This window comes from Desmodus rotundus, chromosome 5, assembly GCF_022682495.2.
Source record: "Desmodus rotundus isolate HL8 chromosome 5, HLdesRot8A.1, whole genome shotgun sequence".
NCBI classification, from domain to species: domain Eukaryota; kingdom Metazoa; phylum Chordata; class Mammalia; order Chiroptera; family Phyllostomidae; genus Desmodus; species Desmodus rotundus.
The window spans coordinates 142502200-143655632 of NC_071391.1; the positions used below are offsets into that span (position 1 = coordinate 142502200).

The 1153433-nt window shown below is 43.6% G+C and overlaps 12 protein-coding genes, 1 long non-coding RNA gene and 4 pseudogenes across 33 annotated transcripts; 8 read left to right on the forward strand and 9 right to left on the reverse strand.

Moving 5' to 3' along the window:
• The first annotated feature begins 12107 nt into the window (after positions 1-12107).
• EGR4 (early growth response 4) lies at positions 12108-14383 on the forward strand. Of its 2 annotated transcripts, none has more exons than XM_024552420.3 (2): positions 12108-12630; positions 13022-14334. In XM_024552420.3, exons 1-2 carry the CDS (start codon positions 12501-12503, stop codon positions 14332-14334), a joined length of 1443 nt encoding a protein of 480 aa, XP_024408188.3. In that variant the 5' UTR covers positions 12108-12500. The 2 variants fall into 2 exon arrangements, with proteins under 2 accessions (XP_024408188.3, XP_045045471.2); XM_045189536.2 differs by having other exon boundaries at positions 12187-12630; positions 13025-14383.
• Positions 14384-21690: 7307 nt separating this feature from the next.
• Positions 21691-48025, forward strand: FBXO41 (F-box protein 41). Of its 2 annotated transcripts, XM_053925604.2 has the most exons (15): positions 21691-21928; positions 24547-24717; positions 25704-25889; positions 34681-35719; positions 37233-37458; positions 37914-37987; positions 38259-38617; positions 39409-39650; positions 39891-40006; positions 40123-40275; positions 40452-40547; positions 41996-42114; positions 42307-42465; positions 43749-43864; positions 44004-48025. In XM_053925604.2, the coding sequence occupies exons 4-15, from the start codon at positions 34818-34820 to the stop codon at positions 44064-44066; spliced, it is 2625 nt and encodes an 874-aa protein (XP_053781579.1). In that variant the 5' UTR covers positions 21691-21928; positions 24547-24717; positions 25704-25889; positions 34681-34817; the 3' UTR covers positions 44067-48025. The 2 variants fall into 2 exon arrangements, with proteins under 2 accessions (XP_053781579.1, XP_024408732.3); XM_024552964.4 differs by lacking the exons at positions 24547-24717; positions 25704-25889.
• Positions 48026-49438: 1413 nt separating this feature from the next.
• On the reverse strand, positions 49439-68847 carry CCT7 (chaperonin containing TCP1 subunit 7). The gene is made up of 12 exons (XM_024552699.3): positions 68692-68847; positions 62968-63121; positions 62220-62326; positions 58062-58187; positions 57247-57299; positions 56740-56911; positions 53607-53771; positions 52630-52818; positions 51853-51950; positions 51342-51474; positions 50673-50879; positions 49439-49817 (listed from the first exon to the last, which is right to left on the reverse strand). Exons 1-12 carry the CDS (start codon positions 68695-68697, stop codon positions 49596-49598), a joined length of 1632 nt encoding a protein of 543 aa, XP_024408467.2. The 5' UTR covers positions 68698-68847; the 3' UTR covers positions 49439-49595.
• Positions 61543-61967, reverse strand: LOC112297992 (protein dpy-30 homolog pseudogene; annotated as a pseudogene).
• Positions 65785-66378, reverse strand: LOC139440895 (large ribosomal subunit protein uL13m pseudogene; annotated as a pseudogene).
• Positions 68848-69832: 985 nt separating the features above from the next.
• PRADC1 (protease associated domain containing 1) lies at positions 69833-74353 on the forward strand. Its single transcript, XM_024552697.4, has 5 exons — positions 69833-70015; positions 72424-72524; positions 73031-73140; positions 73410-73577; positions 73795-74353. The coding sequence occupies exons 1-5, from the start codon at positions 69949-69951 to the stop codon at positions 73913-73915; spliced, it is 567 nt and encodes a 188-aa protein (XP_024408465.1). The 5' UTR covers positions 69833-69948; the 3' UTR covers positions 73916-74353.
• A 353-nt stretch (positions 74354-74706) lies between these two features.
• On the reverse strand, positions 74707-87444 carry SMYD5 (SMYD family member 5). Of its 3 annotated transcripts, XM_024552696.2 has the most exons (13): positions 87336-87444; positions 83607-83715; positions 82140-82279; positions 81560-81681; positions 81100-81169; positions 80378-80482; positions 79523-79585; positions 79233-79303; positions 78841-78947; positions 78400-78456; positions 77218-77312; positions 76247-76317; positions 74707-76151 (listed from the first exon to the last, which is right to left on the reverse strand). In XM_024552696.2, the coding sequence occupies exons 1-13, from the start codon at positions 87429-87431 to the stop codon at positions 76010-76012; spliced, it is 1248 nt and encodes a 415-aa protein (XP_024408464.1). In that variant the 5' UTR covers positions 87432-87444; the 3' UTR covers positions 74707-76009. The 3 variants fall into 3 exon arrangements, with proteins under 3 accessions (XP_024408464.1, XP_045045300.1, XP_045045301.1); XM_045189365.2 differs by lacking the exon at positions 80378-80482 and having other exon boundaries at positions 87336-87440; XM_045189366.2 differs by lacking the exon at positions 76247-76317 and having other exon boundaries at positions 87336-87440.
• A 2652-nt stretch (positions 87445-90096) lies between these two features.
• NOTO (notochord homeobox) lies at positions 90097-95298 on the reverse strand. The gene is made up of 3 exons (XM_024552963.2): positions 94911-95298; positions 92303-92517; positions 90097-90255 (listed from the first exon to the last, which is right to left on the reverse strand). Exons 1-3 carry the CDS (start codon positions 95296-95298, stop codon positions 90097-90099), a joined length of 762 nt encoding a protein of 253 aa, XP_024408731.2.
• Positions 95299-141192: 45894 nt separating this feature from the next.
• Positions 141193-176498, forward strand: RAB11FIP5 (RAB11 family interacting protein 5). Of its 3 annotated transcripts, none has more exons than XM_045189364.2 (6): positions 141193-142028; positions 160322-160758; positions 160895-161576; positions 168601-170622; positions 173890-174079; positions 174325-176498. In XM_045189364.2, the coding sequence occupies exons 1-6, from the start codon at positions 141598-141600 to the stop codon at positions 174526-174528; spliced, it is 3966 nt and encodes a 1321-aa protein (XP_045045299.2). In that variant the 5' UTR covers positions 141193-141597; the 3' UTR covers positions 174529-176498. The 3 variants fall into 3 exon arrangements, with proteins under 3 accessions (XP_045045299.2, XP_053780619.1, XP_053780620.1); XM_053924644.2 differs by having other exon boundaries at positions 141197-142028; positions 168946-170622; XM_053924645.2 differs by lacking the exon at positions 168601-170622 and having other exon boundaries at positions 141213-142028.
• A 1341-nt stretch (positions 176499-177839) lies between these two features.
• Positions 177840-278310, forward strand: SFXN5 (sideroflexin 5). Of its 7 annotated transcripts, none has more exons than XM_053924760.2 (14): positions 177852-178162; positions 183885-183953; positions 195446-195523; positions 209276-209302; positions 209846-209900; positions 211811-211836; positions 225184-225237; positions 226268-226324; positions 227661-227726; positions 238004-238094; positions 253568-253687; positions 255857-255942; positions 261871-261988; positions 275846-278310. In XM_053924760.2, the coding sequence occupies exons 1-14, from the start codon at positions 178061-178063 to the stop codon at positions 275869-275871; spliced, it is 975 nt and encodes a 324-aa protein (XP_053780735.1). In that variant the 5' UTR covers positions 177852-178060; the 3' UTR covers positions 275872-278310. The 7 variants fall into 7 exon arrangements, with proteins under 7 accessions (XP_053780736.1, XP_045045297.2, XP_053780735.1 ...); XM_024552694.4 differs by lacking the exon at positions 253568-253687 and adding an exon at positions 253746-253861 and having other exon boundaries at positions 177868-178162; XM_053924761.2 differs by lacking the exon at positions 261871-261988 and having other exon boundaries at positions 177840-178162.
• A 7955-nt stretch (positions 278311-286265) lies between these two features.
• EMX1 (empty spiracles homeobox 1) lies at positions 286266-301754 on the reverse strand. 2 transcript variants are annotated; one of them, XM_024553083.3, is made up of 3 exons: positions 300862-301754; positions 294962-295146; positions 286266-286824 (listed from the first exon to the last, which is right to left on the reverse strand). In XM_024553083.3, the coding sequence occupies exons 1-3, from the start codon at positions 301376-301378 to the stop codon at positions 286657-286659; spliced, it is 870 nt and encodes a 289-aa protein (XP_024408851.2). In that variant the 5' UTR covers positions 301379-301754; the 3' UTR covers positions 286266-286656. The 2 variants fall into 2 exon arrangements, with proteins under 2 accessions (XP_024408851.2, XP_045045294.2); XM_045189359.2 differs by having other exon boundaries at positions 294962-295149; positions 300862-301709.
• Positions 301755-328581: 26827 nt separating this feature from the next.
• SPR (sepiapterin reductase) lies at positions 328582-332373 on the reverse strand. Its single transcript, XM_024552693.4, has 3 exons — positions 331983-332373; positions 331111-331401; positions 328582-329362 (listed from the first exon to the last, which is right to left on the reverse strand). Exons 1-3 carry the CDS (start codon positions 332284-332286, stop codon positions 329172-329174), a joined length of 786 nt encoding a protein of 261 aa, XP_024408461.2. The 5' UTR covers positions 332287-332373; the 3' UTR covers positions 328582-329171.
• Positions 332374-345028: 12655 nt separating this feature from the next.
• Positions 345029-356397, reverse strand: LOC112297684 (FUN14 domain-containing protein 2 pseudogene; annotated as a pseudogene).
• A 15138-nt stretch (positions 356398-371535) lies between these two features.
• On the forward strand, positions 371536-914248 carry EXOC6B (exocyst complex component 6B). Of its 7 annotated transcripts, XM_024552690.4 has the most exons (22): positions 371536-371767; positions 441704-441869; positions 448491-448538; positions 450195-450285; positions 450395-450440; positions 464193-464397; positions 573082-573258; positions 590437-590505; positions 633534-633617; positions 634867-634913; positions 636236-636356; positions 641658-641729; positions 642435-642532; positions 644694-644799; positions 645660-645769; positions 656209-656320; positions 667894-668028; positions 679643-679822; positions 733141-733282; positions 769097-769170; positions 908107-908219; positions 912133-914248. In XM_024552690.4, the coding sequence occupies exons 1-22, from the start codon at positions 371655-371657 to the stop codon at positions 912257-912259; spliced, it is 2436 nt and encodes an 811-aa protein (XP_024408458.3). In that variant the 5' UTR covers positions 371536-371654; the 3' UTR covers positions 912260-914248. The 7 variants fall into 7 exon arrangements, with proteins under 7 accessions (XP_024408458.3, XP_045045291.2, XP_053779744.1 ...); XM_045189356.3 differs by lacking the exons at positions 908107-908219; positions 912133-914248 and adding an exon at positions 813015-814236; XM_053923769.2 differs by lacking the exons at positions 908107-908219; positions 912133-914248 and adding an exon at positions 801592-804347.
• A 27770-nt stretch (positions 914249-942018) lies between these two features.
• LOC139440932 (uncharacterized) lies at positions 942019-942623 on the reverse strand. Its single transcript, XR_011651262.1, has 2 exons — positions 942490-942623; positions 942019-942154 (listed from the first exon to the last, which is right to left on the reverse strand). It is a non-coding gene; the product is annotated as an uncharacterized lncRNA (long non-coding RNA).
• On the forward strand, positions 942150-960551 carry CYP26B1 (cytochrome P450 family 26 subfamily B member 1). 2 transcript variants are annotated; one of them, XM_024553035.4, is made up of 6 exons: positions 942150-942639; positions 946113-946337; positions 954884-955159; positions 955396-955551; positions 956511-956795; positions 957199-960551. In XM_024553035.4, the coding sequence occupies exons 1-6, from the start codon at positions 942436-942438 to the stop codon at positions 957589-957591; spliced, it is 1539 nt and encodes a 512-aa protein (XP_024408803.2). In that variant the 5' UTR covers positions 942150-942435; the 3' UTR covers positions 957592-960551. The 2 variants fall into 2 exon arrangements, with proteins under 2 accessions (XP_024408803.2, XP_045045290.2); XM_045189355.3 differs by lacking the exon at positions 942150-942639 and adding an exon at positions 942837-943101.
• Positions 960552-1056643: 96092 nt separating this feature from the next.
• On the forward strand, positions 1056644-1057406 carry LOC112298051 (ubiquitin carboxyl-terminal hydrolase isozyme L1 pseudogene; annotated as a pseudogene).
• The last annotated feature ends 96027 nt before the right edge of the window (positions 1057407-1153433 follow it).

The following is a 1153433-nucleotide window of genomic DNA, read 5'->3' on the forward strand; positions in this document are numbered from 1 at the left end:
CCACAAAGCTAATACTCCAAAGAAGGAAATGTGGGCGCCCCTGCTGCTCTGGAGAAACACTCAGCCTGTGATAATACAAGAGATGTGAGGCTCTTGAAGGCAGCAGAACCACAGGCAGCAGGGAGCTCGGAGGCATAGGTACTGGCAGCCCGCAGCCTGTATGAGCAGCTGCCAGGAAAGTGATTGTTTCCAGGGTGAGCCAACACAGCCATCCAGGAAAGGAGCAAATCAGAACTTAGCAACAACATGACTGAAGACTGCCAGGCTCACCTTTCGCACCTCCACCCCCAGCCCTGCTCCTGCTCAATTGGAATGCTGCTTGGGGGGATTCACTGCTGGTGCCTAGCAGCTGATGAATTCTGCTTACGTGTGTTTCCCAAACAGTCCTGGGAGACTGGGTCTTCCACAGTGGTGGGGGTGTGGAGTTCAACAACAGGGCTCCAGTAGTGGATATAATAACAACCCAGTGAAGAGAGAGGCCGCCCAAAAGCGCCGTCCGGGGAAGTGAATCAGCCGACTCTTTCATTTGGAAATAGACAGTTTGTGCTTGGGATGATGACTAATTCTTCTCTTAATCACTGTCATAGAAACAAAACAACCGTAAGGGCAATGGCAGATTAGACAAGAGAAATTAAGGAACCCTTGTACTGATAGGATGCATTTATGAAAATAGAGTGGGTTGTGGGGTCCTCACAACTTGCCCGCCACGTTTGCAGACCCCTTCCTACCTTAGCCTGCATAGTGACAAAGTGGCCTCCACGAGAAGTGGCTCAGTGGGCTCTGTTGTCTCCTCACCAGGTGACGCCCCAGCTGTGATGGCCAAAGGACCAGGAAAGACATGGATAATGGCAGGCAGAGTCCAAGGAGATTTGCTTTGGCAGAAGGCTGAACTTAGCATGAAGAAGAAAACGAGAGAGAGCGAGAGAGCGAGAGAGCGAGAGAGCGAGAGAGAGAGAGAGAGAGAGAGAGAGAGAGAGAGAGAGAATAACCAAAGAGATAGGCCCTCCCGTGGCAGGATGTGCAGGGACCTGCAGCCCCAGAAGGCCTGAGGGCTCATCCTGGCCACACCGGGCCTTGGAAGAGGGATCCCTTCTCCCTAGGACCAGAGCCCACCTCGAACTGACCTCCAGTCTCTGTTCCCCGTATTTTGACAAAGACATATTTGAGTCGGTAGACATCTGTCTCAGCGCTACTTGAACATGTTTTATGGTCTTTTGTTGGTGGTGTCTCGATGTGGACTATTTTCATTGTTCTTCTATCCTCATCTTTATATTTTATTGCTTTTCTTTCTAATTTTCAGCCTTCTAGTTCTATCCTCTCACTATTTTTGTCTTTTAACCTTCACATCTTATGTATTAAGCTTTATTCTTAAATGCATTCTTGTTGTTTAAAAATTTGAAACACAGAGTTACCTAAAATAAAATGCAAAATCCCCCCACACACATTTCCCCAGAGTTAAGCACCCTTAAGGGTTTAATACAAAGGCCTTCAAGGCCTTTTTCTCTATGTACAAACACAGACACACCATAAACACACACATGTAAATTTAATTGTTTGTTTTTCAAAAATAGGATCATTCTATGTCTCTTGTTCCACGTTGCTTTTAAACTTAAAAAATATAATGAAATGAAATAGTAAACATCATCATAAATAATTATATTGAGGTAAACTTCATTCTTTTATAACGCCAATGTGGAATGTTATAAACCCTTTAAACGTTTGCCTGTCTGAAGGGTAAAAATCTTTGTCTCTTACATCTCGTTGCTTGATTTGCATTTATTGTTTTAGCAATGAGGTTGAACTTTTTTTTGTCATTTAATATTTGTATTATTCCTTTTTTAAGCTGCCTGTCATATCCTCTGGTTATTTTTCTATTGGGTTGTCCCTTTAAATTTATTTGTAATCACTTTTTCAATATTAAACCATGTTTATTACATAAATAGAGACTTTTTTTTCTCCAGGACTGTCCTTTGTTTGAAATTTTGTATATGATGCCTTTTGTCAAACAACATTTACATTTTTCACATCAAAAAACTTGCCAGTCTTTTCTAATGTGGCCCCTGAGTTTTATTTCATGCTAATACCAAGATTATAAAAATACTCTTCTATAATTTTTTGCTGTTTTACAGTTTTAGGTTTGTTATTCCTTTTTTGCTACAACTGGAATTTACTTTTGAATATCTTATAAAATATGTGTTCTACTTTTTCCCCCCGACAGGTCTGCCCAGTTCTCTCAATGCCATTTATTCAATGATCAAATTTTTGCCATTACTATGAAATTCTACTTTTACCATAGTCGAAATTCCTTGTATGTTTAGGTTGTTTTTTTTCTTTTTTACTATCCCACTGATCCATGTGGGAATCCTTGCTCTAGCATTATGTTATTATAATAGGTTTTGATATCTCTATGATAGAGCATGACTCATAATTTTAAAAATTCTCTTGATTATTTCATACTATTCCAAACATATTTTAGAATTTGTCAAATTGCACCCTGATCCCTAAAAGAAACCCACATTTACTGGCGTTTTTTAAATTCCTGGGTACATTTCTAGGCTCTCTAGTCTGTCGCATTTCTCTGCCCCTCATGATAAACCTCACTATCTGCTCGGACCCACAGCTGGTCCTGATGTTGAGCAGCATGAGTCCCCCGCCCGTCCTTGTTCCTTTCAAAAAGCATCTTAACTGCTCTTGGTCCTTTGCATTTTCATAAATATTTTATAATCAACTTGTCAAGAACCATCACAAAAATATTATGTTGTGTTTGTTTACATTATCAATGAATTTGGGGAGGTCTGCTATATTAAAATTTCTTAATTTTCAATATGTGAAAAAGATGCGTCTCTCCATTTAATTAAATCTTTGTGTAATATCTTTCAATAAAATATCAATTTATAAAGATTTTACTCTTTGTTATATTTATACTTCAGTACTTCATATTTTTGTTGTTTTGGGGAAATGATAGCATTTTTTAAATTCTGTTTTGTTTTCTTTTCCTTTTACATTCCATTTTAAGGCCATGCCTTTTCCAGGAAGGCCCCCACCAAGAACTGAGTACAGAGAGGGTACTGGCCCTTTCTTCCCAGTGCAGGAGTCTTCTCAGGGGCCATATTTGCCTAGAACTCGTCCCCAGGTTTACTGAAACTGTCAGGTGTGCCTTGAGGGTTGGGGCTCTCCTGCCCAGTCTTGCTTTTATACCCCATAAGTGTTCCTCCCAAATAGACCCCTGGCACCCCTAACTCCATCTTAATGTCTGCTTCACAGAGGGCCCACTGACACTGACACAGCGACATATTTATAATACAGTTGAGTCTTTTCATCCCCAAAACAATTTCCCCCACTTATTCTATTTTCAATGCTCTTCAGGAAAATTTTATAGTTTTCTTCATATTCATCTGGCACCTTCTTGAGTTTATTACTAGATTTTTTAAAGGGTTTTTTTGGTGTAAGTAAATTTGATCTTTTGTTCATACTTATAAAAATATTTTTTAAAGCGTAGGCCACAAGAATTTATAACTGTTGTATCTTTTCATTATCATGTATTTCTAAATTGTTTTCCTTTCAACAGCTCAAAACAAACAAACATAAAAGCAAACAACAGTAACAAAAACCTACTTCCCTCAGTAAGAGAGCAGATACACAAACTGCGGTATATTCAGACAATGGAACGTTAGTCCTCGATTTAAAAAAAGAACAATACATGCAAAGCATGAGGGGATAAATCTACTGACACTGTGCTGAGCAAAAGAAACCAGACACAAAACAGCACACACTGAATTACTCCACGTCTGCTACGTCCACGACCAGGCAAAACTAATTCAAAGGGGTAGAACTGAGAAAGGTGGTTGTCTCAGAAGAGACCGTGTCAAACCACCCTGTCCTTCCCCCACTGCCACATGCGTCACACCTTTCTGTGATAATTTGTTGAAGTGGCTGATATGCTAAGTCCTCAATAAATATTTACATGAATGAATCAATGAATCTATGAGATCAAGGATTGGAAGAAAAAACCCATTCATAACATTCAGGTCATGGTGACCAATCCCACTCCTATGTGAGGAGGTGGCCAGAAAACACAGGGAGCCTCTATGGGGGTGGCCAGTGTGATCCACTATCTCTTAACTGGGTAGATTGCTTCTCACATCCTCTCATTGCTGCAGTAAGTGCTTGTGCTTCAACTGCCTACTGTGTTCATTGGAGCTCTTAATCCTCAGACTGTGAGTAGAGCAAATAACATGCCCTCACTTTCCAGGTGAGAAAATGCAAGCACAGAAGGGATTGGTAATTTGTTCAAGGTCACAAAACAAGCTAATTACAGAGGTCAGAGGTCCCTGACTCCTGGGCTGGAGATCAGTACTCCACAATGGATTCTCTAGGAGCCTGACGGCCACATGTCCCTGGTTTGGCCTCTGTGGGAGCTGGTGTTTAAAAGTCCCACTGAAGTTCCTTTCATTCCCTATCTACCCTGTAACAGACACCCGCTGTACAGCATTGATAAAGCCAGCTCTGTTCCGGGCCCCTGCTTGCTGCTGCCCGGGCAGGGGACCCCCGAGCCCTCCCCCTCATACCCTGACTTAGTAAAGATCCCCGCTGGAGTCTTCACACGGCACACTGCATGAACGTGTGGGACACACTGGTTGCCAAGCTGAATATGGCTCCAGATTATTCTAGGAAACAAATACATTGTTTTGCTCTGGATTGCAGGAATTGCTAATTAGGGATTTTTATTTTGGGCTGTGTTCCTGGGAGCTAGCAGACAGATGGAGTAGGCGACTTGCTCCAGGGGCATTGTTTAGCAGAGGGAACTATCCCTTTCTTGCCCCCGTTATGCGAACCTGCCAGAGCCCATTGCTACCTGACTCCTGCCCTCAGGGCCCCAGGTTGAGGCCTCTTAGAAGGCTTCCTGGCTCCCAGTGGTTCCTCTTCTCTGGCAGTGGCCCTCAAAACACAACCAAAAGCCCCTAGCAGCCCTGGCCAGTGTGACTCAATTGGTTTAAGTGTCCTCCATACCCCGAAAGCCCCTAGTAGTTTTATCAGCTATATATTACCTTGCCCCCTAGCCAGATAATTGTCCTAGAAAGGAGAGCAGAGGTCTTTCATACCTGGAATTTGAGAACAATGATCTATTTTTCACAGCAGGTTGACATAAAGTACACAGAATCCGCTAGTGGCCAGGTTTTCAGGCATCAGTGAGAGAAAAGACGAAGAGCTGAGAGCATTTGGAAAACTCTTAGCCCCTGGTCCCACTAGCTCTTGAGAGGGTCCCAAAGCCCTTGCAGGCTGATTGTTTGATGCTCCTTTGGATTCTGGGAGCTGATAAATTTCACTTCTTTTCTTCTTCTTCTTCTTCTTTTTTTTTTTTTTGATCTAAACTAATTCAGGTTGCATTTCTGTCACTTGCAACCATAAGTCTAGCCCAATGGTTCAGGGGCATGCGGGCTACAGCTCAATGGCCCCACTGCGGATAAACTGCCAGGGTATTGTGGAGTTACGTTGTCAGGTCCCAGTACGCCAACCAATACACTTCAAAGGTCTTTAGGGAAAACTATTGCAAGATGGGGAAGGGAAAAGATAGAAGACAGGGAAATGAGCCCTGACTGGTGTGGCTCAGTGGATTGAGCACCAGTCTACAAACTGAAAGGTCACTAGTTCAAGTCCTGGCCAGGGCACATGCCTAGATCCTGGGTCAGGTCCCCAGTTGGGGGTATGCAAGAAGCAACGAATAGGTGTTTTTCTTACACATAGATGTTTCTCTCAATCTCCTTCTCCTTCTCTTCCCCTCTCTCTAAAAAAATAAATAATTTTTTTAAAAGACAGTAAGATAAGCTCAGGTGAGAGAAAGCAGGAATAAGCTGGGGAGAAGGGAAACATGCCAGATAGGTTTAGCAGGCTTTTTTCCCAGTTCTGTTCTACAGCTGTAGGCTTCTCAGTCTACTCTCTCAGCCCCTTTTTCACCTTTTCAACTCATGAACTGAAAATCAACACTCTGAACACTATGACCTAAACAAATAGAATTATCAAGATTCAAGTCCATTATTGCTCAAAAAGGGAAAACCAGGCTTAGATAACAAAGGGGTGATGGGAGGCTCCTGCCAAATGCCAGGGTGGGTAGTGCTGTGGAGAAGTCACATGTCCATGACCCTGCCTCTCACCCTCCTAAAATCCATCCTAGTCACACCTCTTCTGTGATCATCTACCTCTCAGCTTGGTCCAATGTGCACTTTGTCCAAGGTGGGACGTAGACCAGAAGACAAAAGAAAGAATGACCTCCCTCTCTCCTGGGAAAAGAGCTCAGAAGTTATCTTCGAAGAATCTAAGAAGCTTTTCCTAGTTTGCAGTCATCTTGTTCTCCTTTCCACCTCCCCAATGACTCAGACTAGAAGGAACCAAAGTAATGAGGGTACAGAAGCTTTCACCTCCACATCCCCACCCCAGTCCATGCCAGAACAGCCTCATCTCCAGTGCCCGCTGCGGGGATGAGGAGCATGAGGAAGCCTCTCACTCAGGTGTCTTGGGTGAAGCACTAGGCCCCTATATCACAGAAAAGGGGAAATCAAGGCCCCTTGAAATGATTCTTGTCCTTACTGAGAATTTGTACAATGTAAATTAAAATACCACTGGAATACCTCTTTCAGTTGGCTCTCATATGCATTCTCTGGCCCCAAAATTGGAACGACCTTATTAGAAGAAGTTTTGACAATATAGATTATAATTTTAAGTGTTTTACCTTTGACTAGAAATTTCACTTTTTGGAATCTATCCTACGGTTATACCACAAGTTCAAATCCTGGCACCATCATTTACTAACCTTGTAAGGTTGGGCAAGTTTCTTAACTTCCCATCTATGGAAAAGAGATAATAATAGTACTCATCAAGTTGTTATGAGGAATAAATGGTAAGTGTATGTAAAGCTCTCAAGCCCAGAACAGAGTCTGGCAGACTCAAAAATAAATGGAAACATGGGTCCTTGGGATATCTTGTGTCTTAATCATCTAAGTACTGAGCCATTAAAATTGTACAATCTCAGAAGAAGATTCTACTTACTTTCTTAAGGAGATTTTTATTAAGCATCATTGGAAAAATGGTGTGTGCCAGACCAAGTTATAAGCACTGAGGTTGTGAAAGTGGCCTGCCCTCAAAGGGTTCATGGACAAATACTGGAGAAACGCATCCAGGCACATGCCAAACAGACTTCATTCCAACACCATGACAAGAGTCGTCAGCAAGAAACGGAGCCACAGCTGCAGGACTACCCCAGGCCTCTGCGCCAGCCAGAACACGCACTCCAGCACACATGCGCATTTTACCCCAAAGGGAGCAAACTCTTCACAGCTCTGTCTTCCAACCTACCAGTGTAAAAGTGTACTAGAGAAACTTGCTCCTCTTGTTTGAAGAATTCAAACAGCGTATATAGTCAAAATAAAACAGAGAATTTAAAATCTCTTGTATTGGGGGGAAAAAGCTCTCGATACCTGAAAAACAGTGCTCACAGTAAGTGGTATATAAATGCTAGCATACTGTACTATTATTACTCCCATCAGTGCACCAAGTATGCATAAAAAGCTATGCGCAACCATATTCTTTTTAACAGTGAAAAACAAGACACTATCAAGTTAAAACAATGTGTAAGTCTACATAATGAAATACTCTGGGGCAGTGTTAACCGTACTATAGACTAGTCCGTACCGTGACTAGGGGAAAAGAAAAAGCATTCAAGGTATAACGTGAACTACAAGAGTACGTATAGTACGCTGCCGTTGGTATCAGTAGTGATGATGACAATGGTGCTGCAATTGAATAGATGAATGTTGAATGAATGTGCAGGAACTAAAAGAATCAACCTGAAAGTATTTAAATGTATATATTTGGGTACAGGATTGGGAAAGATATTTTCTTTTTTTTTTTGCATTAAAAATTTTAACATGTTTGCCTTTTCCCAATGAGCCTATATTATTTTTGTAGGCATTGAAAAATAACAACCATAAGGACTCAAACCATAAACCAATGTCTGACCATGGGCAGAGAAGAGGGAGGGGACAGGGAAGGACCCTGATATGGGTCCCCTCCCTTAGGGACAAATGATCAGGCTCCTTCTGCCCTCGTGGTCAGTGAAGCCTAGGGGTACTGCAGGGGCCTTGAATTGGGCAGAAGTGTACCGCAGAGGTTGCAGTTGGAGGCAAATTTCATCTCTGCTGCAACCTCGTCCTTGGTCCTTGTTCCTTGTTCCTTTGACGGCTGGATCCTGCCTCTGTCCCTGCTCTTAAATAAATCCTTTAGGAAGAGAAAAAAAGAGGAGGAGGGTGGGAGAGAAGAATTGACAGGAAAGGGGGGAGAGGAGAGTCAGAGAGGCGAGAGAAGACTGAGAGGTGCTGTTCCTGCATCTCCATGGCCCCAGGAAGAGGGATGTGGAACTGCTCCCTTGCTCTGTAAGGAGTCGCCATGGAGACTGAGTGCTGGCCTCTTCATGATTAATACGCCGAGGCAGCTGTCTTCTTGGAGTCTTTTAAAATACATACACTATTATTTGAACACAATGATATTTAGAGCAGAAAGATCAAGGTGGGTGGGGGAAGGGCAATAGCCTTACCAAAATGTTGACGAGGGCTGGGCTTACTCCCCCTGATCTCCCTCTTCTCCCTCCCTGGATCCAGACCACCCAGTGCAGCATCAGCATCTGAAGGGCCCTCTGAGTGCCTGGCACAGGGCTGTGTGCTTAGTGAACATTTGATGAATGAATTTGTTCATTCATTAATTCATTCACTAATTGTCTGTTCAATGTTTGTCTGGAAAGTAAATTCTCCTCCCCCCACCTTTTGCTGTGGAAATTGGAACTTTCCTCTCACTCCCCCCAAAGGCCGGCCACACACACACACACCACCAACAACAACAACAACAACAACAACTTCCACGCGGGCTTCCAAGGACCTGGTAGGCACTCCTCCTCAGTACATGTCTGATATGACCCATGGTGGTGTTATCCATGGCAGTCATTCCAGGGAATTCTTGCAGAGATGGACACCAGCCAGATGTGGAGTTTACACATTACACCCTACCTGAAAATCTAGCCGGAGATCCTGCATGTAAAGTCATCCTAGAGTGAATCCTTTTGTACAGTGAATGGCCTTTTCCCAAATTATCTTGTGGAGTAGGCTAGCCTGGGCTTGATTCTCACTCCCACCAATGAATAGAAGTGTGGCCATGAGCAAGTTATTTAACCTTTTCGAGTCTGTTCCCTTATCTGTGAAATGGGTCTACAATTCCTTTCTCCATAGAGCTTGTGTGATGATTAAATGATATGTTCGTAAAATGCTCAATGTATGTGATTTCCCTTTTTACCATTGTGGAAAGTTATGTCTTTAATTCCGAAGTGTGAATTAAAGTGGGGCTCATAGGTCTAAGCTCCTCTCTCATCCATCCTCTCCCAATGAACTTTATTCTACCTGGGTCTAGAACCTCTTTGTAAGCTATTAAAATTGGGGAGGGTATGATAAGAGGAGCTGTTTTGTGAAGGACCACACAATGTCCATTCCCCCTTTATATTTCCTCTTCCTCCTCAGGAAACCAAATGCAGATGCAACTGCCCTCTACAGGTAACCATCTGTGTGTGAGAATGTGTGTGTTTGTGTGTCCACTGAAAGTGAGTGGTGCCCATATGGGGGTGTGTGCCAGCCCACACCTAGAGCACAAGCTGTGTTCCGCATCTCCTCTCCTACTCACTCCTCCCTCCCCAGCTCTGCCCCCAGGCCTGGCCTCTAACAAGAGAAAGTTGGGGAGGAGTTGGACCCTTGTCTTGATGCAGACCTAACCCAAGGGCCCTTGGCAGAGTCGCAATGGCCTGAGAATTTGCCAAAGGAATAGGGGAATTAACCATGACTAAGATGGAAGAGGAATGCTGTGGCAGAGGGCAGAACGACAGAAGGGACAGGGAACCTGGGGATGGCCAATCTGGCCCGACGGGGAAACCTGGGGAGCCTTGGACACCTGCCTAGCCAAACCCCTCTGCTCCCCCTCCCTCCCAGGCAGCAAAATGCCAGAATGGATTTGAGACATGTGTGCCCTGCATGTCTCGTGTGGGCTCACCTGGTCTTGGCAATGCATTTGGACTAGAATCACACTCAGGTCTGAAATAGAGTTTAAAGTAAATAGTGTTCTGTGTGTCTAATCCTTACAGACATGTGCTGAGTTTCTGTGTTCCCTACACACACACAAACATATGTGCTGCCAACATAAAACTGTATCTGTGGCATTTGTTAGGACACGCTGTGTGTGCATGACTCTGCGAAAACCTTTGTATGATTTCCAGACACCAGGAGGTGAACGTGTGTCTGCATGTGTTTTGCAAGTGATCATGTGATGACATATTCCAAGAACACACGTGGAGGGTCCTTGTGGGTTAGCGAGGAATGGCGTTGGGTCTCAGGGTCTTGATAGAATAAAAAACAAAATCTACTTTGTAGTCCACAGTAGCCACTTAAGGAGTGAAAATTGAGAAGCTGAATAAATGAATGTTTGGATAATGGACTTTGGGTGAAAGGCGTGAGAATTTGGTGGGGTTTGAGCATTCTTGGCACTCTTTTGAAAAGGAGAATACCGGCCAGCAAGGGAGGCTGGGAGATACACCGCCAGTCATGCTGTAGCCCATCACCATGAATGGCTTTGTTCTCATTCTCAGGAAAGAGGAAGCCCAGGCCTGCCCTCCCCACCGTCCAGCACCCAGAATCCAAAGAATTGATGCTGTTTGTAAAGAAAAATATGCTACCCCGTGTGTTTATTTAATCCCCTAAATTGGTTCCTGAAAGAAGTTAAGTGAGCTATAACACAAAACAAACTTTAATTTTTTTTAAAAGATGAGGAAATAAGAGGGAAAAGCACAGCAGGACAGGCTCAGGAGGGTAGGCACACTTCTTTGTGGAAGTTGACTGACACATGGCCAAGATTCACAGCCCCCTTAAGGTTTGTTTTTTAAAGTTTTTCAGAAGAAGCCCAGTGATTCCCTGATTCCAGGGGAACTTATCCTGTGTGTTGCTGGAGGTGACATCCCTTCATTTATATGAAGGCGGGAAAAAGTTCTAAAGAATTCTCCATACCTTGTAGGTGAATGGAGAGAGAGTAGGAATTGGCCTCACTTCTATGGTGGAAAATTTGCCAGTGGTCCTTCAAATTTTACATAGCATTTGACCCCAATTTACACTTACTGCGATTTATCCCACAGATATTATCAGATATGTTCAGATATAGTCGAGAACGTTAAGTACAACAATGTGAGTAAAAGCAAAAGGTTGGGGACTTCCTATATGATCTTGGATAGTGGATACATTGCCCTCCGTTACAAAGGAGTATTATACAGCCTTAGAAAAGAATGACTGAGCTCTGTATGTTTGGACATGGAACAATCTCTCAGCTATTATAAATGGGGAAATTATATTGTAAGGCAGCATGTATTCTTATAGAGCATAATTTTTTCTGAAAGAATAAACGAGAAGCTTAGATGTGGCTACCTCAGGAGGTAGGTGGGTAGAACGAAGAGAAACTTTCACTTCTCAGTTGAGAATATACCCTTCGGTACTCAATGACTTTTTCTCTCACCATTAGCAAGTAGTATAACCCTTTATAATTTAATTGTTATTTTTCTTAGAATGAACTTTAAAAAAACTATTTAGAAAATTAAAAACACACGTGTAAGCAAATGACGAATAATGGCAATACTCGCTCTGATTTACTGAGTGCCCCAGCGCCTAGAACTTAACATGCTCTACCGCAGTTGCTCTTTATAACAAATTTATGTACACACACGCTCATACCTCCATTTAACAGGTGAGAAAACTGACGTTTAGGGAGATTAAATGACACAACTAGTAAGTGGCAGAGAGTGGATTCGATCCCCCACCGTGAAACCCCCAAACCCACGCGGTCTTTCCTCGCTGTCCTTCGTCCCCGCCTCCAGGCGAAAAGTACATTTACTGGACGGCCGTCCGCTCGCGGCGCAGCGACCCAGCCGGGGGCACCCGCGGCCCCTGCGCGCACGGGGCTCCAGGCTCGGGGAGCGCGCGCGCACGCTGCGGCGCGGGCCCGGCGGCGGCGGCGACGACGTCACGGCGGAGCTTTCCTTTTCGGGAGTCCCCGGCACACATCCTGTGTCCATGTTTGGGCATTTACGTCACGGCGGCAGGGCCGGGGCCTCCCGAAATGGCAGTGGCCCCGGGAGTCGGAAGCCCTGAGCCAGCGCTGCCGCTGCTATATAAGTGGGGGGGCCGAGGTTTGGGGGGAGCCCGGCTGCGCTTTGGAGAAGCGACGAGCAGCCGCTCGAGACCGGTCCCAACGAGTAAGAGCACCACTGCCCCCTGACCCCTTTTCAGGAGGTGAGCGCCGGGAGCCAGGAGCCCGGGCGCCTGGGTCTGCGAGGCGCGGGGCGCCCCGACAGCCGGCCTTCCCCGCCGTCCGCGCGCGCCCAAGCCCAGCGGGCGAGGCCCCCGGCCCCCCGCGGCCGCCGCCGCCGCGCCATGCTCCACCTTAACGAGTTTTCCGGCCCCGACGCGCTTCTGGTCAAGTCCTCCGAGGGCTGTTGCTCGGAACCCAGCACGGAACTGCCCCAGCTGCCCCCCAGGGACGCGGCCACTGGCTACACCGGAGGTAAGGAGCGCGGCCGGGGTTGCTCAGACGGCGGCGCAATGCGGGGGCACACGGTGCCTGAGAACAGACAGGGTCTGGGACGCAGGAGGTGTGGGGGTAGGGATCGTAGGAGTCTTGGGGTGCGCACCGCCATTGTCACCCCCACCGTGCCGCCAGCGCCTCCACAGGAAATTGTGCGTGTATCAAGGTGTCCTTTTGCCTCTGCACGTGTGTTTTGCGTATGCATGTTTTTGTGTGCGTCCTGGGGTGTATGCCGGCTCCAACTGGATTAGAATGTGCAAAAAGGCATTTTATATGTGTCAGTGCGCACCAAGGGATCCTTGTGTAAGGGCTGCAGACTCTGAGGCGCGTCCTTTTATGTGCCTGGAGTTGATTCCTGCTCCTTCCTCAGCAGGCGACTTCTTGAGCTGGGCTTTGAGCAGCTGTGGCACCGGGGGAGACTTAGCCGACTCCTGCTTCCTGGAGGGGCCTGCGCCCACACCCCCTCCCAGCCTCAGCTACAGCGGTAGCTTCTTTATCCAGGCAGTGCCCGAACATCCGCACGACCCGGAGTCACTCTTCAACCTCATGTCGGGCATCCTGGGCCTGGCACCTTATCCCGGCTCTGATGTGCCAGCGTCCCGGTCTCCACTGGACGCCTCTTTTCCCTCGGGCCCCGACGCCTTGCTGCCGGGTCCCCCGGACCTTTACTCCCCAGATCTGGGAGCTGCCGCCTTCCCAGAGGCGTTCTGGGAGGCCTCGCCCTCGGCTGGCGCCCCGTCGCAGTGCCTGTATGAACCTCAGCTCTCCCCACCCGACGTCAAGCCAGGCCGCCGGGCTCCTCCGGCCTCCCCAGCGCTGGACACTGCCTCGGCCTTCAAAGGTCTCTACGCTCCCTGGGAGCTGCTCTCAGCCGGGGGCCCAGGGAACTGTAGCTCACAGGGAGGCTACCAGGCCGCCTCCGAGGCCCGTTTCCCCCCGATGGGAGCCAAGATCGAAGATCTGCTGTCTATCAGCTGCCCCGCGGAGCTGCCGGCTGACTCGGCCAACAGATCCTTCCCTACGGGGGCTTACGACGCTTTCCCGCTGGCCTCGGGTAACTTAGGGGAGGGGGCCGACGGCCTCTCGGGGCTCTTGACCCCTCCTAGTGGGGAAGGAGGGAGTAGCGGCGACGGCGAAGAGTTTCTGGCCGGTACGCAGCCTCAGCTCTCCCCACTGGGCCTCTGCAGCGCCGCGGCGGACTTCCCGAAACCTATGGTGGCGGACATCCCTGGGACCAGTGGCGTGCCTGAGCCTCCGGGGCCGGCAGCCCCATTCTCCCCAGTAAAGGCGCGGCGCAAGGGGCGCCGGGGCGGCAAGTGCAGCGCCCGCTGCTTCTGTCCGCGGCCGCACGCCAAGGCTTTCGCTTGCCCGGTCGAGAGCTGTGTGCGCAGCTTTGCGCGTTCCGACGAGCTCAACCGCCACCTGCGCATCCACACGGGCCACAAGCCCTTCCAGTGCCGCATCTGCCTCCGCAACTTCAGCCGCAGCGACCACCTTACCACACACGTGCGCACCCACACGGGCGAGAAACCCTTTGCCTGCGACGTGTGCGGCCGCCGCTTTGCGCGCAGCGATGAGAAGAAGAGGCACAGCAAGGTGCACCTCAAGCAGAAGGCGCGCGCAGAGGAGCGGCTCAAGGGCCTTGGCTTTTACTCATTGGGCTTCTCCTTCGCCGCCCTGTGAGGAAGAAATAGGTTTGTAGATTGGGGCGCCGCTGCCCGGCGCGCGGGAGAAGACAAGACCCTGCCCCTTTCTTCGCTCCTCTTCCCGGCCCGCCCCGCGGCCAGCCTCTGGTCCGGCTTCAAAGTTCCCTTGAAGCTCCTGCCGCACACTTTCTGTTCAGCACCAGCTCCGTGGACAGCTCCCGCCGTCCGGGCTCCGCTTCCGCGTGAGCCGCGCTTGGGGAAAGTCCTGTCGGGCCACCCACTGAGCAGGCGTTTCTTCGGGATTCAAGGCCACGTTTTGTACCTGGCGCACCCCCTACGCCGTCCGCTAGTTCCCCGCCCCGCCCCCAGACAGGCTGGGGCAGCGCCGAGCCGGTCTCGAGCGGTATTTTGTACAGCAGTGTCGTTTCCAGCAGCCATTGGATGTAACGTTTTGCTTTGGGGTTATTTCCTTTTGTTGTTAATTTTTGTAAAGCAGACGCTACTCTCAAGCAGTTGGCAAAACTGTTTATTTTTGCAATTAAAATTATTGTGCTAAAAGCTTACTGAATCTACCATCCAAGCCCTTGACCCTTACCTCCAAACTCCTCTCCCCTCTCAGAAAATGTGCCAGGAAAGCAAGGAGTTCGTCACGCTCATGGAGTCATTACCCACCTCCTGTCAGGCACTGTGGCACACAGTAGGAATTCAATAAATATGTACTGAATTAACAAGTGAATTTAATCACAGCTAGCCTAAGGGCTCCAGGTGTTTCTGGAAGTTTTGCATTTATTATCCTCCTTAATCCGCACAGTCCTGAGTGCAGCGTTCATATACTCCATTTCAGAGATCCAGGAAACAAAGTAGTTAACTTCCTGGGTAACCCAGCTAGGGACAGGCCCAGGCACACTCACATCTGTCTGGCTTCAAAGCCAGTGCTTTTCTTTCCAACCCCAGAATGGCAGAACCTCTGCTCAGTAGCACTGTTTGGAAAGGCTTCCTCTCAAGAGGGGAAACAGGCTCCACAACTGGAGGGAGCCCCAGGCAGTGCAGACAGCAGCAGACTGCAGCGCTTCAGTGCTGTTTGTGACAGCCGGTGTGTTGGGTGTCACAGAGGCTCCAGCAAGTGCCTGTGCATCTGTGTGAGACTCACACACTGTCAGTGCCAAAAGGGGTTTGGCATTCATCTACCAGGGGTGTCCAACCTTTGGGCTTCTCTGGGCCCCACTGGAAGGAGAAGAGCTGCTTTGGGCCACACATTAAATATACTGCGACACATAATCACAAACACACACAAAAAATCTCATGATACCTTAATTAGATTTATGGTTTTGTGTTGGGCCACATTCATAGCCATCTTGGGACATGTGCAGCCCACGGGCCTCAGGTTGGACACCCCTGATTCTAGACTATTGATGGCAGAGCCAAGCGAAGAGAAAAGAAGAGAAGGTGCTTGCCAGAGGCTCACAGCCACCTTAGTTGCTCTTTCCACAAAGGATCTTCCCCAGGAGGCAGCAGCCCCCTTACTGTCCAGTTCTGCACCTGGCATAGCCCTTTTTCTCTAACTCTTCTCCAGGTAAATTCCATCTTGGCTTTTAGGAGGATGGTGCAGCTAAGAGGGTGGTGAGGAAAGCGTGACCTTATAATGGGGGAGGTGGGGTTTCACTTCACCCTTCACTCCATGAACTAACCAAAAAGCTTTTACACTCTTCCTGGCCACCTTGGGCAGACCTTGGGACATTAAATGTCTGTCATGCATCCCATCTCTCTTCCCCAACAACTCCTGTCTGCTAAGGAAAGAATAGGTTCTACCTGGAAGGCTTCATTCTTTTCTCTTCTGAGGTGTGTGCTATTCTTGAATTAAGAGAGACTTACAGCCCTGGTCAAGGTGGCTCAGTTGGTGGGCATCGTCCCGCAAGGCAAAAGGTCACCGGTTTGATTCCCAGTCAGGGCACATGCTCGGGTTGTGGGTTCGTCCCCAGATGGGGTGCATACAAGAGGGAACCAAATGTTTCTCTTTCACATTGATGTTTGTCTGCTTCTCTTCCTTTCTCCCTCCCCTCTTTCTAAAAAATAAATAAAATCTTTTTTAAAAATAACAGTGAAAAGAGGGAGCCTTACAATCCTGTGGTGCCAGATCAACTTAGCTTCTGATCTTTTTGCTTCTTTGTCCCTTCACCCTCGGATGTGCTCACCCTCCACCCACCCAGTCCAGTGGGCCAGAGACAAGATTATTAAGTCAAAAAATCCTGCCCATTTCTCTCCCCAGGTGTTAAGTGCTTTCACGTGGTTGAGTATTTTGTATCTAATAAACAAATTTGTGATAAAGGATTCAGTATTACCTCTTCTAGGAGAGTTAACATTTTTTTTAAAGTAGCCTGCAGAGGGCAATGTTTAACCCTGGAGAGAAGCTCAAATGATGTAAGGTGTTGTGATGGGTAACTGCAGTAGATGCGTGGAAACAAGCTGATGACTCTCATTATCTTACTGTTTCAGTGACCACACCTTTCATTTATAAGCACAGACCACCTGACTTCACCTTCCATGCTAAGGAAGAGCACAAAGATTCAGATTTCAAGCGACTGATCCCAAAACACACAACCTGAACAAAGGAAGAAGGGCGTACAGGCTGCGGGCGGGTGGTATCTACCCACCCCGCGCTCGCCTACTGTAGCAGCATGCCATCAAGTACCGTCCGCTCTATCATGCCCCATCTTGTCCTCACACCCATCTAGGCCTAATATCACAGATGAGGAAACTGACTTAGTAGTAGTGCTAGTACCACAGCCCAGCCTAGTTCTAGAACCCCCAGCTGAGAAGTCCCTCCTGCTACTTCCCAGAGAAACTGCTGCATTTTCTGGAGTGTCCCCTAGGGATTCTGAGAGAAAAGAATGTTAAGCAGGAGATGGAAAGGATGAAAATCAATCAGAATATCAACCCAAACCCAGGACCCAAGCAGAATTAGGGACTAACAGAGAGCTCATTTCTTCACTTGGTTCTCTTTTTTATTTGGTCATCACAGTGCAGGTGTTTCCCAGATTTGGTTCTGAGCTCGCACCTTCCCTATGTCAACACTCTCCTTGGAGAGCACGTTCACTCCCAGGCCACACTGATGACTTCAAAGTCAGCCAGCCCTGGTCCCTATCCCTGCTGCAGCCCCTTGGTTCTAATGAACATCTCCATATGGGTGTCCCACCACCATTTCAAATACAATCTGTCTAAAATCAAACCATCCTTCCATATACCCAATTTTTGCTAATGGTAACCATTGTTTGTTTGATTCCCTGGACTCCCTTAAATAACTACAGTTCTCTGGGACTCACCTTTGGCCCCCTTCCCCCACATCCAGGCTCCAGCTTAGACCTGTTGGATCTCATTGAAGTTCTTCAGGGTCTTATCTACTTTCATTCACAGCACATTGTTTCCTTTTGTGTATTGTAAGTTTTGTCTTGTAAACTAATCTTCAGTGAGAATTTACCTGGGCAGTAATACTCCGTGGCCTGGGTTGAGGGTATGTTTCTCCTGAGCAATTTTGTATTTGTTTGTGCCAGGCACTCCAGGAATATCAACCAAAGATTGATAGAGACCAATCTTTATGTTAACTTCTTGGTTGGAGGTTCCTGTTCCATGCAGGTGTGGAGTTCAAACTCTAACTCACGCAGTTAGGAATTCTCAGAGGCAGCTCCTCCTACTCCAAGCAGAGCCCAGGTCAGGACAGCTGAGCACTACGTGTATTCCTCCCTCCCCCTACTTCCTGAGGCCGATCACAGCACACCTCATGTCCTCATGTTTACATTTCCTGATCTCAGTTCCTTTGTTTCGGGCCAAGTAGGTTTTCTCTCCTATCTTGCAAGTTCAACTAAGCATTTCAGGTGTCTGTTATATTTTGTGAATCAGTCTGCATGTTGTGTAGCACGAGGGTTTTGAGGTTATCTGTTCAACAATATTGCTGAAAACTGAAGCCAGAAAATGTTGATTTATTAAAATATTTCCTACATTTATCCTCTCTGTGACAATGGCCAGCCCCTCAGTCCGTGCCACCCTCCACATTCACAAACACGTTGGTTATGCCAATCACATCGAATCTCATAATCACTTGTAGTTCGAAGGAGCATATAAGAACATCCTATCTGACCCCTCATTGTATAGAGGAGGAAACTGAGGCCCAATGAGTTTGGGGACTTTCCTAAGGGCGGCACACAGATGATAGGAGATTGCAGTGGGCCTTGAATCTGGGCCTTCCAGTTCCAAGACCAGCGCATATCCACATGTCCGCTTTTCCACAAGTATTCCTGAGTGCTTGCCCTATGCTGGGCCAGTTGTTCCCAACTTTTTCTCCTTTCCAGGGCATCTGAAGAATTTGACACACGCACACCAGTAACAAAGGCTCAATTCAAAGTCCTGATCCTCACCCTAGACTCTTCCTAGGGACGAGCAATAAGAATCTTGATGAAGAGGGATATGGGAAAAGTTTGAAAAGGAACCCAGAATGTCTTCTATTTACTCCCCCTTCACCCCGCCCCCTGTGCCCTGTTTGAAACAGGTCCACACTGTATCACTTCTTCCTGTGCTCCCACTGCCTCCGTTCTGCCCCCTCCATTCCACGTTGCACATCACTACTGTTGTAATTTCCTGAAAACTTTATTCATGGGGTTTTATCCCAAACTGACCACAGCTTCCATCTTCCTATAAAAAAAAAAATACACTGCATTTAAAGCCTTCCATATCTGACCCAAATTCATCTTCCATCCTCCTTTGTCATCTCTCCCTTTGCTCGGTCCTCTCCCCTCATGTATTATTCAAATCTTCCCACCCTTAAGCTCCTTGAAGGGCAGAGACCTTGCTTATTTACATTGTGGCTGCCATACCACCAAGCCTACTGCTCAGCACACTTAAATTGTTAATTATTGTGTGGACTCATTGGCAAAAAAAAAAAAAAGGTGGGAGCTAAACACCTAAAAGGTGGAGGGGAGAGACGAAGGAAGAAAGGTGGTTAGACAGCATGAAGCAGGGAAAGAATCAGGAGGGAGCTATGGGAAGAAGCAGGACTGAGGCCCTGAACCAAGCCACCGGGCCGCATGAGTGGGACCTCACTTCTGACTAGTCTGTGCTTGTTCAGTTCTTGCTGAGCCCATGATTCTCTGCCTTAGCTTTGGGCCCCCAGATGCGTTTGTCATTCAGTTCTCTCTCTCTCTTTTGGTTTCTCTGGCCCACATGGAGTGGGATTCAGTTTAACATTTTTAGAGCTGTGGTTCCCATAACAACCAAGCACGAACTGTTGTCTGAAATGTAGCATGGTTACACATGCACACATGTGCACACACACCCACACACACATACACACACAATATACATCCACATGTACCCACATGTATGCATTCAGATACGCACATACTCGCAAAGGTACACCCCTGCATGCACATGCATGTATACACCCATACACAGAAGCATGTATATACATACACAAGCATGCCCCAAATGCTTTCTGCATGTGGGAAGCAGAGTGAGGACAGACAGACATCACTAGGATGAAAGGTATTTTGTCCAAGACAATATATGGATATTTTTGGCTTTCTGCAAAAGCAGGTGGATTTAGGGAATCTGCGTTTTGGCAGGGGAAAGCTCAGTGGGCTTAATACAGCAAAGGGGTGGTAGGAAGCCACTGTATTTAGGCATAGATTTTGGAATTCAATAATTTGAGTTCAAGTCCTGACTGTGCCATTTTTTGAGCTCCAAACTTTAACTTCCCCATCTGTAAAGTGGGGATGATAATAATACCTACTTGGGCTGCTGTGGCTCAGTGGATTGTGTGTCCACCTGTGAACCCAAGGGTTGCCAGTTCGATTCCCAGTCCGGGCACATGCCTGGGTTGCGGGCCAGGTGCCCATTTGGGGGTGTGCAAGAGGTAACCGATCAATGTATCTCTTACATATTGATGTTTCTCTCCCTCTCTTTTTCCCTCCCCCTCTTTCTAAAAATAAATAAAATATTTTAAAAGACAACACCTACTTGATAGGTCTACTAGGAAAATTGAATATTATGCATAAAAATGATTAATATGATACTTAACACTTGGTTAATAGGAGCTGTAATCATTTAGGTCTTAGGAGAAGTGATTTCTCATTTGTTCAATCTAAGACGACTTTCTGGAGGAGAAAAGAAATTCAGGAGCTAGGGGAGGGAAGAGATGTGGGGCAGGGGGGAGTTTGACCTATCTGGCCATTATTTAACCTCAGTCCTTATTAAATTTGCCTCTTCCCAAGAGCCACCTGGCAAGTCTAAAAATTATCCTTTCTGATAGTAAATGCCCAATGCCTCTGCCTTAGTGGAGTAAGATGGGGTCAAGGACAGTCCCAATCAGCCTTATCTACTAGAAAATCCTGGGGCTATGCTGGATTTCTGCTCTTCCGCAGCTGGACTGCCCATGGCCTCAGTGCTCAACCCTGCTCAAGCCGGTCTCTGTGCCTTTGCCCATTCAGCCTAAAATGCCATCTCTCCTTTTCTTCATCCAAAGCTCAGCGCATCCCTGGGTTCGGTAGCCTCAACACCCTGTCTGATTTCCAGGCCCCACCCAGCCCTGTGGACTTCTTCCAAACCTAGGACCGCCAGGTGGTTCATGCTTCAACAGCTATGTAGGTAAGCCAAGGGCCAGGACTTCTCTGCTAAGTTCCAGGTGGGGTTGGTGGGAAGGAACCTGGACTGGAGGCCTCTGCCCCTTTCCTCCTCCTCTAAGTGGGGGATAGAATTTGTGATGGGGGCTTGTACTCCTAGATGGCACCCTCAAGGATGAGATTCCAAGCCACTCCCAGCCCCCCTTAGAGGTTGTCCAGAGAGAACTGACCCAAACAGCTTCTGCAAAGACCACGACCGCTCATTTGACTCGAAGTCACCCAGTGCATAACCCAGGTGTGCAGCTCGGGAGGTCGCTTAGGGACCGTGGCGCATACCCCAGTAGTAGTGCAGCGCGCCTTTCCTCTTCCGATCCTACAGAACCACCGACCAAAGGATTTGTCCCGAGTGGGGAGGCCCAAGCCAGAGTGGTAGGGTTAGGGTGGAGCTTCGGATCAAAGGTGGGAAGCAGGGGCTACAACCCGAGGTGCCCAGGGCAGGGAGAGTGCACCGGGCGGTTTTGGGAGCAGGGAAGGCAGGGACTCAGGACTAGCGCCACCCGAGCGATCCTCGAACCCCCAGGGCGGGGCCGCGGACTCCTCCCGCATCTAAGCCACCTTCAGAGGAAAACGTGGGGTCCCGACGCAGCCGCTTCTGGCTGCATCTGCCGCTCCCCAGCTCGCAGGAGAGCCCGCCCCGGAGGAGGGGCCGGCTCCGCCCCACCTCCTTGCTGCCTCCCTCCCCCTTCCCATCTTTTCCTCCGGCCGCGCGCCCCCTCCTTCTTCCTCCTCCATCCTTCCCCCACCCGGTTTGTGGGCCCCGCCTGCTGCGACTGGCTGGGAGGCTCGGCCGCCCCCGCCCCGAGAGGGAGGCGGGGGCGCAAACCGCGGCTGCCACCCAAGGCTGCGGAGGGGACCGAGATTGGAGGCCCCGAGGCGGCCCTGCATCTGGACCAGGCACGCGGGGCTGCCTGTGCACCCCCATCCGAGGGCCGCGGGGCCTGGCCTCACGGCAGGGTGGAGGAGGTAAGGGCGAGTCGCGGGCACGCTGCGGGACCACTCCTGGAGAGAAGGAGACAGGGAGGACCCCAGCCGTTGCCTCCTCCTCCTCTTCCTTCTCCCCTACAGCCCTCTGGAGGCCCGGAGACAGCCAGACCTTACCGGGAGGGATTCTGGGCAGGCCTAGCCAGAGCTAAAGAAGGGGTTAATTTAAGGAATTAAAATCAGAACAATTTGAGACCAGGCTTCCCATCCCCCCCCCCCTTCTCGCCAGTCCCTCTCTGAGCCAGGTTGGGGAGCGGGGCGGGCTCCAGACCCCACTGGGACTCTAGACCTTGGAGACTGGGGGGCCAGAGGGAAGGAGGAGGGGTAGCGCCCTCAAACCTCAGCCCTCCCCACCTGCTTCTGAAAGGGGGGTGGGGGAGGGGCTTGGTGTTAAGGCCTGGCTGGGCACCTGTGCGGGTGTTTGAGGGTGGGAGGGTTTAGGTGTCTGTGTGCGTGCTGGTGTGCACGTGTGATGGTCTGGAGCTGTGCATGTGTGTGTCTCCGTGTTTCTGTGCCCTCATAGCCCAATGCCTTCTCTGGCGACTATGCCCACAGTGATCTGGATGCCTGTGCCCCACTGCATTGCTTTGCATGCGTGTGTGACACAGACCTGCATGCACTCCCCACTTTCTGCCTGATAGGAGTGGGGCCTGCCCTCTCTTTAGGCTGGGTGTGCAGCAAGGGGCCCACACGGTTTTCTGGGTGTGGGATCCAGGTGCTGGAGCCATGTGTGTGTGACCTTGGGAGGTGTGTACATGTTTGCAGGCACTGGAGAGTGAGGGGTAGCTTAGCAGAGAAAAGGCAGTGTAAGGACTGCCGGGAAGCAGAGGCTGGATGCACTGACCTGTGGGGCCTCGCCAGGCTGCAGTGACTTCCCTGGGAGGTACACAGGGTGGGGCCACATCCTCAGGTGAGGAAAGCCAAAGCCCTGCCTTCTTGGGGGATTCCGAGGGATTTAGAGAGTCACGGGGGCTTCCTTTAGTCCCCATCCACAGGGACACCTCCAGCTGCCTCCCCCTCCTTAGAATACCTCTTTCATTTGCTAGCAGATAAAAAAACTGAGCTTAAGGGCTTCATTTCTTTGGCCTATGAAGCCATGTATTAACATCCAAATCTTCCTCCCTCATTTCTGTAATTTCCACCTTCTCTGCTCCTTTCCTGCATGTGGGTTTTATATGAAAAAGAAGGAGGAAGAGCTGTTGGGCCCAGAAGGCCAAACTGGAAGGAGAGGAGGTGCCAGCATCATGGTGGGGAGTTGGGGGCAGGAGGAGTGACCATCCAACACCAAGCTCTACCAACTTCCCAATTTTGCCTGATCTTCATTTAACAGAGAAAGGGACAGAGAGAGGGAGTTTGGTGATACCCACATACTTGTTTCTAGATTTAGGGATGCCTAGCTTGTGTTTGGTTTTGGAGTGTTTGTAGCAGAAAGGGGGGTCATGGTCGTTGAAAGGTTATTGCCATTCTGCCTTTGAACTCCCTGGACTTTCGTACCTCTCTGGCAGCATGCCACACCCTTTACTTACTCATGCAACAAATATTTATCTAGTGCTACTATGGGCCAGCCTGTGACTATAGTTAGTGTTGGAGTGACATTCCACTCCCAACCAGAAGGAACGTAGTACTGGGGCACTAAGAGCATGGGTTTCAAAGTCAGTCAGATTGTACTGGGTTCAAATATTGGCTTGTCACTGTTTCAGTTTTTCCCTGGTATGTAACAAACCTTCCCAGAATATAAGGCTTAAAACAACAGAATTTTATTATTTCTCGTGGTCTGTGGGTTCGCTGTGATTGTGGGCTTACATGGTACCCCTCGGCTACAATCAGTTAAGAGACTGGCCGCAAAAGAATATCAAGATGGCCTTTCACCCGTTGGGGTCTCTCTATACATGGCATTTAATCACTCAGTAATCTGGCCCAAGTTCTTTACATGGCAGCTGTGTCCCAAGAGAAAATATTCTAAGAGGATAAGCCCTAAGGTACAACTACTTATCAAATCTCTGCCTGCTTCAGTCTTCTTAATGTACTGGCCAGAGTAGGTCATGTGGCCAAGCTCTGAGTCAGTGTGGGAGGGGATCACGTCAGGGCAAGAGTACTAGGAGGCAGGACTCACTGGGGGCCACCAAAGCAACAGTGTGTTGCAGTCACTTATTGGCCTTGGGCAAGTGACTTGGCCGCTCTGAGCCTGGATATCCTCAACCTAAAGTGGAGATGTTACCACCTCTTTGGCAGCCCTGTCTTGAAGACTAAATGAGAAGTCTGGTGTCTGACCAGAATAATTAGCAAGTAAATGTTCACTGTTTGTTGTTTTTAAACCCTTACCTGAGGATATGTTGATTGACTTTAAAGAGAAAGAAAGGCGTGATAAAAGAGAGACAGAGAGGAGAGAAAGAGAGAAAGAAACATTGATGTGAGAGAGAAACATCGATCAGTTGCCTCCGGTACCTGCCCTGACCAGGGATCAAACCCACAACCTTTTGGTGCATGGGATGATGCTGCAACCCACTGAGACACCCGGCCAGGGCAGTGTTCACTGTTTTGATGGTTAGACTGCAAGCAGTGTGAAGGCATGACTGACTTATTCATCTTTGTGTCCCCAGTGCCTGGTACAGGCCTTGTGTTTGACATCTTTTTGCTGGGTGGATAAAATAGAATGAAGCAGACAAGTCCTAAGCCTTGGAGCTCTGCTAGAGCAACAATGTCGTGAAGACAGCAAGTCCTTGCCTCCCAGTGGGCGAGGAGCAGAGCCAGAGAAGCACTTGTTACTTAAGGTAATTCTTGGATTGATTTAATCGTACCCAAATTTATCCAGTTCCATGAGAATAAAGAGTAGAAGTCACTTTGGTTACATAAATCAATCAATTCATCCATTACTTAGTGCGATTCCTCTGAGAATATACTAATTTCTACTGTGTGTGAGGCAGGTGTGAGGCAGAAGCATTGGCCCTGCCCTCCAATGTATGTGTAGGGCCGGATCCGATGTGCAGACAGGTTCATGACCACCCAGCATGTGACACCTGCTACAGTGTGTGAAGAGCTGTGGGAAGGAGTGATTCGTGCTGTGTGGTGGTTTGAGCTGGAGGAGGTGGTCAAGGAAGGACTCATGAAGAGAGTGGCGTTGGAGTTGGGCCTGCAGAATTCATCCATTGAAAAAGGGAGTCCTAGGGAGAGGAACCAGTGTGAGCCAGGACTTGAGGATGTGACAGCACGTGGCACTTCTCGGTGAAGCTAAGCCACATAAGACTCTCTAAGGATGCACGTGGGAAGCAGAGGCAAAGGCTAGGGCTGGCAAGACTGAGTGGTGGTCAGATTCCAGCCCGCCTTGAGGGCAGAAAAAGCAGGCTGGGCTTTACCTTTCAGAAGATGGCCTGCCTTCAGAGATTTTCTTTTTCCTTAAGAAAAGTGACATGACTGGATCTCTATTTGCAGAAACCATGAGACTTCAAAGCTGAAGGACTTAGGGACTTCAGTTAGAAATAGTATCAGTGGTCCAGATAGAAGGATAGTAGGTCTGGAGCAGTGGCCGTACAAAAAGCAAGACATAGAGTCAAATGTTTATAAGATAGTATTTATTTATTTTTATTTTTTAAAAGATTTTATTTATTTATTTTTAGAGAAAGGGGAAGGGAGGGAGAAAGAGTGGGAGAGAAACATCAATCCGTTGCCTTTTGTAGGCACCCCCGTTGGGGGGGCCCTAACCCGCAACCCAGGCATGTGCCCTGACCTGGAGTCCAATCAGCGACTTTTCGCTTTGCAGGACCACGCCCAACCAACTAAACCACACCAGTCAGGGCTTTATAAGATAGTATTGACAAAAATCAGCAATTGATGAGATCTGAGGGGACTTTAAGAATTCAGAGATGCCTTGGGAGTTGCCTCCAGAGTGCTGAGTAGATAATGAAGATGTTGGTCAAGATGGGAAACATGAGAAGTAGGTCTGATGGTGAGTATCGCGGCATTGTGAATTCCCTACTAGCATGCTACTCTGACCCACCGAACACTGAAACAGCCTTTCCATCCTCTCCCTGTCTGCTTGCTGTTTTTGAGAAACACTTAAAAAAAAAAAAGAATTGCTATAAATTTCAGGTCTAAGGCATTGAATTATTGGTGCCTCAGGCTAGTAGAAGTGATGATATAGGTAGAATTAGGTTATCTCTAAGAAGCCTTTAAATATGTTCAGGTGTCTCTCATCTTAACTACTGCTTCTGGGTTCTCCCATGCTGCCCCCTCCCCTTCACAGCTGAGCTTCTCATGTCCAGTCACTGTCTCTGCTCACTTCTTTACCTCACTGTCTCTTCAGCCCCCGTCAGCCAGGCTCATCGAAGCGGCCCTCTGTAAGGTCACCAGCGAACCTTTCCCACCTCCACTCTGACTTGAATTGTCAACCCCTGTTGTTTACACTGTTTTCACAGGATTGCCTGCTCCTTCCTTCCTTGACATCCTCTCCTCCCTGAGATTTCCTGCCACAATTCCCATTTCTGCTGCAGCTTCTTAGGAACTTCTGGCTTCTTCTCCCTTCTCTGCCTCTCTTAGGGTCTGTCTTTACCCGCTTGTTCTCTGCTCTATGCACCTTCTCCGTGGTCCTGCTCATCCACCTGTGTTTTTATGCTCGAGTTGCCAAAACTATATTTTTGGCTCCATATTGCAGACTACTGAATATCACTATTTCTAAGACCCACTGGAACCCCAAATTCATGGGCTGTACAATCAAACTCATTGTGACTCCCCAAAATCCTCAGAGCCACAGCCCCATCTATCTAGATGCTCAAAACCCAAGCCTGAGCCTGATCCTTTGACTCTTCCCTGTCGGCCCAGCCACAGTCATTCTGTCACTAAGCCTTCCTTAATTGCCTCTATACCCGTTCTCCCCACTCACACTCCTGCAACACTGGCTAACAACGTCCACCTCCCTGAGTTCCAACAGCCTGCTTCCTGACCTTGGCCCTCTGTAGTCCGTTCTCTGAACTGTACGTCTGATTCAGAGCTTGTTATCCCATCATTCCACACACACACTTACCACGCGCCTCCCCCATGCCAGGCACTGTGGTAAGACCTGGGGAAGTAGCAGTGATTGAGACAATGGTTCTACCCTCTGGAGCTTATACTTTCCTTCCCTGAAGGAGGGAGACATACTCTTTCCCACTTCCTTGCCTTTGTAGATGCTGTTTCTGCTGCTCAGGAATGCCTTTCTCCCCCTCCCCAAACTCATCACTGCCATTCTTCACCCAGCTACCTTCCTCTGCAAGAGTCAGTCTAGTTCCCCAAGCTAAGTTAAGTGTAGATTCCTGTGCCAGCCACTTATCTCACGGCTGTGTCATCCAATACCTCAGTCTGTCCCAGGAGATCACAAGCTGTATGAAGGCAAGGATCAGATCTTGTCAGTCTGTGTCTTAGACATACCTGGCACAGCACCAGGCACAGTTCCTGGCACAGACACAGAGCAGGTACTCAGTAAGTGTATGTTGAATGAGTCCATGTTTGAATAGAGTTTAAAAGAGCATTCTAAGTTAGATATACAGATTTGTGGGAGTTATCAGTTAGGACTTTTAATAGCAAGTGACAGAAATTCAACTCAGACTCTTTTAAACAAACAAAAAAAAAGGTAGGTGCCAATTCATAGAACTGGAAAGAAGAGGGATGAGTGGGTCTTGGGCATAACCGTACCCAGGTTCTCAAAAATGAAGTGAGGACTCTCTCTCCAGCTCTTGGCTCACCTTCACTCTGTTGCCACATTTCTCCCCACCATGCGTGAGTTTTCTCCCTGTGGTGGGTGGAGGTTTCACAGGCCATAGAAAGCTTTCTCATCCTAGCATGTGATCCTGAGGGACAAGGGGACTCTTTAATCTTTCATGTACATTCCCAGTGAAGGACTCTGTTGGCTCAGCCCAAGGAATGTCAGTCATCATGGCCAAAAGGATGGGAGTACTGTGACTGGCCAGGCCTGGGTCATGTGTCCCACTATGAGGACTGCCAGCCCTGTCAGAACCACATGGCGTGCGGAGCTGGAGCTCGCCAAAGAAAGGACAAGATGTTGCCGAGCAGATAAAAAAAAATAACAATCCCTGCAGGAATTCTCAGTGACCATGTGGTGGTGGAAGCCATGAAAATGCAAGATTATCTGTGTTTCCGGCAGAGTTAACACATGAGAACATGACAGTAGACAGGAGCCGGAGAAAACACACTCCGTGAGATGGTTGGTCTTATTTGAGGAGATGAGGCTCCCATACCTGAAAGCTTTAAAAAAGAGAGAGTCCACGGCCATACCACCATACGTGTGCCTGTTCTGGTCTGTTCTCCAGAATAAAAAAGATGAGGACTCAGATGGGTTCTTCTGCACAAAGAAAACCTTGAACTGGAGTTAAAGGAAAGTAGACTTGAGATAGGCTTCTCAGATGGGGAAGGAGCGTAACAGGTCCTGGGATGCTGAGGGGGCAGAGCTTGGCTGAAAAGGGAGGCAGGCTCTTAGGGCTGCAGGGGTTGCTGATTTGGGGAGACTAGAAGACAAAGGAAAATCTGTCTCCCGCTGTTCTGTCATGGTGCTCGTAGTACAGGATTGTGATGGAGTTGGAATAAACAACACTTCTATTCTTTTACTTCTTCTCCCTCCTCCCCCTGCCTCCATCACCTTCTTGCCTGAATTCAGGCAAAGCTTCACACTCATGCGAGGAGGTAGTTCATCTAGGCAGAAATAGTCCTAGGAATCTTCATAGTCATTCCTCTGCTCCAGCGGATGGAGGGAAACTCTGGGGCAAGGTCAGCCTCAGGTGAAGAGCCACGTGGGCCCCAGAAGCCCCTTGCTTCCCCTACGTTGCACATCCACACACAGGCCTGCACCCCTAGTCTTTCCCTTCCCCTACTCTAGCAGGGCACTGTGCAGGCAGCACATGGGGCAGGGAGGAAGGCTGGCTTCTTCAGAGGCCTTGAAAGATGCTTCCACTGGAGGGCCCAGCACTTAGCTGGGATGGGCAGGCACACGCAGGTGTCCCGACACCTGCTGACCATACATTACAGAATAACGCTGTTCCTGAACACTTAGTTATGTGTGTGTGAGCTGAATTCTATTGATAATATCCCTGGTCACTTTGTCAACTTCTTCTGTTTTATCTGCAGCTATTCAGGTTTTCTATTTCTTCTTGAGTCAATTTTGATCATTTGTATTTTCCTAGAAAAGCTTTCGGTGCATCAGATTTTCAAAACTCTCGGCCAAGAATTGTACTCGGTAGCAGCTCAATAATTTGAACAAACCTTCTCTGTCAGCTCTATCCCTTTTCTCATCATAGTGTTACATATTTTCTTTCTTTCTCTTTTCTCTTTGAATAAATTTACCAGAGGGCTATTTTTTTGTTGGTCTTTTCAGAGAAACAGCTTTTATATTTACCTCTCAAGGCTACTTTTGGGGCTTTAATATAGCTAAAGGAAGGTGATGTTAGAACAATTGCTAAATAGTAGTTATTTTTTTAAAAGTTAAGTTATGGGTTATACAGGGTGAGGTATTTGGGTGTGAAGTAATGTGATATCTAGGATTCTCTTAAAATTATCCAGTGATGGGTGGGGCAAGTGTCACGCCGGGAAGCACTTACACAGGAAACAAACTTGGCCATGAGTTGATAATAGTTGAAGCTGGAAGACAGGTCCATAGGAATTCATCATATCTGCTTTATTTTTGAATACGTGTGAAAATGTCTATAACAAAAAGTTGGGTATCTTAGATCCTTGTCTCACTACATATACCACAGAATTTTAGATGGATTCACACTCCGGTGTCTAAAAGGAGACCCCACAGCCTGAAGTATTTGCATGCTAGCAAGTCATTGCAAGTTGATTGTTTGCAGATTATTTGCTTAAAGCCCTTAATTAATAATTTTTCTATACTTTTACAAAAAGGAATCACAAATACTTTTTAGAGAGAGGGGAAGGGAGGGAGAGAGAGAGGGAGAGAGAGAGAGAGAGAAACATCGATGTTTGAGAGATACATTGATCGGTTACCTCTCACACACATCTAACCAGGCACCTGCCTGCAACCCAGGCATGTGCCCTGGCCGGGAATTGAACCAGCAACCTTTCAATTTGCAGGCCAGCACTCAATCCTCTGAGCCACACCAGCCAGGGCCATAAGTCACTTCATATATAAACTTTGGGTAGGGACAGACCTTCTAAACATGATAACAAAATCAGAAATCATAAAGATTTATTTTACTGAAGCGAACTTGAAATGTTAGTATATCCATAAAGACCATAAATAAAAGTAAAAGCCAATCAACACACTTGAGAAAAATGTTGGTAGTATATAAATGACAAAGGATCAATATTATAAAAAGCCTTGGCAAATCAATAAGAAAATATGAATGTTCGGTATAAAAATGAGCAAAGTAATGCATAGGCCAGTCACCAAGTGATGCAGATGACTAATAAATGTGGGAAAAAAATGTCCAGCCAAAGGAATCAAAGAAATGCAAGTGAAGCAACCAGGCCATTTTTCATGTTCAAATTGGCAGGAGCACAGTGAGGCATTTGGCTGCGGTTAATAGATGATGGGCAGCCATTGAAAGAGCATGAGCAGGAGTCATTTGTAGACAGAGGGATCTGCTGCCTAGTACAGGATGGAACAGGGCTGTGAGACCGCAGGCTGGGCCAGCAGTCCAGGTGTGAGGAGGCAGTGGCCCAGAGACGCACAAAGCATGAAAACAATTGGATTGAAAAATCAGCAGGTCTCGATGGTTAGCAGAGAGAGCAAAATCACGACGGCCAATGGATATGGTGTGACTGGGAGGACAGTGACACCGTTGGAGGAAGTAGGGATGCTGGGGAGTGGGTGAGAGGTGGTCCAAGGTTTTGTGGGGTTTCGGGTGGGTTTTTTTTTTTTTGACATTGTGAGTCTTTGTGTTAGTCTAGAGTCTCTATACTAGTGACTGGCAACCAATTCAAATGCTTTAAGCTGAAAAAGAATTCTCTGTCTCTCACACTTGACAAGTTTTGGGTTAAAGTTTCAGGCACATCTGGATCTGGATGCTCAAGGGATGTCATCAGAAGTCTTTTTTGTTCTTCTCCAAAGAGAGGACAGAAATGGCCACAAGCAGATCCAGGCTTATGTTCTACCGCTGAGCACAGGTCCTTGACGTGGCTGAATTGGCCCATTACCGAATGATCACTGTGCCTGATGAACGGGCTGAGGTCACATGTGCTCCCCTGGAACTAGAAGGTGGGATCAGTCGTATCTAAACAGCCATTCGAAGTTGGGGGAATGGTTCTCGAAGGGAAAGCTGGGGGTCTGTGCACAGAGAGAAACTGGAGCTGAGCAGCACAAACAGTACACATCCCCTACGTTCCACCTTTTGGCTGTCCAAGATCCACACAGACCCTGCCCCCATAGAATCTTTAAAAAATTGTTTATCATAATGCAACTGTCCCTCACAAAACTTAAAACACACTGTCCTATCTCTGGAAGGAGACGTTCCAAGTTCTCACCCAGTTACCACATCCAGCCCCACTTCAAGATCTTGGAGGGCTGTCTGGCAAGGTACTGAGCTGGCTCCTCATGGTCTTTCAATGTGCAACCAGGCTATAGTGATGGAGGAAAACTGGGAGAGCTGAAAGAACAAACACCCTCGCAGGTGAAGAGGGAAAATGAGGAAAAACACTCAGTGGTCACAAGTCTGCAGCGTGCTGCACAAGCTCTGCCAGTTGGCAAGGACAGGGTTCCCTGGCCCTCCGGTGGTGGTTCTGGTTCTGTTGTTTCAGAGAGCCACCCCTGTCCTTTGTGCTCTGTGGCCACTGAGGCACCCTGAGGAGTCCCCTCCCATTGGTGCGGGTTTGGTGGCTGGGCAACTATAGGAGCTAATATTCCCTGGCCTTTGTTTTTCAAGTTTGTGGGTTTGTTTGTTTTTTCCTGGCAATACAATTCCCTTAATCATTAGGAAGCTTTCAGTCAATTTGCATTCAGTCATCCCCAGAGCTATTAACCAAACTAGAGACCTCACTGGAAGTTATAATTCTTGAATTGAGTCCCTGGTGATGGTGTTGGGGAAGGAGGAGGGGTTGTCTCTTAGCAACAGGCCTTGGTGCTCTGCACATCCCAGGAGCCCATGGTTATGTGGCCTATAGTTAGGCCTCTGCCACAGGGCAATTCAAATCCCTACTCCAGGGTGGGAGGCCCAGTTCATTGGCCCCTTCCCACTCAAGCTGCATCCCAGTGGGAGGTTGCTTATAATGAAAGCAATGGTTTCCTCTGTTAAGCTGGGAGGGCCCAGCAGGAGGGGTTCAGGAGGGTCTGGGGAGTTAAGAGCTCGTCAGGCCCCAGGTTTGTCTCCCTCTGTGTTCCCAGCCTCCCCGTCTTTGCTTGAGCTGACTTTAGCTAGAAGCAGAGAACTGGCTCTTAATTATCTGACTCTCAGCCATATTGGATTACCGGCCTCAGGCAAAAAGAGCCTCTCTGGGCACAGCAGCATTTTCTCCCTGTCTGCTTTCAGATGGACCCCTTGCAGCCAGAGTGTGTCTCTTTCTTATTAGACCTTACTGAGGTCACACCCCAACACTGTGATATTTTGTACAAGTCTCCTCAAGTTCCAGCCTTGGTGGGAAGATCGTCTGAGCTCCAGAGGCAGTGGGAGAGCTTGGTCAGAGGCTTTGCTGCTGTGCAGCAGAGTTCGCCGACTTCTGAGTAGGTGGAGTGGTGCTATCTTACTCCTCTCCTTAGTTCAGCTAATTCCTTCACAGGGTCTGTTACTTTTAAAAATGCCATTCCTGATTCTAATTTCTGGGTTAGGACTTTTTCCTGGTGCAAGTAACACAGACCCACATCCAACTGGCTTAAGCAAAAGGGAATTGATTAGCTCACAGAATCGCACAGACCAGGATCTCCAACAGTGTCTGTGAGGAATCCCTCTTTCTCCACCTCAGTTCTGCCTCTTCGTGTTGGCTTCGTTCTCAGGTGATTCCTCCCAAAGATGGCCCTCAAAGCTCTGGCCCTTTCCATCAGCTTAGAAACCTGAGCCCAAAGAGGATGCTTCCCCCAAGGAGTTCCAGAGATGTCCTGGAGAAATAACTCAGTAACTCAATGAGAAAAGATTCATTGATTCGACTTGAGCGATATGTGCCCCTCCCAAGCCTCTGATCGACCAGGCCTATATCACATTCTTACCCCTGAAGTCAGGGATGGACCGTCAACCCCCACCCAGACCACCATGGACTGAGAAAATGGGAAAGGAAGAATGATTTCCCAGGGTCAAAGCAGGGTGCTGTTCTCAGGAGGAGGACTGGGTGCTGGGCTGCAAGGGGAACAAACATCACACACCCATACTTCCTTGTGGAATTGCCAAAGCAAATGGAACTCAAGAGCAGGTCAGGATGGAGAGCTGAGCCTTAATAGATTTAAGGTGTGAGTTAGCCCATGGGGGTGAATCAGAATGCCTGGGGAGAAGATAGAAGCAAAGGGCATGTGAAGGCCTCCCACCAGGGGACAGGACAATTTGGAAGGCAGCAAGAAGAGGAGGTCAGAGAACTCAAACTGGGCACCTTAATGACAGCCTATGAAGACAGAGGGGTCAGGAGTATCAGCCAAGGGACCAAGTGGGTGAGACTCCTAATGACAACTGAATTCCCTGACTGGTGGCCTGTGATCTGGTGGAGCACATTCACAGCAGAGGGTGGCTGAAACCCGATGGCAGGCAGTGAGGAATGGGGTAGAGACCCCACAGGCAGGAGAGGGGTGGCCAGAAGCCAGAGATGATGGAGGATGGACAGTAGGAGTTGAGGGTGACCAGGGGTGGGATTCGAGGAAGAGCAGTGGCTTGTGCCAGAAGGGACCTGGGGAGGACAAATATTGCTGCCCTTGGAGTAAAGGGCAGGGCAGGGCCACGTATTGGAGACCAACCTAGCAAAGAAATCTGAGGAAAGCACCTGGGTGCTCGGAGTGGCAGGGACGGGAGGGAGTGTGGCACAGAAGCAGGGGCAGGAACAAACAGTGACACACGCAGAGCTATTAGCAGGTGAGGCGGACATCTTGGTCACTGCAACATGGTACCGATAGTCCAGCCTGTTTTATGGGTGTGGTTTGCATGGCGTGGAAATAAGCATCTTCTTTTAAAGATTTTTTTTCAGATGCAACTTGTACAGTCAAGTACATATAGTGCACTGATCTTAAGTGTACAGCTTGACTCTTCATATACGTATATACCTGTGTCACATGAGTTTCCCTCCCACCCCTTCCAGTCCATAGAGCCAACCAGGGGTAACCGCTATTCTGACTTTGTATCTTCAACTCAGTCTGCTCTGAAACTCCACATATATAGAGTCCTACAGTTTGCACTCTGGTCGGGCTTCTTTCCTGTAACAGCATCGAATGGATTCATCCATGTTGTCATGTGTACCGATGGTTCCTTTTTTTATTGCTGGGTAACATTCCATTATGAATATACCACAGTTTATTCATTCTGCTGGTGGTGGGCACTTGGGTTATGTCCAGGTTGGAACTATTATAAATAAGCAGATGCCTTTTTTTTCCTTAAAGAATTCTCACTTTTTCACCCTCATACATGTACAGGCCTTTGCATAGGTTCCAGAGCAGGCAGGCCAGTGCCCTCTGGGAGGTTAGGCCCTGCGTCTCCCACCTCGGCCCTCTCTTCTGGGCACCTGTTCTCCAGGGAAGTCAATTTCCTCAGGGGTGGGGTGGGGAGGGTAGGGGGTGTGAAGAGGGGAACAAGGACACCCAGTCCTAAGATTTGCTCCCTTTCTTCTAGTCTCCTCGCCCCTGGCTGCGGGTCCCTGAGCCTTCCTGATCCCACAGGGGGGCTCTTCCGCGGCCCCCCATGAGTGCGCCCGGTTGATCGGCGGGGCGGCCGCGGTGGAGCCCGGACGCCGCGGGGGCGGCGGGGCCATGGCCTCGCTGGACCTGCCATACCGCTGCCCCCGCTGCGGGGAGCACAAGCGCTTCCGGAGCCTGTCGTCGCTACGCGCGCACCTGGAGTACAGCCACACCTACGAGACACTCTACATCCTCTCCAAGACCAACAGCATCTGCGACGGGGCGGCCGCTGCGGCCGCCGCAGCCGCAGCTTCTGGCTTCCCGCTGGCGCCCGAGCCTGCCGCCCTGCTGGCGGTGCCTGGCGCCCGGCGCGAGGTCTTCGAGAGCACCTCCTTCCAGGGCAAGGAGCAGGCGGCCGGGCCGTCGCCCGCCACGCCCCACCTGCTGCACCACCACCACCACCACGCACCCCTCGCCCACTTCCCCGGGGACCTCGTGCCCGCCAGCCTGCCCTGCGAGGAGCTGGCGGAGCCTGGCCTCGTGCCCGCCGCCGCCGCGCGCTATGCCCTGCGCGAGATTGAGATCCCCCTGGGGGAGCTGTTCGCCCGCAAGTCGGTGGCCTCCTCGGCGTGCTCGACGCCGCCGCCCGGCCCGGGCCCCAGCCCTTGCACCGGGCCCACCTCTGCCTCACCCGCTTCTCCCTCGCCTGCCGACGTGGCTTATGAGGAAGGCCTGGCTCGCCTCAAGATCCGTGCGCTAGAGAAGCTGGAGGTGGACCGGCGACTGGAGAGGCTGAGCGAGGAGGTGGAGCAGAAGATCGCAGGCCAAGTGGGCAGGCTGCAAGCCGAGCTGGAGCGCAAGGCTGCGGAGCTGGAGACTGCGAGGCAGGAGAGCGCCCGGCTGGGGCGAGAGAAGGAGGAGCTGGAGGAGCGTGCCTCTGAGCTCTCACGCCAGGTGGACGTGAGTGTGGAACTTCTGGCCTCTCTCAAGCAGGACCTCGTGCACAAGGAACAGGAGCTGAGCCGCAAGCAGCAGTGAGTGGTCCGCAGGTTCATGGGCCCGCGAATGTTCCTGAGTGGATGACCCTGTGTGTCACTGTGCCATTGCCACCATCTTGAGTGTGGCTATGAGTGTGTCTGTGTATGTGGTCGTGGCTTATGGGATGTGTGGCCATGAGCACGTTATGGTGGCGTGGATGGGGCCGAGAGTGTATGACAATGTGTGCTTAGGATTGTGAGTCCATGGCAGTGTGGCCCAATGCCTGTCTGTGAAACTGTTTCACCTCCTCTGTTATAGCCAAGCCTAGCTCCTACATCATGGCACCAGGTCCTCTCTCCTTCTGCCCACTCAATTCTCCCCTTTCTCTCTGCCCTCATCAGATTTTCCCTATCTACTCTCTCATTCCTAAAAGCACACAAACACAATCTCCCATCTGCCACAGCCCTACCTCCCCCTTGAGTTGCCCCTTTTCTCTCCTTGCAGAACAACTCTAAAATGTTGTTTATCCTCTTCTCCAATTTCTTTTCCAATGTTCTCTCTTGAACCCACTCTGATCAGATGCCCACTTCCACCACCATCCTCCACGTCACCAGTGACCTTCACGTTGCCAAGGCCAAGCCATCATCTTACATGGCCTAGCAGCAGCATTTGGCACAGCTGATCTGGAAACACTTTCTTCCCTTGGCTTCCAGGACACTCGACTGGGATCTCCTTGTGTCTCTGTCTGCTCCTTCTCCACCTTCGGGGCTCCTCCTTATTTCTCCGGCCTTTACATGTAGAATTAGGAAATATGTAGGTGTTATTTATCTGCCCCCATAGTGAGATAAGCTCCATGGGGGCAGGGATTTTTCTCTGCTTTGTGCACTGCTGCGCCCCCAACCCCTAGAACAGTGCCTGGCACCGAGAAGGTGCTCCGTCAGTTCTAGGTGGACGCACGAACAACTCCGATTGCATTTGCCAGTAAATACTCTTACGATCCTTAAGAGTGCTGTGGGTACATGCAGCTTCTAGAGGGCGGCAGTGCAGCTGGAAGTGTGCTTCTGCATCTGAGACTGTTTCTGAAAATGTGTGTGGTGTGCGTGGGGGGCAGTGTTTGAAGGTGTTGGTGGGGCTGCCTGTCTCAGATGGTGTGTGCCCGTGAGTGAACATGCTGTGAGTTCACATGCTTCAGTGTGGGGCTATGTATTGGACTTGGCGTACTTCTCTGTGTGCTTGTGCGTGCCTGTAAGAGTGTCTGGAGGCAGGAGGTGGCTGTGTGTGACTGAGTATGCCTGTGAGTATGTCCACAGGGAGCAGGTGTGTCCAGTAGTGTGTGTGCGGCTGGATAGGTGGGGTGTGAGTCTGTGACTCGGAGTATATGCTGGCATTTCTGTGTGTGCCTTTGTGCAGGATGGTGTGCCTGGTCCTGTTCTGTGTGTACCCATGTGACCGTGAGCAGACACTGTGGGCAGCTGTGCCCATGTCACTTCCCACTGGCCAGGGTGTCCTCCAGAGGGTGGGTGAGCAGCCAGGCCGAGGCCCTGGGGTAAGAGACTGCTCCGGGCCCAGGGAGGTGGTGCAGATCGACCAGTTCCTGAAGGAGACGGCGGCACGGGAGGCCAGCGCCAAGCTGCGGCTGCAGCAGTTCATTGAGGAGCTCCTGGAGCGGGCGGACCGCGCCGAACGGCAGCTGCAGGTCATCAGCAGCAGCTGCGGCAGCACACCAAGTGCCAGCCTGGGCCGTGGAGCTGGGGGAAGCAGCGCTGGGCCAGCGCCCCGGGGCCCAGGCCGAATGGTGAGTGCCAACCTGCCTTCCTTCCTCCACCCACACCCCTGGCTTCCACAAACTCCCCTTACATGTGGCCTGACATCCCCTGCAATGCTCCCTTCTTTGGCTCTTCCCCATGCGCATACTCTAGGCTTGAAGTAGGGGGTCCAGGAACAGGGGAGCCTCTCTGAAATGGCAGAAGGGCAGGCCCCTGAGGCTGCAGTAAGGTGTGATTCAGAGGCCCATCCCTGCAAATGAGAGCCCAGGAGCCACAGGCCAGGGCCGGGATGCTGGGTGGGTATGTGCAGAGGGCTGGTGAGCCCGCATCTCTGGGCTGTCTGTCTATTTGTCCATCTTTCCCAACTTTTTTTCCTTCTTCTCTCTCCTCTTCTGTCAATCTTGCACCCTGTTTCACCTGCTCCTTCTCATTCTCTTGCTTCCTCTGCCCCCTTTGCCTTCCCTCCTGCTCTGGGGGCCCACAGCGAGAGCACCACGTGGGCCTGGCCATGCCTAGCACATATGCAGTGTCCCGGCATGGCTCTTCTCCCAGCACAGGGTAAGCCTTGGGCCCAGTCCGCCCCACGCAGCCCACCCTCACCCGGGAAAGATCCATTGGCCCACTGGATGGCTGACCTGTCTGGAGGCTTGGCTCCTCCTCTCCCCATCCTCCTTGGGTCACCTCTGTCTGTCTGCCTTTCCACATTCAGAGCGGGCTCTTGGAAAGTAGGGTGGGTGGGTTGCCCTTGTTGGTGGTAGGGGTGGAATGGGGAGTTCGGGCAGGGTTGATGCCCCTTTCTTCTCACTCCTTACCATCTGGTACACTCCAGGGCCTCCAGCCGTGTCCCTGCTGCGTCCCAGAGCTCAGGCTGCTATGACAGTGACAGTCTCGAGTTGCCCCGACCAGAAGAGGGGGCGCCTGAAGACAGTGGGCCTGGGGGCTTGGGCACAAGGACCCAGAATGCTAACGGTGGCTCAGAGCGGGCTCAGGCCCCTCGAAGCTCAGGCCTGCGGCGCCAGGCCATTCAAAACTGGCAACGCAGACCCCGCCGACACAGCACGGAGGGGGAGGAGGGTGACGTTTCGGATGTGGGCTCCCGAACCACCGAGTCAGAGGCTGAGGGCCCCTCAGACGTCCCTCACCCTGGGCCTGCTATGGCTGGGCCATTGAGCAGCTGCCGGCTCTCAGGTGAGTCCTGGGAGGGTGGGCAGAGAGGCCAGGCTTTCCCAGGAGCAGGCCCTCCCAGAGGACAGAGGGCTGAGGCAGTACCTCTCGGGCTCCTGCACCGCCTTCCCCTTGCCCCAGACTTCCCACAATGAGAAGGACAAGTTCCCACACAGTTCCCTGCACACCCGGGGCAGGAAGTTGCGTGGCAGGGCAGTGCTGGTTCTGCACAAGGGTGCCACATCCAAGGGGGTCCGTTTATGTGGTAGGCTTGCTGACATTTACAGGAGAGCAGCTGAGTGCTGGCTCCAGACTCTGAAGTCCCGGAGCAGATGGGGAGGGCGCCTTCCCAAACAGACAAGGCCGTGCATGTATGTGGAGGTGAGAGGGTTCCTGTCAGGGCATGTGGCTGCACCCCGTGACCGCTTTGGGCAGCCTCTGACCTGCCTTCTGTTCAGAGGCTTCGTTTCTATCCATCTGTGCTGTGGCCCTCCAAACCCTTTCCTTCTCTAAACTTGACTCAGTTGCCTCATCTAGGGGGTGAGTTTAGACTATGTGATGATATATTATCTTAGAAAGGATTTACTTGAGAAAAGACTACCCTTTTCTTTTAATTTGCAAAATTAGGGTTGGGGATGATGCAGAGGAGGGGCAGCAGAGGCCTCTTGTCCTCCCTCCCAAGGTGCTGGTTTCCCAGCATGGGTCCCCCATGCCCATTCCTCCTATAGCTCCTAATCTTCCCTAGCTCCCCACCCACATCCCTATGCTGGCCTTTGACCCTCCGCACTCACCTTTGACCCTTTGGTATTGTGCAGCCCGCTCTGAGGGAGGCAGTGGGCGGGGTCGGCGAGCAGAGAGGGGCAGCCCCTCACGCTCCAACGAGGTCATCAGCCCGGAGATCCTCAAGATGCGAGCTGCTCTGTTCTGCATCTTCACCTACCTGGACACACGCACGCTCCTGCATGCCGCCGAGGTCTGCCGGGACTGGCGCTTTGTGGCCCGCCACCCCGCCGTCTGGACACGGGTGCTGCTCGAGAATGCCCGAGTCTGTTCCAAGGTGCCTGTCTCTGCCCTCTGCCCCCGCCCACCCACTCATCCCTGCTGTGAACTCACCTCTACCCCCCACCTTCTCCAGCATATGGCCCCTCCAGGTCTGGTCTTCGCAACCCTTACAACACCCCAGCTCTTGCCTGGCTTTCCAAAATGTTCTCATGGGGCCGCCTACCCTGGAGGTGGTCCACCTCCAGCCAGCCAGGCTCAGACCCCTCATCCCCAGGTGACCCCTCTCTCTTTGCAGTTCCTGGCAATGCTGGCTCAGTGGTGCACGCAGGCCCATTCGCTGACGCTGCAGAACCTGAAGCCTCGGCAGCGCAACAAGAAGGAGAGCAAGGAGGAGTATGCCCGGAACACCCGGTGAGGCCGCCGTGGTGGGTGGGTGGGTGTTCCTGGGCTGCAGACCCAGAAGTATGTGGGGATCCTTTCCAGAGCAGGATGTGGGTACGAGCCACCCCCTGACCTCTTATCCCCAGTGGCTGTCTGGAAGCAGGGCTGGAGTCCCTGCTGAAGGCTGCAGGGGGCAACCTGCTGATCCTGCGCATCTCCCACTGTCCCAACATCCTCACTGACCGTTCGCTCTGGCTGGCCAGCTGCTACTGCCGTGCCCTACAGGCCGTTACCTACAGGTAGGTCTACCACACCAGATGCAACCCCAGAGGGTTGGCTTTGGGCCCAAGGAATCCTGGGGCTCTGCATACCCTTCCCTTGGGCTCTCAGGCAGAGGATCCCAAGAGCTCTGTGGCCCCAGAGAAGGGAGCAGAGGCCACCAGGGTGGGTGGCCCCAGCTTTGTCTTTTCAACAGGAGCGCCACAGATCCCGTTGGCCATGAGGTCATTTGGGCCCTGGGCGCGGGCTGCAGAGAGATTGTCTCCCTCCAGGTGGCGCCACTTCACCCCTGGTGAGCCCTGGTAGGGGTGAGGAGGGGACCTAGTTGGGTGGGGCTTGGGGCTGAGGACTGAGCAGATCTGGGCCCACTCCATCAGCTGGTTTGGGAGACAGATTCACATTCATTAACCTGTGCATTTAAGCATTAGGTACAAGGGTTAAAATCGGACCCAGGGGCGTGTCCTGTCCTGGCTTACCAGCAGTGGGACTCTGGGCAACTCAATAGTGCTCCAGTTTCTCAGCCTGCAACGGTGAAGGTGATATTAGGGATCTGTTGACCTTGTTAGGACTGTTGGCTCAAAGGAGGCGTGTCCCCAAAGCCTGCAGGGCCCCTAGTGAGTGGTGAGTAAACACAAGCTAGAAAAGCAGAGAGTTCGATTTGGCATATGAAAGGCAGTTCAGGGCCTTGGGTGTGTAGTGTACAAAAAAGCTGGCCGGTGGAGAGTCCAGGGTGTGAGGTCACTCATGGCTGTCCCTGGAACTTCTCAAAAGTGTCAGGCTTGTCTGCTCCCTGTGCCTGGCCCTGCAAGCCCTGTCTTCACGTGGCATCTCCTCCCAGGTCCTCCAGCATTTCTTCAGTAACACCAACACCTTGGTGGAGTTTGTCACCGCTCTCCCGCCTCCATTCCTACTGCACCTTGTCCCAACCCCTGCAGTAGTCTGTTTTGCAACAGTTTCTCAATATTTCGGTCTCCACAAGACTCACAGTTCTCAGGGCAGAGGCTGTAAATGTCCCTTTCCACGTCCCGGGTGCCAAGCGTGCCACAGACGCCAGGGCGATACCTGTGGCCCGGGCAAGTGCGGAGGGAGTTAGTGTGCAGGAAACAGCAAGTTTGGTGTGAGTGGTGAGCAGTGGCGGGCAGAGCTGAGCAGTGCCTGGGCAAAGGCAGGTTGGGGCGAGGTCAGGAAGGCCTCGCCTACTGCGTTTAGATTTTGTATTTTATCTAGAAAGCGCTGGGAAGCAGTTGGGGGATTTTAGACCTTAATTACATCAGTCAGGTAACATTCTTTGTCCCCCTTCCCCCTTCACTCACTGTCCACTCCCTCAGGGCAGGGACCATATCTGTGTTGTCACCACCATGTCCCCAGGGCCTAGCTTAGTTGCTCTTAGCTGTAGTAGACACTTAGAACCAGTTGTTGAATGACTGAGTGAGAGAAAGTAGGAATGACTGGCTCGCTGTCAGCAGCGTGGAGGATGAATTGGCAGGGAGTCTAGTTATAATCCAGATGACTATTGACGGTGGTCCGAGCTGTAGGTTGAGGACTTATTTAGGAATCAGAATCCATGGGTTGGCAGGAGGTAAGGGAAGAGGAGTCAGGGATGACCCCAGGTTTCTGACTTAAGCAGCTGGGGTGGTTGGTGGGGCCTTTGCCCAAGGGGGAGCCTGAAGGAGGAGCAGGCTTGGGGTGTTATGCAGCCAGATGCTTTCCTGATGACCTTTCCTGCCCCCTATTGTCCAGCCAGCAGCCCACGCGCTTCAGTAACCGCTGCCTGCAGATGATCGGTCGCTGTTGGCCCCACCTCAGGGCCCTGGGGGTTGGGGGCGCTGGCTGTGGGGTGCAGGGCCTGGCATCACTCGGTGAGTCTTCCCTTGGGACCGCGGTGGGGGTTAGTGGGAAGAGGCATGGGAAGAAGGCATGGGTGCGACACGGAAATCTCAGAGGAGCTGTGGGCTGCAGCCTGGTGGTGGCAGAAGCATTATTAGGGCGCTGGGCAGGAGGTGACCTGGGGAGTTCATCAGCAGGACCTCCCCCTTCCTCCCTCTTCCTAGCAAGAAACTGCATGCGGCTGCAGGTCCTGGAGCTGGACCACGTGTCAGAGATCACCCAGGAGGTGGCGGCTGAGGTCTGTCGGGAAGGCCTGAAAGGACTGGAGATGCTGGTGCTCACGGCCACCCCCGTCACCCCCAAGGCCCTGCTGCATTTCAACAGTGAGCGGAGGGGTTGGGACATGGGGTGGGGTATGAGGGTCACCTCCTACCATGCCTGGTCAGCAAGAAGCATAACCAGCTGCTTGTCACTCCTAGTCAGCAAGCACCAGTGCTGGAGTTAGACTGACCAGGGTTCTAATCCTGGCTTTGCTACCAGTGCCCTCTGAGGCCAGCGTGGCATTCAAGGCCTTCCAGCATCTGGTCCAAATAGTTCAGTTCAACAGACATCTGTTGCCTTGTGCCCTACTCATGTTGGAGACAGGAGCGAGGCAGCACCAGCTTCCCCTATGTGAGCCAAGGGCAGAGGCAAGAGAACAGACAGGTTAAGAGCACAGGTTTTTGGAGCTTTACTGACCTGGGTCTCAATTCTGACTCTAATAAGCATATTAGCTGTGTGACTTTGGGCAAGTTACTATACTTCTCTGAGTTTTGTACCCCATCTTCTAAGCTGATTTTCTAGGATGAATGGGAGGGTTGAAGGAGATGGTGTGTGAGCCCCCAAGAACAATTCTCAGAGGGAAGACTCCTGTCCCTGGTATAGACTCCAAGCTAGGCCTCCCATGGCCCCGCCTCCCTCCGGCACGCACTCCATCTTCAGTCATGCCTCTACCTTCGGGGAGGACACAAGTGCCCAGCTGGGGCTTCTCACACCCGTAAAGTGAGACCATCATCCAAGACTGTTGGACCCTAGGCTGGACCCCATTATTGACCTTATTATTTCCAGGATCCTCTTCTTCCCTCCCCTTCAGCCTCATGGCCTTGCCTTGGACTGGCCACCAGAATTAACTGCTCAGCTTTCAAAATCATGACCCTCAGGGCCCTCTCCGCCTCCTGACCTTCTCTCTCCTCCTCTCCCAACTTCCTGGCAACATCCACTCCCTTAAGCCCTCTGCTCCCACTCGTTCGCTCCCTGTCTCCCTTCTTCCGTGCTCCGAGACCCACCAGCCTCACCTCAGCTGCTCGGCATTTGTTACTCACTTCCAAATGCCAGGCCATGGTGCAACTGTCACCTCTGCTGGGCGAGTCCTCGGGGCCCCTGCACAGCTGCTGCCCGCTCATCCTCTCAGAGCTCACCATGGCCTCTGCTCTTTGACATCACCTTCTACCACCTTCTCTCGTTGTCCCGTTTAGCTCCTGAGCAGCCTGGGTCTGCCCTCCTCTCTGTGTTCCTAGGGCCTGGCGTTTGTCCCTCAGTAGGGTTCTGATTTCATTAGTGAGAGGAAAGGCAGCAGCCCCACTGCCCAGGCCAAACACAGGCACACACCTTACCCGCCTTTTCCCAGGCATTTGCCGGAACCTCAAATCCATTGTGGTCCAGATTGGGATTGCCGATTATTTCAAAGAGCCCAGCAGTCCTGAGGCCCAGAAGCTGTTTGAAGACATGGTGACCAAACTTCAGGTGAGTAATTGGCTTCGAGGCCACCCAAGACCCCGTGACCCTAGGCTGGGGCTGGTGATGGGTGTGTGATGGGAAGGCCGCCCCTGTGTGACCTTGACGATGCCGCCCTGAGGGAAACTAACCCAGGTCTGGTCTGCAGGCCCTGCGACGGAGGCCCGGCTTCTCTAAGATCCTGCACATCAAGGTGGAAGGCAGCTGCTAACCCGGGTGAGGGGCGGCAGGGCCCCTGCCAGCCCCACACCAGGGCACTCTCTTTGGACCTCCAGAGGGACCCTGATTTGGACTAGACCTTGGGAGGCCTGGTGTTATCTCTGGCTTCCAGGGAAGGGTTGACAGTTTCCCGTCCTCTTCCTGGGACAATGGAGCGACAGGCGTGATCCTCGGTACTGCCTCTCCAGGGCAGGACTTGGACAGAAGCTGCCCCAGGCCCTCACCCAGTCCCCAGCTGGAGCAGCCTTTGGGGCACAGCCAGCAAGGAGCTGAGTTGCCACCAGCACCTGGTGTCTTCGCCCCGAGGATCTGCAATAACCACACAGTGGCTCCTTGGCTGCTCAGGCTGCTCCAGCAGGCCTCCTGTTGTTGAGGCCCGGCCTCCAGTCCAGATCCTCTGATGGGCCCCAGGCCAGAGGGGGCTCCCCCAGGCAGCTCAGACTTGGTAAGGAGGGCTCTTCTCCTGGCCCTGCTCCATCTCAGCTCTCTGTGGGACACCCCCTCAGACAGCCCACCTGGGCTTTGAGTCCACATTCTGTAGGGACAACACACAGGCCTAGGGGTCTGCGCAAGTGGTCAGCCAAAGGTGGGGGTGGGAGTGGGCTTGGAAAGGCAAAACATTCACCCAGACCTTCTCCCCCAGACTTGAGACCATCCCTTCCAAAGGGGGAAATTGCTGGGAAGAAAAAATAACATTTTTACTGATACAGACAAGACCCCTCCTCCCAACAACCACATACCCCACGACACACCCGAGCTGAAGTCTGAGCTACATGGTGCATGTTTCCATACCTGTCAGCAATCCCAAGCCTCTGGAGGGGCCCTGGGAAAACCCTGTCACCCTTGAGAAGCAGTTCCTGTCCTCAAGGAATGTCCTTCTAATCCAGGTGCTTGGACAGGACTCTGATGGCCTTTGGGTCCCCAAGGCTGTGGGAGAGGGAGTCACTTGGCTGACCTCTGTGCTGGGGCCTGGGGGAGGCCGGGGGGTGGTCTGGTTCGCTTCCCTGTCTGGCTAGCATGCTGAAAGGTGTGGCCCTGGAAGGCAGCTAGGCCTGTGGGGCCAGGGATGAGGCTGTTGGACTTGCCCCCCACCTCGTGTCAGCTGGTCCCAGGGGTTGAGGGCTCTGTTGGGAGTTGCCTGCCTGGGGGCAGTCCTGCGGCCTGACCCAGAGCCACTTCGCTTAGAAGCGACAGAATGCATTGGGGGTTTCCAGTGACCCGACACTGTCCCTACAGGACCAGGTCCCAACACTAAGGCTCTAGACTCAGGTCTCCCAGTTCCTCCTCAGAACTCCCACAGTGGCTCCGAGGTCGTGAGTCTTTGGAAAGTTCTTTCATTCACCTAAATTGATCCAAGGGTTTCCCTCTCTCCTGCACAGGACCGGCTCTCAGCCCTAACCATTAGGCAGCTGGTCCTGGCTGGGGCTTGGTTCTCACAGTTTCTCAGCTTCCCAGGGCCCCAACTTCCTGCCACAACCTGGCTTGGACATAGAGACCCAGCCCTGGGTCACCCTACAGTGAGGCCTCCAGAGAGGGCCCCAGACTCAGCCATGCACCCAGCTTCCGGGGCTCCCCACCTAGCTCTCCCGCTCTTCTCACTGTTGACGACTTCCTCCCATGGGTTGTTCTGGCCGTGCCCATTGAAGACCCCAAACATGTTGGCAACTCCTCGTCCTGTCCTGCACGAAGCCTTGGCCTTGCAGCGTCCCCACCCAGGAGTGCTGGCTCTACTGACCCCCACCTCCCCAGCCCTGTCCCTAGGGATCATGGGAAGAAGCACAACTTCGCTGGCCTACAAGGGAGGTGGAGGTCCACTTAGGGCCTGGCTGCCCTGGGTGCATCAGCCCTGCCTTCCACCTGCACCCTCTTCCCATAACCCCAGGACCAGAGGTGCTGCCCTCCTTTCCTCCTGGACAAAGCACAAAGGGATGCCCTGCTTGGCCAGAGTCTGCCCTAGGAAGCCTCCACCCTGGAATACAGACTCTTGGCAATTTCTCCATGGGTGGCTGCCCACCTGGAGGGCCAGCATCAGCCCTGGGAAAGGAAGTCAGGGTGCACGGGCAGTGAGATGAAGTGGGAGAAAGGGGTGCCGAAAGGGCTGGTGCCAGCAGTAGCCTCGTTCCTGGTTCATTCGTGTGACAGCGCTGTGTGCCGCCACTGCGGGCAGCACAGGGAACAAGGCCCCCTCTCTCCTGCTGGGGGAAGCTTGCTTCTCATGGGTTTGGCTGTTTCCAGAAAACCCACCGAGTCCCCTGCCCTGTGCCCTATATTTTCTAGCCAAGTGGAGGATGTGTGGGAGTCTACATTGCACATGCCTGGGCCCCTGCCAACAGGAACGTGGGGTGCAGTGTGTCCCACCGCACACCTGCCCCTGGGGCTGGCAGACGCGTGCGACCCAGACTTCATGCCTGCCTGAGACCTGGCAGGTTTGCAGACCACGCCTCCCCCGCCCTCCCCCCCAAGTCCGTTTGTCCACTTGGGCAACCATACAAATAGGGCTGATGATGGGGAACAGGGATGGAGGGTGCAGCCCTCCTTCACTCACCCATATCTCACACCTAACAAAGATGCGAAGAACAGGTTTAGAGACCAAACCAGGGCAGGCCCTGCTCCAGGGGGCCCAGGCATGTACAGAAGGCGAATGGGTGGTGGCCACTTGGTGTCCCTACCACTTCCCTGCCACACAGCTTGAGCCCAGCCCCTGGGGGGATCGGCATACTTGGCTTCAGCGTTTCATCAAGCTTTGTTCGGCTGCCTCGGCACTGGCAGAGAACAAAGGAGATGCTGTCGATGTCTGAATGCAGAGGGAGAGGGAGCGGGCCGCCCAGGACCAGGGCTTTCCTTTGGTCAGAAGAGACCACCAAAGGACCAAGGCAGCTCTTGTTTTCCTAGTTCACAAGTGGAGTTTGAGCCAGCCCCTCAGGAACTGCTTCAGGAAAAAAAAAAAAAAAAAAAAAAATCCACCTCCTTGCTAAGGCTTGCTGCTCCGAGGTTTGGCTGCCCTTTGCTTTTGGGTCCTGCCTGCCCACCTGGTCCCGTCTCTAGTCCTTTGGGCCACAAGAAGGGAGCTGCCCAGGTCCCAGTCCTTCTAAGGCGCTAAATTGAAGACCTTAACAGAGTGACTATTGGTGCCAAAGACCCAGTTCCTGCTGGACTTGGTGTGATAACAGGAGAGATGGTGGGTGGGTACAGGGCCCAAGTGCCCAGAGTTGACTCAAACTGATAGGATGTGCCCCAGCCTGTCAGGTCCTGTTGGGTGGAACGTCCCCCTCCTAGGGGCCTGGCACATCTCTTTAACCCTGGTGGCCATGCTTTCTCACTCAGCCTTGTCCCAGGCCTGCATTTCTGTATATATTGCTGTGTATCGTGTGTATGTATTTATTCCTGGACAAGTGTGTTCTGCAGCTCTTGCCTGAGAATAAGGTATAGAATTGGGTGAAGATCAGAATACCAGGGCCAACTAAGGCAGCCAGCTCCTATTCCCTCCCCAAAACCTTGGGAACCTGGCCAGTCCCAAGACTGCCCCGACAATCAGGCAGGCTTCCCCACCATGAGTCCTAGGCTCGCCTCGTGGCTGGCACGAGGAGGCTTGGCTCTAGTGGGCACTGCTGGTGGAATCTCCACAACTGACCCCCAGGCCCTGCCTTCCCTGCACAGCCAGGCTGTAAGGGGCCTGAGCCGTGAGAGGGTAGCTTCCCCCACCCCAAGCACATCCGGCAGAGGGGTGGAGAGAATGTTTTGATTTTGTTTCTGAAGTGGTGCCTGTACCTCCAGCCTCCAGGGGGCCTCCACTGGCCCCACTTCTCTACCCCCCCAGGCATCACCATCCCAGCACTTTGCTCCACGTCACCCATAGATGCCCTTTGCTGAATGTACCTGAGTGTATGTATTTAAACGGATCACACAGGCATCGGAGAACGTATGGCTTTGTATCCAATAAAAGATGGTGAAATGGGATTACCTGCCTCAGGGAACTGAATGGTAGGCGGCCCTATTTGTTGGTCTGTGTCAAGCCTTTCTGCCGCTGCAGTGCGTTGAAGCGGGAAGCAGGTGGATGACGTGTCCGGAATCCCGTCTCCTGACCACAGACACAGCTGGAGGAAGGCCCTGCAGGTCACCACCCCAGCTGGTCCACTGCCTTTCCATGTCTGCGTGTGGACAGAAAGCCCCGGGGGCCATTCCCGAAGCTTGACCATTTGGCGGGGGGCGGAGGGGGGGGGGCAACCCTAGTGCAGGCACAGCGCACATAGCAAGCACTGCCCAGTCCCTCACGGCCCCAACCAGCTCCTCAGGAGGCTCAGGCCTGTCGACCAGGCCTTGGCCTGGGAGACCAAGTTGCCCAGCATGGTATGGCTTCAATGTCCCTATTTTACCAAATGGGGTTGTCCCACCTATTTGATTATTCAGGTCTTGAAATATTAAAAATCAGAAAAACAAACAGGTGTTTAGGCTTAAACTGCATGTGGCTCCAGCATCAGACAAGCAGATGAGCATGTATCCCCACAGCTCTGAACTACCTGTTCTTATACTCATTACATATTTAGGACAACTGAGACTCAGGAAAAATTAGTTTACCCGAGGACCGTCGAGTGAGGAGGGATTCCAAAGTCGACCTGTCTGCTACCCCATTCCACTTGAGTCCATCTAACCAGGAACGGTTGGACTCAGAAATTTAATAAATAATCATTTCCCAATATCAAGCAGCACAAGCTCCAGTGGCTCAGTACGACTCGAGTGCTTTCCTCTAGCTCTCAGTTACCCATGACAACTAGACCCTGACTCCCAGCTGGTCTGTGCTGGCCCATCCAAAACCACACTGGTCAGGAGGGAACCAAATGGGACCAGGTGGGCGCTCCTTCAGCCACACCCACAATGGACTTCTGAGTCACTGCCGTTTAAAGAGAATATGGCCTCTAAGACATTCTTCTGAGAGACCTCACACTCAGGATCTCGACAAACAGGGACCAAAAGACTGAACCAAAAGAATACAGAGGTAGAAGGGGCAACCAGGTCACGAAACACATTTACTCAAACCCAGAGAAACCCTGGGAGCAGTGCCTGGCTAGGCTGGGACTAAGTAAGATACATTCACAAGAAAAGGAAGGAACTCCACATCTCCCAGCTGCTTTTGGAACTCAGATATCACAGTGACACTTTGGGACAGGGGCCGCTCAGCTGGAGCTTCCCACAGGCAGAGTGACCCCACTCTGCCGGAAGCACCACCAGAGGCTACTGACGACAGTCCAAAGGACGGGAGGTCATCTTTCCACCTTTTGGGTGAGTACTTTCAAAACTAAAGTCCTGAGCTGTAGTCAAACACATTTCTGAGTAACACTCCTGTCCCCAAGTAATTTGCCAAGGGAATTCAAAGCCTTAAGGTTTATTTAAATAACCCCCAGTTAGAACAGAATGGGCCAACAATCACTACACCTTCTTTGTAATACCAATTAACCAAGACAAGACAGGGAGCATAAGGGCACCCTGCAGCCAGCCCACCAGCCATTTGTGTGAGGGGTGCCTCTCAGTGGAGGCGGCCACGGCCTCGGCCCCGGCCAGCAGCTGGGGGTGCGTCCACTGTCGAGCGAGGGTTCTTGATGGTTTCATCCACGGACACGATGAGGCACGCAGCTTCAGAGGCTGCAGTCAGGGCATTGATCCGAACCATTGCTGGCTCCCACACGAAGGCCTTGAAGTTGTCAGCAATGTCCTCATTGTTGATGTCTACTCCGTACCACATGCCCCCCTGAAAGATCAGAAGGTAGGAGGCATCACGGAACTGCTTTCAAATTTTTCCCTGCACACTCTCCCTCCAAAAGACGGGGAACATTAGGAACCCTGACTCCCTGAACTTGCCAGCACTTCCCTGAAGAAGATGGCATCAGCTTCCGGCATCAAAACAGGAACCGGGAAGTCCACCTCTTCCCACCCCTGCCCCTGCCCACCACTCCCTTCGAACCTCGGATGTGCGGATCATACAGAGTTGTGGCCCTCTCCTAGGCCAGCTGCTGTTTCGGGGAGGCCTCACCTCAGTCCCACCTGAGGACTGCATCTATCAAACCACGCTTCTCAAGAGCAGCAACCCTTATCTTACTGTATCACCTACTGTTTCCATCAGTCCCCATGAGATGAGAACAGAAAGAGGTAAAGTGATTTGCGCACAGTCCCAACACAAGTCAGAAGCACGGCCGCTCCCTGGGCACTGCTGCTGTGAAGAGTGCCCAGCACTTGAACGAGTATTTGCTAAATAACAAATGAGGGAGTGAAGTTCTCAGAGGTGACACTGGAGGTGGTGGAACCACAGCAGCACCAGTGTGAGCAAGACTCCAGAGTGCTTCACCAGTGTGCGCATCCGGGCCGGGCCACGGGGCTGCTCTGCTTCCTCCCACCGCACTGGGCGGAGTGACCACACTCCTGGGAGTGGGGCTGAAGACCAGGGACCTCCAGTCCTGGCACCGTGGCTCTGTTTCCGCCCTCACAGGCAGCAGTTAGTTGGTACTGACTGTCACTTGTTCCAGCACTGTCACCTGGGTTGAGCACACACTCAGAATCTAGCTCCATCCACCCACAACCCTGGATGCCCCAAAAAGCAAGCACCCACCTGGGCATGCCGAGCCCGCAGCTTGTTGAGGATGTTTGTGGCATCAAAGCCCGCATTGTCACACAGCTGGCGTGGGATAATTTCCAAGGCCTTCGCATATGCTCCAATCAACAACTGCTGTTTCCCAGGAATGGTCCTTGAGTAATCCCGCAGGTACTTGGAGAGCTCCATCTCAATGGCCCCACCGCCAGCCACCACGGAATCATTCTGTAGAGACCAGACCTGTCTCTCAACACAAGTGGTCCCCATGGGCCAAGCTCCAGCCACAGGGAAACCAGACCACTCAGCCAACAGGTCCCCCAGCCCAGGGAGTGGTTCCTCGTGATCTCCCCCACCCCAAGCCCCAGGAAGTCTATACACGGCCCTTGTCTAGCACGTCCCAACTTCAGTGAACTTTGTGGTTTCTGACCACCTTCGAGGAGGCCTGCAGCCTACGGACACTGGCACAGTCCCTGGGGTGGCTGGCTACCTCAGCTCCAGTTTGCTCACAAGAACGCGTCTTGGCCTTAAGGGAGCACGACTTATTTTGAGAGACTGAGGCTGTTCCTCTATGACCTGTGAGGCAAATCAGGGTCTGGATGCCACCCAGAGGACTCACCACACTAACCCAGGGTCTCACTAGCTTGGGAGGGAGAAGAGCTGTCAGGTAGGAAGCCACCAGCCCAGTACCTTGATGGCCCTCCTGACAATCATGATGGCATCATGCAGGGACCGCTCTGTCTCCTCCATAAACTGCTCGGCGCCACCGCGGAGGATGATGGTGCAAGTCTTAGCCTTAGGGCAGCCGGTGAAGAAATTGTACCTACGTCCAGGGTCAAATCATACAGTTCAAGTCCTGCCTGCTGCCAACCTGCTGTGCGCTGACCTCACCAAACCTCCCAACACGCAGCAGCTGCTCCTCTCTGTCCCACTAGGGTTCCCCAATCCCACCCTTCGAGACGTCTTCCTGGCAATGTCTGGAGTTGTACCACTAGGACACAGAAGACTGCAGAGTCACACTTTAGACCCAATGTGAGCCTCCCTGCAAAATACACTATGCCTGAGCTCTTTATGCTCCAAGAGGTAAGACCTCAAAAAAAGAATAGCACATGCTGTGTTCCACACCCACAGGATGGCAGGAAGCCACACTCAGGTAAGCCTCGAAAGCTCAGCCAAGACACAGCCCAGGCCTGCAGCTCACCTCTCGCCTCCAATCTGGGCTTCTTCGAAGACCTGGCAGTGGCCCAGCACGTCTGCTGACAGAGCATTCACACTGGTCTGGATGGAGCCTCCGCAGGCCTGCGGAGCACAACAGGGCAAGATCCCCAAAAGTGAAGGCTCACACCAGGCCAGCAAGCTTCCCGCCACCTAGTGTCAGAGCCAACTCCCATGCTGGACTCTGCCACGGTGCCCCAGAGCCCTGTGCATGGGATGGCCCACTCCCACCCCTGACCTCCAGATGACCCTTACCCCTTCTGAAACAAAACAACTAAGGCACGGGAAGGACAAGCAGGACTAGTTAAAAGGAAATGGGGACCCAGAGGTTTACCCAACACCCCTCCCCCAAACGGGGGTGCTTCCGGCCCAAAAAATGAAGTCAGGATCAGTGCTTTAGACTTAGGCATCTTTGGTGACACACTGCAGAAGGAAGGAAACCTGGCTAGAAGCATCAACACGTGAGTGCATTCAGTTGATGACAGCATTACTGCCAGGTTGCCTCGCACGTCAGATTCCCTGACCTGTTCCGGTTAGACTAACTCTTGTGGCCGAGCACGTGCGCAGTAGGACTGCAGTGCTTTAAGGCAACAAGACGACAGGCCTGGACTCACAACCCAACCTGACAGCACCCTCCTGCCCACCAGAGGTAAATAACCACCCCCCCCACCCAGGGCCACAGAGGCGCATCCTGCCCACCAGAGGTAAATAAGCACCCCCAGGGCCACGGAGGCCAAGAAGCAGCCTGTGCAAGTTGGGTTACCATCATAGTCCTCTTCAGATCCTCCTCCGGCACTCGGCCAGCACAGAACATGTCCCTGTCAGCAAAGTACTGGGTGGCCACATCCCCAATGGGGAGCTTGGATAAGACGACTTTGGCTCCAGAATGATGGATCTTCTCTAACTTGTCATACAGAATGTTCCACTCAGCATCAACAATTGCCTGATAATCCTGAAGAGACAAGGATGAGGATGCTCTGGAGTGGAGGTTAGCATATACGGTGGGATACAGTACATCTCCCATGATAGACGTATGCTAATTTACTTGGGAATTAATAGGGATAAAGAGAATAGCCTCTCCTCAGTCCAAATAAAAAAGGACCCTGTCAGATAACTTAGGAACCACCCAAAACTTTCAAACACAAAAGCAGAAAGTAGCCCCAGGACCAGAAGCTACTTCAGGGCTGGCATTGCCAAAATGTAAGAAACAGTTTAGTCTGGACTGTTCCAGCCTCTCTGAGGCACTCACCCATGCAGTTCCAATGAAAAGACCCCTTTCCCCAAAGGTCACTCTGTGCTGGGGACACACTTCCCAGGAGTAGTTGCTTTTAGCTGGGTGAGACTGCTGCCTGCAGAGCGAGCACTGGTTCTATCAATGATGGGCACACTTCTCCCTGCAGCAGGGGACCCAGGCTAAACGGGAAGGAACCCACATCTGCCCAAACCCGAGGAATCAAAACACTGGACTCTCTGTGTAGCTAGAAAGCCCCGTCTCTGCGGTTACAGGATAATATTTCAGCAGGTCTGCCCCCATCCAAATCTCCTCAAGTCCACGTCCCTCAGAAAGAGCACAGAAAAGAAGTGGCCTCAGTATTTAGATATCAGTATTTACAGTGATAGAGGGATAAAGGGACCTACAGAAGCTTGAAAAACAGAGCTGGACCCAAGACAGCCATAAGACCCAGGCCCCAGCCCAGAGAGCTGTCCGTTTCCACGCCACTGCCAACTGGAGGGGCCTACCTCAACTGTGTGGACTCTGATTTCAGCATTATCTTTCTCAGCTTTCAGCTCGAGCTCAACATTTAAAAGGGCGATCTTTGGGTTACGGTACTTTTTGGGTTGCATTTCAAACCCTGCATAAGAGAAAGTCTTCTTGAACGCAACACCAGCTACCAGCTGGGAGTCCTGTTCAAAAAAAAAGAAAACAAGTTCAGTGGTTCAGTACTGGAATGACAGGAAATCAGACCGGTGGTGTGTTGGACTAATGCACATCCATTCCCGTGAACCTGAAAAAGTTAACTATGTCTTTATTTCACTGTTGTAACAAAATCTTTCCATAATTGTAAAAGCTGGGGAAAATGCGAAACATAGCACAGGCTGTCCTGTGCCTTCTCCTTCAATCCCAAACCCCCAGCCTTCTGCTGCTCACACCTACACGTGCCCCTTTCTCCCCGCACTACATATACGCAGGCACACACACGCATGTCTGCTGCAGCCCTGATGCTTCCTCTTCCCAGCAGATGAAGTCGAAAGATCCCAAGTGTCAGAAATCTCCTGCACAGTTCCCAACCCGTCCCTGTGGCTTCCCACATCTCAATCCCTCAGAACATGGATTTCTGCCTCTTGTTCCACAACCGAGCTTCCTGTGGGTTGGATTTAATAGTAGGGCATAACAAAAAGCATGTTGCACCTGGGACTGACTTCAGCGCTATAAGGAAACTTAGGTAAATCTCAGATCTCTTTCTTACTAAATGACCGAGTCACTACTCCTGCATGTCCTCTGCCAGGGCAAATCTACAATCCTGACCTATAAGACTGTAACCTATCAGTGAACAGATTCTTGCATCATTTAAATCCACAGCTTCCTGAAGAGGGTGAGGCCTGAGCTGAATCAAGATGACTGAGCAAAAATTAGACAGAAAAAAGGAAGAAAGACGTGTGGCCAAGGGGTGGAGGCAGTGTGGTGGAATCAGGGAATGAAAAGGCATTTGCAGTTGCTGAAATGTAAAGCAGAAATTAGGGACCCATTTAGGAGAATCTTCAGGCCCCGGTATGTCCTGGCTCTTATCCCGTGGGCAGTGCCGAACCCCAAAAGGCTTTACACGCAGGTAGTGCATTGGGGAACGTCACCCTGCAACAAGACTAGAGGAAGGGGGCCACTGCCAGGATGACAGTGTTGGGAGTGAGGGAGGGAGACAGATTAAAGGAGGAAATAGTAAACTGCTAGCAACATTGAGACGATGCCTGAAAGGCTGTGAGGAGAGGAGGTTTTCAAGGAGGATCCTAGATTTCTGTTCACACGACTGAGTAAATGGGGTGACACCAACCCCATCAAGGAATACAGAGCGCGCGTGGGGTTTGGGGAGGAGCTAACGGGCTCAGCAGCAGTCAGACACAAAAGCATGAGGCCCAGGGGACAGGTGAGAGCTGAGGATACAGATCAGGAAGTTCAGTGAAATCCTGAGAGTAAGGAAATAGTTACTACCATCACTCACTGAATCCTATCTTCTAAAGATTTTGTTTGTTTTTAGAGAGAGGGGAAGCGAGGGAGAGGGAGAGAGGGAGAGAAACATCGATGTGAGAGAGAAAACATTGGTTGCCTCTCACAGGTGCCCTGACCAGAGACCTGCAACCCAGGTGCACACCCTGACTGGGAATCAAACCGGCGACCTTTCGCTATGTGGGATGACACCCAACCGAGCCAACCCGGTCAGGGCTCTCATTCACTGAATTATGTTAGGTTTTGTTAGTGTTTACATGCATTTAAGGAATGTGGGAAAGTCTCAGGAAAACACAAGTGTGGCTTAAAGCTCCTGGCTTTCTCACAAGGTGAGATTATTAGTGCTGACGTCTAGTTTAGTTTAGTGAGTGCCAATCTAATCTCAAGCGTTTATGGAAGCAGGAGGGCCAAGGGGAAGATAAAACATTGCTAGCAAGGCAGTGGGTAAAGAAAAGGTCAGCAAACCACAATGTAGAGAATGGGCTGCAAAATGAGTGCGGTACTGGGAGCCACAGACGGGAATGGCTCAGCTGACTTCTGGACTCCTCAGGGCTTTATTCCGTAGAAAGGCCCTCAGCTCACTGGCATGTGCCATGGCAGTTAGGAGGAAGAGGAGGGGGATGGGCAGAGCGCAAGCATCACCTGCAAGGGTAAATGTCAAAGGACAAAAAGGGAAGGGCTAGGTTTTAACATGTCAAGCAGGTCTTGCCCTGTTCAAATCACTTCAAGCAGGCAGGCCAGAGACTGGAAAGGGTCCAAAGCAGCATGGAGACACCAACATCAAAGAACGTTTCTGGACAGACACTACTGTGTTGAAAAAGCAGGAGCTACAGTTATGCCGTGCGCTACAGCAGACACTGGCCACATGTTGCTCATTTAAATTTAAATAAGTGCAAATTAAATGTAAAATTTCAGTTCCTCAGTTATACTAACTGCATTTCAAGTGTTCAGTAGTCACACCTGGCCAGTGGCTACCTACTGTACTGGACGGTGCAGGTGTTTAACAGCCTCACCATCACAGAAAGCTTTACAGGGCAGCCCTGAGCTAGGAGCTACACGTGCTGATACGGGTCGGATTCTGAAACACGTTAAGTGGACAAGAGCGAGTTAACACTAAACTATGTATAAGCAAACACTGTGTTTAAGAAAGCAGTATTTACATGTGTTTATAGAAGCACAGATTATTCTGGAAGGACACATAATAGTGGTCGAATCTGGGGCAGGAGTGGTATAGGGGACTTGGATTTTTTCCTTTAGGTCCTTCGATACAATTTGAACTATGTATCATCTATTCGAACTAATTGAATAAAAGGGAGAGTGTGGCTATCTCTATTGGAGAAGAATGGACTAAAAAGTACTGCTCAGAACCATTCACTGAGAGGGTCGCAGAGAATTTATCACAGCTCCTCCCTCCCACATCAACACTGAGATTCTGAAACTCAGCCACTTCAGTCTTCGTTCTGCTAAGAAGTAAATATAGGTCCACAGAGGTTACATAATGTACCTGCAGTCACAGCCAATCGTGGAACCATGGAGAACACAGCCCCAGCCTGACTTCCAGTCCTACACGTGTTCCTTCACCCCTGCAAAGTTGCCCTCCTGAAGGGTGAAAGTGAAAGCAGGAGCCTCCTAGGGAGGCCGTAGCAGGATTACCTCTAGGGCTCCGCCTTGCACCTTCTTGATACCGATCATTTTAAGCTGCAGCAAATCATCGAGCATCACTACCGCATCCACCACCATCTTAGCGAAGAAGGCTTTCTGCTGGGAGATCAGCTTGGAGCTCAGAGCGGTCATGGCACATTTTTCCAGCAGCTTCCTTTGCTCCCTGGGACACAAGAGTGAGACCTGCATCACGCCATGAAGCCCCTCTTGCCTGACTCTACTGCACTGTGGAGGTAGTTTCCGTTCTAGCCCCTATACTTGGCCCTCACCAACTTCTTCTGCCTCTTCGGGGCACGTTACCAGTGACAGACGGTGAGTGCGGTCAGGACACTTTTAACCTACAGTCCTCCGGCCTCTTCTGTGCAGCGTGGGCTGGGGTACAGCCAAGGGTCTAGCAAGAGCCCAAGAGCCCAGGCCCATATCGAGATTACAACATGCTCCTACATCCAATTTGCCCAAAGAAAGCCCAGCTTCTGACAAAGCCCACCACAGACTTACACTTTATCTTCCCTCTTCACAGTCACAGCGATCTCTTTGATCTTGTTAACTGCCTGCCAAGAACAGAAGTTGAGTGAGTCCGTCACGCCACCAACTGGAGAAGTGGATCCCAACCTCCTGCTAGTCCCTAATGTGTTTACTCCCACATCTTCTATTCCACAGCTGGAACAACATCTCTAAGTCTTGTAGCTGCCCAGAAAAATGGAGATCTCTATGGTTTAGAAACTACCATAGTCTGAAATGTACACTAGGTATACGGTTCTAAAGAACCATAAGCATACTTCCAGGATTTAGCTCTGGATATGCAGGTAACACACTAAAATCAGTGAAAACAAGCTATGGCACTAGACTGAGATAAACCTTCTGGCTTATGAAAAACATATATAATAACTTCTAGCCCTTTACATATTAATTAGATGTTATATAACATGACATGCACATATCTTACTTCTTACACGTCTCACTTGAATGTCCCCACACCGAAACAGACAGTAAAGGAAGAACATAAGGTCTAGAGGGACTGACCTGCCCCAGGTCACAGAATGAAGGTCAAAGGTCAATAAAAGCCATGTCTCAAGATGTACTGTGGAGTACTTGATAAAAACAAAAATAGCTCTCACTTACCGAGAGCCTATGATTTATCTACGTGATAGGCCATCAAATAGCTACTGAATTGTAGAACTGAGGCTCCCAGGGAGCAGAATTCAGGAAATGTCCAAGGAACTCTTCCCAGTCTCTCTACACCCCGAAGTATTACCCTAAGAGAGATATGAAGGTGCCCAGGCACACGGCCAAGTTAGCCAGTCCTCACATACCAACTGGGTGGCAGTGCGGAAAGCTCGGATGATGATTTGTGGGTGCAAACCTTCCTCCACATAGGGTTTCACTTGCTTCAAAAACTCTGCAGCCAGCAGGGTCACTGAGGTGGTGCCATCACCGACCTGGAAGAGGAGGAGAGGACATTCATGTTTTTTCATGTTCAGGGATAAATCCCCAAAACCCCATTTTCAGGCAATCTCCCACTGAAACCGGGCACTGCTGAAATGGGCGTGAAGCTGTCACATGGAAGCACAGGTGCTATAACAAACAGAAGGCAGGCGATGGTAGTTAGGCATCCAGCCCATCAAATGGCCCTGAGCTGCAAAATTAATTCCCCAGCCAGGCCCATTCCCAAATAGCATTGAGTTGGACAGTTAAATTTCTTTGGGATATGAAATCACATGTGCAAATTATCAGAGAACGAACTTAGTACGTACAAGGCACTATAATGAGTAAGACAGTCGCAGTCACACTTATAATACAATACTTACATGTCACAAATAACCATGGTAGCAAGGGGCATAATATATTTTTTCTTTTTTTAAAGAGATTTTATTTATTTTTAGAGAGAAGGGAAGGGAGAAAGTAAGAGAGGGAGAGAAACATTGATGTGCAAGAGATACATCGATTGATTGCCTTTCGCACGCCCCCAGCTGGGTACCTGGCCCGCAGCCCAGGCATGTGCCCTGACTGGGTTGAAATGGCAACTTTTTGGTTCGCAGGCCAGCACTCAAACCACGGAGCCACACCAGCCAGGGCAACATAAATATTCTTTAAGGAGTACAAAGTAGTATAGGAGTTTACAAAAAAAATTTTCTTTTTTTTTAAGACTTTATTTATTTACTTTTAGAGAGAGGAGAAGGGAGGGAGAAAGACAGGGAGAGAAACATCACTGTGATGCCCCCAGCTAGGGACCTGGCCTGCAACCCAGGCATGTGCCCCAACAGGGAAGCAAACCAGCCACCTTTCAGTTCGCAGGCCAGTGCTCAATCCACTGAGCCGTACCAGCCAAGGTCAAAAAAAATATTTTCTAGCCAAATTCCTCTAAAACTAATCTCCTAGGACCAGCCAAAGTTCTTTATATGTTAAACACTATTCAGAATAAGCCGATTACTAGTCTGCTAACTGTACACAGGACAATGACGTCTCAGTCCCCTTCAAAGCAGGCACCTTGGGAACTCAGTTTCCCCAGCATCTCTTCCACTGTTCAAAACAGTGCAAAATTCTTTGTTGGAATCGCCATCAGCTGCCCTGTCATATTTTCCTGAATCTCAATGACAGTCTGAAATCTCTCCCTTTCAAAGGTGATACTCATGGTTTTGGAAAAAGCCAGAAGTCGCAGGATGCTAAATCTGTGCTATAGGGGAGCTGAGTCACCTGGGTGATTTAATGTTTCACCAAAAACTCTGCACAAGACATGATGCATGAGTGGGCACCTTGTCGTGATGAAGCTGCAAATCACAAGCTGCCCATAGCTCCAGACGTTTTCATCGTATCGCATCTCTCGACCCACGAAGAATATTGGGGTAGCACTCTTTATTGTTTGGCCTAGAGGGGTTCACTTGTGATGGACAACTCTTTCCCAATCAAAAACCACAGTTACCATGGTCTTGGGGTTGCTGAGAGTTTGCTGTGCCTCCTTTGGGCGTAGAGCACGAGGCAACTTCCATTGGGACAACTGGGCCTTCATTTCTGGATCACAGTCGTAGACGCACCATTCATCTCCGGTTATGACCTTCCTGAGGAAATCCGGTTCATTGGGAATGGTCTGAATCAAGGCATTAGCAACTGTAGCTCAATGTTCCTTCTGCTCTGGTAGCAGAGCTGTGGTATGAATTTCCATGAAATGTTTCATGCCAAGATCCTGTGTCAGAATCTCAGACACAGTAGTTTTTAGAATCCCCAGGTCAGTTTCTCGTTCTCACACTGTCAGCCACTGATCTTCGTTGACTGCAGCCAGTAAATGTTCAACATTCTCTGGTGTTCTGCTCGTGGCAGGCCTTCCAGAACATGGACCACTTTCAACAGATTCTCAACCATCTTGGAAGCATTTGTGACACACTTTTATTTGTGCTGCACTCATTGCATCGTCTCCGAAAGCCTTCTGAATCATCGGAATAGTTTCCACAGAGGAATTTTCAAGCTTAATGCAAAATTTGATGCAGATTCATTGCTCTACTTGCTCAGTCATTTTGAATGTGACGGCCACACAGTACACGTGCTCACTCAACAGTGTCTACTGTCCCCACTGACTAGTACAGTGAAGATGTCATTGTTCACACATGTGCATTCCAGTCCATTGTCCTTGAGGGTCACTATACCCCTGTCACACAAACCGTTCTTGTTATATTAACAATGACTGGACTTTTTCCGGACAGACCTCATATGTCCATTGTGTAATGTAGAGAATTCTCAATGGAGAAAAGGGTTACTGTGACAAAGGGTTTCAGCTGCCAAAGGCCTGGCCAGAAGCTATTATTCACTTGTTGAAAACATTCACAGGTCAAATCCAGACTCTTCTCACTTTAATTTTAGAAAAGTCACACAGTTTTATAGGCTACTGGGTCGTAACAAGCCTTTTCATATAACTTCAGGACATATCTGCAATACTCTAAAACACAAATGTGTCTCTCTCAACACTTATTACCAAAACTCCAACATTAGAAATGGCTTCTGTTAAAATGGTGAATTTTGCTATGTTTATTTCACTACCATTAAAAAAAGGGAAACCAGATAACTTAGGGTTTCCAGCCATTTTTTTGATATTTAACAGTTTATTTTGAAGGTCATTTTAAAAAGAAAGTTAAAGAAAGCCTTGATTGGTGTGGCTCAGTGGGTTGGCATCATCCTGCAAACCAAAAGGTCATTGGTTCGATTCCAGTCAGGGCGCATGCCTGGGCTGTAGACTAGGTCCCCCACTGGGGGCATGTTTTTCTCGCACATCAATGTTTCTCTCCCTCCCTTTGTCTCTCCCTTCCCCCCTCTCTAGAAGTAAGTAAATACTCTGGCTGGTGTGGCTCAGTGGATTGAGTGCCAGCCTGCAAACCAAAGGGTCGCTGGTTCAATTCCTAGTCAGGGCACATGCCTGGGTTGCAGGCCAGGTCCCCAGTGAGGGGGCGCTTGAGAGGCAACCACACAGTGATGTTTCTCTCCCTCTCTCCCTCCTTTCCCCTCTCTCTAAAAATAAGTAAATAAAATCTTTTAAAAAATAAAAATAAGCAAATAAAATCTTTAAGAAAATTTAAAAACAATGTTAAAGACAACCTGAGGAAAAATACTACATATAATACACTCATTAAATAAGTATGGTGCCTAAACCAAAATAAGGAAAACGTTTTCTTCTGCACCTGCAGGAACAAGCTGCTGTCCTGAAGGCTCTTACACTTGCAAGAGGGGACGGAATCATGGCAACAAAAGCTGCCTCTTAAGCACATAAACCTAGAGTAGAAACCAAAATTTCCCGTTCTTCCCAGTAAGTCAGTTTCGATCTTCAAACAGTGCCTTGTTTTGTAAAAGATATGCTAGAAACTCACTGGGATTTGGTGGTCTTTCCTTTGCAAGCACAGCAAGTCCCTGTAATGAGACAGGCACGATTGTCTTATCCAGGTAGGCACAACGTGGCAAAGACTGGAGACCCACTTTCTGTTTTGATTACTTTTCTGCATTATTCTTCTCACTTTCTACTATACTCTCGACATTATCTGTGAGACCACACTCAGAGTGAGGATTTTCTGCAATGTGCATCCGTCCCTCCAGCATCTGCTCTGGCTGTGTGGTGGACCCCGCAAGTCGCAGTGGCCTGGACACCAGTCCACGCCAGCGCTGTGCGTTCCTCAGAGCCCTGCAGCATGCCACCAACCCCCAGCGCAAACCAGTTCCGCCGTAAGTGATCCCAGCCCCATCGTGTAAGGTTAAATTTATCTCCCTAGCAACTCATACGAATGACAACACACGGTCCAAAGATCTCAGCTACAAGCAGTGGAATGGTACAAATTTTAAAAGATTAATTGCTTCTAAATATTTTTACAAGCATGTGTTACTTGTGAAATTATAATTTTAGACATAAAAATCAACAACTTTTAGAGAGGAGCATGAAGGAGCAAGCAGGCATGTGTTTCAACCTCCATTTAAACATGTCTGCATGATTTCCTCACCTCAGCATCTTGGGACTTGGCAATATCCACTAAGGTCTTTGCTGCAGGATGGACGACATCAAGGAGCTTCAGAATTGTGGCTCCATCATTAGAAATTGTGGCTTTTCCTTAAAAGGAATGAACACAAAGTAAAAATTTAAAGACTCTTTCTTAAATTCTCTCTTCCAGTTGGACTGGGAGTCCAGGCACCCTTTACTGGGATGGGGCAGAGGGGATCATGGCAGGAATAAGCTGATCTGTTTAGAGTTCTGTTTACAAAGGGCCACCTAAAACCACAAGCTTCCAAAGATTATGATCCCCTACTCTTCTCTGAGCAGTATTTAGCACACCTCAGGTGGATGTAGATAATATTTTTAAAATGAGAATGAGTAATCATTTAGATATTAACATAATTAATGCCCTAGTATCTCACCCATCAGTTAATACGCTAAAACATAAACGGGAGCTTATTCTTTGTCTTGACAACATGATACAATGGCAGTGACCACAGGCAACGCCAGATGGTTCTACGTCCTGTTTCTAGGCTCTGTCTCTCCACAAATCAACTGCCTCGTGGGCCCGACTTCTCCTATGTATCCCCACAGGGCTCAGCACTCAACACCAAGCATGCAGTGGAGCCACTTCATTGTGAGAAATCCCTCAAAGCTCTGAAAAGCAGTGAGTTTTCTGACGCGAACTTGTGCTGGCCCAGTATTCCCCAGAAGCCTCTTGTCCTGCAACACTGACCTGAAGAACGCTGCAGACTTACCTCGGCCATCCACTATGAGCTTGTCCATGCCACGGGGGCCCAGGGTGGTTCTCACAGCCTCCGCAATCACCTGGCAGGCACTGATGTTACTTACAAGCTGGGGGATGCCTTGCGAACTATCAGTCCCTTCTTTCAACAGGATAACTGGTGTGGGCTAGAAAAGAAAAACCATCTATTACAATGAGACCCAAGGAGGAAGTGTGAGGAAAAATGCTCCATCTCCCCGCTAACAGGAATATCTGGAGGTCTTTTTAAACCACATTCCCCCTCTGTCCACCGGATCCATTCCTTAAACAATCTCTATCTCCAGAGACATTGCCAAGACAACAGCAAACCTTGTACATGTGCTAGAAAATGGTTTGAGAAACAACGATTTTGTTTATAAGAACAAATCAAATAGTAATGTGTTCTCTAGTGCCCAAGTGAATGAGCATAGCCTTTCAACTTCTGACCCCATTCTGTGCTGAAGAATTAGGTCAAGGCACGAGAGGAAGCAGCAGGCCGTGCTCAGCGTTCACCCTCCAGCAAAACATCCACTTGCCTGCATTACAGCTTAATCCTAGAGAAGTAGATGGGGCACTGATGCCAAACCCAAGGTGACAACAGCTTCAGGGGCTCTCCTGGAGATTCCGAGGCAGACAGCTCTGCCAATGATGTTTAGTTGGAGTGTAGGGAAGCAGTCGGGCATAGAAGCAAACAGCACCTTTGTTCTGCCTCACAAAATGACAAGTCTAATTCACACAGCACATTTCCATTTCTCATGCTGGCTCTGTAAAGATTCCTGTGACTCACCTCCAATCAGATACCACAGAAGTTTTTCTCTTCCTACTTTGCAAAGGCCTCCAAAACAAGTCATTATCCCTACGGAAGTTTAATTTGCAGACTTGCTTTAGAAACTTTGGAAGACAGGGATACTTGCTTGAAGGGCCTGCTTTAACACCTTTGCCCCAGTGACTGTTAGCACAGACGGTAATTCCTCAGCAGAGCAAAGCGGAGTCCTTCATCCCCGCATCGAAGCTTGTGCCTTCAGGGATGAGCTCATGAGCCAGACCCAGTCTTCCCAGCGACTCTGACTAATTGTGTGTTTGCATGAAACAATATATTAAGGGTAAATATTGTTTCAAAACTTTCGTTACATATGCGCTATTAGGCTATGATTTAGAATGTATAGCTACTGCCCATGTCCACCCCTGGGGTACTTCAGGTGTCTGAGCAGGAAGGCACAGGAAAGCACAGGGCTGCCTCACTCTAACAGCAAGGAGTCAAGAATTCACACACCACGAAGTCTAGTGACCCATGAGGATGACACCATCACATTAACTGGACAATTCCTTAAAAAGTTCGATTCCTCTGACCAGTGAAGCTGGAGGACAGTGAATAAGCAGAAGGTTGGAATAAGGCTGAGGCGTGCGGAACACAGACCACATACTCACTTTTGGACTCTGTTAAGGAGTCTGCATTTTACTCCTACAAGGGGAAGCCCTGGAAAGACTTGCAGCAGAGGAATGGCATAGTCTGACTTACATTAAAAAAAAAATCACTAGAGCCCTGGCTGGTGTGGCTTGGTTGGTTGGACCATCGTCCCATAACTGAAAGGCTGAGGGTTTGATTCCTGGGTAGGGCACACACCTAAGTTTCAGGCTCGATCCTGGTCCGGGAACACACAATCCCCTGACCAGGCGCGTAGGGAGACAGCCAATAAACGCTCTCTCTCGCATCAGTGTTTCTCTCTCTCCGTTCTGTAAGGCCTCAAGTGAGGAAAAAACAAATTAAATTAAAATTTTAAAAAATCACTAGAAACCAGTTAAGAGGCAAGATATAATGTGTAAATGCATAAAAAAGAGGCTAAAAAGATGCCCAACAAACTCTAGTGAGCGAGAGTGTAAGGAGGGCCTGACACTTGGGAGTTGTATATTTACTGTTTTGTTTCAACTTTTTCCTAATGAGTGTATCACACCTTACTTTTTTTTTTTTTTTTTTTTTTTTTTAAAGACTGCCTATTAGATAACCCCCTAAGTCTGGTACCAGGCATGTGAGAGGGGGAAATTCCTCTTCCTTCCATGGTAGTGTTCCAAGTCTTCTGGTAAAAAATGGCTTCTCTATAGTCTCAGCACTCTGTTGGGACCCTTGCAACTTCTGTAAGGAGAGACATGTCACCTGAAAGGCCCCACATTCTCCCAGTCCCAGCTAAATCATTCCTCATGGCTGCCTCAAGTCTCCTCTGGTCCACGTCTGCCCCAGGTGAAGACCTGGGCTGCAATCGAAAACCAACTTCAGTCTTGAATCCCTTCCTATTGCCTTGAACAGACTGTCTCCCTCCAACAGGCTGAGCCAACACTTTCGTGGACCTTTCCTCCCCTCCACTTCCAAACTGTGCCCCCATCTACAAGAGCCACCTGCCACTTCTACCAGTACTACTTTCTTACCAGTAGGCTGGCAACTCTTCACAGCCCCAATTCCTCCCGGTTTCCTCGACTGCAGCCACCAGGGGCATCGTGAACAGGGGACCGTGTAACTCTAGCTTCCTCTGGTGCACAGCTTTTATACTGCCATCCGTCCGTCCGTCCGTCCTTCTCTCTCTCCCTCCCTCCCTCCTTCCGAGTTGGTGAAGTAAGCAACTTTATTCTTATCACCTTGGATAACATTCAAATTCAATTACACAATCAAGCAGTTCTATAACATAATGTATATTATTGAAATTTCCTTCTGAGGGAAGATCCCTTCCTGACTTTTCTTCACAAACTTTCAGCGCCCACACACGTTTCTTGTCCAATGCAGTGAGTGGCGTTTCACTTGGCCCTGTACGTTAGGAGAAAGTCATCGGGAAGAAGTTTCAAGCCCCTCATTGTGGTTTTCTGCCGTTTCCATTCTCCTACAGCTGGTGATCTTCAGTGGAGACCACACTCTCAGGAAGGCCTCTGTTGCTTCTTGTGCGTGCTCATCTAGGTGTTCGGGCACTTTCTGTGCTTGTGGAAGCTCTTCCACTAAATTCCTGAGAAAATCTTTCGGTATATCCTTATCTTGGAAAAGATGTATCACAGTTCTTCTGTGAAGGTTTTTGCCAGCATGCTGCAAATAACTAGTTTACAATTCCCGCTGGATCCTGCTGGTGGAGCGAGCAGCCGTTACCTGTTTAAATCCACCTGGGTAACCAGCATGCGACCAGCACACTTTTTGTCCCTGCTTCCAGAAAACGCAGTGCGCCTTCCTTGTGTTCCCATGACATGATCAGTGCAGCCACTCCGTTGATGATACACAGGTTTATGTGACCCTTGAAGTTTAATTAATGCCACTCCGGCAATTTTGCCATGATGCTGTGTTTTCCCATCTGTAAGATACCAAACTCGAGCAAAAGTGGCCCACTGCTGGGACACCCAAGAGAAACTTGACATATTTCCTCACTAGCAGTTCGGTCCTCCTTTCTCCAGTATCCAAGGTCAGGCTGCAGCATCACTGGTCCCCTGCCATCCTTTCTTAAAGTATGAGCTTCCCAAAGGTAAGGAATCTAATCATCTCAATTTGTACAGTGCCTAGATTTGGCCACACACGACGCAACATTCAGCAGCTTTTGGTGCTGAAAATCCAACTGTTAAGTATACGTACTAGAAAGTGCTTGATATTAGCAATGAAGGAAGACAGCACTGACTTCTTGACTTATTGTTGGAAAAGCACTGGCAGTATAATGACACCAGATTCACTGAGACTTCTTAAGGATAAAGCAGGAAGGGATGGGAAGCAGCCGACCATACTGTCCCCCAGTTCCCTACGCTTTGCAGGCTCTAGAGAAATGGCAGGCTGGGTACAGATACTGTGAGGAGGGAAAGGCAGCAGACAGAGCTAGACTGAGCTAAGCCAGGTCAGGCAGGACGGGTCCTCTTCTATCAGTTCCCCAGGGGCAGGCACGGCTTTGAAAAGCCCAGCTTCTGCCCCCGAGTTACTGTTGAACCTCATTCATTTTACTCAAGTAGAGAAACAACTGCAGAATCCAAAGGTATAAGGGAAGGCTTGGGAATTTCAGCTTAATGATCTTCCTGTTCATCCTCCTTAAAAACAAGATGTTTCACAAAACCACAACAGGTAGTTATATGCCAAGGCTGATAGTGCTCAATACCAAAAGCAAGGACACACATTCTGTACAAGCTGCACCAAAGCCACAGGGCTGAGGTTTCAGGGCCCCCTTTTACCTCTCTTCCAATCACAGAAGGCTTCCAGGACTAATTCGATAACAGCAATGAGGATCCTTAGTGATAGAAGCCTCACATTCACATACACAGCCAACACAGCAAGGAAACCAGAGCAGGGGTCAGTTCAGGAAAAAACCAAGTGTGGTGAAGGATTTTATCACCAGACAGAACCTTGGTTTTGATTCCTAGTTCTGTGAATACCAACTAAAAATTTCATGGTTGTCTTGGCAGGATGGATTACAGGGAGAAAAGGAAGCAAGCAACAACCTAGAAGACCAGCTAACGTCTGCTGAGTGCTTACTACATGCTGGACACTTTATATGTTTATCAGCTAATTTAATCCCCTCTAACAGATTGAGGGCCAGAAATTTAGCAACATGCTCAAAGTTGCCCTGGCCAGTGTGGCTCAGTTGGTTGGAGCGCTGTCCCATACACCAAAAGGTTGTGGATTTGATCCCTGGCTGGGGAGCCTACGAGAGGCAAGCAGTTGATGTTTCTCTCTTTTGCTCCCTGTTTCTCTCTCTCTAAAGGCAATGGGAGAAAAAAAAAAGTCCTCGGGTGAGGACTAAAAACAAAATAAATAAATAAAAATAACAACACGCTCAAAGTCACACACCTTGGGAGCAGCAGAGCTGAGTTACAAACCTAGGCAGACTCAGCGTTCTCTCGACTGTCCTACTACGCTGCCTCTGCACTGAAGATAAAGATGACTTCAGAGATGGAGGAAAGAGATGCCTTGTGTGGAAGGGGTAGGGCCACAGGGAACCTCCAGGATTCACCAACACCTCTAAGAAAATGAGACCCAGAGGTAGGTGGCCAACTATAAGTCTTGTCTAACGTCAAATCCAGAGGGGCAGACCGGGCCAGGGTTAGAGCTCGGGTCTTCACACCTCCGATGCATCCGCCCTGCCTATTCTCCTGGCTGAGGAGTGCACCCCACCAACGAGCCGGGCATGGTACATTCAGTAGGCACTAGGCATGTGTTTACTTAATGAACGAACAAGTGAATGAATGAAAGTATGAGCACATAGGTGTTTTCCTTTACGCAGCAACAGGCGAATGAGGTACATCAAGAGACCGTAGGTGAGACCTTGCGCTCTACCCATTCTAGGAAACACACTTCTTTACACACCCGCATCTCCCAGGGCAGCCAGGGTTTCCAAGTCTGGCCACCAATTGCTTACGCATGCTAAATCGGCACTGGTTTTAACACAGGTCACGATAGTGGGGGGCTAAAAAACTGGGTCCCTGACGCGGGCCCCCTGCCAGAAGCACCCTGGGACTTGTAGTCCCCAGCCGGCCTGACCAGAGCCTCCCCAAAAAGTCCAACATAGCCCTCGCCAAGGGCCCCTGCTCCATGCTTGGGCCGAGCGAGGCCATGGCGGGCAGTAGCTACCGATGGATAAGGAATCGGAGCGAGGGCACAATCAGTAAGCAGAGAAGGGCCCTACGAGACGGGTCGCGGTCGGTCGGCGCCAGCCACAAGCCAGACAGCAGCAGATAACAGCGGATGGTGAAGGATGGACGAGACGCCACTCACCATCATCTTGGAAGCTGATTCTGCGGCCCGCCACTCCTCTTCTTAGCTCTGCGTCCGGGCCGCCCAGCAACCCCACAATTCCCCGCGCCAAAGAAGTCCCCAGAAGCTTCGAACAGCGTTGGGCCGGGAGAGGAAGGGGGAGGGCCACTTCCGCCACTCTATGGTTCGCTACCAGAGAGTCGGTGTTGGTAGAAGGGCCAGAGACGGAGCCTCGGAGGGCGCCCTAGCAAGAAGTGTTGGTTTTCGAACGGCAGGCAAGTTTTGGTCGTGCCTTTTTCTCACCGAGTATGAAGGATCCTTGCTCGGCCCGCAACACATCCGCTCCACGCCCCCGGACGCCAGACCAAGGAATGAAATAAATACATTTATTGAACGCTGACTGTGGGGCAAGCTTTTGCTAAGCATGCTCTTAACATGAGTGATTTCACTTAATGCTCACAACCCTATCCCGTTGGTACTATCATGTCCATTTTACAGATGAGAAAACTGAGACTGAGAGCTTAGGAAAGGTGCCCAAAGTCTCAGTTGCGCTGTAAGTGGTAGAGAAGCTGGCGTGGGCACCTGGCCCCAATGCCCGCTTTCTGACCCTGTACTGACCAGAGCTCCTCGTGGGTGGAGTGCATCTGACCGTGTCTCCAGCGCCTACCACTGGGACCGCGAAAGCACTGGTGGGACTGGGCAGAGGAAGAGCAGAGCAGGATCGCCAGAGATCACCTGGGCGCTAGGCAAATGCTTTTCCAAGAAGGGGTTGGGGAGGAGAAAAGCGTAGCTGGGAGAAAGCAAATTCATTGTCTTGCGAGGCAGCCACGTGGAGAATCCCGCTGAGACCTCAAGAGTTGAAGAGTAGGACTTTCGCCGATTGAAGCGAGCGCTTCCAAGAGCCCACCTCCAGTTTTCTGTCATCCCTGCCAGCCCACACATTAGCCGCAAGGTCCTCCGAGTCCAATCCAAACTGAGAAATGCAAGGGCGGGGCTGGAGTGGGGGCCGGCTTTTGCTGTTAAGAGTTTAGACCAATCAGCCCTTGGCCCCACTTCTATTGAGCAATAGGGAGTGGACTAAGGCGCAGAGGCGGAAAGTGTGGCTACAAGAACAGACGTCGTAGCCAATCAGCCGCGGGCCTCGTTCCCATCCACTAACCAGCAGCAGGAGCGGGTCTGGGGGCGGGAGGCAGGAGCAGCTGTCAGGTTGAAGTCCCGCGAGCAACGAGCGGCGGCGGGGAGGCTGTAGGAAGCGCGGCGCCCGGCCGGGCTCCGGAGATGGTCCTCGGCGCTGTGGGCTGGTGTTGTCTCGTGCTCTGGCTCCCCGCGTGCATCGCGGCCCACGGTGAGCGGCAACGGGCGGGGCTGTGCTGCGGAGCGGGCCGTCTAGCTTGTGTGCGGCTTGGGCTGGGGGCCACAGGTCACCTTGGGGACCCAGCGAGTTCGGGCGGTTCGAGTGGGTGGGTGCCGGTCCTCAGGAACTTGAGCTGGGTGCGGCCTGAGGCTGGGCTCTGAGCCTCATCTCTCCACGTCAAAGCAAGACTATCCCTTACCCCGACTAATGCTGACCCCTGTGGCTGAGGGAGCAACCAAGAAGAGGAACAAGGGACAAGTAGAGATCCCACAAGCTGGTTCTCATATATGTTCCTGTGTATGCATGTGTGTTCCTGTAAATGTATGTTAGCGCTCATATACCTGTACAGGAACACACTCCCATATGTGTGCTCAGATGTAGCACACACAAGCACAGATGTAGACAGACAACCTGTTTGCATCTACAAGAGCACAGAAACGTATACAGCCATACACATACGTATGCCACGCTTAATTTACACAGATCAGCAGATGCTGAGGCCGGGCAAAGATGTAAAGGGGTGGGGAAGTGGCGGGTGAGTTTGGTGCTGATCCAGGAAGGCTTCCTGGGAGTGTATCTGTATCTGATGGCAAGTCCTCACTCCCAGAGTAAAAGGATGAATAGCCCAGTGCCAAGGCAGAGGCGCTCTACCTGGTGGTTATGATTTGGGCAGTAGGCAAGGACAACTAAAGCCATAATCAGTCCCAACCCTGGCACACAGTAGTGGCTTAGTGATTTGTTGATTGACTAATGGACCCATGGCAGCTGCTCTCTCCCTTCCACGTTCCACGGTCTCTTTGGGCTAAGGAAACCAGGCACTCAAGTCTAGGTGAAACATTACACTTTGGTGCTGAAGAGAAGTTCCCACACTCCAGAAAGAAATCTGGTTCTGGCAACTCTTTTCCTCTGTGCAGTGGACCTGGAAATATTCATTCATTCAACAACCCTTATTGCACCCACTATATCCTATTCACTGTTAGGTAATGTGGATACAGCATTGGATGAAGCTACAAATTTATGGTCCTTGTCCTAGTGGAGGAGACAGACATTAAACAACAAAAAAACTATGAGTATTCTATAATTACAAGTTATGTTGAAAGTGTCAACGGAGAAAAAGTACATTTGAATGGCATAAAGGGAGGGCAGTCATAAGGCAGGTTTCTCTGAGAAAGTGACATTTAAGCTATGACCTTACAGATGAGTAGGAGTGAGCCAGGTAAATACGTTGAGGTGGGGTGAAGTAAGGGTAGGGAGCCTCCCAGAGAGAGAGAACGGCTTGCAAGAAGACTCAGAGAAGTGAAGAACCTGAAGAGTCCAGTGTAGGTTGAACAGAGTAAGGAAATAAGGTTGGAGTAGCCAAAGGCCAGATGGAGCAGGGCCTCGCAGGCCATAGTTAAGAGTTTAGATTTTAAGTGCAAAGGGAAGCTGTAGATGTCTTTTGAAGCCATGGGTGTGGTAATATGGTCATATTTGCTAAGTTGCTTTCAGAAGGTCGTGGCTCAGTGGATTGAGTGCTGGCCTGCAAACCAAAGGGTCATGGGTTCGATTCCCAGTCAGGGCACATGCCTGGGTTGTGGGCCAGGTTCCCAGTGAGGGGGCGCTTGAGAGGCAACCACACAGTGATGTTTCTCTCCCTCTCTCCCTCCTTTCCCCTCTCTCTAAAAATAAGTATTTTTTTTTTTAAAGAAAGTCCTTGGCCGTTGTTTGGTGAATGGACCTTAGGGAGCAAGAATGGAGGAAGATAGACCAGTCAGGATGAGAAATGGTGGTGGTGGACTAGAAGAATGACAGTGGGACCAGAGAGTCAACTTTTTTTTTATTATTAAAGATTTGTTTTATTCTCATTTGAGAGAGGAAGGGAGAGAAACATGGATATGAGAAACACTGACTGGCTGCCTCCTGCAGGCACCCAACCAGGGATTGAGCCCACAACCTGGGCGTGTGCCCTGACTGGGAATCGAACCAGTGAACTTTCTGTCACAGGACGATGCTTCAACCAACCAAGCCATACCGGCCAGGGCTAGAGTTAACTTTTAAGTTTTAGTGAATTGTTTTGCACCTAGACTACCACATCCTCTCCACCTTGAAACTTTCAGGTGCACTTGAGAGCAAAGACAGATTAATCCTCAGAGAGGTAACACAAGAGCTAAAATGGATTAACACTCAGAGAGATAAAACTAGAGCTCTCAGTCTTCCTGGCTCACCTTTGCAAGCAGCTATAGATCTCAGGGATTACTAATGGTGCATCAACTCTGTCCTCCCCAGGGCAGGGGCCATCAATCCCACCCACCTGGAGGACTCACTTGGCTGAAACTGGGTCCCTGTGCCCAGACTATAGGTGGCTGGCTGAAGACTATAGGGTCCCTGGAGGCTTCTCACCTGTATTCTTAATTTTTCAGGCTTACGCATCCATGATTATTTGTACTTCCAAGTCCTGAGTCCCGGAGACATTCGATACATTTTCACAGCTACACCTGCCAAGGACTTCGGTGGTATCTTTGTAAGTTCAGGGGGGGCCCTCCTCTCCAGTCCCGTCGCCATCTTCTCCCCAGCTGAGACGACCCTTCTCATCCCTTCAACCAATACCTGAGTGCTGGGACAGGGAAGGGAGCAGAATCCAGCTCTGCCCTCCAGGGGCTGCAGTGGAGGAAGGGCAGGCTTCCAGCTACTTCCCTGGGCATAATAGAGACCTGGGCACCATGTTGGGACCAGCTATCTTTGGGAACATGAAGTGGTGAAAAACCAAGGGCCCTGATAGTCCTGGCTCTGAATGAAGGGACTTAAGGCAAGTTACTTCCTCTCTCTGGGTCCCTATCAACTCTCCTGCCTATCTTGTGGGAAAGGGTAGGGCAACTAGATAAGCCTTTGTGAGAATGAAGTGCCCAGAACCCAAACCACTCCATGCCTTCCCTTCACATCTTGTGAGGAGGCGATAGAATGGGACCTCAGCCTGGTCTTAAAGAAGGTTCATCTTGTCACATCCTGACCCGTCTCCATGTCTTCCAGCACACAAGGTATGAGCAGATCCACCTTGTCCCCGCGGAACCTGCAGAGGCCTGTGGAGAACTCAGCAACGGTTTCTTCATCCAGGACCAGATTGCTCTGGTGGAAAGGGGGTGAGAAGCGGACAGGCACCGCCAGGGAGGGCACTGGAAGGAGAGGGCAGGAATATGGTAGATTCTAAGATCGATGGTGCTGGTGGTCCTTTGAAAGAGTGTTTAATTCATCATTTTAAGAGTCTTTATGATTATCCATGCCTTTTGGCCATTTATGAGCCTTTATTAAAAATTACCCATGGTCCTCCTTTCATCCTTCTAGGGCGACAGCTTGGGGGAGGGGTAGCTAAACCCTGCCTTTCCTTTGATCTCATCACCACCTCTTCCAGGGGCTGCTCCTTCCTCTCCAAGACCAGGGTGGTGCAGGAGCACGGCGGGCGGGCGGTGATCATCTCTGACAACGCAGTTGACAATGACAGCTTCTACGTGGAAATGATCCAGGACAGTACCCAGCGCACGGCTGACATACCTGCCCTCTTCCTGCTCGGCCGAGATGGGTGAGGGCTCCTTGTTTCTGGCTGTGTCAGCACTAGGCTGGGTGCCATGACTTGGGGAGGTCAAGGGCAATCACCAGTCCCTTCCCACAAGCCTCATCTTGGGGGACCCCAGTTGGAGGGCCAAAAGTCCTTGGGCTCTGGAACTCCCAGAGTGACAGTGGGGCATGATGTGATGCTGAGAAAGTGACCATTGCCACCTCTCTTCATGCCCTACCAGCTACATGATCCGCCGCTCCCTGGAACAGCATGGGCTGCCATGGGCCATCATTTCCATCCCAGTTAATGTCACCAGCATCCCCACCTTTGAGCTGCTGCAACCGCCCTGGACCTTCTGGTAGAAGAAATGGTTCCACCTTCCACCCATTAAGCAACTCTAGACTGGGAAGGGGAAATCCAGGAATTCTGCTGTGTGGGACTTGGAGACAGCACTTGTGGACAAGTGGAGCCAGGTAGAGGAAGAACGAATGGGCCTTCTCTAGGCTAAGGGAAGCCATGCCACTGTTTCCCTTCCCCAGGGTCCCCAAGGTTGTCTCAAAGTATGGGAAGATGCAAGACCCATGTCCCAGGGCTCCTTGGCTAGAATCTGGAACAGGGGCAAAGGCAGGTGGCCTGAGAGCTCCATGACCTGTCACATTCCGCCTGACTCCAGCCTCCCCACCCAGAATCTCCTCAGTGTCCGTCACAGCAGTTGCTGGAGTGGTTTAAGAGCTGGTGTTTGAGGACTTAATAAACCCTCACTGACTTTTTAGCAATAAAGCCTCTCATCAGGGTCGCAACTGTGTCCTAGAATAAAAGCACACGAGTGGGAGGAGCCTTTGATCTCCACTGGCCCAATGCCCATGCATTGAGGGGAGGAAACTGAGGCCCAGAGAGGATGGATGACTTGTCCAAGGTCCTTCAGACTGCTGTCCTGGGTCCCAACACAGCCTTCTGCTTAAGATCTTAGGAGCCATAGTCCTCTGGGGCTTTAGAACATCAGCACAGCAGAGTGGAGGCAAGACCAGGGATGAGCCCCAACTAGGGAGCCAGAGCTCCCACCTCCTACCATTACTTGGTCTACTCCATGTACCCTTCTGCTGCGTGCTCTGGCATTCTGTCAAGTCCTGCTCCACCAAGCGTTCCTTCAGAGGCCTGTCACCACTCACACTTTATTGAGAACAGTGGGCAGGCAGGGGTGGGAGGGGATGCCAGCTGCTGTGAAGGAGGAAGAACCCAACGAGCCAGACAGGCAGGCTCCACCTGGCCCATAATCCAGGGAAGGGCCTGTGGGCAGCCATCTGCCTTCCTGGGATCCCTTAGCAGGGGTACGTGAAGCCCCTTAGGGAAGGTAGGCAGAAAGGAACTGTGAGTGAAGGGTTGTAATTCCCACAGCATCCAACCTGAGTGACCAGTAGTGCTAATTTGGGGATGAGGGGCACAGTCAGGGCTAATCTCTGAGTATCTAGCCCCGTTCCTCTAGGTTCCTGGAAGACTTCAGTGTTCCTCTGTGGAGACCCTAAAGATGGAGGCCAAGAGAGCCCCTCACTGATCCATGGTCAACGGATCCCAGGGACAACTAGAGCATCATAACTTAAGGAGCACAGGCCTGTCATCCCCAGGTCTTAGCCATGCTGCTGGAGTCCTCAATGGGAAGAGCGTGTGAGGAAGGGCTGATGATCCCCCACACACCCTTCCTGAGGGAGGCAGAGGCCTTTTTTATACCCCATGGGGCCTGCCACTGTGCCAGGGCCTGAGAGGCAAGGCACAAGATACAGAGATTCTGAAGCTTGGGGAAGGGGTTCATCTCCCCGAGATGTCCAAGTGCTGGGGGTGGGGAGGTGGGGAGAAAGAAGGAACTCTCCCTCACCAGCATTCCGCAGAGAGCCTTAGGGAAAGTGCTCTGGAGGCCCTGCCCCTCCTTCCTGCCTCCCGGGCTGCACTAGTAGCAGTCAGGCAGTTGCCTTATCAGCTGCAATGGTGGGAGGTAGGGAAGAAGGTGGGCGCAACTCACCCCCCTCCTTTCTTCTTCAATAAAGGCTGTTCTGACTGCCACTTTGTTACCCCCTCCACAGCAAGTAGAGAAGGGTGAAGCCTCGGAGAGACGGGCAGGCGTAGCCATGGGACCAAGGGGCAAGAAACATTTTTAGGCTCTGGCCTTGGTTCCAGCTGCTCACTGCACACTGTGGAGTGGAGAACTGCAGGGGGAGGACAATTCTGAAAGGCTCAATGACAGTGCAGAATGTGAGCCATTCAGCAGCAGTGTCCAGCACATGAGGTCTGGTGGGAAATGGAGGGCCAAGCCTCCAGCCTCTGTCCTACCCTGTGGCAGAAACAGAGCTGGACTGGGGGAAGCAGGCAACAGGAGTGGGGAGTTTCTTCCAAGCATCATCTCCGGGGGAAGACCCCCTGTTCCGGCAGAGTCTGGGGTAGGGCTCCTTCCAGGCGGGGTGACATCACACATCAGTCATCTCATCCCCCAGCTCTGCATCTTCTGGCTCGCCCTCCTCTTCTTCGTCCTCCTCTTCTGAGGTCACGTTGGGTTCATCAGCTTCTGCCAGGCATTTGGGGCAGGAACAGACAAACAGATAGTTCTCCCTGCAGTGGGGGCGGGGGGGTGGAGGGTGAAAAGTCAGCCAGCCGCTGGGATGGAGGACCCGAGCCCAGCTGCCCACTTCGTCCCCGGCTGGCACCTGAGGATCTTGTGGCGGCTGTGGCGGCTGCGCTCCCGCTGACAGCAGTCTAAGTAGCTGATACAGATTTCCTGGAGGGCAGAGAAGTGGGCTCTCACAGTCTGTGCTCTCTGTTATATGGGAGTAGGGCCTCCCCAACCACTACCCTGTCCCCACTTTCTGCCCTATCCCAAGGGCTCAAGCTGCCCTTCATGAATGGGTGCACTGCCCCAATCCATTCCCCTGTGCCCTCAGCAAACAGATCCCTACAAGGCTCTAACATCTGAGGCAGAGAGAGGACTCCAGTTAGCCTCAGGCCATGGTTAAAGGCATTAGAGGGCAAGGTCAGTGGCTGGATTCAGAAGTTATCTTAGCACGATGCTACCTGCCCTGGTAGATTCAGCCAGGCTATGTACTGCGCTAACAGCAAGGACCCCAGACCCACACTAGCTCCTCATAGCCCAAGCCACAAAGAGCCACCTCCGACTTTCTTAGAAGCTGTAGATCTGTTCATCTAAAGATAGCTGGGGCCCTGGCCAGGTGGCTCAGTTGGTTGGAGCATTGTCCCGTGCACCAAAAGGTTTCAGGTTCAATTACCGGTCAGGGCACATACCTAGGTTGCAGGTTCAATCCCCGGTAAGGGTACATACAAGAGGCAACCAATCAGTGTTTCTCTCTCCCCCTTCCTTTCTCTGTAAAATCAGAAAGAACATATCCTTAGGTGAGGATTTAAAAAGAAAAAAGGAGGCTAGAGACAAGAACCTGGCATACAGCTGTCTCAAATACTGCTCTGAGGTGTTCTGGAGTTATTTTTTCAGGAAGTGGGGTGGGCTCAGAGCATATCCATGGGCAGAAAGTCTCACTCCCTGGGGCATGGAGGGTTCAACTCAACAGCCCGAACTTGGGCCCAAGCCACTGCTGCTCCCAGTCTGTGGAGAGCCTGCAAAGCCCACCGCCACCACCCACACTCCCTGCAGCTCCCGGCCCCTCACCTCTCCTGGTTTAATGTCCTCCAGGGCAGTGACATGCAAGAGGAAGTTGTTTTCTGGGAAGGAGGTCTCTGCATTGGGGACACAGCTGTGGTTGCCTGGGTCATGAGAGGCAGGTCATTAGGACTGCTGACTAATAAAAATACCAGCCTCAACTCTGGAGAGCACTAGGTCCCATTCTCGTTTTCTGATCCCAGCTAGGGCTGCGCAGGTCCTAGAACTCGAGTTTCCTGACTCCCCGTCCAGTGCTCTTTCCTCAAGAGCACAGAGCACAGGCACAAATGCATGCCCACACCACTCCCTCTGCCACCGTCCATGCCTGCCACTGCTTTCCTCCTCACTGGTCACCATGGCTCTCAGTTGTGTCCCCAGTGTCTTGCAAAGGGAGGCACAGGGCTACGAAAGGGCTGCCCATGCCAAACCACTAACTCAGTCCTGTCTGCTGCTGAACATCTGGTAACAGCTGAGCCAGGCCATCTGAGAGCCTAGTTTGGGAGGGTACAGTGGCCCTGCAACATGCGTAGAGGGGTTTGCAGTGAGGAAACCAGAGGGCGGGAGGCTGGATCTAGCAGACAATAGTCTGAGCTGACTCTACCCCTCCTCGGCAGGTGGGGACTGCCTGCTAGCCTGAACACCCTCCTCTTAGGATCCCCAGGGCCTCTCAGGCTCTCGAGACACTCCCTGCACTCCCTGCCAAATTTCACATGGCACTGGTGGTACACAGCCACGGTTCCTCTGAGGGGCGCAGCTCATTGCCCTGCCAGAGCACAGGGTCTGGCCCACCGGAAGGTCTTCTATATAAATGTACAGGGTCCGGCACAAACAATGCCCCTTCTTTATTATAAAGTCTTTTATTACAAAATCATAAGCATGTAATTCTGTAACATAACAATATCACAAGCACACCATATGACATCTTAGGTGAAATGTTCAAATTAAAACTATAAATTATTACCCTACCAACCATACTCAAGCAGCGCTACTTCTGCCGGACTCTGTATATTAAGGCACCAGCAGTCCAATGAATGAATGGATGAACGACTGATGGACTAAAAAGGACCAGAGGACTCTCTGAGAAGCTCAGATCTAACCCCACTCCCAGAATCAACCCATCACCTAGAAGAGGTGAACAGAAAGAGATCAACCATGACTATGAGGCCACCCCCCCTCAATGCCAACACTCACAGCAGCTCTGAAGCACAAAGAGGCCTGATCCTTCACAGTTAAGAAACTCGCCAGTTGCTGTAAGAAGTAATATGCAGATGTTATTCTACCCACTTTATAGGGAAAAGAAAACTAGCTTTTCAAGGAAAGGTACTGCCTCACTGTCTGGCCCCCTACCATACTAATGCGCCTGATCCCTACCATTCCACCTGAACTTACGTCTCTGAGGCCTAAGCCTTGTCTTCCTATAAACGACAGCACTCTTATTTGTCCAGCACTCCCCCACCTGCAGAGACCGAGCCTCTGTGTGGATCTCAGGACCGTTTCTCCTCTGTCCCTTGGACAGATCTGAAGCTTCCACAGGCACTCAGGATCACAACCCCCACCACTAACTCAGATGTCCTTCGGGGAAGACTGTGTCCACCATCTGACTGGGGAGGGGGGTGTCTCCGTCTCACCAACCTGCCTCGATGTCCTTGTACAGCTGGTCAATGAAGGCATCCAGCTGCTCGCGGTCCTGAGACTTCAGCTCCAGAGCATCACAGGCATGGACCCACTGGCTCAGGGAGCTGGGGGTCCCGGGCGACCATGGTTGGAAAGCAGGAGGCCCAGCTCTCCTCCTCCACACAAGTTAAACCCATTTCTTTCTCCAGGGCGGGGCCCCATCTTCCCCAACAGACCAAAGCTCCCAAGAGGCACAGACTCCATCAGCTAAGTGATTGCTACCACCGTGTGTAGTCCAGCACTCTGGCACAAAGCTGCACCCTGCCCCAGCCTAATCTTGAAAGGAGCTGTCAACTTCCCACCAGAGCCCAAGGGACAAGTCCAATATATCCAGAGCACTGTCTCCTGACCTGGTCCCGATTCCTTGACCATTTGTCCCAACAAGAGCAAAGAGAGACCGGAATCCATCCGGGGTGAACCACTGTGGGGGTGAAAGAGAGATGAGCACTCAGGTTACAGCCACTGGCTTTTCTTCATGAAACAACTCTGTTCAGGAATTCTTCGGCGAGTCAGTCCCATCCCTACTCCAGGAGACCAAGTCAGCCCTGGCTTAGCTGTCCCAGTAGACAATGCTGACCAGTCACTCCTAAAGGGCTGGAGTAACTGGGGAGGACACTCGTCCCACCCTCCTCACACTCACCTGGCTGAGTACTTCCTCATAAAGGGCCTCTGCAAAGAGTCTCCGCAGAAGTTCTAGCTGGCCCTGGTTTAGGAAAAATGGGGAGACCTGCATCTCTGAGGATTTCCAATTAGCACCCAGGCAGGGCCCCGAAGACCTTGTGAGGAAAGGAAAAGGGCCATCTCTGTGGACTGAGTTTTCCCTGGGGGCAAAGGAAGGCCAGAGTCCGCATCTCCAAAGAGCCACGGCAGTCCACTGGCCTGCTTCAGCTCGGAGTGGCAAACCCCAAACCCCTATTTCCCAGCACCCATGCCAGCAGGGCTGAGGAAGCCTAGCTTAGAACGCCTGTCCACACCACCAACTTCCAGGCTCCCTAAGCAACCTGCAGACCAGCCTGACTCTGCCCCTCCTTCCCTCAGAATTCCATGTAGGAAGGCCCACCCCAGATGCCCTTTTACAGCTCTGCTTCCACCTTTGGGCAGCACCTGTGTGGAAACCTGCTGTCCTCAATGAGAACCTGTAATTCTTTGATTGCGAGTGGGTACTCAGTACATTGGCAGCTAAAATTCTCCTGTTTCATTCTGCTCCCTGATCCTGCTGACCCCCAGCCTTCCATTTTTCATAGTACCTGGTTTGCCCACTGCTATCCTATCATGAGGTCCTGCTTTTCCATATCAGGGCACCTCTCCTTCCTCTGTCATCACCCCGCTTCTCAGTTTTAGGTCCACATTAGATCACGAAGTTAAACAGCGGCAGGAATGTAAGTCCTTTAAATAGACTTTTGGCTGGGAAGGGACCAAATGTGGAGTCCCCCCCTCAGGAAACCACAGACTGTCCCAGGCTATTGGGGTGGAGGGGTCATGGGAGAAGACCAACCTTGAATTTGTCCCCCAAGAGTTTGTGGACAATCTCCTCCTCCTCATTGGCCGTTTTATTACAGAACTGAGAGAAGAGCCTGACCCAACGATCTTTATCCTTAGCCTGCAGTGAACAAATGTTTCAGAGTCGCATTCCCACATGCGCATGCACACATGGACCCACAGACATCTGCGTCCTTCCTGCCACTGTCGCCCATGTGACAGGGGTAGCCTATGTTCTAAAGCCCCTGCCATCAGAGAAACACCACCACACCTGGGCTTCTAGGTAGAGCCTTCCCCTCACTAGGGACTTCCTGCAGACCCTGCATAGCCCCAACCATCTCCCCAACTGAGGCTCATCTAGCCAATTTAACCACACTTAGAAAAACAGGAGAACTAAGCTGAGGAGCAACAATATTAATAGAAAGGGTTACTATGGCTTCACTTGATTTATTTTAGAGACACAATCGTAAAAAAGTGGTGTTTACAAACAATGCGTGAATTGCTGCTGCACAGGAAGTCCTCTCAGAAGCCAAAGACTACAGGCAAAATGAGCCCCCACGCCCCCTGACTGACTTATATGATGAGCGACTCCTAAGATCTGTGTGGTAAGCGGCTGTTCTTTGGGGAGCCCACATGGAAGTTTGCATCCAAGCCAGGGTCCTGAGGTAAGGGGGAGACTGAGGCCCAGGGCTGAATGAAGCCAGAGTCAGCTTCCCTGCAAGCATCGGGCGGGCTTACCTGCTTCACTGTAGCCACCATCCGGGCCATTAACATGATGCTGGAGGTTTCAGGGGGGTAGTGAACACTCCTGGGGAGAAAGGAAAAGGTTTGGCCTAGAAATTCCCTCCCAGATGGGATTTCAAGGAAATCCCGTCTGTGTGCTACAAAGAATCCTTCCTACCCACCTCATTCATAACCAAAGAGAGAAAGTCATTGGCAAGGACTTGAACAGGACTTCACATTCTTATGGGCTTAATGAGGCTTTTTTGGGGTGTGTAAAATGGCGAGGATGGTGGGACTGGCAGCTTAGACCAAAGGCAGCAGGCTGGGTGATGTGACCTCTGTTTAACCCTAAGAGTGAGGGGTGGGGGAAATCTGGGGGATGGTAACTTTAGAAAAATGGTTTATCTGTTGAGCCCAGGCAGACAGGCAGGTAGTGAGGGAGAGGTAAAGGAAAGAAGAGATGAATGCCACCTACCTCCATGCCTCCTGCAGCTTATTGAGAGGATGCAGGGGGTCATCCTGGGAGGGGCCTGTGCACAGGACCCTATGGTACTGCTCAGCAGCTGCCAGCCGACATTCTGCACTGCAGTACATCACCTGTTGGAGGGGGTGGAGGTCAGCACCCCAGGATCTCGCCATGGGGTGAGGCACAGATGTCCCATGTGGTACTTACCTTCTCTAACTGCATCCCTTCCACAAACAGCCCCTGAGCAGTAGTTCAGCAGTACTGTGACCTGAGAAAGCACACAGTACTCTGGGGACACCTACTAACCCATGCTTGTAAAACCATGGGAAAGAGAGAAGAGCAGGTAGAGGGGAGAACCCCAGCCAGGATCTTGGAAGAGGGCAGGCTCCCACCCAGTCCATCTCGTAGACAATGGGCCTGGAACAGGGAGGGTTAAACTGAACAATAGCCAAGCCTTGCCAATGTCTTATCCTATGTGGCTCTCAAGGGCCATGACCAGGTCCATCCTCACTCCTATCTCCCCGGAGAGGACTTCAGCTAAGGTCTCTTCCATCAGTCCTTTTCAGGTACTCTTCCCCAGGACACTCACCTGGCAGTGGGGACAGTTCTGGTGGAGGTCCTTGCGCACAGTGCACAGCTCGGGGTGTGGCAGCACCTGGCCAGGTTTCCCAGTCAGCCTTTGGGCGTTCTCCTCCGCCTTCTCCAGTGCCCGCAGGCAGTGGTCGCAGGCTGCAGGAGAAAGCCAGACATGACAGTGTGTCTTGAAGAGTAGGGGCCACACTTGTCCTTTTCACAGCAGTATCCCCAGGGCTAGAATAGTGCAGGACACATAGTAGGTGCTCACAATGTTTGGGAAGTGAGCAAATGAACATATTAAAGAATGAAATGAATGAATAAATTTCACATGCATTCAAAGGTAGATGATTCCCTCCTCCTTCACCCTGCTTCTCAATGGAACGTAGTCTGTGGGGCTCCCTCCTTCCCTCAGACTGGCCTTTTCCCACATTCTGGAAAAAAGTGACCCTACTTCCACAGTTTGTCTCTGGCCTAAGAAAAGTGTAGGGGGGAAAAGCATGTGGCCAGCTTCTAACCCTCAATGCAGCCTTTTTTTTTTTATAATTTTAATTTTTTATTGTTATTCAATTACAGTTGTGTGCCTTTTCTCCCCATCCCTCCACCCCACCCCAGCCAAACCCCCCTCCCTCCCCCACCTCCACCCTCCCCCTTGATTTTGTCCATGTGTACTTTATAGTAGTTCCTGTAATCCCCTCTCCTCACTGTCCCCTCCCCACTCCCCTGGCTATTGTTAGATTGTTCTTAACTTCAATGTCTCTGGTTATATTTTGTTTGCTTTTTTCTTCTATTTATTATGTTCCAGTTAAAGGTGAGATCATATGGTATTTGTCCCTCACCGCCTGGCTTATTTCACTTAGCATAATGCTCTTCAGTTCCATCCATGCTGTTGCAAAGGGTATAAGCTCCTTCTTTCTCTCTGCTACATAGAATTCCATTGTGTAAATATACCATAGTTTTTGGATCCACTCATTTGCTGATGGGCACTTCGGTTGCTTCCAGTACTTGGCTATAGTAAATTGTGCTGCTATGAACATTGGGGTGCACAGGTTCTTTTGGATTGGTGTTTCAGGGTTCTTAGGGTATAATCCCAGCAGCAGAATTGCTGGGTCAAAGGGCAGTTCCATTTTTAGTTTTCTCAATGCAGCCTTTTTTAACCGAAAGGAATGTGGCCTCCTCTGGGCACAGGGCTCCGCTCTGGCACAGAGCCCTTCCGCATGATGTCCAGTCCCTTACACGATGGGACTAGACCCTGAGTTGCACCTGAGTGACAGTCCTCCCCAGGGAGCACCTTGGAAGAGCCTCTCTCCCACAGGCTCACAGCCCTGAATGCCGACATCAGACGGGGAGCGGCTCTCCAAGGGAGGATAGTCGTTCCTCCTAACATGCCAGAGACTTCCACCAACAGGGGTGTGCACAGCTCTTTCCCCTGTATGAGGCCGCTGGGCCCAGCAGCCGTGCAGAATGGGAGACACGTGCTCACCTCGGTAGTGATAAAGTGCATTCCAGAGAAACTGTGCGGCCACCAGGGGCCGTTCTACAAAGATGGTCTCCCCCTTCCGGATCAACTGTGTGGCAAATAGCCCCTTTCCCTAAGAGGGCAGAGAAGGAACAGGACGGCATTAGAGGAGACAGCACATGGTCCAAGGCTCCCAGAGGGCCACCCAGCCTCTCCCCCACATGCTACCTCTCAGCAGAGGCCTCTGCCGCTGGCGGGTTCATGAAGCATGGTCAGTGCCCCCATCACTGCCTCCTCTGAAAACTCAGCGCTGACCTACCTCCAGTCACACTTCTTTCAGCCTGTTCAAGGAGAGGGCCTGGGATGCCAGCCATCTCAGACTACCCAGAGGAGAATTTTTAGAATGGCCAGAGCAGGGCCAAGGCTCAGAGCAGGCTGGAGCTTCCTGTACCAGGAGCTGATAACAGCAGGGCAGCCTTCTCTGAGTCACCCACATGCCCCACCAGGATCCTGGCAGTGATGCTGCTGCTAACGGTTGCAAAGAAATCCTACACCATGGGAAAGGGAGGCCTAGTTTGGGGGAGCATGTACCTTATGTTCCTGGTCGGGCAGGTACTCGCAGCACCTAGCATAGTACCTGGCACGCTACCACTCCTCAGGGGTTTCTCTGAAAGGAATGACTATTCCTGGCACCAATCCCAACGCTTACTTGCTGTGAACCGTTGAGCCAACTGCTCTACTTCTTTGCATCCGCTGCCCACATGAAAAGTGAGTAATTTAATAACATCAGCCAGGTAGTTTCCAGGATGCAATGACATACATAGCATAGGGGACTGTGCCTCATGAGCTGCAGCTCCTTAGTGCTCAAAGTGAGGGGATGGACTGGCAGCCTGGGCATCCACTGAGAGACTATTAGAAATGCAGAATCCCAGGCCCCACCCCAGACCTGCTGAATCCGAATCTGCATTTTAACAAGATGCCCAGGTGATTCATATGCATGTTAAAGTTTGAAAAGTACTGGTCTAGAGCACCATACACATCACGGAAGGGATGAAGGATGAGGAAACAATCGCTGAATTGTCACCACTCAGAAGTGCAAAGGGATTCAGGAGACAGCTTTAGAACCCAGGGAAGTTACGGCCCACCAGGCACTAACTCCCACAGCTCACTTAGAGAAGGACGTGGTGCCCCTGCAAACACTAACGGTCACAAAAAGGGAGAGAGCAAAATGATCAGCACAGCAGTGAAATATCCTGTCACATGGCCTCATGAGTAGCTCCCTGTTTTCTTCTAGCACTGGAGCTCTGGCTAGACAGGGGCACCACCCAAAGTCAAAGCGGCAGGGAAGTGCAGACCAGGACAGGCCCTGAGCAACCTTTGAGCCACGGATCTCCACCCTCGAAACAGTTCTGGGAGTGGGGCTGGGGAACCGAACCACTGGGCAAAGCCGTGGACGCGAGCTGGTTGTCTCCCTGCAAGCCCTACCTCCTGCCCTTGTAGCCCCAAAATCCAATCTAGCAAAATGAAAACTTGGCCTTCCACTCTGGGACGAAAAGATATAAGCATTATCTTTGACAATCTTCAATCTCAAATATTAAACAAATATCTATCTCTTTCTTGAGGACCAAATGCAAAAAGTATTTAGTAATCAAAACAAAGTGAAAGAAGCAGAGCTATTCCTCTATAAAACCACTCATTCCTAAAACATATGAAAGTGTTTCAAAAGAAACCCCAGCTCTAATTCATATTTCCAAGAAGCTTAGAGAGAACTCAACCTGAATAGAAAGGACACAAACCATGAAAATATATTTCCAATTTGAAAAATAAGTTTTATAAAAAGATTGTGCAAAACCTTAAGGCTATGTAGTAAATTAAAAAATCTTAAATGGATAATTTCATTAAAAAATATATAAATTACCAAAAATGAATTCAAAAGTAAGAAAGCCTAGATAGACTAGTAACAGTGCTGTTTTCTGGCTGATGCACCGGTACAGCCTTCTGGTTGGCACCCCCGTATTTGGTTAGGTTTCTGTTGTAATAGGTCACGTCCCTGGCATAGCAGTTGGTAAATTTTTAAAAAGCATTCTTGCCAATATCCACAGAAGCAATAAAGTGGTCGAAACTACCCCCCATGAAGCCCCTAGTCAATATGGTTTCATGAGCCAGCTCTGTCAAACCAAAGAATAATTCTCACGCTATTTAAAATATTCAATGACAGAAGAATAAAGCTTCTCCATGTTAGCATAACTAATGAGGTAATCTGGGGAAATTACACAAAATAAAACTCATTTGATGAATACAGATGCAAAGAGCCCGTGGTAATCTATCTTGTCACTAAGTCTAGGTGGGTATGCGGTTTTCTCCAGATCAGTGTAGTCATGCAGAGGGCGGCCAGCTCATTCTTCCAGAGCTGGGGTTTTGATAGAAGGCTGGGACAGGACAATTAGGCCAACAGAGTGGCTGACGTAATGAAGTGAGCAGGAAAAAAGTGAAGAACGAAGTGGGCTGCGAGGCAGGGGATTAGGCAATGGTAAAGGGGAAATTTCAGCATGCCAGGAGTAATGCACCTGAGGCAACATCAAACTGCAAGCCAATCAAGAGTACTAGAGGCCCTGGGGTAGAGATGGGGATGTGGGCAGCTAAGGAAGCCAAGGATACATGGCACTGACTTTCCATGGAAGGAGAGGAATGCTCCAGGTGTCCCTCTTGTGGAAAGAGGGCAATTGAATTTGGGTGGGGCTTCTGGATCAGCACCAACATGCTCACAGCAGAAGACAGATAACTAGAAAGCTGGTTGGTATCTTGGGCAAGGGCTATGGATACACAAAGTCCCTACACAGAATATATCATTCAACCTCCCTAGTAAACAAACAAATGTAAACGAGAACAAAGCAATACCATTTTGCACATATCAGCTGGCAAAGAACTGGGAAAGAAAATACTCAGTGCTGGAGAGAACAAAAGGGTGTGTGCACAGAAAATGAGCTTCCAGACCTCTGACCTCAGGTTTAAAAATAAGATACAACATAATGGCCCATAAATATTTGGTTGAAAGAACTGTGGCCCTCCCATGAAATAAACTAAAACTACTACTTAGCTCTTAAAAATGAATATATAGTACCAGGTTTACCAATATAGAAAGATTTACTACACACATTAGCACAAAAATAGGATTGTGATGTTTACCTTCTTCCTTTACATGCACTTTCCATTTTTTTTCTACAACGAACTTAAAAAAAAAATAAAACGACAAAATAGTCACTCTTCTGCTCAAACCCTTCAAAGGTTCCCACGGGCTTCAGGCTGCGGTCCAAATTCCTTAGCACTCCCAGGCCCTTCCTTACCCCCACCCAGATCTCACTCAGAAAGTTCCCTCAGGATCCACGCTTTTTAGTATCTCAACTCCCTCTGCTCAACACATCCCCGCCGACCGCTCTCGCGACCCAGAGGCAAGACTCCCCCATGCTGGGCGGGGAGGCCCGGGGCCCCCCCGCAGCCCCGCAGCCCCTCCTGACGCAGCCGCATTAGAGCCGCGGGCGGGCCCGGTTCCATGGGAAGGGGGCCCGCACGGAGACTCTGCAGGCTCCGGTACACGGCGTGACCGCCCCGGAAGCCTGTGCGCAGGGAGAGACAGAATCGCTTGGCAGCTAGCAAGGGCCGGGCCTCAGCATCCGAGCCTGTAGGCTCCGGGCATGGGTTCCCATAGGGCTATCTCCAGGGCTGGATGGGGTGGGGGATCTTCCCTAGCCTCACCTTGCAGCTGCTCACGAAGCGGACTTCTACGGGTACCGGAGCCCGGCCTGCCACGCCCACGCAGAAGGAGAACACGTCGCACATGGAGGCCGCCATCTTGGGCACGCCTCGCCTTCTGACCCTTGACCCCGACCCGGAGACCCCGCCCCTCTTGGCCCCGCCCCCTGCGTTGAGTGTCCTGTGAGCTGCTGGAGTTTACACCGTCGCAAATAGGAGTTTGGGTCCCTTTGGTTTGTTTACATTTAGGTATATTGGGCCTACCTTTGTATTTTCACGTCTGTGCAGTTTTGCGTCTGTCTTCATGGCCAGTACGTACCTGTATCGGAGCTGGTGTGCCTGTATAGTTTTGATGTGTGCATTTGTGTCTGAGTTCATGGTTGTGTGTCTGTTGTTTACTCTGTCCATTCACTGGCCTGTCTTGAGTAAGCAGTTTTTGGACCCCGCCAAGGGGTAGGACAGCAGCGGGCAGTTAGCCCTATCTTCTCTGACCCTCAACCTGAAGGGTCGGACTAGTTTATGCCACAAAGTCTGGCACAAGATTTCCCTTCTCCGTGGGCCCTCTGTCAGTGGGGCAGATTGTCCTAGGAATGATCAAGTTGGACTTGTGCCTGTCCCAGACTCTTCAGGAGCTTAGGGACTTTGCAGCCAGAGTGAGGAGCAGGGCTGGAGAGGGATCCATAGTGGACCTCAAGTCTGGGGTTCTCTAAAATTGGAAGCAGAAGTGAGTGTACACATACATGCACACTGACCTGACAACAAAAGAAGGGCCGTTTTCTCATTCAGGACCCCCCAAAGGCTGCAAACCACTGATCTATAGCATGTGTCCCCACAGCCAGGCCTTGTCTCCTTGTCTTCCAATGGATTCTGTGCTCTTGAAAAGGGGACTGTGTCTGCTTCTGCTATGGTCTCATGGTGACATTTGGGGACTGGGTAGAGTATGGTAACTGCTGAATAGGTAAGTGGCTGCTGATTTTTTTAAAAAACGGGACAACTGTAATAGCAAAATCAATAAAATATACTTTTTTTTTTTAAGTGAGGCAATTGTTCCTAGAAGAGTCAGATGAGATTTAGCTGGGTTCTTTGATTAATAGACTTGACCTTGGGTCCAGCATTAGGAAGGATTTCCCTGAAGATAGGTACACAGAAGGATTCTGGCCTCCTTCAGGCCTGCAGTCTGGTGTCCAGGAGAGAATGTCCACTGCCTTGGGAAGCAGGTCGTTCTCCAAGGCTCACTCTACTCCCTACCTTTCTTCTCTCAGAAAACTCTAGCAGGGGTGTCCAACCCGAGGCCCAGGATGGCTATGAATGCGGCCCAACACAAACTCATAAATTTACTTAACACCTTTTTTCTGCTCATTAGTTTTTGTTAGTATTTGTGTATTTAATGTGTGGCCCAAGACAACTTTTCTTTCAGTGCGGATAAACCAAAATGTTGGATAACCCTGCTAGAGAGCAGTGGGGACGGTGTCCTCACCACCACCAGGTGGCGGAGCAGACCTACTTCTACCAGTTCACCTCAGAAGCCCTTCTAGAGTGTGAAGAAGTATCCTCACCGGAGGACCACCCAGGAATGTGGAGCGCTAGAGAAATCAGCTCTGGAAATGCTGGTGGCCATCCTCACTGGAGTAGGCTATCAGTGAGGCTTCTTAGAGATAAACAACGCAGATTCTTGGGGAGGAAATGGAACCATGAGTCCGAGTTGTGAGGAGGGGTAAATAATAACTGTCCCGTGAAAATACACCAGAATTTATAATAAAATGCCATCCTTGGCAAAGGCAGAGTCAAAGCTTCCCTATTCTATATCAGGACAGGGGTGGGGAGTCAAGGGGTAGGTAGAGAGAAGGACGGTGGTCAGAGTAGCATGTCTGCTTTAAGGAGGCAGCTGGGCCTGAGCTCCTTTTGAGAGTGGTAACAGTTCAGACAACTTGGGGGAACCCTGTGAAAAAATATTCTACCTTTCCCTCCTTTTTGCTTTCAACTCTACCCTCTGTTTGGGGAGAGTCTTCTATGTCCAGACATTGACTCAAAGAGGCCCTTCACCCTTGCCCGGGGCTCAGTTAATCAGAGCATCATCCTGTACACCAAAGGATTGCAGGTTTGATCCCGGTCAGGGCACTTACTTAGGTTTTGGGTTTGATCCCCAGTCGGAGTACACGCAGGAGGCAGCTGATTGATGTTTCTCTCTCACATCTATGTTTCTTTCTCTCTCTCTCCCTCCCCCTTTCTCTCTAAAAATCAATAAACATATTCTCAGGTGAGGATTAAAAAAATAAAAATAGAAAAAAATTAAAACGAAACAAAACAAAGAGGCCTTCTCTCCTCCATAGCCAGGTCGGGAAAAGATTCACCCCTGGAGAACTCAGGGCCTGTACAGGCACCACTTCCCCAGGCAAAGGGGCCTGTTAGCCTTAACAGTTGACCCACACTTAGCACTGGGCCTGGCACACTGTAAGTGCTTTACAGACATCTTAATCCTGGGAGATCTAACTTATCAACACACCCATTACACAGGTGAAGAAAAAAGGCTCAGAAGTTCAGTAATGTGGTCGAGGTCATAGCTGAAAGCCAAAGTCTGTGCTCCTGACCGTTAAATTATCGCAGCTGCCAGGAGTCAATATTGAAAAGTTCTCAACAGTTCAGATTCCTCTGATGCCCTTTGACCTTGATGAGGCTCTGTGGTAAGATGTAGGGGAGGGAGGTTCAGTGGGTGTCCCCAGGAAGAGCTAGCCAGACCGCCTAGGCTGAGCCTGCATCCCAGTCCTCAGCTGCCCACTACTGACTTGGCGTCTTCTGTCTGGGTGATGGTGTCAGAGCTGCTGGAGGGCTCATCTGGGGAGGCAGCCATGGCAGATGCGGCCGGTGGTTTTAGCCTTTGCTGCTTCTGATACTTGACCCTGCGGTTTTGGAACCAGACCCTCACCTGTAAGTGGAGGCAGTGGGCAGAGATCAGCATGTGGCCAGAGGTCCCCACTGCTTCTCCCATTCCCTCAGTACCCACTCCACCCTGGCCAATATTTGCTCTTCCTTCTAAAGGAAGCATTGCCTCCAAAACATCCTTCCCTATAATTCCAGTTGCCATCCATTCATCCAGTAAGTATTTATTGAGATCCTCTTACGTGCTAGGCGCTACCCTAGATGATGGTGATACAGTGGTGAGCAACAGAGACGGCCCCTGCCCTCAGGAAGCTCACAGTCTAGTGGAGAGAGACTAATAACAAGCGTGAAAACAAACAAATACATTAACACAAATGGGGGCACAAACAGGGGTTCGAGGAACCAGCCCTTAAGTCAAGGGTCAGAGGACGAGAGGCCAGCCTGGAAGGGACAGAGAAAAGCAGGCCAGGGCAGGGTAGGATCTATAAGAAGACTCTGAGGTAGAACCAAGCTTGGAGTATTTGAGGACCAGAGAGGAGGAGAGCACTGTGCGGCACAGCTGAGAGTGAGAGGGGAAAGTAGAAGAAGAGAGAGTGGAAGAGGTTGGCAGGGGCCAGGTTACCTAGGACCACGAAGGCCTGGGGCAAGGAGTGTCAACCCCAAGGCTTTTAAGTGAGATATGGCACAGTTCTATTCACATGTTAAGTCAGCAGTTTTCGACATTTTTCATCTCATGGCACACATACACTAAATACTAAAGTTCTGGGTCACACCAAAAAAAAATTTTTTTTTTGCCACTCTGACCAAACAATAGGTATAATTTTGATTCATTCACATCAGATGGCTATTGTTGTGTTGGCTGTTGTCAACTTTTAATTTGACAATCTAAGAAAAAAGAGACCGGTGCCCCAATTAAATAGTCAGGTATTGCATGGTATAAAAGTTAGTGTTGCACTCTGGTTGGAATTTGCTGTGTTAAGTGAGTGGCACATCCGGCTGCTATGTGAAGAATGGATGAAGGAGAAGCATGGAGACAGCTGGGAGGTTCTTGCAGTGACCCAGCAAGAGCTGGGGCTGATACGGACTGGGGCAACAGAGAGAAATGAAGCCATTCCAGCTGCATTTTTGAGGTAGAATTGACAGGCTTGCTGATGGGTTGGAAGTGGGGAAAAGGGGGAAATGTAGGATGACTAGGTGCTGTGAGCAGCTGATTGGATGGTGGGGCCATATGTGGGGAAAGGGACAGATTTGGGGAGGAAAATAGTCAAGAATTGAGGTTTAGACTTGTTAAGTTTGAAATGCCTACCCATAAGACATCCAGGTGGAGACCTCAAGAAGGTAGGTAGATGTATGAATCAGGAAGTGGGGTGGCTAAGATAAAAATTTAGGAGTCATTGGCTTATAGATGGTATTTTAAACCATGGGGATAAATGAAGTCAGCTCTGGAGAAAAATTTGAAGTCACAAAGAGAATAATAGCAGACAAAGGCAACAGAGACTAAGTGGGCAGAGAGCTGAGAGGAAAACCAAGAGAGTGTGGTGTCTGGAAACCAGGAGAAGCATGTGTTTCAATAAGAAAAGGAGCGGTCAACTGTACTTAGTGGAGGGGTGAGATCAGAAAGGACAGTGTCTCCTGACTTTGGCAACCCAGAGGTCATGAGAGACCTTGATGAGAAGTTTTGAAGGAATGGTAGGGAAAGAATTCGTATTGGAATGAGTTAAGGAATAGATGGGTAGTGAGGACATGGAGACAATGAACATAGCTAGTTCTTAAGAAGTTTGAATTATTTTAAATATTGAGTTCTTTGAATGCCTACTTACTTTCACTGTCAGCTCCTTACTTAGCATGGAGGTATAAAGTGCTAGATTAATATCTAGATTAATATCATGTGTTGTTCCCATAATGTAATTTCAAATGGGCCTCTTTTTCTCATTCATGCAGGGAGTATGCCAATAATTAGGCCTGTCTCCCCCAGCTTCCTGGCACAGAGGAAGAAAGGCCATGTCTTCCCCCCAACCCCTGCCCAGGGCCTTCTGGAGAGTAGTGTCTGCCCTCAGGTGCAGCCCAGGCCCCACAGCGGTCCCTGTTCCTACCTGGTTCTCTGTAAGTTTGAGCCGGGCTGCCAGCTGGGCCCTGTTCTTCCCTACTAGGTTGTGCTGTTTGGCAAACACTTTCTCCAACTCTTCCAGCTGCTCCAAGTTAAACATAGTTCGAACCCTCTTTTGGGGTCTCTCAGTGTCCTGAAGGTCCTGGGCTGGGGCCCAGGCTAGAGGACTCCAGTGGCCTGGGCAGTGAGCCAGCTCCAAACCTAAAGAGCAACCAGCAGGAGGGGAAGTTAGGCAGCACCCACCTACCTGCCCATCTTGAAGGAGATGGGACAAGCTCACAGCTCCACTGCCCTGCCTTGCCGTTGGCCAGTTAACACAGCAAGAGGCATAGTGGGAAGAGACTGCGCAGAAATGACAGAACAGGTGAGGCAGAAGGGACAATGTGAGATTCCTTCTGCCTCCACTGTTCAGCTCAGTGTCTAAAGCTCTGGCCCTAAGAGGAATTGCCAAACCTCCGTCTCTCCTTGCCTGCCACTCCTTTCCTTGGCTACCTCAGGAAACCCCATGGGATGGGCCGAGAAGGGATCCTCAAGAGTTCCCCCTTTCCATGCATTAAACATATAACTTTTGAATGGCTAATATGTGCCAGGCATGGTCCCAGGACAAAACAGAAAATCCCTGTAGAACAGTAGAAAAGGTAAAGAGAATATTGAGTATGTCAGACCATGATTAGTACTATGAGAAGAATAAATCAGGAAAGGAGAGGGTGAGTGTGTATGTATATTTGTGAGGGAAGGGGGATAGTTTGCATCTTTAGAAAGAGGAGCCACCTCACTGAGCTGGCATTTGAATGGGGCCACTATGTACAGCTTGTGTCCTGCACATGGGTGCCCAGCTGAGAGGGTAAATGGAGTCTGAAATTCTGCCCCCTGACAAGGTTCTGTGTCTGCCTGAAGGAAAGGGTGCCTTTTTCTCCTGTAGACAAAGGTGCTATTCAGCTCATGGAGATGTGGGCCCCTGGAGATGAAGAGTCATCCACCAGGGGGCAGTACGTAGATTATAACTAGAAAGGAATGAGAAAGTGAGCCTTTGGGCTGACAGGTCCGGAAGAGTTCCAGACAAAGGAACTGAAGTGCAGCGCTAAGACCCCCTCAGCTCCCTTTAGCCTTGGGGAGGCTCGGGGGCTGGCAGACAGACTGCTCCAGTGAAGAGAGCGAGGCCAGGGTGGTGGCTGCCCAGGACACCAACCACTGGGCCCACCAGGCTTACCATAAGCATTAGCATAATAGTAAGAGGTGAGAAACAATCAGTGGGGCCTGATTACATAAATTATGGTACGTCCTTGCAACAGAACACTCTGAGATGTAAAGAAGCTCTATATGGTCCGAGCTTCTCTCTCACATCGATTGCATCTCTATCTCTCTCCTTTTCTCTCTTTCTAAAAAAAAAAAAAAAAAAAAAAAAAGGCAATAAAAATATCCTTGGGTGAAGATGAAAGAGAGAAAGAAAGAGGGAGAGAGAAAGGAAGGAGGTAAGGAAGGAAGAAAGGGAGGGAGGAGAAACTGGTCTCATTCATTGCTTGTGGGGTGAGGGGAATTAGGTGACTAGAGTTCAGCCACTCCATCTATCTTAGTAAACATTTTGACATTTGAACTGTGTGAAAGTAATACCTAAACAAAAACTAACTTGAAAAATGAGAAGACTTTAATGTAAAGTAGTTAACTGCAATTCAGACCTCAGGCATGCAGGGAGGTTGGGAAAATGTGGCTTGGGATGATGGCCATGGTTCCCAGCTTCAGTGGCATGGATTTCAACAGGGCTGGGAGGAAGCACAGGGAGCAGAAGTCAGGTAAGACTGTATTAAAGTGACCTTGGTGTGGGTTGATAAGGCTTGCACTAACTTTGCTGGTTTTCCTCAGGGAGACATGGGGAAGCTGGAACCAGAGAACGAAAAATAGCAAAAACTCTTGTAGGTGGATGTTAATGTTAGAGGAGAAATCTACCTCAACAATGAAATTCTCATCGGGATTTAAGAGTCTGAGCTCCAGAACCCTAAGGTACCACTCTAAGAGCACTATAAGCAAGCAGGCTCAGAGCCTTTCAGTGTGGAGATAAGCTCACTCAGACGTGAGCAGTGGAGGTGGCTGCGTGGTCTGGGGATTGGCCAGCCCCCAGCAACTCCCTGCTGAACAGCACCACCTGTGGCATCTGCTTCTCCTGGCTAAGACGTGGCCATGGGGTCACTTTCAGAGCAGCTTTGAGGAATAGTCTGGGCCACAGGGCTTTACATAAAGGGGGGATATGGGAGGGAGCAAAGGACTCTACAGATCCCTCATCAAGGACGCAGAGCCCCAGCCCCAGCGCCCCAACCCTGCTCTGGCCCACTCCCATTTCTCGCTCTGCACCCGCACTCACGCACACCTTCTTATACCTCTGCAGCCTGCAGGGGGGTCTGGCGCCAGAGCTGTTCTCAGCGAGTCCTCCTCTCGGGCCTCAGTTTCAGCTGCAGGGTCAAGGGTCATAGGGCCACTTCCCGCTCCAACCGTGTGTGGTGCTCAAACTCAGGGACTTCACTATCCTGTGCCTACTGTCGTGGTCTCCACTTTTCAGCTACCCTGCCTGCTCTGGACGCTGTGGCCGGGGCACCTCATACCTGTGACGCCGAGGCCCTGGAGGCCGCAGAGGTGAGCCACACGCAACCCCGGCGCAGGAGGCTGGGGGAACGGCTGGTAGAGCCCCACGCTCAGGTAGGTGGGCAGCAATGCTGCGGTGCACGCACAAGGCAGAACCGGGGCCAGCGACCTGGAGGGAGCCGTCCAGGTGCCCGGGGCGGTGCAAGCAGAGACGGACAGCGGGGAAGCAGCAGGTGCGCGGGGCTTGGTCCTCGCCAGGATGGCCTCAACGGAAAAGGAGGACTCAAGGTATTGAGGAGCGTGGGACTTGCCAAGGTCCGCGGAGGGGCCCTGAAGCGCAGGGGACCCCGGGGCGGGAGAGCAGCCTGAGCACGGAGGTTGGATCTGATCTCTCACGGGACTGGGCATGACGCCGCCCTGGCCGGGACCGATGCTAGGAAGGGAGGGCGGGAGGCGAGTGAGAACACCCTGCAAAAGGGGGACAGATTGCTGGCCAGGACCAGCCCAGCCCTCGGCAGGGGCTCTTAAATTTGGCGGGGCGGGACAGGGCGGGGCAGATGGCCTGTTCTATCTTCAGCCAAGGCGGGGCCTCCCGTGAACTGCAGTGACCCCTCTCCAAAGCCTGTCGGGTCAGGACACGGGGCCTGGGAAAGTCAAGGGGAGCACAGCGCCAAGGAGCACACTCCCTCCGTTCTTCCTCATTCGAAAACGCCCACCCTGGTGCCGTGGGAGGGAGGCACGTTGTAGCTCGATGGTGATCTTGGGCGAGTCACCCCGCCACTGGGCACCTTTGAAGCACAAGCCCCAGCCAGATTGACCTGTGACTGCACAGATGTTTAAATTTTTAAATTAAATTTAAATATCTTGTTTGTAAGCACAGTGAAAAGTAAATTTCCCACTGTATCCCCCCAGCCATTTTCCCTGTCTCCCCACACCGTTGTTTACCAACTTCTTTTGGATCTTTCCACGGAGCATGTGTACTCACATTGCCTAGGCCCCACTGGAGAGGGCTTTTCTATATCCTGGAGGTGGAAGGAGAAGAACTGTAACGGCTCCAGACTTTAAGGCTCTTACTGCCCATGCATGGGCGTGGACGGCCTACAAAACTCCTTGCCTTATGCAGGTGATGGGCAGGCATTCTGTCCCTGTTTTACAGATGGATATCACCAGTACTCACTAGCTGTTGTTCTTGGGAAATTAAAAGTTACTGTTTGTACTTCCTCACCTGTAAAATAATGCTAAGAGTAGCTACTTCATGGAGTTGCTGTGCAGATTACGAGTAACACAGGCAAAGCATTCACACTTGGCCTGTGCGTGGAGGGCACTATGCTATGGCTGTGGGGCTCAGAGGGATTTCTGACTGCCAGCTGACCATTGCACTGTCTCCCCAAATCGATTCCTAACATTGAAACTACTCAGTCAGGTGCAGGGCACTTCCTGGTCATTGTTGAGAGGTGTCAACTGGGCACAAACATTCCCCTTCTGCTCTGCCAAGTAGGGGCCAGAGGAACCTTGCTGGGTGGGCAGCTGCCTGCCCCACCCCCCCTCTGACTTCAACAGGTACTGGCTCCGCCTTCTGAGCACCGACCCACACCCCCCCACCCCCCCACCCCCCCCACCCCCCCCCCACCCCCCCACCCCCGCCTTGGGCAGCCTGGACAGTGAGACTGTGGGTGAAATGATGGGCTAGTGGCCCGATGGGTCCTAGGTCTAGCCTTACTGTGGTCCAGCCAGGGGCTGCTAGGTCAGAGATGACTGAAAGTCACAGGAGAGCCTGGGGGAAGCGGCGTGGGTGGGATGCACACTGGAAAGAGGGGCTCTTGCTTACCTAAGATCAGACGCAGTGGGGGCTGGGGGATTGGGTAAAAGTTCTAGAGACCCGCCCCAGCCCCCAGCCCCCAGTCCCCAGCCCCACAACTCCTAAATCCTACACACACCACTCCATTCTTAACTTGTTTCTTTTTGAGGAGCTTTTCCCCACAAGTGGAAGGGGCTGCACAGCCCCCAGGAGCAAACTAGCCAACAGTGTTCCTTGTGAAGAGGGGACGAGGACCCACCTTTTGGGGCCCAAGAGGACAACAGTTCATACTGTTGGTGGACAGTGGGACCCAGTGACAGAATTGTAGATTTGGGAGTTGGGCAAACGTGGCTTCACATCCCAGCTTTGCCCCTGAACATTGCAGTGACTTTGAATGAGTGGCTTATTCACTCTAAGCCTCAATTTCTTGTAAAATGGAAATGACATCTTAGGTGAGAAAATAATACTTAGCTAATGGGATTGTTCCCAGAATTAAATGAGATTGTGTCTTTAGCTAAGTGGTACCTAATATGGGGAGGAGAGTCTACATACAATGGGAGATGTGCTTGACTAAGCTTCTTAATAGGGTGCAGTGAGGAAAGGATGGGCCCAGATTTACAAAGTGTCTGGTCTCTGTCCTTTACACAGTGAGACTCTCAATGGGTTAACCTGGCAGCGGCATGCACCCGGCAATCAGAAGGGGTTGACAAAGAATAAGACAACAAAACTGATACATTGTAAGGCTTGTGAACGTTTCGTTAAGTCTAGTTGTGCTGACTTTTAGGTAAAATATATGGTCAGTGTATATCTGATTTGAATTTTCAGTCCATAATTAACTATGTTTCAGTAGATAGTTACCTATTTTCTGTTATTTCACTTATTCTTCCTTGGACTGTAAGTTCTGAGGATAAACATTAATATTCCCAATTTCTATATGAGTAAATAGAGGGAGAGAAATTAGTAGGCTGCCTAGGTGCAAATCCCTTAGTTACATGAATTTTAGCAAAATGTGGTTTTCGTCTGCATCGTGTCCCTGAGGACTGTTCAGGCTGAGCATCGAGGCTGTCCAGTGAAGTGCCTGTTAAAGTGGCGTGCTCAGATTTCCTGATATCAGACAAAACAGATTTTCGAAGTCCAATGTGCTGTCCATTGTGTCACAGAGATACCTACAAACTAGATTTGGAATTACAAAGGTTACAGGAGACCTAAAGGAGATTATATATTAATAAAAGTTTCAACACAGCAAGAAGTATAATAATTATAAACCTAGTGACAGACCATCAAAACACATGAAGCAAAAACTGACAGAATTGACGGGAGAAATAGATAGTTCACCAATAATAGTTGGAGATTTCAAAACCCCACTCACTATACTGAATAGAACAAGCAGAAAAAAAAATAAGTGAGGAAATAGAGGACCTAAATAACACAATAAACTAACTAGTTCTGACAGACGTATATAGAACACCGTGCCCAAGAACAACAGAATGCATAGTCTTCTGAAGTGCACGTGGGACAATTTCCAGGATAGACTCTAATTAGGCCACAAATTAAGCCTCAGTAGATTTTAAAATATAGATATACAAAGTATGTTCTCTACCCGCAACAGGATGAAATTAGAAATCAATTTTAAAAAGTAAAACTGGGAAATTCACAAAATTGTAGAAATTAAACATCACACTTTTAAACAACAAATAAAGAAGAAATCACAAGGGAAAATAGAAAATACTTAGAGACGAATGAAAATGAAAACACAACTTACCAAAACTTAAGGGATTAGTGAAAGTGGTGGTGAGGAGGAAATTTATAGCTATAAGTGCTTACAATTAAAAAAAAGAAGGATGTCAAATCAACAACCTAACTTTACAACTTAAGGAACTAGAAGAAAAAAGGACAAACTAAACCCAAAGCTAGCAGAAGGAAGGAAAAATAAAGATTAAAGCAGAGATAAATGAAAGACAGGACTGAAAAACAATAGAAAAAAACCAATGAAACCAAAAGTTGGTTCTCTGAAGAGATCAACAAAATCAACAACCCTTTACCTAGATGGGCTAAGAAAAAAGAGAGAAGACAACTTACTAAACTTAGAAATGAAAGTGGGAACATTACTGCCAATTCTACAGAAACAAGAGAGATTATGAGCAAGTACTATGAACAGTTGTACACCAATAAACTAGGTAACATAGGTAAAATAGACAAATTAATAGAGACCACAAAAACTGCCAAGACTAAATCATGAAAAATAGAAAATGTGAGTAGACCTATAACTAGTATGGAGACTGAATCAGTTATTTTTTTTTTTAAAAAAAAGAAATCTCCCAGCAAAGAAAAGCCCTGGAGCTGATGGCCTCACTTGTGAAGTCTACAAAGCGTTTAAAAATTTAAATGTTTACTTATCCTTCTCAAACTCTTTCAAAAAATTGAAGAAGAGGAAATGCTTCCTAACTTGTTTTATGATGCCAACATTACCCTGATACCAAACTTAGGAAAGGACAATGCCAAAAAATAAAATTATAGGCCAATATCTCTAATGAACATAAGATGTAAAATCTTCAACAAAATATTAGCAAATTGAACACAATACATTAGGATCATACATTCCAGTCATTCCAGGGATGCAAGGATGGTTCAATATCCTCAAATAAATCAATGTGTTACTCCAAATTAAGAAAATGAATGATAAAAATAATATGATAATCTCAACAGATACAGAAAAAGCATCTGACAAGATGCAACATACATTTATGATTTTAAAAAACTCTCAATAAAATGGGTATAGAAAGAAAGTACCTCAACATAATAAAGGCCACAAATCACAAACTCACAGCAAACATACCCAATGGTGAAAAAGAATACCCAGTCTCACCCCTGCTATTCAACATAGTACTGGAAGTTGCAGCCAGAGCAACTAGGTAAAAAATAACAGGCAATAATAAGAATGAGCATATTAAATGATGGGCCTGTTAAGGTCATTGTCATGTCAGGAGAATAATTTAAAATATTGACCAATTTCATTTATTAGCAGGCAAAAATAATGGTTAAGCTTAGGTAAACGAAACTGATAGATCAGCCCTGGTCAGTGTGGCTCAGTTGGTTGGGATCATTTTGCAAAGCAAACGATCACCGGTTTGATTCCCAATTGTGGCACATGCCTGGGTGGTGGGTTCGGTCCCCAGTCAGGGTCAGTACAAGAGGCAGCTGATCAATCTATCTCTCTTGCATTAATGTTTCTCTCCTTCTCTTTCTCTCTCTCCTTCCTTCTAAAAATAAATTAATTTGTTTAGCCCTGGCTGGTATAGCTCAGTGGATTGAGTGCCAGCTGTGAACCAAAGGGTCACCGGTTCAATTCCCAATCAGGGCATATGCCTGGGTTTCAGGCCAGGTCCCCAAGAGGAGATGTGCAAGAGGCAACCACACACTGACATTTCTCTCCCTTGCTTTCTCCTTCCTTTTCCTTCTCTCTAAAAATAAATAAATAAAACCTTAAAAACAATAAAGCTGACATCCCATCTTTAAGTAAAAAATTAATTAATTTAATTTAATTTAACTAATAGCCTTAGAAACTTATGCAATTAATGTAAAAATAATTGATGTTTGCAATATGTCTTTCTTTGGTTTATAATCAATTTTCAAGCTACATCTGTATAAAATTTCTGTGTAAAGGTGTATTTCTTTTTTTGAGTAATGGCTATGAAAACATCAGCTATTTTGTTACAGCTGGCTGTTTTTATAAGTGTATCACAATTTTCTTCATGCAGAACTGTCCTGATTAGGACTGGTTATTGACTTTAACTTCACAATTACAATTGTTTTTATGGTGGAAAAAAACCTCACTTAAGGGCAAAGACTAAGAATCAAAATACAATCCTTAGTTTCCAAGCCAGCAAAAGATTTTTAAATGGGAGGCAGGGTGTATGTGGAAAATTTAACAGTTCTCTAGAAGATAGAAAAGGAGACATTAAAAAGGAATGATAAACAGGAAATAATGAAAAAGCAGGGGGAAAGTCCAAATAGGCATTCACACTGTGACATAAAAGACAGAGAACTTTAACTTACATTTAAGTGACGTGAGTGTTTCTATTCCAGAGGAGGGTTGGCCAGGGCAGTTTCCTAATTTCCTGTTCTTCAGTTTGCTTTTCAAATGTTTTTGTGAACAGCTAACGAAAAAATGGGAATATTGTTCCCACAATCTCTGCCTGAAGAATCCAGTAGAGAATTTCAGGCAACCAAATGACAGGAAAGAAAGCAAGAAAATCTATAATGGCAATGATCATCAGTGGCTCCTCACATCACACACAGAAAGAGCCAGAAATTATGTGCCTGCTGATGGAAGTGTACACCTTTACCTATGAAGTTTGTTGTCAAGAAAAAAAATCAAACCCAAATATGATCAAGTCTTCAGATCTAACTGCCAATTCACAGGAATATACTGGCCAGAGCTACATCTTAAACGCCACAGGGAGGCAGTCAGCAAAATCCAGACTACGGGACACTCTATAGCACAGGTGGCAAACACAAGGCCCGGTACATTGTTTCTGCCCAAAGGCAGCATCAAGCTCTTGCTTAACTGTTAAGGAGTAGTTATATTTATACAGTCCTAAAATTACATTCGGCCCTTTGAAGACAACCCTGAGGCTGATGTGGTCCCCGGTGAAAATGAGTTTGACACCCTGCTCTCCAGGACATACTACCCATCTTCATCAAGAAATACATTATAAAGGAAAAAAAGAGGAAGAGAGAACCAATGGCCTAACCGAATCATAAGAGTCATACTCACCAATTTCAATAATTAGACCTTACTAAGAACCAAAGAAATTGCATACGTATTTATGACGTAATTGAGGAAATTTGAGTACTGGATATTGAATGACTTGAAAGATTATTGGTGTTTTTTGTTAGGTATGATAATGATATTTTTAAGGTATGATAATGGTAATTTTAAGTTTTAATGAGTCTTTAAATTTTAGAAAAATCTACTGAATTATTTGTATATGAAAATATATAATGTCAGAATTTGCTTCAAAATAATCTCAGATTGGTGATTGGTCAACATGAAATTGGCCATGAGTTGAAAATTGTTGAAGTTAGCCCTGGCTGGTGTGGCTCAGTGGATTGAGCACCAGCCCGTGAACCAAAGGGTTGCTGGTTCGATTCCCAGTCAGGGTACATGCCTGGGTTGCAGGCCAGGACCCCAGTAGGGGGTGCATGAGAGCCAACCACACATTGATGTTTCTCTTTCTCTCCTTCTCCCTCCCTTCCCCTCTCTAAAAATAAATAAATAAAATCTTTTTTTTTTTAAAGAAAATTGTTGAATTGGCAGCTGAGTGCATGGGGTTTCATTATAGTATCTTTCTGATTTTGTTTATGTTTAAAATTTTCTATAACACAAATAACAATAAAAATAAAGACTGGCAATGAAGGAATTGTGTTCAACTTAAGTAAGAAGGGGAAAAAGCAATAGGGATAAAGAAAATAAGAAAAAAGAAAAAATACAGATGAGAACATAAAGTAGTGAAATAGAAAAACATACAGTCAATAAAAATAGGTGATATGCTTACAAAGATCAATAAAATCCAAAATAGTTCTTTGAAAACAATAATAGGATAAACAAACTACTATCAAGATTTATCAAAAGTAAAAAGAGAAAAGGCATAATAAACATTATTAGGAATGATAGGGCAAAGCTAGAATTACAATAGAGATTATTCTACTGTAAAGAATTGTTATGAATAATATTGTTAATACATTTGAAAACTTAAATGAAATAAATAATGTTTTTAGAAAAATATGAATTGTTAAAATAGACTTTAGAAAAAATAGAAAACAATATATCATTAATTATTCATTGGAAATAAACATTTTATTAACTACTTACCTCTCTCCCAAAAAATGTACCCAGTTCCAATAGATTTATTGAATAAGTAATTCTGAATTTATACTGTTTCAGAGATGAAAAGAGGGAAAGCTACCCTCATCATTTTTGAGGGTAGTGTAACCTCCATCTCTGAACCAGAAAAGGATAGTTTAAGAGAGAATCATAAACGAATTATCCTTATGATGCTAAGGAGTTAAAATGTTAAATAAGATATTAGTAAATCAAATGTGGCAGTTTATATAAAAATAATTAATCATGACTTGGCTGGTGTGGCTCAGTGGATTGAGCACCAACCTGTGAACCAAAAGGTCACTGGTTCGATTCCCAGTCAGGGCACCTGCCTGGGCTGTGGTCCAGGTCCCTGATTGGGGGCTGTGGGAGAAGCAACCACACACTGATGTTTCTCTCCCTCTCCTTCTCCCTCCCTTCCCCTCTCTCTAAAAATAAATACATAAAATATGTTTTTTAAATAAAAATAAATAATCATGATCAAATAGGGTTTATTCTGAGAATGTAAGAAAGTTCAACACAAAATCTATTAAGGATTACAAATCTTAACAGATTAAAGAAAAATATAATATTTTTAATAGATGTAGAAGAAAACATTTGATAATGTCCCACAATCATTTACAAATGAAAACTTTCAGCAAACTTTAGGGTAAAAAGTAGTCATCAAAGTAGTACTCCATATAAATAGATTGAAGAAAATATATAATGATCTTAGTAGATACATAAAAATTATAAAATTTCACACTTGTTTATTTAAAAAGTATACTTTTTACCAAACTGAAGGGTAAAGGGTAGTCATCAAAGACCTACAGCAAGAATTATATTTAAACATGATACTTTTTAAATCAGAAATAAGATATGTATATCCATTATTGTAATGTCCTTCCATTACTGAAAGACATAAAATAAGATCTGCATAAACGAATGGGAAAAATTAAAGTCAAAAGATGACCCCCCAAAATTGAGGTAGACCCAGTGGAACGGAATGCCGACCTCAGAAACGCCCCAGCACCTATGGAAGCCCGGTGTGTGGCTGCGGAGCGGCCGACAGCCGGTGGGGCATTCCGTAACTTCGTGGGTGGCGATTTGGGCAGAAGCATTGCAGGCAGGGAAAGCAAATCCATGTCATAGTAACTGGATATTCCAGTGAGAACAAGCCACTGACCCTTATGTAACCAACTTGCCGCCAGCTGGCTAAGTGATTTCCAAAGTGGGGGCTCAGTGTTGGTTTCTGCTGTTGGCAGGTTGGGTGCTCAGCAATGCCATCATCCCCATTGATTTAGAGAGCCAGGTTCAACGGCATAAATTCCTGCCGTCATTCTGGCCTGTAGAGAAGAGCCACAATAGAGCTCTCCAAGTATATCAGGGCTTTCCTCATGAATGCATTTCTCACAGGCTTGGTGAAAGGAGTGTCCGCTGGACCTTCTTGGGCACATACTTAGGGAACAGGTAAACAGGTTGTATATGTTAAGTCTAGCATTCCAGTCTTCCTTAGCCTTTGGATACTTTCTTCTATAGTATACAAAGAAGTTCAGCCATGTCAGCTTCCACGTTTCAACCAACCAACTGCGCAAACTGTTAGAATCACTCAAGTTAACACACTGAGTCAGGAACCTCTGCTTAATGAACCCTCATAAATAAATTCAGCCTAATCTGACTTTATATTCCTTCCACTCTGGCCCCATTCCTTTAGGATCCATGTCTGCACATTTCACCGGGTCTCTGCTGACATAAACTGGCAAAATTCTGCAATTATCTCGATGAATATCATACACTTTCATGGATCATGCTTCGGACTTGAGTCTTTAAGCAATGAGAGGTGATGCAGGCGGGGCCTGAGAAAAATGAAGACCACCCCCTTCAGGGAAAGCCATCACTGGTCCTTCAGGCAAGGGGAGACCGAAGTCTTCACCTAGGGCTGGAAGGGCTGTTTCTACCTAGAAAGGAGGTTCAGCAGAACTTAGGAACTCAAGGGCCACAGATTCACTGGAATCTGCCCACATATGCCTCTATCCTAACTTTCATGGTCCTTTTCAAAGAATTACCAAATTTTAATGGAAGAGACCTGCAAGGTTGGGACCATAACGTGTCCTGTGAGACAGCCATAAAAATGTGCAGGTCCCTTACATAGACCTTGAGTTGAGAATATAAAGCCCTAACTCATTTCTTTCCCCAAGTTCTCCAGGGCCCTTAAAAACACCCCCCCCCCCAATCTCATTCTATTTGTTATGTTCCAGCCAATGCTTGGCCAGCTAAAGCTTTTACTTCACTGGCACTGCCTGACAACTGAGGGGAGAAGCACGGCTAGAGACATAGACATTTTGAGCCCTATTCAGGATCCCCTAGTAAGGGGACCTAGCAAGTTGGGGAAGGTGTATTGAGGGCCCCTGTGCTGTCCCCTCACCCAACACCTTTGTGAATCTTGCTCCCCTTTTTCCTTTTTCACTCTATTACAGGGTCTCTCTCCATCTCTTTTTCTTTCATCTCTGTGTAGAGAGTGGTTTTTTTTATCCAGAAGAAATATGCTAACTGGGGAAGATGCAGGTCTTTAGAACGGACATGGAGACCCCCACACATGAGGCAAGTTAAGCCCAGCCTGTGGAACGAGAGGGCCTGGGGGCCACCTTGTGGGAAGCCCTACACCTCCTCCCTCTGCCCGGCCATCTCAGCTCCAGCACACACCTGCTCCTCTGCCCCTCTGCCCCTCCCTCGTCCCCTGCACCTGACGGCCAAGAGCAAACAAGGTTGTTTGTTCCTCCCTCCCTGGAATGCACAGCGACACAGAGGCGGCCCTGTATGTGCTAACGAATATCGCACTCTGCAGTTACCTACTGTTTCTGATCTTTTTCTTCTGTGTGCTGCTTTTAAGGCTTTCTCTGAAATTCTATGCTCTTCAATTAGACTGAAGTCAGCAAACATCTATTTGTTTGAGGCTCACTTTATGTGCTGGGTTTACCAGGGGTACAAAGGAATGAAGAATGTTTTCTCCCCCACTGGGAACTCACAGTCTCATGGTGGGGGAGGGAGGGGCAGAGAGACTCGTCCACAGCTAAGTAACACAACCGTCAAACTAAAGGGGCATTTCTATGGGAATATGAGGGACAGAGATTAGTTATAACTTCCAAGTCCAGGAAGGCTCCTTGGAGGAGGCTTTTTCTCTGTAGATAACTCCAAAGAGAAGAAAACCTAGGAAGACAGGGAGTGGGCGAGGTTATGCAGAAAGAAATGCTCCGAGAGAAGAGAGAAGGGCTCTGCTGTGGACCCACCGGGCCTCCCAACATTAAGGGTGTGCAACGGCAGAGGAAGGAATGATCGGAAATGAAGGACGAGGGCCAGGGCAAACAACCCTTGTGCAGTGAGACTAGTCTGTTTTCTCCCCACTCAGAGTACTTTAGAGCTGGCTGGGACCTTAGGAGCAAACAATCAAAGCCCTTTGTGTTCAGGAAAGGAAGGACATTGAGGTCCAGTTAAGTGGGGACTGATTTGCCCAAATTCAGCCAAGGGCCCTGAGTCTCCAGCTCACTCTATACCATGTCCCTGTGATGACCCAAAACTCAGGTCCGCACCTCGTTTGCTGTCTTATTCACCAGCCATGAAGACCACAGGGCCCAGCACATAGTAGGAACATGCATTATTTCCCTAATTAAATTGTGTTTCTCCTTTATTCCTCCAGAGTGAAGAGAGGGACAAGAAAGAGGAATGGTCCTCTACCGAACCCCCATTATACTCCAGGCACTGTGCAGGGTACGTATGTCTGCATCTTGCTGATTCCCACAATCATGCTGTGGGAAACAAAGGCAGACAAGAGGCAAACAAAGGTGTTGGTTCTTTTGAAAAAGTCACTGCCTAAATCGCTTCAGCCCCCATCTGTGTCGTCAACATCTGAACGTGCTCTGAGGATCCGAAACCACAGGGGAGGTGTCGAAATAAAAAGCCACAAAAAGAGTTGCGTTGTGATGTGTGTTATCGTTCCAACAGTCTTGTAAGCAGATGGAGTTGGAGAGGGGAGAACCCTAGAAAGAGGTTTCCGTGCTCCGAAGAGAGAGTAATAGAGATGCTGCTGGTGGTGGTGGTGATGGGGATGGTGGGGTATGGGTGTGTGCCTTGCAGGTAGATGACAGGTAGTGTTGGTCAGGGGAAGAGGACAGACTTGTCACAGGCCCTGCATACCAGGCCAGACCTTCCCTCAGCCTTGTAACCTTTTTAAGGCTCTCCCACAAGCAGGTTTCTGGGGGTATCATCAAGCCTTTGCCACTACCTACTAAGTTTAGGGAGGTTGAGTCCAGGGACTGGGGGCCAGGTTGAGAGAGAACTGGTGTGGGGAGGGGTGCTGGAAGTCATGGGAACCCTCACTATCCAGGCCAGGTGCAGAGGCTGGGCCTTGCTGCCAGCTGGGGGTCTAAGAGTATGGTGGGGGCTCAGGCTGCCTGTTTGTTCAGCACCAAACTGAGGTTCCTGTTAGGAAGTGCCCTTGTTTGTGTCCAGGCTGATTTGTTTGCTGTTCACACTTACATGGAAAGCTGTCCCTGGGAGTCATGGCTTCAAACATAGGGGTGGGCACGGGAAGGGGGATTATGGGCCCAACTCAGGGCTTCCAGGCTCCAGAGAATAACCTGGGAAAGTCAGTGTGTACAAGCTCCTGGAGAGGAGAGGGGAGGGTCGGACCCCACTGGGAGCTGAGCCCTGGCCTCCTGCTTTCCAGAGAAGAGTCTAGTGGGGCTTGTTCAACAAGGACTCGTCACTCACCAGGAGGGGAACTGCCTAGTGAGGGACACAGTATGTAGTGTTGGGGTCCCCCCTCTGAGATGCTAATTTAGCTGGTCTGGGATGTGGCTCTGGGAGTTGTAAAGCCTTCCCAGGTGATTCCACTGTGCGATCAAGGTTAGAACCACTGTTCTGGATCTACCAGCTTCTCAAACCTTAACATGCAGATAATCTCGGGATCAAGTTCAACTGTAGATCCTGACTCAGTAGTTCTGGGTTGGATCCCTAGAGTCTGCATTTCTAGCACACTCCTAGGTAATGCTAGTGCTGGTCTGGGGAAATGTACTTTGAGTAGCCAAACTCTATACCCGCTTGAGAGTCCTCATCCCAATTGTCCTCACTGCTCACTGGGGTGGGGGGTAGAGCCATGTCCCCAAGATTCCTGTGCCCATTCACCTAGCCTACTCTTTTCCCGCCTCCTTCCTTGTTAAAGTGGTCAACAGGCCTCACAGCCTCCCTGGCCAGGGCTGGTCCTCTAGTCATTCTCAGTCTAGTAGGCAAGGCAGATCCCTGCCCCAACCTGCGACAAAGCAATTCAACTAGTTTTAGCTGGGGAGTATGACAGAGGCAGGGAGAGGGCAGGAGCAAAAGTAGCAGGCACATCCTTCTTTAGTCCTCTTGAAAACATGGGCCTGTTGGGCAGATAGGATATAAATACTGTGTGGCAGGGTTATGTTTCCAAGATGGCTGTAATAATACCTTTCTCCCCATATGCTCTGTTGTGAAGAGGCCTTGCCATTTTCCCATCCCCTGTTCTTGGGTCTGGACTAGGCCTGAACAGAATGTGGAGAAAGATTAACCTCTGAGACTGGGTCTTATGATCTGAAGTTTCCCCTTTGCCATATGGGATGTTGACTCTTGTGAAGAAACCCTAGCCATGCAGAGAGGATGAGAGAGATCTCAGCCTCCCAGCCAACCCTGCCAAGACCCTATATTTGTGAATGAAACCATCCTGACTGTTCCAGTCCCAGCCATCATCTGATTGCAACCCAGACTAACTACATAATTTGTGGAGCCCAGTGTAAAATGAAAACATAGGTTCCATTGTTCAAAAATTATCAAGAATTTCAAGACAGGAACAGGAGAGCCTTTAACTAACCGCCAGGTCTCTGTACATGGGGACTGTGCAGCCGCATAGGTCTCGTGCCCGTTAAGCCAGCCCTGCTTGCAACCTCATAGGAGATCCTAGCTGACACGACGTGAAGCAGAGCATCCTAGCTGAGCCCTGCCCAGATTCCTGACCCTCAGAGGTGTGAGCAACTGAAACAGTTGTTTTAAACCACAAAGTTTTAGAGTGGCTTGCTACACGGCAGTAGATAGCCAAAACCCATCACTCCGTCTACGTCTTTCATAGAATGGGGGACCTCTGAGAGGAGGCCCTGCAGGTCAATAATTTGGGGAATCTCACGGGCTAAGACCAATGACAAGTGATAATGCTTGTTTGTTCAACGAACGGATCTTTGAAGATGAAATCAGCTCACAGGACGCAACAGGTAAAAATCTAACAACAATCCAAAGTCTGAAGGTGTAATTTCCCCAGAATATGCTGGCCAGGGTAAAGGCAGAGGAGGGCAGGGATAGGACCCCTGTTGCTTTGCCTTTCTCTGGGGCTGGTAGGAGTGGAAGAGGAATGGGCTTTGGAGTTGTGGACCTGGGTTTGCATCAGACTTGTGCCCATTCACATTGTGAGAGCTGGGGGGGGGGGCCTCACTCCTCCATTGCCCCCATCCTGCTGCCCCTGCAGGACTTCTCATCCCAGAGAATGGCAACTTCATCCTGCCAGCTGCTAAGGCTAATAATTTGGAGTCATCCTTGCATCCGTTATTTCTCCCATCCTCACATCCAGTTCATCAACATAATTCTCAAAAGGCTCTACCCAATCTGACTTCATCCAACCACCTCCACTGATACTACCGTGGGCCACACTTCCTGTCTCTTGCTACAATCACTGCCAAGGGTGCCTATCTGTTCCCTTGCTTCCATCCTTGCCCCTGCTAGTCTTCAACCCAGAAGCCAGAGTGGTTCCAGTAAACAGGATCAGATCAAGTCACTGGAGATCCTTCTGGGATCTATGGGCTTTGGGGACCACTGTTTATGGAGCATCTGCCATGTACAGAACACACAGAATCAAAGCGGTGGATCCTCACCACGCCTGTGAAAAATCATCATTGCTACTTTACAAATAAAGAACACGAGGCTCAGAAAGGAGTCCCTTATGCAGGTGGCACAGCTAGTACACGGCAGAAGGGAGGGGCACCCGCTCCTCCCTCCAGACTCCTTCCCCAGAGAACTCACAGCCTGAGCCCTGGGGGAGGGGGTGCTATTGGGGCTTTCCTGGGCAGCTGCTTCCCTGTGCGCTGGGAGCACACCTGGACTTGGTGCTGAGGAGGGCCCGTCGGTGCTCACTGCCGGGGTAGGCTATGCTCACCGGTAGAAGAGGGACTCACAAAGCTGGCCTGACGGGCAAGTAACCAGGCACAGGATCAGGACCCCGCCTGCTCCGGACCTCTAGGTTCCTGGGAGGCAGGACCCAGTTTTCTCAGTCTCTACAGAGCTCCGCGTACAATGCCCTGGAGAATTTTAGTCTCTCCGTTCCGTCAGTGGTTTGTAGAGGTCTGGACTCCATGTCAGGATACCTAGGCTCTGGTCTGGTTCTACATCGAACTTTCTGCGTGATGTGGTACAGGAAAGTCACTTAGGCCCTCTGTGAAGTGGGATAACAGCCTCAAAGGGTGCTGAGCCCAATTACGAAGGCATCATTATGCTTTTTAAGTGCCTGCCCCGCCGGGGCGCTGTACCAGCAAGTGCACGAGAACGCACCGTCCTGGCAGGAGGAGACGTGGGAGGCGGCAGGTGGGTGGCCTGGAAGCCTGGAAGCGGTTTCCGAAGGCCGGCCGACTGTGTCGTTTCTCACAGCAGACAGCAGGGGGCGCGCGCAGACCGCGCGATGGGGCGCCGGCCTCCCGGGCTGCGGGCAGCAGCTGGACCTCTGGGGTCTCGGCAGCCTCCGCGAGAGCGCAGATGGAGGGAGGGTCGACTGTGAAGGGCGGGAGAGGCCCTTTACACTGGAGCCTAGGAATTAGGATCAGCAAGTTATAGACTACTGTGAAGCTCTGGGAAACGAAGCCCGAGTCGGAGAGGTGTGGCGCGGAGCAGTGACCGGAGGGTGGTAGCTCCCTGGTGGGGAAGAGGAAGGAGGGACGCTGAATCAGGAGCCGACGATCGCTGTTCTGGAGCTGAGCGAATCCTTGCTTCCTAACTGCGCGGGAGAAACAAACATCCCCCTCCTCCCAGGAGAAAAGGGGGGCGGGGAAAGTGACCCTCCTCCTGTGCAGTCACACCTGGGATATGGCTCTGTGCGTGTGCCGGCGCGCGCGTGCGTGTGTGTGTGTGTGTGTGTGTGTGTGTGTTGGGGGGGTGCCTATCTTCCTGCTTCCAGATCACACTCCTTGCTAGCCCCAAATCTGCTAGCAGTCAAGGTCCTTCAGACCTGACATGGGTTCATGGGCTTGTTTTTCTTTTCTGATTCCAGAATTCGTATATACATGTTGCATGAAAATAAAACAATACTGAAATTACTATTAAGAAAATGAATTCCTCTCCACAATTCTCTCACAAAATAACTTCTGTGAACAGTGTTGTTCAGGTTTATTTCTATTCCATATATACAGTAACACTTGTACTTATTGTGACTCTGGCAAAAAAAAATCAATGCATCAAACTATAAAACTGTTCTTTTAACTTGCTTTATTTCTCACCTAATCTACAGGATCCGGCAGGAGTGTAAGGCCTGCTTGAGTGTGATTGGTAGGGTAATAATTTACAGTTTTAATTTGAACACTTCACCTAAAATGTCATATGGTGTGCTTGAGTGTGATATTGCTATGCTACAAAATAACATGCTTATGATTTTGTAACCAAACAGGGGCATTATTTGTGCCAGACCCTGTAAATTTCACACTTCACTGAGTCAGTATATAAAGCTCCGCCTCATTTTGAATAAATGGTTGTACAGCGTGCAGTGGTTGAGCCAGCCCACTACTGATGGGCCTTAAGATATTGTTCCCCTTCTGCCCATGGCAAGCATCCTTAAGGGTGCTGTGTATTCTTTAGGAGAGATTGTTAGATGTGCCGTCCCTGGGAAGACAGAGAAGCGCATTAGAAATGTTAGCTGATGTTGCTGTATTGCCCTTCACAAAAGTTGCCTGGACAGCATGCCCAGCCACAGTAAACTGAAGGTCCTGGTGGGTTTAGCCACAACCTCTCTCAAGGTGAGGGTTGAACCCAGTTAACTCTTGGAACTGGTAGTTGACTGACGTGGTCACTCTGGAGGTCGCAGCAGCTCCCTAAGAAACTTAGGGGACGGTCAAGAGGAAGGGAGGGAGCTTGCTGGTTCAGTTCAGAAGTGTCAGCAGCAAGATAAAGGACTTTATAACTGCTCTCAGAAAGGGGAAATTACAACGCGCCCGTATCTCCCAAAGGACCGTGGCGGGGTGGGGTTGGGGCCAGGGGTGGGGGAAGTACACAATGAGGCACCTGGAGGCGTCCCTGAGAGGCAAACTAGGTCACTCCTGAGGGAGAGGAGCCCCTGTGGGCACGGGTCCCCAGGGACCAGTGCACTGCCCTTTCAAGCACCAGCTTCTGTCTGGAGATGGGGGGAAATCTGACCGCTGGCCAAACCTCCCAGCTGCTACAGAGCATACAGCTCGTCTTTGGAGGAGAAGAGAAAAGGCAAAACCCCTCCCAGGACTCCTGAGACGGAATCAGGTGCTAAATTGCACCCACTAAGAAGCCCAAGCAAAGGCATGTTTGGAGGAATTCCAGTCTGGTTAGAACAGGATGGAACGTGATTGAGGGTCGGGGAGGGGGGTGGCGGGGGAAGGAGCTCTAGCTGGGGAATGTGGCAGAGGTCCGAGTGCTAGAGTCCTACAGCGCCAAGGAGAGGAGTTTGTTCCGGAGTCCTGAACTGTCCTTCCGACCTCCGGACCTCCGGGGCCCTGGAAGATCTGGACTTCCAGACTCTGGACACGTCCCCTGGGGCTGCTGCTGGGTCAGAGGCTCGCTTCCCAGAGCAGCCGAGGACTCAGACCTGGGCAGGCTTTCACTGCGGAGCCGAGAGGTCCATGGACAGCAGGGGCGCCGTCCCCCGCGGCGCTGGCCCGGGGCTGTGGGACACCGGGCCCAGTGGCAAGGCTGCCAGCCCAGATGCGCGCCGGGGCGAAGAGCTGCGGCTCTGGACTTCGCATTTCCACCTTGGGCTCTTTTTCCTTCCCCACCCCCAGCCAGGAGCTCTTTCCTCTCGCCCACCACGCCGGCGGAAGACTAGAGGTGCGCGGAGCCGGCAGGGTTAGAGCCAGGCGGGGTGGGGGTGGGGTGCGAATTTCGGAGAGTGGACTGGGGAGACCGTGCCTGACTTCCGTCCGCTCGTCCTCGCTCTTCCCGTGCCCTTCCTCTTTCCCTCATTTTACAGGAATGGGTGGTCCTCTACGTGTCTGCTCAGTAAGGACAAGGTGCAAATTCAGAACATTGGGAGGAAGGAAAACAATCCTTTTCTCCTTTGCTCCCCCGGCAGGCTGGTGCCTGCCTCCTCCGAGCCGCCCCATCAGGAGCCCAGCGGGGTCCCCGACCCCCGCCTTCCTGCGGGCTCCGGCAGCCGAGCCTCCGCTGGGGCGGGCTCGGAGGACGCCCCGGGCGGGGTCTGAGCCGGACCGCCCCCCCACCCCCCAGCCGTCGCCACACACCGGCACACAGCCGAGCCTTGGCCCGGCCGGCGCCGCCGCGGGCGGAATCCAGGACCGAGGATTGAGGCCCCGGCCGCCTTGTTTGCCCAGCGCCCGCCCTCGCCGCCGCGGCTCCTAATCTCCGATACACTTGCAAGTTGGCTTCCTGCCCTGGGGCCGCCGCTCCACGAGCAAACAGGCTGAGCACAGCGCTGCATCCGAAATGCGGCATTAGAGCCGCGCCGGAGGAAAGCCGCGCGCGCCGGTAGGCTGTAATTGCCCTTCTCCGCCCTAATCCTCCGGCCAGCCCCTCCCGCCGTCTGCGGCCCATTGATTAGGGCGGGAGCCGCGGGCTAAGACAGACTTCGGGAAGGGCGCCCCTACCCACCCGGGGCCTGGGGGGCTGTCAGGACCCTCCCCCCACCCTAGTCTCCTTGGGTCCTGGCCCGTCTCCAGCTAATGTCCTTCCGGACTTGGGGGAGGAGAATGTCCCCGGGAAGGGCTTCAGGTTGCCAGGGGACAGATGAGGGTGGGAAGGAGAAGTGAAACACTCCTCAACCTTTCACAGGCACACCCCGGGCTGAGGGACATGAGCCCCACACCTTGTCCTTTGGGTGATGAGGGAGAGGACGCAGAGCATCTGCAGGGACCTGCCTGGGCTTGACAGCTGGGGGTTGGGAGGTCCCTGTGTGCTCCAAACCGCTGTCGAGGCCCCAGCGCTTTTGCAGTGGCCTTCACCACAAATAGGTAACCAGAGAGGTCAGTGCAGGGGAAGAGAGAAATGGGGTGATACGGAAGCCATTGGGGGCAAATTCACTGAGGCCTGGGTGATGGCTTCAAAGGGACAAGACCTGTTTCCAGCTGGAGTGAGTTTTGTTTCTGCCCTCCCTCTTCCCAGCCTTCCATCCAGGCACCCAGCGTGCACTGGGTCCGCCCAGGACGGCAACCCTATGTCTATGGGTTTAAGCCCACAGTTGAAGGCTTAGCTTCTCTGCACGTGGGCATGGCCCTGGAGGGCCCAGAGGCTAGGCCAGGGTAAGCAAAGGTCTGCAGAAACGGAACACAAAGGCCAACGTAAGAGAAAAAAACAGCCTAAGAGGAGTGGATAGCAAACTAGAACCTCATGTCTCAGTGCCTTCCCTTAACACCCCTGAACACCAATGGGACTAGGGCGAGGCAAGTGAGGAGCCACCAAGGGCATACATTTAGGAAGGCACTCCCTTTCAAGGTCGTACAAGTTCAGGGCCAACGACTGAGAGCAAGTGCCTCCTTGCCTCACCCTAGTCCCAGGCCTGCCCTGGTTGCCCCAAGGGAGCCCTCTGCTGGCCTGAGGTAGCCCCAGGCACTGCCCATTACCTGTGGATTTGCCTCATGGCCTGACATCACCTGGACATCCTCCCCACTCTTCACTTGGTTAGTACTGACTGCTTCCCAGCTGGGACAAAAGCTGCATGAGGCAGGGACCTCATATCTCAAAGTCACTGCCAATAGCAGAACCTAAGTAGGCAGTGAGTACTAAATAAATATATAGCTGATGATGAGTAAATGACCTTGCATCTCCCACCCTCCTCATCCCAAGTCCCCAGGGTTGCTGGCTTTACCTCTAAGCCCATTTAATCCTCAGCCTGAGTGTGAATTTACACTGTTGATGTGTTTTTATTCTCATGTCCTCTGATACCAAGCCCCACTTCTCCCTCCAGCCAGATGCCCAACTCCCCCCTCCAGCCAGATGCCCAACTCCCCCCTCCAGCCAGATGCCCAACTCCCCCCTCCAGCCAGATGCCCAACTCCCCCCTCCAGCCAGATGCCCAACTCCCTGAGGGTAAGGACCAAGCCTGGCCTGGAATTCCCTCTGCCTTACAGCAACACGCCCAAGGTGGCCCTCGGTATATGCTGTATGGTGACTGCGTGGAGCCTCATGCCTATCTGGGGACTTTGGACAAGTACTCCTAATGCTTGATTTCTGCTTAGGGAAAGAGTGATCCAAGTCACATGCCTTTGCAGCGACAGTGTTGGCTGAAGCCAGGGGCTTGTGTCCCGAAAGCTGTAGGATCTCCTCCTGAAGTAACTGCATCATGTATGTAGGGGTGAGCAGGTGGGGGCTTCTCAGCTTTCTCATACCATACCAGGTGCATGGCCACCAGCTTTGGAGGAGAGGGAAGGCCTGGCTGGCTGGGGAGAGGCTGGCTTTGGAGGAGGAGAGCTGGAGGCCTGCTGGCTGGGCATTTTGTCTCCTGTGTCCAGGACTGGCCTCACAGCAAAGGCAGGGTGGAAGGAAGGCATCAGAACCTGCTCACCTCAACAGAGTGCCAGAATGGCCACTTGTCATGGGAGAGCTATGACAGGTAAGATACAACAAAAAAAAAAGAAAGAAAGAAAAAAGAAAAGAAAGGAAAAAAGGGAGGAGACTTGACCAAAAAGGGCGTTCAAAAAGGAGCCTGACAGAGGAGAGGAGAGGAGCCTCCCAAACAGTCACAGGACTCACTGAGATAACCACTGACTAGATTTGTAACCCTCAACAGCTAACTTTTTTGTGGCCTCTGTTTTGCCATCTGATCAAAGGGGTTGGAATAAAACAACTTGAGGGTTCTTTTCCCTGTGACTCTAACCACAGAGGGAGCCAGCCCGGCAGAGGGCTGGCCCATATGATGGTCCTCTTCACAGGGAGACTGGGCAGGGTGCAGAGACAGTGGGCACCTCAGTGCAGACCCTGCCCACTGAAAACCAGCCCAGGGCCCGCATCTTGCCACCTTGAATACCATGCTCCCGTGGGAACAAAGACTGGAAAGGAATGTTAGGGACTTTTAGTTCCAAGGAGGGCAGTATCTTCCTAACTCAATTCTAGAATAGAATTTGGAGCTCACACCTCTAGACTTCCAGGACTGAGATTCTGGGAAGCCCCAGCAACCCCCTGGAGCTGATGGGAGTGGCCTTTGACCATGGTTTTGGTCACTGGGGCCTAGAGGGCAGAGAAGGGCAAGAGGCAGAGAATTCAGGGCCTTTGGAGGTCACACAGAAAGTGCAGGAGGAGGAGGGAGTGGTTGCCTCGGCACCCAGGAGGGAGGGGGAAGTGATGAGCAAGATTTTTGACACCTTCAGTAAAACAGAATAAAAATTATTTCTTCTATTTTCTTCTGTGAGATTAATGATAAACTGTCTATCCCCTAAAAGAAAAAATGATAAAGACTCTAATTTTACTTGGAGGCTTAGAAATGCCATTTCTACGCAAAACAGGGAACCCATAATCAGACTGGAGCGGGGCAGAGCTTTGATAGAAAATGTTTGCCTCTCTCCCTCCATTTCTTCCCCTCCTCCCCCTCCCAAACCAGGATGCCCGACAGCTAAGAACAATGCTCAATAAAGTGAAATAATATTTTAGTCAAAATAGGCCGAGACTGCTCCCAGCCAACTGTAAATTAGCATTTTGAGGGCAAATATGCAGACAATTTGAGATAATGAAGCCTGATTATTCAATCCAATGAATGTTAACTAGGGAGCAGAGGCTCCACTGCCTTATCTCACTGCCTTCGATTTATTTTTTTAATCGTTTCACATTTGAACTCTTTATTTGTTTCTGTTTTATGCACCCCTCCCTCCCTCTGTCTCTCTCTTTCACACACACACACACACACACACACACACACACACACACACACATTCTCTCTCCCTTCACCCCCTCCTCCACTCCTGTCCAGGCTGCAGAAAAGGACCAGCCTGGCCTTTGAGGTGGGTTCAGCAAGCCCCTAGGAGCACCTGCTGTGTGCTTGGCCCTTTGTGGAGTCAGAGGGGCTAGTGGCCAAAGCTCAGTAAACAGACAACACGGGCCCTACCTCTCCATGTTTAGAGCAGGATCTCCGTGTTTAGAGGACATTTTTAAAGGAATATGCCAGGTGCATGTGAGTGCAGGATTGGGGATGCACATGGAATCAAAAACAACGGGAGGAATGCCTTCAAGGCCTTCAAGCCACCCTGCTTGAAAGGTCCATGGAGAGTCCTCCTGCCCCATCCTCAGGAATCACAAAAACCTTTCTTAAGTTATTCTACATCCCAGGCAGGACTAACTTCATAATTTGCAGGGCCCCAGTGCAAAATGAAAATACAGAGCCCTTGTTTTGTTTTTTAAGATTTTATTTATTTACTTTTAGAGAGAGGGGAAGGGAGTGAGAAAGAGAGAGAGAGAGAGAGAAACATGTGAGAGATACATCGATTTGTTACCTCTCACACACCTGCAACTGGGGACCTGGCTCAAGATCCAGGCATGTGCCCTGACTAGGAATTGAACCAGCAACCTTTTGATTTGCAGGTGGGTGCTCAAGCCATTGAGCCACACCAGCCAGTGCCCCTTGTTTAAAAAAAAAAAATGTATTGAGAATTTCAAGATGGTGATGGTAGAGCTTCTGAGCACAGGACCTGGGCAACTGCTCAGACAACACACCATGCAGCTGGCCCTGACTCCAGGAGGGAATCCAAGAAGGCTTTCTGGAGGAGGAATGAGGCAGGAAACCCCCAGCTGCTGAAGAGCTGTCAGCATGGCCTTGATTGCCCTCGGCAGTACCTGCTCTCCAGCCCCAAATGATGCTTACCTGGTGCTGTAGACAGCTCCCACCTGGGACTTCTGATGGATCCCTCATGCTCTGGTGGCCCCCGAGCCTTACTTTCCTCCATTGACACTGGCCCTGCTCTTTCCCTCACCAGTGCCTGCTTCCCAGTCCCTGCCCCTTCCCCCTGGGCTCTTGCCCTGGTGCCAGGCCCTGCTGCCCCCTCCCCTCCATGCTCCTTGAGTGCCCTCATGCTGTCTAGGTGCAGCGGGAAATCTCCTCCTGAGCCCGGCCTTACTCCTTCCCTGCCCTCCCCCTCAGCATGCCCACTCCTCACCAAACCTCCTGCTTCCTGAGGCTCCTGTTCACCATGCCACTCAGACCCCGAGATTCTCCCACTTACACTGGGCTCCTCACCTGGGGGGTCTTCCTTTAGCCTTGTCCCCCTCTTCCCATTTACCCTCATTTTCATCCTTCTCTTTACACCCTGCCAGAGCCCTGGTGTCTTGCAGCCCTGGTTTACCCCCAGCTCTGCCCTGTAGTGGGCTGTGCTATTGGGAAGTATATCTCGCCTCTGTGAGCCTCAGTTTCCCTGTGAGGAAATGGCGATGTACTGTAGGCCTTATCTCATGAGGTAAGCGGGAGGACAGACTGAGCCGGTGCAGGGGCTGGCCCTGGTGAGTGCGCTTACATGTGAGCTCTCCACTCGGGGGCCACAGGGCCAGCTGCCCTCCCAGAACTTCCGTACCGTTTGGAAGCCCCAGTGTGCTCCACGAGGCCGTACTGTTTCCTCCACCTGCCTGGATCTCCCATGGGTGGGGTGGTAGACACTGACGATGGCCTTCCTCAACCTCCCTGCCATGCTCCTTTTGGCTAGAGAGATCGGAAAACTAAAAACTTCATTTCCCAGACTCCCTTGCAGCTGGGGTTCTGGAACTGAATAGGATTGTGCCTATCCATTACACCCATGACATTAGAAGGTGGCCATGAGGCCAAGGCTGTTCTCTGCCTCTGGTTGATTCTAATGACTAGCAAGATTGTAGAAACACGATGTTTCTGTAACAGCTTCCATAGTTCACTCTCTAGCTTCTGGGAATCAAGCGTCAAGGGCAGTGGTGACAATGTCAGTAGTGGCTTGATTCTGGTGTCTTGATCTCTGTGTTGCAGCTACAGTGGTTTCAAACCTATGGTTCAAAGAATGGTTGCAGAGGTCAGAGTGCCACTGGAGTCAGTTTAGAATTCTTCTGGAAACTGTTCCTAGATATTCAGGTCAGAACCCACCACGTTGACCCTTCCAATAATTTTGAAAGCACCTAATTCTCTATATTAAATTTCTCCCCGGTTAAAATGACCAGAGGGCTTTTCTATACAGAGCCCTGACAGGCACAGGTGTAAACCACACCTGCTCTTTCTCCGGTACACCCACCACACAGCACCTCACACAAAGAAAGCCTCGCCCTTCACACCAGCAGACACGGTGCCAGCCTGGCCTCTGAGCCGCTCGGCTCATGTGCTGGTTGTTGCCTGTTTGCACATCCATTGGTTTCCCACCCTTCCCCTGGTCTGTTCTGGATTCAGGGAGCTGACCCCTCCAAATTGTGTTTTCCAGGCTGCTCTGTGCGTGCTGTATTCAACCCATTTAAGGCACTGGCAGGAGGCTGGAGAACAGGAGAAGGGAAAAGGCCAGAGTATTTCTCGTCCTTTCCTTCTCTTTCTCTTGTTCCAATGGTATCTATTCTGTGCAGCTAGTTTCTGCCAGGCACTTCCCCCAGTGACTCTAGCTCCCAGCGGCTGGCCTGTTCAAGTCTCAGCTCTGACCTGGTAGGCCCAGCTCTAGGCTCTGGAAAACACCGTTTCCTCCCTCCGGCTGCTGGGCTGCAGGGGTGGTAGCGACTTGCTGCAATTGTTAATCTTGGAGCTGCCTGGCCACCTTGTTTTCTGCTCTTCCATCACATCAGTACCTGGGTTCTCAAGTTAACCCCACTCTGTTGCCCTGGCTCGGCGGATTGAGTGCCAGCCTTTTAACCAAAGGGTTGGCAGTTCCATTCCCAGTCAGGTCACATGCCTGGGTTTGGGCCAGGTCCCCAAGTAGGGGGCATGCTACAGGCAACCACACATCGATGTCACTCTCCCTCTCTTTCTCCCTCCCTTCACCTCTCTAAAAATATCTTTTAAAAAATACCCCCCAAAACCAAAAAAAACCCCAACAAAAACAAAAAACCCCGCTCTGTAGAGAGCTATCTGGCGTGAGCAGGGCTTGTAGACCATAGCATCATCCCTCATGCACGTGGTACTGGGGTGCCCTCAGCCACATCTTCCCTCTTCATGGGCCCGCCAGCCTCACTGGCCCAGCCTGCAGAAACGTCTGGGCAGAGTCCTCCAGGGTCCCCTTCCCCAGCTGGGGGGTGGGGGTGGGGGAGGAGCCAGGGTGAATGGCAGCTTTCACCAACACCTCACTCTTCTCTTCTTGACATGTTTACTCACAGGCTGTCTGGAAAGTGAGAATCCTCCCTAATGGATGTTTCACCCAATTAAATAATTAAATCAGAGTGTTGCTAAGCATCGCTGGTGAATGCCTTCCAGTCCTGGGGGCTCCCTCATACCAGGCGGTGGTTGCTGCCACCAGGGTCTGGCCAGTGCTGAGAGGACAGAGGCTGGTGGGAGGAGCCAGGAGGCTGGGTGGGGTGGGGGTGCCCCCATATTTCCAGGCCAGGATGAAGGAGATGAGTGTGCTGAGAGAGAAGGGGAGGAGGGGTCTTTAGAAAAGGGAGGCTGCGGCTCATGGACCTGGGGAGGGGCCGAGGGGAGAGGAGACAGTCCAGTAAGGAACCTACAGGGGAGAGGCTAAGGATGTATGGGTCATTCATACCATGGAATATCACTCAGCCCTTAAAAGAAATAAGATAAATTTACATGTACAGACAGAGAAAGATCTCTAAGATACTCTAAGTGAAAACAATGCAGACATAGTATATACAGCTTAATTTGCTGAATAAAAATAACACACACGTACACATATACCTGGCCACCTATGAGAAAGGGGCAGAGGAAGCACCCCAGAGTGTCCCCGGGGCGACCTCTGGGGCTGGGCGTGGAGGGAGGGGGCGGCAAGCACGTTCTCATTTTACTCTCTGCACTCCTGAAACGCTTGACTCTTACAACCAGAATGTGTTCTCATATCACTTCTATAATTAAAACCAAAAAAATGTAGTGAGGAATGCTGTTAGAAAAAAAGAAATAGCTGTGTTTTTAAAAATGGCACAGAGGGGGATGTAGGAGTTATGATAAATTGAAGAAAATAGATTCTTAACTCCAGGGAGTCTAGATTCTTGAATCAGTATTTTTCAATCATTTTGGCCCCGTGTCATAGTGAGAAATAGGTTTTTAGTAGATCCCAGTACACGTACGTGTATATATTTGAAACAGACATTTCATGCAATGACGTTTGCATTTAGTACTTGTCGAGTACTCCAGTATTTTCTATTCTTCTCTAATTTCCCCTTTAAAATTCCTGGTTGTGACCCTCTCAGTGGGCTTCATGAGCAGTAATGGGAAATGCTGCCTGAACTGAAGGGGCTCTGGGACCCTCTAGGGGAGGCTTGCCCATCAAGCCCTCGGAACAACCCCAACCCCAGTCTGGAGAGGAACCCTGGAGTCTTTTCCACCCCAAGCCCCGGGGGGACAGGGAAAGACGTTCTTCACCGGCGTGACCACGGAGTGGCCGAGTTGGCTACGTTTGCCACCAACCCAAGCACCAGACAGAGGCCTGTCTTTAGGTCATTACCAACCAGAATTGAATTATTGGCTGCTGCCCACCCCACCTCCAGGTCCTACATCAAGAAAGTGAGAGAGAGAGAGAGAGAGAACCCAAAACACTTCACAGGAGGGCCCGGACACCTCCTTCCCCACTCGGGTAGCCCAGTCTTAAAGATGGAACGAAATTCCCCAGGTTTACAACCCAAGTTCTCACTATTAGCTGTGTGGCCTTGGGCAAGTTTCTTTGCCTCTCTGTGTCTCAGTTTCTTCTGTAAAATGGGCATAGAAAATAATGCCGTCTTCCCTCAAGGAGCTGTAAAGATAAAATGAGTCAACACATGCAGAGTCCTAAGAACAGCGCAGGAAGTCGGTAAGAGTAAGCTATTGTTATTATACTGCTCTCCCTCCAGATTGCCTCTGCTCGGGAGGTGCTGTTAGCGGTGGGGGTGGGACATGCTTTAGAAGTCAATTAACTGCAGAAATGAGTGAAATCTGGGAGAATCCATTTCCACCCTCTCCCCGGGCTGGGCAGTGGGCTGGAGCAGTGGGGGTGAAGGGAGGTGGAGTGTGGCAGCTCAGATGAGGCTGATAAGCCATGACTCCAGCTCCCTTGTGATTGTGCCCTGGGGCCCAGCCACCCCCGCCTACTGCACCCCCACCCCGTGCCGACTACCTCCCCCCCAACCCCGCTGCCATACCCACCCTCAGAGCAGGCCTATCTTGGCCATCGCTGTCCCTGAGCCAGGCCTGCACTCTCTCTGACCCCTTGGGTCAGGTGGGAGACAGACACACCCTGTAGACTCCGGGAACGCCTCACTCTACCTACTGTGCCAACCTAATCTCCCTCAGGAAGGTGTGGCCCCCCACTTCCCTCTTCTGCACCTGGGCACATTATACTCCTCCCCTCCACCAGGTACCTGGCTCCTGTCCAAGGTCAGCTCCTGCCCAGGGCTCCCATCCTCTGCGCAGCCTCCCTCCTCTCTTCTCCACTCCTGCGGAAAACACCCTGACTGCACCCTGCTCCCATAGCCCTTTCCCTGAGCTGGTCTCCTTCTTCATTCCCAGACCCAGGCCCATCTCAGCCATCACTGGCCCTGAGGCCAGTGCCTTCAATCTCCTCATCTTCTAAAGATCAGGGCATGATGTTGTCTATTTAGAAACCTGAAAACAGCATCCAGAAGTATTAAAAGTAACCCCAAATGGCCACCTTTTTTCTTTCATAACTGTTTCCACTGGGACAAACACACAAGGGTAGAACAAAGAAGCTCCAGAGAAGTAGCCCCAGCTTTAAATTTAAATACAGCAAAATTCATTCTTTTTGGCACATAGTTTTATGAGTTTTAACACATGTAGAGAGGCCTGTAATCACCCAAATCAAGATATAGAACAGTTCTATCACACCCCTGAATATCTTCCTCCTACCTTATTTAACTCGTATTTACTTCTCTCCTCCACTCAATCCCTTGCAACCACACATGTGGTCTCCTTTCCTGTAGTTTTACATTTTCCAGAAATGTCATATAAGTGAAATGCCTGAGTATGTAGCCTTTTAAGACTGACTTCTTTCACTTAGCATAATGCATTTGAGATTCATTTTTGTTGGTGCATGCATTAAGAGTTTGTTCCTTTTTATTGCTGAATAGTATTCCATCATGTGGGTTATTCATTATGGGTTAGCGGACATTTGAGTAGTTTCCAGTTTGGGGCTATAATAAAGAAAGCTGTTACACGTACATTGGTGTACAGGTTTTTGTAAGAACATAAGTGTTCATTTCTCTTGGGTAAATACCTAGGAGTGGAACTGCCAGGCCATGTGCAACTTATTTAAAAATAAAGATTGAGAGCGAATCTTTTTCCCAGACTGCTGGCTCCCCAGGCAACCTCTGTTCCCTTTCCCTTCGTATTTTTCCAAAGATGTATGTGTTTGCGTGTGTGTGAGAGAGACAGGCAGAGAGGGAGCGAGCCTATAATCTCTTTTTTAAAAAATGCAGATGATCAGATAATACATGTTTTGCTTTTGTTGCCTTTTTCACTTAAAGGAAATTGAAGGTCATACCTTCTTAGTTCTCTCTCTTCTTTTCAACGGCTGCCTACTAGTCCATATAGAGAGGTACCACACTTTACCTCCTTATTGAGGATTTTTAAAGTTTTTTTGGAATTGCAGTGTTATAACAAACATCCTTGTACGTGTTCCTCGTGCCCCTGTTTCAGTACAGCTAAGGACAGCTCGTAGGTGAAACTCGGAAAAGAATACTGTGCATCCCAGCCGCCACTGCCTCCCCTCTTCCTTGGCCTGTAGCAATTTGGCCTGGGCCCCTCCCAACCCATGAGACTGCCCTTCATCCCTCACCCTCCTCCATCTCTCTGTGGCAGGCAGTGTTGCCGGCCCTACCCTTTTGTTTGCCACGTTTTCTTTGGGAGATCCTAGTCTCTCCTGGCTCCCCCACCTCTCTGACGGTCTCTTCCCCACTTCTACAACCTTCCACCAACCCTACTGTGAACATTTAGCAAGATCCATTCAGCTCTCTCCTTGCCGCCACAGCTTCAGCCACACTTGTTCAGGCAGCTTCCACTTTATGTCCACAGTTCTGACCTGTGTTCTCAGTTCTTGTCGACTTCCTGCCCATCTTGTGAGCCTAGCATCCCAAACCTGACACGGCATCTTGCTTCCCTTGAAAGCTGCTCCTTATCTGCCTGCCCTGGTTCTATTAACGGAGCTGCTATGCCGCCAGGAATCTGGGAGACTTTGTGTGCCCCTCCCTTACACATACATACACTGCCACCCTCTCACTCTCTCCTCCCATTAATTAGTCACCAAATGTTGCCCTCCCCATGGTTCTTCCCCTCCTAATCCCACACCCAGCCATCTGGGGCTGGGTTTCCCTTAACAATAAGGGCTGGCACTTATTGAGCCTTTTGCTATGTGCCAAGCACTGTGCAAGAATTAGCAATCAAGTGTAACCCTCGCACAGCCTTAAAGAAAGATTCTATTAGCCGTTTAAAGCTCAGATTTAGTAACACATCTAGGAAGTGGTGGACACAGGACTTGGTCCCCAGCAACTCGGAGCCTGCTTGCTGCATGTGAGTGCACCATTGTATCTCATTACTCATTGAGATTGTCTTATAACAGACCATCTGGCCTCCAGACCTTACTAAATCCAACCAACACTCAGCTCACAGATTGATCTTCCTAAAACATTGCTCTAATTACATCACAATTCCGATCCAAAGGCTTCACAGCCTCCAAATAAAGCCCCAGTGCCAGGCTTGCTCTTCAAGACCCTCCATGCCATCCAAAAAGAAATACATATTCCAGAGTCATTTAAAATTCTATTTATTTATTTTTGGATAACGAATAGATTTACATTGTTAAAAATTCTAAATATAAAAAGGATGCAAAGTAAAAGCCTCTCTCCCTCCCATCTCTCAGCTGCCCATTTCTTTTCCTCGCAGGAAACAATGATTAGTATCTCATGTATTTTCTTCTGAGATATTTGGTTGTGGGAGTTGAAAAAGCCCAAAAATTCTTTGGTACTCCCCCCTTGAGTGTGGACTGGACGCATGGACCCCCTTGTGGTGGGGGGTAGACTTCTGAGATGAGGGCATAAGAGGCCTTGCGGCCTCCAGGTCACAAGGAAACCGAAGCAGCCCCCCAGAGAGGCCTGCATGACAAGCCCCTGAGGCCTCCTGCCTATGCCCTGTGAGGTAGCCACCTTGGAAACGGAACCCCAGCCTCAGCCCAGCCTTCAGACAGCTGCAGCCCCAGCCTGCGTCCTTGCCTGCCACCTCACGAGACACCCTGGGCCAACTTACCCAGCTAAGCTGCTCCCAAATGGCCCGCCTACAGAAACTGTGAGATAATACAGCTGATTCTTATTCATCACGGCACTTATGTTCTATAAAGTCACCGAGAACACTGAATTTGCTCCTAGGGGGAATATAGTTAGGTTCCTACAAAAGTCTGGTCACGTTTTCCTCTACTGATCGATACATAACCTTGTGTTCTGTCTGTTTCTGTTTAAGGGCACTTTGTTTCAGGTATACTGTTGATTCATAAACACTGAACTCATGGCCAACAGCATTATTACTCATTATAAACTGAACAAAGTTTGTTTAACACACGTGTTTTCTCCGCAAGCCATGTCCAGCCTTTTTGTGTTTAAGGGGGCCTCCTTAAACAGTGAAATCACCAACAAAAAGCACACAAATGGGGAAAACCATGGCACTACATAGAGAAAAGGATACTTGTTTACAATAGGAGAGCTAAAATAAGAAGGCAGGGGGGCAGGGGGGCGCCTGGTTCAGCCTCAGCTGGGAATGTGCCCACGGGGCACGTCAAATTTGGTGCTGCTCTGCAAGTGCCTGCAAATGACTGTGAAAGCACTTTGAGTACTGATTGGGGGGGTTAAGTTAATTTTCGCAAGTAGGCGAGTTAACAAAAAACAGACTACATGAATAATGAAATTAACTGTAAATATCCGTTGCTTTAGTCCATTAAGAATTGGGGTAACTTGCTCTGCAGCAGACCCGTAACATGCAAACCACGTGACTCCAGCTTTGGCAGAATAATGATATAAGCCTAGAAAAGGGTCTGGGGCCAGAAATACCAGTACAAGTAGCTCTAGGTGAGTGCAATTATGGATGTTTGGTAGTATTTTCTGATTTTTCCTGAAATAAGTATGCATTACTCTGCAGCAAAAACATAACAAAATAAAACATTTGAAACTCTATTGTTAGATGTTGTTTGTTCCAATCAGTTACCTGATGTTAGACAAATATTTTGCAATAACTTCCATGTTGTCAGACATTTATTTGACCTAACCAATCCTTTTTTGGGTATTTAAGTAATGCCATCCCACCAGACTGCCTTTGGCCAAATTGGTGTGAGCCGCATGTCATACTTCCTATTGGATTCCCTCTTTTCCTCTATCTTCAACCTCCCCTCCCTGATTTCTTCCCAGACCCTGCTCAGGTCTCTTCCAGGAAAACAAATGACACATTCCTTTCCTAAGAATGCCTACATTCACTGCTTCCCCTCTCTCACTCCCAAACGCTGTCCACTGTAGTCCACCTCCTGACTCCACCCATTCAGCAGAGCTGGTCCCCAGCCTCCGTGTGGCTAAGTCCAATCGACAGCTCTCAAGTCCTTTACTGCCCTAGGACTTGTCTGGGCTTCCTGGTCCACACACTTCCTCCTCACCTGTCTGCCTGCTCCTCTGTGGCCTCTTTTTGCAGCCTCTTCAGAACAGGCGATCTTGGGGCTCCTCTCTTCTGGGTCCTCTTCTCTCCTTACTCTTCATCCCCTCTATGGGGAGCTCACTCCGTCATGGCTGAAGTTACCTCTGTGTGTTGAGGGCTGTCACCAGGTCCCATCAGCTCCCTGCTGTCAAGCTGGAGCTCCTACCTGTATGCCAAACGTGTGTGTGTGCTGGGCCTCTCACTTGGGTGTCTCCACCACACCACACCCTCAGCACGTCCGCGCAGACACCATCCCCCCCCACCCCCGCCCCTGGCCTCTCCAGCCTGTTCTTCCCTTTTTCCCATTTCAGAGTCTCATGCTAGAAACTTGGGGATTACTCCTTCCTCTTCCTCAGACTCCATACAGTGCTGGGCACTCAGGAGCATTCAATTAATATTAATTTAATGACTTTAATCAACCACCAAGTCCAGTTGGTTCCACCTTGGAATGACCTGTCCCCCTCCCACTGCCTCTTTTAATGTCTATTATCTGTCTGTTTCTCCATTAGATTGTGGAACTGGTCTCAGAGGCTGCAGAGCTGTGAACCCACGGCACCTTAATAAGATGCCGTGCTAATGAAACCCAGCCTGCTCTCAGCATGCCAAGCTGCTGCCGAGGCGCACTGGGCTTCCCCTTATGTGCGTCCCCCACTCCCCATCATCCATCCAGGAGAAGGGGGTGCCTTTGAAGCTGCCACATCCTCAGGGCTGCATCAGAAGGGGCGCATCTTTGTAAGTACTGAAAGGTGAGATGAGATCCATACAGACCCAGTGTCCGGTCCAGCAGGCTGCCTGTCCATCTTAAGGTTGGCTTGGCCTAGAATAGCCAAGGGAAGGGGGGCTTCTGCCTCTGGGAGGTCCCAACCGGGCTGCGAGACAGCAGGGGAGAAAGGAACAGTGAGGGGAAGGCCCTTTGGGGTTGTGTGCCTCCTGGAGCAGTGGGGACAATGAGGATAGCCAAGAGCTGGGAAAGGAGGAGATGATCAGTTTACTCACTGCTCACAGACCAGCCTGGGGCCAGCCCTGCTGTCGTAGGCAAACCAACCTCATTCTGCGGAGAGACTATAATTTCCAGCCAGTCACTCTGATAGCTCAGCCCCTCGAAAGAATTGTAGTTCTGAAAATTACCAGCAGAGGGCGCTCTCAGTTCACATCTGCTGTGGCAGGGAGGACTGTGAGCTCCACTTGGATGAGAAGATTCTGATCCGTGTACTGAGAGTAGCAAGTGTGAAAGGGAGGTGTGAACTGACTTGCACGTTTCAAGCATGTATGTCACCCAAAACTCGGGCATACAGGAGAGGAGCAGTGTGGTGGTAATCAGTGAAAGTGAGTAGGGTTTGAACCTGTAGAATCTGAGGTCCTGAGGGACATCCTGTGGGAGATGTGTGCTGTGAGATTGATACACAGTTCTGGGGCTCTGGGGGCAGATTGGGGTTAGGCATACAGATTTGGGGCTATCATTGTGTGAGCAATGATGCGGGACCTGAAGTGGCTTAGATTGCCCAGGAGGCATGAGAAAGAGGCAGGCTGAAGTCAGAGGCCTGGGAAGCCTAGGTATTTAAGGGGCTGGAAAGAGAGAGTGAGGACTATCAGAGAGGTCGCAGAATAACTAAAAGAGACTGCGGTGGACACAAGGGTTGAGAGAGTGTAAAAGTGGATGAGGGTCCCTATCGACAGCCCTCTAGGGAAGAAACTGCCAGCTGGTCCCAGGGTATTGTATGATGTATGGAACAGAGAATGTGAGAAAGAAGAGACACCACCCAGAGGCTGGAGGGAAGCGGGACCTTGTCTAGACAGCTGAAGAACAAATAAACCCAGGCAGGAGGGGGAGGTCACCACACTGGAGCTTAAAAAAGCTCTGAGGTTCTGGAGTGTGTGAGGGTCTCCAGTGTAGCTCCAGGGCAAAAGGAGATGGGGGGGTATAATAGGGGGCGTTTGGAAAGTGTGTTATAGTAGAGTACAAATAGAAATTTTTTCTTGATTTCTATTTGGAGGCCAGATTTGAATGAGACACATCTTTCAACCACATAGGCCCTCAGAGGACCTCAGTTTTATTAGAATCCATTAAACTTTAGCAAGCTATAAATAGAAAAAACTTCCTTAACACGACAAAGGGAAATGACCAGAAGTTAATAGCATACTTAATAATGGCATGTTGAAAGCATTCCCATAGAATGTAAGACTGAGACAAAAATTTCCATTATCGTTGCTATTATTCGACATTGGACTAAAGGTCCTGCTTTGACCAGAAGACAAAAGGAAAGAATACTTTTTGGAAAAGAAGAAACCAAATTGTCATCGTTGCAGATGTTGTTATTATATACTTAGAAAAGAGAGTTAACTGAAAAACTATTAAAACTAACAAGGTTATTAAATGGCCAACACAAAAGCAACATAGAAAAATCAACAGTTTTCCTACATGCCAGTAATAAGTGATTTAAAAACATGAAGGTTAAAAGACATCAATTCCAATAGCAACCAAAAACTACAAAATACTGTGCATATACATTTACAGTGGTTAAAATGGCAATTTTATGTTATTTATATTTTACATGGTAAAAAGATTAAAAATACTATACCTAGAATATAAATTAATAAAAAGGCAACACCTATATGAAGAAACCTCTAAAGCATTATTTAAGAGAAAAGAAGAAAAGCTAAACAAATGGAAAGATAGTTACTTCTAAGATGCTATTTTTAAAATTTTTTATTTTTAATTTTATTACAGTTGTTCCAATTTCTTTTTTTCCCTTTTTGCCCCCCTCCACCTAGCCCATCCCTCTTGACCACAGTCAATCCCCTCTCCATTGTCCATGTCCATGAGTCATTCATACCTGTTCTTTGACTAATCCCTTCCCCTTCCTTCCACCATTCCCCCTCTCCCTCCTCCCCTCCTACAGCTGTCAGTCTGTTCATGTTTCCATGTCTCTGGTTCTATTTTTCTTGTTAGTTTATTTTGTTCATTAGATTCTAGTTTTAAGTGAGGTCATATGGTATTTGTCTTCTACTGACTGGCTTACTTCACTTAGCATAATATTCTCCAGTTCCATCCATGCTGTTGCAAAGGGTAAGAGTTCCTTCTTTCTTTCTGCTGCATAGTATTCCATTGTGTAAATGTACCACAGTTTTTTGATTCACTCATCTACTGATGGGCATTCAGGCTGTTTCTAGCCCTTGGCTATTATAAGTAGTGCTGCTATGAACATTGGGGTGCATAAGTTCTTCTGAATTGGTGTTTCAGGATTCTTAGGGTATATTCCCAGAAGTGAGATCACTGGATCATAAGGCAGTTCCATTTTTAGTTTTCTGAGGTAATTCCACACTTTCCCACAGTGGCTGCACCAGTCTGCGCTCCCACTAACAGTGCACTAGGGTCCCTTTTCTGCACAGCCTTGCCAGCACTTGTCCTTTGTTTCTAAGATGCTATTGGTGTGCAGTGTTTTAAAACCCCATGAATTAGACATTATTATAATTACTTTATATAGGCGACATTTGTTTGTCTACACATTCACCAATCCCTTTGCTCTTTCTCGAACCTCTGACCTTCATCCAGGATCATTTCCCTTCCTCCTGCGGGAACGTTCTTTAGCTGTTGTTTACTGCGGGTTTGTTGGTGCCGACCCCTGTTTCTCTCTATCCAGCTACGTTGCCAGCTCACCTCGTTCTTCAAAATAGTCTCGCTGACCGACTAATTCCAGCATGGCAGCTATTTCTCTCTTCACTTTCTGAGCACGTTATTCTGCTAGCTTCTGTTTTCCACTGTTGCTGTCAAGAAATCTCTGTCAGTTTAATTTTGTTTCTTTGTACACGACATGATTTTCTTTTTGATTGTCTTTCAGAAAAAACCTTTTTACCATGGAAATTTCAAACGTACCAAAGCAGAGAGAAGAATTGAATGAACTCCCACGTCCGCCCGAGGACATCCGGCTTTAACAGAGAACGTTCCTGCCACCAGTGTTGCCTTTATTCCTACTCTCTTTCCCTGACGCCTTTTTTTTTTTTTGCTATAATATTGAAAGCGAATTCCAGATATATATGTGGATCAGATTGTGTCTTCGATAGGTAGGAACTTTTGCTTCATTGCTATGTTAATCTCTTAATACTATCTCATTGCTCATGCATGTTCGAATTCCGCTGATTGTGCCACAACGGTCTTTTTACAGTTGGCTTGTTTGACTCAGCAACCAGACAGATTCCACACTGGGCACTAGGTGGTGTGGCTTTTACGTCTCCTTTCCTCTATTACAGCCAGCCCCGCTGCACTTCCTTTTTTATGAGATTTATTTGTTGATAAAAACAGGCCATTTGTCCTGTAGAATTTCCCACAATCAGGATGTGGCTGATTACTTCTTCATGGTGTCTACTCACTTGTTCCTCCAGTCCCTGTACTTCCCACAAATCAGCAGTTATAACAGAGTCTTGACTAGATTTAGGTTAAATTATTTGGGCAAACGCCTGTCATAGGTGGCACCGCGTGTCTGTCATTGCACCACGCCGGCGGCACACTGCGCTTCCTTGTTGTTCTTTGGTGCTAAGTTCATCCATAACTAAATCAGGGGGTGCAGAGTGGTAATTTCCTTCTAATTCTGTCATTCATTCTCTACTTATTTGCTGTAATTCATATATTAGAAACCTTTTATAACCAACTACTTGATCGAAATGCAGTTGATGTCCCATGAAGGTAACTGATAAGGGGTGTGTGTGTGAGAGAGAGAGAAAGAGAGGGAGAAATTACGAAATTATGGAAGTTGCTATATTTCACGTGCCTTAGCAAAATGCAGTCATTATTTATTATTATTTTTGATGCTGGAATTATTCATCTTTAGTCAATGTCTCTTCAAGTTGGCCTCTATGACCTTTTAACATTATTCTAGTGCTTGTTGACAATTTCCTGACTTTATGGCTCAGCGAGATTTCTCAGGTTCATCTTGTACCTTTCCTCCCTGGTTCATGTTTGTGAGAGTTGGTACTTAGCAAAATGTGGTCACTAAGGGTTTTCATTACTACTTGGTCTTCATTTCTTCAGATAATAGAACTGAAAACACGTATTCTTTTCAAAGAAAAGTAAGCCATGAGTTCATTTTGATATTTCCAATTCAACATTAAAATAAGGTTTTTTTAAAAATTATTTTATTGTTGTTCAATTACAGTTGTCTGCATTTTCTGTCGCTCCCTGCCATTCAAACCCCCCTCCCTCCCTTGCTTCCACCTCCCCCCTTGGTTTTGTCCATGTGTCCTTTATAGTAGTTCCTGAAAACCCTTCTCCCTACTGTCCCCTCCCTGTTTCCCTCTGGCTATTGTTAGATTGTTCTTAACTTCAATGACTCTGGTTATATTTTGTTTGCTTTTTTCTTTCGTTGATTATGTTCCAGTTAAAGGTGAGATCATATGGTATTTGTCCCTCACCGCCTGGCTTATTTCACTTAGCATAATGCTCTCCAGTTCCACCCATGCTGTAGCAAAGGGTATAAGCTCCTTCTTTCTCTCTGCTGTGTAGTATTCCATTGTGTAAATGTACCACAGTTTTTTGATCTACTCATTTGCTGATGGGCACTTGGGTTGCTTCCAGCACTTGGCTATTGTAAATTGTGCTGCTATGAACATTGGGGTGCATAGGTTCTTTTGAATTGGTGTTTCAGGGTTCTTAGGGTATAATCCCAGCAGCAGAATTGCTGGGTCAAAAGGCAGTTCCATTTTTAGTTTTCTGAGAAAATTCCATACTGTTTTCCACAGTGGCTACATCAGTCTGCCTTCCCACCAACAATGTACTAGGGTTCCCTTTTCTCCACAACCTCTCCAACATTTGTTTGTTGATCTGTTTATGATGGCCATTCTGACTGGTGTGAAGTGGTATCTCACCGTGGTTTTAATTTTCATCTCTCTGATGGCTAGCAATGCTGAGCATCTTTTCATATGTCTCTGGACCCTCTGTATGTCCTCCTTGGAGAAGTGTCTGTTCAAGTCCTTTGCCCATTTTTTAATTGGGCTGTTTGTCTTCCTGGAGTGGAGTCATGTGAGTTCTTTATATATTTTGGAGATCAAACCCTTGTCTGATGTATCATTGGCAAATATGTTTTCCCATACTGTTGGTTCTCTTTTCATTTTAATGCTGTGTTCTTCAGCCATGCAGAAGCTTTTTATCTTGATGAGATGCTGTTTGTTTATTCTTTCCTTTATGTCCCTTGCTTTAGAGGATGTATCAGTGAAGATGTTGCTGTGTGGAATGTCTGAGATTTTCATGCCAATGTTTTCCTTTAGGACTTTTATGGTGTCATGACTTATATTTAAGTCTTTTATCCACCTTGAATTTATTTTTGTGTATGGTGTAAGTTGGTGATCGAGTTTCATTTTTTTGCATGTTGCTGTCCAGTAATATAAGGTTTTTAACTGAACTTAAAAAATGTTAATTTCTGGCTATTTTTACAACTCTCTGTCTCTAGTTTTCTTCAGTTTCCTTAGAAGCATCTAGGGGTGGATTTCTTTTTATCTATCCTGCTTGCTATCACATTGTGCAACCTGTATCTGTGGATTTATATATTTCATGAGTTCTGGAATGCTCCTCCTTTATCTCTGCATATTGCTTTTCCTACATCATTTTCATAATGCCCTGGAAATTCAGTTAGACAAATGACAAGGCTTTTCATTCTATACTCCATGGATCTCAACCTTCTTTCACATTTTTCATTTCCTGTTTCTCTTTGTTGCATTTTAAGTAATTTCTTCAGCTCTTCACTATTTCACTTTTCAGCTGTGTCTAATGCTTTCTTTTCTGGTAATGTTTGTCGATGAAAAACTGGAGGAAGATTAAATTGCATTGTCAGGTAAATGTTTACATAAATTATATGTATATAAAATGAATATTATGAAATTATTTACATGGTATTTATAAAGTGTTAAAAATAACATACAAAGTTATCTTAAATAATTTTAGGTAAAAAATTAAAATATGTACACTTTTATCTCAATTATATATAAATTATGCACAGAAATAAAAGTATGATCCGTTGAAAGTAGAAGAGATAAGAAAAATAGACAAGACTGTGGTCCATGCAACAAGATAGAGCAGTGGCGGATAAATGCAACATAGTGGACAAGTCAGCAAGGACAGGCCGCTAGGCTGTGACAGAGCACACGGTAGGAAGATACATGCAACATAATGCACAGAGAAATCAAAACAAAATGAAATGATGTATCGCTTAAGAATGGGCACCAGTTGGACCGCATGAAACTGCTTAAAACATATGTGGTAAAACAATAAAGAAGTGAAAACACAAAATTCAAAATGCAAGATTACGTCACTGGGGATGCGAGGGGCCAGGAGCTAGGGAGGGCAGCAGGGATTTAAAAAGTTTGGGTTTACGAACTGGGTGGTGAGCCCACTGGTGTTTGCTTTGTGTTTATTCCTTGTATTTTTCACACATGTAACATGTATTCTTTTATTTATTCATAAGATCATATGTTTAAAAGAGCAAAAGAAAGTAAATTCCAATTCAAACACATTGCCACACCTGGGCACTTTGATTGTGATTTTGGCTCTCTCCTATATTTCTCTATGCCATTAAAATTTTGTACAGTGGCGTATACTACATTTATGGTCAGAAAAAAATCTTCTGGCCAACTTGGAAAGTTGGCAGCAAAAAATTCATGTTTTCAGAAATGAGCCTCATATTGTAATTCTGAAAAAAACAAGAAAATTTAGGTGAGCTATTTTGCTAGCCTTCATGTAGAAGAAGGAAACCCTGATGATTAGAGACCACAGTTCCCCGTAGGTGAGACTGAGGTCACAGTGGCCCACAGTCTGTGCAGGAAAGTTTTCCAGGGTGGGGAGGGGGCTCTGAGAGGAGGGAAGCCTGAGCTACAGCGCCTCTTTCTGCAGCGCCCGCCAGCCTGCAGTGCTCCCGGTCTTCCCTGGACAGACAGGCTGGGACTTCTTTGTCTCTGTTCTCAGATAGTTGGGCCCCACCCCAAGTGACTTACTGTTTAAATCAAGCAGACAAAAGCATTCTTATGCAAAGTTCTTTGAACACGTGTATGAGGATTTCCCCAGAGTGAATTCCTAGAAACAGAATTTCCAGATTAAAGGGATGACCCATTTTAAATTGTTGCCCTTTTGGCCCTCATACTGGATATCACTGTTGTACTCATTTGTGATTTTAAACTTGTAATGAGGGGAAGCACTTTTCATATGTTTAATTGCCCTTTGTAATGCCCCATGAACTGTTTATTCAAATCTTTGAGCAGTTGAGGTAGAACCCCAAGTGTAAAAAAAGCCCCAAAACTCCTATATTTTATTGTTACATTAGTAAGGTTCTATGTTTAGATCTTTAATCTATCAGACATTTTTTTTATGAGTTGGGTTGGAACTCTAACTTGTATTTAGTATTTATTAATATTATTTTTTACAAATGAGTAGTAAACTTGTCCTTTTTATTTGAATTCCATCTTTATCATAGGTGAAATACTTAGGCACGTGTAGGACCATTTCCAGACTTGTCATTTTGTTCCTGCTGACCCTTTTTGCCTACTTCTGGCTCTGCCCCGGGTTGTTTCAGTGATGGCAGCTTCACGACAGCTGCCTGGTACCGAGCGGGCGCTGACTGAGTATTCGTCACTCCCTAAAGCTGTCTTTTCGAATATACTTTAGAATCAGTTCACCAAGTTAATTTGAAACCCACTGGGTTTCATTTCTTGTACTTTCAAACTCCTCGAGCAATTTTATCTTAGAAGATATTTTATTGATAGTATATGCTTTTAGTATATAGTATACAGCAAATGCTTTTCGTTTTTTTAACCATATCTAAAAGTCTTTTCTTTTATTGGCATGTGTTGTCATCTCGTATAGTTTTGGATTGTTTTTTAAAAGGTCCTTGTTGTTTCCTATCATTTGCTTTCTGCTCTGTGTTTTCTTTGCTGTTTATTTCCACCCTAACAATTTTTAAAAATGTATAATTTAAAAAAATATCTTTTTACTTTTAAAAACAGTGTTTAAGCCTGTGAAACTCCAAATTCATTCTTTTTAGAAGCCAACAGAGCAAGCAGACAAAAAATAGAGATAGAGAAGATCTGAACAGTACAATTAATACATTTGATCTATGGATTAATACATTTGATCTCTTTGAACACAGGAATAGCATTGAAATTGGCCATGAGAGGAGGAATAATGAATTTCACAGAATCCACGTCGTATAGACCATGTCGTCTGGCCACAAAGCACTACAATTAGGAATTTTAATTAATAACAAAAGTTAGGCAGAAAAGCACATGCCTCTTGCAGTTTTGTGGCTTTGCAGCCCCTCTGATCTCTCCTCCCTGCCCTTCCCTCCTGGGTTGCTAGATGGCTCAGGGGAACTCGAAACTCTCACCCCACACAGCCATTCGGGTGGGTTCTCCAGCTGCTCCTCGCAAACGCAGCCGCAGACCAGCTCTCTCCTTCCAGAGCCCATCCGGGTGCCCAGCGGACACGAAAGTGTCGTCTTCTGGTTTGCCAGGCTGCCCTCCTAAACGTTTTTAATGGCAACTCCATACACAATCAGTACTTACTGGCTTTCTGTCTCCATCTAACATCCTATGTTAAAATAAAAAAGTGTTTACGTTTAGAAGCTCTGAATATTGGAGACGGAACCATCACAAGTGGTTATTATGACCTGCAACAATTTAGAAGGGTCCTGCTCAGGTATTTTGAAGGATGTCCCTCAGAGTAGATTTGTCTGATGTTTCTCTCTTGATTCACAAGTGGTTATGAGTTTGTAGAAAGGCACAGAAGTGAAGTGCCCTTCCTGTTGCTTCACTTGGGGGGTGCGTGCTACTCAGTATGATTCATCACGAGGGATGTTCCTCTAGGTCACTTGATGGAAGTGCTGTCTGCCAGTTTTGTCATTGTAAAGTCACTATTCTTCATACTCTGTTGTTTTGAAGGTGAGTCTCTGAGTCCAGCCACACTCCAAGAGAGCGGAATTAAACTCCACCTCTTGGAGGGGGCAGTAATTACATATATGATTTAGAATATTTCTGTAAGGAAGATTTTTCTTTTCTCCTCATTTACCTCATTCACTCACTCAATCATTTATTGGTATCACTGTAACCTCCTGCATATTTATCTCATTTTATGGGTTATAATCCAATACTACTGTGATTTATTTTGTGGGCTGAAATTGTTCCAGCTCTGGCCATTGGCAGTTCTTTCAGATGGGTACCTGTGTTCTTTGGATACTCCCCCTGCCCCCTTTATCCTCCTGAGGACTTTCCTACTTTCTAGCAGTGCAGCAGGAGCCAGGACCGTCTTCCACCTGCCCTGCTCCAGTCCTAGATTTGGCCATTTCTCCAGGGAGCCTGGTTCCTTCCACTGGAGAATGTACTTAGAAGCCGTGATCTGGGTGGCGGGTGTACGTACTACTCTTGGTATATATACTCGTGTTTTAAATGTGCCTTTCAAGTTTCTAAGTTCCTCTTCTAGTTCTTTTTCCTTGCAACTAATATTTTGAAAAAAAAAATGGATTGTTTGCCCAGTAGTCTGTGTTTTGCTGGTTATATCCCTGAGTTGCTTAACATTTTTCTCTGTCCCACAGAGTTCCTAAAAACTTACCGTTGGATCTAGAGACTTGATCAGATTCTGGTTATATTTTTTCGATGCGGCAAGACCACTTCATAGGTGGTGGTGCGTTCTTCTATTAGGAGGCCCATGATTCCTGGTGATCTCTTTTTTGGTGTGATGTCAGCAGCCAGTAACAATCATTGCCTAGACCCTTCCCTTCATTAGGGGCTGTAGCGATATGCCAATGAAATCATTCCCTTTTCTTTCGGTTGCTGGAACACTTCTATACACACTTCCTCCCATCTACCATTTTGTTACCTAATGTTACAATTCATACAAAAAGGGCAAAATTCCTTCTCTGTATTTAGCTGTTTTCAAAATGAGGTTGGTTCCTTAGCATCTTCTAATGATGACAAATTTAATTTTTAAAAATTGTGAAATTGTGGATTTAAGTATATTTAATGTGTTTCAACTAATTGATTTTTTATCCTTGTTTGTTGCACCTTTGGCCAGTGGCAGCCTCTCAAGCTGGCTCCTGAGTCCTTTCACGCTTCCAATCTGGCATCTGAGAAGCAGGCGAGAAGCAGATGCCCTGTGCAGCCTCTAGGTCTGGTGCGAGCACCTCTGCCTAGTAGGATTCTGGTTAGGGCTTTGACAGGTTTACCGTGAGAGGGAATACAGGAGAGAGAGCCCGTCACGGTGGGGAAGATGATGACTTCAACTTTCAACATTGTTAGAGGCTGAATTGTGTGCCCTATCCCTCAATTTATATGTTCAAGTCCAAACCCCAGTACCTCAGACTGTGACAGTCTTTGGAGACAGGGCCATTAAGGTCATCCAGTGTGACTGGTGTCCTTTATAAGAAGAGAAGGACACAGACAGCACACAGACTGAGGGACACTTGTGTGAAGATGCAGCAAAAAAAAGTTGGCCACTTGCGAACTGAGTCCTCAGAGGAAACCAAATTTGCCAACACCTTGACCTGAAACTTCCAGCCTCAGACCTGTGAGAACACACATTTCTGTTGTTAAGCCAGCCAGTCTGTGGTACTTTGTTATGGTAGCCCCAGCAAACTCATCCAGACTTAGTGAGTTTGGGGGGTCATGGGGGTTCCATGGCATTTGTAAGTAGGGGTCTGAGGTTCAGGAAAGAGGACTGGGCTGGGAGTTGCATGTGGTAGTTGGGGTCCTGTACAGGGTGAATAAAACCATGTGTGTAAAAGTGAATCTCTGGAGAGAGTCTGAGGAATGAAAAGAGGGCTGAGAAAAACCAATGTTAAGAAATAGGGGAAGGAAGGGAAGCCCCTGAAGGAGACCCAGAAGGACTGGGTTGAGGAAAAGGCAGGACCAAAAGCACGGAAGGCTGGAATTCCAGAGGCAGAAAGTCGGTTGAGGTAGTTGGGAGAAAGGAGTGGTTAACTGCTGGATGCCCCAGAGAGGTCGAGTGAGACTGGGACTGAAGAAGGGCCTTAGGACTTGGCAATCATGAGTGGGCGGGAGCATGCAAAGCCAGACTGCAGTGGTTTGGGTGTGAGTGGGGAAGTAAGGGAACGAAGACCAGGAGGGCAGATCACCTTCAGGAAACCCGGTAGAAAGGAGGACATGGGATAGACTGATGATGAGAGGGAGTTTGTAGTTCTCTGTCTCTCTCTCTGTCTCTGTCTCTCTCTCTCTGGGGAGTGACTTGAGCATATTTATGTGGTGGAGTGAGGAGCCGGTGGATGACAACTACGGAACTGAAGGAGAAGATGGACCCCTGGACTGCCCCAAGGCAGAGAGGGAAATGAAGCACACAGAACAGCCGTACCTCTCGAATGGGAAAAGCACAGTGGAGTTAGGTGTATAGGCCTAAGGTAGGAATCTGGGGATGAAGATCCGCGCACAACTTTCTGTGTGGGTACGTATTTTCATTCTCTTGAGTGTATACCTAGGAGTGGAACTGATGGGTCATACGGTAACTCCCAAGTTTAGCAATGTGAGGAACTGCCAAACTGTTTTCCAAAGCGGCTATATGCCACTTTACGTTCCCACCAGCAGTGTGTGAGGATTTTAATGTCTCCGCATCCTGACAACATTATTACCTGTCTTTTAAGAGTCAGAAGCATTCTTTTGGGCATGAAGTGGTGTTTCACTGTGGTTTTGGTTTACAGCTCCCTAACGTGCCCATGTTTTTGGTGTCTTTTCATGTGCATGCCTGCTGCTTGTAAGTCTCCTTTAGGGCAAATAGACATTCACATCATTTGTCCAAATGGGATATTTTTTTCATTGAATTGTAAGAGTTCTTTATATATACTAGATACAAGTCCCTTATAAAATATATGATTTGCAAATATTTTCTCTCATCCTGCAGGTTGTCTTTTCACTTTCCTGGCGGTATTCTTGGAAGCACACAAGTGTTTAATTAAGTTGAGTTTACCTATTTTCTTATTGGCTCGCTTGTGCTTTTGGTGTTGTATTCTAAGAAGGCTTTGCCTAACCTAAAGGTTTTGAAGATTTAGTCCTGTATTTTCTTCTAAGAGTTTTATAGTTTTAGTGCTTACACGTATGTATAAATCTATTTTGAGTTAATTTTTGTTTACTAAGTGTATAATATGTGCAATGGTGTAAAGATTTCCAGTAAAAAGTTATCCAGTAGAGGAACTAAAAATAATAGCTTCACTATACAAGACTGAGGGAGGGAAGTGGGTGTGAGTGAGCTAACTCATTATCTATCACAGCAGGAAGACAATTGATAATGGCCAGTCCTGATAAATCCAAATATAACTCTACAAGTATTTTATACGGAGATATGGAGGTTACCACCAGGCCCTCAAACACAAATAGCTGTAAGTGGTTATCTCTGATTCCAGGGGTGGAGAGGGAATTTTTGTTTTTCTTCATAAGCCCTTCTGTCCTATTTGATTTTTTTTTTTTTTAGGAGAGGGGAAAGGCAGGGAGAAAGAGAGGGGAACATCTCTGTGAGGGAGAAACATGGACGGGTTGCCTCTCTTATCCGCTCCCCACCCCCTGCCACAACCAGCAACTAATGCCTGTGTGGGGACTGGGAATTGAACAGTAATCTTTAGCTTTGCGGGGACTGTGCTCAACCAGCTGAGTCACACTGGTCAAAGCTGTCCTATTTGATCTTTAAAAAGCTGTGTATGTGTATTGCATTACATTTTTTTAAAGTACAGGCTCTGAAAATAAATACAATTAAATTAAAAAACGACAGGCTTTGGGGTCATTTGTGTGCATTCAGATCCTACCTCTGGCAGTTAAGGATCTTGGACAGCATAACGTCTCTAAATGGCAATGTTATCTTCTGGAAAATAAGGAGAAAAGCCATGCTGATCCACAAGCTTATTCCCAGAATAAAATGAGGTAATGCATACAAAGCGCACAAACGAGTCTGGGAGAAATTCAGCATCTATAATTAACCATTGTTATAATTAATAATAAGCCAAGCATGCAAGTAACACCCAGAGCTTTACACATAGTAGGCACTTAACGGGTGGAAGTAATAGTTTAAAACCCCCAACAGAGCCTAGGATTTCTCCCAACTCGTGACGCATGAGCTCCAGCGCACTGAGTGAACACTTAAATATTGATGTGGTTACTCATTTATTCATCACTCTGCCCTCCGCCTCGCAGTCCGCTGAGGGCCAGGCCAGCTCTCTCCGGCCTCCGCTCCGCGGTCTTGCCGCATCGATGGTCCCCTCTCGCGCTGAGGTTGGAGGCAGCGGCAGCTCACCCGCTTCCAGGTCGCTGATGCGGAGCCATCACGTGGCGAAGCGGGGATCGCTTCTGGTTCCACCCGGGCATCTTCCTTGGCAAGGGAGGGCTGTTGGAGAGGGAGCGCATCTCGAGATGAGGAGGGAAGCTGGTTCTTTCATCACCCCCACATACCCCACCAAGGGGATGGCCATCCCCAGAGGGGCGGGCGGGGCCAGTTTTAGGGCGAGAGCAGGCACGTCTGGAAGGAAGGTTTGGGATTGGCCGGGAGACTCGAAGCGGGCATTTAAGAACCCGCCAAGGGTGTCGCGCTGGCCCTTTGGCAGGCGGGGTTTCGCGGGTGCCCCCCAGTCCCGGGCGGGGCCAACGTGGGAGCCCCGCCCACCCCTCTGCAGAGGCCGCGCGCCGGGCAGTTTTCCTCCAGCCTCGGGCGGGTCTGCGGTGGCCTGAGCCAGGGCGCGGGGCCAGAGCCGCCGCGGCACTGCCGCACCGCCGCGCAGAGCTGGCCCGCGGGCCGCGGGGCGGGGCGAGGGGCGGGGCCCTGACGTCGCGGCGCGGCTGGCGGCCGGGAAGGTGGGGCGGCGGGAGGTGGCGGCCGTCTCGGCCCAGCCCAGCCCGCAGCTGCAGCGGCTGCTGTGCAGGCTGTGGCGGCGGCGGCGGTTCTCCTAGCCGGCTCTTGACAGCCCTCCACCGCTGCCCATTTTATCACTTGGTCCCGGTGGCTGCGCCAGGTTGAGCCAACCCTCGCCTGCCGCCGCTTCTCCTGCCATGGCCCTGGTGCGGGGCGCCGAGCCGGCGGCGGGGCCCTCCCGCTGGTTACCCACGCACGTCCAGGTGACCGTACTGCGGGCCCGCGGGCTACGGGGCAAGAGCTCGGGCGCGGGCAGCACCAGCGACGCGTACACGGTGATCCAGGTGGGCCGCGAGAAGTACAGCACGTCGGTGGTGGAGAAGACCCCGGGCTGCCCCGAATGGCGCGAGGAGTGCTCCTTCGAGCTTCCGCCCGGCGCCCTGGACGGCCTGCTGCGGGCGCAGGAGCCCGATGCAGGCCCGTCGCCCTGGGCCGCAGGCTCCGCCGCCGCCTGCGAGCTCGTGCTCACCACCATGCACCGCTCGCTCATCGGCGTCGACAAGTTCCTGGGCCAGGCCACGGTAGCTCTGGACGAGGTCTTCGGCGCAGGCCGCGCCCAACATACACAGTGAGTGAGGGGCGCGGGGTGCACCGCACAAACGGTTGAAGGCCTCTCCGGGAGGGGCGGGTGGGAGAGCAGGACGTCGGCCGGAGCGGTGAGCCCTTTGCCTGGGGGCTCAAGGGCGTACGTAAACCGATCAGTTGGTTCTAAGCTTTTCGGCGTCCCCTTCCCATCCCCAAAAGTGCGCTGTGCTGTGCTTGGCCGCTGGTGGGCCTTAGGAGGCCCAGGGAGGTGCGAATGGTGGACTAGCGTTAGGAGTAAATTGACAAGTAAAGTTAGGAATGGGATCCAGGGGCTCTTGGTCTGTGGGAACCTCCAGAAGAAAAATGTTGAGGCATTCTTAGGCCCTCCAGGCCTCTCCCCCTTTCTTGAAAGGGGAGGGGAACTGCAGGCACCTGACCAGGCCAGGCCCAAAGAGGAGTGGAGAGGCGCCGCCTCACCCTGTGGGGGAAGGAAGGTGCAGTGTTGTCCTCCAGGGCGAGATTGAACCCAGGGCCACGCCAGACCTAGAGAGTGCCAGGGCATCAGCTTTTTGTCTGGAACTGGGATGTCCTCTGCCGCCTAGAGATACCCCCTGTACCCTGTCCCTCTGTGTCCCTGTTCTGAGAATTAAAGTACATCTAAGTAAAAAAAAGAAACATTTTAATCAGTTTTCAAGCTCCTGCCTTTCCTGCCTGAGGTGGAAACAGCAGCAGGGTTAAGGCACAGCAGGAGCTAATCTTCCTGTCACTTCAACCTGGAAGGGCCAGTGGGGTTTTTTGTATTCATTTATTTTGGCAGCGTTTAACCTTCCCTCCTGTGAGAAGATCAAGGCTTCGGACTTGGAGCCTCATATCCTGTTTTGGGCTTGGGCAGGATCTGAAGGCCAGTCCCCAGGGCTGACAGCCTGCTGCGGATCACTCCAGTGATACTCTGGGGTGACACCTCCCCTGGGCTTCATGAGTCCTGGATGGGGAGGATAAGGGGATGAGGGCAGGGGTGTGCCATAGGTAAGGACAGATCTGGAAAGGTTTGCCTGAGTGGAATGGCATCCAACTGAGTAAATACAGCAAGGCTTGCTGAAGGAGAATGATGAGCCTGGTGCAGACCCCAGTGAAAGCAGGAATTGGATAGAAAAAGACATGACCTTGAACATTTTTCAAAAGATGAACAGGGAGGAGCCTTCATAGCTCTTTGTGGCCTGGAGTGGGAAGCAGGGGTCAGGTTCCCTGCAGGGCTGTGACCGGCTGCATGTCCCCTCCCCTAGCCTCCTGTCCTTCTCTCATGACTCTCGCTGTTTGGTTGCTAGGTGTGGGATCATGTGGTATAGCTTGGTCCTTGTTTTGGTTTTTTTTTTCCTCCCCTTTTTTGTCATCTCCCTCCTTCCTGGCTCAGGGAGCCCAGGGAGCTGGGTGGGGGGTGGAAAAGTCTTCCCCTAGATCTCTTAACCCTTTCTTTTTCCAAAGAGGCTCCTGTTCACAAATTCATTGTACCCCTTTCTTGCTTAGTCTTGCAACCTCCACCTCTCAGCCAGCCTGACCAGACTGGTACCTGACACGTCTGGAGGTGCAGAAAAGTCTTGAGGCCTATAGGGAGGGGCTTCTGTGAGGTCAGGGCCTTGGGGAAGGGCCTTTGATTTTTTTTTTTTTTCCTTCAGTTTCTGCCCTGGCTTTCTCCGGCTGTGGCTCTTCCTCAGCTGAGCTGTTTTTGCCTGCAGGCCCAGGTGCGCCTATTTTCAGCCAAGGACAGTTCCCCTTGATCTGAATGGAAGACTTAACTGACTCTATAGAAGTGATATTTCCACTAGGATCTTTCCACATCCAACTCGCTGCCTTTCTTCTGATGCATTGACCTGGATTATTTATAGAACCTTGAGGGGGCAGGGAGGAGAGGGACACTTGTGGTGGACAGAGGAAAAGTCTGTGAAATCGGCCTGCTCTTCTAGTACAGTGGCCCTCACAGCAGGTCCACCACTAGACGGTGAGGGCTGCTGCCCCCACCTCCCACCTTTGGCTCTCATGGCTACTCCTTGTGGCCTTTCCCGGAGCGCGCTGCTGTGAGTCTGCCCATTGCCCAGTGGGGAGAGGGCAAGATGGAGAGGACCAGGGTGAACCCTCCTCAGTTTTGGATAATGGTCGAAAAGAACAGTATCACACTTGAACTCCGGAAACCAGATGTGGTGGTCTCAAGGAGGGCAGATGGTAGTCCTGTGTTGCCAAGACAGAACCTGGCAGGGGAACGGCAGCCTCATGGTTAAGGAGAGGGGCCTGTGGAACGGCACAGCCCAGATTCTAGTCCCAAACCTGCCAACTTCTGGCAAGTCAAGTAAACCCTCGGTGCCTCTGTTTTCTCATCTGTAAAATGAGCCTAACTTACACCTTTACAAGATTGACGTAAGGGATGAAATGAGAATGCAATTAAAGTGTCTGGTGGAGTTCCTGGAGGCGGTTGGTGGCGAGTGGACAGCAGTGATAGGAGAGGGAGTTTTTGGTAATAACGTCAGGTAGCTCTGATCTGGGAGACATCCCCTGCCCTAGAAGAGCCTCTCATGTGATTCGGGACTACAGCCTAGAACTTAGGGCCTGGGAGAGCCCCAGGATTGTGGCTGGCAGGGGCCATGCAGAAATATGAGAGCCCCTGATAAAATGGCTGGCCCTCCACAGCCCTCCACCACGCTCTTTACTGCTAGACGTTCAAGAACTATGGCTGGCTCGGAGGGCCTGCGGTCCTGAAGCCGGGCTTGGGTCAGCCTGCAGCTGCTGGAGGCTGGGCACGCACTCCCAGTTCTGTGACTTACTGGCAGGTGAGTTACCTAACCTGTTTCCTCATTTCTGCAGAGGTCATAATAAAGCAACATCTATAAAAGCCTCAGTGTGGTTCCAGAACCATAGCAAGCCTTTAAAGTGTTAGTGTTGGTGTCACTCTCGGGCCCTGCCTTGTGTGATGACGATGGTGGCGGTGGCTGGGGTGCGAGGCGTCTCCAGAGCCCCCAAGGATCCTCTGTCAGTGGGGTAGTTTTTGAGGTGAGGGATTTCACTGGGGACTTTGCAAATAGTTAAAGAAGAAATTCTCAAAGCGAAATTTAACATAATACACAGGAAGTTGGTTCCAACCCTTTCCCTTCAGTAAAGCCGAACCTGGACCATCATGGGTCTGAAAATCCTGAGAGCTTCTCCACTGTTTACCTTCTGGCTCTTGCCTTCAGCTCCCTTCCTAGGATACCAGTGGGTGCTCTGTGTGGAGTGAAATGGCCCTGCCTTAAAGAACCCATCCAGGGCTGGTTGGATCAGTGGTTAGAGCCTGGCCCCTTGGGAAGGCCAAAGCTGTGGGCTTGGTTTGGGTTAGGACCAGTTTTCCTTTTTTCATCCCAAAGAGCAAACCTGTTGTGACCATGGACAGGCTGCTCACCGTGGCCCCTGAGGCTGTCAGCATTGGTCAGACAGAGCCATGGGTTTATGGGGAGCCTCCGGGAGGCTTGTGGCCGAGGAGGACTTAGGTTTGAGACCAGAGTCTTCTGGCCTGAGAACTCTGGAGGAGGGTGGGTTTGGGGCCATGGGAAAGGCACCTGAAGGAAAGTGCAGCCTGTTGGCCTGAGGGCGGGGTGGTCTTCGAGGGCGCCCACCTCTCCCTCGGCCCCCGGGGCACAGCACTGTTGTGGCCGAAGGCACAGGACTCCACAGCCTTCTCCCAGGTGTGACTGATCCTCAGGAAGCAGCCCAGGCCACAAGGGCCCTTGGCTCCTTCAGCTCCCGTTCCAGCCCCAGACCTGGAGTTGGAGGCCTGTGCGACTGCCTGGGAAGTGTGATCTGGCTGCCGGCAAAGGGTGTGGCTGTGCTTAGAAGCCAGTCATTAGGACAGAGGAGGCTCCAACTCCCTTTGCTGTGGGCAGTTTTTATTTGGGGTGTTTGAGCAGCAGCGTCTGGGGGAGTGGGGAGGGGCAGAAGTGAGTGCCCTGTCAGACTGGACGGCTCCTCCCGGCTGGCACAGCAGCTTCCTCCGCCCTCTGCAGCTGGCACTGGGCGGAACCCCACCTCTGCCCTGTTCCCCCCTCCGTATGGGCAGTCTGGGGCAGACACAACTCAGCAGAGCCTCCCTCTCGGGTGACCTCGAGGGCTGCCCCTTTCCTCTGATGCAGGCTGCCACCTCATTTGTTATTACTGCCACCGGGTGCTGTGACTCTCTGGCCTTGTCCAGATGTTTCCCCTGCTCTCCCCTCCCTGCTCGGGGACAGATAATGAACACAATGACATGAGCTGTGTGTGTTCTCTGGGAAGCAGGACTCCCTTCCTTCCAGTCCTTTGCAACACCATGTGGTCGTGAAGAAGCTTTGCCCTTCCCCACGGCCGAGTAGTAAAAAGGAGTCCTCAGTGTGGACCTGCAGCCTCTTCCGGGACGAGTCTGATCACATTGCTTTTCACTGAGTTGCCCGAGGACCCTTAGGTTCTTTCCTCCCCCAGGGTGTGGGGCTGGCCCAGGCCTCACATCAGTGAGCAGGAAGCAAGCAGGAACCCCAAGTTCAGCTCCCCGGAGGTGGCATTTCAGAGGAGCTGCAGGAGGAGGGGCTTTATCTTGGGCCAATTCTGCCTTCTGCTGACCAGGGTGGGGAGGGGAAGCACAGCCTTTAATCCTGGAACTCTGATGTCGGAGCTAGGAGAGTGTTAGACACATGGAAATTGAGGCTGGCAGGGAGGGACAAGCTGTCAGCTGCTCAGCAGTTAGGGAGGGCTGGGCTCTTTGTGGCCTGTGTTAGGCCCTGGCCCCAGAAGATGTGGCATGGGGCCCCGTGTGCAACCCAAAGCACTTTCTGTGGATGTGCCGTGGGGGTTTACTGAGAGGCTGACATTTCAGCTGGGATGGGAGAGGGGGCCTTGAGACTAATCTACAGAGCCCGTGGGCAGCCTAATCCAAAGGCCTTCCTGGAGTGCCTGGGCAGAGGCTGAGAGGGGCCACAGGGGGATATGGACACCCCAGCCCCCATGCCAGCAGGGCATGGCCTCGTTGGGAGGGTGGACCTGCACATTTGGAGGAAGGGCCACAGCCTGGGGCTGTATTTTGGGGCCTAGCCGGGGAGCACTGGAGCAGACAGAGCCATTAGGGTCAGCTGCGGTCAGGGAAGGCCTCCTTGAGGAGGTGACATGCACCAAAGACCTGTCAGTCCAGCTGTCAGAGAGCCTGTCCGCCACTCCGCCTTCTCCGAGTTCCCACACTGTCAGCAAGTGGCACTCTGTTCTGGAGGATTGTTATTGCCTTGTCAGCCTAGTGTATCATCCATTAAGCCCTTTCTGGGTGCTGCCACTGTTCTGAGGGCTTGGCTTAATTTAGTTCACAGCAGCCTCTAGAGACGTAGGTACTGTTTCTGTGTTTAACAGATGGAGAAACACAGAGGAGCAAAGTGACTTTTCTAAGGCACGCAGTACAGGACAGAGCCGGGAGTGGGACCCCAGTGCCTGGCTGCGTATTCTGTGTCCTTCACCGCTGCGCCCTACCACCCATCTCTGTTCTTCCACAGCTCCCACGGTTCAGCTCAGCAGGGACCAGTGTGCCCAGCTGCTGTCCTCCAAGGGTTCCTTTCTCATCCCTGAAGCAGACCTTGGGGCTAGGCTTGGGGGCTCTGGAAGCATAGCCTGCTTGTCCTATGTGAGGCCTTGGCTGGCTGAGATAAGTGTGGTCTGTGGCCCTGTGTCTGTTGAGTCTGTGTGTCTGTCTTGGGTCGGGGGTGTTGCCTGGCACTTTGGAAAGGAAGGTATCACTGCCCCCAGGGTGTGTCTTGGGAGTCAGGGAGGCCTGGGATGCTGCCTTGGTGCGGGTAGTATCCCCCCAGCCCCCCAAAGGGAGATTTGCCCCCACTGGCTTGCACAGTAGAGCAGGGCCTAGGAGCATCAGCAGATACAAGACTTCTGACCTTTCCCAAGACATCACATTCTTGTTTTGCTGTGACTGAACACTCAGGAGCCACCCAGGTCCTCCCCCTATAGCAATGCAGATGAGTTTGCTTTTTTTTCTTTTGTTCGACTTTTAGGAAGCATTGACTGGGCCACCACTGGGCCACCACTGGGCCTGGGCCAGGGCTTTGGAGAAAACAAAAGAGAGAAAATGTATAGCCCTTTCCCTCAAAGGGTAAAATTATGCTTGAGACAAGACTTATACAGGAAGGATATTTAACCTAGAAAGCAGCATATAAAAAAGCGTGAGAAGGAAATGGTCAGAAAAAGGGCAAACTCACCAGGATTGGAGTGATCAGGATGGGCTTCCTGGGGGTGTAAAGGAGGGCTGGGCAAATTTCTTGGAGGAAGGCTGCCCCTCTGGAAGGGGAGGTGAGTGTGGTAGGGAGTGGAAGGGAGCCAAACTTGGTTTCCTATGTGTTTCTCCCAGCAAAACAGCCTTTACGTCTTACTTATTTTTGAGTAGTCCACCCGGTTCAAATTCCAGAGGGACAGAGGATACACAATGAAAAATCTCCCTTGTCCCGACCTTCAACCAACATTACCAGTTACTGTATAACCTTCCAAAGCTATCCCATGCATTTAAAAGCCAGTACATTATGTATTCTCTCCTGTTCCTCCTTTTTTTTTTTGTTTGTTTGTACAAATGCAACATTCTCAGTATAGATAGGGTCTCTACCTGTGGTCAGCCTGACCTCCCCACAAAGGATGTTTGTTGTTTGTCTCTACCTGTAGTGAATCTGAGCCCAGGCCCACACAGAGGGGAGGCACTACTTAGGTTTGACCTCTATGACCCCAGACTCTTAGATGGGGTGAATGTGGGGTTAGGAGCAAACTGGGGAGGGGACATGGTTAAGTAGAACTCCTTCCTTATTCTCCTGTCTGTCAAAGAGCCCCCGGGAGAGGTCATCTTGCTGGTTCTTTCCTTCCTCCCTGGCAGAGTGGTCTCTGGTTGGTCCTGGGCCACCTCCCACCCATCATTGGGCTGACGACAGCCTATAAAAGGCCTTTGATAGACAATAAATCCAAACCTTTATGTGTGGTTTGCCCTACTTCTCAGAGTGCTTTTCCAGCATCACCTCATTTTGTTCTTCCCTGAAGGCAGGCAGGGTGACCCCCATTTTTATAGCTGTGGAGACTGGGGTCTCAGGGGGTAGAATGACCTGTTCAAGGTCACATGACTCACTTGTGGCAGCCAGATTTCTGACCTGCATGCCCAGGGCTTTTCCCCCACCTCGTGCTTTGGGTCACACATGCCCTCTGGTGCTCTCTGTGGTGGTTAGACTGATCTCCAGGCATTTTTACAGCTCGTTTTCCTGCGAGGTGAGTGAGGTCATGGCCATGTCTGAGGCAGCTGACGGTGACAGACCTTTGGAGCCTCTAGCTGTAGGAGGGATGAGGAGAGGTGTATTAGCCAAGATGCTTGTGCCCAGGAGGGAGGGAGGCGGACGTGGCTGGGTCTGCAGGGAGCTGAGTGAGCCATGCCCAGGGAGACGGGCAACTAATAAAGTGATGGTTCTGGGCTACAGGGACTGTCTCTGGGGACCGTAGGTGCCGGGCAGGATGTCAGAGTAGGCGATAAGAATCATCTCCTGGCCTGATGAGAGGCGATACCCTGTCCCGCGGTGGTGCCAGGCTTGCAGTTCCACTGTAGATACCAAATCAAGGGCTGGCTTAGGCTGCGGGTGCGGGGAGCCAGAGAGGCTGGCCTGCTGCCCGCACATCTCCTGTCTGAAGGTGTATGAGATGGCTGCCCCTGGGGGCATTTGGAGAGCAGGGAAGGTATGTGGGTGGGGAGACTCTGGGGAAAGGTTTTCCAGGGTCTCTCCAAATCCTGTGTAGTAACAGTTTTGGTTGGCACTTCTCCCTGCCTCGAATCGGCTATTTTATCGCCCCCTTGGACAGAGGTGAAATGGCTGGGTTCAAGCCACTTAGTGAGTCAGAGTCAGGGCTAGAACCCCGGTCTCCTGTCTTCCAACCCACTGGGGCATTCCCACTATGCCCTTAAAAAATCTTTTTCTTCAACCTATTTTCGGGACTAGCCGAGCCCTGTGGATTCCACTGCGTTTACCCAGCAGGTGTGAGAAGGTGTTCTGTGGGTCACGCCCTCGGTGGTGGGGGTGAAGGGTGGGTGAGAGCCCCTGCTGTCACTAAGTCCTGAGAGTGTGGGGTGCAGTGACTGCCAGCGTGGCGCTGCAGGGGACTCAACCTTCCCGCCCCACCCACCTTCCCCATTGCTCCTGTCCTAGTTTAGGGTTTTATTTTTTTCTTCCTCTGCTCTGGACTGTTATTACAGCATCTGCTGCCTTCTTATAAGCCAGCATGCCAATTTATTAATTTAAGATGAGGAATAACTGCTAAGGCCTAAGGATAGGCTCAGGTCAGGCCAGCCATGGCACCCGCCCTGGGTTGTGCCGGCTTCCAGCCAGCCTCCCCTGCCTCCGCTCTCCTCTGTCCCTGTCCCTGCTGTCTCTTGCTCTGCCTACAGCACAGCTTCCATGAGGCCCTGTCCTTGTTTCGGACCCTGCAGTGCTCTTCACGGCCAGGATAAAGCTACGGATCTTCAGCATGATGTTAGAGGCATCTCCTGTCTCCCCCAGAGCACCTCCCTGCTCGACTTTGCCTGTCCAGCCCTGGGCGTCTGCATATTCTGTTCTTTCCACCCGGAATGTCTCCCTAGCCCTGTCCTTGCCTCTTTCCTGCCCATCGTTCCAGGCCCAGTATAAATGCCACGTCATTCCCCAGCGCTCCCCAAATCACCTCACTGCTCCCCTTGAACCTTCCTGTGCATCTTGGTTGCACAGTTTTGTGGTGCCGATCACCTTCTTCCTTTATTTCTGTGGTTATCTTGTTTCTCCAACGAGACATGAGCTTCTCTGGAGGATACCCCTTTAGTTGTTCCCGTGTTCCTGGCAAATTCTCGGGAAATGATTTGAGCAGAGGCCTGGCCGAGGCCTCCTCTGGTGCGTTCCCTGTGCCTCTCAGACGTGGTGAGTGCCAGGACAGGGTCAGGATGCCACGCTCCAGGCCCTGGGCTGGGGCTGCGGTGTGAGGAGGTGTTAGCACCAGCACAAGGCTCGGGACAAGACCAGGAGATGGGCTCAGTCACAGCAGAAGGGGAAAAAGCCTGCGTCCCGGCCCCCCTCAGGGGTCTCATGTAAACCCACTGTTAGTCGCAGGTGGAGCAGAAGAGAGTATAAATCAGTGCTCCCTAAATGCTTCAATGTGTTTTCAGCCATCTCCAACAGATTCAAGGGCTTTTTAAAAACAACCACGATGCCATTATCACACACAATCAACAACTCCTTCATAACCATCCAATATCCAGTCCATATTCAAATTTCCCAGATATCAGAAATCTGTCTTCATAGGTGGTTTTTTGAGTCGGGACCCAAACAGAGCTCCCCTACTGTGCCTGGTGTTAGGTCTCCCGGTATAGCAGTCCCCTCTCTCTTTCAGCCCTCCCCTGATGGAGGACCTTGTCCGTGAGAACGTCCCACACCGTGACCCTGGCAGAGGGTTTCCTGATGATGCACTCTGCCCTGGTTCTCCAGCCCCTGGGCACTAGGTCTGGAAGGCCTGCTTCTCCGGTCCCACCTCCCAGCAGGAGTCCCTTCATGTAGGGTGGCCCACTGCTGCGTGGCCTCACCGGCTGCATTCCACCTTCCCTGAGGCCCAGATTAAGCAGTGGGCTGTGGGCTGTTGGCCTGACCCAGCCACGAGGAAGTTCTCTGTCACCCCTTTTCCCCATGGTTTCCGTATCCATTGATGGGGATTGCCCGTAGGTCTCCAGGTCTGCCTTTTCCTCTGCGTCTGTCAGGAATCTGCCCTAAGGAAGAGCTTTCCCTTTCAACTGTTTGGTCACTCTCCACGGAAATGGCAGGCCGGAATAGCAGGAATGACCATTTGTTGCCATTGTTTTTCAGTTAATGATGACTTTGACATTGAAAGCCCTGCTGCAGGGCAGTGTGCAGGTGCTCCTCGTTTACTTGGTAGGAGCTTCCTGCCAGAGGAGAGACCTCGGGGCTCAGGAGGGGGCAGGGCAGGGACGGGGTGGCACATCTCTGAAGGCTGCAGGTCTTTCGAGGGCAAAAGATTTAATCAAAAAACGTCACTTGAATTGGCCGGTGGCTGGTCTGGACCGGAAATCTGAGACAGACAGTGTTGTGGACAGTTAGGTATTTTGGTGTTTCCCCCTATAGTTTTCCCCACCAACCACTTTGGGAGTCCCTGTCTTCCCCCTCTGGAACCCTGAAGCCCCCCATTTGTACTAACTTTCTAGGGAAGCTAGATGTGGAGAGTGAGGCCAGGAAAGGAAAACTGGATTGGGATTTCTTCCTCTCCTTCACCTGGGCTCCTCACTTTCCCTTCCGGAAGGTTCTTCAGACAGTACATCAGGTGGCACAGTTGTCTTTCCTAAGGGCCTGTTGGCTTCATTGGCCTCGGGGGTGGAGTTCGAGTCTCAGTTGTTGGTTTTGCCAGCCCCTCCTCCCAGCATGCCGGTAGCTGTGCACTAGCAAGAGGCCGGGCTGCAGCCACAGCTGTAAAAGAGAAGCTGCACACCTGGTGGGTTGCAGCTGCGGCAGGTGCAGCTCAGGCGGGAGCCAGGTTGGAGGTTGTGGTACTGGGGTCACGATCAACACAAGCTCCGGGAGCAGCCTGCGCCCCACTTAGCAGGTACACTCGGTTGTTTTTGTTTCTTTGGAGTGACCTTCATTGGCATGCAGGGTGTGAGAGGGTCAGGCCGAGCACTGTAGCGTGACGCTGGGGAGTCTCAGAGTCGCTGGCCAGCTTCTCGCCCGTCGTCAGTCCCTCCCAGACCCCTGAGTGGAGCCTGGGGAGCAGTGCCTAACCTCTGCTGTGAGACCTCAGCCTGGGTGCCACCCATGAAGGCTGCGCCTGTGCCCTCCCTACTCTAGAGCAGGTGTTCTTAGCCCTTTCTGTGCCGTGGACCCCTTCCCAGAAGATCTTCCACTGTGTAGGGTTACAAAGTACACCAGTGGTACTGAAGCACACTCATTAACGTATTAAAACATTTATTTCCTGAAGTAACATGCACTTTATTACTGTATTAAATAATGTGATCCAGTGGTGGCCTGATGAGTTTAAAGTTCAAAGTAGTGATGAGTGTAGACTGTTTTGTGACATCTGTAATATCTGTAATGGGATGTTATATACTCGTAGGCGTTGCTGCTCTACTGCTACTGTTGCAAAACTCATAATTGGAGGAAATGCTACATTTCAGTTAGAGATGACAGAAGATAAAGATGGAGTTTTTCTCTCATCTAACACATAACCCTTTGCTCTGAAGAAATAAGGAGTGACTTCAGATTCCTTGGTTGGGCGGGGACACAGGGATTTCTGGGCCTGCTGTGTGTGTGTGTGTGTGTGTGTGTGTGTGTGTGTGTGTGTGTGTGGTACTTGCAGAGGGAGGCAGTCTGGTGCAGTGATCAAGGTGAGGGGCTCTGGAGGCAGGAGCCTGAGTTCATATCCTGGCTGTCCCACTTACTGGAAGTCACCGTGTGACTTAACCCAGCGGACTTCTCTGTGCCCCTGTGCCTGCATCTGCAGAGACATGTGAGCTGACACTGGTACGGTGTGTCCATGTGCCAGGCCCTGCCCTCTGAGTGCTCCACACACAATCCCCTTAATCCTTACAGAGTTGTGTGAGGGGACCAATTTCCATTACCCCCACAGGTGTGGAAACTGAGGCATAGAGAGATGAGGTGACCTACCCAAGGTCACAGAGCCATAAGTGGTGGGGCTGGGGCTTAACCCAGGCAGTCTGGCTCCAAAGCCTGTGCTGATAGTCTCTCTCAGGGGTCAGCCTCCCACACCCACCTCCCAGCGCTGTTAAAATGATTGGTGGGTTATAATTTGGTGTGGTGAGTGCTTAATATAGTGCCCGGCACACAACAGGTGCTCAGGGAGAGGTGAAGTTGTCGGTGGTGATAAGACTAGTGGCCTAGGGATGGGCCGGATGGGATCAACAGCCCCCTTCATTCATGGTCAGGGCGCTTCCCACATCTGGTTGGCACCTTCTCTCTCAGGGAAATTAATGAGATTCTTAGCTCTGAGGTGGGGGGGGAGGGTCTCAGGGTTAAAGAAGGCCCCCTTGGAAAACTGTCCCCTTGAAGCCTGGCTCTTGTGGCCCCTTCCCTCTCGGGGCTCCTGTTGCGGGATAGTGGGCAGGGAGCCCCCTTTGCTCTTTGGGGACTCCTGCTGCCATGGGTAAGACCCTCGGATTTGTGATGACGGAAACGTTACACAGCTGTTCAGTTGTGAACAGGAACAAACAAGTCCCTAAGTCCATTCATGGACTGGTTTGTTAGTTCATCGAACAGGTATTTGCGTGTCCACTACTGTAAGTGCTGGGGGAGCAGAGATGAGCAGAATAAAGTTGCTGCCCGGAGAGCAGGGGAAGGCAGACATTCAGTGGCCGCGCATGCCACATCGTTCTCCCGTGTGGGAGACAGGCGTGCTCACGTGCACACGTGCACGGCACACACAGGCACTGCTCTCCTGCACGCCAGGCAGTGCTAAGTATGCTTAAGAACTGAAATAGGGTAGGGACCGCTGAAGTTGGGGTACTCCGGGAAGACGGAGGAGGTTCAGATGACCTGGCATGAGTGAGTGAGTGAGTGCCCCATAGCCTGAGACCTAGGCCCGTGTCTCAGCAAAGGGTAAAGCTGGCGCACTGGCCCTGAGGAGGGAGCATGCCTGTTGAGTTCAGGGACACCAGGAAGGCCAGTGTGGGATGAGAGACACAGAGAGTCAAGGGAGCCGGGAGCCGAAAGATAGGTTCTTTCCGTCATCCTCAGGAGTGGGAGTGATGTGCTCTGGCCTCGGCTGTTTGCTGCGTGGGCCTGGATGGCAGGGAGCTGTAATGTCCAGCCAGAGATGGTGGTGGGCGGCATGGCAGGGTGGCAGGGTGCAGGGCTTGGGTTCTAGATACAGTTTGCAGGTAGAGCTGAAAGAGTTCCATGTTTCGATGTGTGTGCTGTCAGGGGACAGAGACAAAGATGGTTCTTGGGTTTGGGGTCTGAACTAAACAATGGGTCGGGGCCCAGGAAGGGACACGACCATTTGGGTCATAAGCTGAATTTGGACTCAGAAGAACTGGAAAGGAGTCGGGTGTGCCTGGGCCTGGGGCTGTCACGGCCCCCACCGTCCTGGCACTGGCCTGTGTTGGCATCTGCCCTAGGTTGGCCCCCCCAGAGTGTTGGGCTCTTCAGTTATGCTGTGTGGCAACTGTTAGCCCAGCTGCATGCCCAGAGAGGTGGCTGGAGAGCCGGGTGTGGTGGGCCCAGGAGCCCACTAGCAGGAGTAAGTAGGGCTATGGTCTTGCCAACAGGTGAGGCAGCAGTCCCCCACTCCTTGCATCCCACCTTTGTCCTCTGCCCCTGTGGTATGTGGGCACGGGTCCAGCCAGCGAGGGGACTGAGGGCTGAGTCCTTAGTTTACACGGGGCCTGCTGAACTTTGTCCGGCCATGGGAGTGTGGCAGAGATAATGTGGTGGAGCAGGGGCCTTTTAAGAGCATCTCATGGTCAGTCCTCAGGAATTCTGGACTCTGATGGCCGATGGGGGTGCTACTCTCAGAGTTTTATGGGGACAGGACAAAACCCCGAGATTTCCTGTGACCTCTCAGGGATTGTGCCAACCCTTTGAATGGGTTTCTGGTCTTCATACCCCATCTCTGTGCCTCTTTGGGTGTCTGTGATGTACATCCAGCCCTTTTCCAGCCCAAGTGTTTGCATTCAGCTTGAAGAGAAATGCTTTACTGTACAGGCTAAGGACATGGCCTAGGGTTAGGCGTCTTCACGTTCAAGTTTGGACTCCATCACTTACTAGCAATGTGACCTCGGACATTTTGCAAACCTTCTCTGTAAGTCGGTGTCCTCAGCCACAGAGTCAGCTCCCGTCTCCTGGACTGTGGGTGGTGAAAGAGGCACAGAGCCTGGCACGCTGCGAGCGCACAATGAGGCTAGCTCTGCTGCTTCTCTAGCCACACCGTGTGCCTCCCTCTGGTCGGCAGTGGTCCTCTCAGGCCCATCTGCATGCACAGGGTCAGGGCGGTTTGAGAAGGAGGGGAACTCTGAGACCAGAGGCCAGGGCAGGAGGCCCGGCTGCCTCTCACACGGGGCTGTCTCTTCTGTGGCCAGTCCTGAGGAGCTGAGGGAGGATATTTGTTCCTCCCTCAGCTGGCAGATTCCCTTGAAGGCCAGGCACAGAGCTCAGGGTTAGAGGTTCGAGAACAAAACCAAAGTCCCAGAAGCTCACAGCTGTGGTAGAAAATAGGCAGCATTGGCTGCATGCTGACCAGGCTTTGAGTGTGTCATCCTCTCAGCAGCCGCAGTAGGGTGGTAACCCCACTGGGTGGCCGGGGAAACGGAGGCTTAGGGAAGTGGAGGTCACACACCACTAAGTGGTGGGGCCAGATGTGCACTCGGGGTGCAGAGCTGGCTCTGAGCCCCCATGCTGTGCTGCACATGCATCCAGGTGAGAGCTCCGAGCAACGGGTGGGCAGAGCAAGGGCAAGACAAGAGGGAGGGTGGGCAGGGAATCACTAAGGGCTTATAACATCTCAAGGCTTTACTGCCAGCATTGTTTCTTTACTTGGGAGCCGTGTGCCTGGGGGGATGTTCCTTAAGTATCCACAGGGCACATGCTTGAGCTAGGGAGACCCCAGGCACCTGGGAAAGACAATACCAGGTGGTCAGAGTGAGTGTGGCCAGATCTGGTTGTAGAGTGAGTTTGGTTCAGGGTATGTATGCCTGGTCAGAAGGAGGAGAGTTGGACTAGGCCAGGATGGTGGCTGCTGAGAGAGCTTCCTAGAGGAGGTGGACTTGAACTGGGACACAGGACCTTGTTGTCTCGTTCCCCATGGCAACCTCAGTCTGCAGGGGTAAGATGCTCACAGCCTTTTGTTCTGGGGTCTGCTGTGAGTGGTGCTCTGTAAGGAGAAAGTCCCCATCCTTTCCTTGTGGGATCATCAGCCCACATTGGCAATGTTCAGGGCTTCCTACCCTGGACTGGCCTGTGTGCTGCAGTGCCTGGCAGGCCCGGCATCTGTTGGGAGGACCCTGTGGACAGGCAGACAGAGGCAGGAGGCAGGGGTGGGGGTGAGGGATGCAGTCTTCGTTGGGGAGCTGTTGGCTGTGGTACCCTGCCATCTCAGCCTGTGAGGGTCACACGCCTGGGAGAACGCCTGCTGTGGTCAAGGCCTTGGGGTGCCCGAGATGCCGGCAGGGTCCCGTTCAGGAAGGCCTGGCAAGCAGAGGGAAGTGGGGTAAGTTGGTAGGGAGATAGCTGGGTGTCTAGAGGCAGGTCCTGGCCTTTCTCAACCTCGCTCTGCTCTGGATGGGAGAGTCTCAGAAAATGGTGAGGAAAGTCTTTCCTTTTCCCTCCTGACCTCCCTATGAAGCAAGTCCAGATAGAACCCCAAATTCCCTGGGGAACAGCAGGAGAAGCAAAGGTGACCTGACAGAGGAGAGGGTTGGGAAGGGCAGGGGCAAGGATCCTTGGGCAGAGGGCCTGGGTTTCACCCTGGGTTAGTGAGACACCCTCCTGTTATCGGAGCGGGTAGAGGGACAAGCAAGCAGCCCATTCTGTGGGAACAGGCATTTTCTTGTATCTTTTTCCTATTATGACAGTAAGGTAATATACACTCCTTACAAAAAATTCAAACAGGACACAAATAGACAATGTCAGAAGTGATAGTTCCCTGCAGCCTCGCTCCCCGGAGACAGCTGTGCTGATGCTGCGGTGTGTGGAATGTGACCAGTGGGGCTGAGGGCCCTGACCTTGTGCCCCAGCAGAGGATGTCTGTGCTTGCTGATCCCAGCTCCTTGGGGCTTGGAGGGTTCGGGCTGGAGGCCATACATACCCCGCTCTTTTGCCCCACCTCCCAGGATCTTCCTGCCCTAATTGGGGCCTAGGCCAGGTCTGGGGCCTTTGCCGACTCTATGTGGTGCCCAGTGTTGCTAGTGCGGACCTGATGCTATTCCGTTTCCTGAGTGTATGGACCTGTCTCCCCGCTTTGGAAGCCTTCAAGGTCTGCTTCTATACCTGGTGTTCTGAAACCGCACAGTGATAACCTGTTGGCTGGGTCTTTCTTTGTTCGTTGTGCTGCATACTTGTGGGAGTTTCTGTGCTGGTGTTCCTGGCCTTCAGTTACGGGAAACTTTCTCGTATTTTTTTCCTTCATTTTTTCATCCTGTTTGTGTTCTTTGCACATACTCTTTTTTCTTAGTTAATAACATTTGTTTTAGAGAAGTTATTTTAAAATATTTTATTTACTTTTAGAGAAGAAGGAGGGAGAAAGAGGTAGAGAGACATCAATGTGTGAGAGATACATCAATCAGTTGCCTCTTGTATGCCCCCAACTGGGGACCTGGCCAGCAACCCCGGCATGTGCACTGAATGGGAATTGAACCGTCGACTTTCCAGTTCACAGGCCGGCGCTCAGTCCCCTGAGCCGCACCAGGTGCTCAGTCCACTGAGCTACACCAGCCAGTGCTTTAGAGAATTTTTATGTGTAGAGAAAAATGAGTGGAAAGTACAGAGAGCTTCCCCATATACCCCTTAAATCGTCCCAGTTTCCTCTGTTATTAACCTCCTGTGTTAGTGTGGTACATTGGTTACAACTGATGAGCCGATATTGATACTAACTAGAGCTTATAGTTCACATTAGGGTTCACTCTTTGTGTTTTATTGTCTATGAGTTATGACAAATGTATAGTGACATGTATCTATTGTGATAGTATCATACAGAACAGTTTCATTGCCCTAAAATACCCTATGAATTGTTGATTTTCAGGTTGCTCAGCTTTTGTCTTATTCTGTGGATGGGAGGGGAGACTTCTAAGCCCTGTGCACACGGGGCAGACTCTGCTCTCCTGTTGGACTCTCCAGTTATTTGGTGCTGGACTTCCTTGGGTTGACCTCTGATAATCGCCTCATCTTTGTCCTTCTACTTTCTGGAGATTAAGAGGAGGCCTTTTAACAAGTTCCCCAGTTTATCTTAGAACACATCCTCTGGATTCTTTATTTTAGCCCTCATGTGCCTGGGAGGCTACACGCTGTGCTAGTGTGAGAGCGGGGCCTGGCTTTCACTGGCCCCCGTCTCCTGCTGTCCCTGGCCCCCTCATTTAGGCCTGGCGCCGCTATGTTCAGAACCTTTCTGGTCTAGTCGCTCTGCAGACTCCCTCCACTCACGTCTGTGGAGGTGGGCATCGTGTGACCTGGGTGAGGGGCTGCAAAGGGAAAGGTGGGAGGTATTTAGGTGTCCCACACAGATGCTGAATGGTGCAGCCAGCCCCTCCTTCTTGGGCCTTCCCCTAGGAGTCTGAGCGGTTGGGGAGGAGGATTTGGGAAGCAGAGGAAGGAAGATCCCCTTGCATGCCCCTCCCCAGTAGGGTGGGCTCTACCCACCCTGGCCATGTGTGTTAGGGGTCTTTTGGGAGTGTGTAGTGGGAAGAACAAGGGCTTTGGGGTGATACAGACCTGGCTCTGTGCCTCTCCTCTCCTTGCTGGCAGCTTGTTCTCGGACAAGTGACTGCCTCTGAGCCTTGGCCTCCTGACCTGTGAAATCGGGGTAGGGTCTTGGACCTGGGCCTGATGCGAGCTGTGAGTGAGAGGGAGGTGAGGAGCCCTGCGCTCGATTGTAACACACCGTAGATGCTCGTGAGTTGTGAGAGCGCTTTCCCTTCCCCGGGTCTCCTGCGTAAGGCCCCTTTATGCCTTCTAGTTGGCTCCTCCATCTTGCAGAACCGTTCCTGGTAGGGGCTGGGGCAAGTCAGTGCGTGGGTGAGGTGTGTGTGTACGTGCACTTGTGTTCCTGGCCCAGGGCCTCTGGGTGAGCTATTCTTTCCTGGGCTCACTGGTGGCTCTGCGCAGTGCTTTGGCTGGGACTGGCCAGGGGAGATGACTTAAACAGGGAAAAATGTGGGCAGGTCTGTCTGTGTTAGGGGACTAGAGATGTAAGAATCCTTCCCAGACCCAGCCTCACTCCTCTGAGCCTCAGAGTTTCAGTGTAGGGGGATGAATTGGGCGGAGGGAGATGGCTGAGCTCCAGGGAAGGTGCTGGGGCGGGAGGGGGCTATGGTGTGGTAACCCTTGCCCTGCCTAGTAGCACCAAGGAGCTTCCCCTACTCAGGATGTGGTTTTCTCCATCAGGGAAAACTTGCATAGTTTCTCAGCTATGCCTGTGGCCTGGAAGGCGGGGCCTGTGTGTTGGAGCAGGAGCCTGTGGTGAGAGGCTGTCATGGCCCCCAAAGCAAGGAGGGGCCCTGTGAGGTGCTGGGCACTGGTGGAGGCCCTGTGTCTGTGCCCAGAGCTCCGCCCAATCCCCTCTCCCGCCCTGGTCTCCTCACAGGTGGTACACACTTCACTCCAAGCCAGGCAAGAAGGAGAAGGAACGCGGGGAGATCCAAGTCACCATCCAGTTCACTCGTAACAACTTGAGTGCCAGCATGTTTGACCTGTCCATGAAGGACAAGCCACGGTCCCCCTTTAGCAAGATCAAGGACAAGATGAAGGGCAAGAAGAAGTATGACCTGGAATCCGCTTCTGCCATCCTCCCAAGCAGTGCCCTAGAGGATCCTGAGCTGGGCAGCCTCGGCAAGATGGGCAAAGCCAAAGGCTTCTTCCTCCGCAACAAGCTGCGCAAGTCGTCCCTGACCCAGTCCAACACGTCACTAGGCTCCGACAGCACGCTGTCCTCAGCCAGTGGGAGCCTGGCCTACCAGGGCCCTGGAGCCGAGCTCCTCACCCGTTCCCCGAGCCGCAGCAGCTGGCTGTCCACCGAAGGGGGTGAGTGACAAGGGACTGCACCCGCTGCGGAGGGTAGCAGAAGTTGGGCTCTCCCTTCAAGGGATCAGGGGAGGCCCTGGGCAAGGAAACAGGGCTGGTCTTCCTTGTGCTAACCCTGCATGTGCTTCCTTTGCAGGCAGGGACTCTGCACAATCCCCCAAGTTGTTCACCCACAAAAGGACCTATAGCGACGAGGCTGGCCAGATGCGAGCAGCTCCTCCTCGGGCCCTTCTCGATCTTCAGGGCCACCTCGATGCTTCCACACGCTCCTCTCTCTGTGTCAATGGGAGCCACATTTACAACGAGGAGCCCCAAGGCCCCTTGCGGCACCGCAGCTCCATCTCAGGCCCATTCCTACCCTCTGGCTCCCGGCCCTCTGAGGAGGGACCTCGGCCTGCAGATGACTCGTGGGGCAGAGGCAGCCGCAGCGCCAGTAGCTCCGAGGCAGTGCCTGGACAGGAGGAGCTGAGCACTCAGGCCAAAGGGCTGGTCCCTGGAGCCAGCCACTCCGGAGAGGAGGAGGGGGCCCGGCTCCCAGAGGGGAAGCCAGTGCAGGTGGCCACACCCATGGTGGCCTCCTCTGAGGCTGTGGCGGAGAAGGAGGGAGCCCGGAAGGAGGAGCGGAAGCCCCGGATGGGCCTCTTCCACCATCACCATCAGGGGCTGAGTTGGAGCGAGTTGGGGCGACGTGGTTCTCTGGGAGAAAAGGGAGGTCCCACCCTGGGGGCCTCCCCCCACCATTCATCCAGCGGGGAGGAAAAGGTCAAGAGTAGCTGGTTTGGCTTGAGGGAAGCCAAGGAACCAACTCAGAAACCCAGGTATGTCCTTGGCCAGACAAGCTTTGCCCCTCAGGGAGGATGCTGGGGTGTTTGCAGCCTAGATCCCAGGGCCGGGAAGACAGAGCCCGTGATGTGGCCCACAGGCAGCCTGCTGGGGCTTTGGCTCTGCCCGACTGAGTGGGGCTCTCCCTAAGCCAAGGCTCTTTGTCTGCACTGGGCGGCAGGTGAGTCTCAAGCGCACAATGCCGTGAGGGCCCAGTGGATTGAGGAGTACAACTCTCCGGTGGTGGGCCTTGCTTCTTGAGTTGGCACACTCACACCCTGAGGGAAGGGGAGGAACAGGAGAAAAGCAGGAAGACCATTTGTATGACTTCTTTGTTTCTTACCCTCTGCCTCTTGTCCTGTGGCCTCAAGGTAAGGAAAAGCCCTGGCAAGTAAAGAGGTGGGGACTGGGGACTACACCTCAGACTTCCCCCCAGCTGGCCCAGCTGGTCCTTGATCTCTTCCCTCAGACAGGGGAGTCCAGTAATTGATGACCCCACCTCTTCCCCACACACCCGCCTCCAGTTCCCCTGCTCTGGCAAGAGGCTGGGGCAGCTCCCTTGAAATCTGTAACCTACCCTCTGTCCTGGGAGACCCTTGGCTTCTGGCCCTCTCTGGGTCTCTTGGTCTTGAGGCCTGGCAAGTGCTGATGATTGCGCTCTGTTTTGAATGTGCTTATTCCCACCCAAAAGAGGGGTGCAGGAGCCCTTCAGCTCAGAGCCCTGGACAGAGCTCTGAAGAGGGTTCTGGTACCAATGAGGATTATGCAACCAATTCCAAAATGAGGATGTCCTACAAGGCAACTCAGTTCTGACACTGTTTACTCGGAGGTAGCATCGGATCCCACAGGTAAAGGGCTCAGTCCCACAGGACAGGCCCCCACCCTCCCCACCACTTCAGCTGCCAGTTGGAAGTCAGTGCTTCTGGCTGACCAGCACGTAGGAGTCTCCAACAACTCCCTCCTTAGGTTTGATTAATTTGCCAGAGTGGCTCACAGAAGTCAGAGAAACCTTTTACAACACTTACTGGATCACAGGTTTGTTACAAAAGGCTATAGCTCAGGAAGAGCCAGGCGGAAGAGATGCAGAGGGCATGGGATGGGGAAGCGCACAGAGCTTCCATGCCCTCTCTGAGCGCAGCCACTTTCCCAAATCTCTAAGTGCTCTCCAACCGGAAGCTCTCCCAGTCCTTTCAGGTTTTTTTGGAGGCTTTGTTACTTGGGTGTGAGTGATCACATCGTTGATTCAACCTCCAGCTTCTCCCCAACCAGAAATTTTGGGGTGGGACTGAAAGTTCCAACCCTCTGTTCCCGGTTGGTTCCCTTGGCAACCAACCCCCATCCCATTAGGTGCTTTCCAAAAGTCACCTCATCAACATAAACCCAGCTGTGCTGAAAGGGGTTTATTATGAATAACAAACACCCATCTTACCTTTATGGTTCTAAAGTGTTTTCAGGAACTGAGGGCAGGAGACCAAATATAACAAAAGATGCTCCCTTGCTGTTGTATCTCAGGAGATTTCAAGAGTTGTGGAAACTGTGATCCAGGAACTGTGGGTGAAGACCACATATATGTGAGGAATATGTATTCGGCCATCTGAACGACCAAATATGTATTTCTTTCAAATCACAGTATTGTCGTCCCTCACCACCACTCTGGCCCCTTTGCCTTTTTCTAACTGAGCCTTGGAAGGCTGTTGAACTGTCCAGCAATGCCCAGGGTGGGGCACCGGGCCCAGGCCAGAGATGCATGTGTTCCCCATTCTCAAAGGCGTGAGGCCAGCCCTGGAAGGGAGCATCCGTGGCAACCCTAATCAGTGTGGCCAGGGCAACCAGTCTGTTCTCTCAGCAGGCCTGCCCTCACCCTCCGTGGATATAGGGGCAGGAGGTGGGGTGGGGAGCCTGGGCACAGCAGGGGAAGGGTCAAGTGATAGGGTAGAAGGAAGGTCCCTAAAGCCTCTTCCCAGCAAAGGGGAAGACTCCCGAACTCCTGGTCCTTCCACTTCCCTGTGAAATTCTGAGTCTACTGAGAGGAATGGGGAGAGAGATGCAGGGCCTTTTTCTGTTTGGGCCCTGGCCAGCTAGCTGGTGGCCTTGTAGACAGGTGTGTGGGGTGGATTAGCCTCTGGGCGATGCTACCCTTTGCTTCCCCTTGGTCCCTGCTGCTCAGCCCCTACCCACCAGTGCCCAGGGGAACAGCTGGCGACTGTGGCCTAGAGGAAGATCAGGAAGGAACGGGTGGGCCCAGGCTACTCTCAGGAAGAGAGGGAGGTGGCAGATGGGGCAGTCACTGGGAGCAGCAGGGGGCCTGGGTCAGAAAGGGTGCAGACCATGGGGTTAGTGCTGTCATCTGTGGGGCATCTCGGGACCTTTGCCGGGGCAGTACAGGTGCTGGGGGACAGCTCTCTGTGAGATCGCTTCTAGGCGTTTGCCCAAGCTTTGGGCTTAGAACCCTGCAGGCCATGGCTCTGGGTGATGCTGGGGCTGTGACTGCTCCTGCTCACAGCCTCTGTTTTCCTGCTCCTGCTTCTCCATGTCTCCTAATGGCCTTTGAGAGTCCAGAGAAGTTGGGTCACTGAAGGACATAAGGAAGCTGAGGTAGTTGTTCTTCTCATATTTGAATTCTGAGCGTGCCTTCAGCTGGTTGGAGGGCACCAGCTGAAGGCACGCCCTCCCTGTCCTCCTTAGGGCCCATCTGCGGGGGCAGGCTCTGTGGCCTTGTGTCCAGGCAGGGCAGGAGGGGCTTTTCTTTGGGTTAAGTGGCTTGGCCTGGAGAGGCGTGACACCTGGCCATTGAGCTCCATCAGCATCACCCCGGGCCTGTGTGCCTTGAGGAGATAGGAAGCCCGGCCTGGAAAAAATGACTGTTGGTGCTTACCCAGAAGGCTCGCCTGGGGCATTTGAGGAGAATATGAGAGCTGCGCTGACTCACTGCAGGAAGCTGTAGGTTAGACACCCAGAACTGGACTGACGGCATGTAGTTGCAGGATCCCCAGCTGGGAGCGCTGGGAGCCTGTGCATAGGCCCAGAGGTTTGGGGTGCCTCTGCCCTGGGGCTGCAATTGCAGATTGCTGGGTGTTCCTCACTGGGAAGGGCAGCGGCGCCCTCTAGTGCTCTCAGGTGGCACTGATGCCCCACGGAGAGGCCAGAAGCAGTGCATGCTGGCCCTACAGTACCCAGAAAAAAGCTGCCCCTGCTGCTGTATGAGAAGGCGGTGGGTGGAAGAGAGCACACAAGGGTATGAAGGGCTGAAAAGATTGTCCTCCTGTTCCTCCTGACCTGGCCCTGGTCTGCCGGGTCCCGGGTCCTGTGGCTGCTACACTAGGCCCCTACCAGTGTGTGTGTGTTGTGTGTGTGTGTGGAGGGGCACGTGTGGGTAGTGGACACCAAGCCCCACCTGGGCCAGCGGACACATCCCTACTCACCAGTCCTGTTGTGAGCAGTTCATTTTGAGCAGCAGGGCCGGCTGCTTAGTGGGGGTTGAGGACTGTCAGGACCGTGTGTGTTAGCCCTGCCAGTGCCACAGGGGACGGTTTTGTGTTCGTCCCTCCCTTTCTAATTCTTTTAGAGTATCGGCTCCCCGAGGGCAGGACATTCTGTCCCCTCCCCCTCCCACCATCACACAGGCCATAGGACTTTGTGCACAGCGCGGGGAGTAAGTGGTGAACACAAATGCTATTTTAATTGGGGGGAGTGTGGTGTAACACACAGGCAAGTGTGCTGTGGCCTTTCCCAGTCTCTGCCTCTGCCCCAGCCCCACACTTGGGGTAGTGACAAAGTCCCCACGAGCCCGGCTGTGCAGCGGCCACTGAAAGAGCTTGCATTCTCAGCAGAGTAAACGAGTAAGCGCCGTGTGCCCAGGGACTTAGTGTGTGGCCACACGTCCTGTTTGTGCCTGTTTTTCGGGCATAATTAATAATGTCCCTTTACCATATACAAAATGTTCTGGTATGCAAGGTAAATTATATGGTTTCCCTGTTTAGAGCTCATAAGCCCCCACTGTGTTACCTCATTGTGCCCAGACAATGGGAGAGGAGGTGTCCAGTCTCCTGGACACATTTCCTGGCCATCCGGGCACATCTCAGAGCGATGGCAGCCGATCATGTCTGGGAGAGGTGGTCGAAGGGCATGTTGGCTGACTTTGGCCTTTTGGGTGCTGCCCCGTGGAGAGCCTTTGCAAATCCACATGCCATCTCTGGGATAGGTGTGTGGAAATAGCAAGGACACAGAGCACATCTGAGCCTAAGGAAGGGCTGTCCACTAGTGGGTTGTGGCCTCCAGCTGCTGAGTGGCCCAGTGACAGCAGTGTTCAAGGACACAGGGCAGTTGGAGTGAACAGGTGACTCCCGCATTAAAGGGTGGGCTCAACCAACTGTTCGCAGGTTCCTGCAGGCCCTGAAGTTTTATTTCCATACCTTGAAGGGGGGAGCCATTTGGATTCCTGCTTTCTTTCCCCAGCTTTTGGCCCTAAAAGAGAAGATGAATCAGCCTGTGTTGAAGCCCCCACTGCTTGGGGTGAGGGGTGACAGGATGCTAGGCTGGCGAGGCAGGTTCTGGGACACTGGTGTTTATGTCTGTCTTCAGAGCGTAACCTGCAAAGCTAAGGACACATGGGAGCGTGTCTTTGATCTGTGCCAGGCAGAGTGGTAGGGAGGGGATGTTTTAAAGTGAGAACCTTCAGAATGTGCATCTCATGGAGCAAGGGTGATGGAGGCATGGGGGAGCGGTTTGTTGCTGAGTAGGAGGCTTGGACAGGATGCTCTTAGAGGGACCTCGTCCAGCCTTGGGGAGCCTGCTGGGCCTGGCGCCTGGAGCTCCTTACCCCAGGGAGAGCTGTTTGCTGATTCCATACCAACGGGTTTGTGTGCACCTCTGGGGAGCCAGTGAGGCTGGCCAGCCTAGCCTGGGGCCCCAGCCTACTTCCCTGCCGCTCTGCTGCCTTGTGGTTCTGACTGCCAACCAGGTTGCTGCAAAACTGCAAGGGTGAGTGGGGCCAGGCCAGGGCTGAGCTTGGTGCTAGTTAATGTTGATGGCACTGTCTTCCCCCAGGCCCCTTTGGCCACCTCTTTGGGGAAAGAGGTGGCTCATAGTACCCACCCTTGTGCCTGGGGGCTGAGGCCTGCCGGCAGGGTTGGCTGTATCTGGTGTGGGAGCTGCAGTGGCTGGGGGGGCACCTCCAGGCAGGGTCCTGACCCATGAAGTGGTGGTGGACTGCTCTCCTTGGTCCCCAAGGTAGGCATATGTGCCTCAGCCTGGGGGTCTGCCTGAAATGAAGGGAAGGGATGTTCGAAGGTGTTGGGACATGGGCCCAGGATTCTCCTTTTTTTTGGTGTCATCACCATTGGTGACCGCAGAAGTGGAGTGGTGCTGGAAAGCCCAGGTAGGGTGGGAGTTGGTGGGACTTTTTTTTACCTCCTCCCCCTCCATCTCTAGGTTATTGTAGGGCAAAAATAGGGTCAGAAGAGTCTCTGGAAGCTAGATTCTTAAGAAAAACCCAGGGGATAGTGACCTGGGCATGTCCTGCCTATAAGGCTGGGCTCCCAGACTTGCAGACTCTTGGGAAGCCCACCTTTGCTGCTGGTTGAACCGACTCCTTCCCATCTCTTGCCCCTGGTGTTTGCGGGCATGCTGGCCCTGCCTCGGCCCAGCTCTGTGTGGGGCCCACTCTGTCCGGGGCCCTGGTTCTTGGAAGAATCCCGGTAAGCTCCAGAGGACTTCTTGGCCTCTTTCTCCAAATGCCCCTCTGTCCCAATCTGCGGCCCTTGTGGGCTGAGTGGTGAAGCCTGACTTCTGCCACTTCATGGGCCACCTGCAGGATTTCCCTGTGAGAAGCAGCAGCTCGAGTGGAGAGGATGGATGCCTGGGAGTTCCCCATGGTGTTTCCATGTGGGCAGGGGTCTTAGGGCTTAGAGTGGGGCTGGGGGCCCGGGCTCAGACGATAGGCGAGACCACGGAAATCTGGGTCTGACATGTGGGGTCAGTCACAAGGCAGCCGCAGGCCACAGGCAGGTCGCTGCAGATTGGGGCACTGGGCCCTGCCTGTCCTTCTGGCCTTGTGCCTGTGTGCTGGTGGTATCCTGTGGAAGCTCAGAGCTCTAGTGTCCGAGTCTGCCCCTGCCCACACCCCTAAAGTCAGCTGCATGCTGTATGTAAGGTGCAAGGGCAGGGGATGTGCTCTCCCAGAGGACCCCAAAGGGGACAGCTGCAGACCAGCAGGTGTTCTCCAGTGCTTTGGGAGTGTAGGTTCGCTGCCATGGCATGGATTTCCCAGGGGAGCCAGGGATTTGTTTGGGGGGCCCTGGGGGGCACCTGCTGACTTCCAGTTGCTGCTGCTGCCTCTGATCCATGCCCCAGCCTTTGTCTCCCCAGCAGGGCTGCTTTCAAGACTGGCCTGTGGGTGCCATTGGTGAGGGGCACTGCCTGCCCAGTGCTGGTCCCTGTGGACGCCTGACAGTAGATGTCCTTGGCAGTGTCTTCTGTCCTCCTTGGACAGTTATGTACTGACACCTTGTCATGACTGACGGCATCCCGTCCTCACCTCCTGTGTCGGCGAGGGGTCAGGAGAAGCCAGTCACATCTCTATTGGTGCTGGCTCTGTCCAGCCAGACAGCTAGGCTGGCCTTTCTCTGGTGTCTATCCCCTTCAAGCTAACTGGTATTTTCTTTCCTCTCTCAGTCCTTGAGGGGATGTAAGGCACTTTCTGATTGGTTCATCAGAAAGTTCAGGTGTTGAGTAGTATTTTCAGGTTGGGATCTTACCTATAAAATGGGATTACTGCTTCCCAGGGTTGGTGTGAAGATTGAATGAACTCTATGTAGCAACTTCCTCCTTGGGCGGGGCCTAATATATGCTACATGTTGGGTCTTCCCTCTGTCCCCTGGCCTACACATGTGCCTGAACCCAGCTTTGTGGCACGTGCACCTCCTCCAGAGGCAGGTGGGGGGCAGGGGGCGTGGTGTTCAGCAGGGGCGTTTCCAGTCTTGGCATTAACCAGGAGGCTCACGGTTTTGTCTCCCTCCACAGCCTGGACGTGTCTCCTCAGGTAGAACCTGACCCAGCTGCTCTTCCTCACCACCTCCCCTGCTCCCCCTGTGCTCCGGCCCCCCCCACTCCTGCTCCCACCGCTGCTCCCATGCTAAGCACTAACCTTTTTGCAGCCGCCTCCCCTGCTGCTGCCACTGCTGCCGCCACCGCCACTGCCACCACCACCGCTGCTGCCACCACCACCGCAGCCCCTGAAGCCACCCCGTCTGGATTCGCGGGTCTCACCAACCCGTTCCTCACCTCCTTGCAAAGCAACCCTTTCTTCGAGGAACTCATAGCCGACATAGCACTAAATTCTCCTTCACCTGCTCCCTCTCTCCCCAGTGCCTCGAGGGCCAGCCCCACCCCCCTGGCCTCCCCTGGGAAGGCCCTGCCTGAGTGGGACGACACCTTCAACGTCTTTGCTGCCAGCAGGCTGCGTCCAGAGGCCAGGAGTGAGATCCTGGCCCCTGCAGGAATGGGGCTGGAGGTGACTGGGCTGCAAGACCCAGACCCCGGGGCTGTGACAGTGGAGGCAGCTGAGCCCCAGGAGGACCCTGGGGGAGGAGGAAGAGGTGGGAACAGCATGTGGCTAGAGCCCAGGGTTCCTCTGGACTTGGGACTGGACCACCAGAACTTGAGTGCTGCCGACCCGGGACCTCTTGGCTCTGTAGGGGCTGGCCTGCCCTCCTCCACTTCAGCCTCGCTGCATCCACGAGCCTCAGACTCCGGAGCAGACAGGGAACCAATGGCCCCAGGAGGGGAAGCAGGGCAGAGTCCAGCAGGCAGTGCAACACCTGTGTTTAGCTCTCCAGAAGTGATCAGCGTGTGGGAGAGGCTGCCTGGCCCAGACGATGCCCCCGAGGGCCAGGATGAGGAAGCCTCCAGAGGTGAGAGCCAGCTTTTGCAGGAGCTCAATACGGTTGACAGTTCCTGGCCTTGGGATGTGGTCACCCTTTCTCCTGCAGCTGAGATGTCCTCACCAATCGCCCGGAGAGAATCTGATGAACTGCCTCCTCTTCAGGTGAAGCCAGAGTCACCAGAACCTGTGAGCCCCAACGGGCACCGGGGGCTTCCCCAACTGGAGCTGGAGCCAGAGCCCAGATCTGAGTGGATGTTGGATGAGGCCCAGCGGCCCAGCACGCCGCCTCCCAAGCCACCCCATCTCTTCACACTCTCAGATTACCAAGATGAGGAGGAGAAAGAGGAGGAGGAGGAGGAGGAAAAGGCCACAGTGGGGCTGAGCGGCAGGGAGGCAGAGACAGGAGAAGAAGACGCCTTCCCAAATGCACTGGGCGCTGGTCCCCGGGAGGCCAGTGAGGACGGCAAGAAGCCGGGCTCAGAGTCTGACAGCTGCTCTTCTGGGACCCTGCTGGGTGAGCCCAGCCTGGAAGAGCCAGTGGAGGGTGCCAGCCCTCCTGTGTCTGGGCCCTGCTTACCTCTGCCTACCAGCTGCCCTGAGGGTCCTGCCCCCACACCCTCCTACTCAGAGAGCACGGCTCTTCGGGGCCAGCAGATCTGGGGGACTCTGGAGAGAGGAGAAGGCCCTGAGGCTTCTGAGGCCCAGAGCCAGGAACCAGCAGGAGAGGAGCTTGGGCCCCTGCCGGACATCTCCCAACGGCCTGACCTGTGGGCCTTGGAGGAGGACGCCTTGAACCCCTTTTTGTCTCAGGGGAGCCGAGATCCCCCCAGCCTCCCTTCCACATCCCCTCCAGAGTCCAGGGGATCTTCCATTCACTCTGGACCAGAAGAGCTGCCCACGCCCCCAGAACCTGCCTTCCCACCGCCCCTTCTCCCGCCCCGGGCCGGCCACTGCCACAGGGGGCTCAGTTCTCCATGCTCTCCTTTGCCTGGAGCCTGGCCCCTGACCTCTTCTTCCCCACCCCCTGGGGAGCCAGCCTCCCCCCTTGGGGGCTCCCCTACCCCACTTGGGGAGGACCACGCTGCAGCCACCCCAGCCTCCCCGCTTGTGCTTCTGCCCTTGGAGACACGACCAGCTGAGGAGCCACAGCCCAGTGCCAGGTGAGCGGCCACCCCGAGAGCACTCTCCAGGAGGAGGGGGTTGAAGGGGGCAACACAGCTCCAGGGCTGAGGCGTTCACCTCCAGCCTCAGCCCCACCAGAGGTAGCTGAGGGGCTTGTTCACCCAGGCAGGACGAGGGAAGCTTTGAAGACAGGAGTTTTCTGTGGTACCAGCTCTGAAACCTCCTCCTTTTTGGGACCAGCAAGTGCCCCCACACACCAGGACTTTGGGGTTGACAACACTGATGAAATATGGGGGGATGAGGAATGGGGTGGGGAGAGGTAATGCAGGTCAGTAGGGGAAGGGGGATGAGAGTGAGGCCACTCAGCTGCTAGGGCAGTGAAGCTTGTCAGATGTCCCCCATCCCTCCCATCTTCAGCAGCAGTCCTCTGCCACAGGCCCCAGGGTGAGAGGCTGCATAGGCAGAGAGCCAAAGGACAGGAAGGACTGGTACTGAGGTCATAGAGGAAAGCGGCGGAGACACCACCAAAGGAAGAAAAAGAGTGCTTCCCACATATGTGGTTCTCAGGAGAAAGGGTCTCTAGCCTCGCAGTTGCTTTCCTGGTTTGTGTTTGTGCTTTCGGGGTGGTCCCCATGCACTCAGGATGGTGCTGAGTCAATAGTGGCTGCTTGTGTAGCTGTGGTAACTGCCGCATTAATCTGTTTTGAAAGAATTAGGAGGCTGTGACCTCACTGGGTGGCTGATGAGGGGTGACCAAGTCTTGGGGGAGGGGTGATAGGGTGTGATTTAGCAGGGGCAGCAAAGTCCAGAGGGGTGCGGCCCTCTAAGAGGTGGAGTGAAGAAATGAGGGGAGCAGAGGTGGCTGCTGCCTCTGATGAGCAGAGCAGGCGGGGTGTGGGGGTGGGCAGGAGAGGCTCCAGCCCTGGCCCTGTGAGCCTCAGGCCCTGGCCCCTGCGTCCAGCCCTCCACGTTGCCCGAGCACCCACCGTGTGTCAGACACTTGGCACTAGGCAGGGCGAAAGACACTGCCCCCCTGTGTTCCCAAGGGGTTCCAATCCAGTGGGGAAGACGGCAGTGAACCCTGAAGGGAAGGCCCGGGGCCAGGGCGGGTGGATGAGGAGGGCTGGGAGGCCGTCTGGGCTGCCCGTCTGCTGTGTGGGGGAGAGGAGGCGGTCACAGCTCCCCCGTGTTCTCAGCTGGCCCTGCTGTAGTCCAGCAGCACTTCTAATTACACTCGCCACTGCTAAGAAGTGTTATTCTCTTCAGAGTTGACTTCATGTCTGTACTTGGCATGTTCCTTACATCACGAAGTGGATGGGGCATATGAAGCTGTCCGTATTTCTCAGATGGGGTCATGGAGTCTGAGAGCTCCACAGTCCAGGGTCGCTCAGAAGCAGGGGCTCATCAGACCGGAACCCCAGGACTTCTGACCCTCATTCAGGTGTCTGTGCCTCATTGGTGCTCCCCTCCGTCCTCCCCACCCCCAGCCCAGCACAGCCTGCAGGTAGCAGTAGAGCTGCCCTTACACCCCCTTCCCTCACACAGCCTCCTAGGTGGGAGGGACAGACTGAGATGTGTTCTTTTCTCTACTGCCTGCCCCTGCCTGGGCTCTCCGCCCCTCTTCGCTGCTTGTGAGCCTGAGTCCACGGCCCCCTCCTGAGGGATGGATAGATTTCCCTGGAGGTGGGCGAGCCCTTCTTCAGCGGATTCAGGGCCTTGGCCTAAGCCATTTTGCTTCTCACTTCCTAATGGTCTGAATCCTCTCTGAAGGAATGATTTTTAAGAGGCCCCTAGGGATAGGTTAATTGATTTAGGGGCCTGATGCTTGCAATTCGGGTACCTGCCACAGGTACAGGGTGACAGCGGATCCCAGAGGAGGGTCACCTTAGTCCCCTGGGAGCATCAGGAAGGTTTCCTGGAGGAAATAACCTTGCAGCATAGCTTTGAAACTTGAGTAGGAGTTAGCAGGCCCACAGGCGAAGGGGCAGCATTCCAGACGGAGGAACAGCTTTTGTAAGAGCCCAAGGGTGAGAGAGAGCGAGCCTGTTTCCCTGCTGGAGTGTAGGGGGCGGAGGGCCGGGGGGGAAGGATCAGGGGCCAGCGCAGTCTATGTTAGAGACTGTATTTTCTGGCCCTGAGAGGGAGGCTAAGGTTGTGGTCCCACAGCACAGGGGGTGTGTGGGTGGAGCGCAGGACTCCAAGGAGGAGCTGACTGAGCAGCTGTGGCCATGAGGAAGGTTTAGTGAGCCCTGGCCTGGTGTTTGTTCAGGCTAAAGTCAGAGCGCGGCATTCAGAGGAGTTCCCAGGTGTTTGACTAGAGCCATGGGAGGCTAATGGTGTCACTCACCACTGGGGAGCGCAGGAAACGGTAGGCGTGGAGGGTGACGTGCCTGGGATGGACCCCAAGTGCAGTAGTAAGCCAGCCTGAACTGTCGGTGTGGGTCTGGAGCTCAGGGCGGAGGTCTGGGCTGGAGATTGCTGTGAGGAGGTAGGGGGAGAGAACCCCAGGCTGACTCGCAGTGAAGACTGAGAAGAGGCCATTTGAAGTTGGGAAACCAGAGAAAGGCTTGGGGGGAACCCAAGCGGGGGAGTGGCGCAAGAGTCAGTTCCACAGAGAGGTCGGGAAGGCGAGGAGTGGCTTCAGCAGGAGCACCTGTGATGGGCTGGAGGGGCTGACATCCTGTTCTGTGGGTGGAGGAGTCAGTGAAGGTGAGAACTTACAGAGACAGAACGGAGTCCCTTGCTCTGGAGAGGCTGTGTGGAAGGAGGAAGCCGAGGGGATGACGGAGGGTGGTAGCCAGGCAAACACAAAGTTAAAGGAGTGTATTTTTCAGGTCAGTGTAAATGCTGAGGGGAAGCACCAGTGGAGAGAGGTGGACAACCAAGTGTCCCAATTTGCCCAGCTCTTTCCTGGGTTTAGCACTGAAAGTCCCATGTGCTGGGAATCCCCACAGTTCTGGGGAAATTGGGGAACTGGGAGGTTGGTCACCCACCTCAACCAGAGAAGGTTACAGTACAGAAGGAGAGGGAGGGAAGATGGGCAGAGGGGGCAGCCCTGGCAAAGGTGGGGTATAGGTGCAGAGGAGTCTGTGGGAGGCCTCTGCCATCCCTGTGAGGGGCAAGGTCATCTGAGGGAGTGACATGGGGAGGGGTTGCTGGTGGGGTGCTGAGGAAGGCTGGGCACAGCTGCCCTGAGGCTCGGCTACATAGGGCCAGCCACCTTCTCCGTCCAGCAGACCTGTGGCCCCACCTTTTCCTGTGCTGCCCGCCCCTCCCCATAATGCATCTCCTGTCTGTCTCCGCAGTCCCCACCCTGTGAAGCCCCTCAGTGCCGCTCCTGTGGAAGGCAGCCCCGACAGGAAGCAGCCCCGCTCCAGTCTGAGCACAGCCCTGAGCAGCGGGCTGGAAAAGCTCAAGACAGTGACATCTGGCAGCGTGCAGCCCGTGGCTCTGGCCTCCCAGATTAGCCAGACTGTGGACACCAAGAGGCTGAAGGTGAGGCCTAGCAGGATGCCATGGGGGATCAGACGAGACGTGTGGTGTTGTGGAGAGAGGTCAGAAACAGGGTGCTGGGCAGGGTGGAGCAAGGAGCAGACCTGGTCTCGCACCCAGGGCCCTGAAGCCATTAGGCTGTCTCTGGCATTGGAGACAGAGGCAGCTCCAGGAGACTGGGATGTTGAGGGCAGGTGGGCAGGCAGGCCTGAGGGTGTTCTGCTCACTTTCGTTCCATCTGACCTCAGGATTCTGGTGTGCTGGACCAGTCGGCCAAGTACTACCATCTGACCCACGACGAACTCATCGGCCTGCTCCTGCAGCGGGAGCGGGAGCTGAGCCAGCGGGATGAGCATGTGCAGGAGCTGGAGAGCTACATTGACCGGCTGCTGGTGCGGATCATGGAGACCTCACCCACACTGCTGCAGATCCCCCCTGACCCCCCCAAGTAGCCCTCTTCAGCCCCACCCCCCGGGAGAGTTGGCATGGACCCACCGCTCAAACAGGGCACACACCCTCCCTACTCCTGCTGAACTTGCCCTCACCAGGGGCAGGGTGCCGTCTGTCCTCTGTTGTCGTCCCTTGCTCCCCCTCCCTCCTGCCTCAGCTGGGGCTGCTGGAAGGAGGGCCTTTGGACTCCCGTTGGAGGTGGGTCTTACCCACCTATTTTCATACGCTTTAGCTTTAGGGAGCTCCAGAAACTGGAAAGAATTTAGCTCTCAAGAAAGAGCAGGGGTGAGCTGCAATTTGATGAGGTATCTGGGATGTACTTTATTACCCCACAGGGATGGTCAGCCATTTCTTCCTCAGCTAAACCCTTGTCCTCTAATCTCCCTCCAGCCCCTGGAGGGCTCCTAGTATTATAGGGCTGTGGCAGGGACCAAGCTGCCCATCTGTCTGTGAGTTACGGGCAGCCGGGCACCTACTCTTCAGCCTCACATCCTGGAGAGCAAGGAGCTTTTCTGGTCTCATGTCATGTCTGCAGTGTCCCGAGTCTGTCCAGCTATTTGTGGAGCAAATGCGGTGTGGATGGAGGGAGATGACGTGCGTTCTCTGGGCCACTCCGCGCGCTCCTCTTCTGACCTTTCTGTGGGTGTCACGTGTGAATGTGTGGAGAGCTGGGGCAGGTGTGGGGAGACCACCTCCTCACCCACCTCCAAGGTGTGAGCCCCTCCAGGCCTTGGGGCTTTGGGTTTATGTTTGAGGATCAAACCTCCATCCTGGTTCTTGTTGCCTGTTCAGATGTCAAAACTCTGCTGCTACAGGGTTTGAACTTTGGGAAACTGATTAAAATGTGCCTTTTGTGGGTGGGATCATGAGCCTCGGATTGTAGACCCAGCCCCCCGTTTGGCGCCCCTCTTCTTCCCTGTTGAGCACATAGGGCTCCACCTGGCAGGACCCTAGGAACGGAAATGGAGGATGGGGCAGCCCTGCTGTGTGCTCTGCCCTCCCCTAGAGTAAATTTCAGCTACGGGTCTGGCCACGCGGCCGCTCCCTTAACCTACCTGCTGTCTGCTCTTACTCCCTCAATACCAATTGAGGGGAAGGCTTGAGGGAGAAAAAAAAACTACATTCTGAAGTGGGAGGTCCCACTCTGCCTATACTTAGGAAAAAGCCTTTGTTGTCCCCTCATCCATCCACCACCTGCTGTCCCAGCCTGTCCCTTCTGCCCCATGGCCCTGATCAGCTTGTCTGCAGTGCACTTTGAAACGAGGTATCTGTCCTTTGGCCCAGCCCTGGTTTGCTTGCAGAAAAACAGCAGGTTTCCCCACGGCATCTGCCGGGGACTTTTGGTGGCTTGGGGTACCCTGCCCTAGCAAAGTTGTGGGGTGAGGTGAGACTTCCTTTGGGATCGTCTCTTTTTTATGAGCTTGTGGGGTCACTCTCTGGGACCACTCAGAAAGCCTGGGAAGGAGATCGGCTCTGTGAGGGATGTCTTCTGCCAGGATGAAGCACAGGAGCCCCACATGTGGGGGAAAGCCCCCATAACGTTATCTACCTTAAGGAACACTCATCAAAGCTGAGGAAAGTGTCCATAGGTACCTAGGACTTAGGCCATGTGTTTTGGGCATCACTGGGGGTTGGATGGGTATCTCTTCTAGGGGAATGGAATCACTCCTCTATTAGGTGTCCCTCTGTGCTCTATTCAGTCCCAGCCCTGACACTAATCTTCCACTCATCCTTGATTATGGGTGTCCAGAACATCCAGATCAGGGATGTCTTTGAAGAGTTTGGAGTTGAAGCGCAAGGTTCTTGCAGGGTGTTTCTGCTCCTGGCCACAAGTTGGAAGAGAGCTGCAGGTGGGGTGGGCAGGGAGCGGGCATAGTTCTGCTTTGCCGTTTGTCTTCCTAGTTGTAACTCCTGTTTATAAAGAGCTTGTTCTTCATGTTTTGAGCACTTTACGAAGAATAAAAAGTTCACAGACTGCAGGTGGCTCTGCTGTGTTCCTGGTTTGATGAGCATGTGCAGCAGGCTTCCTGGGGGAGAAGGCAAATGATGGGCTCTTGGATGACACTGTCCCTGTCCTAACATCAGGGCAGCGGCACAGTGCTGCCCAGTGGTGGCTGGGACTCAGTCTTTTCTCACTCCCAGGACACCACATATACTGAGTACTGTGGGGAGTATAGAGGATAGAAGATTTCATTTCTACTCTCAAGCCACTTAGTCTAGTAGGGAAAGGTAGGATACAAACCCAAGATACAAATGGTTCACGGCTAGCTAGAATCTCTCTCCAGCTTTAGAGAAAGTCAGTTTACTTGTGGTTCAGCCTTTGGAGGATGAGGAGGAACTGACAGCTACAGACCATGCATTGCTCAGAAAATGCCTGGAAGGCAGGAGCCAACCGTGCACCTCACCGCGAGACTAAGGAGACCCAGAGTGGCATTCCCTAGGGTCAAAAACAAGTATTTCTACTGTCCTCTTGTATGAAACAGATGGCTTCCCCTCTTCTTCCCCCAGTGTGTTCATTATCCCTGCTGGAGCGTTGCTCTACATTCTGCAGTACTCCCCCTAAAGCCTGTGTAGTGCCTGATAAACACCACTGAGCCCCATTCCCAGTTCTCTTTCTGCCTAGGAATTAGCCCCGGGAGGGATATTCCTTCGCAAAAGAAAGTGGAGGCTGCTAAAGCTCTTAAACAGGCCCCCCACGAAATCCACACCCCCCCACCCCCGCACTGCGGGTTTAGCAGTGAATCAAGAAGTAACAACTCCTGCCTGTGTGGACCTTACAGTAGGAAAGACAGATACTCAAAATCTTAAACTAAATATAAATGCAAGGGCTGCAAAACTGCTGGGTGCTATAGGAGAATGTTGTGGGGTTTTGTGGAAGTAGGGCGATGGATTGGAAACAAAATGTTTAGGCTGAGGCCATAAAGAGAGCCAACGTCGGGCGAAGATAAAAAGTTACAGTTTTCTGGGTATAGAATGTTTGCGGGGCAGGGGCAGGGAGAGCACAGCGTATTTCAGGAACTGTCAGGATGGCTGTAGGAACAAGGAGAGGCAGGGTGGGAAAGAAGAAACTGCATGAATATTCCGCAGTGCAACTTCCTGCAGAAAGCCTTTGGAGATTAACCCTACTCCGCCTGGAGTCTTGCCCATCCCATCCCAGGTTGGACCCGCTTGGGCTCTTCTGGGCTGCAGTTCCGGGAGCGAAGCTCACCACAGCAACTCAAACTTCTAGGGTCCAGCAGCCAGCGAGGGGGGCGCTCTGTGACTGACTCTCTTAGTGCAGATATAAAGAGTCATACCGACACAGTTTTCCCGGACTGCAAAACTGGCAGCCCGGGAACCAAAACCAGGTCTGCGTCGGTGCAACTCCCCGCAGTCCAGGGCTGTGGAGCGTCGTGACCAGGAAAACTACACTCCCCACAAGGCCTTGCGCCTCCGGTTCGCTGCGGTTGCTTATGGCCAATCGGAAGAGGCAGCTGTGGCGGGGGCCGAGGAGGGACATTTTAAAAGGGCCGGAGATTGCGGGCGTCAGTGGCCATGGCGGATACAGCGACTACAGCATCGGCGGCAGCGGCAAGTGCCGCTAGCGCCTCGAGCGATGCACCTCCTTTCCAGTTGGGCAAACCCCGCTTCCAGCAGGTGAGGACCAGGTTGTGGTCTGAGGGTCAGCGGGTGGCACATGGAGGGCGAGCAAACTCCTCTTCAAAAATCCCCTCTAGCCCTAAGGTCTCCGACCCACGGCCACCCAGAAGCCTGCAGCTGCTGGATCAGGGACCTCGGCCACAGCTGCTCCTTCTCCATTGGTTAGCGGGGTGGGCGATGACTCCCACTTTGGCTCCCTATTGGCCGTCGGTGTTGTCGCTCTGCGGCTGCCGGCGCCCTCCAGCCTTTCCCTCCGGAGGTGCTCTGTGATTGGCCGCTGCCGCTGTGGCCCGGGATGCGGCCACTGGTCCCAGCGGCTTCTGCAGGGGCACTTTGGGCTGTGCAGCTGCCCACTCAGGGCGGAAAGTTCGAGTATGGCCTGGATGAGAAGTTGCAGTGGCCGAGATGCCTTCTGACTTTTTCCCCGGCTGGGCACTGACAGTCTTTCCAAATTTCTGGAGGAGCCTACCGGCAGCATCTGTGCCCCAGCCTTCCACCCCAACGGGGTCCGCTGTGCACTAGGGGTCAGGGCCACAAGCCGAGGGGTGCTTGCGGCCTGTTGACTCCGTCAACAGCGGAGTCACCCTGTGGCGAGTGAATCGCTGACGCAGCGAGTCAGCCGGCTGGTTCCCTGCCTGGGATGGAGCGAGGACTTGCGGGGAGAGTCGGGTGGGTGCGGGGGGAAACGCTGTGTCATCTGCTGGGGCAGGCGGCCGCTGGGAGGGTCTACGTCTCTGGGAGCATGCACCAGCCTCCTTCCCTGTGACCTCGGCAGAGTCTCCGCACCCGAGCCCGGGCTCTGCCAAGCGCTTGGCTCTGTCCGACCTGCTCAGGCTCTTTGGGGCACCGTGACGGTGGTCCTTTTCTTCCCGGATCCCCGACAGGGCGTCACAAACTCGTTCTCGGTCACGGAGACGGGGATGGAACCTGCAGCCGGGCTAAAGGTTGGGAGGGGCCGTTCCCACAGCTCGGGCAACCGCATTTGCTCGGCCCCGGTTGCCTCGAACCTCGGTTGCACCGAGGAAATGGATTTTATTAGGAAAAGGGCAGAGAGACTTGGCTGAAGTGAAACTGGGGTGGGGGACTGCGGAGGTGGCCAGAAAAGTTTTCAGGAAGAAAGGAAATGTACAAAGGTCGGTGCGGTGGGGTTTTTGTTGTTGTTTCTGGTGGTGATGGTGCAGAAACTCCTTCCAGCTAGGTGGTGCACCGAGCTTCGCTGATCATTGAGCTGTGTTCCTGAGCCTTCTGAGAAAATGCTCCTACTGTTTTAAAATAGAACTTTAACTCCTTTAAATAATAAACCATCTCAGCATGCAGGTGTCTAAGGTAACACTGGTGTCTTCCTGCCAGGGTAGGGTGCCACCAAGGGCGAGACTCTCAGGAGTGCCACTGCCTGCTCTTTAGTGACCCCTTCTTTGGCTGTCCCCCTTTCCTGGCCCTAGGCAGTGGTCAAGGCTTAGTCAGGCCCACTTCTTCCCTTCTTGCTCTGTGACATTACCCAGTAGTGGGACCAGGGTACTGACTCCTTCCTGCCCACCTCTTTGGCCACTCCCTGTGGGATGATTATAAGTCAGCCTGCCCTATGGTCCTTTGATACGTCTCTGTTTTGTCACTTGGTCTCCTTAACCCATGTGTGTACCTTTTGAGTGAAAGGGCTGATCTTTGCCCTCCCATTGTCCCGGTTCAACCCTGACGTGGGGCTAGACACATAGTAATGTGTTGAATAAAGATCTGTGGGATGTATTTTCTCTGGTTCCTGTCCTGGGACATTCAGTCACACAACAGACATTTATCAGGAACTTCCAAGTAGGCTGAGCCCTTTGCTGTGATCACCGCTAGAGCCATAAATAAACATTGGAGAGTACTCTGTTCGGGCAGCCATTGCTGGTATCTTTTTGGCACCGCTCTGGAAGGCAGTAACAGTGTTTGCTTTTGAAGCGCTCTTCCTCCAGCATAAGTGACCTGCATAAAGCACAGCACATATGACTCATCTTTGTTAAGGAAGTCCTCTTTACCCCCCAAACCTGTTCTGTACCCAGCTGCTCCTAGCTGTGCAAGCAGCTCAACCTGTCACCCAATTGACTCCTAAGAAACGTGGAGTTTCATGTATATTTCCCTTCCTTTCCCTCACTTTCTAAGTACAACCAGAGGTCCAATGTTCTCATCTCTTAAACAGCTATCAAATCCACCCGTCTCCACTGCCTGAATCCTAGACCAGGCCCCCATCGTTTATCTTCTGAACAACCGTGGAAGCCTCCTAACAGGTCTTGCTGTTCCACTTTCAACCCTCCCTCTTCTTCATGGCAGAATCCCAATGCAGGTCTGATCAAGTGACTCCCCCACCTCCCCCAAACTTACCTCCAATGGCTTCCTCTACTTCTACAATAAAGACCTCACTTTTTAAGGAGCCCCCGAAGCCTAGAAGACTCACCACTGCTGAGTTCTTCCTCAAATGGAACCCTCACCCACCCCTCAAACCCTCTTCTCACCACATTGGCTACTTTCAGCCCCTCGAACCCTGAGTAGACAGGAATTCACAGTCCAGGGTCCATTCCCAGAGCCCACATCGGGGACACCCTCTCAGTCCCCAGCCAGTCTCACTGCTTTCTGCAAAAATGGGTGCCCAGGTCTTTCCTTATTCCCTGGAGTTGCCCCAAACCCTTTCTCCTTTCATCCTTCAAGGATCTCCCTGCCCAGGCGGGCAGGGAAGCAGGGCACTGAGCAGCATCCGAGGGTGGAGACAGATAGCTTGCCTCGATGGCTTTTGGTCTGTGATCATCTTTCTCCCCATAAGATGATGATGGTGGTGGTCGCCAAGCATTGTTCCAACGCTTCTGTGTATCGACTTATGTAATTTTCACAACAACCCTTTGAGACAGGTACAGTTATCCCTTATATTATCAGTGAGAAAACTGCAGCACACAAACAGATCAGCTTACTTCCTAGGCATTCTGGCTCTAGAATCAATGTTTGGTTTTTTGTTTGTTTATTGTCAACTTTCCGCCTTTGGGCCACAGGTTCAGTGAGTGTTTTATTCCTAAGCTCAGTGATTTAGAGGTCTGGGTACAGGTGGGCTGTAGGTGCCTTCCCAGACCACTGCCCTCAGCTGCTGCTTCCAAGGCCCATGGGGTGCTGGAGGTGGGAAGGCTGTGTGTCCTGCAGGCCCCAGCCTCTGCTGAGAATTAGCTGACTCACCTTTCTTGTGAAAGGAACTGGAAGGAATCACTTGGCTGACTCATTCTTCAGGTAAAGGAAAAGGAAAGGAAAAACACCCACTGACTGTCTGATTGGGTAAAGCGTGGGGCTGGATTTTGGAGGGGAGAAAAAGGCCACACATTTTAAAGTAGAGACCTTGAGAAAGTAGAAACCTGTCCGGCCATTCATCAGGCTGAGAGGACAGGCATTAAAGCAGCTACAATACACCCCAGGGTTTCTCACAAGGACCTGCTGTGTCTAGAAGGTGTCCCAGCAGCCTTCTTCTTGAGTTACCACTCTGTCATACTCACTGAGAAGTCACATTCTCCAACACCCCTGGGGGCTCTTCTGTAAGGGCACTAACACCACTCGTGAGGGCTGTGCCGTCCGTCTGACCCCCTCCCAATGCCCGCCCCCAGTACCATCGCCTCAGGCATTAGGGTTTAACCTGTGCATGTTGGTGGGGGTGGGGGGGCCACAAAATTTTAGTCTGTAGAAATAGCCACAGTAGAGTTACTAGATTAAGGACATTTAAAGTGGATGCGGTACTTTTATTAATCTGTGACCCACATTTTTGTCAATTGTCTCAGTACTGTCCTTGAGAATATCATTTCCCCCCTTCCCTTCCCATCCAGATTCAATCCAGAGTCCCGCGATGCATTTGGTTGTCTCTTTAGTGCCCTAAACTGTGGGCCAGTTCCTCAGTCTTCCTTTGTTTTTATGACATGGACATATTTGATGAATACGGCCAGTTATTTAATGGGATGTTCCTCGATTGGGGGGTTGTCTGATGTTTCTTCATGATTAAATTCCTTCCAGAATACTGTATAGCAATATTGTGAACTTCTCAAGGTATCACATTCGAAGGCACACAATGTCCATCTGCTCCTCATTGGTCCTTTTAATATATCCTCATGGTTTGTCGGAGGGGGGGGTGGCACTTCATTACTTTCTGGTACAACGAAATGCACCCTGTCTCAGTCTCATCTTACCCCTGCTCTGCCCCAGCCCTGGAATGGGCTATTTTCTAGGGAACCCTGATTTACTTAGTGGGCCAGGATCTGGATGTCATTCTGACGCTGTACTATCCATTTGCTGTCCATCTGGCTCTCCTTATTTCCTTGTCTATTAATTGGAATCATCCTCCTTGTATGCATTTCACACCATCATAACCATTTTTCCATGTCATAAATGTGTGAAAACATGACTTTAAATGGCCTGATAGTGTTCAGTCACCGTCCACCTTTACACGTAATGCAGCAGTGAGCACCCCAGCATACGGTATACCTCTGGCCAAACCTCTGAATGTCTCCGATTGTTTCCTTAGACTAAATTATTAGAGGTGAAATTTTGCCAGGACAACAGTGTGAGCTCCATGGTTTAGGCCATTTGAGTTCTACGAGGTTACTGAAGCAACTTTTTGTTAGGCACGGTGCTGAGGCTTGATCTGTGAAAGGCAGCAGCACCTCAATAGGGCTGGAAGTAGGAGGTGGAGAGGCTACTTCCGGGAGGTGTGCCATGGTGAGCAGAGGTGGAGGCAGCACGGGGCCTGGTGTGTGCAGGAGGCTTTGAGGTGTTGCGAGGCCTCCTACAGGGTCTTTATCTGGAAGGAGAAGGAGCAGAAGTCGGCTGCAGGGTCTGGTTTCCTAGTGAGCAAGGGGGGGAATGTGGAGGCTTCTGTTTCCTCCACTATGCGAAGGCCGTTGCTTGGAGAGCTGTGGGGGTCCAGGGAGGATCTGGGGCAGAGTCCTCCAGGATGAACCCTCAGCATTTGCAGCTTTTCCCTTTGTCCCCTAGCTTGGCACCCTCTCTCCTCCCCTTGAGCTTGGCTTTGCCAAGCTGGCTCTGTCCCTAGGGCAGAGGGCCCAGCAGTAGGGTTGCCCGGTTTCCTTTCATTGTGCTCTAATGCCCGTGGCCTGCTTTGCACAAAGCTCTTCTTTTCCAGCGACCCTTTTCTGGGGAGTTGGCTCCTCATCCCGGGCCTCACAGCAGCTCCAGAGCTATGGGGGAAGGAGGGCCTGTGGGCTGTAAGCAGAGTGCTGTGGTACTTGAGCTCTGCCTTTGGGGAGCTGGACCTTGGAAAGGCACCTGCCTTCACTTGAGAGGCCCTCAGCAAGGCAGGGTGGCTGTGGTGGTGAGGGAAGGCTGGGACAGGGCAGGGGACCAGGCCTTCCTACAGCCTGTGTGCTTAGTGGTGGTGGGCGGGGTAGCTGTGGGAAAGCTTGAAGTGGATCTTGGCACTGAGAGGAAAGGGAGAAAAATGGGAGGCACCTTGAAGAGAAGTTGGGATAGTCGCTGATTGCCTTAATGGTCTTTCTGAATTGATGTTAGAAAGTCCTCAGACTGGGAAAGCTGCCCCTGGGTCACTGAGCAGTGAGATCTCATTGGTACTCACCAGCCATGTGGGTTGTCCTGGGGACTGGGGAACAGGGCCCGACAATTGGGGTGAGGTGTGGGGTGGAGCCCCCCAGTGGTTGGAGGATGGCTGCAGCAGCTGATCTCTTGTCCTCTCCCCCTTCTCCAGACCTCCTTCTATGGCCGCTTCAGGCACTTCTTGGATATTATCGACCCTCGCACCCTCTTTGTCACTGAGGTAAGTCCTGGCTGTCACTGTCGCGGAGGCCCCTTGGCCTTTATACCTTGTCACTTTAGAAGATCTGTGAGTCGTCTGTGTGCATACTTTATATACATTATCCCACTGCATTTGGATGTCACCACGCCCCTTCAAGGTAGATGTATCTCATCACCATCATTTCCGACTTCAATAAAATTATTTCCAACTTCACGAATTACACGTTCCTTACAAAAGTGTGAATAGTGTAGATGTGTTTAAGTAGATCAAAAAAGTATCCTTTATACACTCTTCCTACCCAGTTCCTTTCTCTCATAGATAATTAAGGTATAATTTTCCTGTTATATAAGAACCAGTCTATGAATTTTTGACAAACATTCAGTCATGAAGTCCCCTACACAAAACAGTGTAGAGCAGTTCTATCACCCTAGAATGTTCTCTGATGCCCGTGGGTAGTCAGTCTCCCCTGCCCCGCCCCCGGCAACCACTCACCTGCTCTCTGTCCCTGCTGTCTTGCTGTTTCCAGAATGTCACGTAGATGGAACACAACACGTCCTTCGCGTAATGCTTCTGAGAGTCATCCGTGCTGTCGTGTGTATTAGCGCTGCGGCCCTTCTCGTGGCTGAGCAGTGTTCCTTTGCGAGGGTATTCCAGATCTGTTTGTGCCCCCACTTGCTGATGAGCACCTGGGCTGTTCCCAGTTTCGGGCTATTGTAAATAAAACCGAGGCGAGCAATCTTTGTGCGGGTGTGTGCTTTCATTTCTATGAGCAAACAATTAGGGACGGGGTTGCTGGCTCCTACGGGAAGTGTGGTAAGTGTACGTTGGACTTCATAGGAAACTAGCCGCCTGTTGTTCGGAGTGGCTCACGTTTTACACTCCCATCCGCAATATTCCGGTTGTTCTCCATCCTCACCAACATTTGGTATTGTCAAATCTAAACAGATTAAGTTTACTTCAGCCACCCCAAGAAGTGTGTCTTTGTAGCTTTTGTATATGTATTTACAAATGTGTGTAGGAATGCATTCAAAATAGCTAAGATTCACTAAGCACTTACTGCGGGCAAGGCAGTACGCATTTAAATGCATCAGCTCATCAGATTAACTCAAAGGACCCATGAGGTAGATACTACTACACGTTGCATTTTACAGATGAGGAAACAGACAGACAAGTTGAGTCTCATGCGCATGCTGCTGGCCAGTGCTGGAGTGAGGGTATGAACCCAGATAAGCTTGTCTTCAGAACCCTTATTCTTAGCCGGATTGCATTCCTGCTCAGGTAGCTGAGTTTAGAGAACTCTCTCAAGATTACTCGGTGGGCAGAAGGCCTGAGTTCCTGCCCTGGGCCACAAGCCCCGAGGCAAGTCACTGAGCCTGTTAGTGGGCTCCCGGAGTGGACAGCTCTTCCCTGCACATCTTCCCTGTGCTGAGCACTGCCTTGGCCCAGAGTCGATCGGCTCTGGGAGGGAAAGGCCATGGTGGAAAGAAGCACAAGGCCTGCTGGGCACCTGGGCCTACAACAATCCCCACTGTGCCTGAGGGAGCAGCCCGGTAATGTGAAATGTGGGAATTAATCTGATAAGTGGTTCCCCCCTTACATCCAGCAGGCACTTCACTGGCTGGCCCTGCCTGTGCCTCTGGGCCTGCTGCCTTCTGAGGGCAAGGCTGCTGTGCTTCCCAGTTCTGACTGAGTTCTCCTAAGGAGCTGTCAATGCGATCACAAAAATTTGAAGAGCATTAAACTAGAGAAACTAACTACCTAGCCTAGATTATGTGTCTTTCTAGAAAGTTCCAGAATGCTGCAAAACTAGCTATAGTCGCCACATACATCCCAACATAAATGTTCCCTGCTTGATGGAAGAGTCTGCAGAGGCCAGTGCTTCACTCAGAGGGCGGAGGGGTGGACTTTGAGGTGTTGACAGATGACAGAGGTTGACTAAGAAGGTGGGAGGTATTTCAGTGCGGCCTGGATTACCACCAGGGGGCAGGGGCAAGGGCTCTTGGGGATGGATGGGTGCTACAGGGCACCTGCTACCTGTGCCGGGGCCCCGCCCAGCCCACCCCCACCTCACTCGCAGACCACTTCATTTTGCTGCTCAGCCCTGTACCACATCCTCTTCAAGTCTTGTATTTTGAAAGGCCCCAGCATTCCCATACCTCACTCGGCCATTTGGATCTAAATACCATTTTGAGGTAGAAAAGTCTCATACTTTACTAGTAATTGAAGTGTCAAAGAAACTGAACTATTTACTAACTAGAAAATAAAACCAATGCAACAGTAGTTTTAGAATATTGTTCAGGTTTCTCATGTTCCCTCCCTTCATCTAAGATTATGATAGATTTCCCAGAAAAATCTTCACCCTTCCCCTGGTGCTACCCTCTCTGCCAGCACACACACCCGGTGGGGGCTGTTTCCAGCATTGCCTGCTGGCCTTTTGCAAAGCGTCTGCCCACAGCTCTGCCAGTCCCTAAAAACTCTGGAAGGGCCATGAGTGGGGCCTTCAGGCCCTCACTGGTTCTCGCCCGGGCAGGTGGCTTAGCAAGGCCATCTGCATGAATGGAATGAGAAATCAGAGGCACCGAGAGGAAAAGGCTCTCAGCTGAGTCCCTCCCCATGGACCGAGGCCCTGGCAGGAGGACCAGCCTCCCGCTTCTGCTGGGCTCACAGACCACGGCCCCTGTCCACACAACACAGTTTCTCTCCCAGGGCCCTTGGCTGGTGTCCTGGGAGTGAGTGTGGGACTGGCCTGTTTGCCTGTGAAGGTGGGAGCCTAGTGCAGGGCGTGAGGAGGTGGCTCTGGAAACCAGTTTCCCGAGGTGGACAGATCCTGGGCAGCTTGAGCCATCTGGTGACCTGGTTCTGAGGGGCCAGGAGCTGAATCAATGGAGAGACTCATCTTGAGAGAGTTTTGCAGCTACTTGTTTGCAATTTATAACTGACCAAGATTTAAAAGGATTCCAACTCCTGTATGTGTAATGAGGCGGAGGAAATTCGATTCGCTGTGATTTCTCTCAGGAAGAAGGCTGCCTTTGTTTTGTGAGTGTCTTGAGCAAGGCTTCTGGGAGGAGGCTGGTCCGGCTAACAGAGGGAGGGATTGTGCTTTGACCCTAAGAGAAGGGGAAGGGAGAAGGAAGAAGAGGGGAAAGTAGTGGGAAGAGGGCAAGTATCCTGGTGAGCTGACAGGCCAGGACCTGGGGGCCCTTCTGGGATGGGCATGCCTGCCGTGCTTGTGGTTGTTGTTGGCATGGCATGGTATTGTCCCCACCGCCATCATTCTTGAAAACTTGTCAGGAAAGCCTGCCTGGTCCATGAAGTGCCTGCAAGAGTAGACTATTTGAGGGGATCTTGAGTGGGGGGTCGGTCTCCATGAGGGTGCAGGATGTGTGGGATCAGGCTTGAGGAAGGAAACCACCCGGAGCTGGCAGGAGCCCCAGCTTTGGCCTTCTGCTTAGGTCATGGAATTCCATCTAGATCTCTGAGGCCAGCTGACGTCTCAGCTACTCTTACTTATGGACTGAGGATAAAAGGGATTTGCTCTTCCAAATCCAGTAATTAGGTAAGGGAATGACTGGCTGATAGACTGTCATCCTGAAGGGCACAGGAAACCAACTGAAATAGTGTTAATGACACCGTCTCGATAGTAGTATTGGTGTAGTAATTTGAAGCCATTTGGGGTGCGTTGCAGGGTGGAACAAATAATACCGATGTTGGAAATTGGGGTTCTCACCATGGGAATGGGGAGATAAAAATATGAAGTAGGGAAAAGACAAAGAACTATGCGGTGTTGTATTTGAATTGGAGGTATCCATACGAACTCATGATTTACACACACACACACACATTTCCCAATTTCCTCGCTCTGTTACACTTAGTAATAATGTATCACTATCCACACGTGGGGCAAGGAGAATTGCTATATATAGTAAGAAAGTGCTCAGAGACACAGGAAATGGCTTGAAGGGCAACCCACTGGTCACATTTGGGACAATTTGAACATTAGGAACATTAAGAACAATAAATAATAAGACATTGAGTAATAATGTAACTGAAACACAGGTTCAGCTGCCTGCCACATTGAAAGCCAAAAAGGTGCAGGTGCAAAAGGAAAGGTTTATTTAGGTGCCACAGCTTGGGAAAATGGTGGAGTCCCATCTCAAAGACGCTCCCCACTTCCTGCTCAAGCCTGCAGTTCTTATAAGAATAGGGAGGGGAGGGGAGAACTTTTTTTCCTATTGATCATCTTGCTAGCTTTTGGTGCACTGGGGTCATAGCCAAAAGCTAGAAAGATGGGGCTCCCGTCTTTCTAGCTTTTGGGTCCTAGGGCCCTGTCTGATCTTTCTAGCTTTTGGTGCACTCCTCTTGGCCAATGAGGGAGACTCCCCTGTGCTCTCTGACTGCCTAATAATAATAATAATAATAATAATAATTCCATGAGTCCATAGCAATACTAAAAATGTGAGAGAAGGAAACTCTTCTTCACAGAAGAGTGTCAGCCAATAAATGTAGAGGGAAATAACCACTGTGTAATCCTCGATGAAACAACTGATTCCAACCAGGATCACCGAGGGATGCCATTCCCATAGAGCAAAGACTGTTGGGGAACAGGGTGTTTGTATGTTCTCGCATCAGGTCTCACCCCGAAGATTAGTGATTACAGAGGGGAAAGGTTGCCATTACTATGGGTTGGAGGACACCCCTTTAACCGAGGGCCCAAACTTAGCATCACTAACAATGAAAAAAACTGACATTATGTGCCTCCTGATGTGATGTGGTTCTGGTGCGATCCCTAAATATGGGGAAATATGTGAAAGTCTAAAGAAGACAAGAAAAACTGCTTATTATCCCACTTGCCATTAACATTTTGATATATATTTATGTAGAAAATTAGGATGTTTACATAATATGTATATAGGTAGCTCTACATAGATATATAATCCTGTGATATATTTATATACATAACAAATGTATACATGATACCTAACTTTTTTCCATGTAGCGTATCATGAGCATTAAAAGTTTCAAAGTATGTTTAATAACTGCATAGTAATCTACCATGTGGTTATTCTATAATGTATTTAGTCATTTTCTCTATTTTGACCATTTGGGTGGTTTCAAGTCTTTTGCCATTATAAATAATACTGCAGTGAATATCTTTGTACATAACTCTCCCCCGTCTTCTTTGTTTCCTTTGGATACATTCCTAGAAGTGGGATTTCTTTATGGAAGGCATTTTAAGGCTTTTGAATATATTGCCAAATTACCCCTGCACATTGTAGCGACCTGTACCAAGATACATCAGCATTATACTCGCAGTAGCAGTGAGTGAGGGTGTCCATTTAAACGCATTCTGGGCAAAATTAGACATTCTAATCTTAAAAATATTTAATGGAATTTGTAATAAAAATACTAAATGTCAGTACCTTTACACACTTCAAGTTCTTTCCCATCTGCATACACTTTTGGCATACTTATTACCTTGAACATAGACCTTTTTTTGCTTTTCATTCATTTCCAAGTCTATAATTTTTTAAAGTCAAGTGTTATAAACAACATTACTATTAGACTTTTACGTATAACAGATAGGTCGTTTCCTGTCTCTTGTGATCCTGCAAAACAACAAAACAAAACAGTCTCAGGAGTGTCACTTTTCATCTGTGCTAATTTTTTTTTTTTAATAAATTCCCAAGAGTAGGATATCCTGGCTGGAGGCCATGATTGTTTTTCTAGTTCTTGGGACAGCTGGACAGATTTATTTTCTGAAGGGTTGTACTGCCGGCCACGCTGCCGGAATTACACTGGTTTCCCTCACATAGGCCCCCTGAAGGTGACCAGAGGTCAGACACAAGGAAGGCAGAGCCTCTCCCATGTGGCCCTGCTTTCCTCTTCTGTTGGGCCTCCCAGAGCGAGGCTTGTGGCTGATGGGAGCCGAGCCAGACAGCCCTGCAGGTCCCAGGACTGCTGGGAGGGAAGAAGAGGGGCTTGGGAAGGCCCAAGGAAGAGGAGAACAGGGCTTGGCACTCTGCGTGCACATAGATCGTTAGCTGTGGCCCACAAGTCCTATCGCCTGGGACCTCAGTAGGAATGGTTCGAGCCAGGGTTGCAGACAAGGTGAGGACGCGTGGCCGTGTACGAGGCAGGGGCAAGGCTGGCCCAGGTGAGGACACTCAGATAGTTACTGAGCAGTTAACGTGATGTGACATAACCTGCTGTCCCCCCCGCCAGCCATCCCTGCTCCATTCCCCGTGCACCCCCTGCCCCGCTGTCAGTTCATTCTCCCCGACACTTGACACTGCCCTTTCTTTGCAAGCTTTGGGATTCTCCATGCTTTGCCTTAAATGCTCATGTTTGGATTTAATTGGTTTCAATTGTGCCCTTTCTCTAAACACACTCTCCAGTTTCTCTGTGTGAGGCTCGCCTCAGCTTTGAATGAGGGTGAATCTCGAAGGACCTTCCGTTTCCTAACTGGGGCACCCACCCCAGTAGGCATCAGCTTTGGGCGCAGGCCTTGCTGTGGTTTCTTTGTGAGACTGCCCTCCTCTCCATTACTGTCACGGGGGCACAAGCTTCTTCCATGCTGACGCCTCATGGAAATGGCCCAGGACTGGGATGGAATGGGTTTCCAGGGCCCACCCACCACTCTGTGACCCTGGGCAAAGAAATGCCCTTGTCTCTCTGGCCCCTATTGTCTCAGAGAGGGGAATGGCCTGGATGGTTCTGTGACGTACACACACACAGGGTATATTTATTCATGTCCTATGTATATGAACAAGGCCCAGTCACTTGGAATCCGAGGAGCCTGTAAAACCAGCATCACCATCAACGGACTTTGGAACCTGATCCCTAACCCTGACCCTACCCTTGGCCTCTCTCCCCAGAAGCCTCAGTCATTCATTTTTGTTAAATGCACATTCTGTGTGGCCCTATGTTGGTGATGGCTGCAGTGGGCACGCCCTGTGGTCCTGCAAAGATACCTAAAACCAGCCCCCTGCTCCCTGCACTTTGCAATCTCTGACATAACATAAGCACAAGTCTGTCAGGAGGTGGGAACATGCAGGCACCACCCAGAGAATGGGTGGCTTCCTTTACCAAAAGAGGGGTGAAATGTTTCTGGGTGCTACTCACATCCAGGCCAGTTGCTGTCACTCCCACCTTATATTTACTATATTAAATATTATTATAGTAAGTGAAATGTTTACGAGTGTATCAGTTTGTCATCCTCCCTTAACCAAGCAGGCATTATACTGTCTGCATTTAGTTTGGGGGTGTGTTGTTATGCCTCCTCTTCCCCCGAAAAAAGATTAGTTTTGCTTCTGATGACTCTCCCCAGCTTTCCTTTTCTGTGCCCTTCCCTTCCTGCGTCCCTCTGTCCCTGTTCCTGTCTGGCCTGGTCTCCCGCTCTCTCTGTCCATCCCCCGAACACTCCACACCTGCCCCTTTGCTTCCTTCTCCTTCCCCTCCGGGACTTGGGACCAGGATTCTGCTCTGTTCTAATTCTCTGCCCCTGGAGCAGACCTCCCAGTGTGAGCATTTCCAGAGGGACCTTCTGGAGACCATGCCCCTGTCAAATACAAGGAGACACCTCACAGTGGCACTTTTTGGAAGGTGAGCCAGAGGCAGGCAGGCTAGTGATGGAGTCTGGGAAGCAGCAACCTAGACCATCCATGCCCCAGGCCCCTGGGAGCTCCAGAGAAGAACCCCCACCCAGTCTTGTCTCCAGCCGGCCAGGCCCCTCACTATCTTCGCATTCAGGGCCCAGCTGCCTATTCCTGGTTGAACAGACTTTCTGCAAAGTTCACCCTCCTACCGACTTCCAGTTTTCCCCACCCCTCACATGTCCAGGGCTTTTCTGCCAAGCCTTACAACGCATCAGGGTGAGAGGGGGTTGACCAGCCCCCTTATCCCTTCTCTGTGGGGAGACCAGCCCCCAGAACAACCAGCTCTCAGGGGCCTCTCCAGTGGCCTAGTGGCAAGTGGCCTAGGCACTTGCCCGCCCCAGAGGGTAGCCTGGAGCCCCAGCCCTTCAGCCTCTGACAGAGGTGGGCCAGCTGAGGGTTGGTAAGGCCCAGAGGCAGAAAAACGTGTGCTGGCTTCTTTCAGTCCTGGGTACTCAGCTTTGTCTTCAGGAACTTTGGATTTAATTTTCCCTCAACCCATGCCAAGATCAGGACTCTTGGGAACTCGTTCTGGTGGCAGGAGGCCTCCCTTTGATGACCGAGTCGAATGAGATGGAAACTGGCCAGGTTGTTATAGGAACTCGGACGAATCCCTGGGGTGGGGAAATGGTGAGAACACGGCTGTGCGCCATTCAGCGATGGAAAGTAGAGCACGCATTGTCTGGTGGCAGGCCCTGCCGTTGAGAGAGGAAGCAGGCTTGGGGTGGGGAGCTCGCTGCGTCACTGGGCAGCTTTGGGGGTGTTGGGGTACAGAGAGAGAAAGGGTCTGACTAAATTCTGGTCTCAAATGCCAAACCGATCACTTCCCTTAAAGTGTGACTTTAGGGACATTAAAACAATAATTGACATGAAAAACAAATGTATTAAGTCTAGAAGAAAAATCATCCTCACTTTTGCAGTGGTTATCTCAATGGTATGTTTACAGGTGATTTAAAATTATACTTTGTGCTTTTTTCCCCTGATACTTTCTCTCATCAGCATGGATTTATCGGAGGGGGGACCCTGAAAACACAAAGCTATCTCAGTTTGGAAACCGACTCTGGGAAGGCACTCTGGAATTCTGGAATCGACGTGTGTACATTTGAGGGTAGGACAGTACTGTCCAGCAGTCAGGTTGCTCCCAAGCAAGTTTCCCCGGCCCCCGATGCCCTGGGGTAGACCGCGGCTTTAGCCGCAGGTAGTTCACACACAAGCCCGGTGGGCTGGTGGCGGCCTGGCTGGCTGGCCGGAGCTGGCAGTTATCCCCGTTGTTACAGCACAGGAGATGGCTGTTCCTTTTTCATCCTATGAGACCACCCTGCCAGCTGGCTCAGCGAATGCACTGCCTACCCCACTGGGTGCCCTTCCTGGTGCTGCCCCCTGCCTTTTGACCAAGGCTGTTATGTGGAGGTCTCGGCACTCCCGTTCTCAGCCAGCCGCATCTTTCCTTGTAAAAAGCAGACTGGCAGCTTCACTGGGTGTTTTCACCCATGCTGGGCATCCCTGATGTGTGGGTCCCTCACCTGACCTTGGCATGGGCTGCCTTCTATCACTGTTGTCTGTTTATTGCTAATTTTTTGAAGTACCACAACATACATACAGTAAATTGCACATGTCCTAGTGTGTTGCTTGTGGATGTGGACATAATGTTTATACTCATGGAGCCACCACTCAGATCGGACATTTCCATTTGCATCACTTGGGAGGGTTCCCTCATGCCCTTTTAAGTCAGCACCCATAAGGTGAACACTGTAATGACCTCTGCCACCATAGGTAAGTTTTGAGCTTTTTTAAACTTTATATACTGTACTCTTTTGCATCTGACTTCTTTTGCCTATCATTATGCATATTAGCTGTTTATTGCTATATAAGAGATCAGCCCAAAACATAGTGGCTTAGAACAACAACAGCCGATTCTTTTGCTCACTGATCTTCAGTTTGGGCAGGGTGTAGAGGGTATGGTTCGTCTCTGCTCCATTCGGCATCAGCTAGGGCTGCTTGACTAGGAGCTGGAAGGTCCATTTCAAGATGGCTCACCTGCATGGTGGGCTAGTTGGTGCTGACCGTCAGTTGGTGGCTCAGCTGGGGCTGTGGGCTGGGCCCTTAGTGGCTGTCCATGGGTGTCTACATAGGGCACTTGGGATTCCTTACAATGTGTTGTCTGAATTCCAAGAGAGTGGAATTCTCTTTGTCCTAAGAGAACAAAGTAGAGGAGCAAGGCATTTTTATGACCTAACCTCAGAGGTCACGTATCCTCACCTTGGCCAAACTCTGTTTGTGTAGGCAGTCACTGAAGCCTTCCCTGGATCAAGAGGAAGGGGCATGGACTCTGCCGGGGGATATGGATGGAGAAGGTTCTAGAAGGCCATGGGGGATGGGAGATTCAGGGATCACTATTTTTGGAAAATCCATTCTGCCACATTATGTTTGCAAGTTCATCCACGTTGTAACACGTCTTTGTAATTTGCTTTTTAAAATTGCTGTGTAATATATCGTCGTGACCATAGACTAATTTATTCAGCCTGTTATTGACGTTTGAATTGTTTGTAGTTTTGGGCTATTTGAATAATGCTGCTATGAATAGTATACAGATGTTTCGGTGGACAGAGATGGCATTCTATCACTGCTGCTGTCTCTTCAGCTTCTAAGATTTTAAAAATCATACAGTTCTGTCCCCTTTTATTTTCTCTCTTTCCCCACCAGTTACTGTAGCCATGTGTACTTTAGTATGTAATTCTCTGCTAGTGTTTTAAAAATGTTGCAAAGAAATTACATCAGTGCTACACGAATATGTTCTCTTTATAAAAACTTTCGGTATCACAGTGGAGGTGAACGTTCCCCGTGACACCACCTGCCACACCAAGCCCTTTCCTCCTCCCCCAGGGTAACCCTCACCTGCGAGTTGGGTCTCCTTCTAGAGCTTCTTCTGATGCATTTGCACACACAAATATTCTCATAGGAAGTCCTGTTTTCTCTGTGTGCGGGGGTGTCACAGGGAACAAACACTTTATACTACTCTGACTTGCCATGAATTGGAATTAGAATAAAATGTGCTAACACACCCATAGAAGATTCACATATGGAAAGTTTTCTTATAAGTATTCTGTCGGCAGCAGCAGTTGTGGCTCGTGCTTAACAAAGGAATGACCCCGACCTCAGGAGATTGGGCAGCTGTCGGCAACTCATGTCAGAACCAGCGGAAGCACTGCCTACACGTCCTGTTCCCGATATCAGCAGTGAAACTGCAGATGGAGCACACAAGAGATAAGGCTGAGACCCCCAAGAGCAGAGCGGAGAAAGTACACGTCGCCAGAAATTCCTTCGTTCCCCTCTTCCTCAGGTTCTCCTACATAAACTAGCCAGGACACCTGAGATGCTAAGATGCACTTTGAAAGGAGAGTCCCCCACCTTCCAGGTTGCTGTCACCTAAACAAAACTGCCTTCCTTAACATCAACACCAGCCTCTCAAGTCCTGGCTTTGAAGCGGCGGGGAGCCAGACCTGTGTTCGGTTACACGGGTTTTGGTTGGGCGTGACATCATACAGCTCTGCCATTTGCCTTCTCACTCAAAAAACACGTTGGAGATAACGCGTAGAATTGCGTGCAGACCTATCTCAGTTTTTAAACTGCTGAATAATGTTCGTAGTATTATCATACCCCCGCCATTTAGCTGTTTCCCTATGAAAGGTCTTTTAGGTCGCATCCTTCTTTGCTGTGTGGCATGCATCCCAGGAACTGGAGGGCAGGCCTTGCACACTGATGATGTCAGTACTCGATGAATACAGATGCACTCCCGCAAGGGAAGGAGTTGCTGGAGCCCTGGATTTGTGTCCCTCAACGTCCCTTTTCTCTTCCCTGCAGAGACGTCTCAGAGAGGCTGTGCAGCTGCTGGAGGACTATAAGCATGGGACCCTGCGTCCAGGGGTCACCAATGAACAGGTAACTCGCTGTAGGTGGGGAAGGAAAGTCACGAATTCCCAACACTTCCCCTGCAGCCAAGACCACGTCTTTTTCCTTCATTAACCACTTCTCCTCTGGCTACATACCCCTGTGGACTAATGGCTTTTGGAGGGGATACTCAGGTCTCTCCCGTGCCCTGGGTCTGGTGGGAAGCAAGAGGCTGATGAGGTCGGAGAGGCCCAAAGGCAGTAGTTTGCTGGAGCTGACGTGTATATATCTCTTCCCAATTCCATGTTTAGTGACATCACAGCAATGGCTTGAAATCAGCCGCAGTGGCAGTATTTACACCATGGAAATTGGCAAATGGTACAAATTAGGATTCTTTTCCCCTAAAGAATTTATTATTAATTATTTACCACTATATCACTCCCCAAAAGTTCAAGTTGAGTGTGGGAACCAGGAGTGGGGCGGATGGTGGGGATTAGGCTAGGACACTGTAATTCCATATTTTTAATCCTTTTCCGAGGGTATGTTTATTGACTTTATAGAGAGGGGGGTGGAGAGAGGGAGAGAAACATTGATATGAGAGAGAAACGTCAGTCAGTTGCCTCTTTCCCATGCCCTGACTGGGAATGGAAGCCACAAATCTAGGTGTGTGCCCTGACTGGGAATCAAACCTGCAACCTTTTGGTGTATGAGACAATGCTCCAATCAACGAGCCACCTAGCCAGGGCTATAATTTCATTTTTTAAAGTACTATGTAGAAACTTAAACTAGAGCTCATTGAAACGTTGATGGTTGTGTGTGGCTTTGGGGAGGGGGAGGAGGATGCAGTGTTGGGCAACTTTAATGATTACAGAGACTGATGGTTAACGTGCCGGCATTGTTTCCTTTGTTCATAAACTTCATTTCAAAAACTGAAATTAATTTCACATTTTTTGAAGTAATATATGTGCATATTTCAGAAAGTCAAGCTGTACTAAAACACTTGTAAGGAAAAATAAGATGCTGCCCTTCATCCCCTCTCAATTCCCGCTCCTATTCCCCAGAAGCAAACACTTGCAGCTGTTTCTTCAGATAGAAGTCTATATTTGAAACTAACGTGTTTATCAATACTGCTATTTCTTAACTCATTCTTCTGTGTGGTAGTTGAGAATTCAGGTCTCTTATTATCCATCTCCCAAAACATGCTTCTCTTCCCCACCCTCATCGCCCTTCCAAGACAGTTACAAGGGTTTGGGGTCTATGGTTATTCAATATTCCCCTTAAAATCATATAAGTAACATTTCATGTGGAGTCAACTTGGTTGTTTCATGACTGGGCTTCCTCTGTTTTTAAACTCTATGTTTCATCTACAGTTAATAGTTGCCTCTTTTACCCTCGTTAGCACGGTGTTCTTTGTACCATCTCTGGTTCTTACCACACCCTCCAGGGATATTTTCAGTGCCGCCTCTCAATCCCGAAGACTCCAGTTCTTCAGTTCCACTTTCTTCCCTGAAAATTTCCTTCCTGGGGCCCGCCTGCTCCAGTTCTGGGCCTTCCCCTTGGTGTATGTAGACTTTTATTTTGGTGGAATATCCCTTCTAGTAGCTTCCTGAAAAAAAGAGTAATTGGGAAGAAAATTTTGAGTACTTTTTTGTCTGAAAAGTTTTAAGTCTGCACTAAGCTTTAATTGACAGTTTGGCTGAGGAGAAAATTCTAGTATGACAATCATCATTCTTCAGAATTCTGAAGACATTGCTCTATTGTCTTGTAGCTTCCAGGACAGCAGTTGAAAAATCGAATGCTGTTTTATTCCCAATGCTTTGCGAGTGGCCTGTTTGCATTCTTTGGAATGCTTAGGATCTTCTCTTTACCTATAGAATTTACTTCTGAAATTCCACAATGCTACCTCCTTTAAAATTCATTATTCTGGGCTCCTTGTGATTCCTTTCAATCTGAATGCTCCTGCCTTTCAATTCTGGCAAATTTTCTCAGACGGTTTATTTGATAATTTCTTCTCATTCCGAAGCTCCTCTTAGTCGAATATTTGACATCTTAGATTGACACTCATATTTTCTTCCTTCCTTTTTTTTTTCTCTTCTAATCCTTGACTTTGACCTGCTGTTTGGGTTTGCAGGAACTTTCCTAAAGTTTGTTTTCAACACATCTATTGCATTTTTAACTTCAGGTGGCATAATTTTAATTTCCGTGAGCTCTTTGATTGTTTCTTTTATTTATTTATTTTTTAATAGACTCCTCTGCCTGTTTTGTGAGTACAGTATCATCTCATCCCTCTGCATTCTGGAAGGCAACGAGGTGAAGGAGGCTGGGGTCCCAAAATTCACTGCAGACTTTCACTGAATTCCCTGCTTTTAGCCCCACCTGCTCCCACTTCCCACTGTGCTGGCCTTCCCAGCTTTGGAGTCACTGTAACTCAGTTTCTCCAGAAGGTTGATCAACTTTCCGCATCTGGTGGGGACACAGGTGAGGGCAGCCAGGGTCCCCTCACGGTGCGGGGAAGGCCTGGGGGATCACAGCTTTGAAGACAGAGTGTCCATCAACCCGTGTCTAGCCCTATGATTAGCCCTTTTTTTTTGGTGGTACCTGGTTCCTCCAAGGCCTGAGCTTTGCTGGTGTCCCTGGGGTGGTGGCCTGGCCCCTTAAACACGCCCTCTTCAGGCATCAAAGGGATGGCTTCCTCCTCTCTGCTGGGTCCATCACTAAAACTCTACTTATTTCCCACCTGAAAACATGCTGCTGTCCTTCCTCTGCTGCTGTCTTCTCTTCCGTTCTTTTGGTAACAGGGTGAGGCGCCGCCCCTGCCTTCTTCTGACACCTTTATACACAAAGCCCACACGGAGGCTCTGTGCTGCCGAACTGACACACCTGTGGCTGGCGGGGTGTTCCCGGGGCAAGCAGCTTAGCCATCAGCCCTCCCCAGTCCACCTCATTTCAGTATGTATTAGGGAGCACCTACAGGCCAGGCTTGGTGCCAAGGCCTGGGGCAGAGAGCAGGGAAGAAGCCAGAGGAGGGTCTTGCTTCATGGACACCCCAGAATCTAGGCAACAGCTTTGAAACACATGATACTGTGGGAGAGCGGAGGAGGGAGGAACCCACCCAGACGAGGGGTTTCTGGAAGAGATTTCTCTCCAGAGATTGACAGTTGAGAAGGGGCTGGTGAGGAGGAGGTGCTGATAGGAACAGCCCAGACAAGGAAGCACAGAAGGAGTGAGGCCCCCAGAGGAAGTGACCAGGATGTGCTCCACTGCTGCCCAGCTATGTGAAGGGCAAATGCGTGAGCAGATACAGCATCTTGGCCAGATGTCCTTGTGCAGGGCTCTGGCGAGTGATGTGAGATGGTACAGTTCTTGGCTAGGCAGGGTCCAACCACAGGCATCAGCACTGCGTGCTGAGTTGGGGGCAGCCATGAGCAGGGAAGGTAGACCGTGATCTCCTCATTCCTAGCTCCATACTTCTCTCTGGCCCTGGGTCCCGAGGAGCTTGGGTGGCATGACCTGACAGCCCCTGTTTAGGCCACAGAAGTCCTCAGACCCTTGCAGTTCCTCTCAGACACATCAGGGCTGGTCCAGCCTCCAAGCCCTTCCCAATCCTGTGTCTGCTCCTAGCCAGGCTCCCTTCTGGCCCTTCCTGGCTGAAGATGGCCTCTGGGACTCTTTCCAGCTTCCAGAGTTTGGGGAATGAGGCCATGTTTCACGTCTTTGCTTCTTTCAGTTGCTTAAAGCTGCCCATCCTGTTTCCTGAGCCTCCTCTGCTTTCTGTCCTGAAAGCCCCCGTGTACTTCCAGGGAGCTGGGAGGAGGTGAGGTAGAGGGCCTCTGGCACCAGCTGTGCTTCCCTTTCTGACTTATGTTGGTGAGGCCCGCAGTGTCCATCCGTTGGCTCGGTGGCTCAGGCCTGTAAGTGTGAACCTGCCCTGTAAAAAGCAGACCCTCCATCTCTCTCCCTCCTAATCCTCCTAGCTCCCCCGAGCCTCGGGGATTGGGCTCTGTGGCAGCTCTCACACTGCTTCTTCCCTTCCCGGCCTCAGTGTGCAAAGCCACACCTGCCTCTGGCCTTTATAGACACCAGAGCTGAGGAGACAGGTGATGGCGTTCCAGCTCAGGGTTTGGGGAAACCTAGGTGAGGTAGAATTAAGGACAGTCATGTTCCTGGTCCCGGCTGGCCCTGCTCAAGGGTCATTTCCATGCCTTCAAAGAGCCTCAGGGTGGTTCTTTGTCTCCGCCTGGACGACAGCCCTGTCAGGTCCCGGGCTCTGGGCTTGCCCGGGTGTCTTTTTGCTGGCGTAGGGGTCAGAAGCCTGTGCCTGATGCCTGTGGGCCTGTCCTGATATCACCGATAGACTGGGTCCCTGTGTGCCGGTTTGTCATGTGACCCGCCCTCCCGTCACATCTCACCGGTGGTGGCGCACACAAGCGGGTTGACAGTTTGTTTGCCCCGATGGCCTCGGTTTGGTCATCTACAGGTGGGAGCTGGTATCTCCTCCCAAGACTGCTAATGTGTTAAAGGTTGCTACCCCAATGAATAGTTAGATGTAAGAATAAAATAAAAATAAGTATAATTTACCCTTCAGGCTTAACAGGTAAAGATTTGATGTGCTAGGAACCATGATAAGGACTGAAGCCATCCACTGAACAACAAAGCCATGAATGAGAGCAAAAACCTAAGTACAGGTCGTGAAGTTTCTGGGTGCCGACTCTGCAGTATGTCCTTCACTGTGGGAGTGGTTTGGCATGGGCGGAGAGGGGTGGGGTCAAATACAGAAGCCCCTTCCCCCATGGCAGTTAGCCCCTGCCACTGCGTGCTTACCAAGTGCCCGGCACCATGCTAAGTACTAGCACTTTAGATGCATCGCCTAATTAATCTTCACGGAAACCCTCTTTGGTAGGTACCTGCCTACATTAGTGCAGTTTTACAGGTAAGAAAACTGAGGCTCAGAGAGGTTATGTTACTTACCTATGGTCACACAGCCAGTGTGTGTTGGGACCGGGGTCTGATACTGGGCCTGTAGGATCCAACGCCTGTCTTTCTCCCACTGTCTGAAGGTGGCTTTGGAAGAGAAGGTGACACTCTGGGGAGCAGAATGACGTACACAGGCATGAAGGGAGTTCTGGTCAGAGGATCTTGTGAAGGTCTTGCAACCCCAGTTAAACCTGTGTGGTTAACGCTGTCAGTCCAGGCCAAGGGCACCTGCCAATGGCTCAGGCAGGTGGGCACCAAGGGGGTGATTGACACATGCCACAGTTCCTGTCCTTGAACAGCCTGCTCCCAGCACAGGTGAGGCCACCACGCAAGTGCGTGGCTAGGGGCCAGGCTGGTGGCTGAGCTGCGTGGAGTTAATGTAAGGTAGATAGGAGTTCATCAGTGAGAGAATCCTGAGAATGCAGGCGACGAGGAAAGGCTTCGTGGAGGGGCAGAACAAGTGACCCTGAAGGGTAGATCGAACGGAGAATGGAGAGAGAGACCCAAGGCAGTGGGAGGACATTCCCTGCAAGTCACAGTCAAAATCATAGAAGTAAAGGAGAGACAGAGAGAGAGAGATCAGAGAGGGGGGAATAGGGAGAAAGGATGAGATTCGAGCGAGGTAGTTGGGGAAAGTCGGGAAGTTACAGCACAGATTGTGAAAGTGTGTCGTGTGGGGCAAGAGGAAGCTGCTGGAAGCTCTTGAGCAAGAGAGTGGCGTGAAAGTGTGTTGTGGTAGAATCATTCTGGTGGGGTGCCTGGTGAATGGGGGAGGGGGAGGTGTTGTTAAGGAAACCAGCTTGGAAGCTTCTGGAGTGGTCAGCAGTGAGGTAAGCAGGTCTCTGGGAGCCACTGCAGGCTTCTGCCTGGTGGTTCTTATGCATCATTCCATGTTCCTCAGAGTCTGGGAACCAGCCCCCCTTTATTAAAGTGCTTACTCTGCATCCAGCAAAATATATCAACTGCTCAGAGGCCCCGTGTGGGATGGGCTTCTGCCTACAGCCTACCAAGGAAAAGGACAGCTGGGTGTAAGAGACCCTGCAAGGCTCCTCTGGCAGAGAGGAGATGGGGTCAGCTGTGTTTGGGCTTTGCTGAAAATAGCAGAGAAAATACTGAGTTAAAAATATTGCACCCCAGATTTTCTGTGGTGGTTAGTACGTTTGTCAGAAGCTGGCTATAAGGACGGTTTGGCTGATCCCCCCCCACTTACCCTGACCCCTATCCTCAAGCTTCTGGCATCCCGATCAGCTCTGCCCTTCTGGGCTGGCCCGGGTTGGCCCGTGTAGTTAGCACAGAACAGGTGAGTGATCAGTATTAGCTGAAGCATTTGTGTGATGTGCTAGGTGTTGTACTGCATGCAGTAGCCGCATCTCTGGGCTGGGTCACTTCTGCAGACTCCTAGGTGCTTCCCCATTCTCCCTGGCCCCTCCTGCCATTCCCAGTACAGCAGTCAGAGGGGCCTGTGAACCTCCATTACGTTGTTCGTTCCTCTGCTCCAGGGTTTCTCAGCCTCGGCATGCTTGGCCTTTGAGGCTGGATGACTCTTTGTGGTGGGGCTGTCCAGTGCACTGCAGGATGTTTAGCAGCATCTCTGGTCTCTACCCACTAGATGCCAGTAGCATCCCCTCCCGATTCATGGCAAACAAACATTGCCAGATGTCCCTGGTTGCAAAACCACCCCTTGTTAAGAACCACTGCTCTACCCGAGCCTCTGTAGTGCCCCTCTTTCTACTCCGAGTAAAAGCCATGGTCTTTGACACGGCCTGCAAAGCCCCCATTTCTCTCTTCTCTTCCACCTGCTACTACTCAGTCTACAACAGTCACGCTGGCCTCCTTGCTGTCTCTCACATGTGCCGGGCAGGCTCACTTCTGCCTCAGGGCCTTTGCGCTGGCTGTCCCATCTGCCAAACAATCTCCTACCAGATACCTGCTTGGCTCACTCCCGACTTCAAGTATTTCCTCCAATGTCACCTCACTGAAAACTGCCCTAACCTCCTTGCTTACCGCTGTCAGGCACTAAACATCATTCTGCGTCAGACTCTGTCAGGGCAAAAAGTCATGGGGACCAAAAGGAGTCACCACGAGGGCCAGAAGCAGGACAAGACATGGAATCTGAGGGGCCAGGGTGAGTGGGGGATCCAGGTGCTAGAGGCGCCTCGTGGGGGGCGGCGCAGGGAAGGCAGCCCCAGTGTTTCCCCTGCCCTCCTCCCCCCCGGCGCCAGCCTGGCCTTTCTCTCCATCCCTCCTCCCCGTGTCAGAAGCTGTGGCCCCTTAGTGTCCCTGTCCTTCACGTTCTTCTGCGTGCACTCCCTTATGATACATTTTCAAAAAACCCTTCCTCACCGCCAGCACACACCCTGTCTACTCCCCCCCGCCATGAACACTCGCCCTTCTCACCTACCAGAGAATTCACTTCGCTGGTATTTTTATTGCTACTGTCTGTTCACACTCGCACGTCAGCCCTACGAAAGCAGAGAGTTTTGCTCTTTTTTGTTCCCCGATGTATTCTTCATGCCTAGATCACCGTTGGTCACATAATAGGTGCTCATTAAGTATTTGTTGAACAAATGAGTTTTCTTTAATATTCGCAATAACCTTAAAAATAAGTATTCATATCTCCATATTATAAATGAGGAAGTGGAGGCCCCAAAAGATTAAGTTTCCCCAAACGGCACGGCCAGCAAGTGGGAGAGCTAGAATTCAAGTCCCGGTTCGACTCCAAGGCCCGTCTCTTCATTAGAGAGAAGGTGCCCATATAGAGAAGGCATGACTGCTGTGTGCTCGGCTGCAGAGCCAGGGGAACGTGCCTTCTCCTTCCATGTACCTGTACAATTGGGGGCAACTTCACCCCACATAGACTTGCCTATGTACGTATTACCTGGGAGTAACCATGGCAACAAAATTAATGGTAAGGAATAATGGGATTGGCCCAAATGATAAATTAGGAAGATTTTTAAATTTTTATTTTATGGAAGCATCCTTTGCTTTACAGAAGGATCCCCTTCAGGCTCTGCTTAATTACCTTCTGGAGGCTGTTTTAAATAGGCTCTGTCTTTGCTGCCTTCAGAGGTTTGGAGAAGCAGCTTGGAAGGAGGCAGAGGGGAAGGGGAGCAAGCCAAACTGGGGGTGGAGCCTGGGAAGTTAACTCCTCCGCCTGGGGTCTGGGGCCTGGGTGCTGGGGGTATGCCCTGCTCTGCCCCTAGAAGGCAGAGGGCTTGTTAGGGGCCCATCCTCTGCCCCTCCCTTGGTCTCTACTCTGGGGCTCTTCTAATAGGTTCAGATGGCAGCTCAGCTGAGACTCAGGCTGTTACTGCAATCAGCAAAATCCTGCATTGTTCCAGCAACCTTTCACCAACACTACATCCCACACACCCTGTCTGCCCTCATTCTCCAAGCTAAAAATCAAGCAAGGTCCAAAGTCTCACCCACACTGGATTGTTGCTGCAGTCCTTCAGTTCCAAGGGGTCAGGGCTCCCCATTTTTACGTTCAGCCAGGGACACAGAGGGAAATGGGCCGAGCCCAGAGGAGACTGGTCACGCTGAGGAATTAAAGTGGAGCTGCTTCAGCCAGCTGCCAAGACGATGCCGGGGGCTCACTGTCCTAGATTCTCAGTGTGGATGGACCGTCTACTGCATCTCTTTTGGACTCCCATAGAATGCTTTACATCCCATCTGTAACCTGTTTGCAGGACTGGCTCATGAAACTTTAAAGCAGCAACCAGCCCTTGGCTTGTGGGTAGTATCTGCTGCCATTTCTGCATCCAGCATCTGACTCAAGGGTCCCACAGGTCCCAGGAAAAAGCCCAGGCCTGGGAGTCAGACCCAAGTCCTTGTTGGCCCTCTCTATAAACTGGGCCTGGCGTCATCAGACAGGGAGGGGCCCTGGAGAGACTTGTTTCCACTTCCCTCCCCTTTTCCTGGTCTAAGGTGTGTGGTGACTTGCACAGGAAGACCACATAAGTTAGTGGCTAAACCAGGGCCCAGATTTGTGACCCTGGCTGTTGTTGCTACCGTCTGGAGACGGGGTGAGCCTGCACGAGATCAGGTCACGACAAGGAATTTTAGTTTAAAGTGGAGATGCCCCTTCCACCTCACCGCAAAACCTCCTGAGGCGGGAGCATTGCCAAATGTCATGAGAAGAGCCTCAAACACTATCTTAGCTTTCATTCCTTCTTCCTGCTTCTGGGAAGGCTTCCCTGATACCATGGGAGGCAGTTTCCTGTCTTAGTTGGGGTTATACTGCTGTAACAAAAAGATCCCAGAATGCACCAGCTCAAATAACATAGAACTTTATTTCTTACCCATGTAACAGTTCAAGTTTCAGGTGGGCAGGTGGCTCTGCTCCACAGGACCATTCAGGGGCCCAGGGTCCTTCCATCGTGTTTCTCTGCCATCTCCTTGGGTTGTCCTCTGCAGGGTGAAGGTGGGGCTGCAGCTCCATCCTGGCTCTGGCTCACAGAAAGGGAACAGAAAGCACGGAATGGGAGGCCCTGGCTAGGGAAAGGCACATCTCGTTTTCCATCCCATGCCACTGGGGTCTAGGTCACATGGATAAGCCTAACTGCAAAGGAAGCTGGGAGATGTGGTACAGCAGGTCAGCCACCTGCTCTGCAGAGGAGGCTGGGAAATGTAGTACAGAAGGTCGGCTACCTGCCCACAGCTGTTCTATTACTATGGAAGAAGGGGACATGGGTTTTGTTGGACAGTTGACAGTTTGTGCTATAGAGGTGAATAAAGAATGTATTTTTCTCGTGGTTACTCTTGATTTTTTAAGCAATTCTTTTTGTATAGGTAACATATGAACAATCTACAGAATTCAAAAGATATAAAAAAAGGTAGAGAATAAAAAACAAGTTTCTCTGTCCCTGTTCCCCAATTGCCCACTGCCTCCCTCTGGAGTAAGCATTAATTTTTCCTCTGTCCTGCCAGATTTATCTGAATGCGTTTATCCTTTTCCCTTTAAATACTACCGATAAAATAACGGTAACTCTGTGTTAATGGAATATGGTTGTAACAGGAAAAGATGGGACAGTCACAAAGGACAAATATTGTGTGATTCCACTTACATGAAATATCTTGAGTGGTCAAGTTCACAGAGACAGAAAGAGCGGTGGTGGACAGGAGCCACGGGAGGAGGGAGGGCAGTTCCCACTGAGTGCGGACTTCAGTTGCGCGAGACGGAAAGCTTCTGGGCTGGATGCTGGAGATGGCTGTGCAAGGGTGTGAATGTACTGAATGCCCTAGAACTGCCGCTGAAAAGTGGTTAAAGTGGTACATTTTATGTCATGTGTATCTTACCACGATAAAAGAAGATGGAAATTAACCTAGAAGCCCACTAATAGGGTACAGTTTACGATATACAGTATATTCATTTGAGGTTTCTATTAGGAAGAATAAGGTGCTGTCAGTGCGCTGATGTGAAAAGATCACCCAAATATTTTAGATGCCTGAAGGGACAGAATGGTGTGCTAGCCTTAGAGACAGGGGCATGTGGTGATTAGGAAGTGGGGGTTCTGTACCAGTCTGCTCGAGTTCAAATCCCAGCACTTCTTTGGGAAAGTACTCAGCAAAACAGAAAAGCATGGAATTATGTATCCTGTGAGACTTTACCATTGCTTCTTATCTGTGACACTAGCCTGCTGGGGCCGTTTGTGGAATCGCTGAGGGGTGGGGAACACGTCTGTGAGCTCTGGGTTCCTGGCCTTGCCTGCTAAGAGACCTGTCCAACTCCTGCCTTTGCTGATAAGCCAGCACCTGTCTGACTGTCCGTTGCTGCCCCCTGGGTGGAGGTAGAGGAGGCAGTGCCTGAACCTGAGGGACACAGATACCACCGTGGATCACAAGGGCCACTTGGCCGGACTTCGGCGGGAGGGTAGGAACAGGTGCTGGTGGGGAGCGTCTGCTGCTGGGCTGCAGGAGGCTCTGCGCCCTCAGGGTGCTGCCACCTAGTTCTCTTCCTCCTCTCATGCCCTGGGCCTGGCAGGCACCCAGCCAGAACAGGCATCAGTCTCTTCCTCCTGGGGGCCCTTGGAGAGCAGGGAGGACATGAGCCCAGAGGACAGGAGGCCTGGGTGCCCATGTCCATCCTGCCACCAGGCCAGGCCCCCTGGCACTCTGCCTGAGTCACTTAGTCTCTCTGAGATGAGTTACCTTGTGGGGAAATAATTCTACCCACCTCACAGGCATGTTGTAGGAATAAGACAATGACAGGAAGTTACTTTAAAAAATAATTAAGTCCATTAAAAATATTGCTCATTTGAATGACTGTCCCTCTGTTTTAGGCATTTATGGAGCATGTCCTATGGGCCAAGTAGTTTAGATAGGCGTATCTCATTTAAACCTCTGCACGAGTCGGGGTAGGCCAAGCCCTGTCACAAATAATCCCCAGAGTCCAGGGACTTATGCAGTGAGGTCTGTCTCTCACTTCGGAGGCCACTGCAGCTCCGGGACTTGGCACATGCCATCGTCCAGGGACCCAGCTTCCTTCACTTGGTGGCTTTACCGACGTCTAGGGCCTCCTCCTCCTCCACTGGATTCTCTGTGGGAGGCAAACATCACTGTCTCCCACAGTCCGTTAGCCAGCACCCAGTCACGTGGGTGGCCCACCTGACTGTTGGGGAAGCTGGGAAGTGTAGGCTTGGCCGTGTGCCCAAAGGGAAACACAAACTGCCAGGGGGCACTGAGCGTCTGCCCTACCTTTACACAGCCCACTTCACTGATGGAGAAACCGAGGCACAGTGGCCATGTAATTTGCCCAGGGCCACACCTCCTGTGAGTGATCTGAACACAGGCCTGCCTGGCTCTAACACCCCCTCTTTACACTGCCCTTTGGGGCCTAAGGCCACTGTTTTCCACCCAGGCTGTTCATCAGAATAATGGGGATTTTTTTTTTTTTTGAAGAACTGTATGAAGGAATCCTGAGTGTTTTTTAAATTTTAATTTTAGAATAGCTTTAGATTTTCTGTGTGGCCAGCGCTGTGGGAAATGCTGGAGGACAGTGCTGAGAGGCTCACACCTAACATGGTACTCAGCCAGGGGGCGCACTTCAGGAAGGCACTCTCTCAGCAAAGAAGGGTCAGCCTTTTATCTTTGCTATTTTAATTTAATTTCTTTATTTTTTTATAGGGAGGGGAAGGGAGGGAGGAAGAGAGGAAGAGAAACATCAATATGTGGTTGCCTCTCATGCATCCCCTACTGAGGACCTGGCCACAACCCAGGCATGTGCCCTGACTGGGAATCGAACCGGCGACCCTTTGATTCATAGGCTGGTGCTCAATCCACTGAGCCACGCCAGCCAGGGCTTTTAATCTTTTTTTTTTTTTTTTTTTTTTAAATCTTTGCTGTGTGCTCTCACTTACCTCCTTTGGCTAACAGTGATCCTGCATTTGGTTTTTCTCATTTCAGTCCCTTCTGTTCCCCAATTATTATTTTTTAAAAATCTACTGCTTCCAATCTTCCTGGAATAGCAGACAATCAAATATGTTTGAAATGTATCTAAAATAAGAGTAATTAGGCTGTGAATTAAGGCTTGAGGGACTGTGCTGTGAGTAAAATGCATAAACTTTAATATATCAATTTTATAACTTCTATTTTTGCTACCCTGTAGCCTTCTGTAACTTAATTTATATTCCAGACAACAACAGTACCATATAAATGAAGCATAACTGAACTATTCTGTTATAAAACTAAGCATCACCTGCTGACCACGTCTTCTCTCTTGCCTCGTACCCTTCTCGCAGCGTTCACATGCACTGGCCCTTGCTTTGCCCACAGTGTAATTTTTTTTACTTAGCATATTTTCTCGATTCTAAAAGGTCTATCACATTTTTACCATCTCTTAAACGGGATGAGTCTTTTTATTGATGTTGGTCTTGGCATTATGTCATTGTTTTCTTACTTAGTGGCACATAAGAGTGTCTTAGGATTCATGATGTCTTAAGTTCCATGAAATACAGTATTTATATCATTTGAAGGAACTGACAGATTGTTCTGTCTCTCCAGCCTGTGCCACACACACGCTTGTGCTGACGAGAGACAACTTTACCACTCATTTGAAAGCAAATTTCTTCTCCCTGCAATCTTCTTGTAAGAACAATAGGAATAATAATACTCTCTACAACAGTAGGCAGTTATAAAGCCCCTACTGTGTACCCAGTGCTGCTCCAGGCGCTTTTCGTATATTTTTTTTCCACAATGCGGGCGGCACAGCTATTATCCCCATTTTATAGACGAGGAAATTGGGCCTTAGAGGCAGCAGTGGCGAGCTGGGAATCCAGGCAGTCTGCCTCACTCTGAAGGGACCATGTTACACTGCCTCTAGTGATTCTGGCAGACAGTTGAAGGATCTTCATTTACATCAGGCTTCTTCTGCATAGTGGGGGGCTGGGTGGAAGGGGACAAACGGGGGGAAATTGTGGTAACTGTAACAGCAGAAACAATAAAAAATAATCAGGCTTCCTACCTAATCCTACATTAGATCAGCTAGGAAGCTTTAGGAAAATGCTGGAAGAATTCCTCAAGTAATGTTGCAGCAGCCGGAGTTGAGAACCCTTTGTTTAAACGATCTGCATGCGATTCCCTAGCTGTGCAGTTTGGGGTCCCTGGTGCCACACCCTCGGGGTGGCTGCCAGACCTGGGGTGGCCCAGCCAGCCTGAGGCGCTGACACCCTTGGAGCTAGATCTCTCGGTTGGAAAATGTAGCTTTGAGACCTCGCGTTGCGCTACACTCAATCTTAGCCCAAAGGCCAAGAAGCGATGAGACCTTAAATCGATAGGTGCTTTAATTTATTTCCCTTTTCCTTTTCTTCTTTCTCTCTCCCTTCCCTCCAGCTGTGGAGTGCACAGAAAATCAAGCAGGTAATCCAGCTTCGGCTTATTTTCTTTCCCTTCCGCATGCTCTCCTGGACCCCGCCCCACCGCAGACAGGGGTCCTCAGCTGTTGTGTGTTCAGTCTCCCCCCACCCTGAGGTCCTGGCCGCCCCTCCCCTTCCTCCTCCTGCAGCACCCAGGGCCTGAGTTTCTGAAGACTAGAGCTCAGACCAGCTCACCTTTCCCTGGGCCCCTGAGCTCCCTCCCTGTGGCTCCTTCCACACAACCCTTCTTATGTGCCTATGGTGTGCCAGGCATGGGGGCTCAGAGGGCCTGCGAGGTAGACAGCCCCGTCCTCCCTGCATTCGGCTTTGAGCATTAGTCAGAGGTAAGTGCTGTCGGGGTCCAGGTTTTAGTTTTCTCTCGCCCTGAGTGGTGTGGAAGGACTGACCAGTCAGAAGGCAAGATGCAGCCGCTGGTCATCTCAGTCATCCTGGGGGAGCTCTCCTTTCCCTCCTCCGTCCCTCCCCATCCCCACATCCACATCCCTCTCCCACTGTCACCTTGTGCTCTGTCCATTGCTCTTGCCAGGCTATCCTACACCCGGACACCAATGAGAAGATCTTCATGCCCTTTAGAATGTCAGGTAAGCCGCTGGGACCTTCTGGTTCTGCCCGGCCAAGGCCGCTCACTGGGGTCACAGTTCCAGGAACGTCTGGATGTGCTGGCCTGAGGAGAGGATGGAGCCTGTTACACCCACCACCACACTTGCACCTGCATTTTAGCCTTGGCTCAACTGTGCAACACTGGCCAGGCCTTGGAATCACTTATGGAGCTTTTTTAAAATGTGCCTTTTCTGCCTGAGCAGCTGGGGTGGAGTGTTATACACCACTCACCTCAAGAGTAACACCCGCTACGGGCAAACCCTACCTTCTGTGAGTCACTCTGCCCCTACCCGTGCACGCTGTGCTCTCTCCTTCCAGATCCTGCTCCCTGCTCAGCCCTTTTATGTGGTTAATCCCCAGAGTAACTTGGTGTCTGATCCTGCTGTTAACCGCCCCCTCCTCATTGTCTGCACCCTATTTCCCCTACTGTTTACAGAGGGTTGGCGAATTCCCATTCTTTGGAGACCAGTGGGTGGGAGGGGCGTAGTGGGAGAGTAGGTATAAGATCCCTGTCCCCGGGGAAGTCCCTGCCCTGTGAACGCTAGGACAGTTCTGTGTGTATGAACCCAATAGCCTAGAAAGCACTTCCGCACACACTGGCTGGGGCTGCCCTGGTTATCCTGCCTACAGTTTTGAGGGGCCACATGTCTTGCCGGAGCCAGACTCACACCTGTGCTGATGCCTCCTCCCTAGGGTACCACCCCCGAGTTACAGGGTGGGTGGGATGGCTGCTGGGTGCTGCCTTGGGAAGTCCTCAGGAAGCTGGAGAAAGGGTCTCTACCAGCGGGTGTTCTCAGTCAGGTATGTCAGCCAGCACCCTCACCCCTAGACAGCCCAACCTCATGGAGGCGACAGAATGAGCAACCATGTGACTTCCTTGTGCAAACGGGGGCCATTGGTGCCCAGTGATAACCTCACTTTGCCATAAGGAATTCCAAGGAAGCAAAGGCTACGAGCATCTTATAGCCATGGCTGTGAGTGCTCCCCAGTCCCTGGACACGGCTATAGCAGGCTCTCACCCTGAGCCTGGTTTCTCTTTTGGTTGTCCAGTCAAACTTTGGACCTCTCTCCAGAGGGCTGCGGGTGGGAGAGTGATGGCTCATGTGCACGCACAATTGTGCACCCTCAGGATGCAAGCCTTTGCTTTCCACGTAACTCAGATAGCTAAGTGTGATTTGCTGCTATCCAGCTACCAGCTGCTGTAAGTCAGAGGCTGGGGACAGGAGGCTGCCCATGGACAGCAGTGAGTGTGAAGGAGGGAGGCTTGCCTTGGCCTAGGGGCCATGAGCAGTGACGAAACGGCGTCCAGGGCCAGGCTGTGCTTCTCGCCAGCTCTGTCCTGCTCCGCTGAGGATGTCTAGCTGGGGTACTAGGCATGGAAGGGGCTCTGGCACTTTGCGGTACACATCTCAGCTGGGTAGGGAATTCCCTTTCTAGAAGTGGTCATGATGCCAGGGAAGTAAGGGTGCACACTGAAAAGACAAGCTGAGGGAAGACGGAGGACATTCCGGGGCCCTCAGAGACGTCGCAGCCTGTGCAGTGAGTGTGGGCAGGGGCGTCGTGCCTTGTGAAGGAAATGTGGAGTGGTGGTGCCTGGGCTGCTGGCAGCCCTGCCTTCGGGAATGCACCTTGGGGTTTTGGAGGGGAGTGAAAACTGGCTAAAGGGGAATAGAGAGGGAGGCTGAGGGACACAGGGAAGCCCTCTCTGCTGGGGAGGGCTGGGCTCGGAAAATGTCTGGGGACAGAAGTGCACCTCTCCTCTAACTGACCTGCCCCACTCACTGGGGCCACTGCCAGACCACGCCCAGCAGTCTCCTGTGGGGTCTGGGTTGAGAGACCCATGGGGCAAGTGCGTGGCGTTACAAGGCCTCTTTCCTCTCTCCTCTTGCAGGCTACATTCCTTTTGGGACGCCAATTGTAAGTATTACCTTCAGAGGATTTTTTATCCAAAAAATGTTTTAATGTATAACTTTATATCACTGCTCATAAGTATTTGACTGAGTTGTTGATTTAGGATAAAATCCTGGAAAGGAGTTACTGGATAAAGTAGCATTCATTTCTTTGTAATTTTCTTGGTTTGTCCTGTCCAATTTCTTTCTGTAGGAGGCGTGCCAATGCACACCCAACATGGCCTCGACAAGCCTTCATCCCTGCACATTGTCCTTCCCGAGTATTGTCTCCCAGACGTGTTGGTTTGGTTACGGGGAAGTTTTTGCCCCAATCTGGGGAAGTCGGGAAGTAAGGGTGATTTCTGAAAACTAAGGTTGGAAATTAACTGAAAGGATTCAGTCTTCTTTCTGTTTGGTTTTAAAATCAGGGTTAAGCATGCTCTTGAATTTTTTTATATTGGAGTAAAACAAGTGTACAGACAGATGCATTCATCATAGATGTATATGCAGCTTGTTGGGCTCTCACAACGTGAGCTAGACCGAGCACATTGTCAGCAACAAGCTCTCTGTCACGGCGCCCACACCACAGGAGACCACCTTCCTGACTTGCTTCACCATGTTCTCATTTCACCTTTACATAAATGGAATTGTCAGTATGTGCTTTTTTTGGCCTTCAGCCTCTCCTAATGAAATTGTTTGTGAGAGGCGTCCATGTTGTTACATGTGGTGTTACTTTGTTATTCACTGCTGCACACTACACCATTGTTGTAACAATGTTGACATTTCTTCATCCGCCCTACTCTTGGAGAACATTTGGGTTCTTTACAGCTTGGAGTTCACAACGAACAGTGCTGCTTTGACCTGATTGGAGTTCACAACGAACAGTGCTGCTTTGACCTGATTGTGCAAGTCTTTTAGAGGATGTGTATGCTCTCGGTTCCCTTGAATTATACCTGCAAGGCTGATGAGATCAGAACTAAGTGCAGTGTGTGATGCTGGACTCCGGATCAGGGCGAAGCGTGTGTAGAACGGTATTGCAGTCTCTTATAAAGCTACACATACACTACAGTGTGAGCCAGCACACCTGATTTTAGGTGTGTACTTCAAGAGAAATGAGTACACGTGTTCACATAAAGATCTATATGGGAATGTGTATAGCAGCTCTCTTCATACTAGCTTACAACTTGAAACAGAGAAGAATGACCAACACATGTTAAGACCACTGGGTGAGAAACTGATTGGGAAGAGGATATTTACCTAGTCTTAAAGTTTCCTATATATTTCATATTTATCATTCCATCTCTGTTTAATAGTTGGTGTCCTCCTGTAACTGAGAGATTTCCCTTCTCTTCTGCCTTCTTTAATGTGTTTTAAAACTACCAACATGGTCTTGTATATTGTTTGTATTTAGTGAGTAATAATTTACTTGTCATAATTTGGTTTTATATACAAATTGTGCCAAATTTCACCAATAGGAGCCCTTCAAAGTAGTTTCTGTTTCCATCTCGCATGTCCTTCTTATTCTTGGAGGACTTCAACACTTCCTAACACAAGATATGGCTAATCCAGACTCATCGTGTAGTCTCTCTGCCCTAGTCCTGGAATCGTCCTTTTCTCCAGAGAGCCCTGGTTGCTTTCAGAGGTTAATGGGACTTAGAAACCAAAGTCTGGATTCTGGGTGTGCTCCTTGTTACCAGGGTGTCATTGCTGCGAGTCCATTTTAGCAGACAGAGTAGAAGGTACAGCTTTTTAAAGATCATGAGTTTATACTAATACCTGTAAGTCCAATCCAACATCTCAGAGTTCCTTTCTTCCTTCATTCCATATTTATGCCTCCCTCCTCCCTGATTGAGAATCCAACAACAATATATTTATGCATTCACTAAATCTGATACATATAAAGACTTTCAGAACTGCTGTGTCACTTCCACTCCCTCTAAAATGTATTAAGTAAAGTCCAAAATTTCTTTGAAGTTCTTTTTGCCCATTGAATATATCTAAGAGTATACAGTCAGAGAACCATGTTTAAAAATGGTTTGAATTTTGTCTTCTGTTGTGTTTATATTATTTATTTGACAAACGGTTAAGTTTATTCATTTCTGCTGTCATTCAATTTCAGTTGTTTCCCATTCTTATTGATTTACTTTTGGGAAAATGTAAAATATCAACATAGTTCAAAAGTCAAAGCTATATGAAAACTCATAATAAAAGTTTAATTCCTCTCTCTATCCCTTCTACCTCTTTCCACCCATCTTCTGTAAGTAAATAATTTTATTCTTCCTATTTCTTTTCTAAAAATAAGCAAACTATATAGTTCTTTTGCAGTGTTTGTTTTTTACTTAGGGATATATCCTAGAAATCATGGAATATCAGTTTTTAGAGATCTTTTCCATTCTTTTATTTTTAATAGCTGCATAGCAGTCTACTATGTAGAAGCACCAAAATTTAATCGGCTAATTTTTTAATGTATGGACATTTAGGTTATTTCCAATATTTTGCCAGTATGAATAATACAAGAATGGATAATCTTGTGCATATATATATATATATATATTATATTGACAATAAACTCTTAGTTTCTATGGAAGGCTAATTAAATAGACATTTCTGGCAAGAAAAAAGAGAGAAGGTACAAATAAACAATATTAGGAATAAAAAGTACAGTAACTATAGACCCACTAGAAGTTTAAAAGATCAGAATGCATTGAAAAATCTGGGGCAATAAATTTGAAGACTTAGAAGAAATGGACACATTTCTGGGAAAGTTTAGCTTAGCAAAAACTACCAGCAGATGCAGTAAACGTCACAATTATGTAGGCACTTCGTGTGTGCATGTGTGTGTGTTTTTCCTTTGGCTAGAGTCCCTCTTTGAATAATATTCAGAGTGTGTGGGTAATACACGTGGTGAGTCCTCACATATCTGGAAATGTCTTTTTTCCCCTCTCATACATGAACAGTAGTTGGCCTGATTCCCTTTTCCTTTGTAGGTAAACTACCCCCTTCCCCTTGGGATCCTTTGGTATTTTTCCTCTTTATCATTGAGTTCAAAAATACCCTCAGGATTAAATTTTTTTCTCTGTATATTTTATAAAATTATACAAGTAATACATGAATATGTTCTTGGAACTCAAAATTACCACCAAGAATTTTTTAAAGACTATTTTAAAAGATATGCAAGTAATATATGAATATGTTCTCTCAGCTCAAAATTCAAACAATGCTAAAAAAACCCCCCAAACCAAAAGTTCCTCTGACAACCCTCATCCTCACATCTGCTCCCAGAAGTCACCTGTCTTAGATGTTAGGCTTTTGTCTACATGTTTGCACATGTATGAATCATCATTTCAACTAATCCTTTTGTTTTGTATTTTTCTAATAAAAAATAACAAGATACTTATTTATTTGCAGTTAGCTGATTACACGTAGCAGTTTGCCTACATAAAGATCTTTTTCACTCATTTTCTTTCTTTTATTCAGTCATTTGTTTTTCCAGCTGAGTAGTATTCTCTCCCCTGGTGATGGATTTAAATTGTTTCTGATTCTTTGCTAATTAGAAATAACAGTGCTGTGAAAAATCCTTATAAAGCTCTTTTTGCACAAGTGTGAGGATTTCGTAAGGGCCCATTCTAGAAAGTGAATTTGCTGTGCAAATGGCTACGTGTGCACATTTAAATTTTTGATAGCTATTGCCAAGTGTCCCTTCAGAGAGGTTCGATTTCATCTTTCCTTTGTAACACTGGTATTCTTATTTTTAGTGGGGTTTTCTTTTTGCCAGTCTGATGGGAGAAAGGTAGCATCTCATTATGGTTTTAATTTTTTTCCCCCAAACACCAAAAAGATTATGTTTCTTTTCAAGTGTTTATTGTCCATTTATATTTCATCTTCTGTGAATTTCCTGTTCACATCTTCGGGTCATTCTTCCATGGGCTGTATCTCCCTAATTATTTGAAGGAGTTCTATATATATTTTGGATACTGATCCTTTGAATTATGTGTATTACAGATCTCTTCTCCCAGCTCTTTCCCTTTTCCTCTCTGGTGTCTCTGTTGTATAAAGTTTTGAATATTGATGTTTTTAATGATTTTTTCCTTGGATTGATCTTGAGTCTTCTTCTTACTTCTCACCTCCCTCTTTATTGAAATAACTAGATTTGTGGGACTTGTGTCTAGGAATTAGTTCTTGAATTTTATCAGTTCTTCTGTTTTTGTTTTGTAATTTATTCATTTTTGTTTTTATAATAACCTTTTGCCTCCTTTATTTGTTTGTAGTAGGGTTTTTTTTTTTCATCACCTGCTTAATTTATTTACTGTCATTCTTTCCTTCTAATAAAAAGTGCTTAAGGCTGTGAATTTTCTCCTGGGTATACCGAATGTCTGGCCATATCTAATATGTTTTCACATATAATGACTATGTTTTTTATTTCTAAATACCTTCAAAATTATAGTTTTAAATTCTCTTTAATCAGATGATTCAATCTTCTACTTTAAATAGATAGAACACATTTCAAACCCCAAGGAGATTTTTAAAAATATTCTTTTGTTATTATTGTCTAGTTTACCCTGTTTTCAGAGAGAGTGACCTCTACAATTCTGGCTTTCTTTGATTATATCAGGACCAGGACCATCTGCATATAAAACAGTTCAAAATAACAGTGGCTTAAACAAATTCATGTATTTCTCTCTCTAGCCAAAGAAATTTGGAGATAGGTGGATCCCCACAGTTCTCTCAGGAACCCAGACTTCAGGTTTCTATACCATTCTAGTGCTGTCTTCTATCATCAAAATTACCTTATAGTCCAACATGGCTGTTGGAGTTCCAGACATCACACCCACAGTACAGGGAGGAGAAAGAAGGAATGAAAGGATATACCTCTTGAGGCAGCTCCCTTTAAGGAATCATCTTCAAGGACTCACACCACAGTTCTGTTTATATATCATATAGAATTTGGCTGGATGTATAGTCAATTCCCAATTGTAGGGATTCTATTAGTGAGAAAGAAGGGGAAATGGTTAATAGGTAGACAAATAGTAAACTGCCTTAATAATTTTTATAAGTATTTCGTTAACACTTGAAAAAATACATCATTTAACGATAGCACCTCTTTGCTGAACCAGAGGAGTTGAATTTGAGGTTCATTTCCTCATGAGAGGCCAGCTGGACCCTTACCGAATCAATGGCTGCCACCCGCTGGGGTGAACTAGCGAGCCCGAGGGATGCCAGCACTGTCTCTAGTTCACAAGGTGTTACTGAGGCCACCCCATACTTTTTCACTCTCTCCTCTTTCTACCCAAGGCAAGTCCGTCATTTGGGGGTCTTTACAGCCTTGCAGGCATCCTGAGAACTTGGGTGCTGGTCCACACCCATGCTATCAGGGGTTCACCGCTGAAGCAGATGCTGTGACCGTCCCGTCAGCACCGGTGCCCTCCCAGCCTGGGGCAAATGTCCCTCAGTGAGTTCACGTGCAGGCTCTGATGCCCGGCCTTGAGCATCCTGTGTGAACACTCAGTTGAGGTGAACTGAGGGCATGGTCTGGGATGTCTCCCAGAGGGCCTTGTGACAAGGGCAGCCAGAAACAAAACGACAATGCTCACTTCCTAGCCCTACATATTCACATTCAGGGCTGGAACAGCTGGCCCAGAGGCCAGGTCCTGAGAGGAGCCATTGGACCTGGAGAACCTCTAGGCTTCCATCTTGGTACTGTGACATGGACAGGATGCATGAGGTCTCATTGGTCCCACTCTCTCCCAGGTCACTGCCTTGCCTTGTGTGGAAGGAGCACTGTGGCTGTTGTGTCCCTTCTGTCCAAGGCTTGGCTTGCACCGGCCACGTCAGCTCCTCGGAGGCCTCGCTGTTGCCTGGTAGCACTGAACACTTCAGCAAATGCCTGGTCTGGTCGGGAGTCAAGGTCCCAGTCCCACCCTAGGGAAGCCCGTGGTGAGATGGAGTGGGTAAAAAATATAGACATGCAGAAGCCACTAAATGTTTACCAAGATAGGAATGGGGTGCCAGTGAATATACTAGGGACTGGGTCCCTAAGTGAAGAAGGGAAGGGGTAAATATGGTTGTCAGGTACCTTGACTGAGATGCTTCTGCAAGCAACACCCACGCTGCCTCCTGCCCAGGTGAGCATGCCTGGCTGGACCCTGCACAGTTCCCACCTTGCCTGAGAGGAACCCCGCCCCCACCCTGCTCACTCCCCAGAGCTCAGGAGAAAAGAGCTGGTTTTCTCCCAGAGGCTGGTGCCAGTTTAGTCAGCAGATTTCACAGATCCACTGGCACCCATGTAGTATCTTATTTTAAGCTTAACATTTGAAGATGGAACTCTTCCCCCTTTGGTGTGTGGCAAAGAGATCCCAATTTATACATAAGCACGGCGACTAAGCCAGTGCAGCAAGGCTGGTCCCGAGGTGAGAGCAGTGCATGGCTGCCCTCCTTCAGCTTCTTTGCAGAAGAGCCCCACCAACCATAGCCGCTTCTTACTATTGGCGGCTCTCCTCCCAGGTTTCACTAAGAGGGGTGCAGCACTGTTGTTTCCAGGCACGTGTGGCTGGGGAAAGGCAGGGCCAGTGTTCTGGCCCCTCCTGTCCTCTCTGCATTTCCCCATCTGCCAGACTGTGCCCCAGAGCCTTGGCTACCATAGCGTCTCAGATGCCAGGGGTGGGGTTTCTCCTGGGACCTGAGTGTCTCCCAGGTCTTCTATGTCTCCCTCGTAGCCCTGAGTTCGCCATGACACTGCTGCCCTCCTTTCCCCCCACCCCCCTTATTATGAGACTCTTGAAACTCAAGGTCCCAACCCCCCATATCCAGCTGGGGGACTGAGGAGGACAGACTGTATGCTTCTGGACAGTGAGTCCAGTGGCCTTGGGTTGCGTCCAAACCAGGTTTCTGCCTTGGGACATTTAGCTTGGACGCTGTACTCTGGGCGCTCTCATTTTACACTACAAATGACCAGGTGGACTTGGAAGCCCCGGTTTCTCAGAGGTGCTGGTTCAGGTCACTTCCTCTGTGGGGAGGATGGGCAGGCCCCGAAGGGTTCACTTTACATGAAGATTTGACCACGTCCCAGGGCCTTTCTGACATCCCCCAAACCTTCCTCATTCCAGACCCTGCTTTTTCACACCCTTAAATCCCCGTTCCAATTTTTTTCCATTGTAAATGGCACCAGTCATTTTAGCCTAGTTTATATCATACGAGAAGCGTCTCTCAGTTAAGCTGGGTTTGACCAGTCAGGGACAAACATTCATTTGACAAAAGTTATTTTCTTTAACTAGTCAGGATCCTTTAAATAGCAGCACCCCTAATGCCCTAAAGTGTTACTTTTCAGATCATTAGCCAAAGAAATCAGAAGATGGAGACAAAGTAGAAGGAAAAAGCAGGCAAATTGTTGAGTACCAGGGCTCCTGGCAGGTCTTTGAAAAATGAAAGGAGTGTTTGGAATTGAGTGTGTCCGTGTGGAGGAGAGGGTGGGACGCTGTAGGAAGGGGTGTGTAGCTCTACCAGAGAGGGTCCCAGGTGTGTGGGCCTCACCCCTGCGAAGCTTCTGCAAGCTGCTGAGAGTGACACACTTCAGACTGATACTGCTGAGGTCAGTGCTGCAAAGAAGGCAGGCAGGGGTGCGGGAACACATGACAGGGGGCCTAATCTCATCTTCAGGGTCAGGGAAGACTTCCTGGAGTGAGTGACAGCTAAGCCAAACGCCGGGGGCTGAGGCGTGATTAGCCACCCAGGGGCCGGGTGGAGGGTGTGAAGGACAGTTATTGCTGCTGTTTCTGTGCTTGGCCACATGACTCTGTACTGTGTAGCCTTCCCACGACTTCACTTTTACCACCCGGTTGTTTTGACACACCCCCTGTTTTTTCTCTGGGTTTTCTTCACTTTATTCCTGTTTTTAAAGTCCTCATTTTTCCTGTCATTTGAGTTAGTTTTGTACGGACAGTGGCCAAGGGGGTGGAGGGTCACTCACTTCCCTCTTTCCGAGTCCCAATATCGTAGGACATAGGATTTTGACTGGCAGCCTCGGTCCCCTGTCCCTGTGTTCAGCTGTTCATGTCCCTCCCCCTTGTGGCCGAGCACATTGGGAGATTTGGTGGCGCCTTTCTCCACGTTGAGACCTCATGTCTCTGCAGAGGTTGGAACACTCGGAAGGGCTAGACCTGAAGGGAAGAGGTGATTTTTGTTGTGAGCCATTTCCTATGTGGGTCCCATTGATGGTCCCCATCCAAATTCTGCCCTGAGACAAGGCTCAAGCACAAACTGCCTTCCGTCCCTTCCAGGGTGGCCCCAGGCTCAGGCTAAGGTCACCAGGTGGAGTGAATGGAAAAGCGAGGCTGCTCAGAAACCAACAGGACTAGTGAAGACATCATTCAAAGTGCAATCATGGTATAGGCTATTGAACCCTTCATTCCTCCTATGTGGTAATCGCAGTATTAATGCGATTTTGCTACTATAGTGCCATATAACAAACCTCGACAGAATTTTAGTGGCAGCCATACACATGTATTTTTGGGAGCTGGAGTTTGGCTGGTCTTGATGGAAGCAGCTCTGCTTCTGACCACAGGTCTGGGATCAACTGAGGATCAGCTCCCCCGGGCTGGACGCTTGCCCTCATGCCTCTGATCCTCCTTGGACCGAGCCACCAGTCAGGGCCTGTCCCCTCGCAGCAATGTTAGAAGCACCAGAGGGCGACTGAAGCACATGAGGCTTCTGAGGTCTGGGCTCAGAACTGGCACACTGCCACTTCCTCCCACATGCCATTGGCCAAAGCAAGTCATATGACTAAGCAACACCAAGAGCAGGGAAATACATCCCTCCCCTGGCAAGGGCACCGATGCAGAGAAGAGTGAAGAATCAGGACCAAACTCAATCTGCATCCCCTCTCCACGGCCAACGCCCCTGTGCAATTCAGACTTTAATAAAAGGAGCAAGGAAGAGACGGCTGGTGGTTGTCATCGTCACAATCCATCGTAGAGCTTTTTCTGGCCAATAATTGCTTAATGTTCCTAATGAGTTGGCAACGTTTCCAGTGTGTCATTTGGGCCCATCTTTGTGCTGAGTGCTATTGGGGAACATCAGAGAGAAAAGCCCTTATTCTACCTTCAGGAGCTCACGATCCTTTGAGGGGTAAGGCTTGTGTACAAAGACAAGATGGGGGCAAGATGTGCTCAGTTGCGTCATACAGACTGGAGTGCAGAGAAGGGAGAGCCCAGCAGAGGCTAGAAAAGAACGAGCTGGGAGGAGAGGAGTCGTATTAATAAGTAGTAAGCACTTGCCGAGTGGCAGACACTGTGCTGAATCCTTCCCACGCCTGCTCTCGTGACCGCCCAGAGAGGCACCGTGATCACCACCATTTAACAGATGAAAAAACAGAGGCACGGGGAACTCAAGTCACTGGCACATGGTCACCCCTCTGATAAATCCTGGAACCAGGATTTGAGTCCAGCTCTTCCGGTGGCCAGAGCCTGAGAGTTCATCACCAGGACCCATGGCCAGCCATCCAGGGGGAAGGGGCACGGCAAGAATAGGCAGATGTGCATAGAAGACAGCTTCCAGGGGGTGGGAGCTGTGGAGGGGACCCCAGCCATGTTATGAACTATAAATGGGAGCAAAGATAGGATGTGCGATTTGGCCAAGGTCCTGCAGCAAGACAGGGTGGAGGCTGGGCTGGAAATTCTGACTGTTGGCTCTCCTTCCACTTTCCCTGGTTCCAGCCGCTTTCTGGGCTCTCTCCACCCATCTGCGCGGCCACGCCTGAAGCGTTTCCCTCTTGGAAGAGGTGCAATCCACTGGCATTGGAGCCGGGTGGACTGGCTCCCTCTCTCTATCCATCTCTTTCCTCCTTTCCCCTGCCATGTTCTGGAAAGGGCAGTGTGAGGGAATGTGGGCAGGTTGCACCAGAGATATACATCTGAGAACTGAAGGAACATTTATTTTTAATTTAGACTTAAAAAGAAAAAAGGAAGTTATAAAATATCTGCTCTTGCTCCTGGGATTGTGCAGATGGCGCTGCGTGTTGCCTAATAGGGAATGGGGCTGGCACCGCGTGCTCCTGGCCCCACCAGCCTGATGTAGGACCTGGGGGGTGGGATCCCTGTTCCCTTTGCCTCAGCCCGAGCACTGTGTTCTGCTGCCTTCCAACCTCACCCTTCCTGGACTTCGGTCTGCTGGTTTCCCAACCCTCTCCCTTCAGGAAGGTCCGTCTCTCAGCTGTTCTTGCTCCCGTGAGCTGACGCACGCACTTGCACACCTGCACACCTCAGCACCGTGTTCCCTCCTCCTTCAGCAGACAGCCAGACCATACCTCCCTCTCCCTGCCCGAACTCCTGTTTGGATGTTAGAACTTACCAACCTCACAGACACCCAAGTACCCAATTACACCATCTTGTTGCATTTGTGCCCAGGTGTTAGAAGGGACTTTCTCATACATTTCCTGTTTGCGTGTGTTTGTTGTGATTAGGTACTCTATATTCCTTTCTTCTGGTGTTCCCCACGGGGAGCAGCATGGGACTAGGCGCACAGAAGATGCTCGAGAATGGGCATGGAGTCTGGTTCTTCCTTTGTGCTCACTCTGGAGAAGGAACCCGACAATCAAAGAGACAGGGCTCCCAAGCCAGGAATCAGGAGATGTGCCTCTATTTCTAGCTTGCTATGAGGCCTTGGGCAGACCACCGAATGTCTCTAAACCTCAGTCATGCCATTTGCAAAATATAGAAAGTAATCTCTATTTTGTCTGAGCCCCAGAGTTATAATAAGGATGATGGTAAGCGACATAAGCGGACATGCTAAGCAAAATCAACGAGTCGATCACTCACTCAGTCTCTTTAAGAAAGCACAAGGAGTCATCGCCGAGTGAGCGTGAGGCTGGTGTTAGGGCAGGCGGTCGGGTCAGGAGGCTGCTCAGAGTTGGCCAGCCAGGTGGAAGCCCGCTGGTTCCAAGTCGTGAGTGTGTGTAGTCCATGGCCTGGGTGCCAGTTTCGTTTAGTTTAGAGCTGTGGTTCGTTCTGAAAAGACTTGATATCACATTTTTAAAATGCATGGCACACGATAAACCAATGAAGATGAAAATGAGACAAAAGCCAATGTAGGGGAGGGAAGATAAGATGAAGTCAGGAGGGAAGTTTGGACACGAGTCCGTGCCAGGAGGATGTGCGCGCTGGGCAGACGTGGGCCACGGAGCGCTGGCCTGGCTGCAGCAGTCGTGCAGAGGGGAACGCGGGTGGGTGCCTGCGCCTGCAGGACTGAGGCCGGCTGGACGCTCAGAAGGGGACCTGTGAGGTGGTGAGCGGCCTGGTAAATACAGTGAGTCCCATGGGGCTACATCGCTGCTGGTGGCTCAGACACAGTCCGGGGGGGGCAGTGGGAGTTGTAGGGGAGAAGACAGTGTTGCTCATGACACACCATGTTCTATAGACCAACAGGTTCGGGGGGTGATATGTTCTCAACAGAGAAGAACTACTGTCATTTCCCCAGGCTTTGGGAGGCAGTCAGGCATGGACGTGTGTACGATACATGCACAGGCCCTCTTGCACACATAAACACACACACACACACTTGCTGGTTCACACTGTTCCCAGCTTGGGGCCTCTCTAGGCTCAGCTTCTTCCCTATGGGCTGGGTCCTGACTGGCTGCCAACTGGAAGGAGGGGCCTTGTGTTCCCCACCATACTTCTCAACTGGACTGGGCTGGGAGGATTCCCTTTACAATGGGGCTGTCTCTATTGACTTCACACGTATTACCTGGGACCTGAGAATAGAATAGAATTTAAACCGAGGTAGGACCTCCAAGGTCAACTCCTTCACTCCATAGGTGAGAAAGCTAGAACCCAAAGGGGCTGTCTTCTGCTGGAGATCACACAAGGATGGAGCTGAGGCTAAGAACCAAGGCCTCCCAAGTGCCACTCCAGTACCCTGAGCTGTCATTGCAAGAAAAGAATGGAGCTGGGATCTCATTTTTGGAGAAAAATATCATAATTTCTCACTGGAGCTATAGAATGGCTTTACATGATATAATTTTATTCAAACTGATATGGGCCAATAAATATAAATGTGTGTACATATTCACTGTTTTAGAAACATTTTAATCTTTAAAACATGATTTACTAATATTGCTAAGGATGTCTAGAATTTGATTTACCACATAGAATTGAATGCTTATACTTGTTCCTTACAGAAACTCTTGCCAAAGAGCCATTTTATCTACAGGAATGATAAATAAGTCAATATGTGGATGATTGTGCACATTTCTTTCCATATGCGGCAGTACTTGGTAGATGTTATTTTGCATACAAGCATTCAAAAGGTAAACTTGGGAGACACGTGGATCCCTGAAATCCAAGGCTTGGCCAGTGTTAAAACCAGACGGTTAATCTTGGCTTAAAAAGCAAAGTCGGTGAGCCTAGGTCTTGGGTGGCATTTGGGCTCTGGGAGTAATGGACTCACACACGTAGTCGCACTTCGCTACACGGCGCGGTGGCTCCTGCGTTCATTCACTCTTGCAAGAAATACTTATCAGACATCCGTGTTTCGTTTGATAGCTTCAACGTGGCGCAGGTTTTGCTTCACGAGGGCTCAGTGAGAGCAGATAAATTCCCCCAAACCGTATTTGTAAAGCACTTAAGGCCTCTGAAATGATTTTTATTTACTCCTCACAAAATCCTGTTGGATGGCTGGAGTGTGAAGGAGCCGGGCTAGCTGAGTAGAAGCGGAGGTGTTCCCTTTGCTTGCTAGTTTGTTTCATTGTTCCCCTGCCCACCAGTTATGGAAATAATGCATGTCAGTTGTTATAAAGAGTACAGAAATATCCAAGAGGATGTGAGAAAGGACTGTGTAACCTGTTCTACGTGCTGTGCTCGGGACTTTTTTCATGCTTGGAGATATGTATGTGTACGTGTTTGTATATGGTTTTGTATATAAGATGGTTTTCTTTGAAAAATAAGATGCTGTAATACAATTCTACAACTTGTTTTTTTAAAACCATATACAGTCTTTTTTTTAAAAGATTTTATTTATTTTTACACGGGGGAGGGAGGAAGAAAAAGAGGCGGAAACATCAATGTGTGGTGGCCTCTTGTGCACCCCCTACTGGGGACCTGGCCCACAACCCAGGCATGTGCACTGATCTGGGAATAGAACCTGCTACCCTTTGGTTCTCAGGCTGGCACTCAATCCACTGAGCCTCACCAGCCAGGGCCAGATCACATACAGTCTTACCAGTCTCACTGTGGGCAGCAGTTTGTACGTACACATCATCCATGTCCGTGTGTACAGATTCAGCTTGCTCTTCTTCGTGGCTATTTAATTTTTCTTTGCAGAAGTGTAGTGTGTTACTTTTGCCTTTTTCAGCACTCTCTCTCTCTCTTTCTCCCTCCCTCATTCTCAGGTGGTCGGTCTTCTTTTGCCCAACCAGACGCTGGCATCCACTGTCTTCTGGCAGGTAACAGTCTCCCAGCAAACGGGCTCCTGAGGGAGGGCCCAACAAATACTGGTTAGAACTCCTTGCTTCAGTATCTCCTCCCCCATCCATGCCTCTCAGGGACAATCACACCACTTCTTACCTCTCCCCAACCCAGAAGCTACTGGGAGAAGCCCCAGGCCTTCAGGCCCTGCCAAGCAAGCCCTCAGCAGCCTGCATCTGCGGCCATTCTGTGACACTTTAACCTTTGCATGGGGGTGATGAGGGCCGGCTGGCGCCCTCAGCTGGGTGGCTTATTGGTGGCCACCCAGTGTGTCCCTTGGCTGCTTGTCCCATGGCCAGTGACCTCGAGGCCCACAGCCTCTTTGACATCAGCCTCACCCAAATCTGGGGGGAAGGTAAATCCACCCCAAGGCCAAGGCAGCGAGGTGGGTGACCAAGCTTCATAGGCCCTGGTCTCCGCCCGTGAAGAGGGCCGGGGTTGTGGCTCTCGATGGTAGCTGAAGCTCTGCGTGTGTGTCCCATACACACCCAGAGGGAGGGGAAGGAAGGAGAGCCTGTCTGTCTTCAGGAGAAAGTGTCAGTCTTCCCCGAGCAAACCTCCAGCAGTGCCCGTGTCTGGGTGCTGAAGGTAGTACCGGTCACGGGGCTGGGACATTCCAGGGCCCAACTGTCCACCTCTGTCCAGGAAGTAGTGTAATAAGGATGATGTGGCACAGTCAGGGGGGCCCGTTTGGGGCAGTGAGAGCCATGATTTTGGAGGAGGTACCACCTCTGGATGAGGATGGGCCGCTGGCCTGGGCAGAGCCAGTGCCTGGTCTGCCGGGAGCTGAGAGCTTTCCCAGCACTGAGGACATTCAGTGCTGAAACTGGCCCAGTTCCGGGCAAACTGGGCAGTTAGTTGGTCATGCTAATAGCAGGATGGATACACCCACCATGAGCTAGCGACTCACGTCTGTCTAAAGACGTGTGGCCTCCTGGAGCTCAGGCCTGGCTTCCAGGGAGGGGAGCACGCCTTCCCTGACTTCTCCTCTCCCTGCTTGCCTTTCAGTGGCTGAACCAGAGCCACAACGCTTGTGTCAACTATGCAAACCGCAACGCTACAAAGGTGAGCACCATGGACCACCACCCAGTGGCGGCCTTCAGGCTGGGGTGCCCTTCATCCTCCCTGCAGGGCGTCATGCCACTCACCTGGGTCAAGCATCGCCCTCCTGGAGGCACCTTATTTAAACTGCCAGCCCCTCAGGAGGGGCCTTGTTGGGAGGGGCCTTGTTGGGAGGGGCTGACTGTTCATGTGAGGCAAAGAAGGCCCATGACACGGGAGTGTGGCCGGGCGGGGGAGGGATGAGCTCCCCGGCTTCAGGACTCCCTGCGGGCCTCTCGCATACCGGATGTTGGGTCAGGACAGCAGCAGCCCCCTGGGGCCTGACTTTCCCTAAACCCTTCTCCAAGCTTTCCTGGAAGCGGCCTCAGTGCCACCGGATGGTGGGCTGCGAAGCTGAGAGGCTGCTTTTGAGGGGTGATGGGCCTGAGAGGACAGTACGGACATGTCCCCTCCTGCCCTCCTGGGACGAACTTGCCATGGAGGCCCAGTCACCCTTTGTCGTCCAGGAAGGGCTCCTGCGTCTCTGGCAAGGCTGCCTCGTGCCCTGGTCAGTTTTTGATCTTCGGTCCAAAGGCGGGGAAGGAGTCTAGGTCCCTGTGGGGGGCTGGCTGTCAGTGTGGGCAAGAGAGGGCCTGGGCATTTTCTAACCCTGGAGGGTAATACTTCGGGGCCTCTTGCTCTGAGGACGCCCCCTCTTCATTCTAAACCTTCGTTCCACGTCTCCCCCATGTGCTCACACACGTGCATCTCTGCTTGTTTGGCTCGCATGTACCTTAAGCCGAGCATCTCCAAAATTGCCATTGTGGTATGTCAAGGCAAATTCCGCAGTTCTTGTCTTAATTTTCTACATTGCAACTCGGGATACATTTTTCCCTAGAAATACCAAGCAACTGTCATCTATTGGCATGGAAGCACAGTTGCTACCAGGGTTGACGAGGCCTGTGGGAGCCAGCCAGGCTGGAGCCAGCCTTGACACTGCCGTGTCTAGCAAGGAAGTGCTCCAGGTGCCAGACAGCCTACTCACAACATGTAGCCTTCCTAAACTGGGTCTGCTTGCCCAGCCATGAATGACCCATTCGGCCCTTGCTGTTCTCCACCTGCAGCCAGCAGTGTCTGCCAGTGACCTTTATAGAGCAGGCAGAGTGCAGTGGGCCCTGGACATCGCTGCCTCATATTTCCATATTTAGAACTGTGCTCATGGTGGCCGGGATCCCTTTGGCTTCCAGATGGACCTCTTTCTTCCCACCCGACCCTCCCCTTGCTGGCTGGGGCTGTTGGCAAGGGTGGACTGTGGGAGCTTTAGGCACCCAGTGGGCCTGAAATTCTCTCTGTCTTCCAGCCTTCACCTGTATCCAAGTTCATCCAGGGCTACCTAGGAGCTGTCATCAGTGCCGTCTCCATCGCTGTGAGTAAGCCTCCACCCCCTAAGCCCCCTACCCCAGTCCTGCTGCTCTGTAGCTGCCCTCCCCAGCATCTTGGGCCAGACCTTTTCGGAGGGTCAGGCCCGGGCAAGGAGTGTGGGAGACAGGCTTCTGTGGGTAGGCCGTCAGGGCAGGCCTTCCAGGCAGAGAAGAGAGTTCGTCCTACTGACACTTTGCGAGAGAGCATAAAGTGGTGATTCAGGTTTCCGGGCAGGCGGGGAGGGGAGGTGGTGCCTGTGGGTGGTGTGGAGGGCTGCCCACTCCAGCTGAGGGCAGCGCATCTGTCCCCAGAGGGCCCCGTGCTTGCCTAGCACTCTTCTCAGGAGAGCTAGTCAATACACGCAGTCTCGTGGCCAATGCAGGAGACTAGGGGCTGTGGAATGATTCTCAAGTTCGGCCCCAATGCCAGATCCCCGTTGCTCTTTGCCTGAGCTCCTGGAGCACTCTTGTCCCCTCTCTATAGTCTTGGCCCTGTGGTCACATGCCCAGCCCCTTCTGGGGGCCTCTAAGCTCCTCAAGACAGGGGCAATAGGCTCATTTTGAATCCCACAGGGCTGAGAATACAGCAGCTATTATGTAGGGGAGGTTTGTAGACTGTATTTGCCTCAGGATGGATCCCAGGGGAGGGAAGAGGGCAGGTGACACAGCAGGGGGCCTAGGCCAGAGCCCAAACGGAAGCTCAAGCTCCCAGAACCTTCGTCACATGAGTCCCACCTTTGCGCCCACCCTCGCCCCTCTAGCTGGCACTCTCTCGACCCTGGCTGGGTGGTCTCCTTTAGCTGACTGCAGGGGCAACAGTCACCGCACAGCTTTGTATTTTATTCATCATGCAACAAATACGTGCAATTAGTAAGAAAAAATTAGGAAATTCAAATCAAAAACATTTCCATATAATAATCTTTTTGTGAAACCCACTTTCCTCATTGTTCTCATGTCATTAAGTAAATATAATGATTGTTCGTGAAAAGGCACTAACCCATTGTACCAAACGCCCTCGTTTACTTCTCTGTTCCTCTAAAGTCGGGATTGAGTTGTCCTGAAATGGCCTCATTTACTCCACTGCTATGTAGACCAGATCATCTCCAAATAGCTGGTGGGGGCGGGGGGTGTCCCCATTTCATGACCAAGATTGTTCTCCTTCCCTGAACGCTCATGTCTCACCACAAGCAAGGAGCCAGGCATTGCCAAGTCTGTTTAGGTGGCCGGCCGAGAGACTGCTAACTGCACCCAGGTGGCCCTGCAGCCTAGCACAAGACTTCGCTGGGCTGGGGCCTCCTAACTGAGGATCCTGGTTCTGTGGAAATGGCCAGCCAAGGTCAGGGGCTCTTGTGAGAGACAGGAAAGGGCTCTGTCACCTCTTTCTTGCCAATGTCACCTCCTCTCCCCTTATGACAAGAGGAACGGATGGCTCAGCCTAGTTTAGCAGCTTGAAAGTCCCACTTTCCTTCTTTGGGATTTAAGGGTGAGGTGGGGTGGGGGAGTTGGGAGGGGGAGCCGCGTGGGGAGAATGTTGAGCAGCTCAGACTGGGAAGGCCTTGAGTGAAGGGAGTGACTGTCCTGGCGGGACGTCCTCCTCAGGCCAGGGGCCCCAGACTGCTATCTCACCCGAGGGGTCCTCAGTCATTCCATCCCAACCACTTCCTAGGGCCAAAGCTAGCCCAGACGTGGGGAGGAGATTCTGAGGCACAAAGCCTAGCAGCGTTATAGGAATTTGGGGGCCTTCAGGGCTCTTAGAACCAGGGTCTCACCCCTAGGGACTGGAGACCTCGTGCGGGGCTGTCATGGGCCCCAGGGACTGTGCCGGTGCTGGGGATGCCCTCCTTCTCCCTGCTATCTGCAGAGCCCTTGAAGAGGCTTTCCCTGACCGTGCCAGCCCACACTGTTCTCCCCCGTAACACAAGTTCTAGAAACTTCCATGCTTCACATACACTCAGTTATACCCCGTGGCCCATCCTCTCCTTGTTGCACTGGATTAGGAGTTAACCAGGGATAGGCCCCGTGTCTTCTCCCCCGCCTGGGGGGTGGGCATAGAGCACTGCTCCATAAACACTTGTTAATTAGGCTGCTGAGTGATTGCTGGCCCGGGAGGCCCCGCTCTGCTCTGATCCCCGAGTCTCAGCAGTGGCGGCGTCCCTCTGCCTGCCGTCTTCACACAGTGAGGGTCTAACTCCGGCAGATGGAGTGGAGTTTCTGACTTGGAAAATCTGCAGCTTGCTTGCTTTTCTTTTGTGTGTGTAAATCACAAAACCTCCAAAGAAAGAGGCTTTATTTTATTTTCCTTTCCCTTGTTCTCTGGAACCCCAGGCCCCGAGGCCTCATTAACTGATCTCTGCTTCAATTAGTGACAAACCCACTCCCAGGGCGAACCTGCTAGGAGGAGATGACCTGCAAACAAGTGTCAGGGCCCCAGTGGTTGGCCCAGTGCTGGCATTAATTAAAACGAGTCCCTACAAGCAGGCGCCATGGATGGGGTTGCTGACAGGCTGCGGGCAGATCCCGGGGGCCGAGGATGAGCTGGAGTGGAGGCCAGGCCCTGGGAGGCCAGCCTCCTCTCTGGACAGTGCAGAGCCCTGCTGTCCTCTCACTAGAGCCCTTGACCTTGGCCAGCAGACCCCTGAAGCAGGGATCCCCAGTTTGCATGCCCTGGAAGTGAAGTCTCGTGCTGGTTGCAGTGGGGGTGAGCAGCCTTTTGGTGAACCCTCTAAATAGATTTGGCAGTGTCTGGCTTCTTGCTTGAAAATAAAAAAGAGATTTCATCTTCAGTTATTTTTGAGATCTAACAGTTTGCTGTCTTTTAACAAAGGAAGCCTCCGTCAGCCCTCGCCGTGTGCTCGTTCGGGAGTCGGTGTCGAGCACTCCTGTGGTCAGCCCCCTCGGGGCCCTGGCTGTGCGAGGGTGACCCATTCACTCCCTGAAGGGTGCCTGTGTGCTGAGCAGTTTGCAGTCTGACTGGTGTATGCTTCAAGGTGCTGAGAGGGGAAGCTGGGATACCCTGTGCTATAACCAGAATTATGATAAAGGCGACCCTTGGGTGCGGTAGGACGCAGGGATGGGGCCCCTGATTTACACAGGGATGACTGTTCCAGGACCAGAGAGAGGTGACAGCAGGGCTGTGTCCACATAGAGGGCACAGCACACGCCAGTGCACACGGAAGGAGAGCATAATGGATCCCGGGTGTCAAAAAATGAGTGTGGCTACGACGTGCAGAGTGATGGTGATGAGGGGACGATGGAGTGGGGGAGTAGCAGGGGCCAGCCATGGGGTACTACTGTAGAGCCACGCCAGGAACCCCTGCCTGGACTCAGGGAGCCATGGCGTTGCAGGGGGTGTAGGCAGAAGGGGGCTGGAGAAGTCCTGGGGGGTTGGCGGCCCAGCAGTGGCCCACCTTCATGGACGCAGGGCCTGGGAGGAGTGGACCTGGGGCTGGAGAGGAAGGCTCAGGGCTAAAGTCCAGTCAGAAGCTGGTTGATGGAGCCAGAGTGTGAGAGTCGCTTCATGCCTGATCCTCAAACCCTTCGCCTTCAGCCAGGTCTTAGCTGGCCATGGACTTTCCCTTGGGGGGAAACACTGACCTCCATTCCTAAAGGGTCTGGGACCTGGGGGGTCCTCCCTGTATAGGATGTAGTGATATCTGTTTACCTTTACTACCAGACACTGGAGTATAAGGAAGCATCCTTGGGGATCCCTGGGCTGGACCCCTCCGCCTCCCAGTTCCCACTGCTTACTCCATGTCTGCATCATAGGAATGCCAGGCAAACAATCGTAGGAATGCCAGGTACTATTTAGCTGTTCATCTCCATTTTACAGATGAGGAAACTGAGACACAGAGGTGAAGTCAGTGGCAGAACAGGGATTCAAACCCAGGCTTAATCACACACTATTCTCCTACCACAGGACCCCTTTCTCTTCCTACTCCCCCACCCCATAACGTAAAGGGGCCGGAAAAGTCCAGCAGTATTCTTGGCTTCCAGGTTGAAGGCCTCCAGGTAGACGAGTCCCTCCCCAGGTACCCCAAGAGCAGTGGGGACTGAAAGAAAATGTTTGAGAGGTTTTTTAGCTGTAGTAGGGTTAGACCCTCTGCTCACCCTTGTGGTTGGTTCCTAGTCCTGTCTTTTCTGGCCAGAGTCAGGTCAGCTACACGTATTTGTCCCTGGTTCACAGCATGCTCTGCCCCCTGCAAGATGCACCCAGCTGGCCCTGTGGTTCTGGGTATACCTCAGGGTGTTCTCTGTGGTCAGGAGTATACCTCAGGGTGTTCTCTGTGGTCAGGGATGTACCTTGGGGTGTTTTCTGTGGTTGAGGGGTATGCTGCAAGGTATTCTCTGTGGTCCAGGGTATACCTCAGGCCCTGCTGTTCTTCCCTGGGCCTGATGGAGGAAGTGGGCTGACAGCCTGAGCATCCTGGACCAGGCTATTGTCTTACTGCTGTCACTAGGGTTGGCTTCTGAGTCAGAGGGCCCATCGCATGGACCCGGTAGCATAATCTGAAGTGTTCCAGAAGCTTGCAGATGGTGATGCTGGCAGTGGGGAGGCTGACATGAATGTCAGCTCTGTATACATTCTAGGGAGGACAAGTTGTCCCCTCCGACATGGAAAGGGTCTCATGTAATTGGTATACCAGCAGGTGGCCAGCTGGTCTCTGTGGGTGATGGTTCAGGGGTCAGGTCTGGTCATTGTAGCTGACCTGCAGTCAGCTACAAGCCATGCAGTCACAGCCAGAGCTGACTAGTGTTTTAACCTGTGTATGACTCTCTCCCAGCCACTTTGGCCCTTTGCTCCTGAGCTTGTTGCCGAGCAACAGTCTGGCTGGGGTTACAGGAAAATTAGAGGGTAATGGGCCATTTTGTTACCAAGTTTTTTCTACAAGGAGTGCCCTCTGGTGGGCAGTCTTGGTACCTCAAAGATTCCTTGACCTACCCGGGCCCCTGCCCTCCAGGATCCACACAGACTCCTGACCATTTGGTTACATTATCATCCACCATCCACCACCTGAGAGTGGACCTAGATTCTGCCCTCTTGCCTTCTTGGACCCCCTTAGGCAAGCACCAATGGAGTCCATAGAGCTGGTTCTGAAGCCTGCTGAACCCTTCCTTCTAACCTGGCTGCCTCCTACTCATCCTTCAGTGCTCGGTCAGGCATCTCCTTTCTCAGAAGCCTTCACAGCCCCGGGGCCAGCCCTTCCGGAACCCTCCCCCTGGCACAGTGGATGAGCTGGCCCCTCCGGGGGACGTGGACTACGTGTGCAGCATCTAGCACTGGTAGAGCTCTCGGCCACGGTGGGCCGCAGTGACTGCACAAGGCCAGTCTCCTGGTGGCTCTTTGTTTTCTCCCTCCTGTTTCGGAAATTAGTCACTTGATTTACTCTAGGAACACTTACTCGGCACCTGCTCATTTCACTGGGCCCCAGGAATTCAGTGAGGAATGGGAGGCAGAGCCTCTGAGGCCAGGGCTGGGGCCTGTTGGGAGACATGGACATTTAGGAACGAGTCCACAGTTTTAAATTATGTACATGTATTACTTTGATTTACAATGTTTTAAGAAAGTAAATAAATATATACTTAGAGGCCATGATAGGTACAGAGAAGGAAGAGGTCCACGTTCTGTGAGAGGCTATAAAAGGGGAACCTGAGTGAAGAGGGGCCTCTTGGAGGGCCTAACTTTCGAGCTGAAAAGTGAGAAGGCCAAGAGAGGGGCAGTGCTTGGAAGCCCCAGGGAGAGAGAGATTGGGTGGGGCAGGGAGGGAGGAAGAGAAAGCGAGAGGGCAGGGCGATGGTGAGGTGCCTGGGGACTTGCAAGGAAGGCCAGGTGGTCACACAAGGCCGTGCTGGTCTGTAAGTGCAGTGAGAAGCCACTGAAAGGCTAAAGCAAGTTCACATCCTTTTTAGGAGATCATTCTGGCTGCTGTGTAGAGAGTGGATTGGAGCGGGGAGCAAGGGTGGAAGCAGGGGGCTGAGCTAGAAGGTGGGCAGTCATCCAGGGAGAAGAGACTGGGGCGTAAGCTAAGTGGTGGCGGCCGAGAGAGAAGCCATGTGCAAGGTATTCAGGAAACAGCTCTGGCAGTTCTGCAGGACGGGCTGGGTGTGGGCTGGGAGAGGCCTCCTCGGGGAAGACTCCTGGGTCTGCAGCACGAGGAGTGAGCTGGGAATGGGCCAGGAACCAGGTGTGGGTGAGGAAGAGCAAGATAGCCTTCATTTGGGTTGTAGGAAGGTGGAGTGCCTGAAGCCCCTTGAAACAGAGGCATCTTCAGGGCATTTGATGTATGGGCTGGGGAAAGGATACAGCCCAGGTCAGAGAGGGCTGCCTGCGATGCTCAAGCCCCGCCTGGTGTCTCTTTGCTGGCCTTGCAGAAATTAGGCTGCTGTTGGCCTGGGCAAGACCTTGATACTTAAGGAGACAGCCATCAGCCACATGGCTCATGGACATGAAGATCTTGTGTCATGGATTCCCCACCCCACCCCCACTGGCCCCATTCTTGGTGCTGGTCAACACTTGTCCCCACTGTGGGGGATTGTCAGGAAGCCAGTCGCCCCTCCTCTTCCTCTGCTCCTGTCAGCTGCCTGAGGCAAATTCACCAGCCTGAGACTCAGAGCTGGGAGAGAAGTGGCCAGAGAAGGTCCTCAGGCCTTTGCTGATGTCCTGGGCTCTGGCTTCTCCCAGGACCCCCATCTGCTGACCACATGGGAATTCTTTTGCAAAATCCACACCCTGTTTGTTTTCTCCTCCACCCAAATGGATCCCCTGTTTGGTTAATTTTTATTTTGTGGCTTATTTGGAGGCTGTTAAAACAGACCCTAGGGGACCCTCGGCAGTGATTGTTCCATATCTCATTATCTTTCCCGAACCTGATTATTAGCTCAGATTTTTCTGATCGCTAGCTGCTGTTCGTGATGAGTTGTGTGCCATTAATGCCAGCTGGTTCCCTTAAACAGGACCCACCATGCCAGGGAAAATGAGCTGGCATTCAGAGCCACCAGCCACTTGGCTTTTTAATTTTAATGGGCTCCACCAAATGTTCCAGGCCAAAGGGCCCCCGAGGAACCAGAACAGACGGCTCCCAACCCCTGGTCTGCAGCCCACCTTGGTTCTTCCCAGCGCTGCCACCATCCTAGCTGCTGGACAGCAGGGCCTGGGTTAGGGCCTCTGGGAGGAGAGGGGGTGAGTGGCCACGTGCCTTCCCTGCATTCATGCCTTTCTGCCACCGCCCATTATTGGTGGGCGGGCCACACCGGAGCCCAGGCCTTCTCCCCACTTCACTGGTCCCATCTTGGTCCCCACGCCCTCGGCTTGGGCGTGTTGGCCAGGCACTCAGAAATGGGTGTGCACCTTAGAAATAAATCTCACCCTGGCTGTGTTGGGGAGACTCCTATGGGCTTTGGAGAAGTGGAAGCTGGAAGAGACCTGGGACCAGTACTGTTTTCACTCCTTTCCTCCTCCCTACCCTGGGCTCCCACGTGGGATGTGAGAGGCAGGCTGGGTTAGTCACTCTGTGCCGCACTAGCCAGGGAGGGGAAAGCTTGAGGGTAGGGGCAAGTCTGAGTGTTTACTACAACCCTGTGGCCACACTCCAGCCCTGCCTGCCTTCAAGAGACTGCCAGGGGAAGGGTCTGAGCTCCCTGCTGGCTCCTCGGAGGGCTCCTGCCCTGCACTCCTCCACACTCTCTGCATCTTTCCAAATGAATGTGGGGAGTAGGGTTTGAACCCAGACCTTCTGATTTCTAGGTTCAAGGGCTCTATATTCCCCTACAGGAGCTGCCTTCCTCTTTCCTCTCCCTGGGCCCCAGCCCCAGGCTGGTCTTTTCAAGGAGGCTTTTGCTATGCAAACAGCGAGTTTTAAATGGCGTGTCAGACATTAAAGCACTCCCCTTTGAGATGCAAGACAATTGGAAAGTAAATAGCACAGTGGTTCAGAACAAAGCTTGCAGTGCTTGGGTTCAATCCTAGCTTCACCTGCCGCATAATAGCTGTCTGTACTTGGACAAAGTTACTTAACCTCTCTGAACCTGTCTGAACTTCACTGCATCTGTAGGAGGGGTTACACCCTATCTACTGTAAAAGCCTTGTGTTGAGGGTTTAATTAAGATATTTCATGAGCTGTGCATGGCCTGGCATCTCCCTATGCCCCTCCACACTTTCCTTCTCTGCACTCTTTAAGAACATGCTCACTGGCATTTTGGGGGGAGTTGGGGGAACGCTTCTGAGTCACAAAATAGATAGTCACCACTGCTGAGAGCTGGGAGACTTGCACTAGAGGAGCTCTGTGTGCGTGGCAGGGGCAGCCCTGGAGCAGGGTATCGGGCCCAGTGCAGGCTGCCAGCTCCACAGCCAGCCCTGCGACACCACTGAAATGTGCCCACGCTGCCGTGTATGGCCCTGCCCCCCATAGCTTTCCCTTTAACATGCAGAAAGGACAGGGATTGGACTCTGAGCATTAGCTTGAGGCTCCAAAGGGAGGCCAGGCACCCAAGAGCCCAGGCTGGGTTTTTGCCTGGCAGCTCCATGGCCCTGTGGGGCCCTGGGCTATGCAGGGGCTGGCTGGCTGGCACTTCCTGTCTTCCTGGATCATGGGGCCACTTCTGCTGCTCCCTGCTTGACTGCTGCAGGCACCCAGCAGCCCTGGAGGCCTTCCCAAGGCTCTGCCTCTTCCCCAACAATGCAGAAGGTTGGAGCCAGAACCTGGGCTGTAGGTGCAGATGGCCTGCTGAGCCAACAAGTGTGCCAGACCAGAGCAGGCAGCGCTGGGCCCCCTCTGGCCAGGAATGATCTACAGGGCAGGGGCTGGCTCTGGCCTCACTTGGGGGAGCAGAGGCCTCTGCACACCTGTCTTCTGCACATGCGTCTTGCTTTTCCCTCTCCGTGTCTGCTTATTCCGTGTTCCCCACCCAAAGGTCCTTTTCCTCTGCCTAAACTTCCCCTCCAATGAGTCCCTCCCCCTTCCAGCCTTTGCAGATCTCTCCATTCATTCATCTATTTGTTGGTTCACGTGTTGATTCCTCAGTCACAGTGTATTCAGCCTGTACTATGTCCCATCCACTGCCCTCAGTGCTCGGCATACACGGATGAAGAAGACACAGTCCCTCCCTCCCTCCCAGTCTGGGGCGGGTATCACACACATGAGTGGTATACTGAGTGCAGGGAAGGAGGGACTCGTGATGTGCAGGGAAGGGACTTTCTGCCAGGAACAGGTGACATCATTCTTATATAGCCTAATTTATTGAGGCCTCTTATACGCTAAACGCTTACACACTTTCTTACAGCAGCCCTGGGGTGCTGTAGATGCTATCCGTTTTTACAGACAAGGAAACTGAGGCAAAGGTGAAAGGACTTCATGACTAGAAGGTTAAACCATTGTTAGTGAGTGACACTGGAGGTGGAGCTCCGAGGGCAGCATTACATGGACAGGTGAGGACTGAGTAGAGGAAGGAAGGCCTCCCTGCCTCGGGGACCAGCATGGGCAAAGGCGCCAAGGCCAGAAAGCTAGTGTAGCATCTGACAAGCAGTGAACTGGACTCAGGAGGAGAACGTGGGTTTGGGGAGGTGGGCCCTGAGGTGATACTGGCCCAGACTGCTGCACGCAGCAGATTGCACCCCCTCCCATGGATTAGAGGCAGGAGCTGGTGGTGGCGAATGTGACTGGACCTGTGCTGTAGAGACAGAGGACAGCACAGGGATGAACTGCAGTAGGGAGAGCCCAAGGCAACGGCTGGGGGAGGGGAGCTGAGGTCTGAGTGCCCACGACCACTGGGCGGAGGATGGCCCTGCACCCACCTCCTCGCCCCTGTCCTGCTCTGGGCTGCTCTCCCGAGCTCCGCAGGCACCTGTGGGCAGGTGCGTGGATCTCACTCTCCTGAGCCCTTGAGGTCTGGCCAAGCCCAGGCCTGGGCTCACAGTGGAGCCTCCGAAAGGCAGTGCTTAGAGACTGGGGTGGGAATGAGGGTCCTACACTACGTTTGTTTGCAACAGCAACCACCCCGCCATCGCTTTCCCATCCCAGAGAGGCCGTGTGTTTGCGCACACAAAGCTGACGCCTTGCCTCTCTCCCTCTTGTTGGCTCCTCTTTCGTAGGAGCTGGTTAAACTGGAATGAGTGGGTGGTGGTGTGTCAGATGGCCACTCCGGAGCTCTGCAGGCTAGGGCCTGGGGTGCAACTGCAGGGGAAAGTAGTGCCCCTTCGTCTCTGCTCTCCCTTCCCCCTGCCCCCGTCTGCCCCTTCCTCCCACAGGTGGCTGTAGCACCATGCAGTTTTCTGCTTTCTCTTTCCAAGGTGGGCCTTAATGTCCTGGTTCAGAAAGCCAACAAGTTCACCCCGGCCACCCGCCTTCTCGTCCAGAGATTTGTGCCCTTCCCCGCTGTAGGTAAGAGTGCCAAGCATCTGTGTGTGTGTGCATGGGTGTGTGTGTGCATGGGTGTGTGGACTTTGGGGCTTGGGGAGCTGGAGAGCTCCTCTGCACTCTCCTGACACGGGGGTGGAGGTTGTGTGTTGGCAGGGACAACGGGAACAAAACATGTAGAAAGAAGAAAAGGCAACAGGGGCCCTACTAACTAACTCTGTACCCAAAATTCTACACAGGGATTCTTAACTGAGACCCCGGAGCCCAAAGTATCAGCAGATACAATGCTGGATCCTGTGGATTTGGTTGGGGGAAATGTATGTTGACCTCTAACTTGAACTGTAACATCTCCTTCCATTATGCACGTAGGCAGCAAACCACAGTAACAAGCAGGCCCTGTGACTGCCACCAATGTATGTCACAGACCTTTTTGTGTCCCATTCAGTTGTTACAGAGATCTTAAAATATTATTCAAAGCTCTGTCTGGCGTGGCTCAGTTGGTTGGGCATCATCCTGCAAACTGAAAGGTTGCTGGTTCGATTCTCGGTCAAGGCACATGCCAGAGTTGCAGATTCGGTCCCCAGTGGGAGCACATGAAAGAGGCAACCAGTCAATGTTTCTCTTTCACATTGATGTTTCTCTCCCTTTCTTTCTCCCTCCCTCCCCCTCTTTCTAGAACCAATAAAGGGAAAAATATTTTTAATATTGTTTAAAATGAATACTAAATCAAAATTGTATTTAACAGATCCACTGGTAGAGCTTGTTTTTTAATTCATTAGTTAAAAAGCAAACCTATTACTTTATCACAATTTAAAAATATTTTGATAACTTATTTCAATAAAATTCCTTTGCAGTCCTATGTATTTTGTTTCATGCATTTAGGGACATCGTTTGGAGAGGGGTGCATAGGTCTCACCAGACTGCCCTGGGGTTCCCGACGCAAAAGAATGTCCACAGCTCCCACTAGTCTGGTGTTCTAAGCCCTTCAGTATTGTGGGCCCTTTAGGTAATTGTGGGCGCACGAGTGTGTGTGGAGGGATCTCGCCTGCCTTCAGCCAAGTCATTGCTGGTCCTGGAGTCTCTGAGCTCAAACAGATGCCCCAGCTCTGGACCCAGGGATCCCACAAAACCCAGCCTTGCCTTGGCCGGGCAGCTCAGTTGGTTGGAGTGTTGTCCGGTACACCAAAACTGTGTGGGTTCGATCCCTAATTAGGGCACATACCTAGGTTATGGGTTCGATCCCCGTTTGGGGCATGTACTGTAGGCAACCAATTGATGTTTCTTTCTCATGTCGATGTCTCTCTCGCTCTCTCTTTCTCTCTTTCTAAAATAAACAAACATATCCTCAGGTGAGGATAAACAAACAGAAAGAAGCCTATGCCTTGTTTGGGAAGAGGGCACCAGAGTGGAAAGTTTTTTAAAAATTAAAGAGAAATAAACAACATTGAAAGAAACATGAGGTAGTCCGTGATTAGTAATCAAAAGAGTGTAAGCCAGTGTTTGAACCACACCACTGTGTTCCTCATCTGAGGCCAGAGGGCAAAGACGGTGGCCAGCCCAGGCGAGGCATGGGGTCCCGTGGCCTCCTTGGTGTGAAGGCTCAGTCTGAAGAGCTGGCAGTCAGACCCAAGTTCATGGTTCGGACCCTGTTCTTCCCCTCCAGGGCTCGGCTTTCCCATCTGTAAAATGGAGCACCAGTATCTACCTTCCTACAGCCCAGAGCTGTGGGAGCACCAAATGAGACCACAGACCAGATTTCATTCATAGGAAAGTGCTTTGAAGCACCTGAAAAGCTCCCCAGAGATCATTCCTGGTCAGCCCCGCCCCCTTGATTGTCCAGAGGCTAATGAACTCCCAGGACTAACCTGCTCCTTGAGCCTCAGCCGACCCAGATAATTGCTATAGCAACTCCACACTTTTAATGAACTCTCAGCTATTTCTGCTGTGGGCCATTAATGGAATAACTCTTTAGATCTGACTTTGTTAAGGGGCCTAATTAAGTGAACACGGCTGCCATTCTTGTGGTCCTTGCCATCCTGGGCTGGAGGCTTAGGTGCAGCCTGAGAAGGGGGCAGCTTTCAGCTGCACTGGACTGGATCTGGGCTCAGCTGAGATGTAATCTGTCCTTGAGCTGAGCTTCAGACAAGGACTTTGCCAGGGCCCATGCCAGCCCTGCTCTGCTGGCCATCTTGCTGTGTGACCTTGGGGGTGGTCTTAACCTCTGTGAGCCTCCTTCAGCAGGAGGGGCCCTGCTTTCGGGTTTGACCCTTTCTGTATCGCTCCTGAGACTCTGACCTGTCTGTCTTTGGGCTCCAGCTTGATTCCTCTCCTGCCTTCTTATCAAGGAGGAGCCTGTGGCCCCTCCCACAAGCCCAGCTACCTGCAGGGGCCCTGAGTTCCTGTGTTGCCCTCGCCAGTTGTACAGGTTGCACTCAGTGTGGTTCGCAGCCCTGACAGTCCTGGCTTGCCAGGGTCCTGAGAGAGTCAGGCCCTTTCTGGCTGCTTCCTCAGGCCCGCTGCCCAACCCGCCTTTTGCCCTCTGCCCCAGTCTTTTCTCCCCCACATTCAAGCTTCCATACCTCTGGCCCCCAGTGTTCCTCCCAGGCCCACCTGCAGATGGGCACTTGCTGGCTCTCCTGGTCATTGCTCACACAGTGGTGTACAAGATAAACAGGCATGCCCCTCACTCTCCAGGGGCTCAAAAGTCCCTTGGTCCTCTCAGGCCAACCATCTTGCTTGCACTTGGCCTTTCTCCACCTTATCCCCAGGGGCCTCTGACCAGGACAGAGCGTCTCGAAGCCCTGCTGCATGCTGGTCTCGCCAGGCTTTCCACAGCAGGGTGGGCCAGACTGGGCCAGGCCACTGCTAAGAACACTGAGAAGCTTGCTCAGGAGGTGCTTGACCTTGTGGAGCGTGCTTTGCCCCTCTGGAACCCTGCCCCAACAGGCGGACAGGATGCCCTGAGCTGTGGGTACGCATGGGAAGTGATCACATTAAGCCCTGGTTATTGGGAGGTGCGTGTAGGAGGATGGAGCAAAAGGGGATCTGTGGTGTCAGGGAGGGTCCTGAAAGGCTGTGTGCAGGTGCTCAGAAGCCACACCCCCACTCTGTCCCTCCTGGGCAGGCTGGAAAACTCAGGCTCTGGGAAACCAGGAGGGTCCCTGGAGTCAGTTGCTTCTTCCCACTGCACCACCCAGCTTCTCCCCGGGCTCCTGCTCCAGCCTGAGGTCTGGGAGGCCAGAGGACACCTCCCTGCACTGGGCCCCACATGCAGCCAAAGAGCGAGGCCTGAGACCCCTGGCGCAGCACACCTGGTTCTTGCACCTGATTCTGCCACTGCTACCCTCTCGGGCCTCCGACTGGGCCCTATTTCATCCCTTTTCTGCTGGGACCTCTGGGACAGTCACCACAGCCTCCCCTGGGTTTGCAGAGCCCAGTGTTCTGGGGCTGCGCAGCTTTCCTCATGTCCCCCAGCAGGCCTCTGTCCCCCCAGCTCTCCTCATTGTCTCCCTAGGGGGAACCCTAGGGCAGAGGAAGCCATCCCTTTTTACAGAAGGAGAAACAAATTAAGACTCACTGAAAGCTATCCTGAGCTGGCCAAAGCCTGGGCCTCAAAGGTAGAGCCCAGGGCTACTTCAAGGCCCTTGGAATAACCCTTCACTTCTGGAGCTGGGACCTGAGGGATGTGGTCCAGAGGCAGCCGGGGCTGCCGGGTGCCTGACCAGGAGCACCTCCAGGCTTGCCGCCGGTTTGCCAGCTGCGGTCGTGCGTGGGCAGAGTGTGTGGGGAGCCCCAAGGACACTCACTGCAGCCCCTCTCCCTGCGGCAGTTTCAGAGCCTTGCTGTGCCCTGGTCTAGAACAGCAATCATGTGGGAAATCTCAGTTTCTATTTATACACGGACATGTTGGGAAAGACGGTGTGCGCTGGCATCAGAATCGATTGGGGACTGGTAATTAATTTGTTTAGACCTTAATTAATTCTCCAGTTCTTTCTTATTTGTGGACTGTCACGCTTAATTGCGTTCAGGAGCTTGAGCTTGGAGCAGGCCCTCCATTAATTGACATGCGGTTGCTGTGAGGTAGAAGTTAATGGTTTGGGGAGCTGGGCAAACAGTGTAATTAAAGGTCAATTGAGGAGGCATCGGAAAAATACAAACCTCCTCGTCCGGCCACCAGCCTCCCTGAGCAGAGTCCATTCCAGCGGACGCAGGCCCCACAAACAGCCTTCACGTGAGGCCTTGGCGTGGGGGCTGGAGTGGCCAGCATGAGGGAGTTCCAGGTCCCCGATCTCATGATGGGGTGCGCCCTGGCGAGAGGAGTAGACACACCTTTTCAGGAATGGGTGGGGCCAGGAGCTGAGAGCTGGGGACCCCAGGCGTCACCTGGCAAGCATGGCTGTGTCCCCAGGCTCTGAATGTGTGTGTGGGGGGCAGGGCAGGTGACCTCTGAAGGTCACCCCCATGCTGGTTGAATCTACCCTGAGCAAGGGACAAGCAGTGTCCTGTGCTCATAAACACCCCAGTGTGGGCTCTGAGCTCCTAGATGGGGAGACCTGAGCCTCAGCACCAGCCAGCCGACTCCCAGCGCAGGGAATAACCTTCCTGCGGGGACCGGAAATGCCAGCCTCATCATCCCTTTGCCGGGAAATGACTTTTTCCTGTGCTGTCTACGGCAGTCCCTTATGTTAAATGTCACAGCTTATTTCATCGCCATGAAAAAAAGCTCTGTATTCACCAGTGAGTCTATTCCTCAGGATGTCTGGGCAGCCTTTGGGAGAAGGTCTTCTGTTCGTTCACACCAGTGTGCCACCCATCTGTCCCCATGTCCATGCTGCCCTTGGCCCCCGGGCCACAGAGGTCTTGGTGTCATTGATTCCCCCATCCTCTTCGCTGCTCCTGCCTTGGTGCTCAGTCTACCCTGCTCACCTCACCTGGAAGGTGGCCATGGCAGTGTGCCTGAGCCCCAGGGGTCAGTCCCAGGCCTGCTCCCCTCCAAACCCTCCTCCCCTGTGATTAGAAGACAGCAGGGTGAACCCCTATATCAGCTGTATCCTGGGCCTCATGACTAACACTCCCCCAGCCCACGGCAAGGTTCCTCTGGAGGCCTATGAGTCCTTTCCTTGACCTGACCGCAGGGCTTGCCCCTGCTCATACCCCATCCTAGTCGGCGTGAATCTGGGGACTCCCCTCCTGCCTTTCTCCCTGGGCCCCAGGCCTTTGCACACGGCCTTCCTTCCCTGGAGTCCCCACACTTACCCACTACCTCAGCCCCACCTTCTGTCTGCCTTCCCTTGGCTGCAGGCCTTTGTTTCTTGGATCACTATCTCCTCCAGGAAGCCCCCCCCCCTCCGGTAGCCCCAGTTGAGGTTAGACCAGAACACCCTGTGTGTGCTGGTGTCTATCTTGGAACTGCCTGTCTTGGTTTCCAAGTTTGCCTCATCGGACTGGGAGCTCCCTGATGATCTCATTCATCACCAGCCCCCAGGCCTCCTGAGTGCCTGGCACAAGTCGGTGGTCAGTGTTTGTCCAGCAGTCAAGTGGGTGCTTTGGTAGAAGAGGTTTGAAATTGGACATCCATAATGGAACCCTTCCCTGATGACCATGGTGATGAGATTCCGAAGCTGCTTGGACATTTATTCTGGGCTTTTTGTTATTTTCTTCATTTTTAAAATTGTATTTTGAATGTTCTGTTCTCTCATACAAGTTTTCATTGTCACTGTAACCCATCTTTCTGTAGGCAGGCTAGGGTGGATGCCCCGTGAACTCCCCACTTACCAGGTCCTCCTGGGCGTGTTGGATTTGGAGGAATGGCTGGGCTGGGCTGGGCTGGGTGCCAGGATCGGGGCAGCCCCAGATTGGCACTGACCCTCTGTGTGTGTCAGGCCCCACGAGGACATGGGCAGCAGGGCCAGGTCAGCTAAAGGGAAGTCTCCGGCGGTGTGTCCCAGGGCTCTGTCTTCCGTCGCCCCCTTCAGTGATGTGTACAACTGCCTTGGTCAGAGGGAGCCTGTGGGTCACACACAAGAAACAGGGGCAGCAGCTTGGCAGTGGTTATGAATTCACGGGCGGGAGTACCGGGATCCAAGAAGACCTCACGAGGTTCGATGGAAGACTTGCTGTCGAACAAGCGCAGTTGCTCAAGGGTTGAGTGCCGAGACCTGAGGTGGCCAGAGTACTTAGGATAGAGACCGGGGATTCCACGGGCTGTACGCCCAGAATAGGTCCACCGTGTGGCTGTGGCGAGGCCCACTCAGCTGTATTCCTAGAGATAGAGCGCCCAGAACAAAGGAGTCTGCTTAGTTCTGGACTTCACACATCCAGAGTAGTACCGGTAGGTGGGAGCCCAACAAGAGTAGCAGGATCTTCTGAAAACCTGACAGTCTGTTATTGGAAGGAGCTACCTGACTCCTCCGTCGGGCAAGTGTCTGAGCATCAGCCTGGCCCAAAAAGCTGTGAGGGCCACTCACGTGTGACCAAGTCACCTGTTTCTGGTTGCCCAGGATCTGGCGTACAGTAGGTGCTCAGTGAATGCTTATAGATGGCCTTCCAATTCAGAGATTTCATAATTCCTGAAATCGGAGGGACGGGAAGTCCAGAGACAGAGAAGGTGGGGAGGCACACAGCAGGGGAGGGAGTTGGGAGTTTGGGAGAGAGGAGAGGAGAGGGCACATTGGGGCCTTGGGTATTAGCTTAGAGTTAGAGCTTGATCTTATGGTAAGTGGAGAACCACTGAAGAATCTCAAGCTTGGGAGCGGCTGTGATAAAAAGGGAGCTTTCCAGAAGATGAATGTGTTAGCAGGAAATCTTTTATTAAGACATTGAACTTCACAGTCAGCCTATACCTGGAATTACAGGCTGATTTTTCAATCCAGAAATTCCCCACCCTGAGTGTATGACACTTCAGTATGGGATGTGAAACTCTTCAAATTCTCCAGGTATTTAAAAAACAAAAAAATCTGTGCCGTGTAGCCCTGCCGCTGAGGCAGAATAATGGCGAATACCATGAAATGAAGCAAATATTAGGGTGTGCATCCTCATTGATAATTACCACCTTCTAAAGGCATAGGGCTGCATTCCTGTGTGATTCGAGAAGGTGAGTGCATGTGCGTGTTGAAGGTGGTGATGTACATGTACGTCTCCTTGTAAATCTGTAGACCGTGTCTGGCAGGGCCCTGGGAAGCTGGCGACAGTGATCGCCTGTGGGGAGGGGAACAGCGCTGAGGGGCAGGGGTTGGAAGGAGACTCACTTTGTGTTATTTGCACTTGTCCATGATTGAAATTGTTTACTGTGTTCATGTGTTACCTGGAAAACAGGAGAGCGAATGGGGGAGAGAGAGAGAGAGAGAGAAAGAGAGAGGAGAGAGTGGAATCAGGAGAACTTGGTCCAGTGTCAGTCTGGAGCCAAGAGAGGAGCTCAACTCTCCTGGTTGCCATTGGTGTTTTCTTTTTTTAAATAAAAATGGTTCTACTTTTTTCTGATAATACACTCTTGCTATAAAAAGTTAAATAATCCTATTTCTCTCCCCAGAAGTAAGTTCGTTGTATATCCCTCCAAATTCTAGTAGACATCTAAAAGTGTAGGATCTCTACCTATATTATATCCATATAATATGCATGTGTTTAATACAAACGAGACCCTACTGTGGATAGGATCCTGCAGGCCGCTCTTCAACCTCACAGTAAGTTTGGATGTCTTTCCATGGCAGCCATGAAAATCCATTTTAGCAGCCACAGTAATTTGTTCTGTGGCTTTTTAAAAAGTTATGAAGTATTATTTCAGACACATGGAATATTATAGGAGAGAGAGAGGTAAAATGCTAGATGCACCCAAAGCCTTCTTTGCCCTTCATCTTTTTTATTCTGGTTTCTTCTTTCAGTCCCCGGGGCAGGCTTGCACTCTCCCCATTTTTATATTATATCATATGCGTATTTACGATAAGCCAGAAATAGTATCGTTCATGTGTTTGTAAGTTTACATTAACGGTCGTACTGTACATGTCCTTTTACACCCTGCTTTCCATTGTGGTTTAGAGATTTATCCGTGTTCATACCCATCCATTCATTTCAGCTGCCCTGGGCATTCTACTGTGTGACGATTCCACAGTTGATTAGTTGGGCACGTCTAGGTTGTATCCAGTTTCTCGTTATTACACGTGGTGCCGCACTGAACAACCGTGCGCACGTGCCCGTGGGCACACCTGCAGGAGCTTCTTCTCCGGGGCAGAGGCTTTTGAACGGCCACGCGGGGAGTCTTTTCAAAATGCTGAGATCTGGGTGGTAGATTTGGTTTCAGCTGTTGCAGCCAGAGTTGAGCATTGCCCTTCTAGCGTCTGTACCTAGAAATGGCCTGAGCGCCGCGGGGGCTGCGCGTCTTGAGCTTTGCTAGATATCGCCAAATGAGGGTCCCGGCTTTCACTGTGCCTGCAACGTTCAAATTGTTGCTTCTCTACATTTTCTCTAACATTTGGTAGTATCAATCTTTTAGAAATTTTGTATGTACGAAACGGTTCTTTTCTTATTTTAATGTGCATTTTTCCAATTTTCAGTATGGTTGAGAACCGTAAGTGTTTTGGGCATTTGGGTTTCCAAATAAGAGGGAGGGAGGGAGACAGAGAGAGAAATGAGAGAAAGAAAGAGAAAGAGAGAAAAAGAAAGAGCGATGAGGAGATTCCTGTTTCATTCCACACACAAAAGTAAATTCCAGATAAAGACGCAATGTGAAAAGTAAAGTGTCACAGCTTCTAGGAGAAAATATAGATGAATATTGGAGTAGGGGTAGAGTCTTGAAGACACCTTAAAAAGTATATATATCAGAGAAGAAAGGAGTGCTTGTGTGACTACATTTTAAACTATATGACAGAAGACACCACCACAAAGTGAGAAAACAAGCCACACTATTTATAAACCATTTAACCAATGAGGATTATCTCAAAAACATATAAAGAACTCCTGTAGATCGATTATTTCCTTGAATTGAAAAACCTATTTTGACTATTAGTAAGATTGAATTTATGTTCATTGATTTTTGAAAACATTTTTTATGAATTCCTACTCAAATATTTTTCAGTAATTTTTATCACTATTTCTTCTTAATAATTATTAAAGCTCTTTATACATTTTGATGGACTTTTGGCCGAAAGTAACAGAAACCCTCACTCAAACTGGGTTAACTAGTAAGTAAAGGAATGTATTTATTTATTTATGTACTTTATTTTTGTTTAATTCCCTCACCTGTTTCACCCAGTCCCTAACTCCCTCCCCTCTGACAGCCGTCAGTCTGTCTCTGTATCTATGAGTCTGTTTCTGTTTTGTTTGTTAGTTTACTTGGGTCACATATAAGTAAAATCATATGGTACTTGTCTTTCTCCGACTGGCTTGTTTCACCTAGCAGCATGCTCTCTAAGTCCATCCATGCTGTCACAAAGGGTAAGATTTCCTTCTTTTTTTAGGGCTGAGTAGAATGTCATTGTGTAAATGTACCACAGCTTTTTTTTTATCCACTCATCTACTGATGGACAAGTGGGCTGTAAATCTTGGCTAGTGTAAGTGACACTGCAATGAACACACGGGTGCTTACATTCTTTCAAATTAGGGTTTTGTGTTTCTTTAGATGTAGTCTCAAAAGTGGAATTGCTGGGTCAAAAGGCAGTTCCATTTTTAATTTTTTGAGGAAATTCCATACTGCCTTCCACAGGGATTGCACCAGCCTGCATTCCCACCAACAGTGCACAAAGGTTTCCTTTTCTGCACATCCTCACCAGCACTTGTTGTTTGTTGATTTATTGATGATGGCCATTCTGACTATCTCATTGTGATTTTAATTCGCATTTCTCTGATGATTATGACACTGAGCATCTGTAGAAAGGAAATTATTACTTTACAAAGGGTGAAGCATCCAGAGCCCTTCCTTCCACCTCTCTGTCAGGGGCTTCATTTGCAGGGTCGCTGCTCCCTTCGCAGTCATATGTTGGCATCAGTCATCCAAAGGTCACATCCAGACCCACCACTGCCCAGAAGACAGGAGGCACTATCTGCTACCTCTTCTTAAATAAGAGGAGACCTTTCCCAGAAGTCCCCTGCAGACATCCCTCACTGGCTAAGATCAATCACATGTTCCTTTCTTAACCAATCACTGGAAAGAAAGGGATTATTACAATTAGTTTAGACTAATCTTTTGAGTAGAATACCATATTTTGCCATGTATAACACGCACTTTTTTGCCCAAATTTTTGAGGGGAAAAATAAGGATGCACATTATACATAGGTGGTACTTCTTCCATGTCTATATAAATGTTTGTAATTCTTTAATTTATGCTTATGCACTGAAAGTGTAACTCTAGAAAGCAATAACAATATCCGTATGTTCAAAAATAAATGCTAAAATTCTTTTATAAAACAAGTACCTAATATAAATAAATAAATAATTGAATTAAAAAAATTTAAGCGAAAGGCGGCTTTCCTGAAAGTTGGGGTCAAAAACATGGGTGTGCGTCATACATGGCAGAATGCGGTGGCTGTTGAGTCGGTCACCGCGGCCCTCCATAGGTTAGTCTCAGTAGTTTTTTTGTTACATATAATAAGTATATTTTCCCATTTCTTATAATACAGTTCATGAATAGAGATATCGAGTGACACATTTCTCTATTCTGAGATGTCTCTGCTATAAGAGGCATTAATATAATCACCATTCAGAAGAAGAGAGGACTGTATTTCGTGGTCATATGAAGGAGTAAACGAGCATTCACTACACAATCCAAGTCACTTTCTCCAACACCACAGAGTCTGCGTCTCAGCAGCCTTCTTCATATTTTCCAGTTCTCTCTTGCACGTCTGTTGTGGGACAGCATCCTGACCACCATTGCTTTTTGTAATTCCCACCTCTAATCTTGACCCTTTCGGCCCCTTTAAAATCGACAGTATAATTTCAAAGCATGCAAAAGCATATTGGGAATTTTTTTGTCTGCAGTTCCTGTTTGGTTAAACTGGCGGTTTCATTGTTTTTTCTTTACTTGCAGGAAAAAATACTCCTGAAGTTAATCAGCTGCTTCAGGTAGTTTTTGACACATAGATGCTTAAGTGTAGGACCCACCGGTCCCTGCTGGCTTTCGGTGTTTTATGATCTACCTCAAGAAGTTTGGCTATTTCTTTTCAATTTTTAAACAAGTGAAGCATGATTATATTCTCATTGTGAAAATGCACATAGTCTAGAAAAATTTAGGTTAAAAAGTGGAACTCCTTCAACCCCCACTCCCAATTCACAAACTTCGTTTTCTTCCCCCAGGAGATCACGCTGTGTGGTGGGTAGCTTCCAAAACCTTACTTGTGGATTTATGTGCACACAGATGTGTGTATACCAATTACGAGGTTTTTACATTCAGTAAACCATTCTGTACATGCTCAGTAGCCCTTTTCATGTAAGTTTGTTTTGGAGAGCTTCCCGTGTAAATTCCGTAAATGGTGGACATTTAGGTTGTTTCTAATTATTTGCTCTTACAAACAGCGCTATAATTAACATCCTTGTAAATGTCTCTTTGTACATATGGGCAAGCATTTCTTTAGGGTAGCTATCTATGGTTTGGCAATTTCTGCCGCCTTTAATTGCAGTGCCTGGTATCTGGCAGACGATCTTCCGCATGTACAATAACTTTTCATGCCTGTGCTCCATTATAGTGTAAGTTTTAAAAAGAAGTTCTAGGCGACAATTAGGAATCTAAGTTTAAGTTCAAATTCTGTGTGGATTGCTGTGAGCAACTGAAGTGACACTTGAATAAACATCTATACACATGGCTAAGTTCACGCATGCACAAGCAGCTGTGGGGAGCAGGTGCGGTCCCCCTCCCCCAAACACCCATTGTAAGGCACACCATGATTTTGAAAACATTAAAATATGAGAAAATGCATCTTAGACTAGAGGAGTCATGGTGTTTTGTTTTCCCTAAATGAATAGCCTATTGCTTCACCCCCATATTTGAGGCATCCTTTCCCTGTAAGTTGATACAGTTGCTTTACCACAAACTCAACAACCATAGGCGGTGTATCTCTGGGCTATAAATCTCTGTGTGTTCCTCTGTGTCTGTGCCAGTGCAGGGAGCAAGCTCTCCTGTCGTCTTACTTTTGAGGACTTTCTTGCACAGTCATTTTCTGTCTTCTGCAGAGCACTTTTTTTTTTACGCAGGACACTTCACTAGCTGTTCACAACTGGCATGATTTTGCGTCACGATGGGTCTGATGTGAGAACGTCAGCAGCAGTCAAGACCGTATTTTCCTCGGGACTTGACTGAGCTTGCCATCAGCACGAAGCGATCTCTCTCTCATCCCGTGATATGTCCCAGCGTCACTGCTCCAACATCAGTTACGCCTGAGTCTTGAGTGGTGTCAGTCTGAGTTGAAAATGTGCCAGCTTTCCTAACATTGTCTGTACCAGACTGCTTCATTAACCTGCCGATACTGTCAATGGTAGATCTCGCTGGTGTACTAGAAAGAAGGCTTGTGTGGCCCGTGGTTGGCCTCTCTCTCTCTCTCTCTCATTTGCTTGGCCTCTTAGTGTCCCTGACTCGGGAACTGGACTTGTGAGGAACGGAGTGAGAGGGACCAGGGAGAGCTTGAAAAGGATACGGCAGAAGTGAATGTTCTGGATGAGATCATGGAAAGGAAACGGCTGAAACAGGCCAGCAATCTCACTGCCCAAAGGCAGGGATGGCAAGTAACCTGTGCATACATCAGGTGCCCCATAAATGGGCAACCGGTACACGAAGTCGCCAGAAGAGGTTACAGGGCATGTGCCATTTGAGTAGGCAGTAAGAATGGGGGTGTTCCAAGGGGTGAGCCTGGGGGCTGCCATCATTTTGGGGTGGCTTTTAGGGTTTTCTGTCTTTGTGTTCCACCCAGGCACCTTAGATGAGAGGGCAGCTTGGTCATTCCGGGCGATGTCATTCTTGGAGGGACTGTCTGAAGGGAGGGAGGCTGGGTTTTCACTTCCTTTCACACTTGATCTTTCATGTCAAGTCATTTTGTGTTTGAGCCAAAGTCCTTCTCCGTCCAGGTGTGGCTGCATTGCATATTTGAAAACTGTGGAGAGTAAGCGAGGTGCCACCATGAGCTTAGGGCTGGTCGACCATCACCTCCAAATCCACACGGTCTCTTCTCTGTCTCTTACACAACTCACACGCAACTGGAGCGACAGATGTCTCAGCCCTTCCTGGCCTTGTTCGACCTGGCGTGAGCACAGGTTCAGCGGCTGTGAGCCCAGAGATCCCATGGAGACGCTTCATGCAGCCCCTCCTTTTACACCCAGGGAAGTGGGGAAGGGAGTTGAGTTTGCAGAGTGAGCTGGCAGCTCCTGGCTTGAAGCAGATGCTTGTCCCCTGGCCCACGTTCCTGTAGCCTTTCTTTCCTAGAACAGTGGTGGTGGAAGCTGTTCTCGGAGGGCAGAGACTGATGCCTTTGAGAGCAGAAACCCAGAATGTGCTCTCCAGTGGTTTTGTTGGGTCTCCTGGGAGCTGCTGGCCTGGCAGCCCAGGGGGTAAAGGATGTAGAGCATTCCTGCGGCCACTAAAGGGCAGGTCACTGACAAACAGGCCAGGTGCCTTCCTTCCCAAGGCCACTGTGGGGGCCCTTTCTGGTCCTGAGCCCTGGGTATGGGAGGGGGTGCAGGAGCAGGAGCTCATCTCTGAGGGTGAGGAGCGGGAGATTTGGTGCCAGGATTAGAATGCAAGCCCAGCCAGCCCAAAACTGGGGCTCCCAACCTTTCTTCCTTGACCTCAGATTCACTTTCCTAATTCTGTTGGTCTATAGAGGTGTGTGACACTGTGTTTTTCAACATCAGCACCGCTGACATTTTGAGCTGGACCATTCTTTGTTGTGGGGGCTGTCCTGTGCATTGTAGGGTGTTCAGCAGTCTCTCTGGTCTCCCTGCACTAGATGTCTATAGCAACCCCCCCCACCAGATCACGATAATCAAAGATGTCTCCAAATGTTGCCAGATGTCTCACAAAGTCACCCCTGGTTGAGAGCCCCTGTGTAAGACAGGTGTGCGTGCCTGCTGTGTGGATGAGAGTGGCCTGGTGCAGGGGAGGCCTGCCCATGGTTAGCACCGAGGCTGTGTCTTGTGGAAACACGAGAACTACTCAAAGATGGCATATGTGCCGTAAATACATTTAAAAACTGTCTGTGGTCTCCTGCTTTTTCTCTCCAGAGACTGCAGAGCCTCTCGGTCTTCCCCTCTGTTTATTCCACCGCCCCCCCTTCATTGAAAATGGAGGCTGGGGCTCAGAGACCCCCAGGGGCTCAAGCCACCCCTTACCTGCAGAACCCTGTCCCCCAGCTGTGAGCCCCCCGGACCCCTGAGCTCCCCAGCATTGGCTCAGGCATCAGGAGCATCTGCAGTCCTCCTCCCACTCCACCTGCCCACTAGGCCCTGCCGCCCTCCGGCTCCCCAAACCCTGGTGCCCCCCCCACTGGAGGGAGTGGGGAAGCAGCAGGTGTTGATGCTAATCAGCGTTCACAGCCCAGAACTGCAGTCGCTCCCAGGCTCACACACTCCCCAAAATTAAACACTCATTATACAAAATTAATTGACATTAATTAGCAAAAATTAAAACTTTAAACACAGCAAGGCGCTTGGTGGGGAGGAGTGAAGCAGGCGGGCTCCACATTTGTCACCCCCTACTCCCCACCCACCCACCACCCCCAAGTTCCCCCACCTCCATCCTGGAGCAGGGTTGCAGGAGTTCAGGCGAGGTTAGTGCCCACACCCAGCCTAGGGCCCAGGCCCAGCCAGGTGAGTCCCAGGTGAGAGGAGCTGGAAGAGGCTCCTGTGCTAGTCACCGGCTGATGGGTGGCCCCCAAACTCTGGCATCCAGTGCTTCACTAAGGAGCCAGGAACTGTGGCCCCCTCAGCCCAGATCCCCATGATCTCAGCTCAGATGGGTGGCCATGGCCAAAGGAAGAAACCAACCATGTGAAGCAAGAATGTGGAAGATACTCCTGTGGCTTTGCCTGACCCCCACCCGCTCTTCCCCATCTCCTGGGTATCCAAAGGATCAGGCTCCGTGGCCTTTCAGCTGTGCCCCACTTCGCTTTGTGACCTTGGATGAATGTTCCCCCACACACACACCCTGAGCCTCAATTTTCCATCCATATGATGAGGGGGTGGTGCTGGGTGAGCACTGAGGTTCCTGCTTTGGCTGCTCTGGCACCTGCTGTCAGGCAAGCAGATCTCTGGGAACTTGATTCACTCTGAGGAGCAAGGGGCTGAATGTGGGGGGCTGGCATTTCAAGAGGATGCCCAGAAAGATGGCCCAAGGGACTGAGTTGCTGATGGAGCATCGGGCACCAGTGGGGGCTGTGTCCCCGGGGTACACAGAGAGCTCCCCCAGTTGGGCATCCATTTGGTCTGCCTGCCGGGGCCAGCCTCCTTGATAAGTGATGGCTCTCCAAGCCCTGAACTATTTCCTGTTCCTCCCTAACACTGGTTATTTTCCACCTTTGCTCACCAGGCCGACAGGCAGCACATCCACACTTGCCCACTGCGTTTGAACACGAACTTGGCGTCTATTCAGAATGTTGCTTAGGCTATGGAGGCTCAGATGAGGGCGGAGCCCAGTGGTCTCCACCAGGTAGAATGCCATCCCCACCCCCCTCACTCCTGCTCCCTGCTCCCCTCTCTCTCTCCAGCCAGTGCCAATATCTGTAACGTGGTCCTGATGCGGTACGGGGAGCTGGAAGAAGGGATCGATGTCCTGGATGGTGATGGCAACCTCGTGGGCTCCTCCAAGATCGCAGCCAGACATGTGGGTCCTCTCAGGCTCGGGGGCTGGAGGGGGACAGCAACAGGGAGGCTGGTGGTTTCTCCTAAATGTTTTCACTTCTCAAAGGCTGTTGTCCGCAGTGCCCTTGCTTTGTCCTCGTAAACCCTCCTCCTCACCCTACCCCCACTGCCATCTGTGTGAGCCCCAGCCACGCCTGTCCCCCGAATATCCCTGTTTCTCTCGAAATGCCCTTTCCTCACCTCTGTGAAATGTCCCCATTGCTTGTCCTAGCCCCTCAGGACCCAGCTTCTCTGATCTGTTAATTGGCGAGGGCAGAATAAACCCCCAGAACTTTCTCCTCCCTCGTAGGGTGTAGGGCCTAGGACCCTGCCCCTGGGCCTTCACTTCCTCTTGGGTAAGAAGAGGAAGTATAGGAACAGGTGCCCTGTGGTTCTGTGCTAAGAAGCACTTCTGTAGTTGACACCTGACTAGTGAGTGAGTGTAGCTAAGGTGTAGGGATTTCAGGCCCTGAGAGAGGTTGGGGAAGAATATTCTCTCACAAGAAGGCCCCTTTTTACTTCTGGCTTCAGCTGCTGCACCCACTTCAGCAATTTAATTTTGTTTTTTTTTTTTTTAATTCCAGTGTGTTTGTACATCTCCCTCTGCTTTTCAGCCTTCCTCCTAATGGTGATTAGTGGCTCTTCCTTCTCTGGCTTCCTGGTGCTGGGACAGGGTTCAGCTATGAGGCAGCAGAGCATTTCCCTCTGCTCCAGGCACAGTCCCCCCTCAGCTCCCACTGGGGGCCCGAGCCTGAGCCTCGTCTCTGTCAGTGAGGCCTTCTCCATAAGCCTCTCACGTGGGAAGACCCCTCTCTCACCCCAGCCCTCCCCTCCCCACTGTCTCAGGGAAAGTGAATGCCCAGCCAAGGCTCTCAAGAGACAGGGGCTCAGGTTGACAATGCCGACACCGTGTCCTCTGCTTCCTGCACACTAGCTCGGGGCCCCATCATTCCCACACCTACTGGGGAGACTGAAGGGACCCTCTCCCAGGCTGTCCTGAGGCTGATTATGAAAGACCCAAGTTCCTTGGAGAAATTTTCAGTCCTGAGCTCATCCTCAGAAGGGATTTGGCCTCAGTTTCCTACCTGATACCAACCTCCTATCCAACCCTATGTTCTTTCTTGACTTGCTGTGAGGAAGGCTGATGGTGTCAGCTCCTCCTTCTGGTCCAAATGGCAGGGCAGCCGAATCTCTTCAGCAGCCCCGGGTGTTCTGCAGCCTGGCTCTGGCAGCCCCTGGCTGTCTAAGGGAAGACCCAGGGATCTGGGGCTATGCCGGGAGCCAGTGGGGGTAAAGGAACTCCCCACAACAACCATCAGAGTGCAGACCTGTCACAGGGCTGTGCCCTGACTGTGCTTCCCTGCCCAGAATCCCAAGAGTTCCCGGAGCCAGGCCCCAGGCAGACCCCGTTCGAAGACTGAGCAGACACTCAGCAGAAACATCTCCCCCTTTGAAAGCCAACCTCTGGTCTCTAAGACTCATCCAGAGCCAGGAGATGCAAGGTCTTTAGAATCTTTGTCTTTAAGGGATGTCAAAAAAAAAAAAAAAGTAAACCCCGGAATCTCTGTCCTCCCACTGCACCAGAGGTTCCCTGGGCTCAGCAGGCCCAGCTGTTTGTTCTGGCCCTCCCAGTGCCTGCTTTATTTACAGAAACCCTCCAGGTCTCCACCGGCCACCCAGCCGGGCCACCTCCCTGGGCACAGGCCCCTTCCTGGGGCCGATTCTGTTGCCACCCCTCCTCTACCCGTGGCGGGTGATGGGGCTCTGCTCTTCCAATGTGTGTGGTGAGGAGAAGGGGCTGACTCTTCTCGGTGGTTTGGAATATGGCCCCGTGAGCAGTTCCATGGATTATTCCCCTCAGCCAGATGTGTTCAGCAGTGACAGGCTCACCTAGGGGCTCTGGGGTGGGGCTTGCTGCCAGGCGGCTGTCCCTCAACCTGGGAGCCTCCGCTCACCACAGCCTCTGCTTGCCCCTCAGGCCCTGCTGGAGACGGCGCTGACACGAGTGGTCCTCCCCATGCCCATCCTGGTGCTTCCTCCGATCGTCATGTCCATGCTGGAGAAGTGAGTCGGGGCATGCAGGACAATGGGGCCACCACTGGGGAGGAAGGCTGAGGGAAGGGGACCATCTGGCCCAGGGCAAGGGATGGGGGGCAGCTGGCAGCCTGGCAGGTTTGTTCAGCCTCTCCCATGCAATGCTACTGGAATCTGTGAGAACTTACGACTTTTGCTGGGCAGAACCCTGTGCTGGGTGCTGGGAAGGCTGGGCCTGCTCTGAGGAACTGGAGATTCGGGGGGTGGGGGGCTGTGTGCATGTGTGTGCGTGTGTGTGCGTGTGTGTGTGCGCGCGTACGTGCTCCGTTGGTGCGCAGGGTAGGACCAGTTGTGAAGATAGTCTAGGGCTGTGGTAGGAAGACTGAATTTGCAGCCAGCACCACCCCTTTCAGGCATCTTCCTCACGGAGCCTCAGTTTCTCCATTTGCAAACCACAAAGAGTACCAACCTCCCTACCTCCCTCAGAGGACATTCTGAGAACACATGCTTGTCATGACGGTAAAGAAATAAGGGAACACAATAATAAAAACAAAGAGTGATTCTATTAATTAATGGGTGTGAAGCTGAGTCACGAAGACTGAAGTGCTTCTAGAAGAAGCTGAGCAGGGAGGGAGGGAGGACCAGGTCCCACGTTCACCTAGACGGGGCGGGCCCTGAGGATTAGCAGGATCCTGGAGGGAGGGAGTGGGAAGGGTCTAGAGGAAGAGGAGTCTGCAGGTGCAGGTAAAAACGCAGAGGCGCCTGCTGTCTCCCTCCTGGGGGCCCGGCCTGGGAGGGCGTCCCTCCCGCAAGGCACGTTTGGGCTTGGGGCCATCTAGGATAAGGACAGGGTTGGGGGCACTCCTTCTGGGGTTCTGGAGCAGGGTGTTCTCCTCAGGTTGGAGACCTTATTCCCACAATACAAATTATGATAACAACTAATACTAATTAAGCACTTGACTACACCGCAGTCCTGTCTCAGCCAGGCCTCTGCGCAAATTCCATCTCCAAGAGGCCCTCCCTGACCACCCTGTGGAGATAACAGACACCCCTCTCCCCTCACACTGCCTTAGTTTTATTCACAGTAGTTAGCCATATCTGAAGTTCTTTATCTACTTGTTTACTATCTGTCTGTTCCACAACAATGTAAGTAATCTCCATGGAGGCCGGTAAGTTCCTTTCACTTACTGCCCTGCAAAGCATTTAGCCCAGTTCCTAGCACATAGTAATGCCTAGTAAGTATTTGTTGAATGAATGAATGCAGTGAATCAATTACCCTTCACAACAGAGCAATGAGGTAAATATGCTCTCTGATTTCATGGATGAGGAAAGAAAGGCAAAGGCTTTATCATCTGCTTACAGTCATGTGCTAGGTGAGGGCTGAGCCAGGAGTGGCCCGGGAATATGGCTGCAAAGCTGTGCTCTTCCTCCCACACTGGCTGCCTCTCGGGTCTTCAGATCACATCACCTAATCAGTGTGCCTTTGGGTCCTGCCCTGCAGGTGACTGGGGAAGGGCGGAGCTTGGGGCCTGACCTCAGAAAGCCTGTATTATGATAAGGGAGATGGGTGTGACGTGCACACAGGTCAGCTGTAGGTAGGGTGAGGAGGAGTGTGCTCAGGACCAAGGTGACCTTGAGGGGAGGGAGCATTACAGGCCAGCAGCAAGGAGGGCTGGTCCAAGGGAGAGGGGCTGCCGGTAACCATGAGAGCGAGGTGGGGTTTTGGCAGAAGGGGGGTGTCTGGGCATCATGTGTGCCGTTGTGGAGACATCAAGGGGTCCAATCTGCCAGAAGCCAAGTGCGCTCATTGGGGCCGGCTGAGGAGGGGCCCTCTGTCCAGCAGAGGAGATGATCCCTCCCTCAGCCTAAAAGAGGCGGGGGGGGGGGGGGGGGCACCTGAGCAGGGGCATGGTGTGGTGAACCCTGGGATATAAGAAAGTTAGTCAGTCTCATTTGGACGTTGCAAAACTAAACAGATCCTGGGAAAGCAATTCCTTGTGTGCCCCAGACGCTTGTATGCGTAGCTGCCTTGTGAATTGAGGCTGTCCCCGAATAAAAGCCACTGCAAGTACACACAAAGGACACCATGGGACAGGTGAGGGAGGTAGCTTCTGTCTCCTAGGCTGCTGAATCTGGAGCCTGGAGTTTCCTGGGGGGTATACGTGGTCTGTGATGCCTTCCCGGTTGGCACCTGAGCGGGGTTTGCAGAAAGTGGTGCTCCCATTTTCTACACTTGTCTTTGGGAGACATGGAGGTAGGGTGCAATGGTTCTACTTCTGAACCCCCTGGCCTGGGATCTGCTCAGAGTCTGGCTGCTATGAGTCTGGCTCAGCTCAAGTCCAAAGAAGGCCCTTGAGTATATAGAGACAGGTTGGCTTTGTACTTGCTTGGTCCTTCCCTGCAGCCTCTTGAGGGTCCCTAGGGAGGAGAAAGAGTCCAGCCCGGGACATCAAATGAAAAAGACCCAGTTTGTGCCCTCAAAGACTTACTCATTCACAGATACATGAGGGGGAGCAGCAAGACTGGGTGGTGGGCGGGCCAGTGTAGCAGCACTAGCTGAGACTCCTGGTAGGAAAACGACATCCGGTCTTGCTCCACCACTTTTGGGCCAGGCTGGTCCAGGGGACTCCCTCAGCCTCAGTTTCCCACGTGGAGAGGGATGACTCTGCCCGCTTCTCCACGTTGTTCCCTCCAGCTTTGCATCCAGCAGGCCCTTGGGTCCTTGCAGGGGTCTCACCGAGCACCCCATAGCCTTTCCACACAGAGCTGCCAGTGGCAGGGCCTCTGCCAAGGAGCCTGGTGGGGGAGGCAGCCCCACCTTCGGGAGCCCGGGTTGGGTGAGAGAGTCAGGACAGCCAGGGAAAAGACAAAAGAACGCTTACAAAGCAGCCTACTTGCAAATTAATGGAGCGCAATCTCAGACTGCTCCAAGTGCTGAGGGAATGCACAGCAGTGGAGAGACAAGCTGTTGTGGGTTGGGCTGGGACCAGCTTGCTGCACCCCTGGCCTCAGTTTATCTCTGTGAGGACCCTCAGAGGTGATGACCCTGGGTTTCCTGTGGGATAAGAGCGGTGGCCCCTGGGCATGTTCAGGTATCTCTGAGACTGAAAGGAAAAGTGTGTGAAGTCAGAAGCAGAGAAGCCTGGGCTCCCAGCCCAGAGCATGGGCCTCCCTCTGAGGGGGTGTCCACTCCCCGCAATGCACATCCTCTCACCCTGCATAGCTTCACTGTGCTGAGGAGGAAGCTAGTTGTAGACCCCAAGCTGGGAGATCAGCCCCTTTCCCCATAATCTCTTCAACTCAGAGGCAAATGCAGCAGCTCTCTCCCCTAGGCCCTGGAGCTCACCCTCCCAACCCTTGGCCTGGGTTTCAGCTGGGTCTGCCGTTCAGACCACACTCTCCATGGTGGTTCTGGAGGCCACTCCTGCCTCCCTCATTCCTTGGGATCCGGGTCTTTCCTTTCTCCCAGTCATTTGCACATCTCTCCATCTGCATATTTTAACTCCCCCAGCTGCCTTTCCAATCCTCTCTGCCATCTCCCTCTCCTCCCCTCCCCCTGTCCTGCTGTGTTCCCTCTCCTGCTGCTCTGGGCTGGGACTGGGAAGCCCCTGTTTGCCTGCAGTCTCAGGCCTGCCTCCTCCCTGAGTCGCAAGCCCAGGCCTCGGACTTCCTGGACCCCCTTCCCAGTGGGGACTTCCACCAGCCATCCTGAGAGAGGAGCCAAGGTCACAGCCCCACATGGAAGGGGTCTGTCTGGTGTCAGTGCCAGGAGTTCCCCAAAACTGAGTTCATGGCCTGCCCCTCACCTGCCAGCTGCTTTCTCCCTGTCGCCTGCCTTGCCCTTGGGGCTATGCTTCCAGGGACTTCACCCTCCTGTCTTGCTCCCCCTGCTCTAATCCCCCTCAGGGACCGAGGTCCTGTTCACAGCCACTGGGACCGGAGGGCCACCCGCCTTCCAAAGCCTCTTGAGGGCTGGGGCTCCAGGCCTGTGTGCAAATCTCGAGAGTGAGCCCTGTTTCCCGTCTCTTTGTCCTGCTGGAGAAGTCGATCCTCGTTATAAAGGTCTCAGGGTCCATCTCAGCCTTTTTCCCGGCCCCTCCATGACTCCCATGGAGGCCCAGGAGGCCTTGCACTGAGTCCATGGCTGGCGTGAGGCTTGCCTGGAGGAGAGGGAGCCGATGGGGCCACTGGACCAAGGCCAAGGGGATGTCGGAGGGGCTTGAGCGTGTTAGGCACCCTTGTCTTGCAGCTCTTACTGTGGATACCTCCCTCTCCAACAACTCGGTTCAGCTGGACAGACGTTGGGGTCTGGGCTGGTGGGAAGGGCTGGAGGACAGCCCAGCCACCAGGATCCCCCCTCTTTCTGCACATATTAAGGGCAATAATTGTGCACAATTACTGGGCACTTACTATGTCCAGGCCTTTTACTTGCATAGAATTTACAAGTAATTGGATCATATTGGTGCCTTAGCAGGAACACCTGGGCCAGGGTTTTAGACTCATGAAGGGTTGTTTGAAATGCAGGTTCCCAGGTGCTGTCCCTACCAAATAAGGATCTCTTGAGGAAGGGGCCCTTGGGACTCTGCATTTTTTAACCAGCTGCCTAAACACTGAGTTTGAGAACTGCTGCTCCCTATTGGCCATTTGCTCAAGGCCAGGTGTCCCTGGGACTCTTGTCCCAGGATGTGAAGATAGTGTGGGGTTTCCCTGCCCCACCCCCACAATGAGGCCCTGCCCCTGGAAGGCCTCTCACCTGCCTGTGGCCACAGGCAGCCGGGCTCCTGTGGGGCCTGGGCAAGAGCCCCAGCTCTACCCGCGTCATACCGGAAGCTAGCCACAGTCCCGTGGAAGCTGACACAGTGACGGAGGTCAGATTTAGTGCCACCCAGCATTCCCTGGCAAGTCGTCCAGTCATCCATCTCGCGGGTGCAGCCCACCCTAGACCTCCCCAAGTGCAGTGCTCGGTAGTCTTCACTAAAGGCCCTGCTGGATTATACAAAAGTGTCCAGCTTTGACGGGCACACAGTGAAGGTGTGTGCCAGCCGGCATGGCCCCCACCCTGGCTGGCGAGCCCTCTTTGTCTCGGAGCTGGCGCACCCAGGGCTTGGAGGGAGCTTTTCAGTACCCCTCTGCTGCTCAGGAATCCCGTCTCCTAAGCTTGTCATGGAGAGTGGGTGCCCGTTGTGCAATGCTGGTGATGGAGGTGGCAAAGGGTCCTGAAGGCCGGAGCCAGGAGCAGTACAGGGAGTTGGGAGTCCAGGCAGCAGCCCTGCTGGCCACCCGTGGACTCCGCCTTGGCCTTGGGCAAGTCGCTGCCACTCAGTGTGGCTCTAGGATTGAAGTCGATGAAGTAGTCAGTGGGGATATTCTGTTTCCACACGCAGAAGAGGGTTATCCCCTCTGGGCTGTGTGTATGTTTGTGTGTGTGTGTGCGTATGTTCATATGTTTTGTGCATGTGCATGTGGGTATGCATATATGTACATACAAGTGTGCACATATACACACCCGTGTGTGTGTGTGTGTGTGTGGTTTGTTTCCTCCCTTGGACTTGGCACCTACTGTGGCTTGTTTGTTATTTCATCATGCGCTACCTTCAAAGGTGAACCTACTGTCCTGTGCGTCCCCAGGAGCAGGGGCTGACAGCCTCTCTATTGTCCCCCCAACATGTGGCCTTTTAGGCACAGGGCTGGACACACAGTGGGGTATGGGAGGGGACCCCACAAGTGCTCATTACGATTTATGGCTGAGAGTTCAACCAGCAGTGTCCTTCAGGTCAGGGCCTGGGGGACAGGGTGCCACCTGGAGAAGACCCAAAGACAGGATTCCACCACAACTGTTTAGCTGTGGACTGGCACTGGCCCAGAACCATGCTGTCCTGGGACCCAGTGTGGTGACTAGTGGCCTGCTCACACTGTCTCTGGGGCTCATGGGGCTGCCTCCTTCTCTCTCGCCCACAGGACGGCTCTCCTGCAGGCGCGCCCCCGGCTGCTCCTCCCTGTGCAAAGTCTCGTGTGCCTGGCAGCCTTCGGCCTGGCCCTGCCTCTGGCCATCAGCCTCTTCCCACAGATGTCAGAGGTCAGTGAGGGGAGGGGCTAAAAGGGCAGGATAGGGAGGATGCCAGTTGGGCCATTAATTAGCACATACTTGTTCAGCGCTGACTCCTGAGCACTGGGGTCAGAACCAGGAATGAGACAGACCTCTCAGAGCTGAGGGTGAGGCAGTGAACACAACGATGAAACTGACAATAGAGAACGGAGGATGACGAGTGTGAGGATGGGACCAACTCAGGTGAATGGGAGGTGAGCCTAGAGGGAAGTGGCGTTTCCTGGGGCCTAGAGGACAGGCTAGAGTGGGTCAGGTGCACGGAGGGTGATGGAACACATAGGCTGAGGTCACCTGGAGCAAAGGTACTGAGGTGAGGCAGCACAAAGCATCTCCCAGAGCTGAGGAAAGTCTGCATCTCAGCAGAGAGTGGGGCGAGATGAGGTGGGTCAGGGAAGGGGGCCTGAGCTCAGCTGTCGCTGGGAACTTAGGAGCCAAAGCAGAGAGGTCATCGTCATCAGAAAGGCTGTGCAAAGCAGGACCACAGATTCCTGGTTTTGAACGGTCCCCATGGCTGCATTGTGAGGCTGGGTTGGAGCTCCGGAGGAGAAGCAGCCATCAGGAGGCTGTGGCGGGCATCCAGTGAGAGACGATGGCGGCTTGGACCAGGCTGTTGGCAGTGAGCATCAAGAGAAGTGGGTCCTTTCGGGCAGAGTTAGGAGGAAGCTTCACGAGAATGGATGTACTACACATGGCGGGAGGGAAAGGGGGCTGCAGGATGTGCGCCCGGCTTTCTGGATTTTAACAACGAGGCAGATGTAGGTTCCATGTGACGGGATGGAGGCAGGAGGAGGGAGGGGCCTGTCTGAGGGAGGAGGGCGTGGTGAGTTGGACAGACCTGTGGGGTTTGCAGAGAGTCAGAGAGCCTGATGGGCTGTGCGGGGGTCAGCAGATGGGAAAGCTGAGGAAGGGCACAGGCCTATGGCTATGTGCAGGGCCTGTCCACCCAGAGGTGCTGGGGGCCAGCTCCAGGCAGGGCCACCGGGCTCACTCAGAGGGTTTCATCCCACCAAGTGGGGCTTTTGGGAGGTTGGTAAGAGATCAGGAAAAGCATCAGACCCTGGAATCTCAGCTGGTGGAGGTGAAAATGGGCGAGCAAGCTGATGGGAAAGCAAGTTGTGATGGAGAGGCAGACCCAGGGGTCAGAGTGTGAACTTGGTTAGAGTCACTGACCTCATGGGCAGATGGAGGCTGTGGCTGGAGATGGGCACTTCTGAATTTGCGATTGCAGGCCTGACCCTGCTGTACCCTCAGGAAATGGTGGGAAGGGTACCGGTTCCCAGAGGGAAGTTGAGGAAGGTGAAAATACAGGGTCTGGGGTGTTGGACCTGGACTGGACTGTGAGGGCTGGAGACCCAGGGTCTTACAGTAGGAGCTGGTGACCCAGCCTCTAGGCCCTGCAGTCCTAGGAGGGTGAGGACTAGAGTCGCTTCCCTTCACTGAGCCCCCGAGTTTGAAGAGGGAGCTATGATGGGATGGGGCTCCTGTCTTGGGGGCCAAGCCACGCTGCCGTGGGAAGCCTGGTATGTGGCCTGTGCCAGCAGTATCCTCATGTCCACAGGGCCCAGCCTTGTCATGAAGCCAGGGACACCCCTCCCGCCCTCCTTCCCACACCCCATGAAAGCTACATAGCTATTACCTGACGGTCAGGGCCTCCAAATGGAGCCCGGGGTTCCAGGTTTCCTGGAAGCTCTGAAGATGGGAGGGAGGGCACTTCTCCCTGGTCCTGGCATCTGCTTCCTGAAAGGGCTGGACCTGGCATCCCCCGAAGCCACTGCATCTCTCCGTATAGGCACGCTGAGGCTGCTATTCTAGATGAGGGCCAAGTGCCCTGTGTGCTTGGAGGCACTGCTGTGTTCAGAAGCTTCAAGCAGCTCTCATGGCTCTGCCTGTCCTCATAGGTGAGGGACCCACAGCTGAGAAACCCCAAGTACAGAACCCTAGACCATCCATGTTGAAAGGAAGGCCTTTTAACAGTCATCCAGTTTACCATCCTGCTGGCTCTGCTGGGGAAACGGAGGCCCAGAGCAGCCAAGGGACCGGCTCAAAGTCATAGAAGCCAGGCGCCGATACGGGAGGAAACCCCAGAGGCCACTCCCAGCCCAGAGCGCCCAGGAAATGCCGCACCTGCTTGTTCTGTGGGATTTTCTCTCCTTGCTCAAATACCTGGCGTAGCCAAGGTGGGGAGAATGGAGAGACGTGGAGCTGGGGGTGCCCTGCAGTGGGGAAGTGTCGAAGAGTGCTGTGGGTCTTTGTTGGGTGTTCCTCTGGGTCATGTGATGGAGAGATGGCAGGAAGTGGTCTAAGTGAGCAGCCCTGGCCTCACAGAGGTTCCGTGTCCAAGTGCAGGCTCCTTTCTTCCCCAAGCCTACCTCAGACAGGTATAGTTCTGCTGGGTGTCTAACCAAAGTCCTCATTACAACCCAGGCTTGTTTCTTCAGATTGGGGAGAATATAGTCATTGCATAATAAGGTTGTTCCCTGGGAAAGGCGGGTAGGGAGTGATTTCGGAGCCCCCTCCTCACCTGTATCAACCCCAAGAGGATGCAGGTAGGCCTGGGCATTGTGGGGTGTTTTGATAGCACCAAGGCCATCAGCCATTTGACTGAGAGGACCTCATTTCCCCTCATTCATCCTCCCAATTAATTCTAATGAGATGCTGCTTCTGCTGTATGGGGATCATGTCTCACATCCCAGAAGCAAGTGGGATTTGCCACATAGGTCTGGACTTGCTTGAGTTGACCCAACCTTGCCAAGAGCCACCAAGGTTGTCAACAGGAGTAATCGCTGAAACACTAATTAATTAATTAGAGAACTTGGAAATTGCACTTAGGAATTGGTTCCTAGCCTGGCTGGCCTTGGTGTTTGGCATGATGTTTTCAACCCACTCACCCCAGAGGCTGAGGAAAGAACTTCAATCCCTGGGTGAGAGTTTTGTCTGGTCTTTTCAAATCAGTATTTCTGCCTGTTGAAGTGGTGCTCATTTGAAAGTTAAAATGGCAAATAATAATAATAGCTACCATTTACTAAGCATCTATTCGGCCAGGCAGCATGCTGGAAAACTCTACATGCCTTGTATTAAATCTTCCTGATATCCTGCAAGTCCCAGGTGTTACTGACCACCAGGGGATGTTACCTAGACAGATGTGTGCCTCTCAGGCTTTGGGGAGAGAGTTTGGCTGGAGACAGAGAACCTTAGTTGCCTGGAGGGGACTGAAGTCGAGGAAGGGGTAAGGTCACTGTGGAGGGGGAAAAAAGGTATCAAGAGCAGCCAGGGGCAGAGGGAGAATCCCAGTGGAGTGGCTTCATGGATGCAGAGGACAAGGACACCTCAAGAAAGGGAGGGCTCTCTGCAAGGAGCTGCTGCAGAAGGACCTAGAAGTCGACAAGACTTGGAAGCCGGGTGATGTAGCTAGACGAGGCAGTGTGGGTGGCAAAATGGTAGTCAGGTTTCTCTCTTTGCTTAGAGGAGTTGACTCAGGAATGGGAAACCACTGGAGAATAGGAAAAATAATTTTATTCACTGGGTGTTCTGTGAGTTGGAGGTTGGGAGCCTGGAGAGAGGGCAGTGATGGGGTGCCTGGGTTCAGTAAGTAGAGGGGTCTAGTTGGCTGCGATGGGGAGATAGGGGCCTAGAACGTGATAGTCCTGTGAGACAGGTACCAATATTATACCCTGTTTACAAATGAAGAAACTGAGGCATATCAAGGTTAAGTTCCTTGCTCAAAGTCCAAATTTGGTAATGATGGAGTGGGCTCTGTACCCACAGAAGGATTCCGTAAGCCTCCCTTGTCTACCCCACCCTAACTATGAAATGAGATGCCCAAGTCTGAGCCCCAGATGACTCCCCTCCTACCCTTCACAGGGAATCCATGTCGTGTTCACTGGGGGCTTCCGGAGCAGGTGTTAGTGCCTTTCTTCTCTAACCCAGAGCTGCGGGGCTGTCTGGCCAGCCGGCAGTGGTGCAGAGAACCTCCATAGGAACTAGATTGCAAGGACAGGGCCATAGGGTGCCTTCCGGGCCCCAGTCCCCAGTCGTGTCGCCATGCAGGGAGCATGGAGTCTGCCCTGGTGGGCCCTGTGCCCTGCAGGCTAAGGCCATGGGCGTTGGCCAAGGCCGGCTCGGCCAGGCAGTGCCCAGGCATGGACGGGCCCATCGAACCCAGAGTCTGTTCCCCACGTCACAGACCCTGAGTGCTCTCACCTTCTTCCTGTAGCTGGGAGGGCTGTGCCAGAGCCTCTAGTCCAGGGAGCCTCTGTTCTGGTGGGGTGGACGGCATCCCAATAAAGAAGGAATGTCAGGTCAGGCAGGTTGTGGAGGTCTCCGTGACATGCCAGGCCCTGATTTGTGATGGCCTTTCTGTCTGGCCTTGCCCTCAGTGGGGATTGAGCTTCTGGGTCTAGGCAAATGTGGTCGTTTGATAAAGAGTGACAGTTCTCAGGCCTAGGGTCACCCTTATGTATTCAGGGAGGGAGATGGGACACATGAAGCACACAGCACCAAATCTACATGTGTGAGGTGAAACAGACCCTGGTAGGCTCATCAGGGAGGACTTCCTGGAGGAGGGATCATTTCTAGAATAGCTTGATACAGTGGTGACTTGGGTCCCTCAAGGGACATGTCCAGGGACCAGTCTCTGGGCCCATGGACTTGGCTGCCAGAAAGGCTGGACCAGGGGATGTGAATGTCCCTCCAACTCTGATAGCCAGTGTTCCCCACCTGGGAGCGCATCTAATCCTGGTTAATGAACCTCGTGTCTCTCCAGAGCAAGAAGCAGTACCTTGGCCAAGACCCCCTCCCCATATCCCTGCGTATTTCTGTTTCTGTCTGTCTTTGTGCCTCTTTCTCCCTTCCTCTGTTCCTCTCGGGCTCCTCCCCAACCCCATTACCCTCTCTTTTACCCTGCTCTTCCCCTGGGAGCTCGGGGGCTCGGGAACAGGGCTGCACATACAAGCCGCAGCCATTGTTCTACAATCTGTTTTTGTCTTCATCCTGTTGGCAGGCGGCAGGAGAGGAGCAAAAGGTTAATGAGGCACTGTGCAGCGGGCTTACCGCGTGAACGGCAAGCGGCGGGCGGCCGAGCCAGCCTGGTGACAGGGAACTAATTAGGAGCAGTTTAACAGGAGGAAAAAGTGAAATCTCCTCTTCACCAACTGTCAATAATTAGCTGATTTGGTGAGGTTGAAATGTGTCCACAGGAAAAGGTGGGGCTCTTCTGTGGATGAGTGAGGCTTAGGGGAATGGGAGCCACTGGCGGCACTGCCCCGTCCCTAGGTAAGGTTGGGGTTGCCCCATGTCCTCCAGGCCTGCCCTCCTAAGGCTGGCATCCCTTAGCCTTAACTATCCATATGACTTTGGTCTTGACCTCAAAGACCTCAGTTTCCCCAGCCTAGGTTCCAGATAAGGTGCTGGAACTCAGTTTCTTCCTGGCTCTGCCCGTCAGGATCCTGGAAGTGAAACCAGAAATCCAGGCCCTGGTTCCACAGTCGGGATTCACAGTCGGGATTGCTGACAGCGGTCTGTGTGACCCTAAGTCAGTTGCTGGCCCTCAGGTGTCCTGTCTGCAGCATGAGTGTGCTCTCTGAGGGCCACCTCCTGGGGCCAGGCATGGCTTGAGAGTGGTGCCGGTTTGTGAAGGGTCAGTGCCTAGCCTTCCTCCAAACATCGGACATCCTCACTCGCCTTCTTCAGGCCTCCAAGCAGCAACAGGGACTGGGGTGGGGCACGAGAGGCTGGGATGGTATCCTGTTGGGCCTGTTTGCCCTGTGTTTGTGGGTTTGCTGGCTTTGTTGGCTCCTGCCCTTTGGCCTTCCCTGACATCTCCGCAGAGACCCCTCCCCCCTCTTCCTCTGCCCCTCCAGCTTCTGCCAAACACCTTGACTGGAAGAAAAGACATCATCAGAGCCCCCAGGCTTCCTGCTCTGAGTCACCATGGCAGCCCTGTTAACCCCCATCCCTCCCTCTCAGGTAGCCCCTCCTCACCTCAGCCCTTGAAGGTTCAGGGCACTAGAAACATGTTCTGAGGAGGCTAAGGCCCTCTTCCTGTCCTTCCAACTGTTCACATCCTGCCCTGGCCCCAGAGGGTGGCTTGTAGAGGCCAGGCCCATACTGTACATGAGGTACCCAAGGGTCAGCCTTAGCCACCCCTTTCTGCTCCCTACCCCTACCCTTCCCTTCCCCGCCTCCAGCTTTCAGAGTTATGAAACAAAGAGGCACAGCCTCCCTGTATAGGAAAAGAATATGGGTACCCTCAGTGGCTACCAGAACCTCTACCATCCCTCCACCAGTCCTGAGGAAAATGGTGGTTTTGATGAACCAACTTAGCTGGGAGCTGTGACCCACCAGAAGCAAATGTCTCCCCCTGCCCCCGGCACTTACCTCTCTTTCTCTGGGAAAGCATTTGAAGTCCCAATCAAGAATTGGAAGGGTTGGGAAAGAGCTCAGGTCTTCATTCAAGCCGTTCTAGAAATGACCCCTCCTCTAGGAAGTCCTCCCTGATGAGCTCCACCAGGATGTGTCTCACTTCACATGTGTAGACTCTGGTGCTATTTCCCATGTGCCATCTCCCTCTTCTGGACAACAGTTCCCTTCTCCCTCCCTCAGTACACAGGGTGTTCCTAAGGCTGAGAACTGACACTCTATTTCAACACCTAATATGGAGCGTGGATCAACTGGGCTCACCTTGACTCCACTGGATCCTGCTACTCCTGCTCTTCAGGGCCGATGTGAGGCCAGAGGCAGTGCCTAGGGAACACTGTGTTTTCCCTGAGTTCACAGGTGTTCACCGGCTCCCAGAGCAGGGGCCCCTCCCCTCCAATCTCACATCCATCTCCTACTTTGCTTGGAGATGTTTGTTTGGGGTTTTTCTCATTTACTGGTTTAATCAGTCCCTACTGAACTCCAAAGTGGGCTATTTTTGCCATCAGAAATCTGCTGCCTCCCCGCCCGCTGCTTTCTTGGAGTTTGCCCACAGGACCCCCCAGGGGGATGGATGGGAATGGCAAAGATGCTTGGAGCCCAGGAACGCCAACGCCACCTGTCATGTTGCCTGTTCCCCACACCCCACCCCACACCTGCACATGCATACGGGCCCACACACAAGCACATGCTCGAACATGCACACACATGCCCCAGTGACAGGCGTCAGCAGGGCCACCTCTCAGTCTATCCCTCCCTGGTTCTTTCTAGGACCTTCTAGAACACTTAGACGAATTCAGGATGGGAAAGGAGGAGGCTTAGCTTCTGTTGAGAGGATTAAAAGCATTGCTATGTGTGAAGTATTTAAAACATGCCTGGCCTGCAGCAAGGGCTCACACTTGTGAGCCGTGAGAACATGCCAGTGAGCAAGACTGGGCCTGGGCACAGGGGTAAATAACCACAGGGTCCTGCCTTCCTTACGTAGCATCACATAAGCCTCCAAAGGGCTCTTCCATCCATTTCTTGATTTATCATCATCCCAACCCCAGGAGATAGGAAATCTGCCCACTGAACATATGGGCAAACTGAGGCCCCTGGGTTGAGAAGGTGGAGGACAGAGAATGATTCTGAAATTGGTCCACCAGAGGGCACTCAGAAACAGTGCAAAGCTTCAAAATGGGGAGGGGTCTGAGCTTCCACAGTGGAGGAGGGAAGGTATGAGACAGGATTCCTGCACTTGGGGACCTTGGTTCGATTTAATTCAACTTTTATGGAGGACCTGTAGTGCACCAGGCACATGGATACTGTGCTATCTTGAGTAGTTCATACTGGAGTGAGGTGGCGGACCACTGTATCTCAGATGGTTAGTGAATTGGCCAATGACTGGGGATGTGATGGGGATGGAAATAAGTGCCAGGGACACCAGAGGTGGCATCATGGATTTGGTCTGAGATCAGGGGAGGCTTCCTGGAGGAGGCAGCCTTAGAAGATTGGGATATAGCTGGACTCAGGCTTTAAAGCCTAAACATACAATGTACTGGAAATAGAAAGCAGCCAGTGGGTGAGGAACCCGGAGAAGGTTGCAAAAGGCCTTGAGTGTCCAGCCAAGAAGTCTGTCATTCGTTGAGAAGGCAATGGGAGCCCAGAGCCAGCCCCAGACGCCTGACCTAGGGGTCCAGGCTTAGGCCTCAGCTGCTTCTGAGCCCTAGCCTAACACCCCTGCCCACCATTCAGGATAGCATTCCCAAAGGCCGGGCCTGGATGTGTGTGTCTGAGCAGGACCTGAGGCCTGCCCAGCTCTGGTGAGAAAGGGTGGGATGTGGCTGCTCAGGAAGCAAGCTAGTTCCAGGCCTGGCAGAAGTCTCAGGCACACAGGGTCAGCCAGGTGCCAGCCTGGGCGTTGAACCCCATGTCAATGTCCTTACCACCTGTGGACCCTCAGAGGCCCAAACCCTTGTCCAGGAGCAGGAGGTGGCTTTGAGCAATGTCACAGGGTCACGCTGAACACCCCAGCCCCCAGCCCTGTGCCTTTGAAAAGAAGGCAGAAAAGCCACCAGAAAAAAGGCAAGGAGGAGGAAGTTCTTTGTAGTAGGTAAAAGCCCCTGAGAATGGGGCACAGGCTGGGGATCCAGTTTCCTGTTTATGTCTACGGCACCTTAGCTCCAGGTTCAAATATGTAAACTATCCGCTGGCCGCTGGCTGCAGGTGTGTGTGCTGGGGGCTGCAGAGGCAGAGAGGTGGCCCCAAATGCATTCCTAACTTTGGCCCCCCACCCAAGATGAGCCAGGGGACAGAGGCAAATAGCTCAGAGTTAACCCTTCCCCTGCCACAAAGGAAGGCTGTCAGGCTGCTCTAAGGGATGCTGGGGCCAGCTAGAGCTTGGGGTGCTCAGGGGAGGCGGGGGATCCCGGACATAGGGCTTCATGTTTGCTGCCCTGACCTTAGATGCAACCAGACGTCTGGAAGTAACAGCTGCAAGGAGCAGCAGGGCCTGGCTGGGTCTGGAGGATGGGGTTAGGGCCTGACGTGGGCGGAGGGGCCATCCAGAGCGAGGGTACAGGTTCTGTCTCAGAGCTACGGAACACTAGCAGGGCAACACGGCTCAGGTCGTGGCAGGGGGGCATGTTCCCAGCAGACCCATATCTTCATGGCCCCCCCATTTCTGAGGCTGGGGGTGTACCATCAGCCAGTGCTGCCTGATAATCAGCTTTCTCACTGGTGCCCGTATTCTCCACCTTCCAGGGCTCCAGCTCCCCATCCCAGACAGCCCCTTCCCTCAAGGGGCCCTGCTGACTGGCCATCAGGTGCCTGGGGAAGGGCCCACCAGACGAACAGAGGGGCCCCCAGATTGCTGCCTACCCTCAAGTGGGGCTAGATCAGCCCTTCTCCCTGTGGCCACTTCCTGCCCAGCTCCCTTTCCTCTTGTCCCCTTCTTCCCTGAGGTGATCCTTCCTCCTACCACAGCCTGCCTGCGAGCCACTGTAGCCACCACACCCCTCATTCTGCTTCTGATGCGGCACATGCAGCCAGCTTCTGCTTCTTACCTGGCAGTCCCCAAACAGCAGGAGGACCCTAAGAGAACACCATAACCCTTTGCCCAATCTTGGGGACGTTGGGGTGGGTTAGGGCTGAAGCAGGGCCCTGGATGTGATTTCCATGGAGGACATAGATCCTATACCTTACTCAGGTGACCTTCAAGGTGGGGTGCAGCCCAGGCGTCCCTGCCCCAGCCTCCCTTGCTAGCCCAGTGGTGAGGAACCCTAGGTCCTGACACCCATGAGACCTCAGGATGGTGAGCCATGGATCCAACCTCCAGCCGCAGCCAGAGCGCAAGAAGGGGTCATTGCCAGTGGCTGGTTGAGTTGGCCCAGGACAGAAGTGAGAGGCTGTGACTGGGGTCAGCACTGAGAGAAAGTTAGGAAATCTGGACTCCAGAGGTCACCACATCTCTGTGCCAGGACCAAAGCCTCTCAGCCCTCACTGGGACCACCTAGAAAACTGTTTGCCCAGTGTCCATGCTGCCTGGGGTCTGTGACACCCTCTGCCGTTGCTTCCGCTCCTTGGGCGGTTCCGCCAAGGCCACCATCATGGGCTTGTTCCCTACACCCGCCCCTCAAATGTGCCTGTTCCCCAGGCCTGGCACCCTCCCCTTCCATCTGCTCTCCTGGGCAAGCTCCTGCACTCCAGGGCTCCGGCTGTGCTCGCACACCCTGGGCTCGTTCTCCTGCCCAGACCCCTGCCCAGAGCCCCAGAGCCTGGGACCTGAATGCTTCTCAGTCCTTTCCACCTGGCGGACTCAACATGGCCAAACCCGAGCCTATCACCCCATCCCCCGCCCCGCCGACTCGTCCCCCTCCCATATTCCCTGCCTCTGAGAATGGCGTCATCAGCCACCCCAGCTCCTGAGCTAGAATTAGGAATCATCCAACGCACAGTCATCCTCGACACCTCCTTCTTACCCCACGTGGATTGGTCATCAACTCATAGATTTCATCTTCAGATGGATCCCCAGTGGCAGCACCATAGGGCCGGACCTGGCACCTCTGATTCCCACAGTTGCCCCCCCACCCCCAACTCCTCCAGTCCATCCTCCACACACACCACCAGCAGAGAGACCCTTCTAGAGTGGAGCCCATCCCCTGCTCAGAATTCTCCCATGGTTCTGCCCTGACCCCTCCGCTCGGCCTGCGAGGGCCCGCCTGCACCAGCCCCACCTCCGTTTCTTGTCACACACCCCACGTAGCCAGTGTTGCCCACACCAACAGGCCGTGCGGGCCAGCCAACGGTTTTGCCTTCGCCCAGCAAGCTTTTCTTGCCCTTGCACCAAAATCCTCCCTGTTCTTCCGGGCCCACCTCCTCGGAGAAGCCTTCCTTCCCTGCTCTTTCCTCAGTACACAGCAACTCCACCCCCTCCCCAGTTTCCATGGCACTTCGTCTCCCCGGGGTCCATCTGCTTTCATATCTGACTCCTCCCCTAGACTGGGAGCTTCTCAAGGGCATGAGCTGATTTTCTCCATCACTGTGTGCCCAGCCTTGGTGTATGGAGTTGGCAGCCATAAACATCTGTGGACTTGAAGACTGATTGAATTGAAATGAGAGAAAAAGCCTTCATTGCCAGCTCTTGTCCCCAAGCCCCTGCTCCTGAGTCACCTCCCTCCAGAACCTTCCCACTGCCTCCATCTCCCCCATGCCTCCCTCCTACTTGCTGCCCTCGGCACAGTGCGGAGCCTGGGGAGCCTGGGGGTCCTGGGTCTGTAACAGCCTCCATGGTGGGGGGTGGCAGGGTCACCTGGGCCAGCCCTCGCCAGGGAGTGAGCCAAGTGGGCCGTGGCCCTGGCCCGTGGTCCTCCACTGTGGTGGTGAGCAGCAGCCTCCCCGATTTTCATGCGGGCCTCAGTGCTTCAGTGAAAGCCGGCATGGGAAGTTGCTAATAATGGCACTAAAATAAAATATGCTACATCTGTTATGGGTAGCAGAACAAAATTAGCTGCTCACACCTCTGACATCCAAGATGTCTTAACTTAAAATACTCCTTGGCTTACTTTACATCATTTACTGATTATATTTAAAAGAAATACAATTTTGCAATTACTGTTCTTTCCAGCGTGGTATCTATGCATCATTTTCCTTTTATGTTTATATATTTCTCCTTCATTAGTGCAGTCTGAAGGGTGATTAGGATTCTTCAAACATTTTACAGAGGTTAAACGTTGATTAAGATTTAATTATTACTGTAAATAGCTTGGAATGACATATGGTGCAAAAGCCTGACATATGTGCATTTGAATAAATGAAGTGCTATTTCCCAGGATGCCTCAGTAGCTGTTTAACAGCTTTCCCGAAGGGTTATGTTACACCTCATGGTAAGATTGCTGGGATGTTATATTTTGTTGGTTTTTGCAGCTGAAAGCTAAGAACAGTTTTCCAGTTTTTTAAAAACATTGAATATTTTAAATACCTAAATTGTTTTGCACAAATTTTTGCTAATTTGTCTAACTAGGTTAAACATTTTCAAAAGCATTTAGATTTTTAAGCGTGGGCGCTGTGCATTGTGTCAGTGGCAGCGTGGGGATGAGGGGAGCGGGTGGAGTGCAGGGGACTCAGAGGCCGGCAGGGGTGGGGATGGAGGAGGTGGTTTGAGGAGAGGGGGTGGGGAAGAGGCCCCGGCCTCGAGCCTGGCTCTTGTCTGTTTGGCCCTCTCAAATGGCCAGAGCCTGGGCACTAGCGTCCCAGGGACTACAGGGCAAGGGTCCTTCTTCTTTAGAAGCTCTGCTCTTCCCACCAGCTCTAGTCCACATCGAATTCCCTCTTGTCTGGCCTCTGACATGCCCAACCTGGGTATGGCTGAGTCCTTTGCAGGCAGCACTGGGCTATGGCACCTTTCACTTCGGCCTCCGGGTCTCTGCCAGGGTGGCATTGGGCGGCAGCATGGGCAGTGGGTTGGGGTGACTCCGTTCCATTTTAGATGGGTCGGATTGAGGTGACTAAGAGACAGCCATAGAAAGGGTTAGTCAGCAGTCGGTTGTGTGCTGAGACTCAGGGGGAACCCCTCAAATCTGGGAGTCACCGGGAAGTGCAGGTCACCCAGGGGGTATATACCGGGAAGAGGTCGAACCAGGGACCCCGAGAAGTGTCTAGCGGATGTCACAAAAAGGGGGACTAGCAGTGACTTGGAAAGAAAGGTTTTGTGGAATGTGGGGGGAATAGAAGCCAGATTTCCTGTGGGTTGAAAAGTCAGTGGGAGGTGAGGGGGCTGAGCGGCTGCTACTGGAGACAATGCCTTAAAGAAACTTGGTTGTTGGGGAGGAGAGACACCAGGTGGTCGTTACAGTCTGGCCAGGGGCAAAGGGGAGGTTTTCTTAGAAGGTTCTTATCTGTGTCCAAATGCTGGTGGGCAAGAGTTGCAGACTGAAAAGATGGGAAAGAGGGAGGACGATTCAGGAGTGGACTCTTGGAGTGAAGGGGTGGAGCTCAGGGGGCATCTGCCCTTCTGCCAAGGGGCTCACAGTACTTCTGAGGGGAGGGGTAGTTGCTGTGGGGTAGCAGGAGGGCAGGCGTGGGGTAGAGTATGGACACTAGTGGGTCATGGGTTTGATGGTGGAACACTGACGGGTCCCTTCCGTTGCCTTCTGTTTTTCCCATGAGGTAGTAGGAAGGCTCATCTGCTCAGATGAGTGGGGAGCTGAGGGTAGGTGACCGGCAGTGTGGCCAGGGGTGGGGTGGTTGCTGGCCACTGGGAAGGTCCAGCCAAAGTCACGGACAGTGAATGTTGAATGGTCTCCATTAGGTGGAGGTTCAGGCAGAGACAAGGTGGCTGCATGATTGGTGTCCTCCGAAGCAGGGCTTCTGCCAGTCAGGGCTGGAACGACCTTGGGGCTTGGGAGTGGCTGAAGTGATGGCCCCTCATGGCCAAGTTGGAGGGCAAGACTGTGAAACCGAGCTGCAGGGAGTCAGGGCCTGAGGTCTTGGTGGTCTAAAAACAGGGAGAGTGAGTGGGGTACTGGAATGATAGGGGACTCTGGGGTCTGAGAGAGTGGGGTTTGGATTTAAGGAGTCTGGGTAGAGCCACCTTAGTTGATGACCAGGTTCAGAGCATGGCCCTGGGAGGGGACAGTGCAGCACAGGGGACAAGGTCATTGGAGACAAGAGAAATGCAGAGCTCAGAGGCCAGGGTAAAGGATGTTCACCTGCATGGACACGCTGTCAGAGGCCGGGGTGGAAGGGGCACTATGAGCCCCTTGGCAGAAGGGCAGAAAAAACAATGAGGATATGCTGGGTGGCACACGTGGGCCCTGGCTGGGCTGCCAGGGGCAGCGCGGGAGAACCGTGGGCCCCACAGTAATCCTATCTGCTCCTCCCAGCATCCCTCTCACCCCTTCACCTGTCCTCCCTCTGTTCTCATTCTCTCCTCAGATCGAAACATCCCAGTTAGAGCCTGAGATTGCCCGGGCCACCAGCAGCCGGACAGTGGTGTACAACAAGGGTCTGTGAGTGGTGGCCAGCTGGCCTGGGATGCGGCGCTGTGTGGCCGGGGGAGCTGGGGTGGGGAAGGAGTCTCGTGAGCAGCATCTGCGGGGGTGGGCAACTGACCCTGGCAGTTCCGGGCCACCTGGGAAGGTCTCCATCCACTGTGGTAGGGAGACTAATCTATTCACATGTTAACATAAGGGAGAGGAATTCTGACACATTTCCTAAATCAAGTGCATTTCTGGGCCTTACGTGGGGTTGTCGAAACTCTACTCAGCACAATTATGTGTGAAGCTGAAAAATTGTAGAGTGCCCACAGGGTAGAATTAGGATCCTTTTATACTTTTTTATCAGAATCAAGCCTTGGTCGCAGCTGCCCAGGTGCTGTTAGGGTGTGGTCTGGTGGTGGGAGTGAGAACCCTTCGTGCTGCCTGTTTGGTGGCCTGGCTAGTCGATTTCAGATATTACTGTGGCCAAGACTGATGTCTCCCTGGGCTGGGAAGGGGTGGGGAAAAAAAGGGGAGGCAGTCTACACCTCGAAGGATGAACCAGCCATGGCCAAGGTCCTCAGGAGGTGGCCCAGGAAATGAAGGGGCACTGGAGACCTCTGAAAGATTCCTTGGGCAGCCGGCTCTGCGTGTGGCTGGACTTCAAGCTCCGTGCCACACCTGCAGAGCCAATCCCTCTGCCGAAGCCCAGTGACACACTGGGGCTAGAGTCACTCTTTGTGGAGCCACAATATACTCGAGGCCCCTGAGATGGCCCCAGCTCCAGGCAGGAAGCGCCAAGAAGGAATGATGTTTGGCAGGAACCATGGACATGCAGTCTGGCCTTTTCAGGAAGATCCTCCTTCCCGGCACCAAGCTGGAAGCTGGGCGTTAGGGCCGGAGTGTGGGGCTGGAGACAGGCTGTCTGCCGTCGGGGAAGCCTCTCCAGCCACTGAGGCTGCCTGCCCCATCCTGCTGCTTCCTGAGCTGGAGGGTCTCCTGCCTGAGAGAACAAAGGCCAGATCGCTAAGCACCTATCTGAGAAGCACCAACCCAGGAACTGCAGGCTCTGGCTCTGGCTGGTTGTGTGACCCTGGACAAGCCCACTCCCTTCTCTGAGCCTCCACTCCCAGTTTGGAACCAGAGGACTGGATCGAGGGGTTTCTACCTGCTCTTGCAGCTAGATCTCGTCTTTGCCTGTCCTGCTCAGATGCCCGTCATCCCGGGCACATCCCAACAAGGACACTGGACTGCGAAAGGGACAGGCCCCTTGGGACATGGGCAGAAGTTGGCTTCAGAACCTGGACTTTGCTCTTCTGTATGTGACCCCATATCCTGGGAGCCCTTGACCTTTGCCAAACACATTACAGTTCTGAAGGCAGAGGTAGTGTGGATGCCTGGGCTTGAGTGGGGCGTCTCTCACCCTGCATTGCCTCTGAGGCCCCTTGCCGCTGGCTGCTGGCTCCCTTCCGTTGCAGGCCAGGAAAGAGCACAGCTCTGCAGAGGACCTCAGGGCCTGAGGCGGGGGTGAGCAGGGTAGGAAACAAGGATCTCAACGTACCCCTCACCTGACCCCTACTAGAATGAGCCCTGGATGTGCAGCCACAGGGCCACCCTTCCCCTGGTGACTCCACCTGGGGAGAGACGTGGCTGGAGGGGGACATGTATGTGCAGGAAAAGGCTGGCGCAGGGCAGCAAGGGCGTAGCCTCCGGTAGCTCTGCTGGCCTTAGGGCAGTGGAAGTTGTGGTGAGGTGGTGAGGCATTGGCACCCTACACCCCACCAGAAGCCCCGGCTGCCCTCACTTCCCTGTCAGGCCTTGGTGCCTCCCAGCTAACTCTGCAGGGTGCTGCCCTGAGGGCCCCACTGGCCCAAGGAGCAGCCCACCCAGTGCCCGTCGGGAAGGGGAGAGGGCAGAGACAAGCATGGAAGACAAAACAGCAGAGGGAAGGGTGCCACAGTGCTGGGGAGGCAGGTGTGTTGGAGGTACTCCTGCCATGACGTGAGTGGGATGGGGTCAGGGGTGGGCCTGTGGGCCCTCTTTTGCAAAGCTCGCTTCAGGCTTACCCTGCCCCACCTCTCATCAGGTCTTATTCTCGTGCACTTTACCTTGGGACCAAAACTGCCCACCCCAGCTGCACGCCCACCCCCTCCAGAGGCCTGGCAGAGATGGGGTCTCTCCAACTCCTGCTCTGTGCTGGCTGCCCTGGCGCAGGGCCACGCCAGCCCCAGCCCTGTGGCCTCTGCTTCTCATAACCTACTTACTTTGTTCCCAGATAGTTTCCAGTTGTGCTCCCAAATGCAATTTCAGATTTAGGGGGCTCCTCCTGGCAGGGGTGGCGATGGCAAAGGATGCTTGTAGTTCACGAGTGACAGAGATCCTGATGGTGACAGAGGTCCAGCGAGCCATGCTGCCAGGCCCTGGCCTGGCTGCGGAAAACACTACAAGGAGAAGCTTTCGGCCAGCCTCCACCCCCGGCGCTGCTGAGGCCGGAAGAAAGGGAGTCTTGTGGGAAGACTGTTCCACGACTGGGGAGGAGGCTGAGGCAGGGCAGGGCTGGCCCAGTGGTGCCGGAACTCAGGGCACACCTGCAGCTGTTTCTCCGGCTCTGCTGTGTCTGTCCGGCCTTCCTCTGGTCACGTCAAACGTTCCCGAAGGCTTGGGGCTGTCCCCCTCCCATTTCCAGAGACAGTCTGCAGGTGCAGGGACCAAGAGCCCAAGATGTGAAGATGGCTGCTGAGTGAAAATGGCCAATGGACCCCTTTCCACGTCCTGCTGTGGGGCGTATGGGGGTTATTTCCTGTGCTGAGCCTTGAGCCTGCCGGAAGGGTGGGGTCCTGAGAGGAGAAGGGCCAGAGGACAGAGGCACAGTGGCTTTCCAGTCCTGGGCTGGGCTGAGTGAGGCACCAACGCATATGCCTCGGTCATACCCAGGCTGCTTTGCGGTGTCTTCTTAACCTTCTCAGAAAGTCTCTCCATCTCTGTGATTTATGTAATACTAATGAACTGTGGGCAATAAATGATGGATTTAAAGCATCGGGGCTTGGCTTTGTGAATTATGGGTGGGAGAGGTGGGGGCAGGGCAACAGTGGGGACAAGCCAAGGCCCAGCTGAGGGTTGTATGGGAAGGCCCCTGAGGAAGGTACAGACCCAGGCTGGGGGGTGGAGCGGGGTGGGGGTCAGGCCCCATCTGGGAGGAGGCCCAGAGGGAAGGGGAGAGGAGAGGACTGAGCATGTGAGGGCAGGAGATTGGGAAACAGGGATGAGTTGAAACTGCAGGAGCTTCTTTTACAGAGTGGCTGCTGAGCGCTTACTAAGGGCCCCAGTGCAAGGAGCTGGAGTAGGTAGGGATTTTGGTAGATTCTCACACTGTTTATATATATCAAGGGGACTAGAAGGAAGGTGCTGGGCGATGGTCATTCTGGCCTGCCTGGAGGCCAAGAGAGGCTACATAAGAAGGAAAGGTTTGTGCCCAGTGGAAAGGTACCTGGTGTCCGTGCTGTGCCCAGCACCAGCCCCGGGACTCTGCCCCTTCCTAAAGCCCCCACAGTCCCTCAGGCCAGGCCTTGGCTGCCTTGCGATAGCTCTGGCTCCTCCTTTTAAGGCAGATGCAGAGTTCCTGAAAAAAATGAGGCCTGGCCTCTTTTCTGGGGCATCTAAGCATCTTCTGCGCATTCAGGGAGAAGCTGACGGCCTCCCAGGGCGGGGTGACCATGCATTTGGGGTGGGGTTTGTGGTTGGGGTCAGCCCAGCCCAAGTTCCAGCCCCAGCTTGGCCCCAGGATAATTCTGTGACTTTTAGGCAGTCACTTCCTGTATCTACCCAGTCCCCGGGTCAGATGTTTGTGGAGCGTATTCTCCAGCAGATCCTTAGCTGTAAAATGTCAAGAACAGCTTCACTTGCCGGACTGGTGTAAGGAGAGTGGAGAGACCAGGTGAAGAGCTCACCCAGACTCTTCTCTCACCCTCCCCAATGTCAGAGGTGCTGGGCCTCCCTAGGAGGGTGGAGGAGGGAAAGGAGTGGGGGAGGGGTCTGTTCCCTGAGTGATACTTCTGGGTCAGGGGGCTTCTGGTCTCTGGGGAATTTCTTTGCTAAGAGCCCCACTAGCCACAGCCCCCATCCGGGTGGGCGGAAATCCTTGACTCTCAGGACATACACAAATCCCTCCTGGGAGCTGTTTGTTGTTTTTAGCTGGTCTGGGGTCTCAGCTCCTGCCCAGCCCAGAGATCATTAACACTCCAGGAATGTGGCTTCCACCGCTGGCCCCCAGGGCCTCCCTCCTCCCACTCAAGCCACTGTTAGAAGGAGAGTCAGAGTGCGAGGGGATGAGGGCGGGATGAGCGACCTTCCCAAGGCTCTGGGGAGCCCAGACTCAGTTTCAGAATGCAGCTTCCCTCAGCCTCCCAGAGCTGCTGCTGCTCCTGCCATCTCACCTGTCCCCACTTCACTCATTAGCCCGAGAAACAGGAAACTATCGGCCGCCGCCCCACAGGGCTTAACCCCTGCATGCCCCTGCTTCCCTGCAGTGCCAGGTGTCTCAGGGCAGTGTCCAGGGAGTGTTCCTTCTCCATGCCCCACGCCCAGGTGAGCAGCTGCTGGCAGCCTTGTCTGAGATCAGAGTCTGGCTCTTCCCCCACAAGGACACCCCCACAAGGACACCCCCACAGCCCCAGCAAGAATCTGGGCCACCCCCCGCCCCCGACACAACCCCCGGTTCCCTGGTCCTTGTGGAGGGATGGAGAGAAGGAAGGAGCAAAAACAGAAAAGAGAAGGTGGACAAAAGGGCAAACAGGCCGACAACCCCCTTGAAGACCCCATGCAAATCCAGCGAGGAAGGGGAAGGGGGCTGTCCCCCCCACCCACTTGAGCTGGTTCTCCTCTTCACAGGTAAGCCTGGCAGAGGGAGGGACAGGATGGCAGGGCCCTCACTTCCTCCGGAGTTGAGCTGCCAGAAGCTCAGGTGTTAGAGAACAGGGGGCAAGACACTGGAGGTGAAGGTGGGCCAGCTGCTGTGGGGCCATGGACAGCTGGGAGCCATCAGAGGCTTTCCCTGGGAAGAGGTTCATCTGCTTACAGAGTAGAGTGTAGCGTGGATTCTAGCAAGACTGGGGAGACCAGGGAGGAGGCCACTGTGGCAGTCGAGGCGAGGAACACAGAGCCTGGACCAGGCGGTGGGGTTGGCATGGAGAGGAGTGGAGATATCAGGACTGCTTGGCTCCTGGTGATTGATTGTGGGTAAGGTGACAGAAAGGAGTCAAAGATGGCCCCAAATCCCTGGCTCGGACAGCTGAGGACATAGAGAGCGGTGCCATTTCTTGGTGCTAAAGAACAGAGGAGGAAGAATAAATTTGCAGAGAAGGTGATGCGTTTTGTTTTACAAGCTAATAGAGGTTCCTGTAAGAAAACCAAGTTGAGCCCTGGCGGTGTAGCTCAGTGGATTGAGTGCCAACCTGCAAACTAAAGGGCCACTGGTTCGATTCCCAGTCAGGGCACATGCCTGGGTTGCAGGCCGGGTCCCTGGTTGGGGGTGTGCAAAAGGCAACCAACATCCACGTTTCTCTCCCTCTCTTTCTCCCTCTTCCCCTCTTCCTAAAAATAAATAAATAAAATCTTTTAAAAAGAGAAAGAAAAAAAAAACCAAGTTGAAAGGTCAGGAGACAATGGGTGTGATTGTCTGGAACACAGGAGGCAGGTCGAAGTTGGATATGCAGAGTGGCTTGTTATCCATTTATTGTGAGCACCTGGAGCTAAAGGACCAGTGACAACCACCCAGGGTAGCATGCAGGGTGAGAAGAGGAAGACCTGATGTCATCTCGAGGAGTCCCCATCTCCAGGGCCTGGGCAGAGAGACAAGAAGCTACTAAGAAGTGTTATGGGCTGAACTGTGTCCCCCCAAATTCAGATGTTGAAGTCTCAATTCCCTGTACCTCAGAAGGTGACTGTATTTGGAGGTCAGGTCTTGAAAGAGGTAATTAGGGTAGGATGAAGTCATTAGGGTGGGTCCTGATCCAGTGTGGCTGGTGTCCTCATAAGAAGAAATTTGGACACAGACGTGCATGGAGGAAGAATACCATGTAAACATGAAGACAGACATCTGCAAGCTAAGGAGAGAGGCCTCAGAGAAAACCAGCCATCTGGCACTATGATCTTGGACTTCCAGCCTCCAGAACCATGAGAAAATGTCTATTGTTTAAGCCGCCCAGTCCGCGGTGCTTGTCATGGCAACCCTAGCAAACCAATACGAGAGGTAAGGGGAGGATGAGGAGAGCATGGTATCTCAGAGGATAAGAGGTGAGCATCCTTTAAGTAAGAGAGGTTGTCCACATGCTTGGTAGGTGCTGAGAGTTGAAGGAACATGAAGACAGGGAGTGTCCCTTGGAAGGACCTGCAGAGAATGGTCTCAGTGGAGTGTAGTGAGGGCAAAAGCCAGATCTGCGGGGGTCGAGAAGTTAGCAGGGCTCCCACCAACTGCCAGGGTAGCTAATTCTTTAAGGAAATTTGGTTGTGGGTTGGCAGAAAGATGTGACAATCGCTACAGCGTGACATAGGGCTCAGGGAGGGCTTTAGGCGGGGGATTCTTGGGTTACTAAAAGTCTAATGGGTTAGAATGGAAGAGACTGCAAAGGCAGAAAAGAAAAAGGAAGAACCACCCAAGAGTGAGGTTCCCGGGGGTGCAGGGAGAATCCTCCTTGGGGAGAGAAGAGCCTTGGGGAGTAACAGGGGCAGGTGGACAGGAGGAGTTGCGTGCCGGCAGTGTGGGTTGGAGGGTGGGAGGCTGAGGGGTGAGAGGCTAGCTTCCCTGGGCCCTCCAGATCACTCTGCACCTTTTTCCACCAGCCGTCCATCCCAGGAGGCTGACTCGAATGGACTTGATGTCCATCCCCCACCGTTGGGAGTCACCAGGAGGAAACTGGAGGTTTGGAGGAGAGCGAAATGGGGGCCTTTATTCCCCCTGGTCGCCCCTGTGGTCTGTGGGTCTGCTGCTGCTGAAGGCCATAGGTCTCTCGGGGGCCCTCTTCGTCCAGCTGTCCTCTCAGGTTCTGGTAACCGCTGCTGCCCCTTGCCTCTTTAGTTCTGAGGGCTGTCTGGGCTCCCCATTGTTGCTAGCCTCAGGGTACTGCGACATCTCTTGTTGGCTTTTCGAAATGTGTTCATTGTTCATTCATTCAACTCTCTTCAAAGTACCCCATTCAAAGGGACCATCTCTTCCTGCCAGACCCCTGACTGCTATGAAGTTGTTCTCTTCTAGTGCTCCTATATTCTCTCTGAAGATGGAGTAAAGTCCTCTGCTGAGGGGAAGGGAGAGAAGAGGCATGGGGAGAAGGATGGCCATTTGAGACATCATCTGTGGAGAACGGGAGTGGACTCGTGAACAGTGCTGAGGCCTCCACTGAGGCTACGACCTCGGCCCTCCAGGGCCACCATCCAGCAAGCTCGCCTGATGTCCTCACAGACTCAGCTGCAAGGGCAGGCAGGGAAACAGGTTCAGGCAAGTCCAGGATTTGGCCAGGTTGGTACAACTAAGGAACAGTGGGACAAGAGGATGTTGGCAGGAGAACAGAGGAGCCTGTGGCCAGGAGGAGCCTGGGAGGTCGAAGCACAGATACAGAGTAAAAGTGAGCGACTGAGTGAGAACAGGGGGGCTGGTAGGAAAGGATGTCTGACGTGTGATTTGAGAACAGCTGCCATTCTGGGGTCTAATGAGGCCTGAGAGTGGGGGGTGACGAGGAGAGTAGGGAAAGAGAGGCTGAGGTGCTGAGTGGGTTGTCTGTGGAGACCCCCAGGTCTGGGGGCAGGAAGACCATAAGCAGGTAGCCACAGTCTTTGACAAATGAGGGGGTATGACTGGGACATGCAGCCAGCCGCTGCCCACATGCACAGCCACATGCCCACACATACCCACAGCCATACTCAATGCACACACGCCCACAGCCCTCCCAGACCAGACACTCCCAGACACCCTCACATGCACTCACCCTCACACACACCCCAGACAGCAGATGGGGCGCTCGGATAATTGGTTAAACCTGTTCTGACGTCTGGCTCCGCATTGGCAGCGCCTGTCTGACAGGAAAGCTGGCTGGGCCTGCTCAGCTCAGCCTGCTGGCCTCCCTGCCCCTCCCCCTGCACGGCTGCCCGGGAGCAGGGGCTCTGGGAGAGGCCTGAGGGTCCAGCCTGGCTCCCTTCTGGCCAGAACCCAGTTCACAAGGCCAGGGTTGCACAAAGCCCCCCAGGAAGGAATCATAGCACCCGTGAGGGGCACATGGTGTAAACTGAGTGCAGAGATGCTAAGAGTGTGAGCCCTGCTGCTGTGGAGGCCGGAGGGACTAGTCCCAGAAAGTTCTGAGGACAAGAGGAAGCGTAAAGATCATTCTCTGAACGTGAGACACAGGGCTTAGTCCAGGAGAGTTCAGAACAGCTCCCCGTAGTTCCTCCTCTTTAGCCACATGCAACTTGGGTTCCCACAGGTGCTCCTCACACCACAGTCCATCGGATTCTGCAGGGCCCGGGGGCCAGTGCCAGGGCTATGACCCAGCAGACCGCTTCAGGGAAGGGCTGATCCAGCAGCTCCTGTCCACCCCCCCCCCCTCCCTGGGCTCAGCCCTGCAGGCCCTAGTCTCCTGGGGGAGGAACGGTTGGGGGAGGGAGAGCATCATTCCTAGGCTTCTTCTCCCCTTCCCGGCTGCATCTGTGTCTCTTTTAGAGAGACTTTGGTTTGTTCCCTGGAGAGGGCCCAAAAACTCCCAAATTAGCAAACCTGGCAAGCCCGCAGCTCAGAAAATAGTTCATCCTGATTCCATGTTTTTCAGGCTCACAGAAGCCTTTATTAATGAAGTCACAACACCAATATTTACCGTCTGCGGGGAGAGGCACAACATGGGGGATGGATGGGAGTGCGCGGGGACTCCCGCCCCACCCCCAGCAGGCCTGGCCTAGGAAGATTGGCAGGTTTCCTTGGATCTTTTCCAGCTCTTTATCTGGATGACAGGGGGTGCTCTGCTGTGATCTCCCTGCACCCTTCCCCCACCCGATGAGAGAGAATCTTGAGAGGAATGGCTCACCCATTCCTCTGGCCCTACTCAAGCCAAAAGGCTGCCTCCCCTTCTCAGCCTCTCCAACCTGTGCACATATGCTCCCCGAGGTCACCCCACCTGCCTGACAGTGAAGGAGTCCACCTGAGGTTTAACCTGGACTTAATCAGGATGTGAGGGACGCATTTTCCTGATTGATGGGGAGAGTGGCATTGGGATAGGACAAAGCCCTTTGGTTTCTCGGCCCAAGTGAGGTGCTGATAGTTCCAGCAGGAGGACCTTCTGTGTTCTGGTCCCTAGGTGGCCCGAGGCAACAAGGCTAGGCCTTCAACACTTTCCAAAGACTTCTACATTGATCGAGCCCCCAGGATGTTCAGGCACCAAGAACAGGGTAAGTAAAGGCACAGCTCAGGCAGAACGCATGCCTGGGAAGCACTCAGAGAGGCAAAGGAGTGATGTGTCAGAGGTCCCAGATGAAGACAGAGAGGGCTGGGGGAGTCAGAGGGCAATGACCAGAAGATCGGGGTGCAGGCGAAACCAGATGAAAGGCAGTTGAGTTTGGCCACAAGGGGGTGGCAGTAGCTGACTGTCATCAGCATCAACAGAGAATGGGGGGCCACTTGGGAAGAGACAGGCCTGGATGTCATAAGGGAAAGGTTGTTAGGAATACAGGTTTTACTTTATTAGGATGAAGAAAACCTTGGTGTGTGACAAGCAGGTAAGACATGTGGGCAAAGTGAAGGGCAGGTGAACTAAAGAGCTTGGTGTAGCCTGCTTTGGAGCCCTTTCCCGGCTGGAGGCCCTGAGTCCTCGGGCACTGGTTGCAGGCTCACATTTGCACCCTGTCTCTGAAGCTTTAATTTGCACAGGGGGTTCTCTGGGGACAGGTGAGCATCCTGGCCAGGCCAGGAGCTGGGCCTGGGACTGTCAGCTGCTGTGAAGGGTGTCCCCTCCACCAGCACCTAGTACGCCCCTTTTCCTCTGGCTCCTCCTCATCCGGAGAAGCCACCAGAGTCTCTCAGCATGGGGAAGTACACACACTCTCTCTCCCCGACCCGCCTAGGCCTGATTCTCATGGCTCAACATGTTTGAAAAGACCTGACCATAGCCTTCCTCATATACAGGGTGGCTCTTCCCTGTCTAGCCTCGGTTTCTCTTGTGGAGGTGGAGTTAGAGACCAGGTAGATGAACAACAAAGGAAAGGAGTTAATAAATTGAATCTCCAAGGCCCCACCCCAGGCTCCCAGGTCCTGAGCAAGCTTGCTCTGCCAGTCCCCGCTGGCCCCCAGAACCTGAACCCACCACCCCAGGCTCACGGGCTCTGGGTTGGAGCTGGATGCCCATGTAATTAAGAGACTTTTATTGTTCCCATTGGGAAGGGAAACACAGGGAATCACTAAGAACTACAGTGGGTGCCTGGAAAATAAATTAAAACAGAAATGCATCAAAACAAAAAAAAAAAAGAGAAATGGAGAATGGCTGGGAGGCAGCAATGGCTGTCGGCCTGCCCAGGCAGGCAGGCAGTTCTCCAAGGAGAAGGTCGAGCAGTCCTAGGCCTCAGCCAGCCCATTTCTTGTCCCTCTGTCGGTGGTAGCCCCAGGCTCCAAGCCCTATGGGGCTGTGACTGGAGGCCTCCCCGCAGCCCGGCCGGAGAGTGGCCAGAGTCCAGCTGGGCCCATCCAGGGGCCTCGCCAGCAGTGAGCAGCACTCTGCCCTCATGGGTTCGTGGCTGCCCACCCTAGTCATTGGAGGTGACATCGATGTCCTCCCCATTGGCCTGCTTGGTGGCGATGCGCCACCGGTTGATGTGGTGGGAGCCCTTCTTCTTCTGCTCGGATTCAGGCCCCTCTTCCTCCAGCTTCTGCCGCTTGTACTTTGTCCTCCGGTTCTGGAACCACACCTTCACCTGGGCCAGGGAGGGAGGGGCACAGGTGAGAAACACCCAGAGCAGCCATGGGGGTGGGGGCGGGGCCTCCGCCCTCAGGCTGGGCTGGGAGCCACATGGGGAAACTAAGGCCAGGGTCCTTTCCTCTAGCCAGCTGCCGCTTTGGGTTTGGAGGCCTTTAGGCCTGGAGAGAACACAGTGGGCCAGAAAGGGGCAGTTTTCCTGTCCCTCAACAGAGGGAAGGGAGAGGGCATGGAGCTGCTGAGCATCCTATAGCCACAGCATAGCAGAGGGGCAGACCCAGGCTCTGCAGCCCGGCTGACCTGGGTCTCCACCGGTTTCTAGAGAAAAGATAGTAACCACTCCTCCACAGGGTTGACAGGAACATAAATGAGAGAACATACGAAGCCGTCACATGCTCCATCTGTCGGCTCCTCCTGACCATGCAGTTGTTTACTTGGTCTTGCAGAGCCAGGCCAGACTAGATCACCATGAGTCAGAGCAGGGGCCTGGGTGCTGATCCTCTGCTACGTTCCTTCCACTCTCTGGGCTTAAATCCCTCAGCGATAGGAGAAATGCTTCCTGGGGGCCTGGCGGCTCCAGGGCACCACCTCGGCTTTGGCCCCGGAGGGTCTCTGGGGAAGGTGATGCAGAGTGGACAGGGTAAGAAAGCACGGGCGGTGTCCTGGAAATGACAGCACATTTGAAAGCAAGCAGTGCCAAATGGAGGCAGGGCGGCCCACGGTGCCCGTGCAGATGGCGAATGGTAAGTCGGGTGTGTGGACTGATGGCGAGCACCTTGGTGTTGGCAGCAGCAGTGATGGCTGGAAGGAGATCCTTGGTTCCTGGTCAGGACCGGGGGCTCCTCAGAAAGCCTACCCAGTCCAGCCCCTGCCCCCTGAGAAAGAGAAGCCAAAAGCCTTTGCCATGATGCCAGGCAGTGGCAGCCAAAAGATGGCGTCCAGGCCCAGGGAGCCGTTTTCTGCCCAGGACGCCCCACCTTCACAATTCCCAGACACTCCCCTCTGTCCCTTCCATGGGACCCACCCAACCCAGTGCGCCCCCTAACTGCTGCCCCCCACCAGGGTTTCCACAGCACCCTCTGTCCTGCCCCTTGATTTTAGAGCGCTGGGACCAGGGTGGGGGCAACCGGTGCTCTGCAGAGCCGCCAGCCAGAGATAGGAGGAGATGAGGGGCCTGGCCTCAGGCAAAAAAATGAGGGAAGGGTCTTCTTCTCTCATTTCTAGGTCAGGGTTCAAACCCCTTGACCTGTGTCTCACCTACAGCAGATGAGAAGGATGGCAGAAGCTCTAGGCACAGGGCTTTGGAGTCCATGCCCACCTTTCCTTGGGCACAGGGCTAGTCAGACCCTTGGGTGGTTCTCAGTATAATCACTGGCAGCCAGCCTAGCCCCTGCCCCCCTCCCACCCCCGGAGCCTGCTGTGACTGTGCCATCCAGTAGGTGGGTGAGCTTGCCCTGCCTCTTGTGCAAGGCATATACCTGAGTCACGCCTGCATACTGGCCTAGGGTGGCATTCCTAAGAGCCCCAGGAGCTGGCTGAGGGTTAGGCATGGCCAGCCTGATAATGGGGTGATAAGGGGCAGCCCTAGGCAGTACCAGGGACAGAGGGCCCCTTTCTGCACCTTCTCCCTCCCACATACTCCTATGTCTCTTTCCAGGAAGGAGATGTCTGTAGTGGGATGGACGAAGTCTACTATCCTTGCCTAGAATCACTGACCCAGAGAAGGAAAGTTTCATTGGTGGAACTTCAGGCACAGGGGCAGCTTCCTGGCACGCCCAAATCAAAGGTGATTCTGAATATTTCCTCCATGGAAACACCTTGTGTCAAGGAGGCAGCTGTCTAGAAACAGGGCCACAAGCCCCTTCCCCAGGCAGCCTGGCTGTCTCCTGGTGAGCAGTCTTGGGCTGAGTGTCCAGATGCTGTTTACAAAGACTGTACCAACAGGGAGGTGCTTATGACTTAGTAACAGGAGTGAAAACGGCAGGACACACAGTTTGGGCACTGTGCGATCACAACCAGGGAAAAACAAAAGCTCGGCATGGGAAAAAAGACTAGAAGGAAATGTACCCCAAGCATGGGTGACTTTTCTTTCTTCTTTCCACTTTTCTGAATTTTCTTTAATGCATGAGTGAAAACAATCAACAGTTATTCTGTCCTTGGAAAAGAAAAAGAACTGGGATCTGAGGGTAGCTGGAAATGAGAGTGGCATCCATGACCTCACCAACGCACCTGGGCGACTCTGGGGTGCCCAAAGCCCCTTCCCTAGAGGACAGAGAACCTAGAAAGGAACCAGGCCACAGAGTGTGGCTACCAGCTCTGTGGGAGCCAGCCATTGGAGGCTGTGCTTCCTCCGTACCTTTCCCACCCCAACACCCACACACCTCTCTCTCTCTCTAAGCCCCGAAGGTACAGCTGGGATGTCGGCTGGTCAGCCCTCACCTATCTCTGACCCTTGGGGTTTGGGGTAAGGTTCCTTACAGTCTCCCATATTTATACCTCATTGAACGTCCCTCAGTTTTCTAGATAAGCCAGACCCCTTCCAAGAGTCTCTGCTTTTGCCTGAGTTACCCCACCTAAAATACTCTTACTCAGCCTCAGAACCCTGCTCCCACTGCCCATCTGTACTTCCTTAGTACTTTTCTGTCTCAGTAACAGTGACCCCAGCAGTGCACTCATTTATTTGCTCGAACCTGTCTCCTCACCAGACCGTGGGAACCTGGAGAACCAAAGCAGTGAGTTAGTACGCTTTGGAGTCCTAGTGGACCTGTTCCAGGTCTGTTCAGCCAGCTGGACAGAGAGATGAGGCAACCCAGCCCTACACTCTGGGCCAGACCTGGAAAAAATGAGAAAATCAATGGCAGAGGGATTGAGGTCTAATAAAAAAAAATGGGTCTGGAAAGTGCTAATGGCTGAAGAGAGGGGATCCTCTTCTGGCTTGGTTCAGTGGACACTTCTACAAAACAGTCAATTCTTTAAAAAAAAATTTTTATTGTATTTTTTCCATTACCATTAAACCCCCAAGATGGTCAATTCTTAATTCTCCATGTTGTAGACTATATTAACCACTTGTAGGGGGAACTGGGGGAAGAAGACTCGTTGCTGAGGGGCACAAGGGTCAGTTTAAGTCAGGCAGGATGAAGAAGGTGAAACTGCTGTGGATGAATGAATGAATGAATGAATGGATTGATCAATCAGTGCATTAGTGGATCAGTCAATTTATACATTAATGAATAAAGGCATGCATGTATTAATGCATGAGTGAATGGACAAAGAAACTTACAAACAAGCAAACTACAGCTCCAGCCAATATATCAGACTTAACTTCTCAATAATCTGCTGTTTGAATGAACCAGGTGTGAATCCCTTCTTTTCCACCACTCCCCAACCTTAGCTCATCCCAGATGGAAGGGTCTGTGGCTCCCAGCCCCTGCATGCTTTCAGGTGAATACATGTCCTCTCTTCAAGGAGTTCAAATACCCCTGTTAAAGGGTATTTGAGTTTTATAATTCTGGTACAAAAAGTTCCTTCTATGTCCCATGTCTCTCTTCTATTTTAATTTAACCCTGGGTCCTCCTAGTCTGTCATCGTCAGACACAGAGAAAGTCCTCTGTCTGATAGAGGCTTGGAGACATCAATCAAGTCACCCCCTCAGCCTGCTCTCCTCCCTGCCCTCACCCTGTGTGACATGCACAGCATGAGGGATCCACTTCCTATCATTTGACCCTGTGAACTGCTCCCACTCTCCAGGTCAAGCCCAATGCCATGCTAAGCTCAACAGCTCAACTCTCACCCCACCAAACTGAGGTAACCTCTGACCCCCAATCAACCATGTCCCTATCTCTTCCTAAGCCTTCTCATCTCCTCTCTTAGCCCATCAGGGAGGCTTGCCCTCGCTCTCAGGTGAATCACCCATGCCCGTCTCCGCAACCTCTCTTAACCTACACATTTGACTTCAAAGGGACTCCAGTTGCTCATCCTGGGCATGTCCCACAAGTGTGCACACTTTATTTTTAGGTTCCACCACTAAGTGTGGAATCTCCAAGGGCCAAGACCCCATTTCTGCACCTTTCTCCCTCTCAGCTCAGCACAACTTAAAGCCAGGGGAGGTCAAGAAACACTTGCAGAACTGTTCAGAGCTGGAAGGCAGCTGGAACATGGATCAATCGATCCGCCTGGTGCAACTGAATGCTCTCTCTCACTTCCCCTAAGATGAATGTGCTCCCCTCACACAAGCACAGAAGCACACGGGCTGCACTCCATGCTACACGATGGCTCGCTGGCATCTGATGTGTACGTGTGGGATCACTTGACCTTTGGGCATCAATAACACTAAGCCTATATGTGCCCCCACACTGTGGGCACACATACCCACACGCATACACACTCACTTGCACTCATGGCTCTGATCTGACCTAGCCACCAGGACTAAACTTGGCTGGGCATCGTCCAGGTCAGGCTCCAGGGTGTGCCACAGAAGTCAGGAGCAAGTGATTAGAGCCAGAAGGGAGAAGGGCCTAGGGGCCCCTCCCTGCACCTCCTGGATAAAGCCACTGGCATCCCAGCACAAATACCCTACTCCCAACCACACGTACAGCTCTGCCCCAACTAAGAAGCTCAGGGTGCCCACCTCCCGACACTCCATGCTAAAGCTTCGGCCATATAGAGACCCCTGAGCTCTGGATTAAGATCCACACACTGATCTGCCTAATCTTCCCAGAAGCTTTATCCATGGATAAAACTAGATCATCTAGATCAACAATCTAGAAAACAGAGGGACAGGGAGAAGTGACAGCAGGCTGTAAGGGAAATAACTGATAAAATTAACATACGGGTATGTGCACAATCAAGAGAAGTTTGGCCATTCATTCATTACATGTCTATGGAGCATCGACTCCCTGCTGGTCACTGCACTGTGCCCTGGGTACCACAATAAATAGGAAGTCTTGGCTCCTGCCTCCCACAGCTGAGCTGCTCGGGCCGGCTGTTCATCAGAATCATCCAGAGACTGCTTTTAAAAACTTTTCCTGGATCCCATCCTGAAACCTCTAAGAGAATCTCCTGAGTGAGGCCTAGGAATCTGTATTTTAAGATTTCTTTGTAAGACAGACACAGCCTGTCCACAGACATATGGACATGGCAGTAAAGTCCTGTGCATATTTTGGTATGTGAGCTCTGAGAAGTTAGAGCAGGGATTACACAGAAACACGGAGAAGTAGAATATAGATGAGCCAGAAACTCAAGGCTGGAAAGAACCCTGGAGTTAATTTCATTCTAACTTATAGGTAAAGCAAATGAGGCTCAGAAAGAAGACAAAGCCAGAACTGATGAGATGACAGATAACCACTAGCAGATGCAGAAATATATTGTACTATCTGTCAGTTGCTAAACAGATCTATAGAGATGGAAGTTTAACGTGGATAGTGGAGACACCAGAGATAAAACAAGATAGATGATAAAGAGATAACCAACAGTTAGGTAAATAGGAGTTATGGTTAGGAAGATTATAATTAAGAGGAAGTATAAGTTAACTGGCTTTGGGAGGTAGTTTAATGAGAACAGACGTAAGTACATGGCTAGATATACAACAGCTATCTGTGAGGGACAGATTAGAGAGACAAATATAGATATTGACAGTAGAAATAAATGGCAGGGGGCTGATGGGAATGACTGATGCTTGACAAGTAGCTGATAGCTGGAAATGATAGGTAGGCTCGCCTGGTAAATACTGAAAGATGGATAGGCAGTTAATGATATAACCTAGGTCCAATGATAAGCCAGGAGAGGGACAGAAAGACAGCTCTGGTGATAAAGGAGTGGACATAGCAGAAAGAACACTGGACTAAGTAAGACTCAGGAAGCCCAGATTTGGATTTTATGGTAATACTAAACTGATATATTACTTTAAATAAAGGGAAGAGAAGGGCTGGGGATTAGAATTAATACTACTTGAGTTAATATTAAGTGCCTTTAATCCTTAAACAACTTATTTTCTGCAAGAGGAAACCAGAGCGCAGGGAGGTTGAGTACCCCTCGCCCAAGGATGGTGCAGTCAGCAGGGAGGCAGACAGTGAAATCGCATCTGCCTGCCTGGGGAACTCTGCCCAGTATCTCCAGCTCGGAGTCCTCACCTGCAAAGACAGCCTCTAGGAGGAGGCTTCTCAGGCTCCAACCTCCTGTAGTTCTATTACTATTTTTTTTTTGTTTCATATGCTAAAACCATCTCACCTATATAGATGGAACAAGATGAGACATGAGTTTTGACAGTGAAACTGTTCTAATATGTTTGTTTTAAAACTATAAGCTTGAAACATTTTACAATAAAAATGAAAGAAACAATTATGTTTACTAACTGGTATTGTTAGGAGCAAATATTGACAGGCATCTAGGTTCAATTAAAGAAAGCTAATTAAAAATGCTCTCACTGTGCTAAAAAATGGAAAGTTTAAAACAATGATATTATTTCAACAAGTGTTAATCTGTGGGTGGCGGGATTATAAACCCTTTCGTTTTTTTATACTTATGCAATTAAAATTTAATAACTACCCCTTATAAAATGAAGTTATCTGTAAACACCATTCCTAACTCGACACCTTGTTTTAGACAAGTTTAAAATGCTGCTCATCAGGAGGGAAAGAGGGATATTGTTCTGTTAACATGCTTTTTAAACATATCTTTCTTTAAAATATTTTTATATTTAACTCTGTTGTTTTGTAAGCTTTATTTCTATGGTTAGACGAACCCAGCTAGCAAATCTGCAAAAAACAGAGGTCCTTTAGTGGAGACGGGAGCAACGCATTGATTAAATGGGGCATCAGACAGATAATAGATAATAGATACCAAAGTGCATCGTGAGAACCAGCCCTTGAGGGTCCGCGGGCCCCAGGGAGCTGGGGACGCAGTTAGGGTTTCGACTGCCCCACTAGCCCTCTTTCCTACACTCATTGCTCCCCGGGAGATCCCAGGCTTCCCCGCTACACGTCCCCACCACCACCCGGCCCAGCTCAGCGCCTTCTCTTGGTCCGTGAATAAGGTGGAGGGTGATGGAGGGTAGGAGAGACGAGGAGTACAGGAAAGGGGAGCGCGTAGTGCAGCGCTAGGCCAGCTTGCAGACCTCTCTCATTTGCAAATCCGGGAGCTGACAGGGACCGAAGAGAGCAAGGTGTTCCGAGGCCCATGCAGACGCTGAAATCCACCGCGAGGGCAGCAGCGGGCCCCTCTAGCAAGTCGTTCTTGGGTGGGCCAAAAGCTTAGGCGGTGATTCCAGGCAGCATTTACTTATGGAAAAGTCTTTTCTTACGATATGCCCAAATCTGCTTCCTTATAACGCCCATCTACTTCTTTAATTTTTTAAAAAGTTATCAATTACAACAATACGTAGCAATTTCACCCATTTCAAACCCCTCCATCCCCGGAGTTCATTTTCTCCCAACTCAACAGCCCTTCGGGTGAACGAGACAGTCCTGAATACCCCGAATGTACTTTCCCACCGTTCCTAGGCCCCGTAGCTGCCCTCGCGTTTCCAGAGCTGTCCCTGCCAGCCGGCCTGCGCGGAGATCAGGGCCCTCCTCCATCCTCCGACCCCAAGCAAGGCCGGCCGCTCCTTAGCTTTTCCCCTGTGTTTTCTGATGTTTCTACCGTGAGGACATGTGGGCTTTGTCCCCCTACCGCATCCGTTGGTGGACAGTTGAGGCCTCTGCCAGTTCTGCCCACGAACGGCAGCAAAGCCATGCAGGGAGGCCTGGGCATCCCACGAAACCGTGAGCGCCCCGGGACAGTGGCGGGTGACGGGGGTCAGTAAACAGCGCTGAGATGGCTTCAGTGTCTACTGGTGCGGCCCAGAGTGGCAGAGGTCCCGCCGCCCCCTGATAACCTGGCACCTCCTATGGGCTTCGGGAGCGGACTCGGGATAAGGTTTGATCCCACCTCCCGGTGAGTCCCCAGGGCTTGAGTAAGTCCCGCGGCCTCTGCGAGGCTGACCACCGTTGGAGGCCCCGGGCTCTAAAGACAAGCTGTGCCAGGGCGCCGCCGGGGTGGCTTTCGGAACCGGGCTGGAGAGGGCCCCGGGGAAGGCCGGCGCGGGAGGGCTCGGCCGCTCCTGTCCCTGCCCGCCCCCTCGCTGGCGGGGTGATTCTTACCTGCGTCTCCGAGAGGCTGAGGCTGCCGGCCAGCTGCTTCCGCTCGGCACCCACCACGTAGTGGTTCTTCTCAAAGGCGCGCTCCAGTCTCAGCAGCTGCGAGGGAGAGAAGGCCGTGCGGATCCTCTTGGGCTTGCGCGCGAAGGGGCCGTGCAGAAGCAGCCCATCCTGGGGCACGTCGCTCGCTGCTGCCGCGCCGCCGACGGCAACACCGCAAGTACAGACAGAGAGAAGTGGCGCGGTGAGCCGCTGCCCGGGGCATCTCCCGTCTGCACGCGTACTAACTTGAGAGCTCCGCTCCCCTCTCCAGACCTGGACCCCCCTCTTTCTCCCCTCTCCCTTTTGCCTCCCCTTCCTTAAGTCCGCTCTCCTCCCCAACACCTCCCCACACTCCCACAGCTACCGGGTTGGGAGCCTGGCCGAGCTGCTGTTGGGCCGGGTGGCGGCGGCCCGGAGTCGCCAGTCAGCCCCAATCCACAGTGCTTGGAGCGACCCAAGAGGCCAAGGCGCGAGCAAAGTCCCTTAGCTCTTTTTTTCTGCTTGTCCCATCCTATCTCCCTCCAGGTGGACCAAGAGTAGAGAAATTTGGCTGGGTGTCAGAAAGGCGATACAGGGAACAATAAAGCTGTTAGCCATCCCCAGCCAAACTGATTCAGGAACTAGAGGATACGCAAGGAACTCCGCTCACACCTTCTTAACCCAGCTTTGCCCAGGCTACTAGCCCTTCGAAAATGCCTACCGACAGGCCCAGGCTCTACCTTGCAAGTGGTAAAAATAGGCCAGCGGCTAGTTCAATGGCCAGCCAGCACCTGCAGGTCTAAGGTCAGGTTCTTCTGCCCTTCCCCACCTCCCTCCCCTTTCCCCTCGGGTGAAATCCTCTCCCCACAGGAGACTCTCACTGTTCTCTGGTGGGAAAAGATCTTGCTGCATCCCTGAGTAGTCCCATGCTAAAGAAACATTTTTATAAATATCTTGATAGCTTTCTAATATATTAATATATAAATATAGATATATTGGTTTCTGTATGGGTGTGTATAAATATATGCTTCAGCGTCCCTACTGTCTTTTTCTCCCATCTACCAGATAGGATTTTCAAAGAGTGTGACTGTCCCCTGGCAAACGCTGGCCGTCATGAAGACTCAGCTCCTCATGCAGGAGAAGGGGTTGACATTGGACTGGATGAGGCTGGGGTGGTGGGGTCAGAAACTACAAAAGCCAAACAGCCTTCCACCCACAGCCCCAGTTTCAATGAGCCCCCCCCCCACCCTCTCTGGCTTGACTGCACCCTAGAGGCCCTGAAATCACCCATGGATGCTCATGCGGTGGCACATAACAGTCTCCCAACCAGAAAATAATGCAGAGCTCTAGATGGACTGTTTGACAAAGTTAGAGGCTGTCGAGACTGACTGATCCAATGAATTTCTTCAGAAATGGCCATTAGTTTGACTCGATTTGACCTGTGGTTTTGTTCTTTAAAAAAATTGTTTGGGTCATTCAGTTGAGATCTCCCATCTCTGGAAATATGTCTAAGTGAAGCAGGGCACATTCTTGAGATGCTCTTGCTCAGACTCTCCAGGTTCATGTCCCTCTGCTGGTGGAAACTGCCTGGCAATACTTTCTCCAAGTCCCTGGGCCTCAGACACCAACAGAGGCAAACTTTATTGCTGATATTCTCTGTAGAACAGGGTTGCCTAGGAATGAGGGGCTAGTGCCTGGGGGGAGACAAAGTCCCCGGACTGGGAAATGTCACAGTTTCATTTCAAGTGGCAGAACCTGTGCTGCCACAAAAGGGAGGGGATCACATCACAGGAAGGTGGAAGGGGGACACTCTGCCCATTGGGCCCTTCAAGATGGGGCAGGCCATGAACCCTCAGGATTGACTGAAGAAAGAGAAGTTTAACTTGTGTTACGGAGGGGACAGATAATCAGAGAGGTGGTCTGACAGAAAGGGGTAAGAGGGAGAGAAAGGAGGAGCCTGACCCAGGTAGAAATGAAAAGTATAAAATCTCAAGTGTGGGCAAGAGAAAGGTGGGAGAGGTGAATGGGAAACAGATACTTCTTGTTGATGTTAAAATAAATTGCTTCAAAACCCAACAATGTTCTGAGCCCAGGTGAAGCCCCACAGTGCTTTCTGCTGCAAGAGGGGAAGCCTAGCTCATCCCAGCACTCGGGGTGGTTTGGCTCCAGCAGCTGGCTGCCCGGTCTGGGCAGAAGTGAGGTGGCAGCAGTGAGACCCTACAGGTGTGAGTGAGTGGGTTGCAGAGGTGTGAAGGGCAGTACGGAGCAGAGGAAGCAGGGCTGTAGTCTGCCTCGGTGTGTGTGACTTGCTGGCTGTTTTATAATTTTGTGGTTTGTGTCCATCTCTTGTGTGGTGGAGTTTGCTATGTTTGTCTCTACAAACCCAAAGTGGAGGAGGGAAGCAACAGGCATTTCTGTCATTCTGACATACACATGCCCGTTTGCCTCCAGTCTGGATATTTTAGGGGAAAGCTAGGTTGTCTGGGGGCTGCCTCGCTGACAGAATGGCCTCAGTTCACTGTCATACCCTGTTGGATAGGATAGCAGTCTGTGTTCACATACATACACAGAAACACGGGGGTCCTTCTGATCCAACCACAAAGAAGCAGGGGTCAGAAAAATTATTCAAGATACTGACAAGTGATGACAAAAGAACCAGGTCTTTTCCCTGTCAAAAAGAGGATATTTAGTGCAAAACTAACCATCCTGAGAAGCTGATCAATAGCTACATGTTTCTGTAAGGACGAGGGTGGTTGGTGCCTTAGGTACCTATGTACCCCTCGTCATGCTGACCTGTGGGGTGGGGGCCTCAACCACCCCTACCATGGCTTTAGTTTCTCTTAACTGGAGCACAAGGGTAGACCAAGCTTGGGGCTGGGGTGTGCTGTGGCCTGTTTGGATCCAGTAATTCTGGGCTGTGAGAGTGAGCTGTCAGTTTCAGACAAGCACAGGTGGGAAAGTAAAAAAAGGGGCTGGCTTAGCCTTCCCTGGAGCTAGGAATTGAACCAACCCCACCAAAACCCATTTTTCTCCAGCCTCTGTCTGCGGGCCACTTCAAGGCACTGGCTAGTGACTAGCAATATAGACTCCCAAGAACAAGGCTCCTGGAGGTGGGAACTAGGGACCTGAAGGGCCCAGGGCTAGAGCTGCAGTCCCTTCAGCAGAGGCCACGGCAGGCTAGAGGGGCGGATGGGCCTGGGGCTACCAGAGGGAAAGGCTGGCCAGGCAGCAGAGATAACCTCATTTCCCCCTCCTCCAGCAGGAACAAAGGCGCCCTTTGAAGCACCGGCCCATTACCAACGCCGTCCCAGAGGACTGGGTCTCCCGAGGGCCCTTTCCGAGTGCTCCCTGGCTTGGAAAGTTCCTGATGTCCGGAGAGTGGCACCGAGTCCAGCCAACACCTGGTCTCCACCGACACCTCCCCTTCGGGCCTCAAAAGCCGACCCCTGCTTCAGGATCCCCCCGCCCAGTTCTGACCATCCAGCGCTGGCTTTTCCTCTTCCACCGCCTTGCCCAGCGGAGAATCCTCTCCCCTGTTCACAGGGACTGGGCTGCCAGAGAGCTCAAGGTATGGAGCGTAGACACGTTCCTTTTCGTTCACGTAGGGTTTCATTTCTAGTATTAAAACAGGGCTGAAATGAGCATCGCAAGAGACCCGGTTCTCTAGAAAACGCGGCGCGGGAAGACGTGGGCTGGCTCGGCTAGCAGCCCCGAGCCGCGTCGGGACCGCAGGGCGCACAGCCGCCGGGGCGCGCACGGGTCTGCCACTGCGCTGACCCGCCAGAAACCGAAACGTCTCAGGGTTCTAAAGTCCTTCAGTGACCAACGAATTTCCAAGTTCAAAAATGCGGCCGCACTTGGCTCCATCTCTGCATCCAGACACGGTTCTTGAGAGAGAAATCCAACCGTTTTGCAACTCCACAACGTGCCCGCCGGGACTGAGAGCTCAGGCAGCGGCGGCAATTTCCGAAAGGGTTTTGCGGAGGAGTTATCGGGCCTCGTGTGGCTGGGGATGCTTAGAACCGTAGCTGGATCTCTCAAGCGGCGCCCCGGCCCTCGGAGCCCGAGTCCGGGAGCGCGAGAAGGCCGAAGTCGAGAAAGGCGGCTGGGAGGGAATGGGGCGCGGGTCGGAAGCCGAGGGCTCTGCAGGAGAGGCCTTCTCCGGCTCAGCAGAGACCTCAGGGCTTAGGACTGCCTCTGCCCTCTCGTCCACACCGCTGTCCCTCCACTAGTCCTTCCACCAGCCTGGTGCGAAGGTTCACAAACAGCTGCGACTCCCACATCGGTAGGCGGGCACTGGGTTTCAAGACTCAGGCCGGAAACCGAGCCCATGGAGGACCCAGGTGGTTTGCTCAATTTTGAACAAAATTTAATTTTATCAGTAAACATTGTTTTTAATTTACAGGTTCCTCGCCCAAATCTCCGGGACATCGTGGGCATCCCCCAACCACGGATGATTTGGACAAATCTTTCAAATAAATCCCCAAGGGAGACGAGTGACCACAAAAATTCTTGCTCAAGTAATTACATTCTCTTATTTTGTGGGATCTCTTGGGGCAGTGTCTGCCAGCCAGACGGGAGTGAGAAAACCGTGACAAATCGAGAAACAACCTGGGAAAGCGGCTTCCCCTGAAACAAACAGCTATAGCTAACGCTTCAGGAGATAATTTTCCCCTCCTATTATCTAGATAATTGTAGCAAACATCCAGTTTACCTTGACTGTGTAGATGGGTTTACTGTCAGCTCAGTTCCAGGAGCCGAAACTCAAGCCACGTCCTTTTCATTTGTTCCCCTAAAGGTCGGGCTACTTAGGTCTGAGTCCCGGACGCTCTCAAGGCTGAGGTCCGGTCTACACTAACAAAATAAAGCCGGAAACTAAAAAAGCGATTACTGCACAAATTATGGCTACTTCTTTAAAAGAAAGAAAGAAAAAGAAAAACAAACTCCAACAAATTCAAGGAAGAAAAACGAACTCCAACAAATGTAACTCTCCTTCGGGAAAGTCAGATAATTGAAACCTCTGTGTGTGTGTGTGTGTGCGTGTGTGTGTGTGAGTGAGAGACAGAGAGAGAGAGAGAGAGAGAGAGGCCAGTGGGGGATCTTCGTGAGCAGAACCATTGCCGGTAACGGACAAGGGGGCTCGAATTGCCTACGACCTTAAAAGCTTTTTGCCCCCGCCCCCTGCCTAGGAGGGCTGCGAGGGTCCCGCAGCAGCCGGGGTGGGCTCCCAGAGTGGGCAAACGGCGGAGGAAGCTGGTTTGCTCTTGCAAACCTCCCCACTCTGGGTCCGAGAGGCGCGTGCGACTTGGAGAAGTCGGGCCAACGTTGCTGAGAAACATCTCAAGACAACGCAGAACGCCACACTGAACATTAACTGTCCCGTTTCCCTGCCCTCTGCCTCTTCTTCCCTCAGACTCAGGCACGGGGTGGACTTTGCTCTGCTCGCACGCGCCAGCTAGGGGGGTCCCTGGGAGTCGGTGATGGACGTGAGAGCGAGTGAAGTCTGGCCCCAGGTCCCGCCAGGGAGCAGGGAGGGCGGTGGGCGCTGCGTTCTTTAGGCTGGGACTGGCTCGACCGGGAGAGATTAAGGCAGGCGTCCGGGAAGACCGGGAGAGGCTCCAAGGATGCTCCCGGGTTTGGCGTCCGGGTTGGCATCGTAACTGGGAAAGCCTGGAAGTCTCAACCTGACTCTCTGGGAGGGAGCCCAACGCAGCAGAAGCGCAGTGGATCCGGCGCTGCTCTTCCCGGCTTGGGAATCGGCCTCTGAGGACCCGCAGCCTTCTCGCAACAACTTCCGAACAGCCCCTCGCTCCCCAGAGCCTCCCTCGGGCCACCGCAGCACGGGCGCCGGCCGCCTAGGCAGGCACAGCGTGGACACTCACCCTGGAAGCGGTGGCCGAAGAAGCGGTTCCGCAGGACCCAGGGGTAGAAGTGCAGAGGGTCCCGGTGCTGGGCGCTGAAGAAGGAGTGCGGGGGTTGCAGCGGGGAGGCGCCCAGCTGGTGTGCAGGATGCACGGTCAGCGCGGGATGGTTCATGGCCTCTGGGAACACGAGCTCGGGCCCACCGTAGAGCGTGCGGCCGGCGCCTGCGGCGGCAGCGGGGAAACCGCTCACGAATGCAGCCTCGGCCGCGCCGGGGTGAGGGTAATTGAGTGCCGTGGGCCGGAGCGGCTCCTCGGAGGTGGCCGCAGCCAAAGGATGGGAGCCCGCGCCCCCGCCGCCAGTGCCCCCACTGGTGCCGCCGTCTTTGGCCACCAAGGACTCGATGGTGAAGCCACGCTTGGCTGTAGGCTGGAACATGGTCGCGGGCGCCAGAGCCGAGAGAGGCAGCTGGGCTCTGGGGAGCGCTCCGTGTCCTGGCGCCGCCGCCGTGCGGGGTGTACACCCAGCTAGGCACATGCACGCACACCAGTACCCCTCACCTCCCCCGCCCGCCCGCCCGCGCTCAGCCCCTGCGGGTGAGCCAAGCGCGGAGCTGCGAGGGGCGTGCTAGCCAGCGAACGCGGAGTCCGGCCACAGCGCACAGCTAGGCGCCCGGGCCTCTGTGGCCGAGCGGGCAGCTCCGGGAGCGTGCACTGGAGCGGGCTCGGTGCGCTGCTGCGAGCTGCTTCTACGGCCTGTGGGCTAAGCTCGGCCCCCTCCCTCCCGAGTCCAGCCAGGACGGAACCCCGCCCCGGGTCCTCCAGCAGTGCCCAGCCTGGCCTCGGCAGCAGCGCGGCGAGGCGCGAGTTAGCGGGCACCTGCCCCGAGCTCGCCCATTGGCCGCTGCTCACCTGCTCCAAGGTGGGGGGCGGGGCGGGGCGGGGCGAGGGACCCCAGTTTGGGGGGCGGGTAAAGAAGCCAGCAGTTGGAGGCAAAAACCGGACTGGAGCCCAAGCGGGGCGTAGGCCTCCCCCCCACTCCCCACCCCCTAGCTACTGGCTTCTCACGTCTCCGCCCTATAGCTAAGTCTGGCGGCCGCCTCAACCCTCTTGATCCACACGGGATCCGAAGAAGGTGCTCCAGGGGCCAGGGGCTCGGGAGAAACTCCAACCCCACTCCCCGGTGTGTAACTCCGTGGAGCCATCTCCAATTAGTCCCAGGATATTGTTTCATTCTTAGACAACTTGGAAATGAGAGGAGAGTGGGTGTTCAAGGTCCAACAAATAGGTTCTCCCAAGAACCAGCTCCCCACTCCTCTGGTGTCCGGGACCCTCCTGCTCACCCACTATTCATCTCCTGCGCCGCGGCCTTGTTCGCGAAGTTTAGCGTTTTCTGGGTGTCATGGGGGAACAACTCCAGAGAGAGGGTGCTCAATTCTTTTCACAAGGGGTCAGGCCCGGGACCGCGGGAGAGGAGTCTCCAGAGTGGGCGCCCTGCAGCCCTCAAGCCTCAGTGCGTGGGACTCGGAAGCACCTTTGCCTACTCGCCACAGCCACGGCGGCCGGCCCGCAGAGGGGCTGCCAGCTGCAGAGCAGGGTGATACTCTTTCCTCGCCTCGACTGCTAGGCCTTCTCTGGTCGTGTGGGTCAAGTGCAGGCGGCCTGGGCCAGGCCGGGGCCTGGGGGACACTGTCTTACATTGGAGCTGGCCTAGCAGTGGACTCCGTCCACAGACACATCGGCAGTCCCAGGAACGCAGCGAATGCCTGGCCTCCCCTGACCATCACCTTCCCCCACGACCGCAGAGCAGCCGACGACTCTGCTCTGGTCAGTTCCCATTTTGTGCAATAATTCCCCAGAGGAGAGAGGGCTGTTGGCAGGGAGAACCAGTGCTCCGCAAACTTCTCCACCCGAGCCTTCCGGGCCTCAGGACAGCACTGCGCTGAGGCCTAGGAGGGCGCTAGGCGGTGGTGGGGAAGCTGAGACGGGAACCCTGCCAGCACAGCGAGAGATGGGGGCTGCAGGGCGTTCCACTTCCTCTCCGATGTCGGGGTCACTCGGAGCCGCTCGGCTGCTGCCTGAGTGCGCAGATCCTGGCTGGGCCTCCAGGCGCCCGGAGGCCAGGAGGTCTGCGTGCGTCTGCAGGGACTCCAGGCCGGGTCTTGGGAGTGGCCCACATGAGCGCGGGGAGCCGCAGTCCCGGAGAGCGCTCCGGGCGCCCTGTCGCCACAAAGCGGGTTAAAGTCTATTTTCCACTCCACTGCCCCGAAAAGCCCCCGCGCGCCGACGCCGTCCGGGCCCGGTCCAGCGAGGTGGGGAGGGAGCGGCGTTAGAGGGGGAGGTGAGGCCACCGCACCCTGCAGCCCTTCGCTTCTTGGGAAGACCTGTGCGGTGCACCGCGGAGGTGCCCAGAAACGCCCGCGGAAGGACTCGTTACGGACTCCTCGGCAAGCGCACTTGTGACTCTTTTGCTGGTGTCTCGGGATCGTTCTTGCCCTTTGTGCTGGTCTTTCCCTCCCTCACATTTCTGTCTCTGGCTCTCCTTTTCTCCTCTCTCTCGCCTCCCTGCTGCTCCAGGCCGACTTTTCCTCTATTTCTTCCCCCTTCTCCTTTGCCGCATCCTCAGTCCTGGAAAAGGGGAAGCTCCGCCAAGCGCGGACGAGGACCTAATAAGAAGCAGGGTGCAGAGCCGAGCAGAGGCACAGACGAGGAGAGTTTCATTCTATATGGAAAGAAATAACAGGGGAGCAAGGTCCGCGAAGGGACACGCGTTCAGCTGGATAAGCACTGCCTGGGCCTGTGCTCTGTGTTGACAGACCAAGTGCTGGGGGCCGAGAAGGAGAGGAGGTACACACTGAATCCGACCCCAGGGCCTTGCGCCCCCAGCGGGAGATGAACCCCACGCGTCCAGCCGCAGGCCCCCACCTCTGGGTATTGACCTTGCGCTTGCTAAACCGGTCAGGTACAGGAGCGGGGGACCCACCAGGCCTTGCTTAGGCTCGCGTCTACAGACCGCCACATCTATATTCATTCGAATGCCTCTGGGTAGACATGATTTTCTTTAATCCAATAGACCCTCAAAATAACGCTTTCCCCTGTTGCGGTGCTTTCCAAATACTCTTACACCCAACCACCCGTCGTTATCCCTATTTTACAGGTGAAGAAACAGACTGCACAGGACCGGGGACTGGAGTCTGGTTTCAGCAAGGATGGCTGGCTCAGGTTCTACCCCAATTCCATCCCACCCCTGCTGCTGCAGCCTACTCTCCCAAGATGGGGCCTTCAGAGGGTTAGGGACAGGGGGCTGGGGTGCGCGGGACGTTGGGGATTCTACCTTCATCCTCCCTCTGCTATTCTTCTCCTGACCCCCCTTCTCACGCTTTCCTCTCCTGTAATTCCCTAATTTCCCCCTTTTCCCCGCCCTTTGCAGATATTTATCCCTACCCTGATTTCCTCTATTGCCACTTTTCTTAGGGCCTCTTCATCTGTTGTTACTTCCCTTGAAGTTGGGTTATCACCCTCGCAGGGGGTGGGTGGGTGGTCTCTAAGCCTGCCACTGTGTTCTGCGTCCGGCATCAATGCCCCCACCTGGCCCCAATCTCTTCCTATGCCGTCTCCCCTGCTCCGTTTCTGACAAAATCATACCTCTGCCTCTACGCACCCTCTCCCCACCTCCCCTGCTGATTATGTCCACAAGTGCCTCCTCTCCTCACAAGAGCACAGGTGCCACTTTAACCAAACTCACCTATGTTCCCAACCCTTCCGCTCCACCTTTCCTGTCCTCCCTCCCAGGCTACTGAGTTCTGCCCTGACTAGAAGCTGGTGACGCCTTCCTCCTGGGGGGAGTGCCTCACCCTTCCCACACCTCTAGGGACAGCTCGCCTTTCGCAGCACACCTGCTCACCCCTCTGGACCTCCCGTCCTGGCTCTGGCCCCATCACCTTTTCTCTTTCCTTCCCTTATCTCTGGAACACCCCAGGCTCAAATCCGACTCTTCCATCTACTAATGATGACACATGGGGCCAGTAATCCTGCTTCAATTTACACACCTGGGAAGCGGCAAGCATTGTGGGGGGCTCTGGAAGAACTCAGTGACGGGGTATGTGGTGCGCAGGGCCAACGCCTGACTCCGGAGAGGCCCTTGGTAAATGTTGCTGTCTCTGCCTCTGCCTGTTGCCCATGTGGGAGACTTGGAAGCCATCCTCAAATCCTCACTCTCTCTCATCTCCCATCCACATCCAGTCGGTCACCAGATCTTGTTGTTAAGTACTTCTGAAGTCTAATCCTCTCCCTTTTTGCTTCTTTGGGCTAACTTCATTCTTCGCACTCAACTCCACAGCTCCCCAGGAAGTTCCTCCACTACCATCATGCCACTCTGTTTAGCATTCCCCTGCAGGACGAGCTGTCTGCTTGCAGTGTGTCTCCCTCGCTAGTCTGCATGCCCTCCACCCCCACCCCTGTGGGGAAGCTGTGGTGTACGAGATGACCCCCAGCAGAGCCCTGGCTCTCTAGGAGAGCTTGGTCCGACGACGTCTCCAGCCGTCTCCCTTTTACTTTCTGTCTCCTTCTTCCTCTTCAGCCTACATTCACCTTCATGTCTCCCCTCCCCACAGAAGGGCTTTTGTCCCCATGTTTCCCTCACTCTGTTACCTTCTCTTCTTCACTGTCAAACTTCTTGAATGTTTTAGCCTCTCTTCAACTCCCTCACTTCCCCTGAGTCAATAGGCCATTGCAACCTGGCTTCCACACCATTAGAAAATTGGCTGTAAAAGCTTCAAAAACAGTTAGTATGGTGTTAGTGCAACAGCAGCCTTTGCTTATGGGGACAATAAGCACAACTCTATGGAGCTATTGTGAGACCGAACGAGTCATAATCCCCACTCACTGGGATTAGAACACTGTCTAGCACATAGTAGGCACTTGATAAATGTTAGCTATTATTTTATAGGGTCTTGCTGTCCACTATGGAAGTGGCTATTGTGTGCTTGAAATGTGGATGGCCCAAACTGAGATATTCTGCAAATGTTAAATACACACCAGATGTGGAAGGCGGAGTGTTAAAAACATGGAAAATATCATCAATGTTTTCTCTGTTGATTATGTGTCATAATGATAATACAGGGATGGGCAAAAGTAGGTTAATAAAAAAAATTTAAAATACATACATAAATAAGACAAGAATGAACTCTGTATTTGGCGTACTCATAACTGAAACCTACTTTTGCCAACCCCTGTATTTGGGATATATCGGTGTTATTAAGATTATTTTATCTGCTTCTTTTCCTTTTAAATGTGGTTACTAGAATATTTAAAATTACATATGTGTTGCATATTGTATTTTTACTGGACAGAGTTGTTATAGAAAATACAGGTAATCCAGGAGAGTGAGGGTATGTAAATGAATGTGGAGAAGGGAAAACAGATTTTATAGTTTTCAAATCCTACCACCCTGAAACAACCATCATAAAATTCTTGCAGTATTTCCTTCCATTTTTTCTCTCTCTGTGCTTTCCTTAAAAGGGGGAAGGGGGATCATACTATACATGATTTTATAACCTGTTTCTTTATCTTTATAGCCAATTGCAAGCATCTTTGTATCTCAGTAAATATTCTCTGTCATTTATATTTATTGAATATCTATGCTGTTTACAAATTTTCACTATTTTCAACAAAATTTTGACCAACAGCCTCATAGTCATATTAATTTTCTATATAAATGTGTTGCAGTATAATTTCTAGAACTATAATTTCTGGATTTGCAATATTTTTATTATTTTGATGCATATCAGCAGTTTGACCTCTAGCAATGTTGTACACACTTTTCTCTCCCAGGCAGAGTTTAAGGCTTCTCTTCATCCTCTAAAATGTTTATCAGGACTCCTTATTTCCAAAGTCCAGGGTTTTTTTAAAGTCACAATTGTCTGTGGGCTCTTTAGCATCTGACTACCTTCACCTCCCTTTCCTTATGGAAATTCTCTTCCCTTCACTTTCCTAATGAAGTGCTTGCCTGGATCTGCTGCCTCTGGGAACTTCTTCGTCTTGAGCTTCCCTTTCTTTTAACTGTGTGCTTCCACTAGCTGTCCTTGCCTATTTTATCTATCTAACATTGTTTACTCCCGTGGCTTCAACCAATACCTTGATGCAGACCCATAAGGGTATGAGTTTGTAATGCTAACTGTGTTTTTCCCCAGGTCAAGTCACTAATTTTCAAGTGCTTGTAAGATGCCTCCACGGGTGTCTCACAGGTTCCTTGGACACTCACTATACCCCCAAACTGAGCTCAGCATTTTCCCCACCAATGCCATGCCTCTCCTTGGCTCAGTCCCTTCTGATACGGGGCTCACCTTCTGCTCCCAGACACCCAGTCTCAGCAGCTAAGAGGTGTCTGTGGTATCTCCCTCTCAGTCACTGTCCTGCATATCCAGTCAGTCTTCGCGTCCATTCCTTTCTGTCCCCCTTGCCCTTCGGGCTGTTACCTTTCCCCGGTGATTCTCTTACGATCACCATTTGGGGTTTCTCCTTGTTACAATTCATTTTACACATGGCCGCCAGCTTTCTACGACGCTGCTCTACCCTGCTAAAATATTTTGACACAACTGTGGAACCCGGGAAGTTTCTTGATCTCTCTGTGACTCAGTTTTTCACCTGCCATCTGGAGATAATAATAGTACCAGAGAGTTGTTGAGAGAATTAAAATGAGGTAATTCATGTATAGCTTTTAGCACAGAGTAAGCACTCAATAAGCATTAACTATTAGTGTCACTACTTCAGTTAAAGTTCGAAGACCTTAGCTTGGCATTTGAGACCCTCCACGAGTGAGTCCCTATCTTTCCAGCCTCCTGTCCTCTGCTGACCTATGGGTAGCCTGCACTGCAGCCACCGGCCTTCATCCAGGGACCCCCAGCTCTCTCTGTGTGTGCCCTACACTTCCCACTCCAACCCCCATCCGAAAACATTACTCCAGATCCTGTGTCAGTCCAGCTTCTGACAGGAAGGACATTGTCAAAAGGACATGAAATCAACATGTAGAATGTCAACGTCATGAGAATTTCACTTATTTTGTTCATTGCTGTGTTCCTAATACCCAGCACAATTTTCTGGCATATAATTGAAGCTCATTAAAGATTTGTTGACTGAACATATGAATCTGAGAAACATAGTTTAAGACTGCTTGTTCTGAGGCAGTGTAGGAATGTAAATTTTCCTCACAATAGAATGTAAAGAAGAGACCATCCATCTGTGAGATTTGCCACGAACTGCGAGCTGCATGCAGGCCTCATCTTGGGAGATTTCTCCCGTGGAGCCTCTACTGATGGGAAAAGGAGCCCAGACAGGTTGAACTTGGACCTGACCAGTAATTGGCTAAAATTTGGGCTGGGGAGGACTATAGATTAAAAATGTCCAGTGTGTCTCTCTGTGGTAAGATGTGTGAACTTGGAGCAAATATCTCTTGCTTCTGGGAAGACCACTTCAATGGATGCTTTGTTTTAACAAAGATAAAGCAAAGACTGAATTCTGTTTTTATTCAGTTCTCAATGTTTTATTTGATTTTTTAAAATTTTGTTTTTAAATTACAGTTTATTTTCCATATCAGTTTGGATTAGCTTCAGGCGCACAGCACAGTGGTCAGACAATCCTGTACTTAACAAAGTGACCCCCGCCCCCCGGACTTCCAGCGCCTGTCTGGCACCGTACATAGCTATTGCAACGTCATTGCCTGTGTTCCCGATGCTGTACTTCACACCCCTGTTTTGTAACTACCGACTTGTACTTCTTAATCTCTTCACCTTTTCACCCAGACCCCCCAGCTATCATCTGTTCTCTGTATCTATGAGTCTGTTTCTATTTTGTTTGTTCATTTATTTTGTTCTTTAGATTTTGCATGTAAGTGAAGTCATATGGTATTTGTCTTTCTCTGTCTGACTTATTTCACTCAGCATAATACCCACTAGTTCCATCCATACTGTTGCAAATGATGAGATTTCATTTTTTATGGCCAGGTAATATTCCATTGTGTGTATATATGTTAATCTCATCACTTTTTAAACCACTCATCTATGGGTGAGTATTGGGGTTGCTTCCATATCTTGGGTATTGTAAATAATGCTACAGTGAACATAAGGGTGCATATAGTCTTTCAAATTAATGTTTTGGGTTTCTTTGGCTATGTACCCAGAAGTGGAATTGCTGGGTCATAGGCAGTTCCAGTTTTTAATTTTTGAGGACCCTCCATACTATTTTCCACAGTGGCTGGACCAGTCTGCATCCCACCAACGGTGCACGAAGTTTCCCTTTTCTCCACATCCTCGCAACACTTGTTATTTAATAATGTATTGAAGATAAACATTCTGACAGGTATGAGGTTATACCTTATTGTGGTTTTATTTTGCATTTTTCTGATGATTAGTGATGCTGAGCATCTTTTTGTATGTCTATTGGCCATGTGTATGTCCTCTTTGGCAAAGTGTCTATTCAGGTCCTCTGCCCATTTTTAATTGGAGTATTCATTTTTTTTTGGTTTTTGGGGTTTTCTTTTGTTTTAAGTGGTATGAGTTCTTTATAAGTTTTGGATATTAATCCCTTATTGAATGTGTCCCTGGCAAATATCTTCAACCATTCAGTAGGTTATGTTTTCATTTCGTTGATGGTTTTCTTTGCTGTACAAAATCTTTATAGTTTGATGTAGTCCCATTTGCTTATTTATTTATTTTTTCCTAATATATTTCCTGCCTGAAAAGACATGTCAGAAAAAATATTGCTAAGAGAAATGTCAGAGATTTTACTGCCTATGTTTCTTGTACGAGTTTTATGGTTTTGAGTGTTACATTGAAGTCTTTAATCTATTTTGAGTTTATTTTTATGTATGGTAGAAGAAGGTGGTCTGGTTTCATTTTTTTGCATATATCTGTCCAATTTTCCCAACACCACATACTGAATAGACTGTCTTTACCCCATTTATGTTCTTGCCTTCTTGCCATATGTTAATTGACCATATAGGCCTGGGCTTATTTCTGGGATCGTTATTCTGTCCCATTGATCTGTGTGTCTGTTTTTATGCCAGTTCCATGCTGTTTTGATTACTATAGACTTGCTCTGCAATGGAGCAATTAGCGATCCCATGACTCCCTCTCCTACATAACAACATAAATGCCTTCCTTATAATAGATGTTATCTTTGCTTCAGAGAAAAACACTTCAGAGAAATGTTGGTGTTGAACTTTTGGATCTAAGGTGCTCTGTCCCTGAGAAGTGGGGCTCTTTCTTGGGACATGTGGTGTGTTCTCATTCAAATGGAAAACATAGAACTAGAAATCAAAGAGCAGGGAGACCTCTCTCTTTAGCCCCCACTGGTAGAGGGGTCTTAAACAGAATTGCCAAAGCCCATCTTGAGCTATCGAAACTTAGAGTTTCAATCCAGAAGGAATCCCAGGCTTTGAGAAATGTACTCACGTCAGACGATTATGTAGTAGTGGACTGGCCCAGGGGGACTCTAGGCAGGGCCAGTGCCTGGGAGTTCTGGAGTGGACATGATGACTTGCAGGCATCCTGTGAGGCACCGGAAGGGGCTAGCTAGAAAGGTGTACTTAGAGAACAGGTGAGGTTTGCACTGGAGCCAGGAGATAACCTCTGCTGCCTCAAACCAGATAGGCTGGTCCTATGAAAGGGAGAAGCTAGATCCTGCTACCACGTGGGTCACGGGTCAGGCTGTGAAAAACTAAGCCCTTGGGGGTAGCTCAATGTCAAGACACTTCAGCAGACTCTTCTCTACCTGACTGGGTGTTCTGCCAACCTGCTCACCTGCCCACCTTCCCAACCGCCCACTCGCACACATTTGTTTGTTCACATGTGGATCTGAACAGCTTTGCATCACTGAATACACAAATTTCTACTCTCCTTCAGTTGTCCAAAAATGCGGCTGGGATCATTTGTGGATTCTTTCCTTGTAAGTGCAACAGTCGGACATGATGTCCCATTTGTTTCTAACAATACTGTAGACTAGACGTCCAGAGAGCCTTCCCAGCATAGCACCTAGGAATCCTTTTTATTACATTGTGACTCTGTAATTATAAAAATTTCCAAACATACATAAAAGTAGACAAAGTTGTATAATGGACACCCATATACCCTGTTACCTAGGTTTTACAATGAACATTTAAAAAAATTTTTTGCTTCATTCCTTTTTCTCTGAAGTATTTTAAAGTAAATTATAGTCATCATGGTGTTTCACCCTTAAATTTCACACTAAGAATCTCTGTGGGAAATTACTTTTTAAAAAACTAAGACTTTTTATTATGTGAAGTTTCAAACATACTTTGTAGAAAGAATGGTGTAATTAATCTCCGCATGTTTGTCACTCAACTTCAGTGATCAATCTTTTGCCAGTCCTAAAAACATCTTTGTGAATGATGGCTGAGCTGGCAGAAGAATAAGGAAAAATTCTCAATTGCTCAGAAATAATAGAAAGCTTGAATTGAGATGAGGACGTGGGCTCTGAAGCTAAAGTTTGTGTTGGAACAAATCCTAATTCACTGGTGGCCCAGGGCTTGGATTTTAAAGGGCAGGGAAAAGCTTGGGACAGGAAGTCAGATCAGAGATCCCTGAATGGTGACATCTTTACTGAGTAAATAAGTAAAACATCCACCAGAGCGGGTGGTGGACATATGCGTCTGCCTTAGTTCTGACTCTCTGTGGAAGGAAAAAACCGACAAGTGTTTTCTTGAGCGTTCCTAACTACAGCCCCACTTTACTGGGATTTGGGGCCCGAAATTTTAGGAGGGCCTGAAATATTTCAAGCTGAAAATTTAGTATCCCCTGGCAGAAGCAAACAAGCATGTTTATTCCTCTTCTCTTGGGGAGTATACTGGAAAGCCAAACTTCACATAACCCCCAGACAAAGTTTCAAGAAATATAAACTCACAATCAAAAATCACAAAATACACAGGGAAACAAACAAAAGAATTAGCAGAGACCACTAACTGCAGAATCAGACCTGCAGCGACAGCCACTATTAGGATTATCAGATTTAGAATATGAAATAACTATATTTAATATGTTGTTAGAAAGAAAAGAAAAGATAGCATTAAAAAGAAACTTAAAATACCTAGCATGGGAGTGAAAAATAATACAATTTTGGAAACTTATTTGACAGTTTTAAATAAAATGAATGTATACTACTATTTCTATCCCTGGATATATACCCAAGAGAAATGAGAGCGTATATGCACAAAAAAATTTTATTCACAGTCACCAAAACCTTGAAACAGTTCACATGCCCATCAACAGCAGGATGAATCCGTAAGTTGTTAGAGGCACGCATTGGGATGCACTACAAAATGAACAATGGATGCACGCAACACCATGGGCGGGGCTCAGATAGATTGCCGGTGAGAGCAGGCAGACAAAAGAGTACATGATGCACGGTTCCACTTATGTGGTACGGTAGAAACAGGCAGCATTAACCTATGTTAATAAAAGGCAGAATAATGGTTACTTTTGAGGGGTTATTGACTAAAAAGTGAAACATCTTGAATTCCTATAACTGTTCTATATCTTAATTTGGGTGGTGTTTACATGGAGGTACATGTATGTAAATATTCATCATGATAGACACTTAATATTTGAACCTTTTATAGTTTGTAAATTATACCTCTATATAAACAAAAGGGATTTGCCAAAGTTGGAAAAGTACTGAAGAGAAATGCAAACTATCATTACCGATATTAGAAACTCAATTTTAAAAAAGATTTTACTTATTTATTTTTAGAAAGAAGGGGAGGGAGAGAGAAAGAGAGGGACAGAAACATCAATGTGTGAGAGAAACATCAATCTGTTGCCTCTCGATTGCCCCCAGCGGGGGACCTGACCCGAAACCCAGGCGTGTGCCCTGACCAGAAATCTAACTGGTGACACGTCTGTTTGCGGGATGACACCCGACCCACTGAGTCACAGCTGTCAGGGCTAGAAACTTGATTTATAAGAAATTAGCAGATTAGACATAGAAGAAAAAAGCATTCATGGACTGGAAGATCTGAATAGATGCAGAAATGCCGCAGAGAGAGAGGCAACAATGTAAAAGTTATCGGAAGATTAAGAGATACGGACGTCTGTGTTTGAGGCAGTGTATCTAAGCAGGATTCTGGATGCGGAGAATACAGGCTGTAGGGGAGAGGCTACATCTGGAGAGCTAAGGGCTAAGAATTTTTCAAAATTGATGAATGACACCAATTCTTGGATTAGGAAAGTCCATCAAATTCCAACAAGATAAAAAATAGAAACCCGTATATATACAATATAATTGCAGAATGCCTAAGAAAAAGAGATCTTAAAAGTAGCCAGGGGTGGGGGGGGGAAGATAATAATCTGTAATAACAAACTGATGACAATTAGGCTGACAAGTGACTCAAGAGCAGATGCCAGAAAAAAGTGGGATGTATCTTCAAAGCAATGAGAGAAATTGGCTTATAACCCATAATTATATTTCTAGCAAAAATTATCTTTCAAGAATACGAGTGAAATTAATATATATTCAGAAAAATTTTAAAAAGAACAATTCTACCAACCAACCCTCACTAAAGCAATTGCAGGTAGAGGGGAAATGATTGCAGAAAGACAGCCTGCGATGAAAGGATAAATGGGGAGTAAAGTTAATATAAATAAAAATTGACTGATTCAAAATGGGCAAAGGACTTGAATAGACATTTCCCCAAAGAATATATACAAATGGTCAATGAGCACATGAAAAAATGCTTAACATCACTAATCATTAGGGAAAGGCAAATAGAAAATGCAATTCAAAACTGCAAAGAGATAATTTCTTGCACCCATTGGAATGGCTACTATCAGGAAACAGAAAATAACCAGTGTTGGCAAGGATGTGAAGAAATTGGAGCCCTTGTAGAGTGCTGGAGAGACCACACAATGGGGTAGCCACTGTGGAACACACCATAGCAGTTTCTCAAAATATTAAAAGCAGAAGCACCCTATGATCCAGAAATCCCACTTCTGGGTGTATACCCAAAAGACTTGAAAGCAGAATTTTGAAGAGACATTTCTACATCTACACTCGTTGCAGCATTATTCATAATAGCTACAACATGGAAGCAATCCAGGTATCCATGGATGGATGAATAGATAAACAAAGCGTGGTATATACATCCAATGGAAGATTACTCAGCCTTAAAAAGAAACTCTGACACAGGCTACAACATGGATGAACCTTGAGGACATTATGTGAAATAAAACCAATTACAGAAAGATAAATATTGCTTGATTCCAGTAGTTAGAACAGTCAAAATTACAGAGACAGAGAGTAGAGTTGTGGTTGCCAAGGAGAGGGGGAGTAGTTATTGGAGTGTGGAATACTAATGGGCATGGAGTTCAGTTCTGCAAGATGAAAGGAGTTCAGAAGATGACGGTGACAGCGGCTGCACAAAAATACGAATGTACTTAATGCTGCTGACCTGCACACTTAGAAATGGTTAAGACGGCATCCCGGCTGGTGCGGCCGAGTTGGTCGGAGCGTCATCCCACAATCGAAAGGTTGTAAGTTTGATTCTGGTCAGGGGACATACCCAGGTTGAGAGTTTGGTCCGGGCATGTACAGGAGGCAACCAAATGATGCTTTTCTCTCACGTCAAGGCTTCCCTCTCTCTAAAAGCAATGAAACAAAATGTCCTTGAGTGAAGAATTGATTAAATAAATAAATAAATAAATAAATAAATAAATAAATAAAAATAGTTCAGATGGCAAATTTTATGTTATGTATATTTTATCACAATAAAAATAAGTTAAAAATACATAAATAAAAAAATAAATAAAATGATGACAATAGAAAGTAATGTGTGTGTTTAAAAATATATCTTTTTGGCAAAATTAAAACTTAGAAACTCCCTGCCACTAAAAATATTGATTGTATAAAACCTCAATGTTGTTGTATAAATTGTAGGACTAAAAAAGTAAATATTGAGCAACAATAGTACATAAGTTGGACCATACATTTTTTTGAAGGAAGGTAAAGATAGAGTTTTGATGCGGATCCTGGCCAGCAGGATCCTGTGTTGTGAACAGCAATAGACAAATTCACATGGACTACAGAAATCCTGTGGAGAAAAAGGGACGGCATGGCCACTCCCTACGTGAGAGAGGGTGAGAGGGCCAGAGAGAACCCAAGAGAAAGTCCGACCCCTGCCTGGACAGGCTTTTATTGCTTTTCTGGGCACATTACATGGAGGATGGTCCTCATTTACTATGCACAGGTTCGCTGTAGGTAATTACCTTTTACAGACAACCAAGGACAGAATGCTGCTGATAACTCCATAGAGAAGGATGTTACAGCTCAAGGGGGAGAATGGTTGAACTGGTTACACTCCATACTTCGGAGGTTCAGCACAGACTTTAGGAAGTTAAACATACTCAGTAAACATTTGCTGCCTCAATCCAGGGTGAGGGAGTTTTAGCAAAAGCAAAAGTCTCATAGCAGCTGAGGTATAATGCAGGCCTGATTCCCCAAGGGAGAACCTGTCCGTGGGCGTGGGTCCTGCCTGCCGGACCTCGCTCCCACTGGCTTTTCTGAGTGGGAGCTGGGCTACATTTCCCATGCTTGGAACAGTTCCCTATAGAGTTTAGTTTTTTTAGAAGTTAACTATCTCAATAAGATGTCTGGGGTAACCACCAAAGGAATAGAAACAGGGTATTACTTACAAATTAGTAAAAGAGAAAAAAATCGACTCTTAAAAATCTAGACCGGGCCCTGCGCAGGTAGATCAGGTGGTTAGAGCACAGTCCCTGCACGCCAAGGTTGTGGGTTCCATCCCCCATCCAGGCACACACAAGAATCCAGGCATGTAGAGGAATCTAAATGGGACAACAAGTCAATGTTTCTCTCTCTCTCTCTCTCAAATCAGTAAATACAATTTTAAAGAAATCTAGGCTGAATGATAATTAAATAATAATGAAACATTTTCTTAAAACTATAGTCAGTGGAAAAACCTTACAAGCCACTGTTTCTAGGCTGCAACAGCAGTATGCCATTAGGCTGAAAGAGCCCTGCTTTGGGACATTAATCTGGTTAGAAAATAACTGAGAAAACATGGAAAGTGTCATAACAAGAAGTGTTAGAGAATCTGTCATTGGCATTCTCTTCTTGGAGATGGAACGCAATCACTGAGCAATTCTAAATAAATACTTAAATCACAGGAATTTTAAAAAATGATGTCAAAACAAAAGTTTGAGTTCCTATTTTTCACAAAAATTCCCAAGAGTTTGCCATCAAATTATGATGCCAATAGTATTGTGAGGAGTAACCAAGTATGTCACCATCAAGAGTTAATCAGAATTGACATGACGGTTGGTATAGAGTAACACATTTCAAGCCAAGATTCTGCACATGCTTTGAAATTGATGGAAGAAAGTAATAGGCCTTATCGGTCCAAACCTACTTTCAAAATACAAAAACTTCAAGGTGAATTAAAATATTCCTTTAAAACCTTTGTAACCAGATTGCTGAGGGATGGAAGAGAGCATTGTTAAAGATATGCTATTCTGTTACTCACTCTAGTTGTTTTGTTAACAGAAATGCAGGAAGAAAGAGCAATGAAAACTTGAAAAAAATCCCTGGGAAATTTCAGAAAACCAGAAAAAAATGTGCAATGCATTTTGGAGTCAACAACTACTTTTTGGTGACATGGCTTTTTGTAAACTACACTGACTAATTGAAACCTTGTAAGGAAAGTAGAATGTATCTAAAGTTAAAAATATTTTCTTTCTGAGAAAACTGTGTCTACTAAGGGCATAGGGAATCTAATTTGTGAACAAAGGCAAGTATTTTTTTCTAAATGGTATAACTACTTTTATTAACTAATAAACCAGCTTATCTATTAGCACCACATCTATTAAAAAGTCTCTCTTGCCCTGGCTGGTGTGGCTCAGTGGATTGAGTGCTGCACTGTGAGCCAAAGGGTCACCAGTTTGATTCCCAGTCAGGGCACATGCCTGGGTTGCAAGCCAGGTCCCCAGTAGGGGGCGCACAAAAGGCACTCACACATTGATGTTTCTCTCCCTCTCTTCCTCTCTTGCCCTCTCTAAAAATTAATAAATAAGATCTTTAAAAAAATAAAAATAAAAATAAAAAGTTTCTCTGACCCAACCAGTTTACTTCATACTGTTCATCCTTAAAAAAAAAAAAGTTGAGATGTACAATGTATTCATGATTTTTTTCACTTTGGTAATTAGAAATTAAAGTTTTTCTCACAATTCTTCCCAAACACATTCAGTGACTTTTTGTTGTTGACTTTAAGTGAAAGAGCAAATGCAAAGGCAAGTATTTTGAGGTGGAAATAAAAGAGAAATATAAAGAGAACTTACAACTAATTTCAGTGGGTTTCAACAAACTGTGCAAACTTACTGTGAAACTTGGGCAAATGACTTAAACCTGGAGTGCCAATTTTCTTTTCTGAAAAAAGGAACTAAATCACAGAACCTGCCTTATAGTCAGAGAGAGAGAGAGAGAATATATGTAAAGCAGTTACGCACTTAGAGTAATGTGTGGCACACAGCTAGCATTTAGAATATTAATGGAAAATTAAAATAGACATTGTTTTCATAAATTACTCATGAGATAACAGTAAGACAACTGATAGTGTAATGATGCTGAACCCTCAATGTGTGCAAGGTTCCTGCAGAAAATGCCCAAGACATCTGAACTGAGCAGATGTTCACGGAGGCCACGGGTATGGATACGATCACTGGGAGACTTCTACACCACATTATTGTGGAAGCTGAATTTAATAAAATGCATGGCTATGTCTACATGGGAGCTGCTGACACAAGTGCAAGATTTAATGTTGTTGCTACAACGTTTACGGAGGACGAGCCAAGAGCTTTGTACACACGTTGTCATGCACGTCTTGGAGATTTAATGGTGTTGAGGTTTGTCGGGATATGAAAGAACTCTGCAGTGATTTCAGCACTGTCAATTCATTGTATGATACTATTCATGCATCTCTGAAAAGCTGGCAAATTTTCAAAACGTTTGTAAGCGGAGTAAAGGCACAACATACAGGAAGCTCCGAGGTTGCTGAAAACACGTTGGATTGTTGCTTGTGACTGAGGGACCTCTGCACTGGACTCAAACATGGAAAGTCGTATCAAGCTGTTCTTGAAATGCACAGGTGGCTGGTGCAGTGAGGTCTTGGCCGACTTGGGTTCCCATATTTGAAATTACCTTTTGTTTACAAATTTTAAACAATGGGATAAGCATTGCAGGTAATTTTTTTTTCCTCAAGAACTTCTGATTGCTGCCCTAACTGGTGTGGTTCAGTTGGGCTTTGTCCTGCAAAGCCAAAGGCCACTGGTTTGATTCCCAGTCAGGGCACACGCCTGGGTTGCAGGTTCGGTTCCTATTGGGGCACATGTGAGAGGCAACAACTGATATTTCTCTCCCTCTTCTTCTCCTTCGCTCCCTCCCCCTCTACAAACAAACAGACAAATAAATAAACAACGAGCTTCTCATCGAAACTTAGACATTCTTCTCTTTGCCATCAAAGTTTAAAAGCACAGTTTTATGGTTTATCAGTCAAGAGAAGTGATAAATATTTCAAAATAATTTGTGACAGCATAGAGAAATTATGCCAAAAAGTTATACCTAATAGTTTCAAAGTTGAAAAAAATTATTTTAAGAAAAAAAATCATGGTAATTCAGGTAATGCATTTCCCTAATTACACCAGAAAAACAATTTATAATACATTTTTCCCCAATAAATAGTAGCCATATTACTAAATTTGTCTTTTCAGAAAGCAAGGACAACAAAATGAAAGAAATTTCAGAAACACTGTTTCATGGAACGGTGTATTATATGAAGAAACAGCTAACCACGTGCAAGAATTTTTGGTGCGCCCGCCCACTGCTCCCGCCCACTGCGCCAGTGCCCCCACACACCCCTATGGTCCTGGGTGAGCCATGAGGCCCTCCTACTGGCCGCCGCTGATTGGACTGAGGCGGTCACTGTGAGTTTGCCTTGGTGTGGGGCTGGGCTCAAACAAAGAGAGTCTCGGGCGTTTGAGCTAAGTGACTCAGAGGAAAGTGACACTCAGGAGCCAAGAGGGGAGCAGACAGAGCTGCAAGCCAGGGAGGCAGGGACAGTCCCCGGAGACCCTGATGAGTGAGCTTCCAAGCGAGCCCAGGGCAGCGGCCCCTGCAGAGAGGCCATCCTGGCTTCAATCTGAAGGTCAGGAGCACAACCTTTATCGTGGCACTGCCCTACCTGTGTCTGTCTCCCCTGAGCAGCTTTTGAGTCCTTGAGACTCTTATGATTCTTAGGTGTTGTTATCTCACACTCCCCTGCAGATGCTCACCAGGCTCCTTAGGAAAGGGGTGAATTAGTGTGAGAGGACAGTTAGGAAATCCAGCCAGGTGAAGGTTGTGATGAGTGTGGAAGGGAGTTTAGGAGAGGGTCTTACTGGGACCCCAGAGTATTGTGACATCAGTGTCTGGGAAATCTCAGGAGCCTGGTGTTGAGGATAGGGGCCTGAGCATGTAGACACTCGTCCCCAGGAAACTAGCTCATGAGCCCAGAGCCTCAGTCCTGGTGCCTTGGACATCTGTCTTCTGGCCTCACCCACTCCTCTCTAACAGACTGCGAGCCACCTGGCTACCTGGTGTCCTGTCACCCCACACCCTGCCCATTCTCCCCACTCAGTGCTTTGGCTCACAAGGTTTCTGCCACCTAGCATGATGTCCTCCTCTTCACCAATGCCAACACAACCTTCAAGGCCTGGTCTAGTCTCACTTGTTCTGGGCAGCCCTTGCCACCCTCCCCCCCCCCCCCCCCCCGCCCCTAAAGTTTGTCCTTTGGAGTCTTCAGGCCACTTACATTGTGTAACTCAGGAAAGGGATGTGGCAGGGACCCCAGACTCCCTGAGACCATGACATAAAAGGAACAAGACAGCAGCCACTGTCCTTGGTTCCCACCCCAGAAATTCAGGTTCTCTTCACTCTCTCTTTGCCTCATTCCATGGCCCACTGCTCCGAAGAGAAAGGGTCAGAAGAGGTTTCTTTCTTCCAAATCCATGTCTGGATTTCTAGTACTCCTGATCCCTGTCCAAGGTGCCTCTGATTTCAGCTGTTCTCTCTCCTTCTGCTTCGCCCAGCCTACCACTCACCCCACCCAGCCCTGGGGATTCCCCTGTCTCTGCCCCAGGATGCAGTATCAACCCAGAGCCCCTACCCCTGGCAGCCAGCCATCCTTTAATAAGCACGTTAGTGCTCAGGTGTGACGAGCCCAGGATTCAACATAAGCTGGGGCATGCTTCCTGTTATCCTAATGAGCCGGCTGGCCGCTCTTCTGGAGATCCTCCTTTCTCCAGGAACGACAGACTTCATCCCCTTGGCTGCACCACTGGGTCAGCCCTGCTCTTCCCAATCTTCTGCCAAGCTGCCACGTGCAGCTCAGTCCTCGATCTTCCTGCTCCCATGCACTGTCCTCAGCACTGATGCTGTGGTTGGTGGGCTTTCTGGTTGCTCAGACATGAGCCACAAAAAAGGCCAGGACATGCTAGGCTGAGAAGTGGAAGCTCCATCTTGTATCCTTCAGCTCAGTCTGCCCTTCCTCCAGGAAGCCTGGCCACTCTAACTCACTTGCGTCTTCTAGCTCTCTCCCAAATGATGCTACTGCAGGTAAGAATGCTTGTCATGGTGTGAGTGAGACCTCCAGGGGACACAGGCCATGCAAGAGCGCTAGCCAGAGCATGGGTAAAACAGTAGAGATTTAGTAGAAACTGAAAACAGCAGAACTACATTTCCCTTGAACATCTGCCCGCCTTTCCTCCCTTCCTTCCTTCCTCCCTCCCTTCCTTCCTTCCTTTCTTCTATTATACTTTCTTCTTATTACCAAGGAAATGCACATTTACTATTGAATTTTTTCAAAATACAGGAAAGTGAAAAGAGCAGCATAAAAATTCTTCAAAATCCTGCCACTCGGAAATCATTATTTTAAAGTCTTACTGTTATTTCCAGAGGCCTTTCCCCTTACATCAAGACTGTAATAAAACTTTAATTAATGAAATAGTCCTAACTGAAACAAATCTTACTGTTATTAATATTAATAATAGCTAATGTTTAATGAGCTCTTTCTAGATACAAGGCACTATTCTAAGACTTTCCATGCATTATTTTACTTAATCCTCTCAACGCTAGAGATGGTTGCTCTTTTTAACTCCACGTGACTGATGCGGAAATGGAGACACAGTTTAAGTAGGTGGCTAAACTTCAACTTGAATCCAGGCAGGTGATAACCAACTCAAGAACTCAGTAGTGTTAAATTTTTGATGTACATATGTGTGGTCTTTTAAAGCATGAACTAACATGGACTCTTTTTGTTTCTTTGTACAAATATATATTCTGAACAATTTTAAGTAATATAGTCATAGTTTATATTGTTCAAGTAATATATTTGTGCTAGAGAAAGTTAGAAAAAATACAGATGATTTTAAAGAGGAAAACGAAAATCGTTTGTAATCCTCCCACCCCAAGGACCGCCGGTTCATTTGGGAGCCTGTCCCCCACTCCTGGAATGAATTTAGGACCACAGACAGCTACTGTCCTTAGGGCAACCTCATCCAGAGAGTCTGTTGATGAGCTGGGAAACCCCGTGGACGTTCGGCAGTTGGGTCCACCCTGGAGGGTTTGACTTATGTTTGAAAGCTTGAAGAACGCTGCTGTCTGACGCTGGCGGGGCACGTGGCGGGGTGTAGCGTTAAATGCTGCGCAGACTCTCTGCAGACTCCGCCCGGGTTGCGGTAGGACGGGAACTGGGCCAGGGGTCAACGACGGGGGACTCTCCACCTGAGATGCTTGAGCTGGGGAAGTCATTTTCTGCCTGGACCTCAGTTTCTTCATCTGTACAATGAGCTGCTACATTTCTGTGGAGCTTCATCTCTGGATTATGTGCTGCGTTTTGGACGATTCCTGACAGTCCCCACCCAGCTCTGGCAGGAAACACAGAGGGCTGGCATTGTGAAAGAAGCTGGGGTCAGGGAACACCAAAGGCTGACGGACGCCCTAAAGAGGGTGCGAGCTTTATTTTCCTGAGGGCTGGGCCAGCCGAGCCGATTAGGGGCCCCGAGCAGCTGTGGGCCCCGGGGAGGCCACTGGGAGTGAGGGGATTCAAATAGTTCTTTCCCACCCTCTCCCCCACCAGCCTGCTCTGTGTAAAAATTCCAAACTCCCAATCAAACCCCCTTCTCTTTTCTCCTTTCATTCACCTGCCCATCTTCCTCTCCTCTTCTCTCCTTTTTCTATCCAAACTCATAATTAATCGCTCAAGGCAAAAGTAATGAATGTTAATTGGCCATCTGTAGGAAGACTAATTAAAATCTACCACGCTGGGGTTTCAAACATACCTATAGCAACGGAGTGAATCGGGAATGAGGCGAGGAGGGACTGAGGTAACAGCTGAAAGACTGCAAAACACCATTGGGCTTAGGTGTGAGGGAACAATGCCAGAGAGGGGCCGAGATGCTGGAGAGAGAGAGGGAGGGAGAGCGCGAGAGGCTTCGTCGGTTTACTCTTACCACGGCAGGGCCTGGCGTTTTGTCGCTCTTCTATGTTATGTTTAACAAACACGTTTACACGTTTCCTTTTCACTGGACGTGGCTTAAGGGGTGGCTGGAGTTTGTCAACACACACTTGTTGTCCCACAGCCACACACCCAAACATACCACTTACCCAGGAACACCTGCACGATGTCAAAATCACACCCGGACAGAGAGGCACACACACACACGCTGGTTACATCTCACGCACAGCTTTGTTCAGGTTCACCTTGCAAGGCAATACTGTCGCAGGTGTACATGCACACCCCCAGCTATAAACAGAGCAACCAAGGGACACGGCGTGTGGCTGCACAGCATCACACATGATCACAGGTATGCACACTTGAATGCATTCGTGGTTTAAACACACAAGCCCACTGTGACTCAAATGTTAATGCAGATGTGCACTCGGAGTTGTTTACACCCGCACTCTCACACAATGGTCTCACAGCTATGTGCCTATAATTGCACACCCAAACCCGCATTTGTGTGCACACACTGTTATCAGGCGTCAAAATGCTTATACATAGGTGTGCACACAATTACACAAGCTCCCCCTCTAGGCACAAGCACAGTTAAAGCACCTGTGTGATTAATGTTAATGCTAAGGTGGCAGAGAATCACACACACACACACACACACACACACACGGCTGGGGCCTAGGCCTGGCCCAGGTGAGCTTCATATACACCCATATGTGTGTACACAGAGACCCCAGGCCCCAAAGGGAGCACACCCCAATGACGGCCTCTCACCTTCCTGAAAGGACAGGGATCAAGCCCTAGATCTATGGGCGTAGGCCTCGTCTGCTTTCCTAGAATACCCTGCTTCAAGCAATGTGAGAACCCATAGCCTGCCTAGAATGTCCTGTCCAACCTCTGGGCAGAAACGGTGGTGGGTCTGAGTGGATTGCGAGAGAAGGCCTGGCGGTTGGGATGGGCTTCAGTGAGGCTGGGCTGGGGTGAGGCGGCCAGCCTGTGGGGAGGGTGACAGGGACTCTGTACCCTCTGCCTCTGGAAAGGGCAGGTTCTATGGGTTGGAGGAGGCTCTGCCTAGGTGGGCAGGGCATTGTGGAAAGGGCCCTGGCAGAGGGGTTGGGTCTCTTTGGTCAGGGTCCCTGTTTTCTCTTACTTAGAGTGAAAAGTGAGGGGACTTTCTGGATAGCTCTGGGACCTGTTCCTCATTGCTGTAAACTCTCGTTATGACTAGCTTCGATGAAAGCAGGTGGGAGTGCAAATGCACAAAAAAACTTCCTGAGACATGGGAGATGAAGACCTGGAAAGGGTCACCGGGGAGAAAGAGCTCAGGGTCCTACCCAAGGATCCTTACAGGAAAGGGTTAATTAAACATTCACTGTCCCTGGGCTTTGTGCCAAACTCCTCTGTGCTTGGAGGCTCAGGGTCTGAGGTTGTCAAACCTCTACAACCCAGAGTCGATGCCCAAGGGCCCAAGGCGCATCCTCAGGTTGGGCTGGGAAAACAGCTGGGAGAAGAGCAGGCCAGAGGAAGGCGATGTCCTCAGTGCCATGAGAGGGACCTGTGTGCCAGGTGCCTCACTAGGAGTCAGGAACCAGACAGAAGGAATTCTCAGCTGTAACAGGCAGGATGCTAAGAATCCCTGATGTCCCAGGGGTGACCAATACACATGAGGCCAGGTGCTCCTCCCCTCCCCTCTGGGATCCAGGTGGCCTGGCTACTTTACACCCCCACCTGACCAGTGAGAAGACCCGCTGCTCTGATCGCCCAGGGCCACATGGTTGTAAGTGGCCAGGGCAGGCTGCAGAAGCCAAGTCTAGTGGGCTGGCTCCTAATGCTGGGCAGCCCCTGGGCTTTCCCAGTGCAGGACAGGAAAGAGCAGCACCTGCTTCCTTGGGTGTGGACTTCCTGGAGAGCCTCCAAGCCCTCGGGGATCTCCGTCTGCCCCCGCCAAGGCCTCAGGATTCTCTGGAAGGAACAGACATGCACACACACACGCTCACACTCACATACACACAACCCTATGACAGCTTCTACATTTGGAGCTGACAGATGTGCAAGGTAACAGCTCGGCACTGCCTGTGCAGCTGAGGCCCCGAGTCAAGAACGGGATTATTTCCAGCGAGGCTCAGGAAGGCTGCGTGAGCACGCGCCCGGTTGTGTGTGAGTGTGTGAGTGTGTGTGTGAGGAAAAGAAGCTGTATGAGTGTGTGGCTCCTCCTGCGATCTCTCTCCCTCCATCGAAATCTGTCTTTCTTATTATATTTTCTTTTAAAAAATGTATTTATTGAATGTATTGGGGTGATGTCGGTTAATAAAATTATATAGGTTTCAGGAGTACAGTTCTATAACACATCATCTGTGTATTGTATTGTGTCCACCTCCCCAGACCGTGGCGTTTTGCCCATGTCAGAGGGCTCAGCTGCAGTCCTCTGTCTTACTGCGTTTCCCTACCTTTCTGTTGCTGCCTGTTTTCCTGCCTGTGTTCCGTTTCCGCACCTCCTCTCACTGTCCCACTCCACCTTTGTGAGCCGCACTCTCGTGATAGGCCTGACAGGCGGGGCCCCCAAGGCTCAAAGTAACTTCATCCTCCCTCGCTTCCTGCTTTCCCCCAAGCCCTCCCTGAAAATAGAAGTCCGGGGTTCTCTGTTTTCACACTACGGGCAGATAGGGCTGAGGGGAGTACATGAGAATGGGTGAAATGGGAGACAAAGAGCAAAGTATGGGAGTCTTGCTGGGAAATCACAATAATTCTGGGGTCGGGGGGGGGGGAGGTGGGTTCTACTTCAGAAGTCGGGGACAATATCCAGGCTTGGCCCCACCTCCCAGCACTGTAGGTGGGCAGAGGGACCTCCAGACTGGGATGGGGGAGCAAGGACGGCCACTCCATCCTCTCCTCAGCTTCCCTTTAACCCTTCTCCAGCTGGCCCGAGGCCCAGAGTGATTCCTTAGTGAACTTCCCTGCAAGCTACCCAGTGGCCTGGTCCATTCCCCACCTCCCCTATGCCCCTGATCACTAAGAGATTCCATGGGGACTGGTGAGGTGTGACCCCATGGGGTCCCCACTCTGACAAGCTCCCTGTCACACACAGACCCCACTGGTGAGGGAGCACAGCTGGGCAGTCTTGGGCATGTTACATAGGAACATGCATGTGCTGCATGACTGGGACTTAATTAGACACATGTTAGCACAGGAGGCCACGTCCTGTGGGGAGAGGCAGTGGTTCCTGTGAAGGAGGCCGAGGGCAGTTCCCCAGAGCCCAGCTTCCTGAGGTGAGACATGGGGAGATGCTAAGATGGAGCATGACCTGGAGGTGTGGTTCCAAGTGGGGAGAAAGGAGCAGCTGGGCACCTCCAGGCTTGGCTAACAATGGGCCCAAGCACCAGCCTGCATTGTATTTGAGGGACAAAGGACAGGAATTAGGGGGGCAAGGGCATCTGACCAGCTTAGTCCCAGCTGGTCATGCTCGTGGAGAGGTGCTGGAGGTCCCTGGGGTGGGCCTAGAATATTCTCTGTACTTCCCTGTCCCTCACGGGCCAGCTGCTGGCCCCCAGCTCAGGGGCATTAAACACAAAACCGAAACATCACCCAGCTCGTTAATGCCAAAGACAAAGAAAAACCCTGTTTGTCTTTTGGCTAATCTGAGGCCCTGCTTGACCCGGCAGCTGGGCTCTGAGCATGTGCAGGCATGTATTGCATGTGCTTGCATGTGCCCCTGTGTGTAGTGGCCAAGGCCAGGCCATGCATTATGGGAACATAGATTGTTAACCCTCTGGTGTGTGCCTGCTCGTGGCCCCGAGCCTGACAAGAACGTCTCCCTGCCCCAGTGGTGTAGGACCTGGAGAGGCCAAGGATGGAGGCCTGGGAAATCCCTGTGGCCAGTGCTCCTGGGTCACTAAAGAGGCCTGGGGGCCTGCCAGAGAAAGTGATCCTGGCCCCTTCTGTTTCCCCTGCTCCCTGAGGGCCGCTGAGAACCCAGAACCCAGAAGAGAGACAGGTCTAGGGTCATTTCCAAGGCTCTTAAATCCCTGGGCTCAGAGAGGACTAGTGTCAGGCATGAGAGGTTCTCGCCACCTTGTGGGGACATATGGTGCTGCTCCCTAAGTCCTAGATAACCAGCCTGGTGGGGAGAGAAAACCTTGCTGGAGCATCCACTAAGCTAGGGGTTGGGCTGGTGCTTACTGCCCACACACTTCCATGGGAGCAAGGGGCCAGGTGGAGAAATGCACCCAACACCCACCAGACAGAAGGGGCCACCCAGGCTGGCCCAGCCCCACCTGCAGAGGCAAACCTGATATCCAGACTGACCATGTTTGAAACAACTTGGAGAAAGGTTTGCAGGGAGCAATGTTAGAGCTCATCTGTTCTAAGGAAAGCTCAGGAAGGAAGAAGACCCTTCCTGAGACCCCACAGCATCTCCATCACAGAAAGAAGTTAGACAGGGGGTTGTTGACTCCAAGGTTCATGCACTTTCCCATGGGTCCAGTGAGTCCAGGACAAACTGTCCAGACTGAACCCCTGAACTACCGAGGCCCAGAAAAGGAGCAGCACAGTGAGAGTTCTGGCCTCAGGTTAGCAAGGAGGGCACCTGGGCCATGTGGAAGAGGTGGGGCTGCAAGTGGGGCTCCAGGATGATCTGGATATTGATAGTAAAAGGCAATGACTAATACCAGCATCTATGGGGCAAATACTGTGCTTAACACTACATAGACAGGATTATTTAATACAATGACCCCCTGAGGAAGTCACCCTTATAATTCGCACTTTTATTTTTATTTTAAAAAATGTTATTTACTTTTAGTTTTTAAAGATTTTTATTTATTTATTTTTAGAGAGAGGGGAAGGGAAGGAGAAAGAGAGGGAGAGAAACATCAATATGTGGTTGCCTCTCGTGCATCCCCTACTGGGGACCTGGCCTGCAACCCAGGCATGTGCCCTGAATGGGAATCAAACTGGTGACCCTTTGGTTCACAGGCTGGTGCTCAATCCACTGAGCCACACCAGCCAGGGCTATTTATTTATTTTTAGAGAGGGGGGAGGGAGAAAGAGAGGGAGAGAAACAGATTTGAGAAAGAGAGATGGGTTGCCTCTCGTATGCACCCTAACCTGGGATTCAACCAGAAACCCAGACAACTGTCCTGACCTGGAATTGAACCAGCAACCTTTTGCTTTGTGGGCAATGCCCAACCACCTGAGCCACACCAGGGCTAATCCACATTTTTCAGATGGGAAATTGAGGCATAGAAAGGCCAGTTGCCCCGGTTACAGTTGGTAAATGGCAGAGCAGGGATATATGTATAGTGATTTTCACTCCAGTGAGTAAAATGGCTCTGCTGAGTGGAAAAAGCATGGATTGCTTGCTCCCGTCTAGGAAACCCAGCAGGGCACTGGCAGCTCAGGCCCAGAACTTCCCTCCAGCCAAAGGAGCTGCTTGGATTTCTCCAGGAAGCACAGCCTCAGTGCGCCCTCTGCTGTGCACAAGGAGGAGCAAAGAGAGTTCCCTCCTGCACGATCAGACCCAGGGCTGAGTCCTGGAGCTGGCTGGCAGGGACCATGCTCTCTCCTCCCAAATACCTACCGGCCAGGAAGGGGCTGGTGGGCTGCAGACCACCACTGCAGAGCTCCCAGCTTGCCCACATCTACCTGCCCGAAGAAGGATGGGTTTAGTCCTACACCTGGTTTCTCAGGGTCCACCTTCCCCTATGGCATGGTGGTCCTAGGCCCACCTCACTGAGGACCAGGACCATGGGAAAAAGAGGTATTACCAGTAAGGCTGCTGAGGAGGTAAGATACATTCAGAGCACTGCCATGTGGGCTAGGGGCAGAAATGGGAATCCGAGAGAGCCAGAGGAATGACCCCTCCCTGAAGGCTGGGCACTATTTGAGTAAGTCAAGGGTAGAGAGGCTTAGCGAAGATTGGGAGCACTACAGGCAAAAGCATGAAGGAACAGGTGTCTGGGTATGCCCGTCTTGGCCAACTCTGTTTGAACCTGAGCCACCACTGGGTGGGACTCAGTGAGAAGAGGCACGCAGCCCCCAGACAACTCCCCTGGAAATAAGGGCAGCATCCCGAGTTTGGGTTAATTGCTTCAGGAACAACCCCTGGCCCCAGAAAACCAGGGAGTCAGTCATGGGCCCTGTATCAGAGGCATTACTGTACTCCAGGCACTAGGCACTAATAAAAGACAATTCACATTTTATTGGTATCTCCTTTGACATGTACAAAAACTCTCGGCCTCCACCCCATCTGCAGAACCAAGAGTGGGTTCTGGAGGGAGAAGGCATTGGAATGAGGCCATGAAGTTCAACAGAAGGTCCCGCTACCCTGAGTAAAAGGCATCCCTGTGCTCCGAAACTTGCATTGTTCTCCCTCCCTCCCAGGCGATCGGGGAATCTGCTGGTCCCTCCTATCTGAAATGCCTTACCCAACTTTCCCCATGGATTGGCCACGAAGAGACCCAACCCCCTCTCTTCAGTGTTTCAGCTTCTTGTCCTACTTTCCCATCCTTAAAATTATATTCCTAGAAAACACCAAGACCCTTAAGTTCTCTCTCCCAAACCTCCTCCTAACTCAGAGTGTTCAACACAGACTCCTGAGAACTGGGCGCCCCAGTGACCTCACGGCTGGCTGGGTCTGAGTGTAGGGCAGTTGGCATGGGCACTTACAGCAGGGCGGTGGTGCCACTGTGACAGGATGTGGGGAGGCACAGGGCTTCTGGGTCTGCCTGAAAGGGGGAGAAGAGAGCCCCAGGAAGCCAAGGACCTGGGCTTATTTATCGTAGAAGTCAACATGAGCTCCAGACTTGAACGTATCCTTCTGCAACAAACTTAGCAGTTTATGGGCTGACACCCTACAATCCACCAGCTTCCCCTCTGTCTTCAGCTCCTGCAGCTTTTTCCGCAAGTCTTCGTCTACACTGGTCTCTCGGGCCAGCTGCTGCATGTCTGTGTCCAGAGGCCCTAAGGAATTAAGAGCAGGAGATGAAGGGAATAGCAGAGGCAAGGGCCCTACTGTCTGTGTGAAGTGGGGTGGACTCATGTCTGGCCAGAGGCAACACTTTATTGGCTAACATGTGTGGTCAGAGTCACCAAAGGCTTCACTCTGCCACTACTGAGCTCCAGACTCACTCAAATTCCAATGCCCACTGAACACGGTCCCTCCAGACCACCATGTGTACAACCAAGCTTATCATCTCCAGTCTAACCAGCGCCTCCTCCTGAGGTGATGTCAGTGAACTCCCATAGGTACTGTTTTTCATATAGGAACCACAGCACCCCAGAATTTGGAGTTAATGGGGTTCAAGGGCAGAAAATAAAGGAATCTCAGGGTTGGAAAAATCAGCCTCCTGATCTTCATGTCTTTCAACCACCCGGGCATCCCTGCTAAGTGGGGATTGTCACCTTTCCAAACAGCCTAGTCCCCCTTTGGACACCTGGTAGAACATTCTTTCAGAGACTGATATAAAACTGGGACTGATCTCAGCCTTCATGCAGCTGGTGGCCTTGCACAGAGTTCAAGTTCCTCCTACTTTCCAGGCAGTCCCCTGAGATCTAGAGCAGTCACATGGCATTCTGGAGTCTGCTCCACTCCCGGGTGTGGTTTTCATTTGCTCACTGTCGATGGAACAGATCCTAGGCTGAGCTCAGACTGGGTGCTGAGTTAAATGTCAGCTGGAAGAACAACTGTCTGTGTCTTAGGGAGTATGAACTGGGCACGGGAGAGCATGAGGAAGTAGAAATGGCACTGACTGTGAATTTGGAGACAAGGTTTGATCCTGGCTCTGCCACACCTAGGCTTTGGTCAGGTCCTTCTACCTCTTTGCCCCCAGGGAGCCAAGATGAATAGACTATTGGGTCTCTATCTGAGTGGCTCCGACATTATACAACAGCTGTCCCACCTTGTAATTGCAGCAACCTCAAACCTAGAATAGAAGCCTCACTTTTAAGAAAGAGGCACAGTGGCACTACATTAGGGTGGTGAGAAACCAGACCAAACCTTACAAGGTCCGCTACCCTTTGACTTCTGTGAGGGTTCCGTCTCATTTACCCAGCATCCTCTCTGCACACCTTCCCCTGCACCAGTGTTCCAGCACAGCTGAGCCTGAGTTGAATGTCAGGATTCAAAATGTCTGTGTGCTCTTCATCCAACTAACATTTTCTGCAGACTGCCTCAGTGGGGCGCTTCGCTAGATGCTGGGGACATATAGGCATAGTCCCTGCCTTCAAGGCTTTCCTAGCAAAGGAGACAAGTATACACATGAAGTTAATCCAGCGTGGTGAGTCCCATCTAATAATTAAAAGTGCTAACAATTAGACAGCACTTCACAATTAGGGATTATTTTCACATGTATTACCTCATTCAGTCATCCAAACTACCCTGCGAGACAGGTGGAATCTTGTATTTTACATGAGGAAATGGGGCACAGGCCTGAAATGGAAGCCCCAATTGTCTCTCAAACTCGAATAGCTCAGACTTTCCAGCCCCACCCCCCAGTTCAGGTGGCCCCTCGCTATCTCTGTACCCTCTAACTACGGCTCCCTGCTCCTGACAGCTCTAGCCTCCTTGGATCCTGTATTTCCCTTAAGGAGTGATGGGCCATGATTCAGGGACAATATATTTGGAGGGGAGAGACTAGGTACCTTGTCCAGCCCCCAGAGGGGAACCAGCTGGTTCTGGGGGACTGGGATGGCAGTAATACCCCACTCACCTGGGGCATAGCTCAGCACCCTCACACTAGGCTCCTCTTCCGCCAGGACCTGGAACATCATGTCACGGGCAGCCTTCCCTGCACAGTACAGTGCCCAGCCCTTGAAGGGTTGCAGGGCACAGATGGACGAGATGTTAACCACAGTCCTGCTGAGGCCAGGACTGTCTGGAAAGGCCTTCAGGATGCTGGAAGTCAGGCAGAGCATAGATGTCAAGTTCAGAGCCCAGTAGCTGTTCACTTCAGCTGCGTCAGCTATGTTAACGAAGCCTTTGGACACATCCCCAAGACTGCCTGGAAAACAAGACCTTAAGAATCACCCAGTGCAAGCCGGTCTTTTCTTTTCCCCAGCCCACTCCAGATTCCTCAACACCCCCTTCCCAACCAGACATATAAGAGGAATCTCCCTAGTGCTTCTGAAGGCGCCTCTCTCTTCCCAGCTCTGTAGACACACACACCGGGGTTACCCACGCACCCCAAGTTACAGACTGAGAAGGCCCTGCCCTGGGGCTGGGGGAGAACTCTGGAGCCATTTGCAGGGAGATCTCACGCCCCGACTCAGGCCTCCGCCAGAGGGCGCAGAGCAAGGCGATCGGGAAAGTTCCACAGGCGTTTTACAAAACCTGGCCTTCAAACGGGAAGGGCGAAGGGCGGATGGCTGGTGGAGGGAGGTGGGGGGTGGGGATGACTGAGCACCAGGTCGTCCTCTACACCTCGCTGAAACTAGGGCTTTTCAGGCGTCTTCTCTGACTCCCAGCAGTCACCTTTGAAGTTCCAAGCGGTGGGGGCAGTGAGAGGAAGAACGGAAAGGGACGCTAAGTGAGTATTCCAAGCGCTCACGTGGGGAGTCCGTCTCGCGCCGTCGGGCGCCTTACCTGCGTTGTTGATCAGCAGCACTCGCTGCAGCCCTTCGGGCCTGGGGAGCTGGCGCAGAGCGTCGCGAAGCCGCTGCAAGCCGGCCTCGGCGCCCAGGTCGCCGGGCACTCGCACCACGAGCAGGCCCGCCCGCCCAGCGTCCAGCTCGGCCTCCAGCTGCTGCAGCGCCTCGTCGTTCCGGGCGTTTAGCACCAGCAAGGAGCCGGGAGATAGCCGCGGGGCCAGGAGCAGGGCCAGCGCCCGGCCGAAGCCGCGGGAGGCCCCGGTCAGCACGCACACGGCTCGACCTAGGCAGTCCTCCATGCCGCAGAACTCCCCCTCTTATCCACCGGCACCACAAACCTAGCGACGCCTAGGGCCCCACAGGCGAAGGCCCCGCCCGACGGGGGCGGGAACCTGGGGCTTTGGGCGGTGTCCGAAGGAACACGTGGACACTTGTTTCCTCGGCCGCTGGTGGCAGAAGTGCTGCCACCTGCTCCCTAAGACTCAGCGCGAAAGGACTAAACCAAAAGGGCGGGGACGCGCGCCCTCCACGGGAAATCCTAGAATCACATCCCAGTTGGGAGCTGCGCACTGCTGCACGTTCAGTTCCCCGCTGGGACGCGTTCTCCTACAAGTCCAGACCCAACCTCGCACAAGTGACTTCCTCCTGGGCAGGCCACTTTGCTCTTTTTTTTTTTTTTTAAATCCTCAGCCAGGGATATGTTTACTGATGTTGGAGATAGAGAGGAAGGGAAGGAGACGGAGAGAGAATACTGATGTGAGAAACATCCATTGGTTGCCTCCCACACGCCCCCTACCGGGTTAGAACACGCAACCCAGGTCTGTGTTCTGACTGAGATGAACCAGACACCTTTTCTGAAATACCAGACGTGGCTCCGACCAACTGAGCCACCCTGCCAGGGCTAGCATCCTTTTTTAGCAGAAGCCCCGAACGAAGCACATGCCAGGTTAGGGCTTGGGGTCCCTACTGGCCTTGGGGAATTCACCGCCCTGAGGGTTACAGGAGCTCCTCCGGGAGAACCACAGTGGCTCCACTAAATGATGTAAAAACCTCTTCTTTACGAGGCTCTGAGCAACTTGGTGCTGGCGCCAGATTTCTGACTCCTCCATTCCCTAAGGGTCTGTGTACCCCGGGATTCTGCCCCCTCTCATATACTACACTCTTCCTAGGGGGCAGTTGTGTCTACTCCCAGCTTCACGTTTACAGAGATGATCGCCTGATTCCTGTCCACATCTGTGCTTCAGAAAACGCTCATTCCCGTCTTTGTTTCCAAGGAGAGAGAGAAGTGGGTAAGTTGGCTACAAATCTCCTTCCAGGGAGCCTCTTCAGAGTTTAGAAAAAGTGATAAGTAATCTCATTAAGTCAGCCCAAGTCCCTACAGGCTGTTTCCTCTTCTGGAGATAAGACATCAGAGTTGCCTTTCAGAGCTCCCAGAAAAATACATTTTTGCTTCCTTCTGCTGTGGGCAATCATTACCAAAACCAAAACAATTTTCTTGGTGGGGGGTACTTTTCGATTGTGAATACAGGTGACTTTACCACAAACATTTTGTAAAATGTGCAGTTCAGACAGTACATCTCTGTGGAACATATTCTAAGAACAAATGAGCCCTGGCTGGTGTGACTTAGTTGGTTGGGGCATCATCCAGTAAACTGAAAGGCCATGGGTTCAGTTGTGGCCAGGGCACACACCTAGGTCAAGGGTTCGGTCCTGATGCGGGTGTGTAGGAGAGGCAACCGATGATAGTTGTTCCTCTCTCACATCAATGCTTCTCTCCCTCTCCTCCCCTCTCTCTTAAAAAATAAAAAAAATCAATAAGCATGTCCTCAGGGGAGGATAAAAAAAGAGAACAACTGAAACTGCAAGGAAACCTTAAACTTCTTTGAGTAGGTTAGTTGTTAATATGTACGTACTATTTTGAAATTATGTAAAGTAAAACAAAGAAAACAAGTATTATGCTGATGTTGTTAGAGGAAAAGAGATCAAGTGTGAATTCTAGGAAGTTAAGGGAAAAACCTGTAAAGTTGAATTTGAATTGAAAGCCAGAGCATTGTAGAATGTATTGCAATCAGTTTCACTTTTATATGGTAACACCCGAAACAGATTTGTCTCTTCCTGGCACGCTGGCACTCAGTGTCTCTGCCCACCCACCCTTTGAAGAGTTCTCGTGGCATCAATGGCGGAGGTTAAAGAGGTGCTCAGATAAAGGGTACAGTTGTGTTTGCTTGGCCCAGACAGGGCTTTTTTTTTTTTTTTTTCTTTTCAAATTCAAGGTGACATTTCGAACATGGGAGATTTTATACAGTATCAGAATTTCTAGCTTCTCTTGAGTAATGGGTGGGTCTGGCAAACTGGGTGCTGGTTGAGGTGAGCAGCAGCTAGCTGCTTCTTGGGAAGGAGATAATGTGCTCAGTGTGCCAAGACCCTCATCACAGATGTAGATACTTTCCTGCTCTTGATGCAAAGCTGAATTCTTACACAGTGATGGGAGTGCAGACATGTAACAGGACAGGCATCCTGTTGGGTTGTGGAGAGGTGGGCCTAGGGACAGGTGAGGAGGCCTTTGATATCTGACCAGGACAGACTGTGTGTAAGTGTATACCATTGGAAACTCCTGATTTTCACGGATCTGATAAGGATTGAAGATAAAGATCTTACGGTAAATCTGATTGCTCCAAAGCCAACTTCTGTACTATCCTAACAGCCTACTCTTTAAATAATTTTAGTAGCTTCTCCCTGCTCTCCAGGCCTGAGAAAACAGGTTTGGGAAAGCACAATCCCATTCATTTGTCTTTTGACATTTATCAAACTTCTACCAGGTGCCAGGCATTGAAGAAAGGAGGGAACAATTAAGTGGTGGCTGGAAATCAGACCCAGCCTCTTCTAAACTTAGCTGCTTCTCGGTGGAACTGTCTGGAAGCAGTCCCCAAGGAGAGTGTGGTTTGTCTGCACTGGGAGAGAGCCTGGGAAATCCTTTTCTGAGGATGGTGATGATCTGCCCCTCACCTCTCTGCATGACCAGTCTTTGTTCAAGTAACATTTCAGTAAGTTGTGAGTAATATCTCAGGGGCAACATATTCCATAGAATTCCTTTAACAATAGCACGGTGGTTTGCAAATTTGTCTGCACAGTGGAGTCACTGGAGAACTTTAAAAACAGTGACGCCAGTGTCCCACAGGCCTGGACGTAGGAATATTTTTAATTTACTTAAACAAACAAACAAAAAAAATAGTTCACCCATTTCTCCCAGTCCTCCTCTACTGCCTCTTGCAACCACCGATCTGTTCTCTCTGCCTATGAGCTTGGGATTTTGTCTGTTTATTTGTTTTTCAGATTTCACATATAAGAGAGATGACACAGTATTTGTCTTTCTCTGTCTGACTGACTTCACTCAGCATAATTCCCTCTAAGTCCATCCATGTTGATCCGTGTTGTTGCAAATGGCAAGATTTCATTATTTTTGTAGTTGAATTATCTATTTACACACATATATCTTTCACAATTTCTTTATTCATCCATCCATCAGTGGACACTTAGGCTGTTTTGATATCATGGTATTTTAAATAATGCTGCAATAAGCATGGGGGTGCATATATCTTTTCAAATTAGTGTTTTTGTTTTCCTTGGATAAATACCAAGAGGTGGAATTGCTGGATCATATGGTGGTTCCGAATTTGGGGAGGAACCTCCATATTGTTTTCTATAGTGATTGCACCAATTTACATTCCCACCAACAGTGCGCGAGGGTTCCCCTTTCTGCACATCCTTGCCAGTATTTGTTGTTTTTTGTCTTTTTTATAATAGCCATTCCAACAGATGTGAGGTGATATTGTGGTTTTTGACCTGCATATTCCTTATGATTAGTGATGTTAAGCATCTTTTCATGTACCTGTTGTCTATCTGTATGTCTTCTTTAGAAAAATGTCTATTCATATCTTCTGCCCTTTTTTTTAATCAAAGTGTTCGTTTTCATGCTGTTGAGTTGTATGAGTTCTTTATATATTTTAGATATTAACCCTTTATCAGTTATGTGATTTGCAAATATTTTTCTCCCATTCAATAGGTTGCCTTTTCATTCTGTTGATGGTTTCCTTTACTGTACAGAAAATTTTAGTTTGATATAGTCCATTTGTTTATTTTTGCTTTTGGTGTCAGATTCAAAAAAGGTGTTTTATGGTTTCAGGTCTTGAGTTCAAGTCTTTATCCATTTTAAGTTAATTTTTGTGAATAATGTAACATAAAATCAAGTTTCATTCTTTAGCATGTGGCTGTCAGCACCATTTTCTCAGCACCATTGATTGAAGAGACTCCTCTCTCCATTGTATATTTTTGGTTCCTTTGTCATAAATTAATTGAACATATATGTGGGGGTTTATTTTGGGCTTTCTATTCTGTTCTGTTGATCCATGTGTCTGTTTTTATGCCAGTTCCATACTGTTTTGATTACTACATTACTACAGCTTTGTAATATAGTTTGAATTAAGGACACATGATGCCTTCAAGTTTTGGTTTTTTTTAAAGAATTTTCTCTAGCCCTGACTGGGGGCTCAGTTGGTTGCGCATCGTCCCACAAAGTGATGGGTTGCTGCTTTGATTCCCAGTCACCGCGTCACGGCACGTGCCTGGGTTGCAGGCCCGGTCCCCAGCTGGCCCATGTGGGAGAGGCAGCCGATCAATGTTTCCCTCACACATTGGTGTTTCTCTTCCTCTCTTTTTCCCTCCCTCCCCTTCTCTCTAAAAACAAACAAAATCTTTTTTTTTAAAGAATTTTCTCTAGGAATTGAAAGAAAATTTCCAAGTGATTCTAATGTGTAAACTCGTTTGGGAAATGCTGCCCCAGCAATTGGCAGTAACAGCTTTTTAAAGGTACAAATGCCTGAAAGGTAAGAACTATATTAAAATAAAGTTAAAAGCCTAAATCTGATAAAGGATATTAGAAGAAAAGTTGATGAAATTTGAATAAGATTGTAGATTAGTTACTGAACTTGTGTCTTTTCCAGATTTGGACCATTGAAGTGTTGTTATTAAGAGAATATCCTTTTTTTTTTTTTTAAGTTCGTTGAGGTATTTACAGCCACAGGGCATCATCTTATCTGTAACTTACTGTCAAATGTTTCAGAACAAAAATAGAATGAATAAAACAAGTGAGGTAAAATGTTAACATTGAGGAAATCTAGATTAATGGTGTGTAGGAGTTCTTAATACTATTTTTGCATCTTTTTAAAAGTCTGAAATGATTTCTGAATAGAAAAGAAATTTTTAAATTAACCATACCTTCCTGGCTAGTGTGGCTCAGTTGGTGGGAGTGTTGTTTTCTAGACTGAAAGGTCTTGGGTTTGATTCCTGGTCAGGGCACATGCCCAGGTTGTGGGTTCAATCCCCAGTTGGCACGTAAGAGAAGGCAGCTGATTGATGTTTCTCTCTCTCTCTCTCTCTTTCACTGCCTTTCTCTAAAAACAATGAAAAACTGTCCTTGGGTGAGGATAAAAAAATTTGCCATACTTACAACCCAATAATAAAAAGAGAAATTAAATTGAACAATAAATAAGAGGACGAGACTTCTACAGAACTTCTTGATCCGTTCCTGGAGTCAGTGCATGAAGAAAAGGTGGGCGGAGCCGCTCAGTATGTTTGTGTTCTGACTCAAACACACCAAAGTACAAAACATTTTTTACGCAACTGAGGACATTTCAATAGGGATCGATTATTAGATGATGTTGATGATTTAGTATTAATATTTTACGTGTAACAATGGGATATAGTTATGTAAGAAAATGATTAAAATTTTTAGACAAAGTAAAGTGATGCGAAGTCGGGGATATGCTTTAGAATACGTGAGTAACAAAAAAGAGGAAGGAAAAGAAGAGGAAGGGAGGAGGGGAAGAGCCCAGGGACAGATAAAGCAATGGAGACAGACTCTTGCTAAGTACTGAATTATTGAATCTAGAGCATAGGTACAGCTGTGTAGGAAACCTGACGAGCCCCATGGCCACAGAAGTAACCTCCTAGGATGCTGTGATCATATATTCCTGACTGGGCAGATCACAGTGGCCGTCACACCCTGGCCTGTGGCTTTCTTAGTAAAAGGTTAATCTTTATGTTAAAGGAGCCCTGTTCATTGTTCTTATGAATCTGGGATAACACACCTTTGAACCTCCAGAGCAATCTGTCCCAGACCCCTCGATGCCTAACCACCCTCACAGGAGCCCGTGCGCCAGCACTCTTCACCGTCACCTTGTTGCCCACAGCATCTTTGTACGCTGTACTAGTTGAGTGTCAACTACCCTGCGCCCACCAGTGTAACAGTATGTATCTCTCCATCCTCCTCTTTATTCCGTCCTAGAGATTTGCCCTCTTTGCTTTCTCCCCCCTCCTTAGTCTACCACCAGTGGATTTCATGTACCTTCCTTACACTTTCCTAACATAATCTACAAAATAAACTGCAAAACCTCCATTCTCCAGAGCATCTATTTCAATCTGTTGAGATCTTGCTTCTGGGAATGGACTCAGTTTGTCCCAACTGAGTTTATTAGAGTTAAATTTTCTATAGTTTTGAACTTTCTTTTGTTGATAGGTATACTGTGGTTCATTATATTATTCCCTTTCTTTTGTGTATATGTGAATATTTCTATAATTAAACAACTTTAAGCCCTAGAAACTGGCAAAAGTACTGGAACATTCTACTATTTAATAGATATTGCCCAAAAGACCTCTGAAAAGGTTAGAATGATTCTGTACTCCAACTAATAGTGTATAAGCATGTCTATTTCACTATACAGTGGTACCTTGGTCCTCATCATTAATTCATTCCAGAACTCGTGATGAGTGCCGAAACCAGTGAGTATGGAAAGATGAAGCATGTTCTCTTGCGGGGCGGTGGAGTGACTCGTCAGGTTCTAGCAAGTGTGAAGAGTGCTGAGCAAGCGCTGAGCGCTGAAACATTTTTTTCTCCTCAAAATGCAACGAGTACAGGGTTTGACAAGTTCTGAAGCTGACGAGTACTGAGGTGTGATTTTCTTTCAGTGCTTTAGGTTTTAGTAAGATTATGTATGTTCATTTCTTTTGTGAGTTCTTTGCTCATGTTCTTTGCCCACTTCTTTTAGGCCTCCTATTTCTAGGCTTTTTTTGGTGGTTTGTTTATTTTTCTTTTTTACATTCTTCTCTTTTCTCTTTCTTTTTTTTCAAATCTTTACCCAAGGACTTTTTTTTTTTTTCATTGCTTTTAGAGAGAAAGGAGGGGAGCGAGAGAAACACTGATGTGACAGAGAAGAATCGATGGGTTGCCTCCCATGTGCTCCCGGACCAGGGATCGTGCACTTCTGGACCTGGGGTCACACGTGCTCACACCTGGCCCAGGGATGGAACCTGCAACCTAAGCACGTGCCCTGACCTGGGATGAAACCCGCAACCTTTCGGTTACAGGACGACACTCCAACCAGCTGAGCCACACCAGCCAGGGTGGTTTCTTTCTTTTTTTTTTTAGCCCAAGTTTTTTTTGTTCTACTTACTTCCCCCCCCCCCCCCCATTGATTTGGAAGTTACACATCTTAATTTTAGTCTACTAATAAAATTATAAATATGTGAACTTTTATTTCTCTATTAATATTAAAAATAAAACGTTATATTTGAGGGGAAACAATATGACTCTGGATTTTGGAGGCAAACAGGCCTGGTTGGAATCCTGGCTCTACCTTCTGTTTGTGCAACCTTGGCCACGTCACACCACATGTTTAACCTTGGTTATTTTGTGGGCTTGTTTATTCAGCATTGCACAAATCTTTGTTGAGTGCCTGACAAGAACCAACAAATGGTCTGGGCTTTGGAGAGCAACTCAGATAATCCCTATCTCCATAGAGGGTAGAATAAAGCAGCTAAATAAAAAGTGCAGGCCCTGGCTGGTGTGGCTCAGTGGATTGAGCCCTGGCCTGCAAACTGAAAGGTAACTGGTTCGATTCCCAGTCATGGCACATGCCTTGGTTGCGGGCCAGGTCCCCAGTAGGGGGTGTGCAAGAGGCAACCACACACTGATGTTTCTCTCCCTCTCTTTCTCCCTCCCTTCCCCTGTCTCTAAAAGTAAATAAATAAAATATTTAAAAAATAAATAAAATAAAAAGTAAAGCACTTAGTACATTGCCTTATAATTTAGTAAATGATGATGATGATGATGATGATGTCTCCATATTATGAGAGTATAGCACATTTTAATTCCTTCCTCCCCACTTCCCCAAGCACTGGTTTTAAAAATTTATGTGGCTTCCAGGTTCAACTTATTTACATTTAACTTTATACATTATGTCTTCTGCAGGAATTATTTTGACATCCTACTGTTTCATCAGCATGGAAACATTTTTAAATACTCTTTCAGTCTCTGGTTATCTATATTTTTATCATATCATTCATATACCTCAGTTCTTTATTTTGATTCACTTTTCAATCAACTGGAGTACTTCTCTGAGTTTGTCTCTGTGTTTCAGAGAATTGGTACGAGTTGCTACCTTTTGAGCCCTTGCATGTGTACGAGTGTGTTTCTGTGGCCTCTTTAACGAACGTGACTCCAACAGAGCATAGAATTATTGACTCATGACATGTTAAACTTGATTCCCTGGAATGACACTCCATCACCTTTCTGATATTTAGTGTTATCCCCAAAGCAGTCTGATGTCGCTTTGTTTTTGACTTTGTAGATTGTAACTCATTTTGTTCCTGATTAGTTCTACTTGATAGGTTTAGGGGTAGGTCTGATTTTTTACCATTCATCAATCTGTTACACAAAGATTCACTGAGAATCTACATGTTTTACGGTAACTTAGTGGCCCTTTGGTTGTAGACTCAGACCTGTCTTCAGGTTAGGATATCTTTCTGTCATTTTACTCTTTTTAGTTTCTTCAAGTAGAATTCCCACAATTAGTTCATTTGATCTCCTGAATCTACTTCCAAGTCTTTTCTATTTTCACATACTATCATATTAATCTCTTTATCGTTTCCATGTGAAGTGCGTAAGTATTTCTGAGTAGTCTTCTAAATCACTGGAGCGCGAATCTGTAGTCATTGCCTCCACAGGCCGACTTGTTGCGTAAAGGGCTCCAGGCGGCTGTCAAGTGCAGGGACAGAGCATCATGTTGCAGTCACCTGGTGTGCGAAGAAAAATCTCAACATCATTTCCATGCCGAGATAATTTTGACCCCGATATAACAAAGAATACAGACTGTGCATAAAAGGAGAATGTGTCAGAGAAAAATGAGATATCCCAAATCCATGCTGTTCTTACTAATCAAATTTCAAAACAACAAAGTCTATAAAAAACATTTCAAGAAGATAGCTCTTTTACTTTTGAGTCCATGCAAAAGTTGAAACAGAAAGCTTGACAAAATACTGCTCTAGACTGCCAACTATTTTTAGTGGTAGAAGATGAAGGATTTTTGACATTTGATGAAGAAACAAAATTTCTTCCATAGACTGTTACTAAAAACAGTATTTAGAATTAAGGTCTGCTGTGTGTGAAAAGGTTAATGATATCATTAAATGTGCTACTTCTATATCCTGTATACTTGCATATGCAGAAACAACCAGAGCCTTTTAAAAAAACACGGTGGATCCACAGTCGCTGACAGTAAACAGAGAGTGGACCTTTTCTGTACTGTTCTCCGGCCAAGGTGAGCCACGTAATGTACAAGGTGCTTTGGAACTGCTTTGTTACGTAATCACCCAAAACATTTAAACAAGATAAAATAGCAGTTACTACACATAAAGAAAGCCATGTAACCAGAAAAAGAAAAAGAAAAGCCTCGGCATTTTACTTTTCAACAGCAACAGGGCAGGACTTTCTAACAACTCATGGTAGCTTGAAGATAAATTGTTTTATTTACTGGAAACTTCTGAAGAAGTAATCAGCTCAGTGGTCTTGTGACGGCAATATTTCTTTCACTGTATGAAACCTGCTATTGGAGTGGGAATTTACGAATAAACAAGAGCAGAGGGAAGGCTAGAATGAATCATGTGGTAACCAATTACATTGGAGACATCAGTATAAACTCATATTTAGCTTAAAGTAGATACAGTAGCATAAATAGACAAATACTTATAGCTTTGTCTATGTAGAGACAGCTATGTCTACATAGCTGTAGACATAGACTCAGATATATTTCCAAGCTCTGCCCTGTGAGAGGGTCAGAAAGCACAAACACCTTAGTAGCCACAAGCACACCCAGTGCCCAGATCTTGGTTTCTGCTACCATTCTCCGTTAAAAAGAACCAGGGCTCTGCGGAGAAATGGCTGATTCTAGAACTGGTACAGGAAATAGCCTGAAGCATCTTGTAATGGCAGAAAGTTTAAAATAAAATTCTTAAATTAAAAGCACGCACAATGATGGGGGTATGTCAAAGAGACCCATGGGAGGCAACTGGAAGTGCCCCCAATGGCCAAAGCAGAATAAATTGAGCGACAAAATCAAGTAGTATTGGATTATAACCCAAAGTATAAAATAATTATCCATGAGTACATATGCTATAAGTAAATTATAAGTGAGTACATTACTGGAGGAGAATAGACAAACAGAATAATTCCAAATAACATACGTAGATACCAAGTTCTAAAGAAGGTGCAGCATAGCTTCCCACTTCTTAAGGGTGGGCTGTACATAGTGAATTCCTTCCAAATTGTACAGTATGTAACAAAGGAAAAAAAGGGTAACCTTACAGTGGAGAAACCTAACAAGAGCTACCTCATTCTGGACATCAAGGTCAACATCAATAGCGATGAGTCACGGTGACAGCAGCCGAGCGTAAAGCCTTCCTGTAATATGGTGAGACTACCACTTTATCACTGTGGTCTCCTTCCCCCAAACCTGAAGTCCCAGTGTACAAACTCAGACTGAGGGGCATTTTACGAAATACGTGGCCAGTACTCAACAATGTCAAGATGATCAAAAACAAAGAAAGCCTGAGTGACATTGTCAAAGAACACTAAGGAGACATGGTGACTGAATGTAATATAGCAACCTGGGACCGAAAAAAAATTAAGCGAGTAAAGAAATCTGAATAAAGTGTTGACTTTGCCTAATAATATCAATATTCATTCATCAGTTGTGAACAAATGTACTATAGTGATGTAAAATAATAGTAGGGAAAGACGGATGTGGGTATACCTTCATAACTTTTCTATAAAGTAAACTATTCTAAGAAATAATGATCCACTCATTAATCTTTCTTTTCTTTTTTTCCTTTTTAAAAAATCTTTTCTTTAAAAAAATTTTTGAATTTAGGTAGATATGTTTTTACACATATATCTCTAATTTCCTTTAAAATGCATCCAAAAAATTAAATGGATTAATGGAAGAATAGGAGGATGACTAGGTGGAAAGATACATGGTAAAGCGATGATAGTCAATTGTTAACAGTGAAATTTAGGTGGCTGACTGGCAACTCCACTCCTAGGTATCTACCCAGGAGAAATGAAAACATGACTTGTATGCAGATCTTCACGGTAGCATTATTCACCACAGCCCCAAACTGGAAGCACTTTGAATGTCCGTCAACTGGTGAATGGATAAACAAATTGTGGTATGTCCATTCAATGGAATACTACTAAGCAGTAAAAAGAAACAAAATCCTGATACAAGCTACAAGATAGGTAAACCTCAAGAAAGAAGTCAGACACAAATAACTATATACTCAGTGATTCCACTTTCATAAAATGTCTAGAAAAAACAAAACAATAGAGACAGAAAGCAAATCAATGGTTATCCAAGCTGAGAGTGGGAGCAAGAATTGGCTGCAAGTCAGCATGAGGGAACTTTTGGGCATGATGGAACTGTTCTAAAACTGCATTGTGGTGATATTCGCACAACTGTAGCAATTTACAGTTTTAGCTCTTAAGTGTAAGCTTTTGATCTACTTTGAATTATTTTCTGTGTAGGGTGTGAGGTAAAGGTCCAACTTCATTTTTTTTTTTGACTGTGAGTGTCCTGTTTTCCCAAACTACTTTGTTGAAGAGATTAACTTTTTATCTATTGAAGGTCTTGGCACCCTTGTCAAAAGTCAATTGACCATGGATGTGAGGACTTATTTCTGGGCTCTAAATTTTATTACATTGTATTTGTCTATCCTTATCTCAGTACCACACTGTTTTGTTCGCAGTAGCTTTGTAAAAACCTTTGTGAGTCCTTCATCCTTATTCTATTTTTTTTTTTTTTTTGTCAATTCAGGGTCCTTTGAAAATGTTTTTTAGGATGCACTTTTCCATTTTTGAAAAAAAGACCATAAAATGACATTGAGATTTTAATAGGGATTACGCTGAATCTGTATATCAGTTTTCCAACCCATGAATGTGGGATATTTTTCCATTTATTTACGTCTTTAATTTCTTTTGTCAATGTTTTGTAGTTTTCACTGTGTAAATCTTGTGTCTCCTTAGTTAACTTTATTCCTAAATATTTTATTTTAATTTATTTCTTTTTAAAAATCCTCACCCAAGAATATGTTTTTAAAAATTGATTTTAGAGAGAGAAGAAGGGGGAGAGAGAGAAACACAGATGTGCGATGGAGACATCCATCAGTTGCCTCCTGTGTGCACCAGAGATGGAATTTGCAACATTTTAGTGCACGGGATGACACTCCAACTGAGCCATCCAGCCAGGGCTTAATATTTTCTTTTTGATGCTATTTTATTTTATTTACTTATCTTTTCATGCTTAAGGGTATATGTATTCTGTTGCTTTCCATGCAGCACGTAATAAGGTATCTATGTGCTCGTTATGCCTTTTCCAAATCGTTTGGGACAACCTTCGAGGATCTACGTGTCCTCCACAATGAGCCATCTTCTGGTATGTTCTCGTAAGTGTTGTATGTAGGGCGGAAGGCACAGTCCTGCTGACCTACAGATCAGTCTAATGGGGCGTGTTCTGGGGGAAAGTTAATGTCTCTTCTCTCTTCCATCTCTATCGTCTCTTCCGCTGTTGTCTTGAGGCTCACAGCAGGGCCCAGTCAGTTTGCACCAGCAGATGCCTGTAGAAGCCATTCAGATAGGAGACAGCAGGGAGGAAGGCACAGGAGAAGAGGAGGAGGAAGAGGAGACTCAATGTCCCATGATGGAGCAAAGGGGCTGCTAGTTGGAAAAACCAAGGACAATGAGTCGTCCTCCTTAGGATGCCATGCCAAGCAGAAATCCTCTGAAAAATCCACCAGTCACTAGAATGTTCTTTTTCACAAATAACACCATTTCCTCAGCTTTGTTTTTCACCTCCATAGGTGAGTGGTTGCTCTTACAGATCTTGAGCTGTTCCTTGGCTTTCTTCATGCCCTTCTCTACTGATTGCCGGTCAACTTTGACGTGCCCAGTATGGCTTGCAAGCTGAAGGAGAAAAAATCCTCCTCCCACAGCTTTTGCAGCCAACTTCCCAACCTTCTGGAAGATGAAACCCGTGCACCATCCAGTGACACCTACAATTAAGAGCTGAGTTGCCATGCTATACTTCCAGCTGAGGGCCCAGATTCCCGACCAAACAGCTTGTGCTGCCATGGCTGCTTTTTAGCAAGTCCTGCAAGGTCCAGTGAGCCAAAATTTCCTTGGCTGGACGCTGCCATTTCAGTGATCTTTTGCAATGACACCCGTGGAGGCTTGTAGCCTGCTTAGGACATGGAGTGACATGCCATTTTTGCAGCAACCTTTTGATGCTATTTTTTAAAAAGATTTTATTTATTTGTTTTTAAAGAGGGGAAGGGAGGGAGAAAGAGAGGGAGGGAAATGACGATGAGCGAGACAGACATCGGATCTGTTGCCTCTTGTTCTGCAACCCAGGCGTATGCCCTGACTGGGAATCGAACTGGTGACCTTTCCATTCAAAGACTTGTACTCAGTCCACTGAGCCACACAAGCCATGGCTTTTGATGCTACTTTAAATGAAATTGTTTTCTTAATTTCCTTTCTGGACTATTCATTGCTAGTATATAGATATGTAACTTTTGGTCTTTTACCATTCAGAATGATGTTAGCTGTGGGTGTTTGTATATGTCCTTTATCATGTTGAAGTGTCCTAGTTCTATTTTGTTGCATGTTTTTCTGATGAAAGAATGTTGGAATTTGTCAAATAATTTTTCTGCACTAATTGAAATGATCATGTGGGTTTCCCCCTTCATTCTATCAATATTTTGTATACATTGAATAAGTTTCATATGTTGAACCAACCTTTCATTCCTGGGATAAATCCCGTTTGGTAATGGTTATAGTGCTTTCAATGTGCTGCCGAATTCAGATTGCTCGAACATTGTTGTAGTTGAGGATTTCTGCATCTATATTCATAAGGGGTATGGATCTGTAGTTGTCTTTTCTTGTAATCTCTTTGTCTGGCTATGGAATAAGAGTAATAGTAAAGGAGATTTGAACAACACAGTTACAAGTTTGAAAAAATATATATATACAGAGAAAATTTTCCTATCCACAAATAGAGAATACCTGTTCTTTAATTATTCAAAGAACATTCATAGAAATTCATCATGTACCTAAATATTCTTGATACAATGTAACAAAATGAAAAATAGCAATAGAATTCACTTGACATTCTAAAACCGTTTTCCAAAGAACTTAGTTCAAGAAGAAAAATCTATTCAGAAAACAATAACAGCAAGAGCACTACTTTGTACACCAACAAAATTCTTCTCAAAGGGAGAGATATTAGTAAATATATTTTATTAGAAAGTACAATGTTGGGAACCACCCTGCCTGGTTTTAGAAGCTGTAACCCCCCATGGCTAAGGCTGAGTGAGAGACCTTGGGACCCTAAGCCACTAAGGAGACAAAGTTTATCTTCCTGGCAGGGGTGCTGCCTCTGCCCCCTTTCACCTCACCCTGCTTGGCCCCAGGCAGATGACTGGTTAGGCAATGACAGGTAAGATTCCTCAAAAGAGGGACGACCTAAGAAAGGCGCAGTCTCAAAGGGGCCCTCAGGGAAGGACTTGGGGAGTATAGAAAAAGGGGGTGATGTACCCTCACCCCTAGGCTTTTCATTTTGTCTGCCAGAAGTCTCCTAATCTCTTGGCTGCCTTACTTCCCCCGACCTGAAACAATGCTGGAGGTGGGCCTGTGCTGGAAAGGGCGGGTTCCCCTGGGTGATCAGGCCTAAGAAAGAATGCATAAAATCCTGTGAAACCTGCTTTGCCAATACTCTCAATTTAAATGATAAGGGTCCAAGCATGAAATGAGTTTGTTTCCCCAAAGTTTTATGGCCCTTTAGCTATCTGACCCTGACTCAGAATAAGCCCTCAGAGTTCTTTGAATGTTATCTATTGTTTGATCATTACTGCCTGACAATGATTGATGAGCTTTGCATAATCACCCTGTATTCCTATGCAAATTAAATCCAATAAAAGCCCATTGAGGTAAAGGCTCCTGGCCCTTTTCTTTTGAGAGATCATCTACCTTTCTTCCCCAAGCAGATCATGTCTTGGTAGACTTATTCTCATCCATGGCAGCCGAGGGCTGGGGGGTGGAGTGGGGTGGGGGGAACAAAAGAAATGAATCAAGTATTTGCCTTATGTGAGTCAACTCAGAAAAAACAAAATGACAAAAAAAAATAAATAAAATTTTGGTTCAGTTCACAGCACTGAAAGGGAAAGATGAAAAACCAGGCCCAAAAAGGGCAGGAACCCAGGTGGCTCTGAGGTTGGCTGCTTGCTGAAGCAGGTAACAGAAAGCTGTGAATCAGATACAGGATGAATCAGCTACTAGATGAATCAGCTACAGCTTTTTTCAGTCTTAAAATCTAGTTGCCATGGAGCAAGCATAAAATTAGCCCAGGCCAGGTTTCATGCCTATTTTTTAATCTAGAAAAGTTCAGTGCATCTTTATTGATGGTTTCACCAAGCAGTATCCAACAAGGGAAGGTTAGTTCCCCAAGAATCCTTGGGGTAGTGTTATCAAAAGAAGGGGCAAGGGATGTGGGGCGACCAAACAACAAAATGTCCAGCACACACCTTTAGGAGCTAGATTCCTGCTAGGATGTTAACCATAGCATTTATCACAGCACCAAAAGTTGTGTGTGTGAGTGCTTTCGCCCTCTCCCTCTCTTTCTCTTGTCCCCTCCCTACTTCCCCCCTCTCTCTGTGTGGAGGTGTGTGTGTGTTCACATTCTAACACCTTGTGAATGGGACCTTATTTGGAAAAAGGGGCTTTGTAGATGTAAATATAATTAAGTTAATGACCTTGAGAGGAGATCATCCTGGATTACCCTCATGTGCCCTAAATCCAATAACCTTACAAGAGACAGAAGAGGAGAAGACACAGACAGGAGAAGGCCAAGGCCAGGTGAAGTCAGAGATGAGAGTGATGCAGCCAGAGCTGAGGAAAGCCTGGAGCCACCAGAAGCTGCCAGAGGCAAGGAAGGATTCTCTCCTAGAGCCTGTAGAGGAACTGCAGCCCTGCTGACACCCTGATCTCAGCTTTTTGCCCTCCATTACTGTGAGAGAATAAGTTCCTGTGGTTTTAAGCCACTCAGTTGTGGTAATTTGTTATAGCAGCCCTAGGAAACTAACATATATACACAAGTAACAGTAATCTCTGTACAGGAGATAGATGGATAGGGGAAAATATACAAAACATGTTTCCAAAATTTTCATATTTTCCCACAATATAGTATATTGTAAAATGTGGGTATAAAGAAGGCTAGCAAGTTTAATGCCAGACACAATAAAATTTAAGCAAAAAAAATTAAATGTGCCTATATTTTCTGGGCAATTCCCAAGGAGAATACTAGTGCTTGTGAGGCAGGGAGCGCCTCCAGCCATGTTTCCTCTTCTCTGCTTTGAACCCGGAGCTCCTGCCTGGTCTTCTGACTTCAAGATCTGTTTCCCCCTCCCTCCCACCTCCTCCTTCCATTCACTTCCCTTCCATTCACTTCCCTTCCATGTCCCGGTTGGCTGAGTGGACCGGTTGCGGGGTCGGATCTCGCTCCTGGCAGCACTCTGCACCCTGGATCCCCACTTGCCCCAGGAGAGGGGAGTCAGACATTTACCAAGAGCTGCTATTACCGCCGTAGCACACACGGACAAATAACGAGCAAAAACCAGCAGTAATATGCCCATACCACCTGGTGAATTCCAATGTGGCGATCGTTTCTGTTCTCTAAGGGCTGAGGTGTGGATTAAAGTTATTATCTGTGTTGGTAAGGTAGGGGTGGGGGTGGGGAGGAGGCCCCCGTGATAAAAACGCAGGCCATCTTATTTTTGGAACCGGGAAGTGGGAGGTGGTGTCCTTAGTATTCTTGCCGGCCGGTATCCCCAGGTCACCCAACAAATCGTTGCCATCTAACCTGATGGATCCTAGAAAGAACTGTGGCTCTGTTGGAAGTCCCAGCCAGGTGGCGGAACACCTGCCCAGACAGCACCATCATCCCAAACTGGGTTTACCCTCCAGGCTGTCAAGTCACCACCAGGTGACGCCAAAGAGCAGCCGAGACCCCCGGTGGATTCAAATCCCGCAGCTTCAGCCTAGAGATGTCGGGAAAGCACTGCAATCAGATGCTACGTGGGTCTCTTGAGAAGGAGCCTTGCTCTCTGCCTCCACCCCCGTAATGAAATTCTCACAAAGCGGGCACGGGCTTCCCCACATTCCGACCCCCCAGTCCTCCCGTGAAATCACTAAGTGGAGGCTGTCTGCGAAGAACAGGGAGGTAGCAAGCCTTGCAGAAGTAAGCCTACAGCAGCCTGGCGAGTATCAAGATTGTCAAAGGACTAGAGGACCAAAGTATGCAAAGTTTTCACGAAGGTGGCTGGGAGGGGGCTGGTAGAGTGGAAGTGGCCTTGAGATCTGGGCCAGTCGTGCATCAAAAATGGCAAGTGTGGGGAAAAGACCACTAAGCTAGTCACACAGCATAGTCTGTGGCAGGTGACAGGCCTGGGAGGGGAAGATGATGCACATCTCAAGGGAACCCAAAGGGGCAGATGATGGCCATTTGTATGACCATCCCTTAAGCTACAGAAGTCCCCCCTGACTTAGATGCAACCTCCTGCAAGAAGGTAGGAACCGGAACCATAATTGCCTGGGAAAATCCTGAAAAACCAGAAAGCTGAGTTTACCCAGAAGTGACTAATATTTGTGTGTGGTTGATGGGTTTTATTTTTTAATAGACATTAAGAGTAATAGCTACTTAAAGTAGAGGAAAATACTGCAACAGAAAGTTACATTTTGTTTTTATCAAACATGGATCTGTTTGCCTGTGAAATGCTTCTCAGCTACAAATATTCATAAAAATTGATTGCATACGAGAAACCTTAATAAATTCCAAAAGGCAGAAATTGTATAGGATACATTCTGTAGCCACATTGTAACCAATAAATGTATGAAAACAAACAAGAGTACACAGCTACTTGGATATCATGAAAGGAAGGGAAATGATCCGAAAAAGCACTAGAGTCATAGAGAAATCAAGATCGCAATATCTTGTTTCCCCACCTACATAGCCCAGATGAGACTGGGAATAGTCCTCCTTAGAGATGACAGCAAGATATCAGTTACCATGACCAGCTGGAAAGAGCTTAAACGTTTGCATGCATGAGTGTGGGTGTGTGTTTTCTTTCAATCCTAGAATTATTCTAAACTGTTGAATCCAGATCGTCTCCAAGCATCCACTTCCAACAGACAAGTACATTTTTATGTTACACAATCAGTGATGAGCATGCATTATAAACCAAGGATTTTGATTAACTCAAATTGTACACCCAAACCTTTTTAAAAAGAAAAATTGCCCAGAAAAGAACCACCCTGGTTTCCTTGTCCACCTTCATCAGCATTTGTAATAACCGAGCACCATATACCAGGGACTCAGCACCAAACAATCATGACCTCGGCTAACATCTCATTGTGTGGAGGTATTATCATTATTCCCATCTGAGAGAGAAGGCTTACAGAGGGGTGAAGGACTTGCCCTGCATCACTGGACTAGCCCGATGCTGAGCCAAATGAGGTTTGTATGGCTCCCAAGATACTGATCTTATGCTGTAAAAAATGTTATAACTATTTCATAATACAAGTACTTTTTTCTGGTACTGTATCCATATACAAATTAATATATATGCCTGCCTCATTCCTTTTGGCCCTAGATTTGAGTTGAATCAGGAGCCCCAGCTTAACCAGAGCATGGGACCCTGTGTTGTGGTATGGCCACCAGAAGGTGGCAGCAGAATCTGAAGCTTTTTCCGCTGACCTGTTGTCCAGACCCCTTGCTGCTGCTCCACACCGAGGTGCCCAGGTAGATGAGCCCTCCTTGTTCTCTGGATCCTTCGGTCTCTTGTCTGGCTTCAGTTTGCTTTCCATCATTCCGCCGCGCTGCCTCTCACAGCTGAGCAGCCATGGCGCTGACTTGCACTTAAACACCACTGTTGCTGATACACAGTTACTCCTCTGTTCTTAAGTCCTACGTAGCTTACCTCAAACAACTGCCCTTATACTGAGTGTCGCAGAAGTTTAGTTATTCAGTTTCACAAAGTGTTCATTTTGTTTTGCTAATACAATAATTTTCCTAATTTGACACTTCATCACTTTCCCCCATGTTTTGGCATCCATTCTTAAGGAAAATCCACAGATGCCCTGGAACAGGCTAAGCCTGGGAGTCAGGGGAGCCTCTCAAAGGCAGGCAGACTAAACTTCCTAAGGCTGCCGTGGCATCGCTGTGGTTCGGTAGGTATGGCTCTATGTGCCTGGGACAGTCCCCAGCCCCCCGAGCTGCAGCCTGGGGTGGCAGTTGTTTGTGCCTTTTCTGTTTGTCCTGTGTTTCATGGGGACTTTACGAGGAAGGTAAAAGAAGCTGCATGGTGGGCTGCTGGCGGAACATTCTCCCACGATGTAGTTGGGCTGAAACTTGTATTTTTAAAATATATTATTTATTTATCTATTTTAGAGAGGGAGTGGGGTACGGACGGAGAGAGAGAAACACTGATTTGTTGTTCCACTTATTTGTGCATTCATCGGTTGCTTCTTGTATGTGCCCTCACTGGGGATTGAACCTGTAACCTTGACTTGCTGGGACAATGCTCTAACCAACTGGCCTACCCGACCAGGGCCTGGGCTGAACCTTTGACAGTCCTGTGCAATGGCCAGATACTGTATTTGAAGGTTCCTGGGGTTGGCACCAAGGGCAGCGGGATTCTCCCCAGTCTCCAACCATGCTCGCTTGCCACCATCTTCAGGAAGGCAGGTGAAGTCTGGTTGGAGACAAATGTCTGGGAGTCAGGGAAAGGCTCTTAGATGTGCTGTCCCAGGAGGAAAAGAAGCCAGAAGGGTTAACTAGACTGGCTCAAAAAATGCTGCTGCGTCTGTGTTCAGTCATGGCAGAGGGTGGGTCTCCTTGTGCCCCCTTCTCATCCACGATGCTGTTACTGACCAAGGGCCCTGTGCTCCGGACCACAGTGCTCTTCCACAGCCTGGCGAAGTCTTCATCTCACAAAGGGCCTGTCCATCAACTGCCCACTCAGGCACTCAAGAGGTCTCAGACTGGGGGGCAGGGGTAGTGTATAAAGGGACTAAGTGGTAATGGAAAAACTACAATAAAGAATAAAAAATAAAGAAAAGAAGTCTCAGACAAACATTTGGGAACTTCTGCTCTTGCACTGTAGGCTAGGCAGAGAGGGCATGACCTGCTTCAGCACCTGGAGACCCCACTCTGAAGGTTGGGGGATACCACTGTGGCACCCCATCCTACTACCATCATCGTGAAACCAGAAAAGTTAGCATTCATGCTGCCTGTCACTGCCAGACCTGAATCTGGAAAAGACCAGTGTTCGTGCTGCCTGTCACATACCGAACCCAATAAGCAATGACAGTGGTTGAATCTTTATGGGCGCTTTATTCAGGTGGCTGGAGATCTGAGAAGACAGTGGGTTTGTACCCTAACAGATCATCTTAAATGCCATTTTAAAACGGTCCTTTTTATAAGGAGAACAGTGTGTAGATAAGGGGTTTGGAATTCAGGGAAAAGTTAATTGGATCAAAAACCTGCAGCATTCTCCCCCTGGGTGGTGGTCTTTAGCTGTGTCCTCGGGGGTGGGTGGTTGTCTCACCCTGGAGCACAATGGCTCAGATCCCATCTTCAGTTGCTTGCAGTCCTCCTGAAGCACAAGGGTGGAACTGCTTATGGTCTTCTGGAGTCAGGGTGGGTCTCGCCTTCAGTTCCTGGAACAATAGCTTTTACATGCATTGATTACTAAGTTTATTAGTTATTACTTAAACTAAAATCTTCCAACTTTTGAATCCCCTATCAGAACCAATAAATAGAGACAAGGGTTGAATCTATATGAGCACTTTATTCAGATGTCAGAGATCTGAGAAGACAATGGGTTATGTACCCTCAAAAACCGTCCTATCATCTCATTTTAAGCTGACTTTTTTATGAGAAGAAAGGGTAGTTAAGGGGTTTGGAAAAAAGGTTCATTGGATAGAGAGGGAGGTAAGGGGCTTGGAAAAAAAAGTTAATTGGGTAAGAGTTGTAGTCCAGGCAATTTTTCTAGTACTTCTTTATCTGCTGATCGATAATTCTTTATCTGCATCACAAGTGTTCCCTCCCTGGAACACACTGGCTCAGATACCACCTCCATCACTTACAGACCCCCTGGGGCACAAAGGTTGAATTGAGTCACAGCAACCTTTAGGTTAGGTCATGCATTCCAGTTCCTGGAGTAACAGCTTTCCACAAGCATTAATCACTTAAGCCTATCACCTGAGGCTAAAATCTTCTCTCTGGAGTTCAGTCTCCCCATAGCCAGTCCCTCCCAAGCCTCTGGGGTGTTTTTCCCCTCTGTATTTGGTGGCTGAGGGAACTGACTCCAAAGTCTGACGTTCATCTAACAGACCGCTGAGTGATGAGGGCGAATGGGAGCCAAAAGGTGGGGTTGCAGTGGAGCAATGAGTACCTTAGGGTAAGGGGACAGTGAGGGGGACAGCTGAGGTGGCTGGAACTTGGACAGTGAGGAGGGAGTGGTGCAAGGTAAGGCAAGGGATCTGTAGGGTTAAAATTCTTGGTCTTTATCATAGTAGCAATGGAGAGCAATTCAAGAGTTTAAAATAGATTAGTGATATAAACTGATCTGTGTTTTAAAAGATAATCTGGCCCTGAATGGTGTGGCTAAGTAAGTGGGTTGGGCATTGTCCTGCAAAGTGAAAGGTTGCTGGTTTGATTCCTTGTTAGGGCACATACCTGAGTTATGGGCCGAGTCCTCGGCTGGGGATGTGCAAGAGGCAACCCATCAATGTTTCTCTGACGCATTGAAGTTTCTTTCCCTCTCTTTCTCCCTCCTTTCCCCTCTCTCTAAAATAAATAAATAAATAAATAAATAAATAAATAAATAAATAAATAAGTGGAATCTTAAAAAAATAAAGATAATCTGTTTGTAAAACCATCTGGAGTGGTGTAAGTGTGTTAGGAGGACATAGCTATGGCCTAAGTGAGATGCACCACTTTGGCATGTGAATCAGTTTGAGCTGAATGCTGGTGAGACCCTGCAGGCTCGTGAGAAACTTTTACCTTCCATTAAAGAATTTAAAGTAGGGGCCTTGCCCGTAATAAGAATTATCACCAGTAATAACTTTCTATGACCTATTCATAGGGCAGGGCAAACTTCTAATTACTGAACATCTGCTCTTCTTACCATCCTGTGAATGACCTTCCTCCCCTGTGAAGCCCCAGGTGCCGCACCTGATCCTTGGCTCAGAATGTCATGTATACCCCATTTTACTTCTCTGTCTCTCGTCCCCTCATATATGTGGGATTTCCTTATGTACATATGTAACTGAATGTTATATTCTCTTGTGTCAATCTGTCTCATGTGTATTTGAGCATTAGACCACCCAGAAGGGCAGAGGACAGTTTCTTCCTCCCTCCCTCACAGTACAATATGATATTTTGAGAGAGAGAGAGAGAGAGAGAGAGCGAGAGCGCACGCATTCACATACCTGTTATTACAATATGTTGTTATAATTTTTCAATTTTATTATTAGTTACTATTGTTAATCTCTTAATGTGCCTAATTTATAAATTAAACTTTATCATAGGTATGTATATATAGGAAAAACCATAGTAAGTATAGAGAGTTTGGTACACTCCCAAGTTTTGGGCATCCACTGGGGAGATGGTGAGATCCTCAGGTGTGGGTCTAGCTCAATAATCTATGACTTCATCTAGCCAGGCTTTCTCTGAGAACCCTGGAGTAAAGCTAGCCAGCTGTTCCGCTGTAGCCAGCTCCCTGGGTCCTGGTCCCTGGAGAAGCTGCACCAGCGTGCCATGGCTACGGCAGTCACGTGACAGATGGAGGCCCCCACCTCTGAGTCCCAAGGACCCAGTGTACCACAGGTGGAAGGAGATTTGGGAGCAAGACCCCTGGGCTTTCAGGCAGGGCCTGTTAATTATCTTGGGGACAGACACAGCTGAGGTGCAATGTTTTCTGACTTCAGCCCTCCACAAAGGGCCAGTCTAGCCCAGCCCAAGGGAAGGGGTAGAGGAACCAACAGGTTAAAGGGACAAAAATCCAGAGACAACTGAAAAAGGAGAGGGAGGCTAGTGGCGGCCTTCAGGCAACAGAATTAAAAAAAACAACAGGATGGAAATATATCAGAGGGACACAGGGATGAACCTGAACTCCCAGTGGTCAGAGCTAGGAAAATTTGAGCAATAAAATAAATGATGTAGCATTAAATTATTACCAAAAACATAACATAAATGTACATGTGTCCACAGTGACAATATATGTTTGAAAAAATAAGTAAATGGGGGGGGTGAGTATTCCTTTCCCAAGGATTTCATTGAACACGTGTGAATGTTTCCTCCTTTAGGAGTCAGAGCTGTTCCATTGATCTGTGTGTCTGCTGTGTGCCGGTACCGTGCTGCTGCAATTACTGTGGACTTATGGTGTGGTTTGATATTGGGTCGTGTGATTCCTCCAACTTTGTTCTTCTTTCTCAGGGTTGCTGTTGCTATGGGGGGCTTTTTGTGCTTCCATACAAATGTTTGAAATATTTGCTGTAGTTCTGAGAAATACATCATTGGAATCTTGATGGAAATTGTGTTGAATCTATAGATTGCTCTGAGTAGTATGAACATTTTAATGATGTTAATTCTTCCCATCCATGAACACGGTATGTGCTTCCACTTATTTGTATCTTCTTCAATTTCTTCTTTCAGTGTCTCATAATTTCCCAAGTACAGGTCTTTTACATCCTTGGTTAGGTTCATTCATAGGTATTTTATTCTTTTTTGAGCAATTGTGAATGGGATTGCTTTCTTAATTTCCCTTTCTGTTAGTTCATTATTGGCATATAAAAATGCAACTGATTCCTGGGTATTAATTTTGTAACCTGCTACTTTGCTGAATTCATTTATCAGTTCTAGTCGTTTCTTGGTGGAATCTTTGGGGTCCTCCATGTACAGCGTCATGTCATCTGCAAATGACAGTTTTACTTCTCCCTTTCCAATTTGGATCCTTTTATTTCTTCTTCTTGTCTGATTGCTGTGGCCAGGACTTCCCATACTATTTTGAATAGAAGAGGTGAAAGCAGATATCCCTCTCTAGTTCCCAATCTTAAGAAGAATGCTTGTAGTTTTTGCCCATTGAGTACGATGCTGGCAGTGGGTTTGTCATATATGGCCTTTATTATGTTTAAATACGTTCCTTCTATTCCCTTTTTGTTGAGAGTTTTGATCATGAATAGGTGCTGGATTTTATCAAATGCTTTTTCTGCATCTATTGATATAATTATGTGGTTTTTATCCTTCATTTTGTTTTGTGGTGAATCACATTTATTGATTTGCAAATGTTGTACCAACCTTGCATTCCCAGAATAAAACCCACTGGATCATGGTGTATGACCTTTTTGATGCATTGCTCTATTCAGTTTGATAATATTTTGTTGAGAATTTTAGCATCTATTTTCATCAGGGATATTGACCTATAATTTTCCTTCTTTGTAGTATCTTTATCTGGTTTTGGAATTAGGATAATGATGGCTTGGTAAATGAGTTTGGGAGCTTTCCCTCCTCTTGGATTTTATGAAATAGTTTGAGGAAAGGCATTAATTCTTCTTGGAATGTTTGGTAAAATTCACCTTTGCAACTATCCGGTCCAGGGTTTTTGTTTGTTGGGAGTTTTTTGATTACTGCTTCAATTTCGCTAGGTGTTCCTAGAGAATTTAAATTAAAGGCCTTGACCGTAAGAGGTTATTAGAGATAACTTCTTTTGACCTATCCATAGGGCAGGGCAAACTACTAATTACTGAAGTTTGTTCTTCTTACTATCGGGCAATGAACGTTTGAAGCCCTGGAGGCACTTTACCTCACCCCTAGCTCAGGCTGCGTTACACACCTCAATCCCCCTTTCTGCCTCTGAACATTTTGGTGTGTGGGTTTGCTGACGGTCTCACGTGTGTGGGTTCCTGTCTGCGTGAGATTAAATTTGATTTTCTTTTATCAATCTGCCTCCTACTGATTTGAGGAGAGAAAGGGGAATTTCCCTTTCCCCACAGTTTTGGCACTTTGAGCAGGAGAAACTCACTGGCTGGAACCCTCCCACCGCATCCCCCCGAGGCTGCTATAGATGAGGGGATCCTGGGGTGCCTGACAGGGCAGCAGAAGGTGAGGGTTCTTACCAGATCAGCACACCTCCAGATTTCTGTCCGTGAAAGTGGTGAGAATTGTTTTCTCTCTTCTAAATTTAGATTGTCAAGAGAAAATATTTGTGAAATTTTTTCTTAGGCTATCAAAATTTGATTATTTTCTCTTGCTAATCTGGTGTCTATTTGATTATTAGACCAACCAGAAGGATTTTGAGGGTAGTTTGTTCCTCCCCCTCACTAGCTGAGATTCAAAACACACACACACACACACACATACACACATTCACATTTTTTCGCCCCCAACCACATTGTAAGCTCCATAAGAACAGGGATCTCATCTCTCTCATTTACCACTGTATCTCCAGCACCAAAGAGTGCCTGGCAAGTACAATAATATCAACCAAAAACAATAATGACAAATCCAATAGCCAAAACTGATCCAGCACTTATTATGTGCCAGGTGCTATTTATAACAACAAAAAATTCTATAGGAAATGTGATATCAACATCATCATCATCATCATCACCCCGATTTTACGGATAGCAAAATTGAGGCACAGGGAATTGAGCAACTTGCTCACACAAGTAGTGTCACTACAGTTGCTCAAAATACAGATTTTTTAAAAATAGAAGAGCAAAGGATGAGTGATGGGGAAGAGGGATTTTAGGAAAATGAATTGGGAGACTATTGGAAAAGTCCTGGTTCGGGATGTTAAACCTTGACGTCTGTGGTAGCAGTGGTGCTAGACAAAGGGTGGGGGACCACAGCCACTGCAGAAGTAGAGTCATTGTCAAGATTTCATGCTGTAAATGTGTTTAATTTACAAGACATTAGGTTGCCCAGGATGGGCATACAGGTTGTAGAGAGGGCTCAGAGACAGACTTGAGGAGGTGAAGGAAAACTAACCCAAAACACTCCTGATCATGCCATAGAGTTTGGTACTTGTTATTTTCAACTTAGCACATTATTGTGTTGTCTTTGTGAAGTTTTCTGTTTGGTGTAGAGCGGTATAGTGAACTGAGCTTCCACTTTATCTTTCATTCTTTGATGTCCTTCTGCTATTCCAAGAAGGCAGTCTGGCTTTAGTTACCACTGCCTCAGAGCCATTTGAATGGCAAGACAGAAATGCAAACAGAAGGAAGTCTGAGTTGTGTGATGGGTTGATACTAGGCTGTGAAGAGAGGGAAGGGATGCTAGTGTCGGAAGGGATACAGCTGAAGTGAAGAGGGCAAAATGGAGGGAAGAGTTCTACAAAATTTGGGGGCTAGCTTTGGGGTTCCAGAGCATGTATGAACCCTGGCCTGTCCCTTGGAGGCATCCTGCATTAGTGGTGAAACAGTAGAGAAGAATGGGCCCCCCAGTGCACCCCAGACACCAGGGTTACCAAACCCTCAATAGAAGAGTGGTCTGAGGGCTGCAGAGCTGCTCCACAGGACCCCCAGGGCTGGGACAATGCACATGTCAGAGGAGGGGCCCCCTGAATGTTCTGCTCCAGGATACCCCCTGGGCCTTTGCTGAAGCCTGGATTCTGCTAACCAGAAGGTTGAGGGTTTGGAGGTATATTTAACTTAACTAAAGGAAATTAAAGTAATATACTATTTCTTGCATACCCATTTTGTAAAGAAAAATTTATCCCTGCTTTGTGTGTGCTAGTGTGCTTCCCCAAAGAGATGACACACTCTCTAAATGAGGGGATCCTTTTTAAAAAAGATTTCATGTATTTATTTTTAGACAGAAGGCAAGAAAGGGAGAAAATCATCAGCATGTGGTTGCCTCTCATGTGTCCCCAACTGGGGACCTGGCCCGCAACCCAGGCATTTGTCCTGACTGGGAATCGAACTGGTAACCCTTTGGTTCACAGGCTGGCACTCAGTCCACTGAGCCACACCAGCCAGGGCAGGACCATTTTTTATTATTCATTTGGTCTACAAAGATTTATTATGTGCCAGGCAGTGATCTAGACACTAGGTATACATTAAATAAATTGAACTTGGTCCTGCCCCTTTGGATTTACAGCTTAGTGAAGGAGAAAAAAATAAACAAAAAAATGGACAAACTGGTATATGGTTATAAATTGGGACAAGCACTGTGAAGGAAAAGAACAGGGTCTTCATCTTAGCAGCCAAGTATCGAACTCAGGAGCTGGCCCCCTAACTCTGACTCATCCTGCAGGTCTCAATATAAACATAAATTTGAAGCCAGCAGATTCAGTAACTGAATCTGTGTTTGAGTGACTGAAAGACGGCCCATGCAGCTGGAGGGGGTGAATGTAGGAAGAATCGTGCAGGATGAAGCTGTGGGAGGTCGGGGGAAGGTGCACAGGGCCATGGTTTAAGTTTGGGTTTGGGTTTTGTTCTAAGTGCAATGGGAGCCACGTGACGACTGTAAGCTGAGGAGTATCTGTCTAATTTTTGTTTGAAGCCATATGCCATGGTGCCAGGTAAATGACTGTCTATTCAATTGTTTGATAATTATTTGCCAAATTTTGACAAATGGCATTAAATGAGGGGTTGGTGGATTGAGGGAGAGAATCGCTCTGTGGAGATGGCTTTCTTATGGCTAGCGAAGACTGAAAAGTTTAAAATCCAACACTTCAAGGTTGAAGCCATTTCAGGTTTCCAGCCTTTTTGAAGTAGAACAGCCCTGTGACAGTCAGATCCTGGAAAGGTTGACAGATCACTGGGGGCTTTATTTTTTTAAATTCCCTGTGTTTCCCAATTTACTGGGAGTGTATTTGTGTGTCAAAGATTACAGGCAGTTTATGCATAGAGCAAACTACTGAATATAATTTACAGTCTTGGGGGACACGTAAGTTTTAGGTGAAAGACAAGGAGGAAAAATACCCATACATTGAAAAGAGACTTCTGAGCAAAGGAAAAGATCCCCCAAATCATGATTACAGAATTTGCCCCAGGCAGGGGAATGGGGAGGAGGTCTGAGTTTCTTCCTGAGCCCTATGGAAACATGGGTGATGTCAGTGTGATTGTGGTCTCAGGGGCCTGGCAGAGCCGGAGGCTGACATCACCGCCCAGGGGCCTCTGAGAGCTCAGCCTCTTGGGAGGCCTCCTCCCAGCCCCCAAAGATGCAAGAGCAGCAAACATGACCAAAGGAGTCCTGAGACTCAGCTGCCTTCATCTGCTGATCAATTATTGTTCCTTTCTTTCACCCTTCTGCCTGCACAGAATCCTACCTCAGCACGATGGAGAGAGACAAGAAAGGAGCACGGAGGCTCTGCACTCAGGAAGCGTTAGGCCTTCTGGGTAGACTGTTCTTTCCCAAGAAAGCCACAGGCTCCTGTCTCCAAGGACCTCATGACATAAGTGAAGAGAAAGACTTGCAAACTAATAAAAGCAATAAAAAAAAATGCATGAGCTTTGAGGTTAGGCCTGGCTATGCTGTCACTTAACTATTAGCCATCTGACCTTGGGCAAGTTATTTAACCACACTGGGCCTCAGTTTTCCCGTTAGTGAAATGGAGACAACAATTTTTGTTTCCCAGCAGGATGATCGTGAAGATTAAATGAGAGCAATCATGTTAGGTTCCTGGAACCCAGCAGGTATTTAATAAATTGTGGTTGTTATTACTGCTACTACTCAAGGCCACACAGTGTGATAGGAGCAATACAGAGTCATGGATTAACACAAGAAAGAGATGTTGACCAAAGATCCATTGGTTGACTGCCTGTGTTTTGTTTTCACAAGGGAGGGTCACACCAGCTGGATCTTGGAGAATGATTTCACAGAGTAAGCAAGGAGGAGGAAGGAGGAAGAGTATTTATACAGAAGGAAGAGAATAGCATAAGTAAAGACTAGAAAAAGGGACAAGCAGTTAAGTTCAGTTTATTTCAGCTCAAATTACATGAACTAAAAGCTTTCTATCCTAAGTCCTTTGCTGAACTGCTGAGGACCCAGTATGTTAATATTGACATGTTTTAAATACTTTGTACCCGTCAATTTAACACTATGCTATACTACTATGATTACTTCCATATTATAGATAAAGAAATTGAGGCATACAGAAATAAATAATTTGCCAGTCAGTCAGCTGGAAACTGGTAGAGACAAGATTTTAATCTATATTGTCTGAATCTGGAGTGTCCTAATTACTCTTCTCTAAGAGACAGCTATCCTGAGGGGAAGACAGTGGTAAAATTGTGTGGTAACTCTTGGGACAGACATATACACAGGAGGCCTAGAGCTGAGGTGGAAGAATGAGATAATACAGCGAAGACTCCCCACAGGAGAGGGTGACTCTGGAGTTAAGTCATAAAGGGTGTGTTGTTCTAGGTGGAATGAACATTAGCAACAATGGAAACAAGTAGATTGGTTATAATAGTCCTGGTAGGAGGTACAAGGACTTGAATTAGGTAGGGCAGGGATAGGTGGGATAAAGAGGAATGAATAGATGAGTGAAATTGGAGCTCTGAGATTTATTAGATGTAGGATATGAGGGAAAAGAAGGAATCTAGAATGATTCCTGAGTTTCTGGTGTAAGCACCAAGTGCCATTAATTGAGGTAGATTTGAGAAGGGCGAGAGCATAAAATAAATTTTGACCATAGTGAGTTTAAAGCACCCAGGAGATATTTAAGGGCAGACATCCAATCAAAATAACAGTTGGCGACTTCATTATCTTAGTTTCAATAATGTATAGAACAACTAGGAACAAGGGACTAGAAGACTTGAACAAGAGCAGAATACACATTTTTCTCAAGTATACATGGAACACTTTCTTTGGTAGACCATATCAATAAATGCAAAAGGATTGAAATAAAATAAAGTATGTTTTCTATACCACAATGGAATTCAATTAGAAGTCAATAGGGAAAGAAATTTGGGGATTCACAAATATGTGAAAATTAAACAACATTAATAATCAGTAGCTCAAAAATCATAAGGGAAATGAGAAAATATTCCTAGATGAATAGAAATGAAAACACAACTTGCCAAAACTTATGGTCTGCAGCTAAAATAGCACTAACAGGGAAATTTCTATCTATAAATGCCTCTATTAAAAATAAAGAATGTTCTCAAATCAATAGCCTAAACTTCCATCTTAAGAAACTAGAAAAAGAAGAGCAAATTAAACCTAAAGCAAGCAGGAGGGAAGAAGTAATAAAGATTAGAGGATAAATAAATTAAAAATATATAACAGAAAAACAACTGAGACCACCGACAAGCCAAAGGTGGTTCTTTGAAAAGGTTAACAAAATTGAAAACTTTTAGCTAGACTGACCAAAAAGCAAAGAGAAGACCTAAACAAAAAAGAATAATGTACTTGAGAATAAATTTAATAACAGAAGTGCAAGACTTATCACTGAAAACAACAAAATGTTGTTGAATGAAATTTAGAGAAATCTAAATAAATAAATATCCCATGTTCATGGAAAAAAATTAATATTGTTAAGGGGGCAGTACTCCCCAAATTAAACTATATCCCCATCAAAAGCATAGCTGGCTTCTTTTACTGTAGAAATTGACAAGGTTATCCTAAAATTCAATTGGAAATATATAAACAACCCTGAAAAAAACAAAATTGGAGGACTCAAGCCTCATAATATCAAAACTTACTACAAAGATACAGAAATCAAGATAGTGCTAAAGGGTCATAAGGCTAGATATATGAGTCAATGGAATATACTTGAGTGTCAAAATACATTCTTTCTTTTATGGTCAACTGATTTTTAAGAAGAGTTCTAATACTTCAATAAATGGTGTTGGGAAAATTGGAGAGATATGTGCAGAAAAATGAAACTAGATCATCTTATTAAACCACACACAAGAATAAATTCAAAATGAATCAAAGACTTAAATGTTAGACCCAAAACCATAAAAATGCTAGAAGAAAACATAGGCAACCAAATCTCAGACATTGCTCATAGCAATTTTTTATTCGATATATCTCCCCAGGCAAGGGAAACAAAAGAAAAAATAAACAAATGGAACTACATCAAACTAAACAGGTTTTGCACAGCCTGTATCACAGGAAATCATCGACAAAATAAAAAGACAACCCACAGAATGGAAAGACAGTTTTTTCTACAAATGGTTTAGGATAACTGGACATTCACTGGCAAAAATATGAAGTTGGAGCTCTACTCCACACCATTTATAAAATAAACTCAAAGTGGATCCAGACCTAAATATAAGAGCTAATACTATAAAACTCTTAGATGAAAACATAGGGTAAGTATTCATTACCTTGGGTTAGTAAATGGTTTGCTAGATATGATACAAAAGCATAAACAACAAGGGAAGAAATAGATAAATTGGACCTCATTTAAATGAAAAACTTTTGTCCTTTAAAGAACACTACAATGAAAGTGAAAAGGCAACCCACAACATTAGAAAAAAAATGTTTGCAAACATATATATATCTGGTAAGAAAATTGTATATAGAATGTCTAAAGAACTCTTTGAACTCAATAACCTCAAAGAGGGTATGAATAGGCATTTCTCAAAGAAGATAATGCCCAATAAATAAGCACATGAAAAGATGTTCAATGTCAATTACCGTTAGGGAAATGCTAATCAAATCATAATGAGATTCTACTTCATATCCAGTAGGATAGCTAAAATGAGAAAGACATACAAAAGCAAATGTTGACAAGGATGTGGAAAAGTAGGAACTCATACATTATTGGTACAGACACTTTGGAAAATATGAGTGTGTTCTGGTAGTTACTAAAGTGTTAAACATCAAGTTACCACACGACCCAATAATCCCACTCCTAAGTGTATATTAAAGAGAATTGAAAACATATGTCCACACAAACATTTGTACATGAATGTGCACAGCAGCATTATTCATAATAGTTAAAAAATGGAAAACAACTAAATGCCTATCAATGAATGAATAAACAAAAGTGGTATATCTATACAATGGAATGTTATTTGACCATGAAGAGGAAGGAGTGCTGACCTATGCTATAGTACAGACGAACCTTGAAAACATTATGCTAAGTGAAAAAAGAGCCACACAGAAGACCACATATTGTATGATTCCATTTATATGAAATGTCCCAAATAGACAAATCTGTAGAGACAGAAAGTAGCTTAATGGTTGCCTAGGGCTGGGGATGTTTGGGAGAAGTGGGGTCATTGCTATGAGGTATAAAATTGCTCTTTGAAGTGATAAAAATGTTCTAAACATTAATTGTGGTTATTGTTGCACAATTCTTCGAATATACCAAAAACCAGTAAATCATGGAATCTGTGAGAATAATTAAATGATTTCAGTTTTAAAAGATACTGGTAAGTTTGGGATGATTTGTAACATAGCAGTTGTAACTGGAACGAGGGAGTTCTGATCGAATGATGTCTTTTATTTTTTTTAAAGGAAAGGAAGCAATTTTGGGGAGCGTGTGTGCTGTTCAATGGGTTGAGCAGATTTATTGAGGTGTCAGAGAGCTGCCAAGGAAAATATGAATGAGAATTGACTAAAGAGAGGCACAAGGCAGTTGCAGGGTGGGGGCAGGCGGAACAAAGACCTTTGCAGGCTGATACTGTGGGTTGCAGGCAGTTTGCCTGTTTGTGCTCTTTTTCCCTAGTGGCCCTTGGCACCTTCGGGGTAGAGTGGAGAAGGGTGATGACTCACAGTTGGGGTTTGTGAGACAGTGCAGTGGGAGGACAGGGCCTGGCATTGAAGTGAGTATGGAAGAATAGAACTGTCAGCCTTGCCTCAGGAAGGCTCATTTATGGCAGGAGATGGCAGGAATGTTCTGGGAAAGTGTTAAAGGAGCCTAGCTGAAAGTAGAGGTCAGTGGGGGGAGGAATTATAGAGCAGGAAGGGAGCAGTCCGAGGGGTTTGCAATTTGCATAGTTGTCAGTAGTGATTAAGATTGAAAGCAAAGAAGAAACTTTCCTGCTGTACCTTCTGAACAAAGCTCAGAGGGCAAACGTCCAGAGGCTGACCTCTGCCTCAATCCCATTGGCAGAAGGCAGCCGGTCTGTGGGTCAGCCCAGGTGCAGTCACTCACCCCAGGTGTTCTTGGATTTGTGCGGGACTGGGATGGACCTATACGCATTTATGGCTGTTGAATAAATAATAGGTGGTAGTGAAATCTGTCAGAGGGGGATGTGAAGGAGGGAGGGCTGATTTTGTCCAGAAATTTAGAGATTTGTTTAAAATACTGAGTTTGAAGTGGTAACAGGATATTGAATAGTAATGTCCAGAAGGCAACCAGAGTATCTGAGGTTTAGGGGGGGGCCTTAGGAGTCTTGTAGAGACCACATCTGACCCTCCCGTGTTAATGAGATCGCTCAAGGAGAGATTGCGCAGTGACTAGAAAAGAAGGTTGAGATGTTTTACTCCATCTAACCAACTAGGTAGACAGAGTAAAAAATGGTGAAGAAAGTTAAGAAGATGGAAGCACAGGAGGAGTGAGCCAGGATGGTTACATGCCCCAGAAACTAAGGGAAGAGAAATTTTTATGGAGGAAGGTAGCATGTATTAGATAGTTATTGTTATGATAAAGCCATGTAACCGACTAACCCAAAAGGCAATGGCTTACAACAAAAAATATTCATTTCTCAGTTAGGAGTTTGTGGTCAGCTGGGGCTGTTCTGTTTCAGGCTGCAGCTGGTAGATTGGCTGGGCAGCTCTGCTCCACGTCTTTCCTTTTTACTGGACTAGTAGGCTTTTCTCATGTGACACCAGAAAGGCAAAGGAGAAAGGCCAACCATGTATGTATTTCAGGCCTCTGCTCATCACTTGTCTCTCCCATCAGCTAAATCAAGTCATATGGCTGAGCCCAAAGTCAAGAGTCAGGGAAGTACATTCTACTTGTAGTGGGAGGAACTGCAAAATCACATGGAAGGGCAGAGAGCTGGGGAAAATAATGCGATGAACTACATATAGATAGTCAACTCCCTAATATTTTGTGAAGACTTGGGATAAGGGGATGAAAAGAGGTCCATTCCCTTTCTTTCTCTGTTACCTGGCTGCATTTGGCACCTGGGAGCAAACCAGGGCAAGTCGTGGATAGAGATCAGGTAAATGATGGCTGCAAAGTGCCTCTGGGCTTGGCAATTAGAAAGTTTAAGATGACCTGTGAAAAGCTGTTTCCCAGGAGTCGTCTGCATTAAGACACTAGGAACAGGGGTAGTTAAGAGAAAGAGTGATTATAAAATGCATTTCCAACTAATGAAGGCAATGAAAGGAACTAGAATAATGCAGAGAAGCAAGGTTGCAGGGAGAGATTTAAAAAAAATTTTTAATATTTTTTCCAAGCTTTATTGAGATATAATTGACATATAACATTGTGTAAGTTTTAGGTATACAAACTAAAAAACTGGTTCATTTACATATTACAAAACAATCACGTTACATCACGTATTTACCATTTCTTTGTGGCGAGAACACCTGAGATCTACTCTCTTAGCAACTTCCAAGTATATAGTACAGTATGATTAGTTAAAACCACCATGCTGTACATCCCCAGAACTTACTCATAACTGGGAGTTTGTGCCCTGTGACCCACATCTCCCCATTTCTCCTGTCCCACATTGCCTGGTAACTGTACTTTTTTTGTGAGTTTGGCCTCTTTAGATTCCACTAGAAGTGATATCATATATTATGTCATTCTCTGTCTGACTTACTTCATTTAGCATAGTGCCCTCAAGTTTAATCATGTTGTTGCAAAGGCCAGGATTTCCTTCTTTTTCCTGGCTGAATAGAATCTGTCTATCTATCTATCTATCTATCTATCTATCTATCTATCTATCTATCTATCATCTCTCTGCCTACCTACCTACCAACTTGTCTCATATCTTCTTTATCCATTCATCTGTTGTCGGGCACTTAGGTTGCTTCCACGTCCTGGCTCTCGTGAGTAATGCTGCAGTGAACGTGGGAATGCAGATGATCTCTTTGAGATCCTGTTTTCATTTCCTTTGGATAAACACCCAGAGGTGGGATTGCTAGGTAGTTGTTTATATGGTAGTTGTTTTTAATTTTTTAAGGAATCTCTGCACTATTTTCCATAGTGGCTGCACCAATTTATTACCCCACAAACCATTCACTAGGGTTCCCTTTTCTCCACATCCTTGCCAATTCTTATATCTTTGACAAGACACTTGATTTGTCTTTTTAATGATAGACATTTTCACAGGTGTGAAGTCATATCTCACTGTGGTTTTGATTTGCATTTCCTTGATGATTAGTTATATTTAACATCTTTTTTATGTTCCTGTTGGCCATTTTTACTGGCCAAGATAAAGCAAAGAAGGAAAGACTAGAACTGGAAGAGGGAAGAGAGCTAATTGTGGGAAATTTCCCCAGAGGAGAGGTTGACTTTGGAAAGTGACAGGGATCCCCATCCATCTTACAGAGGAGATGAAGAAGAGTTGGATGAAAAGATGGTGAAGGGGAGGGAAGATAAGGTTTTAACAATAGATGGTGGTCCTTCCAATGCAAAGGTATCTTCTAGGAGTGAGAAGGATGGGAGCAGGTCAAGGATCTTAAGTAGAGAGCAAGGGATTTTAAGTGGGTGCTGTGAGCAGGAACAGCAGTCAGAGAATGGGCCAGCCACCCTCAGGGCCCAAAGGATACTGAGCAACACTAATGTGCCCGGTGCCAGTTGTCATGGTCACGGTGTTCTTTCTCCATTACAGTAGAGGGGGAGAAACTGGCAATGTAGGTGTGGGGGTGATCAAGATGTAAAAGGAAGCTAAAGAGTTAGAGAAAGTTTAGTCAAATTAACGGCTCATGGGAGTGCACGCAGTGCATAGCTGCTGACTTTGTTCTGCCAAGTGCTGTTCTGGGCCCCTTACATCAATCACTTCCAATTCTTACAGCTGCCTAAGGTATATATTATGAACACTATTTTACACATAAGAAAGCTGCAGTGTAAAAAAGCCACGTAACATCCAAATTCATCTGCTGATTTATGGAGAAGCCAGGAATCAAACTCAGATCTCTCTGATTGGAAGCTTGGACATAAAAAAATAATCCAGGATAAAAGGGAAAAGGTGCCAATAGATTATATAGAAATCAGAGGTGAAGATTGGAATTAGAATAGTGTGCGGGATCCAGAGAAGTTAGGCAGAGGAAGAGGTGTATGAAAAAAAAGCAGAGAGAGGAGTTCCAGAGTTTTTAGTCTTGGGGTAAAGCAGGGTTATAGAATGGCAGGGGAGAACTGCGGCCAGGAGTGCACGTGTGGCCTGTGTGGCGTGCGGAACGTGGCTGGAAAGTTGGGATACGTGAGGTCAGGGTGTTGGGTGGGTTCTCCAGGTGGATGTCGTCGAAGCACCTCAGGATGATGGCAGAGAATGAGGCGGAGAGGAAAACTGTGAGCCAAGTGCTGAGATTTCTGAGGAGCATGATGAGCATTAGCAGATGACCATAGAACAACCCGATGCTCTAGATTTCAGAGAGGCCTGAGGAATCAGGGTGCTGGAGTAACTGTTTAGAAGTGGCGATGGGGAGTAGTGAGAACGTTGACACTATAAATCTATGGATGCAGGAGAAGAAAAAAATCAGTTCATTGAGATTAAGTGGAAAGAGATCGTTCTGAGAAGCGGTCTTCAAAGTGATTTAGAAGGGGTCTGAGAAGTGATACAGTAAATCACACTCATGTGGAAGCAGATGCTTAATGGCGGAATGATTAGCTTAACTAACACAATAACTTGGCAATGGAGGGTATGGGTGGGACAGTGTAGCCCAATGAGCAGGAAACAGGCCTCTTGGATCAGATGGACCTAGATTTGAATATCAGCTTCATCATTTACTAGCGGTGAGACTTGAGTTATTACCAGTTCTCTCACTGGTCTCATTTGTAAAGTGAGATACATATTATCTGCTGTGAAGGGTTGTTGGAAGGATTTAACGATGTATGTAAAGTGCTTGCTTTGTGTCTCATGCCTGGCACACAGAAAGTGCTCAGCCTTTCACTACTCATGCTGGAAATGAATTAAAGACCCCCTGACTCTGAGGCTAGTGCTTTTTTTCACCATTCCACACTGACCTTACATTCCCTGTATTTAGAGGGCAGGCCATCTTCCCTGGAACTTCCCTACTGGAGTCATTCCAGACTCACCCGCACTTGGTGGTAAGCTGTGAAATCTCTGGCCTGTGGGGGCTAAACAAAACAAAACAAAACAAAAAAGTGCTGGAAGTAGCAGAAGCTAGTTTAATCACTTCTGTACATGTCTGGTCTCCACACTAGTCTGCTTCCTGAGATGGACAAAAAGCTTTTTGTTGAGTAAGATGCTAAAATGGGTACCTGAAGGGACCCTGCCATGTATTTAAAAAGATCTTCAGAAATAGGAAAGGCTCCGTGCTGTCTGTACCCGGCCTACATCCATGTGGGATTGCTTAAACATGAGTAATGAAATAAAATGAGGACAGCCAGAGGTTGTCTAGACACAGACAGGTTGAGCAACTTGCTTACTTCCTGGCAAACCGGGATTTGTAACCCATTCATTCTCCTCACTATTAGTTTGTTTATTTTTAAAATTAATTTTTATTTAATACTGACTATTTTTATTGAGAAAGTAATACATGCACAAGGGAAAGAATTCCAAAAGTACACACATAATTTAAAATTACCTTCCTGCTACTTCAGGCCCCTTGCTTCCAATCCCTCTCCTGGCTGCCACTACTGTGAACAGTCTCTGGGGGATCCTTTCATAAATATTCTATGTATATAATCCTTTATGTGTATATAAGCATATAAACATTCTTTTAATAAAACAAATGAAAACATACCGTACCTACCATTTTGTGCCTTGCTTTTTCCCATAACGTTACAATTTGAAGATAGTTTCCTATCTGATTGTAGAGACTTTTCTCTTTCTCTTCAATGATTGCATAGTGATCCATGGTATGGCTGTCGTACAAATCATTAGACTCAACTTCTAGTTTAATTCTTACATGACTTTTATTTTTGTTGTTGATGACAACACAATTCTCCTACTTACTCTGCTCCAAACCTTGGAGTAATATCCAAAGTCCTCCTTCCCCATATCTAATAAGTCATGCCAATTCAGCTTTTAAATGTATTTCCTATTTGTCCATTCCTTTCTATTTTTATTGCCACTTCCCTGGTTTAGGCCTTCAATTTTTCTATAGCATTTCTGTCTACAAATTTTCTATTTCTGCCTGCCTTGCACACTTGCTTTTGATCAAATTTCTTAATGCTAAGATTCTGATTGTGTCACTCTTCTTAAAAAACTTCAGTGGATTCCCATTTATTCTGTAAAAATTCAAGCACTGATCAATAAATATGATTTTTAAATTCTAATCTGGGGAATTTATGAAATGCCAATGTGTGGTCCAGAATGTCCAGATGTAGGACCTGTAGTCTGCATTAAAAACAAGTTTCCAGGTGCTTCTGATATAGTTGGTCATCGGTTCACTGGACCCATTAGAATAAAGTACAATTTCTCAGCCCAGCATTTCTTTCCAAGCACCACCTCTTACAGCTACTTGTCCAGCACCACCTCTTACTGCTACTTCTCTACATAGTGCAAATAAATTTCTTGCTGGCTTTCTGAGATCTCCTCATACCTTCCAGGCACACCTTTTAAACCTCGTGACACAGTCTACGAATCCTTTGCACCCACAAGTGATCTCTGGGCTTGATTCTCTGAACTGGCTTACAGCCACATTCTGCCTTATCTCTTAGTTTGGGTTTCTTTAGCTTTCTCTCTCCGCACTCCCAACCACAGAAACCTACTTAGTCCTTCCTTAGTATTCGAACCTGAAAAGCATTTTGAGCTTTGTGGCAAGGGTCTTAAACAAGAATTTGTAGGATTGGGGCCACTGCTTGACTAGATCACTGTTGCATATGCAGTCGTTACTTGTTCCTGGCTTGACGTGTGGCTTCCCACACTTATTTGTGGGTCTCATGAATATAGGAGCGGAATCCTTCCTACCATCTCCCAGAGAACTACGAATCCCAGAGGCTATTGCATGGAATGACGGCGGACGCGGTGACGCAAGGGGGCGTGCCGAGGCTGAGGGAGGGGTCGTCCTGCGGGTGGCTGGAGGCTGGGGAGGCTCTGGAACCTGGGGTGGGAGTGGGAGCATTAGGTGAGCGGAGCCGCCGAGGGAGGGGACGGGCCGCCGGCGCCCAGTCTATGGAGCGGGGTAAGATGGCGGAGGCGGAGAGCCTGGAGACCACGGCGGAGCACGAGCGGATCCTGCGGGAGATCGAGAGCACCGACACGGCCTGCATCGGGCCCACGCTCAGGTATCCCGGGTGCCGGGGCTACCACGGGCGGGCACGAGCGGGACAGGGGGCCAGCTCCCTCGGGGCCGTGCGTCTGGCCGGCCGCCCGCAGGGCCAGCGCGGGCCCCTCCCTTGGAGAGCCGGGCGAGCGACCTCCACCCTGGGCGAGGCGGGTCACCCTCCGCAGCCCCGACGCGGGGTCCATCCCCAATCGCCGTCCTCCACAGCCCAGCCGCCCCGAAGGCAGCTCCTGCCTCCCTCCGGGACGGGCGGCGCTCGTTCTCCCGGCGAGGCTAGCCCTGCGCCGGGCGGCTGGAGCGCGCCGGACACACGGTGGCTTTGCTCAGATCTTCCCCCGAGGACATCGCCCTTCTTCTCTCCCTCCGACTCAAGCCGCGTCCTGCGCTCCACAGAAGCCCTGCTCTTCGGACAACGCAGAGTTTCTCCCCTGTGGGTCTGGTGCTCGGAAATTAAACTCCTGCCTCCTGAAAATCACAACCACTTCTCAGAAATGAGTTCCTGGAAATCCTGGGCCTGGGAGGAAGTTTCCCTCAACCCGTGCCCCTCTCCTGGGAGCGGTGCTGCCGTAACTCTGTCGGTGGGACGACCTCTCCCAGAGCTGCAGCTTCATGGTAGTCTCCCTGCCCAGAGCAGGGTACCCCTCTCAGCCCCGCTACCATTGCTTTGCCCCGGCACCTCTGTGTGTTCGGAGATGTCAAAAGAAACCCCCACCTACTTCATTTACTTAACAAAACTTAGGTATCATTTGCTGTATAGTGAAAGACATTGTATCAAGCAATTTACAAATGTAACTTATTCAAACCGCAGAACAATCCTGTTAGGTACTATTATTACCTTGGTTTTACAGATGAGGCACAAAGAGTTTAAGTGACTTGCCCGAGGTTACTGAGAAAATAAAGTGGGGGAGTGCAGGTTCCTACTCGGCAGTCTGAATCCAGAGTCTATTCTTCGCCACTGCTGTTCTGCCTCGATTGGGATTACCGTCCACCGGTACTGGTTTTGTGAACCACTCACGAAGCCCGATTCCGAGCTACCTTTCCCTTTCCCTTCGGCTTACTGGTGCCCTAGAACTAACTCATCTTCCTCCTTTCTCTGGTACCGTCTGATGTCCACGTAGCCAACAGATAATTAATTGTCTTACCCACCGTACACAGTCTTGGGTTACTGCTTCTCCCTTCAAAGAAGAGTTAGGGTATTAGTCACTGTTTTTTTTTTTTGTTTTTTTTAAATGGGGAGAGCTTCCTTATGAAAGAGTGTTTGAAGGAGGGACAAGCTGGAGACCTTACATCTCCACCTGCACAGCTTCCTTCTCCAGAGCACATTGTTAGCAAAACGTACTATATCCTTGAACATGACAATGCCTAGTAGTTTGCTAGTGAATTACGATTGTGACCATAACGGTCCTCTCTTTATCCCTTGCCTTGGGCTCTTTAGGGTAAATGATCCTCATTCATTATCTTTTAGAAAAACCAGGGACTACTTACTAGTATTATGAGTGCATTGTTAATGGCTATTAATATCTAGTTCTCATGAAACAAGGTGTTGTTAGTTACTGAGCATGCTGTTTCAGTGTTCTACTAAGGAGTGTGGCTGCCGAGCTGCGGTTGGCAGGCAGGCAGAGTCCCCAGCGGAGCAGTTAGCGCTACCAGAGTTTTTAGGAGGGACTCTTTCTCAGACACCATCAGTGTTGACTTGAGCTGGTTGTGGTTTTCCATTGCTGTGGTTCTTGGCTTATATGATAAATGACTTTACTTTGGTGCTGTCAGTTTAGTTTCTTGTGATTTACTATGTTAACCCTCCACCGAATGGTAATGCATATTTTTATCAACTGAATTTTGGCCTATAATTTTTCAAGTATCTTAATATAAGAATATGTGCATTATGGTTCAAATACAAGTTACTCATTCTTCCTGAAATTTGCTTCATTGTTATCACTGAGTTCTACTGAGTTCTTTTCTCATTGGAAAGTGGGGGTCTATGGGGGTAGTTTAATTAAGGGTTCTTTTGCCCTAAATGGACATAGTAAAGAAGCGGGGGTGGGGGGCAGGTTTGAGAACCTCTGCACGTCCTATCAGTTCTAGTTGCTTTTCCCGACTCCCTGCATCTTTGGCAGAGAACCCTAAACCTACTATCAGACCCAGTCACTTGAACATTCTAAAATGCAGGTAGTACCCACTGTCTTTGTCTTTAGTGTAGCGTGTCCCTGCCCATATCCGCTGATGATCTCACCTTTTTTAAAAATCCCGTTCAGACAGCAGCATGCACAGACTTGATGTTTTAGATCCCATGCTTTGCTCTGGATGCACTTCCATCTTCATAATGTCCTGTTTCTCCATCACGTCATTAACCAGGTTTGATTAAAACAGTGGGCTCTCTTCCCTAACTTGACCCTTAACTGTAAATCTCAAACTCCTCTACCCCCCTTCATAGTCTTTCCTCTTCATTGCATCTTTAGAGGTAGCATTTTTTTAAGGCACCCAATTCTTAGCTGTTCCTGTGTTAGGTTTTGTGACTGAAGAGGAATGAAAGAACAGAGAGTAATATTAAATTGATAGCAGATATCAGATTAGTATGTCCATCCCCCAAATTTTTGCTCTTCACAAAAATCCACCTGGCTGCATTTGCCTAACCAGACTCTTCCCTTTGCCAACTGCTACTTGTGAATCAGTACTTACTTTCTTTTCCTGGTGTACCAAATTATTCTTCTAGTCTTATTCTTTTTTTGCTGAGGAGCCACAGTGGCTTGACTTTTTCATTATATAACTGTCCTTATCTTAATCTCGAACAATCATGCAATGTTAGTCAACTCCCCTGTATCGTAAGGGAGTGCCTCTCCTTTCTCATTGTAACTCTGAAAGGCCCAGGCATATCACGCATATAGAAGCTGTTGCCTAGCAAAAGCTTTTGGGAAAGCAGCCATTTCTTTCTTCTCTGTCTTAAAAATTATTTTGTTAGTTGCAAGTCTTGAGTTTTGCAGATAAGAGGCCCATAAGATGTTAGGGGCTGTCTTGTTTTTAAAATATTAATATTGATTCCAATTTGTAGCACTAATGCTACAATATTGATTGCAAATCACTGATGCATAATGGCTCCATATTTTTAGTTTTCAAATTCCATCTCTGTGCTTTTAGTTTTCTCTCATGTCGCTTATTCAGTAGGTCATTTCCTCAATTTCTCTCTAGATAATAGCAGTTAACATTCATTTTTAATTGCTGTTTCAGATTTTCTTTTTAAACTTAAAAAATAAGTTTATTGAAATAACATTGGTTAATAACATTCTATAAATTTCAGATGTACAACATTGTAATTTGCGATCTGTCCTATATTGTGTGTTTATCACCCAAAGTCTAGTTCCCTTTCATTATCATATAAACTCTTTAATTTAACATTGAAATACCAGACCATTTAAAATAGCTTTATTGAGATACAATTCATAGACCATATAGTTCACCCATTTGAAGTGTACAATTCAGTGGTTTTTAGCATACTCACAGTTGTGCAAAAATCATCATGATCTATTCTGGAACAGCTGCATCACTCCAAAAAGAAACTCTCTACCCATTAGCAGTCACTTCTCATTCTGTCTCCCCTTCTTCTCCAGGCAACACTGTACTTTCTGTGTTTATGGGTTTGCACATTCTGGACCTTCATGTACATGGAGTCATACAGTGTGTGCTTCTTTGTGACCAGACAGAATGTTTTCAGGGTTCATCTGTGTGGTAGATTGCATCAATACTTCATTTCTTCTCTTTGCTGAAGAGGTGTTCCATTGTGTGGGTGCCACCCATTTCATGTTTTCTTCAGGCACTAGACGTTTGGGTCGTGTCCGTGTTGGGACTGTTATGAACAATGCTATGAATAATTCGTGTACTAGTTTTTTTGGGGGCATATGTTTAATTTCTCTGGCATGTATACCTAGGAGTGGAGTTTCTAGGGTCATAGGGTAACTCTGTGTTTAACATTTCGGGAAACTGTCAAACTGTTTTTCAAAATGTCTGTACCATTTTCCCTTCCAACCAGCAATCTATAAGGGTTCCAGTTTCTTCATATCCTTGTCAGCAGCTATTATCCTTTCTTGTTTTATCCATGCTAGATGTGATGTTGCGTCTCACTATAGCTTTGATTTGCATTTCCCTAATGGCTAAACTTTTCATGTAATTATTGGTTATTTATCTTTGGAGAAATGTCTATTCAGATCCTTGGCTCAGTTTTTGATTTGATTATTTTTCTTTTTATTGTTGAGTTGTAAGTGTTCTTTATATGGTCAGTCTCTTACCAGATATGTAATTTGCAAATACTTTTTTCTATTGCGTGTGTTGTCTTTTTTCTTTTCTTTTAATTTTTAATAATATTTTATTGATTATGCTATTACAGTTGTCCTACTTTTTCCCCCTTTGCCCCCCCCCCAGCACCCCTCACTTCCTCAGGCAATCCCCACACCTTTGTTCATGTCCATGGGTCATGCATATACATTCTTTGGCTGCTCCATTTCCTATACTGTACTTTACATCACCAGGGTTGTTCCGTAACTACCAATTGGTACTACCTAATCCCCTCACCTCTTCACCCTTTCCCCCAAACCCCCTCCCATCTGGCAACCATCAAAATGCTCTCTGTGTCCATGATTCTCTGTCTCTGTCTTCTTGTTCTTTTAGTTTTTTAAAAAGTATGTTATTTATTTATTTTTAGAGAGAGGGGAAGGGAAGGGAGAAAGAGGGAGAGAAACATGGATGCATGAGAGACACGTCAGTTAGCTGCCTCTGGCATGCCTCCGACATGGGACCTAGGCTGCGACCCAGGCATGAGTCCTGACCGGGAACTCAGCCAGTGATCTTTTGGTTTGCAGGCTGATGCTCAATCCACTGAGTCACACCAGCCAAGGCACTTAGTTTGTTTTTTAGATATAATTGTTGATGGGTATGTATTTATGGCCATTTTATTGTTCATAGTTTTGATCTTCTTTTTCCGAAATAAGTTCCTTTAACATTTCACATAATAATGGTTTGGTGATGATGAGCTCCTTTAGTTTTTTCTTGTCTGGGCAGCTTTTTTCTATTGTGTGTGTTGTCTTTTTCTTCCTTTTTTTTACTTTCCTCTTTTATTTTTTATTTTAATTTTTAATGTCCTTCAGTTCTAAATGATAGCTTCGTTGGGTAGAGCAATCTTATTGGTCCTTGCTTTTCATGATTTTCAACATTTCTTGCCAATCCCTTCTAGCCTGCAAAGTTTCTTTAGAAAAATCACCTGACAGTTTTATGGGCACTCCTTTGTAGGTAACTGACTGCTTTTCTCTTGCTGTTTTTAAGATTCTCTCTTTATCTTTAACCTTTGGCATATTAATTATGATGTGTCTTGGAAAGGGCCTCTTTGCATCCATCTTGTTTGGGGCTCTGTGCTTCCTGGACTTGCATGTCTATTTCCTTCACCAAATTAGGGAACTTTTCTTTCATTCTTTTTTTCAAATAGATTTCCAATTTCTTGCTCTTTGTCTTCTCCTTCTGGCAGGCCTATGATGCAAATGTTGGAACACTTGAAATTGTTGTACAGGCTCATTACACTACCCTCATTTATTTTTTTTAAAGATTCTTTGTTCTTCTCCTTCTCCTTTTTTTCTTCTTCTTTGTTGTGTTTTGCTTCTTTATGTTCCAAATCATTGATTTGATTCTCAGCTTTATTCACTCTACTGTTGTTTCCCCATACATTGTTCTTTATTTCAGTTAGTGTATCCTTCTTCTTTGACTGGATCTTTTTCATGTTGTTGAAATCCTCATTAAGTTCCTTGAGCATCTTTATAACCAGTGTTTTGAACTCTGCATCTGATAGATTGCTTATCTCCATTTCATTTAGCTCTTTTTCTGGAGTTTTGACCTGTTCTTTCATTTGGGCCATGTTTCTTTGTCTCCTCAGTTTGGCAGCCTCCCTGTGTTTGTTTCTATGTATTAGGTAGAGCTGCTTTGACTCTGTGTCTTGATAACATGGCCTAATGTAGCAGGTGTCCTGTAGGGTCCAGTGGCACAGCCTCGTTTATAACCCAAGCTGCGTACTAGAGGTGCATCCTTCATGTGGGCAGAGTTCACCCTCCTCTTGTAGTTGAGCGTTGATTGCTATTGGCAGGTCAATGGGAGGGATTTAGCCAGGCTAGTCAGCTGCAAGGACTGTGTGGCCACTGACCACCAACCTGCGCCCTCCATGGAGGATGAGCTGTGCAGGGGCAGGGTGGTGCTCTGACGTGGTCTGTAGCTACCCACTGGATGCACATGCTCTGGGGCTTCCTGGGTGGTGCAGGCCACACTCAGTCCCTACCTGCGTTTGTCTGGGACCGTTCTACATGAGCTACCAAGCAATCTGCAGATGGCTGCTACTTGTTCTGGGCTTGGAGATTCCCAGGCGAGGCTAAGCTGTGCATCTAGGCTGTTTGCTAGGCTGGGGTCACTGAGAGGCCCCAAGCCCCTTACCAAGAGGTATGGGGGCTGGGGGTTTACTGAGGCCTGCTGTTGCTTGTTTGGGGGAATTGAGGAAGCTGTGAAACATGAGCCAAGACCAACATTTCATATGGAAAAGTCACTGTTAAAAGCTTGTGTGGGCCCATAAATTGGGTGGGGCAGAGCCTCAGGGGATGTCCAGGGTGGGACAGATAGTTTTAACCAGGGTGATGCAGTCTCAGATACAGCACCTGCCTGTTGGCTCTGTGGCTTTGGGGGTGGGGGGTTCAGAAAAGGAAAAATGGCCTCTGCCTGCCTTGCTGCCTGGGAGAAAGCTGTCCCCCAGCTCTTGCCTTGCTGCAAGACACTTCAGTTCCTCCCCATATGCTACTGGTGCCTTTTAAGCTGCTACCGTGGTGCTGGAACTCAGAGGGAGTGAGTCTGAGTAAGTCCGTGTGTGGATTCTTTAAGAGGAACTGCTTGGACTCCAGAAGTTTCTTCCATTGTTTCAATCCCTGCTGGTTTTTGCAGCCAGAAGTTATGGGGACTTATCTTCCTGGCACTGGAACCCTGGGCTGGGAAGCCTGGTGTGGGGCTGGGACTCCTCACTCCCGAGATATCCTTCCCAAAGTTTTATCCACCACACATGGTTGTGGGACCATCCTGTTACTTGTCCGCACCCCTCCAGCACTCTGGATGGATGTGGTTTCTTTAATTCCATAGCTGTTGGATTTCCATTCAACCTGATTTCTGACGGTTCTGAGTGATGGCTCTTCTGTAGACTCGTTGTAACTGTGATGTGGTTGTGTGAGGAGGTGAGCCATGTTTACCTATGCTGCCATCTGACTGGAAGTCCTCTTCTTTTTTCTTTCTCGATGGTATCATTTGTTGCACAAAAATTTTTAATTTTGCTGTAATTCAGTTTATCTATTTTTAATATTTTTGCTTGTGCTTTTGGTTTATCTAGGAAGCCTTCGCTTAACCCAAGACCATGAAAATTTACTTGTTTGTTTTTTCTAAGAGTTTCATAATTTTGTCTCTTACATTAAGGTCTGTGACCCATTTTGAGTTAATTTTTGTATCTAGTAGAAGGGAGTGTCCAGGTTCATTCTTTTACTATCCTGTTGCTATTCTGTTGCTATCCACTTGTTCTAGCACCATTTGCTGAGTGCCCTCTTTTATTTTTTTAGATTTTAGTTAGTTATTTTTCTGAGAGAGGGGAAGGGAAGGAGAAAGAGAGGAAGAGAAACATTGATATGTGAGAGAAACATCATTGGTTGCCTCTCACAACGCCCCCAACTGGGGACCTGGCCTGCAATCTAGGCATAATCTCTGACCCGGGATGGAATCAGGAGAACTTTTGGTTTGCAGGACAGTGCCCATCACAGTGAGCCAACACACCAGTCAGGGCGAGTGACCTCTTTCCTACTCAAGATATATTCCTGATTGATTTATCTTGATCTTTTTACCCTGTAATTTTTATTTCTTATTTGTGGTAGAAATCTAGTAGTCGGGACCCTGTCATTGTGTTTATTTGACTTTGCTATTCAGCCTGACTCTCCTCCTCGAGTGTTCTCATCCAGGAAGAATTTTGCTGTAATGTTTTCAGTTAATGGTTTTCTGTAGCTCAATTTCTACTTTCCATTCTGAGGTCCTGCGTTATGATAAGAATGATGTGATTGCTATCTTAGATCTTAGTGAAGCATTTACTTTAGGGATGTATTGTTTACTTTGGGGACCTTATGGAATTGGATTGTGTCATACTACCGAGTCCTAAGGTTAACATAAAGTATATGAACAATACAGTCTTATCTGTTTAATTATTTGAGCTGTGAAAACATTATGTCAACATTATACAATTTTGGAAACTATTAAAAATTACTTAAAATCTTATAACACAGCTGCTCTTGTTTTGATGCATTTCCTTCTAGACCTTTGCCTTATGAATTTTGTGTTTACAAAGCTGTACTTTCTCACTATTGGTCCATGCTTGGACTTCTTTAATCAATTAATTCTTTTTATAAGCACCTTACCACCTCAGTGGGCATTTTTTCTCATTTATAAAATGGGGATGATGCCATTCACATTGTAGGAACAGTTATTTTAAAAAAGGAGTCTTGCATTCTTCACACTACCTGCTAGGTAGTAGTCACTGGGGTATTATGAGTCCTCTTCTGCCTTTTGTTTGCTGTGTGGCTTTATGTATTTCTGTTTTTGGAGTTATGTTAGTTTAGTGGTTCTTGGCCTTTTTTTTTTTTTTTTTTGCCTGCGCTCACATGTATAAGGGATGTAATAATCATCAGTACTCAGACCCTGGGAGTGCTTATTTTGGGGTAGAGTGGAGAATGGAGGAGGGTGTAAGAAGCAAATTTGTAAAGCCCCTCAGGTGAGTCTGGTATTCTCTGTGGCAATCATTGAGGGGAAAGAAATGATCTCTCATTGCCGATTGCTAGTTTTTTTAGTAGTAGTACCTTTAAAAAATTACAGTTTTACATTCTAATTATAAATGCAAGATAATGACTTTGAAAAAGGTTAAGAGACAGACAATAAATTTAAGCCTACCATCTTTTCACAACTCATAGATTTGTATATTTCTTTTTTACTTTTTTCATGTGCATTTTATTACATTAGGTGTTAATAGAGTATTATCATGTTATGTCTTTTTTAGTTAGCATATTATGTTCAGTTTCATAATTTGTTATATATTTTATAGCTATATCATTAATTTTTTTTTAATTTATTGACTTGAGAGAGAAACAAGCATTTATTTGTTGTTCTACTTATTATTGCATTAATTGGTGGCTTCTTGTATATGCCCTGACCAGGGATCGAACCTGCAACCTTGGCATATCAGGGATGATGCTCTAACCCACTGAATTACCCAGCCAGGGTTGTAGCTGTATCATTTAGTGGCTTCATTCATTTATTCATTTTTTTCATTCATGAATTAATTTGGTCATTCATTCAACAAATACATATTGAGCAACTTCAGTGTATTAGATACTCTTCCAGGCTCTGGGATATAGCAAGAAACAAAGCAGACAAATGTTGCGCTTGTGAACCTTGTGTTCTAGTGGCCACTCACAGAATAAACAAACAGGTGTAGGGTACTGCTGTTGAGTGATTAGTGTTATGTATGATGGGGTATTGTTTTGATTAGGTGGTTAGAAAAAGTTCTGGCAGGGATTTGAAGACAGTAATAGAACAAGCCATGTGGCTCTGGGAGCAGTCTCTTCTTGGTGGAGGGCCTAGTGTCATGGTCCTCAGGAGACACATGAGGGGGGAGGCGAGGGAAGGAGAGTAGCCAGTGCCCAGTCGTGTTGACTAAGAAGATGCTGATTTTCCTCCAGCTGTTATGGGAATGTACAGGAGAGTTTTGAGTGCGAAAGGGCCATGCTCTAAGTTATATTAAACAAGAAACGTTCTGGCTGCTGTGTGGGGACAATGAGGGAAGAAACAGGGAAATTGTCCAAGGGATGTTTGCAAGTAATAAGATGCAAGAGGATGGTTGTGGCAATAAGGTGTGAAGGAGAAGATAATGAAAAATAGTTAGATTTAGAATTTATGTTGAAAGTAGGGACAAAAGATGGGATATTTATGGGGATTAAAGAAGGAAGGAAGTCAAGGATGATTCTAAGGGTCTTAGCCCAAGCAACTGAGTAAATGGTGGTACCATTTATTGGAATAGGAGATAAAGAAGAGCTTTATTTTTCGTCATAGCACTTCCTACTGCCGACAGAAGTGATTTTCGATTGTGTCCTGCACTAGAATGTGTATTCCAGGAGGGGAGGGGTTTCGTTTCTTTTGTTTGCTGCTCTGTTTTGAGAGCCTAAAGAGTGCCTGGCATGCAGTTGGTGCTCAAGAAATATTTGTTGAATGTATTATGAACTGTTAATTATCTGGGTTCATTAACTGACTTGCGAATTAACTGTCTTAAAAATATGACTAGGCTTAAAAAATAAAACTGCTGAAAATCTTGAGAATGTCAACATATCAGAAATGTTTATTTTTTGGAATTACATATAATTTTATAGTTCTTCTTTCTTTTTGTCAAACCAAAGTATAATGTATGACCCCTAAACCCTGTCATTCTTTTGTATATTGTGCAGTGTTGTGAAAGCTTTGCAGATTTAAGTATGATCACTCTAGTGCTTAAAATGTGATAATCTAAGTGTATGTTGTATAAATAAAGCTTAGAATTGACAAAAAGTTAAAATTGTACATTTGGGAAAAGGGGTGGGTAGTGTTAAATGTTTTATTACTATATGGAATAGGAGAGTGAAATGTTTTTGTGGTTTTATAAAGAGAAGTTAGGTTTTATTTTAATAACTCTATTGAGTTGTCAAGCAAATTGAAAAAAAAGAAAAACTGCAAAAAACTCTGTAGCTGATAAGGCAGTGCTGATTAGGTTAAATCAGCAGTGGGGTCTGTGTCTAATTTTATTTGAGCTAAATAAAAACTTTTCTTTGAAGCTCTTCCTTTGGAAGGTTATTCTGATGTGTTATGTGATTAATTAGATTCAAACCACAAAAAAATTAGTAGTTACAGAGAGAAATTAAATGGAAGTGTGACATTTGACAATTATGCTGATGCTAAGTTTCAAGAGTTTGTTATCATCAGATCAAATATATAATGCTTGTGAAACTGATCTGGAAATCTTATATAATACACCTTTGAAAATAAAAAATGAATAGATGGCGGGAGGTTGAGGGTGGAGGGGTTGAGCCAAAAAGAAAAGGAACTCATAGACATGAACAACGGTACGGTGATTGCCAGGAGGAGGGAAGTGGCTGGAGGTAGAAAAGGGTATAAGGGGGATAAATGGTAATGGAAAAAAAATACAATGAAAAACCAAACGAACCCTATTTGCCCTGGCCGGTGTGGCACAGTTGGTTGGAGCATCGTCCCATAACCAAATGTTGTGGATTTGATCCCCAGTCAGGGCACGTACCTAGGCTGCAGGTTCAATCCCCAGTCTGGGCGCACATGAACCCTGGTTCTGGTGCCTACCGGAGGCAACCAGTTGATGTTTTTCTCTTACATCGATGTTTCTTTTCTCTCCCTTCCTCTCTCTCTAAAAGCAAGGGAAAAAAATGTCCCTGGGTGAGGATAAAAAAAAAAACTATTAACAATGAATAGGTAAATTATCTTTATTTGTCTGGGTTTGAAATATTTCATTTAAAAAAATGGAAAGAAAAGGATATGAACCATAGATCTAATAAATACTTTTTTTCCCATTCCCTCTGTTTCCTCATTTTATTAGTTTGTTGTTTATTCTTCTGTTGTGGCTTTTATGCAAATATAAGCATATATAATTTTATTTTCTCCCCCCTTTTACCAAATAAGTACTATACTGTATATATATATAGTTCCGTAGCTTAGTTTTTTACTCAGTATATTTTGGAAATTAGTAGGGAGAGATTTTCCTTATTCTTTTTTACAGCTGCAGAGTATTATGTAAATATACCACGGTTTACTCAGCCAATCCCCTCTTTCTGTGAACTTGGGTTATTTTCAGTCTTTTCCTGTACAAAATAATGCAGCACTTAATAACCTTGACTATTTGTCATTTCTTATTTTATATTTCATACTGTATCTGTAGGATAGATCCCCAGAAGTGGGATTGCCTGTAAATGATGAATGCATCTATAATTTGGTAGGTATTAATCTCTGTAGAGGTTGTGACGTTTTGCTCTCTCTGAACAGTGTGTGAAATTGCTCATTTCTCTATAGCTTTTTTGATAGCATACGTATTAGTCTTTTGAGTTTTTGCCATTGTAGTAAATGATAAATGGGATTTTGATGTAGTTTTCATTTGTACTTTTCATATTATGAGTGCAGCTGAATATATCTTTATGTAGAAAGGCTTTTTGTATATCTTTGGGTGTGTGTGTGTGTGTGTGTGTGTGTGTGTGTGTACTGTTGTTCATGTTCTTTGCTGAGTTTTCTATCAAGTTCTCTTTTTGATTTGGGAGCACCAGGACAGAATCTTTGATAGTTACGCTTTGTTTAAATAAACATGCCAGGAGTGTACAAATTGAAATGAGTTGTTATTACTAAAACAAAGAAACCATTGTTTTTAAGGAACAAAAGCTTCAAACCTGCCTTTCCATTGTTTTAGTCATAAAGGGACATGAATAAACACACATTTTAAAAGAATTTTTAAGAATCTTGTACCAGGAGGCTGTAATAATTTGAAATGAGAAGTTTTTTGGGGGAATGCAGTGATATTATTAGATAATTGTGTTTCACATACAAATAAAAGTCTTAACCAATCAGAGGATTTCAACATTTAAATAATTTTTTACTTTAAAATGTTATGGCATGGCCCTGGCCGGGTATCTCAGTTTAGGTAAGGCATTGTCCCCGTATCCCAGGGTTGCAGGATCCATCCCTTATCAGGGCACATAAAGAATCAACCAATGAATACGTAAAATAAGTGTAACAACAAATTGATGTTTCCTTTTCTCCCTCTCCCTAAAATCAATACATGTAATGTTATGGCATGTATTCTTATATTTACATCATTTCTAGCATCAACACAATTAGCATATGCATTAGTTGCAAAAAGTTAATAGGACATTTCTTTAGTATGGTTTGGGAAATAGTTTAGAATTTAGATGACATTTATGACATAGTTCCAGTTTCTAATATATATATGAATATTAATTAGGTCATTGGGGATAATAAAGATATTTTGGTCCTTTATATCATTGAACTTGTTGATTGTTTGTAGCATTTTCTAATGATGTAATAAATGATTTAATCACCAAAATCAAGCTTTCAACTGAAAGCAACTGAAGAGATAAAATTAGTAAGTGGCTTATCTATGAAATGTGTGAATCTGAGTTGAGAAGTTAAGCAGTGATGACATTTTAAATTTGCTTAGGGGGAAAAAGCGAAAATAATGAGGGGGAAGAGTTAGTAGAAATTGAGTTACACACACACACACACACACCCCTGAGCTTAAACACTTTGAGATGTAAGGTGACTAATAGGTCATTTCTTAGAGATGTCTGCTGTTGCAGTGCTGAAGTAGGGTAAAGCCATTTTTGCCACGTAGTATTATGTGTTGGAGTATTTAGAAAACAAGGAAGACAGTTACTTAAAGATGAATTGATGTTGTATGGATTTGTTACAATATTTTAATTAAGGAGAGTTCAGCTAAAAATAAACAATAATAATAGAATATTTTAATATTTTGGCTATTTTTAAAAAGCAATTTGTGATATTATCTATAAGTTATATGTATATTTAACATTTCTAAATGTCTGCAGAATGGTAAATATTTTCCTTTAAATTGCATGTAACTTAACATTTATATTTTATACCACATTTTGATTATCTTTAAAAAATATTTTATTTATTTATTTTTAGAGAGAGGGGAAGGGAGGGAGAGAGGGAGAGAAACATCAATGTGTGGTTGCCTCTCTAGCACCCCCTACTGGGGACCTGGCCTGCAACCCAGGCATATACCCTGACTGGGAATTGAACTGGTGACCCTTTGGTTCACAGGCCGGCACTCAATCCGTGGAGGCACACCAGCAGGGCATACATATTGACTATTTTTTTTTGAGAGGAGATTAATTTTGTCTTAATTCTGTTTTTGGGTATTCTCAATTTCCTTTCCCTTATTCTGGTTAATTGACAATTGACTATTATTTCTCTCTTTTCTCTAATTTTCCCCTTGCCTTGTTCTAGAAAGGAATTAGATAGTTTCCAAATATATATTTGACTTAAAATATACATATAATAGATGTATCAGAGGTGGTGAGGATATTGGGGCAAAGGGAAAACAAAGGCAGGAAGGAGTATATGAAGTCAAGAGTGCGAGCAGTTAGAAGGTTCATGTTTGTAAACAGATCTTTGAGAACATTTAATATGTCCCAGAAGAATGCCTTTTTGATACACCAGGTGGTATTGAGTCAGAGTGTAACTTCTTAGTGGGCAAGCCATAACTTACTGAACTCCAAAGAGGAAAAGACATGGAGGGAACTTAGATGTGTAAAAATTTGTATTTGAAGATCTGTTCATTTTTTAAAGGTAGGCTATCACTTTGCCTCTAGGCTTTCTAACAAGTAGTACAAAAAATAAAAAAGAGACATGTTCAGTTATTTGAGTTATGGTGTTGTAAAATTAAAAAGCACTTACTTAGGAGAAGCACAGCTGTTCCTGGCTCTAAGTAAGACCAGAGAACTGTTTCTCCCATATGTCCTCACAAAGAAGGCCCTGTATAATGTAACTTTAATATCCACATAGTAAATGCAGCAATATGTGACAGGCTGTTTCCTGTATTGTCCTTCAGTGAAAGCGTATGGCATGACCAAAGCACAGTTTAGTAAAAGCAGTTCTGCAGGGAGCCAAGGGAATGCAGTTCCTTGCTGGTCTTGGCTTCATCAAGGCATAGATTTGATAACATCTATAGTGGTTTGGAAGGTGCATTATTCCTCCCTTCCTTCCTTTTTTTGATCATTGATCATGTTGGGAGTCTTACGAATGCTAGAGACACTTTCCTTAGTAAAATGCATTATGTGTCCAGTCTCTGTGGTTTCTAATCTGGAAGAATATATGTGTTGCATATGCTTTAGTTATTTCTTCATAAGTGCTACTTTTAATAGTCAAGATTTTTAATAAATAATGAGTGCAGGGTCAAAATTATACCCCACACTTTTTTTCTGACTTTTTTTCTGAATGTATTACTTAGTTCTTAGGTAGTATGGGCTATATATGCTTTAAAAAGTATACCTGCTGTGAGTAGACTTAATATATTTTTATGAAAGTCAAAGAACCTGAATAAGCCACCTTATTCCACGAAAAGAAGTGGAGTGAGGGAGAGAACCCAAGGATTGGGCCAAGATTCTTACCTAGCACTTAATAAATGCCTAGCGTCAACACAATTAGCATATGCATTCGTTGCAAAAAGTTGCAAATGCCATTAAAGCCACAATAATTTCATTTGAAACAATCTAAATTTGATGTTAAAACAAAACCCAACCCACATGGGCGATTTAGAAAATTACCGACAAGTAAAATAACAATAGATGATTTATAATTTAGCTGTATAGTTTAGCTATATAGTTTAGCTATATAATTTAGAATGCACTGGCTGGAAAATGTATATGTTATTAAGAAGGTTGTTTATTTGGAATGTCTGGGAACTTCCCTGTTCTAGATTTATAATTAAAAAAACTGAGATGTGTAACTCTCAAGAGCACAATAATTAGTGAAAGAAGTTTAAGCATGTAATGCATGTTTGCATAACTATACTTTAAAACTTACATTACCCAGTGAAAGAAACATCTGTGAGCAAGAACGGTCACAGTGCCACCAACCAGATTACCTTAATGTGATATGTGGTGATGCATAGGGACTGTGACTGTTCAGACACCCACCTACTGCGCAGTCTTTAAGGTGCCACATTGACATGCGTGTTGCGCTGTGGTGGATTTACCTTCACTCAGTACTGTTGTTTGATAATCAGACTGGTCATTCGGTCAGAGCAAAACAATGACATTAACAACAACCTTTTTTAAAAAAGAACAGTTCAATCGTTTTTTGAGTTCAGGTGCTCCAATGTTTTGAATTACCAGATAAATGTTCTATTGTTAGATAAACGATGAATGCCATTTGCCAAAAACTATGATTTGGTTAAAATACAGGCTCTTTCGCTGTATTCATTTTTGATTAAAAAGCTGTGGGTAACATAGGCTTTCAGTTTCGATCCCGTTTTTATACACTTGGGACATGAGAGGCTCCGTGACAAAAGTGTATCTTTGGAGCACTGACATCTTGTTGCAGGTCGAACCAAGCCGAGTGTCTTTGCTCCTTTGTTCTCAGTATCTCTGTTTTCTTTCCTCATCTTTGTTTTCTTTTTGTGTCTCCCTTTTACTTCCTACAGTTTAGAACTTTAAAATATACATTATCTAGTGAAACATCCAAGCAAGGAAGAGTCACACAGTGCAACTACATTTCACTTTCTGGGGAAGCTCTGGTGCCAACAAACAATGAAATTGTAACATGATATTATCAAGCAATATTAATAAATAAGAATAGTAGATATTGAGCTTGACTGACTGTATGTTATGAAGAATTCTTGGTATGGAGTCTTATTTTGGGACATACTTGTTTGTGAAATACATTAAAATAAAAGGAAAGAAGTAAGGGAGCTAGACAAGCAATTTGTTTTTGGTGAGGTAAAAGAATTGTTGACATTTGTAAGGAGAGGATGTGCAAAGAAGATCTTTTAGCATTGGTCTGCAAAGGTAAGAGGAAAGTGAAAGGTGAAGTGAGAAGAGCTCTTGAAATTAAAGAAAAAAGGTTATTAGAAGCACTTTAAATGGTAAATGTGAACCCAACTGTATGCCTTTATTATTTGCTTTTAAAAAATTAAACATTTTATATGAAACAATTGTAGATTCACATGCAGTTTTAAGAAATAACACATACAGAGATTCCCCCGTCCCCTTTACCCAGTTTCCTCCAGTGGTGACATCTTGCAGAACGCAGCGCAGCAGATGAGGATCGAGATACTGTTACTGTCTTGACAGTCAAGCTACAGAACCTTTCCATCACCATGAGGATCGCTCTTCCTGTTGCGCTCTCACAGCAACAGCCACCCCACTTCTGTCCCCACGCCTCTGTAGCCCCGACAGCCCCTGCTCTGTTCTTCATTGCTCTAGTTTTGTCATTTAAAGAATGTTATTTAAGTGAAATTGTACAGCATGTAACATTTTGGAACTGGCTTTTCTCAGCATAATTTCCTGCAGATTCATCCAAGTTGTTGCGATGTATCAGTAGTTTTCTCCTTTTTGTTGCTGAATAATATTCCCTGGTATAGCTGTAGCACAGTTTGTTTAATCATTCACCCGTTGGAGAACATCTGGATTGTTTCGGTTTTGGCTATTGGAGATAAAACTACTATAAACATTTGTGTAAAGGTGTTTGTGTGAACGTATGTTTTAAGTTCTCTCGGATATATACCTAGGGGTGGAATTGCTGGATCATATGGCAACTCTATGTTTAATTTTTTGAGGAATTGCCAAAATTGTTTTCCAGAGTGGCTGCACCATTTTACATTCCCACCAACAATGTATGAGGGTTCCATTTTCTCTAAATGCTTTTCAGTATTCGGTGCTGTCATTTTTATTTTAGCCATTCTGATAACTTGTGTAGTAATAGCTTATTGTGGTTTTAATTAGCATTTCCCTAATTGCTAATCAGGTGGAACATCTTTTCATGTGTTTATTTGCCACTTAGTTGAATTGCCTTCGTGTCTTTTGCCCATTTTCTAATTGAATTATTTTTTTTTGCTGTTGAGTTTTGAGAATCATTTACATATTCTAATACTAGTCCTTTGTTGGATGTGTGGTTTGCAGATCTTTTCTTCCGTTCTGTAGCTTGTCTCTCACCCTCTTCAGAGGGTCTTTTGTAGATCATAAGTTTTTAATTTTGATGAAGTCCAATTTATCCATTTTTCCTTGTATAGAGTGTGCTTTTGGTGTCAATCCTAAGAATTTTTTAGATCTTGAAGATTTTCTCCTGCTTTTTCTTTTTTTTTTTTGGCTCTTTGTGTATTTCTGCATTCTCTTTTCTACTGATCTATACGTCTATTCCTCTGTGAATATCAGTCTTAATTACTGTCTTTTTATAGAATAAATCTTGATATTGGGTGGACTCCTACTTTAATATCAAAATAGTTTTAGCTAGTTTACCTCCTTTGCGTTTTCACATATATGCCCTTTTAGAATATTGTCTATATCTCCACAATTATCCTGGTGAGATTTTGATATAAATTCCACTAAACATGTATATCAATTTGTAGGGAATTGATATTTTTATTTCATGAGTTCTTCCAATTCACAAACATGGTATGTCTTTTTGTTTAACTCTTTTTTTATTTCTTCTCATCAGCATTATGTAGTTTTTAGCATTCACAGTACATGCTTTGCTAGATGTACACTTAAAAGTACTTCTTTTTAACAAATGATATAAATGGTATTTTATTTTTAATTTTGCTGTCAGTGTGCTTATTGCTAGTATATAGAAATGCAATTACTATTCGTGTATTTATCTTGGATCCTTGTGACTGCTGAACTCACTTATTCACATAGGAGTTTGGTTTATAGATTTCCTGGAGTTTCTATGTAGATAATAGTGTCATCTGTAAGTAGGGACAGTTTTCGCTGTCTGCTTTTTCAATCTGTATGCCTTTCCCCTCATGTTCTTTCTCTGGCTAGAATCTCCAGGACTGTGTTGAACTAGACTGGTGAAAGCGGACATCTTTGCCTTGTTCCCTAGGTTCTCTTAGAGAGAGAGCCTAACTAGGCTCTCTCTCTACTAACTAGTTGTGTAGGGTTTTTGCAGATGCTCCTTATGAAGTTGGGAAAGTTCTCTTCTATTCCTACTTTCTGAGAACTTTTTTAATCATGAAAGAGTGTTGAATTTTGTCCAGTGCTTTTACTGCATTGATTGATGTGATCATGGAATGTTTCTTCTTTAGCTTGGTGGATTACATTGATTGATTTTTGAGTGTTGAATGAGCCTGACTCCCTGGAATAACTGTAGCTTAGTCACTGTGTATATTTTTCTTTTTTTTAAAAAGATTTTATTTATTTATTTTTAGAAAGAGGGGAAAGGAGGGAAAAAGAGAGGGAGAGAAACATCAATGTGTGGTTGCCTCTCCAGTGCCCCCAACTGGGACCTGGCCTGCAACCCAGGCATGTACCTTAACCAGGGACTGAACCAGTGACCCTTTTGGTTTGCAGGTTGGCACCTAATCCACTGAGCCACACCAGCCAGGGCTATATTTTTTATTATATACTTCTGAATTCTATTTTTTGCCAATAGTTTCTTAGGGATTTTTTTTTAGTATGTTATTTTTTTATTGTATTTTTTTCCATTACAGGATTTTTGTGTTTACATTTGTCAGGGGTATTGGTCTGTTTTTTTTTTTTTTTTTTTTTTTTTTACTGTGATTGTCTGGTTTTGATAATAGGGTAGTATTGGCTTAATAAAATTACATGGAAAGTGTTCCTTCCCTTCTTTTTTTATTATCTTGGAAAGACTTTAGAATTGATGTTAATTCTGTTTTAAATATTTTGTAGAATTCTCCAATGAAACCATCGAGGCCTCCAGATTTTTATGGGAGATTTTTAATTACAAATTCAATTTCCTTCATATTTCTGGGGCAATTGACTTTTTTGTATTGGGTACGTTGTGGTAGTTTGTTTTTTCTAAGAATTAGTTTATTTCATCCAAGTTGTCAAATTTATGTCAAAAGAGATGATAGTTCTGTTATTATCCTTTTGATGGCTACAGGGTTGCATAGTGATATTCCTGGTTTTATTCTTTATATCGGTAGTTTGTATATATTTTTTTGTTAAATATTTGTGTATTTTATTGATCATTTTAAAGAGCCAGAATTTCTTCATTAATTTTTCTGTATTGTTTTTCTGTTTTGAATTTTGTTGATTTTTGCCCTTATCTTCATCATTTCTTTCCTGCTCCTTGTTTTTATTTTTGTCTTTGCTCTTTGGGTTCTTGAGGTGCAGGAGCTTACATGATTGATTTGAGGATTTTCCTCTTTCCTTTTTTTTTTTTAAAGGATGAAAGTACAGATTACACTTCATTTTCAAAACTGAAATGAACTTTAATCCATAAAATGAAGACAGCATTTTGCAAATTTATCACTCAGAGGGATATCTCTAAGAAAATCAGTGTGTTACACTTTGAGGGATGAAATGTTACTGTTTGCACACCAAAATTAAAAAAAAAAGAAATTAAATTAAAAAATGAAATGGTTACCAAGATCATGCAGGTCTGGGGATCAAAGGTGAAGGGGTCACAGATTACTACAAAGAAATCCGAAAGGACTGCTACATCATGATCTCTCATTAGTGTTCCAATGGTGCCTCTCGGGATAAACTTGAACATTTTTTGGCATACGCTCAGGCAGCTTTTTCTGTGAAAACGTTTTTACATGACTGCTATTGCTGTTCCCACGATTATCTTCTAGAGGCGGCACAGGGTGAGAACACAGTGGGCGCTAATTCTGGAGAATACTCTTTGGGAGATGCTCTTCAGGCTTCTTTTCAACATCCATTTCCGCTCTGTGTGCCACATCCTCTTCCTTGTGACTGGGATCCTCAAGTCCATGCATCATATCACTGCCACTGCCCTCCCCCCATTTTTTAAAAATTGAATTCACTGGTTAATTGGATTATGTAGGTTTCAGGGCTACAATTCTATGATACATCATCTGTATATTATTGTATTGTGTGTTCACCTCCCCAAGTCCATCACCATTTATCCCCCCTTTTTCCTACTGTATGCATTTAGTGCTATAAATTTCTCTTGCAGCACTGCTTTACCTGTGTCCCATAAGCTTCTATATGTTGTGTTTTAATGTTAGTTTAGCGCAGTCTTTTATTTGCCTTTAGACTTCCTGTTTGACCCATCAATTATTTAGAAGTGTATTGTTTAGTTTCCAAGGGTTTGAACATTTCCTATTATCCTGTTACTGATTTCAGTTTAATATCCCTAATATGGTGGTTGGAGAGCATACTGTGTATGATTTCAGTTCTCTTGAGTTTGTTGAAGTTTGTTTTATGGCTCACAGCATGTTCTTTCTTGGTATATATTTTGTGGACACTTGAAAAGAATGTGTATTCTGCTGCCATTGGATAAAGTGTTTTACGAATCTTGACTAGATCCCGTTGGTTGGTGGTGGTGTGTCGTCTGTACGCTTGCTGATTTTCTGTCTATCAGTTTTGTTGGAAGAGGGCTGTCGAAGTCTCTAAGTATAATCATGGAATTGTCTGTTTCTTTTTTGAGATCTGCCCGTTTTTGCTTCAGATATTCAGCAGCTCTGTTGTCAGGTACATACATAGTTAGGGTTGCTCTTATTTTCTTAGTGCGTGAGCATTTCCTTCTCTGTCTCATAATTTTCTTTGCTCTGAGGTCTACTTTATCTGATGATAAAATAGTTACTCCTGCTTTCCTTCAGTTAATGTTTGAATGATTTATCGCTTTCCAGCCTTCTGTTTTTAGCTTGCCTATATCATTATATTTGAAGTGAATTTCTTATTGATAGGATATAGTTACGTTGTGTCTTTTAATGTGCTTTGTCAGTGTCTGGTATATTTATAACACTTGCATTTTAATGCAATTATTCATATGCTCAGGCTCAACTCTGCTATTTATTTGTTATGTTTATTATCTCCTTTTTTGTTTCTCTATTTTCTTTTTTGTGCCTTTTGAGTTAGTTGAACATTAAAAAATTCCATTTTAATTTATCTCCAGTGTTTTTGAGCATACCTTTTGTATATCTTTTTGGTGGTTTTTCTGGTTGTTAACATTATTTAATCCATAACATCATAGTTTGCTGGTGTCATCATTTTACCAGTTTGAGTGAAGTGTAGAAACTTCTCCTTCCTTAATGTTCCTTTATCCTCCCCTGGTTATAACTGTCTTAAGTAGTTTCTGTACAGATACTTAGAGCCATATTAAACTGTTTTAATTTTTGCTTAAGCCGCAAACCTAATTTAGAAAACTCAAGAGAAGTAAAACCTATTGTATTCACCCATATTTTTGCTTACTGTGTTCTTTTTTCCTTTCTTATGTTCCAAATTCCTGTTAAAAAAATCATTTCCTGTCTGTCGAAAGAAGTTCCTGTAGCCATTATTTTTAAAGAGTAGGCAGCGAATTCTCTTTACATGAGACTGGCTTAGTTTTCCTGCGTATGAGAAAGAATGAAGGATTATTCCTGCTGGGTGCCTTCTAGCTTGCAGTTTTCTTCCAGCACTTGGAAAGCGTTGTGCCACGTCTTTCTGGCCTCCATGGTTTCTGATGAGAAGTTTGCTGTCACTCAAGTTATTTTCCCCCCGTCATTTTTCTCTGGCTACTTTCAAGACTTATTTTCTTTGTCTTTAGTTTTCAGGAGTGTAATTACATTGTGTCCTGGCATGGATTACTTTAGGTTTATCCTGTTTGGGGTTAGTGAACTTCTTCAAGAGTCTGTACGTCTATGACCATTGCCAAATTTGGGAAGTTTTAATTCATTATTTCTTCAAGTGCTTTCCCACTGCACCCTCTTTCCATTCCCATTCTGGGACTCTGGCGACATGAAAGACAGATTTTTTTTGTTGTTGTTGTTACTGTTCAACAGCTCCTGAGGTGCGGTGTATTTTCTCATGCTCAGATAATATAATACCTATTGTTATACCTGTCAGCTCACTGATTTTTTTCCTGTTTCTTCCATTATGCTCTTGAGCCCATTACTGAGTTCTTAAAATTTCAGTTATTGTATTTTTCAGTTCTATACTCTCCATTTGGTAATCCTTTGCTGTATTTTTTTTTCTGAGACTCTCAATCCTTTTGTTTCAAGTGTGTTCATAATTGTTCATTGAACCATTTTTGTTATGACCACTTTCAGTTCTTCATCAGCTAGTTCTAACATCTCTGTCACTTCAGTTTTGCCATCTAGTGACTGCCTTTTTTCATTATTTTGACAACTTCCTGGTTCTTGGTATGATGAATGATTTAAAAAATTTTTTCGTTATTGATTTTGAGAGAGAGAGGGGGGGGGGGGAGAGAGAGAGAGAGAGAGAGAGAGAGACTCTGTTGTTCCACCCATTTATGCATTCATTGGTTGCTTTCTGTATGTGCCCTGAGCGGAGATTGAACCAGCAACCTCAACCTTGGTGTATCTGGGTGATACTCTAACCAACTGAGCCACCTGGCCAGGGCAAGAATGATTTTTAATTGAAATTTGTACAGTTTCATATTATGTTATGAGATTCCGGCTCTCATTTAAACCTACACTTTTAGCTAGCTTTCTTTGACACTGGTGTGGCATGAGAAGGTGTGGGTTACTTCTTCATTACTGCTAGGTGGAGGTAGATGTCCGTGTCTCCCACTTGAAATCTGTTGACACCTGAGAGGGGCTCCTCGTTATTGCTACAGATGAGAGTCCTGGCTCCGTATATGGTCTCTACTAATACCATGGTTGGGAGAGTGGGTTGTAACCATCTGGTGGGGGTGGAAGTCCCAGCTCCCTTCTTGGCCTTTTCTGACTCCCTGAGAGGGGTATTGGGCTCTTTGTTATTATCTCGTGAGGGTGGAAATCTTGGCTCCCTCTCTGCCTGTGCTTGTGTGAATATTTTTCTGTAGTGTTTGTCTGGAATACAACACTGATTGTGTAAATGTTTTCTGTCTTGGTAGGCTACGCCTTTTGTCATCTTTGGCTAAAGAGAGCAGGCTTTTGTTGGGGCTTTTTTGTTTGTTTGCACCTGTTGGTGTCTCTTCAGTTCCAAGTTGGGATATGAAGCAAAAAGAAAATCTGGGAAACGCACCCCGGTGTTGTTCCTTTGGTGCTGAGGTCCCAAGCCAGTCCACCTTCTTCTTCCCACCATTCAGATCACTGTGTGCTTGTTTTACATACGGTGTCTAGAGATTTTAGTTGTACTTTGTGGGAAGGATAGGAAAAACTGTGTCTGTCTCATCCTCTCAGAATTCGAGTCCTATTGCATGTCTTGTAATTTTTAAATTTTCTTCTTTTTATAAGTATGATGCATGCTCATTAGTAACAATAAAATCAGGCAGATAGAAAACTATAAAGATGACACAAATACATATCAGGCAAAAGGGTTTTTGAGAAATGACCATTATTTATTTTTTAACTTTTAAAAAGTAATTAATTAATTTATTTTTAGAGAGATGGAAAGGGAAGGAGAAAGATGGGGAGAAAAACAATGATGTGAGTGAGAAACATCGATGTGAGAGAGAAATATCGATCTGTTGCATCTTGTTTGCTCCCCGACTGGGGACCGAACCCACAACCTGGGCATGAGCCCTGACAGGGAATCGAACCAGTGACCTTTCACTTTGCGGGATGATGCCCAAGTAGCTGAGCCGCACCGGTCAGGGTCCACTGTTTACTTTAGGTGATCATCATTCCAGATCAAATCACTTCACACAAATATACAAATAGGAGGGTGAGTAGAAGAAAATAATTTTCATAGAAGTTGGTTATTGGGTATAATATAATGCTGTTTCTATTAAAAAGTATTACATTTAGTTTTACTTAAGGAAAACTGAAATGAAACAGGAATGGAAATGAAATGGAATTACTGAATTTCAGTAAATGTTTTTTCATCACAAATGATTTTTATTTTTAAAAGATCTCTTAAACTTAAGAAGGTAAAAAGTCAGTTTCTATATTTGTAATTAAAAAACTCACATTCAGTTTTAGGCAGTATTAATTGATTTCTTAGTATGGAAGAAGAGAAAAACTGGTGCTTTTTCTTTTTTCAACATAGCTTTACCGAGATATAATTCACATACTATACAATTCATCCATTTAAAGTGTACAATTTAATGGTTTTTAGTATATTCTCAGGCTACATTATTTCTCCAGGGAAAAAGCCCCTGATGTTTTGCTGGAGTCCCCATGTATTGGGAACATAGGTAGGGGTCTGACTGTTCTGTATCCAGTCTTTCAGTTAATCTGTTTGTTTTCAGTGCTCTCCTTGTTCTTGGCCTTCTGAATCCTGACCTCCGTGGCTACGGCTGGTACTCAGACTCCCTTTTGGGTTTCGTTTTCTTGGCACACTCTTTTTTTGTACTACTGTGCTTCGTCCTACTGCTGTTAATCACCTTTTGTGTTCCAGAAATTTGTTGCTATTTCTTGGCTATAGGCTCTTTTCTTCTTTTAATGGGTTTATACCTTTTTCTGTAAGGGGGTTTCAGGAGAAAGGGAGGTAAATGCATGTAGTTGTCTCATCACATTGAAATGGAGGTCTGGAAGCCAGTGTTACTGCTTAAATACTAGATATTCACTAGATTTTTAGAAATGAAGGAAAACTCTAAAAAAGATTTTCCATAGCCACTAACTGCCCTGTCCCTCTCCCCACCCCTGTTTTCATTACTATTTTCATACAATGCGATGACCCTCTCCATTTATGTAACTCTCACTTTTTCTAATTTTCCTCCCACATTATTTTCTCTGTCTCTTCCTCCCCTTCTTCGGTTTTGCACTGCTGGTCATCAGTCCCCCAGTCCGCTCTGTGACTCCCCGGCTCTCTCTCCACCACTGTCCTGTGGAAGGCTTGCAAACTCATTCGTGCGTCCCGGTGTTTTCAGTTCTTCCTTTTTTGTTCATATTTTTAAAAAAGTATATTAGTATTTTCTATTTTGTGTGAAGTATGTCATGTCATGAGTGTGTAACATTTCTAGCTGATTCATTTAAAATTTCCTTTTGTTAATTGAGTAACCTTTATGTACCAGGTACTTTATTTTTAAACAGTAATGGATTTTTAAATATTTTAAAGTTTTATAAGGTTATTGTAAAAAAGGAAACAATTTAGAAGTATATAAGTAACATTTCTCATCTTTCGTACTCTAAACTCACCCCTTCAAAGTATTATTAGTAGTTCGATGTGTAGTTTTCTAGACTTTTTTCTTAGCTTGTATACACAGGTGTATATGTACATTTGTATGTACATACAATCATAATTTTTCTTTTTAAGTGGGTATTACCATATACATTTGATACACATCTGCTTTTTCTACTTAACAATATATATGTCAGATATTTTTCTAAGTTGAAACTTCTAGCTCTTCATCATTCTTTTTAATAACTAAAGAATATTCTGTTGTATGGAATTATATACTCCTCTGTTAATGGAGAAACAATTACTCCTCCATTGATGGACAGTCGTGTAGTGTTATAAATATCTGTTTACATATTAATACTTATATTCAGGTGAGATAGATTCTTAAATGTGGGATTGCTGAGTTTAAGCTTTGTATATTAAAAAACAATTTTTTTCATCCTCACCCAAGGACATTTTTTTTTCATTGCTTTTAGAGAGAGGTGGAGGGAGAGAGAGAAAGAGAGAAACATTGATTGGTTGTCTTTTCGTACGTTCCTGACTGTGGATCAAACCCACAACCTAGGTATGTGCCCTGACTGGGGACTGAACCAGCAACCTTTTGGTTTATGGATGATGCTCCAACCAACTGAGCCACACCGGCCAGGGCAAGCTTTGTAAATTTAAATTTTTGATAGATACAACCTATTCTTTCCTCATTCTTTTTGTTTCCAAATTAAGTTTACTATGGAAAACTTAAAACCTACAAAACTCAAGAAAAGAGTATAGCAAATCTCTGTACCTTTCTTACAGTTTTAACAGTTGAACACACAACAAATCTTGTTGCATCTGATTCTCTTACTACCTACTCCATCCCCCAGTGCCTACCTTGGCTAATTTTGAAGTATATCCTAGATGTCATATCATTTCATCTTTAAACGCTTTAGTATCAGTGTATTACTTTTGGGAATTTTTGCATTGACTTACTAATATTTGCTTTAATATATAGGCTCCCAGGAACTTGTTTATTGAGTAAATCAAGGACTGCCCAAAGTTTGTCTGAAATTATTTTTTTGACAATAGTTAGGCATCAAGGCTAGTTTTCAAAGGTCTTACCTAAAACCATATAATCAGCATATAAGATTTAGCTTTTCTCTTCATTCTCTATGGGGCAGTGGTAGGAAGGGAGAGAGAAGGAGAAGAAAGGCATGCATTCAGCTCAACAGAAAGAGTAATCAAATCCTTAGGGTATAAGACTAAACAAAACAACAAAAATTTTTGTCTCACTGAAAATTATCATCTGATACTTCAGAAGACTTTATCTGCAGTTCCCAACTCCTGTGACACATTTAAAGAACAGGCTCTAAATAACAGAAAAGGATTTTTTTGTTTGTTTGTTTGGGCTCCTAAAAGTTTTACCTGGAGTCTTAAGCTGAGTAAGGGTCAAAAAAAGCCTCATGCAATCAATATTCTTTATTTTCATTTTATGTGATTAGTATTAGAACAGCTGTGCTTCAAGTTTGCCAGCTCCTTGCATCACGTTGACTGGAGAAGTTCAAGATGCCATTCATTGACGATGCTGGCATGTAATTGTAATGGATTAAATACATTTTCTTACTGAGGATGAGCAAAATGTTGTCCTTTAAAATAATGACTCACCTAGGCTCTTCTCCAGTCAGCAAAGACCATTCATGTGGAGTAGGTAAATTGGCAAAGTGTTTCTTGAATAATTCTGAAGGAGGAAAATCTTTCTAAGGGACTTATTTAGCTTGAATTTTTAAATTATTATACAGTATAGGGGCCTGTGGCCAGTACTAAAAAGTGGGCTTTTTTCAATATACAGTGTTCTGGCAGTTTATGAAGCTGGGAAAACATCCTTCTGAAGCTGTACCAGATTTAAGCTCACATTGGTCTCAATGACCAAATTTGGACAGCATGACCCAGAATTTGCCCTTGTTAACCAGACTTATTAAAGAAAAGTCAGAAGATTGTAATAAATTCTAAAAAAAATTCAGGTGTCCTTTTTGCAGTTTTATTTCCCATGTTACTACAGAAACTTGGTCAGGAGTTTTATTTTTTGCCATGGGGCAATCTTTGACAAACTAGGAGGACAAGTCCCATGTCGCTTAGAATCGGTTTTAAATTACAACAGTGTGTTGATAGGAGAAGCAGAGAGAAATTTCTAACATAGTTGAGGCAGAGACGTAAAGGTTTCATTTCATTACAGGAAGTCACTAGAAAGACTTTGAAATTGCCTTGATTCTCCTTGTTTTATTGTTGGCTAGTCCGCTAAGGCCAGTCGTGCATGGCAATGGCCTCTGCAATAGCTCTCTCTCTCTAGAACAAGATTTTATTTATTTATTTTTAGAGAGGGGGAAGGGAGGGAGAAAGAGAGGCAGACAGAAACATTGATGTGCGAGAGAAACATCGATTTGTTGCTTCTCGTATGCTCCTCATCCGGGAACCGACCTGCACCCCAGGCACGTGCCCTGCCTGGGAAATTGAACTTGGCGACCTTTCACTTTGTGAAACGATGCCCATCCAACTGAGCCACGCCAGTCAGGGCCGTAATAGCTCTCTTACTAGTTAAATGAGGGAGAAATGATCATCTGCCTGGTCCACAAGTGAAGAGGGGCTGCAGAATTCAGGTTGCTGTAGATTTAATATTTCTGGCAATGACATTTTGCACTTCTAGGTTCTGTTCATGAAATAAAAAATTTAAATACTATCTCATTCAAGTCAGTATGTTGTCACTAAGTTTGCTGGTAATCAGACCACTCATTTCTCCATGGCTGTAGGATGGGCTGCATCAGACCAGTGTCCATTGAGGTGCTCTTGTTCTCAGAGCTATAACAGACAGAATAGGCAGTGAGACCTATTAAAAACAAGTGAATAAAAGTAAATTGACTTAGAAGTAAATGAGGAGAGTGAGTCTGTAGCAAAATTCTCTAACTAGTTTTGCTTTCCTGTGTAAATCCATAGTTAAACCAGCAGCATCCTGTTTGATGGGAAGCCAGGGGTCAGAGATGACTTGATAAGCTTTATCTGCTTGAAGCTAGGACCCCAGAGCTGTATAGCCTAACCATTAGTGGCTTGGAAAGATGAGGTTATAGGTTATGTACACAGCTGGGAAGCTCCTGCCTGCCTAACGTCTGTGAACTTTATAGTCCGATGTCTTAAAGATTTCTAACTCACTTGGAGGTATAGGTATAGCCTTTACTAGGTTAGTTCTTAAGTGTGGTTGCTTTGGAAAGTTGTGCAGGTTATATAGTGGATCGCTGGGCCGTTTGTAGTGTAGATTAATGTAGATTTATATATTCATTGGGATAGACTTCCAGCAGATGGCAGACTAGTACCCTGAAGATGGGAAAGATACCATATGGGTAAATGTAAGACCCTATTTTTAAGTATTAACAATTTCTTACAAAACTGTAAGTGAGAGCTCTTTTTAAAGTTGTATTTGTAGATGCAATAATTTTAAGTGTGCTGTCCATATATTTACTCTTTCTTTCCTGTATTTATTATTTTTCCCACATTTTTATTTTAATATGGACAGTGTTATTTTTTTCTTTTCCTGAAGAAAAGAGCTCTTAAGTGAATTTGCTATGAGGGTGTTTTGGACTTTTGTGTTTGTGCTTAGTTTGTTCACAATCTAGCAACTCTGGGGCCATAATGTGGATGTTCTTGCCTTGTCGAGATGACTTAATGCTTGGATTCTGTTAATAGAGTCATTGTATGTTGAATAAACCTCACATCTTTGCCAGAGATTTGGGTATTACTCAGTTGTGGTTCTATCAGTACATGGTCAGCTGGGATTCCAAGTTCATTTGTCATTGCTCAGAGTTTCCAGAGGGTTGCCCTGTGGAGCAACAGGCTTTTGATAGTATTCACCATCTGGAGCTGTTCTTTCTAAAGTTGGGTTTGGAAGTTTTGTTATTTGTTCTCTTTGCATCAAGATTATTCTGCCCTGACTGGTGTGGCTCAGTGGATTGGGCGTCCTCCGCAAACCAAAAGGTTGAGGGTTGGAATCCCAGTCAGGGGCACATGCCTGGGTTGCTGGCTGGGTCCCCAGCCAGTAGGGGGCATGAGAGAGGTAACTGATTGATGTCTCTCTCCTCTTTCTGCCTTCCTTCTCCTCTTTAAAAATAAATAAATAAAATCTTAAAGAAAAACATTAGTCACAGTTCTGGTGGGGCAACTGCTTTATTTCTGATACTTTGAATATTTCTGAGGCTTTTCTTCCCAAAGTTTATCAGTAAGCAGGCTCTCCTGGTGGGGACATAATCTACATTTGTTTGAATTTATGTGGCACTAACAATACCAGATCACCAGGTTTTGAGTTCATATGAGACAGTCGTTCTTGGACTTGAGCGTGAATCAGAATTACCTGGGTGGCTTGTAAATACATACTGTGGATTCCACTCCCAGAGTTCCTAGTTCAGTAGGTTTGGAGTGGGACCTGATAATTTGCATTTCTGGGTAGTTTTAGGTGATGCTGATTTGCTGGTTTGGGTCACGCTGAGAATCAAGATAAAAACGATCTTATTCTTCCTTAATTTATACTACTTAAATCTGGCATGAAAGGAAGTAGGTTTAGGTCTCTGAGGAAATTATCTGAATCTTAGAATTATTTTTTTTCCAAGATGAAAAAGGATATTTATTCTTTCTGATTTTGAAAATAATATGTATATATAGTAAAAAAGTCAAACCATACAGTTTAAAGATAAAAATAACTTAAAATGCCATTACCAACACAGTAAACTAATTTTGGTAACTTTATTGAGATGTCTTACTGTGCATTTATATGAATTTATAATCCCATTTAAAATGTTTCCATTTATACCTGATATTTTGTAACCTACTTCTAAAATTCAACAATGTAGAATAGACATAGATGTATATCAAATTAGTCTTTCATTATATAGATTGCATAATTTATTTAACTAATGCCAGCAATAAACATTTAGATTGTTTCCAATTTTATAGCAGTTACAGGTTCTTATATTGTATCTTTGTACATATGTTTAATCATCTTATTATGAATTCCAAGAAATGGTATTGCAGGTCAAAGGAGATGTACATTTAAAATTTTGGTACATATTGCCAAATTGCCCTCCAGCAAGGAAGGTAGCATGAATTCACACTTCCACTAAGTGCCTAGGCTTTGCCTGAAAACTGAAACAGTTTCAAATGGAAAAAATATAAAGATAAAAAATAGTAACTCTCTTTACTCCAGTCTTATGTTAGAAAATGTTTTCTCTAGAAAGGAATAATGACTCTCCTTGGAGCAAATAAAAATTCAATAGTTCTGGGATCGATAGAGAGCCCTTAGCTCTACCCCCTCAGATTTCATCGGAGCTCTAATGAGATTATTTAAACTTGGTGAGCCTCAAAGCGCTGTCCCAGACATAGCTTGTATTCATGAATCAGAAAGGAACTTCTCAGAGGACAAATACAGTATTTATCCTTCATTCATGCTTTGTTAAAAGCCTCTGAAAATGGTCTTGATTGCAGGGCACAGGCAGTCAACAGTGTGCTTTAGGAATCATCTGGTAACCAGCTCAGTAACCCAAGAATCCTGAATCTTCGGGGTGTAAAAGGAAACCTTTAAAGCAAAAGATTGTCTTTTCAGTGATGTTATTTTTTTGTTGTTGTTGTTTTCTATTTTTGACCATGTATTCCTACCAGTAAACAATGAGCACACTCACACTCTTTAGGTGTATTTATTTATATATTATATGCAAGTACTAAAAATACATCTTTATAGTAAAACATATGCAGAAAAATAGAAATTTAAAAGGATGAGATTAAGATATTGATAGTAGAGATGCTCATGTTTTCTTTCTTCATGTGTCTCAGCAGAGACTATATACATTTTTAGAGAGAGGGGAAGGGAGGGAGAGAGGGAGAGAAATATCAATGTGTGGTTGCCTTTCCAGTGCCCCCAACTGGGACCTGGCCCGCAACCCAGGCATGTGCCCTGACTCAGAGTAGAACCAGTGACCTTTCCATTTGCAGGCCGGCACTCAGTCCACTGAGCCACACCAGCCAGGGCTAATTTTTTTTTTCAATTTATTGCTGTTCAGTTACAGTTATCCTGCCATTTCCTCCATTGCTTAAATTTATTTTTAATAGGCGTATTTTTCAGGTCAGAAAATACAGTTGGTATTGCTTTCAATTTAAGCATATAGGTAAAGTTAAGTGATTTTTAAAGTCTGCCCAGAGGGGTTACAGTGATATCAAGACATATCCCAGCTCCAGGTTGCTTGTCAGTGCTAATAGTAATCCTCTGGTCTGATTTCCTAGACACTGAAGTTTGTTTTCCGCTGAGCAGTTTTGGATTAAAATGGGCTACTTTGTCTTGCCTTCTACATTGCTTAAGGAAGGACATATGAGCAGCTTGTTCACTATATTCACACTTAAATTTTAGGAGGCCAGAATAGGCGAATAGCATGGCTTTTCACGGGGCTGCTCTCAGTCCCAGAAAGTACTTGAGAGACCTTTTAATGAGCTAATTCCTGAGCTTTTTAATAAAAGTCCCCATTTTTACATTATTTTAAGTTTGTTCACTATTAAAGAGCTTATTGTGGATTAAGTCATTTCTGCATTTGAAGTATTGATAGGATACTAAATACAGATTTATTTTCTCATTTTTATTTAGATGAAAAACCCTCTTTTGCTACTTAGGTTGTAGAAACTTGCTACTTACTGCTCCTACCTTACTATTTTGTTTTTTCTTAGGAGAGTTCTTTGATTGTACTTAGTATTTTCTTCTTGAATTAAAAAATGTAAAAAATTGTCTCCGTGAAGGTGACTGATGTTCCCTTGAAGTGGAGGTGTTATTTGTGGCCGGTCCTGGGCATATACTTAAAGGACCAATCCATTCCAACCATGTTAGAGAGGAAGTGGATTTATGGCTGCCGGATGGAAACTCCTTTTCCAAATAGGTCCTGTGTCATTCCTCTGAGTGTGGCAGCCTTAAAGGGGGGCGGTCTATGAGTTCCTAGGTAGATTGGTATAAGACTCAATAAAGTTTATGAAGAAAGGACAACTCAGAGAGACCTTGCTGTCTGTTACTTAGGTGGTATAAACAGTAATTTGTTCCCCTTGAACTTTGGGAGTATTAGTGTATGAGTATGTCAAATTCTGCCTTCCTGCTCTTTGCTGCCCCAACTTTTTATTAAGAAAAATTACTAATTTACAAAAACATGGGAAGAACAACCATCTAGATTCAGTAAGTGATGATTAACATTTGCCATATTTACTGGAGCTATACACATCTTCCTCTTTGGGAATTGCACCGGCTTTTTCCCTTCCTTTGTGGTTGTCAAATGAGCTTTACTTGAAATAATTTCCTGCCCTAGCCAGGTGGCTGGTTTGGAACGTTGTCCTCTGCACCAAAAGGTTGTGGGTTCAGTTTCCAGGGAGAACACATACCTTGGTTGTGGGTTCGATCCCTGGTCAGGGTGCTTATGGAAAGAACTGATGGATGTCTCTGTTTCTGTCTCTCTTCCTTCTTTCTCTTAAAATCATTGAACATATTCTTGGGTGAGAATTAAAAAAAATATTTTCCTTTGTAGTTTTTAACTAGCTGAGCATCCCGCCACGCCACTGTTGATGTCATCTGTGATGTCATGAGGGTGGTGGCCATCAGCACTGCAGCCCACAGACTGGGCCATCCCCAGGATCTCTTAAATGGTTCCAGAGTATTCTCCAGCTAAAGATTGGCGCTGCGTCTGTTGGGCACTCATGCATTGTCATCAAAAGTGATTTTTCCACTGTACTTAATGCTTTTTGCTTTTTTCTGTCCCTCGGTGGTTCTGTGAGGGCTTTGATGATCAGGGCAGAAGGTGAAGGCACTGCCTCAGTCAGGGCCTGTCTGTTCTGACTGGGCAGTTTCACTGTGGTCCTCAGACCCTTCCACTCTCAGTTGTTTTGGTGATATCACCACTGACCTTTTTGGAGACAGACCCAGAGGGCTAATCTTGGGGGCCAGGGGAGACTGGATGCCAACTTCCCCACGGATGTACCTCAGATCTATGACTTCGATCTCGCTGGGGTTGAATTTCTGCAGCACGGGTGAGGTGGCTGGTGCCGGATGAACCAGGATTTGGGATGACCCAAGAAAGTTGCACGTAGGCCTCCTCTGAGCCAAAAACTGACAACGGTCACGTTGGCTTTTTCTTACATACTTGGAGAAGATTAAGTGTGGTGTCATCAGTCATTAGTCCTGATCTTTCCATTCTGCCGCAAAGGTAGAACATTTTGACTTCTGAGTCATGAAGCAGTTTTCTTGCCGATACTGTTAGTCATGATACAAACGTTAAACGTGTAATCACACCCACCTTTTAGGAACTTGGGAGGCATCGCTAAGTAAGAAGTAGGAGACTGATATTCACATTCAGCTCAGATGCTGTTGAGGTGTTTTTAAGAACCCTGATGTCTGCAAGCTGTGCCCCAACAAGCTATCCACACCCACCTATCCTAGTCTCTCTCCCAGACTGTTCCACCTGATGTTCCCAAGAAGTGGAGAAAAGGTGGGGAGAAGAAAGGTAGAAAAAGTAGAAATGAAGCAGCATCCACGGACTGGAGCGTGATGTATTTTGCATGTTAGCTCACTTAGTAATGGTGACAGTGCTGTTACGGACATTTAATCCTCATTTCATAGCCAAGGAGACTGTGTAAGGTAAATAACTTGCCCAAATTCGCATACTGGTAGTAAGTAGAGCAGAGGGATACCTTTGAATTACAAAACCTACTTACTTTCAGTTCACTGTGAGGACAGTATGCCCGGCACATTTCAGTTAGGGATCTCAGGTGAAAAATGGTGCTTTTATCATTTTTATAGTTGGATACATTATTCAGGTCTCACATGATTGGCAATCTGGGTGGGACTTGTCAATACTGCTTCTTAGAAGATAGTTGACAAAGGTCTGTTTTAGTTCCTTTGGGATTTGAGGGAGCTTGATAGTGCTAAGTACAGAATTTATAGTCATGTTTTGTGTTCATGTTCATCCTATAGAGGAACAGTGGGAAATCACAAAGTAAACTAGCCTAGACACAGCTGAATTCCACCACATCAGCATTCTCAGAAGAGATGGTGCCAGAGATGGCACTGCACCCAGACTCAGCCAGGCACCACCCATACAAGAGGCTAAGTCAGGAAGTCAGTGCAGAGGTTGTGACTCACTCCAGGATCCTGTGGGAAAGAGCTGAGCTGAGGATCTGAAGTGTGAACTCAGGCGAAGAATGGGATCCTAACTGGCACCAGGAACTTTATGAGCGATTCTCAATGTTGCTGAAGGATATATGCTTTTAAGAATGTCCAGTTCCAGAATGTTGCTAATTGAAAAATTGATACTAGGTAGTTCGCTTGGCTCATGCACAGTATAAATGACTAGCCTTCACATTCAACTTAATAACCTCTATTTGTACTGGATATTTTTAATAATAATAGCAGTTAACATTTATTGAGTATTTACTTTGTGCTAGGCCCCATTCATTACAGTTTTCCACATATTAACTCATTTATTAATGCGGCAATCCTATGAGGTAGATGAGGAAACTGGCGCACAGAGACTGAATAATGCAGAGACCATTGCCAGGCGGAGGAACTGGAATTTGACTCTCAGGGAGTCTGCATTTAGTGTCTTTGCTTTTGACTACTATGCTATATTAGAAATACACTGTAAGGTAGGTATTATCTCATCCTTTCATAAATTATGTTTTAAGGCCATGCTGAATGGGAAAAATATGAATATCAACTATTAAAAACTCTTTCAGTCATGTCTCTCTTATCTGGCTTAGATAGCTTGATGGGTCTTTGAGTCTCTTGAATTTACAGTGCTGCCTCAGAAATCCCTTTCTGACCTTAACTAGAACCTTTTTGAAGTTTGCGTTATAATTAAAACTAAATTATAATCTTAAATTTTCCTTAAAGCCACTTCTTATGGAAAATAAAAACAAAAGAAAGCCCTGGAGATTGAGGCATACACAGTATATAGGCTTTTTGAAGATCTTCTGAGAATTACTTTCTAATAATATGTGACACAGTAAAGGTTGTCAGGTAGTTGTTCTGGTTCAGAGTCTTTGTGAAATTTCTTTGTGATCAGATGGCTTCTCTAGTCTCTATAGTTCATAAGCCATCAAACTGAGCATTTAAATAAAAACCCAACTCAGTCATCCCCACTGATGTCATCCCCACTTCTCCCTGTCGGTGGCTGAATTCAGGCCTTTATGTTTTACTTGGATAACAGTTTCCTTGCTAGTGTTTCTACTTCATTCTTTTCAGTTTTTTGAACAAAGATATACCAATTTAAGGTCTACTATGTCTGAGATGCTGTGCTCAGCACGGAGCATATCAGCAGTAAACAAGACAGGTGTGTGCTTGCCCTAGCTGAGTGTATAGCCCCAGGGCAGTCCCTTTTCCACCCACTGCTGTAAACTTTCTCTAAAATCCAGATCACATCTTTACTGGTTCTTTTTTGCCAACTGCAGTCTCTTCACAGTCAAGTTGTAGTGTACCTTACCTGGTCGACTGACTTCTCCAGTGAAGTCATCATTATTCTCCCCATAGAAGCAGAAGCAACTATTTCCTTATCCTGGGCCCCATTTCTATGGCCTTTTATAAAAATTTTTATCAGTATTCATTTGTAGTACGGCTGTTTGTATCAGTTCCCTCTGATAGTTTGATTTCTTGAAAACAGGATAATATTCATTATTGTTTTATCATCAGAGTCAATATAGTGCCTGGAATGTACGTGCCGCCTGCATGTTTCAAGTACGGCATAATCCGAGTACTTCCTGTCATCGCGCATATTTTTGCCTTATGTTTCTCCAACTACTGGCTTAAAGACTGACTTACGATTTCTTTGTGTTTCTCCTGACATCCAGGCTGGTGCAGAAGACATGATATATCCTCTAATAAATATTGTCTGGTTATTATTCTTTCAGCATCTTCTGCATGCTAATAGAAAACCATTTACTGGCCCCTTGTTTTACAGAGTCTTATTTTATTTTTTAAAAGGTTTTTATTTGTTTACTTATTTTTAGAGAGGGGGGAAGGGAGGGAGAAGGAGAAGGAGAGAAACGTTGATGTGCAAGAGAAATGTCAATTGGTTGCTTCTCACATGCCCCCAACCTCGGACCTGGTCCGCAACCCAGACTTGTGCCCTGATTGGAAACTGAACCAGCAACCTTTTGGTTTGCGGGAGGAAGCCCAACCCACTGAGCCACACCAGTCAGGGCTTGCTTTATTTAAAAAAAATCCAAATGTTTTATTTAAAGGTTCTTATTTAGTTTTATACCTATCTTGAGCAGCTGTTTATCTTTTTGATACTGTGATCGATCGATAAGATGGCTCTCTCTCCTTTTTGGCTACTGTGATACTTACTGCTAATTTGTTCCTCACCTTCAGAAAAGATGTATTGTTTCTTAATATGCACCTTGTATATGTATCCTTTTAATTTCTGGTCTTAGGTTGCTGCCCTTTGTACTAACTGCTCTCCAATTTTTAATTTAATTTAACATTATATTGCTTGTATCTTTACATGCTACTTTATTTTTAAAAATATATATTTTTAAAGATTTTATTTATTTACTTTTAGAGAGAGGGGAAGGGAAGGAGAGATAGGGAGAGAAACATCAATGTGTGGTCGCCTCCTGCGTGCCCCTCACTGGGGACCTGGCCTGCAACCCAGGTCCGTGCCCTGACTGGGAATCGAACCAGCAACCCTTTGGTTCACAGCCCATGGTCAATCCACTGAGCTACACCAGCCAGGGCTTTACATGCTACTTTAAATCTTTAAACAAACAAATAAAAAACCCAGAGAAACCAACAGTACTTTCATTTATCCTACAAGTATTTATTGAACTCCTCTTAAGGCATAGTACAAAGTCCTATTGAATATACAAAGATTAATAAGACATGACATATGTTCTAAGATGATTGACTTTATTGATGCAGAAAACACTTGGTATAAGAAAGGTTAGACAAGAGGGCTTTGCTAGATGATGAGGGCCATAGTCTTTGGAGACTCAGGGAGTTTCTGGAGAAGGTGACATTTGAACTGAATCGTGAGCGATGGCTAGGAGTTGAATTTGTAGAGAAAGGAGAGATGGGCTTCCAGTAAGTGGAAACAACCAGTGACCGAGAAAATATACTTGTGGTATTCATTAGGGTTATCCACCCGATATTTCTCTCTTTTGCTCCCAGGCACGTGTTATGGCCTTGCCCCTTGGAAGTTAGGTGTGGCCATGTGAGTCCTTTGGGCTGAAGTGGCATGAGTCACTTCCAAATGGAAGTTCTGAGTCCTCGTGTTCGCTGTGCTTTCTTTCCCGCCGCCACAAGACCTGCAGTGCTCTGATTGGCACGTGGGCCGAGTAAGTCTGCTGCCTATATTCGTATCGCCAGTAAATAAAGTTTCATTGAAGCATAGCCATAGTCACCTGCTTATTTATTGTCTGCAGCTCCTTTTGCACCACAGCAGCACAGTTGAATAGCTGTGACAGAGACCATATGTTCCATAAAGCCGAAAATACTTACTCTTTGGCCATTTATAGAAAAATCTTGCTGGCAGCTGCTCTATATGTTGGCTGTTTCTTAGAAAGAGGATATTGTAGAGCAGAGTTCTGACCCACAATGGACATACACCATCAGCAAGAAATAAATCTTTGTTGTTTTAAGCCGAAGATGTTTTAGTGTTATTTGTTATAGTAGCATAATCTAGCTCATCCTGATAGGCTGTTTATAGGATAAAAAAAATTCAAGGTGCTTGAAAAGGGGGAAACCTGATGGAGAGCGGTACTGTGAAGGAAAGATGGATGAGAATGTTAGGGTAATACAATTATTTAGGAAGTACTAGGCTCTTAAGCTCAGGCATTTATATTTTATTTAGAATCCTACATGTGGAATCAGGACTTGGGACTTTTTTCAAGGGACAGAAGAATATTATGTTGGTAGCTATAATTATTAACAATAAAAAGATTAATCTGCCAATAGTTATAGAAGGACTAGGAAAAGTAATTGAGTCAGGAATTTGATCTCTGTAAAACAAAGCAAAAAATCCCCCCAAGCCTGACTGACTGTGATTTACATGGAGTATTTTTAAACATTTCCCACAGAGTAATGACTTAGTTCCTTGTCCTGTTTAATGCTTATTAGCAACTTTAGATGTTTTGTAATTGGAGCTGTTACACAGGTGAGGGAACATGGTTGTAAAGGAATGCTGAGGGCTAGGCTTTACTTCCTTCAAATTTGATTTCCTTTTTCTTTTTTTCCCCGTAGATAAAGCAAACATCAAATACTGCCATCAGCTCAATAAAATTTAGTATTTCAAAGTGAAAGCCAGTCACTTTAGACTTAGGTTTTATTCTGTCTCCTGTTGTTTGTCTGCTGAAGGACACTTTTGTTAGCTTGTCAAATTCCGTAAATGCAAATAAGTGTATAGTGGCTCTCCAAGGTTAAGACATTTTTAAAAAAGATTTTATTTATTTATTTTTACAGAGAGGGGAATGGAGGGAGAAAGGGAGAGAAACATCGATGTGAGAGAGAAACATTGATTGGTTGCTTCTCACAGGCCCCCAACTGGGGACCCAGCCAGCAGCCCAGGCACGTGCCCTGACTGGGAATTGATGACCTTTCAGTTTGCAGGCCCCACTCAATCCACTGAGCCACACCAGCCAGGGCTATTTCTCCCTTAGTTTTAAGTAACAGCTTTGCTGGCTAAAGGAGTTTTGGTTGTAGGGCCTTACTTTTCATCACTTTGAATATTTCATGCTGGTCCTTTCTGGCCTGGAATGTTTCTGTTGAGAAATCAGCTGATACTCTTATGGAGCTCAGTTGTAGGTAACTAACTTTCTCCTGCCGCTTTTAAGATTCTCCCTTTGTTTTTAACCTTTGCCATGTAATTATGTGTCTTGGTGTGGATCTGTTTGGGTTCATCTTATCTGGGACTCTCTCAGTTTTCTGGACTTGTGTGTTGTCTTCTTTCACCAGGTTAGGAAGTTTTCAGTCATTATTCCCTCAAATAGGTACTTGATCCCTTGCTCTTTCTGGAACCCCTATAATGCAGATGTTGCTACGTTTCACGTTGTTCCAAATGTCCCTTAAACTATCCTCAGTTTTAAAACTGAACCAGCCACCTTTTGGTCTGAGGGAGGACGACCAATCCACTGAGCCACAGCAGCCAGGGCTATTATATTTTATCTTAGCCATTCTGATGTATAGTGGTATTATAATATTGTGCATTATGATTATGTTTTAAATCCATCTTTATTATTGTATTCTACAGAATGACCAATTTATTGCTAGCACTACTTATGTGGGAGTTACTCTTCCCACCTGATTATATTTTTGTGGGTGTGGCCTGTTGTCCTCCTAAAGATCACCAATACTTATAAGCTTTTCTTATGAGACTGGTTGGTGATATTAATGAATGTAATTTTTTGATATCGTATAAGGTTATATGTCAGCATTTGGAACATCTGCCTAACCCAGTGAATTAGTATTTTTCAAATGACCAATGACTGATGTTACAAAATCATACAGGGGTAAAAAATTCATTTGAAGTGTAAGATAGACCAATAGATCTTTACCAAAAACTTGTGGAGTTTTGAGGTTGTATCAAAAATCTATCTATCTATCAAATGATCTGAAAAGTCTTTAAAAACACTGAACTTTTTTCAACTACATTCGTGTTACATATTAGGCTGGGTTTTCTTCATATACTACAAGCGAAATCACACATTGCAATAGAATGAATGCAGAACAGTTACAGAATCCAGATGTCTCCCGTTAAGCCAGACGTTAAAGAGATTTGCACAAATGTAAAACAAACTCTTCTATTTTTTTTTGGAATATATAATTATTTTTCACAAAATATATTCATTTACTTATAATGGGGTTTATTGTTCATTTAAAATATCAATATCTTCTAATTTTTCAGTTTTAATTTTTAATACAGAAATATTGACATACATAATTCACATAAAAGTTATTCAGGGTTCTCCAATAATTTAAAATAATGTACAGGGGTTCTGTATCTAAAAAATTTGAGAACTGCTAATTTTTTTTTGCTCGTGTAGACTCTTTTTACTTTCTGTCTTTAATGAGAACTGCTAGTGCTGATGAAGGGAACCGGAAGAGACTGACAGCTGAATGTGGTACGTGGTCCTGGACTGGATCCTCTCCAGGAGGTGAAAGTGCCTTAAAGAACATTACTGGGACTGTTGACAAAGTTGGAATAAGGACTGTGTGGATTAGATTATAATTGTATCAATGTAAATTTCTTGATTTTGATAAGTGAACTAAAGTTAGTTAAGAAAGGAAATATACTTCAGTTTTCAGATATAATGTATACAACTTAAATGGTTCAGAAAAGTAAACATACATGTATATATGTAGAATGATAAAACAGATGTGGCAAAAATGTTACAAATCTGTGAATTCTGCATGAAGGCCATACAGGAGGTCTCTGTATTATTTGTGCAATTTGAAATTCAAAATAAAAACTAAAAAATTATGAAGTAATATAATAAATCTCTTAGAAGCTGATTTTACCTATTAATTGGTGTTTAATTGTGCTCTACTCTTTGTGCTCTGCTGCCCCCTAGTGACATTTATGCATATCAGCAATTTATTCTGCAAATAAAATAACCTGGGAATTCAGAGCAGGGTAGTCAACATTTAAAAATAACTTGTATCAAGTAAAATAATTTTTTTTTGAGGGGAAAGGAGGTTGCTATTAGGATGCTGTGCCTCATGGTCTCTTTTATTCTTTGAACTTAAAAAGTTGTATTTTTGTTCTTGTGGTTCCTTTGTATTTTATCTACAGTCCCCTCTCATTCCGCTCCCTTTTTTAAAAGAGAGTATTCATTGGTTCCTCATCTGATGGCAACATAAAACTTATTTATATTTTCCCCTGTCTCTCATTTACCACTAGATATTAGTTAATAATATTATCTAAGTGTTTTTCTTTATAGTCTTAATATGCTTAGAATCCTGCTAACCCATTACCTCTGACTTGCAATTTGAAAATCCCAAACACCCTGAAAAACATTCATTTGGCAACAAAACCTGATGTGAGATGACATGAGATAGTGATATTCTTTATATTTATCATTTGTGTGAATATTCCTACATTTTACTGCAGAAACACTAATGTGATTGATTATGGAATGTTTCTTAAGACCTCACATATAATATATGATATATGCACTACATTTGTTTTTTTCAAATCTGGAAACTTCTGAATTATGAAACATTTCTGTCCCAGGGATTTTTAGATTAGGAATTGTAGACTTGTACTTGATTTGCTTAGCTTTTACTCCCAGTTATGAGGCATTTTACCAGCTTATTCCATTTGCTATCTTTTCTCTCCTATTTTTGTTAGTTGTATAAGTTTTTCAAATCTTCACCTGAAGGTATGTTTATTGATTTGAGAGAGAGAGAGAGACACTGATATGAGAGAAACATTGATGTGAGAGAAACATCTGTTGGCTGCCATATGACGCGACTGGGGATTGAACCTACAACCTAGATGTGTGTGCTCTGAGCAGGGATTGAACCCACAGCTTTTTGGTGTACGGGACAATGCTCCAACCGACTAAGCCACCTGGCCAGGGCTATTAGTCGTATAATTTTACACAGTATTTTTATATTCCATGTTGTATCACTCTTGATCTGATCTTGTTTTTGTGTTAGAATTGCAGTTAAGAATGTTCACATGTTTCTGCCGATCTATATTCTAGAAGTTTCTCCTGTTATTTACATTAGTTGAAGTTCCTTTTCTATCAGTTGCCTTAAGAAGGAATTATATGAGCAGTAATTTTTGAGTTTTACATGTAGAATGGCTGCTCTGTAGACTTTCGACTCGAAGACAGTTTGTTGAACTTCAGATTCTTGGCTTATATTTAATTCCTTGCATATCTTGTCTTCTGGTGTTCATTGATATTGTGGATAAGTAATGCCTGCTGGATTTTCTTTTCTTTTTAAAAATTGGGCTGTAAAAAATTGAGGGATGATTGACTAATAACATGATCCTAGTTGCAGGTGTCCAACACCAAGGTTTGATATTTGCATACATCATGGAACGATCACGGCAGCGAGTCTAGGTACCTTCCGTCACCTCACATGGTCATAGTTTCTTTTTCTATGCCGAGTCCTGTAACATCAACTCTCAACAGCTTTCAAATACACCATGCGGTATGTTAGCTCTAGTTACCGTGCTGTGCACTAGACCCCTTTGACATTTATTTTATGACTGGAACTTGGTACCTTTTGATACCCTTCACCCATTTTGCCGCCCCTGCCACTCCCCACCTTCTGTCTCTGGCAACAGTGCGTTTTTTTGTTGTTATCTAGAAGCTTGTTTTTTATTTTAAAGATATGAGTGCGATCATATGATATTTGTCTTTCTCTGTCACTTAGCATAATGTCCTCCTGCAGGTCAAGCCGTGCTGTTACAAAGGGCAAGGCTGTCTTCTCTGTGACGGCAGCCTGGTGCTTCAGAGAGCGTGTGTGCACAGGCTTGTGTGCGCCGTGTCCTCTGTTTCCATCTTCCGTCAGTGGGCACTTAGGCCGTTGTGCATCTTGGCAGTTGTAAATAATGCTGCAGTGAGCATTGGCACACATGTATCTTTTGGAGTTAGTGTTTCATTTTCTTCAGATAAATACCTAGAAGTGGAATTGCTGGATCTTCTGGTAGCTCTATTTTTCACTTTGGGAGGAAGGTCCATACTGTTTTCCATATTGGCTGCACCAGTGCCCATTTCTGTAAATAGTGTGCAAAGGTTCCCTTTTCTTCACATCCTTGAAAACACTTGTTATTTCTTGTCTTTTGGACAACAGCCCTTCTAACAGGTGTGAGGCGATACTTCCTTGTGGTTGTGATTTATATCTCACTGATGATTAGTGATGTTGGGTACCTTTTCGTGCACCTGTTGGCCATGTGTATATCTTCTTTGCGAAAATGTCTATTCAAGTTACTCTGCCCATTAAAAAAATCAGATGGTTTGATTTTTTGTTATTGAGTTGTATGAGTTCTTTATGTTTTGGATTTTAACTCCTTATCAGAGATATTATTTGCAAATTATTTCTCCCATTTCATAGTTTGCCATTTCATTTTGTTGATGGTTTTCTCTGCTGTACAGAGGTTTTAGTTCCACTTATGTATTTTTGCTTTTGCTGCCTTTATTTTTGCTGTTAAATCCAAAAAAATTATTGCAAAACTGATGTCAAAGAGCTCACCACCTATGTTTTCTTCAAGGACTTTTATGGCTTCAGGTTTTAACGTTCAACCCTTTAATCTATTTTGAGTTTATTTTTGTGCATGGATAAGATAGTAGTTCAGTTTTATTCTTTTATATGTGGTTGTCCAGTTTTCTCAACACCATATATTGAAAAGGCTGTCCTTTCCATTGTATATTCTTGGTTGTTTGGTTGCAGATTAATTAGTCATATATGCATGGGTTTATTTCTGGGCTTTCTATTTTGTTCCATTGATTTTGCATCTGTTTTTATCCCAATACCAGACTGTTTTGGCTACAGTAGCTTTGTAATGTAGTTTGAAATCAAAGAGTATGATTCCTCTAGCTTTGTTTTTTTTTCTCGAGATTGCTTTGGCTATTGTGGTCTTTTGTGGTTCCACACAACTTTTAGGAGTTTGTCCTATTCCTGCTGGATCTTCTTTTCCTGATATATATATTTTTGGATGTCCATTGGTTCTTCGTTTTCTAATCTTTAGGAGTTACCCACAGGATTATAACATGCATCCTTGATGCATTTGTGTGTAATATAAATTAATATTTTTATCACTGACAGGACCATATAATGCCTTATTTTCATTTACCTTCTTCCACCTCTTAAGATATTGCTGTCATGAATTTAATTTCACATGGCATTTAGTGCCCACAATACATTGTCTTTATTATTTTGTAGAGTCAGTATTCACTTATGTTTACTTTTTTTGGTTGGTTTTCATTTCCTCCTGCATTTATGTTCTTCATTCTGAGGTTATTTTCTTTTTGCATGGGGACCTTTCTTTAGCATTACATTCAGTGCAAGTCTACTACCGACATATCTTTCTTCTTTTGTTTGTTTGTTTGTATGGAAATGCCTTATTGTACCTTAATTCTTTTGGAATTGTGGTAAAACAAATTTCACACAACAAAATTTACCATATTAAGCATTTTAAGTGTATATTTCTGTGGTATTAAGGTAAAATTTAGCATTTTTAAGTCTACAGTTCAGTGCCATTAAGTACATTCACAGCGTTGTGCAGCTTCACCAGCATCCATCTCCAGAGTGTTCCTCATGTTCGCAAGCCAAAAACTCTGCGCTCACTAAACAGGGAGTCCTTGTTCCCTTCACCCTGCTTTTGGCAGCTGCCCTTCTACACGATGTCTCCGTGAATCTGGCTACTCTAGTCATTTCACGGAAGTGGAGTCATACAGTATTTGTCCTTTTGCGACTGGCTTACTTCACTTCGCATGATGTTTTCAAGGTTCATCAAGGTTGTAGCATGTGTCAGAATTCATTTCCTTGTAAAGGATGAACAGCCTTCCTTTGTATGTATGTGTACCATGTTTTGTTTATCCTCCTGTTGATGGCCACTTGAATTTCTTCTTTCTTTGGCTCTTATAAATAATGCTACTATTAACACAGGTGTATAAGTACCTCTTTGAGTCCCTGATTTCAATTTTTTCTGGGTACGTACCCAGAAGAAGAATTGCTGGACCATATGGTACTTTTATTTTTAATTTTTGAAGGAACTGGCAAACTGTTTTTCATAGTGATGCACCATTTTACATTGCTTGTCTTAATTTTTAAAGGTCATTTTTTAAAGTAGTTTTAGGATTCTAGGCTAGCAGGTTTTTTTTTTTTTTTCCAGCATTTTAAGGTATCATTCAATTGTTAACATATATTTTCTGTTAAAAAATCAGTTGTTAATCCTAGTGTTGTTCCTTTAATATTTTATCCTTTGATTTTGCTTTCCTGCAGTTTTACTGTGATGTACTTAGGTATAGTTTTCTCTGTATTTATCCCGCGTAGGGTTTGTAGGACCTGGAACTGTAAACCAGTGTCTTCTTTTTGTTAGTTTCCTTCTTTTATTTAAGTAGAGTTGGGATACAATTTTATATTGGTTATATTAGTTTTAGTTGTACAGTATAGCTATTTGATATTTTTATACCTCAAAATGTGATCACCTCCACTAATTCTAGTAATCCTATGTTATCGTATAAACTTATCAAAATACTGTTGACTAAATTCCCCTTCACCTTTTCACCCATTGGACCATTCCCTCCCTTCTGATAACCATCCCTTTGGTCTCTGTTGCTTTGAGCCTGTTTTGTTTTGTTTTTAGATCCTACATATTAGTGAAACTGTGTGGATTTGTCTTTCTCTGCCTGACTTATTTACTTGGTATAATACCTTCTAGATTCATTCATGTTGTCACAAGTGGCGAGATTTCATTCTTCTTTATTGCTGCGTAATACTTCACCATGTATATATACCACATCTTCTTGATCCATTCATTTATCTGTGAACACCCAGGTTGCTTCCATATCTTAGCTCTTGTAAATAGAGGTGTAGTGAACATAGGAGTGTGTATATCTTTTTGAAATAGTGTTCTTGTTTTCTGTGGATAAATACCCAGAAGTGGAATTGCTAGATCATACGGTGTACCCATTTTCAGTTTTTTGAGGCATCTCCCTACTGTTTTCCGTAGGGGCTGCACCAGTTTGCAGTCCCACTAACAGTGCACAGGTGTCCCCTTTTCTTTACATCCTCTCTAACACATGCTATTTGTTGACTTTTTGATAGTAGACATTCTGACTGGTGTGGAGTGGTATCTCATTGCGGGTTTTTTTTTTAATGTGTTCCACATATTTATTTATTTTAAACATTTTCTATATTTTATTATTTTTAAAATATCTTTTATTGATTATGCTATTACAGTTGTCCCATTTTCCTCCCTTTATTCCCCTCTGCCCTGCACTCTCCCTTCCACCCACATTCCCCTTTTAGTTCATGTCCACTGCTTATACATATAAGTTCTTTGGCTTCTACATTTCCTATACTATTCTTAACTTCCCCCTGTCTATTTTCTACCTACCATTTATGCTACTTATTCTCTGTACCTTTTCCCCCTCGCTTCCCCTCCCATTCCCCTCCTGATAACCCTCCATGTGATCTCCATTTCGGTGATTCTGTTCCTGTTCCAGTTGTTTGCTTAGTTTGTTTTTGTTTTTGTTTTAGGTGTGGTTGTTAATAACTGTGAGTTGCTGTCATTTTTACTGTTCATATTTTTTATCTTCTTTTTCTTAGGTAACTCCCTTTAACATTTCATATGATAAGGGCTTGGTGATGATGAACTCCTTTAACTTGACCTTATCTGAGAAGCACTTTATCTGCCCTTCCATTCTAAATGAAAGCTTTGCTGAATACAGTAATCTTGGATGTAGGTCCCTTGCCTTTCATGACTTGGAATATTTCTTTCCAGCCCCTTCTTGCCTGTAAGGTTTCTTTTGAGAAATCAGCTGATAGTCTTATGGGCACTCCTTTGTAGGTAATGGTCTCCTTTTCTCTTGCTGCTTCTAAGATTCTCTCCTTGTGTTTAATCTTGGATAATGTAATTATGATGTGCCTTGTGTGTTCCTCCTTGGATCCAGCTTCTTTGGGACTCTCCGAGCTTCCTGGACTCCTTGAAAGTCAATTTCCTTCACCAGATTGGGGAAGTTCTCCTTCATTATTTGTTCAAATAAGTTTTCAATTTCTTGGTCTTCCTCTTCTCCTTCTGGCACCCCTATGACTTGGATGTTGGAACATTTAAAGATATCCTGGAGATTCCTCAGCCTCTCCTCATTTTTTTTGAATTCTTGTTTCTTCATCTGTTCTGGTTGAATGAGTCTTTCTTCCTTCTTGTCTAAATCTTTGATTTGAGTCCCAGTTTCCTTCGCATCACTATTGGTTCCTTGTACATTTCCCTTTATTTCACTTAGCATAGCCTTCATTTTTTCATCTAATTTGTGACCATATTCAACCATTTCTGTGAGCATCCTGATTACCAGTGTTTTGAACTGTGTATCTGATAGGTTGGCTATCTCTTTGTGGCTTAGTTGTATTTTTTCTGGAGCTTTGATCTGTTCTTTCATTTGGGCCATTTTTTTTTTTTGTCTCGGCTGGCCTGTTACTTAGTAAGGGGCAGAGGGAGCCTTAGGTATTCTCCAGGGTGGGGCACCCACCTCCCTGCATTGTGATGCTGTATATGGGGGAAGGGTCCGAAAGGGAACAATGTCCGTTTGCTCCTCTCTGCTGGTTTTTAGTCACTTCCCCTACTACGGACAAGCAAATTGGGCCCTTCTGGTGCTGATTCCTGGGTGGGTGGGCTTGTGTATGTTCTAGGACCCTGTGGGTCTCTCTAATGGACTCTCCTGTGAGGCTGGGAGTTTCTCCCGCTGCTGCCCCAACCCCCACAGGTTTTCAATCAGAGGTTTTGAGGCTTTATTTCCCCACACTGAAACTCTGGGTTGCATGGTCTATCTTGCTCCCCAGTTGTTCCTCCCAGTTTATCTACACATGAATGTGGGACTGCCCAGTCCGCAATCCGCTGCCTTGTGGAGTCCTCTCTGCCCGGCTGCCCATCTCCGCCCCTCCTACCAGTCTGGATGAATGTTTCTTCTTTAACTCCTTGGTTGTTAGACTTCCATACAGTTTGATTTTCTGTCATTTCTGGTTGTATTTGTTTTTAAATTTGTTGTTGTCCTTCTTTTGGTTGTGTGAGGAAGCACACTATGTCTATGTATTCTTCCATCTTGGCCGGAAGTCCTCATTGTGGTTTTTTAAAAGTATATTTTATTGATTTACAATTGTCCCTTTTCCCCCCTCCCCTTTATACCCCTCAACCCTGCACTGCCTCTCCCTCCAGCATTTCCCACCATCTTAGTTCATGTCCATGGGTCATATGTATAAATTCTTTGGCTTCTCCATTTCACATACTATTCTTAACTGCCCCCATCTATTTAGTGCCTACCAATTATGCTTCTTATTCTTTGTACCTTTCCTGTATTTTCCCCTCTCCCCCTCACCACTTATAACCCTCTATGTGATCTCCATTTCTGTGGTTCTGTTCCTGTTCTAGTTGTTTGCTTAGTTTGTTTTTGTTTTAATTTTGGGTAGTGCCCAACCAACTGAGCCAACAGGTCTGGGTGGCAATGATCTTCTTGATCCAGTCAAGGCTTAGCTGGTTAAATTTGGGTTTGGCTTTGGCAGGTCCCACCACAGTCCTGCCTGTGGTTCAGTACTTAACTGCTTTATGGTTTATCCCCACATATTCCAAAGATCCTGGAGTGATGGTTAGGGTCCCTTCTCTCAGGTGGATACTGAGTTCTAATCTTTATTTCCTTCATACCCCAAGACTACCTGAAAATACACACTAGATATCCAACAAGTTTTAATCATACAGTCATTTCTGAAAGGAAGGCTGTTTACTTTCCTCACAGTTAGCCATGGTAATCCCTTAATCCCATACACTGAAACAGTCATGCAGTTTTTGTAACTTGTCTTTTCAGGAAGATATCTCTTAAGATGTTAAGCTAGTCTTTCCTCAATTTTAATTTTATGGTTTGAGCATTGATGTCACTTATTTTGTTAAATTATATTTTGTTTGTTTTAGGACCATTTTTTCAAAAAAATCCACATAGGTCAAGGTTGTGTCAGATTTTAGTTTTATCTTCCAGACTATTAACAGTGAAATCACTTTAGCATCAGTTACGTAGTTGAGCATATATTTAATTTCTCAGTCTAGGTGTAAAGTAAAATTACTGACTAGAGTGGACACTAAGATGACTTCATGTGGAGTCAAAAACAATAGTGAGGTCTTAATTTAATCAAAGACCATGACCATCACTAAAATATTCCTGTTTTGGAACACAAAGGACTGTGCCCAAGCCTGTTTGTGACATGCCATTGTTTGGGGAGTGTGATCCAGGTCATTGGTTCTGGGTGCTAACATCTGAAGATGATTTCTTGGTGGAGCATGTGTGAGCTTGCAGTTATGAATTTTCTTAGAATTTCTTTTCAAGAGAAGGACCATATGAGAGGGAGGGTACATAAAATTTTGTTTATAATTTTCTGTAAGGATGAGTTATTACAGTTTAATATTAGACAGCTCAGGAGGCCTAAAATTTATCTTACTTGGTACTAACTGGTGTTTCTCTGACACATGGTGTGAATCAACTGTCCTTCCAACTTGAAAGAGTGGAGAGCTTGCTGACATAACTTCTTTGTTCTGGGGAATTGTTTCCACTGGGCCTTCAGAAAGGAGGGACATTAAAAGCTTTGGCTCATGGCAAGTGCTCTCCAAGTTGGACACAGTTGGGGGCAGAATGTTGGCTGGAGGAAGAAGAGTTGGTGACTTCTATATCCTGGACTTTAAAAAAAAAAGACCAAACATTAACTCTTTCAAGCTCTCTACTTGACTTTATGTGATTAACAGTCCCTTATTTTCCCTTTAAATGGAACCAGAAAACCTCACAGTTTTATATGTTGGTGTTTCCAGGATTCTCCTTTCTTAGATCCTACAGAGTTGTTTGGGGTTCTGTCCTACCCTGTAGCGAGTTTTCTTTTGTGAAAATATTCTTTCACCCAAGAAAGGGAAACTTGGAAAGATGGAAGGTTGACTGACAAAGTCATTGTCTCAAAAGATCTCAGAAGCCTGGAAAAATGGAATATACTTGTAATAGGTAGTAAGTTGTAGATTCAGAATATCAACTGAATGCTTATATATAGTGATATATAAAATCAAATTAAAAGATTTTATGTTACTTTAAGCTCAATATACAGCATAATATGACTGCCTAAACTACCAAAGCATTATTGCTAGGCTTTTTTAGTAGGAGGTGAATAACAAAGTTGAAGGAGATGAGTCTTATTTTCCTAGTTTGACCATGCTTGATTTTAAAAGTGCTAATACTTATGGCGTATGTTTTGTGTGCCAAGCACTGTTTTGAATGCTTACTTATATTGTGCCATTTAATCTTCACACAACAATTGTATAAAGTGGTTGCTATTGTCATCTGCGTTTTACAAATATGGAAACTGAAGTATAGAGAAGTTTAATACATTTCCCAAGGTCACACAATTAATTAATAAGTAGTGGAACCAAGACTTGAATCTAGGAAGCCTGGCCTGGGAGGCTGTGCTCTTGACCAGTGTGCCCTGCGGTCTGAATTATCGAGCTTTAAGGAGAATGTTCACTCCTGGAGTGTGTACAGAGGGTAAAAATCTGAGTTGAAAGGCTCTTTATCTATGGAGTAGTTGAATAATTTGAAATTGTTTAGTGTGGAAAAGGGAAGGGAGGGTTTAAGGTCTTGTTCTCAGTGATCCTCTGAGGGCACAAATAAGATAAATGGTGAAAATTGTAGGAAGGCAAATTTCATTTTTGTGTGAGAACTTTGTAACAGGTGTTGAAATGGGATTGGTTGCCTAGTAATGAACTTCCTTTTACTACATCTATTTTAACAGAAGCTGGATAAGAATGTGATGGAGATATCTAGAAAAAAGTGGGACTTGTGTCTGTGAGTTTGGGCTGGATCATCTCTGAAGTGTCTTTTTTTCTATACATTTTTATTTAAAAAAGAGATCTTTAAAATAGTCTATAATTTACAGTTATACTGTCTCTACAACAAGTGTTTCTATGAAAAAAACAATGAGATATTGATTCCTAATGGAAACTTGGAATCATAATGTGAGAGAGGAGGGCTGTGGCCTGATGAGTTTTTGTCTAAAATATACACTCTTGTTTTTGTAAATAGCTTTCTATTATTGGTAGGGAATTCTGTGGATATCATGTTAGTGGACTGGGAAACAACAGAAAATGGGCACCTTTTCTAGTTCACAGATCAAGTTTGGTAATAGATCTGAGGTTTCATTGTAATGACCATTGAGACTCCCGTCTTCCCCTCCTGTTTGAAGGGTGCTGAAAGGACCTTAATTGGGGGGCTTCATAGTTACAATGGAATAGCTGTAGGAAGCTGCTACATCAATTTTCACATGAAAAATTTCAGGGTATCAAATACATGTTTGGTTTAAATTCATTTTGAGATTATGACTAATAACAAGAGAAGGTTAGAATATTAAAAAGATACTGAATTAAAAAAATTTTGACCAGTGGTGATTGCTTCTTGGGTGTGTATGTGATAGATTGTGAGAAGAACTTCTCATCTAATTTTTTACATTTATTGGATTTTTTGATAATTATTAAAAATTATACCTCAAGTCACCCTAAAGTGTTTGTTCTTGTTTGGTTTTTATTTCAGTTGACATTTTATTGCACATCTACTACAAACAGTGTGCTATTGTAGACTCTTTGTAGGCTTTTTTCAGTTATGAAAGCAATCCGTGTTTATTTAAATAAAATACAAAGTTATAGAAAGTAGAAGGAAAAAAGTCACAATTACATTATCTAAACATGGTCATTTATATTATGTTGGTGTTTCTCTCTTCTCACCCCTGTCCTCATCTTCCTTTTTCTCCTCCTCATCCCTGTTCTTTCATCTTCCCTTGATGTGACTGCAGCAGCCTGTGGAAGGTAAATGTGCCTGTGTCCTGGCAATGGCGGAAAAGCTGCTCGTGTGTGAAATGATTATAATGATGTTATTTTAATGGGATTATTTTTGAGACATAAGTGAGTTAGTGTATGTAAGTTGTTCAAAAGAGAGGACTTGGTACGTATTTTAAAAATGTTTATTTTAATATTATTTTATAATGTCGAGCTGAATTTATCTAATTTGATACTGGTACAGTAAGATTTCCTAGATTAAATTGCTGCGTAGCCAATGATTGGCCTCTAGTTTTCTCTGCTTTTCTTACGGGTTGGTTCCGTAAGTACCTTTCCCTCCTCCTGCTCCTGAGCCGCGGTTGCAAATGCGCCCACACGCCCCCAGCGTTTTTCAGAACAACGGTCACTTATACACCTGATCAGTTATACGCCGACTTAGATGTCCCGCATGGTGTGTGGTGGGATTTCTCTGCATACTCCTAAGATAAACATTTAATACAACACTTAATCCAGGTCAAAACGTGAGAAAATTGGTAAATAACAGGACACTTAGCATTGCTCAGCTCTCCGTGACTGTGTACGACAGTGTCTAGTCCTAGTTTGAGATTGGTGTTTATCATTATGGTACAGAGTTCTTGACTACTTGTGTGTTCTACCAAATATGCATTTTTAACAGACCATCCCGCTGTCCTCCTTAAAAAATAAAGGACTTTGACAACACATTTTTTCTCCTTTATGAGTTGGGTTGGTAACTTGGAGCACACAACTGTGATGCTTGGGAGCTGTCTCCATTGTTGCAGCCTGACTGTCCAAGCTCTCATCATCTCATCGGTAGTTAAGAAAGGAAGCAAAAAAACCGGCTCCAGGCTACGCAGTTCCATCAAAAATTTCCACCTGGAAGCTATTTTTTCTAAAAGCCCTCAGGGACTGCTGTCACCCTCCCCCTTCTATTGGCAACGAGGGCCAGAAACACTGTTCCCTTCAGAGCCAGGTGTTGTTGCAGTTTAATTGTCTTCTTCCTTCTAGCTTCCACAGGAGGGTAGAGGAGTGCTGGGGAAGTAAATTATTCCCAGGCACTTCTCCTCTATAATAGATTTCCTTTTATAGTGCTACCTTTTTTTCCTCTGATTCTGTTTGTATTTAGCATTTTAGCTAAAGTACCACTTTTTTGCACTTCTAGAACTTGAATTTACTTTTTAAGTAGAATGTTTATTAACTCTAGTGCTTGTCTTTGGAAAAAATTTCAATGTTGAAACATTGTGGGTTCTGCTTTAGGCTCTCTGTCACTTTATAATGCCTTCTCTTTGGGATTAGGCGTTGTTCCAGGTATAACCCCTGAAGGAACTCATAGTCCTGTAGGGGAGATAGACCTGTAAATAAATTGTTACAGTGTACAGTGCTGTGGCTAGTACCCTTTTCAAAATATGAACAAATACACATTTCAAAACAGAACAGTATCAACTCCACTTTGCATCAGTGAAAGCCATTAGCGGTGGTGCCCATTCATTTCCAGGATAATATTAGGCATTTGTTCATGAACCTTATAGCAAAACAGGACAATAGTATTTCTGGTGAAATTTATTTCTCACCACACATAGTCTCATAGGTTCAAGGACAGTTCAAATTTGTGCGGTGTCAAAGTGAGGGCCAGTGGTAAAGAGAATACCATGGGTGTTACCATGTACCATTTCCTATCAAGAATAGGGCTAGGAGTTTTAACAGATTTTGGTTCTTAATTTTTTAAAACAGATTTAAAAATATACTCCTCAGAAAACCAAACTATTGAATACTGGAAAAGATTTTTTATCTTTTTGTGAAATTGGTGAAATTGGCCTCTTTTGGGAAAAGATGCCTAATATCAGTGTATCAGTAAGAAGGATAAAGGTAATTTTCAATATGAATATTCAAAGAATGGACTCAAGATCCTGTTTGCTGTAAATGCCTCCAGAGAGTGCAAACTTCAACTCTCTCTGGTATTGTCACTGAACAAAAATGTTCAGGTGCCTGTTGCCACAAAAGCCAAACTCATGAGGCAGGTGCTGGTGTAAAAGGAAAGAGGTTTTATTCAGGTGCTGTGTGATCTGGAAGAATGTCGGACTCCCTGTCTCAAAGCTCATTTCCTCAACAAGACCAAGATAAAAGCCAGTATCTAGAGGTCCTGCTCCAGTTTAAAGCACAGTCCTTTGGAACCTGCAGGCAGCTGCTAATCAGTAATCCAGGTAGTTTAGCTTGTTCCCGGGCTGCTGTCTGTTTCAGGCTCTTCTGGAGCCTGAGTGCAGAGCCTGTGTTGCCACAGGCCATGTGGCTGCTAGGGCCACAAGGTCCAGTGGACATACCTGCGAATGCATCACCAGGTGGGTCGAGAGGAGAGAGAGAGAGAGAGACAGACAGACAGACAGACAGACAGACAGACACACTCTCTCTCTCTCTGTGTACATATATATCTCCCTCATGGAGAGAACAGGCAAGTTTACTCTCCAAGTGCAGGTCATGAGCGAGCCAGCTGGAGAGAAAGAGAGAGAGAGAGCCTTCTTTGATCCCCTGGGTTTATATTAGCTTTGGTGTGGGGAGGATCCAGTGCTTTCTCGAAATGATCAGCTCCCAAACTTTTGTGTGCTTTGGGTGGGTTCACTCCCAACCACTGCCTTCTTTCCCCAGGCTAGACTGACAGGTCTCTGTGGTCCATCACCTCCCCCTGTGGCCATTTCGACTTCTGTGGCTTATGTGCTGGTGCTTCCCCTGGTCCCATGCCCCAATCTAATACCAGAAGGGGGAGGAGAGCTTTGTCCTCTGTCCAGTTATCTTGCTGGCTTTGCAGTGCATTCAGTGGAAGAACCTCCCCCTGCCACCCCCTTGGCCAGAGCAGCGGGGAGACTCCCTGGGCTCCAACTGTCTACTGTAACAGTTTTATGAATAGTATTTTAGGTTCTGTCTTGTTGGTAAGGAGAGGGAGCTTCTCTGGCACTTTATAGTAGTTGTACTAAGGAGGGAGCTTTTATAGGAGTGAGTTTTGAGTTGAATGTTGAAGGATGAGTAGGAATTTGCCAGATAAAGTGACAGTAAGGAGATTCTGGGCAGAGGGACTATATAGTACCTTTAAGGAACTTGAAGTAGAGTTGTAGAGTGAACGTGGGGAGTATTCAGAGGTAAATCTGTACATGGAAGTGTCTTCTATACTATGCTAGGGGCTTTGGACTTGATCCTGAGGCAGGACTTAATCCTAAAGTGGTATGTGTATGTGCACGTGTGTGGGTGTTTCATGATCATGTTTTCATTTAAAGAAGATTAAAGAAGGATAGGGAGAAAGAAAACCACAGAAGAGACACGTGGAATTAGAATTGGTGGGTCTTGGGGAGGGTGGAGGGTGGTGTGAGGTGGGGAATGAGGAATCAAGGTTAACTTTCACAGTTGTGGTTCGAATACTTGAGATGGTGAATATAGGAGGGAAGTGTAAGTTTGGGTAGACAGCCAATGATTTTGACTTTTGACCTGCACAGTTTGAGATGTTTTTGAGATGAGCTGTAGTTAGATATTGAGGTTTATAGGATTTGACAGACATTTAGCCCGGTGTTATTGTTTTGAGAACCAAAGATGTCTAATTAATAGAGAAAGCTAAAGTATTGATGCCATCTCTGAGGGACTTCGTGTGAACAGTGAAAGGATATGAAAGCCAAGCATGTATTGAGGGCAAGAAGGAAGAATTACTTGAGACTGAGAAGGCATGTAATAGAAGCTCTAAGAGCAGATTTAAGAAAGAGGGAATGGTTAGCAGTGGCATATACAAAAGAGGAGTCAAGTAAATGATGAACTGAAGAATGAATATTTGATTTGACAATTAGTGAGCTTTTACTGACCTTACAAAAATAAGTGTTGGGGTGGTGTGGGTAAGAAACACATTGAGGTTGAGGAGCAAGCCCAGTTTGAGGAAATGGAGGCAGTGAGTATAGACTGCGCTTTTAAGAGTCTTAACAGTGAAAGGAGAAAAGAGAGAGAGGGAAATGACACCGGAAGGAAAATTATCAGAAGAGAGGTTTTAATTTAATAGTAACTTTTTCACAAAAGGAAATAAGGGCTTTTTTTTTTTAAAGGAAGTTAATAGAGATGAAACTTATGAAAGTGCAGAAGGTAAAGTATTGACGGAGTAACAACAATCCTACACAGAGGGGAAATGAGTTGTTTAGAACACAGCGTTAGTCTTGAGGTGGGATATCTATTTCATTGAAATAGCAAGGCGCCAGTGTCAGGGTAGACAGAATTGTAGATAGACTTGTATGCTGTAATACAGGAAGTTAAGATTCATGCCTAAGAAGCCTATGAAATTTTCTTTTCTCTCTTTTGTAAAATTAAGTATATTTTATTGATTATGCCATTACATTTCTCCCATTTTTCCCCTTTCCTCCCATCCACCTGGTACCCCCATTCCCTCTAGCAATCCCCCCACTTAGTTCGTGTCCACGGGTTGTACATACAAGTTCTTTGGCTTCTCCATTTCCTACACTGTTCTTAACCTCCTCCTGTCTATTTTGTACCTACCAATTATTCTTCTTATTCCGTATACATTTTCCCCATCCTTCCCCTTCACCCTCCCCACTGATAACCCTCCATGTGATTTTTTTTTAGATTCTGTTGTTGATAGTTGTGAGTTTGTTGTCATTTTACTGTTCATAGTTTTTGATCTTTTTTTTTAAATATTTTATTTATTCATTTTTAGAGAGAGGGGAAGAGGGGGAGAAAGAGAGGGAGAGAAACATCAATGTATGGTTATCTTTTGAGTGCCCCATACTGGGGACCTGGCCCGCAACCCAGGCATGAGCCCTGACTGGGAATTGAACTGGCGACCCTTTGGTTTGCAGCCTGTGCTCAGTCCATTGAGCCATACCAGCTGGGGCTGATCTTTTTTTTTTCTAAATAAGTCCCTTTAACATTTCATGTAATAGAGGCTTGGTGATGATGAATTCCTTTAGCTTTACCTTTTCTGGGAAGCACTTTATCTGCTCTTCTATTTTAAACAACAGCTTCATTTGATAGAGCAAACTTGGATGTAGGTCCTTGCTTTTCATCTCTTTGAATACTTCTTGCCAGTCCCTTTTTGCCTCTAAGGTTTCTTTTAAGAAATCAACTGACAGTCCTATGGGAACTCCTTTGTAGGTAACTCTCTTCTTTTCTCTCGCTGCTTTTAAGATTCTCTCTTTATCTTTAACCTTTGGCATTTTAATTATGATGTATCTTGGTGTGGCCCTCTTTGGGTCTGACTTCTTTGGGATTGTTTGAGCTTCCTGAACTTGTATGTCTATTTCCTTCACCAGATTGGGGAAGTTTTCTTTCATTATTTTTTCAAGTAAGTTTTCAGTTTCTTGCTCTTCTTCTTCTTCTCCTGGCACCCCTATGATTCAGCTGTTGGTACGTTTAAAGTTGTTCCGGAGGTTCCTAAGTCTCTCCTTATTTTTTTTTGAATTCTTGTTTCTTCTTTCTGTTCCAGTTGAATGTTTATTTTTTTCCTTCTGTTCCAAATCATTGATTTGAATCCCAGTTTCCTTCCTTTCACTGTTGGTTCACTGTATATTTTTCTTTATTTTACTTTGTATAGACTTCACTTCTTTCTTTATTTTATTGCCATACTCAATCATTTCTCTGGGCATCTTGATCACCAGTGTTTTGAACTTTACACCTGGAAGGTTGGCTATCTCTGTGTTGCTTAGTTCTTTTTCTGGAATTTTAGTCTGTTCTTTCATTTGGGCCATATTTCTTTGTCTCCTCAATTTGGTAGCCTCCCTGTGTTTCTGTGTATTAGGAAGGGCTGCTTTGACTCCCTGTGTTGGCACACCTGTTATGTTGTAAGGAGCAGAGCCTTAGGTATTCACCAGGGTGGTTCAGCTTGCTTTGCCGCTTTGTGGTGCTGTATGCAGGGGAAGGATCAGAGAGGGAACAATGCTGCTTGCTCAGCTCTCTCGCTCTGTTTCTTCTAGTCACTTTCCCCACTTCCTATAAGTGGCGCCCTTCTAGCTGCTGCCCTGGTGCTGATTCCCAGAGTGTGTGGGTTTGTATATGTGCTAGGACCCTGTTGGCCCTTTAGACGGACTCTCCTGAGAGACCAGCAGTTTCTCCTGCTACCTCAACCCCCACTGATTTTTACAGCTGGAAGTTATGAGGCTTTATTTTCCTGGTGCTAGAACCCCAGGCTGCGCTGACTGGCCTGGGGCTGGGATCGCTTGTTCCTTGGTTGTCCTTCCTGGTTTTTATCTGCCACATGTGAATGTGGGACTGCCTCTTCTGCTAGCTGCTGCCACCACCACCCCACTGCCACTGCTGCCTTACTGCCACCACCTGTCCCTCGCTGCACCACACTGTGTCCTCTCTACCTGCCCTACCTGTCTGGATGAATGTTTCTTCTTTGAATCCTTGGTTGTCAGACTTCCATGCAGTTTGATTTTCTGGCAGTTCTGGTTGTTTTTTGTTTTTAGATCAGTGGTTATCCTTTTTATGATTGTGAGAGGAGGTGAGAAATATACCTATGCCTCTATCTTGGCCGGAAGTCTCTGAAATTTTCTTTATGAAATATATGGTCAAATCTTTTGTTGTGAAATAAAGTTGCAGGATTGAGGTTGGACAATGGCAACAGCTTGGAATAGATACCATAGTTAGTGGAAGAATGAGTTGGTACAAGATACACCAAATGTTTTGATGGTGCTGAGCGTCCATGTGTTTATGTAAGTAGCTCCATCAGAGTAAGGGTCTGTATGCCGCTAAAGTTGAGCCATGAAGAGAATGGACAACTAGGCAGCCACTTCTAAGTATTGATAAATATGGGGTGGGGCAAAAGGAGGTTTACAGTTGTGAGTAGGGGAAACATTTTATTCTTGTATTATTGTTTAATATTGTGTTGTTTTCTGTGTGAACACCTGCCAGCCTACCTTGCCCCACCCTGTACAACTGCATAGTGCTCGTCCTGTGTTGGGGGCCTGCTTCTGGTAAGGCTTGTGGGTTTCTTCTTTTGAGAAGAGCAACTTCCTTATATCTTATCAATCCTGGGAAGTTCTTACTATTTCTTTGAATATTACCTGTTTATTATTTCTTATTAGAGCTCCCATTAAACTCATCCTGTTCTTCATGTTCTTAACCTTTCTTTAATGTTTTTTTGCCATAGATAGAATGTTTATGTCCCCTCAGAATTCATATGTTGAAATGCTAACCTGCAAAGTTTTGGGATTAGGAGGTGGGACTTTTCGGATGTGATTAGGTCACAAGGGCAGAGCATTCCCGCGCAGCACTAGTGCCCTTAGGAAGAAGCGCCAGGAGGCTCGCTTGCTGCTCCGTCATTTGCAGGTACAAGTCTGCTACACAGAACAGGGCCTTCACCTGACCGTGCTGGCACCCTGATCTCAGACTCTCAGCTTCCAGGACTGTGCGAAATAAATTTCTTTTGTTTATAAGCCACCCAGATTTTGGTATTTTGTTAACAGCAGCCAGAACAGACTAAGACATTCTCCATTTTTTTTGCCTCTTTGTGCTGCATTTTGTAAAAATTTTATATACAGGTAGAGGCAAAAGTAGGTTTACGGTTGTGAGTACATGAAACAGAGTGAATAAAGCTCTTGTAATAATCATAACCTGCATGCCTTTTAAAAAAATGTGAACAACTGTAAAATTGCTTTTGCCCCACCCTGGGTACCTCCCAATAAATATTGTTTCTTCTGATTTATTAAATTAAAAAATAGAGTATTATGGTTTTATTCTAAAAGTTATATACATCTTTTCTGGTTTGTCTATTTTTTGTATTTCCTTGATATTTCATTAACATACACATTTATTTTTAATTTACATCTATTTCTTTGTAAGCCTTTGCACATCTTGGTTTTATTATTTGTGTTTATGTTGATTCTTGTTTAATATGTTTTGTGTCCTTGTGTGTTTGCGGTTCTTGATCCTTGAGTTGCAGCTCAAAGGAAAGTTATTTGTGAGAATTTTTGGAAGTCTGGGTTAAGATGCATTCCTCTATAAAGATTTGCCTTTGCTTCAGTCAGTTTTCTGGGGGCCCTAAAAACCAGACCGGGGCTACTTGTAAAACAGGTTCTCAATTTGAGATATCTCAGACCGCGCAGATAGTGTTAATGCTGCGAACACGGGCCTCCCTTCTGTGAGGCCAGCTTGTGGTTTCAAATGATCCTGGGAGCCCCTCCCCTCCCCCCATGCCCCAGTACCGTACAGGTAAGTTTTCTTTCAGTCTCTCTTAAGGGGAACAGTTTTTCTACCTCATGTTTTGCTAAGCATGTAGCCCTCGGGGATCTTGGCTTTCTTCATTCGGAGGCCTTTGATTGAACTCCCGACTTCTCGTGGGCCCTACGCTTTGTCTCTCGCTCTCTGTAGGGCTCTAACATCGAAGCCTTAGGTTATAGGGACTGGTAGAGTGTGGACTACCACTGCAGTTTCATGTGAGCCTCTGGAGGTTTTCCGTATTTTCTCTTTTGCTTAGCCATGTACTAACAAAGACTTAGAAGCGTTTCCCAGCAGTTTTAGTTTGGTAGTAGAAAGGTTTTTTATGTTATATCTCATCTTCTGAATTTTTTGTGGAACTTCGTCCTATTTTGCCTACTTTGTTCTTCATCATTCTTTTGGATAAAAACTATTGTGGTACCTTTTATCCATCCTCCTTTCAGGGTCTTCTTTGCTTATGGATTTGAAGACTGTGGTTGCTTTTGGCTATGAAGTGTCAGTAACAATCACTTGTGGATGAAATTGGACCAGGAATTGAATGTGATGTTTGCAAGTCTGGTTCTTCCTCAGAAAATCAGAAATGTGTGTGTGCTTACTTTGTGCGTATGTGTGTGTGTGATACACACATACACATATACGTATACATAGTATATACAAATGTATGCACATGTATGATATACACAACATACACATCTATAAATGACTTCACTTACATTTATTATAGTTTGATTTAGTGATTCTGGGAAACTTAGTTTGTCTAATTTTGTTAAGTACACATTAAATATATATACATAAGGAAAGCAGAATTGTTCAATTTAAGTGTTCCTAATACCACCCCACTGGTTTGTTTTCCTGTATTAATAGCTTTATGATCTCTGTTATTAGAATCATAATAATAATTTTAAGTGTGGGGACTCTGAAGCATTTCTGCAATTAGTATGCAGTCTTTTAAAATATTTACATAGCTCTTCAGAGTATTTATTTATTAAATACTTAATATCTCTTGTTGTAACGGATCTTGAAATTTTACCAACATACCCTAGTTCATACTCATTATGATGGTGGTAGATATTAAGTGAATCAGTAGTTTCATTTCGCCCCAACTTTGCATGTTTCCGTGTTAAACTTGACACTTTGAATTCCATGCCATAAAACTGGAGCTAATCTACTAAGGTTAATTATAACCCTGTGTATTCCAACTGCATTACCATTCTGCTGTCAGCGGTTTCCCACGTTAGAGTCAATGAGAATCATCAGGTTGTGAAATGGATTATTTTTATTTGGCAGCAACATCCATAATCCAGTGTTTAGTTGCCAGATTTAATGACCACCACTGAAAGCTGCAATGGAATAAATCTTATGTCACTTAATACAAATTGATAGAGAGACCAGAAGGAAGCCACTAACATATCCTGTGGAGCCTTTGTGTCTTCAGTTACTGAGGGTGATTACTTGCTCTAACCATGTGACATCATCACGGCGGTAGTTATGGCAGTCTCTATATGCTTCATTTGGAGTTTCCTTGCTTTCATTAGTTTATTTCCTAATAGTTTCTTATTGCTTTGAGTGATCCTTTGTGACAAGTTCCCCTTCTCTACCTTCTTATGCTATTTAACCATTTCCAGGCTTTTAGTAGGCTCTTTGGCTAGGTGCAGATGAAACTTCTCCACTCTACTTCCGTCCCTCTGAAAACAGCCATCACTTTCCCTGTCTGCCTTGAGGGAGATCTCCATCACAGCATTATTTTGGTTGCATGGGCTCTTTTGTGAAGTCGGTTGGATACTTTGGTATCTGCAAAGGCAAAAGAAGGATTTGAATGCATTTGATTGCCTGTAGCAATACAAAAACATTTGGCTACAGTCGATGGCTTAGATTTCATTAACTAGCAAATGCTCCCTTATCACTGAGGATGCTATACATTGATCTACTTTCACTTTTATGCAGTTGGAGCATTCACATTAGCGTAGTAAGGTCTGAATTACGTTGATAGACGAACTGCAGTAAGGAAGGGAAGGGGCTTTAAACTTCTATTGACCTCCTGAAGTTTCTCTTTCAACATCATACTCAAGCCTGTTTTTCTACTTTATTTTTAACTTTTGGAATAAACAAAAATACGGATGTTGCTTTTATGGAGTTTAATGAGAAGAAAATGTTTCAAGATGAAAACCGTGACCGAAGTTAAAAACCTTGTATATGAAAAAGAAAATACCTCAGTAAACTCTGGGATGTTTTTCCTTCAATTAATCAGAAACAAAAAGCAAGTTGCATTCTTGTATCTTGAAGTTCTTGGTTCTGAAAACATCTTTACAGATAAACTTTGATGTGATTCTCTTGCATCATCTTTTAGAATGCAGACAGAAACCCACCGTAGTTAGTCTCCTGCCCTTCCTTCTCTTTCTCCATCTTTACATTCATGGAGGAGCTCCTTCGTGTCAGACTCTGTGCTAGATGCTGGCGATAAAATGAGCAAGGCACAGCGCCTCCCCTTACGGAGATTAAAGTTCTAGTATGGGGAAATAGACAAGTGAACGGACAGTTAGAATATAGTTTAATAAAGCCTGTGATGGTGTTAATAACAAAGGAGGAGGACATCACAGATTAGAGAAGCTTTCTCAGACAAAATGAGGTGGAAGCTGAGAGTTAAGAGTGAAGGGGAGTTAACTAAACTGGAAGAAAAGGATGGAGAGCAGGCCAGGTCTTAGAGATAGTATTCCTTAGCTTGGTGTAGATGTCAACTTACTGTTGGTTGTTTCTTTGATTTGCCTGCTGCTATCTTTGAAGAATGACCAATGTTGTGCATTTAGGATACTTTCCTTTGCAAGTAGCAGACTACTGAGGGAAAGTGGAAATAGGAAATTTTCCTTAAAATGGGAAATTTATTAACTCATAAAGTGTGGAAATAGGACTGAGGCTTCGTCCAGGACACAGGTGTTTTCCACCCTTTCCCTTTGCCTTTAGATGATTGGCATTGGCTCCCCTCATCTTGGTACGGCTGCTGCGTCCCCAAGCATCTTACAGAACGATGTCCGAAGTAGGAAAAGCAGTTTCTTTTCCTGTATCCTTCAGGAAAGAAATCTGTTTCTTGGACCCTCCCTGCCAGACTTTCCTTTACTTCTCATCAGTGAGAGTTGTGTCACCTGTTAACTGGTCACTGTCAAAGGGAATGTAATTACCATGATTGGTTTACAGATTAATTAGTGTTTACCTTTGCGGTAGGATGGGGAGGTGAAATACCGGAGCAAATTGGGACCTTCCAAGGGGAAGAAGAATGGAATAACTGTTGTGTAAACAGATATAACTAATAGCCAGCTGACTCATCTTGAAGTAGAAATCTCTCTCCCAACTACTTAGCTTTGTGTCAAGCTTCATATTGCAGTAGCTTTTCCTAATTGTGTTTTCTTTGGGAGTCAGGTCCAGATGTGTCAGTAACAAGAAATGTAAGTTTGATTAAGGCACTTAACTTTTCTTGGCCTCAGTTTCCTCCATTGTACAATGAGAGTTCTGTGTTCCATCTTCAATTCTTCTTTCAATTCTAACGTGGTAGGGGTTCATCTGACTTGTTTTGCTTTCCTTGTTTTGAAAGGAGACACACCGATGTCCTGCAGAGGACACTTTCTAGCTGTGTAAACTGGGCAGGCTACTTCATCTTCTTGGGTTTCAGGTCCCTTATTTATAATATGGAATAAGATGTTTGATATTTAAATGAGATTCCATATGCCCATAATATAATTTATTTATCTCTTATGACAAATAGATTTGAATTGATGTAGGCTCTAGCAAGTGATATAATCCTGTAATGGTTTAGTATAGGGAAGTGATAAGTATTTGTTGAATAGAATACCTAAAGTGCATTTTTATAAGTTAAAAATCTCTATGTACATGAAATCTAGATGGTATATTCAGAGGCATGTGTCAGATACAGACACAAGGATAAAACATTTTACATTTTGCAAAAACCTGTACTTTATTTGATGGATTTTGGAAATTAGACTTTATAATGCAGCATTTATGTCATTGTATCAAAATGTAGCCTATAAAAAGTTGATTTCCAAGCATGTCTTTTTGTTGACCTTTTACTAGTTACTAGGATATTCTTTGCATTATCACCAATAATTAAACCCAGTGTGCAGTTTATTCCATAGTCTTGTTTACCTCTGGCACACCTGGGCATGTCAAAAGTGCATGCCGGCCCTGTTTTCAAAATTCTGCTTTCTATTAGAAGTGGAAGGGGAAACATTAGAGTACTTTATTAAAATATGATTTAATAACCAGAAGTCTTTAGCCAGCAGGTGGTATAGAATACAGCTTTTCTTGAAAAAAATGTTATTTATTTATTTTTAGAGAGAGGGGAAAGGAGGGAGAAAGAGAGAAACATTGATTAGAGAGAAACATTGACTGGTTACCTCTTGTACCCTGACCTGCAACCCAGGCATGTACCCTGACCAAGAATCGAACTCATGATATTTTGCTTTGTGGGATGATGTCCAGCCAACAACGGAGCCACTCTCGTCAGAGCTAGTTTTTCAGTTTTTGAGCAGTCCCTCTGATTTGGTCGCATCAAGTTTAAATTTCAAGGAATGTTTAGAAACAGGCCATCACTAGATGGCAGTCTTTCTCTAGTTTAAGTCAGTTGTTGTGGGTGGAGTTGGGGAGGGGGAGAAGCTACTCTGTTCGAGTACAATGTTGACTACCAGAATCAGGTTAAACTTTGGTAGGTCTATGACCTTTTCAGAATTTAAGGCTTGTGTACTTATTTATCTATTTATAGCATTTTATATGTGATAGAAGTGTTGGTTTGCACGGAGTAAAGCCGAGTATATACTTGAAATGCTGATTCAAGGTGATCTGTTAGGTAGTGATCAATAGTTACCTTTTCTTACAGTAGGACACTAGAAGCAAAATCCTTACATCAGTGGTTTTTGACATCTTTGATAACCAGATGGAAACTGTGGGTCAGTTTTTTCTTAAAATTACATACATGTGCTTCTGCATATGCACACAAAATTCACATAAAATATGGAAATCTCATTTTCCTGATGCATACCCACAGAATATAAGTTTATTAAACATAGTGCCATACTTCTGTTTTAAATATGTCTATGTTACATTTTATTTTGACTTTTAAAAATTCTAAGATACTCAGAGATTGACTGTAAACTTTTCATGTTATTCAACATCGTTATAATTAAAGAGAATATTAGAATCATGAAGGCCCTAAGCTAGGAGAAACAGGCAGAGGCTAGTGATAAGGGTATAGAGAATTTATTAGCTTGTTTTAAACTACCTGTGTAGTCTATTCTGAAAATGTATGATCTTTACATTGTTATTGACTGAACTTGAAAGTGGAAGTGAATTGTAGAAATTTAGTGCTAGGCTGATACTTCAGAGAATATGTAATTGATTGTTTCCTATTTTCTAAATGAGAAAGCTGAGGGTCAGAGAGATTAACTCAGTTGGCTGAAGACTCAGTTATGTTGCTAAAACCAGGGCACACAGCCAGAGAGCTAAAATCCATGTTTTCTTTCTCTGATATATATATTTATAGGAAGTTCAGGGAAGCTGGGGAGTCATTATTAACATACTATAAATTTCTTTTTTTTAAAGATTTTATTTATTTCTTTTAGACAAAGAGGAAGGAAGGGAGAAAGAGAGGGAGAGAAACATCAATGTGTGGTTGCCTCTCATGTGCCCTCTACTGGAGACCTGGCTCACCACCCAGGCATGTGCCCTGTCTGGGAATCAAATCTGCGACCCTTTGGTTCTCAGGCCAATGCTCGATCCACTGGCCACACCAGCCAGGGACATATTATAAATTTCTTAACTTTAGGATTTTCTTCCTGAAGTTATCTTTTGTGATATTAATATAGACCTTTGGAAGGGAAAAAAATGAAAAGTTTTACATAGTAAAAGGAAGTAGATTTGTTACTTAGAAGTATTACTGGTTTAGGATATAACTGAATTTGAAACCAACAGTTATGTAACATTGAATAATGTCTGCTTATGCCATTTAGATTGACAAGTTTTCAGGTTATTCCTCTTCTTCAAATGGCAAGGAATATTGGTGACTTTTCATGGAAACCGTTCCTTGCCTTTTTTTTTTTTTTGAAAGGGGAAATGTTATGCTTATTTGAGGTTAGCTGAAGTGTCAGTGGTAGTGAGTGTATTGGCTTGTGTATTCCAAATAGTTCCTTCAGGCAAGTGGTTATTCCGTAGTGTGTCTTAATTGTCAAAGCAGGGATTGTTTATGATTTATTTGAAGGTCTCTTCCCTTTATTTCAAAGGAAGGAGAATGAATCTAGATTGCTTTGGCTTTCCTAAAGTGTTCAGAATTTGTACTGGAAACTAAATTAGTATGCAAGGTCTGTGTAGAAGATATCCAACCCTGTAATATGAGAAATAGAGACATTTATTGAAGGAGATACAAAATAGAAAGAACATTGTACACAGGACAATGATACCTCAGTCCCCTTCAGAGTAGTCACCTTGGGACCTCACACAATTCTCCGAATCACCATCAGCTGCCCCATCGTATTTTCTTGAATCTCATGACTGGTCTGAAATCTCTTCCCTTTCAAAGGTGGTTTTAGTTTTGGGAAAAGCCAGAAGTCACAGGGAGCCAAATCTGGGCTATAGGGGGGCTGAGTCACCTGGGTGATTCGATGTTTTGCCAAAAAATTGCATGAGATGTGATGCATGAGTGGACACGTTGTTGTGATGAAGCTGCCAGTCACCAGTTGCCCATAGCTGCAGCCTCCTGAATCATCCAAATAGTTTCCACAGAGGAATGTTTAAGCTTAACGCAACATTTGGTGCAGATTCATTGGTGGACTCAGTTGTTTTGAATGCCATGGCCACACAGTACACATGGTCACACATGGCGTTTACTGCCTCCCCTGACTAGTACAGTGACGTCGTCATCATTCACGCATGCACATTCCGGTCCACTCTCCTTGGCTGCCAGGTTACGTTGATATCGTGCAAACCATTCTTGTTATATTAACAGCGATTGGACTTTTCTGGACAGACCTTGTATGTATTGTTTGTGGTTACTGCTGAGTTTTGGACAGTGGAACTGAGCTGCTAGGAGAGTGTGCTTTCTGGGCCACAGGATCAGGGCAGTGCTTCAGTATTCACAGATGATTATAGCCAGGAAGTATTGGTAATGAGCAAATGCCAGAGATTAAAGAGGTCTTAGTGATAATGTTAGAGCTTCATCTAGTCAACAGGTGTTTACTCACTGCCTGCTACCTGTCTGGCACTTTTCTAGAGGCACAGGGGTGACTATGGCAGACAAAGTTCTTGCCCTGGGGGTTTTAGTCTAACGGGAGTGGGTTGGGGGAAAGACAGACCACAAAGCCTGGGTGATGAGAAGGAGAATGTTGTTTGAAGATATCAGGGACAAGCATTACTAGCATAAAGCAGAAAAAACAAGATGTTTGAGGCAGGAAAAGGCTAAAAAAAAGTCCAGTGTAGCTGGAGCATAGAGGGTGGAGGGAGGCTAGGGTTGGGAACTAAGGAGAAGGGAGAGAGACTGTGTAGATTCTTGTAGGCTGTGGTAAGGATTTAAGACATACACATGTTTCTTTGCTTGTTCATTTGTTTGTTTGTTTATTTAAAGAAGTCACAGGAGAGATTTAAGCAGGGGGAGAACATCTGAATTGTTGCTTTAAAAAGATAATTTTAACTGCTGTGTGTAGAGTGTGTGCACTCGGGTAGGGAATGGGGAAAATGAGGAGTGGGGAATGGAGACTTTTAGGAGGCTGTTGCATTGGTCCAGTGTGGTAATGATGCAGATATGCACAGGGTTTTAGTGGACGTGGTGGGGTGTGGTCAGTTTTAAGATATGTTGTGGATTTTGAGTTGTCAGGACTTTGCTGGATTGGAATGGGCTGTGGCATGCATGATGGAAAGAGGTGGATTAGGTGTGATTCCTAGACTTTTATTTTTGACTTGGGCAACTGGATAGTGCCATTAGCTGTGATGGGTCAGTGCAGGTTTGGGGAGGGAACAGTTTTGGGAGTGGAGATAATTTGGTGATAGATGATTGGCTTTTTTTGTGTTAAATTTGAAGTGGCTTTCAAAAATCCAATTGGAATTGTTAAGTAGACTCAAATAGGCTAAATATTTGAGTCTAATACTCAGGGAGGTGCTCTGAGCTGAAGGTGTAGAGTATGAAGTCATTACTTTATGGTGGGTATTTTAAAGCCATGGGATTAGGTGGCATTGTTTGGTGGTAGAGCACAGATAGAGAAGAGAAGAGGTTTTAGGAATACTTAGAAAAACAATAGAAGATAAGGGGCTTGTAAAGGAGATTGAGAAGGCATGTCAGTGAGAGGATAAAAACTGCGTTAGTGTGCATCATTGAAGTCTAGAGAAAAAAGACAAGAAGGAAAGTGTATTACAAACTAGCAAATGCTGCTATTAGGTGGAGTAAGATGAGTGCTAACTATCTAGAGGGGAGGACGTGGAAAGGAGTTTTGCTGCGAAGTGGCGGCAGAGAAATAAGATGGTACCTGGAGGGAAATGCATATGTAAGGACTGGTTTCCTAAAGTCGTGTTTATATACCCATAAGAATGATGGGAGAAATATATGATGCAGGGGAGGGATGAAAGGGAATAAGTGCAGGAATAAAGTTCTTGAGACAAGGATTGACTGTAGCTAAGAGCTTGAAATATTTTTCCATTAGAGGAGGGTGGACAGAGTAGGAGTTACAGATGCAGGTAGGTTGGTGGATTGTAGTGGGAGAAGAGGCAATGCTTTTTTCTGTGACCAGCAGCTGAGAGTGAGGGGGTGAACATTTGAGGAGGGGAGAAAGTGAGGTTTTTACACATAGTTATTTTGGAGAATACAAAGTAATTTTTTTGGTAGCGGTGGTGGTGGTGGGGAGACAGATTTAGTGGTATTGCCTAGTGGTATTTATTGAGTGCCCAGTGTGGATTTGTAGGTATGTAGCCCACCTGAGTCTAGCTGGCACAGCTGTGTGATTTTTTCCAGCAGTGTCAGCTTCTTGGGTGTGTAGTCATGGAGTATTTCAAGTTGTGTTTATCCAAAATTGAGTTTTTCTAGATTAATTTAGTTAAGAACGAAAAATACAAAAGGCTTATAAATTCAGTTCTTCATTTTATGATGAAATTCTTTATAAATACTGTCAAACACTTCTTGAATATATTTTTGAATGAATAGGAAGCAAAAATTTGGGTTTTCCTTAAACATAACTCGTCAAGCGTTGGGCCAATACGATGCAGTTGGATTACTCTGTGGTTTATGTCCATTAGCATCTAATTTCTAAATACATTTGCTTCCGAGTTTGCAACTTTAAAAAAATTTCTTTGAAGTAATTTTGGTGTAATTTTTATGCCGTTTTTTTAAAGGTCTGTCTATGATGGTGAGGAACACGGACGGTTCATGGAGAAACTTGAAACTCGCATCCGCAATCATGACCGAGAAATTGAGAAAATGTGCAACTTTCACTACCAGGGCTTTGTGGACTCTATAACCGAACTCCTGAAAGTGAGAGGAGAAGCGCAGAAACTCAAAGTAAGGGCGCTCTGAGGAGGGAGACTTGTTCCTCTGTCCTGGGCTGGGGTTTTGACTAGCATTAAAGGGGTAGGGAGTACATTGCAGGTTACATATACACTACAAATAAGATTTTTGTACAGTAAAGAAAGGAATTTGAACAGAAACATATATCATTGGGATTATGGCTTTTAGCAAAAAAGAAAACTCTTTTACATTAAATGTATTTGGGATAACTACATGTGGATGAGAACCAGTAGCAGAATAGGTAATAGTTTCTTTCAAACAGAAACTCATTGACTCTTCATGACATCCATGTACTTCCTTGCTCGATAAAAGTCATCCCTGTAGGGTGGTGGTATTGCAGGGCCTGGCTCTGAGGGCTGCAGCGTGGCAACCAAAGGAGAAAAAATCAGTGACAGTTGTGGCATGTCTTCTACCAAATCACCAAGGTTTTTTCTTGATATGACAGATTCAAGTTCAGGAAGGAGGCTAGCCATATTAGCCTGGTCCCTGGCTTAGCAGATTCACTTATCTTGGATAACTGACTTTGCTATTGATTTTAAATCTAACCACTTCACTAAGCTCTTCTATTATTTCCAAACATTTGTATGTAGTTTTTTTAAAATTTTCTATGTAAACTTACTCATATAATCTGCAAATAATAATAGCTTTAATTCCTTCTTTCCAGTTTGTGTACTTCTAATTTCTTTCGTTCCTCTCTTTGTTTTTTTTATTTGAATTTGAATTAAAGTCCCCAAAGGATATTTCTTGACAGTGAGTGTAAAATTCATATAAAAGAATACGTTGGTAGGAAAAGCAAAGATACATTTTTATCAAAGGGAGAATCAGGCTATTAGATGTTAAATTATATTTTAAAGCTACAATAATTTAAAAGCTAATTTGACTACAAAATCTGACCTGAATGGATATGAAGATATCAAACTTCTTAATATATTTTATTTAATGTAAGTTTTTGTACTTTGCTATAGAAATAGTAATGTGATTATGGGGTGCTATCCTAGTACCCTCTGATTGTATAATGTAAAACATGTACCATATTATCTTTATAAAATCTCTAAAATTCTGAGGTCCAAAGCACAGTGGGTCCCAAGGTTTCAAATAAGAATTTAGGGACCTGTACAACAACCCTCCAACTATCTTAAGAAATGCAATATTACCACATTGCCAATTAAATATACTCATAGCTGTCTTGTGTACCCTTCTCAGTTGCTTCCTCCATCCTCCCCTCCACAAATCAGAACTCTTCTGATTTGTTGTTCATATTCTTTAATGCTTAACTAATTGAAATTAAATTAAATGCCTTTCTTATTCAATGTATTGGAATTAATTTCAGAAGAACTAAGAGTTAAATGTAGAAAATAAAATCATAAAGTAACTAGTAGAAAATGTAGATGGATACTTTGTGATCTTGGGAGTGCAGAAGACTTTTCTAAAACGCAGTTCTTAAGGCAGAAAGAAAAAATGGAGAGGTATGAGAACATTAAAATGAGTGAAACTTCTACATACAACTTAAAAATTAAAAGGTAACAAAAATGCTTACAAATATATATGATGATTGATATTCTTAACATATTAAAGTCTTTACAAATTAATAGAATACTCATAGAAAACTAAGAAATACACATTATATATAGTGTACAAAAGAAATACAAGGGAACTCTACAAGTTAGAAATAATTAAAGGAATGCATATTGGAAATATAAGGTGTCACTTATTAAAATGACAGAGATGAAAAAATAATACTTAAGAGTGGAGATGCTACCAATCAACCAGGGAATGCCTGATTGGAGTGAGTGTACAGTGTTATAGCCTTTGAGAAGAGCGATTTTATTTACCAATACTTAAAACTCCACATAATTTGAAGATTTATTCTAAGGCAATACAGGAGTATGTACAAGGGTGTTCATATGATGTTTTTTAATAGGTAAAACATTAAAATGTCCCTAAAAGTCATTTAGTAGAGGAATAGTAAAATAAGTCATGGTACATTCATTTAAAAGAAAAGCAAACCCCAATATGTTGTAGAACAATGTCTGATAGGGGAAAGTGTTAGAAAAGTTTACTTATGTATAAAGCAGACAAAAAACATGAACAATTTGATACTATTTAAAATAAAAAGTTATCTGAATTTTTGGAGGCTGAGCAGCCTCAGGTGGACAAAAGAATTTCAAATGTTTGAAAACAAAATGTGGATGGAGCTCCTGCCAGAGCTGCGTGTGCTGTTTGTTCTTACTCAGCCATCACGGCTTCCCACCTTCACGTTGGGCTGTTCCTTTCTATGCCCCTCGAACAGCTGTATTTTAACCTTCTCCCTCTGCTCCCTGTGCCCCTCGTCCATGGTGGGCCCTAGGATGTTCTGTGTCCAGTTACTGCAATAGTCCTGCATGGGCAGGTAGCCCTGAGTACTGCCTATAGTGCTCACCAATCACAGATATCACTTGCTGGTTTGTCCTCATCTTGTCTCTTCAAGTTGCAAATTCCTTTAAATTACTCAGGATGCCCCCGAGGGAAAGCAAGAACCTGGGGGCTAGCAGTTCAGGGGTCTCGGCTGCTCAGGCTCTACTCACTCTGAGAATCGAGGGAATTAAAGTCCAGCAGCACACCGTGGAGGCCCTGCTCTAGGGGGATCCATTCAACCAGGGTTAAGAATCTATGAAGTTTAGAGATTCTTGAACTCTGTAGTTTAGAAAATGGAAAAGGTCAACCATTAACTGTTCAGTACTATTTTAACATAACAATGAAAATAAACTATTCTTTCTGGGATGCCCACTCTTCAGATTCACAACATGTGTGTGTTTGTGTGTATGTTACGTGATTCTGAATCAAGAGACGTAGCATCCTAGAGGGCAGTGTAGTTTCTTCTCCTCCTCCTCCTTTTTTGTATTGGCTATTGTCATTTTTTAAAATTTGACAATCTAAAGGAAAATACCTGATTAAGTAGTCAGGTATTGCCTGTTTAAAATCATTTTTTAGATTTTATTTTATTGATTATGCTATTACAGTTGTTCCAATTTTCCCCCCTTTGCTCCCTCCACCCAGAATCCCCCAAGTTTCTTTTAATTGTTATATTAAAATAGTATTGAAATAGTAATTTCTTATCAGCTGCATTATTAGGGTCCTGTGGGTATGTTTGAGAATCTGGTTTGCATGAAATCAATTAGTGGGCACAGTCAATATTCTTAATGAGAACTGAAATAGAATAGACTAGAAAATAATGAAGTGTATTACATGCAGCAATGGTAAACATTGTTTCTTGAAATTTCTTTTTCAGTTTTTAGTGCAGTGTAAAATGTTTCTGACAATGAGTTTGAGATAAAAAAGGGTTTCAGAAATGTTGTCTTTACATGGTAAACAAGGTATTCTGGCAAAGACAATGATGCTAAATCTAGTAATATTTATGGAAGGATGAATTTTAGGAGATCTCCAGTTTAGGATGAAAAATAATCAAATTGTTCTTGAATAACTGCTCTGAAGGGGAAACACTACTACTCAAGGCAACCTACCCCGTATTTATTCTCATTGCTTGGAAGCTTTTTCCTATACTGAATTGTTGTTAATTCTGTTTTCTAGTAACATCCATGTATTAGTTTGAATAGTAACTACTATTTTTAGGGCGCCCCTGTCTTCTGATAGCTCTTCAGATGTTTGCAGGACAGCTGCTGTTCAGGGATGGATGTGCAGTTAAGCTCCAGAACAATTGATTGCTGTGAGACCTTACTCTCATTATAATAGTTAAACAAACAAACAAAAAACCTGGGTGGAGATTTAATGTGTTAATGAGACATGCGATGCATGAAGAAGCGTGTATTCAATAGTTACACTGTGAAAGTGCCGAAGAGTCTCTGGCTCTCCATACTCAGACATCATCTTTCTCACCTACGCTTCTTTAAAACTGTTCTGCTGTTGTCCGAGGAGCAACATTTCTCTTTCTCCCTTTAAATATTGTCTCCCTGGGTGCTCAAGCTATATATAATGAGCCCTCTTTTTGTGGTGAACTCTCTTGATTTCCATCGTAGGCGTTCCCGAGACCCCAGGTTGGTTCAGTGGTAGAATTATTCCCTGCCATGTGGGAGATCTGGGTTCAATTCCAGCCAATCCATTCCAGCCCATGCACCAGGCTCTGTATTGGTCTCTGGTGATCTCTTTTCATGTTTGTCCTGGAGATTGCAAGAACCCTGGGTCCTGGTAACATTCCCACTGAAAATTCATTTCTGTTTTTCATGTGGCTAGATTTGACCCCCTCTTCAAACATATTCACACCTAATCATGCTTTAATTTGTCGGTGGGTTTCCTAATACATGGCATCTGAATGTAATTCTCATAGTGGGATGTTTTCAAAAAAATATTTAATCCTCCCTGGAGGACATGCTTATTAATTAATTAATTAATTTTTATTGTTGTTCAAGTACAGTTGTCTCCACTTGCACTGCCCCCTCATGCTTATTGATTTTAGAGAGGGGGTGGGAGGGAGATAGAGAGGAAGAGGAACAATGATATAAGAAACATTGATTGGTTGCCCCTCCTGCTTGCCCTGACTGGGAACTGAACCTGAATCTAGCATGTGCTTTGACTGGGAATCAAACCCGTGACCTTTTGGTTTATGGGACAAGACTCCAACCAACTGAGCCACACTGGCAAAGGCTCTTAGAGCCTTGCCATCTCTCTTAGTCTAGACCAAAGATCAACTATGTCTTGTAGTCCAAATCTGGCTTGCCTCCTATTTTTGTAATTAAAGTTATTGGAACACAGCAATGTCCACTCATTTATGTTATATTTTTGGCTACATTCTTGCTATAATTGTAGAGTCTAGTAGTTGCAACAGACTATCTACTTGGCCCTTTACAAAAACAATTTGCTGACCTGTTTTAGACAACACCGTTAATGTAGTCTTGGAACATTTGGATGGCTCCATCACACGTTGAGCTCACAGTCCCATAAAACCAGGTGTTTCACATGTGGTGCTATTAAATAAATAATCAAGAGGGAATTTGGGGGTTTCTTGATTCTGTTTTTGATACTTTTAAAGACTTTCTGGAGGAGGTTGGATTTCATTTTGTCTTTGAAAAGGGCTACATGTGGTAATCTGCTCTGAAAATGATAGGCCAGGTATAGTTTAGGGCAAGGCTTTCAAAAGTGTGTTCCTGAAAAACTAGTTTCCTTCTTTCTTTTTTTTAAATCCTCACCTAAGGATATGTTTTTATTGATTTTTAGAGAGGCGAGGAGAGGGAGAATGCCCTGCCCGGGGATCAAACCTGCAGCCTTTTGGTGTATGAGATGATGCTCCTACTCACTGAGCAGTGTGGGCAGGGCAAAACCCCCCTAGTTTCTTGATATGATCCTCAATAAAAGGTTGTTATGTTAAATAACTTTGGAGAAGACTCTTGAGATCCCCTTCTTGGGCATTCACAGTGCATGTGGAATATGAAAGATGTAAAGAAGTCCTCGATAAACTCACCTGTTCAGTGGTGTTTCCCATACCTACTGTGTGTGCTTGTGCCCGTGTGCACCTCTGTGTGCACGTGCAGAGGGCCTGTTAACTGACATTTCCCGGTGTTCTTAGGGACACAGTAGGAGGTTCCAGGTGAAGGGAGTGCCTTAAACGTGTGAGGGGTGGCAGCTACTGGTAGAAGGGTAGAGAAAGTCTTTAGAAGTTAATATCGGTCATCTTTTGATAATGTCTAACTGGTGAGGAAATAACTGTTCTGTATACTTTTTCTTTTATATCACTTGAGTCTTCAAAAGTAAATACCCAAAAAAGTGGTGTCAGTTCCTTTAAATTATGAACTCTAGATAATTTTAAGGCTATTTACATAGTTTTGACTATCTGATGGAGAGATTAACTTAGAAAAACATTTAGCCCTGGCTGGTGTGGCTCAGTGGATTGAGAGCTGATCTGTGAACTGAAGGGTCACTGGTTTGATTCCCAGTCAGGGCACATGCCTGGGTTGTGGGCCAGGTCCCCAGTTGAGGGTGTGTGAGAGGCAACCACACATTGATGTTTTTCTCCCTTTCTTTCTCTCTCCCTTCCTCTCTCTCTAAAGATAAATAAATAAAATCCTTAAGGAAAAAGGAAAAAAAATTAGGAAATTGAGAATATGGAAGCAGTAGGGGCTGTTAAGAATTAATTATCCAAAAAAATTAAGATAAAACATTTTCCAAAATTAGAATAATAAATAGGGTAAATTTGACTTAAGTTAAAAAGTTCAATTTATGCCCAGGTTTTCCAGGAGTACATTAGTGAAGCGAGGAATATCTATGATAAAATTTGTTCTTTCTGAACATAGTAGACATGACAAGATTCTTTGTGGGTTATTTTTTCTTTTTCTTTTTCTTTTTTAAAATAAAGTATGATCTTTAGTTGTTACAGTATCATTTGGAATATTCTAAACAGAACATACCTCTTAGTAAATTTTTCTCTTCATTGTTGAAAAGGCCATGCAACATTTAGTAGAAGAGTTCACATAATTTAAACACAAGGGGATGTGACCAAACCAAAACATGGCAGAATAGTGAAACTATCCGAAAGCATATACTCAGTGTTTTTGTTGTAAATTTTGATCTTATGCAAAGTTGTCTAAATGTTTGTTTTTATGAGTTTAAATTGTCTTCTCTCCACAGAATCAAGTGACGGATACTAATAGAAAACTACAACATGAGGGAAAGGAAGTAAGGCCAGTTTACCTTTTGAAAAAACCTTTTCTGTTTTCTGTCATTCTCTTCTGATGACTGTGTTCTTGACTTAGTGGCTTGTAAGACCATAAACAGTATATTGGAGGAATTTGGATATTATTGTTGCTTCGCCTACTGTGCATCTGAATTAAACGAATATAGCCACTAGAAAGCAGAATGAGAGAGGATGTTGCCTTCCCTACCTGTGTTTTTAAATCACGTGGGTAGTCATCCTAAGGACTTGCTGCTCCCTGTTCCTGGAACGCCCTTTTCCTGGTATTTACCCACGCCAGACCTTTCTATTTGTTTGTTAGCTCCTTACTGAGGCGTTTTCTAACCACCTTAACTGAAGTTGCAGTTTCATTCTTAACCCCCTGTGTTCTTTTTGTGTGTTTGTTTTACCTTTCTTCCTTTACTTTTCTCCATTGCATCTATCACACTCTGATAGTGTATATTTTATATTTGCTTATTGTCTGTCTCCTTGCATTAGAAATTCAGTTCCATGAGGTCAGACATTTTTGTTTGTTATGTTTATTGCTATGTCCCCTCTACCTTTCTAAACAGTGACTGGAACAAAGTGGGTGCTCTGTAAACACTTGTTAAAAAGTGAATCATTGATGCCATTAATTGATATACTCATCATTTAAATTATCAAGTTTACAAGATTATTTTACATCCATTTTCTCACTTGATCCTCATGGCAGACTTAGGACAAAGTCGGGACATGTATTACCACTATGTCATTGATGAGGAAACTAAAACAGAGGGTGTGCTAAAGTTTACACAGTAAATGGGAAGGATGAGGCTAAAACTGAAGTTTCCTCACTTGTACACAGTTCATTTCTCTTCTGTGAGTCGTGTGCCTTTCTTATTGCCTAGTATTTGTTGTTAACTTCAATGTCTTTAAGATTGGCTCCTGGTTGTTTTATCAGTGAATTAATCGGGGTCATTATCTTTTGTTTCCAATGGTATCTAAGCCGATAACATTTTTAGAAATGGGTGTGGGAATGCTACAAGAGGCTATGTAGATAGAGTATTGCTTTTTGAAAGTTTGTCACATATTTTAAATTACACAGAGAGTGCAGGTTCTTCTAGTTTTATTGTGGTATGACTTCAGACCAAAGCCTTTGAAACAGATATGGGAAGAAAAGTGAGTTACTCTTCACCCAAATGGAATTTTTGGAAAAGCACACTTGTAAGTGTGTGGTTTATTTATAGAAATAGAGGTTTAGTTGTAATTACTTTCAAGACTCACTTGAAACTGTATGAGAAGGATTATTTTCCTCCAGTACTCTAGCACTGATAACAGAAAAGCAGGATCTTCTCAGAAGAGTGATGAAGCCACAAATCTTGAAGAATCTGACTAGGGTTTGGAGGAAATCTGAAAATTTTTGTTTTCTTCGGGGGAGCCTCTGAATTTTAGGGATTCATTTTACCTAGCCTTTCCTCATATAGAGCATGTATGTTGAGGAGAAAGTAGGAGACCATGCAGCAGTGTTTTACTGACCGAGAAAGGCAGTTCCTTAGCCACTTGGCAGGTCTTACTATGAAGCTGGGATTTTCTGATGAACTGAACACAGGGTTGAAAAATGTGACTGAAAGCTTTTTATTTACAGCTATTGGCATAATTCAGTTTTTTCCCCTCTTGCCAAGCTGGTAATAGCAATGGAAGAGCTGAAGCAGTGTCGACTACAACAGAGAAATATTTCTGCCACTGTTGATAAATTAATGCTGTGTCTTCCAGGTGAGAAACTGGAAATGGATTAGGATTCTTGATGCAATTCCTTTAGCTTTAATTAGTCTTTCACTTCTCTAAATAATGCTTGTGTGCTTTTCCCTCCTTCTCTTTCAAGTCCTGGAGATGTATAGCAAACTGAGGGACCAGATGAAAACTAAAAGGTAAGTTTTTTTTTTTTAATTGAATAATTTTTTAATCTAAAATTTCTGTTATTTAAAATACCTTTAAGGTATATATTTGGCATAACCTTTTTAAAAATAATTAAGTTCATGTAACATCTTCTCTAGCCTTTTGTATATCTATTGATTTCTCCTGATACTTACTTATATATACTAGTGGTATGCTGATGTAATTTGTCAAGGGAAAAGCATATAACTGTTTTAGTGGTAATTGGTTTGAGAAGCATGCTTTGGCTCAGTACTGTAGCAGAACAAATAGTTACTGGTTCTGGTGCAGGGATTCTCCACTGCAACAGAACCAATAAAGTGTGTGTGTGTGTGTGTCTGTGTGTGTGTGTGGGGGGTGCCACTTTAAGGAGCTGGTTTACATGGTTATGGAGGTTGGGAGGTCTAAGTCTAAAATCTGCGGAGCAGGCTGATGGGCCAGAGTATCAGGGAGGAGTAAGTACGGATTGTAGCCTGAGTCTGAAGGCAGTCTGCTGGCAAGATTCCCTCTTCCTTGGGGAAAGGCAGTCTTCTTTCTATTAGGGCCTTCAAATGAATGAAACCCACCTATGTTATGGAGAGGAGTCTTCTTTACTAACAGTCTGTTGAGTTAAATGTTAGCAATCTCATCTATAAACACCTTCACGGAAGTATGTGGAATAATATTTGACCAAATATCCAGTACTGTGGTCTAGCCAACTTGACACACAAAATTAACCATCACAAGGGGCAAGGTCAAGGGTAAGTTTAGAGGATTTCTCTCTTGTGTGTTGTTGTATTTTCTTATTTATTCCAGATGAAACTCTATAATGACTTTTTGGCTCTTCTTTCCAAACTAGAGCAAGCATCCCTACCCTCTCTGCCTTGGGGTACCAGGTAGTACGATGAGGCAGTATGTGAAGCTTCAGGATAAATGGGACACATCTTCTAGAAATATTAATTTTACCTAGGTTTTGAGGGGAAAACTATGGAATTAAAATGTATTTAATATTGAAATAAGAATAGAAATGTGAATAAAAATTCTACATTCTCAAGAATTTTAAAGCTAAAGCATGAGGCATCAAAATTTTTTGATTTCTTAGGATTGTTTCCCAAGCTTCCTTCTCTCCAGGAGGACATGGCCACATAAAAGAACACAGGTAGAAAAATATGAGATGTGAAAGGAGTATGATTTTCCTGACAATCTTTTTGTAAAGTTCTAAAATTACAGAAAATAAAAGAACACTTGTGTGATTTCTCTGAATTAACTTTTAATTTTTAGTTAACTTTTAATTAAAAGTTAATTAAATATTAACTTTTCCTGTTTTGTTTCACATATATGTCTATGGGCATGTGTGTGTATATATATATATATGTTTGTATACATACATGCATACATGTGTGTGTGTGTGTGTGTGTATGAGGCAGTCCAGAAAAAGTCCAGCTATTGTTAATATAATGAGAATGGTTTGCGTGTCGTTGTGGCCTGGCAGCCAAGGAGAGTGGACTGGAATGCACGAGTGTGAACAATGACGACTTCACTGTACTAGTCAGTGGGGGCAGTAGATGCTGTTGTGTGAGCATGTGTACTGTGTGGCCGTCACATTCAAAATGACCGAACGGATGGAGCCAGAAATCTGTATCAGTTTTTGAGTTAAGCTTGAACATTCTCTGTGGAAACTATTTGGGTGATTCCGAAGGCCGCAGCTATGGGCAACTGGTGACTGGCAGCTTTATCACGACAACACATGTGGTCATGCATCACATCTCGTGCAGTGTTTCAGTGAAACATCAAGTCACCCAGGTCACTCAGCCTCCTGACAGCCCAGGGTTGGCGCCCTGCGACTTCTGCTTTTTCCCAAAGCTACAGTCACCTTTGAAAAGGAAGAGATTTCAGACCATCAATGAGATTCAGGAAAATACTATGAGGCAGCTGATGGCAGGTAGGAGAGGTGTGAGGTCCCAAGGTGCTACTTTGAAGGGGACTGAGGCATCATTGTCCTGTGTACAATGTTTCTTGTATCTTCCTCAGTAAATGTCTCTGTTTTTCATAGTACATGGCTGGATACTTTCTGGATAGACCTTGTGTGTGTATGTGTGTGTGTAAACATATATAAAGATGTGTGTGTGTATAAAGATGCACATACACACATGGACAGAAAGAGGTAAAAATATACATTTAAAAAAATTACAGGTAAAACGTCTGTCCCCTTCCTCCGTCCTGTTCCTTTCCCTACTTCTGTCCCCTTCCTCTGTCCTGTTCTTTTCCCTACTTCTGTCCCCATCCTCCGTCCTGTTCCTTTCCCTGCTTCTGTCCCCTTCCTCCATCCTGTTCCTTTCCCTACTCCCCAGAAGAAACCAGTATCTTAAATCTGATGTGTCCTTTGCTGCCTGTTTTCAGTATCTATAAATGATTGTATTATTTTGTATTTTTAAAAATATTTAGATGAATGGTTCTCATTTCTCATTTTTTTGAGATTCATTTATTCAGCAAAAATGAATTAAGTACCTAACGTATGCTAGGCATTGCTCTTGGTGCTGGGGATACAGCTCTGACCAAAACAAATAGAAAGATCTGCTCTTATGGGGCTTACATATTAGTAGAGGACTGATTTTCTTTATTTATATACGTATAGTTCACTTGTTTTAAATGCTCTGTAGTAGTCCATTATATGAATCATTCACATTTCCTCTCGTAGTTCTAGTGGTTGTCATAAGTGCTATTCACCAATATTTCTAGCTGAAGCATCTTTTGGCACATGGTAGGGTTGTATTTCCTGGGCTCCCTTGGGCTCTCTGACTGTTCTGGCTGATAAGGTGCGAGCAGAAGTGATAAGTGTTTTGGGGTTTAGCAGTTAATATCCAGTGCAAGTCCTTCCAGAGTTCTATTTTCCCTTAGTCATGACAAACGGTGACTTTCAAGACGGCAATTGAATTCCTGAGTGTTTGTAAGGAACAGAGCTTCCCTGCCAACCTGTTTTGGATGTATAATGGAAATAAGTTACAAATCCCTGTTTTAAAGCTACTGAGAGTTTTGGATTGTTGTTATTACAGGATGACTGACCTGACTGACCCTATGAGGGACATTTGGTATGTTTCCAATTGTTTGCTATGCAGAGAATGGTGTAATAAATATCCTTGTTCATGTCTCTTTGGGCATACATCAAGGTTTCTTGAGAACAATGCTCTTCAAATGTTGCTATGTTTACAAATCACATGGAGATTTGTTAAATGTAGATTCTGATTCAGTAAGTCAGGGGTCATTCCTGACAGTCTTCGTTTGAGGTAATGCCAGTTCTGCTGGTCTAGGATTTACCAGTATACCTAGAAGATCAGTTGGGTCAAAGAAAGGATATAAATGTCTTGGATCTTAACTAGACATTGCTCTCCAAAGTGATTTACCAGTTTTAGACTTCCACCAGCATTTGTGGGACATCCTATTACTCAACCTCTTAGCAACATCATCAGTATCTGTTATTCAAAGTTTTTAGTTTTTGCAAATCTGATGATTGTGACATGATGGATAACTGTTCCAGAGTTGCGTTTCTTTGATTACTAGTGAAATTGGTTTCTTTCATATACCAGGTGGAACAAAAGTAAGTTACCAGTGTGAGTAAATGAGACACAGTATTTATTCTTTTATTATTATTTATTAATTATTGTGTTATTTTTCATGTGAACAACTATAAACCTACTTTTACCCCACCCTGTATTTTTCCCTTTTTTCTCTTAGGTCATCTCCGCCCCGCCATTTATAAAAATTCATTATATATTTTAGATGCCTTTTCCTATTATATCCTCCAAATGTTTTCTTCAATATATGGCCTATCCATTAACTTTGTATATTTAATGTTTTTTTGTTGTATAGTAACTGTAAATTTTGTTACATTCAAATTTGGTTTGTGATCTTTAAAATTTTATTTGTAAATATTCTCAAGCTCAATATTAATAACTTTTGTCTTTTACCTGAGCCAGTAGAAAGTAAGTTGCTAACCTGATGCTCCATCATCCCCAAATACTTTAGAGTGATTTTCTACCGATAAAGATACTCTCCTATGCGGCCACATACAACAGAGGGTAGAAATCAACATTGATAGACTAGTAGCATCTAATCCTCATACCCGATTCAAATTTTGCCAGTTGTCTCAATCATGCTCTTTATGGCAAAAGAGCCCAGTTTAAATCGTGAGCTACATTTAGTCCTCTTCAATCTGGAACTAGCCTCGGGCTTCCCTTGCCTTTCCTGGCCCTGTCACTTTTGAGGATTAGAGGCTGTTTACTATGCAGAGCGCCTCATGGTTAGAGTCATGTTGTGTGTTTTTGGCTGGGATCTCACAAACGTGGTACTGTGTTCTCGCTGCATTCTGTCAGGTGGCAGATAAATTTGATTTGTCCTATCAACTGATAATGTCCACTTGGATTACTTTAATTAAGATGGTGTCTGCCAGACTTTTCCGTTGTAAAGTTACTCTTTTTTCCCTTTGTAATGAAAAAAATTTATGGGGAGGTATTATGAAATTCATCATTTTCCATCAAACTTTCTATTTATTTATTTTTATATCAGCATGGACTTATGTTTTTTAACTTTATTTGATGGGTCATAATTTGTTAGTTTTATTTATTTGGTTGCTCAAATTATCCTGAATGACACCAGTGGAGCCCTTTAATCTGGCTTTTGTGTTCTTTTAACATGTCCCCTTAATTCTTTGAGTACTTTCTTACTAGCAAAAGGAGATATTTTTCAGGCTCATTTTATACTTTGTCTGCAGCAGCCCTGGAATCAGCTATTTTTCTAAGAAACCATGCTTTTGGGGGGTAAAGAATATTTAGAAGCCAAGGTCTATGTGCTTGGTGTGCTTATTACTGTTGAGTAAGCTGGTTCTCATTATTTTTAGTATAATTATTTATTTGATCAGTTCCCCTTGTGAAACTAATCAACTTTTTGCTGTCGCTGCAACTCTTTACCCTGCTAGAGTGCCAGCACCACACACCGAGTCCCACCCCAGATGGTATCCTCCATATTCCCCTGGGGCTTCAATGCCCTGTGGCATGGTCCTGTCCTGCCTAAGTGCCCTCCTCATCCCTGTTTGGCTCTGATACTCCATAGCAGGCTGCGTTTATACAGGCATCCTCCTTACCTCACTAGGTCACTTGTTCTAGGTACATCATGCTGGTCCATCTTCCTCCCCACCAACCAATAGGGATGCACTCATTTATTTAAGTCTTTAATTTTTTTCAGCAATGTTTTCAGTTTTCAGTGAACAAGCCGTATGTATCTTTTATTGTTTTATCTCTAAATATTTCATATTTTCTGATGCTTATTTTAAATGGTACTGATTTAAAAATTTCAATTTTCAGTCACTTATTACTAATATACTGTTATTTTGTTATATTTATCTTGTATTCTGAAACCTTACTCAAGTCACTTATTAATTTTAGAAGTTTTAATTTTTTTTTGGTATATTCCATTGGTTTTTCTATGTAAATGATCATCTTGTTTTGTAAATAAAAACAACAGGTTTTTGTTTTTGTTCCTGTTCCTTTTCTTTTCTAACTGAACTGCCTCGCGCCCATAGTACTGTGTTGAATAGAAGCAGTGAGAGGGGCTATCTTTGCCCTGCTCCTGATCTTACAGGGGAAAGCATATCACTATTAAGTAAGATGGTAGGTGTAGTTTTTTTTGTACATGCCATTTATGTCATTGAGGAAGTTCTCTTCTGTTTTTGGTTGTTGAAAGTTTCTATTAGGAATGAAGATTGTTTTTGTCAAATACTTTTTCTATGTCAGTTGAGATCATATATATGTTTTAGTTTGTTTGCACGATGAATTATATTGATTAATTACTGAATGTTAAACCAAACTTGTATTTGTGGAATAAATCTCACCTGCTCATGGTATATGATGTGGTATTTGATTTGCTAAAATTTTATTGAGGATTTTTGCATCTGTGTTCATGAGGAATATTTATCAATTTTTTGGGAATGTCTTTGTCTGATTTTGGTATCAGATTAATGCTGGCCTTGTAGAATGAGTTGGGAAGTACTCCTTTGATTTCCTGGAAGAATTTGCATAGTGTTGGCATTGCCTTCCTTAAATATTTGGTAGAACCCACCAGTGAGGGCACTTGGACAATGAGATTTGTTTGTTTTGAGTGAGAAGGTTTTCAGTTACAAATTTAATTTAGAAATCAGTACCAGGCTTTTTCATTTTTGTTTCTTGAGTAAATTATGTTTATTTGTATATTTCAAGTAGTTTATCCGTGTCATCCAAGCTGTTGACTTTATTAGTAAAAATTGTTCATGATAGTCCCTTATTTTAACATGTATAAGATCTGTGGTGATACTTTCTCTTTCATTTCTTATGTTGATAGTTTATATCTTCTCTGTCTTTGTTTTTTTTTTTTAAAAATTACTTTTTCAGTTACAGTTGACATGCAATATATTAATTTCAGGGGTCTAACAAAGTGGTTAGACGTTTAGATAACATGAAGTGATCACCCCAACGAGTCTAGGACCTATCTGTTTTTAGTCTTTGTTTCTGCCTCTGCTGCTCTCTTTCTGGTCGTTCTAACTAGAGGTTTATCACTTTCATTAATTTTTTTCAAAAAGCATCTTTAGGTTTTATTGAGTTTTTTGCTGTTGTCTATTTTATTGATATCTGCTATTGTCTTTAGTATTTCCTTTCTCCTGTCTACTTGGTGTTTAATTTGCTCTTTTCCTAGCTTTATAAGGTGGAGGCCTAGAGTATTGATTTTGGTTCTTTCTTTTCTATTGTCGCCGTTTAAAACTACATTTCTCTCTAAGTAGTGCTTTAACTGAATATTGCATGATTTATGATTTTTTTCAAATATTTTCTAATTTCTCATGATTTTTAAAGTTCAATTTGCTAATTATTTAGAAATGCAATAGTTAATTTCCAAATATTGGGGTTTTTTCAAATTTATTTGTAACTATAAATAGTTCATTGTGTTCACAGATATAAAATGTAAGATTTCAGTGTCTTGTGTTTGTTGAAACTTACTTGGTTTACGCCCATAATGTGATCTGTTTTGGTGAAAATTCCATGTACACTTCAAAATAATGTATATTCTGTTGTTGAGTAGAGCATTTTTTAACTGTCATGTAGGTACACTTTGTTGATAGGGTTGTTCAGGTTTTCTACATTCTAATAATTATGTATTTGTCAGTTGTTGACAGAGGAGTATTGAAATTTCCCGTTACGATTGTGGATTTGCATGCGTGTGTCTGTTCTTTGAGTTCTTTCTATGTGTGTATTGAAGCTCTCTTATTGGGTGCACACACATTTAACATTGTTATGTCTTCTGATGAAAAAACCCATTTATAATTATGGAAGGTCCCCTTTATCCCTGGCAATATTCCTTTTTCTGGAATAGATGTTGTTTGGTATTAATATAGCCATTGCTGCTTTCTTTTTGTTTAATCTTTACATTGTCTCTTTAAAATTTTTTTTGCCTACAATATTTTTTAACAGCTTTATTGAGATGTAGTTTACATATTATTTAATTCATCTATTTAAAGTGTACAATTCAGTGGCTTTTAGTGTATTCACTGTGTTGTGCAGCTATCACCACTGTCAGTTTTAGAATGTTTTTACTCTTTCCTAAAGAAACTTCGAGCTTCTTAGCTGTCACTACGCAATCCTCTTCTGGTCCCCACCCTCCCTTAGCAGCTACTGGGAACCACTAATTTACTTTCTGTATAGATTTGCCTATCCTGGAATTTCATATACATGGAATAATACAATATGTGGTTCTTTGTGATTGGCTTCTTTCATTTAACATAATGTTTTCAAGGTTCATTCATTTGCACTGTATACCAGTTCATTTCTTTTTATTTCTGAATAATATTCTGCTATAGGGATATATCACTTCTTATTTATCTCCTTATCAGTTGACGAATATTTGGGTTCTTTTCATTTTTTGGCTTTTACGAATAATGCTGCTGTGAATTTTTGCTTACAGTTTTTTTGTGTGGAGATATGTTTTTGTTTCTTTTGGATATATAGCTAGGAATAGAATTGGTAGATCGTGTTTTTTGTTCCTTTTAACTTTTTTTATTGTGTTTTTTCCATTGCCAGTTAGCTCCAGTGTACCCCCTTTCCCCTGGCAACCACCACACTGCCGTGTGCTTGAGTCCTTTTATCTTTTTGCTCGATCCCTCTGCCCTCCAACCCCCCATCCCCTGTAGCTGTCATCCTTCACTCTGTTTATGAGTCTGTCTCTATTTTGCTTGTTAGTTTAGTTTGCTCATTAGATTCCACATATGAATGAAATTATGTGGTATTTGCCTTTCTAGATCATGTTTTAACTCTATGTTTAACCATCTGAGGAAGTGCCAGATTGTTTTCCAAAGCAGCTGTGCTTTTCCTTTCCCACCAGCAGCAATGAAGACTTCAATTTCTGCATATCCTTGTCAATATTCATTATGTCTGTCTTTTGGTTACGGTTATCTTGGTGGTATGAAATAGTATCTCATCGTTCATCTTCAATTTTGAAACTAGGTTTATAGATTAATTAGTTCTTCAAATGTCATTTCTTTGGCTTTTGGCTTATGTAGTTTCTGAGGAGAGGTATGTTAACAGTCTTACCTTTACCCGCCTTTTTTTTTTTTTTTAAATTTAATGTGTCATTTCTCTAGCTCTTTTAAAACTTTTGTCTTTATCATTTGTTCTCAGCAACTTGTTTTTTGATGCACTTTGGTGTAAATACATGTGTGCGCATGTGTGTGTTTATTCTGTTTGTGGTTTCTTTAAATTCTTGGATTTGTGAATGTAATTTTCATAAAACCTGGAAAATGTTCAGATAATACTTTTTCAAACACTTTTTTCTCTCCTTTCGCCATCTTCATGCTGGGACTTAAGTTACATCTATGTTGGAATAGAGGGTCTATCTCCTTTTCTCCCCAGTCTTTTTTTCCTCTGTGCTTCACGTGGTACGGATTTTACTGCTCCGTTCAAGTATTCTGATTGTCTAATCTTCTTTGAATCCCGTCCAGTGAGATTTTCATTTCAGAAAATATATTCTTCACATTTGTTTTTTTATGTTTAATTTCTCTTAGTTTTTGTCTTTAAGTACATGTGTAGAGCTCTGCTATGTGTTCTCATGTTCTTTGCTAGTTTTGTCGCTTTTGGCATTTTCTATCTCTTTGTAGACTGCTTTGTTTTTTCAGTTATCGGTCAGGGTTTTTTTTTTTTGTTCTATGTCTAGTAATTTTTGATTTAATAATGGACATTAATTTATGTTGATGAGTGTCTGGATTTTCGGGGGCTTTTATTTTTCTTAGAGAGTTTTGGTCTTTGTTTTGGCAAATAGTTTAGTTGTCTGCAGGTTTGTGTAAACCGCATTTGAAAGCTCTGTTAGGCCCGCCTTCACTTTGGCTCTTTGAATGTGTCTGTGCCTTTTCTGGGCTTCTGGAAGTGTTTATCTTACACTCCCGGGTGTCTGTGTGTCTTTTCCTCATTTTTCTCCTTCCCTTCCCCACTTTTTCCTCTTTCTTTTTGCCTGTCCATGTGGAATTTCATTTGTCCTTTGCCTGGCCTAGTATTCAGCAAATACTCAAGGAACCCCCTGTGTAGAGTTCTGCAGTTCTTTTTCTGCATTACTCCTTTTTTCTTTCTTTGTATCTTTTTTTAAAATTCTGTCACCTAGCCTCAAGGTGTATCAGCGTTCCTGAACTCCCGTCTCTGACTAATGCTGCTAAGCTGCTGGGTTCTGTTTGGTTTTTCCCTGACTCTGCCCTTGATCTAGAAATCACCTTCAGGTAGATAACTCAGATAATTATTAAACTCACCTGATTTGTTATTCTTTTTTCAGAGATTACAGTTCTATGTTACCTGATATTTACTAGCTGAAAACAATTGTTTTATATATTTTAGCCCATATTCTACTTTTTAAAAGTGGGAGTTCGTGTCTGTTCCTTGTTACTCTTTCATGGCTGGGAGCCTAGTTATTTTTTAATGCTGTAATGGCCGATTATACGACTAGCTTTTATGTTCCTTAAGGAAAGATATCTGACCATCTTTCTATCTTTAGCTCATAGAAGAGGTTAAATATTTGTTAATGATGCTCTTTGATTAGGAAAGGCACTAATATTTTCTGTGGTGAAAGTTTTTATTTCATATTCTTATATTCTGAATTAAAAAAATTTTCTCATGGAGAGTTGTGATCTGCTTTAAAAAAATCACTTATTAGAATTTTAAAAACCATTTTTGTGAAAGAGTTCCATACCATGGGAAGAAAGTACCAACATTTAATTTGCTTAGAATCAACATTTCCTCTTCTCATGATAGCATTCAGCCATGTCTAAATTATTTTGACCTTAGTTATCCAGTTTGTAGGATTTTTCAGACCTTTTCCTGCCACCTTTTCTTTTTAGTTCCTACTTTTCCTTTATTTATTTATTTCTGCCACATCACTGTTAGGGGCCTGCGTGATGGGAGGAGGGGGACAGCTAGCACACATTGAAATAAAACTTATTTTTGGTTTTTGATTCAGTTTTAATAATGTTTAGAGGTTGTCAAAAATAATGTCAAAATCTTGTTTTAGATTTCCATGACTTAGCAATATAATTTTTTTCTTTGGTGTCTGCTGTACAGGTGTTTAATTGCCTCATTCTTTAACCAGTCATGGATATTTGAAATACACCAGAAATTTGAATAATCTTTTTGATCTGATATAGTGGGAACATGAATATGGCAGAGAAAAGACAATAGGGAAATAAGGTGACATTCTTTGTTGCCCAGAATCACTGGGTTTTATACTAATTAGCCTTGAAAAATGTGGAGTTACTTGACAGACCAGATGTTTTCGGCAGGCAGCCATGTGTCTCATCAGTGAATGTGCCTCGTGTCTGCAGGCAGCATTGTTAGATTTTTCTCATTCTATAAACAGTGTTCCAAAATATAACTAAACCCCGGAGTGTGTTTATCTTTTTAGCTTAATTTCTGGCCTTCTATCCATTCTAAAGTTTCTCTTTAGAGGAATTGCTTTTTATTGCACATAACTCTTCATACCTAATTGTACTATAAACACCATTCTGTTTACACTAAACCATGTGAATTGCACTGTTTTTGAGTCTGTAAAATTTTAATAAAAGCAACCATTTCAGATTAAATTATATTTGTAATTTTATTTCTAAATTTAGAAGAAACAGACCTTTCTTCCCTCCGTGTATTTGGACTAACTTTTTGATTTTTGGAACATGTGAGGGAAAACCAACAATAACAAAAAAATGAAGTAAAACCAACCTCAAGTCTTTAGTGTTTGTGGTACTAAGTGCATTTGAGCAAGAAGAGACTAAGTATCTACTGGGTAATTCACTCTCAAAATCTAAAAAAGGGCTACAATCCTTTACTTATAGATTTTAAACTGAGTTTTTCCTATACTAAATATATCATTGGAAATTAGGAAATTAAAAACATGAAGAAAATTATCAATCCTATGTTGCTATCCAAAGGAAAAAAATCATGGTTAACATTTTTGTATATATTTCTGTAGTCATTTCATTTTTTCTATGTACTGATGTGTGGGTATATTTAGTGACATATAGCTCATGAATGCATGTATATTTATAATCTACATATGTATACATATTTTTACTAGAAATCAATTTTTATTATTTACAAATAATTAAAAAAAATTTGTTTTACTTTGTTAACAAAGAAAGCTATCATAATGGCAGATCAACCTGAATTCCTGAATTAGCCACTAGGATTACATGTACTGAATAGTTAACATTCTTAAAGTAGATTTAGTCATTTAAAAAAAAAATTTTTTTTAATTGTATTTTTTCCCATTACTATTTGGTCCACTTATACTCCACTCCCCCCACCCCGCAGTCGTCCATGTTCCATATTTAGAGTTATAAAAAATGTTATGATTATACTTGTAAGTTCTATTTTTGACATAATTTTCATACAATAATATTATAAAGATTTTGCTATTTTATTAGCTGTTTACTACATGGATATATCATATATGATATATGACACATCACATATCATAATTGCTTGTTATTAGACATCTAGATTAGTTTTTTTAATAAACATAACTAATTCAAGAAGCTTATGCATGTTTTTATACATCTAGTTTTTTTTGGAAATGCAACTGTTTAGAATATTTGTTTTGGTAAAATTCTTCACTGAAAACTTGTTATCACTAATACATATTTGTTTACTTTCAGGTTGTGAATTATCATTTATTGAAACTCTTGAAAATAATACCCATAATCTTTTAAGAAATCTCTGGCAGTTGGAGTGACAAAATTATGTTTTTGATTTGGATTTCTTCACATATCAGTTCAACTTCTTTTCTCATATGGTGGCCTTGTTTTTTTTTAATTCCTTTGAGGCTTTTCTTTGTTTATTGTTTTTTTATAAAAACCCTCAAGTGTATATGTTGCAAATAATCTTTACCAGGTTGCTTCCTCTTTATTCTTATTATGTTCTTTTTATGCATAACTCATGTTTTTACCTAGTTACTTTTATCATTCAGTATGCTAAATATTCTCATTAGATAATATTTAGCATACTATTTTCAAATACCACTGTTAAATTTTTTAATGATTATTTTTTGAATTGTTTTCTTGGAGGCTGCTCTGTGGGTTATAATCTCTATCTTAATTTATTACAGTTTACTTTAGGTTATTGTTGATATAATTTAGTAGTACTATAATACTAAATTATAATATATAATAATTGGTATAATATAGTAGTAGATTTTCTTCAGCTTAACTCCATTTCTTCCTTCTTCTTTTGTACTATTTTGTCATATATAATATCTGTGTATGAGGTATATCCAGAAGGTATTCAGCCATGTAACATCAAAAATAGAGACATCTATTGAAGAAGATACAAGATATAAGAAACATTGTACACAGGACAATGATGCCTCAGTCCCCTTCAAAGTAGGCACCTTGGGACCTCACACAGTTCTCCCATTCACTGTCAGCTGCCCCATTGTATTTTTCTGAATCTCATCGATGGTCTGAAATCTATTCCCTTTCAAAGGTGATTTTAGCTTTGGGAAAAGCCACAGGGCACCATATCTGGGCTGTCTGTTGAGAGGCTGAGTCACTTGGGTGATTTGGTGTTTCACCAAAAAACTCTTTATGGGACGTGATGCATGAGCAGGCACATTGTTGTGATTCAGCTGTCAATCACCATTTGTCCACAACTGCAGCCTTCTGAATCATCCAAATAGTTTCCATGGAGGAATGTTCAAACTTAACACAAGATTTGATGCAGATTTGTTGTACTTGCTTAGTCATTTTGAATGTGACACCCATACAGTACACATGCTCACTCAACAGTGTCTACCACTCCCACTGACTAGTACAGTGACATCATCATTGTTCACACATGCACATTCCAGTCCACTCGCCTTGGCTGCCAGGTTACATCAGTGTCACTCAAACCATTCTTGTTATGTTAACTATGGCTGGATTTTTTCCAGACAATGGTTGATTTTGGAGAGAATCAGTGAGTGTTATAATCATTACTTTAAAAAATCTCACCTTTAATGAAATTAAAAGAAGAGAAAAAAATTTTGATTATAATTTACTTGTCTTTTAATGCATACATTAATTGTTAATAATTTGAGGTTTTCCATTGATATGTTCATTAAAACTTAATGCTGGATTTGTCTTTATGTGCAGTGAAAACTAATTCAGGCTCGAAGTTTTTCCCGAGGAATGTGTCTGTGACCCTGAAGCAGGCTGAACTGAGCTAACGGTGATGCAATTCTCTTTACAGGCATTATCCTGCGCTGAAAACTCTGGAACATCTAGAGCACACCTATCTGCCTCAAGTAAGCCACTACCGATTCTGCAAGGTGATGGTGGATAACATCCCCAAGCTTCGAGAAGAAATTAAGGATGTCTCTATGTCTGACCTTAAAGACTTTCTGGAAAGTATCCGCAAACATTCAGACAAAATCGGAGAGACTGCCATGAAGCAAGTAGGTCTTGGATTTGTGATGACCTTGGCCAATGACTATGAAAGTATTTTGTTAAATTCTTCTGCTAAGTGTCTTAATTGTTTCTTGTCATTTTAGGGAAGTCCTTCGTCTTTATGATAACACATGATTTAAAAATATGTTTTATTTTCTTAACAGAGAAATGAATTACTTACTAGTATAAATATTTTTTTGCTGTGTGCATTTTCAGTAAACAATGATCATACCAATCAGTTCAATTGTGGTAGTTCACACTGGGGCTTTGAAGAGAGGTTTTTGTTTTTTTTTTTAAATACTTTCCTTGGCTTCGGATATGATTTGAAACCCCTGATTTTTAAAAGTTCTCATCCTAGTTAATGAGCTAAATTGTGCTCATGGTTGATCACTGACTGTGTAGACAAGTTGTCATGTCGTAGATTTGAATATTTCTGTGATTGTTATTTCTGATATCATGGGGTGTCAGTGAGAAAGGCCTGTTGGGAGATGCTGTGAATTACGATCATAGAGAGGGATTTATTTACAGCCTACAAATTAATCAATGTGTTAGAGATATTTAGATTTTTGTTCTTTAATTTCTTTATCTTTAAGTTACCAAAGCCACAGGGATGTCTGGATTTCTTTTGTCATTATGAATTAAAGAGCAGGGGTGATTTGCAGTGTTAATTTGCACTTTTGAAATTGAGTCACGTTGATTTTATGAAAATTTCTCAGTATACCTCATGATGTAACCTGCAACAATAAGTAGAGGGTTCATTTATTATAGAAAGCGTTTTTTTTTGATTCTGTATACAACCGTGTTCTTGAATAAGTCATTTGTAGTTTTATTCTGTGAGGAAGGAGGGAATAGGTCATATTTGGGTCATAGATTCAGTCTCAGCTGGTCTTGGTAATCCTCTTTAAGGTGTCTGTCTGATTCTGCCAACAAGATTTGCCTCCTGAGAATCCCTTTCCTTAGGGAAGGCAGATATTCTTTTCCTCTTTCTTTGTCATGTTATACTTTACGAAGTGGAAAGTTTAAAACTAGTTGATGATAAACCTGGTAGAAACTATGATACCCTGTCTTTTGTGTGTGTGGCGAAGAAACAAAATTAATCATTGAAAATCAACCTTTGCTCTGATGGGTATTGTTTTGTTTGAGTATGATAATGAAGATATCTTGTAAGATAAATCTTTATTGTGATTGACTAATGTTCCTAAACTTTCAAAATACAGGAGAGTGTAATACAGAGCCTCTGTGGAAGCTTCCTTTTTAAAGGTTCCTTTTCATCTGCTTGAGAAATTAACTTTATTTCCTTTTTCATAAAAGGTAGGATTCAGCAAAGACTATTATTTCATTTAATGTGAGATTATTTGGCACCTTGTTTATTTGCAGAAATTAAGCTCCAGGGCAGAAAAGTGACTTGCTCAAGTTCAGACAACCTATAAAGGTCAGATTCTGTGGTAGAATTCAGGTTAGTTTGAGGTGAATTTGTCTACTGTGGCATTCTATCTGTCTAAACTATTAGCTATTAGGTATATTTTTGTCATATAGAGAAATGATGAAGAGTCCTGGCTGGTGTGGCTCAGTGGATTAAGTGCTGGCCTGCGAACCAAGGGATCACCGGTTCAATTCCCAGTCAGGGCACATGCCTGGGTTGCGGGCCAGATCCCCAGTGGGCGATGTGCCACAGGCAACCATACATTGATGTTTCTCTCCCTCTCTTTGTACCTTCCTCCCCCCCTCTCTAAAGATAAATAAACAAATAAAATCTTTTAAAAATAAATAAATAAAATTAAATTAAATTAAAAAAATGATGAAGAGACCTTTTCTGAATTCAGGACTTTTAATTAACTGATAACCCTTCAAAAATTTCATTTCACTATAGCTTTTTTGCATATATATTATTATCTTATGCTATAGTATAGCTAAGATCCTTGAATAAAGATACTTTACACATTTTTAAATCTTCTGTAGTACCTAGAAGGTAAGGAAGGTAGGTGGGAGAGAAACTACCATGTACTTGTAGGTAGTGTTCAATACATTTTTTTTGTTTTAATTCATGGATGTTGGGAAAGAAGGAGAGGAAATGATTTATTTCTCAACTATGTCTACTTCCAAATGGTGTTTCTGATGGTTTTCTTCACAGTGGTGGTTTAGGGGGGCTCTTTCCATTATGTTTCCTGTGCCATTTTTAATATGTCTTTGAAGATTACTACAGAAGGGGAAAGAGCAAGGAGTGCTGCATTTGAGAGGGATTTTAAGGGCTAGACATAATGCAGCACATTATCACTTCTACTCAAATTTCATTGGCCAGAACTTAATTACACGGCCATGTTGACCTGCAAGGTAGGCTGGGAAACATTATCTTACTGTGACTAAGAGAAGGACACAGGTTTGGTGGATAATAGCTAGTCTCTGGCACAGTCTACCCTTCTGGTTATCAGCTGTCTCTTCCCTCTTCTCATCCATAGAACACACTTGCCCTTTCCCCAAGGGAGGCAACCCAATATCCCCTGCAGTCACTCACATCCACCTCAAAGCCTAGTGTCTTTCAGCGAAGCTCAGCGTTCTCTGTCAGATCCATGTATGTCCCTTCAAGGGCTGGTGACCAGGAACTAGGATGTCAACTTATCTGGACTTGTGTCCCCTCCCACTCCCAAAATACAAGGAAGAAGCAAGAATAGAATACAACAAAAACTCCCACGTGGAAAAGGGAATAATGGGAGGCACTCAGTATTTCCTGCCTCATAGCAAATCATTTAATCTTTTCCAGCCGCACTGGGAAATCCTTCTGCCTTGGTAGTGGGGACTTCTTGTTTAGACAGCGACTCCTTGCCCATTGTTCTCCTGGGCCCCTAATTGCACCTGGGTTTTCTGTATCTTTTTTCTTTTTTTCTACTTGCACTTCTGAAGTTGATGCTGGGGAATATACCTTTCTTAGAAGATTTCTCTCTCTCTCTCTGTACATTTACACTTCTATTCCCTCTCTCCCTTTCTTTTCCCCTCCCTCCCTTCCTTCTTTCTTTCCTGCCTTCCTTCCTTCTTTCCTCTGCCTGCTTTATGCTCCTGCAAGTTTTGGGACCTAAAAGTTGTTTTAAGGCTGTGAACAGTCAAAGATTTATTTAGTCCAAATATATGGGGTTTTGGCATCATAGTTACCTCAAAACTTAGTAGGCCTTTGACCTGTTTCTTTCCATCAGGTTCTATGTGGACATCATACAGCATATCCTTTTCTAAATACAATTTTCTTCTTTTCCCTTGTTTGGGTAGGTAGTGGAGGCAGGGCAGCGTAGCCCTTGCCTTGTGTCGCCTTCTTTAATGGCTCGGTTTTGAGGCTGTATGAAATAATGTGTGGGAAGACCGTACCTGAATCTGATCTTTGCCTCAGGATTGAGTCTCTTGGTTCAATTAGAAGTCTTCTTGGAACTTTCTTCCTCAAACCTTTATCTCTCTTTTCTGTTAATGTTTAGGATCTGTATGTGTTTTGCTTTTTTTATATCCCTCTGGGGCCTGAGTTTCTGGACTTCTATGTCTTATAAGCTCAGTTTGCAAATCACCAAATTCTTCTCTAGGCTTACCCCTTTTATGCAATAGCTTGCTAAAAGTAGAGAGTAAATGCCTACGTACACTGTGCCTGTCCATTCATTTGCGGAGCTATAGTAGGCACGTGGTGTGCCTTTTCATTTACCACAGGTGTCAGTTTTCCCACTTGTTTTGTCACGCTGTCACTGGGCTCTCCAGGTTTTCAGCTTGTGAAGTGCGCGTTCTGGCTGCCAACTGCCTGATCTCTAAACTATGCCGTTTAAGTGTTTTTATTTTTATTTTTGTTATGGCAACACTATTCTTCCAACACCAGTTTCTATTTTCCTTAATAATGCGCCTGCTGTTATAGCTAAGCTCCAAAATCTCAAAAGGTTTTATTTTTAGCTCATGTAAAGTTCAACATGGATGTTGTGGTAAGGGAGGCTCTTCTCCAAGTGATGAACACCAAGCGTCTAGGACTCTCCCAACTTGTGGCTTTACCACGTCCACCTGTGGTTTCCAAGGTTACAGCAGTAGGGAAAAGAGAATAATACATATGCTGGGAGGTTTATTATAGACCAGGTGTGTAAGTGATACACATCACTTCTGCCCACTTCACACTGGCTATAGCTCACACACTGCAAGCGAGGCTTGGAAATAGAGTCTCTCTGTGTGACTAGGAGGAGGAGGAAATGGTTTGGGAACAGCTCGCTAGTCTCTTCTGCAGATGCTATTACATAGCCTAGAAGAAAACAGGTCTTCCCTGTCTCTTGCCTGTTTGCTTCAAAAATTTATCTCTCTGCCATTTCTCCCCAAATGTTTGCCTTCAAGTTCACTAATTCAGTTTTTAGCATTGTCAATGCTGTTCTCCGGGATTTTATTCTTACTATTTTAGTTCAGCAACCAAAGTTTTGGCCTTAAAGCATTTGTTCTTGTCCCTTAAAAAGAGCCTTCTTTAGAATCATATGAGAAAACATATGAAAGTTTTATTTATATTGATAGTTGGTCTGGGCAGTTCTAGAAATTACGTAGGTGAATATGCTTATTTGTTGGTGGACATCTCCCTTTTCCTTCTTCCATTCACTGTATCCTGGGTCGCTATAGTGACCCCTGGGGTAGGCTTTGTCCTTGGTACAGTGAAATGATAGAGGCAGTTAATAAATTGGCTTCTCTTTGTGATATACCAGCCGAAACAAACTGCTAGAACGGCTCCACAATAATTGAGGCTTAGGGAGCAAATTAGGCTTCTAACTTTTATCTGAGGTTATAATTTCAAATTGTCCAATTTTATGAAAACGAACAATGCAGAAAATACTTTTTGGGGAACCATCTGAAGGACATGTAGTTTATTCATTCATCTGTATTTAAAGTGTTACATTGTCTCTGGATAAAGCTTTTTCAGTAGGAAACTCTTTACTGCATGTGGTAGGCAGAATTCTAAGGTGGTGTGTAGGATCCCTGGTGTGTACATCCTATAAAATCCCCTCCCCTTGGGTGTGTGGCCTGATCTAATCATGTGAGCTTCTTTAAAAGAGTGCTTGAGGTCAGATATGGAAGTTAGAGAGATACAAAGTGGATGCTGATGCTCCACTGCTGGTCTTGAAGAAACAGAGTGCCCTGCTTTGGGGAGGGCTGCGTGGCAGGGAAGTGTGGGCAGCGTCTAGTTGCCGGGAGCTGTCCCTGGCCGACAGCCAGCCAGAAAATGGTGACCTGAGTTCTACACCCACAAGGAAATGAATTCTGCCAACGACATGAATTAACTTGGAAGAGGACCCTGAGCTCCAGATGAGACCACAGCCCTGGCTGACACCATGATTTAGCCTTTGGGTCTAGGAAACAATGGTATAGTCTGCTTTGAAATTGTGTCTAGGGAGAAGTCTCTGAGTCTTCCACCTGTCTTTTAGTGTACCTGGAAAGCTGCAAAAAAGTAAGAAAATGTGCAGTTATGATAAGTAGGTTGGAAGTTCAATCATTTAGCAAAATCTGAGGAGAAATTTTAAAACTGTTCTATTCCTTATTACCAATTGAATTTTAAGTTAAGCAGTTATTTTTTTTTTAATTTTTCATGTTCTGATATATAAACAAACATGGTATTGGATTGAAAGCATTTAGTGGACCACCTGTGGGTTCTGCTGTGGAGACAGAGCCATCTTTAAAGCAGGTAGAAAAACCCTTTCTTTTATTCTATCTTGTTTTCTTCTTTTTTTTTTAAATTCTATCTTGTTTTCAATGTTGATCTTCTTCCAGGGTACTTCCAAAATAATGTACATATTCAATTTTGGAATTATGATTTTAGCTTGAAGTGAATTCATAAAAAAATGTCTAAAGAAGTTTTTTGTTAATTGTCTACTGTTTTCCAGTTTCTTTTGAAATTGATTTCTGTAATTCACTTATGGAATTGATTTGTACAGGAGGGAAGTTCTGTATTTCTTATTTGATGAGCTTGCCTTAGGCTCTGTGGGGCTAAATAACATTTATAATGTAAACATTCTTGGCTAGGTTGATTTCTGTGTGAGGCCCTTTAATGAAGGGAAGGATTTATTTACTTTTAAAATTCTGACTTGGGTTTGCCAAATTATATGGGTTATATAACTGATGCTTAGGAAGGGAACTGGTTGCCCATAAAAGAAATTGAGGGCTTCCGGGCATTCTTCCTTTAGTAACCGGTTTTAAAGAAATATACCTTTGGGTGAGATTGGTTGTTAACCACGGTTCTTTCCACCTTACACTTTATTTGGTTGACTGTCGACCACATCAAAATGTGCTCTTTTATTTATTGTGTGAACTATCTTTTCACTTAGATCTGGCACAGCACTACCAGCCGAGTTCACACAGGCCGAGTGGTGACTGCCGAGTAAAAGCAGTATTGTCGTGGAGACCTTTTCTTTGCTGGGTGTTAGGCACAGATACGGCCTTTAGGGCAAAAGGAGGTGGTGGTCAGTTGGTGTGGTGTTCTTGGATTAACTTTATATTCTCTTTTCTTCTTGATTTTGATTTTGATTTCTTGTTTCTTGCTCTTTGCTGATATGGTGGGGGTGAGGTTGGGGGGACTATGAGAGCTGTTTTATAATAGGGATCTTGAAGTAGGCAGCAAGTACAATAGCGTATGGTAGATAGTACAATTTTAGTTTACTGTTAAGTCATATGATAGTTAACAGAATAGACTTTGAAAGTTGGGGTTAGACTCCAAGATTTGCCATTTGCTGGCTGTATGACAATTAGCAAGTTACTAAACATTGCAGGGAGTGTTTTAAAACAATTTTTATTTTAAATTATAGTTGACTCACATTCAGTCTTTACAACAACTCTGTAAAGTTGGAATTTTTAGTTTTTTTTAAAGATGTGGAAACATTTAGGGAAATGAAGTACTTAGCTCAGTCTCAGGCATATTATAAAGGTTAAATTTTTTTAAAAAGGACTATCCTGAGAGTGTGAAGAAGGAGAAAATAATTAAAGAGATTAAAGTTGATGTACTGAACACACACACATATTTTATTCTTAGAATTCAATTTCCTGTGGCATTATCAGCCTTGAGTTAGATCTCATTTTTAAGCATTTTTTTCTCCTTGCCTTAAAAAATGATTTCTTTTATATATACTTCCAAAATATTTAAAATGTGATTTCAGTTAAAAAGCACACACACATGCATATATATGTAATATATATATAAAATTATGTAATATACACACACACACACACACACACATATATATATATATATTACATAAGCAATTAAATTTAAAAGACCAATATCCCTTTACTGGTATTTAGTTGGATAAGAGAAGAAAGATAATTTATTCCCTTTATCTGTTTTGAGGATGGTATTACAGTTTGGTTTTGAGGCTTTCTGTTCTTGGTAAAAAGGAAATTAATTATATGTGTATGTATGTGTATGTAGGAAACAATATTACATCAGCTTAATTTTTCTTTTATCAAACTAGCAGATAAAATTGTCATATGGACTTTCAGTATAGTTTGTGAACCCGGCTTTGTGGTAGGCTCACCCTAAAATAGACCATTTCTTAGAAAATCTAGAGGAAGAGGAGTTATCACGATATTTACACCATCTTTCAAAAATACATATAGGCATATATATGTTTCCTTTATTTTAATATTAAATTCTTTTGAGAATATTCCTTTTACTTGGCCTTGGCTTGTACTAAAGAGTAATAATAATTTAACACCATATAGTATCGTGGGACCAAACTGAGGAGTAGAACAGAAGACAAGTACAAAATTGACATATATATGTATGAATTTAATAAGTGATAAAGGGGGTGTCATGCAAGAGGCATAGACACACACAAATTAGCACCACACCAAATAGGTGTGAAGTAAGCTCTCCCTCAAGTAAACCTCACTGGCAGAAAGGTCAGCACAGCGCTTGGGAACGCCATCTTCCTGTCATTCTGTGCAGGGATGTGATGGTTCAGCTATGCTGTACAACTGGTGGGGCATGCCTCAGAGAGGGACCCTGCCTGCTCTCGTATCTTTTGTAGGGAAATAAGGAGAAGGGGTGAGAACATCTAGTCAATATGCAATAACTGGATCCCCGCTGGTCCTAGAAATGACTTGGCTAGGGGGATTCATATATATATATATATATATATTCCCTGTTACATCAGCCAAAGAGACCTAGAATTCTTCACATGAGCTAACTCAGTTTTACTGAACCAGCTCATCGCTGAGCTATGAGACTGGGGAAGGCAGAGGGCCACTAGGGGACATGTCTAGCAGTGCGCGAACACCATAAACATGATTGTCGCTTTACGTGTCTGTCTTCCCAACCAGTCTGTGGTCTCTGTAAGGAGGTAGGGCCTTATCTTTTTATTCTTAGGACTTTATTTGGTGATTATAGATAGCTAATAAATCAATTACTGTCTATATTCTGTGTGTATTTAATTAAATTTAATGTATCTTTACACCTTAACATTTTTTCAGGAAAAACCATTTTTTTTTTAATGTTCTAAAGTATATGCTCTTAGTTACCAATTACATTCCTTAAAGTATATGACAATATCTAAAATTACTCTTTGAAAGGAGTCTGACCCTGCCTGAGTGTGCTGTGGAGGGGCTAAGAAGTTACCAAATTGACTTCTTGTTGAAGATGGTTGATTGAATGCATACATTTATATCTTCTACCTCTCCACACTTATAGAAACAACATCTTAGGGAATTTTTCAAATAGCACGTGCTCCCAAACATAAAGAATGCAGGAGAGTAGACGACAGCAATATTTTTTAGAAGCTGCAAAGTAGAAAGAAGTGTGGTAGTTGTTCTAGCAGAGCCAACAAAACTCAGTCATAAACCAGTAGAAAAAGTGGATGACAACCCAGTTTTCAGTGTCTGCAGAACCCCTGTCTCTTAGAAACTGGCAGCATCGGATTCCTCTGGGAGAAGAGGGGGCAAGATCAGTGCCCAACAGAAGGTTTAGTTGAATGTCTATTTCAAAAGCAGTTAGACAACTGATGTCTTGTCCAGCTGTTCCCCACCAGTCCACTGCCCCGCCCCAGCTCTAGCCGAAGACTAGAGGAGAATCGATGCAAGCTGAGGGTTGGGTTACCAAAATGAAAACAGTGAAATTTTATATACTAAATATTGAGATTTATTCGGAATCACACAGCTCTCTTTTCTGATTTGGTTCCTTGAACGCTCATAGCCAGGCTTGAATTCTTCAGGTGTGAGATTGGAAGATACTCTGAATAATATGATCAGCCAAAGAGAAAAGTTCTAACCTGTCCACTGGGTTGTCCCCAACAAAATGAACAAGTCAGATATCTTTGAAGTCCACCTTTTTAGTTTCCCAACTTAGAATATGACCAGGTAGCTAAGGGTTGCCAGATATTTAAGAAGAGCCTCTAACATGACAGTTAAAGGTCAAAACAAACACATAGAGACTTTATAAGAAGAGAAAACCCAAAGAGGCAAACCAAAACAAACTGTCACCAATAATAGCATTGGAAAGATAAAATAAATTACATGCAAAAAAGATCAGAATGCTGCAGAAAAGGAGAAAATCAGAGAACAAAAACAATGTTGAGAAACTAAAAATATGATAGCAGAAACCACTTAAAGGAGGGTTTGGAAAATATAATTGAAAAAATCTTCCAGAGAGAAGAGTAAAAAGAAAAAGAGTAAAAAGTAAACAAAAAAAGGAATATAGAAAATAGAAAATCTGTAAGAATATTAAGGAGTCATCTAGGAAATCCAGCATTTGACACTAGGTATTCTAGAAAAAGAAAGCAAAGAAAGTGAACGGAAGGAATTCAATCATAGAAATAATGTGGGAAAATGTCCCCAAATTCTAAGACATGAACTAACAGATTGAAGTGTAAGTCTATTTCCATCCCTTTTCTTGGGCATGGAAATAGACTTACATTAAGGCATGTTCTGAAATCTTAGAAGCCAGAGGGCAAAGAGAAAATTCTGAATGCCTCTAGAGAGAAAAAACAGGTCACATACAAATGATTTGGTGTCAAAATTATTTTAGACAAAACTGGAAGCTACACTGTGAGCTATACTGAAGTGGAGCAGTGCTTTTAAAGTTCTAAGGGAGAATGACTATTGCACATCCATATTTCCATATTAACCACAGTACCAAGCAAGTGTGAGGATAGAATAAATGAAGAGTTTTTCAGTAATGAAAGGTCTGAAAAATGTACTTCCCATGAGTAACAACAAAAAAGGATCTGATATACTTAGGATGTACATAATCTAATAGAGGAAGCTGGCAAATAGAGTTTCTAAGATGATGGTTAAGGGAGGTGGTTGACAGTGGAGTAGCAGGGCAGAAGGTACAAGCAGTGTAGCCTGGAGCAATTTAGAAGTTGTAAAGACATTCCTAAGCAGATGACAGTGATAGAATACTGGATCCATTTATGCATATTGAGAGGAAATTCAGATAGTTGGGGAGAACTTGGGAACAAAATACAATGCATAGAAAACTAAGCAAACATATAAATAAGGAAATCATTAACTCAAAACAAAAGTTACATAAGAAAGGAAAAATGATCGTAGTATCTTACATGGCTTGCTTGACTATGAATTGCACTTATATAATTATAATAATCAAATGCCAAAAGTTAATTATCAAATTAATCCATTGATTTTTCTTTTTCTTTTTTTACATTTGGAGAGTACATTTGTTAAAGCTAGGGATAGTGAAACGAGGAAGGGCTTAGGTTGGAAGAAGCAACAGGAGAGAGCCTAGGTGGGGCTGCTTTGGCTCTCTTGAAACATCATAGCAAAGTGGGACACGCTGGGGGGCTGTGTGGACTCACTAAGAAGAAAAAGTCACAGTGACAAAAGTGAGCCAAGGTGGAGTTGCTTTTAGCTCACTGAAAAGTCAGAGAAAAGGGGACCTTGGAGACAGGTTCAGGGGGTCAGCTCAGGATGAGCTGCCACTGCGCATTGCTCCCCTGGCTGCAAGTCTCATGGGGGTCCTTAGAGTTTAGGAGATGCAGGCCTGAGAGTGAAGAAAGGCATGGGCATGCCTGAGGGGAGTGGGGGTGGGGATGGGGTGGGGGAGCATGGGGGTCGGGCGGGAAGGGTGCCTGTCTTTGTGTTTGAGAGATAAGTTAATGGACACTGGGCAGATGTGTGGTACTGCTGTACTATGTATGTGAAAGAGACCTAAATCCTCGTCTTCCACGCTGTCAGGAGATCAAGCTTAAGACAAAACAAAACAAAAAACAGTTGCCAAAAGGCAGAATAACTCAAGTGTTCATTGACAGATGAATGGATAAACAAAATCTGGTATACAAATGCAACAGAATAATTATTCAGCCTTAAAACAGAAGGGAGTTTCCACACAGGCTACAACATGGATGACCCTTGCGGACATTGTGCTAAGTGAAATAAGCCAGGCACAAAAGGATACATATTGTGCGATTCTGCTTATGTGAGATTCCTGCAATAGTCAGATTCACAAAGACAGGAAGTGGAATCATGCTTTCTAGGGGCTGGGGAGAGACAGGATGATAAGTTAGTGTTTAATGAGTACAGGGTTTCAGTTGGAGAAAATGAAGAGATTTTTTTTTTTTTTTAGTTTTCATTTCTTTTTAAAATTTTTGTACTGTTCAAATACAGTTGTCTATATTTTCCCCCCACCAACCCCCCCCACTTCAGCCATCCCTACCTCCCACCCTCGATCCTACCCCCCTTTGGTTTTGTCCATGTGTCCTTTATGCATGTTCCTTGACAACCCTTCCCCCTTTTCCCCTGTTATCCCTTCCCACCTCCCCTCTGGTTACTGTCAGTTTGTTCTTAATTTCAATGTCTCTGGTTAAGATGGGTGTTGATAACGGTTGTACAACAATGTGAATATGTCTGATACCACAGAACTGTACACTTAAAAATGATTAAAATGGAAAATTTTATGTTATGTATATTTACCACAATCAAAAAACCTACCCCCCCCCAACCAGGCAGTAACATGCATAAATATGCTATATAGAGATAAAGAGGTAAGCATCGATAGGGTGGTTGCCGAGCAGGATTTGGGGGGAAAGAGGAGACGAGGAAACTGTTATTTCCCATAATAAGTTCTGTAGAACTATTTGACTGTTACAGCTTGAATTATGCATAGCTTTGCATGAGTAATTTGGATAAAATCTACTGAACAAAAATAGAAAAGAATATAAGTCATCAGACTTGGGATGTATATATATGTGTATATGGTGGACTGGCTATGAAAGAGTTGGGGAAAATTCTCTCAGGGTACAAAGGAGGAGTTGCCCCTGTTTAAGGGACTACTGATATTTGTCTGTGGCATTATTATTTTCTTTTCTGTTTGATGAAAACCAGAAAAGGGATAGTAATTGAGTTGTCTTCAATCTTCAGATTCATAGATACAACAAGATGGGATTGGGATTACGTGATATAAATTAAATTAAGGCCCACTTGATTCTCTGTTACATTGTGTGCCTTACTAAAGAAGTGAACAGATCAGTTTGGTAGAATGAGCAACAAAACCAATGTTTTATACTGTAAAAATCTTGAAGGTGATGGTGAAAGTTGAAAATTTGTGATAATTAGAATGATCTCTTTCCTTTGCCTTGCATTCTTAAGATAAATATTGACCTGTGTTCAGAAGAGAATATGAGTTCCTTAACAGCCTCTTTTGGTTGCAAAATAAACGTCACACTACTTCACGCCTGCCGCTCCTGCAGGCCCACACCCTGAGTTTGTACTCGGGCATGTGTTCTGATGCCCGAGTGAGTGGTCCTGGCGCTGCTGCCGGGGAGGGTTGAGAAAGAGGGAACTGGAACAGTGAAGAAAAGTAGTGCTGATAGGCCAGCCTTCACAAAATTGGCTTCGTCTCAGAGTCTTGTGAGAGAGAGCCTGTGGCCTCATTATCATTTCATTGGGAAACGACTTTTTGTTAAATTTAAAATAAAGGAACATGACCCACACTGTGAAGTTTTACTTGAGTGGTTTGTACAGTAACTGACCTTCATTCCAATACAGAACTCCTTGAATTTCCTATTGCCCCCACGTGCCATAAATGTACCACACTAATGTGGAAATGGGTTCAGTACACTGAATTCACTTTTGACTTGAATTTGAGACCAGTAGTTTAGATCTAAGTTACGAGGTGGAAATGAATTGATCGTATTAACATGGGTAAGATACTCTCTGGTTATGTTTTCATTATGTAATTTAACCTCTGCAATATGGAAGGATGTGTAAGAGGTTATTTAAAATGATGCCTTAAATATAACTTGTAAATATATAGCTTAAGTGCTCTTTAAAACATTAATACACAGGGGGCCAAGAACAACCACTTTATTATTTTAATTATCAGGTAAACTTTAGATTGGTCAGGTGCAGCCTCTGTCTGCCTTTCTAAAAGACGACGGGAAGCAAGATGTGTTTTCCATTTCATCCCTGGGATGCACTATTAAAGCCTATGTTTAATAGGTAGTGGTCTCTCATTACAGGTCAGAATGAGCCAGTATTCTTGTGTTGTATTTATAAAATTACTATCTTACTTTGCTTGTATATCAAGTCAAGATATAATAACTGCATAATCGAAATGCAGAAAAAATATTTTAAACAAAGACTTGTTTCACTTTTACTTTCCTTCTCTTTACATGCTAGGTTTTCTTTTCCCTTTCTTTTTTTCCTTCTCTTTTTTCCCCCCCTCTTCTCTCTCTATTTCTCTTCCTCTCTTCCCTCTCTCTTAGTTGTAGAAATCTTGCTTTTAGGACCTGAGGATTCAGCTTCTTTCTGAGCAGACTTACATGTTGACCACCCCACCTGGGAGTCTTTAAGAAAAGTCAACCATGCCCTGGCTGGGTGGCGCAGTTGATTGGGGCATCAACCCCTATACCAAAAGGGCTTTGATTCCTGGTCAGGGAACATACTTAGGTTGCAGGTTTAATTCCGAGTCAGGGCACATACCTAGGGTGTGGGTTTGATCCCCAGTATGGGAGGCAGCTGATCAATGTTTCTCTCTCACATCGATGTCTCTGTCCTTCCCTTTCTATCTCTCTAAAATCCATAAAAAACATATCCTTGGTTAAGGATTAAAAAAATCAGCCATGATATAAGATCTAAAACCATAATAAAATTTCAATCAAGTTTTTGATTTAAATCAAAATTTAAAAGAAAGCTGTGGTATTTGCTATTTATTATATGTATGGTTAGCTGTGTGGATAATGATTCTTTGGCTAAAGAACAATTTCAAGTATGATATTTTTAGAGGGTTTAGATTCAAGGATAAAGACTAATCAGTTCTGGTTCTTCCCAGATTTCCTTGATATTCTGATATAACCTCACTATTAATTCTGGTTAGATAAGATAGATTCTAATACCTCATTTAATATCAACACAGTGAAAAATGTACAAAGCAAACAAGGATGCCAAGGACATGTTTTTAAATGGTTGTAAACTTTAGGTCATTTTACATTAAATGTGATTAACCCTTGGATCCTGCCTGCAGATAGTAGTTTGTTCCACTGTTTGAGTTCCATCGTAAATTCTCACATTTAGTTCTTCTTTATCCTAAGTTTAGATCTGTTTAATAGGGTTCTATAAAGTAGATCTTGTAGAGCATGACTCATTTGCTTGGTCATTTCAATTGTCTTAAAAAAATGCTTTTATTGGGCTAATGGGGATCATTAATAACCAAGAAAATAGGTCTCATGTACTTGACTATAGAAGTTACTGTAACATTTTATAAATAGAAGAATTATGAGTTACCAAATATTATAAAGAGGAATTAACACCGACCAAATTTATTGTTTTTTGAAAAAAGATTGAGTTTGATTATTTTGATTATAAGAAGACTTGGAGATAGGGGTCTAAGGTTGTAGACCCTTTAACATACTTAGGACTGGGAGAAAGGAGACTCTTTTCATTGGTGACACTCTCAAGGACCATAGACATTTGTTACTGTGAACTTGCCTTGCACCGCTAACTGCAAAGTGGGAGAGGTAATGCCTTACCGCGTCTTTCCTATGCTGTTATAGTGATACTATGTAGTACCAAGCACCAGTCAGCCCTCTTTCTAATCATTTTTAGGAAGTGTAAACTCATATCCATTCCTAGTCAAGTCTTTTTGTAGAAAAACTTTTGTATTATCTTCAAAATTAAAGAATGTAGGTTTGGAATCAAGAAAGCTAGGTTAAGGCATGGCTGTCTCACTTGTAATGTGACTGGACAAAACATTTAATCTAAGTGTTTCCTCTTTTATTAATAAAAGTCAAATAAGATCATGTGCGTACTTAGCACTGTGTCCAACACACAGCACGCACAATAAATATGGCATTTTTGGATGATTTTTCTTTTGAGATCTATGTGATTTTATCAGGCAATCAAAGTCCTCCCTTGGGGGATAACTTGGGTATTAAAAACCTGATACCAACCATCTCTCCCTCTTGCCATGTTTGCATTAAATGATTGCAACTGTATTTTTTTTATGAGCATTTTAAAACAAACTGGTATGGAAAAGCATGAGCCACATTTTGGAAGGGAAATTTTTTTTAACCTTAAACGGTTTTCCTTATTATTTTCAGGCTTTGGTGTTAGGAAATGCAGAGATTTTTTTTGTTTGTTTATTTTTGTTTTTTACTGTATTTGTAATGATGGCTTTAATGACACCGAGAAACTAAACCCTCCATCTGTTTAAAATATGCGATTGAGAACAGAGAAATTAATGAGACTTCAGTGGATTTCACAGAGTGCAGTGGAGTCAAGTCTGAGGTTTGGATCTGGAGCCTGCCCTGTTCCCATGGTACTCCCTGTGCCCTGGGGGGCAGCGCTTACGGTCTGGAGACACCAGTGGAGAATTCCTGGGATTGTTGTGCCTCAGCGAGTGGTCCATGCTTATCCTCCGTCAGATGTCTTCTTTACTGAGCACAAAACCTCCGTGAAAATAATGCTAAGGGAATTGATATGTGAGCAAATAAAAAGAAAGGGAGAAAAAAATGTTCAAACATGTTCAGGAGAGCCAGAGAAAGAGATTAAGGATGGTCTAGAAGAGAGGACTCTAGCTTAGTTGTATGGTCTCACATCCTCCTAGGTGTTCCTGACAAAGTATTTTAGCAGGTAACCATAAAGTAGTTAAAATGTTAAAAAAAATTTACATAAAATAAAATTCATTATTTTGGGGTATGCATGAATTGTTACAACATGCAGAGATGCGTGGAACCAGCAGCGCAAACAGGATACAGAGCAATTTCATCAGCTCCCAAAGCTCCTTCGTGCTCTCTCTTTGTAGTCAGACCTTCTCTCCACCTACAGCCCTCGGTCACTGACAGTGAAGTGAATCGAAACTGTAGGACCGGAAGCACATCGAGCAAATACTGAGGACTGCCAGAGCTTCAGTTAATTATTGCCACACTCACTACTCACGGTTTGGGAATGTGGCATTTCTCTTATTCTCTGGTTCAGGATCGCAACGGAAATATGAACCCCAAACCCAAATCATGAAGTTAAATGTTTGCGATTGAATAGTGACAGATGAACATCTAAATTGTTTCTTTTTCTGGGTCTGTGGGATTCCAAGGTTAAGAGGCTTTATCACCTTTGATCCTGTCTTGGGATGGCTTCTGTCTGTTTCCGTTAGAAGGTGAATGGCTACATGACTGCTCCGAGGTGGCTAGGGGATTTAACACTTTGGACCAGGAAGTGTGGGAAATGGTCAGGTCACTGGAGTTGAATTGTTCAATCACAGACTTGTGCGTTTGTGGGAGGCTAATGAACAGGGCAGGGGCAAGAGTTTACGCTGTGAGCTGAAAGTTTTCAACCAATTGTTTTGTTATGAAAGCTTGCAAAAAAAGTTGTTTTGTTGACAAGTTCAGGCTACTTTACCTTCCTGACATACTTTTCTAATTGCACATCTATGGCAAATTTAGAACAGCTTTCAGTTATTCCTTGTGGCTGTGCATGTGGAGGAGAAAATTCTCTGCAGATTCAGGCAGTTGTTTGGGCACAGAAAGGCTCTGTCAGGTTGTGGGGTGTGCTTGCGCGTGGTTGTGTTTGCTTAAACTTAGGAGGCAGCCAACTGTGGAGGCCTCTGAGTGTGGGGAGACGTTCAAACAGAGCGCTGATAATAGATCTTTGTATAAATTTTTAAGTACTTGAGAATTTTTAAAAGTTGAGAAAGAATTGTTTTAGAAATGAGAGTGGCCTGTTAGGGGAGAGGATTGTACTCTATACCAGGGAGATGGCATGAGCCTGGGAGGGAAGAGCCCTTATTTTTAAAAACAATCTTACAGTGCCAGTGGCTAAGATGTGTTCTGTCCTGTGACGCACCAGCCACGAAGAGAGTGGACTTGAAACACGGGAGGCCCACTCGCAGAACAGTAGGTAATGAAAGGGTCTGGGGCAGGTGTTGGGAAGAGGGAAACCTGCAGCTACTGTAGTGGCACTAAGGCGATAATCACTCACTGGCATTCTTTTTCGAGGGCACGAGTCTGAATTGGTTTCATCTTTCTGTTTCCCCAGAACCTAGCACACAGCTTTGCATTAACTAGGCATTCACCGAGTTTTTGTTATAGTATATATACGTATACTTTTCTCTTCGGGAGAGCACTTCATGCATTTAAGAACAAGGAATCTCCATGGATATTGTAAAAGTTTTAAGATTTTCCTGTTCTTCCTAGGCTATTAACTTGCTGGTGGAACCCATGACTGGTATATATAACCCTGGTATCTTGAGATGTACTTTTTCTCTGAAAGCCCAGATGAAATTTTTTCACTGAGGCATAACTTTATCTCGACTCTCCTCCAGTGAACCTGTCTCACTTTATATGGCCAGCAAAGTGGTTTCTTATTTTTATTTTTTATTGTGGTAAGATGTATATACCATAAAAGTTACCTTTAAAAAATTACCTCTTTAATCATTTTTAAATGTACAGTTTTGTGGCGGTCAGTATATTCACATTGTTGTGCAGCTCATCACTATCATCTGTCTTGAGAACTTTTTCATCTTCCCAAACTGAAATCTTGATCCAGTGAATTTGAAGCATATAATTTGTGCTCTGGTACTGACTGAACAAATAGTCTTTGTATATGTGTTGAGGAACTCGCGATCTCTTTGCAAGGAAGAAAAAGAGGCAAAGAGTAAAGCTGGAATCCTTTTAATTTAATAAGTAGATTGTAATTATTCAATGTATAGATGGGTTTTTCTGTAATTCGGTTTCCTTAAGAAATTGGGTCAGAAGCAACAACTGGGAGTAGCCCTTACTCTCTCAAAGTCCTGACGGCGGCAGGGGGGGGGGGTGTGTGTGGAGAGAAACAGAGGGAGAAAGAGATTGATTTTGCCATCTTTGTGTATAACAAGATACCTAGTTCCGGTACATGATGGTCTTAATCCACTTCTGAGGGCTGCACCATGGTAACATTGTGTACCTGGCGATTTTACACTGATGTCAGAGAATTTGAGGATAATGAGTATCTCTTTTTTTTTTCAGTACTGTAATCCTATTTTTTGATTTAGGTTGAAGTCTGCTGTTAATTTGTGTCTTTCTCTTACTACTTATAAGTAGACCACATAAGAAAACAAACACATGCCAAATAACAGCACAGACTACTCTCTCCTCAGCATGCTACATGCTATCCATGCTATGGATCCCCCAGCTGTCTGATGAACAGGCTGTGGCCCAGCTGGCCATGTGTTTCATTTGTGGTCTCTTAACATTGGAGACTAGAGATACCTGTAGCAGTAGTTCATAAATGTTTTAGAGCCATAAACCTCTTGACAATCTAATGAAAGCCATGAACCCTCTCTTTAGAAAAATTATCACGTGAATAGAAATCTTTAATAAAATGCCAGGGTATTTAGGCCCTCTGTGAAATATACTGAATTGTATCTCCCTGGTGGGAGCCATCTGGATATGCAGGCCCACAGTGAGTATCAGATTCAGTAGCATAGTCTGGGACTATCTATTCTAATTGTGTCATGATTTGTGAAGAATACATAGGGAAGGTGGAGTAAAGTTCTGACTGTCTCAGTTTCATTTTATACCGTTAGTGAAAAAGGATGCTATCTTCTTTATGAGAAGTAGGTTCACGATATTGGCAAACCTTTCCGAGCAGCTGGGTTTAACGTAGCAGACAGGTGTCAGAGTAAGTTGACCTATATTGCCTTTTGCTGTGAAAGGTGGTTAAGGTTTTATTTCCAAACTTTGGTTTGGCTCTGTCGTCTCATGTGTGATTTTTTAAAAAGATTTTATTTATTATTTTTTAGAGAGAAGGGAAGGAAGGGAGAAAGAGAGGGAGAGAAACATCCCTTGGTCATCTCTTGTGTGCCCTCAACTGGGGACCTGGCCTGCAACCCAGGCATGTACCCCGACTGCAAATCCAACCTGTGACCTTTTGGTTTGTGGGAAAGTGCCCAACCCACTGAGCCACACCAGTCAGGGCTCATGTGTTTTTGTCAGTCATTTTTCTCTCTCCTTATTCTATTCTACAGGTATTACAGAAGAAATGGAGTAGAGAAAAATGATAGCAAAATTCTAATTTTGACTTGAAATAGCTAGAGAAAGCCTAGTATGAGCAAGCTTAAAATTGGTACCCACTTAAACATTAAGAATGGCATAAAAAGACATTTTCCTTTGGGGAAGACTCGACTTCTTTCCGCACAAGAAAAATCTCGGTTTTCTTTATGGGTGACCTTACCTCTTAACCAATGTCATAGAGAGACGGAGCAATATTATGCAGAAACTCTCTTGGCTTTTAGCACCCCTGTTCCTTTGCCGTTTAAGTCTCTACCATTCTGTATTGCCTTAATGCCGCTCTCAGAGGACGAGGCTCTTTCTCTTGTTTGAGCTATTTCTTCTATTTGTGCAGTCTCATTTTTTTTTTTTGTTTGTTTTGTTTTGTCTGTAATTCCCTTACTGTCCTCCCTTTTTCTTCAACCTTTGCTTTTCAGTAACTCTACTTCACAGTTGACATGCTCAGGTCTCCCTTTTGTTGGCCATGTTTCTGTAACCCCTCTTCTTTTCCCCACACCGTCCCATGCCTTTCTTCCATAGTCCCTGTCTCACTGAATGATATCACTGTTTGTCCAGGACAGAAATCCACTAAGATAGTGGACAGTTGTGTAGGGATTTAGGTGTAGTAAGTAGTGTAGTAAGTAGAATATTGTATAATTGGGAGGAGTATACATAATATTATAAAATGAAAATACATTGTATTAGTCAAAGCAGAATATAAGAATTGTGGAGATTCTTACTTCCTGGGATAGTTTGAAACTTAAAATGTTTGGAAATAGAGGCGGACTAAACAGCCTGGTGAGTTTCAACTTTACAACATTTAAAAATTCCTAGTCATTAGGAATTTTTAAAAAAATTGACCCCCTTATAGTCAAAAGAATTTGAACATTTGTGCCTAATATGTGTACACTTGTATTTATAAATTGTATATGTGTGTAATTCTCATTAACTTATTGGCTCTAAACTTTTTTTTGTTTATGGACTTTTTCAGTAAAACATTTTTGTGTGCATGTACCCCGTATATGTATATTTCATTTATTTATAAATTATATACATATGTTACTCTCATTAGCCACTGTCTTAGGGCAGGATATATATTTAGGGGAGGGATCCATTGTTAATAATGCATTTAAATCCCTTTTTCAAGTAGCCCTGATAATTTCAAATTTGGGGGTTATTTTCTATTAGATCTGCTGTGATCATTTTTATGTTTACCACATGATATGTTTGGCAAGGGGTCTTCCCAGGTGTATCAGTTTTCCATTGATGTTTAACAAACCACCCCGTAAGTTAATGGCTTAAAATAATACTGATTTGTTATTTCTTAGGAGTCCGTGGATCAGCACTTCAGGCTGTGCATAGCTGGAGCAGTTGTCTCCTGACCTCACCTGGAGTCACTCAGGTGGCTGGCTGGCAGTTGGTGCCAGCTGTTGTCCTCTACCTGGCCTCTTTCCCCAGGAAGCTAAACTGTGCTTCCTCGGACCATGGTTGTCTGAGGGTTTAGAGAGAAAGAGAGCTGAAGCTCTAGGCCTCTTAGGGTCTAGACTCTAGAATTTGAAAATGCCCATCACATTCTGTTAGCCAAAGCAAGTCACAAGCCAGTGCAGATTCCAGAGAGTGGAGAAATGATCCTCACCCCGTGATGGGAGAAGCAGCAGCGTCACACTGCTGTGGGGAAATGCACAGGGAGGCACGATTCACTGGAGCCCGATATCCTAAACTCTAGGATAGAGACAAGTATCCACCCTGCTATTTTCTTCTCATTCGCATGTGCCAGCATTATTACTATTACTTACAGTTTTTGCTTAGGAATATGTTAAAGCCATTTGTCCACTTTCTACAAGTTTAACTAAAACTAGATACTATAATCTAATTTTTTTATGAGCACATGTAATCTACAACACATCGAGATAAGCTGAAAGAAAATAAACAAATGAGGGTAGTATATCAACCACTTTGCACTCTTTCCACAATATAGTAATCTTGAATTCTGTATGTGGTACTTGACACCCGCAGAGTGAGGATGTCTGTGTCATTTCTTAAATCAAATGTTAGTAAAGCTTAGCTTCTTTCTTTCTTTTTTTTTCAACATGAAAATAAGTGTAAGTACTAATGGATTGTTTTTACTTGACCTTGGGGGTAGACACACCCACTTTGGAAACCATGGGTCAAACCGATATGGGATGGTTTATGTGCCACCAGTCGGTGGCCCTGCTATGCCCATTTGCGTCAGCCTGGCGGAATTCAGGACTCAGCATGGCGCCCTTTCTCTTGCTCTAGCCTAAGCCTTAGAGGCCTCCTCAGTGTCATGATGTGGGCTGACCTTTAACAATAGGTTATAGATGGCACGTGAGGAGAAATGTGTTTGTTATTCTCATTATAAGAAATTAATTTTACTTGTGGAAGAGGTAGAGTGTCATATATTTTATAATTGGCATGTAGGAAAGAGCTTGTGTGTGTGTGTGTTTGGGGGTTTGTATGAGGGATTGGGGGATATGGCCTTCCATTTCTCCTTTATATCTTTTTTTCATCAAAGGTAACTTTCCTTTGGTTTCCATATGCAAAGAAAAACTTTAAGAATGTTTTCATATATTTTAAACTTGTGTTTGGATGGGAGATAAAAACAAATGTTTATTTATCATGCATGAGATTTGTTTTAATCCTCTTCTCTACCAAACTCAGTTCATAGTTGCAGTTTCCTGATGTGATTGAGTTTGCTGATATCAGTTCTTTAGCTTTTGATTTGATACATGGTAGTCCTGTTGTACTGCTGGAACTTCACTAACTGGGGAAGCCTTCATACATTCTAGTGTGGTCATAGCCACTTCTCTTACAGATATGCTTTCTTTGTCCCCGTGACTACAAAGAATGCTTCTTCCATGCAGCCAGCAGGATTAACAAATAGGCAAGCTGAACCCCAAAGTATTCAGCCTCCTTTCTTGCTTTGATCCCATAACCTCTCCTCTGGTCGGCAGTGTGTTGCTGTTGACAGTTCTCCTGGTTCAGCCAAAGGTGAAAGATAATTGCTTATGGAGTAGTGGCTGGGACGGTATGTGTTTTTGCAGCAAGTACCCCCGCCCCTGTCCCCAGGCAAAGCTTTGGATCTGGTGCACATTTCAAAGCATGTGTTAAACTTTATGTGATGCTGATTAAAATGGAGGGCTCCAGGGTGAATTGGCAGCGCCCTGCAAATGCATCTGCCAAATGACATACAGAGAAATGTCTTGATGCAAGTGGAAGGGCCGGATTCTGTCTGTCTGAGCAATGTGAAAGCCTGCAAGAGGAAAGGTGCCTCTGGGAGTGAGTACATACACAGCCTGTGGAGCATCCAGGCTTCTTTAGCAACTCCTTTGCTTCTGTGGTAGAAAATCTCATTTTCCTTCTCCTTTAAACACCAACAATAAAACACGTACGGAAATAATAATTGCATCGCCATGTCCTTCAGTTTGCCATCCCTAGTGAACGCTTATGGAAACCCTGCCACGGAGGTAGAAGGCTTGTCTACCTTCTGAAGCTAGATTTATGGACCACTGGGATGAGATCTATGAAGTTCATTCCTGAAGGAAGTTACATTTCATTCCTGAAACTCATGACAAAGCAGATGAATTTGTGTGCAAGCTTTTTAGGATCGAAGTCTCCTCAGGATTTCTTTTTAAAAAGAAGTATGTATTTATATCATATGTGTAGGTTATCCCTTCCTCAAAGGCAACAAAGGCAACGAAGACAACATTAGTATCTCAGGGCCCATTTCCTTAGGCATCTTGCCCTGCTTTTATGACAGGGTTAGGACAGAGAGAACATCAGTTCTTTAAAGGGATTTAGACAATTTCTTTTAGGGAAAAGGTAAAGAATTTTGAGGAGTAACAAGGGTTAGTGGCACACATGTGGCAAAAAAATGAAGAGAAACAGGTTGAAGACATTGGTGGAAAGAGGAGGGTGAGTAGTCAGCCAGGCTTCTCGTTCATGGCTGAACCAGAGGGAGCAGATACAAGAACAGGGATTACAGAATATGGAGTGGGTATGAAATATCAATAAAAAGCAGCCGCAATTATATTGATTTATGCATTTAAATGGCCCCGCCAAACGCTGATGTATTTCATCCCATTTGTTTCCTGCACCAGAGACTAAAGTATAGTTTGATTTTGTTTTTTGGTTTTTTTTTTCTGCAATATCCTTTTGTTTTTCAAAATGGCCCAGAAGATGGCTTTGGGGACTCACTATGGGATTTTTGCTATCATTTCGGTTATACTTGAGGTGGGGCAGATCCTTGATTACATTTTATTCTTAGGAACTTGCTTTTATAAATTATATGCTAAAAAAGCAAGCCTTATACATATAGATATATTCCAGTTTTCCAGGTGAGACCATCAGATCTGTCTTGCTTTTAAGTGTTTTCTCTGATGTATCTTATTTCTTTGTTAAATTAGATTTCTTCCTTTTCTCCTTCTCCTCCTACTCCTTCATCTTTACCCTTTTGAAACAGGATTGGAAAATGTGCAGGGAATGGAAAGAAAAAAATGCTGGCTGTTTGCCTACCATTTTGGAGCTTTTATTGAATTTCATGCAATTTCTTCATTTTCCTCTGGTATTAAAGCTCAGTTTTCAGTCATGAAGATACTTATTTCTAAAGAGTATTTTTGACTGAACTTTTGTTAAGAGTGTTTTGGGGGGTGGGAGGTTGATAATCTGTTTTCTTCTCTCTCTGAGAGTCTTGGTTAGGTCAAATAGAATTTGCCCTGAGGATATTAGTATTGATTTCATGTAAAAGAAGTTTGAAACCTAAGATTCCACTTAATTTCCTCTTTTGGGTTTTTGTGGACTATTTTGCGCAGATAGAAAAACACAACTGGAATGCAGTGAGCCACTAAATCTTGGTGACTGCCACTTCTTTGTAAGAAGCATCCTATAGTTTTGAATGGGTCAGTTACTAAATGGAAGCTTCACCTTAGGTAAAATAGTTTTATTTGATAAAGAATACTATTCAAAGAAAAGAGGAAGGTTCTACATGCTTTTTTGTGTGTGCAGTGAAAGTTCTAAAACAGAAGGAGGCATGTAGAAAAGGAAATTGGAACTTGTCAGTAATCACGTAGTATTTTCCTTACCATAACCCTTTCATCTCATGAATTTTATGTCTGAAAGACTATCCTTGTTTAGTAATATCTCATAATTTGAATACAGTTTTTAAAAAGTCAAGATTACTGTCTTGATGTTTTACACTGTTTATTATTTCACATCGACAAATACCTGTTGAGTGTGGATTAACAGCAAGTCACTATACAATATGTCAGATGGTCCTGTTTGCTGTGGGGAGAAATTGAGCAGGGAAGGGGAAGAGATTAGCTGTTCATTTGAGGTTGGATAAAGCCTTTAGTCCTTTGGTGTTCTATAGTTAGACATTTGAAAATTAATCTTGGTATTTTCAAGATTTATTGTCTCTTCATGTCAGCTTCAGCTCATCATTTTGTTAGACTTCGGGCTGTCTTTGGGTGGCAGCACTTCTGCTGCTTCTGTAGCCCAGGTTCTGACTATGAACAACTATTTAGTAAGTAAATGGGCATAACAGTTTGTATTTTTCTTTGTTTTTCATAGTATCTTTGGCCTAGTGCAAGGCCAAATACAACATCAGGTCACCAAATAATAGTATTCGACTAAAAGGAAGCACCTGAAACTTCAAGATTAAAGAATTTTTATTCCATTATACATTTATTATATTTATGTTTAAAAGATTTTTAATTTATTTTTAGACCAGAGGGGAAGGGAGGGAGAAGAGACGGGGAGAAACATCAATGTGTGGTTGCTTCTTGCACACACACCATCAGGGACCTGGCCTGCCCCGCCACCCAGGCATGTGCCCTGACTGAGGATTGAACCAGCAACCCTTTGGTTTGCAGGCCGGCACTCAATCCACTGAGCCCCACCAGCCAGGGCTGAATTTATTATATTTAGACAAAAGCGAATTTGGATGCTTTTCCTACTTTTGTTGCAGTTGACATCTTTGATAAGCTAACTCATTGTTAGCCAGATTGGTAGACACATTTGTGTTCTACTATTATTTCAAAGCAGGAAAGTTTCAAACCATTTAGTTTTTTTGTTGACACTTGCAATGTTTACTTATTTTACTCTCTAATAAGGATTTTCAGATGGCTCTATTGACCACTTTGAAATGTTTTCAGATTTTGTCTTTGTATGTGTATGTTCACTGTCTTGGTTCATGACTTTCACGGATCCTCAGAGCAGTCTCTGTACAGCAGTCCAGGTTTAGTCAGAGGAGCAGAACCGCTAGGAGAGTGCGTACCCAGTTTCCACAATTGCACGAGATCAATACCGATCATGGCTGTTACGTTTGTGTCTGACCCTGGAGTCTGAAGTCTGTAGGGAAGGTAGCCAGGAATGAAGGCAGATATAAAATAGGGAGAGTGAGGACAAGCTGGAACCTACAAGCATGAGCAGGAACCCAGGAGAGTGGACTGAAACTCCTATTAGTTCTTGCTGTCTCTGATCTTGATAATGTGGGTATACTGCAGGAGAACCTGGTTTCCTTCATCTTGGAGCTGAACACACACCTGGCCCAGGAGAAGCTGAAGGAGGGAGGATCCAGGGGAAATGGAGTAATTGCTGGTCTGGCTGCTGCCTTGTACCAACGTGCTTAGCCTAGCAGTTAAATGCAATGTGAACTACAAGATAGCTGCTGCTTAATTTCTACTTTCTAAATCTTGCAGTCATATTTCTTGTGCCTCACCTTAACTAGAAACATCTAGGGCTGGGAATTATGGGAACTGTAGTTCAGCTTATCCAAGTCGACACATTACAACTGTATGTTTATGTTCCCAGGACTTAAGAAGCATTATTCTATACCAGGGGTTGTAACTACAACCTGTGTGTGGGCCACCTGATTTCGTAAATAAAGTTTAATCAGAACACAGCCATGATAATTTGTTTACATATTGTCTACTTTTATGCTGCCAAAGAAAGTTGAGTAGTTTGCAATAACCACTGCATCTCCTGCAAGCCTAAAATATTTACTATTTGGCCCTTTAAAGACAAGTTTACTGACCCTTGCTCTGCAGGGACTAAGAGATTCTTTGGATTCCAGAGGACTCACATCTAGGAACACTTCTCAGAAGCTCTAGACCATTATATCTACCCCCAGGAAGCCTTTCTACTTTGTATTTTCTTTTTGCAAGTGTTCCTGTTAAAATTGTTTTTCTTTACCCATATGTTTTGAAGTTTTCTGAAATATTAACTGGTATAAAATTAAATTTATTTATAAAAGATTATTGGTGTTTGCGGAGCTCTATAAATTCAACTGCATATTCATCATGGTTTTTCCTATAAGCTAAACTATTTTGTGTGTTAATTTTTTTCTTTTGAATTTGATGCTTGAGTTTATAGTTACATTTTTTAAGGTAGATTTATTAGATTCGTAGGGCTGCTGTAACAAAGTGCCACAAATTGAGTGGCCCAAAACAAAAACAACAGAAATCATTCTCTTACAGTTTTAGTGGCTAGAAGTCTGAACTCAAGCTGTAGGTAGGGTTGATTCCTTCTTGGGGGTCTCAGAGAGAGAATCTGCGCCATGCCTGTGGTAGTCCTTGGTGTTCTTGCTTTGTGGCAGCATCACTCCAGTCTCTGCCTCCTTTCCCACATGGTGTTTTCCCTGTGGGTCTGCATCCTTTCTCCTTTTCTTATGAGGATGCCAGTCGTATGGGATTAATGGCTCCCCCTGATGATCTCATCTTAACTTGATGACATCTGCAAAGAATTTCCAAATAAGGTCACCTTTTCAGGTTTTGGGGGTTAAAGCTTCAGTGCATCTTTTTCGATTTAACCCACAATGGTAGAATTTAAGTTGTCTGAGTTCCTGACAAGCCCTTGTTATGCAGCAGCTCTCTCTGCATTGTCATGCTAGAAGGAAAATGTTGAAATGAGCTCTAAACATCTCAGAAATCTTTAGCGTGGTAAAGTCTGTGGTTTATGAAAAACGTACTAAAACTCAGTAAGTGTAACAAGCTCTATACATTCAAAGACTAAACTGTGAACACAAAGTCGTTGAATTGATTAGAAATCTGGTTCGTGATTGTTGACTGGCGTTTGTCAACAAGTCGTGCAGCTGAGAAGTCCGCAGTGGTTAGTCAGGACACTGTTCCAAGTGATCGCTAAATACAAGGACTGAGAGACTATCAAGGGGTTCAGAAGAGAGAACCCGTGACAGTCTTTTGGGAAAGGCGAATTGACATATGATAAACTGATACAACTCTTGACGCAGCTTGGGAATTAAAGTAATGATTAGATTAGTTTTATTTAGAAAATAAGATAGTCTGCTTAATTGAGAAAATAAGATATTCCTTTTTCTTTATTTCTTTTCCCATGGAAGTGAAATTATTGGAATATGTATAGGGCCATGAGGATATGAAAAAGGCCATTAGTCATTTGTTAATTGTAATGTTGACATTATGATAATCCTTGGTTATCATGCGCCCAGATGGTACTCAAATACTGAAAAGATTATTGATGAGGTGAAACATCTTTGCAGAGGTTTGTGGTTATTGTTGACATTTTTGTGAAGTAGGTAAGTGCTTTGTCCGCTCAGCCTTTATGCTTTAAGAAAGTAAGTGCTCTGAGAAACAGCAACTTCTTCGGGCAGATGGGCTACAGAAACCTGATGATAAAACTGGTTTGAACTGAAGGTTTAATTCCTGGGCTGTAATGAACTATCTCTGCCCTCCTGTTGTGAAGACTTCAAACTTGTATGACAGGTTGTCTTGGCAGAGTCAGAGCTGGAATGGGAAGTTAATATTCCACTGGGTATCTTGTGTATGTTTGGGGCAGACAGCAGTCTCTTTAAGTGTCTCAGAAATCTCAGGGACACTTAAGAATGTACGTAGCTACATCCTGTTTGTCTGGCACGTTATGCACTACATGGGGAAGAAGGTGAACGGTGGGCACAGTTGTGCATACTTAAGCCCACATAGGTGATTAGATTGCAAGGAGAGGCAGTGGAGCCCCTAGTAGAGAGAAGCGTGTCGGGGAGGATGCTGGCACGGTGAGCCGGACTTCGCCACAGAACTGAGCATTGATCTGACCGTTCTGGCCTAGTCTTCTCCCCTACTTCACTCTCAAGCCCAGCTATTGTCTCCTTAGGATATTAAGCTTTACGATTATATTATTAAAACTCCCAGTTCTTCTACTGTGGGGTACCCATCTTAAAACACACCAGATATTGAAAGGGAAGGCATTTCTATAAAAAAGAGAGAGACTCCAACAAAGTGGGCTGTGAGTGAGAATGAGTGGAAATGAGGTCCAGCCACTTTGATAAATGAGGTCTTTGAGCCAATGGGCTTACAGACATAAAATTGCTGGAGTCGCCTGATAGGATATTCAGGTTGATAGGCCCAGGGGACATTCGGGCTGCATTTAGCTTTCAGAGATTTAGTGTTGTAGGCAGGTAGAATTTTTAGCTCTGGTTACCTAGTTGCGAAGTAGAGCAACACACCTTTCCGGCCAGCTGCTGTGGGGTCAAAATCTTAGGTCTGGGAGTTGGCATGACTAACGTGAATGTGAAAGCTGGCAGGCAGCAGCACATTTCAAAAGTTTTAAATGGGAGCCATGAGCTTATTGATTATTGATGATAGGAAACATCTTTTTAGAGGTTTGTAGTTATTGACTTTTTTTGAAGTAGGTATTTAATTTTACCTCAATTTGATGTATGGACTTAATGCATCACCTGTTGCTTTGGACTCATTGGTAAAATAGGGATGGTTAATGTGTATCTCCAATGTAGAGCACGGGTGGCAAACACACGGCCCGTGGGCCGAACCTGGTTCCCCACCTTGTTTCTACCCAGTGGCAGCACCGAGCTCCTTGCCCCGAGGTAAAGAGTAGTTACATTTATATAGTCCTAAAATTACATTCGGCCCTTTGAAGGGAATCTCGAGGCTGATGTCGCCCTCAGTGAAAGTGAGTTTGATATAGAGTGATTAGGTTAGTACCATTAACTGAAATGATGTACAGCTTTGGCTAGATAATTTTGTAAACGTGCTTGATAATACTGGAACTCCTATCATTTAGTACTATATTATTGGCTTTCTAAAAGACAGGAAAGAAAAGGATTCTTTCCTACAAGAGACTTTTTTTTTTTTTTTTATATTGGATGTAGTAGTGATGCAAATTAGCGCAGTTATCATAACGGACAGAGCAGATGCTGTTGGTGCCCTGTCTATATCCCCTTAGCTCTTACGCTTTCCGTGCGTACTGACTGAATCTCGAATTGCCAGCACCTGCATCTCTTTGTTTAAGGGCTTTCTTTGGATGCCAGAAGTGAGGAATTTATGCCATTCTCCCCTACCCCGTCTAGTAGTCCTCCGTCAATAACTGAGGGAAGCTGGTACGTAAATACTTCACCTCCCTTGTCCATGAGGTGGGAGAGCGATATAGAATACCTTTAAGGCAAGTATTCTATCCATTACTTCGGAGTTCCCATGGAATTAAATTTCAGTCGACTTAACTTGCTTGATAATATATCCTTTACTGACTTCTTTCTTTTCGTTGTCTCACTTCCTACTGGTCCCTAGTGGTCCTTCCTGGGGTCCTGTCCCAAGTAAATTTTTGGACTCAAATTCTTGTCTCAGGTTCTCCTTCTGGAGGAACTTAAGATAGTCAATAGCAATGAAAGGTCTGGACCCTAATTTTATACACACTTAGAATAAATGCAGGTTTCTAGTAGATCTAAGACAAAGCATACTTACATAGCCACTTACCTTTAGCTCTCATCGAAGTTATTCACCCATCCCCTGCCTCCGCTTGTATGGTGGCGATGTAATGGACAGTTTTCAGAAACTTCCTTTGCCAGCAGGTGACTTTCAGTTGGCGGGTGGGGCTGGTCAAATTACCCGAAGTAGGAGATTATAGAGTCCTTCTTCCTTGCCAACACTTTAAGGAGTCTACGTGGGAGAAAGTGATTGGGGATCTCAACATTCAGTAAGTAAACTCTCATGCTTAATCCTCCTGTTTTCAGAGGATAACTCAATGGTGACAGCTGTCCTCTAGGCCAGAAACCTGTTTTTTTCTTCTCTAGAAAATAAATCCCTAGCCATTTGCTGTGGTGAGGGAAGGACAGGATAGGTCTTGGCCAGATGAAGTTAGAAAGGGGAGTCTGAGGGTCTGATCGCTCCTTCCTCAGACTTCCACCTAAGCCCATTCAAGCTTCATTTTCTATTGTACTTTCCCTTCCAGAGGTGCCCAGGGCTACCCATGTGATGCCAGTGATGCTGCCACTTGCTCACTTTGTGTGGTTACCAACTGGGCCCTCAGCTTTCCCGCTTCCAACATTCTGTTGCTGTTGGTTCTTAAGTACTGCTTGAATTTTGTGGGTTTATGCTTTTTTTTTTTAAAGGCTGTTTAGTTTTGTTTCAATGGAATTTTGAGGAAGTAGTTCAACTCAGCACACATACTCATTTTGCCATCGTTGACTTGAGATCATCAAGTTAGTTTTCACCAAAGAAAACAATAAAAGAGACTGTACGGCCAGCAGTATTGAAGAAAGTGGCGGGTTGCCTATAGTGCCCAGTAGTTAACAATTTATATATTTTTGAGCATCTGAGTAAAAACATTTCAAGCAATTATTAATTCCAGAACATTCATAAAATACTATCTAGTAAGAAAAATATAAAAAAGAAAGTTGGGGAAGAAACTAAAGTCTTAGGATTTTAGTGTGCATGGGCTGTGTATGCCCTGTGAAGTATATTTGTTTTGATTGTCATTGTTTGGGGTGCAAGTACTAATGTATTGGGAAGAAAGGAGACTGTAGTAACAATGCTTATTTACTATTGCTTATGTGAGAAGTTCAGAGTCTTTGGATATAAATAATTCAGAAAGGTGGTTAATTTTATTGATGGGGCAAGTAAAGAATTCAGAATCTTGCTGAAGGTTACAGAGAAATCTCAAAACAAAACACTAGTCCTTTATTTCTGAAAGCTGGAGTTTTTCAGATCTATTTGGCAAATTTTTTTTTTTGCCTTACTCATCAATTGTTTTGCTTTGGTAGGATTATCAGATCAAAATTGTGTATTCTCTGATACCTGTTGAAAATAGTATTTTCAGTGGTACTGTCTTTTTTAGTCTAAAAGTTTATTAACTCAGTGAACTTTGTATATGGCATATTTGTTGTATTTGTTAAATTTCAGAATTCTGTGGATGGTTTCTCTATCATGCCTCTTTTGTCTCCTAAACTTAAAAGACGGAGCCTTCCTAAGGAAATCCACTTTTCAAAACTCCAGGCTTCATGTGTGATGGAACTTAAAAGAAAAACTCTTGGCTGAGCTTGAATGCTGAGAACCAGCTAAGTGGTTTTCTCCATCTGGGGGAAATTGGAAAAAGGGAATTATTAAGCCCGGCAAATGTAGCTGTTGATGGAAATGCTGACAGACTGGTCCTGCTTGGTGCCACTGTTGTGAGAAGTCAATCAATATTGGATGTATTGTATGAGCTGCTGCTTATGTACCAGTTGTGTCCTGTAGAGCTTGTCACATATACATAAACCCCTTCAACATGTTAAGTGATTTCCATAAAAAACATTTATTCTGTTCTCCTTCTTAAGCCAAATTCTTGTTGTTTATGGCTTCCTGCACCCAACAGTTCCTGATTGTCTCCAAAAGCAAAACATGTCCTGCGTGGATTAAGCTGCTGAAATGCCTTTCAGGCATTGTTTATGAGTCTGCGCTCTCTATTTTCAGAGAGAAAGTGAATACTTTAATGTCTTCCATATTCCGTAAATCTGTCCCATGCTACAATTCAAAGCTGTGTGTGTTTTTGTTAGAAGGTACTTCTGGTTGTACTTAGGGAAGAAAAGCTGCCTAAGAACGTCCGTGCATATTTGGGTGGTGGTGGCAGACTCCCCTAAAGGGGATTTGTACTGGTTGAAAGTGCTATTGGTTTTTAGCTCAAGAAAGTAGTCACCAAAGGTGCTGTTACAGTTAGTAGCAGCTTAATTGCTCTTTGATTGCTTTGCACCACTTAAGTTTCCTGTTCGGTTCATCCTTTGGGACCAGTCTTCCCTCCAGGCAAGCTTGCTGATTTACTGTGTCCAACTCCACTGCTAAGTAGCATACTGAGTCTGTCTGCCTAGTGGTTTCAGTAGAGGAAAGTTAGGCATCACTTTCCACCAAATAAGGCTGTCTCTGTGGACTGAGCAAAAAGTAATTTGAGTTGCAGATCAAAGTTTACTTTTTCTTCTTAACATTTTATTTTGAAAACTTTTAAACATACCGAAAAGTTGGAAGACTTGTACAGTGAACACTCATATTTACCCACCACCTAGATTTTACAGGTAACATTCTACAATATTTACTTTATGATACATCTCTCTATCTATTATCCATCAATCCATTACATCTTTATTTTGCATTTCAAAGTAAGTTTCTTACATCAGTACATTTCAATTCTAAATACTTCAACAGCATAACATTAGCTAGAGTTCAGTATTTGTTTTATTATTTTATTGTTTCGAGGAAAATTTTAAATTCCATGGTATGGACAAACAAGAAGTGAGTTTTCAACTAATGTGTACCCCTGTTGAATCTCAACCCCTGTCAAGATAATAGACATTACCGTCACCCCAGAAAGTTCTCTTATGCTCCTTTCTACTCAGTGCTCTACTCATACCTCCCAGAAGCCACCATTCCACAGGCTGGTTACAACTTCATAGAAATGGAATCATACATTATGGACTCTTAGATACAGGGTGGGGCAAAAGTAGGTTTACAGTTGTGAGCAGGTACAGAGGAACACGGCTTCTTCCACTTAGCATAATGACTGTGAGAGGCATTGAAATTACATATTTCAGCAGTTCATTCCTTTTCATTGCTGAATTTTGTGTGAATTTAACATGTTTATTCGTTCTTCTATTGGTTGACACTTGAAAAGTTTCAGTTTTTGGCTTTTAAGAATAAAGTTACTATGAACCATTTTGTATAATATATGTGTCATTTCTTTTGGATAAATGTACCTGGAAGTGGAATTCTGTGTCAGAATTTTATGAGATACTTGCAAACCTTTTGGCAAAGTGATTGTATCATTGTATACTCCCTCTGTTAATATATGAAAGTTTCAATTGCTCAGCCTCTTTGCTAACATTTTTAGCAGTCTTTTTAATTTAGTCATTCTTTTGGGTGTGTAGTATTATCTCATATGGTCAACATCGATTTTTGGTTCAGTGTGGGAAATGAGGACCACGCGATGAAAGGGACACAAAAAGAAGTTGTAATAGGCCAGATGGTGAGTTTTCTGTCCCACTGTGGGATGTGGATGAAGCAAAGAGGGAAGCCAACACCAGGAAGTAAGTCAGGTAGAGTGACAAGGCCGGTGACAAAAGGAGTGAGGACCCAAGGGAGTCCAGGACTGGAGTCGCTTTAGGGATTTGGGAAGAAGAAGAGTAGTAGTTGGCTTAGAGAGTTAAATTTAGTTGACCTTTTTTCCATCGTAAAAACTTTTTTATTGTTTTGATAGCTGTAGGAGGGAGAGGTTATTATTCATTATTATAAATTTTGTACACTATACAGGGTGCTATAAAAGTAGGTTTATAGCTGTTCATATGGAAAATAATATAATTAATAAATAATAATACAAGAATAAAGTGTGTTTCTTGTACTTACTACTGTAAACCTGCTTTTGCCTCACCCTGTATAAAGGTGCATTTAAACAGGAAAGTGATAATCATTTCAAAATCCCACTGCCCACAGATCACCTTTTGGTGAAAAGATTTTAGGTTTTTATTTATGGATAAATGTCACTTATGTATAAATGTCATTTATAGTCATTGTGTGTATGTGCATGCCATTGTATACATATTTGCAGACACGGGCTTGAGCTGTACATACAAAAGCATGGCCCTTTTATTCACATCTTAGACCTATTAATGTCCACAAGTATAAATCTACCAAATTATTTTTAATAGTTTATTATATAAATACCATACTTTAACTATTCCTGTATTTCTGGATATTGGATTGGTTCTAATATTTTTAAAGCAGACTTTTATTTTTTTAATGTATAAAGTGCTATGCTGGGTGGGCAAGATTGAGGAAAATAGAGAATCAAAAATGAAAAGGCATAGTTCTGTCTTCTAGGAACTCATAATCCAATGAAACTGAATCAGATGCTAAAAACTTTCAAAGTCAGTATTTTCTTTGCAGAGTGTGCAGAGAGTGTGTGGTGGTTTGTGCAAAAACTCTTCAAGTTAGACTTAATACGACTCTTGCTGGTCAGGTTTTTTTGGTCTACCTGTTTAGTACATTGGCAAATTTTGATAGAATTTGGTATTCTAAGAGGTATAGTAAATTAGTTCTATTTGGGAATGTGGATTTCAAAGGTTGTTTGAGAGAACCCTAGAATTTCATGAGAACTTGATGGGGGTTCATTGAAAGAAAGAGTAATTATGGAGGGTATGTCTGTCTCAGTGTTGACATGTACTCCCACAATAGGATTTGAAGATCCAGGTTATGAATCAGTATCATAGAATAGCTTCCTGATCTTTTATTTTAAAGATTTTATTCATTTATTTTTAGAGAGAGGGGAAGGGAGGGAGAAAGAGGTGAGAAACATCAATGTGTGCTTGCCTCTTGTGCATCCCCTACTCCCCAGTAACCCTGTAACCCAGGCATGTGCCCTGACTGGGAATCGAACTGGCGACTCTTTGGTTCTCAGGCCAGCGCTCAATCCACTGAGCCACACCAGCCAGGGCATGATCTTTTATTTTAACTATATATGGAATCAAGGAATGGTTCTTCCTAGTTATGTTTATAAAGTCAGAACCAAATCAATTCAAATGTTAATACTTGGTAACTTTGTCACCACGAATCTTTCAAATTTATTGAATGAGTGAATAGTTGGTTTTCTTCTGCGCTTTCTCCTTATCTCTTATGGTCACCTGTGGTTTGTATGTGAGCCCACCATCTCTCCTTTTAAAATCACTCTAAAATATGCTTTCTTCCAGGAAGCTTCTTACTTATTTTTCTTATAGAAAGGATAGCAATTAAAAAGGCAGAGGAAAAGTGGGTATAGAATATAATATAAAAAAATAAAATATGTCTAGGAGTTTGTGCACTTTTTGTCTTACTACTGTCTGAATGTTATCTGGTTTAAATTGTGATCTTCGACTCTGGAGATCTTATTTCTTGAATGGAATAAATAATAAGTCAGTTTATCCATTTGTGAAAAAGGAGTCTTAGCAGATGGTTGGGGCCTTTATGTTTCTTACCCAGCTGGGAAGGATACTGATTTCAGATGTTATTTCCATTGTGTTTAATACTGCTCAAGGGCCTGTTTCTAGCACCTTTTTTATTTGGCCATGTGTTTTGCCCAGCTCATGGTGCAGAAGGGAACTCTGGTCAAGACTTTGATTATAGGAATTAACCAGGCATTGTGACTAGCAAGATTAAAAGCCTCCTCAGACAGATTTTATTAGTTTTCTTTTTTTTTAAATTCAGATACTCTGGTTAGAAATAACTTTATGAGCTGAAATTAGGCTGTCCTATTTCAAGGCTAGTGGAGAGAAGGGATTTAGAAGAGTTATTATTTTATATGGTGTATGCTCCTGACAGTAGAAGCATTTCAGTTATTAATATTGTTTTTAACAAATGAAGACCACAGTATTGTTGTGATTAGTGTCTTCTAGGAAATCTATCTACTGGTGTTCAGGGGAATCCTCTTTCTCACCAAACCACGTTGTCATCGACTCTTTCTGAGCACTTGAGGCACAGAGCTAGTTTTTAATGATCAAAACTTACGTGGCTAACATGTTATGTACTTGGTTAAAAGTATAGATGTGACTTAAGCACTAGCCCTTTGTGTTTGACAAATACTTTCATTAGCTACTCAATAGATTATCTTATGTGTACACAAATATTAGAATTTCTTGTCAAGAGATTCATTCATTCAACACCAATTGAAAGCCTATCATATCAGGTTTTGTGCTTGCAATCCAAAGACATATAAGATAAGCTCTTGCCTCTAAGAATGGGAGAACCTGGTGAGCCTGACGGACTAATCGGTGATTATGGTATGACACTGTGGTGGAGGTGGGCACGTAGGGCTTTTGTGCTCAAAGAGGCATCTGCGTTGTACTGAGGTGTGTTTTGCGGGTGGGTGTGAGTTGAGTAAATGAGTGAGGGTGAAATCCTATTCTAGGCGGAGGGAATATTGTTTCAGGGACTGAAGATTTGTATTGAAAGAAGTACAAGTAGTTCATTGAAGCCTCGGTGAAGGAAATATGTTGAGATATGAGAACAAAGAGGTATGCTGTGATTAAATCATGATGGACTTTATACAATAAATTAAAAGAATTGGAAGTTTATTCTTAAAGCTAACGTTGAAAGTTTTAAGAAAGTCACCGACTTCCCAGAGTTGGGTGTGCAGAGAGTCACATGTATAACCTCTCTCTGATAGCAGTTGGACAATTGGTTAATCGATGGGCCAGCCTGGGCACAGGGAGCCCACGCTGAGGATCAATAAAGCTTGAAGCTAAAAATGAAAAACTCTGACTTTCTCCGTTGTGGCCCCCACCCCCCTGCCCATAATTGGCAAGGTCTAAGAGAGTGGTGGGCTAAAAGGGGGAGGGAATAAGGATGCTATTTGGAAAGGAATAATAACAGTAATTTGAGTGCTTCTTATTTGTTAGACACTGTTCTAATAAGTGCTTTATGTGAATTATCTCATTATCATTCTGTTCTTCACAATAACATGAGGTAGTGCTGTATCGTCCCTTTTCACAAACGAGGACATGGGGGCAAAGAGAAGTTAAAGTGGCCCAGGCTCACATAGCCAATGAGTTGCAGAGCCAGGATTTGAACCTAGGCAGCCATGCTCCAGAGCACACGATTTTAATTTTTTTTGAAATAATTCTAGACCTAAGGAAAACTTGCAAAAACGGTATGAATAAGTCCATATATACTTTATCCAGATTGCCCAAATATTAACATTTTATTATATTTGCTTTATCTCTCTCTCTGTACATATAATTATGAATATTATTATTTTTTTCCAAATGGTTTTAGAGTTGCAGACACACTGCCCCCTTAAAAATGCACTCCGATATAATCACATGATCAAAAGCAGGTAATTAATATTTAATAATTAATGTATTATCCAACTCATATTATTCAGCTTTTATAAAAGAAAATAATTTGTTTTGCTCCAGGGTCTAATCTTTTTTAGAGTCTGTGGTCTTAATTTCTATACTGCACAGCCTCCCATTGGGCTGGTCACCGTTGCTCATATTACTGGAACCACTGTCTCCAGCTACATTGGTTATATTCCAGTTTTCCTTTGAAATCTACTATTGTCATTTCTATCAGCTTCAAAGATTTAATAATTTCAAGGTCCATCTTTTAAATTTTTTTCATAATTTTTCTCCAATTATAAATGTACCTTTCCTTTTGCTGTCATTTCCTCCCAATTCATTTACAACTTTTATGTCATTAGTGAAGTCCTGTGGAATTACCACTTTTTAATGTTAGAAATATTATTCTTTCTCCCAAACTTTCTTCTGTCATTGAAAATGCATTCCCCAAAATGTAATCTTGACAGATCACAACGAAGAGACCCATATATGCTGTATTTACTTATTTTGTTTTTTAGAACTGGAGTTCTTAATCTGGGGCTCATGAACTATATAGGTTCAGGAGATTCAGTAGCTATATGAAATTATATGCAATATTATATATATTTGCGTGCACTTTTGGATAGAGGGTTAATACCTTTCATGAAGGTTTAAAATATATGAAAGCCTAGAATAAATTTGAGAATTGCCCCGTTACTTTGTTAACTTCTAGAGGAAAGATATGACATCTTGAGGTATTTTGTTGTGTGTCTTAGGAAATCCTGGAGGGCAGTTAACCAAGTATAGTTATTGCGTACTCACACTGCACACCAATTTGATGTGTGCACTTGCACATGTTAGTATATCTCTATGTTCCTAATTTAAGTAAACTGCTATAGTGTATGTTTTAGCTTTTAGTTTGCTCCAGTTTCTTAATAAGCAACACTGCCCCCCCTTCCTGTTGCCACCTCTTCCAGGGAGCCAGTGCCAATCCAGCCACACTGTTTCACTACCGAGCAGTGAAATCGGATTGTTCACTGGTGGCAGCAGCATTTATAGGCATTGAAACAGAAATTGGTAATCATGTTACAAATGTTCAGCAAGCCACATTTCATGACTAGCTTTGCAAAAAAAATGAAAGTGTGAACAGCTGTTGGTGCATTACATTTGCATTTCTGAAATTCCAAGTGAAGATAAAACATTAGCAGCTGTGGTAGATTCCTGCAGTTGACCTAGTGCCCCAGGGTATGCAATACATTGGTATCCTCGGGCTGTCAGATCTGAGAGATAGAAATAGATTTGTTATTCTTTTAAGGGTTTTTTAAATTTTTTTATTATTTTTTTTTACATCTAGATAGTCTTACTGGAATCTAGCAATTCCTAGAGTCACTGAAGGAGTTTTTGATATAGGAATTCTAGTATTTGTCCTTAGACCATATATGCTTTAAAAATATTAAGGTAGTTTTCTCATGGATTGCCCATCTTTTTTATTTTATTTTGTCTGTTCTGAATTGTATGTCTTTATGAGATTTTAATTCTGCCTTTGAATGTTTTTGGGTTTGCTTCTCTGTCTTTACTTAAGGCACTGTTGAGGAACTCTTTTATGAGATCCAAATGTTTGAGGGCAGAATTAAACTTTATTGATGAATTACTTCAAGCCCACTTCTCATTACATGTATTAGTAAATTATATTTTTCCTCTCCTTTAGGAGTTACCAAGTTAAGTGTCAAGGAATATACTACTGTTTGACTCGCTGGCCCACTGGAGCTCAATGTGTACTATTTTGGAGAGGGTCCAACTAACGTATTAAACAGGATTAAAAGTGTGAAGAGTTGACGTGAAGGTGATGAGTGCCTGAAGCTATAGAAGGAAGAGTGAGAGGGAGCTGGATAAGATCAGTCCTTACTGTTTTGAGCAACTATTTTTTATAAGTTTGAAGGCACTTAGTTACCTTTCACTGTCCTGCACTCAGTCCCACAACATGTTGAACTAAAGGAAGGAAGGCCTAGGGCTTATGTTCTGCAGCTAGTTGGGAATCAAGTTAGTGATTAGGGCCAAAACGCAATATTCTAAGAATAAACAGATTTTTGGTCCACTCATCTTAATACAAAAGGTAAATTTTTTATCTGGAATGGCTTTATTTTTTTAAAGATTTTATTTATTTATATTTAGAGAGAGGGGATGGGAGGGAGAAATAGAGGGAGAGAAACATCGATTGGCTGCCTCTTGCAGGCTCCCAACCAGGGACCTGGCCCACACCCCAGGCATGTACCCTGACCTGGAATCAAACTGGTGAGCTTTCAGTTCACAGGCCGCGCTCAGTCCACTGAACCACAGCAGCCAGGGCTGGAATGGGTTTATTCTGGAAGACCTTGAAGACCTTTTAGGTCAAGATTCTATGTATTCAGACACTCTGGTACTAAGACTGAGTGGAATGTATGATAAGATGATGTCATTTGAGGTTTTCTTATCTCTGGCACATTTGGTTTCCAGGGCATCACTCTGATGTGTCATGAGGTGGGTATAATTTCTTTTCCTCTCCTTCACTGCATCAATTCCTCCTTGTTCAGGAACAAACACAGTTATGCAGCCAGTGGCAGAGTGGTAGTATCTTCTTCTTCAGCTGCTGAGGAGTCAGGAAAATCTTATAATCTGAGTCATTTCTCAAGAATACAGTCGACATCTAATTAGATAGGGACGATTTTTCTTGCCTTCGTTTAGTTAGGGCTATTGCCTTTGTTTTGGAAATAGTATTTGGTGACTCCCCCTCCACTTTCAACCACTAGACCTGTTAATCCTATTGAAGACTTCAGATTTTATATGCAGTCTGTGCAGGTAGCCAGATGCCATGTGCTGTTAATTTCTGGTTCCATGAGGGCCAGATCATACAGCTGGAAATGATTGAAAGAAAAAGCATGTTCTTTTGTTTAACAAGACAAAGCCTATTGTGTACTCTGCTTCTGATGCTTAAAAGATGTATTTTTTTTCTTACTGCATAGTATGTAGGGCTAAAAATTTTGAACTCTTCACTTCAGAAATTACTTTCCCAGACAAAAGAGCAAAACAATGTTTGTTTAAATTGTTCTCTGGAACATGACTGATAGTGTTTACAACATTTCTATGACATTTTGATCCAGTGGGGAGTACTTGGTGAGGTATTTAAAGTGCTTTTTACTAAATCAGATGCTTTGTAGTGTTTGAACCTTAAAAAAAAAATCATTTGAGAGACTGAGTTGAGAGAAAGAAAATGGCTAGGGCATTCTCTAAAGACTCAGAATGACTTATGAGCAAAACTGACGTTTTTCCCTTGAAAGTTAAAAAGTTAGGGATTTTTAAACTAGAATGAGTTGCATACATATTGGTTAGAGCTTTGTCTATTCATGCCGGCCTTCTACTAGGCCTCCATGAGTAGATGGACTCTGTTTTCCAGAGTCTACCTTTTATTCAGTGAGAATTTCTTTGGGAAAGGCCCCTGAGGGGAGGTATACGTATGTTGTATGTGTGTGTTTTTGTGTGTATTTAAATTCTGCCACTGAGAGGAAGCAGTAGCTTGATTCAGGTACCAGGGACATTCTAGTAGAACAGAGGAAAGCACCACATAAGTGTTCGTATTGAGCCAAAGATAGAGTGTACGTAGAAAAATCTATGTTTTGTGCATTGTGTTTTCTAGTCCCGATGTTTGACGTTGCATTTCAAGGTATTTAAATGCTTGAAACTACCTTGGGAGATCTGATGAACCGTAAGTAACTGACTCAGCTTACAGTCAGTTACTTAGAGTGAATCCCACTTTTATTTGTAGATTTTTAGAAGGAGCTTCTGTTTAAAATATCAGACTAGTAGATGCTTCAATACTATCTTTAAACAGGGAGAGATCTTGTTTTGTTTTTCTGTGTATTTTTAATCATCTCTGCCTTCCCCATTCAGCTTTCTTAATATTCAACATTAGCTATAGACCTCTCCAGATAGCTTCAGCAAAGCCCAGGAAATGACTCAGCTTGCGTCCTGTGCTCAGTCTTAAACCAGGACCGGAAGAATGGGGCGCTCTGGCTAGCCGGGGTTGTCTGAACAGCCCTGTGATAGGGAGGGCAGAGATGTTACTGGCAATCACATTCATTTATTCAGTAAGTACCAATACCCCGCTCTCCAGATCAGTTGAATCTGAATTGCTGAGGGATGGGCCTGGCCATTGATGTATTTTAAAAGCTTCCTAACTGATTCCAGAATGTATTCAAGCTTGATAAATCCTGGTGCAGGCTTTGAGAGTTAGTGTAAAGACTTTTGAATGAGAAGGAAGCCACTGGAGAGTTTTAGATCCCTTCAGGGATGTAAGAATAGATCACTTTTTAAAAAATAAGTTCTTTGGATACATTGCTCTCAATGCTATGTGGAATATGAAAACAGGGTGAAAGTGGAGTGAGGAGACCAGACAATAGGTGATTTTAACAATACAGGCACAAGAGGACTGTAGCTTAGACCAGGCTATAGTGGTGGAGATGTTGAGAAAGATTATACTCTGGATTTGGTGCACTTTGAGTATCGAACCAATAGGTGGATTAAGTGGGTTGTGAGATAAAGCAAGAGCAAGAATGACTGTAAGGTTTGGTTTGAACGTGAGAAAGAATGGAATTGCTCTTTACGAAGATGAAGAATGTATGTAGAGTAGGTTTTGGTAGGGGAGGAGAGGTTGGGAGAGGGAATCAGGGGTTTGATTTGGGATGTGTTAAGTTTGAGATGCCTATATGACATCCAAGTAGAGATGTTGAGTGGAATGATTGCGTTATGAGGCTGGGGTTCAGGGGAGAGGCCTAAGCTGGTCATCTAATTTTGAGACTCATCATAGAATTGGATGGAATCACCTAGGGAATGAGTACAGATAAAGAAGAGGTCCCAGGACTAAGCACAAGAACGTTCCCAACAATTAGAGGACGGAAAAAGGAGGTGTAGCCAGCAAAACAGATTAAGAATAACATTCAATAAGGAAATAGGAAAGCCAAAAGAGAGAGGTGTTCCAGGTTCTTCCATAAAGAAGAAGGTTTTCAGTATGAGAGGGAGAACAAGTTCCTGAAAAGATTGTTGGGCAGATAGTATCATATCACAAAGGGTCTTAAATGCCATTTTGAGGAATTTGCACCCCCCCCCCTCCGTCAGCCCTATAAGATATTTAGGAACAGAGGAGCGGCATGACAAATTTATGTTTCAGGCAGGCTAAAGGATGAGCAGTGTGATGATGGCCAGGTTGACAAAAAGGGATCTAACTGAGAAACTATTGCGGAGTTTCATGGGAGAGATGATGTAGTTCAATATACTGGCTCCACCCTCTCATACCTAGTGCTGCCTTTTTGTAAGGAGTATTTTGTAATGCTCCCCTTACAATCCTGAAACAAAATTCATAGATAATATAATCTACCTATATACATAATTCAAAAACTAATATTATAATATCCTAACTGGAGTATAAAGGAGAAATGGAAGGTTATTTGTAAGAAAATGTTATTATAACATAACTGTATTATGATACAACTTACTGACTTGGGGAAATATGGTCATTACTACCCATTCTGAAGTGCATGAGTGAATCTGAAGCAGGCTGTAGTTTTTTTTCTTTTTAAAATTTATTTATTGACTTTAGAGAGAGAGAGAGGAAGGGAGGGAGAAACATTGATTTGTTGTTCCACTTATTTGTGCATTCATTGGTTGACTCTTGTACGTGCCCTGACTGAGGGTCAAACCTGCAACACGGCCTATTGGGACACCACTCCAAACAACTGAGCCGCCCGGCCAGGGCTGTAGCTTGTTTTTAAAAATTTTTAATAGTGTGTTTACACAGCAAAAGTTTTTAATAGTGTGAAGTTCAGTTTATCAGATTTAAAAAATGGATTATGATTTTAGTGTCACATCTAAGAACTCTCTGCCCACTCCAAGGCCGTAAAGATTTTCTTCTATAAAACAGTTTATAGATTCAGGTTTTATAATTAGGACTGACCCATTTTCAGTTAATTTTTGTATAAGACATAGGGTTGAGTTTGAAGTCTGTTCTTTGTGGATGTCTAGTTGTTCCAACACTGTTTGATGAAAAGGCTATTTTTTTCTCCTTTGAATTGTTTTTGCACCTTTAATAAAATCAAACAGCCATACTTCCATCATTTCTGTCCCACTGATGTGTGTGTCTGTCCCTTCACCAATAACACACTGTCTTGGTTCCTGTAACTTTAGAGGAAGTCTTAAAATCTGGTGTTATCATTCCTTCCACTTGATTCTTCTTTTTCCAAAATTAAAAAATGATTCTAGTTCTTTTGCCTTTCCATATAAATTTTAGAATCAGCTTGTCTATATGTACAAAAAATCTTGCTGGGATTTTAATGATAATTCATTGACTCTATGGCTCAGTTTGGGGAGAATTGAATCTTTATTTTGTTGGATCTTCTAATCCATGAATATGGTGTGTCTCTCCATTTATTTGATTTCTTTCATTAGCATTTTGTAGTTTTCACTGTGTAGATCCTGTGTATGTTCTGTCAGATTCATAGCAATTATTTCATATTTCTTTTAAGCTATTGTAACAGATGTTAATTTTTGGTTTCCATTGTTTTTTTGATAGTTTATAGAAGTACAGTTGATGTTTATGTGTTGACCTTGTATCCTGCAAGCTTGCCAAACTCACTTACTTGTTGTAGAGGTTTTAAAAAAAAATTCCTGGTATGTTCTAGGTAGATAATCATGTCTTCAATGAATAGTGGCAGTTTTAGTGTTTTATTTCTGATTTGTATGCTTTTAATTTCTCATTCTTGTCTGATTGTATGGACTAGGTACTTTTTAGTTCTCTGGGCCTAAAAAATTAAAAAAAAAATCCCTTGGCTAGAAAGCTGAGGCTCTTGTGACCCTGCTTTGCTGTGGACTTCTCCAGCTGCCCCCTCAACCTGAGCCAAACATGGGAGGACAGGGAGAGACAAAAAGCACTGCGGCTTGGCCCCACTCTCTTAGAACCACAGCTCTGCTGTCTGGAAGGAAAGGTTCCTCTCAGAGTTTTAGCTCTTACAGGCTCCCATCAGTGAACAGTGCCACTGTTGCTTGGAGATTGTTTTATAGGCTGTTGTGGGATGGAGAAGAGAAAGAGCAAAAGGATGGGGGGTATTTCCATACTGTCTGAGCATTAGGTTTTCCCTTTCCTGCTCCTTGAACCCAAACCGGAGAGCTGGTCCTGGAGTTTAGTTGCCCACTTCCGCGTTTCTGGTATATTGAGTTCAGGCTAAGAGATACCAGAAGACCCCCCACACCCCCTCCAAAAATATTACTGTCATTTCGGTGGTACTTGAAATTCTGGTCTTCTTTCCCAGTCAACTTAATACTATTTACTTTTTAAAGTTCTCAGATAAAACACTGTATGCCTTCTGTCCTGGTTTCGTAGCTATGTTCAGTGGGAGAAATAGGTTTGAGTATACTTACTCCCTTTTATCTGGAACTGGACTCCATTAGTGGAATTTTACAGAGATTGAGCTGAACCATCTTTCTGTGTAGACTCATCAAGAAAGAATGAGCTCATGGTGTTGCCGTAGTTGTAATTGAAAATACTCTGTCATGGAGCAGTTAATAGGCCAATGCACCGATGGAGACAAAGTTGTTAGGAGGCACCGAGTAGGATAGCCTTTGTGCCCTGTTGCTGATGGCATTCTAGGGGTGCATGGATAATTGTTTTTATCTGTGACATTAGAAAGAGCTACATTTCTATCATTTTTAAAAAACAGAGACTGGAAAAAATCTAGTTTTCCTAAGGCTGAGAGCGGAAAGTGTTTTCTGAACACCAGTATACACTTGTCACTGGAAATGTGTACAGTAAGTATTTATTGTTACCCATATTCAAGGTAATTAAATAATTACAGGCTTTACTTCTTTCAGCTTTTTTATTAGGTAAATCAGAGTTTTTAAGAATCAGGATAGTAGGTACTGCCTACCTGCAGACTGAATTTTAATATTAAACTTCACTCTTACTCTAAAACCAGTTTATAGAAAGGAGAGAGTGGGGCAGAGCAGCAGAGGAGACTGTTGTACTAGTTTATGCCGTGGGTCCTTATTTTAGATCGTATCCAGACTGATAGATCTTTTGCTGTTTTCAGATTGCCTGACCCCTTTGTAAGCTAAGGCTTTTAAGAATTTAATGTTACAAATACCTTAGATTCATTGGCATATGCAGAACAAATGTGAATCAAACACAAAAATGATTCTTTCAAGAAATTTATTTATTGATGTGGTAGTGATATCCCCACTGTTTACAATAGTGAGCTAAGTGGGATTTTGGGTATGCTGAGAAGCTGACAGCTTGTGGGTACTGAACAAAATAATGTCTTTTGTGGGATACAAGAAGAAAAGATGTGTTCTTGAAATGATTATTTATAAATTATTTGAAATCTTGTTCTGCTTCCAGCTCAGGGGGCGTTTGCCAGCACTGCGGTCACTGCATAGTGAAATTTTGGATGCACAGAAAACCTCACAGAAGTCTGTTTGCATTCGAATAACAAGATAAAGAACCCTACGTAGGCTTGGGAAAAGAAAATATAGTTTTGCACGATTCACGTTCTTATGGTAAAATAATTAGGAATTAAAGTAAAAAAATTGGGGGAATTCAGTAAAGTAGAGAAAGGGTCTTGCTTGTTATGTAGCGGGTAAGAGGTTAGCAGTTCACTTGATTGAAGGGTAGAGATCCCCATGGAGCGATACTTGCTTTTGTGTGATTTTATTTTCTTCAGATGGTAGGATGCAATCCCATTTTTGGTTGTTTTGGAACTTAGGATATAGTCAAAAGACTGCATGATTTTCATATTGTGTGTATTCCAGTTTGTTAATTTATTGAAGGTTTCTGCCTACTTCCAAAAATAATTTGAAATACTTCTGGGAAGAGACATAGAACTACCAATACTGAGGTTAAAAGGACAATAATATAGTAATGAAAATTATGGTGAATAGGAGGCATAACTACATAAAAAGAAGAGTACATTGTACCAGGAAACTGATCTGCAGAAAGTTACTGTATTTCTGTATATCACCTTACTCTGAATTTTCTATCAGCCAAGGTTTAAAAAGACAAACATGGGTTGTATAATTTTAATCATCTGACAAAAAGAAATGTGAGTTTTCCCCCTGGCAATTAAAAAAAAATAAAACCAAGATATGCTTAATTATTGGGGAGGGGACTTATACAATTACTATGGCTAAAAATCATCAGACTCATAGCCAGTGAAGTTTATCAGAGGCACAATTATTGCTAATTGAGAAATAATCAAACTATACTTGTGAAAAGATGAAAATTAATAACTCAATGAAAATAAATACACGTACTGTATTAGAAAGTGTTTTTACATTTCTTGATCTCTCCCTTTCTTGCCAAGTAGCACTGTGGTAGTCATGTGGGAAATGCAGGTAGAAGCTTCTGGTTGGCTTCAGTGCCGCAGCGTCGCAGCTCTGAAGGGAATTAGGTGACGGGGAAGTTGCAGCTGGAGCTGAGTCTTGTTCTTCCCTGCCTTTCATCACAACATTTGAAAAGAAGGCTGCTCAGCCATGAAATTAACAACAACTACAAATTACTTTAATAGAAATGTTTGGGACACTTTGTTATCAAGAAATATTATTTTTGTCCTCCTTAATTATTGAACTTTTATTAGCTTAAAATTTTTAAGTTGATTTTGTACTTTAAAAAAAAACTAGTTTTGCTTTTACTATGATATATAATTATCTTTGATTTCTTCCCTCTCCTGCGCCTTCCCTCCACTTATCTTAGAATATATTGATTCGTTGAAGGTCAAAGACTTATCTCTATTGGTTCCTTGAAGACGTTTTTTGTGTGACCTTCAGTATAGTTTTAAAGAGAAAGTTAGAATCAAGATCTGGAGTGGATAGTTAACCAGTTCTTTGGACTTTATTTTTCACTATCGGTTTCCTTATTTAAATAAGATACAATATTTCAAATTACAAAAGGAATACATGCTTATAAAGGACTGTGGGGAAATAAATGAAATAAGGATTGCATATAATTAATACTTAGAATTGACAACTGATAATATTTTAGTAAGTGTTCTTATGTATTTTTATATGTTTACCTTTTAAAATCTAGTACTATATTGTGAACATTTTTCTATGTAAAAAATATCCTTTAATAATAATTATAGTTAATATTTACTGAGTGTTTTATTTTTCTCTTACGTAAAATTCTTTGGTGGGGTCTCCAGGACTAGTACAACAATGTTATTGCACAAACATATCAGAGACCCGGGTGTTTTCCGACGCCGCTGCGTTATGTTCAGTGCTACCTCAAGGTCCAACATGACAGTACGGGTTACACCCTTTCCGGCCCTGTTCCAGGTGGAGGAGAACAATTCAACAAGAAAAGAAGAGACCTAATGTCGAATAAGCATGGTGATACGGTTAAGTAGTTAATAAAATAGATCATATATTGTTAACTAAAAATAAATAACAGGTTATAAAATAATGTGTATACATATTTGTACATGTATATTTGCGAGTATGCTTGTGCACACATACTAAAAATGTCTGGAAGGACATAATTAAATTATAACAGTAGTCTAGTGATCTCTGGGTGGCAGTTTTATGGATTTTTACATTTTTCAAAAGCAGTTCTATGATGAACATCCTTGAATGAAGATTTTTTTATATTCAGTAATAGTGGATGAGTGTGTCTTTTTTTCCACACTATTGACAGCCTTTTTTAAAAAAATAAACTTTTTCTAGTATAAAAAGGAAAAATTGATAATCTTATTGTTTTGATTTGCAATTTTTTGACTATTTTATTTCTTCTTTTGTGAATTGCTGTTGCATTGATGCATTTAATGGGATCATATCTGTTGAGCCTTCCCTCTGTTTTCTGTTATGAAATCTCCATTCTAAGACTAAATAGTTATTGTCTTACAGTATGGTTCTTTTCGTATGAGATAGGAAACTGATATTGTTTATTTTTACCAAAGTTTATCCATTTATCTCATTTATTAAATAATTGCTTTTTTTCTTACTGATTGAAGTGCTACCTTTTAAGTCTTATCTGTTTTTAGACTTTCTATTCTATTCATTTTTTTTTCTGTCTTTTGCACACTGTTTTAACTACCATTGTTTTATAGTAATTCTAATATCTGATATCTTAGTTTCTCATTACTCTTCAGTTGAAATGTTTTTGGAATTTTCATCTATTTATTACTTTATTTCCAACATTTCCTTAGAAAACATTGTCATATTTCATAAGAACTGTTAAAAATTAGAAAATAATTACATTATATTTTTAACTTAATTTCTGGATGAATTGACATATTTACAATAGAGGCATCACATCCAGGAACATGATAAGTATTTTCTTTTATTCTGGCCTTTTTATGTCCATTAAATTTTACAGACCAAGATATCAGAAAATAGGTAAGTTAAAACTGGGAGCCTTTGCAAAAATATCTCATCTCAGGAATGGTTAATTCGTTCAATATTACTAAATTAGAAAAGCACTTTCTACATAAGAATGAAATATGCAGTTTTGGCCATCATGCTTCCAACAGTTACTTGAATCTGTTATATATTTCAGTGCTTGTTTCCAGGCTTTGGATCCTGGAATTTGTCCATGTTTGGGCTCTTATTTTGATTAGTTTTGTGTTTGAGTGGAATGCATCAAAATCTTTGAATCTTTTTCAGTAAGTTTACATGGGTTGGACTTTACATGGATGAAAATCTTATGGAACTATTGTATATCTGGAGACTTTTTTCCTTCTCTAACAAATAACTGGTGAATAGAGAATTCCTGTGTCACATGTTTTTCCCCCCTCAGAATATATTTATTTTCCTTCATTATCTTCTTGCATTTATGGAGGAAGTCTGATAGATCTGCTTGATTTTTCTTTTTAGCTTGTCTTTTAAAAAATATCTATAAATTAAAAAAAATTAAAAAAAATTTCGTGGTAGTTTTGAATAAATTAGCTTGTAGTCCCTCCCCCCAGCAATCCCCACACTGTTGTCCATGGCCCACAAGTTCTTTTTCCTTTTTGCTCAATCCCTCCACCATTTGTAATTTTTTAAATTGACCTTCGTATTTTCAAGCTAATGAATTAAGTGACCATAGTTACAATTATTTCTGCATAAATGTCACTGATCCTAGCAGTGCTTTGTGTAGGGTGGTCTCTAAAATCTGTTCACTTAAACATTTGAATCATTGATCTAATAATTCCGGACACTGAACATGTGTTGCATGTCACTAGGAAAGCCAGGTTTGTTCTATTAAGTAAAATTATTAGCCGAAGTATGGTTAATTTATGAAACTTGTAGAGGTAGGATTTATATTTAGACTTAGTTCTACATGGCTTACCAATGTTCAAAAGATAAATTGTTAGTAAGCAAGAAGAATGAATGAATTTATTACTCTACTTATAGTGTTTGTTTTTAATCAATATCCCTGCCCTTTTCTTGGAAAGTATTTATGATAGTTCATGTAGAGTGAAACCCAAGAAAACAAGTTCAGCCTGTTTTCTGATTAATTAACCTATAAAATCATATAGGCTGCTAACTTGCTGAGAGAATTTTGTGGCTGGAGCATTTGTGGCAATCTTGATATGTGGGTGGTAACAGCTGTTGGGCATTAGATTCGGGGGCTTTGAATTTAAAATAATCCTGGCATAAAAGTTGTGTGGTTAAGAAAGGGAAAAAAAAGAGAAAGCGAAAAAGAAGTTAGCCGCCCTCTGTGTTCAGCATGTAAACATTTACTGTATTTAGAAAGGATAAAAAGATACTTAGTTGTTTAGCTTGCCTCTCTGGAAGAGCCAAACAACAAGACAAAATCAGAGTTAACTTCCTATGTCAATATTAAAGTCTAGTCTCTCCCTCTTTCCAAGCTGTGTGAATTTCCTTTGGGTTTTTCTAGGTTAACCCAGTGAAATCATAAACATGAGAGAAATTAGGAAACTTACCTCAGGATTTGATACATATACTCCTTTTGTGAATAAAATAGTACTTGCTGGAAGACAGTTGTTAAAGATTTCTATGTGTATGGAAAGCTGGAAGAAAATATGTCTGAAAGTGTGTTTTTAAAAAAATTAAATGCAGGTTGTTGTGCAGCGGTATGTTAGCAAAGAAATAGATATTTAAAAAAAAATTTTAAGCCACTTTCATTTGTCCTGTAGCCCTTTTGATGTTATTAATACTTAAGTTTAATTTAGATACATTTCTAGTAATGCTATAATCATTGCTTATGGAAGCTTGGTATATCCCAGTAAAGCATGTATATGGGAAGGTGTGTATTTGACAAAGTCTGTGTTAAATGTTTGGCTCAAATGTTAGGTATCAAATCAGTAACTTTGCTCAGCCAAATAATAGTATTTCCTTCTTTAAGTGTTCAGGACTAGGGAGTGAAAATAGATGATTTTTAAAGTTTCATTCAACTCAGTGTCCATTGAAAGACATTGTTCTAACATACCGCTTTCTAGCAAAATGCAGAATGATTATAAAAGTAATTTGTTCTTTTCTGCATGGAATTATGTATAAGAAATATTTTATAATTATATATGATATATATATGCACACACAATATAAATATGGGTATACATACATACACATGTATATGCATACATATGACCTAAGCCATATGTATGGATTATGTACACATACACACACACATACATATATACATATATACATACGGCTTATTTTTATGGAATTTTTTCTTAGCTAAGTAATGAGACAGTAATTATGGTTGTTTGGAGCAACAGGAAGAAAACTTCTATCATTAGGTCATTGGTGATACTTGCAAAGTTTTACTTGATTAATCAGGAAAAATGATAAGAATACTTTTTCTTTAGAAACTGTTAGTCTATGTTATTGGCTAGAAAAACAACATCATTTTGGTGAATGAAGCTGCTATTACAGATGTTTGGATGTAGTTTGCACTGTGGTAGTAAAATCTGTTGAAAAGTTAGAATTTGTGAGTCTTCTCAGAACAAAAGTTAATCAGCTTTTGCTGTCCATAAGGTGGTTAACATTTCTCTTAGTTTTCTAACTGTAATATTTTGCAGAATAAAGGTACCAAGGAGGTGGCGATAGTTTTGTAGTTGTTGGGTAGTTTTGTTACTGACCTGAATGAATGTAAATATGATACCACATTTAAGAGGCTGGGGGCTCTACTGCTGGATTGATAGGCTTTGGATTTGATGTAAAGTTGAGCAAACTAGAAAGACACGTAGTTGCAAATGTGGTATTGAGGAGGGAGAGAAGAATTTGTATAGGTTAGGTATAAGCCATAAGGAAGATATAAATTCAGTGGTTTATTAAAAGATGATTTCATTATAACTAAATAGAGTTTATTATGGAATACAAATCCTTAATATGACAACATAACACAATGTAGCCTTCATTATCACCACTGTTCAATATTTAATAGAAATTCAATCAGTGCAATAAAAGAATGAGTTGTGAAAAAAATAAAGAGGAACAGAATTACTTTAACTTGCAGTGTAGTGCTGTTTATTGGGGAAGCCTGAGAAAATCAATTGGAAAATGATTTTAACTAATAAGAGAGATTTAGTGGCTAGCTACAAACATAAAACTTGATTATTTACTATATACAAGAAAGATAAAGTGGTAAAAAAGATCCTACATACAAAAGCACTGACAACAACCTACACTTACTCTAACACACACACACACATATATCTCCTAGGAATAAATAAGATACAACCAAACTGTTAGATTAAATTAACAGACTCACAAAGAAAATGCAGGATCTATGTGGAGAAGAGGACAAAACATTATTAAGGGACACAAAATTAACACTTTAATAAATGAAGGTAACATGTTGATGGGTGGAAAATCATAAATTTAACATAGTTATGATGAATGTCACAATGAAATGAGATTCTTTTGGATAAAATTGGAAAAGCGATTCTAGAATTCACTTGATGGAGTAACTACAACCATATAACCCTGAGTAATGGTGCGTAGCTTTTGTGGTACGCATTTGTGATTTGTGGCAAACATAGGAAAATATATGGAGCCATAACATAACGGTCATGACAGACAGAGCAATGGCCTAGAATAGAAAGTACCTAAAGAAACCATATACGACAAAGGTGGAATTTCAACTCACTCTTTGAAGACGAAAGGGCTTAGTGTGGCATACAAAGCATCCAAACACTACAGGCTGGTTAAAGAGGTAAATGTAAAAAGACCCATCAAAGTACTAGACAGTATGATTAACTCTTTATTAATCTCGGACTTCTGAACACGATACCAGAAGCTTACAAAAGACTGGGAAAAGTTTGGTATGTTTCATTACAAAATTAAAAATTCATCTTATTTATTAAAATCAAAAGTGGAAGGCATATCACAGACTGATATAGGACTTGTATCCAAAATATACAAAGTACTCTTAAAACTCAGCAGTAAAACAGTGAGATTGAAAAGTGGGCAAAAGATCTGAACAAGCACTTAAACCAAGGAAGATATTAACATGGAAATCAGCATATGAAAAGATGTTCCATGTCATAAGTCATTAGGGAATTACAAATTAAGACAAAAATGAGGTACTACTATACACCCATTACAGTGGCTAAAACTCCAAACATTGGTAAACACCAAAACTGGCGAAGTTTGTGAAGCAGCAGGAACTTCCAGATGATCCATCAATCATGCTTTTATGTATTTACCTAAATGAGTCAAAAACTTGTCTTTACACACCAAATTCTGCACACAGATGTTTAGAGTAGCCTCATTCAATGACATTGCCAAAATTTGGAAGCACCCAAAATGTCATTTTGCAGGTGAATGCATAAGTAAAATGTAGCACATCCAAGCAAATGGATACTGTTTATTACTAAAAAGAAATGCAACTGTCAAGCATAAAAAGACATTAAGGAGAAACCTTAAATGCATATTGCTGTGGGAATGAAGCCAATCTGGAAAGGCTACATTATAGTATGATTCCAACTATATAACATTCTGGAAAAGGCAAAATGGGTTAGGAGATGGGGGAGAGAATGAATGGGTGGGGCACAGGAGATTTTTAGGATAATGAAATTATTCTGTACGATACTATAATGGTGGATACAGGACACTATACGTTTGTCAGTATACCCGAATTTTTTTCATCCGAAGAAGCCTGAAACACTAATTTGAAAGAATATAAGCACCTCTATGTTAATTGCAGCGGTATTTACAATCACTAAGCTTTGGAAGCAGCCCAGGTGCCCATCAGTAGATGAGTGGATAAAACCACTATGGACATTTACACAATGAAGTACTACTAGGCCAGAAAAAAAGAGAAAATTTTATCCTTTGCCACAGCATGCATGGACCTGGAGAACACTATGATAAGTATAGTAAGCCAGTTGAAGAAAGACAAATATGACTTTACTCATATGTGGGATCTAATGAACAGACTGAAGTAACAAGCAAAATATAGACAGACTCAGCGAGCAGGCGGACAGCTCTGGGGGTGCGGGCGGAGTTAAGGGGTGGAGGGATTGAGCAAAAAGGCAAAAGGACTCACAGGCATGGAAACAGTGTGGTGACTGCGCAGGTGGGAGGTGGGTATAAGGGGGATAAATGGTAATGGAAAAAATACAATAAAAATAAGTGCCTCCTCCCCCCAGAACTGTACACTACAGAGTGAACCTTAATGTAATCTGGGGACTTTAGTGAATAATAATTTATTGTGGCTCATCAATTGTAACAGAGATGCCCATATCAATGCAAAAATGTTAGTTTAGAAAACTCACTCCATAAAAAAAGGCAGGCAAGTAACAACTGGGGAAGTAAATAGTTAATATCTTCATTTTTAGAGAACTGTTGACAGCCTTATAAAAATGGGCAGACAACATGAATAGAATGTTTACAAAATAAGACACGTTCAGTAGAAATAATAGAAATGTAGTTTAAGCTCTAATATGATACCATTTGCCACCCATGAAATTGGCAGAGATTTTCAAAAATGATAATATACTGTGGCCAAGAATGTAGAGAAACAGCCATTTTTACATACCAGTACTTCTGCTTGGAGGAAGTATTGGTTAATGAAAAGAAAATTTGAGAACACACATCAGAGCTTTTAAAGCCCCGACCTAGAATTTCAAGGTTGAAGGGTTACCCCCGTTGCAGTGATCAAGGATGTGTGCGAAGGTCTAGGTATGAGGACATGCACTGCACGATGTCGGTAACAGCTGGAAATCAACTAAATGTACACCGCTAAGGAGTGGTTAAGTAAGTCACTGTAAGTAAACACAGTGGGAAATGTGCTGAAATGGTGTTCAGGAACAGGGGTTTTCAAACTTGAACGTACTTCCTAATGACGAGGCTCTCATTTTCAGAAACTATGATTTGGCAGGTCTGGGGGCAGGACAGATGAATTTGTACTAGTGATGTGGATGTTGCTGGTTTGGGGACCATGTTTTGAGAATCACTTTTTAACAGAAATGGTTAGGAAAAGAATGCAGATTATAAATCAGTGTTTATAATTTGTATAATAATATGCACTAAAATGTTTACAGTAGTTATTTTGTATAATGGAAATATGGGTGATTTCAATTTTCTCCTTTTTGTTAGTGAAGAAATAGCATTTTTAAATGAAGGAAAAAATTGAAACAACTTAAGAAACGAAAAGATAAGGTAGAAGAAGACTGGTTCTTTTCAGGTTCACCATGAGGAGTAAAAATCTCAGGCTTATACATGATTCCTTTCTCCTCGGTGATCTCCCACACACAAACAGTTATAAAGGTGTATCAATTTGACTTTCTAAATGTTTCTTTAATCTTTCCTTAGTTAGCCATTCCTTCTGCCATTGCTTCAGTTTAGTCTGTTACAATCTCATTATTGAGTACCTGGAATAGGCTCTGAATCTGGTTCCCTTGCCTACAGTTTTATTCTCTTCCAATCCAGTTTTTACACAGTAGCCAGAAGCACCGAGCACTGAATGCAGTCTTCTCTGCCAGGATAAAATCTAGACTCTTACCTCTCTGCTTGTCTTTCGTAATTCTCTTCTTTCCTGACGTTCTGAGCTCCTTTTATTTTAATTTGTATAAGATATATTTTAATTCCCCCATTCACATCTAGACCCCACCCATCCTCACCATTTTCGGGGCTTATCCTCCTACTTCACCCTGACCTGACTAACTTCTGATGACGTCAACATACATGTCATTTCCTTTGGGGAGCTTTTTCCAAGGTACTTCTGCCTTATACTACTTCCTAATTTTTTGTTAAGAACCCGTTCTGTGTACTTCCATGGTATTCTTTTGTTTTCTTATCGTAGGACCTTCCACATTCCATTTTAGTTGCCTCTTACCTGTATTATCCTTTTGACTCTAAAAAACCCTCAGGGGATAGGGGTCAGTGCCTGGTATGGAGTGGGAGCTTCAGACATGATTGATGACTGAGTGACTGAATGAATGAAACAGGAAGATGAGGTATAGTGGTGTACTGATGTAGGGACCCTAAATATAATTCTTGTAGTCTGCTCAAGTTAGACTGGAATGCTCTACATTTCTTTATTCTACCAGAAGCTAAACTTGGAAAGGATTTGGAAGACATTATCCTGATGATGATTAAAGAGCTAGAAGGTAGAACCAAAGAGGCTAACAGCGTACAGGGAATTGAGATTATGAGTGTCCTGAAAGATAATGGGATGAGCTAGTAACTCTCTTTAAATATACGCATGCACAGTTCATTTTCTAAGAATACTGATCAGGTGTTCTCCACCATTTCATGAGGAAAAAGAATTTGGTTGATTCTACAGCAGAATTTAAATTCAGTGCATGGGGAAAAATTTAATGACTGCCAATAAATCCTGGAATTATTTACTCAGGTGACGGAAATTGCCAATTTCTGTTTTGTTTTAATTTGTAAAAAACTTTGTAAGTGGAGAAGTATTGTAAAGAAAATAGGTAAAGGTGATTTCTGATGTTTGTTTTGTCAGTAAAAAACAGATAATTTTAGTGCTTCAGATACTATGGGAATTTAAAAGTAAAATTTCTCACCCAGCACTCCCACTTCTGGATATTTACCTGAAGAAATCTAAAACACTAATTTACGACAGCTAAGATATGGAAGAAACCCAAGTGTCCATGGACAGATGATTGGATAAAGAAGTGGTACATATTTACAATGGAATATTACGTGGCCATAAAAGAACGAAAACTTAATTTGTAACAACAAGGATAGACCTAGAGGGTTTTGTGCTAAGTGAAACAAGTCAGAGAAAGACAAATACCATATGATTTCACTTACATGTGGAATCTAAAAAACAAAATAAACAACCCAAACAGAAGCAAACTCATAGATACAGAGAACAAACTGATGGTTGCCAGATGAGAGGGGCTTGGGGGACTGGGGAAAAAACGAAGGGGTTAAGAAGTACAAATTGGTAGTTACAGAATAGTCATGGGGATGTAAAGTACAGCACAGGGAGGTAGTCAGTAATGATGTAATAACTGTGCATGTTGTCAGATGGGTACTAGACCTAGGGGGGGACACTCCGTAAGCTATATAAATATCTCACCGCTCTGCTGTACACCTGAAAGCAATATAGCATTGGATATCAACTGTAATTGAGAAATAAAAAAATAAAATGCATAAAACTAAAGTTTCTCCTCCAAAAGAGCTGTTGAGATTTGAATATTGTTGATGGTGAATAGTTTTTCGAATTATTAGGTAGCCTTACCAATTTCCTCTCAAGATTTAAGATATTTCAGCTTTCATCAATAGAGAAAATGCTAATGTAAAAATCTGAGATGTTAATAATCAATATACGGAGAGCTATTTTGGGGTGACATGAACTTAGCAAGCAATGTTGACTTAAATGAGTGATGTGTACCCTATATAATGAGTAGAATGTAAGGTTCAGCCTTCTCTGCAGCTGCAGGAGACATTTAATTAATACTAAAGCAATTATCTTGACAAGTAAATCAAACTCAATTAGATCTCAATTAGAACACTAACATTTTCTCAAATTTTGCATGGTGGCCAGATGGTTACACTTCTTTTCACCCGCTCCCTTTTTTCTTTTAAAGATTGCCCTTCCCACTGCTGTTTTCATTAGGTATAATCACTCGGTTTTGTTTTCTTATTTAGGGGAGGGAAAATGAAATTTAACACATACCAAAATTCTCATATGTGGCAATGTATGATTTTGTTTCATAGAAGTTTGGAAAAGTGATAAATGTTCTCGCTTATAAAATTAATAAATGTCAAACTAAAGATTGTGGATCACTTAGGAAGAGACTTTCAGAAGGCATTTAATTCATACCTCTGCTGGAGGCAACTCAAATCACAACTTGATTTATATATCGTTGTCATAATTATATTTTGTCTTCCAGTAGAACGGAAACATAGATCTTTTTAGGATTAGTAAGTCAGGCATTCCAATTAAAAACTGTTCTATAATGCTCATTAAATAAGATTTTACTGCATTTAATCTTCTACTAACCAGTTAGTTATACTTAGAACAAGTGTGTCTTCAGAGGTTTTCCTTTCAAGTACCTATTCAAAGTTCAACTAGATTTATATCAATTCGGGTGCAGATCTTAAATTTAATTTTCTGCAGCTTATTGCGTTGCTCACTCATAGATAAAGGCGGAGGATAATGCAGCGCAGGCGGGATGGAATTGAGCATTAGAACTGCAGGCTTTGTGGTTAAACCACCTGACTCTTAAATCCTGGCTGTATCACTTCCGAACTGTGAGGCTTTGGGCAAGGAATTTAACTTCTGTGATACACAGTTTAAGGTAATACGCCTCACTGGAAATTAGTTGAAGGCTTAAAGCGGATAAAGCATAGATAGTGCTTGGTCAATAGTTCCTGGTACATAGTAACACAGAAAAAGTTGACTGTAGTTTTTGTTGTTGTTATTAATTTACTTTATCATTGGTTTTATTCAATCACTTGTTCAGTGAATACTTGGGTAATACTAGTCTTTAGATAAACTTAATTCTAAAACCTAAGGATTCAGAATTTTACTGCTTAGCATATGCATAAAATTTTCAGGAGAGATTAGATAATTTTCTAAATTATTCTTGTTTGCATTTTTTTTTTTTACTCTTCTAACCATTCCCCAAATATTCTATGTGAGGTGTTGGTGAATATTTTGTGTAAAGGATCAGAGAGTAAATACAGATAATATTTCAGGTTTTGGGGTGACATACAGTATCTGTTACTTTCCCCCCTTTTTACTTTGAAATAATTACAGATTCACAGGAAGTTGCAAAGATAATACAGAGAGGTCTCATATAACCTTCATGAACTTTCCCAAGTGTTTACATCCTAAATAATTGTAGCACAATATTAAAATCAGGAAATTGTCTTTGATAAAATGTATGTGCATAGTTCTGTTACCACACGTGTATATTCCTAGAACTACCACCTCAATCCTCATTCAAGATACAGAACTATTCCACCAACCACCAAGAACCCCCTCATGCTTCCCCTTTATAGTCACACCTGCCTCTCAACTCAGCATCTCTAAGCCCTGGAAACCACTGATCTCTTCCCACTTTTGTCACCTCGAGACTGTTATATGAATAGAATCATGCAGTATGTGACTTTTTGTGATTGGCTTTCTCGCTTGTTCTTGAGATAGATTGTTTCATGTGATGTATGTATGAGTCAAAATAAAACTATTCGCACTACAGTGTGTTATTGTGGTACTTTTTGAGGGATCGGTCTATTTCATCTAAGTTGCCAAATTTATGTGTGTAGAGTTGTTTGTAGTTTTCCCTTATTCTTTTCATGTCTGTAGAGTCCATGGTGCTGTCCTGTGGTTTAGTCCTGATTTATGTCTTTTCTCTTTTTTCATTGCCCATCTTGTGAGAAATTTGGCAATTTTATTGATATTCTCAAAACACCACTTTTTTGTTGTATTGATTTTTCTGTATTATTTTCCTATTTTCAGTTTTAATTGATTTGTGTTTTTATCCTTAGTATTTCCTTCCTTCTGCTTGTTTTGGGTTTATTTTGCCTTTCTTTTTGCAGTTTCTTGAGGTGGGAGCTTGAATATTGACTCGAGATATTTCTTCTTTTCTAATATACACAGTTAGTACTATAAATTTCCACACTGCTTTAGCTGTGTCCTACAAATTTTGATGTGATTTGTTTACATTTTCATTTAGTTCAATCCATTTTAAAATTTCCTTTGAGACTTTCCCTTGACCCATGTATTGTTTAGAAGTGTTCTGCTTAGTTTCCAAGTGTGTGGAAGAGTCATTATTTTCAGAGATCACACCCTCTAATTTCAGTTCTTTTAAGTTTGTGTTTGTGTGTTGTGGCCCAGAAGATAGTCTGTCTCGGTCTGTGTTTGTGGATACTTGAAAAAAATGGGTATTCAGTTGTTATTGTGAGGAGCGTTCCATAAATATCAAGTAGGTCTTGTGGGTTGACGGCATCGTTGAGTTCTTGTAGATCCTTATTGATTTCCTGTCTACTTGTCCTATCAATTGTTGAGTTTGGGGTGTTGAATGTCCAGATATAACTGAATTTGGCTATTCCACCTTTCCATTCTATTACATGGTTCTCCACTGACACCTTTCAGGGGTTCCCTGTTACCCACTGGCCAGCCTTAAAGTTCTGGCTCCCTCTTCTGCCTTTTCTGACAGCGTCTCTAAAAGGAGGGGTGGGGGTTAGGGCACCTCATTACAGTCTGGAGTGAATGGAAGTCTCAGCCTCTCACTGGGCCTTTGATGAGGTGGCCGTGGGTGAGGTGGCAGTTTTTTCTCTGGTGTTTGGCTGGAGTGGAGCAGTTAACTGTGTAAAAGATTTCTGTCTTGATACACAGTCCCTTTCCTGGTCCTTTGGCTGGAGATGGAATTTTGTATATCTTTTTTTTTTTGGTCTTCTTTCATTGGCTTTTCCAGGTTGCTGGCTTCCTTATTAGGCAGTGTGGTATGTCTGAGTCAAAATAAAACCCAGGGAAGTCACTGTGATGTCATTTGCTGGATCCTGAGGTCCCTATCACCTTCTCACCTCCTCTCAGAATATTTGTGTAATATTTAGAGTTTTTACGTACTTAGCAGAAAGTATAGGAAAAAAGTACATCTATTCTATCTTTCTTGAAGTGGAAATTGTTTTGTTTTCCATTATTTTTTTCTAAGACTTTATTATTATTTGTTTAGAGCAATTTTAGATTCTCAGAAAGATCTCTGAGGAAGGTAAAGAAATTTCCCTATATACCCTCCCACCATACATGCATAACTACTTCCATTATCAGCATTCCCCTGCCAAAGCAGTACATTTGTTGCAATTGATGAACATATATTAACACGTCATTATCGCCCGAAGTCCATAGTTTACATTATGGTTCACTCTTGGTATTTCACATTCGTGACTTTGGACAAATGTATAACGACATGTATCCGCCATTCTGGTACCGTACAGAGCATTTTTGCTACCCCGGAACTCCTCCGCGCTTTGCTTGCTTACTACCTGTGCCCAACCCTGGTGGCCACCGATCTTTTCACTCTCTTCAGAATTTTGCTTTCTCCAGAATGCCATATTGGTCATCATAAAGTATGTAGTCTTTTCAGATTGAGTTTTTCCGCTTAGAGTATGGTTCCTCCCTGTTTTTCCATAGCTTGATAGATCTTTTTTCAAATGCTGAATAATATTCCATTGTCCAGCTGTAGCACAGTGTATTTATCCCTTCCCCACTGAAGCACGTCTTAGTTGTCATTAAGTTTCGGGAATGGTGAGTAAGGCTACTATAAACATTTGTGTGCGGAGTGCAGGGTTTTGTGTGGATATAACTTTTCAACTCTGGGGTAGATACCAAGGAGAACAACGGCTGAATTGTTTGGTAAGGGTATGTTTAGTTTTGTAAGAAGCAGCCAAACTGCCACACCATTCTTAGATCCCCACCAGTAGTGAATGGAAACCTCTATTGTTCAAGATTCTCATCACTATTTGATGTCATTAGTGTTCAGGACTTTGGCCATTCTCTTAGGTACGTAGTGATATCTTGTTTAGTAGTGTCTCTTTTGTACAAAATGCAAAAAGTAAAACAGGCTGTGGAGCAGACGCAGCTCATGGCTGTGGTTTGCCAGCATGATAGCTGGGTTTCCGTCACGACTCTCCTCTCCAGTCCTTCTCCTGATTCTGAGTATACTGCGCTTTTTTTTTTTTCTTTTTAACCTGCCAACTCTTTTCTGCCTTTGGACCTTCACACATGTCCTTTCTTCTGGATCATACCTCCATTGCCTCCCTATATATCTCCTATTCATCCTTCAGATTTCAGCTTAAATATCATTTCAAATGGGCCTTTCTTGACCCTTAGCAATTCAAGTTAGATCCCATATACTACTTCGCAACATGCTCAACTTCTCTTTCATAGTACTTGTGCCACTATCTTATTAGAAATTTGTAAGCATGACTATTTGTTTTAACATTTGTTTTTATTCTTACAAAATTGTAAGTTCTTTAATAGAACAGACTCTCTGCTTTCTTAAACAGCTTACACTGTACTAGAATAATATTTCAATATTTAACACAATAGTTGATGCTACACTTTTATTAAGAATTTGAAACTTTTTATGGAGTCAGCCCCAAAATATTGTTCTAAGTGTTTTACCTATGGTTGCTAATTTAATATTCATAGAAATCTGTAAGGAAAAATATTGTTACTCCTTTTTGTAGGTGAGGACGCTGCAGCTGTAAGAGAAATTGGTTTAGGGTTGGAGAGTTAGAAAGGACCAGAGTCAGCAGGTAGCCTGAATCCAAACTCATTCTGTTTTAATTACACTAGCAGTTCTCACTGAAGCTTCAGAATCTTGACGGTTATAGGAGACGGGGGGAGTGATGTTAAAACCACAGCCACCACAAAAACGAGCACTGTCTGATCCTTCTAGTTCCTTTCCCGGTGCAGGGGCAGGAAAACAGGCTCCTGTGTTTGCAATTCCTGTACCTCCACCTGCTGGCAGAAAAGTACATTTTGTTAAGGGACTTATTTGGTCAGAGGGACAAATTTTGTGTTTTGTAATTTGCACTTGAGTGAAAGAAGTGCTATAACATGAAATTAAAAAAGGATGTGTCAGTGGATATACTGAGGAGGGTACAGGTTTTCCAGCTGGTCAGTTTAACGAAGTTTGTTCACCTCTCATTCCCTTCATTGGGACGGCAAGGTAGAAATTCAGAAGCTGGGGTCTAAGACTTCCTTCCTGGGGGGCAGTTAGTATAACCTCTCCCCCAGTGGAACATTAGGTGTAGAAGGTAAAGTAAGTAGAACGTAAGAGAATACCATTGTTAAATTTCTGTGTATTTTTCTCTAGAATTTTTGTCTACATGGTTGTGCTTTTAAAGATGCATTTTAAATTTTACTGTATGTGCAGCTGTGTGTCTTATTTTATGCATTTACTTATAAGTATTTTCATGTTCTATATTCCATGCAAACATTACTTTTAACAAAAATTGTGTAGAGAGTCATTATGCTATATGTTAATCAATTATTCTTCTAATTCATGGATATTTAGAGTATTCCCAGTTTTTAAAAATATTAAAACATATGTTCATAGCCTTTTCCATTAAGATCACTTAAGATTGATTCTGAGAAGTGGAATTGTTGAGTTGAAGAATATAAATATCTTTAAGGCCCTCGTTACACATTAAAAAATTGTTTTCCAAATTGAATTTTTATATTTTACTGATACTTTCAGAGACATTTCATTTCATTGTACTTTTGCCAGTCCATGTATTATTACTTTCTTCAGTCTTTTAAAATTTAATAGGCACTGCTTTACTCTGCCTTTCTCTAATCAGTTGTAAGACTAAACATTCTAACATGTGTTTATCCACTAGATATATTTCTCTTTCGTGAATTGTATGTTCATTTCCCTTGTTCAATTTTCTGTACTATTGGGAAACTAGTTAAAATTTTTTTTTAATTATCAGCTTTTATCTACTTCCATATGTTATCTTTTTTGGTGTGATTTCTTGTTGTTTTTATGTTTGGATATTTATATTTGGTTATATCTTATAATATAGATTGAGTGTTTTACTCCTTAATTTAACTCTTTAGTCCATCTGAAATTTTGGGGGGCAGAGTACTGTGTGCTATAAAATCTAAATTGCTTCTTAAGTTGGCATTGCCATTTATTGGATAATCCTTGATTCTATGACGAATTTGACTCCTGCACATGCCTGTGTGTTTATGCATTATTTTTTACAGGTTTCATGATTAAATGGAATGATAGGGTAGAGCAGTAGGGGTCCTATATAATCATAGTATGGGCTTATGGGTAATTTATCTTTGATTCATTTAAATTGACAGTGTTTTACACATAGATATACAAATGAGTACATCTATGAATATACACACAAGCTTTGGAATTATCAAGGTGTATTAACTATGCCACATTCTCTGTTCATGTGGCGATATGTTGTTCTTTATAAGAAAAGGTTAGTTTCTATGGGATGTTTTCATTAGTGGTGGTAATGCAAAGTCATGATGAATGTGCTGTTATGTAGTGTGCTATGTTAGGACACCACTTTGGGATTATTTAGTTTAGTTTGATGATTTGATACGGTGCCAGTGTTTTTCCTTTAGGGTTGCCTGCTGTAGCATTGTTACTGAGGTTGCTGCTTCCTCCTGAGATTTACATCTGAGCATTAGAAATTTTTTCCAGTGCAAAAAGACAGTTGATATGCTTTAGGATTGCCATTTCTCCTACTGTAATTGTTTAACTGGGTAGCTTGGGAGTGCTTTCCTCTTTTTTAGCTTGAGAAGTAATCCTATATTTCCTAACTTCTGGCAGCTCTACTGCTTTTAAAATGTAAACAGTTTTATTTTAGTTTCTATTAGAAAATATATACACATTTATTGTACAATACAGAAGAATATATAGGACTTTGATAACCTCAGAATGAAATCCAGAGGTCACAGCGGAAGGGCTGGGGCAGAGGTCATGGACATACACAGGCCTAGGTTGGACTGGGACAGCATTTGCATATTCAGTTAACTCCAGAAACTAAGCAGGAGGAAAATGCATGTAGTGAGGACCGTGCAGGTCTAAGGGGGTTAGCTACTAGTCGGCTCTAGCTGGTCATTTCTATGGCGCTCAATGTTACCAGACCTTAATCACCCCCCCCCCCCCCCCAGATATTGGAAACCTGAATTTTTGTGTTAATTCTCCTAATTTCTAAATACTGGCTGGTTCATATTTGTGATTTCTCACTAAGGAGATCTAGAGGGCACATGGGGAGGGTAGTCTGGAAGATGGAGGATGATTAAAGAGAGCTGTACTTCAATCACTAAGGTAAATGAACTTGAGGCAGGATAGAATTAGAACCTATGAAGTGATGGTGGGTAACCAGATCTCTTGCCCTGGTCCCGAATGTTTCCTTCTTCATTTGTTGTCTCTCTGAGGCTTGGCCTGATGTAATACTACCCATAGCTAACGTGGCTTCCAAAGGCTTGCAATCTGGTGAGTATTAAAGACAAGTAAAGAAGAAATTACAATAAAGTGCAGTGAGTGTTGTAATAGAGGAAGTAGAGGGAATTTCTCAATCTCAGAAGAGGGATATCTAACCCAGATTTGGGCGATCAAGAAAGGTTTCCCATAATAAGTGGCCTGTTTGCTGAGACAAAGGAGTTTGATGAAGCTAGGGGGGTGGGTGGGCTTGTTGTGGGTAGAAAACAAAATTTACAAACACCTGAAGGCTAGAGAAGGTGCTCCGTTTAGGAATTGTAGAGTAATTCTCTTCTTGTAACTTTTTGTCGTTTTTAACGTTGTCTTACATATGTTTTTCCAAGGTAAAGAAATAAGAATTGAGTAAAAAGACCAATAAATAGATAGCTGTTGAACATCAAGTACAATGATAAATCAATATTTGAGAACAGAGGATTGTTGCTGTTGCTGCCATTGTAGAGGCTCCTTTGTGTTGCTGTTGGCTCTTTTATCAGAATAAAGATATTAAGAGTATGCTTATTATGTTACTGATTAGTAACTGTTACTGATTAGTAGGATGAATGTTAGAATCAAGATTCCAACATCTGTTTACAAGGTAATGGATCGAGCTTCATCTTGCGTTAAAATTTTATCTTGAATACATGGCATCGCTTGTAAATCTAAAATAACTAATGTAAGTACAGGATAGGAAAAATTTGTTAGCAATATATGTGTGTGTGGAGGCAGTGTAGTACGGTTATTCAAAGAAGCAAAGGCTAGGCCCTGGCCGGGTAGCTCAGCTGGTTAGAGTGTCATCCCCATACGCCAAGGTTACTGGTTCCATCCCCAGTCAGGACACATGCAAGAATCAACCAATGAATGCATAAATTAAGTGGAACAACAAATCAGTGTTTCTCCCATCTCTCTCTCTCTGTGTCTCTCTCTCACCCCTGCCTCCCTCTTCTCCCTTCCTCTCTTTCTCCCTCCCCCCATATAAAATCAATAAATTAAAAAAAAAAAGCAGAGGCTACACGAACAGTTTGATATGGGATGAGGGAGATGGCAGTCCCATCCTGCTGTTTGGAATACACCTGGAATGTTATATATCGCTTTTGGAGACACACTTTAATAGGTTGTAAGTGAAGCAGAACACCTTCAGGGGAAAGGAAGTAGAGTAGCTATCCAGCAGAACACCGTTGCATATGATGAATAGTTGAAGGACTAAAAAATATTTTTAATCTAAAAAACAGAATTTTGGGGGCCTAAGATATAACTTTACATTTTAAAATTGTTAAATATGGAAAACTGATTTGAGCTGTAATTTTTTGGCACCAGTAGATGAGCATTATTACAGTAGGTGGACAGAAGCACTGGGGTTGGGGAAAGACTGGGCGCCAGAAGAAAAGAGCAAAGGGACAGGAAGTACCATTCCATAGTATATACGTAACTTTGTATGCATTACATCATATAATCCTTATTATACCCAATGCCTAAAGTATTAGTTTAAAAATAATTTTCTATGAAAACATTAACTTTTTATAAAATAAATCTTTTTTAAAGTTAGCTAACTCCATGTTTGCCTGAAACCGCTTTTAAAAGCCAACCCTCCCCTTCAGATGGCTTCTCCATCCTACTTGTACACAACTAGCTCAGAAAAATAAATGTGTATGTAGGAGTTTGTGTATAATAAAGATACAGCAAAAATGAGAAACAGAGAAACCTTAACCTACATATTTGTGTTTCTCGTGAGTGGATTTTCCAACCATGGCATTTTCTGAATACAAGAAACTAAAGCACCGGGTACACACTATACCAGGGGTGTCAAACTCATTTTCACCAGAGGCCACGTTAGCTTCGTGGTTGCCTTCAAAGGGCCGCATGTCATTTTAGGACTGTGTAAATGTAACACCTCCTTAACTAGGGGCAAGGAGCTCGCCGGGGAGAGACAAGGTGCCGGGCCTTGCATTTGCCACCGGTGCACTATGTCATCTTTTCTCTTAAAAAAAAAAAAAAAAAAGATTGCAAGGACTTTGCAAGTGCCCATGCTTCCAAGGTGGCCAGATTATGCAAGGAAGTTAACAACCAGCACTTTCCATTAATAATTCATGTAAGAGCTTTTGTTACTAATTTTATTGATTTTTAAAAATAATACAGTATTTTCTACTACATCCAAAAAAGCTTTTCCGTCTCCGGAGTGACTTCCATGCGTGGCACGCTGTTTGCAGAGAGTGCATACCATCGTTTGTGGCACTACGGAGGTTCTGCTCTGTGAGTGGCAAGTTACCACACAGTTGGGCAGGAGTCTCTGATGTGGCGTCAGTAAAGGGGGCACTGCCGACATGGAAAGTGTTTTTCATACGTACATTTGCAGGGTCTTAGGCTCAATTAGAGAAGGAATTTGGTTTGTAGTTTGCCCTGACTTCAGTAACTTGAGAAGCAGAAATGAAGAAAGGAACAATTTTGGACACAGAACAGCATTCCAAACAGCTAAAGAAAAAGAGGAAGACACTGATTTTCCATTTTGCTTATTACTAAAAGCCTGTGCATGAATTTTGCCCCCACGCCCTATCTTCATAACAGCTCAGAGGGCAGCCTCTCCTTACCCACCTGCAGAACATGGTATTGCTGTGAGACTGCTCTCTTCCTTAAGTCTTCAGCCCTCTGCAATAGAACGCTCAACCCATCTCATTAAATACCAATTAAAATTGCTTCTGAGTACTGTCTGTCCAATAAGGCACAGATCAGAATCATCTTAATTGAGATCACTGCCCAGCAGGAATCAAACTTTAGGCACCGCCTAAGATTAGTACATCTTACATGGCTAATAAACATGTTTAAATATGACGTAAAAGCAAAAAGGAGTTTTTCTTCCATTTAAGTAGATTATGGTGTCCTGGGGAGGAAGAAGCGCCTCCTTCTCATATTAGCAATGGTCAATAGTATGTGGAAAGTATTGTGCCAGTTAAATGTCAAAAAATTGTTAAAATGTCACGATACTGTCTTTAATGTTATAACAGTCTACGTGAGCAGACAAAACTACACAACAGGTAAGAAATGAAATGGTAGTATATAAGTGCAGTAAAGGTTATCAGAACAGGAAGCAATCACTGTTGACGTAATGGTCAAGGAAAGCTAAAACATAAAGAGAATCCACAGAGTTTCACAGTTTGAAGGGACCCCCAAATCATCTTTTAAAAATATAACCTATTTAAATATTGACTAGACTACAGATACCTCTAAAAGCTGGAACCTTACGTCTTTGGAAGAGGATAAATCATAAATTACTCCTTATCAGATTTGGGAGTTATTATGTCAGCTGTTTATTATCTGTAGGTGAACTCTAAATATTATTAGGGGTCCTTGGTACTCTCTGCTTGACAACCACTTAGTGTGTGTTGTCTTCTCGATCAGTCCAGTCAGATGAATTCTGAAGGAGCCATTATTGTAGAATGTGAATCCATCCACATTCTAGGAGTGATTTTAGGATAGTTTTATGTTTTATCATTTCTATCTTTTAAGTGAAAAACAAAACCCATGTGTTTTGAAACTCATTTTTTTTTTCTAGAAAATTTGTCGAGGTGTTCTGGGAGATGGGGATAAGTGTAACTTTAAGTTACTTGATTTATACAGTAGTCCTGATGTCGAAAAGGAAGGGCTGCTATTAAATTCTGAATGAGGATGAACTCAGAAGGGAGGGATGGATCAGTAGAAACTTTGAAGGATAGCCAGAACGTGTTAAGTTTCGATTTTTTGAAACCATGAAAAAGTTATAATTTTATAAAAACCACAGTAAATTCAATCGAAAACCATTGTTCAGTGCAAATGATGACGAAATGCGAATTGGAGGTGAGGGTATTCCTGAGGTCAGTTTAGTAATGGATCAGCTGAGGTGATCTTGTAGCAATGGAAGGAGAGTAGGAATATCCTCTGATGTTTATGCAGTTCGGGAAAAGACCAGCAACCACAAAGAGAATGCATGACATTTGGGATCTTGTTGAATGTGTAGGGATTTGGAGATAATTGGTATGACTCGGAGCCGTTCTTGGTATATGCTAGCAAAATTTGGGGGGAAGAAATTCTCTTTCCAGATGTGTCACATGGGAGAATTTCTTAGGAGCTGCTGGAATGAGGACAATAGGGGCAACCTGTGTTTCCTTGCCCTGCTTATGGACAGGAGAGGGGGTCAGTCCCTGGAAGGAGTCTGGCATAAATATCTTGTGTGAGAGATAACTGAAAGCACTGAACCTAGCAGAGCTGTCTTTAGGGTGTTGGGCATGTATTTGACTGTGTAGTCACAGACAAGTATGAAAGGACGGTTTCAGTCTCGTTTGGAATTTTGTAAGTGAACAAATGTTAAACAGTATTGAAAGTCTTGTGTGTCTCTTAATAGAAAAGAAAATACCTCTATGTTCTTGAGCATGGAAAAAGATATGGAAAGGTAGGCCTCCAGGCTGTTATTATTAGTTAGGAGATAGGAGAGTGTACTGGTTAATACTGTGTGAACTCAAAGGCCAGAGAGTCTGTTTCAGATCCCAGCTCTGTCCCTCCTGTATGTGTGACCTTGGGGAAGCCACCTAATGTCTCTGTTTCTTCTTTCATGGAGTTGGTGTGAAAGTTAAATAAGGTAAGATGTGTAAAATATTTAGAATAGTGCCTGGTAGGTACTATATAAATGCTTTTTAAAATAAAATACAGTTAAATAAGATTTTCAGATTTTGATATAAAGGCAAAAAATACAGAGCTACACTTATATCTTCACTTTTCATTTCCACTGAAGACTAAAGAGAGTATATAGCTTAAACTTTCAAATTATGTACTATAGGAGTGTAACTTGAAAGGAATTTCTTATGTATTTGGAAATCTAACATTAAAACATGAGCAACATTTCAATCAAAGACTATAGTCATTCAGTATTTCATTCATTCCTTTGAAATTAATTCATGTTTCACTTCATCCTGGGTTGTCATACCGTGAACTCATTTGTAATCATTGATCCATGCCACTTCCTTCATGTAAGTTTCTTGCTATCTTCAGCTAATTCTTCTTATCCCTGGGTTCCCTACCCTCCTTCTAGTTCCATGAAGAGTCATTGTGGAAGCAGGTATGTGTCCATGCAATATGATTTTGTGGGATAAATACGATGAGGTCTGTCTGGAAGACGTCCAGCCATTGTTAATATAACGAGCGTGGTTTGCCTGACATCAGTGTAACCTGGCAGCCAAGGCGAGTGGACTGGAATGCGCATGCGTCAACAATGACGACTTCACTGTACTAGTCAGTGGGGGCAGTAGATGCCCTTGAGTGAGCATGTGTTCTGTGTGGCCTTTGCATTCAAAATGACTGAGTGAGTAGAGCAACGAATCTGCATCGAATTTTGCATTAAGCTTGAACATTCTTGAGTGGAAGCTGTTTGGATGATTCAGAAGGCTGCAGCTATGGGCAACTGGTGATTGGCAGCTTCATCACGACAATGTGCCCACTCATGCATCATGTCTTGTGCAGAGTTTTTTGGCAAAACATCAAATCACCCAGGTGACTCAGCCCTGCTATAGCCCAGATTTGGAATCCTGTGACTTCTGGCTTTTCCCAAAACTAAAGTCACCTTTGAAAGGGAAGAGATTTCAGATCATTGAAGGGATTAAGGAAAATACAAAGGGGCAGCTGATAACAATTGGGAGAACTGTGTGAGGTCCCAAGGTGCCTACTTTGGAGGGGACTGAGGCATTACTGTCCTATGTACGATGTTCCTTGTGTCTTCTTTTTTAAAATATTAAAAAAAAATTTTTTTATTGTCATTCTATTATAGTTGTCTCAGTTTTTCCTGCTTTTCCATCCTCCGCCCTGCCCTCCCCTCCCAGAGTCAGTCTCCACACTGCTGTCCATGGCCATGGGTCATTCACACATGTTCTTTGTCTAGTCCCTTCTCCACCTTTGCACCATTATCCCCCTCCGCTCCCCCTCTGATCACTTTCAGTCTGTTCCATGTTTCCATGCCTGTGGTTCCTTTTTGCTCACTAGTTTATTTTGTTCATTAGATTCCTCTTATAGGACAGATCATATGGTATTTGTCTTTCACTGACTGGCTTATCTTCTGCAGTAAATGCCTCTATTTTTCATATTCCATGGCCGGTTACATTCTGGACAGACCTCGTATTTCTTTAGTAGTTCACTTGTGATTACGTTTCTAGCCATTTGGTGTTACTGCTGTCTTTTTACCCCATCTCCATTTTGATTCCTTACCCTGTATGAGCCAGAGGCTTTACTTCCTGTCCCCCATGTGTATGTACTAAAAATGAAGCTCTGGGCCAAGGGCTGGCAAACCTTCTCTGTGCAGGGCCAGGTAAAAAACATGTCAGACTTTGCAGATGACGCACTGCTGCAACTCCCCAAGTCTGCCGTTGGGATGTGAAAGCAGCCGTAGACAGTACGTATATGAATGGACATGGCCGTGTTACAAAACACTTGATTTATGGACACTGAAGTTTGAGTTTCATGTAATTTTCACTTGCTTAGATTTTGTCTTTTTTCTTTTTAACCCTTTACAAATTTAAAAGCTATTCTTAGTCTGGGACTACAGGCTGGATTTGGCTTGTGCACTGGTTTTCCAGTCCTTGCTCTAGGCCGTCGAGGTGCCGTTCCTCCCTGCTCTCTCATTCCTGGCCATTTTAGAATTTTTCTCACCGCAGTGCAAGCTTAGGAAGGCTTCATATCATTTAAATATGACATTAAATATATTGTTCTGTTTTATCCAGCATTTTAGGTGTTTTGCAGTGGGAAGATTTCAGGATGTACTTGTATTGCCAGAATTGTATTTATTTCATCATTTCACTGAGTAATACATAGTGAGATATGAAAAAAATGATAAAACATTTTCTATATTTTATGGACCTCTCCGATCCTTATTTTATAATCCTCGTTTTTATATAAACGTAAGAATGTATGCACATTGTTTTTGGTCTGTGTTTTCATTTAACATCTGGGGGGCTTTTCTATACATGTCCACAATCCATATTTATTATTTAATGAACATATAATATTCTTTGTCTTACTGCACTAAAATTTACTCAGTTACCTTCCTTAGTTGGGCTTTGGGTTTTTTCCTGCCAGGTATTTGTTTTGTTTTTGGTTGTAACTGACTAGTAAAGCAATTAAAACAAGTGGTGATCATTTTTGTCTCATTTTGTTAAGGTAGTTTAAAATATTTAAAGGGAAGATATGAGTTTCTTGAAGGCAGGGTCTTACTCCTTTTTCACTTGAAATGACTTCTGCATTGCAAATGCCTGGTTAATAAAATGTTTTGTTATGTGAACACTAATCATGAAGTCAGAAAATAATAAATCAAGAGATTTTACTTGGATTTTATTATGTTGTTTTTGTGACAATAAAACTACTCTTGAGTTGTTTGTCCTAACCTCCCACCCCTAAATGGGGCTGGGGGGGCGGTTCTTTCACCTGTCCCAGGGAATTTAAGCTGGTGTTTGCTGTGGACTGGAAAACACCATTTACAACTACACCGAATGACTTTCTTAAAAATATATTTTGTTCTGTTTTCAAGACATCCAAATAGAAACCTTTTGGGTATAGGCATCAGCTTTTTGATATATGGATTGTATACACATGCCAGAATAAAAACTCAGAACAATGTTGTTTAAACAAATATGAGGTTTAAAATGTTTTTTGTATCACGATGCATAAAGGTACGCAGTCCAGGGCTAATGCAGCAGGAGTATGAAACTAAGGGGCACAGGCTTCTTCTGTCTTTCTGCTCAGAGAACCAGAGCATGTAGCTTTTACCCTCACGCTTTTTCTGCTCGAAATTTCAAGGTGGCTGTTACACCCCCAGCATTATGTCGAGAAGAAAAGGAAGAACAGGAGGCAAAGGGGAATGCAAACTGAGTAGTGTCTTTCCTCTTGTGAAGAATATTCCTAGAAGCCTTACGTAATGACTTTTGTGTACATCTCAAAAAGTAGTTTTTTTCTTTTACCTAAGCATACTGCACTTCTAATAAAATTGGACTTCTGTTAGTATGAAGGAGAGAATTGACAATGGATAGGCAAATGTCAGCATCGGCCTCATTTAGGATTGACTTCTTTGTACAAACCTCAAGGAAAAGGTCATAGAATTGAAACTTTTCCCTCCAAGGCACATTGGTGCTCATCATACTTGGTGAACCAATATGAGAATTAAAAAAATTTTTATATGAAAAAAATGTATAGTTTACTATTTAATTCACTTTATGTTCCTTTTTCTATGTATTATTACCAGTGTAGCCGTATATGCAGTTCACAAGGTCTAAATCACATTTATTTATATAGTTTTTAATCTTGGCTTTCACACTTAAAATGTTATTTAATAAGTTTTTACCATATCATTAAAGTTTCTTTTAAATATTTTTGAAGGCTTTTAAATATTTTTGAAGTACCATAATTTATTTATCACTCTACTACTGGTAAACATTTATTTAGTTAGTTTGGTTATTTATTATATAATTATAATTGTGAGGAAATGGCATCATTTGAGATTTGTAGAAGAGTTGCAAAGACAACATGGAGAGTTCATGTAGGCCCCCACGTACTACCCTGTTAACACCTGACATTTACGTTCGTTAAGACTAAGAAGCCGGCATCGACATCTGCTCCAGACTTCGCTCCTAGGTCACCCGTTTCCCCGCCCACGTTCTCCTCTGTTCCAGGGCCCAGTTCCGGGCAGCACGTTGTTGAGCTACCATGTCTCCCCATTTTCCTCTGATCTTCCCTGCCTTTCATGACCTTGATAGTCTTGAAAGGTACTGACTAGATATCCTTCAGGATGTTGGGAAATTTGGGTTTGTCTGATATTTTCCCATAACTAGATGGGGTTGTGGGTTTGTGGAAAGAAAAGCACAGAGGTAAACTGCCCTTCTGATCTCATCAGGGAGTATGTGATATCCACGTGATGTCACTGAGGATGCGAACCTTCATCACTTGAGTGACATGGTGTTTGCCAGGTTTCTTCACGGAAAATTACTCTTTTTCTCTGGTTTTTGGAAGTGACTCATGAAGTACAGCTCACACTTCAGGTGCTTGTGTGGGTGTGGTGGGGAGGAGTGTGGATTAAGCCTCACCTACTAGAAGGAGTATCTATCTAAGTTGTTTGGAATTCTTCTCTTAGGAAGGTTTTTCTCTTCTTTCCTCAATTAGTTTATTCATTCACTCCTTTATGTCAGTATGGACTCAGGTATATTTTATAGTTAGGGTTCTCATCTAATATTTATTTTGTTGCTCAGATTGTTCCAGTTTAGGCCATTGGGAGTTTTTCAGGCTGCTTTCTATATCCCTTTGATAACCCCCCAAGAAATCTTTTTATTTCTTGAGCAGTTCACTTTCTCTTACTACGAGATGCTCCAATGTCATCTTTTTCATCCATTTCTCCAGGTAGCCCTGGCTCCTTTTCATTGGAGAAGGTATTTAAAAACCAAGTTCTGGTTGCTGGGAGTGTTCATTGCTACTTGGGTATCACTGCTTCTAGTCCCTCAGTAGAAAGAAGTAGGTAATATGTGCATGTATACTAACCCATGAACACACACACATATGTGGAGTTTTATTACATCTTTTTAATGGTTTGCCCATTTTATTATTTATTATGAAATGTGCACTTTATCTCTGATAATGTGGTTTGTTCTGAGATCCATTTGCCTGATACACACAAGTTACTTTTTATGATTACTGTTCATATTGTATAGTTTACCGCTTTTACCGTAGCCATTCTGTGTTTGTTTGTTTATATTTTTAATCTTCATCTAAGGCTATGTTCACTCATTATAGAGAGAGGAGGGAGAGAGACACTTCAATGTGAGAGAAAAATTGGTGGGTTGCCTCCTGTATTCACTCCAACTGACTGGGGATTGAACCCGCAACCTAGGTATGTGCCTTGACTGGGACTTGAACCCATAACCTTCCCGTGTATGGGACAACGCTCCAACCGACTGAGCCTCCTAGCCAGGGCTCTGTGTCCTTTTATATAAAGTGTGTTTCTGGTAAATAGCATAGTTTTAGGGGTTTTTTCTTTTGTAAGTTCATTTTTACAATGTCTGTCTTCTAAATAGTGTTTTTAGTTTATTTGTATTTATCCTTTGAATTTATCATTTGCTTGTGTTTATATCTTTCATTATGTTTCTCATTTTTTTCTTAATTTGGCATACCTGTTCTTCAGTGATTCCCCCCCACCCCCTTCTTTCCTGCTCTCTTTTGGATTCATTGAACATTTTCTAGAAATCCATTTCATCTTCTCAGTGGACTTTTTAATCTGTATCTTAATTTTTGGCTATAAAACAATTTTTGTTGGTAACCCTAGAAGTTTGAATATGTATATTTTACTTATCACAGCTTGTCTGTAATAAATATCAATTAACAAACTGTGTACTTTACAGCAGTGTAATTTTAACTTCATATCCATTCTTTGTGCTATTGTTACTCCTACATATTTTATGTTATACTATATTTTAAACAGTAATCTTTTAAACAAATTTTAAAGAAAATCTGTTATATTTATCTACATATATACACTGTTTAGGACTCTTTACTCTTTCCGTAAATTTGGCTTCCATCTGGGATCACTTCCCTTCAGCCTGAAGAACCTCCTTTAACACGTGCTGTAGTGGGGCCTGCAGGCAGCGGTTCCCCTTGGCTTCCACTCTCTGGGCCCGTGTTTATCCACCTTCGTTTTTAAAGGGTATTAACAGTAGGTATAACATCTAGGTTAATTTATTTTTTCATCACCACTTTAAACTGTCATTTCATCTTCCGCCTCCACTGTTTCTGATGGGAAATACGTTGTACTATAATTGTTCTTTCCTTGACTGTAATACATTTCACTTTTTCTAGCCGTTCTTAATATTTTCCCTTTATTGTTGAGTTTGGACCGTGTGATTAGGTGAGGATTGTGTGTGTGTGTGTGTGTGTGAGAGAGAGAGAGAGTTTTTATCTTTGGGACTTGCTGAGCTTCTTGGATCTCTGGTTTGAAACCTTTTATTAATTTTGGGAAATTTGTTCAGTGTGTCTTTAAGAATATCAAATAAATTCCTCATTTTAGATATTGTATTTTTCAGTACTAGGATTTCTATTTGATGCTTTTTTAGAGTTTTGTTTTTCTCCTGAAACTGTCTACTTTTTCCCCATTATTATTATTTTTTTTACATATTTGTAGTACTTATTTTAAAGATGTCTGCTAATTTGAACCTCTCAATCAGCTGTGGGTCTGTTTTCATGGCTGTTTGTTTTCCTGATTGTGGATCACATTTCCCTTGTCCCATAATTTCTGATTCTTTGTGTTTCTATCGGGACTTGGGGATCCAAGCACTGTGAGGCTCCAGGCCTCTCTCTTGGGCTTTCCAGTACGGTTCCTGTTTCCCCACATGGAGCTTACTCAGTCATGTGTCTGTTAGTGGAGGTGGGTGGTGAGGTAGGTGGCAATTGGAAGGTGGAGATTACTAAGTTTGTTTTGGGACATGTCAAGATTTTATTTCCCCATACTAGCCAAAGTGTCAGCATTAAAAATTTGACGGGCTTCTCCTTGTTCCAACAATGCTCCTCTATCTACGGTAGGCTCACTCCTCTTTTCGCCTGTGACGCAGACTTGACAATTGTCCTTAGTGAGAATAGTGAATGCTGTTCTCCGCTAACCTTGAGAGGGCTTGTCTCTTTCTGGTACTTTGTTTATTTAGATTTTCTTCCATCCATGTCTCTTGTGTGGTTTTAGAGAAAACATAATTAGTTTTTGATATGTATTTCCATTGTTATTGGTGTGGCGAGAACCATGTTCTTTTATGGCCTTTTACAGCATAATTAGAATTGAAACTTCTTTTCTTGTTTGAATTTAGCTTTTAAAAATTTCTTTCACCTTTGATATTTACTTCAGCAACATTTATGTGGAGGGAAGGTAGCCCCAAGTCTCATGGCTGCTGTGTGGGTGCACAATAAAAGAAATCTCTGGTTCAGTAACACTTGTGTGCGTATATGGCCATTTCAGGGAGGAGGGGGGAGGTTGGGCCTAGCAGGAAGAATTGGGCAGTTGATGATGATTAAAACTAAAGAATACAAAGGTCTTTTTGTTTATAAACTACTTAATGATTTCCGACATCAAGTGAGTTTTTACCCCTTACAAGAAAGATTTTCTGGAATTTAATTATCTTCAGTATATGGAAATCTTGCTGAACTTACTGTTTGTCCCCTTTCTCCGCTTTTTACACTGACATCCCTTTGCTTCCTTCTTTGTGATGCACCTTGTTAAATTCTGAGGGCTTTTAAAGTTTATTAAAGCTTTGGGCCTTTATGTAGTAAGTATGGATGCTCCATTTGGAGATTGCTAAAGCTCCAGTTCAGGAAGAGGATTGTTAGAGTCTTATGTATTGTATTCTGTTTTCATTTATTTACCACTGCGTGCTCAGGTCTAAATAAAATTGTTTAATTCATTTAAATTCATTTTTGACGATAGCCTTCTTTTACATTTACTGAACTTATATAAAATTTCCTTCCTTCAAAATAATATCCCATTTGTTTTGGCTCATTTCTGATAATTTCTTAATATCTTTTGTTCACTTTGATTTCGAATCTTTTTTCCAAGTTAGCAACACTTTCATATTTACTCTTTTCATTCCTTCATCCAAGTAGTCATGAAAATTTCAGTGCTAGGCCTCCAACCACCCACTAGAAAGTCTTACTGAAGTTTAATCTGCTGCCTTTGACACTTGGGTGCTGGCTGTGACCTGCTGGCTCCTAGGCCCGCTGTCTAACAAACAGCACGGTGCCCGTGTTTTCTTAGGTTGGCACATTGAGGACAACCAGATATTTGGGTTGTATTGTGGTGACTCCTTTTTTTTTAAAAAAACCCATATATCCCTGTCTTCCTCACATGTGGACTTTTTCCCAGCTATATTGAGGTATAATTGATGGATAATTGTGAGATATTTTATATGTACAACATGGTTTGATATACATATATATTAAAACAGAGTCCCCCAGCAGGTTAATGGACACATCCATCACCACACACGTGTACCTTTTGTTGGGGAGTGGGATGGTTAGAACTTGTAGGTTTTACTCTCTTAGCAAATATCAATTACACAGTGCAGCGTTACCAAATATATCACCATATTATACATTAGAGTCTCAGACCGTATTCATCTTATAACTGAAAGTTTGTATCCTTTTAACAGCCTCTCCATATTTTCCCCATTCCCCACCTTCCAGTGCCTGGCAACCTCTTTTCTACTTCTGTCTCTATGAGTTCAGCTTTTAATTTTAGGTTTCACTTATAAGTGATACCAACACATGGGCATTTAATTGACTCAGTATGTTTCACAGAATCTTAGACAAGTTATTTATATTAAACGCTTCTTAACTTAGAAGGATTCGTCATGTTACTACTCGTCCATTTGCCATGTAAACCTTACTGAGAAGGAGGCCTGCCTTTTCTCGTCCGTGGACCACAGTGAGCCCAGATGTCTGGGCTCTGAGGCATAACACATAGTCCTCACCCGTTCACCTAAGACATGGATTGAGCACTATACAGCACTTGTAAAAATGTCATTTCCTGAAAGTTTCTCAAACTTAGAGGATTTTTAAAAATTGGGAGGATATAGTCATATCTTTAATAAGTTACAAGACACAAGACTATTATAATTATTTGGGGTAATAACTTGAGATTTAGAGTTAGAGGTGGGAGATAGGCTTTTTAATATTGTAATCTGTGTTCAATGTCTTTCCTTAATGTTGTTTTGAGAATGGCAATATTTTTAAAATGCCATGAGAAAATGATTTTACTGAAATAAATTTTTTGTTTTGTTGTGTTATATGCATTAACCATGAAGGTGATATTGTTACGTTTAACACTTGGAATATTTGTTAGATTAAATCTTGATAACATTAGGTTAGGAGAATGTGAGTGTACTATATATTTCTGGGAAGTGATTATCTTCTAAGCTTTATAGAATCATCACTAATATCTGTTGTGTTTTTTAATGGAAAGCGGATGGGTGGAAGGTTTTCTTTTTTACCTAATATGCAATAGATTTTTAAATTGAATATTGGGGTGACATTGGTTAATAAAATCATATAGGTTTCAGGGGTACAGTTCTATTACACATCATCTGTATATTGCATTGTGTGTCCACCCCCCACCCCAAGTCCAGCCTCCCTCCATCAGCATTTATCCCCCCTTATGCTCTTCCACCTCCCCCATCCCTTTTCCTCCTGGGAATCACCATACTGTTGTCTGTGTCTGTGAGTGGTTTATTTGTATTTTTTTCATTAATGGAATAGATTTTTTAATGTTTGCTCTGTAGGCGTTTCTAATATTTTGTGTGTATGTGTTTACTTAGGGAGTGTTAGGGAGTGTGTGTGTGTTGTGTATATGTTTAGTGGTAGTATATATAGATCTTTTCATCATAATAGGTACTTGAATATAAATAAGCTTGATAAATGACCTAGTTGGACCCTTTAAAGATTTCATTTAAAAAGTTGAAAGCATGTAGAATATTTTGTTTGAAATTTAAATAGGTTAAAAATGAGACCAAATTACTATTGGTCCATCTAGAAAATAAAATTGTATTAATGCAAAGTAACTGAATCTGAGTAATCTTTATTTAGCTTTCTCTTTCCTATTTATTCCACTGGTGGCCTGTAGAGGGCATTACCTGCACAGTAACTATAGCTTTGTATTTTCTTTCATCTAAACTATTAGGTGATGTTTTCTAACTTATTTTCACATATTCTATGATATGTCATACATGTCAAGATAATTAATTTAATTACAATTAATTTTTTGTTACTCTAACTTTTTAAACTGTGTTTTTTATCTTTTCTGAGGACAAATGAAGAAAGTAGGCTGACAGGGATTTTGAGAACATGTAAATAAAGCTTCCCAAGGTTAGTTTGCCTGGAATGGATTAGTTAATGAGTCAGGCTTTAGCACATGTGTGCTAATCTAATCTTCCCTGAAGTTCCAAAAGAGTGATCCTTCCCACTGAATAACTAGAAGAAAGGTTTCTTCTTACTGCAGGTGTTTTGTGAACTTAAAACGGAAAGAAACCAGTTTAGTTCTTTTTATCTTTGGGATAATAGTTTAGTTCCTTTTATCTTTGGGAAGTTAATGTGATGGAGTGAACACTAGTAAAAACTTACAAAATGCTTTTCCTCTGGGCTAAGAGGTCAATTATGTAATCAAGGCAAGAATGGGGAGAGACTATTAGATGAAACTAGAAGCTGTGAAGCCCTCGGGTTTCTCTTCCCAGGGTCAGTTGATGGACTGACATGCCTTACCATCCTGGGGTGTTAGTTTTCCTCCCCATAAATCGGAGGTTCTTAATTGTAACCTTCATAGGTAGTACTTTGCTTTCAGATTTTATGAGGTTCTAAGTACATAAGGCATACTGGTATGTTTGTACACATATCATTCAGTAATTCAATACATAGTGCTACCGCTATTTTTTTATGGTGTTTAGTTGTGAGTAATGGGGAAACCGAATAAATGAATGAGTGATTCTGAAGAAATAATTTGTGTAAATATAGGCCAGATTCAGGATTAAGTAATTTTAGTATAGAATCATCTGATGTGATCAGCAAGAGTACAATTATTATGCACATGACAATGTAATTGTAATGACTAAAGCCACTGTTGTTTCACCTTCATACCTTGGTTCTGCCAGTCGCTGGGGTTTGTGATCTGTGGTCACTTAAAGCACCTCTCCAAACTTTAAATTCCTTGTCTCTAAAGGAGTGGAGAAAAATATATACTGTACAGAGTTATTTGTGATATAAATAAAATAATCCTTATAATATTTAGTATAGTACCTGGTGTGGAAAAAGCACTCACAAACCTTTTTAATATTATTATAAGATTTGTTTTGTAATTATTTTTTAAGACTCAAAAGATTATCCTTTTTTAAGGGTAAATTGAAAATTTAAAAAGTATTTTTGAAGGACCTGAAACCAGAGTTTATTCACAGACTTTTTTTTTCTGGTGGGTTTAAGACAATGAATAATAATAACTCTCAGGGGGAAATCCCCAGGCATCTATGAAATTTATTTCAAGGACACTGACTTCAGGGTTTGTATTATACTTCTTCCTGAGGTTGTTAGAGTCACTGAATCATTTGGGGACTCTAGAATATCAGTGTGACAGAAGCTTCCATCAGCATCAAATGACCAGGGACTAATAAATCTAAGATTGTTTTTTCTGGTGCAGTTAATAATTGTTCAGAAACTATCTTGATGGAATATATAAATGAAAAAAAAATCTTTACAGGTCAAGATTCCAGTTTTGATATTAAGAAAAAAAAAGGTCAGGACCATAATGGAAAAATGTGGTGAATGGGGAAAGTCCTTGAAAAGTTGTTAACTTGGGTAAGGAAAATAGCAGTATCTCTGTGGTCCTTCAGGAACAAAAAACATCTTTTGCAGAGGGCCTAGTGTTTGAGCCAAGATCTAAAGTGACCTTCCTGGCTGGCTGGCTCGATGTCAAGTTTTCCTAGGGAGAATCAGCGCTGCTTCAGTGCTTGACAGTGGGCAGCCGATCACTAGCCAGTGGGAAGCAAGGAAATGATGGTTGAAGCAAGGAATGACTGTTATTTCTCACCAGCAGATAGGTACACATCACTTGCCGAAATGATTCAGCAGTTTGAAGTTGAGAGCTCTGAGACTTTGTGAGTTCCACATGGGGAGCACAGAACCCAGGAGGGTCAGCTCTGTTTAGAATACTTCTGGGATTGCTCTGTTCCCTTTTGCTTTGAAACACAGGCTGATGCGTGGTTGTAGTCTCTTTTAAAAATTTTTTTCCTCCTCACTGCTAACACTGCTCCCAAGGTTCCTTGTCTATTTGTAATAGTGTTCTAGAGAGCAGCAGGTAAAAATTTTCAGGTGCCGAGGGGCCAGGGGAGGGGTGGGAGAGGAAGGAAGGTATTTCATCTATCCCATCAGTTTAAGGTACTTCCATCTTCTAAAACTGACATTATTCTGTTCCACCCTATTCCCTGGAAAAAAACAGGCCTGGTGTCTGGATCTTTTCGTTTTAATGATTTCCATGAAAAGGCTTTTACCCAGGCCCTGACATGACTGTCAGAACACACATTTCAATGTGAGACTGCTTAAAAGGCTATTGATATTCCCTGGTGGGAAAGAAAGTGCTTTAAAAAAACCCATCTGTCCATACACAAGTTAACCCTGACTATTTTCTTTCTTTCTCTTCTCTTTCTTCTCCTATTCCTCTTCCTCCTTCTCCTGCTGTCTCACAAAATCTGTGTGCCACCATGTCTTAGAAGCTGTCATTGTTTATACATCGATGACTCGGATTAATTTAATCCAGATCCATAGACACTGAGTGGGGAGGAAGAATGCTTAAATTTGATCTAAGGCTGCATTTTAGCCTTAGCAGACTGCTCCTTTTGAATATGGGGCTCATTTCTGTTTTTATGTCCTGAATGTTAGCAGAAGTCAATAATCTGTATGGTAAAATGATGCTGTATATTTATAATAGGAACTGTGTGCATATTTATAATCCAGAACAAATTTGGCATGAATTTCCTAAGTGTTAGTGGGAATTAAAGTTGATACCAGATTGCTGTGCTACATTAACAGTCTGTTATGGCAAATGGGTACTTAAGTAACAACCAGGTGTTTGATAAGATTTTAATTAATTGATAGGCACGTGAATATGGAGATCAAACAAACACGGTTGGTTGGTTTGTTCTCCTGTTGGTGAGACAATGTTCTCTTACCTGTTTACCACTATGTTCATTGATGCTCTCTCTTCCTCTCATGAAATGAGATGGCTTGATTGAACAAGCAAGACACGTAGGCAGTAAAGTCGTAACAAAAAAATTACCACTACTGACAGTTCATCCACAGAAAAAGTAATATAATTATCCACATTTTATCCTCTATAATCATACAGCCTACACTCACCTAGACCATGGCTACTTACAAAAACTTCAATTATGAGTCCCGATTACTTTCTCTGGGGTGGCTATTCTAACTTTTCTCACGTCACTCAGTCCCACAGCTTTGCCTCTCTCCTACGTTTCAGTAGATAACCTTTTACCTAGAAAAGGGAGATCATTAGGTAGAGGTTTAAAAGACATCTAGGTTTTTAAGAATAACTTTCTCAAATTTCTTTTTTTCTATTTCAGATTCTTCTGGGCCATCACCTTTTTTCCTATTTCAAAGAAAGAAGTGCCTGGCTTCCTTAAGAGGCTAATAGCTACCAGCTTTTTTGAATCTATTTCTTCCTAATTTTTCTAAAATGTTGTTGGAATAGTAATCTCCTTTTTTCCTTACATTTTCAGTCTCTTAGTTGGTGCAAACTTGGCCTTGTACTTTATTATAATAGTTAAAGAATAAAAAAGAAAAAAAATTCTTCCGCCCATACTTCCCTCTTGAATGAACCTTCAACTTCACTGTTCTTTTTAATGTTTTGGCATGATGCTTTTGATGGTTTTCAGATGAGTTCAGTATTTACTGAGGCCCACTATGCACTCAGCTCAAAGATAAACCCGATATGGCCTGTCTTCTAAGAATTTATACATACTTCAGTCTGATAAAGAAAATTAGGTCTAGTTGTAATGTCGAGTGGTAGATGCTTTAATGGAGACACGCATCCGGTGCTGTTGGAGTTTACCCTGGCATTCACGGGGCGCCCCCATCCGGCCTTTTTACTCACTGCTCGTTGTTGAATGTTTGATGACTCTCCCAGAGGAAGGAGAAAGTAATGCACTTATACTTACCTTTGTTCATCTCTTTCATTCTTATCTTTTCTCTTTGAGGGCATGAGTTCTGCTTATCATTATAATGAAATGTCCTTTTTACACAATCTCAAGTTTTTGATATACTATAATTTTTGTGTAGTAAAGCTTCTACTAATTATAGTAGTTTCATATTGTCTTGTCGATGTGTGATGTTATTCAGAGTGAATTCAATTTGAGAATTGGTCTGCACTACTGATTCTTTCACAGCCCCCTTCGCCAGTGCCAAGTACTTTATTTGGATCATGATTAGCTGCATTCTGCCTTCAAGCAGAGTTTAAAGAAGGGTTCATGAAATGTGGTTTTTACCCAGGGTTTTAAATATATATTATATAAAATATATGTAATGTATAATATATAGTATCTGTATTTATTTAGATAATATATTTAATATATGATTTATATATGATATATAAATATATAACTTATACACAGTGTATAAATTATATATTTATATATTCGCACATATATAATATCATATATTATATATTATCACATATCATATATTATATATAAATTATATATATTATAAATACATATCTCTCTCTCCCTGATATGTTATTTTTAAATACGTTCTTGGCTTTTTTTAGAAGACCTTTTTTATAGACTGTGTTTTTAAGGAAAGTCTTGGGTTTACAGAAAAACTGAGCAGATAGAGGGTTCCCATGTACCTCTTCTCTCCCTATCACAGTTTCCCCTATTAATAATATCTTGCATTAGTGGGGTATACTTGTTAAAACTGATGAACCAATATATTTTTTAATGGAGATATAGTTGACATATTGAGTCAGTTTAAGGTGTACAAGGAGTTGACTTGATATATTCATGTATTGTAATATTGATTACCTGTGTAAATTCACATACTTTGTGTGTGTGTGTGTGGGGGGGAGGACGTTTAAGATCTACTCTCCCAGTAACTTTGAAGTTTATAATATGGTGTTGTTTACTATGATCTCTGCTGTGCTACAGGACTTACTTATCTAGTAAGAGACAAGTCTGTTCTCTTAACTAGTATTTCCCTAAATCTCCTACCCCTGCAGGTCCTGGTCACCACCATTGTGTTCCCTATTTTTATGAATTTGGCTTCTATAGATTCCACACTTAAGTGATATACAGTATTTGTTTTTTGCTGCCTTACTTATCTCGCTGAACATAAGCCCTCAAAATCTATTCATGCTTTTGCAAATGTCAGGATGTATAAGAAAATAAAAATGGGATATCAAAAAGATATCTGAATTTCTATGTTTGTTGCAGCGTTATTGACAATAGCCAAGATAGGGGAACAAAATAAGTGTCTGTCAGTGGATGAATGGATAAAGAAGATGTGAGATACACGCATTCACACACACACATACACATACATGTATGTACAATATTATTCAGCCATGAGAAAGGAGGAAATCCCACAATTTTAGACAACAGGATATATATATGATTATTAGCCCAAGTTCATAATTTATGGTAGGGTTTATTATTTGTGTTGTAAAGTTCTTTAAGCTTTGAAAAATGCATAGTGTCATATATCTGTCATTGTAGCATCATACAGAATTGTTTCACCATGTTAAGAATCCCCTATGCTTTACAGCTTTATCCCCCCAACCTTAGGCCACCAATGATCTTTTCTATAGTCTTGCTTTCTTCCAGAGTATCTTATAGTTGGAATGTATAGTACGTAGCCTTTCAGACTGAAATTTTTCACTTAGCCGTCTGCGTTCGAGCTTCCTTTGTGTCTTTTTATGGCAGGATAGGTCATTTCTTTTGATTTTAGAATAACATTCCATTGTATGAATGTATCACAGTTTGTTTTTCCTTTCATCTATTGAGGGATATCTTAGTTGCATCCAAGTTTTGGCCATTATGAATATAACTGCTACAAATACTTGTGTGCACATACATTTTTTATTGAATTCTTTTGTTAACACTGGTTAACAAAGTTACACAGGTTTCTGGTGCTTGATTCTACCACACATCGTCTGTACACTGAATTGTGTGTTCACCATCCCAAGTCAGTCTCCCTCCATCGCCATTATCCCTTCGGCCACCTCCTCCACCCAACTCCCCTCGTGTGTGCACATAAATGTTATACTCACTGGGTAAATACTTAGGGTAAGACTTTATTTAGCTTTGTAAGAAACTACCAAACTATCTTCCAAAGGGGTTGTACCGTTTTGTGTTCCCACCAGTAAAAAATGAGCATTCTCATTGCTCCACATCCTTATCAGCCTTTTGTATTATTCAGGGTTTTTAAAAATTTTTATTTTATTTTTTAGCCATAACAGATCTGTAGTGCTCTCTTGTTGTTTTAATTAGCACTTCTGTAATAACAGATAATGTTGAGCATTTTTTATATGCTTATTTGCCATCTATGTGCTTTCTTTGGTGAGGTGCTTATTCAGAAATATTGCTTAGTTTTTATTTGGGTTGTTTGTTGAGTTTTAAGAGTTCATTATATATTTTGTATAACAGTCCTTTTAACAGATGTGAGCTCAGCAAAGATTTTCTCACACTATAGGTTGTCTTTTTATTGTTTTAACAGCGTCTTTCACTGTGAAAATGTTTTTGATTTCAGTGAGTTCAACCTTCCCAATTTTTCTTTTATGGAGCATATAGTTGGTATTGTTATCACCAAACTGGAGGTCACCTAGATTTTCTCCAATGTTATTTTCTAGTAGTTTTACATTTTTGCATTTTAATTTAGGCCTGTGATACATTTTGAATTACATTTTTTGTATAAATGATATTTAGGTTTGTATTTAGATTTATTTTATTGCATGTGGATGTCTAGTTGTTCTTCATCCATTTGTTGATGTGGCTATCTCTTTTTCATTGAATTGCCTTTGTTTTTACTGTCAAAGATCAATTGATTAAATTTGTGTGCATTTATTTCTGTTCTCTGTGTCCATTGATCTATTTGTCTTTTATTTTTGCCAGTACCACACTGTCTTGATTCCTGTAGCATTATACCAGGTCTTGAAGTTACGCTTTATCCGTCCTCTGATGTTCTTCGTATTCAGTTTTATGTTGATGATTCTATGTCTTTTGCCTTCCCATATAAATTTTAGAATCATTTTGTTGATAACCACAAAATAACTTGCTCAAATTTTTATTGGTACTGCTTTGAATCTGTAGATCAAATTGGGAAGAATCGATACCTTAACAACATTGAGTCTTCCTGTCAATGAACATGGGATATTTATTTAGATCTTCTTTGATTTCTTTCATCAGAATTTTGTAGCTTTCCTCCTATAATTTTTATACATATTTTCTTAAATACCTAAGTATTTCTTTTTTTTTTTTAAGATTTTATTTATTTATTTTTAGAGAGAGAGGAAGGGAGGGAGAAAGAAGAGGAGTGAAACATGAATGTGTGGTTGCCTCTAGCAGCACCCCCTACTGGGGACCTGGCCTGCAACCCAGGCATGTGCCCTGACTGGGAAACAAACTGGTGGCACTTTGGTTCGCAGGCCTTCACTTAATGCACTGAGCTACACCAGCCAGGGCAATACCTAAGTTTTTCTTTTGGGTGCTAATATAAGTAATGTTATACTTTAAATTTCTAATTTAAGAAAGCAATTGACTTTTGTATATTCACCTCTATCCTGCAGTTGTGCTGCGTAATCACTTACTAGTTAGAGGAGTTTCTTGTTCTTTTTGTTGTTGAAACTTTGGAAATTTCTACATAGACAATCATGTCATCTTCAAACAGCTTTATTTCTTCATTGCCAATTTGTATGCATTTTATTTCATTTTATTGACATATTGCATTGGCTAGGATTTCTAATCTGAAATCCTAGCCAATGCAATATGAGTAGGAGTGATGGGAAAGAACATTCTTGCCTTATTCCTGATCTTGGGAGGAAAGCATCTAGTTTCTTACCACTAAGTATGATATACTGTAGATTTTTCTTATACACCTTCTTCATCAAGTTTAGGAAGTATGCAGTTGTGTAATACCCTCCTCATTCCTGATAATTTTCCTTGTTCTGAAGTATGCTTTGTCTGAAAGTAATATAGTTACTCCATCTTTTTTTGAGTTAGTGTTAGCATGGTATGTATATCTTTCTCCAGCTATTTACTATTTTAATCTCTCCATGACTTCATATTTAAAATGTGTCTCTTTTATGCAACATGTAGTGGGGTCTTATTTTTAATTTACTTTATTGGTCTCTTTTAACTGATATATTTAGACCATTTACATTTAAAGTGATTATTGGAATAGTTGAATTAATATCTACCATATTTGTATTTTTTCTGTTTATTGCATTTGTTGTTTTATACCTTCTTTGGTTTTAATTGAGTATTTTATAATTTCTTTTTATCTCCTTTCAGCAAATAATGTACTTTGTTAAAAAAAAATTTTCACTGTTGCTTTAGCAGTTGGTATATATATTTATAATTAATTGACATGTACTTTCAAATAACACTGTAACAGTTTACCGGTAGGGCAGATATCTTATAACAGAGAAACCTAGTTCTTCTGTCTGGTCCCTTATGTCATTGATGCTATACATTTCCCTTTTCCATAAGTTGTAATAACCTAGTATATTAGTTATTATTATAAAATGTCTTCAATCTTATTTTTATTGAGGTAAAGTTCAGGTAACTTAAAATTAACCATTTTAAAGTGAACAGTTTCAGTGGCATTTACTGCATTCACAGTGTTGTGCAACCGTCATGTCTGTCTTTTCCCGAAATACTTCCTTATCCCAAAGGGAAACCTCGTACCTATTTATTCCATCCTTTCTCTAGCAGACGTGCTGTAAGATAGTAGGGGCTTAGCTAAATAGGATTTTAATGTAAGTGTGTGTGTGTGTGTCTGGGTAGGAGTTAGGCTCTATGTAATGTTTGCTGCAACCGCGGTTTGTCAGAGGCTTCAGTTTGCTCAAGTGTCAGTTTTTGTTTAACCTGTTGTCTTTGGGTTGTCCTCCTAGCCTTCCCTAATTACTCCTTTTTATTCATTTATTCATTCATTCATTTTATTTATTTATATATTTTAAGTATATTTTATTAATTATGCTATTACAGTTTTCCCTATTTTTTTCTCCCCTTTATCTCCTCTCTGCCTGCACCCCTGTCCTCCAGCATCCCCCCCTTAGTTCATGTCCATGGGTTGTACATATAAGTTCTTTGAGTTCTGTGTTTCCTATACTGTTTTTAAACTACCCTCGTCTGTTTTATGCCTACCAATTCGGCTTCTTATTCCCTGTACCTTCCCCTCTCCCATTCTTCCCTTCCCCTCCCCACTGAAAACCCTTTGTTTGGTCTCTTTCTCTGGTTCTGTTCTTGTTCTAGTTACTTAGTTTTAGTTTTTGTTTTTTAGGTTCATTTGTTGATAGTTATGAGTTTGTTGTCATTTTACTGTTCATAGTTTTTGATCTTCTTCTATTTCTTAGGTAAGTCCCTTTAACGTTTCATATAGTAAGGGCTTGGTAATGATGAACTCCTTTAACTTGACCTTATCTGAGAAGCGCTTTATCTGCCCTTCTATTCTAAATGATAGCTTTGCTGGATAGAGTAATCTTGGATTTAGGTCCTTGCCTTTCATGACTTTGAATACTTCTTTCCAGCCCCTTCTTGCCTGTAAGATTTCTTTTCAGAAATCAGTGGACAGGCTTATGGGAACTCCTTTGTAGGTAATTCTCTCTTTTCCTCTTGCTGCTTTTAAGATTCTCTTCTTATCTTTAATCTTGGGTAGCCTAATAATGATGTGCCTTGGTGTGTTCCTCCTTGAGTGCAATTTCTTTGGGCCTCTCTGAGCTTCCTGGACTTCCTAGAAATCTATTTCCTTCACCAGATTGAGAAAGTTCTCCTTCATTATTTGTTCAGATAAGTTTTCAATTTCTTCCTCTTCCTCTTCTTCTTCCAGCACCCCCATGATTTGGATGTGGGAGTGCTTAAGGTTGTACCATTGGCTCCTAAGCCTCTCCTCATTTTTTTGAATTCTTGTTTCTTCATTCTGTTGTGGTTGGATATTTATTTCTTCCTTTTGTTCCACATTGTTGATTTGAGTCCTGGTTTTCTTCCCTTCTCTGTTGATTCCCTGTATATTTTCCTTTATTTCACTTTGGGTAGCCTTCATTTCTTCCTTCATTTTGCAACTGAACTCAATCAGTTCTGTGAGCATCCTGATTACTAATGTTTTGAACTCTACATCAGATAGGTTGCCTATCTCCTCGTCACTTAGCTCTTTCTGGATTTTTGATTTGTTCTTTCATTTGGGCCATATTTCTTTGTCTCGGTGCACCTGTTAAATTGTAAGGGGGCGGAGCCTTAGGTATTTGCCAGGGCGGGGCAACTCTCTTTGCCATGGCGCTGTCTGTGGGGGAGGGGGTGGAGAGGGGACAATGCTACTCATTTGCTCCACTCTAGCCATACATTTCAACGAACTCTCCTGTGAGACTGGGAGTTTCTCCTGCCATTGTAACCCCCCAGTATTTACAGTTAGTTTTGAGTCTTTAGTTGCCCTTTCAGCCAGCCCTGCCTCGCCTGCATGGTCCACCACCTCACTGTGCGTCCTTTCTGACCTGCCTGTCTCCTGTCTCTGCCTCTCCTACCCGTCTGGGTGAATGTTTTTTTTAACTCCTTGGTTATCGGAGTTCCATGCAATTTGATTTTCTGGCATTTCTGGTTGTTTATTGTTTTTGAATTGGTTGATATCCTTCTTTTGGTTGTGTGAGGAAGCGAAGCGTTTCTGCCTACGCCTCCATCTTGGTAGGATCTTTAGTTTCTCCTTCTTAAATAGAGCTTTTGTGTTGCACCTCTCTCTGTAATTCACTGTTGTTACGGTGGAACATTGTTCATGTGGGGAGGGGAGGCACTCTGTAGTCTTATGATTAAGTCTCCATTTTGTTTTGTTTTGTTTTAAATTGTACAGAAGTCTCTGAGCTGTGACCTTCAGAGTTTCTTAATTTTTTTTCTCTCCTTACGTGATTAAAGGAAGGCTAGAGGGAGCGTATTTCAAAATGGCTACATTTCCATTTCCCCTGCTGAAAGCACAAGGGGATTTTTCTTGGCTTTTCTCTGTGAGAACCTTGGAAGGCTCCAAGAGGTAAAACTTGTGGAGATGTCGGGGCTCCCTGACGCTGCACAGTCAGGAGTTACAACTCTCAGGCTAGTGCAAACTTAGTGTCCAGCAATTCATTTCTCGTTTAAGTTTTCCTACCAGTACCGGACAGGCTCCCGGGACCTCCGTGTCTGGTAAGTTGGGACTCTTTATGATCACCTGTCTCTTTCATTTTCGGGATGGCAGTTTGCATGATAACCTCAGTTTTCTATGGATCTAAGAAAAGTTAATTTGTTTTCTAGTTTTTTAAGCTTATTTTCTTGTGAGGACAGGAGTGACAACTTCTAAGCCCTTTACACTTCAGAACTGAAACCATTTTGACTTTTTATGTTGTTTTCGTAACAGGTCCTTCCTAAACTTTCTTTCCCACCCTATTGTCTTTTGACATCCATTATTATTGAGAAGCTTGACATCTGCAGGCTTTTAAAAAATGTATTCCTCAAATGTTTCATTGACTTTATAAGCAAACCATCTGTGCCTACAGTTTTATTTGTTTTAAGATTTTTTATCTACAAGTTTCATTTCTTTAGTATATATAGGACTATTCAGGTTATCTATTTCTCCTTGAGTGAGCTTTAGTAGTTTATGTATTTCAAGGAATTTGTCTACTCTATCTAAGTTGTTGAATATATATGCATAAAATTTTTCATAATATACCCTAATTTTTTAAAATGTCTTTTGGGTTTGTAGTGATATTCTGCTTTGAATCTTTTAAGTCTGTATCTAATAATTACAAATTTTGGAACTTGGATGTAATTTTTTCATCTCCCCCCATTGGTTTTTATTTCCATTGTCTTATCTTTTATCGTACTTGATTACTTTTAATTGTGTGGTGGTCATTATACTTCCAAAATTGTTTGTAGAAACAGTTTAAAGTCTAGGATGATAGTATCCTTTCTCAAAAGGAGTTAAGTTTTCTTTTACCAGACACCAGTAAACAGTATTATTGTAGGGTGGTTGGGGGAACAATAGTACTTGGGGATCACTTTAATCCAATTTAATGCTTAGTAGGAGTTTCTGCAAGGGGCCTGTCTAACCCTGGTTTAACCTTTTCATAGGGTACAGCTGTTCAACTCCCACTGAAGGGCATTCCATGGCCATTCCTCCCTGACTGAGCTTAACTTTTGTTTCTCTTTTCTAATCACTTGGCATTGTAAAAAGTGCCATCTAGCCAGCCTGGTGTCCTAAATGCCCTCAAAGGAGGAATGGCTACAAATGTTGGTGTCTCTTCCTCAAGCCACTTCCCTTTCCTGGATCCTGGCCTAACATGTTTTCACCATTTTGTTAGCTCTCCGCATCTTAAAGTTGATGGTTTTTACATTTCGTTCAGCTTTTCTTTTCAAAATTGTCTAGTTCACCATTGCCTGAAGTGGATATTCCTTTATAGTCATTTGTATCCGTATCTATTTTATAAAATTTTGATCATATATAAACATATTTTGATTTTTTACTGGTTTTAATTATTTATTTTGGAGCAAGGGGTAGGGAGGGAAAAAGAGAGGGAGAGAACCATCAATGTACGAGGGAAACATCTATCTGAGTGAGTTGCTTCTGGCAGGCCCCCAACTGGGGGCCTGGCCTGCAATCCAGGCATGTGCCCTGACCAGGAGTTGGACGGGCGACCTTTTGGTTTGCAGGGTGACACTCAGCCCACTGAGCCACACCAGTCAGGGCTGTCTTGATTTTTAAAGCTTGATGTATTGGGTATTTCTCCATGTAATGAAATGTTCCTTAAAGATATGTTTCTTTAAAAAAAATTATTCAGTAATACTTCTTCACATTTATGTTGTATAATTTCTTATTTTTTGATCTCATTAACTGTTAGTATACATTCACATTCCCTCTTATTTGCTATATAATGATATTTCTAGTTTCAAAATTATTTACAGATTGTCTACCTTACACATTTTATAAATTTAAACTTGCTCATCCTTACTGGACTAGATACCTACTGTGATAACAAAATTGAATTTTATTAGCAGGATGCATAGGAACCTTTTCTATCTTGAGAAACACCTGGCTTTTAAGTTAAAACTGGAAACAGAAGCTTGTGCGAGTGTATAGTTTTACACCTAGCAATAAGAGAACACATGTCCATCTGATCTTGGGAAGATTTTATAAGTTTCAAATGGGTCTTTGGCCCTGAGCCATTCTTGCTGTCATTTTTTATTAACTTTGTTCTCTTTTACCTCTTACAAAAAGCCTGCTTTTTGTAATATTCTTTCAAAAAATATGATTCCGTTCAAAAGGATATTGTAAAATGGTGTCTTAAAATTGTGTCTCAGTTCATTAAAAAGACTCATAAAACATCATAACACAAAATATGAGCAACTAGTCAGACCACAGAGTTGACCATAACTCTCTTTTAACTCTGTTTCTTAGGAAATCAGCTTGCAGTGATCATCACACAACAGCGTTAAGAAAGAAAAGCATCACTAGTTTCTTTGTGGATTAGACGGAGGTATTTAAAATCACATTTGTAGATAGACAGTCTAAGTGGAAAATTTAATAACATCATTGAGATTAAATCTTACAGCCTGTGACTCATATTTTATGTAACATTTCTATCAGCCTTTTTGTTTAATTTCATAAACTAGATCGTGTGTATAATGTCTGGTCTTTCATAGTTTAGCTAAATTGTGACTATTGCTATTCCCTTTCTGTGGCACTTTTTTAATAGGAGTAGGTAGTAGAGATAAATTCTCTTTTTTTCATAACACTTTTCCTGTCTACTGTGGTTCATCAACACTTAATTTTGTGGGAAATCGGGTTTAGCCTTTTAATTTATTTTTATGAGCTAGATCATGGTTGTTATGTTTAGTCTTTCATATGCTGCCTAAATTGCTACTGTGCTGTTACTTTTCCTATGGTAGTTCTTTTTCTAAAAATTCGATTATTTTTAAATTATATTTTATTGATTATGCCATTACAGTTGTCCTGATTTGTCCCCCTTATTCCCCCCCCCCCACCCACCCAGCACCCTTTACCCCTCAACCAATCCCCCCACCATTGTTCATGACTATGGGTCATGTGTGTAAGTTCTTTGGCTACTCCATTTCCTGTACTGTACTTCACATCCCCATGGCTATTCTGTAACTACCTATTCGTATCTCTTAGTCCCCTCACCTCTTCACCCATTCCCCCACATCCCACTCCCATCTGGAAACCATCAAAACCATCTCTGTATCCATGATTCTGTCTCTGTTCTTCTTGTTTCCTTAGTTTGTTTTTTAGACTCAATTGTTGATAGTTAATGTATTTACTGTCATTTTAAATTTCATCTTTTTGATCTTATTTTTACTAAATAATTCCCATTAACATTTCATATAATAATGATTTGGTGATGATGAACTCCTGTAGTTTTTTCTTGTCTGGGAAACTCTTTATCTGCCCTTTGATTCTTAATGATGTCTTTGCTGGGTAGAGTAATCTTGGCTGTAGGTCCCTTCTTTTCATGACTTTGAATAATTCTTGCCAATCCCTTCTTGCCTGTAAAGTTACTTTTGAGAAATCAGCTGAGAGTCTTATGGGAACTCCCCTGTAGGTAACTAACTTCTTTTCTCTTGCTGATTTTAAGATTGTCTCTTTATCTTTATCCTTTGGCATTTTAATTATGATGTGTCTTGGTATGGGCCTCTTTGCCTTTATCTTGTTTGGGACTCTCTGTGCTTCCTGGACTTGCATGTGTTTTTCTTTACCAAATTAGAGAATTTTCTTTCATTACTTTTTCAAATAGATTTCCAATTTCTTGCTCTTTCTCTTTTCCTTCTGGCACCCCTCTGGGTGCCAGCCCATGTGGGACCAGCTTGTTTTGCATCTGTACCCCTCCTATCAGTCTGGATGGATACGGTTTCTTTAATTCCGTAGTTGTCAGACTTCTATTCAACTTGATTTGTGACAGTTTTGAGTGATGGTTGTTGTATATTTTAGTTGTAATTTTGATGTGGTTGTGCAAAGAGGTGAGCCATGTCTGCCTACGCTGCCATCTTGACTGGAAGTCTCCTGTGGTACTTCTTAAGAGAGATATATTCTCCTCGTTCTGATATTCTTCTTACCCAACTAGTGTGGTTCATGAAAAACATATCTTCTATGTTGGTAGGAAACTGTTGATAAAACAAAGAAGTATTAGATTATGGAAGGAAGAAACTGTCGTTTTTCAAATGTGTACTCTGTGCTAGTCACAGTGCTTGGTGTGTTCACATAAAATGAAGAGAATTGTTTGTTTAGAACTTTTGACACTTTAATGAAAACTTCTCAAAGTAGCTGAAGCTAAGCTTTGGAACCCTTAATTTTTGCACTTTTTTCTTTGTTATTTTTGTGATTTTCAGAGGGTGTGAATCAAGCACAGTATAATAACTTACATAATTTTCTAATAAATATTCCTGTTCTGTATTGATTGGGTCTTTTGGTAGCTTTTCTTTAGGTACTCTTTGTGTTAGAATGTAGACCTGAGCTTAGTGCTTTTAAACTTTTTAATGTATGTTTATAAACTATAGTGTTATCTCTATTATTTTTCTAGATTTGCTTCATTACTAGTGGTTTATATAATATATGAATTTTAGTAGGACCATAACCAAGTTTGTCCTTGTATAGAGCTTTTCTCTATGAGGTGCTGTTTACATACATTCGGATTCCCCATCCTTGCTTGGTCTCATTAGCATTCTGCATAGCCAGTGACTTATATCCAGTAACTTTAGTGCAGTCCTAAGATCATGCCCTGAAGTCAAGGTAATTTACAGGATCGGAGAAGCATACCCTGGCTTTCCTAGGAAACCACACTAAAGGTATGGGTTTCCTCTGCTAAAAATTGGCTTCCTTCATCATTCTCTTCTCTTTAGAGGGCACTTTGGAGTATTGCCCCTCTTTTGATGTGGTTTTTAAATTTCTTCTATTCATTGGACTTCTTATAGAAGCCTTTATTTGAAACAGAACGTTTAAATCTAATATGGCTTTCTCACACATCATTTTTTTTTCATTCAATACATTTTCAGTCAAGCAAATTATGTTGGATCTGTTATATCATTTTCATGGTGCAAAAACATGAGAACGAGGAAGTAGGTAGACATAGGGAAGTAGTTCTAGTGACTTAGTGCATGTACTCACAGCAACTCGTTTTCAGACTTCTCTTAGTTTTGCTAGGGGGAGACTAACTTCTAGGCAGACAGTGTGTCTCAGTGGATCACTTGGACAGAAAGAAATTACAGGATATACCTTAATATCCTGCTCCCTTCCAAAATTTAAAACTTACTTGTTTAACAAAATAATAGTTCTGTTTTTTTTTCTGGGTCAGTGCCTAAGTGCTGTTGAATATTTTCCATTTTGATAGCATTTAAAACTCTAGGTACCTTAACTTTGTCGAAGTAGATGAAGGGAGAAAAGAAATGTGCTATTTACTTGGAACCATAGTTACTATTTTAATTCCGATGGGGTGGATATTGATTATCACAGTTCCTGGTTTTGTGTCATGTGTCTGGTCAGGAAAAGTTATGGTACTGAAAACAGTGATCAATTTATTTTTTCTTTATTCATAAAGTCTGGTAATGGTTTATTCTCTTTCTGTCTATATTTGCTTTACTGAATTAATGTTGGTTCAGGGGTTGGAATAATAAATCTTTACAATTTTAAAGCTAGAATTTCCCCTAACAAACTAGCACACGCACCTCATTAGTAGCAGTTAGAACTGCAAGTCCCATCTCATGGCTCTTTGTCCAGGACTTTCTCTAGTCGCACTGCTTCGTTGTTTTGTCACAGCAGTTCCTTTAATTTTAGCTTCCTTGTGAGGAAATCCTCGAGAAAAAAAAAACTTTCCTGACAGGCAGATCCAAACTGGGGCCTGATTGGATTCCCTTTCTCACGGTTGGTCTCTGCACAGAGAGAACCTGACGGACGGAAGCGTTATAGACGGGCACCGTCAGCATAACGTCGTTAGAACAGGACGCATTTGCCCTCTGGAGTCCATTTTTAGTGGTATCCGACTTTTATTTACCTACCATTATTTTTCTCCTCCTATTTCCTACCTCTTAACCACTCTCCTGTACTCACCTGTATTCAAACAAATAGAATTGTCAGAGTTTGAAGATACATAGTAACAATACTGTCCTAGGTGAACTGACTTGTACCTGAGACATTTTGGACAGATGGATATCTCCTCTGCTTCTTTTAAAAAATATATATGTATTATTTATTTTTAGAGAGAGGGGAGGAGGGGGAGAAAGAGAGGGAGAGATATGTTGATGTATAAGAGAAATATCAATTGGTTGCTTCCTGCTCACACCCTAACAGGGGACCTGGCCCACAACCCAGGCATGTGCCCTGACCCGGAATCAAACCAGCAACCTTTTCGCTTTGTGGGATGACACCCAACCTCTGCTTCTGAGAGCTCTTGAGACTCTGGTTTATTAGGAATGCATTTTAGAATTTTCTTTTTAGATTTTATTTATTTATTTTTAGAAAGAGGGGAAGAAGGGAGGGAGAGAGGGAGAGAAACATCAATAAGTGGTTGCCTCTTGCATGCCCCCCCTACTGGGGACCTGGCCTGCAACCCAGGCATGTGCCCTGACTGGGAATCAAACTAGTGACCCTTTGATTTGTAGGCCAGCACTCAGTTCACTGAACCACACCAGCCAGGGCTGCATTTTAGAGTTTAAAGTTATGGGTAAAGGCAAGATATCTCTAGTTTCCTAGAAGGAAGACAATGGATATTTATTGATTTATTAAAATTTTAATTTTGCCCAAAGGCAAATCAATATAGTTATTATGGAATAATTCGTGCTGTTAGGAACAGATCTGAAGATGCTATTGATTTTACTGTCTACCACTAGTGTTCTTCATTGTGTTCTTTCTTATGTTTGTTTTTCTCACTGGGGTTTTGATTGTAAGTTTTGTAAATGGAATATCAAAAGAAGACATTTTTCCTTAAGCTTGTTGTATATAGAATAAATGAAAGGAGCATGGAGAATAATAGCTTATATCTAGTTCGGTGATATACTGTGACTATACTATGACTGTGCTGCTTGTACTAGATATACATTTATTAGGTATTTATTTTTTACATCTCATTTAAGCTAAGTTGAATGAGAAGAGTGATTTTAAAGCTACGTGAGTTGTTAAGCCTAACCACAGAATATGTGTAGTAGGTGAATATATGCCTACTCTCCTTTGCCTCATTTTTAGTAGTTTTCTGAAAAAAAGGGGGTTACATAAAAGTCTTGTTTTTTGTATAATATTACCCTTTGTTATAATGAAAGCATTGAAGTAGGATGTTAAATTAGTGTCTTTGTTGATATCATATTTCTAGTTGAAACTGTTGGTTTGGTTGAAATATTGACATGAACCAATAGATAAAATCATAACTTTTACTGTCCCTTTTCAGGTAGGATGGGTGAACCTTGGAGAAAGTTTTGCTTGTATAGGCTTATCTCTTCTGGGAGACTAGGTTAAAATATGAAATATTAAGCACCTAGAGGAGTCCACTCTTAAGTTACTACCTATCCTTGGTTATTTTTCCTCTCATGTCTACCTATATTTTTGGGTCATTTCATTACCACATAGAGATTGCCAATGATAAAGAATATAAAACTCAACATGAAATGTGGTACAAATTTGTGGAGAAGAGTTAAACTATTGTCAGAAGTAGTGTTAAGGATTATCTTGAATTTTAGTTTATTCATGAACCATCCTATCTTGGAATCATACATAAATGATTTTTAGTGACCTGTTAATGTGCTAGTCATTCAGCGAGACCTACCACAATCCTCCTATCTTCAGGTAGCTGGTGTTTTAAAAAAAATGTATTTGAAAATGGCTAAGAAATTCTTGAAATACAGTTAACATGGTGGACATTGTCCTTTCAGGTATTTTAGAGTTTGTAATGATGTTTATAATACTTTAAAATCTGTGTGACAACTCAGGATTAAAAAAGGATAGACCACATGTATTTGTCTCTCTTTTCTTAAGTTTACCTATTAAATAAATAGGCAGTAAGGTCTGAAAAACAAATGCCACTTTAGGAGACTCTCCTTGATCACTCTGTACTAAAAAAACCTCTTTTTCCTTCTTTTATATTTGCTCAACTATTTTTTATTTCTGATGCCATTCATTCATTCATTCATTCATACAGACTAATAAGGAGATTGAAACAGTAATTAAACACCTCCCAACAAAGAGAAGCCCAGGATCAGATGATTTTACTAGTGAATTCTTCCAACATTTCAAGAAGAATTAAATTAATCCATCTCCAACTCTTCTAAAAAATTGAAGAGGAATGAACACTCCTAAACTCTTTTTAAGAGGCCAGCATTACTGTGGAAAATAGTTTGGAATTTCCTCAGGAAACTGAAAATGGAACTGTCTTTTGACCTGGCAATTCCACCACTGGGATTATACCCTAAGAACCCTGAAACACCATTCCAAAGAACCTATGCACCCCAATGTTCATAGCAGCACAATTTACAATAGCCAAGTTCTGGAAGCAACCTAAGTGCCCATCAGTAAATGAGTGGATCCAAAAACTGTGGTACATTTACACAATGGAATACTGTGCAGTAGAAAGAAAGAAGGAGCTCCTGCCCTTTGTGACAGCATGGATGGAACTGGAGAGCATTATGCTAAGTGAAATGAGCCAGGTGGTGAAAGACAAATACTATATGACCTCACCTATGAGTGGAACCTAATCAACAAAACAAACAATCAAGCAGAATATATCCAGAGTTACTGAAATTAAGAACAAACTGACAATAATCAGAGAGGAGGTGGGAGGGGATGATGGGGGGAAAAGGCAGAAGGGTTGTCAGGAACATCTATTAAAGGACACATAGACAAAGCCAAAGGGGGGGGTAGGATTGAGGGTGGGAGGTGGGGATGGCTGGGGTGGGGGAGTGTTGGGGAGAAAATGGAGACAACTGTACTTGAACAACAATAAAAAAAAGTTATTAGAGGAAGCAAAGAGGATTAAATATATTAATAATTGTGAAAGCACATTTTGATACATCGAGAAGATACAGTAAAAAAGAGTACACAATAGTCATCAATTTTTGTAGACTTACTAACTTTGAAATATGTAAATCAAATCTAATAGAAGTAAAAGGAAATTATTAATATGCAATCATAGTAGGAGACTTTCTAAAAATAAACTATCTTGAGAAGATAATTGAAGAAACAGTAGGGTAAGGGGTGTAGATTTTTAAGTGAGCAATGTTTTTACCATAAAGTAAGGGTATTATTTAGAAATGTGGATGTAAAAATAGTAACTCTACAGAGCAGAATTAGGGGTGGGTAAAGGCCTAAGAAGGGGTCTACTGTCTTTCTCATTAAAATAATTTCAGTATTATTAGATTTGTAAAACCATGAGCTTATATTCATTTGGCAGACATTTAAAGGAAAATAATTGGGAAAGATGAATTATTCTAAAACATTGAGTTGGGACAAGTAACTATTTGAGGAAGTGATTTTCAGCCTCGTACCACTCCAGGTAATTTGTAGAAGGGTTAATAAATTTAATGTAAAATAAAGGACACTATAGAAGTACTAGAGAAAAATAAATAATATCAATATAATTGTAGAAGGGAACATTTTTAGTTTTTTACATAGCCAGATCTAATTATATGTTGTATTATTGTTTCTTCCCTTTCTGCCATGTTTAGAAACCTTTACATTCAACGGTAAAGAGAAATAGTGCCTATTGATACTTAGGGGCTGAGAAACAAGCATTCATACACTTTTATGTGCCACTATGAAGTGACACAGCTTTTCTGGAGGGCGGTTTGTCAGTGCTTATTGACTTTGCAACTTTTACCATTTGATCTAGGTTTTCTATTTGTAGGAATTCCTCTAATAAAACAATTAAGGACATGCACAAAATTTTAGCTCTGGAGGTTGTCTTTGCATTATTATTAAGTAGCAAAATATTGGGAGTAATATAAATGTTCCATTTTAGATGGTTTAAATAAACATTTGTTGTTGGAAATGTAATACAATGTTGTAAATGTTTTTATTGTCAAGAAAGATATGTGTGTAATATTTCTGTGCAAAGAGATTACAAAATTTTATTCAGTATAATTCTTTCTGGCATACCTATAATAAATGCCAATTTCAGATAAACAGAAAATACAGAGAAGCTAAAAGAGAAATCTGTATATGCATAGAAAATAGACTGGATTGTCATTCACCAAAATAACTGATTATTACTGAGTGAAGATTTTGATAATTTTTTTCTTTATGTTTATTTTCTAATATATTTTCCAATTAACTACAACTACAATATACTTATGTATTTGAGGTGTGTCTGTATTTTGACAAAGGAATAAGATAGTATTTTTAAAGAGGCTGGAATTATCCTGATTCATGAGAATTTTATAAAATTTTACTCTTCATACAAATTGTAATAACCTACATCTAGTACATCTTACTCTAGTGAATTTTGTTAGTGCAAAGACTTCCCCCCCAATGAAATACAGGTTTAAAATGAACTGAAGACTTTCAGAGGACTCAAGATCTCAGTTATAATTTTAAAGGGTATATAGCACCACCTTCCTGGATTATTAAAAAAAGTTCCAGCAGTATCGTAATCTTAGATTTCTCATCTGACTGATGGAAACTCTTTGGAACCTGATTAAGGTGTATGATAAGCTGTTTGTGTCTGTTTATTCTTCCTTTAAAATATCTTACAAAGTACACCCAGGTACACATCCCTGTGTACACTGGTGTGCAAACATTTTTTTAATACGATATATTGATTTTTTCCTTTGTTTTGAATCACTCTCCTTGTTTTGTTTTCATTTTGTTTGAATCTAATATTGGAGCTAGTTGCCAAGGAATGTTAGCTGCCAGAGATAGTGCTGCTAAGTGTGAAGGACCCTTGTTTTGAAATTGCAGCTCCTTTGCACTTCTTACAATTGGCGAGATTTGGAGAGGCAACTGTGGAATCATCATTTGTTGGTCTTGCCAGTTATTTTCAGTTATCCTTGGGGGATTCAGACGCAAAACAGCGGGCATAGTCCTGCTTCCCTGTTGTGTTGCCCGGGATGTTTTTTTAGCCTTAGTTTCCCTGGGGAAACCTGAGGGGTTGAGATGTGAGTGGTCTGTTCAAGTTTATAATCTATGGAACAGGAGTTTAAGAGTCAGGAGTGAAAAGAGAGGTTTGTAGAGTCAGTGCAATGCTAAGGATAGTTGGTTCCTTAATTCCTGGGACCTCCCGAGAAGCCAGATGGAATTGACTAGGGGAGGGGACACAATGCATTTACCGGTCACTTCTTTGGTCGATGGTTGCCTCACTTCTGGGTTGGCAATCATGAGTGCTAAGTGGTTCTTTGGGATTCTACACTGTGATATTAACAGCAAAGCCCCAGGGAAGGGAGCTGGAGGCTTGGAGCGGTAGAGCTGGTTTCAGATTACATTATGGATACCTCCAAGGCTGCCCAGAGCGGGTTAGGGATGCTATTGCTGAAATAACAGCTGAGGCTGAGAGGATCTGAAGTGGAGCACAAGAGGAGTCTAGTATAGATATCAAATACTTGAAATGTAGTACAAATGCGAAATTGAATGGCAATGTGTAGCGGTATTCGATGCCAGTAATGATTATGTATCTAAGTATTTCCTAGATCTCAGATGCTTCCATTGTAGAAAGTAAAACAGATTTCTATCTCATTTTCAGAGGGAAGACAGGTGGGGCTTAAAATTTTTAGTATTTTTTGGTTTTACTTTTCTTTTAATTCAAGTTGCTTTACTTATATTATCTCGTTTAATCCATGTTGCAGTCCTAAGGTAAGTTTTATTAACTTTTTTTTTAAATAGATGGGAATGTTGGATAGAGAAGTGAAGAAACTGCCCAAGCTTAGACTTAAAGACCTGTCTTACTCCAAGAAGTTTTTTTTTTTTTTTTTTTGCTATAGCACCCTGTTATTAAAGTCTATGTAATTATGTCAGGCCTCCAACCCTTCTCAATTAATTTCGGATTCTAAAGGTCATTTGTATATATTCCTTTTGCCCACTAGAGGTCAGTATTGGGTTGATAAAGACAGAAGCCTTCAGTTTTTGGTTCACATAATTTAAACTCTTGAGTCTTATTGCTAGGCACCCTTGGAAGTTGTATTTCACAATTAAAAAAACATATATATATATTCTGGCACAAATAGTGCACCTTTTTATTACAAAATCATAAACATGTAATTCTGTAACAACAATATCACACTAAGTATCACACCATATGACATTTTGGTGAGTTGTTCAAATTAAAACTATAAATTACTATACCTATATTATTACTTTATCAACCACACTCAGCAGGCGTTACTTCTGCCAGACCCTGTATGTATGTGTACTGTATGTGTGTGTGTATATAGTGCCTCGTAGACACTCTTTACCAGTTGTGAAGTGTTAATAGCAATGTTTTTAGGTTAATAGTCCAGATTAGGTAATTCTTATGGATTTTATGGGTTTTATGCCTCTTCTCATAGGTAGGAGAACATCCAAATCTGTCTGTTGCAGATCCCCTCTCTTTTACTGGGCTAGATCTCATTCTTACATAGATTTATTTTGTTATCTATTGTCTTTATATAGTAACCATTTATCTAAATTTAGTGTATATATGTCACTGTAGCTGGGCTTTGGGGATTCTAAGAATGTAAAGTGTTTTTCTGTTCTCAAAGAGAGAAGAGTTACATACTGAAGTGTGGTACTGTCATTTGTTTCCGTTGGTATGTGACAGGTTTACTGAGCTCTTCTCCATCTCCCCGCTTCTGCTCTCAACTTATTATTTCCATGATTCCCACTGTTTGGAATAATCCCACCATCTAGGCATCAAGGGCAGAATACTTAGAGTTCTTATTGCCTTTCTGTCTTCTATGTACTGTATTCAAATTAGTAAATTCTGGTGTTTCTTCCTCTTATATATCAGCTGTACCTTAATTCAAGTCCTCATCATTGGTATTGCACTGTTACGGTGATCGGTATTGGTTTTTTTGTTTCTGGTCTCTATCTTGTCCCAGTTGACCGGTCCTGTGATCCTAGAAAATTTGCCTGAATGATAAAGCTGATCCTGTTATTCCTTGCTTACATTCCTTCATTGTTTCTCTGCTGCCTACTAGCTAACGTTGAAACTGCCTTGTATGACATCTTTATGTTGTTCATTCTTTAAAAACTATGTTCCTATACAAAATTACCTATTCCTCGGGTGGATAGTGTTATTTCACACATGGTCTTTCTCATGCTGTTTCCTTCTTCCGGAATGGTTAGTTACTCTTTTTATCATTTCCCTTTGGAAAAATTATATTTATCTTTTAAGAGCATGCTACCTGTTCCTCTGTGAAGTCTTTCTTGGTTTAAACACCTCCAAGCAAGTTTGATCACTTTCTCCTTTAATCCACTATTGCCCTCTGTATTATTTCTATTATTATGCTTACGGCATGGCATTTCAGCCACTTATTTTCTGATCTGCTTCCCCCAACAGCTTGACGTCAGGTTCATGACTCAGGGACTCCATGCTTTTCTTCGCATTCCCTGTGTGCTGCACGATGCCTGGTACCAAGGAGACACTCAGTGTATGTTTGACTGAAAACAGGAATACGGAGAGAAGGCATCATGGATTAGCGCAGTGAGAGGAGGCTTTCTAAAGACAGAAGAATTTGGGTTGGCTTTTGAATGAGAGGTTAGATTCAGGCAGGAAGAGGTCACTTAGAAGAGCTGCATAAGTGGAAATATACTTGGTGTACTATGAGGTGGAGTCTGATTCAAGTGGGAGGTTCATGTTGGAGACCACTGGGTAAGTACATTGGAAAACTACGTCTGGCTTCCCTCATGGTGGAGGCTGAGCGACAGATTGTGGAGTTTGGATTTGTACTTGTTCAAAAGTTTTCCCCAGTTTCCTTTATGCCTAACTGGTGAGATGAATGACGTGGTTTAAGAAGAGCCTGGCCGCAGTATGCAGGGGATTTGTGATGAGTAGGTGATGAGTTCCATTTTAGGTACTTGGGAATCGAGGCGGTGGTAGAGCACACAGTAATAACGGGAAGCTGGAGATGTGTTATTTGATCTTGGGAGAGTGGTAAGAGAAGAGGGATTGAGGAATAAAGCTTGCTTAATTTCTATATACTAGGAAACCAGAGAAGAATGTATATGAGGGAACCTTGAGGAAGAAGTGGTTAAATGTGTAAACCTTAGGCACAAAGATACCAGATTTTTCGGACCATAAGATGCACCTAGGTTTTAGAGGAAGAAAATAGGAAAAAAAATTTTGACGCAAAAAATGTGGTAAAATATTTAATAACATAAATAACATAATATTTCACCAATGTAAATGTAAAAGCTACATTCAGACTATAAGATGCATCCCTCTTTCCCCCCAAATTTGCGGGGGAAAGTGCGTCTTATAGTCCAAAAAAATACGGTAATGAACAACTAAGGAAAAGAAAATGCCTAAATGCTTTCTAAGATCTAACTGCTGTGTGTATGCTTCGTACCCTCCTGCCTCCACTTTGACCCAGGTGGCAGAAATCAGGCAGCTGCTGCTTTGGCCCATGATTATAAAGGTTGTCTCTGGAGGGACAGAATAAATGTTTCTGGTGAGATAGCTTAGCCTGTCAGAAGAGAGCTCTGAAGGGTGTTTACTGTTTTTTTTTTCTTTTCTCCTTTGGGCTTTTTATTTTAATATACAAGGTGGGTCCAGAAGGTATCCAGCCATGTAATATGAAAAATAGAGACACTTATTGAAGAAGATACAAGATACAAGAACACTGTACATAGGACAATGATGCCTCAGTCCCCTCAAAGTAGGCACCTCAGGACCTCACACAGTTCTCGCAGCCACCATCAGCTGCCCCATCATATCTTCCTGAATCTCATGGATGATCTGAAATCTCCTCCGTTTCAAAGATGATTGCAGTTTTGGGAAAAGCCAGATGTTGCAGGGTGCCAAATCTGGGCTGTAGTGGGGCTGAGTCACCTGGGTGATTTGATGTTTTGCCAAAGAACTCTGCATGAGATGTGATGCATGAGTGGGTGTGTTGTTGTGATGAAGCTGTCAATCACCAGTTGCCCATAGCTGCAGCCTTTTGAATCATCCAAATAGCTTCAGTGGATGAATGTTCAAGCTCAATGCAAAATTCGATGCTGATTGGTTGCTCTACTCACTCAGTCATTTTGAATGCAATGGCCACACAGTACACATTGCTCACTCATGGTGTCTGCCACCCCCACTGACTAGTACAGTAAAGTCGTCATTGTTCATACATGCATATTCCAGTCCACTCTCCTTGGCTGCCAGGTTACATTGATGTCACGCAAACCATTCTCATATTAACAGTGGCTAGACTTTTTCTGGACAGATCCCATATATTATATATACTTATATGTGTATATCTATATTTACTCTTCTCCACTTCTTGCCAGTCCCATAACATTCTCAATAGGTGGTAATTTTCATTTGCAGCCAAATGGATAACATCTGAGTATTTATTTTATTGTTCTACCTGAGATTCGGTGTTTCTAACTTGGCCAGTTCTTGCTTGGCAGATCTGCCTTGACTGCTTCTGTACGTACTGGAAAAGCCTTGATAACTCTAACAGAGACCCCAGGTTCTGATGGAGCTTTGGAATACTACTGGAAATGCTTTGATTTCTTACATAGGGTTTGCTACCTTAATTCGAACTCCTCCAAATTGATGGGAAAACCAGACAGTATCACTTAAAAAGAGCAACTCATAGGAGAGCTAAAGTTACTTCCATAGGATACTTTTAGATTTGTATGATTTCAAGTTTAAATGGAAGTATTTTAAGTGTGGCTTCTGTTGATTGCTTTTGATACACTGGCACTATTTTATTGACTGTGAGAGAAAACTAATTAACTTGGGATTCAATAGAATAAGACCAACTTATGAAAGCTTTTGGTAATGCTGTACTGAGAGAGAGAATGGAGTTAAGGGGCAGATTTTTTAAATATGGAAGCTTTAGGAAGTTCTCTCTTTGTGCCTCCCCAGAGTTTGATCCCTTTTTATGTTTTGCTTCAGAAGTAATAGGGAAGAACTTGTTACTTGTGAGAGGAAAAGAAAGAACATTGTATCTAATTTGGGGTTTCTAATGCTTGAAGGGTATGTATGTCTAATGTACAAACCTAAATTAAGTGTTTTTGAATTAGTTTGTTCCCAAAGCCACATATTTTATGTAAGTCAAAGCAAAATCTCAATGAGTATTATGTAGAGAAACAAGTTTGTCCATTGATTAAAATCTCTGGAATGTAGATTCTTTTCATTTTCTTGGCAGAAACTAGCTCACATAGTTCAGGTTTTTCTCTGTCTTATTATAATTGTCTCATTTAACCAGTGTCTGGACTAACATCTTATACTTAATATTTGTCTTGAATTCCTTAATCTCATTCAGAATATTTGGAAACTGATTTTCTCCTGTCACTGAGGAGAAGTATCATATACTTATTAAGAAATATATATTCTGAGAAGTCACATTTCTCAAGCTTTGTATTTTAGGATGATACTAAGTATTTTTTTAAGGGAAAGTTCCATTGTGAAATACTTTTGGAACTTGCTGAGTTAAATCAAATTAAAGAATTTTCTTAGAATGGACTTATCCCCATTTTGACTTTGTTAATAAGCTCTATGTATCTACAAGAAGGCTACGGGATATGCAGTATTTCCCATTTATTTGATCACACAAAACCTGTCACCCCTTTTTGGGAAACAGGTTGCCAGGCTTTGAGGGACTGTTGGTATCATGGAGAGATCATGGTTGTGGAATTTGGAAGGTCACAATATAAAGGACATATGGACAAAATCAAGGGGGAGGGTAGACGTGGGGGAGGGAGGTGGGATTGGCTGGGGTGGGGTGGAGGGATGGGGAGAAAATGCAGACAACTATATTGAATAACAATAAAAATTAAAAAAATAAAATCTTTAAACTTCAAAACAAAAAAAAGAGGTCACACTTTGTGATTCTGATTTTCTACTAACTAGGCCCCACCCAAATCCTTCGTCTTCTCGCCTCAGTTTCCTGAGTAGTGACTAATGTCACTTCCAGCTTTAATTCTTTCTGGTTTAGTATTTCTGTTGTTGACCCTGGAAAATGACACTTTGTATCTATTGAAATCACACCATCATTTAAATCTATTTTTTTAAGCTGAGGGGATTACACTCCCTTTTCTCTAAAAAGTTCAGAGGAAGAGAGCCTTTAAAACTTTGTTTCCCACAGATTAAGGTCATGAAATCTTGTTGGATTAATCAGTTCAAACCACTCTCTTAAGATATTTTATTTTCTTGACCGGGACAATTGTGTTGGTCTCGTACTCAGATCCACACAACTGTAAAAGAGTCCTCAAAGCTGAAAGGCTCCCACCTGCCTTCCCCCACCACATGGTTCCAGCCTGGCGTTTATCTTGCGAGATGTAAATAGTTGGTCATTTGCACCAATGTCTTGGCTACTTAGAGGAAAATGGGTAGATTTCATTTTTGTGATGATTTGGGGATTGTATTTGAAAAGTCTTATGATAATATTGACTGATTATCTTTTTTTCTATGGAAAACTGGAAAAATGAATCAAGAGGGGTAACTTCAGGGTTAAAAATGTATATATTAATATGTTTGGGTTTATTTCTGGGAATAAAACTGTGTATTAATTCATTTTATTGTATTTTCTTTAAGATACCAATTTGTTGAAAATCAGAAGTTTTTAAAAAAAATTATTGATGTTAAAGAGGAAGAGAGAGAAAGTGAAAGAGAGACATTGATTTGTTGTTCCACTTATTTATGCATTTATGCATTCATTGGTTGCTTCTTGTATGTGCCCTGACCAGAGACTGAACCCCCAACTTTCATGTACTAGGACCAACTGAGCTACCTGGCCAGGGCTTGAAAAGCAGAAGTGTTTTGAATGCTTAATTATTTTCTCTCCTTTTTCTATTTTTTTAATCTCTGTGTGTATGTCTTTATCCTAGGCCCAACAGCAAAGAAACCTGGATAACATCGTCTTGCAACACCCCAGAATAGGGAGCAAGAGAAAATCTAAGAAAGATGCATATACAATGTTTGATACAGAGCTAGAAAGCACCAGCCCCAAGTCTGAACAGGATTCAGGGATTCTGGATGTCGAAGACGACGATGATGATGAAGAGGTAAGTAAAATGTGAACAGAGGACGTGAGATTTTTGTTAGGTTTAAATACAGCATGCTTGAGATGTGGTGAGGAGTTTATCCATTTAATACAGCTTTTATGATATTCTGGAATTAGGTATCATTTTAAATACAAATAGTCCCCATTTAAGGAATCTGAAGATGCACTAAGATATTTTAGATTCTATTTCTTTTTCTAAAAATAAGTTTCAGGGATTTTTTTTTCTTCTTCTTTTTTTTTTTTTAAAAAAAAGACTGACTGGGTAGGTACTACATTAAGGGAAGAGTGGAGTTTACCTGCCCTGGAGAAAGAGTCTAGGTGACCTCCACTGAGCTAGAAAAAGTTACCTGAGGCAAATAAAAGATGTTACTGTAAACAGTGGGCAACGAACAAAGGAATTTCTTAGCCTTGGTTCAGATTGAAAACATAAAGTGGTTCCAGAACGTTGAGAATACATTTCTGGAGGAAATAAATGTATGAGTGACAGAGAATCTGGGAATTTTGTGACATGTCTGTAACCTCTTAGATTAGATCTGTGTCATATTCATAAAGAAAAAGATTAAGTGGCTTAACTAGTACATATTTTTATATCCCTCTTTGTTGTTGGAAGTATAATGTGGTTTTAAAAATAAAACTACTGTGACATGAGATTTCCTGTTGAAATGTTTCTGTAAATACTTATTTGTGTAACGGGATTAGTTTCTCTGTGAGTGTAGTGATTGCAGAGTGACCAACCATTAGTCAGACAAACCCTGCCTCTACCGTTACTTCTTAAAAATTAGCATAACATTTACTTTAAAAATGTTTAGGGACATGTGTGAGGAACCATTTACTCCTGTACTCAGTCAGCCTCTTTGCCTTTAAGTGCTGTCTCCTTTCTATTGTTTCTCCAGATAAAACTGGGTTCACTGTCTCATCCACTTCCTTGTCCTTTGCCGTTTGCCCTTGCTACCCTCCTTCCGCTCCTCTCCCCCAGAACCTGTCACTGTCTAACTTCATAATCTTAGGTGATTGTTTGATCTGTTGGAATGTTAGTGTCTTCCCCAGTCACGTGAAGACACTGTTCTCTGCCCCCATAGGTTTGCACAGGTGCCTGTACTGTAAAAGGTGGTTTATGCAGGTACAAGTTCTTGCCCTATTTTCATTACCCTTCCTTCCTCACTTCTTAAGTCTCACTACCGTCAGTATCCCTGTCTTTATTATTATTCCTCTTTCATGTCAAAAATCAAATTGCCACTGTTTAAATTGTTTGGGCAGAAAAGCAAATAACCAAGTTAATTATGTGTCTAGAACATTAGCATTTACATTTCATTGAGTGTCTGAGAGACTACTATATGTATAAAGTTCTACATTTTTTATATAGTTATCATTTTTGAGAGGAGACAGTTCTACAAGTGAATAATTGCATTTATTATTTATACCTGTTGTGTAACTGAGGTACCTTAGTAGTTAGCAATGTGAGAAAGTTTTATGTTAATCCCTATTGTACTTGGATAACAAAAACTTTTCTTTTTATCCTCACCTGAGGAGTTTGTTATTGCCTTTTTAGAGAGAGAGGAAGGAAGAGAGAAAGATCGATGTAAGAGAGAAACATCAATTGATTGCCTATTACATGTGCCCTGACCTAGAATTGAACCTGCAACCTTTTGGTTATGGGATGATGCTCCTACCAACTGAGCCACACTGGCCAAGGCACAAGAACTTTTAATAGCCCTTAAGGAACAGAGCTAAGGAAAGAATCAGGTATTTGCCTGATACCCATGACAATAGAAAGGGGCAAAGAAGACTTGACCCCTCTGATATTTTCCAGTGTTCTCTCTTGTTGCCTGGAATGACTGGTATGGCAGGGTGTAGATTCACCCTGGAGAGCAGACCGTCAGGCAGTAGACTCATCACTAATGACACGTTACAGTAGTAACACAATAAAGAATCAGTCTCAAGCCAGACCAATTAATGCCTCTTATTTACATTTTGGGTACCTGTCAAGGGAATGAAATTCTACCAGGCACTGTGGTTTAGGGAAACAGAAGTTAGACATAGTCCATGCTCCTGGGTAACACACAGCCTGAAGAGATGGTTAGATGATAAGATAAAAGAATGAAATATGTACATGGTTCTCACATGTCACTGAGAACCTTCTGCGTAGGAGCCATTCTTTATCATTAACTCACTGACTACCCTGAGCACATCCCTTTTCATTTTTGTGTCATATTTCTTCTTTGCTTTATCTTCTGAGGTCCAGAGAAGATGAAGAAAGTGGGACTAGTAAAGTGTGTTGGGGGCTCCTCATAAAGAAAGTATTAGAGGAATGTCCTTGGAAGTTAACTTTCTAAAATGCTCCCCATCCCAAATCAAACAGAATTCACATTAGAGATTTGCTGATTGAGCTCTCACAACAAGAATTCAGCACTTCACTGTCATCTAATGGCATCCTACCTTAAAAAAATGTCTATTTTATATTTATTTACTTCTCAGTTTGAATCTTCTTCAAGTGCACATTCTTAATCTCAAACCTCATGTAGAGAATTATTTATTTAGATGTCTTCAAACTGGTTTCTTGGCATAGTTCTTGCATGGTGTGAATAAATTCTTCAGATAAGGTCTTTCGTGACCCACTGTGACGTTCTGACCTTCATTCTTGTCATTCTTCAACAGACCTCATTGAGAGCAGCGTAAATAGTCTTTGAAATATTTTGACTTTTAAACTGTGTCATAGAATCCTGTAGGACAATGGTTCTTAATCTATTTGGGGTAAAGCATTACTTTGAGGGTTTGAAAATAAATATGTATGGAATGTTCCTCAGTAAAATATGCATATATTCACTCACAAAGAGTTGCGTGTGAAATTTCAGGGGATTCAGGAAGCTAATGATTCTGATTCTGTAGGTTGGGGGTGAGTCTCAGATTCTGCGTTTTTAACAAGCACCCAGGTAGGAATGGTGCTTCTGGTCTCAGAGTGCACTTTGAATGACAGGGGAAGAGAGAGAGGACCCCAAGGAAGTATTTTCAGTGCATAAAGAAAACAAACCCATGGCTTGGGTCTCCTATTGATTTTTCATTAATATGTCTTAAAATTTCTCCAACAATGAATGTAGCACTTGAAAAGAAAGTTATATTTTGCTTTCTAAGATCTGTTGATGGTAATAGGTTGCCAGCATTATTGTTCATGAAATTTTGATTCTGATTTAACCTACTTAAGGTTAGGGATTTTTATTCTCTGAAGTAAGAGCTTTTTATCATTTTTTTGGTGCTTTTATTGGAAGTACACTTAATATATTGTTTGAGTCATATATTTTTAGACTATTTTCTATATCTTTAGCTTGATGATACTTAATAGGAGACCACAGAATGAGATGGTAGGAAATCCTAAATGCCTAGAACACAACTTTGCACACGGTAAGCATATAGTTCATATGTTGTTAATCTGAAATCCAATTGTGTCAGATGTGGGAGAAACTGAGAACTAAGGATGAAGTTATAGTAGTAAGTTGTCATGTTTGATGAAAAACTATCTCACACGGTGAACCAGTTGAAAGGGACAGTCTCTTGATTGCTGACAAGTGTCGCAGGATAAGTATTCCCCCAGAGAACTCTATCTGTACTTCATTTTTGTCTAAGCTAAGAGGGTCACCTTAATTAAGGTAAAACTTTTTTTTTTACATCGTATACATTAAAGTTGAACTATAAAATGATGATATTTGACAATTTCTCATTCATGACTTAATTCAATTGATCATTAATGGAAATATGTATGATTTCAGGAATTTGGTTTGAATCTCTATATCATCCTGTGCTATAGGCAAATATAATTGCTCTTTGGTAAATGTCTAGATAGGACTTAAATACTTTTAGAAGTAGTGAAAATTTTAGATTGAGAGTGTATTTATGGATCTGGAATCATCAACACTATCATTTTTTAGATATTTGAAGATAAAATACAAAGAACTCTGTAAGGTGATGTGTTACGTGTAGGAAGGAGGATAGTGACACCTCCTGAGGGTAGGGCTGTTGTGAGAATTGGCTGAAATAGTGTCTAAAACACCCTTGTCACGGTGCTTGGGACACACAGTGTTACTATTACGTAATGGTTACCGGTCAGGCATAAAGGTTGTGTGCTTTTTGGGGGCAGTAAAAAGTAAAAAAGTTGATACAGTTTTTGATAATGTATATTTGTATGGACTGATAAACACCATCTAGTGTAAACAAAAAATGTGCTGAAATAGAGCAGTATTGAGTAAGAAATAGTTCCAAAAAGCAGGACCTGCGACGTCTTCTGTGTTTTCAGGTCACTTCAGAACTTCTGCATCCTTGGAACATGTCACGGCAACACACTCACGGCACGTCTCATCCTCTGGTTTGTCTGTCTCGTTGTGTATACACCAGTAGAGAGCGATGGTCTCCATGTTATTCATACAGCTCTTCATAGCTTTGGTTCAGAAAAATGAATGTGATCAAATGATCCACCTCAGGATTAGCTCTCAAGATTTTGGTGGAATTAATAGATGGAACTGCTAATTTAACTACACATGGCTTATATATAAATCCTTTTGGGAAATCTTAATAATTGTTGTATGTACTAGCTTTGAAGTAACAGTATGTATTTGCTAGTGCTGCCATAACAAAATACCACAGACTGTGTGGCTTAAGAAACAGCAATTTGTTTTCTATAAGCCCCAAGATCTGAGTGGCAGCAGGGTTGGCTTCTGCTCGGGCCTCTCTCCTTGCCTTGCAAATGGCTACCTTCTTGCTGTGTCCTCACTTGGCTGGTTCCCTGTGCTTCTCTCTGGTGTGTCTTCTTCTTCTTATAAGGACACTGCAAGGACTTACTTCTTGTAAGTCCTACAGTATTAGAGCCCCAATCTTATGATTTCGTTTAACACTAATTACCTCCTTAAAGGCCCTATCTCCAAATACAGTCACATTGGGTGTTAGGGCTTCAGCGTAAGAATTTTGGCTGGCACAATTCAATCTATAACACAGGGTGATTGGAAAGAACTCAAGGTTTGTATTTAAAAGGTACAAGTTCTCTCAGCTTTGTGATGTTGGAGCAAATTATGTCATTTCTCTAAGCATCTCTTTTCTCACCTATAAAAATGCCAGTTTATGTCAACTTGCTTAGGAAAAATTCTAGTTATCAGTATATTTGACCCAAATTTCAAATTGATTTTTATAAAACTTTCTACTGACAGGAAGGTAACAGAAAATGAGCATCACTTCTCAGGAAGCCAATGAAGTAAAGGATGTCATTAGAACTTGAGAATTTAAACCCGAGGTTGCTGATTGGCATAGCCCATGGACTAGAAACAGCTTGCAAAGTGGTTGTTGGCTTGCATAGTGCTTAACATTTTAAAACTTAATTGCCAACTTTTAAAACTCAATTGAATTCACATAAAAATCTGTATTTCTGACTTGGACGCTTTCTAAGCGTGGTGGGTCATAGACTTGCCCTGATAGCAATGTTGTCACAGGGATCCGGTTTTCCCACCAAGGCACAACTCTTGTTGTGTCTGCACATTGGCAATTGCCATTGTTATCACATTTATGCTGCTGTTGAGGGAAGTATATTATTATTTATACTCAGTCTTGATTACAAGATGAATGAAAGATAGACTGACAGGACCACATGTTTGAAAAAAGCTATGAAACATGAATAATAGTGTGTCTATTGCAGAGAATGCCATTTAAAATGCTGGCCTACCTCACTTATTCCCAGTGCCCACTGGCCCCTTGTAGGCTTTGAATTTTTCAATTCTATTCTTAATGAAAGCCGATGCATTAAAGCTAATATATACAATCAGATGAAAAGTGTTAATAGATACCCACATGTATCAAGTGGCAATAAAGACAATTTAGAAAGTTGAATGAAAACATTATGGCATGCTCGAGACATTCTGTTTTGGGTTTCTTATTCCCATTCTTTGATTTTTAGGCCTAGTCATTGGCAAAAATATATTATGACTCATATTGATTTAAAATCTTATTAATTTTTCATTACAACGATATTAAAAAAGTCTTGTCCCTTTAAAATTACTCGTCTCAGTTACAGACATCTACCTGCCTTTTCAGATCTTACAGAATTTCTCCTTTATACACTCATTGCTTATTCAGCCACCACCTTGACTCTGTGCTAAGTTGCTAATAACACCAAGTAAGGAATGTATTCCTTTCTTCTCCATGTCTAAAATATCTAATTCTACTTTTCACAAGAGTAGTTTATTCTTACCTCTTCTGTGTTACCTTCTTTTTAAAAAATTATTTTTCTTTTGAAGTTTTAGGTCTTCAAAAAACTAGAGTGTTCTGGCGAAGATGGAGGTGTAGGTAGATACACTGTGCCTCCTCACACAACCAAAAGAAGGACAACAACAAATTCAAAACCAAAAAATAAACATAACTGCCCAAAAATCGAACTGTATGGAAGTCTGACAACCACAGGGTTAAAGAAGAAACATTTAGGCTGTGCAACAAGGCAGTGACATAGGTTGCCTTGCCCTACCAAATAACTAAGGCTCTGCCCCTTACTACATAACAGGTGCGTCTAGACAAAGAACGTGGCCCAAATGAAGGAACAGATCAAAGCTCTAAAAATAGAACTATGCAATGAAGAGAGAACCAACCTACCAGATGCAGAGTTCAAAACACTGGTAATCAGGATGCTCACAGAAGTGGTGGAGTATGGTTGAAAAATAGAGGAAAAAGTGAAGGCCACATAAAGTGAAATAAAGCAAAATATACAGGGAACCAACAGTGAAGAAAAGGAAACCAGGACTCAAATCAAAGATTTGGAGCAGAAGGAAGAAATAAACATTCAACCAGAACAGAATGAAGAAACAAGAATTCAAAAAAAAAAAAATGATGAGAGGCTTAGGAACCTCCACCCAACTTCAAATATTCTAACATCTGAATCATAGGGTGCCAGAAAGAGAAGAGGAAGAGCAAGGAATTGGCAACTTATTTGAAAAAATAATGGAGAATTTCCCCAATCTGGCAAAGGAAAAACACTTTCAGGAAGTCCAGGAAGCTCAGAGAGTCCCAAAGAAGTTGGACCCAAGAAGCACACACCAAAGCACTTCATAATAAATTATCCAAGATTAAAGATAAGGAGAGAATCTTAAAAGCAGTAAGAGAAAACCAGAGGATTACTTACGAAGGAGCGCCCGTAACACTATCAGCTGAAAGGAACCCTGAAGACAAGAAGGGCCTGGCAAGAAGTATTCAAAGTCATGAAAGACAAGGACCTACATCCAAGATTATCCAGCAAAGCTTTCATTTAGAATGGAAGGGAAGGTAAAGTGCTCCCCAGATAAAGTCAAGTTAAAGGAGTTCATCATCACCAAGCCCTTATTATATGAAATGTTAAAGGGAGTTATCTAAGAAGAAGAAGATAAAAAATATGAACAGTAAAATGACAAAAAACTCAGAACTATCAACAATGGAATCTAAGAAAACAAAAACAAACTAAGCAAACAACTAGAACAGGAACAGAATCACAGAAATAGGTATCACATGGAGGGTTATCAGCAGGGAGGGGGAGGGGGAGAATGGGGGAAAAGGTACAGGGAATAAGAAGCATAATAGGTAGGCACAAAATAGGGGGAGGTTAAGAATTATATAGGAAATGGAGGTGCCAAAGAACTTATATGTACGACCCATGGATGTGAACTAAGGGTGGGGGGGATGCTGGTGGGAGGAGGGGTGCAGGGCAGAGGGGAATAAAGGGGAGAAAAAATGGGACAACTGTAATATCAGTAAAATATGTATTTTTTAAAAGTAGTAGTAAAATGATCCTCATATACCCTTTACTTAACGGTGCTTCACTTGATAAAATTTAACGTACTGTCTCAAATATATGATATTGAAAGAATCAAAATATACATATATCTACTTACCTCACACAAAGCTAAGCCATTTGAAATTGTCATATTTCATTCATAATATTTGAACTCTCAGTACAGCAATCCACAGTTCCCTAAGAATGACATAGTCTTTTATAACCACAATACAGTTACCACACATGAAATTTACCATTGATACGGTAACTGCCGCTTAATATACAACCCATATACTAATTTCTTCAGTTTTCTCAATAATGTCTCTTATAGCAGACTTTTTTCTTTCATTTTTCCTGAAGCCATATCCAGGCAAATATCACACATTGTGTTTAATTTTTATGTCTGTTTATTCTCCTTTAATGCCTATATAGGTACATTTGATACATCCTCATGATCAGGTTAAGTTTAAGTAGTGTTGGCAGGATATTACGAAAGTAATATTATGTTCTTTTAATTGCATCATATCAAGAGGTACACAATTGGTTGAAGTGGTATCTATGGGAAAGGTACCTTTCCCTTTTTGTAGTTAATAAGGGATCTGTGGAGTGATTCTTTTAGACTAAGTGACTACTGTGTTCCTTACCAGTTCTTTACCCATTGGTTTTAGAATTCACTGAAGATTCTTTGCTGAACCATGTGTCAGTGTGGTGATTATGAAGTAGTGATTTTTTTTATTTCTATCATTTCTTTGAGAATGGTTATTTGCATTCTGCTATAAAAAAGAACTTTTCTCCCTTTCCTTTTTTTAGTATTAGTCTTGGCATGTGGATTCTTATTTTATATACAATGGGTTATATTCCACTCTTGGCTGTCATTTTGATTGTTGGTCTGTCATTTTGATTCTCCGATTGTTCCCAATGTGGCCAGTGTAAATCTCAACCATTATCCATTGACATGTCTCCATCAATTTTTAAAATTACATTTATCGAGGTGACATTAGTTAATAAAATTATACAGGTTTCAAGTGTACAGTTCTAAAATACATCATCTGTATATTGCATTGTGTGTTCACCACCCAAAGTCAAGTCTCCTTTTGCCACCATGTATTTGGTCTCCTTTGCCCTCTTCTACTCCCCCACACCCCTTCCCTCTGGTAACCACTGTACTGTTGTCTGTGTCTGAGTTTTTGTTCATTTGTTGCTTTCATTTTTATGTCCCACGTATGAATGAAATAATTTGATTCTTCACTTTTTTCTGTCTGACTTATTTTGCTCAGCATGATATTCTCAAGATCCATCTGTGTTGTGGTGAATGGCAATATTTCTTCTTTTCTTATGGCTGACTAGTATTCCATTGTGTATATGTACCACAGTTCTTTATCCAGTCATCTGCTGAGGGGCGCATTGATTGTTTTCATGTCTTGGCCACTGTGGATAACGCTGCAGTGAACATAGGGGTGCATATATCTTTGTGAATAAATGTTTTCAAATTTTTCAGACAGATACCTAAGAAAAGGGCTTTCTGGGTCATACAGTAACTCTATTCTTAATTTTTTGAGAAATCTCCATACTGTTTTCCACAGTGTCTGTACCAGTGTACATTCCCATAAGCAGTGAATGAGGGTTCTTTTTCCTCCACAACTTGTCCAATACTTGATATTACCTGTCTTGTTGATAATAGCCATTCTTACAGGTGTGAGGTGGCATCTCATTGTAGTTTTGATTCTATTTTTAGAATCAAATGGTATAAAATAGTTTATACCATTTCCTATATCTTCCCCCTACAGCAATGATGAGACGCCTATTTCCTGACAACTTCTTCAATGTTTTGTTAAGCTTCGAATTTGGGCCAGTTGCATAGGTGAAAAATGGTATCATTGTATAGTTTTAATTTGCATTTCTATTACTATGAGTGAAATGTAGTATCTTAATAAGTTTGAGGGCTATTTGTATTATCTCTTTTCTTCAGTAAATTTTCTGCTCATGTATTTTGGCCCCGTTTTTCTAATGATGTTATTTTTTCCCTTCAACTTTAATGAGTTCTTTATATATAATATTATAACATTATTTTCTATTATTTTGATTAATTTTTCCTCCTCTCAGAACTTCTATACTTAATACCATATTTAGTTCTCATTGCCTTTTTTGCCTAACAGTTTACAATCGCTTAGTATATAGTAGGACCATTGTTAAATACAGAGAAGTCAGACTTTTATTTCCCTAGTGTTTAGCTTTAAGCACAGAATTCTTGAGGGACTCTCTTTTGATTTTGGCCACAAAGGTTTTTGCAGTGTCTCAGTAAAGAGAAATGGTGATTTTTCCTTATTTTCTTCTGCTTAGTGCAAACACTTGGTAATAATCTCTTTGGGGATTTCTCAAGAAGAATCCTAATGATTTGTGAGGCCCTTCACAGCAAAATCTGGAACTTTCAGGCTAGGGCTCTCTCTGGTCAGGGTATTCTTATATGTTCAAAAGCTCAGAAAATTCTTTATAGTTTTGCTAATTCTAGTCACTCAGAACCCTGGGCCTTCTGATTTGCTGATGTGTTGGTGTTCAGTCTAGCTCTATGAAGGGTAATTCCGAATGAATTCTACCCTTCTTTTCTCTGAAGTTTTGGAAGCAAAGTAGGACAGCAAAGTGAAGTGGTGGAAAAGTTTGCCAGGTATTTCCTGGCTTCCATACATAATATGAGCGTCAAAATTGATCCTCTGAATGTAAAGGCAGGGTCTCTTAGCTAATCATTGGTTGTTTTCTCCTTTCAGAAAGCTGCATGGTACATTTTAATGATCTGAGATCCAACTAATGCTCAGAAATGGCACCAAGCCCCTGCATTCATTTACTAATACCTAGAAGCTGTTTTGTGTAGAGTGGTAGTCAAACATATTTTCAAGAAGGAGAATGACTCAAGTAATTAGTGAGAAACATTTAAATTCCTTGCAAACTTCTGCCATACTCTTTCCGGATGATCCACCTACTTTGAAGATTTCATAAGAGAAAAATAAATGGCCTGTGTTTGTGTCTATCTCCTGGGACAGCTGTGCTAACAACAGGGCCAGAGCGCAATAATGTATTTCTGTTTTCGTGCACCATCTTTATCAGCAGTGTAGTTAAATTCCTCAGTACCTTTGCTTCTACTCTCAAGTGGAGGGAGGCAAGCAATCTTCTCTTGTACTCTATTCTTCTTTCCTAATGGTATACTTACCCAGTAATAAAGCAGGTATGTTTATCAGGTTGTTACCTGCAATTACTTTCTTTTTCCTACCTCCATTCATTAGTGAGTATTTGAAGGTAGTAGAGGTAGTTACCAACTCCCATCTTTTTTTAGGGGGCAGGGAATATTACAGAAATATTAAATGAATATATCTGTTAACATCTGAATGCCATTATATATTTTAAAATTAAAATCTTTTTCTTCTTTAATAAATTAAATCATTTTCTTTATTCTAAATGAGAGGAACTTACCCATTAACCTTTGTATTTTCAGAGACTTTGACCTGAACTAAGATATATTAGAGAAGAAGAAAAACATCATAAAAGTCAGATCCTGATGTTTTGCAAGAATTTTTATAATTAAAAATGTTCATGTTCCTTTTCTTTCCGACCATCTAATATTCCCATTTCTACTTGGAATTTTTATATTTTCCTCAAAATATATTGCCTGCAGAGGCTTATAAGACTGTTTTCCCACATGCCTTTCATTAATCCTATTTATAAATTTACTTTCTTACTTTACCTTCAGACTCTTTTCGTCATCTGTATAGTGGCATCATTTGGTAGCTGGTGTATCGATACAGTGTCTTTAGCAACAGGTGTTCTGCAGACAATAATGAAGAAGTATTGCTTTGATGGAAGTTGTTAATATTTGTCATATAAATGTAAAAGTCATGTTGAAACAGACAGATTAGCCGTCTACCCTGATACCTGGTGATACATGATCTCTAATGGTGATGTGATTATGTGATTGTAGAACGTAGTAGTTACCTCCCTTCTATCTACCTCTGAGTGTTATAATCCAGACACTCCTGAATTCTTTTACTAGAATATTATTTTAACATCCTAACTTACATATTAGAAGATGCTTTCAGAGATATATTTCTTAGTTACAGGATCTAAAATCTTACTTACTGTTTGTTTTTCTGAAAATAAAGAGGTTTGAGCTGACAGAAGGGGCTCATGCTCTCCATGCAGAAACTATATAGGGAATTAGGCGGCTGCTGTCCTTGGTGATGAAATTATTTCATGTGAATTCATAAGGAAAAGAGCTAGTTAAAAAATACAGAATAATCTCAAATGTACTATTTGTGGCTACAGTTGGTATCTTCGTAGATCTATTTGAACTAGAAAAATGCAGACTCTAGTATCTTAATGTCTCGAGTTCCTGACTGCCAGGCAGAGGAAATGTTTAACTATTTTAATCATGTTTCTGTATCTCAGAAAGAAAGCCCTTATGAGAGGAAATGACAACGTCCTACCACAAAGTTATCTCTTATCAGTTATAGTCTCAGTCAATAATGATTTGTCAAACTTGGACATGTGTAAAATGCAAGAGCTGTGTTATTTACTTTGGAAAGGAAAAATTAGATGAAGCTGATAAGGACAGAGTCATGGCTTTTGTTAGGAGACAGAAACCATTAGAGACAGTCATTGTTAGCTTAGGAAAGTGTCCTTGGACCCCTCCCTCTGCCCCAGCTGAAACCTAAGCCTGCTCGAATCCTTCTTGCAACTGGAGGGAAGGGAGGGGCAAAGGAGGGGAAGAAGAATGGAGACAGTTTTGACAGAGATTTAGCATTTTAAGTGGAGAGCAAAAGGTGGACTTTCAAACAGACCTCTGTGAGTCAGAAAAACTGCCTTTTGTTCTCTTCCCCACCCCATTTATTTAGAGTTTTGAAAAGTTCATTTCTTATCCTTCCGAATATGTAGCATTCCTTCACGTACAGTGTAGGTTGCTGTCTTGCTTTTGCCTTTCCCTCGATGTGATTCTTTTTCATTAGTGAAAATAGAGAAGACACATCTAGCTCAAAGCACCATGAGTCAGTGCATGCTTTACATGCCTTTCTCCTCACAGCACCCTTCTTGCTTCCTCACAGTTTTCCTGGTGCTCCTCACAGAAGGGAGCACAGAGGAAAGATGAGTTCTAAATAGCAGACTATTTTGAGGAGGGAGGTAAAGTTTGTAAACTGAAGCCCCATTTTGCTCCATCTTTTCTTGTCAAATTTTTGTGTACTGCTTTCAAAGCAGGCAGTTGTGTGCTTAGGTGGACTTCACTGGACTATGATTTCAGAGCTAAGAAACAGCAAAGCTAGTATTTCCAGGTCAGGGCACTTTAAACAGTTTGAAGTTGAGTATGATGACGTCAAGACAGCCTCACAGAGAATAGGTTTGTTTGTAAAAATTTGGTGGAGATGACAGGAAAGACCTTTGTCTCCTGTGTATGTGTGTATTTTAGTTGGCCCAGATAAACCGGTCTCATTAGTCCATTAGTAAGGGGCCCTATTAGCTTATTCAGCGCAGATTTATAGAGAAACTGCCCCCTAATGTGGATGTTTATTCTGTAAGGGTGGGTCCACACTGAAAGGGCCAAGGCTCAGTCTGGAGAATGGCTTGGGGCACTTAGTTTCCTTTTGAATGAAAATGTAACTCTGAGTCAAAGCAAAACAAAATACACTGCATGAAGAACATAAATGCAGAGTTGTGATTAAGTTTTTATTGAAAATTAAGGAAATTTCCTTAACTTTTTGCAGATATACTTATATAATCATTAATTATTATTATTAATCTTTATAATCATTAATTCTAAATAAAAGAAAAAAGTTTCATTTCCTATACAGGTCAGATTTTTTAAATGTTTCTTATCTTTTTTTCATATGCCTGTTTAATTTTTGTGTAGTTTAAATACAAGTATAAATGAAATTTTACTATTTTTCTTCTTTTGAGATTGTGTTTCACTTAGCTGTAGTTTTCACTGGTGGGCTCTGGTTTTCTGGAAAGACAGAACAAATTTCCTTCTTTAAATCTCCACTTTGCAGTCAAAGAGGTGAGACTGTAAAGATGTTTTAATGTTGCTGTTATTTCAAATAAGCGTGCCTAAATGATCATGTTTTGCTTCATTTTGAACCAGTTACACACGTTGCCTTAAAAATGTTATTAAGATAAAAATGAGTGTCCATTTATACTCTTTTTTATTAAAGATTTTAATTATTTATTTTGAGAGGGGGGAAGGGAAGGAGAAAGATAGGGAGAGAAACATCAATTTGTCACTGCCTCTTGCATGCCCCTTACTGGGGACCTGGCCCGCAACCCAGGCATGTGCCCTGACTGGGAATCTAAGCTGTGACCCTTGGGTTTGCAGGCCGGCACTCAGTCCACTGAGCCACACCAGCCAGGGCCATTTGTACTCTTAAAGTAACAATTTTTATGTGCTTTTTAATATTGTTTTTTTTTAACTACATATGCCCATCTGTCTATAAACTGTTGTCTCAGTAATTTTGCTTGGGATATCGTGTAGGATTTGAGCACCTTACTATCAATCTTTGGATTCACATAAAAGTTTGAGTACTTACATAGTATATAGCACTATGAGATTCTTAAATATAGAAATTTAATCTCTGCTTTTATGGATGCAAGCAAATGAACAAAGTTGTCAGTAAATTTGAACCAATAGAGATGCTTATATTCTGATGAATCATACAGTTACCAGTGTTACAGTAAAAACTTCAGCTAGGTCTTTTTTAAAAATTATTTTTAATGTAATTTTGCCTTTTTGCTTTTTGTTTTGTTCAATGTTTACTTTCGGTGCCTTTTTAAATTCTTACTAAATTCCTATAGGTCAACTGATAGTTTCTTTTTTAGCTGAAGAAATTGAGGCCAAAGTAAATTGTGACTTACTGTGAGGTCACATAACAAGTTGGTTTTACCTGATGTTTTTTGTTTTACTTTCTCTTTTGATGTCTAGGTTTAATCTGTAGGCATTGCTCATATAATAATTTGCTGGTATTACTTGTAGGTTTGGCTTTCCTATTCTTTTTTTTAAAGTGTATTTTATTGACCATGCTATTACAGTTGTCCCAATTTTTTTCTCCCCTTTCTCCCCCACCTCCCTGCATCCCCACCTCCAGCATTCCCCTCCTTAGTTCATGTCCATGGATTGTACAGATAAGTTCTTTGGCTTCTCCATTTCCTATACTATTCTTAACTGTCTATTTTGTGCCTACCTATTATGCTTCTTATTCCCTGTACCTTTTCCCCCTATCCTCTCCCTCCCACTCCCCACTGATACCCCTCCATGTGATCTTCTGTGGTTCTGTTCCTGTTCTAGTTGTTTGCTTAGTTTTTTTAGGTTCAGTTGTTCATAGTTGTGAGTTTGTTGTCATTTTACTGTTCATAGTTTTTATCTTCTTCTTCTTCTTAGATAACTCCCTTTAACATTTCATATAATAAGGGCTTGGTGATGATGAACTCCTTTAACTTGACCTCATCTGGGAAGCACTTTATCTTCTCTTCCATTTTAAATGAAAGCTTTGCTGGATAGGGTAATCTTGGGTGTAGGTCCTTGCCTTTCATGATTTTGAATACTTCTTGCCAGCCCCTTCTTGCCTGTAAGATTTCTGTTGAGAAATCAGCTGATAGCCTTACAGCAATGCTTTTGTAACTGTCTCCTTTTCTGTTTCTGCTTTTAAGATTCTCTCCTTATCTTTAATCTTGGGTACTGGAATTCTGGTGTGCCTTGGTGTGTGTTTCCTTGGTTCCAACTTCTTTGGGACTCTGAGCTTCCTGGACTTCCTGGAAGTCTATTTCCTTCGCCAGATTGGGGAAGTTTTCCTTTATTACGTTTTTAAATAAGTTTTCAATTTCTTGCTCTTGTTCTTCTCCTTCTGGCACCCCTAAGATTTGGATGTTGGAACATTTAAAGTTTCCCTGGAGGTTACTAAGCCTCTCCTCATTTTTTTGAATTCTTGTTTCTTCATTCTGTTTCAGTTGAATATTTATTTCTTCCTTCTGTTCCATATCTTTGATTTGAGTCCTGGTTTCCTTCCCTTCACTGTTGGCTCCCTGAATATTTTGTTTTATTTCACTTTGGGTATCCTTCATTTGTTCCTTCATTTTGCAACTGAGTTCAATCAAATCTGTGAGCCTCCTGATTGCCAGTGTTTTGAACTCTGCATCAGATAGGTTGGATATCTCCCCTTCGCTTAAGTCCTATTTTTGAAGTTTTGATCTGTGCTTTCATTTGGACAATAATTCTTTGTCTTTGAGCACCTGTTACATTTTAAGGGGCAGTGTCTTAGGTATTTACCTGGGCTGGGCAACCCTTTGTGTGGGGGAGTGGTCAGAGAGGGAACAGTTCGGCTTGCTGGGCTCTCCTTTCTGTCACTTCCCTCTCTTCCCACAAGAGGATTGTGCCCTTTCTGGTGCTGATTTGCAGGTGGATGGGTTCGTGTACGTTTTAGGACCCTGTGGGCCTCTCCATTGGACTCTCATATGAGACTGGAAGTTTCCCCCACTGCTGCAACCCCGACCCCCACATTTTGACAAGCAGGGGTTTTTAGTCTTTAGTTCCGTGCTGAAACTCTGGGTTTTGCGTTCTGTCTCGCTCCCACTTTGTTTTTCCCAGCTTATGTGTGAATGAACTTGGGATCACCTGTGCAATCCGCTGCCTTGTGTTGCTGTGGTCCTCTCCACCCTACCTGCCCTGCTGCCCCTCTCTGCCCCTCCCACCGGCCTGGATGAATATTTCTGTAACTCCTTGGTTGTCGGACTTCCCATGCAATTTGATTTTCTGGCAGTTCTGGTTGTTCTTTGTTTTGAAATTGGTTGTTATCCTTCTTTTGCTTGTGTGAGGCAGCAACGTGTTTCTGCCTACACCTCCGCCGTGGCCGGAACTCTCTTCCTTTCCCATTCTTTATCTTAGTTTTTACATGATCTCCCGTCTTTTCCTAGCATATTTCTGTATTTTGATTGTATTCTGACTTAAATGGTCATGAATTTTTCTGCCCCTCAGAAGTTGGCTGCAGGTGATTTAATTCATCCTCTGTGGCAAGTTTTGTTTTGACCACTAAAATGTAGTATTTTTAGGCGGACTGTCATGAATCTAAGAATGCAAAGCCAAATTTTCAAAGGTACATCCTCACCTTCTCTTCCCTTTGCGGGACCAGTGACATCTGTTACTCTTCTCTGTTACCTATCCTTCAGTTCTGTGTTCCCAGCCTCGATGATATCTTCACTGTTTATTAACCACGTGGCCAAAATGCTAAAACTAGGCTTCTGGGAGCATGGTTTGTTTGATTTCTGTTTCTCTCTCAGAAGCTAGAGGTGGTCTTTTTTTTTTTTTTTTTAAACATTCGAGTAGTAAAAATGAATGCAGTTGCTGTTGATAGCTTTGAATATTTTGTGACAATCTTGATTGTTTTGCAGGTACCTGGGGCGCAAGATTTGGTGGATTTCTCTCCTGTTTATCGATGTCTACACATATATTCTGTCCTGGTGAGTTTTTTAGATGGCTCTGCCTAGTAGAGATATATATTGAATTCAAACTCTGCCTTCTCATTTTTGATAAATTTTCTGTTTATTATTAAGAGTAAGGAAAGAACAACTTATTTCAGGAGTATTATTAAAACATCTTTTATTCTTGCATCTTTTATGTTTGCTATGTAATATGTTATAACTGGTAACATTAATTTCTATCAGTCAACATATTATTGTATTATACCTAAAAATACTTGTACATTCAGATTTCAGTTCTGAATTTAATAATGCAGTTATTTAAATAACAATAGCCAATCTTTACATATTAAAATGATATTTGTAAAAGCAGTGTTTTATTCCTGATTACAGTTATTCTTTTTGTCATACAAAGCATATGGAAAGAGGAACCGCTTTGGCGGAAATTTTCTGGGTATTAATGGTATTCTAATAAATGAACTCGAACTCATCTCCATCTTGGTAGTACACCTACATGCAGACACACAGATACATACAAAGTCAGTCAAAAAACCCCCTAAACATTGTAGCATCATTAAAGACAAATTGGAGAGAGAAGCCCACTATGATTATTTTTAATAGCAAAGTTCAGTGAAGCCTCTACCAAGTTGTTATTAATATAATGCTAAGCAAAGTAAGTCTGAGTGTATCTTATTATCCAGTCTGTTATCCATTTGCTTCCTTCATATATTTAACATGGTGTCACTTGGTCATGACCCCAGACAGTTGGGACTAGTCTTTGGCGCCATGGCCTGCAGTATGTGTGGTGCTCTCCATTAATTTGAGAAAAGACCTGGCAGTCCTGAGCTCTCTTCTCCTTCCTTTCAATTTCCCTTCATCTCCAGTTCCCTCCTCCGCTCGCCTATTCTCCCTCCCCACTCTTTTTTCGATCTCTCATTCCTTGTTATATATATAAAGATGAAGCAGAATATAATTGAGTTGTATCAAGACATTTAAAGTAAGTAGACAACTTTTTTCAACTTAATGTACAGAGAATTAAAGAAATCATATATATCTTAATTTGTGGCACACTATTATTTCACACAAGGCTGTCATTTATATTTTATTTTATCATTTTTTTCCCATTCATCTCCTACCCACGAGCCCACTTGCCTTCCATCCCCAATTAACTCTAATATGTTTAATGTATGATCATGGTTGTGCTTGTGTCCTTGAAAAATAGTGATTTTTGTATATAAAGGTATTTTCAGTTTACCCAGATGGTGTTTCTTATGGATCTAGTTCTATTTCTTGTATTTATTGAGTTCAGCACTATTTCCAATGTCTATCTTTGTTATCATCTCTATATCTAACTCATTGCCTTGCACTTCTGCATGATAGGTAACTGATGGTTTGTTTTTGCTGTGCTTTAATTATCTGTTACGTTGATGATTAACACTTAAGTTGCCTCTAATATTTCTTCTGTAACAAATATGATACCTTCATGGACTTCCGTGTAAGTTTCTACAGTTTCCATGCCTAGGAGTAGAATTTCTGGGTATAAGGTATATGTATAATATTTAATTTCACTATCTCTTAATTTTTGTTTATCTGATGGATATTGAATGATAGCTTTTTGTTATAACTTACATTTCTCTGATTACTAGTAACATTGTGCTTCTTTTTATAGACTTACTAATCATTTAAGATTTGTCTTCTCTAAACTACCCAATCTTTAATCTTTTTCAATTTTGTATTGGATTTCTTTTTTTTTTCTTCAGTAAAACACCAAGATAATTACAAAATTTCCCTCTGAAATGGCTAGCCTGTTATATGTAGAAAAGGTGAAAAGATTTTTTTTTTGTTTAGCTTGTTTCACAGTTATACTTTTTTAACAATTAAATTAGGGTGACATTGGTTAATAAGATTATCTAGGGTTCAAGTGTACAATTCTATGGTATATCACCTGTATATTGCATTGTATGCCCACTACTCAAAGTCATATCTTCTTCGGTCACCAAATGTTTGACCCCCTTTAACCTTTACTAACTTCGTCCCCCCTTCTCTTTGGTAACTACCATATGGTTATGTGTCTGTGAGGTTTTGTTTTTCTTGTTTGTTCATTTGTTGCTATCAGTTTTATACCCCGTGTATGAGTGAGATCATATGGTTCTTAACTTTTTCTGTTTGACTTATTTTGCTTAGCATGATGTTCTCAAGATTTCTTGTTTTAGTTTTAATTTTTTATTTTTTACTGACAACAGAAATTTCAGAAAGTTCTTGTATATGGTAGATATTGACGGTTTAGGATGTTGTAAATGTTTTTTATTACAGTTTGTCACCATACACTAAACTGTGTCTGTTATTGGAAACAGAAATTATTGATTTTGATATAAACAAGTCCATTAATTTTAACCTTATATGTAGTTTGTATTGTTGTCTTTATTAAAAAAATCCTTCTCTATTCTAATGTCATAGGCATTCCCTTCCATTATCTTTTACATTTTACTATTTACATTTTGATCTATCTTGGGTTCTTTATTGTATATAGTATGCACTATAGTTCCAACTTAATTTTTTTCTATATGATGAATTCAGTTTTACCAACCCCATCTACTATATAATTTGTACATCACCAGTGATTCCTGGTAGTACCTCTGGCATACACTAAATGTCCATATTTACATGAATCTGTTTCTCAGCTCTATATTTGGTTTTGTAATATGTCTACATAAGTGATTAAAGAAGTGCCTTCTCACTTCTCCTCTTTTATTTTTATTTTTTGTTTTTTAAAGATTTTACTTATTTGTAGAGAGAGGGGAAGGGAGGGAGAAAGAGAGGAAGAGAAACATCAGTGTTTGGTTGTGTCTCGTGTGCCCATGCCAGGGACCTGGCTCGCAACCCAGGCATGTGCCCTGACTAGAAATCGAACTGGTGACCCCTTGGTTCCCAGGCCAGTGCTCAATCCACTGAGCCACACCAGCCAGGGCTCACTTCTCCTCTTTTAATTTGTTTTCACTATTGTAGACCTTTATTTTTCAATATATATTTTAGAATCAGTCTGAATTCATAAAAATTTCCTTCTAGAATTTTGATTTGAGTTGATTGAAATTATAGATAAATTTTGGGAAGAATTGATACTTTGATAATGCTGAGTCATCTCATTCACGAAAGAAGATCTACTTTAAATTATTTAATAGATCTTTTTTCTATGTTAATAGTTTTGGGCATTCTTCATTAGGTTAGTAGCAAAAAGACAGTTTTGTTGCTGTTTTGTGCTTTATTTTCTAATTAGTTGTTGCTGATATTGAGGAACACTATTGATTTTTGTGTGTTAACATCACATCTGGCAACTTGGCTCAACTCTTATGACAGTTTGTCTTCTGGTTTATGATAGCCTTCTGTATAGTTGATCATAATGTCTATAGATATCAATTTTGTTTCTTTTTTTCTCTCCATATACCTCATTGTTCTTTTTATTGCCTTATTATGTTGACCAGGATCATCATTACTTGGTTGTTTAGTAAGGCGATAGTAGGCATTCTTGTGTGGTTTCTAATCTCAAAGAGAGTATCTTTAGTTTCTCCTGTAACTGATGTTTACAGTAGGTTTTTGGTAAATATTCATCCAGTTCCTAAAATCCCAAATTTTTAAAAATAAAAACATAAATAAGGTTGAATTTTATGGAATGTTTTCCAAATATATGATATAATTCTGTGTTTTTTATCCCTTAATTTGTGAATATGAATTTCATTAATAGGTGTTTCTGATGTTAAACACCTTGCATTCTTTTGATAAATCTAACTTTATGGGGATGTATTATAACTTTTTTTTTTAACATCCTATAGAATTTAAGTCTTATTTGTTAATTAATTCATATATTTATTTTTACACTTTTTTTGTATTGGTATCTATGGTCATAAGTAACACAGGCCTATAATTTTCTTTTTTCTTTTTATTTTTGATATTGCCCTTATATGGCTTATAAGTTAGTGTATGTCAGCCTCCTTAAAATGGTTGAACATTCTTCCCTTTTCTTTATTTTATGAAATTCTTTGTATAAGATAGGAGTTATTTGTTCCTTGGCAGTTGAGTAGAAATGCCGTGCAGTAATACGCATTTTTTCTTTGCCACAGAGCTTTCTCCTTCCTCCCTGCTTCTGTTGACAGGTGGTTGTTTAGTCTCTTCATTAGTATGTGTGGTCATAGGAGTCCACAGTTGCTGTATTTAAGTCAAGTATCTATGGAAAAAACCATATTTACTCATATCAGATTTCAGGTTCATGTTCAGCCTCCTAATTGCAAAATCAAGTGAATTTTTCCTATCAAATAGTGTAAAGTCTGTGAAAAGGAATAGTTTATTTAGTTTAATGTTATATCCTTGGTACAAATGACAGTCTTTGACATATAGTAGGGACTCAGTAAATATTAATTGAATGAATAAATAAGTGGTAACTAAAGAATGCAGTCCATTTGTTTGAACATATATTAACTCTAACCTTATTATTCATTTACTGATTCAATAAACACTGATTTTTTCTTCTGCATGAAATGGATTTGGAGAAGCAAGGATGTGTAAATAAGTCAAGAACTTAATGCTTTAAAAAAGTTATAATCTACCAGGGCAGAAATAATGTTTGAATGACTATAATATGATAGTGCTATATCTCATCACCGTGTGCATGCTAGTTTTTGTAAGATTTAATGATGTAGAAATTATAACAAATTTTCCTCAAGTGAGAACTCTAGTAATTCATAAGTGTACTGAAGTAATTAATTTGCACACTTACTAGCTGTGTGGCGTTAGGCAAGTCACTTAAAACATAGCCTTTTCATATTTGAAATGTGATAATAATTACCTGCTTAGTGCAGTTATAGATACTGTATGAATGGTGTGTAGCTCAGACTGTGGCACATCATTAGCATTTAATGGATGGCAGTTAATCTAGCAGAAGTTACGTATCTCTGATGCTGACTATTAGACACATTGTTAGTACTTTAAAAATTATTTGACAAAGTGTAGACATGTAGATAGAGGTTCTAGTCTTTGCCATCCACATAAAAAGTTCAATTATTTAAAATTTATACATTCTTGCTCTGGCCAGGTGGCTTAGTTGGTTGAGCATCATCCCACAAACCTAAAGGTCACAGGTTCGATTCCTGGTTGGGGCACATGCCTAGTTTGCAGTTCCATCCTCAGTGGGGGCGGGTATGAAAGGCAACCAATCGATGTTTTCTCTTATGTTGATATTTCTTTCCTCTCTCCCTCCTTCCCCATAGTTCCTAAACTATGAAGACTAAACAGGAGGACTTTAAATTACCCATTTTAAAGAAATTCTGCACAGTGGTGTTTTTTAATGTTGAAATGTTTGGTATCCATACATTTTTTGTAACAATTTGATAAAACATTGTTTATATGGCAGAAGCAGGCCTCCTCCCCCATTCATGTTTTCTAGAGAACTCAGCTCTAATTTTTCTTCTGGAATACATAGTTTTCTTTTAGACATTGCTGTTCCAGACCTACAGGGACTTTAATAACTCAAATGTCTTCTTTAGTAAAGTAAGGGCCAGAGCATGTATAACTTCTAGGGTTGACTCTTTTCAAAGCTTTCTGGGGGCTGTAACTTGTCACTTTCCTGTATTTGTTTCCTCATTCTCAATCACTAATTTATATTATGTATGGTGAAGGATAGGTCTTCATAATATTAGTGACAAAGATATTTAAAATGGATTACTTTAATTTAAAGGTTTGTAACAAATATTTTATTTCCTGATCTAATTAGCGTTAACATTAATATTTGAGAAAAGATTTGGGAGTAGAGAAATGAGAACTGAGAGGTAAATACACTTATTTCTCTCACTCCTTCCGATTCCAGTGCCTGCCTCTACCTCACTCTTCATTCTCTCGTCAACCCAGTGACCTGACACTGACCTCAGTCTGTGTCTTACTGGACCTTTCAGCTGCTTTTCTGTCCCAGTATGTTCCCTTCTCTTCTCCCAGCCTTTCCGACAGTTGTTACCTATTCTGGTCCTTGTGGGTGTTGCTTCTTTGTGTCCCTCAGGGTTTCCACTTTTTTCTCTCCTGTCTTTCTTGGATGATATTAGCTACTTTCATGCTTTAATGTGCTAATGACTTTCACACCTATATCTCTACTTCTCAGATAGTTTTCCTTGAGCCTTACATTTATAAATAGTCTACTGAATCGTACGTATTAGGTATTTCATAGGGAGCAGAAACGCTTTATGTTTCAAAATGAACTCATTATCTCCCCCCACCCCAAATTTACAGTGAGCTCAGATAGTAACAGTGCCATCTACCTAGTTACCATGCAAAACCTAAACTCTTCCTTTTTTCTCAATACCATATTCAGATTTCTGAGCTTACAAATGTTACCTTGACCTCAAAATATTTTACTTCATCTCATCCTCCCTATCTTAAAGTGATTGCTCTAGTTCAGATACTTATCAGGATTATTGAGACAGTCTCCCAACCATTCTTTCTATTTTATATCATAAATTGCTAACTCCACTAACTCCTGCCTGTTGTGATGGTAATCTGTCATACAAATCTGACGTGTGAGATCTGTCCAGAAAATGTCCAGCCATTGCTAATATAATGAGAATGGTTTGTGCAACATCGATGTAACCTGGCAGCCAAGGAGAGTGGACTGGAATACGCATGTGTGAACAATGACAACTTCACTGTACTAGTCAGTGGGAGTGGTAGATGCCCTTGAGTGAGCATGTGAACTGTGTGGGCATTGCATTCAAAATGACTGAGCAAGTAAAGCAATGAATCTGCACAAAATGTTGTATTAAACTTGAACATTCCTCTGTGGAAACTATTCAGATGATTCAGAAAGCCTCAGATTTGGGCAACTGGTGATTGGCCATATCTGGAATTGGTTCATCATATCAGTGCACATGCTCACATATCACGTCTCATGCAGAGATTTTTTGTGAAACATCAAATCACCCAGGTGACTCAGCCCCCCTACAGCCCAGATTTGGCACCTGCAACTTCTGGCTTTTCCCAAAACTAAAACCACCTTTGAAAGAGAAGAGATTTCAGACCATCCATGAGTTTCAGGAAAATATGACAGGACAGCTGATGGTGTTTGGGGAAACTGTGTGACGTCCCAAGGTGCCTACTTTGAAGGGGACTGAGGCATCATTGTCCTAGTACCATGTTTCTTGCATCTTCTTCAATAAATGTCTCTATTTTTCATGTTACATGACTGGATACCTTCTGGACAGACCTTGTATGTTATTCTGTAAGTAGTCATCTGTGGAGTAAAGTATAGAAGTATAGAAGATAATATAGCATTTAGTAGTTTAGAAGGTCTTCCGTGTCCTGTCTGCCATATTTCCTGCTGCTACCACCTTGCTTTAACAGTACTGAAATGCTTCTAGTTTTTTGAATATACTATGTACTATGCTATTTCATGCTTCTCATCCATTCTTCATGTTAGTCCTACTGCCTGAATTACTATTCTCATTTCTTGTTATTTTACTGATTCATGTTTATTTCATACTTGTGTCCTCCAGCAAAATTTCTGATATTTCAGGGTGACCTCAGTGGATCCCCAGCCCCTTTGCATTATTGTAGGACCCAGTACATGTTTTTACTAGTGCTTACTATATCATAGTATCTTAAATAGGTACTCTTTTCCCTCAACGGACTATAAGCTTTTTTAGGGCAGGTAGCATGTTTTATTCCTCTTTTTTAGCCCTTGCACTTAGCACTCAGTACTGGTAGTATATAATACTCAATAAATGTTTGTTTTTGGTTTTAAAAGATGACTACCTTCCTTTGACCTGTAAATGAATCCAGCGTTCTAGTCTCAGGCAGTGTTATACAATATCAGGGCTGGGACTGAGACGAGGGAAAACAGCTCTATTGGTGTCCAGCGGAAGGATCATAACAGAAGTAACAAAAAGTTCTAATATTTTGTCATTTACAATAGTGTTTATCTGAACTTTTGGCCTGGAGGATAACAAGGCACACTTTGAATAAACATGGCAATATTTATTATTTTTAGTGAAACCGACCTTCCATTCACCCCCCTTTTATGGCTGTGCTGCTTATAAATTCCCAAAGGATTATTTGAAAAATCCTACTTATATCTGCCAGCCTTATCAGTAGGGCAGGAGTTCACGTATTGTAACAGGAGGTCAGATTTCGGTCATGGTCTTATAGATGGGGCCAAGCACCTGTAAATTCTTCCTTTGGTGACTAAAGTGAAGTACAATATCAAACAGGCAGGGAGACTTTTCTAGGAAGTGCTGAACTTTGACAGGAAGGGCAAACTCTGTCAGCAGGAGGGGAGGGAAGAAAGTGAACAAGGGTCAGATAGTGGTTAATTGAGACTTGGTCCTTGATGTAGTAATGCAATGGGAGGGTTCAGGGCAAAGGTAGATATATTTCATAGGATTATTTTAAACAACTTACACTGTTTATACTGTTAGAGATGGGCAGGTAAGGGACAGGATATAAACATTTTACAGGCATTAAAGATAGTATTTTTTAAGAAGAGAGAAAATGACAAAGCTAAAATGTTTTCTGGAAGGGCAATGATGAATAATCTGAGATTCTTGTATATAATGTAGTAGTAATTTAAAAGATGGGTGGACTGTCTAATGAGGACCAGAAACTAGTCTGCCTGGCAGATTTTCTGACAATTCTGTAAATTCAGTGATGTCTGCCATGTTTATGGGCGCCAAGCCTTGAACCCAGCTCATTTTGGACAAACATTTGTGTGTACTTTTAAGCTCCTCTGTATACTGAGTCTTCTTCAGATGTGCTGCTCACTCACCCTCCTGTTGCTGAAAGGCTACATATATCCCATAGAAGGAGCCTGGGTTTCCTGAACAGACTGCAGCTGCACCCCTAGCATGTGGGGGTCCTTTACGATCTTATCTTCTCGGGCATCTACATCATCTGTGTATTAACAATCTTGAAAAATTGTGGATTAAAAATGGTGGTAAATGAACGCCTTTGATCTCTATATTTTTCTGCATGTGTGTTATACTATAACAAAAAGTTTAAAGATTTCTGGCATCCTGGGTTTAGGGGTAGAAATTAGAGCAATGTGTGATTTTTTTTTTTTTAGTAAACAGCAATCCCTCAGTATTATATGAATCATAATATAAGAACCTCAGTTGTATCTAATTCTCCTTTGATAACTAAAGAAAGCTGTAAACCAGCCAAAGGCATAAGGGAATGCAGAATGTAATAGTGCAGTGAATTCATTATTACAAAGACTCTAGCAAGTACAGTATTATTTTAAGTTCCTTGGGCAAAGGGCCTCTGAGAATTTGGTGAGAGCTTGAACCATTTCCCTAGATAAAATGCACAGAGATGCATGCATGTATAATTTTGCTTAGAGTTTCAGAGGCTTCCCCAACTTCTGAATCTTATCCATCATAGACCTAGAAAGAATCCTTCATCTAACAGGTACTACAAGGTGAGTTAGGTTTCAGGTATCTACTGACTGGAGACCTGTGCCTCGGAATAGCTTACCCCAGTTCCGTTTGACTGTCCCCTTTCATGTCTCCTAAGGACTGCCTACCGTCTTGTCTTTTTCTTAGGCTTAGAAGCCTTGCCAAAATCTAAATTTAAAGGCATATTTCAGAGTGACCTTATTTCTGTGTCATAAATCCTTATTCCCCGAGCAGCCATTATGCATGGCAAGCTGGTGACATGTTTTTCTGTCTGGAATAAGTTAGCCTCGGCACCTAAACTGATAGTTTTGTCCCCTGAAATATTCTACTTAGAAGGATTAGAGCAGAGAGGTTTAGGAATGATTGTGAGAACTATAGTTAGTAATTTATCCCCCCTAATGTAAGTAATTGTATTGAATTTCAGAATATTTTACCTCTTGCTTTTAATAATGTCTCTTTTTACTGGCTATAATGAGGAGAGGTGAACCAGCAGCCGAACTAGAACTACCCCACAGCCTCCTTACAGTCCTTCGTGACCGTTGCTGGAGCAGGGGTCGGAGCGAGGTGGCATGGGCAGAAAACCTCCCAGAACACACTTCTGCCTTCTAATCTGAGAGTTTCTGCTCACATGGTCTGCACTGACAGTGGGAAAACTACAAAATTCATGGTCATGTAAGTACAGATAATCACAAGGAAAGGGTTTAGAGAGTGGAAAAAGGAACAGATATAAGCAGTTCTAAGTGACCTTTTCTGAGGTGTTCAGGGGATTGTTTAATGAGGTTATTTCTTAAAGGACTTTGGTAGCAATTGGCTATTATAGCAAAGCACTTGGGAAATAAATACTTGAAGAGTCTAAGACACTACTGGAGTTTTCATTTAAAGAAAACTGGACAACATTGACGTTCTTAGGGTCAGGCTTAAAGATCTGACTGTATAGTGGTGGTTGCCGGGTTTGTTGTTTACACATTGATTTTATATAACACATTGTTTAGCAGTCTCATAGTGCTTCACTAATCTGACTACATTAAGTAAGTGACTTAATGTTACATATGAAGAAAACATCTCATTTGGTAGAGTCTGGCCTCACTCTGAATCATGCTATGAAAGTGTAGTTTTGTTGGCACCAGAGGTAAGACCTTTAGGATTCTTATTTCTGAACTTCTATCAGAAGGCACTGCTGCTATTTATTTATTTATTTATATTGTCATGCTATTACAGTTGTTCCCCCTTTGTCTCCCTCCCCACAGCATGCCACCTATTCCCACAGTCAGTCCTCACTCCCTCGTTCATGTCCGTGGTCATGCATATATGTTCTTTTTCTAATCCTTTCACCTTCTCTCAAATAGTCCCCATCTCAGAAGGCACTGTTGCTATTTGATAACCAAGTAAATTTAGCAGCAAGAATTAGAGCGCGGTCTTCAAGGAAATCTGAAGGACTGGGTATAGTTTTGATGGCCACATTTTAAAATTATTTTTAATTTTAAAAAATGAGACCCCTTAAAAAATAGTAAGACATTTCTGCTACATCTTGATTGGCAAATGAAAAATATTCATACGTCAACGTCACATAGTTTTTGCCACTGCTTCTCACCGACCGTTTCTCTGGCAGTGAAAGTTAATGAGCAAATAGAGCTCCGACTGGTCTTTTAGTTTTCATTAAAATTGATTGTAGTTTACCATAGCTAGTTTTTTTTTTTTTTTTTAAAGATTTTATTTATTTACTTTTAGACAGAGGGGAAGGGAGGGAGAAAGAAAGGGAGAGAAACAGCAATGTGTGGTTGCCTTTCATGCGCCCCCTACTGGGGACCTGGCCCACAACCCTGGCACGTACTCTGGGAATAGAACCAGTGACCCTTGGGTTCACAGGCTGGTGCTCAGTCCACTGAGCCACACCAGCCAAGGGTAGTTTTGTTTTGTTTTTTAGCTACTCTGATTCTCTTATAAATGTTGAGCCTGTTGACTTGTACTTATTTTATATAACTATAATAAAAATCTATTATTTAAACTCTTTCAATATTTTACAAATACACTTGAGTGAACACTTAAATATTTGATTTGGGCGTAAATACAAGCAGGGTCATTTGCAACTCCTACGGTAGAAATCAAGACAAGTGAGAGTGAGGCCTATGTGCAAAATTCCAGGTGCCTAGAGTTTGTGAATAACGGTTATTTTTTTCTGCTCCAACATCTTCAAAGATGGTGTTACAGAGAGAGGGGGAAACATCACTTCATTTTGCCTGTCACATGAGATTGCAAACTGTGGATTTAGAACTACAGCGTCACCAGGGAGGGGCACATAGCTTAAAGCTCTAGATTACCTTAAAGCTGATTCTGGGGAACACCAGTCTCACCAGTTGATCTGTTTAAAAAAAGCAGGGGGGGGGGAACTCCTGTTTCAAATGTCATTGACACTCTGTACTCTATTGCTGTCTTGGGATTTTTTACAGTTCACATTGGTGTATTCAAGCATATTCTGAGAAGATCTGCCAAAATAACCATGTTAAATTATAACCACACTCAATTTTATTTAAGCCAGCATCTCCTAATACGTACGTACAATGAAAGATGCAAAGATGATCAGGACAGTTTCTGCTTTCAAATAGTTTATAATTTAATGGATCTAGAGAAAAGCTGCTTTGTAAGGGACTCTGAAGAAGCCTGGCTTTTGAAAAAAAAAATCCATCATGTTCATTTACAGTATGAACATTTTCTTTGGGAAATAAGCCTTTCTGAGAACAGCAATTTGAAATGAGTAGGTGGCATTTTCAAATCCTTTGGAATAGCATGTGAAGGAATTCTTATATTTATATACTTGGAATTTATTTTTCAAGAGCTTTATGTGGCTGATATTTCAGTCACTGATATTTAGACACTATTTCTCTTAATCCTTTTTATAACTGATTTTACAAATCTTCATTTTAAATAGACTTCACTTTCCCTTTCAGACTGGTCCTCTGTTTCCCCCGCTATCTAAGACAAGTGCAAGTTGCACCGTGGAGAACCAGCTCATACTGTAAGGACAGAGCTGGAACCTTTCTGGTTTATTTCCAGTGATCTTGAGTACTCCTGAGCAATAGAATGTATGCTACGTATTTTCTTTAGAGAGAGATGTATTATTAATGTGGAAAGCTTTGCCCTGAGGTATTTGGTGACTCCTAGTCCGTCTCTGACAGTTAACAGATTGTTCCATTGCCCTGCGCCCTGCTGCCCTATCTCACTCCCTCCAGATTCACTCACCCCGCGGTGCCTGGCGAGGGGAGATAGGCATAAACACTGCCTAGATCATAGCAAAAAGCTGAGGGTGAGATACTTTGTGCACTGCGTTGATAAGGACACAGGAAAAGCCATTTGTAGCGATAACTTTCCTGTAGTATGGGCTAATGGGCCCTGGTTTGTAGTAGCTGTAATCTCACTTTTTATGATTGTCGTATTGCTCTTTTAACCCGGTGACCTTATTACCCATGGGCATACATATCAACTGACTTTGAACCAAACAAGAGGCAGAAAAAAAAATGAAGAATTTTTTTCCCTAGAAATGTTTACATTTGTTTTTCAAAATGCTTACTTAGGGAATATTGAACTTGTCAATGTGTTTGCTTTTTCTTTTTTTTAAACAATAATATCTCACTTAAACAGCTTTAGACACCCCAATAATATAACTATTTATTATTAAGCTCTGATAAAATGAACAAGAAATAATTCATTTTCCATATGACACCCAGTAATCCTCCTAAACACAATTTAAATTATATCAAAACTGTGCTTGAAACACTTTAGTTTCTCATGGTTCTCAGAACGAAGTAAACTTCTCATGCGTCTTCCATACTCTCTCCTGGTCCGCTCTCTCACCCCCGCTCCCGTGGCTGTGTCTTCCTGCCCGCTCACAGTCCACACTCCAGACGGGCAGCCCCACGTGCTCTCACAACGATGCCCGGCAGGCAGTTTTCTCTCCTGACACAGACTCCATATTTTGTTTCTCCCTTTTAATCTTTCTCTCTGTTACTTATGCCACGTTTCTGCCATTACTGAGATCTCTGGATTTGGCATTTATAATCTCTTTCTCTCATTTCAAATAGTGAACCATATTGTTTACCTCTTTTTCTTCCTTTTCCTTTCTATTTTGATTATGACTGCCAGGTTTTTGTTTGTTTTCAGTTTTTAAATTTAAAGATTTTAGGGTTTTTTTTTTTTAAATTCCTTAAAATACCTTCTATATTGAGTGCTTAGTTTAATACCTTGTCCCAATAGTTTTGGACATTAGGGCCAGGGGAGTCATAAATAACTGTAACCAAGGCCTCATGGTCTAAACTAGAAGACATGTATGTAGGAAAGGAGTTTCCTTTGTTTTATAGGGGAAATGTGGTCATTCATATGGTTACGTAAGTTGCATCTACCAAAATGATCTTCTAGCCAGAAGCAAATGCCGTAACTGGAGCTCGTGTTTATCTGTGGTTGTAGCAGGTGTAATGAAGAGTTTGTTTTTAAGCCATGGCTAGAACTGATGTATTTTAAATAGTAGGGGATTGGAAAAGCTGAGCTTGGCACTGTAGTGGGTTCCCTCCTTTTCCAGGGTCCTGTAACTGAAACCCCAGTGTAGACGTGAGGCAGTTTAGAACCTTAACACTGGAGTGGAAACTCAGACTTTTTGCCTGTCCACACCCCAGATTCTCTCAAGGAGCACGTGTAGAATCCACCTTATTTTCTTACCTCAACGTTTTTAACTAGAACTTCTGGAAATGTCAGAACACTATGTTATTCCCACCGCAAAGAAGGAGCTCAAAAATAATTGTGGAATGAGTGAATAAATGAATGAATTAATGAAAACTCAAAATACCTTAAGAAAGTACTATAAAAAATTAATGGAGACCTAGAAAAGGGCTATCAAGTATGGCACAGTCTACGAAGATTTAGTTGTTTTGGTTGAGGTTAATATAGTTCACCAATCTATTGTGCGGAGTGCTAATTAATTAAGGTATGGAATTTCTTCTTGCCCAAAATATATGTTAACATTTTTTAGGTATGAAAAATACGGTCATTTATGGTGTTTAATGGTGATACTAGAAGCAGTTCAGACTGTACTTGACTACATGTACTGAAACCCAGCGTAGTGGTTAAGACGAGTAGGGTTTATAACATGACAGGCGGCCCCGCTGTGGCAGTTTGTCGTTGGGGTGGTGCCTCTGCGCTGTCAGCGCCGCTGGGTTCTCTCAGCTGTTCCAGGCCTCCGCGTGCGTCTTGACTCCATTCTTGCAAGACGGGTGCTGTATCTTTAGGCTACATTTCAGAAGGAAAGAGGGTGGGAATCCTAAGTGTAAAAGCTGCCTTCCATGTGAGCCTATTTCTGTCAAAAAACAGTAGCTTCTGTCAACGAAGGAAAGATTTTGAAAAAATTATTTTATAACTTTAGAACAATTAAAATTAGAAGCTAATTGATTTCTACTCAACATGGTGTTTTTTTTAAAAAATTAGGTACAAAGGAGATAAGCTTGAATCTAAATCTTGACCTAAATATGTTACATAACTTCTCAAAGCCTTAATTTTCCCATTTTTAAAAAAGGGGAAAAATAGTGTTTACCTCACAGTGTTTCTGTGAGGATGAAATTAAAGATATATGTAAAGACACCTGGCATATTAAATCTTGAAGGAATATTTCTCCTTTCAGCTTGTATGTATTTTGTTTTCCTGTTCTAGTCGTCAAAGTTTCATATTACAAAAAGGACTTTTTACGAATGCATTAGGGAGGGAATAAGGAACTAAGAACTAGACTAATGCATAATACATAACTGCACAGATATGAGAAGTAGTGCAAGAAAACCTGTGCACGTCCTCCTGCGACCCACCCCCATCCAATGTTGCCTTTACAACAACTCTAACCTGGAGATTAAGAATTAATAGACTGGGGGGAATAGGGCTTTTGCTCTTTCTTTTAGCCACCTCTTTTCACAGAAAACTGTCCTTGGTCTAGGACAGTTAAATTACTCATGTAAAGTCACATAAGTGGCAAGAAGTGGAATTAGAATAAAAACTAGATAAAAGTTTTCTATCTTGTGTTTTTTCCTCCATCACTTGTCATCGTCATTAAAGTGGCTAAATTTATCATGTTATGTAGGGTGTAAGGTCCTATTCTAAGCAATTACCAGTATTGTGACTCAGTGTATTATATTGCGTCCTACAGTGTATATGTAATAGATAACATGAACTTTATAAACGTAATTTATAATTTGTCTTCTTCTGCTACCAGTAAGTGACTAGACCTAAGGGTTTTCTGTCAGTAATGATTTGAACTAGGAATGGAGGTGGGAAGGCCTACACTTTTTTAGTTTACCTTTTCAAAAAGTCTTTGCTCCTTCACAGATGACTTTCCTACATACTTTAATAACCCTTTACTCTGTTTTTATGCAACTCCACTTGTCAAAAGTCTTGCTCTGGCTGTCCAGAACCGTCTTATGGGGCAGTCTGATGCCCGTAGCTGCAGCGGAACAGTACTGTCAGCTGCTTTCATTCTGTGAAGACCGTCTGTCTGCCTACTAGTTATTTTCCTTATAACATAAAAAGATGCCATTGAAACTAGTATGTATAAGAGAGTGAAAAACCCATACCACACCACACTTGACTGCAACTGGTTTTGGGCTAAAGCCGTCAACAGGGGTGACATGTGAGTTTTTTAAAGGTATTATTCAGGCTTTTAGGAGGGACTTGAGGACACTGTCCCTGAGTTATTAGTTATGTCTGCCCTATTGTCTTTCTGGATTTTCCTATGTTATTCAGAAATTCAGAAGTATAATTTCTTCCTCAAATAACACAATAAAAATCTTAATGAAAAATATAAAAGTAGTTTGTGGACATGGGTGTTTTCATTGGGAAAAAAAACTGTGAGTCTATACTAATAATAAATAGGTGTATAAATGAGCGATGAATGCACATATACATAAGTACACGCGCACATGAAGAGAGGAGGAGGCTGTGGTGTTGCTTGTAGTAGTGTGCTGAATGTCGGCTGCTGGGGGACGGTTATGGGTCTCTTGCATCTCTGTACAACGTGTGTGCGAAGGCATGGACTCTGTTCTAGACCCTCTTTTCAAGGTGTTTGTGTAGCCAACAGCTTTGTAAGGTAGGGATGATGTCTCCCACCTGAGAAAAGAGCAGGTGTGCTTTCAGCATTGGAAGATCAGGATAGTGTTTTTCTGGGGAATAAAGGTTTTTGGATTCCCTGTGCTCAGGGTTCCTCTCCGATAAAGGAAACCTCTGCATGTAGGTGTCACCCAGGCTTCTTCACTGCCCTGTGGGAATTGGGACTCTGGGAATCCATGCAAATACACATGCCGGTGCTCTGGCTTCTTCTGTTAATCAGTACTGGTCACGAGTCCTCTGTCTCTGAACCAGGACTTCTGTGTCCCCTGCTAGCATCCGTCAGACTGTGCATGGTAATTTGTTGGCTTGCCAGTGGTTAAAATCTCAGACTCTTCATGGTTCTTCATTTTGGGTTCATTACAACAAAGATTTATTTAGGCAGGAACCATCATTATATACTAAATCTAGGTGTGGAATTTTGGTAAAGAGTCGTATGTTTGTGTGGTATTAAAGTGTCTTCCCAAGATAGCTTATTAATAACGAGGCAAAAATTGTAATTGGATGCCGTCTTTACCAGGTGATCAAAATTAACATCACAGTTGAGGATGTGGTAGACATTGTGTGCCTCGGGATGGGATGCCCAGAGAGAGACAGCATTACTTCTGTAGTATTCTGACCCTGGGTGCATAACCTGAATCTAATTTATGAAGAGCATGCTGTTGGAAGGAAGGAGGAAGGAAGGAAGGAAGGAAAAGGGAAGGAAAGGAAAAAAGGAAGGGAGCAGGAGGGAGGGAGGGAAATATTTTTAAAATGTCAGTCATAAAATATAAACAAAAGCTCCGGAACTATTTCAGATTAAAGGAAGGCGAAGAGTATAACAACTAAATGTAATGCATTGTCCAAGACCAGGATTTGGCAAACATTTCCTCTAAAGGGCCTGATAGTAAATATTTCGGGCTTCGTGGCCATAGGGTTTCTGTCTACCGCTCAAGTTTACTGTTACAGCTTGAAAACAGCCGGGCACAAAATACAAATGAATGAGTATAGTTGTATTACAGTAAAACTTGATTTACATAGCAAGTAATGGGATGGTTTGCTGACCCCTGTCCTAGACTAAATCTTTTAATTGAGGGGGAATATGCCATAAAGGACATTCTTCGTTCTGCTGACACAATTGAAATATGGACAATGGATTAGGAAAATGTTGTATTTTCTAAAATTGATAACTGTTCTACTGTTCTAAGAAATTGATCTTATTCTCAGGAAGTGCACAATGAGTTATTTGGGAGTAAAAGGATCTGATATGTACAATATACTTTCAAATGGCTAAGGAAAAACATATGCAGAAAGAGAGCAATTGATAAAGGATATGGGACAAAATATTAAGGGTACATGAATCTGGGTAAAGAGTACATGGGTGTTTTTTCATACTATTTTTACAGTTTTTCTATAAATTGAAATTATTTCCAAGTGAAAAGTTAAAAGAATATGTGTGTTTATATATGTAAGTTTATATGTATGCACATAGCCCATAGGGAGAGAGAAAAATATTTAAAAATTGGTAGCTCCTTTACACTGTCTTGATAGATACCTGTAAAAAAAGAGAAATTAACCAAAGCATGAATTGAAAATGATTATCTGTGATTGAAGTAACCAGGGAAGCCAGCAGACATCATCCTTGGCCTAATCTGAATGCACTTAGTTACCAAACGGCTGTAGTCTGAGGGGCCAGAGGTTTTATGCGGTCTGCAAGCGATGGTGGGAGCCACATTTTCCAGACTGTGGAACACAGGGTGCCTTGTTTAGTCAGCACAGTTTAGGTCAAATGTGGTTATGAAAAACAGATGAATTCTGGTGATCAAGTTGTACTTTGACAAATATTCCATTGTTTGAACATGCAGTAATTTCTGAAAAATGTGAAACAGCCTGGACTGCAGAGATTGAGTTTTCTCTTCTCAACTCCCTTGCCTGCTCACAAAGGTCTTGTCATCATGGGGAGTAGAAATAACAGGGCAGAAGAAGTATGTTAGGTACTCTCCTCCTCTTTTTTCTTTTTTTCCCCTTGCTTTACTGGCAAATCGAGCAGTTCTGGGCAGGCTGTTTTGTCAGCTGGAGGTCTTGCACTACTCTGGGCTTTGGGGACAGCTTTTGTATTTCAGTTTTGTGAATAGTGGTATGTTGTGAATTGGATACTTTGAGTTTATCCCATTAATAGAAAAATGCTACTTGAGGTTTAGTGAGGCATTGATACACTTCACTGGCTCTTCTTTGTATAATCTGAGAGTTTTTATTTTATCCAGTGTCTGCTCTTAACTCAAGAGGCTCATCCATAGAGCTGTTCCTATAACTTAAGAACCATGAAAAGAGCATAGAGGCCACAGATACTCGATGCAGAGAATACTGCCGGAAGGCAAGTCCTCTTTGATGGCTTATCTTTCCTTGTATAAGGCTGTGCTGTACTTTTTAGGTCGCTTCAGGATTTTGCCTCATTCACTTTGTCCATTCAATAAATATTTATTGTACTTACTGTACACAGGGCACATGGCCCATCCTTTTGTGTTTGGGTAAAGTTTCTGTTCTGGATGATTTAGGCTTGTGTTTTACAGCATGGTAGCCACTAGCCACATGTGGCTGGGCACTCGAAACATGGATGGTTTGAATCAAGATGTACTGTAAGTGTAAAATGCATACCAGGTTTGAAAGGCTTGATCCAAAAAAGGAAAGTAAATATTTCACTAATAATTTTTATATTGATTGGATATTCAAATGATAATACTTTGGATTCATTGAGTTGAATAAAATACTTTATTAAATTTTATATCATCTATATTTTACTTTTTTACTGTGGCTTCTAGAAAAATTAAAAATTGTACATGCAGCCACAATTTGGGGCTTGCATTATATTTCTGTCAAACACTGTTGCTCAACAAATATGAATTCATATATATGAACCTGAGTATTTTCCCCTTCTTATCATGAAGAGATCCCGGTCATTTCTAGTACTAGTACACTTATCATTTTCTATGAAAGAATATTAGTCACAATTATTACACTCTCTTTTTTTCCTTCACTGTTAATAATGGTCAGTAGATCTCAAAAATACCAGTAATTCTTGTCAAGTTGGTATACCATTTCCGAATAAATTTAGAACCATGGTGAACGTCTCTGGGCAATCATTCATTAATAACAAGCCGATACTTAAAAAAATGATGAGTATTACCCAGGAATCTTGATGTGAGTTGTTCTCACGAATTCGCTAAAACTTTTATATAAGCTACTAAAACCTTAAGGAAAGTCGTCATTATTTTTGTGTTTTTTTGGTGTGTGTTTTTAAACCATTTTAGTTATGGAGAAGTGAGGTCATGGTAGTTGCATAATATAGCGGGTTGTAAAACATGAAAGAAAGAACTCATCTATAATCTTGAATATTTAGCCATTTGTAAAATTATAAATAATTACAGAAGGATGCAGTTCAGGTTTAGTGTTTATTTGTAAAGACTGCCTTTTGTTGATGAAATCTACAGCGCACGCTGCTCTGAGGAATGTAGAGCAGAAGAAAAGTTTTGATGGCTGCCTGGTTGTGTCTTTGGGAAATGTTGGTCTTTTGTGCCATGGGAGGGCTGCCAAGATATAAGTATCTCAGTGCCCTACAGATGGTTTATGTTTTAGAAGCTTGAAGCTAAATCTTCATTGTATACATTGTGATGTATATATACTAGTGTTGGACCTCTGCAGTGATTGTTGCAATTTTAACATCTTTTGTTATCATAGTCCCATGATTTATAGTTAGTCTGTCTTTAATTAAGTAAGTCATATTTGGTATTAGTGGCATGTGTGAATTTGGGGATGCTTTTAATCTCACTAAGTCTCAACCATGGTATAGATCATTTTCAGGGTTTTGTGACTTGAGACCCCAGTAGAGAGCTGTTCTGGTGAGGAGTAAGGTTGTGGGCAACTTTAAGGGAGAGGAGAATCAGACCCCTGCTACAGAGTTGATTAAGCAGGAGGTAGAAGCATATTGTGTAGCCGAGAGCAATCATATACATCTGGATAAGTCTGGCTCTGTAATAGGAAGCCAGAACGGGAAATATCATCCTTTCCTCTCCCTCTCTTTCTCTCTCTCTCTCTCTCCCCCCATCCCTAGTATTAACACATTTATTTTTTGCAATGGGCTTGTTGGAAAAAAGACCAGTCAGTCTGAGAATACTGCTTTTACTGTGCCTTATACATTGAGCAAGACAAAGAAGTATGAGACATATTTTTACATTAAAAAATTGATATAGATAAGACATGAGATGACTACCCGCATATATGGAAATTTCCTAATTTGGGAAAGGGCATCTTTGAAATATCCACATCAAAGATCATACTTAATGACTAAACTTCTGAAGGATTTCAAATAAAGTCAGGACAATGACAAATGCTAGGACAGATGCCCACCATCCCCCATCATGTTCATTACTCCCAGGGTTCTTGGCCCAGAAAATAAAATAATAAAAAAAAAGATAGAGTAGAAAACTTGTCCAACATACACATTAGCATTTCTCTAAATCAGTCATTTCCATCAAGAAATTACAATTGAAAATAAATAAACCTTCCAATAGGTTATATAGAAACTAACCTAAAAAATGTACAAGGCCTTTATGGTGAAAATTTCAAAATTCTATTAAAAGACATATAGGAAGTACTGAATAAATGAAGAGAGATACTCTTGTAATAGCTAAGATATCTGGACATTGTAAAACATTCCGTTTTCCTCCAATTAATTTATAAAATCAATGAAATTCAAATTATAATTTCAGTAGGAAGTTGGTGGTCTTGGCAGCTATTTTTATAATTTATTCAAAGTTGCTGTGCTTGTGGGTGAGGGGCTTGCTGTCAAGACCTGAGGCTGCATTGTGATGACCTGTGTGCTGCAGGAAGCTCTCCTTTATTTCCACAGTGCTGCATTTAGGAGGCCCTTTATTTTGCTGCTGTTTCTGGAAGCGAATAGTGGAGGCAATCTAGGAGTTCGTCATGGAGGGCCTGGATGAGTAAAATTGGTGCTTACCTATGATTGAAAGTGCTATGCTACGTGTGCCAAGCAATTGTAGATTATAAATAATATTCTTATATAACAATGTATAAAGATTCCAGAAAGATGGTGCTGGGGGATCAAAGTAAGAAACAATACAATTGATAGCCCAGTATCATTTATATAAATTAAAACAAACCCATCAAAAATACTATACATACTTTTTTCAAGGACACACTATTATATAAATAAATATAAAAGGTTCATTTGAATAATGTTTTATTTGTACTAGCATGAGTGCCTGTGTTGATTACGGGAATGGGGTATAAAAAAAATAAAAGTGTATACTACTATATACTTAACAGTATGTCTTGAACTGGGATAGTGTTATAAAATCAGTTCTTTGCAAGTGATAATAAAATGCTCAAAACTGTTCCTATTTACTTGAATGTCATATTATCAGACAAATGCCATTAGCGTTTGTGAAAGGCTACTGGGAATTTCCTATGTCACTACCTCTTCCCTGAAAATCTTAACAGAATTGCCACAAAGCATAAGTGGGAGATTTTATGTATTTCTTCTTTTCTGTGCAAATTGAAAACCAGTAGTTCTTTTTAAGGTCATTGACGTACACGTCAGGTTACATAAAGTTCTTTTCCTTATCTGGTTTGGAGATCAAGCTCAGGAAGACTTTGATGCTTATCGTCTTGAGTATGTACACATGCAGTATTTCTACAGTAAGTTCTAGTCATCATACATTCTTCAGCGGTCAGTCTTTCAAGGGAAAACAACTACACCATAAAAACAAAGTAACCAATTCTTTAATACAACTTTCAGCTGAGAATGTAATTTTTAAATACACACTCTTGTTGTTATGTAAATAACACGTGACTTCAGAGATTATAGAACTTGTTGTTTTAAAAGATAAAAAAATATACTTTATTCATTCCATATTTATGTGGGTGCACTCCAGACTTTGAAGAGGCGCATCAGAGGTTCCTTGCTTGGAAAAAAAAGTCTTTGCTGTAAGTTTCAGCACCTTTGTAAACACGAATGACATTGAGAAGGTCCTTGTTCTTAAATACGGAAAAAGATGTAAATTATATGATTAGCAATTTTTCCCTTTTCATTTTAATCTTTTCATCTGTAATCAGTGTGAAACACATTCCTTCATTAAAACAGTTTTGTTGGAAATTTCCTGAAACCACACAAGGCCTTTCTACCTCCTCTGAAGTTTAGTGTGATTTAGTCCTAAAAATTTTGATTTGAGGGGTAGAGTTTCAGAAGAAAACTTCATCATTATTGGAGGAAAGAAAAGCTAGTTATGTCAGGTTGTGGAAGTAGAGTCTATGGAACTGGACGGAAAAGCCCGCATAGGAACGGGTGGTGTAGTGGAAAGAAACAAGCTGAGCTGGTATCAGACAGACGTGTCTTGCTATCAGCGAATTTTGTAACTGTGGCTTTCAGTTTTCCTACAGGGATAGGAAAATGTATTTTAAAGAGTTGTGGAGAAGATTAATTGATAAAGATTGTTTTTATAAAACACAAAGTAGGTATAGTAGTTGCTCAATATATATTAATTCTCTGTAATGTTTCTTAAGGCATGTGTAAGCTTACCTCTTCTACTTCCATCAAATCTTAAATCCATCCCCACCTCATCAAGACTCTTAGGTAAAGTTTATTTTTACATCTTACATACAGTGAGCCTTGCTCGGACACCATGGGTTTGAATTGCACAAGTCCACTAATACTGACGTTTTTCAATAAATATGTACGGTATTGTAAATGTATTTTCTCTGCCTTATGATTTACTTAATAACATTTCTATAGCTTACTTTATAAGAATATAACATGTAATACATATAACGTACAAAATATGTGTTAATCAACTGTTTATATTATTGACAATGCTTCTGGTCAGCTGGAGGCTATTAGTAGATTTTGGGGAGTCAAACATTATGTGTGGGTTTTCAACTGCATGGGGGGTTGGTGCCCCTAACCCCATGTTGTTCAAGAGTCCACCGTATCTGAAATGTGTCATCTTTAGGAACAATTTTTACTATATGGTTTTTAAAACGTAAAGCATAGATGTTTTGTTTTCCATTCTCTTTTTCCAATGTAATTAATATTTATTTCCTGTGGCTTCTATGAAATATCCTCTGTGAAAGTGGCAAGCACCTAGGGTCCAGTTCAATTATTAGTGCTATAACTCTTGCCTCCTCAAACAGTTTTTGAACACATGGGAACAGAAAAGTATCGAGCTGATTTTCATTAGAAGGGAGGATAGTTTTTGTCTTTTTGCTCCATTTGACAGCATTAGCTATAGCCCTGAATCACTCTGTAGTCAACATTCCAAACTGCTGAGTGTTTTTAAGTAAGTGTAGGAGCTTCTTGCCTTTTTCCACTGCACGCACACTCTATCTCATTTGAGCCTCGCAATACTAGTCTGACATAAAGCAGGTTTTATCGTGAGCATCTTATATTGACTTGGCGGTTGAGGGAATTGAGGCCTAGTAAGATTAATTGATCTGCCCAACATCTCACAGAACTAGTGACTGGCAAAACTAGGAGCCAAGCCAAGCCGGGTCTTACGAGTTGTGTTTGAAGCCTCTTTTTACTGTTCTGTACCAGTGTTTCTGTTTCAGGGGCAAATGCTGTACAGTAAGTAAAAGGATTTTTAAAAATAATGATAGAATCTGAAGGTATTACTAAAAAATAAATCCATTGGCACTGTTTGCACTAATATCTGGTCTTTTAAGTTTGAGGAGACAGAATTGTTTATAAATTTTTAATTAAGAAAGCAATGCTCTTGGTAGTTTCTGGAAAACTATGTTGAAAATAACAGACATGTCCTACCTTCTAGTATTGGCAAAGACCTGGAAATCAGATATAAGGACCTGGAGAAAATCACATAAACCACATTGGTTTTGGCTTAGAAAAATGACTGGGGTAGTGAGAGAAGACGGACAAAATATGTTTAATAGTTTGCTGCTTAGATTGGGAATGGTGCCTTATGAAGAGCTCTAATAATGTGTTAGTGTCGTCATACAAGGTCTCTTTGGGCCTGTCAGGGTTCTGCAGACCTATGTAAAATGTCAGCCTAGCTGGGATAGTTCTCTACAGTTCATCCTAGGGGTTTATTTTTAATTAGCAATTACCCTGTGCTCTCTCACTGCTCTTCTCTTTAGACCTGGCTTGGGAGAATCAGGAGGGGAGGGGTAGGTGCTAATACTGCTGTTTTAAAAGGATCACTGCCAGCCCCAACTTAGGCAGAGCCAAATTCATTCTGGATTAGTCTTAGAGTAGATCATCCTTCCTTGAGTTGCCAAATAGCCTTTCATAATGCCAGGTTATTGTGCAGTTTGTTCCAGGACCAGCTTCGTTTGGGCCCTCCCATTCAGAAAGGAGCAAAAATTTCCCCTCTTTTCAGGCATAGCTTTATTGCTTTGTTACGGGAGACTTTCAGATATTTGGCTATTTCAGAAAACCTTTTGTTAAAAGTTACTATGGTGCGGGGTTTCTTCTGTTGTCTGAAACCGTCTTATGTAGTTATTTTAGAGTTGCATGCTTGGTGTTTCCACAGAGGAGTCATCAGATAGCCAGCCACCTTGTCTGTGGTCTGAAGCGGTAGATGAGAGGGTCAACAAAGTACTGGCTTGGTGGTCATGTTATTGCTACCAGAACGGGGAGTTCCTTTCCAGGGGCCAGCACTGCTACCTCGCACCCTGTCCAACTCTGGATATACTACAGGAACCACTTTTATTCTCACCTATCGGCGTCACAGAAAGCCCTTATTTTCTTTCCTGTGTTCTTTATCTTGGCATCTGGCATTTTCTGCACTAATCATTCCACCATTGTCTGCTCTAGGCTCTCTGCCCTGACCTCATGAGATCAGTCAGTGGACTGGTGACATCAGTCAGTGATGCCTTTGATAAAAGGGAACTAAGGAAATACCTTTATTTTTTTTGAAATGTCATTGTTCATTGTTTAAAAAACTGAAAAATTTGAAGAAACCAAATTACTCACATTTCCACCACAATTTTGGTCTGCTTCCTTACAGACATTATTCCCTGGACACATTTGATAAAATTTTTTGTAAAAATTTATACTGTGTGCTTGCTCTAGAGTTTGCTTTTCCCCTTTAACATATGTCACAAATATCTGTTCATGTCCATAGATATAGACCAACATTACTCTTTATGTTTTCATGGTATAGGTTTACTTAATCCAGTGTTGTTGGAATTAATGATGGTGATGATGATGATGGCTACCATTTATTGAGTACTTACTATTACATACTAGGCATCATATTATATGATTTGCATGCTAGGCATCATATATGATTTGCATGCCAGGCATTATATTATGACTTGCATACATTTTCTTTGTTAATATTCATAGCAACCCTGACAAGTATACATATTAATACCCTTATTTTGCATGTGGAACAATTGAGACTCAGAGAGATTAAATAAATTACTTAAGATCACAAACTTAGGGGTAAAACAGGGTTCTAACCCCATACTATTAGAATTGAATTCAAGTTCTTTCAACTGTGCACATTTTAAACATTTATTTTCACTGATCTGATTATCACTTTAGGTAAAATTATTAAAGTGAATTAAAGATCATACATTGTATTAAGCTCCCTGATACCTAACCTTTCAGAAAAGTCTTAATAATTTGCATTCTTTAGCAAAAGAATTTACGAGTGCAGTTTTACCATATATTCAGCAATATTGGGTATTGGCTTTTTTCTTTTGCTAATTTGTAGGCAAAAAGAAAAGGTACATTATAAATTTCATTTGCATTTTTAAAGTTGGTATTGATTTTGGCCTTTTAATAATGTTTAGTGGCCACTCATTTCCTTTTTGTGTGTGAATGAAATATTTATATTTTATTTATTCAGATAAATACATTTTTGTCTGATTTGTATAGTAGTTTGTTATTTGCTTTTTAATTTTATTTTTTTTGATTTGTAGAAATTAAAAAATCTTTCTGCACCTATCTGTCACTTTACTGTGTTGTTTTTAAGTGTACTTTGCCACTATTAAAATTTGCAAATTTTAAATGTATGGCTTCCTGGGTTTTAACATATGTGTACACTTGTATAAGTACCACCCAGATCAGGTTATAGAACATTTTCATCTCCCAAGGAAGTTCCCTCTTGCCCCTTTCCAGTCATGATTAGCCTTCTTATTTGCTGACAATATAAACTTTTCTTATTTCTCTCACCATAGATTAGTTTTGTCTGTTTTTGAGCTTTATATGCTTGTAGTCATATAGTACGTACTCTTTTCTGTTTAGCATCTGTCCCTCAACATATTGGTTTTGAGATCCATGTTGTTACATGTGTTGGTAGTTTGATCCTTTTAGTTGTGGGGTAGTTTTTCATTTTATGAACATTGATGGGCATATGGGTTGTTTCCAATTTGGAGCTGACGATGAATCAAGCTTCTGTAACATTCTTATACAAGTGTTTTTAATGGACCTAGATGCTCTTTTCTCTTGAGAAACTATCTGGGGCCAGAATATTCTAGTTATCTTTTTGTTAGTGATTTCTGGATTTCCATTGGGGTCATTTAATATACCCCACAGATTTTTACACTTTGAAATTTTTGCAGATTTTCTTTATGATCCAACATATAGTATAATTTGATAAATGTTCAATGTGCACTTGAAAAGAATGTATATTCCTCAGTTGTTCATTAGAATGTATATATATGACAGTTTGATTTGCCAGTTTTTTTTATTTGGTTTTAACAGTATGTAGTGAAAATATGTAAGATAATTATATTATAAATGGAGAAAGATAAGGATGTAAAGGAAAGTAAGGTTTCTATTCTTCCCTGGAACTAGGAAAAGGATAGCACCAATAGCCAATGGTAAGTTATGTCCTGTATGTGCAGTGTGTGTGCATGCATATATGAAGTCTGTCTAGAAGGTGTCCAGCCATGTAATATGAAAATTAGAGACATTTATTGAAGAAGATACAAGAAACATGGTACATAGGTCAATGATGCCTCAGTCCCCTTCAGAGTAGGCACCTTGGGACATCACACAGTTCTCCCAATTGCCATCAGCTGCCCTGCTGTATTTTCCTTAATCTCATGGATGGTCTGAAATCTCTTCCTTTTCAAAGGTGATTTTAGTTTTGGGAAAGGGCAGAAGTCCAGGGTGCCAAATCTAGGCTGTAGGGGGACTGAGTCACCTAGGTGATTTGATGTTTTGCCAAAAACCTCTGCCCAAGACATAATGCATGAGCAAACACATTGTCATGATGAAGCTGCCAATCACCAATCTCCCATAGCTGTGGCCCTTTGAACCATCTGAATAGTTTCTGTGGAGGAATGTTCAAGCTTAATGCAAAGTTTGATGCAGATTTGTTGCTTTACTTGCTTAGTCGTTTTGAATGCAATGATCACACAGTACGCATGCTCACTCAGCAACGTCTACCACCCCCATCGACTAGTACAGTAAAGTTGTCATTGTTCACACATGTGCATTCTATTCCACTCTTCTTAGCTGCCAGGTTACATCGATGTTGTGTAAACCATTCTTGTTATATTAACAATGGCTGGACTTCTGTGTATGTCATGTAATACCTAGAGTAAACACTAAAAATATTGTACAAAGAGATACACTCCAAAACTCTACAGATAAATTAAAATAGAATTCTAAATAATATTCAAATAACCCACAGAAGTAAAGAAAAAGAAAATAAGAAACTAAAAACAAGGAGAACAAATATAAAACAAAAAAATAAAATGACAGACATAAGCCTAACATATAAAAAATTGTATTCAATGTGAGTTATCTAAATACACCAATAAAAATATTGGTGTATTGGCAGATATTGGCAGCTACTGGCAGAGTGGATTAAGAAACATGACCCAACTCCATGCTGTTTATAAGAAAAATCACTTCAAACGAATGATATAGGCAGGATGAAAGTAAAAAGGATGAGCAAAAAGGGCATTATGCAAACATTGATCAAAGAAAAATAGAATTGACAATATTAACATCAATGAAGTAGACATCAGGGCAGCAAAAATTATTAGAGACATATGTGCATTATATAAGGATCAAAGGATCAATCCATCAAGAGGACATATAACCCTAGATGAGGATACCCCCAAAAATAAAGTTGCTAAACTGAGAAGCAAAAACTGTTAGAACTGAAAGGAGAAATAGACAAATCAACAATTAAAGTTGGAGACTTTGAAACTTCTTTCCTAGCAATTCCTATAACAACTAGACGTCATCTAGGATGTAGAAGAACTCAACAACACAGTCAACCGACAAGATATCAAATAGACAGCCATAGAACATTGTACACAACAATGGCAGTATACACATTCTCTTCAAACAGCCACAAAACTATACTAAGTTACACCATTTTCTGAAACATCAAATAAGCCTCGATAAAATTTGAAATCACACACAAACCTCAATGAAGTCAGACTAGAAATATAACAGGAAAATCTGCAAATACTTTGAAACTAAGTAACACACTTCTATGTATTACCTAAGTCAAAGACAAGTCTCAAAGGAAATAAAGCTATCTATCCAAATGAATGAAAATGAAGATTTATGGGACACAGCTAAAGCAGTGTTGAGAGGGAAAGTTATAACACAAATGTGCATACACTAGAAAAGAGGAAAAGTCTCAAAACAATAATGTAAGCTCTTAGCTTAAAAACCTAGGAAAAGAAAGGAAAATAATCCCAAAGAAAGCAGAATGAAGGAAGTAATAAGAGCAGAAATCAATGAAATTGAAAACAGGAAAACAAAAGAGAAAAAGAAGGAGCCCGTCTTTAAAAAGATCAACAAAATGGACAACCCTTTAGCAAGACTAGTAAAGAAAAAAGAAGAAGAAACAAGCTATCGATATCATAAATACAACAAGAGCTATCTGGGATATCATTACAGACACTACAGATGTCAAAAGGATAAGAAGGGACCTGGCCAGTTTGGCTCAGTTTGTTGGAGCACTGTCCTGAAAACTGAGAGGTCATGGGTTTGATTCCCAGTCAGGGCATATGAGTAGGCTGCAGGTTTGGTCCCTGGTTGTGGCATGTATGGGAGGTAATCAATTGTTTCTCTTTCACATCGATGTTTCTTTTCCTCTCTCTCACTCCCTTCCCCTCTCTCTAAAATCAGTAAGCATGTGCTTGGGTGAGGATTTAAAAAAAAAAAAAAAGGATAGAAGGGAATACTATGAATAGGTCTATACACATAAATTTAACATCAAGTTACTTGAAAAATGCTAACTACCACAGATGACTTAATATGAAATTGATATTTTGAATAGACCTGTGACAATGAAGGTGATTGAATTTGTAATCTAAAAACTTTTCCCTTTAACCTCTATCCAGACCTGGATGGTGTTATTGGAGAATTCTCCGAACATTTATGGAAGAACTAACATAATTCCACACAGTCTCTCCCATAACATTGAAGTAGATGGAGCATTTTCCAATTCATTTTGTGAAACTGTAATAAATACCTTGATACTAAAACCAGACAAATATAGTACAAAACCAGACAAAGATGGTACAAAATGAAAAACACAGACCAATATCTCTCATGAATATAGATGTAAAATTTCTTAACAAAATACTTTGAAGCAGATTTTAATAATATACAAAGTGAATATATGGCCTAGAAAAGTTTATTTCAGGGTTGTAAGGCTGGTTCAATATTTAACAAGTAATCATTGTAATCTACCACATTATCAGGCTACAAAAGAAAAAATCACATGATCGTATCAATTATTGCAGAACAAGCACTTAACAAAATTCAAACCCGTTCTTGGTTAAAATAAGAAACCCAAACCTTCCTCAGATGGATAAGGAGCCATATGCAGAAGCCCACAGCCGACTTTATACTTATGGGTGAAAGACCGAATGTTTCCCCCTAAGATCAGGAGCAATGCACACTATCTGCTCTCACCGCTCTTGTTCAACCGAGTGCTTGGAGTTCCAGCCAGTGCAGTAACGTAAGGGAAGGAGCTAAAAGGCACACAGATTGGGAAGGAAGAAATGTAACTGGCCCTCTTTGCAAATAATATTATTGTGTATGTTGAAAATCCCAAAGAACAAGATAAAACCACCTGGTAAAAGTAAATTGAATATAGGAAGGTGGCAGGATCCAAGAAATACAAAAGTCAGTTGTAGCAATGAAAATATAGATACCAAAGTTAAAAATACAGTACTCTTTATGATCACTTAAAAGAGATATACTTATATAAATCTAAAAATCATGTACAGGATTTGTAACTGAAAAGTACAAAATGCTGATTGATGAAACCAACGAAGATGTAAATACATGGAAAGACATTGTGTTCATGGATTAGAAGACTCACAGTAAAAATACCAATTTTTCCCAAGTTTATATGTAAATTTAATGGAATTCCTATCAAAATCCCAGCAAATTTTTGTAGATATGGACAACATTATTCTAAAATTTGTATGGAAAGATGAAGGAATCAGAATAACTAAAACAATTTTGATAAAAGTGAATAAATTAGAGGTATCCATATACCCAATTTCAAGACTTAGAATATAGTTACAGTAATAAGACTTGTGTCGAGGGGTAGTTGGGACAGAATAAGGAACCCAGGGATAGACTCACAGAAATATTTGAGGAAATGACAAAAGGAATCCAACAACTAGTCCTGTAACAATTGGACATTCATAAACTAAAGATGTATCATGACTGAAGTGTAAGATACAAAAGTATAAAACTTTTCAGAAAAATTAGGCAAAATCCTCAAAATCTAGGGGTAGGCAAAGAGTTCTTAGACTTTTATCCCAAAATCACTCACATAAAAGAAAAAAATCAATAAATTGGAACTTATCAAAATTAAATGCTTTTGCTCAGTAAAAGACCCTGTTAAGAGGACAAAAAGACAAGCGACACAGTGGGAGAAAATATCTGCAAACTGTGTATGTAATGGAGGAGCAGTCTCTAGAACATATAAAGGCTTTTCGAAAGTAAAAAGTCAAACAATCCAGGGAGGACATAGGCAAAAGACGAGAAGAAACAATTCACCAAGGCAGATGTATAGATGGCAAATAAGTCCATGGCAACATCTTTTTTCTGCATCATTAGTCATTAGAGAAATTCAAATGAAAGTCACAATGAGCAACCCCACACTCCTAGCAGAACAGTGACAACACCAAAGGGCAGCGAGGGTGCTGGTGCGAATGGGAAATGCTGAGGTCCCTTTGGACAACAGTTGTGGAGTGTCTTATAAAACTAACCGTGCAACTGCCATATGACCCACCAAAGCCCTCCTGAGCGTTTATCCCAGAGAAATGAAAACTTAGTTCAGGTATTTTCTATATATGAATGTTGAGAGCAGTTTTATTTATAACAGCCCCAAACTTTGATGTTTTTCAGTAGGTGGATGGTTAAACCATGGTAAATTTATACTATACCATGGAGTATTACTCAGAAATATAAAGGGAAGAACTATTGATATATGCAACAACCTGTATGAATCTGCAGGGATTCATGCGGAGTGAAATTAGTCAATCTCAAAAGGTTATATATACTATAAAGTTCCATTTATGTAACATGCTTAAAATGACAAAATGATAGTAATGGAGAACATATTAGTGCTTGCCAAAGATTAAGTGGAAGGTGGAGCTGAGGGAAGTGGGGTATGGCTATGAAAAGGGAGCTCAAGGGACCCTTACATCCTTGGACATGTGCACCGTGACTGTGTCCTTGCTGCCAGCCTGGTTGTGATGCTGTCCTATACTTTTCAAAGATACTCACTGTGGAGAAATTGGGTTAAGGCACATGGCCACTGTCTCTATTATTTCTTACAACTGCATGCGAATCTACAATTCTCTCATAATAAAAAGTGTCATTTTAAAAATAGGTGTTTTATTTAACTTTTAGTTTCCTTTTATTCTCTTAACCTGTATTCTTACACTTTTTTTTTAAACAAGCATTGGTCTAATGTTTGTTGTCCACTTTTTCTATTATTAGATATTCTGCCTATTTTTCTGAATATCTGAAGTTCAGTACGACAGATGTTTTTTTCTTAGATTCTAAATTTGTCTGTTTCTGTAATGCCTCTGCTAACTGAGGGAAGGGGTGGGGGGCAGGGCGAGCATTGATTTATTTATACAAAATTTCCCCAATCCTCACTTAACTGTATACAGGGCTGTTTTTTGGGGGGTGTGTGCGGCAAATTTGATTTTGAAATGCAAGGAGCAGCCATGTGTCTTTAATAAAACATCCATTACATGCATTTATATATCATAAAAATAACATGTATAGCTCTTTCGGTTTATAAAAGTACTTCAACTGAGCCTCAGATTCTGTGCTTTTCCTGGCACTGGCTTCCTTTATGTTACATGGGAAGTCACTTAAAAGCTATATGCGTACTTCTTTTTGTATAAAATCTTACACTGTACCTTCTGTTGAGCCAGTGCTTTTCATTGTGAGGGCTGTTAATAACGTCATTGCCTTCATCTCCATGAAGTGATTGTGGGTAACAACTGTGACCTGATGGTTTTATTTTTATTTACATTTTTAGATGCCACATTTTCCTATTAGCTCTTTTGTAATTGTTCAGAGACCCTATTCATTTTGGCAACATGAAACAAATCAAGAGATTTGTTTGGGAAATTTCAAACTTTGAAATTGTGAAGTGCCGTAGCAGTTTAAAAGATGGACAGGTGTGAGTTAGAAGAGATTTTCCTTAAAAATTGGAAAGTATGAAATTGGGCAGTTGAATAGTAACTTTGGAAAACTGCCAACTTTGGGAGTAGTTCTTTGGAGAAAAATTCAAAAAACCTCGCTATTTCACTCTAATTAAAAGAATGGTTCTCCTTGCTCGCCATGCGTGGACAGTTCCCTAAGAACTTTTGGTGGCCCAATGTTGGGCATTTCGGTGCACTTCTAGCTCACATATTCTTGAGAGTCCCTGGTATCGTCAGGGACCATTCAATAAAATGATGGACTGAGGGGGGGGGGTATTATTTAAATCATAGTGCCTTTTTCCTTAATAGTAAAATAACATGCATTTTCAATTATTTTATATTAAAAGCTAAGTCACATATTAAAATTCTCTTGTGAAGATGGATGTTTGCTGAGCCTATGGTAGTTGTCCTCTCAACATATGTAAATAAAAAACATCATGTTGTACTCTTTAAGTTTATACAGAGATATATGCCAATTAATTTTCAATAAATTTAGAAAAAACATGAAAGAAAAAATTCTCTTGCTATTAACCACAAATTGATTAAATTATATGTTTTATATGTAATATATAATTGGCACATTAATGCACATAGTTATTTGCAGATTATTCAAGTTAGGGTTTCCCTAACAAAAGGGACATTTATCTTAAAAGTGAAATCCAAATTTTTCTCTGATCAATTACCTTAATCACAGAGGAAGTCTGGGTGTTTGTTCTAGCCAGGTATGTAGGTTGTAATTTTAAGCAGTTTGGTTTGCTAAGCATGATTAAGACACTGTTCCCTTTGAGGTTTACCCTTTCGCTTCTAACTGTTTATCATCTTGGGTCAAAGGTTATAAAAAGTAGTCATCAATTAAAGCTTTATTGGTTGTAATTGGTAATGCTATGAAAGGAGCCAGCCAAACTGAATCTGATAATAAAAGAGTCTTTGTTAAAATATTTAATAAATTAACACTCTCTTTTGGAAGGGGGAAGCTAATTACAAAGCCCAAGATTGTTAATCATAATGTTTACTTTCTTCAAAAGCACAGACTCAACTACTCCATAATCATTAGACATCAGATTGCTTTCTTTTTCTTTTTTTAACTCCTGCAGACTCTGTCCTTCCCGGAGGGGGTGTTCTTTTCTATGGCTCAGACTTGGGATATGGCAGGAGGAGGAAATGCCAAGACAAACACAAGTTATAAGGACCATCTTAAAAACAAACAGGACTCTGTTAGAACATCAGATTGCCTTTGCTGTCTTCAGAAAGGGCCAGATATTTATGTAGATTTATTTTGTAGGCTAATTGAATGATATCAAGAATTGGGCACACATAGTTTTTTTAGGTACTTTGACAGTGTTGTAGCTCTTGAATTTTAGATATTTTTCAAAGCCCTAATGTAGGTAAGTGGAACTGTGACACATGCCACCATCACCACTCCTGAATGACCTTGCACGGGAACTCTGTGAATGGGCTTTCACATCTGGGAGTTGAATGTTTCTAGGTTTAAGCCATAGGGGGCATCTTGGGTTTGTTCTAGACACATGTTTCTGTAGTCTGATCTTTAGGGCAGGTCTAATGAAAGAAAATGCTGCTTTGGACCTGCTGTGCAAATTAGCCATATGGTGAAGTGTAATATCCCGCTGAATGTCATTATGGGGCCCTATGAAAAGTGCTCCCCTTTTCACATGGAAGCAAATTAAAATGGCCTTTTCAGGCTCTCCGCCCCGCCCCGCCCCCCCCCCCCCCCCCCCCCCCGAAAAAAACCCCACAACTCCGAATAAACCTGTCTTCACTTGGAAGCCGGGACAGTTAAAAGGGAGTTCTCTAGCTGCAGTCAGGGTGGTGAAATTACAGGCTTTGCTCAAGACCAAATGGAAATACTGCTTCCTGTAGGCAGAGCTGAAAGAACAGTGCGTGTGATTCCCTTCTTCCATTTCCCGCTCTTGTTCTTTGTGTACTTGTCTTTAGCTGCTTCTCAGTCCAAGGGTTAATTTTCTGTTATTGTGGTTGATTAGACAGACCCGGCCCACTCTCCAGTAGATCCTGTATCAATGTCTACCAGAAAAGACTCACTAGATGAAGAGCTGTTTGGCCAAATAATTGCACAGTAAATGTTTAATGAAGAGGATAGAAGGTCTGTCCTTCTTTGCCTATTATGTAGACACATTGCCCATATGAAGTAGCATTGTCCCAGCATAAGTTTTTCTTCTTTCTGCAAAACTAGCACGTAGATACCACTAATGTTCAGTGGTATGTGGGGCTCGGTAATTGTATGTTTAGGGTGGCTGTGTGCACGCTGTACATGATTACCTCTTAGGAAGACAAATCCATGGAAAGGTCTCTCATCTGGCCGCCCCCGCCACCCTCAAGAGCAAGGATCACATGATCCTGACTTACTTGATCACTGGTGCACATTTGTAATTTGTAGTAGCTAAAATGTGACTTTTGAGCTTTGTTAGAAACAAGTTTTACCACTTTTACAGACAAAAACAAAAAGCCTCACTCATTTGCCAACATTGAGTGGCAATACTGTGTGTGTCTCCTATGTTTATATCCAGACAAATGTCTAGACACATGAGGAATTAAAGATGTCACTTGTGTTTTTATTTTTATTTTTAAACATTTATTCAAAACCCATGTTCATTCCAGCATTCGTATGAGGGTTTTATAGCATGTGTTTGAAGAAAGGGATTTGGAACAGTGTGTGTAGTAAAAGTGGATCGTACTAAATTATGTGGCTTGAGGACAGATTCTTGCATACAGAGGTCAGTGAAAAGAGTACTACAGTATGATCCTACTTATATGTGTGCCCAAATACTGTACATACGTGTGTACCTACGTGTGAGATAACTGTTTACTTAGAATAGGAAACTGTCTCTAAGGGAGCATACCAAAAAGTAAACATTAGTTATATCCGGGTGATGGGATTATGAATGACTTCTATTTTCTTTCTTTGCTTTACTGTCTGGTTTTTCTAAGTCACATATTTTAATTTTGTAATTAATAGTAATTTTAAAAAGAGATAGATAATATAGGAAACACAGCTAAACGCAAAAGATTTTTTTTAAACCCCAAACAATTTCTGGTACAGCCTGAGAAGAACTGGGTCATTCCCCGGTAAAATCTAGTGCTAGGATTAATGATTAGATTTAGGGATTTGGAAATGGCTCTTGGAGAATTTGACCATTAGTACCCTTCTCCAAGTTTATCACAAAATATGATACAATATTTACCCTATCTTATTGTGTATAATGCATACTTTTTTTGCCCAAATTTTTGAGGGAAAAATAAGGATGCGTATTATACGTGGGTGGTACTAATTTGTTACTGGTACATAAAATTTCTTGTACCCTGTGTCTGTTCTTGTGTTTTGTAATTATTTGTTACATAAAATTTCTTGTGCCACAATATGTTCAAAAATAAGTGCTAAAATTTATAATTAAAAACAAGTATCTAAATAGAAACAAATAAAAAATTGAATTAAAAAATTAAAAGATTTTTTTTTCCTGAACGATTGGGCCAAGAACGTGGGTGTGCATTATACACAGGAGCACATTATACAAGGCAAAATATGGGTAAATTAAGTATGGATTTAGAAGATAAATTACCCAGTAAATTGAAGGAGAGGTTGACACTGCCTGGAGAATATTTCTTTCTCCTGTTTTAGCATTAAGTAAAAATAGAATATATTTTGTGATCATTTAGCTCTTCTTATAGTTGTTCTGTAAGTGAATGCCAAACTTTTAGTGCAGAGATTTCTTTATAATATAAACTGTAGTATTTAAGTTAAATTTCAGATGGGATGTATACATTTAATACAGAAAATATTAATGTCTTGCTTGATGTCTAAGTTTTTCTTAACTTTTACTAAAATAGTTTAGATGTATAAAAGTCTGAAGACTTACAACAGCATTGATGAATGATGGTGGTAATTAATATTGCATTGTCTGAATTTGAATAAAATTTTCTCTAACTTGAGAGCTGTTTGAATGGATGGAGTTCAGTTGTCGAGTGATGTGTGTTTTGCTGCCCTAAACAAAGCAAACCTTAAAAGTCAGAAGACACTTCATCCGTTTTGCATTGTATGCCTTCTGGCTTGAACTTACAGTCCCAAACTGGTGAGTATGTGGGTTGTCCACTGTTCTCCCACACGGATTCCCCTTCTTAAGTTTTAACGACTGTGGTTTGAGGGGGGAAAGAGGAACTTTGGTGGCAGCTCTCAGTTCATTCTGTGCTGGAGAATACTTAATAGTACAATACAAGAGCACAGGTAGGAATACCCCATATTATTGTGGATTTTATTCACTTAAAGAAGTTCAGAGCGTTAAACATGAGAACTGTGTACCAGAAGAATGCTTAGCCATACGTCATGTGAACCTAGTAGGCCAGTTGCTTGCTAGACATTAGAATCAGTTTGTGGATTGTCTTTGAAGCGGCTTTGGACCTGAGTGCATCAACCTGCTGAAATTTGCCACTTCCGTAAGGATTTGTGATGATAGCCAGAAGAGTGGTGGATGGCCAAAGACAAACAACAAACCAAACCAGGAAGAAAGTATTGGTTCAGAAAAAGCCCCTGTTCAATACAGAGCAATTGGGGAAATGAAATAATACAAAACAAAATGTGAGATACGTAGAATCGTACAGAATAAAGTGGAACAAGGAACATCATCCTAAAAGTTCAGAGGAAACATCATTCTAAAGGTCATTTTCTATAAGAATCAAAAGGAAATTTTAGAAAATTGTTTGGTGTGAAGAAGTAATAATCTCTATGAAACAGAACAAATTTTTTAAAAAGAATAAATGGAGATAGAAAAACAACAGGATAAGTTGAATAATTACCAAGTATTGATCATTGTAATAGCTGATAAAGTATAAGTATGAAAATGAAGTCTTAAAATACTGATTAATATTTTACTCATACATTTAATCATTTATTCAAAGAAATGTGTATTGAATGCCATTTATATGCCAGGCATTGTCCTAGGGGCTGGGAACACAACAATAAATAAGACAAGAAACTTGTTCTCATGGAGCTTGCATCCAAATGAAATGGGAAAGTCGAAAAAAACATATAATGTCAGATGGAGATACGTGCTAAGCAAATAATTAAAAGAGGGTTATGTATTAGGCAAGACTTTCCATTTTAAATTGTGTAGTTGAAAAATCTCTAAGTAGTCAGCATTTACAGTTATATTTTAATTACAAGAAAGGGCTAGACATTTCTTAATTGTTGGTGTCACTTGGGGTTTTTGTGTTCAGTCCTTTTGTACTTTGATTCTACAGATACTCCTTATATTGTCTCATTTTCTCCTAGTCTTCAGTTGCCATCTCTGTGCTAACAATTCTGCAATCTACTATCATTAGCCTTGGTCTTTCCCCTGAGCTGTAGACCCAACTATTCCTGCCCCCAGACACTTAACGTTTGGAACTCACAGACAAAACCTGTCCACTGCAGAGCAGGTCATTATCATCAATATCCCAGATACAGTCAATTCTTACTATTTATGGTAGTTGTGTTCTATAAAGTCACTACAAAAACCAAGTTAATGAATACCGAGTCACTGCTCCTAGGGGAAATACAGAGTGATGTTTCTGTGAGCTTCTGATCATAGCATCTTCATCAGCCAGCCAATTCCTTTCTCTGTAAAGATACATTATTTACTGTATTTTGTCGGTTCATTAATATTGAGTTCATGACCAACAGCATTATAACTCATGCCTGAGTGAAGCTTACCTAAAACACGTGTTTTTTTCCTTGAAGCACACCTTGCCTTATTGGGCTTAGAAACACTACACAGCAATTCGGAAGCACAAAATTTTAAGAAGCACAAAAATGCAAGATGTGCAGATGGCCAGCAGGTACACAAAAAGGTACCCAACATCACTAATCATCAGGGAAATGCAAACCAAAGCCACTATGAGATATCTCCTGACACCTGTTAGACGGCCATCATCCGAAAGACAGGAACTATTGAGTATTGGCAGGGATGTGCAGAAAAGGTGACACCGTGCACTGGCGGTGGGGATGAACATTGGTGCAGCTGCTGTGGAAAGCAGTGTGGTGCTTCCTCAAACAATTAAAAACCATATGATCCAGCAGTTCCACTTTTGGATATTTATCTGAAGGAATTGGAAAGACTTACTTACATCTCTAGTGCACGAACTAGTGACCTTTCACTTTGCTGGATGATGGGATGACACCCCCACCAACTGAGCCACACCGGTCAGGGCCTTGACCGATCTGTTTGTATCTAATTTTCCTTTTCTTCATTCTATTCATTACATTACAATTCCAGGTTTCCAAAACCATAACCGTCTTTAGAGTTGAAGTCTAAGTGTCTTAACATAGTTCACAAAGCCCTCCAGCCTTATCCTTTGTCGTCTTTCTCCCTCGACCCTGAAGCTCCAGCCATGAAGAGCTTCTTTCTGCTCATGGGATGCGTGATGCCTTCTTTCTTTGAACCCCTGTGTGTCTACAAGGAACACTTTTCCCCCCTTTTCTTTACCTGGCTTATTCTTCTGACTTGTTCTTTAATTTTGTGTATGAATGTCATTTTTCTTTTCTGGGAAGCCTTCTCTGACATCCTTCCACTCAGTGTGTGCACACTCGCCACCCTAATCCGTAGGGTTCTGTAGTTTATTTTAATATCGCTGCCTGTTTGTTGGTCTCCCACCGTAAATTCAGTGAGGGCGGGGACCATTCTCCGTGTCTGTCCCATGGCGATAAAGCACCTCCTCTAGTTAAGTGACGTGTTTTTCTGTGACAGTGTGTGCATTAATCGCTACGAAGCCTTTGGAGCACTGTGATACTGAGGACATAATGACATGAAATGAAAAAGTAATGTCAGCACGTCTTTTCACTTCCTTGACTATTATTTTATTTCTACGGGCTTATTCCACAGTAGCTTTTGAGTTTTAAAGTATATGAGCAATTAAAGGAATTTGAAGCTGCCGGGGCACACCTCTGTAGTTCCTCTGTTGACGCGCTAGCCAATGGGCGAGCACTCCATCTGTTATTCAGCTGGGCAGGTCAGACCTCCGCTTCTCAAATCCCACCTGTGAGCACCGAGTTGACAAATTGGCAGAGGATGTAGAATAATCAGAGGTGAATTTATTTAGCAGCCACTAGGGAAAATCTAACTCATTTTTGTAAATTAAGTAAGTTGGTCTTTTCTTCTGTTTTTATTCTATTGAATGATTATTTGAAAGGCAAAACTGTATCTAGTTTAGAATTAAGTAGAGGTTCATGCTTTTGTTTTTGTATAGAATTTCATCTTGTGTATTTGCTATCATTTATAACAAATAATGAAATTTGTATACTGTGGTCTAATTAAAGAGAAGGCTTTCTCTAAATTCTCAGCCAGTATATCTTGGCTCCAAAGCATGTTGAATATGTAACATCACACCAGAATAATAAAGGGCCTTTAGGGCTATTAACCTTCAAATGAAAAGCCCTTCAGTGTGTACGGAGTGTGATTGACTTTAATTATACTACTGTGCTGTGCGATGGTGAGAAGTGGTGAATGACTTTAACAAACCCACAGGCAGTTTCCACTTCTTATTTTTTACACAGAATCATTTGCTACTTCATTAACTTATGGACTAAGGAAGCCTTGAAATAGCTGTCTTCATGTTTTATTTTATTTTATAGGCATACAGACTCAGGTGTGTACAGTTATAATCACTTCAGCATTTTAAAACCTGTGTTTTCAAGTTACACCAGGGGTCAACAAATCACGACCCATGGGCCACATCCTGCCTGCTGCCTGTTTCTGTGTGACCTGTGAACTAAAATTGGTTTATATTTTTAAATGGTCTCTTTTTGATTAAAAAATCAAAAGAAGAATAATATTTCACGACAGGCGAAAATTATATGAAATTCTAATTTCAGTGGCCACAAGTAAGGTCCTCTTGGAACCCAGCCTCACTGACTTCTGCCTTGTCTATGGCTGTGTGTGCCTGCAACAGAGGAGTCACGGAGTTGCGACAAAGGCCGCATAGCTAACGAAGCCTAAGTGTTTGCTGTCCTACCCTTCACAGGAAACATTTGGTAACTGCGAAGCTATGCTTTAAGTTTACATGGTTTAGAAGCTTAAGTCACCTTTCCCTATTCAAAGAAGTCATGCTGAATAAGATTCTTCAGACTTTTGGGAAGGTGAAGGAAACCGAACTGGGTGTTGCAGGAAGTTTATACTTTCTCCCATGGGCAGGGCTTTCACTTTCTTCATTCATTTTTTACTTAATTTTTGAACAAGCAGTGGTTATTATGTATCAGACACTGTTCTAAAAGCTTTGTAACTCTTCTAAATCTTCCTAATAGCCATGTGTGGTTGGCATCTCTACAAATGAGAAAACCACAGCACATCTATTTGTGAAAGTTAAATAGTTAAATAGTGGAAGTTAAATTAGTGAAAGGGAAGTTATATAACTAGCCGTATGAGCCGTAGAGCTAGAAAGGATCGGAGCCACAATTTGAATGAAGTTGCCTGTTCCAAAATCAGTGCTTTTACCCAGTGTGCAATGCTATCTTTTCCTTTCCACTCTTGTATATTTAGAGAAGTCTTAAATTAAAACTAGACTTTAGTAATAGGGGAGCATCATGTTTTAAAAGCATTGAATTTATATTTGTTTTCTTGGGCTGCTATAACAAACTACCACAAACTGGGTGGCTAAAACAACAGAAATCTGTTCTGTCATAGTTTTGGAGGCTAGAAATAAAAAATCCAGGTGCCAGAAGGCCACCTTCCCTCTCAGACTCTGGGTAGAATTCTGCGTTGCATCTTTCTAGCTTCTGGCGGTGGCCGTCACTCCTCAGTGTCCCCAGGTTTGCAGTGGCGCCACTCCAGTCTCTGTGTCGCTGCATGATGTTCTGTTTGGCTTTGTCTCTGTGCCTTTTCTCCTCTCTTTTGAGGACACTAGTTATATTGGATTAAGGGCCACCCTACTTTAGTATGACTGTATATGAATTTAACTAATCACATCTTCAATGACCCTATTTCTAAATAAGATCACATGGAGAGACCCCGGGAAGGACGTGAATTTGGAGAGAACACTATTCAATTCAAACCAGTTACAGAGCTTTTGAGGCAGCTCTTGTTCTCTAGCACCTCACCTCGAAAGCCCAGAAACCCTAAATAAAAGTGGAAACTATGCACTAAGAATTTCCAGGGCCTTCCAACCAACTTCCTTCCCTTCCTTCCTTCCTTCCTTCCTTCCTTCCTCCCCTCCTTCCTTCCTTCCTTCCTTCCTTCCTTCCCCTCCCTCCCTCCCTCCCTCCCTCCCTTCCTTCCTTCCTTCCTTTCTTCCTTCCTTCCTTCCTTCCTTCCTTCCTTCCCCTCCCTCCCTCCCTCCCTCCCTCTCTCTCCCTTCAATTCTGTGATAGAGTATATTGTCTGGGAAGACTGATTTATTGTTCTTAGTTCCTATCTTTCTCCTGCCTGTCTTTGGCTCTTTGCTCATGATTCAGTTTTATTCTGGACATTTTTCTTTTGGAATGTTCTGTAAGTTTTTTTAAGGAGCATTTTCTCAACTGTTGCCTGTGAGAATGTTGGTTTGTCTCTATTCTTGTGAATTTGTGATAGTTGATTCAGAAACCAGCTTTGGTGTTTTGGAGGTTGAGTTCTAGTAGTTTCCTCCTAAGAGTCGTTTGTATCCATCACTATGAGATTTGTAGTAAGCTTCAACAAATGGTAATACTTATTTTTAATTTTTCCTGTGATTATTGTCATTGTTAAAATAGAATATCTTGAGAAATGTGGGGATGCCTCAGTTCCCAACCAGAGAGCTTCTCTTTTCCCATGAAATATTGGAGTAATTGTCCATTGTGTCAACTCATTTCCTTTCATTTGTTTACAGGGTGCCCGGGAAACATTTGAGAACTATTACCGAAAGCAGAGGCGAAAACAGGCCCGCTTGGTGCTCCAGCCTCCATCTAACATGGTAGTATCACCACCTCTTCTTTTCTCACTTTTTCACTTTTCTTTTCCTTGTATCTTTTAATTATTTTGCATGTATGCTTAACATTTTTTTTAACTGTCAGTCTGAGACCACTTTTTTTTTGTTCTTGTTTATTCTATTATAGTTGTCCCAATTTTTCCCCTTTGCCGTCCCCCGGCCTGCCCATCCCCACCCTGCTCCCACAGTCAGTTCCCACACTGTTGTCCATGTCCGGGGATCATCCACACACACTCTTTCATTAACCCCTTCCCCCTCTTTCCACTACTCCCCCTCCCCCCTTTTCTCTGGCAGCTGTCAGTCTGTTCCATGTTTCCATGTCTCTGGTTCTGTTTTGCTCCTCAGTTTATTTTGTTCGTTAGATTCCTCCTATAAGTGAGATCATATGCTATTTGTCTTTCACCGACTGGCTTATTTCACTTAGCATAAGTCTTCAGTTCCATCCATGCTGTCACAAAGAGTATGAATTCCTCCTTTTTTTCTGCTGCGTAGTATCCCATTGTGTAAATGTACCACAATTTTTAAATCCATTCATCTACTGATGGGCACTTAGGCTGTTTCCAACACTTGGCTGTTGCATATAGCCCTGATATGAACATTGGGGTGCATAAGTTCTTTAGAACTGGTGTTTCAGGATGCTTAGGGTATATTCCTGGCAATGGAATCACTGAGTCAAAAGACAATTCCATTTTTAGTTTCCTGAGGAAATTCCATACTGCTTCTCACAGCAGATGCACCAGTCGCATTCCCACCAACAGTGCACTAGGGTTCCTTGTCTCCACATCCTCGCCAGCACTTGTTGTTTGTTGATCTGTTCATGATGCCCACTCTGACCATTGTGAAGTGGTATCTCCTTGTGGTTCTAATTTTCATATCTCTGATGACTAGTGATGCTGAGCATCCTTTCATATGTCTCTGGGCCCTCTGTATGTCCTCCCTGAAGATGTATCTATTCAGGTCCTTTGCCCATTTTTTAATTGGATTGTTTGTCTTCCTGGTGAGACAACTTTGATGAATGTAAAAAAATACCAATACCAACATCTATTGATTTCTATGTGTGAGGCATTGTGCTAAGTCTCATTTTGTCCTCACTGTAACCCTGTAAGGTAGGTACTATTATTATATTTATCTAATAGTCTTGGGAACTGAGTCTTAAGAAATTCTAAAGTAGATATTAAGTTTGTCTTAATGTAGCAAAACAGAAATAACTTTTTTCTTCTTTGCTTCATTGCAGCATGAAACTTTAGATGGCTACAGGAAGTATTTTAATCAAATTGTAGGGTAGGTATATGTGTGTGTGTGTGTAAATTTATACACTTTCAATACATAATTTGTGAGACTTGGAAAAATAAAATTTTCATTGGGAAATTGTTTTGTTTTAATTCTTAAGGCAAGATTTAGTTTTGAATTTCTGATGATTTTCGAAGGAATGGTTTTAATGTTATATTGCTGCAAAGGACTTTTTGTGGATAAAGGGAGAAAAACACTGAATTGTAATCCTATTTTATTTGATGTTTTGTTTCTCCATTCTTGGTAACAGGGAACCCAATAATCAGCAAAAGTTGGCAGAATTTTTCTAAAAAGGCCAAATAGTAAAGTGTTTTAGGCTTACCACGCCGTAAGTTTATTTTTTTTTGGTCCCAGCTATTCAGTTCTGTTACAACGTGAGAGCACCTTTCAACGGTACATGCATGAGTGGGCATGGCTGTGGTCCCATAAAACGATGTTTATAAACACGCACAGTGGGCTAGGTTCATCCCGGGGGTACAGGGTTTGCCACGCTCGTCTACAGTATCTGTGCTAATGTGGGGTTACAGTTCCCAGCTAAACACCCCAAAATAGGCATCTTCTTGTAATTGCAAAATAATGACTTTGCAGCTTATAGAAAGGGAAAGAAATTAGATTGGTCCATGAAATTTATTTTATTTAAGGAAATTTAAGTAAATTTGATTAGATTAAGATTGTTCCAATTTAGTTGATAGTTTTGATTAAAATATATCATGAATATTCCATATTTAAAGAATCGTTTTAATTGGTATGAGCATTTAGGCAAAGTAGCTTAAATATACTTTAAATGCAAAACAATATAAAAGCCCCTGCAGAGTGTTGCTGGCAGCGTCCCCTTTGTGAGGTGCCTTTTCCCTGCTTTGTAAGAAAGTCCATACGAGGACAAGGGTAATTATTTCGATATTTTAGGTGTTGGGTTCTTAAAATATATGTATTTCAGCCTTTATTGTCTCTTTCAGCCTACTGTTTTTTTTTTTTTTTAATGCACTAATGGCCTGATTTTTTTAGTATAATAAAATTAGCTTCCTTTACCTATAAATATTTTCTTCCCTTTTAAATTGCTGGATAACACGGTTAACATTGAACAGAAATGTAACTCCAATTTCTGTAGAAGTGGTTAACAGGGTATCAGCATCAGGGGCATAATTCTAAGTCTAAGAAATCTGATTTTATTTAAGATACCAAACAGCTTTCTTTAGGAAAAAATGACTATTAACTTAGAATATAACAGCGGCTCTTGATGTTTGTCAACCCTTGGAGATAGTAGGTAAACTGCAATTTCTGACAACCGTGCTTTCTGTTTACCTCAATCCTAGCTTTTTTGTGGTTGAAGATCATATTTTACATACAACCCAGGGCTTGGTCAACAGAGCCTACATTGATGAACTATGGGAAATGGCACTTTCCAAAACCATCGCAGCACTCCGTACCCACTCGGTATGTAAGAAGCCCAGAGAAGTTCTTACTTTGAATTTATTGTCTATGGTATTCAGTGTTTTACTGTTTCAAAGAGTCATGTGTGTGTCATCTGAAATCTGAGATCAGGATGCCAGCATGGCGGGTTTCTCGTGAAGACTTTCTTCCTGGTTTGCAAATGGTCGTATCTTTATTAAGTCCTCACGTGGTCTTCGCTCAGGTGCATTCCAGTGTCTCCTCACCCTTCTGTAAGGACACCAATCCCATCAGACTAGGGTCCTACCCTGTTACCTCATGTGATCTTAATTATCTAAGGCCCTGTCTCTAAATACAGCCACACATGGGGTTGGGGCTTCAGCACATGAATTTCGGGGAACACAACCATGCAGCTCATAAAGTCTGCTCTTTCCCAACATGTTTTGAAGGCCACCATTATCATAGAATGACATGAATGCTGAGGTCTGTTTCTAGGCTCTGTGATACTCCCTCTCCCTTTCCTTCTCCTTGCATGTCTTGAATCAGTACCACATTGTTTTGATCATCACACCTGCAATAGTATGGTTGAATTTTCTATAGGACATGTATTCTCCAAAATCCTCTTTTTAAAAGATGCTGACTATTTATCTTACTATTTTTCAAGAATAATTTGAGAATGACTTTGCCACATTTCTTCCACCTCTTCCCTCTCCCCCCATCTGTAAATTTAATTGGAAATAATTGATATATTTCAAAATCTGGTATTTTTCACCAGGAATATGTGTACTTTTCTCTTGCTTGCTTTCATGTGTTTTGGTAGAATATTTTATGCTCTTCATCTAAGTCTTGTTTTTGGTGCTTTATGGTTTTTTCAGGTAATATTTTAAGGAAAGTTTTTTCCAATTATATTTATTAACTAGTATTACTGTTATTCTATGGAAATCTTTGATTTTGTTTATTTTATATTTGTTCATTTCAGTGAGTTTTACCAACATTTTTCCTGGGGAAAGCTGTTTGTTTGTTTGTTTGTTTTTAGAAAGCTTAGATTTCTCCCGAGCTGTTTCTTTTACGTAAAGCAGTGGTCTTAACGTTTTGTGTGTGACGGATGACGTTTGGTGAATCCGTGCGGCGAGTCCGTAGGGCTCTGGGCAGGACCGCACACTCTCTTCCTCGCGCAGTTGCTTTCGATGTCACCAGGAGCAGGACACTCTCCACGTGTGCTAATTAAAGTACATATATATATAGAAAATTAATCTTAATGGAGTTTCTCCTTGTAGATCGACCATATATTCTTTTGAATTGAAGAATAAATAAAATGCCGCCCGCCCCCACTCAGCATCATCTACAGAGTGGGAGGAACTAGATTAGTTAGGGCTGGAAGTGGGTAGCAGGGGTAAGGACATAACAGCTTCAAGGGCACAGGTTTCTTTTTGAAGTGAAGAAAATGTTCTAAAATTCACTGTATTTGTGTTTGCTCATACCTGCAAATATACAAAAAAGCTACAAACCAATGAATTATGTATTTTAAATGGGTGACTTGTGTGGTATGGGAATTGTGTGGTATGGGAACTGTATGAAAACATGAGTTAACATCACCCACATTTACTCATGAACCATTTTATCTGTTATGAGACAAAATAGTTGATGCCGCAGATGTGAATTCTATTTCGTGACACTGTTTATTGCATTACATTACTCACAAGCAAAGCAAAATAAGAATGACCCAACCATCAAAACAGACTCTATATCAGAGTGATACTTGTTTTGAAAAATCTGTATTTAAAACTCTATTTAAAACTAACCTTTTACTTTTTCCATTGAATTATTAGTCATTACTCACATTGGAAACATTTCAGAAGATAGAATATTTCAGGTATTAATGTGTGTAATAGTCTCATGCTGATTTCAAAACAGTAAAGATCTTATACAGTGTCTCACCTAGAATTCAAGTTTAACAGTATATTAAAATGATAATATGCTAATACAAAGGAGAGTTCATATCAGAAATGGTTCAATATTAGATCTGCTGATATAATTGATAATATGATTGTTAATATGATAAATGTGATAAAAGATAATCTGATAATACTGAAAAGGTATTTTTAAGATTAAAAATTATGGAACAGTGTAATCCTGTGTGACTCAAAATACTTACATTTTATAGATATAAAATATTGCACATTTTTTATTAGGTAGTGAAGAGTGTGTACTGTGATAGTGGTTTTGTGTACACCCACACCCACAATCAAACCCATTCCCTGTCACACATATAACTTAGGTTTTTTTGAGTCAAAGAGTATACTAAGCATATGTGTCTTCCAGGTCTCCTAACCAAATTGTCATTGAAATACCATGGGGGGAAACAACTAAAGAGGGAAACTTGTCCAAGTACCATGTATAGGGTAGAAGTTTCAAAAATTTTTCTTGAACTTAGAAAGCAGATGAAATCAGAATAATGATGGAACCTGAGAATAAAAATTACGTTATGTATGGTAGGGGATGGTTACTGTCAAAGTTGGAGACATTCTTCCAGAGGGAATATAGGAACACTCAAAGTTCAAAGTCAACAGATGCAGCGAGCAGGACTGGGCCTAGGATGAATCATAAGGGAAATTATTAGAGGTTTGCTTTCCAAAACCCTTGGTTGGCCAGCTGCTTACCCAATTCATTTGGCCAACCTTACTACATAAATAAGGAGGCAACAGCACAATCAGTGAAGTTCTCTGGTACTGCTTTTTGAATAAAGTGATTCGTTTGCCCCACCCACTTACAAAGAGCCTATACTCAGTTTCTTGGTAAATAGACTTAAAACTGTAGAGGATGAAACCCATACCAGTTATTCATACTAATCAACCTACTCCTTCATTCCATAACATGAACAGCCAAGAGCCATAAATATTCTGGGAAAATCAATGACAGCAAATAGAATACAACAAAAAACAAATAGAATACCTATTCTTTAGCCAACATAAATAATTTATGGGCTTGGGGGAAAATTTACAAAGTAATAATCATTTTCCACTTTAGAAGTATGGAAGGCTAGGTTATTCACACCATCGATTCAGCTGGAAATAGCTAACAGAGCTGCTTTACGTATGTATGTCATGCGAGATGCTTAGACTCGGTAAGGACAGTAAGGACTTAGCAGGTCAGACCCACGGGAAGTGGGCCATCCAAGGAGACAGGCTCGGCACTTCAGTTGCCTTTGCCTTGAGGGCACATGTTAGTCCAGACAATTTGAACTCAGATTTTGACAGCCTTTTGGGCCCACCCAAGATAGAGATGGAAAATACGAAAGTTAAAAAACACAGATAATTGATGTGGAGTTTTGGTTTTATCTAATAGCTAGAGAGAAAGGGTAGTCACAAAGGAGGGGACTTTATTAATTACAGAAGTAAAAGGAAATTTCCCTGCAGCGAAGAAACACTACATAGTTAAAGTTAAAAGGATGCATCTTGGGTCAAGCAGACAGTTTTTTCACATCTGAAAATATATATATTTTAGTTTGAGAGCAAAAGGAAGGCATTTTCAAACATATGAGGATTCAAAGTTTATATTTTACCTATCTTATCTCATTGGTGTTCTACAATGAGGAGTGTAAAATGAAAAAGAAATCCAATATGTAAGATGAGATAGGATTAAATAAATGTGTTAAAAAGAGGTTAAAACTCATGGATAAATCTAAATAACTGATTATTTATAAAGTTTAATGCTGTTAAGAGTACCTACAAAAGGAGAGGCTTAATATTTAAAAAGTTTACATGAAAACTCTAGATTATTTCAAGTAAACTACTGAGCAGAAAGTATATGACTTATTAATAACCAGGGTAACATAATTTAAAAGACTTGACCAAATGGAAAAAAAGAGAGGAAACAAAAAAGGAAATAATCATAAATAGAAAACTTAAAATGGCTGGAATAGGTCCAAATATGTCAGTAATCGTGGGAAATGTCAGAATTAGAAAGGTTTTTAGTTTGGTTACTAAGAGATATTCTTATAAAATTAAGAGTACCTTTAAAGATTGAACATAAAGTGGAGCAAAAATGGCAATGTTCTACAAGGCAATAGAACTGAAGTTGGAGACCATTAAATGGGAGAGGAGAGGTATTTTTTGTATTAATATTAGTTTTAACCCACCAAAATGCTAATAGCTTATTTGCAGGAGACAAGCAAGCATAGATATGTGTGAAAACAGAACTGTTAGTAATAGGAATAGAAATTGATGAACCACAACGTTGTGGGACAGTTTAACAACACACCTCCTTCAGAACTGAGATATCAAGTAGAGAATACGTAACCAGACTATAACTAAGACAGTTTGAATAACAAAATCACTGAACTTTTAAAATAGTGACATACAGATCTTTGTATCCTGCCCACAGAAACTGTCTTCTGTGTCATTTCAGTTTTCAGATTTGTTGCTGAGAGATTATATATGGATCTTATTTGTAATCTTTATTTTCCTCTGTATTTATGTTTATTTTCTCTTCTGTACTCCTTATAGTTTTGCTTTCTCTTTGTTGTTTAATCAGACTTGCCTAAGATTTTTCTATTTTATTGATTATATACTTTTTTTTAGAAAATGAAAAACCATTTCTATTGAATTTATTGGAGTCACATTGGTTAATAAAATTTTATAGTTCACAAGTGTACAATTTTACAATACATCATCTGTGTACTGTGTGTTCACAACTCAAAGTCAAGCCTCCCTCTGTAACTGTCCCCCTTTACCCTCTTCCGTCTGCCCTCGCCCTCCTTGGTGGTCACCATAGTGTTGTCTGTGTCTGAGTTCTTCACTCATTATGTTTTTAAATCGAGCTTTTGGTTTCATCGATCAAATCTTTCATGTGTTCTCTAAGTCATTAATTTCTGCTTTCAATTTTATCAGTCTTTTTCTCTCACTTACGTATGGTTTATTTTGGCCTATTTTGGCCTATCTTCATGACCTGAGAGCTTAGTTTGTTTACTTTTCATCTTTTGTGTTTTTTAATATTTGAATATAAAGAAATATATTTATTTTGAAAATGGCTTTAGCCACATTTCATAGGTTTTTATATGAAGTATGGTTCATTTAAAAATAATCTGCAGTATCAATTTAATTCATTCTATAACTGAAGAATTATTTAAAAGTGTGTTTTTAAATTTCCAAGAGTTAAAAATGTAGGTCATGGCCTACTGGAGTCTCTACGCAGCTCCTCCCTGGCCAGACCTGTTGTTACCATAAATCTGGTGTTGGACTCTTTCTTGAGAGCCTTCACCAGGCGAAGCAGTAAACAATTAAATCAAAATTTTGTTTTATTTTTAATAACTCAGATGTTTTCCTAATTGTCTCTTATTTCCTTTAGTCTTACTGCTCTGATCCAAACCTTGTGCTAGATTTGAAGAACCTCATTGTGCTTTTTGCTGATACACTTCAGGTTTGTGACTTCTGTTTACATGTATTTATTTAGATTAGAATTTCATCAGCTCTAAATCTTTCCACTGTCCACCTAAGCTTGAATAGTACCTTTCAGTTTTCAGTTGTGTTTCTTCTTTTCCTAGAGCTAGACCTTTTTAGCATTTCGGGATCATCACCGTGACCATTTAGGTTCTCATGGATAGTTCCCATCCCCCCTTTTTCCTTAGAACAAATCAATTAATTGAAGCAGCCACTACCTTAGTTTTCCAAATGTTCTTAATTCACATATAATACCTGTGGGACTTCAGAGTTTCTTAACTGCCATCTTAAATAATGATTATTGATTTGAACAACATATTACATTAATAAAATAGCATTAGAACTGTGAGTGGTAGCATGTTCAATTTCTCTGCCTTCTCCTGATGGTTCTATGCATTACAGGCAGAGTTGTAGGGGGAGGTTAGCTGACGTTATACCCTGTATATGTTGATTTTAATTTTCATCTTTTGTTTTTTTCTGACTGGCTTAAATATTTTGGTATGTATTTTTTTTTATTTCTTGAGAGATAAACACCAGATATTAGGTGGTAATGAAGGGCTCTTTATCATGGTTTCATTTAAATTGTTGGCCAAAGAACAAAGATATCTTTCAATGCTTAATCTTTCTCCTGTTATTGAAAAATAATCACCTTATAAAATGAAGCTAATTCCTTATTTTGTTTCAGGTTTATGGTTTTCCTGTAAATCAGCTTTTTGATATGCTATTAGAAATCAGAGATCAATATAGTGAAACTCTGCTAAAGAAGTGGGCAGGTATTTTTAGGTGAGAAATCATTTATGTTATTATGTGTGTGTGAGTGCACGTGTGTGTGAGTGCAAGCGCGTGTGTGTGTGTGTACATTGTGTTTATGCATAAGGTGTTTCAGATGTAATGAGCAGCAAGCAGGCTTATATATTCTAGCTATGACCCAGGTTATGAATGACAATAAAAGTAAATTGCAATGATGTCCCACATAAAGCTCCCAAGATATCCAGTATCAGTGTGTTAGTGTCTGCCTTGTGGGAGTCCCCAGATCCCATTGTAGCTTTTTTTGTTCCCTTGAATAAAGAAGTATCTCCATTCATGCCGTGTATATCATCTCGTGTCTTCTTATTCAATTTTTTGTTTTCTCTTTGGGGACCATCATGTCTAGTCTGCAGCTCATTCATAAGGTGGTGGCTTTTCGGCCCTTTTGAATAGTTTTGCTTCTTTGGAATCTTTTTTTTTTTTTTTTAATCTTTTTTGAAACCTCACTCATGTGATTCCTCATCTTTTTCCTTCTCCACACACAGAAAAGAGGCCTATTACAACCCAATATTTGAAGCATATTATTTAAATAGTTGTCATAACATGCATACACCAGTAAGGAAGTTATTTTGTTACACCTCCCACTTAACAAATGTCTCCTCTGACTGGCATACACCCCGTGTCATTAACTTGAGTCTCTTTTCCTTTTGAATCTTTACTCCTTTAGCCAGCGATCTTCCTGCTTACTGCATGATCCCTTCCCCAGATCAGCTCACCTTGTTTTCAAGTTCCTGCAGCTTTAAGGGCTTACATTGCCCCTTCAATCTTAACTCTGTAGAGTGTATGAACATATCTCTAATAATCACATAGCAAAACTCATTGTATATTAATATAAACATTTGTATTTCTGAAAAACAGGGTTATCTAATGGTGCAATTGTATTTAATGAAAAATATCTCTACAGGAACCTTGAAAAGTCATTACATGATATATTCATGTCTTAAGAGCATCTGATCTGATGTCTTCAGTAAATTTCTATCTTGATTTTGATGGCATGGTTTTGCTTTTATAGAACCCCCAGTCTAGTTAAGGAGTCAGAACCTAAGAGGTTAAAAAACATTGTGCTTACTATAGAGCAGTAAATGAAGTAAATGAACATAATTTGGACTTATTGTGGAAGTTACTTTTTCTCATCTGCCAATTTTGAGAGAAGATCTAATATAGGGTTCAAGAACATAATCAAATTTATATTTAAAATATATTTCATTTATTTATTTTTTAGAAAGAGGAGAAGGGAGGGAGAAAGAGGGAGAGAAACATCAATGTGTGAGAGAATCATCGATTGGTTGCCTCTTGCGCGCCCACAACTGGGGACCTGGCCTGAAACCCAGGCGTGTGCCCTGACCAGGAATCAAACTGGTGGTGACCTTTTGGTTTGAGGAATGACTTTAACCCACTGAACCACACCAGTCAAGGCTCAGATATATCTTATTTAAAAACAAAAAACAAATGAAACCCCTTTGCCTTTTCCAGAGCACTTTTTTTTTTTATTGTTAATTTACTTGCCTTAAGGCTTCGTTATGTTGCCTTAAATATTCTGTCTCATTTGTAAATCTCAAATACTGAGAGATCATATTTATAATTGTGTTCTGTTTGTTTCAGAATGTAGTTTCTTTTTGTTTTCTTTTAAGGATGTCCTTACCCGAAGCCAAATAGCTATGCTGTAGAAGGAATAAACTAGGGACTGGGAAATGTTTGTCTTGGGTTGCGGAATATACATACACTACCATTGGAGTTCATCTAAAAATTACTGTGTTCACTACAGTCATGAACCCACTCTCCCGCTCCCTCCTTTCCCTCCCTCCCTCCTTTCCCTTCTTCATTTTCTTTGCCTTTTTAAAAAATTGTTGTTCAAGTACAGTTGTCTCCATTTTCCCCTCACAACCCCCGCCCCATCCCCACCTCCCACTCTCAATCCTATACCCCTTTGGTTTTGTCCATGTGTCCTTTATATATTTTCCTTGATGACCCTTTCCCTTTTCACCTCCATTATCCCCTCCACACTCCCCTCTTGTTACTGTCAGTTTGTTCTTTATTTCAATGTCTCTGGTTATGTTTTGCTTGCTTGTTTGTTTTGTTGATTAGGTTCTACCTATGGGTGAGATCATATGATATTTGTCTTTTATTTTCTTTATAGAAACATACTTGATTCTGACAACTATAGTCCCATACCAGTAACAAGTGAAGAGATGTATAAAAAGGTGGTAGGACAATTCCCATTCCAAGATATTGAGCTGGAAAGGGTAAGGAATACTTTAAGGTAGACTTCTCTATTTGGTTTGGCATCCTTTACAAGCTTTCATTGTATCAGTCTCATTGAAGGCATTACCTCTAACTCTGTGGGCTAGAACTAGAACACCTTCAAAGGAGGCTTTGGGCTCAGAACAGATTTCTGTTTGGGGAGTCCAGTAGATGGCTTTAGGGTCCTTTCACCTATGAGGTGTTTGTGGTGTTGAAGTATTTGTTTTACAATTCGAAATACTTGCTTTTATTATACCCTGAGGATATTTTCTCCCTACAACACAGTAAAAATTTACCTTTTGTGCTGTATGATTCTGTTGGTTTTGACAGTGCATTGAGTCACGTAAAGTACTACTGCAGTAACCGCAGGGACCAGCTCCATCGGTCCCCCAGACTCCTTCCTGCTGCCCCGTTTCAATCAGTCCCTCCTCCCGCCCCCAGCCCTTGCCAGCCACCAGTCTGGTTGCTGTCCATCTACTTTTGCTTTTTCTGGAATGCCAACATTATTGGAATCATGTAGTATGTAATCTTTGAGACTGTTTTTTTTTTCACTCAGCATAATGCTTTTGTAATTCATCCAAATTGTTGCATGTTATTAATAGTTCATTCTGTTTTACTGCTGAATATATAGGACAGGTTATTTATACCTTCATGTTTTGGAGGACATTTGAATTATTATTTATTTAAATTTATATCTTATTCCTTTTAGTATTAGGAAACTTACAGACATACTTTCTTAAATTGTGGTTGTTAAGCAGACAGCTCACAATATAGAAAGAAATTCCTTTTGCATTGTAATTAATTTGCAGTTAACTTTAATGTATGTTTGTGATTTGTTTTCATTAATTCTTGCATTTTACAGCAACCATTTCCAAAAAAGTTTCCGTTCTCTGAATTTGTGCCCAAAGTTTACAACCAAATTAAAGAATTCATCTACGCCTGTCTGAAATTTTCAGAAGACCTGCATCTAAGGTATAGTACGATACAGTGGAAATGCAAGCAACACTGAGATTGCGACTGTGTGGATAAATAACTCGAAAAAATTTGATATCCTGTCAGTTCTGATTTGGAAAATCTTGAAATAGTAGCCCTTCACAGCATGGCACTGCTATGTTTACGTAGTCACAGTGAAAGGGGAGGTTGGAGACGTTTGGATATCTTGTTTTTGTTTCTATTACTTAGCTTGTTCTCTGCTATTCACAGATTTGCATTTCAGCACTTTCTATTAGTGAGAATTCATTAGAATAGAGTAATGTAACATACTACTCTTGACATTCCATTTAATGAAATTTTAAGGCCAGTAGGAGTGTAGCAGATAAAACCCTTTGGAAATACCCCTCTTTCCAAATGTTCTCTGCATTTGTTAAAGGTCTCCATATCTCCTTTACTTTATATTCGGTTATTTAACTAACATATACCGAGCCTGTTAATATACTGGATACATCCTGCTTTGGGGGAGTGCATAAGTAAAAGGTGCAGTTTTTTGCCCTTAGATATTGTCAGTCTCTACTGAGGATGATGGACATGAGGACAGACATGTGAAATATGCCAGGGCGAGTGTTGTACTCTGGACAGGGTACTGATTTTAAGTACCTAGAAGAGCACTTGGCTCATCTTGAAGAATTTGAGGGAGAATAGTTGTGATGACCAGCTCCGTAAAGGGACCTACTTCTCTCGGGAAATGACACTTCCCTTCACCCGAGTCAGGAACCCCAGAGTCATTTTCAATTCCTAGTCTGTTAACAACTCTTTAAAAAAATAATTTCTTATTTTTCAATTACAGTTGACATATGATATTATACTAGCTTCAGATATACAATCCAGTAATTAGACGTTTATATAGTTTATGAAGTGATCACCCCAATACATCTAGTACCCATCTGACACCATGTGTATTTGTTACAATATTATGGAGTATATTTCCTGTGCTGCACCGTACATCTCCATGGCTATTTTGTAACTCTCAATTAGTACTTCGCAATCCCTTCATTCACCTTTTTCAACCTCCCACCCCCAAACTGGCCACCGTCAGAATTTTCTCTGTATCTATGAGTCTGTTTCTAATAACTCTTATTCTTAAAAACAAAGTTTCAGGCATTGGTCTAAATTCCTGTAAACACTTCACAAATATGTTATTACATCTGTACAGCTCAAAGCAGCACTTGTCTATGGGACACTAGGAAGCACACTGCAGTTTTACAGAAGAGGAAGTGGGGCAGAGAGTGGGTAACTCCATCACGGTGACGCAGGGAGTAAGTGCTGGAGTCCGGTTCAGATCTCATTAGCATCGGCGTAAACAGAGCAATCACTGCCATGTTTAGAATTCTTACTCTTCGGTAGTCATTCTGTTAGTATCTCACACGCTTCATCTCGGGTAGTTGTCGTAGTATTTCTCCGAGTGAAACCCTCATTATTCCTATGTAACAAGTGAGGGCAGTGCTCATTTGTAAATGAGCTTCCTTAAATCTAATTGGTGACCTATGGTATGAATTATTATTTTTTTCCAGCCCTTCTTTTTTAAGCTATCTCTTCACAATGTAGCTGCTTTAATTTACACTGTAGTCATATTTGACCTGGACTATTTGAAAAGTCTCCTAATTGTTTTTCTATCTGTAAGTCTACTTTCCCAACCATCTCTCTTCTCTCTCCTGATTCTATTCTGTATGTCCCCTAGAGTCACTTTTGTCATTTTTCTAAAATCAAAGCTCACTTAACTTTTGTTCTTTTCACCTTCTCAGGGATTCCTTGTGGCCTACAGGATAAAGTGTGCTCTAGCCTGACCCATTTCTCTACGTGACCCCCCCCCCTCCCAGCATACCCCTGACCTAGTCCCCCCATACCCTTTGCAGGCTCATACCCCAGGGTGATTTCCCTGTCACCCCACGCTTCGGTCATACCGGCCTTCCTGCTGTCTTCTCATCAGAGCTATTTCATACCTCTCCGGCCTTGCTCATGACTCTTCCTCTGCTTCAAACTACTTGTCCTTGTTAGTACTCTTGACTGGCTTCTGGCTGTCCTTCAGAGCACAGTTAAACATGTACTGAATGAAGCCTTTTGACCACTTCCATTCCTAGTGGAGGTAATTTAATGACTCCTTGTGCTACTTCTGTACCCTGTGAATACTCATCTTAGGTTCTGTTGCTCTACTTGTGTCTATGTGTTTCTGTATGTGTCCGACTGTAGGTTTCTTCCTTTATCGGTTTATTCACCACACATTATGAGTAATTATTATTTGTTAGATGGTGGTTGGTAGGAAGGTCATTTAAGATGATGGAAATATGGTCCCTGTGGTGAAGGAATAACTATTCTAACTGAGGAACTGAACAATTGGTGCTAAGTGCTATGATGGATACATGGGGCCAACATAGTAACCAACGCTGAGACAAATTGAGAATGTCAGAAAATGCTGCTTGAAGGTAGAAACATTGTATATTTTGTTCAACATGGTATGTCCTGCACCCAGTTCAGTAAATTAAAAGAATGAATGAGTGACTAAAATGTATAGTATGCCAGGCAACTCTGGAAATAAGCCTAATCGAAAAACAGTTTGAGTAACATGTTCGATAGCCATTCTTACTGAGTAAAAAATGAAACATGGGGTTTATACAATTAATTTGGTTTTTTCTTTGAGAATGAGATTAATTTCGTAGACATTTCTCTTGGAATGAGATTGTCTTTGGGACTTTATGTTACAGTATGTAAATTATTACAAGTACATTGCATAGTGACTTTTCTATCCTCTTTTGGAGGAAAGGTAATATGGTAAAGGGATAATGTGAGTAAGTTGTTCAGAAGGCTTCTTCTTAGTTGGAGTGTTTGCCTGAAAATTCCCTTTGATATTCTTAACATTGACAATTGACAATTTAACATATACATTCAATTTGGGAAGATTTTCTGCCTTTTACTCTTTGGCTGCCGTGTACCTTATTTTCTGGACTACATTTACCTGTAACCTGTAGTGACAGAGATCACTTTGACAAGCGTAGCTGTCATGGGGGGAGGTTATAATATGGGAGTCAGCCATAGTATATATGAAAACAATTAGTTCTCTTAAACATAAGGCTTTCAAAACAAAAGAACTGCTGTATTGATATTTTTATGAAGCTTCAAGGATAATTATGTTCAAATCAAGCTTTCATTCTTTTTCTGCAAGCATTTTCACTTTCACATTAGATAAAAATCTGAAAGAATTATAAATATTGAAAAATTTATAATTATGAGTTCTGAAGACACAGAATTGTCTGGGAAAGAAAGTTCTTTTATAAAACAGTAAATAAGTGCCATTTCTGTAGTAAAATAATGCTCTAGCATTTGCACTTAACTTAAAAAGGTAAGATACACACATACATGTATATACATACACATATTTTTAAGTTACTAGAATTCAATCTCTGTAAAGAATTTGGGAGACACAGAATAGTGTGCGCACGCACGCACACACACACAACTTGTAAGACCCCAAACTACCACCTACTGATGACCCCTATGTGTGGGGATTTTTTCTCTTAGTCTTTCTTTCAGCGAATACACACACACATACACAGAGTGCTTTTCTTTTGTTAAAACAAGTTACTGTGAGGTACTTCCACTTCTGTTTGTAATACTGAAGACTAGAAAGGGTATTGCTTTCTCCCTGACAGGGAAAAAAATCAAAAACAAAGCAAACTACAAAATGAAAACATTTCTGGAACCCATCAGGGAGTTGAAGTTACAGGGTGACCAAACACCCTGGAATCCAAAATAAGAATGCCCCCCCCACCCCCCACCCCGCAATCCCAGGAGAGAGTGATAGGATGCACTACAGACTCCTGTGCAGGGCAAGGAGGAAGGGCATAGCGATCATGTGGGTGAGAACGTAGAAATTAATTACATCGTAGTGGATCACTAATGCCTTAGTTGAAGCTAGCATGTTAGTACAGAACCCCTCCTTGTCTGTCCCGGATCCATAAGGAATTTATACTCACTCATATATTCTTTGCAATGGACCTCCGCTGCATGCTCATGGGAAAGATTGGGAGCTGGCTAAGAGATCAGAATCATCCATGCTTTTGCAGGCATAGAGAAGGGGATCAGCTGCTGCTATGAAAGGGCGTGGAGGAACCCTCTGGTTTGGACTCCTCACTCATACTGATCAAAAACTTTATAGCACTGGGGGAAGGGAAGCCAACTCTGTCTCTCTGCAGGGCACAGGAAAAGACCCATTATTACTACAGGGAGGACTGAAGGAAAAAGCAGTCTTTTTACCCCAGGGATAATGGTAGAAAACAGTCCTGGGCCCAGGATCTTATACCAAATACCATTAGTGGTCTTCCAACAATGGGGGAAGGCACAAAACTGCACTAGATTCCCCACAGAGACAAGCAGGGTTGGGCTGTCACTGGAAAGAAGGGAGGGATGTTGAGCAAGCTCCACCCCTTAGCACCAGGCACACGGGACCTACCTAAGACTGGTCCTGGTCAGGACAACAGAGAAAGTCCTTCAGTCTTTACTAATAGTATAACCAGAACTAGATAATCTGCCACCGGACGATGGGCAAGAATGCAGATTTGCGTAGATACGGGTACATCAGTTCTGTGTGGTAGGCTGTAGGTGTAGCCGAAAGCTGTGGATGATGCAGAAACTTTAGGAAGACCCTTCTGGGACCCGAACACCCACACGAGGCACGTGGTAGCATTAGAAAACTTTGAAATCTATGAGGCACTGAAGATAACCATAGCAACAACAAAAGCCAAACCCAGTTCAACCCCTGCATAAACTAATGGCCCAGCAGGAGAAGGGAGATAGTCATTTCCCAGTATAAATGCTTTTACCTCAGTCTCTACTGTTTTATATACGATATCCAACCTTCAATAAAAAAATGTGAGAAATACAAAAATGCAATTAACAACTCATTGTCAAGGTACAGTAAAATCAACAGAACCAGACTCAGAGATGACCCAGATGACAGAAGTATCGGTTAGGCACTTTATAAAATACCACATACATGAACAGATCAATGGAAATTATTAGAAAGAGTTAAATTGAAATGTTTGACATAGGAAACAGTTTTAGAGATGAAGAATTCCTTTGAGGGTCTCATCACCTTTGAATAGAAGTTACCCAAACTGACACACACAGAGAAAAAAAGATGATAGAAATGAGGTGTCCCGGATCTGTGGGGCAACTTCAAACAGTGTAACTGGGGATCTCAGAAGTAGAAGATAAAACTGGGAAGAAGAAATATTTTATAAGATAATGGCTAAGAGTATTCCAAAAATAAAATAAAGTCAAACCAGAGATAGACTCCCATCAATGTAAACAAGAATGCAATAGTAACAACAGCAAGCAAAAAAAAAAAAAAAAAAAAAAATTAAACACCGTATGCAAATTGATAAAACTGAAAGGTAAAGAAAATGTTTAAAAGGCATTCAGGGGGAAAGTTATTACATGCAGATATGATGATAAGAATTATGGCAGACTTCACGTCAGAAGGCATGCAAGCCAAGCCTGCTGGTATGGCTCAACGGATTGAGTGCCAGCCTGCGAACCAAAGAAAATATGCAAGCCAGTGACATTGTAGTGACACCTTTAAAGTACTCAGGAAAAAAAAAAGAATTAAGCCTAAATTCTATCGGGTAGCAAATTAACGTTTTAAAAAAATTAATCTTTATTGTATTTTTTTACATTACCCTTTAAGTCACCTTATACTTTCCTTCCCTCAGCAATCACCACACTGTTGTCCGTGTCCATGAGTCCATTTCCTTTTTACTCAGTCCTTCCACCTCTTAACCTCCCCGGCCCCACTAGCTGTCACCCTGCTCTCCATCTATGAGTCTGTCCCTATTTTCCTTGTAGTTCAGTTTTTTCATTAGACTCCACGTATGAGTGAAATCATATGGTCTTTGTCTTTCTCTGACCGGCTTATTTCACTTAGCATAATGTTCTCCAGGTCCATCCATACTGTCATAAAGGGTACAATTTTCTTCTTTTTTATGGCCAAGCACTATTCCATTGTGTAAATGTTCCATAGTTGTTTTATCCACTCATCTACTGATGGACACTTGGGCTACTTCCATGTCTTGGCGATTGTAAATAACGCTGCAATGAACATAGGGGTGCTTATGGTCTATCGAACTAGTGTTTTCGGTTCCTTTGGATATATTCCCAGAAGTGGGATTGCTGGGTCAAAAGCAGATCCATTTTTAATTTGTTGAGGTATCTTCATACTGCTTTCCACAGTGGCTGCACCAGTCTGCATTCCCACCAGCAGTGCAAAAGAGTTCCCCTTTCTCCACATCCTCGCCAGCATTTCTTGTTTGTTGGTTTATTGATGATAGGCATTCTGACAGGTGTGAGATGTTATCTCATTGTGGTTTAATTTGCATTTTTCTCATGATTAGTGATGTTGAGCATCTTTTTATATGTCTATTTGCCATGTGTACGTCCTCTTTGGAGAGATGTCTATGCAGGTCCTTTGCCCATTTTTTAATTGGGTTGTTTGGTTTTTTTTGGTGTTGATTTTTGTAAGTACTGTATAAATTTTGGATATTAATCCCTTATCAGATGTATTGGCCCCCCATTCTGTGGGTTGTCTTTTTATTTTGTTGGTGATTTGTAGTGATATCTCTAAAGTACTCAGAGAAAAGTGAATCAAGCCTGAATTCTGTCAGCAGCAAATTAACTTTCAAAAATGAAGGCAAAGTAATTTTTTTAGCCAAACAAAAGCTGAGATAATCCATTGCCCTCAGACCTATATATGTAAAATAAAAGGAAACTTTTTCTCCAGAAGGAATATCATATGAGATAGAAACTTACATATATGAAGAAATAAATAGCTTTGGGAACAGAAAAATTAAAATAATTGTAAAACTGCTTTTTCCTCTTTATTTTTAATTGTTAATTTTTTATATTGTAGTTGATTTTTAAAAGGCATACAGTGTGATGATTTAATATATATCTACATATATATATATTCTGAAACTGTCATATCTATCACTTCACATAGTTACCATTGGGTGTGTGTGGGGGGGGTGATAAGAACACTCAGGCTTGCTCTTTCAGAGAATATCAAGTACACAATACAGTATCATTAACTGCAGTCACCATACTGTGTATTAGCTCCCCAGGATGTGTTCATCTTGTAGCTGAAAGTTTGTTCCCGTTGATCAACATGTCCCACTTCCCCTGTGTCCAGCCCCTTGTAGCTGTATTAATGTATTTACTGATGTGCTTTGATTGGAAACTGCTCTCTTGCGAGTATTTTCTACTGGTCTCATTAATTTTTTGCCCCTCTTTTCCTGATTTCCTTCCTTCTTCTTGGTTCTTTCCTTCCTTCTTCTTCCTTCTTCTTCAAGTATTTTTGGTATTATGATTTATTGTCCCTGTTAGCTTACTTGACTATAACATTTTTATTGATTGATTGATTGTGTTATTTCTGGAGTTTACAGTATGCACCCTTAACTTACCACAATTTACCTTGAATAATACGTCATTTTACATGTAATTTAAATATCTTGCGACAGTATAATACAATTTATCTTCTCTCTTTTTTGATATTGTTGGCATATGCTTCACTTAATCACCTGTTTTTAAACCCTAATATATGCTATTGTTTGTGCTTTGAACATTTAATAATATTTTAAAATTCGAGGAAAAACGCAGGTCTTTATACTCACCCACACATTTGCCCCTTTCAGGCCTTCCCGTGCCTTCCTTTGTTACCATTGGTCTCACTTTCCTTCAGTGTGAAGAATTTATTTTAGCATTGCTGCTAGTGTATATCTGCTGGTATCGTATTTTCTTAGCTTTTGTTTGTGTAAATTTTTTGCTGGTATCGTATTTTCTTAGCTTTTGTTTGTGTAAAATTTTTTCACCTTTGTTATCAAAAATATATTTCTCAAGATACAGAATTCTAGGTTGACAGCCCCCCCTCTCCCTGCACTTTAAAGATGTCAGCCCACTGTCTGCTTCCACTGTTTCTGGAGAGAAACAAGTTGTCACTCTCACTGTTTCTCTGAATGCGTTGACTTCTTTCTCTGGTCACCTTTAAGATTTTCTCTTTATCTTTGTAATTTATAGGTTGACTGTGATGGTCCTGTGTGTTGTTTTATTTGCATGAGTTCTGTTCGGGGTGTGCTGAACTTCTTGCATCTGTAGTTTGAATTGTATCAGGTTTGGAGATGATTTTGCTAATATGTCTCCTGTCTCACTTTTTTCTCCTTCTTCTGTGACTCCTCGATGCTTGATAAATCATTCTAATTTCATCATTACTTGAATGAACTGAATGTCTCAGTTTTAATTAGTGTTAAATTACTTGGAATTTCAAATGCCATTGCAGAAGTCTTTTTGTTCTTAAGTCTGACACTGAAATTCCAAAGCTTCCATCCTGGGGCTTATCTGTGATCTTAACAGTATTTGAGTGAGGCTTGGTTTCAGCTTTAGTTTTTGCTCCTTTGGATTGAATTTCAGTATAGCCCTGGAACCTAAATCCCTTGCAAAATGTGCAAGATTTCTGATTTCTAGCACTGCCTCCACTGTTTCTTATGTAACAGAATTTTTTTAGGAAAGAATTGTTGGGTCAGTATGTTTATTTTTGTTTGGGGGCTCTTCCAAGATTCCAGTGTGCAGTATTAGCCCACACTGTTAAAGGCTTAGCTGATTTCTCTTCATCCCACCAAAGCCTCTCAGCCTATGACTCCTTTACTCCCTCACATATACCTACCCAGAGTGGGCATGGGCGGGCCTGAGGTATGAAAGTGGCTGGTACTCTTTGCTCACCTTTGAAGGCCTTGTTCTCATGTGTAGTTTAGTTCATTTACACATTACATTTCATTGACATTTAAGGAAAATACAGCTTTTAGCTTAGACCTAGCTTTTGTTATGAAGGTGGAGATAGACTCTCTTGATCTACATCACAGCTAAAAGTGGAACTTCTGTTAGTTCTTCTTAAAGCATAATAGTGATATGTAATAAGCACAGGGTGCCATGAGGGTGATTAATATCACAGCCACCAGATTTGGGGGGCAACTGTGTTAATCATTATTACAGCAACCTGTGTTTGTTCGTAGCCCATGTAACAACTGATGTGACGTAATTAGGACTTCCCTACATGGAAGCTGAACCACGGCCGTTTTGTGGGCCGTCGTGATCTGAGTATTCTGCTGACTCAGTGCCTAGCGCCTTGTGTGTGCAGAGTGAAGTATTTCAATTCAGTAATGATTTTGGAAAGGGTGGCAGTGGGCTGCAAAGTACTGCTCAATTAAGTATGTCTCTACATGGACCTTGTGAAAATATTTTTGTGTATCTTCCTAACTGATAATGGCCTTGCATTTTGTAGTCTTATTTATTTCTGATATTTTTCTTTTCCACATAGCATGGCAATGCAGCTTGCCTATTATGTATTTAGAAGTTAAGATTTTTAATTCAACTGTACTAATCCTCTGATTTCCTTCTGTAGAAAGAGAAGTGAGATAAAATTTGTGAGCATTGTCCACAAGCAATAAATTATTGACAAAGAACTGTTGACAGTTAGTTCTTGATATGTTTAAACAAGTATCATTATAATAGTAACCTTACTATTGAAGAACTGTTTGTCTTAAAAGGCTGTCTCTTATAGAAAGCCATCCTGGACGATGTTTTTTTCATGGACTCAGGAAGGATATACAGGTCTCGGATTTAGTCTGTTGGTTGCAGGACTGTTTTCTGTTTAAACTGCATCTAAAAATAGCTTTGGCATAATTTTCTTTATGTTTAGGTTTCTCTACTGAATAGAAAACGTCTTTAGGATTACTCTTGGGATAGGATTTTAAAACATGTATGCAGGATTATACTACTGGCTTGAAACACGTATTTTGGAATGAGATTAAAATAGACATTATATGGAAATTGATAATATAGAAACAGAGATACACTTTTTAAGGGACCATTACCAGCTGATTATGTAGGAAGTCTACAGAGAGACACCAGGCTGGAAAATGACCAATATTAGTCTGTGAAGGGACTTAGAAGTATGGAAGAAATGATGGTTTTATGATGAGGGATCACGCCGGGGAACTCTTTAAGGGAGAGTGCACAGTAGTGTGTAAATGCTGTGGGCTTTCGAGCTGGACCGCCTGTGTGAAAGGCCCTTTTTCATTTTGCTCTGTACTCACTGTGCGACCTTGAGCAAGTTACTTAATTTTTCTGTGCCTCCATTTTTCGTCTGTACAGACAACAATAACTATTTCATATATTTATTGTGAAGGTTAAATGAATTTTAAATCATTAAAGTACTTAGAATAATTTTTGGCACACAAATGTTATTTGCTGCTGCCATCATTTATTTATTAGTAATTATTATTTTGTTACTGTTACTATTATTAGAAGCCTCACCTTATTTGTTTACAAAATAATTCTGCTACCTGGTATAAGTAACTCTTGGCCCTTTTTTCCAGCTCAACTGAAATTGATGACATGATCCGAAAATCTACAAACCTGTTGCTAACCAGGACTCTGAGCAACTCTCTGCAGAATGTCATTAAAAGGAAGAATATTGGACTTACTGAGGTAAAGCTGCTTTTCGTGGAGGCAGCCAAGGCAACATGTCAGCAGACGTCCTAGGCTCTATGGTTTATTTGTGAATTTATTATAACTTTCTATGTAGTTCATCACGCTCTTCCAGATGGACCCCTAACGGAGAAAGGGCAAAATAACTGTGTTGTGTTTTTCTTTGGTCACCTTGAGGAAATCCATTATTAGTTTTTGAAAGACAACTTTTTTCTCTCTTTCTCATTGTTTTTATTAGCTTAACTGGTTTTCCTTTCTGAATAAGTTGGATTAAATTTGTTTTATTTGCCATTGATTATACAAACAAAATTGTTGGTTGGAGAATACAGTCAACATCAGGTTCTTATCCAATGAATGCAGTCAGATGCAGCGTACACTATGAGATCATTTTTTGCCTACATGAATCATTGATACCACAGATACTGGTACTCATAGGCCCTGATCGATGTGAGACTTAGCTTTTGTTTTTGAGATGCCTCCTGTGTATGCATGGTAAATTACTCTTTACCAGCTGTAAGTCTGGGGATTTGGGACTGAGGAGACATGAGGGAAAGGCACCCGTCGCCCTTCAGTGAAAGCTTACGCAGTCTCACAAAGAGAGGAGGGATATTGTGCATATGTTGGGAACAGTATCCTGGCAAAAGGAAGATTTGGGGCACTGGCACAAAGTCCTAAAATTAACAAAGATGTGAAGTTTCCTTTCTCTTGGAACCCAGGATTGCATGGGAGCTTCAACCTGCCACTTTGTAGCAATTATAGTGCCAAAAGTGAGTGCTTGGAGGGGTGTTTTTTTCCACAGGGAAAGGGAAAGGCTGTTGGCCATCTGTTTAACCTGTAGCGGTGGTGTAGTTTGAAAGGCACTTGCTCTAGGAAAACCTGACATTTTCAGAAATTTACTGTCAAGGATTACAGTGAAGAGTTAATGACACTGACCCATAGGTAAAGACAGCTGGAAGCCAGGTGAGCATCTACTTCTGTTTTGAAATTTTTCTTTTTTCCTTATGTTAAGATACAAAAATATTATAATGTGGGACATTGGCAGTAATTGAATTCTACTTGCAACAGACTTTTTTCCCCACTGATTGTCACATTTGACATTATTTAGAACAGTTTGTTGATTTTGCAGAACCTCCTTTTTATTGTTGGGTATAGAGATAATTGGTTATTTCTTTTGTGTGTCTGGTAATAGGCTGACCTGGTAATCAGGAAGGCTATAGAAAAGCTAAGTTGGAGCGAACGTGGGAAAGTCCTGCTTTTGTCAGATTGTGCTGTTCTCCTTTTCTGAGTCCCAAGTGGGGCAGGAAGTGTATTATTTATTTTGTGAACTGTCTCTGCATTATAACCCTCGATATAATTCTTCTTATACTATTCAATTTAGCAGTGTCTTAAAACGTCATTTTAAGCAAGTAGCATAAGAGGAACATGGTGTGAAAGACACAGCTTTGGCCTCAGAAGACTCTTAAGTTTAGTTATGGCTGTGCTGTGATTTATTGTGACATCTTAAGAGAAAGACCTGAATTCTCACTTCTTTGGTTCTTCTGATTCCATTGTGATAGGAAGAAGCAGTAGGAGCTTATCAAAGAGGAAGTATATCATAATTCTTGGCACTGTTTAAATGAAAGCTAAATGCTATTCCTAAATTACTGGTTTTCTTTTTATTATCAACATCTTTGCATATGAATGAAGGACTATCCGCAGGCATTTATTTTGGTGGTTATGGTGCTGTGTACATGTGTAGATGCACACCCAGTGATTTTTTTCATCACCAACCAGTAAATCTTTGAATAATTGTACTACTTACCTTTGGAAAGAGATGTTACATCCTCCTTTACAGTTAACTAAAGTGAGTGCACACCTGAATCATCATTACAATAGGCAACGTTTGTAGAACAGTTTGTATTCTGTATTCTTCAAAGTCCAGTCACAAACACCATCTCATTTAGCACAGTAACATCTGAAGCAGTCTGGGCATGTGTTTTTATTCCCATTTTTATAGAAGACACGTGATTAAAGTTCAAGGAGATGGCCCAAGGTCATATAGCTAGCAAAATGATTGAAATGGGACCTAAGTCTAGGTTGTCTTTTCCCCAAACTTACTCACTTTTACTACATGTACTGCCTTTCACATCGACTTATTATTTCATCATAACATGATAGAGATTTTTATAGGAGGTCCACAAAAACATGGAAATTGTTCTTATTAGAGATGGGTTCGTGACAGGGAATGGACTTCCACTAAAACAACAGAAGTATTTATAAGTACATAAAGCTCAGAATTCTGTTGCAGGCTGTGTCAGACAATTCATTTAGGATTTACAAGTTCATATAAGCTGATGTCTGTCTGTTTGGCTTTTTTTGAGGCTACCTGGTGTGGCATCTCTTCTTTTTTTCTGTCCATATGTTCAATCCTTTTATCTCTTTCTGCCTGTACACTGTATTTCTTGCTTTTTTCATGGCTTCTCTGCTTCCCTATGTGGAGCCAACTCAACATTACCTTTCAGTAACTTGAATGTCGTCCTCTCTGAGATCTCAAGTGACTATCCCTAGTTCATTCGCCAGGTACTGCTATTTTCTTAGGGCTGTTTCTTCCAGGGTTTTGGGAAGAAGGGAAGTTGAGCAGTGTTTGAGAGTGTACGTTCTAAAGCAGACTGCCTGGGTTCCAGTTCTAGTTCTAACCTTAACAGATATGTTCTTTGGCATATTACTTGGTTGAATGTAAAAAACGGGGACAGCGATAGCATGTATTTTATAGGATTGTTGTCAGAATTAACATGTAAAGTGCTTAGAGCAGTGCCTGGCACATAGTAAATACTCAGTGCACGTTGCCAGTTACTAGGATGGAGGTCTGCCTCTGGCCAGGTACTCAGTTGATTAGAGTGTTGTTCTGATGTGCCAGGGTTGCAGGTTCAATTCCAGTCAGGGCACATAGAAGAATCGACCATGAATACATAAATAAGTGGAACAACAAATTGATGTTTCTTTCTCTATCTCAAATTAATGAAAAAAAAAAGGAATAGGTCTGGGCAAATAATGATTGTGAGGTCTGGTACAGAGATATAATTTTTCAATTAAGAGGAGTCAGATTAGAACAAGATGCCCTGTTAAGACAAGTAATTTGTTTATTAACTTTACAATATTTATTGAGTTCTTATGGTGTGAAAGGCACTGATCTAAACCATAAGGATAAATAAGTGAACAACAACAAAAGGCATCCTTGGTTATATTCAAATGGCATAAAACATAATAAATAATAAAATAAAAATATCATCTAGTATGGGAAAAGGTGGCGAATGCTATGTAGGAAGAGAAAGACCCTAGGTTAAGGAAATCGGGTGTCTGGTGGAGCTTCAAGGGTGGTTTTACTAAAAAGAGCAACATCTTAATGACGAGTTATAATTGAGGGGAAAGAACATTGTTGGCAGAAGTTAGAACTGGAGGAAAGGTCTGAAGGTAGTTAAGTTATTAGCTAGTTAAGGGAACAATACAGAAGGGTAGCTGGAATTGAGTGAGCAAGGGGAAGAAAAGCAGGAGATTAGATTTGTGAGGTACCACGGGTTCATGGTAGGCCATTGTAAAGTGTTTGGCTTTTATTTTGAGTGAATTGGAACCATGGCAGCATTTTGATTAGTGACATGATCTGACATATTTCCAAAGGATTGCACTGACTCTGGCATTGAGAATTAACTGTAGGGAGACTTCCAGTCAAGATGGCAGCATAGGTAAACATGGCTTGCTTCCTCACAAAACCACATCCAAATTACAACTAAAATATAGAACAACTATTACTTGGAACTGTCAGAAATTGAGTTGAATGGGAGTCTGAAAACTGTGGAACTAAAGAAACCACATCCATCCAGACTGCTAGGAGGGGAGGAGACGTGGAACAGGCTGGTCCCACACCCATGTGTGGTGTATAAAAAATCAGGAGGGATATCTCAGGAGCAAGGAGTCCCAGTCTCATACCAGGCCCCTCAGCCCAGGGTACCAGTACCAGGAAGATAAGTCCCCATAAATTCTGGCTGCAAAACCCACAGTGATTAAGTGGGTGGAAGAAACTTCTAGAGTCCCAAGCACGTCCCCTTAAAGAACCCACATATGGACTTACTCAGACTCACTCCCTCTGAGCTCCAGCATGGGGTAGCAGCTTGAAAGACACCAGTGGCATGCAGGGAGGAACTGAAGTGTCTGGCATTAAGGTGGGACCTAGGGGTAGCTTTCTCCCTGACAGAAAGGTAGGCAGAGGCCTTTTCTGAGCCCTCCCCCTACCGAGCCACAGAGCTGGCAGGTGGGTGCCACATCTGAGACTCCACCAACCTAACACTGTTTGCCCCAACCTGGATATCCCCTGAGACTCAGTCCCACCAAATTTACCAGCCCACTCAAGCTGTTAACAGAGACTTTTCCATATGAATGGCTAGTCTTGGCTCATGCTTCACAACTTCCTAAATCCTATCAAACAAGCAACAGGCAGCTTCAGTAAGCCCCCCCCCCCCCCACCTCTTGTTATGTGGCCCCAGGCCTGACACTAGTAGCAGCTCCCTAGACTCACACCTTGTCTTTGTTCAGGTGATCAAGGTTACTATTACCAGTGTTAACTTGTGTTGCTAGCAAGTACCTTTGATGCCATGTGATGAGAACACACTTCATCTCTGTGGTCTTCCTTCTAAAACCCATGACCTCAGTCTAACCATGAGGAAAATATTAAACAAACCCAAATTTAAGTACATTCTACAAAATACCTGACTAGTATTCATCAAAACTGTCAGCGTCATCAAACACAAAGGAAGTCTGAGAAACTCACAGAGCAGAGGAGGGAAGGAGACATTTCCGCTAAATGTAATGTGAGATCTTAGATGGAATCCTGAAAAAAGGTAAAGAATATTAGGGAAAACCAATTGAAATGGGAATAAAGTGTCTTGTTCAGTTAATAGGAATGTACCAATGTTGGTTCCTAGTTGTGGCAAATGTACTCTAGTAATATGAGGTGTTAACAGTAGGGACAGCTGAGTGTGGAGTATTTGGGAACTATCTGCAACTGTTTTGTAAGTACTAAACTATCCTAAAATGAAGCATTTATTTAAATTAAAAAAAATAAAGAATGAAAGAGAAGAATTGGAGATAGCAAGTATAAGACAACTCGTTGGGGGAATTTTATTACAAATGTAAGGAGGGATATAAGGTGGTAGCCTGTAAGGGAAATGGGTTAAGCAAAGGTTTATTTTTTTAATAGAATAGCATATTATTTTGGATGCGAATGTGCAATGGAAAGCAGAAGTTGATGATGTAGGAGGATGGGGAAGTCTCTGGAGTAATGTAAGTAGGAAAAAGATTTTAATCGGTACACAGTTAAAGGGATCGGCTTCAGGCGGTTTAAAGTTCATGTCTCGTAACAGATGAGACTCAGAGTATGTGGATGCAGAGGTGATGGTTCAGTATGTATTTTGGTGGTAGGCTCCAAATGCTCAGTTTTTCCAGTAAAAGAAAGGTCTTTAGTTGAAAGTAGAGTTTGAGAGCAAATGTTGGAGTTGGAGGAGAGAGAAAGAATCTCTGGATGAATGGAATAGAAAATTGATTTGTTCTTGATTATGTGATTATTTTGTAGCATTCAGTGGTAGGACTAGCTAGCAGGGCTGTGTATTTTCTTAAGCCATATTTAGTTGGAGATATAATGATAATGAGTAAGTCCATATCAATAATTGACTCCAGACATTTGATGTATATTATAGTCAATACTATATTGTTTATATTAGTACTTATATTTAATTATAATGTATTATTTCTTAGGTATCACATTGATGTGATTACCTCAATTTTTAAAAGTTTATCTTTATTGTATTTTTCTTACATTACCTTTTAGTCCACTTATAAGCCCCTTCCCCCAGCAGTCACCACACTGTTGTCCATGTCCGTGAGTTCTTTTTCCTTTCTGTTCAATCCCTCCACCCCAACCCCTCTCCCCCACTAGCAGTCATTCTGCTCTCCATCTACAGGTCTGTCCCCATTTTCCTTGTTAGTTCAGTTTGTTCATTAGATTCCACATATGAGTGAAATCACATTTACCTCAATTTTACGATGAAGAAAGAGAATAACTTTGCTCAAGGCCAGCCAAACACTAATTCTTTTGGAACTAAGATTTGAGATAAGTTTTGAAATACTTTTTCTTTAAAAAATGTCTTTGGAATGAGTTTGAAAATCATATTCTTTCTGAACTTTTATTCTTTCACTACACTAATTTAAAAACATCAATATCATAGGGAGAAAGGAAATAAACCACTAGTTTATTAATTCAGAATATCAAAGAATTAGTGAAGTTTGAAAGAAGTTTTAAGATGAATCCAAGGACACCCTTCTTGTTTGCAAAGAATATATTGATAGAAAGGTTTAAGATGTAAGTTGGACTTAAAATAACTTATTTATTATACATGATAGAGACATATTTTACCTTTAAGTCCCCATTCAAATATCATTCTCCTTAAGGAGGCCTTCCTTGACCACACCACCTCAGAGGAGCTCAGACATACCATTACTGTGTAACTCCTTATTCTCACTTCTATTCCCATAGCTTAGTGCTGCCTGACATTACATGATGTGTTTATATGTGTATATGTTCACTACAGTGCCCTCCAGGTCAGGGACTTCGTCTCTTTTGTGTATAAATTTTTGTACAGCTATATCCCAAATCCTTGGCACATAGTTTGTATTTCATGAAGGAGAGAAGAAAAGAAAAGAAAGTAGGTAGGTAGTTTCTTAGGGTAAAATTAGAGAAATTCATAGTTCCTATCAGTGATGCCATATCGAGTATCTATATTTTTATGATTATAGCAGTGTTCCGGGAAACCTGAATAAATGCCCGGCGCTTTGCATTCACCCTATGTTTTCAGTATACTTTAGGTTCATGACCCCAGGGCTCTCGCCTGCATTATTTGTCGCCCACACACCATGTGTCCCCATCCCCTGTTGTTAAATAGCAATGATATCCAGCCAATATTATGTTAAACCATTTTATACTTACCTTTTGTCAGATATAAGCATTGTAGTAACCTCTGAATTTGGAACCAGTCGTTTCAAGTATTTTAGTATTTTAGATGTTTTCCTTGGAGACGGATGACACGGAGGTAAAAATTTCGTGAAGTCTTAGGGATCTTGTTTTTGTGAGTGAGAGCCGTGGCAGCGATTTAGTTCTTTATCTTCTTGCAAATGTACCACTTGAGAAGCTCTGTGGAGAGGAGTGTGAGTTCTTATTTACTGGCTTTGGGTTAGTCCATTTGGAGGACTAAATTAAATTCTGTGCTTTGGGAAATAACATACTGTCAATTCTGATATAAGTAGATATAAATACCTCAGAAGTAGTTTATAGTTGGGGATGGAAATTTGTTCTTAGAATTTAGGGCTTAGTTTTGAACTGTTGAAGGTGATGGAGACATTTTCTTTCCTGGAGTTTGTCAAGAATCTGAACAGCTATCTGTCGTCATTGCTCCAGCTCCGCTGGGGTGTTTCGTCAGGGTTGGAGAAGTGACTCCCATGGTCGGCTCAGTGTCCTTGCTCATTAGATTCTCTGCGATGCTGGGAGAGGCAGAAAAATGTTCTGCTCCTTGATAATTTTTAACCAAAGTCACTTGGGTTATTTGGTTGTGAGAGGTGATCGTTTGCTCTACAGTGTTTTCTCTTTTTTTTGATAATTCTCATAGACATCGTTAACATCTGATCTGTTGTTAGTTCCGTGTCCTTGAAACAATGTTAAGGACAGTTTAGATTGCTGCAGTGATTTATTTTTGTAACAGAGTGGGAAGTAGGGGTTAAAAATATCAAAGAAGCTCAAACTCTGATGGAAGTTGATATCTGAAATTGCTTTATTTCATCCTTACTTTTAAAATTACCCCCAAAGCAGCTGGCTTCACATTTGTAAATGCCCTTGTAAGGATTTTGGTTAGCTGTCATTCAGGAGAAGAGATCACTTAGACCTCATTACCAGACAATATTCCCTTTGAAAATGACATGGTATCTACTGTAATCCTAGAGTGTTTTAATAGTCTATTCTATGCTCAGCAATGAAACATTTCAGAAGTGACTGACAGCCAACTGATGTAATTCATGGTGATCTTTTGTGTTGACAGATCTTTAAAAAGTCATGGGAAATTACTACTGTACCCAGTGAAGCCGCCTCCTCTTTTTTTTTTTTTAACTGCCAATATCCTGCACAACAGGACAATTTTCTCTTTGACTGCCACTGTTTTTTATTTCGATAACATGACACGATTTCTCCTTATTATTAGGATTTTTATGATAGATAGAATGTGTTCCCAATAAGTAATGCTAATTTTAAAATAGAAATTCTTCAGTTCTCCAAATTAACTCTCTTACTTAGATTCTGACTTCTGCATCAAGACAACCTTGCCAATAGCCCCTTTCCCACTCAGAAAGAAGAGTGGGAATGTTTAATTTAGACAATCAAACATTTTAAAATGATTTTTAGTCTTCCTCTGAGGAGAGACATGTTGAAAAGAAAGGATGACAAATTGCTTATTTTGGTGTCTGTTTTTTTCTAGAGCACTCTAAAGCTAAGAGGCTGATGTTTTATGTAATTTTGTAGGAGATAGTGTCTACGTCTGAAACTCAGTCTCCACATTCAAGCTGTGGAATGAGCGGAAAGGGCCTATGAACTTGTCTGATGAGTTGTAGGGAATAATACGGAGATCTAGTCCCAGTGTTGCCCTAACTTTTCATCTTTGTTGGACCTGCATCTCTGCGTCTTTGCTCCATCATCATGTTGAAAAATAGCTGTTTTTCTCAGATCTTCTGGCTGGTCCTTAGGGGAGTAGAAGGTATCTTTTCCCTTGTCCAGTCTATTACCAAAGCATTGTCATTATGACTTGACATATAATTTTGAGGAAGAACTGTGTGCTAAGTGCTGTTCAGAAAGAATGGACTTTCTGATTATAGTCCCATTAATATTTTTGTTTAATATTCCACAGAAATATCATTTGACTGTAAAAATGTGTTATACCTCCCTTCATCTTTTTAGTTCCAGTTTCCCCTTGCGTCGTCTACCCACTCTCCCCGCGACTCACTCTCTCACTGGACTAAAAGAAGGACCTAAGTTCATCTATTTTCTGGTACACCAATACTCCCCCTACCTTCCAGAACCCTGCCACCAGAAAATAGTCTTATGAAAATGAAACATTAAAGAGGTAGAAGAGAGAGAGAGAGAAACAAAGGTTCCATTCTGTTTTCTCTTTGTGCTTCTTTTGGACTCTGGGGAATGTGAAGAGTTTCCATGGTTGAAATAAGTCGTAGGTACTACTTCGTATTTTATTTTGCACATAGAGTAGAATCAGAGCATGGAGGGTCCAGCTTCCAGGAGCCCCAGAGTCTCCCTCCGCCTACTGTGCTTGCCACGCGGTGCGCCAGGGCTGCCACTTACACTAGGCCAAAAGGCTCTGTCGGAAGTCATTTACATGAGTTCGTAATTGAAGGTAGATACTTGGATTCGCGTCCTAGTTCCATTTAGGTATGTAATCTAAATAAAATCATTTCACTTTTGTTATTGTTATAGAAAAATGGAAGTAATAATTATTCCCACTTAATTTTTTTCTTCAGGTTGTTAGGAAGACAATGTAAGAAAATGAGTTGTGCGGTGCTGTACACACTTTAATTCTATATAGATAATAATAGTTATCTTCCTCATTCACCCCTCAACGCAATTTATAGATGACTTTTATCTTACAAGTACTGCCTTCTTTAAGGATCTTTTCTGTAAGAAAAGAGAAATAGTATTAACTGAAGATATTTAATTTTCATAATAGCTCTGTGAGTTAGAAGTTATTATTAACATTTTACAGATAAAGACACAGACTTAGAGAAGTTAAGAAATGTTCTCAAGAGCAATACTTTGTAAACAGTTAATTCCCTGGTTTCTGTGACTTCAGTGCCCATGTGTTTTCTTCCATAGACTAAAATAGTTTAATTTACTGCAGTCCATTCCAACACCTCTCTGTTCATCAGGGCTAATTTTGAAACTTTTTCGTTCCATTTCAATTATTCTTGTTCTTTTAGTGAGAGTTTATTAAATTTATTTGGCAGTTATTTAAGGCTAGTCATTATGCTAAACACTATTAGTTTTTTCCCCCTCTAGCCTAGTCCTTTTTAAACAGAAGAAAACATGTTTAAAATAGAGTGGCAAGAACTCCTATAAGGTGTGTCTAGAAAGTATCCAGCCATGTACTCTGAAAAATAGAGACATTTATTAAAGGAGATACAGGATACAAGGAACACTGTACATAGGACAATGACACCTCAGTCCCCTTCAAAGTAGGTGCCTTGGGACCTCTCACACTTCTCCCAACATCTCTTCCATTGTTCAAAACATTCTGCAAAATCCTTTCTTGGAATTGCCATCAGCTGCTCTGTTGTATTTTCCTGAATCCCATTGCCAGTCTGAAAACTTTCACTTTCAAAGGTGATTTCAGTTTTGGGAAAAGCCAGAAGTCGCAGCATGCCACATCTGGGCTGTAGGATGGGTTGGGTCACCTTCCTGATTTGATGTTTCGCCAAAAATCTCCACATGAAATGTGATGCATGAGCAGGCACGTTGTTGTGATGAAGCTGCCAGTCACCAGGTGCCCACAGCTGTGTCAGTTTTCATCAGTATTGCCTCTCTCAACTGGCAAAGGACACCGCAGTAGTACTCCTTATTAATTGTTTGGTCTGGAGGGGTGTACTTGTGATGGACAACACCTTCCCAGTCAGAAAACACAGTTAATATGGTCCTGATCTTGCCGTGCCTTCTTCAGGCGTGGAGAACCAGACAATTTGCATTGGGACAGCTGGGCCTTTGTTTCCGGATCACAGCCATAGACCCATGGTTCATCTCCAGTTATGGCCTTTTTGAGGAAATCTGGTTCATTGGTAGGGGTTTGAATCAAGTCATTAACAACTTACAGCCTGGATATGGTCAACATTCTCAGATATTCTGCTTGTTGCAGGCTTTCCAGAATGTAGATCACTTTCAACAGATTCTTGACCATCTTAGAAATGTTTGTGCCACACTTTATTCATGCATCACTCAGTGCATTGTCCCTGAAAGCCTTCTGAATCATCCGAATAGTTTCTGTAGAGGAATGTTCAAGCTTAACACAAAATTTGATGCAGATTCTTTGCTCAACTCACTCAGTCATTTTGAATGCAATGGCCACATAGTACATGTGCTATGGTGTCTACTGTCCCCACTGACTAGTACAGTGAAGTCGTCATTGTTCATGCATGCCCATCCAGTCCACTCTCCTTGGCTGCCAGGTTACATTGATGCCACACAAACTGTTCTTGTCATGTTAACAATGGCTGGACTTTTCCCAGAGAGACCTTCTATATAGTAGGAGAAATACAAGATGCTTTGGGTAGTCAGAGAGGGCTTCAGAGATGAAGTAATAATACCCATGCTTTAAAATACCCTTTGTAGAATACAATGGCTTCTGCCATCATACCTTTTGTTTTTCTCTTGCCAGAAGATTCATATCAAGCCATTTGTCCTGGGGTGAAGAGTCAAATGACTCTTACATGTGCTTGTTATTTTCCAGCTTGTCCAGATTATTATTAATACAACACACTTGGAGAAATCCTGTAAGTACTTGGAAGAATTCATCACCAATATCACTAATGTGCTTCCAGAGACAGTCCATACCACCAAGCTCTATGGCACCACAACTTTTAAGGTAAGAAGGCCCCACAGTACTACAGAGCTGCTTTTGATATGCATAGTCTGGGGTACTCAGCCTAACATGGCTTGTTTCATCCAGGTTGCATAACAGTGTGATTCATAACATACTCTTGTGAATAGGTGCTTAGGAATTCCTTAGAAAAACAAATACTAATTATAATTTTGGAGTGTTTATACTTAAAAAAGTCAATAACTGTGTCTACTAAATCTTCTTTATATTTTCTGCATGAAAATGGCTATTTCCTCAGTTGCCCCCATCACAGTTGAGATGTTCTTAAGTATGATCTAGAGAATAGTTGAAATCAACATTAATTAAAAATTAATGTGTCCTATGTCCATTTTTTTAACTTTTAAGTGAAAAATTTCTGTCCCTTGCTATTGAAGTTAGCAATTTCATAATTATTTCACAAGGCCATAGCATTGGTTTTGACCCAGGGCTAATCAAATGGGAAAAATGACACCCTTGTAGGGTAAAAGAAGAATTGATGGTAGATGTGTTTCTGGAGAATAAATACCTTAATTTCAAAGAGTCTTAAGGAACTCCTTTGTATTGCCGTGTGAGCTTTAAATAAATATTAAGCAGAAAAAATGACCAGGCAACATCTTAAATACTAAAATGGTTGATTGTGACATAAAAGCCAACATGTATGCTTTGGGTTTTTGGTACTGTGTTATTTGGTTATTTTAGTTTTGAAATAAATCGATGTCACTCTTTTGAAATCCAGAAGTTAATGTTTATTAGATATAAAGTTGTTGAGTTGAAATCATGATTTTATGTCCACTGGTGTCTACTTTTTCCTATCCTTTTACCCTTTTTCTTTATTTACTGTTACTTTGCTTTGAGAGTAGATTTAAGAGAAGAAATCAAATTTGATTCATATTACTTACTACATTTTATGAGAGATAAAAATTATTAGAATATTCTATTCTTTTTCTGGTACAAAAGAAAAAATGAGAAAGATCCTGAATAGCCAAAGCAATCTTGAGAAAGAGGAACAAAGCTGGAGGCCTCATGCTTCCAAATTATATTACAAAGCTGTAGTAATCAAAACAGTATGGTTTTGCATACAAATAGACACAAAAATCAGTGGAACAGAATGGGAAGCTGAGAAATAAACCCATGCATATAAGGTCAGTTAATGTACAACAAAGCAGCCAAGACTGTACAGTGGGGAAAGATAGTCCCTTCAATAAATGGTGTTGGCAAATTGGGACAGCCATATACCAAAGAATGAAACTGGACTCCTATCTTATACCACACACAAACATCAACTCAAAATGGATCAGGGACTTGAATATAAGACAGACACTATGAAACTCTGAGAAGAAACCCTAGGTGGTAAGCTCCTTGACATTGGCTTTAGCAGTAAGTTTTGCATTTGACACCTAAAGTAGATGCAAAGCCACAAAAACAAAAATAAAGTAGTGGGACTTCATTAAGCTAAAAAGTTTCTGCACAGTAAAGGAAACCAACAATGTGAAAAAGCAACTTATGGAATGGGAGAGAATATTTACAAATAATATATGTATCTGATAAAGGGTTAATATCCAAAGTATTTAAAGAACTCCTACAACTCAATAGAAAAAATTAAACAACCCAATTAAAAAATAGGCAGAGGTACTAAATAGACATTTTTCTAAAGAAGAAATAAGAAATGAAGTTAGGAAAGTAGCGGGTTACAAAATGAATATCCAGTAATCTGTTGCATTGTTATATGCCAATAACGAATTAACAGAAAGGGAAATTAAGAAAACAATCCCATTCACAACTGCTACAAAAAGAATAAAATACCTAGCAATAAACCTAACCAAGGATGTAAAAGACCTGTATTCAAAAAACTATAAGACACTGAAGAAAGAAATTAAAGAAGATACAAATAAATGGAAGCACATACCATGTTCATGGATAGGAAGAATTAACATCATTAAGATGTCCATACTACCCAAAGCAATCTACAGATTCAAAACAATTCCTATCAAGTTTCCAATGATGTAGTTCACAGAACTAGAACAAATATTTCAAAAATTTGTATGGAACCACAAATGACCCCACATAGCAACATCATTTCTCTTTGTTTCCTGAGAAAAAGAACAAAGTTGGAGGAATCACCCTACCTAACATCAAACTGTACTATAGGGCCATAGCAATCAAAACAGCATGGTACTGGCATAAAAATAGACACATAGATCAATGGAACAGAGCAGAGAGCCCAGAAATAAACCCACACCTTTATAGTTAATTAATATTCTACAGAGGAAGGAAGCACATACAATGGGCTAATGATGGTTTATTCAATAAATGGTGTTGGGAACATTGGACAGATATGTGCAGTAAAATGAAACTAGACCACTTTCTTACACCACACGCAAGAATAAACTCAAAATGGATCAAAGACTTAACTGGTAGACCCAAAACCATACAAAATCCTAGAAGAAAACATAAGGAGCAAAATCTTCGACATTGCTTGTAGCATTTTTTTTTAAATCAGAAATATCTCCCCAGGCAAGGGAAACAAAAGAAAAAAATAGATAAACAAGTGGGACTACATCAAACTAAAAAGTTTTTGCACAGCAAAGGAAATCATCAACAAAGTAAAAAGACAACTCATAGAATGGGAGAACATACTCACTAATATCTGGTAAGTGATTAATATTAAAAATTTATAAAGAACTTACAAAACTCAACACAAAACAAACAAACAACCCAATTAAAAAATGGACAAAGGGCCTGAATAGACACTTCTCCAAAGAGGACATAACAGAGGAGCAGTAGACATATGAAAAGATGTCCAACATCACTAATCATCAGAAAAATGCAAATTAAAACCACAATGAGATATCACCTCATGCCTGTCAGAATGGCTATTGTTAATAAATCAACAAATAACAGTACTGGCGAAGGTATGGAGTAAAAGGAACCCTAGTATACTGTTGGTGGGAATGCAGACTGGTGCAGCCGCTGTGGAAAGCAGTATGGAGATACCTCAACAAATTAAAAATGGTAATGGAAAAAATACAATAAAGATGAAATAAAACAGTAACCATGTTCAACATCACTAATCATCAAGGAAATGAAAATGAGAATCACAACGAGATATTACCTCACATCTGTTAGAATGTCCAGCATCAAAAAGAAAGAGATAACAAATGCTAACAAGCATGTGGAGAAAACTCTTGCACATTGTTCCTGGGAATGTTAACTAGTATAGTTAGTATGGAAATTTCTCATGCAATTAAAAATAGAATTATCATTTGATTCCACAATTTCACTTCTGGCTGTGTATTCAAAGGAATCAAAAGCATTATCTTGGAGAGATAGCTATACTTCCATGTTCATTGCAGTATTATTTACAATAGCCAAGATATGGAAACATCCTAAGTGTCCCTAAAGAGGTGATCACATAAAGAAAATGTGGTGTATGTATACAATGGGATATTATTTAGCCATGGAAAAGAAGGAAATTGTGCCATTGTGACAACATACGTGAGCCTTAAGGGCGCTATGCTAAGTAAAATAAGCCAGACAGAGAATGTCAAATCCTGCATGGTTTCATTTACAGGTGGAATCCTTTTTAAAAAGTCAAACTCATAGAAAAGAGTGGAAAAGTTGTTGCCTGGGCCTGGGAGGTGAGAGGAACACAAGTTGGTATAAGGTACAAACTTTTAGCTAGAAAGAGAGTAAGGTCTGATAATTGATAATACTGTATCGTATAAACTGAAATTTAAGAAAGTAGGAAGTAGATGTTCTCACTAAAAAGAAACTATATGAGGTGATGAATGTATTAAATAACTACATGGGGGAATTCTTTCACAATATATACATATATCAAATCACCACAACATACATTTTAAAGAACTTACAATTTTATTTTCAGTAGTACCTCAAAACAGCTAAAAAAGTTAAACAAAAAAATGAGATGGCGAACCACAAAATATTCTTTAGGTCAGCTGCTAGATGAGTTACACATTTTAGGGTGACCATGAATTGTTTCAAATTACCTATAGAATTACTTAAAACAAAGTTTATTATTCATATTATGTGTGTATCATTACCTTCAAAATTTTCAATAATATTTTATTAATATTGACATCATAAGTAATATTGACTTATTTAATAAAAAGGCTCCAAGAATGAGTATGAAAATATGACAAGAGCTTTACGAACTTTAGGGTGACCTTAGGCATTTTAATCAGAATTATAATTACTCTTAAATATTAACATTATTATGGAGTATGGGTAATAATTGTATCAAAAATATTTCCTCTTGATTTACTATGGAAGCCAAAATTTCTCTAGGAAAGAAAATGTGGGAGGGACTATAGTCAAGTGTTCAGCAGAGAATAAGGAGCTGGAGCATTAGAAGGTGAGGATAATTTATAGTTGTGTATCATATGGGGAATACGTAATATGTTCTGCTAGCCTTTCACTCACCTACCTCAATTTTCTTATTTCAAGGGCTTTTCAAGTTATAGTCAGATATCCTCCCAGAGGATGGCTTGTGTATTTTTGTTGTTGCTTTAGCATTAAAATTGCTAAGGGAAATTAAAGGCAGACGGGAAGCCGTAGGGGTTGAGCAGCCAGTTAAACACTTAGTAAAGGAGAAGTTCTGGAGACCGCTAATGGCCATGTCAACAGTGCTTATTGGAAACACTGGTTGCATAAAACACATTGAAAGTTTATTTTTACCAGGATTGTTTCAGAACAGCTAGCCCGGAACCCAGTGTAAACATGGCAATTATAACAGCTACATGTTGTGTATTTTCCTAAGCTACTGTTTCCAGAAAACTTTCCCTTGCAGATGGAAATCTTTATGCTGAGAAGGGGCAAAAAGAATCAGAAGGTCCCCAAGGTGTTTTCTCGCGGTGTCCCCCTTGTTGCCCTGTGTGTCATAATGAAGCTGGCATTCTTTGCTTTCCTTGTTCATAAGAATTTCTTCACTCCCTTACAAAATAGAACAAAGGTATTTATTAATTTGCTCCATCGCAGATATTGTCTTTGTATTTACTATGCAACAGTCTGGTAGATTCTTAGAGAAAAAAATTAGAGTTTATAATCTACATGAAAGACAGAGAATGTAAGTTCTATAAAGAACTATGTGAAAAGTACTAGAATAATACAATATATAAATATTATATCCCTCACTGATTCTACATATTATAAAGCATCTACTACATACCATGCAATTTATAGGTGTGAACTAAATATATAGGTCTCCTGACCTTACAGAGCAAATATTCTAGGTGATAAATGGGGATGATAGTTGATAAACATACAAACAAAAAGTCTAACTTATAATACCAGGGAGTGGTAAGAACTGGGAAGAAAAATAAATTCCCTGAATGAAATGAGAATGGAATCATTTGGATTTGTGACGGATAAGCATTTTGGTCGGAGAGAACAGTACAATAGTAGGTATTGCTGTGTTCAAGGAATAGCAAGGGGATCAAGTCTGGCAGTGATGTGTCTGTCATTGGTGGTAGGGGTGGTAAGAGATAAGATAGGAGTCAGATAATTTCTGGCCTTGTAGGTCACAGTAAATACTTTGGATTTTATTCTGAAATGAAATTTGAAGTCATTAGAAGATGGGAGTGAAAGTGATAAACTGATTTATATGTTAATGGGTAACACTGGTTACTGTGTGGAAAACAAATGCATTATAGGTCACTAAGCGTGGAGGGAGAGAGTCCAATTTGGAGGTTATTAAAGCAGTCTCAGTACGAGATAATGGTTGCTTGAATTACAGTGGTAAGGGTGGAAGTGCTGAGAAATATTTTTAAAGAAGAGACGGCAAGTTTTATTGCTGGATTGAGCATGAGGTTATAAGACAAAGAGTAGAGCCCAAGATTTTTGAACTAAACAAACTTAGTTCAATGATTCAAAAATCAGTAGCCACAAAAAATTATCTGTACAAGTAAAGGTAAATATTGACATAAAATAATAAATAATAAAATATCAAATAAAAGCCATAGAAGTACATAGAAAGTAGGGATAAAGTAAAGATAAAGAAGCAAGGATGAAAATTGTCTAAAATTATTCACAAATAGATCAAATGAGAAAAATATATGAATATTTAAAAAGATACTAGAAAGGCAGTTAGAAGTCGACATCTCTTCCTGCTGACGTCTCGTAGTAAGCCCCTCTCTCAGTAATTGACAGATCCAGGAGGCAGGAAATCAGGAAAGATGTGGTTGAACTGAAGGGTGCCGTCAATCAACTGGATCAAACTGATATTTATAGAATACTTTATCCAGCAACAGCAAATGCACATTCTTTTCAAGATCACGAGGACATTCACTACTACAGACCATGTTCTGGGTAATAATACACATTTTAACAAATTTTAAAAGAGTAGAAATCATACAAAGCTTGCTGTCAGACCACATAGAATTATACCATAGAAATAATTAACAGAAGATAGCAGGACATTCCCAAAATGTTTGGAGATAACCAACATACTTCAAAATAACACATGGGTAAAAGAAAAAGTCTCAAGAGAAATTTAAAAGTATTTTGAATTAAATAAAAATAAAATGCAACTTTTCAAAATTTGTGGCTTAGTGAAAGCAGTGCTTAGAGGGAAATGTATAGCATTAATTGCATATATTTGAAATAATAAGTTTCTTATAACAGTAATCTAAGCTCCTACCTTAGGAAACCAGAAAATGGGGCAAATTAAATCCACAGTAGTCATTAAAAAGAAGTAAAAATTAGAGCAAGATTAGTGAAAACAGAAAATCAAAAGGAAAAATTGTTGAAATCAAACACTGGTCTTTAGAAGATCAATAAAATTAAACCTTGGACCAATCTAAGAATAAAAGAGACAAGGCACAATTACTAATATTTTAAATGAAAGAGGAGCAATCTCTACTGATTCCATGGATATTAAAAGAGTAATAAAGGAATATTGTGAACAACTCTATACCTGTAGTTTGATAGTGTATATATGTGGGGTGATAGATGTTTCAATTAACTTGATGTGGGAAATCCTGTTACAAAGTACACCTATGTCTAGTCATTCCATTGTACATTTTAAATATTGAACAATTTTGTCAATAATACCTTAATACAGATGAAAAAAATTCTACCAAATATTTAAGGAAGAAATTACACTGCTTCTGTACAATGTTTTCCAGAAAGGAGAAGAGGGAAACTTTCTAATTCTTGTGTGAGGCCAGGATTACCCTGATGCCATCCGAACATTTCAAGAAAGGGTATCTGTAAGCCAATATCTCTTAGGAGCGTAGATGCAAAAATACTCAACAAAATACTAACAAGTCCAAACATGTATCAGAGGAATATACAGTTGACCCTTGAACAATTATAAGGGTTATGGGTGCCAGCCCCCTGGATAGTCAAAACTCTGTGTTACAACTTTTAACTCACCCAAATCTTAACAACTGATAACCTGTTATTGACCAGACACCCTACTGATGAAATATATAGTCAATTAACACATATTTTCTATGTTACATGTATTACATACTGTATTCTTAACAATGAAGTAAGCCAGAGAAAAGAAAATGTTATTACAGTCATAAGAAAAAGAAAATATGTTTCTAATATTTATTGAAAAAATCCACATACAAGCGGACCCGAACAGTTCAAGGACCAGCTGTATACTACAACCAAGTGGGATTTGTTTCAGGTCTTCAGGCCTCATTCAACATTCAGAAATTAATATAATCCATTACATAAACAGGCTAAAGAAAATATCATATGATTATTTCACTAGATGCAGAAAAAGCATTTGACAATATCCAACACTTATTCATGATAAAACCTTTCAGCAAACAAAAATAGAGGGGGAATTTCCTAAATTTGATAAAGAACATCAGAAGTTTTACAGCTAACTTCATACTCAGTGGTGAGAAACTAGCAGCTTTCCTGCTAAAATCAGGAAAAAGGGAAGGAACTCCTCTGCCAGTTTTGTTCAACATCCAATAAGACAGGAAAGAAAAGATTTATAGATTGACAAGGTGGAAATAAAAGTGACTTTGTTTGCAGATGATATGATTGTCTACATTAAAAATATGAAAGAATAGCAAGGTTGAGGATACAAAGTTAAAATACAAAAGCCATTTGCTATCTTATTAAACTAGTAATGAACACCTGGTGTTTGTCATTGAAAACACAGTATCATTTGCATTAGCACAAAAAGAGAGAAATAGGCCTAACTATAACAAAAGAAACAAGGTCTATGTGATAAGACCTACAAGATTCTGATGAAGAGAAAGAAGAATGATCTAAATAAATTATAGATAGGAGCACTCATTATTTTATCAAGCGATCAGTTCCTCCCAACTTGATCTATAGATTTAACACAATCACAGTCTAAATCCCAGCAAGCCCATTTGTGTATATTGAAAAATTGAGTCTGAAGTTTATACGGAGAGGGAAAACATCCAGAAGAGCCGACACAATAACGAAGGGAGAAGAGAACACGGGAGGACTGACACGAGCTGCCTTCAAGGCTTACTATGAAGTTACAGTAATCAGGAGACTGTGGTGTTGGCCAAAGAGTGGATAAATAGATCAAAGGGACATAATTGGGAGCCCAGAAATGGAGCCACACAAATAGAGTAAACCGATTGTTGAGAATGAATAAAGTCAATTTAATGGAGAAAGGATTCTTTTTAATAAGTGATGTTGGAACATCTGTACACATGCAAAAAAGAAAAGTGTAGACACAGATCTTACACTTTTTACAAAAATTAATTAAAAATGGATCACCGACTTGTATATAAACACAAAACTATAAACTGTCTAGAAAATAACCTAAGGGAAAATCTCAGTGACCTATCTGGCTATGACTTTTTTAGCTAAGACTCCAAAAACATGATCCGTCAAAGATAATATTAAGTTGGATTTAATTAAAATGAAAACTTTTGCCCTGGGAAAGGCACTGTTAAGAGAGTGAGAAGACAAGCCACAGACTGGGAGAAAATATTTGTAAAATGCATATCTAATAAAGTACTTACATCCAACATATACAGGGAACTGCTCAAACTCAACAACAAGTAAACAAATAGCCCAGTTTAAAAATGGGCAAAAGATCTAAACACACATTTCACCAAAGAATAGAGAGGGCCCTGGCTGGTGTGGCTCAGCGGATTGAGCGCCAGTCTGTGCAGCAAAGGGTCATCGGTTCGATTCCCAGTCAGGGCACAAGCCTGGCTTGTGGGCCAGGTCCCCAGTATGGGTCATGCGAGAGGCAACCGCACATTGATGTTTCTCTCCCTCTCTTTCTCCTTCCCTTCCCCTCTCTCTAAAAATAAATAAATAAAATCTTAAAAGAAAAAAGAGTGGAGAGGGAATTTCGCATTGAAACAACGATGAGATACCGCTACACGACTGTTACAATGACCGACAGTGTCAAACGTTGGAGCAGCAGCAGTTCTCGCCCAGTGCTGGTGCTAACGCAGAGTGTTCATGCCCTTCTGGAAGACAGCTCATCAGTTTCGTACACGGTCAGACATAGTCTTGCCATGCAGTGCGCCGGTCAGGCTCCCCCGTGTAAACCAAGTGAGATGAGAACTTAAGCCACACAACAACTTACACGTGAATGCTTAGAGAAGTTTTATTCAGAATTGCCCCAAACTTGGGAGCTACCATGATGTGCTTTGATTAGAGGAGTGGATAAACATACTGTGATACATTCAGACCATGGAATATTAGTGTTCTGAAAAGGAGTGAACTAGCAAGCCATGAAAAGACATGGAAGAAGCTTAAATGCACTTTGGTAAATAAAAGAAGCCAAACCGAAAAGCTACTTGTATTCAACGTTCTATTCAGTCATAAAACATACTGTGTGATTCCAAGTTTATGACACTGTGGAAAAGGCAAAGTTACAGAGAGAGTAGAAAGATCAGTGGTTGCCAGGATTCAGAGAATGAGGGAGGGAGGGGTGAACAGATAGAGCTGAGTGTTTTCCTAGGGTAAGGAAACTATGATACTGTATGGTGAATACGTGACACTTTGCATTTTTTAGTATCCATAGAACTGTTCAATACATAATAAATCCTAATTCAAACTATGGACTTTAGTTACTAGTAAATTATCAACATTGGTTCACCAGTTTGTAACAACTAATTGATTAAAACACACTAATGCATGTTTTAATAGGGGAAACAGTGGAAGGAGGGTGGGAGGGCAGTAAATGTGAATGCTCTCTAACTTTCTGCTCAGTATTTCTTTAAGCCCAAGTTTCTAAAATATAATCGTTAGTGAAAAGAAAATACTTAGTAAAATGGAACCTTCAGGACAGTCGATTGTCATACAGGTCGATAATCATGCTTCTAGGTTATCGTATGTGTATGTAAAGGTCTAAGCACAGAAGTGTCCATGGAAGCACTGTTCATATAAATAAACATAGTAAATGCCTGTGTTATCATATGTAAATACACTGCGAAACTTGTAGCCATTGGAAAGGTGAAAATGGAGAGGAGGGTAGGAATTAGAGAGAAATTTAGGACACAGTGACTGACTGAAGGAATGAGTGGAATCCAATATGTTGCTTAGATCTCTGCCTTGGCCGAACTGAACAGGTGAAGAGTGAGAATAGTGATCAGTCTTATCCTGGACTTACTGTGTCCAAAGTTTCTGTGGATCGTAATGCCCAGGAAGCAATCAGATATGTGGGTTTTGAATATCGGTGGGTTTGGACACAGATAGTGAGAGCTATAAGGGTTAATGAAATCACCCAGCAAACACAAGAGGGTTAGAGGCTAGAAAGGTAAAAGTAAAACCAGGAGAAGACCATGTCATGAAAGCCAAAGAAGAACACAGTTCTAGCAGAGAACGTTTAACAGACATCAAGTAAGATCAGACTGAAAAATGAGTACTGGATGTGGCAGTGTGGAGGTCCCGGGTTATCCTGGGCCGCTCCATGGTGATAGCACTGTTATTGCCCTGGTGCAATGTAGACCCTTTTGTCTTGAAAATAGTTTTATTGGGTCATTAGCCCCATAACATTTCTTAGAGTCTTTTATATGCTAGTGTACATCGAGGGTCTCTTCAACAGGTTTTTTCAAACTTATTTGACCTAGGAAGTCTTCTGCTATTGTTTTAGCATTTTTTAGGACTGGTGTTACATAGAACGCAATTTAGGAATCATTGGAGTATACCAACTTTTGAAGAAGCTTGATGACAAAGGAACTAGAGAGGTAGAGTAGTAACCTGTGGGAACAGGCAGCATTCAGTCGGAACTTTAGGATACTTATAACAAACAAAGTGACGAGACTAAGGGATGTATAGAGAGTAGTATTATAGGCAGGAAGTTTCTTGGAGTCCCAGAAGAGATGAAAGGGACTAGAATCTTGAGAGTGGCTGTAATTTTGAGCAGAGAGAAGAAAGTATAAAAGGATGCAGATAGCTGTGGACAGAGCCAGTTTCACTATTTGGTGAAGCAAAATAATAGCTTACCTTGTAGACACAAAATTGAAAATACTCTATTGTGCTTTTGAAAAGAGAAAAATTTATGGAAACTGTGATATTACTTAATAGTCCCAGTTATGTTATTTGGTGGATGTGTGTGAGATGTTTCAAGCAGAAATTTCTGCTATGCTTATACTAGAAGTCTCAATGATTTTTAAAATTTTGTATTTCTCAGGATGCCAGACATGCAGCTGAAGAAGAGATTTATACCAATTTAAATCAGAAGATCGACCAGTTCCTACAGCTGGCCGACTATGACTGGATGACAGGAGACTTGGGCAGCAGAGCTAGTGACTACCTAGTGGACCTCATTGCCTTTCTGCGTAGCACCTTCGCTGTGTTCACACACCTTCCTGTGAGTGGCCGTCTCTTTTACTTTGTCCATCATATGGAAGAAGGTTCTCTTAAAAATTTAGTTTGGTGAAGGATGTTTGTTTGTTTCTATAAGTTCTCCAGTGTATAAAAGCTCACACTATAATAATCATTCCTTAACAAGATTTAGAGACCTCTTGCATTATTTTTTCATTTCCTTTTGCATTTTGTTTATTCTGAAAATGGTTCCTAATATTATATCTACTTGTATTCCTTGTGACTTAAGGGTAATTAGTACAGACACATATGATTGCCTTGGTAGAAATAAAAGAGAAACTCAGGAGTTAGAATTGCAGGAATGTATTTTTTCATTCTAGAATGTCCATTTAATTTTTTTTATATCCTCAAATTTTCTGGTAAAATTCTTCATCTTTTAATTTATCAATCTTTTCTCTGCTTTCTTGAGCATATAGTCATAGTTACCTTAAAGTTACTGTTTACTAAGACTAATGTGTCCTTCATCTACATATTGGTGGATTTGTTTCTGATTCCGTTTTTTCTTGGTTATGAGTAATATGGTCCTGTCTGCGTAGAGGTTCCTGGTGGTATCATCTCCCACCAGCTGTGGTTTACTTTTTCCCTCACTAAGTGGGTAGAACCTGTGGGTGAGTTGTGGTTTGAGCCTCGTCAGCCTCATCCAGTCCCGGACTGATGCGGGTCAGGCTTGGGTTGCAGTTGTGTGTATCTTTGTTTCGGCTCTGTCCTGGGAACATAGAATGTGGTTCTTCCTCGGGGCTTTTCAGTAGAGCCTGGCAGGTCATTCTCTCTTCAGCACTAAGAGGATTATGGAAATTTCCACTTTTCTGAGAAACCTTATCACTTTAGCGGCTTCCTGTCTTTCTCAGATCAACAGTTTCCAGCAGGAAAAGAAGTGATTGGAGACTGTAACGTCAGTTCACCACTCCCTCAGAAGCTTTTGGCGCCCACCTGAGATTCTCATGAATCCTCCCACTCGTCAGTCTTTTTCTCTGAACACTGTGAGGCTGGGAAATCTTTTTTTGCTTTTCAGAGATTTTGTCTTAGACCCTTATTTTTTTTAGTTGTGTTCCTTTAGATTTCAGAAAATGTCTTGAGTAGAAAACTGGCCCTCAAATCTCCAGTTTTGGCATTTCAGCTTCATGACAGAAGCAACAGCAGTTCAGTGATATTTCTTCACCCCAGCAGCTGTCCGCTACCTGGGCCTAAGCAGATCCACAGTCTGTTCCAATACCGAGCTTTGGTGGACGCGGGTCCTCGGCTCACCTTCGGAAGGTTTGCCCCCTTTGCAGTTTTATTCCCTTTAGTCCTTACTGCTTCACAGTCTTCTGGTGTCTTAAAATATATGTTTTTTTAAAGATTTTTTATCTGCCTTTATTAGTACTTAATGGGAGCATTGGCCTGCAGAAAACTAGGTGATTTCATCTAGCTTCATCTTGATACCAAAGCCAGAAAAAAGTAGCACAAAAGAGCAAACTACAAACTAATCTCACAGTTACGGATAAAAAAAGTGAAATGAAGAAAGATTTAGCAAGTGAATTCCAAAGTGTTTTAAGAAAGTAATTTAGTACTACCATGTTGGCGTTATTCTAGAATGCAAGAATGGTTTGCTATGTTAAAATCGATTGATAAAATTTATCCCATTAATAGGTAGAGATAAAGTATATAATCATCTTTATATTTTCTAAAAAGATATTATATTACCACTCAGCTTGCATTCCTGCTTTTTTAAAAAACAACTTACTAAAATGCGAGCAAGGTAATATTTCAGTAACACGATGAGAAACGTCTGTGGGGGCTCAGCGGCCACCATGGGTCATCAGTGTGACACTGCAAACGTGTATCTGCATCAGCGTCAGAAGTATGGTGCGGACGTTTCTAACAACCGCCTTAGAAAGCTTATCAAATAAACAAGGTAAAGAAGAAATAAATTATAAACATTGTAATGAGGCACAATATTCTCATTCTTCATAGATTATTATTGTATAGTTGAAAAACCCAAGAAAATCAAGTTAAAAATAACTAGTATCAATAAGACTTTAGTTGGTTAGATGGTCCACTTATAAAACAAAGAAATTTCTCTTCTATTAGTAATATCCTCGTAGAAAATATACTGCAAAAAATGCCCTATTGGCGTTTGGGGCATAGCTGTAAGATTTCCGTGAGCACACGTGACAGGTGCTATGTGGAATCAATGTGAAGAACAGGCCACAGAGTCATTTAAAGGAGACTTCATTATGGACCAGTACAGAGTTCCAGGATGGGAGTATTTCTCATCTGGTGGTGGACATCTTAACATAATTCTAAAATTCATTTGGATACAAAAATGGACAATATTTGCCAAAGAAATGTGAAAAAATTAATTAATTTGACTAGTTCTTTCTATCAAATATAGAAATATTATTGTAAACCAAAAATAATGAATAAGTATCCTCTCACACTGGAATAGACTGATAGATTAAAGGAATGGAATAGAAAATCTATAAGTAGTTCAAAGTGTATATAAGAATTTCGTATTGATAAAGATGACGTTTAGCACTTACAGTTGGCACTGCTGTCTTTTCATTTGGATAAAAAGAGTGGTAAGTCACTATCATAAAATAAAATGAATTCTAGGTCAAATACATGTTTAAATTATTAGAAAGAAATTACGGGGAAAATAATAAAAATATTAGCAAATGTCTCTATAATTTGCATGTGATTATTATAATTATGACACCAAAAATTGAAATCATTAAGGAAAAGGTTAATTATGTAACTACACAAAATTTTTTTTAAAGTATCTGAAAGAATTAATAAAGAAAATAGAATAAACTTATCCAGAAAAATAATTAAAATAAAATTCCCAAAAGTTAATATCTACAGTACATAACAATATAGCACATTGTTTCAGATTTAATAAGAAGACACAGAACTTGATGGGAAAATGTGGAAGTGTTATATTTAGGCAGTCAGAGAAGAAAAATAAAAGTAATGATAACATGAACAAAATGTATAACTAGTAATAACACACATATTAACATGGGTTATTTTTGTCTTTAAACTTGCCAAAAGTAAATAAGAAAATGGTAACATTAAATGTTTCTGAGAAATATTTCAGGAAATAGCTATTTTGATACATTGCTGATAGGCATGTGAATTGGTGTAGTCTTCTTGGTGGTCAGTTTTTCAAGTATTCCTCAGAAATCTCTTAAAAAATTTATTTACCTTTTACCCTACAATCCCACTTTTAGAAATCTAACTTAATGAAATAATCATGGGTATATCACAAAATTCAGATAGAAGCATGTTCAACACAGCCTGGTCTTATGTGTAGTGAAGAGTTGGGAATAAATTAAAAGTTTTGTAATAAATGTATTAGCTAAACTATTAGATGTTCACATAGTATAATATCAATCATCCATTAAATTAAGGTAGAGGGATATTTATTTTAAAACATTTTGATGATCTCTTAATTAAAAAGCAGATTGCAAAATCATGTATATAATATCTCATTTTTATTAATATAGATATGGACACATTATCATCTATATTATACATAGTAGAAAATCTAGTAGACTTATGTACTCTCTGGTTTAACTGTATTTATTTCTGTGTAGCTCTTAATTTTTCCATTTTGTTTATCTGTGTTTAAATTTTTTTTCCCATCATGAGACATTTGCTGCTTTTATAATCCTACGGGTGGGAGAAGGTGCTACTTAGAATCATTAATTTCTATCTCAAAGATTTACAGGCTTTTTCCACCTGTAAAGTTGTGACCTTCCTTATGGGTCCATAGTTTAAATAATTATTGGAGGATTTTTTTCTACTTCTGTTATTTTGAGCTACCTAAATACTATAACTTCTCTGTGTAGATTGAGTTGATTGCACCATTCAGAATCACCTTACCGCCTACTACTCAAAGTCAGAGGTAATTCACAGCCCTGAATCCTCAATATTGCTTCCACAAGTGCCCCTTTTCTGTCTTGCCTCTTACAGAGATCTCTTTGTGAAGCTACCCTTTCAAAAAGTAGTTGTATTCATCAACTATTATATTTTTTCTCTAGAATAGAATTAGTGTGGCTTCTAAACCCTTGTTCCGGTTTTTCACAGACAGCAAATAGATGCCCAGAATTTGTGCTTATTCTCCCCAGCATGCTGGATAACTTCTTCCTGGAACCTCATGCTAATAAAATATAGTAGAGAAACAGAGCTGTATCTAAGATTTGCTATTATGCATTATTAGTGAAAGGTGATAAAGAAAGGAGCTATTTTGAGAAAGAACCCAAATCATTTGTCTTCTAATTAATGAGACTTTCTTTTCATATTTGAAATTCCTTGGCAGGAGTGGCTCCCTGTCCAAGAGGGATATTGAACAATAGCAAATGTGCGCATGATATGGAAAGAACTGTAAAGAAAAAGGCAAAGTCTTACATTTTGAAATCCCCAGTTTTTTGTAGTTCTTGGGAATGTTTTGTCACCACGATAACAACATAGCCAAAGAGACAGGTCCGTGTCTCGGTGTGTATGTGTCTGGGTGGTAGAAGTGTCCTTGACTGCACTCCATTAGATAGTGAATGATACGGGGGAGATTACTGAAACTTGCAAGTTTTTCCTCTTGAGGTTTGGTGACTGAGGTCACCTACCTATTTTCATGAGACATCCAGATATAATTTTAGTTGCGAGGTTTTCCACAGTTAAGAGTTCTAAAATGTTTCTGTGTACTTTGAGTTAACAGATCAGGTATGTTCACAAACATTTTTTTAGGTTTCTTTGTATAATTTACAATTGCGCGCACAGCTACCCATTTTGCATGCTCAGCATAAGTGCATACTTTTGAGAATTTATCCTGTTATCCTGATAATTATCTTTTGCAGAAATGCTTGAGAGAGAGGAAATACTTTCTCAAGTAACAGACTCCAAGGAGGGAATCCTGAATTTGTTTTCTCTGTCTGCTGCTAATGTTAATTTATTTAACCTGGGGCAAGATCTCTCTTAACCCAGTTGGTTTGCCTTAACTTCCTTTGTCTAAAAATGTAGTGATACCTGTCCTTGGCCTTCCTTCCTGGCCAGTTAGTTGATGGGTCATTTTTAAGGGAAAGTTATTTTCTACATAGAAGTTCCTGAAATTCTTCCTGTCTAAAACCCTTCTAACATGGACATTTCGATTAGCACTCCAGGTAATTGCATGAACTGCTGCCATCTCAGCACAGACCAAATGGTCCTGCTATTGGAAACCCTCAGTGCCTCTCATGAAGGACAAAATCTTCTCTGGAACCATTAAGACTTTCCATAATGTGACTCCCAAACTACCTTTTTGACTTTATTTCTCTATCTCAATTTTCTATTTGCCCAATTCGTTCCTCCCAGAACTGAAGTAATGCGCTTTGTCACGTCCACCCAACTCTCTTGACCCTTGTTCTTTCCACACCTCTTTGAATATTTTAACTGCTTCTGTCCTTTTACTACATATATTGAAATCTTACCAGTATTTCAAGGCTAATTTCAAGTCCTACAGTTTCCATAAGACCTTCTCCAGTTCTTTCAAGCAGGTGTGACTGAACCTGGTTGACAGAACCCGGTAAAGAAGAACCAGCTTTCTCCTTTACTGCACTAGTCTAATTCTGCCTTGGGTCAGATGCGTCATCCGTCTGTGTGCTTACTTCACGGAAGGGGAGGGTGGCGATCAAGAGAACCTCTTGTGTTCCAAATATTTTACATGTGTGTATACATCACCCCGATTAATGAAAATTGAAAATAACTCAGTCAGATGAGTACTGTAATTACATTTTAGTAAAGAGAACATGAACTTGGGAAGTTATGTACTTTGAAAGACATACAGCAGGTAGGTTCAGGGCCAGTATTTAAACAAATTTATTTGACTTTAAAACTTTCCTATTTTACCGTCATGCCCACCAATTTGATTGCCAGCTGTAGGACAGTGAGCTCTGTGGAGAGAGAGCTTGTTTTATTCATCTCTGTATTTGTATGTAGTGCAGCGTCTTGCGTGAAAAGATGAACAAAAATTTTTTGTGAAATTTACTTGTTTTAAGTAATAAAATAAGGGAATTGAAAACCATTGTGGATTATCTTTATTATTAAAAATGACTACTTAATTACTAATAAGAATGAAGCCATAAACTGTTACTCTGAGACAAAGTCCTAAAATTTGTTTGGGTTAAAATTCTATATTTGTCTTTCTCCTTTCATATTCTCCCCAGTTTATGCCCAAATTTAAAAGAACCATTGTTTTCCAAGTGATGGAATTTTAATTTATAAAATTTCTGTGCATATGTGTATCACTTTGTAATATGAAACTTCTGTTGTATACTGTCATTATCTCATTTGGTTTATAAAACAGCCTCTCCGATGTATGGATAGTTAGTATCTTTTTTATTTGGCAGATGTGGACAATGAGGCTTAGAATGGTGTTGCCCAAGGTCAGAAAATGGATCGATAGTGTGGGTAGGTCCTAGGTCCTTTTACTCTGGGTCATGCTTACTCTACTGTATAACATTGTCTTTTGTTATTTAAGAGTAGCTACTATCTTTTGAGTACATAACATGTCTAAGGTACTATGTTTAAATATACACCATAAGGTATATGCTGTATGTTTAGTATATACACACATATATAAATGTGTGTGTGTGTATTTGTTGTATGGAATAAATGAGAATATGTATATATTTACATACATGTATGTACACGTGTATATGTGTTTATACATGCATATATGTGAGAATATATGCAAATACATATGTGTATATGTATAGAATACACATACTCTCATTTATTCCTTGTAACAAATGCATATTATTATCCCACTTGACAGATAAGACAAGTAAAGCATAGAGAGGTTTACTATTGTGTTAAAAATCAATTGTCTACAGCACAGGTGGCAAAAACAAGGCCTGCTGGCTGAATCTGGCCCTCTACCTTGTTTCTGTCCGGTGGCAGTGCCAAGCTCCTTGCCCCTAGTTAAGGAGTAGTTACATTTACACAGTCCTAACACTACATTTGGCCATTTGAAGGCAGCCGGGAGGCTGATGTGGCTCCTGGTGAAAATGAGTTTGACACCCCTGACAGGTAGTGGATCTGGGGTGTGAACTGCCTCCAAAGCCCACGTTCCCTTCCCACTGGGTTATGTTACCTGTAACCTATACATGAAGAGCACTAGGCTATGTTTCATAGAGCCATCATTTAAATGCTATTTTCTCTGTGAGATTTTTTTGTGTGTTAGTATATAAAATTTTTGTCATTATGACTGGTACAGTTCTCGGAGACATTAATTGTGATAATGTGCCAAAAAGTGGAAACTCTATTTGGTAATGGGAAGGGTACCAGTAAGTGAGTTGCCTGTTTCTAACCTAACCTAATTCTCTTAGCTGACACCTGCTGTGGAAATTCTCTGCTCTACCAGTAATAATGATTCTTTAAATCAGCCCGGTCCCTGTGGTTCTCTCTCGAGCAAATTAAGGAAGTTTCAGGTGTCCTCAAGGGAACAGAGACATTGTAGCCTTCAGGATATCAACCAAATTTTTCTTCAAATTAATTATGTAGGTAAAGCTAGTGTCCAAGGAATTTTTTTCTTTTTTCTTCCTCTGAAGGGACAGAAATTACAGATTTGCTAGTGATTTACCTGCCTAGTGAGAAATTGATTGTTTCCTGTTTACCTGCTATTGAGACTTTGGTAATCTGAGCTACAGAGGGGGCTCTGAAACCTTTGCATTAGCGTGGTATGGGGGCTGTGAGTTTAATCAGTCATTTTAGTGACTAAATTCTTTAGTTTTGTATTTCTTCACAGATATGTTGGTCTATTGAGCTGTTACTTAGCACTCCTCCCCCGACACAAAGCTACTACTGATCCCAACAGCAACAGCCATTCTTTCTGGTTATATTCAGCCAGCAGTCTTTTGCCTCTTTAGTGATACTGATCTTTGGATTGTCTCCTGCTCTTGTTGTTATTAAATAAAAGATTAAGAATGTTTGATTCGGAATACTATGAGCCACTTACTTCTAATCTTTTTTTTCCATGATAAGAAATCAGCAGAATTTAGCTTAAAGATCCACAAAATCCTTCAGGTCAATCTCTCCAAATCTGATGGGCTGGTTTTAAGTGAGAGATACCAGTGAGAAGATCTTAGCTGTCTCTGGTTACCCTACTATCTCAGATGCCTGTAAAAATGGACGGGAGACTGTTCTGATTCTTTCTCATTGGTGCTGGGATAGTGGGACGCTGAAGTGTTTCCTGAGGACAAAGTAATTATTTCAACATTGCTCATAAGAGCAAATAACTTAAAATAATTTTAACTGTAATAACAGGTAAATGGTTATATAAACTGTAATACTATTCAGTGAACTATCATGCATTTATTAAAACTAATTTTGTGAATATTAAATAATAGCATTGCAAAGTATTTCTAATATAATGTTAAAGAAGCAGAATGAACATTTTATAAACAAAATGATTATAAGTATGTGAAAACTCTAAAAACACCTTAGTAGTAGGGGAAAAGTTCAGCAGGAACTATGTTAACTAAGTAATTGTTTTGGTGGTGTGACTATTCTTTTTCAAAATTGTCAGTATTTTATAATTTGTTGTTATTGTTTTAAGTATGTTTAAGCACTTGCTTCATTTAAAATGTTTAGATCTTTATAGCTGAAAAGGTATTTATCCAAGTTCCCACAGAAGAAAATACTGCTTCTTCGCAGCATCGCAGTTGGCTCATCCTACACTGCATTTTGCTCCTTTGCCAGGACGGCACCTTTGGGCCTGCTGCGTGGTGTGAGACCCTCCGGCACACCTAGTGCACGTGTTGTGGGGTGAGAGTTCACAGTGAAATTGCAGGAATCCGGTCCATGCCGCTGCTCTGAGATACTCATGGTGGTGCATAGTCACGGTTTACTGCAGTTTAGTAAGTGCTAGCACCTCTCCAAACAAGTGACACACGTGATTGGAACTCAGACACAGAGCACACTTGCCTCTGGGGACTCCTACTTTGAGTTAGCCACCAACTGCAGGCTTTTTGCTTCCTAGCTCCCTGGCTGCGGATGAGGTTCAGGTTCTTCTTAAGGAAAAACTGGCTTCTTAAAAAGTTATTAGAGTCCCTCACCGTCTACCATATGATCTCACCTTTAACTGGAACATAATCAACAGAAGAAAAAAGCAAACAAAATATAACCAGAGACACTGAAGTTAAGAACAATCTAACAATAGCCAGGGGGGAGTGGGGAGGGGACAGTGGGGAAAGGGGATTACAGGAACTACTATAAAGGACACATGGACAAAATCAAGGGGGAGGGGGGAGGTGGGGGAGGGAGGGGGGTTCGGCTGGGGTGGGGTGGAAGGATGGGGAGAAAAGGCATACAACTGTAATTGAACAACAATAAAAATTAAAATAATAATAATAATAATAAATAAATAAAGCTATTAATTCTGAAATTATGACCCTTAAAAGTTAAAAGCAAAAAAAAAGTTATTAGAGTAACACGCATGCTCACAGCCGAAAAACGGATTTTCTACCCTGAAATGCATTATATTTTTGAAAGGGTTTCTGTTAAGAACATCTATTTGTTATTCTTACTCAATGTAGGCTGATCTGATTGTCTTTACGCCATTCCTGCAATGAGTGATCTACTCTAACTGTTCCGTGTGGAGACTTTGGTCAGCACTTGGCAGTGAGTGACTGCCCAGCTGACACGGGGGTTGTGTTGTGTGTCGCATGTGTGTTTTGCTCTGTTTAGGCAGATTGATTTTTTTGTAATAGTTTATTTTTATTGCTTTTCCCCCACATATCATTATCCCTCTGTATGCCCTCTTCCACCTCCACCCACCCCTCTCCCGCAATCATTGCACTGTTGACCGTGTGCGCGAGTCCTTTTACTTGCTCGATGTGTTTTCTGTTTTTATTTTAAATTTCTTTTGATCTTTGTGTATCTTGATAGCTCCTTTGCAAGATAGTCTTAGGAGGAACAGGTGACAGTGACCTGAAAATGGGAATCTCTCTTTCAATAGACAAACAGGTCCCAACTCTAAAGTCTCAAGAAGTCTAACATGAGCCCTGAGTGAAGGTAGTTTTCTTCTGTGTCTGTTTTTCCTACATGTGAACATAGATTCCAACTGGAGCTTTATGAAATCCAAGGGTTATTCTCTGGAATGATGTCTTTGGTACTGTGTTGACCATAACTACACTTGTGTTGTTGTGAAACAGACACAGTGACCCCTGTCGTAGCTCACTGTTTTAGTTAAGGAGACCTTAAAAATATGTGTTTCTGTAAATAGTCCATTTTTTAGAAAACAAAAACTTCATGTGCTGTTTTCTTTTTATTTTTTAAAAAGATTTTCCTTTTAATTTTTTAGAGAGGGGAAGGGAGGAAGAAAGAGAGAGAGGGAAACATCAATGCGTGGTTGCCTCCCATGCATCCCCTATGGGGACCTGGCCCACAATCCAGGCATGTGCCCTAGACTGGGAATTGAATCGGTGACCCTTTGGTTCACAGGCCTGCACTCACACTGAGCCACACCAGTTGGGGCACTGTTTTCTTTTTAAATTAAAGAGTAATAAACAGGTGAACAAATTATAAATACTAAATAGTTTATGAATTTTCACAGAGTAGACATACCCATGAGGTCAGCACCAAGATCAAGAAACAGGACATTACCAGTTTCCCAGAATCGTCAAGTCTGTACCTGTCTCCCTGAGGGTAATCGTCATCTGCATTTCTAATACTGCAGCTTGGCTTTGCCTGTTTGTGGAATGACACAATAGGTACTCTTGCTTGGTGTCATTTCTTAGACTCAACATTATATCTGTGAGATTCACCAGTGCCCGTAGAAGTACTTTTGTTCATTCTTATTTCTATATAATATTCTACCATATGGATATTATCACAATTTGTTATCTATTCTAAAGTTGTTGTGCATTTGAGTTGTTTCTAGCTTTTGGTTATTAGAAATAGTGGGTTTTTTGAAACTTCTGTATGTATTTTAGTGAACGAACATATTTCTTTTAAGTATGTTCTTAGTGGTGGAATTGCTGTGCCTGAAAGTGTTCACACCCTGGCACACAATTTTCCAAAGGATTATACCAATTTATATTTTTTACTAGTAACATATAGGAATTTCAGTTAATTTACATGCTTGCCAAAATTTGAGGTTATCTGTCTTTATTATTTTAATCCCTCTATTAGATGTATCTATATCTACTCTATGTATCTATCTGTAGCTGTATATCTATAAAATATTGGTGTGTTTAATGTCCATTTTTTGAAGACTAATGAAATAGAGTGGCATTTCATACGCTAAAGGGCCATTTGCATATATTCTTGTTGTGAAGTATCTGTTCAAGTCTCTTGCCCATTTTTAAATTTAGGTTATTTGTACTTTAATTAATGATTTTTAAGGCGTTCAGTATATATTTAGTTCAGCATTTGTGACGAACAGAAAAATGGTCTTCAAAAGATGTCCACATCCCCATCCCCAGAACCTGCAAGTATGTTAACAGCAAAAGGAACTCCACATGTGTGACTAAGTGAAAGGGCCTTGAGATGGGGAGGTCATCTTGTATTATCTGGACGTACTCATGGTAAACCCAAGGGTCCTCATAAGAGGGAGGGAAGAGTGTCAGCGTCAGCGAGGGAAATGTAATGACAGAAGCAAAGGTTGGCGTCAGATAGGCAGGAGCCAAGGAATGTGGGCAGTTCTGGAAGCTGGAAGAAAAAACAAGGAACACATTTCCCCCTAGAGCTTCTACAAGAAAAGATGCCTTTAGTTTTAGTTCCAAAGACCTATTGTGTATTTCTGACCCCCCCAAAACTGTAAGACAATAACTTTGTATTATTTTACGCCACTACATTTCTAATTTGCTTCAGGAGCAATAGGAGGCTAATAAAGCTGTCCTCAAACTTTTTTTATCTTCAGATGCCTTTACACTCTTCTCGTTTAAGGATTCCAAAGAGCTTTTGTTTGGGCTGTTTATATCTACCAATATTTATCATATGTGAAGTTAATACTGAGAGGTTTATAGACTATTTGTATATATTTTAAAATAACAATATTCACCTTTGTTTATTAACAAGAATAACATATATTCCAAGAAAAATAACTATCTATGCCAAAAAAATAGTGACACAGATGATGTTGTTTTATATAACTTCACCGCCTGGCTTAATATAAGAAAGTTTGGTATCTCGAGTCTGCCTCTGCATCAGTCTGTTGTAATATGTTTTCCCTTTGAAGTACATGAGAAAATATGGCACAGATACATGTTTCTAAAGGAGGAGTACTTCAGCCTTTTCAGATAATTGTTGACATTCTTTGGGTACTGTAACAAAATTTGACATGATTGGTTTTTTTTTTAAGTTTTAAAAATTGATCTGAGAGAGGGGTGTTGATTTGTTGTTGCGCTCAGTCACGCATCTATCGGTTGACTCTTGTATGTGCCTTGACTGGGGATCCAACCCGTAACCTTGGCATATGGGCACAACGCTCTAACCACCGGAGCTACCTCCCCGGCCAGTGCTGGCACATGATAGTTTCTTAAAGGTTAGTCTCAATGTGGAATCTGAAACCTTATCAATGAATTTTTTGGACTTTGAATAGATCTTTACCCTGGCATGTTTTTGTAGCATTACACATGGATCATTTAGAAAATATTGGTTCACTGAGTCATATCTGCCAAATGTTCATACATTTTATGGTACAATATTTTTAAAAAACACGCTTAGTTGACATTACAAGCAGTCATGTAAAAAAGTTTTTAAGTATTGTGAAGCCATATCATGATGGCAGACACTGCTTTTCTAAATTTAAAAATTTTTCCTATAAGCTTTACTTGTGTCATTGCCAACTCGTACTGTCAGTTGTTTTCTTTGAAGATGCATTCAGCCCCATTTCTATAATTTTCAAGAGCATGCCCATCAAAAACCCAAGTTTAAGTAACATAATTTGTCAACTATTCTTTCAAGTAAAAAGGGTATTCCATGAAAAAAGGCTAGTTCAGTTTGTAACTCAGCCACACAAATGCTTTGCCTGAGACAATTATCACACTTCAGCATGCAACGTAAATGCTTTATTTATACTATCCTGTGTGTCACGCAGAACATAAAAAAGACATACTCAGCGATGTACTGAAGATACATTAGTTATTTGAGGTTATTAACAGAACAGTGTTTATATGCTGCCTTGGTGGTGTAAAGGAAATATGAGATATTAGTTCCTGAGGGGACATTTAATAAAAGGAGTGATTTTTCCCGCTTTATCAAGGACATTCCTACATGAAGCTAGGATTTGTTTTACTGAGAGTGCCAGGCAGTGATGTATGCAAGGGCTGCCGTACAGTTTAGTGCCACAGTCTTAATTCAAGCGATGGCAGTAGTGGTTTTGCCCATCATTGCTTTTGCAAATGCCAGTGCAAGTGAAACCTCATTAGTGCAAATGTCAACACCTTGGAAAAGGCAAATACCATCTAGTGTTGTTATGGAAATTGTTTGTCCTTGTGGACCCCAGGAGGGTCTGAAGGACCCTCAGACATCTGTAGACTGCACTCTTGAGAATTGCTGTTGTAGCAATGAGTTCTTTATAGGATATATGTAGCCGTGGCTTGCCTTTTCACTCTCTTAATGGTGTCTTATTATCCTTTGAGAAGTATAAATTTATTTTCTAATATAATTTTCAAAATTAAACTTGTTTTCTCCCTAAGGAATTGAAATATTTGCTGCTGTAAGTCACATCATTTTCCTATTCTACTTCTCTATGCCACATCTTTGAGTTCCAGTTCCTCAAGTTTCTTCCCTGGTGAATTATGTCCATTCTATAGTGTTAGTGTGTACAATCTCTGCTTCTTACAGGTCTACATTCTTCAGTTATATATATTCAGTATGCTTTGGTTCAAAGATTTCAAGTAACTTGAAGCATTCATGATATTGACTGGTAGTTAGGAGATCAGGGAAAGAGTGTAAAAGTAAATCTGAAATATTTACATGAAATTAGATTCCTCTAGGTCACAGATTTTTTTTATTAACAGTTGTATGCCTAGAATGGTTTTATTTCAGGAAATGAATATTTGAAACCATGAAATGAGTTATCCTAAAACACTGAAAACTTGATATGTAGAAAATAATACTGCCTAATAAGTATAGCAAGCATTTAATAAATATTAGTTATAATATTTGTAATAGATAATATTAAATCTTATATATATTATAGATGTTATTATTAAAACATTATTAAATGATTATTAAAAGCAGCCTTCCATAGTGCATGTGAGAAACATTAGTTATTTTGATATTATTAAAGGAATAGTGTTGATATGCTGCCTTGCAGATGGTGAAGGGAATATGTGACTTCCCAAGGGGACATTTAATTGTGATCTTTCTTTAGGGTTTCCCTTTCCTTTAACAGTGCTCTGTGGGGATCCTTCCAGTGTTTTTTGTTTATCTCTTTACCTTCTTGTTGGAACCTGGCTCCCAAGTGTAGGGAGGGGACTCAGTCTAATGAGCATAAGCTTTATAGCATGTCAAGTTTCAACAGTAATGCTTAGAACTCCAGTCCTGGTTCAGCTCTAATGTTAGTTCATGGCCCTGGTCGACTGCAAACAATATGGCTATGATTAGCCTTAATCGTCCCTATTCTCTGCTATTGAGGAAAGATTGCTAGACCTGGCACAAATGTATTACTGATGCTAACTATAGAAAGTCACGAGGAATGTCTAGTGACCTTCTGTCTGATGCAGTGAATTTGTTTAATTAGGTTATATAGCATTTGATCTGCTTTTGATTAAAACCACCACTACTCCAAACTATTAAACCACAATGTCTTTACGGGATAGCTCACTATATTTACTTGTATTATGATTCACCTGGATTCTGTTTTGCCCCGAGTTGACAAGTAACCTCTCTCACTGTTTAATTCCTTGTTTTTTAATTTGGTGAAAATCATGTGATTAATTTTTAATATGTCTATACCCTCAGTATGTCACCTCTACCTTTCTAGTCGTCTGGTAAACTTGCCAGGCTGTGTCTGATTTCATAGAGGCTGAGCAGGTATTTGGCTCACCTGCTACTAGTCAAAAGCCTAGGAAGCACTCTGAGAAAGTGATCTTGTCTAAATACCAGTGTTTAGTTGCTGTTTTTCTCTTTCCTTTAGATATCTTTGTACTCCATTTTACCCTCTCTACATTCACAGAAGTTGTGAATACTGAGGAGCCTGCCATAATTTTCTGGTGTGCTGATTTTGTCTATTATTTTTTCCAAAGGGTAGACTTTCAAATTCTTATGGAAAGAAAACAATTTGTATTTGGCTGCTATGCATATTGTTCCTAACTCTTACCATTAATTTTCTGCCTTTTATTTAGAGTAAAATTTCAATACCAAATGGCCCTCTGTTTCCTCTCCTAGAAATGAGAAAGCCAAATGCTGGAAAATGTGATTGTATGGAATATGGATTAGATCTATTTTGAATGGACCTAACAAGTAGAAGTCAGAAGTAAATTAAATAGAGCATGAACTGGTTAATTCATGGTCAGCATTAGAACAGAGGATGGATGATTTTTATGGGATGTTATAAAGGCAATTCTTGCGTATGACAGAATGTTTCAGTAGGGCTGTGAGTCTTCCAACCCTAAGATTTGCGTGCTTCTTCCTCTGTGCACTGGAAAGAAAGATGAGGAATAACTTCGTGTGTAATTTGACACCGTGTCTGTATACTGTTTAAAGGTCATCCAACCTAGTAACTGTACAAGCATGTTAGAAATTAAACTAATAGTGAAGATAATTTTAGATCGAGGCTTGAATTTGGAGTAATTTTTACACTATGTTTCTCACATTACTCTTACTCAGTTATTAAATACTTATGTTTGATATACTTATAGAACCTCATTGTGAGGATCTTTCTAAAACTTCATTATAACTCTATCCTCAATAACTGCAATAAAAAATAAAAAGATAATTCTTCGAGACAAATTGGGAAGTGAAATGAGGAACAGAAGTGCCAAAGGTAAGGGATTTAGAACAAAAGTTATGTGATTAATAATAATTATCTTTATTATATAAATAATGTAAAAATCTTTATAGCATAAGCTGAGGTGTATTTTCCTTATGGGCGTAAGTGTAAGTGAAACAATAGACATGCAATTATGTGCTCTTCTTATTTTACTGTCTGGCACTGTAGAATCTCATAGGACTCTTTTTAATTTAGGAATATATAAAAGAATGCTGATCATACTCCATCTCTCCTTAAAGCCCTTAGCCATCTTCCCAGATGCAACTGTGAGATTACTGTTGTGAAGCGAGCTGATCCGTGGTTAGGTTTCTGTCCAGATGTTCTAAGACACCACTGCACTCAGTATTTATAAAGAATTTAGATTTCAGCACTTTAGGTTTGAACATATTACTGATTTAACCAGATCCTCCAAACCAAGGGAATTGTTTTTTACAACATATAGTAATTTTTGCTAAATTTTATATTTGACTTTTATATTAAATATAGCTCATTATTTTTGTTGTGTAGGTGGTGTATTTGGTTTAAGGCTTAGTTCAGTTTTTCCTTGTTCCCACAATAATTTCGTTGTTGTTGTTGATTACATGGCAATGCTGAATGGTATCTAAACTTTTCTCCCTCAGGGTATTGTTTAAATATACCTCAATTGAGAGTGCATGGAATAAACTGTTATTTAAAGCATATTACTCGCCTCATTGTAAGCTGTTGACCTGTATCATCATAAGTTGGTTTTGCAAACAATTGCCTAATCATATAATTTGAAAACCAGTTCCTTAAATTAATAGAAAATGGGGTATATTCTGTTACAGGTAAAAATAGACAAACATAAACTATGTTTTTTCCAAAAAGATGAGGAAGATTCAAGAAGTTATGTAACAATGTCATTTACTTGTAACCTGGTGGAAGAGAAAGGAAAAGGCAACCGTAACTGGGCTGGGCGTTGAGCATACATCAGAACAGGAACAGTCCTGCCAGCGTAGCAGCTTCTGTCTTTTTGTGCTGGTGCAGTATCTAGGCTGATGCGTAACATAGTGCATTCCACACAGGTTAGGAAAATGAATTTCAGAGGCCTTAAGTGACTTATTCATGCTTATTACAATTACTTAATGTCAAAACAAAAAATAAAATAAAACCCAGCTCTCCTGATTCCTAGTCCAGCACTCTTTTTGTATACCACATTGCTTCTAAGGTTCATGTGTGTGTATCACACACATGCATGTGTGTATACATGTGCACACAATGTGCATTTAATATGTGTCTATATGTGTATTGTATGTATATGTATATATGCATATAGACAGGCATATAGATATGTACTAAGTGAAAGGATAACAACTGAAATGCTGATTTCCCTGCCAGTAAAACTCAGTGTGATTCTGCAGGGGTGACATGAAACCTTTTACCTCCACTTCCTGTATAAAAATAGATGTTATGTTCAGCAGTCATTCAGATGAGTTCATTGAACTCCAACTGTGTGGAGGGTAGTAGACTGATATTTGAATAACAATAGGCTGATGTAAGATATGATTGGTGCTGTAGTAATGATATATGTAAATAAAGTAGAGTAGAAGTGCAAGGGGAATGCTGAGAGAGAGGAAGTTTGGAAATGATTTTGTAAAGAAAATACCATCTATATTGTAGTGGGTTTTGAAGAATATATTGGAAAGTTCCTTTAAGACAAAGATAACCCCATAAAGAAAGCAGTAAAGGCTGAAATCTCTGGGTATGTATGAGAAATACTAAGTAGTTTGATATATCCTGAGCTAAGGACATATAAAGAAAAATAGGAGGGAAAAATAAACCAGAAGAGGCAATGTTTAGGGCCAATGGAAGATCCCAACTAGCCAATGAAAGGAAAATGGAGAATCACTGATTGGCTTTGTACAAGTAAGTGTTAAAATCATAACTTTGTTTCTGAAAAATTAATTTGACGGCAGGAAATTGGACTGAAGATGGAACAAATTATGGATGGGAAAACTAACTAGGAGTTAGTTGCAGAAATTCCTACTACTACCTGTAGTTCAGATTCAAGAATGTTTGAATTGATAAGACGAAGAAAGAATTAGTAGGAGGGATCCTGTGGAAGGAGAATCAATATAAGTAGATCGTGAGTGGATGTGTAGAGTAAGGGGGAAGTTCTAAGTGACTTAACGTTTTGAGCCAGGAGCTGGGAGAGTGATGGGATAGTGTCAATAAAGTAAATAACATAAAAAAGAGCACTTTTAGGGAGAGGTGATGAGTTTAGATTTGGACATGACTGTGAGGTCATTTATTATATACTTATTCTTAGGATTGTAGTGTTATGCCTATGACATTATGTAAATTATTTGGAACAGATGGACCTAAATAGTTCCTTTTATTGATATGATTATATATTTTTCAACTTTGGCCTTTTACAGAAAGGGTAATGGAGAGGTTATTGCCCTGTGCTTAATGAAAGTATATTTCTGATTTTGAAGTATCTTAAATTTGTTAACTCTGTTGGATGTGCGGAGCTTCTATATTTTATATGTTGTTTGTGGTAGGTTATAGCAAGAAATTCTACTTCTGTCATTATGACTCTGGGGATTTATTTTTCTTTTCAGTACAAGAGACAGAGCAGGGTGCCAGATCACATTAGCACTCAGGGCTCTCATTTTTACTTTAGAAAAAAGAAATATCTTATATGCAGCCAAATATAGAAAAAAGGGCTAAGTGAAAATGTTTTAAGGTATAGATGTACAATAATCTATTTCTCCATCTGGGAAATAAGCCTTTTCTGGTTGTTTTTCCCAAAGTAGATCTTATTTATTTAACCAAAATATATACACCAACAGCCTACAGCAACTGTTCCAACTTACTTTACAAATATTAATTGTTTAGGAACCCTGTGCAATTGGTAGTATTTTACTCATTTCACAGATGAGGATGCTCAAGCACAGAGAACTTAAGGAAGTTGCCCAATAGCACACAACTAGTAAGTGGCAGAGGTAAGATTTTGCTGCCTCTAGGTCTTGAGTAAAGGCCTCACCACCTTTTACAGAATCAGTCTAGTGTTTTTTTTAATAGCTGACATTTCTCTAGATAGCATGATGGAAGTTACATAAAATTAGGCTTTAGAAACATTTCAAAAGAAAATGCTGACCCATCGCCTCAGTATTTGTAGGTCTTGCTCTAGACTTTCATGATCAGGAATCTAAGCTGGGATCTGAACGAGAAGGCATGAAATGTGACTTGAACGTGATTTCTCCCATCCAAGTACTAACCAGGCCCGACCCTGCTTAGCTTCTGAGATCAGATGAGATCGGGCGCGTTCAGGGTGGTATGGCTGTAGACTTGAATGTGATTTCTAAAAGAACTAGTAAAACCATATGCATCGGTCTGTTAAGAGCGTTTCTTTGAACTGTTGATATCTATAGGCCCAAGTTTCAGAATCATCATAGTTTTCTCTCTGGTGTTTTTCTCATCAAGTTTTTTTTTTAATACTCTCATGCCTTAGATAAACTGGTAATAACACAGCTGCAATTCCGTTACATTTCCTTTGCATTGTTTAGTCTGTTTTATTATTATGCACACAACCTTAGAATAACGGGAGAGTTCCTAGAATTTGAGGTTCAGTGCTTTCAATTTAGTTCAACAAATACTTATTGAGCATCTTATATGAGCTCAGCAATGTGCTGGGCTGTTTGGTAAGGTTATGAAAATGAAATCTCTGCTCTGAGGGAAAATGTAAGTGCAATGATTTGGAGTGTTGCTGGTTTAACTTCATGGGATGCAGCTGTCTTAAAGATGCACTTTGGGAATAATTCATCACTGAAATAAGTTGAAATCAGTGAGTAAAGAGATTTACTCCAGGTTTAATTCTTTGCCCTCACTGAAGATCTAAAGAGCACAACCCCATTCCATTTCTGTTCTTACAGCTGCTGCAGAAAAGAAGAATCCCCTAATTTAGCGCCCGATATTAGTGGAGATAATATGCAGCAACATTTAAATGAATAAGCTAGTCATCAAAATAATTGTTTAAAATTCATTGTGAAGTTGTTGGTGAATCTTTTGAAGCCAAGACATCAATTCTGGAAAAGTATGTGCAAAGTAAGAGTTTATATGCTAGGTAAGAGTATATAATAACTTTAAAATGATGGTGTGGTGTTTTTGGTGCTGTAGGCAATTTCATCAGGCAGGCTGAACTATGTGATCTTGTGGTCTCCATTACAGTTTATGATGTAATAGCACACAGCACATGAGGAGATAGATTTTAGTGTCCCCATTTCACAGGAGGGAGTTCGGCCCTTATAGTTGCATGTCTTGTCTTTGTTCCCATAGCTATGGATTCGTTGGCCCAAAAATCAGTCTCAAATGTCTGGCCGTAAAGTTTGATCAGTTTAACGCACAATGTGTTATATTTTCCACCGGCAGGATTGGCAGTGTAGGCAGCTCAGTTTTGTTGAATAATAGTTAAACCAAAATAAGAAATTCAGGATTTCTTCTGCCTTTTTATTTCCCTTTGATTAAGGTTATTCATTTCTTTCAATGGATCTTGGTTGCTAGTGAAATGATACCTTAGTTATAAAGTTAAATTTCCCCTCTGATATGACTTTCCAGGATGCTAAGGAGTTTTTACAGTTTCTATTTTGTATTTACATTTTTTTTTCTCAGAGAAAAGCATAAATTTCACCCATATAGTTGGAAGCAAAGACCAACTTTATAGATGAGCAGAAGATGTTGGTTATATCAACAGTTTACTTTTGCTTTTTTATAAAACTTTGAGGAAATGAGATGAAGAAATGTAACCTCAGTTATGTTATGTGTCTTTAGTAGTGTGTTTGTGTGTGTGGTTTTCAAAGCAATATCATAATATACTTCCAAATAAATTTTATTCAAAATAATCTTGGAAAGTTATACAGTTTTTCCAAAAAAGTATACTTAGGACCGTTTTGTGGATCATGTTGTTTTGCAGTTATTATTTATTATCCCAAAGAGTGTCACTCAATTTAATTATTTCTTTAAGATATATTTGTTAAATGCCTACAGAATGCAGGAAACCATGATGATGTAATCGCTTCTTATTCCTCGGTCTGGGCTGTGCAGCAAGGACTCTCAGCCATGGCACAATTGATATTTTAGGCTGGATAATTCTTTGTTGTGGGGTCTGTGCCCTGTGGAATGTTTAAAAGCATCCCTAGCCCCTACCCATTGGATGCCAATTCTTCCCTCCCCAGCTCCCTCCCCTGCCAAAATTGTGATAACCAGAAATATTTCTAGACATTGCCAAATGTCCCTTTGGAAAGCAAAATCATTCCTAGTTGAGAATTAATGCTCTACGCAGGGGTGTCTGACCCGTGGCCCAGGATGGCTATGAATGTGGCCCAACACAAAACCGTACATTTACTTAAAACATTATGAGATTTTTTTTTTTGGTTTTCATTAGTGTTTGTGTCTTTAATGTGTAGCCCAAGATAACTCTTCTTCCAGTGTGGCCCAGAGATGCCAAAGGGTCGGACACCCCTGCATAATGTCTGAATTAAAATTAAAAAAAGAGAAACAACAACAAAAAAAACAGTGAATAATTGGTATCACTGAAGATAATAAAAGTGCTGGCCGTGAGAGCTGGCCTTCTAAAAGAGGGGTTTCAAAAATATTCAAAGGATGATTAGCATGATTGTATAACCTTCTGTGGTTATGCAGATTCTGAAATGTTTATTAAAAAATGTTAAACCTCTTTATGCTGATATCGTATGTATTCCTTGTTCTTGATGCTCCTTTTACTTCTCCTAATATGGCCTGTTTGTTTTTAATAGACTTGTTCATCATCTAAAATAATTTTCAAATTAAAAAATGTTTAGTTATCCTCTAATATCTTCATCATTTTATCTGCCTTCTCCATTTTGGGTAAGGGTAGGAATAGTTCATTGAAAACAATTTGGTGCTTATTTGGCACAAAGTATCAGAATATTTCTAGGCATGAAGTGCAAATGTCAGGATCTGTGACTTCGGTGATGACTTTCAGAAAAGTTATTGGAATGTGGACAGTCATTGGAACCAGACAAGAAATAAAGATAATTATTTTTTTTTGTTTGCTTGTTTCTTAAAGGGATAAATTAATGAAATTATCCGTGAACACTCTAAACTCAAAATAAAATACAAATATAATTACTACTAATTACAAAGGCCCGTTATTTGATATCCTTAAATTTGGTTTTATCAACTTTGATGTGAAATCATCAAAAATTTATGTGAAAGTTGAAATTTGAGAGTTCTAAGAAAGATGGCTGAAAGATGAGCTGGTTGCCCCATTTGAAACACTGAATTGGACATTAAAAAAAAAAAGAGAGACGTACGTTTCAGCTGTAAATGAAAATGTGAGAATGACCTCGGTTCCATTCCATTTGTTGCAAAGACTATCTTCTAGATGTTAATAAAATTTGAACCAAATCAAATTTGGATGCCAAAGGCTGCTACATATATCCCGAGTTTCAAGCAAGTTCTAGGTTTTGCAGAGTAAGTGAGAGAGTTCAGAAAGGTCTTCTCAGTAGCTTGGAGATAGGAGCACTAGGGATATGAGTGGCAAATAAAAATTGAGGCTAATTTTCATACCTCAGAATACAGAATGACAGAGGAGTTGGGACTGATAGAGGATCATGTTATGCTATCTTTATTTTTCTCAACCTGACTTTCTATTGTAGAAAAATCCTTCCATTTGTGCTGCTGGTCCTGAAGTGAATAATGGCTAAAACCTAAGAGAACTCCCCTCATGGAACTTGACATTGACTCAGGACAAAATAGTCATCCGAAGTGTTTGATGACAATGTTTTTGAGTTTAGTTCATCTCAGCTAGATTCCCTGTTCTCTAGTCAGTCAATTTCTAGATTGTCAGCTCAGATTCTAAAGCATGTTTTTACAAATAACTGGGAAGGAGAAGAATCCAACCACACTAATCATAGTAAATAGCAGATAGAACCAAATTGCTGCTCTTTGTAGCTAAATGACAAGTACATCTTAGAACCTGTATAATGAGTGCTACCAAAAATAAATAAATGGAAACATAAAAGCCAAATTAAGAATATATATTGAAGGAAAAATTACTCCAGGAAACTGGATATAGCATGTTAAGAAAAAGTAATTCTCAACACTCTCAAGCAGACAAGAGTGACCACGGACTTTATGATAAGAGATCAAAGAAGAGATTCTGGATATGAAGATATTGATAAAAGGACACCAAAGTCAAGTCTGGCAGAGAGGGATGAATAAAACTATCAAAATAATTAAAACCACATTAGATACAGGAAGATAAAGTGAATGATGGACAAAGCAGATGGACTTCATAACTTAGAAAAAATGCTTGAGAAAAATCACTCAAAATGCGGTGAGAAAGAGAGATTAAAAACAATCAGTGAAAATTTGTTACGGGAGCTAAAAATCACCCCTGAAACAAATAAGCTCAGTCTACCTCAGCCTATAGATTGCAAGAGTTTACTAAATACCTGGAAAAAGTAGTTAAGACTTAGAGCACTCCTGGTGACTTTGAGGATTTCAGAAATTCCTTAAGTATTACTGGACTAAGAAAAAAGTCACCTACAAAGATTTAAAAAATTAAGTTGGCCTTATATATTTTTTTCTCAGGCCCCAATGACACTGTAATAATGTCTATAGAATGTTGAAGAAATAAAAAACAGGTGACTTAATTGAAAAGGTAAGAAATTATAGGTTTATGAACTCCTCCTAAAAATTTACATGGATGATGAATCAACAGAAGAAATCCATAAATGGTAAACTTATATAGAAAGATTGGTGATGAGCATGTTAAACATAGAATCAAGCAGACTAAAAAAACAGGGGCATTATGTTTAAATTTTTAAATACAAGATATATGAGGTCTGTCCAGAATGTATCCAGCCATGTAGTATGAAAAATAGAGACATTTATTGAACAAGATACAAGAAATGTTGTACATGGGACAATGATACCTCAGTCCCCTTCAAAGTAAGCACCTCACACAGTTCTCCCAAGAGCCATCTGTTGCTGTGTTGTATATTCCTGAATCTCATCTATCGTCTGAAATCTCTTCCCTTGCAAAGGTGATTTTAGTTTGGGGAAAAGCCAGAAATCACAGGGCACCAAATCTGGGCTTTAAGGGGGGCTGAGTCACCTAGGTGATTTGATGTTTCACCAAAAAACTCCGCATGAGATGTGATGCATGAGCAGGTGTGTTGTTGTGATAAAGCTGTCAGTAACCAGTTGCCTATGGCTGTGTCCTTCTGAATCATCCAAATAGTTTCTGTGGAGGAATGTACAAGCTTAATGCAAAATTTGATGCATATTCATTGCTCTATTTGCTCAGTCATTTTGAATGTGATGGCCACACAGTACACATGCTCACTCAAAGGCATCTGCTGCCCCCACTAACTAGTACAGTGAAGTCGTCATTATTCACACACGTGCATTCCAGTCCACTGTCCTTGGCCGCCAGGTTACATCAATGTTGCACAAACCATTCTCATTATTAACATAAAGTCCAACAATGGTTGGACTTTCTCCAGAAAGATCTCGTATAATTTAGAAATAACAACTTGTGGGTCGGCTTTAGCTCAAGCGGTTACTTCGTCATTGCAGACACTAGAAATAACAAGTTGTTATTAACTAGGATAAAAAGTTCAGAAAATGTCAGCAAAATGGAGCCTTTTTTGGGGGGTGAAGTTAGGATAGAAGGTCATATTAATAAACCAATTGTCTCTTATTTTCTAGGGGAGTTTATTTTTGAAGTATATAAATGGAAAAATGTGGCTTCAGCATACTAGTGTATTTCATTAGTTGTAAAGAACATTTCTTCTCACATTTTAACATCTCCGGAATTGGATATGTTTTCTAATCAACAGTAACCTGTGGTTATAATTGGCACCGTGTTTTCTTTTAGTGTCATTTTAAATAACAGTGCATCTTACAGTGTAAAAGTCATTAGTCTAAAGTACGGGAAATGAAAATAAAAAAATACAAAACTAAGGATAAAAATTGGGAGATGACTTAAGATACAGAGAAAATTCAATGCTGCATCTTTGTACATATATATTCTACATATTTGAGAGTTTGGATGAAATCAATGATTTTCTAGGAAATTTAAAGCATATTGAAAAGGAGATAGAAAATCTGAACAGAAAGAAAAAACACTGGAAGGAATAAAACTGTCAAAGAGTTTATCTATTCCTGCCTCTTAATTAAAACACCTTCCAGGTAGCTTTGTCAGTGAAATCTGCTTAATTGTTACCAAACCCCAATGTTTGAGTCCATCCGCCTGCATGCACTGGCTGAAGGAATGTGCCAGCAGAGGTTTGCTGTATAGAAAGGAAGTCAGTTATACAATAGGCCACTCTGGAGTTTGGGCCAGTTCATGCTCTCAAAGACTAGAGTCCCCAGTGGTGTGTAGGTTGGAGAATATATACGGCAAAATAACAGCTGACTGGTAAGGGTAGTAACTCTGTGCCTCAAGTGTGAGTCTGCGGTGGTGTCCCTCTGTCTGGTTTCCTGGAATGGTAGCCAGGAGCTCAACAGCTGAAACATCACTTAGGTCTAGGTGGTATCTTTAGCCTGCCAGAGGCCTGGACCTTGTGACTGTTAGCTCTAGGCTCTTGTCTTCTGCTGCCTCCAGAGTGAGTAGTCAGGGAAGGGCTACCTGGATATGCAGAAAAGAGAAAGTGGGAGAGAAATTTGATTTCTAGAACTAGGATTCAATGCTAAATTTAATCAAAGTCATAAGAATCCCTGGTTTCACTATTAAGGAACAGATAGTATTAAGGCTATTAAAATTGTCCCTGATCATAGAGATAGAAGGCATAATTAATAATTGCATTCATTAGACAACATAATATTGATACAAAAGCCTGACATCGACAAATAAAAAAGAATCTGCAAGTCAGTCTTACACAATTTAAAGAAAATCATTCTTTAAACTTTTTAGCAGATGCAATACAGCAAAGTATTGAAAGAATATATGCTGTGGCCAAATGACATTCATTCTGGGTATGCAGGGCTAGTTCAATAAAATCCTTAGGTTATATTGTAAAAAGAAGGTTAAATTTTTGGATACCTAAGAAACATTTAATATACCTGAATATTCATTTCTATATAAAATCCTTAGATAGCCATGAGTGGATAAACAATTCTTTAAAATAAGCCTGTGCGTATAAAACAAGACAAAGGTAACTCCCTAGTACTGTTATTTAATGCTTTTTCTCTAGAGGTGCTAGCTAAGGCAATTAAATAAGGGCAACAAATTATGAACATTGGGAAAAAGATAAAATGATTATTACTTTTCAATTTTATGGTCCAATATCTGGCATATCTTGAGACTTAACTAAAGAACAGCTGATTTTTAAAAATTAATAATTTAATAAATACATTAATTTGTAGTTTTCCTATATATAAACCAAAACCCACAAAATTTAATGGATGTGTAAGTCCCATTTATAGTAACAACTAAAAGATTGGGACATTTAGGAATGAACAGGAAATATGTGAATGCCATCTTAGGGAATTTTTAGTACTATTGAGTGTCAAAATAATCTTTTCATATATGATTTAAGAAAACTGTAAAAATGTCAGTTACCCCTTAATCCAGTAAAACTCAATAAAAATTCCAATGGGATTTGCATTGGAACTTATTACGTAAAATTTATCTATAAGAAAAAAGTGTGAGAAAAGAAATGATCAATAAAAGTCTAAGAAAGAAAATTTAAGAGAACACACTTTTCTTACTTAATTTGGAAAGTTAGACTCAAGCAAACATTTAGCACTTCCTAGGATATAAATATATAATTCCACAGAGTAGAGTAGGTAATCCAGAAGATACAGCAAAGTCTGCTTGGGAATTTAATGTATGATAAAGATATTTCTGATCATTGAAAACAAGGACGGATTATGGCATAAGTGCTGTAATAACAGAGTTAAGTTGGTGAAGACTGGATTCCTTTACTGCCATTATAATGATTTAAATATGTTTTTTAAAAGTTTTAATAATACTGGAAGAAAATGGAGTGGAATTTTCTCAGCATGGCACAAAACTCATTGGCTCTGAAGGAAAAGTCTGTTACGTTTGAATATGAAAACTCAATACTTCTCTGTCAAAATCACTACAAACAGAAGTCCAACAGGGACAGACAGGGCTAATTTCTTAATAAACAAAATGCTCTTATATATTAAATTATTACCAATAAAAATGTATAAGATCAAAATAGGCTAGGCACACATCTAAATATTCTTTAACCCTCCAATCCCATAAAATAATAGAGCAGAGCAGATATATTTTTTAAACAAAAATAAATTAGTAGAATGTCATTGGCATACTAGATATTAAGGGATTTTTTGGAATAAAAAAAGAAAATTTATGAGATTATTTGGAGAAAGAACACTGGAGTAAACCACCTTCTAAAGGTCAAGCAGGCAATTGCTGTGGCTTCAGCGCACCAATCACAGTGGGTACCCAGTAAGACCTTTCGTCTGGATGAAATGGCTCCAGAGGAAAAATAAAAAAAGACTTAAGCGTGTGGCTTGCCCAGAAAAACTTACTCACCTCAAGGAACTTGTAATTAAGTCTAGTGTAAGAGGCATATCTCAGAAGTATTTGTGGGTATCATTATTGGCATCAGAAGTGCAGTTAACTAAGAAGTCAGTTGAAGTTTTAGCGCAAATGCGCTAGTAAGTTCAACTGAAAGAGGCTGATTTTCCATGACTTGTGTACCTCCTGCCTTCTATGAATAGGAAGCAGCCTGATAAAGCTGCTCGGCCCCAAGATGGTGGTAGGGGGGCCTTTTCTTCAGTATCTTATGTATCAACCCAAGAAGTATCAAGGAAATTGACTGACCTCTTAGAAGGCAGAGCCAATGGACTCAGAGAACAAAAAGAACAAGAGAGCAAAACCAGGACCCAATTAAAGGAGTGTTCCCCAGTCCCAGGGCAAGCACCCCTCACAGCTTCTGCCCAGCCAAGTCAAAATTTACTTGGGTAAGCAGCTGCTCTTTTTTCCTCATTCTCCCCCTTTTCAAATTGAAGGTTTATTCCTGTTGTATTATTCCCATTCTAAAATATGTTGGATATTTGAGGGGCAGCTCACTTGCCTTTTTAATTTATTGGTCTCCAGAGTAATAGGTGCTACATCTGGATATCATTTTACTTTTTATAATTTTAAAAAATTTTTAAATTATGGTTGACATACATTATTATATTAGTTTCAGGTGTACACCCCAGTGATTAGACATTATATAACTTACTAAGTGATCATCCTGATAGATCTTCCACCCATCTGACACCATACAGAGTTATTAGAATATTATCGACACTATTCTATGCTGTACTTTACATCCCCATGACTATTCTGTAACTGCCAGTTTGTCCTTTGTAATCCCTTCACCCTTTTCACCCAGTCCCCAATCCCCCCACCCCGCACCCCGACAATCTGGCAACTATCAACATGTTCCCTGTATCTACGAGTCTGTTTCTGTTTTGCATGTTCATTTTGTTTTTTTTGATTGAATTGTTGATAGATATGTATTTATTGCCATTTTGTTGTTCATATTTTTTATCTTCTTTTCCTCCTTCTTCTTAAAGAAGACCCTTTAACATTTCATATAATACTGGTTTGGTGGTGGTGAACTTCTTTAGCTTTTTTTTCTGGGAAGCATCTAATAGATTGCTTGTCTCCATCTTGTTTAGTTCTTTTTCTGGAGCTTTGTTCTGTTCTTTCATTTGGGACATGCTTCTTTGTCTCTCATTTTGGCAGCATCTCTGTGTTTGTTTCTGTGTATTAGGTAGAGCTGCTAAATCTCATGGGCTTGGTAGGGTGGCCCTATGTAGTAGGTGTCCTGTAGGGTTTAGTGCATAGACTCTCCCATCATCTAAGCTGGGCACTCAAGGTGTGCCCCCATGTGGGCTGCATACACCCACCTCTTGTAGTTGAGCTCTGATTGCTGTTAGTATGTCAATGGCAGGGATTTGCCCCCAGGCTGATCAGCTGCAGTGACTGGCTGCGACCACTGACCTCCGTGGTCCATGGAGCCCACTAGGGAGCATCAACTATGCAGTGGCCCACACCACAGAGCAGGACTTTATTTGTGCAGGAAAATCTGAAGCATGAACCAAGACAGGCCATTTGTATGGAAAAGCCACTGGAAACAGCTTGGGTGGACCTAAAAGTTGGGTGGAGCGGGGCTTTAGGGAATCCCTAGGGTGAGGCAAACAGTGAGCCAGGTTGATGGGATTCTGAAATATAGCACCCGCCGCAGATTTCCCACTTTTTGTGGGGAGGGCTTATCAAAGGAACAGTAGCCTCTGAGAGCACTTCTGTCTGGGAGAAAGCTGTGCCCCCAGCTCTTACCCTGATACTGGACTCCCTGTTTGTCTCTAGTGCCTTTCTAGCTGCTGCCCCATTGTTGGAACTCAGAGAGAGTGAGTCCAAGTAAGTCTGTGCGTGGGCCCTTTAAGAGGAACTGTCTGGGATTCCAGATGCCACTCTCACTAAGTCTCAACCCCCTCTGGATTTTACAGCCAGAAGTTATGAGGACTTCTCTTCCTGGCACTGGAACTGGGCTGGGGCACCTAGTTTGGGGCTGGGACTCCTTGCTTCTCAGGGGGAACCTCTGCAGCCAAGATAGCTTTCCCAATTTTATCTGCCATATGTGGGTTTAAGACTAGCTGGTTCCACATATCCTCCCCTCCTATCAGTCTCCATATGCCTTCTTTTTTAATTTTCTAGTTGTAGGAAAATTTTCTAATTTTCCATTCAGCCAGATTTCAGGTGGTTCTGAACAATAGTTGTTAGTAGTTTATTTATAATTTTGATGTGGTTGCGGAAGGAGGCGAGTGGCACATTTTCTCATGCCACTGTCTTGACTAGAAGCCCCTGGATTTCAAATAGTGTCCATTAAAGACCCTGAACTTTGTAAGTCTGCTGTCATGGTTGGATAGGAGCAGGGTTGTGGATTTTGGGTACAGAAGGAAAAAGCAACTCACCAGCTGGCAGATTGTGATATAATTATTTACCCCAATTATTTCCTCTCCGTGCGGGAGAATTATCATTTTCTTCCCACTGACATCAAGCTTGTTCATGTGACTTCCTATGTCCAGTAAAATGTGAACAGAAGGGATGGATATCTCCTCCCAGTAGAGTCCTTAAGAAACATTACATTGTTCTGCCATGCCTGTCTTTTCTCTTTCGTGAAAGTAACATGTCCCAGAAAAGAGCTGCTTCTTTAGCATGACCCCCACCTCATGTAACATGAGTAAAAATAAATCCTTGCAGTTGTGAGCCACAAAGATTTTGGAATTAAGTGTTATAGTAGCATAATCTAGTATGGGTTCTTTGAAAAACCAAAGTTGGTCAAAGTTTTTGTGTTCACCTCTAGAATCCTAAAGGTGATAATATGCCTCCAAAGATTTCCTGGAAATCATTGTTTCTCTGAACTTTACTGATGAATGATAGATAGTAAAAGCTATTATTGTTATTTGGCACTATTCCATACCTGCCTATATACGATTGCTATTTCTCACAGTTCTAAGATCTTCATAGCTTTTCCATAAAGTAAGAGCCAGTAGTCACAGTTCTAAGATCTTCATAGCTTTTTCGTAAAGTAAGAGCCAGTAGTCAGAAATTTCACTGTGTGCGCCCTATTCCACATTACTGGAGTGAAACATTCAATTGGCTTTTACATTGGCACAGTAATTCTAGAATCTGTGGCCTAAATTTGTTTGTCACACTTGGACACTTAGAGACAAAAACTGTAGCATCTGTGGGTAATACAGTAAAAAACACACACACATGGAAAGGCTTCCATACATTTCCAACTTCAGCGTTAGTGCATTTGCGAGAGTTTTCAGGACGCTTTTCAAACGTAGGTTTTGGGGTTTTGTTTTAATGTGAGAAGACCTTGCTTCTTTCCCCACTGCTTTTTTTCCACAACTACAATGATCGGTGAATTCTTTGGAGAACCCCAAGTTCAGCAGCTTTTCCTTCGTGTAATTTGTTGTTTGATTTGTAAAGTTCCAGAACTCCATAGCTATATGGTGACTGGGGCAAAACCTTCCGTCAGGAGATTTAGTTTCTTTAATTTAGCTCATTATCTTTCCTGAGTGAAAATTCTAGCGAATACCTGAATCTTAAGGATCTTGCAGGGTTGCCATAGTAATTTGTTATGTTTCTTTTAAAAAAGATATAAAAACTCAGCATGTTCATATCTTTTACAAAAACATTTTCACCAGTTCATGACAACAACTTATTATCAGGTTAATTCAGCCAAGACAGTGGGCATAGAGTCTGAACTAGGCATGGGAAATAAAAATTATTATAAAAGTTATGTTGTAATCTAGTAATTGTCTATTGATCCTTTGCTAACCAAAGTATCTTGAATTGAGGTAAGTATGAGCAGAGCTGGGCAGTTTCACTGAGCTGGTAAATTTTTATAAGACTTCAAGATTGTATTCTTGGGATTTAAGTCTGTCAAACTGACTTGAATTGAACTTTGGTACCCAAGAAGTTGGCACAAAAAATAACTAAGCAAGGCTAGTGAAGGTCATTAATTTCTAAAGTTTAACCAATTGACACTGAACGCATCTGTTCCTTGAAAGGCTGTTCTCCTGGCATATTAATACCCTTGCACAGAGGGCCTCTGTCCATGTTATGTGGAAATGGCAGGGTTCTTTGTCTTCTTGTCACATTAGCTAACTAGAGTCAGGGGCTAAAACTTAAAAGTAACTGTTTTTTTCAGTGTTGGATAAGTACTTATAAAACTTTTTTCTGGACAACTAGTGATTGGACAGTTAGATAAACCATTCATATAGTTGAGAAGGAGCCAAGAGTTTTTTCCAAGGGTTTTTGGAAAGCATTTTGTAGTTTATTCATTGTTTTTTTTGAAATTCTTGGCAATTGTTGTTATGGGATTTTAGAAAAATAATTTGTAGAATACTCAGTGCAGAGCCTTTGAATTAATTCTCTTAATGTCAGGGAAAGGACAGCAAGAGGTCTCTGAACCGGCTCACTTCTGCATTAGAGATGACAGAGGGGCTGCTTTTACCTGATGAACTAAAGCTAAAATATAAGAATAATATACTCTCTTCCATACATGAATATGTCATTAATGATCTACCATCTGTACATGTTTTTTGTTGATTTTCTCAATTGAGATAGAAAACAAGGAATGGGAATGTTATGAGGTTATTCAAATCAGTTATATCTGTAAGACAGATTTGAGAATTCGTTAACTTCAAGTTCTAGTTAAGCACACAAGATGATAGGTCTACTCAAAAGCAGAATCTGAGTTGTGCTGTAGAAGAGTATTACCTCACAGTGTTCAAAGTGGGCTCCTGTGACAGCAGTCATCAGTGTCACAACAGAACTTGTTAAGGATGCAGAGCTCAGGCCCTGTACCAGGTGTGCTGAATCAGAAACTCAGCTTTTGGCTTGGCACATTGGGTTTCAGTAAGTTCTCCAGGGAATTCTGATAAATGCTAAATTTTAAGAACCACTGATCTAGAACAAAGTTCTTTTCTACTTGATGCTCATCAGTGTATGCCTAGATCAATTATTTGCTTGTTTTTTTGGTAATTAAAAATGATGCCGACCAGTTGGAGTGCTTCTAACAGAAAATTCTATGGTATAGAAAGGACTAGAAACTAAAATCTATAGGGATATTTGAAAAAAAATTGGTTTATTCAGCCTGGGGAAAAGATATCTTAGAGACTTGACTTCATCAGCTAGAGGGCTATCTTAGTTTCAGAAATAGGACTAAGCAGACAGAATCTTCTGGAAAAAGTGTTGTATGCTGTGTCTGTGATTTAGCCAGCTTCGCCTCCCTGGAGGCATTTGCATTCCCTCTACACACCTTCACGGCTGTGCCGCAGTGGTCATTCCTGCAGTGAATTGAGTCAGACGCCCACTAACTAAGGTCCGTCCTAGACGCAGAGAGTCCATGCCTGTGACCCGCACTGTCATTACTCTCACAAGCCTTTGTTGTCACCCAGAGCATCTTCTCAGGTGTAAGTGATGTATGAACCCCTCTTACTTGAAAATGCTCTTATTTTACCCCTGTTCAGTCTTCAGCTAGGGTGAGAATTTGAATTAAACCTTATTTTCCTTCTCCCTGTTGAAGATACTATTTTACTCTTCTAACTTCTTGTTGCTGTGACTCTTATTTATTGTTCCTTTATAGGCAATTTGTCTTTTCTTTCTTGTTACTGGTAAGATTTTAAACATTTTACTTCTCTGATTTATATTCTGGGTAATTCTTCAGATCTGTTCTCTAGTCCAGTCTATTGTTTATGTAATCTATTGAATTTTAAATTTCAGTGACAGTATTTTTCTAGAAGTCCTATTTGGTTATTTTCCATATTTGTCTGTTTCATACTATTCTATTATTTTGTAGTGATTTAAATTCAGTTTATCTTGTTTATCATCTTAAACATGTATTTTATTTTAACTTTCAGAAAGTTCTTTTTATCTTAGATCTCTGTCTGTGCTTTTTGTTTTTGTTCATCTTTAGACTCTACCTCATGAAAAATCAGTTTTTATGCAGTTAAAAATTTTTAATTGTGAGTTTACTTTCAATAAGAATTATTTTTTCCATGGAAAATGATATTTCTTAGATTATGAAAGTGATTTTATTGAGCTCTTTGGCATTTGTTTTTCCTGGTTGTCTCCGAGGTTTTGCTGATTCATGACCAGTTTTTTGTTAATGTTTTAGCTTAGGGGTTCCTGTTCTACATGGATATTTTACATTCTGACAGCACACCAGCACTGGGATTTTGATTTCTCATGGGAGACAGTTTTTTTCCCACTACTAAGTGCATAGCTAAAACAAGTCTTCCATGTCACTTTAATCTGATTTCCTTTCACTGGACCTTTTAAAGTCTCAGAAGTATGCAGATGTTATGAATATTTGTGCCCCCCCCTAAAATTCCTCCATTGAAATCTAATCTCCAATGTGATGGTTTTTGGTGGTTGGACCCATGGGAGGTATTTAGGGCATGTGGGTGGAGCTCTCATGAATGAGATTGGTGCCCTTATATGAAAAGGCCAAAGAGCTAGCTTCCTTTCTTCCCACCATGGAAGGCTATAGTGAGAGGTTCAGAGTCTGCAATCTGACAGAGAGCTCTAGCCAGAAGCCAGTCATGCTGGCATAAATATCTGATGTTTATAAGCCACCCATTCTATGGTACTTTGATATAAGAGCCCAATCTGACTAAGACAGCAGGAGTCTAGCTTATAGGCCCATTCCTTTTGCAAAACCTGAGACCTATCTCTCTGTTGATATTAATTCAATATGTAGCTCTTTAGTTATTCTGGCCTCATGTCCTTCTGACATCTGAGCAAAATCAGTTCAGAGCCTACTACTTTGGATTTAAGCTTTCTTTTCATTTCTAGTACCTAGAGATTTCCCTTTCCTTCAAGTTTCAGTTTTGTAAATAAAAAATACTATGATATTTAGTCTATAATTTCTATGACTGTGTCAGCTCAGTCTGCCATATTGCCAGAGCTAAGTAAAATTCCTTGGTCTCTTAAATTTCCCTTATTTTTTTTGGTAGTGTCACCTATAAGTTTGTAAATATAAATTAGATATAAGTACCTTATATGTGTATTTCTTATACCATTAAAATTCTAAAACAAGTTTATAACTTAATATAAAAATATACAATGCAAAAAATTGAAATGAATAACATAATGAGATGAAGGTTATTTTGCTAAATTGCTATACCCAACATGAGTAGTACTAACTACCAATGCGGAATTTTCAGAATTCACATGTAGTATATGATCTTTCAAAGTTTCTATAGTTTTGTCGAGTTAACCTGTTGTGAGACTGTTTTCTTTTTTACTGTGTGGTAAATTATTTTGACTTTCACTTGGTACAGATGCATAAAGGTTTACTTGTAGCCTTTTGCTCATGGCAAATATGTTCTTTTACTTGACACCAACCTAAATGTGAACACAAGTGCAATTTCAAACACTGAAATCACATAGTGTTTTTCAGTTATAAAAAATAAGCATTTGGATAAAACAGACCACACTTAGTTGATATTTTTAAATCAACCTCCAAAATGAGACTCCAATTTCAAAAATTTCCTGTAAAAACTATGGAACCTGTTTCTGAAATGAGTTAGGGAGATCCCGATCTGTGACATATGTTTGTGACATGGGTGCTTGAATTAAGAAGAGTATTTGAGAGTGATGTCAGCAAAATGGGGGAGCAGACAGCTCCAGACTCTCATTCCTCCCTAAAACCCTTGATCAAAGGATCGCTGAATCAAGGGAAAGGAAATCTAAAAATAGTAGGGAATCTGTGGATTGGTGTTTTCATGCGCTGTGCTCTACTGTACCACTGGCTCCGTGGAAGTCCTAAGCCAGCAGTAGCTCATGTTTCCAGCGTGGTATCCTGGTCACTGCCAGAAGGAAAAGAGCGTATTATATATTAAAAAAAAGGATTGTAAATGTCTCTTCTAACTTGTCTAAGTGCTACCTGATGCCAGATATGCATTTCTGTTTTGTCAAACCTAGAACTCAGGCTAGAAAAGTGGTGAACATTTTTCAAAAATTATGTGCAGTGGACTAATAATCACCTGGTGACTGGAGTAAAAAATAACAGTGAAGACATACAATAGACCACCTAAGGTCTGGGAGGAAAAGCTGGGGGAGACTCTTTGGGAAATTAGGACACTTAAAAGCACCTGTTTAAATGTGGGTGACAGGACGAGTTAGAAAGCCACATGTATAGCCAGGGAAAGATACTCATAAAAGACTTAAGAAGACCCTTAGTTTTCACTTTGGGCTGGTATGTGGGCTCACAGCAAGTCTGTGTTAAGTGTTGAAGTGACCCTGTAAGAGACAATGTCCAAAAACTGGGAGAACTGTTATGTTTGTTTTTGTGTTTTTGTTTTTCTTTTTCTTGGTGTAGGGGTGCCTTTTCATTGTTTTGGTTTGATTTGGGTTTTGCCTCAACATTCAAAGAAATCTCTGTCAAAAGTTTAGCTCAATGCAAAGTAAAGAAACAGAGAGTTTATGACACTTGACAAGGAATTCAGTCTTTGCAAAGTAGTTCCAAAAAGTCAGACACACACACACACACACACACACACACACACACAAAACTACTACAATCAAAAATTGCAATCCCTGTGAATGGGGAAGAATCTTATTTCTAGAGTTATGGCTTTATAATATTTAAGTATGTTGTTTTCAATAACAAAAATATTGTAAGGCATACAAAAACACAGGAAAGTATGGCCTATTCAAAGGAACAAAAATACATTTATAGAAACCATCTCTAAGAATGTCCACACACATTTTAACACAACTGTCGTAAATATGTTTACGGATCTAAAGGAAAATATGGTCAAACAACTAAATGAAATCAGGAAAAGGATATATGAGCAAAATGAGAATATCAATAATGATAAAGAAATTACAAAAAAGGACCAAACAAATTCTGAAGGCTGAAAGATACAATATTTGAAATAAAAAATTCACTAAAGGATTCAACTATAGATTTGAGTGGCAGATAAAAGAATTATACACTTGAAATTAAGACAACTGAAATTACTGCCTTTTAAAAGTATTTTATTCTTATGCTATTACAGTTGTCCCCGCTTTTTCCCCATTTTGCCTGCCTCCACTCAGTTCCCTCCTCAGGCAATGCCCATACCATTGTCTGTGTCCATGAAAAATGATTGAGCCTTAAGAGCAGGAAAAAAGTGAATAAAGTACAAAGAGCCTGAAGGACTTGTGAGTCATCATCATCAAGTAAACCAACATATGCATTATGGAGTTTCAGAAGCAGAAGAGGTGCAAAAAGAATATTTGAAGATATTATGGCTGAAATTTTGCCAAATTTAATGAAAGACATGTATCTACAAGTCTGAGAATTTCAATGAACTCCAAATAGGATAAACTCAGTGACCCATGTTGAGCCACATTACAATGTAACTATACAAAAGGAAGAGAGAAACTTGAAGGCCACAAGTGAAAAGCAAATTGCCACGTACAAGGGATCCTCAATAAAATTACCCCAGTTTTCTTACCAGAAACCTTTGAAGTGCTGGAAGAATGAGAAACTGTCAACTAAGAATTCTTGGTTTGACAAAACTGTCTTTCAAAGTGAGGTAGAAATTAAGACATATGTAGATAAAAGCGAAGGAGTTTGTTACTACTAGACCAACTCTACAAGAAATATAAAATGGATTCCTTTCCGTTGAAGTGAACAGACACTAGATAGTAACTTGAAACTGTATGAAAAAATAAGGATTTCTGGTAAAGGTAAATAAATGTGCAAATATGAAAAACCAGAATTACTGTATCTTTAGTTTGTACTCTTACTTGTATTCCTACTTGATTTAAAAGACACATGCCTAAAAAGAATTACAGATTGGTTATTGTGCACACAATGTACAAAAATGTATTTATGACAACAACATAAAGGTTATCTAGATGAACTGGACAAAAGTCTAGAAACACACATTACTTAAGCTTACTCAAGAAAAAATAGAAAATTTTAATAAACTTCTAAGTAAAGAGATTAAATCAGTAATCAAAAGCCTCCCAGTGAAAGTCCAGGACCAGATGGTTTTACTAGTGAATTCTACCTAATACTTAAAAAGAATTAATACCAATTCTTCTTAACCCTTTTAAAAAATAGAAGATCAGGGAATACTTCCTTACTCATTCTATTAGGCCAGCATTTTCCTGATACTAAAGCCAGATAAAGACATTACCCCTCCCTCCAAAAAAAGAAGAAAATTATAGGCCAATATTCCACATATATAAATATAAAAGCATAAGTCTTCAACAATATACTAGCAAAGTGAATAAGACAGGATATCTCTAGTGTTCTGCGCCCTGAACAACTGGGATCTCACCTAGGGATGCAATAGTGCTGCAATATATGGGAATATTTTTTGTCTTTTATGTTTGGTTTATTTTCTGTGCTTCAGTCTGAATATTGTCCTTGGACCTACTTTCCAGTATACTAATTCTCTCTTCTGTTATATCTAATATATCATTAAAAACATCTTTTGGTTCTTAATTTTAGATACTGTGTTTTTCAGTTTTGAAAATTTTATTGATTTTCTATTTATAGATCTCAGGTACTAGTAAAATTCTCTATTTTGTTACCTATTATTTTAAACACCTGAAATTATTTTGTATGATATTGCAGTATCTGTATCTGCCACAGGTTTCTTTAGTTTTGTTTTCTATTTTTTATCTTGTTTTGCCTCACCCCCCATCCCATGATCTATTTCCATCGTTTGTCACTTCAGATAATTTTTCTGTTGAATGCAAACATTATCTGTAAATTTTTAATAACTTCTGGGTCATGAAATTTCCCTGAAAAGTAGGCTATTATTAAGGCTTTGCAAGGATTGATCTACTTCTGGTTTATACTTAATCAAGGGTATATTTCTGCTGGTATCTCAGATTGAACTGTGGACTGTTTACCAGGACCATTCCTCATTGGGGAATTTTTTCTCTAATTTTCTGCCCAGCTCTGTGAGATTGCTTAAATTCTGCTTAGCTTTCTCACCTGTTAGCAGGTGCTTCCTGATTGCTCTCTCTGTTTCATGCCCCCTCTACAGCTAAGGATTCAGTAAAGGCAAACAAAGAATGTCAGTCTAATTTATCTGCGATATACTTTACCCCAGAATCATTTTATGTCCTAATTTGACTGCTTTTTTGGGGGTGGGTGGTATGGGGAAAGGACCTGGGGGTGAGAGTGCTGAACTTCATTGTGCTTTGTCTTTACATTGTTGAGAGGCTGCTATTTTCTTCTCAGCCTCCATGCCCTGTGTTGGGAATAAGCAAATTGTTCAATGGGAAGAAACACTGGAGATATTCCAGGTCACCTCACTGTTTAAATTCTCTCATTTGTTTCTTTAAATCCTTGTGTCCTTGATTGCTCTCTAATGCCTTCAAACAGCTGTTTTTGTTTTGTTTCATTTCTGTTATTTTATCAAGTTTTATAGTGGGTCTTGGTGGGAAGATTTGTTTTATATAAGCTATGTTGCCTTTGGCAGAAGTGGAAGGCTCTTTAAGTCATTTTTTTTTGTAAGTTCTCTACCTTTTTTTTTTTTTAATGCTTTGCCAGCTATTTGTTAAGGAAACTCAGTTGTTTTATAGGATTTCCCATGGTACCTCCTTGTGATGTTACTTAATATGTTCCTCTGTGCTCTGTATTTCCTTTAAACAGGTGGTTTGTTAATAGATGTAATTTTGACAAAAAATACTTTATAGATATTTGAGTGTACTTCTAATTGCAGTGAATTGAGAGCCTCATAATGTCTGGTTTTCCCTATATTTGTGATGTTAAAATTAAATCATGGATTCCATTTTATTTTAATTGTTTTTGTGTCAAATGATAAATGTATATTTTTAACTTTTTAAAGAACTCACAAGGGGTTTTTGAAAATAGCCATAGCATTTTGTATTCCTAAAACCAATGTATTAGAGTTTCAGTTGTCCAAAATTCTTGTCAACAGTTGGTATTGTCTTCTTCTTTGTTAATTTTAGTCACTCTAATGAGTGTGTACTGGCATTGCCTTTTGTTTTTTGTTCATTGTTTCTTCCGTATCTAATGATGCTGAGAACTTTTCATGTGCTTTTTGGCTCTTCAAATATCAGGTAGCTGTCCAAGTCTCTTCCCCATGTTTTCACTTGGGTTATATTTTACTTATTATTAAGTTTTATATTATTTAATATATTCTGGATGCCAGTTTTATTTCATACACACACACACACACACAGTGATTCCTCACCTTTTCACTGCGTCCTATCTAAATAATCACCTACTCCAAGTTCTTGAAATATTTCTCCTATGCTTTTCTAGATTTATAAAACTTATTTCTTTTTTGTTTAGCTGTATGATCCATTAAAAATTATCTTTTGTATAATAGAGTGACAAAACAATTGAGATTTATCGTTAGCTACATGGATATCCACCTGTTCAAGCACTAATGTTGACAAATCTTCTAGGGTTTCACTGGTTATTACTCCATTTATAGACAAGAAGATGTAATTCCTGACCATAATGTACAAAGTTTATTATATATCCTTTAAATTCATATTACCATATTATTATTTAGACCTCACTTATCATAATTTTTGCTACTTGATCTGTCAATGTCTCAGTGTATTCTGTTAAGATCTCTTACTATTATTATGTTGTCTGTGTTTTTTAGGCATTTTCCCTTTTCTGCAATTTTTACTTTTTAGAAAAATATTATCATTTTCTAAAAAAGATTTTACTTACTTATTTTTAGAGAGAGTGGAAGGGGGGAGAAAGAGAGAGAGAGAAACAACAATGTGTGGTTGTCTCTCGTGTGCCCTCTACTGGGGAAACTGGCCCACAACCCAGGCACATGACCTGACTGGGAACCAAACTGGCGACCCTTTGGTTCACAGGCCGGCACCTGATCCACTGAGCCCACACCAGCCAGTGCTCTGCAATTTTTTCTTTATGTATTTTGATACAATATTATATGTTATATTTGGGCTTATAGCAGTCAGATCTTTATTTTAGAATGTTAGTAAGAAATGACACTTGTTCAATAACTTTTTTCTTAAATTTAAACTTATCTGTTAAGTAATATGTTATTATCTCTTTCTTAACATGTGTTTTTCCTTATATGGGTTTACCTATTATTGTAGTTGTCAGTTTCATAAATTTTTCATCTTGCCTTTTGACGGGATAATTTAGACAACATACAATTATTGTGTTGTTGAATTAGCTATGTTATTTTGTTTCATTATATCTCTTTTCAAAGTTTCTTTTGTGTCCTTTGTGTTTTTACAATTTCTTTTTTTAATTTATTGATTTTAGGACAGGAGGGGTGGAGACAGGCAGACAGACAGACATCAACCTGTTATACCACCTGGCCATGCACTCACTGGTTGATTCCTGCACGTACCCCAACCAGGGGTCAAACCTGCTGCACGTGTCACATTGTTAGCTTTGCACATCCTGAGAGCTTCGAACATTAGTCCTTCCATTTTTTTCAAAATGATTTTCAACTTTCAATTTTCTAAGCTTTGGAATTAAACACAAAATATTTATTTGATATATATTTAATATAAATGGTTTATCATACATTTTTATTCTCTCTCTTCCTCTCCTATATTTTAAAAAATTTCCAGTGTTTTAGATCAAGAGTATTACTATTATTATAATATTATTTTCCATGTTATATGCCTTTTTCCAACAGTAAATAGTGATATTTCATTTAGTTTGAGATAATTATTAAGCTTATCTCACTTTTAATTATTTTCTATGCTTTAGATCATGGCATCAAGTAAAGATACTTGTTTCATATTTTATGACGTATTCCTTATGTATCATATGTTTTCTTTTTACCTTTCAGCTTTATTCCTTTTTTAATTTTGTGACATTTTTTTCCCTTCAATACCCTGTGCACGTCGATCCACTGTCATCTACTGTTAAGTGTTGCCATAGAGAAATGTGACTTTGTTCTCTGGTTATTGACCCAATTTTTCTGCCTGAATGCTTACACCATTTTATAAATTTTTCTCTGACATATTGATTATTCTTGGTGTCTGAATTTTTCTTTCCCGCTTTTGTAAATATCAGTTGACCTGATATTACTGTATTTTCTGTATTAAACTGATCATTTTTGTCTGTCACAATTTTCAGCTTCATGCTATTTTTTCCAAGTTCTGGGAGGATGCGTTATGTCTGTTTTCCACACCACTTGGGTAATTTTCCATAGCTTAGGTCCTGCACCTGTTCCCTCTCATATGGATTTTGATTTCATTATTCTGTTTGCTTTTCTTACAAGCCTTTTATCTTGTTCATCTTGCTTTATATTTACTGTTGAGTTTTTGATTTACCATGCTCTCATTTTACCACACACTAATTTCTCCTTACTATGTCTCTCTCTTATTTATTGATAAGCTTATTTTATACTCTAGATGGTGGTACCAAAGAGTTTATTTAGAATTCCTTTTTAATCCATTAATATACACTTTTCTGAGGCTTAAAAATCCTTTAACGCTTTTGGACACTCTATTAGCTAGGATTCTCTAGAGAAACAGAACCAATAAGATACGTATCTTGTGTGTGTGTGTGTGTGTGTGTGTAATTGATTCATGTAATTATGGAGCCTGAGAAGTCCCAAGATTTGTAGTCAGCAAGCTGGCGACCAAGGAAGTTGGTGTAAGTTCCCATCTGAAAACTCAAGATTCGGTCCACAGCCATATTTCAGCTCAAGTCTGAAGGCTGGAAAAGCCTGGTGTCTGACTCAGGGTAGGTGATACAACAGGCAGTTAGGCAATGAAGAATTCCTTCTTCCTTACAGCAGGACCAGCCTTTCTGTTCTAGTCAGGCCTTCAACTGATTGCGGCCCTACATTAGGGAAGGGACTCGGCTTTACTCAGTTTACTGACTTAAGTGTGAATCGTATCTGAAAATACCCCCAGGTACGTCAAATATAATGTTTGAGTAAGTACCTGGGCATCCAATGACTCAGTTGAGTTGACTCATAATCATCACAGATGCTGTATTCTCCTTTGTTTCACAGTGTTTTTATTGTGTCATGTGCTAGCAGTATACTTCCCTCCCTACTTGATCTCAGACATAGAGGATTGATACATGCTGTGTACTTGTCAGAAAACAAGTTGGGTAGACAGGCATTCATCTTTTCTCTGCCTCATTTTACAGTAGTCTTGTTGTTTATCCAGATTATTTATGGATAAACGTAAATAAGGATGTATAAGGATGTACATATCTCTCATCTGATTTTCTGATTCTGCTGGCTTTGATGCATCACCTGTTATCAATAATAATAGCTAATCCACTTCAGTAGCTTGAATACCTAAGAGTACATTTTCTCACATAAAACAACTCCAGAAATGGTATTAGCTCAGACACTCAGGAATGTCAGGGCTGAGGTCTATCATTCTCTTGACCTTTTCTTCAACATTTCACAGTAGCTGCTGGAATTCTAGCCATCACATACTTATTTTGACAGCAGCAAGAAGGAAGGACCAGGCAAAAGTGTCTCTGCAGACTTTTCTACTTTCAAATCATTTGCTTTCTGCATATGACGTAGATGTAACTATTCTAACTTTTTACATGGCCAAGGATAGTTTTGTTAAGGTAGAAAGGATCATGGATAATGAGTAAGCAGCTAACATATTCTGCAAATACACCAATATTTTTCAGTGGAAGTAGCATCTGCTTCCTATCACCAGTGTCTGGTTTTCTGAAAATATTCTGAGCTTGTGTAGTACAATGTAAATGGTCAATTTCTAGCATGTCCAGTTACAGAGGTCCTTCAGTTCTTTTTCTGACTTTGCTCAAGGGACAGTGCCACTGAGGTTTTGTTATATTTCACCAGTTTCCTTTCAACTATAGTTTTATGCCATCTTTCTAAGATTCGCAGGTTCTGCTTAGATAAGAAAGAGGCTAGATAGCAGAAGGCAGGTGAGGGAGTCACTGGGAAAAAGGGAGAATCTGATTCTCACTCAATAGTTAGGAGCAGCAAAGCATAGAGAGGAGCAGCTGTCTTTCTCTCTGTTCCTCATTGTTCAGAGTCTGAGAGGACTTTCTTGTTTGGTGTCCCATATTATAACCGCTGTCTTAATTCAGCTTCTGTCTGCTACAGCTGTCTTTCTCTCTGTTCCTCATTCTTCAGAGTCTGAGAGGACTTTCTTGTTTGGTGTCCCATATTATAACCTCTGTCTTAATTCAGCTTCTGTCTGCTACTTGGGATATTTTCATCTTCAGTTTCGTCAATATTGGTTTTAGCATTAGTGCGGCTTTTCATCTTTTTGGGGGTCTTTACTATTGGGAATGTTTATAAAAAGTTATATTGAGGGGCTGTTAGCCAGGCAACCTTTATTCAGTGGGTATTTATTTTAATAGCCATTTGGTTTCATTACCTTTTAATGAGTTCTTTGATAGCAAGTTCCTTAATTAACAAGGCAGTCTTTCAGGTTTCCTCTTCTCTAATTGTTAACATATTTTGGAGCTTTCACACAAATACACTGTGATGAAAAGTTTCCTCTTTACAGCTCCTCTAGGACATTCAGAAGGGAAAAAGACAGGCTGGGTTTCCTTGAGACCTAAATGGTTTAAGAGCATTTGTCTTTACAAACTGAGACTGACTGAAATACTCCTATTTCGTGCTCAATTGTCTGTAACATAATTAACTCAGAGTAGATTTCCGGGTGCATGAAAGTCGATTCAGTTCAGCTCACGTTAAAATTTGCATGTTGAATTTTCCTATAACTACTTTGTAAGAATGTGGAATATTTAATTCTGCCTGGGATCCAAATACATTTTATTAAAATAATTTTTGAGCTCTAGGCAGTACTCAAAAAGACAGACGCATTTCATAGTAAAGTATCTACCATTCCCTGAGTCCCTAATATGTGCCAGATATGTATGGGGTTCTTTATTATCTCATTACTGTACACAGTTTCTGCCATGTTGCTGATATCTTCATTTTATTGATGGGGAAGGTGACTCTGACCAAGATTCAACAAGTTTCTGAAAAGTCACATAAGTGATCAGGCCAGGATTTGAACCTAAGTTAATCTGAACCAAATCCTTGCTCTTTCTCTGTGTATCACTTCCACTCGAATCATACCGTGTTTTCACTACTACTTCCCATAAAATGGACATTATGGTTTGTGCACTATTCTCCCACCATGAGATTAATTAGAAAGCTGATTGAATGCTTACAGAGAAGATCTTAAATGATTTCTCTCAGAGAAACCTAAGGTTTTGAATATACTGAAATGAACGTTTGTTATTGGCAGAAAATAATGAACCAAAGCACCTACAGGATATGTTTAGCTCAAAAAGCAAAAGAGAAACTCAGGCTAATGAGGTGTTTGGGAGGAGAAATGCTCTTGTTTAGCGTATTGACCAGTTAGGAACTGAGTAATATGTTGTACGTGGAAGTTAAAAGCGACTGGCTGGCAGACAGTCAGGCGTCTGTACCATTGTGTTTTGTAAACTCTCTCCTATGGCTATGGTGTTTTTTCCAAGACCACTTAATTTTTTACGAGGTTTGTAAAGGTCTCAAATAAACAATTGAGATTATAGAGGTTTTCCTGGAAGCTTTGGTTAATATTTTAATATGCTTTGCTTTGTCACATTATTAAATAACTTATTGGAAAGTTTGAGAGAGTAAGAGAGGGTTTCTTTTTCATTTTTCCTATTTTTCCTTTTGTTTTCTTTTGTTGTAGTAGTTAAATATCAGAATTGGATGTAGTTATTAGCTGATTCTGTTTCTTCTTTTATTTTGACTTTATACCTCTACAGATCACCCTTGGATTGGGATCCAGCATCTGGGAGGCCTCCACTTAAAATGTACTTCAACTGGAATTACAGTTTAGAGGGTATATCTGAAACCAAGCCAGTGACTGTAATTTATGTAGTAAGGGAGGACTGGAGAAGGGGAAAGGGAATTGGATAAGGTCAAAAACAGGAACTAATAGTACTTTGGAAATTACCTCATCATGACCTTTTGCTCATTAATATTTGAATCTGATTCTTTGGCATCTCGGTTGTAGTCTGGCGAAATGTTCGGCATGGCAACGACTGAGTATCTTCAAAGACATTTCTGTGTTAATGAGATGACTTGATGAAGTTGACCTTTAACCTGAACAGGAGCTGAGGAAAAAGAAGGGAAAAGTTTTTATTTCTCATTATGAGGACTCTATGGCAGTGTGCGTAGTAGTGATTGTTTACTTTACCTCATGCTTTATATTACCTCATTTCAAATTGTAAGCCACTTGAAAATATTTCCATGATGTTGTTATGTAATGAAGGTCACCCATCAAGTCCTACCATTTTTGTGAAGCCTTCCCTGATAATTTTGGCCTTATAACCTTGTCTTCTAAAATCATATAGTGTTTAGAGTTTATTCTGCTCAGTTTAGTACTTAATTGCACGTTCTCCTTGATTTGCTTTAGAACAGGAGGTACACTTCCTATTTTTTGCATGACAAATTTTTTAGTCTAAAAGAAGAAAATCATATGGCCCTATAAAAGGAATAAATGGTTAGTGAATTATTATGCACTCATAAAATACTTACATTTTAAGCAAATATATGCAATGTTTTTAAAATGGTTTTCCATAGTGTGGATCATAGGAATAAAAATTATACTGATAAGATATTTACAGAGTACTTAATATAAGCCAGGTAGTGTGGAATTATTGGATAGCAAATACTCCATAGGAATTGTTTTTATTTAATTATTATAACAATCTATTTTGTAGATGATGAAACCGAGACTAAAGTTTAAGTCAGTGGTCTAGAGAATTATATTTAATATGTTTGTTGGCTTTCATTAAACCACATACCTGTAATTTCTCTCTTTACCTTTATATATTTTTCTTTTTTTTCTGACACTGTTTTAGTCTATGGAAATAGAATATACAAGTTAAGGTATTTGCTGTGGTGGTGTTGTTTTGTAATGTACTGATTAGTTGGCTGTACTCTCTATCCTTTATTGTTATTTTTTGTTCGAAAGACTCATATAGGTATGCATTTTCTTTATAATGCAAAAATGTTGGCCAAGCTGATAATGGAAATCAAGACCAGGGCATATAAAATTATTGACCAGGGAGAAATTATTAAAGTGGTTATTAGAGTTTTTTTTTTTCTAGTTTGATATAAATTTGTCAATTAAAAAGATTCTTGTAATTGTGATGCCATAAGTATCAGACTTATCCTCTAGTGTAAACAACTAAGAAAACTGGACAAAATATAAAATAAGAGTATTATCAAACAAAGGAAGGGATCAATACTTAGGATGTCAATAAGAATAGGTATTAGAGGAATAGGATATCAAAAATAAAGAAAGACAGAAAGAACCCTCAAAAATATCTTTATAAAATTCCCCTTTAGTCCTTGGCTAATTTCCATGCTGCACATGAACAGGGCACATCCTGGGGCTTTAGACCACAGCAGCTGCTGGAATATGGGCAAGTATTCTATAAGTTGCTCAGCCAGAAACATTGAGAATTGAACCCATAGAGAGACGTTTCCACTCAAATATCAGTAAAGCCCTTTGCAGGGATTATAGGCAAGGTCAGTGTAAGGCACAACTGAAATGAACCAACTTACTTTCTAAACAAGCCTGACAAAATAGAGGTGATCCACTAATAATTTGCCTGCCTGAACAAAACTCCGAACTCTGTTGAGGAAGATAATCGAGAGCCTCTATAACCTCTTATTGGCAATGTATACATGTAAAACAGAGCTTCTTAACGTGCTTATCAGCAGGAAAACTGACACATATAATCAAAAGTTAAGAGAGTCATAGAAGTGGGCCATTAGATAATCTAGATATTTATGCTAGCAAAGATTTCAACATAACTGATTGATATGTTAAAGAACACAGGAAAGAATGGGCAAAATACGAAAAATATGAATTACTTGAATAGGTATTAAGAAGTAAATGTGTATTTCAGAATAGCAAAATGTAGAATCTGTAGTAAAGATCTCATTAGATACAATTTTAAGCAGAGGTCAAGATTAGTGAACTCAAAGAGATGTCTACAGAAAATACCTAAACTTAAACACACATTAAGAAAAAAAAAATAAAATTTTCTTTCAATTTTATAAATGGAATGGAGCATAAAAGAGATGTCACAGAGTTGAAAGGTGTAACATTTATGTACTTGAAGTCCTGGAAGAAGAAGAGAGAATGAGAATGGTACAGAAGTACTATTTAATAAAGTAATGCTTGATAATTTTCCATGTCTGAGGAAATGCATCAGTTTATAGTTCCTGGAAGCTCAGTGCGCCTATTCAGGAAAAGTAGAAAGAAAGCTATACCTAGGCATATGAATATCAAATATAAAGAAAAATCTTAAATACAGCTACAGAACAAAAACACATCCAAGGGAAAAACAACAAGAATGATGGCTGACTTCTCATAGGAACAATGGAGGCCAGAGGACAATAGAATGAAACTTTTAAAATTCCAAAAGTAAAAGAAAACTGTCAACATACAATTTGGTACCCAGCAAAATATATCGTTCAAAAATAAAGGTGAAGTGCTCTCTGTTGCCCATGTTGCTATAGTTGGCACCAGATTTACTCTCAACCATAAACATTTGAAATACCAGACAAATTAAATGAAACAACTGTTTTCAGAAAGTGGACAGCAGGCTGTGCAGAACTGTGACCTCTGAGAGGAGGGAAACAAATGAAACATTGCCCCGGCAATCTGCCTTCAGGTACTTTGTAAACTGTGGTCCAGAGAGGGCACCCAAGGTAACCCAAGCACAACAGGGGAGTATTGTTTAGTTTAGCAATCAGAGATTAGAGTTTGGGGAAGAAGTTGTAAGGAGTATTTGTAAGGAAACAGTTTTGAGGTGAGGAAGGTATTTTGAGGAATTGCACCAGATATCCACATTGGGATCCCTTTGAGGCTTGGGCTAAATACTAAGCCTCATGTGTAGGAAAAATCCGTGAGGTCAGGAGAAAAACAACTGCCAGGGTACAGAAGCTGAGCACAATTGCCAGAACTTACACCAGGAAGGGAGATGATAAAATTTTAACCTGAAAGAAGGGAAAGACCCCACGGAAGTTTGAAGCATGTATAGAGCCAACACAAGAATGGCTAAGTAGCTGGTCTAAGCTACCTTAGGAGCAGGCCTAATATAATCATAGAGGAAAGACAATTCTGATCCCTGCATAAAGGAGTAGACCAATAAACCTCAAAATTTCAAAAGAAACTGAACTGTTTGCCGTAACAAAAATCAACGCTCTTTAAATGAATTCAACAAAATAGAGACACTTGAGAACCTAACATTCACAGTATCTAGTGCTAATAAAACTGTACTGGATATGAGAAGGACAGGACAGTGTGGTATATAACAAAGAAAATAATCAGTCCATAAAATGGTTGAAGTGACACAGGTGACAGAATTAGCAGGTAAATGCTTTTAAAACTGCTCACATACACACATATGTTCAGTAGGTTCAAGATTTAAAGGTAAATATAAATATAAGGGAAGAAATTAAAACCATGAAAAATGAATCAAATGAAACTTCTAAAACCAAAAGTATCAGAAATGAAAAATGTGCTGAATTGGATTAACAGCAAAAGTTAGCAACTTTAGAAGATAAGATCGGGAAATTTAAATGACTGAGCAGTTGGAACTATACAAAGTGCAGCAAGAGAAATAAGAGGGGGAAAATTCTACAGAGCATCAATTACATGCCGGACAATATCATAAGGAGTGTCCTGCCCTTGGTGTTCCTGGTTCTCAGGCTTTCGGACACGGACTGAAATCCACACCACCAGTGCTTTAGCTCTTATGCCTTCAAACGGCACCACTAGAGAAAGGTAAATTTAACACACCAAGATGTGAACAGAGGAGTGTTACTCAGGATGCAAAAGCAGAAGAGAAAGTTGGTGTGGAAGGATAGTTCTCTTTCACAGAATAGTTCCTGGCTCTCTTTCCATGTTTCTTGAGACTTGCTAGATTATTCAGAGAAAGAAAAATTTGGCTTTGGGCATTTGAAGTCATTTAGATAAAATCCTTGATGATCTAAGACTCAGGATCTGATCCCAGTAGGTTGACGGAGAGCTGTGGTGGGAGGGGAGTCCATTTTACATACCTACGGTGAACTCAGCATTCTTTTGATGCTTCTTTAGATGAGGGAAGAAGAAAAAACCTCTCAGGATCCTGGTCTTTCAGATTTGTGTGATTTTTATCTCCTTGTCCTCTCCATTCCCTTACCAGAGTCTCAGGGCAACAGAAAGATGTAGAAACTACCAGGAAACCCTTTACTAGGAGTCAGGATTAAATGATTGTGACGTGTCTTCGGGGAAAGTCTGACAGGGCTGAATTCACATTTTAGCTCCACCACTTACGAGGTGGATTCAAGTAGCTTAACCTTTCTTTCTCTGTCCTCATCTGCAAATCAAGGATTAAATACTTCATGGGATTCTTGTGAGGATTATATGAGAAAATATTTTCAAAACATTCGGCACATACTAAGGTAAAGGGGAGCAGCCTCTCTGATGACGGTGGTAGAGATAGTCACGGTGTTGATGGTGCTGATGCTTTCTCTAAGCCCTTCACGTCTACTCACTAGCACTTAGTATATGCATAGCACTTGGTTTTGTCATTGAAGTACATAGTAATTGAAAGTAAGAAATATTGCACTTTTTTATATCTCTTTGAAGGAGTTTATAAAATTTCTACACATTTGTCTGAATTGTGTTTTTGTCTTTGTATAAGAAGTGATGGATGATACCTCCTTTTTAGTAGGAGAGAATCAGATACTCCCTGACCCACTGAAATATATGGGAAAAAAAACGTATAAAAAGACACTCTAGTGAGAATCTGGAGTTTCCATGAAGTTTTACTAGACCTACATTACACTATGATCTATTGAGTTTATAACAGCAAAAATAAATAAATAAATTAGAAATAGAAATAACCTACTGTGTTTGCTGCATATAATATGCACTTTTTTGCCCAAAGTTTTGAGGGAAAAATAAGGATGCTCATTATGCATGGGTATAATGATTACATGCCATGGGTATAATAATCTGTGTATAATGTGCACGAAAATGTAGGTGCACATTATACACAGCAAAATACGGGGTATATCTCCAACAACAGAAGAGTGGACAAATACATTGTGGTATACTGTGGAATAATTAAGGGAATAAACTTCAGTCACATGCATTACATTGTAAAAGTTTCACATTATGATACTGAACCAAAAAAGCAACTTGCAAAAGGAAATGCCTTTTGAGATTATGGAAATGTCTATGAGATTATGGAAAGTTTCAAAACATAAAATAGGAAGACAAACAACCCAATTAAAAAATGGGCAAAGGACTTGAACACACACTTCTCCAAGGAAGACATACAGATGGCCCAGAGACATATGAAAAGATGCTCAGCATCACTAGCCACCAGAGAGATGCAAATTAAAACCACAATGAGGTACCATCTCACACTGGTCAGAGTGGCCAATATAAACAAATCAACAAACAAATGTTGGAGAGATTGTGGAGAAAAGGGAACCCTAGTGCACTGTTGGTGGGAATGCACACTGGTGCAGCCACTATGGAAAACAGTATGGAATTTTCTCAGAAAACTACAAATGGAACTGCCTTTTGACCCAGCAATTCCACTGCTGGGATTACACCCTAAGACCCCTGAAACACCAATCCAAAAGAACCTATGAACCTCAATGTTCATAGCAGCACAATTGACAATAGCCAAGTACTGGAAGCAACCTAAGTGCCCATGAGCAAATGAGTAAATGGATCAAAAAAACTATAGTACATTTACACAACAGAATTCTATGCAGCAGAGAGAAAGAAGGAGCTTATACGCTTTGCAAGAGCATGGATGGAATTGGAGAGCATTATACTAAGCAAAATAAGCCAGGCAGTAAGGGACAAATACCATATGATCTCACCTTTAACTGGAACATAATCAACAGAAGAAAAAAGCGAACAAAATATAACCAGAAACTTTGAAGTTAAGAACAATCTAACAATAGCCAGAGGAGAGGGGAGAAAGGACAGTGGGGAGAAGGGTTTTCAGGAACTACTATAAAGGACACATGGACAAAACCAAGGCGGGGGTGGAAGTAGGGGAGGGAGGTGGGTTTGGCTGGGGTGAGGTAGAGGGGTGGGGAGAAAATGCAGACAACTGTAATTGAACAACAATAAAATAATTTAAAAAAGACAAAATAATATAGCATGTTGTTTCTTGCTACATGCATGCCTATCATAATAGTATTTTAAAAATACAAATGGTATACCTAACACCAGTAATGATCACCTGTGGAGAGAGGGAGGAAAATGATTAAAGAGGTCACACAAGGGCTACGTTATATTTGCAGTATTTAGTGGATACATGAGTGCTCATCATGTAATTTTTCACATGCTGAAATATTTCATAATTTCAGAAAAGAAGGATCCACTGACTAATTTCAGAACTCAGACTCTTTAAGACACATGTCACCCTGTTTTTCAGAATAGATAGTGATGGTAAATAACAGAAATACACAGGATACACATGTATATCTGAAGAAAGTGGATATACAAAGTCTGTCCTGGAAAGGTCCAACCATTGTTAAAATAATGAGAACAGTTTGTGCAACATCAGTGTAACCTGCCAGCCAAGGAGAGTGGACTGGAATGCACATGTGTGAACAATGACGACTTCACTCTACTAGTCAGTGGGGGTGCTAGACGCCGTCGACTGAGCATGTGCACTGTGTGGCTGTCACATTCAAAATAACTGAGTGGAGCAAAAAATCTGCACCAAACTTTGCATTAAGCTTGAACATTCCTCCATGGAAACTATTCAGATGATTCAGAAGGCTGCAGCTATGGGCAACTGGTGACTGGCAGCTTCATCACAACAATGTGCCCACTCACACATCATGTCTTGTGCAGAGTTTTTTTGATGAAACATCAAATCAGCCAGGGGACTCTGCCCACCTACAGCCCACATTTGGTGCCCTGTGACTTCTGGCTTTTCCGAAAACTAAAATCACCTTTGAAAGGGAAGAGATTTCAGACCATCAATGAGATTCAGGAAAATATCATGGGCCAGTAGATGGCGATTGGGAGAACTGTGTGACATCCCAAGGTGACTACTTTGAAGGGGACTGAGGAGTCCTTGTCCTGTGTGCAATGTTTCCTGTATCTTCTTCAATAAATGTCTCCGTTTCTCATAGTACATGGCTGGATACTTTCTGGACAGTTTGATGTGTGACCTAGACCTGGGGCTAAGATGTAATTCAGGAATTATAAAGTGTTCGAATACTTTAAAGAAGATAGTAAGCTTTCAATATCACATTTTAAAAATTAGTTTAGAATTTATGTTCATAAACCTCAGTGTTTATTTAAAAAAAACAAAATTCATCCTTTTAATAATTTTTTCAGAAAACCTTTTTCATTCTTTTCACTTTATATGTTAAATCATTAAGTAGTAAAGACTTTGGTTTCTTAGGTAAGTTAGGGAATATTGCTTACATTTGTTTTTTTAAGAATTATGTTTGTTTTGAAAGGACTGTTTGAAATTTATTCTCTGTGGGAAAGTTTCTTCTTGGTTTAAGATTTTGGATATTGTTTATCTGTTGACTTAGGGAAAAAAGTGCTCCTGAAGCTGGGCTTTATGGATTTTAACTTGGTGTTCTAGCTGCATAACTGGTGATGATGAAGCTAGTGTTTAAGGTGATTGCCGTCAGGCACTGCGAACTCCCATGTGATTTGAATGTAAGGGTATTATGATGAAAACCTTAAAGACATGCCTAATTAAAAAAATAATTTTGTTGGAATTTCATTTTAATCTACTAACATTGTGGTTTACATTCTTGTGTTTCAGGGAAAGGTGGCTCAGACAGCATGCATGTCAGCTTGCAAGCATTTAGCCACGTCCCTGATGCAACTTCTGCTGGAGGCTGAAGTAAGGCAGCTTACCTTGGGAGCATTACAGCAGTTCAACTTGGATGTCAGAGAATGTGAACGTAAGGCAGGGAGCCATCCCTTTGCTTGTTTGTTTTGCCTGCATGTCCGCTTCTGTGGAAAAAAATGTTCTAAATCTATGAGGTCTTTGTTCCTGATGAAGTCAAAGAATACCTAGATGACGGAAATAACTTAAAGGTTGCCTAGAAATAGTGCATCAGCCAGCTCACTGAAGCACACAAAACTGCTAGGCCCGTATGTAGAACATAGAAGATCCCCGGCCACAAGGCATTTTTCAATCTAGCGGGTGATATAAGGCAGACATGCATTTAATAGACACTGAGGAAAACCTGATTAGTTCAAAGATTTCAAAAGAGTGTAGTTTCCAACCATTTTCTTTTTATGTTTTATTTTAAAGCTATTTTTACATGCTACTTGCAAACCCATCTTAGTCTAAAGGACAAATGTTTTATTTATCAGTCAGACATGCTTTCTAGTACAGATAGAAACAGAAAACCTTCAACAGTGGGGTTTAAACAAATAAGTTTTCTTTTTCTTCTCAGAGGCTGTGAGTTTCTGAATTGATTTAGTTGCTCGTTGATGTCACCAAGGCCCAGGCTCTTTGGTTCCCTCCCCTCTCCCATACCTCTTAGCATGTGGACTTCTCCTCCTCATCTGTGTTAGAGTGAGAAGAGACAGGAAAAAGAGGCCAGTCTCACCTATTCCTTTTACTAAGAAAATACACACCTTTTCAGGAGACTGCCAACAAACTTACCTGTGTGCCTCATTGGTCAGAATACGGGTGTGTGGTTGCCTCCCACCCTTAGGGTGACGGGAGATTGAGTGTTTGTCCACTGGAAAGCGGGGCATCCTTGTTGGCTTAGTTGACTCATTGTGAATCATTCACCTGGTGTTGAACACAAGGCTCGGCAGCGGGGAGGGGGGAGGAGGGAAGGGAGGGTGTGGTGGTGGTCACTGCGCTGTCAGCAAACAGTGAAAATGAACCCACATGATGTGACTCGAAATGACTTTTCTGATTCTAAGAAAATTAAAATAGTAGAAAATTCCATGAATCTGCTAATACTTCTGCCCCGTCTTTTTATTTTTACTGCTTGTTGGTTTTCCTTGGTTGATTTTGATGGCTGGAAATTAAGATTTTATTTATTGGCTATGCTATTTGTAATTAATTAGTTAATTAGCTAATGAAGACTTCCAGTTCCACCCACCACAGAGTAACAGGTATCAAAGGTACCCTCATTCCGTAAACGACTGCAAAACTGAATAAAATATATGAAGCAACTCCTTTCATGCGACGGACAGCAACTGCACAAAGTCACAATCCTCTAGAGAGGAGACATGCACAGGGCAAGCTTGTCATTCACTCCCACTTTCTGTCCGGGGCCACTATCCAAAGAGCCGCACAGGAAAGTAGGTCCCAGATAAAAAGGAGTGTTTTACACAGATAAAATGAGATTGGCAGATAGGGTTGGTGAGGCAGCTGGGATTTGGGCAAAGAACTAGAGAACAGGGAGTTGTTTAGAGAACTAGCTCCAGAAATCTGTGTTAGAGAGCCTGTGAGTCTATGGTCAGAAACTAAGTTGCTGTGTGCGGGATGAAACTTTGTGAGGTTTGGCACAGAACAGCCACTGAGGATCTGTGAGCTGAATAGGAATGCCAGAGGGTACAGAGTGCCTGGAGACATCAGAGTGGAGAGACCAGCTAAAGACCTTGTGCATTCAGTGAGACCTCAGAATGTTAGATTTTAAGAGTGCTGCTTAAGCTGTAGAATAAGAGCTATCCGTGATTCACCCTAACAAAGCCTGATTACATGACTCAACAAGATAGAGGTGATCTGCCAATAAAATACCTGCCTGCCAAAACAAAACTCAATAGTCCTTGAAGATGAGCAAACACACAAAAATTCAGACTCTTAACCACATAGCAGCCACAATTTCACAGTAAAAAGCTACAATTTGTTATGTAAAGAAGCAGGAAAATGTGATCCATAACAGGAGAAAAAACAGGCAATAGAAACAGACCCACTGAGGACACAAATGTTGGAAATAGCTTCCTTTAGGGATAGATTCCTTTAAGAATCTCATTAAAAATATATTTAGTAATTTAAAAGAAAAGATGGGCATAATGCATGGCTGAATTTCTTTAGGTTTGATAAAAAAGGCTAATCTACTGACTCAAAAAGCTCAACAAATCTTTACCAGGAAAAACAAAGTCACACTCAGGTACATTATGGTCATATTTCTAGCAAAAAAGAAAGAAAATCTTAAGAGCAGCCAAAAAAGGAAAGACACATTACATAATGGAGAGCAGTGATAAGAGGCACTGCTCACTGCTTATCAGCAACAGTGCAAACTCCGCGGCACGAGAGCATGCATAAAGTACTGAGAGGAAGAAAAAGCCTAGTGGTCTGAAACTTGTCATTGGAAAAGTAGCCTTCAAAAATGAAGATAAAATAAAGACATTTGCAACTAAACAAAGTTCAGAAAATTTGTCACCAGGAGGTCTGCACCACAGATATACACTGTGATTACTTTGTTCCAAGACGTGAACAACAGCATGTCCATTCCCACGTTTTTCTCCACCCTTGCCATTATCTCATTAAGAAATGATAGCTTAGTGTTGGGGGGAGGTGTGGAGAGACAGAGGTTAGGGGACAGAGGAATTGAGCAAAAAGGAAAAAGGACTCATGGACATGGACAACAGTGTGATGATTGCCGGGGGAGAGGGGTATAACGGGACTAAAAGGTAATGGAAAAAAAATACAATAAAGATTTAATTAAAAAATAAAAAGAAGTGACATCTAATTCCCTGCCGCGGTCCAGTCGCAGCAGGGTCCAGGGGTTCCTGAAAGGTGGGTAAGGCGTTGGCGATGGGAGACAGACGACATCACGCCTCAGAGGACAGTGAAGCTCTGTTCCGTTTATTGCAAGTACAAATGGATTTTTATATTTTCCTTTTTGGCATAGATTAACATTTGCAAGTGTATAACATGATCAGTTAAGCAGAAACATCAATACAAAGGTAACCATGAAAAGTACGAAAGTTTCCATGGATATAATTATATTAAACAAAGATTGTTTTGACCAAAGTTTCCATAGATTCAGTTATAGTGAACAAAGATTATTTTAACTAAGAGAGTTATAAATCAGACGATTAGACATTTTCAGAAATTGTTCATAAGGCAAAAGTATATGGTAGATTGAGCAGAGGCAATAAGTCCTTTGTGATATCTAACTTAGCTATCTATCTTTTTCTGTCTAAAATGTTTCTCTGTGTACTATAAACTTTAACTTCAATGTTTCTCTGTGTACTATAAACTTTAACTTCATAGTAACTGTTTCTATATGCTTAATAGCTAACCAGCTTTTCTTATTTCTATGGCTGTCTAATTGATATATATTCTTATTTAAGGTAAAGGAGGGGCTGTTCTCCACCAACTTTTAGACATTCAGGGGCTATTTCATTAGAGGGGATAATTTCTTACTCAGGTTTATAAACACATTGTTTAAACAATTTTGGGCATGATTCAGTAGTCTGGGGAGAACTAGTTGTCCCTTCAGAAGTTCCCTCAAGGTTCGAGCCTCTTTCTCCTCATGGCGTGTTCTCAAGGGAATCAAGGTTCAAAGTAAGACCATGAATAATATCAACAAGGAAGTTACTAAAAGCAATCCCAGGAACATTACCGCCCCCCTTCGTATGCCACATTCTCCTCCAGAAAGATGGATTCCTTGAGTTCCTTCTTTCCATGTCCGGACCTTGTCAGACAACATGGTTTGGAAGAGGATGTGGCAATTCCCCTTCCTTTGAATCTGGGAAAGCTTGTGACTTGACTGTGTCCAACAGAATGTGGCAGAAGTGGCCTTGTGACTTCTGTCGTTAGGTCATAAAAGGCAGTGCAGCCTGCATGTCTCAGCTAGCTGCTGTGTGACAATCTAACTACCGCGAGGCCTCTCTGCTGGGAGGGACTCAAACCAGCTCATGTGGAGAGGCCACAGGGAGAAGCCCTGATGCCTTTACATTTTAAGTTGTTGTATTAGTATGTATTAGTTTAAATGGTATTACATTTTATTCTGACCTGCATTTACATTACTTCAAATTGGTTGGATCCTTTCAAGACTTGCTTTTAAGTTTATAGTGGATTCAGAGCAGCCTTTTGTCTGGGTCTTATATAAACCCAAATCTAAAGCAGTGCCCTTTGAAGAACTGTACGCCACGCCCAGGTAGCTTGAGATCTTTCAGCTCTGGCTTGGTGGTAACACAAAGTATTCCCAGCTCTATAAGAGCTCCACAAACTGTTGTGCCTGTTCATTTCTGGTGGTTCTTTCCCCAGCCGTGGGTAGTTTCTTCCCGTGCTTGCACATATTAGCACTCTGCCAAATATTCAGCGGTACACTTCCCTAGGTTTCCCGAGTGCTCTAGTCTTCCTGAGTCCTCACTGGTAGTTGGCCCTGACAATCCTAGTTGCCTTGGCATGCTGGACCACAGTCTCTGACTCTTGACTCGGACTACCTATGCTTCGTTTGGGCTCCCTCCCTTTGCCACCTCTGCATCTTAGCCTGGAAACTGCCATGCTCACCTCGTTCGTTTTCCCTCTTTCCAGGATCCCAGTCCTGCATCGACTGTTGTCTAGTATCTAAAGCCATTCTTCCAGATGCATCCTCCAGTTTTCTAGTTGTTTTTACGGTGGGAAAACAAGTCCTATATTACTCTATTATGACCTGTAAGAGAATAAATGAACATCTTTTCAACTTTTTTTTAAATTTTATTTTTTATAGAAATCATACCTGCCCTTTATGGAAAATTTTGGGGGGAAAATCACCATAAGTTCATCATTCAGAAATAAGTACAATTCCAGGCATTACATCCAGACATAATAATATCCAGCAGCCACAGAATTGTTTCAGGAATCCATTTACCAGATTCTATGCATCTAGCTGGCCAAAATTATTTTACATCCCTCTGTCTTAACCAATTATTTACCGGGAGAATAAAAACCTAATGATTAGCTGGACCAATCAAGATTGATTTTTGATGTTGAGTTTGAAATCATTCTTCTGAGTTTGGATGAAAGCATAGAACTTCATTGTGGTGTGATGAAAAGGAAGAAAAGGACTTTGGATTAGGCAACCAACAAATGCTCTTGGTTAAACAACAAAGTCTGACGAATGATTGGGAATGACTGCAGGACTGCATTTTTGATAGAGCAAAAAGAGAGAGACAGAGGGTGATAAAGCTAAATATAGGGGCCTTGAGGAGGGGGAGTGATGGTTTGGGAGAAGCACTGATGAGGAAGGAAAATGCCCATCGTATGGCCTGATTCTGAATTAAATTTTATTTGAATTGGCATCCTTAGCATGAGAGACAGTTTTCAGTTAAGACTAAGAGGTGAGAGATCATTTAATGAAAAGATGGAAACATAAATGAGTTTGTTAACCTTGCAAATGGGGTTGCAGAGAGCCAGTATCTTATCTGAAAAGCTGTTCAATATTTGTAATAGCCTTTCAGGCAGGATTAGCTTGAAGCTAACATGTGTAAGCTATATTAACTATAACTATAACTATATTACCACTGAAATTTTTTTCTAATATATTGTGGAGACACTAAGTTTCATTGATTTAGAATTTAATGTTTCATTTCTAATTGGCAGTAATTTGTCTGTCAAGAAACTTTCCATGGACATTTATTTTACTTTAAAAGAAGAATTCTATTCTGTCTTTTGCTATACCACCCCCCTCATTTTTTTTTCTTTTAGATGCTCAGTGGTCTATAAAAAAATCTTAAAGAAATGATACATAAGATTCAAGTAACTATACAGAGGCGTATAAAAGCAGCCCCAAATGACAAGATAATTAACACTTACATCTTTCTACACAGTGGTGTGTGCGTGAGGTATTTTGCCTATTGTCTGTGAGTCCTTGGAAGAACTACATCGGCCCCAAAAGAAATCAAACTCCGGACAAGATAGAATGTGATGTTCTTGAGGGTTTGACTCTGAAGCCTGGGCTGCCACTGTCTTCAATCCCAAATATATAGAAAAACTATATGCATTCCATGAGCCTGAGATACGCAGCCGGTATAGTGTGTCATCCAGGACATGGGTTTCAGAGGCGGCTAGACAAGACAGATGCAAGTTACCACTTACTTTTAGTGTGACCGTGTGTCACAGCCAGCCCCGCTTGTGAAGTAGGAATGATAATATCACAGAGATGGGGTCAGAATTAAACAAGATAATGCAGTAAAGGGTTTATTTCATGTTCTTGTCGATCCATGAAATAAATGCAGTAAGAATTTGCAGTAAGGAGTAGTTTCTCCTATTATCATCATCAGTAGCAGCAGCAGCAGCAGCAGCAACAGCAGTTAATAAATATTTAGCAGCTCTCAGAAGGTCTTTTACAGACTACTCAAACCTTTGTCTGTAGTTTGTGAATCAGTTAGATTTGGAGATGCCCTTTTATTTGGTATAAGAAATCGGGTTTTTCTTATTGGTTGTCTGTCTGACTTCTGTGGTTATCTTAAAAGGTATGATCCAGAACTGGTGATTGTCTAATTCTCAGCTTTGTGCTTTTGCAAGCAGTCAGTCAGTTAGCTCTGCTGTTTCCCAGAGATGGTAACTACTGCTTAGGGCACCGTCACCTAACAGGAGTGTTGTCAGTAATTCTTCCTGGAGGGCGACTGAACCTTTAAGGTGGATGTTACTAGAAATTTAGATATGACAAAAATATTTCATTCACTTCAGAATTGACAGTGTCCTCTGATAATTTCTGCTTTGCATGAATTTCATCTTACATCTTCATTCGTTTGTGTCTTATATTTGGTTTTGGATATCAGAGCACTGGATCTTGGATTTTAAATACTAGCAAGTCTCAGTAGCTTAATGCTTAGCTCCTTGGTCAGACGTGGACCACTGCATCATTCATGCAGTGGGTTTTTCAGTCTGCGTCTGGAGCTGTCATTTCCTAAGCTTTCTCTTTGTGTAATCTAAATAAGGAGGTCTAGGCTCACACTCCAGCTCAGCTGCTTGTTAATAGCATTAATTCAGTAATCTGTTTGCTTATTCAACAAATATATGTAGAGTCCCTACTCTATACAGAGTACCATGCTGGAGGCTGGGGATAAAATAGGACACTATAGATTTTAAGTAGGAGAATGATTTTATTGCATCTGTGTGTTTAGACGGTACTCTGCAATTTAGCAGGAGCCTCAGAGACCAGTTGTAAGGCCGTTGCAGTAATCATCCATAGAGATGGCTTGGGACTTTTGGCACATTTCTGTGTGATAATTTAAGCCATGGGAGTGAATGACTCAACTCATCTGACCTCCCTGAATCCATCAATAAACTAGAAATACTGCTCACTGCTATGTTTGTCTCATAGCATTGTTACAAATTCAGATAATATACATGAAATCATGTGTGAACAGCCATGGAAATTTTATTTATTACAGTTCTCATTTATTTATCCATATGTTTTTATGTGTTTTCTTATTTTCTTCGTACTCCACTCTTTCATGGTTTCTAATGTTAATATTTTCAGGTTTTAGTTATGTTCTCGGATTTCTAAATTATTTACAAGATTGGTATATTAAAAATATAACATCATTAGGCCAAATCCAGGGCACATTTGGGTACAAGGAAGTGAAGCAGCAATTGCATCTATTTAAATTTAGTGTAATCCATCATTTCCCAGGATTCATTAGTCTTTTGCACAGAATAAACTGAGTCCTTGAACAGAAAAGCAACAGGATACATCTTGCCAAATTCTCTTGGTTCTTTGATGATCTAGTTAATCTGGCCTAAGTTTACTACTTTGGAAAGAAGCAAGGGCTCCAAAGCCTTGTGTTCCACCATTCTTACCATAACAACCTCACTTTACAGGTCAGGAAAGCAGTGTGAGAATCTGCCTAAATTCAGGATGCAGGGAGACAACTCGGGGGCAGATTCATGATCTCACTGAGCCTACTGTGATATAAGATAGAACACCATTATTACTGAACTTACATAAGTTCCTACTCCAACTGAAAGGTCAGAAAGCTTTCTGCAGCCCTAGAGAATTAGTTTGGGTTCACATTCAGGACCCAGGAGTTCCTGGGAAGTCTGAGCATTTCCATCTCTTTGTATACACGAAAATCAATGGCTGCAAGTCCTTTGTGGTATAGCAGGCTTCCCTTGCCTCAGGTGTGAGATGTTTAGCCAGTGCTAATCAGGCAAATCTTAATCAGCTTGCTTACGATTTTGCCGCTGGAACTTATGAACTGATGAGTCTTTATAAAGCAGTCTCTCTGAACTGTAAGTACTAAGGCCCAAACAACTGCCCATTGGGATAACTGTACTCTTATTTTGATTTTGTGCATTACTTGAGCTCAGCGATCCTAGACTCTCCAATTCCATATAGTTAGGAATCCACCTCTGGTCACTCCCCATGAGAGTCTCTCCTAGGGCTTCAGGCATTCCTTTACCAATCTGTTCCTGATGTGAGGGAGAGAAGAGGGTCCTCAGGACCCTGGTGAGCAACATACGGAAAGCACATGTGACAGGTCCTTACTATCATTCTTCTCTCGCAGCCTTTGAAGTTTATATTATGCAAAAGGGGTTCTGGCCTTGAATAACAGCTAAGCCAGTGCTAAACTCAAATCTGCACCAGTCAACCGAGCAAACTATTAAAGTAACTACTAGCTAGTGCATCAAATCAAGCTTCCCTAGTGAAGTGCCCTGTAGTAATTAATTTGTCAGTCAAGATTATGTTTAGTCGTCCCTGAACGAGTGGTGCAATATGCATATCCACATGTCTTCTCTGTTTTTGCTGAGAGTCCCTAAAAAAACTCCTACATTTCCTCCTGGATATAATTCAGTTCTTTTCTTCCCTCTTATTTTGCATGCCACCCTTGAGCCCATGTTGTTTAGGTCCTAGTCACAGGACAGGATTCAATAAAAGACCATAACAGAGCCGAGTGCTCCTCTTATGTCAAGGAGGATGCAGTGGACAGCATTTGGGGGAAGGCTGGGAAATCAGGGTTCCACGCTTTCCCTCGGTACCCTAGCCTTTATCACGGAAACAAGGTGAGATGATGCAGACAGCTGGTGTACTGAGTCATAACCTGAAAAATCTAGTGTCTATGCACTAGATTTTTACTTCACTCAGCTACCCAGCTGTAGACAGAGAGGAATTACATGGAGCCTCATGATGATTCTATGTTTTCTTAGATTCGGGACCTTTATGCACTAGCAAGGACCAGAGAGTTTGCCCATTTTCACTGTAAGTTGCCCAGGGTTGTTAAAAGCTTTCACATGACTTGTATCCTTCATTTTTAAAAAGTGATCAGTGGTAGCACAACATAGTCCTCCAACACTTCACTCTCAGTGGGAACATGTTCTTAGGTGACTTAAGATAACGCCTTAATTATGGGCTTGGCTGCCACAGCCCACAGACTGCCAGCTTCCCATCCTGGGAGGTGCCGGTGCCCTTCTCCCTGCTGTCACCTGCCAACCAACTCCAAGCATTTGACTTTGACCCTAAAGACTTTGGTTTGCCAGCTTGATACCTAACAACCCATCTTAAAGTATATTTACTTGCAAGGAACAAAAATCTATTCAACCTCGTGCAGGAATAAAGGAGGGCTTATTTTAAATATCTGGGTTTCATAGACTCCAAGTGAAAGGTAAGTAATAGATCAGTTAGGTCTGGGATCATGTCTCTCCTGCTCATTCCTGTCTCCTTAGCACCTAGAACAGTGCCTGACATATTAATAAATATTTATTGAATGAGTAAAAATGACTTAATTGGCAACTACCTCAATGTCTCGATCTCTTTGGTCAGCTCTGTGAAAGAGAGGAGACATAAGCAGGAAGTAGCTGGGGATGATGTCATGTGATATGAGTAGCAAGACAACCTGGGATGTAGTCAGAATCCTAAGTATTATCCTCTTAGGAAGATGTACAAATGACCAGTAAATGATTGGTAACTTTAGTACACATATCCTTACCACCAACTTCTGTGGATGATAAAGCCATCTTTGCCACCAACAGTCAATTCTCAATGTATCAGCTGTATAGTACATAATTAATGTCATCGGTGATAGAACCCAACAGACTGGCCTTTGAAACCTGGATCTTCATTTTAGTAATGTGTGCATCCTTAACTGCTCTAAACCCCAGTTTCTTCATTTGTAAAGTGAAGTTGCAGGTGTACCTCTCTGATAAACTTGTGGTAACTGAGTAATTACACAAAGTAAAACACAGTAACTGCTGGCTGCATCCTCATTTTCCCCGTCATTGTCAGCAGCGGCAGCAGCAGGGGTACTGGGCTGGAAATGCATGACAGTTGTCTCTTCTAACTCCCAGACTATTTTAAATGAGGTTACTGTGTATTAATTTTCACTAAGGTCAACAATTTTCTTCTCAAATTAACTCTCTATGTAATCCTTAAGGTAGGATTGTCTCCGAGTCTGCTTTATACCTTTTGCTTCTGTATAGTATTGGTTTAGGAAGAAAGTCAAGCTAACCAAGACCTGAAGCGCTGTAGTGCCCAGTGGAGACGTCAGGGCTGTTGTGGGTTAAGTCAGAGTTGCCACGATGAAACACACGAGGTAAGCAGCCCTGGATTTCAAGAGAGACTACAGAATACGAATACATTTATTTGGAAACTTGGTTATTAGGACATGAGTACTGGTAGAAAGAGGTTTAAAGAGGAGAAGTTGACTCTATAAAATTAATTTTGTAAACCTTAAATCATCGTAGCAAATGGCACCGTTTCCTACTAAGGCAGCAGTCCCCAACCGTTTTGGCACCAGGGACCGGTTTCATGGAAGACAGTTTTTCCATGGACCAGGGGGTGGGGAGATGTGGTTTCGGGTTGATTCAAGTGCGTTACAAATAAGGTCACCTCCTGCTGTGCAGCCCTCTTTCAAACCGCCCCAGACTGGTACCGGTCAGTGGCCCAGAGGCTGGGGATCCCTGTACTGAGGGATTCTTGTGAAAAGTTTGGTAGTTACTTCCTTTCCAATTAAAATGTATGTTTTTTATGCTTTATCCAGAGGTCGCCTTTTACATTGTAGCTTAAGTATTTTCTACCTCTTCAAGTCTTAAAAAGAGAGCCATCTTAAGAATGTAAGATTTGATGAGAGACAAATGGAGGAAATTTAAGCCGAGTAGGATTTTAAGCCTGATCTCCCTAGGTTATGTAAAAATAACAGAGGCCTCTCTTATTAGACTCTGTACGCTGCTTAAAGAGGCAAAGTCCCTGTGGGTAGACTACTGCGGGGCGCTGCGTGTGTCCCAGTATCGTGCATTTCAGATCCCTTAGCATCTATCCTCTGCCTCATCTTTCTGAATTACAGTTTTAAAATAAGCTTTCTCTTTATGCTCCCTTCCATCTAAGAAACATTAAGGTAAGAAGATTGATGATCAACTTCAAGCTTGTCTATGGAGAAAAACAAACTTGCACCCTATAATTTGCAGTGCTCTGTACACGTAAAAATCTACGGATGATTAGTTGTTGCTTTAATATGATGGAGACAACTTCCATGAGATAGGCCCCACGGCTAATGAATTTTGTCTTTTGGTTGATTGACTGGTTAATGGAGTTGGAAAAACTATTTTCTGTCTCTTCTTTACAATAATGTTTTCATTCTCTCCCGGAAATATATAGGGATTTAGCTAGTGGTCTTTATTTTATCATTTGTTTCCCCCTTTCTCTGTCTTTTTCTGTATTCTTGTTTCTAATTCTCATTTTGTTTCAATATTTGCAGTGAAACTTACAGATTTGCAAGGGAGAATCATTAAGTTAGTAATTTGTGGGGACCGCCACAAAAACTGGAATTTATTTATAAAAACTTATGTATTCTTACATATTGAAACTTCAGTCACCTTCAAAGTACTCTCCATTTGATGCAATACACCTATTGAGATGTTTTTCCCACTGCTCAAAAGTTTTTGAACTCATCAGTGCCTTTTGGTGCTTCTGCTGTTTTTTCGTTTCAGCTCTCCCACATTGGCAAAACATTTCCCCTTGAGGAAGTTTTCATCCAGGGAAACAAAAAATGTCACTCAGGGGAAGATCAGGTGAATAGGAGGGTGGGCCATGGGGGTCATGCAGTTTTTGGTCAAAAACTGCTGAGCGCTCAGCGCAGTGTGGGCAGGTGCGCTCGAAAATCACCCATCATGAAATGGGCAAACACATTGAAAAGAGGCTTCAAAAAAATTTGCTGAAGCCAAACACAACCTCTCACAACCATGCCAGGAGATACACTGATACAGATGGGTTTCTAGAACACTCACTGCGCAGGGGAAGCCTGTACTTCTTCTTTTCATCTATTTTACATGTGTGTGAGAGAGAGAGAAACACAAGGGGCCCACCCTCCAGAAGATAATTTCGTCTTCTGGGGGGGTCCCTCCCGATATCTTTCTATCTATATACATGCATACCCCCCCCCCACACACACACAGAGTAATCAACAGGTCATTCTCTGCATTCTTGTTTTCTCTGTAAGACCTGGAACACTGTAGGTGTCCTGTACAAGAAATAAGATTTAAAACTCAAGTGCACTGGAAATTTGTAGGATGCAACTTAGCCTGGTATTATTTGCAGGCACATAGCTCTGAGTCAACTTATGTAAAAGCTTCTTCGGAAATGTATGGATTATATGGCTTCTTTGTCCCTCACTTCCCAGGCCCTTACCACTTCTTTTTAAAAGCACAATTGGGCTTAGATTCTCAGAACTAAAATTATGTGGGAAGAACACAAACTGGAGATATCTTCCATCAAAAATAGGCAGTACAAAAGCCCTGCTTTGCTTGCTCTTGTCTCCCCATGTCTAATAGGTTTCTCATGCTAGGTGCCATGCTATTATGATGTGTCTTTCTTTGTTTGCTATGGAGACCTGAACAGAAGGCTCCCCTGCCATTAAAATGGCCATGTCACTTCTCTTTGACTATGGGTGAAGGACCCTGTACCCTCTGGAAGGGCTTTACTCAGACATGGGTCAGTGAGTGGTGCCCACTCAGCAGTTATTTCGGTTTATGGGCTGGAGTTCCTTGAATTCCAGCAGATAAGGCATCATTGTCTCTTGGAGGCCGTTGTCAGACACCTGGTCATCTGATAGTAGATGCTGCCAACCGGAGCGGCGAGAGCAGGCAACCTGCTCCTCACCGTGGCCGGAGATGCCATCCTTGTCAAGTAAATGGAGATGGATCGTGCTCCTCTAACCTTGTTAGACATCACTGTCTAGACATCACTCTGCTATTGGCTTACAGAGACTGGCCAACGCAAAGTACTTTTTCTGGTAGCAACTGTGACCTTGATTGTTTGTGGCTGTATTGGTAATGGAGGAGTGCGTATGGAGGCCCTGCTACATAAAGGGTCATAATTCCCAATTGAGCTTCTTTTTCTGTGGCATACTCTCTCACTACGCTAAATTCTGTCGGACTATTGGGTGAATGTGGTCCTTCTTCCATCCCTAAATAAAGGCAATGGCTGATTTCTCTCAAATTGTTCAGATTTTTCTTCCTGGTTTTATTTCCGGGGATATTTTGGGGAATGAGGGTGGCAGCAGGAGATTGAACTTAAACAGCTGGTGGCTTCCGAAAGGCCATTCTTCTGCTGCATGGTTTTGAAAAGGAGAGAACCACTTTTTTTTAAGTGATATTCCAAACTAGGTACTCCTTCCCATATTTTATTTTGGGTGTTTCAGGTTTTATTCCTTGTGTTTTTTTTAACTTTAAACACTTTGAAAGTTTCAGGGACCAGAAAGATTAAGAAATGCCATTTCAAAGAAGAAAAAATATGTATACATACACACACTCACGTATTTATATAGCCTGTCCAGAAGGAATCCAGCCATGTGATATGAAATATAGACATTTATTGGGGAAGATACAAGAAACATTGTACACAGGACAATGATGCCTCAGTCCCCTTCTAAGTAGGCACCTTGGGACTTCTCACAATTCTCCCACTCGCCATCAGCTGCCCCGTCATATTTTCCTGAAACTTATTGATGTTCTGAATCTCTTCTCTTTCAAAGGTAATTGTAGTTTTGGGAAAAGCCAGAAGTTACAGGGTGCCAAATCTGGGCTGTAAGGGGGCCAAGTTACCTGGGTGATTTGATGTTTCCCCACAAACCTCTGCATGAGATGTGATGCATGAGTGGGTGCATTGTCGTGATGAAGCTGTCAATCACCAGTTGCCCATAGCTGCAGCCTTTTGAATCATCCAAATAGCTTCAGTGGATGAATGTTCAAGCTCAATGCAAAATTTGATGAGGAGTCATTGCTGTACTTGCTCAGTCATATTGAATGCGATGGCCACACAGTACACATGCTCACTCAACGGTGTCTGCAGCCCCCGCTGACAGTACAGTGAAGTCGTCATTGTTCACACATGTACATTCCAGTCCTCTCTCGGCTGCCAGGTTACACTGATGTTGCACAAACCGTTCTCGTTATATTAGCAATGATGGGGCTTTTTCCAGACAGACCTCGTGTGTGTGTGTGTGTGTGTGTGTACTCGTGCATCTGTCTCAATACCTGTCACTGGACCCTGGTTCCAGACTTGGTAAATCAGATTTATTTGCAGTTAAAGGAGTATATCAGCAATTTCTTAACCTCTAAAGTCTTTTTACTTTTTATTTATATGAAACTTTAAAAAACAATTATTTGAAAGTTTTCTTTAATCCTCATGATTTACTTGAAGACACCCAGAGAAGCATTTTTATGGAGAAATGAGCCAGTGGAAACAGTTCATCTTAATCATTTTAAACCAGAGACCTCACCATTAGCCCCAGAACAATGTATGGCCATCTGTTTCTGCTGTATCAACTAGTTACAAACACCATCTCAGCTGAAAATTATCCTTTATCCTCAGCACTGCTACCTCATCGCATCAGCCGTTTGTACGGTACCTCCCTTCACTCACACAGGCCGGAACCCTTCTGTTTGTCCCGAGCCTGAGCCCCCCAGCGGTGTCTGATGCGTTCACGGCTCTGCGAGTCTCCGTGTGTTTGTTTACACTGGGGCATTGTACACATTCCACATATTCTTTCGTCCTGGTTTCGTGTCTTTGGGGCTGAGGCCAGTAAGCTATCTGTTTTAATTGGGACATTTTATGGAGTGTAAACTAGGAAATCGTATAAATACCATGTCTATTTAAGAATTATTTTAATTGTTGAGAGTTGGCAGGCTTCTACTCAGGTGGAACAGCACTTTATACATCTCAAAAAATTGATCAAAGTCCCCATTTTTATAAAATGTTTTTAAAGTTTTATACCTTTCCATCATTATCTGCTCTAGCATTTTAGCATTTAACAGATTCTGATTTGAATTCTACTGTTTTAATTAAGTCATCTGTCTAGTTTACTTTAATATTTTAAAAATGTATTCTCTTTTCTCTTTATCTGTTTTACCTGTGTGTGTGTATGTGTGCGTGCTGTGTGTGCGTGAGAGAGAGAGAGAGTGGGAGGGAGGGAAAGAGAAACCCCCAAATCATCGTAACATTCACAATTTCATATTTCTAAGATTGGAATTTAAAAATGTAATGAAAATATCATTTCTGACACTTGCATTAAGAAAAGCTGTTTCCAGACACTAGTGAATCAATGTACAAAGTCTTGCCTATGATATTCTCCAATGGCAGGTGATGTCAATTTTAATTCCATTATCCATTCCTTTCCTCAGAGGGGATAGTGTGGTAGGTTTACTGGTGAGATAACCTGGATGGGGGAATCGATGCCTGTGTCTTTGTTTTTGTTTGATCACTAAGTAGCTGTGAATTTAGACAACATATTTAATCTCTTTCAAAATCTTTTTACTCATTTTTAATATGTGAGTGGATCGAACTAGGATATCCAGTTGGACCACATGGCTAGGAGTTAGCCATTCAAGTGGAATAAGGTAGCTTACAAAGGGTGTTCTGACAAAGGCAGGTGTTTGTATGAATTCTCGGTGGAAATGAAGAGCGTGGCATGTTAGGGATCTGAAACTAGTTCACTGTGACTAGAGAGCAGGGTGACATGAAAGAGGGGTAGTGAAAAGGAGATGCTGCCAGACTTATTAAGAAGCATGTACAGTTGACCCTCGAGCAACACAGGTTTGAACTGTGCTGGTTCACTTATATACAGGCTTTTTTCAATTGGTACCTGTTTTCTGTCCATGGCTGGGAGTTCTTGGATGTGGAGGGCTGAATATATGCATTGATTGACATAGAGGACTTGGGCATCCTCAGATTTTGGTATCTGCAGAGGTCCTGAGACCAAACCTCTGGATACTGAGGGACGACTGAGTTTTGGGGAAGTCAAAAGCTTATGTGCAGAGTTTTGACTGTGAGGTCAGCACGCCAACCCCCACATTGTTTAAGGGTCAACTGTACTTTATTCTAAGTACACAGGAAGCTGCCTGTATCTTTTAAGCATGAGAATGACATCATCATTTTTTCACAAGGGTGAAAATTCACTGTGGCAGAAGTGTGAAAAATGTGTAGAAGGGAGAGACTAGATACAGAAACTAGTTAGGAGTAGGGTTGCCAGATAAAAAACAGGACACCCAGTTAAATTTGAATTTCAGGGAAAAAATTGAATTTCAGATAAACCAAAAATTATTTTTAGTACAAACACACCTCATGTACTACACAGTACATGCAAATGTCAGGTAAGATAAGGACTGAAAAAGTGTTGCTTTAGTAAAAAGGAAGCCGAGCAGATTTTGGAGAATACTTTTAGTGGAAATAGAATGGTGGAAACCAAACTGCAGAGAAATGAGCAATGAATGGAGGATAATGAAGTTGAATCAGTGCTTGTAAACAACTCTTTCAGAAATTGACTGTGAAAGAGAGGACAGTGGGCTGTTTATTTCATTGCTACTGAGAATGGCAGTGGTTATTTTTCTTCAAGTTGCCATTGTTAAGCCTCATGATTTGGGACTGTTTATTGCAAATAACACCAAATGCTTTATATAACATAACTAAAAATAAAGAAAAGATATAATTCTTACTTTGTTTTTTGTAGGCATCAGTAAAGTTCACTGAGTCTTCTTTCTCTTTGTGTCTCTGCCTTTTTTTTGGAATGATAAGCCTTTCTGGAGAAATTCAAGGCCCCTGGGTTTTCCACCAAATGCCAGCAGTCAGACTCCTTGAGGCCTGCTTGCCCTTTCTCTCCGACTCACTGGCATCCCTGGCAGCTGCCTGCCTGTCCACGGTGGAAACAAGGTGTAGCTTAAGCCTCTGCCCCAGCAGTTAACCAGGGAAAAGAGTGAGATTCTCTACTCTCCTTTAGAGAATCATTTTTGAGGGTTTTTCAACAAAGACTATTTTTTAGACAGGAGTGCTTTTTATATCTGAGATGCTCATTTAACCTCCTGTACCTCCTAGCACTTAAGATACTCCTTTGAAAGCACCAGTTTATCATGGAAAGGAGTTGCTTACGTACCTTAAGAAGCAAGTCTTCTCATTTCATTTTCTTCCAGCTAACCTAATTTCTCTTTTAAACACTCATCTCCTCCATTGGTAGTGCCGAAGAGTTAAAATGCCTAGTGCTTCCTCTAGAAGCTACTCTAGAGTAGCTTCCTCTAGAGCTACTGCATTTCCGAAGTCAATTCCTTGACCCTCTTCCTTTCTAACTACTACCTTAAGATCTCAGGTTTCGCTGACAGAAGTTCTCTTCTGTTTTGTTTGTTTGTTCTAGGGAGAAAAAAAGGAAAGGGAAAACACACCCTAACCTAAGCTTAGTGGCAAAGTTTGTATTCCCTTTTAAGGTGGACCCTAACGTCTAGATGTGGAGTCTGCAAATAAATTCATTAGCCTGTGTAGCCAGAATGGCAGGCGAGTGTTTATAATGATACTGATCTCATGCAGCAATCTTCAGCCTTTTTCATCTTATGGCCCCATAAACTGATTACCAAAATTCTGCAGCATACCAAAATATGTACTTTTTGTGGATCTGACAAAAAAAAAAAAGCAGGTATAATTTTGATTCATTCACACTGGACAGCTATTGTTGTGTTGGCTGTTGTCATTTTTCTATTTCACAATCCAAGGGAAAAGAAGTCAGTGTCCCTGCGTAAATAGTCAGTTATCGCATGTTTTAAAAATGAATTCCTATTTTATTAGTAGCATGTAAAAAAAATTCTTGCGACACACTGGTCGAAAGTCACTGATGTACTGCAGTCATTTAACATGGATGTTGTGTTACAGAACAGAAAGAGTTCTTCCACCCAGCGCTAGCAGAACCAAACACTGGACAATGAGAATTGCTGGACACTGGAGAAGTATTAGCTATCTTATTATGAATGGCGCCACCCAGAAGAACTGGAAGCTAATACTTAAAAGCCCAAACTCCCCAGTAGTGTGTTGGTTACAGATTGGGAAAAATCAAAAGACACCTTGGGTTAGGAGTTTGGGTGCATGCTGGAAGCTGATTGGTCGAATGGCAGAAAAATTGGTCAGGTAGCTCAGTTGGTTCGAGTGTTGTCTTGATACACCAATGTTGCAGGTTCAATTCCCAGTCAGATACAAGAATCAACCAATGAACTCATAATAAGTGGAACAACAAATCAGTGTTTCTCTGTGTCTCTTCCTGTCCTCCCCTCTCCTCTCCTCTTCTCCCCTCTTCTCTCTCTCCCTCCCTTTCTTTCCCTTTCCATTCCTCTCTCTAAAATCAATAAAAATTTTAAAAAATTCTTTAGTTCCTGGGTACTGTGAGTACTTTATACTACTGTAATGTTTGCTTCTTCCCCTGGGATCCCTGCTTTTAGTTCTAAAGATGAGATACTTAGCAAAAAATAAAAATACAGCCTCTTAACAGTTAGAAACCATAATATGATAAAGTTATCAATATTATGCATCCCTGTAATAACCACGAAGAGGCCTCCCATTCCAGGAGGTAGCCAGGAAAAGAGATGGTCTAGCAGGTCTTTCTCATATCTTGTAGCTAAGTAGCCTTCTGTATAATTCTGTTTTTATGAGTCTCAGCTCCCCCGGAGGTGTTAGGGTAGGTGTAGCATGTCATATTAGCCACTGCAGAGACTCGTCCTTGTATTGCCAGGTAGTAATCTAAAGAAATTTTATTGGCTAAGGATCCACATGCCAAGGACTCTACAGTGGTTTGTTAGAATCTTACAGCTTGCACAGCAGAACAGGCCAAACAGCTGAATGTACAGGTTAAATTCCCTAATATCAGTATTTCATGAAAGCTATGTCTATGAAAACAAAAGAAAGACAAAGATTAATAATCAAAGCAAATTATAAACCAGCTTCTGAGTTTGTAAGGCTGTCAGCTGAGATTTCTAGATGTGAGGCCGAAGCCTTGGTAGTTCGAAATGTCTGATGCGGTCATCGGGTGCTCGGGTAGACTCTGCTGGCTTACAGAGAGCATCAGTCCCTGAGCCGGTTTAAGCATGAGCTGTTGTGGCACTTTCCTGAATTTTATGTCAGGCGGTCCATCTTTGGCTTGCATGGCTTTGGAAAGGAGTTGCATTTTAGTTCTCAATGATTCTGAGTCAAAGGACGGCGGAAAAATTGGAAACACGTTTGGAGTGTCATAAACAGACACTGGAGGCAGCTAGAAGAATCCAGGATGCAGGCCAGCTTACAAGTAGGAGACAAAACTCAAAAGACAACACACTGCACTGGAATCTCAAATGCGCAAAGGTATATTACAATTTCTATGGAAATATTATTTCTCTCTCTAAAATCACCCTATTTTTACCAAAGATATCCAAATTAAGACTTATTTCCAAAATAAGTCTAGTTTTAATAGACTTGGCCTGATTATTTGTATAAGTTCAGCAAGAATATTAATTAACCATATTGGCATTTTAAAACCTGCTTTGCTGGAATCTTTCATAAGGAATCTTCAGACTGAATTTAAAAGGCCTCTTAAGGTCAGAAAAGCCGGGGCAAGGGCTTGCCATCAGATGCTGCCCACAGTACCTGTAAGTTTGGGGGGAGTTCCTCTTGTTCTCTCTCTCTTTTTCTTTTCTTTTCTTTTTTTTTTTTTCTTGAGGGAAAACAACATGGAAAGGACCTGCCGCCCATCTGCAGTGCCCATGTTGTGTGAACAAGTAGATATCTGTCATAAGCCCTTGGGGATGGCTTGTTTCTGCTGCACAAACTAACTGCCCCTGCCTGACCTAATGCATAACAAATCACCCTCTAGAAAGAGAGAACCTACTTATGCACACTAGCAAGACGTTAGAGTGTTTTTCCTGTCTTTTTTGTGATCCCCCAAATATCTCAAGGTTCCTGCATCTGCCAAGAAGTGATATTCTTTACTCACATGGTGAGGCTGCTGGGAACCGTGCAAGCAAGGCACCAGTCTTTCCAAGGGTTTGGCCTTTCCAAGGCCAGTCTTTCCAAGGGTTTTTATTGGCTTCCATAAGTCAATCTTAACTCCTTAAAGCTGTCTGGTCATATCTGAGTCTAAGCATTTCTCTCTCAAACAATCACATTCCAGTCAAACTATGGGTAATAAACACCATTTTCCAATTGTGTTCTGTTATAAAGAGAACGAACAGTTTTTTATTGAACTTACACAAATAATCACATTGCAATGAAAGTAAAAGTGCTGATTAAGAGTTTCTGAATTTGGGAGGGATCAAGCAGAGAGAAGAGAAATAAATGTTTCAGTTCTGTTTATAAAGGTGTAATTTACCAAATTACTAAGTCATAGGTAGTTTTAGAGAAACAAGTTTACTTTTATCTGGAAAACAAAAGATTTTAAAAATCAGCAATATTTTAAACAAATTTCATAGAAGTTATAATCATCCTCAGTTCACTCAGTGCCATATAATCAATTCTTGTTTAACTTGTTCACTAGCCAGCATTTTGTGAATACAGTTATTCCTTAGAGCTCTGTAAATCTTTATCCACTTTAGATGTATGGTCCAAAAGCTTATTCTCAGAGACCTGTGCTGTGGAAAAAGTTGGTGTTCTCTCTATCTTTCTGAAGATGAAACGTGTTTTCAAAAGGATCAGAGTAAAATAATGACTGTCTTGTAAATGACAAAACATTAGAATAATGTGGTTATTTATAGATCTGATTATAATGCAGTTGACAAAGAAATTTGTTTTTCTTTGCAATGTAACATTTTACGAAAACAACTAGAATTATAAATGAAAATATTATATCAGGATACTGCAGATTCTTAGAGATTATAATCTCCTGATAATTTATTCTTAGTAACGAGAATATATTCATACAAATACCACATAATTATTATTTCTTTGCTTGACAAAGCTTTCCGTGTAATTTTAGTATATCAAATAGGCCCAGTTAGTTTAAAAAATAATTTAAATAAGAGAGAAGAAATCGTTGAGGCATTCCAGGGGCCCACTGGAATAAACCAAAGCCATTTCTAGGTTTAAAAATTTTTCTTTTAACATCCTGAACCCTGGGAAGTTTGTCAAACATGCTTGAACAAAAGGGTCATATATCATTATGAGACAGTATTAAAGTATCCATTTACTCAAAGTGAAAGTAACAGATGTCAAACATTAATACAGGTTACCTATTATTATCAAAACCTTAGTTTTAGGATTGAAAAGATTGTTTTCTTGAGTAATCCAGTACCTGATTAAGAAAATAAAAACCAGCCCTGGCTGGTGTGGCTCAGTGGATTGAGCACCGGACTGAGAAGCACAGGGTCGCCAGTTCAATTCCCAGTCAGTGCACATGCCTGGCTTGCCAGCCAGGACCCCAGTAGAGGGCATGCAAGAGGCAACCACATGTTGATGTTTCTCTCCCTGTCCTTCTCCTACCCCTCCCTTCTGTCTAAAAATAAATAAATAAAATTGAAAAAGAAAAAGAAAATAAAAAACAAAACTATTTAAATAAAATATAGAATCTTTGCTTTTGGAGTAAAAGAAGTCATAATATCTTATCTGGATCAGAACAATATAGGAAAATTGTGTCCTTTTGACAGTGTGAAAGGGAACCAGACTCTAATTCTGTATTAGCTTACTTATGTACTTAACTTACTCAATTAAATTTAATTTTATTTAGCTTGATCATACATAAAATTTCCTTTCTCAGGATTTATTTTTCATAAACCTTATACAACTTTTATAGTCTCTCTTAGTTTTTCTCTTCTTACTCATTCAAAAATAACCTTATTTAAGGACAAACTAGTTTATTTTAATTCCTTCAAAATGTATTTTCATACTTTATACCTTCCTTCACTGAAAACACCCTCCACTGTCTCCCATATTAATTAGAATTCATATACCTTAGAACCTTAATTTTTATTGACAAATCAAATGTAAGTAATCGGCATTTCTTAGATTGGCAAATTTATGAATCTATTTTTATAAACTTTAGAAACATGCATTTTTTTACTGGTAAAATACAAAAATTTTTATTAACAGATGTAAATTTATCTTTTAGTTTTTCTGTAATAAGAGGTCAAAAGTAGGTAAATTTAGACTTATCTAGCAATTAATATTTCACTACTTCATGTTGTTTGGGGCTAATCTAGATATTTAATAATTTTTATCCTTTAACCTTACTTTGTATATTCTAAAGTTTCAAGTTACCAAAGAACTTGAGAAAACCTTATAATTATTGCTTAAGAGTTAACCTAAAAGAAACTTTTTTATCCCATTTACATCTATTTAATTGACTTGCTCAAAACAATTAAGTTTAGATTATTTATGAAAATTTTGCCATACCAAGTTATTTTTCTTGCTGACAAATTTTGCAACAGAGATAATATGCACTTATATAAGCCCAGGTAGAATAAAAGTATTACTTAATGCTGATGATTTTAAAGATAGGACCTTTTAACCAAACCAAATGCAGAACCATCTTTAATATCAAGTATTTTCCCAAATCGTGTGATTCTGAAAAGCATTTGCGTTAGTGTGTTATATTTTGAGAATTCTCATATACATGCTTGTTTGTTTAAGCTGATTTAATATTACAAATTAGCAATACCATTCAGTGGTAGAAATGTGCTATATCTAGAACATACATACACCTACTGATAAACATTAACAGATCTCATAACTTTCATTTTAAACTGCTAGCTTTTGTGTCCCAGGCACAAATCAAAATCCAGAGGAAAAACTGGATCCAAATTGTTTCTGACAGATAGACTAATTTAAGATTTTGCTCAGATGACCTAAGGTTTGCATGCTGTAAGAAGGTAAAATCAATAAATAACATTTCTCACTCACTCACACTGTCCCCCTCCAATATGCAGTACTTTCAGATTTAACTTGCCAGCTCTAGACCAATTTCAAAACCGGTTTCAAGTTAAAAACAAAGGTGCGCGACTGGGTCAAACTTCACAGCTCAGTCCTCCAAGGTCTACTGAAATGCAGTCAGAATTACCTCCACTTCCTACAAGATGAGACTCAGATTCAACAAATAACAGGTACAGTTTCAATAATCAATCCTAGTTGCCAGCTGTAACTTCTTAGGATCCCTTCCCTAATACAACCAATAGTGGGGGCCCTAAACCAAGGCAAATGAGTCCCTCGAGGGCCCAGCCAGAAATAATGGAGGGTATCTCTGGGCTCATCACCCATGTCTCCTAAACCACACGCCCAGTTTCCCTCACTGCAAGATGAAAGAACAATAGGTCAGCCATGCCCAGTCAGCAGTGAGCACTGCGGGTTTGTCCCTGGGGCCATCAGTCCAGGGCTGCTGAGTAGAACCTGGCGAGACCGCTGCCAGCCGGGGGTTGCTGAACTGTGGGCAGAAAGCCCACTTAGGGCTGAATTCCATCTGAGTCGCTGTTTGTTACAAAACAACGAATTCATCCACTCGGCACTAGCAGAGACAAACACTAGGCATGGAGAATTGCAGTGGAGAAATATTGGCTATTTCATTGTGAATGGCACCATCCAGGAGAATGGGAAGCTAATGCTCCAAAGCCTGAACTCCCTGATGGCAAGTAGGTTACAGACTATATAGGGCAAAACCACATGACACTGTGGGTTAGGGGGTTGAGGTCATGCTGGGAGCTAAGGTAGGTCGGAGGTCAGGTAATGGTGATGAACTATTTCTTCAGGTCTTGAGGACAGCTCTGAGGTCTTTTCCAGCATCCCTCTGTCCAGTCGCATGGGAAAGTAACCAACAGGGGGTTTCACCTTAGGACTCAGGCACTGAAGCATGAGTAATTCAGGTCAAGATGTTGTTACCTTTAGCTTGACAGAGGTCTGGAAGTCTGACCATTATCAGCTCTGGGCTACTGTCTTCTACTGCCTGGGGGTTTGCTGATTATGAGGGGTATAGACATATTATTTCTAGAGCTGGGATTTAAAACTGAACTTAATCAAAGTCACAAGGACCCCTGGTTTCAGTTGGATCATTGTCTTACTACTTTACATTAAAATTTCATTTTGGGTGGGGAAATTTCCGACTAATACTAAAACAATTCTATGAAGCCAAGAAACAAAGCTAGAAAGTATTAATTTTCTTCAGGCAAGCTATGCAGAACTTTGTACTTTTCCATATGGAACATTATCTCTAATAAATGAAGACTTGTTTTAAGTTAATATTTTTTTCTTTTTTAAATATTTTATTGTATATGCTACTACAGGTTGCCCCACTTGAATATTTTTAAATTTTTGATTCATTGAAGAAGGTGGTCATATAGGGAAAATGCATATTAATGTATCCAGTTCTAGTTTTCACATTAATTATGCTGGGATAAGTGTGACTGTAACCTAAATATTAAGGTGGACGCAATATTAAGTTATATTGCACTTCCATAATTCACTAGAAGAACTCCTAGAACTCAGTAAAAGTGCTGTACTTGTGATGAGTTTTATCTTGAAGGCTGTAACTCCAGAACAGCCAAGTGGAAGAGATGCATAGGGCAGGGTCCCCGGAAGGAGGTAGCAGCGTGGTTTCCACCTCCTCTTCTCATGGAATTCGGACCTGGCACCCACCTGCTGTATCCATGTGTTCACCAACCAGGAAGATCCATTGAGCTTCAGTGTGCAGAGTTTTTCTGTGGGATTTCATTACATAACTATGATGGAATACATAATTGGCTATATGATTAAGATCAATCTTCAACTCCTCTTCCTTCCTGGAGATGGGGAATGGGCTGAAAGTTTCAACATTCTAATGAACGGCTTGGTCTTTCTGGTTTGTCCAGCCCCTCCTTTAAGACTATTTGAGGGCCTTCCTGCAGTCACCTTGTTAGCACAATTTTAGGTGTGTCCAAAGGAGCTCATTATGAATAACAAAGATACTCCTGTTGCTCAGGAACTTCCAAGAGTATTTGAAATGCTATGCCAGGAGCTGAGGACAAAGACTATATCTATATCTATATCTGTATCTGTATCTATATCTGTATCTGTATCTATATACCTTTATATCTATGTCTGTATCTGTATCTATATCTATATATACCTTTATATCTAAATTTGTATCTATATCTGTATCTGTATCTATACATTCTTTATTATATCACAGACTTCAAGAGTATATTTGATTCAGTTACAAGCTTTAAGCAAGTGAAATGCTACCTCAATTTTCCAGCTGAGACATCTGGCACTAATGTGATGGGCCCAAAATCACGTAAGTAAATTCTAGAAAGGACTGCAATCCTAGTTATCTTAGCTAATGATATGTCCACATTTTGTGGACAGCAGTTTAGACTATGAGACTCAGTTTTCCTAGCAAATTGTGAGATCATCCATGAAATGTGTACCAAAGAAGCATTATCTACTCTCAGTTCAGAAAGAGTTGTACTGACTTAACAAAAAAAAAAAATCTAGCTCCTTTAACGTGGGGAACATCTCATGTGGAACCCACCGTACTCATTTCTCTGGCTTTGAGCATTTTTCATAGTGCAGAATGGCACACCGCCACCTTGTTCGAGAGTCCCGACAGTGAGAATTGATACTTCCCTTTTAATGGTTCGGTGCTTATTTTGTATTGCACACTTAGAAAACATTTTGCACTTAGAGACCACGATTGTTGACTGTCATTGGCTGGGGAACTGAGGCAAAGAATTTTGCCCAGAAACTTATATGCTGATCCACTATCATCATTTAAAAAAAATTCCTCTCTACCATGTTCCAAAAGTGATCTATGACCACTTTCAACAGGAGAAGTTGAAAAATAAATAAACTAGTATAAAAAAGAAGAGAAGAAAGGTAAGAATACTAGCATAAGTATTAATACAGACGTGATATAAAAATTTACTGACTGGCATGGTGAAGGATATACAAAGCATACAGCTCTCTCAGAAGGCAACATATTTTTAAATATGAGGTGAATAAATACATTGCATAGAATCATGGACATGTGCTTTAATTTTTATTTCATAGCCAATGTAAAAATAGAATTCAGATTGTCAGGAATTTTGGGAGTGCTCGTTTTTGTCATTTCAAAATCTGAAATCATTTTCTGCACATTTCACTTCGGTTTCCATTCATCACAATCACCATCATCTAAAGCTGTGTTGTCCAATACTGTAGCTACCAGCCACAGGTGGCGAGGAGCATTGAAATGAAGCTAGTCAGAAATGAGACATGTTGTAAATGTAAAATACATACGGGATTTTGAAAAACATCATGAATAATTTGTAAAATATTCATACTGAAATTAAAATATTTTAGATACATTGGGTCAAATAAAGTGTTATTAATTTTTAATTTTTTTTTTTGCTTTTTTAATGTATCCACAAGAAGTTCTAAAAGTACACATGACTCACCTTTCTATCTGGACAGTGCCCTACAGAATTCTTTCTTGGTGTAAAATTTCAGATAGCCATAGCTTTAGCTTTCTGTATTGCATACAAGCATACAGCAGAATAATCACCGCTGAACAAACACATGGATAAAATTAAGTCCTTAAAAGCATAGCAAAAATAGCAAGGATATAAAGTTACTTCTTCAGAACACTGGTCTTTCTCATCTCCGAGAAAGCCCACCCTTTCTACGGCAGATCCTCAACTGTCCTAGAGATTGTGCACAGAAGCACCACCGATTGCTAATTAGGAGCGCCTTCTTCTCACCGTAATTTTAAAGATCTATTATGAAATTGGGCCTTATCTTGCAAAATCTTAAAGCATTTGGAATGTCAGAGGAAAATTATGACTTTACACAAGTCTGTATATTTCTATGATTTGTTGTTCCCTAAGTGGAAGAGAATATGTAATATGTTTATAAAGGATCATGTAAAGTGAATATTTGTTTTGAGACATTCCAGGTGGGGGATGCGTACTGAAATAGACTCGAAGGGATTAGATTCTAGCTGGTTTACTGACTTACCCAGTAAAAAGTCTTAGTAATTACTAATGCTCCTTTCAGTTTTAGAATTCCAGGTTGTAGGCTCAAGTCCTAGGATACCCTTTTTAAGTTTTCTTTTTGGGATATTATATTTCTGTGGAAATTAAGGGAAAGTTCAGTGTATACAGCACGACATTTTTCTACCACTTGTCCTGACTTTCTTTAACCCTTCTTCTGCAAACAATCACACTATGTAAAAGTCACTCTGTTTAATTTAGTGAATTCAGTGAAAGTATTCTTATCTATCATTTAGAATTTTTTTACATTTATTTTTTAATGTATTGGGATGATATTAGTTAACAGAATTATATAGGTTTTAGGTATAGAATTCTACAATAAATCATCTGCATTTTGTGTTGTGTGTTCACCACCCCAAGTCAAGGCTCCCATCACCATTTATCCCCCTTTACCTTCTTCTGCCTGCCCCCACCCTTCTCCTCTGGTAACCACCATACTGTTGTCTGTGCCTTTGAGGTGGTTGTTTTGGGGTTTTTTTTTACTTAATTCTTTCACCTTTTTCACCCATCCCCACAGTCCCCCTCACCTCTGACAGCTGACAATCTGCTCTCTATGAGTCTGTTTCTATTTTGTTAGTTTATTTTGTCCATTAGATTCCACATATGAGTGAAATCATGTGGTATTTGTCTTTCTCTGACTGGTTTATTTCCCTTATCATAATGTTCTCCAGATCCAAAAGGGTGAGATTTCCTTCTTTTTATGGCCGAGTAGTATTCCATTATGTAAATATATCACAGCTTTTTTATCTACTCATCTACTGTTGGACACTTGGGCTGCTTCCAAATCTTGGCTATTGTAAATAATGCTACAGTGAACACAGGGGTACATACGTTCTTTCAATTTAGTACTTCAGATTTCTTTGGTATTTCCAGCAGTGGAGTCACTGGGTCATGAGGCAGTTCCATTTTTAACTTTTTGAGGAAATTCCGTACTGCTTTCCACAGTGACTGCACCAGTCTGCGTTCCCACCAGCAGTGCGTGAGTGGTCCCTTTTCTCTCCATCCTCTCGGGCGCTTGTTGTTTGTTTATTAATTGATGAGAGCCATTCTCACAGGTGTGAGGTGGTATCTCATTGTAGTTTTACCATATTTTGCCATACATAATGCGCACACACATTTTGGTGTGCATTATACATGGTAAAATACGGTAATTTGCATTTCTCTGGTGATTAGTGATATTGAGCATCTTTTCATATGTCTATTGGCCATCTGTATGTCTTCTGTGGAGAAGTGTCTATTCAGGTCCTTTATCCATCTTTTAATTGGGTTGTTTGTTTTTTTGGTGTTGACTTGTTTGAATTCTTTATACATTTTAGATATGAACCCCTTATGAGATGTATGATTGGTGAATATGGAACCCATTCGGTGGGTTGTCCTTTCACTTTCTTTTGGCTTCCTTAGCTGTACAAAAACCTTTTTAGTTTTAACCAAGGATGTAAAAGACCTGTTCTTGTAAAATTATAAGACACTGAAGAAATTGAAGAAGGTACAAATATGTAAAATCATATACCATGTTCATGGATAGAAATTATTAATATAATTAAAATGTCCACACTACCCAAAGCAACCTATAGACTCAATGCAATTCCTATCAAGATACTGACGTATTTCACAGAAGTAGAACAGATACTCTAAAAATTTACATGGAACCACAAAAGACCCTGAATAGCCACAGTAATCTTGAGAAAGAAGAACAAAGTTGGAGGAATTATACTACATGGTATCAAACTATACCACAAGCCCGTAGTAATCAAAACAATCAGATATTGGCATAAAAACGGACATATATCAATGGAACATAATAGAAAGCCCAGAAATAAACCCACACCTCTGTGGTCAATTAATATTTGACAAAGAAGGCAAAAACATACAATGGGTTAAAGATAGTCTATTCAATAAATGGTGTTGGGAATATTGGACAGATATGTGCAAAAAATGAAACTAGACCACCTTCTTACACCACACACAAGAATGAACTCTCGGAATGGATTGAAGACTTAAATGTTACACTCAAAACCATAAAAATCCTAGAAGAAAACAAGGCAGTAAAATCTTGAATATTTCTCGTAGCAATATTTTTTTTCTGATACATCCCCTTGGGCAAGGTAAACAAAAAAATAAAATATTATTTCTTCAAGGTAAACAAAAAAATAAAATAATATTTGTTAAAATATTATTTCTTAAGCAGAACTTTATTTCTACAAGGCCATCCAGTGCCCTCTAGACTTCATGAAACGGTAGGAACTTACATCATCTCTTTCTTTAGATCTTGAACAGAATCGTTTTCTAGGTTTTTTTTTTTACTAGATTAACTAATTTCATTGAACTGTTTTACTGGTTATTCTTACATGTTTAGCAAGGCATAGAAATCGGCTTCTCCCATTTTCTATGTCTGTTCCTCATAAGACGGCTTCCCACTGCAGGTGAAGTGTGCTGTCACTGACACCAGTCCCTGCAAGTGCCTGGACCCTTGTTTCCTCTCAGTGGTGGGAACAAGGTACAGGCAAGTGGGGGCAGATTGGCCTGTTAGCAGCAGCATGAAAGTGCCTTCATGCTTGTGGCCATTTCCTAGTTTATATGGGATTAATTCCTTATTAATGAAAAAGCCATGTCTGTCTGTCCTGGTTTTCAGTTGTCTTCCAGAGCAACAGGAGCTTGGAGAATTGAACTTGGAGAATTAAACTTTAAAAATTATTTATAAATCTGGAGTACTAGTTTGGCATTTGCTATCAGACTTTATTACTATCAGTTTTCATCAGATTTCTTTCACAGAAACTTTGAGAATAAGTTCAAGTTGGCCTGTACTGTCCTCTGCTCTTCTTGACGTGGAAGATCTAGTGAGTTACATGTAAAAGCAAAGAATAATTTACATCACAGGGTCATACCCTAGATAAATAAAGGTAGCTCTTTTTTATGATCACATATCCAAGCAAGCACACTTGCACAAATATAGTCAGTTGAATCTCCGAGGAGTTTTTCCCTCCCACAATCCCTCCCCATCCCACCCCACCTCTTCTCTGTCTCCTTGATTATCTCTCACCTTAATTCCTACTTCCTTATGTTCTGGCTGACCTTTCTCTGACCATCAGGGCCTTGAGCGCATTCCCTGTGGAATCCATCAACTCCTCTCTGTAATTAGCTTAGCGGAGCCACTGTGAAGTGATGCAAGAAAGCTTTAGCCTCCCCAGAGCCACACTTTGTAGTCTAGCACACTCCTTATCTGTTGCTCCAGGGAGCCAGATACCAGGAAACCATTATGTTAATACAGCAACAGCAGCTCTTATTTTTTCAATCCCACAAAAAACCACATGTGACCTGACATGATCTTAAGATATAAACAAGTACCCAACATACTTTGGGCTCCCAGGTACTGAGTTTTCTTTCTCACCTGACTTTTGGCCAAAACCAAATCCCTGATCCATTCAGTGAGGGATGGGCATGCTGTCATGCCCGCTGTCTGGCCTGGAAGTTCACTGGGAGCAGTAGTATATGATGTTATTCGGGGACCTCTGGTTAAAACTTTATCTACAGTCTTTTCAACTTTTATTTGAACAAATTATGTTCTCTTTCAATAGTTTTGTTTTACCTATTTGCTAAGTATTGTACTAGTTTTGTTTTTCTGAAATAAATTTTACTTTGTTGCTCATCTTCCTTTGAAAACTACTCTTGTTCTATGGACAATTTGCAAAGGTTCAGAATTAGTTTTATGTTTTGTTTCTCACAACCTGGTTTTGATAACCACGTGATGCCCTATTTAGCTGTACCGATTGCAGATTACGGCAGTCATTCTGGCTTCTCAAAGCCCCGTGTAACGGACTAGCCATTTTTTCTGATTAGGGTTCTATGCTCTTTATAAAATGTGTATTTTGTTTTCTTCAGCCAAATGTGAATGTGCCTGATAATTTTGAATTGAAAAATTTATTTTCTTCCCTAAGTGACAGAGTTAGTAATTTTAAGATCTGCCTTCAAGACGTCTAGAAAGCATTTGAAATTAGTGGAATCCCTCCTTTTTTTCTCTCTCTCTTTTGCTAATTTCATTTCATTATAATATGAAGATTATTAGAAATGTAAACCTACAGGATATTTTTGAGAAATCAGTATTGTTTTCAGAAATGATTGTCACACCTCATAGGTTTATTGGTAGTGAGGATGTGAGGGAACGTTGGATATGTGGTTAAGTAAAACACTTTTTGGTGTGATTTTCTTTTCCTGCTTAAACCTTCACTTAACAATATGCCTTCTTTCCTGTAACTTTTACACCTCCTTTTTATTTTTTTTAAATGAAAACCTTCATAAACTTCAATGACTTGGCACTTTACCCTTTAAAATATTTTTCACATTTGGAAATTGATCCCCGCTTCAACTCTGGGAGTCCATCTCTTGACTGGACAAGGGCAGGGAAGAGCTGCTGAGGAGAGGTGAGCTCTCCGTAGTATGGTTCAGTGCCGGTCAGTTACCATGCTGGTCGGGGGCTTTGCTAATCTCAACAAGTTTTCAGTGTGAAGCTTTCTTGCTGGCCTCACTGGAACCTTGTCTCAGTGCCCAAGTAACACAAGATGGTCAAAGGTAAGGTTTGCTTCTGTGCTAACAAGCACCCTGATTTCCTTGTGATACTCAGGCCACTCTGCAGAACTCCCGGCCATGGAAGCTTTTGTGTAGGCTTAGGCCATTTAGACACTGAAAACCTACTACAGATCTTGGAATCCAGAGACAAGTCCAGAAAGGGGCTCCTGCAGTGTGCCCTATGCATCCATTGGCCCTGCTTGGCCACACTTGCATACATGTTCCCCATTCTGTGGTGTCGAAAGAAGGAAGGTTTTCATTCATGACTGTAAAGAGAGGCTTGTATGTACATATAATCAGTTTTTAGAAGCATCAGTGTGTTACAGCAGACCGGGAACTTCTTGTCCCCGTCCCGTGTGTAGTTTTCCTCCTTTCTATCAGGCAGCATCTGGGAATCCGGGTGTCTAAGTCAATCCCTGTTGCTTCTAATGATAAATCTTGAACATGTTATATCTAGACACTAGAAAAAGTACTCCTAAATCAGCACCAATAAATAATTTGGGGTATGTGTGTGTGCGTGCCTGTGTTCTTCTGTTTCCTTTTCTCTTATTATAGAACTGGTGTGGGATCATTTAAAAAATTTATGAAATAGAAATAGAATAAAGCCCTCTTTCAATCTTCCTCTCATGACAGCCTCCGCTAATATTATGAAATGAGTGCTTACTGTTCTGTTTTCTATGCATTTTATATTTTATATGATTGAAGTCAGGCTGTATACGAATTTTTGTGTTTTTTAAAAATATTCACACTTTCTTATGCTATTAACAGTTTTGATATATCTAAAAAGTTGACTCTAGGACAATAATATGCTTTTAAAGGTACACTGAGTCACAAATTGCATATCAGTTTCATGCTCCTATTGAATTTTTAAAATAATGACAATGAAAATTACTGTGCTGTGCCAAGTACACTAGTAATTAGTCATATTAACCTCCTTTCAGTGAAGCACTTAAGCATTTGCTGATAATAAGTTTGCAGTGCCAGCTCATCACTGACTGGTAGCTGAACCTCTAATGTTTTGTCTCAGATATACAACTGTTTTTTAACCTTTGGTTACCAACCCTCTGAGAAGTCAGTGAAAGCTATGAATCTTCTTCCCAGAGAAATGCATATCACACTAAAAACTAATCGTGACGATAATGAGTTATGATGTGCCGGGCACACTGCCAGCTGCGTTACATGTGTCATTTCTTACAGCGCTCAGAGCAGCACTGTAAGGGATGCACTGCTGGCCTGATTTTTGAGATGAAGACGTTGAAGCTTTAAGGAAATTAATTTTCCCATGGCCAAGGAGCTAGTAACTGGGGCTCAAACTCTGATTTTTATGACTCCAGAACCCCCTCCCTAAATCATTGTGCACCTAATTGTAGGGAAATTATAAATTCCTAAAGCCTGCTATCAATATTCATGTTAAGGACACCTTCATCTATTCAATCTAACCTATTTCAATCTAAGGATTTTTATGGGCAGTGAGGTGTTTGTGTGATTAATGAATGTTGCTATTTTCCTCACTTATTTAATATGTAAGTATTTGTTGAACATTCACTATTTTGAATACTCGCTAGGTTCCGTGATATGGCCCTTACCGTTAAGGAGTTCACTGTCTCCATGGGATGACAACAGTTACGTATATAAAACAATGCGAAAAATAAAAATATGAAGTTGAATACATTGTAATTAGGTATACATGAAAATCAATCAATGACGTTGTCATGCCTTGATAAATCATGACTCTCTGATTTATAAAAGAAAAGTCAAATCTAAAAGGCCACTGTGTCCTCTGGGAAGCTAGAAGATTCAGTGTGTCATAAAATGAGGTCTATAAAGTGAAACTCTGAGAACTGAGGATGCACCGCATCCAGAATCCTGAGTGCTTTCATCAGCATTATCTGTGAGCCCCAGGGAGCATGCCCAATACAGAGATTCAAGAATGTTTGATCCAGCCGTCAAAGCATGTATCACGGGTAATTCTCTGGAGCTGCACATTGTAGGAAGTAGAACACCTTGCTAGTTGCTGCATTTGACTCAAGTAGGGTTCCTGCTGACAGAGAGGACTGCAATGCTTCAAATCATGCTGCAGAGCCTCAAGTCATGGAGGGGTAGTAGTGGTGATTTCCCGACCGGGGATGAAACCATGTTGTGTGGGAAGCTTATTTAAGCGGACCACCTGACAGTCAAGGCTGTCAGAGTGGCTGTGGCTAGCATTCAAAGAACTGCTTTCTGTAGGAGCATGTAATGGGAAATTTGTGCATGTGACTTGCACAGCTGCTGTATGCAAGGTTATCATAGATAATGACTATTATAAAATATGAAGGGTGGATTATGTCAAGCTTTCTACTAATAGGGTCCTTACCAACTCTTTGTACAGTTTTAGAATTTTACTTCTTTAAAACTTTAATCATTTGGCCTATCTATATGGTAGATGAATTTATAAATAGCATTGGAATTTTCTTTTCAAAGCAAATAGAAACTTAGTTATGCTAATCACAATATATAGTTTGTCTCCATTTATGAGTCATTTTTATTTGAAATGTCTAAAATAAGATTCTTTTATGACATTTGTGCTACATTTTAATCAGTTTAAGAAATTGTTTTAAATGTTATTGTACACACCGTTTTCATAATTCCTGCAACTAAACTTGTTAGCATTACTTTTAAAGTGAGGCAAGGATTTTATGAAAACCTGTTATGTCTGTGAAACCCCCAAATGGAAAATATTTTTAAAGAACGTAAATTCTTATCATTGTTCACAAATCATTTAAATCTATCTAGCTACTAGTTGTTTGAATTAATTTTCCAGACAAATACATATCTTGGTGGATTTTAGTTAATTTCAAAATAAAAATATGAGACCAACTCTACAATTTCTTAAATTCATTCCTGGGAAAAAAATATAATTGAAAGGAAAACATTCCTTTTCATATTTTCTTTGAGCAGATCCTTGAGTTTTTGAGGTAAGTAGTAGAGGGACGTTAAATGTCCATTGCACGTTGGAGTCACAGAGAGAATTCAAGACGTAGTAACTGTCCTCCTTTGAACTGGCTGTGTGAGTGTTTGCACGCGTGTGCCTGTGTATGGGGCTTACACCGGCCCTTTTGATTTCATAATAAGTAGGCTTAGGGACAATAAAACTTGACATTCTTAACTGTTACCAGTATTTGTCCCTATAGCCCCGTGCAGTTATCTTCCTGTAACAATGCGGAAGCCAGAGTCATAAACTGAGCGTGTACCCAAGGCACTACTGTACATGCAAACAGCGTTCATGTGGTCTTGTCTCTTTGACCTGAGACTAAATTGGAGTAGAGGGAAGAGAAAAAAGAAGTTTGAAAGTGGAATAGAAGTCAAGAAGAAAAAATATTCCAGAAAGACAGACATGTGCAAATGTTCCCTACGTTTTTGAAAAAGGATTTATTTAGATGGGCCTTTTCATATGTGCAAATATTCCTTTGCTCAAGAGCCAAGCCCTGTATCGGGAGCCTCTGTTGCTGGTGTGTGCGAGTGTGTGTATGTGTGTGTTGGTAATAATGCACTCATGAGATAATACAAATAATCAGTGAGGGAATAATTAATGGTGTGGCAGGGAATATTTTTTTGATAAATGCTTGGGGAATGAGGTGACAGGCGTGAAATTGGAAAATTCCTTCAGCGATCTAAAATATAAATAGCTTTCGGAACTGAAAAGAGTTTCACAGCTGAAGATTTTATTGTGTTGAGAGGAAAAACTTTTTTCTCTCCCCCACTCCCTCCTCCTTTGCAAGTTGTTTGTCCATTCACAAAACAAATACTCTGAAGCCCAGCGCGGCTCATGGGAATAAATTTCAGGTCGAATTAGTACAGTTTCCTTGCTGTCAGGATGCTGGAATTAATGGTGTTTTGATGACACAAATTTTGAAGGGCAAACAAAGAAGCTGAAGGGAGAGAGACATGACTCCTTAGAAGCTTGGTCCTCCTCTCCCCCAGCCTCTCTTGTCTTCCCTGTCATCCGTCTGCCAATCTCCCTGTCCATGGTTAGTTAAAGGCGCTTTTTATCCTCTTTTCTTTCCCACAGAGTTTGCCAGATCCGGCCCGGTGCCTGGGTTCCAGGAGGACACGCTGCAGTTGGCCTTCATCGACTTGAGACAAGTAAGTCTTTGTGTTTTTGTTTTTTGTTTTTCTTTTAAGATGTGTGACTGAAGACCATCAGGTCTTAAGGAAAAGGGGAGGGAAGGGGGATTGGCGTTGGCGATTCACTGGAGACCTAAGGGGTTTTCTCTGTGTTTGAGGCCACCTCTTTTATTTAGCTATCTGGGATCCTTAGCTATGGTGGAGTTAAAGGTTTTGTGGGTAGAAGGGAAGGCAGGAGGTGGGAGGAGGGACCCAAAGAGTAGAGGGACTCAAGTGACCCTCAAGTGATGTGACCCATTGTGCTATAGTTGGCTTCTGCAGACACAGCAAAAAGATAACTCGGCAAACCAATGCTAAGCAGGTGCACTGATGCAGAGACTGCCCGCCTAGAGAACTTTTGTTTGCAGATAATGAGGGCAGCAGCATTTAAGGAAAATGAAATGTTTTGCATTCTGGATTGTTGGTTTGTCTTGTTGACTTGTTTCTGTTGCCTGAAGTCTTCCCATCTCCTCCTTCGTGGAATGTGGTCAGCCACGAGTGACTAAGTGGCCATTTTAGAAGATGATTAGCAAAGGCCCTGACCACTCACGCTAACCTGACAGGCAACCCTGTTAAAGCAACGCGATGAAAGCCCATCCCCAGGCATACCTGAACTTCGCAGGCCCACCAATAGAACGAGTTGTTCCGTAGGACTGTTGCCTGCGGGTTGGAATGGTGGGTGGGCCTCGGTGGTTTGGGTATAGAAGAGCGGGATGGGCGGGGGCCTAAGGAGGGAGAAAGTTAACTGGGCTCTGTCATCTCTTCACTCTGAAGATGGATGGGGTTGGATAGAAAGTGTGAATGAAGTAAGAATCAATGACTGATGCTTCTCTCCTATTAAAACAATCTTTTTTTTGGTCTGTTTTAAAAAAGGGGGCTGGCTTTGTTTCTCCTGCCATAATGATTCAGTGCCTCTTGTTTTCAGAGCTGACATAGTTTGCATTCTGAAAACTTTTAGATGCCCAGGGTATTTCTTAAAGCTGTATCGGTAGTCTCCTTACCACTGTGACTTGATTCATGCTGGAACAGCTTTTAACCCATAATGGATGGCTTGAGCTAGCCCTGAACCCTTGTGATGGGTGGTGTAATCTGTCATCTGATGACACTTCTGGAAAGCCCTGTTAAGCAGAAAACAGAATATTGTGTCTCTATAGATCCACCAAAGTTTGAGGATTCAGGCCGCGTCCCAGAAACGTGTGTCAACTTAATATTTGGGGGCCGAGGTGGGGGTTCTCTTACACATAAAGGCTCTCTCAGCGTGGTCGTGAATGGAGCTCAGTAGCTCTCTGCACTTAAGGGTTTCCACCTGTGGACTCAGCAGCTCCACTGAGACATTCAGGTTTAACCCCTTGGCTGATGTACGACTGAAGGATTGGGATTTTGCTTTAGGGTTTTGTGGCATGGATCTGTTGGACTTCTCCCCTTTTTCTTCTCAGAAACTTCTGAGCCAATTGGCTTTCTTGGAAAGCAGGACTGAGTTTCATTGGAGAAACACATCTGAGGAAAAAATGTTCCCTTCTCACTATTCATGAGAAGGAAGTGTGGTCATTCTCTCTAGTCTGTGGTCCTGGTCCCTATGGAAAGCAACTAGTGTTCACAGAAAATGTTAACTAAGGGAATAAGTTAGAAAGCATAGCCAAAATAAGGTGCATCTGAGCGGGGAGAATGCTCCAGTGCTTGTGAGCTCTCAGTGAGCCCTATTGTTTATGCTTCAGTTCCTGTTTTCTGTCACATTGCTGTTCTCCAGGTCCTTGTATGATGTTTTAACAGTAGAACCCCAAACTGAAAAATTTTGCTAATAATGAAAGAGTATGTCTCATCCTGTTGCATCTGTCACCTAATTTCTATTAACATCAGTCTCTATTAAAGCAGCTTAAATTTTTTAACAGATCATTTGAAAAACTTTCCTAGCTCTCAAGCTGTCGCTCATTATTAGGAGGTCTCAGGTAGGTTGAATTACTGTGAGAAAAATTACCCTTCCACATCCCGTTCTGAAAATGTTGATCTCCTTGCAGTTATCTTAGTCATTCTCATAATTTATTGTAAGTGAGCATCTTTTTAAAAGGAGACTTCTTTTTTTTTGAACTGTAGAGATGTTCAAACTATAAATAGAAAGCCTGGGAGTATGTTTCCAAAGGAAGTACCTTGACTTCAAATGAGACATGATTAAACATTCTTGAATATGTGTCCTTTGCGTATACTCTTCGGGATCCTAAAATCGAGTTAAGGAATTCGGAGGCTGGAGGCTAGTCTTAAAAATCCCGCAGTATAACCTTTGGCCTGATCCTTGAATCCCTGTACAGCACCCCGGACTGTGCTTCAATTTGTTCCTCGAAGAGAACTCACCGCTTCAAAGCAGCAAGGTCCTCCTGAGGACCATCTGAGTATGAGAAAGATATTTCTTACGTTGGCTAAAACCTGTCTCAGTTAACTTGGACTCTTTATGTTTTTATTAATACACCCCAATTTGGGGGATGGGTTTTTTATCCTGATTTATCAAGCTTCCTATCTTGTAATAATTGAGTCTCTTTCAAATGCAGCATTGTTACCTATTCCTCATCTAGTCCTTATGGGGTTGATTTTATGGACCAAAATTGGACACTTTACTCTCTTTGGTCTATGTTTTTCTTTTAAACATATTAACAACACAGACTTTTATCAATTTTATTTATTTAGACTATCTAAACCTTTTATGTTCTAATTTAGTTACCCACTTTATTAACTAAATTTTATGTCCTTTATAAGTCTAAGATAACAATAAACAGGAGTGGCAGATATCAAAAGGAAGTAGTTGAAGTTAAGATAAGGTACGGGTTACGCACTCATGCGAGAAGGGGATTTGTCCCCAGTTTAGTGAAGCAAGGATGTTCTTTTACTGTCATCAAGTGTATTTACCCCACTGGTTTATGAGTATATTCATCCTGAGCATACTTGCATGTTCTTTTGCTTTAGAGTGTTTCAGATACTATTGATTGGAAGATAATTTTTAAAATATTCAAAACATGGAATGTGTGATGAAGTCATCTCTTTTTAGACTATAATAGCAGGGTGTCATTTAAAAGCTATAGAATTTCACTAGGGAGCAAGTTAGATGTGGATAGCAAAACTACTCATCCTTTCTCTTTTGTCCTGTCTATTCTGATTTTCCTACTTCTCAAGGAAAAAGGTGATGTGACATTTTGAATATATAAGCTTTCATGATATTTTACATGCCTAGCACTTCAAAGTTATAGTAAATTTACATACATATCTCATTTGTCAGACTTCTGGGATTAGAATACCTGCTGTTAATAATAATAATGTGAATTAGATAATAAACATCAAAATCTCCTTTTTTGCCACTTTATACTTTCTGTATTTCCAAATTTATAAAAGTAGGATTGTAGTCAACTTCACATTCATGTACTAAATATATGTGCATATGTCAATGAAAATCCAAATTTGGGTTAATAGTAAACATTGAGAAGGACAACCTAAGGGTTCACTTATGAACGATCTTGGAGTGACATGTCCACTCCAAGCACTAGTGCTTGCTGGTCTAAAATAACGGGGAATGCAATACAAGGCCGATAGTAAATTCTCAGGAGTTATTTGATTTTTTAACAGTGCTTTGGTTTATACTTTTCTTGTTAAACATTCGGTAGATAATGCTGATGAACACCAGGGTTTGAAGTTCAGTTCAGTTCATTTTTATTTCAATTTATCAAATTCTGAACAAAGCATAAGCTAGGTACGTGGAAACACACAAAGAAAGAGGATAGAGCCTCTGCTCTCTGGGAGCAAAGAGGTGGTCAGCAAATACTTGACTCTAACATAAGACACACTGTGAAAGTATGACATTCACAGAATGATAAAAAAAAAAAAAATACATCATTCCAAAATGTATTAGCTTAAAATAAGACCCATTTATTTAGCTCAAGTTTCTACAGATTGGCAGTTTGCAGTAGATTCAGCTGAGCTCACTCAGGTTTTGAGGTCAGTTTGCTAGATGAGCTAGGGGCTGCCTGGTCTGGTATGCCTTGGCTAGGCCCCCTCTTCTCTGCTCCATGTGATCTCTCATCCAGGAGCAGCCTAGACCAGGCTTATTTACCTGGCATCTTGACAGGGTTCCAAGAGAGTAAGAGGACATGTGCCTTGACGCCTCCACCTGGAACTAGCAAACCATCTAGTCAACATGACTAGAGCTAGTTACAAGGCTGGCCCAAATTCAAGGAATGGGGAAATAGATTCCAACTTAACACTCTAATTGGGATATAAGACTTTTATGTAAATGATGCAAAATGAACAGTGGAAGTCAGGAGCAAGATTTTATGCATAGGTACCAAAAAAGGCCATGAAATAGAGAGGTTTTTGTAGAACTGGGCAATTATAAAATGTTTCATGGAAAAGGTGAAGAGTTAAACAGAAAGTTAGATGTTGATGGGCAGAAGTTACTTCAGGTATAGAGGATAGCTAGTGTTAAGTTTTGTCTAAAAGTGTGTGTGTGTTTTCAACTACCAGTTTGAATTGAACATACAGATAAGATATGCATATGTTGTTGAAAATAAGTAACATAGTGCTTATCTGATTGCAAAGGGAAAATATGCTTTCAGTAGAAAGGTTGGAAAATACAGAAAAGTTCAAACAAGAGGAGAAATATTTTCTTCAATTTCTTTACCTGTATGTAAGTTTATAAAAAATTGAGTTCATACTGTATGTATAATGTTTTAAACCTGATTCTTATTTATATAACATTATTAAACTGGGAGAGTTCCAATGATCTTAATTTTAGAAAATATTTATAATATAAATATTTTTTATAATATTAGGCCTGAACATTCACATGTTTCATGATAAAAAAATATAAAAGGGTGAAAGTCTCATTCCTGGCCAACAAGGTTTTCTTCCTAGAGCAGCTGTTCTTGTTAACATTTTGTGTATATTTAGAAATATTTATACATATAAAAGTAATTACAAATATCTGTTCTTTGTTTTTTCCTTTAGCAGTGTGGCTCAGAAAGATTTCAGTGTCAGAAAGCCAGGACTCCATTCTTTTTCAGCACTGTGTAATATTCCACTGCAAAATTTTTGTGATTTTCTTAAGTGATCCCTACTGCCTGCCATGTGGCTATTCCCAGAGCTTTTTTTCTACTCTGCTGTTACAAATGACATTTCAAAGAGACTTGCATACACACACTTATTTTTATCTGTAAGTGCGCCAGTCATAAATTCCTGGAGTAGAACTGTTGGGCCAGAGCATGTTCATTTGTCATTTTTATAACTTTTGTTAAAATTTCCATCCCAAGGCTTTGCTCCAAAAAGTGTACAAAAATGGGTGGCAGACATTTATAATAATTGTTTGTCGTGTCATTGATCCTTTCATATCTAATTCATGACTTGTGTTTTCTATCCTTTTGCGCCTGACCTGCTGGCCTGAGCTGAGCTCAGTGTCACCCACAGCCCCATCCGCCCATACCACCTCCCAACCTCTCCATCTCAGACACAGTTTTCTTAGCCCAGCTGTCTGTTCTGTCTGCTCTGTTTCTCTGGCTTCGTTTGCTCTTGTTTCTCATGCCCTCTTTGAGTCAGGCTGGTATGATAACATCTTCTGATTTTGTATCAGTCACACAGTCTGCCATCATCTTACAGCACACGTCACCACTTCAGGTATAATACCAGCAATATCACCGTTTTCTCTGCCTTCAAATCTCTGACTTCAAACCTGAGCTTACAGAGCCTACCTTACTCTCAGGGAGAAAGACGTGTGGCCATTGGCTCCTCGGTAGTATCTGCCAGAAGGCCCACAGAGGGGCTCGCAGGGCGTCGGGCGCCCAGTAGCCCATCCTCTCTGGCTCTGTGTGCGTGTTCGATTTAACCAGGATCTAGACTATCATTCTTCCTTTAAGAATTAGGCTAATTTCTTTAAACCACCGTTTCTTAATTTCTCTTTTTTATTCTTATTTTTACTGTTCAGCTTCCTCATGGGCCCATTTTTTTAATGTCCTATACTTTTCCTCATCAAATGCTGCTCTTTGCAGGCTGCCCTGAGAAAGTTCATATTTCTGTTATTCACATTCATTGTAAGGGACTCTCAACTTCCCCAGAAAAATAATTTGTGTTATTTGTATATTTATTTAATTTATAGCTGTTCATCTTACATGTTTGACGAACAGGAAAAGGTTTGAGTGCATTCTTTTCTTCAGTAATACAACCTTTTCTGTTCTTGGTCCCAACTGTTAAATTACTTCCGGCGTACGTAAGTTTTATAAAGCTGAATGAACTTGACTGTGGCATTGCCTCAGATCTCCTGAATGGAAATTGTTGGCAACAACTCTTATAGCAAAGCTATCCCAAGATATCTACGGCTTTTTTTAGACTGAGCTGGTTACATTCCCTCTAGGCCAGCTATTCCCCAATTTCTAAAGCTTCAGTCTGAAGTAAACACAGTGCATTTCCATTGCAGGCACTTAACCTCCCTTACAAACAAGCGTAGGACCTCAGAGAAATAATTGTATATTTCTTTGGAGGTGTTGAACAAATTCTGATATAAAATTATTACCTTCAGTTTATGAACATCAGGTAGGAAAACCTGAGAATAACTGAAGAACCCAACTATATAAAACTGTCCCTCCTGTTTCCTATCCTATCTTGATCCTACTCAATAAAATTTTGGTTTTAAATCAAATCGCCTTCCCTTCTCTCTGCCCTCCCCAAGTCTAATGAAGAATATTCCCGCTAAGAGGAATATTCCCTCTTTGCTTGTTGTCTCTGCTCTTGGCTCTTGTGTCAAGATCCTAACTTTGCCTAATAATTGCTTATATTTTAAACTCAGTAGAGCAACTATTTATATCAAAAACTTATTTTGTCTGATATACCACATATCAACCTAATATATAGTCAGTAGAATTTCTTTTTAATGTTCTACTCTGGCCAGTCTGATCAGCCCCCAAGGAGGAGGCCAGTGTCGGGGTAAGACAGCCCCACACCTTGAAAGACCTCAGGTGTCAGTCTTCATCACAACCATTCAGCTGAGTTTAACAGGAAGAGAACTGTCTCCCACTTATACTTCCTAACCCTTGTTTGTAACCTGCCGGTGTAATTTGGAGGGTTTTTTTGGGGTGGGGGTTGCTGGGAGGGCCTATAGTTTTCTCCAGTATTTACTGAGCTGCTATCAACAGAGTCATGGCGGAGAAGACCGGAGGTGCGGGGAAGGGGGTGGTGTGGGCAAGCGTTCGTGGAGGGACCATTGCAGTGAAGGAAAACAGAGGGATGTACAGACCCTCTAGTGGTGAAGTGTATGGATCAGTGAGGCTGTCAGGAGACGTACTCTCCACATGCTCAGCTGAAATATTTTGTTGACCTTCAGATTGTGTATGGTCTTGAGTACCCTGTAATACTCGGAGTCATCTGCACCAGAATCAGAAATCAAACAGTTTGACACTCATGGAGTTGGAAGATGCCATTCCTGTGACTAATGTGGGTGGAGGAGTTAGAAAACACATCATCTTGGAAAAGGTTATGTGTATCACCCATACGGTAGCATATCTGTATGGACAGCATGTGTATGCGGGTAGATGTCATTTTGTCACATCCCAAAGGCTTTGGTGATTAGAAGAGGATGTAGTAAGTAATATACCACACCACCCACACAAATCTTTCTTGCTGTACAGAGCCACTAAAAGTCCCTGCAGACCACAGTCCATGTCTTGACATAGGCACAGCAAGCATTTGGGTAAAACATAGGCCTCCCTGATCGGAAGGCGTTCGTTCATCGTTCCGCACTCTGCCTCGCACTGTTGTGGTGGGTGTAGTGGTGTAGTGGTGGGCTTAGCGCAGTGACGAAAACCTGGCCCCTGCCCAAGGGAAGCTTACAGTCTTGTGTAGTTTGCCCTTGCTTGTAAAACAGGCCTTTTTAACATTCTACTCTTCCTAAAAATCTCTCTTCAGGTGGCCTTGGAGCTTCGAGGGGATGCCACTTTATCTAGATTTTGAGTTTTTGTATTGATGTTGCATTGTTCAGTTTCAGGGACAGCTGCCTAGTTTTCTGGAAAGATCCCCAGGAAGATAAGTCTGCTGCACACTGATACACGAGCTTTAAGAAAGGAGCTTTTAGCTATGGTTTGGCATCCTGACATAAATAACATGGTCAACTTGAAATATTTTAAGAAGTGGTCTTTTGGTTTTTGAAAGCAAGGTTTTCTGGTTATAATGACAAAATTGTTTTGCCCAAGTTGTTTTGACAGAAATCCATAACCTTCAGAGTGATACTTCTAACCCCAAAACAAGCTCTGACATTAAATGATTCCTAATCCCAAGCAGGGGAGAGTTAACACCTTTGGGTCTGATTCAATAAAAAATATATAACATTTTTGAAAATAGACTCCACTGAGCTAGACCTTTGACTTCATATAAGCCAAGGCTGGATCAGCAAACACAAGGATGGGGCACAGGTGCATAGTCCTCAGGTACTGGGATGCTGCTGCAGCCTCTCAGACCAGATGTCCTTACCTTGCTTGGGACATTAATGTCTAGAGCCATCATGGAAAGTTTACAGACAGAATAAGTAATAAGTAACATCCCGGGATGTATGGAATGGAGAAGAGTCTGTTATCGGACCTCTGAGACTCTGTCTCACCTCATAGCAGCCTCTTAACTAGGAAGGAGGTTAAGCTCAAAAGTTCTGCCTCAGAGCTCTTTTTTTTTTTTTTTAATTTAACACAAAAGCTTGTTTTTTTCCAGACCAGCATCTCATGAAATAATATTCAAGCAGAGCACAACTCTTATAGAAAGTCTCTAAGGTGTCATTTAAGTGCTAAGTATTGACCCAGGTATTTAATTGTCCAAATGGCATCATAACGAGTGTGGAAATTTGGTTTCTACTCATTATGCTCTCACTATGGAAATCATTTTGCCAACTCATAGATCTAATTTCTCAAGTTCTTGCAGAATTATTTCAGGAGGTTGGGAATCAGAGGGGAGGGAACAAGTATGGGTAGTGGATACTAACCGCATGAGACCCTGGTAATCTTACAAGAGGTAGACTTCTCATTTATTTTTTTTAAACAGTGAATAGTTGGAGTCCTTGAAGGGAAGGTGGGAGGTCTGATCAGCTCTGCAGTGCATTTTCCAGGGGCTTTGCTCTTCCTCAGAGAGGAAGACACCCACTTAGTAGGAATGTGGGCAACAGACACCCAGTTCTTTGCACAGTTGAGCTTGGTAGAGAGGTAGCTTCTGAGCCACTTTAGGGGTCTCACCCTTTAGACAGTTGGTCTAGAAATGCTGATGCATGATGGCAGGCACTGTGGGCCCCATCAGCCATTAAACCGTATTAATGGCAGATGTGCAGAGACAGACAATGGTGAGGGACCTTCAATTAGGAGCAGTTGTAGACAATTTTTTGGTTAGCAGGAGACAAAACACTGGGCTTTTGACATATTTTACCATGAATAATACATTGGTTTTGGCCTTTGATTCGTGGGCCTCCCAGCCTAACATTATCCATTGTTACTGTCAACCCATATTGGCACAGTGTTGGGTTGATGGGGAGTCTAACCAAGAGGCAGAGCTGTGCTGCTTGGAGGTTCCACCAGAGGATAGAACAGCCTTTTCCAGCAGAGTGAGTCTCCTCCGTTAACAACCCTCCTACCCCTTTGCTCCAGTAGAACAACTGAAACTTTTAATGTGGGCACGGTGCCAGCATCATTTTAGATAGCCTCATAGTGACATCTATCAGTTCAAAAGCTAGAGTTTCATTCAATTTCCGCTCTTATGTGAAGAGCTAATAAGCATAGCATACTAAACCACCTGGCAGTTTCTGTTAGCTCATGAGCATTGGCAATTCTCTCAGCTGCATTCTAGGTAATCTGTGAGGCTAGCTGCTAGGCTTGCCCGAAGCACTGGACCACTCTCTGCTGCTCCCAACAAGCCATGCCTCAGAAACTCTGGAGGTTTGTCCCTTATTTCCCACACACAGCATGAATATGCATACTCACATATCTGGAATCTGACAGGCACACCTTTAGGAGAAAGTCATCACCAGTGAATTTCCCCGGGAGGAGCAGTGCTATTGGAGGTTGTTGTGGTAATGTTGGCTTAATTAAAGCCTACCAGGTTATGAACACAAACCTCATCTCTATTAACTACACTGTCTAGTGTCCTACTAGAGGACACTCATAGGCCAAGGAAAGAGCAGCAGAGCCACCAGGCCTTGGAACTAATTTCTAACTAACTAGTGCATACTACCGAAAGCCGCTGGAGGGCAGCAGAGAGTGACAACAAAGGGCTAGATGTGGGGAATAGGGGCATGTTTCAGTTTGCCAAAAAAGAAGCCCCCTTAGCTGTGAGAGAATTAGCTACCTGGGAGCCACAGTTATAAGCACAGGCCCCGGGGAACAAGAACCAAAAAGAGCATCCTGAACCCTGATCTGAAGGTTAAAACACTCTGTCTAGGCAAACCAGGAACCAGGAATGAGTAAAGAATTGTGGTAAGGCTGGCTGTGAGAAGGGAACCAGACAGCATCGGTAAAGGTAGAGAACCAAAAGGACATTCTGAAGTGTCAAGTCCCAAGGGTAGCAACAAAGATGGAACAGGAACCAAATGAAAGAGAGAACTGCAGTTAGAGGTAAGACAGAATGAGTAAGTTGAGGAGGCAAAGGTACAGTCAGGAAAGATGGATTCTCTGAGGCAGCCATACCTAAGGAGACTTGTCGGCTGCATATCAGCAAATGTAGTTCAAAGGGACCAATTTCAGATACAGCCACACAGCCATATTTATGGGATTCTCGTCTCTTAAAGTAGCTTCTCCTTGGTTAGCTAGGATCATTTCTTTCTTGGTCTTTCTTGATTTCAAGAGCAAATTAACTTGTAGAGAATGTGGGGAGAGAGAAAAGAGAGAGAGAATTGAACTTGGGCCTGAAGCCCTTCTGGACAGTATTGGTGTGAAAGAACAGCTCACTGTCCTCAGAACAGCTTCTGAGGTTCCCTCGTTGTATTTTATACTATGCCATGAGCTAGGACTATCCAGTACAAAAGAAAAAGTGGCTCTGCTGACTCCTTAAATAGTCAAGATCCTCAGTCAATCCAAGGACTTAGGATCTGTTCCTAGTAGGAGAGCAGAGAAGTGTTTGGAGTCTCTTCTAAATGCTGAACACTTAGCAGTTTTCCAAACCCATTATGTATGGAGAAAGGAAACTCTCTTGGCCTATTAAACTTCTAGTGTCTCCTTCGTTTGTCTCAACCCCTTAAACACCAGGAAAATGGGTCTCCTGTACCTGCAGTTTCCAGGAGCCCTATACTGGGTGTCAGGGTAGCATTGTGGTTAAGAAGTTTGAAATTGGGCAGACCTGGGTTACTTACTAGTGGTGACATTTGGCAAATTATTTGATCTCTCTAGGGTTAGTTTCCTACTATCTTTGATTATATGCTTACCAAATATTAAGTAACATAATTACTTTTATTTGATGCTAACTTTATCTTATTTAATGCCTATAAGCCCTATAAATTATTATAAATTCATTTTTATATCCTAAGATCTAAAACCTGTTTTATCTTGTTTTCAGTAGGTTACTTCATAAATATAAATAGATGAATGACTAAATAAATTATGATATACCCATATAAAAATATCAGTCATCAATAAAAAAGAATGAACTATTAAACGCATCCAATTCTAAAATGTATGTAAAATTCTAGAACATCTCTAGGGAGGAGATCAGTGGTGGATTGGGGGTATGGGGACGTGACTAACTGTGAAGAAGCACAAGGAAATTTCTTGGGATGGTAGAAATGTTCTTGGTGGCGGTGGTGGTCACACAGGTGTGTATATTTGTCAAAACTCATGAAATGCTACATGTAAAATAGGTTCATTTTATTGTACATAAAATCATATCTGATAAAAAATGATTTTTAAAATAGCAGTCTAAAAATTATAAAATTTTATATAAAAATTCTATAGAATATTACATGAAATTCTAGAATTTCTGGTTTTTTATACCCTTCATGCCTGACCTCTTTCATTCAGTATAACATTTTGCTATACATCCATGTTATTGGATGTACCAGTAATTTATTTCTTTTTATTAATGAGTGACCCTTCTTTACATGGATATATCATAATTCATTTAGTCACTCACCTAGTACATTTATGAGCATTTTGTTGCTTCCAGCTCTGTGTTGTTATGGAAAAGGCTCTGCTATGCAGGTGCGTGTCCCGGTGCTTGTGTGGATCCTGGCTTCTATTTTTCTTGGGTAATTCTAGGACTGGGAGTATTGGGTCTTTAGTAAGTGTCTACTTAAGTATTTTTTTTAATGTCAAACTGTTTTCCAAAGTGCCTGAACCATTTTTCATACCCACCAATAGTGAATGAGAGTTTCAGTTTGTTTAACATGCTCTTCAGCACTTGATGTGATAGTCTTTCGTTTGTTGGTTTATTAAGGTATAACTTACACAGAGTAAAATTCATCCTTCTTAGATATACAACTCTATAAATTTTTACAGACTTATGTAGTTGTGTAACCACCTGCAAAATCAAGATACAGAATATTTCTTTCACTCAAAACTTTCTTTATTCCTCTTTGCAGTGAGCCTCCTCTTCCCATGCCCAGCCCCTGGCAGTGACTGCTCTGATTTCTGATGCTACAACTTTGTCGTGTACATGGGATTATGTATATAACTGGAATCATACTTTTAATTTGGATCTCTTTTGCTTAGCATGATGCTTTTGAGATTCGTTCATATTGTTGCATATATTAGTAGTCTATTCATTTTTATTGCAGAATAGTATCTTATTATAGGGATTATTTGTTTACTCATTGTAAACAGTTGATTAATAAAACCATGATAAATGTTTGTGTAAAGGCTTTTATATGGGCATATGTTTTCATTTCTCTAGAATACGTACTTAGGAGTGGGATCACTGAGTCACATATTAAGTGCACATAACTTTATAAGAAACTATGAAACTGTTTTTCCAAAGTGGCCTTTCCACTTTTCATGCCCACCACCATATATGAGGGTTGTATCTGCTCTCATATATTTGATGTTGTCGGTTTTGTAAAATTTGCACCATTCTAATAGGTATTTAGTAGTGTCTTGTGGTGGTTTTAATTTGCATTCCTGTCGTGACTCTGGACGCTAAAAGTTATTTTGTGTTCTTATTGGGCATCTGTATGTCTTCTTTTGTGAAGGGTTTATTCAAATCTTTTGTCCAGTTTTCATAGTAATTCTTATTATTGAGTCATAATAGATTTTTATTTATTCTGGTTAACAGTCCATTAAGAGTTATGTGTTTAGTAACTTTTTTCTCTTAAGTCTCTGGCTTTTAATTTTCTTAACAGTATCTTTCAAAAAGCCTGGGGTTTTTATTATAATAACATTTCATAATGACATCACTTTTTATGGATCATGCTCTTTCTGTCCTATCTTAAGAAATTTTTGCCTAACCCTGAGTCACAAAAATTATCTTGTATGTTTTATCCTGGGAGTTTTATAGTGTTAGTTTTACATTTAGGTTTCTACTGATACATTTTGAGTTAGTTTTTCCATATGATATAAGATACGATTAAGGTTTGTACTTGCATATAGAATGTGCGATTGCTCCAGCAACATATGTTAAAAAGACTATGCTTTCTCCATTGACTTGCTTTGACACCTGTATCAAGAATCAGTTGACCTATATGTATGCTTTTGTTTCTTGATTCTCTGTAGTCTGTTCCACTTATTTGTGTATCTATCCTTTTGCTGTGTCTTGATCTTTTATATCAAGAATTGAAATCAGATAGTAGGTATGAATTTTATGTTTTTTCTTTTTCTAAATTGTTTTGTTCATTCTAGGTCCTTTACATATATATTTTAGAGTCCGCTTGTCAATGCGTACAAAGTAGCTTGTTGGAATTTTGACTAGGATTTTGTTAAATTCATAGGTCAATATGGGGCGAATTGACATTTTGACAATATTGAGTCTTCTGATCCATGTCCACTGTCTCTCTCTCTCTCTCTCTCTCTCTCTCTCCATTAATTGTATCTTAGGTTCTCTCACCAGTGCTTTATAGTTTTCAACAAATCTTGCACGTATTTTGTTCAATTTATTCCAAAGTAATTCATGTTTATTGTAAATGGTATTGTTCTTTTAATGTCAATTTTTAATTATTCATTGTCAGTGTGTAGAAACACAGTTGGGTTTTGTATGTTGACCTTGTGTCTCGAACTTTCTGAATTCACTTAGTAGATAGAGTAGTGTTTTATACACTCTTAGGCATTTTGGGAGTACCCAAGTATGGCATCTACGAATAAAGGCAGTTTTACTTCTTCCTTTGCAATCTAGATGCCTTTTGCTTCTTGCCCCAGGATCTCCAGTACAATGCTGAGTGGAAGTGCTAAGAGAGATATCCATGCCTTGCTCCTGATCTTAACGGGAAGTATTCAGTTTTTCATTATTAAATCATGATAGCTATACGTTTTTTATGACTTTCATCAGTTGAGGAATTTTCCATTAATTCTTAATTTTCTTTGAGTTTCTATTGTAAATGGCACAGCAGTTTTATATCCCATCATTTAATTAGCCATTATTATTTTTGAATCTGTAAGTTATTTCTAATGTTTTGGTTTTATATTCAAATGTTAATATATATATTCATATCTAAAGCCATTTTTAAAATCTAAATTGCTTCTTAAGGTAATTTCCTTGTGCAATAATTATAGAAACATTTTATGGCCTTTAAATCTATTGCTGGTTCCCATAACGATACTGAAGGGTTGTGCCAAGTTACAGGGCACGCGGAGCAGGATGTTCCTGCATTAGTCCCACGGCAGCCTCCCAGACAACGAGTCTACAAACTATAAATCTTAAGAGTTTTTGGTTAATTTGATGGGAACGAGGGTACCCTTACTTTTTTATTCCACTTTTTTTGCGCTACACATAAAAAAAAATTTAGTGGCCCATGAACATCAGTAAAGATAGGCATCTCTAATTTAACTTTAGTTTTTAAAAATTTATTAAGAAAGGCAAGACTGATAGTTCAAAAAAGTTAACTACTAGTAAAAAGCAGCATATAATTAAGTGCTAAAGCAAGTAATATGCAAAGCATTGCGTGAGTTTGAAGGAGGGAGATTTGGCTGTGCCATTAGAAGTGATGATTTTTGCCCTTTGGGTTAATAGGTCAGTAGGAGCTAATTTTGTCTCTTAATTTTATTTTAGTTATTTCATTTTATAAAAGCATTTCATGACAAGAACATTTGAGAGTCACTATTCATGATGTCTCCGAAAATCGTGATCAATTGGGGAAATTTACTTCTATGCTAATAATAAAAAACATTCAAACCATTGTTTGGCTCCAGTGTTACTGCAGAAAAGAGCAAATTAGCATGCTGTCGGCTGGCAAAGTTAAGGTATAACTTCTCTATTGTCTAGATTATGCTAAAAAATATGTTCTACAGACTTGTGTGAAGATTGAAATGTTCCTCTCAGCAAAATATCAGTCAGAGGGAGGCCTTCCAATTTCTTCCCAGAGCTCTGATACTTTGGGCCAGATAAAGCAAACAACAGATTCTCTTTAGTGATGGTATGACCTCCTTATAAGCTATGACTGGTGTAGTTTTATAGTATTCAGTGACTTGGGCCCGCAAAAGACTTGGAGAAATAATGGGGAGAAAGTGCTTCTCAGAAGCTACTGGTACACCAAGGCTGTATTAAAAACTACCATAGGCAATGGTAAACTGGCAACATCATTGAAAGTGAATGTATGTTATGAGGTAAGAGGAGATGTAATTATTCTTTTTAGAGTGTATACTGCCTGTCATTTGTGAATACAGTACTGGGGGGTGCACATGTGCAACGCATGTTCGTACGTGCTTCTCTGTTCTAAATCCAAGTGCAGTTAGAGTTCCCTATGATGCTCTTATTTTCTTTCCTTCCTTTATCACCTCTGATAGAAATCATTAAAAGGGAAAAAGTGGTTTTCCATGTGTTTTCTCTGGGATACCAATCATCTATCTTTCTGTGGCATCTTTTCTTTCGCAGCCCACTTGATGAAATGAGGATGAAAGGAGACAGCTAATTTTGTCAGTGGGTGGGAAGCAATGGTAGGTTCGGGGGACAGGGAAGGGGACTGGAAGTGGATATGTTCGTGCTTCCTTCTGTTAAGTATGGAACTCTGTCCTTCTCTTGATCTGCTTTGTGCTTGTTACCATTGAGGATCTTTTTTTCTATTCTGCCACCTACTATTTATTTAAAACACAATTATGATCATGTCATTTGTCTGCTTAAAAAGCCAAAGAGCTCTCCATTGCCCATTGAACAAGGACAAACTCCTAGCCAAGCAAGTCTAGTCCCAACTTATCTTTCTAGTCTCCTTTTCCTGTCACTCTTCCCAACGTTAACTGTACCCAGGCCCACTCTTCACATCCCTAATCACAGAACTGGGTACACTTTAGGCATCCTCTGCCTAGCACAAAGTGCTCTCTCTGGGTAGAGTGACAAACTCCTTTTCTTCCTTCGCAGCTTGGCTCAAATGTCATCTCCTTTATAAATCCTTCCCAACCTCCTCAGGCAGATTTAATTGTTCCCCCTTTGGGTCCCTGACATTTTGTATGTCCCTTCATTACTAATTCTCTTGTAATTACTTGTTTAATCATCTGCATTCTCCATTAGATTCGGAGTTCACCAAGGGCAAGAACCCTGTTTTATTTATCCTCAAATTCCTCCTCCCCCAGCGGGTAACATAGTTCCTATTAGACATTATGCTTTTGTAACTGTTTGCTGAATGCATTGACTTAATATTGTTTTGTGGCCTTTCAGAAGTAAATGGAATTAGATTGCATTTCTGGATAATATTTTTACTCATACTCCTTTAAATAAATATTATCCATCATTTTCCTCCTACTCCAAGCCCTTAATTTTCATTTTGCTTTAATCTCATTAAATGAGGTGCAGAGATCAAAGCCCTGGGGAAGACAGGGCCATATATGGGGAAAGGGAACTTAGCTAGTGGTCCCTAGGACCTAGCACCTGAGACCTTTCCCTTCTTGAGGGATGGCTACCTAGGAGGAGCACCATGAATCTATAGATGGGTCCTGCTGGAGAAGAAAATAGCCCCTCACCTGATGAATTATTCTTACTGCTTCAGCAGGAGATGACTTCTTAGATGAAACACTTGGTTCACAACCTCTGGATTCATGTGTCAGGTATTTCTTTTCTGTTTCTGCTCCCAAACAAGGGTCATTTTTCTCAATGCAAATATACCCTTGGAGTTCGTGCAGAATTCCATCCTTGTCCCATTCCTCTGACATGTATGGAGCCCACTAACTGAGCTCAAAAATTAGGCCAGAATGTCAATCCAAACTCTGGCACCAATTCAAGATGTTAACGTCTTTCTATGATTGACTTCTAAAGTAGTTTACAAATACTTCCTGCTGAGGCAATGAGAATTTTTTATAAAAGTGATTAATGTCTTGAAAATGTAATATGACCTTATTCTCCATGCCAGAAATATACGTCTTCATCACGTATATAATAAAATGTTATGTTATACCTTAAAGTGTTCTAAACTACATTCCTGATTTCTCTGCCTCCCCCACACAAACTTCTGCAGTCCCGTCCCGCTGGTCTGCAGTCAGTGTGGTTCTGGTCTGTCTTCTAGAAATGGGAACCGTGCGGTCAGCCTTGACTCCTTCTTTTCTGTCACATCCCACATCTAGTCTGCCAGTTTAGTGGTTTTTTCTCCCTTCAAAATATATTCAGAAGCTAACCATTTATAACTGTCATTTCTCTTCTCCTGATTCAAGCAATAATTATTTTTGATTGTATTCTTGCACTAGCTTCTTGATTGGTCTCCATGATGGTGACTTTGCCCCTCTACAGACCCTCCTCCACTGTGGCAGCCAATGGGAAGCAGTTCAGACAGAAGTCAGGGCATGTCTCTCTTCTGTCCAAACCTCACAGTGCCTTCCCATTTCACTCTAAGTAAAAGCCAATCTTTTTAATGAGCTACCAGATCCTATAGAATCTTCACAGACACACGTGTTCCTTAACTCTCCTGCTGCTTCCCCCCTCACTCTGCTCTTGCTCGGATAGCCTTATTATTATTTTTCAAACATGTGGCATACTTTTATCTCTTCATTTCATCTTTTATTTCTTCATGGCCTTTGCACTTGATATCGACTCTTCCTACAAGATTCTTTTCCAGATATACTTGTATTGCTTGCTCTTTCATCTTCCTCAGGTTTTTATTCAGGTCATTTAAAGTTCACCTTCTCATTGAGGCCTTTCTTATTTAAGATCAAAATTCCCTCTCTTGCTGCCTCTACCATCCTACCACCAAACCAAAACTAAAGCAAAACTCTCTGTCTTATTCCCTGCTCTTTTTTGTGTGTAGAATTTATCATCTGCTAGTATATTATATATTGTGCATATCTTTTAATTTGTTTTCCCACACTAGAAAATGACTTACAAGAGGGTAGGTGGGGATTATGTTGTGAACAACTTTATTCTTAGGGCTTAGAGTAATTCCTAGCACGTGGTAGGCCTTCAGTACGTATTTGTTGGTGGAAAAAGAATGATCTCTGCACATTTGCCTTAGTTTTAAGACCCAAGAGATTAATAGCCTTTTAGACATTATTTATTCTACAAAACAACCTGATGCACCATTAAAAGTAGGGATTTCAGAATGTTTTTGGTCAATGGCTTAAAAATGTGTTATACATATTGGATATAAACTCTTTACCTTTCAATGAAGTAGAGAAAGGATATTCCCTAAAAAATGTTCTTGTTTGTGCATTTTTTTACTTCACAATACAAATTGATAAGTCCTTGCTGATAAATGTCCTAATAACATATCACCCGGGATGATGATGATGATGATGGTATTAAGTGTGGAGAGGCAATCAGGGCGTCTGTCAAAGTCTCTGATTGTAAGGTGGCAATGAGACTTAAGGCAACCCAGCTTATCAGGAAATGCAGACGTCTCTTGAAAATAGAGCAACTTGAGAGAACATGCTGGGGAACAGTGGTGAGGTAAATGGAAAATTGACCCCTGACTGCAAAAGTGTGTTCTGACTTTTACAGAAGACTTACAATGTTGTTTAGGGACAGAGTAACCTCCTTTGGAGTACAGTGAAGTATGATGAGGTAGACATGGAGAGTTTGGGAAGTCAGCAGGTACCAGGTGAATGTGACGACCTGCGATAATGAGTGTCCATATGCCAGGGAGGGAGAGGCAGGAAAAACTCTCCCTGCAGTTGTGATAGCCCGAGTACAATGTTTTGGCTAATTAAAAAAAATTTTTTTAACTAAGTAAACTAAATTTAGAATCTATAAATTTAGTAGATCATCCTGAAGAGCGACACAGAAATCTGAAATAAGATATCCAGGGCTAATTAGGAACCTTCTGTTGCTTTCTTTATGTCCTTCTCCCTCGTCCCCTTTCTTAACATGGTTGTCAGTGTCCTGGAGACCTTCAGGCCCACAGAAACCAGGGAACGGAGGCTCATCTGTGGAGGCTTTAGCTTGCTGAAATCTCCCACTGCTTTTGCAGAGGGAGACTGGCAACAGCTCACTATCCTTAAGTAGCAAATTGCCTGGACAGGGATCACAGGATTTAATTGTTAGTCTGTGACTGGCGAAGCCTAATTGCATAAATGCTAGGGTTGGGTGGCCTAGATAGGCTAACTGACTCCTTGAAATGTGGATTTTTTTTTTTTTAATTTCCCAGTCTGGAACAGAATAAAATAGCTGTGGTTTCGTGTTAGTTGTATCCTGTAATGTGCTTGGGATCATAGGTTTCAGAGATTTCTTTATTGTGGCTCCTGCTTTTTATGAGGCAATAGAACTAAAAGAAATCTTGGCAAAAAGTCAGATGTGGCAGAGGTAAAACCATTAACCTTTTTTCCTACTTTCTCTTTCCCATTTTCTTTCCCCAGAATCCAATGCTAATTTTATATATATACACACACACTCCTAAAATATCTTATGTAGAGCTATTGAGTCTTGAATTATATACTGGCATATGGTCTTCTAGGCATGCTACCCTCTGGGAGAGGACTATAGCTCATGGCTTTTCATAAGTTATTTCCTGTTACTTTTGAAAAGACGTTCTTTAGGCTCAGAGATCATAGACCTGAGTTTCGAGTAGAGTTGAGGCTACAGTTGCTTACAGTGGAAAAGAGTGGGATTGTTTCACTCACATGTTTGTCCTCCTAATGGAGACACCAGAGTCAACTGGCTGAGAGACTAGAATCCATTTAGCAGCTAAGAGTAGAGCTACCTCCTGGGGACCACCCCAGGACGTAGAGCATTGAAGGGGAGTCAGGATACCTGTGGTGTTGCCAGCAGCTAGGTCACGTTGGGAAAGTCCCATGCATTTTGGTTTCCCCAAACTAAAATAAAAAGATTAGATTAGATCATCTTCAAGTTACCTTTGATGTCTTATGTTCCTGTGTTTTTGGATAATCCTTGGTAGCTTTCGGCTTGTCCTTTTTCTGGATGGCTTCTTCCCTAAATTCTTATATGTCCTTGCTTGGAATTCTTATAGTTCAGTTTTAAATGATAGCAGTTACTTAATAGGACGTTTTTCAGCTTTCCTGTCACTGATGACCCTCAGCTTTTAACATAGGACCCACCCAAATCTTTTATCAATTCATATGTCTATATCTCATAGAATTTACTTGACTCAGTTGGGAAAATAGTACTGACACCAGTACTGAATTCCCTGCTTAGTTTCTGCTTTTGAAAACCTGGGGTAAGGATTATGCTTGCCAGCAGTGGAACCTGCCACTTAGGTATTGTAGCTTTCCAAAGCTACCTTGCTTTAGGGAGTTTTAGCAATGATCTATTGTTTTATTGCCTGGAGCAAAATGTTCCTGGAAAAGAGGTCTCTGAATGTTCAGCCAATTTAGCAGTTCATTGGCTGAGTGTTCTGAGATATTTCAGGATATTATGTGCAAAATTGAAATTTGTGTAATCATTGCCCAAGAATTAGCACCATTAAAGATGACTGGATAGGGAGGTAAAAGACTGGGCAAAAGATCCTTGAGAAAATTATTTCCAGGTTGAAAGAGGAAATCAGTAAGTCATGGACTGGCAAAACCTTACACAAGAATCCTCAAGATCAGTGTCCCTTTGGATCTATCTTTCTGATTGCTCCTTCTCAGGCTCTTTGGGCGCTTCTTTTCCTCTACCCATCTCTTAATGTCATACTTCAAGGGTTCTGTCAGTCCTCTGTTCTATCAGCTCCCTGTTATTCTTACTCTCTGTATTCTACCTAGCTGAGAAAAAAAATTAAATATATACGTGTGTGTGTGTGTGAGAATGTGTGAAAATGCCCCAGTCCCCCAAAGATGTCCTGGGAACTGTGATTATACTACCTTTAGGAAAAAAGAGACTTTAAAAATGTGATGTCAAGGACTTTGAGATAGGGAGATTATCCAGGATTCTTTAGATGGGTCCAATTTAATTCCATGAGTTCTTAAAAACAAAAGAGGAAAGCAGAAGAATGGGCTGGAAGGATGAGATGGAAGGAAAAAGAGAGGTTCAAAATGTGAAAGGGATTTGACCCACCTTGTTGGTTTTAAAGATGGAAAGCGAGGCCATGAGCCAAAGAGAACAGGCTGCCTCTAGAGGCTAGGAGTGGCCCTCAGCAGACAGCCAGCATAGAAATGGGGGTCTTAGTCCTGTGACCACAAGGAACTGAATTCTGTCAACAGCCTGAATGATCAAGGAAACCAGTCCTGTCCTAGAGCCTGCGGAAAGGACTGCACCCTTGCCAACTTTCTAATTTGAGCTAGGGGAGACCCATATTGTACTTCTGACTTACAGAACTGTAAGATAATAGATTTGTGTTGCTTAAGCCACTAAGTTTGTGGTAATCTATTATGGAAGCAATAGAAAACTAATGCAACATCCATTGCCAAAGTCAAAAACTTTACATTATGCCATGCAGTAATGAAGTGCAGTGCTGTAGAGAAGAAAGCACGTGGTCTGCACAATGAGACACAGCTGGATTCAAATCCTGTTTCTATCATTGAAGGACTGAAAAAAATCACCTTTTTTTTCCCTCCAGAAAATGGCTATAATACCAACTGAGAGAGAGAGAAAAAGGAAGGGAGAGATGAAATAACACGTGTAAAATGCCTGACATATGATAGTGTGATTCAATAAATGATAGTGATTAATAAAATAAAAATTAAAGCCAACATTAACATATTTTAGCTATCAAAAGAACAAGCAACAAAAGAAAAAAATAGATAAATTGTACTTCATGAAAATTAAAACTTTTTATTTCAAAAGAAACTATCAAGAAAGTGAAAAACAAGCCATACAATGGGAGATAATATTTGCAAACCATGTATCTGATAAGGGACTAGTATCCAGAGCATATCAAAGAATTTATGGCTCAGCAATAAAAAGACAACTCAGTTTTAAAATGAGCAAAGGATTTAAATAGACATCTTTCCAAAGAAGGTATACAAATGGCGAATAAGCACATTTAAAAAAAAATACTCAACATCATTAGTCATTAGGGAAATGCAAATTAAAACCACAATGAGATACCACTTCATACTCACTAAGATATCTCTAATCAATAAAATGGAAAGTTACAAATGTTGGCGAGGATGTAGAAAAATTAGAACCCCAGTACATTGTCCATAGAATGTAAAATGGTGCTGCCTCTATGGAAAATAGTTTTATGGCTCCTCAGACAGTTAAACAGAATTACCATATGACCCAGCAATTCCATTCCTGGATACATACCCAAAATAATGGAAAACAGGTGTTCAAAAAAAAACTGGTACCTGAATTGTCATAGCAGCAATATTCACCATAGGCAAAAGGGGAAACAACCCAACTGCCCACTGATGAATTGATAAACAAAATGTGGTGTATACATATAATGGAATATTATCCAATCACAAAAAAGAATGAAATACTGATACCCGGTACAACACGGGTGAACTTGGAAAACTGTATGCTAAGTGAAAGAGGTCAGGCACAATAGGCCGCATCACTTATGATTTCATTTATATGAAATATCCAAATCAGGCAAATTCGTAGAGACAGAAAGATTAGTGGTTGTCAGAGACAGGGAGTGAGGAGCGACTGCCTGAGTGAATATGAGCTTTTCTTCAAGGTGATGACAAAGTTCTAGAACTAGATAGTAGTAGTGGCTGTACAACATTATAAATGCACTTTATAGCACTGAATTGTACACTTTAAAATGGTTTAAATGGTAAATTAAGTTTCTCTTTGGATAATCCAGGAATGTTAAGCAGCAGTCAACTCATTTGTGTGTGTGTATGTGTGTGAGATTGTGCACATGTGTGTACACAACTTGGATAATGGAGTGGAAGAATTTTTGAAAATCTTTGAGATTGCAGTAAAGGTGGGTACAGAGTTTATAGCATGCAGGGCAGTACCCTGGGGTGGGGTTTAACTTGGATGCTAGCATAGTATAGTGTCCAGTTGTTTTATTTAGAAGGTCTAAAAGGTCTGATTTAGGGAGTAAACTAGGCAGGAACCAGACATTATTAAAGTTAAAGTAAGGATGTGTGTTCAGACTGATTTTCAATAACATCACCTTTCAGCGAGGGTTATATAGCCAGAGATTCACTCGAAGGCCAAGTTTCAGAAGAATTTAGAAGTATTTACCTTTAACTTGGCACCAAATGGTGGGAGCCAAATGAATCCCCCATAGTAGTCAAATCATTCTCTCCATCTTCCCTGTTGTCTTTCCCACCTACCTGTTATTTCTGTCTCTCCTTCCTCCTATAAAAATCGTTAGGTGGCCATTTAGGGTCAATCACAGACATAGAGAAAATTGAAAGCAGGAAAACCTCAGGACAATCTTATGTTGCTGTAGAGAGCAACACCCCTTGGTCAGAGGGAGTCTTAATCCATTAGGGCTGGATAGCTTGAACAACAAAAATTTATTTCTTACAATTCTGGAGGCTGCAGAGTTCCAGATTAAGACACCAGCAGATTGGGTGTCTGGTGAGGCCCACTTGCTGGTTCATAGATGGTCATTTGTCACAGTGTCCTCACATTGCAGAAGGGGTGAGCGAGCTCTCTGGGGTCTCCCATAGAAGGGCGCTGATCCCAAACATGAGGGCTCCACCCTCATGGCCTGTTAACTCCCCAAAGGCCCCACTTCAAACACAATCACCCTGGGCATTCTGATTTCAATGTTTGAATTTGAGGGAAGAATGATTAGCCACAAACATTTTTGTTCATAATGTAAGGTTATTCTTCGATTTCTCATAAATTATAGAAAACACCTTTCTTTTTCTGCTAATAAAAAATAAAAGGAGTAGATTAAAAAATTTTAGCTAAAATAATTTTAGATATTATGAAGAATTGCTTGCCTTTTATAATGGGAAAAGTAACAATGTTGGCATATCAGAAACTTTCCTAGAAATGTGCACACTGGTATATGGAGACTGTGGTCAGTCGTGAATAAACTAAAAGGTCTCTTCTTGGCCCAGAATTCTGGCCCATTGCTTTTATTTACTGAAAGCCTTAAGTTCCAGCTGCCTGGTGGGAAATAAGAAAAAGAAGATAATAATAGTGCACATTAACTTGTTTAATCGTTACAACATCTATGTGAGTTAGATACTGCTGTTACTCTCGTCTTACAGATGTCCTCTCAGTAACAGAAAGGTTGTTTTGTTTTAGTTTAATGTGTTCCTTTTTACCCATTCTATAGCCATTTCATTACTTATTTATTCCATAGATGTTCCTCTTGCACTTTTCTTAGGGCTCTTGGTTTAGGCTTTAATTTATCTGCATTAAACGAGAGTTGGTTTTGAAAGTTAATGATGCCACAAGATGTGAGGATCTGGATGTTTGAAGAGATGACTCACTGTTGCAGAAAGGAGATAGTGTTTGGGGTTGATGGTTCTGCTTGGGCGTGTACAGTAGACACGAGGCCATTTCCTAGAGCCTTAGGATTATTTTGACTTAAAAAAATAAATGGAAAAAGCAGAAAATATCTAGGTGTGCAGTCTTTGTTGAGTTTTCCTTCTTCGAGGTCTCTGAAGAGATTTTAATACATTACCTATTCAATTACATGTGGCTTTCAGATGAGTCAGCTGTTGTAACTCAGCAATTCTGATGAATTTTCAACAATGGACTCCAGAAATCAGTATGGCTGTCTTTGTGTTGGATGATTGTCTCTTTTAGTTTATATTCTATTCTATAAACATTTACGTACAATGCTGTATGCTAAAACGTTCAGAAGTATTTGCCAGACACAGACTTAAGTTTATTCCTTGTATTGCTTCTCCAGAGTACATGGCGATAGAAATCCATTGACCTTTTAGTTGAGTACAAGGCACTGTGCCTAACATTGGGTGGAATAGAACTGCTCCTTATCCTTGGTTTATACTCTAGTAGGGAGGCAAAACACAGAGTATCAAGTTCCTAAACTCCTGAGTAAAGAGTGCCTACTTACTGCGGCTCCTACAGAGTTTTCTACAGCTTACCAGAGAGATCAGACACTGAATAAGTGATTTTGATTAAGAAGATCTGGATAGGAAGGGAGCTTTAACCTAGCGGTAGATGTTAGTGACATTCAAGAATAGCTCAGTAAAAGTGAGCTGGGAGAGGGACTGGCAGTCCTACGGGGAGTGCATTTGAAGCCGGATGGGGTGAGGCCTGCATGGTCAGGTGTTCCAGCACCACAGCGACCAACCCAGGATTTCGAATTGTATCGTAGAAGTAATGGGAAGCCGTGAGAAATTTTAAGAAAGGAATGTGATAAGACTTGAGTTTTTAAAAGGTTATTCTGATTGTAAGATGAAGGTATTGAAGGAGGGCTACGACAGACTTTGGAAAAGGAACTAGAAGGTTCCTTAGCTCATTATCGGAGATAAATTAGATATGGTCCCAATCCTGAAATACATTGAGCACCTAAAAGAGTGGCAGGACAGTAAGCTCCTTCATAAACACAGGTGCAAATGCCTTAAATAAAATAGAGCTGCGCTGCAGCAGAATTACTTCGAAGTTCACGACGAGTGTTCAGGGCTGCAATCAGGTGTTCCCAGAATCGCAGGGACGGGAGCGCATGGAAACTAACTGCCGAGGACAGGAGACAAGGCAGTTTGGAGATGCAGCCTTAGACGTAATGGAGTAAGTTGCCAGAGTTTTTCTGGAGAAGAGTTTAGCAGTATACAATGAAGCTCATAACACTGATCACTATTTTTGACCTGAAAATACGCTTTCTAAAATTATCCAGAGGAATGAAAGAGAAGCACTACGTACTTATAGCTGCACTGTCACTATTTTTAATAAAGAAAAATAACAGTACAAATATCTAACAGGTGAGAAGAGTTTGAACTGTCGTGTGTTAATCCTAATGAATATTGTGATTTAAATCAAATTAGTGGACCAAGTTAATGCATGTCAGGTGCACAATACATGTAAAATGTACCACGAAGTAGTATTTAAAAAGAAAGATCAGAAAATAGCATCTCCATAATGGTACAATTATTTTCGAATGTGTTTTTGTAATGGTGAATGTAAGAAACACAGAGTTTGGGGAGTTATTTCAGGTGAAGTCACTCATGTCCCTGGGACTCAGTTTCATCAGCTGTGAAATGAGGATATTAGATTATAAAAGTATACCTTTTCTGTTTAATTCTGATCTATGAATTATTCACCCCCTTTTTGTAAATATGTATAAATGGACAATATATGTGAATATATCTTGAGTGATGCCTTGGGCTTCCAGCCTATTCAGGGTGAGAAGCATTCCTTCTCTCCCTCAGCCAGGCCTGCTGTCCCCAAGAGGGACGATGTGTTCAGGACTTTTGGGATGCTGGGACCGTGGTTCTTGCTCCCACTTTGGAATAGGAGAACAAGCCAGGAGGTGCCAGTCATGTGCTATAGAAACAAGAACAGAAGTTCTGAGCCCTATAATTATAATCCTTTTATTTCACTGGCCTTCTTGAGATATCTTTAATCAGCTAGTGTTCAAAATGTTGATGTAATTTAATCTGAAGAACCAGTAGATATTAGGTTTCTAAAATTTTGGAGCATAATAATATATTGAAATTTGCTACTTACTACAGCAGGGAGTTTGGTGAAATACATTAGAGGAAAACTTTGTGGAACTATGTGCTGTGTCTTGTCGATCCTTTATGTTGAACACAGTCTATATTTTATCATTGCAATCTACTTTGTAGTCTGAGATGGATAATTGCACTACAAAATTTTAGTGGGCACATGTACTAATTAACTTTCCATGAAGACAAAACGCCTTACCTTTCTTCACAGGTTCAGAAGGGACAGCTGAATAAGCATTTAATTAATCAAACTTTGGAGAGGAACAAAAAACATCATATACACAACCACACACTCACTCCTATACATTTTTCAACCTAATTGTCTTAGGCATTCTCATGAAATGGTTTCCTTACTAACCTCAGAGTCAAGGCTAACCTGGCATTCGACTACATAAACTTAGCAGTAAAAGCCTGGATAAGTTTACAACCTTTCTGTGCCTCAATTTCTTCACTCGTAAAATACAGATAATTATAGTAGCTACCGAATAGGCTTGTTGTCATGATTAAGCTAATCCATGAAGAGTGATTAGCATGCTACTTGTCATATGATAAATATCCAATAATGTTTATAGCTTGTAGTTGTTCTGATTTACTATAGCTCTCAGAAACTCCTTCATCCTTTAGATACATGCTCATTTCAAATGTATTGAATAGAAATGTATACATCTGTTTCCACTCCCTCTTCCAGCTGCCTCTGGGTCTCATGTTTTCAAGAAACCGTGTTCTGTATCTCTGATATTGACCCAAAGAAGGAGCCCAGTCTCACTGAAGGTGTTCTTTTTTTGTCTAGGCGCCCTGACAACTTCAAGGCTGTCAGGTTTCCACACAGTAGCTTCCCATTTGGGGTAAAGGAGGTTAATAATAGAACTGATATGACAAAAACTGAGAGCTCTACTGAATGCACAGCTGACTAACCTCGTCATCTCCCAAGGAGTGTTAGAGGGTTGACCTTCAAGTTGGCTCTCTGCTACGTAAAGCTCACTCCATCTATGTAATTAGAAAGAGATGGTTAGTAGGGAACAGTAGGGGTGTGTGTGTGTGTGTTTCATTTTACTGCATGAACATGAGATGTTACCTAGTTTGTTGTAGTCTGGTTGATTTAAATCTCTCTCTTCTCCATCTCTTGGAAGCAGCAGTCTTCCAAGGAGTGCAAGGAGTAGAGCTCAAGGAGTGCAGCAGTAGACAGGGAACGAGGTGCACTCCTGGCCCATCGTCAAATGAGGCATCGCTGTTCTAGAAACCATGGCAGACGTTTTGTTTGGGTATTCACTTTAATATGGGTATTTTTAATTTGGAGCTAAAGGGTCAGTTTCTTGATTTCTAAACCTGATGTTTGCACTACACATTTTATCATACGCATTTCCCCAAAATTATTGCCCTGAATTCCTTCCCCACCCCAGAGACACACCCTTGCTCAATACGCACTTATGAACCTGAACCACAAAGAAAACTTCCTGGGGGGAGAGGCAGTGATTATGTCTTGTTGTCTTTTCCCTAGTGTAAGGGAAATACACAAATAACTGACTTTTGACATCTGGTTTTATGTTTTTGTGTTTTCTTGCTATTTTGCTTCTCTGTGCTATTTTGCTTATTGTATTTTCTTTGTTTCTTATTTTCTCTAGTAAACAGAAGGTATGTATTGTATTTTTATTTGTACTAGTATTTAAATTTCCATATTTAAATTTTATTTTCTCTTTCATTATGATACATTATCTATTGATTCTCTTTCCTCTCCCATGTACGTATGAGAAAATAAGCTATATACAAATTCATATATAAATATATAACATATCTACATGTATATCTATACAACATGTATAATACAGCTATACATATATATCATAAATAAATATATATCTATATAACAGAAACAGAAAATTTATACAGGGATGGGCAAAAGTAGGATTACAGTTTTAAGTATGCAAAAGTTTATTCTTGTATTATTTATTTAGTAATTATTGTATTTTCCAAATGAACAGCTGTAAACCTACTTTTTCCCACCCCTGTATATAAAATATATATAGATATATTTTTAAAGAATTTATATGTATAACAGTACACACACACACACACACACACACGTAAGAGAAGCCTGGAGGAGAGGAGGGGAAGTGACGACAGCTTAGTTGGAGAATTAGAAAGTTGAAATAGGCCCTGACAATACAGTTTGATAAATGCTGGGAAAGGGTATCACAGGATACAGAGGACACACCCAACCTGAATTCGGGGTGGGATCCTTCCAGGAAATAGCTTTGGCGTTTGTGTCCTGTTTTGTAATCATATTTATAATGATTTTTAGACTGGGTGTTTGACTGTGTTCATTACCAGTCTTTGACAACATATTTCTACACATGATATCCTGGTAAACTGGTAGACTACCTTGCTGGATAAATATTTGAGTAATATTTTCAGGAGAAGTTTGAAGTAAATTTTGTAAGTCTTTCTGTACCTGAAAATACCTTTCTTTGAGGGTCACATGGAAATGACAACCTGAAGAGTATAAAATTACTAGGTCATATCTGTTTTCCCTCTTACACTTGGCTCTGTGGCTAGCCTACGTATTTGTAAGCCTATTTCTTTATCATTGAAATTCAATAAATTCCTCAGAATATGTTCTCTGATATTGTTCTCCTTTCATTATTTCCTAATTATATGGTGAATCTTTCTATCCTGTATACTTAGTTCTTTCCACCGCTCAAAATTATTTTCTATTTTATTAATTTCTTTTTTGTGCTCTTCTTCACACACTTGAATAATTGATATGTCACAGAAACTATATTCACTGTTACGTTTTTCATCTCTCCGCTGTCAGAGGAAGCATCTCAAACCAAATGGCTAGATCTGTTGGGGTTTTTAATTTATAATATTGATTCTATACTTCACTTTATAAGGCAGATTAAAGTTTTAGTTTTACATTTTTTCTTCTTTTTTACTTTTTTATTTTATAATTTTTTATTGTTCAATCCCAGTTGTCCCCATTTTCCTCTGTGGCTCCCCACCCCCCTCCCCACCCCCCCTCCCCACCCCCCCATTTCCCACATTGAATCCTCCCTGCTGTTGTCCTTGTCCATGGGTCCTTTATACATGTTCCTTGACTTGACCCTTCCCCTTCTTTCCTGTTATATCCTCCCCCCTCGCCTCCGGTCACTGTCAGTTTGTTCTTTATTTCCATGTCCCTGGTTCTGTTTTCCTCGCTTGTTTGTTTTGTTGATTAGGTTCCACTTATAGGTGAGGTCATATGGTATTTGTCTTTCACTGCCTGTCTTATTTCATGTAGCATAATACTCTCCAGTTCCATCCATTCTGTCACGAAGGGTAGGAGTTCCTTCTTTCTGCTGTGTAGTATTCCAAATGTACCAGTTTTTCAATCCACCCATTTATTGATGGACACTTGGGCTGCTTCCAGCACTTGGCTATTGTAAATTGTGTTGCTATGAACATTGGGGTGCATAGGTTCTTTTGAATTGGTGTTTTGGGATTTATAAGGTATAATCCCAGCAATGGAATTGCTAGGTCAAAAGGCAGCTCAGTTTTTAGTTTTCTGAGGAAATTCCATAGTCTTTTCCACAGTGGCTGCACCAGTCTGCATTCCCACCAACAGTGTACTAGGGTTCCCTTTTCTCCACAGCCTTGCCAGCACTTGTTGTTTGTTGATTTGTTTATGTTGTCCATTCTGACCTGTGTGAAGTGGTTTCTCATTGTGGTTTTAATTTGCATGTCTCTGATGGCTAGTGATGCTGAGCCATGTCTCTGGACCCTCTGTATGTCCTCCTTGGAGAAGTGTCTGTTCAGGTCCTTTGCCCATGTATTATTAATTGGATTGTTTGTCCTCCTGGTGTGGAGTCATGTGAGTTCTTTATATATTTTGGAGACCAAACCCTTGTCCAAGGTATCATTTACATTTTCCCATATGATTGTTTCCCTTTTCATTTTGCTGATGTTTCTTTAGCCATGCAGAAGCTTTCTAATTTAATAAACGAAAGTCCCATTTGTTTATTCTTTCCCGTATGTCCCTTGTTCTAGGGGACATGTCGGTGAATATATTGCTGTGTGGGGTATCTGAAATTTCTTGTCTATGTTCTCCTCTCGGACTTCTATGGTGTCATGACTTATACTTAAGTCTTTTATTCATCTTGTGTTTATTTTTGTGCACTTTTTTTATTTACTATCTCAACATACCTCATTTAAAAATTTTATACAACTAACATTCTTTTTTGTTTCTTATTTTTATTTTTAACTTTTTTCTTAGATTATTTATCCTTTTTTTGAAATCCGTTGAAAACAGTAAATTTTTTTCTGAAGTTTTTTTCTATATTTTAATATAAACTGTATGTATATTCTTTTAAATAACAAAATTTTTTCATGCCTTTCCTGTTTCTTTTCTTTTCTTTAAAATTGTATACTTACTCTTGACAATAAAGATCTATTCGGGCCTATTATTTATCAGTGAGTAGGTTGTCATATTATCAATCGAAGCACGGTTTGCATCCAAGTATTCATCTATATATGATTTCTCATCCAAGAACTTGTTAGAAATGCAAAATTCTCATGACCCATTCTGGCCTTAATGAATCAGAATCTTCATTTTAACAAGACACTCAGGCGATTGAAAAACGCATTATAGTTTAAAAAGCACTAATCTACATTAATGCCGTTAGGAAAGTTACTACAGTGTGAAGTTCGAGGGATGATTGATGGACACTGTTATGTGATTTGTAGTATTTAGTCTTAATGTCTAAGGAAGCATCTCCTAGGCCCATGTGATTATCTGTGATTCTCCTTTCGCAATAAAAAATGGGAGGATGGGGGAATTAAATACCCACAGAGTACACAATTCCCGTGGATATTCCAGGCTCATCTTCTTCCTGTTGACACCTTCTTACTCCGAGAGGCCAGTCCTCACTCCTTCACTAATTCAACCTCAAGCCATGTTTTATTCCTCGTGTGAGGATGAAAAAACTTTTGCTGTATCCTCTTAGGTTCTGTTTGTGAAGCCTACAAACTGAACGGACAGAATACAAGAGAAAAGGCATGCACATTTTAATGTTTTTACGTACAAGGGGACTTGACAAAAAAAAGTGAGAATTCAAAGAAGCAGTGAGACTCTGGGGCTTATATACCACCTTAACAAAGGGCGATCAATTGTGGAGAAGTGACTACACAAGAGGACGGGATCGAGGCTCCCAGCGGTGGTAAATTATGAGAAGGTGACTGGGAAATATGTGGTAGATAAGGGTTGTTCAGAACGGTTTGCTTTGTAGACTCATCCGGTGCCATCTCAGGTCTTCCAAGTATGGGAGAGGGCATCTTCTTTACACATGCGTGAAGGCATACCTGATTTTATTGTGCTTTGCTTTACTGTGCTTCACAGATACTGCATTTTTAAAAATAAAGTGAAGACCTTGTATCAAGCAAGTCTATCAGCACCATTTTGCCAGCAGCACCTGCTCAGTTCATGTCTCTGTGGCACATACATTTTGGTAATTCTTGCAGTATTTCAACTTTTTAAATTCTTATTTTGTGTGTTATGGTGACCTATGATCAGTGACTTTGATCTTACTATTGTAATTGTTTTGGCAAGCCATGAACCACACTCATATAAGACGAACTTCTAGAAAGGGGTCACCATCGTAGATGCCATTAATAACATTCGTGATTCATGGGAAGAGGTCAAAATATCAACATTAACAGGATCTTGGAACAAGTTGATTCCAACCCTCATGGATGACTTTGATTTCACTGGAGGAAGTAACTGCAGGTGTGAAATAGCAAGAGGATAGAACTAGAAGTGGACCTGAAGACGTGACTGAACTGCTGCGATCTCCTGATGAAAATTTAACACAGGAGAAATTGCTTCTTAAGGATGAACAAAGAAAGTGATTTCTTGAGATGGAATCTGCTCCTGGTGAAGATGCTGTGAAGCTTGTTGAAATGACCACGGAAGATCTAGAATATTACATAATCATAGTTGATAAAGCCCTCAGGGTTTGAGAAGACTGGCTCCAATTTTGCAAGTCTGCCTGTAGGTGAAATGCTGACAGACAGCATCACATGCTCCGGGGAAGTTGTTCGTGAAAGGAAGAGTCAGTCAACGTGGTGAGCTTTGCTGTTGCCTTATTTTAGGACATTGCCACCGCCACCCCAGCTTTCCGCAGCCACCAACCCCCCGGGCAAGACCCTCCCCAGCAAAAAGATTACGACTCACTAAAAGCTCAGATGGTGGTTAGCATTTTTTAGCATAACATACGTTTTAACTAAGATTGGACATAATGCTATTGCACACTTAATAGACTGCAGCATAGTATAAATCTAACTTTTATATGCACTAGGAAATGAAAAAATTCCTGTGACTCGCTTTATTGCAGCATTTCCTTTACTGTGGTGGTCGGGAATGAACCTGAACATCTCCGAGGTACTCCTGTATTTGTGTCACCTTTCCAAAGGGAAATTTATGCCTTGCTTTCAGGCAGGAAGGAGGAGAGCAGAGAGCTCTTTTACATGTCTGCTTTTTCTCATTTATTTTTAGCTCAAAATAATCTTTATGATAAATAATAATAATCGAAGTGGCATCTTTTGGGATGGCATATTCTGATCTCCTATATTGGGTATCATTGTCCTGAAATAATACTCTTATCATGCTTTGAATACTGTGAATTCTTCCTGAATTCTGACAGATAAGTTTCTTAGTTTCCAATAATGTTGAAACTTGTCATCATTTACTGTATTTTTCGTGAGAATTTTTAATGGAAAGTGAGGAAGGGCAAATTGGGCTTTTGTTCACTTTCCTCACACAACGGAAGGTTGCGTGGGTGACTTGAGGTACCCTCTCACCCAGACACGTTACGATTATTAGTCCTGTTGTTGTGTGTGGTCTAGTTTACATACTTCTCCCTAACATGGGAGCAAGTGAAGACTTGTGAAAGCATACATCTTGCAGAGTGCTTAGCTATAAATACTATTTTATTCTAGGATTGTGACTTTCTTAGAAAGATTGGTCTTAGTGTTTTATAAAATCATTTAAAATGTTCAGTCATTCTTGGTACTTAGTTTATAATTTACACATATCACTTTCATTTATATCCCCATGAGATTAGTCTTTTCATTCACATTTTAGAATTGAACTAAAATGTGACCAAAGAGAGTAAGCAACTTGTTTGACGTAATTTAGCTGATAATTGCAGAACCTCAATTACTTACTGGCTGTGTAGGCTTCTCAAATGACTGATCTCTTTGTGTTTCAGTTTCCTCATTTATAAAAAGGACATTATTATACCTTACTGCAAAAAGTTCATGTGAGGATTGAACATGTCAGTGTATGTCAAAGCATCTAGTGTAGTGTCGGGTAAATAGTAAATGCTCACTAGCTGTTTATTTTCTCCCTTTTTCCCAGTTGTGGTTTCCCAGGCACACTTTGTGCTTTCCTGATTTTGCCCCTAATGCCAATGTACTGAAAGGCACCTGTTTAATTTAGATGAAGGAAATAATCACACAGCTGCATAAATGTGTGTAAACCTAGACATTTGTCACAGTATTGTTTATAATGACAAAATTTGGAGCAATTTGAGTAAAATTTTAATTAATTTAAAATTTGGTTCATTTAATCAAAATTTGGATTAAATTATTTAATCAGAAATTGATTTGCTTAATCTGATTAGGTTAATTATGGTACCTACATGCCATATAGTATGATAAGGTATATACCTCAGATATAATGAGGATTATGTGAGTTGATGTTTATAGAGCACTTAGAACAATGCCTAGTACATAGTAATTATTGTGCTTTTTTTTATGGCATATTCAAACCATAGAATGATGCACTTGATAACACAAATCTATATTTACTTACAAATAGGTCACAATATATTGTTAAGACAAAATAGTTCACAGTACATTATGCTATCACTAAAAAGGGTCTGGAAGGATATGTTAAAAAATCTTTTTTTTTAAAGATTTTATTTATTTATATTTAGAGAGGGGAGCAGAGGGAAAAAGAGGGGGAGAAGAACATCAATGTGTGGTTGCCTGTCGCACACCCCTACTGGGGACCTGGCCTGCAACCCAGGCATGTGCCCTGACTGGGAATTGAACTGGTGACCCTTTGGTTCACAGGCCCCGTACTCAATCCACTGAGGCACACCAGCCAGGGCTAAAAATCTTTTTTAAATTAAAATTTTTTCAAGAGTACAGAGACAGAAATACAAACTGATTTTTTTTAACAGCTGACTTCCCTGGCAATAGGTCAGAATTGGGTTATATGACCTTGAGAGATTTATTTAACAGTGAGGATTTTAAGGATTTGCCCCCACCTCCTCTTGGTCCATGTAGCTGTGGAAGTCAGAGTAGATTCTTATGGGCCTTGTTTTCGTTCTTACTGAGTAACAGTGAGAGTCCAGAGCTCAAACTCATTAGGCCTGCTTACTTGGAAATGAAGACACTTTGGAGTTAAAGGAACAGTGGCAAATTGTTTAATTTACCTTGGGTGGGGGGGCATAGATACAACTAACAAAGTTATAGTACATAAAGGGAAAGCCGTCAGAATCTCTTTTCTATGAAAATGTTATTTGGGGAGGTTAATTCACTTATTTCTCATGGGGATGTTGAGAGAATTAAGTTAATATATTAAAACATTTAGAAGAACATAGAGTATATAGTAAGATTTATATATGTTTCTCATTGTTATTTTTTGGTTTTGTTTGAGCAATGCAGTATTTAAATGGAGCAAAAGTTCTACCGAAGTACTTACCATCCTCTGACTGCTGTCACTCAAACAGAAGATTGAGAGACGATATCGTCTTCTCAGTGTTTTTGACTAAATGTAAGAAACTGTGGGGAAGGAGGGAAAAGCTGCCCTTATTAACAGATCCTATCATTGTCATGTCTAAAAATTTCAAGTGAGTTTACTGAAAAAGAATATACTATTAAAAGATGATCAGCAAAATAGTCAGACAAAAAGTTAATATACTAAACAAATAGCTTCCCCCCCCCCCAAATCTCAATTTTAATCAGAACAGAATTAGTAAAACAGAATCAAAAAGAAACCTAATTTGAAATGTACAGCATCTATAGGGGGAAAACATTATAAAATTTTGCTGAAGGACATAAAAGAAGAATAAATAGAGAGACATACCATGTTCCCAGATTGAAAGACCTCGGAATTTTATCAATAATTTTGTCAATATTTTCTTCTTGAAATGAATTAATGGAGTCAAAGATCCTGTGGAATTGATTTTAATGAAACTTGATAGGCTGATTCTCAACCTGATCTACAAAATCTAATGTGTGAGAAAAACCAGAAGATTTTTGAATAGTTATACTTGAATTCTTACTACATGCTGAGCATGAGTGCTTTACGTGTATTTACTCATTTAACCCTCCTGGTAAAATGTAGGAACTGCATAGTATCACCATTTTTCAGATCATGTCTGATAGGAAAGTACAAATAGGTTAACTTGCCCAAGATCCCCCAGCTAGTGGGTGACGGACCTGAGATTCTAACGTGATCGTGTTCCAGCCCCTGCTCCGAACAACTACACTACTGTTCATATGTTTAGGGAATAGTTTCACTTGATGTTGAAGCATCATATAAAGCTATAAATTTAAAAATTATGATTTTTGCCCTGGCTGGTGTAGCTCAGTGGATTGAGTGTGGGCTGTGAACCAAAGGGTTGCCCAGTCAGGGCACATGCCTGGGTTGCGGGCCAGGTCCCCATGTCCCCTGGTTGCCACATGAGAGGCAACCACACATCGATATTTCTCTCCCTCTCTTTCTCCCTCCCCCCACTAAAAAGAAATAAATAAAAAAATAATAAAATATTTTTAAAATTATGATTTTGGTGTGAGAATGAAGTAACACAATAGAAAAAAATAAACCTTTGGGAATTGAACTTATTCATCAAAAGGGGAAATTCCAGATCAGTCAGAAAAATGTTACTACATGGTGCCGAGACAATTCATTATCTCTTTGAGGAGAAGCTTAAATTATATCCTTGTTTCATACCATGCCTATAAATAAATCTCAAATGTATCAAAGACCTAAACATAAAAAGTATTAACAGAAAAATAGGGAAGTATTTTTATACTCAGAGTAGGAAAAAACTTCCTAGCTAAAATATAAAATCTAAAGTCATAATTAAAAGTTTGACAAGATATTTAAGGTTTTAATATGATAGAAGACAGCATAAACAAAGTTAAATCACTGTGTGGGAGAGTATTGTCAGTCTCCATAATGGAACAATGATTAATACCCAGAATATATAGCAAAAACTATAAGGGCTCAATAAACGAAAGGTTAATAACCCAGTAGAAAAACTCACGAAGGATATCGACAGACACTTAAAGTGTCCCCCACCAAATGAAAAGATACTTGCCCTCATTATTATTGAAATGAAAATAATAATGAGGCATCATTTTTTAACTCTTAGATTAATAAAGAAAGTTTAATTTATGATAACTAGTGTTGGGAAAAGGAGTGAAGAAACTGATACTATTTGAAGCTACTAATTAGGTTTTAAATTGATACGTCATGTTTGAGGACATTTTGGAGTTAACTATCAATATTTTAAGTTACATCTTCCATTTGATCCCTAGTAATGTTAGCTCTCACAGGTGCACAAGGATGTAAGCATAAAATATTCATTATGTGTGACATGTAAGAGTGAGAAGTTAGAACAAGTCTAAATGGCTGTTGAATGGCTATAAGTATGGACCATTCGTATTTGGGATACTGTACACCTCTTAGAAAGGTTGAGGCAGTCGTATATACCGGCGTGGCAAGGTCTCCAAAGCCACACTAAGTTTAGGAAGGTAAATCACCAATCAATGCTTAAAGTAAAATTCCATCCTCACCTAAACATCTTTCTACATTATGCAGATTTATATTCATTAACAGTGAAATTATTCTTTCATCTTGAAGAAGAAGAAGAGGTTAGAATGGCAGAGAAGGCAATCAACTTCTACTTAATTGCCTTTTTAAAAACTTTTGAAAGTTTGAAACACGTTTTCAAAACACAGTTAATCTATAGAGAATGAATTTAGACATAGCAAATCCCTGTAAGAACTTTGTTTCTCTCTTGTCTTCTTTCTGCTGGTTTATTCTCTGTAAAATAATACAAAAAGGACAGTCTTCACAGGGCAGCACAACGGCCTCCTCGGGCAATTTAGTTCACAAGTAGGAACTCAGAGAGAACCAGAGAAACATGATGATTAGCCTGCATTTTCTTTTGCCTAATTTCATCCCATTACACCTATTTATTAAGTCTTTTGAGATGTTTCACCCTTCTCTCCTCCTTCGTATTCATATTCTCTAAATACTTGGAGAATTGCTATGATTGTGTCTTTCCTATTCCCATTTGGAAAACATCATTGTACACATATCTTTCATCATGAGACACCTAGAACACCTTTTGGGAGCAGGCAAAATAGGCAAATAATCACGATAGATCATATCACCTTCATTTACGTGCTCTACTGTCATCTGTCATTTAAATGTGTGCTATACATAGAAGAGGCCACCAATAAATGTTGAATGAATTGTCTTTATCTAAGTATGTAGGGGATTCTTTTGAACTCCCCTTTTTTCCCCTGTCCATGAGGGCTCTGAACAGAACAGTAGCTTTGTCTTCAGAGAGGCCAAGGAAATTTGACCCTCTGGTTTTTGGCAGCCCGGAAAGCTTCACACAAGACCCACATTTCTTCTCCCCCGGCCTGTCAAGGTATTATTTCAGCTAGCTCAAACTATATCACATGAGGAAACGTTTGTTTTATGAAAAAAAACTACCAGGATAAGTGTAGTCTTATATTTAGCACTTCAGGATTACATACTAATTTATTCAGAAGCAAATCTATTGTTTTTAATAGATTATTATTTAATATCATGTAAAATTGACACATGTATGTTTAGGATTCTGTTTTCTTATTCTGTGTACCCTTGGATAAATACATAAGGAACTCTAATTCCTTAGTTCTTCATCTTTCAGAAGATGTCTTCGTACTTATTTTACAGAGAAATTATGAAATATGATTCTTGTTGGAAAGGCTCCTTATAAATATTTAACTACTACTTCTTTTACACAGTCATTTTCATTATATTCTGGAAAAAAGTACATGCTATAAGTCTGCTTTTCTCTTCTGAATTTATTTTATGCACAATTATCTAATCTGTTTAAAATCAATACATTATCAGAGGCTTCAGAACGTCATCTGGTCTAATAATCAGCCTCAGGCAGGCAGATGCATTAGGAGCGCAGGACACAGTTATCTTTCCTCTGCTTGAAAAGCCTGGGGAGATGCAAACTTCCCCTCTTCCTTCTTCAGTCTTTCAGCACAAGACCCTGCTATTCAGGAAGTAGCTTCTTCATCCATGTTCCAATCTTACTGTTCTACTAAATACTAACTGTAGTGCTCCTTGGCCATAGAGGCCAGCTCAGTATATATTCATATGTATAGTCCTTAGACCTAAGGGACAATTTAAATTTATCTATTAATCATTTGTATTAGTTATCTGCTGCTGCATAAGAAATTACTCCAAAACTTGGTGGCATAAAATAACATTTATTGTCTTAACAAGAATGAGTGTGGCTTAGCTGGGTTCTCTGGCACAGGGTGTCTCACAAAACTGCAGTCATTTCAGAGCTCTGTTGTGAAGGATCCATTTTCTTGCTTAGTCATTGGTTGTTGGCAGATTTAGTTCCTTACAGGTCGTTGGACTGAGCCCTCAGTCCTTCCTGATCTGTCAGCCACAGACCTCCTTTAGTTCCACACCACATGTGCTTCTCCACAGGACATGTCACATGATGGCCACTTTCTTCATCAGAGCCAGCGAGTGGGTAAGAGAGTATGAGAGTAAGACAGAAGTCACGGTCTTTTGGAAGTGACATCTCACCACCGATGATCCATCATCTTCACTGCAGATGACACCAATGCATATTGAAAGCTAGGTTTACTTCACTTCTGCACAAGTTACCAGCTGTAATGCTTGACCAGGCAGGACCAGGCATTTATCATTGGACCACCACCACCATTGTAAGATGTCCATACGAAACAAAGCAGGAAGGAAGACAGAAAGATCTCCGGGCTTTGGTAAGGAAAGGGAGTCCTTGAGATAGTAAAGCAAGGGAATTGCTTTCTCTCCAGGTAATTCTAAAGTTTACCCATCTCCCTTGTCAAGTTAAGGTGGCAGTTTGTGAGGGGGAAGTAGTCCTCACTGTCTTTGACAAAAGAGGCTCTGCAGTCTCCTGATGACTTCATTCCAGTGTTTTCAACCTTGAAACCTGTTTGTTATTATTCTGCCCTTGGCTGAGCTCACAAACCATTCAGAACAATTAGTGCCTCCATTTGGGTCATGATCGGAAGTGGACACACATGCTGCCATGTACATAAACAGGTGCATGCAGTCAGGGGAGTTTCTTCTCATTCTTTCTTCTCAAGTTCATCTCCCCATTTCATTAGCCTTTTCCAGAACCTGTGTTCCATCTCTTACATGTTGTGGCTAAAGCCATTCTTTGCCTTTTGGGTGATTTTTTTTCTCTCTCCATGGTTCTGATAGCCTTAATATCATCTGTAGTTATAGATACTTCACATAAAAGTGAGTTTGGATAGTTGTTTGCAAGCCTGGCCATCCAGTCCCTCACTTTAATTTTACTTGTTTTTTATTGGTTTTGCTTTAGTTTCTTTTTGTTTTTCAATTGACAATTGAATCAAGACTGTATATATTCTAAATCATTAGTGAAAATTAAAGCAAAGCAAATTTCTGTGTAACAAAGGAAACAAAGAAGAAGACAAAGCAGAAAGCATAAATGCAAATAACACAAGATCAGCCATACTCGTTATGATAAGTGTAAATAGGTTGAGTCCCTAGTAAAAGGCTCAAATTGTTTTCTTTAAAAATCTAGATAATAAAAAAGTGACTCTTGGATGTTAAAACACAAAAGGCAAAAGATTCAAGCAAACACAATTCATAGGGAAGTAGAGGCTGTAGTATTAAAATTGGTGACCATATTTAGGAGTTTAATGTATTGATTTTTAGTTGGGGAAATTGAAGTGCAATTGCACTTAATTTCATTGAACGTCATGTCATTTATGAAGCAAGATCATTCAGGCCTGTCATTACAGAAAACACATAAATGCTCTGTCGAGGTTGCAGTCTCAACCTTTGAATTGTGCACGAAAGAAGAAAATGTAGCCACGAGCAGCAGAATATATCCAAGCCTTTGAGGAAGGAAAGGAGGTGGATTGTTGCCTATCCTCAACATGTGCCTTCCTGATTCTGAATGCCTTGAAATTAGAGCCAAGTTGGTTAAAATTCTGGAGCTGAGCAATGGTACCAGGTTCTCGCTGGCCTGTCTCTGTTGTGAAGAGTCAAACTGAGGACAGAACAGAAAGACAGACTCGAGTAAATGTTAACTTTGGAGAGCAAACAATAAATAATTGGTGACTGAATTCTTAGGTCTTCTCTCCCCATACAAATCGTCTCTTTTTATTGTATTTATCTCTTTTTTTAAATTGCAGCACTCTTATAAAAGTTATTTAGGCTTGTCCTTTATATCTGTTGTTTAAGTTGCTAAAGTCGTGATCGTTACTACCTTTAATACTATGGTAATCCTGCTATTGCATTGTTTTTGCATCGTTTTACTATCTCCCTTGTCATAACTACTTTTATTTTCTGCCTCCTTGCATCATATTGGTGATGCAAATCAGTTTTTATTTTTAATTTTTTTTCTGGTGTCTGTATTAAATCTTTTCCAGAAATATATTTTTTCTCATGAACTTTAAGGATGGTAGTCCTTTGCAATGACCCTAGAGTACTTTTCCATAGTTTTTTTCCTAATTACTCATCAAAGAAGGAATATTTAGATGCATTGTATATTTCTACAGTTAGGATATGTGTTTCACTGTGGTCCTCATCACTTGGGTTTGCTTGCCATGTAGTGTCCCCAGAAATATCAGAAAAGAAAGTTCATGCTCTTATATCCAAGTTAGGAGGCTGTGCAGTAGCATGTATTAGAAGCCTGGGGTAAAAATATTGGCTCACAAGCCACATCACAGTATGTATTTATTTCTAGGCTAAAAGCTCAAATACCAGATTTTCAGTTCTAAAAACTATATATCCGTTAACTCTATTCTTGAGTGTGGTTAGCCCCATCTCAGATCCTCAGCTGGAGAACACGTTAATTTGCACAGTTTCTATTCCAGTATCCCTCCTCTGTTGCAATTACTCATCTAATGCAACATTTACCATTTATCATAAGCTTACCCCCATTGTCTCCTTCTCTGACATTAACCAGTAGGATGAATGGAAATGCTACTGCCCCAACATGTCTTCTCTCTGGGGTCTGCTAATCTGTTCCCACATCGTGACTCCACGATGCTTTGCATAACCTCAAGTCCTCTTGCCTTTTGCCATATTGTAAAAGCCTAAGTACTAGATAGGAGCTGAAAAAAAAGGATAACCAGTATTGTGCACCTCAGAAAGCAGCAACTGATAAAGCAACTGCTGGTGAGAATTCAGAGCAGTCGGATCTCTCGTGTGTCCATTACAGGTGGGAATAGAAGATGGCATTGTCTCTCTGGAAAATAGCCTCGCAGTCTCTTTTAAACTGAATACAAACTTCCCACATAGACCAGCAATCAAACTTCTGGGCATTTATCCTAGAAAAATGAAAACATGTTTACATAAAACCTGTACACAAATGAATGTTCATAGCAGCTTTATTTGTAATAACCCAAAACTGGACATGTACTTCCAATGTGCAATCCAAATGTACTTCAAAGGCGGAATGGATAAACAATCTGTGATACATCTGTACAATAGAATACTACTTGACAATAAAAAGATTTGAACTATTGATATATACAAAAATTTGGATGACTCTCAAGTGCACTATGAGGAAAGAAAAATAAAAGCCGATCTCAAAAGCTTATATACTTAACTATATAATTCCATTCATATAACATTCTCTAAGTGACCAAATTGTAGGGATGGAGAAGAAATCAGTGGTTACCAAGGGTTAAGGGTTGGCGGGGGAGGGGAAGGTGTGACTAGTAAGAAGTAAGACAAAGGAGTTCCTTTGCAGTGATGGAACAGTTCTGCATTCTGAAGGTAGTGATGGCCACACAGATTTACTTGAGATAAAAATCTATACAGCTATGTAGAACATACACACACACACACACATAAGTGCACATAAAACACACATGCAAATGAATGTGTGTAAAAACTGGTGAATTCCAAATAAGCTGTACACCTGAATGCATAGTATTGTATCAATCATAGTATTGTTTCCTGGTTTTGACAATGTACTCTGGTTGTGTTTAAATAAAAGCATCAGCTATGCAACAGAGAAATGGCTGGCCAATTCTCTCTCTCTCTCTCTCTCCCTACTATAGACAAGTAATTTTCAAACCTGGGAGATCATCAGATTCACTTAAAGAGCTTTATTTAAAAATACTCCCTTCTGGACACCCCTGTCCCCAGCATGCGTACACACACACACACACACACACACACACACACACACACCAGACCTATTGAATCATGATCTCTGGAAATGGAGCCAAGGAATCTGTATTTGCAGAAAATTGCCCAAGTTTGGAAAACGTTGTTATGAAGCTTGGTTTCTGAGCCAGGGCTGGGAGTGCACAAGACTGGTGTGTCTGTTCTCTGTGAGCTGTGGATGGTGATTCTCGTTCCTGCTCCAATCTTGTTACAGTGAGGAGCCTTCTAAATTCTGGCAATAAGTTAACCATTTGTTTTAGATTTTTGCATTATTAAGAGTTTTTGTCTTTTTACTTTTTCAGGTTTTTTATAGCAATTTCAGTGGGAAGTTTCTTGAGGCTGTGTTATTAGCTACTAACCAGTTGCCAGTTTAGTTCAGAAGCGGCGCAGTAGTACTTTTATGGATGGACCTTGTCTTTGCCTTTTCCACATGTGAATAGTGACTTGCTTCCAGCTTTCCCCAGCCAACCTGCAGAGTTCTGCTTTACTTGATCAGATTTTCACATTGATGTGGCGGCAACATAAATCATGCTTCCCCCAAGATTGGCGAGCAAGTGGAAGACAGCCAAGGGACACTACAGTGAAGACATCAGTTAGGAAAATTACATCCAAAACCTGAAAGCTGCTGTCACTGAAGTTTTTGTTTATGAAAATTGGAAAAGCTCTCCCTTCTAAGCCACTGACATCTCTGATTTATTGTTTCTCTGCTGAAAATTATCCAAAGATGTTTTCAGACATTAGCTGGTGAGAGCCAAATTTATTGAAGGTGGAGGGGGAATGTAAAGAGCCATTATATTTGTGAATTTCTCAGTCAGACATGGCAACCTTTTAAAAGCTGGAGTTGACCATATTCTTTTCGTGCACATAAAAAATAAGTTGCAGAGCTAGTATGACCCACAGTGCTAGAAGGGACAGATACGCTGTGGCACAAAGAACTCTGGACTGATGATCCAGTTGCGGGTTGAATGTGTACCCTGACTCTGCCACTAACTAAAAATGTGTCCTTGGTCAAATCACTTCACCGCTCTATGTCTCAGTTTCCTGATCTGAACAAGTTGGGGGTAGACATTAGACTAACATTTTCAAACGTTTACAAGTTGTGGAATTTACAGTAAACATAATTTCATGATTACCTTCTTCAGGATTTAAAAATAATGTTTTTTTTTCCCTCCATGGCATATGCTAAAAAAACAAATTAAAAATTCAGATTTTGTACATTGCTAAAGATTCTAATGTCATTGTAATATTTATAAATATTAAATATATGTCACATTTTCCTGTGTAAAAATTATGCATCTTATGTAATTATTTCAAACTAATTATGTAAGAGAAGCATATTTAATTGAGTAACACAACTGTAACATTTAATGGATTTGGAGATCAAATATAAAGAACCCCAGTTATTAAAAGATGGATCCAGAGAGCCAGGTCTGCTTATATGACCTACTGAAGTTTTAAATTTTAAATATTAAAAAATAATGTTTTTTAATAAATAGAAGAAAAAAGGAAACAAAATATAACCAGAGACATTGAAGTTAAGAACAATCTAACAATGGGCAGGGGGGAGTGGGGAGGGGGCAGTGAGGAGAGGGGATTACAGGAACTACTATAAAGGACACATGGACAAAATCAAGGGGGAGGGTGGAGGTTGGGGAGGGAGGGGGGTTCGGCTGGGGTGGGGTGGAGGGATGGGGAGAAAAGGCACACAACTGTAATTGAATAACAATAAAAAATTTTTAAAAATGTTTTTATAATTTTCAAATTGTGTTTCTAAATAAAATAAGGTATTTCATGCTAGTTAGTTCACATATTTCTTTAAAAATGACTGTCAGTATGACTAATCTTAAATTCTGATGAATACTAAGTCAAATTGAACATAAACATATTTCCTCTTTTTAAATATGTGACTTTAAGAGACTAAGGGTATTTTTGTACATTTTAAGGAGTCTGATCAATGAATTTAATGGCAAATTTGTTTAAGATCATCTTTGAGACTTATTTGCAAAATTATAATTTTTATGATCATTTATTTTATTTTTTCAGTGTCCCTTATATTTTCTGCCTTTAGCAATCTGTAATGGGCAAAAAATTAAGCAATACATGAGTGTATTACTCAGAGCTCTCCAGAGAAGCAGAACTAATAAGGGGTGTGTGAGTGTATACTCACATATATTGATTTTTCCTTTTTAAAAATTTTTTGGGGTGACACTGGTGCACAATTCCACACCACCTCATCTGTACACTGTACTGTGTGCTCACTGTCCCAAGTCAAGTCTCCTTCCACCACCATTTTACACAAACATATATGTTTACTTGTTATAAGAGACTTATTATAAGGAATTGGCTGGTGTGATTGTGCTGGCTGACACCTTTCCCAAGGTCTGCAGTCAGAAAATCAGCGGTGTAGTTTCGTTCTGAACGCGAGCAGGCTTGACATGGGAGAAGAGCTGATGTTTCAGTTCCAGTCCAAAGGCCAGGAAAGACCGACATCAGGGCTCAAGGCACTTAGGAGGACTTCCCTCTCACTGGCAGGAGAGTCAGCCTTTTTGTTTTATTCCAGCCTTCAACGGATTGAATGGAGTCCACTCACAGTAGGAAGAACAACTTGCTTTACTTGGTCTATCAATTCAACTGTTAATATCATCCAGAAACACTCCCAAGTATAGCCAGAATAATGTCTGACCAAATGTCTGGGCACATGGTAGCCCACTCAAGGAGTAAAAATGAAAACATTTTCAAACTTTATAATGGTAAATACACACACACATGCACACCAGCACCTATCTCTGTTCAGCAGAGTGGAAAACAACCAAGTAACAGAATCATAAGCATGTCTTCTGAATTCCTTTGGCTGCTACTCATGAATTACTATACACCCGCTTAGGGGACCCCAAACAGTCCAGATTTAAAAGGAGAAATTACTCCATTTATTGACAGTTTTAACATAGACATGTTATTGTAGGACAGAAAAATCTATACGTCATAATTATACAGCTTGATAAGTTTTCACAAAGAGAATGTACCTATAAAACCAGTTTAAAAAAATAACACATTACCAACACCCTCTGAAGTTCCCTTATACCTGTTCCCAGTCCCTAATGCTTCCTATCTAAGAGTAATTACTACGCTATTTCTATTGACATAGATTATTTTGGCCTATTTTAAAGTTTATATGGATGGGATCATATAGTTTGTACTCTTTTATGTCTAGCTTCTTTCATTAAACTCAGTATTTATGGGATTCATTTAAACTGTTGCATGAAGCAGTTTATTCTTTTTCATTGCTATTGTCAATGTAAGAAATGTCCAAGCCTGTAAGCATTTTTTATGAGTTTATTTGAGCCAAAGTGATGACAATTGCCAAGAAGCAAAATTTCAATGGATTGAGAAAATGCTCTGGAAAATGGCAGTTTTACCCCTTATTTTATACATCTGAATCAAAGAAGACATAAGGAGGGTACGTGAAATCCACTGGTGATCAATCAGGGCAGTGGAGAAATCAGAGTGGGGGAAATCTCTGCAATTGGATAAAAGGTAAAATGCATAGACACATACTTCTTGTACATTGGCGGGTATAGGATAGTTAACAATTAACAGGATAATAATAACAGTGAGGGGCTTTGTGGTCCCCGCTCTCCAGCCTGGTTGTGCTCTGAGGGGTCCAGAAAAAAGGGAATTACTTTGCCATTCAAAGGTATGTTATCAGGTATGTTTACGTAGATGCAAAAAAAAAAAAAAAAAAAAAGACAACAGACAGGCTCAATTAAGGCAACGATTGACCTTTGTTAGGGAAAAAAAATTACTTTGATATTCCAAAGGTATGTTATCAGCTATGTTATCATAGATGCAAAAAAAGACAAGAGACAGGCTCAGTGAAGGCAAAGACTGACCTTTGTTAGGTTAAAAATACCAGCCTAGAACGTGACTACTGTCCTGAACTGCTTTCAGCGAGAAAGTTTTAATTTCAGATCCTCCCATGTGTTACTTTGGGTCTCTGAGTTTGTAAGTCTGTCAGGTAGGACCCCCTGAGCTCGTCAGGTTTAGTGTGTGTCCCCTTTTTTTGTCCACACTGTAAAGTATTCTATTATATGAATACACCACAATTTATTCATTCTGATTGTTGATGGGTATTGGGGATTTTTTGGTTGGGTTTTTACAAATAGTACTCCCTTGAACAGTCTTGTATATGCCTTTTGATGTACCCATTTCTGTTGGACATAAACCTAGAGCTAGAATTGCTGGTCATAGGATAGAATATATGTATGTCAGCTTTAGTGTTAATAGATACTACCAGTTTTTTAAAGTTATCGAAGTCAGTTTACATCAAGTGATGATAATTTAACTTGCTACACATCCTCAACAACACATGGTATATTCTTTTTAATTTTAGCCTTTGTGCTGGGTTTGTACTCGTGTCACTGTGAGTTTATTTTGTATAATTTAGTAATATATTATACAATATAATAATATAATACAGGCATCCCTCAGAGATGTTGTGAGCTGAGTCCCAGACCACCTCAATAGAGCAGGTATCACAGGAAAGCGAGTTGTAGTCTTTGCTGGTGGAGGGTCTTGCCTTCTGTTTGTGAAAAACACAACATCCATGAGGTGCAGTAAAGCCAAGTGCAATAAAATGAGGTGTCTGTAATTAGTGTTATTCCTCTAATACATTATATTAAGCAACCTCTTTATATGTTATTGGTGAAGCTCTGGTTCAAGTATTTTGCCCAGTTTTCTATTGGACTTTGTTTTTTATAATGGCTTTTTTGAGTTTTGGCATCAAGGTTATGCCAGTCTAATAAAAATGCGTTGAGAGGCATTCCCTCATTTTCTTTCTCAGAAAGAATTTGTGCATGGCTCGTGTCATTTCTTCCTCAATGTTAGAAAGGTTTCACCAGGGAAATTATTTCTGGGAACTTACTATAGACTCAGTTTCTTTAATACAAAAGTGACTAGTCAGATCTTCTACACACCTGTGCTGGCTTTGGTAAATTGTGGAGATTTGGGGGGAATTTATTTGTCTCATCTAAATATCCTAATCTGTTGACATAAAGTTGTTCATAATATTCTTTCATTATATTTTTAATTATCTGTAGTTATGTGCTTTTTTTTTGTTCCTAATATTGGTAATATATGCCTTCTTTTTTTCTTGATTATTGATAGAGGTTTATAATTTTTACTAGTCTTTTCAAAGAACCATTTTAACTCTGCTGAAAGCTTCTATTTGTCCCGTACTTCTCTGGTTCTGCTATGAGCCGCGGCAGCAGCAGCAGCAGACTGGCTAGTGAGTGGAAAGCAGCTCTCTGCTGCTTTCAGGCAGCTTTTTTACAGATTTGCTTCTGGCCTTTCTAATTGTTCTTAACAGAAGTGTTGGTCTGCTACAAATTACTCCATCATACCCAAAGACCTGTTTCTTGAGTTAGTATAGAAATTCTTACTGATGCTATTATCACCATTAACACTTTGAAGCCTCAGGGGTTCCCAACCATGATCTCTGAAGCTATGTTAATTTAAACTTTCACTAATTCTTTCCAGTTAGCATTGAAACCGGAAAAGACACTGGAGTTCGGGCTGCCTGTCACTACAAAACCCAGTAAGCAATGACAGTGATTAAATCTTTATGGGCGCTTTATTCAGATGGCAGGTGGTCTGAGAAGATGGTGGGTTCATACCCTAACAGACCATCTTAAATTCCATTTTAAAATGGCCCTTTTTATAAGGAGAACAAAATGTAGGTAAGGGGTTTGGAATCCAGGGCAAATTTAAATGGATTGAAAAAAACCACTTCAGCATTCTCACCCTAGGCGGTGGTCCTCTCACCCTGGAGCACAATGGCTCAGATCCCATCTTCAGTTGCTTGCAGTCCTCCTGAAGCACAAAGGTGGAACTGCTTATGGTCTCCTGGAGTCAGGGTGGGTCATACCTTCAGTTCTTGGAACAATAGCTTTTACATGCATTGATTACTAAGCTTATTAGCTATTACTTAAACTAAAATTTTCCAACTCTTAAGTCCCCTATCAGTATCATGGACTTTTTAAAAAAATATTTTATTGCTGAGACTTCTGGTCAAGATGGAGGCATAGGTAGACTCACTGTGCCTCCCCACACAACCAAAAGAAGGACAACAACAATTTAAAAACAAAAAACAACCAGAACTGACAGAAAATCGAACTATATGGAAGTCTGACAATCAAGGATTTAAAGAAGAAACATTCGTCCAGATCGGTAGGAGGGGCGGAGATGGGCAGTGGCAAGGAGAGGACTCCCGGCAAGGAGATGGCTGGCGGACCCAGCAAGGCAGCAGATTGTGGAGCGGGGCTGGCAATGCAGCAGCTGGTAGAGCGGGTGATTCCACATTCGCATGCGGATAAACTGGGAGGAACAAGTGGGGAGCAAAACATACCCGCAACCCAGGGTTCCAGCACAGGGAAATAAAGCTTCATGTTGGGGTTGAGGCAGCAGCAAGAGAAACTCCCAGTCTCACAGGAGAGTCTGTTGGAGAGACCCACAGGGTCCTAGAGCGTGCACAAGCCCACCCACCCGGGAATCAGCACCAGAAGGGCCCAATTTGCTTGTGGATAGTGGGGGAAGTGACTGAAATCTGGCAGAGAGTGGAGCAAGCACCATTGCTCCCTATTGGACCCCTCCCCCACATATAGCGTAACAGTACAGGGAGGTGAGTGCCCACCCTGGTGAACACCTAAGGCTCTGCTCCTTACTACACAACAGGTGTGCCACCAAGACAAAAAAAAAAAAAGGCGTAAATGAAAGAACAGTTCAAAGCTCCAGAAAAAATACAACTAAGTGACGAAGAGATAGCCAACCTATCAGATGCACAGTTCAAAACACTGGTAATCAGGATGCTCATAGAATTGGTTGAATTTGGTCACAAATTAGATGAAAAAATGAAGGCTATGCTAAGAGAAACAAAGGAAAATGTACAGGGAACCAACATTAATGGGAAGGAAACCAGGACTCAAATCAATGGTGTGGACCAGAAGGGAGAAAGAAACATCCAATCAGAAAAGAATGAAGAAACAAGAATTCAAAAAAATGAGGAGAGGCTCAGGAACCTCCAGGACATCTTTAAACATTCCAACATCCGAATTATAGGGGTACCAGAAGGAGAAGAAGAAGACCAAGAAATTGAAAACTTATTTGAACAAATAATGAAGGAGAAATTCCCCAATATGGCAAAGGAAATAGACTTCCAGGAAGTCCAGGAAGCACAGAGAGTCCCAAAGAAGTTGGATCCAAGGAGGAACACACCAAGGCACATCATCATTACATTACCCAAGATTAAAGATAAGGAGAGAATCTTAGAAGCAGCAAGAGAAAAGGACACAGTTACCTACAAAGGAGTTCCCATAAGACTGTCAGCTGATTTCTCAAAAGAGACCTTATAGGCAAGAAGGGGCTGGAAAGAAGTATTCCAAGTCATGAAAGGCAAGGACCTTCATCCAAGATTACTCTATCCAGCAAAGCTATCATTTAGAATGAAAGGGCAGATAAAGTGCTTCTCAGATAAGGTCAAGTTAAAGGAGTTCATCATCACCAAACCCTTATTATATGAAATGTTAAAGGGACTTATCTAAGAAAAAGAAGATAAAAAATATGAACAGTAAGATGACAGCAAACTCACACTTATTAACAACCGCACCTAAAACAAGAACATAAGCATACAACTAGAACAGGAACAGAATCACAGAAATGGAGATCACATGAAGGGTTATAAATAGGGGATTGGGAGGGGGAGAGAGGGGGGAAAGGTACAGAGAATAAATAACATAAATGATAAGTGGAAAATAGACAGGGGGAGGGTAAGAATAGTGTAGGAAATGTAGAAGCCAAAGAACTTATATGTATCACCCATGGACATGAACTAAAGTTGGGGAATGTGGGTGGAAGAGGGTATGCAAGGAGGAGGGGAATAAAGGGGGGGGGAATGGGACAAATGTAATAGCATAATCAATAGAATATATTAAATATATATATTATTGCTTATGTTATTACAGTTGTCCCAACTTACCCACCTTTGTGCCCCTCCACCCAGCCCACCTCCCACTCCCATAGTCAATTCCTTCACTGTTGTCCATGTCCATGGGTCATTCAGACATGTTCTTTGACCAATCCCTTCACCTTCTTTCAACCAGTCTCCATAATATCATGCACTTTGATACTCATATTGTTGCATGGGAAATGGTCATTCTTGTTGCTTAATTCTAACATTTGTTTTATCTGAGAGTACTTTATTAGCAAAACGTTCTGAGCACAAGAAATGTGAAAAAGAGGAAATACAGTGACTTGCCCTGGTTAAAAAATATGTGAATTAATTTGTGTATCAGTCACAGGCAATATAGGCAATAGAGAGAGTTCTGAAAAAGAACATGGGAATGAAACAGGGAAGTAAAAGACAGAAAGGAATGTTAGGATATGTTATTTGAATGTATCTCAAAAATGAAATGCTTTGTTATAATTGTCACAGCTGGGCATAGGTAACCAGGTTCTTGGTGATCAGGACAAAGAATTGAACCGAACACCCAGAGTTTATAGCAGAGAACATGGGAGCAGGCCAGCTCCAAGCAGAGATTGACAGGGGCTGGAGGGGTTCTATTCTCATAGGGCAGATCCCTCCTGGCTAGTTTTGGCGGGCTTTGACTGCGCATGTGCAAGTAGTTGTATTACTTTAAAGCTACTGCACATGTGGTCTCCCTGATTGGCCACTGGAGAAGGGGTTGCACGTTGTTTCTGAATGGACCCCCCCTTCTCCTGGGGTCCCCCTGTATAGCTCTCCATGTCAGAGATTGTTGAAAAGGATTTATTCAAAAGTTATACAGACTTAAGACTAATGACTTAATACCTTCATTAAAATCCCAAAGTCCCTTAAAACACCCACAAATACACACAGTTCTTCCTTCCCTTCTTTGCTTGGTCCGAGGTACCGTATCTCAGGAAAAGAAATAGAAATCCATGGCTCAGGTAGCCCCCGGCTCTTCCCAGTAATCTGTGCTCAGCTGGCAGGCCTCCCTCGGTTCCCAACACCACCAGCTGTGTCACCGGGATCTCCAGTTCTTAATCCAAAACCACGTGGCACCTTCTCATGGCTCAGTAGCAAGAGTCTTTCACCCCTTTCCTTCCTGCAGCATCTCTCCTGCATTCTTCCGAACTGCTAAGAGAGCTCTGCATCGCTGCCACATCTTCCTTTCCAATTTCCTAAGCTGCGGGGGGAAGGGAGACCCAAAGCTGCATGGTTCTCCCCTGCTAAAGCCACGTGGTTCTTCTCTGCTAAAGCAGAATGATTCTTCTCTGCCAAAGTGGTCTGGTTATTCTTGTCATGGCTGCCATACCTGAGTTTAAAGATCTTCCTCTGCAGCCCCATTTCTGACTCCTCCGGCAATAGGCTACACTTGCCAGCATCCCCATATTTTTCCAGCTTTTCTGGGCCATAGTAAGTCCAGGTAGGCATGGCCCTGTGGCACGGATCCAGTCATCTCCAAGCTTCTATGCAGGCTCTGTAACCAGTGGGAGTTGCCTCCCAGTTACATCCTGGGTGTAAGTCACTTCCATCCCCCTGGCTCAAAGCATGGCCACAGCTATTTAACATATCTATGAAACCAGTTAAAGGTTATAGATATGTTAAATGACCGTTCTAGAGGTTAGCTGCAAAACTGTTATTATGTAAAACAACTCTCAATGGCCCTGTTCCATGTGTCCCATCCCCCAGCTCAGACTTGTGGGGGTGAGGACATCCCATATTTTTAATATTTCCCGGATACCCGGAGTCCTGGACCTCATTACAAATCCCTTTTCTGGGGGCCCCCTGGCTGTACCCTCTTATACCATGACATTTAAAAATTGAAAGGACAGACAGGAGAAAATGGCAAATTAGAACTAGAACAATAGGAAGAGATTCAGGAAGAGCAGAGGTTATAATGACTAAGAAGACCCCACACAGATTAAGCACTTCATACATGCCTGCTGTGAGACAAATAAAAAGTGCATTTTAGGAAGCATTACTTCAGTAAGCTCGTTTTTGGTGGTGTTGTCATCATTGTTGATGGTGATGATGTTGTTCTCAGTCACCTGTTTTTAAATGACTTAGTACCTTTAGAAAAACTTTCTAGACTTCCTGTCAGTTCACTGATGTTGATGCAAAGGGGAAGGGTAAATTGAGCAAAAGTTTCTTTGTCATCATAACTTTGAAAGGAGTAAAAAGTGGCCTCCAGCTCAATTATATTTTATCATATGTAAAAAGCAATTTGTTAGCGTGTGGGCCCTCATACAATTTTTTATGTGGACCGAGGTCCAAATTGTCTAAGCCACCTGGTCCCATAGCCATTTTGAATCTAATTTTCAGGATGGGATCAGATTATCCCTGAGGGGAATCTAAAATGTGACTCCAGAAAGTTTGGCAGAAGAATAGTTACCTAAAGGAATAGATCTTAGCACTGGTAAATAGGCCTAGGCCCACAGGGTTCTTCACTTCTGAGAATATCTAGTCCCTGTTCTAGCCCCAATGTTAGCCCTGATTCTGGTATAGAAAGGAGACAGAGAAAGAGAAACGACAGAAAAGAGATTGTGATGGGAAAGATGTAGTGACTGAAATGAAAGTCATTTTCATATCATGGAGCAGCTCTTTTTTTTTTTTGGTGTTGTGAATTTATTTATTTATTTTTAATTACTTTATTGTTGTTCAATTACAGTTGTCTGTATTTTCTCCCAAGCACTCCCCCGCACCCCAGCCAAACCCACCTCCCTCCCTTGATTCCACCCTCCCCCTTGGTTTTGTCCATGTGTCCTTTATAGTAGTTCCTGAAAACCCTTCTCCCTACTGTCCCCTGTCCCCTCCCCTCTGGCTATTGTTAGATTGTTTTTAACTTCAATGTCTCTGGTTATATTTTGTTTGCTTTTTTCTTCTGTTGATTATGTTCCAGTTAACTCTTATCTTAGCATGATTACCCTACCAACAAACGTGGCTCTGGTTCTGCCTCTGCCTAGCAGTGTTCTCAGTCCAGCTCAATTCGATGTGTTCTGAGGCTTGCTTTGTTACGAACTCTGAGCCCTGGGTTCCTCCCGCTCCCATCCCACAACTTTAGTTCCCTAGAGCCAAGTTTGTACCTCCACTACAAAGTGCTTCTGGCAGTTGACTTACAAAGTCACGATACGTTTCTCTTATATCTCTCCTTTAATCACTTACACACCTGACACCGTACACAGGATCCAGAATCAAACATGCACCAGGAACAGTGCTAGATATTTTCATAAATATTATCCTTTTTATCTTAAAAATAATGGTGTGAGGTAGTGATTATTGTTCCACTTTTAGAGATGAGGAGACAGATAGCCTAGGTGTTCTGGAGCAACACCAGACTGCTCTGAAATAGCAGCACTGATCTGGGCTCCGGTGTTCCGACTGCAGGTTCCGTGCTTTGTTTCAGGACCCCAAAGACGTCCATGAATGCTGGACTGATTGTGGGCCGAGAAGGAACAGCTCCCCTAGAGTGAAAGGCAGACTTCAGATGGCTTTCTGCCTGGCTTAACACTCTCCACTTTCTTGTGGATGAAAAAGGGGCAACATACCAACCCTGACAAGCTCAGGGAAGGCTCGTGTGGTAGGCTGCACAAACCCAGAGACCAAAATAACCACGCAGGGTGGTCTACGTAAAAATTCCTAACTCAGGTCACGTTCTAGGCTTATAGTTTCCTTGACAAATGTCAATCTTGAATTTTGAGGTTGTCTCTCGTCCTTGTGCATCTAACACACCTTTGACATGCAGAGTGATCTTCTCTTCCACACCCCCTTGATGACACAGCCACGAGCACCAGCATGTGACCACACTGTTATCTTGTCCACATACCTTCTCTACTGTAAATGTTAACTACCCTGTATCCGCCCATGTGAAAGCAGTTGCGTCAGTGTTACTTTGCATCCTTCCTCAGAGATCCGCCACCCCCACTGGGCTTTGCTTTCTCCCACCAGTCCACCACCAGTGCCTTTCATGTAACCCTCCTTTGTCTCCTCTGATTTAATGTGTGGGATAAGCTGCAAAACTGCTGTTCTCTGGAGCATTTTCTTAATTCATTGAGAATTTGCTTCCCGGCAATTGTCATCAAATAAACTCTTATAAGACTTTTTCTTAGGCTGGATTTGTGGACATCTTTTGAATACCCAATAAGGGAAATTATCAGGTTGTTTCTATTTATAAGTGGGCAAGTTGAGACCAAATAAGCTTTATTGAAGGCCTCAACTTTCCATTGCCATTCTACATTTCTCATGAAGGAAAGCTGAGATGCATGGAGGTTGTCACCTTATTTAAAGGTCAGATGGAGTGCTTCTGTGATGAATAGAGTCTCATGTGATGACCAGTCTCTTGTCACCCCTGTGATGACTAGGGGTTTTAGGTGAGTGTGGAGTGAGGAAGGAAGGAGATATCATCATTCCTGCCCCTTTAAATAATGACATGTTCTACACAGAACGCAATTTTTTTTCCCAAATGAGACAAGGTGGTATAATGTAACATTTATTGAACATTTAGGATGAGCTAAGTATTGTGGGGAGTATAATATAAATAAACCAAAGCCCTGTTCTTCAAGAGATGATAATTTAATGGGGGAAAAATGTTTTAACATGATTATGCATCTATTCTGAGTTAATTAAGTTTGGGTAAGGATTTGCCACTTACAAATACCTACCTTCTATTACCACCAATGTCCATATTTAGGAGTTTTTAAGTTGTTTCACATGGCAGCTAGTGGTCTCTCCTGCGCTCCCTCAGGTGTGATTCTGCGCAGTGGCAGCAGGAGTAGGGGTGGGGGGGTATAGTGGGCTGAGCTGATAGGTCCCTGAGTGGTTCCTTCTAAATTTGCCTAAGCAGCTTTGACACTATATGTTTTATGTATTGGGCTTTCTCATGAGATTCATGTGGGGGAAGAATACAGGCTCTGCAACTCAACAAGTTAAATCACTGGGCAACACACCGGTGACATCCGGGCTTTGTGGTCGGGGCACTCTAGTCAATGCTGGTGGCCCTGCAGCAACCAGAAGTGTCCTCCCTCATTTGAAAAGCAGTGTTGAGATAATCTGTGGTTAAGTTTTGAGAGTGAAAAAGTGTGTTACGCCACCTGCTTGTTTGCCCAGAAGAGGATCCTCTGGAGAGGAAAGGAGTGAGCACTATAGAAACTGTCTTCTCATGTTGTTGAAGAGGATCGCGAGGCCGGTTGGCTGTCAGAAAGCAGATGCAGCCCAAGCCAGCCCCAGATCTGTGTGCCCGGCAGGACTTCTGTTACGAAACTTGCGGCAAAGTCCCGCTCAACTAATCATTGTTTCGCGGGGAAGAAATGGCCAACAGTGAATATGCTAGTGGGGTCTGAACTGATTTGGGGCCTCTTCAGTTCAGCTCACAACATAAACATACTATGAGTAGCTGAATCATTGAGGTAGTTTGGGGGGAAATAAAAGGATTAAAACATAAAGCACCTAAGCTCTGCGAAGTGGAAAATGTGACTCTGTACCGGAGACTGATGAGTTATGCAGAAAGCATTCCCGAGCAAAAGCTTTGGAGCCACTTGTTTTGGTTTGGTTTTTTAGTAGGAAAATGGGTCGGTTGGTCCTGCAGGACATTCGCACAAAACTGGGCATTCTGACATGTGATACAGTATAGGCAGCAGAGGATGAGAAAAATCACATCCGAAATGACTCTGCTCATTGGTGTTACCTGGGCTCTTTCAGCCTGATTGATAAGAGAAAGGGCCCTTGTCTGCAGAAAACATCGACGCCTCTGAGAACTTCCTTTGCTGTTCCTATTCACTCAGAAAGCAGAAGGAAGTCAGCATTTGTCCCCGATGCCTTCAATGCAGAATCAAGCTTGCACTATTGCGATCACTTCAGAATGTAGCACAAGGCTGCTTTTGAGCCAGTTTTGTTTCTGGCAGTGATGCAGTTGTCAAGTAAGTATCTAGAAACTCCTGTAAGGCTCCACCCCAAAACTGCCAGGCCTTCCCTCCTGAGCCAGAAACAGCTCCCTGAGATGGCCATTGGCGCTGAATCTCTCAGATCTCCAGAAGTCGGGGCCTTAGTTCTCCTTCCTTTTCTCCCTTTCCCATCCCCCGCTCCCTACTTCCTTCATAGCTACTAAGTGCTCTCTCTGGAATGTTTGGAGGTGAGGATTTAGGTCTGGGCAACCTGTTAAAAATATGAATTGTTACCATGAACTCTGAGTGGCCTTTCAGCTTTGCTGACAGAAATTTACTCCATGTAGAACCCCCCCCCCCCAAAAAAAAATTAAGCAGGTAAGGTCATTTGGAGTTGAAACAAGCATGCAGTCGGTGTGTTTGAAAATGAAATTATAATTAACCTGCTGATGGCTGTGAGGTGTTACCTTGAACTCTGTGTGGCCTCTTGGCACAGCGGCTGAACTTGCTTTATTGAATACCCAGAGACCTGAACAGGTGAAATCAGGATATGTCCAGGCCAAATGTACTTTTAGAAAGAAGATTATGTCTCCTTTAGTGCCGATTGTAAGAGAGTCGAGGATTAATTGAGCAGCACTAATCAGAAAATAAAAATGAGTTTTGACCATCCATGTCTATGTGAAGCATAAAATTTGTGAAAACTGCTGAGGAAAATGACTTTATTTGCCCACTTTGTGAATTGATTCCTGAAGTGAGAAGAGGTTGCCAGGCCTGACAGTGGCCTAGGAAGATTATTGCAATTTGGCAATCATATATCATCTACATGTTTAGGAAAACATCGTAATTACACATCTGAGAGCTATGAAGTGTTGCTTGAACTCCAAGTGGTCTGTTGACACATGGGTTGGACAACTTTATTGAACTATTCAAAATGAGGCAGGTAAAATCGTACAGCAATAACTTAGCATTGTTAATGACAAGGAGGGGTGGCGAGGTCATTTATGGTGTGGGATGGATGGGTCTGAGATAAACTTTAACTCTCTCTTGTCCATGAAGTGTTATTTTAAAGTAAGTCTGTGACTCACTTGCTTAAATAATCACAAAACTGAATAATGGTGCTGCACGTATCAAGGGTGTACTAGGTTAAGGGAATACCAGAAATAATTGATTTATTGCCAGAGTCGGTCATGAGCTGCACCTTTGTCACACCTGGTGCTTCAAACTGGCAAGAGATCCATTTCATCCTTGTCACCCTGAATAAAAAGGAACTGCATTATTCTGTTGCCTCCCTCTCCATATCCCTTCCCTCTAATCACATACCATTGCATGGTAAAGTCACATTTTATACAAGCAAAAATTTGGGGATTCTCTTTGTTTTGGCTGAGAGCGTTTATCGTTAGAATAAACAAGCTATTTAGTTCACTTTGTGCTTTTGACAAGCTGTCTAGAATGAGTGCTCTTGTTGGTTTAATAAACAAAGACCAATAATCCCAAATGGGCTCCATTACTGGGTAGAATTACTCCATTCATAGGATTGGAATGGTCTAATTATTCACATCTCTGTCTCATATAAGCATTAAATGTACAAGTAACACTGAGGTTTTCCTGTTTCAAAAGAAGTTTCAGTTAGGACACAGGTACAAATACTCTTGGCCTTCCCAACTGCTCTCTTAGTATCAGCCTGTGCTACATACTGTCACGTAAGATTCTTGTAGAACACTTTAGATGAAGAGGATAACTTTACCAGGTATAGCTTGTAAGCCAGGCTCATCTCATGTCATTTCACTTGGTTGGTGATTAAGGAATGGTTGGTGGTTAAGGAAAGAAAATGCTTTGTACTTGCGCAGCATACTTGAGCACAATCAAACGCACAAACTTAGAAATGACTAAACCCTCTACAACGCTTACAGGCATGAGCGTGTCGGCTCAGGGTCCACGGCGACTAACCTCCTAGTCCCACTTTGGGGTGCCATTTAGATTTTGGTGGACTTCTGTATGACTTGGAATGCCTGCCTAAATGTGTAGAGCCTCAGATAATTTTATTTCTCTTGTTTCCCCACCAGTCTGTTAGGGGTTCTCTAATTCATAAACATATCATATTTCTCTCTATCTCTGCCCTGCAGTTAGAAGCAACACACTTTATTCATACTGTTTCTACAGTCCAGTTGTTTCTCAGTTCCTGCCTGCCTTCCCCAGGAAGCCTTCCCACATCATCCCATTCCAGTGTCCGAACTCAAACGAGGTTGATTGTCTGTAGCCCTCATGATGGTGGCAGATACAGAAGATGACAAAACTGGCACAAGTATCCACATTAATGTTGCCATTTATCATAAACTTGATCATAGTTATTTTGCATACTGTCTCAAAATTTCTCCTCTGCTTTTGTATGGTAGAGTCCTCCTCCCCACTCTAGACACAATCTTCCTAAAATACAGATTTACTTGAGCGTTCTTCTGCTTAAAATTCTTCAGGATCTGCCCATCACCCCCAGGGAAAGAAACAGAAAAAGCCCTGTATATAAGAACCTCCTTGGGCCAGCCCCTCTCTGTCTTCCCAGCTGTATATTCTGCCAGTTCATTGGGATATCCACACCAGATCGGACGCTGTTCACTGAACGTGACACAGCAGTTTCTTCCTTTTAGCTAGGCATTTGTTCCCCTGACAAACGTTTACTTGGCTTCTAAGGCTCAGATCAGATGTTTCCTCCGTTGGGAAACTCTCCCTAACTCTCTCAGGCAGGGACTGGTCCTCCTTCTGGACCTCTTAACACCTCGCACAAAGAAAGCTCTTTTACAGCATATGATACTATACTGTATTTATGTCTCCTCTACTAATAGTGAAATATTTAAGATAAAGACTGTTGTCCTACTCATTTTTTTATTTATTGATATTTTTAGAGGGGCGGAAACATCAATTTTTGTTGTTCTACTTATTTATGCATTCATTGGTTGCTTCTTGTATGTGCCCTGACTGGGGATCGAACCTGGAACCTTGGTGTATTGGGATAATGCTCTAAGTGAGCTAGTGGGACAGGGCCTGTTGTCCTACTCATTTTTATGTCCTTATCTCAGTTCCTGGCACACAGCAGTTATTCAATAAATGTTTGTCAAATGAATGAATAAATGAATGTGTAAACAAATGAAATGAACATATGAACTTCTTTTATTAATGAAATTAAAAGAAAGCCAAATAATTTCCGATGAGAAAGATGCTCAGAAATCAAAGTATTTTATATCTATAAACGTCCTGCTTGCATGTCGATATGTGAGCTGATTGCTGAGGGACCTGGGTGCACACCCTCTGTGTATTTAAGCAGAGAATGCAGTCCCTTGAAATGCGCCTTGACTTTGGATATGTTGATTTGTGAAGCTCTCCGGCTTGAGTGGGAGTGATTATTGCCATTGTTGTTGATCACAGCTAGGTTCCAAAGTAGGTCAGGTAGTTGTAAGGACAGTTTGTAACCAGAAAGGTCAGCTTCATTCTCATCTTGTACTTCTCTTTCATGCCGTGTGTATTTCAGAAAATGAACACTTTTCCTTAGTGTTTTGCAGTATTTTTGACCAAAACTTAATAGGAGGGAATTTGTCAATATTCCCACCTGATTTTTAATTATTGTCTAGTAGGACCTGAGAAATGGCCAGTTCTATCCAAAATTAACATAAAGAACAATGCCACTAACATCCTGTTCAGGGCCAGCTAAAGCTTCCCTGGCAGCCAGCCCTCCGCCACAAATTTCAAAAGCACAGACTCTTGAGATTTGATCTTGTATTTCTTTCTGTGTTATGGAGGTGTAGTCGTTCTGCTCTCCTGAGCTCTCTGAGCAGGTAATAGAAGCAGCTTAGGATTAAATAGTGAGGACTGCCATTTCACAGGACAGGAAACCAAGGCATGCCAGGGTTACGTAGTTTGTGAGCTGATGTTGGGTAGGTTCAGGCACAGGTCAGGGCGATCGATGATGAGGAAAGCACCCAGGTATCCTTGGAAGGTAGTCCCTGGCTAGCCACCCAACTCCTCCATCCCTCCGGCAGTTTAACTTGTGCCAGTGATCCCAAGTATTTTCTGAATGAATTACCATAATTGGATCTAATTCAGGAAAGGGATGTTTCCTGTACACACCAAATATTCTTTTGCCTAGATGACTGGGAGGAAGAAATCCAACAGGAAATACATCTTTGCAAATTAGAAAAGTTGCTAAGCCCTGCAAACATTGGGCACTTATCCAAAGTGAACTCCTAGTAACCCCTGGCACCTTGGCTCACCTCACTGCACTTCACAGCCACAAGTGTACCAGGTGGATTCACTTTCTTACCTCCCTGATAAGGCAACAGGACTTTGCCACACCCAGACTTCTATCCAATCTCCTTTCCTGCTTCCCCTGACCCCAGGTCTGATAAAAAGTCAGGGTGATAATGCTATTGAGGTACAGGCTATAAACCATATCAGTGTGTACGTAAATGGAGGGAGGGGAAAAGGGGGAGGAAAAAGCAAAAAAGGCCAAATGGAGAGTTCAGCTTCACCTCCAGGTGACCTTGGCAACATGTGGACTAGAAGGGAAATTGCCAGGAACTTGCAGCCTTTTTTTTTTTTCTTTTCCAGCATTGTTTTGACTTGGCTTTGCTACAGAGCAACGTTAGGGGACTGGGGCAAAAATAGGTCATTGTGAACTGCAGGTGCAGTTTTGATCTCGAACTATAATCTGCCGTGTGTGTGCAAACCCAGAATCAAGATGAAAACGAAGCTTTTCCTCATAGGTACATAGACCATTTTACATCACATTAGCACCAACATTATAAGCTTCTCCCCGCCAAAAGAAAATGGTAGGGTAGACCAAGTTCTCTCCTCCCTCCCTCTTCCTCCCTCAATCTCTCTCCTTTTCTCGCTCCCTCCTTCCTTCACCCCCTGCTTCCATAGACCATGCTTCTCTGTTGTGAAAAACCTCACTGGACAAACTGCCCCTGACTTTCAAGGTATCCTCCCAAGGAGATGCTGATTAGTGTAGGCAGACTCACTCAAGGACGTGGTGACAGGCAAGATAGCCAGGAGGCCGGGGCTTTAACTGTTAGTCCCACGTAGTCTGAGCGTTCACCATGATCTTTGCCTACTTAATTTAAACTCTTGAGAGAGTGCAGACCAGTACGCAGAAAGAACACATGCCAACAAAATGAGAGTTTTAAAGCCCTCACTCTTGGCCTCAGTCATGTCACTTAATCCCTCCCACCATCTGTTTCCTCATTTTCTAAACGGGATAAGAGAACATGTCAAAGCACCAGGCCGCTGAAATGATAGGCACTGTCTCAGGACTGCGAGGAAAATCTGGAGAGTATTGCTCAAGCAATTTTGTACTTGAGAGCTGCGAAAAAACTTTGCTTGGGTTGCTGAATTTCTTCCTTCCAAAGTATCCTGTACACACGAAAATGAAGAGAGCAGACGTTTAAATTTCATCGAGGAACATTGAGATTAGCATAGAAATGCCCTGCCACCTTTTTGTCGAGGGAAGCAACCATTTAGGTGAGGCTTAATACAAAGGAAGATTAATTTTGTTCATTTTCTAATAATCGTGAGTTTTGAAGATTAATAACCAGAGGGAAAAAATAACTAGAAGAAAATAATTATCTGCTACTGATACTTTTGGGGTAGAATTGGATTAGTTGACAGGAAATGTGGTTGAGAAACATAAACAGCTAAGAAAGCATTTTATTATGGTTTTCAGCAGTGACTTCTGATATGTCCTAGACAGTGTGAGTAGTGAGGTGAGAAAGGGAGAGATGGTGGGCAGACGACCTTACCTTCAGTTTCCTCCAAAGTTTGCAATTTAATATGTCAAACTTTTTAGTCTTTTATTTTGAACCCTTGCTGGTATTTGAAGGAAAGATATAAATGCATAGCTCACTGTCTTTTCAGGAGGGAAGTGAGAATGTGGAGTGGACAGACACCTTAGGACAACCTAGAGGCCTTCATTTGTGATTCCTGCCCTCTGACTCAGCGTGGGGTCCCCTGAGACCACTCATTCTGCTCCCAAGCGGCTTAGAATGAGGACCAGCCACCATCACTTTTGGTGCCTCAGAATTTTGTCCACCCTGGGTGTTTCAGCTGCTGTCAACGGGAAGTCTCACATTTCTGCCATCTCTGGAACCCAGGTTCTCAGAGAAAGCAGTAATGCAAAGTTGCCACCAGCTACGTCTCTGCAGTTTTAGGAGCCTTAAATACTCAAAACTTGGTTCTGCTAGACTAGAACAGTAATTCCCAGTAGTGATGGGAAGGCATGTGGGGTTGAGGCACATCTAGAGGGCTTTCTGGCCTGGTTACCACCTTATATCCTGTATATGTTTGCGCTTCACCTCCCCCACTATTATGATGGGGATGTCCCATAGTCATCATGTATGTGGAATTAATAAAAGAATGGTTAACTGCATAAAGCCCATATGTAACAATAAGTGCTTCCTCATCCCTTACATTTTCCCCAGCCATTCTCTGCATATTGCCTATGTGCTAGGCAAAAACTAAGCAGTGTATTCACACATTATCTGAGGTAAGAATTATTTTTTTCATTTTATAGAAGAGAAAACTGAAGCTCAAAAAGGGTCGGCCGTTTAGCCAAGGTCCCTAAGCAGCTGAACCAGGAACTGAACCCAGGTCCGTCTGATGCTGAGGCTGCCTGATTGCTGTGCCCTGCTGCATCTTGTCTCTGATGCCCTTGCCTAGATCCAGTATCGGTGAACGGCTGGCCCATGTTTGAAGTAGTAGCTGTCTATCCAATCAGCCGTGAACTCTCTGCCTTTAAGTTTAGAGGAAACATTAAACGGTACTAAGTCTTTACTTGTGTTTAGAATTCCTATCATCCAGTAGATGCATTTTTCCATACCTCAGAGTAAATATGGTCAAGTGATGGTCCCTTTAAGGTCTTTTTTTTTTGAGAGGTTTAAATACAACGAATAGTATATTCCCACTAACCAGACTTGAAAATTAACATTTTGTTTTCTTCATCTTTATTTTATTTAAAAATCTATATAATCAATAAGAAGAAACATAAAAAGAAAGGAAAATAGTCAAATGAAAATATTTTTAACGAACTATAGAAATGATCCCTGAAAGTATAGTCTTTAATGAAGTGAAAATATTTTTAAAAAGCAAAACATTGTGGCACAGATAATATTCTGTTTGATCCCCAGGCGTAGAGAGGCCTGTTCCTGCCATAAATTTGGTATTTATCCTTTCAGGGTTTTTTATACTTTTAAGCCATATATAATTATCTATGAACAGTATGTTACTTTGTGTGTTTTCTACATTTATGTACATAGGTCAGACTATGTATCAATCTGCAACATTTTTTCATTCAATAGTATTTTCAAGATTTCTCCACGACAATAATGAGATCTAATTGGTTCCTTTCATCTGCAGTATCATATCATATTATATTAATATGCCACATTTTATTATTCTTTCTCCTCTTGATGAATATTGAAGTTGTTTCCATTTTTGCTGGTGTTGTTCTAAATAGCATTTCATGGAACATTCTTATGCTTGTTTCCTTGTGCATTCATATGTGTGTTTGAGAATTTTTACCTAAAAATATGCCTAGAAGTAGAGTGACTGGCTCATTAGTCATCTTGTCTTGATGCACATGAGATTTTTATTTGAAGGGATGACCCCAGGTGAAACCATAGGTGGGTATTTACAGGAAGAGAAGAAGGGTGGGGGTAGTGCCAATGTAGAATATAGAAATAAGAGGCCCTGGGTCCCGTGAAGGTCCCTAACTTGTTCCCATTTAACAGACAGAATGTCTGTCTTCCACTCTAAAGGCAGGAGAGATCGACTGATTTAGTTGATTAATTATGGCATCTGCTCTTTATTGGTACATTGCTCTTTATTGATACACTGTCCTTTTTTTTTTTAAATACACTCAGGGATAGGCCCATTCCTTAATTCAGAAAAAGGAAATAAAATGTCATGCCCAGGATTCAAACATCAGCCAGTTCTGTGGTGTCCTCAGCGAACTTCTGTAGGGATGGGCACGACATGGGGCCTGTCAGGTGCTTTATTGTAGTGCCTGCAGCAGAACCTGAAAGAGAATTTCCCTTTGCAGGAATGACTGAGAACAGCGAGACTGCATTCTCTGAGCATTCTGTTGTATCTATAAAGCATTTATTCACTTTACTTAGTGGCTGTGACTTTATCTTCTGGTAGCTCATTTTCCAGTGCAGCAGGATGAGACCACTCCCGCTGTTATGACTTACCGTGCAGTAAACAGTGAGGGCTTTGGGGGTTGCATTTTATAGAATTGCTTTATCCAGCCTCTTTCCTTCCAACCCCGTAGGGAAAGAATTGACAATTGATATTTCTCCTTTGGATTTCTCAGTGAATTCAACATTCCTAGATTTGGTTTCTGTTTGTTATTTGGCTTATAAAACCCATTGCCCTGGGGCTAAGAATGGCCTGTGTCCAACATAATAGTTTTTGCTTACCCATCTACCCAGTGGCAAAAGTGGAAAGTCGGCGGGGCTTGCCCCAGCCCTATCTCAGTTGTTCTTCTCACATTCTAACCAAACAAAGTAGTACCCTGCTCCCAGACAAACAAGGATTGAGTTACCGCTTTTGACCGTGGAGTGTAGTCTCTTCCCAGCAGCCCATCTTCAGTTGTGACAAGTTCAGGTATATCAAAGAATTACGCAGCTGGCCGTATCGGGATGTGTAGGCCCGGTCAGGCACTGGCTGCTGTCCTGTTAACCTGCTCTGGCAGCCTGTTCCACATCTGCTCATCCTAGGGGCCAGCTAATTTCATAGGGCAAGTGTATTCCATTGACAGAAGAGGAGGAGTTCCTGGGTCCTTTGTGTTATGAGACTTTTGTGGAATTTTCAATGATGTCAAATGGAAATTAGCCCCAACGCTTAAGTATCCCCCAACTTTGGATCTTGCTTTCAGATGAAAAGCTTCAGTCTTGGTATATTGATATTTTGTGCATCTATTTTTTTCTCATATTAGCATAGCTTCTTTATTGTATGCATGTTTGTCTTTTTAACATTAGTTGCTGAGTTCTTTAAGGCAGGCCTTATTTTTTTCAATCCTCAGTGCCTTTGTCTTGTTGATTTGCAGTAAGTATATAGTGAATTAATTCCATATGTATTTTGAGGGATGGATTCGGAACTTGTGGGAGATAGGAAAGGTCCAAAACACATAAGCCAAGTACCAACCTGTAAGCTGGGATGCTGTGTTGCCTAGTGCCCTCTCACATAATTTTAACTACTGCTCCAGAGGTCACAAGCATCACTTCATTCTGCACCTTTGCAATATATTTTTTGTATTCAAAATTCAGATTAAAAGGTGAATACCGTTTATATGCCAGGGCTTCCCCTACCCTGCTACTGCTACCACCACCCAGGCCAATATTTGTTTTGAACTTCTTTATGATTAGTAAGCTGCTTTTAATGCCAGGGGACACCACTGCCTGACCAAGCAAGTGTTGGGATTTCAGTAGGGAGGTACAGGGAACCTGTCTGGACTGCACTGGACCTCTTAAACGACGACCAGCGGTTACTCATATGTTTTGACCTTCTGCTACTAGATTCCTTAAGACTTTTACCCAAGAAGGCTACCTAAGAGTACACCTTGTTTTCTCTTATGTACAGGAGGGGAGACCCACATAAGGGAATTAAGTTGGCCTAGGAGAAGGAAGTTCTTGGGCCTAAAACTCATTGTTTTTCCCTCTTCCTTTTATCATCACAGAATCTGTTATCCATATTAAAGAAACTTTTTTTTTTCTATTCAACAGGTTATTTTCTGTGTGAGTAGTGAAAGAATACTGATCTGAGAGTCAGGAGCTATAGTTCCCATTTCTATCTCTGCTACTACCTGCCCAAATACATGTGAGCCAGTTACCTGGCCTTTCCTGCTGATTGCTTTAGAGACAGTTAGCTATGATAACAAGCCCCCAGCTACGGCATTGCATTTGATTTGGAGTGTCACATTTTAAGCAGGGCACTACTAGAGCATTTACAAGAAAAAGTTAACCAGGCTATCAAGAAGTTTTGAAAATCTTCATTAGAGAACTATGGATTTTTCAGCCTGGAAAGAGAAAACTCAGGGAGGTTCATGATACTCGGTTTTAAATATTTGAAGACTTAACTTGTAGAGAACAGTGAGTGGACTTACTTCTCTTTTAATTAACTAGGACCAGGGATTGGAAGTTAAAGGGAAGCAGATTGCCTCAATATTAGAGAAAGCCTTGTCAATAGCTAGAGAGCTCAAAAACTGAAGCAGACTACATTTCCTATAATTTGAGGCATGCAAGCAGAAAACAGATTCACATTTTATATGGGATGTTTTATATTGGGTAGTAAATTATACTAAATGATTCTCAAGGTCCCTTCCAAAGCTAAAAGTCTACAGTTTTGTGAGTAGACAGATGCAGACTCCTTCCGGCCTTCCATTCTATGACCCTACGTGGTCTGTAAGTTTTAACAAACTTTTCTTAAAATCTAATTATGAGAAGAATAGATAAAGCGTGTTGTTTTACTACTTTCCAATCTGGCAGAACTTCTCGGTTTCCGATATGATCACAAGTCCCCCTGGAGGGGGTGCTCCAAGCATGTTCTTCCTCTGGTGTTCTCTCTCCCTGTGAGCACATCTGCCACTTTTTTTCTTCCTCTTGTAGTGATTTTTGTATTTCTTTGAATCTTTACAGGTGGTAGCAATTTTGGTTCATCTGACTTGATGGTATGAAATTCTAAATAGTTGGGGGTCATTTGGAGTGATTACTTTTTTCTTTGTATTCTGGGAGCCTGGGGGAGTGTGTTCGGAGCTGCTTAGTTTATAGGCCTTGTCAACAGAAACTCTTTATTCATCTTCCCATCTCTCTGAAGAACAGACAGAGGAGGTTCATGATATCGCAGATGTCATGCATCAGACACATACAGAGTCAAGCAGAACTGTAGCAATCTCTAAACTGGATACATTTAGTGACTTACATTTCTAAGCCAGTGGTGTGGGGCGGGGGCGGGGGGGGGGGGGGATCTGTAGATTATCACCAGATAAAAACTAAGACCGCAGTTTGGGTGGACAAGTCTCCAGTAGGAAATCTGTTGGAATATGCTCTTGCATGTGGGAATATCTTCACCTCACCATCCCCCAAGGATTAAGTTACCGAGAATTGCAGCTATTACAAGGAAATTGCCAAGATCTTCTCTGTTCTCTTATCAAATTATCTGGATGGCTGATTTTTTTTCGACTTTCCCAGCTCCCCTTTCTAAAATCTGCCCAAGCCCACACATTTTTTATGACATTCTTTTCTATTAGACTCTAAGGGTGTTTGAAATTCTGTCTGGATTATTGGCCATGGGATAAGGACAGGAGATCTTTTAACTTGATCTGTGTGACAACATATTTTAAAAACAATCTCTTCCAGCTTTGCAGAGGTTGTTCTAATGGCTCTCAGTTCATATCGTTGTTTCCCATGATCAAAACTGGGTATGGCTTCTCTTATCCTAAGGCTCACTCCACAGCACGAGTTTCCCGAGGCAGACTGCCACTCTTTCCCAATGCCCCAGTCAGTCTCAGCTCACCCAGTGCCACTGGGGAAAGCCCAGCGTTAAGGGGCCACAGCGTTCCCCTTAAATATGAACACGGTTCAACTTTCCTTCATATCTCTCTGTCTCTATAATGTGTAATTAAAGGTACTGCTTTATTATTATATACAAACTTTACTATCTATCAACTTGACGAGGGAGCTCAACCTCTGCTACTCTTCCAAGGCATGCTGAATGGCATCCTGGGGTGACACTGACTGGAACCAAGTTGTTCAACCAAAAGTGGGCTCATTAGAGCAACGTGTCCTCTCCCACACTATTGATGGGGGTGTAAAATGGTTTGGCCAGTTCTTAGGAAGATACATGTGCACCTGCCTTACCACCCAGCAATTCCAATCCTAAGTATTTATCCAAGATTGAAACGTGTCCACAAAATACTTAAAAAAGAATGTTCATAGCAACTGCATTCATAATTGTAAAATACTGAAGTGCTCATCAATAGGAGAATGGATAAGCTGTTGTGTTCATGCTGTGAAGTATTATTCTTCAATAAAAAGGAACGACCGTGGTGCATACAGCAACGTGGGTGCATCTCCGAAACATACGCTGACTGAAAGAGACCTTAAGCAAAAGCGAACATACTGTATGCTGTTATTTATGTCACATTTTAGAACAGGTGACTATTTACTTTACAATATTCATGGACCAAGAAAAACTAATCTAAGGTGGAAAAAAATCAAAACCGTGGTTCTCTATGAGGGGTAGGGACTTAGTGATGGAAACATTCCAACTTCATAGGGATTTGGGTCACACAAGTATGTGCATTTTTCAGAGCTCATCTAAGTGGTACACTTAAGATTTGTGCATTTCATTATGTATAAATTTTTCTCACAAGAAAAAGTAGAACTGCAAACAAATATCAAACTTCGGTTAATGATTGCATGATAAAGTTGTCTACAACTTACTCTGCCATACATCAAAAAAAGAATAATGAATATACATATGATAAAACAAATATAGTAAAGTGTAGATCGTAGAATTTAAGGGGTGGGTAGGTTATATGGGCATATATTCCTTTTCTGTATGTTTGAAAATTTTCATAAAATTTTGGTTATGGGTGTTTGGGAAACAGTTGCAGCTACCAAGACAGCTCAAGCCAAGCTTAAAATGTTCAATGGAGTAAGTACTTTCTCAGTCTGTATATGGTAGGGCTTTCTATTATTATTATTATTACTATTACTATTACTATTATTATTTACTACTACTACTACTATACTCATTCATTTATTCACCAAGTACATACTCTGTTAGCAACCGTAGTCTAAGTACTGGGAACACCCGGATAACAGAAACATAAATCTTGCCCTTAAAGAGCTCACAATGTAATGGGGGAGGTAAGGGATGTTTCCATACTATTCGTACTTGACTTTCCATAAAGAAAGACAGCGATCTTTCCTTGCTGTCATTTGCCCTAGTAGCCTAAGAATTTAAAAAGAAATGAGTGAAAGAATGTTGGGCTATTTAGGTTTGAAGAATGCATAAGAATCTATTCACGTGTAGGCATTTAGCTTGAAACTAATGTGAGATGTAGTGAGTGAGCCAGCCTCCTCCTGAGAATAGTCCCAAAGGGCTTCCATTTTACAAGACTTAGAACCGTGGGAAGAGTCCCAGCTGCCTGATTGGGGTGTTTCTGTGCCCATTTAGCCTCAATTCTTCAAAGAGTCTTCACAGAGTCTGGAGCTGTAAGAATCAGAACGCTGTCTGGGGCCACGTCATCCCTCCTATCACTCCTGTGGGTGTGGAGGTTGTGGTGACTAGCCCAGCCTGGGAGATGGGGTGGTTGGGGGTGAACAGAAGAAGTAAGTCCAGCTTTGATCTTCCTCAAGATAAGGGGGCATCAACATTTCATTGACCTTTCTAGGTCTTCCTAATTCTGCAGAATTCACAAATCCTGTCTCCGAAAGGATCTTCTTGGCAGCTGACAGACGTGTAATTCAGGCTCTGTGTGTTAACAGGCCTTGTTCACACACCACACTTAGCTAATGCTATATGGAATATGTTTCCTTCAGGGTTGATCTAATGACCAGAGATTGTTAGTGATGTTTCATTCTGCTAAGACTAGGGTTACTCAGGATCAACTAATTTTAATGATTAAATGTAGGCTCTAAAACAAATGTGATTTTTCCAACCCTAATATTGCAGTTAGAGATTAAAGTCAGGAGAAAAAGTTAAACTGGAGACCCAAGAAAATAAACCCAAGCCTAGGTTTAAAAGCAAACAAACAGAAAGAAACCTTACTTAGTCAAACTGGGCCTTTTCTAAGAAGGAAGATGTGTTTTTATTTTATTTTTTAAAGCTTTGTGACTTCTGAAAGATGGAAAAGATTTTGTGAATATTACTCTCAGATGTGGCGCATCCACGTTGGCAGGCCTCGCTTTCGTACAGACTCTGAACAACCCCCCCTTCGCATGGCTGCTGTTGTGTCACGTACGTGCTCTCTCTTTCTGGGGAGAAAACACTGTGCATAGTCACTTTGTTCCCAGAACACGATGAAATGGGCCAAGAGGGAGTCAGCCGAGGGACAGTGACTGGTTATGCAGAACGAAGGATATGAAGGGTTACTTTAGGGCCAGATTTCATACCCCTGGAACCCAGAATAAATAGGTTCCAGATAACTTGCGTTTACATGCAGCGTCTTCATGTTCACAGATCCACATAGTCCAGGCCATGCAGATACTTAAGTGCTAAAAACTAGAATTTAGCACTAGAAGGGATTTGATAATCCTCTAGTGCTGTGATTCCCAAACTTGGTTGATCGTGAGTTACCGGAGAGGTTTTTTAAAAAGTAGACTTCAGGGCTACAATGATTCTGAGTTAGCAAGTTGGACAGGGTGGGTAGTGAGGGCTGGGAGTCTGTAGTTTTAAGTAAGTTTCCATGTGATTCAGTTGATGAGCCATTTTGAATTATACTCACCAGTACTCTTCATCCTCACTCTTAGTTTTACAAGCAAGGCAACTGATGCCCAGAGAGGTTATGACTTACCCTGCTACACAGCTAAAGCCAGAGCTAGAGCTCCGGTCTCCTGGTTTTCATTCCAGTGCCTTTCACTCTCCCTTGAAGCAATAGCTGCAAAGACCATCTGTTTCATGCTTTTTCTCTGAACTGAAATCACTTAACTCCTTTAAACTTTAGTTACCTTATCAGCAAAATTATTTGATAATATCTTAGTTGCTTTATTAGTTTCCTGTGACTGTCATAGCAAATGACCACAGATTTTGTGACTTAAAACAATAGAAATTTATTTTGTAACATTTCTGAAGGCCAGAATCTCAACATCAAAATGTCAGAAGGGCCACGCTTCCTCCCAGATGGGAAAATCCTTCTTTGCTTTTTCCAGCTTCCGGTAGCTCCAGGCGTCCCTTGGCTTGTGGCTTACATAGCTCTAATTTTTGCCTCTGTATTAACATGGACATCTCTTCTCCCTGTGTTTTCTCCTCTTCTATCTCTAATAAGGATAAGCACCATTGGATTTAAGGCTCACTCATTTTCAAAACCAAATAAAGGTACTACAGACAAAAAAAATTATAGGCTAATATCCTTGAACAACATAGATGCTAAAGTCCTCAACAAAATATTAGTAAACTGGATCCAGCAATAAAAATATTATTCATCATGATCAAGTGAGATTTATTCTGGGGATGCAAGGTTGGTACAGTATGAACAAATCAAATGTGATATATTACATGAGCAAAATGAAGGGTAAAAAGCACATGATCATATCGATAGATGCAAAAAACATTTGACAAAATCCAGTACCCATTTATGATAAAAACTCTCAGCAAAGTGGGAGTAGAGGGAACATACCTAAGCATAATAAAGGCCATATATGACAAACCCACAGCCAAAATCATATTTAGTGGGCAAAAACTACAAGTATTTCCCTTAAGATCAGGAACAACACAGGTATGTCCACTTTCACCACTTTTATTTAACATAGTACTGGAAGGCACAGCCACAGAAATCAAACAAGAAGAGCCAAACTGGAAAGGAAGAAATAAAATTGTCACTATTTGCCTATGACATGATACTATATGTAAAGAACCCCAAAGATTCCACCAAAAGATTACTAGAACTGATAAATGAATTAAATAAAGTAACAGGATACAAAATAATATCCAGTAGTGAGTTGCCTTTTTATATACCAATAATGAACTATCAGAAAGAGAAACTAGGAAACAATTCCACTCTCTGCTGCTTCAAAAAAGACTAAAATACCTAGGAATAAATTTAACCAAGGATGCAAAAGACCTGTACTCAGAAAATTATAAGACACTGAAGAAAGAAATTGAAGAAGATACAAATAAGTAGAAGCACATACCATGTTCATGGATAGGAAGAATCAACAACATTAAAATGTCCATACTACCCAAAGTAATCCATAGATTCAGTGCAGTTCCTATCAAGATACTGATGGCATATTCACAGAACTAGAACAAATATTCCAAAAATTTATATGGAAGTACAAAAGACCCTGAATAGCAACAGTGATCCTGAGAAAGAGGGACAAAGTTAGAGGAATCATAACTGATATCGAACTATACTATAAAGCCATAGTAACCAAAACAGCATGGTACTGGCATAAAAACAGACACATAGATCAATGGAACAAAATGAGAGCCCAGAAATACCCACACCTTCATAGTCACTGAATATTTGGCAGAGGAGGCAAAACATTCAGTGGGGTAAAGATAGTCTATTCAATAAATGGTGTTGGGAAAATTGGACAGATACACACAGAAAAATGAAACTAGAGCACCTTCTTACACCACACACAATAATAAACTCAAAATGGATTAAAGACTTAAATGTTACACTCAAAACCATAAAAATCCTAGAAGAAATCATAGGCAGTAAACTCTCACACATTTCTTGTAGCAATATATTTTCTGATATATCTCCTTGGACAAAGGAAACAAAAGAAAAATAAACAAACGAAACTATATCAAACAAAAAAGTTTTTGCACAGAAAAGTAAACCACCAAGAAAATGAAAACACAATCCACTGAATGGGAGAACATAATCACCGATATATCTGATAAGGGGTTATAGTCAAGATTTATAAAGAACTTACAAAACTCAACATTAAAAAACAATCTGCCCTGGCTGAGTGGCTCAGTTGGTTAGAGAGTTGTCCTGTATACCAAAACTTCATGGGTTTGATCCCCGGTCAGGGCACATACCTAGGATGAAGTTCTCATCCTAGGATCTCATGTATGGGAGGCAACCAATCTCTCTCTCTCTCTCTTTCTCTCTCTCTCTCTCCCTCCCTCTCTTCCTTCCTCCATCCCCACTCCCCCTTTTTCTCTCTAAAATCAATAAACATGTCAAGTGAGGATATTTTTAAAAATCCAATTTAAAAATAGGCACAGGACCTGAATAGTCACTTCTCCAAAGAGGGCATACAGATGTCCAATAGACATATGAAAAGATGCTCAACATCATTAGCCATCATAGAAATGCAAATTAAAACCACAATGAGATATCACCTCACACCTGTCAGAGTGGCTATCAGCAGTAAATCAACAAACAAGCGGAGGATGTGGAGAAAAGGGAACCCTCATGCACTGTTGGGGGTAATGCAGTTTGGTGCAGCCATGTGGAAAGCAGTATGGAGATACCTCAGAAAGTTAAAAATGGGACTTCCCAGCAATTCCACTTCTGAGAATTTATCTGAAGAAATCCAAAACACTAATTCAAAAGAACACAAGCACTCCTATGCTCATTGCAGCATTATTTACAATTGCCAAGATTTGAAAGCAGCCCAACTGTCCATCAGTAGATGAGTAGATAAAAAAGCTTTGGTACATTTACTCAATGGAATACTGTTCAGCCATTAAAAAGAAGGAAATCTTACCCTTTGTGACAGCGTGGATGGACCTGGAGAACATTATGCTGAGTGAAGTAAGCCAGTCAGAGAAAGTCAAGTACCATATGATTTTACTCATACGTGGAATCTAATGAACAAAATGAACTAACAAGCAAAACAGAGATAGAAAGATAGAGAGCAGGCTGACAGCTGTACAGGGGCCTGAGGAGGTGGAAGATTTTGTGGCAAAATTCCTCTCTGTGTATTTCTGGACCTAGAAAATAAGTTACCTGTTTCCAAAGTACAGGCATGGCATAGATATTTCCATTCCAAAAAGAGTAAATTAAGGAGATAAAGGGGTCTCCAATCCCAAATAACTCTGAAGTCCAGCAAGGCAAATTCCATTAGATTTCAAGGCCTGGAACTAATCCTCTGTGACTCTCAGCTCTGCCCTTTGGGCCGATTGCTCCGTCCTCTAGGCCTGTGGCATCTCTGTCAGTCTCTGCTTCTGCACCTGAGTCTCTGTCATAGAAGTCATTCTTTCCTTTTCTTGAATGGTAGGTAGCATATGTGTTTGCAACTGAGTAGCTCTATCAGCACATTCCCTGCTTGTAGAATTGCAGCAGTCCAACAGCCTTTCTGTACTTCATCCTGTCTTTTCCCTTTGGTTTAAGCTGGCAGTGTTGTGGCTGATACAGTATTCCTAAAAGCTTGTGGGTCTCCTATGTAAGTCACAGGAATTCACATCATTAGATAAGAGGGCCCTTCATAGCTCTTTCCTGGATAACCCATGTCTATTTCTGGCTCCTGCTGAGAGGGTTGAGTGGATCAATGAGTCATGCACAGACTCACTTCAGCAAAAGGTTATCCAGACATACACTTGGCATTCTCCCCAAAGCACACTTTCCTAACAGTAAATTTCCTAATTTTGGCATCCTTTGCAACCTGAATAGGGCAAGAAACTCCCAAATTATAGGGTACTAATTCCTTTCTATTTAACAGGTTTTTTTCTTTTATTTTAATTTTTAATTTTTCTTTATCTCTTTCCTCTTACATTTTACCAGAAGCAGCAAAGAGAAATCAGGCTTCACCTTCAATACTTTGTAACAATTTCCTCAAATAAATATCCAGATTCATCACTTACATGTTCTACTTTCTACCCAACTGTAGGACACAATTCATCCAAGTTTTCTGCCATGACATATGACAGGGATCACCTTTCCTTCAGTTTCCAGTATCACGTTCCTTGTTTCCTTCTGAGACCGACCCAGAATCGTCTCTGATGTTTGTGTGTGTCTGCCACCTGTTTTGCTCATGATAACACACGCATCCTCTCTACCACGCTCTTACTTCTTTCTCAGCTCACACTGGAATCACTTTAATGTTAACATATCTACCGACAGTCTCTTCAAGATAATCTATGCTTCCATCGTTTGTCTCAAAATTTTTCAGTACCTGTTCATTTCTGAATTCCACAGCCCTTTCTACATATTTAGGTATTTGTTACAGCAGCACTCCTCTTCCAGGCACCAAAATCTACACTAGTTTCCTAGGCTATTGTAACAATGACCATAAACCTGGAGGCTTAAAACAGCAGAAATTTATTCTCTCATGGTCTGGAAGCCAGACATTTGAAATCAAGGTGCCAGCATTGCCACAGTCCCTCAGACGGCTCTTGGAGAGGATTCTTCCTCAACTCTTCCACCTTCTAGTAGCTCTGGGCATCCTGGCCTGTGGCTTGCCTAACTCTGCTCCATGCCTCTGACTTTTGTCATTATCTTCTCTCCTGTTTCTTATAAGCACACTCGCCATAGGATGTAGAGTTCACCGTTTAATCCTAGATGATCTCATCTTGAGATCCTTAACTTAATGACATACCAAGACCCTTTTTCCAAATCAGGTCACATCCGTAGGTACCGGGGAAGAGGATTTTCTTTTTGAGGGTCACCATTCAACCCACTGTAGTTGCCAAATGTAAGGGAAACACATTATTTCTAAAGCTTCCTTCTAGAATTGTGAAACTAAAAATAGTATTATCAATTCTGTGCCAATATGCTTTATGTGTGTTATTCATTTGATCCTCACAACAGCTTCTAAAGCAATTATAATTCTTGCCATTGCGTAGTTGAGAACCGAGGCTCAGGAGTGTAAAGTGAGTTTGTCAGGACCACAAAGTATACGACAGAACCTAAATTTGAACCCAGATCTGTCAGACAACAAGCTGAAGGTTTCATGCTTCACATTATATCGCCCCCCAATTTTTTTATAATATGGCTTATAAGGAGCAGTATATCGCTCCTATGATCACTGCAGGTAGTAGGGATACATATTCCACCAGCCCCCAACACACACACCATTTAACAAGGAGAAAGAATGTCTACATAAGGCAGTATTAGCAGTTAATTAAATAAACTTGTATGATTTAAATAAAATTGTATAGTTTCCAAAAATAACTATAACCCTTTATGTGGCTCCACCGCCCTTCTTCCCTTTCCTCTGTCCTATACTCAGTTATTGGATTGGGAGACAACACCACGTGTGCATGTAATGATGGGATCGGTAAAGAAGGATAATTGGATTCTGGAGAGAAAGAGAGGTAATTGCAGGAACAACGGCCCTGAGCAAGCAAAAGGAGTGGGATTAGTGCACAAATGAAGGAGAAAAAGAATTCATTCATTATAACAGAAGAAGCAGAAGATAGGGGTGCAGCTGCAAGGGTGCTAATCGATTTGGTGGTGATAGAATGGTGTAAACAGTAATGTTATCTAATGTTGATAGTGATCAGGTGTGAAATTAATGAAGCTTTACTCTTGCCACATGTTAAATGAAAAGTCTCTTAAATTTTATTTCAGTTATAGCTATGCTGTTCAAGGTTATGCTTAATGGATAAAGTTACAAAAGAGTAGAACAGAGCAAAACACCACATTGATGCATTTCTCTGTAGCAAGTATCACAGTATGGGTAAATGTATATTTACCCTAGACCCAGTTGCCTCTAATGCTGTTAAAGTTATGGTTTCAGACCTTAGCCATGTCATTGGTTCTACTTAGAAAAATAACAAAATTTTAAATGCTCTCTTCAAACTTGCACATGTATCTCATTAACTAACCCCTTAGTACTTCTAACCACCTTGCAAAGGCATGCCTCTAGTTTCCAATGAATAATGGTAACAAGGACTTGGTTCATAACTTTTCCTACCACTGGAGAAATAACCCAGTTGACAGCAGGCCTGCCATATTATACCCATTTCTTTCATAAGGCATTTAAATTAACTATTTCTTTAGATTATTAGACTGGTGAAAAATGAGTTGTGTTACCTAAATATAAATCCCCAGGTATACTTTGAACCATTCTGTGTACCCGGAAAAGCTATTCTTTTATTCTAAAAGCTATTCTAAGCCATTCTGTGTACCCGGATGAGAGGCTTGGAATCCAAATAGGAAAAGTTCATCCAAGAATGAAAGCAGGAACAAGCATGCTAAGGAATAAAGTCGATGGGGAGGGTGGCAACTATGGAGACTGCCAATATCAAAGAGAGAATGTGAGAGAAATAATGAAGATTTGTGTTTCTTTCATCTTCAGGAAACAAATTGAAATAGTGATAAGAAGAAAACAACCATACGTTTTTCAAAAACTCATAAGATTTTAAACCAAATACATTTATTAGTTTAGAAAAATATAACTTCTGCAAACTGTGTTCATATGTAGACAGTGTGTGTTGTCAGGATCAGAAAGGAGCCGGTCCGCGTGCTCCAGCCCATCGGAGACTGCACGGGGGCAGCACACCGTGACTGTGATGACCGCATTTATGCAAGAGTCTGGAGGCCGCACCCCCAAAATTACGACAGTGATTGAAACTTGATCATGGATCCCTCTACTATGTCATTCAGGCTTTACGTTACTTTCTGGATGAAAGATTTCCTTGAAGTAACTCAAGCAGTAGAATATTCATTTAAGTTAACGAAGCACTTACTACATGCCAGACGCTGAGGACTTAGCAGGGAACAAGCTAGGCCAAATCACTCTTTTCAGGAAGTTTCCATTTTAATGCACAGTTCTAAGTTATTGGTCAAGATTGATCTTACTCACTCTTGGTGTTTAACCTAAATAACTTGGTAAAGCCATTCCACTAGTTGAACCATATAAAACTGCCAATATTCAACAAAAACAGCAATTTCATGCAGTTCAGCCAGCTATTAGTTAAATGCCCACCTATCACACCAAAGAAGATAATATGCATTTTCTCCTGCTGTTGACATAGTTTTATTTAAACTTTATTCATTTAAACTCACGTAAACTTTATTTATTTATTTAAATAGCTTTATTTCTATAAGCCAGAAATGACTATAAGGAGCACATAAAGCCTCATTGGCTAGTAGTTCACCCACTTAAAATTTATTCATTTGTTTGGCAAGCATTTATTGTACACCCTCTCTTGCCAGGCGATGTTTTGTGAGTTGGAATACGGTGTTGAACAGGGCAGACAAGGCCCGAGTCTGCTCACAAGCTCATGGAGACAGACAATAAACAAATGACTGCATAAATAAACAATAAGCTATCATTTAGTAATAAGCTTTATGGTGAACATAAATTATATGCACTTGACTTTTGTAGATGCTGCTAAAAAATTTTCCACTTGGAAGAAATTTTACAAATGTTTTATAAATAAAACTAAAGATAAAATTCCTGTATACTTTTTTTATCTACCATCCATCATATGAGGATTCTTGCAAAAAAAATTTCTCTCCTATAACTCAAGTCCAGGAAAATGTTTGCCTCTTTAGATGGACTGCATTGAAACCAGAAGTTTAGTGCATCTCTCCTTTTGTTTGGCAGCCTGGAAGCCAGTGAAGCTGTTTAGTATTCCATTACGATGATGAATTTGCCCAGATTCCCAGTTCATCTTTCGCTCTTTCCCTCTTGTTTTTTGTGTTTTGTCTTTAATCTAACTTCTTTCTATTTATCTTATGTTTGCTTTTGAAATGTTATAATTTCTATTATTTTATTTGATTTATTATATATTTATAATATGTATTTGTATTATTTCTATTATTCTTAAATATTTCTTATTTTATTTCTATTTTTTCTTATTTTCTATTGGTTTTTTTAATTTAACTTTCTTTTTTGCTTATCTTATTTTGTATATGTTTTAATATTGCAGGCAACCTGATGTCCTTTTTGGTAGTAGATAGGGTGTGTATAATGATTGAATTATCTGTTAATAGACAATACTTTTTAATTTATTTTACAAATATTTGTTGAACATTTACTGTGCTGGCCATACGAGAGGTAGGCAATGAACAAGACAGACAAGCTCCATACAAGAAAGTTACGGGGAAGTGGACTTTTGGTGTGCCCAAAGGAGGGAACAGAGCTGGGTACTGTGGGGGCGGACTCTGGACATTCCGGAAGCTGAGTCACTGGGGTGACACTTTCTGAAGGAACCTGCACTGCATATGGCAATGGTGAAATGATGAAGCTTGGGCCAAATTTAAGTTAAAATGCCTCTGCCTACAAAGAATTTAAAGTTCAACAAGTCCAAATCTAATTACTATTTCTTAAGTGTCTCTAAGTGCTGTGTGCAATAAAATGATGATTTTTTTTCAAACCCAGATTTTACCTTCAAAGACCATTGATCTGCTTGGTAAATAACAGAAATCTAAGATTAAAGGAACTGAAATATAATACCTATACCTGCCATGAGACATGGAATTATAATAATGAAAGCATTCTAACACAATGTAGTTGTTGTTATCATTGTTCTTATGTTATCTAAGTAGTTCAAGTTCTGGCAGGGGAACCGGGGAATGTGGAGACCTGCTTCCAAGGGGACTAGAGAACAGGCCCATATCCCAGGGCCGTTGGCAAGTGTATCCGTCAACAGAATCACTGAGATTTGGTTGTGCATCACTATAGCATCTTTGGTGAAAGGCTCTTCAGGGACAGCTCGTCTATCTCCCACTCTCCCTGATCCCTGCTCCCTTTACCTCCACCATAAAAGATACATGCCAGCCTTTCTAAGGCCCCAAGATTCTTAAGAAAGATCCAAGACCACATTCAGAGGGTCTTTTTTATTTTTACTTTTTACATTCAGTATTATAGAGCATTTTAGCCTTCCAAACTTTCTCAATAAGATGAATCAAAACAAATTATTAAAAGATTAAAAGTATCATTTTTTTAAAAACTACCAACCATCCTTCCCCTTTCCCCCCAAAAAGAATCTCATCTATGAGAAAATCATCATGTTCTGATAAATTTGCAGATTTCCCATGTTTGCCTTCCAAGGCAGCTGTAGAAAGGAGCTGGGAGTTTATATGAGTAGTTACAGTTACAAACTTTAGCCTGCCAAAAAGTGTCTTAATTTCATAGCAGATTTAAGAGGGAGGACTTTTGACATCTGGATGGATTTGGAAAGGCCCGAGGCACATCATCAGGTCACACAGCCTATTATCCTTGGGAAACCCTGGGAGAAGAGCTAGAGGAAGATTAGAAACTTTTAAAAGGCACTAAGCTAACAACAGCATCTGTAGGCTAGTGACTGCTTCCCCAGCACTCTCCTGCTCTCAGGCAGTAGTGTGTGCCACATTTTCTCCCGCCACCTCACACACCCTGTTGCTCTACTTCCGAGACTTCAGGCTCCACACAGGAGGGATTTATAATTCCTCATCGTCTTCACATGGCCGTATCTAAAGGATGATAACTGGTGTTGCCCATGTCTTGCCTTTCTACTTCGTATCTGAGACAGGGATAAGGTTGACAAAATAACTGTCCTATAGAACAGAACCTGTGGTTTAATAAATAAAAAAGACGTATACCAGAAAAATTCTCACCTTCCTGATGACATCTTCTTGATGTTCGCCTTGCAGCTCAGTGTCCTGCCTTCCACGTTTCTAAGGTAGCAGGGTGTGTTATCCCCTCCTTCGTTTCAGTCTGATCTCCCATGGTCCAACCCACTGATGCCCCAAGGGGTCCCCGTGGGGCAAGAGCCAAGTGGCCTTTTGGGAAGTGCCTGTCAATGCTGGGAAGCTGGATGTCCCCCTTGGACTCTCTTTTTCCCACCAGAGAAACTGAAGTTCTAGGAAGGCCCTGGTGGTGGAGTGCTGTGCCGGTCTGGGATATGGGTGATGCGGCCGAAGTGACACTACAACTTTTACTCTTCTAATGTGGTCCCTTTTGGTCTCTGTATCCACAGGGGTGCTTTCAGCCTCATCTTCGGGTTCTGGCATTTTCACCAATGTGTTTTGCCTATGGGTCGTTGCCAGTGGTCTTTCTGTGAGGAAGACTGGTCGGGAACCACCTGTTCTGCTATTTAGCCTACCTTTTATTATTATTTTAATGGCAGTGGTATCAATAGTGATAACCCCCCATTTATTTTGATATTAGTAATTTGTGTCTTCCACCTTTTTTATTAGTCTGGCTAGAGGTTTACTGATTTTATTGATTTTTTCAAAGAACTGAGTTTGCATTGATTTTTCTTTATTGATTTCCTATTTTCAGTACTAGTGGTTTATTTTCTAATTTTTGTTATTTCTTTTTTTCTGCTTACTATATAATTAGCTTGCCCTTGTGTTTTCAGTTTCCTTTGGTGGAAGTTTTAATTATTGATTTTAGATCTTTCTTTTGTAATATAGTTATTAGGTGCTGTAAATTTCCCTCTGAGAACTGCTTTTGCTGCATCCTATAAATTTTTGTTACTTGTAACTTTCTTTATGTCAAAATATTATTTACTTTCTCTTGAAAGTTTATCTTTGACTCATGTTATTTATAAGTGTATTGTTTAATCTCCTGGTGTTTTGGGATGTTTTTCAGCCATTGTTCTGTTTGGGATATTTAGTTTTTGATATCTAGCAGGGTCTTAGAGCACACTTGGTATGATTTCTATTACTTTAAATTTGATAAGATGTTTTATGGTCCATATGTGGTTGATATTAGTGAATGTTCTATATGACATTGGGAAAATAGGTATTCTGCTGTTGTTGAATGAGTATTCGATCGATGTCAACTAGAATTACTTGGTTGATGGGATCAGCAAACATTTGGTTCTGTCCAAAAAGTCCTTGATATTTGGTCCTGTAGCAAAACATCCATGGAAACATTTGGTTCACACCAGCCTATCTGTGTAACCCCATGTGCCATGACCAGCTAGGCAATAAGGGTTATACAGTCACAACATGATTACTGGACCAATAAAATATGATAGTATTTTTATGTATTTTATCTGTAAACCAAAAGTATAAATAAATGTTGTGGGTTCTTTGAACCCAGGGACATTTTCATAAACACTGACGTTTTGGACAGGTCTGTCTCTTAAGGACCTTTTGTCATGACCAAATGTCTCTTTGGATATTTGTTTAAATATTTCCTTACTGATTTTCTGGCTTCTGGATCTGTCAATTAGTAATAGAGGCATGTTGAAGTCTCCAACTGTAATATGAATTCATCTATTTCTCCTTGTAATTCTGTTAGTTTTTGCCAAACATACCTTTATTCTCTGAGTTGGATGCATGCACATTAAGGATTGTTATATCTTTTGGAGAAATGACCTCTTTACTATTCTGTAATACTCCTGTTTATCCCTGATCATTTTTCTTGCTCTGAAGTCTGATTTGACTAAATTAATATATCTAGATCCAAGATGGCAGAGTAGTGGGTGGAAAGTACACTAACTTCCTCCAGGATCAATCTGGAATTACAACTCAATTGTAGAGAAATCATCTAGAATAACCTACTGAACACTAGCTGGAGAGAAGCCTTATAACCACAGACAGAGAGAAGAAACCACTTCACCACAACATGACTGGTAGGGAGTGCGGAGGATTTACAAGAGAGCTGGCTGGGCTCCACGGGCAGCAGCTGAAATGCTAGAGCAATATTTCAGAACTCAGGGGGTGCCCCTGAGAAGTGTGGGGTCTAAACCCCAAGCTGGGCTCCCCAGCCTACAGCAACAGAGTCCAGCCCAGAAAGGATCCCAAATAACATCCAGCTGTGAAAAGCAGCAGGGTTTCTGTCTACCAGGGAGAGACAGCTGGAGATGCAGAGAACCTCTTAAAGGGCCAATGCACAAAATTTCATTTGCAGCCACTTACACTGGGCTCCAGCAGAGGGAGGGCAGAGTGGACTAGAGATGCTTGAGGACAGTCTGGGGTTGATGGTTCTGGGGAGAGAACTGAAAAACAGCCTCCAGGATCCCTGTGCTGAGTCATTCCCCATACTGCAGGAGCCTTCTCTCTCAGGCAGAACACTCTTCTGTGAATGGCATCAGCCTGAGAGGAAGCAATACCCTCACCCATAGGAATTACTCTGCCCTACCCAGTGGTGCTTAATCCTAGCTGCTGATTACAGCTTGATTAGATTAACAACTGATTGGTTTAACAACTGAGATGGAAAATACAAAGAAGCAGCTAAAATGGCAAGACAAACAGACCCCCAAATGAAAGAACAAGTGAATTTTCCAGAAGAACCTCATGAAATGGAGGTAAGCAATTTATTAGATAGAGAGTTTAGAGTAATAATTATAAGGATATTCAACACCATGGAAAAAGACATAGAAACTGATGGGAACTCCGGCCGTGGGGTCCATGTGTTGTGGCTGCAATGAACAAACTCACACAGACTACAGAAGTCCTGTGGAGAAAAAGGGATGGCATGGCCGCTCTCTAAATAAGAGAGGGTCCCGACCCCTGCCTGGACAGGCTTTTATTGCTTTCCTGGGTAGATGACATGAGGATGGCCTCATTTACTATGCACAGGTTCACTTTAGGTGATTACCTTTTACAGATAACAAAGGAGAGGATGTTGCTAATTACTTCAAAGAAAGAGGATGTTTTGCAAATGCAGGGGGGAAAGTGGTTGAACTGGTTACACTCCATACTTGAGAGGTTTAGCACAGATTTTAGGAAGTTACTTTAAAGATAGGCAGTAAACATTTGCTGCCTCAATTCAGGGTGAGGGAGTTTTAGCAAAAAGCAAGCCTCAAAGCAGCCTAGGTACAATGCAGGCCTGATTCCCCATGAGAAGACCAATCCGTGGGCTCGGTTCCTGTGTGCCAACTTGCTCCCTGCTGGTTTTCTGAATCAGGGGCTGGGCTACATTTGCCACTGCCACATGGATAGGTTCCCTATAAGAAACCATAAAAAAGGACCAGTCAGAAATAGAATGTAATATCTGAAATAAATAATACACTGGAAGGAATAAACAGTAGGTTAAATGAAGCAGAAGACTGAATCATTGTTTTCAAAAGCAAGGTAGAAAAAACCACTGAGGCAAAGCAGCAAAAGGAAAAATGAATTTTAAAAATTGAGGAGAGCTTAAGAAACATTTGGACAACATGAAGCATAATAACATACACCTCATGGGAATACCAGAAGGAGAAGATAACGAGCAAGAGATCAAGAAACTATTTGAAGAAATAATGACTGAAAATTTACCTAATCTGGAAAAGGAAAAAGTCACACAAGTCCAGGAAGGTGAGAGAGTTCCAAACAAGTTGGACCCAAAGAGGCCTACACCAAGACACATCATAATTAGAATGACATGGCTTACAGACAAGGAGAGAATCCTAAGAGCCACAAGAGAAAAGCAGGTAATTACTTACAAGGGAGCACCAATTAGGCTGGCATCTGATTATTCAGCAGAAATATTTCAGGCCAGAAGGGAGTGACATGAGATATTTAAGATGATAAAAAGCAAGGACCTACAACCAAGGCCACTTTACCCAGCAAGGCTATCAGTGAAAATCAAAGGGGGGGGGGCAAGGCAGAGGAGAGCAATGGGGGGTAAATGGGGACAACTGTAATTGAACAACAGTAAGAAAATTTTTTTAATAAAATGAAATAAAATAAAATAAAAGGAGAAATAAGGAGTTTCCCAGACAAGAAAAAGCTAAAGGAATTTGTTAACACCAAGCCAATAATGCAATAAATGTTAAAGGGCTTTCTAGAAGAAGGAGGAGGAGAAGGAAGAGGAGGAGGAGAAAAACAGAGGAAAACAGTCTCACAATAAAATGGCACTACATATGTATTTATGAATAATCACCTCAAATGTGAATGGCTTTAATGCTCTGAGCAAAAGACGGAGGGTTGCTAAATGGATAAGAAAACAATGCTCATATATATAAATGGATAAGAAACCAAGAGACGCATCTCAGATCAAAGTGCTGGAAGCAGCCCAGGTGCCCATCAGTAAATGAGTGGATCAATAAACTGATACATCTACACAATGGAATACTATGCAGCAGAAAAAAAGAAGGAGCTCCTACCCTTTGCGACAACTTGGATGGAACTGGAGAGCATTATGCTAAATGAAGTAAGCCAGGTGGTGAAAGACAAATACATATGATCTCACCTATAAGTGGAACCTAATTAACAAAACAAAGAAGCAAGCAAAATATAACCAGAGACATTGAAATTAACAACACACTGACAGTACCCAGGGGGGAGGGGAGAGGGAAATAAGGTGTGAAAGAAGGGAAATTGTTGTAAATTAACATGTACAAAGCACCCATGGACAAAGCCAAAAGGGGGTGGGATTGAAGGTGGGAGGTGGGGGGGTGGGTAGGATGGGGGAAAATGGTGGTGGGAAAATGGAGACAACTGTATTTGAACATCAATTTTAAAAAAATTTTAAAAGAAGATACACTCAGACTAAAAGTAAAGGATTGAAAAAAGATATTTTATGCAAATGGAAAAGGAAAAAAAGCTGGGGTAGCAGGACTTATATCCAACAAAACAAAGCTATAGTAAGAGACAAACAAGGACACTACAAAAGGATAAAAGGAACAGTCCAACACGAGGATCTAACCCTAGTAAACATCTATGCACCCAACTCAGGAGCACCTAAATTTGTGAAGCAAATCTTGATGGGCATAAAGGGAAAAATTGACAGAAATAGTCATATTTGGGAACTTTAACACCCCATTGACTTCAGTGGATAATTCTTCCAGGCAAAATCAGTAAGGAGACAGATGCCATAAGTGACACACTGGATCAAATGGATTTAATTAATGTCTTTAGAGCATTTCACCCCAAAACAGTAGAATATACATACTTTTTGAGTGCACATTGAACATTTTCTAGGATAGACCACATGTTAGGACACAAAACAAGTCTTAATAAATTATTAAGATTGAAATCATATCAGGCATCTTCTCTGACCACAGTGCCATGAAACTAGAAATCAATCACAAAAAGAAAACAGAAAAACATGCAAAGACATGGAAGCTAAATAACGTTATTAAACAATGAATGGGTCAACAATGAGATCAAGGAAGAAATCAAAAGATACCTTGAAACAAATGAAAATGAGGACACAACAATCCAAAATCTAAGGGACACTGGGAAAGCAGTCGTAAGAAGGCAATTCATAGCATTACTGGCCTATCTCAAAAAAAAAAAAAAACCAAAAAAAAAAAAAACAAGAAAAAGCTCATATAAACAATCTAACTTTACACGTAAAGGAACTTGAAAAAGAACAACAAACAAAGCCTAAAGGGGGGAGAAGGAAGGAAATAATAAAGATTAGAGTAAAAATAAACAAAATAGAGTCTAAAAAATGATACAAAAATCAATGAATCCAAGAGCTGGTTCTTTGAAAAGATAAACAAGATTGACAAACCTTTAACTAAACTCATCAAGAAAAAAAGAGAAAGGATCCAAATAAATAAAATCAGAAATGAAAGAGGAGAAAGAACAACTGACACCAAAGAAATACAAATGATTGTTAGAAACTATTATGAACAATCATATGTCAACAAATTAGATGAAATGGATACATTTCTAGAAACATACAATCTTCCAAAACTAAATCAGGAAGAATCAGAGAATCTGAATAGACAGATTACACCTAATGAAATTGAAGCAGTAATCAAAAAACTTCCAACAAACAAAAGCCATGGACCAGATGGCTTCACAGGTGAATTTTACCAAACATCTCGAGAAGAATAACACCTCTGCTTCTCAAACTATTTCATAAAATTCAAGGAGGGAAGGCTCCCAAACTCACTTTATGAGGCAGCATTATCCTAATTCCAAAACCAGATAAAGACACTGCAAAGAAAGAAATTATAGGCCAATATCTCTGATGAAGATAGACACTAAAATCCTGAACAAATTATTAGCAAACCAAATACAGCAATGCATCAAAAAGATCATACACCATGATCCAGTGGGTTTTATTCTGGGAATGCAAGGTCGGTACCACATTCACAAATCAGTAAATGTGATTTACCACATAAACAATAAGAAGGATAAAAACCACATGATCATATCAATAAATGCAGAAAAAGCTTTTGATAAAATCCAACACTCATTTCTGATCAAAACTCTCAGCAAAGTGAAAATACGGTGAACATACCTAAAAATAACAAAGGCCATATATGACACACCCACTGCCAGCATCATACTCAATGGGTAAAAACTACAAGCGTTCCCCTTAAGATTGGGAACAAGGCAGGGAAGTCTGCTTTCACCACTCTTATTCAGCATAGTACTGGAATTCCTGACCACAGCAATCAGACAAAAAGAAGAAATAAATAGACTTCCAAATTGGAAAGGGAGAAGTAAAACTGTGTTTATTTGCAGATGACATGATACTGTACATGGAGAACCCCAAACATTCCACCAAAAAACTACTAGAACTAATAAATGAATTCAGCAAAGTAACAGGTTACAAAATTAATATTCAGAAATCAGTTGCATTTTTATATGCCAATAACGAACTAACAGAAAGGGAAATTAAGAAAATAATCCCATTCACAATTGCTTCAAAAAGAATAAAATACCTAGGAATAAACCTAATCAAGGATGTAAAAGACCTGTACTCAGAAAATTATAAGACACTGAAAGAGAAATTGAAGAAGATTCAAATAAGTAGAGGCACATACCATGTTCCTGGATGGGAAGAATTAACATCATTAAAATGTCCATACTACTGAAAGCAATCTATAGATTTAATGCAATTCTTAGCAAGTTTCCAATGATGTTATATCACAAAACTAGAACAAATATTTCAAAAATTTATATGGAACCACAAAAGACTCCACATAGCAACAGTGATCCTGAGGAAGAAGAAGACAGTTGGAAGAATCACACTACCTAGTATCAAACTATACTATTTTGATATTAGTATAGTCCATAGTAATCAGAACAGCCTGATACTGGCATAAAAACAGACACATAGATGAATGGAACAGAGTAAAGAGCCCAGAAATAAACCCACACCTTTATATTTGACAGAGGAGGCAAAAATATTCAATGGGGTAAAGACAGTCTATTGGATAAATGGTGTTGGGAAAATTGGACAGATACGTGCAGAAAAATGAAACTTAGACTGCCTTCTTATACCACACACAAGGATAAATTAAAAATGGATCAAAGACTTAAATGTTAGGCCCCAAGTCACAGAAATTCTAGAAGAAAACATAGGCATCAAAATCTCGGACATTGCCTGTAGCAATTTTTTTTATCAGAAATATCTTCCAAGGCAGGGGAAACAAAAGAAAAAATAAATGGGACTACATCAAACTAAAAAGTTTTTGTTCAGCAAAGGAAATCATCAACATAATAAAAAGACAACCCACAGAGTGGGAGAATATATTTGCCATTACATCTGATAAGAGGTTAATTTACAAAATTTATAAAGTACTTATAAAACTCAACCCCCAAAACCAAATAACCTAATTTAAGAATGGGCAAAGGACCTGAATAGACAATTCTCCAAAGAGGACATACAGATGATCAATAGTCATATGAAAAGGTGCCCAGTGTTACTCACTAATCATCAAAGAAATGCAAATTAAGACCACAATAAGATATCATCTCACACCTGTCAGAATGGCTATCATCAATGAATAAACAAACAAGTGCTGGCAAGGATGTGGAGAAAGGGGACCCTTTTACACTGTTGGTGGGAATGCAGACTGGGGCAGCCACTGTGGAAAGCAGAATGAAGATACCACAAAAAACTTAAAATGGATCTGCCTTTTGACCCTGACTTCCCACCTCTGTGAATTTATCCAAAGGAACCCAAAACACTAATTGAAAGAACATGAGTACCCCTATGCTTATTGCAGCATTATCTACAGCTGCCAGGATATGGAAGCAGCCCAAGTGCCCATCAGTAGATGAGTGTATAAAACAACTATGGGACATTTACACAGTGGAATTCTACTTGGCCGTAAAAAATGAGAAAATTTTATTTACCCTTTGCAACAGCATGGATAGACCTGGAGAACATTATGCTAAGTGAAATAAGCCAGTCAGAGAAAGACAAATACCATATGATTTCACACATACATGGAATCGAATGAACAAAGTGAACTAACAAGCAAAGCAGAGACAGACTCATAGGTGCAGAGCAGATGACAGCTGGGGGTGGAGGGATGGGGCAAAAAGGATAAAGGACTCATGGCTATGGGTACCAGTGTGGTGATTGCTGGGGGGAGGGAGGTTTAAGGGCACTAAATGGTAATGGAAAAAAAATACAATAAAGATTAAATTAAAAAATAATAAATAGATCTACTTCAACTTTCTTTTGACTAGTTTTAGCATATTATCTTTCTCCTTTTACTTTCAATCTATCTGTGTGTTTATATTTAACATGGTGTTCTTGTAGACAACATATAATGGGCCTTTTTAATTTATCCACTCTGATAGTCTCTATCTTTTAATTGGTAGTTAGACCATTTACACTTAAAGTGACTATTGATATTTGTTAGTTTTTTCTACTCATTAAACCTAGTTCTCTGTTTTTTTGTTTCCTTGGTCTTCCACTTCTGTCTTTTATGGTTTTAACTGAACACTTCAAAGTTTCCGTTTTTCTCCTCTTTTAGTATATCAATTATACTACTTTTTTTCAGTGGTTGCCCTGACATTTTTTAAAAGATTTTATTTTTTTATTTTTAGAGAGGGGACGGGAGGGAGAAAGAGAGGGAGAGAAACATCTATGTGAGAGAGAAAGATCAATTAGTTGCCTTTTGCACACACCCCAACTGGGGACTGAACCTACAACCCAGGCATGTGCCCTTGCCTGGGAATTGAACTGGCAACATTTCACTTTGTGGGTCGATGCCCAACCAAATGAACCACACAGGTCAGGGCTGCTCTGGTGCTTTTAATATGAATTTACAATGAATTCTAGTTCATTTTCAAAGAACACTGTATCACTTCATGGGTAGTGCAAGTTTATCATAACAGTATTGTCAATTTGTCCCTCCCGTTTCTTATAACATCTATTCATTTCACTTATCCAGAAACTATATATAATTGCCAGTATATTGTTGCTATCATTGTTTTGAATAAACTGCTATCTGTTAGATCAATTAAGAACAAGAAAATAGAGTTTATATTACCCTCATTTTTCTTCACTAATGTCCTTTATTTATTTAGATCTGATTTTCTGATTTTAGATTATTTTCTTTCTTCCTGAAAAACATCTTTTAAAATGTCTTGCAAGGCAGGCCTACTAACAACAAATTCCCTCAGTTTTTATCTTTCCAAGGAGGTCTTTGTTTCTCTGAATCTGGTAATTGCAACATCTCTGCCATTTATGAATTTGGTTCTGATGTTTGTTCTGCCTCTTCAAACTGTGTGTTTTGACTTGCACTGTGCCTTGTGATTATTTGGTTGAAAGCCAGACATGGTGTACTGGGTAAAAGAAACTCAGGTAAATATGCCTTTAGCGTGAGCTTTTATGATTATAGGAGTTAGGTTGTATTTACTGTTTGCTGGATGTGTGTCAGAGGCTAAAGTTTTTTCTGATGTCCTTGTTTTTGATTCCCTTATTGTCTTGAATTTCCCTGGATGCATATTCTTTCAAATAACATCTGAGAGGTGCTGTTTTTTTTAGCTGTGTTCCTTGTTTACCATGCAGAAGTGCTGTTGAATGGTTGTAAGGTGTGGTGAGAGGAAAAGTGTTCTGTACTCCCATTATTCGGTCTTAGTCTTTTAGTGAGCCTTTGCCCCTTGTATGTGACCTTCACGAGTGCGTCTGTGCATTCCCTACCCACTTCGATCAGACAGGAAGGCTAGAGAAGGCTGAAGTAGGGTATTTTCCATCCCCAGCATGAAAGGGGGGAGCGGGCTGGAGCTGCGCATTACCACTCCCCAGGTTCGTTAAGCTCTGGTAAAACCCCATCTGGGTTTTTGTTAAGAACAAGTCTCGCTGAAAACACAGTGCTCTGGGTGTATTTCAAAGTGACTACTGCATATAGGCATGGGTTTCGCTTTATAGGATGAAAATGTTCTAAACTTGACTGTGGTGCCGGCTGCACCACTCTGTGAACGTTCTAAAGACCATCAGGCTGTGCACTTTAAATGTGTGAACTACCTGACATGGGAATTGTGTCTTAGCTAAACTGTTTTTTTTTTTTTTTAAAGCAAATGCTTCCCCAAGTCCAAAAGTGAGAGAAATTCTTGTTTCTTTCTTTGGCCTTGGCTCTCTCCTGCCTCTTCTCCACCCACACTTCAAGGCAGTAGCCTCCAAGGAGCACTCAGTTTACAGCCCCTGCTGCCACAGTGTCAGACTCTGTCGAAATATGTTATACAGAGCAGAAATCAAAAGTCATAGTCTGTGAAGTCCGACAGAAACTGGCAATTACACAGAGATTCAGAGGTCAGGCAGGGGGCGAGGGTAAGGAGAAGGACAAAGTTGACTCTGGAACATGTTTAAATTCTCTTCGCTGTGTAGCTTGTTTTATACTGTCAGCCAGAGGCTTTCCTTCATTTGTAGTCAGTTTTCCAGTTTTCTGTGTGCCTTATTCATAATCGCTGTACTCAGTTCTTTCCCTGTATTTTATTATGCATATCTATTGACTCTTCTACTGTAGTTATTTTCCCTCTTTACCTATTAAACATATTTTATTTGGAATTTGCACGTGCACATTTTCAACTTCCTGATTGTATCTGGGACAGAGCGCCGTAGCCCATTGATGAAAACTGTGGGTCAGAAGATAAAGGAGGTGGTGTCCCGACTACCAGACACGTGTCGCCCAGCGCACGGGCTTTTCTAACTTGGACCCAGCTTAGTGTTATATGAACTTTCAGAGTTTAACATTTTGCATTTTCACTGCCTAGCGTAATGCCTGACCCTTCGTACGTACTTCATAAATATTTACGAATGAATGAACTATCTGGATAGTGTCTACCTATCATTGGAGCTTCCACTTTGTTCTTTTACCCACAGGCCACCATGCCTTACTCGTTTCCAAGCCTTTCTTTACACCTTGAAGTCTCAGGAAATACTGACTGTAGAGTTTATAACCGTGTCATCCTTCTACTCAGCAAATAGAAAACCGTTCTAGAAGGAAATAAAAGCATGGCTACTACCATGCTGTGTTTAACTCTGGGACTAGTCACCATAGCGAAGGGAGGCTGCATTGACTTTGCCACGGAGCACTGGAATCACCTGAAATTGTGTAGCAGAAGCCAAGACTGCCTATGGTCCCTGGATTTTGATCTCCTTGGCTTGTAATCCCACTATTTATCTATTTGCACAAGATCTGGCAAAATGGCAGGTCAAAAGTTGTCAAGGAAATAACCACATCCTTCAAGACTCTTCTCCTGAGTTACAGAAATCCATCTATTTTGCCTGTGGAATAGCATTGCTAATTGATTGAGTCATCATGGACCAAACACGTCGAAACAATTCAGAGACAGGGACACATTGGTATGACGTTTCCAGGGGATTCTGCAGAGCCTAGGTATACTGGAATTTGTTGGCGGTTATCTTACAGGAAAGTGTGTTGAAATTTACATTGTATTTGAAGACCAAATACTTAGTGATCCTGAGTCTGGATTCACGACAGTATTGACAAGCCAGTGCCAGGATGTGATTTACTTCCCCTTGCCCTCAAAACAGTTATCCAGGTTATTTTGCAAGTTCAGTGAAAACTAGGATTCTGAATATTTCAAACCATTTAATCTCCTGTTGTGTGTGTAGTGGCCAAATATTACAGCCCTATTCTCCAACTGCCATGAGCCTGCAAGCATAAATTAATAGCAGCTCTGCTGGTCAGCAACTAATATTACTTTCATTTGCCAAGAAGCTGCCTGATCCGGTGAGGACAGGAGCATTTTCAGCCCATTTTGGTTCAGCTCAAGAATCTAAAGGAAGTAAATTAAATTAACACTTGTAGACATCAGTTTCCATTTCCATAAAATGTGAGCAGGAATCCTTTCTTCTTGGAAATGGTCAGAATGATTAATACAGATTTGTTAGATGCTTTCGGCTCCCTCATTGACTGCCATCTGTTAAGTACTTTTATAAGGCTGTGTTAGCCTTGAAGGTTTTATAGCCCTCTTGAAAGGGAGGCAAACGAAACCTATAAAAAGATAAGCCACGATACGAAATGGTGTATGAAATGCCAAGTCAGTGGTATGCGCATCGGGACAAAGTGATGGTCGAGGCTGCGGTGGTACATGGAAAGGCTGCCTGCAGAGCAGGGCCCTAACCACGCAGCGCGGGGAAGGGTGAGGGCTGCGCCGCGGGCAGGGCACAGCCTATCCAAAGAGCTCCGCTGGGAAAGAGGCCTGGAGTGAAGGAGGTTGTAAACCGAAAGCCCCGTGCACCTGCAAAGTGGGATCAGTCTTGTGCTTCAGCCAGTTTCTAGACGGCACCTTTGAGAAGTTAAACTTGTCAGTTCTGCCTGAATTTCCTGGTCCTTCTGAAAATAGCATTCCGTGGTCATGTGACCAGTGGAGATCCGTAGTCCCATGGTAGCTTGTCGAAGGCTGTCACATGTAGTGGGGTTTCTTTCCCTGGTTATAAAAGTAGTGTATGTTTTTTATAGAAAATTTGAAAAATATGGAAAATTATACATTTAATACTCAGATATTTATATAGGTTTGTGTCTTGCATTTTTCACTTAATGTTATCTTCAAGTATGTTCTCTCATTATTGAAAAACTACATGAACATCATATTTTATATCCTACTCTAGAAAGTATAAATTTTAACTATTTTCCTGTGGCTAGACATTTAGATTGTTTCTAGTTTGTGCCTAGTGTAAGTAACACTACGATGAACACCTTGTACATATATCTTTGTCTACACTTTCTGATCAGTTCCTTAGGATCAATTTCCAGAAGTAGAATTACTAGGTTAAGTGTTATAAACATTTATGGTTCTTGATGTATATTAACAAATTGCTTTACAGAATAGTTTTACCAATTTACTCCCATGTATATATTACATGAGAGGGTTTATTTTAATCTCACTATGACCAGTATTAACTATTCTCAGCTTTAATTTTTTTTTTTGCTAATTTTATAAGCCAAAGGTATCTTATTGCTTTACTTAGCATTTCTTTGCTCTTGAGGCTAAGAACATGTTTATTAGCCATTTAGGTTTCTTTATCTGGGATGTGTCTAGCATCTATCGCCTTTTGCCTGTGTTTCATAGAAGCGCTGCGTTCTCGTCAGTTGCAGCTCTTCATATTGTACTTACTCCTTTGTCCTGGTTACTGAGGACACTTCCCCTGGTCTATTTCCCCTTTGTTATTTGTTGTAATGTACTGAAGCATGAAATTTCTGTGTAGTCAAATCTCTAACTTTCCTTTGTAATTTCTTTTATTGCTATTATTCTCCCAAAGTTCTTCCACAATCAGAAATAAAAGTCATATCTCCATTTTTCTTTATTGTCTAGAATTTATTTTGGAGAAAAGTCAGAAATGAGGAATTAATTTATTTTTAATGCCCTCTCTCTGGCTATCTGCCAGCACTATTTCAATGCCCAGCTCAAATGCCAGTTCTCCTGGCTACCTTTTTCTGGTCCTCTGAATTCCAGTAGCACTGATAACCCTAACAATTGAATTCATTTTACCCATGTGTAAATCGTATTTTACCAGATTTTGCAAGCTTCTTGCAGAGGCTGTTTTATCTCTTTCTTAGTGTCTAGCTCTAAGAATTTTTTAAATCTCATTTAAATATATGGATCAGGTCATTAAAGTGTTAGAATGCAGAGATTCCATTATTAAGTGTTTACTACTCTCTCTGCCAGCATCTCCTGCAGCTAGTAGTATCAGGGACTCTGGAAACATAGGTGAGATAAATTATTATCCTCATTTGACCCAAGAAAGAATTGTATTGCAAAAAGATAAAATGATATGCCCTCAATTACTTAAAGACATTATTCAGAAGTCAGACTTCCCAAATTCAGTCTTTTTGTCTTTCTACATTTCTTCTCTTTCCGAAGCTACTTCATTCACAAATAAATTTTTTAAATTTAGCTCACATTTTTTCATATGTCCAGTAGAACCATAGTTTCATGGCACATTAATATGCCATGCAGTGAAAGAGTTCCATAGTAAGTAAATTTGGAGCATGCTTAGTTAAACAAAACTGAGTGGATTTCTTAACAGCAGAACTTCTCAAAACCTTTCATATGATACCATGGTAAGGAGAACTTAGGGCCTGCAGAACTCTGCTCCCCACCCCTACCAGAGAATCTTTGAAAATACTTCAGGAAATAGTACTGTTCTGTTCTTTTCCTTCTGCACTCACCCCTTTTCTTTCCTGCTGCTTGTGTTCCTTTTTTTGGTTTTCTATCTTTGATACATTATACAGTGAGGTGATCCACCTTTATAAGATGCTTTGAGATGGGAGTGCCTATTGGAGTTCCCTGTCTGGATACAATTATGTCCAGTACTGCAAGAATAGCCAAAGCTTCAGCAACAGTAGAGATCTGAAGGAATGCTGAGTGGCATGGGGTATCTATTTTTCTGAACACAGGCAGCTTTTCTAAAACAAATATTTTGAGTTAATGTGCCATAATTTACTAATTCAAATTTAGAAGGTTTCTCAATTTTTCTATTGCAAACGGCTACAATACACATTGTCATGCAGTGTTAACTATAAAAGAATGAAAATGGAACAGATATTTGAATTTTTGGATTGTCTCTTTCCTCCTATTTTCTTCCTTTTGTGGGATGTTCTGCAGCCACCACTGGGGAACTTCCTGCCTTGTCTTCCTCTGCTAAATACCTGGTTTCTTCCAGATCTGGAGAAAGATGTCTTGCTTATTGCTATAGACCATAAATTATTGGTCTAAAGATGTCCTGTTGTTTAAGATTGTGATTTCATAGGTAATGGCTGGCAATTCTGGTTGCTCAGTTTCTGCCAACTTGAGTGTCTCTAGCCTCTAAATCTCCTGGCTTTGTCTTTGCTTCCTAATGCTTCCTCTAAACTCCCCCATCACTGTTAGCCGGACCTTCTCAAGGATGTCTCACCAGTGCTTCACATGCAGCCTGTCCTGGATGCAGTGCTTTCGTTTTCTCTTCCCTCCTACCTGCTTCTCCTTCTTCCTCATTTCTTTCCCTCTTAACGGCATCACTGCCCAATCAGTTGCTCACACTAAGAAATCTTAGGTTTATCCTGTTCCCCTTTTTCTCCCACTTACTCATTCCTCTGGACATAGAGTAAATTAAAAAGTGATGTCAACTCCATGACCATACAACATCTTAAACCAATTTGTTACTCTGTATCTTCACTGCTTCTATCCCAGTTGAAGCTCTTTCAACTTATGACACCCTCCACTGTTTCTTCCATGTAGTCCATCCTCCATGGTGGGGTAAAATGATCAAAATTACCAACTGCTCCCCCCGCCCTTAGACACCTTCGATCAGGTCCCTTTGGCTAAATGATACAATTCAAACTTCCTTCTGCTGGATAAAATCCAAACTTGCTGGATTATAGTCATTCTACTCCAGTTTACTTTAACATCCTCTTTTCTCATCTTTTCTTCTCATCCTATGCTTTAATCATATTTCCCCCCTGCAATTCCTTGTTCTACAGTATCTTTTTATCTTTGCAAATGCTATTCGTGCACCAACAGCACTCTTCTTCTTGGCCTGTTGAGTAACATTAATAAGCAACATTTGTTATTCAGGGTCTGGCAGAAGTAACGCCTGCTTGCGTGTGGTTGGGAGGGTGCATGAATGTCTCGCATGAGATGGACAGCAATTTGAACTTTTCACCTAAAATGTCATATGGTGTGCTTGTGTGTGATGTTGTTATGTTACAGAATTACATGCTTGTGATTTTTTAATAAAAGATTTTGTAATTAAAAAAGGCATTATTTGTGCGGGACCCTGTATAATGCTGAAATGCAGTTATCACTTTCTTAGGAGATCTTTGCCTCACCAAGTTGTTTTTCTAGTCATGTTAAATTATAAGCTTCCTGGTGAAAAGACTTTCTTGTTAAAAAAGAAAAAAAAACATGCAGATTTAAGTTATTTATAATGTCATTGCATCAATTTCAAGAATGTGGTACTTTTTGATGTTTGCTTTATAGCATCTTTGTGACCAATTCTTGTACATGCTTTACAGGTACTTAAAAAGCATGTATTGTCTGCCCTGCTCGGGTGGCTCAATTAGTTGAGATGTCATTTTGATCCCTGGTAAGGGCACATACCTGGGCTGCGGGTTCAATCCCTGGTCGGGGTGCGTATGGGAGAAAACCAGTGCATGTCTCTCTCCCCCCTCCCTCCATCTCCCTCCCCCTTCCTTTCTCTAAAATCAGTCAAAGTAGAGCCTTGGGTGAGGATTTCTTTTTTAAAACGTGTAGTTTCTAGTAAATAAACACAAGGTACCATATCCAGTAAGTCAAACTTCATAACTGTACTACTCAAATATTCTGTGTCTTTACTAATTTTTTTAAATCTGCCTTATCAATTACTAAGAGAAGAATGTTAAAATCTCCCCGTAATATTGTGGTGTATCAATTTATCCTTATTATAGTGTCAGTTTTTGCTTTGTGTAGCTGCATATTTTGGTATTATTCTTTTGGGGTATGTAAAAATTTAGAAATTTTATGTCTTGGTGAAATATTCTTTTATCAGTATATTGTGATTCTATTCCTAATACTGCTTTTTGGGGCTTATAGTCTACCCTACACTACTCTCTTCCTCTCTCTCTAATATTTTCTTAGTATGTCTTTTTACTGCTTAAATTTGAAATTTCTGTGTCCTCATAGTTATATTTTAGAACTATCTTTTATAAATAGCATATAGTTGGATTTACTTATTAAACAAGAATGTCTGTCTTTTAAACTGATTAATTTAGGCCACTGCTATAATATTTTTATTTCTAACATTTTATTTGTGCTATTTACCATGCTTTTCTTTACTTTTTTTGTTCTTATCTTTTCCTGACTGCTATGTTTTATATTTTGGTTTTTAAATGTTAACATTATAAATATGAATGTATAGAGGCAGATGCGTTCTAAAACTACCTTACACCTGATATTAATTTCAATCTTTGACAAACTTATTGAGAATTAAATCTTTTTTTTTTGTCTTATATAATAGTTGTCGATTTTACTGCTTTCTAATTACCTGACAAATATATAGACAATTTGCTTCTGGTTAGGAGGGCAGAAAACATACCATCCCTAATTTCAAAGCACTTGTTTTGCTCTTGCCATTATTTAAATGTCTGGCTGAGATGTCATATTTAATATTATTCACCAGCACTTGGCTGTTAAGGTAACACCCGTTCGCTGATGTGCCCAGTCTTCTGACTTAGTGAATGAAGTTAATGCTGTCAGTTACTGCCAGAATGACAGTGCTTCAGTGGCGGTGCTGTCATCTAATCAAAGTGAATGGGAATCCTGAATTCACACTTTTCTCTAAAACGCGGCACCCCAGTAAGCCTAGGTCAAGATATTCCAAAGGGGTGTTGAGGAAAAGCAATAATTAAGCAACTCATACATGCAGAGACGCAACACCAACCTAGCTGTAGTTCCTTGCATGGGTGGTCCTCTTTCCCCTCCGTGTCTTTGCTTATGCTGCCCTCTTCACCTGCTGGGACGGCCTCCCATTCCCCTTTTTATTAAATAAACTGGGGCGGGGGGTGATTTTAGATTAACAGAAAAGTTACAGAGATAATACAAAGAGTTCCTGTGTGCCCTTCACCCAGTTCCTAATGTTGACATCGTTTATATTCCCATGGTATATTTGTCCAACTGAAAAATTAACACCAGTACATTAACATTAACTATAGGCTTTTTTCGAATTTCGCCAATTTTTCCTCTGCTGTTCGTTTTCTATTTTGGGACCCAATCTAGGATACTGCATTGCCTCTGGGCATCACGTCTCCTTTGTCTCTCTGCCTTCCATTTGATTGACCTTTTTATCTTCTTTCCTCCTTTTCTCCCTTTGGTTTGGTGGTTTCACATTCTACTTCTATTCTTTTAGAAGTTATCAACACACTATGTTTCCAAGGATGTGCCGAGATGGTCACATAGATGCTGTGGTGGTATAAACTGGTACAACGTCTAAGGACGGAATGTAGTATCTTTTGACCCAGCAGTTCCCTCCAAAGACTCAGTGCTTGCGCACGTGTGCTGGGCTACTCACCACATCACTATTTATAATTATTTAATGGGATATTAAGGAAGGAGTTTTATACACGGATACAAAATGATGTCCAGTATAGTGTTAAATGGGGTTGGGGAAAACAACATTTTTAATATTGTACTTAAAAGTGCTATGATAAATGGGTTTCCTTATTCCTGCTATGCCACAGGGGAGGTCTGTTTTCGGTTCTATCCTGTTGCCGAGGCTCAGCCCTTGAACTGCCTTGTTCTTGCACGGCGACTTCAGCTCCCACCCAGCTCTGCAGACCAGTCCGGTCGTCGTCCCTGGTCCCCGTGTGGGCCTAGAAACCCAGGCTCACATGCCTTTCTACCTTCTAGGACAACCAAGTCAATTTTTAATTAATTACCTATTTCTAATAATGAGTTTTTCATAAATCTAAGATGTTGCAAATACGCCGTCACCTAGAGATAGGGAAATTAAGTAAAGAATAATATATGCAAAGAACTTAGCTCAATACCTGGCAAATAAAGTGCTCAACAAACATTAACTCTTGGTTCTTGAGTTGTTTTTTTCTAATTTTATTTGTTGTTAGACTTGCTATTGATACATAGATCACTATTTATTCAACTCTCTTTACTCATACCTCTTTTTAATAAACATAAAAATACCATATCCTTAGTATTATTTAAAATTATAAAGCAAAGCAACTTTATGTCTACAAGAAAATAAAAGCAATGATCATTCTCAATATGCTTTTCACACTAAACATATATATGTTTCTCTCCTCTTTCCCCTGCCAATATTCTGATGTATTTCCCTCCCCCACCAAAGGGTGCTTGCGCCCTAGTGGAGATCGATCCACTTAGCTTGTTTTCAGTAGTTTTTTCCTGCTAATTCTGTAACATACATATTCATACACATAACATTTTCAGTCTAGTAAATTATCCCTCTTCAGGTAAATTTCTGGGAGGAGACTCACGGTGCCAGAGGGTAGAAACACCCTTGTGACTCTCCAGGTAGCGCTTTTTTCAAACCGGTTTGCCCTATTACAGTGCCGTTTGCAGCGCGTGGGTGTGCTAATTTTACCAAAGCCCTACGAACATTGAGTCAGTATTTTTAATATGTTTGCTAATCTTTAGGTGTAAAATGGTAACTTTCCATTGCTATATTGTCCATTTCCTTGATTACTAGTGAATGTAAACTAGATGTGTATGCAATGTAACATTTAGAGCTTAAACAAACTGAAAAAGGAGAGAAATTAAACTGGAAAGTAGCTGTGTTTGTAGACAAGCAGTCTTGAAACAAAGACCATTGTGGTAGTTGGAATAGTCCTGTTAGTGGATGCCGAGCTCACCAAATAGCAGGGAGGAGGCAGAACAACGTGTTTCCCCCCAAGGTGGTCAGAACAGGCAAATCTGCATTCCTAAGCTCCACAGTAACTCTCTACCCAAAATTTATCATGGCCCATGCCATCTGAGTGTTTGCGTTAAGGGTTCTATTTTCCTAAAGTGGTACAGGATTCTTGCTTTAAAAGAAAAAAAAAAAAAAACCAGGCATCTACTAGGTCTGAGAACATTTTCTCTCTTTATACATGTATTTAATAATAAAACAGAAACACATGTTCTCTTTCCAAATACCATGTTAATTCAAAAAAGGCCTTTTCATTAGATGATATATACACAAGGGCTAAAGATTACAAAGGCAAAAAATTAAATTGGAAACTGTACGAGGATGCCTAAGAGAAAACTTTAACGGGGTCGTAATCAGAGATGCTGTCCTTTGGGCTTGCCCTGTTTGCAATCTAACATTCACGGGGAGTGCTGTCTAGGGAGAGCCCGAAATGTTTTGTAATCCGTAACCACACAGGGATGGCTCAGATCTTTATCCTCCATAAACTGCACTCATAACCTGGTGCTTTACTCGCCCTCCCAAAGTTTAAGTGAGTTTAAACTCAGTTATTTAAAACAAGTTGAAGGAATCTTTGTGGGGGTTTTTCCCAATGCATTTTCTAAATAGTAGTCTTGCAATGGCCAGGAGCTGTTGAAATCAGTTAGCTATCATAACTTTATCTTCCTGTAGGGCCCTTTTTACCTTCTGACCAAATTCGAGTGGAGCCTGGTGGCCAAGGAAAAGACAGCAGTGTTCTTTGGGTGGGAGTGGGGAGCAAGGGTGCAGAAGGCGGGTGGACCTCAGACATACTGAACGTGGATGGTGTCGCCACCTCACATCTTCAGTGCTGGTGACTCACGCACAAGGCAGCTAGACCAACTCCGAGGAGAGTGCGTGAGCTGCGAGCTCTCCTCCTCTCGGTGTCTGAGCCTCCAGCCTCACATTATTGGTTCCCTTACGGAAGGATGAGGAATACATGAGGGGACCCTAGCACAGAAGCTCCCTCTGCCCAATTAGGGTGCAGATAACCTGAGACGAGTGATCTGACGTGTTGGGGATGTGTTAAGTGATACACACAGCCCTTTGTGCAGTAACAGCATTTGCCAGGAGAACTACTCACGTGGCCCAGCCGGCCACACCACCGGTCTCCACCACAGGAGACAGCATCAGGTATTCCTGAGAAAGGTGGCTGTGCCCCCATAAGGCCCCGATTATGAAACACGGTGTCCCAAGAAGAAAGGCTGTGTGCCCCCCTAGCTGCTAATCAGCTTAACTTCTAGGCCAGGGCTACTTGTTTGTTTGTGTGTGTTTGTTTTCAGGTTCCAGAACTAGGTACGGTGATACAATAAAGTTCTTATATTAAAAATGATTGAGAAGCTTCTTGAATGAATTGTCCTATGCCTTCATCTCTGCCTATAAAAATACAATTAATCCATACTTGTCCTTATGTCTACACAAAAATATTTCCTTCCGTACCCGACGGCCTTTCCTGTGGAAAGGTTTCTCTGACAAATTCGGGACACGAGGATGGCCGCTGAACCGTCCTCCCACAGTATTTCCTGACCGCCCTGAGCAGGTGCGGAGGGGCTTGGTGTAGCACTTGCCTTTCCTTTTTGAAACCTGATTCTATTTCTCAGTGGCAGTCGTAGTATTTCTTGTATCTTATAGGACTCATTATATAAGTGCTTAGAACGCACCAGGATCCAGCCAACAAAAGGACAGAAATTGTGAATGTTGAAAAGAGTTTTCGTGTCTGTCTTCTTGGGCTATTCCACGAGTGAACCTCTCAGGTTCTGTGCAGCTCTGAACGCCTGGTCTCACCGTGAGCACACTGGCTGCTCCCTAGTTGTTCTGGGTCTCTGCTCTCTCATCCCTTACCTTTTCCTTCACACCCCTTGCCTTTACCTCCCACCGCCACCCCGGCTTGACCCTCTTACCCGGCTGGCCAGTTCGTAAGGGTTTCTTCCCCAAACCAAGGAGAAGACGGATAAAGGAAGGCAGTGACAGAGCACTTATGGTCTCAGGCACCCATGTCAACCAGACAGAATGTGATTTTAAATATCTTCTGGGCTCAAACCCTTAGTTGAGCATAGTGGCAACTCAGAAGAAGTTAACCTTTGCCCTCAAGTAATTTAAAAGTAAATTATTCTTTAGAGGTTCATTCATTTATTTATTCAGTAAATATTTGCTGTGCCTCTGCTGTGTGCCAGGCACTTGTGAACAGTGAACAAAACAGAGCAAGGTTCCTGACCTCATAGAGCTTGTAGTTTAGAAACAGGAGTGAGGAAATTCGGTTAGCTTCAAGTGCAGGAGGACAGCAGAGATAGAACTTGGAAGGAGCAGAGCCACCACCGAGGAGCAGTTTAGAAAATGCTGGGCATGTTCCCCAAACTAGCTCAGTTCAGTTCATATACTTTGCAGACCCTGAAAAACAAGCACTCTCAGGTAAATTCACTTCATTTCCACCCATGGGTACCTCATGGAGCCTTAACTGAAAGCTTATGAAAACATTCTGGTAACATTTGGAATCTCCAAATCCCTTTACAATTGTTTATGAACTAACTAATCTCCATAGCCTCCCTAGGAAGCAAGTTGGTATTTTCATTGTCATTTTAGTAATTAGACAGAAATGTATTATTAAGTGGCATACCTGGGGCTGGACCATGAGTCAGGTCCCCCATGACTCCACAGTATGGGGGCCAGTGTTCAACTGTGGCTCCGCCAGTACCAAAATCACTTCATCTCTCTGAGCTTTAGTGGGGTTTTTAAATATATGTACAAGATGCTAGTGATCTATGTCCTACCTATTCCAAAGAATGACTGTAGGAAAAAAAAAATAAGACAAACCTGAAGTGCTATAGTACTAGTTATAATTAGGTAAGGGATTAAGGCAGAAAGAATCATCATCCTCATTACTTACTGTTTAGGGAGGGCTACTTGTTTCGGGCCAGAGCAGGAAAAAACTGAAGAGAGACAACCTCTAACAAAACTAAGTCCTCTCCCTCGTTCGGCTCAGCTTAGAGAAGGAAAACGAAGAGAAGTAAACTAAAATTAAAAGAGTGCTGAATGCTAAGGGGAGAAAAATAAGGAGGTCAAACTGTAAGTCTTCACTATAACCTAACAGGGCAATGCTGCTAGTCTTGTCAGAAGACTGATTGTCTGAACTCGAGCCGTACTGGCAGCAGGGAGAGAGAAGCTTAACATTTTGAGAGCAGAGGATGCCTTAGTAGCTGGGCTCTGCTGTCCAAACGGTTGGTCTGTGTCCCAGATCTGGTAATGATCTTTCAAGATCATGTAGGCTTGCACCCTTTTTCTCCCCGCTACCTACCTCGTTGCCTCCTGCCAAAGCCAAGCATTAGAATATGAGGCCAGTAACTGAGTTGTCAGCATCCACACGCTGGCTGACCACTTGATGATTGCAGCTGGCGTCCCCTTCAGCCTGCTCTTCTCTGGCCTTAAGGATTCCAGACCCACCCTTTCTTTCAGTTCTTCACTGGGGAGCGTGGGTGCCTCCTGTTGCCTGTAGAGAGCAAGGCCCCAGGTACAAGCAACTGTAGGTGTAATCAAGTTGCTGAAACCCTGGTCCTTCTGTTCATTCTCTTCAGTTTCTTTTTCTTTATTCCTTTTTGTTTTAAGTTGAGCATATATGCGTAGAAATGAAGGTTTAAGGAAAAACAAAAACTGGAGTAAATAGTGTGGGATAAATGCAAAAGAAGGCGTCCTGGGGACAAGTGAAAACTCAGCAAGGTCAGGGACAGCTTTGGAGGAGAGTGGACAAGTCATTACTAATCAGGTTAACTTGGTGACTTAAAGGGATTAGCAACTGTTGTAGGTGTAAACACATACATGCATGCACATATACACAGGCATGCACATGCACACACATACACCACGTTCTGAGACCCTTGTTGGGAGGCCTCCTTTTTCTAGCTTGAATCCCTAGAAGTTAAGGCAGGATCAAAGGACTTATGCACATGAATAAATGCTAAACTGTAAAATGTTTGTCTTTTTTCTTTTCCCCTAACCTCCACTCTGTCTGGCCCCTTGAAGGCAAGTTCTTTCTCTCCGACGTTGAACAAGGGAGGCCCCTATGGTGGAAGACTGTGTCTTAGTCACAGGACTAGAATCTTCCCACGTGGGGGATTTTCCTTCTTCTACTTCAGGCACTTAGTGCACATGAGTCTTGTGCACAGCGGGTGCTCTGAATGCATCCACCCCTTTTACACCAGTTCCTTTTTGTAGCGGAGAGGCCACAGGAAGCGGAATCGGTCAGTTCCTTCATTCTGTGCCACTGAGTTTGGAAGTTCACTTTGGGTAGCCATGCTGTACCAGCTCAGGAAATCCTGCTCCTTGATCCTCTTCTGTGTTTGTTGTGTTCGTTCCTTACCCTAATTTGACTGACAGGAGAGAAGGTAGGTAAGAGGGAAAGCCTACAAGGCTTAGGTACCAGGATTGCACAATGGTCATTAATCCTCACCTTCTCGTGACCTGCAAATATTCATACTACCCGGGGCGGGTCTGGAATGGGAAAATAAGGCACAATGGTGGGATGCTCTGAGAAGCACACAGTGTCAACCTTTGATCCACACAGTGAGGCCTAGAGGAGAAGAGGGACACCTTAGTGCAGGCCACCTTCTTCCCCTACCTCTATTCCTACAACTGTCCCAATTGTCTCCCTGCTGCCAGTCTTGTTTGCTGAATTGCTCTTCACATTGCTGTCAGATGGAAGTCATCTCTCTCACCTCAAAGCTCCCATGACCGCAGTTTTCTCTTATGACAGTGTTGGCTTTTATCCTGTATGTAGAATTATGTGCATATTCTGTTTGTCACATTAGAAAGATGCCAGGTTACTGTGCTGCAATATCTTTCCCCCTTCGATTATCAGGGCTCATTCTTTCGTAAACTGCCCAGTCCCTGCTAGTCTCTGGAATCAATCGTCTATATCGCCTATACTCAAATCCTGGCTCTGCCGCATACTAGCTGTCTGATCATGAATGAGTTAAACTTTCAGTGCCTTGGTTTCCTTATTTGTAAGAAGGAAAAAATGGAATCTCATAGAACTCCTGAGGGTTAAATAAGGAGGTACTCGAACAGTTCTTGGCATATAGTTAGTATGCAATAGATGTTAGCTGCTGCTGCTATGACTACTATTATTAGTCAGGTGACAATGTCCTTCCACCTGGATCCTGAGGTTTTATGCTTGCTTCTAAGGTGACAACCTTCCCATGCAGAAAAGGCCATTGTTTGGATCGTGAATATGAGTCGCTGCTGCAATATTGGCCCATTAAAAGCAGGATCCATCCTTACTTAACTTTCTACTCTTTAAGTGCTGTGGAAAGAGATGCTAGTTAATACTTAAGGTTCATATTTCCCATTTTAAAACTAATATGTGCTTACTAAATAAATTTAGAAAATATAAAAGGTATAATTCATAAGGAAAAAATTACCCATCTGTTCCAGAGTTGAGGAGACCAGAAATGACATCTAAATGTAACTCATAGTTCCCAACTAGATCTTTTTGTAGTAAAGACAGTGAGACGGTGGGTAAAGTTTGTATGGGATTGGAGGACTAGATGATAGTAACATGTCCATGTTAATTTCCTCACTTCGGTATCTGTATTGTGATTATATAGAATAATGTCCTTGCTTATGGGAAAGATACACTAAAGTATTTGCTAGAGATAGAGCATTGGATTGGCAATTTCCTGTCAGATGATTCAGGAAAATTTTTTAAATTATTTTTATGTATTTCCAACTTTTCTGCAAGTTTGTGATTATTCCAAAATTTAAAAATTTGTATTAAATAGAGATAAAATAAAGCAGACTCAAAAATTACATGTAAATAGAAATAAATTAACCTAATTATATATTGAATTGATAATATAACCATACAGAACAAATTATTTCAAGTTACTTCTGAAAGAGTTTTGTTCTTTCCACAAAAGAACTGAAAAATTTTTTTTTAATTTTACTACAGGTAGAGAACTAAACATATCAATGTTACTAGGAACACAGACTTTTACTAAAAGAGAGAAACTAATTTAAAATAAGTAAAAGAGACTTGAAGGCTGAACAGAACTCTGCTGAAGTTTTCCCCCACATGGTTAGTCATTAATCCTATATAATTTGTTTCTATGCAATGCTATTTAAATTGTATCAGAACTTAACAAAAAATAGAAAAAGTTCCTAGTTGACTTAATGAAATTAGTGTAATTCCTAAAGTTTCATTTCCAAAAACACAAAAAGAGCAAACTAGATTATTTTGAATTAAAACATGGATTTTAAAATCTCAGATAAAATACTAGTGAATGAATTCAACAGCACATTAAAGGAATAATCTGTTTTGACCAAATAACATTTATCTGAGAAATGCAAGGGTATTTTACATTATTAGTAAGTGAAATAGAAAAATCTCTAAAGTAAGGAAATTCAACAAGAACGCCCACTGTCATCAGTTTATGGCGCCGTAAATTCTGATTAATGAATAAAACAAGCAGAAATAAGAGGCAAGGAAGAGAAAAAGTGTCATAGATTATGAACAATGTAATTGTAAAAAACATGTATGAGAATACATTGAAAACTTGTTGAAGTTTGATGAAAATTTATTAAGCAGAGTTAAAGTACAAGTACCAAACCAAAAGAAAATATGTTCAATATCTATAATTAACAGAAGAGTAATATCCAAAATACATGAAAAGGTCTCACTAATCCCTAGGATAAAGCCCACAGAAAAGTAGACAACAGACGTGAATGGGAAATTCACAAAATAAGAAACACAAAAAGCCAGTAAATACATGAGTTCTCTGATAATTAAAGAAGTAACAAGAACAATAATAAGGTAGCATTTCTCTCTGTCCAATCAGCAGATTTTTTAGGACAAAAAATATTCACTATCAGAAAAGGTACCGAGACTGACTTTTACATTCACCACTTCTTGGGATGTAAATTGGCACAATTTTTTTTGTTCTTTTTAAATTACTGTTGATTATAATTTACACACATCAAAATTGACTCTTTATACCATACAGTTCTAATAGGTACATACAGTCATGTAACCACCATTATAATCAAGATGTAAACCAGCTGCCTCACCCTAAAGAGTTCTTTCACTTCCTTTGTAGTCACCCTTTCTCCTCACCCCCTACTCCAGCTCCTGAAAATCGTTGATCTGTTTTCTTATTTTTTTAAATATTTTGGGTAGTTATTTTTGTTTTTCTTTTTGCATTTTTTAATTGTTCAAGTACAGTTGTATCCCCTCCCCACCCCCACTCACCCTCCCCTCCCACCCTCAATCCTTACCCCCTTTGGCTTTGTCCGCGGGTCCTTTATATGCAAGTTCCTTGATGACCCTTCCCCTTCTTTCCCCTGTTATCCTCTCCCCCCTTCCCTCTGGTTACTGTCAGTTTGTTCTTTATTTCAGTTGTCTCTGGTTATATGATCTATTTTCTATTCATATATTTGTGCCTTTTCCAGAATGTTATATAAATGGAATCATACAATAGGGAGCTTTTTCAGTCTGGCTTCTTTCATTTTCCATATGCATTTGACATGTATCCATATTGGAGCTTGTATCTGTAATCCATGCCTCTTCATGGCTGAGTAGTACTCCATTGTGTGGACATAGCACCGTTTGTTCATTCATTCACATGTTGAAGGACATCTGCATTACTTCTAGCTTTTTTGCTATTATGAATAAAGCCATCTTTAGTATTCACATACAGGTTTTTCTATGAACCTAAGTCATCATTTAACTTTATAAATACTTTGTAGGGGTTAATTACTGAGTTAAGCCTTGCTGAGAAACTGCCCATCTGTTTTCTAAAATGAATTTTCAATTTTGCTTTTATTTTGAGCAATTCTAATAGGTATGTAATGATCTTATTGTGGCTTTAGTTTTTGTTTCCCAAATGACGAATGGTGCTGAGCATCTCTTTATGTGCTTGTCATCTATGTATCTTCTGAAGTGAAGTGTCTATCTTAACTTTTTTCCACTTTTGAAATTGGATTGTTTCCCTTAATATTGAGTTTTGGAAGTTCATTTTATATTGTGGATACAAGTCCTTTATCATATATGTGATTTGAAAATATTTTCTCCCCATCGGTGGCTGGTTTCCAGTCTCTTTTAAAGAGCAGAGGTTCTTAATTTTGATGAAATATAATTGTATCAATTTTTTAAATTTCATGAATGGTGACCTTTATATTATATCTAATCAATCTTTGCCTGAGGCAGTGTTACCAAGATGTTCTTGTATGTTTTCTTTTAGAGGTTTGTAGTTACAGATTTTACATTTAGGTACATGGTTCATTTTGAGTTAATTTTTGTATATGGCATAATGTATAGATTGGAGGGTTATTTCCTGTGTGTGTGATCAGAACCTTTGCTACTCCATGAGGCAAAAGATGTGATTAAGGGGATAGTGGGGAGAGGGGTTTTCAGGAACTACTGTAAAGGACACATGGACAAAACCAAGGGGGAGGGTGGAGGTGGGGGAGGGAGGTGGGTTTGACTGGGGTGGGGTGGAGAGGTGGGGAGAAAATGCAGACAACTGTAATTGAACAACAATAAAAAATGTTTAATTTTAAAAAAAAGAATCTTGAGAGAATGCATTTATTCTGTATTATGTAGATGGTCCCCACATGCAGTCACATCTATCCTTAGAAGTTAGAGGTGAGGGAATTTTGAAACGCACAGAAAAGGAGGAGGCAGTGTGACCACAGCAGCTGTGATTGGAGTGATGTGCCCACAAGCCATTGAATGCCTGGAACTGGAAGAGGCAAGGGACAGATTCTCCCTGAGAGCCTTCAGAGGGAGGGCAGCCCTGTCAACACCTTCATTTTGAACTTCTGGTCTACAGACTTGAGAGGGAATAGATTTCTGTTGTTTTAAGCTACCCCGTTTGTGATGATTTGTTATAGTTAATCACAGGCAGCTAGTATAATGGCTATCTGGTTCTTCTAGCACCATTTGTTGAGAATGCTTTTCTTCGTCCATTGAATTACCTTTGTGCCTTTGTCAAAAATCAGTGACCACATGTATGTGTTGGGTCTGTTTCTGGACTTTCTGTTCTGGTCCCTTGATCTATCTGTATGTCGGTATTGTCACTGACACTCTTTGTCATGATTACTGCAACTTTATTCACATAGTAAGTTTTGAAAATAAGCCATGTGACTCTTCCAACTTGGTGTTTTGGGGTTTCCAAAATTGTTTGGACTTTTCTAGTTTCTTTGCTTTTCTATACAACTTTTAGAATCATCTTGTCAGTTCTGCCAAAAACATGCAGCTGGAATGTTTAATCAGATTGGGAAAATTGACATCGTACCAACTTTGAGGCCTGCAATTCATGAATAAGAGACACCTCTCCAATGCTTAAGTCTTCTTTGATTTCTGTCACCATTTTGTAGTTTTCAGCACACAGATCTGGCACCTAAGTATTTCATGCTTTTTGGTGCATTGTAGATGGTGCTTTAAAAAAATGTACTTCAATTTTCAAATTTTTTTTGCCAGTATACAGCATTAGGATGATTTTTTTTAGCATAGTGACCCTGTATCCTGTGATCTTACTAAACTTACTTATTAGTATTAGTAGCTTTCTTTGTAGATTTCAGGGGATTTTACGGTTTTTTTTTTCTTTTTTCAAAAAGACTTATTTATTTATTATTTTTAGAGAGAAGGGAAAGGAGGGAGAAAGATGGAGAAAAACATCAAAGTGTGGTTGCCTCTTGTGCACCCCCAGGTGGGGACCTGGCCTGCAACCCAGGCATGTGCCCTGACTGGGAATCGAACCAGTGACCCTTTGGTTCACAGGCTGGCACTCAATCCACTGAGCTACACCAGCCAGGCCAATTTCAGGGGATTTTCTATGTAGACATTCTTATCATATGTGAAGAGTGCTGTTTCTCCCTTTCCAATCTGTGAGCCATTTATTTATCTATTTTTCTTGCCTTATAGCATTGCCTGAAATCTCCACTACAATGTTGAAGAAATGTTAAGAGGGACATCCTTGTTTTATGTCTTCCCTTTGTGCTTCCCTTTGTGCAGAGTGTCTCTCCTCTAGCAGATTACTGGTGACGGTGGTTATTAGTTCCTTGCTAGCGCAATGATTAGGAGTGGAGTGTTCACATTTTCTCTTCCCAATGATCTTGTCTCACAGCAATGAGGGATCTCTAATGATCTGGACCCACTCCTTTTTCTGTCTCTCACCCATGGACACAGGGTTGTTGTGTTTTGTTTTCCTATTCCCTTTCCCCAGCTGCACTAGATCTTCCCCTGTATCATGAATGCTGCCCTTCTTTCCTAAGGAGGTTAAGGCTTATGTTTTGTAGTGGAGACAGCGTGGAAGCATCTAGGGCAGGGCTTTATTTTCTGAAGTGGCTACTATACATCTCCCCCAGGTCTCCACCATGAAGGAAGCCTTCTCTGGTCTCCTGACCTGCTCCTGATTTCTCTTGAGCACTGAGGTCTGTGAGAAGAGTCTGCTAATGGGTACAGATTCCTGTTGTGTAAATTATTCTCAGAGGTTAGATGCTCTCATGCTACTCCACTCCCAGCCTTTAGGAGTCTGTTAACAATTCTAGCTGACTTCCTCTTACCAGTGTGCCTGGTACCCAGCCTCTGCCCCTGGTGATCAAGTGGTCATGTCTCACGTCTATGTGAAGGTTGTTGTCTTTCTTTAGTTTCAGGCTAGTAGGTTCTGCAATCTTAGCTGTCTGATAGGATCAAGAACTGTTCTTTCCCGTGAAGTTTTTACTCTGCTCTTATTTCCTTGGTCACTTTTGTGTAACATAATGGTGTCTGTCTTGGAGGTTAGATTTAGGTAATAAGCATAGGTAGGAGAGTGAGGCATGTTGAGGGGGTGGGTAACGTAGGCAGAAGAAGTATCTGCTTTGGCCATCTTGGTTGCTGGGTGGTGGTAGGGTGGTGAATCAAAGGAACTTGATGGACATTGTGCTAGCCCAGAGCAATTCAAGAATGAAAAAAGATTTCTCCTGCCTAGCATTTCACCTCAGAGGAGAGACACGAAACAATAAAACATACTTATTTGAATGTCTGTCCCTTCTTTCTGTACTCAGCCTGCCCAGAGAGGTGTCGTTTAGTGGCAAGTAGGAGGAAGATGAGATTACTTGGCCCTCTCTCACTGTTCAGCAAGAGGAGAGATGTGACTGTCTCATGAGTAGCTCTTGCTGCCCATTTACAATGTAAGCTAGACTCTTATGATTAATGAGATGGGGCATTCACCAGTGCTTTTGAAAGATGGATCATTGTGAAAAGGCCCAACCCTGTTTGCTGCATTTCCTCCCTAAAAGCAGTTAGTCTTGACAGAAGCTATGCAAGTCATCCCGACTCCCATTAATAATGACCTCACGGTTTGTTTTAGAGAGTTCACAACCCCAAAACAAAATTTTCACATATAAAAGCATAACATCAACAAAACCTGGGAAGGCTTCTCCTGAGCCCTCATCCTGTGCTTCTGTTCACTAAATCAAATCAGCCCTTTTATGGCAGGTGGGAACCTCCCATCAATGGCACCGATACATTCTTAAAGGGAGAAGCCTGCAAGTGGCCGCCTCTCTACATGCCAGGTTATTCTGGCATGACGAGTGACCACATGATGAGTGGGAAGTTCAGCTAGCATGAGGAAAATAGAAAGCTTGGTTTCATTGCAAGCTGGGTTGATTGGCTAGGGAGTCCTAGCCAGAAGCAGAACTAAGAGGGGGTGTGGGCTACCACAGTAGCGTGGTAGCAAATAGTCATCAGGGGGATACTTTAGAGCACATTGTGTGCCCCAGGCACCAGCAATAATTCTTAATATCAAATGACAATATGAATAGAAATGACTAGTTCTTTTTTTTTTTTATTTAAAAAAAATTTTTAAGCCTCACCCAAGTATTTGTTTATTGATCCTAGAATGGGAGGAAGGGAGAGAGAGAGAGAGAAAAAGAGAGAAATACTGATGTGAGAGAAAAACATCTATCGGTTGCCTCCCGCACATGCCTAGACTGTGGATCGAACCCACAACCTAGGTATTGCCCTGACTGGGGATTGAACTTGCAACCCTTTGATGTATGGGATGACGCTCCAACCAGCTGATCCACCTGCCCAGAGTGGATATGACTTATTGTTGGCCTTAGTTTTCCACAGCAGGGAGGGAAAGGGAGTAGCATACAAAAGAGCATCGTTAAGCCCCTTCTTGAACGAGAATGCAGAGTTTCTGTTTCAAGAGCTACCAGCCTACAGAGAAAAACCAATTTCCCCTTGAAAGCGTCCTATCGGGAGGTCTCATACAGAAATCCTAACAAGACTCACTGTGGAGACTCTAAGAGAATCCATCCCTCCTCTTTACCCACGTTCAGTGAATTGTTAAAACCAAAAAGGCGAGAACTATCAGCTTAACAACCAAAAGCCAAACAACAAAAACTCAACATGAAGAAGCAATCTCCAAGCCAGAGCAGCCATGACTACCATCCGCTGAACCATCTCCTAAGCCGAAGTCCTACAGATGCCTTGGAGGGGCTCCGGAGAGCGAGTCTGAGCCTGAGGACAGCACGCCTTCATTAGACATTGCAGGACCCGTGATGCAAGCAGTGACCACAGAGGAAGTGACCCCCTAAGTAGCAAGAACAAAAAGGAAAAGGCTTCTTGCTGCATCTGAGCACGAGTCAAGTGATGAAGAGGGCACGGCCCTAGAGCTCCCATGCCTCCACTTAATCGGTCAGAAGCTAAAGTGGGTAATTTCACTTCAATGAAATGGGATGAAAATGGACAACCAATCTAACCAATTCAAACTCCTAGATATGAAGATTGCTTTGCTTGAGACAAAAGTTGATAAGCTTCAAAGAGATGTCTCTTTCATGCATCCATGGTCAAAGCAAGGGGCACCTCCAAAGGGTCGCCTCTATGCCAGCGTTGTAACCGACAAGACACCCAATCGCCAGCTGCTGCAGCAGCGTCTGCTCCTGCACAGTCTGCCACAGGAGGCTTCCGCGCAGTGTGGAAGGCGCTGTCCTAGAGGCTGTGCCAAATGCACAGGTCACAAAATGCAGTGAGAGTGCTTCCAACTTTATGACCCAAAAATATTTGAAAAAATCCTCCAAAAACCTCACACTCTCTCTGCCTGAGTTCCCAAAACAAATGACTATTGAACCTGTTCCTAGAATTTATCTAGGAGGGAGATTTGGACCTATTTTGGTTATATTTTGCTACATTAGAAAGCTACCCCAAAACTTAATGACTTTAATCAACACCCATTTTATTTTTCACAATTCTGTGGGTCAGGAATTTGGCCAGGGCTCAGCTGGACAGTTCTGCTGTAGGTGGCATCTCTCCTGAAGCTGCAAGCAGATGGCAGCTGGGGTCGGAGAACCAGAATGGTGTCACTCCCAAGTGCGGCACCCGGCAGGGTTGGTTGTCTACCTCTCTTCATGGCTAGCTTAGCCTTCTTCACCTGACAACTGGATTTCAAGAGTGAGTGTTTCAAGTGGGGAAGCAGAAGTTATGGCCTCTTCAGGCCCAGCCTCAGAAGGTGTACGGAATCACTCATCATATTCTTTTGATGAAAACAGGTCCTGGGCCTACCTCAGATTCAGAGGGAGTACAAATAGGCTCTACCTCTTGATAGGTGAGTGGAAAGGTTACTTTGCAAAAGAGCACATGGGATAGGAGATATTGTTGCAACCATCCTTTGAAACATAATCTGCTGGGTGACCTAAGGAATCTCCTTCCAGTGCCTCAGATTCTGCTCTGATAAGAAGTGTTTTGTGTTGGACCTGAACGTTCTGTACTACCATTGGCGTCCGTGCCTCTTTGTTCACTTTTAGTGCAAATGGAGACTATGGGAGTCATCGTTCTCCATTCATCCCTAAAAGGCTGCTTATCCAATAAGCTTAACTCTGCTTCTTTAAATGAGAGTAGAAGTCATGAGGAAAAACCTGGAGGGAAACAAGATGCAAATTCTTGGTTCATTTCCCCCATTGTTATCTAAGTCAAATGCATTTTTATTATTTTTAAGTTGAAGGTGTTTTATTATCCACACAGGGATTTTCAGTTCAGTTAATATGCTCGATACTGACATTTAGTTTTCTTTATTACTCTGTTCTTTTATCCCTTCTCAGTACGAGCAACTCCGAGTCCTCTTTTATAGGGCTATTATTTTCGAGGCCTCTTCTATTCCTGTGTGTGTTGGAAACTTGGGTTTGTCTCTATAATAGTAATTAAAGCAAATCTCTGCAAAAAGACATAAAACAGCCTGCCCTGCTCCAAGAAGCTGGAACTATGGTGAGGACTAAGAGCTGAATCAGACAAGGATAACGAGCTGGGTTGGCAGCCGATAGCCACCATCGCACCTCTGAAACGCTGCTCTTGGTCTACATGTAACTATGCTCAGGTCGCCTGAGGACAAAGGTGACCTCTTTCTACAAGAGGCGCCATCCGAGGCCAGACAGCCACCTTTGAAACAGCACTCACTTTGCCGCAGCGTTCGTGGGCCAAAGGGAGAAATGCCCTCAGGGCATCCGTGGAGCCTTGGAGCCTTTTTTTCCGCCTCAACATTCCTAAGGGATTTCCCACACTCCCTTCAGTGGTAGACACTCATTAGGGCGGCGAAGGGCCCTGTGGTTTGGGGAAAGTCCACCATCGAGAATCAATGGGATAAAACTTTAAGCAGCATCAGGTAACATCGCTTGGCTGAGGAAAGCAAACCCAAGGAATAAGTAAACCAAACTGATACAGTCTCCTAAATCCCTCACACAGCCTCTGAAGTTAACAAAACAAAACACGCTTCTATCCAAAATCACATTGTTCCCATAGTAATGCCGGATTATGCCGCCGCCTGGCCACGTGGTAAATTTGCAGGGAGATGTAAGGAGTTGTATGATTAAAAATCTTTCATAAGGCTGCACTCACCTTCTAGGACCCTCCCCATACATGGTTCCTCATTAAACCTGGCCTGGGGTGGGTGTGGGTGAGTGTTCCTCTCAGGCAGGGACAAAGTTTTTGTTTCTGCCGGGGCTTTGCACCCTTCTGCACATGGTAGGCTTTCATTACAGGCCTGCACGAACCAGTGGAACGCGCACGTGGGAATAACCCGCCAACCCTAGTCCTAGCCTTGCACCAGACACAGCACAGCTCTCGCAGAAGAGGAGGGTTCATTTTCCCACCTCAGCCTCTCATTGAAGAACACGGCACACTTAAAGATTAAGTTTCAGAGCTAGAAAAGGGCCCTTAGAAATCAATTAGCCCCCAAATTTCATTTTATAGATGGGGAAATTGAGTCCAGAACTGTAACGGCTTTTTCCAGCATTGCCTGTCAGTGCACCTGTAACTGAATCTGCTCAAGGCTGCGTGTAAACGGGTCCACTGAGGACTGAGGCTTAGAGTTTGCAGGTGCCCGGGCCTTCGGGGCGGACAGGGCGCGTTTCAGGGGGAGGGAGGAAAGGAAAACTGCCAACGTTCTCCCGCTTCAGCCTCTGTGGAAGCAAGCTGTGGCTGCCTGGGGAGGGCAGAGAGGCTGTTTTTTCACCTTCTACCCATACCTCTTGACCCAGCCTGTGGCTCTTTCCTAACCAGCACCCTCAAGCATGTGCTAAGTGAGAACACTTTGAGGAAATGCCGTAGTAAACAAGCGTTGCTCTCTGGTAACCCAGCCATCGTATCAGGGATTTCGCGGTGGAATGCCCTGTCCCGAGCAGCAGGGCGGGAGTGCCCGGAGTGTCTATCCGGGATGTGCGCATGCTTTGCGGAGGAAGCAGCTTCGCTGCTGCAGGCCTGTGTCACCACCTTGCTGCTTCCCACCACCCACCAAAACCCCAGTCTCATTAGAAGTGCAAACCAGGCTCCCACGGGCACTGTCCCCAGAGGAGCAGCGTACACTGACTTGTTAGAGAGGCATAGCCCCCTCTGGGACGCCTGCCAGAAAACTGCACAACCTTATGGAAATTCTAATGACTCAGGGGCCCTTTGGGGCAGGTAGATGGCCTGCAAAACACCTGGCCCCTTAGCTTTGACATCGATGGCAGGGCAGGAGAAGGGGGAATTCATTCTATAAATATGTATGGGGTGTCTATTACGTGTCAGGCACTGTTCTAGGAAACGGGTGTCCAGTCTGAACAAAACGTCATCACTGTCCACTGCCCTTTCTTCAGACCCCTGCGGCAGTCCGCACCACACTGCACAGCAATGCGCTCGCTTTGTTTAGCTCTAATGGGTAGTCAGCGAGATGCCATCCATAAAAACACTGCTTTTATTGACTTAAATTTGTTGGTCTGAATCCCCAGCAAAATTCTAGATTCTTTGGGGGCAGAAGCAGTATCTTCTCCTTTCTTTGCAGTCCTCCTAGAATTTCACATAAAGGGTGATTGATTAGATGCTTAAGAAAATATTATCTAGAAACAAACCAGAGAGAACTATGGAGGGGGGCTGATGGCAAGCAAGAGTTTAGACCCCAGAACAATAGCCCTGAGGGTGGCAGCTCCAGATGCCCACCAAAAGAAAGCCTTACTATTACTTACAGTAGTTTTTTTTTTTAATTTATGCCTGCATAGTCATCATTAGGTGCATTATATTGAATAGTTGAAAGTAGAGAGCAACCATATATAAGTGTTATCAATGAAAGCCAAAGTGAAATCCCGTATGTTTTAAGGAAAGGGAACTGCCTTGGTGTGGTCACTGGTAAGGGAGAAGATACTCGACGCCCGCCGGTGTGCTTCCACTGCGCTGGTCCTGACGTCAGCACCGATGGCACGGATGACAGCACTCGTTCTCTGACGTGGACACGAGCCTTCACGGCAGTGAATGCGGTGACGATCAGAAATGTAACTAGAGTGCGGTTCTCAAATGAGCCACACGCTCTTTCTGCCTGGGCACGTATCTGCATTGGGTCTGTGGCTGAAATTACACAGCTTCCAATGGAGTGAAATACTCGCAGTTGCCATCAGCAGGGGAGGGTGCTCAGATGGAGGACTTAGAGGCGTCCTGAGACACCAGACGGAGCTTTGCTTCTTCAGAAACCTAAAAAACTAAGAAGGATTGTTTTCGGGGGCTTTGGAACAGGGAGCAGCAGGATAGAAACAGCTAAGGAACTTTCACTTACCAAATTCTAGTAAATGCTCACCATTGATGAAGTGAGAGACAGCTAACTAAAATATTTCAAGCTACTTCAGGTAACAAGATTGTATCTTTAATTCCTTGCCTATGTGTTTATTTGATACAAGAGTTGCAAGAGAGTAGAGACAAATAGCATGGTCGCAAGTTCAAATCCACAGAAAAGAAACTTCTGAATGCTTGGATAGTGGCCATGGGAGATGAGAGAAGCGTAGAGAGTGTTAGGTCTGAGGGTGGGGAGACAGTGGAGCAGGCACCCTGGGTCTGTTTTCTTACAAGGCACAAGCCTGGGTCTTAGGGTCTAGAACAGGGTTGAGATGAGATCTGGCATCCCTTTGGCCATGTTGTGACCTAATCATCTCTTAATTGTCCCGCTTGGAAAGTATGAGCTTCTGTAACCAATAAGTTAGATGACATTTGTGCCACAAAATGAGAATATATTTGAAACCACTTTGCAAATTATCAAGTGCTATCTAAGTGCAAGTGAGATAGTGCCTTAGAATATTTTATTCCAAAATGTTCCAGGATTTTCAACAGGTTCTCCTGATTTTCATTATATTTATGTGATTTAGGAATGAATGGGTCAAGGAAGCATGGGACTTTCTGGTAGAAAGGGATCGCCAAGATCCCTGAGGCTTCTGGCTTGGTGAGGTACTGCCTCTAGTATTTCCAGAGGTTGTTCCTGCAGGCTCTGCTCAGGTGTTCCCATTCAAAAGCACTCTGATACCTGCCAGTGGGAGAGTAAATTGATACACCTTTCTGGAGGGCAGGTTATCAATGGATATCAAAAGCTTTGACCAAGAGTTCTGCTTCCAGGCCTTTATCAGTCATTGTCGTCGTCGTCGTCATCATCATCATCATTGTTGTCATCAGTATCATCATGGCTAACACCTGTCATGCATTTATTGTGAGAAAGCAACTGTACTAAGTGCTTCACATGAATCAACTCATTCAGTCCACACAGCAACCCTATGGCCTGTGTACTATTTATTATATCTGTGAAATAGGTGATAAAACTGGATTGCAGAGAAGTTATATAACTTGCCCGAGGTCACAAAAATGGTGAGTGGGGAGAGCTAGGAACCTAACAGGCTGTGCAGACACAGAGTCAACACTTTTAACCACTGTACTGTATTGTAACTTGGGTTATTTCGAAGGAAGCAATCGAAGAAATGCATGAAGATGTATAAGTGGGACCCCCGAAAAATGGAAATTTATTTATAAAAAACTGTGTACTTATTCTTTACAAGTTTAAACTTCAGTCACCTTCAAAGTCCTCTCCGTCTGATGCAACACACCTGTCAAGCACAATTCCCACAGTTCAAAACCGTTTTTGAACTCATTGATTTGATGGTTTTTAGTGCTTCTGCTGATTTTTGTTTCACCTCTTCCACATCAGCAAAATGTTTCCTTTGAGGACTTTTTTCATCTGGGGAATGAAAAAAAAAAGTCGCTTGGGGCGAGATCAGGTAAATAGGGAGGGTGGGGCATGGGGGGTCATGCTGTTTTTTGTCAAAAACTGCTGAACACTCAGCACAGTGTGGGCAGTTGCGCTCATAAACCCATCATGAAATAGGCAAACATGTTGAAAGGGTTATTAAAAACTTGTCACTGAAGCCAATTGCAGCTTCTCACAACGATGCCAGCTAGTACAGATGGGTTCCTACAACACTCACCTAGCGGAGAAAGCCTATACTATAAGGGGCCCACCCTCAGCCCCCTCGTATTTGTAAGTATTTCATCAAGCCATTGAGTAATACAGCAAAAGACTGGAGGGGGGAAAATTATATCCACCAGTAAGAGATTTGTTCAACTTCATATGGTATATAACCATTAAAAATAGTTACTATGGCCATGACTGGTGTGGCTTTTTTGGTTGAGCATCATCCCACAAAGCGAAAGGTCACCAGAGGGATTTCCCATCAGGGCACTTGCCTGGGTAGCGGGTTTGGTCCCCAGTCGGGGCGTGTGCAAGAGGCAACCAGTCGATGTTTCTCTCTCACATTGCTGTTTCTCTCCCTCTCTTTCTCCCTTCCTTCCCTTTTCTCTAAAAATAAAGAAGTGAAATCTTTTGAAAAATAGATACTGTGGAGTCTTTACAAATGTAAAATATTCTGTGTTGTATTAGTGAAAAAAGCAGCTTTTGAAAGCATGTAAAATTTGCTCTATTTTTGGTGAGGAAAAAGTCTCGAAGGCTAGATACCAAATCACCAACAATTATTATCCCTAGAAGATGAGATTATGGATGATAGTTTTCCCATTATCCTTTTTTGAGGTAAAGAAGTTTTTAATTTTTTTTGTAAAGAGCATACGTTGTTTTTATAAAGAATTACACAGTAAAGCTCTCTCATTTGGAGAGAGAATTACATACGGAATTGGCAGGGCCCAGTTACGTACATATTCCCTACACCCTCCACTGTAGAGCATCGCACTAATGAACAGCTCTCTTCCTTACAAAATGTTTCCTTACTGTGTACATTGAGAGCTTTTTACTGGTTTTGAGGTTTGGTCACAAATATCCTGAGGTCCCGCTGTATGTAGCTTGCTGGATTAGGCATTGTGGGCCTCAGACCTCCAGGAAGTGACTTTCCATTCTGGGAGATAACAAACATAAAACGCTTAGGTTTCTTTCTATACCAACATCTAGTTCACTGACATCAGTTGTTCGATTGTGAGGGACAAACAGTCGGAAGAATAGAAAAGTATGTGATACATTGCTTCCTGTGCCCTGTGAACAATCAGTACAGAGTTCAGAGAAAGGATAAATCTCAGAAGCTGATTGTAGCATTCAAGGCCTCCTAGAGAAGATGAGGACTTCAGCAGAGTGGTAGGATGTTGGGAAAAGGAAGAGGACATTTCATTCAGTCTGACCAGCTTGCACTTTTATAGATTTCCTTAATTCTATACTTTCAAGATTTCACTCTCATTTTAAAATGCATTGAATCAAATAGGCCTGGGTTCAGATTTTGACTTTCTTATTAGCACTGTGCTTTTGAGCAATTGCTTAATTGTTCTGTGCCTCAATTTCTTTCTCTTTAAAATGGGCAGGGCAGTGGTGTCTTTCTCTTAGATCAACATTAAATGAGACAGTGTCTATAAAGCATTTGATTTAACATAAGATAGTGCCTGGTCCACTTTCAGCTCTCAACACTGTTACTTTTATTATGCTTTCCCCTCCCTGCAAGTTCCCACCCAACAACCTAATCTTGTATTTTCTAGCTCTTGGTCCATACTTGCCTTTCTTCCTCTCGTGAATGCCTTCCTGGTTCCTAGCTGCCCTGTTGAGTCTGCCTCGTTGCCCTTAGCTGGTGCCTATGTACCAAGTGATGGGTGGCCTGATTTCAGACTGTCAGCCTCAGTACCGGCCCCTGCTTGCTCCCTCAGCTTTCCCATGGTCCTCGTATCCCAGCCTTCACATGTTCGGACCGCTGGACTTACCACCAAACACAGGGCTCATCCTGACAGACAAGAACTCATTCTTTTTCTTCTGCAAGTCCATACTAGAGCTTTGAACACAGATTGCCCCCTGGGCCCAGAGGGTGACTTCAGAACTCCTATGCCAAACTTAAATATCCCCAGTAGTGTCCTGGCCCCATGGCCGTTTCACTTCCGGCTCAACTGTGTGTATCAGAGGCAATGCCTGAGCATTTCCAAAGGCCTCTTTCGGACTCCTGGCGGATTCTCACACACAGCGAGAGAGAGCCCTTGCCGAGAGGAGCCGAGCTAAGCCATCGGCTGCCTTCCTTGTGTGATGGACCCTGGGCCTCACTACTTTTATGGACAAGGCCTTGCCAACTGTAGAAACAATGAGCCTCTTTAGCACCCCTGTCACTGCCGTAGGGTAACCAGAGACAGAACAACTCCTTTCCAAAGGTGACTTTGCTAGCCAGAGCCTATCGCCTCAGTCTGGGCTTCCTGACCACTCTTTACAATTCTTTTGGATCAAACAGAGCACTCTGCAGCCTTTTCTGTTATAGAGACCTCATTGTTTAATAATCAGCACAGGCCTTTTGCAGGCGTATCTTGGCTTTGGAATCCTAGAGGATTTAGCAAACTTTACTTAAGTGGAATATCCATTTTTTCCCCTACTTTCAGTATAAAACAGTGAATCATGGAAATAAATGTTCTTGGGTCATCTGGTCAGTCTCCTGGGTTCAGCCTCAGGGTGTTTCCTTTAGAATATGGTCTAGTCTTGTCCAGTCTCATTTTAAACGTCCCAGATGTTAGGACGAGAGAGTCCTCATCTCTCCTGGCAGCTCAAAGAACAAAACACAGTGTGTTTTCTTGCAGCCTTCTCTACCCTGCTTGCTTCCCTGTCCATTTGCCCCACACTGTACAGCAAACCCAAGGGAGGGCACATCTCCCTCTCTTCTCTCTCAGGCGGAAGCATGACTTCAGAGATACCCTTCAGACAGGCCAGGAGCACGGCAGAGCAGGTTTGGGTTTCACCTGCGAACTTTCAGATTTCCTGGGAACGGGACCAGGAGCATCTCAGCGATTTTGTTGAGTTTGGGGCTTTTGAAGTCTTCAAGAGCTTTAATTTCTCTCCATGGCCAAATTTCTTTCCCTTCTTTTTGGGACACCTATATGCAATGTTTTCTCTTTTGTTCAAAACTGAGAAAAGGAACTGTTTGTTTGACGACGTTTCCCTTTTTTAACTCCCCCACCCTAAACCCATTGCCCTCTTCCTCTCCCAAAGACGAAAGAGGAAAGCAAGCCACAATAATACTTCTGTAAATTTATGGCCACTCTGTAATGTTTAATCACAGCTACGTGACTGGGGGCTTCAGAGCAGGCGTACAAGTTCAGCGCAAGGTGAATCTTGTCTGAGATAATCTGAAAGTTCATTCAGAGGTGAGGGCAGCAGCCTCTTGCAGACGGGTGAGGTTAACAGGAGGTCACCTGCTTTTTTTTTTTTTCTTCTGGTCTTCTCCCCTTTAATGTGTAAACAAAGGGAAAATGTAACTTCCAATGAACTTGGCATATGTTGTGCTCACGCTAATCTTGGCCTGGCCAACTGTAAACAGTCCAATATCCTGTGGCTGAGCCTTTCCACCCATTCTCCGCCTTTCGGAAAGCTTGAAGAAACACCAACAGAAAGCAGAGATTAGCACCTTGTGGAGGCAGGTCCTGGTGCCCCGGAGATTAGCAAGGAGCCCGGGGGAGGCCAGAGAAGACCTTAGGCAGAGCCGCTTGCTGTGATGTATTCGGGGCCTTCCAGGACACGGGCCTGCAGCGATGCCTCCTCACAACCTTCGGTCAGTAGGCATTTATCGAGCCCCTTTCCTGCCCACTCCACGGTGCTGAGCACTGTGAAGACAAACAAGGACAAGCCCCCAAGGTGCTGATAGGCCGCAAGCCCAGAGTACCTATGATCCAGCCTCACAGGGAGGAAGATACAGGAGGAGGACTTTGCTGGTATCCAGAGAAAGCTGAAGGCAGCTTCCCGATGGAATCTTGTCAGAAGTCCCCCTTTGTTGGGCTGTACTGTGGTTTCTGTCCTGTTTGCAAAGATGCCTGCGGGCCGGAGAGTTCCAGTTTATAGAGGATGTGTGAGCAGAATGGGGGCCCATAGCCTGAGCCTCAGTATCTTACAGAACAGCAGTGGCCACCTGATAACATTTGACCCACTCTCATTTGACCTAAACCCAGCTCCGTGGCAGTCAGAGCCCCCAGCCGTGCAAGCATGCTGGGGGAGCACACCTCTGCCGCATCTCTGTGGGCCTCTTGGGAACGTGGGGATATCATTGGCGCTCTTATAGCTACAGCAGCAATTCTTGCTCAGTGAATGATCCGTGGCAAGTGCCAAATCTTAAACCAGCTTCTAGAACCCCTTCCTCATTTCCACCCCTTCAGCCAGCATAAGACCATTTTAGTAATGTGGGGGTACAAAGTCTAGAGAATTTGATCAGCCAAGAAGATACAGCCTTCAGCTGTGAAATGCTGTTTTTGCTGTGCTTGGTACCACTCTGTGGCCAGGAAACAGAAACCCCGACTACGCTTCATACCAAGTATTTCATCACTAACATGGACCCAGACCCTTGCTACGTCAGAGAAGAAGATCTTTAAGCAGCTTATGATATCTTCGGAGAGGCAAGACATAAGAAATAATTAGGATAAGATAGGCTATGATATTACCAAATGAGGTATTATGCCTGGAGCTGACTGAAGAATGTTTCCTAAGGGTCTCTTTAGAATGGGAGGACCTGGATAGGTCAGAGAGAAAGGGTGAGCATTCTGAGTCAGAGCCCAGCGTGAGAGACGTTGTTTCTTTGAACCTTTAACTGACCTTGGTCAAATTGAGACCTGCCACAGGCCCCTGGCCAGCCTTGCCCTCTGCCTGTAAAATTCACAGTGAGCAAAGACAGAGAGCAAAGCAAGACATATCTATTCACCCCCTGCACAGCGTAAACAAAAGGCAGGTGTGAGAACTCAGACACATTGATTCACCAGCTTTTCTTTGGAATGAGAACAGTTATGGGGAAGACCTACCTGATTCATCATTTGTGTTACTTGCCTGATCCCTGGAGGAAACTGATTTTGAAAACTCTGCCCTGTGATCATTTTTTAGTCTTTCCTGTCCCCCTCCAGCATGGACCCTTCGGTCCTTCAGCTGCACCTGAGACGATGGCCCTCCTTTTCTCTCTCATCCAGTTGCTACCACCCTCGTTCAGATCCTCATGACCTAAGACCATCCCCTCCAGTCCACCTTGTATGCTACTCCTCAAGTTTCTTACTTACGGTTGCTACTAAAATGTTACCATTGGTCCATGGCATGTAATTTTTTAAACCCTTGGGCTGGCTGTCAAAACTTTTCATAGCCAAACCAGCTACTACCTCCTCAGTCTTCCCACTGCTTTTCCTTCATGTGCCACCTCTGCTCATCCAAATTGTGTATCAAATTGGCCCTTGAGCGAGGTCCAGAGGGAATAGAGGAGAAAGCCTGGTCCTAGGAGTCAGGCTGTCCTGGGCCCAAGCCCTGTCTGTATCACTTACTGAATATGTTCCCTTTGGCTCGTTCTTTGAACCTTTTGGAGCCTTCATTTCTTCCTCTGTAAAGGAGAGATGCCTACGACTTAGGCTGTCGATTTTCCTGAGGATTAAACAGAATAGATGAGTAAGATGCCTGGCTTAGCATCTGTCACCTGGTAGGCATTTAAGAAATGTCCAGTTTCTTCTTCCCCTGAACACGGCTCAGCCACTCCCATTTCTGCACCTTGACTTTCCCCAGGCTCCTTGTTTGGAATCCCTGTGTGCTGCTCTCTGTCCAGTATACTGCGCCCATGTTTCTGAGTGACTGGACTTTCCATCTTTCCGGCCTCTCTCATCTTTCCTTGCTCGAGACGCGGGTCACACTCACTGTCCGGGCCCTTCATTTGCCTCCCAAGGGCAGGCGCCATAAGCATGAGCCCTTTTCATCAAATTTGTTTAATCCCACCTACTTCCAGGCGGCCTGGAGGTGGCTCATTAACACGACATGTAAAATACAGTAATTAGAAAAAGAGAATTGGAAGGAAGGAAGGAAATGTAATGAAAAGGGAAATAGCAAATGCACCAACCCCATGGGACGGAGGCTGTAGGCTTCCTAGGAACCAGAGGTTATGTGATGCAGCCCTGGGGTGTGGAACCCTTTTGAAAGATGGTGTGTATGGAGCAGGGAGGCTGGGGAAAGTCTTCTGGTGCTTGGGAACCACTTACCATCGAATAGCTCTTTAATTGATTTACTGATAATTCCACAATTTGGCACTGGAATTGGAGTTGCAATTTTATTTGCTCTCTAGCCCCTCAAACCCAGAACAAAATAGATTCTGAGTGCATATTTGACTGGGCTCAGGGTCTTCAGAACTTACCTGTCTATTACTGAGTTTTTGTTCAGACCCGTGTTTCCCAGGCCGCTGGGATTCTGACCTACTGTAAACTTATCCAGAATGTGAGGACACTCCCTGCTTTGCTGCGCTTTAACGTTAGATACATTTCTTACGTCTGTCATAAAGTTCCTGGGCCGGGGTTCCTAACGACTCTCATAAGGCAAGAAGTAATTTTGTACAAGTAATGTTTCTTAATTCATCCACAGATAAGATAGAAGCCAAATCATTTCCATTATGAATCTGTGGTGAGATTTTCCGGCAGGTTATCTAGCCCGTGTTTCCAAACTTTTATTGATTGACCACCGCTGTTGGCAAAAAACATCCTGAGAACTCACTCTTAATGTATTTGTATGCTTAACAATTTATTAACAAGTTATAATTAGATACTGAGTAACGACCAAAGGATAGTCGCTCACACGCCGTCTTCCTCACTGTATTTTAAGAGACAGAACATTATCCTTACCTTTGAAAGTTTGCTTGCGCGTGCATCCAGGAGTGTGCACACCCCTATGAGTGTGTACACACACACACTACTGTCATTAATATTTCATGGCACAGTAGGTACTTGGGCTAAGTAAAGTTCATTATTAACAATAGTGGACACAAATCATCTTAAATAGACCGATAATTTCAGGTTTGGAGGACGGCTGTATCATATCTGATTAACTCGTCATTACTTTTACTTTACCACGTGGCGGTAAAGAGTTTGCACGTGGTGCTGAGACGCGTGGGCACTGCCGTTTCCTTGATGTTCGCCTGTACTTCCATTGTCAGTGTTTTCAACCCACAGCATCTTGCAGGGGTCTTTTAAACCGCGTATTCATTTTAGCCAGAGAGGGAGAGTAGTTTGGCTAAAAATTCCGCCTTATGCTCTCCAATGCACTTATCCAGGAACCTTTGACAAACTGCAATGCGCTGAAAGAGAATGACCGCTGGCCCGGGGCTGCGGCCTGTTTCGGCCGCGTCTGGCAGCAGCCTCCACACTCCAGCAGGAGCCCCTCGGTCAGCCCACAGCAGAAGCCCCCATCTTCCCCTTGAGCCTGCGTGTGCAGTGTATCTGCTACCACCCAGTGTGATAGGTAAGAAGTATTCCTTCCGCCCCTGCAGCGGGGTCGGTGCTGTCACCAAGGTGAAAAGCCTTACAGAAGTCTCCAACACACAGGAGTGCTTGCTGTTGGCATTTTTATTTGGCAGTCTCCTCCCAGGCCCCAGCTGATGACAACGGGAGAGCTTAAGCTTCCCTGTCTTTCTCTTCACCAAGGTAGCCTCAGAGGTGAAGAGTTTAGATAGCAAACCCATAAACTCACATTTATGAGGCAAATAAATATTTCTCCGAGAAACGTTCCCTTTCAGGGGAAGCTGCTCAGGTGCACTTGGTCTCTGATAAAGAGCTTAACGAAGCCTCCATCCACCTGGCAGCTGAGCTGGCTGGAGGGAGAGCAGGGAGCTGCAGGGCCACTGCTGGCCCCGCCCTGCCCTCACTCAACCAGGGGCAAAAAGAAGAGGAGGTCAGACCTTACTGGAGGCCCAAGAGCCAGCCTGCTGAGGGGCTATAATTGTAAAACTCACAAAAAAGCCAGATTCCTTTAACTTACAGGGACCCACAGAAACTGGGAACCTCCCTCCACCCCAATTCCATAGCCTGTGGAAAAACTCCAAAGGCCTCATTCCGATCTCTGTGAATCCCTAGATACCTCCAGTCTTCTTTTATTTTTCCTCGGCTTCCATTTCCAGAGTGTAGTTTTGCAGCTGGCTTGTGTGAAACTCAGCCTCTTCGAATTAAAAAAAAAAAAAAAAATCTCACAAGCAATTGAAAGCACAGATTTGTCTAAATATTGGGATTGAGAGGGTGATTTTAAAGGAAGATTTATATCACATACTACACAGCAAGCAGCTTTGAAAAGTCACTTACCAGACATCCCAGTTCTCCAAAGCCATTTGGGCCATAAGAACACGAGGCCTTTCCTTCTTCACTCTCTCACTCGTTGGTTAAGTCACTTCTCTTTAGATTCTATCTCAAGAACCAGAGTAACAACTTCCTTTCCCGTTCTCTGCCACCCTGGGCAGCTTACAGTCGAGATACTTCCCAAACACATTTCTCTGCCCTAAAGAATAATGACGCCAGCTGTTGAGATGAGGAAGTTTTGCCGTCTCCTTACAATCGGGAGTCTCCCCAAGCCGTTTTCCTTCCTTGTGTGAATTTAGTAGGTATTACCCGTCTTACATCTGAGAGAATATTCAGAGCACCCTGCCCTCCCTGTGTGGATCTAGAGCAAACATTTTCGGTAAAGAACTGAATAGTGGATATTCCATATTTTTCAGGTCACATGGTCTCTGTCAATACTTAACTCAGCTGTTACAGAACATAAACAGTCATAACTCATACATTCACCAATGAGCGTGGCTGTGTTCCAATAAAATTTATTTACAAAAACAAGTGGTAGCTTTGTTTTTGTAGTTTTTCATCCCATAATCTCAGAGAAAGCAGGTAGCAACCTGGACGAAAACAAGTAGAGAAGCCTCCAGGCTAAAATTGAACCTCCTCAGCCGTGTGTATGAGGCCACTTATCACTTGTGCCATTTGTCTTGCTTGTTCCTAGAGTAGCCCCACCTCCCTGGCCCAGGCTGAGATGTCCTTCTTTTGAACTTTCTCTGTACCCCGTCAGTGTGCCCTTTAGGGTACTCACGTCATTCTGTGCCTGTTAGTTACCGGGCTGAGTCCTGCAAGACTAGAGGTGGCTCCATCATCCTTTCACATGCCTAGAAGAGTGCCTGATGCATTGTTGCTACTCACTGTAACTTTGTTAAAATAACTCCCACTTTCTATTTCCTCCTGTATTCGCCCACATTCCTGTGTCAGGAAATGCTCCTGAGGATGTGTGGGAGGTAGGCAGACCCTCTTCTTTGAATGAATGGCCCAGATTGGAAGTTGAGGGAGGTCTTGGGCAGCAGACACAAATGAGTCATCAGTCACCTCTGTGTTTTTAGTGGTCCTTTCGCAATCATTCTCTTGGTCTGCCCTCAGCTGTTGATAGTAGCTGTTATAATTCAATATCTGGACAAGAAAGATAGATGTGGTTTCTCTGGGGTCACACCATCAGTCAGGGGACCATCAACCTGAGGCTCGTCTTGCAGTGCTGAGCTACCTCCTGAGAGGCACCTGTTCATTGGTTTTTATGAAAAATACATTATAATGATATGATACGGGTCAGGAGGACCCTAGGTTGGGTCCATTTTTTGCAAGAAACAAATTATAAGCCTGTCCCATCATCTAGCCAATATCATTCCTATAAAAGTCAATTCACCTATTTTAATTCCATTTAACATGTGTTTGGTGAATACCTGCTGGAAAAGTAGCCCGTGCTAATCCATGCTATGGAGTAGTCATAAAGACAAAGCACGATCCCCATCCTCGGGGAGCTCCCCATCCCAGGACCAAACCCACAGCCCAGGCTTGTGCCCTGACTGGGAATGAAACTAGTAACCTTTAGCTTTGCAGGACGAAGCCCAACCAACTGATGCACAGCAGTCAGGACTGCTTGAGTTTTCCTTTGATTAAACTGGTCCTAACATTTACCCGCATGTCCTGCTTTGTAAATAATCTAACACTCTCCTGTTCCTCCAGTTTAACGATAAAATGCACCAAAACATGTTTTGTCTGTCCCTTGAAAATGCTTTGCCTGGCTTATAAAAATTGCATTTGTATTAATAAATCAAAAATATGATCATTAATGAGCAATTAGCATCTAGATAGTGAGTTCTAAGATGTACCATTAAGTGAAAAAGGCAAAGCACGAAAGAGTGTGTAGAGTGAGCTCCCCTTGAGGTGAGAAAGAAGAGGATATAGGAGAATGCACATGTATCTTCTCATTTGTACAAAAGAAATAAAAAACCAGAAACTAGAAACTAGAAATCAGAAACTAGATAAACCGGAAACCAGATAAACCAGAAACTAGACTGGTCCCCTGCAAGGGATGGACAGAAAAGATGTAGAGAGAAGTGTGGAGAAAAGAACATGTTCATTGGGATGAGCAGGCACTGAAACTTCTGAGTACACTCTTTTATATAGCTCTGACTTATTCCCCAAATAATAAAGAATTAACATCAGCTACAATGTCGTGGGGTGGGGTCCAAAATGGAACACAAGCAATGAGAAATAAATCTAACTGATTGTGAAAGAAAAATACACACACTGAAGGAGGTGAGGAACAAAAGAACTAACCTGAGTAATTTCAAAACCAGTATTTTTGACTAGAAAGCCAAAAGACATAAACAACATACCAATCCTATACGCTGGTTCGTAAATTTGTTCCTCACAGGGGTATGGATTAGCAATCTGAAATCAGGATTGGACAAATACAATTGACCCTCTCACAATGCGCAGGTGAGGGGCATCAAAGGTCTATGCATAGCTTTTGATGCCCCAAACTTAGTTGTTCCTCACTGAGTATCCGCAGGAGATCGGTTCCAGGACCCCTGGCAGAGAGCAAGCTCCACAGACACTCGGGTCCCTGCACAGAATGCCGCGGGCCAGTGTGTACAGCCAGCCCTCCACATCTGCAGGCTCCTGTGGATGCAGACAGTACCGGATCCTACTGAAAAAAGTCTGTGTGTAAGTGGACCCGTGCAGTTCAAACCCACGCGCTGCAAGGGGCAGCTGTAAGTGACACGCAGATAATGAGAGCTGGGTTTCTCGCCGTCGGAGGAAGAAGGGATAACTTAGGGGATGAACCCATGATGGTAGACTGAAATCAGAAACATCAAATATGAACTAGTGACTTTAATGTACACATACAAGTAGATACAGATAAATATAGATGTGTTTGTAAGTGCAAGTCAGTAAACACACATGCATTTCTTAGCTCCGTCCACTTCGAGGGTCTCAGAGCAATAATACACAGTACAAACGAGCATGCTGAGTTCCCAGATCTTGGTTTCTAAAAACCATTCTCCAGTTAAAAGAACCTAAGCTCCTTGGAAAAGCGACAAGTGCAAAGCAGGGGCAGGGAAGGTACAAGATGAGCCTAGAACATCTTACAGTGCCAGGAAGTAAGGAATTGTTCAACAAAGCATAGGGGCAGGTGGCGAATACACGGGCGAGCCGATCGGAAGGAGTCTCTAACGACAAAGCTGAAACAATTTGAACAACAAAGTAGTGATTGTGTGAAATTATAACCTAGGAAATAAAATAAATACCCGTGAGATCATATGGATATGAGTAATTGGACAAAGAAATAAGTGGAGGAGAAGGGACAGCACTTCTTCTTATCAAAGAGTCCCAATGAATAATTACAGAGAAATGAGAAAAGTAGTCAGACGGCACAGTCATTGTTGTTGCAGGCAGGACCCACCAAAGGTTGAGCAGAAGCGGGATATTTGCATAGTCTCAGAGTCTGTCTTTCACAAGAAATGTATTAATTACAAAGGTAAAAATAGTAACTTTGCAGTAGAGAGATCCATTAGCTACCACCTTAACCAAGTGACCAGAGTTAATGCCACCAGTAATGAGATATAGGGACGTCACATACTCCTGATGTGACGGTGCACTAAGAAGGGCACAACATCACTTCTGTAGTATTTTTATTACAAAAACCCCAGAACCTCAATGCAGAGTTTCCTGACCTCGACACTGTTGCCGTGTCGGGCAGGGTTATGCCGTCCTGAGCACCGCGGGATGTTCAAGAGCGCCCTGACTTCTGCCCCCGGATGCCAGTAGCACCACCATCTCCCGCCCCCCAGCCTTCTTATGGCCGGAAATGCTCCAAACGCTGTCAGGTGTGCCCTGGGAGGCAGGGTCTGCCCTGGCTCAGAACTGCTGCCTCAGTCTAACCATGAGAAAATCCTGGGCAGACCCAAGTTGAGGGACATTCTATGAAATAAATGACCAAAAGTAAACTATTCATAAGTATCAGTCTTGAAAGATAAGAATGAAGAGTTGTAACAGGTTAGAAGAAACCAAGGAGACATGCTGTCTAAATGCAATGTGGGATATGGGTTGGACCGGGGAAAAGACATTAGTGGAAAACCTGGCAAAATTGGAATAAATTCATAATTTAGTAAACAGTATGGTCCACTGTGAGTTTCTTGGTTCTGATCGTTGTACCATGGGGGGAAGGGTATAGAGGAACTGTCTAAACTATTTTTGCAATTTTTATATAAGTCTAAAGTTATTTCAAAATAAAATTTTTGTCTATATCTGCCATGGATGCTAGTAAAAAGCCTGGCACATGTCCCAGCTGAACTCTATGACAAGGATGTAATTGGTATTTGGTATTGCTGAGTTATTCCCATGACCTTTAAGACAGTATCTGATAACCAAAGAATTTAAAATATAATCTGTACCTGTGTGTATAGTCTCTACCACAATTTGTTGTTTGCTGTTTAAATTTCTCTGTAAGTGTAAAGTAGCAAAATATTCCATTGATAGTTCAGAAAGGGGGAGTGATCAGTTTGTCATTTAATAGCACTTAACGCATTTGGCTTGTGCCACGGTTATCCGTGCTTTTCTTTTATTCTCCTATAAGAGGGGAAACCACTTCTTTTAATATCACTTGAAAGGCCCAGTTCTGTTCCTTGCATAATTAGATGGTTTAAAAACATTTGCTTAATTCATTGGGTTTACATCTTCATTAATGAAATCTCAGACAAGCAAATATGTTTTATCATTCATATTTCAAATCTATGAGTAACAGAAGGGGCTACTTCACTTGAACTTTTCAGACTTAAAAAGGGTATGATTTTTATGCAGCTCTTAAGAAATATAAATACAGTGACCACAGTGCAAGCCCAGAGTGTAGTTCTGTAAATTCTATCACTAGTCATGACGCACAGAATCAAGAATTTTAACAGCGTTCTGACACAGAAGTAAGAACTCCTCAAAAGCCAGCTGAAAGGAAACCCACAACTAATGAGGATACCTGGTCATAGGAAAGAATGACTGTCCTCTCGGCCATTTAGCAAGGTGCCCGGCCCTTCCAGGCTCACCAGGCCTCTCCAGCCAAACCCAGCCCTTGACCGTGGGCCTCCTGACCAGCTCAGGACACAGCCCGTGTGTGCACTGATCTGCTCTCATAATGAGACTGATGCGTGGCTGAAACTTCCAAGTGTTTCTTTGTACACACCGGCTACTTAGCTGTATCCCAGGCATGCAGTCATGACTCAACTCTTGGCTGAAGTCACACACTAATTCCAAAACACAGGGTGGATGAACTACTAGAGGTACAGAAGACCATGCGAAGTGGTAATTCAGGTACAGGTCTACGTAGTACTCAGGTGCACCATTAAACACTACATCATGTTTCATGTTGTGAACAAGCTGTTTATTTTCAGTCTTAGAGATAACAAAGAGAACATCTCATCGGGGTGTTAGTATTTAAGATACCTCTTATTTATGGCAAACGAGTGTTTTCCCATTTATAATGGTGGTATAAAATGTCCTTTTACATTTTTCTTATGATCAAACATGAATCCATACAGAGAAAACGAAGTTAAGTAAATACTAGCCCACATAGCATGAGGACGTGGTAAAAACTGCAAAGGTGATGCTCACAGTTTGGGGAATAGTGACCTCAAGTTTGGTCTCCCACCTCTGACTCTCCTCTTTCTCCTTCTCTGTCCACCACCTACTTGCAAACACCAAGAAATAAGATGCCTTAAAGTGCGTGTGCAGCATGCTACTTACATGACAGGGAGAAGGGGGAATAAGGAAGCGTCTGTGCACCGGCGCACCCGGACACACAGAAACGCGGGAGGGACAGACCCGAAACGACAGGGCCGGCTCCCGCAAGGCACGGAAAGGATCGGGGTAGAGGGCTACAGCCGGGGAAGGAATGAATTCTCTAAGTTTATTTTTTGTGTGTATGACTTTTGGAAGCATGATCATGTCCTACATATTTTAAAAATTAAATTAACGAGGATGGGAGAGAGGAGCCTAAAACTAAAAGCAATTGGAAACAAATGAACGTAATTGTATTTAGGTGACTACCATAACTAAACTGAAGGGAAGCGAAAAAAAGAACCAATCCAAGGGATTTGTGAATGCAAAATTGATTATACACATTCGGTCTTGGGTTTGGAGAGAGAACTGCAAACATATTTGAACTCCTTTTTTTTTAGTCGGCATTTTTGGTAGTGGTAGGCACAAACGACTCTGAAACCAGTATAGACGGAATAGGAGTGGACAAGAGAGTACGCGAGGGATGGCGCTGCGAGCCAGGCTTCTCACGGGGGAAGAAAGCACGTACGTGTGTGGTTTAGGGGAGGCGAGGAGGAACTCTCAGAGCATGGTTAGAATGGGAGGTATTGTTGCAAACCCATGATTTCTAAAAACATGCACATACTTGTATAAGCACACATGTGCACCTGTGTATGTATAGGCATACACATGTGTATTTATATGCATAGGTCTCCTAACTCTGCCTGCTGGTTGCCCCCCCCCCCCCCCCCCCCCCCCCCCGTCGCAATGATAAAAGACACTCCCGTAGCAGTGAGCACACCTGGCACCCACACCTCGCTCTCTAATAACATTCCACTAAGAGAAACCGGGGCCCCTCAGAGAAATGGCTGACTGCAGAGCCGGGGCATGGCAGGTGCCAGATGAGCCTGCAACACCTTCGTGTGCCAGAAAGCAAGGAAGTGCTCAAGAAAGTGACGGGGCGTGTCACAGGGCATAGGCTCCAGGTGGAGGGGCTCCCACTTGCCAAAGCTGACACAATTAGAGATCAAAACAATTAGGTATAGTCATAAATATAAGCATTTAGAAAATGGGAAACCGTGAATCCATGCCAATAATAACCTGGTAAATGAATGGGGGAGAAGGGAGAGAGCACTTGCTCGCGGTGGAATGCGAAGTGATGACTGACAAACGTGGAAGGAAGACGAAGTTGGAACGTCCTTAGTTTGCAGCCATTGTAGGAAAGACTGGCTCAGACAAGGATCTTCAATGGAGGCTACATCCAAGGGGAAATTTTAGTTAGGACCACTCTGTTTGAATGGCCTTAAATTATCTCCTCAGTTGCTTACTAGTCGTCTAGTTGCATAGGAAAAACTAGTTGTGGTTGTGTTAGCAAGGTGCCCGGCTCATCCAGGCTCACCAGGCCTTCCCAGCCAAACCCAGCCCGTGACTGTGGGCCTCCTGACCAGCTCAGGGCACACACAGGCAGTGGAAAAGTCGGACAACACCTTGACAAAGTGATCAAAATCAACCTGGCCAATGGGAGACAGCCGAACACTGTGCTCCTGCAGATGGGACACCCCGAGGAGGGTGCGGCATCACTTCCATGGCCTTCAGGAGAAGTGCGCTAGAAAAACCAAAACTAAGGGAGAGGGGAGCAGAGAAGAAGACGGTGTAGGACATTATTGGGTAAATTTACAAAGTTAGAATGTAGACAATTAACAGTATTAAATTCACTGAAGTTGAAAACTATACCATGTGTAAGAGAATCTCTAATTCTTAGGAGCACTGAAGTATTTGAGGGAAAAGGGCCGGGACAAGGTATTTACTCTTAAGAGACTCAGAAGAGACACTTCATGTGTGCACATGTGTGGAAAGAGAAAGAGAATACCAGGGATGGAGCGTGTGGGTAAAATGCTGACAATGGACAGATCTGGGGGTGGGGTTAATAGTATTCTTTATGCTATGCTTACTCTTGCAACTTTCTGATAAGTTTGAAATCATTTTGTTAATGATGACTGAATGCTCTGCATCCTTGGGAGACACTTTATTGAGACCTAAGGAGGCCATTGTAAGTGGGGAACCAGGCTGGGAGGGCCCGATTTACCTTTGAAAAGTCGTGGTGTGGAAGTTAAAGCACTGTGCTGCTGCAGAGGCCTGCTGGTCTTCTTGGCCTCCTATTCTAACTGTCCTTTGGGATGCAACAGAGCTGCACCGCCAGCAGCTACCACTCCAGCCTGTGTCCGTCTCTCTCAGAGGAGGCCGGGAGACCCAGGTCTAGGCTGCCCTTATGCACTGTGGAGCGGACAGGCCCAGTGTGCTTTCTCCATAGGCTCCTGCTGGCTGAGCCTAACAGAGTGTGTAGCCTGCAACCTAGAGTGGGGTGAGCGAGGTAGCACGTCATCCCAGAGCATTTGCGGACTTTGGCAGAAGATAAAAGATAGAAAACCCTAGAGTTAAGTCTTGAATTGCCCTCCACGCCCCACTGGTGGTTTACCCAGGTTTCCTCAGCCAGGAGAACATGGCGCTCTTTGCAATAAATCAGAAAATACTGATACCATTAATTCCACCACAGAAATTAGGAATTCATTAGTGGAGAAGGGAGTTTCAGGAAATGAATGTATATGTACACACCTGGAAAACGATACCAAAAATAGTTTTAAGAAACCAGGTTTTCAGATTTTTCTAATTAAACTTATTTGTTATTCATTTACTTTTCTTTTTTAGCTCCATAGGATGCAAACAGTAAAAAGTCTCTCCAAGGATTTCCAAAATTCTTTGAGAAAAAAAATTTAATGAAGAAAATACTACCCTTTTTCATAGTGTCCCCTGGGGCTTGGGGGCAAGCACAGTCGTAACTGTGAAGCACAGTGCTGGAAAACGAGAGCAGGGCCACTCGAGTGTCGGCTGTGCCTCCCAGGGATGCCGCAGGACAGAGATCCCAACGGTAGGGCAGGCAGTCGGGGAAGCTGCTCTCCTAAAGGAGACAGCTGCGGGGCCCGAGGGCAGCGAAGGAAGTGGCAGGAGCCTGTTCACCTGCTGACTGAAATAGGCCTGGCTGAAAGAGGCCCTGGGGGGGCCCTTTGGGACCATGCTGGCCCAGACCAGCCAACGAGTCTGTCTGTCTCTCTCCCCGCCCCTCTCATCTTTGGCACCTCTTTCTTGGCTGAGGGTGTAGGGGCTTTTCTCAGTTTTAGGCATGGGACTTCAGCCAGTTCCCATCATGCGTGCAGAAGTTCGTAATGGCTGTTCCAACAGAGTGGATGGAAGAGCAGGCTTGGCCAAGCTGGGCAAGGCCCACACTGCCGGTTTGCCCGGCTGCACAGTGAAGACGGGCGGGGGAAGGTGTACCTGGAGCCCAGGCTCTGGCGTTGCATTAACTCCAGGCCTCTCTGCCTTTGTCCTGCATGTAGAGATGGCCATTTACTTACCTCCTTGTCTCTCAGAAAGAGAGAAGTAAGAGAATGCCGTGAGTCCAAAAACATCTATGAGTATCTCATTGCTAGAGACTGCTTAGGAGGCCCTTCCTCTCTGCAGTGATGTGTCTGGGGCTGTGCCCCTTTCAGAAGCTCACAGAGGGAGCAGCCAGCTTCCCTCTCATCGTCCCTGCCTTTGAAATGCACTGATTTTTTTTAGATTTACTCAGATAAAATTTTTTAACATTTGCTGCAGTGATACCTGAGGTTAAAGCTAACTGGCTGGGCCCTGACCAGATGGTTCAGTTGCTTGGAGCATTGTCTGTTGCAGCAAAAGGTTGCAGGTTCAATTCCCAGTCTGGGGCACATGTGGGAGGCAACCAATCAACGTTCTCTCTCACATCAGTGTTTGTTTCTCTCTCTCTACCACCCTCCCACCCCTGCCAGAATCAAAACATTCTCAGGTGAGGATTAAAACAAAAAAACCTAACTGGCTGGGAAGCAAAGCCTTTGACAGAATTTTTTCTGTTTTTCTAAGTCAAAATCTCCCCCGTCTCAAAACTCAGCTTACCCTCAGAAAGCTCTTACTATCTTACAAATACACGCTGAGCTCTTGGCACTCCCCTCCGACGCTCAGAAGCCTGGTTCCAGGGTCTGCACCCGCAGTCACAGTCTGCTGCTCAGCCTGACCTCCGGGGCCCTGGTTTCCGTCTGCCCAGCCAGCGCCCACACAGGTGTGACGCGGACTGCCTCATGCAGATGCTACATGGCCCTTCCACGCAGCATTTCTGTGTTGTCTGTGTGTCCTGTTTGTTGATAGACATGTGTATGTGTGTGTATCAGCTGAGTACCTTGGACAAAATCGACTCAGCAAGACATGAAACTGGCACTTGAACCCAGACCTTTTAACCCAAAAGCTCATAGGACCGCCCTTGTGGCCCTGGTCCACACCCAGCTCTGCTTGTTCATTGTTGGGGTCTGGGCCCCTAAAACGGTGCTTGACCCACGGAAGGCCGTCGAAGAGTATTTGTGGCACGGGAGAGTGCGTGCTGTGACGGCCTTGTGTTTGACTCGGTCCCGCTCCAGGCTATGTGCTGGCCTGTCTCTGGGAGCTGGTGGCGGGTCGCTTTGGCTCCGTTACGGTGCTTGTGGCAGAGGTGACTCTGACTGCTAATGGTTACTCATCCATTTTCTTAGTTGCCTTATAGTTTGTAACCATTCTTTCTCTTATTACATTTTTATTTGTTTTCCAAATCTACTATTAGCCGGTAGTGAAGGATGCTGAGGGCTTCTAAGGGGTTTGTCTTGTCTGATTAATCCCTGGGGTGGGGATTTGGATGTTTTGCAGCTTTTGGATCTCTTCATCCAGTGGGATTGGTCAACCTACCTTGCGGACTATGGCCAGCCCAACTGCAAGTACCTCCGGGTGAACCCTGTGACAGCTCTGACCCTGCTTGAGAAGTGAGTTCCAGCTCCAGTGGGCTGGGATGGGAAGGGGGAAAATCGGGGTGGGGGCTGGGGGCCGGGGGTGGCGGAAAGGATACGTTTACCTTCGCCGGTACCTGAGAAAGACTGCAGAGAGGCCCTGTTCTTGAAGTTGCCGTAGGTGCTACCGGTAGTCTCCATCATTGGATTTGCAGGCCAGTCTTCTTGTGGCCTCTTAATTCATGAAACCCACAAGCTTGGCCAAGTAGGAGTCAGCTGGACTCTAACCACACTGGAGCTTAATGGGGCAACATACCCTGAACTAGAGATGGCAAGAGAAGAAAGAAAGATGCCCTAGTTCAGTAGACAGTGCGAGGCTGGCCCCGCCCTCTGGAGGATGAGGATGGAAGGAATAGCCCCACGGAGCAGAGGTCCTCTTCTGTTCCTAGCTGAGAAGTTTCTGGACTTATTAAAACCTACACCAGCCCCCCCTCTCCCGACAACTGAGCTTTATTGTGCTGACTGTCCCGAGCAAGCTGTGTAGGAAAAGGTATCTGATTCTTGCCAGAGGTAGTCACTAGGCAGCAAAGGTTGCTGCCACCGAGGTTGGGTTAGCCAGCTCCGGAACAGTCCAGAGGCCGGGACTGGCTGTGCATTGCAGCCTGGCTGTGCCATTGGCTGACCTAGGTGAGAGTCCAAGATCCATGTAAAAGGGAAGCTTTTTCTTGTCTTCAAACTAGTTAACCCCTCCCCACCCCTGGCTTCTTAGAAGAGCATCCTAAGTCCAGGCCATGTTGCATGTCTACATGTATGTCCAGTCAAGCAAATCTCAAGTCCCAGGAAAGCAAGGACTAGAGTCTAGGAGGTTGGAATGGAGCCTTACGCAGGGAGGCTAAGGTGGATCCTTCCCACTGTGCAGTGCGGTAGGGATTCAGAAGGGGAGGAGATGGAACGTGGGCAAGAGCAGAATGCAGAGGCAGGTGTTCAGAGCCAGGAAACTAAGAACCCAGAGGGCGACGTTGTCCAGACCAAGACAGAGACTGATGTTTCCATTTTAACTTTGTTTCCCATGGATCTCTCTTTCAATGACCTTCTTCCCCAGGATATCTAGAGAGTAAGTATATTATTCACCTGGGCCTTTTCCATCACTTTGAGGCAAGTCCTTCTGGTTTCCTCATTGACACTAACGACCACACTAAAATCCCCACCCTGTGAGTTGTCCCCACCCTGACATACTAACATCCACTAAACCAGCCTGGTGCCTGCCGGCTGGCTGCCTCCTCTCCTTGGTCCTTAGAGTGACCCTTGGCTTACCAATTCCTTTGGGGCTGGGAGTAGTGGCAGGGATTTTCCATCATGGGTGCCAGGTAAAGGGCTGTGCCCACTCAGCCTCCTGATACACACAATCCTCCTGCTAGTTCAGGGCCTGAAATTCAGCCTGACGGAAGGGAACTCCTCAGCAGGCCCCCTCCTCCTGGGGGAGAGGCTCATGACTTTAAGATCTGGAGCCGTGTCTCCCATGGAAAACTCTTTCAGCCAGTTACCAAGAAGGACTGGCTTCTCCCCTTGCTGTGGATCAACAATAGGGTAAAATAATCAGCCTCTCTGAAAGCAATCTGGGGCCTAGCTGGTAACAAAGCCACGTGCTCAGCCCTAGCAATCAGCAGCGCTTCAAAGCTTCCTTTCAGACATAGCTGAGCCGAAGGCCGCCCCAGACTCTGTATTTCCCAGCCTCACAGGAATCAGTCCCTCACCTGCTGCTGCTTCCCCACAGCCATTGCTCCCACCGGAGCTTGGTACTCCCCTTCCGTCCTGGCATCGCTCAGCAGGGTGAGACCTGCAAGATCCAAAGACCTGACGAGAACATCCAGGAAAGAGAAGGTGCTCCTGTGTCATCGCAAGGTGGCTGTAGCAAAAGCGGATCAGGAGCCTGGTCTTTCAGAATAGACAAGAGGTGGGGAGGGTTCTCCTTGGGTTTTGGAGCATTCCAGGGTACAAGCCAACATGGTTCCATCATCCCTCGGGGCACCCGAGTTTGTCTGTCAGGTGATCCCAACTCCAGGCATTGATGGCGGGGAAACCCTAACCTCCGAGGCTCAGACTACCCGCCTTCTGCTGCCTGGCTGCAGGGGCTTCTCTGCGGGGCGGAGAGCCAGCTCCTGCTGCTTGTCTCTGGACTCACTGGACGACTCATGAAGTAATGATCACAGAGGATGTAAAATTAAATGTTCTCTAAATTTAGGAAGGGTTTTCCTTTTTCTTCTTTCTTTTTGTTTTGTGTTCATTTCATTTAGATTTATAGCATAATTAAGAAATGAATAGGAATCCTTCTCTGGGATAAATAATCTCAAAGCAGGCCAGTCCCACGAGTGGAACTGAGACATTAACACGGACAGCACCAAGTTCATTAATCATTGCAGCCTTGAGGTCACTCATGCTTCCTTTTCAACCAGATCCTCTAAACCTATTACTTCTCCTTCCCTCCAAGCACAGGCCTCCTCATGCAAGGGGTTGTACCTTATGTGCAGGGTTCTCAGTTTGCTTAGGGCGTAATTCCAGCCTGAGGCCCTTAAGCTTATATCAGAGAGAGAAGTCAGCCAGCCACACACAGCGATAGTGCTCATCAGACCCTCTCACCCCGGGGATATAAACGCCCTGTGGGATCTCTGGCCCTCTGACCCACTGGCCTCTGCACAGGGCCACTCACAGAGCACAATGGGCCAGGAGCGGCCAAAGGCCCTAGGGAGTTTGCCTGGGAGGAGTTTGCTCCCTGTGCCAGGTTTCTGCCCTCCCCTCTTCTAGCCCGTCTCCTTGTAGCCCAGGGAGCCATGACGTCAGAGAGCAGTGCAGGTGAAAGAAAACCAGCCGCCCCCGACCCCAGGAAGAAGTCAGTCAGGGCTGTGTTCTCGGTTCTGTAACACTAGGACTAGCTGAGGGCTGGAGGGCTGGCACGAAGAGGCTGGGGCAACGTCCACAGTTACCTGCCGCTGTCAGCGGTCATGTGTGGGCCCGCTGCAGTGTCTCGCGGATTCCAGGGTCCCACTGCAACAGTGGAGTCAGACTTGGGGGATCCTGTGACAGCCTCAGCCTGGCCTTGACCCTCCTCCGTGCTTCCCAGTATGGCTCTCCATCAGGCAGAACACTGGCCAAAGCTGCCTCTGATTTGTGCTCTGCAGCTTTAGTGTGGCCTAGTAATAAAAAGGTCTCCAAAGGTCAAAGGCCTGAGGCTATAGACAGCCATTGAGAACTCAGGGGCTTCCCTTGCCACAAGCCCTGGTTTATCGGGTGGGAGAATGGTCCAGCCTTTTTGTCATCTGCTTTTCTCAGCACCAGGTCGTCTTTGCCACCTCCCCAACTCTAGGGCCTTACTCTGAGACAAAAGAAAAGAGAGCAGTCAAGCCCTCAGTTTTGTTAGGGACGGAGCAGAGTGTCACCAGCTGTAGCAAGGGTCAGAGCTGCGCAGCGGCTTTGCTGTTTGTGTCCCCTTCGAATTGGTCGTTAAGAGTGTTTTTCTGCTTTACCTTTCAAATATCAGCTTTAAGGTCCCTGCAGGAGTAAGTAGGATTGTGAGTTGATAAGTAGATCCCGAATATTCTGTAAGAGGCTTTGACCGTCATTGCTATTGCACGTCCCAGGTACCTGCCTATAACCGGTGCATACCTGCAGGAGGAAGGGAATGAAGCGGGTAGGGTGGGTGAGGGTCATCAGGAGGTTAGCCCCTCCATAGCTGGCTCTTGACTATTTGCAAAGGTGACTGAGTTTGGGAGGACTGGGGGTGCCAGCAGGGCAGCTTCCTGAACAATGGATAAGTATAAGCCTGACAATGGGAACGTTCTAGACTGTCTGCTGTGGGTGGCAGCTAAGGTCCACGCCAGCCCACCTCCTGCCGATTCCCCTTCCACTGTTGTCTCCTCACACATTCACCCTCTCTCTTTCCTTCCATGTTTAGGATGAAGGACACTAGCCGCAAGAACAACATGTTTGCACAGTTTCGTAAAAATGAGCGAGACAAACAGAAATTGATTGACACGGTGGCCAAGCAGCTCCGCGGACTCATCAGCAGCCACCACTCCTGAAGGCTGGCCTCGAGCCCCAGGGGCTGCTGGGTGCAGCCCCACAGCCTGTGACCCAGCCCTGGCTGGCCCTGTGTTTGTGCATTCTTCTTCAGAGAGAGAAAATGTATTTTTTTAATAACCTATGTACAGTATTCGCATAACCTTTCCCTATAGTAATAGAGGCACAAGAGGAAGCAAGCATATGAGATGTTGCTAGGCTGGGGCTCAGGGGAATTACTACCACACTGTCTGTGTTATCCTAGGGACAGTGGTCAGCCACCCCGGTTTGACGGACCAGCTTTCACCCACAGAGCTTAGACCGGGGGCCCAGGACCACACAGACAAAATGGGCACGTGGCCCTGGGGTAAGGTGAGCTGGCCAAAGGATAGTACAGTGTATTCCGTTCACTCCTGGGCGCCCCATTCACCACCGTGGGGAGGCTGGTTCTTTGTGATGCATGGAAAGGGCTGGACAGTGTTACTGTTCAGTATGCTACAGAGCAGCCCACGCTTCTGGGGGTGCATCTCAGCCCGGGGACTGCCACCAGCTGGTAAACAAGCGCGGCACGTGGCACGATGACAGCCATTTCTTTAGCCCGGATCTGCCCCAGCGCTCCGACCGCTGACTTCTGTGGCGGGGTAGAACAGGGTGTGCAGGGTACAAAGCAGGCCCTGTGCCTGACTGCCGGTTGCCCTGCACAGAAGGCCAGGGTGAATGCAATCAGAGCCTCAGTCCCTTCCCCATTCATCTCTTCTCCTTCTTTCGGAGTCGGGACACTTGGTTCAGGGCCTGGTCACCAGTTATTTCCGTAAGTCCTCACAGAGCCTCAGACCCGGCCTCCTGCAGCGGCCTCGCTGGGGAGGTCAGACTCCAGAAGTCTGAAAGGGGCCCTTACTTTTCCCTTAGGGAAAACCTGAAGACTGCTTGACTTTGTTCCTCTGTGTGTTAAAAAGCAGCTTTCTGGCGCCATCTTTAAAGGAAAGTCACCAGCTCTGCCCTGTGGGGGCGGCCACAGCTGGACTGGGTGCCTCCTGCCCAGCTGTCCCTCACCGAGTCATATCCTGGAGAGTATGACGCTCTTGCTCAGGCCTAAGGCTTCCATCCTCTTCCAAGATGCCCATGGCCACCTTTTGTTCTTGTCTAAGAAAGAGTGTCTACAACCCTATGCCCCAGACTCTGGCTCGGAGACTGTCCCGCTGTCCCAGGGGCGCCCCCAAGCTTAATGCAAGGGCTTTGCTGTGAGGTCAGTCGGAGGAACCTGCACTTTAAGACACTGCAGGAAGACACTGTTGTGGCTCCTGGCAAGAGCACACTCGGGCATCACCAATTACAAATAAGCCACACAGGTACTTCCAACATGGGTTCGAGGGAGGAGACACTCATCGAACAGAATTCCTCACTGCCTTTGTCAGCCCCCGAGGTGCTTCTGGGGAGGGCAGTGCTTCCTTCTTCATCTCCTCCCCTAACCCCTCCTGAACTCATCACAACTCGAAAACCGCAGGGAGAGAATGTGCACACAGGCAGGCAGCCCCCTTCAAGCTGGGACACTGGGCTGCACGTGAGCTTGCAGATGCCTCCTGAGGCCCTTCCTGTGGACTCCGCGGTGGAGCTGGGCTATTGGGATGAGGGTCAGGGGTGAGTACTGCTGCCCCGAACTTCAAGAGCCAGGGGGAAACAGGGACCTGTGGGAGGGAAACCCCAGATGCCATCTCCCAAGGCTTGGATTTTATTGAAAAAGCGAGAAATGATTACACTAATCTGAAGTCCTGTTGCTTAGAAAGAGCCCCAAACATCCTCTTCCACAAGTTCCCAGTTAGCAGCAAGGGCCCTTCGGCTCTGAACGCTGAGACGTTGAAGGGAGAATGGGGCGACTCTTAGGTATGTCATGATTTTTGTCTTTTTCTCAGCATCGCTGGTCTGGTCTCGAACCTGTGCCCCAGAAAACTGTGCTAGAGAGGACTCAGTGCTCGGGGCCAATGGATGGGGGCAGCCCTCACCTCACTCACAGATGTCCCTCTGAGAAAAAGGCCTGTTTCAGCCCCGTGGTAGCTCTCTGCTTCCCTCTCAGTCTGCCTTCCGTCCGCCCTGACAGAACCAGCGTGCTGCTGCCGAGCTCTCTGTGGAGACACACTCTTGGGGAGCAGGGGAAGGGAACAAAACAGGGACTGGTGGCACCCAGTTGTTTTGGGTGGGTGAAGTAGGATTTTCTACTTTTGTCTGTAGACCTCTAGCCAGGCCAGCCCTTGAGAGGACCCAGGCAGAGGTACAGGACGTGCCCAAGCCCCTCAGACTCCTCAGGCCTGGCCTCGGATGCCCAGAGATGCAGAAGAGCCTGGAGGCTTCAGGAGGGGGGTGAGAACATGGTGGCTAGAAGCCTGTCTGCTGTCTAGTTGGCATGGATCCCTGACCAATTTCTCGGGGACACTGGGCTCATGTTTCAGTGGTAACACAGGGAGCTTGCACAGCGTTAACATTTATGGGAAAATCCCTTCAAGTAGATTGTAAATGAAGATATTGGTGGGTAGGGAAAAGCAGGACCTGGAGATTGGAACCAGCAGAGCCCCTGTTGGCAAAGGGGATTAAAGCTTCCAGAGAGGGGGTGCCAAGCTCCCCAGTGTTCCCTTGCCTACTGGGCCTGACAGTCTCCCAGGCCTCCACACCAGCCTACTTCCCTGCACACTTGTCATGTGTTTGCTCAGCCAGTCCCAGACCCAGGGCCCTTTACCCCCAAGACTGGAATTGGCCATGACCTTCCTGGTAAGGCCCCTGAGCACACACCCTGGGGCCAGCTGCAGAAACCCCCCACCTTAGCCTCCCTCCTCCCAGGTCTCTGCTCCTGGCTGCTTCATTTGCCTCTTTTTTTCTTTCTTTTTATTTTTTTTGCCTGAATTACAATTACTTTTCCCTAATATGTTGGAAATGGCCTTTTTATTTTGCACATTCACTAAGGAAATTTAGGAGAGTCCATTTTTAGCTCTAAAGGGAACTTTTATAACACTCACTAGTAAAGCTACTGATACGGATGGGCCTCATGGTTGGAAAACCTCCTGTGTGGAAAGAGCATGTTTTTCTTCCTGTACATTTTTCCCTCTTTTAACTGCTATTAAACAAGAAAGCCTATACACCTGTTTCAAAAGCCGCAGTGTTGTCTCCTGGTTTTTTGTTCTCCCACCCTTTCTGCGCAGCGCAGCTGTGGTTGGGTGGCAGGCATTGCCCCAAGAACTAGAGCAGGCAGAGCCTGGGGGGGAGGAGAAAGCCTGCCGTGCGGGCAAGGCAGGAAGCCCTTGGACACGTGCAAACTGTGGGCTTCGGTTTTCCTGTCTATACAGTTAACACTGGCATGGTCATCCAGAAGAGTGACTTTGGAAATGCCTGATTTACATGGAGTAGCAGGCTAGGCAACTTGGCGCCCAGTGTGTTTTGAGTAGCAGCCCTGCCGTGGAAACCAGTCAGAACAGAGTGATGTAGAGTTCTCCTGAACAAAGCCAGTCTGGAGCCCGGGGTGAGAACCTCTTCTAGAACTCTGTGGGGAGAGGGACAGCCATTATGGCCTGGTATCACGACCAGTCTGGTCGAGAAAGACGGCACAGAGAAAGCAGATGTTAGCTGGGCCTTAAAGGAAAGAAATTCAATTCCATTAAGCTCTGGGAGCGTTTTAGGTGCAGACCACATTAGAGGGAAAGTTGGCTTGAGTCAGCTATGTGCTGGAAGGAGAGTCAAGGACCTGGTAGGCACAGCTGAGCCATGGAGAGTAAGGCGGGAAGTCGTGTAACAGCACGCAGCCTGCTTGTCCCCTAGGCTGGCACGGAAGCCGTGGGGATAGGATGGAAAGAAGTCTGCATATTGCAACTGGGCTTTGGTGCCTGAGAGACCTGGGCTTCAGTCCTTGCTGTGCCGCTTAGCGGCTGGATGACCTTCAACAGCTCCCTAAATCTCATAATCCTCGTCCGTGAAAACAGAATAGTAGTCCCTAATTTTCAGGGTGGTGGTTGTAGAGTGGAAGTGAGCCAGTATCTGGACATAGTACATGCATTTAAGGCCTTTCCCTCCCTCACCTCCAATTCCGTAATGTACCTTACGGCTGAGCTTTGGACAGAAGTGTGCAGGGCTCCTCTGCCTCGCATCTTTCCCTCCCCAAGCCCAACACAGGCTTAACAGTAGAGCCGAGGCCTCCCGAGCTCCTGCTCATAAACCAGGTTCCAGCCGTCCATTTGGGCCAGCCGGCTGCCTGGCACAGAGCACAGCCAGTCCTTCAGGTGGGATTTGCTCCTCAACGCCGCCTGGAACTTTGTCTGGACTCATCCTGGTGCCACAGCTTACACCACCTCCTTCTAGAGCTCAAGAGTTCCTAACCAGGGGTCCACAAACCCTTAGAATGTGTGTGTACATGTGTGTGTAGGCACACGTGAGTGTGTGTGCACACGCACACGCCCAGGCTGACTTCTACCCATTTTTCTGGGTAGAAGGGGCATGGCTTTCATCAACGTCTATGAAAGATTCATGATTAAAATACTGAGTAACAACCAAATCTCTTTGGAGACGCAGGTCCCCAGTGAGGATCGCCAGGAGCTTTGAGCAGTTGCCTCGTCTCCCCACCTCCTGTAGTTATGACAGGAGATTTTTCAAGAGCTGGAGCCCTGCCACCCACCTTTCCAGGAGCCCCACATGAACCCCAGCTCATACCCAAAGACCGGTGCAGCCGTCATTCCTAGCTCTCTCTTCCCAAACCTGTTTTGGGTGCTGAGGGGGCCTGAGGGCCCCACACTCCCGACAATACAGACAATCCCAACTGGTTGGGCAGATGGCAAATGAGAGGGTCCGGTAGAGGCTTGGGTTGTCCAAGCCAAACTGAAACCGGACACTCCCCAGAACATTTCCCAAAGCTTCTGGGCTCCTCCTGATGCAATGTCTCTCCTAAGGCCTTGTCCAGAGAGGGGACAACAGCCTCGTGGGGTGCTCTGAGCTGGGGAAACAAAACCAACCAGGGACAGATGTGAAGCAGTCACTGTCTAGCCCCTTTTCTCATAGCTGGGCTTCTTATCTGCTCACCAGGCTGGTGAGGGTGGGGAATAGCTAGTGGCAGATAAGAGAAGGGAGGGAAAGAAAGTGCCAGACCCTTTTTCCAAAGGCCTCAGTTTTGAATTTAATGGGCAGTGTTTGCCAGGAACGAGAGAGGCTCCGGCCCAAGGGACCAGAGGACAAAGACTCTTGAGGAAGTGGGAGGACGAGGAGGAGAGAAGTGGGGGCCTGGGCATTGTGTGAGAGAGCTACCCCTCTATCTGTTTCAATCGCTGGTGGGGTTAGGGTTACCCTGCCTTTGGGGCCCCAGCTGCTCTGTGGGGTCTGTGACATCAGCCGTTGTGATGGTAATGGACGGGCCTCTCTCACAGGGGCGCCCTTCACCGGCCAGCCCACGTCAGCTCCCAGAGAGGATTGCAGATCTGTTCCCTCAGGGTGGGGACAGGATGTGGGCCCAGCACTGGACCCAAGACAACAGCCCCTCTCAGTCTGAGCCCACTGCTAAGTGTACCTTCCAAACCCAAGCTATGACCTTCCTCTCCAAAGCTCCAGAAAAAGAATGGAATCTGAACATTGAGAAGCTTTTCTGGCCCTAAACAATCCTGCCATTCTCTAGGCTCAATGATGGGTCTATTTCCTCCTGTAAATAGGTCTCGTAATCTTCAACTTTTACCTTTGCTTCTAAGGGTAATTAATGGGACCTCCCTCTTGTTCTCCTCACACACTCGCCTCTCTGTTACAAGGCTCAGGTTCAGCTGGGTGGATGGCTTTTCTTTCTCTTGCATGAAGTGCTTATTTTTAAAGCTGATGCAGTAAGGCCCCGCCCTCCCCGGTGAACCCCTTCTCCAGAGAAGCCTGCTGGGGAAGCACCACTTCTGTGGGCCCCGGCGAGGGGCCTGTCACTGATGCCCAGCTAAAGGCCTGTGGATGGCCATTTCAGTTTGTCCCCAGGCACATTTCCAAGGTTTTAGGGGAGATTCTAGGACAGGAGTTTCCAGGTAACACTCTCAGGAGCCGAGTGGAGGGTAAGTGGTGATCTGGACACTGGAGACAAACAGAGAGGCAAGGGATCGGAGAAAGAGCAAAGGATCCAAGAGTCTCCCCTGCCCCCACCCCAGGGTGAGGAAAACCAGTGAGGCCTCAGGTGCAGGGCAGCATGGGGGCATCGTGGTAGCAGGGTGAGGGTAGAGGTGAGGCTAGGGGTGAGGATAGAGCCCACCCAGGACAGCTGGTGAACAGGCAGCTTTGGGGAGGCGGGTCGTGCAGGCAGGCCGCTGAGCCCCAGAGAGACCGGGGCTTCCAGTATCTGTGGGCTTGCCGAGTGCTTCTGCTCCAGAATGAGGCAGGAGCGCTATCACCCGCTGTCCGAATCCCCTGCAGCTCCTTGCCCGGCAAATGGCACATGGGCACTTAGGCCCAGATGAATCATCCATAACTGCAGCAGGGACAGCAGCTACCAAGGGAAGGGCCGTGAGAGGACCCTCCCGGCAGGGGACAGTACTTTGTCACTGACATGTTTAGAAAGCGTATGGTGATAATATAAAGCAAACCAACTTTGTCTTATTATGGTTTTAAAATTTTCTGTTCTTTTTAATTTATTTATTTTTATTCAGTTACAATTGTCTTCATTTTCTTCCCATCCCTCCACCCCACCCCAGCCAGTCCCACCTCTACCCTCCCCCTTGATTTTGTTCTTGTGTCCTTTATAGTAGCTCCTATGACCCCTCTCCCCACTCCCCTCTGGCTATTGTTACAATGTTCTTAATTTCAATGTCTCTGGTTATATTTTGTTTGCTTTTTTCTTTTGTTGATTATGTTCCAGTTAAAGGTGAGATCATATGGTATTTGTCCCTCACTGCCTGGCTTATTTCACTTAGCATAATGCTCTCCAGTTCCATCCATGCCAAAATTTTCTACAAACATGTACCACCCCACTCTCGGTACGCCACGGAGTAGGGAACAGGTTGAAAACAGACTGAGTCAGGGGAGAACCCAAAGCAGCAGTTTAATTCCTGACAGGCAGGGTGTGGTCGGGTGGGGGTGGTGAACCTGGTTACCTGTGTCCGTGTGTGGGTGTCTGACACAACTGGGGGCTCCCCCGAGCCCTAACCCCATTTCCCACAAGCACTCATGGGTAGCAGTATGATAATGTTCTTTCAGGTCATTTTAATATGTAGCTACTGACTTTTTTCCATACAAAAAATTATATTACTGGGTGTTTTCTCACTAAATGTATCTTAACTGGATTTCAATGGCAACATATAGAATTTCTTCATCCTTTATGAAGCCCTTAAGTATTTCTTTTCATTGCATACATGTACCTTGGGTTTATTTAACTAATTCTGAACTGATGAATATTTGAGACATTTTCAGTAATTCAAACTTATAAACAATATTTAAAGATATATATACACATACATCTTTGCCTTCTTGCTTAGGTACTTCTACAGCATAAAATTTCAGGAATGAAATTTATTGGTTAAAGGCTATAACAAATGTTGATAGAAATATCATGTATTGCTCTTTTGAAAATCACTAATTTATACTCTCTTCCGCAGTATATGAAAGAGTTTGTTTCTCTGTATATCCTCAGCCCTAAGTAATATCAATATTTTTCATTCTTGACAAATTAAGTGAAAAATGAGATCCCTTTGTTTTATTCACATTTCTTTAAAAGTGAACCTACACATCTATCTGTATTGTTTATTAGTCATTTGTATTTTCTCTTATAGGAAGGGGCTACCCATTCTGCCTTTAAAACAAATTAGGGTGTTTCCTTTTTCATATTTATTTGTAGTTCTTTGTTTATTAGGGGTTTTAATTATCTGTCTTTGTCATTGCAAATATTTCCCAGTTTGTCTTTTAAGTTTGGTCATGGTCCATATCACTTAGAACGATCTCTCTCTCTCTCTCTCTCTTTTACAAGTAACACAAAACCCAACTCAGAAGAGGTGATTTTTTTTTACTGCAAGCCCAAAGGTAGCGTGGGGCTGGTTTGACCCGTGACTGAAAATATCAAGTCTCCCTTTCTTTCCTTCTCTCTACTCTCACTTCCCTCCTGGTGACTCAATGGTTCTAGTTTTTCCGGTTTCACCTCTACACTTGACAATGTGCAGGAATGACTTCCTGTGGCCCTCTGAAGAGTGAGGGCCCTTCCGTCCCCTAACCCTCCAGTACTCAGAGCCCTCCACAGGCTGACCTGTCGTTCCTTCGGATCTGGGCCGTGTCCGTGTGCGGCTCAGACTTCCTGACCGAACAGTGGCAAGGGCAACTGGGTCAGCGGCAGGTTAAAGCAACCATTCCCACTCCTGGCATTTGAGTAAAGGGCTGTTGCTGATACTCCCCCACCCCGCTGTGACGAACGACGTGGCGGCTACGAGATGGGCCCTTGCTGGGAAGAGCATCGGGGAGACGGGCCACGATATTGACTACGTGGCATTTTTTGCCAGTTAGAAGGTTTTTCGATTTTGAAATGTCTATCAGACTTTTCCTTTATGATGTTTAGAGTATATGTCATACTTAGATTTTCCCCTCTTTAAAATTATAAAAATATTGAACCTTTTTTTCTGATATTTCATGCTTAATATGCTAATCATTTATCAATTTGAACTTTACTTTGAGGTGAAGAATATGGAAGGTTCTTATTCTAGGTGGCTAACCAGCTCCCTCACAACGTCACTAGTTCATTTTTAAATACCGTCTTTATCACATGTTAAATCCCATCTATCCTCGGGTCTGTTTCTGGACTTTCTCTACTCTCTGTGATCATTCTGTTTCTGAGTCATTACCGTATTATTTAATTACCATATCCTTGTAATCTGTTTTAATAACATCTAGTAGTCCCTTCCCACAGCATGCTGTTTTCCAGAATGTTCCTGAATGTTGGTGAGGATATGGTGAAATGGGGGTAGGAAGATAAATGAATACAACTACTTTAGAAAGCACTTTGGGGGTGGAAATTCAAATCCCTCGTCTGCAGTTCGGTAACTCAAAAGCTCTGAAAATGAAAAGTTCTTTCATAACTCACTTCATGGCAAAACCTGACCCAATGTAAAGCTATTTAGTGTCTTTATCTCACTTAATGTGGATATTTTTACTTTTCACCACAAATAAAGCAATATATTTGACTATGGAATACTTTCCCAAACGCTGCTGAGAGTGTCACACTTGGCACATACATTACACTGCCTTTCTAAAACCCCAATATTCTTATTCTGAAACACATCTGGCCTCCAGAGTTTTGAACAACATACTGCGAACCTGTACTTGGTAACGTTAAAGATACGTGTATCCTAAGACCCAGCAGTTCCCCTTCTAAGAATGTTTTGCAGAGAAATCTATCCACGTGTGCATAGCAGGCGTGCGTAAGACTGTTTATTCCAGCCTTGGCTGGTGTGGGTCGGTGGATTGAGCACCAGCCTGAAAAGTAAAGGGTCGCCAGTTCCATTCCCAGTCGGGGCACGTGCCTGGGTTGCAGGCCAGGTCCCCAGTGGCGGGTACGTGAGAGGAAACCACACAGGGATGTTTCTCTCCCTCTCTTTCTCCTTCCCTTCCCCTCTCTCTAAAACTAAATAAGTAAAATCTTTTTTAAAAAGGTAGTTTATTATAGCATTGTTTACCATTATGAAAAATTAAGAATAACCCAAATATATTTATCTCATAGAATACTATATAGCAGTTAAAGTGAACTATATCTACCTGTGTCAACATGAATAAATCTTTAAAAAGTGATTGAATAAAAGAGCAGTGGAAGAATGATAACAGTACAATATAATTCACAGTTTGAAAAGTGTGCATGAAAATAACCACCAAGTTCAGAATAGCAAGTGCCTTTGCAGGGGAGGACAGCAAGGAGGCCGCCTGGGCACACAGTACGTTTGTGCTTTATGAAGTCTAAGTTCTTTTTTAAAAATCTGAAATGAATGTGGGAAAAGGTTGAAATATGTTTACAAATAGATTTGTATTCCACATGATGTTCTCTGGTTTTCATGGTTGCATCGTGTTCTGGAGTGTGACCTTCATTTAGCCATTTCCTCATTCTTTGACTTGCTGTCGCTTGCTAATTTTTACACTTTTCTAGGTAATGCAGAAAGGCTATGCTAGTTCATGTCCTTAACAATAGGGGAGAGCCCATTTCCCCGTGCCCTTAGTGAGACTGTCGGCCTGGAGTGGGGAGAAATGGTGTGTTAATGTGCAATTGCCAGTTCCTGTTAGGCTGAATCATCTTTTCATCTCATTAGCCATTTATAGTTATTCTCAAAAAATTGCCTGTTGATATAGTCCTCAGTTAGAAGTATGTTCAGAAGCAAGTAATTAAAAGTGGACTTTAACTTCAGTAAAGAATAAGGTAGGGCCTTTTTTGTTTGTTTTGGGGTTTTTTTTTCACATAAGAATTCTGGAGTTTTAAGCATAAGCAATACAGAATTAAAGCAGCTGAGCAGCAGAGATCCAGGTACTTTCTGTCTTTCTACTCCATCATCCTTGGCCTGCTTAACATTTCATAGGCACATGATGGCTGCCGCCCTTCCAGACATCACATCCACTTTCCAGGTAGGAGGAAGAAGGAAAGGAAAAGTGATAAAGGCCTGTGCAGACCAAATCTGTCCCTTTCTTAGAAGCTCATCATTCCCATCTTTCTTCGTATTTACAGAGTTATTTCCCTAAAATTATGTAAAATATTCTCAAAATTTTTCAAAATAATATTTAAAATTCTCATTTTATATTACCTCCTTTTACATCTTATTGGCTAGAACTGAATCACATGACCACTTTCAAACCAATCATGTCCTAAGAAGGAAGATTATCTTGTCTGGTTTAGACCAATTACAGTTCACTCCCTGTAAGCTCCATGAGAGTAGCATGTTTTGTTCACACCTTTATCTTCAGTGCCTAGAATAGTGTCTGACACATAAAATATGCTCCATAAATTTTCTAAATGAACTGAGTGTGTGCATGGGCAGACGAGGGGTCTGCACCACCATTTGAGCCAGTCTGTCAACAAGGAGGTCAAGGGGAAGTGCATCGTGTCAGGAGATGGCGTCAGTGGCAATATCCTTGACCCACTGATCCAATTGATGCTGGGAATATTTTCTCCCAGTCTCCCCCTTAGTTCTTAAAATAAACTTCTTATTTTGGAAGAATTTTAGGTTTACGGGAAAGTTGCAAAGGGGAGCAGAGTTCTTGTATACCCCTCGCCCAGTTCCCTGTGTTGTTAGCATCGTACATTGTGAAACACCAGGACACCGGCGTCTGCACCGGCGTCTGCATTAACCAAACCCGGACGTCAGTAGGGTTTCGCCAGGTTTTCACGAATGCTCCCTTCCTGTGCCCGATCCAGGCTGGGTCGCCCCATCGCATTTACCTGTCGCAGCTCCTCCCTTTCCTCCGGCCTCTGACAGTCCCCCGTCGGCCCTGGCGTTTAAGGTCCCTAACAGTTTTGAGGAGCACTGGTCAGGTGTTCTATAGGACGGCCTCTATTTGCATTTGTCTGATGTTTTCCTCTTGATTAGACTGGGGTTACGGGGTTTTTAAAGAATACCACAGAGCTGAGTGTCCTCACGGTAAATAGGAGGTTACAAGCTGTCCCCGTGACATCACCAATGGTGTGAACATGGGTCACTGGGGCACGGCAGTGTCTGCAGGCTTCTCCCCCATGTGTGGCTGTCTACCCCTCCCGTGCACCTCTGATGGGACGCAAGTCAGGAGTTTCATGCAGCCCACACTTAAGATGGTAACAGGGAGAGGTGGGGGCGTAAGGGTTATCTTTTAGAAATGTTACCTAAATAAATTATTTGGAATTCCTTAAGGGAGTTTTATCTATTCGTCATTCATTTATTTAAATCACTTCTTTATATCAGTAGGACCTCATGTATGGTTTTGCACCTATTTTAGGCTATATTCTTCTTTTTTGAAATTTTGTGTGGCAATATAACTACATAAAATTTATCTTTGCAAAGTATACAATTCAGTGGATTTTTTATATTCACAATTTTGTGCAACCACAAAATTCAAAATATCACCCCCCCCAAAAAACTCTACTTATTAGCAATTACTCCCAATTTTCCTTTTCTGCTAACCCCCAAATGTATTTTCTGTCTCTGTTAATGTGCCTACTCTGGACATTTCATATAAATAGAATCACGGAATGTGTGTTAATTTGTGTCTGGCTGCTTTTATTTGGCGAAATGTGTTTAAGAATTATCCATGCTGTTCCTCGTGTCAATACTTCGTGCCCTTTACGGCTGGATAGTATTCCGGTGTGAGGATGGATCACATTTCCCATCATTCAGCTTACTGACGAACCCTCGCGGTTTTCTCCTTTTGCTCCTATGAACAATGCTGCGATCTACACGGGTGTACAAGTGTCTGCTTCAGCACGTGTTTTCAATTCCGCTGGGTTCATACCTAGAAGTGCAATTGCTAGTTCACAGGGTAACTCTTTGTTTGACTTTTCGAGGATCTACCAAACTGTTTTCCGAAGTGTCTGCATCGCTTTACACTTCCGTGAGCGGTGTATGAGGGTCTGTCACAACCTTGCCACCACTTGTTATTTTCTGGTTTGGAGTTTTGTTTTGTTTTTTAATAATTAGCATACTAGTGGGGGCAAAGTGATATGATATCTCATTGTAGCTTTGACTGACATTTTCCCAATGACTAATGATACTGAGAATCTCTCCACATGCTTATTGGCCATTTGTATATCATGTTTGGAGAAATAGTGATTCAAATCCTTTGCTCTTTTAAAAAGTGGGCTGTCATTTTACTGTTGAGTTGTAGGCATTCTTTACATATTCTGGATGCTAGACCATTATCAGATACATAATTTGCAAATATTTTCTCCCATCCTCTGATTCTTTTCACCTTTGGACAATCCCTTTTGAGGCACAAAAGTTTAACATTTTGATGAAATGCAAATTTATCTTATTGTTGTTGTTGCTTGTGCTTTTGGTGTGACAGCTAAGAATCTAGAAACTGTTACTTAATGCAAAGTCACAAGGATCTGTACCTTTATTTCCTTCTAAAAGTTTTATAGTTTTAGCTCTTACATTCAAGCCTTTGATACATTTTGAGTTGATTTTTGTATGTGATGCAAGTTAGGGTTCAAATTCATTCTTTTATGTGTGGAGATAGTTGCCCCAAGGGCATCTGTCGGGAAGACTGTTATTTCCCCTGTTAAGGATCTCCACACCCTTGCCGAAATCGATTGGCTATAGATGTACGGGGTTTTTCTGCACTCTCGGTTCTATTCCATTGATCTGTATGTCCACTCTTTGGACTTATGTATTTATTTCATAGTTCGGGTAATAATCCAATGCCGTGTTATTTATTTATTTTCTTGCTCAAATTATTCTGGCTTGGAGTTCTTTCTGGTTGGCTCTAGTGTACCTTTGACAAACTCCCATCTTTGTTTTCCCTTTCAGACATTTCCTTGATTTATGAAATTACAATATGTTCTAGGCCTATCTTGTACTTTCCCAGCTCCAGACCTAGAAATCACCAGTGCTTCCTGGACCCCTGCATCCTTTTATGGGAGAATGAGATTTTGAAACCAAGCTGTGGATGCTTGGTATGCTTATTGTTGGTGGGGTGTCATTTCGCAGGTCACTCAGCAGAGTGAGATCCTTCATTACGTGAGATAACCCATGTGTATACATATCTGCAATTGTTTCTGTATTCACACGTGTGTGTGTGTGTGTATGTAGTATGAGGTATGAGTCTTACAAACACGAGTTCATCCAGTCGTCTCAAACTCTAAACCAGTGCGACAGGAGGGACAATTCGACCCTTCCCTCATTGCTTACCTCCTCCCAACCACGAGGACGTGGATCCCACCGTCTGCCAGCCACTTACTTATTGATTCGAGCCCAGTGTTGAATACACAGTTTCAGAATTGTTAAACCGTAACGTCATGCTCACCTCTCTTTTCCTGCTCTAATACACTTATTTTCAATTTCACATGAGTTCAAATAATTAAATTTTACATTCACAATGTTTTATTGTTCCTCTAGCAAGATATACCTGTCAAGCACAGGAGGCGCACAGTAAATGAGTAATTTTTTCTAAATTGAGAATTGATGACTTTCACCTATTTCTAATTATTGTTTATACTAGTTTTAATCACACAGAATTTTGAAATTTAATCTCATTTAATCATCAACTCTTTTCATTAAGCACCTGAGTTTTCTATCTTAGCTGGAAAAGCTTTGCAACTCATCACCCACCCACAGATCATAAAAACACATTAGCTTTGTTTTAGGTTTAGATATTCAACCTATCTGCATTTTATTTGGGGGTCCTATAAGATTCAGCTCTAACCTTTCTTTTTTTGGCTACCTGAAGGTCCTCGACAGCGATTGTTATTAGTCGATCCTTTCCTCACTGACTTGTGGTGCATGGGTCTGTCCCTACACTTGCTATCCTACGGTCTCCTTGCCTATTTCTGTGCCAATAAGAGACTATTTCAATTCTAGTAACCTTAAAATACGTTTTGACATCTAGTAGCGAAATTCTCCTGTCATTGATCTTTGCCAAAAATATCTTGGCTCTTCTTGTATGTTATTCTCTCCGATGAGCTTTAGAATTAGTTTGTGAAGTTTCATTTTTAAAAGCCCATGGGGGTTTTGATTGGGATTACATTGAATTTATTCAGTTTTAGAGATGGTCACATCCCACCATGGTAAGTCTCTCTTTAGGTCTTCTTTTATGTCTTCCATAAAGTTTTATGTTTTCTTCCCATAAGTCTTGCATTATTCATGAATCTGCATTATTCACATTACTCACATAAATTCACATGAATATTCACATTCATATATATTTTAAACTTCATTTCTAGATTTATTAATGCTATTATATAAGAAAATTATCGACTGTATGCTTGTCCTGTGTCTGAACACATTACTGCATGGTTTTATTAGATCTAGGAGTTTTTCAGCGGATTCCCAGGATATTCTGTTGTGGGCAGTCCTGACATCTGTAAATAATGACAAGTCCTTACTCCTTCCTAAATCAAAGAGCTACTGTGTGTGTAGGGGAGTGGTGAGTAGACAAATCACTAAGCCAATCTAATCAAAGGAAAACAGTTCTAAAAAGTACAAATATTTCCCTGATTCCTAAACAAAATTACTAATCAGAAAATAGAAATAACCACATACTTGAGGAAATTTAAGTAATAATTTAAAATAATAATTTTAATATAAGTAATGTTTTTTAAGGTTTTATTTACTTATTTTAGAGAGAGGGGAAGGGAGGGAGAGAAACATGGATTAGCTGCCTCTTGCATGCCCCCAACTGGGGACCTCACCTGAAACCCAGGCATGTGCCCTGACCAGGAATCGAACCGGCAACCTTTCAGTTTGCAGGATGATGTCCAACCCACGAAGCCATAGCTTTAGTGAAATAAAGGGTGAAATAAAGTAATGTTGATGATGCTTGATATAATTTTGTCGAAATAAGTCTGTAAACTTGAAGAAAGGTGGCTGATGTTTCTAGAAAAATATATATTTTTTATTTTATCAAAATTGATCCAGGAAGGAAGAGAAAGCCCAAAAAGATCCATAATCATAAGAGAAATTAAGAGAGTTGTCCAAGAGCTATCTCTAATATTTATTATACTGTTATACTTTTGATTTCTTGCCTGTTTGATTTTTTCTTATTTAATTGGCTAAGACAACCAGACAGCGTTGGTAATGGTGATAATGGTAAGAATGTGTCTCATTCCTTGCTTTAAAAGAAACGCTTTTAATGTTTAGTTGTTAATTGTAAAGTTAAGAAGATGTTCTTCTATTTCTAGCTTATTGTAAGCTTTTCTAAGTAATTAGTGTCAAATTTTATAAATGCTTTTCTTCAGCATAAATAGGAATGATCAGTCCTTTTCCATTACCTATTAATATAGTAAAGCCCTAATGTTGAAACATTTCTTAGCTCATTTATGGGTTCAACACTGCTTGGTTATACTGTCTTACTATTTTGGTGAACTTCTGGATTTTATTTAATAACATATGATTTCAGATGTTTGTATAAATATTCATAAGTTAGATTTGTCTGTACTAACTGTCTTCAAAAGGTTTTGTTTTGGAAGAATCTTTCTAAAGAAATCTTAGCTTTCTTCTCTTTGATGTGTCGAAGGTCATATGTTCCTTGCATAACATGTGAAACTGGGGAGAAGACCGGACTGTTGACGGTGGATGGCTTGCGGGTCCTGTAGGCCATCAGATGAGAGCAAATGACGGGGCGAAACCGTGAGGGAGGGAAATAACCTGAGAAAATAGGTTTTAACAGCAGGCTTGGTCATAGATGTTGTCTCTAAACAAACTCTTACCTAAGCTGCAATGTTCTCTATCCGAGGGCAGTGGGAATGGGGATGTAAATGAGGGGTGGATTCAAGAATCAACACGGAAGATGAATTCATTGACGTTTGGACAACCGAACATCCAGAGAGGTAGGAGGTCAAGCCCAAGTCCCCTCGGTATCCTGGGAAAATGACAGGGTTGCTCAAGCGGGGTTGCTAGAGGGGGTTTTAGAGGAGGTTCCAGAGGAGGGCGGATTTGAGAAGATAGGGAATTCAGTTTACATATGTGTAGAAGATATCTTTTAGAAGCTTGCTCAAGGAAAAAGATTGGGCCCAGAGTGTCGTCAACGGCGAATGTAACCCTCACAATCACCCCGTCTGCAGTGTACACATCAGTACGCCAGAGGCCCAGAAAGGCCGAGTCTCCAAAGTCTGTTAATTCCAATAATCGTGCATCCTTTGCATCCTTTGTGAGGTGTTAGCCTGGAGTTCACTGGCACTAAGGGAAAGTCTTCAGGGTAAGAGAGATATTGGCTTGGTTATGAGCAGAAGGCAAGAAACACTTAGAAATGGCTAGAATAAAATTGCTTGAGACAGAAGTGAGTGAGTGAGGTCCTGGAGTACGTGAGAGAGGATTTGCTCAGACACACACTTGCTGAGAGCAGAGACACAGGGACTGCGAAGAGGAAGAATGCAATCTCTGTACTTGACATCCTTTAATCAAGAGTAAGGAGCATAGAATGAATTGCCTGATTTCCCAGTTCCCACCCATGCAACCCACTTCACTCCTTCGTTCTCCTTCCTCGCCCTCTTCAGTGGTTCCAAAAGGCAGGTGCCATTTCTGTCTTAATGGCCAGGGCAGGGGTTGGTGAGCGAATGACAAGGAGAAAGGATTGCAGCGATGTCCTCCATGCGAGGGCGGGATGCACCGCCTGTCCTGCAGCACCAACCAACCGGTGGCAAACTAGAGAACTCCATAAAGAATTTGATATTTGACGTGGGTTTCAAAAGATAAGTAGGAATCTACCAGCCAATAAAAACAGGATATTTGAAGCCGAAGAATATTAAAGGGACTACAAAAAGGAAAGACACTCACAGTAGCGGTGACTGTGAAAGACGCGGACCACTTTGCCCTTCTCAGACTGGCGAAATTAGAACATGGAGTAAAGCGGGCGTTGTTGTGCGTCGTGGGAGAGTGTGCACAAGGGGAGCCCGGGCGTCGCACCGGGCTCACTCAGTGCGCCCATCCCCGGGCCGCAGGCGCACTCTGGTCGAACACTCAGGGGAAAGGGCGTGCGCTCGCTGCAAGGTGTCTGTAGTAATAGGGAGTTGGAGGAAATCTAGGTGTCTGTTACTGGAATAAAATGTACACATTTTGGAATATTTCGCAGCAGTCAGAAGTAACAAAGTACATAAAGCAGCACGAACTGATCTCAAACACAGTGTTAAATTTGTTTAAATTTGTGTTAAATCTGAAACAAGATTTGTAGTCCAAGATCATTTGTGTAAATACATTAAACATACATAAGACAGCACTACGTTCTAAGATACGTGTACCTCACCGGGGACAGTACAATGGAGTGCGAGTCTGGCGTGAATGCGGAGAGAATGGAGAGGCGGCGGGATCCGAGGGGAAAGGGAAACGAGGGAAGCAGCAGTGGCTGCGTCCGCAGGCCCCGGAGGGCACCGCGACCAGGCTCCCGCCCCTGCGGCACAGGGAGGAGCGAGCAGCACGAAAGTGGGTGGGAGGCGTTCCCGGTAGAGGGGCCCCAGAGCTGAGGCTGGGACACAGGCTGGAGTCGAGTGCCAGCCTGGACCCCCATCCTCAGGGCACCAGGGAGCTGCTCACTGCTTTTAAGCAGTAAAGAACATTTTGCTCTGATCCCCGCGGCTCAGTTGGTTGGGCGTTGTGCCACGGAGCGAAGGGTCGCGGGTTCTGTTCCCGGTCAGGGCCCGTGCCTGGGTTGCAAGTTTGATCCCCAGTTGGGGCGCCTGCTGATAGATGCTTCCTTCTCACATCGATGTTTCTCTTCCTCTCTTTCTCCCTCCCTTTCCCTCCCTCTAAAAATAAATATATAAACATTTTTTAAAAAGAAGATTTTGTTTGAAAAGGTCTGTTCTGGTGACCCAGAGGATACGGAGAGAGTAGAGACAGTGTTGCGTTTAGGAAACTACTTTAGAGTTGCAAGAGGAAGGCGCAGAGACCCGAACTGCGGGCGACCTGTAGTGGACGCCATCCAGGGCCAGGGTAGGACGCCCCGCACACGAACTCCTTCTGGAGTAGGGCAGTCACTGGCTTCACCGTTTCTAGATCTCAGGGGAAGGCCTCCAGCAGCATAGGGGCCACAGTGGTGGGTGTCTCCTCTCCTAAACTCATTTCTTCCTCTATCCCCAGTGACCCTGGCACAAAGAGCAGGAGACTCAAGTGCTGATTCCAGCTCTTCCCTCTGATTCCAGAAGTGACCTTGGACAGGCCACACCTTCTCTCCGGGCCTCACTTCCTCTCTCTTCCTTTTCCAGTTTGCACTTTCTTTGGCTCCATATTATTTCCCTAGTAATAGACCCCAACAGGGAAATCTTGCCCCCTCCTGATAATCCACCCAGATGTCTCTGAAGTCCTGACATCCTCCTTAATCTTCCAGCTCCACTGCCCCACCCTGGTGAGGAAGAGCAACCAATTGGTCCCGTAATGGCCCCACTGATTGTATTACGGGTGTCTAATGCAATATGCCCTCATGAGGACCATCCATCAGAGCAGAGCCCCTCCCCAAGTCCCTGCCACCCCAGCCTCATTAGTCCGGCGGCCCATTCATCACCACCACCCACCTCCACGGAGACTGGCCTAGACAGATGAGGGGCCAAATCAGATTTATGGGGAGGAATCGTGGAAAAAATCAGCCCCATCCATCTCTCAGACACTGAGGAGGGAGCCCCATGTCCCCACTCCCTCCAAGGCTCCTTAGGGAAGCGGGTGCTAATAGTGAAGCCGGCCAAGTTGCTTTTGTTTTCCTGAAGGTCCATTCCTGAGCCCCCGTGTTGCCTAGCACAGCCCTATAGCTGGCTCCTCGAGGAGTTCATAATTTCTGGAGCAAAGCCCCTGCCAGGACTGGGACACCATGCCCAGAGTCGGCCACAACCTCTGAGAATCCAGAGAATTCATTTAACGGGGTCCCTGGGTTGGACCAAGTGCTGTGAGTGGAGGGTGGGGAGGTGTAGGCACCAAGCCCAGTTCAGGGATGAGACCAGTGCTGGGGCAGCCTTCTCAGGGCAGGGGATCCACCCAGGCCTTGCGTCTAGGAGGAGGCCTCACCCAGGGCTCACTATAGCTCTGCTGGGCCAGACTGGGCAATTTTCCTGTTCATGAAAATGACTTTGAGAGGCTTGAGACTGGGGTGAAGTGGGAAGGGGAAAACTGCCTTTTAGGTCCCAGGATTTGTGAAACCTGAAACTTGTATGACTTGGGGGCCCCCTTTGAGAAAATAATGCATAAAGAGAATCGCTAAGGTCCCTCCCAGGATCCTGCACACATGAGTGACCCCAAAGCGTCAGCTTCCTCCGCGTCACCTCGAATCTGTCCCTGCTGTGAGCCTGCCACCGTGCCAAGTGTTGTATATGGATTATCTCTTTGTTTTTAATCCTCACGACTGCTAACTGCTCAGTAAGGTCACACTCATTCTCCCCACTTTTATAAAAAGTTAAGCCTCAGGGAGGTGAAGTGACGTGGCCAAGACCATGCAGCTGGTGAATGGCGGAACTGGGCTGGGCTGGGGGCCTCTGCCCCAGATGTCTCCTTTCCACACGCCCCTCAAACTGTGGACAGCGTGTCCCCTGTCTCTGCGGTTGCTCTCTACCCCAGTGCCCTAGCAGGGCCTGAGAAGGACCTGGCAGAGGCACAGGGCTAGGAGGGTGGGAGAAATTCTTGGGACCTACAGCCCCAAGGAATCAGTGGAGGGTGCTCTGAGCTTGGGCTACCCCTGCACAGTAGTTAATCTGTGTCACCCAAACCGACCAAGTTCCCACACGAGTGGGGTCCTGGTGGAGGGAGGACAGGGGCTGAGCAGAGCTAGAAGGCCGGATCTGGGGCCCAGGCCACGCAAGTCTTTTTTAGGTTCACAGAGCCTTCTTCACCTGCACCTAACCCTAACCCTAACCCTGACCCTAACCGCTCCCACAGAGCTCCCCGTCCTGCCTTGGCCCTGTGCTCAGCGCAGAGGGGTGCAGAGTCGGGCTGTGTTCTGCAGGAACGCACAGTCTGATATGGGGGTGTGGTGCAGTGGGGGTGCTCTACCGATGAAATACATCAGCCTGAACGGGGTCTGTCTGAGGTCAGAGAGAACCACACCCTCAGGAGGTGCCCCCACAAGTGTTTATGTCACTGTATCAATGGATGAAGAACCCCACTATCGCTCATGGTTGGGAAGCTCTGTGTGTGCGTGCGTGCATGTCCCTAGGTGGGGCCGGGCGACACTGCTGACCCGAGTCCCTTGATAACACTGAGATTCTAGATGCTGAGGGGAACAAACGAATAGTATAATCAGTATCAAGTGAGGGTAACGAGCACATGTATTTTGAGCAAAAAACAAAAAAAAAAAAAGAAAGAAAGAAAGAAAAGAAAAAGAAAAAAAGAGATTCCTTTGTCCCACATCCCTTTTCCTCCACGTGTAAGTTAAGTGTCGGTGTGCCTCGGGCTCTGTCCGTGCAGGCTGCTCCACTCCCAGGGCTCCCGTCAACATCTGGATGCAGGAGACGCTCAACCTTCTCTCCAGCCCAGATCTCTCCTGAGAGCTTCAGTGTCCTTCATGCACACGTCGCCAGACAGCTCCATGTGAATATCTCTCAGTTGCCTGGAACCTCCCAGGACCAAATCCAGCTCATCATCTGGTCCCCCAAGCCTCACCCTCTGAATCCCCAAGCTCGGTGGGTAATGCCATCATGCACCCAGAAACCCAACCTCACATCCTGACCCCCTCCCTCACTCCTCCACAGCTCATCATTGCCAAATCTGTCCACGTTTTGGTTGGAACTCTAAAGACTTCTGCCCACTTTTCTTCACCCTTACTGCTGGCAGCGCGGTGTGGTCCTGAGTGCGTTGGGTTGGTGCAGACTCTGCTCCAGATTCGCTGGTGTCAGTTCTAGAGGACATTCAACCTAAGCCCCAAAGTGCAGCAGGGTTCACTTGGTACCCCGGTACCCCAGGTTCTTCCTTTATAAAGTGAGCTAATAGTGTCTGCCCCTGGGGTCGCTGTGAGGATTAAATGAAGAAATGGATGTGGAAATGCTTTAAAAAGTAAACAAAGAAGAAAAGTACCAGGCACATAGGAAGTGCTTTCTAAGTGTTGGCTATTACTATTGTGTTATCACTATTGTTACCACTGTTGTTATTATTATTATCATCATCACCTGAGTTAACACCACTCTCCTGACAGATTTGCCTGCCTCAACCCTCATTCCCTTCTGACCCACTGGGCACACTGGAGAAGGGCAGCAGCACAGACAGGGAAGCATGGTGCTCAGCGTCGTCAGTAGCGAGCATAGGCCTAGCGGTCTCCAGAGCTCTTGTTCGTAGCTACTAAGCCCCTCTGCCTACTTGCAAGTATGAAGAGTGAATGGATGTAGAGTAGCAGGACAGTGAGGAAGGAATGAAACCAGTGGAGGAAAAACTAAAAGAGAGTCAGAGGCACTCCGGATTTTCCATACAGAAGGGATTTCAGGGTGGCAATATGCTTGCAGGGAGTGGGAGAATGGGGACTTGTACTGAAGCTTGATTTGAGAAAGAAGTGTAGAGTTTCGGGGCAGCTGCTGATGGACTGATGTGTTAGAGGGGGGAAGGCCTTTCAAGAGCCTCTTGGTGCCTCCAGAGTGGTCAGGTCCAAGCATCGGGGACCAGGCGAAGTCCAGGCACACGCTGGAATAGCCCAGGCCATCAGAACTGTCTGGGCCGGGAGGGTTTTGGTTCCTGGGAATTGTTCCTCTTCTCTTTGGCCACTGCATCAGTGTCTGCGGAGGAAACGAATTAAAGCTGCAGCACTGGGGACCCAGGTGAGCTTGGAGCTGGGTGGGGTGGCGGTGCTGCAGGTGTGAGAAGGGGGGTGTGTTCAGGTGGGCAACTGTACAGCCCCCTTCTCTGCTTCACCTTGTTCTTCTGAGAGAGTCAGCAGGAGCCATGGCCTCATTTGAGAGGAAATGATTTGGGCTTGGGGTGGGGACTTCAGCCAGCTGGGTTCTCAGGTTAGCTCTGCTCTCCGAGCTCCCAGCTCTCGTACAAGACTGCTAGCCCATCAGCTGGCCTGCTGCTGGGTGGCTTTTGAACAAAGCCAGCTGGAAATGGAAAGGCAGGGGAGGGGGTGGACTTGTTTCAGGCACTGTCTCCAAGCTCTGTGGGTAAGGGGCTATTTTTCTTCCCGGGTTGTTCTTCTGCATTTGAAGCTGATATCTTGGGTCATTGCCCTCTCCTCTTGGTCCCTAAGAATGGAAACCTTTGGGACAAGCAGTCCAATGCCTTTATGTCCTCTGTCTCGGCCCCAAACTGCCCTGCAGTGCACCCTTCTCCACCTAACAGTCCTGGAAGCTCAAGGGCAGGACAGAACTTTGATTGGTGGGAAAAAGCCCAACCCATCCTTGCCCCAACCAGACCCCTAAGAAGAAGCTGGCTGCACAGGCCAAGACGGGGGTGCTGTACCTCTGTGAGCACCTCTCTGAGAAGGCTTCCCTGGCTGGGGGCCTGGGGAGGGGAGCCCTGGACGGACGGAGCTGAGCTCCAGCTTGTCTGACTCAGCCCATGTGAAAATGAACAGTGTTCCTTTTAAAAAATCAACAATCTTGCAATTTCTGGGATCCGTGGGATTTTTGCAGCTAAGGTTGAGGGTGGGGGAAGCAGTGTCTAATACCAGGCAACACGACGGCAAATTCACTCAGAGCCACCCAACCGCATCCCCCGCCTTTCATATCAGTGCTTTACCTTCGACAAAAGCTCTGGGTTCTCTGTCATGCCTTTCTTTTTTCTGCCTGGATCCCAATTGTCAAGCCTTCAAGAAAATGCACTTCAGTCCTTTGTCACTGAGTGTAATTTGATAAACTGAGCAGAAACACACTGCTCTCCCCATCCTTTCAAAAACTGTTACTGACAGAGAAAGAGGATGAGGGAGAGAGACCCGAGGTCTTTGAACGGACGTTTAAGCACACGGGCATGCACACAGACACGCACACTCACACACAGAGTCTCACACACATACCAGGACATTGAGTTGCCTGGGATGGGAGGAGATCGAATCCCAGATTCTTGTGTGCGGGGGCCTGGCCCTGGGGTCCCAGGGCGGATGCCCTCCCAGCTCCTAGCGACTCCCCTAGTTGCAGGCCTGGTTACAACCGCCCAGTGGGCGGTGCCAGGGCAGGTTCCAGGCTATAAAGGGCTCTTGGCTCCCAGGGCCTGAGGGAACGCCATCGCTGCTACAGCGTCCCTGCCAGCCACAGCTAGCGTGGGGCACTGCTGGTGTCCCAGTGCCACCCGGCAGGCTACTCTTTTCCAGGCAGTGCTGATTTGGACACAGCTGTCAGCTGCGTTCCTCGTACCTACCCTGTTGGCTCTATCGGCAAGTCCCTTTCTGGGTTGCTTTCATCTGGGTGGGGTGTGGGGTGGGAGGAAAAGGACTGGGTATGGGGAATTTGAGTAGGAGGATGGGGGTATTTCTATTTTTTTCAAAGGATTTCTGCTGGGGCAAGACTCTGCAGCTGAGATTTTTGAGATGAGGTAGGGGGCGAGGCTTGTTCCATATGCAGGCAAAGGAGAAAGAAGCGAAGTTCCTTCCGGAGAGGGCCACCCCTTCCCAGGGCTACAGAGGGGTGGGTGAGGGGCTCTCCCCTAGCTGCTGGTCTCTGAGCAGCTGGGCCTGCATCTGGCACTGCCAGGTAGAGACATTTGGACAATGTTGTTATCTGCAAAACACAAGTAAGATTCATAAAAATAAAAATCTAAAGAGTCAGTGATGAGAGGATACCTCGGGGTGCGGTGGGAGCAAGTCACACTCGGGACAAAGAAGAAGGAAACCTTGAAGAAATAAATAACTAGTGCCAGAATCCAGCTGTTCTTCACCCAACAGCAGGATGGCGTCTCCAAAGAGGTGGGTGGGCCGGGCGGGACTCTAGCCAGCAGTGATTGTGAAGGGGCCAGTGAATGTTCTAACCAAGAGTCTCAGAGCCCCCAAGGCTGCGAGGAGGGAGAGCAGAGGAGAGTTTAGCCCCTGGGGGCTCTAGAAAGGTGGCATCCATGGCACTGTGGTGATATCTAAGCCAAATGGGTTAAGTCCCCACCCCCACCCAGCCTAGATGGCAGGGGTTTCCTCCCCTCTCAGAACTGCCAGCACACAGTCAGGGAGCGTCCTCTAAACTGTCCTTGAGGAGCGGGCACCAGAGGGGCGCTGCCGGCCAGAACATTGCCCGAGCTGGAAGGCGGTGTAGAGTGAGAGAGGGGAGACATGCAGGCCTCGGGATGCATACCTGGGGCCGCAAACGGGGATCCAGGGCCGAAGGGACACTGCTCCTTTGCTGGAATAACAGTTTTGCCCCAGTCCTGCAGAAGGAGCGGAGGGACATGTCTGAGCAGGAGCCGGGGGCCCACGGTGGGCCGTTCCATAGCTGCTCAGAGGGAACCACATTGCTGCTTCCTATTGGGCTTGGGGTTTTTCAGGCAAGGGGTCCCACTGGACTGAGAGGCCTTAGAATGAAATGACGACCAGCCTGTGGGGCCGAGGAGGAGCTGAGAGCTGATTGCCAAGGGCTGCTTGGTGCCAGCAAGACAGGACAAGGCTGATCAGAGAAGACACCCTAAAGTGAAGTTCTGAGCCTTGCCACTCAGGCTAGCTACCACAGTCCTGACTCTCTGGGGACCCCTGACTACCAGCCCTGCCTCCTGCCCACTGCCTCCTGGTCTCTTCTTTCCAGCACTGGCCAGTAGGATCAAGGAGCCACCCCCACCGTAATCCTAGGCTTTTTTCTCCCTTTCCATTTGGCTCTGGTCGGAGGAAGCAGAGGTAGTTTTAGGGAAAAGAAAGTATAAATTTTTTTAAATTAAAAAAAATCCGGGCCCAAACTATGCAAAACCAAGTGTAAAATGGACAACTCCTTCTGCTGTCAGCGTGAGTGGTCAGAAGCATGGACATTAAACAAAGGGGCAGCTGCCACGTGGGACAGGATCCCGTGTCTCCTGTGGCTGCGTGCTTGCTTGATGGGAGCAGGAACAGGACAACACAATGGGGATGGGGGGGGGGGGGGCTCAGTTTTCTCATCAGCACAAAAAGTAGTGTGCAAATCTTGTACCGAAGAATAGTGTTATGGGGCTGGAATAAAATAGATGTGGCAGCTCCACAGGACCGCACACATGTAAGAAACCTGGAAGGTGCAGCATCTTCATTCTTTTGGGCGTAGAAAGTCCACGGTGCTCCCGGAGAGCTTTGTGCTTTGGAGAAGCAGGATTTTAGGCAGATTTGTCCCCGTGGGTGTTTTCTGAGCCCAGGAGGAGGGGCAGGGGCTGTGCTTTGCCCGTGGAATGCATGTTCCCAGAGGGCCAGAGGTCTAGGCTCCCATATTCTCCCTGCCCCTCTGCTAAACTCTGCAAAGTTATCCATGCAGATCTGCCTTTGAGCCAGCATCCCCACAGCTGATCTCCCAGTCTGTTCTGACTGATTTCAAGGTGCCTGGAGGGCTACAGGGACACACGAGGCAAGCTGTGAGCCAAGGCTTCAGAGCACTGCAGGCAAGAGCTACAGCCCTGGGGTGTGCCCTGGGAAAGGGTCGTAGGCAGAGGGTGTCCAGGAGTCCCTGGGACATTAGCAAGAGCCGGCCTGGGGGGAGAGGAATGCTCACAGAGGAAAAGGCAGAGCATTCTTAGGCCAGAGTGAAAAAATGTTCTGTCTTAGAGTTCACTCCTGCTCCCAGAGCCACCTGTGGGCCAGCCACACTCATCTGACCAAAGGTGAAGTTGGGTGATGCTTAATGGGACTGGAATTTAGTCTGGGATCAGGACTAGGGGCAACCTGTGACCAGGATTAAGGGTCAGTCTAGGAGTAGGCGCAGGGGTCTAGTTTAGGTCAGGGTTATAGGTGAGACTAAGGACTAGATCAGGGCTCAGTCTGGTGCCAGGGTCAGAAGTCCATCAGAGGCAGATGAAGGAATGTCCTTGGGTGGACTCTGACTGGTGAAGAGGGGTGCCGACCCTTCCGTGCCCTAGCTCCCTCCAAAGGACGACCTGCCCCACAGCCCAGCATTCGTCCTCTCCACAGCGCAGCTTTCCCCTCTCCTTTTTCCTGAGTGCTTTCGGGACTTGAGCAGAGAGATGGTTCCAATTAGGAAATCCAGCAACTATTGCTGTGGGGCTGTGCTGTCCCTGTGGACATTCCCCAGGACCGCACTTGGTGACCGGGCAATAATGACTCAGAATGACTTCCCCATGCTCCGTTTCAACTCCTACTGCACACCTGAACAGCAGAGGATGAAAGTGTGCCAAGCCGTCCCCTGGAGGGAGGGGAGGGGGAGAGGAAGACAGTCATTCAGGGCGCATTCAGGGTGACTTCTGGGGCTGTGCTCTCGCAGAGCAGACACCTCTTGTGGACTGTGGAAGTCGGTGGCGGGAAGGCAGGTACTACTTGAATTTGTTGGCAATGATTCTTTTTTTGTTGTTGGTGTTGGCAATGATTCTCTAAGCATGTGCGCCTTCCTACATATGTGTGTGCTCAGTGTTTGCCTGTGCCCCTATTTGCATCTCCACAAGGCTGTGTGTCCATCCTTTCAGAGACGAATGTCCCCACAGGTGGGTCTCCCAGGGCCATCTTGCCCATTTCATTACTTCAGGGCCAGTGGCATGTCTGAGGGGGCGGGGGAGGTCAGGCTGGATTCTTAGGCCTTTTCAGAACAACAGGGCCCAACAGTCTCCCCCAGCCCCACTCTCACCCAGCTTCATCTCTACACGGGGGGACCGGAGGCTTTGGCTTCGACACTCCTGGGCGCCCAGTCCAGAGTTGCTGGTCTCGTGAACCTTCCCTGTTGTGAGAGTGTGCCCCAGCTCTCTATTTCTGGGTTCACAGTGGTCCCTACAGGAGGGGCTTTGTGAGTGTCTGGGCCCCAAGTTGCCTGGGGTGGAAATCTGAGCCCTTTGGGAGCTTACAAGCGGGCCCTCTAGGGGGGAATCTCCCGCTATGAACGGAGATTGAGGGAAGGGGGAGCAGGAAGAGGTTCCCCCTGAATCTGTAGTACTATAACCGTCCACCAGGTGGGGTTCCAGGGCAGAGAGTGAGAGTCAAGATGACCCAGAGCCGGGAGCCAGACACCAGCTTTCAAATCTGCGCCCGCCACATCAGCCTCGGAAGCGCTCACACAGGGAGGGGCAGCTCAGATGCTCGCACCTCGGACGCTCACACTCGTTCTCTCCCAGGGAACTCTAAAACCCAACTCCTATTGGGGACGGAAGAGGTGTTCAAAGGGGAGGCTACTTTCGTTTACACACACACCGTCTTCAGTTTACACACCGAACTGAAGATGGATAGCAAGTCATCCGCTCTGGGAGCGCAAAAGTGACAGACAGAGACGGGGGGGGGGGCTGAGGAACTGGGACGCTCGGGAGAAGGCGAGCCAGGCGCTCGCTAGACGATGGTGGAATTAGCGCGCACAGGTCCTTGTGTCCCAGACACGCTGGAAGAGAGGCCGCTGACAGACGGATGCGAGGATGCACGGACACACACACAGCAGAGAGCACACAAACCCTCAGGCACACCACACAGCTCCCCAGACGTCGGGCCGACTCAGGGACACGCACGCCCGCACACAGGTGCGTCTACGGGCCGCACGCACCCCTCGCACAGGCACGCGCGCGGGGCCCTCTGAAGCCAGCGAGCAGAAGGTGGCCTGTGCTCACCGGGCATGTTTATTTACTCATTTCTATCAATGAACGTTTGTACCCGACTCCTCCCGCCTCCGAAGGCCGAGGCCACCGCATTTGTCCCGGGCGCGGGACACTCACCGGGACAACCAACGGGGTTCCTCCGACGCTGCGGGGGGCGGAGGGGGCTACAAAGTTAGGGGGTCTTGAGGTGTCCTAGAGGAGGGGCTGCAGCGTCCGCAGCCCAGGACGCGGAAGGGCAGAGGGGAACATCGGGGGCTTGTAGGGTAAGAGACAGGCGCGGGAGGGCGGCGTAGAGGGAGACCTTGCTCTCTGCGGTTTGGGGGCGCACGTTCGGGGCCGGGGTGGAGGGTCTGGGAGTGGCGAATGGGAGGGCGAAGGGGTCCCTGGAGAAAGGAGCCGGCGTGGTTCCGCAGGACGGGAGCTCGGGACCCTGGGCACCGGTTCAGGGGGCTCTGGCCCCCTTCACTCGAGGGGCGGTCGGGCCGAGTCCTCAGCTGCCGGGACGACGGCCCACGCGGGACTGCCCGGGGCGGGAGGAGGGGGCCGAGGACCCGCGAGGGAGGAAAAGGGGGAGGGAAGCAGCCCGGCAGCCGGGCGGGCACAGTGTGAGTGCGCACCGTGTGCGTCTGTGTGTGTCATCTCGCCCGTCTGTAGGTGCCGGGATCCGCGAGACGCCGGCCAGAAGGAAGAGGAGGCGAGAGGTGAACTGAGTTTGATCCTGCGGCGGCTACAAGTGGGTCCCGGGCGGGCGGCGGGCGCGGGCGGCGGGCGGCCGGGGCGGGGCGGGCGGCGGCGGGCGCTCACACGCTCGGGCCGCCGGCCTCTCACCACGCCTCCGGCTTTGTGAGCGCGCCGTGCAGGGGGGGTGGCTGGCGGAGCGCCCACGGCGCAGCCTCCCGCCTCTATATAAACACACGCATCGCCTGGCTTTGGACTCAAATTCACATTGAGAGAAGCTTTTAAAACCACCAGCCCTGAAATCCTGCCTCCCGCTTTTCCCCCTCTTTCATTCCTTTGCCTTCCTTTTCTCTTCCCCCCTCTCTTCCCCCAGCAGCAACTCCAGAGCCGAGAGCCTGCGTCCCGGGACGGACTGCCTTTTCCTAATTGATACAATAGCCCAGCTCGGGTTTTCACCTCCTCCCCCAACCCCACCCCGCCTCACCCCTCCCGCCCGCCGCCGCCGCCGCCGCCGCCGCCGCCCCAGCGCTCGCCCGGGGCTCCGTCGCCGGCTGCGTCCCATCCCGGCCGCGGTCCGCCGGCTCCGCGCTCGCGCTCCGGCAGCCGCGCCGCCTCGTCCGCTTTGCCCGCTGCCGGGGTGCAGCGGCCGCCCTGGGGCTAAGGCGCGCCGCCCCGGGCAGCCCAGGGACGCTGGGCTCGGGCCTCTCCACTCGCCTCGGCTGGGGAGTCTTCCCCCGCGGCCCCCCAAGTTTCTGGGTTCGTTGGGATTTTTGGATTCAGGGTACTTCCCCCCTTTTTTTCCACCTAGGAGTTTGAGGGGGAAACTTTTGACCAGTCGATCGCACTTTCTTTCCACTACCTCTCTTTCCCCCTTCTTCTTCTTCTTTTTTTTTTCCTGAGCAGGGGAAGGGGCTTCCAAGAGAGGCTCCCGCTGGACAAAGTTTTCCAAAGTTTTCCGAGTGTGATGGTTTCGGGGAGAGCTAATCCACCAGCTTGATTCACGGCTTCATCTCACCACCCCTCGAGCAGCCCCTAAGTCCGCTATAAGGGAACAAACAAACAAACAAACAAACAAAGTTACACTCCGAGTCGCCTCGTGTCTCCTCTCTCTCTTCTAGGCATTTTTTTCCCCTCCCGCTCTCCGCTCCCCTCGAAGCCTCCACTCCCCTTCCCTTGGCCCCCTTCCTTCTTTTCTGTTTCGGCCGGAGGTGCCAGGACCCCCGGCCGCAGTCTCCCCTCCCCCGCCGCTCGCGTCCCTGGTCGTCCGGCCCTCCCCTCCCCCGACGCGGCCGGCACAGCCAATCCCCCGAGCGGCCGCCAACATGCTCTTTGAGGGCTTGGAGCTGGTGTCGGCGCTGGCCACCCTCGCCGCGTGCCTGGTGTCGGTGACGCTGCTGCTGGCCGTGTCGCAGCAGCTGTGGCAGCTGCGCTGGGCTGCCACTCGCGACAAGAGCTGCAAGCTGCCCATCCCCAAGGGCTCCATGGGCTTCCCGCTCATCGGAGAGACCGGCCACTGGCTGCTACAGGTAAGGGCGCACTCGCTCCGCTGCTCTCCGGGGTCCGCTAGCGGCGAGCGCGGGGCAGATGATGCCGCGGGCCGGCCAGGGGGCGCCGGGAGCCTGAAGGCACTGGTCCCCGCCCCGCCCCTTCCCTCCTATCTCCCTGCGCCTCCCCGGCTTCCCCCGTCCGCCTGCGGCGTGGTTCGGCACCCACGGGCGCACGGTGCGCGAGTTCGGGGGACTGATCACAGAGGTCCAAGGACCTGAGAGGGCTCCCGGGACAGACTCCGCGTCTCAGGCTTCTCGGCAGGGCTGTGTGGGGTGCCTGTCCCTTTGCCCTGCAGGCCCCATCGCCTTTGGCTTCCTGGGCTTTGGCGGTGTCATTGGGACCCGAAAATTGAGTCGGAAAGAGGAGGAGGGGGCCAATGGCAGCCAAACCTGCCTAGCTAAGCCCCGGGATGTGTTCCCGCCACATCGTCGGTGCGCCAGGTACAACTACCCTGGGCCAGGGTCCGAGAAAGTGTGTGTGTTTTGTGATGGGAGACGAAGGAGGTGACCCTAGGAAAATGAGAAGCCCGAGCCCCGAGCGTTCTCTGCTTTCGGGGAAAAGGGTCTATTTACTTATTGGGTGAGGACAGTGTAGCAGGGGAGAGGAACTTGGGAGAGGTGTGTGTGAGTGCCACAGAGCGCGTGTGTGGTTGTTGCTGGACGCCGAACAACCCAACGCTGCTGGTGAGAATGGGGGTGGGCCTGTCGGAGAACGGACCCAGGGAGGTAATGGGGAAACTAACCTGGAGTTAAACGCGCCAAGTGCTAGACAATCGCTTTTGCAATTTAATACACATCAGGTTTTTTCGGGGGGGGGGCGGGCCGAGGAGGGCACCTTTGAGTTCACGGCGAGAGGTGTGTTGTGTGCGCGTGTGCACGAGTGTTTGTCGGGCGGATGCTGACCAGGGTTAGCAGAACGACGGACGTCCCGAAACCGACAACCCCGGCAGGGAGAGGCGAGGCGGGAGGTGAACGCGGAGACCTGTGGATTTAGAAGTGCGAAAGCTTGGCTTGAAACTAACAGACGCGTGCAATCCACTCGCACACACTTACACCCCGCTGGGCGCCAAGTGTCATCGGATCCGAGGCGGGGAAGGGGACGCGAGGTTCCTCTGCCCTGCGGTCATCGCAAGTCCGGGAATCGGCCCATTTCTTTGGGGGCGGGGGTTCCTCGTGCAACTGTGTAGGGTTCACTTTAACCAGCGGGACTACCTCCTCCCCCCGCGTAAAGAAATCCCCAGAGCCTATCCGGTACCACCACACTTAAAGGGTTAACTGCAGCGGTGGTCTAGGCTTTTGGCCGAGAATTTAGGGAATAAAATAACTCACACGGGCACCGGCTCCTGCCTCGTTAGAGCCAATCTGCGGAATCCGCGGTCTGTCACCGCTCCCCTCCCCCGTTTCCTGACCTTTCTCTGCCCCCCACCCCCAGTGTCCCCCTGACCTTTTCTCCGAATCCCACAAAGGCTCTTGGGGCTCACCGTCCAACCAGCGCAGAAGATGAGGAGGAGGAAGCAGGCCTACGCCTCTCCATCCATTTGCCCTTGGGGCCCTAGACTCCAAGGTGGGAGGGAAATGGGGGGTGGGGGGATGAGTGCGGAGGGGCGCTGAAGGGGTTAACGGGAGCCTTCTGAATCCAGCTTTATTTTTTCGGAGTCATTTATCAGATTTTACGGGGGACCTCCAAGGGCTCTCCGTTTCCACCGTGCGCCATCTAAACAGAGCCCAGGGCTAAAAATACAACATTTTTGTATAAATTGGACTCGCGGCCCGAGCGACCGCCCCTATGAAAGTCCTCTTTGTGAAGACCGTGGAAACGGCGGACAAATAACTCTTTATTAATGCCACAAAAAACGCACTTTAATTATAGTTAGGCAGATCAGAGGCGGGGAGGGGGGGCGGGAGAGAGGCGGCGGCGACCTCGGAAAATTCACAGCCCAACTTTTGTGTCGAAAGAAAAGAAAAACAGAGGAAAAGAAGGAGAGGAGAGACGGAGAGTCAGACCGAGCGAGCGAGACGGGTATTACAGACAGAGGGAGGGAACCCCGCTCCTTAGCCCCCCCCCCGTTTGTCGCACCTCCACCCTCTCCTAGATTTCTCTTAAAGGGGTAGGCACCGTCTAGATCGGCGGTGGGATGGGGGTTGTTCGCCCCGACCCGCCAACCTGGGAGAGGGGTGGTGTCCCCGCGGCCCAGCCCCCTCCTGGAGGCGCGGGCGCTCCAGGCTCGCTCCCTGTCGCGCGCCGGGCCGGAGGCGCATGTGGAAAAGTGATTAGTACTCCGGGTTCTGCAGAGTCACTTTTCGGCAGTGCCTGGGCGTGTGCACCTCCAGCTGGAGAATACTTTTGCGTGGAAGAAAGGAAAATGAGGAGCGGGACTAACCCGGGAGCGAGGGAAGACGAGTTGTCCCTGCGGGGTGCAGGACCCGGGAGGTCCGAAGCCCGCATCCTCACTATTGTTGGCGTGCAGGCCGACAGCCGCACAGGTGGCGCCTCTGCCCTTCACAGCCAGGGCTGCCTCGGCAGGATAAGGGTTAACATGGGGTGGGGTAGCAAGCGCCTACGTCAAAAGTGAGCGGGACGCCCCAGCCCCCGCCTCTCGGAGGTCCCCTCGGTTTCCGGTACCCTGGAGGGGCCGGCCCAGCTCGCTGCTCCGAGCGCCGGGCCCCGGCCGGGGCCTAGCTCTCCTGGGCTGGAGCCGCCGCTGCGGCTGCCGGGGATCCAATTACCTGCGACGGCCGCTCGGCCCAGCCCGGCCCCGCCCCGCCCCGCGGGAAGCTCCTTCCTTCGCGCTCGGTTCCAAACTTAAGGGCAGCCACGAAAGTACTTCTCAGTTATTTCCAGGGCAAATTGCATTAGGAAAATCTCGGCTCTCAGATCGTGACTGACTAGACCCCGCAGAGCCCGCAGAGGGCCACCGGGTTCCTTCGCGGTCCACACTCGAGGACCGAGGAAACCCTCGCCCCCATCTGCAGTGACTGTCTATGGGCACCGATCACGCACCGCTATAAATACTCTTTGGCCTGCGGCCACCCCGAGGGGTCTTGCCAGCCCGTGGCCAGGAGCCTGGAAATATTTATTCCGAAAGGCTCTGGAGCGCGAGGCGGAGGAGTTGGGGGTGGTAGGGAGGGTGGCGGGTGCTCTAGCTTCGGCTCCCGCCGACCTGGATACCTTTTCCCTCCCGTAAGTTGTTACTAAAAAACAGCCTCTCGAGAGGTGCCCCCGGGCCTCCCGCCTCCTTGCATTAATTATCCTCTGGGCCCTACTTCTCAGTTCTTGTGCATGCTATGAAAAATAAAACCTACGTGCGTGTTTGTGTGTGGAGTGGGGCTGGGGACTGGTGCCCCGGGTGGTGTCCTCCCCCCCTCCCCCGCGGGCCCTCGAGGCCGGGCCTCCGGAAAGTCTCATCCGGAGATGTGTGCCCTGAGAGAGGTCCCCTGTGTGGCTCCCGCAGGGTTCTGGCTTCCAGTCGTCACGGAGGGAGAAGTACGGCAACGTGTTCAAGACGCACTTGCTGGGGCGGCCGCTGATCCGCGTGACAGGCGCGGAGAACGTCCGCAAGATCCTCATGGGTGAGCATCACCTCGTGAGCACCGAGTGGCCGCGCAGCACGCGCATGCTGCTGGGCCCGAACACAGTGGCCAACTCCATAGGCGACATCCACCGCAACAAGCGCAAGGTAAGAGCTGTGGACCATGAGCCTAGTAAACGTGCTCTGACTCTCTACATACGTGCACCCCCTCGGGGTAAGGAGTTCTTGAATCCCCGGACCGTCTCCACCCGAATCTCTTCTCCCACTTGGACATCGCCCTGGAGGTTCCCTGCCTAGACGGCTACGATCCCGAATCCAGGGCCTGCACAGGCCTCCTCCGGGTCGGGCCTCATGCTGGCCCACTGCTGGTCCAACGGGTGGCTGTCTGAGGGGTAGCTTGGACAGAGCATGAACAGGAGGGTACTTGAGGCCTATAACGCCTGTCCTCACCGTGCACCCCAAAACTAGAAAAAGAAGGGGACAGATGGTGGCCCGTGCTTCCTTTTTTGCCATGTTACCCCTGGGAATTCCGACGGATCAATCTAAAATCAAACCTGGCCTTCCTGCCCCAGGTTACTTTAATGGCGGCACGGGCAGGCGTTGGGGGGGCTGGGGGCACATTGTGGGCAGCAGTTGCAGGGCCCTGTCTGAGAGGGGCGAAGTGAAATTTGGGCCACTACGCGCAGGGGTCTGGCGGTGGGGGGAGGGCGAGGGGTGGGAGAGCAGCCGTGGCGGCAGGGGATCAAAGCGCACCTACCCACTCCCATAAAGAGGAAGAGAAAGTGGGTGTTTATCCTGTGGATTTCCCGAGCGCCTGGAAGAGGCGAGAATGAGGAGAGCCAGCGCGCACGAATCGAGCCTCCCCGCCCCCTCCCAGGGCTGAGCCGCCGCGGCTGCAGCCGCCGGGGCTCAGAGCGCGGGCGGCACGTGCTGTTTGAACTGCAGTAACCCGAAAGCTGAGCCGCGGGCGGGCGGGGAGCGGGCCTGCGCGCTTAAAGCGTCCAGAAAGGGGTGGGGGTGGGGGGAGGGGGGAGACTGTACGACCTCTCCTCGTTCCATTTTTTAAATTGGGTCAGAGGACTCGCCCAGGTTTGAAACCTGAAGAAAACCGAGAGGCAGCCTCCGATATCTAGGAAGAGTGGCAAAGCGCAGGAGAGGGGAGGGGGCTACTGTGGGCAGAAGCCTGCACTTTGCTCTGCCAGAAGCCTGCACTTGAGGTGGTCTCTGGGAACGAAGGAATCCATTTTATAGTATTTGATGCCTGTGAAGAGTAGTTCTCCGTAGCAGACAAAAGAAGGAAAAACCGCGTGGAGTGGACTGGTCTGCGCATACCCCCAACACCCCTCCTCCCAATAAAACCTGTATTCAAGGACTGGAAAGGGGGTCCTAAAACTGTCTCCCTTATCTGCCTCACTGGGGCAGGAAGCAGCTAACAGGGCCTGGGAGCAGATGGGGGGCGGTATTTGGGGAAGTGGCTGGAAGGGGGCTTGTAGGCTCAGGAATGGGGGCTTTTCAGATATCCTGGACACATTTTTTTTCTTAGTCTTTGTGACTCCACCAAAAGCTCATACCAAAGAATGAGGAGAGAGCCTGAGACTCAGAAACCCAGCTCCAAAGAATGTGATTGCTTCTCATTTTATCTTCATAGAGGCTTTGACATGAAAGTAATCATTTTCCCCTTCTCAGAGAAGGGGACACTGAGACTCAGAGAGGTTGAGAGACTCCAGATCAGGAGACAGAGCAAAGGCAGGTGGAGCCTTCAACTCTCCTCCATGGGAGGGAATCTTTCTGGGCTACAAGCCGAGCACTACTCAGTCCTGCCCCACCCCCTCCCCTCCCCCCGGGGCTGCCAGAAGTCAGAGGGTAGGGGTGAGAGGGGTTTGGTAAAGACCTGAATGTGAGACCCTGGGGGTGCAGACCCTGGGTGAGGCTGTTGCTTTGTGGTTCCCCCCACCCTCTTCCTGACTTGGCCTTGGGCCTCCAGGTGGGGAGGGCCTGCTTGAAAGGCCTCAGGGTTTTGGCCTACCTTGTTTATTTGGGAGGAGTAAGGAAGAGGGAGATGGCATAGATGACCTGTGTCAGAGGGATACACAGGGAAGGAGGAGGGAGTGCTGGGGTGGGGCTAGAAACTGAGGACCCCAGTGGGGCATAGCTGGGGCACTCTTGCTCTCCGACTCCCTGGGCACGGGGAGCAGCCAGCACACCCGCAGTTCATCCTGACATGGGCTTGAACCGGTGCAGGGCCCTCCCTTTGTGTGTGCTTGCTCTGTGACCTGTGTAAAAGGGTCCTGCCCTCAAATCTCTCTAACTGGTTTTCCATGAACTTAAGTTTACTGAACTAAATAGAAGTCCTTGGGTTAGGGACAAACATAAGAGCATGGAATTTGGTCCTTGCCTTCAGGAGAGTACTCAGGGGCATATGTTGATCCTAGAGAGAATAGCCAATCTGCTAGACTCAATGTGGCCAAGGTGGGGGCTGGCCGGTGACACTCACACTGCCTTACTCAGCCCAGGCCACAGTCAGGGACATGGCTGGAGAGCCAGCTGCCAGGCCTGGCCCCTGCCTGGTTAGGGTGCATTCACAGGACTTGAGGCCCAGGTGTGTTGGGGCCCAGCTGGTAGGGGAACTAGGTGCGTCACTGTTTCCATCAGGGCTGGTGACCCACCCCTTCTCTGGGAGGTCTGACCAGATGTCCTGGGAAGGGGCTTCTCTGCAGCCATCTCTGCATCCAGGTGTTTGCCCTGGTTGTCTAGGGACAAGAGGAGGGGGTTGCCAGGGAGAAAGTTTAGAAAGTCTTGCCCAGTCTAACAGAGTCCTCTCCAGAAGCTAGGCCTATGTCTCGATAGCTACCACCAAACCCTGTCCCACTTCCTTTGTCACCCCTCCTCCACCGGGTGACTCTGGTTGTTGGAGAAGGACCCCCAACCCTTTTCTTTTAGTGTGCGGAGAGTCGGGAGTATTGTCCTGGAAGGGTGTGTGGAGTCTCGTAAGGGTGATCAAAGGGAGGATTTTCAGACACGGAGAAGAAGTTGGGGATATTTCTTGAGGCCTCCGTGCCTGCCCCACATACCAGGACCAGACATTTCCTCTTTCCCTTGAGAGATCGGGTTGGGCCTCTTTGCACCAAGAGGCCAGATGCTTCAGGGCACCTCAGACAGTGGCCTGGGACCCATGGACTAGGGAGACCCAAGAGTGGTCCTCCTGCCCCTCCTACCCAGATCCCTGGCTAAAAGGACTTCTGTGCCCAAGGCTGAGGTGGACCAAGAGCTCCCCAGGCTTTGGAGGCAGGGATTGAGACCCACCGACCACCTCCCCCTGACCTGGCCTTCGGCCCCATTCTGGGTGGGGGTGGAGCGTAGGCTCAGGATTGCTGCACTCCCCTCAGAAACCCTGTGCATCAGGGATTTGTGTTGGGATGGAGAGGCTTCAGCAGGCAGGCAGAGCCAGGAGGCCTGTGGTTGCAGGATCCTGGAGAGTCTAGCCAGGGTTATCTCTACGTGGCCTTTGGACTGGTGCATAGCCTCTGATTTCAGTCATGTCCACCAGGCTCAGCTCTGGCAGAAGTTCCCACCTGCACTGGATGGGAAGGCTGGTGGCATGGCCGGGCAGCCCTGTTCCTGGGAGGGCCCCTGGCATAGACCTTTGTTCCCCTAGCTGAAGTCCTTCACCCAAAAGTTACTGTAGCACCAGCCGGTGGGCCCTGGGCCACTGAGGGGGCAGGTGGCAGGAGCGGATGTCTATGAAGGTCAGTGGGGGAGGGAGCCCACAGCCAGCCACCAAGGCGCCTGCGATGGGTGCCTCCCCCTGCGTGCCCTTGTGCCAAACAGTAGGAGGGTGGGTTGGGTGGGAGGGGGACCACCCCTCCCTTTTCCCTCCTTTCTGTGTCCTTCCACCAGGGTGGGGAGGGGTCTGAGCCTGTGATGCTGATGTGTTTGCTCACTCTCCCAGCCTTGGGAGACAGTTGTGGCCTTGGTGTGTGTATGTGTGTGTGTGGGGGGGGGGTGATTGGCTGGCATCTGCGTTGGCCCGGAGCCCCTTTTGCCACTGATGTATCCATTCCAGGTTCCCCAGGCAGAAAAGCAGGGGTTGGAGATGTGTCTCCTAGGGCTGAGAAATGCTGAAAGCAAAACAGCGAGACAGGACAGCTGGCCTTGCCCTTAGAATAAATTTGGGCCAGACAACAGGGTCCCCCTCAGGGCTTAGAGCCCCCAGGATAGGTAGACGGCCACTTGACTGGGTGGGAGCAATGGAGGCAGAGGATTCAGGGGTCTGGTGGGTGTGGCTAGTCATGCCCTGGACTGTGACCTTAGGAGGCCGTCCCCCTTTGGTCCTCAGCTTTCTCAGGGGGTTTTACTATGGCTGGAAGAGGAATGAATGGGCAAACTTTTTCAGATTCCGTGGCTCTGCCAAGTACTGCCCTCCTCGCCGGCACTGGGTACTTTTGTTGTGTGTGGAAGAGTTAGGAGAGAGAGTTAGAGCTGGAGGCAAATGGGAAACAGGTACTCTGTTTCTACAGGTGGTGGGATGGGAACCCAGAGAAGCTCACACAGGCTGGCAGGTCTGGGCCAGCCCCTCCCGAACAGGGATGCAGAGTAGAGACTGGCTGAGGAGGCAGCCAGGGTGAAGTTGAGGCCCACTGGAAATGCCAGGCAGCTTGGAAGATGATGTCTCTCTTGTCCTCCCTCTTACTTGAGTATAAAGCACACACCTTGGCGTCACCCCTGTGCTGTGCGGACAGCTGCCTCGGTGGCTGCCTGCCCTCTGTTATTCTTTCCACTCCGCAGGCCACGGCTCCGGTGGCTTGGCGGGGTGGCCTGCCCAGGCCCCCACCCTCCTGGGCAGCTGCTTTCATTCCTCCCAGTCTGAGTCACTGGCCCAGGGAGTGGGTTCCCTCTCTGGCTCTTTCAGCTCCTGAGGCTGCCTGATCATCTCATCTGTCTGTTCATCCATAGTGGCCAGCAGAGAAAGGGGAGGCTGTTTGGCTGTGCAGATCAGCATGCAGGAGTGTGGGTGCTCAGTGAATGAAGCCCCAGCCAGGGCCGCTGGGTGAGCAGCAGGAGGTGCGGGAGCAGGAGGGCAGCATTTGTAAAAGCAGTTATAGGGAACTTGAGCCTTGACAAGCCCCTTGGTGGTCTCCTTTCCCTCCCCTCCCCTCCTCAGTGTGGAATCATCTCCCATTCAGGGGAGAGAGATTTGGGCTCTTATGCCAGTAATGCCCTTGGTGAAACCAACACAGGTATGGGGAGGGTTTCCTAGTGCATCCTAAAGGCAGGAGGAGCCCAAGCTCCTCAGCCTGTGCCTGGGAGTCCCCAGGTCTCCCTGATCCTCTGCTCTCATTTCCCCCAGCACTAACCCTGGTGGAAAGTCCATACCTGCTGATCCCTCTGCGGGGCTTTTCCTGGGCCAGGGCTGGTTCCCGATGACCTTTGTCCAGCATTCTTGTCTCACTTTTGGGAATTCCAAGGGACGCCCCAGTGGGGAACAAAAGCAGCCCTGGCTGCTGTTATTATTGTGGTCAGGGAAGGCGGCTCCCGCAACAGACAGGAATCTTTCCCCTCTTCACACTGAGTGGCTCCACAGGGCGCCTTCCCACGTGCCCGAATCCTGACCCCGCCCTCCCCATCGCAGCCTCCCTCTGCCCTGGCCAGCACCTCAGCCTCCTCCTGGCCTGTGTGGTGGGTGGTGGTTTCTAGGCTGCCCCTACTTCGGGAAGTGCCCAAGCTGTTAACCCTGGGCACAGACCCAAGGATGAGGGCCTGGAGTTTTCCCGGCGCCTGGGAGGCCCCAGTGCTTAGGCTCTCTCCCAGGCCAGAGGCAGGGCATGGGCTTGATGACTTCTGAGCAAAGCACCTTGGTCCCGGAGTGCCCCAAATCTGCCTTTGTTTGGCTTCTCATTTGGGTAGTTTTCTACTTCAGGGGGGTTCTGAGGAGAATCGTGGGACATCCAGGTAAAAAGAGACTCCAGAGAACATCCAGTTAGATTTCCTGATGGGTCAAGGTAAGAGCCTTGCTCCTGGCTGCAATTCTCTTTTGAGAAGCCCCAGCCTTGGGGGACCTGCAAGTACAAGGTGTTGGTGGGCTTCCTGGGGACATTTCAGCTCCTGACTTTGCTCCAGGATCCCTTCCCATCTAGAGGTGAGGTGTGGACCACCCACCCTTGGAGTCCCTCTGCTCAGTCCTGTTCAGTCCCAGGGCTCCCTGCACCCTCCCTGCCCTCCTCGACCCTTGGCCCGAGGGCTTTAGAAGGAGCTATTCAGGTGGCTATCGCTAGAGGGCGCAGGGAATGTAACCTTTGGGACGGGAGGGCAGTGAAGGGCTATCAGTGGGTCCAGTCTGGCCACTCCTGGGATTGCACTGGGGGCCCTGAGAGCTCCCCCTTTGGTCACCCCATGATGGCCCCTCCTGGGCCACCATAGCCCATGGAAGGTGTGTGAGTGGGGGCCTGGCAGGCACTTACCAGGCAACTTGTGCAGTGCTGGATTCCGGGCTTCTCTGAGGGGATAGCATCTACTTAGGGACATAGGGACACTGGTGTTTGTGTGCTGTGTAAACTGCAAGGAGAAAGAGGTGGCCTGGCTCAGCCTTACTCTTTTACAGATGAGGAAACCGAGGCTGGGGGGTGACTTGGCCATGATCGCCCTGGGGTTGAAACCCATGTCTCTGGGCTCCCAGCCACCTTTGCCCACCACCCCACTGCATCTTAGAGCCCAGCTGGCTTGGACTTTGGCCATTTCTGCTCAGTGTGGCCTTGACCCTATTGCCCCCTCTACATGCCCACCTGTGGGCCCAGGTCTCCCTTGCACTGGGGGCCCTGGCCAGCCCCTGCCCTCCACGGAATACCCTTCAGTCTGCCCTGGGCTGGCTGACTCTGGGCCAGGTGTGGCCTCCCTGTCCCTACTTGTCCCCACCTCCAGCTCCATCCCCTGCTCACCCTGGCTCCCCACCCCCCCCCCCCCCCCCCCGGACCCCCAGGCCTGGTAGCCACTGTTAATCTTTCCGCTTCCCTGATGATAAGCCTGCTGGGCTCCCATGAGCCACTTTCTTCTCACTCTGTGGGCTCTTTACTGCTCTGTAAGGCCCCTTAGTTGGCTGGCATTGGGCTCTGGGGACAGGGCTACCACTACTACTCCGTAAGAGTTTTTGACCAAGAGCTAAAACTAGAACCCTAAGGACACCAGGGTGGAGGGCTGAGAGAACACTACCTTTATCCATCACCCTGTGGAGGGAGGTGGTGGCTGAAGTCCCCTGGAAATTCCCTGGACCCCGAAATGAGCAAGGTGTGAGTGACCGGTCCAGGCCTGAGCTGCCCTTGGCCACCTCCCATCGTCCTTCTACCTTTCAGCGGTCCCTTAGTAGCAGGAGCAGCCCCAAACAGTGCGGCTTCTTTGCCCCTCACTGGCGGCCTCCCTCCCTCCCTCCCTCCCTCTGCCCACTGGGAATTTCGGAATGAAAGTGCTATTGTGAATGCCTGGCTGGGCCACTGAAGGGCCAGCACTGTTATTTCTGCAAACCAGCCCTCCCATTAGCCATGCAGGGTTGAGGCCAGGAAAATGTTACCTTTTCCTCCTTGAGCTGACTGCAGGGGAAATTCTCACATTTACAGTTTGTGCGGTGGTTGTGTTTGGGGGGCGGGAGGGGAGGGCGGGCGCGCGTGTGTGGTTTGCATGGAGCAGGGTGGAGGGGCTGGAGGAATATTCATCTCCTTCCCCGGTGCTATCCCTCACCCTCCCTCCCCATGACCTTCCCCTCGGTGCTGGTGGGAGGGCACCCGCCTTCTGCTCCAGACTCTGGAGGTGGGAGCAACTGGAGGTTGTTGGTTATATGTGAGACCCACAGGTCATCAGTAAGTAAATTAACATCCTCCGCTCTCCTACACACCAGGGCAGCAGCGTGGTGTGCAGAGGTGTGCAGGGGCACCTGGGCGAGAGGGGCAGGCGGGGTTGCTGCGGAATCAGGAGGACTGAGCGAGGGAGTAGGTAACAGAGACTCATTGGCTACTTGAAATGGACCAAGAAGATGCAAGTAATTAAAAGGGCTTGTGTTTACCTTTGTGATCTTGTCGGGTGGAAAGCCTTGTCCCCTTCCTCCTGCTTTCAGACCTGGCCACACTGAAGACATTTTGATGGAATAACTGTTAACAAACTCCCTAGGATCTTCACCTAGTAGATGGTTCCCAGGGAGTAAAAGCACATTTGGGTCTCAGGAAGTCCTACTTGTAGTCTAGCCTCAGACTCTCTTATTCTCGCATCAGTGGAGTAGAAGAGCCACCTACTGCTTTCCTCCTTTTCCATGTGCAGTCTGCTCAACTTTGTTCTACTCCTCCTGGGTACTTCTGCCCTGTGGCCTGGCAATTTGGGGGTGGGCCACTACAGTGGAGGGCTGCCTCCCCTCCAGCCTTGCCCAGCCCTCTCTGTGTTGTCCCCATTGCTGGAAAGGACAGCCACATCACCCACAGACCTGTTGGCAGCTGGACTGCCCAGTCTGTAGGGCTTTGCTAGTGTTTGGAGCACATGCTTTTTTCTGAGGGTCAAGACAGAAGTGCCTGGGAGATGGGAGTGTGAGCTCCATCCAGGTGAGGACCTGGAGTTCTCCCTAATCACAGTCATGGGACCTGCGCTTCAGCCAGGCCCCTGAGCGCCTTGAGGGCAGCCTGAGCCCATCTGACAAGTTTGCCCACCTCTCTGCCCTCCAGATATTCTCCAAGATCTTTAGCCATGAGGCTCTGGAGAGCTACCTGCCCAAGATTCAACTGGTGATCCAGGACACACTGCGTGCCTGGAGCAGCCGCCCCGAGGCCATCAATGTGTATCAGGAGGCACAGAAGCTCACCTTCCGCATGGCCATCCGTGTACTCCTGGGCTTCAGCATCCCTGAAGAAGACCTCGGGCACCTCTTTGAGGTCTACCAGCAGTTTGTGGAGAATGTGTTCTCCCTGCCTGTCGACTTGCCCTTTAGTGGCTACCGGCGGGTGAGTGCCCAGGGCCTGAGAGGAGAGGAGGTGGGCATGTATGAACCACCTGAGGGAGTGACCAGTCACACAGAGGGGAGTGTCAACAGGAGGATGGGGTGGAGGCTTCACCCCGTGGTCTGTGGCTGAGAGGGGAAATTCTTATAGGAATCCCCACCCTGCTCCACCGTGGGAGGAGGCCCTTGGTGGCCCTGCCCTTCCTCTTGGGTGACAGGATGGTCCCCTTCTTCCCCCAGGGCATTCAGGCACGACAGACCCTGCAGAAGGGCCTGGAAAAGGCCATCCGGGAGAAACTGCAGTGCACGCAGGGCAAGGACTACTCGGACGCGCTGGACATCCTCATTGAGAGCAGCAAGGAGCATGGGAAGGAGATGACCATGCAGGAGCTGAAGGTGGGGGCCTCCCTGGCGGGCTGCACGAGCACCCCATGCTCCACACTGGGGCTGCCCTGGGGGGGGGGATGGTGCTGGCCCCTTCTACCTGTTCCCTAAAAAGGGATCCATTTAGTTTGCTGAGGTTTAGACTCTGCCCTCCACTCACTTGCCAGGTGCCAGTAGACTGGCGGCCAACTTCCCACCCTCCATCTTTGCTTCCCCCGCTTCTAGCTGTAGTTTTTGTTTCTTCCTGGTGAGCCAAGAAGGAGCCCAAATGACTGCCATTTCACGAGAAGTTTTGACTCACACAGGTGGTGCCATGGCACATAAGGGACCCAGGTCCCTTCACTCCTCTCTGAGCTCAGTATCCACATTTGTGAAACGCGGGGCTTGGAATGAGATGGCCTGCTGAGACCTTTCCACAGGGCACCCAGGGCCCAGGTGTCTTGCTCCCCAGGGTACCCTGGAGGAGTCCCCTCAGCTTTCCTACTGCAATCCCTACTGCAGGTCCTTGTGGGTGTGGCCCCAGGCCCCACTGCCTCCCAAAGCCCGATGTCCTCCTGGGAGGGAGAAGGTTGGGCTTTTGACCTGAACCCCCACCCTACTCACCTGCAGAGTGCCTGGCTCCTTGGGATTTTTTCTTTCTTTCTGTGAGCTCCCTGCACTGATTAGGTTGCTGGGGCTCAATGCCCAGGAATCCAGCAGTAAATGAGAAATGGCCCAGCCCCAGGGGACTTGCGGGCTATTGCCTCTGCCCTTGGCTGTGGCAGCTGTATCTGCTGCCCAATCAGGGCACTGACCCTCTGACTTGTGTCTACTGTGGCCCAAGTGCTGCAGCGACAAGAGGCTCAGAGGAAGCAGGCAGGATCCAGCTAGATGATCCTGGGGCCGCAGGGGACCCTGGCAGAGTTAGGTGGCCCCCAGGCTGGGCCTGCCACAGAGTTGATCTGTAGTGGTACCTCTTGTCTGCGCTGTAGGACGGGACTCTGGAGCTGATCTTTGCCGCCTATGCCACCACGGCCAGTGCCAGCACATCGCTCATCATGCAGCTGCTGAAGCACCCGGCCGTGCTGGAGAAGCTTCGGGAGGAGCTGCGGGCCCACGGCATCCTGCACAGTGGCAGCTGCCCCTGCGAGGGCACGCTGCGTCTCAACACCCTCAGCGGCCTGCACTACCTGGACTGCGTCATCAAGGAGGTCATGCGCCTCTTCACGCCAATCTCTGGTGGCTACCGCACTGTGCTGCAGACCTTCGAGCTCGACGTGAGGCTGGGTCCTCGGGGCGGGGCCTCACGCGGCCCATGGGAGCACTAGCTTGGGTGTGGGGGGCTGCAGATGGGAAACACCAGAATCCCCCTCAGGGTACCTCATCTGATGGGGAGACACCCCTTGTTTTCAGGGATCTTTCAGTCCAATGGGAAAGACCCGGTTCCAAATGTTGAGTAAGATGAAGCCAGCCCACGTGGCATGTATGAAGTTGCACATGGACACTCTGTAAAATCAGATTTAGACTGGACTAACATGTTCAGGGCTGCTGGCCAGGCCTGGGGGACCACAGTAGGGTGTCTCTAGGAACATCTGGGTCAGGGGCTGGCAGGCAGGAAGTCCTGGGCCCTTTCTTGTCCTCTGGCCCTCACTACCCCACCTTCCCCAATTTCATCTCCAGGGTTTCCAGATCCCGAAAGGATGGAGTGTCATGTACAGCATCCGGGATACTCATGACACAGCGCCTGTGTTCAAAGACGTGAACGTATTTGACCCTGACCGCTTCAGTCAGGCTCGGAGCGAAGACAAAGACGGCCGATTCCATTACCTCCCTTTCGGCGGCGGTGTCCGGACCTGCCTGGGCAAGCATCTGGCCAAGCTGTTCCTGAAGGTGCTGGCAGTGGAGCTGGCCAGCACGAGCCGCTTTGAGCTGGCCACCCGGACCTTTCCTCGCATCACCTTGGTCCCTGTCCTGCACCCCGTGGACGGCCTCAGTGTCAAGTTCTTTGGCTTGGACTCCAACCAGAACAAGATCCTGCCAGAGACGGAGGCCATGCTAAGTGCCACAGTCTAATAGGGCCTAGCCCATACCCCCCGCCTCAGCCCAGCCAGGCCCTGGGGTGGGAGGCAATGGAAGGGTAGAAACCTGTGTGTGGGAGGGGCTAGAACCTGGGGAAGAAGAAGCAGCCCCATACCTTGCCCTCCCATTTTTCCTTCCCTGGCAAACCCTACCCAAAGCCAAAAGGGTCTCCGTTCTTCCGGGGCACTGACGGGGCCCTCTTGGCTCCTGCTTCTCCCAGTCTCTCTCCAGTCTCCACCAGCTTAGCTCCGGGGCATGGCTGGGGGCTCTGCATGCCCATTACAGTGTTAAACGTCAGTCAGCTCACGCTGCAGCATTTGCTTATGATGTTCCCAGCTGGTCCCTCCCCTCCCATTTCATTTGGACCCTTTTAGTTTGAGGTCAAGTGGTTGACATGGGGGTTGGGAGGAAGAGTTGGCCCCTTCAGCACCCCTCCTGCTCCTGCCTCTGCTCAGACTGAGGCATGTGCCCCTCCTGGTGTTGGCCAGACAGAGGAACAGCATCCTGGTGGAGAACACAAGTCACCCTTGGTGGGGGTGGGGACTGCGGCCAGCCTAGAGGGGTCCCACCCCCATTGCCAGTTTCGACATTTGAAATTACCTGTTGCTGCTACTTTTTCTCTCCTCTGATGTTGGGACAAAGGAGCTCCAGGCCCTGTCCTCCCAGCATCCTCTCTGGTGGCCTGGGCGTGCACACAGCACTGACGAACCCACCTTCACTTCAGGTGGCCTTGGGTGCACCCTGTTCCCCTGTTACACAAAAACCCAAGGCCCTTGGCTCCTATTTATTCACTGATGTAACCGAATCTTGGCATTACTGGGGACTGGAATTGTACCTCCCCTGTCCCCTAGCCTCCGTCCCAGCATCCTGGGACCAGCTTCGGTGAGTGACCCAGCCCGTCTCTGGTGGAGGGTTGAGCAGCTCCCCCAGGCTCCAGACCTGCTGTGGGTTCAACCGCAACTGCACTCCTGGGGTGAAATCCAGCACCTCTGCCTTTGTCCCCTGGTGGAGATGGGGAAATGGCCCGTTGCTTCTCTCCTTGCTCTGTCAACATGGGGATTTGGAGGCTGCCACCATCTCCTGCATGGTCACTGGTCTCCCCGGTGTCCCCCACTCATCTAGTGAGTATGGGGAAGGATACGGGTTCTTTCTTCTGACAGGGAGTGAGGGCCTCCATTGTCCCTTCCTTAACCTTCTCCCTTCTCCCTTTTCCCTTGCAAAGGTGTCCTTGAAGTCCCTTCCCACCTCTGTGCCACTGTCTGCTTAGCCCAGCTCAGGGGGGTGGGGACGAGAAGAAAGCCAGGGGAGGTGTGTGTAGACAGCAGCCCTTCCTCAGATCTGACTCGGGCCTCTGCCCGGGCTCGAGGCAGCTGCCGGGAGGCTGCGGGAAGAACTGAGGAGGGTATGTGCAGTTTGTCAGAAGTGATTTGCCTGAAAGGTGGCCAGTCGGGGATGACTGGGGGGAAAGAGTAACTTTTGCCACTGGCATCTGGAGTGCAGGCAATTTTGGGTGCCTCACCCTGGGGCTGGTTTGGGCCTCTGATGAGTCTTCAGTGATTTTGTCTGTTTTCAGGTTTTTCTTTGCTTTCTGTTTCTCTATCAGCTTTTGACGTTATAAAAGCAGTGAATCCTCTTTACAAGAAAATCAAAAACACACAGAAAAAGATGCAGTACGTTGACCCCCCCAATTGACTCTCTGAGAGGTGACCCCTGTTGACTACTCAGCGCCCCCTCCAAAGGTGTTGAGTGGACAGACAGCGCCCACACTCTCGCCTCCCCTGGTGCCCACTGGGAGGTAGACTTTATAGGAATGGCTTCACACCCCAGATTGTGCTAAAATGCCCGTTCTCAAGTGTTTCATTTGTTTCCTACTTTTTCACTATTAAAAAACATGGAACAGATATTATTGGCAAAAAATAGACATTTAAAACAATTAGTAAAATCTCTCAATCTCTCCACATTCTCAAAAACAGGCAAAAGTGTGTTAAGACTCATCAGAGCTTGCAAAATACCTGCAGGTGCACCGGAACTGGTCACCCACAAAAAAGCCCAGTGCCTGGAAGGTTCCGGCGCCCTAACCCAGCTCGCCCTGAACCAACTGTTCTTGACAGTATCTAGGAACACTTAAGTGCAGCTTCAGACAGGAAGTGCACTGGGCCTGCCCCTGCTGAGTCGGGGGAGCTGGAGGGTCCTGGGAGGCCTCAGTTGCCCTTCCATTTGGGATACGCAGCTTGGCAGGGGCGGAGAGAAGGCTGAGAAGGATTCCTGTGAGGGAAGAGAGAAGGACCATTTGCCCTGCTGGGTCTCAAGGTAACAATGAGAGAAGTGAAGAAAGCTCTTGACTGGCTGGCTGAAGGGTTCCAGTGCTGAAACTCACCCATCTCTCCCCTGTGTGCCCAGCTGTGAGTTTGTGTGTAGGTTTTAGAGACGTAGCATTAGATGGGTGGTGTCTTCTCACTTACCATTCCTAACTATGATAACTTGACATTCAGAAGACAGAACCCGCAGCGTTTCCCCGGCCCTGGGCTCGCAGACTGAAGCACTTTCGGTGTTGGGCGCCGGCGTCTGTGTTCCGGGCGCCGCCCCGACCTGCCCAGATCGCTATGATATTATTTTCTACACAAGACTTTTTCTTCATAAATGTTATAATTTTGTGTCTGTCTTTATAAACTATTATAAGTACTATTTTTGTTATAATTCAAAATAGATATTTAGTATAAAGTTTTTGCTGTTAAATATTTGTTATTTAGTAAAATATGAATTTTTCTCTATTGTAAACATGGTTCAAAATATTAATATGTTTTTATCACAGTTGTTTTAATATTGAAAAAGCACTCGCGTGTTTTGTTTTGGTGTGAAACTGGTGCCGTGTGAGTGTCTCTGCTGTCATGTGGTCCTAATCTGTACATAATATTCCATGTTGCATATTAAAAATGAATGTTGTGCATTTGTGATTTTGAAAGTACTCGATGTGGCTCTTTTATAGGCTTCCATAATAAACCGTGGGGACTCACCCTCGTTTGGCTCTCTGGTGTCTGCCTTCTCTGCCTCTCTGAAAGGGTACCCCTGCCACCCACATTCCCTTCAGCAGCACCCAATCCTACCTGCCAGGCAGGAAGTTCTTCCTGGACGCACTTGTCCTGTGAGGCCAACCTGTCAATCCTTGGGCGTAGGCACAGAGTTGTCGCAGTGCCCTTTGGCAAGTAGGTTCCCCCGGGGCAGAAAGGTGTGATTGGACGGCCACCGGTCCCAGAGACCTGTTGGGGGTGGTGCAGCTGGAGTCAGCCCTCCAGCAGGGCGTGGCCATGGCCGCCCCGGCTGGGTGTCTCCAGGCCGCACCACGCAGCCCAAAAAGCCCAGGGCCCGTCCTCAGAGTTGGTCGTGTTTACCCCGATGTCCACGGGCACGTGGCGAATTGAGGAGCAGATTTCAGTCCCCCTGACTCCCAGCCTCGTGTCACGTGGGCGTTCTCAGAGGCTGTTTCACGGAGCAAATAGATTGCCCGGTCAAATATGTTTGGGGAAGAGATTAAACAAAGGTGGGCAGATTCCTCCGCCGCAGGATTTTTTTAGGCCCCAGCGCCTGAGGATGGGCACACTAAAGGGCTACAGGTGTAGAGCGCACACAGGTTGCAGGGCTCCCCGAGCCCATCTGATGACACACGGTGTGATCTTTGCTGATTATCAACTGCGAAAGCTGCTCAGCAACCTGTCACAGAGGATGACAGCAAGACTGGCAGAGGTCACGATATCCAGCTCTGGGACACCGAGGGGTTGCTGGTGTGGACAGAGGGCAGTGAGAGGCAGAGCCGTGGCCCCAGCGCGGCACCGGGAACCAGGGAGCGAAAGGCCCCATGGCGCCCAGGCTGGTCCGGGCCTCTGCCATGCCCGGCCCCCTCCCTGCAGCCTGGGCAGGGAAAGCCTCCCCTGAGCTGGCCTGAGAAAGGCCTTTTTGTGGCTGCAGCATTTCTCTCTGAACGCAGACACACCCCGGGTCTCAGGGCCTGGCCACCCAGAAGCGAAATACCAACGTCTTCCAAAGAACACCACCAAGGAGGGACATTCCTGACCATCTGTCCTTCACCCCATACTGTCTGCCTCATCTGCCCCCTTCCCACTGCATCCAGGCCTCCTCTCCCCACTCCCTCGCCTTGCCCTCCCCAGGGTGGGGGGGGGAGCACGGGTGACTCCTCCATTTTCCATAAGATAAAGTCTCAGGGTGCAGAGACCCTCCCAGGGCCTCACAGAATCGAAGGGTAGTCCCTGCACCAGAAGGAGACCACCGGCCCCGCCAGCACACGCCTGCTCCAAGGGGCTCCCTCAGACACAGGTCTCCCGGGTTGGTAAGAGGCAGCAGTGAAACAGCCCGAGCTGCCACTGGGAAAGGTGCCAGCGGAAGGTAGTAGTTTTTCAGAGTGTGAATTCCATCTCTCCTGGTGGAATGTCCTGTGTGGCAGCCGAGGTGCAGGAATCGTGGTCCTCGGCTGCCCTCAGTCTGACCGCCCTACCACAGGGTGGGGGGGCCTGGCTGGGCGGGTGGCGGGCCTGTCGTCGCCCAGTCCGTCCGTGCCTCTCTCCCGTGGGCCCGCAGGACGGTGACGTCCGCCTGCCTGCCTGCCTGCCCCCCACGGGGCTGACGGCCCGGGATCTCCTGGCCTGGAAGGAGAACACAGGCCGCTGTGGGCAGGCAAACACGGCCACTGTTTGTCCAGAGATTGGGGCGCCAGTTTGGAGGGAACTCGAAGACCGCACATTCTGCCACCTCCCAGCATTTTTCCAAAACAGCCTGGCCTTGCCTGGGCCTGGCTGCAGGGGGTGGTGGGGGGCTGGGTGCCAGGAACCGGGCAGGGGAAAGCAGGCCCTTGGGGCCAGCAGGATGAGGCGATCAGGTGAGGGCCAAGACAGCACTCTGCCAGAGCCAGCCTGCTCAGCTGTGATGTGCCTTGGAGGGGAAAGAGAGAGGGAGAATGACTAGGGACGTGTCTGTGTTGGGGGGCCAAAGGAAAAACAAACCTGACTTGCCTGAGTCTTCAGGCTGAGCCAGCCAGCCTCCATTCCTCACAGAAGCTCTGAGCGCTGAGCATAGCATGGAGGCCCTGATGGGGAGACAGTGGGCTGGGACTTGGGGTCAGTTCCTCATCTTCCACCTGACTTCCCTTTCAACAGAAGAAACTGGTCTGGCTCGAGTTTCGGCCCCCACTGACCCTGCCCACTCCCAGGGACAGCAGCCTCCCAGAAGACATTTATTCCAGCCTTGGCCTCCTCTCAGTAATGAGAATTCTCCTCTTTACCCTCCCCCTCCTGAAGGCTTGCACTCTAGGACTGTGGTCTCCTCCAACTGATCCCCACCATGCACAACAGGTGAGCCCACAGAGACGTCCATGGAAGTATAGCACTGTGATGCCACCCTGGAGGGAGCTGGGCCTGCCCTGGAGGCTGTGTGAGGCATGTGGGGGCTTCCTCGGCTTGCAGTAGCCCACCCGAGGGAGTGGGCTCCCTGGGAGGAATTGTGGATGGTATGGGAGGCGGGTGTGCCTGCTTGACTTTGGCCCCCTCCTTCCTGGCTTGTCTATATCTGGAGAAGCCCTTCTCGCCTTGCCAGGTGTAGACTTGACATTTTAGGAAGTCCTTCCTTCTCAGTTTCTCTCTCTGGGGCTCCAGCTTAGTATCCCACTGAGTCAAAAGTGTGAAGAACACACTGTGAGTGGTTCACCCTGGAGATGCTCAGCAAAAAAGCCTCACCTGTGCCCATAACTGCAGTGGTCACATAACAGCCCCCTGCAAGGAGTCTGGACCAGTTTGAGTCACATCCCATTCCTTGGGAAGAAGGATGCCTACCTCTGATTAGTTTCCCTGGGGTGTGGTGGAAAGGTGGCATTTGATTGGCAGCCCAAAGGAGAGGTGGGAAGGAAGTGTGGGAAGGGACAGAACACAACCAAGGAGGGAGGAGAAGAAGCTGGCAAGATGGGGGCTGCTGAAGTGGTGTGCCAGGAGTGTAAAAGCAGGGTGGGGGATGAATGAGCGCAGAGTGCAGAAGCTGCTAAGTGGAATCCTTGGCTGCTTGACATGAGGTTTTTACATTACTATGGCGTCAGCTCTTCCTCCATCAAAACAGTCTAGTATGCTCCCAAGGGCTTTGTGTGACTGTGTGTGTGTGTGCGGGTTTTTTTCGAAATAAGTATAGATTCACAGGAAGTTGCAGTGATAGTACAGTTGACCCTTGAATAACACAGGTTTGAACTGGGTCCACCCATACATGGATTTTTTCAATAAATACGTAGTTGGCTGTCTCTGTCCCCAGGTTTCGCAACTGAGGGTTTAAGCAATTGCAGGTAGGAAACTGTATTTTCCATCCATAGCCAGAAATCTGCGGATGAGGGGGCCAACTGTATGCATTACTCTCTGCTCTTTATGGAAGGGACTTGAGCTTCTGAGGATTTGGGCATTTGATGGGGTCCTGGAACCAATTCACGGACACTGGGGGACCACTGTAGTTAAGTTTTGGGGGAATCAAAAGTTACACACAGGTTTTCAACTGCACAGGGGCTGGTGCTCCAACCCCCAGGTTGTTCAAGGGCCATCTGTACGAGAGAAGTCCCGTGTACCCTTCACTCGATGGCTGCTCACATAATTATAGTACAATGTCAACACCAGGCAATTGACATCGGTACATTGCATGTGTATAATTTGATGCCATTCTCTCACACCTGGAGATCTGTGTCCTCACCACTGCAATCAACATACAGAATTATTTCATCATCGCGAAGATCTCACTCTTTGTAATCACTCACCAGCTCTCCCTCCTCCTCTCCCCCAGCCCCTGGCAACCACTCATCTGTTCTCCACCTCTACCGTTCTGTCATTTCAAGGTTACGTGAATTGGATCATTCAGTGTGTGATCTTTTGAGACTGGCTTTTTCACGCAGCAAAATGCCCTGAGGAGCCACCCCAATTATTGCGTGTGTGCCAGTTTGTTGTGGTGGTTGCGTAGTGTTATGTGGCATGCGTGTTTGTTTAACCATTCACTCACGGAAGGACGTTTGGGCTGTTTTCAGTGTTTGACTATTGGGTAGTCCCTCTGTGTCCCTTATTTCTTTGCTGAAACTGTCTTTTTTTAAAATCTGTTTCAAGAGAATTTATAATTGTTCATTGAAGCACTTTTTATGTTGAATACTTTAAAATTCTTGCCAGATCATTTCGTCTTGTTGTGGGCATCGGTGGACTGTCTTTTCTCACTCAAGCTGCGACTTCCCCAATTCTTGATATGATGAGTGATTTCCTCATTGCATCTTGTATGTTTTGGCTGCAGTGTGAGGGCACTCTACGTCCTGAATACATTTTTCGTTCTTGTAGTTAGTCACTCTGTTGAGGTTTAACACAAAGGTCTTGGCTGAATTTTATGAGCTGTAGTTGCAATGGAAGCTGGTTGGATTTTCAGAGTGTTTTTCTGCTATTTTGGTCTCCTACTTGACTTAGGGCCATGAGGTTCCCGCTGGCCCTTCTGGTGCTGCTTGAGAGGGCACAGGGAGCCTCCCTGGACTGCGCTGCCTGCTTCTCCTAGACAGGAGAAGGGAGCCTGGCCTCCTGGGATAAAGAGCTCTGCAAGGGCTGGGCACTAGTTGTGGCAGGACAGTCCCGGCCTTGAGTGAAGGAGTGAGTTTCCCAGGCTGGGTTCCAGTGGTGCCGCTGAGATTCCTGGAGTCTCTGGCTGGAGATGGGGAGTCGTAGGCCTACAGGAGGAGGGTGCTTCCAAGCTTGGGTGCTTGTCTTGATTATTGCAGCAACGTAAGTCTTAAAATCGAGCAGAAGTATTCCTTCCACATTATTCTTCTTTTCAACATTGTTTCAGCTATTGCAGTTCCTTGGGCTTATATAAATTTTAGAATAATCTTGTGTATATCTACAAAAGCTCCCACTGATATTTTGATAGAAATTGCTTTATCTTGGTATATCAATTGGGGACAATGGACGTCTTGGCAACTCAAGGTTGAGAGGGGGAAGGATGGGAGAGAACAGACAGAAACTAATGCTGCCCAGCAGAAGGGGAATTAGCTAGCAAGACAGCGAGTGGGCTAGGGGTGGCGGGAAATATTTAAGTCTGCCACGTGCCAAGAGCTTTGTGTGGCTCTCTGTGACTATGTGTGTATGTCTATTTAAAAAATCAAAACAGGGCTGAGTTTCACATCGGGTCCCTGAACACACAGGTGTTAAAATTCACAGAAACAAGAGTCCAGGGACCATAGACCAGGGTGTAGGGTTAGAGGAAGGGCAGAATGTGCTTCTCTGGGGACCCCAGGGTTTGTCGCCTGTACAGGCAGTAGGAATGGGAGATGCCGAGTCCTTTTTACCCATCTCTTGAGGGCAGAGAACCCCGGCTGACATCGTGGTTTGCTCCCATTCCGCTGTGAAAACAACCAGCGTTGGAAATTCCCCCAGCAGTCCTCCACCAGTTTGAAAAGTGGGTGGGGAAAAGAGGGTTAAATTAAATCAGACATGGCAGTGACTTCTATTAGGGACAGAAAAGGCCCATGGATGGGTGTGGACTGTGCAGAAGCCCTGGCCCCCTCACCTCTTCTTGAAGAGGCCGTGTCCACCTTTCCTACCTCACGGGTTGCCTCCATGGGTGCTTTCTCATCGTCGCACTCCATTCTTCGTGCTCCACTCCAGGATTTAGAACCCATTCTCGCTGCCTTCGAATGGATGAGGAGACCAGAGAACAAAGAGGGGACGCTTGAAAAATGGGAAAGCCTTTTGGAGCTGGTAGCAAAAATGAAAAGTCATCCTCATGGTCTAACCGACCGATGCCATCCCCACCCTGCCAGGGTAAGGGTAAGGGCGGCGATGCTCCAGCCCCTTCCGTGAGCGTGGTCACTGGCCATACCTCCAAGGGGGTCACACCAACGGACTCCAGGCTGGCCTTGTGGGCTCAAGACACAACCCACACACCATCCCCTGCTGTGACCCAGAGGCCTTTTCTTTGCTATCTCATGACTCAGGTTTTGAGTCCATTTCATAACCTGTGAATAACTCCATACTCCAGTTAGGGCAGGCATTGGTTATAAAAGGCATTACAAAGTAACTTCCTTCCTTCCTTCCCTCCCTCCTTTCTTTCTTTCTATGCTCTTTGACCAAGAAAGCCTTATTTATTTATTTATTTATTTATTTATTTTCATGTATTAGAAAAAGTGAAAACCCCTAATTCTGCCCTAACACCCACCCATAATTGATTTTTTATCCCGATACTTTATTTTCTTTATAAAAACCCACCCCTCCCCCCATTGTACCGTGCTAGAGGCCATGGCGAGAAGATGGCCACCTGTGAACAAAGAAGTGACCCCTCATCCACCACCAGATCTGCCAGCACCTTGATCTTGGCCTTTCCCCAGAATTATGAGGAAATTGAAGCTCAGAGATGTGGAGACACTTGTCGTTGTGGCAGAGCCCAGCCCTGTTCCCTGACCCTCCCCTAGGGCCTCCACAGTAGCTCTGCTGGGTCACACGGTGCCAAGGGCATGACTGACGGGGGCTGTGATGCCACATTTAGAGTGTGTGGTATATGGGGACAGTCTTTGTTCAGTTTTGAGTTGGCTTAATCTCCAGCAAAAAATTTCCACCCCCTAGTCCCTTTGGTAATAATCAGCTCATTTCTATGTCTACATCTTTGTTTTGTTTATTCATTTATTTTGGTATTTTAGATTCCACATACAGACAAAATCATATGGTATTTGTCTCTGACTGACTTATTTCACTTAGTACAATACCCTCTAGGTTCATTCATGTTGTTACAAAATGGCAAGACTTCACTCTTTTTTAATACTGAAAAAGCTTTACAAATTTCTAAGTGCAAATATGTACTCTTCGGCTAGCCAAGATGACTTCAGGGCCCACAGGTGAGGACAGAGCTGGCTCAAAGAGCAGGGTCCCAATGACACTCTTCATAGGCACCACCCCCACCCTGTTTCCTTCTCCCCCTCCCCTGCCAACCCTCAGGGCAGGTCCTGTGGGAAGTGGGGGATGTGCAGGAGCCTGGCCCCACTCAGGGGTGCCCTGGGCATTCTGATCCTAGGCTGGCAGTCCTGGGAAGATTGGGGTAGGCTCCAGACAGGCCCAAACCAGCCTTTGTCCAGTACAGGGAGACTCAGAAAGGGAAGTAAACAAGCAAGGGAACACTGAAGACAGGGAGCTCAGTGCAGGCCACCAGCCTGCCTCGTCCTTCCTGGCTTTCTGGGGTCTTTGACGCCAGGACACTCCCTCCCCTGCATTCCAAATGGCAAATCAGTGCCACAGCAGGCACTGGTCCTGCCACCCTTGGACTCGGGCATTGGTCCTGCCACCTTTGGACTAAGGAGGTGTGGCGCAGCTCCCTAAGCACACTGAGAATCCGAAAGGATCCTTACTCAATTCTCCTGGTTGCTCTGTGGGGTGACCAACCACCCCAATTTGCCTAGAACATTCCTGGCTTTATCACTGAAAGTCTCGCATCCCAGGAAACCCCTCAGTCCTGGGCAAATGGGGACAGTTGGTCACAGAATTTTTGTGAGTGGCCAGGAAAGTCAGTTATAATGTACTTGAGGGACAGCCCTGAGCACCTCATTTGGTGTGCACAGGTTGCTGAGGACAGCTCAGAGGATCTCTCAAGAATGGAGAGGTATCAAGAATGATGGAGACCTGGCCAGGCAGCTCAGTTGCTTAGAGCATCGTCCTGCTACCCCAAGGCTATGGGTTCAATATCCAGTCAGGGCACATGCAAGAAGCAACCAATGAATGAATAAATAAGGACAAACAACAAAATCCATTTCCCTCTCCTCTCTCTCTCTGTCAAATCAATAAATTAAAAAAAAAAAGTGCTAGAAAATACCCTTCCAATCAGCCATCTTCTAAAACAGGGTTCACCTGGAATACTTGTCTGGGGAAGCCACACCCCATCTGCATCCCTTCTCACCCAACCTTCCATCCCCTGGAGAGGCAGGCTGATACCTCCCGCCTATCACTGGTACCCGTGAGGCCAGGTGCCTCTTCCCCACCCTCACAGCTTCTCCAAAAAAAGCAGCTGCTGCTTGTTCCCCCTCCCAGGCTCTCAGCCCCTGGACACAGCTCCTTCTGACCTTCTGTGCTGGGGCACGCTGAGGTCACCCAGGCAGGAGAGCTGGCCAAAACCCAGCAGCTGTGGAGTGACCCTCTGATGTCCTCTCCTAGAAAATGTCAGAGGTTCCAAGATACCTCATGGACTAGTGACATGTGCTTCCCCCTCTGCCAGTGGGAGATCTGAGGCCAAAGTCACCTGGCAGCCAACCTCGGGACTTATCATCCAGGATGCTCCTCCCCAGCTCCCCGTGCAGCCCACATGGTCTCTGGTCTGGGTGGATGCACAGGTGCCTCCTCAGCATCCAGGGCCCAGGGCTAAAGGCCAAGTCTAATTTACCTGTTAGGGGCCCCGGCCTAAGGTCTGAACTGCAGGGAGCGCATGGTGAGAGAACGTGGGTGTGCTCTGGGGCGCCTCCCCTAGCCTCTTTGCTTTATGCTTGAGAATGTGGGTGGTAGTTACACCAGTGTTTGATTTATACGTGTTTTCTATACCATATATGTACATATGTCTATGTACTGTTTCCATAGTCTGTTTTATTTCACACACACAAAACTTAAATGGCCCTGGGCAAGAGATGCAAGGGAGGTGAGGCACATGGTGTGGGAGCACGTCCCTCTGAGGACGCCCACACTGCCTGGAGGCTCCTGGGCCAAGACGCTGGCCTGTGGGCAGCCTGTGGGAGACCTCAGCCTGCTGGGATGGGGGTGGGGTGGGGGGGTGCACAACTCACTGGCCTCCTGCCAGGGAAGGTGCTGCCATCTCCAGGCCCTGGCTGGAATGGAGACCAAAGCTGCGAGGAACTCCCTTCTGCCCTGAACAAACCTGAGAACACCGCTCCTGGACGGGCAAACCATGAGGCAGAAAAAGTGCTTTGCTGCAGGCCCAGGGCGACCATGTGGCCTCGCGAGGAGCCCTGAGCCAGAGCTCCGACTGCATTTGTGGGAAAGATTTCTAACGCGGGAGGGTCTGTGCGTGTCTGCAGGGATCTTCACACACTCGCGCTGTGTTTACAGTGTTTGTGTGATGTGCTTTCTCAAGGGCGAGAGTTGACAGCTTTCAGAGCTTTTCAAAGGAATGTAGGGATCTACAGAGAGGTCAAGATCAGTGCTTTCCACTTAAGTCGGTAACAGTGAACCAAGAAGAGAGGATCTTTATTCATCTTCTTCTGTGTCCCAGGCCCCACTAAGGCTCAGAGTGCCAAGTAACTTGTCCAGGTGCCCTCAAAAGTTGGAGTCTTCACACAGAGGCTATTTCTAGGGGGTTTCTCCTGGTGAGGGGAGGAGTGGAGGAGCCAGGTGTACAGCTTTTGGGAAGACCTGGGCCTCCTTTGGCTCGGCCCACAGACAGGCAAAGGTGGGCATGGGATGGCTGTCCGCTGGGCCTGGGGCGCTGGTGCAGAAGCTCAGGCATGATTCCTCCCTTCCCTCCTGTGGGGTGGCAGAGAAGGGGCTGAACAGAGGGACGAGTAGGCCCCTCATAGGGCGCTGAGATAGCGAGTAGAAGAACAATTCCATGCTGCTGCTTCTTTGGCCTCTAAGTGGTCCTGGGGCTGGGGCAACCCTGCGGGGCCCCTTGGCAGTGGCAGGCTGGGATGTGAGTCGGAGGCGGGAAGAATGATGTGAGCACAGAGAAGAGTCAGGGCATGTGTGGGCTCAAACTGTTGAAGTGAGCATAAGGTGTGTCCTGAGGGGCCAAACCGGCAGCATTAAATTAGGGTGGGGGAAGCCGATGAGGCATACATGCTTAAGAAAATGACCTGAGGGTCAGGGCTGACCCCAAGCCAGTAGTACGCAGTACTTAGAGAGAGCTGGTTATAGGGTGGGGCCCATGACTGGGTGTAGAAAGTCTGAGAGCCAGGAAGTGATCTTTCCTCTGCCCTCAGCATCAACCCCACCTTCTCTGGAGTGTCCTGTCCTCAGGACAGACTGATGTCTGCTTTGGGGTTCAAGGGCCACTGGGCCTACTCCCTTGCCTGTGCCTGGGGAGGGGTGTCCTCCTCTGTCTCTCTAGGCCTCTCAGACTGAAGACAGGTGTGAGGGGGAGGAATGAGAAGAGGCAGCCGTGGAGGGCTCCACAGGGCTGGGTCTTGGAGGATGCCTAACATGGACTCTGGGGAAGCTGGAGAAGTCTGCTGCCCTTTCCCGGTGCTTGCGCTGCCTCCTGTCTGTGATCCCCTGTCTGTCAGTCAGCAGGCTGAGTCAGAGATGCCCTGGGGCTGGGGGCCGCCTGCCAAAGGCCTGACTCACCGAGAATGGCTGACTGGTTTCCCCAGCCTCTGTCCCTCCCTGTCACAACACGCTGAGGGCTGAGGACTGGGGACGTATCCGGGCATCTCTCAGGTGGCTCCTCCCACAGCAAGGGGCACCCAGGCTTCTGCTCTGGAAAGGATGATGACCCCCTGCCCCTGGGGCCCCAACCTGCCAAGAGGGTTCTCCCACAAGGGTTTCTCCTCGCTCCCCAGCCTGACAAGAATTAGGTGTGTGCTCAGCACACAGGTGGTGGGTGAATGAATGACTCCTTGCTGGCTGAAAATGACACTGTAGCCCTCCCCAGCCCACGAGGGACCCTGCAGACCCCTGGCTTCTGAAAGAGGTGCTTGATATATAATTCCATGGAGTGAAGGGTTTGGCCAGGGAGTGAGCCTTTGCATCTCTGCGCTATGTAAGTCTGTATCTCTGAGATGGGTACCTGGGGCTACAGGCTGAGGTCGGGCAGCCGAACTCAAATGGGATGGCAGGTGATCAGTCCACTAGGACTAAGGTCTGCATGATGTTGAAGCTGGACCTGCAGGGCCACGGTGCTGGTGGCAGACTGAGGTGGGTGAGGTTGAGCGGTCAGTGGGCCACTGTGAACAGCTGTGAGGAGCAAAGGTCCAGGTGGCACCCTGTGTTTGGGACTTGTGTTAGTAGAGACTCTTATTTACGAGCAATAAGAAATAGGACCCACTGGCTCCCAGAGCTGCCAAGTCCGGAATGGGCTTTTGTTCAAGCACTACTGGTTCTTTGGGTCAAGTGGGATCCCCTGGGTACTCTCTCTCTCCGTCCTTGATTAACCGTGTCCAGCTCCATTCTAAGTGAGTAGGAGGCATGTTGGCCACGGGTTGTCCCAGTCCACGCAGCTCCAGTGGGGAGAGAATCCTCTCCCACTGTTCACACAAGAATCCCAGGAAAGGCTCTGACTGGTTGTGGGCAGGGACTCAAGTACTTGGTTGGCCAGTGAGGTCATATGCCTGCCACTGTGGGGTGATGGTGGGGACGTGTGACATCAGCCCCACCTTGAGTACCTGCAATGAGAGGAGGAAATTCCCACACGCCTCCCAGCCCCCTTCCGATGCTTAGCCTGCTGCACATGCAGGCGTTTGTAGCTCCAACCTATTCTAGCTGTTGACTGAGTGAGACCTGACCGGCTTTGAGGTTAACCATTCAGGGAGATAATAGACTGAGGGGACTTAGACGGGAGACTAGCAGAATGGGTGTATCAATAGCAGAGACGGTTTCAATCCAGTCCAGGGCAGACAACTTCCCGCAGGGCAGTTTCTTTTCCCTTTGTGCTCAGCAAACAGAGACCTGTGTCCAGGCTGTGCGTGTTTGCTGGGACTCCTGAGGCAGTTGATTGTGGGGAACTTCCAGCGTGGGGGCCAGCTGGGGTGTTTGGGCCCTTGTCACCCATTTCATCTGCAGGCAGCACTCAGGAATCCAGCACAGCCAGGTGTGGCAGCAGGGGAAGTGCCATGGCGTGCAGCTCCTGGGCTGCAGGGTCAGGAAGGCCCCCAACCCTCCCCACCGGGAGATGCAGCTCTCTACCTTTCCACCCTCTTTGGCATTGGTTGCCCTGAGCACGGGGCTGAGGCTAGGTTTGGGGAGCCCTGCAGGTGGCCAGCTCCCTCTCTGGGAGCCAGGCTGCAGGGACTCCTTTTTAAACAAGTTAATTCTTTATCTCCTGCCTCCCTACCTTGGCCCAGCTGCAAACCACCAGATCCTGCAGAGCCACCTTCCAACACCCTGCTAGTTGCCAGATGGAGTGCGGCAGCTGGGGCAGAGCCACCTGTGTTCCCTGCCCTGTGCTCTGTTAGCCACCCACCTGCTGGGGTCTACCCTCCAAACACTCAGCAGTGTCACGGTGGCCTCGACTCCTACATCCAGCGAGAGGGTCTCAGGCTTGGAGCAGACACAGTACCTCCTCCAGAAGCTGGTGTGCTTCACAAACTCCTCCATCGCTCATCTCCACGCATTTCCCCTCCCCCTTGGACTGATTCTACACCAGCCTGCCATGGTCTTCCTGTTCTGAACTCCTGTAGTCCACCTCTCCTCCAGCCCGCCCTTGGTTCTACCTGAGCCTTTCAGGACTGTGCCAGAAACAAGCATGGAGGGCCTTTCCCTGAACCCACGGGACACTTGGCTCCAGGGCATCCCCTGCTCTCACCTATTCCCTGGGCGACTTCTCTCAGCGCCTGTGTGAATCTGTGCCCTCCCGGAAATTTGGCCCCCCAGTCGCCCTCCTGCCTGCCCGTACCGCGTTTTGACTGTGTGCTGTGTGTGGCCCCATTTTCTCAAGGAGAACAAAGCCTCTGGGATAAAGTCACCTCCTCACTCATCAGTGACTTTCTCATTCTGTAAATCCTTAACAAGGAGGGTCCATGACATGAAAGTGGATGTGAGCTTCATTTGGTCCCATCTTTCCACTAAACAGCTGGAAAAACTGAGCCCCAGGGAGGAACCATTTCTTGCCTCTAACGAGCCAGCTTGCTAAGGCCAGAGCTACTTGTGAGACCTGGCTTGCCTGGGCTCTCCAGCTGGTGGCCTCTGTCCACCTGCCCAGGCTTCCCTGAGTGCTGAGTCAGTGAATGAGTCCACTGCTCTGAAACCAGCTACTTGAAGGATCTAGAGAGAACTTCTCAGACCTTTTCACACATGTCAGAATGGGCCCTGTATCGTCTGAGAAGTGCTCATCACACAAATCCTTATGTGGTGCTGTTCAGGGTTGTCTTTGTTGTGACAGAATCCCCACTCAACCTAGCTTGCTCACAAGAAGGAATGTTTGAAAATTTATTTTAATTAATTTGTTTTCAATTACAGTTTGCACTTAATGTTATTTTGTATTAGTTTCAGGCGCCCAATGTAGAAGAAAGAATGTCTTGCCTAATGTCCAAGGCAGTCTAGGGAGGAGCTGACCACAGGCCAAGGAGCTGTCATTCTGGTGTCCATCCAGATGGACAGAGGGGCTTCTTGAGACTGAGGACCCCAGGGAAGAGGTGGGGCTCCCAGCCTAGAGAGGGGGTGCTGCCGATGAGACTCAAAGAGATGGGGCTGGGGGGAGGGAATGCCCGGGCTGGAAGGACACCCTTACTGTAAAGACCTGAGTCTCGAGCTGTTAGAATTTTTTCTTTCCGACTTGTTATGTTGCGAAGTATTTCTTACACAGTGAAGAGCACGTAAGCGTGTGTAAAGGTTGAAGAACAACAATAAAGCAAATATCATGGAACTACCACTTACGATGAGCACATGAACTCTGCCAGGCCTTGTCCCAACCCAGGGCAATTTGCCTTAACTGTACCTTCCTTTCTTCCCATCATTTTCAAGTTTGTTTTTTATTCTGTTTCCCACTTTGGAACGTAGCCTTAAGCAACTAATACTTCATGTTGCCTGCTACTTTGTAAATGGAATCATTCTTCTTTCACTCACTTCTTTTGCTCATTATGAATTTTGAGATGCCACAAAATTGTGTTGGCGTGTGGAATTGTGGCTCATTTTTCATGACTGTGTAATAGCCCATTAAACATTCATTTATCCATTTGACAGTGGGTGAACTTTTGTTTCCAGGGTTTTTCTACCACAAGCAGCGCTGCTATGAATATTCTTGTGCCCCAGCGAATAAACTCCAGAAGTTCTTTGGAAGCAGGTTGTAAGATATGTTGAGTGTGAGTGTCCAGCTCTACAAGAGGACCTCAGACTGTTTCTTAGAGTTTGTTCTGTCTGTGTGGCCATTCGAAACTCTGTGGTCTGGAGAATTGATTTGCTGGAGATTGCTGGGTTTCCTAGCAGGAAGGGGGGCACTGGCTCTCGAATACAGTGCGAGTTTACAGAGGCCTGCAGCAGTCCCTGGGAGACCTGACGTAGGTGCCAGGAGACCTACGCAAGCAAGAAAGAGGCCCAACACTGGGGCTCCATAGCTGGCAGAGGAGGAGAAAAGGAGGCTAGGACTTTGCTGGCTCTAATGGTAAGGGGCAGAAAATCCTCCCACACAGCAAGGAAACACCCGGCCCCAGGCTTCCTAAGCCATAGAAACGTCTGTGATCATGATGAGTAAACAGACTTCTGGACAGGAAAAGTAAAGCTGCAGCCTTTCTCTTTTCCCTCCCCGAGAGTGGAAGAGTTGAACAGAGACCCACATGCTCTCCAGCAGAAGCTATCTTAAATCCCAATGCTGGGTAAACAGAAGGAAAGTAACATTTATTAAAACGACCAGGTAGTTAGAAAGAAAGAAACTGTGTCCATTGTCGTTTGCTGTCTAACAAATTACCCTAAAATCTAGCTACCGAAACCAATAATAAACGCTTTTGATCTGTCCCAATTTCTACAGGTCAGGAATTTGGGAGGGGCATAGCAAGGTGGTCCTGGTCTGGGGACTCTCAGGAGGGTGGTCCTCCACAGAGCACAAGGAGGAAGCTGCAATGCCTCTTATGACCTAGCCTCAGGAGTCACACACCATCATGCCTGCTCAGTGGCAAGACTCCACGGGTTTCAGGTCAGCCCTGGTTCACGGAAAAAGGGGAACACGGGACAGGGGCGGGAATAGTAGGAGGTGGGGCTCTTTGGGGGACATTTGGAGGCTGGCTACAGCAGGGACTACTCAAGGAAACCGAATGAATGTTTCCCCATGGAACAGAGTTATTGCCAGAAACAAGGAAGAACGAAATGAGAGTAAACATTACATCTCTCTTTATAGTTTCTACAGTTTTCATTGTATCTATGAGAAAAGAATAATCTCAGAAAAATTCCTTTTATATGAAAAATTACTATTAAAAAATTTTAAAGTCTAAGCCATAAATAGCATAAAACCAAGTGATATTAGAAGACTAGCTGGAAAATTTCTATTAGATATCAGAGGACAAGGCCGAACAGATGAGGGAAAGCATAAGAGACAGAGAATCCAGGCGATACAACATTTGTATAACAGGAAAATGAAGAGAACAAAAAAGGAGCAAAAAGAAAATCATTTATTTGTTTGTTGCTCATTCTAGATATATTTATAGAGCCTATTATGGGCGAATCACTAATGGAGATTTTATATACTCACTTAAAGTTTCTAGTTAAGACAGAGAAAGACAAATACTTTATGACCTCAATTAGATATTGAATCTAAAGCAAAAAAAAATTTATAGAAAAAGAGATCAGCCCTGGTTGGTGTGACTCAGTGGATTGAGCACCAGCCTGTGAACCAAAGGGTCACAGGTTTGATTCCCAGTCAGGGCACATGCCTGGGTTGCAGGCCAGGTCCCTGGTGGGGGTTCATGCGAGAGGCAACCACACATTGATGTTTCTCTCTCTCTCTTTCTCCCTCCCTTCCCCTCTGTTTAAAAATAAATAAATAAAATCTTTAAAAGCCTCACCTTTAAAAAAAAAGAAATCAAATTTTTGGTTACAAGAGGTGGGAGTGGGGAGTAGGGGAATTGGATAAAGGAGGTTAAAAAGGGATAAACTTCCTGTTATAAGATAAATAAATACATAATGTACGAGGTCTGTCCAGAAAGTATCCAGCAATGCACTATGCAAAATAGAGAGATTTATTGAAGAAGATATATGATATAAGAAACACTGTACACAGGACAATAACTCCTCAGTCCCCTTCAAAGTAGGCACCTTGGGACCTCACACGGTTCTCCCTAGTGTCTCTTCCACTGTCCAAAACACTGCAGAATCCTTTGCTGGACTCGCCATCAGCTGCCCATTGTATGTTCCTGAATCTCATCGACAGTCTGAAATCTCTTCCTTTTCAAAGGTTATTGTAGTTTTGGGAAAAGCCAGAAGTCAGAGGGCATCAAATCTGGTTCATTGGTAGCAGTTTGAATCAAATCATTAGCAACTGAAGCATGATGTGGCTTCTGCTCTGGTATCGCAGAAACTGTGGAACGAATTCTGCCACGACATGTTTCATGCCAAAATTCTGTGTCAAAATCTCAGACACAGTAATTTTTGTGACCCCCAGATCAGCTTCTAGTTCTTGCACTGTCAGTCACCGATCTTGGTTGACTGCAGCCCGCACACACGCAACATTCGCAGGTGTTCTGCTTGTTGCAGGCCTTCCAGAACAAGGAAGGCCCTGGATCACTCTCAACAGATTCTCCACATTCTTTGAAGCATTTGTGCTACACTTTTATTTGTGCTTCACTCATTGCATCGTCCCCGAAAGCCTCCTGAATCATCTGAATAGTTTCTGTGGAGGAATCTTCAAGCTTAACGTAAAATTTGATGCAGATTCATTGCTCTACTCACTCAGTCATTTTGAATGCAAGGGCCACACAGTACACGTGCTCACTCAATGACATCTGCTGCCCCCACTGACTGGTACAGTGAAGTCATCATTGTTCACACATGTGCATTCCAGTCCACCCTCCTTGGCTGCCAGGTTACATCGCTGTCACACAAACCATTCTCACTATGTTAACAATGGCTGGGCTTTTTCTGGTCAGACCTCATATACTTGAAAGCTGGGAAGGGACTAGACCTTAAAAATTCTCATCACAAGGAAATTTATGATGAGAACTTTTCAGCATTGCAGTTCTCTCTCTCTCTTTCTCTCTCTCTCTCTTCCTTATAACCCTATCAGGTGATGAATATTAACTAAAATTATTGTGGTAATCATTTTGCAATATAAGTAAATCAAGTCATTCTGCTATACACTTTACACTTACACAGTGCTGTATGTCAATTCTATCTTAATAGAACTGAAGAGGAGCCCTGGCTGGTGTAGCTCAGTGGATTGAGTGTGGGCCTATGAATCAAAGGGTTGCTGGTTCAATTCTCAGTCAGGGCAGATGCCTGGGTTGCGGGCCAGGTCCCCTGTGGGGGGCATCCGAGAGGCAACCACATATTGCTGTTTCTCTCCCTCTCTTTCTCCCTCCCTTCCCCTCTCTCTAAAAATAAATAAATAAAATCTTTAAAAACACTGAATGGGAAATTTTTTAAATGATTCTAGTTAAATATTTTATTTATTTTTTCCCTGTAATCTACTGCTTCTAAACTCAGAGAAATAATAGAAGAACCTGTCTCTGATGGGAAGGAAGTTGTGAGCCCTCAGATTCACCAGGTACAATGAATATAAAGGGAATGTGCATACTTACCTTTATAAAATCTCAAGTTTCAAGGAGAGAGAAAATGTATTTCTATATCTAAATTGGGTAGAAAGAGGTTACTCACAAAGAAAAAAAAAGGACTTTACCCAGACTTCATTTATGTAACTCTAAATTCTAGAATGAAGCAATGTCAGCTGAATTTTGAGGAACAACAATTACAAAGAATTCTGTACATAGTTACGATGTCATTCATATGTAGGTCAAGAGAAAGACATTCTCAGACGTGTAAGAACTCGCGTAATCTGCCTGACAAACAGTGCCCCCAAAGGTCTATCAATCAACCGAGAAATGAGTCAATATGAAGAAACCAAAAAATGGAAGAAGTGGTACGAAAGAAACAACCGTGAGTAATTAAGCCAGTAAAGAATAGTCAGTGTCTAAACACCGTGTGGAACGTGCCTCTGAGACCAAATGCAAGTGTCAAAAGGAATTCTCGAAGGGAAAGATGTAAATCCCAAACATATAATTATTCTGACACAAGTCTAAGATGAGGCAAAGGCAAAGACGGAAATAAAAGTGCCCTAAATTTCTCATCTAACTTCAATGCTATTATAGATATTTTTTAAGTTCTTGAAATTGGTAGATTTTTAAAAATATTTTGTTTTATTACATAAACACACAACTTTCAAATTGTTACAGAAAAAGGAGCCAAGAAAAATTGATCAACAGAGATTTTGATCAAGAGCAAAATTCAGGAGAAATAGTGAGGGAACATAGAACAAAGCACAGAATAACATTACACTGGGGGGGGGCAGTCAAAGGGGAAGAACTGGGACAACTGTAATAGCATAATCAATAAAACACAATTAAAAAATCAAAATAACATTACAAAACAATGTCAAACATAAAGTTTCATTCAAATATACATGTGTGAAATTCTACTGTTAATAGATAAAAACTTTTAGATTGTCTTTAAAAAATCAAAGCACATTTTATTTTTTCAGAAACATACAATGTTAATCAAAAGGGAAACAATTAAAAATGGGAAAATATACACACAAAATGCAAACAAAAAGAAGCAATATTAGGAGCATATGAGGGGGAATTCAGAGGAAAATGCCAACAGGAGAGTATGATTTTATATTGATCATGTCAGTCCACAGAAAAGATAGATTACAGGCTTACAGGAACCAGATACATTCTCATTAAAAAACGAAGTAAAACTACAATAAACAAAAGAAATTCACAAATCCATATATTAGTGGGGATTTAAAACTTTAATCCCTGTAATTGACAGATCAAGGAAACTAAAAAGATCTATAGAGAAATTGAATAATATGGATTTAACGTGAAAGGGGAGAAGTGGAGGTCCTTGAGGTCTCATCTGAACGGGGCAGAATCGCCTGCCAAGGCTGCCCTGCTGCCTCCGGAGACTGTTAAGGGAGAAGGAGCACCAGCACTTTATCCCTGGCCCAGCCAAAGGTTTTGTACTGGGTTTAAATCACACTCTCACTTTATGGCCTTTGCACCAGCTTCCCCTTAGCTTGGAGCAACCTAGCCTCTGCTCTTACCCAGATTTACCTGAATCATCTTTACTTCATTTTCCTGAAAGCTCAGAAGTTGCCTCCTGAAAGAGGCCTTCCTTAAGCCCTGATCGGGTATCTCAGTTGGTTAGAGTGCCATCTGGTTGTGTTACGGTTGTGAGTTCGAGTCCTAACTCAGGGCTTATACAGGAATCAACCAATGAATGCATAAATGAGTGGAACAACAAATGGATGTTTCTCTCTCTTCCCCTCCCTTCCTGTCTCTCTCTAAAAATCAATACATTAAAAAAAAGTTTAAAAAAAAAGAGGCCTTCCTTGCCTCTTCAGCATGAGATTTCCCCTGCTGGTTCAGCGCTGCTCCAGGCCATCACTGTTTCCTTATCCTGCTTTATTTACTTGTTTATTTATTTACACATCATTATCATGCTTAATGTCTTATTATATAAGCATTTTGTTAGTTCACCTTTGTGTATCCCCAGGACTAGAACTCTGGCACACAACAGTATTGGCTCAATAGCATAATTCATAAATGAATGAAATTTTAAATATAAAAAATGTTAAACTAACGCTATAAAGCAGTGGTTCGTGACTGGGGGTGTTTTCACCCCCCAGGAACATTTGGTAACGTCTGGAGAGGTGTTTGGGTGTCAGAACCTGACGACAACCAAATGCACAGGAGAGTCTCCCCAACAAAGGATCGGCTGGCCCCGAGTAACCGTGCCGAGGTTGGCCGTCATTGCCTTCTTTGTTTAGGAAGGCTTTCCCAGGATTTTAAAAATTATGAATACATGATACAAAGTTAAAAATCGAAGTTTTAAGTTGTTGAGAGAGGCAGGGGCAGGTGAATAGCCTTGAGTGCGGAGGGTTTGGGGGCAGCGAAACCGCTCTGTATGGTGTTCTAAGGTTGGGTACAGGCTGCCACGTGTTTGTCCAAACCCACGGAATGCACACCACCAAGAGCGAACCCTGAGGTAAACTACGGACTGTGGGCGGTTACGTGTCAGTGTAGGGTCCCTGACTGTGTGGGATATTGATGATGGGCAGGCCATGCATGTGTTGGGCAGGGGGTATATGGAAAATCTCCGTACCTTCCCCTCAATTTTGCTGTGAAACTAGAACCACTTAAAATATAAAACCTATTAAAAAAAGAAGAAGAGGTTCCCAAGGTGCATGGATATTCTAGCTCTTTGATACTCCAAGTGCGGTCCTTGGATCAGATGTGTCAACATTACCTGGGCACTTCTCAGACATGCAAACTCTTGAGCCCATGCTAGACCTGCTGAACTAGAACCTGCCATTTAATAACCTCGGAGGTGCTTCATAAACACATTTAAGTTTGAGAAGCACTGGGCTGGGACAAGGGTTCTTATTCTTGGCTGCTCATTGGAATCACCTGAAGGGTTTTTAAAACTACTAATGTTCAGGCCACACCCCAGGCTAATTAAATGAGAATCTGGAGGCTGGGCTCAGGTATTAGTATTCCCCAGGTGGGGAGCCACTGTTTGAGATACATGTGGAAGTTACAAAAGGGTTAGTAAAAAAACCTTGTTTTGTGACTCTTGGGTCCCTTCCTGACATCCAGGGCATAAGCCAGTGCAAGAGGGCCAGGTTGCTGGGATTGGAGAGGGATTGTGAGGGAGGGTCTCTCTGGAGAGTGTGTGAATGGGCCTCAGTTTCCCCTTTGCCTCGCGGCCATTGGGCAAGCCCCAGGGGAGCTTGGTCTGTGTGGTCTGGACTTGGGGACACAAAGGACTGGGCTCTGACATTGACCTGACAAGGCTGTAGTTTTCAGGCTGATGTCAGGGCAGAGGGAGACTGGCTGCATAGGACTGAGGTCACTTCCACTGAGGGCTGGCCTGGGGGCCCCCGTTTCTCTTGGGCAAGAGTGAGCCTTGTGATATGGGAACTGTCGGGCTGGCCCAGAGCTGTGAATAAGCTTGCCGGAGAGGACCTCCTGAACAAGCTATGAACCCCTGCCAGTGACTGTGAAAATGGGAAGGGGCCTCAGGAGAAAATGAATCTCTGCTTTTAAAGCAAGTGCAGCCAGATGTTCCCTGCATGGCTGGTCTCTGAGGATTTCATGAAAACACACCCTAAGCAAAGTCATCTTTAAATCACAGAGCATAGAGCCATTGTATACAGAACCTGCCAAGTGGGACCTCACCTATCCCTTCTTCTTCCTCTTTCCTTCACTAGACCCCCAGCCCTGGAGGGCACAGATGCTGCAGTTATTGAGCTGGGAGAGGTAGAAAAATGCTGGGCAGTAAAACAGAGAACAACACTTATGCTCAATACCCCCACACTGCCCAGTTGGCCCCTATGGGCTCCTGCCCACACTCCCACACCATGTAAGTGGGCGCCATTGCCGAGGTGAGGGAGAAGATCAAAATCAGGTGTGAGGGTTTTACTACCACACAGGCCCGGACACTTTCCATTGCTGAATTGATTCAGTCTTTGGGACTTTAAACAATTTTTATTATCTGAAAGTGAGAGAGAGGAAAATAAAAACAAGGCTTCAATTTTCAACCCAAGGTAGAGGATGAAATAGTGTGTGTCATTGAATAGACTTTAAACAAATAATGATGAGACACAAAAGTAAAGGAGCTTTCTCTGCCATCCCCGGAGCCAGGCTCAATGTGTGGGTCACAGAAGAAAGGCCCAGGGCTCAGTCTGGAAACAGCAGGGTGGGGGTTGCTTCATGAAAAAGAGCTAGAGCCTTCCTCTTTATAGCAATTGAGTAATGGAGAACAGAGTGGAGGGACAGAGAAAGGGAGAAAATGGGGCACAGACTCAGAGGACAAGGCAAGGGCAGGAGGTTGGTCTCAGAGCGGCTCGACCGTGGGGCCTGTGGCGGCGTGGGGGCCATGGTTTGCGATAGGCTGGAGCTGCTGCTCTGAGGTTAACGAGCGAGAATTGTGTACGGGCCACCCACACGCACATGTTGATTTCTAGAACTGTGTTACTGCACTTTGTTTTTTTCTAATCGAGACAAAGCAGTTGAGCCAATGACCATTAGGTTCCCTTTTTTCCGAGTTTATGACAGGATTAAAATGACCCCCTGCCCCTCTAATTCTAATGTCACACAGGAGAGAAGGTGAGGAGCAGCCTGTTCTCAGCAAGTCTGGCTGGTTCAGATGACACTCTGAGGCCCCATTTGGCCTCTGTGCCTTTTCCTCTTTAATAAGCAGATAAAATCGGGATCCCAAGCAGCCAAACAATGCTCCTGGAGGGTCCCTGCACCCAAACCACTGCCTGCTGCAAGTGTCCTGAGGGAGAGCTTCCAGGCCATCCTTGGGTCCTGCCTCTAGACGGGCAGGAGGGCCCGCTGGGGTGATCACACCACTGCTTCCTGTGCCTTTGCCGTCCGCTGACCCCGCCCTTAGCCTGTTTTCCTCTCTCTGCGTTTGATGGGGCTACAGCGATAGTTTAAGTCACATTGTCCTCCATCCTTCCAGCCTGCTCAGGGGCCACCTCAGAAAACTCAGCAAACAGAGGGTACACATTCTCTCCAATCCCTGTGGAGAACATTTTCGAAAATTATTCTTCTACCAGGTCACAAAGACATTATCAATAACCTCTAACACGTATGGACTGTACAGATCACATCCTCTGACCAGAATCCAAGAAACGAGAAATTAAAAACCAAGGGATGAGCAAAGAACAAAAACACTGAACCACTTGGGAAATTAAAAATCGCTTTTCTAAGTAGTTCTTGAGTCTAAAGGGAATGCACATGTCAATAACAGGCCATATCGAACATAATGATAATAATGACAACACAGAAAAAGAAATGAGCCACACAATTATTTCCAGATGCCAGAAAAAGAGAAGAGCAAACAATTACTACCACCAACACAACCCAAGCAAACAAGAAGAAGCTAATAATGAAAGCCCCAGAAATTAATGGATTAGAAAATGGAAAACATAAATTGATGAATAAATTCAGAGTCTGGCTCTTCAAAAAGACCATTGACTTGGAGAAACCATTGGCAAGCCTAATCAAGAGAGAGGAAATATGAGCACAGAAATGAGAGATGAGACCGAGTAAATGAAAAATAGAGAGCAATAGGTTTCATGACTTTATGCTAATAAACTTGAAAATCGCAGTGAAGTGGATGGTTTTCTGGGAAAATGTAAATGAGCAAATTTGATGGAAGAAGTGGTAGAAAACCTGAATAGATTATAATTGTAGACAAAGCTGAAAAAGTTGTCAAAAGGAAGTACTGAACCCAGACCATTTTAGAGGCAAATTCTTTTGAACCTTCTAACAGATCATCTCTGTGCTGTTTAAAGAGGGCTAGCACATGGAAAAAGATGGGCAGCTTCTCCAGTCGTCTTACTAAGCTTGCATTGCCCTCGCACAAAAGCCAACCAGCCAGTTGGGTAAAAGAGAAACTGCAGCCCAATTTAACAAATACAGATGCAAAATGTTAGGAAATTGAACAAAGCCGTACATGTAAAATAACAATACACTATATACCAGCAGGCAAAGATGCCAGCAGAACAAATGTTCAGTATCAGGAAATCTCTTAACATGATCAATGTTGTTAAAAGATCAAGGTGAAAACCGATATTACCACTGTCTTAAGAGCTCAGGTTTTGAAGTCAGGAAGCCTGAGTACAAATCCAATCTTTTTTTCACTTTCTAACTGTGGACCCATGAACAGTTTCCTTATTTTCAAATTTGAAAAATTTGTCATGTTGGGTCATGTATACATTAAATGAAATAATGAATATAAAACTCAGCATAGAGCTGAGCACACAATCAGAGCTCAGTAAATAGTAGTTTTTAAAAAATCATAAGACATTGCGATTCATTCCTGGTGATGTTTTATAAATAAAACAAGAATTGAAGAACATTCCTTCACTATTACAAAGATAATCTCTCTCAAAGCAAAGCAACATCATAACTAACTGCAAAAACAGTACCAACATCCCAATTAAGTTCAGGAACAAGATAAGGATGCCTCTGTATCTCCACTATTGCTCATTTGTGTTCTGGAAGTTCTAGGAATGGAATTAAACAAGAAGATAAAAAAGTGAACCATAAATATTCCCAGGGAGGAAATATTATCACTGTCATTTTCAGGGGATATGTTTTCCTTTCTTTTCTTTTTGTAATTTAAAAATGTCTCAAAAAATCAAGTGAAGAAGTCAGAGAACTAACAAATGAGTTTAGTAGGGTAGCAGTCAGAACATATAGAAATGTAGATATAAAAACCAATACCTTTCCTATGATATAATGAGTAAGCTGTTAGAACACATCATGGAAATACATTGCATTTACAGAAGAAACAAAATTCATTGGAATTAACAAGAAATGGTCAGGATTTATGTAAATAAAACAAAAAGACTTTTTAGAGAAAATCAAAATGAGACTTGAACACAAGGAGAGACACTTTTCTAAGAAGAGTCAATAATACAAGTTTTCAGTGTCCCAATTAATGTATAAGTGAACAAACTTCAATCAAAATCCCAATAAGGACTTTTTCTTAGGGAAAGATTAACAAAGTTATTGTGAATTTCTAGGGAAGGCTAAAAGTGTGGAGAGGACAATGTTGAAGGAGAGCAGGGTGGATGGACTCGCCCAACCAGACATTAAACATAATTAAAGGTTCCAACAATTAAAACAGATTCGTAGGTGCATAAAAACAGACAGATGGATTCATGGGACAGCCTCAGGCAGGAAAAGGTCCAAGTGTGTGTGAGAGTTCATTATTGATTATGAAAGTTTTCATAGAGTTGGGGAATGGTCACTCAGTAAACAATGGCTAAGTTAGACCCCTTCCTCAAAATGCACGTAAAAACCAATCTCAGCTTTGAATTACGTATATTTTTATTTTTGACCTTTGGTGTTGAAAAGATTTAAAAATTTCAGAAGTGTCAGAATAGTGTAACTAAGTACATCATATCCTTCACAAAGACTCACAAATTGTTAACATTTTACAATTGGTTTACCATATGTATGTACATATGTGAATGAAGTATTTATCCTTAATTACTATATTGGGAATCTTCAAAGAACAAGGGCAATTGCTTAAGCAAGCATATTATAATGATCAAATTCAAAACATTTAATGTTGATCCAACACTATTTTCTAATGCCTGGTCTGTATTCAAATTTAGCCAAATTTCCCAGGAATTATCCTTTACAGCAAACAGTCCCCCTCCTCTTATCTAGGATCCAATCTAGGATCATTTATTGCATTTAGTTGTCATTCTTTTTCTTTAAATTTAATCTTTATTGTATTTTTTTCCATTACCATTTAGTGTTATCATGCTGTAGTTCCCTTTAATCTGGAATAATTCCTCAGCCTTTCTTTGTCTTTCATGATATACACACACACACACACACACACACACACACACACACACACACATATATATATATATATATATATATATGTACAAGCCAGTAGTTTAAAGGATCTCCCTCCCTTTATGCATATCTGATATTTCTTCATAATTAGAATCAAGTCATGAGTCTTTGTAGGAGTCGTGCATCTGACATGCTGTGTGTTTCTCAGTGCATCACTTAGGAGGCACGGGATGCAGGTTTGTTCCATCGTTGGTGATGTCAACTTTGATCCACCACTTGACTAAGTAGTGTTTAATGGAGTGAAGTTTCTCTATTTTCTTATTTTCATATTTGATCAGCAGTGATCAATGCTGAAATCTGTGGAGGGATACTTTGAAGCTGTGTGCACATTGGTTGCCCATTTTTGCCTAAATGAATTGTTACCGGAATTATTGTAAGGTGGTGATTTATATCTCTATCATTCCTTCTGTATTTATTGTGTAGCATTTTACTGTAAGGAAGAGCTTTTTCTCCCTACATTCTCCCCCTTTTCTCTCCCCTTTCTGTTTCTTTCCTATCAGTATGGATTCATAGATTTTTATGTTATTCAATGAGCCATCACCCATTATGGTCATCAATCATTTTAATGCTGAAATTGTTCTAGATTTGGCCAGTGGGTCCTGTGCCTTTTTGACCTGTTCCCATAATGTTCGAGCACTTCCTTGCTTCCTAGCAGAAGATGTTCCAGGCTCATTTTGTACTTTCTCTGATCCAGACTTGGAATCAGCCATTTCTCTAAGGAACTCTGGTTCCTTTAATTGCGAAATAGTGTTAAGAAACAAAGGTTTGGGTATATTAAATAAAAAAGTTAAGTCATAAAAGAACCATAGATAAATATTGGGTTAGCCAAGAAGTTCGTTTGGTTTTTTCTGTAAAATGGCTCTTGTAGTGCGTAGTTGTCTTTACCTTCATTCAAAACAATTTTAGTAGATTGTATTGTGACAGCTGTCATATCAGTGTGCATTAAAAAAGCATCAAAATTAGTGAATTTTTGTGTAGCCATTTTAATACTGAAGATGGAAGAAAATATTCAACATTTTCAACATATTATGATTTATTATTTTAAGAAAGGTAAAAATGCAAAAAGATTTGTGCAGTGTGTGGAGGCTGATCAAATGTGTCAAAAGTGGTTTACAAAGTTTTGTGCTGGAGATTTCTCGCTGGACAATGCTCTATGGTTGAGTAGACCAGTGGAAGTTGATAGCAATCAAATTGAGACATTAATAGAGAACAATCAATGTTATACTACATGAGAGATAGATGACATAAAATACCCAAATGAATAAAGTTATTGGTGAAAATGAAAAATGTGTATTTTATTTTATGGAAACAAACATTTGGGCTTTTGGGCCAACCCAAGAGTTACATACTCTTTGGACGAGAAAGAACTTTTTACTATAACAAAGACAAAACTGTATAAGAAAAAGACAAAATCCATAGATTTAACTACATGCAAATTTAGGAACTTCTCTAGGAAATCATCGTGAACAAAATGCTGAGAGTTCCTAAGGCTCATTCCTTGAATTTCTTCTCTTTGTCCACAGCCCCTCCATCGGTGATCTCATTCAAGTCATATTATGGCTTTCAGGGCCATTCATGTTCTGATTAACAAATTTATGTCTGCAGCCTAGACCTCTCTTCTGACCCCAGACTTGTGTGTTCAGTGCCCACTCAACATCTCCTCCTCTAAGAAGTCTACTGCGCATCCCACACGCCTCTCTCCCTTCCCAACTTACCCTTCCTACTGTCATCTCCATGTCAGTTAGTGGCAGCTCCATGCTTCCTGTTGCTCAGGCCACAATTTTAGGGTCGTTCCTGAATATGCTCTTCTTCTCACATCAGTAATCCATAGCATATTCTGTCAGTTTTACACTAAAAACGGATCCAGAATTTGATCACTTTTCATCACCTCTGTTGTCATGACTCCAGGCTGTCTCAGTTGGATCGTCACCCAGCCTCCTAACCGAATTTCCTGCTTCTGCCCTTGCCTCATTATACCCTGTTCTCAACAGAGCAGCCAGTTGGTCAGATCACATTATTCCTCCCCATTATTCTAAAATCCCCACATGGCTTCCATACCTCTGGGAGAAGTAGCCCAGGTCCTCATAAAGGCCTCCACAGCCCAACACCATTGGTTCTTAGCTCTGGCCTGGAAGATAGTGACACAGTAAGTGGCTGTCCCTCTAACCAGCTGCTCTAGTTGAGATGGTGAGGCTCTCCTGGAAGAACCAAGTGTGGGGGCTTTTGGTTGTCCCTGGGGCAGAGATGATACTGACCATTGCAGCTGACCCTCTTGCCTGCCACTGCCTACTCCTCCAGGTAGACACTTCTTCCAAAAATGTCTCAGCAGACAGCCATGAGCATAAATGTGCTTACCACTCAGATCACTGGGGTGGAGCAGAGGGAAGCAGGAGTTTTCTCTCTTGTTACATAAGTAACCCACACTGAATTTGCCTATTGGTCTAAAATATTTATAGTCTGGTCCCTTTTCAGAAAAATTAATGGACTCCTGCTTAAGAGTATAAGCTTTGTGAGACCATTTTAAAAACATTGAGGTCTAATTCACATGTAACATTATAATAGTTTCAGGTGTACAACATAATGACTCAATATTTGTATATGTTCTGAAATGATCCTCACAATAAGTTTAGTTAACATCTCGTCATCATACAAAGTTATAATTTTTTAGGACATGGTTTTTAGACTTTATTTTGTTCACTGATGATTTTTCTGTATCTAATAGGGTGTCTGGCACATAGTAGGTTGCTCAAGAATTATTTAATAGATGAATACAAAGTGAATTAGACAAATATTTGTATCATGTATAATGGAAATCTTTAATATATAAAGAGCCAGTGTATATCATTACAAAAATATGCATACAGTAGAAGAAAATCAGGCAAAGACATGAAGATAAAGATTCACAAAGTAGAAATACAATGACCAGTAAACATATGAAAAAGTTAATACCAATCAAATCCAAATTAAAAAAAGATGAAGTAAAGGACACAACAAACATAAACCAATAAAAGAAGAAAATTGATAAAATGAACTTCATTAAAATTAAAAAGTTTTCTTTTCAAAAGACATTATTAAGAAAATTAAAAGGCAAGCTACAGAATGGAAGAATATATTTACTAAACATACATCTGACCAAGGACTTGTATTCAGAACATTGAAAGGATTCTTGTAATTAAAAAATAAGATAAATAACCCAATTTAAAAATGAGTGAAATATTTAAAGAGATGCTTCACCAAGAAGACACATCAATGGCCAATACACATATAAAAAGATGCTTGACATCACTAGTCTTCAGCGAAATACAAACTGAACCCACAATGAGATACCACTTCGTGTCCCAGAATTACATTCAGAAGACAATAGAAAGCACTGTTGAGGACAATCAGCTAGAAAGCTGACACATTACTTGGGAATGTAAGATAGTACACCCAATTTGCAAAGAAATATGATTCACACATTATACACCCAGCAATCCCGCTCCTGTGTAGTCACTCAAGAGAAAAAAACATAGGTCCTCTCAAACACGGGCATGCTAACGTTCATTGCAGCTCTGTTCATAAAAGGCCCAACCTGAAAACAGCCCACACGTTCGTCAACTGGTAAATGAGTAAACAAATTGTAAAATATCCATATTACACTACTTAGCAATGAAAAAGAAAAATACTGATACCCAAATCAACAATTCTCCATGCTGTATGATTCCATTTACATGAAGTTCTAAAAAAGGTAAAATTACAGAGACAGAAGGTAGCCCAGTGTTTGCCTTGGGCTGTGGGGCCGGAGGAGGGGACCGATACAAAGAGACACAGGGAAACCTCAGGGAGATGGAAATGCTCTACATCCTGATTGTGCATAGCTGTATGGCTGTATACAACTGCTCATGCTCATTGAACTGCACACTTAAAATGAGTGTTAACGTGCATAAATTATACTCTAATAAAGCTGATTTTTAAAATGATAGGAAAAGGGTAGAAAGTAATAGGGAGGACATTTGAAGAAGAGCGAACTGCAAAAAAGATTTCTGGCTCATCTTCAAGGTGTGGGAAGGGACCACCAGAGCCTGAGGGAGGTGGTGTCGAGGCAGAGAACATGGTGTTTTTGGTGAGAAAGTTGTCTTAGATTAGTGCCTAAATTGAAGCTGTCCCTGCCCTGACCCCCTCCCCCATATTTCTCCAACATAATTCTTGAGAAAAATGCTGGCCTACACAGAGCTTTTCTACTCTAAAGGTGGGTAAGAAGCAGAACAGAATCCTCGAGAAAGCTGAGACAGGAGAAAAGATATATAGCAAGTAAAAAGCTGATGGCAAATGTCTGTCAGAAAAAGAATTACTTCAGGAAACAGAGAAACATTTCAGAAAAATACTCTGTCCAGGAGCTCCCAGAAATTAATGAGAACATGCACTCTTCGTGGGGATGTGGAAGGGCTCAGGCAGGAGATTAAGCAGATTGAAGAAGCGGCATTAAGACAATGGAGAGAGATTGAAAAGTGAGCGGATAAAGATTAAAAAATAAAAATGTAAGAGGAGAGAGCTGTTGGAAAGATAAAAACCTTACTGGCCGTCACAAGAATGTAGCATAATTTTTGAAAGCAGATTAAGATGCACAGTAGGTAAGTTTGAGGAAAAGTCTCATTAAATAAAATGGAGAACAGATAGGAAAATATAGGTAGATATTCACGATCGACTAAAGAACTCCGGCACGTATGCAATTGTTGTTCCTGTAGACAGAGACTGAGTAAATGGAGCAGCAAGCAATAAAAAATAAAACTGTCTTCCTAAGGAAGACCTGAGTGCACAGCTGGAAAGAGCACGTTCTGTTCCAGAAAAACACATCCTAGTGAGGTAATTAAGTATTAAAGCTAAAGAAAAAAGTCATATGGGCATCCAAGCAGGAAAAGCAAGTCACTCACAAAGCAGACAACAGCATCAGCTGGCCGGAGGCCTATCCGCAGGACCACTCAGGAGCAAAAGGTAGTGAGTGGAGTGTTGTCTATGCAGTTCTGAGAGAATCTGAGCCCGCAAGTTTTCACTCAGCCAACTGATCACTCAAGTCCAGAGGCAACAGTCATCCAGAAACATGGGACTATGCAGGCACTGTTGTTCCCCTAAGTGCTTCTTGAAAAGCTACCTGGTGATGGAATCCAACTAATCAAGAGATGAATCTAAATAAAGAGTGGAGAAACCATTATATTAAAGGGCTGGGGGTGAATCTTGAATACAGTTACATATAGAGCCACTATATTTATATAATTAATGTGGTATTGAAACTGAACACTCTTGTTGCACACCACTGAGATTTGGGGTCGCTTGGTCCTGCAGGCTAAACTAGCATAAGCTAATCGATACGCCAATGTTAGTCTAATAAATAAAGTCTACTTGGAAGGGGCTGAGAAGCCTTCTGGGAAAGAATATTCTGGGATTAGAAAGATCCTGGTTGGCTTTGGGGAGGCTAAGGAAGTTTAATATAGGGTGGTGTCCTATTACTTAAATGTCCTTGGTTGTATCCCATGAAATCATATGTTGTCCTTGGGAGAGAGAGAGCTGCAATGCCAGCAAAGGAAAAGTATCTGTTTCACAAAACCTCTGAATGATATTGTGGCCAGAACAATGAACCCTGAGGCCCTCCCCCGGAGTGGAACGTGAAGGGGAGAGATACTCTATCTCACTTTGTCTGGGATGCTCTGAAGACTTTGCATCTTGAGGGATCCAAGACTTTGGTGGCAGTGTCCCCTGGAAAGTGCTGCATCATAGGAGCCATGCTCGGGGTGGACACCAGAACCCAGTGAGAAATGGCAGTAGTAACCAGTGCTTGTGCAGGGCCCTGTGTTGGGCTGTGGATCTGGACTGAGTAGGTGATGGGGCAGTGATGGTTTCAGTTGTAAGTAACAGGATTACACATGATATAAAAATAAAGGGTATTCATAGGCTTAGCATATGGAAATGTCTAGCAATACAGTGAGCTTCAGGCAGTTGGATCAAGAAGTGGTCCACGGAAGTCAATCAGGACTTGATTTTTTTCATCCGTTTGTTTCCATGAAATCAGCTTCATCTTATAGCTGCCTCCCTTTGTGTTTGCCAGAGGGCTGCCCTCAATTCCTAGGTCAGCATCAAACAGGTGAGAAAACAAAATCCCTGAACACAGTTCTTGACCTTCATTCTAATTGGACCAATTTAGGTCATATACCCAAACCAATAACTATGGATGGAAATGACATTATGTTATTAGCTTAGATCAGCAGTTCTCAAGCAGGGGCAATTTTGCTCCCCAGGGGACATGTGGTAGTAGCTAAAGACATTTTACCATAGGGGGGTGTGTGACTGTCATTTACTGGATAAAAGCCAGAGATGCTGCTAAACATTTTGCAATACCCAGGATGGCACGACTCTCCACTACCAACATAGAATTATCCTGTCCAAAATGCCAATGGTGCTGAGCTTGAGAAACCCGGGCTGGAAGCCATCAGGATCCCCTTGAGTTGAGATGGGGCCAGGACCATTCAAACGGCTTGGCTGCTACACATGCAGGAAGGGTGACACGGATGCTGAGAAGGCAACGTGAGACCCTCCACAAATGCCCAGCAGACCACTAGGTGGCAACTAGACTTTTGTGTGGACACAGGTGAGACTCTCCCAGAAATAGCGTAGAGATTGTAAGATGACACATTCTTACATGAAGTGGACCAGAGAAATTGGAGTTATTATCAATAGGGAGACTTCATTTGTTCCCAGAGGCTAGTAAAGCCTTAGCCAACCCGGATTACACAATTGGAGATTTTGGAATAGGACCCGGAAGCTTGGGTACCATTACCTGCTTGAGCTGGGGAGGCTGGACAAGGGATGGAATCTGGTGCAGGACGGGAGCTGTAGAGGTGGGCAGCTTCTGAACAGGAGGGCTGTGGGGCAGCCAGGGATGACCTTCTCCTCCCTAAGGTGATAAGGATCCCTTGAGAATGTCTAAAAGGGGAATGACACCATCAGTTTTGCATTATAAAAAACACTCCTTGTGCAGAGGATGAACTGGAGCAGAAGGGTGGAGAGTGGGGTAGGCAGGGGGTGGGACAGTCAGCAAGAAAACCAGTTAGGAGATGATAGCAGTGTCCTGGAGGAAGTGAAATGACCTGGGACTAAGCAAGGGGTGGAGAGGATTGAGTGGGTTGAGTGCTACTAATGAGCAGGCAGTTATAAAATGTGAGATGGGCTAACAGAGGGAGATAAGGGAAGAGGATGAGTCAAGAATACCTTTTACATTTCTTACCCAAACTGCGGATTAGGTGGTGGTACCACAACAGAGACGGACCACAAGGAAGGGTGGTGGTGGTGGTGAGGGAGGAGATAATAGGGTGGGTTTTGAATCTGGGTTTGAGGAACTTGTGGGATTTGTACCTGGAGTTCAAGAGGGTCATCATCTAATCAGTAGAATTAAATTGCTGGGAGGGAATTTTCACATAAAGGGAAAAGAAAAGCCACTCAGGAGAGAAATTTGGGGAACGCCAACATCGAAGGACAGGCTAGAAAGAGAGACAGAAGGAGGGCTAAGAGAACATGCAGAAGGAAACTCGGGAGAAGCAGGGAGTTGCCAAGTATCAGACACTACCGAGAAATTGTGCAAGATAAGGCCTGAACGTGTCTATTGAATTTAGCTCGGGAGGCTGCTTGATGACCTTGAGAAACAGTTTCCTGCAGTGATAGAGACGGAAGTTAGATTGCAAAGCCTGGGGGAGAGGAAGGGAGGGGAGGACCTGGAGGAGGGAGTCCAGACCCTTCCTTGGAGAAGCTTGACTGGGAAGGGAGCAAAAGGAGGTGGTGGCAGGAGGAAGGGAAAGTTGGACAGACTGCAGATTCAGAAACCTCTGAAAGCTATTTCTGTTAAGTTTAAAAACCAAACAACAATGAACTAGACATTACATTAATAAAGGACTTACACTGAATGAAAAAAAATGAGTGTTAATACAGACTAAAACCCCTCAATGCTTTTGAATCAATATGTTTAACTTTTACTTAGTAATCTGATATTTTCTTATTATAAAAGCAGTATACAATACTGTGGGGGTTCAGAATGAGTCACCCCCAAGATGTGCTTCATTGGTGTGCTGCCTACTTTGAGCTAATAGTGATTTTAGCTTCAGACTCAAGAGAAACTACTGCTCTTCCCTTTGTCTACCTAGAAGAACTTGAATTAGGGGCCTTGCCCATAATAACAGATTATCAAAGATAACTTTCTTTTGACCTTTCTATAGGGCAGGGCAAACTTCTATTTACTAAATGTCCATTCTTATCATCATCCTGCAATAACCCTTTGAAGCCCCCAAGGTGCATCACCTCATCCGTAGCTCAGTGTCTTATACACCTCAGGCCTCTTCCCTATTTCCCAACCTCTTGTGCATGTTGGGTCTCCAACTCACTTATGTGTGGGGGGTTCCCATACATATGTTTAAATTAAATTTGTTTTTTTTTCTCTTGCTAATCTGTCTCATGTCTGATTATTGGACCACCCAGAAGAACCTTGAGGGTAGAGGAAACTTTCTCCCTCACATTACTTAAAACACTAATTTTAACAGAAGAATAAAATATTTTACATTAAATATAATTTGTGGATATAGTAAATACTTATAAATTTAATGTATTAAATCATTTTATAATTTATTTAGCTATTCCTCTATTAGTGAAATTATTTTTGTTTTGTTTATAAGACAGTTGGAACATTCACGCTGAGACAGTCAGTGGAGGGGAGAAGCTCAAGGACCAGGAGAGAATGAGATGCCTTGTTCATGGGCCCCTTAGGACCTGGAAGTCTCCTGCTTCTAGGCCAAGGACCCCTCTAATTTTAATGTATTTTTAGGAAGAGATGGGTAAGGACAAAGGATGAGCAAGTCCTTACTGGCTGAAGTTACCAGCCTTCACTAATACCCAAGACCTAGCTCTCACCTTTAAAGTGAGATCATTTTCTGGAATCTTATCACTACCATTTTACGTTCATGTTTCAAAATGTGCAGTAGCAGTACATTGAAAAACCATGGACTACAGTACAGTCATTTCCTCGTATGAGGCTGAGTTTGGACTTGATCTTACAAAATGAGAAATTGGCTCCTGTGCTAACCACCCCCCTAAGTGTAAGCAGGCCTCCTCCTGTTTCCCCTGGCCTGCATTTCCTCTCCCCTTAGGAAAATAATCCAGAATAATTCAGATGTTCAATCTCATCACTGCTCTTTTGAACCTAATTACTCAGACAATGCCAGGCATTGCCCCAGGGTAACCAATTGATGTGTTGATAACCTGTTGGTAAATTGTGGGTCATGACCGGCAGGCCTGTTGAACTGTGCACTTGCACAATTCCAAGTCATCATGGAAGCTGGCAGAGGATCAGAAAACCTGAGCAAGTGTCATTCTGGACTTAAAACCTGGAGAAGATGGATCATAGCAGAAGGTACCATGCATGCCCAAGGAGGCTCCTGGCTAGATGGGCAAAAACATGGTTTGTGAATCTAGAAAATGAAGTGGTTACCACCAAGAGCCACACTGGCTCTGCTGTGAAATCATTACTTTTTGATGAGTTACGGATTAGGAGGGATGAGGGTCAGGTGTGCCTATCTCACTGAGAGTCTCTCATGTTCAGTGGCGGGGCTGAGTGGAGACTTGAGGGCTGGGATGACCTGACCCTTCTCTGACTCTTTCCTCCCCTCACAGCTGAGACCAGGTGGAAGTCCAGCTCCAGGGGAGGTTGATTCAGCAATAGGTCCCAGTCAGGGTTTTGGGAAATGTAGAAACTCAGTCTGGAATTGGATATAGGCACACAGTTATTTTTTGTTTTCAGCCTTGCTCTGACCTAAAGCTCCAGATCCAGGGACTAGGGCTTGCCTTGAACCTGAAACTGGGAAAGTTGGTGTTCCTGCTGCCCGTCACTTTCAGAGCCAATAAGTAGAGACAAGGATTGAATTTTTATGGGCTCTTTATTCTGATGGCTGGCGATATGAGAAGACAATGGGTTATGTACCCTAAAAACCATCTTAACAACTCATTTCAAACCAACCTTTTCATAAGGAGAAGAAAGGGTAGGTAAGGGTTTTGGGAAAAAGGTTAATTGGATAAGAGTGGCAGGGGTGGTTTTCCCAGTACTTCTTTGTTGATCAACAATTCCTTATTTGCATAACGGGGTTCCCTCCCTGGAACACAATGGCTCAGATACCATCTCCATTGCTTACAGACTCCTTAGGGCACAAAAGTCGAATTTCTTGTCAACCTCCTGGAGTCATGTAGCTCATGCATTCCAGTTCCTGACATAACAGCTTTCCACATGCATTGATCATTAAGCCTATCAACTATAACTATGGCTAAAAATCTTTAACTCTTGAGTTCCCCTATGAAACCCAGTCTTATATAGCCTCTGTCTGGTCCCTGAGCCCTTCCAGGAACTCCAGTTTACCCAACTGTTGGGTTTGTGTCTTGACCTTGCCAATTTGCTGCACTCCCCGCTCCCAGTGAACGCCATGCTGTGCAGCCTGACCTGCCAGGACCCTCACAGATGTCCCTGCTTATTCCTGCCTCTGGCCCCTCTTGTTGGGCCTCTCCAAGCTGACCCTGCCTGGGCAGTGTGGATGGAAACGGGTGCTGCAATAAATCTAACCGAAAGTGATCTCACAGGGAGATCTGATTATTAATTCCTAACTGGGCAGTTCATGGTGGGTAGTCAGGACCCAGCATATAACTTCTTTAATAAAAGGTTTATCTTTGCCTAAAGCAAGCCCTGTCATTGTTTCTGTGAATCTAGGTTAATATACCTTTGAAATATCTCTTTTTCAGAAGCTTAACCAACCTCAAGAGAGCACATAATCTTGTTAACTATCCAGTAATCTGGTCCCTGCCTTGCTTTCTCCCACCTTCAAGTAACTTCCTTACTTTACCTCCTTAATTCCAAATGTATAAAAGAAACTGAGACACTGTCCTTTTTAGGAGTATTTGAGACATTGCTTCCTGGCACTGTCGTCAGTTTTGGCTCAAATAAACTCATAAAAATTCTCTAATTTGGATGTTTTTTACACCAACAGCAGTATTCTCAGCCAATCTGCTCTCTTTACTGGCCCAGATTGCATTTCCTGCTCAGGTCAGGTCTAGTCCCAGATCCCAGCTCCTCCACATCCTACAATCCTTGAGCTCCTGTTCTCACAGGTTGGGGCCAGAACTGCCACTCTGTGGAATTTGAAGTACCTGTCATTCTCACTGCCCCATTCTGAGGAAAATGGCCTTGGACAGCTTCTCACGAGTGAATGCTGGGTATGTGGTCTGAGACCCTTCCCCTCTGTGGCCACAACAGGTTGGCCTTGGAATCAGGACTAGTCCAGGGAAGCCATCTATTGGCTGGACATGGGGTGGGGGCATGAGCTTCACAGAAGTCTCTCTGGTGGTAAGATTTTGCTCACAAGCATATTCCATATTGGATAGTCGACTAGTTGGTCCAATCATGGAATTTCAAAAGTGAGATGACTCACAGAAGTCAGGCTGTAAAAAAGGAGAAACAAAGGTGAAGGAAGGAGCAGGAGACATGCCTGCCTCTGAGATGATGGGGATGATACAGTTCTGTAGTTATGCTGAGACTTCCAGGCAGGCCAACCCCCCTCCCTTCTGCAAGGCCTGGCTGAGCCCCTGTTGGGGCGGTTTTCTCTCCCTTCTCTGTCTCCCGAGTTTACCTGAGCCAGGCTTTGTTCCTGCACAGTCTCTCTAGGGGTGAATGGCCACACCCACATGCTGTTGATTAAGGAATAGATTGAGGTCAATGGAGAAAAGTTTCAGCAGAATGTCTTGACCTGTTTGATGGCTCTAGTAGCTAAGGAGATGAAGACACAGATGCCATGCTTAACAAATGGGGTGTGACCCAGGACTGAGAGGGGTAGGGAATGGGTGTCAGGCTGGAGAGACAGGCCGAATCCAACATAGTGACACTCAGGGCACAAGAGGATGCTCCCTCCACCCAGACTGAAGCTCTACAGCTCTTCTGAAAATCACTTGGCACATCTCATTGGCTGCAGGAAAATAGTCCATGTGGTGGAGGGGTTGTCCAAAAGAGAAAAACACCAAAATGCTTGAATCCTAAAATAATGAAAGTATGATCTCTAGTTCAATCTCCACCAATGGCTTAGGACAAAATGCCATCCATGCCCCAGGAGGCCCCAATGAGCTACTCTAGTAGTAGATGAAGTTTTTCATGGGAAGGGTAAAGGGGCTGATTGTACTGGGCATCATCTCAATCCTCCCTTCTTTCCCTCCTCCCCTCCTCCCTTCCTCTTTTCCTTCCCTCCTTCCTTCCTCCCTCCCTGCCTCCCTTCCTTCCTTCCTTCCTGCCTTCCTCCCTTCCTCCCTTCTTCCCTTCCTACCTCAAACCCTGACTGAACACCTCTGGTCTGGCACCATGGTGGGTATTTGGCCTAACCCAACAAGAAGACCAAAGAAGTTTCCAGAGAAGCTTGTGTCTTGAGAAATGAACAGGAGTTTAGTTTTGTCTGACAGATGTAGAGGTGGAGGGGTGAGGGGAAGTGCGTCCCAGTGTGAGGGGATGCTGAGACATCTGAACTGCCTAGAGGTTGGGGAATGGCTGAAAGAGAATCTGTGATCATACAGTGCAAGACTTTATGTGTCCTACGGAGGAATGTGGCCTCTAGCCTGAGGTCAATAATTAAAAGTTTTAAAGGAAGGATCAACCAAATCTGAGATAGATCACTCTGGTAGCAGGATGGAGGGTGTACTGGAAAGGAAAAAGGTCAAGGGCAGGTACTCCAGTTAACCAGAAGTGTAGCCTCCTGTCTCCTTGCTGGCAGCAAGCACCCTTTGGGTAAAGGGCTAAGAAATGTCGGATGCTGGCTTTCCCAGCCTCCTTTGAAGGTACATACAGCCATGGACCCAAATTGGCCAATGGAACCCAAGGGAATTCCCCTGGGGAAAGTGCTTTCCAGGGGGGGAAAATCCTCCCTGATAAAAAGAGAAAGGTGAGGAGGAAAAACGTCATACCTGCCTTTAGGCTTGCCTTGTGAGACGTGATGGTGGATCCATGGCGGTTGCCTTATACTCTGGCTGAGGGGAAAGCCATGAGAATCAGGTGAGGCTGACCCTGAGCCCTGACATCAGTCCTGGGGGTGCCTGCCTCCTGGCTGCTTTCTGTGGGTGGAGGTGGCTAACATTTCTGAGTGCTGTCCCAACAAATGAGCATGTATTGATTCTGAAATTTCTCATAATAACTTTATAAGGACATGAAAGAATCAATATATTATCTATACATGTAGGTTATCATGCGTACCTTACGGATGAGGAAATGGATGCACAGAGCATTGAAATGACTTGGGCACAGAGAATGCCCAAGTCGACAGATCTGGTAAATGAAAAAACCAGTATTCAACAAACCACTTACTGGGGTCTCTATTGGGCATCCTGTAACGGACAGCCAGGGGAATCCTCACTGGTGGAGGAGCCTGTTGCCATGGCCTAGGAAAGAGATGATTCCCTCTGCGCTGGGACATTGGCCCTGAAATGGAAAGAGGAGATAAATTAGGGGGACATGTGGGAGGCAGACTCACTGTGTCTTGGTGCCCCGTTAGGTGTGAGAGGTAAGGGAGAGAGGTGGGAGTAAAGGACAATTGCTGAGTGTGTGGGTAAGCCGTATAGGTGATTGGGAAAGGGCAGGTCTCAGGAGACAAGTGAGTTTGTTTGGGATGGTTGAGTGCCCCTTTGGAGTTGTCAGGTGGCACCCAGGTCTGGCAGGCCCTTGGAAACTCATATATGTGAGAACGGGGACGGGAGAGCTCTAGGGCTGGGAATGGTTGACATGGGCAGGGAGCTAATGTGCAATTAGATGAAGTGACCTAGGACTTGGTGAGGAGGAGGAGGAAAAGGGACAGACTAGGGGACTTCCAGGAGCAGACAACACTCAAGAGGACAGGTAGACTGAGGAGTGGCCAAGAATCAGGGCAGGGCACCAGAGGGAAAGCTCTGGTGGAGGGAGAGGAGTTAGAACAGGTAGGCAAAGGTGACTATGAGGCCAAGGTTGCTTTCCCAGTGAGGTCAGGGCACAGGTGAGAAAACTGAAGGCTAAGAGTTGAGGGGTGGCTGGGAGGTGAGGACCAGCAGGCACTTTGTGTGGATCGTTTTTTCAAGATGTTTGAAAGGAAACAGAGAGATTTAGGGTAGAAGGAAGGGACTCAGGAGGAGGGAAAGTCTTTCTGAAGAAGCAGCTTTAAAGTATGTTTGCAGGCTGTGGTGTAGGACTCAAAGCAGAGGTGAGGTGGAAGGGAGAGGGGAGAGGATAACAGAAGCAGCCAAGCTGTGAGAGTCAGCCTGAAGCACAGGGAGAGGCTGTCCTCCCCCTACCCCACCCTGTGCTACTCTCCCCACGGAGGCAGTCTTGTGTCTGGCCCTACACCTCATTTCTCTTTGCATCAGCCAAGGCCAGCTGCTGGGTAAAGAGCAGGGTGGGAGTGAGGTTGTGGTCAGGGAGAGGATTGCAGAGCTGAAGTTTAGAGGAGGCACAGTTCCTGGGGATGACCTGTTTTCTCACTGCCTCCCAGTTGATGTCTTTCTCCTGTCTCTTCCTCTTCCTGTCCCTGTCAGTGTGGGCTGCAGTGACTTGAGGGAGCTCCTGGTGAGCCCCGTGGTGTTGTTGGGAGCTAGAGACCTCTGGGAACAGAGCCCAGATCTGCTGGGAACTACCAGCAGCACTCAAAAGGTGGCTTCCTCCAGACAGCCTTCCTGGATTGGTGGGTAGCTGGTGGGTTCCAGCACAGCTTATAGCTTGCCCAGTAGCCTTGCTTCCCAGTACTTGGCCTGGCTGCTTCATATTGTCACATTATTGCTTCTTGCTGTGACCTTGGCATTTCTGGAGCAGGCAAGTGTGTCATCCATGAACATGGCTTCCTTCCCCCGGATTGGGCCCTCTTTCCTCCCTAAGGGAGAGTCCTCTTGAGGAGCTGCTGAGGAGGGACTATGTAGGCAGGTGAGACGTCCTTCCAGCACTGCCATGGTTGAGTCCCACTCTCTGCCTCCCTAGCCTGGGGCTTGGCTGAGCCCCATGCCTCTGCAGCTGTCCTGACTTGGGGAACACAAGAAGATGTCTCCCTAGAGCCCTGGCTGCCCAGCCCCTGAGGCCTGTCTGGGAGAGGCCTCAACTGGGGGGCAGCTCCAGGCAAGCCCCTCCAGGGCAGCGCACAACACGGCACCCAGGTCTCAAGTTGCCAGCCCCTCCTGCCTCTTAGTCCACTTCCACTTTTAAGGGAGACGAGGCCTTTGGGGCCACAGCCCTTTGTGGGCAGCAGGGCCTTGTGTAGAACGAAGGTTACCTGATGGTCTGGGACAGGCCCTGGAGCCAGACTGCTTGGATTCCTGGGTTTAAATCCTCGCTGTGCATGTGTCAGCCGAGCAACTTCGGGCACATTTTTAACCTCTCTGAACTTCCATTTCCATCGGTAAAATGGGGCTGATAATTGTGCTTACTGCATGGCGTTGCGTAGGATTTAAATAGTGATGCATGAGCAGTGCGCACTGGCAGTCGCCTAGGTGGTCAACTGTGGTATTTTACCACTAGCTGTTCCTGTGGGGGTAGCCCGTCTTGTGCCTGTTCAGGGCACCCTCCATCCTGGGGCTGCCAGGAGAGCAGACAGACAGGAGACAGCGCCGTCTGAGGGTGGAATGTGCGTGTGTTCAAGTGGAACTGATCCGTGAAGCGAACCCTGGAATTCACTCCACTCATTTGCTGAATTCCAAATGGAAACAAATACAAATGCTCTTTATAAACAAAGACATTGTTTTAAAAGAGAACAAACCAATAAGCCAGTCTGAACTGGAACCAAAGCTCTGGGTTTTCCGACAATTTTCCATCTAAACAGAAACTCCCCCCCACTGCTCCCTCCCAAGACCTCACTTTCCTCCAGGCCTGGATTCGGTGGCTGCCTGCACCTCCGTCTCCAGCAGCCCAGCCACGTGCCGGAGGCTCTCTAACTGTGGGAAATTCCTTCAGCCTCCAGTGGCTTCCCTTACAGTGGCAACCCGATGCAAGGGGAGCCGATGTGGCCCTTGCCCCTTGGGGGTGACTGAGGTTAGCGAACACGTTCCGCCCAGACCCAGGACACGTGTGCAGCTTCACAGTGAGGATGAGGGTTCCCAAGGCCCACCTCCTCCTTGACACCACCATCTGGGAGATAGAGGTCATCATGGAGGAACAATGGTATCACTTTCTTTGGACTCAGTGTGGGCTCCTGAATTCTCCATCTGGTCTTGGCGCCACTTTTCTCCTAGGCATCCTGCAGAAGACAGGTCGTCTGTCCTCCCCCCAGCTCCACCTCTCCTCACTCCCATGCTCCCAAGGCCAGTCTCCTACCTTCACTGCCTGGGCCACCAGTGAGTGCCCTTTTTCACGGGCCTGTCTTAGCTCAGGCCTGCCTCCTCCCGTGTGAGACAGCTGCTGGAGCCTTCTCAGGCAGCAAGTCGCTGGGCCCACATACATTTATGCGCCCCTGCTAAGGGCTGGGTGCAGTACCCGGGGAAGTCCTGGTCTCTTCTCCTCGCCTCCCTCCCAGGCTATCTTCACGCATGACCAGCGCCTTCCCCAAACAGCTCTGACTGAATGCTTATTCCCCACACCGCCCCCCATTCCCAAAAAGTGAAAATCAGGGTCTTTGGCAGGTGTCCAAGGTTCTTCATAGTCTTTCTGATTTAAACTTATATATTTAAACTTATATTCCTGTCTCCCCATATGCTACCCACCTTCCCAGCCCCAACCCTCAGTTTCCCCTAGCACCCCCAAGGGGTAGGGGTGATAGGCCCCAGTCTCTGGCTGCCAGGCCCCAGCTTGTGTTTCTCCAAGGGTGGCCTTCTCCCACCGCTGGCTGTGGGCTCTCCCAGGAGACAGGGGAAGGCAGATGGCAGGGCTCTCCTGGCCTCACAGCCTCAGACCCTCTGGAAATGGGAGGTGACTCTTAAGCCAGCTGCCTTGGTGGTGGTACCGGATCTTGCTAACTTTTCAGGAGCTGTTTGGGACACTGGGGGCCACTGACAAGTGGGAGGAGACTGTCTCCACATCTCAAACAAAGCCTAGTACAAATGAAGTTAGAGGAAAACTGTGTTCCGCATGAGGTCCGTGGGGTAGACCTGCCTGCAGATGGGAACACTCATTTCAGTAGTGACTGTGGAGGGGCTGGACACAGGAAGGAACCTCAGAACACTTATTAAAGGCAGGTGAGAAGATGGACAAGAGATCTCTGGGCGAGGCTCCATGCTGGAGACCCCATCCCCAGGCTGTCTCCAACTGAGTGGGTAAAGGACGCAGCCTCCATCCTGAGCATGCAAACTGGAGAACACACCCATGAATCATTTTTTTCTGAGAAGGTAAGAATTGTGTGGCCTCAGGAGGGAGAGACTAGCTGCACAGTGATTCCTGCGGCGGTCATGATCACGGCTGATTCACCCTCTGAGCCAGCCATCATTGTGTGTGAGCAGGTAAAGCTGCACATCCACACGGCACACGGCACAAAGATGCTGCAAGGAGGCTGGACCAACAGGCCCGAGCCCAGGCAGGTAGAAGATGGCCTGGGGCATGCCTCCCATCTCTGTGGCCATCGGGGTTGACACAAGAGCAAAGCTGGCCTTCTGTCCACTGGGCAGTTGCTGACAGCCAGTGGCCCAGGCCCCTGGGCCACCAGTCCCAGCACCCCGCTCCCCTGAGACCGGGCTTGCTCTAATCCTGCCGGCACCGCTCTCAGGGCCAGAGCCACCGTGGTCACAGGCAGTGCTCAGAGTGGCAGGAAAAGAACAATGCATGACTCAGGGCTCCATGCTTTTGTTGTGGGTTCTAATTTTAGGCCATCATTCCATTCCTTTCTATGCCTTTCCCAGAATTCTAATGGGTGGGGGCAGGCTAGCTTGCCAAGATGGAGACCAAGAAGGGGTGGGGGTGCGGGGCAAGAGGTAGCACTGAGGTGCTTGCTCCAGGGGCCAGGCTGGGAATGGTGCCTTGGTCAAACCTTAGGGCTCCGAAGAAAGATGACCCTCAGGACAAGGGCCTCTGCTGCCCTGCAGAGAGTGGCCCGAGTGTTGGGAAGCTGGTGGCTCGTTGCTGTGCAACCCCTCCGATTACTCAGTTATGCCAAGTGAGCTACAGGGAGGGAGATCTGGAAACCCCAAAGTTCTGAGTCACTTGGGTTCTCAGGCGAGTGATAAGTCCCACAAATCCCAGAGAGACAGCGGTTTCGTGAGCTGGTGTGTGAGAGCTGGTGTGCCTGTGGTTCACACATGCAGTGGCTGGAATTAGGGGTTAAGAACCGCTCCAGGTGTCGGCTCACTCTTACCCCATCCACAGAGGGACCCATAACTGCTACACTGCACACGTGGTCCAGGCATGAGGGCGCATTCTGGGGAAGGGTCATTACTTCCAGAAATCCATCCCGGCCCTTCTTCCTTCCTTGGCTCTCAGGCATCAATGTTTATCATGAAAGGTGGGAAGAGGGCTGTGTGTGGAGTCTGACTGCCTGTGTCTCAGTGCTTGCATGTTTCTGGAAGATTCTTCAGACCCAAGTTTCTCCAGAAACTTCTGTGTGATTCATAGCTCCTTGCAGTCTGACACCTGTGTGTGTGAGTGTGTGCATGCTGGAGCATTAAAGTCCTTCCCTGGACTGTGAATGACCATGGTCCTGCCTGGGAAATAAACATTCAGCAGGGATATGAACCAGGTCACCTCATCTCACCTTTCCTCCCCTCACTTCCTCTGAGGTGGTAATTTAGGTGCAGTCTGGTAGAAAGGACAAGGGTGGGAATCCAGGAGCCCTGGAGTCCAGCTTCATCCTCAAACTGGTTGTGTGGTTATGGGCAGCTTCTTGTTCATTTTGGGCCTCTGTTTTCCCAGAAGCAGGAGCCTTTCCTGCCCTTCCTTTCTTTCTCAGAGACTGCAGGAGGGCAGAAAGGCTCTGAAGGGTGCTGCAGGCCCCACTGGGTGTGACTCCAGGCCCTGGGAGGGTTTCCTGGTCAAGGCAGACAGCACCTCTCCTCCCTTATTGACTCAGGCAAGCGCCATAGCAGGCTGGGTGCCGAGAAGCCACTAGGGCTCAAGGGGCTCATGTCCCCTTCCACCTCCTCCTCACTCCCCTACCCACAGTGTTCTCCTGCCCTGAGTCCCTTCCCACCTCAATGAAGGAAGTTCTATTGGCCACCACACCTTCCAGCCAGCTGTTCCCTCCTCATCCTTTTCCCATTAACTTTAGGGCTCATTTTCTCCCAATTCAGCACTCCCTCCTTACCCATCTCCTTTCCCTCAAGATCAGAAACATTTCCTCTGTCTCCCACCTTGCAAATTCCCTGTGCCCCACTGATGTCATGGCAAATGGTATGTCCACGCTCTCTCCTCTATGAAGTCTTTTTCCACTTATCTTGGCCTGAAGTGGTCTGCCCCAGTTACTTATTGCTGTGTAACAAACTACACCCAAACTTTAGAGGTTTAAAACAAGCACCATTTTATTATGTTCCACAATTTTGTGGCTCAAGAATTTAGACATGGCTCAGCCAGACAATCCTGCTGCTCTTCAGGATGTTGAGTAAAGTCACTCAGTGGTCCTTGGCTGGAGAAAGGTCAATCTGGAGGGTCTAAGAGGTTTCGCTCATATGTCTGGGATTCCCAGCTGACTTTCACCAGGGCAAGTGCTCCCAGAGGCCTGCAGGGAAGCTGCCAGGCTGAGCCCAGCAGGGGCTATCCACTGCAGATCTCACATGTGGCCTCCCCAGTGTGACGGTCTCGAAGGTAGGCATTCTGGTGGACAGCCCCAGCTGAGCCAGCCCACATTTAGAAAGAATTAGATTCCATTCTCAGTGGGGGAACTAGCAAAGACTTTCAGTGCATCTTTCACCTACCACACCGCCTTTCAAGGTGTTGAGCTGAGGCCGTTCAACACCTTTGCAGATGAGCTGTTACTTGGTAACTCTCTTCTAGGTCCTTGATAACCTTGGCTTTCCAGCCAAGTGTGTGTGCACTCTCCCAGGGAGGGAGGAGAGAGACATCTTGGCCAGGTGTTGCTAGTGAGGCTATACTGGCAGATGTTTAACAAAGACAGCAGGAGAAGCCCTCAGGAGCTGGAACAGGGGTTCCAGCCGATGACCATGAGCTGTCCTTCAAGCACCAGGTACAACCCTGGGACTATGAAATCCTGGCTCAGAGGTCTTGTCAGGGAGCAGTGATGTGGGCCCCAGACAGATGAAATAATAACCACCCAGTCACAGAGGGCAGGGTGCGTGCTGTCTCAGTGATGGCGGTTCTCACTCATGGCTCTTGGTGGCTGCAGGTTTGAAGCTGGTAGACTGAAGCCACCCTAAAACTGGCGATTTCCAGCTGCCTCAGAGGTAGGGAGCTGAATGGCATGAAGTGTCAGTGCATAGTTGCTGGGGGCACAATGCTGTGTTCAAACCCTTGATCCATCACTTGCTCTTCTTACCGGGATGAAGCTGTGCATGTCCCTAAACCTCAGGTTCGTTTTCTTTAAGGTAGAACAGGAAGTAGCACCTGTCTCACTGGGCTGTTGCAAGGATTTAATAAGGTAATGAAGACTAGCACCTGTCATTACTGTCAGCATTGTTCTCAATCATTAGGCCCCAACTAGGAGAAGAGGGGAAGAAGAGGAAAAAGAAAAACTTCAGGAGAATTAATGATTACAGAAAGAAAGACCATTAATTAAGACCTACAAATAAAAAATAATTTACGACAATTTTACTTGTACTGGCTGCAGTACACCTTAATTTACAGAATGCCTTCACACACTTCAGCACCTTACTTAAACATGGGTTTTGTTTTGACAAAGTTACCTGCATGGTTTAAAAAGTTTAGTAGTTTCACCTCTCCCTTTCTCTGGTCCCGCTTCCCAGGGCCAACCACTTTTAACTCTTTCAGTGACACCAGTGTCCGTGTTTTTAAATATCATGCTTATACCTTTTGCTCGTGCCCATGCCTTTTATTTTTTGTAGATTTAGACTTTATCTACTGGTTTCCTGCTATAAAAAATAAATTTTAGCTACCAATCCCTCCCCAACATACAGATATACTTGCCCTCTTTCCAGCCTTCTAATAGAATTATATCTTTTTGTTTGGACTAGTCTTGACATCATAGTCTTTTGTTTGAATTAGCCTTGACATTATGACTATATAATCTATTCTCTCTTCACAGCTGAGTCAGATAGTATACTATGGCCATTTCCTGTCTTATACAACTTAGTGTTCTCCCTGGAGTTAATAATTGTTCATCTTGGACTGCTTAGTTGTTTCTTGGGGTTTGAGAACCACTGGAGTTGAGGGAAGTATAGTAAGTTTACACCTTGTATGGAAAGTAAGTGGGCAGGTTACCTAGCAGACCTCTGGAGAGTCAATGTCAGAGCAGACAGGCACAGAGTTGAGGGCTAGTTATGAGACCATTGGGATAACGGGGAACAGGGTGGTGGGAGAGAGAGAGGAGGCAGGAATTACAACTCCATGAATGATTTTGGAAGATGCGGCCTGTACCACACGCAGAGAGAGATTGGCCAAGGCCTGAGGCTCCAGGCTGCGCTTGGCAGGAACATCTTTGATGTCACTGTTTCAGGCAGACAAGGACTGCAATGACCCAGCCAGCCTTAGAGTGCTGCAAAAACCACAGGAACAGAAATCTGCACGGATCACTTGGCCCTTCCCCACCCCTTCCCCCTGGGAAACTGGAAGTCACCCGCAAACCAAATCTAGCAGAGTAAAATCACAGAAAAGATCTATGTTACGCAGCACTAAACAATTTGAATAGGTGTCAACACATAATTGTTGACAGCATCTATTATAAATTCTAGTCCTGGACCAATATATGCACCCTCTGTATGGGCAAACAAAAGTCACCATATATGTGAACAAATTTAGAAGCTCTAAACAAGGGATCCACTCAAAGAAAAGAAAAATATATGCCCCCCATGAAACAAATTTATTCTATTAAACATGATTTTAAGAAGGAAACATTCTACATTTATATTTCCAATGAGATGAAGGAAGAATCTGAAATCAGGATCCAGCAGTAACTGAATCTATTTTTTGGATTTCTCATTGTCAATCATTACATTTTACTCCCTGGCAGGATCCAGGTCCTTGAGAAGTTGTTTCCTGTCATCCTTCAGCGGTGTAATTGCTTTAGATTGGCTTCTTTCTCATTGACGTGGCAGCCCAATTGGCCACTGGCATCTCTGGGCCTTTGCTTTTATAATAGTTTCAGCAAAATTCACTCTCGTTGACTCTCTGGGCCCATTCTTGCATCAACCACATGGCCAAGGGATTGCTGTGCTTCCATTGTCATTTATCTGTTTGCCTCTGGGCCCCGGGGGTGGGGTCACTGCCATTCAGACCACAGGAAAGGAGAGTGAGGGAGAGGTGGCTCCTCAGAGAGGGAGGCGGGTGCCGGGCCAGCAACAACAGCTCTGTTCACTTGCCTATCCTAATTTTTATTGATACAGAAGGCAACCCAGAGACATTCTGAGATAGGCCAGGATTCAGAAAACATACCCCTTCTAAGAAATTGCTGGAAGAAATATCACTGAGAAATGGATCAAAATAATTCTAATATGGAAGATGTGCTATAAAAGACATGGTGGCAAGCAATAAAGCTGTAAAACTTAGTGTACAAATTGCTAGTAACATAATTCAAAATTTAATGAAATGAGAAAAAAGTCTTGAGACAGCTAACCAAAGTGAAAAGAAATTTATCGAATTAACCTAGACCCCAAGCCTCTGGTTATTTCAATGGTAATCCTCAGACTAGGTTAAATCAGAAATGGAGATGGATGTGAAGTAGGAAAGAGTAAGCGCAATCTGGAACCCACCAGGACAAACAGAAAATGTGTCTTTCTCCCACCACTTTAAAAACCTGGTGCCAACTGTAATTTCAACAGGACCAGAATTCTGAGAAGCAGGAGGTCAGTGGAGCTGAGGGTCTGGCTGCTGCCCACACCAAGGTCAGTTAGCAATTATACCACATTTGTAAACTGCAATAGTCCCTGTTTCTACACTGACCTTTGATTTAAAAAAATTATTGCTCCTTCACTCCTGCTACCCAAATTGCACACATATTTATTTCCCCTGAGGCCCATTTTAACCCACAACCACCTAAGGAAGAAGATTCTGTGAAATGCACTTCCTCCAGCTTAGCTAAATGGTCACAACACAAAGCCATAGCAATAATAAAATAAGAGATATTAAAAGCAAATGTATATGACAGTTAAGTAAAAAAAATTATAGGTGAGTAATGAAACAAATCTAATGAAAATAAAAGAAAAAATTAAAAAAGATAAAAGCAAAACAATGAATTAGGAAATGGAGACTCAATAAACTTATTAAACAAACAAGGTGTTTATTTGTGTAAAAGATAAAATAAGAAAAAAAGAAAATCTTAAGCAGTGATAATAAAGAATTCACGAAATGTTAAGAATGAGAGACAATACAAAACCCTACGAAGGCGGATTTCTAAACCCCCCCCCCCACACACACGGCAATAAACAATTAGAAATTCAAATTAAAAACACCAGTTTTGCCCTGGCTGGTGTAGCTCGGTGGATTGAGTGTCAGCCTGTGAACCAAAGGGTTGCCGGTTGAATTCCCAGTCATGGCACATTGCTGGGTGCTGGGCCAGGTGCCCAGTAGGAGGTGCATGAAAGGCAGCCACACATTGATGTTTCTCTCCCTCTTTTCCTCCCTCCCTCCCCCTCTCTAAAAATAAATAAATAAATAAATAAATAAAGTCTTAAACCAGTTGGAGCATCAAAACCTTAAAATAATGAAGGATAAGTAAAACAAATTATGTGCAAGACATGTGCACTGAAAATTACAAAACTTGCTGAAAAGTTAAATGCAACTGAAATAACAAGAGAGTTATACCATGTTTGTGAATTGGAGGACTTACTGTTGTTAATATTTTAATTGACCTCTAAATTATTTATAGATTCAAAACAACCCAAATCAAAACCCAAGCAGGCATTATTTTGGTGGGAGAATGGAGGGGGGTAGAAATCGACAAGCTGACTCTAAAATTTATATGATAAGGCAAAAGATTTAGAATACCCACACCAATTCTGTAAAATACAACAAAGTTATAGGACTTAAATGATCTGATTTTGTCACTGTGAAGCTACCATAATCAAGACAGACACACAGAGCAATAGAACATATATGGTCCGTCGATTTTCTACAAAGGTGCCAAGGTAATTCAATAGAGATGCTTTTTTCAATACATGGGACTAGAACAATTGATACTCACTTGTAAATATGTGAGCCCTGATCCTTACCTCACACCATAAAAAATTAATCATAAAATACATCATAGACCTAAATAAAAGAGCGAAAAATATAAGGCTTTGAAAAGGAAACAGAGAAGAAAATCCTAGTGATGTTAGGTTAGGCAGGTTTCTTAGGACACAAAAGTAAAAAGTATAAAATAAAAAAATTAAATCAAACTTCATCAAAAAGAATTCCTGCTATTTCAAAGGCACCGAAGAAATTGAAATACATATTAAGGTTGGGAAAGAAGATTTGCAAACCTATCTGTTACATTAAAAGTCTTATACCTTAATAAGAAGGCAAACACTGAGTAAAAAGTAAATAAAAGATGTGAATAAACACTTCGCCAAAGAAGATATATGACTGACAAAAAAGCACATGAAAAAATGATCGTCATCATGAGTCATCAGAGATACGTAAATTAAAACCACAGTGAGCTGTCACTATGCTCATACTAGAATGCCTAAAGTTAAAAACAATGATAATACCAAGTTTTAGCAGGGATATGGGAGCAAGAACTCTCATACATTGCTGAAGGGAATACAAAATGGTACTGCCACTTTAAAAACAGTCAGTTTTCTGTAAATGTAAACATATGAGTATATCCCAATAATCTCACTTCTATTTATCCAAGAAAAATGAACAATGTATCCACACATAAACTTGTACACAGAGGTTTATACAGCAGCTTTATTTCTAATAGCTCCTGAATTATTTTCCTGGGGCTGCTGTAACAATTTCCCACAAACTTGGTGGCTTAAAAAAAAACATAAATTTATTCTCTCACAGTTCTGGAGACCAGATGTCTAGTTTCACTGGGACGAAATCAAAGTGTAGGCATGGCCATGCTCTGTCTGGAGGTTCTAGGGGAAAACTCATTTATTTTTTCTTTTTGAAAGATTTTATATATTTATTTTTTGAGAGAGAGAAAAGGAGGAAGGAAGAGGGAGAGAAACATCAATGTGAGAGAGAAACATTGATCAATTGCTTCTCCTACGTGCCTGACAGGGGACCCAACCCACAACACAGACACGTGCCCTGACTGGGAATCAAACTGGTGACATTTTGCTTTGTGGAATGACACCCCGCAAACTGAGCCACACTGGTCAGGGCCCATTTCTTGACTCTTCCATGTACTTGGAACACCTTGGCTTGTGGCTCCATTATTCCAGCATCTTCAAATTTCTCCCTGCTCAGTCTTCATATCTTATCTGCTGTGTATCATATCTGTCTCTACCTCTATCTTATAAAGATATATGTGAGTGCATTTAAGGACCATCTTGTAATAATCTCCTCAAGATCCTTAATGAAATCACATCCCAGGACTTCTGGTCAAGATGGAGGTGTAGGTAAACATGGCTTGCCTTCTTGCACAACCACATCAAAATTACATCTAAACTAAGAACAACCGTCATTCAGAACCATCAGAAATCAAACTGAAAGGAAGTCTAACAACTATGGAATTAAAGAAACCACATCCATGCAGACTGGTAGGAGGGGCAGAGATGTGGAGATGTGGAATGGGCTGGTTCCACACCCATGTGTGGTGGAGAAAAATTTGGGAGAGATATCTTGAGAGGGAGGGGTCCCAGCCCCACACCAGACCCCACAGTCCAGGGTTCCAGTGCCAGGAAGATAAGTCCCCACAACTTTGAGCTCCAAAAACCAGTGGGGATTGAGTTGGTGGAAGAAGTTTCTTGAGTCCCAAGCAGATCCTCTTAAAGAATCCACAGGTAGAATTACTCAGACTCACTCCCTCTGAACCCCAGCACCAGAGTAGCAGCTTGAAAGGCACCAGTGGCCTAGGGGGAGGAACTGAAATGTCTAGCATCAAGGCACGAGCTGGGGGACAGCTTTCTCCCAGACACAAAGGCAGGCAGAGGCCATTGTTCCTTTTCTGAACCCTCACCCCACAGAGCTACAGAGCCAGCAGGTGGGTGCCATATCTGAGACTCCATCAACCTGGCTAACACTGTCTGCACCACCTTGGAGATCCCCTGAGGCTCTGTGCCACAACACAGGCCCACCAAGCTGTTAATACTGTCTTTTCCATATGAATGGCTGGTCTTGGCTCATGCTTCACAACTTCCCAAATTCTCTCAAGCAAGCAACAGCCAGCCTCAGCAGGCCTCCAGTCTCTGTACCACTTGCTAAGTGACCCCAGGTCCAGCACTTGCAGCAGCCAGCCTAGGTTCACAGCTTGGCTTTGTCTGGGAACCTCCAGGCCTAGCACAAGTAGCAGCCATCTGCAGATTGCTTTATAGCTCATGTGGGATGACCTTGGGCAAAACACAGGTTGAGGCTGACCTTGGCCTGCACTGCCAGAGATACCTCAGAGCCTGCACATCCAGTGGACAGCTACAGGCCACTTTGGAACACCTTCACCCTGCCCCTGCACAGCTGATCCTCCACAGAGGGCAGAGGTTGGTGGTCAGTGATCACCGCCAGACCTTGCAGCTGACTGGCCTGGGCAAATCCCTCCCATTGGCTTGCCTACAGCAACCAAGACTCAACTAAAAGAGGTGGGTGTACTCAGCCCACACAAAGGGCTCACCTTGAGTACCCAGCTCAGATGATAGGGGGAGCTATGCCAATGGATCTTACAGGACACCTACTACATTAGACCATGCTACCGAGACACGGAATCATATCAGCTCTATCTAATGCAGAGAAACAGACACAGGGAGGCTGCCAAAATGAGGAGACAAAGAAACATGGCCCAAATGAAAAAACAGATCAAAACTCCAGAAAACAAAACAGAGATAAACAATCTATCAGATGCAGAGTTCAAAATACTGGTTATAAGGATGTTCAAGGAACTTAATGAGGACCTTGACAGCATAAAAAGGATCCAATCAGAAACAAAGGATACACTAATTGAAATAAAGAACAGTTAACATGGAAACAGCAATAGAGTGGATGAAGCTGAGAACCATATCAATGATTTTGAACATAAGGAAGCAATAAACAACCAATCAGAACAACAAGAAGGAAAAGAATCCATAAAAACGAAGATGGTAGAAGCAGCCTCTGGGACAACTTCAAGGAGAACATTTTGATAGTTGCAAGATGGGAGATGGGTTTAGGGGAATGGGTGAAGAGGTGAGAGGGTTAAGAAGTACAATTTGGTAGTTACAGAATAGTCATGGGGATGTAAAGTATAGTTCAGGAGATGGAGTAGCCAAAGAATTTATAGGCATGACCAATGGATATGAACAAAGGATTACCTGACAGTAGGGAGTGCTGGGGGAGGGGGAGAAAGTGAGAAAATCTGGGACAATTGTAATAGCATAATCAATAAAATAGAATGTAAAAAATCACATGTGCAAAGATGCTTTTACCTTATAATGTAACATTTACAGGTCCCAAGGATTAGTATGAGTATATCTTTTGGGGAGCCATTTCTTGAGGGCGCCATGGTCCCAACAAGAAATAATCCAAATTTTCTTCAACTGATAAATATTTATATAATAGAATCCTAATCAGTAATAAAAAGGGACAACCTACTGCTAGATGCATGGATACATCTCAAAAACATTATGCTGAACAAAAGAAGTCATATTCAAAGCACAAATTTGGTTTGGTTCCATTCCTATGAAATTCTAGGAAAAGCACCATTTAATAGTGATAGAAAGCAGACCAGTGGTTGCCTGGGCAGGGATGGGAAGAGCTCATGAGGGAATTTTTCAGCACAAAATAAAAACTTTATACTTTTGGTGGAAGTTATAAAGTACATTAATTTGTTACAACTTATTGAATTATAAAATTGAAATGGGTGAATTTTGAATGTAAAGTATACTTCAGTAAAGCTTATGTTAACAAGGAAAAGACTATAAGACTAAGAAATTTGAAAATCTAGATGAATTGGTTGAATTTGAAGGAAAATGTAGAAAACAGAGTCAAGAAGAAAAAAATAAGTCTGAATAGAGAAATAACCATGGAATAAATCAAGAAGTTTGTGAAGAACTTTGTCCTCTTTCTTTTCCTTCAAACTGTACCATGGAAACAGAAGGTAGATCTTCTTGCAGGTGATTTGTTTCAAAACAGAGAATTTCAATGCAATTTAAATCACTCTGATGAATAGGTAAGGAAGGAAAAGTTTTAAATTTATTTAATGAAATTTATTTAACTCTAATGCAAAAACTATATAGAACAGCACAAAACAGAAAGCTACTGAAAAATATGCTCATGAATAAAACATCAGTAAAACAGCAAATCAAGTGCATTCCTATGTGAAAAGAATAAAATACGCTCTGCTAAAATAGGGCTCATTCCAGAGATGCAGGGTAAGTTTGAGGAACTAAAAAACAAAACCAAAAACAAAACAAAAAAGAGGTAGAGATTAACTTTAGACTTTTGCTTCTCCACACTCCCTCTCCAAGCACCCAGGACAGGTGGTGGTGGTGGGCGTTTCTTTTCACAGTGCTGCTGCTTTCTGAGGTGCAAAGGGCAAATCAAACCCAGTCCCAAAGAGCTGTTTGTGTTTTTTTGTGACATGAGCAGTGATTGAGTTGGATTTCTGGTGCCTTGCCTCTTTACCCTCGGACTTTTCCACCCTTAGCCCCTCTTCCCCTTGGACTCACATAAACATGGGTTTGGCCTTCTCTCAGTAGCCCTAACAGAGAAGACAATATCCCAGCAGAGATGAGCTCAGGACAAAATAAGACAGGTTAGAATCATAGCTATTTCAAATAAAAAATAAACACACAGAGTACAGATTTCTTCAGAAGGAGAAATATTAGAATAGATAGATCTACAATTTAAATTTGGAGTAGTAAACTAAAAGTGATAAGGGGAGATATTAACAATATCTAACAGCTTAGAACAAGAAAACATAAAGAAATGTCAAGAAGAAATATTAGGTATGGAAAATACGGTAGTTAAGAATAGAATGCGGATAGGTAACAGGCTGGATCTACCTGGGAGGATGAATGAGTAACGTGGAAGACCACACTGAGATCATCTCCTCTAAGGAAGGAGAAAAGGACAAACACATAGAAAATATGAAAAGAATAACCAAGACATATAGAAGATATAAGTAGAATGCTAATGTCCAATCCAGTTAATGGGAGTCTCAGAAAGATAGAAAAGTAAAAAATGGGGAGGAGGACATATTGGAGATATAATGATGATAAATTTCCTAGCGTTAAGTAGAAGGAAAAGAGGAGGAGAAGAAGGAGAAAGAGAAGGCAAAGGAGAAAAGGTGTTTAGATCAAGAGACTATGGAGAACAAGTAGGAAATATGAAATGAAAATGTGAGATTTAAGAATAATGAGAAACTTCTAAAAGTTTCCAGAGAGAAAGAGTAATTCACACACAAAGGAACAAGAACAAGATAGACTCTAAGATTTGTCAAATAATCACTAGATACAGGAAGTCATAAGAGTATCATTTAAAAAGTATTCAAAGGAAAGAACTTAGACTCTAGGATTTTATATCTAGCCAAGATATCATTAAACATGAGAGTGTGACAAAAAATATTCTTAGTCCCAGAAAACTTCAGGAGGTTTGTCATGAAAGAGTCCACCTCGGAATCTGTTTTGGATAAAGAGGAAATGCAAACCCAGGATTCAGCTACCATATTGGAAAGTGCAAGTCTAGATGTTTGCTATTCAAAGTGTGGTGTGTGAACCAGCATCACCATCACTTGGAAGCTTGTTAGAAATGGAAGATTGCAGTCCACACTCAAAACATGAAGAATCAGAATCAGCCTTTTAACGAGAGTCCTAGATGCTTTGAAAATTTGAAAAGCACTGGTCTAGATATATTAACATGATTGGGATTGGAATGGAGGGAATACTAAGAGAATGTGAGTTGTGTCAAGTTAGAGAGTAAAGAATCAAAAAGAAACAGAAAAAGTGGAGAAAAAAAAGATAAACTGGTAGGAACTCATCCAAATATATAGAAAGAATTATAATAAATGTCAATGAATTTAATTTACAAGTTAAAAGACAAAGACAGCAGATTAGATTTAAAAATCCAAATGTATGTTATTTATAAGACACACTCAAAGGTAAGTACAAGCACAAGTTAATAGTAAAAGGAAGGAAAATATTATCAGCAAATATTAACCTAAACACAACTGATGTAGCTCTATTAATACCAAATAAAATTGAATATAAGAAAAAGGGTATGATTAAGGATAGCTAGCCCTGACTGGTGTTGTTCAGTTGGTTGAGCATCATCCTACAAAGCCAATGGTCACCAGTTCAATGCCTGGTCAGGGTACATGCCTGAAGGCAACTGATCGATGTTTCTCTCCCTCTCTTTCTCCTTCTCTCTCTCTACAAATAAGTAAATAAGTAAATAAATAAAATATTTTTAAAAAGGATAGATAGAGCACTACATAATATGATAATATAAGGTAATATTTTAGCCAAGAAGATAATTTTAAACATGTATGCATCCAACAAAAGAACCTCAAATATATAAAGTAAACACCAATAACACAGAGGAGATAAATCTATCACCACAGTGGGAGACCTCAACTTTCTCAATTATATCAGGAAGGAGATATGAATAATACAAATTATAAGCTTGATGTAATGGGCATTTCTGAAATTTTGCATATAAAAATAAGAAAGGACATATTTTTTCTCAAACACACCAGAAATATTTATAGCTTCAAATATTTATAGACATGATATCTGACCACAATACATTTAAATTAGAAGTAACAAAAAGGAAGTAAGAAACCTTATATATTTGGATACTTCAAAAATACAATGCTAATTAACATATGAATCAAGAAGAAATTATAATAGAAATTATAAAATACTTAGATTTTAATGATCATGAAAATCATCTAAAAATCAGAGCTTGTGGATCTTTTTTTAAAAGCATAGCTTTATTATTTTTTCCTTTTTATTGAATTTATTGGAGTGACACTGGTTAGCAAAGTTGTACAGTTTTCAGGGCACAATTCTGCAGCTCATCATCTGTACACTGTGTTGAGTGTCCACCACCTCAAGTCAAGCCCCATCCATCACTATTTCCCCTCTAAACCCTCCTCTCACTATCACCCTGGCAATCACCACACTGTTGTCCACATTCATGAGTTTTTTCTCTCTTTTTCATCCCTCCAACCCCTCCATCCAGCTACCCCCTCCCCTGACAGCTGTCAGCCTGCAAAAAAGTATAGTTTTAAATATATATGTAGAAAACAAGACGGCCTTAAAGTCAATGAGCTATGTATCTAGCTTAAGAAGGTAGGACAAGAACAATAGAATAAATTAAAATGAAGAAGAAACAGATGAACATAAGAATGGAAAATCATGAAATAGGGAAAAAAGGTACAATAAAGAATATCAATAAAACTAAAGTTGAATCTTTGAATAAACTCATAAGATAGACCAACCTCTGGCAAGACTAACCAAAAAAAAAACCAAAAAAAAAACCCACAAAAGACATATAAACACAAATTATGAAAGTAAAGGGGGAGAGTAACTTCACTTAGAGATCTAAAGATAAGATGTAACCATTGCCAGCTAGCAACTATATGCCAATAATTTTGCATGTGTAGACAAAACAGGCAAATTCCTAGAAAACTACAACTGAAAGAATTAAAATCTTCCCACAAAGAAGCATCAATTCCAGATGGTTTTACAGATGCATTCTACAACACTACCCTTTCAAAGAACTTATCATTACATACTGTACAGTTCTTTCAGGCAGTAGTAAAAGAGGGAATGTAACGTATTCTATGAGGACTGTCTTCTCCTGATATCAAAGTTCAACAAAGACATACTGAGGAAGAAAGAAAAGGGAAAAAAGGAATGAAGGAAAGAAGGGAGGGAGGGAGGAGTAACTATATGCCCATTTCAGTCAAGGGTATAGATGCAAATATCTTAAACAAAATATTTTCAAATAGAGTCTGACAGAACCAATAGTATTTAAAAAAGATTAACACATCACAACTAAGTCAAGTTTATTCTAGGTGGGCAAGGATAGTTTCATATTGGAAAAATCCATGAACATTAACAAATTAAAAGAAAGAAGACCACATAATCATTCTAAAAATTGCAAAAGAAGCCTTTTGCTGAAACTCATACATGATTAAAATAATGTTAGGATTAAAGCAAAAATTTACACACCTCATACAGATTACTTATGAAAAATCTAGAGTAAATGTGACCCACAATGGGAAAATGATTTCATTTATAATCAGGAATTAGACAAGGATGCCAACAATACCATCTTTACTCATTTTATTGGATGTCCTAGTCAGTTCAGTAAGACAACAAATAGAAAGTAGAGGCATAAGAATTAGAAAAAAAGGTTCAAACCACCATTATTTGTAGATGATCATATAGTTACAGAAAAATATTAAAAAATTACTTGCAAACATACTAATAGAATATATTCTAGTAAGATGAGTAAATATAACAAGAATAAGCATAAGAATATACACAATTATAAAAACACAGTTGCATTTTTACACAGCAGCAGCAACCTAGAATTAAAGACATCATTTAAAATATAATCAGAGAATGTCAAATATCTAGGTATAAATCTAACAAATGGTGTACAAGACTTCTACAGGGAACATCATAACATTTTACTAAGAAAATTTTAAAAGATATAAACATATGGAAAGACATAGTCAAGGATAAGAGAATAAAATAGAGAAGCTATCAATTCCCCTCAAATTAATTTATAGATTTAAGGCAATTTCATTAAAATTCCAAGTATTTTTTTAATGGAACTTAATAAAATGATTCTAAACTTTGTGTTAAAATCAAAGACCAAGAATAGTCAGGACACTTCTGAAATAAAAGAGCTGACCTGACAGAAGGATAATTGCTCAATCAAATTATGCAGCTCTAGCAATTAAAACAGAGAGATACTGGTGCAGGAAGAACCTAATTAACTGATGGAGTAGAACAGGAAGCTAATCCCAGCCCCAGATATATGCAGAATTTGAGTACAAGAAAGAGATGACATATCACACCAGCAAAGAAGTGAACATAGCTAGAAAACAATGGGTATCCATGTGAAAGAAAATTAAATTGGAATTCTGCCTTTCAGCGTGTACAGAAATCAACTCTGCACTGAAGACTTATGCATTAAAATCCAAAATTCAAAAATTGTTTCTTAAGCAAGAAACAAAAAACGTCATCTATAAGGAAAATATCAATCAATTTGTCTGTATTAAAATAAGAACTTGGTGGGAAAAATAAGTCTAGACAGACCTTATACCCTTCACAAAAATTAAATCAGAATGGATCACTGATCTAAATGTAAAATATGAGGACTTCTGGCCAAGATGGAGGCATAGGTAGATAGACTGTGCCTCCTTGCTCAATCAAAAGAAGGACAACAACAAATTTAAATACAAAAAAACAAACAGAACTGCCAGAAAATTGAACTGTATGGAAGTCCGACCAAGGAGTTAAAGAAGAAACATTCATCTAGACCAGTAGGAGGGGCAGAGAGGACTCAAGGCAAGGCAGTGACTGGTGGAGTGGGTGGTCCCACATTTGTGTGCAGACAAACTGGGAGGAACAACTAGGGAGCGAGACAGACTGAGCAACCCAGGGTTCCAGCATGGGGAAATAAAGCCTCAAAACCCCTGAGTGGAAAAACCTGTGGGAGTTTCAGCAGCAGAAGAAATTCCCAGTCTCACGGGAGAGTTTGTTGGAGAGACCCACAGGGTCCTAGAATGTACACAAAACCACCCACCTGGGAATCAGCACTAGAAAGGCCCAGTTTGCTTATGGGTAGCGGAGGAAGTGACTGAAAGCCTGTGGAGAGCTGAACAAGTGGCACTGTTCTCTCTAGGACACCTCCCCGACAGAAACAGAATCACAGAAATGGAGATCACAAGGAGGGTTATCAGTAAGGAGGAGGGAATGGGGGAAAATGTACAGGGAAAAGTAGCATAAATGATAGGTAGAAAATAGACAGGGGGAGGTTAAGAATAGTATAGGAAATAGAGAAACCAAAGAACTTATATGTATGACCCATGGACATGAACTAAGGGGGGGAGATGTGGGTGGGAGGGAGTGTGCAGGGTAGAGGGGAGAATGGGGGGGAAAATGGGACAACTGTAATAGCATAATCAATAAAATATATTTAAAAATAAAAATAAATAAAAAATAAATGTAAAATGTAAAACTATAGAACTCGAAAATAACAAGAGAAAACAGATGACACTGGGTATGGTGATGACTATTTAGATACAACACTAAAGGCATAACCCATAAAAGAAATAATTGACAATCTGGATTTCATTAAAATTAAAAACTTTTGAAAAGCAAAAGAAAATGTCAAGAGAATAAGAGAAGCCATATGCTGGAAGGAAATATTTGCAAAGACACATCTGATGGCCTTGGCTGGGTTGCTCAGTTGCTTGGAGCATCATCCCACACTCCAAAAGGTTGTGGATTGGATTCCCAGTCAGGGCACATACACAGGCTGTGGGATCAATCCCTGGTCAGGGTGCATACAGAAGGCAACCAGTCAATGTTTCTCTCTCACATTGATCTTTCTCTCACTTCCTCTGTCTTTAAAATCAATACATGTATCATCAGGTGAGGATTTAGAAAGAAAGACACATTTTATGAAGAATTGTTACCCAAGGGGGCATTCAAAATCTTGCTGCCTGGCAATGTAATCGGTTTGGCTCAAATAAATGCATATAAAAATTCTCAAAAAAACCCCCAAAACAAACTGTTACCCAAAATATACAACTTAAAACTCTTAAAACTCAACAATAATAAAACAAACAATCCAGCCCTGGCTGGTGGGGCTGAGTGGATTGAGCACCAGCTTGCAAACCAAAGGGTCACTGGTTTGATTCCCAGTCAGGGCACATGCCTGGGTTGTGGGCCAGGTCCCCAGTAAGGGCGCATGAGAGGCAACCACACACTGATGTTGCTCTCCCTCTCTCTCCCCCTCCCTTCACCTCTAAAAATAAATTTAAAATATATTTTTTAAAAAAGAAAACAATCTTATTTATAAATGTGCTAAAGACTTTAACAGACACCTCACCAAAAAAGATATATAGTGGACAAGTAAACATGTGAAAAGATGCTCCACATCATACCTCATCAGGGAAATGCAAATGAAAACAACGAGACACCATTACCCATCTATTATAATGGCCAAAATCCAGAGCACGGACAACATCAAATGCTGACGAGGATGTGGAGCAACAGGAACACTCATTCATTGCTGATGGGAATGCAAAATGGAACAGCCACTTTCAAAGACAGAATGGCAGTTTCTTACCAAACTGAATATATTCTGACCAAATATTCTAGCAATCATGTTCCTTGGTGTTTACCCAAATGAACTGAAACCTCATGTCCACATAAAACCTTGCACATGAATGCTTATGGAAGGTTTATTCATAATTACTGAACCTTGGAAACACCAAGATGTCCTTCTGTAGGTGAATGGATGAATGTGACATGTCCAGATAATGGAATATTATTCAGTGCTAAAAAAATGAACTATGAAACCATGAAAATACTAGAGGAACTTCTAAAGCATATTACTAAGTGAAAGAAGCCAATCTGAAAAGGTTATGTACTATACAATTTCAACTATATGATATTCTAGTAAAAGCAAACCTATGGAGACAGTAAAAAGATCAATTGTTTTTAAGAGTTAAACAGGGAAGAGGGATGAATAGCTGGACCAAGGATTTTGGGGCAGTAAAAATATTCTGTAGGATGTTATAACGGTAGGTACATGTCATTATAATTTGTCAAAACCCATAGAATATGCAATACCAAGAGTGAACCCCAAAGTATATTATGGACTTTGGATTATTATGATGTCTTGATGTAGGTTCAGCTGTCGTATCACTCTGGTGAGGGGTGTTAGTAATGGAGGAGGCTATGCATGTCCTGGGGGACAGGTGTATGGGAAATCTCTTTACCTTCTCCTTAATTTTGCTGTGAACCAAAAACTGTTGTTGAAGTGTTAAAAAAAACCCCTAGATATGAAGACAATATGGCAAAATAAAGAATTTAAAACTTTACTTCTCTAAGGCTTTTTAAAAGAAAGTAGAAAGTCAAAGTAGAAGCTAAGAGAACATATCGCAATATCTATGGATGATGATGGATTTATATCAAGAATATATAAAGAACTTCTACAGATGAATAAGAAAAGCACATCATAATCCAATAGAAAGTTGTCCAAAGGTATGAAGAGACATTTCACAGAGAACACATATCACCTACTTATAGACGGAGAGATGCTCAACATCATTAGTGATAAAATCCTAATTAGAACTACAATGAAATGCCATTTAATATCCATCCAATTGGCAAAAATTTAAAAGTCTGACAATACCAGAAGTTAGAGAGGATATGGTTCCCAAGGGTCTCTTTCTCACACATTGCTGGTGGGAATTTAAATTGATAGAACCACAGTGGAAAACAATTTTGGGTGACCTCCTAAAGTTTATCATACTTTCTGAACCAGCAATTCTACCTCTAGAGTTCTATTTCTACATATACCTGAGACCTTTGCACATGCACAACAGGAAACATCTACAAGATTGTTGACAGCAGTATTGTTCACATTAGCAAAAATCTGGCAACCTACATACCCATCAATGGAAGGGCAGGTCAGTACTGTGATATGTTTATTTACGTGATAAAATATTACACAACAATGAAAACAAATGAGCTGATGTGATACATACCATATGGATAAATCTTAGTGATATAATACTTTTTTAAAGATCACTTTATAATGGTGATCTTTTTTTAAAAAAAGATGTTATTTATTTATTTTGAGAGAGGGGAAGGGAGGGAGAAAGAGAGGGAGAGAAACATCAATGTGTGGTTGCCTCTCACGTGCCCCTTACTGGGGACCTGACCCACAACCCAGGCATGTGTTCTGAGTGGGAATTGAACAGGCAACCCTTTAGTTCTAAGGTTGGCACTTAATCCACTGAGCCACAAGAGCCAGGGCCTTTTTTAAAAAAGATTTTATTTATTTATTTTTTTAGAGAGAGGGGAAAGGTGGGAGAGAAACATGTGTGAGAGAAACATAGATTGGTTGCCTCTCACACACCCCCAAATGGGGACGTGTCTTGGAACCCAGGTGTGTGCCCTGACTGGGAATTGAACCAGTGACCTTTCAGTCTGCAGGCCAGAGTTCAATCCACTGAGCCACACCAGCCAGGGCAGTGATATAATATTAAGTGAAAAAATGTAAGTACCAAAGGACTACATTCTGCCTAATATTGTTTTTAAGTGATATAAAATAAAAATATATATATTAAGAAATATATAGTCAATAAAACTATACAAAAACAAAAGTAAAAAAATGAATACAGGTTTATGAATGATTATTAACTTGAGTTGGGGCAAGAAGGAGAATGGGGTAGACAGAGACTATGTGGTTATATATAGGTTATTGTTAAAGTCCAAGCTTTTGTTTTGGGTGGTAGATTCATGGATGCTTATGTAATTCTAGCTAACTAACTAACTAACTAACTAACTATTAATTTCAATTATTTCTTGCTGCTTAACAAGTCACTTAGGGTTAATGACTTAATATTTATTATAATTATACTTCATGATTCACTGGGTCAGGAATTTAGACAGGGCACTGTCTAAATTTAGAGGGGCTGTCTTTGTTCGATAATGGCTGGGTCAGTGTTCCAGTCCATAGTGGGGGCTGGAACAGTGAAGGTTGCCCAGACATTTCTCTCTCAAAGGAGCTAGGCTTCCTCACAGCATGGCAGCCTAACTCAATAAATGAATACATAATAGCAGCAATGAGAGTGAGTCATAAACCAATGGTTAGGATTAATCCAATTCTCTGCACCTGAGTTCCATTGAAAAAATGGAAAAGCAAATCTAGAAAACAATATCCTGGGTACCATTATGTTAAACCATACAAGATTACAGGTTTTGTAGGTCAAAATGGACAAATATTAGCAATGTTGTATGATTCAATCAACCAGCAATAATTATAGGTATATATATCATATTTAATTTCTATATGGGAAGAATGTATCATAGATAGATCAATTCTCAAATAATCTATTAATTTGATATGATCCTTGTAAAAACTCAGTGATTAAAATTTGTACAAAGATTCACTACGAAACATGTTCTGAAGTTTATGCAAAGATTCAATACAAAAGAACAGTCAATAAAATTAGGGAAGAGAAAAATAATGGGAAGGTACTTTTCCTGCCAGATAAAAAATATATTTTAAAACTATAATAAATAAGAAAGTATAACACCAGTATTAGAATAGAAAGTTTAGAAATGGAAGTAAATGAAAAGTCCAAACCCAGGCAAATATTAATAAGGATTTAGTATAAGATAAAGATAAAACTACATAGTGGTAGAAAAAGGATAGGCTATCTGATAAATGGCATTTGCACAATTGGCTTGTGTAAGAGAAAACATAGTTGGATTCCTTTATTCTTTATATAAAAATAAATTTCATACTGATTACGTATTTAAATGGAAAATTAAAAGAGTATATAGGATATTATTTTTACTTCCTCAGGATAGGGAAATCTTTCTACTCTTCAGAGCAAAGAAAAGACAATAGAGTAAGATACTGATAGATTAGACTACATAAAAGTACAAATTTATGCTGTAAAATTATTATGAAAAACTGAAAAGGTAAAGCTGTCAAAGTGGGATTTCTTTTGCAATAAAAATGCAATGAAAATAAAAATAACCCTTCTCTTCTTCCATGTCAATCTCCCTCTGCTTCTTTTTCTTTAAATAAGGATAATTATATATTTTATTTTGCAAATAAGGTACAGTAATATTCTCTATATAAAAAACTCTTAAAATCTCTAAGAAAATAAATAGCCTAGTTATAAAAATCAGCTAATTATACAAGCAGACATTTCACAGAAGTAAAAGCCAATAAATACTTGAAAAACATTTATATTCAATAGTGAAAAGAAATGCAAAACGAGATTTTTTTTCCTTAACAGATTGGAAAAAACTAAAGATGTAGTATGACACAATGCTTGTCAAAATATAGGCAAACTAGCACTTTCATAGACCATTGGTTTTAGTACAAATTGGTACAACTTTCCTGGAGGGAAAATCTCCTATCTTACCAAAACCCTTAAAATGCAAGCAAGCCCTTGACACAATAATTCTACTTCTTGGAAGGAATTTATTCTAAGCAAATAATTGGAGAGCTTCAAGTAAAACATGGTGGATTGAATAAACAGATTTGTCTCTGCCTCCACCAGCTCCTAACCCCACTAGACTGACCTGACACAAAGTTAAAAGAGGAGTGTAAAATAACAAGGAGATGACAGGGAATGGAGTTGTCAACATAACTTTGGAAGTTGAAAATGAATGGATGAGCAGAGAGTGGCAAACTGAACACATGCATTTAATTTTACTCTCCTCCAAAATCCCACTAAAGCTACAGCAAAAGGATTATTTAAAAAGGCTTGAACCCACAAGAGTGGGGAGAGTGGGAAAGAAGAGAGGAACACAACTTTGTGAGCTAGAAAATCAATGGATGAGTCATAATTTACTTGATGAACCTGAGAAAGCTGAGAACTCACCTGGTTTATACCACAGAATCTTGATAAGACCCAAGAATTGAAGGCCCCAGCTGGGAAGGAATGTGTGTGGCTAACATAGGATTGTTTGAAAGCTTAAGAGGCAATTATTAATAGATCCCCAGACCTGCTCTTCAACTCTGTGTCAGTGAGTGCTTGCCTCTTCCCTATCCCAGCAGATGGCTGGAGGCTTATTCTCTGGAGGGGGTTCCTGGCATTCCTTTGACTTGTGGCCATGTCATGCCAATCTCTGTCCCTCCTTTTCTGTGTCAACCTCCCTCTGGTTCTCCTTACAAGGACACTTACGATGGCATTTAGGTCTCACTGAAATAATCCAGCTGAGGTGAGGATTATCACCTATTTTCAAAATCCTTGATTTACTCTCATCTGAAAAGACCCTTTTACCAAACAAAGTAACATGTATAGGTTCTAGGAATTAGGATGTGAATTCTTTTTGGTGAATCTTTTTCAGCTTGTCAAATATGCTAAATTAAATGTATTGATTTTAGGATGTTAAACCAACCTTCCCTTTCTGGAATAATCCTCATTTGACTGTGCCCGTATTGTCCTTTCTGAAAATAAGTTGCTGGATTCAATTTACTAAAAGGTTTAAAGATTTTTTTTTAAGTTAAAAATTATGAACACCATGAAGAACATTGGTTTGAAACTTTCATACTCTTTATAAATTTAGATATCATGGTTGTAAAGTCAGTTTTTACTTCATGCATTTTGAAGAAATCAGTTTTTGGTTTCATTGTTTTTCTGTTTTCTTTCTAAAATTAATTTCTGTTCTTTATTATTTCCTTTTCTTACTCTAGGTGTTAATTTTCTTTTTCTTCTCTCTCTCTCTCTTTTTTATTTTCTTGAAGTGGAAGCTTATACCATTAGTTTGCAAATCTTTGTCCCCATTATATAAACATTTAATTCTACACATTTCCCTCAAAATACTGTTTTATTTGTAATTCACTTATTTTTATTGTTTTTACTTTCATTTAATTCAAAATATATTTTTATTTCAGTTGTAAATTCTTTCAAGCATGGGTTATTTAAAAGAGTGTTGTTTAATTTCCAAGTATTTGGAGATTTTTCAGTATTTTCCCGTCATTGATTTCCAGTTTAATTCTGAGTGGTAGGAGAACTTTTCTTTGCATTATTTCAATGCTCCTAAGTTTATTGAGACTTTGTTGTATGGCCCAGAATATAGTCTTTCTTAGTAATGTGCCACATGCATTTGAAAAGAATTTGTATTTTGCTATAGTTGGATTGTGTGATTTATCAATATTGATTAAGTCATGTTGGCTCATAGTATTTTTTTCAAGCCTTCTATGTTGTTACTGATTTTCTATCTACATATTCTATTAATTCCTGGGAGAGGAGTATGGAAAAAACTATACCAATAAATTTATCCATTTCTTTTTTCAGTTCTGTTTTTACTTTATCTATTTTGAATTTCTACTACTAGGTGCATATACATTTTGAATTGTGTCCTGTAGATGAATTTACACTTTTATTTTGTCTTTTTCTCTGGTAATATTCTTGTTTCTGAAGTCTACTGTATGTGATATTAATATAGACTCTCCAGCTTTCTTATAAATAGTGCTTCCAAGATATATCTTTTTCATTATTTTACTTTTAACTTATCTGTGTCTTTATATTTAAAGTGAGTTTCTTGTAGAGAATATATAGTTGGATCTTCCTAAAAAAAAACTAATCTCATAGTCTCTGCCTTTTAACCTATGTGCTTAGATCATTTATATTTAATGTACATTTCAATATTTTGCATAGTAATATTTTCACCTTGTTATTTGTTTCTTCTTTCATCTTCTCTGTGTTCCCTTTTTTCTTTTGGACTAATTAAATTTTTTAAAAATTTTATCTCCATTATTGTCATGTTAACTATATTGTTTTTATTATTTATTCCTTTATGGTTTACTATAAACATCTTTAGCTTATAGTCTAATTTAAAATAATGTATATCATCATATGTAGTTATAAGAACCTTAAAATAGTATACATCCAATTTCCCCTCCAACCTTTGTGCTATTTTTATACATATACCTTCTACATATGTACGAACTGTATTATATGTTGTCATTATTTTTACTTTAAACTGTGTATTATTTTCTAAAGAGATTCAAAAGTGAATGTTACCATTTCTGGTTTTCTTTGTTCTTTTCATGAATCCACTTCTAGGTCTAGTGTCATTTTCTTTCTGCCTTATGACCATCCTTTAATTTTTATTATAGTGCAGGTCTGGTGGCAATAAATTCTCTCAGCCTTTGTCTGAAAATATTATTTATTTTCTTTTCAATTTTGAAAAATATTTTGCTGAGTAAAAATTCTAGGTTGGTAGATTTTGGGGGGGGAGAGGAGTTAAGTATTTTAACGATGGTTCCCCTTTGTTTTCTGTCTTGCATAGCTTCTGACAAGAATCCAACCAGCTGGTAAAATCACAAGGTTAATTTTTTGTTTCTCTTTCCTCAGTTGTTAAGGTTCTGTGTTACTTGTTGTCCAATGTCTGAAAATCATTTTTGTATATATTTCCCTGTTTTCTGATTGTGTAAGGAAGAGAGTGAATCTTACTGCTTTGCCACGATGGTTAGAAACTGAACTCTACTGTTCTATTTTAAGTTTCTATTATGATTTCTTTTGGAACCACTTTTTAGAAATGTGTTTGTAAAATAATCATATTTTTATTATTGGATTCTATTTTATTGGATTGTGATCAGAGACTGTAGTTGGAAATAATACCAATTCTTTGAAATATGTTAAGGCTTGCTTTATATTCTGATATGTAGTCAATTTTTGTAAATTATTCATGTGTTTTTAAGAAGTAGGTGTATTTTATGCCCTGGCTGGTGTAGCTCAGTGGATTGAGCACCGGCCCAAAAACCAAAGGGTTGTTGATTCAGTTCTCAGTCAGGGCACATGCCTGGGTTGCAGGCCAGGTCCCCAGTGGGGGAGTTGTGTGAGAGGCAACCACACATTGATGTTTCTCTCCCTCTCTTTCTCTCTCCCTTACTCTCTCTCTAAAAATAAGTAAATAAAAAAACCTTTATTTAAAAAAAAAGAGGTAGGTGTATTTTTAAATTGTGGGGTGCTGAAATATACATGAAGTTTCTTCAGTGTGTTATTTTAATCTGATACATGTTTACTGATTTTTATTCTCCTTCAGCCATAGTAAATGAGTGACTTGTACTGAAATTACATTACATTATAATAATGGTTTGAGCTATTCTTCCAGGGCCTATTACCTATTCTAATAAGTATTAAAAAGTTTATAATTATTATATCTTCCCAGTACATTAAACTTTTTCTCATTATATAGTGACTTTTTATCATTGATAATGCTTCTCATCTTAACTTTTGTCTTATAGCTGCCTGGCTATCTTTTCTTTGTATTTGCTTACAATATCTTTTTTGATCCCTTTTCTTTCAATCTGTCTACATGTTTTATGTATGTCATTTTAAAACAGCACACAGATAAAAATTTTAAAACTCTAATCTGACCATATCCACCTTTTAACTGTTGATTTTAGTCTACTTAACTCTATGGTGATTACTGATTTTTTTTTTCTTTTACCTTGTACTTTCTGATCTCTCTATACTTTTTTCTTTTTAAACTGATCTTTGCAGTTGATTTACTTGTTTTTCTATTAGAGTGACAAGGTTGGAATTTGCCTTCAGGGTCACTCCTTCTTTCCCATTTGTACCTCTACCTTTTGGGGGGACTGTTTATTTGTTTCCTCCTGGATTTTTTAACCTAGTGGTAGATTTAGTTTTATTTAAAAATTCCAGGAATTATAATGCACTATGTTTTAGAGATGGAGTGAATAGCATTTTATGTTAACATAAAAGAAAACAAAATCTCTTAGGTGATTCTGATGTATGATATAATCCCAAAGAGAAGTCATGATCTAGAGGAACTTTGAATTCTTTATTGATAAATAATATAAGGAAAAGTAATTATAATTTCTATTCATTAGTTGTGAAACAACTAATAACAATGTTTTAAGGTTTTCAGTTAATGGTTTGGCAGACATACATTTGAAGACAAATTAAAGAACATGGTCTCTTTGCTTCCTCCATAGCTTTTTAAACATGAGTTATGGAAAAAAAATCTCTGCCTAAATTGGAAGCTTTAATATTGTTAAGAAGTCAGTACTATACAAAGAGATCTACAGATGCAATGCAACCCTTATCAAAATCCTAATGATTTTTTTCAGGAATAGAACAATCCATTTTAAAATTTATATGAAACTCAAGAGACTTCACATAGTCAATCTTGCACAAAAGAAAAAAGTTGGAGATCTCACATTTTCTGTTTTGATTACTACGAAACTCTACTAATCAAAACAGAGTGGTACTGCCATAAAAACAGATGCATACACCAGTGGGATAAAATAGAGAACCCAGAAATAAACCCTTGCATAGATAGTCAAATGGTTTTGACAAGGAAGCCAAAACCACTTAATGGGGAAAAACAGCGTTTTCAACTAATGGTGATGGGAAAATTGGATATCCACATGCAGAAGAATGAAGTTAGACACTTACCTTGTACAATATACAAAAATTAATTCAAAATGGACTAAGACCTTAACAGATTAAACTGTAAAATTCCTAGAAAATGTAGGGCAAAATCTACATAACATTAGATTTAACAATGATTTTTTGAGTATGGCACAAAAAGCACAGGCAACAAAAGAAAAAATAAGTGAATTGTACTTTATAAAGATTAACATTTTTAATGCATCAAAGGACACAATCAACAAGTGAAAAGACAACCCACAGAATGGGAGGCAATATTTGAAAATCATACATCTGGTAAGGGATTAATATTCAGAGCATATAAAAAACTCCTACATGTAAAAAAAACCCCCAAAAAACAAGTAAAGGTTTTTAATAGACATTTCTCCATAGAAAATATAAAAATGTTCAATACGTGCATGAAAAGATGGTGCTCGACATAAGTAATCATTAGGAGAATACAAATCAAAACCTCAGTGAGACATCACTTCACATTCATTAGGATGACTACCAGAAAAAAGTTTTGGCAGTGGTAACCCTTGTGCATTGCTGGTGGGAACGTAAAATGGTACAGTTGCTATGGAAAACAGTATGGTGGTTCCTCAAAAAGTTATAGATAAAATTAGCATACCATGTAGCAATTCTACTTCTGGGTATATACCCAGAATTAAAAGCAGGGTTTTGAAGAGGTACTTGCATACACATGATTAATAATTATAGCATCATTAAACACAGTAAGCAAAAGTGTCCCACAATAGCTATCAACAGATGAATGGATAAATAAAATGTGGTATATATACATAATGGAATTATATTCTAATTTTAAAAGGAAGAAAATTCTGATACATACAGCAACATGGATGGACCTTGAAGACATTATGCTAAGTGAAACCAGACAAAAGAACAATATAGTGTAAAATTCTACCTATATGAGGTACTGAGTGGAGTAAAATTCATAGAGAAAGTAGAATAGTGGTAGCCAGAGACTGGAGTAAGGGAGGAATGGGATATTGTTTACTGGGTACAGAATTTCAGTTTTGGAAAATGAAAAGTTCTGAAGTTGAATGGTGGTGATGGTTGTACATCAATGTGAATATGTTTAAAGCCACTGAACTGTACAGTAAGAATGATTAAATTATAAATTTTGTTATGCATATTTTACCATAATAAGAAATACAGCATTTTGTACCTGACCAGGAGAAATTTCTCATTAAAAAAAATCTATGCCCACCCCCACTGCAGGGCAATTAAGTCAGATTTTTGTGTATCAGTATTTTGTTTTAAAACTCTACAGGTGATTCTAATGTAAAGCCAGTGCTAGACTATTTGACCTAAACTTTAGATCCCAATGATGGAAGAATACTTTCTTGCCTTTGTTATTTTTCGAGGATCTGGCTATATTTCAGTGGGAGGGATCTTTAAAGTATAAACTTGGAATTTTATTTTATTTTATTTTATTTTATTTTATTTTCTAATTTTATTGTTGTTCAGATAGAGTTCTCTGCCTTTTCTCCCCACCCCAGCCTAACCCGCAGCCCTCCCCACCTCCCTCCCTTTTCCACCCCCCCATTATCCATGTGTCCTTTATAATTGTTCCTACAAACTCTTCACCCTTTTCCTCTGAAATTCCCTCCCCTCTCCCCTCTGGTCACTGTTGACCTGTTCTCAATTTCAGCATGTTTGGTTATATTTTGCTTGTTTGTTTGTTTTGTTGATTAGGTTCCTCAGAAAACTAAAAATGGATCTGCATTTTGACCCAGCAATTCCACTGCTAGGATTATATCCTAAGAACCCTGAAACACCAATCCAAAAGAACCTATGCACCCCAATGTTCATAGCAGCAAAATTTACAATAGCCAAGTGCTGGAAGCAACCTAAGTGCCCATCAGTAACTGAATGGATTGAAAAACTATGGCACATTTACACAACGGAATTCTATGCAGCAGAAAGAAAGAAGGAGCTCCTACCCTTTGCAACAGCATGGATGGAACTGGAAAGCATTGTGCTAAGCGAAATAAGCCAGGAGGTGAAAGACAAATACCATATGATCTCACCATAAACTTAGAATTTTATACCCAGCTAAACTATCGATCAATCTTCTGGGTAGAATAAAAGCATTTTCAGACATCCAATTTCTCAAAAATTGTATCTCCCACTCTTTCTCAAGAAACTACAGGAGGTTGTGTTCCAACCAAATAAGGGAATAAACTAAGAAAATAAAATCGGGAGGTAGGAAACAGCATACCCAACTCAAGAGAAAAGTAAAGTGAATTCAGAAGATGATGATGAAAGGAGTACAGTGTACGGAGTGCTGGACAGCCAGAACCAATGGAAACAGCAGGGTAGATAGCTACATGAGGAAACTTTCAAGAAAAAAATGGCAGATGACTTGAGGTTGACTTTATTTAGAGAGGTTTTATGTGTCTGTCAGAAAGTTTTAAAAGAATGAGCATTGAATTTCAAGAAATTAATGTAGATAAAAGTGAGCAGTTATTAACTCCAGGAAGAACTAAAAATTTTACAAGAAAGGAAACAAAATCATAGTATACTACATGGCTCAGGTTTGGAAATGTTGTAATTGAACTTGATTAGAAGACAAGATAAAGGAGAAATGTTTGTGTGTGGCTGTATAAAAGCACTCCCTTTTCATCTTCCATAGTAGGAAGTAAATGATGTTTAAACCTAGTTAATCAAGAAAGCATAATATAAACAAATTATGTACATGGATGCATCAATAGCCAGAAAAATCACTAAAGGAATTGTGAATGTCTCTGGGAAGGGGGAAGAGTGAGCCAGAGTATTGCTAGTATTTATCATGAACTTTTTTTTCCTTTTAAAACACTGAATTTATTGGAGTGACATTGATTAATAAAATTATATAGGTTTCAGAGGTACAGTTCTATAACACATCATCTGTATATTACATTATGTGTTCACCACCCCAAGCCAAGTCTCCTTCCATCTTCCCTGTGCCCTCTTCTACCTCCTTCCACACTCCTTTCCCTCTAATAATCACCATGCTGTTGTCTGTGTCTATGAGTTGTCTTTTTGTTTTTGCTTACTCCCTTCTCCTTTTTTTATCTAGTCTCACAATGCTCCTTCCCTCTGACAACTGTCAGTCTCCATCTATGTATCTGTTTATATTTCTTGTTATTTTATTTTGTTCATTAGAGTGAAATCTTATGGTACTTGTCTTTGACTAGCTTACTTTACTTAGCATAATGCTCTCCAGGTCTATACATGCTGTCACAAAGAGTAAGATTTCCTTTTTTTTTTATGGTCATGTAGTATTCCGTTGTGTAAATGTATCACAGCTCTTTTATCCACTCATCTACTGATGGACACTTGTATTGTTCCAAATCATATCTATTGTAAATAACTCTGCAATGAACATAGGGGTACCTATGTTCTTTTGAATTAGTGTTTTGATTTTTTCAGATATATTTTCAGAAGTAAAATGACTGAGTCATAAGGTAGTTTCATTTTTAATTTTTTGAGCTAATGCCATACTATTTTCCACAGTGGCTGCACCAGTCTGCATTCCCACCAACAATGCATGAGGGTTCCTTTTCTCCACATCTGCACCAACATTTGTTGTTTGTTGACTTATTGATGATAGCCATTCTGACAGGTGTGAGGTGGTATCTCATTTTGGTTTTAATTTCTCTGATGATTAGTGATGTTGAACATCTTTTCATATGTATATTGGTCATCTCTATGTCCTCTTTGGAGAAGTGTCTATTTAGGTACTTTGCCCATTTCTTAATTGGATTTTTTGGGGTTTTTTTTTTTTGGTGTGAGTTTTATAAGTTCTTTATAAATTTTGGATGTTAACTCCTTACCAGATGTGTCATTGGTGAATATGTTCTCTCATTCAGTAAGTTGTCTTTTCATTTTGTTGATGGTTTCCTTTGCCATGCATGTGAACATTTTTGACTTTTAAAATTGTGTTCAGGGTATCCCTCTGGATGAAGATATTTTTTAAAAGTATACAAGTGCATAAAAATGTATTTAAGAATGTTCATCTCAGTATTGCTTTAGAAAGGGGTAAAATTACCATCTACTTAGGAAAATAATTTGAGCTGCATGCAATCATTCTGCCAAGGAAAATAACAGTTTAAGACAGAAGAAGGAATATTTGTGATTAGTGGCCACGTGGGTTATTAAGTCACTTTGATGAAGGAATTCAGGGGAGGGAGAAGGTCTGCTGGCTGGGATTAGTTTGGGAAGAAGATGAAGACTGTGCTTGACTTGTAAAATGGGACTCAAGGGGCTCTGAAGCTGGGACAGGGAGTTCAGAAGAGCGTCAGGTGGGGCAGGAGCCCAGGGTCAGCGGAGACTGGGCACACTGCCTGGCAGGTAGGGAGAGGGCATGGAGGGGAGGACGGATTCTAATTCTAGAGGGTGTTAGGGTTCTGCTGGACAGCAAGGGCTTTGAATGGCTGGTGCAGTCATTTCCAATATGCAGCCTAATGTCATTCCCACCAAGGTCTACAGATGCGTGATTTGTGTTGTTCCTCCAGAAACATCTGTGTGTTCTCTTCTTGTACCTTTGAACTCAAAACACACAGTTTTGAGGTGGTCAGTAGCCAAGATTAGGCTCAGTGAAGTTGGAAGAGTTGGGATTACTGTAAGTCTGAGGACAGGTTTAGTGAAAAGGCTGTGACAGAGTTAAAGTTTGGTCTGAGGCCAAGTTAGGGTTCAGTCTGTGATCAGGATTAGGGTTTGTCTGCAGATGTTTGTTTCTGATTGGATCTTTTTTTTTTTTCTGTGTCAATGTTGCTTAAGTGCACGGATGAATTGTAAATATTGGCCAGCTATTTGTCTCAAAACTCTCCAGCCTCCGCCTCTCTTATTTTCTTCTCTTTTGTTTTTTTCTCTTTCTCTTCTTACCACACCACACATACAGGGGACTTTCCTAGACCTCCCAGACCAAACCTTCCTTGAGTCTCTACCTACTGCCTCCCCGCATTCTCATTAGTTGGGGTCCAAGCCCTGAGGCAGTGGTTGCCTAACCTGTGCTATAAGAAGGGGCCCTATGGTGGAAGAAGGTGGAGGCAGAACTCTGGTTCCCAACAAAGGGCAGCTGAGCTCTCTATTCACCTGCCCACTTCACCTCAACCAGCAGCCAGTACCTTTTTTGTCCCCATCCCTGTTGGGATGGCTATCTTACTCAGTGCCCTGGAATCCTGGCCCACACAATGCCTGGGTGCTTTCGAGGTAGGTTACTGAAACTTTAATCCCAGCTTTCCTTTTCATTCCTGACACTCGCCCCCGCGCCCCCAAACCGCTATGGGCTCAACTGAGGCACTCCCTTTCCCTGTTCCCAGCAGACACCCTAGTAAACGTTTGGAGGAGGACTCTCCATCCAGCCTGGTTTAGCCCCACGCTGGATGGGGCAGCTGTCCCTTGGTTAGTTTGATGGTGGGGTACATGATGGTGGGGGCCATGAGACAGGATAGTGTCTCCTTGTCCCATTGCCACCCTCCTGGGTGCATACCTCCCCAGCATCTGGTCCTCGGCTGCCTTCCAGCTTGGCTGCCTTCCTCTTGGCCTTCATGCTCCAACATGCAGCAGTTTCAAGAGAGGCTTTGAGGATGCCAGAGCCCAGCCTGACACTGAGGCTGCTGAGGAGGGAGGGGCCCACTCTTCTTCTACCTCTCTGGGGTTTTGTTGGCCTCCTCCTCCCTCTCTGTCTCTTAGGTTTGTTCCGGCCCCACCCAGCCCCTGCCCTCTTCTTGCCTTCTGTTCCCTGCTCCCCTTACCTTGACCCTGTTTCTGTCTGCCCCTGTTGCTGTCTTCCTCCTGCACCATATCTCTGCCTCCATACCTGCCTGGTCTCCATCCCATGTCTTGTTGCTTCTCCCTTTTTCTGTCTGCATCTCTTGTTTGCAGACTTCTCACTCCACCATCACAGATTGGAGGGGCAAGTCTTGTCCTCAATTACTTGGCAACAGAGACATATGACAAATACCTGTTGATGATGATAATAAGTTGAGGGAGGGGCCCTTCCCTCAACTTTCCCCCTCCTATTTCTCCTGCATAGGGACCTCCATCACTATGTTACTTCTTGGAGCCAGGACAATACAAAGCCACAGACTGTTCTTTGAGCTCCTACCAGGAAGGTGCCAGTTCTGTGCTGGGGGCTGGAATGTGTGAGTGAGACAGGTCTCCATTCTCCAAGAGTCTACACAGAGTCAAGGTGGTGCTGGGGGCAAGAACACAAATGCTGAAAGGAGGAATAGCAAAATAAGATATAAGTAACTGTTCAGGGCAATAATTGCAGGTTGTAATGGAATGTGCAGCTAAATCTCCCTGACTGATTTGAGTACTAAGGAGTCATTGTGGGCTGAGGGAGTTGTGCAAATCCTACAGGGTTTGTAAGAGGAGAACCAGTTGCTGAGAGTTGGGTGGAATTTGTGAGTGCACATGGGAACAGGGCAGCTGTTCCAGGCTGGGGAAATGTGAGTGATGGTGCAGAGATGGGAATGTGCTCGGAGCCAGGGTCCTTGGAGGTTTGCCTGTTAGTATCTCAGTGTTGGTGTTTGTGAACAAATGGATAAAGATTGAGAGACTGCTTGAGCCCAGGTAGTGGACTTGAACTTGACCTGCTGGGAAGTAGGGACACAAGGCCACTTCTTGAGTATGGGGATGATGAGCCTCAGACAATACTTCGGGAAGCAATTCCAGGTTACAGTGAGCACCCCACTTCCTCCCGTGACACCCAAGGACAAGAAAACTTAACCCAGGGACACTGCCTACATCCATGAAGGCAGCTGTGCAGATCCTGGCCCCCACTGAAGACCAAACTCAAGGCCACAGCTTCTCTCTGCAGTGGGAGGCCTGCAGGCATGAAGACCATTGGGCATATATGCTCAGGTGGGTCAGGGAAAGGAACTCTGATGGCTGTGTTACTCTGTGCCAGGGTTACTCTTAATACCTGGCCTGGAGCTGCATCCTGTTGTGTCTGCCTACATCGAGGTCTTCTCAGTGTGCTTTGTCACCATACAGGGTCTCTCTCAGCCTATTCCTTTCTGCTTTTGGAGGCTGTGCTTGGGGGCTTCCCCAGAGACATCTGGCACTGACCACTGCGGATGAGGCTTGGTCATGCCATTGCCACACTCAGGGAATCTTGAATCCTCAGCAGGTACCCTCGGGTGGGGCGCTTGGCTGCTAATTGGTGCCTGTAAAGTGCTTAAAAGCATAAAGAATGACACCAGTGAGGAATGCAGATTTTAATCCCAGTGTTTCTTGAGTCAGAGGAGGAGCTGGGGAGGGGACTGCCCTGAGAAGCTCTTGGGCCTGTCTCCTTCACAACCCTAGGGGATCCGCCCCTGCAGGAGACCTGCTTTCCAGGAAGCACCCTCTGGGCAGTGTCCTGGTCTTGGGTGCTTCTGTCCCTCTGGACAAAGGGGAGAGAGGGACCCCCATGGAAGGTCAAGAAACCTGGACTCTGATTTCCACAATGTTTGAAAGGTCTGGAAGGTTCACTTCTTATATCTGAACACCCACAGTGACAAGTAATAAAAGGCCTACCTCAAAGCAACTTAAACAAGAGGGTTTGTCTTATCATATATCAGGGAGTCCTGATATAGGGTAATCCAGGGGTGACTGATGCTAGAGACCAGCAATGCCTGGAACCCTCAAGGACCGGGGACCTGTCATCCTTCCTGTACCCTCAGGATGATAGATGGTAAGATTGCATCTGGTGAATAAGCAGGGAACTTCCCTCTCCTTTGAACAGTGAGAAAACTTTCCCCTCTGTAGCCCAGGTTCCACTGACTGAGACTGGGTGATAGGCTCAGGCCAGGGGACTGAGACTCTGTCATTGACTTTCATCACTGGCTCTCAAAAGGTCCTCTGTGATTGTCCTGGTGATGGAGTGCTATGGCATTTGGAGGTGGGGGCCTGATGTCTGCAAAGCTGGAGATGGTTATGACCTCTGGATGTCATACCAGCCCTTCATGGAGGTGGAAAACCTGCTTTTTATTATCCAAGCCTAGGACCTAACTCCATTTTATAGAAGTGTTCTTGCCCAAGACAATTCTTACCTGGTAAATTGAGGGAACATTCTCTGTGGTTTAGAGCCTCCCACCACTTCTAAAGGTCCCAAAGCCTGGGCAGTGCTTTGTTGGGGGTCTGGAGGTGCGGAGAGTGGGTGACCACAGTGCCTCAGGTCTGTTCCGCTGACCCAGGGGATCCTCTGGATGGCTGGTCTTCTTTAATATGTATGTATTGAGACACATTATCTTGTTATAAATTCCTTTCTTCTGTTCCTTTTTCCATTAATTATGGAATTCTGTTGAATTTTTTTCTTTCAAACTCTATCACCTATGGATTTTACTTTAGGATAGTAAAGAGGGTGGCTTGAAATCGTTGCTGTCAAAAATGGGTATTGGGCCCTGGCCAGTACGGCACAGTGGGTTGGGCATCATTCCACAAACTGAAAGGTCATGGGTTCGGTTCCCGTGCATAGCACATACCTAGGTTGTGGTTTCAGTTGGGGTGCATATGATTGACGTTTCTCTCCCTCTCTTTCTCCCTCCCTTCACCTCTCTGTAAAATCAATAAGCATGTCCTTGAGTGAGGATTTAAAAAAAAAAGTGGGTATTGGGTTTTAGAGGGTTGTGAATCACTGGCTTAGGCTAATAGAGTTCATCCTTGGGGCTGAATGGCAGCTTTCTCCTTGATGATCTGGGATGATGAACTTCGGGACAAAATTGGGAATTCCCAGCAACGGGCTGGGTTGAGCATGTGGGCTGGGAAGTCACCAGCACACCCAATACACTTATCCTATGCAGGCCTCAAGAAATAGGTTGATAATCTTTGCTCTGGCCACCTTTCTTCTTGTGACACTCTGAGGCAGAGATCTATGAAAGTGCCTGGACAGGGGCAAATGCTGTACAGGTGCAATGCAGAGAGCACTTCTGTGCCCCGGGGGTCCTGCATTCCTTTAAGTGCCTTTATTAATCCCTGTTCATGCCTCAAGAGCCCATGTTCTCACAATCCTGCAATTAACATAAAATATAAATGCAGTTACAGCAACTTAGCCAAAGTGGGGTGTTTCTTAGCCTACTTCCCCAGGAGGCCCCCACATCCTATCAGGTGACCGCTCCAGGATAACCTGCCTACTGATAGGCCCTGTGTTCAACAGAATGAAACAAATGGAGATGGTAGAATTCCAGCTGTCAACAAAAATGGAAATGATGCAAATTCTTCCTGGAATCTGCCCCACTTCAAAGACCTGCCTTGCTCTCTCTGAAATTCCATGCCTAGAGATTTAGATGCTAGCTTTAAGCTCCATTGAGGAGGAAGGGGGGTGGTGGGGGTGGGGATAGATTTGGCAAGGCCACAGCTTGCTTGAGTGATCTTGTTCTTAAATTATAAAGTAGTTAAGAGCAAGGCCAACCCCTTGGGTTTGAAACCAGTGTCTAGATTTAAGTGCCAGAGCCAAGTATTTAACCACTCTGTGCCTCAGTTTCCTCATCTGTAAATGAGGTAATAACACATCATTGGATCAAAAGAAACAATGTGTATAAAGCTTTAGAACGGTGCCTGGCTGGCACAAGATGATTTAGCCACTAGCTGACTCTTCAATGCTGATGCATAAGGTTCTAGGGCTGAGAGCTTCATGTTGCTGGGGTACCCCCATCCTTTGCTGGGCATAATAAATGCAGTCCTAGGGATCATGATTCACAGGTACTCTGGGGGAGCCGCCTCAGAACCTCTGCTTCCCCTCCCAGACCTGAGGTGGCTGGGCCCATGGAATGACCTCAGCCAGGAGGAATGAGGGGTGCGGAGTCTATAGTCTGGGTGTAGGCCCCTGCCTACCCCTGGGGCCCTTTCAGCCCCACCTTGCATCTGCTCCCTAGCAGCTGACCCACAGGCTATAGGATGCCAGGGGTCACCCCAGTGACTCACTGTGGTCTCCTGATCCAGAACCAGTGCACAGGACACCCCCCAACCCCTCTCTTCTGCAACCCTAGTCCTAGAGGCACCATTGGCCCTGACCTCTAGATGAGACCCAAGGTAGCCTGTGACTGATGGTTGACCCTGACCTTTGACTGACCTCTGATCCTGCCCACAGACAGATTCCCAGGCTTAGATAGGGTTTCACTTCTGGTTTCTGGCTGAGCTCTGGCCTTGTCTACAGACTGACCCATCTCCAAGACGTGGAAGACACTTGGAGTTTCTGGGATGAAAGCCCAGTCTGTGCACCACTTGCCTCTCCCTTGTGATCCCCTGGGTGCAAGCCAGCATGCTGCATCTGCCTGGCAGCCTGGTTCCTGAAGGTGGGGAGTACCTGCCTGGCCCCTCTTGCTGGGAGTGGTCACATGGAGAGGGGGCCTTGGCCTGGAAGGGGAAGGTGCTGACTTTGTCCCTTAAGTCAGCTTCTCCTTGATGCCCACTGAGGAATATCCTTCCTTCTGCCCCTTCTGACTGCAGCTCCCAGCTGGAAGGGACCAACCCTCCGCCATTAGCTTAGGGGCTTCATAGGAGAAACAAGAGATCTCCCCAATAGGCTCAGGTTTCTTAAGGACAAAACCATGTCTCTTCCATCAGACTCTCTGATGGGATAACTGAGAATAGGAGTTGTATCTCAACCACCAAAGAGGTCTCTCCAACAAGAGGATACAAGCAGATTGGGTGTTTGAGTTGAACAAATTTGGGTTCAAATCTTGGCTTCATTGTTTATTAGCTGTTTGTCCTCTTAACCTGAGTTCAGTTTCCTCACCTGCAAAATGGGGTCAGTGACATTACTTACCTCATAGAATTATGAGGATTAAATGGGATGAGCTTTGAGAAGCACTGGGTGTAGTCCCTGGCACTTGTGAGTGCTCAGCAGACATCAGAGGTCATATTGTACCATCATCATTTTAGAGGTTCTACAATGTTAGGGCAGGGAGACTCAGTGAGGCTGGGACCTTTCCCCCACTCCCTGAACCAGGTTTTTTCTGAGGAGAGGGATCATATCTCAGTGTCTAAGCTGTCCTCCCCTGCCACCCTCATTTCTTGTGGTTTCTCAGGGGCTCTGGGCTCACAGGGCTTGAGTTAGCCTCTTTGCGGAGCTCCTCTCTGCCCTTTACCCTAAGAAGGCCACACCTTTCTACACCTGCCCATTCTTCCTGACCCAGCCTATTCCCTCCAGGAAGCCTCCTGGGTTGACGTCTGCCAGAACTGATCCTCCACTGCTGATGACCTTGCCATGATCCCTGGCTACCAGGTTCTCCAGAGAGAGTGAGGATCTGGCACCCAGCCTGCCCCTCTCTCCAAGGACTGGAGGTGAGTCCATGGAACCAGAGCCACTGTACCAGGAACATTTCTATAGCACTGACAACCAGAACAGGTACTCAACCCAAGCTGCCCTTGGTAGGATCTGGTTTCTTTTTCTCTCTTTTCAATGAAGTAAATCAATTAAGTCATTTTGAATCACTCCAGTTGGCCACTTGGGGCTTTCTCCTTAGTGAGGCTTAATTATTAGGACAACAGGACAGGTACTAAGGTCAGCCATGACTTCATGAACTGGTGGCACACTTCCTGTGGGTGAGCTGGGGGATCCTGCCCATAAACAATCACTCGAGAGAGAGAGGAGCAAGGCAGGTACCATCATGCATGCCTCTGGACTGACTTCCAGGGGAGAAACTGAGAGAACAAGGCTATGGTGCCCCATAGCCTTGGGGCCAAAATGTGAACTCAGGCTTCTCGAGAGACTGGGGCACCCATTTTTTCAATCAACCACAAGCATTCTTCAAGGGTCTTCTATATGTCAGGTTCTGGGGGGAGATGAAGAGGTGATTCTATGATGCCTGGAGGCTCCCTTTTCACCTTGGTTGTTGGGGACCTCGGATTTAAATTTAATCCTTAATCACAATGATTTATGTCAACCTCTATGTTTGGCATAACGTGTCTTTTCTTTTTTATAAATGTGTTACTATTATTTTTCATTAGTAGCAGTACTACATGCATATATTTTATTGTAAGCCACTTCATGTCTTCTCTGCAAGTAGAGCATAAATTTAAGAAATAAAACAGTGGGGTCCAGAAGTGTTCCAGAGCATTAAGGGGGACTTCCAGGAATATCCTGCACCCTACCCTTTTGATTGGAGGTAATCTCAACAAGAGGGGGTGGAAAAGTTAATTTCTGATGCCTAAGGACCCAGAAATAAAATCCTGCTGTAGCCTCTGGTTGGGGTGGGAAGGAGTAGCAGGGGTTTGGCCCAAACTGTGGCTCTCTGTGGAGAAGTGGCTGCAAGCCCTGACTTTTGGTCCCAGCTCCACCTCTCTCTGGCAGTGGGACCCTGGGCAGATCCTCTTGCCCCATGGGCCTCTGTTTACCTGGGAGTTACATAGGTATGAAAAGGGCCCTGACACTGGTTTTCATGGGGCTCCCCCAGGTCTCCTCTGAGCTAATGGGTGGATTTTAATAATTTCTCTGACCAGGGCTGGATTGCACATTGCTCTTGCTGCTCAAAGAAGAAACAGGGTGGGTTTGTTCAGACTCTAGGCCCAAAAAGGCCTCCTCCACCCATATCCTAGAAGAGGAATCCATGTGTTATAAGAATGGCTGTCCCTTGGCCTCAGAGAGATCTACTCCCAGTGTGAGGGCCAGTGCCTTCTAGTCACTGCCTCCCCCACTGGCCTGGGTCCTTCCATACCATACTCCTAGCAGCTCAGAGTGACCAAGCACATGTATCAGAACTGGCCCGATTCCCTAGGAACAGGAGCCAGCTTCTCAGTGTGGGGGTGCCCTCCCTAGGCTCTGGGTAAGAGGAGCTTGATGAGAGAGCCAAGAGGAGCTTCTAGGAGTGTCTACTGACCTGGAAAAGGTCTCAGTGGGCCTTGACGCACTTGCCTCCCATGATGCTGTGCAGATGGCATCATAGGCCCAGTCAAGGTTTGCTGAGCACACGTCATTTGCCACCTGCTGAGTTAACACCAGTTTAATCCACGCAATAGCCCCATGAGTCAGGTATCATTACTAGCTTACATTTACAAAGAGGGAAACTGAGGCACAAAGAGGTTGTGTCATACAGTTAAGAAATGGTGGCTTATCAAATTTCTTTTAACCATTACAACCTACAGACTCTCATTCATTCATTCATTCATTCATTTCACAAGTGCGTATTGAGTAGGTACCATGTGCCAGGTATTAAGGACCCATTAGTGGATGAAACAATAAAAGCTCTGCCCACCTGAAACTGATTTTCCAGAGTGAGAAGAAAGACAACAAACAGAGCACACAGTAGACAGGTAAGTTACATAGGATGCTAGAAGGTAGTAGGTGGTATGGGGAAAAATAAAGGAGCATAAAGTAGACTGGGGAGAAAGGAGAGCTGCAATTCAAGTGGAATAGCCATGGAAGGCCTCACTGCAGCAATGGCTTGAAGGAGACGAGAGAGGGGGCCATAGGGCTACCTGGGAGAAAGTTGCACATGTAAAGTCAGCAGAGGATGAGTGTGGCTGGAGGGAGGCTGAAGACATAAGGATGATGGAGAAGGAATGGGGAGCAGAGTGAGTAGGAGGCCATTTAAGGTTTCCCCTCCCCCTGCCACCCAAACTGAGTTGGTCATGTTGTATGAATAGGAGGATGGCTGCATCATTGGGGTTTTAGCTTCTGCTTTGAGACCAATGCACAACCTTTGCAGAGTTCTCAGCACTGGAAAGACCTTGTGTTTACAAAGGCCTCCTATACCCAGCTCCTGGAAGAGAGCTGACATACCAAGTAGGGGGCCAGGGCAGGGCTCCCCCATTGGTCCAGGGGAGACAATGAGGTCTGGATGGCAAGGGCTGAGAGGTACAGTGAGAAAGAGTGGGGTTCTGGATCTATTTTGAAGGTGGAGCCAAAGGATTTGCCACTGGATTGTGGGGTGGGAGAGAATGAGAGGAGTCAAAATGTGTGGCCTGAACAACTGGAAGGATGAGTTACCATTTACGGAGGTACAGGGTGGAGAATGTTCTTGTTTGGCACTCGGGGGATGATCAGAGTTCAGTCTTGGGTGTGTTAAGTCTGAGCTGCTTCTCGTGCATCCCAGGCAGAGCTGTTGAGCCAGCAGCTGCACCTGTACGTCGGGAGTGCAGGGAAAGGTGCAGTCTGAGGACTCATCTCTGGGTGTCGGGATGGGCCCTTAGGGTTGGCCAAGGAAAAGCAGCCATTTTGAGGAAAAGGCCTTGCAATAGATGACTGACAGGGCTGGAACTTACACCTCCTGCTATTCCCTGGGAGAGGAGCTCCTGTGTCCTTGCCTCTCAGCCAGGACAGGAAGGAGCTGGGGCTGGCTGGGTTCACCATGTCCTCACATAGAGATGGGTCCCGAGGCCCATGTGACTTGCCTGGGCCAGCGAGGACAAGTGGCAGAGCTAGAACCCAAGCCTTCTGACATGGGGTTCAGAGATTTGTCCATGACAAGACAGCACTCGTGGAAGCGCCCTGACAGGTCTGGAATGTGGGAGTGCATGTGGTGGTGGTTGTTATTGGGCCACATTGGCTGGCCAGGGGTGTATTTTGGCAGGATTGCCCTTTCACCCAGTGACTCTGGGGGACAGGCTCACACTCTTCCTGCTGGGAGAGGCCCAGGCCATTGGGTGGGGGCCCCAGGCTCTATCCCTGCCTCCCTGATTCATTCCAGCTCTCCTGGTGTTCTGAGTCACTTCTTTCCAGAGGAGAGCTGCCTGTTGGGCAAATCCCTGGATCCTGGGGAAAGGAATGGAAACTCGAGCTCAGGGTTGGTCATGTGCATAGGTGAGGCCGGCAGCCACCCACACCTGCCCCAGATCCTTGCCCTGGCGTAGAATTTACTCATTTGTCTATCTACCCATCCAGCCATCAGTTCCTGAGTAACTATCTCCATTCAGGTGCTCAGTATTGTGCCATTTACAAACAAGCTTTCAAATAGTCGTATTTCACAGTTGAGAACACAAAGGCTCAAAGAACAGAAAAGACTGTTTCAAAAGTGCACAGAGAGTAAACAGGAGAGCCAGGGTGCAGACCCAGCTTGTCTGACTCCAGGAGCTCTTCCATATACAATCTCTACTGTCCTCAAGCCTGGCTGCTTTTTGCAACCCTTGGCCCCAGTTCTCTGCTGTAGGGAAGCAAGCTGTGACCTTGGGGAAATCTGTCAATTATCCTTGTACTTTGGGTGATGGGAGAAAAAGACATGGAATATTGATGGACAGCCTCATGATGACTCTGAGGCAGGGGATGGACAGTAGGTGTGGGAGAAGTCTCCAGTAGGTGGGTGCTGAACAGCAGTTCCATGGAAGCAATCAGAATGTCAAAGAAGCAAGTAGGGCAGAAGGCATTCTGGGCAGAGAAATAGCCAGAGGAAAAGAATGAACTTGTATTCAGAGGTCAGGATCAGAGGGTGTGGGTATAGGGTGGGGGAGGGTCAAATTGCAGAAGTTTCTAAATGCCTATGGAATGTTCTGGGTAGTACCCGTGAGGGGTTGAGGTGCCTCTTCCCCCAGGAAGCCTTCCAATGCTGACTCTGCTGGTTCCTCAGCCCAAGCCGGCTCTCCTTCCTTCCCTGGTATAGCCTGAACTTCAGAAGGAAAGCACGAGACTTCCTGGGTCATGCCCTCTCTCCCAGGGGACAGGCAGGGGGCTGCTCACAGGATACTGACAGTCCTGCAAGAGACTGTGGGATGTCAGGAAGCCCGGAGATTGTCCCAAGAAGAAACACAGCTCAGAAGGAGGGCCAACACCACAGAGAGGTGGACTGTCTTTTACTCAAGGTGTACCCAGAAGTTTTCTCTCCAAATAGCCCCAACCAAGTGTTAGGGTGCCTGGAATTCGAGCAGTGGAGATTCACCCTTTTGGACTAAGTCACATTCCCTTGTTATAGGCAGATTTCCCTGGGAGGGGAACCACCGCTCCCCATCACTGCAAATGCTACAATCTAACACTTTCCTCCCTGGATAGGTAGGGGTGGGATGGGGAGCCGAGAAGAGGAAGGAGGCCTGAGAATCCCAAGGGAACATTGGGCAACAGAAGCCCCTTTGGGCCACTTTGCCCCTGTGCTGGGTGTTCAAAGATTTCACCAGTTCTCCAGCAATCAGGTCAATTGCCCTCTTTCAGTAAGACTCTCGGTGGGTCTTGGGCTTCCTTGTACAGGGGTTTAGGAGCTGATCTAGGGGAACTGTGAAAAAGGGGGTCTTGGAGCCCAATGATCCTCAGCAGGAAAAATCTAATTCAGGAAAAGAAATCTGGGCAACGGTCATGTCGTCAGTCTGCACACAAGATCAGTGCCATCTAACTTGGTTCCCACCTATGACCCCATCCAGCACTAACCAAGTGCAAATTAGTTCCACTCCCACTGAAATACACAGAGCCCTTGCGTGGAATCAAGAAAACATTATGCCAACCTATCGTGACCTTGTATTTCTGCAATAAGCATGTACCTGTCACATGACACAGGTATATGCTGCACCTCCCACCAGGGACCAAGTCAAAACTACAATCAACCAAAATCCCACAACCAACTAATGTATGGTGCATACAGCATTGTTTATTGGGGAGGAGGGGTTGGTTCTATTATAAGAGATTTAAAGTCTTTGACATGATCCTCAAAAATAGGTCCAGTTTAGAAAAAGGAAGACTGAGAACCTGAGGGAGGTGGCCAGTCGACGAGCATATACCAGAATAAATATAATCTTCAAATATATTGTGAATAAGACTTAGTAATTATATATATATATATATATATATATATATATATATATATATATGTTAGAGAATGTGGCTAGTAGTAGCCAGTTATAACAATGTGGAGATTGTGAAATAGACATTTCCAAGTAAATTAAAATACATTCCATTTACTGCAAGCAGTTGATTCCTTATTTTGAATATAAAGGAAAAAAGCATGTAATTTATATTAATTAAAAATCTGTTTCTCCATTTCCACTAAATAAAAGCTGAACACAAATTTTTTTAAATAGTTTATTGGCACACTAAATTATTAGCTTTCTTGGGTTGACTGGGTGTCTTGTTCTTCCTGATGAGAATGGCTGGCGGCACAGAGGCTGCCTGTGGGAAACTGGAAAGCCATCACCTGGGAATGACGCTGCTCCAGATTTGTGGTATGATAATATATGTTAATATAATATGTATGACAAGATCCAGCAGCAGATCTAATAATTATTGCAATTCCAGTGTAGTGGTGAGCAGGGTATTAAGGTACTTCAGGGTATCTTCCCAATTGTAATGTAATGGGAAAATATCTGATTTCTCTTAGTGACAGAATCACAGGTACTTTTGTGGACAGTTGACCCTTGAACAACATGGGAGTTTGGAGCACCGACCCCCTCCTCTCCACCACGCCCTGTCCCCGTTCCCCAGTCAAAAATCCACATATAACTGCAGTTGGTCCTCCACACCTGCAGATTCCTAACTGTGGGTCGAAAATACAGTTGACCCTTGAACAACATGGGCTTGAACTTCGAGGCTCCTCAGCGCTGGTGTCTTGTCTACACCTGTGTCCTGCCTCCCTACGCTCTCCCCTGGTGGCTGCTACACACAGTTCCCACTCTGCCCGTGTCTATTAGCCCCTCTGAGTCAGGGCCTCTGGCCTGGCTCCTGTCTGGTTCCCTGCTCCTCTCTGCTGGCCTTCCATTGGTTCTCCACAGGGCAGACAGCAAGACACAAAGTTCCTCATGTCATCCTCTTCTTAAAATCCTTCAGTGGCTTGTGAGTATGCTTCAGATAAGAGTAGGAGGCAAGCCGTGGTCCCAGGCCCAGCAATCTCATCTCCCACTGGCCCCTCTGTCCTCACCCTGGCTACCTTTCACTTCCTGGCTCATGCCATGTGCCCATCCACCTGGCCTTGACACCAGGTGTTGTCTCTACCTGGGGCACTTCTTGCTCAGCTCAAACCTTGGGAAGCCCTCAGCTGTTGCTCAGACAGGACTCTCTCCAGGAACCTCTCCTGAGCTCAGCAGCACCCCAGTTCCACACTGGTTGCTCTGCTGAGTGCTGCTTTATAGTAACATTCACTTTACCTCTCCCATTGGGGATGGGTGGAGGTCTTCATGAGACAAAAGGGGGCATCGTGAGCATCCTGTCACCTGGGAGGACCAAGTGACACCGGGAAAGCTCTGGCGTGAGGCTTGTTCCTGACTTCAGGAGTGAATGTGGTGCTGGGAGCCCAGCCCACAGGCCCACAGTTTATGGCAGAGGCAGGCTGTCTTCCCGTGCGGGGCACTCGATGCTTGTGCAGGCTGTCATGGCACCATGAACCTTTGGCCTAAAGTCCCCAAATGCAGTTTTATTTTTGCTTTTCTTTACTCTTCCGATCTGGGCTGTAAGTTCCAAGGAAGCACAGATGGTGTCAGTGGTCAGTGGCCAGCACCTCATATGTGCCTGTCTGCAGCCAGAGTTCAGCTGCTGCCTCTAATGCAGAGGTGGCAAACACAAGGCCCACAGGCTGAATCCTGCCCTCCACCTTGTTTTATCCGGCACCTCGTTTCTACCTGGCAGCAGCACCCTCCTTGCCCCAAGTTAAGGAGTAGTTACATTTATACAGTCCTAAAATTACATTCAGCCCTTTGAAGGCAACCACGAGGCTGATGTGGCCCCCTGGTGAAAATGAGTTTGACACCCCTGCTAATGGAATGTGAGAGATCTCTCAGGAAGAGCCCATGTTCCCTTTGCTTATCTCCCTGAGCCTCCTGAGAATCTGCCCACCCTCAGGTGGGCTTTAGTGGCTACTTCCCCATTCACTGCTAAGTTTTGCAGGGGGTTGCCAGTGACTCATAGCTGATATGGCTGGGCCTGGCTCTGAGGGAGCTCCCCGGAGAATGAGTAGGTACTCAACAAACGTGAGCCATATGAGTTGAGTGCCAGGGCTGGAGGCAGAGGGGTGGACAGGGTGACCTCATTGGAGGAGGGTGGGCCCTTAAAAGAGGGAACAGAAGGCGAGGTGCCTGAGGTCAGAGTTTGATTTGGGGTCAGGTGGTGGGGTGCAGGCTCAAGGGAAGGTTCTGGGGAGTCTGGGGAGTTCCACACCCCGTGATCTGGGCTGGGTGCTCAGATTGGATTCTGGCACACCCCCGGCAGCCTGCCCCCACCTGTTCTTGGGGCGGGGGCAGCAGGTGGGGCCCACTTATCTCGAACCAGGCCAGCAGGCGGAGCTGGGCTTGCTCTGGGGAGATGGCAATCAAACAGACATTCCTCAGTGGAAAATCACTTCATCACAGGCCCCTTCCTGGGAATGAGAAATGAAAGAGCCTGGAGACACTGAGCCAGAGGGCTGCCACCAAGTGTCTGGGTCTGTAGAGGGTGCCTAGGCTCCCCTCCACCAGGTCAGTGGGCAAGCTGCACGTGGGCAGTGCTCAGACTGGGTCAGGGTGAGCTGAAGGTCAGTCCTGGGCCATGTAGACTGTAGCCTGTTAGGGCCTTGGAAAGCAATTTCAGTTTCCTTCTCAGTCCTTGGGGTCTCTATAGTCATTTCTAATCAGAACTGGTAGGCCAGGACTGGCTCCAGTCATGGTCTCCTGAGGTCTGCTAAGTAACCAACTTGAGTATAACAGTGTCCTTGGCCAGGGCCAGCTTGGGGCCGAAAGTTCTAGATACTTTTTTATGGGAACAGTGGCTATGGGCCCCTTATAGTCAGGATGCTCAGGCTGAGGAATGTGCATATCACTAACTAATTAATTTGCTTAAACACAAGGACTCATACATAAGATATATGTGCACATACTTAGACTCTGGCATGTGCTTCCCCACCCATGTCCACAAATGAAGACATTCTCTTGCATGACCACTGACATAATCAGGCACCTGTGGGCCGATGCACAGAGACCTCTATGCACGTGCTTCAGACACGGGACAGTTTCACGCACAGACCCAGCTCCCAGGCCTGCCCGGGATGGCGGACAGCCATACAGACCCCCTTCCAGTCTCTTTTCTAAACACTTAAAAAAAACATACTTGCAGTTGAGATGTTTGTACAATTTTCTATCTCATGTCATGAAATGCTTTTTATAAACATCATTTTAAATCATTGCATAATCCACTGTCATATGGGTGGACCATAATTTATTAAACCAATCCCCTATTATTGAGCATGTAAGTTGTTTTCAGTTTTTCACAAGACTGTGCATAAATCTTTATTCACCTAGCAGATGATTTCCTTGGGCTGAATTCCCAGAAGTCAAAAGGTAAGACTTCCCCCCATTTATATTGAGATACAATTAACATATAAAAGGGTGAGACTTTTTAAAAGGCCTTTGATGCATATTGCCAAATTTACTGAGATGATTAATTTACATGCCCACCAGCAGTTCCCTTGCCAAGCCTAAATACTCCTAATTTAAAAACTATTAATTTCATGTGAAAATTTTTGCCATTTTTAAGTTTGCATTTGTGGATCATTAATGATTGCAAACATTTTTACACATTTGTTAGCCATTTATAGTTCCACTTTTTTGTTGTTGTTGTTCTTTTTAAGTCCTTTTCCCATTTATCTATTTTGGTCCTTGTTTTTTAAAAATATTGATTTGTAAGAACTCTTTATTAATGAAGGACATTAACTCTCTCTTTACTGACCTTATTTGTTTTAAATGTTATTTCCATGTTTCCTACTTGTCAATCACCCAGACACCAGTCAGTGCAGTCCTAGTTGGTTTTATAGTTTGCTTGTGTCATTTTTTGATATAGAGAAGACTTACATTTTAAGCAGATTTAAAAAGTTTTCCTACAGAACTGCTACATTCACTTTTCCCCCGATTTACTTTTAAGTTAAGAATACTCTTGTCTATTCTAGATGTTAAATATTACTTCTGCTTTCTTCACCTGGGAAGTAAGGAAGAAAAGACATCTCTGTGCTCAAGGAGCTTACGGGGACCAGAGAAGGTGGATGTGGCGCCTGTGTTATCACAGCTCTCACTGGGAGCCAGAGACACATATGCCGATAGCGGTTCGGTGAAAGGAGCACTAAGCTGCATGCAGGAGATGGGACTTTCTGCTGGTCAAGGTTGCAAGCGGATAGGAGAGGCTTCATTTATTTGTCAGATGTGTACATAGACTCATTATGCGTCAGGCATTGTTTTAGTGCTTTGTAGATATTGACGGATTCAATCCTCATAATAATTTCCTGAATACTTTCCCCATTTTACAAATGAGGAAACTGAGGCCAAAGAGTATAAATACCTTACCCAAGATGGTACAGGGGAAGGCCAGGCCTTGAACTCAAGAAGTTTGGTTGGGTTGGCAGGAAGTACGGGTGCTTATTATGGCTAAGGGACTTGAATGTTCAAAGGAAGGATTCAGACCAGCTGCTGACAAATTTTCCATGCAAAGGGCTAAGTAGTAAATATTTTAGACTTTGCAGGCCAAGAGGGAAAATTGAGAATTTTATAGGTACTTATATAACTAGAGAGAAAAATTTCCACAAATTTCATTGATAAGATTGAAAATATAATAATAATAATAATAATAGAATTTATATATATTTAATAATATAGGTCTACTAATGTGAAGAATGCAGTTTTTTTTTTTTGGAGGGATATAGCAGTTTGCTTAATGTGGGTTAGTGGTCCCTATCCTCTGATTGCGACCATTCATCTGTGAAAACCACTCTCAGCTGTGTGGCCTCAGGAGCACAGGAGGGGGCTGGATTTGGCCTTCGGCCACACACACTCTGCAGGAGCCTGGTTTAGACCTATTGTTTCAGGACAGAGCTGCTAGAGGAATGGTGCCCGTGAGGAGCTGTGCACCGAATGCGGAAGAGGTAGAAAGCTTTCACCAAGCTCTAGGGAGAGATGAGGCCACCTCAGGGCCAGGGCCGTGTGGCGGGGAAAGGCAGGATGGATTTGATTTGCTGGACATCTGAGGTAGACTCCCAGGCTAATGATCAGGTGTCGGGGAAGGGAGAGGGCCCCAGACCATGTGGGTGGTGGGCATGAGCTGGAAACCGGAAGTGCTGTCCTGTCTTCCCAGTCAGCACCGCCCAAGCACCTGCCTTCTTTCAGCTCAGGGGAGCCTGCTCAGAAGACTTGGCTAAGGCCTGAATGGCTAAAGAAGAAGAGGGCATTTCTTCTGATACAGTTTGGCGGGGACTTGTTTCTAGCTAACACCAGGAAGACCCCACGGTCAGAAATTGCCTGCACATTTGAGGACCATAGGACCATTGATCCCATGAGTGGATCATCCTCTCTGGGATTTAAGCTCTGCCCCTTCAGGCTCCTTTCACAGGGTGGTAGGGCATCCAGACCTTCCCTTTCAAGGTGAATGAAGGGAGAGGCTGCACGGTTGGTGGGGAGAATATTGCTGAAATGCAGGACAGAACACAGACAAGGTTGGAGGCAGTCTGAGAAAATGTCACCACCATGGTCACAGTTTCTGCTGAGACTGATCACATTATTGGGAAGGGCTCCTTGATTTCTCTCCCTGATACCTCCTAGTGGAGTACAAACCTGCCCCCTCCTCTGCCCGTGTGGGGGCGGGAGGTGGCCACTTGCTGTGGCTGGGCTCTGTAATTAAGTCTGTAGCAATGGGCGGGGGATGGGACAGATCTTGTCCCAAAGCTGTTCTTGCTGTCAATGGGCTTAAATGCAGGCAGTTGGCTTACGAAATGCTCCTGAGAAATTGTCCCGGGTAAGCCCGAGGTGTGCCAGATGCAAATGAGCCTGAGGGACAAACGCAGTGCATCTCTGCTTAGGGTGCGGTCACCCTTGCTGTCCAGAATTAGAAGGCTGTGGGCCAGGCCAGGTAGGGGGTGACCCCCTCTCCACAGCACCCAGCACTGAGCTGAGGTAGTGTCACCTCTATTCAAAGGCCATTCCCTTAAACTTGACCTCAGAGTGACCCTTGGGCTAATCTTGGGCTAAGCCTTGACCTTGGACTCAGTCACAGCTTTAATCATCTCTCCAGGCTGATCTTTGAATCCTGCCCATCATCTTATAAATTGAGCATTCTTCATAGCAAGGGAGATTGGGCACAGCACTGTGAGCAGCTCCATGTGGGTACAGAGGGACCCAGCTCATGGCCTGCATCTTAATGCCTGGAAGGAGGGCCACGGAAGGGCTGTGGAAGGTCACTGGACTTCCCTTCTCCCCCGTCCCCCCTCAGCTGGATGATGCTTAGCAACTGTCTTAACCAAAGTGAGGTTTGAGTATTCAGAGAGATTATTCATCTGTTCAATGGGTATATTGATACCCAAGTACCTGGCCTTGCCATTTCTAGAAGTAGGTGCAAGGGTTCAGTGGGGAGGATGGAAGTGATTTGGAAATCCTGCAGCACTATGATACAAATGTGTGGTATTAAAATGAGAAGGGTTGCACCTCCAAATACCACAGCATAAGGTAACTGGGTTATACTTTGGTTTTCTCTAGAATTTTCTGCTCTCTTCATTAAAAAAAAATTCATTGAGAAAAATTTCAAATGCACTCAAAAGTAGAGAGAAGAGACATCTGGCCAAGATGGAGGTGTCAGTAGACACACTCTGCCTCCTTGCACAACCAAAAGAAGGACAACAACAATTTAAAATCAAACAACAACCAGAACTGACAGAAAATTGAACTGTATAGAAGTCTGACAACAAGGAGATAAAGAAGAAACATTCATCCAGACTGGTAGGAGGGGCGGAGATGGGCAGCTAGGTGGAGAGGACTCACGGCAAGGTGGTGGCTGGCGGACCCAGCAAGGTGGCAGATTGTGGAGCAGGGTGAGCAAAGCAGCAGCTGGCCAGCGAGGCAGCAGCTGGTGGACTGGGTGACAGACCGAGCAACCCAGAGTTCCAGCGTGGGGAAATAAAGCCTCAAACCACTGATTGAAAACACCTGTGGGGGTTGAGGTGGCAGTGGGAGAAACTCCCATCCTCACAGGAGAGTTCCTTGGAGAGACCCACAGGGTCCTAGAACATACACAAGCCCACCCACTTGGGAAGCAGCACTAGAAGGCCCCAATTTGAATGTGGGTAGCAGAGGGAGGGACTGAAGACTGGCAGAGAGCAGAGCAAGTGCCATTGTTCCCTATTGGACCCCTCCCCCACATAGTGTCACAGTGTAGCCACGAGCATTGCCCCACCCTGGTGAACACCTAAGGCTCCGCCCCTTTATATAACAGGCATGCCAAAACAAACAAAAAAAATGGCCCAAAGGAAAGAACAGATCAAAGCTCCAGAAAAAATACAACTAAGCGATGAAGAGATAGCTAACCTATCACATGCACAATTCAAAACACTGGTTATTAAGACGCTCACAGAATTGGTTGAATTTGATTCAACCAATTAGATGAAAAAATGAAGGCTATGCTAAGAGAAACAAAGGAAAATGTACAGGGAACCAATAGTAATGGGAAGGAAACTGGAACTCAAATCAACAATGTGAACCAGAAGGAAGAAAGAAACATCCAACCAGAAAAGAATGAAGAAACAAGAATTCAAAAAAATGAGGAAAGGCTTAGGAACCTCCAGGACATCTTCAAACGTTCCAACATCCGAATGATAGGGGTACCAGAAGGAGAAGAGGAAGAGCAAAAAATTGAAAACTTATTTGAACAAATAATGATGGAGAACTTCCCTAATCTGGCAAAGGAAATAGACTTCCAGGAAGTCCAGGAAGCTCAGAGAGTCCCAAAGAAGCTGGACCCAAGGAGGAACACACCAAGGCACATCATAATTACATTACCCAAGATTAAAGATATGGAGAGAATCTTAAAGGCAGCAAGAGATAAGGACACAGTTACCTACAAAGGAGTTCCCATAAGACTGTCAGCTGACTTCTCAAAAGAGACCTTACGGGCAAGAAGGGGCTGGAAAGAAGTATTCCAAGTCATGAAAGGCAAGGACCTACACCCAAGATTACTGTATCCAGCAAAGCTATCATTTAAAATGGAAGGGCAGATAAAGTGCTTCTCAGATAAGGTCAAGTTAAAGGAGTTCATCATCACCAAGCCCTTATCGTATGAAATGTTAAAGGGATTTACCTAAGAAAAAGAACATAAAAAATATGAACAGTAAAAATGACAGCAAACTCACACTTATTAACAACCACACCTAAAGCAAAAACAAAAGCAAACTAAGCAAACAACTAGAACAGGAATAGATTCACAGAAATGGAGATCACAGGGAAGGTTATCAGCAGGGGAAGGGGAGGGGGAGAGGGGGGTAAAAGGTACAGAGAATAAGCATAAATGGTAGGTAGAAATAGACAGGGGGAGGGTAAGAATAGTATAGGAAATGTAGAAGCCAAAGAACTTATATGTATGACCCGTGGACATGAACTATAGTGGGGAATGTGGGAGGGAGGGGGTGTGCAGGATGGAGTGGAGTGAAGGGGGGAAAATGGGACAAATGTAATAGCATAATCAATAAAATATATTTTTAAAAAAGTTGAGAGAAGAGTTCAATGAACTGTTAATGTGGCATCCAAGAGAGCATGCTTTGCTGGGAACCTAGTGGACCTGGGGCCCAGCTGCCGGGTGCTGATGGTGCTGAGGATGCACCTCCCCCAGGCTCAACCCCACAAGCACGGCAGGGATATAAGACAAGCCTGGCTGGTGACTTTCACTGGACGACCGCTGTATTTGAGCACGCTGTGCTTAGACTCCAAGGCGCACCGCGGTCTCAGATGCACTTACCACACCTCTCCCCCTTCCTTCACCGAGGGTCAGACTTGCATTTAGAATGATGCTCTCCCAGCCTTTCTGGCTCCTTCTTATTTCCTTTCTCATAGCCATTTCCTCAATAAAATAAAACCTTTAAACATATCTGGGTGTCTGTTTCTTGGGGTTCTTGGACTAACAAACCCTATGTACCAAACAGCCATCTTCCAGTCAACAGTTATCAGTGTTTCCCCACATTTGCTTTAGCTATCCTTTCCTCACCCTCCCCATTGCACAGCCCCCCCACGAAATAATTGAAAGGAAATCCTAGACATCATGCCATTTCACTCTTAAAACATTGATCCTCATTGTTCACAGATTCTGCATCTGCCAATTGGCCTGCTGCTGAGACTTATCTATCATGCCAAAATCAACACTTGCGGAGCTTTTGTGGACACTCGTTGACATGCATAGAGTGGTGAAAAATTTGAGTCACTGGAGGTACAGGTTCTCCGCGGAGGTCCAACAAGCCAATGTTCTGCCTTTTGGGGTTTTCCAGCTTTACTGACATCACCATTGTGTGAGTTTAAGCTGTACAGGTGTTCATTTGATACACTTATGTCTTGCACTGTAATGTTAGCTAACGACTCTATCATGTTACATAGTTGCCATTTCTTTTTTGTGAGGAGAACAGTTAAAATCTACTCTCTTAACTTTGTTCTGCCTTTTTCTTTCAGTTCTCGTACACAACAAGCATCCTTACGTGATCTGGTTAGTGCCACATTTTTCTGTGTGTTTTTGTTGGTGATTTTACTGTTTAAAATGGCCCCGGTTTTTCCTCTTCCTGGGTCGAGATTTCACCTGCGGTTCACAAAGATGCAGCTCAAACCCATGGAGATTAACTTGGAGATGCTGAACAAAGTGCTGGCCTGGCTGGGGGTCTCTAGCCAGCGGAAGGATGCTTCGTGGACGTGCTGGAGCTGGAGGAGGAGGCTTTGAGCTTGGTGCCTGTGCTGGCCTGCGCGCTGCTGCCGCTGCTGTTCCACTCACCACCCAGCATGAGAACCTCAGGAAAAAGCAGATTGAAGAGCTGAAGGGACAAGAAGTCAGTCCTAAAGTGTACTTCATGAAGCAGACCACTGAGAACTCCTGTGGTGCCATCGGACTTATCCACGCAGTGGCCAATACTCAAGGCAAACTGGAATTTGAGGATGGGTCAGTTCTGAAAGTTTCTTTCTGAAATGGAGAAGTTGTCTCCTAAAGACAGAGGAAAATGCTTCGAAAAGAATAAGGCCATTCAGGCAGCCTGTGATGGCATGGCACAGGAAGGCCAGTGTCTGGTAGATGACAAAGTGAACTTCTGTTTTATTCTGTTTAACAATATGGATGGCCACATCTATGAACTTGACAGACGAATACCTCTTCTGGTGAACCATGGCCCAGTGCAGAGGACTTGCTGCTGTAGGATGCTGCCAAGGTCTGCAGAGAGTGCACTGAGCATGAGCAAGGGGAAGTCTGCTCCTCTGCCATGGCCCTCTGCAAGGCTGTCTACTGCTGTGTGAGAGGGACTAAGCTCTTTCCCCCTCTTTCCTTCATCATGAAAATGTATCCATACCAATGCAGTCTTAAAATGCTTTAGTACTTGTAGAAAAGAGCTGTTCTCCATTGGTTCTGCAGCTGTGCTTCCCCAAACCACACCCAATGCTAGCAGAGCTCAGCTGTCAATGGAGCAGTTTGGTGTAAGCAGTTTGGTCAGACAGTGAAGCTTTTCCCGCATTGTGTCTCATACCTCAATATCTTATGCTTTAAACGGCTACTTTGGTTTGTGTAAGGTAAGGCCTTAGGTGTGGTATAAATTGTTTGTCCTTATAAGGAATAAAACTTTTCTGCTGATAAGAAAAAAAATGCACAGCTAAAGAAAACATCAGCAAAATGAAAAGGGAACCAACCGTATGGGAAAATATATTTGCCAATGATACCTTGGACAAGGGTTTGATCTCCAAAATATATAAAGAACTCACACGACTCCACTCCAGGAAGACAAACAACCCAATTAAAAAATAGGCAAAGGACCTGAACAGACACTTCTCCAAGGAGGACATACAGAGGGCCCAGAGACATATGGAAGGATGCTCAGCATCACTAGCCATCAGAGAGATGCAAATTAAAACCACAATGATATACCACTTCACATCAATCATCATCATATAAAATCAACAAACAGTAAGTGCTGGTGAGGTTGTGGAGAAAAGGGAACCTCAGTACACTGTTGGTGGGAATGCAGACTGGTGCAGCCACTGTGGGAAACAGTATGGAATTTCTTCAGAAAACTACAAATGCAACTGCCTTTTGACCCAGCAATTCCACTGCTGGGGTTATACCCTAAGAACACTGAAACACCAATCCAAAAAGAACCTGTGCACCCCAATGTTCATAGCAGCACAATTTACAATAGCCAAGTACTGGAAGCAACCGAAGTGCCCATCAGCAAACGAGTGGATCCAAAAACTATGGTGTATTTACACAATGGAATTCTACGCAGCAGAGAGAAAGAAGGAGCTCCTACCCTTTACGACAGCATGGATGGAGCTGGAGAGCATTATGCTAACAAAAATGAGCCAGGAAGTGAAAGACAAATACCATATGATTTCACCTGTAAGTGGAACTTAATCAACAAAACAAACAAGTAAGCAAAATGTAACCAGAGACATGGAAATAAAGAACAAGCTGACAGTAACCAGAGGTGAGGGGGAGAAAGGGGAAGGGTCATTAAGGAACATGTATAAAGGGCCCACGGACAAAGCCAAAGGGGGGTGGGATCGAGGGTGGGAGGTGGGGATGGGTGGGACTTGGGGGAAAATAGAGACAACTGTACTTGAACATCATTAAAAAAAAGTGCAGGCCAGACAAAGCAATGGTGCCCGAGCACAGCGCTGAGGGGCCCCCCTGCGCTCAGGAAGGCTGCCATGTGCCCACAGAGAAAATGTGTGCATTCCGCAAGCTTCATTCAGGCTGATGTGAATTAGTCACCTCATGAATTACCGTGCTATGGACCAAACTCAGTGTTAATGAATTAATAATATATATTGAGTAAGGTGTCTTTAAACAGAAATACACATAAAACAAGGTTATATATTGATCAGTTGATAAAAATGAGACCAGAAGCACATAGGAACTTAACCCTGATAATTCAGTGTTTTGGTGACTTTATGTAACATCACCTCCAAAATAACAAAAATTGACTGTACTTTAGTATAATGAACATATTCTTACAGGACCACAATGCCTCTGCCTTACCTAAGGGAGTTAATGCTGATTCCTTGGTATCATCTAATACTCAGCCCATCATCAAAGTATCTCAACTGTTTCAAAAATATCTTTTTGTGGTTATTCAAACTGGGCAGGATCCAAACAAAAGCCACAGTTCACATTTTATTTTTATAATTCTTAAGTTTCTGAATCTAGAGCATTTCTCCCCTTCCTTGTAAGTTTTTTTTCATACCATCAATTTGTTGTAGAAACCAGGTCAGTTGCATGTGAAATGTTTCACAATCTGGATTTTGTCTGTTTGCTTCCTTTTGATATCATTTACTGTCTCTTTATCCCATATGTTGGGGCAATGGAATTTATCTCTGGAGTATTGTATTACTGGTGGGGCTGAGGTGCAAAGACTTGGGGATGGAGTTAGTGTCTTGCTGAAGAGGGTGACATTAGGGTGGGGTTGGGCTGGAGCCTGCATTCAGGGCAGAGCTGCCCTTGGCAGGATGACCTAGTTAAGAGCAAAGACTCAGGATTCAGGATTTCTGGGTCTTCACTCTAAATAATGGCTCTATCACTTATTAACTATTGACCTTGAACAAGTTATGTAACCTCTTTGTGTCTTAGTTTCCTTATTTCTCAATGAAGATAACAAGAATCCTTACCTCATAGGGTTGTCTGGGATTTAAATGAGTTAATATGTGTAAAGCACTTGGGCTGGTGCCTGGCACATGGTGAATGCTGTGTAAGTGTTTGCTATTCTGTTGTTACTGGGATTAGACTTGGGGTTGAGGCTGGGTTAGTTGCAGGGTAAGGATGACTCTAGTTCATGATTCTACTCATTATTGGAGGCTCCACCTCCTAGTCAGAGGGGTTTGGGGTGGGAGTGCCAGGATCATACCTCCCTTGGGATGGCCTTCCCTCACTCTCTCTGTGGGGACCAGGTCGGGATTAAATGGGAGCAGATGGGGCTCTGTCTCACTTTCTATGGAAGCTTTCCCATTCTTTAGCCAGTTCTGACTCTGACTCTTCTCCTTCCTTGTCCATGTGCCAACAGGGCTATGGACATTCTTTGATACAACCACAGTCCTGAGAGGTTTTGGAAGGGTGGAGGGAAATAGAGTATGGCCTCTAACTCACTTTCTGAGAAAGGAAATTTGTAGAGTGAAGACACATGTGTGGACATTTGGATCAGTTGCATTGAATTAGAATGAAGAGCTGATACAATTCCAGCCCAAGAAGAAGGCAAACATACAGTGACCGGTAGAGGTGCTGGTGGATATGGTTACAGTATTCATCTAACCATCCACATGGCATCCATCCATCCATCTGTCCATCCATGTGCTTATTTGTCTATTCATTTACTTATCAGCATAACAAATACTGGGCACCCAATCTGAGTCAGGTACGCTGTCCCTGCATTCAAGCAGCTCATTGTCTAGTGGAGGACATACATGTTTAATGACTACACACTGTGCTACTAGAGGAATGTACAGTATGTGAAGAGTGTTCTGGAGAGGATGGAACTATTTATGGCTGGAGCCAGGGGCTATGAAGGAAGCCTCCTCTTTCTTTCCTTGGGTCTGACTCTTCTGCCCTGGGTGGCCACTCCTGTCCTAGGCCTGGGTCCAGTGGCAAGCTAACCCTTCTGTTTCCTGGTTCTAAATCACTGGGTTCAACTTGAGAAGAGAACTGTTCCTTCTGGGAAGGAATTCTAGAGTTACCAAATCACTCCACCTCACCTGGCTAGGCACCCTGAGGTCACAGCCAAGTTCTCTGGAGATAGACTCTCTTCCTCATGAAGATGCCCTTGGAGAGATATGGACATGGAGTATCCAGGTCACCTCCATCTGCTGGAGTGGCAAGACCATGGGTACAGTACTGCTGACACCAGTTTGGAGCTACTGCCTTTCTCCCTTACTTGGGGCAGTGGGCAGAAGTTCCTCTTGTACCTTTCCACTCTGTCATCCCCCGCCCCCAGCCTTTGGTTTAGGTCTCTTAGCAATGGCTATCACTGTCAGGTATCCTCGTGGGGAATATTTTGCTTCTAACTAACTGCAGGCTCTAAGAGTGAGAGTGTGGGGAATGTGATTTCCCACATGAGCTGAGTTTCACAAGGCTGCTGCATGGTGGGGGCTGTGTTTGCCACTAGCCTAAGGGATCAGATGGCAGGTGTTGTGTCTGCTCCATCTTCCTAAGGTGGGGCCTGGGGCCTCGTCTATGTCTCTCCCCAGCTCCAGAGAAGGAACAAGCCTGTGTTGCAGACTGGCCTGATTATGGGGAGAACCTGGCCGGGGCCAGGGCCTGAGGTGGTTTCGGCACACTCTCCCTCCCTCCATCTGTCTGACTAATGTTGCCATCTGCAAGCCTCAGGTGAGAGCTCTCACTGCTGCCCCAGTGAATGGCTGTGTTTGCGGTATAACTGCCTGATGGTATCTCTCGGGGTGGTTTGGGTGAGCTGTCTCTTGGGAGTGTCTGCCTGTTGTTTGCCTCAGCCCCCACCTGGCCCCCACCCCAGCCCCTGCCTGAGCTCATTGCATTATTCATAGAATTATAGGAAGAGCACCCCTGCCCCCAGCACTGTGAGAGACACCTGCCTGGCTGGGACTGGTTGTGGGGGTAGGGACCTGTTTCAGGAAAGGTGGTCTTCTCTGTACTTCCTCTGACATGTTGCCAAGTAGAAGCTATGGGGATATCATTGCTGCCAGGGTATCTCCGGGTGGGGGGACCCCCTTTCCATCTTCTGGCTCACAAAGAATCCTGGCAGTGAGCCCTAAGATCTGGGCTCCCCCATTATGGGATGACCTCTCAATACCCTCTCCTGTACTGATGGGTTCCCACTTCCTCACTTGAGGAGATTTCCTGTCTGTTCCCTTCAGCTGAAGAGGGCCTCTTTCTGGCCCCAGGTACCTGTGAGGGTAAGAGAAGATGAGGGACAATGCCATCAGGAGAACATGTTGCCCAGCCTGGCCTCACCCCTACCACCAGCTGAGCGAACCACCGCCACCAAGCCACCCCTCCCACCTGGCCTTCGTTTCCTAACCTATAAAATGGGACAACAGTATGAAGAGTCCTATGACACCAAATGAGCTCATGTGTGCCAATGTGCTGGGGCACAGAGCCCACAGTCTTAACATCCTTCCTCTTCCTGACTCTGTCCCCTGAATCCTCCATTTCCTGTGGACGGTCTCCTGGGCAGCTGCTAGGTACAGGGTGTCAGAGGAGAAACAAAGACACAAGAGGTAAAGCAGAGAGAGGAGCCCAGTCTTTCAGGATCCTGTGAGCAGATGGGAGAGATGCACTCTCGTGTGTGTGTGTGTGTGTGTGTGTGGCAGTGAGGAGGGGCATTGCTCGAGCAGGGAGAGGAGCCCTGACGTGTGTGTCCAAGCTACACAGTGACTACTGCAATGTATTTTTAGCAGGCCGAGCAACCAACAAATTCATTAAGTTCCTGTGTACACATCTATTGTCAAAGCTAATAATTTGATTTAACTAAGCTGATTACCTTCATTAAAAACTATTAGTTCCCATAAGCAAATGTTCTTGTGTTTGCATTTTCATAATTATGTTGGCATTTCACAACTTGCATTGCAAGGGAGGCTTGTGCTCACACTCAGCCTCGTCCACCCAGCTCACGGGGCTCTCTCTGCACTGACCTCCTTAGCCCGGGCATTTTGTTGGGTGTTGTGGGACAGTGGGGGACAGGATAGGCCTGGCTGTCTTTTGCCCACAGCCCATGCTTTGCTGCCTCTAACATCCTGGATGGGCCCTGTCCTTGTGCCTGGATGGCACCACAGGCTGTCTGTGGATGGGGCCAAGGCCAGCCTTATGGCAGGTCTCAGGCACCTTTCGGTGCCTGGTTGCCTAACCGAGCATCTTCACGTGGGGCAGCCCTCAATACAGCCTCTCAAGGGCATCATTGATTGACACACCCACAATTAACTGGGAAAAGGGAGGTTCCCAGGGTCTCCCTTCAGGGAAGGGAAGGAACCAGTGTTTCTTGAATACTCACAGCTGCCAAGTGCTGGCACTTTGGCTCCCTCTTTAATCTCTCCAGGAACGTATCAGCATCTCCATTTGACAGATGATGAAACTGAGTCTCAGAGAAGTTAAGTAACTTACACAGTCAAGTTCACATGGTCAAGAAGAGGGTCTGCACCCTGAGCCTATGCCATTTCCAACACATCATGCCTTCCTTCCTATGAGATGAACAAACAGGGCCCCGAGCCAGGCTCTTCCTACTCCTGGCTTGGTGGGGTCCCTGTGCCAGCTTCACCTGTCTCCATCAGGGAGGAATGGGACTGGACTACATCATGCCTTGATGAAGGTGGGTCTCAAGGACATCAGCCTTCCTCCACTTCCCTGTGATTTTCCCTGTGATTTTCTAGGTTCTGGCGTGGTCCCAGGAGGTAACTGAATCCCAAAGAATCTTGTGATTCTTTGTGAATATTGTGAATCCTGTGCCTTTCGGGGCCTGGGCAAAAGAGCGGCCACCATCCTTTCTTCCCTGTGGCCTATATTTCCTGACAACCCTGAAGCCTGAGACCCCACAGGCAGACTATGCCTTGGGCAGCAGGAGCCTACCATCTGTCCTTCTACCTCTCTGACCAGTGCCCAGATGGGTTTTCCTGGATGCCCGTCCCCCTGGAGCAGAGCCAGGGCCGGGCTAGGCTGGAGCCAGTGAAGTATGGGGATGGCACACCCTCAGGGGAGCTCCAAACAAGACAGAGGATTTCAGGCTTTGGAATAGTAACAACTGTAGGTGACATTGATTGAGTCCCAGATGTGTGCCCAAGCCCTGTTCTAAGCACTTTGCCACTGACAAGCAGGAAGACGTGCCTCTTGGTCTCTCAGTCTCCTCATCTATAGAATGGATAGAAGAATCCATGATGGGGAAGTGTGCCTGGTGGGACTAGGGGGAGGCCTGCCACAGGGGCTTTGAACTTGGATTTCCTGGTCCTGTGGAAGCACCCTCCCTTCCTGCTGGATTGTGAAGGAAGGAGAAGCTGGGTCTGTCAGAGTCTCCCAGGCTGGCCACAGGGGAAGCCTAAGCCTAGGGCAAGGAAGGGCCCTTGCATGGGTGACATGAGGTGGGTCACTGGAGCTGCAAGGGCCAGCCCAGAGGGGGAGTCTTCCTGCAGCCTGGCATGACCTGCCCCACTGGCCCTTTCTGTGCCCTTGCTTCCTTCTCCTCCTGTGTCCTGGCTTCCTGTGTGGGCTGTCTCCCCACCCCTGTCTCTCCTCACCCACTCCCTGACTCACTCAGGGGCAGCCCTACTATGGGTGCTGTTCCCAAAGACAACCCTGCACCTCCACCCCTAGACCAGAGACAGCAGTCTACACATGCGAGAGGCAGAAGCAGAGGGCCTGGATAGAGTAGTCAGCAGCTGCTGGTCTTGGCCACTCAGAGGAGCCAGGTGAGCCCATCTGAGGAAACACATGTTGCTCAGAAACCCAAGAGAACTTGTGGTACTTTGTTAGCATGTGTCTAAGATAAATCTCCTGCCCCTTTTTGAGGACAAAACTGACCTTTAAAGGAAGCCTGTGCATTTGTGTCCTTGTCCGCTTCTGTTGTGTGAGCATCGTGAAGTTCAAAAGGCCTTGCAAGGAGGAAAGAGAGCCACAGCCAGCCCTGCTCATCTTCCAGAGCTAAGTTCAGCGGGCTGGGTACCTGAGGCTACACAGAGTGCTTCTGAATATGAAGGAGGGTATTCAGTTTCCACCAGGGGGACAGGGAACTGAGATGTGGAAAATCTTGGAAGTCTGTTTGCCGCTGGGATGGGAAGAACCGAGAGGCACAGTGCCAAGGTGCAGGAAGCAGGCCTGGGGCCTACTTTGTTTGAGTTCCTGTTCCCTCAATTTCTAGCTGTGTAACCTTGAACACATGACTCTCTGGAGCTTGGTTTTCTCACCCTTAAAATGGGAATAAGGTTCATCCTGATCTCAGTGTTTGTGTGAGGCCTAATGACGGACTCCCAAAGAGCACAAGACATGTTGGCTTTTATCAAGGGCATTTCTAAAAAGTGTCCCATTTCAAAAACATTTTTAAGTGAAGGACACAGTCTTCCAAGCAATTACACTGGAGTCCACCCGTCCTTTGGCGTCTCAGAATGGAAATGCTGGATCCTGCTTTGTCTCTGCGTTCGCCTGCTGGGTACCCATGTGTAAGATGAGGAGGCTGTACTGGATGTTTCAAAGGTTTGCCACTATTTCCATGGCAGTGGGGACAGTTCAGTGGGGGCTGGGCGGTGAAGAGAAGGTCTCCTTCTCCCAAGAGCCTGGACACAGGAAAAGGAAACCCAGAGAGGAGAACTTTGGTCTTGAGTCAACTTCTAGAAAGAAGTAAGGTCCATGCATGCCCTGGAGTCCCAAACCAAAATACTTGGAGGCTTTTGCACTGGGGTGTGGTAGGGGTGAGTCACCCAGTGGGGGAAACAATTGGGAAAACATAACCTCTCTTCTTTCCTTGTCCTGGTGCTCGTGAGCAGGGAGCCTGAGCAGGATCAAAGCCATACACACTTCCTGAGATGACACACTGTCGTGTTTAGTCACCTGGGCGAGTTGCGGGGGAGGCTACTGCGGGACGTAAGTGAGAGCACACGCACCCTCACTCCCCACCAGCTAGCAGTGGCTTCAATGAGCCCCTTGCGAGCTATGGCCCTTTAAACAGATCACGTCCATCCACGTCAGAAAGAGGGAAGAAAGCATTATTAATAAGCTGCCTTGGGCACCCAGTAATGATTGTAAGCGGCTGTGAGCCAGCGTACACGAGGGCACTGCAACTTGAAAGGGAACATTTCCCAAAGGGAGGTGATAGGTCTTGATAATTGTTATAATAACAGCTCAGTGGGCCTGGGTTGGTTCCTTTCATCCTGTGAGGTCATAAATGGCTTTCTCCACCAGAGAAAGGACAGGGCCTCCACCCACCGCAAACACCCTCTCGCCCCCACTCACCCAGCTGGGGATTTGCCCAGCTGTTATTTCTGAGCTGGGGAAACTTTGGGATTGTTAAAACAAGGTGAGCTAATCATGCCTGTGTGCGCCATTCTCCCAGGACGGGAGTGGAAATTCTACTTGTCAAGTAGGTTCTCGAGCCCTCTGCCAGGAAGCCTGTTCGTTATATTGGCTCAGTTTCCAAACCTCCTTGTCTCTCACACATACTTGTACTGTGCAGTGTAGTGAATGCCTTGCTTGTTGTGCGAGTGAGCACACATCACTTTCCTCTTCTCCTCAAGTCAGTTGTGTTCTGAGGATGGCAGAGTTAACACAGCTCTGACTTACCTCTTCGTCAGGCTCAGGTGTCTCTTTAGGACGCTAACGGAAAGCTGACAGGGCCAGCAGCCAAAGGGGTGGAGGCCAGCAGTCAGAGCACCGTGGGGGGCCTCGCGCTAGTCCTCTGGGTTGTGCATTTACATGTGGGGACCCCAACAAACCCAGAACTTATTTACAAAAAATTGTGTATTTATTCCTACATGTTTCAATTTCAGTCCTCATTTGATACAATACACCTGAGACGTTTTTCCACTGCTCAAAACAGTTTTTGAACTCATCGATTTTGATGCTTTTTAGAGCTTCTGCAGTTTTTTGTTTTACCTCTTCCACGTCGGCAAAACGTTTCCATTTGAGGACTTCTTTCATCTGGGGAAACAAAGAAAAAAATTGCTTGGGGTGAGATAGGGTGAATAGGGAGATGGGGGCATGCTGTTTTTGGTTAAAAACTTCTGAATACTCAGTGGGTAGGTGTGCTCATAAATCACCCATCATAAAATGGGCAGACGCATTGAATGAGTCTTCAAAAAAATTCACTGATGTTGAACGCAGCCTCTCACAACACCACCAGCTGGTACACTGATACAGACGGGTTCCTAGAACACTGACTTAGTGGGGGAAGCCTGTACTACAAGAGGCCCACCCTCCAGAAGATAATTCTGGGCTTTTTTGAGTTCTCCCTGGTATTTAAGTCTGTCTTCTGCCTATCTGCCTTCTTTTACATTGGGCTAAGATGATGAGATCACAGGAGCTGTGTGTCAACCTGAGACCCTGGTACTGTGGTCCACTGCCCCCCCCCACACACTCACCTTGTCCCTTCCTGAAGAGGAGTAGTTCCATATCAAGATCACCTGGTTTGAAAGATGATGGTGTTCCTCTCCACTTTGCTCTTGCCTCTGTCCTGGTGTGAAGCGGCCGACCCTACACCTAGTGTCCTCCCAGCCTGCGAGTCTGTCTAGGCCCCCTCCTCCACCCTCCACAAAGGTCCTCTGAAGTCTTCTGCTGCAAGATCACGGGCCTTGCTAAGCAGCAAGGGCTTTCCCTATGAGCCTACTAGAAACCACACACCCCTGGCTTTCTTCTAAATCTTGGTTCAATATTCAAGCCTGTGTCACATGCTGGGTCCATGTTTAGAATTTGAAAAACAGACCCCTTGATTTTATCCATCACACATGTAGATGCCTGGCAGAAACTCATATGATCATAAAATCACTGTTGACTTGATTTTTGCATGTGAAGCTCTGTTCTCTTGTCTGACTGCACAGACCTGGGCATAGAAAGGGCTCCTTAGAAATGCTGCTGAGGCCCAAGTGGAGGACATTTGAAGATAGGCAGGTTTGTAGAGAGCTTAGGAACATGGGTTCAAATTTCAACCCCGTTGCATGTAAACTGGGGCAAGTTATTTGCTTAGTTTCTTCAACTGAAGAACGGGGCCAATAATGAACAGGATTGTGCAAAGATGAAATGAGTTCACGCATGAAGAACATTTAGAACAGTGCCTGGAACATAGAATGCCAGCTGCTGTAGTAATAATAATTATTTTTTTATTATTGTGAAAGTAAAGGAGGGGACTAACTCTCACCTTTCCAAGTCCTGTTCCCCAGAACCTGGGATCTGTGGATCACAGGTGTGGAGCACAATGGGACACCAGCAGCTGGCAGACATGGATCTCATTAAAAGCTTTCAGGAAAAAGCATTCTAAGACCATCTTTAACTCTTATAAGCTTCAAACTTTCTCCATCAGGAAGTTCTCAGCCTGCATGTTGCAGCCAAATCACACCTCCATACCTCCTTTCATACTTAATGCAGAGAAAGAGGATGGTTTGTGTTCCCAGGTTATGAGGAATCCCAGTGACTAGAGTCCAGAAGATGGGGACGATGCCAGGGCAGTCCCTGGGCATGCACAGCCTGATACTTGTGACCCCAGTTCCTTGGTTCCAGCCCTCAGAGCAAGAGCAGCCACTCAAAACCCCAAATGAAGTGCCCACAGAGGCTTACAAGTCCTCACTCTGTCCACCCCACCCCAGAGCAGCCTCTGACTGTGAGGGCCACGCTGATATTCCCCTGCCGTGGCTTTCATCCTATCAAATGTGGCACAAGGAATGTTCATTTTCCCAACTGCCATTCATCAACCTTGTGGGTGCCACTGCGAAGGGGATTCTTTTTGCTCTGTGATAACTCCGTTCCATCCTTCATGGCTCAGCTCACATCACCTCCACCAGGAAACCTTTGGTCCATACCATCCCCTCCCTCTCTGAATTCCTCTGGCCCTTGGCATTAATATAAAGTAGGCCAAAGATTGATTAGGGTCTATCCCACCCTCCCACCCTATTCCCCCAGGATGGATGAAGTCTGTGGCCAGTGTAAGTTGACAGAGTGTCACAAAAGTCTCTTCAGAAGCCAAGATACAGGCCTGCTTTCCTGATCTTAGGGAGCTGGGACCTCCCTTACATAAGACTGCAATGGAGCCCTGGGCACATTGCTTCTGGAGGGATGGGAATAGTTACTGAACCTCACTTTGAACTTGCTGTGGGATGCTTACAGGATTCAAAGTTAAAGGCTGGGACGGGAAAGGACAGGCAGGCCTCTCTTAGTGTTGGGTTTGGAGGCTGAGAGTGAAGACAAAGCTGTCTGGGAAACCCCAGTGTCAGTGAAGACTGCTGTGAGGCTGATGGGTGTTCTCCCTGTCTCCCTGATTCTCTTCAGATCTCTCTTTGCTCGGCTTCTGTCTCTTGATCTCTGTGCCACTGTTTGTCACAAAACTGTCTGGATCGACAAATTTCCCACATTAACCTGATGTGTTTGTAGACCTAGCTTTGGCATAATGAGTGTTCTGCCACATTCTGCCAGCAGATCCCCACTTAAGACAGCATCAGCACATCTCCAGGGCACCTGATTGGCCAACTGTCTCCCGAGGATCTGTTTTCCAGGCTGACCCTGGCAAATTCCTGTCATTGTCGGCCATAACCTGACCTTGAAACGCTAACCTGCTGCCATTCTCACACATTCTGAATTACTCTGTAATGAGGTACCCCAGGTTTAGAGGGTTTCTTTTTCTTTTCTTTTTTTTTTTTTGGTCTGGGATTATTTACATCATAAACTATAAAGAGAGAAAATAACTACCTTCCAGAAAAAGGAATTCAGGGGGTCCGAGATAGGACATGACTGTGACCCAGTGTTAACTTCAGAGGTGGCTGGGCTTAGCCAAAGGTGTCCTCTGACTTCTACCTCTCTTGCCAAGGCTCCAACTTAGCAGGCAGCCGCAGAGAGTGAAGGAACCACGTTGGGTAATCGGGCAGGATGGTGGGACATTGGGCAGAAAGGGGCAACCCAACTGCTTCTCCATCTCCCAGGATCCTCTAGGGCCTTAGCCCTTTGTAACTGGAAGGTCAAAGGTCAGGAGAGGTGTGGCCAGGACAAGACCTCCACAGCTGAGGCAGGACTTGTTCCCAGATCCCAGGCACCTTTGATTCCTGGCTGGACACACCTTGCCTCCATCTCTGGGGATTGTCCTTCTGCCCGGAGAGTTTTTGCACACAATGGTTGGCAGTCTTTGGCATTTATTTTCAACACTGTTTTTAGGCTGAATGGCATTTGTCACATTCCTTCCTGGCTGGCTTTGATGTGGGGTGATTTCCCACTCCCTAATGACAGGTGAGAAGCTGGCCAGCTAACACCCAGCACCTCTGGGCGGCCTCACTATCCCTGCCAGATCTGGTTCCCACAGCTGCTGCTTGTTCTCAGTACGTATCTATTTCGGGGACCTTAATTAAGATCTTCTTTAATGATGGAGAGGAACTTCTCCAGAGATTACCTCAGTTTTACAGCTCTCTCAGGCGCTTTCTCTCTCCCTCCTCCTCCACGGCTCCCACAGTCTCCAATCCTCACCACGATCCAGACGGCTGAGGATGCAGCTTTTCCACAGGGCTTTGGGGTGCAGGTGGAACACCCACCCGGACATTGCAGAATTGCTCAAGTGCGCCATGATAAGAATGTGCAAGATTGTTTTAAAGCCTGTGCCCTAAACAAACTGCAAAACTACAGTGCAGCACAGTGCCGGGCACACAAAAGGGACTCAACAAATGACTGCTGACTAAAATGAATAAAACAATTAGCATATGGGTGAGTTTACTTTTGAACCAAAAATATTTGGGGCAAGACACTCCTATTTCAACTGAAAGTGGCCTTAGATAATGAGCCTCTCTTCCTGAGTGAAGAGTTTGTGTTCATTAGTTCAGAGATGTGAGGATCTGGCCATGAGGTGGGGTGTGCTGAGGCCAAGGCCCACCCAGTGCGGAGAGCACTGGTCCAGGCTCTGCATTTTCCATTTCCATAGAAGATTGTCCTTGACTTCACTTTTCTGGCCTGTTTTCTTGTCTACACATTGGGGATCCCATATCAGTCACACAGGTAGATTGTGAAGTGGCGATGACACCCTGCATGTAGCTTGCATTAGGCCATGCTAACAAGACAGGGAGTCACAGCAGCTCTACCTAATACACAGAAACAAACACAGGGAGGCTGCCAGAACGAGGAGACAAAGAAACATGGCCCAAATGGAAAGATGGATCAAAACTCCAGAAAAAGAACTAAACAGAATGAATATAAGCAATCCTCAGATGCAGAATTCAAATCACAGGTTATAAGGATGCTCAAGGAACTTAGTGAGGGCCTCAGCAACATAAAAAAGACCCAGTCAGAAACAAAGGATACACTAATTGAAATAAAGAACAATTCACAGGGAAACAACAGAAGATTGGATGAAGGTGAGAATCAAATCAATGATTTGGAATATAAGGAAGCAATAAACAACCAATCAGAACAACAAGAAGGAAAAAGAATTTAAAAAAATTAGGATAGTGTAGGCAGCCTCTGGGACAACTTCAAGCATATCAATATTCACATCACAGGAGTACCAGGAGGAGAAGAGAAAGAGCAAGAAATTGGAAATCTACTTGAAAAAATAATGAAAGAAAACTTCTCTAATTTGGTGAAAGAAATAAACATATAAGTCCAGGAAGCACAGAGAGTCCCAAACAAGATGGATGCAAAGAGGTTCACTCCAAGACACATAATAATTAAAATGCTAAAGGTTAAAGATAAAGAGAGAATCTTAAAGCAGCAAGAGAAAAGCAGTTAGTTACCTACAGGGGAGTTTAAGACTGAGCTGATTTCTCAAAAGAAACTTTGCAGACTAGAAGGAATTGGCAAGAAATATTCAAAGTCATGAAAAGCAGGGACCTACAGCTAAGATTACCTTACCCAGCAAAAACTATCGTTTAGAATTGAAGGGCAGATAAAGACCTTCCCAGACAAGGGAAAACTAAAGGAGTTCATCGTTACCAAACCAATATTACATGAATTGTTAAAGGGACTTATTTAAGAAAAAGAACAAAACTATGAATAATAAAATGGCAATAAATACATACCTATCAACAACTGAATCTAAAAAACAAACTAAGCAAACAAGGAGAGCAGACAGAATCACGGATGCAAAGGACGTTTTGATGGTTGCCAGATGCAAGGGGGGTGTGGGGGAACAGGTAAAGAGGTGAGGGGATTAAGGACAAATAAGTAGTTACAAAATAGCCGTGGGGATGTAAAGTACAGTATAGGAAATGGAGTAGCCAAAGAACTTATATGTGCATGACCCATGGACATGAATAATGGTGTGGGGATTGCCTGAGGGAGTGGGGGGGTGATGGGTGGAAGGGGGCAAAGGGGGAAAATTGGGACAACTGTAAGAGCATAATCAATAAATTATAATTTTTTTAAAAATAAAAATTTAGAGAAGATATTGGAACATAAGGAAGATGGAACTGAGAGCCTAGTTTTCAGAAGCTGGGCCTCATAGGGTTGTGGAGGGGCTAACAGGTCTAGAGCCCATCTTGCATGTCAGGTCTTCCCAGTGTGCTTTGCCCAGGCACTTGGTTTTTATTTGCCTAGTGCCTTCCTTCCTAGGAATGCAGAGGAGGGGCACTGTATTATCTTGGAGGATTTCAACACCTAGGAGAAGTAGGGAGGGGACTAGGATCCTTATCAAGGGTGAAACACAGGGCTGGGGAGGGCTGCCACATCTCTGCTTTGCCTCCCATAAGCCCATCAATCGCAGTCTATATTGGGGGCACCTGATTTCAGCATTTGGACCGAGGAGACAGTTGGTCATGCTAGCTAATTATTGCTGGATAGAAAGACTTCACATCAAATGCTCTGTCAGCAAAGTCATTATTTTTGGTAGCTGTTCTTTGGCTTTTAACAGTGGTGAATCTACCTTGGGTTTCGTTTCACAAATGGTTTATCTTGGAAGGTAGAGCCGGAAGGAGACCTCTCAAAGCTAGGCATCCCAGGAGACTTTACTGACACTTAAAAAAAAAAGTGGGTTGATGTTTGGCTGGCTCTGCCTTAAAATTTTCCCAGGCTCAAGTCACTCACAGTACACTTCATTGGGTTCATCATTATTTTCCTGGGAAGAATCCTGGTCCTTGTTAGGCCTCAGTGATTTCCAAAAAAAAAAAGGTTAAGCTTTTCCCAGCTTGACATGTGTCAGGTCATTGGTCTCATGCAAACCTTTAGGACCAAGAAGAGCTTCTGTCAAGGCACCAGTCACTAGATCCTATGGTTCCCCTGCCATCTGCCTGAACCTGGCCTAGAGCCACTCTCTTTCAAAAGCATTACTTGAGGGATCTGCAGATGACCCCTGACCCTGCCAACCAGTTGCTCTCACATCTACCCCTGGACACAGACCATCAGGCACTCATGTAGTTGCACAGAACCTCACGCCCAATGCCCCAACTAACTGCAAGTACAGAAGGCAGACTCCCTGAAGCCTTGCTGCGGAATGTAAGGGACAAAGCCCATGGCTGTGTCTGCTGCAAAGATGCCTCTTTGAGTTCTTCACTCATTGTATTGTTCCCTTTGGGAGGGGTTAGGAGACATTTCTTTCTGTACTCTGGGACATCAGGAATGCTGGTGTTTCCCTTAGGCAAATGGTTTGCTTTCATCTGGAGGATCCTGGGAACTGTGCAGCTGATCATGTTTCATCTTGGCCCTGGCTGTTACAAGTTTTAGAGCCAAATTTGTGGCCCACCCCTCGCAAATGAATCAAAGTTTATAGTATGTTTATTTTGTATTAGTCCCATCCTTGGCTCTGCTTTATGGCTTTACCCTTGCTTTTACATTTTTTCTTTCTCACCTGCTTCTAATTTATGTCATCTTGCTAAATTTTATGCATCTTTGTAAATTGCTTTAAATCCTTTGGTGAAACCAAGAGGTGTATACAGAAATAGACAAATAAACAAATGCACATTATGTATCATCACTAGACAACATACCATAATTTTTGGTGTGGGAAATCGGGTTGGTATAGGTCCCCTTCTCCCCAGGGCCACCATTCATCTATAAGACCAGCCAAGCAGATAAACTGTGAACACAGGCAAGCATCTACTCTCCAAGCAGTAGGGAGAGAACAAAAGCAAAAAAAACTACATCAAGAGTCAGGTGGTGTTAAGGGCTGTGAGGAAGATAAAATGGGGTAAGGGGAATGAGGCACTGACAGCCTGGCCAGGGGTGACCCTACTAAGAGAGGATCTTTGAGCAGAGCCTAAGACAGGGAGGTAGCCAGGGTACCCGCGGTGGAAGAGCATTCCAGGAGAAGGACTGGCTGGTGCCAAGTTTGGGGGCAGGCTGAGAATGGTAGAAGAACTCAAGGAGACCAACACAGCTGGAACTGAGTGAGGATGAGAGTGGTTGGAGATGGGGAGCAGGGTCTTGATCCCGTAGGGTCTCCTAGGCCATGGTAAAGACTTGGGCTCTTCTGAGAAGAGAAGCCTCTGATGGGTCTGGGCAGAGGTGTGACTTGATCTGACTTACCGTATTCTGCCGTGTATAATGCGCACGGTTTTGTGCACATTATACACAGAATTATCATACCCATGGTATGTATTCATTACACTCATGTGTAATGCACATCCTTATTTTTCCCTACAGGATTTGGGCAAAAGTGTTCATTATACACAGCAAAATACAGGGTTAGTTTCAGCATAATCACCGTGAGCATCAGGGGCAAGGACAAAGCAGGGAGGTGAGTTAGGAGAATACTACAGTTACTCAGAAAAGAGGTGATGAGAGTTTGAATTATAATAGCAGCAATAGAAGAGGGAAGAAGGGGACAGACTCTGGATCTTTCTCCACATTGTATCACCTAAATAGAAATCTGTTTTGTCTGGTTTTGTTGTCTATACATACTTATCCTTTTCAGACCTCAAACAGTGCAACCTAGCCGCTGCCCCCATCCCCTCACAGGTTGTCAATGACTCCTCTGCATAACTCAGGGCTCCTGGGACTCTCTCACCAGCCACCTCTGCTGTGTCTCCTCCCACCTGGCACAGGGCTCCATCATAGCCTTACTAAGCTTCTTTTGTACCACCTGCTCCTTTCAGCTTGAAGCTTCAGGGAGTTTTTTCATTGTCCTTACCCTCAAAAACTGTCACATAATTTGCAAAGCCCAGTACAAAATGGAAATATGGGATGCCTCCTTTAAAAATTATTAAGAAATTCTAAATAATGACAGTAGAGCATTAAGCCAAGCCTAGGGCTTTTCTGAGCACAGTGTCCTATGTGGTCCCACATCTATGAAGCCGGCCTTGCTCTCTCTACATTCTCCTAGGACATATTCTTTCCTGTACCCCAGACCAAATTATTGGCCCCAAACTATTGACATCAACATTTTGTCATGTAGGCAAACAAAACATTTTGTTTTGTAGGCAACTTAAAAGCAGTGAGTTGAAGACTGAACTTATTATCTTCCCTACAAACCGGCTTCTCCTCCTATATTTTCTATCTTGATAAATAGCAACTTAATCCTTTGAGTTGCCCAAACCAGAAACCTCTGAGTCATCCCTGACTCTACCCTCTGCCTTACCCCCATATCCAATAGGTCTGCAAGTTCAAGTGATCATAGTTCCCTGTTTTCTCTGGGATCCTTCTCCTCCTCTCAGTGTCCTGAGCCATGCACAGCCCTCATTCAGGCGCTCAGCAGCTCCTGCATCCTCTGGTGTAGTTGTCTCCGTGTCTCCATCTCTTGTTTCTTAGCACCCATCTGCCCTCCTCCACTCTGTCATCACCGTGATGTTTCTAAAACACATACCCAATTACCTCACTCCCACTTTAACAACTCCCAGAGTCTGCAGAACAAAGTTCACACACTCTGGCATTGTATGCTGGCTCCTCATAGTCTGAGCCCTGTCTACCAACATCTCCTGCTCTTGACCCAGGCCACACCCCTCCGACCTGAAAATGATGTCAGTGGTCCAGCTATCCTAGGCTCCCCACAACAGTCCATGCACTTTCATACTGCTTACCTCTGTACATTCTATTCTCCCAGCTCAGTGCCCATTTCCTAGCTGCCTCTGATGGCCACACTCCTTCTGGACCTTCGCGATGCAGCTCCAGTATAGAAAGTTGAATCTTCTATCTTCCCAAGTCATAATGAAATAACCAAAGAGAACAAGAGCTAGAAAAAAAATCCATATCAGAGCTGACAAACAGAGGAGGATGCCATGAGAAGAGAAGGCATTTTTAGAAATTTCTGGAAGAAATGAAGTAGAGTGGTCAGGTTGAAGGGACAGCTGACCAGTATGCAGGTGAGCGTGTACTCTAGGTAGAGAGGATGCCCCTGAAAGGGAGGTCAGCGGCCTTGCCTACAAAACTTCAAAGGATTCAATGCTTGCAGGGGTGTGTGGTGAGACGGTCTCAGTTGGCAAATTGGAAGTATGTGAACTGTAAACTGGGTCACTTCCCCATGGTGAGCGTGGCGGGTTCATTTTGTGTGTGTTCCCTACGAAGTCTCAGTGTGGACTAAAGAAGAAAGTGGGGTGTGTCAGGGCCCCAGCTAACTGTGAGCAGTACCACAGATATAGAGAACTGAAATAACCCTGAAGGGTGGTGTAGTCCCCTAAGGCCTTCAACACCCATGGTGATAACTCCTTTCCTTCTTCCTGTTGAAATCGTCCTTTTGACATCAACTACTTTGCTGCAGACACACGCGCACCAAAGGTCTCCATCCAGGTAGGAGGCCAGGGATACACAGGCAGGGAGCAATCTATGGTCCTCCAGGGCTTTCCCAGAGCTCCTCACACCAACTGTTGTCCAAGGTGCCCTGCAAACCCCCTCCCACTGTGCTACCTCTAGGCCAGGCTGTATGCCGGGTGGGGATGAGGATGATGACAGGAGCCTTTATAGCTACAAAACTTTCACTGAGGGCTCTGGGCTGCTTCTCAGCCCAGTCACCCTAATAGAAAGCCCCCATCAGTGTGGTCCAACTCATTCCCCACCCCAGGTAGACCCCATCCCCGGAACCTGGCAGCCATCACTCGCCTACCTTTTCTAGGGGAAATGATGGTGACCTGGAAATCTACAACCTGCTCAGTAGATGTTCGTATATAAGAGACAGAGAAGGGCATTTCCCGAACACAAGTCAAAATACTTGTATGCCCTTTCTAAAATGGTAGGGCGGAGGGTTTGAGGAGAAACAAAACAGAAAATGAGTCAGAGAAAAATAAATTCAGGTAAAGGGAAGATACAGGATATAAAAGACAGTTTAATCCAAATAAATGTGTTAGCAATGGGATTTGGAAATTTAATGCAATTATTATGGATGATTATAAAGAGAAGAAAAACACAGGACCTATACACAGGACGAAAAGCAATCAAAAAAGCAAATTAAAATTTTTACTTTTTTTAACATAGTATTTATTATTATGCATACTTTATTTAGATTTATTTGTTAAAATTTAGAGATAATAAATAGTAGCATAGAAATAAAACATAGGACTTTGAAACTACTGGGAAGTAAAAGGAACCAAAATTTTATCCAGTAAAACTTAGGAAAGGGAAAATAAGAAATATTAATAAATACAAATCAGAACATAAAAATGTCAGGGATCAAACATAGACATGACAACAATAAGTATGTCTAAGTCAAATTCTCTATTTCAAGAAAAAACACTTCAGATTAGGTATAAAGGCCAAATCCAGTATTGTGCCATCTCCGAGAGGAACATGTAAACCAAACTGATATGAAGTGTAAAAAATAGTAATATAACAAAGATGTTTTGGGAAATGCGAGCACACACATATACATATGAGAGAATATTAGGAAAAGAAATAGAAGCAAGAATGACAATGTCCATATCAAAGTAAGTAGAACTCAAGGCAAAAAATTAGATGAAAAATAATAATTTATATTTATTAAAATTATAATTAATGAAAATATCAATAGTGATGAAACTTGATGTATTGAAAGCTAGATGTAGAAAGGTATAAACTGCTAGAAGTGTAAGAACTTAATGGAACCACAATTATAGTGGGAGGTTTTAACACACCTCTGTCAGAATGAACAGGCACTCAAAAGAATTTCGGTAGCACAATTACTAAGTCTGATTTAATGTATGCAGTACAACCTTATACCTAATACATAAAAAACATTTCTGATACCTGTGACTCATTTACAAAAATTTACCATGTACGATACATAAACAAATTTTCAATAAAACTCCCAAACTTACCACAGTGCAATAAAACTAGGATGAATAAGCAAAAACAAAAAGTTTTCTAAAAAGTGGAATCACTTAGAAACAATTAAAAATTTTTTTCTGTATAAAAATTAGTAACAAAAAACCAGAATATATCAAAATTTATGAGATGAAGCCAAAGTTGCAGAGTAAAATTCATTGTTTTCATTATTTCATTAAAAATAAAAGATTTAAAAGTTCTGACTGAGAGTTTTGTTCCAGAAACTAGAGAAGAAACAATAAAAGAAATTAGGAGGAAAATATTTGTGCATAAGAGAGAAAATGTTAACACAGAAAGTCAAAGGAAGGTTCTGTTGATTGACCCTGCCAATAAATGTTGACTGCATGGTCGGGAAGGGCCAGGTCCTGCACAAATCCCCGGGGAAGCTCAGATCACAGTCAGTGTGATTGCTGTTCTTGTGGAGTTTCTTTGGAAGGATTTTTAAAGATTGACAAACCTCAACACTGGCAAGAAAAAAAAAGGAGTGGAAAAGAATACAAATACACAATTTTATAAATAGGAAAGTGTGGATATTATTACATGTACTGGGGGGGAAATTTTTAAATATTAGTATCATATATAGATTTATGTCTGCAAATCTGAAATTCTACATGAAATGGGCACTTCACATGCCAAATATAAAGAGCAACATTAGCTTAAGAGAAGGCAGAAGACCTAAACATATCAATAAGCACAGAATAAAGTGTAAGCATAATAAAATATTTAACACTCAGATGACCTCAGGCCAGATGATTTTACAAGTGAGTTCTATCAGATTGCCCAAGACCAAATATTTCTTATCTATACTTAGAGATAAAGCCTTTCCAGAATAATTTTATGAGATTCATTTAGTCCTGATACTAAAATCTCATAAAAACAGCATCACACTATGAACCAATTTATGGAAGTGTAAAAATCCTAAGAAATTGTTGGAAATTTCAGTACAATAATATAACTTTTAAAAGATAAAAATACTATGATTAAGCATGTCAGAAATCCAAGGCTGGTTCAATATTAGACAATTCATTAATTTATATTAATAAATCAAAGAAAAAATTATGATCATTTCAATAGATGCCAGAAAATCATTTGGCAGTATCTAAATTCTGGCTTTGATTAAAAACTCCTACTAAGCCAGGAAAAATAAAGAAATGTATTAACTTCATAAAAATTACTTACCATAAAAATGACTATAAGATTATCCATACTAGAAAAACATTATTAAAATCAATAATAAGACAAAGATGATTATCATCACTGTCATTCATTATTTATCATTGTTTTGAAGGTTTTTACTAAAACAATGAGATAAGAAAGCCAAATAAAGACCTGCATGTGGTAACTAGAAAGGCACAACTTGTCATTATTATGGATGATGTATGTAAGAAATACCCATGAGAATCACCAATCAAATATGTAGATGATGAGTGAGTTCTGTGAGGCAGTCAGTTTGAACCTATATAAAAACCCAAAAAGCTATAGGCATCCTAACTAGAAACAAGAACCTGTTAGAAAATAAAATGTAAAAGAAAAAGTCATTCAAAGAGCACAATTAACTACAAAATAACTAGTAACAAATTTGACAAGAAATGTATAAGATGTACATGAAAAAATCATATAATTTTTAAAAAGGATACAGAATAGTCAAATTAATAAATGGAGAGACAAAACCAAGTTCTTGGATAGATAGATTTAATTGTACAAAAATGTCAATTCTTTACAAATTTCTCTGTTAATTTAATTTACTACCAATAAAAGTCCCAATAAAATTTTAACATTTGAGTATGGCAAATCAATTATAATTTTGTAAAAGAAGACTAATAAAGGGAATTTTAAAAAAGCTATCAAAAAGCACTATGAAGATACAGTAATTAAAATTGTATAACAGAGATACAGAAAAAACAATTAATAAAAGAGAATAGAGTGTAAAAATAGATAAATGTTGATGTATATACAGGAAGAATCAAGTATGTAAAGTATGCAAAAATGTTACAATCATATTTACAGAGAAGGGTTTTTCTTCTTTTAACAAATGGGGTAAGACTATGTGGATATCCATTTGAAAAAAATATTTTGTCTGTAGTTCCTTGACACCATATACAGAAATATATTTTTGACTAATAAGTAATTAAATGTATAACATGTTACCATAAATGTGTTGGATAACACTTGCAAAACCTTTCCATTTGAAACATCTAAGCATAAGTTAAAACCTAAAAGTTATAAAATAAAACTGTTAGATTGTATCAAATCTGATTTTATTAATAACTTTTGTCCAGAAAAAGACTTAAATAGACTTAAGAATACAAATGCTATCAGAAAAAAATCATTAATATCTGCAATATAGAAAGAACTTTTTAAAAATATTGATAACTCATAGAAAAATGGGCAAAGATTATGAAGAGCAACTCAGAGAAGTCAATCAATAAAAGATGCTCAACCTTACTAATAATCAAATAATTTCATATTAAAATGCAAATTTATCAGTTTGATAGAAATAATTAAGAGTACAGTCATCCAGTAATTAGTGCGTGTGCAAGTGTAAACTGATGCAAAAAATTTTTTTAAAGATTTTATTTATTTTTTATTTTTAGACAGAGGGGAAAGGAGGGAGAAAGAGAGGGAGAGAAACATCAATGTGTGGTTGCCTCTCGCATGTCCCTTACCAGGGACCTGGCCTGCAACCCAAGCATGTGCCCTGACTGAGAATTGAACTGGTGACCCTTTGGTTCACAGGCTGGCGCTCAATCCATTGAGCCACACCAGCCAAGGCCTGATGCGAATTTTTAAGAGGACTACATTTGCAATATCTCTCTCTTTTACTCAGCAGTTCCATTCCTGAACTGCTTAATTTATAAAAATATTTACATAGGTGCCCCCAAATTATATATAAGGATGTTGATTACTATATGTTGGTAATAATGAAAAATCAGAAACAGTCTGAAGTTTTATCACTTGGAGACTGATAAAATTAATTATGATAACTTTAAGCACCGAGTTGTGACAAACGTATATGAGAAGAGTGAGGAATTGGAAGGAAAAACCTGGCAGCACCATAGCTCCGTTTGAACATCACACTCCTAATTCTGTAGCCTAAAGGTCATACTCTACTTGGATACTAAGAAACAACTTGGAGATCTAAACTTAACTCTTTCATTTTAGAGATGAGGAATCTGATCCTGACACATGTTTGCCCATCTTCTATTTGAAGTCCTGGAGTGGAAACCCTGGCAAAACCTTCCTTGTAAGGCAAATCTGACTCTCTGAAAACTACTTGATACGTGGAGACTGGGAAGGATGGATGGGAGTCAAAGGACACAGAGTTGGATGCAATGAAGGAAAACCTAGGAGTGACTAAAGGTGCCCTGGCAGGATGACTGCTGGGAAGCACTGCAGAAGAAAAGTAGACATTATTTGTGGGAATTGACTAATTGACAATCAAGGTCACTTCCAGCCCTGAGATCTCATGATTTTATGGTCTCAGTGACTGGACTCCAATTTAGTCCTTGGGGGAAACACAGATTCAGCTTGATCTCTTCAAATATTTGTAGGAAACTCTAGTTCACTACTAGTGTTTTCTTCTTCATGTTCCTAATTCTCCTTTAAAAAAAAAAACACTCTCCTATATTATGACTCCTTGACTCTTCATTTTTCTGTCCAACTTCCTGTGGTCACTTTTTAATCTTAAACCATGAAACCAAGAATTTAACCAAGAATTCCAGCTGTGGTCTGACTAATATGGAATGTAATGAGATTTTTTATTTTCCTTGCTTGGGACATATAGTTCTTGTTTGTAAAGTCCTAAGCTACAATACTTCTTTGACTGCCAATTTACATAGCTGAATCTTATTAGACTTACAGAAGTGATGCTCTAAACTATTGTGAGGTTGCGTACTGCACAACTCTAGGGGGCTCTGTTTATGACATATGGTAGATTTAGGTTTCTTGTAATTTTCCAGCAGGTGGCAGTAAAGTGTCTGAGGAAGGGGGTGCCATTTCTAATTCAGACAAAGACCTTCTATGGTTAGCAATGACCCTGGCTCAGAGTCAACCTAAGCATTAAATATTTTTAATATGAGTATATTGTCTTTATAGTGGATTCTCCAATATTCATCTCTTCCCTTTTGCTTTGTAATAAATCCCAGTTTTGTTCAAATATCCACCCCTCTCCCATGTGACTTTGGAGAAGGCAATTGCTTACCCACCCCCACTAGGGGTAGCTTTGAGTTACTCTCAATCAGGGTTTCTTAGCACTATTGACATTTGGGCCAGATAGTTCTTTGTTGTGGAGGCTGTCCTGTAATTTGTAGGATGTTTAACAGCACCCCTGAACTCCCTGTGCCCACTAAATGCCAGTAGAACATCCCCTTTCCCCAATTTTGGCAACTAATAATGTCTCCAGACATTGCCAAACACCCCTAGGGACAAATTATCCTCCCATGATTGACAACCACTAGCCAGAGTATCTCAGAGAGAAGTAAAGCTTTCACAGCTGAAGCTACTTTTCCTTTTTTTTTTTTTTTTTTAGTTATAGAAAATGTTACATTGCCTTATATCTTGAATCAGGCATTTTGTTAGTTGCAGCCAAAAGCATCCTCATCTAAAACAATACTTTATTGCTAACTTACGTCTACTCTTTCTGTGGTAATATTGTTGTTCTTCGGTACCTAAATTAGAAACTTATTACTACCTCTGTTCACTTTGCCGTTGCTAGCATTAGCCCAAGTCCGAGTCTACCAGGAGACTTTGGAATTGCAATTTTGTCATCCAAACTATTAGTTACCCTCCCAGTTTGGCATTGTTTGGATAAGCATGTCATACATACTCTTGTCTGAGTTGTTGATAAAAAATATTTTATCAACATCTTTTAGGTACAGTTGTTTAGCCAGTTACAAATTCACTGAATTTATTAGCCACCAACTCACATTTCTTTATCTCATTAACTAAGATTTCCAGGGAGGCTTTGTCAAATGGCTTACAAAAGCTAGGAGGAGCCATACCCACAGTAATCCCTGACCCATAAGTCAAATAACCAAGTAGAGATAGACTAAGGTGTGAGCTAGTCATTCCTTGAGAACCCATGTTTATGCATAGTGATTTAGAAACAGTCTGCTTATTTGTCCATTCTAGTGTTTTGCTGGCAAGAGGTGTCATACTCATCAGTCTGCAATTCCCACATGCCATCCATCTTGCCTACATGAAAAATATTCAATACCTGTCAGTCTCCTGTTTTGTGGTCCATCTCTAGTTCTCCATGAACTCTCAAAGATTATCAATAATAGTTTAGTAATCACATTTGCAATGATATTTGTTGCTCTCAGACTTAATTCATCCAAGACATGAATTCATTTAAAGTTACCTCTCATGTCAAAGAAATTAAATAAAGAAGCCTATATATTTACTCAACCAAATACCACAGATGCAAAGGAGTGTCTACTAAAACACAGTGCTGATGGGCCTGATTAAGAAACACTGTTAAGTGTTGCCAGACTCCACCTCTGCATCCAAAACAAATAGCCAGGATGTTTGGTAAACTAAGGGGAAAAGAGAACCCATGGAGAGTCCCACGGGCATGAGAAGGATTCTGCTGAGAAGGGGAAATAGAGAGAAATGAGTTAATCTGGTAACCTCCACAAAGTTGGACTGTGTTCCTTTCTCCCTTCCCCCTGACCATTCCCTTACCCAACTTACTTCTGCTGTCCCTAATCAGAGAGACCTTGTTGATAGGGAACCACAGTGACAACAGGGGCCACTTAGTTATCAGGAGTGAGTATTGCAGCAGATGCCAGCCCAGCAGAAATAACAATGTCAACAAGAGGAGCAAAGGGACCACACACAGAGGGGTTCTCCTTGACAATGGGGAACTGGAGGTCTCATCACAGGGCTGGATATATGCACCATGCAAGGACACTGACTTCTCAGTCTGCACCAGGAGAACATCATGGTACCCAGAGTCTGCTGTGGTGGAGGAACGAATCTGCAGGGGCTGTGGACCCCAGGCTGGGCTCTCAATTTTCATCTGTAGGTCACATATAAGGGGGCTGGAGTCATATTAATTGGGTTCAAATAATAGGTCTCCCAATTAGTATCTATAGAACCTTGGGCAAATCACTTAACCTCTCTGAGTTTCATTCTCCTTGAGAAATGAGAGCTACTGTAACTTTTATACCATCTGATTTGGAAACTTCCTCCTTGCAGAGGCTGTTGAGAAAAGAAGGCCAAGATGATCTATGCTTGATTCGCAAACCAAGAATTGGTCCTGGGGTTTATATAGTCTTATGAAGGAGGGTTGAAACTGAGACAAAAGGTTCAAGTGATTTTCTTTCTTACTAGAGATGGGTTCTTGGATTCATTCTTGGGCAATGGCCCTTCTGACTAAACAAAGCAAAGGCAGTGGATTCCAAAGACCTAAGTTTCTCTGCATAACAATTTTAACAGGTTATCTTGAAAGAGAGTTATGGCGGTGGGGAGGGGTGACCAGAGTTGCACCTCTACAGAAACCCCTACCTCCTTTAAAGAAATGCCTCTTTCACAATTACTAGAATTAGGCTCTCTTTCTTGGTATAATATGGATTATTCTCGGAGGCATTTCTATGTTACCCTTCACGCATCTGGTCACAGATTTTGGAGGAGACCCTGAAGATGACAGAAAGTCTGTGGAGTTCTGGTCAACACTGTTGCTGGAGGCAAGAGGAAAACGGAATGGTTTTGGCTTGGCTTGAACTCTTGATAGCTCACAGATGGTATTTTCAAGACCAAATAAGCTAGAGTTTGGGAAATATTTTGATTTGTAACTTTGGGTTCAAATATATTTTAAGGACCAAAGGGCATGACCTCACTCCTGTGGGTGGGGTTGTTTTCTTAATGAAAGCTAATTTCTCATTGTCACTCATGCTTGCAAAAAGTTAATCACAGGACTAGAAAATAAGAACTTTTAGAAGGTGGGTCCTAGACTTAAGTAAGGAAAAACTGCCTCCTGTCTCTAGGTCTTGGGATATGATTTCATTGGATCTTGGCTGCCATGCTCAAGGCCACTTCCTTTGGGGTGAACCTAGTGACGGGTAGCATACTAGGGCAAGGAATGGAGACCAGCCTGTACCCCAGTGAAGTAGGCCAGAATCAAGAGAAAGAGGAGTGAAAGGACAGCGCCAGCCCCATTTGCTATCATGGCACCATTTGTGGAGCGGGCCCGTGACCTTGTTAAACATGACTGCCAGTTTACTCTTCTGAGTGTGTCTCCAGGACTGGAAATTACTGGATGCAGGAACAGAACTAACCGTTCCTACAACCACAGGCAGAAGATAACGTTGGAACAAACTACAGCCTCAAGTTACAATGCTCCAATAGCCCAGGGGTCACATAATAGCAATGCCCCCACTCTTTTTTAGTCCAATTAAAAACTCAAAGCCTCCACCCCTCAAGGCTGGTGAATCTCTCTACACCAGGCCTCTCTCCTTTCTTGGAAAGTGAATAAAAACTTTATTCTCTACACTTTCTTTGCTTTGTGAATTCTTTCACAGCCTGCATCACCAACCACCCTAACAAGGAGGGCAATAATGGGTCATTGTGAAGGGGTCTGGGCCTGTTGAACTCAAGGCAGCAATTAATGATATTCAATGTAAACCTATAGGGGAACTCAGGAAATAAAGATTTTATCTGTAGTATAGTTTATAGGCTTAAGTGATTAATGCTTATGGAAAGCTATTGTTCCAGTAACTGGAATAGATGACCTATGTGACTCCAGAAGGTCAACAAGCATTGTGTTCCAGAGAGGGACTGTCCTTGATGTAGATAAGGAATTGTTGATCAGCAGATAAAGATGCACTAGGAAAATCACAGTGGAACTGCTACTCGCATCTGATTAACCTTTTGTTTCTTTTATTTATTTATTTTCATTACCATTTGTCCCCCTTATAGCCCTTCCCCCTTATAACCACCACACTGTTGTCCATGTCCATGAGTCCTTTTTTTTGTTTTTTTTGCTTAATCCCTCTACCTGACAACCCCTCCCCAGAGTTTTTTCCAAACCCGTTGCCTACTCTTCTCCTTATAAAAAGGTCAGTTTTCAGATGAGATGTTAAGGCACTTTTTAGGGTACATAACCCCCCGTCTTCTCAGATGGTTGGCATCTGAATGAAGTGCACATAAAGGCCCAATCCTTGTCTCTACATACTTGTTCTAGAAGTGACAGGCAGCTCAAACTCTGAATTTTCTGGTTCGAAACCCTTTGTGTGCTAATTTCACCTGTCATAGCCTAGGCTTCAGCCAGCATGTGATAAATGCTACCTCAGCAGAGGAATAGCAAGGGATACTATTGGGGAGGAGCTGGTTCAAGAAAAGCAGGAACATCCTAAGGAACGCTGATCTTGAACCTACAGAGGCAACATTCAGAAGAGCTAGCCAGAGCCAGATGATGCCCTGAGGTGGGAAGAACACAGGAGGCATTTGATGACCACATCAAATTCCCTAGGAAGTCCAGACATCTAGGAAGAGACAGGTGCTCAGATTTCTATGAATCAGTGATTAAGGGAAAGTGTGTTTTCCTAAATTGGTAAAGTTTGAGATGTCAGGGTATGCAACTCTGTCCCCTTCTGCCTGCATAGCTTTGTGTAAATTATTGATCCTTCCAAGTCTCAGTTTCTCCTTCTGGGAAATGGGGATAATAATAGTGATTACCTCATAGTGTTCTTGTGAAGATTAAATGAGCCATGCTAATAACCCCAGTCCTAGAAACTGTTGATATTACCATTACTAACCTCAGGAGTGGTTGGAAAGGGGAATTAGTGCAGTAAACAAAAAACCATTACAACTAATGGCCCGGAGAATTCATGCAAGGTGTATAGATAGAATTGCTGCATAAAGAAGATGCATTCTTTGCTCATCACTAACTTGAGATGAAAAAACAATCCTGACCTGGGAATCTGATGTATTGGGGTCCTTGGAAGCTCTAGCTGCCTCTTGCTCTGCAAACCAACAGAACTGGGTCCAGCACCAGCATCTCAAGGCCTTAAATCTCACCTTCCCTAAGAAGAGTCACATTGGCAGAAATCCATTTGTAGAACCCAGAGATGATTCAAAGAAGAGTGCCGACTCAGCAAGCTCCACCAGAAATGGACATTGAGGATTTAGTACCAATCTGCTCTTACTCATTCTCCTCGAGCTCGACTTTATCAGAGGCAACAGCACAAGAATTTTACTATAATTCTATTTGGATCACTTGTTGTTGGGAACTGCCCTGCCTGGTTTCAGAAGCTGTAAACCCCCATGGCTAAGGCTGAGTGACAGACCTTGGGACCATAAGCCACTAAGGAGACAAATCTTATCTCCCTGGCAGGGGTGCCACCTCCACCCACTTTACTTTACCCTGGTTGTCCCCTAGTCTGACCAGTTAGCCAATGACGGGTAAGATTCCTCAAAGGAGGGATGACCTAAGACAGGCATGGCCAAGAAGAGGCTCTCAGGGAAGGACTTGGGGGCTATAGAAAAAGGGGGTCATGGACCCTCGCCCCTAGGCTTTGACATAGCTGGAGTCCTCATTCTGTCTGCAAGAAGTCTCCTAATCTCTTGGCTGCCTTACTTTCCCTGCCTGACTTAAGCCTGAAACAATGACAGAGGGCAGTGCTGCCCTGTTCCAGAAAACGGTGGATTCCCCAGGGGCAATCAGGCCTAAGAAAGAATACATAAAACCCTGTGAAACCTGCTTTGCTAAGAATACCCTCAATTTAAATGATAAGGGTCCAAGCATAGAATGAGTTTGTTTCCCCAAAGTTTTATGGCCCTTTAGCTATCTGACCCTGACTCAGAATAAGCCCTGGTAGTTCTTTGAATGTTGTCTATTGTTTGATCATTATGCCTGACAGTGATTGATGAGCTTTACCTGTATTCCTATGCAAATCGAACCCAATAAAAGCCCATTGAGGAACAGTTTCCTGGCCCTTCTCCTTTAAGAGATGGGGCCACCCTTCCTCCTCAAGCAGATCCTGTCTTGCTAGACTTATTCTCATCCATGGCGGCTGGGGTGGTGGGGCGGATGCCCTGTGGGCGGAACCCCCCAATACCTTGTTAGACATTCATGATGGTACCAGGGTGTCTTGATACTGAACTTCCAAAGTCCTTCTCAGGCTATCCTTGCCTGCCCCCTCCAAATTCTTCTAGGCAGGTTTCCTGTGATATTTCCTTGGGCATCCTGGCTTCTGCCATGGGGCCCTTCTTGCTGACCCCAGAGCTGTGCCCTCCCCAGCTTTGGTGCCTTCCTTCTCAGGGTTACTGTTTTATGGAAGCTTCCCCACATCTGTACCCCCAAATAGGCTGAGCTAGGAATGAAGTGCCTGTGTTTGGCACTCTGTTAGTATATCATGCTTACCTCTTTCATAGCGTTCTGTATAGTCACTGACCTTCTGGTCTTTTCTCCTGCTGGGACATGTGCTCTTTGGGGGGAATGGCCATGTTGTCTTCCTTTGTTCCTATTTCTAGCTCAGTGTTTATTCCTATTTCTAGCATAGTAAGCATTCTTTAAATGTGAGCTAAACAAATTCATGAGTAATTGAAATGTACTCCAGTATGGAGTAGTCAAAATAGAAAAGGTATTCATTCATAAATTTATGCATTGATTGAGCACCTCCTGACCGCCGGACACCCCTACCGGCTCTGGAGTCACAGCGGTGAACAAGAGACCAGGCTCTGCGTCGGCGCCTGCGCATTTCATTGCGGTGACAGGAGGTAAATGAGCAGATGGTGTGTTCTCAGTGGGCAATGTGTTATGAAAAATGAAGCAAGTAAAGGTAAGGCAAGCCATAATTATTGCACTGAGCATTCTAAAGACATTTTTAAGACAAAAAAAAAACTTTAGTAAAAATGTTATAAATATTAAATAAAATTGCGAAAAAAAAGAGAAAAACAGTTTAATTATATTTTAGAAGCCAATAATGGCACTCATAACCCTGGATTAAAACTTTTAAATACCTTAAATGACTAGAAAGAGGCAAAATGACAAATTTATTTAATCTTTCATAAAATGACTACAAAGTTATTATTTGGTTTTTGTATTTAAAGATATTTAATTTCTTTCTATGCCTGCACAGGTAATTTTGTGTGAAGTCAAGGATGTGTTGCTTTTGTTTCCTTTTTTTTTTTGCTTGGCACCTCATGTCCCTTCTCGTCTCCCCTCCTCCTGTTATAGCACCCCATCTGCGTTAGTGAACTAGCATGTTACCTTCCACAGTTTGCTCTATGCTAATATAGTCATTTACATGTGCATGCATGCACACACATACATGCTCACTTACATAATAAGTTTTTTGTTTCTCTGTCATTTAAAAAAATTAAAATATAAAAAGCAGATATTATTTACCTTTTTCCACTAGGAAAAACTTCATGTAAATTCCTCTAGGGCAAAAAGTATATTTCTAGTCCAATTTTTAAAAAGCTGCTGCATAATATTCCATGGTATGGTAAAACCATATTTTCTCAGTCATTTCCCTACTTAAAGGCATTAATTTTGCTTCCAATTTTTTCCCACAATAACAATGCTGCAGTAAATGTCCTTGAATATATATGCTTATGTACTAACATTCTTAATAGTATGGCTGGATTTCCAGCAATGAAATTATTAGGTTATATATATATCCACACCCACATATGTATATATAGTTTAATTTTATAGGTGTTTGCAGGTTGCTTTTCATAACAACTGTAACATTTCACACTGCCATCAACACAATATGTTAGTTCCTTTTCCTCCCTACATCCTCTAGAAATAGAAGTTGTTGTGAAGTGACATTTCATTGTTTAATCCATATTTCTTTGTCTACTAGTGATTTAGATTTTGTATTTGGGTTTCAGTAATTCAATGGATATAATTTTCAAGTAAACATTTTATAGAACTATAACATACAGGCAGAAATCCTATGCATCAGATCAATGAACAAATCCTCATAACCAGCATCCAGATAAGAAAGAGAATATTATCATCTTCTCAGAAGTCCCTTCAAGACCCTTACCTGAACTAAGCTCTCTGTCCCCAAGGGAAATCACTGTTTTGATTTCTATCACCATAAAGTTGTTTTGCCTATTTTTGAAATTTATATAAGTGAGTCATACCATCTTATTCTTTCCAATATTCTTTTGTGAGATTCTTTTGGATTGCATGAAGCAGTAATTCCTTTACTCTTTTGATATAAAGATTTACAGTATGTAAACAAATATACCATTTATCTACTCAAGTGTTGATAAACATTTTGGTTGTTTCCAAATTTGACTATTATGAACAGTGCTTCTGTGAACATTTTGGTACATGTCACTCCTGTTGAGTATATGTCTAGCATCAGAATCGCTGGACCAGAAGTATCCATTTGTTCACTTTCAGTAAATAATGACAAAGATCTACTGCCATCAAATACTGCCCAGAGTGAATACGTACCAACTTACACTCCCTTAGTTGTGCTGGAAAGCTCGAGTTGCTCTATATCCTTGCAAGCATTTTTGTCTTTGTAATTTTAGCCTGCTGGTGTTTTTTTTTTAACTTGCATTTCCCTAATGACGAATGATATTACACACCTTTCCATACGTTTATTGGCCATTTAGATATCCTCTTTGGTGACATGCCTTTCAAGTCTTTTACCCATTTCTCTACTGGTTTATCTTTCGTGATTTATAAGAGTTCTGTAGTGTATATTCTGGACACATGCTCTTTCTCACCTTTGTCACCTATATATATTTTAAATATCTCCCACTTTGTAGCTTGTCTTTTCCTTCTCTTAATGGTGTTTTTTCACAAATAGAAGCTTTTAATGTTAATGTAGTCTGATTTATCATTTTCCCCATTGTGGTTAGTGCTTTTTGTGTTCTGTTTTGCAAATCTTTATCTACCTTAAGATCATAAAAGCACTTTCCCGTGCTATCTTCTAGAACAATGATGGACAGATGTTAAGGTGGTCCTCATCATCCCTACCTCTTATTTGCATCCTTGTGTGATCCCCTCCCCTTGAGTACAGAAAGGACCTGTGACTTGCTTCTAGACAATAGAATACTGCAAAGGTGATGGTCACTTTCCCCTTGATGTTACTGTACCTAAGCTTACCACAGCTCTCTTGCTAGAACATACTTCTCTTTGCTGGTTTTAAGAAGCAAGCATCCATATTGTGAGCTTCCCAATGAGGAGAGCCATGTAGCAAGGAACTGAGGGTAACCTCTGGATGACAGCCAGAAAGAAACTGAAGTCCTCAGTCCCAAAGCCTTCAAGGAACTGAAAGCTGCCAATGACTGTGTGAGCTTGGCAGTGGGTCCTTCTCCAGGCTAGTTTTCAGATGACCCATCCCAGGCCAATGCCTTGATTGCAGTCTTCCAGGGGACCCAGATAAGCCATGCCCAGACTTCTGGTTCACAGAAACTGGGACATAATAGATGTGTTACTTCAAACCACTAACTTTGTGGTAATATTGTTATGAAGCAATAGATAATTAAAGTATCAATCCCCCCCACCACCCTGAGGAGATGACATTTTCCCCCCATAACCACTACTTGTCCCCTTACTGGGCAACTTTAATACTACATATGTACTTATATCTGTTTATTTAATATGAGGTCTGTCCAGAAGTTATCCAGCCATGCAACATGAAAAATAGAGACTTTTATTGAACAGAATACAAGATATATAGGACAATGATGCCTCAGTCCCCTTCCAAGTAGGGACATTGGGACCTCACACAGTTCTCCCAGTTGCCATCAGCTGCCCCATCCTATTTTCCTGAATCTCATCAATAGTCTGAAATCTCTTCCCTTTCAAAGGTGATTTTGTTCTGGGAAAAGCCAGAAGTCGCAGGGCACCAAACCTGGGCTACAGGGGAATTGAGTCACCTGGGTGATTTCATATTTCACCAAAAAAGTGATACATGGGCAGTCATGTTGTCATGGTGAAGCTGCCAATCACCAGTTGCCCATAGCTGCGGCCTTCTGAATTATCCAAATAGTTTCCCTGGAGAAATGTTCAAGCTTAATACAAAATTTGATGCAGATTCATTGCTCTACTTGCTCAGTCATTTTGAATGTGATGACCACACAGTACACATGCTCACTCAATGGCATCTACCACCCCTAGTGACTAGTACAGTGAAGTCATCATTGTTCACACATGTGCATTCCAGTCCACTCTCCTTGGCTGCCAGGTTGCATCAATGTTGTGCAAACTGTTCTCATTATATTAGTAATGACTAGACTTTTTCCAGACAGACCTCATATATGTATATCTGTGCTTTCTACATAAAAACAACAAGATTTTCACCACCCCGTCAAAAACCAATCTTTACTCTCCAGAGGGCAATATCACCTCTGTTGAGAATGCATACAATGGTGTTGAAAAACACCATCCACCTGTTTTTGTAAATAAAGTTTTATTGGAACACAGCCATGTTTGCGCTGCAACAGTAGAGTTGAATAGTTGCAAGAGAGACCATATAGCCCTCAAAGCATTAAGTATTTACTGTCTGACCATTTACAGAAAATATTTTGTCAACCACTATTTTAGAACTTTTATAATTTTGTTTTTCATATTTAGATCTACAATCCACCTGGAGCTTAATTTTTGCCTATGATGTGAGGTTAAGGCCAAGATTCTTTTTATTTATTTTCTCATGTGGATTTTCAACTTACCCAGCATTATGTACTGAAACGGCCATCCTTACCCCATTGCATGGTAGTGTAACATTTGTCTGAATCCTGTGACTGTGTATTTGTGGGACACAGCTTGGAGACAACTGATATCTACAATATTGAGTTTTCTAATTCTTGGCATGATATATACTTCCATTTATTTGTCTTTCAAAATTCTCTCAATGATATTTGTATTTTTCTTGTACAGGTCTTATATTTGTACATTATTAAGACCTAGGTATTTGATTTTTTTGATATTTTATAAGTAGCATCATATAAAAATTTCTGTTCATTAATTGTATGCTGCTGTTATAGAGAGATACAATTGATTTTTCTATATTAATTTTCCAATGACTTTGTTAAGTCCATTATTAGTTGCAATATTTAACCTTCAAATTGTTCTAAATGTTTTATGACCACAATCATATGATTCATGAATAATGACATTTTTTATTTCTTCTTTTTAAATTTTTTATTTTCTTGCCTTAACACATTGACTAAAACCTTTAATAAACATTGAATAAAAGTTATAGCAGATAACTTTGTCTTATTCCTGATCACAGAGGTAAGTTTTCAATATTTAATCATTAAGTATGATGTTCACTGTTTTCCTTTGTAGATACTATTTATCAGATTAAGGAACTTTTATTCTACACCTTGTTGCTAACAAAATTTTTTTTTTAATTTTAAAGATTTTATTTATTTTATTTTTAGACAGAGGAGAAGGGAGGGAGAGAAACATCAATGTGTGGTTGCCTCTTGTATGCCCCCTACTGGGGACCTGGCCTGCAACCCAGGCATGTGCCCTAACTGGGAATCAAACATGTGACCCTTTGGTTCACAGGTTGGCACTCAAGCCACTAAGCCACATCGGCCAGGGCTTCAAAATTTAAAAATGTATTTTCTCATCAAAACATATCAAGTTTTAAGAACATTGTAACAATAGCCACAGGGGAGTGGGGAGGGGATAGTGGGGAGAGGGGTCTATAGGAGCTACTATAAAGGACACAAGGACAAAATCAAGGGGGAGGGTAGAGGTGGGGGAGGGAGGTGGGACTGGCTGGGGTGGGGTGGAGGGAAGGGGAGAAAATGCAGACAATTGTAACTGAATAAAAATAAATAAATTAATTAAAAAATATCAAGTTTTATAAATGTTTTTTATACATCTACTGAGATAACCATTTGATTTTTCTTCTCAATTATAATTAATGTAGTAAATTATAATTTTTTGAATGTTAAAATAACCTTTCACCTTGCAGTCTTGGAATAAACTCCACTTAGTTTTTTATACACATCACTGGTTTCACTTTACTCCTAATTTGTTTATTTTTGCATCTATCTTTGTAAAACAAGTGGGGAACTTTTTTCCCATTCTTTGGAACAGTTTGTATAACATTGGTGTTATTTCTTCCTTAAATGTTTGGTGAAAACTCTGAACAAGAGCTTTCTTTGTGGGAAGGTTTCAGATTACAGACTCAATGTTTAAAATATATGTAGTACTACTCAGATGTTCTATTCCTTTTTATGTCTGCTTCGGTAAGTTATATTTATCTAGCAAAATGTGTGTTCAATTGGAATTAAACATTTTTGGCATAAAGTTATTCATAATTCCTTTGTCCTTATACTTAAGTTCTTTTTAATGCCTAAAGAAGCTGCAATAAAATACTCATTTAATTATGGAATTAATAATATGTGTTCCTCACTTTTTAATAAATAAGTTCACTTTTTTATGAATAAGTTCTGCTAATGATTTATCAATTTTTATTAGATTTTTCAAAGAATAAACTCTTGTTTCTCTTCTCTGTTGTATATTTCCTTTCTCTCCATTCTGTAATCTTTATATTTCTTTTCTTTTCTTTTCATATTTAATTTTTTCTTTTTCTAAATGCTTGAGATACTTAGTAAACTCAGTCTTTCTTCTTTTTTAATATATACTTTAAGATTATCAATTTCCCTTAGTACAATTTTAGTTGTATCCCACAAATACTGCTGTTATATTTTCATTATAGTTAATTTTTTTTTCTGATTTTCATTGCTACTTCTTTGTTGATCCATGAGTTATTTGGATGCACATAACTGAATTTACTAGTATTTAGGGGCTTTTTCTGTTCTCTTTTGGTTACTGATTTTTAACTTAACTCCAATTTAGTTAAGAACACACTCAGTTTTATTTATTTATTTGTTTTGAAATTTATGAGGCCTGCTTTATAACCCAGCATCTTAAGAAAATATTCCATATTAGCCCTGGCTGGTGTGGCTCAGTGGACTGAGTGCCGGCTTGTGAACCAAAAGGTCACTGGTTCAATTCCCAGTCAGGGCACATGCCTGGGTTGTGGGCCAGGTCCCCAGATGGAGGTGTGCGAGAGGCAACCAATCAATATATCTGTTACACATTGATGTTTCCCTCCCTCTTTCTCCCTTCCTTTCCTGTTCTGCAAATATAAACACACAAAATCTAAAGAAAAAAAAGAAAATATTCCATGTTAGCTTTAGTATGTGTGCTGCTGAAACAAGCACCCATATTATCTTTAGAAAATCTGAATTCTGAAATTCATTGGTATACCAATTAGGTCATATTTGTTAATCATGTTTTTCAGATTTTATAAATTTTTATTGATTTTTATCTTTTTTTCCCACCAGTTACTGAAAGAGATGTGCGAAATTTTTTGACTCATAGTTGGCATTGCTTATTTCTCATTTTGGTTTGTTAATTTCTGCCTTGTATATTTTGAGGTTAATTATTAGATGTTTACAGATTTAGAGTGGTTGTATCTTGCTGCAGTATTGACCCTTTCATTATCATAAGATTTGTGTCTAGTAGGTTTTGGCCACACAATCTATTTATTGTTGTTGTTGTTGTTATTCATATAACTACACCAACTTCCTTCTGGTAAACTTGTATGGTATTTCATTTTCTATTTTTTCACTTACGGTATTCCTTTGTCCTTATACTTAAGTTCTGTCTCTTGTTAAAAAAAATGCTGTTGTTATTGCTGCTGCTGTTCTTTTAATTTGGTCTTACAATCTTTGACCTTTGATTAGAGTTTTTAGCCCATTTACATTTAATCTAATTACTGATATATTGGAGTATATGTCTACCATGTTATTATTTGTTTTATACTCATACATACTCTTCTGCTTTTGTTTACTCAACTTTATTGCCTTCTTTTGCATTAAAAAAGTATTTTTAATATTCTATTTTCTCTTTATTAGCTTACTGGATATGCATTCTTTTAATATGTTTAGCATCTATGAAATCAGCATAGATATAGAAGATTATCACATATACTACCAATAGAGATTACTATATATATTATTGATATATTTCAGGCAATGTAAGCACCCTAAAGACTTCCTCTTCAGGCTTTTGTCATATTGTCCCAATGTGTTTTAACTTCACATATGTTTTATAACCCATAAGACTTTATATTATTACTATGTAGAGTTAATATTAATTTAGATTAGCTCCCATATTTACTCCTTTGAAGGTACTGTGTCTTCCTACTTAGAAGCTTTTAAAATTTTTTTCTTTGATTTTTATTCTTAGCAGTTTTGCTATGATGTGGATAGGTGTGTTTTTTCTTTGTAGTTTTCAATCCTGGAGTTCAAAGTGATTCTTTACCTTTTTTGATAACTTTTTTTCAAATAGTGCTTCTGCTCCATTCTCTTTCTCCTCTGGGTCTCTAATTACATGCATATTACATGAACCTAATTTTCATTAGGTTCCATATTCCTTATGTTCTTTTCTGTTTATTCTATACTTTTTTTCTCTCCATGATTTAATCCAGACTTTTATACTCATATACCTTTCATTGTATTAATCTTCTTTTCAGTTTGGCTCAATCTAGTTGTAAGCATATCTATTTAATTTTTAATTTCAGTTATTGTGTTTTTCCATTCTGAGAAGTATTGCAATGCATGCCACTAGAATAATAATATAACTAAAACATAAAAAGGGTAGGGTAAAGGGAATATGGTGGTAATGTTTCTACATTTTATTTGCAATAGTAAAATATTCATTATAAGAAGACTGTGAAAAGTTAAGTATGTTTATTGTAACCTTACAGGAACTACAAAAGAAACAGCACAAAAAAGATATATTCAAAGCAAAATAGGGGCATTAAAATGGAGTACTGCAAACTCAAAAGAAGACAGGAAAGGGACAAAGAGAAACAAAAAAATGAGGAAATAAGCAGAAAATGAATTAGAAATGTTAAATCCCAACATATCAACAATCACATGAAATGAAGTGATCTAAATACACTAATTAAAATGCAGAAATTATAAAATGATTAAAAAGCAAGTGTTATGTACAAATTATTCACTTTATTATAATAATATGAGTACAAATAATGTAGTATAATAATAAATAATATATAAATACACAATGTATTTTTATGATAAGTATATGAGACAAATAATGAATAAATAAATAAAATGGATAATAAAAGTAGAAAAGTGGGGAGGATAATCCATGTAAATATTAGTTAAAAGAAGTGCTAGAATGGCTTTAATAACATCAGGTGAAGTAAGCCTCAGAACAAAAAAGTTACTAGAGATTAAAAGCAACATTATATAATGATAAAAGTGTATAATGATAAAATGCATTTGTACTCAGCAACAAAGTTTCAAAATACAGCAAGCAAAAAGGAATGGAACTGAATGGAAAAATACACAAATTCAAAATTATGGTAAGATAAAACTGAGTAACTGATAGAACTGGCAAGCAGAAAATCAGCATAGAACTGAACACCATCAACTATATTTAATTAACATTTACAGAACACTCCACCCAATAATAGCAGAGTTTATATTCTTCTCAAGTGTTTATCAAGAACTCACTAAGATAGACTTATTCTAGGTCATATAATAATTCATAAAAAATGTAAAAGAACTGAGGTCGTACAAAGTATGTTGTCTAGCAAAAATGGAATTTACTAGAATTTAATGCTAGAAAGATAATAAGGAAATCTCCGAATACACAGGAATTAAACATTACTTCTATCTAAGTAACACATGGGTCAAAAAGGTGTCAAGAAATATTAGAAAATGTTTTGAAATGGAAAAAATGAAAATAACCTAATAATTTGTAGAATGCCCCTAAAGAAGTAGAGGAATTTATTGTAGTATAAATTCATTGCTTATATTACAAAAAAAGACAGTTCTCAAACCAACAACCCATGATTACAGATTTGAGAAACTAAAAAAAATCACAGCAAAATAAGCTTAATGAAAGCTAAAATAAAGTCATAATAAAGAATAGAGAAGATATCCACGAAACTTAGAACAAAAAAATCAATCAAACCAAAAGTTGGTTCTTTAAAATATCAATAAAATTGATAAAATTAATAGAACTGTCAGCAAAACTAACAAAGAAAAAAAGATGACACAAATTACTGATATCAGTGATAAAAAGGGTATAACACCACAGAAGTTGCAGTCATTAAAAGGTAATAAGAAAATAACTCCAAACACATACATCCAATAACTTTAATGAAATAAAATCATTGAAAACCAAAAACTACCAAAATTCAAACAAGATTAAATAATCTAAAAAGTTCTGTAACTATTAAATGGATTAAATTTTAGTTAAAAATTTTCTGAAAGGAAATGTCAAAGCCCAAATAATTTCACTTGTAAATTCTACTAAATATTTAAAGAAGAAATAACATCAATATTAAAAAATCAAGTACAGAAAACAGAAGAGGAGGGAACCCTTTCAAAATTATTTTATAGATTGGCATTACTATATATTAAAACCAAAGTAAGTACAGAAAAAAAGAAAGAAAAGTAAACTATAGATTAATATATAGATTAATATTTCTCATGAAGATAGAAATAGAAATATTTAACAAAATATTGCCAACTGAACTCAGCAATATATAAAAATAATAATACATCATGACCAGAGTGAGTTTATCCCATAGTTTATGCAGATTGGTTCAATATTTGAAAATCAATCAAATCATTGACTGCTGGTAGAAATGTAAAATGGTGCAGCCACTTTGGAAAATGATTTGGTAGTTCCTCAATAAGTTAAACATAGAGTTACTGTAGGATCCCATAATTCTACTTCTATGAATATTAACTAAGAAATGAAAACATATGTTTACACGGAAACTTGTACACAAATGTTTATGGCAACATTATTTAGGATTGCCAAAAATTGGAAACAACCCAAATGTCCATCAACAGGTGAGTGGATAGACAAAATGTGGTCTGTCTCTATAACGGAAGATTATTCAGCCATCAAAAGGAGTGAAGTACTGATACATACTCCAACATGGATGGACCATGAATGCTAAGTGAAAAAAAGCTAGTTACAAAGGACCACACATTACGACTTCATTCATGTGAAAGTCCAAAACAGGGAAGTCTATACAGACAGAAAGTAGACAAGTGGTCGCTTAGGGCTGGGAGTATGGAGATGGTCGCTGAAAGTAAGGGATTTCTTTTTGAGGTCAGAAAAATATTCTGAAATCAACTGTGTTGATGGTTGCACATATATGTGAATATACTAAAAGTCATTAAAATTATGGACTTTCAATTGGTGAATTGAAGGCACACATTAAAACTGTTACAAATGAAAAGCAAAGGAACAAGAATAGCCAAACAATATTGAAAAGGAAGAATAAAGTTAGAGGAATCACACCACCTAATTTATTTTTATTCTTTTTTTAAAAATATATTTATTGATTATGCTATTAGTTGTCTCCCTTCACTCCACTCCATCCTGCCCACTCCCTCCCTCCCACATTCCCCCCCTATAGTTCATGTCCATGGGTCATACTTGTAAGTTCTTTGGCTTCTACATTTCCTATACTATTCTTACCTTCCCCCTGTCTATTTTCTACCTACCATTTATACTACTTATTCTCTGTACCTTTCCCCCCTCTCTCCCCTTCCCACTCCCCTGTTGATAACCCTCCCTGTGATCTCCATTTCTGTGGTTCTGTTCCTGTTCTAGTTGTTTGCTTAGTTTGCTTTTGTTTTTGCTTTAGGTGTGGTTGTTAATAACTGAGTTTGCTGTCATTTTTACTGTTCATATTTTTTATCTTCTTTTTCTTAGATAAATCCCTTTAACATTTCATATAATAAGGGCTTGGTGATGATGAATTCCTTTAACTTCACCTTATCTGAGAAGCACTTTATCTGCCCTTCCATTCTAAATGACAGCTTTGCTGGATAGAGTAATCTTGGATGTAGGTCCTTGCCTTTCATGTCTTGGCATACTTCTTTCCAGCCCCTTCTTGCCTGTAAGGTCTCTTTTGAGAAGTCAGCTGACAGTCTTATGGGAACTCCATTGTAGGTAACTGTGTCCTTTTCTCTTGCTGCTTCTAAGATTCTCTCCTTCTGCTTAATCTTAGGTAATGTAATTATGATGTGCCTTTGTGTGTTCCTCCTTGGGTCCAGCTTCTTTGGGACTTTCTTAGCTTCCTGGACTTCCTGGAAGTCTATTTCCTTTGCCAGATTAGGGAAGTTCTTCGTTATTTGTTCAAATAAGTTTTCAATTTTTTGCTCTTCCTCTTCTCCTTCTGGTACCCCTATAATTCGGATGTTGGAATGTTTGAAGATGTCCTGGAGGATCCTAAGCCTCTCCTCATTTTTCTGAATTCTTGTTTCTTCATTATTTTCTGGTTGGATGTTTCTTTCTTTCTTCTGGTCCACACCGTTTATTCCCAGTTTCCTTCACATCAATATTGGTTCCCTGTACATTTTCCTTTGTTTCTCTTAGCATAGCCTTCATTTTTTCATCTAATTTACGACCAAATTCAACCAATTCTGTGAGCATCCTAATTACCAGTGTTTTAAACTGTGCATCTGATAGGTTGGCTATCTCTTCATTGATTAGGTGTATTATTTCTGGAGCTTTGATCTGTTCTTTCATTTGGGCATTTTTTTTCTTTCTTTTCTTTTTTTTTTTTTTGGTCTTGGCATGCCTGTTACATAAAGGGGCGGAGGCTTAGGTGTTCACCGGGGTAGGGTAACACTGTCACAGCACTGTGATGCTGTACATGGGGGAGAGGCCGAGAGGGAGCAATGGTGCTTGCTCCACTCTCTGCCGGATTTCAGTCACTCTGCTACCCACAATCAAACTGGGCCCCTCTAGTGCTGATTCCCCAGTGGGTGGGCTTGTGCACGCTCTAGGCCCTGTGAGTCTCTCCAACAAACTCTCCTGTGAGGCTAGGAGTTTCTCCTGCTGCCACCTCAACCCCCACAGGTGTTTTCAATCAGAGGTTTGAGGCTTTAGTTCCCCGCACTGGAGCCCTGGGTTGCGCAGTCTGCTTTGCTCCCCCCGCTGTTCCTCCTGATTTATCTATGCGTGAATGTGGGGCCGTGAGGTCTGCTAGCGGTCTCACTGCCTGCCCCGTTTGTACTACAATCCGCCACGTCTCTGGGTCCGGCAGTGTCGCCACGACTCCTATCCCCCCCCCCACCCCCCGGCTGCCCATCTCCGCCCCTCCTACCGGTCTGGATGAATGTTTCTTTATCTCCTTGGTTGTCAGATTTCCGTGCAGTTCGATTTTCTGTCAGTTCTGGTTGTTTTTTGTTTTTAAATTGTTGTTGTCCTTCTTTTGGTTGTGCGAGGAGGCACAGTGTGTCTACCTATACCTCCATCTTGGCCGGAAGTATCACCACCACCTAATTTAAAAATTTACTATAAAGCTACAGTAATCAAAAGTGTGGTATGTGTGAAGGGAGAGACATGTAAATCAATATCACAATAGGCCCACTCAAATGTGGCCAGCTGCTAGTTTTTTGGTAGGGTACTCATCTTAAAGCATGCAATTCATGGGCATTTAATACATTCACCATGTTATGCAGCCATCACCCCTTTCTAGTTCCAGAAAAATTCATCACCTCAAAAGGAAACACTGACCACGATAAGCAGTTGCTGTCCATTCCCCTCTACCCCCAGTCACTGGCAATCTCTAGTTCTCTAATATGATTTCTGTCTCTGTGGATTGTCTATTCTGGTATTTTGTATAAATAAAATCATACAATATGTAGCTTTTTGTGTCTGGCTTCTTTTACTTAGCATAATGTTTCTAAGGTATACTCATGTTGGAGCATGTATTAGTACTTCATTCCATTTTATGTCTGAATAGTATAGCATTGCATGAATATGCCACATTTTGTTTATTCCTTATTCAATGGCCATTAGGGGTGTTTCCATCTGAGTAGTGCTGATGTCAACTGTTTGTACAAGTTTTCATTTGAACATCTGATTCTAATTTTTTTTGGACATATACCTAGAAATGGAATTGCTGGGTCACATGGCAATTCTTTTTTTTTTAAGGATTATTATTTTCTTTATTGTTGTTCAAGTATAGTTGTCTCCGTTTCCCCCCACCAACCCCCCACCCTCGACCCCAGCCATCTCCACCTCCTTAATCCTGCCCTCCTTTGGGCCCTTTATTTATGTTCCTTGATGACATTTTCCCTTTTCCCCCTGGTTGTCCCCTCCTCCCCTCTGGTTACTGTCAGCTTGTTAATTTCAATGTCTCTGGTTATATTTTGCTGGCTTATTTGCTTTGTTGATTAAGTTCCACTTATAGATGAGATCATATGGTATTTGCTTTTCACTGCTTGGTTTATTTCATTTAGCATAATGCTCTCTAGTTCCATCCATGCTGTCGTAAAGGGTAGGAGCTCCTTTTTTCTTTCTGCTGCATAGTATTCCATCATGTAAATGTACCATAGTTTTTTGATCCACTCATTCACTGATGGGCACTGAGGTTGCTTCCAACACTTGGCTATTGTAAATTTTGCTGCTATGAACACTGGGGGGCATAGGTTCTTTTGAATTGATATTTCAGGATTCTTAGGGTATAATCCCAGCAGTGGTATTGCTGGGTCAAAAGGCAGTTCCATTTGTAGTTTTCTGAGGAAATTCCATACTGTTTCCCACAGTGGCTGCACCAGTCTGCAATCCCACCAACAGTGCACTAGGGTTCCCTTTTCTCCACATCCTCTCCAACATTTGTCTGTTGCTTTGTTTATGATGGCCGTTCTGACTGGTGTGAAGTGTTATCTCATTGTGGTTTTAATTTGCATTTCTCTGATGGCTGGTGATGCTGTATGTCCTCCTTGGAGAAGGGTCTGTTCAGGTCCTTTGCCCATTTTTTAATTGGGTGTTGTGTCTTTCTGGAGTGGAGTCGTGTAAGTTCTTTATATATTTGGGAGATGAAACCCTTGTCTGAGGTATCATTTGCAAATATATTTTTCCCCTATGGTTGATTCCCTTTTCATTTTGCTAATGTTTTCTTTAGCCGTGCAAAAGCTTTTTATTTTGATGGCATCCCATTTGTTTATTCTTTCCTTTATGTCTCTTGCTCTAGGGAGCATATTGGTGAAAATATTGCTTTGTGAAATATCTGAGTTTTTCTCCCTATGTTCTCCTGAAGGACTTCTATGGTGTTGCGACTTATACTTAAATCTTTTATCCATCTTGAGTTTATTTTTGTGTATGGTGTAAGTTGGTGATCGGGTTTCATTTTTTGCATGTAGCTGTCCAGATCTCCCAACACCATTTGTTGAAGAGGCTGTTTTTACTCCATTTTATGTTTCTGCCCCCTTTGTCAAATATTATTTGACCATAGAGACTTGGGTTTATTTCTGGGCTCTCTATTCTGTACCATTGATCTTCACATAGCAATTCTATGTTTAACTTGTTGAGGAATAGCTAAACTATTTTATATAGCTGCTACACCATTTTACATTTCTACCAGCAATGTATGAGGGTTCAAATTTCTCTAAATCCTCAACAGCACTTGTTACTTTCCATTTTTGTTTGGTTTTGTTTTATTATGGGCATCTCAGTGGGTTTGAAGTGATATCTCATTGTGACTTTGGTTTGCTTTTTCCAAATGACTAGTGATATTGAGCATCTTTTTATGTTTTTAGGCCATTTGTAAATATTCCTTAGAAGAATGTCTTTTCAGATCCTTTGCCCAGTTTGAAATTGTTGTCTTTTCATTATTGAGTTATGATGTGAGAGTTTTTTATGTATTATGGATATTGTTCTTTTATTAGATATATGCTTTATAAATATTTTCCCATTCTATGTGTTGTCTTTTCACTTGCTTTATGGTGTCCTTTGATGCACAAAATTTTAAATTTTGTTACAGTCCAATTTATATATTTTTTGTTCTATTGCTCATGTTTTTGCTGTCATATCTACAAAACCAAGGTCATGGAGATTTATACTCATCTTCCAAAATTCTATGGTTTTAGCTCTTATGTTTATATTTAGGTCTTTGGTCCATTTTGAGTTGATTTTTATATATGGTGTGAAGTTGGTAAATTGATTTTTGACAAGGTGCAAAAGCACACCAATGAAGAAAGAATAGTCTTTTCAACTAAAGGTCTTGTAACAATATGACATCATATGTGAAAAATCAACCTCAAACTATACCTCAATTCATAAATTAGCTCACAGAGAAACTTGGAGAGAACACCAGAATCCAGAGTTGTTTTGGGGTCAAAATACACATAGATGGAGAAGGCATCATTCTCTGCCTTTTTACATAGAACCCACAAAGCTTTGTTAACCTCCCAAGGACTGGATCCTTAGAGGCACACAGAATACGCACTTTCTGATAGAAAATTGGGGCCCATGCTAGACAATAGCAGTGACAACTTAACCATTTTAAAGGATAGACTAACTTCCCATTGCACCCCAGAGTAGCCATATGTGAGAGAGCCCAAGAAAATATAAATGTGGAGTCTAATAATAACAACCCAATGATATTTAGCAACTGAACACATTCCCTAACCAAATTAATTTCTTACTATCCTTGAGAAGTATAAAATCAATCCAAAGCTTCTATAATTCTTTTCTCCTATTGCCTGCCCTCAGTATGCAAAGAAGAGACATGGGGAATGTAATTTTCTTTGAACCAAGACAGCTGTTGGGATGGTACTGGCAATGGCATATTAGTCATGAATGTTTGACTTTGTGCATGGTATATGTTAGTCTTCCAAGACCTCTCTCTTTGACATCAGGAGGCCGAGTTCTTGTATTTCCTATTACTCACAAATCCTGAGAGCTGAGGGCTCCTGGCTATTCCTCAGAGCTGAAGAATGAATTCCAGTTGTAAACAACAGTTGCTATGATGACAAGGTGTTACGGTTTATCTATTTGTTTCCCCAAAGCACACTGGTTCTAGAGGATATGAGGCGATTAGGTCTGTATGTAAGTTAGGAGTCTCTTTTCTCTTCATTCATCTTCAGAAGATTGACGTGAGGGGAACACTGGCTTTGGAGCCAGATAACTACGCCCTGTTTCAAACCCTGATCTAGTCAGGGTTTTAACTGTGTGACTGTGAGCAAGTTTATTAAGCTAACTGAGCCTCAGACTCCTCATGAGTAACAGCAAAGATAATAGCATTCTTTTGCGAGATTATTGGCAGGATTAAATGCAATCATATAGATGAAAACATATGGTAGGTGCTTTCTTCTCCTCTTTAAATGGATGACTGAAATTCTGCTCCTTGATATCTGCAGTACATAGTTAGGAATTAGGCTTGGTATAACACTCAAAACAACAGTGATTTAAGTTTGAGAGAAGTTATGTCTTTCCCATCTAGTGTCTGGAGTAAGAAATCCAGGTGGTACAGGGTGGTCTATTGTTCCAGCATCACGTGGTCCAGGTGACTCCCCACATTCATGCTCCACACTGCAAGGTGGAAGAATGAGAAATGAAGGTGCATGCTCCTTCCTTCAGGGAAGTGACCAATATTGGCTACCTCACTTTCCTGCACATCCTATTGGTCAGATCTTAGTCCCATGGCCATCCTTGCTACAAGAAAGCTGGGAAATGTAATATTTATTCCAAACAGCCATGTGCTCAGAGGATAACTGAGGGTTCTACTATTGTAGAAGAGAGGATAATGGATATTAGTGGACAACTTGTAGTCTTTGTCCAGTATCTATGCATTTTCTCCTTTCTCTTAGCTCACAGTTAAAATTTGCAAGCATAAGCGCAGGCTATGCAGATAATAAGTAAAATGAAATTACTCTTACACCATTAGAAGAAAATGCATAGACAAAGTTACATTGAAGAAACATGTAAACAAGAAATCAGAAAAAGGAGAATTAAAGACAAAGGGGATCCCAAAAGTTCAGTTTCTATTGATGAGGGTTAAAATACATGGGGACATTTTAACAGTAAGGAGTATTTGTGCTGCACACCTTCCGCATTCTCTTCCAGATCCACTCTTCCTCCATCTGCTCATTGCTCTGGGCCCCAGCAGGCTGCCTTAGAGAGGCCACACCGACAGCTCCCTTTCCTTCTGCTTGCACTTGGGTTTGGTCAATGGAGAGCACCAGCAGGAGACTGGGGAGAAGTTGGATGTTGGGGATGGGGAACTTAGTTCCCTAGCATCCTGCCTGCAAGGTTGTCACAGGTTGGCTTTGTCCCTCCCCTGAGGTCACAGTTCCTATAGGCCCCCCTGCTTCCAGGTTTGTATCTGCTCTCACCTTTGCCCCTCACAGCCTAAGGAAGGTGATGGTCCCCTGCTGTTTCTGGCCATAGGGTACTGTACTACCACTGTGGTTTCACTGCCCCAGAACCACACCTTTGCACATAGTCTCTTTATTAAACCCTCCTCAAATTACCCACTTAGAGTGGGCCATCTGTTTCCTTTCAGAACCTAATCAATGCTCCAAACACTACTGCATCAAAATGCACAAAGCAATACCTATTAGAATTGTAGAAAGAGATTTAAAAGCAAACTTTCTTGAGATATTTTTAACCAACCACTATCCATCTAAACAGTTAAATCAGTAAGGTAAAGTTTGCATCCTAGATAAAAAGAATATGTACTATTTTCCAATGCCCGTGGACAATTTAGAACATTGAACAATATTTCCAACATCTCCCATTAATATGGTAAAAAATAATATTTTTATACATAAGGAGCTTTCAAACAAAGTTATGAAAGGTTAATAAGCACATTACAAATTTTTAACATGGCTTGTAGTCAAAATATGCAAATTAAAATGAAATGTCTTTTTTTTTAGACTATCAAAGTAACAAAGATTGAAAAAAATAGTGCTTGCAAGAGTGTGATATGACACTGTTACTCACAGCTGGTGGGAGTATGAACTGATAAAAGTTTTCTGGAAAGAAATTTGTTCTTTCCAGACAGCAAGACTCAAATATTTGGAATCATCAAGAGTCTTATAAAGATTTATATTCTTTCAACCAGTAATTCTACTTCTAGGAATTTATTATAAAGAAATAAAAATACGATGCAGATGTATTTAAGGATGCATTGCACACATTATTTATAAGAGCAAAATGGGAATTGTCTAGGTAATTGACAATAGTTGATGGTTACATTATGGTACATGTATCTATGGAAAAACACACAGGCATTAAAATATGAATTTCAAAAAATAAATGAAATGGGACAAAAATCCCCAAGTAATATTAACTTATCATAACAGGATATAAAACTATTTTCCTTCCATTGTATGTCATCCCTTGCAGACAGATTTCTCCTTCGGTTCCCAGACTTTCAACTTACAAATCATCTGACTTGTGCCCTGAATCTTCTCTCATTTATCTGTCTTACGTTGCTTATCCCTGGACACTCAGGCTTTCTGGTCTGTGTTCAAAACTCTTGTTGAGTACACTAGAGGGGCTGCTGAGTATTTCCAACATTCCTCCACCACCTTCCCTCCTCCAAAATGAAACAATTTCCTGCCCTGGCTGGTATGTCTCAGTGGATTGAGTGCCCTCCTGTGAATCAAAGGGTCACCGGATCGATTCCCAGTCAGGGCACATGCCTGGGTTGCAGGCCAGGTGCCCATTTGGGGATGTGCAAGAGGCAACCACACACTGATGTTTCTCTCCCTCTCTTTTTCCCTCCCATCCCCTCTCTCTAAAGATAAAATAAATAAAATCTTATTTTGAAAATAAATATTTCTAAAAAATATTTTTTAAAAAGGAAAAAAGAAACAATTTCTTCATCCTACTCAAATTATATCTTGTAGTCTGTAGCATTTTGGTCAGGTATGGGGGTGTGATGCAAGCTGGCCAACCAAAGCCCCTTTTCCCTCTCAAGCCAAAAGCTATAAGAAGAGTTTGGAATACCCGTGTGGTCATGTCCCCCCATCATATGTGAAGGCCAGTCTGACAGAACAAAGCTCACACACAAAGAAGAGAGATGCAGGAAAGAAACAGTCCTGATGGCATTTGGTGCCTTGATCCAGTTGTCCCTAAAGGCCAGTTCCATCCTGATTTTCACTATGCATTGGCTACATGAATTTCTGCTTTAATGCTTTGAGTTAGTTCAATATGAATTCCTGTCACTTCCAACCAAGGGTTCTAATGTAACCATTTCAGACCTCTCAGAGTCACCATGATTTCCCATTGCACTAGCCTTTGCACTCCTCCCTCAGAAAGCTGTCTTATCCATCTTCACATCTTTGCACACACACAGATGCTCTGGACTGGGGATAGAGCCTAGATTTCTACTTCTGTTTCTGCCAGCAAAAGCTGTGTGAACTTCAGGACAAACTTGAACCTACCTGGGTCTTGATTTCTTCATCTATAAAATGATGGCAATAGATTAGAGGGGGTCTAAAATTCCTTTGACTTCTAACAGTTCATGATTTTATGATTCTAAATCCTGCATCTCCAGGTTGACTCCGCCAAGGCTCTGGTCCTAAATCCGCCTACCTAGCATTTCCAGTTGCATGTCCCACCATTATCTCAAAGTCAACAGCTCTGACACCATCATCATTTCTCCCCAGAGCCTGGGCTTTTTTGTATCTTCAATGGGACCACTGTTTTTCCAGACACCAAGACTCAAACATTTGGAATCGTTTCTAACTACTTACGTGCTTTTACCACATATGCTTAAGTGGTCACCAAATACCATTATTTCTTCCCTGAAAAATTCTTAGAGCCATCCAGGTTTGGGTTCCTATTGCCATTTGTTAGGCCATATCTAGATCTATCTCAGTCTATCTGTGTCTCTCACATATATCTAGATTATAACCTGTGTCTGCACTTGCACCTATCTCTATCCCCATCTACATCCATATCTCTGTTTATATCTTTAATTTCTATCCCCACTTCCAGGCCCATATCTTCAAATACACATTGAAAAATTTTACCTGGATATCTCTCAGGCATCTCAAACTAATTATTCTCTCCTCAAATGGCTACTTTTTCTGCATTACATGTCTTGAGTAGAGTTGTCACTTGAATTTCCAAGCTATAACCTTGGACATAACCTTACCTCCTCTTCTAATTCCCTCTGCTTTAACCCAGAAATGGCTCTGAAACCTTCCCCTAATCCCTCAGGCCCACCTCCTCTGGTTGCCCTAGTTCAGGCTTCTGTCATCTCTCACTGAACTACTACAATCGCCTCTTTTTTTTTTTTTAATTTAATCTTTACTATATTTTCTTCCATGAGCATATAGTCCCTTTAGAAGTGGCCTCTTAACAACACCACTGCTCCAATTCTCAGCCCACCCTTCCCATTCTTTACAATGATGTTAGTGTGTTCTTTTCAGGGAACTAAACCAACCAAGCCCGTCCATTGCTTGGCAACTTTCAAGGCTCACCCTTTTCCCACCAGATCAAATCCAAAGGTCTTAAACATGGCCTGGAATGACAAACATGATAAAAAAGAAGGTGTTCTAAGGGAAAATTATTCCAAATGGTTTTATTTAAAGCTCCCAAGAGAACTTTATAATGAGGACGCTCAGGATCAAAGATTGGTCCACAGTGCCAGAGATGTAGTCTGCTTTCTCTCCTGGATTCAGTGGTTACTTCCACTGGGTTGGCAAGTTGGGTAAACCTGGTGATGTTCCCATGCTGGGGTGGGCCTCCTGGATCACTGGTGCTCTGGGTTCTAGGGCCAACACATTCTTCATTGCACATTGTACCTTCCTCTTCTTCCATGATCAGAAGTGCTCAGGATTGGCCTTCCTTACACAGTGAGAGCTGCAGGATCTGAAGCTGACTAACCTGGAGAGGAGGTCACCCAGCATGGCCAGTGGAGACCTGACTCAACTCTGCACCTGAGCCAAAGTGTCCACTGGGAACAAAGACCTCCTTCCCCTTGTTTGTCTTCTCTTTGTATATTCCCTTGGGGGGAATTTGGGGGAAAGCTTATTACTGAAAGCTATATTTGGGAGCCACACCTGGGCCATTTATGTCTCTATAAATATCAATCAGTATGCTGTTCTGATGTAACTCAAAACCCCCATGATTACTTTTTGTCATACAAAGCAGGAAAAATAAGGAAGGATGGAAACATGTTTTCTGACAGATGGTATCTGGGAACAGATGACAGGGAGAAGACAGGTCAGTCAACTCCTACTGAAAGAAAAAAAAAAATTGGCTTTCTCTGCCCGAGACAGAGATCTCCATTCTTGGAAGTATAGAACAAATGTGGTTAGGAAGGAATGTGAATATAAAAATAGAAGTAGGTGGTAAGACTGCAATTTATTGCTTTTGAAAATACTTAATGGCAATTTTTAAACTTTAAAGAACAGTTTGAAACTTGAATGTAAAAGTAAGAAAAGTCACTCATAGTCCCACCAGCCAGAGATAAACCTTTGTTAACATTTATATCTTGTTCCTTCCATTCCCTTTTTGTTTTAACCATGCACACATTTCTCTTCTATTTATTTTACAAATTGCAGTCTTAATATACACAGAGTTTTGCATTCTGTTTTTACAAGAACATTACAGAATAATCATATTTATGTTTTATTGCACGGCACTTATAAACCTTTGTTAATTCAACAAAATATTTATCAAACACCTGCAATGCCTAGGTGTGGGCTGGTCACAGCGAGGCCCCTTCCTTCATGGTGTTCACAAGCAAGTGAGGCACAGGAACAGGCAAGCCTGAAGGTACCTGAGCATGAGACAGGGCAAAGAGAGGATCTAGTACAGGATCTGGGGGAGCATGTGGGAAGGGCCCAGATGTCTGTGGGGTGGGTGTCATAGAAGCTTCCTGGAGGAGGAGGTGTCTAAGCTGAGTTCTAGAGGGTGAGTAAGAATTGGCCAGGAAAGGAATGTGAGGGGAAAAAAGGGGGCATCCTGAGGTCTAGAAGAGAGTGAGAGCATGAGGAACTAAAGAAAGTTTTCTCTGGTGAGGATCTGGAAATCTGGGGTGAGCACAGGAGGAGGGTAAGCTCTATAAGAAGGAGAAGCAAGAGAGGGAAGCAGTGTGGTAGGCAGGGGCATGATGGGCCCTGTCAGCCTGCCAAGGAGTCTGAACACTATCTGGAAGGTAATGGGGAATAGGGAACATTTTAAGAAAGGGACTGACAGGTTAGAGTTGCAGTTTAGAAAGACTGCTTAAGTTATACTGTGAAGGACACCTCAGAATGAGGTGAGAATAGTGTCAGGGAGACTGATTAGAAAACTCGACAATAATTCAGGTGAGAGTTGATGGATCTCTAAATATTCTCTACATCCATCCCTAGTCACCATCAGGTGTAGAGGAAACAGCTTCCCACAGACCTCTCCACTGACTTTTCTCAGGGCCCATTTCTGGCTGGACACGCCTGGCCTCAGGGGGATGCTTCATAACTTTTTTCTGATCTTCCAATTCCCCCTTGAGGACTTCCACTTCCCTAGCTTTCCCCACAATTGTGTAATATCTTGTTGCTATAATATATCCCCGTTTCTTAATACTTACTATGTTTCTGCTTCCTGACTTAACCCTGAGAAATGAAGTCCCTTTAGCCCCCAGTCACACTGGCCCATTATTCTGTTTACCCTTATCCTGCATGGAATGATCTTGTTCTCTTCTGTTGTGTTTGTCTTTACTACATTGTTAACCTCCAAGAGCAGGGACTTACCTGCTTTATTCTAGAGAACAGTGATTGGAAAATGGTGGAGCTCAATCTGTTGAGTGAGTCCATGAATGAATGAATGAATGAATGAATCTATAGGTCCAAAGCTCAGAAGAGCGATCTAGGCTGTAGATAAAGATTCTACTCACTGAAGCCATGGAAGTGGGCGAGATCACATAGAGAAGAATGTGGAGGGAGATGGAAAAAGGAGAAGTCAAAACAGAATTTGGAAGAGGAATGATGGAGAAGGAGAAGCTGCAGATGGAGGGTAGAAGCCAACTCACATGTACCGTGCTGAGAAAGGAAAGGAGAAGGAGCACTTCAAGATGGAGAGACAAGACTTCTGGCCAAGATGGAGGTGTAGTTAAATACACTTTGCCTCCTCACGCAACCTAAAGAAGGACAACAACAAATATAAAAACAAAAAATAACCAGAACTGCCAGAAAATAGATCTGTATGGAAGTCTAACAACCAAGGAGTTAAAGAAGAAACATTCATTCAGATTGGTAGGAGGGGCGGAGACAGGCACCTGGGGAAGAGAGGACACTTGGAAAGCATAGGCTGGAGGACTAGGCAGGTGAGGTAGCAGCTGGCAGACTGGGTGGTCCCACATTTGCATGCAGATAAACGAGGAGGAACAACTGGGGAGCAAGACAGATCACACAACCCAGGAAATAAAGCCTCAAAACCTCTGACTGAAAAATCCTATGGGGGTTGCGGTAGCAGGAGAAACTCCTAGCCTCACAGGAGAGATCGTTGGTGAGAACCACAGGGTCCTAGAATGTACCCACCCACCCAGGAATCAGCTCCAGAAGGGCCCAATTTGCTTGTGGGTAGTGGAACAAATGACTGAAAGCCAGCTGAGAGCTGAGCAAGTGGCTTTGTTCCCTCTCTGACCCCTCCCCACATACAGTGCCACAACACAGCAACGTGGGTTGCCCCGCCCACCCTGGCAAATACCTAAGGCTCCTCCCCTTACTACATAACAGACACATGGAGACAAAAAATATATATAGCCCAAATGAAAGAACAGATCAAAACTCCAGAAAAAATACAACTAAGCAATGAAGAGATAGACAACCTATCTGATACAGAGTTCAAAACACTGGTAATCAGGATGCTCACAGAAATGATTGAGAATGGCTGCAAAATGGAGGAAAAAGTGAAGGCTATGCAAAGTGAAATAAAGGAAAATGTACAGGGAACCAAGAGTGAAGGGAAGGAAACCGGGACTCAAATCAATGGTTTGGACCAGAAGTAAGAAATAAACATTCAACCAGAACAGAATGAAGAAACAAGAATTCAGAAAAATGAGGAGAGGCTTAGGAACCTCTAGGACAACTTGAAATGTTCCAACATCTGAATCATAGAGGTGCCAGAAGGAGAAGAGGAAGGGCAAGAAATTGAAAAATTATTTGAACAAATAATGAAGGAGAACTTCCCTAATCTGGCAAAGGAAATAGACTTCCAAGAAGTCCAGAAAGCTCACAGAATCCCAAAAAAGTTGAACCCAAGGAAACACACACCAAGGCACATCATAATTACATTACCGAAGGTTAAGGATAAGTAGAGAATCTTAAAAGCAGCAAGAGAAAAGAAGACAGTTACCTATAAAGGAGTTCCCATGAGACTATCAGCTGAGTTCTCAAAAAAAAACCTTGCAGGCAAGAAGGGGCTGGAAAGAAGTATTTGAAGTCGGAAAGGCAAGGACCTACCTCCAAGATAACTGTATCCAGCAGATAAAGTGGTTCCCAGGTAAGGTCAAGTTAAAGGAGTTCATCATCACCAAGCCCTTATTAATATGAAATGTTAAAGGTATTTATCTAAGAAAAAGAAGAAGATAAAAAATACAAACTGTAAAATGACAACAAACTCACAAATATCAACAACTGAACCTAAAAAAATAAAAACAAATACAGAAATGAACTAAGCAAACAACTACAACAGGAATAGATTCACAGAAATAGAGATCACATGGAGGGTTATCAGCGGCGAGGGGAGGGGGGAGAATGGGGGAAAAGGTACAGGGAATAAGAAGGATAAATGGTAGCTACAAAATAGATGGGATGAGGTTAAGAGTAGTATGTGAAATAGAGAAGCCAAAGAACTTACATGTATGACCCATGGACATGAACTAAGGGGTGGAGGGGAATGCTGGTGGTGGCGCAGGTGCAAGGTACAGTGGAATAAAGGGGAGAAAAAAATGGGACAACTGTAATAGCATAATCAATAAAGTATACTTTAAAAGTGTAAAAAAAAAAAAAGATGGAGAGACAGGGCCCTATATGGCTGAAACAGGATTTAGCAACAGGGAGGCCTTGGAGAGAGTAGTTTCAGGAAAGCGGTGGGAAGCCACACCACTATGGATTGAGGAGAAAGTAAGGAACGGTGAGGAAGGAAAGACAGCAAGTGCGTGTACTTCCAAGAGATTGGCTGTGAATGGGAGAAGTGAGTGAGGGCAGCAGCTGGAGCTGTGTAGTTTTAACATGGCAGACAAATGCTGATAGGAGGGACAAATAGAGAGCAAGTGATTATTAAGTTGGGGGTTCGGGGGAGAGCAGGGGTGCTAAATGCAAGAGGAATATCCCTGAAAAGGTAGGAGGAGAGGCCTGTGTGCCTCTCATTGGGATGGACTGGGTGGTGAAGGCTTGGAGCAAACAGGCAGTTCCCCCATGTTAACCAGAGTGAGGGACTGAGGTCAGGAATCCCTGCACATCTGGGGACAGGAGATGCTTTGCCTTCCCTCCCACTGCTTTCCTTCACTGGGCCATCTGCTCAGAGGGCTGGGCAGTGTAGGGATAAATGGCTGGGCCAATGTGGTATCTACCAAGGAGAGCACTGCCTGGGGCCGGGACACTCACTGCCGTCACCTCAGCGAGGCCCTGAAAGTGTTAATTCCCATCTGGAGACTTTGGCCAGGAGGAGTTTCCCTCTCTTTAGGAAAAGACCATTTCTTCAGCATTTCTGAGCCTCCTCCCCACCCTTCCTCTGGGTGCAGCTGAGGGGCCTGGCGCCTGCCCTTCCCTGCCCGGCTCAATCCCTGAAGAGGGCAGTATTTTCACAGGTGGGCTCTGCTCTAAGGAGCTCCATTATAAGAAGACTCAGGCTTTTTAAACCGGGGCCAATAAAAGAATTTGCCAAGAGGGTCTTTGAAGTAATGACCTCCCTAGTTAGTGCCTTGAAACATATTTTTACATCTTGAAGGAGAGATTATGAGCTGGGGAGCCTGAGAGCTGTGGGAGGTGAAAGACCCGGAGGGTGGCAGAGTTCTGGCTCTGGTCCAGAGGCCTCACCAGGGGGGCAGAGGCTGCTGCTCACGGAGGGGCCTGGGGAAATCAGATTCACAGAATTCGACGTGTCTAACCCAGTTCCTGGGCAAAGCAAGGCCCGTCTGGATTAGAACTGTTTATTCTCCACAAGCCCGGGCCCAGCCAGGCTCAGTGTGAGGTCTGGGCCAGCTGAAGCCATGTGGAGCATCCCCTTCCACTGTGTCTGGTAAGGATGGGCAGGGTGCAGGCAGAGGGTGATGAAGGCTGAGGGCAGGAGTGTGGAGGTGCTTATGGGGCAATGGGCCCAGAGGGTGGTTGGCCTATGTGGTGCTAAGGATCTTCTGAATGGTTTTAAAAACTCTCTCATTTTTCCTATTTATTCATCCATTCACTCATTCATGCATTCCCCACATCTTTATTGGGTACCCACTAGATGTCAGGCTCATTGCTGGGGACTGAATAGTGAGTGAAATAGGCCTGGCCCTGGCCCTATGAAGCTCACATTCTGGTAGGGGAGACAGACATCAAACAAATAAGTGTGCCAATATGTAATTACCAACTATGAAAGACCTATGGAGAGAAAGGACTGTGAGCCATGAGAGCACATAACAGGGACCCTGAAATATGGAGGGGTGTGGTGGTTGGGGCTCTGGAGGAGCCACCTTTGAGTGGGAACTGAAGCAAAGATGGGCATTAGCCAGCACTGTGTAGGATTTGAAGCTGAGGAAGCAGCTCATGGAAGAGCCCTCAGGAGAAGAAAGCAGGCCATTCCAGGGAGCAAAAGACTATCAGATACCGACACAAAGAGTGAGTGTGGGGTGTGGCGGGGATGAGTCGAAGGAGGTCAGCACGGGCCAGATCACACAAGGCCTTGTGCGTGACAGTAAAGTGTTCAGATTTTGCTCAGGGTATAAATAGGAAGCTACTGGCTGCGATTCAGTGGAAGACAGAAGTTTGGGTGTGGAGGCCTCATCCCAGCAATGATAAGTCAGGAAATGGAAACACAAGTCCATGCCATTCACTCCCAACCTCCCTTTTCACTTAATCTCTCTCCACCAGGAATACTTCTCAGGGAACAGCTCAAAACAGGAATGCTGGCTTCTTTCTGCTCTTGGCTCTCAGGCTTCCCCTGAGGGTCCCGCTGCTCCGAGTCCTGCCACGGCCTGCAGGAGGATGTTGGGGCCAGGGTCAGGGCCATCCTCCCTGCGGGCCTCTCAGAGACCTCCTCATCCAACCTTCTTATTTTAGGGATGTGCAGACTGAGGTGGGAAGGAGGAGTGAAGTTTGCCACTCCCACAGGGCATTCTAGATGCCAGAAATTCTTCCCCCCAAAGGCCTCCAATGCCTCCCACCTGCCATTTTGGGTGAGACTTTGTTATGAACTAGATGCTATGGGAGAGGGAAAAAAAGTAGGCGAAATGTGTGCGTGAAAAAGGCTAAGAAGTGTAATGTGATCCCTCCCCTCTGAGTGTACTTTCACAAAGTGATTTCCCAGACTTTAGCTATTCTGCGAAGAGTGGACTATCTTCATTTTGGTGATGAAGTTCTGAGAGGTTAAGTGACCTAAGGCCATGCAACCAGTAAGTGGAGAAGCTGGCCCGAGCCCTCAGACCTGATGTATGCCCCTCCGAACCTCTCCACGGTGGCAGTAGAAGGAAGGTGAGATGACAGGACAAGAGAATCATCAAGAAGGAAAGGCTTCCTGGGACAGGAGGAGGCTGAGAGAGGTGAGCAATGGCAGTGCCCATCTGGCACATTTGGAGGTTGTGCAAAGGGAGCAGTAAGTAATCAGGCAGTGTAATTGGAGCCAGCAAGTGGAGGTTTTCAGTGCCAGACTGAGGAGGTTTTGTTTCTTTGGAGAGCCCCAAAGGCCTTTGAGCAGAGCTGTGCCCCACGTAAATATTGGCCAGATGTTTGGTGTTGGAACGTAGGGTGAGTTGGAGGCAGGATAGGACGCAGGACTGACAGTTGTGAGGTTGCTGTGGTCTAGGAGAAAAACAGGTGTGATTATGGGGAAGGTAGAGATGTTGGGGCCATTGCTGGCAAAGGCCACAGTGGGACTTGTTGAGAGGTGAGCTGTGTGTGCATGTGGCTCAGCATGCAGGTGGTGGTGGTGTGAATCCCAAAGGATCCCAAGGCCACAGCCACGCATTTGAATCACCATAACACTTGGCGCCAGGTTGAGGTGTGGGTTGTATATTACTTTTACCAGAACAAGTCGGAAGACACTCCATTGGGGAAGTGAAGTAGTCTTGGAAAGTTGAGTGTAGAACTCAGAAGGGAGAGTCTCTGGGGATAACTAACTTCTGCTGTGAATTAATCACCAATTAACTGATTATCCCATAAGCAAAATACCATCTCTGAATTCCCACACTTCCCAAACAAACTCTGTAACTCCAGTTATTGAATTCTGGCCTGCCATTCCTGAGGTGAACCCCACCCTGACTATCAGTAATGATAATGGTGGTTTATTCTTTATTTTCTACATGCTCTACCCCGCCCCTCCTTGGCCACCACTGGGTGAAAACATATAGAGAAACTCAAGTCTCAATTCACACCTGACTTATCTCCTGAGCTCCCCAACCTTCCCTTGCCACCCCCAGGAAAATTGCACAGCCCAGTCCTTTTGTGTTCTCACCAACATTTTTGCTCTGTTTTTCCCATCATAGTACTCCTCAGGAATGCCTGCCCTTCTCATTGTCTATCTCAACTTTCCCAGGTGGGCAACTAGAAATTCTTGTAGACTAAAAACCACAAGCCTGTGTGAACCCTGCCCATTTTCCAAGGCCCATCCCTAGTTTTATCTTCTCCAGGAGCTTAATGCTTCAGCCTGCTGCCTCCACAGGCTGGCAGTGTGTTGACCCTGCATTACATGGTTATTTGACTTGCATATGGCATCTGCCTGTTTTTGCTGCTCCCTGTTCATTTCATGCAGGTAGGCTTTGCTGATCAGGGTAGGCTGGGCTCTGTGGGAGAAGCAGCTCTACTCTGACATTTTAGTGGCTTCACATGACTCAAGTTTATTTCTAGCTCATGCTACATGTCACTGTGAGTTGGTGGGAGGCCCTGCTCCTTTCTCCCTTAGGACCTGGGCTGATGGTGACCTGACACCTTGTTGTTCACCACCTGGAATGGTATTGTCCCACAGAACTTCCCTCGATGGTGTATGTCCTGTTTGTTCAGTGCAAGGCAGTCTCTACTAGTTGCATGTGGCTATCAAGAACTTGAATTGTGGCTAGTATGCTAAGAAATAGAATTTTAAATTTCATTTCATTTTAGCTCATTTAAATTGCCAGATGTGACTAGTTGCTATCACATCCAGCAGTGCAGATCTGTCATATGAGGTCTCTGTGTTCATCTCCCAGGTGGCAGGAGTAGAGCATGTGCGGAGAATCTTGCTTGCTGTTTTATGCTCAGCCAAGAAGTAATCCTTGGTCAGAGCTGGACACCAGGCCCCACTTAACTGCAAGGCAGCTGGAGAACATAGGGGAGCCCATGAATATTCAGAAAGCAAGACATAGCTTTGCCACAAAACTCTAAGTGCCGTAGAACTTTCCTGAGCCTAAGATGCATGAGATTTGGGGAGGCAGATTGTGTTGGTATGAATAGAGGGGAAGACCAGAGCTAAGATAAAGGAACTAGATTTTAGAGATGTGGGGGAGTGCAGTCACTAACCACACAGCCAGGCTGGATCTTGAATCCTAGGTCCAGGATCAGAGACAAGAGATAGGGGAAGGCAGGATGCTGTACCTGCCCTGGGAAACAACAACCCTGGCTGGGACACATCTAGCCTTTCCTTCTGAGTCCCTGGGAAGGGAAGAGCTAAGAGTTGCCAAAGGCCTGTTCTGTTCTTGGAGCCTTTGAAAGGAAAGGGCCCCACAGGGCTTTCAGTTTTCAAATGGCCCTGGCTTTTTCCCCCTGAGGTGAGTCACTGAGCTGAGCTGCCTGCAGAGGGATGAATTGCAGAGCAAGAACCCAGCATGAGGTCATCTGGGCTACACTTCCCCCTTGACCCTGGACCAGGGGCCAAGATCAGGGAGTTTCCCAAGGCCAGTGAGGAAGGGGGTCATGCCCCGACTGCTGTAGACCTCCAGCCATTGCAAAGGGGTGGAGAGGGGTGCGGTGGTTTGCTGCTGGGTTCAGGGCCCAAGAGCTGTGGAATGAACTCAGAAGTGACTCAGCCAGGGGAGGAAACTGAGGCCCAGAGAGGGGATCCAAGACCACTGGGGGAGTTAGCAGATGAACCATGACCAGTGCCCAGGGATCCTGCACAAGGTCCTTTGCCCTCCCACGTGAAGGAGTCCCCGAAGCAGCCTTGCTCCAGTTTCATGCTCTCAGTCTCCAGGTTGGTGCCTGCTCCAGCTGTTTTCATTTTCTCCCCAGTCTCTGTCCACTTCTGAGTTTAGTGTGTCCTTGCTGCTGCTGGGCCGATTTCTTTTCCTCTCATCCCCCCAGGACAGATGACAACGCTCCAGATGGCAGAGAGAGACCAGTGTGAGTAAGAAGATGTTTAATCTGACTCTGGATCTTGGGAGGGAAGAACCTCTGCCTCCTCCAGTCAGGTTGGCACAAGTTTGTATTCTCAAAAAAACCAGAATGGGAGAAATTCCTAACTTTACAAACTACTCTTCATTTTAGAAGACTTTACCATAGGATCCCACTAAGGCAAGGAGTTGCCTAGTATATTTCATAGAGAATTTGATTCACAAAACTTCTAATTTCATCAGCAACATGTTATGAACACTTGCCATCTGTAAGGCACCAAAGGTTTTTACAATATGGCATTGGATCAAAGTTAGGCCCACCTGTAGCTCCCTCGAGCTTCAGGGAACCTGCAACCAGAATGGACTAATCCAGCCTCCACTCTGCCCAGGTCAGGAGAATTTACCCCCGCTTACAGGACAACTGATGCTGCAGAAAGGAAGTGGAGCCAAGACCTGGGAAATTGCCAGCCCTCCCTCCTGGGCAGGAGAGAAAGTGCTTGCAGAGCTTCTTCAATTCTGAACCCTCTCATCTATCTCAGTGTGTCGTGGAGCCTTGGGACTGCCTAGCTAAGTGAGTAACTCCTACTGTGCTTGGAGGCCAGTGTTCATTCCTGAAGCAAACTGTCTTGTCCTCTTTCTAATGCTGTTCAAGGGTGGGCCCCTTTCCACACAGCTCAAACTGACCTGCCCTCTGCTTGTGTCTGTGGCAAATGGTATTTTCCAGAAGTTTCCAAATGTCTCTGATCCACGTGTTCTATAGTATGACCATTCTGCTCCCCCACTGGGGAAGAGTCTCATTCCCTTTCCCTTGTTTCTTGGTGGGCACTGATTGCTTGAACAATAGAGCACAGGAGGAGTGATGCTATGTGACTTCTGGATTTGGGTCATAGAAGGGGATGCAGCTTCTGTCTGTTCCCTGTAGCACCTTGAAGTTGCCAAGTGGCGAGGAAGCCAAGCCACATGGAGAGGCCCTAGGTAGATGCTCTGGCCATCAGTCTTGGCCCAGGTGCCAGACATGTGCGTGAGGAGCCTTCACACGATTCCAGTCCCCAGCTACCCAGACACTCCCGGCCTTCCAGTCGACCCAGCTGAAGCCCCAGACAGCATGGAACAGAGACAAACCAGCCCTACCATGCCTTTTCCAATTCTCCGATTCTGCGAGCAGAACAAATGGTTGCTTTAAGCTGCAAAGTCGTGGGGTCATTTACTGCAGGGCCATAGTAATTGGAACAATACCCTCCCCTGAGGTCTCGGGGCACCTAGCATTCCACTCCACAGCACTCGAGGCAGTGGTAATTAATGAACTAACTATTCAGGCAGTTCCCTCTTTAATTATTGTCTTCCCCATTCAACTCTAAGTTCCAGGAAGGCCAGGGGTGCTGTCAGGGAGTCAGCCAGAGAGATGCTCAGTGAATATTTAATGAGTGACTGATCTTAATGCTGTCCTCAGACTGAACCCCAAACTTGACCTCAGAATGACTCTGGCCATGAATTCAGACTGACTCTAACCCTGGCCACAGACCAACCCCTGATTCTGGCATCAAAGGCCAAACCCTGGCCACAGCCTGAGCACTAAGCCCAGCTTCAGACTGACCCCTCAGCTTGACCTCAAAATGACCTCTGACCCTGACCTCAGGCTGAGCCCTGGCCTTACCACGACAGGAATGATCTGGCACACCTCTTCTGGATCATCTTCTGCTCCCCACCTCCACCTTCTCACCACATTGCCCTTCTTTGAGTTGCTTGAAGGAGTAAAGCCTGTTTGGGTATGAGCACTTTGCTAATACTTGCCCCCCTGCCAGGAACACTCCCTCCTAATTCCTACTCTTTCTTTCGGTCTTGCTTAATGTCACTGCCTTAAGGATCAGCCCAGTTAAATGAGGCCCCTTAACATTTGCTGTTAGCATTTTCACACTTTATAATTATATACATACGTTCGATCATGTGTTTGATGTTTTTCTCTTTCTAGAGATCGAGTATAGTAACCACGTTTGTTTTATTCGCCACTATTCATGGTATATACAGCACAGGGCCTGGCACCTACAAGGGGACCAATAAATAATTGTAGAATGACCAAAGGAACAAATGACTGGTTATGGAATCTTCTAGGAAGCCTTCTCTTGGCCCTTCCCTGTCACATGGAGTTCATGTCTTTCCCTGTTCTCCCCCCAGGCCCTGTGACCAGCCTGAAAGGGGTTTGGTCATGAACTGGGTTCTTTTCCTGCTTCTGTGTCTCTCCTCCAGCCCTGAGCCTGGCATCTCCCCTCTGCAACCCCAGCACCACAAGCCTGAACAGCTCAATAAATGTTGGTTGAACTGTTGAACCGGACCCATTCTTTCTCTGAAGCCTCCTCTTTGGCCTCAACTCTCGACTGATTCATGTGAGGGGCCATTAGGAGCAGTACTTTAAACAGAGAAGAAGCAAATGAAGAAGCAGAGGAATCAGCAGTAGGAGACAGGCAGAGACATCCATCTCTTCCTGCCCTCTGTCCTCATTGCCATCCCCCGGAGGTTTCAGGCAGTCAAAAGTTCAGGCTCCACGTTTTCTGGAAAAGGGAGGGATATCTATGTGTGGGGGATAAAAAAAAGTCCCCAAACTCAAATCACGCACACAGAACAACAAGCCATAAAACGGAACACCATTGGGAGAAGATAGGGTCACATGGTAGGAATCTGGATTGCAGTGTGTGTGTGTGTGGAGGGGGGCGGCACTTGAGAAAATGCAGTCTCCTCAATGGGAACCAGATGGGCTTCATGCTCTTAAATAGAATCCCAGACTTGCAGTGCGGGGCGGGAGCAGGGCTGGGGGTGCTCTCTCCTTGGCCCCTCAGTGTGCAGAGGGGACATGGAGGAGGGGGTGGGGGCTGCCAAGCCCTGAGGCTGCGACAGAGCGGCTTCCAGACCCCAGGCTCCTGGCTCTGGGTCAGTGCTCCTCTCACCCTGCCACGCTGTCTCCCAGCCATTTGCCAGGATCTCCAAATTAGAAGCATATCGAAAAGCAGCACTGTCATCCCTGCCCACCCCCCAAGCTTTTCTGTTCTTTCTTCTAATTCTTTCTCTTTGCAGCATAATTTTAAAGGTGCCAGGAAGTCCTCCTTGTTCCAAAAATCCCCATCCCAGCCCCTGCCCCCTCAAAAGAACACACTAGGATACCCGTGAGGGGCACTGTGCTAGGTGATTCATGGCCATCTGCCCACATAGTTGTCCCAACACCTTGAGAAACAGGTGTTGGTCTATCAGTTCAGTATCCTATTGGATTGGATGTAGGATGGAAGGATGTAGTATCTTAACCAGAGACCTTGTAGCAACAAAAGCATGAGATGAAGCTGACCCTTAGTGGGTCAGGGATGTCTCTTGAGATACTGAAATCCAAGAGGCCTCTACTCTTCCCAGCAGTGCCCGTCACCCACCTGCAGAAACTGTTGTGTAAAAACGTGTGTGTGGACATGCATTCCATTTTCTCTCTGACCTCTCCTCCCAGTAAAAGACATCACTGATTTCTTTCCCAGCTCCCCTGAGAAACAGATTGTAGTGATAACTTCCCAGAGGGCCACTGCAAGTGGCCCAGTAGACTATGCACTAAACAGCTCCAGGGGCACCATTCACAAGGACTATGATGTGAAGGACAGCTCTGACCTTCCCACAGGCTTTTGTATGCCCACCCAGGCAGGCAGTGGGACCTCTGGCCTCCTTGGGGTACAATGAGGAATCCCTGCTTATCTGGGCTTCAGATGTGTCTGTGTCTCCTACTTACTAGGAAGGGGTAAAAAATCAGGCACCTACTTTCTTTGCAATCTGTCCCCTTCTGGGTTGCAATGGGGTCTGAAATTCTTCCTCTCTATCCCTTCTGGGGTCAGCAACAGCCAATTGGTTGTCTCTAAAAAGCAATCACTCAACTATTCAACCAATGGTGGCCAGCACCTTACAGTGTGCTCTTGAGTTGTAGGTGAACGAACTGCTATGTGACCAGTTACAGAGAGGACATCCTGGCAGAGGAAAGGCCTGTGCAGAAAGGCCAGAGTGGGACAGGGCCTGGAGTGCATGGGGGCTGCTGTGTCCATTGTGGGGAGAAGGGCAGCAGGAGTATTGGGAGATGTGAGGTTGGAGCAGGGACCATCTTGGGTAGGGCCTGGAAGACCATGGTAAGGAGCCTGGAATTTATTCGAAGAATGGTGGGAACACATTTGAAAGGTTTTAAGCAGGGAAGTGCTGTGACTAATTGACATTTTTGCAAAATCACTCATGCTGGAATTGATGCGAGGGAACAGAAGAGGAGCAGAACACCGAGAAAGGAGACTCTTTCAGGGGTCCAGGTGAGTTTAGGAGGTGGTCTGAACAAGGGCGGCTTTAGTGAAATGGAGAGAAGTGGATGAATTTGAGTATGTGTTGGAGAAAGACTTTCCAGGACTTCCTGCCAGTTCATATGTGGGGTGAGAGGCAGGGACTGTCCGAGGTTTGCGGCCTGAATAAATAAGCGGGGTAGCTGGAGGGGCCGTTCACTGAAACAAGAAGGTCAGCCTCCTAGCCCAACCACCATCTCTGATTTCCTCAACCCATGACTTCAGTAAGCGAGGAACATGTGTTGTGGCCTTTCTCTGCTCCCTTTCTTGCAAAGCAGATGGTGAGAGAAGGAAGAAGGCCAAGCCTCCGGGGCTGTGACTGTACTTTCCACTTTTAGCTCAGCAGTTGGGAGCTCATGGCCTTGCCATCCCTTGCCTCCCACTCCTGTTTCTCTTAGCTCTGCTCTAAATCAGATTCAGCTCAGTATTATTTACTGAGCACCTGCTGTGGCCTAGATACGTGAAGGCCACTATGGGTTAAATAGAAGAAGGAACACATGTGGTCTAGCTTTTTAGGTGTGGAAAGAGCCAGGGGCATAAGCAGAGATGGACTGGTGCAGCTAGGAGGGCCTTCCTGGAGGAGGTGGGGATTTGGCATGGCATGAAGCATAGGTGTGACCTGGATGGTGGAGAGACTGTGAGAAGAATCCCCAGGAATTACTTTTATGGTAGAGAAAAAGAATTCTAGGAAGTTGTGAACACTTATGTGAGGTCAAACAGTGGGTACTGGAGGCAGAGTCAGAATTCTGATGAACTCCTGAGGCAGGGAAAGGCTAGGTCCATCTCCCCAACACACAGACACATGCACACACACTTCCAGGAAGCCCCTCTTGATCTCTAATCACAACCTTCATGTCTCCTTGCTCCCTGATGAGATGAAAAGGAAGAAGACTGAGATACCATTTGTCTACTCCCTGCCTTACCATCCCAGACTGCTCCCAGAGAGCCAGCTAAGAGGCCTACAAAAAGAGCCATTTGCTGACTCTCTGTTCTGGACTTCCCCATATAGCAGGTCATTTTGTCTTTGTTTCTAGAAAGCTCCAGTTGTTCCCAAGGTGTGGACCAGCAGCATCAACATCACCTAGGAACTAATAGAAATTAACATTTTTGGGCTCCACCCCTGACCTACAGAATCAGAAACTCTGAGGGTGGGACCTCAGAATGCGGGTTTTCATGAGGCCCGAGGGAATTCAGATGCACACTGAAGTTCAAGAACCTCAGCTGTCCTGAGATAAAAGCTCCCCAGAAAAGGGAGACGCTTCTCCAGGGCCTTGCCCTGACTCCTCCCCAAAAGTCATTTCCGTCCATATGGACCCTTTAGCTCTTCAGATTTATTGCCCACTCCCACCCCACCCGGGGCTGTGGGAGTGAAGGCCAGATGGCCACATCTGCAGTCTTCTCACCCTCCCACCCCACCCAGCCCCAGCCTGGCCTGCCACATCTATGCAGAGGACCCAGCGTCATCCATGGAGAGCATTCCAGGCAGTGGAATAAATGGGTTGGCTTGTGATAAGAAAATGGGAGTACCTCAATGCCCCATTCTAGTTCAGTTCACCTGGCCCCCCTTTCTGCCCTAGATCCCTGTCCCTAACAGTGGGGAGGAGCAGCACCAAGCCATCAACATTGACTTGGCTCCTTGATGTTGGACATGAAAGGTTGGTGTATGTTGCCGACAAAATCAGTTGTCAGCTGGCTGCCTCCTGGGATGAGACAGCTTTCTTGCCCCCAGGGAGCTCATATGACAATATTACATCCAACCAGGGGCCCTTGTTTTCTTTAAAGCTACAAGCAAGAACCACCCCCTGAACAGATACTCCTTTATGGAGCTCCAGCTTCTTCACGGGGCTCTTGTCAGAGCCCTGAGGGAGGTACTGAGTAGGGTGGGAGGGGGGCCTGCTTCCTGCCAGTTAGGCCCTCTTCTCTCTTATAAGCATTTGGCTAAATAACAAACTTTTTCATGTCAATTTTTTCAGTGCTTCTTATCATTTTCTTGCTTTAGTGTCTAATGAGTCATGAAGCTTGTTTGCTTAAACTGTATGCACTGGGTAGGGGTGGAGTGTTTGCTGCTATACTGGGCAGGGTCAGAGAGGATGCGGACACAATCTAACCCCTCAGATGAGTGAGCAGGGGGCTGTGTCTGTGAGCACATACAGGTCTAACTGCCAGCTGTTGCCAAGAACAGAGAATGAAGGGGGTCTGGCCCAAACTCTATCACCTACAGTCTGCGTGGCTCCAAGGGAGTCAGTTAGCATCTTTGGGCCTCAGTTTACTTGTCTGACAAGTGGGAACAATACTAGCTCTGCCTCCCCTTCAGGACCATTGTGGATATCCAAATGAGCTAGTATCCAAAACAACCGTGAAAATATCGATGGCTCCATAAAGCAAAGCAATGTAGTCGCAACAGGATCATTGCCTCTTCCCAGAAGGCGGAGACTGCAGCTTTCCCATGTTTTGTATTCCCCAAAGCATCTGGTACAACCCAGGACAGGTGGTCAGTCAGCACTTGTTGAATGCTTGAAATAGAAGACATGGTCCCTGTCTCCATGGAATTGATGGTGTAGGTGGGGGGGATGAGAAACACACAATGGAAGAAACTTAAGAAGAGTAGAAAGGGCCCTTGTTAGCTCAGACACCTCTAATTTAGAATTTGTGATGCTTTCACAAGGCCAGAGAGGAACTGAACCCTGCTGATGGGAACATGTGCTGAACAAACTCCTAGTGGGAACAAAATAATAATAACAGGAGCTCCCTGCTTCTGAGTGTGTGTTGTGTTCCAGATGGCAGAGGGAGTGCAGTACCCTTTGGTGACACCTGATGTTGTGGGAGCGGTCAGCACGCCCATCACAAGTGAGCTCTGACCTCGTCTCTGAAGCAGCTGGTACCTTTCCTTGACCATGCTTTGCTCATGGCCATTCAGGGTGACTTCATGTACTTAAGGAACATAAATTTTTTTTTGTTAAGATTAGACCATTACTGGCCTCCCTATGCTTCCTCCCAAACAGCTCAGATCCATTCACAATCTTTAATAGATTTGGTGACAAAAAGCATACAACCAACTCAATCTCATCACCCCCAGAGGAAGGGACATGGGCTCCCTCAATAGCAATCAGGGGGGCCCTTGTACCTGCCAGAGAGTTGGCTGTTGGGGACCCTGGCCAGCCCCTGGCCCTTCCTGGGCCACAGCTGTTCCCCACAAAGAGGAGGGGCCCATCATCCAGTTTCCACAGATTGGGTTCTCAGGAGCTGTCTGAGGACTCTGCAGAGGCCAGGCCACACCACTTCACCCCTCTGGGAGGGTGACCATTGGGTCCTCTTTTCATGAGGAGTACCTTCTCCCCATCTGCGTTAAGACAGAAACAAGGTCAGGAGCTCATGGAAAAAGTGCCAAGGCATGGGATCCTGAGGTGGTCCTGAGGAAGGACTGGTTCTTCCTCTAGACACCCCTTCTTCTGGGGGCCCAGCCTGGGCAGGAAATGCACTGTGAGAGAGGCAAGTGGGTGGATCTCAGTTCTCACATGCCTCCTAGCAGGACACCTCCATGCTGTGAACAACCTGCAGGACTCTCCACGGGCATCTGTGGCTCCTCCTGTAGTTCCCTCAGGCTTCCCCTCCTCATTCCCATCACTTCCTCCCCTTCCTCCACTCCTGGAGGCTTAACTGGCATGCTGTCCAACCTTGTCTAGGAGGCTGGGGCTGGCCCCAGCCCAGGGGAAGAGAATGGCCTATTGGTTACATATGTGGGTTGACTGCATTCTGGCATCTCACTTCCCCTGGCAGATATGGGTAGGATGTTCCCTGGGGTTTAAGCCTCAATGTCTAACACCACTTGAAAAAAAGAAGGCATGGGACCTTCCTGTAGTCCTGCCCTCAACTGAGGGGACAATTCCTGAATGCTGAATAATGGGGGTGACCTGAGGGGTACAGGAGGAGGACATCTAGAGGTGAGCCTGGCGACTGGCTCATTCTCTCATGGTGGCTCTCCCAGCAAGGAACACAGGGTCCCCTCACATGTCCTGTCTCACCCTGAGCTGAGCACTCCTTGTCCCAGGGTAGGTGAGGGTTAAGGAGCCTCCAGGTGGCTCTCAGATGCATGCCCAACCTGACAGAAAGCCATTAGTGATCCAAAGCAAAGCAAAGGTGGTAGAGAGAGGGAGAGTTGGGCTACCCCTTGGGAGATCGCATGCAGGGGATGGTATTTGAGGGACAAGGGTTGAGCTTTCCAGGTACAAGCCAATACATGAATCCAGGTCCCTGCTGGAGAGAGCAGGGTGGTGGGCAGTATAGAGATGTAGTGAAGGGACAGAGTATGAAGGTTTTAAGTTCCAGGGAGAGGGACACAGTCTTAACTGGGAAGGGGGAGTCATTGCAGGCTGTGAGTTATGGTGGGCTGTGATCAAGATCCTGTGCCTGATCTGTAGCCACTCAAGTGAGAAAGGCTGGCATTGGCAAGCTCTCTGGGGGGTGTGGGGGAGACTCAGGAGGTCTGACTGCCATGCTTCAGCTCCCAAAGGGCTGCAAGGAAGGGTAGAAGGCTAGAGCATAAATCCCTCTAAAGGTTAGAATTGCTAAACAGGGGTGATGAGAGAGACTCCTCTGCCCAGAAATAGCCCAAATGATTGAGATTCAACAACCTGCCACCTCAGCCTAAGTTCCTACAATGCCAAGGGGACTGCATGAGACATCTGCATTGAGTTTCCTAATTGAATCCTCAGACAGCCCTGCAACAATGCTGTCAGTATCCTCGTCCCATGAGTGAGGAAACCAAGACCAGATAACTAGCAAAGAGAGTAGAGGTCACATGCTGGGAAGGATCTGAGGCAGGTTTTGGACCCCCTGCCTGCCTGACTCCAGAGTCCTTGCTCCATGCCCCTGATGCCTGAAAAGCCTCCTCCCACCCATCTCCAGGCCCAGAATTGGTGTGGGGAGTCAGCTCCCAGGAAGGGTGTGAGCACACACTGGGCAAAAGGTCTTGTTTCAGAGCCCAGTCCTAGAAGGAAGCTGGGCATTATCACTGGGAGGAGGCAGGTCTGGTCCTGGCAGACACCACAGTTTTGGGGTCTGGGTAGCAGAGGAAGGCTGAATGACACTCTGACCTACACACACCCCTGTTTTCTGTTCTTCACCTCCTGACTCGGATTCTTTCCCTTTCCAGTTCTACCATTTTTTGGCTGAGGTTCTGGGCAAGTGTCCTTATAGATCTTCACACTTCCCTTTCTTTCCTCATCAGCAAAGTGGGACTAATGACATAGCGTGACTGTAAGCGGTTAAATGAGATAATATTTGCTTAGTGCATACATAAGAGGACTGCTTCATTCCAGGGACCGGAATCTGCAGAGTTCTCCCCATTTCCCCTTGACTAGCTGTTCACTTTCCACTTATCTTTTAAAGCCCAGTATGAACGCCTTTGCCTCCATCTTAGCAGAATTTATTACCCTGACTTCTGTCCTGCTAGAAGCTTGGCAACAGTTTTATTCCATGATTTATTGTCTGGCTATAATCGGTTAAGATTATGTCTGTCCTTCCAGACAGTAGCGCCTGAGGACAGAGGATGCGCTCACCTCATTTGTTTGCTCTTCCCTGGCTCATGCCTACCTGGCTCCGTCCTCTTCTCAAAGGAGATGTCTTTAGTCTCAAAAGTCCACTTCCTCAAGGCCTCCTCCCTTCCCGGCCCCCATGGCCTACTTCCTTGCCTTTCAGATAGGCCACCTGTAAGCCCCATTGCTAGTTTTTATTTTATTGACTCTCTTTCTCCCTACCTGATAATGCAAATAATTCCATTTTTCTAAACATGAATTTCTTCTTTTGACCTTGTCACCATTTTCCCAAGCGTTTTTCTTCCTCCAGGCATGCTGTTCCTCTGGTCTTCATCACAAAGTTGGGTATTTGTAACACTTCAAGGTGACTCTAACTCACTCTGAGGAAGGCCCCCCTGTGTGGACCCTCCAATGGCCATTCTTCCAGCAAGTTTGCATGTATATACTTCTGCTTGGCTGCTTCCAAATAAACAGTATTGAGATGGCATGACAGAAACACCATCATATCCAGCCATCAACGTGGAGTGAAAGACAAAGTCAATGTGTGTTTGTATCCATGGAACAGCAGAGATGGTGGTGTGTTCTCCACACTTCACTTCTTCTACCTCCTGGACAAGGCGTTTCCTGCCTCCCTTTTGGGAATATGTTCTGGCCACTGGGATAGAACAGAAATGATGGAGGACGCTCCAGGCCTGGCCCTGAGAACTCCCTCCACAATCTTCCATCATGGCTGAGTGTAGAGAATTCAGCAGAAAACTCTGGAACCCAGGAAGTTGGCAGATTCCAGATTCTAGATTCCCAAAATCATGCTAGAAAGAGAATCACCCAATCAGCGATGCTTGCATTGGGTTGCTACAATAGAGAGAAATAAACTCTTATTTCTAAGCCATTTCAGTTTGGGGGTTGTTTATTACCACAGTTACCCTGCTCCGATTAATACAACCTCAAGAGTATTTATGCAGCTTACATAGATATAGCTTACATTGACCCTTCAACAACACGAGGGTTAGGAGAGCTGAACCCCCCCCCCCAATGCAGGAAAAAATCTGCATATAACTTTTGGCTTCTCCAAAACCAAGTTGTCCCTCGATATCCACAGGGAATTTGTCCCAGGACCTCTGGCAAGTACTAAAACTACTGATACTCAAGTTCTCTATGTAAAATGGTGTAGAGACCAATGCATACAGTTAACTGTTGATATCCGTGGACTCCCAACTGCAGATCAAAAATAATACAATTATTTATTGAAAAAAAAATCCATGTATAAGTGGACCCATGGAGCTCAAACCTGTGTTGTTCAAGGGTCAGGTGTATATAATAAGATTATAAAAATAAATAACTAAACAAATCAAGATGAGGGCAAAACAGATTGGAGGTGGTAAGGTGAAGTCAGGCATAAAGGAAGTCAAAAGGTCTTGCAAATCTTGCGGAAGTCAATAAAAGGACTAATATTAGTCAATAAGAAGACTAATATTAGTCAATAAGAAGGACTAATATTCTAATAGAAAAGAAAAGGGCCAAAGGCTCTGAACAGGCAACCAGTAAGTTATCCCCAAGGCCAGTAAGGATATGAAAAGATGCTCCTGAGTAATTAGAGAAATGCAAATTTAAGAAACAATGAGATACCAAGTTGATCTCCTTGGCTTGGCAAAAACTAAGCTTTGGGAGTGATGATACCCAGCGTCGATGATGAGAGGGAGAAACAGGAGCTCTGTGGATCACTTGATGGGAGTGTAATAGCTACAACCTCCTTGGACAATAATTTGATAATATCCAGTAAAATTGAAGATGAGCATTCCCTTCACCTAGCTATTCTACAGAAATTCTCATACTTATGCATGACTGATAGAGACAGGATGCTAATTTAGCTCTTAGCTTCCTAGCAGCCAAAGCATAGAAGAGCAGAACATTATTTACAAGATCTCAATGCCTATATAATAAAAGACAGAGAGAGAGAGACCAACCAGTGGCTCTAGTTTTTTTGGCTGTGAGGTCAGAGAAAATTTTTTCCTGTGGATTGCTCCTGGAAGCAATGTATTTTAATAGACAAGATCTTAGCAACATCCCCATAATAAATAGTATATTACATACAACTTACTAAGTTTCAAAGCACATATACAGTTATATGAAACTTACTGTTGATTATAGGGATGAAATCCAAGCTGAGGAGCAAAAGGCAATTCAGTAACAGCAATTACAGGAGAGTTCAAAGCCATGTGGTCCAAGTATGCACTCTCTGGTGACTCAGGATAGCTTGGTTTGATTCAGGAATGAGATTTTTAATATCACCAGGAACCCTCCCCACAACCGCCATGATAATTATTTCTCCAAACCAAACTTTGAATTGACAGAGTCGCAGAGTTCAGGTTACAATTTCAGGCAAACTACCAGAGTGAAAATATCCTCTGCTGGGTGATTTAAGGCATGACCAGGAACTTTGCTGATGACATCGGCAAGAAGATTGCTATCTTTTTATGAGAGTTAAGGAATTCTTACCAGGAGCAGTGTGTAGATAGACGCCCCCCTAATGCAGAGGTATGTGGAAGAAGTCTAGATTAAATAAGGGAAAATTATATCAAGAAATGCATATAAATGCAAGATGTGGTTGGTTCCTAAACATAAAATTTTAACAGGAACTTATTGGCAGTCAAAAGGAAAATAGACAATGACCACATGGAGTTCTAGTTTATATAGCTTCTCTGTGGGAGCCCATTGGCTTTAGTCCTGAAAGGTCCAGGTCGTGGCTGAAGTGCACAGCTCTGGTTCTCCATGAGCAAAGCTTGGAGCCTCTAGAGGAGTAGAGACTTGCCACATCTCTTAGCCCCATCTTTCTAGTTGTCATGACCAAAGCTGCCCAGCTGAACCAGATGCTTCCAGTCCCAGAGAGTGAGGGGGGCCTAGAAATTGGTCCCCCTTTATTCTATTTGAAAAAGGACTCTTTCTGTCAGGTGGTTACTCCTGTGACTCCTGGACTGATGGTGTGGTCATTGAGGCTCTCAGGACACACAGGAGCCATACCAAATCCACACAGTTGGCCTCAAAGTGGTTCCGTACTGAAAAGAGGGTGGATGGCTTCCAACAGTGGCCTCAGTTGGGTTGAATGGTGTGACAGAGATCATGGGGGGAACCAGTGCCATCCCAAATTTGAAGCTTGCAGAAGAGAAAGCTGCCAACTCTTGCTGAACTTGAAAGCAGCAGGCTGGTAGGTCTGATACCTGAAGAGAAGTTGCCCCTTCAGTGTGGACCAGAGACTCTGTTTCAGGTCCAGTCTGTGGGTACCTGGCCAAGAAACAGAATAGACAATTTGCAGAAATTTGGGCCAAGTGCTTAGGGCAAAAGTTTAAGAGCTCTGAGAGCAAAGAGGCCCTTCAATTTCTTCCTTCAGCTCATGGAGGCAACCTTTAACCAATGGCATCACCAGGTGAAGAGGATGCTGTTGGGCTCTACCCAGATGCCCTTTGCCAGTTCTGTGCGCCCACCCCTCAGCTAATGTGAGCTTCTCTACTAAGAGTCTGCACCTATGAAAGCTTCTTTTGGGCCACTGGATCCACTTCCCCCAGACTCCAGGAGGTGTAGAAATGCTGAGAGTTTCTATCCCCCTGGGATAGAATGAAGCTACTGCCTGATTGGTGGACGCATAGGGCAACCCAATTCCCTTGTCTCTGGTGCTGACAGGGGTGGGTGGGGAGATAAACCCTGTGTTGCAATTTACACTCCAGAGCTCCCTGCAGGATCAGGCAGAGGCTAAACTTCACCTGCGACTTCACACTGTTACTGAGCTTCTCCCTGTCCCTGTCCTGCTTCCCTTACACTGAAGTTCACCAGTTTCTCCTGGGAGCATTTCCCTGATAAATCCCCTTCTGAAGGTCTGCTCCTGGGAGACAGGAGGTCCACTAACGGGGCTTTCCAGGGGCTGATGCAGAACAGAGAAGGAAACTTGGTCTTGCACTGACTTTTCTCCCTACAACCCATGCCTGGGTCAAGGACAGCAGGATCCTGGGGTCTTCATTAACTGTCAATTCTTCATAATGAAGCTGGGGACCTCCTCCAAGATCTGTGACAACCAGCCAGGTGTTTGGGCTCTCCAGAAAGGAGTTGCTCAAAGAGATGCAGAACGTCTTGGCAACAGGGCTTCCTGCTCTGTGCTCCTCCGGGGGTGCCGTGCTAGGCTTGCCAGGGGAGTTCTGGCTTCCCAGGGAGCCTCGAAAAACAAGAATTTTATAGCCAGCATCTTTGCTGCCAGATCGAGCAAGTCAGTCTGAGGTCATGTGGTCCCCGTTGGTGATGTGTGGCCACAGGGAAAGCTCTACTGGAGGTGCAGCAGTGATATCTATCCATCTCCTCAGGCCACCAGATGGTCCCAACCTCCTCCAGTGTTTTCACAGCCACGTGACCAGTCCAGCATAGGTTACCCAGAGTTGACCAAAGGCTGCCTATGGGCAGAAGCAGTTTGAAGGACAGAGAGGGCTCCCTGTCCGAACCTTCTAGAAGGCCGTGTCACAGATACAGCAGCTGTTGCATCATCAAAGACACCAGCCCTTTGGCTGAACTGGAAGCCCATTTCCCGTCAATGTATGCCATGGGCTGCTGTTGAGCAATAATGTGTCCATTGGATCGGATGGCCCCTGTCAGTCACAGTGACTTTCTCAGAGGTGTGGCCCATGGGGCAGCAATCTTCCAAGGCAGCTTGCCCACAGATGGGGCCAGCCCAGGCCTTTTTGAGAAAGCCATAGAGTTCCCAGCAGCCAGGTCACTTCCAGTTAGTGTGGCAAATGGAAGGTGTTCAGTGTGGGGAAGCTGGGACCCTGTGCCCAAGGAACCTCCCCTCAGCCAGATGCTAAAACTGGTCCTTTCACGTTATAGATGTCTGATATTCTCCAGGGACAGGGCAGATGGCTTCCAGCAGGTCACCTTTTCAGCCGGTGGCTGAAGAAGGCCAAAATCCAAGTTTCTTACAAAGAGCATCAGCGTGGAAAGGAGCTGGGCCTGGAGCTCACCATGCAACCTCCCATAACACTCCAACCCCAGCCCTTGGCAGCCCTGCCTCCAGCTGGGCACAGTCCTCCATATCAGGTTCAGAGCTACCCCTCTGCCCAGCTCAGAGGAAAAAGTGGCCCACGTGCTATCCAGGCTTCAGGAGACTTCTCCTCTGAGCACTGGCCCCCTGGTAACTTCTCTCTGCAAGCCCCTGTCCCATCGCTTGGTTCTGTGATGCTGTTAGTCATTGTTCAGCCTGTAGGGTTAATCTCATGCTCCCTGTGACATGCAGTCCCAGACTCCCACCTCTACTTGCTAAGGTCTGGCCTCTGCTCTCTCCCCTCACTTCATCCAAAGGGCTCTCATCAAGGTCATCAGCATCCGTCTCTGACCCTAGTGATGGAGGCGTTTCAATCCTTAGTGTGTTGTCCTCTCACAGCCTTGGATGCTGTTGGACAGGTCCCCTTGGTGACACCACCTTCCCTGTTCCCTGCTCCCTCAGGCATTGCCTTCCCTGATCCTTTGCAGGTAATTTCCCTCCCACTCTCCCTGGATAAGCACAGCTGGGGTGTGGCTTGGCTTCAGTGACTATCTCTGTGCCAGCAACCCCCAGTTGTCCCTCCTAAATGCCCAATTAAGTTCCTACTGGACATCTCCCTGGGAATGTGGCAATCTTGGCCAACTCACTTGCCCCAAACTGAGCCACCTTATCACCACTTTCCCTCAGATGTGCTCCTTGTTGAATAAACTCATCACCTTTTATACCACTGCCCACCCCAGCTTCTCTGCAACAGTCCCCAATGCAGCAAATTGCATCACTCTTCAGGCAGGTGCCCACACCAGGGACCTAGGAGCTTCCCCTACTCCTTCCCCTTTCACCCCTTTGTCCTGCATGGAGTCCTGTGGATTTTTCTTACATCTTCCTTATCATATCTGTCCTTCTCCCTGTGGTCAGGGCCTGGGCTCCCTTCAGACCTCATGTTCTAGCCCCTCCCAGAGAGTGTGTGGTGGGGGCAGGGGGTGTGGCTTGGCCTCTTACTGCCATAAGCCTAGCTTCTCACCGGAGGAATCTGAAGGAAGGCTGGACCTAGGTTAAGGTCCCCTAGTCTGTCTGGAGAAACAAGAGTCCTCACTTGTTGGCTGTCTGTCCAGAAGCCTCTCACCCAAGCAGACACAGTCCTGGGAGCATCTTAGCTGCCATGGCCACACAAAGCTGCGTTCTTAGGGACTCACATGGAAGGTAGAGATGGTGAATGGATGTTTCCTAACTGTAAACCTCATATGGATGTGGTTGTATGCTCCCCACACCATGCTCCAGGCAGTCCCCCACCCTACTCATTCACGGGTTTCCTGCTTGGGAGCATAACCCCCTCTACATCATTGTCCCAACCCCAGCCACTCTGGATTTTGCGAACTGATGGTTTTTAAAATCCTAAACCAGCCCTAACCAGTGTGTCATTCTGCAAAGGGAAAGGTTGCTGGTTTGATTCCCAAACAGGGCACATGCCTGGGTTGTGGATTTGGCCCCCAGTTGGGGTGCATTTGAGAGGCAGCCAGTTAGTGTTTCTCTCTCACATGGATATTTCTCTCCCTCTCTTTCTCCCTTCCTCCCCCCCCTCTAAAAAATAATAAATAAATAAAATCTATAAAAATCCCAAGCCATCCAGCTACCAAATGTCCAACTTTCTGGGAAATGGGTTTACCCCACCCTGTGCCCTCACTCTCCAGTGAGGGAAGCTGGGGACTCAGGAGCGAATTGAGACTCCCCTAGACCTGAGAAGGGCTGCCCACGGTGGTTTATCTCAGGGACTCTGCCTTGCTCAGGAAAACCCCTCTGATATGCCCTCCCTGCTGTTCTTCATTGCTCTGTGGCAAATGCCCCAACAGGGCAAGTCCCTCAGTCTCATCAGCTGCCATGACTGGCCAGCAGAGAAAATGGGCAGTGGCCAGAGGGGTGTGTGTGTGTCAAGGAGAGGGATGGAGAAGCAGGGTGAGTGTCCCCTGGAGGAACTGCAGGCCGAGGGGAGTGCCATGTGGACACATGGGGGGCACCTGGGAAGAAGGGGTGCTGCAGAGAACCCCTGGGGCCTGGCAGGCTTGAGAACCAAGCACAGTGGTGGCCTGGGGGAGGGGCAGGAGGCCAGTGGGAGAGAGGCTTTCAGACTTTCAGGGAACGTAAATTTTACCCCCGGCTACTTTCTCTGGGATTTATTTCTCGGTGAACTTGAGACTTTGCCTAATTATGTTTGGGTCTCTTTCAAAGCACATAAATTGCATCCAGTTCTTCTGCCTCCTTCTTAGGAATGAATAAATTGTCCCTGTGCAAGGAGGGATCTGGGGGAGAGAGTGAGACTTTATTAATTCGACACAGAACTCTGTTCCCCTGCCCTCCCCTCTGCCCCCCATTGAATAATAAAATAATGAAGATTTGACTTGGACCAGGATGTGTGGATAAATATATTGGTGACATGAATGGAAATGGATTTATTACATAAACAGGAGACTTCATCAATTTAAACCTGGCCTCCTTTCAATGGGCATAAATTACATTTTCTTTCCCTACCAGTTGCTGTTTTTTTATAAATTTTTTAAAGAAACTGGATTTATCGAAATTGAGATTTCACTAATTTATTTCATGGAGACCTGTGCTTCCTCTTTCTGTGCAACTCATTAAAGACCGGTTTCCTTCCGTTGACCCTTTTTGAGTCATCCCCACTTTGGTCTTGCTCAGAGTTCTGTGGCCTGTTGGGAGGTCGGAGTGAGGGGCGGAGTGGATGGAGGAGAGGCTGTCACCTTGTACTCTGAAAGGAGACCCTCATGCCTCCACTCCCTCTAGAACTATCCAGTCCTTAGGAAGGATGATATAGTAGGGTGTCTGGCCCCAGAAGCAGAAGAAAGTCCCTTTCCAGGCCTCTGGGAGGACCAACGGATGGCCCAGAGCAGGATCTGGCTTTGGCTGGTTCCAGGATGGGTGTGTGGTGAACTGCAGAGAGATCCTGTGAACAGGATCACATGAAGAGGTTCAGGAGTGCTTGACCAGAAATCCCAGGTGAAGTGGGGGTGGGGAGGGTGCAGGGTGCATTAGAAGGTCTCGTGGAAGATCAATGGCAAAATGCTTGTGGCACAAGAATTGATCTATGAGGAATTCAGAGCCCATAGTCCCTCTTTCTCCTCCCCCTTCCCTTTTCCTAATGCTTAATCTTAGCAAAAGGGGACTTATGGAAATGTTTGGTTGGAGCAGGGAAGACATCTTGACACTGCCTTATAGTGGGAGAGGTGGCCTTTGGACTCTGTGGCTCTGTTCTTTCTGTATTTTTGCAGGCACGTCAAGGTTAGTCTCAGCCTGGGGATGCCGTGTGCGGAGTCTCCTTTCTGCCTCTCTCCACGTATTTCCCCTGGAACTTGGACAGTGCTGGAAGTCTTGAATACTCTCATTCATTTAAGGTGGTAGGAGACTCGATGTGTTGACACTCCTGGGGATGTGTATATGACAAAGAAGTATGGCTGCCATCTTACTTAGAGAACCTGAAGAGGACAAGATTAACATGAAGAGGTGAATAATGGAAGAGTCATGGGCACCACAAGAACCAGCGGATGAGAGATTCCCCTTCACTGAGCCTTCCTGACACCCCTGAGTCTCCCACGCTACAATGAGAAGGGCGCTGCCTCAGCAATGCCAGCCCCAGAAGCAGTGTTGAAGTCTTACGGGCTTACAGTGGAGAGGAGAGGTAGGAAAGAGAGTGCCCCCCACAAAAACCTTCACCCCCATCTCCCATCCCATCGCCCCATCCCTTTTACCAGCCCCAGGGTTGGCGGGGGCTGGGTGTGCGGGCAGTGGCGGCTCTGCAAGCTGTCATTCACCAGGCCCGCCGTCTGGCGCAGGTGTTTCTAATAAGGGCTCCTTTGGGCTTGCTTCATCCAGGAGGATGTTTACAAGAAGGTCTGATGAGAAATTGTCTCCAAATGCTGTCTTGTAAGCAAGACGTAAAGAAGGGGGAGGGGATTAGTGCCTTAGGGCTCCTGGAATGGGGCCTGGCCAGTGCTCCCTCCACCCCCAGTCCTCTTGGCTAGGCCTGGCAGGCTAAGGCCTGGGCAGGTCTGGGCCCACTGCCAAGGGTGGTGAGCGCCATGGGGGTTGAGTTTCAATAAACAAAAGCAATAATGTTGGAAGAACCTCCACAATAAACACAAAGGCTAGGGCATCCCAACGTGACTACCCAAGCCCCAAGGCCTCTTCTCTGACCCTGTGGTCTTTCTTCAGCCCCTGCTCCACAGGACAGGAGCAGGCAATCACAGGTTTTATTATCATCATCATAAACAATCCACACATCATTAAGGAACATCTTTCTAGGGAATCCCAGAGAAGGAAGGGAGGTATCCTGTATCCAAGCCTTCACAGAGGATCTTCCAGTGAAATTAGACTCTCTGGTAGGAAGGTATGCACAACAGAGGTGACTAACTTTTTCCAGAAGGACCAGATAGTAAATATTTTGTACTTTGAGCCTCCTAAGCAGGGGTGTCCAACCTTTTGGCATCTCTGAACCACACTGGAAGAAGAAGAATTGTCTTGGGCCTCACATTAAATACATTGCAACATGTAATCATAAAACAATCTCATAATGTTTTAAGTAAATTCACAGTTTTGTGCTCGGCCACATTCACAGCCATCCTTGGCTGCATGCAGCCTGACGGCTGCAGGTTGGACACCCCTGCACAGTTTCTATCCCAACTACTCACCTCTGCCATTGTTGCATGAAGGTAGACATAGACAATAGCAAAATGAGTGGGCATGGCTGGGTTTCATCTACTGTAGTAATTTGCTGACCCCAGATGTACAGGGTGAAATGAGTCCCAGAGAGGCCAAGTGACTAGCTGAGATCATGTAGCCTACGGGCGAGTGAGCAGGACAATTACCCAGGTGCCTTACCTCTCTGTCCATCAGGCTGCTGCATAGACTGGCATGACCCAACTCAGTGTGGGTGACTGAGGTAGCTCCCTGGAGACCAAAACTTGACACAAGGGAATTAATTGTACACCATGGAAAGGGGCAATATGCTCAAAGTTGAAGAGGAATATGAGACTTAGTCAAGTTAGGTATACAAATAAAAAAAGGGAATGTAGTTGGTTGTCTTGGTGTTGCTGGGCAAGAACTTCAGGGACCTGGCTCATAGAGACAGGATATTAAAGGAAAGCATCAAGAACCCAGGTCTGGGCTCTGCTGCCTTCAGAAGTCTGGTCCCTCTTTGAATACCATCCCTGTCTGTGCTGTTTTGTGCGGGGTTACCCGGTCTGTGAAGTTGGGTTGCATTAGAGAATAATGGTGCAGTTGTGTGGTCTCTGTGAAGATGGAATTGTAGGTCAGTCACTTCAGGGATCTGTGATGTTGAAGGGGACAGAGTGAAGCTGGGTTTGGAATGTTTTTTGGTGGGTTGGTGTGTGTATAGGATTTGAAGGCCCAGTATAGCCAGGTTCAATGTGGCTAGGGGCATCAGTGAACCGTGAGTGGACTTGGGGCTACATCAGAAGTGTGGCACTCTGTGTTCAGCTTGTAGTCAGGCTGCATGGTTAGCACGGTGCTTAGCTTTGGGGTCGGCATGTCTCTGTTGGGTAGGTTAAGAGTGTGGATGGGGTTTGAGGGTCAGAGTATGCTTGGGGCAGGGTCACTCAGGCTAAGTTCAGCAAATCAATGCTGTTGGAGCTGAGTGTGAGGTTCTGGGATTAAGGGTGTGACCTTGTTTGGGAATCAGAGTGCCCGGTCTAGGGGCAGTTGGGATTGACGTCATGGTTTAGTTGAGAGGTTCACGAGGTCACTGAGTGTTCAGCTTGGGGTGTGTATGCCAGCAGCTCTAACTGGGTGGTGAGCAGACAGTACTTGGGACAAGGGTCAGCATGGGGTTGGAAAGCTGACCGCCAGCACCCTTTGGGCTTTGGTGGATAGCTGTCTTACTGAGTTGGGAGGATTAGTGTAGATGATGTTTTGATCTTGGGAGCTGGTGTGTATTAGGGGTCAGGGCGTAAACATGTGTGACTGAGTTCAGAGGTAGACCTGTGGCTGGGCTACATGGTCCAGCCTGTTGTGTCTGTGGGTCAGTGTATGTTCACGGATGGAACTGTGGCATCAATGTATGGTAGGCATTGGGGGTGTCAGTGTGATTTGGGGTTAGTTGTGATTGAGAATTCAAGATTTGGTTGGATTTGCAGTGTGTGGGTCTTTGCAAGTCATGTTATTGGGCTGGAGGGTCAAGGTGCAGCCAGGTTTGGCTGGTCAGCGTGTGCTTAGAAATCAGTCAGTTATCTTGAGGTTCAGTTGAAGGGGTGAAGGTGTAGATGAGACTGGGTGTGGGGATAAGTGAGTGGTGTCCCAGAGAACACTTCCAGAGAAAGGGAGCCTCAAGCAGAGACTTGAAGGCTGAGCTGGGACAGCTGGAGGCTTGAGCCATGGGTTCCACATGTGATTGGGTTGGAAGTCATTAGGTTGGCATGTGATGATGAGGATGAGAAAGGGTCATAGGAGTTGGTGGAAAGAGGATATATGGGGAGTCACTACCTCATTTGGGGTGGAGAGTTCTGGGTATGGACTTCTCAAACTGGGCTTCTTAGAGAATGTAGAAACCAAAGAAGATTAAGGGGTCAAACTTACTTGAATATTTGGGCAAATACACTATGGCAAATGCTGCTGTTGCCCTGCCAATATGCCCTGGTACTCACTGTTTCCTATATGCCAATAGCTTTTTGCTGCATCACCTGCAGATCTGCCTGGAGATGTTGTCTGGCTGTGGGAACAGGTTCTGTCTTTACCAGGAGGGCTAGAAAGGCCTAGAGTTACTGCCCTCAGGGATAGGCCAACCCTCCTGATGGGCAGGAATCGGTGTCTAAACACCTTGACTTTGGATATTTAGCAGGACTGAATCCCTTTATTACAGCAGTCTCTTGCTCATTAATACACCCTGTGTGGGCTTCCTTCTCTTCCTGGCTCACATCCCCACTCCCCTATGGTGCTTCCTGGGATCACGGCCCAAGTAAATGACTTGCCTTCATATCCCTGTTGCGGGTTTGCTTCTGGGGAACTTGACCTAAGAGAAACATTTTTATAATAAAGCTAACAAAGATATATTATGAAGTATGAATTCCACATGACTTTTCAAGATAAAGCAAAAGTCACGATAGAAAGTACATGCCTCTGGCAGCAGGGGCCCCTCCCTTATGTCACAAATAAGGGTCTAATTCAAGAATCTGGCTCGAGAGGCATGACGCAGTCCCTGGAGGTCAGCCTCCGAGGCACAGCTGGCACAGAGAAAGGTGGAGTGTGAATCAGGTCAGGTTGGGGGGGGCAGTTGGCAAGTGGAATCCACTGAGCACAGCTGTGCACTTGAGTTTGGGGGTTGACATGTGACCAGGGTGCAGTAAGTGTGCTGTTGTGATGGGTTCCTCAGGCTTTTCTGTGTTCTATTGTAAGTAGGGGATTGAGGGGGCTTAGCTTAGGGTTCAGTTGCTTTGGAGTGGCCTGTGTCCTGATGACTTTCTGGGGATCAATATATCATTGCTGTGGGGTGGCCAGAGTGGCCCAGTTTGGCTCACTATGTGGTGAGTGGACAACTAAGGCACACTTAGGATTGGTGGAGATCAGCATGGAGCTGATGTCAGGAGTCGACAGTTGTCACGGATTTCCCTTGAGGGAGGGCTGTGTGATTGGTTTGCAGTACAGTGAGTCTTTGGATTTGGGGGTCAATATTTGAAGTTGTCAAGGTGCAGGTCAGAATTTATCCAAAGGGGCTGTGAGCACTGCTGCCAATTCCACAGAGCACCTTTGTGTGGGTTTTAAAAGTGCCCCACTCTTGGCAGACACAGCCCTGCCCCAGAGGACATGCATGGTACACAGGGCGCTGGCCAGATCTCAGCCTGCACTTGTCCTGTCATCTGGGAACCTTTGGGCAGTGACCAACCTGCACGACTCCACACAGCAGCCCTGAGGTTGGTTGGGGTCTCTGAGCAGGAAGTCCCCACAGACCCAGCATCATCCAGTCTCCTCCTCAGTCACCTCCCCCAGCTGTCCTGTTCTTCTGAGAGGAGGATGGGCAGGTTTCTGCAGTGTGAGCCCCTGCACCCTCTGAGGCTTGGGAGCTGGCTTCCTGGAGTGAGGGTCAGGGTCAGGGTTCGAGTCCTGGCCACGTCGTATATGTGTCAGAATGAGCAATGCCTTTTTAGGTCACATATACTTTGGACTTCAACACTGCTTTATGTAGGCCGTAAAATTAATAGGTGGGAACGAGATTTATGGGCCCCACTGGGCTGTTCTTTGCTTGTTAGGTTAAACACACTGATTTCCTGGTACAAAAGTGCTTGTTAAAATAATCTCCCCCAGAATGTTCAGAGGGGACATATCTGTCTTGCTTTGGGGGTGGGGAGAAGACTGCAGTGCCCCATCCCCACCTCCCTGCCTGGCCTACCTGTCATGGCCTCCCCCAGCCCCAGCTGTGTATATGATGGAATGAATGATGTTGTTTCTGGGTGGGGGGCAGTCCAGGCAAGGAATGCGCCTCTGTGCAGATAACGCCAGAGCCAGACACATACTCCTATCACCCCCGCCCACCCTGCAGAGGCACTAGCCTTTGTTCCTGCCATATCTTGAGAAGGAAAGCTAGAAGCATGTAGGGTGTGTGTATGTGGGAGGAGGCACGGTGTTGTTGGACCCAAGAGGGAGGATGGTCTCACAGCTGCTTCTGAAGACTTGAAAGTCAGAAACGCAGGCAGAGAGAAGGGGAGGCAGGTCCTGCTGCCTGAACACCTCTCACTTCTCCCAGCACCCTGTGCCCTCAGGTAGCACTGAGCTTGCAGGTCTATGGGGATCAGCTCTGCAGCTTTCCTTCATTTCCCACAATGCCCTTGGGCATGCACCCTCTGAATGACTCAACCACCCCAGGAAGTGGAGACTGTCTTGCCATCTCCTACCCCCTTCCTCCCCTGGGGGTGTGACTAGTGGGGTCACTCCCTGGGTGAAGTGGATTATGCGAGCATGTAGGAAACTTCTGACCAAATCAAGCTGCTCACAGATGTATCGGGCAGAGCTGAGAGGTGGGTCTGGGTGGGGCTTGAGTGAACTTGATCTAGTTGAAGCAAGATGGTGCTGTAAGCAATTCCAGGGATGCTCAGGAGGCTCAGGAAGAACCGCCCAGACTGAGCCAACTGAAGGCGGGAGCTTGGCCTTTAGCAGGCCGATGAGATGCTTGTTGAATGACAGCATGTTGATTGGGATGCTCTAAGTTCTCTAAGTTCTTGTTTAAATCTAGCTCATTTTAAAACCCTCTGAAGATCATTTTTCCCAGTCCTCTAACACCCTAAAACTCTGGTTCTGTGGGGTGAAGGGGCACTCGCTGACCTCTTTCCTCTTCCTTCCACCTCATGGTTTCTCAAGCATCACAGGCTGTCCACTGCTCAGTCTTGGAAACTCATTTCAATGGCCTTCCTCTGGGCTCCTGGTGTCTTATGTGCTTGTGGTTATTTTAGCAAAGTACGCGATCTTCTCATTCTTCTCCCATATAATCCTTATGAGGTCAATATTACACCAAATTATAGATAGATGAGAAAAACTGAGGCCCTGAGACATCCAGCAGTGAGTGGAGGAGCCAGACTTGAGCCCATGTCTGAAGATCCAGTGAGTGTCCAGCCCCTTAGTCCCTTTCCTGATGCCTGTGTGGACCTATTTCAATGATCCTGGGGCATTAGAACCATTAGCTGCTGGACTTCCTGGAGCAGAGATGTTGCCTGGATCATTTTTGAGTCTCTAACACCCAGCACAATGCTTAATGAATGGTGGAAATTCAGGGTATGCCTGTAGATTGAGGAGTAATGTTATTACATCTGTACAGAGAGCTTAGGTCTGGATGTGGAGTTAGACTGCTTGGGTAAGAATCTTGGTTCTGGTACTTGCTGGCTCTGTGACTTTAAGCGAGTTACTAAATCTTTCTCATGTATAAAATGAGAATAATAATAGCACTTACCTCATAGAGTTGTTGTGAAGGTTCAATGAAGTGCTCTGTATAAAATGTGTATGACAATGTCTGGCACGCAGTAAGAGCTCTGTAATTCTCCCTTCTATCAGTCTTATTGGAGTCACCTTCTTGTTCTGAAATACTGCCACCTGCTGGTAGGTTCCAGGTGCAACTACCACATACCATTGGTGGCCAGAGCTGCAGAACACCCCAACTGGCACCCACCTTGATTCCTCCATTTGGATCATCCTCCTCCCCTTTACAATAAGCATTCCTCCCCGTCTTTTCTAGATTCTATGCAATAGCACTTCTGGGAGCTTCACTGACTACCAACCCTGCACAGCAGGCAAAACAGAGAAACCTCTAACTTTTCCTCTCTGTCCTTCCATCCTTTATTTCTTTGGTTGCGTGGATTTTAGAGCCAGGCAGATGTGCATTTAGACCCTGGCGCCAACACTTAGTAGCTGGTGATGTGGAGTAAATTACCGAAGCCCTCCAAGCTTCATGATTGGAGTAGCCCCCAATAAACTGCCACTGCAGTCATTATTCATCTTCTGCCCCCTTGTCCCAGTCAGCCTCTGATGTCCCCCCTCAGCTCCCAACAGAGAACTGCTTGCCTTATGGTCCCCCACTGCACATACCCTCGTGGCAGGTTCTGGAGAATGTTCCTTGCTGGTAACCACAGAGAAAAGGAACAACATGAATGCAGAAAAGGAATTATGGAAAGGTTAAAGTCCATTGTGATGGTCATGCCAAAGGACCCAAGCCCCCACTCTCTTGGTTCCATGCTTGCTCCATGTAAGTTTCACTAGAGCCTTGCTTGGAGAGGCCCAGCCATCTTTGTCTCTGCCACCACACCCCATGCTCTCTCAAAGCAGCAAGCTGGAGGAGCTTGGCTTATCCAAATTCTCCTGGAGGGGATCTCAAGGAGATTGATGTGTCAATGTGGGGGCCAGAGCACAAAGTTCTCTCTGAGATCTTTTCTAGCTCCAGTGTGCTTTGTGCCTGAGTCAACCATATTTTGACTTAATGACTTCCAAATGTCTGCTTGGCAGAACTTGCCTTTGCACCGGTAGTTGATCCTGAACACCCCCCGACACTGACCCAAGAAAACCTGCTGGGCCCTGAAGATGGTAACTAGGTGCCCTGCTCTTGAGAGAAGACCAGCTCTCCATCACATCCAGTCCAAGAAGGTCTGAAGTTGAGGAAAAACTGAGGTTCAGACTCTGGGTTGGAGAGACAGGCCTGGGCAATAGACACACTGTTTGGATGAGCATGGTACCCCGCTGGGACGGAGGCCCTGTGCAGGCCACTTGGCCCTAACCTGTGCTTGCTGTGTCTGAGGTCTCACTCCCAGTTTGCTTTCTTTGGGTTCTCCTCCACAGGTTCCTCTCAAACCCAGCCTTGCCCCAGGAAGGATGGCACATTTGTGCCTCTCCCTCAGGCTACATGAGTTTCCCAGATCCTTACAGGCAGCCTGAGAGCCCTCAGAGAGGCAGAAGGCAATAGAGAAGGGCTCCCAGGGAGCAGGCATTCAAACACTCAGACAGCCTTCGCTCTGGTACAGAGCCTTCCCACAGGCCTGGTGGATTAGAAGGGGTATTTGGTGAGTCCACAACCAGCTCGCAAGGGTGGGGAGCTTTGCTGACTTTGTAGACCATCCAGTGGCCTCTTTCAAAACAGGATTTTGATGAGTTAAGCGTAAATGAATCAGAAGCACATGGGTTGGATTTCCCTCCAGACGCAATGGAGTTTGTGAATGCAGCTCAGGGAAGGACTGGGGGGCGGGGGGGGGGGGGGAGGGGGAGGGGGGTCTAGGGAAGAGGGACATGGCTTAATCAAACAGGTTTTTCCTTATTTCTGTTAACTTTTGCCACCACTGCTCCAAAGCTCCCTGTGTCTACCATCTCCTCCTACCCACCCCCAAGAGTGTGAGGCCTGGGGCTTTGCTGCCTATGCCCCACTGAGGACCCAGGGCCAGTCCTGCCAGCATCAGATTCAGGGGGAGCTGGATGCTCCCAGCCTCCCTCCGGCTGCTGTTCAGGATGCCTGGCAGAAGCTACTGGAAGGCTTGTCTCTGGAGACAGTGCCTCTCTGCTCATCCTAGCCTTCTGAGGTGGGGTGGCCCAGGATGGAGGGCAGAGCCCAGGATGGAGGGCCCTCCTCAGGGTGACACACTTGGACTTAGGGGGAGCAGACCTCCACCTTAGAATGCAGTGTCTCACTAAGGAGGCAACTTTTCAGATAAGACTGTGTCTTCATCTACTTAAATTACATGTATTATTTTACTTTACTATAAACATAATACCTTTTTTTGGTACAAATCTTAAAAGCACAGAGAAGCAAAATAGCAAAAGCTATCTATAACCCCCACCCGGAGGTGACTTTGTTAACATTTTGGTACAGCTGCTTTCAGGCCCATGTTGCAAGCTTTTTAAAAATACAGATTTAGAGTCATGCAGGATAGAGACTAAAGTGTAGTGGTTGCAATTTTGAGTCTAGAGTAGAGTAAACTACCTGGGTTCAAATCCCAGCTCCATCCCTTGCTGCGTGTTAGATCAAGTTTCCTAAAATTCAGGTTCCACTTCTCAAATTTATAACAAGAACCACCTCTACCAGCACCAACATATGTGCCCGGGTTCAGTGGGATGACATATGTACACTTGGAGGAGTGCAGTACAGTAGCCACTCAGTAGTTGTTAGCTGTTAGTGTTTCTGTCTTCTAGCTTTTTTTTCTTATGCACATGGCATCATCTTCCTATGTCTTTAATATTTTCTATAGCATGCTTGAACGGCTGCATTCTTGTTGTAGGTTACACACCCAATCTTTTCCTTTAAACGTCTGTTATAAACAACACTGTGATGAACATCCCTCTGCATTCTAAGAGGGTTCAGGATTGAGTCTGAGTTTTCTCCATGTAAGTTTCTTTTTGCATCAGTTGATTTGCATGAAGAGAATTAATTTAGAGAATATTTATGTTTATGACCTAGGAGGAGAAATAGGGGCTTTCTATCCCTGTAGGTTTGCCTTTTCCAGAATGTCAAATGAGTGAAGTTATATGGTATATAGCGTTTTGTGTTTGGCTTCTCTCACTTTTCATAACGCTTTTGAGATTCATTCATGCTGCATGTATCGATACTGCTTTCCTTTTTATTGCTGAGCAGTATTCTATTATATGGATAGAACATAATTTTCTTATCCATTACTAGCTGGTAAACTTTTATATTATTTCCAGCATGGGCCTATAAATAATAGGCCCAAAATTTGCATTCCAGTCGTAGGTGGACTTATATTTTCATCCTTCTTGAGTAAATTACTAGGAATGGAATTATTAAGTCATGTGTATACATTAAGTATATGTTTAACCTTATAAGAAGCTGACAAACTTTTCCTAAGAGGCTGCACTATTTTGCATTTCCACCAGGAATGTTTGAAAGTTTTGACTGATCACATCCCTTAGCAACAATTGGTATTATCAGTGTTTTAAATTTTAGCCATTCTAATGGGATGTAGTGGTGCCACATTGTGTTTTAATTTACATTTTCCTCATGATTAACAATGTTGAGCTTCTTTTCATGTGCTTATTTGCTACCCATATACCTTCTTTAGTAAGTGTTAAAATCACTTATACATTTTTAAGTTGGCTTAATTGTCTTCCTATTACAACTTCATGTACTAGGAATTCTTTATATATTCTGGATGCAAATTCTTCATTATATATGTGTTTTGTAAACATTTTCTCCAAAACTGTGTCTTGCCATTTTATTTTTCTGTGTCTTTTAAAGAGCAGATTTAAAAATTTTTGATAAAGTATAATTTGTGATTTTTTCTTCTATGAATTGTCCTTTTTAGGTCTTAGCTAAAAATCTTTGCCCGACCCAAGGTCACAAAGATTTCCTCCAAAGCTTTTTTCTACAATTTTTATAGTTTTAGAATTTACATATAAGTCTATGATGCCTTTTTGAGTTAATTTTTATATGGAGCGAGGTATGGATTAATGTTCACTTTTTGTACGTGGATATCCAATTGTTTCAGCACCATTTGTTGAAAGAATTCTCTTTTTTCTAATGAATTGTCTTTGATCTTTTGTCAAACATCAATTGCCCATATTTGTGATGGTCTATTTCTGGACTCTGTTCTGTTTCATTGATCTAAGTGTCTATCTTTTCGCCGATACCACCATCTTGCTCCACAGTAAGTCTTGAAATCAGATAGTAGTGTCTTTCAACCTTCTTTTTCAAAGTTATGTGGCTATTCTAATTTATTTGCTTTTCCAATTTGATATTGTCCTACAGCTTTTGGGTCCTCTTGATTTTTAATTGTTTTTTTCTTTCTGCTTCATTTTGGAAAATGTTTATTGATCTATCTTTAACAATTCTTTTTTCTTCTGCATCTAATCCCTGATTAAACTGTCAAAGGAATTCTTCTCTATCTCTGGTATTATGTCCTCCCCCCACCCCAGTATTTCTATTTGGCTTTTTTATAGTTTTCATCTCTTTGTTGAAATTCCTCATCTATTTAAGCATGTTATTTACTTCTTCCACTAGACACTTTAACATACTAATCACAGTTATTTTAAGGTTCCTATCTCCTAATTTCATCTCTGGGTCTGGTTCTGTTGACTGCCTTATATCTTGCCAATTTTTATTGCTTTTTTGTGAATCTTGTAATTTTTTGTAGAATGTTGAAATAGTGTGTAGAAAAATAGCAGAAACTGAGATAAAAAGTACCTTTACCCTGAGATGGGCGTGCCTCTTTTTCTGTGAGACCATTAATGTTTGGGGGGTTGTTCATCTAGTCAATATGTGTACTGAGTTTGAATATTGTTCTTGCTTTAGTTATCTTAACATTATCGAATCTTGCAAATTCCTCCAGCAGTGGGTTACTGCTACTTTTTTGTAACCAACCCTTTTTTCTGGGCTCTAAAGGGAAACTGTGTGTTCCATCTCTCCTTCAAATGGGCTTTTCCGTCTTTGAAATCCAGTTCACCTGGTAGTCTTGTGACATCAGCTCTATTAAAATTTCAGGAAAACTCAAAATCTGTAGATTGTCTGGCTTTTTACAAACCACTTTTATAGGGGGAAACAATGTCCCCTTGTGATTTTCTATATCCTAAGACAAAGCAGATTTTTTTTTTTTTTGCCTTTTCATACCTTTCTAGATGCTAATAAGGTTTTCTCCTTTGGATTAAAAATGCTGTGAATTATATTAATGGATTTCCTCTTATTCTATATTTATATTATTTTAATAATGCCCATTGTCTCATGTTGTATTATTCTTTTATTGTGGTGCTGAATTTGATTTTCTAGAATTGGTAAGTAGTTTTGTTACTATATTATTCATGCTTTTGTGTCACGATTAATCTAGGTTAACAAAATCAACTGTGATATTTTATATCTTTTTCTATTCTCTGTGAAAGTTTATGTAGCATGGGCATCCTCGGTTCCATGAACATTGGCATGATAAAACAGTCAGTTCACTGCACAATTTTTGGAGGTAGTTCTGTATCAGCCTTTTCAATTTCTTACTTAATTATTGGTCTTTTAAGGCTTTATATTTCTTGAGTTCCTGTGGCAATTTGTATCCCCCCCAAAAAAAGATTGATCTTATTGAGTGATTTAAAGTGTAAACTGGATTGACTTTATAATCCTTGAATTAAAATGAGAAGGAAAGAGCCTAGAGAAAGCCTCTAGGGGCATCAGTACTAAGAGCAGAGGAGAAAGAAGTATTACAAGTGAGTGTGAGAAGAAACACCCTAAGAAACAGAAGAATTAGGAAGCCGTGGGAGCCTGGAGCAAAGGAAGAACAATTTCTCAAGATCAAAAGTACTCAATATTTCTTTGCCATGTTAAAAAGCAGAAGAAACTGCAAATTAATCCAGAAGTTTGAAGGGAAAAGTTGAGATTCATGGAATCTATAGGCAAGTTAAGGTGCCAATTGTGTATTAAGGCAAGAGAAAGAACTTATATAAATATTCAGGAAAAATGCCACACATCTATTTTTATGATAAAACTTACTTAAAAATATAATCCAGATAACATGGAGATAAAAAAAGAATTCATAAATGGGGAAGTCATGGTATAAAAGAAACTGGTGATTTTTGAAGTAATGTGGACACAGAGCTAAGTCTAAATTACTGTCATTATTGTTTTAAAGAAGACTCTTTTCTTAGTTGTATTTTTTAAATATAAAATTAATAATGATTTGGCCATTATATAGTGTTACCATATGACCCAGTAATCCCTCTCCTGGGTATCCATCTGAAAAACGTGAAAACATGTACGTATTTGTAAAGATATGTGCACCCCTATGTTCACTGCAGCATTATTCACAGTGTCCAAGACATGGAGACAACCAAAGTGTCCATCGATAGAGGAATGGATAAAGAAGATGTGGGTCCTGGCTGGTACGGCTCAGTGGATTGAGCATGGGCCTGCGAGCCAAAGGATCACCAGTTCGATTCCCAGTCAGGGCACATGCCTGGGTTGAAGGCCAGGCCCCCAGCAGGGAGCACACAAGAGGCAACCACACACTGATGTTTCTCTCTCTCTCTCCTTCCCTTTCCCTGCTCTCTAAAAATAAATAAATAAAATCTTTAAAAAATAAAAAAGAAGGTATGGTACATGTACACAATTATATACTACTTAGCCATAAGAAAAGACAAAATACTGCCATTTGTGACAGCATAGATGGATCTTGAGAATATTATGCTAAATGAAATAAGTCTGTCAGAAAAAAGCTAAGAACCACATGATTTCATTCATATGTGGGATACCCAACTGAAACTCATGAACACAGATAGCAGTGTGGTAGCTGGCAGAGGGCAGGGTGGATAGAGGGTGGAAGGGGCCTAATATATGGTGACAGAAGACGGTTTGACTTTGGGTGGTGGGCCTACAGTGCAATGTTCAGATCTTGTATCATAGAAATGTGTACTTGAAACTTACATGGTACTATGAACAAATGCCACCCCAATAAATGTAATAAAAAATAAAAATGAAATAAACATATCAAATCATTTTGACAAAAATTGAGAGGAGGGATTTAGGGAGAAGTATGAAGTAAACATATTAGTTACGGTTTTTGGTTAATAAATACTCTTTTGAAGGATACGTTTTATTGGGGTATAATTTACTGTGATAAAAATGCACATATTTTTGGTGTATGAACCAAAATGAGCTTTGACAAATGCGTACAACAATGTCACCACCTCCACAGACAAGATACAGAACATTTTAATCTTCTTCGAAGGTTCCCTTGTGGACCTTCCCAGTTAACCTCAGCCCTTCATCCCCACCCTGATCTCAGGAAACAATTCTTTGATTTCTCTAGTTTAGTTTTTCTTGAGTTTAAATGGAATCATGAAGTTTGTGCTCTTTTTGTACCTGCCTTCCTTTCTTTGTTATTTCTGCTGACTCTGTAGATCACACTGAATCGGTAGATTGCTTTGGGTAGCAGAGACATTTTCAGACACAAGTAAATGGAAAGATATTTTGTGTTCTTAAATTGGAAGAATATTTTGAATGCGATCATAGAAGAGAGCCTTTTAACTTTTTTGCCATTGATTATTATTAGCACTGGTCTTGTCAGATATGACCTTTATCATGTTGAGGAATGTTATCCTTCTATATCTAACTTGTTGAGTGTTCTTATCACGAAATAACATTGAATTTTGTCAAGTATTTTTCTTTGCATTCATTTAAAGGCTAAAATGTTTACTATCTGGCCCTTTCCAGAAAGAGTTTTCCCAGCCACTGGTTTAGCTCATTTACATCTGATGTCACTATCAATATGATTATATATAAGTCTACCCTCTTACTGTTTGATTTTTATTTGTCTCATTTATACATTTTCATTTTTAATTCCTTTAAATTAATGATTTTATGATTCGATTTGCTTCCACTATTTATTTATTAACTACACTTCTTTGTTTTATGTTTAGATTGCTCTAGTGTTTTTTTGTATGCCTCTAACCAATCATGGCCTACTTTCAAATGGCTTTATACTGTTTCATGTATTATGTAAATCCTTACAGTATACTTCCATTCTCCCCATTCTTTGTGCTATTGTTGGCATATATTTTACCTCCTCATAGGTTGTAAACTCTATAAAACTATTATTGGTTTCTTAAACAATTGTATTTTAAAGAACTTTAAAATGAGAAAAAGTACTTTATATTTACCCATATATACTCTTTTCAGTGTTCATTCTTTAGTATAATCCAATATTCATCGGGTATCATTTTCTTTCCACTTGAACTACTTCCTTTAACAATTCCTATAGTGAAGTATATTAAGTGATAAATTATCTCAGCTTTTGTCTGAAAGATTTAATTGTACTTATAATTTTAAAATCAATATTCACTGGATTTAGAATTCTACTTGAACACCTTGTCTCAGTAGTTTAAAGATGGCATTTCTTTGTCTTCTGGCTTGTGTAGTCTCTGGCGAGAGGTCTGTGGTAATATGCTTATCTTTGTTTGCCAGTATATAATGTTTCTTTTTTCACTCAGTTCCTTTTAAATGTTCTCTTTTCATTGCCTTTCAAAAATGCTATAGTGGTTTTCTCTATGTATGAATCTTTTGGGGGGCTAGTTGATCTTCTTGGGTTTGTTGGTTTATAATTTTCATCAAATTTGGGAATTTTTTAGTCATAATTTCTTCAAATACTATTCTGTCCCTCTCTTTCTTCCTCCTGAGAGTCCAATAACATATATGGGAATATTTTATATCCTTGATCCCTTGATATTACCTCACACATTACCCACCACACTGGGGCTCTGCTCCCCCACCCCTTTCTATCTGTGAGTCAATTGTATATTTTATATTGTAGTATCTTCATATTTACTAATTTTTCTTCTGCTGTCTCTACTATGCCTTGTCAACTCATGGTCATTGGTGCCTATTCAATGCCAACAGGAGTCCCCAAATTAAAGTATGGTGAAGGAGGAGATTTCATTCAGTGCAAACAGCTCAGCTGTGATACAACACAGCTGTGGAACCACTCAATTGTGATCCAGTTTGGCTGTAGAACAGTACAGCTGTGAGACGACAGCTCAATCATTTTCCAGCTCAATTATGATACAGAACAGCTGTGGAACAGTGTGGCTGTGAGGTGGCCCTGGGGCAAGGTGGCCCTGGTATTGCAGCTCAACCCCTCTGCTCCACTTTGGTCTGACCCCACAAGACAGCTTAAGTGGTACAGCTCCAGCCAGGGAAACAGTCTCCAGTGAATAAAATTGCACTCTCCAAGCCAGAGGAGAGCTGACTCATACAAAGAAAAGTTCGTTCTCTTGCAATTGAGGACTCCAAATTCTCACGGTTTTATCGGTTCAAAAAGCACTTGTCCTGTCAGAATGGAGCTGCTCTGATTGGTCAGTGAAGATGTAAATAAAAATGTAGCAGCACAGCTACAATGGGATGGGGAACATCTCAGTCTTACTGTTTGAAGTGCCATTCCAGAAACTCCTTCATGAGGGCTGGTTCAAAGA

Bases quoted from the DNA above. Each gene is read 5' to 3' on its own strand.
- EGR4 (XM_024552420.3), top strand. From the start codon at position 12,501: ATGCTCCACCTTAACGAGTTTTCCGGCCCCGACGCGCTTCTGGTCAAG. The intron at 12,631-13,021 runs GTAAGGAGCGCG...CTCCTTCCTCAG, and splicing joins GGCCACTGGCTACACCGGAG to CAGGCGACTTCTTGAGCTGG.
- FBXO41 (XM_053925604.2), top strand. From the start codon at position 34,818: ATGGCCTCGCTGGACCTGCCATACCGCTGCCCCCGCTGCGGGGAGCAC. The intron at 35,720-37,232 runs GTGAGTGGTCCG...CTCCGGGCCCAG, and splicing joins GAGCTGAGCCGCAAGCAGCA to GGAGGTGGTGCAGATCGACC. The intron at 42,115-42,306 runs GTGAGTCTTCCC...CCCTCTTCCTAG, and splicing joins GCAGGGCCTGGCATCACTCG to CAAGAAACTGCATGCGGCTG.
- CCT7 (XM_024552699.3), bottom strand. The intron at 62,327-62,967 runs GTAAGTCTGCAG...ATTCCTTTTAAG, and splicing joins GCTCATAGTGGATGGCCGAG to GAAAAGCCACAATTTCTAAT. The intron at 58,188-62,219 runs GTGAGGAAATCA...CTCCTCTTCCAG, and splicing joins CCAAGTCCCAAGATGCTGAG to GTCGGTGATGGCACCACCTC.
- PRADC1 (XM_024552697.4), top strand. From the start codon at position 69,949: ATGGTCCTCGGCGCTGTGGGCTGGTGTTGTCTCGTGCTCTGGCTCCCC. The intron at 70,016-72,423 runs GTGAGCGGCAAC...TTAATTTTTCAG, and splicing joins CGCGTGCATCGCGGCCCACG to GCTTACGCATCCATGATTAT. The intron at 72,525-73,030 runs GTAAGTTCAGGG...CATGTCTTCCAG, and splicing joins AGGACTTCGGTGGTATCTTT to CACACAAGGTATGAGCAGAT.
- SMYD5 (XM_024552696.2), bottom strand. From the start codon at position 87,431: ATGGCGGCCTCCATGTGCGACGTGTTCTCCTTCTGCGTGGGCGTGGCA. The intron at 81,170-81,559 runs GTAGGTGGCATT...CTTTCTCCCCAG, and splicing joins AAGCTGCAGGAGGCATGGAG to GAGTGTTCACTACCCCCCTG. The intron at 78,457-78,840 runs GTTGGTGAGACG...TACTTCTTACAG, and splicing joins GTACAAGGACATCGAGGCAG to CAACTGGCGAGTTTCTTAAC.
- NOTO (XM_024552963.2), bottom strand. From the start codon at position 95,298: ATGCCCAGTCCCGTGAGAGATCAGATCCAACCTCCGTGCTCAGGCTGC. The intron at 92,518-94,910 runs GTATGAGGTGCC...GTTGCTCTTTAG, and splicing joins CCAGGGCCTCGGCGTCACAG to GTTTGGAGCTGGCTCACTGC. The intron at 90,256-92,302 runs GTAGGAACAGGG...CTCCACTTACAG, and splicing joins TCAAACTTACAGAGAACCAG to GTGAGGGTCTGGTTCCAAAA.
- RAB11FIP5 (XM_045189364.2), top strand. From the start codon at position 141,598: ATGGCCCTGGTGCGGGGCGCCGAGCCGGCGGCGGGGCCCTCCCGCTGG. The intron at 161,577-168,600 runs GTATGTCCTTGG...CTCCCTCCACAG, and splicing joins GAACCAACTCAGAAACCCAG to CCTGGACGTGTCTCCTCAGG. The intron at 174,080-174,324 runs GTGAGGCCTAGC...ATCTGACCTCAG, and splicing joins TGGACACCAAGAGGCTGAAG to GATTCTGGTGTGCTGGACCA.
- SFXN5 (XM_024552694.4), top strand. From the start codon at position 178,061: ATGGCGGATACAGCGACTACAGCATCGGCGGCAGCGGCAAGTGCCGCT. The intron at 209,901-211,810 runs GTAAGCCGCTGG...CTCCTCTTGCAG, and splicing joins CATGCCCTTTAGAATGTCAG to GCTACATTCCTTTTGGGACG. The intron at 227,727-238,003 runs GTGAGTAAGCCT...TCTCTTTCCAAG, and splicing joins TCAGTGCCGTCTCCATCGCT to GTGGGCCTTAATGTCCTGGT.
- EMX1 (XM_045189359.2), bottom strand. From the start codon at position 301,378: ATGTGCCTAGCTGGGTGTACACCCCGCACGGCGGCGGCGCCAGGACAC. The intron at 295,150-300,861 runs GTGAGTGTCCAC...GCGGCGCGGCAG, and splicing joins CTTCGGCCACCGCTTCCAGG to CAGCGAGCGACGTGCCCCAG. The intron at 286,825-294,961 runs GTAAGAATCACC...TCCCTGGCCCAG, and splicing joins TCAGCCTCTCGGAGACGCAG to GTGAAGGTGTGGTTCCAGAA.
- SPR (XM_024552693.4), bottom strand. From the start codon at position 332,286: ATGGAGGACTGCCTAGGTCGAGCCGTGTGCGTGCTGACCGGGGCCTCC. The intron at 331,402-331,982 runs GTAAGGCGCCCG...CTTGTTTTCCAG, and splicing joins GCTGCTGATCAACAACGCAG to GCAGTCTTGGGGATGTGTCC. The intron at 329,363-331,110 runs GTGAGTGGGGTA...TTAATTCCTTAG, and splicing joins GGTGCTGAGCTATGCCCCAG to GGCCTCTGGACACAGACATG.
- EXOC6B (XM_024552690.4), top strand. From the start codon at position 371,655: ATGGAGCGGGGTAAGATGGCGGAGGCGGAGAGCCTGGAGACCACGGCG. The intron at 371,768-441,703 runs GTATCCCGGGTG...GTTTTTTTAAAG, and splicing joins TGCATCGGGCCCACGCTCAG to GTCTGTCTATGATGGTGAGG. The intron at 733,283-769,096 runs GTAAGGCAGGGA...TCTTTCCCACAG, and splicing joins GGATGTCAGAGAATGTGAAC to AGTTTGCCAGATCCGGCCCG.
- CYP26B1 (XM_024553035.4), top strand. From the start codon at position 942,436: ATGCTCTTTGAGGGCTTGGAGCTGGTGTCGGCGCTGGCCACCCTCGCC. The intron at 955,160-955,395 runs GTGAGTGCCCAG...TTCTTCCCCCAG, and splicing joins CCTTTAGTGGCTACCGGCGG to GGCATTCAGGCACGACAGAC. The intron at 956,796-957,198 runs GTGAGGCTGGGT...TTTCATCTCCAG, and splicing joins TGCAGACCTTCGAGCTCGAC to GGTTTCCAGATCCCGAAAGG.